General features: G+C 36.2%; 1 protein-coding gene, 3 long non-coding RNA genes and 3 pseudogenes across 12 annotated transcripts; 4 read left to right on the forward strand and 3 right to left on the reverse strand.

Moving 5' to 3' along the window:
• Nucleotides 1-62,709: 62,709 nt before the first annotated feature.
• SNTG1 (syntrophin gamma 1) lies at nucleotides 62,710-933,151 on the reverse strand. 7 transcript variants are annotated; one of them, XM_055286456.2, is made up of 22 exons: nucleotides 930,661-933,151; nucleotides 742,373-742,503; nucleotides 695,986-696,195; nucleotides 695,076-695,108; nucleotides 679,160-679,234; nucleotides 453,865-453,918; nucleotides 445,758-445,892; nucleotides 407,536-407,592; nucleotides 396,209-396,266; nucleotides 395,335-395,378; nucleotides 395,205-395,246; nucleotides 345,581-345,683; nucleotides 316,378-316,460; nucleotides 309,844-309,974; nucleotides 293,872-294,001; nucleotides 256,352-256,390; nucleotides 190,200-190,316; nucleotides 188,558-188,629; nucleotides 151,632-151,784; nucleotides 147,917-148,009; nucleotides 102,482-102,592; nucleotides 62,710-66,717 (listed from the first exon to the last, which is right to left on the reverse strand). In XM_055286456.2, the coding sequence occupies exons 6-22, from the start codon at nucleotides 453,889-453,891 to the stop codon at nucleotides 66,559-66,561; spliced, it is 1,554 nt and encodes a 517-aa protein (XP_055142431.1). In that variant the 5' UTR covers nucleotides 453,892-453,918; nucleotides 679,160-679,234; nucleotides 695,076-695,108; nucleotides 695,986-696,195; nucleotides 742,373-742,503; nucleotides 930,661-933,151; the 3' UTR covers nucleotides 62,710-66,558. The 7 variants fall into 7 exon arrangements, with proteins under 7 accessions (XP_055142431.1, XP_055142432.1, XP_063499382.1 ...); XM_055286457.2 differs by lacking the exons at nucleotides 695,076-695,108; nucleotides 695,986-696,195; nucleotides 742,373-742,503 and having other exon boundaries at nucleotides 930,661-931,462; nucleotides 931,843-933,151; XM_063643312.1 differs by lacking the exons at nucleotides 695,076-695,108; nucleotides 695,986-696,195; nucleotides 742,373-742,503.
• Nucleotides 90,713-95,496, forward strand: LOC129486985 (cytochrome c-like; annotated as a pseudogene).
• On the reverse strand, nucleotides 120,300-120,449 carry LOC129487128 (uncharacterized; annotated as a pseudogene).
• LOC129486478 (uncharacterized) lies at nucleotides 596,721-639,017 on the forward strand. 3 transcript variants are annotated; one of them, XR_010121889.1, is made up of 3 exons: nucleotides 596,721-600,325; nucleotides 624,077-625,806; nucleotides 636,737-639,017. It is a non-coding gene; the product is annotated as an uncharacterized lncRNA (long non-coding RNA). The 3 variants fall into 3 exon arrangements; XR_008658996.2 differs by having other exon boundaries at nucleotides 596,724-600,325; nucleotides 625,692-625,806; XR_008658997.2 differs by lacking the exon at nucleotides 596,721-600,325 and having other exon boundaries at nucleotides 616,480-624,234; nucleotides 625,692-625,806.
• Nucleotides 933,152-1,015,615: 82,464 nt separating the features above from the next.
• On the forward strand, nucleotides 1,015,616-1,052,984 carry LOC129486479 (uncharacterized). Its single transcript, XR_008658999.2, has 4 exons — nucleotides 1,015,616-1,015,654; nucleotides 1,048,301-1,048,359; nucleotides 1,051,189-1,051,350; nucleotides 1,052,807-1,052,984. It is a non-coding gene; the product is annotated as an uncharacterized lncRNA (long non-coding RNA).
• Nucleotides 1,052,985-1,130,057: 77,073 nt separating this feature from the next.
• Nucleotides 1,130,058-1,131,254, forward strand: LOC129485808 (phosphoserine aminotransferase-like; annotated as a pseudogene).
• A 2,951-nt stretch (nucleotides 1,131,255-1,134,205) lies between these two features.
• Nucleotides 1,134,206-1,136,627, reverse strand: LOC134737163 (uncharacterized). The gene is made up of 3 exons (XR_010121809.1): nucleotides 1,136,540-1,136,627; nucleotides 1,136,341-1,136,449; nucleotides 1,134,206-1,134,286 (listed from the first exon to the last, which is right to left on the reverse strand). It is a non-coding gene; the product is annotated as an uncharacterized lncRNA (long non-coding RNA).
• Between the last annotated feature and the right edge of the window lie 16,806 nt (nucleotides 1,136,628-1,153,433).

A 1,153,433-nucleotide genomic window follows, 5' to 3' on the forward strand; every position in this document is an offset into this window, starting at 1 on the left:
ACCCAGTGTTGGGGCTGAACAGGGTGAGTCAACAGCTGAAGCTACTTGGAGAGTGCTGAACCATTAGTTCTCCCAGTGCGTCTGCCTGGTGCACTACAGAGACTCTAGCCCCCACCCAAATAGTGCTTTCTACAGGGTAGGCACACTGAACAGGTGTTATGATGAAGAGTGTTAAGAATTATCATGGATAACAACAATTCTACTCCAAGATGGTTTATTCTACCATGGCAGAATGAGAATATTAAGAATCTTTATTCATTCTACAGTCAGATGCTATGGTGGCCACTTTCAGTTTTAGTTTGTGTCAAAGTGAAATGGTGAAATACATAGTTTTAAAAACTACAATTTGTTTCTAATAAATTTGAGATAATCATTACTATATATGCATACCAACACTGGAAAAACTCCTTTTCCCCTTTACATCTCGACTTCTCACTGTCTCCTGGGTGACTGAGAAGCAGATGCTTTAGCCTGCCAGAGCCACACTGCCCAGCTCTGTCACTTGCTGGCTGAATGGCCACAGGCAAATTACTCTACAGATCAGTTTTCATAACTGCAAAAATGGGGATTGATAATACCAGCACCTATCTCATAGGTTTCATGAGGATGAAATGAGTTTTATCATGTAAACATATTTCATCATATGATGAAATGAGTTTTATCATATAAAGGAATATATATACATATATATGGTATATATTAGATTTTGTTCTTACAAAAATAATATGGCACAATGATTCTATGGGAAATTTTGTGTCATTTAGACATTTAATAAGGCAGAGGCCCTCAACAGTGAAATCTCAAAACCAACAAAGGCAAACATGATTACCCATATACCAGTATCAGTGTGGTTAGCAGTGGCCAAGAAATCAAATAACTATCAGGTGTGACACACTGGGGTGTGATAGGTTCACTATGGGCAAGCAGAACAGGCAAGATGAGATCACAAAGGTGCTTCTAAGAGTTAAAAAGAGAATCCTGGCATATATGCAGGTAGACTGAGGAACATTTCTGACATGCTTATGAGATGATCAGTGATTTATGAGCAAATTATCTTGTTTGTTTTTAAGTGCTGAGTATATATAAAATCATTTGTTTTTCCTTTCTGTACCTGTTTTGTTTTTACAATTTGGGGAGAAAAATAAAAGCTGCCCAGCTGTAAGTAAGTAGTTCATAATATCATTTTTAGTTATTTACTGCCAGAGTTTGAAGTATGAGATTCCTGCTTTCAAGTTTTCATTTCTATTTACTTATTTATTAAACTAAAAATCAGTCATTACATAACAAATCTATAATACATGAAACCAGATTTTAGTGCTTCTTAGGGACAGATCTTCAGGGCACCCTTTCTTATGTTATGATGACTTTAAAGAAAAAGCCATTTCTCGGTTCTCTTTGATGATTATCTATTCCTTTGTGTCACTCCAGAAAACATCTGTAGAACCACAGAATATAATGAATATGATTAGCAAGGCAGAAGAAGCATGTGGCTGCTGCATAAGGTAGTTCATCTTAAAACACGTATTTTTAAAGGGGAAAAACATGTTTTCTCTAAAAAAGATGGACTGTTTTGTTTTGTTTTTTAATTTAGGTGTTTACCTTCTGAGAGGCTATAGGCTTTCTTTAAGGAAAAAATATATTAAATATATCAGGTCTTCAATGGGCTGTTGAAGCTGAGATGCTGGATATTCTTTGACCAATTAAAATGGGCTGGTTTGAATAAGAGAGAGCAAATGCACGAAACACTTCAAGCACTCATGCATTGAATCATCACATTATTTTTTTGTCACTTATTGGAGATGACAGATTAGAGAGACTATTGTCCTAATATAAATGTACATTTTATATAGTATCTAGAAATTGGGCATCAACTAACATAAGGGACAGTTCACCATAGTTTTAATATCTGATACCACTGTATTTAAACATAGATAAATTTACGGGGCCGGGCGCGGTGGCTCACGCTTGTAATCCCAGCACTTTGGGAGGCCGAGGCGGGCGGATCACGAGGTCAGGAGATCGAGACCACGGTGAAACCCCGTCTCTACTAAAAAATACAAAAAAAAAATTAGCCGGGCGCGGTGGCGGGCGCCTGTAGTCCCAGCTACTCGGAGGCTGAGGCAGGAGAATGGCGTGAACCCGGGAGGCGGAGCTTGCAGTGAGCCGAGATTGCGCCACTGCACTCCAGCCCGGGCGACAGAGCGAGACTCTGTCTCAAAAAAAAAAAAAAAAAAAAAAAATTTACGGAAAACTTCTGCTCTCCAGAAATTACCTGACAGCTCAACTGTCTTCAGTATTGTCAAGAACCAAGAAAGAAGTAGAAATTCCTTCAATATTCAAAGCAGAAGTCACGAAAACAATGAATGAGTTGGGAAGCTTATTTGTAGAAAATACTATTAGGCCTCTAATAAAATTTATAATTATTCTACTTAAAATTCATAATGTTTTATCATCTGTTTTTTAATCTGTTTATTTTTGTTTGTACCTTAATACCTATTAAGTCATGAATAGCTAGAAAAGAACAATTGCAATATTCTCAACACCAAGAAAACATGATGTTTGAGGTGATGCAGACCCCAGTGTCCCTGATTTGATCATAGTGCCTTGTATACATGTATCCAAACATCTCATGTACTCCAAACATATGTTGAACTATGACATATCAATTAAAAATTAATTTTAAAAAGAAGGTGGAGTATTTATTAGAAATGACAGAAGATGATGTGCATCTATAGTCCCAGCTATTCGGGAGCCTGTGGCAGGTGGATCACTTGGACCTAGGAGTTCGGCACTCCAGCCTGAGCCACAGAGAGGAATTCTGTCTCAAGACCAAAACAAAGAATTGACAGAAGGCAGTGTAAAAAGTTGTCAACAGTAGCACCTGGGTCCACTAAGATTTTAACAAAAGAATTTAGATACCTCAATAGCTTCTGGGGTCACCTGAGGTCATAATACAATAAAATAGTTGATGATCTGTGGTAGCAAAGTGAATATGGTCATTGAGCTTTTTTTAGAAAGGAAAAAAAATTGGGGGTAACTAAGAAAATTCTAACCACATTAATTAAGATGATATTTTTTAAAAAAGAAAATAGGTCAGCCGTGGTGGCTCATGCCTGTAATCCCAGCACTTTGGGAGGCCAAGGCGGGAGGATCACCTGAGGTCAGGAGTTTGAGACCAGCCTGACCAATATGGTGAAACCCCATTTCAACTAAAAATGCAAAAAATTAGCCGGGTGTGGTAGTGCGCACCTGTAGTCCCAGCTAATTGGGAGGCTGAGGCAGGAGAATCACTGGAACCCGGGAGGCAGAGGTTGCAGTAAGCCAAGATCACACTACTGCACTCCAGCAAGACTCTATCTCAAAAAAAAAAAAAAAAGAAAGAAAGAATGACAGCGGCAATAGTAAAATTAAGAAACTCAGTAATCACCATGGCAGACACTTCAATTCACGCTGATGGAAGGGAGTTAATAAAATAACCTTTCTGGCTGAATTACAATTCATTGCCCTGGGAAAGCAGTGTGTCATCCTGAGAGTGAGGAGGCTTCATTCTGGGGCCATGTGAATGCTCCCATAGGTGGAAGAGAGCTGGAGGCGAGGGCAGGCTGTGGGACACCACAGCGGAGGAGCCCTACAGCACTTCAGGTCTAGGGCTTAAAACCAGACTTGCCTGAAGGGCCCAGGTCCACGGGATAACCTGGCTAAGCCGGGGCAGCTTGTACTCAAGGACAAGGCAAGTCTTCTTTAAAGACTGAGGAGCAGTAGTGCCGGGGGGCACACAGATCAGACTTGTACATGCAACTTCATTCTCCATCAACTTCCATCTTTTAAGACTCTTCCAATCTCTTTACATGGTACTGAATGCTACATTATTAGCTGAAGTTCTGAAAGCAGATTCTTTTTTTTTTTTTTTTAATAGACTAGTTTCACTCTTGTTGCTCAAGCTGGAGTACGATGGCGCCATCTTTGCTCACTGCAGCCTCCGCCTCCCCAATTCAAGTGATTCTCCGGCCTCAGCTTCTGGATTAGCTGGGATTACACCATCATGCACCACCACGCCCAGTTAATTTTTTGTATTTTTAGTTAAAATGGGGTTTTACCATGATATCCAGGCTGATCTTGAACTCCTGACCTCATATAATCTGCCCGCCTCAGCCTCCCAAAGTGCTGGGATTACAGGCATGAGCCACTGCACCCGACCAAGAGCAGATTCTTATAGCATCCAAAGGGAGAAATAAACAAAAAAATTACTTAAATGCAAAGACAGCTAAAATATTAATCACTGATGGTCCAAACAACAGCAACTAAGTAGCAAGCAAAATATGAATTCCATGAGGAAAAAAATATCTAAGATATGAAGGAAGAATAATTACAGCCTTCAGTGATAAAGGTTAAATTTTACAAAATATTTCCTTAAGATATGAAGGGGAAATTTGAATAGTGTCTGCTTTAAACTCTCAACATTTCTGAGAATATGGACACTGAGAAGTAAGATGAAAAGTAAGAAATCAGACAACAACTTGAGTTAATTTTTTTGAGTAGATGAAATTGGTCAAAAGTGTGAAGACGAAAAAATTTAAAATTCGCTGTAAAGTGTATATTGAAAAAATGTCCCTGTAGTATATGAAATGCTTTGATACTAAACATGAGCCTTTCAGTAAAACTTCAAAATACAGAAGAAAGAAAGAAAGGTTGGATGTAGTATGATGTATGTGTACAGGAAAACAATTCAAAACACAGAAGATGGATGGTTCAGACAATGAGGCTAAGCAAATGTACATTTTCCCTGCAGAGAACAATAGTGAACAAAGGTAAAATCTATATATTTGCTGGGAATAGTTTTGTTCAAACAAAGAAAAGTCCTATTGTTCTCAACTGTCTCCATAAAATCAATCACTTGAGGACAAGAGAGTTAAAATTAAAGAGGCAACACTGGGAGATTCTGCTCTCAAGACATTTTGTCAGGCAAGAGGACAATATAATAACGTGTATGAAAGATCAGAAAAGGTATGACTCAGCAAAAACACTATAATCAAATAAAAAGTTAAAAGAAGTTAGAAAAATGAAAAGTATGAAATTAAAAAAATAAGACCAGAAAGTTAAACCACCAAAATTAGCTGAATACTGTATACCCAGTAAAAGAAAAAGACTCACAATGGATTTTTAAAAAGTCTAAAATTCTTTTTATGAGACAAACCTCAGACACCTTGATGCTAATATATATTTATATGAATAAGTATACCCACAAAGATTTATCAGACAAAGCAAACAGGAGGGATCATAGCATTATATGTTTCTCGACGTATTAATAAGATTCCTCTGATTTTGGGATGTTACAATTAAAAAATAACATTTCTTCTTAGAAGAAAATAGATAACATTAAAATGTATTTATGTTACTGGTAAAACTTAAATGCATACTAGTTTCTATTTTAGAAAGCCAATATCATTTGAGATTTGATGTTGATCATATTCTTTGGGCCATCTGTAATTAAGCATGGCATAATGGTAGCATACTAGCTTGTATATCCTGTGCTCATAATTCTTGCTCCATTAACATATTTAGTATTTTCTGCCTGTCCCCCTCAGCTTCAGAGGACTGTGCGCTGAAAGAGAAAGGATACCTTGTCTGTGTCTCTCACCTGTGTCCCTCAGGTAAATCACTTACACTACCAGTTCAAATAATGCAGTCTTTTATCACAACTGTATTTTCAAAACTAGATTATAAACTACCCAAGAAATGCACATTTTTACTGTGTGTTGGCTGCCATGTTTATTTAAATACCTTTCATAAGACAAATCTTTATAATTTGACATTATAAAAATGAGAGAAACATTTTTTAAATTGCATTTTAGAATCAAAGAAAAATTTATATTGGGTAATACATTTTAGGAAAAATGTTTGAGCAGAACAAAAATTATATTTAAATAGAAAATAGAAGGCCACACAAGTATATAGACCAATTAATCAAGCAGTTTAATATATAAATAAAGCTTTCTTAAAAATCAAAGAAAATCCATTTACTGAAAGTCTATTTATAGAGCCTAAAATTATAGTAATATTTTACTATATTATTTTTGTTATAGTTAGTGAAATATGTAGAAACAAATTTTAACATAATAGCTTTTTATCTGAACATGATTCCGAAAAGGGAATTAACATTTTAAAAAGCACCTACTTAAAAATGCCATATTTCTATATATTTTCAAATAGATTCACATATTATTGAGGCTACAGGACTGTTTAAATAAAATAACAAAAGCAGAAATTAAACTGGCTACATTTTCAAACATCATTACAATAAATTGGAGATAAATAATAAACTATCACAAATTTTAAAATAATAAAAAATCAAAATTTAAAATAACTAATTTTGAAATAATTAAAATATTGTTCTAAACATTGATTGCACCAATTAGAAAAATTATTAAACTTAGAGTACCTGAAAATATTCTTAATTAAAATACAAGGCATTAAATTTTAAAGAATGCAAAATGTTATTCTTAGGAACAGTTATAAGATTAACTGTTTTGGTTATTAAATATATAAAAATATATTCAAAATAATTCAAAAAATAGAAATATAAAATTAATGCAAAAGAGGGCATAAAGTGAAAAACAGACAAAATAAGAACAGATAAAAATGTATCTGATACCTCTAAATGCTTAGCCTGTAAAAGTAAATTAGTACCTTAAGCTACTATAAAAAAGAAAAGATATAAATATGCTAACTAGGTAAAAGGAAGGAAATTTAGGCAATGCATATAATTAATTATAAATTTACAACACTTTCCTAATATATTTGAAATCATTACAAAGTAATAGATTTTTAAATTTCCCCAGGCAAATGTGAATGGATGAATACAAATATTTACAAATCTAGAAACAGACAATTTCCACACTATATAATTTATTCTGCAGCAAAATGAGATCAATAGTTCTCCAACCACCTCTTGAATATAGCAAAACAGTCTTCAGAGGAAAAAACCTTGATTTTTTCTAAAGCAATTAAACTTAGTCCTGACACAGAGATTGCAGAAATATTCAGTCACTCTTAGTATTTGAGATCACTTATATATTTTTGAGATAATAAAAGAAGCTTGGGAATTACACAGACTGGCAACTGTCATTTATTGAGGAGAAGCTCACCCCCAGGCCAGTTTTTTCCATTTAATATGTGTGCAGGATAGTACACCTATTTCTCAGGTTCTTATAGCTATTACTCTATTGTCAGGGAAGGAAGCCTGAAAACTCCCTTACCAACTGTCTTTCCATTAGGGTCCACTGATAGAAGGCACTGGCTTGACCGAAAGGTAGGATGAAGTCAGAAGTCATTCTTAAATTTAGCTTCCTAAAAACATTAATGAGCTATTGTATCTTCTCATTTCAGAAGTACTTTCACCCACTTAAAAATTGGGCTAAGTTTTTATAATTGACTTATAGAATACAAATACACACACACAGCCAAATATCATTATTCATGGTAATTATGTTTTATAAAGTCATCACAAACACTGAATTAGTGAATAATGTACAGATGCTCCTGGGGGAAATACAAGTATAAGTTCCTGCAAGCCTCTGGTCATAACATTTTTGTCAACAGATCAATACACGACCTATTTTATATGTTTTTCTATTTAAAAACTCCCTACTTAATATGTGTATATTGTTGATTCATTTACATTGAACTCATGGCCAATAGCACTGTAATTCATGACCGAATGAAGCTTATTTAACATGTGCATTTTCTTCATAAGGCAAGTAACAGCCTTCTTGCACTTGGAAACAATAAACAGCACTTGGGGAACATTTTAAAGACCAAATCCCAACAAAAAGCACAAAAATGAGAGAAACTTAGAACTAAATAGATCATAAAAAAACACTTGTTTACATATAAAAGCTGAAACAAGCAGGCAGAAGGTCACCCTGTTTGACCTCAGCTGGGGTTATTCAATTTTTTAAAAAATTTTTCACCCCGGTGTATGTACCCACAAAAGACTACAAAATGCATTGATTATTAATTTAGGGGTTAGAAACACATTTTGGGAAGTGTGTAAATTTGCAAGTATGGAATCCATGGGTAATTATGGTCAACTCTATCTAACATGTGAATTATGTATTTATGTGCATATATTATGAATGTATGCACATATATATTTATGTATGCATATTTTTAAATGAAAGTTCTTTGTCCAATAAACGGATTTTTCCTGTCTTCTCCTTGTCATTGACTTACCTATACCTATTCTCAAGGTGAATTTTGATGAACATAAAGTCTTAGTTTAAACATAGTCGAATTAATCAAAATTTCCCATAATGTTTACTGATGTTATGCCCTACTTAAAAACTCTGCCAAAACCAAGGTCACAAAGTTGTTATCTATTTTCTTCTATGGAGCTCTTAAAATGATTTATAACATTAATTTAAAATATTAAGCTTAAGAGTTTAAAATGAATAAAAGACAGTCTACTTTACAAAAGTTCTAAGATGTAGGGATAGATTCAGTATGTGCATTATATAGGTTAGTCATCTTTTTTAATTTTAAAAAGAAGCATAGTCTTTCTTGATGCACAGTATAATTATTGACAAATAGGCTAACACTTTAAGTAAAATGAAATTAAACTCCTAAACTTAATGAAATTTATATAGTGCTTAATATGTGCTAGGCATTGTTCCAAGTACTTTAGGCTCATTCAATCCTCATGAAACTTATATGAAGAAGTATCTTTCTTGCTATTTTGTGAAGATTACATTGAAGCCAATAAAGACTAGGTAACACACTCCAGCTCGTTGACCGCTGAAGACGAAGAGGGAATTTGAACCTAGGTAGTCTAGCTCTACTTTGCTTTTATTTTGCTGCCTCTGATATGCAACCCAGAAATGCCTAAACTGCTTTGTGTTAAATAAAAATTATTAAAAACCTAAATGAAATAGAGGAATATTATAAGTATCATATATGATTGTTAAGAATTTTGAAGGCTCTGAGATTTCCCAATTCAAAAGCTGCCATGCTGCAAGCTACCAATTTCAGAATGTTATAGAAGACATGAGACTCCTAAGTAAGTGATTAAGTTTCCTTCTTTAGTCACAGCAATTGCGATAGCTAGAGCTTCATTATTTTTGTATTGGTTCCCTGACATTCAATTCTGGTAGGGCAATAAAAAGAGAGCCAGGTGACAGAAGGACTGGGTATATTATGATAAACCCAGAGCTTTATAACAAAAAGTAATTATGCTTAAATAGGGCTTCAGAGGATGATATTATCTTTATTACTCTGAGCAGTAAACATTCCTGCCCTTTGATTCATAGAAGACAATATCTCTTTTTTCTAAGGCTGTAAGCAAGCATGCTATATTTTATGAAAGGAGACACTAGCTCTGTCTTCCAAGGAAGGTACTTAGCTATAAAAAACATCCCTGTTAACTGCTATTTTCTGAATGTTTGTGTCTTCCCAAAAGATGAAAGTTGAAATCCTAATTTCCAATGTATTTGTATTAGAAAGTAGGGCCTATGGGGGATGATTAGGTTATCAGGGCAGAGGCACCATGAATGAAATTGATGCTCTTGTGTAAGAGGCTAAAGAGAGCTCTCCTGCCCCTCTCAACACTAACGCATAAGGATAATGTGCAAAGACACCATCTATGAAAGAGAAAATGGGCCTTCACCAGGCATTGAATAGTACAGAACCTTGATCCTGAACTTCCCAGTCTCCAGAACTGTGAGAAATCAATTGTGTTGTTTATAAGCTACCCAGTTTGTGGTATATTACTATAGCAGCCTGAATAGACTAAGACATTAGTAGAGTCTAGAAGAAAGAACAGTTAGTGACTTATTGGCAAGATGTACAGAATCATGAGAGACTTACAGAAAATTTTCTCTATAAAAAACCTGAGCATGGAGAAAGTATTTCATATCTAAAAGGAAAGGAAGTCATCCAGAAAATTTTGTACATTTCATTAGGTAATTTGAGATATCTGCATAACAAACAATAGGCAAATGGCAAGTCAAATAACAGGTAAATATTAAATTGAAAAAATGTATCATATATGATGAAATGCAAATAGTGCACATTAACATGTAGAAAACATAAAAGACAATATGCAACAAACCAATGAAAAAACTGGAAAAGAAAATGTTAGAAGCATACCTGAATAATTTTTGCAAATGATTAGTAAGTACTTGAAAAGAAATGTCAACGTTATTACTTACTAAACAAATAAGTCAATAATGCTATGTATCAGTTCTTAGCCACTGGAACTGATACATCACATTATTTCACATACTGCTAAAAGTCATGTAAATTGATAGAATATTTTCATAGGGAAATCTTTAAATGTTTATTAATAACTTTAAGTTATTTATATCTTCAACCTTATAATTCTACTTTCAGGAATTTTGTACAGCTCTTTTATATAAAATTCATGTATACGTGTTTCCATAACATCTGTATTTAAAGAGGTCAATATTGGTATCAATACAGATGTGTAACAATATAATTGTTAATTTAATGGGCAAATACACGTAAAAAAACCCTCAGCCATTACAAAAGTTTGATTCTGGAAATAGTTAATGAGAAGGAAAAATATCTGCACTATATTTTCAAGTAATAAAATAGGTTAAAAAGCAGTACATTTTGAATTTCTCTTAAAACAGACCACTATATGTATATACACACATGTGCGTTGAAGAAAATTATAAAGTTAAATATAGGTTTATTCTGATATTATGTGTGATTTCCAAATATTTTTATTTGCCAATTTTTTAGTATATGACTTTTGAAATTTGATATATAGGACCATAGGAAGTCACAGAGATAGCACAAAGAAATTTGTATATCCTCATTCAATTTGCTTCAATAGTTACTTTCACTCACATCCCTGAGAAGAGACCACGAAACAGGCTTTGTGTGAGCAACAAGGCTGCTTATTTCATTTGGGTGCAGGTGGGCTGAGTCTGAAAAGAGAGTCAGCGAAGGGAGATAGTGGTGGGGCTGTTTTATAGGATTTGGGTAGGTAAAGGAAAATTAGTCAAAGGGGTTGTTCTTTGGCGGGCAGGGGTGGGGGGTCACAAGGTCCTTAGTGGGGAGCTTTTGAGCCAGGAGAAGGAATTTCACAAGGTAATGTCATCAGCTAAGGCAGAAACAGACCATTTTCACTTCTTTTGTGATTCTTCAGTTACTTCAGGCCATCTGGATGTATATGTGCAGGTCACAGGGGATATGATGGCTTAGCTTGGGCTCAGCAGCCTGACATTCCTGTCTTCTTACATTAATAAGAAAAATAAAACAAAATAGTGTTGAAGTGTAGGGGCAGCGAAAATTTTGGGGGGTGGTATGGAGAGATAATGGGCGATGCTTCTCAGGGCTGCTTTGAGCGGGATTAGGGGCAGCATGGGAACCTAGAGTTGAAGGAAGATTTTGTGGTAAGGGGTGATATTGTAGGGTTGTTAGGAGGAGCATTTGTTGTATAGAATAATTGATGATGGCCTGGATACGGTTTTGGATGAATTGAGAAACTAAACGGAAGACACAAGGTCCGAATAAGAGAAGGAGAAAAACAGATATTAAAGGACTAAGAATTGGGAGGACCCAGGACATTTAATTAGAGAGTGTCCAAGAGGGTTCAGTGTAATTACTTGCTTGGTTGGCAAGTTTTTAGGCTCTATCTTTGAGTTTTTTTTTTTTTTTAATGTTGTCATATACCAGGCCAGATTGATTTAGGTAAAAACAGCATTCTTCATTTATACAGAGTCCCTTTTTTTTTTTTTTTTTTAAGCAGTGAGTAAGTCGAGGAAAGAGAAATGCAAAGCCAGCAATTGTTTGTTAAAGAAGGATTAGAAACGGCTAGGAGAGAGTGACTGAGATTGATAGTGTGGTGGAGACAGCTGGGGAGAGGTAGAGGGTAGCATAAGAACAGCAGCCAGGATAAGATTGAGTATAAAAGTAAAGAATAGGACTTCATTAGGGTGAAAGTATTGGAGTGTACTTTCTCACTGAAGATCTTCTATCCACTTCAAGAGAGACTTAAGTGTGGCACTTTGAGGTAAAACCAGGAACCACTGAATACCAAGAGCCTGAGAAACTGCTTGGGTAATTTGACTAATAAAAGCAGGTTCATTACTAGACTGTATAGAGGTGGGAAGGCCAAACCAAGGAATTATGTCTGACAGAAGGAAGAAATAACCATGGTGGCCTTCTCAGACCCTGTGGGAAAGGCCTCTACCCATCCAGTGAATGTGTCTACCCACACCAAGAGGTATTTTAGTTTTCTGACTCGAGACATGGGAGTAAAGTCAATTTGCCAGTCCTGGGCAGGGGCAAATCCTGGAGCTTGATGTGTAGGGAAGGAAGGGGGCCTGAACAATCCCTGAGGGATATTAGAATAGCAGGGAGAAGTGATTTCCTTGAGGATATAGTTCCATGATGGAAAGGAAATGAGAGATTCTAAGAGGAAGGCTAGCAGCTTCTAACCTACATGGAAGAGATTACGAAATGATGACAGAATAGAATGGGCCTGTGAGGCTGGAAGGAGATATTTTCTTTGGTCCAAGAACCATTTGCCTAGGTGGAAGTTTCAGTGGTGGAATAGGTGGGAGTGGCCAGATGAGGAGAAAAACTGCCGTGAGCGATAGAAGTTGGAATGCTAGCTGCTTTTTTAGCTACCTTATCAGCATAAGCATTGTCCTGAGCCATGGGATCTGATGCCTTCTGATGGCTGCTTTTTTAGCTACCTTATCAGCATAAGGGTTGCCCTGGGTGATGGGATCTGATGCCTTTTGGTGGCTGCTTTTTTAGCTACCTTATCAGCATAAGGGTTGCCCTGAGTGATGGGATCTGATGCCTTTTGGTGGTCCTTGCAGTGAATGACTCCAGCTTCCTTTGGAGGTAAAGCGGCTTTGAGAAGAGTTTTTATTAAAGAGGCATTAATGATGGAGGACCCTTGCTTAGTGAGGAAATTTCTTTCTGCCCATATAACAGCATGGTGGTGAAGGATATGGAAAGCATATTTAGAGTCAGTATAAATATTGATGTGCAGTCTCTTTGCAAGAGTGACGGCCCGAGTTAAGGCAATGAGTTCGGCTTGCTGAGAGGTAGTGGAAGGGGGCAGAGCAGTAGCCTCAATGATAGATGTGGAAGATACCACAGCATAGCCTGCTTTTGCTGGTGAGTGGTAATTAGGCCTGGTGGAACTGTCATCAATAAACCGAATGTGATCAGGGTGAGGAACAGGAAAGAAGGAAATATGGGGAAATGGGGTGAATGTCAGGTGGATAAGAGAAATACAGTTGTGGGGGTCAGGTGTGTGGAATCCAGAATAATGTGGGAGGCCGGATTGAAGTCCGGGCCAGGAACAATGGTAATTGTGGGAGACTCAACAAAGAGTGAGTACAGCTGAAGGAGCCGGGGAGCAGAAACTATATGCATCAGGTGCGAGGAAGAAAATAGATTTTGGAAGTTATGAGATCTGTAGAGAGTGAGGTAAGCATAGTTTGTGATTTTGAGGGCCTCTAAAAGTATTAGGGCAGTGGCAGCCATTGCATGCAGACATGATGGCCACCTTAAAACAGTAAGGTCAAGTTGTTTGGACAAAAAGGCTACAGAACACGGCCCCAGTTCTTGTGTAAGAATTTCGACTGCACAGCCCTCACTTCGGCTGTGTGTAATGGAAAGGGTTGGGATGAGTCCGGGAGAGCTAGGGTGGGGGTGTTCTCTAAAGCTGTCTTCAAGGAACAGAAAGAGGAGTGGGGAAAGGATTTAGGATCTGTGGGGTCAACTAGATTTGCTTTTGTGAGTTTATATAATGGTTTAGTCAGGATGGTAAAACTAGGTATGCAAAGGCAGAAGTACCTAACCATGCCTAGGAAGGAAAGGAGTTGTTGTTTTATAGAAGGCATTGGGGTTTGGGAGTTTAGCCAGACTTGATCAGCAGGGAGAGCATGTGTGTTTTCATGAAGAACTATGCCGGGACAGATGGATGAGGAAGAAATTTGGGCTTGACTGAAGTAATGAGGGCTATCTGTGAAGACTTGTGGCAGTACAACCCAGGTAATTTGCTGAGCCTGATGGGTGTTAGGGTCGGTCCAAGTGAAAGCGAAAAGAGGCTGGGATGAAGGGTGCAAAGGAATAGTAAAGAAAGCATGTTTGAGATCCAGAACAGAATAATGTGTTGTGGAGGGAGGTATTGAGGATAGGAGAGTATATGGATTTGGCACCATGGGGTGGATAGGCAAAACAATTTGGTTGATAAGGTGCAGATCCTGAACTAACCTGTAAGATTTGTCCAGTTTTTGGACAGGTAAAATGGGGGAATTGTAAGGGGAGTTTATAGGCTTTAAAAGGCCATTCTGTAGCAGGCAAGTGATAACAGGCTTTAATCCTTTTAAAGTGGCATTGAGCCAGATAAGGGTGATTAGGTTTTAATAGGATGGTAAGGGGTACATGATCAGTTGCCAAAGAGGGAGTGGAGGTGTCCTATATTTGTGGTTCAAGGTGGGGGGATATGAGAGGAGGATGCAAAGGAGGCTTTGAAAAGGGCAGCGATGAAGTGTGGATGTAGTTTAGGAATAGTCAGGGAAGCAGATAATTTAGTTAAAATGCCTCTGCCTAATAAGGGAACTGGGCAGGTGGGGATAACTAAAAAAGAGTGCATAAAAGAGTGTTGTCCAAGTTGGCACCAGAATTGGGGAGTTTTAAGAGGTGTAGAAGCCTGGCCGTCAATACTCACAACAGTTATGGAGGCAAGGGAAACAGACGCTTGAAAACAAGGAGTGGGTAGCCTCCATCTTGATTAAGAAGGGGACGGACCTACCTTCCAGTGTGAGAGTTACCCGAAGCTCAGCGTCTGTGATGGTCTGGGGGCTTCCGAGGCGGTCGGGCAGCATCAGTCTTTGGCTGTTAAGCCGAGCAGATCAAGGAAGGAGTCAGTCATAGAGCCTTGGGCCAGAGTTCCAGGGGCTCTAGGAGTGGCTGCCAGGTGAGTTGAACAGTCCGATTTTCAGTGGGGTCCTGCACAGATGGGACACTGCTTAGGAGGAATCCTGGGCTGTGGGCATTACTTGGTCCAGTGGCCAGATTTCCAGCACTTGAAGCAAGATCCTGGGGTAGGCAGTCCTGGCGGAATGCCTGGCTGCTGCGGTTCAGGCATTTGGAAGTTCTTGTGTGCTGGAGATGTGGCTGGGGTTTGTCTCACAGTGGAGGCAAGGAATTGCAACTCAGAAACACATTGCTACTTGGCTGCCTCTACTCTATTATTGTACACCTTGAAGGCGAGGTTAATTAAGTCCTGTCGTGGGGTTTGAGGGCCGGAATTTAATTTTTGGAGGTTTATTTAATGTCGGGAGCAGGTTGGGTAATAAAATGCATATTGAGAGTAAGACGGCCTTTCAGCCTTTTGACCTTTTAGGGTCTGGGGCTGTAAAGTGTCTCAGAGTTGCTGCCAGATGAGCCATGAACTGGGCTGGGTTTTTATATTTGATGAAAAAGAGCCTAAATGCTATCTGATTTGGGAGAGAGGATAAAGAAAAAGGAGCATTAACTTTGACTATGCCTTTAGCTCCAGCCACCTTTTTTAAAAAGGAATTGCTGGGAGGTGGGGGAAGGCTAGTCGTGGAATGAAACTGTAAGTCAGACCAAGTGTGAGGAGGGGAGGTGATAAAAGGATTATAGGGTAGGGGAGCAGAGGCTGAGGAAAAATTGGGAGCTAGCTGCGTCCAGCGAGGAGCAGCCTGGGGAAGAGGGGAAAGGTCAGATTGGTCCATTGAAAAGGAAGATTCAAAAGACTCAGAGATGCTTGGGGTTGGGACTGAAGGGACAGGTGGGAGGGAAAGAAGGAAGATTTGGGATGAATTGCATTGGGAAAAGAGACTAGGGAGGAACTGATGCATAAAAGAATGCTTGGACATCAGGCACCTCAGACCATTTGCCCATTTTACGACAATAATTATTTAGGTCTTGTAGGATGGAGAAATCAAAAGTGCCATTTTCTGGCTATTTGGAACCACTGTCAAATTTATATTGGGGTCAAGTGGTGTTGCAGAAGAAAAAATGATGCTTAGGTTTTAGGTCAGTTGAGAGTTGAAGAGGTTTTGAATTCTTTAGAACACAGGCTAAGGGAGAAGAAGGAGGAATGGAGGGTGGAAGTTTGCCCTTAGTGAAGGAGGCATGTTTAAAGAGAAGGGTAGAGACACGGAGAGAAGGGGTGGGTTGTGCTTGCCCCCCAGGAAAGTGGAGAAGGGGTGGGAGGTGCTTGCCCCCCAGGATAGTGGAAAAGGGGTGGGTAGAGACACAGAGAAGAGGGGTGGGTGAGCAGCCCTGGGCTGCATTGTGGGTGAGCAACCAAAGCAGGTGTCCCCACAATTGACTTGCCACCAACGGAATGTGGGTGAATGACCAATGCAGGCGTCCACATGGTGATCAGACAGCAATGAAATGTGGGTGAATAATCAGGCAGGCGTCCCCACATGATTGGGAAGACTGTCTTCCCGAGTCTGCCACCAGCGCCGGGGTTTTGGGTCCACAGATAAAACACCTCTCATGTGTCTCTACCAGAAAAGAAAAGGAACTGAAATTAAGAGAAGGGAGAGAATGAAGTGTGGTGCCAAGATTGAAAGGAGAAAGTGGTTGAGGGATAGTGAGAGAGGTTGGAGGAAGAGAGTAAAGAGAGGCCGCTTACTGGATTTAAAATTGGTGAGATGTTCCTTGGGCTGGTTGGTCTGAGGACCAGAGGTAGTAGGTGGATCTCTCTCACAGAGCAAAGAGCAGGAGGACAGGGGATTGATCTCCCAAGGGAGGTCCCCCCATCTGAGTCACGGCACCAAATTTCACTCACATCCGTGAGAAGAGACCACCAAACAGGCTTTGTGTGAGCAACAAGGCTGCTTATTTCATCTGGGTGCAGGTGGGCTGAGTCTGAAAAGAGAGTCAGCGAAGGGAGATAGTGGTGGGGCTGTTTTATAGGATTTGGGTAGGTAAAGGAAAATTAGTCAAAGGGGTTGTTCTTTGGTGGTCAGGGGTAGGGGGCCACAAGGTGCTTAGTGGGGAGCTTTTGAGCCAGGAGAAGGAATTTCACAAGGTAATGTCATCAGTTAAGGCAGGAACAGGCCATTTTCACTTCTTTTGCGATTCTTCAGTTACTTCAGGCCATCTGGATGTATATGTGCAGGTCACAGGGGATATGATGGCTTAGCTTGGGCTCAGAGGCCTGACAGTTACAGCTCACATAATCAGAGCATAATGTCAAAAACAGCATTTTTATGTGTATCACAGATGTAGATGTGTGTAAACACACCAAAATCAAGATACACAACTAATAAAAAATACAAAACGTTGATAAAAGAAATAAATGAGGACTCAAGTAAATGGAAAAATAGCCCATATTTATGGATTAGAAGCATTACTGTTGCTGAAATGTCCTTATTACCCAGGGTCATCTACATACTCAGTGTAACACCTATCAAAATACTAATGACATTCTTCACAACAATAGAAAAACCAATCTTAAAATTCATATGGAAATGAAAAAGACCTCCAATAGCTAAAGCAGTCTTGAGCAAAAACAAAACAAAACAAAGCATCACACTATCTCACTTCAAAATAAAGTCATGTGTCACTTAACAATAGGGATATATTCTGAGAAATGTATGCTTAGGTGATTTCATCGTTGAACAAGCATCATAGCGTGCACTCACATAACACTAAATGTTAAGGTTGAAGACTACTACACACCTAGGCTACATGGTTTAGTCCAGTGTTGCCAGGTTACAAGCCTATACTGCATGTTATATACTGAATACTATCTGCAACTGTAACACAATAGTAAGTAATATGTTAATGCATTGTACTATGATGCTATGACGGTAACAATGTTATGACAACCACAACGTCACTAGAAAACTGGTATTTTTTGGCTGGGAGCGGCCGCTCATGCCTGTAATCCCAGTACTTTGGGAAGCCGAGGCGGGTGCACTACGTGAGGTCAGGAGTTTGAGACCAGCCTGGCCATCATGGTGAAACCTCGTCTCTACTAAAAATATAAAATGAGCTGGGCATGGTGGCACACCTCTGTAATTGAAAACATGGAAGAAATGGTTCACAAAATTTGACTGGGCAAGGATTCTTTGAGTAGAGGCCTCAAAAGCACAGGCAACAAAAGCAAAAGTAGATAAATGGAATTATATCAAATTAAAAAGCTTCTGCACAGCAAGAAAGCAATCAATAAAGAGACAACCTATAGACTGGGGGAAAGTATTTGCAAATTATGCATCTGAAAAGGAGTTGATTTCTAAAATTTATAAGAAACACAAACAACCCAATAGCAAAAAATATATATATTTAGAAATTGGTAAAAGACCTCAATAGACATTTTCAAAAGAAGACATACAAATGGCCAAAAGACATATGAAACAATGCTCAACATAACTAATAATCAGGGTAATGCAAATTAAAACCACAATGAGTATCACTTTGCCCCACTTACAGATGATCCAAAAGACAAAAAAATAACAAATGCAGGTGAGGATGTGGAGAAAGGGAAAACCTTATGCACTGTTGGCAGGAATGTAAATTATTACGGTCATTATGAAAAGTGGCATGGAAGTTCCTTGACTTTTATGTATTTTCATTAACATCCAAATTCTTTTCCTGTCTTACAAAATGGTACAATTTCACCAGAAATAATTGAGAATTACAGTGCTACTTGGAACTTTGGATATAACTAGAATTCCTCATCTTGGAAGTTTCTTAAATGAAAAAAAGCAGTAAAATTCCTAATAATCAATGGTGTTCCTTCTATTGGAATAAAAATAGTCTCTAAACAAATACATTGGTTGAAGTTTTCATTATATTCCATGAACAATTTTTTTGCCTAAAGTTAACAAAATTTGTGAAAATTTAAAAAATCAAATTAAATTAGATCTATCATACAATCCAGCAATTCTGTTACTAGGTGGGTATACATCCAAAGGCCATGAAATCAGTATTTCAGAGACATGGCTACACTCTTGTATTTATTACATTGCTATTCACAATAGCTAATATATGGATTTAATATATTAAATCTCATTGTGAACTTAATTTGCATTTTCTATTAGCTAGTGATATTGAACATGTCTTCACGTGCTTTTTGTCATGTGTGTATTTTTTCCCGCTGAAATATTCTTTGCCCATTTTTCTCATTGGAGTGTTTTCTTTATTAAACATATTGAGTTTTAAGTTCTGTATACATTCTCCATATGCATCATTTGTCAGATATGTGGTTTGCAAATATTTTCTCAGAGTCTATAATTTGTCTTTATCTTTGTAACAGTGTCTTTCAAGGTGCAGAATATTTTTGTTGTTTTGAAGAAATTGCATTTCTGGATATTTATTTTGTGGATTGAGTTTTTGGGGTTATGTTTGAAAACTCTTCACTGAGCCCTAAGTTATGAAGATTTTTCACCAGTGTTTCCTTCAAAAGTTTTATAGATTTATATTTTACATTGAAATCTATGATACATTTAAAGTTTTTTTGGATATGGTATGTGGTTTAAGTAGTTTTTTTTTTTTTTTGCTCATTCATATTTAATAACTCCAGCAACATTTGTTGAAAAAACTATTATTCCTTCATTGTATTATGTTACATTGCTGAATTAAATTATTAATCTAAAGAGGGTTATTTTTGCTGATTTTTATTGCCTGTGTAGAGAATCATGTATTTAATAAATAAGAGGAAGTAATATTCCTTCTATTCAGAATTATTTGCCTCGTATTTCTTTTTCTGGCTTTATTGTGCTGGCTAGAACTTCCAGTACTATTTTGAATAACAGCAGGGGTAGCTGTCTTCTGTGCCTTGTTCCTGATCTTAGGGGGAAAGCACTCAGTCTTACACTCTAATGATATTTTGTGTAAATGCTCTTTATCAAGTTGAAGAACTTTCTCTCTATTCTTACCACTTTTCTGGTAGTTTTGCTATTGATGAATGACATTATAATTAATGTCAAATGATTTCTGTACCTCAATTACTATGATCATGGGATTTTTCTTTGTTTTTCTTCCTCCCCTTCTTCTTTGTACAATAAATACACTTTATTTTGGTAATGGGGAACATATTTTAAATGTATTTTCTTCTTTTTTTTTCCCTTTCCTGTTTCTACTATCTAAATTTAGGATTTCAGCACTCATACAAGCACCATTCTTTTGAGATTTGGTCTTCATTCCACCACAAGGATTAACTTCAGGTTTTCTCAAGCACCATTCTGTCACCCTCAGTCATCTCTTTTTTTAATTTTATTTTATTTTAATTTATTATTATTATTATTATTATTTTATGCACCTTCTAAGTAATCCTATTTCTTACATAATATGACCATAATAATTTTCTTAGAAATTGTGACCCTAATCACTTATTGACTTTACCACCTGGTGATATTCTAATTAATAATGCTGCAGTGGAATCATCGTCATTCTACAAAGTATCTATTACTCTGTTGTCACACTGCTATAAAAAAATACGTAAGACTGGGTAATTTATGAAGACAATAGTTTTAATTGATTCAGAGTTCCTCATGAATGGGGAGGGCTCAGGAAACTTACAACCATGACAGAAGAGGAAGTGGGTACTGCTTCTCAGAAGAGATGGCAGGAGAAAGCGTATGTAGGAGGAAATGTCAAACACTTATAAAACCATAAGATCTTGTGAGAACTCACTCACTAGCATGAGAAGAGCATGGGGGAAACCACCCCCATGATCCAATTACCTCCCATTAGGTCTCTCCCTCAACATCTGGGAATTACAATTCAAGATGAGATTTTGCTGGGGACACAGAGCCAAACCATATCAGTATATATGAAATCTTGTGGCTCATGCTTCTGATTTCCTCTAGAATAGAAAGTCCTTTTACTTTCTGTCCACTTATGTATGCTCTAAATTTCCTTACAATTCAACATTCTTGGAGATTTTTCTATCTAAAACACTCAAAATTATTTTTTTTCTGTGAGCTTCCCTCTCTCTCTCTGCACACACACACACACACACACACACACACACACACACACACACACATATATATGTGTGACTTTATGACTTTAATTATAAATTATTGGGGAAAAAATTCTGTTTACAATAATTGTGTCATGCATGGCACGCTCAATGAATAAGTAGAGTTCAACCAGCAAGTGTGTGCTCATTAGCACGTTTATCATTTGTTCAGAAATAAATCACAGGTAATATACACCTCTGTGTAAAATCTGTTGTAAAACTACATCTAACACCCATAAAGTTACTTGAAAAATAGCATTGTAGCTATTTTTGTTTCAAACTCTGCAAAATTTAGTACTTCCAATAAAAATCAATGATTTTATTATATCTCACAGTTTCTGTGGGTTAGGAACTCAGAAAGAGCTCAGCTGAGCAGCTTTCATCAGAGATCTTCATACAGTTTCAGTCAGACAGTGGCGGTGCTGAGACAATGGGTCACTGGAGCAGCCAGCAGCTATGGGCCATCTCCTTTACACCCCATTTCAGGGCTCTCTACATGATCTCGGATGCACTAGTGTAGCTTCCTCACAGAATGGCAGTTTCAAGACTCATATGGCCATGGAAGGCTTCCAGCATGAGTATCATGGCCCATAAGTTGATAGCTACATTACACATCTTGATCTAGCCCCAGAAATCAAACAGCATCAACATTATTGAATGTAATACTGAGAGTTTCAGCCATCACAAGAAGGCAAGAAAAAAATAAATACATAAAAATTAGAAGTAAAGCAAGAAAACTGTTCTTGTTTTCAGATGACATGATAGCCTATGTAGATAATTCCAAAGAATCTACAAAAAAATTCTGGAAATATTAAGTGAGTTAAACAAAGTGAGAGGACAGATCAACTTACAAAAAGCAATTATATATAATATATATATATATATATATATAACCAATAAATGGATAAGAACTGAAATTAAAAATAAATTATCATTTTAAAACTGTCTATAAAATGAAATGCTTATTTGTAACTGAAAAGAAATGCACAAGACATACCTGCTAAAAACTACAAAATGCTAAGAACATAAATAAATAGAGAGACTGTTCACACTCACAGACTCGATATAAGAAAGATGTCAATTCCCCCAAATTTATCTGTAGGTTTAATGTGATTTCTATTAAAATTCTAGCATTTTTATTTACATTTTTATTTTATGTTTAGGGGTATATGTTCAGGTTTATTATATAGATAAAGTTGGGTTATGGGGGTTTGTTTTGTTATGTTTGTTAGTTAGTTAGTTTTGTTTGTTAGTTTTGTTAGGTTTGCTGGTACCTATTTTGTTACCTTGGTACCAAGCCTGGATAGTTAAGCAAAGTAATGCAGGAAGAGAAAATTGAATACTCCGTGTTTTCACTTATAAGTGGGAGCTAAACATTAGGTACTCATCGACACAAAGATGGCAATAATAGATACTGGGAACTACTAGAGGAGGGAAGAAGCTGGCAGAGGTTGAACAACTAGCTGTTAGGGACTGCGCTATCTGGGTGGATTTGATTGCAGCATTCCTGGTTTGACTTTTGGCTTGGCTGTTGTTGGTGTATAGGAGTGCTAGTGATTTTTATACATAGTTTTTTTTTTTATCCTGAAACTTTGCTGAAGTTGTTTATCAGCTGAAGGAGCTTTTGGGCAGAGGCTGCAGGGTTTTCTAGATATAAAATCATGTCATCTGCAAACAGGGATCATTTCATGTCTTCTCTTTGCATTTGGTTGCCCTTTATTTATTTATCTTGCCTGAATTTTCTGGCCAGGACTTCCAATACTGTGTTAAATAGGAGTGGTGACAGAGAGCATCCTTGTCTTGTGCCAGTTTTCAAGGTGAATGCTTCCAGCTCTTTCCAATTCAGTATAATGTTGGCTGTGGATTTGTCATGGATGGCTCTTATTATTTTGAGATATGCTTCTTCAGTACCTAGTTTGTTGAGAGTTTTTAACATGAAAGTATGTTAAATTTTATCAAAAGCCTTTTATGCATCTATTGAGATGATAATATGGTTTTTATCTTTAGTTCTGTATATGTGATCATTCACATTTATTAATTTGCATATGTTGAACCAACCTTGCATCCCAGTAATAAAGCCTACCTGATTGTGGGGAATTAGCTTTTTGATTTGCTGCTGGATTTGGTTTGCTACTATTTTGTGGAGGATTTTTGCATCGGTGTTCATCAAAGATATTGGCCTGATGTTTTCTTTTTTGTTATGTGTCTGCCAGGTTTGGGTATCAGGATGATGCTGGCCTCATAGAATGAGCTGGAGATGAGTCCCTCCTCTTTAAGTTTTTGAAATAGTTTCAGTAGAAACAGTACCAGCTCTTCTTTGCACATATGGTAGAATTCAGCTGTGAATCTGTCTGGCCCCTAGCTTTTTTTGGTTGGTAGGCTATTTATTACTTATTCAATTTTGGAGCTCATTATTGGTCTGCTCAGGGATTCGATTTCTTCCTGGCTCAGTCTTGGAAGTATGTATGTGTTCAGGAATGTATCAATTTCTTCTAGTCTTTTTAGTTTGTGTGCATAGAGGTATTCATAGTAGTCTCTCATGGTTATTTGTATTTCTGTGGGGTCACTGGTAAAATCTCCTTTGTCATTTCTAATTGTGTTTATTTGGAACTTCTCTCTTTTCCTCTTTATTAGTCTAGCTAGCATTTTATGTATCTTATTAATTATTTCAAAATGCCAACTCATGGATTTATTTATCTTTTGAGTGGTTTTCATATCTCAATCTCCTTCAGTTCAGTTCTGATTTTTGTTATTTCTTGTCTTCTGCTAGCTTTAGTTTGCCCTTGCTTCTCCAGTTCTTTTTGTTGTGGTGTTAGGTTGCTAATTTGAGATCTTACTAACTTTTTGATATCAGCATTTAGTGTCATAATTTTCCATCTTAATACTTAGTTATGTCCTAGAGATTTTACTATGTTGTATCTTTGTTCTTATTAGTTTCAAAGAACTTCTTGATTTCTGCCTTAGTTTTATTATTTATTCAAAAGTCTTCCAGGAACAAGTTGTTTAATTTCCATATAATTGTATGGTTTTGAGTAATTTTCTTAGTCTTGATTTCTATTTTTCTTGGGCTGTGGTCCAAGATCGTGGTTGGTATGATTCCTGTTCTTTTACATTTGCTGAGGATTGTTTCATGTCCAATTGTGTGGTTGATTGTACATTATGTGACATGTGGTGATGAGAAGAATGTATATTCTGTTTTTGGGTAGAGAGTTCTGTAGATGTCTATCAGATCGATTCGATCTAGTGTTGAGTTCAGGTCCTGAATATCTTTGTTAATTTTCTGCCTTGATGATCTGTCTAATACTGTCAGTGTGCATGTTGAAATTTCCCACTTAGATTGTGTGGGAGTCTAAGTCTCTTTGAAGGTCTCTAAGAAATTGCTTTTTATATCTGGGTGAATATGTATTTAGGATAGCCAGTTCTTCTTGTTGAATTGAACCCTTTACCATTATGCAATGCCCTTCTTTGTCTTTTTTTATCTTTGTTGGCTTAGTCTGTTTTTTCCCGAAATTAGAATTGCAGCCCCTGCTTTTTTCTGTTTCCGATTTGCTTGGTAGATTTTTCTCCATCCTTTTATTTTGAGCCTATATGTGTTATTGCATGTAAGATAAGTTTCTCAAAGACAGTATGCCATTAAGTCTTGCTTCTTTATCCAGCTTGTCACTTTGTGCCTTTTACTTGGCTTGAATTAATGCTTATATTCAAGATTAGTATTGATATGTGTGAATTTGATCCTGCCATCATCTTCTTAGCTGATTTTTATGCAGACTTCTTTGTGTGGTTGCTTTATAGTGTCGCTGTTCTGTGTACTTGCATGTTTTTGTAATGGCTGGTAATGGTCTTTCTTTTCCATATTTAGTGCTTCTTTCAGGAGCTCTTGTAAGGCAAGTGTGATGGTAACAAATTCCCTCAGCATTTGCTTGTCCAAAAAAGATGTTATTGGACGTCACTTACGAAGCTTAGTTAGGCCAGATATGAAATTCTTGGTTAGAATTTCTTTTCTTTAAGAATTTTGAATATTATCTTGCAATCTCTTTTGGCTTGTAGGGTTTCTGCTGAGAGGTTCGCTGTTAATCTGATGGGCTTCCCTTTGTGGCTGATATGTCCTTTCTCTCTAGCTGCCTTTAACATTTTTTTTCTTTAATTTTGACCAAGGAGAACATTTTTCAACCACAAAGGAGAACTTTTGTCACCCACAAAGGGAAACCTATCAGACTAACCTTTGTTCCTTCCCATTTTTTTCTCTCTATTCTTGTCTCCCTGTCTTATTTCAGAAAGCAAATGTCTAAGCCATGAGATTCTTTCCTCATCTTCATCTATTCTGCTAATAATACTTGTGAATGTATTATTAAATTCTTGTAGTGTGTTTTTCAGCTCTGTGGGGTCAGTTATGTTCTTTTCTATCCTGACTCTTTTTTCTATCAGCTCCTGTATCTGCTTATTGTGACTCTCAGCTTCTTTGGGTTGGGTTTCAGTGTTCTCTTGAATCTCAATGATCGTCATTAATTTCTGTCTATATTTTGAATGATACTTCTGTCATTTCAGCCATACCAGCCTGGTTAAAAACTCTTGCTGAAGAAATATTGCTGTTGTTTGGAGTAAAGAAGGCACTCTGGCTTTTTGAGGTGCCAGAGTTCTTGCACTGGTTTTTTTCTCATCTTTGTGGCCTGATGGTCCTTCAACCTTTGAGGTTACTGTCCTTTGAATGTTTTTTATTTCTTTTATCCTATTTGATGTAGTGTTTGATTGTAGTATAAGGTGTGTTTTGCCAACTGGCTTCATTTCTGGAAGACTTTAGGGGGCCAAGACTCAGCTCAGGGCTTCTGGACTCAGGGACTGTTATCCGGCCCCAGCTTTATTCTCTGGCTCCTTGACTTTAGAAACCTGCTGCACTGGAGGAGCTGAGGTGCTCCCAAACTGCTGGTCACAACACTCGGATGGGTGGTGCCAGCCAAAGTTCCTCATAGGGTGCTAGCAGCAGGATCCATCCTCATTCATGTGTGCTTGCAGCAGGGACAACAGCAACACAGTGGGGCGCAGGCTTTATGGCTGCAGTGAGGTGCCCAACTCCGTGTGGGCATTTGCAGCAGCAGCAGTGGCAGCAAAGCACAGGAGGGTGGCTGACAGGGGGTCCCCGCTGGTGTCTATGAGGGCATTTCCACCAGGGGTGATGTTAGCCTGCGGGAGGGCTGCTGGTGGGTGCAGGACTGTGTGTGTCCTCTGTATGTTCACATGGTGTCAGTGGCCACTCAGGGTGGAGGTGTGTCTGCTGTTCTCCATACCTAGTTGTGCCATGGCAAAAATCTATTGTGGAAATTCTCTAGTGCCTAGCAAGCACATAATAAGTCATCTTAATATGTTCACTAACTAAAACAATGGGTAATCTGAAAATTATGTAAAACGGAATTAGTTCATTTTCTGAAACAACATTTAGGGTAAGCACATTTACCTATGTAGAAAAAAATATGCAAAAGGAGTCAAAGTGTAAAGCACTGGAGAAGGAAAATCTAGATGTTATGCAGAGAGGAGGCAGCTAGAGCTTATGTGGAAGAGAATAGAGGACACATCAACAAATTAGAGAAGAGAACGTGGGAACATTGAGGCTAACTATAACTCCTCCTTTAATTCAGGAGGTGACAATCTTTTTTTACCAAAAACAAATCAGTGTAACTCAAGCTAAGATTGCAAGTATGGTCATAATATGGAATCAATAAAATAATACAAAGTATCATTAAAAAAACAAACTTGGGAAAAAATAAACAAATTTCTTGTTTTTGTTTTAGTTTTTGAAAAGAGATGCATTTATTGTTTTGAAAATAATCCTTCTCAACAGCTTTATGTGAATTGCTATTTCTAATTTTGTATGTTTAAATCTCTTCTCACAGCCTGGAGTATAGTCAAGGGGTCATTTTACCATGTCAACCATGAAATTGAAGTGGAAGAAAGAGATTCTTTTTTTCTTGCTCTTGTAGTGACATTTTCTTTTCCAAAATTCCATGCCTACCATTCATTCCTCCTATCTTTCCTTTCTCTAGAACAATGAAACTTAATGATAGAAGAAAAAACTTCTGGAATATCAGGGTAATAACATCTGATTATCTAGTTCCCCATAAAAACAAAGAGAGCACTGTAAAATATTGTCAAAATAAATGGAAATTAACCAAAGCTTTCAATCATCCAAAAGTGTTTATCAAGAAAAATGGATGCATCATGATAAAGACAGTAAGATTTGTGGTATTTGAATTCACCGTATACTCATGAAAACCAGCAGCTGTTTAACTAAGGTAGCTCTGAAAACCAAGTGGGCTTAGAGCTCCAACAATAAGCAATCCAGTCCCTGGAGAACTGTAACCATTTGACCTTCCTAGCAGCTACCATAGGCTCCATTCTCAGGTATTCCTTTTCTTCATCTGGTCAGAGCTGTTTTGTAATAGCCCTGTCCTTCTGATATTTGCCAAATACAATCAACAACACTTTTTAACGTTGCAGCTGTCTGAGATGATGTTGGTCCCAAATGGGGCTAACCAAAGGCTGACCCAAAAACGTAAGAGGAAAATCTAGGGAATGAGATATCCATAAGGGGCTTGGAAAACTTCAAAATAGTGCCTTAAGGAAATAGCTGCCCAGTCGTTACCTGACCATTATGCTAAACAAGCTCAGACCTCAGTGGCTGCTTACAACAAAGAATGGAGACTTTATCATATTGTGCGGAGAATTCACTAAACAAACAAATGACAACAACAACAAAAACAACAACAAACAGAAGAAAAATACATGCTGGGGAGAGAGGGAATATCTGATTTCCAGAGTTATCACATTATAATATTTAAAATATGGATTTATCAAGAAAAAAACTAAAACAGGCAAAAAATTAGGAAAATATGGACAATACATAAAAGGAAGAATGGCAAAGTTGCAAACAGGACAATTGTGATTTTCCAGTCTGAAAAACAGAAAGAAAAAAAAAACTAAAGTAAAATGAACAGAAACTAAGGATTTAAGGGAATAGTATAAACAGTGGTATGCTGATAACAAAATAGATAACCTAGATGAATTGTACAAATTTATAGAAAGATATAAGCTATCAAAACAGACAATAAGAAATGAAAATCTGATTACAGCTATAAAAGTAAGGAGATTGAAATGAATTAGTAATTCAGATAAATATATCATAACAAAATGAAACTATAAACTAATATTTTTCATAAGTTTAGATACAAAAATCCTAAATAAAATACAAGCAAGAAGATTCCAGCAATATATAAAATAGCAATACATGATATGATCAACTGGAATTTATCCCTGGAAGTTAAGGTTGGTTTAGCATAGGAAAATCAATTGATGTCATATACTTTATCAGTAGAATAAAAAACAAAAAAAAATGATCATCTCAATAGATGTAAAAAAGCCCTTGACTAAATAAAATTTTTTCATGATAAAATATACTGAACAAACTAGGAATAGAAGGGAGTTTCTATTCCTAAAATAAAGGTGCTGAAAGACTAAATTCTAAGATCAGAAACAAGACAGAAATGTCTGCTCTTTCTACTCCTACTTAACATTTCAGTGGAGGTTTTAGTCAGGTTTAACAGGCAAGGGGAAAAAAAAGTCATCCATATTCAGAAGAAAGTAGCAAAGCTATCCTTACTCACAAATATCATGAGTGCATATATAAAAATTTCCAAGGACCCTATTTTAACAAAAAATGGTTAGAGTTAATAAACAAGTTAAGGAAGTTGTAGGATACATGGTCAATACCTTTTATTGGTATCTGTCATCAAGAAAATACATAAAAATGAAATAAAAATAACAATTCCATTTATAGTACATCAACAGAGTAATAAAATATTAAGGAAAAATTTTAACAAAAATGTGTAAGATTTGTATGCAGAAAACCCCAAAAGATTATTTCAAGAAATTATGTAATACCTAAATATGAAAAAAACCCATGTTTTTGAATCATAAGATTTAATATTGCTAAAATTGCAATGATTCACAGCTGATCTACAGATTCAATGCAAACACTAACAAAATGTCAGCTGGCTTTTTTTCTCTCAGAGATTAACAAGAAATTCACATATGTGTGCAAGGAACTCAGAACCATCAAAACTTTCTTGAAAAGAAGAACAATGTTAGAGAACTCAAACTTCCCAATTTCAAAACTTCCTACACTATACACTAAAACAGTGTGGTATTAGCTTGAGGTCCAATACATAGATTAATGGAAAAGTGCTGAGAGTCCAGAAACATGTCTTAACATTTACAGCATACTGATTTTTGATAGATGTATGAAGACAATTCAAGGAAAAAGAATAAGTTTTTCAAAATATAGTGCTAGGACAAATGGATGTCTGTAGCAAAATAATGAGTTTGGAGGCTTTTCTCAGATTATACCTTAAAATTAATTCCAAATATATAATTTATCTTATTGTAGGAGATGCAACATCAAAAGCACAGATGACAAATGATACCAACTAGACACACCGAAAAGACATAATAAAATTACGGACAAGGAGCTGGAGACAGTGGAAGTTCCACATACTGTTGTTGGAAACATAAAATGACTGAGACACTGTGCAAAGCAACCTTGTAGTTTCTCAAAAACTAAATGTAGAGTTAGTGACCCAGCAATATCTCTCCTAGCTATTCACTCAAGGAAATTAGAAATATATGTCCATGCAAACATTTGTAAATCAATGTTCATTGGAAAAGTTTTTCCAAATAGCCAAAAGATGGATACAACCCAAATATCTGTCAATTGCTGAATGGATAAATTCATTTATGTTATATCTGTATAATGGGATATTACTTAACCATAAAAAAGAATGAGGTATTGATGCGTGACACAACATGGGTGAACCTTGGAAACATTACTCTGATTGAAAGAAGTGAGGAGGTGGAGCCAAGATGGCCGAATAGGAACAGCTCCGGTCTCCAGCTCCCAGCCTGAGCGACACAGAAGATGGGTGATTTCTACATTTCTGCTTGAGGTACCGGTTTCATCTCACTAGGGAGTGCCAAACAGTGGGTGCAGGACAGTCGGTGAAGTGCACTGTGCGTGAGCCGAAGCAGGGCGAGGCATTGCCTCACTCGGGAAGCACAAGGGGTCAGGGAGTTCCCTTTCCTAGTCAAAGAAAGGGGTAACAGACGGCACCTGGAATATAGGGTCAGTCCCACCCCAATACTGCGCTTTTCTAACGGGCCTGGAAAACGGCACACTAGGAGACTGTGTCCTGCACCTGGCTGGGAGGGTCCTATGCCCACGGAGTCTCGCTGATTGCTAGCACAGCAGTCTGAGATCAAGCTGCAAGGCGGCAGCGAGGTTGGGGGAGGGGCGCCCGCCATTGCCCAGGCTTGCTTAGGTAAACAAAGCAGCCAGGAAGCTCCAACTGGGTGGAGCCCACCACAGCTCAAGAAGGCCTGCCTGCCTCTGTAGGCTCCACCTCTGGGGGCAGGGCACAGACAAACAAAAATTCAGCAGGAACCTCCTCAGAATTAAATTTCCCTGTCTGACTGACAGCTTTGAAGAGAGTAGTGGTTCTCCTAGCACGCAGCTGGAGATCTGAGAACGGACAGACTGCCTCCTAAAGTGGGTCCCTCACCCCTGAGCAGCCTAACTGGGAGGCACCCCACCAGTAGGGACAGACTGACACCTCACTCGGCCGGGTACTCCTCTGAGACAAAACTTCCAGAGGAACTGTCCGACAGCTGAATTTGTGGTCTCACGAAAATCCTCTGTTCTGCAGCCACTGCTGCTGACACCCAGCCAAACAGGGTCTGGAGTGGACCTCTAGTAAACTCCAACAGACCTGCAGCTGAGGGTCCTGTCTGGTAGAAGGAAAACTAACAAACAGAAAGGACATCCACACCAAAAACCCATCTGTGCATCACCATCATCAAAGACCAAAAGTAGATAAAACCACAAAGATGGGGAAAAAACAGAGCAGAAAAGCTGGAAACTCTAAAAAGCAGAGCACCTCTCCTCCTCCAAAGGAACGCAGTTCCTCACCAGCAACGGAACAAAGCTGGATGGAGGATGACTTTGATGAGTTGAGAGAAGAAGGCTTCAGATGATCAAACTACTCTGAGCTATGGGAGGAAATTCAAAACAATAGCAAAGAAGTTAAAAACTTTGAAAAAATATTAGAAGAATGGATAACTAGAATAACCAATGGAGAGAAGGGCTTAAAGGAGCTGATGGAGCTGAAAGCCAAGTTTCGAGAACTACGCGAAGATTGCAGAAGCCTCAGTAGCAGATGCGATCAACTGGAAGAAAGGGTATCGCTGATGGAAGATGAAATGAATGAAATGAAGCGAGAAGGGAAGTTTAGAGAAAAAAGAATAAAAAGAAATGAACAAAGCCTCCAAGAAATTTGGGATTATGTGAAAAGACCAAACCTACGTCTGATTGGTGTACCTGAAAATGACGGGGAGAATGGAACCAAGTTGGAAAACACTCTGCAAGATATTACCCAGGAAAACTTCCCCAATCTAGCAAGGCAGGCCAACATTCAGATTCAGGAAATACAGAGAACGCCACAAAGATACTCCTCGAGAAGAGCAACTCCAAGACACATAATTGTCAGATTCACCAAAGTTGAAATGAAGGAAAAAATGTTAAGGGCAGCCAGAGAGAAAGGTCGGGTTACCCACAAAGGGAAGCCCATCAGACTAACAGCTGATCTCTCGGCAGAAACTCTACAAGCCAGAAGAGAGTGGGGGCCGATATTCAACATTCTTAAAGAAAAGAATTTTCAACCCAGAATTTCATATCCAGCCAAACTAAGCTTCATAAGTGAAGGAGAAATAAAATACTTTACAGACAAGCTAACGCTGAGTGATTTTGTCACCACCAGGCCTGCCCTAAAAGAGCTCCTGAAGGAAGCACTAAACATGGAAAGGAACAACTGGTACCAGCCACTGCAAAAACATGCCAAATTGTAAAGACCATCGAGGCTAGGAAGAAACTGCATCAACTAACGAGCAAAATAACCAACTAACATCATAATGACAGGATCAGATTCACACATAACAATATTAACGTTAAATGTAAATGGGCTAAATGCTCCTAATGAATAAGTTTCACAAGATCTGATGGTTTCATAAGAAGCTTCCCCTTTTGCTTGGCTCTCATTTTCTCTCTTGTCTCCCACCATGTAAGACATGCCTTTCACCTTCTGCCATGATTGTGAGACCTCTCCAAACACGTGGAACTGTGAATCCATTAAACCTTTTTTCTTTATAAATTACCCAGTCTTGAGTACGTCTTTATCAGCAGCTTGAGAACAGACTAAACACTATGTTTCAGGCATTGTCCTACATTCTACCATTTAATCATCAGAATTCTCTCATCAGGTAGATCTTACCATTCTAATTTTATAGGTGAAGAAGCTGAGGCCGAAGACATTAAACTAGACATTACCCTATGCCCTGTGTGTAGCAGAACCATATTTTGAACACAGGTTATATTGTTTACTCATCCTGGCTTCTAATATTTACAATATTAGTTGCCTACGGTCAAATAGCTGTGAGGTAGTAGTAATCAAAGCCTAGATTTGCTTTGTTTTAAACCTTATGTTCACATTCAGGCCACAGAAAAATTCAAAGAACAGAAATAGAGAGATTCTTTCTTCCTCTCCCTAGATCAGTTTCTTTCAGAGATACACAGACAATGTCTTTCTCTCTGGAGGAGAGAATGGGCAGGCTTGACAGCTGCCCTTATATAAGATCAGGGTCTCCTGTTCTTGAGATACCCCTTTTGTAACACCCCCTATGCACGCGTGCACACACACACACATGCGCAAAAATACACACACAGTCTGTGCAGGCAGCTGCTCACCTTCATCACCTCACCTGTGGGAAATGGGGCCTAAGAAACCAATAGAAGAGTCATTACAGCTATTATTATCACTGTGAGTAATAAACTAATCCAAAAATATATATACGTAAAAGAGTAAAGAAAGACGTATAGATACTCATAAATAATGCAAATTAAATAGGCAACTCAACCTATGAGATAGCAAGACCTATTTTAAAACTATATTCATTAGACTCCTTTCAAAGTGGTAGAATAATAGACCAGTAAAACAATAGAGCTACACAAAAATTTACATTGCTATGGAAGTTAATATAATAGAGATGGCAAAAATAATCCCTAGGGAAAGGATAGCCTACTCAAAAATGATAGAGCGGCAACTGGCTGCTTCCATAGGAAAACAAATCATATCAATGTAATGCATTTCATAAAAATTAGTTCCAAGACCTTAAATAAAACCCCAAAATATATAAAGTTTTAGAGGAAAGTATGCAATGATATCTTTATATCTTCTATCTTATAAAGTAGAATTTCTTAAAACTAAAAACTGTGAACCATAAAAGTGATTGTTATTAAATATTGCCATATAAGATTAAAAATATTGACAATTAAACAAACAAAAATAGGTTTACAAATAAGCCAACAACAGAAAAAGCATTTGTCTCACATATTTCCAACAAGAAATAAGTCTTTGAGATATAAAAAGCACTTCAATGAAAATACAGATTGCTGCTAAAACAAATTTGCAAAAGACATGAAGGTTATGAAAAGTTGTTTTAAAGAAGAGGAAAATTAAACAGTCAGTAGCATCTATACAAATTAAATCAGGAAAATTCCAGTTAAAACCAAAATTGTCACCACTACCGTCTATCTACTTGGGTAGCCTTTACAGCTGCTTTGCCTGCTCCACCCCTCACAGAAATGCACAAAAATAAGTGTGCAGAAATGTCACTAGCAGCATTTTAAAAATAGCAAATAGTAAGAAAAATGTTCCCCAGTAGAGATAAAACAATGATTTGTGGAAAATAGGTAAAGTGGATTAAAATACTATAAACTTCTTGACAACTTTTCTTCAATTATAAATTAGACATAATATGGGTACTCTTATGTTACTATCTTAGAAGTGAGGAAATTAAATGAATTAAAACATGTGAAGTGTTCCAAATTATAGGTAATTTGCACTGTGTCATTTGATTATGTGTGTATACATTCATACACATGTAAATTTTCACTTATTCATCTGTGAATATAAATAAACTAGACCTACAAGAATCAACTTCGAAAATCTCAAATATCTTGCCTGGGTAACAGAGCAAGACTCTGTCTCAAAAAAAAAAATAAATAAATAAATAAATAAAATAAATGTAAGTTTCAAAATTCTATATCCAGTATGATGCCACTTACATAAGCATTTAAAGCATTTACACCTATAAAATATTTTGAGTAAGGGTGTATTATTTGTAAGAAAAAGATAAGTAAAGGCATTATAATAATAAACACCAAACTCAGGTTTGTTGCTGTCTTTGATAAGGGGAAATGCTTGCTATTGGACAGGGCATTGGGCTTTAACTATTTTGGGAATTATTTATATTTTATTAGAATAATGAGTATGTAAGTGTCTGGTATAACTTTTCATCACTATACCTTTTACTCTGAAATAATTTATAATAATTATAGATAATTAATGTTGGGATTGATAGATACTATTACCTGTCTATCCAAATATTGAAGATTATTTGAAATTATTCCTTGATGATAATTTGTTTTACATATGGCTTTTTTCTTATCTACTAAAGGACAGAGTTGGTGCTCTGTATTGAAGACTAGGACTTTGTAGGCTATACTTCAAAAAAAAACTGATGGAAGGAGCAATCAGTCATGTGCCTGACTTGGATGAATATTTCTGTGCCCTATACTTATTAAGCGTCATGCCACATGTGCTGTCCAGTCGCTAGACAGCAAAATAAAATCTTATAGGCGGTGCCACTTTTGACTTATAAAAAGTTTTGCATGCCTAAATGATGTACAGTGAAAATAATGATACTCTACAATGTACCATGGAATTAAGCCAGACCTCTAAAAAGATCTACCGACACCTGGTGTTAAATTGCTATCTCCCTCCTACTCCCCTTGGCCTCCTCTCCACTGAGTTATCCACTCTGAAAGAATTCACCTCTGTATTTAATGGCAGGATTGTTTCCAGCAATTTTATTTTTGTTTGTTCACCAGTATCTTTTCTAGGACGAGCATCATGGGATATTTTTCTCAGACCTAATTACTAAAAACAGTAGAAAATTTTCCAAGCAATTAAAAATAATCTTCGGGACACTACCCATCAATTATGGCTCTTCACATTAGTAACTACAAAGCTCATGGCCAAACTGGTGGACTGGCAATACAAAAACATACACTTACATAAAAACAAAGCAAAATAACACTTTAGTGGTCATTTTTTCTTAGTAATGTCAACAGTGTAACAAAGCTGAGTATGTGTGTGATTCCAAATGCTTAATCCAACAATAGAAAGATGAATAGAACAAAGAAACACAATTTCTAGAAAAAAAATTAAAAATTTATTACTGAGGGAGAGGCAACAGAGAATTAAGCTTTTTCTTTACATATGATTGATACACATATTCTCATAATGACACTAGAAACATCATCTCAATTTGAGTAGCTATACCAATTGCCTAAGGAGAAGACTTCATGCCATCGATATATAAATACATATTTAAATTATACTTGTAAGTTCTGGGATACTTGTGCAGAACGTGCAGGTTTGTTACACAGGTATACATGTGCCATGGTGGTTTGCTGCACCCATCAACCCATCATTTACATTAGGTCTTTCCCCTGATGTTATCCCTTCCCTTGCCCACTGCCCCCTGGCAGGCCCCAGTGTGTGATGTTTCCCTCTCTGTGTCAACGTGTTCTCATTGTTCAACTCCCATTTATAAGTGAGAACATGCGGTGTTTGGTTTTCTGTTCCTGGGTTAGTTTGCTGAGAATGATGGTTTCCAGCTTCACCCATGTCCCTGCAAAGGACATGAACTCATTCTTTTTTATGGCTGCATAGTATTCCATGGTGTATATGTGGCACATTTTCTTTATCCAGTCTATCATTGATGGGCAAAAGTGATTTTCCACTTTGAATTGGGCAAGAATTTAGTAATCAAAATAGGTTGGACTAGGTCAGGTGGAAGAAGTGAATTTTAGAATATGGACGTCTCAGGTATTAATAGTTTAGATTCATAGACAATTAGAACAAATTGATTATCTTCACTAGAATAAATATGAGCTATATGTAAATCATGGAAATGAAGCTAAATAGGTAATAGTTTTACATGTACACAAAATAACTCACATCTACAATATTAAATGATCATTCTCATATCCTTTCACATAAATGTTTCCCTAAGAATTTTAGAATAAATTTTTATAATAAAAACAAGAGTGCTTTATTTATATAAATATTCTCTATGGTGGATGCCCTTTTCCTTAGATAAAGAGATGACTGGAAAATTGCTTGAATCTACATATGTACATTGCAGATATCACCTAATAATTTTTTTCTCTGCCAATTTTTAAAGCAATCCATAGTACTCCACTTGGAAGCAGCATGAAGATACACCTTATCAGGGCCAGGCATGGTGGCTCACACCTGTAATCCCAGCACTCTGGGAGGCCGAAGTGGGTGGATCATAAGGTCAGAAGATAGAGACCAGCCTGGCCAACATGGTGAAACCCCATCTATACTAAAAATACAAAAATTAGCTGGGCGGGGTGGTGTGCACCCATAATCCCAGCTACTCAGGAGGCTGAGGCAGGAGAATTGTTTGAACCTGAGAGGCAGAGGTTGCAGTGAGCCAAGATTGTGCCATTGTACTCCTGCCTCAGCCTCCCGAGGAGCTGAGACTACAGGCACCCACCACCATGCCTGGCTAATTTTTGTATTTTTAGTAGAGGCGGGGTTTCACCATGTTGGCTAGGTTGGTCTCAAATGCCTGACCTCAAGTGATCCACCCACCTCGGCCTCCCAAAATGCTGGGATTACAGGCATGAGCCACCATGCTTGGCCTATTTTATGTTTTATACGGTATTTTTACTGTGCCTTTCCTGTGCTTAGCTATGTTTAGATACCGCATAGCATACTTACTGTTGCATTACAATTGCCTATAGTATTCAGTGTGGCACCATGCTGTATAGGTTTGTAGCCTAGGGGCAATGAGCTGTAACATATAGCCTAGGTGTGCAGTAGGCTATGGCATCTACATTTGTGTAAGTACACTTTATGATGTTACACAGTTACAAAATTGCCTGACCATGCATTGCTCAGAAAGTATCCCTATTATTAAATGATGAATGACTCTATTGTCTTTTGGAATACAGGGGCCAAACAGAGAAAGTTTATTGTTAGTTTGCTTGTCAGAGGTATGTTCCCAGCTGAACCTTTTGCTATATCTAAGAATTTGCCAGCTCTGGGTGAGGCAGTCTCTCCTCAGCCAGAGAAATTTTATTTATTAAGGTCAAAACAGCAAAATATACCAAAAGTTTAAATATATAAACAATATAAGGAAGATGTTTCACATCTTCTAAGAAGCCATTATAACTTGATACCAAAATCATGAAGACATAAAAAGAAAACCTCAAATTCTCCTTCCCTTATAAATATTTATGTAAAAACCTCAACAAAATACTAGCAAATTCAATTAGCAGCAGATTAGAAGGATTATTAACTGTGACTAAGCTGGATTTATCCCACTGATGCAAGAATTATTTAATGTATTAAAATCTAGGTAATATTGCAAATTACCGAATAAAGGACAAAATTTACATCATCACAATAGATACAGAAGTATCTGACAAAATCCACCACCCTTTTGTAATAATCATGCTCAACAAAATGGGAATAAAAGGGAACATTCTCAACTTGATAAAAAGCATCTTTGAAAAATGCAAAAATATTATTATACTGAATGGCGGAAATAGTGAATACTTCCTACCTAAGATCAGAAATAAGATGGGGTTGCTCACTTTTACCATGTCTATTCAATGTTGCACGTTAGACTCTAGTCCAGAAATTACTCCATACAGAGAAATAAAAGCATCCATGTAAGAAGGGAAGATATAAAATAATCTCTGTTTACAGATTAGATGACAGGACCTAATACAGGAGAAATTCTAAGGACACACACACACACAAACACGCATGCATGCACACACACCTAGGCACATTCTAGTCAATCTTCAGAAAACAAAAATAAAAAATAAAAACTTGAAGACAACTGAAATATACCAAGGAACAAATTTAGGAACTACCTTAATCTTCTCATCAATATTAAATGAAAAAACAAAGGTGTTAACTTAGAATTCTCTTCCTAGTAAATGTATTTTTCAAATATTAGGAGTGGTGAGAGAGGGCATCCCTATCTTGTGCCAGTTTTCAAAGGGAATGCTTCCAGTTTTTGCCCATTCAGTATGATATTGGCTGTGCGTTTGTCATAGATAGCTCTTACTATTTTGAGATACGTCCCATCAATACCTAATTTATTGAGAGTTTTTAGCATGAAGGGTTGTTGAATTTTGTCAAAGGCCTTTTCTGCATCTATTGAGATAATCATGTGGTTTTTGTCTTTGGTTCTGTTTATATGCTGGATTACATTTATTGATTTGCGTATGTTGAACCAGCCTTGAATCCCAGGGATGAAGCCCACTTGATCACGGTGGATAAGCTTTTTGATGTGCTGATGGATTTGGTTTGCCAGTATTTTATCAAGGATTTTTGCATCAATGTTCATCAAGGATATTGGTCTGAAATTCCCTTTTTTGGTTTTGTCTCTGCCAGGCTTTGGTATCAGGATAATGCTGGCCTCATAAAATGTGTTAGGGAGGATTCCCTCTTTTTCTATCGATTGGAATAGTTTCAGAAGGAATGGTACCAGTTCCTCCTTGTACCTCTGGTAGAATTCGGCTGTGAATTCATCTGGTTCTGGACTCTTTTTGGTTGGTAAGCTATTGATTATTGCCACAATTTCAGAGCCTGTTTTTGGTCTATTCAGAGATTCAACTTCTTCCTGATTTAGTCTGGGGAGGGTGTATTTGTCGAGGAATTTATCCATTTCTTCTAGATTTTCTAATTTATTTGCATAGAGGTGTTTGTAGTATTCTCTGATGGTAGATTGTATTTCTGTGGGATCGGTGGTGATATCCCCTTTATCATTTTTTATTGCGTCTATTTGATTCTTCTTTCTTTTCTTATTAGTCTTGCTAGCAGTATTAAGGTGAAATTTAAAATTTTCAAATAAGCAAAGGTTAAAAGAACTCATTGTCAAGAGTTGTGTACTACAAAAATAAAAGAAGCTAAAAATGGTAAAAAGATGATAAATATAAAACATATATTTTTATTTTAAAATGCTTTAAAATATAATTTACCTACAGTGACAATAGTAACACTTATTGAGGGATTTATAATATATCTGGAGACATTAATATGTGATAATATATTGAGGATCTTCAGGAAACACTGCCAATAGGATGTATGTTAATATAATTAATTATTTTCTGAAATATAAGTAGTCTAGCAGCCATTTAAAAGCAAAAATTATTTACTTGGGTATATATCTCAGAACTAAGTACATTCAGTCAACCCAAAAAATTTAAATTAGCACCTGCACAGTGGCTCAGCCCTGTAATCCTAGCACTTTGGGAGGCCGAGGCAGTCAGACCATTTGAGGTCAGGAGTTCAAGATCAGCCTGGCCAACATGGTGAAACCTTGTCTCTATTAAAAATACAAAAATTAGCTGGAGGTGGTGGCATATGCCTGTGATCCCAGCTACTCAGGAGGCTAAGGCAGGAGAATTGCTTGAACTTGGGAGGTGAAAGTTGCAATAAGCTGAGATTGCACAACTGCACTCCATCCTGGACTATAGAGTGAGACTCCATCTCAAAAAAGAAAAAAAAAATTAATTAGAAGATATTGGTAAAAAAAAAAAAGAAAAACAAGTGCCATGAATTTATGAATCAAAAGAGAGCTAAAATGACAGTAAAATCAGTTAGTCTTAAGCATTCTTATCAAAAACATAAATGTAAAAGTAAAAAAGGTACCCATGTTAGGTGATAGATGTGTTTATTAACCTGATTGTGGTAGTCATTTCAAAATATATACATATGTCAAATCATCTTGTATACTTTATATTAATATAGTTTGATTTTTTCAATTATACCTCAAAAAAGCCAAAAAAAATGCCTTAAGAATGAAAAAAGTACCAATAATATGAAGAAAAAAATGACTAAGTCGATTTTAAGTAATTTACATATACAGTGAAAAAAAATTATTAAAAAAGAAATTGTACCATAGATAAAGAGCAGCTTTCATAATTACAGACATCAATTTATCAAAAGTCTGAAAAATCCTAAATGCATATGAACTATTAGAACTTCAAAGTATGTAAAACAAAGACTAAAAAAAGGAAAATTGGACAAACTTATGACTATAGTTGGAGACTTCAATAATTTTCTTAGTAATTGATTCAAACAAGTACACAGAAAATCAATATGTATAAAGAAGACGTGAATAACACTATTTACCAGCCTTGCCTAATTTACAGATAAAAGAGCTTTCCACTCAATAGTAGCAGAATATACATTTTTTCAAGATTGATTGAAAAATCATGACCAGATTTTGCACACTGCCTATTCTACAAACTGAGAGCTAACAATATGCTTTTATTACATGCTAAAATGGTTATACAAATGAATGAACCAACACAACAACAAACAGAAAAAGATTATTACGTAGAAGCTATGTCTGGCCCTCAAACTCTAAAATATTTTGGTCTTCCTGGTAAAACAGAAAACATTTACTCAACCGTTTTCCTGCGGTAGGCCATAATTTAACTCTGAACACATTTGTTATATTCAAGATTATGTGATACGTATGTATGGCCACAACAGAATCACTTTGGAAATCAATAAAGGAAAGATAGGTAGAAAATTCACCAATATTAAGAAGTTAAACAACATACCTCTCTGTTACCCATAGGTGGAAGCAGGAATCACAGAGGACCTCTTTTCTTTTAATTGAATTGAAAGTAAAAACCTTACATATCAAAACTGGTGAGGTGCTGTAAAGTAGTATTAAAAATGAAACTTTTGGCATTAAAAGTTTATGTTAAAGTAGTATTTTAATTTTCTTTTCTAAGGCATGGTTTAGCTATTTTGTTTCCGTAAAGAGACAAAATATTTTAGCTTCTGAGGGCCACATATGGTTTCTATTGCATATCCTTTTTATGTTTTTCTTATAAACATTTAAACATGTAAAAATCATTTGTACTCTTGGGCCTTATAAAAATGAGCCACAAAACAGTTTCACTGCCTCATATAATTGGGATTTGCATACAATGATAGAAAAAAGAAATACAAACAAGTTATTAATGGATTTTTTATGGTTCAAGATTTTGTGTACTAATAAATTATTGCTTACAGAAAGGCTGTGAAATGTTTCTCCTGTGTTTTATTCTATAATTGCTATTGTTTTAGTGTTTACATTTAAGTTCATTATCAATTTAGACAATGTTTATGTATGTCACGACTTGCTTATTAAGCTTCATTTTTTTCTAAATGCATGTCTAGTTCTTCTAGCACCATTGGTTTTAAAAAAATCCACCCTTTCCTAATTGAAATACATAGGCAAATTATGTCTATATGAGATTGACCATCTTTTTTTTTTTTTTTTGAGGCAAAATCTTGCTCTGTTGCCCAGGCTGGAGTGCAGTGGTGCGGTCTCAGCTCGCTGCAACCTCTGCCTCTTGGGTTCCAGCAATTCTCCTGTCTCAGCCTCCCAAGTAGCTGTGATCATAGGCATGCACCACCACACTCAGTTAATTTTTGTGTTTCTAGTAGAGATGGGGTTTCACCATATTGGTCAGGCCAGTCTCGAACTCCTGACCTCAGGCGATCCACCTGCCTCTGCCTCCCAAATTGCTGGGATCACAGGCTTGAACCACCGAGCCCAGCCAGATTGACCATTGTTATGTGGCTTGGTATATTCATTTGGTAGGGCTCCAATAACAAAGTACCACAGGCTGGGTGGCTTAAGCAACAGAAATGTACTTTCTTACAATTATGGAGGCTACAACTATGAGACCAGGGTGTCAGCAGGGTTGGTTTTTTTCTGAGGCCTGCCTGCATTTATTGTAACATATAATAAAAATAATATAATATACATAAAATTAATACATTATTCTTATGTGACACATTTTATTATGAAATAGACCCAACATACATTGGGTTTTGAGGTTAGGATTATTGTCATTACAGCTTATAATTACATAGAAGAATGTAATGAAAATAAAACAGAAAACTGCTAATTAGGTTTTTTTTTTTAAGATGTCTATGGACATTTGTAGATATGTCACATAGGCATACAAACATTTCAATTTTGTGTAAGAGTCTTATCTTTTTGCCAAAAATAGAAGCTGTGTTTCCCTTACAGCTGTAGTGACAAGCTGGACTGACTCAATGCCGTGTCCCGCTACCCTGTCGCATTAATCGCTGACTTGAATGATGAATGTGCATTCAACTCCATTTCCTCTTGTCATTTGTAAAGACATTTACTTTTATGACCTAAAGATGTAACTATGCTCTTCTTTTGAAACACAAATCATATTTACACACTACATACATTCTTATTCAAACAAGAATTAAATTTGTCATTTACCACAATTACACTGAATCTTTTATAATATGTGACACATATGTTTGCTTGCTTTTCTCAATTTTATGTATAAAACTTTGGTCCCAGAGATTGGGAAAAGAGCTGATACTAAATAAATAATTCGCATCATAGAGTTTGATTTAATTAATTTTCTTAATCTCCAAACAATACTAATAGGAAAATATTATTCCTGACACATAAACAATGGCAACAAATTTTGGAGGAGCTAGAACCAGGTAAGTTACACAAAGTCAAAGTTTTAATATATGGAGGAATTTATATTTGAACTCAGAGCTGCCAAACTCATAATCCTTTGCTCTTTCTAATCTAAAACATCTATAAACCCAGCAATAATCATAGGAGATAAATGTGTGCTAAAAACATATGTACTCATGCTACAGACATCTTCCCGATCCTTATTAATCGAATCCCACATAAACCATATTAGCTTGCATAGCTTTCTGCACTCTCAAATAAACAGAAGAAAACATACGTGTGTTTGCATGCATGTCCTGACACACACACCACATAAAATTATTTGATAAAAATGGGATCCGATTATGTAAATGTTGCTACATATTGCACTTGTTAAAAAACACTCTTTAGAAAGCCCTTCAATCAGCTGGTGCAAATCTAATTCATTTTTTAATACTTAATAATATTTTATGATATTAACACACCATAATTTTTCCATTATTTCTGTATTTTAACTGCCATCATCTTTTTTATTTGTGCCTGTGATGGTTAATTTTATGTGTAAACTTGAATGAGCCCTGTGATGCCCAGATATATGGTTAAAAATGGTTTCTGTGTCTGTGATGAATTTGTGGAAGAGATTGGTATTTGAATTGGTGGGCTGAGTGAAGCAATTGCCCTTCCCAGTGTAAGTGGGCATCATTCAACCCACTGAAGACCCTAAAAGAATGAAAATGTGGAGGAAGGTTGAATTCTCTCTATCTCCTTCAGCTAAGACGTCAGTCTTATTCTGCCCTTGGACTAGGACTAACACCATTGGTGTTCCTGGTTCTCAGGCCTTCAAACTCACGCTGGAATTTATACCACCAGCTTTCCTGTGTCTCCAGCTTGCAGATGGCTGATCTTAAAACTTCTCAGCCTCCATAATAGCATAAACCAAAGCCTTACGATAAAATTTTTGAGACATAGAGAGAGAGAGGTGGATAGATAGATTTCTTAGCATTTCTGTTTTTCTCAATGAGCCTGCTTAATACAACAACCTTTCCTATGTGATTTGTTAGTTTTTGCACCTTTATGTGATGTGGTCATGGTATTTAATTATGATGGCCTCCCTAATTATATTGAGTATTTATTTTTTAAAATGGCCTGGAATGATTTGTCATTTAAAAATTATCTGTTCTTTAAAGGTTAAATATTTTCCAGTTATGCTTGAGGTCACTTTAATCATGTCTATATTTTAATAGACCATCTACATTCTCTAAGCTTTCAAGTATTATAATACAGAATTATTTCTTTAATCTTTTTTGTTGTTGTTGTTTTGTTTTTTGTTTTTTGAGACAGAGTCTCACTGCAAGGCCCAGGCTGTAGTGCAATGGTGTGATCTTGGCTCATTGCAACCTCCGTCTCCTGGGTTCAAGTGATTCTCCTGCCTCAGCCTCCTGAGTAGCTGGGATTACAGGCACACACCATCATGCCCGGCTAATTATTGTATTTTTAGTAGAGACAGGGTTTCACCATGTTGGTCAGGCTGGTCTCAAACTCCTGACCTCGGGGTGATCCATCTGCCTCAGCTTCCCAAAGTGCTAGGATTACAGGTGTGAGCAACCATATCCGGCCTCTTTAATCTTATAATACATATATCATGATGTATTTTTATACCTACTGTTCTATGTGTTTCTTCTTTCTTCTGCACAGGGCTCATGCAGAACCACTGGAGCTCATTGTGTGCATCCCCAGATGCGCTCAGCTGACCTATATCTTTGGACAGTTGGTAACTTGCACAGTGAATAGTCCCAGCCATGCTCACTTTTTGCATCATCTCCAGACATCTTTGCTGTCTTGTATTCCCCTGGGTAAATATTAGTCTTAATTATAGCATCTTCATGGTTGAGTCCTGTTCTACTCCACTGTATGCTAATTCTTTAGAACTTACTATTATATAATTGTGTACAGAAAGTGTTGTAAATGATAACCAATTACTTCATTTAAAAACAATTTATTGAGATGAAATTCACACAACATAAAACTTGCTATTGTAAAGTGAACAACTCAGTAGCATTTAGCATGCCCACAGTCTTGTGCAATTACCACATCTATCTAGTTCCAAAAGATTTTCATCATTCCAATGTAAAACCTCTCACCCATTAGGCAGAATTTCCCTGTTCCTCCTCCTCTGCTAGCTCCTGACAAACATCAGTGTCTGTTCTTTCTGTGGATTTATCTATAGGTTGGTGCAAAAGTAATGGTGAAAGTAATGGCAAAAGCCACAATTACTTTGCACCAACCTAATATTTCAGAGATTTCATTTAAACAGAATGAAACTTTGTGCCTAGCTTCTTTCACTTAGGAAAATGTTCTCAGGGTAACGCATGTTGTAGTGTGGATCAGTGCTTCATTCCTTTTTATGGCTGAGTGTTATTCAAGTACAACTGATAATACACAAAAGGCAGGTAATAATGCCACTCCTCTGCATTCGAGTCCAAGGGGCTGTGGTGCCATATTGCTGAGTGTGGCCTTGTGGATTCTCCTGTTGTCTTCCTTCACACCATGGCTTGTCATGGCTGATGTCTCAGATTCATGGATTAATGCCCGGGCACTCACAGTGACAATTATGTCAATGTCAGTGGGAAGCAAGGTTATCTTTTGGGGGGCAGATGCTCTTTATAAGTTGGAAACATAATACCCAGAGGCTCCTGCTGCAAATATGTTTAATAATGACTCAGGAAAGTTCAGCCACAGGGAAGCACCAGCATCACAGGCATCTCTGCTGACATGGACCTTAGTTTCTATGGCTCATTTGAGCCCTCCTGGTTCCTTTGTGCCGTGCCCCTTTGTCCACTTGGTTCCAACCTCTCCACACTTTTAGCTCTCAGCTGCCTCATGCTCCTGCCTGCTTAGAACCTTTGGAATGGGGTTGGCCTCTACCTGGAAACACACTGACCAACCTGCATGGATACCCCCTGCTCAGTCTTCAGGTTTTCTTTTACATGTCATGGTTTCAAGGAACTTTCCCTTATGCCTCTCTTTCTTAACACCCTCACCATGACCTGTGAGTTACATCTCATTGTTTGATCCAGATAACTACACCGTAGCCAATCTATGTAAGAAAAGCGAGATGGCCTATCTATTTCCACAAGGTTGACCAAAGAATAAGTGAAATAGTTCAGGTGTGAATGCAAGTTTCTTGGCTACATGAAGCAGAGAGAGAACAATGCAGACCGGCAGGGAAAACTAGGGCCTGAGAAAGAGAGTAGCAAGTTCCCTGGGTTTTCCTGTTGCTTCACACACCTCAGACGAGGTACTGTGTAAAGAAATCAGGAAATCAGAACATCAATGAACGCAAGCAAACCAAACAAAGATCTCTCTGTCACCCAGGTTGGAGTGCAGTGGCATGATGTCGGCTCACTGCAGCCTCAACATCCCAGACTCAAGAGATCCTCCCACTTCAGCCTTTCAAGTAACTGGGACCACAAACCCATGCCACCCTGTCTGGCTAACCTCTGTATTTTTTGTAGAGGCAAGATTTTACCATGTTGTCCAGGCTGCTCTTGAACTCCTGGGCTCAAGCAATTCACCTGCCTTGGCCTCCCAAAGCGCTGTGATTACAGGCATGAGACACCACACTCGGCCCCAAACAAAGATCTCAAAAACAGCATGTTCATTTAGTTGTGTGACAAGTAAATGAAAAAACAAACAAGATAGAAAACATTTAAACACCATAAAAGGAACTGACGAATGTGAAAAAAAGGACTATAGCAATTAGCAAGACTAAACAAGAGAGGGAAAATAGACTGGAAACAAAAGTTCACACAGCTTAGGGGAGCTGTGGGTGTACAAGAAAAAATATATAACATTTGTGTTGCAGGAATCCAAGAAGGAAAGGAAAACTCGGGTGGACTTTTAAAGGTATTTAGAAAAGTAATGGCTGAAAACTCTCTAGATTTGTAGAACATATCTGCCAAGAGATTTAAATAGTCTGAGTGAACTCCAAACAGGGTGAAGCCAATGAAATCCATGAAGAAACATATCACAGTCATACTGTCAAAATCAAAACACTTCTATTGTCAAATAGAAGACAAAGAAAGCTTGAATGCAGTGAGAAAGAAAGGACATTTAGAAAAAGACACTTACACAGAGTGAGAAAAAAAAAATGACACATTTCGCTTTAGAAACTATAGTCGCCAGAAGGAAGCAGCACATTTTTCAAGAAAGAAAAGAACTGTCCACTCACGAAACCACATCCAATGAAAATATCATTCAAGTATAATATAGAAATCAATGCATTCTCAAATGATGGAAATCTGAGAAAATTTATGGGCAGCATACTCACCTGGAAAAAAGTGGCTAAAGTAGTTCTTTACACGGGAAAAAAAACCTAGAAGAGTAAACTTAGAACATTAGGATTTAAGAAACAACAACAGAAAGAGGAAAGGAATGATCACATCCAGTAGCCTTAAGCTTCTTGTCTGAGTTTCATAGATTATGTATGTGGTAGAAGCAAAAATTAAAACACTCTCTGATGATGTTCTCAATACAATTATACTAGAAAGGGAGGTGGGTAGAGGAATATAAAGGAAAATAAAATATCTACATTTTACTTGAACTCAACAACAAAAAAGTATTGCAAATATATACATCCAAAAACATTATTGGTAAATCAAAATGGAATTCTAAAATAAATGATAATGTTACTTACAGGAAGGTAAGAAAGATTAAAAAAATAAAAAAAAAAACACAAAGAAGTGACAAAGAGGAAACAAAAAGCAACAAAAGACTGACAGACTGAAGCTCCAACATATGACAAGCTACATTGTAAATAAATCATCTGAACACACCAATTAAAAAACAGATATTGATATATTAGAATTTATAGAAAAGGTGACTCAACCCTCAACCATCTGGAAGAAACTTATTCCAAATAAATTAATATAGACAAATTGAAAGTAAAACTATGGGAAAAATATGCCACAGAAGTATTAAGTAAAACAAAGTAGGATTGAATATAATAATATCAAATAATGTAGGATTCAGGTTAAGAATTCATTAAGGATAGACATAAGTATCATATAAACGTAAGAGCATCAACCCACCAAAAAGATATATCCACAATCAATGTTTAGACACCAAAGTAAATAAATTAATTAATAAAGCTGGACTATTTGTAAAGCAATACATGATAGCACTGTAATTTGCATGGGCAAACAGAATACATATCAAATGTATTGAACTAACAGAATACATATAAAATATATCATATTCTGGGCCATAAAAAACTTCAATAAATTGAATAATACAGAGTGTGTTCTCTGACCACAGTGGAATCAAACTAGACATCAGCAATGAAAAAAGATGTCAGGAAAGTTTCTAAACACTTTGAAACAAAACAACACACTTCTACATAATCCATGAGGTGATGTCTCAAGGGTATCAGAAAAAACTGATAAAGGCCGGGCATTGGGTCTCACACCTGTAATCCCAATATTTTGGGAGGCTGAGGTGGGAGAATCGCTTGCTAGGTGTTTGAGACGAAGCTGGGCAAAATAGTGAGACCTCATCTCTACAAAAATAAACTTTTAAAATAAACAAAAAAAATTGCTGGGAATGGTGATGTGTGCCTGTAGTGCCAGCTACTTGAAAGGCTGAGGTGAGACAATCCTTGAGCTTGGGAGGTTGAGGCTATAGTGAACTTTGATTGTACCATTGCACTCCAATGTGGGCACAACTACAGACCCCACAGATATTGAAAGGATAATATGAATAAGGAGTCTTTCCCAATTGTATTTTTGTCAAGTTTGTGGAAGATCAGGATACCCAAGGACATAAAGATAGGAACGATAGACATTGGTGACTAATAGAAAGAGGGAGAGGGAAGGGGGAACGTCTGAAATATGATGTATTGAGTACCATGCTCACTACCCAGGTGATGGTTTCAATCATATTCCAAACCTTAGTATCACACAATATGCCTTTATAACAAACCTGCACATGTACCCCCCATTCTAAAAAAAGTTGGAAAAGGAAAATATGATATAAACAACTGTAAACACATAATCTAAACACACATATTTGATAATTTAGATAAACTAAATTTCCTAAAAAGTAACAAATTACTCCAATATGTCTAATATTAAATGGATCATTTGGATAGCTCTATATTAAGAAAAAAATCATAATTTAAACTCTTTGAAAAGAAATTTTCAGGTTCAGATGATTTCATTAAAGAATGAAAACAAATTTTTTAAAAAGAATTAACAAAAATTTTACACAATCTCTTACTAGCAAAAAAGAGGGAAGCGTTGACCAAATTATTATGTAAGCTTAGTTATCTTCTAATATAACCCACTCTCCCAAAATGATAGTACAGAAAAGGAAAGCAATAGGCAAAACTCTCATGAGTACAGACACAAAATTATTCAACAGAATATTATCAAACAAAATTCAGCAATCTATAAAAATAACTATACACCATGATTAATTGGGCTTTATTTCAGATATACAAGACTGGTTTAATATTTGAAATTGATCAATGCAATCCACCATATAAGCTGACTAAAGAAGAAAAATTATATGACTATATCAATTTGTTGCAGGACTTTTCCTTAGTTCAACTAAATACGAGGACTTTGTCACATGCCATAAAAATTTAGGCTCATAGACGATTTGAAGGATGAGTAAGGCAAGGTTTTGTTGGCTGAAAAGGGGGGAAAAAAAGGGAAACAAGGACCCTCCTCAAAGCCAGAGTCCCTGCTGGTGCGCTACCCACCTCGAAGTTTGAATTCCAGGTTCCACCCAGGAAAAAGAGGGGCCGGGCTCCTCCCCTCTGCAAACAATGCGAACTTCTGTGGATCCACCCTAGTGCACACTCCTCCCTGTGTGCCCAGGCCAGCCTGAATTTCTCTTGGGACCCCTTCCCTCCAGGTTGTCTCATTCTCCCTTCTAAAAAGTACATGTAACTGCTGTTAGAATAAGGATAAGGATAAGGGTGAAGACCAATCTTTACTGCTTCCTGCTGACAGGGGGCGCTGTTTGCAGGGGGAAAATGGCAGTCAGAGCTCCCTCAGAGGGCTAAGCATTCCCAGAAAAAAGGGGCCATCCTCCAAGGCTCTGGTTGCAAGACAATTTTGAGTTTGATGGCCTGAAGGCAAGAAGAGACAAACCTGGTTGTTAGAAGATATATATCAAAATGAAACAAGGGGAGGAGTAAGGGGAGCTCAAAAATCCCAAGGCCTTTTATCAATTTGCACAGGGAGAGGGAAGCAAAAAGCTCAACTGGTAAAAAACTTCATCCTTTTGCTGGAATGTCATATTTCAGTGTTCCCTTCCCTAAGCCCAATACAAAGCCAACCAGTTTAAGATTTGGAAAATTAACTTTTCTCAGTTTGGAGGATGCATCTGAGGGGAGTGTTCCATAGTACAGAGACACAATTACTTATCTGCGAAGAGAGGACAGAGAAGGAGAGGGGGAAAAGGAAGGTTTTTTTTGTTTTTTCCGATGGAGTCCCAGGGGTTCAGTATGCATTTGAAAGGGATACAGACTGAAGATGAATGGCTACCCATCTAGAAAGATGCAGGCATCCCTGGATCCCTTCTGTTCCTAGCAGATACCCAGGGTACATGAAGAACAGAAGGAAGAGCATCCTCTTTCCTTCTTCCATGCTTGTATTCCTGAGTCCTGGCAACCTTGGCAGGTGCTGCCATGAGTGCCAAAGCAGCTTGCACCCATGAAGCAGGGAGGTCCTAGAGAATAGGAATTACCCACTGTCACCTATGTCTCTTTCCCACCTCCTGTCAGTAGCCTTGAATTTCCTAGACCTCATTTGTGTTGTGGATACTAACATGGCCTTTATCCATGAAATGGGAGGCTTGGCTTAAGTGGTAGGAATCAGCCACGCTCACCTGTGCTGTGCCTTTTAACTTCCATTATTCTCTTCGTCTTGATCCCTCAGATCCAGTATTCCTTCCAAGGGCTTTGACCTGAAGCCTGAAATTGAGTTTAGGACAAAAATGTGCCTCAGTGGGGTAGCATGAACTCCTTATCATAAGCTGAATGTTGAAGTGAAACTGTGGAACTGAGTCCTCCTCCAACAAGGGAGAGAAAAGGATGTCCTGTTACACACCCAGAAAACTTGTGACTATAGTTATGCTTGCTAGGATTTGGATGCCCGGTGCTTGGCTTTGGTTACGTCCCTTGGTCTTACTTTCTCAAAGGAAAACTCTAAGTGATGGGCATTCTATTTATTCCAATCACCTGGCAGGATCTGCAGAATAATTGCTCAGAACTAGATTATTGATCCAGTTTTTTACGTTAGCCATTCCTCTTGTTCTTTTTGAGCTGCAGCCAGAGATTGCTGATTGGTTCACAGGAACAAGCAGGATTAGTTTAAAAATGTATGCAGAAATTTAAAAACAACTAATGAGTTTAGAATGTAATGACAAATGTATGCCAAAATTTGAAACATAATTTATGTCTCCCCAGTCCTCATTTTTGTTAAAAAACAAACAAACAAACAAACAAACAAAGAACTGAGTGGTTTGCAAAATAGACTTTAATCTTATACTTGGCCTGATTGTTTGCCTGAAATGAAGCAGGAATAATTCTTTCTACCTAGGCCTTTTGGATTGGATTTGATGGAACTCTGTTCTCTAAGGAATCTCAGATAAGACCTTTTAAAGCCAAGCGCAGCCATACGTTTGTATCCTCAAATTCCTGTGAGTTGGGTGATCCTCTCCTCTTAAGGTCCCGAGATAAACTTGGAGTGCCTGGAGCTGTTAGAAAGTGACATTCTTCACTGACTACAGGTCAGGAAGCCTGTAAATGGACTGTGTAGGCAGGGGCATGAGGCCAGTTTCTCCCACATGGCCTTTATTGACTTTGCAATTTGAGGTCGATTCCTTAAAGAGAAGCATACCTTTCCAGTCAAAGCCTTGATAAAATAACCAGTTTTACCAATTGAGTCCTTTGGCAAAAGAAAATGGATTCTTATTGCACTGATGCAAACAACTATATTGACATAAGTTAAGAATACTCATAGATATGAGTTTCCAAATTCTAGAGGAACCAGGCAGAGAGAAACAAACATGCTCCAAAATTTGATCACAAGAGTATACCTTGCTTAATTATTAAAGGCCTAAATAGTTTAAAATAAGTTTCTTTGACTCTCTAAAACAAAACAAGGATCAGCAATACTTCAAGCAAAGGTAAAAGGGTTGCTTCAGCTTTCTGAGTTCAATCCATTCGGTTGCTTAATATCCGTGAGCATTTTAGCTCTTCATGAGTCTTGTAATTTGCCTTTATTCCATTGTCACACTCTACAAGGTTATCAGAAACTTTGATAACTATTTGGGAGTACCTATCAGAGTCTTATAGCTTATTATAAACCATCTTTGAAAAGGATTAAGACAAGACAACAATTATTTGTGAATAGCAAAATGTCCAGGATAGATACAGTTGGAAACACAATTGACAAAGAAGCTTGTTTATCTCCATGGTTTACAATAGCTTAACATAAAAACCTTAATTATGATCGGTAGCACATACTCAGACATTAGAATTTTAGAAATCCCATACAATTTGGAAACATATGTTAACATTCACCAAAATATAACCTAAAGAAAATTGAACACCATTTTGGCAATCCCACGCATGTAGACATGTTAAATAATCCTATTTTCTGGATGTTTCAGGGACCTCTGAACCATCCAAAAAGCCAGACATTAGGAAAGACAAATTTAAAGCTGAAGTTTGATTTTGAGAGGGCTGTTAAATATGTCTGAAGTTTAAAACACTTGATATTATGAAATAGAATTCCAGATTACCACGTTATTTATTTTGCCAAAATGATGACTCAGAAATTTTAAAGAAGTGAAAACCTGTTGTAACCCTTTACAAATTTTCCTAAAAAGCAGATTAGTGCCTTAAGAATACCTTGTTCTTTTATTTTGATGCTCAATTTACATAAAAACCATAAAATAGCTTTTTTGAATTAAGTCAATAGGTTCACACAGAGAATTTCTTCTGATACATTAATTTCCACAATCTTTCTATGACATGTTTAAACCTTCAGCTTTTTCTTATCTAATTTAAAATAATTATTTAACCCTAAGCAAAAAATATACATTTCCATGCCTTTTAAGAACCTTTTCCATAAAGCACATTTTACTGTTTTTACACCTCACATGTAAATCTATTTTCAGTTGTTTCAATTACTTGTTATAATGTTAACTCCTAGCAACTTTTTAATGAAAAAGCTGTAAGCTGCTTTAATTGTGTGCTAAGTACCACCAAAGTTTGTCTCCCGGCATAATTTAGGGCATGGTTTGTTCCATATGTCCCCAGGCCTTACCAATTGTGAAGCAGGCAAGACAGATAGTTCTTCAAAACCCAAAAAGCAGTTTATAACCTTGAAACATTTAGCAAACCTTGCATCTGACCTGCATAATTTATTTCACCTATTTAAATTTTAATGACACCTGCATTTTACCTACCAATAATCTATAAGACTGTTTTTATATCTCAAAGATTAAAGCCATGTGAAACGCAAGGTACCACAGCTTTTATTTTCCCTTTAAAAAATATTCGATACAAGCACCTGTCTTTCTTTAAGCCAAATTAATTAGAGCTCCTTTTACAGACATCACACACACATACATACATGTAACCACACAGACAGGCAGGAGAAAACCCAGTCCCCAGGTGGGGTTCTTTAAGAGACAGGGCTAGGAAAACATGTAGATATCAAACCAGAAAGGAACTTACTGGCTAAGGCAGGATTGCTAAACAAAGCCCTGCCACTGGAGTTATAAGCCATGCCCCGGGATGTAAAACAAGATGGAGGCTTGCAGGGAAGTTTACTACGAACCATACAGAGATGCAAAGCACACTAGATTGGCTACAGCTTAATATCAGCCTCACAAATCCTTTTTCACAATTAAAACTTTACAGAGAATATAAACAGCTGTTCTTATCATTCCTGACCTAGTAAAACATCTTCCAAAAGTAAAAACCTCGTTTAAAAGTTAACTGCTGATGGGGTGGAGAAAAATAAGAAAGGAAATCGTTTTAAAATGCGTGGGGAAGAGTCTCTTATTTTACTCTTACACAACTTGTTCCTCCACCAGGAGAAAAGCCTAATTACTGTCCATGGAGCTGAACCCCTTGGCTGTGGAAGGGGAAGGATGGGGCAACACATGGCTGAGAATCAGCCACCCAGCTGTGTAGGAACCTTGGGCCATGTGTCCCAGCCTGGGCATGGAGGGGAGGGGGAGCAAGGAGCTGCTGCTCACCCATCTGAACTGAAAAAGGAAGGAAAAGGCCATGAAAAGGTCCCAAGGCCTGGGAGTGATGAGAGTGGGGGCACAGTTATCCCTACCCTCAGAAGTCCGAGGATGAAACGTGTTTGAAAGGAGAGGCAAAAGATTTCTCGTTTTGCATCTCACTCACTTCTTCTTGAGGCCTCATGTTGGGTGCCAAAAATATTGCAGGACTTTTCCTTAGTTCAGCTAAAGGCAAGGTCCTTGTCACACAGCCATAAAAATTTGGGCTTGTGGATGATTTGAAAGGTGAATAAGGCAGGGTTTTATTGGCTGAAAAGGGGGAAAAAAGGGAAATAGGGACCATCCGCAAAGCCAGAGTCCATGCTGGTGTGCTTCCCACCTTGTAGTTTGAATTCTAGATTCCACTCAGGAAGAGGAGGAGCGAAGTTCTTCCCTGCTGCGCACAGCATGAACTTCCATGGTTCAACCCCAATGCACATTCCTCCCAGTTCAGAGGCCAGTTGGAGTTTTGCCAGGGAGCCCTTCCCACCTGGCTGCCTCAAGCTTATTCAGAAAAAGCTTGAAAAGTTCAACATCCACATATAAAATAGACTCTTAGTAAAAGGGAAATGGAGGTGAAGATTCTCAACTTACTCATCTGCAATAAACCTACAGCTAAGATTATAGTTAGTGGTTAAAAACTGTATGCTTTTACCCATGATACAGCATACAGGCATGTATGTTCTCATCAGTGCTACTTAATGTTATCTTGGAAGTTGTAGTCACTCTAATAAGGGAAAAAAGAAGAAATTAAGACAACCATATTGTACTATCTTTGTAATTTCCTGTGAATTTATATTTCAAAATAATATACTTTAAAATACATAGATACATATATATGGAAGAACATAAATATAAATAAAGCACCAAAAGTAAAATTTGTTTCAAAAATCTGTGAATTGGACTTCAAATTTAAAAATATAAGGTAAGTGTGAGACCCTGTTAAGAGAATAAGAAGTCAAGCCTTATACTGGAAGAAAATGTACAGAAATCACATATCTGACAAAATCAAGAATATGTAAGTCTCTAAATTCAACAGATATTAAAAACTCAATTAGAAAATGGCTGAAAGAATTAAAGAGCTGCTTTTGCAAAGAAGATATATTCATAGCCAATAAGCAGTTGTAAATTTGTTCAACATCATTATCCATTCAGAACATGCAAATTAATGTCATGATGAAAAATACACTACCTACCTAATAGAATGATTGAAACAAATACCAATAATACTGAGAGCTGAGTAGGATGAAGAGCAACTGGATACCTCAGGCATTGCTAGAGGGGATGTAAAATATCACAGCTCTCTGGACAATACTTAGGAGTTTCTTATGAAGTTAAACACATTAGATAACAGAGCATTTGGACATTTGTCTATTGGTTGTTGACAACCATATCTCAGTAATATTTCTACACATCTTGCAGCATGAGTTATCTTTTTGAATATTTTTACACACCCACGTGCAAGCATTCTCACACAGCAAGCATCCTTTGAAGCTACAGATAGATTTATCTTATCACCAAGGTAGTGGAGATAGAGAACTTTTCCCTTCCCAGATATATTTTATAATAGTAATGACAATTTTCTCCCCTTCCCTGTGAAGATCTGTTTATACACCACAGTAATAAAGATGTCTATCTCTCCAGAGAAGACAAATAGGTGGCTTGGGAGCAATTCTTTTATACAGATGGAGGATTTTTAAGCTTCTCAGCCAGACAGAGACCCACTGAATGACCTGTACCTACCTGGGTCCAAGCTTGTTTTGCCCCCATGGATCTTGGGGCACAAAGGACAATATGAAGCTTGCACTGCCTGCTATGCCATGAAAAATGAACTGTAAAAATACATTCGGGCTCCTTATCTCCTTACCACATATATCTACTGAAGTGTGACAAGAAAATCTAGCAGCTGTTGTCTCAGAGATTCTTTGGGGCTGTTTGACTGCTAGTCATTCATCCCAGGTAAATGAAAACACATGTTCACCAAACATGGGCACATAAATATTTGTTTCATCTTTATTTCTAATATGCAGAAACTGGAAACAACTCAAATGTCTTTAGTGGATGATGAATAAACTGGTATTTTGTTATGAAAGCAAGAACCTAGGAAAGCCAGGCTGATAACATTTTAAAGTAAACCCCATCTTAAAACTGGCAAAGAACATTCCTTGCCAATCACAATCCATGGTTCTAAGATGTTCATAGTCGAGGAAATAGCCTAAAGACATCTATAAGGACACATTCCTACAATAGTGGAAATTCCAGGTGTCCCAATATTTATAAAAATATATGCTTTTAATATAATTATAGTTCTGCTTTGATGAACTCACAAACTAAAATGTCAAGGATAGTTTTTACGTAAACTAGATCCCTATATGAGAAAAACTAAAACCAAAGATGGTGGGTTCCCTCTCAGGCTTTCTGAGGATGTCCTACTCTGTAATGGAGTAGCTTTCAATAAACTTCCTTTCTTTCACTGCACTCTGTGACTCACCTTGAATTTTTTCTTGCATGAGATCCAAGAACCCTCTCTTAGTGTCTGGATCAGGACACCTTTTTCCGCTATCATGATAACCATATAATAGGAAATGAATTTGCAGTAAAAAGTGAGAAAGAACTGATGAGTGCAAGAACTTGAAAATATCTCAAGGGTATTCTATTGGGTGAAAAGAGTCATTTAAAAATGTAACGTTGTATGGTTCCATGCATATGATATTCTCTAAATGAAAAAATTTTAGTGGCAGGGGATAAGTCAGTGGTTGCCAGGGGCTACAATTAGGCGAGTAAGAGACTAAAGGGGTGGAACAAGGGAGTTACTCTCTGGTGATAAAACTTTTCTGCATCCTGCTAGTGGTGGCCACATGAAGGCTCTACATGTCACAACATTTCATAGAAAAACTCTACACCCTAAATATGAGTGCATGTACAGATGAAATCTGAATAAGGTTTGTGGTTTAGTTACTTATACTATAATAATACCAATTTCCTGGTCTTGATAATACATTATACTTCTGCAGGATATTATTATTTGGATAAATTGGTATAAGCGTACATGGATATTCTTTGCATTATTTTTTGCAAATCCTTATGTATTATTTCAGAATTTATTTTTGTTTAATTTTCAATGCTCTACTTACACATTTTTGAAGCCCTGTGCTTAAAAATCAATACTTTGCAAGAGTAATAAATATTAATAGAACAATTAGTTTTATAAATCAGAAGAAAAAGAAAATGAGTGAAAATTAGATAATGTAACTATAATACAATAATACAATGATTTAAAAATAATCTGTGGGTTAGAAGACAGATTCTGATGTATATCCTAACACTTATTTTCTTTGTATAATTTGATAGCATTCTAAAATTTTATTTGGTTTGGACAATCTAGAAGGAGAATATATTCAAATGTTTTGCCTATATATTTGTAAGTGCTTATGTGTAATTGAATCCATTTCTTTCCAAATAATTGATTTGAAAGGATTATAGATGATCTAGCTATTGTGAATGTTTCATTCACAAAGTTTGCCCTAAAAATTCAAAATTGAAAGCTGGTTTTATAAAAATAGTCATGTTAACTATTGAATAAATTATTTTTTAAAAACGTAGGTTGTATAGAGCAGATAGTAACATGGTTAAAGTAACTAAAATGCCTCAAATTCTTTTCACTCACGTAAGCCACCATATATCATTTTTTGGTGGTGTTGGTGATGGTGAAGTAACAAGAGTTTCGAGGTCTCTGGATCTTACTCCATATCCTATGTGCAGACTTGCTCTCAGGTACTCCATTGGGCCTCTTTTTTAGCTCTGTAATTTTGTTATCATATTCAAGATTATGTCTACCAATTGTGTGAGTTTGTATGATAACAGTGATTTTTTGTTTCCATTTTCTTTTTCGACAAGTAAGAGTGGAATGATCCTTAAATCTCCACACCATTGCTTCTGATTGACTCTAAACTCTAATTGATTTTCCTCTGACTGAGGTTCTGATACCTCTTGCACCAATAGATATTTCTTTTCAACTATCGAAAATTGAGTACTCTGAAAATTCCATAATCAATAACATTAATTGAATGACTTCCACAGGTGTGAGAAGCATCAAACTAAATGAGTTGGACTTCTTTTAAACTAAAATTCGCCATCTGAACTTGAAAATATTTATTAATACTCTTTGATAATTCATATTTTCATAAACATTTTGCAACAGTATCATAAAAGATTCAAATACAATGCAGCACAACCAGGAGATAGAGATATTGATCTTATCTGGTATATTTATATGTATGTAAATATATAAATGTATTTCGGGGACTTGACCTTCCCCAGCTTTGAGCGCTGGTTAAACAGTCTCTGCAAGTCTATTGTCTTTGCACCTGTGCAGGCAATGAGGAAGGGAAGTTGGATGTCAAGTGGGGAAGAGAGGGAGTTATCCAAACTAGAACACATAATTATGAACTAATGAGCTGCAGGGCATGCAGATGGACTGAAAACTACATCATCTCCCACTTTCCGTTTAAAGATGAGATTATCTTTCAGGAGAGAGGACTTAAACATGTACCTGCCGACGTGTGGTAGAAAGTGAAGGAAAGCTCACTGGAGAACTGGCCTGGTTGCAGCCTGGCTGCTGTTCTATATCGGTGAGGTGAAACAGTAGCTGAGCAACAACCTGAGTGAGTTGCAGCAGTGCCTGGACTCAGCCATAACCTAAGTGAGTTGCAGCAGTACCTACCAAGCATAAAAGCAGTACGTTGCTTGACAATTGCTTTTCAAATATCATGCAAAATGTCTCCTGTGGCTACCCTCAATGAAAGTCTACAAGAAAGGAATTTCTGGAAAATGTAGTTCAGTATGACAGATTGACCCATTACAAAGCCACCTGAGAAATCAACTATTAAAGTATAGAAGGACAGACAGGATTCCCCCAATAATAATTAATTTGTAATACTTTTAATAAGTACTTATATATAAAAATTTTATTTAACAATGGAAATGAGTATTTATTTTTGCTTATTAAGACATCTATTGGCCGGGCGCAGTGGCTCATGCCTGTCATCCTAGCACTTTGGGAGGCTGAGGCGTGTGGATCACGAGGTCAGGAGTTCAAGACGAGCCTGGCAAGATGGCGAAACCCCGTCTCCACTAAAAATACAAAAAATTAGCTTGGTGTGGTGGCAGGCGCCTGTAATCCCAACTAATCCAGAGGCTGAGGCAGAGAATTGCTTAAAACCTGGAGGGGTGGAGCTTGCAGTGAGCCAAGATCACGCCACTGTACTCCAGCCTGGGCAACAGAGCAAGACTCTGTCGCAAAAACAAAAACAAACGAACAAACAAAAAGACATCTATTATATCTGTCTTAGTATTTCCGGGATGTTAATTACTTGGATGGATCTTGAAATCTCAAGAGATTAATTTGATTATGCTAATATAAAGAATCAATGCAATGCAAATCTGAAAACATAAGAAGTATGGTACAAATAGTAAAAAAGCATTTTCATTTTTCAGCAATATTTTCATCCTTCTCTACCATGATATGAACCATTGGAGATAATTTTCTGCTGTGATAACACTCATCTTCCCATGCAATCTATTTGTTAGTAAGTCACATCTCGCAAACAAGATGTACTTTAAAGAGAGAGCCCTATCCTGCAGCATGTTATAATTAACTTAGGGATGCATCTTTATAACAGTCTGGTTCAAGTTAAGTTCTGTCAATACCAATTTTGTTCTTAAACACTGTTAAATAATCTACATGTTCTTGGTGGAATGGTTTTCTGGTTTTTTTTTTTGAGACGGAGTCTCGCTCTGTCGCCCAGGCTGGAGTGCAGTGGCGCAATCTCGGCTCACTGCAAGCTCCGCCTCCCGGGTTCACGCCATTCTCCTGCCTCAGCCTCTCCAAGTAGCTGGGACTACAGGTGCCCACCACCACGCCTGGCTAATTTTTTGTATTTTTAGTAGAGATGGGGTTTCACTGTGGTCTTGATCTCCTGACTTCGTGATCCGCCGGCCTCGGCCTCCCAAAGTGCTGGGATTACAAGCGTGAGCCACCGCGCCTGGCTGATTTTCTTTACTGAGAATAGTTTTGCTATGTTTCCTATATAGTTTCTTATTGTTTTATATACAATTAGCCTAACACAACAGCTGTCTCTCACTCAAGTGTTTCATTTCTTCCAGGTTTGTCCCTGTTGTTTCTTATTACCTTTTGGAAATTTTCAAGATACTCTTGTGCAAAGCTTATTCTATAATATTCAACATGAATATCAAGCATGCAAATTGTGATCACACACACTCTCTTGGGAGTATTATAAAAACCTGCTGATAGTTTAGATTCCAAGTTTATTAATTTAGATTTTTCACAAAGATAAGCACATTTAAGAAAATATTTACAATTTTCCATATTCTCATTTGAAATCTATTTATACTTGGACTACACACTATTACACCTTTTTATTATTTCTATTTCTCTAGCTTATCAGAGATTTTAATCATCCTGAGAATTTAATCAACTAGAAAGAATTTACTTATTTCTGGCTATTCTCAAACATTTAATCTCTCTTTTCTTGCTTCTAATTTTATTCTCCATATTGCCAATAAATATAATTGTTTAAAAAGTTATTGATGTAATTTTCTGGGTTAAAATATTCTAAAATCTTCCAATTGTCAATAAACTAAACCTCAAATTCCTTATCATGGCATAAATTATTTTCACAGGTATACCTAATATTCTCTTTCAGCTTTGGCCTTTATCACAACAGTCCGAGGCACAGTTACATTCTTTTGTGTCCTTACGTATCTTTAAGCTACATGTTTACTGTACTGCAAACTTCTGTCCAATGTCATTATGAAGAGTTGCCACCTGTCTCTATTGTCCTCCTACGATTATTTGCAAACACTCATCACATTACATTTTTCCATCTTTGCCTTCTCTTTAGCATAAGTAGATATCAGAAATTCTTAAAAACAAGAGAGTTAGGGAATTGTAAATTAAAACAACAACGAGAAGTCACTATACACCTATTAGAGTGGCTAAAATTAAGAACTCTGACAACATAAATTTATGGCAAGGACAAAGAACAATAGAAACTTTCATTTACTGCTTGTGAGAATACAAAATGGCACAGCCACTTTGGGAGGCAATTTGGCAGTTTCTTACAAAACTAAATATATTCCTACCCAATGATCTGACAATTGAATTAATTGATATTTATCCAAATGATTTAATAACTCTATTCACACAAAAGTGGACTCGTGCATTTCCTTCAATGCAAAAAAAAAAATAATTATTGTGGGCTGGGCGCAGTGGCTCACGCCTGTAATCCCAGCACTTTGAAAGGCTGAGGCAGGTGAAATGCGTGAGCCCAAAAATTGGAGACCAGCCTCACCAGGCTAAAAAATACATATTATTGTGGGATTTTTCTTAAATGGAGTTGTCATTTCAGGTGTATGTTTCCTTCCTTCTCTCCTTACTTGCCTGTGTTAAATTCCTAATCTAGTGGAAACTTTTGAGTTGTAAGACTTTTATGACATTTCTGTTTTCTTGCCTAACATGGCAATTGGGTGCTTCTTGCACCTACAAAAGGGGTGGGAAATATCTGCAGAAAATCAACAAAAATGCTTGATCTGTGGTCCCTAGAGTGTGTGAGACTGAAGGAATGGTAGTATCTGACTCGTGCCTAGAAAACTCTAAAGATGGTTGGAGCTGCCAAAGAAGACTGGTGGCTCCAGTACACTCAGGGCCAAGATGGTTATAGAATATTTGTGGAAACAATAAAAGAGATCAGGATTGGTGTTTTCTTGAAAGAGAATACAACCAAGAAGACTTTCTGGGGAGAAGTGATCACAGAAAAAGAGAGAGAGAATAATTCGTATTAAAACCAACAATTTATAAAGAGGATACTATGTTATGACCAAGTGAATTGATCCCAGCAATGCAAGGATAGTTCAACATTTGAAAATGAATCAGTGTTACTCGGTATGAAAATCATGTAATCCTTTTGATGATGCTGGAAAAGCCTATGACAATATTTAGTATTTATTCATAATTTATTATGAACTTTTAATTTCTCAGCAAACTAGGAAGAAATAGAACTTGCTTAGTCTGATAAAGACATTTACTGAAAACCCATGCCAACAAAGTATTTAACGGTGATAGATTGAATGCTTTCCCCCTAAAATCATTTACAAGGCAAGGATGTCTACTTTCAACACTTAGTGTTAAACAACAATTTAGTGTTAAATTGGAGGTTTCAACCAGTGTAATATGGTAGGAAGCCAAAATTAAAACTTACTTAATAAAAAGGAATAAATAAAACAGACTATCTTGTAGATGGCATGGATGTCAACACAGAAAATCTTAATCTATAGAAAGGGCACTAGAATTGATAAACAAATCACAGTGATATCAAACGTCATATTTTTCAGAAGTTGTAACTCAGTTGGGTAAGTAATTTGACAAATACCATCTTTCTTCAAACTTTGGGAACATTTAGGAGTTAGATGTCTATTCTTCATAAATATTTGTCAACCAGAACAGATTATGTACCACATAGTCTGCACTTACATATACACAGTTCATATCTTAAACCATTTCATTGAAGTTAAATCTCTCAGGATCATGTTTTAAATATTTGTAAAACTTACAAATCAAACCCAAAGAAATGAAAACCCAAATCTAGTAAAAAGTATTTGTTTTTATTTTCCAGTATGCTTCATTTAAAAAACTAAGGTTTCATTAGTAGTACATTAATGAACTGAAAGAACGAAGTGACAAATTTTTGTCACAGATATTAATTTACATTTTACAAACATCCACCAAAACAATTAAAAATGAAATAAATATATTTACATTTTATATTTCTGGTCTTTTCATTGCATTTTAATATGTATAAAATATATAACATTTATAATATTTTATTTTCAAAAGCAAATTCAAATGTGCAAATAAGTGGCATTATGATTTTAAAGTATTCGGTAGTAAGAATAAACAATAAAGAACAACTTTAGAGGTATGAATAAAGCAATTTCTTAAGGAGAAATTATGAGCACAGCAGTATTAATAGTAGCAAAATCTTTGTTATTAGTATCCGAACATCTACACTTACCTTAAAAAGTTAAGCACAAGATCATCCTTGTGCTTTTAAAGCTTCTCCACACTGCTGGTTTCTAGCAGTAATTCTAAATTATTGTTAGGATTATTAATTTTTCTCAGTAATAAATCAAGCTTTTCTTAAATCCAGCATTCAACATAGACAAAGTTCATGATCAAGCTTCAGCACTGTAAATGAGGGAAATGTTGATCTATAAACTAATGCACCCAAAGGAAAATTTCTCTACTTGCATGGCTAATAAGGACTTGACATTTATTTTCAAGTAATTGCTTTGTTTCTCTTGCTGAATGACAGCTTTATGAGCAAAGATTTCAAAATTATAAGTTGGTACATGCCTGAAATATGGGCAAGAAATAATTACCTGATTATCCTCCCATTTTAAAAAAGCTGGATAAGTGTTCGGATATACATTACACTTACACTATCTATTAAACTATTTTTTAAATAAATACTTGTTGCAAGATAAGAAATTATAAATGCCCTTTCTGTAATATACTTCGGCTTAGATGAATTGTTATTCTTTATCAGGCAAAAGACATTATTATAGTAGTTAGCAGTTTTCAAATGACTTTGAACTTCATTCTCTGACCTAAATACCTACAATATTCCCCATCAAGCTTGTGTTATGTACACTGTAATGAACCCTTTAATGATAACACATACACACACACACACACACACACGGACACACACTCAAACACACATACACGCTCACACATACCAAGGCACTGGAGGGGTTAACACATTAGCGTTTTGCTGTTAAAATGTGCTCAATGTACAAACTAGGATTTTATGAATAAATCTCTTACATGTAAACCTAAATTATATGAGAGATAGAAATTTATTAAGTGTTTTTGTTCATTTCTAAGCTTTCTCATTCAAGTAGTCCAAGTTATAACGAATGCCAATGACTAATCATCACATTGTAAAGAAAACATTAAATACTAATTGTTAAACTGATGAAAATGAGAATAGTATTTTGTTACTTTTTGGCCGTTGTACTAATCATGTTAAAGTTCACGGCTTATGTTTTTTATCAATAGTATCAAAAATAATCATAATGGTATTGTCATAAGTTTTTAATCAAGTTACATTTTACAACGTAATTTAAAGTATATTAAATGTATGTACACAAACATATTATTTTAATATAATTAATGGTCAGCATTTCATTATATTTTTATATATATACACATATATATACATATGTAGGTGTGTGTATTCTCTGAGGTGATATATATTTATACATATCTCACTGTGCACCTTTTCCCTCATAACACACATGAGCATAGGCTAAATTTTCATAATATCACAAAAAAGATAGCCAATAGTTAATAGGTTTTTTAAATTTTAAAATGGAACATTTACAAAATTTCACGATTTTTAAATCATTCTATTACAGGTAGGTAAACTATTGAAACTCTTTTCTTTTGCTTATGGATAATTAGCCCATGTCATATTGCCTTCCAGATTGTGGACACATTCATGTAACCCCAATATGGGGCACACTGAGATTCAGCTCTGTTTGGAAGCAGAAGTTCTGTAATGAACCACCTGCCACAGCTGAAAATTCTAAGTTCGATATATCCCACTGCTTTTTCTCCATAAGTTCAGAAGTGGCCTACTACTGAAGGCTGCTTTTGTTGGGTTTCAATTTTACAATGACTGTTGTGTTTGATCAACATAGTGTGCAATAATTCTAAAGTTCTGTCCTAATTACAAATGTGTACTTAGTTTCATGGTCAAAATACATTACACTGAAACTGTTTATTGTAATTTGCCACAGTTCTTTGGGTAAGGTACGTTAGATTCAGTTTAACATTTTCCTAGGGACAATTATAAACCCACACTTTTTCTTTTCAATTTGAGGTATTTACAAATTAATCTGATGCAAAATAAATTAATGAATCATGAGTATAAAAACAAGTTGATATTAATTTTTTAAATTAATAGATCTGTCCTTTGTAGAAATCATTTTGTTTCCTTCTTGAGTGATTTTTAAAAACATATTTGAAAAAAAAGAAAATTGAATCAATTTATTAGATACTTGGTTATCTCCACAAGGACACACATAATACTTGGTTTACCTGGGAGCATGTGTATCAATAAAAAAGCTTTTTTTGTTTTTTACATACACAGCTGACTTTTATATCTCAAAAAAGCTGTACTAAAGGATAGAGAATGTGTTCCATGTTATACAACTAGTTGTATAATACCTGGAATCTGAGTAAATTGCACACCTCTAAGGCTTTCAAATTTCCCAGCCTTTCACATTTACATTCTTATGACAAAATATCTAAAATAACCTGCATAGTTGGCATTACTTAATCACTTTCCGTGACAAGGGAGGATAAAGATTTTTAATTTTCTCTTTAAATATCACCTTTGTTTCTCATAAAATAGTACTAAAATGGAAAAATTTCATTTAATTAACATATATAATAGCTTAGGGTCTGTTTTCGAGGGACATTTTAGTTCATGATTAACTAGTAGACTTCGGATTACAAAGAATTGTTTCTCATATCATATTTGTTTATATTATTTTGTCTACAAAAGGTTTTGGGTTCACTGAAAATTTATGAAACTTTAATTTGATAATAAATCTTATTAGGTAAAATATAAATCTCTTTAAAACTAAGGAAGAAATGAGAGATTCATGAAATTTTCCATCACTCACAATTAAATTAATACATTGTTGGCATACTTGATTGACTTTGGTAGCTAATAAGACATTTCAATAACAGTAATCCAAGGGAGAATAGTCCATTTCACATTGTATCTATCATGGGTCAATGTAATTATCCTTTGGAAGTTCTTTGGAATATTTACAATAAGATAAAAACAATTGGAGTGCCAGTGTCAAATCATGGGATGAAAACACAAGGGCAAATTTACATCAGCAAATTAAAGTGCATCCTTCTTTGATGAGATTTTTTGGCATGCTCCTTGCTGATTTATGGTTTATATCTTTTATGTCCCTCATAATACAATGATAGGGCATTCGTTTTCCTATGACTCTGCCCAACATGTACTAGTCATACAAAATAATCTAAAATACAGAAGTAATCATTTAATAAGTATTTTTATTTATAGGTAGCGTACTATTTTTATATTATTTACATACTTCTTCAAATAATTCATTCTTTTGTCTCCACTTTTGTTGAAAGCAATCTACTTACTGGTACAAAGCAACTGAGTGAGAACAAGCTGTTCTGTTCATGTAGTATGTTTCACAGATGTCATCCAGAATAGAAGTGTTTCTGAGGTTCCACATGACCCTCTTTTTTCTGCCGAAATTTTGATTTGCCTCCACTGTCGACTTGGTGATGTTATGGTTTCTCTAGGGTCTAAAATGATGAGTAAATGTGTTCTGCTTATACAGTCATGGTGTGTGTCAATGCAGAGTTCAGTACATCAAGTTGTATACTTTGCTTTGCTCGTAGTAGCAGAGCTGGCAGCAGCAGAAGCAGTAGCTTGATTGCCTAAAAATAGAGGGTCCAAACAAGCTACCTTGGCAGCAAAGAAGGAATGAATGCAGTGAAGAACAGCAAATAAATTAGAAAATTCCAACTCCTGAAAGGGAAAGAGAAACAGTTCAGATAACATAAAAATTAATGTCTTTAAAAATTTATAGTAGCTAGATTTTTTTTCAATTTCAATACACTTATCTAGAATCTATGATATGTAACATATGGAAACTAATTTCAAATGTAGACATTTTTGGTCAACATGTAAACATTGTAAGTATTGAAAATTTATTTCAATACATGCTGGATAAGAGGTAGGAGGACTAATCACTCTTATCATCTATGAATGTTGTTTTAGCACTGATAAATATATTTTGCCAAAATTTTACTCTTGATAATGTACAATTAAAGATAAACTTGGAATTACTTTTAAAAGTATTTTTATCTCTTTATGCACACATCAGATGATAAATATAGATTAGAACAATTTAAAACTATTCTTGAGTATTCTCTAGAATGAGTTAATATTTGCCATAAGAAACTGAATAAGAAATGCTAGAAGTAAGGGGATATGAACTCTTATAACCAGAGGAGCCAAATGGTTCACTTTCAAAAAATAATTCCTGCATTAATTTTAATTGTGGCTGGCTGTTTAATAGTTTATGTGGCATATTTACTAAAAAAAAAATAAACTAGAACTCACTCATTCATTTTGGATTTTTTGAAATAGGTTTCCCATTAAAATACCAAAGGAAATTTGTAACCCATTTACCAGTGGCAACCAAAGTATATATATTTCAGTGAAAACAGAAAAAGTTATTTCAAACCATAATTATGTCAAAATAGCTATAAAATCTTAAAGCTATGCTCAGAATACATTTAGAAAGATGATGTTGCTAGTATTTTTATTAAAGACCATCAATAATCACATAAACATGTTTTAATTCCAAGATGATTGAAAGATTAATACATTTATGTTCTTAATGAAATCAATACAATGAACTTATCACAACGAGGATAACTAGAGGGTAATAAAGCATATGAAATTTCTGACAAAATCATTGCTATTTTATTATATATTTCATTACATATATGTAATAAAGAATTTAGAATTTAGAATTATAATTGATATGTACACGACTGTGTTACAACTTATATGTGGCAGTGGAAAATATTACAAAGTATTCAATACTTTATGACACATTGTAACATCTAAGCTATTTAAATAAAATAATTCATCCGAGGAGTATTTTCTCAGGTCATGCAATAGGAGTACAATACCCCGTAACATATATTCAGGTGTCTCTATAATATAGAAGAAATAGCTATGCTTTCTCAGTAGCTCCCTTGAAACCTTCAATATTTGATAGTTTCCTTTGTGAAACAGCAACTTGTCCTAGAGAATAGAAGAGGTTATTCATTTAACTATTCTAATTCCCTTAGATGCTTCCACCAAAAAAGTTTTTAGTAACTCCATCATAATGATCTTAGAAGCTTTATTTATAATAATCTACTTCAGTGGCACTAGTCATATGTTGTTTGTAAATAAGCAAGTTTCCCTTTGCCTTAACTCACCCTGGAAATCCTCCATTCACCCCATCATGCTTGGTGTAGCCAGGTTATTTCCCAAACACATTTTGAATACTTTCTCTATCTTCCCAAATTAAATCCACCTGATGCGAAAGGTTTGGAAATTTTGGGAAAATGTAAAATGTTCTTGCATGTCATTAAAAAGTAAAACAACAACAAAAATAAGCAATTCATTCTTGGTAAGGAGGAGAATATTATTGAGTGTTAAAATTGGTTAAAAATAGTATGGCAAATAACTTTTTCTCAAAGGTAATTCTACCATCTCTTTATCAAAATAGAGGTTATATTTTGGTTACCAAAAATAACCCTTAAATATCTAAGTATCCAGGCATCTTTAGAAAAATAAAAATTTTCAGTTATTCCCACCTTGTCAATTATTTATCAATAATTTGATATAGATTGACACTTTAAACTTTTTATGCCCATTTTGAAGGAGTGGTAGACAGGAAATAATAGCAAGTGATTAGAAGAGAAAGCAGGAGACCAAGATGGATCCAAGTTTGGCTCTTCATTCCAATGCCCACACATCTTTCCTCTGCCTCAGTGATCAGCCTTGGCAACCATTTCCACTCCTAGGGTGTCAACGATTCCTTTTATGTAAACTCACACTACTCATTTACTAATTTCTTATGTGAGTACTAGACCTGCATTCTTACCACCTATCAAACATCCACTGATGATGAACATCTAGCTATCCATCCACCAACAGCTTCCACCAAGTCACAGACTTACAAGTTTCCCTTGTAAAAAAAAGTCTTATGATCATCATGATCCCTCAGACATCACCAAATATAAGCTATCTTCAAAAATGTAGAGTCATCCGTTCAATAAAATACTAAATGCTTCCTATGCATCTACTCTTTTTTGTTGTTGTTAAAAGATAGCAGTGAATAAAACAGACAAAAACAAACAAAGGAATAAAACAGTCCTGATGGGACTTACATTCCAGTGACAGGAGACAAAATGTGACTAAGGGCAAAAATAAATTAAGGATAATATGTCAGAATATGACAGTTACAGTCGAGAAATAAAGCAGAGGAGACAGCAAAGACTACTCAAAGGGCCGTGGGAAGGAATATTCATGTTGCCTTGTATATGGAACTTGAAAGGGACGAAGGAGTGAGCCTTTTCCATAATTGTGGGGAAATATTCCAGACACAAGAATTATAATTTTAAAGGCCCAGAGATAGGGACATTCCAGGAGAGTGTGAAGAAAAGCAAGGGTTATATTGTCTGGAATGGAATGAGTTAAGAAGTACTTAGCAGACAATGAGATCAAAGAAAACACTTTGCATGCTGCATGAGCCTTTATGAGTTTTACTATGAGCGACATGGGAAACCATGGGAAATTTTTGAGCAGAGGAGTGACAGTCATTGACGTAAGTCAGAAAATGATGATTCTGGTTAGACTATTGAGAATGAGCTTTATGAAAATTGGATTGAAAGAAGGAGAAGTTATAAAGTTTTCTATACAGAAAGGGGTTGAATTTGAAAGTAGATTTCAATAACTGGAAAAAAAAAAAGTGTTGCTCTGCAAATGGAGGAATTATGGGAAAAGCAGGTTTGGAAGTAAAGATCAAGATTTTGGTTTGGGGCATGTTACATCTGAACGCATATTAGTCATATAGGTGATAAGTGGAGAACTGCATATATTAGTGTGGATTTTAGGGAAAAATTAGAGTTCAGAATAGAAGTTCAGCTTCTGTCAGCAAATAGATGGTAGGTAAAGCACTATGGTCTGGATGAGAAGATCAAGGTGTGCAGGATAGGTAGAGAAAATGACTGGGCACTCATCCCTGCGACTCCACAGTATAAAAATGTAAGAAAGATGGGGAAGAACCAGCAAAGAAGAAATAGCTGTAGTTGCCAAGAAAGTGAGAGCAAAATCCGGGAGTCTTGTAAAATGACAGCTGGAAACTGACCGTTGAATTTAGCAACACAGAGGCCCTTTTAATCCTTTACAAGAGTCCCTTTGTGGAGAAGTGGAAACAAAAACTTCACAGGAATGGCTTCATGAGAGCTTGCATGTGTAGGTATTAGAGTTACTACAGGCAAGTCTACTACATGCAGCTTCTCTTTGGAGAAGAAATCCTTCTTTTCCTTTTTAAAGGGGGCATAGGAATATATCAATAGGAAATCAAGAATGTTTTTCCAAGGTTTATGAAATTAGTATATGTTTGTAGAATTGCTGGCATGAAATGGTTGAGATATCAAATCTGAAGACAATTGTAGAAACTGTATTCTTGAGCAGGGTGAGATCTGGTGCAAAAATGGAGAGGCTCGACATGGGTGGAAACCTGGACAACTGATCTGAAGCCGCAGGAGGTGAGGCACAGTATATGGGTACAACTCAAGGAAAGTGGGTAGATTTGGTCGTGTGTAGCATTGCTTCATTCTGTGTTTTAAGTGGGATACAAAGCAAAGTCATAGCCTGATAGGATAAAGCAGGAAGTGTTGAGAATTTGGACAAACTACTAACTTATAGGTATTATTTTAGGCATAAAATCTGGAATTTATCTTCCTCATTCTGATTGCTCCTTAAAAGCTTTTAACCCATTTATGCCTGAGACTGCAATTTTTTGAATTTTTGCAATCAGACCTTGGTGATGACCTTGAGAAGTAGAATATAAATAACTCCCACACGCTTAGTGTTCCAATAATGGAACGCTAGGCATAAGTGGGTCAATAACTCTCGAGTCCTCCGAACACAATTGAGAGCCAACTAAGTCACTATCTACATTTGCATACCTGTTTCCCACAGTAACATGGTCATGCAACATTCAATAGATCATTAAACCATAACTCAAGTAAGTCTCCTAGAATGTGAGGACAAAAAAACTATTGAAACTGCCGGAGAAAATTACATTGTGTAAATCACGTGCTTAATAGCATTATTATGTTTCCATTATGGCTCTTGATTTCAAGATAGGCTTCTCTTTCATTTCTACTGTGATTGTCATCTCTTCTTCCAGGCCAGATTTAACTCTAATATTCTTCATGGCCTTGCAGTCATTAGAGAAAAACAAATCTCTCCATCATTATTCATAGGTTTATTTCTTGCTAATGCCATTATGGTCAGATTTACTTATGCCATTATTGTGTAAGCGAATGTGTTCCCTGGCTTGACATCCCCTTTGTGTGTCACTCACCTTTTTTCTGCAGCAGTGTTAGGGAAAGATAGTTCACATACTGTAATACTCACCTGTTTAAAGCATGCAATTCAACGGATTTTAGAATATTCACAGTTGTACAACTATCATCATCAAATTTTAGAACATTTTTATCACTCCAAAAATATATCCTACACCCAGTACAAGTCACTCCTCATTTCCTCTCTCTTCAGCTCCTGATAAGCATTATTTTTTTGTCTTTCTATGGGTTTGCTGTTTGTGGACATTTCATATAAATATTGTCATACACATAAGATATTTTGTGATTATCTGCATTCAGTTAATACACTATTTTCAAGGTGCACCTATGTTGTGGCATAGATAGTACTTCTTTTCTCTTTATTGATGAATATTTCCTGATATGGACATCTCTCTTCCTCCCCATTCATCACCTGTTGAACTTTTGAGTTGTTCCTACTTTTGATTTTTTGTGAATAATGCTGCAGTGAACATCTGTGTACAGTTTCTTTTTTGTGTGTTTGGGAATATCTTCTAATTGCTCTTGAATATATCTAGAAGTGGAATTGCTGGGTTATATGACAACTTCAGCTTGTACTTTTTCAGAAAATGTTGAACTTTTGTTTAAATGAGTTACCACATTTTACATTCTCACTAGCAAAATATGAGTGCTCCAATTTCTCTACATCCTCACTAATCATTATTATTGTCTAGTTTCTTTTTTTAAAATTATAACCATCCTACAGAGTGGGAAGCTGTATTTTACTTTGGTTTTGATTTGCATTTTGATGACTAATGATTTGAACTTCATTTCTTGTGCTTATTGACAATTTGAATATCTTCTCTGGAGAAATGTCAATTCGAATCCTTTGTCAACTTTTATTTGGGGTATTTATGTTTCTTTTCCTTTTTTTTTCTGAAAACCCTTTATATATTTGCATACAGTCTCCTTAACAGATAAATGATTTGAAAATGCTTCTGCCAATCTGTAAGTTGTATTTCACCTTTTTAATAATATTACTCAGCACAACTGCTTTAAATTTTGAAAAAGTCCAATTTGTCTATTTTTTTCCCCTTTGATTCTTGTGCTTTTGGTGTGGAATCTAAGCACAATTGTCAAACCCAAGGTTACAAAAATTTAGTCCCATGTTTTCTTCAAATAGGTTTACAGTTTTAGCTCTTAGATATATTTCCATGATTCATTTTTAAGTAATTTTTTTTTTGGTGTGAGGAAAGGAATCAACTTATTTTTTTGGATTCAATAACCAGTTTTCCCAGCACTATTTGTTGAAAACCTGTTCCTTTCCACATTCTGTTGTGTTGAAAAGCATGGTAAAAGACAGTTAATAATAAATAAATTTCATTTCTAGACTCTCAATTGTATTCCAGTGTTCTATACGTCCATTCTTATGACAATACCACAAAGCCATGGTGACCATAGCTTTGTAGTGTTTGAAATATGGAACTGTGGGTTCTCTCCAAATTATTTGCCAAGATTATTTTGGCTATACTGGATTTCATATACATTCAGGATCAACTTGTCCATTTCTGAAAAAAAGGTAGTTGGCATTTTGATGGAGATTTCTTAAATCTGCATATTAATTTTGGAGTATTGTCATATTAAAAGTATCAAGTCTTCTAATTTATGCACATGGGATGTAGCTCCCCTTATTTAAATCTTCTTGAATTTCTTTCCATATTTTGTAGTTTTCAGTACACAATATTTGCACTTCTTTTGTTAAACGTATTCCTTAGAATTTTTTGATGCTATTATAAATGGATTTTTTTTTCTTAATTTTACCTACTCTAATCCATTGCTAACATATAAAAATACAACTGATTTTTGTGCATTGGGATTGTATGCTGCAACCTTGCAGAAGTCATTTACTAGTTAGTACCAATAGTTTTCTTAGTGAATTCATGAACATTTTCTATATTTCAGTTTGTATCATCTATCCTTGGCTAGAAATTCCAACACAAGGTTGATGAAAGTGGGGAGAGCATACATCCTTTTCTTATTCTTAATTGTAGGAGGAACACATACATTCCTTCTATACTTAGTTTTTTTCAGTATACTTATTATGAAATGGTATTTTTTTTTCTTATTTTTGAATCTATTACAATGATTATGTATTTTTGTCCTTATTCAATTAATACGGTGTATTGCTCTGATTGATTTTAAGATATATATCTACCATACATTCCAGGGATATATACCAAGTGATAATGGTGTATAATAATTTTTGCACGTTGCTGGATTTGGTTTGCAAGCATTCTGTTAAAGACTGTTTCATCTACCCCCATTAGGGATACTGGTCTATGGCTTTCTTTTTATCTCATGGTTTTGGTTTTGCTATGAAGCTAATTCGAACCTCAAATAAGTAGGGGAGTGTTTCCCCCTTTTCTGTATTTTGAAAAGATTGTGAAAGATTGCTAATAATTGTTTTTTCATTGTTTAGTGGAGTTCATCAGACAAACCTCTTGATTTGGGGCTTTTTCTTGTGGGAAGTGTTTTAAAAATACCATTTCAAGATCTTTCCTTCTTTTAGGTATATTCCAATTATTTATTTCTGTTTGAGTCAGTTTCATTGGTTGGTGTTGTTCTCGGAGTTTACACACTTCATTAAATTATGTAAATGTTTAGCAATTATTTATAGTTATGTTTTTCTTTTTAATCTCTAAAATATACCTTCTTTTATTTCTTATTTTAAAAAATTTGAATCTTCTCTCTCTGTTTGGTTATCTAGTTAAAGTTGTGTCACTCTTGTTAACCTTTTTAAAAAACTAAATTTGAGGTTTTCTAATTTCCTCAATTGTTTATGTATTCTTTTTTTATTTATTTCTGGTCTAAATTTATAATTGTCCTCCTTGCTTGCTTTGTGTTTATTTTGCTCTTTTCTCTAGTTTCTTATTGAGAAAGATTAGGTATTTAAGATTTTTTTATCACTTAATACAGCATTCGAAGTTAAAAATTTTCTCTAAACAAACTATAGCTGCATAGCATAAGTTTTAGCATGATTAGATTCCATTGTTATTTATCTCCCAATAATTTATAATTTCACCCTGATTTTTCTTTTGACCCATTGGTTATTTATTAATTTGCTTTTAATATCCTCATGTTTGTATATGTTTCAATTGTTCTTTTGTTATCCATTTCTAATTTTATTCCATTGTGTTCATAGAACATAATTTGTATTATTTTAACTATTTTAAATGTAGTGAGGCTTGATTTATAACCTGACATACAAGTGATCTTAGATATTAGTGTATTGTAGTTAGATCTTAGATATAAGTGTATTTAGTTAAAAATGTATGTTCTTCTGTAATTGGGTGGAGAGTCTAAACAGGTCAGCATGTCTGGATGTTTATCATGCTGACCAAGTCAACATCCTTGTTACCCTTCTAATTGTTCTACCCATTAGTTAAAGTGGGGTACTGATGTCTGCAACTAATTGGTGGTACTTTCCATTTTCTTTTTGATTTCACCTCATTTGTTCTATACGTTTTGAAGCTCTGTTGTTATCATCAAGTATGCTTATAATTGTTATATCTCCTTGGAAAATTGATTCATTTTTCATTAAAAAATGCCCTTTTTAGTATCTTGAAACAATTTTTGACTTAAAGCCTTTTTTGTAAAATTACTATAGTTATTCGAGTTCTTTTTTCATTATTGTATACAAGATATATATATTTGTATCCTTTTATTTGCAACCTACATGTGTGTTTAGCTGTAAAGCTTGGATAACTCTACTTCTCAAGGAAGATGGAGTACACATATCTGTCCCTTTTACTCCCACTAAGTAGGACTGAATTCTTTGCATATTATATGTAAAACAAACATAAGGAAACTTTAAAGGTAAATGTTAGTGAGATAACTCCACCCACCCTACTCAGGGCGGGATCAGTGAAAGCCTAATGGCGAACTGGATCTCCTACTCTTTTACAGTAGTTATGAAGAGCCCACTGTTTAACTTCCAATGGAGGTAAAGTAGTAAACCTGAAATTCTATGCCTATCTGGCAAGAACAACATGGCATTCTCCCTTACTTTGATAAAGCTATATCAATGGAAATTAGATAAAACCTAATGTTTAAGTAGGATTTGGAATCTCATAACTAAATAACAAAAATGTCTAATTCCAATAGAAGATCACTCATCATACCAAGAACCAGTGAAAATTGAAACTGAATGGGAAAAAATTCAAAAGATGCCAACAGTGAGATGACATAGATTTTAGAATCAGTTGACAAATATTTTAAAGTAGTCACAACAAAATTGTTCCAATAAGCAATTATCGCCATGCTTAGAACAAATGAAAGTGTAGAAAGTCTCAGAAAAGAAACAGAAACTCTAGGAAGAAATAAAAGACATAAAAAAGAATATAATAAACATTTTAGAACTGATAAACGTAATAACAGAAATAAAAAACTGAATAGATGGCACAGCATCAGAAAGAAGAGAACGGAAGAGTCAGTGAACTGGATAAAAGAATTGTGAAAATTAACCAGTTAGAATAAAAGTTATAAGAAAGATCAAAAAAAGGAAAGACTATTCAGTGAACTGTGAGACTAAAACAAATATATATATATATATATATATATATATATATATATATACACACATACATATATATATAATATTCAAGTCTTCAGAGTCCAAAAAATGAGGACAAAAATTAGGGAACTGAAAAATATTGAAAGAAATAGTAGCGGAAAATTCATTGAAATTGGTAAAAGAATAAATCCTATAGATTTAAGAGACTAAGTGAAATACAAAGAGGATAAACTCAAAGAAATCCTTGCCAAGACACATCATAGTCAACTTCTGAAAACTTGACAGCAAAAAGTCTTGAGAGCAGCAAGAGAAATAAAACCTTACCTATAGGAGAACATAAGTCAAATGACAGAGAATTTCTCATCAGAAATCATACAGCCAGAAGGAAGTGGCACAAGATTTTTCAACTGCTGAAAGAAAACTGTCAATCCTGAATCCTATATCCAGCAAAACAGTGCTTCAGAAATTAAGGGAAAATCAAGACATTCTCAGCTAAAGAAAAACAAAGTAAACTTACAATAAGAAGACCTATCCTAAAAGCATGGCTTAAAAAGGACAAAAAGAGAAAATAATTATAGAAGCTATCTTGGAACTTAGGAGGAAAGAAAGAATGTGGTAAGAAAAGTGATGCATAAAGATTTTATTTCTGCTTTTGAGTTTTCTAACTTATACTTGGGTATTGAAACAAAAATTGTAATATTGTCTGGTTTGGTTCCTACTACATATAAATAAAATATTTTAAAATATTATATAAAGATAGTATAAAATATGAAATATAAGACATAATATATTAATCTATATTATAAAAATAAACAATATTTATAATACATAAGTATGTTAATATATGCTAAATATAATATATAAATATTATAAGCTATAATATATTGTATATTATAAAATGTAAAATATAACAAAATAGGTAAAGAGACTTAAAATATGTTAAGGTTTCTACACCTAACTGATAAGATGTTGATTTCACTAGAATGTGAAGATATATACAAAATTTAACGCTGACAGCAGCCACTAAGAACAGTATATATTGAAGTATACTCAAAAACGCTATGGATAAAATTGATTTCTAAAAGAATATGTTCAAAAAAGGCACATGAAGGCAGAAAAATTAAAACAGAAAAATGGGAAAGAGAGAGAACAAAATTCCAATATATAATTATAAATGTAAGTCAACACATCAATAACTAAAATAAAAGTAAGTTGTCTAAATACACCAATCAATACACAGAGATTGGCAGAATAGATTAAAAAACATGACCCAAATATATGCTATCTACAAGCTCACTTTAAATATAATGATATAGTTATATTTAAAGTAAAAGAATGTTTTTTTATGAAGAAAAGTGACTAGTGGCTATATTAGCATTAGATGAGCTAAACTTCAAAGTAAAGAAAATTATTGAGGCCGGGCGCAGTGGCTCATGCCTGTAATCCCAGCACTCTGGGAGGCTGAGGGGGGTGGATTACAAGGTCAGGAGATCAAGATCATCCTGGCTAACATGGTGAAACCCTGTCTCTACTAAAAAATACAAAAAATTAGCTAGGCGTGGTGGCGGGCGCCTCTAGTCCCAGCTACTTGGGAGGCTGAGGCAGGAGAATGGCGTGAACCTGGGAGGCGGAGCTTGCAGTGAGCCAAGATCGCACCACTGCACTCCAGCCTGGGCAACAGAGTGAGACTCTGTCTCAAAAAAAAAAAAAAAGAAAATTATTGGACAAAATGAGACAAATTAATTAATAATAAAAGTATAAATCTATAAGAAAAACATTTCAACTCTAAATATGTATGCATCAAATAACTTAGATACAAAGTATGTAAAGCAGAAACTGATAGAATTGAAAGGTGAAATGGATAAATACACAATTACGTTGAAGACTTCAACATCTCTCTTAACAATTGGTAAAAGAGTTAAACAGAACATCAGCAGGAATATAGAAGAATTAGAAAACACCATCAACTGACAAGCTCCAACTAACATTTTTAGAACTTTTGGACAACACAAATAGAATATACATTATTTGCAAGTTTCTGTAGAAACTTGACCATACTAGGGGCATAAAACAAATCTCAATACATTTAAAATAATTAAAGTCATAGAAGGTGTGTTTTCTGACCACAGAAGAATGAGTAACAGAAAGAAAACAAAAATAATTTCTGACACTTGAAAATGAAGCCACAGGATTATAAATAATCCATTATATACAAGAAAGTCTCAAAAGGAATAAAAAAATACATTGAACTGAATAACAATAAAAATAAAACAGGGTCAGGATGCAGGTGTTCTGCTTTGACTGTTTGTCAATCTCTTTATTGTAGTCATATATATACTAGAGTACCTTTCAATTTAAAAATTTAAACAAGTTCTCATGAGAACATCATATAGTTAAATCATTTAAGGAAATTCATTATGTTAATCTCTGCCTTTGGTTGGAATATTTAATATATTTGCTTTTAATGCAATTATAGATATGGTAAAATTTATGTTCACTTTATATCATAAGTTTTTGTCTTTGTTCGTTTATTTTTCCATTACTGTTTTTATTTGGGGGGTTATAACACTATATATGTACATGTATATATATGTATACACTTTTATATAAATTATATATAAATATATACTATGTACATACTATATACATATAATTTTAATTTTCCTATTTTTATCATTAGTTATTTTATTAGTTATTTGGAGGGATATAATAATATTTTAAAACATTCTAATTCAGAACAATGACAACGTCAATAGTGTTCAAAAATTTGCTTCTATATATCTCTGTTCCCCCCACTTCTTTGTGTTATTATGTCATACACTTTACATCTTTATATATTACAAGCCCAAAGACACAGTGATATAATTATCGTTTTATCAATTTTTCTTTTAAATCAGTTAGAAGTAAAACACCAATAAAAATGCATTTATACTATCACTTATATTGAATTATGTATTTACCTTTAACAGTGTTTTTATTATTTCTAAGTGTGTATTCAAGTTATTATCTAAAAATTATTTTCTGTAGTGTATATTTACTAGTGGCAAATGTTCTTGTTTTTATATATGTAATAATGACTTAATTCTCTTCCACTTTGGAAGGAGAGTTTCACTAAATAAGAACCTCTTATATGACAGCCTTTTTGTTTTGTCACTTAAATGTGTCATTCTATTACCTTCTAACTTCCACAGTTTACTATAAAAAAATGAGCTGTTTTTCTTATTAATGACTCTGCATGTTGTGAGTCATTTTTATTTTGCTGTCTTCAAGATTCTCTGTTTGGCCTTTTGCTGGTCAACCATGATAATTGTATGTCTTTATTTTTATTCTACATGGAGTTCATTGAGCTCTTCAAGTATGTATATTAATATTAAATTTGAGAAGTTTTCAGCTGTTATTTCTTAAAATATTGTTTCTATCATTTCTATCCGTGTCTCTCCTTGTTTTCTTGATATTCCCTTTATATATATATGACAGTATAACTTATGCTGTCATAGAGACTTCTGAGACTCTGCTATTTTTCTTCATTTATATTTTTGTTATTCCTTAGACTGGATAATCTCAGTTGCCCTATTGACATTGAGATATAGTTAACTCTTCATATTCTCTTAATCTTCCTTGATAAACTCAAATGTTTTGTTCAGTTCATCTCAGAATTTTTAAAATTTCAGTAATTGTACTTTTCAATTGAAGAATTTTATTTGATTCTTTTCATTACTTCTATCCTTTCATTAACATTCTCTATTTGGTCAAACATGTTAGTTCTTTGGGCATAGCTTCATTTAGACCAGTTAATATATTTGTAATATACAATTTAAATTATTTTACTAGTAAGTGCACCAGATGGTTTTCCTCAAAGAAAGCTTCCGTTGAGTCTATTTTCTTACAGAAAGGCCAAAATTTTGAGATTTTTTTCAATGTCACATAATTTTTGTTTAAAACTGGCATTTCAAAGAATATTATTGGAAATCAGATGCTCATTCTTCCCAAGATTCTGATGCTGTTGCAATTTGTTGTTGTTGTTTTCCTATCTGTTTCACTGATAGGAAACAGACTATTTCTGTCTATTTAGCTTCTTGGTCATCTATTGTTTTTGACCAATATTTCTGTAAATTACTAGAAGCAAAGTCTTACAACTTTTCCGTGGGGCTCTGTGTGTGTTTTGTGGCACTTCTTCAATGCTCTGGAAATTTACAACTTTTTCTAAGTCTTTACTTTCTTCTTGCACAGATCTTTAAGGTCAGCCAGAACGGAGAGTTTAGGGCATCTTTTCTCATCATGTGCATAGCCCAGCACATTCATGTGCCCTTCTAGGTGCTCAGGAATGTATTGGAGCTTCTAAAAGACCCTCATTGGAACCTCATTCCTCAGATCTTAAGTTTTTCTCCAGCATCTTTCTTGCCACAACTGGTATTGCCAATTCAAGTAGGTGTGATCTTAAACTGTTGATTGTTAAATACTTAGGTTAGCAATTTTTCCAATGAGAAAGGTCTGAGTAAGGTCAAGTAATGACAAGGCCTGTGTCTTAGTCCATCTGTGTTGCTATAATAGAATATCTGGGGCTGGGTAACTTATAGAAAGAAGAGGTTTATTTGGTTCATTACTCTGGTGACTGAAAGGTCCAAGGTGGGAAAGCTGCATCTGGTGAAGGTTTCAGGCTGTTTCACCTCATGGCAGAAAATGAAAGTGCAGTGGGCATGTGCAAAGAGATCACATGGTGAGAAAGGAAGCAAGATAAGAGAAACTGAGGAAGCCAGACTCTTTTTTAACAAACTACTCCAGTGGGAAATAATGCATTTCCACAAGAGTAAGATCTCACCCACCTTTGCAGCAGGGAATTAATTTATTTATGGGGGAATCTACCCCCACGACCTGCACAGTTCCCTCTAGGCCCCACATTCCAACACTGCCATATTGGGAATCAAATTTTGACATGAGTTTCAGAGGAACAAACCATATTCAAGGTGAAGCATTTCACCTCTGCCCCCATAAAACTCATGTTCTTCTTACAATGCTAAATACAATCATTCCCTCCAAATAGTCCCAAAGGTCTTAACTTTTCCAGCATCAACTTGAAAGCCCGAAGTCCAAATTCTCTTTTGAGACTCAGGGCAAGTTCCTTGTAGTTATGAATCTGTGAAATCAAGAGCAAGTTATTTATTTCCAAGATAAAATAGTATAACAGACATTTATTCGATATTCCTATTCTAAAAGGGAAAACTAGGCAAAAAGAAATAAATGACAGGCCCTACATAAGTCCAAAACACAGCAGGGCAGACAGTAAATCTTAAGGCTCCAGGATAATTTTATTTGACTCCATATCTCACACCCTGTGTACATTGGTGTGAAGGGTGTGTTCTAAGGTCTTGGGCAGTTCAACTCCCATGGCTTTGTTGAGTGTTGCACGTGTCTGCCCTCATAGATTGAAGTTTGGTGCCTGTAGTTTTCCTATGTGGGCATTACATCGTGTTGGTGGCTCTATAATTCAGAGGTCTCAATGGTGGCCCCAGTAGCTCACCTAGGCATTGTGCTGGTGAGGACTTGGTAGAGCTCTAACTCCACATTTCCACTCAGCTTTGCCCTATTAGAGGTTCTCTGTGGTGGCTCTGTCCTGTGACAAGTCTCTGCCTGGGCCTGCAGGTTTTCCTATACACCCTTTGAAATCTCAGTCAATAAAGCCTTGTTTCCATAGCTCTCATATTTTGCAGGCCTGCAGGATCAACACCATGTGGATGCCAAGGCTTACTGCTTGTGCCTTTCAAAGCAGAGTCTTGAGCCTTACTTGGGGCCACTTGAGCCACAGCTGCTCTTGATGTGGAAAGCAGCATCCTGAGGCAGCACAGGACTTCAGCAGCCTAGGCCTGTCCCCCAAAACCATTCTGTACTCCCAGGCCTCTCAGCCTGTGATGAGACTGGCCTCAAGATCTTTGAAATGCCTGTAGGGATTTTCCCCATTATTTTGATTATTAGCACTGGGTTTCCTTTCAGCCATGCTAATCTCTTTAGCAACTACTCACTGGACTCAACCCTCTGCACCCTTTCCAAACATGCCTTTTCTCTTTATATAATTGGTCTGCAAATTTTTTAAATCTTTACATTCTGCTTTCCTCTTAACTAAAAATTGTGCATTTAGGTCATGTCTTTGCTCTTAAATCTTACTGCATGCAGTTAAATGCAACCATGCAGTTGCCTGAATGCTTTACTACCTGAAGTTTTCTTCTGTCAAATATTAATCACTCTTAAGTTTGACCTTCCACAAAATACGAGGGCATCGACATAATACAGTCAGGTTCTTTGCAAGGGTGTAATAGGCATATTTTCTACTGTTTTTATTTCTACTGGCATTTTGGTCCTGACCACATAATGAATCTCTAAGAAGTTCCAAACTTTCCCTCATCTTTTTGTCTTCTTCTAAGTCCTCACCAGAATCACCCTAAGGATCCCATTCATAGCAATACAGGCTTTTGCTAGTCTCCTCCAAATTTTTCCAGCCACCAGCCATTACCCAATTCCAGTGCCACTTCCACATTTTCAGATATCTGTAGAGCAACATCCCACTCTGCATGCCAATTTTCTTAGTCCATTTGTGTTGCTATAACAGCATACTTGAGACTGGATAATTTATCTTTTAAAAAAGCAATTTATTTGGCTCTGATTATGGTGGCTGGAAAGTTCAAAGTGGGGCAGCCACATCTGGTGACTGCCTTAGGTTGCTTGAACTCATGGCAGAAAGCGGAAGTGAAGTGGGAATATGCAAAGAGACCAGGAAGTCTGGTGACTTCCTCTCTCTCATGAGAGAGGAAGTAAGAGAGACAAACCTATGAAGCCAGACTTGTTTTAACAACCAATTCGCATGGGAATTAATCAATTTCCCCCTAGGATGAGAACTCACCCATTCCCACAAGAGGGCATTATTCACCACTATGACCCAGACACCTCCCAATAGGCCCCACCTCATCACACTGTCACATTGAGAATCAAATTTCAACATGAGTTTCAGAGGGGACAAGCCATATTAAAACCATAGCAGCCTGCAAATTGACTTCTCTAGGAAGCTTCCAGATAGGTCACATGATTATGATCTTCTTGAGATTGTGCTTTTTTAGAATCTCCAAGCCCAGTCCACACCCTTCAGTGTGTTCTGAGGTGCTGGTTCTTATAGCTAGCTACCATGTTTTCTAGGATGCATATTTTCGAGGTCACAGTGGTGGTCTGGACAGAGTAGTAGGAATATAACAAGCTACAATATTGCAAAGCTCTCCATTCTTACCAAAACTTGAAGTTTGTTTTGTTTTTAATAAATGCTGTATGGTTATTCCAAGCATTTAATTTCCACAATTCTGAATAACATTGATTCTGATAATTATGAATATTTTCTCATTGCCTTTCCAGAAGAGTGGAATTTCAGAAGTCATTACCGTGCCATTCTGAAAATCCAGCCCACATTCACTTTTGATTTCTTAAAATGCCTAAGGCACAGTAATTTGCAAAATGTTTATGGTTCGTAAGTATCAATTAATTTGCATTCCAGCGTTCATAGGCACAGATCAGAATCCAACCTATTGTTTTGATCATTTACTCTCTTCATCTATTTTATGGGTTTCTAAGGACTATAACCTGTACTCTTTGTGGTTCGGATTATTGGTTTATTTTGTATCTCAATCTCCTGATCCTCATTACTGAGTTTGGCAAATAAAAATAGAAACTTATTACATTGCCTATCTCTGCTAAACTGCTTGCTTCAAAATCTTTTAGGTTCTTTTAGGATTTTGATGTAATAGAACAATGTTTAATAAAATTTTGCTTTATCTCTTTTAAATTAATGTAAATAAAATAAGAGATTTGTGTCTCTTAATACCAGGTTTACACTGTTCTTCTCATATTAAATTATTTGGTGAATATCAATATGTCAGCCAATATCTTGACACCTGTGGCCATAAATGTTAAGGTGGCATGATGACTGCGGTTAAGAAACTTACTTGGGGCATGGAGAGACCTAAATTTATACAGTTAGTCTTACTTCATTGTGCACATAGTTATAAATAGACATATGTATAGCTTCAGGATAATTGTTTTTCCAGTTGAAATGCAGTTTATTATTTCTACCCTTAAATGCTTTCATGATGATTGTGTCTTTTTGCTACAATTACCTTACTATGAGAACATAATACAGTACTTGGTTACTACACTCTGTGTTTTGTTATTTTACCTCCCAAGAAATTGCTTCCAGAAGGTCTTCAACTTCAAAATTTTGATTTTCAAAATGTTCTTACTTGGGTCACTTAACTAAAAATTTATTTACAATACTTCTCTTCATAAATGATTACTTTTGACACAAAGGATAAAACAAAATGCTGCATACTATAGGCATGTTCCCTTTGACAGCTACTATTTTGGAGGCAGTTAATATATTTGTTTTATGTATAAGATGTTAATGTAAATTTTATAGTCTACTGAGAGAGAAAATGTACAGAGTGTTACATTTTCTTAAGAGTACTCTTAACACAAATGGGTAGAGAAATTCACTATTCCGATGGAGAATAGGAGATTTGAAAATAAATTATATGCAAGGAGAAAAAATACATCAATGAAAAATAAAAATAATTCAGAATCCTCATTGATTCCCAGGAGTTTAAAATCTCTTCTAAGGGGAAGAGAAGCACTGTCTTGTCCAGATATCTTCTTCACCACACACTACTGTTCTCAATTCAATCATTAGTTTGAAATAAAATTTCACATAAAATAAGCTATTATGGAAGTTACACACAAACACACACCTGCACAAATGTGAGTTCAATTTTTGCCCTAACTTATTTCTATCTACTTAAGTCTATTTTACAGTATGAAGCACTCCAAACATGAATTTATGCAGGACCTGTGCTATTAAGCAGATGCTCTGCCTCATCCTCGTTTGTCTTCTCTGTAGTCTAAACAGCCAGTGCTTTGTACAGTTGGAAATGAGAGGGAAAGCGATCTTGGAATTTTAGAAAACCTTTGGTTTCAGATACCAGATAGAGTCAGAAATTGTGAAAAGCCAGATAGACTGAAAGCTGATCCTTTATTTACAAGACAGAAAGAGAGCCTTGATCCCAAATACCTACCCAGCCTTGTGAATATTAAAAGACCTTATTTATAAGACTCAAGTGCCAAACAGGGATTCATTTAGATTACTGGCCATCTTCTTCTGAAATGCAAACATCAACACATCATGAATTCTTCAGGCAGGAGATTTGAAAAACAGCATCCAAAGTGTTCCATTAATTGTGTTATGTATTCAATCCTTATGTTCAAATCAGAAACATTTTTTTTTCTCTAGAGCGACCCTTTAAGGTAGGTGCTTTAATGCACAATTTACAATGAGAAAATGAAGATTTATAGAGACTAGCCAGAAAGTAGTATTAATGGGAGTCAATCCTCAATTTCTGACTTGAATTTCACTAATACTTAATATATTTGAAAATTTCTTTTATGATGCTGTAGTACCTGAGATGGTGGTGACTTGGGGCAAGGAGGTGTTTGGGGAAAAGGAGCCTCCGATGATCAGCTCCATGTGAAAATCTTCCCAAGTTCTGCACTGTTCCACTAAATAAAGAAGCAAATTTCTTTTCCCTTCTCTTATGTACTGTACAAAACGCAACCATGACTTTCAGATCTCAAACTCAGTAGTTTAGATGAATATGCTGTGTACACTAGTTTAGGAAATATTTTAACATTATTTCCATAAGGGGAATTATCATGAGATTCAATGAATAAAGCTACACCAATGTGTGTAGAATACAGCACGTTTTGAAATCAGGGGATTTTCTCGCCATGTTAAGTCCAATTATAATTTAAGAAAAAATACATGTACATAAACATATAATATTAGAGGCAGTAAAGAAAAGTATTGTGACTCAGAATATTTAGTTATAAATGACTACAATAATATATCAGTAATCCTAGATGTATTAATGTCTATATGAATATCATATATAGAAACAACTTTTAAGTTATCAGTGGCAATAAAATAAGCTTTCGTAACTTGTCAAAAAAAACTATAATACTGCTCAAGGCTTCAATTGGGAACCACTCTCCTGTTCCACTAGGGAAGTTCCGAGAAGTTTAATTAGGCTTTGGAAAACAGATGGGGAATTTATTAAGCTTTCTATGTAATGAAGTAAGAATTTATGAATTTTTGCTATCAGAGGAAGAAAGTATAAAAGGCTTTTTTTTTTTATCATGACATTAGTCTTATATAGATCAACAACAACAACAGCAAAAAGATAAAACAAAGTTCTCCCAATTCCTATGTAAATCCACACAACTTTCTTCAGTATTTCTGATGCTTCCTCACAACCAATGAATTAAGCACTATTTAGAATGTTTAAGGTTGTAATATATATGGCAGCTCAAGCAATAATATTCCCCAAAGAAACCATATTTCTTGTTAAATAGGCTCTGGTTATGATGTCTTTGCCCTGGGAATGTGTATATGAATTGTTAAATTAATGCATGTTTTGTTGAAAGTATTTCCCTATTATCACATATGGTAAGTTCTAAGTCTATTCTGAACCATTTTCACCACTGCTTAGATTATTTTCAAAAGGAAAGAAACGTTGTAACAGCCTCCACATTTAACCACATTTTCAGACCCATATTTCCACACCCTGGCTCACCTTTTCTTTTTAACTTTGATGAAATAAAATCTCTTCATTTATTAATAATTTATTTCTTTTGGGTTATGATCTTTAATTGACAATCATAACTTCAAAAATATATCATATCAAGATGGTGATTTTAAAATGTAGCACTTTATTAAGTATATCATATCCTAGAATTTTTCAAAGATTTGCAAATTACTTATCATACTGTTGGAATTCTTGGATGCATGGGAGGACATATGGGCAGCAGATAAGTAAAATCTCCCACTAAGTTTCTATAAACAACTTCAACAATTTTTGGCATTAATTGTTAATAAATAGGTATATTCTCTTGCCTTCAATATATTTGAGATGGGGACACATGAAAACAAAGTGGTAAATATTATTTGCTTCTACCCCCAAAATAATGTTTTGTTTTCTGTAGAAATATGTGTGAAGTATAATCTTAAATCCCTCTAAAACAAGCCTGGTCTCATAATGAAGTCTTAAATACTCAAACATTTCATTTGTAATATGTTCTGATGAAAGCTTTCCATGCAAATGGCTATTAAGCTATATAAAATTAAGTGAAAATGATAGCCTTCAATTATTATTTCCAAATCAGCAGTAAGCAAGGCAAAAAATAATTTGCATCATAAGCCACATACAATTTTGAAATACTATAAGAAACCATCTTAGTAACAGTACTTTTAGACATCACTCACAGTTACCTATTAGCTTACCTATCTAAAGTCTGGTAAAGAGAGATCAGAGCAAGAAATAGAAAATTTGACTTTGATGAATGAATGTTGTTTAATATTTTCAGGATGAAAAATGTTCTATTGAATGGTAACTAATGGGGTAAGGGAGGTATGGGGACAACCAGCTTCTTGTTATGCAGACGGTGACCTCCACCAGAACAAACTGTCCTGGGTTTCCAATCTCCCCTTCAATAGAATCCACTGCAACTCATAATTTAGCAGCAGTTTACAGGTATTTAAAATTTAACATTTGAGGTTTAAAATAACTGTTTAAAAATTAAATTGGGTTAAATTATCTTAAGCCACGTAAATTCCTCAGTATTGTTTACTCATATAAAATCTACTCTTATTTGAGTCATATTTGTGTAAAAATAAGGTGAAATCTAGGCATTGCATTGTAGAAAACATTATTTTACAAAATAAGCCTACATAACAATGTCTCTACATGTTAAGAATTCTGTCTCCAGACTACTCAGCAGTTACAACAAGAGCCACGTCATAATTATACTTCCACTGTCAACTTTTAAAATATTTTTTGTCACTATTCCTTGGGGTTATCAAGAGCGAGAAACTAACAATCAGAGTGATCAAAATAAGTCAAATAATTTTTCTTTTAAAAAATGTCATTAACAGTTTAAAAATAAACATAGTACTATGTTGGAGATAGAATAGATGTACTTTTCCTTATTCCTCTTCCTAAGTATCATCACAAACCCTGGACAACATACATAAAATAAATGCAAGGACCCCCTGAAAGAGAGAGAAGAGGCAGGCAGACTAAGAACCCAGAGACCTCAGGACCCTCCCAGCACATAACGGTGAGTTCTCTGGGTTTGCCTCTCTGTGTCATATTCCCCAAACAAGATGGTGGAGAGGCTGGGAACCCAGAAATACCAATGGATGCAGACCGGTAAACCTAAGAGAAGCCTACTCCTTCTAGCCATGTGACCTGAGAGGGGCAGTCTAGCAAGACAGAAACTGTTATACAATAATTGATATTCTTTAGCCAAATGCTACAGAAAAGCCATGGCCCCATACCCACTCATGCCTGCAAAGGCCCAGTAATAAGCTTGGGCATTTTTTCCTCTCAGATACTTATCATCTCTTACTCTAGTCTAGCAAAACATTGTACCTTTTGACCAAAATCTCTCCATTCCCCCTATTCTCCAGTCTCTGTAAATACCACTTCTCTTCTGAGTTCCATGGTTTAGATTCTACATATAAGTGGGAACATATAGTATTTGTCTTTCTGTGTCTGGCTGACTTTACTTAGCATAATGACCCCCAGATTCTTCTATGACATAATGTCCTTCTTTTTTAAGGTTGAATACTATTCCATTATGTATAAATATACCATATTTTATTTATCTATTTACCGGTTGTTGGACATTTATGTTGATTCCAGGTGTTGGCTATTGTGAGTGGAGTAGCAATTAACATGGAATTGCAGGTATCTCTTCAATATGCTTATTTCAAATCATTTGCATATATACTCAGAAATGGGATTGCTGGCTCTACACAGAGTGGTGGTTCTATTTCAGTTTTTAGAGAAAGCTCTTCATGGTTTTCAACATGGCTTGTATAAATTTACATTGCCACCAACAGCATAGAGGGGTTCCCTTTTTTTCTACATTTTTGCCAACACTTATCTTTCACCATTTTGGTAATAACAAATTTGATAGATATGAGGTGATATCCCATTGAGTTTCTAATTTTCCTAATGATTAGTGATGTTAAGCATTGCTTCACAGGTTCTCATGTACATAAATGTTGGCCATTATTATGTCTTCTTTTGAGAAATGTCTCAAAATGAGTCCTTTGCCCATTTTAACGGGTTATTTGTTTTGTACTTTGAAGTTGTTTTAGTTCCTTATATATTTTGATTACTAACGCCTTATCACATGTACGGCTTATAAATATTTCTCCCATGATATAGGTTGCCTCATCACTCTGTTCATTTCCTTTGCTGTGAGGAAGCTTTAGAGTTTGATACAACCCTGTTTGTTTATTTTTGTTGTTGTTGCCGTTGTTGCCTGAGCTTGTGGAGGCAAATCCAAAAAATCGTTGCCCAGACTAAAGTCATATAACGTTTAGAGTTGTTTTTATATACGGTGTTAGATAAGAACCCAATTTCATTCTCCTGAACATGAAAATTCCATTTTCTTGTCACCCTGTTATTGCAGACTGTTCTTTTCCCATTTTGTATTCTTGGGGCTGTTGTAAAAATCAATTGATCATAATCACACAGGTTCTTTTCTGGCCTCTCTATTTTGTTTCATTGGTCAGTGTGTCTATTTTTTTATCAGTATTCTGCTATTTTAATTCCTATGCCTATATATAGGAAATGCCTTGGTTATTTGTGTGTGTGTGTGTGTGTGTGTGTATGTGTGTGCGTTTCTGTATTAATTTTAGAGCTTATCTCTAAAAAAGTAAAATTGAAATTTTGGTTAAAAATTTAATGAATCTATTAATCTTTTGGGGGTAATATAGACATTTTAACCGCATTAATTTTTCCAATCCCTGAACACGGAATTATCTTTCATACTTTTCTCTTAAAACCACACACACACACACACACACACGCACACACACACACAAAATAAAGGCAATCTTGAGCCAAACGAGTGAAGCTGGAGACACCACACTACCTGACTTCAAACTGTATTTCAAAGCTAGGAATTAAAACCGTATAATACTAATAAAAACAGACACATCAACCAATAAAACAAAAGAGAGGCCAGAAGAGAATCTATGCCATTCTGAGTTCTTTCCATATATTTATGTCTTCCTCAATCAAAATTATATGATATATGATATAGAGGATAAAAAAATGAAATCATATAGAGTATGTTCTCTGGAATCAGTCTAAAAATCAACTCTAGAAAGACAAATCCCCAAATACTTAGAAACTAAACACCCCCTTTCTAAAACTCTGAGTATCAGGGGCTTTAGGTTTCCAGTTCAACGTGTAAGAACCTAGAAGTTGCTACCCCATCCTAGCAACAAGGAAAAGGCCAAACGAACTGAAAAATCGACAACTCTCCTTATCTCCATTGAGGAAAACCACTGTCCCCCAAATTGGAAGGACAGATAGTCATATTCCAAGAATCATGGACTGTTGGAAAGAAATCACTGAGTAAAAACCTCTGCAGAAACCGGTGCTGAGGTGGGGAAACCTGAAGTATGATTGATGACTTGCTGGAGGCTCAATGTGGACAAGGCTGAGAGATAAGAACTCTAGGGGAGCACAGTTATCAGTGTCTCCACACTTTTGTAATTTTTACTTCCAGGACCTTGACCAGATCCTCATAGTGGATTTTGGAGAAAAATCCCCTATGCTGCTGGTAGGGGGAGGGGAAAACATTTAAAAATAGCTAAGGCAATAGAGTGTGATGTCTGGCTTCAGAGCAGGAACCTTCATTGCTCAAGAGACTAAAAAGAGAATTAAATATGGGTGACGCTGAGAAAGGCAAGAAGATTTTTGTTCAGAAGTGTGCCCAGTGCCACACCATGGAGAAGGGAGGCAAGCACAAGACGGGGCCTAATCTCTATGGTCTCTTTGGGTAGAAGACAGATCAAGCTGTTGGATTCTCTTACACAGATGCCAATAAGAACAAAGGCATCACCTGGGGAGAAGGATACACTGATGGAGTATTTGGAGACTCCCAAGAAATACATCCCTGGAACAAAAATGATCTTTGCCTGCATTAAGAAGAAGGTAGAAAGGGCAGACTTGATAGCTTATCTCAAAAAAGCTACAAATGAGTTGGAAACTGCCTTATTTATTACAAAACAGAATGTCCCGTGAGCGTTTTATGTCCACCATACTTTAAGAGATTTCATACACCAGAATTCAGATCATGAGTGACTGACAGAATATTGTGTTGGGCAGTCCTGATTTAAAACTAAGACTGGCTTGTGGTTAAATGAATATGTTCAGTTTTTAAATTTTAATAGTAATTCCAATTCAGTAAATGCTACTGTTGTTCACTCCTTTTAAAGATATGTTAGACTTCATTAGTAATGTTCAACTTTTCACAAAGACGGTGAGTACCATCTTAAAACTTACTGGAGATTGCTTTTATATTTAGATTTATATTACTGGTTATGTGAGTATATTTAAATACGGGGGAAATTTCTTCACTGTCTCAGAACCAAGCAAGATTCACCTGTGTTTTGTGTTAATTTGCCTCTTAAAGGCAAGGTTGAAGATAAATAAGGTAGCAATGTCTACTTTATATTTTTGGCCTTAACTATGCCAATGTAATTAGAATTCCCTATATTTAAAATGGTTCCTTTTACTTATTGAAAGGCATTTTAGTGTGGTTTATGTGTAATATCAAAGATTATTTAACATTTCTTACATTTTATTGATCTGTAAGGTCACATGCTTTTAAAATAGTAGCAAGTTAAACTTCTTTCTTGAATTCTTTACAATCTAAGTCAAACTAAGTTATAATTTAGGATTGTCTTTAAACAGCCATTCGGAAACATAAAACTGTAGAACTGCTGTGTATTTGTGATTAGAATGGTGCTTTTGCCAACATAAAAGGATTAAAGTAGAAGAGATATACACAAGTTTTAAAATTATGTGTGATCATAAGACTTAAGATAATTAAAAAGAAAACCACAGATCATGAAAAAAAAAAAATAGCTCAGGCACTATGTTCTTCTTAGCAAGGCCTGCCCTCAAGAGAAACTAGGTAACCTGAGCCTAACTTGCTGGTATTTTATCAGAGCCTAACCCACCTTGGAGAAGGGAAATACCCCACCCCAACCCCCTTCAGCCATCCTGTCCCACCTAAGCGGTGGTGGCTGAGCAGCACATGTGAAGCCACAGTTCAGAGGCACAGGCCAGCTAAAAGACTGAGTCCTACTCACAAGCTGTAGAACACTCTCCTCCCCCACCTTAACACAATATTACTGAAAGCATGTTTGTAACAGCACCTTTTACTCAGTACATCATGCCTATCAGGAAAACATTGCATTGGTTCTGTTTGTGTGATGGATTATGTTTATTGATTTGCATATGTTGAAACAGTCTTGCATCACAGAGATAAAGCCGACTTGATCATGGTGGATAAGCTTTTTGATGTGTTTCTGGATTCGGTTTGCCAGTATCTTACTGAGGATTTTTGCACCAATATTCATCAGGGATATTGGCCTGAAAATTTCTTTTTTGTTGTTTTTCTGTCAGGTTTTGGTATCAGGATGATGCTGGCCTCATAAAATGAGTTAAGGAGGATTCCTTCTTTTTCTATTGCTTGGAATAGTTTCAGAAGGCATGGTACCAGCTCTTCTTTGTACCTCTGGTAGCATTCGGCTGTGAATCCATCTGGTCCTGGACTTTTTTTGGTTGGTAGGCTATTAATTGCTGCCTCAATTTCAGAACTTGTTGTTGGTCTATTCAAGGATTCGACTTCTTCCTGGTTTAGACTTGGGAAGGTGTATGTGTCCAGGAATTTATCCATCTCTTCTCGATTTTCTAATTTATTTGCCTAGAGGTGTTTATAGTATTCTCTGAGGGTAGCTTGTATTTCTGTGTGATCAGTGGTGATATTCCTTTTATCGTTTTTTGTGTCTATTTGATTCTTCTCTCTTTACTTCTTTATTAGTCTGACTAGAGGTCTATCCATTTTGTTGATCATGATTATCTCAATAGATGCAGAAAAGGCCTTTGACAAAATTCAACACCCTTCATACTAAAAACTCTCAATAAACTAGGTATTGATGGAACATATCTCAAAATAATAAGAGCTATTTATGACAAACCCACAACCAATATCATACTGAACGGGCAAAAAACTAGAAGCATTTCCTTTAAAACCCGGCACAAGACAAGGATGCCCTCTCTCACCACTCTTATTCAACACAGTATTGGAAGTTCTGACCAGGCAATCAGTCAAAAGAAATAAAGGGTATTCCAATAGGAATAGAATAAGTCAAATTATCTGTTTGCAGATGACATGATTGTATATTTAGAAAACACCATTGTCTCAGCCCAAAATCTCCTTAAGCTGAGAAGCTACTTCAGCAAAGTCTCAGGATATAAAATCAATGTGAAAATATTACAAGCATTCCTATAAGCAATGATAGACAAACAGAGAGCCAAATCATGAGTGAAATCCCATTCATAATTGCTACAAAGAGAATAAAACACCTAGGAATAAAACTTACACGGGATGTGAAGGACCTCTTCAAGGAGAACTACAAACCACTGCTCTAAGGAATAAGAGAGGACACAAACAAATGGAAAAACATTCCATGCTCATGGATAGAAAAAATCAATATCATGAAAATGGCCATAATGCCCAAAGTAATTTATAGATTCAATGCTATCCCCATCTAGCTACCACTGACTTTCTTCACAGAATTGGAAAAAACTATTTTAAACTTCATATGGAACCAAAAAAGCGCCCACATAGCCAGGACAATCCTAAGCAAAAAGAACAAAGCTGGAGGCATCATGCTACCTTACTTCAAACTACACTACAAGGCTACAGTAACCAAAACAGCATGGTACTAGTACCAAAACAGATATAACAGGTTTATAAATAACAGGGTTATAAACCATTCTGCTATAAAGACACATGCACACATATGTTTATTGCGGCAATGTTCACAATAGCAAAGACCCGGAACCAACCCACATGTCCATCAATGATAGACTGGATAAAGAAAATGTGGCACATATACATCATGGAATACTATGCAGCCATAAAAAAGGATGAGTTCACGTCCTTTGCAGGGACATGGATGAAGCTGGAAACCATCATTATCAGCAAAGTAACACAAGAATAGAAAACCAAACACCACATGTTCTCACTCATAAGTGGGAGCTGAACAATGAGAACACATGGACACAGGGAAGGAGACAACACACACTGGAGCTTGTCAAGAGGTGAGGGGTGGGGCAGGGGAGGGATAGCATTAGCAGGAATACCTAATTTAGATGACAGGTTGTTGAATGCAGCAAACCACCATGGCACAGGTATACCTATGTAACAAATCTGCACATTCTGCACATTTATCCCAGAACTTAAATTATATTAAAAACAATTAAAAAAAGAAAATATTGCAAATCATAATACAAGGAAAAAGACATCACACTTTACAGAGATAGGGCAAGCCTGACAACCAGGTGCAGATATGGCAGGGACATTATTAGAACAGGCACTTGAAACAACTATGATTAATATACCACAAGTTTTAATAGATAAAATAGACCACATGCAAGAACAAATAAGCAATGTATGCAGAAAATGCAAATTCTAACAAAAGAGAAACAAATGAAATGTTATTTATCTAACACATAACAGTTTATTCCAAATAATAACAGTGTATTAGATTGTATAGGATTGTGTATAAGCAAAATGAGTGACAACAATAACAGAAGGAAGGAGAGGCAGGAGTTAGGAGGATTTTGTTATTATAAGATACACCACCTGTGAATCGGTGTAGTGTTGTTTTGAAGGTGGACTTGGTTTAGTTGTAAACATATTTTACAAGGTCTAGTGCTACCACTAATAAAAGTAAAACAATATATAACTGTTGTGCTAATAAGGAGAGAGAATGGAATTATGTTAAGTGTTAAATTAAAACTACAAAAGCTGTAAAACATGGAAGACTAAAATAAGAATAAAGAACAAGGGCAATAAATTCAGAAGGATAAGAAATATTGTGGATATTCATCCAACTGTATCAAAAACTATTTTTAACATCAGTGGTCTTAAATGTGCTTATTAAAAGATAAAGATTGTCAAAATGGATGAAGAAATAAGACCAAATGATATGTTATCTGCAAGAAACCCACTTTCAATGTCAAAGGCATATATGGATTAAAAGTCAATGAATAGAGAAAGATGTGCCATGCTAACACTAACCTAAAGAAAGCAATAGTAGTTTTTATTGATTCCAGATGGAGCAGACTTCAACAAGGAAAGGTTTAGGGAAAAAGAGGGACATTAGAAAATCTTAAATAAATTATCCAAAAAAGACATAACAATCCTTAGCATGTATACACCTACACCTGATAAAAGAGCATACAAATACGTAAGGCAAAACTGGCAGAACCTCAAGGAGAAATGGAAGACTCCACTATTATAGTTGATATACAAGGCTTATTCAAAATTTGAAATTCAATTAATGTATTACATCAAATCAACAGGCTAAAGAAGAGAAATCACATGTTCATATCAATAGATCCAGAAAACTCATCCAAAACTCATGAATGATAAAAACTTTCAGTAAACTAGGAATAGATGGGGGACATCCTCAATTTGATAAAAATTACCTACCAAACCAACAGCTGATATCATACTTAATGGTGGGAAATCCAAAGATTTTCTACTACAATTATAAAAAAGGGAAAGATATTCTTGGTCACATGTCAGGTAAGTTAATATAAAACTAATTAAATACATAAAAATTCTATAAGAGGAAAACTATCAGTCTCTGATAAATCAAAGAAGTACTAAATAAATGGAATATATTTCATGTTCATGGACAGGAATACTGAATATTGTCTGGATGTCAGTTCTTCCAAACTTGAACTACAGATTTAATAAAATTCTTATCAAAATTCCAGCAAGTAATTTTGGATATTGACAAATTGATTCTAAAATATATATAGAGAGGCAAAAGATGCAGAATAGCCAACACACTATTGAAAAATAAGATCAAAGTTGAAGGATTAACACTATAAAACTTCAAGACATACTCTAAAGCTACAGTCATCAAGACAGCATGATGTTGGGAAAGGAATAGACAAATAGATCAATGGAACAGAAGAGAAAGCCTAGAAATAGGCCCACATAAATAAAGTCAACTAATCTTTGACTAAGGAGCAAAAAAATACAATGGAGTAAATATAGGCTGTTCAACAAATGATGCTGGAAAAAATGGACATACACACGCAATGCAAAAAAAAAACAGAAAGAACTTAGACATAAATATTACACCCTTCACAAAAATTAATTCCAAATGGAACGCAGCTCCAGTTATAAAACACAATAATTTAAAAACTCCTAGAAGAAAACATAGTACAAAGTCTAGATGACCTTCACTTTTGCAATGACTTTTTAGATTCTATGCCAAAGGCATGATCCACAAAAGAAATGATTGATACACTGGACCTCATTAAAATTAAAATTTTCTGCTCTATGAAAGACATTCTCAAGACAGCAAAAAGACAAACTGCAGATTGGACAAAAATAATTGCAGACAACATATCAGATAAAAGATGCTAATGAAAGTATGCAAAGAACTGTTAAAACTCAATGATATCAAAACAAAAATTCCAATTAAAAATGGTCCAGAAACCTTAAAAGATACCTTACCAAAGAATATATACAGATGAAAATAAGCATATGGAAATATGTGCCACGTTGTATTTCATCAGATAAATACAAATTAAAACAACAATAAGATATCACTATACACTTATTAGAATGGTCCAAATCCAGAACACGGACATCAACAGATACCGGTGAGATTGTGGAGCAAAAGCAACTTTCATTCATTGGTGATGGAAATGGAAAGTTCTACAATTACTTTGGAAGACAGTTTGGCAGTTTTAAAAAAACTAAACACTCTTTTACCATAGGATCTAGCAATCACACTCCATGATATTACCCAAAGAAGTTGAAAACATGTCCACTCAAAACCTGAATATGGATATTTAGAACAGTTTTGTTTATAATTTCTAAAATATGGAAGTAACAAAGAAGTCTTTCTGTAGGTGAATGGATAAATAAACTGTTGTCCATCCAGAAAATTGGATATTATTCAGTACTAAAAAAATGAGTTATTAAGTCATGAAAAGACATGGAAGAAACTTAAAGTCATATCACTAAGTAAAATAAGCCAATATGAAAAGGGTAACTATTGTATGATCCAACTATATGACATTTTAAAAAAGGAAAAACTATGGAGATAAGTTTTAAAAATGAGTGGTTTCTTGGGGTGGGGGGAAGATAGGGGTGAATAGGAAGAGCTCAAAAGATGTTTAGGGTAGTGAAACGACTATAATAATATAACAGCAGATAACTGCTACTATACGTATCAAAACCCATAACATATGCAACACCAAGAGTCAACTCTAATGTAAACTGTGGAATCTGGGTGGTAATGATGTGTCACTGTAACTTCAGTGACACGTCAGCTATAACTTCATCCCCCTCTCTGGTGGGGGATGTTGACTACAGAAGGGGCTGTGCCTGTGTAGGGACAGGTGGTATACAGGAAATTTTTGTACCTTACACTCAACTTTGCTGTGAACTTAAAACTGCTCTGAAAAACTAAAGTCTATTTAAAAAAGGAAAGGAAAAAAGTCCATTTGTCAAAGAGAAAGACTTAAAGGAAATAAAAACATATTGAACTGATGAAAATAGAAACACAAGATGTCAGAATTTTGGGGATGCAGCAAATGCAGTGCTAACAAGGAAATTATAGAACTAAATCCTATATTAGAAAGGACATTTCAAATCATAAATCTAAAATATTATCTCAAAAAATTAAAAATGAGAGCAAAATAAAAGCCAAAGCAACTGAAAAATAGGCAAATATTAAAAGAGCAGAATTCATTGAATGGATTACAGACCACAATATAAAAATCAGTAAAGTCAGGTAGCGTGATGCCTCCAGCTTTGTTCTTTTGGCTTAGGATTGATTTGGCGATGTGGGCTCTTTTTGGTTCCATATGAACTTTAAAGTTATTTTTTCCAATTCCGTGAAGAAAGTCACTGGTAGCTTGATGGGGATGGCATTGAATCTATAAATTACCTTGGCCATTTTCACAATATTGATTCTTCCAACCCATGAGCATGGAATGTTCTTCCATTTGTTTGTATCCTCTTTTATTTCATTGAGCAGTGGTTTGTAGTTCTCCTTGAAAAGGTCCTTCACGTCCCTTGTAAGTTGGATTCCTAGGTATTTTATTCTCTTTGAAGCAATTGTGAATGGGAGTTCACTCATGATTTGGCTCTCTGTTTGTCTTTTATTGGTGTATAAGAATGCTTATGACTTTTGTACATGGATTTTTTATCATGAGACTTTGCTGAAGTTGCTTATCAGCTTAAGGAGATTTCGGGCTGAGACAATGGCGTTTTCTAGATATACAATCATGTCATCTGCAAACAGGGACAATTTGACTTCTTCTTTTCCTAATTGAATACCCTTTATTTCCTTCTCCTGCCTAATTGCCCTGGCCAGAACTTCCAACACTATGTTGAATAGGAGTGGTGAGAGAGGGCATCCAAAACAGAGATATAGATCAATGGAACAGAACAGAGCCCTCAGAAATAACGCCGCACATCTACAACTATCTGATCTTTGACAAACCTGACAAAAACAAGCAATGGGGAAAGGATTCCCTATTTAATAAATGGTGCTGGGAAAACTGGCTAGCCATATGTAGAAAGCTGAAACTGGATCCCTTCCTTACACCTTATACAAAAATCAGTTCAAGATGGATTAAAGATTTACATGTTAGACCTAAAACCAAAAAAACCCTAGAAGAAAACCTAGGCATTACCATTCAGGACATAGGCATGGGCAAGGACTTTATGCCTAAAACACCAAAAGCAATAGTAACAAAAGCCAAAATTGACAAATGGGATGTAATTAAACTAAAGTGCTTCTGCACAGCAAGAGAAACTACCATCAGAGTGAACAGGCAACCTACAAAACAGGAGAAAATTTTTGCAACCTACTCATCTGACAAATGGCTAATATCCAGAATCTACAATGAACTCAAACAAATTTACAAGAAAAAAACAAACAACCCCATCAAAAAGTGGGCAAAGGACATAAACAGACACTTCTCCAAAGAAGACATTTATACAGCCAAAAAACACATGAAAAAATGCTCAATATCACTGGCCATCAGAGAAATGCAAATCAAAACCACGATGAGATATCATCTCATACCAGTTAGAATGGCGATCATTAAAAAGTCAGGAAACAACAGGTGCTGGAGAGGATGTGGAGAAATAGGAACACTTTTACACTGTTGGTGGGACTATAAACTTGTTCAACCATTGTGGAAGTCAGTGTGGCGATTCCTCCGGGATCTAGAACTAGAAATACCATTTGACCCAGCCATCCCATTACTGAGTATATACCCAAAGGACTATAAATCATGCTGCTATAAAGACACATGCACACGTATGTTTATTGCGGCACTATTCACAGTAGCAAAGACTTGGAACCAACCCAAATGTCCAACAATGATAGACTGGATTAAGAAAATGTGGCACATATACACCATGGAATACTATGCAGCCATAAAAAATGATGAGTTCATGTCCTTTGTAGGGACATGGATGAAACTGGAAATCATCATTCTCAGTAAACTATCGCAAGGACAAAAAACCAAATACCGCATGTTCTCACTCATAGATGGGAATTAAACAGTGAGAACACATGGACACAGGAAGGGGAACATCACACTCCTGGGACTGTTGTGGGGCGGGGGGAAGGGGGAAGGATAGCATTAGGAGATATACTTAATGCTAAATGATGAATTAATGGGTGCAGCACACCAACATGGCACATGTATACATATGTAACAAACCTGCACATTGTGCACATGTACCCTAAAACTTAAAGTATAATAATAATAAAATAAAAAAAAGGTAAGAGAGAATCTCTTCTCTTTAAATGAAACTGAAGAAAATCAGTAAAAATTAATGTCGTTCTTTGAAAAGCCTCTAGCACAGTTAACAGAAAAATAGAGAGAAGGCACCAAAAAATAATATCTAACAATATTGTCAGAACATGGGCAAGAAACAGGAAGAGAAATCTCCTCAACAAAGAGGATATAACATACATGGCATATAACAAAGGGGATATAACATACATATAAAAAGTTTTTCGTCATTATCGGACTTGAGGGAAATGTAAATGAAGACTATGATGAGCAGAACCAAAATTTTAAGTGACAATATCCAAACCTTGCAGGGATGTAGAGAAACTGGATCTTTCATACATTATTGGTAGGATATAAAATGTTATTTATATTCTGTAGCCACTATGGAATATAATTTGGCATTTTATTTAAAACTAAACAAACATTTTCTATTCTATGGTGCAATTTGCACTTCCGGGCATTTATCCCAGAGAAATAAAAACTTATGTCCACACAAGAACATCTACACTACGATTGTTTTGCTCCTGTGATGGTATGTTAGCTTACTGCTCACAAGTTGTGGTTATAGAGGTTATACAATAGTTAGCGAATGTCCTGCTTTCAGTTCTTACACAATTTTTATGTCAACAGAGGTAATGTTCAGGTGATACACAGAAGTATGGCTAAACAATTCTGTAGGGCTGGCCAACATTCTGATTGTCTAGCATTATTTGTTGTTTAAATGGTCATCATATTTTACTGGGTATTTTCAGTATTACCCATGGAGGTATTATTTTCTTTTATTTTATAAAGGGAGATGCTGACTTCAAAGAATTTTAACAACTCACCAAATGTCATAGTCTCATTGTTTTTAAGACTACTTTTTTTCTCTATTCCGTAATTACTTCCTATCAATTCGAGAATTACACTCAACCAAATATCTTTTCTTACACTAGCTCTTAATGAATTACATATGAGAGAAAGCTTTAAAACACAAAAATTACAAGAATGAATAATACTTAGTAGCTGACAGGTAATTTCTAGTATACTTGTCAGTATAATTAATTGCGTGTATAATACATGCTACACCAAATTAATATCTAAATACCATAGTTAGTAGCCATTAGATTGCATTTATCACTCTTGTTCCTTTGCAAATGGTTTGCTAGCTGATTAAAAAGTGTTGGGATAAGTAACTGAATACTATACTGCTGTCAGCAACTGGTGGTTGAGGTTCCCCATCAGAATAAATGCCAGAATAATACAGAACTGACAATATTAACATCTTTCAACAGTATTAAAATTTGTGCTGTGCTTTGAAAGATTAAGAAATATACCAAGAACTGAAGGTAAAAAATTTTTGACAAGAGTAATGCATTCTTTGATATTATCAGAATAAGTGGTTGGCACAAAGTAAATGATTGATCAGTGGTAGCTGAGGTGGGAGAAGAGGAGCAGTAGCAAGAGGTGGAGAAAAGGCCGGTGCAGAGATGGGTCTATATTCAGGGAAGAGGCTGTGTTATAAATGTGAGTTAAAAACTTATGAGGCATGTAAAATAAAGGGGGTGGAAAAAGTTAGCAAGGCATTTGTCTAAACTGATGGGACACAAAATGAGGCGACCCCCTGGAAACATCAATGCTACAGAGTCATGCAGTGGCAAAGGAACCCGCTGTAGGAACGACAGGGTTCCCACATTACACAACCTGTGAACCAGGAAGAGGCAGAAAAGATGAGTCCAAGGACAAGTAAGAGACAAGAATGGTACATCTCGAGAGATACTCACACAACAAGCTAAGGAAAACGGTTGAGAGAGAAGCAGAAGATACATAAGACTACAGGGAGTCACCTTGTTAAAACAAGGAGAGTGTCTAATCTAAATATAGAGCAGTGTTACAGGAGACTTTGCCTAGAATATCATCAAGGGACATTCCTGGGAAGGTTCTGAACGTCAGGCTAAGGCTCCTTATCTCTGAATTTAATAAGTAAAGGGGTATAATAGAAATATGGTAATTTTAATTCATAGTTGAAAAATTATATTGAGCTTTCATGTCCATAGATATCATTTTTTAACTTTGTATTTGTTATTTATCCTTTTTTCCATACTGGGATAATGCATTTATATTTTATTCTAATGCAAACATTGTTATTGTCAATTTTATATTATAGTAATGAAAATAATGCAGATTTTGAATATGTGAAAAAAATATATAAATAAAATATAAATATATAAATTTATGTAAATATAGTCAGATTTTTAAAAAGTATTTTAAATTATTATTTAGAATGAAACCACAAAAGGACTGCTTTAGTTCCCAGGATGTTATTTTAGTGTGACACAAATGCAGTTCATAAGGAATTAAAACTAAGAAATGCAATTCGTTTTCTGTCATTTATTTTAAGTGCTGCCTTTAAGCGAAAATTTGCCAAAAAAATCTTAAAGTAAGTTTATTCCTCTGGCCATGAGGGATATTTCAAGATGAGCAGAGAATGTGTGTTTTTGCTCTTGTGATCCCCCAAAAGTTTCCCCTCTTTGTTCCTTAATGGCATTAATGTAGTTAGAGGTGTTATGTGATGAATTTCTTGGGTTTACCTTTGCTTCAATCTGTTTAGTATCTGGATTCTGAAACAAAAATTTGATTTTGCTCTTGCCATCATCTGAAGAACCTTTAAGCTGAGAGAATTTATACCTCCAAAGGACAGCCTAAAGGGAAAAAAAGAAACAATGTAAGTCAATGGAATTAATATCTGCTTTCAAATAAAGAAATCGTTCTTTTTTAAATGGTAAAAGTTAATTCTACGAAGTTAGTACTATGTCCCAATATTTTAAAATAAACTTTAAAAATATTTATCAAATGTTAACATTTGTGATTCAATATTATCATTTAATTTTCAGAAATATTTTATCCATGAAATAATTGCAAAAATGCATAAAAAGAAATAGTTCTTTTTTAAATGGTAAAAGTTAATTCTACAAAGTTAGTACTATGTCCCAATATTTTAAAACGAACTTTAAAAATATTTATCAAATGTTAACATTTGTGATTCAATATTATCATTTAATTTTCAGAAATATTTTATCCATGAAATAATTGCAAAAATACATAAAAATAAATTGCTTTTAGTATCTTGTCTTATGTGCACAGTCAATAAGAACTGTATGTTTCATTGAGTCCTTTTCAATAGAAGTGACAAAGTGATTTTGAATTGATCATTCTGGAGCTTTATCTTGAAGCTCAACTAATAACCTTAGCTTTATTAAGATGACATATTAGTTTGAATAAACACTTATGACAAAAACCGACATGGTGCATGAGATGCAAAATAAGCATTTTAGAGAGCCATCCGCATCAGTCTGTAATATCTTGGAAAGTAGAGCCTCTTTCAGAAACATATTCTACAAATGTAATTCTCTGAATTGGAAAGTAACAGAAATCTGTTGCCTTTCCAAATAACAAAAATGGAGATATAAAATGTTAAATTGGCAATAAATGGGAATTGTCTATAACAAGTTTTGTCTATCCTATATCATAATTCATATCTCCTGGGAGTAGGTGCAGCAGTTTACTCTTTAGTATGTCCTGAAACTAAAAACATGCATGTCCAAAGTAAAATACCAAAGATATAAATCATTAAAGAAGAAAATTGTGTATATATGTTCAAACATGATCACACACCATGTAGTTTGTTTTACCTTATCTTAGCATACCTTTATCTCATTAAATATGTGATGGAAAATACTTTTAACAAAGTATTGTTTCAAATATTTTTAAATGATTTCTTGTGGTTTCTAAATATATCAACAAAACATAGCTGATATAGTCAAATATTTTCTGAGTGCAGTCCTATTTTAGCTATTGTCTCTGATAAAATAGTAAAGAAACAAAGAACAGAGTATATGTCTCACATCTTTCTCAGAATAAAATGTGACAGATAAAAGCATATACAGGCATACCTCAGGGTATATACAGGCATACCTCAGGGCTTTTGTGGATTTTGTTCCAGACCACCATGAACCAGCAAGTATTGCAAGAAAGTTAGTCACAGAAATTGTTTGGTTTTCCAATGCATATAAAAGTGATGTTTGTTACTATACTGTAGTCTATTAAGTGTACAATGACATTAAGCCTAAAAAAAGTATATATCTTAATTAAAATGTACTTTATTACTAAAAAATGCTAGAGGTCATTCAAGTCTTCAGTGAGCTATAGTCCTTTTGCTGGTGGAGGGTGCTGCCTTGATCCTGACAGCTGCTGGCTCATCAGGATGGTGATTGCTGGTGGTTGGGGTGGCTGTGACAATTTCTTAAAATAAGACAGCAATGAAGTCTGCTGCATTGATTGACTCTTTCATGAAAGATTTTTCTGTAGCCTGAAATATAGCCTAATAGCATTTTACCCACAGAATTTCTGAATTGGAGTCAATTCACTCAAATCCTGCTGCTGTTTATCAACTAAATTAATGTAATATTCTAAATATCATTTCAACAATATTCACAGCATTTTCAAAAGGAGTAGATTCCATCTGAAGAAACAACTTTCTTTGCTCCTCCATAAGAAGAAACTCCTCACTTACCAAAGTTTTATCATGAGATTGCAATAACTCAGTTGCATCTTGAAGGCTTCACTTATAATTTTAGTTTTCTTGTTATTTCCACCGCATTCACATTTACTTCCTTCACTGAAGTCCTGAACCTCTCCTAGTCTCCTAAGAGGGTTAGAATTGATTCAACTTCTTCCAAATCCCTGCTTATATTGATATTTTGACCTCCTCCCACGAATCATAGATATTGTAATGGCATCTAAAATTATGAATCCTTTCTAGAAAGTTTTTAATTGACTGCCAAGATCCATCAGAGGAATCACTTTATCTATGGTATCTATAGCCTTACAAAGTGCATTTCTTAAATAATAAGACTTGAAAGTCGAAAATACTCCTTGATTCATGGACTGCAGAATGGATATTGTGTTAGCAGACAAGAAGGCATTAGCATCCTTGCATATCTCCGTCAGAGTTCTTGGATGATTTGGTACATTTTTAGTGAGCCGTATTATTTTGAAAGGAATTGTTTTTTCGAAGCAGTGGGTGTCGATAGTGGGCTTAACATATTCAGTAAACCATTCTGTAAACAGATGTTCTTCAGGATTTAATGTTCCATTTAGAGCACAGGTAGAGTAGATTTAGCATAATTCTTAATGGTCCTAGGATGTTTAGAATGGTAAATGAGAATTGGCTACACTTCATTCACCAGCTGCATTGGTCCCAACAAGAGAGGCAGCCTGTCCTTTGAAGTTTTGAAGCCAGACATTGACTTCTCCTCTCTAGCTATGAAAGTTTTAGATGGCATCTTCTTCCAATACAAGGCTGTTTTATCTACACTAAAAATTTGTTGTTTAGTGTAGCCACCTTTATCAATGATCTTAGCTAGATCTTCTGGATAACTTGCTGTAGCTTTTCCATCAGCAGTTGCTGCTTCTCTTTGTATTTTTATGGTATAGAGATGGCTTCTCTCCTTAAACCTCATGAACCAACTTATGCTAGCTTCAACCTTTTCTTCTTCAGCTTCTTCATCTTTATCAGCTTTCATAGATCTGAAAAGAGAGCCTTCCCCTGGATTAGGCTTTGGCTTAAGGGAAGGTTGTGGCTGGTTTGATCTATCCATACCATGAAAACTTTCTCCATATCAGCAAAAAGCCTGTTTCACTTTCATATCATGTATGTGTTCGCTGGAATAGCACTATTACATTTCTTCGAGAACTTTTCCTTTGCATTCACACCTTGCTTAACTGTTTGTCACAGGAGGCCCAGCTTTTAGCCTATCTCTGTTTTCAACATGCCTTTCTCACCAAGTGTAATCATTTCTAGATTTTGATTTAAAGTGAGAGGCATGTGAGTCTTTCACTTGAATGCTTAGAAAGGCCATTGCAGGATTATTAATTAGCTTGATTTTCAAATTATTGTGTCTGTGGGAATAGAGAGGACCAAGTACAGGGAGAGAGGTGTGAACAGTTGGTCAGTGGAGCAGTCAGAACACACATATTTTTGGTTAAAATTGTTCACCATCTTATACGGGCACAGTTCATGGTGCTCCAAAATAATTATAATAATAACATGAAATATTATTAATTGCAGGTCACCATAACAAACGTAATTAAAAAAGCTTTGAAACTTTTTTAAGCATTACCAAAATGTGACACAGAGATACAAAGTGAGCACATGCTGTTGGAAAAACAGCTGTTAGAGTGGCTCAATGCAGGGCTGCCACAAACCTGCAATTTGTAAAAGACACAGTATATGTGAAGGACGATAAAGCAAAGTATGATAAAATGAGATATGCCTGTAAATTAGCACTTATGTCAATACATTCACACTGTCATATAAAGAGCAAGTTATAAACATATTATGAATACGAATTTTAACATATCACCAGTGATCCTTAAAACCCAGATTTCTTAAGGTCTTAGCCTCTTTAAGCAGAGTTTCTAATGAGAAAGTACTACCCCCTCACCCAGCAAAATATAAAATAACTCCCGGTAAAATGCCTGTTCTCCAAGATTATCTCACACCGGCACTGAGAAAATGAGATTGGTAAAGGTTCCAAGAAATACATTTAAGGGTAAATGGAGTGAGAAAATATTTATCTCCAACCAACAGTTCCACAGTAAATATTCATATGCATAACTGTTCTTAGTGGTAATATTTTCAGCTTAGATATTACAGGTTTATAATTAGGAGACATTACCCACAGTCTCCATTTGGACATATGTATTTTAATGGTGAGAGGTAACAATGCCAGACAAAAAAATTGCAACTTTCACCTTCGACTCAATAAAGTGTGTGTGTGTGTGTGTGTGTGTGTGTGTGTTTTCTATCTTGGTAAATGGGGAATAAATGTACCTTACATTTAAAAAAAATTGTGTCTTACGCAGCTTGGGCAACGTGATGAAACCTTGTCTACAAAAAAGACAAAAAGTTAGCTGGGCTTGGTGGCATGCACCTGTAGGCCCAGCTACCTGGGAGATTGAGATGGGAGAATCACCTGAGCCCAGTGGTTGATGCTACAGTGAGCCGTGATCATGCCACAGCACTATAGAGTGAGTCCTGTCAGAAAGAGAGAAAGAGAAAAAGGAAGGAAGGAAGGAAGGAAAGAAGGAAGGGTGAAAATTTTTGAACAATTTGGAACAATTATAATTTTGGCATTTTTCTTCAACAGATTAATACTAAAACAAGATCACAATGTATGAATTAAAGTGACAACAGAGGTAAAAGGAAAATTCGACATGGAGATTATATAAAATAATAGAATGTTACCTTAATTGTATAACTAATACATAAGATATGCATATGATAAGGTAGAATCCTAGTCCCCAGTTTACTTTATGTGTGTTCTTAAATATTAATTTTTATATGCCAATTTTTTAAAAGTAAAATACACATGCACACAAAACACTTGTAGTATTTAGGCTAGATTTCTGAGGCACTCTTAGTTTGACAAATGTGGAGGAACATGAGTAGCATGCTCAATAAAAAGTTTAAGTCCATGGTCTGAACAATTCTACTAGTTTAGTGCATCATTTCAGAAAGATGCAACAAGGAATTACTGCAGCATAATCCTTCATGATTGAAGTCAATATTTTCTGCTACCCACTTTCAAGAGACACTTTTTCAATTTATATAGGCCTACAGTGCACTATAATACTTTCCCAGATTTGTAGCTCCAAGAATACCTGAGGGGGTGTTAATCTGGAGCTAATCATTTTATAATGAAATTCATTTCTTACTAGATCAAAATTCCTTCCAGAAGTCTGTAAGGTTTTTTGACTGTACCCCCTCATCCAATATCACAATAGCATGTTTAGATAGCATACAATCTGCAGAAGAGCAAAAGCACTAAAAAAAAGTAAACTTGCATTTATTGTTTGACCACATAATGACATTGAACCCATCTTGCAAGTCTAAAGATGTTTTGCAGGGAAAAGAAAAAGTATATGTATATATGTGCATACATAATATGTATATTTTTACATATACATATTGTAAATATATATTATATATTAATATAATATATTATGTATCTATATATTATTGATATATAATATATAATATTACTATATAGTATATAATTATGTATAATATATAATAATTTTATATTATATATAACATAATATAATATATATTATATATTATATATTTACAATATGTATATGTAAATATATGTATTATACATGCATATGACTTACAAAAATATTAAGACAATCCGAAAGTTCATATCCACCCGACACCCAGTTTGCCCAATTAATGATATCTCACATTAGTATGGTGTCTTGTCACAGTTAATGAACTAATATCAGCAGATTATTAAGGAGGGTCTACCACTTATTTAGATTTCTTTAGTTTTAACCTAATGTCTTTTTCTGTTATGGTGCCATGTTATATTTATTCATTGTGACTTCTTAGGCTCCACTTGGCTGTGACAGGTTCTCAGTTCCTTATCAGACTGTACTTGACAACTTTGAGAAGTCCTGTCAGGTATTTTGTAGACTAGCCCCTATTGTAGTGTTTTCAATGTTTTTCTCATGAATACATGGGCCGAAGATTTTCTTTAAACCAAAAAGGACTCACAGTTTTTTGTCAATGATGCCAGTGGACATCCCTGAGAGGCTTTCATTTAAGGCATGTGGTTTGAGTGTGATGTGTTGCTTGTGTTCGTTCAGCTGGGGTAGTTGGTCTTAACACAATTTGATAGTTTATTTCAACATAGATCTATGTGAAGAAAAGCATGACTTTTAAAGTACTAAAACTCCATATCTTGAATACTTTATTACTAAAACATTTGTATAAGAACAGTCAAAATTAAGTAAAATATACTCATGTATTTTTACAGTCTATAATCCCTTCTTTTATAATTTCAAATTATTATTTAACATTAACAATTATAAAAATAAAAACATTTACGTTTTCTTTTGATGTAAAATATGCATAATATAAACTTTAGCATTGTAACTATTTTTACATGTATGATTCAAGAACATTAAATGCATTCACAATGTTGTGCAGTCATTACCATTAGCCATTTCCAGAATATTTTTATCATCCTAAACAGGAACTCTGTACTCATTAATCATATGCCTTCACTTATCTTTCCCCACTGCCCCAGGTACTCTTTATTCTACTTCCTGTCTCTACAAATTTGCCTATTCTAGGTATTTCATTTAAGGGGAATCATAAAACATCTCTCCTTTTGTGCCTGGCTTGTCTCACTTAACATAAGGTTTTCGAGGCCCATCCATGGCTAAATAATATTCCATTGTCTGAAAATCCCAATTTTGTTTATCCATTCATTTATGACGGACATTTGAGTTGCATTCACCATTTGTCAACTATGAGTCATACTACTACGAACATTGGTGTACAAGTATCTGTTTAAGTCCCTGCTTTCAATTCTTTGGTGTATATACTGAGAAGTTGCATTATTAAATCAAATGGTAACCTATGTTCAACTTTTTGTGGAATCACCAAATGTTTTTCAGAGGCTACATCATTTTATAATTATGCCAACAACGTGAAATAAAGGGTTACTAGTTCTCCACATCCTCATCAACAACTTTGTTTTCTTTCTGATTTTTGCCATCCCAATGAATGTAAAACGTTAACTCCTGTGGTCCTGATTTGCATTTCACTAATGGCTGGTGACGTTGGTCATCTTTTTGTGTGCTTGTTGGCCATTTGTATATATTCTTTGTTGCAATATCTACTCATGTTCCATTTTGAATTGGGTTGCTTGTCTTGTTGTTACTGAGTTGTATAAGCATTTTATACATTTTGGATATTAACTCATTATCACATATACGATTTGTAAATACATTCTTCCATTCTGTGGGCGGCCTTTGCACTCTGTTGTAGTACCCTTTGATGTACAAAAGTCATTCACTTTAATGTTGTCCAATAAATCTTTTATTTTGTTGCCTGAGATTTCAGTGTCATAGCAAAGAAATTATTGCCAAATTTAAAGTAATGAAGCTTTTCCCCTATGCTTTCTTCTACAGGTTTTATCATTTTAACACTTACAGTTAGGTCTTTGACTCATTTTGAGTTAATTTTTGAGTATGGTATAAGGCAAGGGTCTAACTTTATCCTTTTGCAGGTGAGTATTTTGTTTTACTAACAAACACCATTAGTTGAAAAGACTGCTGTTTCCTCATTGGATGGTCTTGGCACCCTTGATGAAAATCATTTTACCATACATGTGAGGTTCATTCTGTGATCTCTATTCTATTCCATGTTTTTATGTCAGTCTCTATGATGGGATAACACTATTTTAATTACTATAGCTTTGTAACAAGTTTTGTAATCAGAAGTCAAAGACCTACAACTTTGTTCTTTTTCAAGATTGTTTTGGATATTCGGGGATCCTTAAAATTTTATGTTAGTTATAAGATGGACTTTTCTATTTCTTCGAAAAATATAAGTGACATTTTGATGAGGACTGCATTGTATCATATTGTCTTCTTAATAATAATATGTCTTTCAATTCATAATCACAGGATGTTGTTTCATTTATATTTCTTTCATCAATGTTCTGTAGATTTTAGTATACAAGACTTTCACCTACTTGGTTAAGTATATCCCCAATTATTTTATTCTCTTATGTTATTGTAAATAAAATAGTCTTCTCAAATGCTTTTCCAGATTATTCGTTGTTAGTGTATAGATACACAACTCTTTTTTTGTGTGTGCTGATTTTGTATAGTGTGACTTTGCTATTATTATGTATTAGCCAAAACAGGTTTTGTGTGGTTATTTAGTTTGGATATTTGTCCCTGCTTAAATCTCATGTTGAAATCTAATCCCCAGTGTTTGGAAGGGGGCCTTATAGGAGGTGTATGGATCACGTGGGCCGATCCCTGAATGCTCTGCACCCATGAATGGCTTGGGCCATCCCCTTGGCAATAAGTGAGCTCCCACTCTGGGTTCATAGGAAATCCTATCATTTAAAAATGTGTGTTGCCTCCTCTCTCTCTCTCTGCTCCTATTTTTGCCATGTGACAAGCTTGCTTCCACTTCATCTTCCACCATGACTAAAAACTCCCTGAGACTTCCCCAGAAGCCATCAGATGCCAGCACTGTGCTTCCTGTATAGCCTGAAGAACAGTAAGCCAGTTAAACCTCTTTCCTTTATGAATTACCTAGTCTCAGGTATTTCTTTATACCAATCCAAGAATGGCCTAATACATCGGGTGTGTGTGTGTGTGTGTGTGTGTGTGTATGTGTGTGTGTGTAGTTGTCTACATACAAGATTATGTCATCTGTGAGCACAGATAATTTTACTACTTATTTTCAATTTTCCTTGGCTTTTTTTTTTTCTTGCCTAATAGCTCTGGCTAAAATTGTCAATAATACCATGTCAAACAGAAGAAGTCAAAGCAACTATTCTTGTATTCTTGTTCCTGATTTAGGAGAAAACCTTCAGTCTTTCACCATTGGATATAATATTATCTGTGGGTCTTTTTTCATATTTCAAATTTCCTTCTATTCCTAGTTTATTAAGTTTTTTTGTTAAACGTTGATGCATTCTGACAAATGTATTTTTCTGTATTAATTGAGAAGATTATTGTATTTTTATTTAAACTTCATTCTATTAAGGTGTTGTATTACATTGATTGATTTACATATATTGAAATTTCCTTGAACTTCATTAATAAGTACTACTTGGCCATGGTGTATAATCCTTTTAATATGTTGCTGAATTATGTTTGCTAGTATTTTTTGAGAGTTTTTTTTCATTAATATTCATTGGGAATATTGAGCTACTGTTTTCTTTTCTTGTAGCATCTTCTTCTGGCTTTGGTGTCAAGGTAATGTTGGCCTCACAGAATGACTTACAAAGCATTCCCCCCTTCAATTTTTTTTTTTTTTTGGTAAGAATTTGAGAATAACTTTGGTTTTCTTAATGTTTGGTAAAATTCACCAATAAAGCTATGTGGTCCAGGCCTCTTCTCTGTTGACAGATTTATGATTATGGATTCAATTCCCTTAATAGCTACAGATTCATTCACTTTTGGCAATGTGTATATTTCCAGGAATTTATCTGTTTCATCTAGGTTATCAAATTTCTGAAATGCAATTGCTCATAAAATTGTCTCTTAATCCATTTATTTTTACAATATTATCAAAATGTCTCTTCTCTTTTTTTCTGATTTTAGTAATTTTGGTCTCCTTGTTGAGACCACCAGGCTAAAGACTTATAAATTTTGTTGATTTTTTCAAGGAACCAAGCTTTAATTTTGTTGGTTTTTCTTTATTACTTTCTAGTATCTATTTAATTTTTTTCAACTCTAATCTTTAGTGTTTTCACCTTTCTAGCTAGCTTTCAGTCTACTCTTTTTTTTCTACTTCTTTAAGATGTAATGTCAGGTCACTGATTTGTGATGTTTCTTATTTTTAGATGAGTTTTTGTTTTCATCCTCTTTTTTAATATATATATTTATACTCCTATAAGTTTCCCTTTCAGTACTGCTTTCACTTTGTTTCATATATTTTGGTATGTTTGTGTTTCACTTTCATTTTCCTCTAAATATTTGTTTTCTTCTTTATCCAGTTGACAGTTAGGAATGTGTTGATTTCCATTTCTTTCTGGATTATCCAGTGTTTCTTCTGTTATTGATTTTTAGTTTCATTCCATTGTGAGCAGAAAAGATATTTTGTATAATTTCAATCATTTAAAATCTATCATGACATATTTTGTGTCTTAACACATGGTCTAATCTGAAGAATGTCCCATGTGCCCTTCAGAAAAATGTGTATTCAACTGTGGTTGAATACATAGCATGCATATGTCTGTTAGATCCAGTTGGTTAATTGTGTGTGTATGATTTTTTTAAATTAATAATAGATTTTATTTTTAGAGCAGTTTCATGTTCACAGAAGTAATAAGCAAAAGAATCAGAGTGGTGCATTTGTTACAATCTATGAACCTACATTGACATTATTATCCTTCAAAGTCCTAAGTTTACATTTGGGTTCACTTTTGGTGTTATAAGTACTATGGATTTTGACAAGTGTATAATAACATTTATCTACCATTACAGTGTCTTGCAGAGTAGTTTCATTGCCCTGGAAATCCTCTGTGGTCCACCTACTCATCCCTCTCTTTCCCACAATCACTGGGAACCACTGGTCTTCTACCATCTTCACAGTTTTGCCTTTTCCGGAATCTCATATAGTTGGAATCACACAATATATAATTCTTTCGAATTGACTTCTTTCACTTAGTAATGTGCATTTGTTTCCATCATGCCATTTCATGGCTTTTTTTCTTTTGGTGCTCAATAATATTCCATTTTCTAGATATACCATAGTTTAGTTATCCATTCACATACTAAAGTGAATGGTGGTTGTTTCCATGTTTGGGCAATTATGAATAAAACTGCTCTAAATATCCATGTGCGGACTTTTGTGAGGACATAGCTTTTTAGATACTTTGAGTAAACAGCATGGAATAAGATTTGGATGGTAACAGTATGTTTTGTTACGTGAGAAACTGTTAAATTATCTTTTTCTTGCATTTAACTTTTATTTTAAGTTCAGGGGTACTTGGCCAGGTGCAGTGGCTCGTGCCTGTAATCCCAACACTTGGGAAGTAGATGCAGGAGGATCATCTGAGGTCAGGACTTTAAGACCAGCCTGGCCAACATTGCGAAACCCCATCTCTACTAAAAATACAAAAATTAGCCAGGCCTGGTGGCACACACCTGTAATGCCAGCTACTCGGGAGGCTGAGGCACAAGAATTGCTTGAACCCAGGAGGTGAGTGTTGCAATGAACTGAGATTGAACCACTGTACTCCAGCTTAGATGACGGAGCAAGACTCTGCCTCAGAAAACAAACAAACAAACAAACAAACAAACAAAAAACCTCATGTGAAGGTTTGTTATATGGGTAAGCTTATATCATGGAGGAGTTTTGTACAGATTATTTTGTCACCCAGGTATTAAGCCTAGTACCAGTAGTTATTTTTCCTGCTCCTCTCCCTCCATCCTCTGATGGGCCTCATTGTATGTTGTTGTTCTCTATGTGACCATGTGTTCTCATCATTTAGCTCCTCTTTATAAGTGAGAACATGTGGTATTTGGTTTTCTGTTCTTGTATTGGTTTGCTAAAGATAATGGCCTCAAGCTCCATCCATCTCCCTGCAATGTAAATGATCTCATTCTTTTTTATGGCTGCTTAGTATTCCATGGTGTATATACACCACAGTTTCTTTATCTACTTTACCACTGATGGGCATTTAGATTGACTCCATGTCTTTGTTATTGTGAACAGTGCTGCGGTGAACATACTTGTGCATCTCTTTATGATAGAACAATCTATATTCCTTTGAGTATATACCCAGTAATGGGATTGATGGGTTAAATAATATTTCTATTTTTAGGTCTTTGAGGAATTACTATACTGTCTTCCACAATGGTTAAACTAATTTATACTCCCACCAACCAGGTAAAAGCTTTCCTTTTTCTCTACAACCTTGTCAGCATCATTTTTGTTTTGTTTTGTTTTGTTTCTAATGGTAGCCATTCTGGCAGGTGTGAGACGGTATCTCACTGTGGTTTTGATTTGCATTTCTCTAATAATCAGTGATGTTGAGGATTTTTTTATATGTTTTTTGGCCACATGTATGTCTTCTTTTGAAAAGTGTGGTTCATATCCTTTGCCCACTTTTTAATAAGGCTGTTTTTTTTCTTGTAAATTTGTTTTAAGTTCCTTGTAGATGCTGGATATTAGAACTTTGTCAGATGTATAGTTTGCAAAAATTTTCTCCTATTCTGTAGGTTGTCTGTTCACTCTGTTGATAGTTTCTTTTTCTGTGCAGAACTTTTTAGTTTAATTAGATCCCATTTTCCAATCTTTGCTTTTGTTGTAATTGCTTTGGCATCTTCATCATGAAATCTTTGCCCAGTCCTATGTCCAGAATGGTATTGCCTAGGCTGTATTCCAGAGTTTTTATAGTTTGGGTTTTATATTCAAGTCTTTAATATATCTTGAGTTAATTTTTGTATATGGTACAAAAAAAGGGGGTCCAATTTCTTCTGCAGCTGGCCAGCCAGTTATCTCAGCATCATTAATTTAATAGGGAATCTTTACTGCATTGATTATTTTTGTCAGATTTGTCAAAGATGAAATAGTTGTAGGTGTATGGCCTTATTTCTGGGTTCCCCATTCCGTTCCACTGGCATATGTGTCTGGTTTTGTACCAGTGCCATGCTGTTTTGGTTACTATAGCCCTATTTAAAATCACGTAGAATGATGCCCCCACTTTGTATTTATTTTATTTTTTTATTATATTTTAAGTTCTGGGATGCACATGCCATGGTGGTTTGCTGTACCCAACAATCCGCTATTTATGTTAAGTTTTCTCCTAATGCTATCCCTCCCCTAGCCCCACATCCAGTATATACTCAGTAATGGATTGCTGGGTCAAATGGTATTTCTGGTTCTAGATCTTTGAGGAATCGCCATAGTGTCTTCCACAATGGCTCAACTAATTTACACTCCCACCAACAGTGTAAAAGTGTTCCTATTTCTCCACATCCTCTCCAGGGTCTATTATTTCCAGACTTTTTAATGATCACCATTCTAACTGGTGTGAGATGGTATCTCATTGTGGTTTTGATCTGCATTTTTCTAAAGACCAGTGATGATGAGCTTTTTTTCATATGCTTGTTGGCTACATAAATGCCTTTTTTTGAGAAGTGTCTGTTCATATACTTGGCCTGCTTTTTGATGGGGTTGTTTTTTTCCTGTAGATTTGTTTAAGTTCCTTGTAGATTCTAGATATTAGCTCTTTTGAGATGGATAGATTGTAAAACTTTTCTCCCATTCTGTAGATGGCCTGTTCATTCTGATGATAGTCTCTTTCGCTGTGCAGAAGCTCTTTAGTTTAACAAGATCCCATTTGTCAATTTTGGCTTTTGTTGCCATTGCTTTTTGTGTCTTAGTCATGAAGTCTTTGCTCATGCCTATGTCCTGAATGGTATTGCCTAGGTTTTCTTCTAGGGTTTTTATGGTTTTACATCTTATGTTTAAGTCTTTAATCCATCTTGAGTTAATTTTTGTATAAGGTGTAAAAAGGGGGTCCAGTTTCAATTTTATGCATATGGCTAGCCAGTTTTCTCAGCACCATTTATTAAATAGGGAATCCTTTCCCCATTGCTTATTTTTGTCAAGTTTGTGAAAGATCAGATGGTTATAGATGTGTAGTATTATTTCTGAGGCCTCTGTTCTGTTCCATTGGTATATATATATATATATATATATATATATATATATATATATACATATCTTTTGGTACTAGTACCATGCTGTTTTGGTTACTGTAGCCTTGTAGTATAGTTTGAAGTAAGGTAGCGTGATGCCTCCAGCTTTATTCTTTTTGCTTAGGATTGTCCTGGCTATGTGGGCTCTTTTTCAGTTCCTTATGAAGTTTAAAGTAGTTTTTTCTAATTCTGTGAAGAAAGTCAATGGTAGCTGGATGAGGATAGCATTGAATCCATAAATTACTTTCAGCAGTATGGCCATTTTCACAATATCGATTCTTCCTATTCATGAGCATGGGATGTTTATCCATTTGTTTGTGTCCTCTCTTACTTCCTCAAGCCGTGGTTTCTAGTTCTCTTTGAAGAGGTCCTTCACATCCTTTGTAAGTTGTATCCCTAGGTATTCTCTTTGTAGCAATTGTGAATAGAATTTCACTCATTATTTGGCTCTCTGTTTGTCTGTTATTGGTGTATAGGAAAGCTTGTGATATTTTTACATTGATTTTGTATCTTGAGGCTTTGCTGAAGTTGCTTCTCAGCTTAAGGAGATTTTGGTCTGAGACAATGGGGTTTTCTAAATATATAATCATGTCATCTGCAAAGACAGGCAATTTGACTTCCTCTCTTCCTATGTGAATATCCTTTCTTTCTTTCTCTTGCCTGATTGCCCTGACCAGAACTTCCAATACTATGTTGAATTGGAGTGGTGAGAGAGGGCATCCTAGTCTTGTGCTGGTTTTCAAAGGGACTGCTTCCTGCTTTTGCCCATTCAATATGATATTGGCTGTGGGTTTGTCATAAAAAGCTCTTATTATTTCGAGATACTTTCCATCAATACTTATTTTATTGAGGGGTCTTAGCATGAAGGGTGTTGAATTTTATTGAAGGCCTTTTCTGCATCTACTGAGATAATCATGTGCTTTTTGTAATTGGTTCTGTTTATATGATGGATTACGTTTATTGATTTGCGAATGTTGAAACAGCCTTATGTCCCAGGGATGAAGCCGACGTGATCATGGTGGACAAACTTTTTGATGTGCTGCTGGATTTCGTTTGCCCATATTTTATTGAGGATTTTCTCATTGACCTTCATCAGAAATATTGGCCTGAAATTTTCTTTTTTTGTTGTGACTCTACTAGGTTTTGCTATCAGGATGATGCTGGCCTCATAAAATGAATTAGGGAGGAGTCCCTCTCTTGCTATTTTTTGGAATACTTTCAGAAGGAGTGGTACCAGATCCTCTTTGTACCTCTGGTAGAATTCTGCTGTGAATCCATCTGGTCCTGTGCTTTTTTTGGTTGGTAGGTTATTAATTACTACCTCAATTTCAGAACTTGTTATTGGTCTATTCAGGGATTTGACTTCTTCCTGGTTTAGTCTTAGGAGGGTGTATGTGTCCAAGAATTTATACATTTATTCTAGGTTTTCTAGTTTATTTGAATAGAGCTGTTTATAGTATTATCTGGTGGTAGTTTGTATTTCTGTGGGATCAGTGGTGATATGCCCTTTATTATTTTTTATTGTTTCTATTTCATTCTTTTCTTTTTTCTTCTTTATTAGTCTGGCTAGTGGTCTATTTTGTTACTCTTTTCAAAAAACCAGCTCCTGGATTCATTAATTTTTTGAAGGGTTTTTCATGTCTCTATCTCCTTCATTTCTGCTCTGATCTGAGTTTTTTCCTGCCTTCTGCTAGCTTTTGAATTTGTTTGTTTTTACTTCTCTAGTTCTTTTAATTGTGCTGATAGCATATTGATTTTAGATCTTTCCCACTTTCTTCAGTGGGAATTTAGTGCTATAAATTTCCCTCTAAACACTGCTTTAGCTGCCTCCTAGAGATTCTGGAATGTTGTGTCTTTGTTCTCAGTGGATTCAAATAACTCATTTATTTCATTTATTTATCCAGTAGTCATTCAGGAGCAGGTTGTTCAGTTTCCATGTAGTTGTACAGTTTTGACTGAGTTTCTTAATCCTGAGTTCTAACTTGATTACACTGTGGTCTGAGAGACTGTTATGATTTCCGTTCTTTTGCATTTGCTGGGGAGTGTTTTACTTCCAATCATGTGGTCAATTTTAGAATAAGTGTGATGTGGTGCTGAAAAGAATGCATCTTCTGTTGATTTGGGGTGGAGAGTTCTGTTGATGTCTATTAGGTCCACTTGGTCCAGAGCTGATTCAAGTTCTGAATATTCTTGTTAATTTTCTCTCTTGTTGATCTGTCTTATATTGACAGTGTGGGTCAATAGTGGGTGTGTGAAAATATTCCACTATTATTGTGTGGGAGTCTAAGTTTCTTTGTACATCTCCAAGAACTTGCTTTATGAATCTGAGTGCTCCTGTATTGGGTGCACGTATTTAGGATAGTTAGCTCTTCTTGTTGCATTGATCCCTTTACCATTATGTAATGCATTTGTGTTTTTTGATCTTTTAATTGGGGCATTTAGCCCATTTGCAATTAAGGTTTATACTGTTATGTGTGAATTTGATCCTGTCATTATGATGCTAGCTGGTTATTTTGCACATTAGTTGATGCAGTTTCTTCATAGTGTTGATGGCCTTGTGAATTTGGTATGTTTTTGCAGTGGCTGAAACTGTTTTTTCCTTTCCATATTTAGTACTTCTTTCAGGAGCTCTGGTAAGGCAGGCCTGGTGGTGACAAAATCTCTCAGCATTTGCTTGTTTGTAAAGAATTTTACTTCTCCTTTGGGTATGAAGCTTAGTTTGGCTGGATGTGAAATTCTGTGTTGGAAATCCTTTTCTTTAAGAATGTTAAATATTGGCCCCCACTCTCTCCTGGCTTGTAGGGTTTCTGCAGAGATCCACTGTTAGTCTGACGGGCTTCCCTTTGTGGGTAACCCGACCTTTCTCTCTAGCTGCCCTTAACATTTTTTCCTTCATTTCAACCTTGGTGAATCTGATGATTATGTGTCTTGCGGTGTTCTTCTTGAGGAGTATCTTTGTGGTGTTCTCTGTATTTCCTGAATTTGAATGTTGGCCTATCTTGCTAGGTTGGGGACATTCTCCTGGATATTATCCTAATGAGTGTTTCCAACTTGATTCCATTCTATCCATTACTTTCTGGTACACCAATCAATGGTAGATTTGGTCTTTTCATATATTTCCATATTTCTTGGAGGCTTTGATTGTTCCTTTTCATTCTTTTTCCTCTAATCATGTCTTCATACTTTATTTCATTAAGTTGATTTTTAATCTCTGATATCCTTTCTTCTGCTTGATCAATTTGGCTATTGATACTTGTGTATGCTTCACGAAGTTCTCGTGCTATGTTTCTCAGCTCCATCAGGTCATTTGTGTTCTTCCCTAAACTGGCTATTCTAGTTTGCAATTCCTCTAACCTGTTTTCAATGTTCTTAGCTTCCTTTCACTGGGTTAGAACATGCTCCTTTAGATCGGAGGAGTTTTTTTCTAATATTAGTTTAGAAACTTAGCTTTTCTTTGGCTATCATTTGCATGGAATATATTTTCTCAACAATTCTCTTTTAAACCGTCTGTGTCTTTAGATCTAATGTCAGCCTCTTGTGTACAGCATATAATAAGATCATTTTTAAAATCCAATATGTAGGGCAGGAAGAATGAGTAATTATTGCTTAATAGTTACAGAGTTTCTGTTTCGGATGATAAACAGATAGTAGTAATGATTATACAATGGTGTAAATTAATTAAAGCCACTGAATTGTAAAATTGTTTAACATTACAAGTTGTATGGTTGAGATATATATATATATATCTCATATATATCCATATATATATCTCGCATATATATATCCATATATATCTCTCTCATATATATATCCATATATATCTCTAATATATATATATATCCATATATATATATATAGAGAGAGACAGAGAAAGAGATGAGAGAGAGAGAGAGAGAGCGCCACCATTTAAAAGAAAAGATTCTGAAAACAACATAGTTCCCAAATCCATTCAAAGCAAATACTAATTAAAATTTTTATATTTTAAAAATATATAATGAAACATTAAAATCATAGATAAGTCAATAATGATGGGAGAATTTTCAAGTAATATGTAATGATATTGAGGCAGAATAAATTAATATAGAATTTCATTCAAAAAGTTTATTCAACAGATATTTATGAAGTGGCTAATATATATTGAGTATTTTGCTAGATAATTAGAATGAAAAAGATACTGTCACTATCCTGAAGATGTCAGTCTCTGTATAAATACTACACTTGATCTTAGCCAAAAGGCCGAGAAGCGATAGTCTCTGTATAAATAAATGTCTATAGTTTGTTTCTTACTACATTAAACTATGCAAGTTATTGAAAAGCAATATCCAGTCATTTCAATTCATCTTAAATATTTCCTTTAAATATATTTTATATAGTATCCCTTTCACAATAAAACTATTTGGGGCAATTAATTCTTTGGAAAAAAGTTTTAAAGTTAAGTTTTTCATCACATAACTTCCTTTAAAACAAATCTCTCATATTTTAAAAAGTAAAGTAATTTAAGCAATCTAAATTATAGAAAAATTACATAGAATTATATAAGTGAATTTTTAGTAATTTTGGAAATCTATGAAGTCCTAGACATGACAGTAATAAGAAATTACAAATTCATTTAGTAAAACTAATGCATATTAACCAATATTAAAAGAAAAATAATAGTCATAATGCTATATAGTAGAAAATATGATAAAACGTAAGAAAAACCCTAAGCACCTGATAAAGAAAAAAAAAACTCCATTAAAAAATCAACGTGGCACATGGATACATATGTAACAAACCTGCACATTGTGCACATGTACCCTAAAACCTAAAGTATAATAAAAAAAATAAAAAAATAGACAAAGGACATGAACACACATTTCTTAAAAGAAGACATACAAGCAGCCAACAAACACATGAAAAAATGCTCAGCATCACTAATCATCAGATAAATGAAAATCAAAATCACAATGAGATACCATTTCACACTTCTCAAAATGGCTATTATTACAATGTCAAAAACAACAGATCCTGGTAAGGCTGAAGAGAAAAGAGAGTGTTATACACTGTTGGTGGGAATGTAAATTTGCACAGCCACTGTGGAAATCAGTCTGATGATTAATCAAAGAAGTTAAAACAGAGATACCATTTAGCCCAGAAATCCCATTACTGGGTATATATCCAAAAGACTATAAATCATTCTATCAAAAAGATACATTCATTCATGTGTTCATTGCTGCATTATTCACAATTGCAAAGACACGGAATCAACCCAAGTCCCTATCAATGGTAGATTGGACAAAAAAATGTGGTACCTATACATCATGGAATACTACATGGTCATAAAAAAAGAATAAAATCTTGCCTTTTGTAGCAGCATGGATAGATATGGAGGCCATAATCCTAAGCAAATTAAGTGCAAAACAGAAAACCAAATTCCACATGTTCTCATTTGTAAGGAGAGCTAAACATTGAGCATAAAATAACATAAATATGGGAACAATAAACACTGAAGAACACTAGAGGGGTAGGGAGGTTGTTGTGTGTTGAAAAGCTGTCTATCAGGTACTATGCTCACAGTCTGAGTGGCAGGATCCATACCTTGAACCTCAGCATCGTGAAAATTCCCATGTAACAAACCTGCACATTTGCCTCTTGTATATAAAATAAAAGTTGAAAAAAATGCACAAAGTACAAAAAATATTGCAGAAAGATGTTATTTTTAACAAAGGAAAAACAATTATTTTTGTTAACAACCATAGGAGAACCTGTTCAACCTCACTAGAAATCAAGAAGACTGCATTAATATTACAGAGACTGTTTTTTTATCATAATATTAGTAAAGATCATTGAAAATTATATTAACTAAAGCTAGTAAGGTTATGTGGAAAGTAATATTTACATAACATTGTTGATGACAGTGTAAAATTTTAGGACAGTAATTTTAAATATATATTTTAATCCCTTAAAATGTTAATATTATTTGATCCAGAAATTCCATTTATAAAAATTAATTGTACGGAAATACAATATATAAATGTAAAGGAATATGTTAAACACCTTATTATTAACGAATATCAAAAAATGAAAATTCTAAACATTTTGCATTAAAATAATGCTCATGAGTATTATGTAAATATATGGAAAAATGCAAGTAATATAATGTTCGGAGGAACAAAAGGACATAAAATTTATTTTATGTTAAAACAAACAAAGACACCTGTAACAAATAGAGAAAAAATGTCTGCCAAAGTACCTCACCGTTTGTAGCACGCCTTGACATTAACCTACTGTGTAGTTTTGGACAAGATACTTTATTTTTAGCTTGGCTTAGCTATAAAATGAAGGTTTTGAAATTCCCAAATTATAATTATAAATTTGAAATGATATTTTATATATAGTAATTACACTATTAAACAGGAATTTGCTATTTCAACTAGATGTACTTTTAAGAATGAACAGACTTTAAAAGCTCAAAATAAAGTTCCTCTGGCTGTAAGAATGTGTATTAGAGTCATATGAAAGAGGTTTGATACATTTTTGAATATGAAGCATGAATCCTTGGCTATCAGTAGGATACCCCAAAGATGGATATAAAGAAGTTAATGAATATACTTAACTGAAGGACTTGTCAGCTAAAAGATAATGCAGTAAACTAAGAAAAGAGACAAGAATCTAGGCAAACTCTGTAAGCTTGTAAAACTCAAAGAAATTTACTAAGGCCAATTAGGAATAACCTAAGTCAAAATTATTGTCAACGAAATTTATAAAGTTCTGAAAAATGGCTTAACTCAAGAAGTCATTGGCAGTCTTATTTCTTTTACCAATATTTTGTTCCTAAGATTCTGATAAACATTGTGGCAATTATGTTAAGAGTATTAATGATGAAAAGGATGAGCAGACACCACCATTTTTGATAGCATGTAATTTACATTGCTCTATAATATAAATTGTGACTGCCATTGTAAATTCCTTATAGCTGGCTCTAAGGTAGTCCCAGACAGGATAGTGTTGAGTAAGCTGTTAGAAGTACATGGAGAGTGGGATGGTTTATGGTTATTTAATTCACTTTGATTTGCTTAGAAACCAGGTGCTAGTGAAGAAACACAGGAGCAAGAATTTCTGTCATCAAAAGCTTTTCAATCGGGTAGAAAGTAAATCAAGATGTAGCAATGAGATCTGCATAAAATATGTGTAAAATTTTTTTGGAAATAATAATTTGCATAATGATACTAAAACTCAGAAAAAAATATGTCAATTTGTCTCCATTTTTTTCATACTGGTAAAGTTCATGCACACTAGGATAATCAGTAGTTGCCTACATCGAATGAGATCAAAGGGATTATAAAGACCAGAAACCACTCTCTCCTGTTTATCTCCTTTTGTGCCCTCTTCTCCAGGCACTGGCCTGAATTCCATCACCAGGAAATTAAGATGCTTTCCCCTATTACAATGCATATATCCCAGGAAAGATCATGTATTTCGTTGTTGGCAGTGTACTGAAATAAAGATGAATACTGAGCTCAGAGCCACAAGCCCTAAAATGTAATCTGAATTTTATATTCTACTTATAAGCCACGTGACTTATAAGGCACGATTCTTAATTTATTAGCGCCTGATCATATTCTACTGTAAATTAGAAGTAATAATGTCTGACTATTCTACTTTAAAGGTTAGAGTAAAAAGGGATGAAATAACAATGTTCATAAAATCGCTTTGTAGATTGCAAAGAGTTTTACCTCTATTAGTTCAAACTAGTTTAGTAGCATTTTTCCAATAGAACAGTAAGCTGATGGCAAACTTTAATGTCAGAAGTCACCTGAACACAAGTACTAATGGTGATGCTTCTGGGAGGATATGGAAGCAGAAGTAAGAACTTTCTGAAGACAAATATTGCCTCCTTCATATTTTATGATGGATCTTTCTGTATTCATTAAAAATTCTTTTTATTTCATCTTAAACATGTCATAACATTCGTAGCATTTTGAGAAAACATATCCTTATGAATGTCTATAATGATTTTTCAATGCCATTAATGGTACATACGCTGACTCCTAGTTCTAGGTTATATCACATCTGCAAAACACATCCTCTTGTTCCATTTGCTCCTATGATCTTTTTGTTCATCCTCTTTAATGCATAAAACTTTTGTCATGTAATGCCCCTAAAGTCAGAGCAAACAGAGTGCTGAGTAGTGCCAAAATAGTGTGAAATAATAAAAGCAGAAATAATTTTTTACTGTGAATGTTTAAATCCTTTGAAGAGATATGTGCTTTCACTAATTTGATTATTTCAAAGCCTTTTAAATAGCAGTGTTCTTTTTCACACTAATTAATGCCTTCATCCCCTCTGCCCCACTCAGTATGTAGCATAGCCCCCTCCACAGACCAGACTCAGCAGAGAAAACTAAGCATGTCTTTCCACGGTTCTCTTTGTTTTTCCAAATATAGTTTTACTTTCATACATTCAAGTCACTTTCTCTCATTCAAAAATAATTAAATCTTATCATTTACAAAGTATATTTGTACAATATTCTGGATTGCATTTTTTTTCTTCCAGTCTCCTCTGAAACTGATCTATCAACTCTTTCCTATCACTCCCGTTTTTTCTTATCCAACTACTTTTTAGCATCACAGTCCGTGTAGTGAATACAGGGGTGCTCCCTCCAGGTCAGGGCTAGCACTCCAATCTCCCAGCTGCTGGGGGTACCTGCTGCTGATGATTTGCCTTTTTACCCATCATAATGAATTCCTTGGTCACAGTTGAAATCCTAGGTGATACAGAAATATAAATGTCTGACCCTGTTGCTGTTAGGATAACTCTGTAGGACAATCAAAGCTTCAGAATTCCCCTTAGGTATGACTAGCCCTTAGGTACAATTACCTGTGGGTCAGCTTATCCTTCTTGCCTAACCTGCCTTCCTCTTTACATACAGGTGTGCCCTGAGTGTACCAACTCACAAACCTATTTCTGTGCCATGAATACTACTCTATGAAGTTCAGTCTAACATAGCTCATGCTAGGTGTAGTTCTCAATACAAAGACAAAAGTGAAATATTGGACATGGATTGCCTGCTAGCTGGCTGACAAGAGAGACCCCCATCACTGGAGGGGAGGTAGACATGGGCTTAACTTAATTTGCCAAACTCTATGACATTAGAAGTGTTTATTCTGAAGAAAGAACCCGTGTGGAATTTATGTGAAGCCCTCATAGGAGAATCACAATACAGACCTCTTTGGGCTCTGGAGAAAAGTGATTCCATCTCCAGCAAATCTGTGCACCATTTCTCAGTCAGAGGCCCTTGTAGAGAGAGATGCTCACATGTATCCAGGGCTACACATTATATTTGGACTCTGTCTGCCTAATAAGCTATAAGGTACAGCAGGGCAATGTAAAAAGTTGTAGCATGTAATGTATTCACCTGGAATCAAAGATAAGCCAAGCCACAGGACACCAGCAAGCTACCCAAGCTGGCAGCCCAGGTCTCCATGTCATCACCAGCCTAGGACCTGTACCACTCAACAACTAGCAAATATGCCACCTAAGGGACAATCCCTATGGTGACCTAAGGTAGAACAAAAGGCTAAGATTTGCTCACAGATAGGCTCAGCATGCAAGCTAAATATTGAGGTTTCCTCTTCAACAGTGCCTCTGTTAGCTGTTCCTAAAACATAAGTAAGGAGAAAATGCTCCCCACTGCACAGAACTCTGGACAGTGCATCTGGGTATCCATTTTCTGCAAATACAAGTAGAGTGAGATAAGAATATGGGGGACTCATGGACAGAGGTGAAAGATTTGACCCAGTCGGGGATCTAGGAGTACTAAAATATCACAACATTAGGGACAAAGGGGTCCAAGGAAAAAGCCCCAAGCAATGGGCACTCCTAATACTTCAGAGATTTTACAACAGCCCAGCTCTGTCATTGGCATAAAGAGTGAATGAACAAATGGGGGCCACACATGAGCCCAACCTGACTTCTCATGCACACAGGAGGATCCAGCTTCTACCACAGCTGAATGTTCAATCTGTCATCAATAGAAGCCAAAAATGAGTGCTCAAGGTGCCACCAATGTGGCTAAATCAATCAACCATTTGGTGGCAGATTGATAATATTGGGCTCTTTTCACCCCAAAGAGGCATTAATTTATTTAGACATGAATAGACACACACTCTGGTATGAGTTTGCCTTTCCTGTTCACCAGGCCTCAACATTTTAGGACTTGCAGAATTTTTGCAGGAGTCTTTGTAACTCCTCATACCTACAGACCAATTGTACAACAAAAGAGGTGCTGGAGTGGGAACATCATCAAGGCACCTAGTGGTACCCTCAGCACTGCATCACCCTCAGGATTTGGGCAAAAGAGGGCGGTTCAATGACCTCTTCGTATACAGCTAGTGTTTCATCTAGGAGATATACTATGAGAAGGGAACACTACCCCCAAGGTGTGGTGGAATCGACCTGGAATCACTGACCAATACACAGTTCTGTGTCCCTGGCAGGTAGACTACATGGGTCAGAGAATGAAGAGGTGGATTTAGGACAGGTTGCAGCTATCACCATTCCCAGCTACTCAAATGGGGAATGTGAGCATCTTGTGCTGACAATTCTGTACTGTGCAGGTGGAGGTCATAAGCCACGGTGCTTCTAAACACTTTGTACCAAGAGATCAGTAAACAGTTTAAAAAGTCACCTTCTGCAGGGATAATTGTCCCTTAACACAATCAGGAGGTAGGAAGAAGGTGAAGAAGAACTTATTCGGCATGCAATAACTCTGCTAAATGTTTATGCTGCCATTGCCAGTTTTAACAGTCAATGGGAATATATCAGTGTCCATAGCCATAGGATCAGCTCTTGAGATGACAGTGTGGGTTAGCCCAGGAGGCAAACTGCCCAGAGCAGCAGATGTTATGGTAATGACAGGGCCAATCAAGAATGAGGAGTGCGGGGGGATGATGCTTGTCAGTTATGGCCTTGACAGCAGCCATAGCAACAGGGGCTATTTATCATCTCACTAACCCTTCTCTTGTTTTCTACAGAAGGACCAGTGAGAATCCAGGGCCAGTGAGAATCCAAAATGCACCTGAATGGGTCCACTTTAGTGTAAAAAGCCAGTGGGGCTGTGGAATGGGAGATGTGCACTGCAGTGGATATTGTGGTTCTCTGCTCACATCTGTTGGGAGGGCTGCTGGACTCCCAGCATGTAGAAATTTCACCTGTTGAAAACTCAAAGAAAACTCTTAAAGGAACCCAATCTAAGAGAGCTTGTATAGAGATTAAAATTGGTATATTTGAAGTGAATTTTCATCTTCCCCTCAACCATTCTCTTCTTTAATTTATTTTAGGGATTGTCAGCACTTTTACTCCATCTTCTTAGCATTACATTTGAAAATAAAATCAAGTTTACCCTCAGACTCACTGCCTCTAATTCTGTTAATTCTAATTCCCACACACCTCATGAATCTCTATGTCATCATTATCGTTATACACCACTAATATAGTTTAGATACCTTTTCTCTCTTGAGTATTCACATAAATTCAAAATTAATTTATTTTCTCTACTCTTGACATTCCACATTGTGTAATATAAGCCCACTCCCTTCCCTTTTTTAAACTTAAATCATATTTCTGCTACATAACACCTTTCAATGGTAGTATCATGATCGGATTTAAATCCTTGTTAAGACACAAAAAATCCTTCAAGATTTAGCCCTTGCTCAATTTTATTTATTTATTTATTTATTTATTTATTTATTTTTATTTATTTTTGAGATGGAGTCTCACTCTGTTGCCCAGGCTGGAGTGCAGTGTCGCGATCTCGGCTCACTGCAAGCTCCACCTCCTGGGTTCATGCCATTCTCCCGCTTCAGCCTCCTCAGTAGCTGGGACTACAGGTGCCCACCACCACGCCCGGCTAATTTTTTGTATTTTTAGTACAGACGGGGTTTCACTGTGTTAGCCAGGCTGGTCTCGATCTCCTGACCTTGTGATCCACCTGCCTCGGCCTCCCAAAGAGCTGGGATTACAGGAGTGAGCCACTGCGCCCGGCCTCAAATTTCTAATCTCATTTTTGCCACTGACTTTCAACTGTACTCTGTTCCAGCCAAGCCACTCTTGATTATTCACAAATCATGATGCTTTTGCTCATTCCTTCCACCTTGCCTGTTGCCCATTCTGCCTGAGGGGCCTCACTTGAATGCTCCTCCAACTTCGGCCAGTTCATGTCTCGTTTTATGTTTCCGCCTCCAGGAAAATCATAACTCCTTAGGGAAGCTTTTTCAAAAACACACTACTAGCCAGTTTTCCCAGCACCATTTATTAAATAGGGAATCCTTTCCCCATTTCTTGTTTTTGTCAGGTTTGTCAAAGATCAGATAGTTGTAGCTATGCGGCATCATTTCTGAGGGCTCTGTTCTGTTCCATTGATCTATGTCTCTGTTGTGGTACCAGTACCATGCTGTTTTGGTTACTGTAGCCTTGTAGTATAGTTTAAAGTCAGGTAGCGTGATGCCTCCAGCTTTGTTCTTTTGGCTTAGGATTGACTTGGCGATGCGGGCTCTTTTTTGGTTCCATATGAACTTTAAAGTAGTTTTTTCCAATTCTGTGAAGAAAGTCATTGGTAGCTTGATGGGGATGGCATTGAATCTATAAATTACCTTGGGCAGTATGGCCATTTTCACGATATTGATTCTTCCAACCCATGAGCATGGAATGTTCTTCCATTTGTTTGTATCCTCTTTTATTTCATTGAGCAGTGGTTTGTAGTTCTCCTTGAAGAGGTCCTTCACATCCCTTGTAAGTTGGATTCCTAGGTATTTTATTCTCTTTGAAGCAATTGTGAATGGGAGTTCACTCATGATTTGGCTCTCTGTTTGTCTGTTATTGGTGTACAAGAATGCTTGTGATTTTTGTACATTAATAAATGGTGCTGGGAAAACTGGCTAGCCATATGTAGAAAGCTGCAACTGGATCCCTTCCTTACACCTTATACAAAAATTAATTCAAGATGGATTAAAGACTTATATGTTAGACCTAAAACCATTAAAATCCTACAAGAAAACCTAGGCAATACCATTCAGGTCATAGGCGTGGGCAAGGACTTCATGTCTAAAACACCAAAAGCAATGGCAACAAAAGCCAAAATCGACAAATGGGATCTCATTAAACTAAAGAGCTTCTGCACAGCAAAAGAAACTATCATCAGAGTGAACAGGCAACCTACACAATGGGAGAAAATTTTTGCAACCTAGTCATCTGACAAAGGGCTAATATCCAGAATCTACAATGAACTCAAACAAATTTACAAGAAAAAAACAAACAACCCCATCAAAAAGTGGGCAGAGGACATGAACAGACACTTCTCAAAAGAAGACATTTATGCAGCCAAAAAACACATGAAGAAATGCTCCTCATCACTGGCCATCAGAGACATGCAAATCAAAACCACAATGAGATACCATCTCACACCAGTTAGAATGGTGATCATTAAAAAGTCAGGAAACAACAGGTGCTGGAGAGGATGTGGAGAAATAGGAACACTTTGACACTGTTGGTGGGACTGTAAACTAGTTCAACCATTGTGGAAGTCAGTGTGGCGATTCCTCAGGGATCTAGAACTAGAAATACCATTTGACCCAGCCATCCCATTACTGGGTATATACCCAAAGGACTATAAATCATGCTGCTATAAAGACACATGCACACGTATGTTTATTGCGGCACTATTCACAATAGCAAAGAGTTGGAACCAACCCAAATGTCCAACAACGATAGACTGGATTAAGAAAATGTGGCACATATACACCATGGAATACTATGCAGCCATAAAAAATGATGAGTTCGTGTCCTTTGTAGGGACATGGATGAAACTGGAAAACATCATTCTCAGTAAACTATCGCAAGGACAAAAAGCCAAACACCACATGTTCTCACTCATAGGTGGGAATTGAACAATGAGAACTCATGGACACAGGAAGGGGAACATCACACTCCGGGGACTGTTGTGGGGTGGGGGGAGGGGGGAGGGACAGCATTAGGAGATACACCTAATGCTAAATGACGAGTTAATGGGTGCAGGAAATCAACATGGCACATGGATACCTATGTAACAAAACTGCACATTGTGCACATGTACCCTAAAACCCTAAAGTATAATAAAAAAAAAAGAAAAAAAAAAATCTCTGCAAAAAAACAAAAACAAAAAAAAAAAAAACACACTACTGGCTGAAATATGTGTCCTTACTAACTGCTCCTTAGCACCTTGTGTAATAAACAGTAATAAAACATTTTTATTTATTAATTTTTAGAAATTAGTGATATTGATGAGAAGATTATGAATGACTTTATTAAGAGCTCTTTCAGTGCACTATTTCAATGCAATGAGGAGTTCCTGGTTAATAACATGTTCATGTGGGTTTAGGAAGTTAGCTCTCCAAATGGAAATTAAATTTGTACACACACATACCACACGTCACATACCTGTACACAACTAGGCACTGAAGAAGGATAAAATGTGAAGATGTGTATTATTGTGTTATACCCTGAGAGGTAAGACAGAGTAGGTAGAAGTTCATTTCTTTTTCAAGTGTGGAATACCAAAGAGCCCTGCCAATCCTACAGTCACATTCAGAAAGCGTGGGTAGAGAAGATGCACTTCTGTAATTCAGCAGCAGCAGGCACAAGGCTTTGTTTTTGGTGGTCAAAATTTATATCAAATGAGAATATTCTCCTGGTTAGCAAAAATGCAATAGACATGGTACTTGCTGATAAAACTAAGTGCATCTGGATACGAGGTGCTAAAGGCAGCTTGTTTCTTCAGGTCTATTGCAGCGGACGTATTCAACACCTCTGCTCATGAGCCAGTTGGTGTAACAGCCTGCTTGCTGCTACCTGTCCTCTGGCATCAGGCAGTCTTTCAACAGGGCAGTGAAAAACAGAGGAAATTAGAGGTGTCATGTACTTAAAATATGGACAGGAAAGAGGATAAATGGCCGTTCTGTAGGGTTTGTAGGCAGTAACCTGAATGCTTGAAAAGAAGTTTTGTTGTTTATTGTATTATTAAGACTATATTTATTATTTTTATATCATTTTGGATTATAATATAGAACTATATATATTTATTTTACAGTTTGATGTTTTAAAAATATGCATTAGACTCAACTTTAGTTAAGTTAAAAAAGTAAGGTGAGTATTAAATGAAAAATTAACTAGTGAATTCTAATATATCATAAAGTTGATAACAAGTATGCAATTGCACAAAATGTTGTCTAATGTTCACCCATTCACCATGGGAATAACAGTATTACTGATTGCATAAAAGCCAAATGGAACAAATAAGCATATGCTTGAAATATAGGATTAGTAGTTACTTTAAAAACAAAACATTGCCCAAATAAGTTGATCTAATATATTTAGATGGAGAAGGTATATTTACAAATCATTCTTTATGCATAACTTTTTATTTTGATCCAATGATTCTCCATATAAATGAAATATAATCATTTTTAATATGAAGTTTTCTTATCAAAGTGAGCCAGATGATATTTATTTGTCTCCATTAGTAGAATAAATTCACGGATGATTAAATTATGTCTTCTTTCTGTTAATGCTTCAAATTTAAAAAAATCTGTTAGCTCTAATAACTTTTTTCATCCTATTTGTAGAATAAAAGATTTAGAAATTTATTTCTATCAAATTAAACTATCTCTATTATTTTGAATGCTACCATAAATTCATCTAAACCTTTAGCATTGGTTATGTTATTTACTATACACTGATAATATGAATATATACAATTAATAGAGCACAGAGTTGTAGTAAGATCAAATTCTTCTAAATTAAAAAACATATGTACCTGAAGTGCACCTGAACTGATTTTGATGAACAAACCATTCATAATTGCATCTCAAAAAACTGTAATCCTCTACTAAAAATGATCTACCAAAAATGATTAGTCTACTTATTAATACTTAGATAATTAATAGAATGAAATATCTCTCAATTTCTCTTTAGTGTGCCTAGTATATGTTTATATTTTAGAGACAACAGTCTTTTAAAAATAATGCTTGACAAAATAATCTTACAGGTGAACCAATACCAGGAAACCAATTTGTTAGCTAATAATTATTTATTATCACATCTTGGGCAGCAAATCGCAGGGCCACATTACTTATTATTAGCCCGAGAAGACCACATATTCAACTAAAACTACAGGGAACTCAGATAAGAGGAAAATATTTAAATATGTCTCCGACACCCACCCCTTTCCCAAACAGAGATTCCTTACTTAAAATCATTTGGCATCTCTGTTGGTTTGTTTGTGATTATCTATATTATATCTGTGATATCTTCCACAGCCAGTGACCCTTCCTGTTTCTGATATCAAATATAAAATATGTAACTAAGATTGTTTAAAATACAAAGCAAATGTTAAATACAAATAATACCATGGAATAAAAGCTTTCAATAAAGTAAACATGAATTTATTTTCTATACTATAATCAGAATTATCTTTTTTATTCTCTCTCTCCCTCTTCCTCACCCTGCCCTCTTTATGTTCTTGGAAAAAAGCAAATAGCAAAGCCCTTTCATGCCTCTGACTTAACACTTCTCATTTCCTCTCTTTGAAACGTTTTTTCCCCCACTCATTTCATAGCTATTCCATTCTTGCTGTGGTCTCACTACAAATATCACTGCCTTAGGGAGTCTTTTCCTGCAAAACTACTAAAAGACCTTCTGAGACCTCTCTCTGTCAATACCTTTCTCCTTTTTTTTTTCCCATAGACCTCATTGCCATGAACTCCTCCTGCTGTGCACCTCTCCTTGTAATGAGAGCTTCCAGTCAGTCTAACTGACCCACTGTTGAAGCTCTGGGTCCTAATGGAGTTACTGGCATGCAGGGGACATGCAATAATTCTAACTTTTGTAAAATAAACATATTAAAACAGAATCAACTTTAATGAAGAAAAATCACTTCATTTCCCTCTAGTTATGTGGTTGTCATGTTATTGGAGGCCTGTAATCGGGAAGTGGGGGAAACATACTAAAACGAGAATTATGAAAGCCTATGAAACGCTCAACTTTAGAGAAGGCATGGTGAAAACAGCCAGTAATATTTTCTGGACTGTGCAGGCCCAGTGGTCTCTGTTTTCTCTAGATATCTTTGGTCAAAGGACATTGAGTTTGGTTTGAATAATTCCTGCCATTAGTAATAGTCTTAATTTGCTGAACTTGGTAGAGATCAAGTCGAAAGGAGAGAGCAAAAGAAATAAACAAATGAACGAAACTAATAGCAATGTATGAAGAAATTTTTGAATATTTTTAAAGCCTGGAATTTGACCCAAAACCTTTATATTAAGTAATTACGGACAAGATTTTTACTTTCCCATGTCTTTCCATGGACCTGTGAAGCTCCTGCTTGCTCCTCCAGAACAATGAAGTCAAATGTGGTCACGTACGTTTGGTGAGCTTCATTAGCACGATAGTTTGAGGATATTTTCATAAAGAAAATCATTTAACATTGTTTATGCAGGCACTTTCTTTTTCCCATGAAATACAAGTTGAGAAGTGATAAAATATGCACTATAGAATAGAATATGTAATACATTTACATATAGTGTTAATGGACATAAGTTACCTATTGATTTATTAAAACTTGTTTGTTTTTGACAGTCAAAAACAGTGTTTAATTCAAAATATTCCTTGGACATTTATATGAAATGATAAGCGTATAATTTTTCTTGAATTTTAAAATAAAATTAAATACTTCCCATACACAAAACCTGCAAGTAAAGATGAAGAAAGAACAACACAACAAATTCCAGCACTATTACTACTGGAGTTCACTGTAGCAGAATAACTGAAGACTGTCAATGACGAAAGCCATGTATGTGGTAAAACTGTTTCAATCTAAGGGCTGATTGAACAATTAGTTAAAGAATATAAACGAAAAATACATTCTGCAGAAGAATAATTTGCCTATGAGCTACTATCTATAAGAGATAAATCTTATTTGAAAGAATGCGTGCAAACAGGTAAGCATTACAGAACCTTGGATTCAATGCAATCACATTCAATTATACAATGTGGGCCAGGTGTGGTGGCTCATGCCTGTAATCCCAGCACACTGGGAGGCCGAGGTGGGAGGATCACTTGAGGTCAGGAGTTCAGAACCAGCCTGGCCAACATGGTAAAAACCCCGTCTCTACTAAAAATACAAAAATTAGCTTGGAGTGGTGGCACGCCCCTGTAGTCCCAGCTACTCGGGAGGCTGAGGCAGGATAATTGCTTGAACCTGGGAGATGGAGGTTGCAGTGAGCTGAGATCGCACCACTGCACTCCAGCCTGGGTGACAGAGCAAGACTCCACCTCAATATATACACATATATACACACATACAATGTGATCATAAATAATGATCAATCCATGGGCAATTGAAGATGAAATGTTGAAATTTTATGGAGCAGAATTTTTCATGTGAAGAGAATGAGGCATATAATAAGCAATCCATCATTTGTTCCTGACACTGAATCATTTGATGGCTGAACACAAGCACAGATTATAAGTAATTTGAAAATACTTCGTTTAGTGTGTGTGATGCGTTCTGAGAGTCTGCTGTTCTTTCAGTGAAGCATCATCTTTGTTATTTATTAAAATGGGCATTCACTGTGCTGGGCCCTTTCCTACGTTATCTCTGATCCTTGTGAGGGTTATGCAATAGCTAGAGTTATTGCAATTTCCCATGATACAATAAAGGAAGCACCATACACGTTCAAAGCTAAGAAGTAGAAATCAAACCTAAGTCTGTCATTTTCTACAGTTTATATTTCTTCTTTTATTCTGACCTACCTTTTTAATGATTTCCCTAACCAAACATCAGACTCATTTATTGAACATGATTATAAATAAACTCTTATTGCTAATGCCTGACTTCTTTCTTAAAATAGAGGAGAGACTCAGAGTACCATTTAGAATAAGACACTAAACCCAGAGAAGCAATTTATTCATAGCGTGCTCTGAGTCATCACTTCTTCTTATAATAATGCTGCTATTTTAAGCATTTGTCTCCTCCATATGTGAAAAGTTTCCCATAAGCTATTCATTTGAGTAAGACCCATTGTAAAATTGGTTCAAAGTTTGAAGATGCCAGTAACCCAGAGAATGTCAGTGGGAAGGCAAGAGGAAACAAAGCTTGCCCTAACTTTTTATTTTTGACACTTACAATACAGATACAAAGCTGGCTGCTAGCTCCATCAGAAAACAGGGATACAAAGCTGGCTGCAACTAAGGGACTCAGGTTAACGAATAAATTCACTTTCAAATGACATCAAGTGTTCCTTGGATGCAGACCATTCAAAACTGTAATGCATTAATAATGTACAAATGGAAAGTAAAGTTGTATTAACGCTAATGAAAGGCTTACATGTTGAACAAAATGGTTAAAAATCCCCCAGCACATTCTTTATTCATTTCCTTACCAGCTCACTGTTTTCAGGTCCAATTATTCATGCCCTAGAGAAAAATTTCTCTTTAAAGAAACTGAATCAACGTTTCACATATGAAGGTAAACTAAACACTATGTTAACTATTTTATGTGCAATAAAAGTAGCTTTTTACCACATAGGTAAAAAAACAAAAACAAAAACAGTTGAAAGAACAATGTAGGTAGTTTATAACTTATTATACAGAACATGTTAAAAATTATAACACTAATGCTTTGAAGGCAGTATCTATTTATACTCTTCTCACATCACAAATCACCTAGTATTTGGTATTTGACTCATGAGTGTCCAGCGATAACCGCAAACATACTTTTTACCCTTTGCAAATTGTCTTGATGAATCTTCTGTTTAAGCAATTGATCAAACTGTCCCACCAAGTCCTATTTCCATTTGGCATTATCCCTCTTGAGTCTGTAACTAGGCCCTCATAATGCTTAGACTTTTCTCCATACTGCATGAAAGTACCTACCCAATTCTAGATCTGTCCTTTTCCTTAGACTGTAGACTTCTTGAGGGGAGGGACTGCATCTGTTTTTATACTCCTAGTATCTAGCAATAGTCATGTGGCATAATTGATGCATAGTAAGAATGGGTTCAATAAATAAATTGACAAGTCCTATTTGGAAGATACCGTGGTAATACAAATGAGAAGAGTTTAGCTAAGTTAGTAATATTGAAAATGGAAAAGAGGGAACACCTAGATTTGTCTAGAGAAAGTTATTAAAAGGCTAAATGGCAAGAGTAAGGATAAGGCAAGAGGATAGAACTAAATTTGGATTTATTTAGATAGATGAGATGGGAACACAAAGGTGTGAGACTAAAATGGACAGCAAGCTCAGTGTTGAACACACTTTTGAAATGCCATTATTATGGAGTCTTGGATATCATGCATGTTTGAACTGGACATAATAGAACAGGAATGCATTATCATTAGGCCAGTTGCCTAAATTAAAGATTGAACTAAATTGTCTAATCAAGCTCAGAACTTCTCCCTCAAACGTATTTCATCTAAATTTATTCCCTTCAAATTAATCCACATATAAAAATATATATTTCATCAAATATATTAAACCATTCAGAGGAGTATACAGGTTTTCACTTTGAGAATTTATTTGAAATCTATTAAGGAGAAAAGTTAATCTTTTTCTATTAAAATATTTCTAAAACTCAAACCTTATAGATTAATTTTATAATAGCTTAACAATATCAATCTGGTAAGTTGATGCATTACAATATTTATTTTAATCATAGCCCTGTAAAATTTTTCAAAAGAATGCCCCAAATTCGTGTGGTAAAGAAAGCACCAGCACATTTCCACATACTACTGCTCATGGTATGCTATTTGTTATTCTTAACCTACATATTTTATTTTCAGAAAGTTTACATGCCATCTGTGTGATGAAAACAGGCAAACTTTGTTTTGTTGGTACAGATTTCTTGGATTCTAAGAGCATGTTAGGCTATTCCTCCTGCTATAACAAAATACCCAGGACTGAATAACGTAGAAAAAATAGAAATGTGTTTCTTACAGTTCTGGAGACTGGAAGTCTGAGATCAAGGTGCTGGCAGATTTGGTGTCTGGTGAAAGGTCATCCTCTGCTTCGAAAATAGTACCTCGTTGCTGCCTTCTCCCGTGGCAGAAGGAGGAAGGGCAAAAGGGACTAGGGCACCACTTCAACTTCTTTTATAAGGGCACTGATTCCATTCATGAGGACGGAGCCTCATGACTTATTCACCTCCCAAAGGCTCTCCTCCTAATGCTATCACATGAGGTATTAGGTTCTAATGTAAGAATTTTGAAGGAACACATCCATTCAAATCACGGCAAAGGGTTTTTGTTTTTGTTTTTGTTTAACTTGTTATTGTTGCTGTTTTCTGTAAACATGATAAAATTCAGTCACACTAATAATTTGTATTATCAATTCTCTGTAGGAATCAACTCTTGTATTTATTTCTTTTTAACATATGAACACACAGTTGCCAGTTCAATGGATAGTAAACATTCTAAAGAGAAAAACAAATGAGTATCCTCAGAGAGCTACATCTAAGTAAATATATTCTGCAATCTAAGAAACAACCCCTATCTCTGTTCTCCTCAAGGTTGTCTGCAGGCTGGCCCACTGACAGAGATTAAGCACTTTATAAAATAACTGCCAAATTAATAAATACCTGTATAGTTTTATTTTTGAGGCAACACTATTCTTCACATTTACTAATATGACTTCTAGAATTTAATTATGAACTTTATTGATGCAAATTCTACGGACTGAGCTGATCTGCCCTCCCACTTGATAGTGGCCTCAACCACACGACATGCTTTGACTGACAATGGGATTTTGCAGTTGTTCCCAATACAGAGACTAAAATAGAATTGCGCATTAGGGCTTTCTCTCTTCTGCCTTTGCCGTTTACAAGAAAAGAACACACTTGGGCTAACCTCCTCATTCTAAGAGAAGGATAAGGAACAATCAGAAGATGCTCGAGAGAACCATCCAAACTGCAGCCATATAAATTAGCCTGTCCAGATCAATCTTCTGAATCCCACAGAAGCACGAGAAACAAATGTTTACTTTCATGAGGCAGTGATGCATAGTCATTATGTGTTACATGGCAAACTTGGGCCACTGCTGATGTAAGTGCCAACTCTTTAACATGAAGTCCAAAGCTCCTCAGATTTGGTGCCTATTTTACTTTTGTGTGCCCTTCCCAACCCCTAATTTTCCTCCTCCTCTGTCAGTGTTCTGTCAAGTCTCAGGGATTTCACACTTGCCTTTCAATCTTCCTTTACCGTGTGCCTACTTAGACACCCAGGACCTACAAATTCTCAAGTGAAATGTATTTTTTTCCAACTATTGCTAATAGCCCTTTAATCTAGTTCGTAGCTTCCAGGTTATCCTGAACTCCCTTTACTAAGAACCATTTAAACTCACGACTACTTGTTCAACATCAATCTTCATTGGGCTAAAAGGTCAAAGACCTCCAAAAGCACAGACCCTAAGGAATGGAATGTAACAGACATTAACTCTGCTGACTGGTTGATCAAGACTTCTAGAAAACACAGTGCCCCTTTGACATCTTGAGGATGGTAACACAGTAGCAGAAGGTCACTGGTACTCATGTACTGCAGTGGGTGGGACTATCCCACAGTGTGTGAGGGGCAGAAATGTTCATCTCTTTCTAAGGGTTCATCACGCAAGTCTCACTGCGCAAAACACTTCACACATATTTTCTTGCTTACACTTTACCCTAATGCCTGTGAGAAAAGTGTTGTTCACATATCCATTTTAGAGATGAAGAAAATGAGGCTCATAGTGTCTGTGTGATTTGCAGAAGCAACTCCCTGATATGTTCTGAGGAATTTGAAACAGAAAGAAAAAGCATGATAAAATTCTAGTTATAGATGAAAGGATATGTTGTGGTTGAGACAAGATCTATTGAAATACGGGCTAGCTGGAAATAATGCTCAAATGTTTCAGCATCTCTCTACCTTATGTTTTACAGTTTATTATTTTTAACATGCTATCTCATTTAATTTTAGAATAACGCTGTAAGGAAAAGCGAAGCTATATCATTCCCATTCAATTCATGCAGGTTTGAAGGATAATATTTTGAGCTACAAAACTTTTATGGAAATCAAAACTGATAATTTAAGCAAAGGTAAACTAAAATACAATGAGAAAAGTTTGAAGTCAGTTACTCTTAATAATAAAAATATTAATCCAGAAAAAAAAATATCAGAAGCCACAGAACGAAAGAATAAAAAATTAAAAGATTTAAGGAAGAAGAAAACAAGACATAAAATTTAAGGGTATGAATAGTTATATATTAGCCAAAGACCTTTTGACTCTTTCTTGATTTTGTTTTTTCTATATTTGAATTATAACATAGTAGTGAATTATGTGTTGATTTTCACAATGCTCCATAATGTCCTTGTATATCAAGAAATGAGTAAGAGCTGGTCGCGGTGGCTCACACCTGTAATCCCAGCACTTTGGGAGGCCGAGGCGGGCAGATCACGAGATCAGGAGATCGAGACCATCCTGGTTAACACGGTGAAAACCCATCTCTACTAAAAATACAAAAAATTAGCCAGGCGTGGTGGCGGGTGCCTGTAGTCCCAGCTACTCGGGAGGCTGAGGCAGGAGAATGGCGTGAACCCCGGGGGACAGAGCCTGCAGTGAGCCGAGATCACGCCACTGCACTCCAGCCTGGGTGACAGTGAGACTCTGTCTCAAAAAAAAAAAAATTAGCCAGGCATGGTGGCGGGTGCCTGTAGTCCCCACTACTCAGGAGGCTGAGGCAGAAGAATGGCGTGAACCCAGGAGGTGGAGCTTGCAGTGAGCTGAGATCGCGCCACTGCACTCCCGCCTGGGCAACAGTGTGAGACTCTGTTTCAAAAAAAAACAAAGAAAAAGAAATGAATAAGAAAGGCAGGAAGTTTTATTTTTTATATTACACCTTAATAATATATTGCATGAAAAGCTGGGTTTTTTTGAATGTCATTCAAATACTTTTCTGATTGTTTAAATTTTTTTGAATATTTACTTTAGGGCTATCTATGAAATACTTGAAGATTAGGAAACAACTACCTGATAGATAGTTTCCCTAAGTGTCTGAGTTCGTTTTGCAATAAATACAATGTTCTTCATTACCCTAAAAGCAAAGAAGAAATAATTTATCTGAAGAAGAACATAAAAATCACATCAAACAGCTAAGTCTCTTTGTATTGTTGAGGTGTAACACAATTAGAAAGAAAAAATAAATATATAATTTAAAAATGCTAAGATTTATGTGAATATTGTCAGAACTATATTATAACTTGAATAGTGAAGATTTCTACTTACACAGGAGACATTTCAAGAAAGAATTCATTTTGATGTTTTCAAATTTTTTTTATATTTTTAGTAACTGTCTTTGATGTGAAATAATTGAAAGATTATGGAATAATAACATAAAATTTAAGAAATAAAAGGTAAATTCTATGTTGAGAAGTTTAAGCTATGGAATTCATATTATGATCACATAAATGCTTTATATAAAAAGCCTAAAGATGTATAACAAAGTGTGTGTATGTGTGCACATGTGTGTACATGAGGGTCATACACCTTTGGGAGAAACAGTAGCTCAGAGCTCCTTCAGTTTATCAAAGCCATGTCAAAGATTTTTAAAAATAAAAAGGGCCATATTAACTTCAACTCATATTTTACCTTGAAACATTCTAGAAATCAGTGTTGATTTAAAGGACTAAGTGGATTAGATAAATAAAGGTATTTCATGAACTTAAAATGTTAATGTGTTAACAGTGAATTTAATTGTAAATCATAATTATTTTGGAAAATAATTAAGTCCTCTAATTTTGTAGAAAAAATATGAAAAACCAGAATAAAGTGATTTCAGCTAAGATTACATTGATTGTCTCTTAATTCTCAGAATGTAAGTTTGCAAAATGAAGGTCACTATACATGTGAGTGGGTTTTAACAAACATCCTCCATAATAATGCTTTTAATGTATATTCAATTAATGGAGATAAAGAGAAAAGAAACCATAAAATCGTTATATAATAGTATAAAGTAGCTTATAGCCTGTGATAGAGCTCATTCTTAAGACTGTTTCCTTTTACTTCATATTTATTATCTGCATAGATCTGTTAACCAATCTTGATTTTCAAAAAATGTTTTTAACAAGCCATGTGTCAGTACTGGCTCTTAGATAAATTGAAGTAAAGAAGCCTTTATAAGTATTCTATCATAGCCATTCTCAATTTCAACTATTAAAACATTAAATAATAATAAAAACAATCAGACTATAACAATTTGGGGGACCTAGTATTCTAGAGACCAGCAATGATATGAGTAATGCTGTCTTTTACTCTTACCCACGTTTAAGAGTCAAATTTATGGTGTTCTAATAATCACAATGGATATTTACATAGTATGAATATTCTTTGTGCTACAGTGACATCCCGTGGAGCTCTGTGACTCCTAAGCTGCAGCAGGAGGAGTAAATGCTAGGTCTCAGGTGTGGGATTCCAATGCCTTCATTCTTATTTTAACTACTAACACTCAGGTGTTATTTGTTGGACGCCCATACTTATTATATAAAGAATAACTTTCAAACTTTTTTAGAATCATTGAATTTTGTAAAGCAAAAACAAAAACATAAAAGGGAGGTGCCCATTACAAGTATCTACCTTTTATGGTTTTTGTTTTTGTTGTTGTTTTTGGTTTGGTTTTTACAAAATGCCATGATTCTAAAAAAGTTTAAAGTTATTCTATAATGAGTCATCGAGGGGAGATACAAACACCTATTAAGTATTGCCCCCACCTGCTTGATGCAAGCTGTACCTCAGCTAGAATGGTCTTTCCACTGTGTAAACTAGATTGTGGTCGAGCAAGTGCTGGACCTTGATCATGTGGCCCAATCTATTTCTCCAGCTTTCCTCTCCCCACCCACCTCCTGGAATGTTAACTTTCAATTGTACTGATGTCTCTTTGTTCTCAGGTTACACTCTGATCATTTTCCTCTCTCAATTCACAGTGTTATTCTTTGACTTTGTCATCCATGCATGTATTTTCTTCTCAGGAATGTGATAGAATGGTAAATGCCCAGTGGAAGACAGATTTCAAACATCTGGAATCCGATTCTGTGAAGAAAGCCAAGGGTAGCTTGATGGGAATAGCAATGAATCTATAAATCACTTTGGACCTTATGGCCATTTTCATGATACTGATTCTTCCTATCCATGAACATGAATTTTTTTTTCATTTGTTTGTGTCCTCTCTTATTTCCTTGAGCAGTGGTTTGTAGTTCTCCTTGAAGAGGTCAAATTTCATATGGAACCAAAAAAGAGCCCATATAACAAAGACAATCCTAACCAAAAAGAACAAAGCTGGAGGCATTGTACTACCTGACTTCAAACTATACTACTAGGCTGCAGTAACCAAAATAGCATAGTTACTGGTACCAAAACAGATATATAGACCAATGGAAGAGAACAGAGTGATCAGAAATAACACCACACATCTACAGCCATTTGATCTTCGACAAAGCTGACAAAAACAAGCAACAGGAAAAGGATTCCCTCCCACCATCTTTTTTCTTTTTTCTTTGTATTTTTTTTTTTTTTTTTTTTTTTTGAGATGGAGTCTCACACTGTCACCCAGGCTGGAGTGCAGTGGTGCGATCTCCACTCATGGCAACCTCTGTCTCCTGGGTTCAAGCAATTCTCCTGCCTCTGCCTCCTGAGTAGCTGGGATTACAGGTGCCTGCCACCACACCCAGCTAATTTTCTGTATTTTTAGTAGAGGCAAGGTTTCACTATGTTGGCCAGGCTGGTCTTAAACTCTTGACCTCATGTTCCTCCTGCCCTGGCCTCCCAAAGTGTTGGAATTACAGGTGTGAGCCACCACACCCAGCCAGGATTCCCTATGTAATAAATGGTGTTGGGAAAACTGGCTAGCCATATGCATGAAACTGAAACTGGACCCCTTCCTTATACCTTATACAAAAATTAACTCAAGATGGATTAAAGACTTAAACATAAGACTTAAAACCATAAAAACCCTAGAAGAAAACTTAGGCAATTCCATTCAGGACATAGGCATGGGCAAAGACTTCATGACTAAAATACCAAAAGCAACTACAACAAAAGCCAAGATTGACAAATGGGATCTTATTAAAATAAAGAGCTTCTGCACAGCAAAAGAAACTATCATCAGAGTGAACAGGCAACCTACAGAATGGGAGAAAATTTTTGTAATCTATCCATCTGACAAAGATTTAATATCCAGAATCTACAAGGAACTTAAACAAATTTAAGAGAAAAAAGCAAACAACCCTATCAAAAAGTGGATGAAGGATATGAACAGACACCTCTCAAAAGACAACATTTATGTTGCCAACAAACATGAAAAAAAGCTCACCATCACTGGTCATCAGAGAAATACAAATCAAAACCACAATGTAATACCACCTCACCCTAGTTAGAAAGGGGATCATTGAAAAGTCAGGAAACAACAGATGCTGGTGAGGATGTGGAGAAATAGGAATACTTTTACACGGTTGGCGGGGAGTGTAAATTAGTTCAACCATTGTGAAAGACAGTGTGGTGATTCCTCAAGGACCTAGAACCAGAAATAGCATTTGGCCCAGCAATCCCATTACTGGGTATATACCCAAAGGATTATATATTGGGTATATACCCAAAGGATTATAAATTCTCCTATAAAGACACATGCACACGTATGTTTATTGCAGCACTATTTACAATAGTAAAGACTTGGAACCAACACAGATGCCCATCAATGATAGACTGGATAAAGAAAATGTGACACATATATACCATGGAGTACTACACAGCCATAAAAAGGATGAGTTCATGTCCTTTGCAGGGACATGGATGAAGCTGGAAACCATCATTCCCAGCAAACTAACACAGGGACAGAAAACCAAACACCACATGTTCTTGCTCATAAGTGGGAGTTGAACAGTGAGAACACGTGGACACAAGGAGGGGAATGTCACACACTGGGGCCTGTTGGGGGGGGTGGGGACATGGGGAGGGATAACATTAGGTCAAATACCTAATGCAGGTGGGGGTTAAAATCGAGACGACGGGTTGATGGGTACAGCAAACCACCATGGCACATGTATACCTATGTAACAAACATGCATGTTTTGCACATGTATCCCAGAACTTAAAGTGTAATAAAAAAATAAAAAATAAGAAAAAGAATCGAAAAACATGTTTGGAATCTGGGTTTTGCCCAAATTGTCTTAATTTCAGTCGTACATTATTCCACTAGTTTTCTATTCTCAAACACACATCTGATCATTTCTTTCCTTTGTCTCAAACCCTAAAGGTATTCCCCTGTTCTTAGAATCACTTCCAATTTCTTAACTGGACCTTTTTTCAAATCTGGCTCTTAGATACCCACAAACATGACCTCTCATCTCCTCTTCCCTGAAATTCCATGTCCTTCCTCACTTACAGGTATCTGGATAGTTTCATCCTCCTTGTCTCCACTTTAAGGAAATGTCTGTGAAGACTCATGAGTATGCCCTCCCATGTCTCTCAAGAGACAGCAGGCATTCAATGAAGATTTATTCACAAATTAAATGAGTGTTTTGTAGATGCCACTGATGAGGTTTCTGTTTAACTAGGAACTCTATCACTAGATATAATTAATTAATGCACCTATACATTTTTAAAAGAATATAATGGCAACAAGATGATGCTTTTAGCTATGTAAATTATTTAAGTATGGTTAACATTATACTTTGACATAATAATAATAGTACCCTTCTCTAACAGTGAAAAGGCTACATTTTAATAAGGAAGACAATTACAAAGAACAAGCTGAGCTGTACAGTAATGAATTAGGGAGGGAATCACTCAGCAACAGTAAGGGAACTGAAGAATGTACCACCTCCTGATATGCTACTAACATAGATGTAAGTACAGGGAACAGAATGCTATTTAATATGTCTTGTGCTCTGGCAAGTCAAGGGTAATCGTTTACTCTGGGAACTTCCAAGCACAGGTGCTAAGTAATGAGAATTAGCTTGACATTCCCAGACATCTCTCTATATCCAAACGTTTAGCATACCAGTGTAATCTAAAATCATGCTGACTCTCATTCCCTGCAATAAGAGACGCAGCAATTCTTTCCTTCACTGATGTGTTAACAATACACTATGTGCTTTACATGGAGCTCAATTAATGACCCAGAATAGAGTCCACCCCTTTCCTGGAATCTCTTCTTTATTTCAAGACCTTTGGTTTGCTTTTGTAGTAACTTCAAAGTTGGAGGACTTGGTCAGGATGAAGTGCAGAAAGACAAAGCATGTTCAGCTAAAGGGTGAACTCTCCTGAATCCAAACATTTAAAAACTGTTGGACATACAGTCTTAAAGATATTTTTCACATTCATATTACTTAGTGGAAATAGAAAATAACTAGATATTATTTAGTTTAATAAAACATTAGACAAAGCATGTTTTGATTTGTATGATTTGTATGTAACAATTATCTTTTTGTCATGTTTAAGAATAACTTCCAGCCTTATTTGATGAAGGGGTGCAAGTTTCTTGCAGTCAGCCCAGCTCAGTGGTTTGCCCAGGAATCTCCATTTATGCTTGTCCACTTCCTTATGTCTGACATAACTATTAATAGGTCCTACTTTCATTCTCCAAGTATCATAATCTGTGATGGATAATATAACCTTCTTGATTAATGTGTAGATTCCTTTTAGCCTTTCCCAATTCTCAGATTGCCTTGAAGTTAGATATTTCCAATGAAAGAATCAGAAAATAGAACAGTGACTACTATTCCTGAAGGCCTCTGGTGCTTTCCCTGAGTGTCAAGCTTGGACAGATTAAATTCTCATTTCCTACTAAACTGTTTTCCCTGGATGGCATCATAATCATTCACTTAGACATTCCTGACTACTCACTCGTTCCCAGAACATCCAAGCAGAAGTAGACAGGAATGTCAGATAGGACATTGGTGTCATGATTTTCTCCCTTATTATACAGAGCCAACAGGACGCTGACATAGGTCTGCATTATGCTAGCCTTAAAATAAACTCAGAATAGATTCACATACTCAGAAATATATTCATGTGTATTTTATTTTTCTCGTTCGCTAGTGTAAGATTCTTGCACATTCATGTAATAGAGTTTGGTGACGATTCTGGCAATAGCATTTTCTTTTTAAAATCAGACTTTGACTTTTCTAGTTAGTGTAATTTGTTTCTACATTTATTTATAAAACTAACTTATTATTCATTTAACTGATTATTTAATAATTCAATTAGTTTGTCAAACTAATTTAATACTCAGGAGCCTATCTTGATTTGATGAGCATTTTAATAAAAAAAACTTTAGTAATAGGAATAGTTTATGGAAGCCTGATTTGAAAGTTTTCAAGAGTCATTGGCATTTAAAATTCCTTATTCACAAAGTATTCTTTTGTCATGATGCAAAGGCAACACATTAGATGGCCAAATCTGACCAGCAAATGTGTGCTGTCTAATTTTACCATGTTAAAATAAAAATAAATATTAACCATCTTTAAGTAATGTGAGATTTTTCAGGACAATGCCATCTGCTGAGTCATGAAGATTCACAAGGTGAATGAACATAGGGTGGCATCCTCCCTGGATCCCACCATTAGACGTTCATCTTTCCCAGCTCAAGCACCCCCACTGCCTCCTACACTCCATCTTTCTTACACATTTGTATCACTGTTTTATTTTGTTGCCATTTGCTTTAGAAAATCCTACACAAGACTTAATTTCTAGATAAAATATGTGTGTTCTGGTAAAGGATTACTCATGAATCCTTAAAATTAGTGAGAAGGAACAAATCAATTTATACCCAAGCCATACTTTGATGAAGGTGGAAATGGAATGGATCTAAGGAACTGAGATCCTCAATGAGAGGGAAGATGTCTCTTCCCTGGGGACAACAGTCCCAAGTCACAAACTGTAGCGGTGACTAGAAGGAGATTAGCAGTTGAATGGGGGTGAGTTGAGCGTTAAGATCACTTCCAATTAAAAATGATGATAATAATGTGCAATGCTTTGGCTTTGTCAGTTGTCATTCCATAATAATCAAAATTGGATTTGTTTAGGTCTGACTGGCTGAGTAGGCACCCTCTGTCATTCAATGCGCATCACTCCCAGAGATGTATACTTTGGGGAAAGAGCATCTCATAGTGCATAATCCTTATTAAGTCAAGTGTTTATAAAAGTCCTACTCCCTGGCTAGAAACTAAACTTTAAATTTTCACCATTCAATAATTCTAACATGTCAGCTATAATTTTTTTTTAAAAAACAACACGTTTCCCTTCTTTTTGTCTTGCAGAAATTGATGCGGGGAAAGTATAAAGAAACATGTTTTTTAAAAATTGCTTTTTGGGGAAGAGAGTGTCCCTTCAATTATAAAGTCGTATCTTTAAAAAACAGGAAAATGATTGATAGATAGATACATATATAGATAGACTTATAAATATTTACTTTCACATAGTTATAGTTTTGTGGTACTACATACGTTTTATTAAAAATTCAAACTTTTTTCAGATTGAAGCATAATTTATCTTCCATTAACACAAACGAAGATCTTAAATTTGACACATGATTACAATTAAAATGCTGAAAGGAGTTATGAGGCATTTAAATAATTCTTGAATTAGAATGTTTGCAGCATATTTCTCAGAGCTGACCTGAACACATTACCTTTGTTGCAGCATCAAAGCAGATAAATCCTGTGCTGAAGTCAATTGTGAGTCCCATTAGATGACTTTCTAGCACACATGCATAGGTCTTGCACTAGGTAGAACAGAAAGTATTGTTACTTTTCGTGTTATTGATGCAACATCAATATTAAGAACTATGTTACAGCTTCTGCAATAAGTACTTCATACAATATCTAATTTAATATTAACAATAATTGTATAAAGAGGGGAGTATTATCAACATTTTAATGTTAATGAAACAGAAGCTGAGAGTGTTGGGTTTTATTTAACTTGCCAAGGTATATGCCTGGCCAAGTTTCCAATCCTGCTCCCTCTAGTTTTTTCTTTACATTGTGCTACACTGTCTGTCTTTGCTGTCTTGACAATAAAGGTGGTATATAACATAAAAAGTTTTAGGTGTAGGCAAGTTTATTTTAAGTTGTTATTTACTGTAGCCAACCATTTTCATTAAACTAAAAGAGAACTATTGTTAAATAGCGCTGTCTTGAATTCTCAGGATATCAATTTCATGGATATTATTAAACCACATTCTCATGCACACAAATACAGATTTAGTAACCAAGCCAAAAGGATAGATCTTGATCTTAACAGTCTTTCTCTGTTCTTCGATGTTGCACAAGATATTCTTACAGATATTTACCACTTTCCAATTTATTTGTTTAGAACTGCAGATAATTCTTTAAAAATCAACAAGTAATTACTTTTCGCAATGAGATCAGATAATATTATAATTTTTCTTTTTTTTTTTTTTTGAGACAGAGTCTTGCTCTGTCGCCCAGGCTAGAGTGTAGTGGCGCAATGTCGGCTCACTGCAACCTCTGTCTCTTGGGTTCAATCAATTCTCTTGCCCCGGCCTCCCAAGTAACTGGCATTACAATCGCCCGCCACCATGCCTGGCTAGTTTTTGTATTTTTAATAGAGGCGGGGTTTGACCAACTTGGCCAGGCTGGTCTCGAATGCCTGACCTTGTGATCTACCCACCTCGGTCTCCCAAAGTGCTGGGATTACAGGCATGAGCCACTGTGCCCAGCCTAATTTTTCATAGTAAATATAGATACTGAAATAAAAAGAAAACAGGATATAAATCAAATATGAAATAAAAAAGAGGTTTGTATACAAAACGATGTATTGTTACATCTATAAGCCAGTTTTATTTGCATTTAATTTTAAATCTTAGTGGGATATTCCAATCATGAAAAATATTTGTGATTCATGTACAAGATGAGAGAGAAGTAGAGAGAAAGAGGCAAAGAGAGAGAAGTAAAAAAAGAAGAGAAGTTTATCTGAAGCAAATTTTTAACACCTATCCTTACATTGCATTTGTTTTTATAATACTGTATATAAAATACATTAATTGAATCCCATTCTGAATGTAAACATGACTAAATACATCAAGTTGCCTTCACCAAAAATTACATTCATGTGTTTAAGCTTTATTAGCATAGAAAAATTATAATAATGCAAAATTATTCTTTTGGAGTTACATTTTTTTTAAAAGCAGACTAAAGAACATACTTAATGGGCCTCAAAAGTCCATTTTCAGGAGTAATTATATTTGTTTAATACATGAGCATTGTGCATGCTTACATCCACCCATTACCACTTTATTAAAACTATTACCAACATTAAGGAATGTTTAAGGCTATAAAATTTTCTCCTAATTTAGACATAATGGTTTACTAATTTCAAGCGCTGTCATTTAAAAAAGAAAATGTCAGGTGAAAATAAATTCGGTGCAGTGTATTAAAATTTTTCTGTTAAGTTCAGCATTACAAATTAAATTAGATTTTCTCAATAATCATTAAATTGAAACAAATAGATGTGCTATAAATTGAGACTCATTGAAGTCTCAATTTATATACAGACTCAAGTTATATCATTTATAATATCAATAGCATATCATGCATATAGTTAATATATGTTTAATATTGAAATATTTAATTTGTTATTTAATTTATTTCCTTAAAAACAAATTATACAGAGAAAAATCAATAAATAAATTATCCTTTTTAAGGAAGTTTAAATGAAAAACACTTTGAAAGTCAATTCATTAATTTTTTTTCTTTTCTGCTTGTTTTACAATAGAACTTATATTCTTTCTTTATTTAATTCCCTACCAACCTTAATGGAAGAGATAAATTAAGAATATAGAAGAAAAACATGTTAAGGTTCTTCATGTAAATATATTCACATACTTGACTTTTGAAAGTAATACTACAAAGGTGTTCATTGATTTCTTATATGGTAAACAAAAAAGAGTCAACTGAACAATTAAAGAAACTATAATTGGAGTTTTCTTTCTGTCCTCTTCCCCTGATTGTAATGTCATACTGGTACAACTTGATGTGTTAACTACAGAGGTTTGTAGTCAGAAAATAGAAATCAGTTCAACATGTTCAAAATATATGTATCCAACAATCCTGTTTTAAGCAAACATTCCAGCATAGTCATTGCTAGATTATTCACCATATTTGTTTTCAAAACTAAGTGTCCATGTGTGTATTTAGGTCCTTGCTCTATGGATCCATTTGCATGTGGCAAGCGCATGATAACCTTTCAATTTGTCCATAGGTCTGTTTGAGGTCAGCCACAGAACCAACTTTAGGAGGCTGTTTTGTTCAATGATCTTGTGAAGACAGAGGCTGAGGGCTTTATAAAGTTTGATCTAGTGTATAACTTCACACTTAAGAAACAAAGTTCAATAAATATCTGTTGAATACTCATGATGTGCAAAATGCGCTGGACTTTGGTTGGCACATGATAAGATAATTCCAAACAACCTATAATTCAGTGCATGGAATAACAAGCACATGTCACTGCAATACAAAACAGACTGAGTGTGAGCAATCCTTAAAAAAAAAAAAGACAAATAAATAGAAGAATCTTATAGATGCTGCTATAAATAAGTAGAAAACAGTATCAATTTTATCACTAAACTACGCTATTTTAAAACCTATTTCCTATATTGTATTTCTAATCAGATGTATTACTTTTATGATTTTTATTGTTGTATGTGTTAATGACTTCATGTAAAAATGTAATTGCTTTTTATGAGTAGTATGAATAAAATTGATTAGTTTGTGTTTTCTTGCCTGTAAAAAAAAACAACAGTCAGGTACATTACATTGCGTTCAAAAGTGAGAAGAAGAGTTGTTTGAACAGGATAGATGTCGGAGGAGTATTGGCAAGCATTAGGCAGGGTGGACTGGAAATCAGGGACGTGTTCCTGGATGATGTGACCTTTGATAAAAAGTTTCAAAAACTCTGTGTGGCCTTGAAGGATGGAGGCAAAGGAAAGGCTTTCTAGAAGAAAGAGCATTGTGAGTAAATGACGCCAACAGACTGGAAATTAGGAGGTCATATTTGGAGAACAGGAAGTGACCTTGTCAACAATTAATTAAATCAGAGTATTTTCTATATTAGATTTAAGTCAGAGTAATGTCTAATTAAAATTAGAAATATATTTTTAATTAGTAGTAGGAAATAGCCTGGAAAGATCAAGTTGTGGAAAAATTAAAATTTTATTCAGACCTGTATTACTAGTCACTAAACAAAAATGGCTAATTATAGAATGTATTTGAGGTGAAGAGTCCCAGAACTATATTTTTACACTACTTTGGAATGATATTAGAACTCTAGGGAAGTGGTCATGCCTCTGAGGGAGCCACAGATCCTGTAGTCATATGGACTCTCACCTGTATCCGTTCTACTTCTAGAAAGGTTGCTGTCTGGAAGGCTCTTTCCCACTGGGCGAGGTCACTTTCCAGCTCCACTGAGAAGTACAGGTCCTCCCCAGACTCAGACTGCACGGTGAAGCAGTGTTTCCGTCGGTCCAGCAGGTCACTGTCCTGGTGAAAACCTGGAGTTACACAGGCTGGCACACATCACTTTACATTGCTAACCTGGCCATTCCTGACTGGAGCAAGGTGCAGAAGCCACAGGTAAAAAGATAACACTCTGCGAATTCACCAAGTCTTCATTAGACATTATACCAGAACTCTGGGCTTCAAAGCCCCAACACATGACTTTTCTGTCTTTACACTGAAGCATGTCCATAAAATAGAAGTTAGGATTTCTGGCTTCATCTCTTACTAACAATATAACCACCAAAGCATTTAACATACAAGACTTGGTTTATTACTCTACAAAGGGGTGACACACTATCTCTTCCCTTCCTTACATAACTGTTATGATGTTGAAATCAAATAATGCTTGTGAACACGTTTGTAAATTTTAAGGAACTTTATAAGCAAACCAAAATATTCTTCTCCATGAGAAATGAAAAAGAAAATGAGTCTAATTTGTCTACAGCAATAATATTGCTTAAAAAAACAACACATTATTTACCTTACTTGTGCAACTGTATTTCATTGTATCAAAAAAACGACTTTGATGCTGGCAGTTTCTTGGTCTTACCAGAAGTTTTCAACTGAAGTGTTCACAAATTTACGTGTATTCCAATTTAAGAGATATTAACATGAGAAAAAAAAAGTGAAGCAAATAATTTATGAAACAGAGTAACCCAATGCAACATGTCAGATATAGCATTTTAAATACAGTCACGTGCCGCATAAGGACGTTTGGGTTAATGATGAACTGCATATGCGACAGTGATCCTATACGGTTATAAGGGAGCTGAAGAATTCCTATCCCCTAGCAATGTCATAGCCATTGTAATGTCATAGAGCAATGCATTACTCATGTGTTTGTGGTCATGCTGGTGTAAACAAACCTGCTGTGCTGACAGCTGTGTGAGTCTAGTACATACGATTATGATGTATGCTACGTAATAATAATGATGATAAGGAAGATTATGCTACTGGTTTATGTATTTACTGTATTATAGTTTTATTGAAACTTTTAGTGTACTCTTTCTATTTATCAAAAAAATAGTTAACTATAAAACAGGCTCAAGCAGTTCCTTCAGAAGGTATCCAGAAGACGGCATCATTATCATAAGAGATGACAGCTCCATGCGTGTTACTGCCCCGAAGACCTTCCAGTGGGACAAGATGTGATGGTGGAACTCATCCTGACTCTATGCAGGCCAAGGCTAATGTGTGTGTTTCTGTCTTATTTTTTATAAAAGTTTAAAAAGCCAAAAATAAAAAAGTAATTTGTAAATTTAAAAGTAGAAAATAAATGTAGAGAATAAGGATATGGAATAATTTTGTACAGCTGCATAATGTGTTTGTGTTTTAAGCTAATCACTTTTACAAAAAAGTCCAAAGTTGAAAAAATTAACTTTGTAAGGTAAAAAATATTACAGTAAGCTAAGGTTAGTTTATTATTGAAGAAAAAAATACTTTTTGTAAATGTAGTGTAGCCTAAGTGTTCAGTATTTCTAAAGTCTATAAGGCTGTCCAGTAACATCCTAGGCCTTCACATTTACTCATCACTCACTCATTGACTCACCCAGATCAACTACCATCCTGCAAGCTCCATTCATGATAAGCACCCTGTACCTGTGTATCATTTTTTTTTTAAATCTTTTAGACTGTACTTTCACTTTACTTTTTCTATGTGTAGATGTGTTTAAACAACTGCTTACCATTATGTTACTTTTGCCTACAGTATTCAGTACAGTCATATGCTACCCTAGGAGCAATAAGCTGTACTGTATAATCTCGCTGTGCAGAGATATGCTGTCTCAGGTTGTGTAAGCAAATTCTGTGGTGTTCTTACAACAGTGGAACCATCTAACTGAGAGGCATTTCCTGAAATATATCTCAATCGTTAAATGACTGTATATATGCTGTATATACGCAGTGTACTGAAAATTGTTAAAGGGTATCACTGGTATCTGTAATCATTTCTCATGAGGAGGGACATAAGTGTATCATTATTAAACACCCAAAATGTTAGATGGAATTCTCTGCTTTTGCAAATGTTTAAAAAATAATAACTATTTTCATTGTTTCCTGCTTGCATTCTTATAGTCGCTGGAAGAGAGCTAATGGAAGGCATTCACTTCCAGGGTTATAGAATTTAGCTCTGACCCTTGCTGCCAGTAGATGCTCAGAAAGCTAAAAGGATGATAAATGCTGTGCTTATTGATTTTCCTACTCTGTCTGAAGGGAGAAAAAAATGAAAACATAATATTTTTGTGAGTACAATCCAATGATAAATCGTAAATACTTTTCAGCAGTTTTGGGGTTATAATGTCTATGGAGGGAACAATGAGAGATAATAACCACACAAGTAAATATGTTAGTACAAATTATTGTAAATGCCATTATAAAAAATAAGAGGCCAGGTGCAGTGGCTCACGTCAGTAATCCCAGCACTTTGGGAGGCCGAGGTGGGCAGATCACCTGAGGTCAGGAGTTCCAGACCAGCCTGTCCAACATGGTGAAACCCAATTTCTACTAAAAATAAAAAAATTAGCCAGATACGGTGGTGCATCCCTGTAATTCCAGCTACGCAGGAGTCTGAGGCAGGAGAATCACTTGAACCTGGGATGAGGAGGTTGCAGTGAGCCAAGACTGGGCCACTGCACTCCAGCGTGGGCAACCAGAGGGAAACTCCATCTCAAAAAGAGGAAGAAGAAGAAGAGGAAGAAGGAGAAGGAGAAGGAGCAGAAGAAGAAGAAGGAGGAGGAGGAGGAGGAGAAAGAAGAAGAAGAAGAAGAAGAAGAAGAAGAAGAAGAAGAAGAAGAAGAAGAAGAAGAAGAAGAAGAAGAAGGGGGTATTACATCACAATAGATTGAAAAGCTAGAGAAATGTTCTCTAGGAAGTAAATTTTAAACAATGGCTGAAAACGAGAAGATTAAAGTATAGAAAAAGGGTGTTCTTTCCAGAGAGTGGATGGGGCTGGCTGGGGCCAAGTCAGGCACTTCAGAAATTCAAAGAAAAGGTGGCAGAAATATTGAGAGCTGAAGCTAGGGAAGGACATGGGATGATTGACCTGGTTATAAATTTTGGACTTGAACACAGTATAATGACAAGCTACTACAGCAAAAATTTTAGTATGCCCTCTCTTTATACTGCAGATATTTCAACATCTACCTTAGCTTTTTAAATTGATAAATTGGCACAAAAACTATAACTCAACGTTGCAGTTTCCAGAAACTTTGCCAATTTTATGGTTTATTAAATTGGCCTTCATCTTCCTTATAATAAAAATATTATCTAATGTCATTATTAGTCAGAATATTTTGTTATTTTTTCCTTTTCATAAATCACATGTAGCAATAGGATCTTAAAATGGACTTCATGTAAGATTTTCTATTCTCTTAGCAAAACTTTACTCCTTTACTCTTTTAAAACTCAATTTAAGATCTTCTGTTATATTACCCAAGTGCTGACTCTCTCTCAGATAAAGCATCCTCTAATCAACTCTGCAGATATAGTTTCAGCATCACCGAAAGCTTCTTGCCATTTCCGGTTGTTATTTATAATATACTTCTCATGAACTGACTCACACTGCAAATGGCATCTGAGCACCCAGGTCTCATTTTAGTGAGGGAGAGAAATATGTTAAAATAACGAGCATATGACAGTGCTATAGAGGTAACATGCTAAGGAAGCAGAATAAGGAACGATAAATCATCTTGAGGGAAAGTAGGAGGGGGAAAGTTGTATTGTAGGGAGAGACTGTAGTACCATCAAGGACTTAAAGACAAATGCAAGAGCAACCTGGTGCAAGCCTGAAAAAGACCAGGTGATCCTGTTAAGAAATTCGCAGAATGCACCTGCCAGGAAGTTATTGGAGAGTTAAGTGAGAAGGGGGCAGCATAGACTCTAAGCTTTAGATGGCTAAGAGTGGATGGGTGGGAGGAGGAGAAACTTTGGGAAAAGTAGGGGTTCTTTTATCAGAAATTTAGTGAAAAGTGACAATAGCTCAATCATTTTAAAGATCTACTTTCACCAACATGGCACATGTATACATATGTAACAAACCTGCACGGTGTGCACATGTACCCTAAAACTTAAAGTATAATAATAATAAAATTAAAAAAAAGATTTACTTTCAATGTAATCATCTAAAATCATTGACACTAGATTTCTTTTACTAGAGTTTCTACCTTTGCTGCCTATAACATTTCAAAAGACTGTGTTCCTTTATGGGTGCAGTCATTATCAAGTTATATGCAAGTACTAGTATATAAATAACTAACTGAAAAACTAAATAAGATACTCTTAGAAACTGGCATTGACTAGAAGTATTAGTATAATAAGGAGTATTTACACATGATTATCCACATAGGTTTAAATAATAATGTATATATTCCTCTTTCTCAACCTCATTCTCTCAATAACACACATGCAGGAGCTGTCATAAGGTGATAAGAACAAAAGTTCTAGCTTCAGAATTCTGTCTTGATTTGAATCTCCTCTCTTTTATTTATTAGTAGGTAATCCTTGGCAAGTTAATTACCATATATATAGCTTCCTTCACTCATCACTAAAGTGGAAATTATTAATTGATCTGATGATTAAATAAGATATTATATTTAATTCTTTGCTTAGTCTTTAATACTTGGGAGTACTTCATTAATGTTGGATATTTTTGTTGTCAGTATTGATCCAATAAATACAAATAAATCTTTGTATCATTTCCTAACCTGCCTTCTATGGCTTGCTCTCTGCATGCATTTCTCTTTTGTCAAAGTTTGACTTATGCCCCAGTAGAAACAATAGCCTCCAGAATACTTTTTTGCCAACTGAAAAGTATCATTTAATAATGGTAATGATAATAATAATAATAGCCAAACACATCAAGAACACATCTTTTGTATTTTTCTCAATTTTCTCACTTCTCCAGAGGTATCTTCTATTTTGTTAGATTTGTTCCAAGTCCTCTCAGATTTATAAAGCAATATTACAAAGAAACAACAGGTTTTTTTTTCAATATGGCTGACTAGATGCTTTTCCAGGGTACTTCATCCACTTAGAAGAATGACAATGGTGTGTAGACAATCACACTTTGCATATATGAAAGCAAAATCAAATATTGGGACTCCAAACTCACTATACCAAAGGGCTAAGTTTAGGTAGTGAGTCATGAAAAAACTGCCTTCCTTTTATTCCCAAAAAGCTGTAATTTCATGTTTACTTTACTTTACATAAAATGTAGCTTTTCTGCTCATTAGTAAGATCCTCACAAGAATGTGACCACTTATCTCATTGCCTACCCAGACTTTTTTTCTTTCTTCCTCTTCCTGCTTGCTTTTTCCTTGTTAAATATTGAAGTTCCAAGACCCTTTTTTTAAAAAAAAGCACAGGGTACAGATCTCCTTGTGATTTGTGTTTCTTTTTCCCAGGCATGTTCTCAACCTTGGCAAAATAAACCTCTAATTGATTAAGATCCACCTCAGTCACTTTTTTGTTTACAAACACATTATCCAGGAAAGAACACAGGAGTTCAACAGGAACACATGAAGAAACTCCAGAATCTGACAAGAAAAAGAAGAACAGTCAGCCTGTGTGGCTGGGACTGGCTGAAAATGAGAAGAGAGTAAATTCCCAATATGGAAGAGGGTGAGTGAGTATCTTTCTGTGGTCCACTTTCCCACTATAGAATCACATAATTCAGGCCACGGTAGAGCACCATGGCTTTTCTAAGCCCTAGATCTACCTTGGGGGGTGGCTGGGAGACTGTAAGAAGTACCTGCTCTGGGAAGTGTCCCATGCACTCCCCGAGACCTAGGAACCTACAACAGAACACCATTCTTGATTCTAGCTCTTTGCAAGCTGTGCAAAGTCCTGAAAACTAGCAGCAGTGGCAGCCTTTGGCATTAAAGAGGTTCTAGCTGTATCCTGGGGATCTGGTGCTCAAGCAGGGAAGAGGTTCCCACAGCCAGAACTGAGAATCAAGTATGCCATTGGCATGCTGGAACCAGGCTCACCCCATCTTCCACTTCACCCCCTTCCCCCACCAGTACAGGAGGGGATTTATTTGGGAGGCATAGTGTTGGGCTGGGCAGTGACTCCTAAGGCCTGGGGCAGCTTGTGTTGACAACTGGAAGCAAATTGCACTAAGTGAATAGCCAAACCTACTGACAAAGTTGAGAAGGCGGTGAGCCCCACCAAAACTAGGGCATGAGAATCAGATCTCACTCCTCTTGGCCAAAGTAGCACTACTGAGTCCACACCTTTATCCTTATATGCTCACAAACTAGAAAACCCAGAGGAAATGGACAAATTCCTGAAAACTTACTACCTCCTAAGATTGAATCAGGAAGAAATAAAAACCACGAATAGACAAATAACAACATTGGATTTAAAATCCAATAAAAAAAATCTCCCGACTAAGAAAAATCTCCCATCAAAGAAAATCCCAGGAACAGATGGATTCACAACCAAATTCTAGCAAATGTACAAGGAAGAACTGGTGCCAATACTCCTGAAACTTTTCAAAAAATTGAAAAGGAATTACTCCCTAACTTATTATACAAAGCCTGTATCACCCTGATACCAAAGTCAGCCAGAAACACAACAACAAAAAAATAAAACTACAGACCTATATCCCTAATTAACACAGATACAAAAATTATCAACAAATTCTCAGCAAACTAAATGCAACATATCAAAAAGATATTACATCATGACCAACTCGATTTTATACCAGAGATGCAAGAATGATTCAACATATGCAAACAAATAAATGTCATACATTACCTAAACAGAATTAAGGCCAAAAATCATATGATCATCTCAATAGACACAGAAAAAGAATTTTAAAAAATTCAACATCGCTTCATAAGAGCACAAGCTCAAAACCCTCAACAAATGAGGCTTAGAAAGAACATACCTCAAAATAATAAACGTCATATATGACAAACCCACAGTCAACAACCTACTGAAAATGGAAAAGTTGAAAGTATTCCCCATAAGAACTGGACTATGAGAGGGATGTCCACTCTTACCACTCCTATTTAACATAGTAATAACGTACTAGCCAGAACAATCAGGCAAGAGAAACAAACCAAAGTCAGCCACATTGGAAAACAGAAAGTCAATTATCCTTGTTTGCTGATGATATAATCATGTATCTCAAAAAATCTAAAGACTACACCAAAAAACTTTTAGATTTGATGAATAAATTCAATAAAGTGTCACAATATAAAATTAACATACAAAAATCAGTAGCTTTTCTACACGGCAACAATAATGCATTTGAAAGGAGGGCAATCTTATTTATAATAACTTCCAAAAAAATCCAGAAATATATTTAAGCAAGGAGGTAAAAGAGCTCTACCAGAAAAACTACAAAACAGTGATAAAAGAAATTAATAGTTGACACAAATGACAAAACAGCCCATACTCATGGAGCAATAGAATTAATATTGTTAAAATGACCATATTTCCCAAAACAATTTACAATTTCAATGCAATGTGTATCAAAATACCAATGTCATATTTCACAGATTAGAAAATAAATTCTAAAATTGATATGGAACCCTAAAAGACCCCAAATTAGCCAAAGCAATCATAAACAAAAATAACAAAGCTGGAGGCATCACATTACCTGACTTCAAATAGTACTAGATGTCTATAGTAAGCAAAATAGCATGCTGCTGGCATAAAAACAGACAAACAGATCAATGGAACAGAAGAGAGATCCCAGAAATAAAGCCATATACCTACAGCCAAGTGAACTTTGTCAAAGTCAACAAAAATATACACTCGGTAAAGGACATCTTATTTCATAAATGGTGCTAGGAAAACTGGATGGCCATATGCAGAAAATGAAACCAGACTCCTATCAATAACCATATAAAAATTAACTCAAAATGAATTAAAGACCATAAGACTCGAAACTATTAATATCCTAGAAGAAAACCTAAGGATGTCTTCTGGACATTGGCCTAGGCAAAGATTTTATGACCAAGTCCTCAAAGCAAACAAAAATGGACAAATAAGACTTAATAAATTGAAAACTTCTGCAAAGCAAAAGAAATAACTGACAAAGTAAATATACAACCTAAGAATGAGAAAAAATATTTTCAAACCATGCAACTAATAGAGGGCTAATATCCAGAAGCTTTGAGGAACTCAGGCAACTCAACAAGAAGAAAACAAATAACCCCATTAAAAAGTGGGCAAAGGACATGAACAGAGACTTTGTCAAAAGAAAACATACAAGTGACCATCAGACATATGAAAAAATGCTCAACATCACCAATCATAAGATAAATTCAAATTTAAACCACAGTGAGATACCATCTTATCCCAGTCAGAATGGCTATTACTAAAATGTCATAAAACAACATATTTGGTGAGGATGTAGAGAAAAGAAAATGCTTATACACTGTTGGTGGAAATGTAAATTGGTACAACCTTTATGGAAAACAATATGGAGATTCCTCAAAGAAATAAAAATAGAACTACCATTCAATCTAGCAATTCCACTACTGGGTATATACCCAAAGGAAAAGAAACCATTTTATCAAAACAAGACCTGCACTCATATGTTTATCACAGCACTATTCACAATAGCAAACATATGGAATCAATCTATGTGATGAATAATAAAAATTATATATATACATATATGTATATATAATTCAATACTACTCATCCATTAAAAAGAATACAATTATGTCTTTTGCAGCAATATTGATAGGACTGGAGGCCATTATACTAAATGAAATAACTCAGAAACAGAAAGTCAAATACTGTATATCCTCACCTATAAGTGGGAACTAAACAATGGGTAAGCCTGTACATATAGAATGGAATAATAGACATTCAAGACTTCAAAAGGTAAGACGGTGGAAGATGGGTAAAGGTTAAAAATTTACCTATTTGGATAATAGGTGCACTAGAAGCTCACACTTCACCACTACACAATACATGCATGTAAGAAATATACACTCATACTTCCTAAGTATAAATAAATAAATAAATAAAAAACAAAGACAAAAATTAAAAGTCACTCATAATTCCTTCATTTAGGAATAATTATTAATATTTTGGCTTATCTACTCAGTAAATAAACTATATTTGACTGTCGAAACAGTCTATTGCTAAGCATTTTGTGCATCTATTATAAATGGTATTGTTGATTTTTTTTAAAACATTGGTTTTTAATGTAAAGAAACACTACTCATTTTTGTGTTGATATTGTATCCTGCAACTTTCCTAAATTTGTTTCTATTTCTAACAGTTTTTGCGTGTGTGTGTGAGTGGGGGGTATCTTAGGGTTTTTTTAACATATAAGATCATATCACCTGCAAACAGGGACAATTTAGCACTTTCTTTTTCAGTCTGTATGCCATTTATTTCTTCCTCTTGCCTAATTTCTCTGGCTTAGACCTTCAACACTATAATGAATAGGAGTGGTGACAGTGGGCATTCTTGTCTTGTTTCAGGTCTTACAGGAAATGCTTTTAACTTTTCCTTGTTGAGAATAATGTTGGCTTTTGGCTTGTCATATATGGCCTTTATTGTGTTGAAGTACATTTCTTTTATAACTAATCTGTTGGGAGTTTTTTTTAATTATAAAAGAATGTTGAATTTTGTCAAATGCTTTGTGTTTTATAAAATGATTATATGATATGTGTCCTTCATTTCATTAATGTGGAGTATCCCACTTATTAATTTGCAAATGTTGAACCATCTTTGCATTCCAGGGATAAATCTCACTTGATCACGGTAAATGATTATTTTAATGTGTTGTTGAATTTGTTTGGCTAGTATTGTGTTGAGGATTTTCACAGTTATGTTTATAAAATGTGTTGGCCTATAATTTTTTTTCTTGTGATGGCTTTGCCTTTGGTATCAGGGTAATGTTATCCTCATAAAAAGAGTTTGGAAGTGTTCTCTCATGAATTATTTGGAGTAATTGGTAGATAATTGGCATCAGTTATTTTTAAAATGTTTGATAGAATTCAACAGTGAGGCCATCAGGCCTTGGGCTTTTCTTTGATGGCAGACTTCTTATTACTAATTCAGTCTCCTCACTCATTGTTGGTCTCTTCAGATTTTTATTTATTCAGCATTTACTCTTAGTAGGTTGTATGTGTCCCAGAATGTATTCATTTCTTCTAGGTTATCCATTTTTTTGGCATATACTTTTTCATAAATTTGCTTATGATCCCTTGTATTTCTGTGGTATCAGATGTAATGTTTCATTTTTAATCCTTGATTTTATTTATTTGAGTCTCATCTTTTTTCTTAGTTTAGCTAAAGGTTGTGAATATGATATATTTTTCAAAAAAAAAGCTCTTCATTTCCTTGGTCTTTCTTTTCTAGTCTCTAATTCATTTATTTATGTTCTTTATTATTTTCCTCCTTCTAATAATTTTGGACTGTTTCCTCTTGCTTTTCTAGTTTCTTGAGATGTAACATTAGGTTGCTTATATGAAATCTTTCTTCTTTTCTAATGTAGATGGTTGTTGATATAAACTTCCATGTAAGACTTGCTTTTCTGTATCCCACAGGTTTTGGTATGTTATGTTTTCATTTTCATTTGTCTCAAGAAATTTTTAAATGTATCTTTTAATTTTATCATTGACCCATTGGTTGTTCAGGAGCATGTTGTTTAATATTCATATATTCGTGAATTTATAAAATTCTTACTGTTATTGATTTCTAGTTTCATATTATTGAGGTTGAAAAAGTACTTGATGTGATTTTAATCTTCATAAATTTGCTGAGACTTGTCTTGTGGCTTAAATGATTTATCCTGGAGAATGTCCCATGTGTGCTTGAGCAGAACGTGTACTCTGTCGCTGTTAAGTGGAATGTTCTACAAATGTCTATGAGGTCCATTTGGTCTAATGTGTTGTTCAAATCCAATATTTCCTTATTAATTTTCTGTCTGGGTGATCTGTCCAATATTGAAGCCTCTATAATTATTATATTACAATTCATTTCTCTTTTCAGATCCTTTAATATTAGCTTTATATATTTAGGTGTCCTACTGTTGTTGGGTGCATTTATATATTTACAATTGTTATATACTCTTAAAGAACTTATCCCTTTATCACTACATAATGTTCTTCTTTGTCTCTTTTTATAGTTTTTGATTCAATATCTGCTTTGTTTAATATAAGTATTGCTACCTCTGATTCTGTTTAGTTTCTATTTGCATGGAATGTCTTTTTCTATTTCTTCCATGTGTGTCCTTAAAAGGGAGGTGCATGTATTTTAATCAGCATACAGTCAGTTTTTGTTTTTATCCATACATTCATTTATTGGAGAATTTAATTCATTTCTACTCAAGATTAGTATTGATAGTTAAGGATTTACCACTGCCACTTAGTTGTTTTCTGCGATTTTTTGTTTATTCCATATTTTTTTTCATTTTTCATCTCTTGCTGTCTTTGTGGTTTCATGGTTTTCTATAGTCATATGTTTTGAATTATTTTCATGCTTATTTTGTGCAGGTCATGCAGATTTTTGCTATTTGGTTACCAGAAAGCTTACAATAGTCTATTTCATAGTCTATTTCTATTACTTACAATTGTCTATTTCAAGGTGACAACTTTGATTGCATAAAACCACTTTATACCTGAAAACATTTTCAACTATTGAAAAAAAGTAACTTATTTTTACAATTATTAATTTTAAATAAATTTTTAAATAATTGTAAATAAAACATTACATTTGAGATATTTTAAGAATTATTTTAAAAACCAAATGAATATTCACATATGCAAATTAATTCTTTATTTCTGAGTTTTAGTTGCTTTAGCTGAGAAAAAGAGAGGAGAATACAAGTTTAAATTTCCTCCTTCTTCTTAGGAAACTATAATCCCTATTATAAATTGACATATTCTTCAAATACCATCTCTAGTTTAATCTTTATAGTAATCCACCAAAGTTGGCTATAATCTAATTTATCTGAAGAGGGAAATAGATCTCAAACACATTGGTAACTTTCCCACTTTAGAAGCTATTAATACTTGGCCTAAAAATTAAAAACATTAGTTTGAGAGACATTCAGCTTAAGTTTGAATGCCAATTTTGACCACTCCTTTTATCTCTCTAAGAATTAGTGTAGGCATTTTCTTTTTTTTTATTATTATTATACTTTAAGTTTTAGGGTACATGTGCACAACGTGCAGGTTTGTTACATATGTATACATGTGCCATGTTGGTGTGCTGCACCCATTAACTCGTCATTTAGCATTAGGTATATCACCTAATGCTATCCCTCCCCCCTGCCCCCACCCCACAACAGTCCTTGGTGTGTGATGTTCCCCTTTCTGTGTCTATGTGTTCTCATTGTTCAATTCCCACCTATGAGTGAGAACATGCGGTGTTTGGTTTTTTGTCCTTGCGACAGTTTGCTGAGCGTAGGCATTTTCAACAGGAGATGATACTGCCTGATAGCACCTGCCTTAAGGTTCCTGTGAAGATTAAAAGAATTGATTGATGCATACCACTTAGAAAAAGTGACTTGAACATATTAAGTAGTCCATAATATTACTAATATCTCATAATGTGACTAATAATTGTAATATTTACCATAATTGAAATAGACTACTACTACAAAACTAGAGCATATCTAACACTGAATCCCGTATATGTTGTGGTACCCATGCACCCAGGAACACACACACACACCTGTCTCTATAATACAGTGTGATACTGCATGGTAGAACACAATACATATAAGGCAGAGACAAGAAGACTTCATCTTTTAACACAATTAGCTAACAGTATTCACACTGAAATGAAAACATGCTCACCAGAATTGTGTACCATGTAGATGAATCTGACTCTTCCTCCATTCTCTAGAGATCATGTGCTGTGTGTGTGTGTGTGCCCACAAAAGTGTATGAATTCGTGACAGCTTAAAATAGCTGCATAAATACAAATACTGATCTCTATAGATATGTATTTATTGTTCCTGTTAATAATGATATTTTCTATTTGAAGAATATCATTTATATTATGAAATGTTTTTATGGATATTATTTCATTTTCCACTCTGCCTTTGAAAAAATTAAGGTTTGAAAAGACCAAATGACAAACAAGTTCAAATATTGAAAACTCAGAGATTCTGAAATTTACAGGTAAAATATGTTTTTTAAAAAATATAACCACCATCCACAGTTTTTTGTATTATCAGAGTTAGAAAACATATTCAAAGATTAGCAATTTTAGGCTTGGAAATCTATGGAGGCAAAGGAGTTTATATAAGGTAGATAATGGATAAACTCCTGGACACTGTTATGACCCTGGAGGACTGGTAGTTTAAATGGCATAGTTCTTTCTAGCAGCATCTCTCATGTCACTAGCATTTACCTCATTCAGAAACAAATACATTAACCAATCTCTTGGAGCAAAAGCAAGGTTATTTTCCTATGTTTGTCATAAGCAGAGAATACATTGACCACAACCATGCTCTTGTTCTTCTAACATGCCCCTTTGTTTATAGCATCCTTACTGATTTATTTGTTAAATCTATCTACACATCATGGCTTAATTTCCTTCACTAACTTAATAAATCTTATATTTAGCTTTCCACCGGGCTTGTAGAAGTGAAGCTCTATTTTTTTTAATTAAAAAAAAGGTGAATTTGAGTAAAGCTAAGTAGCACATATGGAAAAATCCTGGGCAACTTCAAAGGGAAAATACCTTTTTATATGATAACTTCTTAAAATATGGATAGATCATATGTAGAATGTAATTACCATAAAAACCCTTTTTATCATTGTATTTTATTTGCATTCTTGAATTTTTTATTCAATATAGTTAAATCAGTTTTCATTATTATTTTGATTGACATCAGAGAGAATTTTCCCTAAGACATTATTATTGAAACAGAAAGAAACTTTACTACCATAAATTAGCATTCCTAGAACCAGAAAAGCAAACAAACAAGAGACGCACAAAACTTTCAAAATTGCTTAGTGAGATTAATCCAAACCAGGATTAATAGTTCTAAGATTCATCTCCCAGATTTTAACTCTAATATTCTATCTCTGAGACTAATTGTATAATAATAAAAAAAGTTGTCAAATTCATGCTTAGAAAACACACAGGCAGAGAGCATGTGGTTTTCCAGAGAAATGGCTATCCATTGAGGGGGAAATACTACTTGTTTATGTAAGTGGGGATATCAGAGGGTCACAAACGGTAGGAATTATGGTTGGTCATTTGGCCCTGCCTTCAAAAAATAATTCAAACAAACCCACACTTAAATGTCTACTAAGAATGAAATTACAATTCTTAATCTTTAATACTTTGTAGAACTTGTTCTTCAATGTTCCAGTCTTCCTTTTTGAAAACTTTATCCTCACATAGCAGCTTATACTGATATTTTTCCTAATCTTTCTTCAATTGTGATTAAAAACAGGTGGTCACCACTTTTTGAAAAGTAATCTTTTATATCCTTGAGGACAATTATGGAATCACCTTTCAGCTTTCTCTTTATAAAATCAAATGAAGCAAATAATTGGACCTTCCTCACTGGTGCTACGTTTTAGCTATTTAATTATCTTAGTGTCCCTCCACTGCAACTTATTCCACTTTTACCAAATCCCTCAAGTAGTAAAAGCCATAAAGTAACAGAATGGACTCATATGGATCTGGCCACCATGGGATACAAAGGGAATACTTCTGTCACTTGAAATTGCTCTACTATTTATATACCCTAGTATACTGTATTAGTATCTTGCCTAGGGAGATGTAAAAAGTGCAGATCATTGTGGGAAATGGTATCTGGCAGCAAAACGTCTCATAAAATATGTTCAATTAGTCCTGCACGTTTTGTCAGATGAAGCGGAAATTTTTGGCCAAACTGTTCAATTAGTACTCATTAATATGGATGATATCATCTTTGGCCTGGTTTCTGAGTCCTCTTCCAAAGAATGACTCAGGACTAAAGAATGTTCATTCCATCCCAGTCCCATTAGATACTGTCTTCCCCCTACCCCCACCCCATACATGCCTATAGTTATTTCTTTCTTTCAAGCAAATACAAATAACTTTCAATGTGGAAGTATTTTCAAGCAAAGTTCAAGACTGCATATACTCACTACTATTTCAGAAAGTGTTTTATTTGGGGACTACAGAAATATCCATAGTGGGCATTCAACCAAAAAATGGATCACATGCCTGCTGTGTGCCAGGTGCTGTTCCAGTGTGGGGACATAGCACTAAGCAAAACAGATGACATCTCTGCCTCCTGGAGCTTTGGTTTGAGTGGGACCAAGACAAACCATAAAGCAAATAAGAAAATGCTTAATCATAATATGTCAGGCAATGATAAAACCAGTTAAATGCAGTAGGGAGTACTAGCCTTGGGGGCATTGCCATTTATAAAGCATTATAGGAAAAATGATCTTCAGGAGGTGACATTCGAAAAGAGGCATGAAGTAAAAGAGTAAACTATTTAAGCTATTTAGAGAGGAAGGCGACAAATTCAAAGGACCTCAGGCTTGTGTATGCCTAAACAGGACAGTGGAATTGATCTGAGTTACTGGGTGGGTAGCAAAAGACTGGAGCAGACAGGGGATGCCTGAGGGTGTTGGGGGAGAGATCTTAAAGAGGCCCCTGAGAACTTTGTATTTTACTTGGAGTCAAACTGGAAACTGATAGGAGGCAAAGGTCAAAGCGGGAACCAGGTGGGAAATGTGAGACTGACACAGTTGAGGGCTGATTGACCAGTGTTAGATATAGTGAATTCCAAGGTTCTCTTCAAGGAATCAGTATGTCAGTATGTTCAGCTCTCTTATTCTTTGATTCTCTATTTTAAAGTTTAACTTCCTGGTCTTCTTTGCCCTCTTGCTTCTAGTTTCACAACTTTCCCACCAGCTCTAATCAGTAGTTCACATCTGTTCCCCTGGTAACCTGCTTTGACCTGAGTCACCTCTGGTCACCTGCTCTGACCTGAATCATCCTGAGTCACCTGTTCCGTAACTGCCCTTCCCACCAAACTACCCACCCTGCTACTCCAGCTTGTATCCCTGGTCTTTTTAAAATAGCCAATAAGAATTAGCTTACACTGTGGAGTCCAACCCTAGCCAATAGGGGAACGACACAGCAGTAGGGACTACCTGCATCAGGATAAGAACCCCTTACCCTCCGTGTCCATGTATGCTCTCACCATTACTCCATCTGCGAGTCACACCCTTCTATAGAAGTAAAGATTGCCTTGCTGAGAAAATCAAATTTATATTCAAGTGCTATTTCTTCTTTTTGGTACCAAGGAACAAGCATTTGTTTCTAACACCAGTGTCACAACAGTGGTTCCAGATATATTTTGCTGAAGTGTCAGATATGGGTCATGATAAAAGATTTCAGGAGTGACTCCAAGGTCTTGGGCAAGAGCAACTGAAAAGTTAGAACATCTCTTGACTGGGGTGTGTGTCTGCAGAGTCAGAGGACACGTTGTGTCAGTTGTATTTGAGGTATTCATTAGACATCCACATGGAATCATCCAGAAGGCACTAAAAGCATTTGTTTGAAATGCAAGGGAGAGCTCTGAATAAATTTAGAATCATTGGCATATAAATGACATTTAATGCAAGGCAGTTGGAAATAGGTTGGGAATTCCTAAGAAGTGAGTTTCGACAAAGAATTCTTAGCATTGCTGGCCCATTCTGAGGCTTTCGGTCCTCCTCTCTCGTTGTTTTACAAAATAGTACAACACTCAAAAAATACTTCAAAAACAAATTTCCTCTCACAATCCAAAAATAGCATTGCTGTCAGTTTTACACATTTCAGTTAGATAGTAAACAGGTTATGTATTATGTATAAGAACTACAAATAACAATGAATAATTTTAAACTATATAAAATTATGTGATGTGTACATATACCCTAATAAAATATGTTTTTATTTACTTAACATTACTGGAAAAATAGATTATGAAAATGATTGAGCATGGTGTAACTCAGAGCCATTATTTATATATGTAATAAAACACATCCCTCTCTCCTTTTGTATGTAATTCTCTTCCATAAATGACATTTAAAAAAACTATATCCTCTATAATGTTCAATGTATTAGTTAATATTTCAACATCAAAAAAACATAAGCACATAACCTGGATAATTCCAATCTTGTGTAAATACAAAGCAAATTGTTATTCTGACCACAACAGGTTATTATTTCTGCACTCAAATTTGATAAAATTTTAATGTCTATAATTTATTATATTAGTTCAAAAATTATCAGATCAATTAGTAAATATTTTCTATGGCATTTAATCTTTTGTTGAGATGGGTATGACTTTTATTTATTTGAAAGCATTTCTCCTAAAACAGAAGTATAAGGGAGAAGATAAACCAAACAAAATGAAATTTAAGTATTTGTTTAGTTTTATTTACATTGTGTTTTCACATTACTGTAGTAAATAAACAGCTGTTCTCAGGGTTATTGGGATGGATTCCCAATGCAGATGGGAAGCCTGCTTACCTGCAGGTCATTTACTGTCTGCAAGTCTTTAAGCTGGTTGGAGCTGCGAACACATAACTGGATCTGGTCTCACCTTTGTTCTCATTCCAGGGTCACAGCCCAATGCTTCTATGTCACCAGGGCCTTAGGATGTTGCACTTGAGGACCACTGGTCAGATTAGGGGCTGGTAAACAATGGAAAACAATAGAGATAGACTGCCTCCCAAGGGTGTTGGTAGAAATGGTAGACAGAGCCACTACCATCTTGTAACTGTGCTCTAGTTTGTGGCACTTTGCTGTCATACATTTCAATGTGTGCAAGCTTAGAGCCTCTCCAAGCAGGAAATGAATCTGAAAATGATGCCTACTAAGAACAACACTTAGAGTCCAATGAGAAAAATTGAAAATTGCATTCTTGGTGTTTTGATCCCATTCACATAATTTGTATTGACCAACTACCACTTCATCAGCCATATGCCCCTAAGTCAAGAGGCTGTAGCCCATAAAGAGTGTACTGAACAAAAAGTCCTGACATGATTTGCAAATTCAGTGTGAGAATGTGGACAAAGGATAATACTATCTTATTCATTCTGTTTGAATTGTTTTATTAAGCAAGTTTTTACAATAAAATTGTCTGTCACATACACTATCCTTTTTGAAGAAGCTATCTGCACTGCATGACTGGCCTCTTCCTCCCACTGACATACAACCTAAGCAGACGATTCGGCAAGTTTTAGGAATTGTACATGATGGAGTCAATTAGTATCCTCAGAAGACTTCTGATGACCGAGGGCAGTGGAGAAAGAGGAGAACTCTAAGGGTTAACAGGCCAAGGTTATAAGGTTATATGTCCATTTCTGCTCTCGGTTCAATTCAACAGAAGACCCAAGGGAGGCCATGTAAGCTCCCCTTGCCCAAATACAGGCTTCTGCATATTACCTATCACTGAGTAGTAGCCTTATTTCTGATCTTGACACACTCTCAATTTCCTTTACATACTGTATGTAGTTGTAATTGAGTTTATACCATGCCCAGAGAAAAGCAATCTTCAAAAGTTACAAATATAATCAAATGTCGGCTCACCACCAGAGAAATAAATCCATTCTCTTAATGTCAAGCAAGCACTTGCTCAGAAGACTGTTCCCTGATTCCAAGGATGAGAAGACAACTTATTCGAATGCCTATTTGGACTAAGGTAAAATAAACCTAAGTCTTCAGAATTGCCAGAAAGTTATATTATTCAGAAAAAGTGAGAATGACACTGGATAAAAAATAAGGGAATTGCCATTGTGTGCATGACTGATATCACTTCAAGGGTAGCATTTATTCCACAAGCAATTTAAAGTCAGAAATCACTAACATGTATTGAATGCTTAAAAAGTGACCAGTTTAAATAGACTTATTCATAATAGTAACCCCATAATGTGGCTATAATTATAATTCCTGATTTAAAGATGAGGATTCTGAAGATACTTAAGATAATATACCATTAAGATATTGTTGACATTAACTGGGGCCAGAATTCAAGTTCAGGTAACATCAGGCTAGTTCATTCTATTAACACATCACTACTCTTTCTCTTGACCAACTAATCCAGTAATCCACGTTAATTAGACATACAAAAACTAAGTAATACTTAGTATATAATGAATAACTAAACTATAAATGCATTTACAGAAACAAAAATAAGATTATTTCCAGAAATAAATGGTAGCCATGAATATAGTCAGAAAACTTGTCTTAGTTTCTATGAAGTCCACAGGCTGTAATCCAGAGCAAACAGTTAATAGGTTATATTGTAATAATGCTACAGCAAAATTGAATATTATTCCATGTTTTGATTTAAAAACTATCAAAAATGTAGCTATTATTTAAAAACCATTTTAAGGCCAGGCGCGGTGGCTCACGCTTGTAATCCCAGCACTTTGGGAGGCCGAGGCGGGCGGATCACGAGGTCCGGAGATCGAGACCACGGTGAAACCCCGTCTCTACTAAAAATACAAAAAAATTGGCCGGGCGTGATGGTGGGCACCTGTGGTCCCAGCTACTCGGAGAGGCTGAGGCAGGAGAATGGCGTGAACCAGGGAGGCGGAGCTTGCAGTGAGCCGAGATTGCGCCACTGCACTCCAGCCTGGGCGACAGAGCGAGACTCCGTCTCAAAAAATAAAAATAAAAAAAAAAAAATAAAAAAATAAAAAATAAAAAAAAATAAAAACCATTTTAACCAATACCTCCAAGACACAATGATAAAACACACGTATACACATATAGTTGTGTATGTATGTGTTTATTTATCTATATCCTTAGACATATCCTTGGAAAAGAAAACAATCCACAGGAGTGGATTATTTCTCTCTCAACTACTCTTCATCACAATGAATTGGAACACTATAAAAAATTTTCTCAATAGTTCTACAAAAACTTAGGAACAACATCAATTTTGACAAGAGCCAGTTATGGGATATAATCCCAAAGGTAAATTTTGCATGCTTCTAATTTTATTATTTATACAAATATGAGTTAATAGGAAATATTTCAGATAAAGTTTGGCTGAACATTCCTTCAATCATGTATGTGACAAAATTTTAAAGTCCCCAAGCTGGAAGGGCAAAAACAAATAAAAATGAAATTGTATAACTTAAGGTTAGTAAATCAAGTACATATGTTCCTTAAATATTCAAAAACTTGACTTGCTCCAAATCAATTTCAAACAATATAAATATGTTGACACACTTAATGTAAACATTACAGGCCTGTACAACCACATTTTCCAGAAATAGGACTTGTCTGGATATAGTAAGAACACAGAGCAACTTAGTCCACAAAAGTTGGGTGCTTATGGATTTCAGCAGTTACTGCTGAGCACATCTGTAATCTTCACTTTCTCTACTTTTAATAAAAACAAATGTTGAGCAATAGGACATATCAATTCAATTATTTAAAATATGTAAAGGTTAAGTAACAGGAGGTAGAGAGTGTTTGATATATGCTGCTGAGTTTCTATAAGAAACAATATTCATCATAGATTTTGATATTATTCTAAAAAAATAGCACAAATATCAAGAACACTATTATTATTATTCTTTTCTTTCTTTTTTTAAAAATTTTACTTTAAGTTCTGGGATTCGTGTGCAGAAAGTGCAGGTTTGTTACATAGGTATACATGTGACGTGGTGGTTTGCTGCACCTATTGATCAGTCCACTAAGTTCCTTCCCCTTGGCCCCCCCTCCCCCAACAGGCCCTGGTGGGTGTTGTTCCCCTCGCTGTGTCCATGTGTTCTCATTAAGAACAATATTATTATTGTTAATACAATATGCATGACAGTTAAAATATTGTTAATTTCATTAGTAGTGAAATGATGTATTGAAAACTGGCACTGCAAACTATCTATGTCACTGTATCATTAAAAATACATTCTAAACCAATTTGAAGGCCACTGGAAAACTTTTCCATAATATTCCTTAGTGGATGAAGGCTTCAGAAGGAGATGACACCTGGGCTTCTTCTGACATTAAAATCATATTTTTACTTTTAAAACAGTAATATAAGGTTTTGGAAGGTCAAACAGTTTTACAATCATATACTATGTAAATTTGCAAGGCAGAACATTTCTGTAAACAGAAATCTAAACAAATTAAGTGTAGAAAGTCTATGGAAAAACCCGAAATAGACCTGAAGGAATTTAAGCTAAACAGAGCATTAAAAGTAGCTCTCATCCTAAGGGATGAATCCTTGAGATCGGCACCAAATTATTTGTGCAACAAAATCCATTTTCTAGCTTTTTTCTTACATTAAGGATATTTTATGTTATGGGTGTCCATATAAAATTTTACTAACCAGATATTATTATGGAAGATAAGTCATTATTAAATGTAATATTTTTAAGCATTCAATTTATTCACAATTCATAAAGATTTGTTTGCATATGATAGGTAGATTTTCCTAATATAGATGTACTCTCACATTTTTATTAAAATTATTGCAATAAATTAAAATGTTAGGATTTAAAACAGCAATGCTTTTCCAGTGCTTATTTTCAGTATATTTGGATTATCTTCTGACTCAGCTTAATGGGGAATAAATTTCTGCAACATGGAAATCCATAATCATTCATAAACATATTGCTTTTAGACTCACTTTATTGAGGAAATAATACCCCCAAAATAGATTTTGAGAGAGACAAATATAAGATGTTGGTTTATTTTGTATATGTGTGAATTTTTTTCACTCCAAATATTGGAAAACAGAATTAGATAGCTTCTGTGTACATATTAAATTCTTAATGAGATAAAGTGACTGAATCTTTCTATTACCAAATCACATTGCTGATAAATACTTGTTAGACTTAAATAAGAATCTTGCATTGTTTTAGAAATATCTTTAAAAAACGGTGAGAATATAACTTTTTAAACAAAGAGTAAACAAACATTTTGAGAATTATAAGATAAATTACAGAATTATATAAAATTATTTAAAAATATTTTGACAAAATCATGCTTTACTCACACCTATCATAAAAAATGGAGTGCAAATGACATTATTTAAAAATAATAGTGTGAGAAAGATAATAAATAGCTGTCACTAGATAAGAATAAACTAGAAGAAGCAGAAATGTACATTGAGCTAAAGGAGCATGTTTTAACACAATGCAAAGAAGCTAAAAACCTTGATAAAATGTCAGAGGAACTGTTAACTAGAGTAACCAGTTTAGAGAGGAACATACACACAAATGGACTGATGGTGCTGAATAACACAGCATGAGAACTTCCTGAAGCATACACAAGTATCAATAGCCAAGTCAACCAAGTGGAAGAAAGGATATCAGAGTTTGAAGACCACCTTGCTGAAATAAGCCATACAGACAAAACCAGAGAAAAATGAATGAAAACGAATGAACAAAGCCTCTGAGAAATATGGGACTTCATAAAAAGTCCAAACCTGGAGTACCTGAAGGAGACAGGGAGAATGGAAACAAGCTGAAAAACACACTTCAAGATAATATCCAGGAGAACTTCCCCAACCTAGCAAGAAAGGCCACCATGCAAATTCAAGAAATACAGTGAACACCACTAAGATGCTCTACAAGAAGATCTACCACAAGACACATAATCATTAGATTTTCCAAGGTTGAAATGAAGGAAAAACTGCTAAGGGCAGCCAGAGAGAAAGGCCGGGTCACTTACATAGGGAAGCCCATCAGACTAACAGTAGATGCCTCAGCAGAAACTCTACAAGCCATAAGAGATTGGGAGCCAATATTCAACATTCTTACATATCCAGCCAAACTAAGCTTCATAAACAAAGCAGAAATAAAATCCTTTCTAGACAAGCAAATGCTGAGAGGTTTTGTTACCACCAGGCCTGCCTCACAAGAGCTCCCAAAAGAAGCACAAAATATGGAAAGGAAAAACGGGTACCAGCCACTGCAAAAACACACCAAAATATAAAGACCAATGACACTATGAAGACACTGCATCAACTAATGGCCAAAATAATCAGATAACATCATGATGACAGGATCAAATTCACACATAATAACACTAACCTTAAATGTAAATGGGCACAATGCCCCAATTAAAAAACAGATTGGCAAATTGGATAAAGAGTCAAGACCCATCAGTGTGCTGTATTCAGGAGAACCATCTCACGTGCAAAGACATACATAGGATCAGAATAAAGGAATGGAAGAAAATTTACCAAGGAGATGGAAAGCAAAAAAAAGTAGGGGTTGTAATCCTAGTCTCTGACAAAACAGACTTTAAACCAACAAAGATTAAAAAAGACAAAGAAGAGCATTACATAATGATAAAGGGATCAATGCAACAAGAAGAGCTAACTACCCTAAATATATATGCACCCAATAGAGGAGCACCCAGATTCATAAATCAAGTTCTTAGAGACCTACAAAGAAACTTAGACTGCCACACAATAATAGGAGACTTTAACACCCAGTTGTCAATATTAGACAGATGAATGAGACAGAAAATTAACAAAGATATTCAGGACCTGAACTCAGCTCTAGATCAAGTAGACATAATAGACATCTACAGAACTCTCCACCCCAAATCAGCAGATAATAAATGCCACTTGGCATTTATTATAAAATCAACCACATAAGTGGAAGTAAGACACTCATCAGAAAATGCAAAAGAACTGAAATCGTAACAGTCTCTTAGACCATACTGCAATAAAATTAGAATTCAGGATTAAGAAACTCACTCAAAAACACACAATTACATGGAAACTGAACAACCTGCTCCTTAATGACTCTTGGTTAAATAATGAAATTAAAGCAGAAATCAAGAAGTTCTTCAAAACAAATGAGAACAAAGATACAATGTACAAGAATCTCTGGGACATAGCTAAACCAGTGTTAAGAGGGAAACTTATAGCACTAAATGCCCACATCAGAAAGCTAGAAAGATCTCAAATCTACACCCTAACATCACAATTAAAAGAGCTAGAGAGGCAAGAGCAAACTAATTCAATAGCTAGCAGAAGACAAGAAATAGGTCAGAGCAGAATTGAAGGAGATAGAGACACAAAACCCCTCCAAAAATCAATAAATCCAGGAGCTGGTTTTTTGAAAAAATTAACAAAATAGATAGACTGCTAGGTAAACTAAGAAGAAAAGACAGTAGAAGCAAATAAACACAACAAAAAAAGGTTAAAGGGGATATCACTACTGACCCCACAGAAAAACAAACTACCATTGGAGAATACTATAAATACCTCTACACAAATAAACTAGAAAATCTAGAAAAATAAATAAATTCCTGGACACATACACCCTCCCAAGACTAAATCAGGAAAAGTCTAATCCCTGAATAGACCAATAACAAGTTCTGAAATTGAGGCAGTAATTAATAGCCTACCAACCAAAAACAGCCCAGGACCAGGGAGATTCACAGTTGAATTCTACCAGAGGTACAAAAAGGAGCTGGTACCATTCCTTCTGAAACTATTCCAAACAATCCAAAAGGAGGGACTCCTCCTTAACTCGTTTTATGAAGCCAGTATCATCATGATACCAAAACTGGAAAGAGACACGATAAAAAAAGAAAACTTCAGGCTAATATCCCTGATGAATATTGATGTGAAATCCTCAATAAAATACTGGCAAACCGAATCCAGCAGCACATCAAAAAACTTACCCACCATGATCAAGTTAGCTTCATCCCTGGGATGCAAAGCTGGTTCAACATACACAAATCAATAAATGTGTTCATTACACGGACAGAACAAATGACAGAAAACACATGATTATCTCAATAGATGCAGAGAAGGCCTTTGATAAAATTCAACATCACTTCATGTTAAAAGCTCTCAATAAACTAGGTATTGATGGAACATATCTTAAAACAATCAGAGCTATTTATGACAAACCCAAAGCAGATATCATATTGAATGGGCAAAAGCTGGAAGCATTCCCTTTGAATACCAGTATGAGACAAGGATGCCCTCTCTCACCACTCCTATTCAACATAGCATTGGAAGTTCTGGCCAGGGCAATCAGGCAAGAGAAAGAAATAAAGGTATTCAAATAGGAAGAGAGGAGTCAAATTGTCTCTTTTTGCAGATGACATAATCCTATATTTAGAAAACCCAATCATCCCAGCCAAAAAATTCCTTAAACTCGTAAGCAACTTCAGCAAAGTCTCAAGATACAAAATCCATTTGCAAAAATCACAGGCATTCCTTTACACCAATAATAGACAAGCAGAGAGCCAAATCATGAATGAACTCCCATTCACAATGGCTACAAAGAGAATAAAATACCTAGAAATACAGCTAACAAGGGATGTGAAGGACCTCGTCCAGAGAACTACAAACCACTGCCCAATGAGATAAGAGAATCCACAAACAAATGGAAAAATATTCCATCCTCATGGATAAGAAGAATCAATATCATGAAAATGGCCACACTGCCCAAATTAATTTATAGATTCAACGCTATTCCCATCCAACTACCACTGACATTCTTCACAGAATTAGGAAAAACTACTTCAAATTTCATGTGGAATCAAAGAAGACCCTTTATAGCCAAGACAATCCTAAGCAAAAGGAACAAAGTTGGAGGCATCATGCTGCTTGACTTCAAACTATACCACAAGGCTACAGTAACCAAAACAGCATGGTACTGGTATCAAAACAGGCATATAGACCAATGGAACAGAACAGAGACTTCAGAAATAATACTACACATCTATAACTATCTGATCTTTGACAAACCTGACAAAAACAAGCAATGGGAAAAGGATTCCCTATTTAATAAATGATGCTGGGAAAACTGGTGGGCCATTTGCAGAAAAGTGAAACTGGACCCCTCCCTTACACCTTAAACAAAAATTAACTCAATATAGATTAAGCACTTAAACGTAAAACCCAAAATCATAAAAACCCTAGAAGAAAATCTAGGCAATACCATTCAGGACATAGGCATAAGCAAAGAATTCATATCAAAAATGCAAAAGGCAATTGCAACAAAAGCCAAGATTGATAAGTGAGATCTAATTAAACTAAAGAGCTTCTGCACAGCAAAATAAACTATCATCAGAGTGAACAGGCAACCTACAGAATTGGAGAAAACTTTTGCAACCTACCCATCTGACAAAGGTCTAATATCCAGAATTTACAAGGAACTTAAACAAATTTACAAGAAAAAAACAAACAACCCCATCAAAAAGTGGGCAGAGGATATGAACAGGCACTTCTCAAAAGAAGACATTTATGTGGCCAACAAACATACGAAAAAAAAATACTCAAGATCACTGATCATTACAGAAATGCAAATCAAACCACAGTGAGATACCATCTCATGCTAGTCAGAATGGTGATTATTAAAAAGTTAAGAAACAATAGATTGTGGAGAGACTGTGTAGAAATAGGAATACTTTTACACTGTTGGTGAGAATGTAAATTAGTTCAACCATTTTGAAACACAATGTGGCAATTCCTCAAGGATCTAGAATCAGAAATACCATTTGACCCAGAAATTTTATTACCGGGTATATGCTCAAAGGATTATGAATCATTCAACTATAAAGACACATGCACAAATATGTTTACTGCAGCACTATTTACAATTGCAAAGTCATGGAACCAACCCAAATGCCCATCAATGATAGACTGAATAAAGAAAATGTGGTACATATGCACCATGGAATACTACATAGCCATAAAAAGAAATGAGATCATGTCCTTTGCAGGGACATGGATGAAGCTGGAAGTCATCATCCTCATCAAACTAACACTGACATGTTCTCACTCACAAATGGAAGTTGAACTATGAGAACACATGGACACAGGGTGGGAAACAACACACACCAGGGCCTGTTGTGGGGTTAGGGGTCAGGGACCTTAGAGGACAGGTCAACAGGTGCAGCAAATCACCATGGTACACGTATACCTAGGTAAGAAACCTGCACATTTTGCACATGTATCCTGGAACTTAAAGCAAAATAATAATAATAATAATAATGTGAGAAAGATAAAGAACATAGGTATCTGTAGACAAGAACTAGCTAAAAGAATCAGAAACCTCCCCTTGGAAAAAAAAACAAAACAAGAAAAGAATATGAAACAATGATGCTTTTGAAATTTTAAGAGCAACTATAGGTCAATGAAACAAATTTTGAAACATGAGAATTAATTAATTAATACTTGGCACTTGAAAGATGTCTTGGTAAAAGGGAAATAAGTACTTTATGTAACAGATGGGGAATTTATGGGAGTCACTTTCACAAAAGGATATGTGATAAAATATTAATAAACCAAGAAAATGTTATTAGATAACAAAAATAAAAAATAAAATTATGTTTTTAATCAATGATGATTATTATATTTTTAAGACAGGAAGCTGGATTTGAAGTTGCTAGGATTAGCTTTGTGGATGGCAGTGACTTCCTTCTGATGTGTTCTCTCTGGCATGTTCATAGACAGAACGAGGAATGGCTGAACCTCAGTTCTCACCCAGAGCAGCAACACTAAAACCTAAGTGCACGGACTGTAATGTCTCTTAAAAATCACCAGGGAATTAAAGTTCTATTATCAGAGGAAAAACTAAAAACATATTTTCAGAAGCTTGTAGTTTAGGAAGAGACTAAACTTTTTATGCTAATTTAATTCTAAAGTGTTACAGTAATAAAAGAACCATGTTAATTTTAAATTACTTAATAAAATGTAAAGCAATCAAACTTTTTAAGAAAAATTATTTTAAAAATGAAAATAGATATAAATATAGCCAGAAAATGCAGAGACGTCTCTTTTTACTAAGATGGTACTATGGTTTGAATATGTCTCCAAAATTCTATGTGTTGCAAACTTGATAACCAAATTTATATGTTGATAAGAGGTAGGGACTTGGGGAGGCAATTAGAATTAGATAAGGTCATCAGGTTGGGGCCCTGTGATGGGTTTAGTAGCTTTATAGAGAGAAGAAAAAGACCTGAGCTACTATGCTTGCCATCTTTCCTTGTGACGCTTCCCTCTATGTTATGACACAACTGGTAGACCTTCACCACATGCAGGCATCATGCTCTTGGACTTCCCAGCCTCCAGACCCATGAGCTAATAGTTAAACCTCTATTCCTTATAAACTACTCAGACTGTGGTATTCAGTTGTAGCAACAGAAAACAGATAAAGACAAATGGCCTCCCTAAAATGTAACTTTTTTAAAAAGTGGTTACTTCGGTGTTCTTACAATAGTTTCTACTAATACCTGCCATTGATATAAAATTCTACTGTAAAATGATTCTTCACATAAATTACAGTCTGCTGGAAATATTTTTGTCTCTCCCAGATCTTTAGCATTTGTCTAATAATGATATCGATATACTCTTATATCATGCAGTATCTTCCGTTATATCTTAATTTATGTGTATATTATATATTTCTATATTTTTATATTGATTTATTTTGCTGTTATTTTAAACTGTCTTATAAGAAACATACTCTAATTTGGAGCATATCTTTTCTATTAAAAATGCAAGCAGTAGTGATAAAAGAAATAATAATATTAGATTTAGCTTTTCAATCACAAATAAATATGGGCTATGGGAAAATATTTATTTGATATCAAAATATAAGGGTTATAAATAAATTGACACATTATTTGTTGAAGATGTAATTATTCCAGTATTTTAATTTTAAAAAGTTATTTTTTCTATTTATGTCTTTGTTTATTCTACTTAGTTTTGGTAGTATTTCTTCCTAGCTATTCTTAATTTGAGCACAATTTTAGCACTGTCTTAGAATGTTGTACAAGCCTGGTAGCCTTTATGGATTTCTATAATAATTTACTGCGTTGTTTCTAAATGAGGCAGGTTTGCTTTTTCTTGTTTGCTTGTTTTACATTTCTGTTTATATAGAAACTCCTGACATGGAATAATTTTTAATACAATCAGATTTAAAGAACATTTGCAAGTGAATTACAAATACTTATTTTCTGAACTATTTGTTAACTACCAATGTGATACTTCATTACGTCCCACCCTCATACTTCAGTGTGTGTGTACCTTCTGCAAACAAGAGCATTAGGGCATTCACCTACATAAACACAATGCAATCATCAAAGCAAGAACTCTGATGTGGTCTAGTCCTTGGGCTTCATTCATGACTCACCAGTTCAGAATCCTCTGCTGCATGTGGTTGTTCTGTGATGATACTTGCATTCAGTGAGAAAAATGCCTTGATCTTTTCCTAACTTTAATGACTTTGACACTACTGAAGAAAACAGGACATTTATTTTATATAAAATGTGTCTCACTTGGGTTTGTTGGAGATTTTCTCAGGACTAGAATAGGTTAAATCACATTAGACTTGGTTAGATTACATTGGTTTTCTCCTTTACATTACATTAGATAGATGTTTCCTCCTAGTTAGATTTCATTTGTACCCAGCTTTAGTGGGAATGTCATGAACCTGCTATTTTGCTAATTATGATAGTCTATCACCCTATCAGACATGCATAATTTTTGATGTGTTGCATTAATGAAGTGTTCACTTTGATCAATTTATTAAGGCAATGCTGTCACGTTTGTGCCCTGTTAAGTTCTCCTTTCTTCTTTTATAATTACGGTAAGTTCTTTCTGAGGAGGTACTTTGAAACTAAATAAGTTCTTTGTCCCTTGTCACATTTTTCACTTCTTTATTTTTATGAAGATAGACTTAATGGTTTCCTATTTTATTTGTTGAGTTATAATCCATTGCTAACATTTATTTTATCCCAGAATTGCTCAATTTGTCATGAATTTGCCCAATAGATGCTCTTGAAAGTTGCTTTTATGTCTTTTGATCTATCTCCATCATTCTCTGAACACCTCCTTATTTCCTAGCACAGTAATATGACTTAGCCTCATCTTTGACTTTCTATGCCACAACCCAGCCATCAAACATTTCTCTACAGAGTTCTGGCTTTTTGCAGTGGAGAATACTGAGAAATGGAGAGCTTTGCTGAGTGTGCTCCTTGCTATTGAGAACTCTCTGACCCCAGATATTTTGGGGACAGAGTAAGGTACAGCTGCACACATATACATGCACACACACACACACACACACATTGCAAACTGAGGCTGCATACCAATATTTTAATTGTAATCCAATACTACAGAATTTATTCTTGGCTTCTTTCTTTCTGTATTTATGACTTTCATCTCTAACAGTGAGAAATAAGGCTCCTATTTCACCTTCCACATAGCATATCTACTTAGTTGATCAATCTCTCTTTCTCCTTCCCCGTCTCCCACCTGCATTCACTCTGAGTACCCTCCTCATTCAACCCTGCCAGGCATGTTTTCTTCTTTTTTCTAAAAATGATTTTAGATGAATATCAGTGTGACTATATTGCTCACTATGTATATTTTATCAAAAATTTAAACTTATTTGTAATATCAGGCTGAAAAACAGCATCATGAAAACTAAAAAATAATCTTTGTCATCCAAAGACTTGTTCTTGCTAAATCTATTGTTAGCTCTGAAACAGGCAGGTGTTGAATATCTGCAAACAAAATGATCCTCCACTTTTTAAGGGTTTCCTGGTCAAATGATAGAGAGTACATTTTTATACGAATGATATGCTGCTCATCTATTATGAATGAAGACAGACATTCCCTTCACTACTCCTCTATGTTTCCCATGTATGTTCTGTTAGCATAACAACTATTACACTTGGGTTTCAAGTCATGCAGTTACGTCCGATCTTCCTCTCACTAGGAAGAACCTGATCATTGCAACTGTACTCCTGAACTCAGCTGTAGGATGAGATCTAAGTTCCATTGGTAGCTGTCCCTGGGCTAAAGGCCTTGAGTATCCTCTGGGAGGCAGGTGATCGTGGTGCCCAGAGAGATGACAGCAAGATGCAGCGGGTCTACTTCTTTTTCCCGTAGACACTGGTTTACAAAATCCTTTTTATTCAAAGAGGTGATCAAAGAATACACAGCCCCCCAAAAAATATAGGAGAAAAAGTACTCAATATGTGTCTTAGTGAATTAATTACAAATATAGGGTATTTTTCATAGATTGTCAATGTTTGTGGTATTTTCCAACTTTCCTCTGCATCATGAGCTTTTTCTCGTTCTTATTTCCTAGTTTCACTTTCATGCCTAATTTTATATTCCTAGTTTTGCATTTTCTTAATTATTAAAGTCCCAAAGTTGAAAAAAAGACAGTTTTCCTAACACAACCCCTGTTGGCAGGCACCAGAGGTCTGTAATGCTAAAATGTACTCCGTGCTATAACTTAGTATCATCTCAGCTAATTGCCATGAGTTTCTAAAAAAATAGCTGAACTCTAGTTTTTGCTTTTTTCTCTTTTCTCTAATTTCCATGTTGCTTTACATTCTCTCCAATTGTTGATCCTAAATTTTGAGACATGTAACATGGACATTTCTACTAGGTATGTCAGTAGGCAGAAATATAAACTGTTGAATACTTAGAGTTCAGGGACAAGATCTGGGCAGAACATATGCATTTGGAGTCATCAGGATAGAATTGCTGTTTATGTCAGAGTGGTTGAGATCTATTACCCAATGGGAGGCTTAGTATTAGATAAAAGCAAGGATAGTTATCTGTCAGGATAGGGCTGCCAGGAGGCATTTGCAATTCTGAGAGAGTTTGCATGTAGGAAGTAGGATCATACTTAAAAGTGAGAATGGGAAGTACATATTAATTTCAAAAACGAATGAAGAAGGTTTAATATAAGTTCCAGTAGATTAGATAAGAGAATAGGCTAAGAAAATATGATGCAACAATAGGAAGAATTAGAGGCTTTCTTGAGATTTTAGTCTGTAATTGAAAATGCAGGTTGTCTTTTTTCCAGCCATGCACCACTACAGTGCCGTGTTACGGAGTTACAGCTCAGGCTAGAATCAGAGCAAAACGAGTCAAACCAGAGCAATGCAAGAGGGCTGGTCTATGCAGGTGAGTGGCTAACGTGAGGGCACTATCTGTTCAGTCCCGACTCCTCTGCCTCTCTCCTCCTAGCCCGCTGTCCATGCCCTTGTTGACCAGAAGATGCCCCAGGAGCACTCCCCTCCGGCCCCTTCAACTCTATCTCACGTTGCATTCGAAGAGGATTTTTAAATGGGCAACCTCAGTCCCTCCCCATGCTTGACATGCTTTAATGGCTGTCCTTTGTTCCTCAGATAAAGTTCATGTACTTTATTAAGGCCTTTTCCCATGATCTACTCCATCCAAACACCAACACCAACCTCATACCCAAGCTGACTACAGCTGTAACAAACTTGTTTGCGTTGTTGAAGGGACACACAGTTCTTTGTAGCTCTGGGCAAGTTTACACATTATTCCTTGTGCCAGGTTGCTCCTCCCCTCCTACTGGCTGAACTCCAATCCCTGCCATGACACATCTTCCTCTGTGGAGCCCTTTCACAGTCACTTAGGTTTCAGTACATTAAAGGCCTCCTCCAAAATGCCCTTCCTAAAATCCTTCATCAGCTGGAATTTTTGTGAGTTCAACTCTCTTATACAGTTGTATTGATCCTTAATACCTAGTGGAGTGCTTGGCACATAGAAGGTACTCGAAGTAACTGTAATATTAATTAACAGACAGAAATGCATTCACAAGTCAGTTAACCAATCGCTAATCTTCACAGCATCCTCTTCACCAATAGCTGCATTTCACAGATGAAGAACTGAAGTTCATGGTGCCCAATACACTCGTAAAGGGTAATGTTTTAGTAACAGAAGTGGCATTTGTCGCCAAGTTCCTCTTTTTTTGAAACCTTTGCTCTCTCATCAGTACCAGGCTGGCTCTCTGGTTCCCATCTTTTTTCCCAAATTATCAATATTTACACTGAGAGATAGAGACAGTGTAGTATCATGTGCAAGAGCACAGAATTTTGAGACATTGCAAGATTCATATCTTTAGCTCTGATACTTACTAGCTATGTGACCTTAGGCTATTTACTTAAACTGTTTTTTGCCTTAGTTTCCAAATCTCTAAAATGGGAATAACAATAACTGACAGTGGTCCTGTAAATATAAACTGAATTCATATACTAAGCACTTACGAGAATACCTGGCACATACATATAAGCTATATATACCAGATAAATCTTATTGCTTCATTTTTGTTATTACTAGTGTAGCTTCATTATCAACACATCAGAAGGGACAGGATTTCCCTGATTAATGGTCACAGGCCAGTTCTTCTGTGTTCCAGATATTCAAATCTGACTTTTAATTAGCCTCATCTGAGGGATCCGTTTCTGGAGGCAGAAGTCTACGACTTGCACAGCTTGCATCAGAACTGATACCTCATGGCAGGAGAGGGCTGGGCTGTAGAAGACTCCCCTTCTGATTTAGGCTGTAGAAGATGCCCCTTCTGATTTGCTCACCAGCCCCACCTATCTGACTGGCTTCCTTATCAAGCTAATCATTTTCCAACCAGTGATCCTGACACAGAAGGCCAGAAGGTAACCTGCATGCAGGAAAATAATCCATTTAGCATCGAATCTAGAAGCCACTCCTCTGTTCTCATGCTACATGAAATTTTCCTTTGGGAAAAGGGATGCTCGAAGGATGGCTTTATATGTCTAATGTCAAGCCACAAAGCGTATAGCACCAGCATTGTACTTACTAAGGGGAGGGGGACTTCCTTAATTAAATACAACAACTGAAGGTAAATTTACATTGTATTTGATGTCTGAGAATACTTATCTCCAGGCCTCACTAACCTATGTAAACATTTTCCCAAGTAGAATATCACACCCCGGGGCCTGTTGGGGGGTTGGGGGCAATGGGGGAGAGAGCATTAGGACAAATACCTAATACATGTGGGGCCTAAAACCTAGATGATGGGTGGATAGGTGCAGCAAACCACCGTGGTACATGTATACCTATGTAACAAACCTGCACGTTCTGCACATGTATCCCAGAACTTAAAGTATATAAAAAAATTCAAGTAAACTAAGGCTTATAGAAAATTTTATATAGAAAGTTAAAATGAGAAGTAGTCTTTGATTTTAATTTGGTCAAAATGTAAATATACAGGCACTCTCATAGACACTTCTGATGGAAGCATAAGTTAGGATGACTTTTGTAGGAGGCAATTTGGACACATGAATTTAATATCTTGAATATGTTAAAATATTTTTCCACACGGGATTTCCAAAGCTCAGAATTTAGACTAAAGGAAACAAAAATTTGCATAAAAGTCTCTGAGCCAACATCAGTCCTTCCTACATATTATTATTTTGTCTCATTTATTTACTTACTATTTTTGTCATCTTTATGGATTTACTTAACATCATATCACCTAATAAAATGCAAGCTCAATGAAAGCAGTGGCTTTTTCTGCGTTTTTCTCAGCCACGTAACAAGTGCTGAGGTTACCTGGTATATAGCAAACATTTAATTTTCTATCAAACCATTCAAATAATGATTGTTGTGATATGCCTGATAGCAAGAACATGTGGGGAGATAAAACTAAATGTAAAATTTTAAAGCGGACTCAATGAATATAGACAAATGATGGGATAGATGAAATCTATCAAAAAGTTACCAGTGTTTTTGAGGAACATTAACTGTCATAGAAAAAAAGCTCAAGACATATTTTTACACAAAATAGCAGATCATGAATTGCATAATCTTAACTTTGTCAAAAATTGTAACAGAGATATAAAATATTGAGTGTATATCTTGATAGAGCTAAACATGTTTATTATTTCCTTTAAAATTATCCTTTTTAACTATTATAATAAACTGCTTTATGTTCGAATGTTTAAATTGCTTTTTTTTAAAAGAGAGGATTTTAAATATCATGTAGCTACTTGGAGAGTGGTTAGAAAATAATTTAAGTCTAAGTAAGAATATATAAACATGTGTTGCATTATTACTATGAGAAAAGTTATATTAGTGTACTGATAGAGAATAGACAAAGTTGATTTGTTGAGGCAGTTTTCTTTTTTCCTTCCTTCCTTCCTTCCTTCTTTCCTTCCTCCCCTCTATGCCCTCCCTGCCCTTCCTCCCCTTTTCTTCTTTCTCTTCTTCTTTCTTTTCTTTCTTTTCTTTCTTTCTTTCTTTCTTTCTTTCTTTCTTTCTTTCTTTCTTTCTTTCTTTCTTTCTTTCTTTCTCTTTTTCTTCTTTCTTTCTTTCTTCTTTCTTTCTTTCTTCTTTCTTTCTTTCTTTCTTTCTTTCTTTCTTTCTTTCTTTCTTTCTTTCTTTCTTTCCTTTCCTCTCTCTCTCTTTCTTTCTTTCCTTCCTTCCTTCCCTCCTTCCTTCTTCTTTTTTCTTTTCTTTTCCTTCTTTTGTTTTCTTTTCTTTCTTTCCTTCTTTCTTTTCTTATCCTAATTACATGAATAGCTTTGCTAAAAATACTCAGTTCGGCCAGGTGCGGTGGCTCATGCCTGTAATCCTAACACTTTGGGAGGCCGAGGTGGGTGGATTGCCTGAGCTCAGGAGTTCAAGACCAGCTTGAGCAACACGGTGAAACCCTGTCTCTACTAAAATACAAAAAATCAGCTGGGCATGGTGGCATGTGCCTGTAGTCTCAGCTACTCAGGAGGCTGAGGCAAGAGATTTGCTTGAACCCAGGAGGTGGAGGTTGCAGTGAGCTGAGATCATGCCACTGCACTCCAGCCTGAGCGACAGAGCAAGACTCTATCTCCAAAAAAAAGATAGCTATCTCATTAGCCATTTTGGCAATTATTTCAGAAAACTGGAGTTGGGTATGATCTCCTTTTCCTCAGATACTAGCAGCTGTTTAAGAAATTGTCAGACCCTTCTTTACTAACAATACACTCAAGTATTTCAGGTTATCCTTCCACCATCACGCCTACAAAAGAACTCAAAGCATGGACATTGATGAGCAGTCAATGAACTATATTTTTAGTTGGCTTTTGAACTTCAGAGAACTTCAGCTTTAATCCAGAGTTCTCCATAAGGAACAGAAAATATGAACACTTTTGAGGTAATTATAATTTTTGTCTCTCTGCCTTCAGACACTTTTGCTGCATTTTATTATATTTTACATGTTTCAGCATTTTTTTTTACTCTGCTAAGTCTCTAACAGGAAGAGAAATAGCTAAAATAAAGCAAAGGGAAATTAGCTCCCCGTGGATACAGAAACAAGGTCAACCTTATGCAGGAATTTAATTATCAATCTGAGGTGAGTCCAAGCCTACAAACCCTAAAGTAGAAAGTGAATATATATTAGTCTTCATGTTTTATAGGTTATTCCAATTTTAATTCTTTAAAAAACGCTATAGAAACCATGTGACATTTTACAGAATTTGTGATGGCTTGCTATTGCAATAATCCTGCATATGGCATGAAATTCAACTGATACATGACAGTCAAATGTCCTTTTACATATGCAAAAAGATGGTCAAGCTATGAGATTAAGAACAAAACAGCAAAACTTTTCTTTGCATTTTTCTTGGTATTTTCTAATTCCAAGTTTTACCCAAATCTTTCTCTTTTGCATTTTATTCAGAAAAAAAAGAATTAAAAAAAAAAAAAAACACATGGTAACAACCGACGTTTAAATTCAGACTACTTTCAACTGAGTTTTCTTCTTCCCCAGTGAACTCCTGAGGAGCTTCTCCCTGTTCTCTCACCCACTGCGGGACTACAGAGACTGCTTGTGAGTTATTTAAGCAGATAGCTGAGTGCCAGTGCACTTCTGTGCATTCTATATTTTCTCTTTTTTGTCTAGTTTATGTTCTTTCTCTTTCATTTGTCTTTATAGTGTCTCTTCTTTCATTCCATGAATCATTTGTTTTCATGAGCTACTTATGAGCCCAGAGGCACTATTTGCTGAGGAAAAGCCATTCAAATACTGACTACATATTGATCATACCTTGAGGATCTTGCACATAATCTCATAAACTGAGAATGTTTTCTCTGCTCTCGTCCAGTCCCAGGTGGTCACCTTTAAAAGATACAAAAATAATGTTTAATTTGTTTTAGAAAGTTATTTACCACTGTATTTGATTTGCATAATACAGTGAAAAATAAGAAAAACTTTCACAGATGTATCTACTTAGTCTCTCATCTGTGAAGCCACGCTCATAAAGGACCCTACATAATGCTTTTGTTTCCTCTATTCCAAGCTTTGTCACCATTTGTCTTATGCTTTCAGCAAATGATTTATGTTATGTGCAACAGTTCTCATTTGCCCAGTGTTCTTATATACTTAAATAATGTATGCATTCTCTACCTATAAATACTAAGTATTTACATTCCACACTCATAATTTTTTTCTCAATTTACCACTAGTTAAATACACAGAATACTGGACCTCAACACAGCTCTATTTTTTAAATATACATCATTTATATTAAGAAATTCCAAGATGACTGTGACATTGCAAACATACCAAAAGCATAATGCAGTTATTTCACTTACTTAGGTTGGAAACATATATTTAACTGTCTCATCAAATAAATTATTCAGAGTAGGAATAGAGTAAAATATATAAATATCAATTTTTCCTCTGTCTTCCTAGTGCTTTAAACTTTGTGTAGAGACAGACATTTAAAACAGCAGCAAGTCAGACCTGATGATTTCTAAATCCTATGTATTATTAGACCTGCAAGTGACTGGTCTGGCATTTGGTATTTATATTCAATAAATATTTATTAAGTGTCTTCTGAGCTCCAAGGTACATGTTTCCAAAAGCAAGACTTGAAGTGCAATAGGTATCTATACATATCTAGTACAAATCTCAATAACTAGGATAAAGAATGTAATAGAAGATGAAAATGCTATTGATTTTATTTAGAGACTTGTACAACATAGATAAACATAGTTTGACTGTCATAAATGATAGCTTACCAGAATATATTTATGATGTTTGCCAAGGATGGAATCATCTAATTTAAACGTTGAACACCATGAGAGTTAACATAATCTTATGGGATTACCACTAGGGTGAGATAGACTTAATAGTAGCTAGATAAGATGCTATCATTTTGAGATTGCCTTGTTATTCTTTGCTAAGAATAAATTACTAGTAATTAAAAGTGCCAAATAAATTTAAAAGAACTTTCAAAAGGTCCTTGGAAAACAAGAGTTTAGTAAACATGTTCATTCATGTATAGCTCTAAAACAGTTTATTCTTTTTTATTTCACTTTTGATATATTCATTTCTTTAATTTTTATTCAATGAACAAAATACACTGACATATGCTTGAAAATGTTTCTTAAAATCTCCTTTCCCATGTCTTCAGGTGATTTGTAATGGCATTATAATTTGATCCATTATTTTATAGGTTCACTATTTATAAAGAAGTAAGTTCCAGATTTTCAAGGGTGATAAAGCAAATGTTTAATGTCAGAACATATATTTTTAGTAAGTTAAATCAGATAAACTGATTTCCATTTTTTTCTCTATATTATTTTTCAAAAATATTGATGGTATACTATTTGGTGCTGTTAAGTTGGTGTCAATCTCTTGTGATAATATGGAAAAGACCAATAAATTTCGATAAAACACTTACTGGAGGTGCCAGAAACTTGTAGAGACATGAGCCCCTCAGGGCCAGGAAGGTCGGGGAGTACGCTCTGTCCTGGAGGGGGTCTTGCTCCCGGGCTTCACACCAGCCCATGTAGACAATCTGCAAGAAAATGGAATACAATCAACTGTCAAAACTTTTTATTTTAGATATCTTATATCTAAAAAATATTTAGATGTAAATATTAAAAATATTTTAGATATTTTTCATGTAGCATTAAAAACTCACATAAAATTATCAAATTGATTGATGCAAAAAAGTACATTAAACCAGATTTACCTTCAGTAGATGAATGTAAACCTGTCATAAGAATTTTTTATACATTTCCATCAGCCTTTATCAAGTGTTTATGCCATCCAACCTGCCATGGATTATATTTCCCACTCTACCAATTCTTACAGAAAAAATACTTATTTGTAATAGAATTCATTGATGCATCGCACTTGTTTGCCAATTACTGACATTTTATTAATTGGGAATGTGCTTTAATATGCAATGTTGGAGTAAAGAAAGCAAATCAGAGAGACATCTTATGGCAGTACCACTAGGGCAGTGCACCACTTCTCCTCTGTGCCTGATAGGGGAGAATGATAAATGTCCTCCTTTTAATCATTGATCTTAGATGAATACAATTTATGCTAGTGTATCATATATCAAATGGCATCGAAACCAACTCTTTAGCCTCTAGTGCTTAATAAAGGCAGATGGATTTCCAAACATTTTGTGAGATGAGCCACTCCTCTTTTTATGATCTGATTTTCTTGAGAGTCAAAGATATACATAAACACTTAACAAATAAGTATGACATTTCAAACAACATATTCATGTGGCATTCAATTTCTTTCTCATCACAACTCTGTGTGGGAGGATATACTTCCCACTTCATATAATTTACGTTGGCTTTATGGTTGGCAGAGTTAACTCCTCCTCCTAGATATTTTTTTCTTTTTTTTTTTTTTGGCTCATGAGACCCTCTATCATCAATAGGATATTAACGAATGTGTCACGAGTAGAGTTAGCTTAGTATCTTGTGCTTTTGCCATTACCATGAAAAACTCATACCCAGGATAGGGACACATGCAGCAGACCAGAGCTCAGCTTAACACCTGGACCAAGCCCAGCTAGCTCCAAACTGGTGGCTAATGACAATCAGTTCCCTTTCAGAAAGAAAGAAATACTTATTGTTGTATTCCAGCTAGTAAGGGGGTGGTTTGTTGTGCAGCATTAATGTGGTGACAGTTGACTAATAACAATGCAAGAATTTGAAATGCAAGATTTGAAATATTACTGTTGTTTATTCATAGATCTCATCTTCTTTCCATTAATTATGTTTACGCTCTAAAATAATTGGATTATTCACCATCTCATTATCTCAGTTTGTCTTATAATAAGCCTATGAGCTATAAAGTCCCTGAATTAACAAATTAAGGATTGTGATTTAAATAAATTAGCTTAACAAATGAATCAAACTTGATACAAGTTAGAATTGGAATTTGAACCAAGATGCTTTGCTCTTTTAATTATAGAATGTATTCTGTAATCTTTTAGATTACTAACATATGCATTACATAGAGACTTCACTGGTTAATAATAACATAATAAGAACCAGCTAAAATAACTGATTATTTTGTATTGCTTATATGGCCAGGTATAGTTGATCAGATAACAAAACAGTTTTGAAAAAGTAAATGAAGCTTAATAGATAACCATCCCATAAAGAAAACTATGACTTAGTTTGATATATATTTACTGTTTCAGAATAATTACATGAGTTAAAATGAAAGGATATTATAGTTTACACTTCCAGTAGTTGCATATTAGAGAATGTAGACAACCCACCATCTAATGTCACCTTAGGAAACTGGAAAAGAATATGCTTAAAGCACTAGATGTTTTACAAGCTATTACAAGACAAACAGGAAAAATTTATAGGAATATGAAAATTGAGGGAGGTTAATCATTAATACAAATGTGGGGTCAACTTTTGCCATAGGTGTGCTTTCTACATGGAAATGTCACATGAGAGAATCAGCTACATTGGCCAATCTCACAGGTTTGGATCAAAATGTTAAAGTCCAGAATCTTCCACATGTGGAGGCCTTAGTAAACATGCTCTGCTTTTACTTAGGATCAGAAATGTCGGCATCCTAATTACAAAGTTAAGGCGGAAGTCATCAAGCCCTTGCCAGGACTGGAGCCCAGATTTAAGCCATTGAGATGATCCGGAAAATGCCAAGCTTGAAATGGTTTATGATGATCCTGGAATTCTGTCAGGCTCCTGACTAAGGAAAATGGAAATTCTTTCTGGATGACAATAACATTACTTATGTCAATATATTTTCATAAGACCTGTTTCTTGGAAGAGAATAAAAATAACCAAGAATATAAGGAAATAAAACTTCATGAAGTACATCAGGAGAATAACATGAAGAATAAAAACAATACACAGCAGAATTGAATATTTAGGCATTTCAGATATTGGAATTTTCTAATGCAGACATTAATTTAATTAGGTTTGCTATGTGTATGAATATAAGATACAAAATTGAAACTTTCATCAGGGTATATCTGAGATAATAGATTATAAAATGTTCCATTTAGAAATTAGACAAATAAATATTTATGAAATGTAAAGTTGGGTTTAACAACATATTAAAAAGCAGCTAAAGAAAGAATTCGTGAATAGAAAGATGGCTCAGTAAAAAAGGTCTAGAATGATGATTGGAGAGACAAAAGTTTGGAAAAAACATATATGAGAATAAGAGAAAAACGTGTTACACTGAGAAGTATAAAACTTCAAATTTGAGTCCCAACCCAAGAACAGCAAAGAAAGGGAATGAACAGGAGATATATTGAAAGAGATGATGGCTAAGAATTTTTGCAAATAGGTAAAAAGAAGTCAATACACAGATTCAGAAGACAAATAAAACAAAAGCTAGATAAATATAAGCACACCGAGGCACTCTGGCATGTGTCTTCAGAGAAACAAAGACAGCAAAGAGCATAGTAAAAGTGGCAAGAAGACAGGAAAAAAAAACGTGTACATTAATGATTGGTTTAATAGAAGGCAGACGATTTCTAATATATGTTTCCGCATTTACTCTCCTGTGATACCACACATCGTTTAGCTTCTGGAAAACTTTAACTTTATACCTGTGAATGAATTAGAGTGAAAGAGGCAAATACCATCTACATTTTATTATGAAAATAGTTTTGACCTTCTAGATCCTTGAAAAGTATCCAAAGAACATTCAAGGGTCTACAAAATACTCTGGGCCACTGTTGTAAAGTAAAAACTTTAGCAAATGTCGTGATCTTTCAGGTAATCACTTATTAGAAGTATAAAAGAAAAGTAGTTACTTTAGTGAAATATATAAAACTTCAAAATAAACATACAGAAAAAAATAAACAATTTGTTTCATAAACAATCCAAAAGAAAAGGAGATTAAAAAGAAACAAAGGTGGCGGAAAAATGCAAGGCACAAGGTAAGGTCGCAGAATGTAATCAAAACAAGGCATTAGTTATATAGCAGGTAAATAGAATAAATGCAATCTTATAAAGTTTTTATTATTATTATTATTTTTTAGACAGTGTCTCACTATCAACCAGGCTGAAGTGCAGGGGTCACAGTTCACTGCAGCTCTAACATGACCTTCCCAGCTCAAGTGATCCTCTTGCCCCAGCCTCTTGATAAAACTACAGGCACACACACTACCATTTCTGGCTAATTTTTGTAGAGACGGAGTTTAGCTATGTTGCCCAGGCTGGTCTTGAACTCCTGGCCTCAAGCAAGCTGATCGTCTAGGACTTTTAAAATGCTGGGATTGCAAGAATGACCCATCATGCCTGGCTTCTTACAAAGTTTTTTAAACTACACTAAATAAATAAATAAAATAAAACAAAAACAAAAACAAAAGCAAAAGAAAAACTCTATATTCTGTCTCTGTAAGGCTTATCTAAAACATAAAAGTACTGAAAATTTGTAAAGAAAAGAATAAAAAAATTATATCAAACAGAGACCAAAAATCAATTGATTTAGCAATACTGGTATTAGAAAATGTAGATCTAAGGCAAACATTGTTTCTAGAAATAAAAAAGGACTTTTAGTAATGATACTGTCAAACCTATCAAAAAGATATAATAATGCTTAGATTTATTATATCTGATAACATACCATTTATTTATTTATTTATTTATTTATTTATTTATTATTGTTTTTGAGACAATCACACTCTGTCATCCAGGCTGAAGTACAGTGGTGTGATCTCAGCTCACTGCAACTTCCACCTCCTGGGTTCAAATGATTCTCCTGCCTCAGCCTCCCGAGTAACTAGGACTACAGGTGCCCACCACCAACCCTGGCTAATTTTTATATTTTTACTAGAGGCGGGTTTTCACCATGTTGGCCAGGTTGGTCTGAAATGCCTGGCCTCAAATGATCCGTCCTCCTTTGCTTCCCAAAGTGCTAGGAATACAGGTTTGAGCCACTGCACCTGGCCTGATAACATACCTTTAAAATATATAAAATGAAAAACTGATGGAACTACAACAAAAGAAATGAACAAACTGATAATTGTAGAACAGGTTTAGCACAATTCATTGAATAACTAATAAAATAAGAGTTAAAAATCCATCAAGCCATAGAGGTTTTGAACAATTCAATTAATACAATCTGCTTAATTTATTATGTTTAAGACACTTGACTCAACAAAAATTGAGTATAAATTATTTTCAAGTGCACTGGAAATGACAAGAAGTGATTACACCTTTATAATAACTATATCATTATATTTAGGTAATAAAGCAGGTGTTAAATACGTTTTGCCATTCAAATAACATGTGGTGTCCTAAACAGAATGAAATGAGAGAACAATATTCACAAAAAATTAGAATATCCCCCTCCAAAAGATTTGAAAATTAAGCAACATTCTTCCACAGATCAAAGGATAAATCAAAAATAAAGTTAAGGCCAGTTGTGGTGGCTCATGCCTGTAATCCCAGCACTTCGGGAGGCCAAGGTGGGAGGATCACCTGAGGTCAGCAGTTCGCGACCACCCTGACCAACACGGAGAAACCCCGTCTCCACTAAAAATACAAAATTAGCCAGGCATGGTGGCACATGCCTGTAATCCCAGCTACTCAGGAGGCTGAGACAGAGAATCACTTGAACCCGGGAGGTGGAGGTTGCAGTGAACTGAGATCATGCTGTTGCACTCCAGCCTGGACAACAAGAGCGAAACTCTGTCTCAAAAACATAAATAATTAAATAAAAATAAATAAAAAAGCTCAGGTGAGGTGGCTCATGCCTGTAATCTCAGCACTTTGGGAGGCCGAGGTGGGTGGATCACCTGAGGTCAGGAGTTCGAGACCAGCCTGACCAACATGGAGAAACCCCGTCTCTACTAAAAATACAATATTAGTTGGGCGTGGTGGCACATGCCTGTAATCCCAGCTACTCGGGAGGCTGAGGCAGGAGAATCGCTTGAACCTGGGAGGCGGAGGTTGCAGTGAGCCAAGATCATGACATTGCACTCCAGTCTAGGCAACAAGAGCGAAACTCCATCCACCCCAAAAGAAAACAAAATGAAGTTAAAAAATAGTTTGAACTAAAATACAATGAAATATGAAATATCAAACTTGAGGGATTCAACAAAGGCTAACCTTGGGCTTTTATGTCTTACGTATATGCATTTTTTTAAGTCTCAACATCTGTAATCCAGGAATCTAGATCAAGAATTTAGAAAAAGTTTAAGAAGAAAGAGAGAAAGTATAAGAGATAAGGAGAGACCCAAAAGCCAAATTAAAAAAAAAAAAAAAAAAAAGGAAGTATTGGATGCAGGCACTAATGAAATAGAAAAAAATATACAAATAGGTATTCAACAACAACAAAAAAAAAATTGTTAAGAGAGAATAATAATGTAAATACTCATGGCAAGCATCAGCATAAATTACTAATATCTATGATATCAGATCCTACAGATATTATAATTATGTTAAAAAATCTTATAGATAATATTTTGCAAGTTACTTTTAAAATTTAAATGAGAGGCCAGGAACAGTGGCTCATGCCTGTAATCCCAGCACTTTGGAAAGCCAAGACAGGTAGATCACTTGAGGTCAGGAGTTTAAGACCAGCCTGGCCCACATGGTGAAGCCCTGTGTCTTCTAAAAATACAAAAAATTAATCAGGCAGGGTGGTGGGTGCCTGTAATCCCAGCTACTCGGGAGGCTGAGGCAGGAGAATCACTTGAACCCAGAAGGTGGAGGTTGCAGTGAGCTAAGATGGCACCACTGGAATCCAGCTGGGTAACAGAGTGAGACTCTGTCTCAAAAAATAAATAAATAAATAAATGAAATGAAATATATTAATTCTTAGACAAATGTCAGAATAGATGCAGAAAGAAATTTATTTTAAATAAAGAATCCCATAATTATTAAAGTAATTTAATCTGTAATTTAAAATATTCCAAAAAAAACTTGAGGAACTAGTGAATCTTTTTAATTTCTACTAATTGTTTTTTAAAAATGATCCAACTTCCTGTAAGTTCCTCCAGAGAATAGAATAAAAGGGTGATGAGTCTCAACTTAATTTATGGACCAGCCATAACTTTACATGAATGAGTGAACAATGCGAATGAATCTCAAGGAACAGCACCTGACAAGAATATTCATAAAAAGGGAAATTTACATTTAAATCATTCTTTATATGAGGTCTAAATTTATTAATTAAATAAATACCTTGAGATTTAAAAGCATCAATATAATTCACAATATGAACCAAATGAAGGATTAAAATCACATACTCAAAAAATGAAGAAAAAATGATGAAATTCAACATGTATTCAAGATAGAATTTTTTAAATTAAAAATAGAAATTTTCTTTAAAATAGAATTTTTTAAATTTATAATCCAAATAAAGGTATTTGTATTTTTTAAAAATGTATTTAATGGTGAATTATTTAAATTATTCTTTGGAGATTAGTAACAATACAGGAATATACACTACCACCACTAACAATCAATGATTTTCTACTTTTACCCAACGTGCTGAGAAAAAAAAAGAAATTAAAAGTTAGGTTTAGAAGATAAACAAGTCAATCATTTCTGTTGATAATACGAATTTATATATAGAAAACACAAAACTTTCAAATAAACAAAATTATTTTGTAAATTTCTCAATGTTGCCAAATATAAAATTTTATCCAAAATAAATTATATTACTGAGTAACCTAAACTAATAGTAAAAAAAATAGAAATTTGAAAATAAGACAATAATAGACTAAAACTAAAAAAGACGAGCCAGTAGAAAAGTGGGCAAGAGCATTAATGAGGCTTTTCAGAAAAGAGATTTTGGCTTATTCAACTTAGAGAAAGTATTCAACCAAAGTGCTCATCAAATAAATGCAATTTAAAACCACTGTTGTATATCCTGTGTTTATCTTCCAAAGAGGCTACAATTAAAAGGACAGAAGGAGCTAAGTTTTGGTGAGTAACTGTAGCAATGGAAAAGCTCCAACACAGCTGGTGAGACTGACTCCTCACTTCTTTTTTTGAGAAGGAGTCTCCCTCTGTCGCCCAGGCTGGAGTGCAGTAGCACAATCTCAGCTCACTGCAACCTCTGGCTCCTGAGTTCAAGTGACTCTCCTGCCTCAGCCTCCCGAGTAGCTGGGATTACAGGCATGCACCATGACGTCCGGCTAATTTTTTGTATTTTTACTAGAGAGGGGGTTTCACCATGTTGGCCAGGCTGGTCTTGCACTCCTGACCTCAAGTTATTTACCTGCCTCAGACTCCTCATTTCTCATGTGAACTGAATATCGGTGCATGCAAGTGCACTAGAGAAGCATGTGTACCAGTGTTCACAGCAGCATTCTCCTTAGTAGTCCCAACTACGCGCTGATGTGGAAAATATCAATAAACTGTACCACCAATATATATTATGCAGATGAATACAGTAACATGCTGTGTTATACTATGAGTATACAGTAAGTACAATTATTAAATTATAATTACATGGAACAACATGAGTGAATCTCAAGGAACATCATGCTAACTGAAAGAAGCCAATATAGAGTCATACATATATATGATTTGATTCAAATAAACTATAGTATTTGGAATGCATTCATGGTTGGAAAGAAAAAAGTAGCATAGCAAAGCAAGACCATTATTACCAAGCCTTTCAGGATAACAGTTACGTGAGAGGAGAGCAAGTCAGTTGTGCAAAGTAGGGAGCAGGCAGCCCAATGGCTAACAATAGACTCTCCTTGACATGTAGCTTGCTTACAGAGGTTTGATTTTTTTAAAATAATTAAACTGTATGCCTAAGTTTTAGGAACTTTCTATATATGCATTATATTTTATTAAATCCTGTTTTTAAAATGTCGTACAATGTGTATTATTAACAGTTTTCTACCACTATTTTATTCAAATAATGTAGAGTTCTGTAAGTTGTATAGGAAAAAAGTATTCTAACAAATATTGTTAGATTGTCATTCTGGGGTCATTGTAATAAGATGAAATTTTAGTTATTGTAAATTATATCCTCATAAGCATTATTTCTCAATTAAGTCAGGGTTTCTAGTTTTAATTCAGTCTGATAAAACTTACAGTTTCTCTATTAATGACTCTTCTGTTTTGGCAAGAAAGAAAAAAAAGAATGCGGTGGTGTACATAATCATAAAAAAAGAATATGTTCGAGAATCTTAAGACTATGACATTTGAGGTTGTTGTCTCTTCCAACCTGTATACTTTGCTGCAGGCTGAAATATTAAGGGTGATGTACTATTATTCTTCCAGAAATACCACCATTGTATGCAATTTTACGATTTTGAACTGAGTTTAGCTTTGGAAATGAGCTGAGAATATACCTAATAAAAATGGGATTATCAGATCTGTGAGGGATATAGCTACATGTTTGCTCTCTGAGTCAAACATTCACCTTTCCATTTACTATGCCAAACTGGAAAAGGGAGTTCTTTTCAATTGGTCTCAGATGCCAAAAAGTACCTTCCTTTTCCATCATTTCCAGGACTTGGGTATAATAATTACACAGTTGAAGAGACATAAAGCAGTTTCAGTACATTCTTCCTATGAGTATCACAGAAAATAATAATTCTAAAGAAACAGTGTATCTCTTAATTTCTAAACAAATTGTAAAAAATGGGAATTACAGGCATAATAGAAATAGGATGTTTTAGAAAAAAGTAGAATTAAAAGCAGAATTTCCCTAAACACATTAAATGACAAGGGGACTTCCAAACATCTATCATTTTAAGATAAATAATTTGGAAGCTTGTTCACTTTAAGTTAAATGTATCATTATCACAAAACATGCCCCATATGTGAAGCTTGTATTACGCAGCAATAATTTATTTGTTATTATTTTAAAATGTATTTTAGTTTGTTATATTTTCTCAATAGAATTTCTTTTTTAAAGTGGTTTTGAGTTCACAGCAAAACTGAGTAGAAAGCACAAAACTCCCATCTGCCTCTTGCCCTAACTTGCACAGCTGCCCCACTAGCAAAATCCCCCAGCAGAATGAAACCGATTTGCCATTTGTGTGTGTGTGTGTGTGTATACATATATATGTATATATATATATTTATATACATATGTGTGTGTATACATATATATGTATGTATATATATATATTTATATACATATGTGTGTGTGTGTGTGTGTGCATTTTTTTCATAAGGTGCTTGTTCAGGTATTTTGCCTGTTTCTAATTGGATATTTCCTTTCTAATTGTTGAGTTTTAAGACTTCTCTGTGTAGTTCAGGGAACAGTTCCTCATCAGATGCCTTTTGCATATGTTTTCTTCCGGTCTGTAGCTTGTATTCTCATTTTCATGACCCTATTATTCATAGAGCAGATGATTTTGCCTTTAATGGGGTCCAATTGATTAATTATTTCTTTCATGGATTATGCTTTTTGTGTTGTATCTGAGAAGTCATCACCATACCCAAGGTCATCTACATTTTCTCCTATGTCATCCTCTAGGAGTTTTATTTGCCTTTCAAATTTAAGTCTATGATCCATTTCGAGTTAATGTTTGTAGAAGGTGTAAGGTTTGTGTCTAGATTATTATTTTTTTATTCCTCACGTGGATGTCCAGTTTTTCCAGTATCATCTGTGGAAAACATCACCTTTTTTGTTGTATTCTTTTTCCTTTTTTCAAAGATTAACTATACTTGTGTGACTCTATTTCTGGGCTTTCCACTCTGTTTCATTGATATATTCTCTATCCTTTCATTGAATACAACACTACCTTGATTACTGTCACTTTATAGTAAGACTTGAGGTTGGATAATATGAGCCTCCTGACTTTGCTCTTCTCCTTCAGTATGGTGTTTGTTATTCTGGGTCTTTTGCCTCTCCATATAAACTTTAGAAACAGTTTTTAATATATATCTACATCATAATAATTTCATTTGTACATTTATCCCTAGTTTTGGAAGACAATAGGAAGGAGGGAGCATTTCAAGTGTTTTATAAGAAGGAATCAACATAACCTGTAACATGTTCATAATAAATAATAAAACTGAAACATGGCAAATTCTCACAGTCTAATTTTGATAGCACACTACATCCTTTACTTTTATTAAAACAAACCCACAAATTTATCTGTAAATTTTTTCAGCTAAAGTGAAGATGGACAGCATGCTAATCTAATATTACCATGGTTTCCAGTCCAGCAACATCGGCATCATCTGAGAACCTATTGGAAATGCAAAGTCTCAGGTCTTAACCCAGACCTACTGAATTCAAAAGAAACTTTAGGGGTGGAACCTACCTCTCAATATTTTAATGAACCTTCCAAAGGACAGAGATGCTGCCTCAAGCTTGGTCTCATAATTTATGCCTATGTCAGAGAGAAGACCATCTAATTATGTTATAATTCCAGCAGCTGGTAAGGCTGTGTATTAATGAGAACCATGTTTATTACTTAAGACAGAGGAAACCATTAATGAAAATGTCCTAGCACTTGAAAAAGAAATGATGGGCTCTTGATAAACATGGTATTTCCAAATATGACATGTTGGACCACTTTATTACAAATCAATTCTACTTCAGGGACGATGATTGAAACAGGAAATATTCTTTTTTAACGAGTATAAAAACATTTTAGAAAGTGCTGCTATGTTACCAAGGCAACACAGACTTGACCAGCCAAGCTGCCTGGGAAAAGAAAAGCTCAGAGATGTGCAACCCCTCCAAGATACCTTCCCCCTCGGCATTTCCTCATTGTAAAATCATTGCCGAGAGGCTAAAACAGAGAATCTCAGCAGTTTCAAAGGACTAAGTAATATATATTTGATTTCTGAGCCCTCCTAGAGAAAAACATCAGGCAAGATATAACACAGGAGGAAAAATAAATGAGTAATAACCAACACCTCATAAAGGTTGCAGCCTAAGTGTTCCATGAGCCCTTCATAAGCACACAGTCCTTAGTCCTCTCATTACAGTGAGATAAATTGTACCTGTTATTTTATTTTGCCAGGAATAAAAGTAAATTCTCTCTGGAGGAAGATAATATCCCTATGAACCCCAAATTATGTCTATATATTTATATGCAATGTCTTTTCTTGAACCAAAATTTATAAGCCATATAAGGAGTTAAGAATACAATTTAAAAAAACAGAGGATAAAATGGACAAGAGAAAAAAAGCCACACACACATAAGATATTTAAATTTTGGAGGGACCAGACAGACTTTAAAATTATCATGCTTAATATGTTCAAACATTAAGTGGCTAGTTATAAAATTATATAAATAAAAATTACAAAATAATAAAATGGATACCTACAAATAAAAAACAGAATAACTAAAACTATAAACCCAATATATGAATTTACCAGAAGTTTATACACAGTTGAAGAGAAGAGCAAAGAATTAAGTGAATTTAACTGTTAAGGTATATAAAATAAACATAACAATTCTGTTTCTATATTAAAAAGAACATTTTTCTGATCTTTGATGTGTGTGTACTAGCAGAAGTTTAAATGTTACAACTAAAAGCAGCTGAGGGACGGCAGGGTGGCTCAGGCCTTTAATTCTAGCACTGTGGGAGGCCAAGGTGGGCAGATCGCTTGAGCCTAGGTGTTTAAGACCAGCCTCAGCAACATAGTGGACCTCATCTGTAGGAAGAAAAAAAAAAAAAGCACCTGGGCATAGCAAGTGTTTCTTTAGGCCACAACAGTCTAAAATGCCTACAAAAGGCAGAGAGTAATGTTAAAATTATTTGCCAAGGAGGCCTGGTTTGTTAGCACTGTCACCCCACAACACTCCTCACCCTGCAGAACTCAAGAATTAATGTCAAGTCTCTAAATCAAGGGAGGGGTACATGTATCTCACAAATTACAGTTGACCCTTCAATAACGCAGGGGTTTGGGACAGAAATCCCCTACCACTATCACGCTACAGTTAAAATTCAATGTGTGACTTTTGACTCCCCCCGCCATTTTACTATTAATAGCCTACTGTTGACTGGAAGCCTAACTGAAAATATAATCAGGAGATTCACACACATTTTATTAGTTATATGTAATATATACTGTATTCTTACAATAAAGTAAGCTAGAGAAAATGTGATTAATAAAATCATAAAGAAGAGAAAATATATTTACTATTAATTAAGTCAGAGTGCATCATCACAAAGCTCTTTATCTTCGTTGTCTTCATGTTGAGTAGGCCGAGAAGAAGGAGGAAGAGGAGGCATTTGTCTTGCTGTCTCGGGGTGGCAGAGGTGGAAGAAAATCCACATTATCAGTGGACCCTCGATGTCCAAACCTATGTTGTTCAAGTGTTCAAGGGTCAACTGTACAATCATCTTCATGTTTCACCTGGCCTCTTATTTTTCCAGACAGTGAGGTCCACGGCACCTAACAAATCCAGACATCTGCTTTTGATGTTTCCGGGAGATTTCTGACAAAAATGCACCCATAGTGATGACATTGCGTGGCCACTGCAACCACTGTTTACTCCACTGGTGTCTTCCCTCGGCATCCAGGGCACCTGTCTCACAGCTGGATTCCCTGTATGGAGCCCTGGGGTTCAGCTGCGATGGACTCATTTACTTTCAAAGATGGAGGCATCCTTTACTCTCCTTCCATGGTTCCCCATTCAGGGGCACCATTCCTAGTGCTTAAAGCCATTTGAATAACAAGCCAGACCAGGTCTCATCACAGCCATTGATACTCTGCGACACCCATGTTCACCCTCTCGGAAACCAGGGCTCAACCTCCTCTTGGCTCTCCAGGGCAGCAAGCAAACCCTCCCTCCATCCCTTCCAGGAAATGCTCCCCTCCTCAGCGCTGTTGTTACTGTGGGTCACTCACTGTTTGATATACATTTTATCAAATAATTTTATTTTTGTCCGGTTTCTACAAGCCTTTTCCTGTGTTAATATTTCTGTAAGAGGAATCTTAATAAAATAAATTTCAAGAAGAGCTTCAAGTGGAAAATAAGTTACAAAATGAACTAAATATACCGCGAGTGCTCTGCTACACTCAGAAATAAGTAATCTTCACTTTGGGGAAAGGCACATAGTTGGTTGTGAGTTTACAAATGAACCTATTGTCATTTTATATCAGCTGTAGAAACCACCTCCTTCCCCTCTTGCCAGCTGCTTCCCTGAAAACCACTGCTGAGCCAGCAATTACTGCAGTAGCACAAAGCCCCTCAAATGGGGAGACCACGGCAATTACCCTGATTTGTCACCACAGAGGGCTGGCTATAAAAGCTTCTTTCAAGACATTGAAATTAAGCAGTTTGGGACTATGCCAGGGCCTTTTGGAGAGTAGCAATCAGGAAAGAAAAAAGAGACACCAGTGTCAGCCCAAGAAGGCAGGTAGACTTGGAGCAGTGTGCTAAAAGGAAATAGGATGGCTATTTTCTGTCGACATGTTTCAGTGTTATCTAAAATGCATTCTTTATCCGAGTTTGACTTTTCCCTGACAATTAAAATAATTCCAGGCAATCTTGATTCATGAGAAGGAGTAAAACCCAAGGTTATTTGTTTTTTTGCCAAGAATAATATCAAATATAATGGCATCTACAGTGTCCAAATATAAGGGTGACAAATTCAGATGATTGGTAACCTGAACATTTTTTCTTCTCCATCTCCCATTCTCTCCAAAATACAGTAATTCATTCAAGCCTCTGTCATAAACACTGGACACACAGCAGGAAACCAAATAGATGGAAATACCTGCGAAAATGTAACTTAGATTCTACTTGGGAAGCATGAGAATATAAAAATAAAAATAAAATACATATTATGTTAAATAGTAAGAATCCTAAGGGGGAACCATAAATAAATAAATACATAAAGGAAAAGAAGACAGAAAATACTGGGAAGGGCTGAAATTGTAGCTGCAATTGCCCTAACATCACACCAATGGGACATTTGAGTATAGGCATAAAGGAAGTGAGTTACATGTATGGATATTTGAAGGAAAAACATCAAGGCTGAGGGGACAGCAAGGCAGGGGCTGAAATACAAGGGCTTGCCAGGACGATCTTGGGGATGATGACTCCATTATGGTTATGGTTACTGAAAAATTGCTTGAAGAGAGTAGTTGATAATGAGATAAAATGGAATGTGACTTCAGTTGCACACATCCTTGTAGGTCCCTGAAAGACCTTTGGCTTTAGTCTGAGTCACCCGGCAAGCCATTGGAGGGTTTGAATAGAGGAGATACAGAATTTAATGTGCGTTTTGACTGGATTGCTTGCCTGAAGAGAAAGAAAGAAAAGAGGCAAGAAGGCCTATTTAGAATGATCTTGTAGCAAAGCAGATGAGAGATGATAGAGGCTTGAAACATTGGCAGCAGGGAAGGCTTTAGAGAGTAGTTTAACTCGATATATTTTGAAAGTAGAATTTTACTTCTGGTGTGAAAAAAAAATGGAAGTTAAGGGTGATAGAAAGTTTTTGATCTTTGCAATCAGAAGAATGGAGGAGGCCATTAAAAGATAGGATTTTGAGAAAATCAGCTTTGGAGATAAAACCAGGAGCTCAGTTTTAGACATTTCAAGACTGTGGTTAAGTTTAGAAAGAAATAGAAAATATGAAGAAATACATTTGATAAACCATTCTGGAGTTCTAAGGCATGGTCTAGCCTTGTCAGACAGAATATTCAGCTTAAGACTGTCTCATGAGTTTAAGACTGATATTTAAAGTCTTGAAACTGTATGAATGTGTACAAAGATAGGAGACCCAGTGAATGGCAAGGTCCTGGGACAGCAGACGTTGTGTGGTAATAGAGAAGAGGAGAGAACCACAAAGGTGTAAGAAAAAACTCAAGTCATTTTTACGTCATGAAAGACAAACGAAAAGAAAGCGACTAGCTGTGTCAAATGCGTGGATGGCTCAACTATTATGAGGACCAATAATTGACTATTTGATTTAGTGAAACAGTGTTCATTTGTGGTGTTGATAAAAGAAGTTTGCCCAGGAATAGTGGAGGCAAATGGTTATTGGATTTGATTCAAGAGAGAAGGGAAGGAGGCTAGTTGGAGACAGTAGATAAAGTCTGTCTTTTAAATAGGCTCTCTCTAAATGAAAGCTCAGAAAGTGTTGGTCATTACAAGGATTAGGGAGAGAAATGCAAGGACAGAGGAGAGAGCTGCTGAGCAATGTGCTTGAGTGAGCAACAGCAACAGCCAGGAGCACGTGCAGGTCCTTTCCAGCCACAGCAGAACACAGATGCAGGGAAGTGGGCAGATGTGTTCATTTCTCCTCTGATTGCTTCAATTTTCTCAATGAAGCAGGAAGCAGAATTATCTTTTGAGAATGGGGATGAGGGCAGTGGTATTGGAGGCTTAAGGTGACAGCAGAAATGTATTTAAAAGAAATGGAGAGAATAGACTGGGGGAAGAAAGAATAATTGCAGGCTGCTTTAGGCGTGTACTTGAGGTCAGTGATCATGAATTTAATGTGGGATGAGTCACTATGGCTATTTGTTTTTCTTCAGCCATGTTTAGTTAAATGAGTTCAGGCATATAGCGGAAGGAAAGTTGGAGTTAGTCTGAATTCAGGGAGAATAAGGAAGAATAAAGAAGCAATTGAACTGAGCATGTATGCTGGGGAATGATAATACTTGATTATGGAATTTAAGTTGGATAAGTGGCATAAGATGAATGCGCTAAAATGAAAGATGATGGATTAGGAAGTTGAAGTCGGGATATTATGAGCTTGGGGCACAAGAGGGGCTACAGCGGAAGGTTTGTAGGTATCACTCTAGGGCAGATTGTTTGAAATTTAAATTATGTTCACATTGTAATTACTCATAATGACAAGGTGTGGGGTTTGAACATGAGAATGTGTTAAGGAGACATGAAGACTAAGGTCATCAGAGAAGAGCAGATCAAGAGCAGAAAGGCCAGGAGACATTCATATACAGTTTTGTCATATGGAAAGTATTGAAAGAAAAATGTTAGAGATTTGATAATGATCCAGAGATTAGAATCATTACCAGGCTGGTCAGATAGGTATAGATGTCTGGGATAGTGGATGGTGGAATTGGATTGAATGTGTACATATGTGTGTGATGAAGGCATGAGGAAAAGACTGAGGAGCAAGAAGAATACCTATCCATCTCCAAGTTTAGTAAGATTATAAACAGGAAATGAAATCAGATACCACTTGAGAGAACTGCAGGATCAAACAATTCTCCACAGGAAATCCAGCTTTCAATTAGCAGAGTAAGGTGAAAAGAATGTAGATTAACAAGCTAGAGGAAAGAGAGGCTTTGTAGATGACTGACCTTGTCATTATAAATCCTTCAACCTGTACTATGTTCAATATAGGACAGTGGGGAGGGAAGAAAACAGCCTGGGGTATAAATACAGGAAATCAAGAAAAGCCATTTCTTTTCATAGGCAGATGCACCATACACAATAAAGGAAGTCACACTTCTTTCCTTCTGTTTAACCGTATTCCTCAGACAGCTAAAGTTTTCATTAAGCAAATTAATTGATCCATAGTATCTAAGTTTTCTTTTGCAATGATAAATCAACTTCTCAAGCAATTTGTCAAATTCATTTTTGGTGGTAAAATTAGAATGTGTTTAAATCCACAATGATAGTACCTAAGAAATTTGATGACCAAATAAGAACTTGAAGTGGCTGAAGGATGAGGATATAATATGAAAACTGGTCCTGAAAAAAAGTAAAACTTTTCATGTCACCTATTTTAATAAATACTGATTACAGATGGGGAAATTTTTGTTGATAATTACTTATGGAGAAAATAAACTCACCAGAATAATTTGTTGAAAATACCAAGAGCATTACAAAATCATAATATACTAAAAGGTAAGGCTTGTTAATTGTTACAGATTTCAGTTTATAATATTGAGGCTGAGAGTTTACTTGATATATTATTTAAATATAAGTATTTTTAAAATACATATTATTGTAGCAGAGGTGTAATTGAATATTTTTTTCTGTCGGTAATCTGTATAAATCTGCAGGTAGGACATTATAAGCATGATTGCAGACAATTCTGTTGATATCAATAACGTGTTAGTACTTTAGGCAAATATACATTTGAAAATAACATGGAAACAATAAAGTCAAATCACATTTCTTATAGTTCTTTTTAATTTATATTGCCAAAATGGCATTACACTTTTTCTCCTAAATAAGTTCATAGAAAAACAAAAAGGCAATAATTTACACCCATAAAACATTTCAGAAATGTGTATTAAAGAATAAGAAAAATATGAAGGGATGCAAATTATTAAAAACATAGTGAGGCATTAGTCACAATTTCCTATTCTGGTAAAAGCCAATGAGTAAAGAACCACTGTAAAAATAAAGAAGCCACTGAACTACAGCAATAGTTTTTTTTTTTTTTTTTTAACTGAAAAGCATTTCTGTCACTATCATTATTTTATAACTCAATAATGAACTGCTCTTACAGAACTTTAAACTTGTATTTCCACTTTATTCTTAGTTTTTACTTTTATGTAAATAATGTCTCCTTCTTAATATCAGGTTGTAGTTAGAATAAGTTATTATACAATTAAAATGATATTATATAAACCTCAATAATTGAATAATTTAAAAGTTTAAAAAACAATACCAACAAGCATTTTTCAGCATTTAGCATAAAATGATCTTATTTGCTAACTGTTGTAAAGTAAAACAGTGATAGATTTGGGTCTAGTTGGATGTAATCTGCTCATATGGTGATATTTAAGTCTTTATAGACATCTGATATTTTGTTGGTGCAGAAAAACTGCTACTCTTATACCCTATGCTAAATTCCATGATTTGATTTTTGGACAAATCCTCATTGAGGTAAAATAGTGACTTATGTGGCAAACTTGAGAGAGTTTTCTTCTGTTGGAAAGAATGTCTACTGAGACACACCACCTCTTCTAGGGTGGAGGGATGTATTCACAGAATCTCAAGAAGTCTCTCAAGAATACCTTAAAACCTCAAAAGTAACTTCTTTGATTCTTCATCTGAATATATCACTATTTTGTAAGGTATTTTCTGTTAAGACATAGAGACACAATTTTCTCCTGCTCAGCCTTCTTCACTGGAGCACCCAGTGCTATAGAAAAAATGTTTGTAACTCTACTTCTTGATTTTTCACTCAACCGTAGCAGAAAGCAATCCAGGAAAATCAATTTTATTATATGGTACCTTTGAATATATAATTTATAAATAATTACAGACTTAGTACATTATAGTGGCACCTCACTTCCAGATACTTAAGTCTGAATTCATTTCCTATTGCGGTTATAAAAATTGCCACAAAACCTTGGTGGCTTATAACAGCACAAATGTATTATCTTATAGTTCTATTCATCAGAAATATGAAACAGGTCCTACTGAGCTAAAATCAAGATATCAGTAGGCTTCATTCCATTCAAGAAGCTCTAGAGACGAGTCCATCTCCTTGTGTTTTCTAGTTTCTAGAGACTGCATGCACTCCTTATAGCATGGTCTCTTCTTCTTCTTCCATCTGCAAAGCCACCAGTGTAACATCTCTACCCAGCTTCCTTTTTCCACATAAGGTAACATATTCAGAAATACCTGGGGTATGGACATGGATACATCTTTGGAGGCCATTCTTCTACCTATCACATTGATAAGTCATGTCTTCAAAGCAAAGTTATAAGAATCAGTGTGTTGAGAAAATGTTCTTGCGAAACTTAACCTCAATATTTGGTGTGGTTTAAGATAATTATCTCACAGAGAATTACACTATTTGATGTTTAACTCCTGCACCTTACAGTACTTTATTTGAACAATAAAATAATATTTATACAGATAAAGATATGTATTTTAGATACATTATTTTAAAAATAAATAAAATATTGATATGACTAATTTAAATATATTTGTAAACAATTCAAATTATTTCTGGGATTTTTTGTAACCTGTCTTTCCTTCATCAATAAGATAAGGCATCCAATTCTGTGCATTGCTTGGATCAAAGGCAAAATAGGAGTGAGTGATCTACTAGAGTACTATACTAAAAATTGTACTAACAACTGTAGTAGAAGAAGATTTAGGACACCTGAAACCTAAGGCTGTTTCCAAAATTCATGCACCTTATGACCTTGGGTAAGCCATTTAACTAAGACTATATGTTAAGCTCCTTAAAAGTAATAATGATTTATTCATTTTGGGCATACTAGAACCTTCAAATTTTGTCATACGGAAATAATAGCAAGAAAGGTTACCTAATTGAATTAACTTTGTGGGACATTTTTTTCTGCAAATAAGAAAAGTAAACTCATGAATTGAGAAAGCTTACTCTAAATAAAGAGTTCATGAGTTTAACGGATGTGATTGTATAACGAGAAAATTTTAATCACCATAAAACACCTGAGCCCCAAGCAAGCAAGGAAAAAATACTAAGACTTAGAGATAATTTTAGTAAATTAAAATGATAAATACAGTTAGGTATACAAAGGCACTACATTTCTCATGCTTCTTTGCAGGTAGATATGACCATGTGATTAGATTTCACCAATGGGATGTGAGCTGAAATGATGCACACACTTTCAGGCAAGATTTCCCTATTTTATTCTTTTAATTCATTGTCTTTTGACAAAAAGACCCTGGAGGATGGTAAAGCTACAAGACAAATTTCTGAATTATGGTATGGAGGGAAGTTGCCTGCCAATCAAGAACACCTGTTTTAGTCTGTTTGGTGAGAAAAAGTTATAAACACTTATACAGTGTTTAAGACATTATACATTTGGGGACTTGGAATGGAGCAAGATGGCTGAATAGCAGCTTCCATTGATTGCCCTCCCCACAGGAACACCAAATTTAATAACTACATTAAAAAAGGACCTTCATAAGGACCAAAAATCAGGTGAGCAAACACACTACCTGCTTTTAACAGGTAGTGCTGAAAGAGGCACTAAAGAGGGTAGAAAGTCTTGAATTGTTGCACTAAGTCCCACCTCTCCTCCATACTCTGTCAGTGACAGCTTGGCAAGAGGAGAGAATCTGTGCTCTTTGGGGAAGGGGAGCATAATGACTGTGGGAATTTTTATTGGAAGTCAGTCCTGCCAACATTAGCAGAACTCAGCTGATGCCCACGGAGGAAGCATTTAGATAAGCCATAGCCACAGGGTAATTGCACATCCCAGCAGTCAAAACTTGAGTTTTGGCAAGCTTTACTACCATGTGCTAAAGTGCTCTGGGGTCTTAAATAAAGTTGAAAGGTGGTCTAGGCCACAAGAGCTGTAACTCTAGGCAAGTCCTGGTGCTCTGCTGTGCTCAAAGCCAGTGGATTTGAGGGCATATGACCTAGTGAGTCACCAGCCAGGGTGGCTAAGGAAGTGCCTGCACCATCTGTCCTCCAACCCCAGGCAGCACAGCTCACAGCTCTGAAAGACACTCCTTTCTTCTGCTTGAGGAGAGGAGAGGGGAGAGTAAAGAGGACTTTGTCTTGCAATTTGGATACCAGCTCAGTCACAGTAGTCAACTCAAGCAGAGTCAGGAGGAACCCACTCCAGGCCCTAGCTCCAGGACATTTCTAGACACACTCTGGGCCAAAAGAGAACCTGCTGCATTGAAGAGAAAGAGCCAATTCTGGCAGGATTCACCACCTGCTCACTAAAGAGCCCTTGGACCCTAAACGATCTGCAGCAATACCCAGGCAGAGCTCACTGTGGGCCTTGGCTAAGACTCAGAGCCTTGCTGGCTTCAGGTGGTACCAAGCACATTCCTAGTCGCGGTAGTTTTGATGTTTTTTGCTTTAGAAGAGCAGAGATAAAAGTAAAGGGGACTTTGTCTTGCAGCTTTTGTACCAGCGCAGCCACAGGGGTTAGAGCACCAAGTGGGCTCATCGGATCTCTGATTATAGGCCTTGGCTCTTGGATGGCATTTCTGAACCTTCCCCAGGCCAGAGGGGAGCCCACTTCCCTGAAGGGTGAGTCCCAGGCCTGGCAGCATTCTCAACAAGCTGAGTGAACTTGGCAGTGGCCTGGCCTTAAGTGAACATCGGCAATTGCCTGGCAGCACTCCCTGTGGGCCTCTGGTGGTGGTGCCCATGGGGAGAGACTCTTCTGCCTGTGTAAAAGGCAAGGAAGAGGGGAAGGACTTTGTCTTGCATTTCAGCTGCTGGCTCAGCTGCAGTACAGTAGAGCAGCAGGTAAATTTCTAAGGTTTCTGACTCCAGGCCCTGGCTCCTGGAAATCATGTCTAAACCAGCCCAGGGCCTGAAAAAACTCACTGCCCCTAAGGGAAAGACACAAGGCTGGCTGACCTCACCACCTACTGATTGTAGAGCGCTAGGGCCTTGAGTGTGGGGCCAGAGATGAGGATGGTTATACAAGGCAACAGAAGGGATTAGGGTGGGGCTGCAAATGTTCACTATTTTGACTGGTGGTGGATATATGAGCCTAAGCATGTTCTATAATTGTACAAAACTAATTACACATACTCATACCACCGATGTACACAAGAAAAAATTAAAATAGACAAAAAAGCTAAACAATATGAAGAGGTTTTATCAATTTCAATATCTTTGTTGTGATATTGTATCATATTATACTATAGTTTTGCAAAATGATGCCATTGGGAGAAACTAGGTAAAGGGTACACAGGTTTTCTTTTCATTATTTCTTAGAACTGCATGTAAATGTACAATTATTTCAATAAAATTTCAATTAAAAAACTGACTTAATAAGATAAAGCAAGGTGGTTGAAAAATCACCTTTGAAAAGCTCAAAGATGAAATAAGTTCAAAGATTTAACTGCATAAGACAGGACCCAAGTCTCAGCAGAGGGCATCCGGATGCATGACCCAGACAATTTGACCAGCAAAGGTGATTTGTGCCACAGTTAGCCGCCCCACAGAAAAGGAGGCTTTAATCTGCCAGTTGTAGTTTTCCAAGTGGCAGACCAAACAGCTAAGCTATTGGCAACAGATTAAATGTCAGTAAAAATATAATGAGGTTTATTTAGGGGTGCATTGACAACATCCATGAGAACAGCCTTGTGTTTGTCCACTGTGGAGAGTAGCATGTCAGTGTTTGACTCTGCATGGTGGGTGCTGAGGCTAGACAGCTATGGCAGCCCAGTGGACACCGCTAGGCTTCAGCTTAGCTGAACCACTGGTAGCCCAAGCCCAGCATATGGGGAACCTTTGTGAATATATGCAGCTATTCTCAATTAAGAGACTCCACTTTGGCACTTATGGAAGAGAGAATCATAGGCATATAATGCATCAATTTCTACTGCATACACAGATATAGGAATAAAAAAACAACATTCCATGGAATCTCAATAGGCCTAAACAGCAATGTCCCATTAGCCTCTCCTACACTGTGAACACTTCCCAAATCCCATTGATTGAATACTGGCACCCCTCACCCCGTAGGAATAGGAAGATGATAACATGGGTACCTGTTTCAGCACCATAGAATTTGAGGTTCATTTCCTACACAAAGTTTCCCAGCTCGTTTGGGTGGTTATGTATCAGTCCCTCTTAAAGACAGAGACTTTAGTGCACAGCCCACCTCAACATCCATATTCCCCCTTAAGGAAGCTGGGGTCAAGGTAGTAGGGCAGGGAGAGATGAGGGCCCAGAAGTTGAAAGACACTTCATGCTAGTAAGCAGAGCATATTTCCTTTCCTTTCTTAGCACAGCCCTTGTTAACCATCTTTAGGAAGCTTTATGCACCTGCTCTCTCATCTCTCTGGTGAGCCAGGTAAAATTCTAACTATTCCACTGGTTTTTACCCAGAGTGGCTATGAATTTTCCTGCTTTAATGCTCAGGGCAGAAGCATAAATGTACCTGTCTGAAAAGAGACAAATCAATTAATAGCAATTTCAGAGTAATAGGCCTGAGACTGACTGCAAGACTGGGGAGCAAGATGGCCCCAGGTGGAGAACCATTAGAAACACAGAAGACATTGTTTGGAAGGCTGTTTTTGAACTTACGTTTCAATTCTCTTCCTATTTCCTTTTCTCAAATTACTCCACATTAATAGGCAATGAAACGGAGGACAGCTTTATAGCCTGGTTGAAGGAACAATTTGATCAATATATTTATTACTAATGCCCATGAATTCTCCCAAATCCAATTAATCATTAATGAGGCCCTCATCTTTATTTCTACTGCAAAGCTATGTCTCCATCAGCATTTCAGCCCCACTGACAAATTGTTATAGACCATGAATGGTCTGAGGTTTTGCAAGTGAGTATGTTAGCTTAACATAGGTTTATAGGTACTGGTAGAAGACATAGTATTCTTGAATCAGAGACAAAGGACCTTTATTAATTATGGCACAGCTGATATCTTGGGCCTGCAAATAGACACTGATAGCCTAAAACTTCCCCTGCCACATAATCACATTTTCTTTTTGAATGTAACAGTCTTCAGAATTTTGGTTTGGGGAAGGCATACATCTTACTAGTTTTATAATATTTGATTTACAGCTATACATGATTTACTTGTTTTACTTATTATTTCATAATAGGAATAGCATATAAAATATATTTTTCTTAACCTAGTAAGAGATTATAAAAATAAGGCTGGGTGTGGTGGCTCATACCTGTAATCTCAGCACTTTGGGAGGCCAAGGTGGGTGGATCACTTGAGGCCAGGAGTTCCAGGCCAGCCTGGCTAACATGGCAAAACCCCGTCTCCACTAAAATACAAAAATTAGCTGGGTGTGGTGGCGCATGCCTGTGGTCCTAGCTACTCAGGATTCTGAGACATAAGGTTCACTTAAACCCAGGAGGCAGAGGTTGCAGTGAGCTGAGATTGCACCACTGCACTCCAATCTGGGCAACAGAGTGAGACTCTCCCTCAAAAATAAATAAATAAATAAAAAATAAAATTAAAAAGACTATTAAAATAAAATATATGCCATGATATTTATCATTTTATCATATATTACCCAATTCCTAAGCTTTTACCCATCCTTTAAGGCCAGAATGTAACTATAAATATAAATATAATGTACTTGACACTTCCATATTTTGACCTGTTTTGCCCTTTAGTGACTGCCACATCCTATGTTTGTGAAAGTTAACTAGTGCTGAAAAACGTGTTTCCTAAACAGCACAGTATTTCTGTTTCAAGTGACCTCAGTTTAAAGTATTTCCTAATGACAAATCGCTTAACACAGTCACATACTCTGAGTTACTTTAATCCTTCAAATAACTCTAAAAACTAGACTAGTAAAATATAGCAGACATGAGCATTGATTTAGTGTCTAATCATCAGAAATGGGTAGGAAGGGTATTCCAGCAGTATAGAAAGTTTCTGCAGTGTCTGCACTACAGAGCGTAGAGTCAATCCATTAAACTGCAAATGGGATGAATAGGTCTCTTAAACCACAGATTCACACTATGCTTTTCTGTGGAACAAATCACATTTCTCTTTATGTATCAAGGAGGATGAATTACACAATATGGTCAATTAAATCACACTTCAAGAAGTAATAAAGGAAGCAGAATACAACAGTTGTCCTATCAATGGATTGTTTAAAAATATAAAAGTTCTCACCCATGGGGCTTGTCTTTACTTATCCTTCTCAAATTTGCCTATATAACATGTGATCACCCCCTTGAAGAAGCCCTTTGGTTTTGCGATTCGGAGTCATTCATTGTTAATTTGATGAGGTCAATCAAGTGTTAAAAACTATTCCAAAATATAAAAAGAATGTTGCTCAGGCAAGCATACAAAATGGGTTCTGGTTAAACTAGATTCATGTCTATAATATAATATAATATAATATAATATAATATAATATAATATAATCAGGATCACAATTGGTGCCTATGAAGAAATGGTATTCCAAAAATTCTTGCATTTACATTATAAATATTTGTTCCCATTAATGGTGCTGTGAGGAAATGAAACTTCTCTAGATTTCTGTGTGTGCTTATACAAAGCCCCAGCTTCCTGAGACAGGAAATGTATACAGAAAAAGATAACAATATTTGCCTTCACTTCTACTGGAAACATTGCTTTTTCTTTTTACATACCATAAGAATTACATCTGGAGCTATTTTTCTAGTGAATTGCTCTCATCTGAGCAGAAAAGATAACAACACTTCTCCTATCTCCCTGAGAGAGCCAAGAGATTACAGCCCAGACTAGATTCCTAGGTTTAGCCCTGAAGTCTCCTGGAAAACTAGGAAGCTTTCTCCCTGGATATGTACATCTCACAAAGGATAAATCTTGGAGGCATCTCTAGTTCATAAAACCCAGGGACGTTTGGGATGTATCTGACTTTTGGAAAGACTTTGGCATTCCAAAAGGTTAGGCAGAGAGCCTAGGATCCTTTCCATCCAGTCTCCAAAGGACAAGTTATCTCTCCTTTCAGGAGTAGAGTGCTGTTTTACAGTTGTCCTTCATTTACACATAAATAAAGAAAATCCACTGTTCTTCACCTGTCTTCTTGGGGTGTAATCTCAATTAAAAAAATTCCATCAGTTCTCATCACATTACTTGCAGGTCTAGGTGCAGGTGACTGACACTGCGATTACTTTGGCTGTAGATATGGTTGTGTAAATCAAGAGGAGGTGCTTTGTGTTTCTGTAGTATTGATATATAAAATAAATTCCATGCTATTCACACCTGTTAAATCCCATTATATTTTAAAATAACCCATCTTATAGATAAGGCAATTAGAAGACAAAGTGTAAGTCATCTACTGAGGACATTTGGCCAGTAAGAACTGAAGAACTGTGGAGAAAAGATTTGGTTGGCATAACTCCAAAACCCTTGGCATTAATTATTAGGCTGCCTTTATCACACATGGCATTTATTAGGATTTAGGCGCTCAAGGCATATGATTACTGCATTCTGTTTTCTTAAAAACCTTAAACTAAGGTAAGCCTACCTTTTTCTCTCTCTTTCTCTCTTTGAAAGCAGAATTTGTCATGCACGATATTCTTCCTTTATCACTCAATAATAGAAAAATACAGATATAGACACAAATTAATATTTCAAGCCTCATTTTATGATCTTGGGTAAATATGAAGATTATATAAATAATTTAGGTTTTCCATAAATTCCTGCTTGCCTTTTATCACCTGTAATTTTCTACCAACAACATGCAAAATAGAAATTGAATCTTGAAAGTAATTGAAAAACTATACAGAAAGTAATCAAAAAAAATCCACTGATTTACCTATTGAATAAAAACATCAAATGGCTATCATTGCATAGGCCCTGGCCTAGGTTCTAATGCCACATGTATTTATAATATCGAAGTAGCACTCTTATACATTTCTTTTGACAGAGTAGCTAAATTCATCAGACGATTGTCCGTATAGTTTTGGGTTATAAGATATATCAATTACCATACAGCATTTAAAAAGTAGAGAAAATAAGGAATTTATAGTTTACATGAACAGAGGTAATGACACAACCAATATGACTCTGAAGTCACTAAAATAAATGATATATGTAAATCTTACAGAAGTGTAACAAGAGGAGAGCAAAATAATCTTTTATGAACAGAAACTCCAGTTTTAATTTTAAGGATTTGACCACTTAGGTTCTAAAAGTAGTCAATATCATTGAGGACACACTTAAATAACCTCCAGACATGAGAAGCATACAAGATTAGCAAACATTATGTATCTTACCAGAATTCTGCATCAATTAACTGAGTATGGGCAGATTTCTTAGATTACATAGTGTGATATACTGTTTCAGAGAATTATCTGAATATCTAAATTGAGTTATCTCTTTCTCTATAGATTTGACTGGAAAAAAAAGTCATCTCATTTGAAGGAACAAGCATAGTCTCTATGTGGACTTACTACAACATAAAGGAGATGATGACCAGAAAATATTATTTCAAAACAAAAAATATTCAACATAAAACATTGCAATAAAAAATTTAAGTGATAAAAAATTGTATACATTAAAGAAATTTGAAAAAAATCTCTGCTGTAGAATAATGAAACAAAGAAGATATACCACAAGTGAGCAACACGGTATTGTTAAGTATAGTCTTCCTGCTGTGCATTAGATCCCCAGAACTTATCTTACAACTGAAAGCTTATACCCTTTGATCAACATCTCACCATTTCTGCCTTCCCCTCAGGCCCTGGCAACTACTGTTCTACTTTCTGTTTCTATGATTTCAATGTTTCAGCTTCCACATATAAATGAGATCATGTAGTACTTGTCTTTCTGTGGGGAAAAAAATCACACCATGGATTACCACTGGGAGCAAGAGACGAATTCACTAGAAAGAGAGTATGCAGGAATATTCTGGTAATATTCTACATGTTGATAGGGAATTGTGTTACACAAGCACCTGAATATGTCAAAACGCAACAAAGATACCTCAATATTTGTTCATGTCATTCTAAGTTTTACTTCAAAATAAAGTAAGCAAGCAAAAATAAACATATATTTAGCTTTACTTGTTATTATTAAAGACCACAAGTAAGATAGTAAAGCAAAAAGGAAAAGAAATATAGTTTATTCAGTTTTAGAAGAGAAGCAGAAACAAAAGTTTATAAATTCACATAAATGAAGGTGAAATTGAAAGGTACAACCAGAATAGATTCTGATGAATACTCAAAGAACAAACAACAGGACTGAGAAAATGAGAAAAAAAAAAAGTGCAAGTAAAAGATAAATGTAAAAGGATTGACTAGAACGTGACAGTTGTGGAAGACAAGCAAAGGAGACCCTCCATGTACATCATTAGTGACCCTAAATAAGATCAGAACAATTAACGGGAAACAAATATAAACAAACAATTACAGAAAAAAATGCACAAACTATAAGATGATTTGTATCTGCCAGTTAAATGAACACATCTTGTCTCAAGAATAGTGAAATTGGAAAAATCAATTCCAAGGCTTAAATCAATCAAGTTATTAAACTTCAAAAAGGACAGAATCTTTTAGTCAGCCAGGTCAATACAAAAATCTCATATAAGAAAAAAAAAGTAGCTTCAGTAATCCAAAGAGCAAAATATAACATGATAAGATAGTAATGTTCTGGAAGAAAGAAAATATGAACTATTTTAATACTGTGATACTGTGAAATACATATTTGATCTTTGTTTCCATGAGATGACTGGTGGCTGGTAGCCTCCAGGCAGCTTCAGGATGGGGCTGTCACCAGAAAGAACAAGGCTTGATTAGAGGGTTAGGACTTCAGCCCATGCTTTAATCTTGGGGAGGGGAGAGGGGTTGAAGGTTGGGTTGATCATTAATGGCCAATAATGTAAACAATCATGCCTATGTAATGCAGTCTCCATAAGAACCCAAAAGAACAGGCTTCATAAAGCCTTCCAGATAGCTGAACATGTTCCTGGAGAGTAGCACCCCATGTTCCTGAAGGAGACATGGAAGCTCCATTCTTCTCTCATGCCTTGCCCCATGCATTTCTTCCATCTGCTGTTCACCTGAGGACTTTGTAACATTCTTTATAATAAACTGATAATTAGAAGTGAAATGTTTCCTGCATTCTGGGAGCTGCTCTAGCAAATTAATCAAACCTGAAGGTGGGATCATGGGAACCCTGTTTTATAGCCAGTTGAATAGAAGTACAATCGATGTTGTAGTCTGTTTTGTGCTGCCATAACAGAATGCCTAAGACTGGGGAATTTATAAAGCACAAAAATTTATCCCTCACAGTTCTAAAGGCTGGAAAGTTTATCATCAAAGTTTATCATCTAAAGGCCTGGAAAGCTGGGCCCACTTTGTCTGCTTCCAAAATGCTGTTGTGAAAGCTGGGTCCTCCATAGAAAAGGAACACTGTGTCCTCACATGACAGAAGAGCAAGAGTGGACCCCACTCCTACAAGCCTTGTTTATAGCAGCTTTAATCCACTCATGATGGTTTATTATTATCTATGATAATCTATGATTCAGAATAAAAGTAAGTTTATCTGTTAAAATATAAACTTGAGTTTTAGCCATTAAACAAAACTCAACTTTGTAATACCTACAAAAAATCACAGAAAACAAAGTGACTCAGGAAAGTTGAAAATACAAAGATAAGCAATGGCAGTCACGCCTGGAAATGGAACAAAATGAAGAGAGGTGTTTAAATCAGAAAAAGTAGAAGTCAGACAAAAAGGTTTAAACGAGGCTAAGAAAGCCACTTTAAAATAATAAGCTGTGCAGTAAACAAAATCAATACACAAATAAAAGCATCAACATCAATAGTGAAAAATAAATAGGGATTTTAATGACATATAAGATGAGACCTTAATATATTTATATTTTTTCCACAGTGGCTCAAAAAGATAAAACATAAATAAGATCTAAAAGAATTTGCTCTTTCCAGTCCTGTTTGGAACAGGCTCCCAAATCTGGCCAAAAACTGACCCCAAAACTGGCCACAAACAAAATCTCTGCAGCACTGTGACATGTTCCTGATGGCCATGATGCCCATGCTGAAGGTTGTGGGTTTATCAGAATGAGGGCAAGGAACACCTGGTCCACCCAAGGCGGAAAACCGCTTAAAGGCGTCCTAAGCCACAAACAATAGCGTGAGCCATCTGTGCCTTAAGGACGTGTTCCTGCTGCAGATAACTAGCCAGGGGCAATCCCTTTGTTTCTGCCCATTCCTTTGTTTCCTGTAAGGAGTGCTTTTAGTTAATCTCTAATCTATAGAAATAATGCTTATCACTGGCTTGCTGTCAATAAATATGTGAGTCAAACTCTGTTTGGGGATCTCAGCTCTGAAGGCTGTGAGTCCCGATTTCCCACTCCACATGCTATATTTCTGTGTGTGTTTCTTTAATTCATCTAGTGCCACTGGGTTAGGGTCTCCTCAACCGAGCTGGTCTCAGCACTGTCCAATAACACATTGTACCTCGTTTCTCGAATTGAACTATGGAATCTCCCCGTGCTCTTCTGCCTTTGTTGTCTACTTCAATGAGCAGTCAGTAACTGCCTGCAACAAATATTCTCAGCATCCTTTTGAAATATTTTGATAGATTCTAAGAAGAAATTCATAGTAAAATGAGTGTTATATAAAGGAAGTTCAGCCCATATATTCTCATAAACATAGTAATGCCTAAGAATATATGTAGGAAGCCCATGGATCTAGAAGAATATTACAAAAAAGCATATGCTGGTAGACGAGGCAAACCTGGGTTTGAATTCTCATATCAGAAAAATCTTTGAACAACTTATATAATTGGTTTGAAGCCATGTGTGTAGCTTTTGGCTGTGTAGAAAATCCACCACCATAGTCTCACTGGGAAGGAAAACACACATGGGGTGTCCATCTTCCAAAAGGAGTTTTAAAAATAATTCAATAAATATGTACTCATCTCTATTTCAACTACCTGTATCATATCTACATATATCAGAAGACTCTTATCATTTTTGAGAATTTTGTGACAAATTCAGATGAAAACAGAAAATATTCTTATCAAAACTGCCTTGGTACAAAGTTGGGAATATTTGCTAATGAATTGGAGTTGAAAAGCAAGAATCACATACTTTTTGTCATACTGAAACAAACTGATGGGATTTAAGAGTATTTAAAGTATTCATTTACTTTTAGCAAGTTGACTTCACAAGTATGAGTGGGATTATCTATGATCATCTATGATTCAGAAGCAAAAGTAACTGACAATGATCAAAGCAAGCAAATGATTTGTTCTTTTTTGGTCCTTATTTATTGATTTTTAGTTGATAAAAATTGTATATATTTATGGTGTTCTACAGGGTGTTTTGCTATATGCATGTGTTATTGGATGGTTAAACCAAGCTGATCAGCATATCCATGACTTCATCTTGACATAGTCATCAGAACTGCTGACAGCATCCTTCACAATGTTCATTAAATATAGTGCTTACAAAAAGGGAAGTGAGAAACCCCTTGTATCTGCATTGATCTGCCACATCTGGGGCAATGACTGCAGAGAAATTTAGGGAAGGATATATTGATAAAGTCCAGCAGCTAATCATATCAACAACTACCCATGTAGTTCTGCTCAGTTTCTTCACCTTCATGTGCTGTAAGGTCTTATCTGTAAGGCAAGGTCATTGAACTGAGCATATACATGTGATGGGATTAAATGAGATAATGTATATGAAGAGCTTAGACAAGGCCATTGGTTATTGTCATTAATCTGTAGTGATATTATAATAGAGAAATTGACCAGTTAATGTATGATTAGGGAAGAGCAAAAGAAATGCTGAAGATTTTGGAAAGCAAGTGCCAAGGAAAACAGGAGAATAAATTGAGTACCTTGGACCACAGAAGAGGAAGTGTAGAGGAAGGGACATTTCTTTGACTCTATGAACGTCTCTGTGTGGAAGACAGAGTCACTTTCCTTGTGTCCTGCAGTATGAACCTCAACGCCTTTGGAACCTGACTTCTTGTCATTTCAAGAAAGCTTTCAAAGTATAGATTTTTCAGAAATAGAAAAAACTAACATACAAATAATGGAGTTAGTTGTTGTGAAAGTGTAATGCATGAACTAAGTACTGTAAGCTTGAAAGACGGTGATATTAAGGAATGGAGGCTAGTTCACAAAACGTGTATGCCTTTTTCAAGGCTAGAGTGCTGTAGCTCAATAAAGAGATGTCAATACTGCCTCAGACTACTTTAAATCAAAACTATTATATTTCTAGTAGCAGTACTACCAAGGTAACTTTCTTAGCTGGAATTGGCTTCATTCTCTCAGAGAATTTCAAGTACCAAATTCCATTTATGCCTCTTCTAACTTAAAATGACATCCAGAGCCATTTTGGTCATTTGAGTGACCCAACGACAACCAGAAATTCTTGACATATGAGCAGATAAAACTCTCCTTTAGAGCTGCCAAACAAAATTATAAAAAGCTACTTGCTATTGTTGAAAAAAAAATAGAATTTTTTTTTGTTTTTCTTTCAGAGGTCAAAAGCTAAATTAACTCACCAAAGGAGAGTAAATGCATGAATTCTAGTGAGAGGTATTAGAATTAAATGTCAGTAGTGGCTACTCTAACATAGCTGTAAAGAAACATTTTTTGTATTTCTTTAGGAGCTTTGTAATATCTGACTATGTGTATAACCATAGCCATGAGAAAATCATCTCTGGCTCAATAATTCCACTGTTAGAGAATTTCTAAGGAAATTATTAGAAATTCATACCACCAAACACAAAAGCCTATTTATTGAATTAGTATTTATAAGAGGGGGAATATAGAAAAAATGAATTTACATTAGTAGAAGATTACCTCCAGATAGCTTAACATAACCACTGAAAATCAGATTTCAAAAGAATATGGGAAAAAACTCACAATAAAGTAATTGAGTATAATTTTAAGAGTCATAAAAAAAGAGATAATAAAAACAAAAGTAAGATCTCAATAAAAATTACATAACGTATGATATAAACAAAACAAATCCATATGATTTTTAAAACATTACTAGTTCTGTATGTTGATATTATGAGACAACACTTTATTTTATTTGGATGTATTTTTCAACTTTTCATAATAAAAACATTTATTTTAAAATCAATATATAAAAATAGAAATATTTTTAAATACTTCACGATATAGAGAAATAAATTTTCAAAAAGTCATGATATATTTTATGTTAAAATCGATGTGAAGAATAACAGTTGGTGAACATTCTGAAAATGTTTTTGCAGAGTAGAAATGGGCACGTACAGGGACAAGGAATCTGGAAATTGAATTTCTTGGTCGTTGAATTAAATAGGTTCTTCCTGTTCTAGAACTTCATTGCTACAAGATACTCAGATGTTTTTATACAAATCAACTATATTCTACAAGAAAATAAATTGAAGAAAAATTACATTTGAAAAGTTCAACACCCTTTTATGATAAAGACAATAAAAAAACTAGACATAGAAGCCAAAGAGGAAACTTTTTCAACAAAGCAGAGGCCATGTATAAAAACCCCACAGCTACCAGCACACTCAGTGGTGAAAACTGAAATTTTTTCCTCTCAGATCAAAAACGAGACAGGATGACCCATTTTTGCCACTTCTTTTTAAAATAATATTGGAAATCCTTGTCAGAACAATTGATCACAAAGAATAAATGCATCTAAGTTGGAAAGGAGAGAGTAAAATTATCTCTATTCGTAGAAAAAATGATCTTGTATGTAAAAAATCCTAAAGATTCCACACACAAAAAACAAAACCAACAATTGTTAGACTAACAAATTCAGTGAAGTTTCAGGATACAAAATCAATACATAAAAGTCAGTCGCATTTCTGTGCATTAAAAATAAATTTTTAAAAAACACTTATAAATGGAATTTCAGAAAACATTTTCACCGAAAACATCGCTAATTCATTTTGAAAGAATTCATTATGAGGAGACATGTTTACCTTTGAGGAGATGTAACCGAAATCTTCAAAACTCCTAACTATTTAAAGATTTCTACTTTATTATGTTCTTAGAAATTTCATCTGCTAATGTCTTTGAAATTACAAGAAAGAAACAATGTTGCCACCGACTTTTTTATTATAATCTCATTTGTAATACACTATTAACTATCTGTATGATTATAGGTAATTTAATATTTACATATATATTCTTTATAACCAATGGTCAGATTCACAATTTCAACAGAAATATGGAAATGTCATTGGTAAAGTATAATTTTAAATGTAAATTGATTATGGTTAATTTACAAATAAAGAGAACTTATAGTTTACCTTAACTAAACGACTAACTTAAGACATAAACTTTAATGGTGAGCTTCCCAAGGAAAAAATACATACCATACATTCAAACACTATTTTCCCTAAATTAAGTTTTCTGTAACAATTAAACTTAAGGAGAAAAACCTACAGATTATTATCAAAGTATGTTATTAAACATTAACTCTTTCTATACAAGCTGAGGTGTTTGGAAGTAATATAAATGGTATTAGCATCATTTATGGAACACTATTTATTCTTATATTCAGTAAATGTTTACTAAACACTTATTATTTTCCAAGCACTATTTTAACTACGTAGGATACCCTGGTGAACCACACTGACAAACTTTCATCCACTGGCAGTTTTTAATATTCTACAGGAGAGAAGAGTAGATCAGCATATAGGATGAGGTAGTTGCTAATAGGGTAAGCAGATAAATTGGGGCAGATGCAATACCTATGAGGAAAATCTTGAGGCAAGTTGGAGAATTAGCATAAATATATCAGGTGGAAGAGCACTGCTGATATAGAAGGTGAGCACAAAGTCTCGGAGAATGAGAACCCTCAGTGCATTTGACACCTAGCCCATATAGGAGAAGGCTGGAGCAGAGGAAAGAAGATAGAAAGCATCTGGGTATGAAATCAGAGATACATGACTCTTCATTTAGTGCAAGTCATTAATTATTTCTAAAAGTTATTTTATTCACTAATTATTTCTAAGAGTTTTACCCAACTGAAATAAAATCAAATATTTATAGATTATCGTGATACTAAATTTCATTTCCAAGTTGATTTCTAAATCAATAAAAGCTATCTATGTGTACTGAATTACCTACAAATCAGTGGCTCATATAGGCTTGTCAGGATAATTCATTAATGAGGCTTGGCAGTTGTCTGTTGGCTGTCTCAGGCTGAGGAATTACAAACCAATAGTTTCTTTTGGACAAACACTTAAGTTTGTACCAGTGCTTACTTATTTCATTGTTTGTATTATCGAGGCTCTACTCTAAAAATAACTAGAAAGCAATTGATATCTTTGCTTTTTATTACCTCTAAGCTAATAATGGCTATCAAACATTAGCAAAGTCTATTTAAATTTGTCTGAACAAAATATTAAAAGGAAATAACAAGAACTTTCTTCTCCTGCTTCTACACCTCTTCCTGTTGTTGGAGGACTTGTGATGTTACTTCATGAATCACCTACTTTGTGCTTGTAAGGCCGTATCTTGGGGTAGTGACAGCCCAGCCATGGGGGAAGAATCTGTTTATCTTGCCTATGAAAGAGTGAACTATCTCCTTGGAGGCATGGTCTGAGTCATAGCCTGTGTTCAGTTTTAGGACCAGTGTGGCATCTCAAAAAATGCTATATTTACTTGAAAGAGCTAAGAAAAACAGAGTAAAAAACATATAAGATTATGACTATACTCCGCCAAAAGAAAATGGTATAGAATGTAAAACTCTAACTACATCTCAAAAAAAAAAAAAAAGTTATCTCTTTATGGTTATGGCCCTGCATAACTATCTGTTTTTCTGTTTCAGTTAATAGCCTCCAACCCCCTTGCTCTGATGGCAAATTCTGCATGGCCTGACAATAGCCTATGTCTCCAGGCTCACCAGAGATCCTGCTTGCTATCATCCATGCCTCTCTAGCCACAATCGCTTTATTTATTTCTAGATAAAGGCCGAGATCATTCACCTCTGAACAGGGTTGCTCCACCCTTCTTGTACTTCTTTCCCAAGCTAGTGACTTCTTTCTATCTAGAACTCAGTTTAAAAGATAACTCCTTGAGTGAGACTTTTATTTAATATACAAGCAAAAGTTGCCACTCAGTCTCCTCCACATGGAACAACCTGTGACTTCTCCTGTAAATATGTGTTTGTTCATTGTTTACCTCTCTTAACTGGAACTATTATGCCCATTCTATAGATGATAACGTGGAAGTGCAGAAAAATTAGCTACTCTCTCTGAGGCACCCCAACAAATATCTGGAGCTATGTCTAGCTCTGAATTCTGTGTGTGCTCTTCACTCCTACATCACAGCAATAGAATAGTACCCCTGACACATGCCTGTCTCCCAAACCCCAGAACATGGAACTGTGTTCCTACAGGTGCCAAAGGGACTTTTCAAGTGTGGTGAAGATGAAGGAGTTTGTACTGGTGACATAACCCTGAATTTCAGGTAGGATCCATCGAATCACATAGACCCTACACAGCAGAAGAGGGAAGCAGAAAAATCCATTAGAGATGTGACAGAAGAATGAGCAGAGATTGAAAATATGAGAGGGACTCACCCCATGTCACTAGTTTTAAAGATGGAGAGAGACAAGGGATGCAGTGAACCTGGAGAGTCTTGGAATGGCCCCCAGATGACAGCCAGAAAGGAAATCGGGACCTCAGATCGGCAACCACAAGAACAGCAGGATGCCAGTCATAGGAAGCTAGGAAACAAGTCTCCCTTAGATCCCGTGGAAAGGAGCACAGCTTGCCCACACCTGGATTAGCCCAATGAGACTCATGTACATCTTCAGACCTACAGGAACACAAGGTGAGAAATCTGTGCTGTTTAAACTGCTGAATTTGTGTCAATTTGATATGGCTGCAATGCAAAACTAATAGAACCATGTTTGCTTTTTTTTTTTTTTCTGCAGACATGCATGGAAGAGAGGCTGAAGAGTAGAAGCCAATATATTTCAAGTAGAAAGGGGTTAAATCAGGAGTCTATGAAAGGAAAAAGATAATAGGAGTCTTAGTAGCATGGGTAAAAGGCAACTGACTCTGATTCCTGTGAGCCATGTATCTTTTTTTTTCTTTTTTTTTGAGACGGAGTCTCACTCTGTCGCCCAGGCTGGAGTGCAGTGGCACGATCTCACTGCAACCTCCACCTCCCAGGTTCACGCCATTCTCCTGCCTCAGCCTCCTGAGTAGCTGTGACTACAGGCTCCCGCCACCACGCCCGGCTAATTTTTTATACTTCTAGTAGAGACAGGGTTTCACCATGTTAGCTGGGATGGTCTCGGTCTCCTGACCTCGTGATCCGCCTGCCTCGGCCTCCCAAAGTGCTGGGATTACAGGTGTGAGTCACCATGCCCAGCCCCTGTGAGCCATGTATCTTATAATGGCCCAGAGATGATAAAAACTTTGGGAAAATATTTAAAAAATAAAATAAGAGCACCCAACACTGATCAGAAAGCAGAGAAATAGGTAATTTAGCATATATAGGTACTCCAAATGGGTGTAAGAACCCTCTCTGAATCTAATTTTGCTATTACTATCATAAAAATTAAAATATTCATCATAGTTAAAATAAAATCTATTCCTAGAATGAATCTTAAATTCTTATCTGAGAAGTAGAACATTTTCATCTGCCATGATATTCAGCATAGTGCTCTAATAATAGCAGAACCACTGTGATGCTCTATCATAGAAAATCAAAATTTGCACATAATATAAAGTTTAAATTATAGAGAACAAAACATTGTTTTATAAAAATGATAGCAGGAAACAGAAAAATAAACAGCCATATGCACAAGACAGACTAGGGAAAATGCATGTTTATAGTGATTGTCCTTGGGCAGTGAACAATGTCACTTGATCATTTAATTACACACACACACGCACAGACATATATATATATATATATATACATATACACATATGTAATTCCATCTTGCTAGCACACTCTAAAATGCATTTCCTGCTGGCCTTGAAAAGCAAACAGCCATATTGTGAACTCTCTATAGAAAGGGCCCCATGACAGAGAATTGAGGGTGGTCTGTAATATTTAGAGGTCTTCAACTGACAACCAGTAAGAAGCTGGGCCATCAGTCATAAAGCTACAAGAAACTGAATTTTGCCAATGACCTAATGGGCAAGGACACAAATTTTTCCACAGCGGAGGCTCCAGATGAGAATACAGTCTGACAAACAACTTGATTGCAGCCTTGTGAACCAAGCTTAGTTTTTCAGGAATCTTGGCCTTGAGAACTGTGAGCTTATGTAATGTGTGCTGTTTTAAGTCTCTTGGTTTGTGGTAATTTATTATAGCAGTGAGAGAAAACTAATCAGGCTTCTGATCAAATATTTTTTCTTGAAATAAACATTTTACCATAGAGATAAATGTAGTATATGGTAGAATTATGTGAATAGTATGTAGATACTAAAATAGTGATTATGCATGCAACAGTAAGAAAATACTTACAGTATGAAATAAAAGCATAGAAAGTAAAATTGCTTGGTGAGAATGAAATACACAGAAATAATATTAGGGGAGAACAAAGGAACAGTTACAGGCGTATTTAGGTATTTCTAAGTTTTTGTCATTGCTGTGGTAGTAGTACTGGTTGTTTCTTTTTTGACTATATTCCAGTTATTGGTAATTTGCAGCTTTGTGGAAATCACAAAATTATAAGTAGTTTAATGCAAACATCATAACAACTTAGACAAAGATAAGTAATGTCTTTCACTTTAATTTTTATAAATTAAATTAATTCATAATTGAGAAGTTGCTGTCTGCCAGACTTTCTCCCATATACTGAGAGTTAAGGGAGGAGACCACCCCTCATATTATCTTATGTCCAATTTCTGCCTCCAAAGAAAGAAAAATTAAAAACTAAAAGGCAGAAATGAAATCCACAAGCAGACAGCCCGACGCCACACCCTGGGCCTGGTAGTTAAAGATCAACCCCTGACCTAATCGGTTATGTTATCTATAAATTACAGACATTGTATAGAAAAGCAGTGTGAAAATCCCTATCCTGTTTTGTTCTGATCTAATTACCAGTGCATGCAGCCCCCAGTCACGTATCCCCTGCTTGCTCAATCCATCACGACCCTCTCACAGGACCCCTTTAGAGTTGTGGGCCCTTAAAAAGGACAGGAATTGCTCACTCTGGGAGCTCGGCTTTTGAGGCAGGAGTCTTGCGGATGCTCCCCAGCCGAATAAACCCCTTCCTTCTTTAACTCGGTGTCTGAGGAGTTTGGTCTGCGGCTAGTCCTGCTACAAAAGTACAATGAAGAAACGGCAACAAGATTTCTGTTTCCACAGGCCTTATTCTCTTAGCTCAGCTTAGCTTTCCCAGTGGAGCACATTTTTATTATGTTTCTTCTTTTTCGTTATTTGTGTGTGTGTTTGTGTGTGTGTGTGTGTGTGTGTGTGTGTGAAATGCTTACTTGATCTTAATTGGTGTGGTCATATTGACCCTTTTATGCATGCCAAGATTCATTTGCTCATTGAACAAATTAACTGAGGATTGAAAAAATGCCAAGCGCAGTTATAGGTCAAAGTTCAGTGAACACAAATTAGCAGGTTCCTTCCCTTCCAAGCTTGTATTCTTGCAGGTCAAGTAAGTAATAAAGGAGTAAATGGATGTATAGTGTGGTTTCAGGCAGTGATAAGTGCTATGCAGAGCAGTAAAACAGGATGAGTGAGATAAACAGTCACAGGACAATACAGATGCTATCCTAGATACAGTTTCTGGAAAAATGTAGCTTAGGGGTGATATTTGCTGATAAACAAATGAAGCAAGTGACTGAGTGAAGTTCCTGTCTGATAGAAAAGCTTTATGAGCTGAGGCAAAAGCAAATGCCACATCCCTGAGTCGGGAATGCAGCTGGTGTGTAGATGGGTAGCAAGTAGATCACTGCAGCTGGGGCTTGCGTGACAGAGGAAGAGAAGAGTTAAGCACTAATGCTGAGTGATATGCAGAAGGCAGAGTATTTAAAGTCTTTGGAGTAAATCTGCCACAATCCTGCCTCTGGTCTGTTAATGCTCCTGCATTTTCTGTACTATGTTCCTCAGAAAGGCACAATTATCTAATCATTCTGCACATGAAACACAGGTCCACTACACTGGCGACATCTTGTTGATTGGCTTTGGCTGTGTGCACTCTGAGAAGCTGAGCAGGAGGGCTCAAGAGAGAGACTGCAAGAGTGAAAACGGACTTGGTTGTTCTTATCCATGTCCTATCGCCTGCCTGTGGCTTCCTGCCTGCTTGTGCTTCCTGTGAGCATCACCCCAGCAGCAAGGCTTTTTCACCTTGTCAGTGGCAATTCCTTTCTGTAGCAGCAGCTGAATCCTGTTCATGCTTTTTTCCACATTTTCAGAACCCAGTTCATTGTATGCTCATCTCAGGGATAGCGTCAGTGGCCCTTTACACAAGTCTATGGCCCTGACCCATAAAGTCTCTTCTCTGAGCCCAGGGACACCAGCACTAGCTAAGTACCGACTTCTCTTTCTTAGAACCCCTAATCTCATTTCCTTAAGACACTTTATCTAAGGTTTTATGCTTTAATTATTCTTCTAATTATTCTTACTGTAACAGTTAATTTTATGTGTCAACTGGGCTAGCTGTTTGGTCAAACTGTAGTGCAGATGTTGCTGTGAAACTATTTTGTAGATGTGATTAACATTTACAATCAGTTGACTAAGTAAAGCAAGTTACCCTCAATAATGTGGCAGGGCTCTTCAAACCACATGAAGGTTGTAAGAGCAAAAACTGAGATCTCCTGGAGAAGAAGAAATTGTGCCTCAAGGCTTAACACAGGAATTCTGCCTCCGCTTTCTGTCTGCTGGCCTGTTTTACAGATTTCACACTTGCTCAATGCTCACATAAGCCAATTTCTTAAAACTTGTCTGGATCAAGTGATTGATTGATCAATGTGTGCCATGGTTCTGTTTCTCTGGAGAACACTGACAGATGTGTTGCCTCTTTCCTTTATCTTTGCAGCCCCAGATGTGGTGTCTGTTTCCTACAGCTGCTATTTTTGTGGCACACAAGTCAGCTGTGTCTTTTCACCTTATCAGTTACGTATTTAACATGTTATATGTCTAGATACAATTCTTTACATTAAGTTCTCTCTAGTTAAATAACTGGTGTGATTTCTGTCTCTTGATGCACTCTGATGCTTTCTTGTAAAGGCTTTAAACGTTATTCTAAGAGTGACTGGAAGCTTTTGTAGAGTTCCTATGGCATGATGATTTCTTATCCCTCTACTTCCAACAAGTCTCTGGTCACCTAGTAGAAACATGGTGTCGACTGTCTCTGTATTCGGTTATGCTTCCTCCTCATCCTGCTTTTTCAAGGTCTCTATAGAAAGTACAGCAGAATAGTTTTCTCCCCATGGAAATCCTAAGATGCTTTAATTAAACTAAATGTCGGAATAAGCTGTTAAGTGTTTGCTTCCATGTTTCTTATTCCAGCCACAGTTCCATTCAGCTGCTAGACTTTTTTTCTTCTAAGAAATATCAGCAAATATTCAATATTCATTAACTTCTAATTTTCTAAGGAAGCGCAGTGGCTCACGCCTGTAATCCCAGCACTTTGGGAGGCCGAGGCAGGCAGATCATGAGGTCAAGAGATCGAGACCATCCTGGCTAACCTGGTGAAACCCTGTCTCTACTAAAAATAAAAATAAAAATAAATTAGCTGGGCATGGTGTCAGGTGCCTGCAGTCTTAGCTACTCGGGAGGCTGAGGCAAGAGAATGGCGTGAACCCAGGAGGCAGAGCTTGCAGTGAGCCGAGGTCGCCCCACTGTACTCCAGCCTGGGCGACAGAGTGAGAGTCCGTCTCAAAAAAAAAAAGAAAAAACTACTTCTCGAAACCCCTGATTATCTTAAAACATTACATAATCAGAAATGTTTAAAATAATTTTATTAAGTAATAATTAATATTTTGATATATTTAACATATGCATTGATATGTATAATGCATTCATGGTTTTGCTAATGGAACAAAATGAATTATTTTATGGAATGTAAGAAATCCAAATAAATTTTATTTTTTGAAATTTTGGTTTCAATAATTGACACAAATACACATAAAGCACATCCATTTTAGCCATTCTTCTAAATGTGCATATTGTTCAAACTATAATTAAAATTTACTCATGCTTCTGTGGGTAGGATTATATAATTAATATGCAAATTTCAACAAAGGTCATTGCTCATTGAGTAGTTAAAAATAACTACAAATGTTATCATGGCATTCTACTATACGTCAATTTGTCACAACATACTCCAAGGCTTGACCAATTAAATCTACCATTAGATATCCAATTTCTTTTTTTTAGATAAAGTAAAATTAGCAACCCAGAAATTTTCCTTAGATGGTAAAAGAAAATGATCTCTTGACTCCTTGCTACTGTAAATGGTATAATTCTCCTTCTATAGGAATTGTAGGCCTTCTTATCTAGAAATAAACTATTTCAAGCTTAATAATATTGAATGCTTTTCTATGTTTCAGAAATATGTTCACATTTTCTCAAAATATAATTGAGTTAAAATTTACTTGAAACTGTAAGAATTACAATGCCACAAAAAATATATATCCCATCTAATTTTTCTTATTCCTTTGTAATAAATGGTATGTAATATGTTATTATTTTCAATTGTTTTTTAAGTCATGATATAATATCTAAATAAATGTTGATTAAAAATAAGTCAAACATATACAAATACACAAAATAAAATATGAAAGCTTAGTCTTTTCTCTCCTCCAGCTCCAGTGTCTGTTTTAGGACCACTCAGGGTGCACAATCTCATAGATATTCTAAAAGTTGAATCAAAACTTGTTTTCATAGGCATAACAAGACATAAACAGATGGAATTATTTTGTGAATGTGTGAGTGTTTTATTTTAGAACTTTTATTTTTACACATATAGACCTACTCAAGGATTTTGGTATAATCTATAGAGTGATTGTACAAATTTATGTTATCATTCCTATAATGAAGACAATTATGTTTTCTTCATTTTTCTATTACATGTAATATTTTGTTAAAAAAACTTCTTCTAAAAAGAAGAGTTGGAAAAAATGGTGTGTGCAATTTACATTCTGATACTCAGTACAAAACTACCCTCCAAAAGTTATATAACAATTCACAAGGCCGGACGCGGTGGCTCACGCTTGTAATCCCAGCACTTTGGGAGGCCGAGGCGGGTGGATCACGAGGTCAGGAGATCGAGACCACGGTGAAACCCCGTCTCTACTAAAAATACAAAAAAATTAGCCGGGCGTGGTGGCGGGCGCCTGTAGTCCCAGCTACTCAGAGAGGCTGAGGCAGGAGAATGGCTTGAACCCGGAAGGCGGAGCTTGCAGCGAGCCGAGATCTCGCCACTGCACTCCAGCCTGGGTGAGAGAGCGAGACTCTGTCTCAAAAAAAAAAAAAAAAAAAAAATTCACACTCTCACCAGCCATGTATGTGTATTTTGAATAACATATGTTTTTATAAACATAAGCAGATTAATTAAATGTAAATGATGACATCTGTGCTTCTCAAAATATCTGTATTCATCAATTCATTAAATTATGAAAGAGTATAGCTAAAATGTATCTTCCTGCATTATGTCTCTGTACTTCACCTGACCATAATTAAATCATAAATTATTAAATTCATATTATTTCTTTTGCATTTTCAAAAGTATCATTGCAATTTATCATTGCCCTCTAAGGGATACATTCCTGGTGATAAATACATCAGTTCAAGGAACACATTCTATGTTTTGTTGGAAGACACATCTTTTACTTGTTCCAAATTTCAAAATAAAGGTATCCTAAACTCAGGAAATTTTGAGCCATCAATAACCTACATTTCCAGTCTCACCACAACAGGCTTAAAATGAACTTCACCCAAGTCTTTCATATGCATTCTATATGCAGAAAACATTGATTTGAATTGCACTCTAGCAGGAAAGGGAGACTCACCATAAACTTTGCAATGTTTCTATTATTGAATTCTAATATTGCTCTTGGATTTTAACAGATGCTCTTCTCCCTCTTCTTCAATTAGTAAGTGGGCACTTTGTCTTATATGTCTAAGAAGCAGCCTTGGTAACCTCAGTAATCCTGGCTAGTGTTTTCTTCCTGTACACTTGGCTTTCATCTTATTACTGATTTATTTAGCCACCCAAGAATTGAACTCTGCAACTAAATCATTGCTTGCATTTCTGAATCACATCTGCTGCAAGATATTCATGTCTCCATGTGCAACTGCTAGTAAGGTAAATGCCACACCTATAGAGTCCAGACTCTAAATGGCTACCTGAAACTCTCCACGACTCTATTGCTCTAACGCCCTGAAAAATTCACCTACTTGGACTTCTATTTAATCAGTTAGAAATCTTGGCTTTGTATTCAAGTTAATATAGAAAATCAGTCAGATACACATAGTAAAGCACATACACCAGAACATTTTTAACATCATAGGCATAGTAGGGAACATAACTATGACTCTAATTTTCCAACTGCTAGCCTACTGTTTACTTCCTAATATCACACTCATTTCCCATAGAAAACTGAAGGTTGATCATTCTTTTCTAATATATAGTCTAACATATTACAGAATTAATGAAAAGTGACAAAGAATAGCTGAATTCTCCCTCCTTTTAGTTGAAATGTAATGTATTATGAAGAGCAATTTAGAGAAAGCATTTTAATAAAATTATATATTTAGTAACACAAGTGAGTACATTTTAGAGCATTCATATAGTATTCAAGGATTCTACTAAATCTGAAGACATATTTAAAAGAAATATTCATTTTTCTGTGAATGAAGAATGTGTAAAAGATCCTGTATATTCCACTACATTAGAAAAATCTTCCAGCTGTTACTATGGAGATAAAGGTTTTCAAAAACTCTTAGAAAGCACAAAGGTTGACAAGGTGATTACAAAATATAGTATTAGGCATTAATTTTATTTACTGTAAAGTTACTACAATGAACATTATGCTCTCACATCTGCTTCAGATTTTTTGTTTGTTTGTTTTAAAGACAGGGCCTTGTCCGGGTGTGGTGGCTCACACCTGTAATCCCAGCACTTTGGGAAGCCAAGGCAGATGAACTGTTTGAACCCAGGAGTTCAAGATCAGCCTGACTAACATGGGGAGACCCAGTCTCCACAAAAAGTAGCTGGGCATGGTGGCAAATGCCTGTAGTCCCAGCTATGGAGGAGGCTAAGGTAGGAGGATTGTTTGAACCCAGGTCAAGGGTGTCGCAAGCCAAGATCATTCTACTGCACTCCAGACAGGGTGACAGAGCAAGACCCTGACTCAAAAAAAATTAAATTAAAGTAAACTTAAAACACGGAGTCTCTCTATGTTGCCCAGACTAAACTGAAACTCTTGGACTCCAGCAATTCTACTACCTCAGCCTCCTTAAGTAGCTGGGACTATAAGCATGTACCACCACACTTGGCTTATTCAACATATTAAGGGTATCACAGTAGTAAAAGCAAAATACATTCTTCAATGCTTTTAAATATAAATTTACTATGGTGTGAGATAAATATCATAGTCATTTATTTTATGCCTTTCTTCTGAATAAAAATTTCCAGCAAATTGATTATAATCCAACAGTGAAAACAATCAAATATGATGATATGATGGTACTTACAAAGTATGCTGTGTATCTGCAGTTCCCCACCCCTCCCCACACTAACTATAATTTTAATCCTCCTACCCTCTGTTCTGTGTCTGGGATTCTCACTTTTATGCAGTTCATGAAGAAATGTCCTTGCCCTGTAGCCTCCTGTTAAAGTCCTTCTGTTAGAGAAACTACTCAGAGGCAAAGGGGAGGAGCTGTATATTTTCTAACTCTGTCCCTGCAGAGACTGCTAAGTTTGGAGCAGGACCCTTTGCCAAAGGATACTTCTCCTCTCAGGCATTCATATACATATAACCACTGTTTAATAATTAATATAACAGCTCCCTTTCCTTTCCTCTTCAGGCCGAGTTAGTGCCTTCCCCATGACTACATATAATCTTTTTAGTTTCTCAAAAAAAGTTCCAGGCATTTTTAAACAGTTCCCTAATTTTAATATCCTTAAGTTAAAAGTTTAATTTTTTTTTTGCTATTTCTTATCTACCAATGTCATGAAGTGAATGATACCAAAAAGAAATCCTAATCACATAAAACAAATACAAAGCTGAAAAATAAACAGTCACAAACAATGATTTGGGAGCTTCATAGTCAACCTAATGCAGACTATAAATTGAGAAGTGTTATCTTTCAAAAACTGCTATAAATTTGGGCAAGAACAGTAGGAGTTTATGGTCTTACTACCTCAGTTTATTTCCATTTTCCACCCCTACTCTCAGCGGTCGATGAAATTACTTACTTTGTTCACATGAACGTGACATGAAACCCAACAACTTTGATATCTGATGGCATGGAATCAAATGGGAGTGAGTAGCATAAACTTGTGGCTTTGACAACTGAAATAACAAATTTGGTAGTTTACAAATGGCCACAATTCACAGTTTGGTACAGTGCAGTTGTGATGCTTACTGGGGCAATTGTCAGACACTGACAAATTTAACAGGTTGACCCTAGAAATGAGAAAGTCAAATAAGGCCTAAATTAGCTTTCCACATACACCTGGCTAAGTAGGAAGCTATGCACATGCAGACAGAAGAGCCCCCAAATCACAGTGGGGAGGAAGCCAAGTAGAACTTGAGAACTGGCTGCACTTTGAATACACACCTCAACCTAAACAGATTGACCAGTAGATAGTGGAAGCCTATGGTTCTAAGATGTCTTCACAGAACCTCCCTCCAAATCATTGGCTAGCCACTAAAATAGAGAACTGGGCCCAAGAAAGTCATGCAAAAAATAAAAATAAGAATTAAAATGAATAGACATCAGTGGCTTCACACCACAGGGGAGACAGATCCTACAGTTAATACTCAGGCATATTACAATAAGATACAATTAAAAACTTTCAGACAAAAATCCAGAGTTGGTAACGTTTATTATCTAAAATGTCCAATTTTCAACCAAAGAGTATCAAACAAGAAAACGAAGAAGAAAGTGAGATTCATTTCTGGAGGGAAAAAAGAAGCAGTCGATAAAAACTGACTCTGGATGAAAAAAGATAATACATTTAGCAAACAAAAACTTACAGAAGTTTTCTAAATATGTTCAAATAATTTATTATAGCAATGACTCACAAATAGACAATTTCAATAGAGAAACAGAAATTTAAAAATAAGAAATAAAACTTTTAGAGTAGAAAAGAATAGAAAACAGCAAGGAAAAATAATTAGTAAACTAAAAGATAGATTAATAGAAATTATCCAATCTGAAAGGCAGAATGAATAATGGATTGAAGAAATGGAGAGGTTTAGAGACCTTTGGAAAAGTGTTAAGCATGTCAACATATGTGTACTGATAGTCTAAGGCAGAAAGGACAGAAAAGTGGGAGAATAACATTATTATTCAAAGAAATAATTGACAACTTTAAAAACTCAAGCAACAACATTAATCTGGAGATTCAAGAAATTCAACAAGTCTCAAGTGGAATAAACACAAAGAGATGTACAGCTAGGAACATTCAACTTCTGGAAGACAAAAGAGAAAATAATGAAAGCAAAAAACCTTTTATCAAATATAGGGAAGTATCAATGTGTGTAACAGCTAACTTTATATCAGAAAATGAATGCCAGAAGACTGGAGTGACATTTAAAGTGTTGAATGATACAAACAAAAAAGGTCAACAAAGATTTCAATTTCTAACAAAACTATCCTTCAGAAGTAACAACAAAACACTTTAACAGATAATCAAGAAGTGAGAGAATTCACAGCTACAAGATATTCCCCACATGAAATACTTAACGAAGTCCAACAGTGTGAAAAACAAAAACTAATGCCAGGCAGTAACTTTTATTTACAAGAAAGAAAAGAATAATTAAGCTGTTACTTATTTTTATTACAAAAGGAACTTTTCTGTTTTAATAACTTGAATGAGATTGCTTAAAACATGAATAATCCTGTACTGTTGAGTTTATACATGCATGTAATATGAAAAACAATAGTTTGAAATAGATCTATACTGCAATGCAGAAAAATATTTATATAATTCCAAAATTAAATCAGTATAAAATTGAAGTGGATTGTGATCACTTAAAGATGCATATGTGATTCCCAAGAGCAATCTTTTTCAAAAATCAAAATATATAATTAAAAAATCAACAGACAAATTAAAGCACTACATTGAAGCTATCTCTTTAATATAACTTAGGCAGTAGAAAGAAATAGAGAGAAAATAAAAAAGACATAAAACATCTAGGAAAAAATAGAATTGCAGGCATACATCTAAGCATATCCATAATTATTTCAAATGTGATTGACTGAAACACCTTAATCAAATGGTAGATATTGTCAGTCTGAATTTAAAAAAGCACACACAACCCAGGTTTATTCTGACTGAAACAAATGTGCATTTGATTTACCATTGGAAAACAGATTGAAACTAAAAGATTAGAAAATAATATGCCAAGAAAATGGCAACCATAAGAGAGATGGAAAAGCAATATTGACATCATAGAAAATAGATTTGAAGCCAAGAAATATTATAGAGAAAAAGAACATTTCATGATGACACAAATGTCAATATATTTTGAATATATAACAGTTATAAATATATAAGTACCTAACAACAGAAACCCAATATATAATGAAGCAAAATAAGACAGGATTCAAAGAAAAAAATTAAAAATGAGAGTTGGAGATTTACGTATTACTCTCATAATAATTGATAGAAAAACTAATTGAACAGTCAATAGAAATATAGAAAACCTGAACAAAACTATCAGTCAGTTTGACATACTTGACACTTGATAAATACTCTTTATTCCAAAATAGCAGAGTACACATCCATGTTTTATAAACATACCTGCAACATGATCCAGGAAAAGTAACATGGATGTCAACAAAATTGAAAGATTTGTAATCATGTGAAATATGTTCTCTGACTTAAAACATAATTAAATTAGAAATACTTAAAAAATAAATAAAACAGGGGAGCTCCCAAAACGTGAAAATTAAACAACACCACTCTTCTAAAATAGACAAGTGTAGAAGAAAAAAATTACAGGCAAATTTAGAAACTACCATGAATGAGTTTATAAGGGAAAATATAACATCAAATTCAATGAGATGCAGTAAAGCAGTATTTCAGAAAAAATTCATTCCTTTAAAACATATGTTAGGCTGAAAGATGTTAAAACTTATGTTACATTTCAAGAAGCTAAAAAAGAAGAGTAAATTAAACATAAAGCCAAAAGAAGGAAGAAAATAATAAATGTCCATAAATAAATATCGGAATGAAAAACAGTAAAAAATAAAGAAAGAAAGGCAATGAAGAAGTCACAGAAATCAAATGTGGTTCCTTGGAAAAATCAACAAAATTGATAAGCCTTTATGTTGACTGATAAATTACAAAAAAGAGAGAAGGAAAGAATAAAAATTCACAGATTACCAAAATTGAAAAGCAAGAAGAAACATTAAAGTATTATAAGAGAATATTACAAATAAATATATACCAATGACTTAGATAAGTAAAATGAAATGCATGAATTCATAGAAAGACACAAAATACTAAAGCTTACTCAGAAATAAATTTGATAACTTGAATAGCTCTGTACTTTTAAAATAACAAAAAAAAAATAGTTAGAAACTTACATATAAATCAAATTCCAGGACTAGATAGCTTAACTGGGAGATTTTTACCAGATAATGAATAAATAAAACCCATCCTGCACCAACTTATCCAGAAAATTTAGGAAGCGTAAATGCTTTCTCATTCAATCTACAAAGCCACCATTACTCTGATACCAGATCATATACATTCCCAAATATATGAAAATTAAATAATACTTCCAAATATTCACATGTAAAATAAAAAGTAAGAAATAAGTTAGAAACGATCTTGAAGGGCAATGTAAATAAAATGTAACATATCGAATTTGATTTTTTTGAAAGACGTTAAAAGCAGAGAAATCTACACATCAATGTCTCTCAGAAACACAGTTGAAAAATTTCTTAAATTTTCTTATTTTAGAAAATTGAATCCAACAACAAATAAAAAGGATAAAAACATTATGATTAAGTGGGATATATCTACAAAATTCAAACTTGGTTTCACATCTAAAAATACATTAATAGAACCTAGCATATTGATAGAAATAAAAGGCATAAGGCACAGTATATTTATTAATAGTCACAGAAAAGGCATTTAACATAGTTGAACTTTTATTCTGATTAAAATTTTTAACAAACTAGTAACAGAAAGGTATTTCATCAACATGCTAAAGAACATTTATGAAAATCATCTAGATATTAACATACTTAATGTTGAAATATTTAGTGATTTCCCCTATGATCAGATACAAGGTATAAATGTGCACATTTACCAGTTACATTCTGCATTATACTGGAGAATCTCACAGTTCCATGAACTATTAAAAAGAAATAAAATGTATCCAAAATGAAATAAAGAATTAAAAATATTTATATTTATGTAGGTAACATAATTGTCTATGGTTCCTACATCTTAGAAGTCATTTTAGAAATAATGCAGGAAACTAAATCAATATAAAAATCAAAAATTTGTCATATTAACCTCAAAAATATGATGTACTTAGGAATAAATCTGATAAAGTATGCATGATATGTATACACTGGAAACTAGAATGATTTCTAAGAGAAATTTTTAAAGTTCTTAGAAAGGTAGACAGCTAGCCTATCTTCATGGATCTCAAGACTCAATATTCATAATATGTCAACTTTCCTAAATTTGAAGATTCAATGCAATTTCAAAAATACCCAACTCTCTTGAATAAGTCTACAAGTTGTTCACGTATTTCTAACTTTCTGTTTAGAAAGAGCAAGATTCCAGAGTAGACAAAATTACTTTGAATAAGGACGAGGACACAACAACAACAACAAAGAAAAGAAAACTACAGGCTAATAGCTACGATGAACACCAATGCAAAAACTGTCAACAAAATACTAGCAAAGGAAATTCAAATACACATCAAAAAGATCATTCACCATGATCAAGTGGGATTCACCCAAGGGATGCAAACATAGTTCAACATATACCAATCAACAAACATAATAGATCACATAAATAGAATCAAGGACAAAAATATGATAGATGTTTCTATTTTATTTTTGTGTTATTTTATTTTTTTTCAGTGAGGGTAGAGCAAGATAGCTGAATAAAAGCCTCCGTGGATAATCCCCTCTCCCCAACAGGAGCACCAAACTTTAACCAACAACCACACATCAAATAGCACCATTGTAAGAACAAAAATTAGGTGAACAATAGCAGTATCTGTCTTTAACTTCATATTGTTGAGAAGGTACTGAAGAGGATAGAAAAGAAAATTTTGAATCACTGAGACCACCCCTCCCCCATCCTCTAGCAGTGGCTTTATGGTGTGAAGAGAGAATCTGTGCACTCGGGGGAAGAAGAGCACAGCGACTGGCAGGCTTGCCATTGAACTGTTTTGCTGCACTGTCACAATAAAGAGCAAAGACTGTTGCTCAGCTTGTTCCTGCCCATAGAGGGAGCATTCGGAGCAGCCAGAAAGGAATCACCCATCTCAGATATCAGAACTTGAATTTTGGCAAGCCTCACCACTGCAGTCTAAAATGCTCCAGCATCCTAAGTAAACTTGAAAGGCAGTCTAAGCCACAAGGACTGACATTCCTATGGAATTCCTAGTGCTGGGCTGGGCTTAGAGCCAGTGGACCAGGGAAACACCTGACCTAGGGAGATACCAGCCAAGACAGCTGAGGGAGGACTTGCACCACCCCTCCCCTAACCCCAGGCTGTGCAGCTCACAGAAATGAAAGTGACTCCTTCATTCTGTTTCAAGACAGGAGCAGGAAGAGTAAAGAGGACTTTGTCTTAAATCTTGCATATCAGCTCACTCACAATAGGACAGGGCACGGGGCAGAGTTGTGAGGCCACATTCCAGGCTCTAGCTCCTAGACAACATTTCTAGATACAACTTGGGCCAGAAGGAAACCCACTGCCTTGAAGGGAGGGACCCAGTCTGGGGACAATTCATCACCTGCTGACTAAAGAACCTTTGGGTCCTGAATAACCTGCAGTGATACCTTGTTCATATGCCATGGCCTTTGGTGACACCCTAAGACATGCTGGCTTCAGGTGAGACCCAGTACATTTCCAGCTGTTGTGACTGGGGTGAAAGACTCCCTTTGCTTGAGAAAAGCAGAGGAAAAAAATGAAGGGGACTTTGTCTTGCACCCTAGGAACCAGCTCAGCCACAATGGGGTAGAGCACCAAGCAGGCTATTGTGGTGGCTAAATCCAGGCCTAGGCTGTTGGACATTTCTGAACCTGTCCTGTAGTAGAAGGGAGCCCACTGCCCTGAAGAATGACTCCAAGGCCTGGCAGCATTCACTACAAGCTCACTGAACAGTCCTTGGACTTTAAGTGAATATTGGTGGCAGCCTGGCAGAACTCCCCTGCCTGTAAAAAGGGGAGGGAAAAGTGGAAAGGGCATTGCCTTGTAGTTTGAGGGCCATCTTAGCCATATGGAATAGAACACCAGGTATATTTCTAAGGTCTTCTTTTTTTCTTTCTTTTTTTCTTTTTTGAAAGAGGGTCTTCCTCTGTCACCCAGGCTGAAGTGCAGTGGTGTGATCTTGGCTCACTGCAACCTCCACCTGCTGGGCTCAAGTGATCCTCCCACCTCAGCCCCCTGTAGCTGGGACTACAGGCATGTGCCATCATTTCCAGCTAATTCTTGTATTTTTAAGTCCAGATGAGTTTCATCAAGTGCCCAGGATGATCTCAAACTCCTGAGCTAAAGTGATCTGCCTGCTTCAGCCTCCCAAAGTGCTGGTATTACAGGCATAAGCCTCTGTACCCAGTAGATTTCTAAGGTTTTCGACTCTAGTCCCTGGCCCGTAGAAAACATATCTGACTGCTTCTGGGGCATGGAGGTACTCACTGCCCTGAAGTACAGGACATTACCCTGGCTGGCTTCCTCACTTGCTGACCGTAGAACCCTAGGGCTTTGAGTGAACCTAGGTGGTAGCCAGGTAGTGATCACAGCTGGCCTTGAGCTAGACTCAGTGCTCTGCTGGCTTCGGGTTTGACCCAGTGCAGTCCTAATGATGGTGGCCACAGGGGTCTTGCATCACCCATCCTCCAGCTCTAAGCTGATCAGCACAGAGAGGGAGTCTTCATTTGGGAAAAAAGTAAGAGAAGAGAACAAAAATGTCTTCCTGAAAACCAGATAATTCTTCTGATCTTATCCAAGGCCACCAAGTCAGAACACCTATGAGTCTGCAAGAATCAGTGTTACTGGTCTTGGGGCCCAAGTCGCATCGAATAGCTGGAAAGCCTCCCCAAGAAAGAAGGGTACTAACAAGCCTAGACTGTGAGGACTACAATAAATATCCAAATTTTCAATGCCCAGATGCTGACAAACCTCCATAAGCATCAAGACTATCCAGGAAAACATAACTTCTCCAAAAGAAATAAATAAGACACTAAGGACCAGTCCTGGAGAAATACAGATGTATGACCTTTCACAAAGAAAATTCAAAGTAGCTGGTTTGAAGAAACTCAAAGAGATTTAAGACAACACAGAGAAGGAATTCAGAATTCTATCAAATAAATTTCACAAAGTGATTGAAATGGTTTAAAAGAATCAAGCAGAAATTCTAGAGTTGAAAAATGCAACTGACCTACTGAAGAATGCATCAGTGTCTTAATAGCAGAACTGTGGAGCAGAAAAGAGAACTAGTGACCCTGATGACAGGTTATTTGAAAATCACAGAAGAGACAATGGAAAAACAAATTAATGAAGCACACTCACAAGATCTAGAAAACAGCCTTGAAAAGGCAAATCTGAAAGTTATTGGTCTAAAAGAGAAGGTAGAGAAAGAAATAAGAGTGGAAAGTTTATTCAAAGAAATAATAATAGAGAACTTCCAAAACATAGAGAAAGATAACATTCAAGTACAAGAAGGTTATAAAGCACCAAGTGGACTTCATCTAAAGAAGACAACCTTGAGGCATTTAACAATCAAACTTCCAAAGGCCAGAGAAAACGAAGGAACTCTAAAACCAGCAAGAGAACAGAAAAAAAAAAAAAAAAAAAAACATACAATGGAGCTCCAATACATCTGGCAGCTGACTTTTCAGCGGAAACCTGACAGGCCAGTAGAGGCTAGCACGGCATGTTTAAAGCGATAAAGGAAAATAACTATTACCTTAGAATAGTATATCCAGTGAAAATATGCGTTAAGCATGAGGAAGAAATAAAGACCTTCCCAGACAAACAAAAGCTGAGGGATTTCATCAACACCAGACCTGTCCTACAAGAAATACTATAAGCAGTTTGTCAACATGAAAGAAAATGATGTTAATGAACAAGAAAAAGTCACCTGAAAGTAGAAAACTCACTAGCAATAGTAAGCAAACAGAAAAACACAAACTATTATAACATTGTAATTGTGGTGTGTAAACTATTCATCTTAAGTAGAAAGACTAAATGATGAACCAATCAAAAATAATAACTACAACAACTTTTCAAGACAAACAGCACTATAAGACATAAAGAGAAATAAGTTAAAAAGTTGGAGGAAGAAGTTAAAGTGTAGAGTTTATATTAGTTTTTGTATATGCAAAAATTTTTCAGTTGTCATTAGTTTAAAATTATGAGTTATAAGATGCTCTATCAATCCTCATGGCAACTTCAAATCGAAAACCATACAATGGATACACAAATAATATAAAAGATAATTTAAATCATACCACCAGATAAAATCATGTTAACTAAAAGGAAGATTAGATGAAAGGAAATAAGAATGAGAAGACCACAAAACAACAAGAAAACAAATAGCAAAATAGCAGGAGTAAGTCCTTACTTATCAATAATAACATTGAATGTAAATAGACTAATCTCTCAGTCAAAAGACATAGAGTGGCAGAATGGATTAAAAAAAGAAGACTCAATTATCTGTTGCTTAATGTAAACACACTTCACCTCTAAAGATACACAAAGACTGAAAAATAAAGGAATAATGAATGATATTCCATGCTAATTGAAACAGAAAAATAGCAGAAGTAGCTATACTTTTACCAGACAAAATATATTTCAAGACAAAAACTACAAGAGGAGACAAAGTTACTATATAATGATAAAAGGGTAAATTCATCAAGAGGATATAACAATTACATATGCACTCAGTACTGAAGCACCCAGATATAGAAAGCAAATATTATTAAAGTAAAAGAGAGAGACAGACCTCAATACAAGAACAGCTAGACACTTCAACACCCAACTTTCAACATTGGACAAATCTTCCAGAAAGAAAATCAACAAAGAAAATCGTATTTAATCTTGCACCTTAGAACAAATGAACCTAATAAACATTTACAGAATATTTCATCCAACAGCTTCAGAATAAATATTCTTCTCCTCAGCACATAGATTATTCTAAAGGAGATACCATATGTCAGCCAAGAAAACATGTCTGAAAATACTGAAAAATTTAAAATCATCTCAAGCATTTTCTCTGACTGCAATGGAATGAAACTAGAAATAAACAACAAGAGGAATTTTAGAAGCTATACAAACACATGGAAATTAAACACATGCTCCTGAATGACTAGTTGGTCAATGAAGAAATTAAAAGGGAAATTGAAAAATTTCTTGAAACAAATGGTAATGGAAACACAATATAATAAAACCTATGGGATGCAGCAAAAGCAGAGCTAAGAGGAAAATTTATAGCTATAAGTGCCTACATAAAAAACAAAACCTAACAAACAAAAACCCTTCAAAGAAATAGCCTAATAGCCTAACATGTCTTTTTTTTTTTTTTTTTTTTTTTTTTTTTTTTTTTTTTTTGTCTCGCTGGCTCTGTCACCAGGCTGGAGTGCAGTGATGCGATCTCGGCTCACTGAAACTTCTCCCAAGTAGCTGGGACTACAGGTGCATGCCACCACGCCCAACTAATGTTTCTTGTATTTTTAGTAGAGATGGGTTTTCACCATGTTGGCCAGGATGGTCTCAATCTCTTGACCTCATAATCTGCCCGCCTTGGCCTCCCAAAGTCCTGGGATTACAGGGGTGAGCCACCGCGCCCAGCTAGCCTAACATGTCTTAAAGAACTAGACGAGCAACAGCAAACCAAACCCAATATTAGTAGAAGGAAAAAAAAAAGAGTAAAGATCAGAGCAGAAATAAATTATATACAAATAAACAAATAAAACAATACAAAAGATAACAAAGTGAAAAGTTGGTTTTTTAAAGAGATAAATAATATTGACAAACCTTTACCAAAACTAAGAAAAAAGAAAGAAGAACCAAATAAATAAAATAGAGATGAATTTCTAATTACAACTGATACCACATAAATTCAATAGAAATTGATATATTTGCTATTATGAGCAAATAGATGGCAATAAATTGGAAAATCCAAAGGAAATAGGTAAATTCCTAGACACATACAATTTACCAAGATTGAATCATGAAGAAATCCAATACCAAACCATACCAATCACAAAGAAGGAGATTGGAGCTCTAATAAGTCTCCCAGTAAAGAAAAGCTGAGGACCCAATGGCTTCACTGCTGAATTCTATCAAACATTTAAAGAACTAATACCATTCCTACTTAAATTCTTCCAAAAAATGGAGAAGCAAATATTTCCAAACTTATTCTATGAGGACAGTTTTCCCTGATACCAAAAGCAGACAAAGGCACATCTGATAAAGAAAATTACAGGCCAATATTTCTGATGAAAACTGATGCAAATATCCTCAACAAAATACTATCAACGCAAATTCAACACACTGAAAAGATCATTCATCATGACCAAGTGGAATTTATCACAGATATTCAACAATGGTTCAACATACACAAATCAATCAATGTGATACATCATGTCAACAGAATGAGGAACAACAACCATATGATCATTTCAATTGATGCTGTAAAAGCATTTGATAAAATTCAATATCCCTTCATGTTAAAAAAAAACTGGGAATACAAGGAACATATCTCAACGTGATAAAATCCATATATTACAGACCCAAGGTAGTATTATAATGAATAGGGAAAAACTGAAAGCCTTTCTTGAAAGCATCTTTGTCTGGATCATGAAAAAGAAGCCCACTTTCCCAACTGTTTCTCAAAATAGTACTGGAAGTCCTAGCTAGAGCAATCAGACAAGAGAAAGAAACAAACAAAATTGAAATTGGAAAAGAAGAAGTCAAATTATCCTTGTTTGCAGAGGTTATGATCTAATATTTGGAAAAATCTAAAGACCCCAAAAAACTATTAGAACTGATAAACAAATTCATTAAAGCTGTAGGATTCAAAATCAACATACAAAAATCAGTGGCATTTCTAAATGCCAACAGTGAACAATCTGAAAATGAAATCAAAACTGTAACTCCATTTGTAATAGCCACAAATAACAAAGAAATGAAAGATCACTACAATGAAAACTATAAAACATTGGTGAAAGAAATTAAAAAGGATACAAAAAAGAAAGACATTTTATATTCATGGATTTGAAGAATCAATATTGTTAAAATGTCCATACTACCCAAAGCAATCTACAGACTCAATGCAATTCCTAACAAAATGCCAGTGACATTCTTTACATAAATAGAAAAACAATCCCAAAATTTATCTGGAACCACAAAATATCCAGAATAAACAAAGCTATTCTGAGCAAAAAGAAGAAAACTGGAGGAATCACATTACTTCATTTCTAATTATACTATAGAGATATAGTAAGAAAAATGGCACGATGCTGTTAAAAACAGACACATAGATCAGTGGAACAGAATAGAGAACCCAGAAACAAATTTATACACCTACAGTGAATTCATTTCCAACAAGCGTGCCAAGAATATACATTGGGGGAAATGACAGTCTCTTCAATCAATGGTGCTGGGAAGATTGGATGGAGGAAAAACACTCCATTTTCCATGATGTGATTATTATGCACTGCATGCCTGTATTAAAGTATCTCTTGCACCCAATGAATATACACACCTACCATAGATGTAGAAAACCTTAAAGACTCCAAAAAGTTGTTATAACTAATGAATGACTTTAGTAAATTTGCAGAATACACAATCAACACAGAATTAGTAGTATTTCCATACACCAATAGCAACCTATCATATAAAAATTAGGAAGCAATTTCATTTACAATGGCCACAGAGAAATACTTAGGAATAAACTTAACCAAAAAAATGAAAGATCTCTATAATAAAAACTATAAAGCATTGATGAAAGAAATTGGAGGGAATCCAAACAAATGGAAAGGTATTCTGTGTTCATGGATTGGGATAATTAATATTGTTAAAATATCAATATTAACCAAAGCCATCTACATATTTAATGAAATCCTTATCAAATGACCATACCATTTTCACAGATTTTTTAAAGCAATGTTCAAATTCATATGGAAATGTAAAAGACTCCCAATAGACAAAGCCATCTTGAGCACAAAGAACAAAGTTAAGGCATCACATGACATGACTTTAAAATATACTACAAAGATATAGTAAACAAAATGTATGGTTCTGGCATAAAAACAGATACATAAATCAATGGAACAGAAAAGAAAACCTAAGAATAAATCAATACACTTATAGCCAACAAAAGTGTCAAGAACACATATTAGGGAAAGAACAGTTTTTTCAATAATGATGCTGGGAAAACTGCATGTCTATACTCAGAAAAATGAAACTAGACCCCTATCTCTCACCACACACAAAAATCAAATCAAAATGTCTTAAAGACTTAAATTTAAGTAAGACTTGAACTTTAAGTAAGACCTGAAACTATGGAAGCACTTGAAGAAAGCATAGGGAAATTGCTTCGTGACATTGGGCTGGGCAAGGATTTTTTAAAATAAGACTTCAAAAGCACAGGTGACAATAGCAAAAATAGACAAATGGGATTTCATCAAACTAAACAAACAAACAAAAAGCTTCTGCTCATCAAAGGAAATAACCAACAAAGTGAAGAGACAACTCACAGACAAGATATTAATTACCGTAATATATAAGAAGCTCAAAAAACTCAATAGCAAGAAACCATGTAATTGGATTTAAAAGGGCCAAAGATCTGAATAGACATTTCTCAAAAGAATACACACAAATGGCCAACATTTACATTTAAAAATGCTCAAAATCACTAATCATTAGTGAAATACAAATCAAAACCAAAATGAGATATCACCTCACACCAGTTCAAATGATTATTATCAAAAAACAAAAAGAAAAAAAATAACAAATGCTGGCAAGGATGTGAAGAAAGGGCAACTCTTTCGTACTGCTGTTGGCAATGTAAATTGGTACACCCATTATGGAAAACAGCATGGTGGTTCCTCAAAAAATCAAAATTGAATTACTACATGATCCAGCAATCCATTACTGAGTATACACTCAAAGACCATGAAATCAGTATGTCAAAGAGATAGCTGCACTCCCAATAAGCAGCACTATTCACAATAGCTGAGATATGGTATCAGCTTAAATGTTCATATACAGATGAATGAATAAAGAACATGTGGCATTTATATACATATATATGTGTATATATACGTGTATATGTGTATATATACGTGTATGTATGTGTATATATACATGTATATGTATATATATACGTGTATGTATGTGTATATATACATGTATATATGTATGTATATACGTGTATACATGTATATACATGGATATATATATACGTGTATGTATGTATAGATATGTATAGATATATTCTTATATCTATACATATATACACGTATATATATTCTTATATCTATACATATATACACGTATATATATACATATACGTGTATATATGTATATATTCTCTGTAGCTATACAAGGGAATGAAATCTTGTCATTCACGGAAACATGAATGAACTCGGAGGACATTATGTTAAGTAAAATGACCCAATCATAGAAAGACAAACATCACATGATCTCACTCATCAGTGTTATCTAAAAAAATGTTGATCTCATACAAGTAGAGAGTACAATAGTGGTTACCAGAGGCTAGGGAGGGGAAGAGTGAGGGGAGATTGTGAGAGGTTCGCCTGTGGGTACAAAGTTACAGTTACACAGGAAGAGTAAGTTCTGATGTTCTGTTACACAGTAGGGTAACTATAGCAAATAACCACGTAGTGTAAACTTCAACATAGCTAGAGGAGATTTTGAATGTTACCACCAAAATAAATGATAAATGTTTAAAGTGATGGATTTGGCAATTACTCTGATTCACTCATTATACAGTGTATGTATGATTTGAAATATTACACTGTCCCCCAAACATGTGTACAATTATTATGTTTCAATTATGTAAAAACATTAATAAAAAACATTAGAAGTTTTATCAACAACAACAAATAATTACAAAGCTAGGGGACTTAGACTACTCATGTTAGACATCGTAGTACTACAGTATTCAAGACAGTTTTGTATTTGTGTCACGAGATACAAATAGACCAAGGCAACAGAATTTGGAGTCCAGAAATAGGTCCACATGTATGTGATCAATTTGTTTTTTGGTAGAGGAATAATAATACAGTGAAGAAAGAATAATATTTTCAACAAATATGTTGGAACTATTGTACCCCCCCTTAAAAATAGCTTTAATCTATACCTCCCTTTTGAAACAAGTGTTAAATAAAAATAAATCATAGATTAAAAATAAAAAGAATACTGTAAAAAACCCAGGATAAAAAATAGTTGAAAATTTATTTCTTGTGTTAGGCAGAGATCTACTAAATATAATTTCAAAAGCATGACTCATTAAAATACAGTGAATTGGAATTCATCAAATTTAAAAATTCTATCCTTGGGCAACATTTGAAGAGACAATTCACAAAAGAATATATACAGACGTCAAATAAGCACATGAAAAGATGCTCAACATCATTATTCTTTGGAGAAATGTAAATTAAAATTTAACAGATCATGACACATCTATTAGAATGTCCAGAAATTAAAAGCCTGACCATAGGGATATCTATGAGATTATCTTTACCCTGCTGGTGTCAGTGTGAAATGTAAAACCCTTTGGAAAACAGTTCTGCAGTTTCTTAAAATGTTTAAAATACACAACCATAATATCCAGTTATTACACTACTAGGATTTTACCCAAATATAATAAAAGCATAGGTCAAGACAAAGACTTTTCATAAGTATTTATATCAGCTTTATCTGTAATACACTAAAACTTAAAATGAAGCAAATGTGCATTAATGAGATAATACACAATACACAAATGGTGGTAGAGCCACTGATAAAATACTACCCAGCATTAAAAAGAATGATGGATTGATGCACGCTGCTAAATGAGCAATATTAAAAATAATTATGCTGTATGAAAGAAGCCACAAAAATTCATACATACAGTATGATTCCATTTATATAACAATCTGGAAAATGTAAAACAAGACAATTTTGCTACATTTGTTCCCCGCTCCCTCAGGATTTTGAAAATCTATATATTTAGAAAAGAAAGCCAATGAGAATTAAGACAGTTCTTTCAATAATGAAACCCAGGTACATATGTGTATAAATTCAACACACACACATATACAACTTTCTAATATTTGAATAACACTTTTCCAAGTCTTCTAGAGTGTGTATTTTATTTTAACAGTAATACATACATTTTTACACAATTAGGTGTGGGCTCTTTTAGTTTAACTGTAAAATAACATTTACACCTCTTTTTCCTGGGAAATATCCATCATGTTTGTTATCAAATGATTTACGAGCTAGTTGATTTTCCAAGAGTTAATTTATACAGACACATTATTTTTTCGAGGTGGATTCTCCTTTAGATCATAAAACGCCAGCATGTTTTATCACCAAGTGTTATGAAATAGACCAGAACAACAACAGGCTCATTATCTTCAGATTGTGTGACTCTATAATGTGTTTTTAACATTTATAAATTGAATATATAAAGAACTAGGAGAGTTTCTTTCTCAAATTGAAAAAAAAATAGATTTTTGACATTCCCCAAAAATAAAGACCAATTGTCAGTTTCATTAGTAGAATATTTTGTCTAAATACACACACACACACAAACACACACATCTTCAATAAAGCTAAAATTTAATGAATTAAATATGCAACTGATTAGATTATAAATTTTAGGGTATACATCATTGTTATGTAAGCCAACATATTGCCAGAGAAAAGAGAGGGGTTGGGACCAGGTCCGGTTATAATGCCACAAAGCTTACTGTTCTTACCAAGACTCAGCTGTTTTTCTTGAATAAATGCTCCCTGGGTTCAGTGAGCCTTTGTGAATTTCCATATTTGTTAAAAGTTGATTCTATTTTTGCCATTTTTCTGTTGCTTTTATAGAGAAGCAAAACTGACAAAATTTATCCTACTCCTCTTTATTTTCTGATGCCACTACAGAAATGGATTTTTAAAGTGTTCTGTAATTCCCTAATTCTCCCCAGCACAACTAGAGACTCTAGTCACTTTCTATTCCAGCTGCCAGCATTCTATGGTACGTACACATCTATAATAATGTGTCCAAATTATTATGGTTAGTCGAATGTCAATATTTCTATAGGAATAGCTACCAGAGCTAATATGTTATTTTAAATAAGTATAAACTTATTAATTTAAACTAATATAAATAATTTGATTACATTATTTTGTATACTGCCGAATATAAAGCTCATTATATTAATATTTTAATGACAAGTTAATACTTTATAATGTTACTCCCGGGTAATTATAGAAGAAACTTATGGAAAAATGCTATTTTTGTGGGAGGAATGAGATATATTTGAGGATGAAGAAATTTCAGTTAAAAATGAGTAAAAATGACACATGTAATAAATTATAACCTAATGGTCTAGGTACATATAGTAGTGTGATATAGGCCTAGTTGTATGGGCCTATATATGCCTTTACTTCTAATACATTGAGAGAATTATCACAACATCACTTGACATCCATTCAGTTATCCCTATTTTGTTCATCAGCAAGACCACTGTCCCGCCTTTCATCTTTTCAACAGAAAGTTACCAGGGCAAGTTTAATTTCAGTGTGTTCACTGTAAAAATGAACCAAATCAGGTTGGGTGCTGTGGCTCACATCTGTAATCCCAGCACTTTGGGAGGCCAAGGCAGGCAGATCACTTAAGGTCGGGAGTTTGAGACCAGCCTGGCCAACATGGTGAAACTCTGTTTCTACTAAAAATACAAAAATTAGCCAGGTGTGGTGGTGCATGCCTGTAATCCCAGCTGCTTGGGAGGCTGAGGCAGGAGAATCGCTTGAACCAGTGAGGCAGAATTTGCAGTGAGCCAAGATTGTGCCACTGCACTCCAGCCTGGGTGACAGAGCAAGATTCCATCTCAAAAAAAAAAAAAAAAAAAAAAAAAAGAAATCAGAATCTTAATAGATGCATCTATTAAGATTAATAGAATCCCAGATGCATAGAAAAAATGGAAAACTTATTCTTCACAAAAAATGAATTAGGAGATATACTAATATGATTTCAAGTGGAGGCAATAACTAAGATTATTTAGTTGGTTAACTAATTTTAAATGTAGGGTTTTTTTTTTTCATTTTTGAACTCCTATTTGGTTCTTTTACAACTACAAATTTTAGCACCATGTCCTATTCCTGTCTTACGATTTTGATTTCTTTATTTTAAAAAATCATGATTAAAAACATTTTGGATAGTTCTTTAGTCTCTAGATTATGCATTTCTTTATAATGGTTTATTTCCTCATATGGTTTATAATTTTGGGCCCAACCCTCTTCTTCAGACAGAGTGTCTGAAAGCCTTATGCATTCTGGAGTGTGGCAGAGTTCACGTGGAGCTAATCTTAGCAGTTGTCTCAGCTGGACCACAGTGGCTTTCTCCCTATGTTTTGCTTTCATTTTAATTTCTCTGGTTAGGGTAGTGGTACCATCTGGGTAGCACAAATTGAAAATCAAATCTCAGGGAGCAGAGAACTTCTGATTCATTGTAGCTTGGGGGACTCTTAATTTCTGTTTTGATACCTAGAACATCAGGAATATGAGGGAGTTATTTAATGTATATATCATCAGAAATGGGATTATATGTGTTTTTAAATTTCAGTTCCTTAAACTGGCTCAGATTTTACTAAATAGGAAATGTACTCTAGTCAATTAATGTGTTGTTATCATACTGTGCAGTGAGTTTTCCTAATTATGCAATAATATAAATGTTTAACTATCAATTAATGCTATTTCTTAAAATCGTTCATGTACACAATGGAAAGTAGTAAGGAAAAAATCTATTAACTCTTGTTTTCAGGTTTCTTAAATATCAGGATGAATTTATTACAATTTTCAAAACTGTGAGCTGCCAAGATAATTGAAATAAAATCTGAAATAGTTTTGAATTATATAATTTCAGATTCGAAATAATTATATAATGAATAATATTAACAGGCTAGCAAATAAAAATGATGAATACTAATGAACATCTATGCTTACATATGAATGTCAGAATATTATAAATATAGTGTTAGAATATTACAGTTTTTATTACTTGTTCTATGTGTGATTTATTCAAATTCTCACTTATTTTACTTAATACTATTCTAAACCTTGATATAAGCAAATGTGGCAAGAAGTGCTCCCAGTCAGCAAGCTGACTACGTGAGAAGTGTTAGCTGTAGTTGTCATTACGATTACAGAATAGCTTTGGGGCTATCAGGGGAATAACCACTGTAATAATATATTACACCAATATTAATATCTCCCATGTTGAGGTTAGAAAGGGCATGGGAGGGTGATGACACAGGTCTAGAGTCATTCTTAAATTAAAAAAAAAATTCACCATTTTTTATTTTGGAGAAGAACTTACAAAACAGTAGATTTCCATTTTTATAGATCTGACTATAAAACAGCCTTGTCTACTGATGGACATTATAATCTTCCCCCATAGCTGATACTTTCTTCTATTTGAGTAATTTCTTATTAATGACATTTTCCCTCTACTGGAACCCTACAAAAGCATTAACTGTAGCTCTCAAGATGACACCTACCTTGAACTACACTTATCTGCAGTTCTCAAGATGACACCCATATGAGAATCACCTGGGACAGCATGGGAGCAACAAAGGGAGCATCCCAGGTGTCATAACAGAGCAAGTAAGCAGAAGCTGCTGGTGACAGCTCTGGTTTCCACTCTGTAAGTAAGGGCCTTAAAAACAACTACAGGCTGCTGTAGCATGTGGCAAGACACGTACATCTCTCCAACCTCTGCATTTATCCAAGATAGCAACTTGGCTCAGGGCTGAGGGACTTAAGGTAGGAGGGAGGGGACCTCTGGAGCTGAAAAGAGCTAGATCAGAGCATTGTAGACACAATTAACTCTCCAAAGCTGTTCTCTACAGTGTTCTAGTTACACATGGCTTTGGAGGCTGATCTGGGCTAGCATCATCATACAATTTCTACAAAACATAAATTCTGTATTCCAAAGAACAAGTGTAAACGTTTAGAAACTTTGATGATAATGATAGCATAGATTGAGAACTTCACATGTACCATTATTTAATCCTCAAAATAAACTTACAGGATAGTCACCCTTACACAAATGTTACAGATAAGGGAACTGGGGTTTAGATAAGGAAAAGATCTTACATTTTATAAGTTGAAGAGTATTTAAACATTTTTATGATTAAAATTAATGTGTAATTTATGTATCATTTATAAATAGCTATCATAGATATTTAGATTTGTCAATGGTTTCAAATCAAAGTTGATATCAATAGTAAGAAGTTTACAGAACTGAATATTCAAAATTATTTTTGTTCTATGCATTAAATTAGACTAATTTGAAATACTGTCAGCAAATTGTGAAAAATCCATTTGAATTTTGAGATAAATTAAAAGTAGGTCTCTCAAAAGTTAAGATATACTAAAACTATCATATGTAAATAAAACTCTAAGTTCTTCAACAATGTATTCAAATAAATATAATTATTTTGTAGAAACAATAATTTTTGACTTAGATACACATTTTAAAAGTACGTTTTAATATAAATAGAGGAACCAATATATTACATAATATGAAGGAGATAGCTGAAATGTATGTTTCTCACTGAAGGTAGTAAATAACAGTACCAATTATTTCTGTCTAGAAATCAGGTAACATTATCTTCTATAATCAATAAAATTAAAGAAATATGTCATTTAGCTTTCCAAGTATGCTTTGATCTTACCTGCTGGTTTACAGGAAAGTTTCTGTTGATTTTTTTAATCTGCAATGATAAATAAATAATAAAAGTGAGAAGAACAATAGATGGTAACACAAGGTCCCCAGAATTTTTTGCAGATTATTTTTAGTGAGCTAATATATACTAATATCCTATTTTGATATACTGAAATCATCACATATAAAACAACATACATAAACAGATTTTTTCTTTTTAAAATTGGCTATCAAAATTATCCTACACTTCTTATGTAAACATTTTGGAAAAGATTTCCCTTTAAAATTTTTTTAACTTGGAGAAACCAAAAGCCTGTGTTCAAACAATACTAAATGATTATCTATCAAGAATGTAGAGTGTAACTTTCTGTGGTTTATTTTTTGCACTTTGAAATTATATTATATCCAATTTGTTTTAGCACTCAAGAGAACAGGGAAGTGCAATATCCAAACGCTAAAGGATAAAGTATGTGTGTTGAACATTTTCAGTCAAGACTCCAGATAGAGTTTAACATTTACTTTAAGAAAATTTAATCAATGACATTTTATAAGAATTTAAAGTAGGTCTCCAGAGAAAGCATTTCCTCTGTCATATGCCATGGAAACAAACTTTAAAAACCTAATAAAAATGAACATTAGGTTTGGATAAAGGACATTACACAAAGTCTTTCTTCAACAGTGCTTTTGCTAAATGAAATAATTACCTTCCAATAGCTTTACAGAGAAACTTAAACATGCTAACTCTGTATGGTATACACTTATAGCAGAAGTAATGCAGACTATTTTCATTTATAAATCATACTATTGACTTATTTTATTTTGTCCTTTTTTAGTTCCCTTTTGTCCTACTGACTAGTTTGAAATAGCAGGTCATTTAAACAGAAAAAGTACACAAAGTTGGAAAACCAACAAAGGTCACATCTACAAGAACAGATTTACTAGCAAGATATTTCTCACTTAAAATGTAAAAATAAAAGAAAATTTGAGAATATATGTGTGATCTGAGCAAGGTTAGGTACAGAAACCATGTACTTCTTACATTATTATAATCATTTCAAAATACCTTTTGGCTTTGCTAAGGAATGTGCTAAGGAATCTCTGAACCTACTCATATATGCCTTCAGCTAAAATCAGCATAGCCTGGAAATACAGATGGAAAAAGCTGATCTCTAAACATCTTTTATTAATCAATTAAAAAATCTATACTGAGTACTTTGTAGCAATCTACTTTTTGCTAGTTCATATGAATTGTTATAAAGAATTCTAAAATTCAACTAATATTTTATGTGGGCCCTTGTCTTCAATAATGTACTATGTAGCTTTGTAAACTGCAATGTTTTTTTTAATATGAAAAAAGTCGGAACCATCTTTCTAGGAAACTTGAAGATCAGCTATGAAGGTAAACACTTCATGATAGAGAGTAGTGGTTGAGCAAAACACGGGATAGAAAGTAGTGGTTGAGCCAAACTTCTGAGCCAAGCACAGAAGTCTTGTCCTGCTAACCCACCCTTGGGAGCGGTTGCAGAATTGAGATGTTTTCTCCCACAGAGATCTACTTTCTCCCCCACTAGAGTGTTTACTAGACCATCAGAATTATTTACCTGTGAGGAATTGTTATATTATCATTTTTTGTTTTTGTTAGTTTCCCTTAGTACATACCTGACTCATCTTGGAAAAGATCAACTTATTAACTGATATGTGAATGTTACCATCTCTATCCTTTGAATGGTTTATTGCATAACATTACTACTATTAAAATAATAAAATGTATGGTGTATTTCCTACCATGGCTCAAAAATAAGGCAAGAAAGTGGGAGAAATTTAGAATATAGACTATATTATGATATATTTTACATTAGAATATCTGTATCAAAAATTAGAAAACAAAAAAGAGGTAGTATATTAATGACTAGAGAGAATGACGAGACAGTGAGACATACCAACAACTAGAATAAAATGTAAAAAGCAATAATAATTAATATGTAAAAACTATGTTTGAAAAATATTAAAATGGCCTTTAGAAATTATGTGTAGATTGTTTTTGTAACGTGGAGAATACAAGAATAAAATAATAAAGTAGAACAAGGCATTAAGTCAATTATTGAAGAAGTAATATTCTTTAAAGTGGAAATACTAATAAATTGTGCTCCTCTTAGTCAAATGATATCATCATAACCTTTCAAATACTTCTTCTCTGTAACTTCATAATACTTTATACTTGAACAATTTGTTATCCCAGGATTATGTAAAAATATTCAAAAAGAATGAGTCAATGCTTGAATACTGCTGTGTGTAGTATTAATAGATTTATTTGGCAAGAAAATAACTTGTGTAAGCTGATTTCTACTGAAATTTGTAGCTTTTTAATTGTGTATTAGGGTAATATAATCTATTCATGTTTATTCATGTTTCAATGGAAATATAAACTTAACTAACCAAACTACTGACTGTACAGGAATGGAAGGCGGGTAATCAAAATGGGGAGTGGGATGTCCAGCACAGAAAACTCCATCTGCCTGTTACCCTCACTGTGGCAGCAAGAAATGTGCATCCATTGTATTCAGGAATTTTTCCTGGTGTTGTAGATACAAAATAATTCCTTGTTAAGATTTAAAATCTGTACACACACCCAAATCCATTTTAAAGATAATTTCCACCTTTCCTGTACCAAGTGGAGTATAACCATATAAAATGTTCCATTTCCTAGTACTTACACTAACATTTTAAAATAAAACAATAACTAAAAATAGGTCGAATTAGAACATTACATATCTTTAATTTTTTTTTTTTTTTGAGTGGGAGTCTCATTCTGTCATCCAGGCTGTAGTGCAGTGGTGCAATCTCGGGTCACTGCAGCCTCCGTTTCCTGGGTTCAAGCGATTCTCCTGCCTCAGCCTCCGGAGTAGCTGGGACTATATGCACCTACCACCATGCCTGGCTAATTTTTTTTTTTTTTTTTTTGTATTTTTAGTAGAGATGGGGTTTCACCATGTTGGCCAGAATGGTCTCGATCTCCCGACCTCGTGATCCACCCACCTCAGCCTCCCAAAATGCTGGGATTACAGGCATGAGCCATGAGCTTCTTTTTTTCTTTTTCTTTTTCTTTTTTTTTTTTTTTTGAGACGAAGTCTCACTCTTGTCCCCCAGGCTGGCAATCTCCGCCTCCTGGGTTCAAGCAATTCTCCTGCCTCACCCTTGTGAGTAGCTAGGACCACAGGCATGCACCACCACACCCGGCTAATTTTTGCATTTTTAGTAGAGACAGAGTTTCACCATGTTAGCCAGGTTGGTCTCGAACTCCTGACTTCAGGTGATCCGCCCTCCTCGGCCACCCAAAATGCTGGGATTTCAGGCGTAAGCCACTGCGCCCGGCAGAGCCGCTAATTTTTAACAGTCTAACATTTTTAAATATACACACACAGAGAGTATAAAGTAAGTGGAAAAATCACAGCAATTAAAACATATGTAGCATATACCGAACTATTTATTATGCTAAACAATAATCAATATATCCAAAACTTTATAACACTGTGCATTCATTACAAATGCTTATGGTGATAGTTACCGATTGATAAGATACGATGCTTACAAAATGTTCTAGTTTCAAGGCAGTTCTATGCAGTATTTTAAAAATTACATATACACACATATATATGCATACATACATATGCATATATATGTATGTATGCATATATGTGTGTTTGTATATTAAACATAAATATATACATTTATATATGCATATATATATACACACATACACAAAGATCGATAATTTGGGCATACATTCAGTCTTATAAATTTAGATTAATGTCTGTAAGCATGAACCGAAATTGATTTTATGTTTAATATGCATACATAAGTAGACATATGTGTATGACAATGACACTGACAGTTATAAATATAAAATTCTAACAGTTTTGTTTTTTATTTAGAGATTATTACATGAATGCTTCCTTTGCTGCTTTGTGTTTTATAATTATTGTTATTTTGAAATATAACTTTTATCATTAGAAAATAAAATTAGTTTAATCTTTACTTTTTTTAAAAAAAAGCTGTCCATTATTTAAAACTTTGAAAATCTAAAATGCCATCAAAACAACCCCCAGAATACACATTTTTCAAAAACACCTGTTTTATTTTCCCTCTCTCTAGCTAAACTTTTAAATCTTTCACAACATTTTAAAGGCTTATAACGATCCTCAGTCCTCAGTAATGTGTGTGTGTGTGTGTGTGTGTGTATTGATTAAATGAAATGAAGACAGGAGAGAATGTCATTATTTACTTCTAAAATCTTTTAATGACCATCTACCAAGTGTGACTCATGGTGATAAGTGCTAGAACATGGAAATGAAAGATCCCATGCAGAGACAATGGCATAAGGATGCTCCCTGTACAGAATCCAAACAATCCAAGGAGGCTGCAGAGGGGAATGAGGATAAGTTCAACACAGGAGCTAAAATGTAGTTGCATAAGACTTTGTCAGGCTGTGCAGTCAGAGAGATCTGGTGCTGAATTCCAGCTGTAATTGTTACTAAATATCCTCAGACAGACCATTAATTATCAAATATCTAGATCCCTTCATTTGTAAAACATCAATAATGACATTAACTGCATATATTTGTTGGAAAAATTGACAGGAATATAGAGCTCAATAAGTAGTGATTATAATTAATATAAAGTAAGCTTAAATTCCCTTTGAAGGTAAGAAGTACATTTTAAAGAATGCTGAGCAAAGATGTCTTTCCTACACTGTAGTTTGCATACTCCCTTCTATTTTCTTGTCAACTCTAGACTAGGATTTGCACGCTCAGGTGCCAAATGGGTGACAATCATGTGTGAATCAGGCTGGGTGGGGAATGAACAGATAGTGGGAAAATGAATCCATTGTTGCTTTCTCATAAGTGGCACTGGTGGAATATCCTAGTGCTCATCAATTGGACATATTAATAACATTAAATAACATTAATGGAGTTAATAACATTAATAACATTAATATCAATAAGGCAAATTAAAATTTAATTAGAAAACCCAAAAAGATACATTAATTACAATTTAAATTTATTTTTAAAACATGGCATTAATCATATGATTAATACAGTGTCTGCTATACTATATAGTCAAATATTAAAAAATAAATATTTTTAGTAATAAGATGCATTCATAGAGCAAAGTTTTAAAAATTGTCTACTCTTGGTAGTAATACTATTTCCAAATAATGAAAATTCTAAATTCTCTGCATCATTTTAAGACCGATCTTCAAATAAGACAAATCAGCGTTTTTCAAAAAGACGTTTTCCATGTTACACTTCTCAGAAACCAGTGCTAATTTTATGTTATCGGAACAATTTGTGTTATAAGTAGCTAAAAAGGAAGTATAATTTTGACTAAAATTAAGGCTGTGTTTGAACTTGAAGGCTTTTAGAGATCAAAGGGCATAATTTCTGTCCATATCACAAAACCGGCTGCTTTTGGAGCAGAGTTATTTAAGCTATTAATCCTCTGGCTGTAAAAGGAGCAGAATGGCTTAGACCAGGGGTGCCCAACACATCACTCTACAAAATCAGCAAGAGCTATAAATGACCACAAAATAAAATGGATTCAGATACATGAAGGCCACGTTAAGCCTTTTAAAAATGAAAAACAGAAGATAAATTCATAAATTATATTTATCTCTGCTTGATTTCTTGGAAACTCACTTTTCAGCCAGCTGCCAAAGCATACGGTCTTGTTTTCTTGTGTTCTTGTTTCAGGTAGCAGACAAGTAAGTTCTATCTATGAAAATTCTGTATGAATGACTCAGAGCCAATGCCTGCCCCTTCTTCCCAAATACTGGCCTCAGGCTTCCTTGACTGAGAACACTTTCCATTCCAAGCACTTTGGGCTTTCCAGGCAGAGAGAAACAAACAACGCATGGACCCAGTGCCCACCCCGGTCAGTGGCTGTTCAGCACGACACAGCAGAAGGGCAGCTCCATCTGCAGGGACTTCATCGTGTTTGACTTGCACAGTTGTGGTCAGTGCCAGATCACAGTAAGAAGACTGGTATTCTTCTCCTACAGGCACACTAATGCATCATCCTTCCACCACCAAAGTAAATCTTAGCAATCATGTTTCTTTCCAGATACTGTCTAAACTAAAACCTAGAGGGCTACCACTGTTCAGGCGCTGTGCTGGGATATGCTTGTGACAGCAACATTGTTGTCTCTTTCAGGAGCTAGTGTGGACTCTCTCAGTGTCATCTAGAATGCACCATTGCACTGCAACCCAAGAGACAGTGGGAAACTCCAACTCAAAAAAAAAAAAATCAGAGAAATGCAAATCAAAACCACAATGAGACACCATCTCACACTAGTTAGAATGGTGATCATCAAAAAGTCAGGAAACAACAGGTGCTGGAGAGGATGTGGAGAAATAGGAGCACTTTTACACTGTTGGTGGGATGTAAACTAGTTCAACCATTGTGGAAGACAGTGTGGCAATTCCTCAAGGATCTAGAACTAGAAATACCATTTGACCCAGCCATCCCATTACTGGGTATACACCCAAAGGATTATAAATCATGCTGCTATAAAGACACATGCACACGTATGTTTATTGTGGCACTATTCACAATAGCAAAGACTTGGAACAAACCCAAATGTCCATCAATGATAGACTGGATTAAGAAAATGTGGCATATATACACCATCGAATACTATGCAGCCATAAAAAAGGATGAGTTCATGTCCTTTGTAGGGACATGGATGAAGCTGGAAATCATCATTCTCAGTAAACTATCACAAGGACAGAAAACCAAACACCGCATGTTCTCACTCATAGGTGGGAATTGAACAATGAGAACACTTGGACACAGGAAGGGGAACATCACACTCTGGGATCTGTCATGGGGTGGAGGGAGGGGGGAGGGATAGCATTAGGAGATATACCTAATGTAAATGAGGAGTTAATGGGTGCAGCACACAAACATGGCCCATGTATACATATGTAACAGAACTGCACTTTGTACACATGTACCCTAGAACTTAAAGTATAATTAAAAAACAAAAAAAGAAAAGAAAAAAACAAATCTGATGAAACTTACCTGACCTCTAGCAGAAAAAAAAAAAAAAATGCTCAGCATTTTGCTATTTACTCACAGTTCCAGGGGATTTATAGACACTTTGAAACTTTATAGAGACTTCCAGCAAAAAAAGAAAACTCATATTACTGCATAAGAAACATTTTGTTTGACCTATTTCCTTCCATTGGGTAGTAAAATGTATTGTGAATATCCTTCCTCAGAGAGGATGACTATCGCAAAAAGGAACTGAGGCTGAGTGATATGTCTATGACAGAGGGCTTTGCAGATCCAAGAATTTTTGATGCTAGAGTTGTTTTCTATCATATAAATTGGTTTAATGGCTCATGTATTTTCTTTTTTTTTTTTTTTTGAGTCACACTCTGTCGCCCAGGTTGGAGGCAGTGGTGTGATCTCAGCTCACTTCAGCCTCCGCCTCCCAGGTTTAAGCAATTCTCCCACCTCAGCCTCCCAAGTTGCTAGGATTATAGGCGCTGCCACCATGCCCTGATACTTTTTTGTATTTTTAGTAGAGACAGAGTTTCACCATGTTGGCCAGGTTGGTCTCGAACTCCTGACCTCAGGTGATCCACTTTCCTCGGCTTCCCAAAGTGCTTAAGATTACAGGCATGAGCCACCACGCCTGGTCTCATGTGTATTCTCAAAGAGCATACCTAGATTCAGAATGGTGTGACCTACACAAAGGAAACAAAATCTAAGTAGTGTTAAGTTCTTATTTTTTTTAGAACATAAAATATAAAATCCAATTTTTTTAAATATCAGTTTATTTCATTTTATGCTGCAATTGTGATAAGGAAACTCAATGGGTCATTCTTATAATTATCTTTAATTTCTAGAAAACTGTAGGCTCTTTGAGCTTAGGAATTCTGTATTCTTCTATCTTTTAATTCCCAAAATATGTGATTTTAGTTCTATGAATGACCCAAAACATAGAACAGAAAGTTAAAAATTACACTTTTGTGTAGTATTTACTTAAAAGGACATTCATTAAAATATGCTATTCAAAACCAAGCCTAGGTCATCATATTTGCTTAAATGGGAACCTCCAGACTTATTCAATAAAAAAAATATGTTATGCTTGAATTTCTGTGTTTTTCTAGAATCGCATTGGAATATTTTCTGCTAAAAGAAAAGTTGCAGTACCTCAGATAAATCAGACAGGGTGACACTTTCAGATGTATAGTACATGCACACACACACACACCCACACACCCATGCACACTAAAAATGTGACATGTGCTGAATTATATCTTTATTTCCTCTATACTACTTATCAGTATCGAATAACTGCTTATTTTAATATTTTTTATAATTTATTTGCTCCCCTCATTAGAATGTAAGTTCTAGATCACAGACTTCTGCCTGTTTCAGTCTATACTGCGCCAACTTGCACCTAGAGAAGGCCTAGGTCTTAGTAGGTGCTCAATTAATATTTGTTGAATGAATGAAGACAGAGACTAGCTCAGTTACAACAAAGTTAAACTCATGAATTTGAAGTTTAACTTTGCCTTGAAAGCTAATCACTTAAAAAGCAAAACAAACAAGCAAGCAAACAAACAAACAAAATCAAACAACCAAAAGCCCTCTAAGTTCTTGAGTCTTAATGTCTATAGTGTGAAACCTGCAGATACTGGATAATTGTTTTTGTCAGATCCAGACAAAATAGGGCTGGGAAGACATGAAGGAGAGGGAACTCATGATTACATGTCTGAGAAAAGAACTGTTTCCAAGGACTCTCTAAAACTTCACAAGAAATTTCTTAACCTCCTTCAAGCATCTTCTCCTTTGCATGGCTTGCAAATTTTGCACGTATACTTATGTTTGTATGACAAGGTCTATCACTAGACATTCTTTAGTACTTTCATATTTTCAATAAGATGCTTTGCCAAGAACACTTGCCTAGTAAGAACATCTCCAACAACGAATTGAGCTTGAGCCTCTGAAACCAAAGAACTTTGTTTCTAAGCAACTTATGTAATCCCCTCCCATTGTGCCAATAAAAGCTTCCATTTCCCCTTCCCTCACTTGATACTCTGTGGCATCCCAGGTTTTAATCCTCATATTTCATTCCTGAGTAAACTCAATATATTTGGAGATATTAATCTCTAATTTTTTTTAGATTGACAATAGTAATTCTGATGGCTTCAAAATGTAGAATTCATACCATGCATACAAGATTTGAAAGGAATATTTATAATTTAAAAGGAAGTTCTTATATTACAATAATAATTGTTTCTGGGCTGAAATGAAACATGGAGAGAGAGAGGTATTTGAAGTATCAGTAGAAAAGGTAGGGTAAATATGATGAAATTTAAATTGATTTCCGTTCAAAAAAGAGATGCAGTCTTATGAAACATGACCATAGAGTTTATTGATTCTTAAATATAACCTTCTCAGTAGGATTTCCTAGCATCTTGTCACTCCTTGTCACTGGTGACTTCTGCAAGTGATCTACCTCCTTTAGTTGCACAGCAGATTTTGGAATTTAGTCATCCCATTTATCATTTAACACAAAAGAACACCATAAATGCAAGTGCACATTCTTGTAATTTTATGTGCTCTTGATAAGATGGGGATGATTAAGAATAATATTTTAGGTTTGTCCTTCTATTATATATGCACCTATTGTTTCTACAGTAGCATTTTAAAAATGTAAATTTGAAATGGCCATTTTTTATTTAAGTAATTATACACTGTTCATTACTTCAGAAACAAAAGAGCAAAATCACATATAATTCAAATCCTTCCACATCCTGGCCTGTGTGTCTCTCAGGAGTCACTTCTGCATCAGGTCCTTGTATGTATGAACTCCAGGATGTAGGCCCTGTCCTGCCACAGCACAGTGTCTTTGCTCATATTCACTCTCCCCAAGCCCACTCTATTTGTCCATTCTCACTCTATTAATAAAGACATACCCAAGACTGGGTAATTTATAATGAAAAGCGGTTTCATTGACTCACAGTTAAGCATGACTGGGGAGGCCTCAAGAAACACAGTCATGATGGAAGGGGAAGCAAAGATGTCCTTTGTCATATTGTGGCAGCAAGGAGAAGTGCCAAGCAAAAGAGGGAAAATCCCCTTATAAAACCATCAGATCTCCTGAGAACTCACTCACTATCATGAGAACAGCATGAGAGTAACCATCCCCATGATTCAATTACCTCCCACTGGGTTCCTCCCATGACACATGGGGCTAATGGGAACTATAGTTCAAGATGAGATTTGGGTGGGGACACAACCCAACCATATCATTCTGCCCCTGGCCCCTCCCAAAATCATGTCTTCCCATTTCAAAACACCATCATGCCCTTCCAACAGTCCCCCAAAGTCTTAACTCATTCCAGCATTAACTCAAAAGTCCAAGTCCAAAGCCTCATCTGAGACAAGGCAAGTCCCTTCCATGTATAAGCCTGTGAAATCAAAAGCAAGTTAGTTACTTCCTAGATACAATAGGAGTACAGGAATTGAGTAACTGCACCTGTTCCAAATGGGACAAATTTGTCAAAACAAAGGGGCTAAAGGCCTCATGCAAGTCCAAAATCCAATAGGGCAGTTGTTAAACCTTAAGTATCCAAAATGATCTCCTTTGACTCAATGTCTCACATCCAAGTCATGCTGATGCAAGAGGTGGGCTCCCATGGCCTTGGGCAGCTCCATCTCTGTGGCTTTGCAGGGTATAGCTCCCCTCCTGGCTGCTATCACAGGCTGACATTGAGTGTCTGTGGCTTTTCCCAGCACAAGGTGCAAACTGTCAGTAGTTCTACCATTATGGGGTGTGGAGAATGGTGGCCTTCTCACAGCTCCACTGGGCAGTGCCTATCCCACATTTCTCTTCTGCACTGCCGTAGCAGAGATTATCCATGAGGGCTCCACTGCTGCAGCAAACTTCTGCCTGGACCCCGAGACATGTCCATACATCCTCTGAAATCTAGGCAGAAGTTCCCAAACCTCAATTCTTGTCTTCTGCGCATTCACAGGGCAAACACCACATGGAAGCTGCCAAAGCTTGGGACTTGCATCATCTGAAGTAACGGCCTGAACTGTGCATTGGCCCCCTTTTCTTTTTTATTATACTTTATGCATTGGCCCTTTTTAGCCATAGCTGGAGCAGCTGGGATGCAGGGCATCATGCCCCAAGGATGCATATAGCAAGGGGGCCTGGACCAGGCCCAGAAAACCATTTTTCCTTCCTCTGTGACTGTGATGGGAGGGGTTGCCATGAAGGTCCCTGACATGCCCTGAAGACATTTTCCCCATTGTCTTGGTAATTAACTTTCAGCTCTTCACTACTTATGCTGATGTCTGCAGCCTACTTGAATGTCACCCTAGAAAACGGGGTTCTCTTTTCCATTGCATTGTCAGACTGGAAAATTTCCAAACATTTATGCTCTGATTCCTCTTTGCTGTCTAGAAATTTCTTCCATCAGATACCCTAAATCATCTCTCCCAAGTTCAAAGTTCCACAGATCTCTGGGGCAGGGGCAAAATGCCAGCAGTCTCACTGAATAGCAAGAGTGACCTTTACTCCAGTTCCCAACAAGTTCTTCATGTCCATCTGAGACCATTTCAGCCTGGACTTCATTGTCCATCTCACTATCAGCATTTTGGTCAAAGCCATTCAACAAGTGTCAAGAAATTTCCTAACTTTCCCACAACTTTCTGTCTTCTGAGCCCTCTAAGTCTCCAGGAAGTTCCAAACTTTCCTACATTCTCCTGTTTTCTTCTGAGTCCTCTAAACTGTTCCAAGCTTTAACTGGTACCCAGCTCCAAAGTCCTTCCACATTTTCAGGTATCCTTATAGCAACACCCCACTCCTGAACCAATTTACTGTATTAGTCCGTCTTCACACTGCTAATTAAGACATACCCAAGTCTGGGTAATTTATAAAGGAGAGAGATTTAATTGACTCACAGTTCAGCATGACTGGGGAGGCCGTCAGGAAACAAAATTATGGCAAAAGGGGAAGCAAACACATCCTTCTTTACACGGCAGCAGCAAGGAGAAATGCCAAGCAAATGGGGAAAAGCCCCTTATAAAGTCATCAGATCTTGTGAGAACTCACAGGCTATAATGAGAACAGCATGAAGGTAACCATCCCCATTATTCGATTACCTCCCACAATCAGGTCCCTCCCACAACATGTGGGGATTATAGGAACTATAATTCAAGATGAGATTTGGGTGGGCACACGGCCAAATCATATCACTCACCAAAGCTCACTTTATCCCTCTTTTATTTTTCTCTCCCTCTTTTTTTCCTTCCACCCTCCCTTGCTCTTGCTGTCTCTCTCTCTCTCTCTTTCTCTCTCATCCTCTCACTTTTTCACCTAGCAAGAATCTGTTTTATTTTCATGTTTAGCTGAGGCACACAGAGATTAAATATCCTTTAATTCACCCTGAAATTGGCACCAGCTAATTTAGTCTGACACAAAGGCTATGCCCAGGTACCACATAATCGAAACCATATCTGCCATGAAAGCTTTTCTGAGGACTCAGAGAGAATGTCCAGTGACTTTCTCTTTGGGTCTACATTTCCATCTGCTATTCCTCTTGCTGCATGTGTTTACTAAATGCAGTGTAATCCTTAAGAAGAGAGATGTGTCTTATTCATTTTAACTTCCCTCAGTCTAGCAGAATGTCCATATGACCCTAACAAGAGTTATCAGAAAAAATTAGCTATCTTTTGAGGTAAACTGTATGCCACTTTTATCTTTTCAAACGCTTTGAGGATTCTAGCTCTAAATAAACATAATGCCATTTTCTCTTTCTGTGCTCTTGGTGCTTTGCAGCTTATCACTGAGGACTGGACTTTGAAAATCTGTAACTGGTCAGGCTTCTTAATTCTTCTTTTACTAGAAGCTGATTTAACCTCTTTCTTTGTATAATCTCAACATCTTGTAGTTTGTTAAAGAAACCTGATTTTCTACTTTGTCAATGATTTCAACATAAGTAAAAGAACAACAAACACTGCAACAATAATGGAAATCATCAAATTAGTATATTTTCCTGACTAATGAGGGAAGTTAGTGGACACACTCTTGCTTTGCCAACATATAACACAGTGTTCCATATTTATTATGTTTTCTAAAAATGTATTTTATGTCAAATCTCAATGTATAAACATTTAAAGAAGAACTAACACCAATCCTTCTTCAACTTTTCCAAAAAATAAAAAAGGAGCATTTCCTAACTCATTTTGCAAGGCCATTATTACTCTGATACCAAAGCCGGACAAAGACACCACAAGAAAAAAGAAACAAAAAAATTATGGACCAATATCCTCAACAAAACACTAAGAAAGTGAATTCAATAGCACATTCAACAGTGCAACAGCACATTAAAAAGATTATATACAATTATCAAGTGGGTTTTATTCCTGGAATGGAAGATTGGTTCAACATATGAAGATCAATCAAAGTAGTTCACCACATTAACGAAATGAAAGCAAAAAGCACATAATCATCTCAACTGATGCAGAAAAGGCAATTGACAAAATTCAACACTCTTTTATGATAAACACACTCCACATAGTAGAAATAGAAGGAAACTACCCTAAAGGAACATAAGCCATACATAAAAACCTCCAGGGAATATCATATTCAATGTTAGAAGACTGAAACCTTTTCCTATGAAAAGGATAATATGTTCCTATGTGATCAGGAACAAGACAAAGATGCCTGCTTTTCACCATATTATTTGACACAGTACTTCAAGTCCTAGCAGCTGTAATTAAGCAAGAAAAAATAAATAAAAGAAAGAATTGAAAAGGAAAAAATAATGTTATCATTGTTCATAGATGATATGATCTCATATGTGGAAAATTCTAAAGCTTTATCCAAAAGTAATTGTTATAATTAACAAATTTAGAAAACTATCTGATTACAGATTCAACATGCAAAATAAATTGCATTTCTATGTAATAACTGAACAATCTGAAAAGAAAACATAACATTTTTATTTATAATAGTATCAAAAGTATCAAAGAGAATAAAATACTTAGGAATTAAGAGGTGAAATTCTTATAAAATGTAATCTACAAAACAATTCTTAAAAAATTAAACAAGACAAATAAATGGAAAAAATTCCATCTTCATAGATGTGAAGACTTAATATTATTAAGATATCAACACTACTCAAGGGAACCCACAGATTCCCTGCAAACCTTATCAAAATTTCAATGAGGTGTTTTACAGAAATAAAAAATCTATCCAAAAATTTGCATGGAATCTCAAGGGCCCTCACGAATTGCCAAAACAATCTTGACAAAGAACAATACCAGAGAACTCATATTTCTTGAGTTCAAAACTTCCTACTACAGTAAACTATGTGGTATAGGTCTAAAAACAGGCACATAGATACATAAAATAGAATAGAGTCCAGAAATAAGCCCTCATATATGCTCAAATAATTTTTAACACAGGTGCCAAAACCACTCAATGGAAAAAAGACAGTTGTATTAACTAATGATTCTAAGAAAACTGGAAATTCATATGCAAAAGCATGAAGCTGGACCTTCCATTACATTATATTCAAAAATTAACTCAAAGACCTGAACATAAGACATAAAGCTGTAAAACATTTTTGGGATGCATGCAGTTGGCATCCTGAAAGAAAAGCAGAGAGAGAATGGAGTAGTATGGAAGAGCTGAGAATTTTCCAAATGGATAAAGCCATTAATCTACAAATTTAAGAAAATCTACTGACTTTGAGCCCACCATAGTAAAACTGCTGAAAAATAAGGAAAGGAAAAACAATTGAATACAGACAGAGGCAAAGAGGAACTATTTCAAGGAAACAAAATTAGGCTGAAAGAAGTTTACTGGGAGAAGATATGAATGAACATTTCTGTGATCTCTTCATTTAGAAATATTTTTTAGAAATTTCCAGAAATAGTCTATGAGATTCACATTTGAAAGACCAGTACATGTTTGAGGAATACAGAAAAGGAAACACAGACTCACATTTGGTTTGTCTCCTTGTGGCTCACACTGTTCCACTGCCGACCCTGCACACTAGCCCTACAGGGGACACACAATCAATCGATGATACAGAGGTAGCAGCAGTGCCCTCATGGAGAGTCATCCAAACCTTAAACCCCAAACACCTGCAAGAAATTTGGCACCCAACATGCAGATCAAAGAAGTAAGGGCCTCGGGCTTGCTACTTTGGTATGGTGGAGTCTGGAAAACAGAAAAGGAGCTGAGGTGTGTTTGGGCATGCTACGCAGTCACTCAAGATTCCACCCACAAATGTAGAAGAAAATGATAGCTCTGTCAATTGTTATTCTCACACTGTTATTACCTTCATCAGCAGGCATATTTTAGAAGTAGGTGTATTTGGCCTTGCGATGGACTAATCAAATTCAAAGAAGGTCATTTCAGTAGAAAAGTTAATGTGAACACTACATAAAAATAAATATTCAAAAAGTGGGCTATTCATAAAGCCCCCATAAACAAACTTGAAAACAAGAAAACATTCCAAAATGATTAATAGCTCCACTATATAATAAACTCTTCTTAAAAATACATATGCTCTCCTTCATAGCCGTAGGACTGAACAGACTAGATTTGACATAATTGCACCACCACACTCAGTACCTAGTGCCCAGAGTGCCAAACAAACATGACCAAACAGAAAAGGACATCTATGTAAGAGAAAATTCATAAAAATGTGAAAATGTGAAATACCACTTTTGCATATGATCAAATATGAATAGATTAAAACCAATAATGTGATCTTAACCAATAAGGGCCAAACATTGAACAGCATGTTAATAGTTTCACACATTGTTATCATGTTACATAAAGTCAAGCTAGGTTCATGAGAATAAAAAAATTCATGCTCTTATGCAAATAAATAATCAGCAATGTTTTCACTGACTAGTACACCAAAAAATCCATAGGCTTTCATTGGATTAATAAAATATTTTAAATTACTTACATGTCAAATATTAATCCATTCATAAGTTATTATATCATATTCACAAAAAGCCAAACATCTATTAATCCATTAAGAGTGGGTAATCTCAGAATATGATTACTGTTCTGAGGAAGTGTTTATGATCATATATTAACTTAACAAAAGATAATACCGTAAACATAGGAAGCTGGCAATTTTGTTTTATATGTGTAAAGAAAAATACACATTTTCAAGTATATGTAATATATACTTATAAAACATTAATATTATACTAATAAACCATTATTGTTGCTACATGTTTCACTTTAATGTTTTTCTGCACTTTACTATATTTCTAAAGTAAAAATATAATTAAGGCACATGTTTAAAAAATATCTTTTACCAACCATAAGCAAACGGAATTCCATGCTTTATTTCCAAAAGATAAAAATATCAGGTAAATATAGATTTACTCTTTCAGAAACTGGAGTTTGAATAGTATTTTTAAGTGAAAGAATATACTAAATACCCAAGATGAGAATAATCTTCATATTCTGTTTGAAATGGAATAGTAAAAAATAGTATTTTAACATACTTATGCCTGAGGCTGCAGTTTTTTTAGTTTTTGCAATCAGACCTTGGTAATGACCTTGAGCAGTAGAATATAAATAACTTCCACATGCTTAGCGTTCCAATAATGGAGCCCTAGGCATAAATGGTTGAGATGTTACATGTAATTACTGAAAATAATATTTGCTGAATATCATATATATTTTTCCAGACATTAAAAAATATTAGAATTAAGATCATCCTATTTTATTAAGAACTTTTACCAGTTATTCTTCCTTGTTATTTGATTCTATCACGTTATTTTTTTTTCTTACAGGAATCACTAGCATTAATGAAACCTTACATTTAAAAACAGTTATTAAAGAAATAAGACTATTATATATAAGAAGTATACTTCTATGTTATTAAATTTTAAGTTAAATTAAATAGAAAACTTTTTCATTAGACATTTTTTATTGGAACTATGATTTTAAAATTTGAATATTCTGTTTCTAAAACATGGGGACAAATATAAAGTTATGGAATGCATATATTACAAATCAAACAATTATGTTTCATACTCAAGAAGTGAAATGATGAGAATTATCAAATTACTAAAATTTATAAACTACATAGTTGTCAAAATTAAATATCTGCTTAGATATTATGGACAACATTTAAAGGAATAATATTCACTTTGAGGAAATCCTTGGGAAAATAACAAATACGTAAACTTTTTTTTCTTAGAAACTCATTCCACTGAATGTTAATAATGGTAACCTGTTAAAGTGGTTAAAGTAAGTTCAATTATTGTAGATCCATTAAATAGAGCAAGTTTTACAACTGATTTTAATAAAGATCTGCTTGGAATTAATTTACTTAAAAAATTTAAGAAACAGAAGTGCACATTTGTTTTAAATATTGTCCTGTTTCTTAAATCCCTGAATTTTGTTTATTAACTTTTAGCACCATTGATTTAGCAGTAATTTGTAGTGTACTTTCAGTAATAATAATATTCTCTTTTGATAACCTATTTAGACCAGAAGGGAAATTCAATCAAATTCAGATATTGCTTTAAAAATATTCCTCTTTTCCGAATTTAAATGCCCTTAAGGATAGAATTTTTTAAAATTAGGTTGCCAGTTTAATCAAAGATCTTATATGTTTAAATTGTATCTTAACAATACCAATTTTTTAATTTCCAGCTTTCATATGCAAGACACCTTGATGACTGGGGGGTGTGCTCTCCAGATGGATGATGCAGGATGCTGTTTACCAGGGTATATTTTCTGGTGAAAATCAATTTTGAAGATTTAACCAAAAAGCTAGAAACATTCCTCCAATTTTTTTAGAGATGTGTGGCCAATGCTATTTAACAAATGTGTTAGGACCTAGAGAGATCATTATTCTATAGATATAAATTCACCCGACAAATAATGACATTAGTGTGAGGACACACGATGACCATATATCACCTCTAACTGTTGAGAAAACTCTACTTTCACCATGAGGAGGGAAGAATTTAAACATGACTTTTGCTTCTAGATCTCACATTTCAACTCGTATTTTTCCTTTTATGCCCTTTTACTTTGGTTATTTCTCATGACTATGTATAAAAATTAAAATCAGTCCATGTTGCTTTTCAAAACATATCCATTAGTAGTAAATCAATGCCTTAGGATGATTAGATATTATATCTGAATGAGCTTTCTTAAACTTTATTTTCCTATAACAAGAATTATCCAATTTTATCTGTCTCAGTCACCATTTTAAGATTAGCACACGCACACACATACAACTGTGAATCAGGAGCCTGAAAGTAGGTTGCAATCACTCACAAATATCTATGGGTATATGTTCAGTGTCGAATCATTCATTTTTGCATGAATTCACCAAATATCAGAAATGACTCCCTCTCTCTCTCTCTCTCTCTCTATATATATATATATATATATAAAATAGGTGGTAGAAACAAACGTGCAATAAATAATCCTAAGTCTCTGAGATGACTATTATAACAAGATGCTACAGGAGTATGAGAAGAAGGGGAATCTTCTCATAGGGACAGTTGTACCCACCTAGCACAGTCACCGTGGGCTTCAGGAAATAATAAAAATTGTTTTTTGTTTGTCAGTATTATTTTTAGTCATAGGTGAAGAAAATAGTTTTACCATTGCTATATTATTAGCCAGTATTCTATAAATGAAATGCAGTGTTCATACATAAGAAGCTCAAAGCACCCTCAAGTGACATGTGTGTCCACCTCTGCTCCCTCATCAAGGGTCCTTGGCTTTGAAGCTCCATTTTAGAATGAGGGGTTTCTAAAACATGTTCAGTGGAGCAACTGCCCACTTAAAGTGATTTCTTTTGTAATTTTCTAATGGCCTTTCGTCTACCTACTTAACACAATTCACTTACACCTCTTTACTCCTATGCCTGGCAGGAGGTGAGAGCGAATCACCTAGGGAATATTCAGTATTCTGCAATAAACATTTAGAGGTGAAAGGTGTTTCCTTAGTCCTGCTTCCGTAGAAATAGAATGTGAGGCAAAGTCCCACATGTTAACAATTGATTAGGGAAGACATTTGAGCTTAAGGAACTTAGGGTCATAGGTGAAGGCCAGCAAGGCAGGCCAGCAGAAAACAAATATGAGGTGGGAGTTCTCGGATCCCTGAACTGGCCTCAGCTTCTCAGTGAAGCACTGCTTCATCAAGTGTGCTTTCGCTCTGGGGCCTGTGCCATCACTGCACTCACAAATCCAAACAGCTCATCTATTGAGCAAGAGTGAGCAAATTTATCAGCAGGCTGTTTCTTTGCCCTGGTCTTTCACTGGACAAAGTATGTCACCTGGGGATCAATTACCCCACATTCCTGCTGTGTTCTCTTGAGCCCGGGGCAGGAGGCAGGTCCCAGGGAGTCAGCTTCTGTCTCTTTGGGTGTGATGAAGGCCATGCTAACTCCAGCCCTAGGAACTGAAGGAGACTACGGGGTGGCCCCTGTGCAGTCATAGTTCCAGGGCTGCTGAAACACTAATAGCTGGGGCTGCCCTGGCCAGAAAGACAAGCAAAGCAAAGAGGGGCCTGGGGGCAGGCAGGCAGGGCCCACTGGACAAAAGGGTGGTGGGGGCAGATGGAAGGAAACCATGTTCAGGAAAACTGCTCCATTCTATTATGACTTCATTATTTATGACAGATGCTGGCGAAGGGGTGGAGAAAGGGGAACCCTTGTACACTGGTGCTGGGAGTGTAAATTCGTACAACTACTATGGAAAATTGTGTGGAGGTTCTTCAAAAATTAAAAATAAGAGCCGGCGGTGTGGTGGTTCACACCTGTAATCCCAGCACTTTGGGAGGCTGAGGCAGGCAGATCACAAGGTCAATAGACTGAGACCATCCTGGCCAACTTGGTGAAACCCTGTCTCTACTAAAAAATACAAAAATTCTACAGGCACGGTGGTGCATGCCCACAGTCCCAGCTATTCGGGAGCCTGAGGCAGGAGAATCGCTTGAACCTGGGAGGGAGAGGCTGCAGTGATCTGAGATCATGCCACAGCACTCCAGTCTGGTGACAGAGCAAGACTCCACCTAAATAATAATAATAATAACAATAATAATAATAATAATAAACAAGGCTGGACGTGGTGGCTCACCCTGTAATCCCAGCACATTGGGGGGCCAAGGCGGGTGTATCACCTGAGGTTAGGAGTTCAAGACCAGCCTAACCAATATGGTGAAACCCCGTCTCTGCCCAAAATAGAAAAATTAGCTGGGTGTGGTGGTGTGCACCTGTAGTCCCAGCTACTCCACAGGCTGAGATAGGAGAATTGCTTGAACCCTGGAGGCAGAGGTTGCAGTGAGCCGAGATCGCACCACTGTACTCCAGCCTGGTGACAGAGCGAGACTCCGTCTATAAAATAAAATAAAATAAAATAAAATAAAATAAAATAAAATAAAATAAAATAAAATAAAATAAAAAATAAAATAAAATAAAAATGGAACCACCATATGATTCAGCAATCTCATTAGTGAGTATATATCCAAAGGAGAGGAAATCAAAGCAGATGTTTTGGGTTGTGGTAAATAAAAATCAGCTGATAATTTCTAATATTAAAACTTGTTAAAAAAATTAACTTCTGGTGAGTACTGTTCCAAGCTACAAAGCAGGCTATTGTACTGAAATATTTTACTTTCCTGACATAATTCTTGAAATAAACTCTAATTATATAAAACATAAAAATACGATTGTCAAGAATCTGAATGCAGTGCAGTGCCCAAACTTGCCCTTGCTTTTATTCTGACTTAAATGACTCTCTCTGCAATTATTTATTTCACTCACGCTAACCCATTTTTGGTTGGCACCTGTTTGTCTGACATTCACATTTTGGTGGATAAAGAATAACAAGAATAACAATGCAGACAAGCAGACAACAGTACACTAATGCTAAAAAGTAGACTTTAGGACTCAGAAATGTCAGCGGCTATAAAAAAGGAAGAAAATGTCAGCTTAAGTGACACCCATGCCTGTCAGCACCACACTCCACAACCTTTAATCACAGTCCTTAGTTCATTTTTGGTAAATCTTCTGTGTTAGTCTTTATTCTGTCATGATTTTCAATTCACCTACAAGCTTTGATGAGCCTTTTCAATGTGGCAGACAGAATAGAGGGTTTTTTTGTTTTGTTTTTTGTTTGTTTGTTTGTTTTTTGTTTTTTGATTTTTTTTTGCTTTTCACAACCAACGCTTTTATGGAAAAAAAATGATTTTTTAACTTGCAAGTGGTAGTACAGCAGATCTCTATGGATTAAATATATAGCTCCCAAACAGTTTTTTTTCACTTCTGCACGTAAGTGTGTAAAAATATAGGAAGATGGGTGAAATACCTGTAGAATAAACTCTAATAACTGATTAAATTATTTGTGTGTGTGTGTGAATCCTGAAGGGCTGTGTTCATCCCATAGAGGGACTGGCTATCCATGCTTTTTCTTTAGAATTAATATATCTTCCGTATTAAGCAATGTGGTAAATACTACTGACTGACTGATCCAGATACAGAGGATAGGAAAGTTAAGTACTGGCCAAACTTGTCTTACCCCACCCCATAAAGAATTGTCATGGATTTTGTTAAACAGAATGAGAAGAGCTACCGAAAGGGTTTCTGGGAAATTTTCTCTTACCTGATACAAGGGGACAGATGTGGCTGATTCTACTCATCCCTCTTCCTTTTCTTTCCTTCCTGAAACTGAAGTGATGTTTGTAGATGTTGTCGCCCTCCATGACCAGGACTTGAAGGCCATAAGATAAAAGCCAATACTCTACAGATGATAGGAAATAAATGATGTGGATAGATAGAAGATGGAGAGATGAATGGAATTGCTTTGAACTAAAAGGCTTCCTCACAGCAAAGAAAACAATTAACAAAGTAAAGAAACAACCTACAGATGCATTTTCAAACTATGCATCTGACAAGGAGTTAATACCCAGAATATTCAAGGAACATAACTCAACTAAAAAAAATCAGATTAAAAATGGGCAAAAGACCTAAATAGATATTTCTTAAGAGAAGAAATATGAATGGCCAAGAGGTATATGAAGAAATGCTCACCATCACTAATCATCAGAGAAATATAAAATAAAACCACAATGAGATATAATCTCACCCCAGTTAACATAGCTTTTATCAAAAAGACAAGCAATAACAGAGGCTGGCGAGGATGTGGAGAAAGGAGAACCCTCACACACCAGTGGTGGGAGTGTACAGCCACTATGAAAAACTGTAGGGAGGTTCCTCAAAAAGTAAATACAGAACTATCATATGACTCAACAGTTCCATTACTGACTATATATCCAAAGGACAATCAGTTTATCCAAGAGATATCTGTACTCCCATGTTTATTGCAGCACTATTCACAATGGTAGATAGATAGATGGATAAATGGATAGCACGCACACACACACACAAACATGGACAATGGAATACTATTAAGCCATTAAAAATAATGAAATCCTGACATTTGCCACAACGTGGATGAACCTGAAGGACAATGTATTAAGTGAAATAAGCCAGGCATAGAAAGACAGACATTGCATGAGCTCATTCATATGTAGAATCTAAAACAGTTGTTTTCACAGAAGTAGAGAGTAGAATATTGGTTATTGGTTACCAGAACCTAGGGAAGGGAGAGAGAAGGGGAGAATTGGGAGAGGTTGGCCAATGAATACAAAGTTACAGGAAGGAAGAATGATGTGGTGCTCTGTTATATAGTAGGGTGACTAGAGCAAATAACAATGTAGTGTGTATCTCAATGTAGCTAAAATAGAAGATTTTGAATGTTATTAAAACAAAGAAATGACAAACGTTTAATGTAATGACTGTGAAAATTGCCTAGATTTGATCATTATACAGTCTTTACGTGAATTGACACATCACAATGTACCCCATTAATATGTACAATTGTAATGAGTTCATTATCCATTTAAAACATTAATTTAAAAAATAAAGGAAATTGGTTCTTGTACATATTATTAATTTGACCATCACACTGAAAGATATTAGCAAATGCTACCATCTAGAATTCTTGTCAGGTGGAGAAAAACAACTGTTTACTCCATCAATACATAGAGTTTCTCTTGTTTTAAGGCTAGAATAATATCTCATATACATATGTGTATGTATATTTATATTCCTACATAGATACATATACATTTATACACATACACATGTGTTTCAAAGTAACAAAATATCTCTAAATAAACAACACATATAGGGTATATAGGGAAGAATCAGAATCAAAGAGGAGATTCCTTTACATCTATAAGTAACCTTAATAGAAATGTCATATAAAATTATGTCTATTTACAGATTGGTATTAATTTTAGTATTCCAGTAGGAAAGCATAATTGGGAAGGATTGATTCATGAAGTGCTAGCTGAAAGGGAGGTTAGCATTTTACCTGCTTCCTCTGTCTCTTTTACAGAAGAGGAAACTGCAGTACAGATGCATCACTTGGCAAAGATCATAGCTGCTTAAGATGCCACAATTTTATTTCAACTAATTTTGTCCAGTTTCATCAACATTCTACTACCCAAATAATGATTCTTGAGAATCCCAAAGACTATTCCATGAACAAAGATGTATAAAATCTTATGCAATAAACAAATAGAGGCTGCCATTTATTGATGGTTTATGGATTACATCATTTAATTTAGAATTCAACTGGAAAGAAGAAAAATTGCAAATGTTTCCGTATCATATAAGGGACAGAAGGTTGAAAGCACTTTTTAAATTGAATGCTCACAGTAACTTAAAGTTACCTAGTTTCTCTTTCTAAGGAGCAAATTGAAGTCAAGTACACATAGCTAGTAACTAGAGAAGCTAGGATTTTGTACCCAAGTTCCCAATTTTGATAACATCAAAGCTCATGCGTTTTCCACAACACAAAAAGACTTCTGAAAAAAACAAAACAAAACAAACAAAAAAAAAACAACAGTAGACTTCACTCCCTTGATTGATTAAATAATGGAGAGTCTTGAGGTTATACTTCCTCCTCTTTTCAGATCCAGCATATCCAAATACCTTTTAATATTGGTTGCTTGTAATGCTTCCCAACTCAGTCATACAGATCTCTGTCTTTTATGCTGCCTAAGTTTTGATAAATATTTGTTTTTCCTACTATTATTTCAAGTGTGTGTGTGTGATAGTTTTATTACTTGGTCAATTAATATCACAAATCTTGTAGACTTATAAAAGATCAGACTTCGAGAGGCTTGTGGAATTGGTTTCTATGATTTTCCAAAATTTGACCCATTTGTCATGGTTAGTATTCTGCTGATAACATCATAATTTTCTTCCAGCCTCAGTATTCAGTGACCTGGTTTTAATCTCAAAGTTTCCAGTTGTTTTAGGACTATATGCAGACTTGCCCTATCTGCCAAGATTCTGGGTCAATGATTTTAAGGAGTGTATTTGTTGGAGTATTAAACCTTTCAACAGTAATGACATTGAGTAAATAGCCTTTTATTTTACTAAACAAGGATACCAGACAAAACAAAACTTTTCTATGATTACCACCATTTGATAAGAGAATGGACATTTAACTCCATAAATATAAGAAGACAATATATAAAATTAAAGATCTGTCCTTAAAAAATAAATTGAGTCTTATGAAAAATTCACATATTAAACATTTTCATTTTACCCTAGACAAGTGAAAATATCCGTAAAAAATAATAACCATTGTTATGATTGTATCTCTTTACTTTTTTTCCTGAATAGGTACCTTTTATTACCTCTGCATAAAGTATCTTTTCCCACCAATTCTCCTGTTTTATTCTTACTCATTGTTTGTATACAACCTTTAGGAAATTGTCCTCATACTCCTGGGTAGCTACAGAATCAACCTCTCATAGTGCTTCTTCATATTATCTATGAATGTTGTAATTTCACATTTGCTTATGTGCTAATTTGATTAATGTCTCCCTTCCCAGCTAGACTCTTGGCTCCACGAAGGCAGAGACTAACCATTTTTTGCTCAGTATTACAGTCCTTCTCCCTAACAACTTGACACAGTAAGCTCTCACAAAATGTTTGCTGAATTAATAGATGGATGAATACATCAGGAAGCTGATAATCATCTCACAAGTTTGTTAACATCTGGGATTAACTTAATTATACATATATATGCATATGTTTAAGTAAACTTTTTAATATTAGGACAGTTTTGGATTTACAAAAAAAATACAATTGTAGAACAGAGTTGCCATATACCACATAGCTAGTTTCCCCTATTATTGGCATTTTACATTTCATAACTATGACACATTTATTATGATTAATAATACAATGATATGAATACACTAATATTAACCAAAGTCCATACTCTTTTCAGATTTCCACAGGTTTTACCAAACTTTTTTTCTTTTTTTGCTGTTCCTGGATCCCATCTGGACTGATACACATTTAGTCAACAGGTCTTCTTAGGCATCTCTAGGTTATAACAGTTTAATTTCTCCTTATTTTTGAAGACATCGTCAGTCTTGAGGAGTGCTGGTCAGGTATTTTGTATAATGTTCATCAGTTGGGGTTGTCCACTGTCTTTCCATGATGAGACTAGGATTATGGATTTGGGGATGAAGATCACAGAGGCAAAGGGCCATTTTTGTTACATCATATCAAGGGTACATATTATTAATTTGACATCACAGTTGACGTTAACCACCCAGCTGCAGTAGTGTTTGTTAGGTTTGTCCACTCCAAAGTTGTGTATTTTCCACTTTTCCTTTCTTAATGCTGGAAGAAGATCGCTATACACATTAATAAAGAAAATTAAGGAAGAAAGGACATTTTTAATAAAAGCATATTTTATTGGAGATTGTAACATCCACAATATTGCATTTGAAGTCCTCATTGTATGGCATTATTTTCAAAGATATAAGGCAAAATCCAGCCTTCTGTTAGTGTTTAATGGATTATTAATCTTTAAAAACACTTATAGACTATGATATTTAACACTTCTATAAAACATCTTAAATATCATTGTAAGCTAAGAAAGAAGGCAACAACACTAAAATCTCAATCTTTGAAACATAAAAAACTGAGAAGCTAGATTTTTGTGTAAATACTTAAATATGGGGGGGAGGGGCTTTCATCACTTTGAGTATTTAGTAATTTGTGCAGCCAGTACAAGAATGGGGCTTTCTGGCTCATACATAAGTTTAACTGTAAAATACCTATTGGAACTTTGAATTTTATTCACTATTGCCACCATGAGGTGCAATATTAGTTATTGTGAAAATATGACCCTTCATTGATCATTATAATAAAATGTAAGGTCATTGTTTGCTATATATGTTTATATATTGATTATACAAAATAGGTAAATATACGTCAAACTGTAATGAATCTCAAAAGTATTTGAGTTCATGACAATTACAATAATACAAAGTTAAATATATTATTACTGTACTTATTCTAAAGGGCTTCTATATCCAGAGACAGCGACCAGGACAGGGAAAGTCTTGGATGACATGTCAGAGAGAAGGAGAAAGGAGCCAGTGATACTTCTATTAAAAAAAAAAAACGGACTGCAACATATGACACTTGTCTTTGTATGCTGGAGGAACTGCCAAGTGAAAGAGAAAGTTGAATTATTGTGTGTCTTTGAAAAAGCAAGTTGGATTATTGTGTGTCTTTCTCAAATCAGAACTAGTACAAATGGATGAAAGTTATGAAAGAGATTTTTATTCAGTAAAAGTATTTCCTAATATTAAGTTGTCAAAAAATTTAATTGCTATATTGTAAAGCAATGGCTTTCTATGTCATTGAAAGATTTCCAGGACAGAGCTGTCTGAAATAATCTTTTCAGGAGAGATTTCTAATTGGGCAGGGAATGGGGCTAGATAATCTCCCGACACCTTCCAGTAAGAAGGTTTTAGGAAACCACAAGTCAATGTATTCTTACGAGACTCCAACTTGTTGTACGTGATACATGTATTCAAAACTATTTGTCTTGATTTGCAACTAGATATATGCTTTAAAGTCCACTTACTTCCAATTGCTCTGCTACACTGTATTTTTCTATACTTGCCACTTAGAAAGTGACTCAGTGAGTTATAGAAAGAAAATTTATTTAAAAAATTTGTCTATCAGACACTTCATTATGAGAGATAGAGATTTATGATGGACAAAAGGAACTATACCCAGAAACACAGGGAACATCTACCATTGACAGCACCTCTGTTTCCTCATGATCGCAGCAACTTTTCCCTACTCTAAAGCACAGTGGCCCCACAGAACATGTAAGAATTTAAGGAGTAGTACATGTGAATCTCTTGTTGCAGTGCTTACTGTAGCTAAATGTGTTTTTCTCTCTTCCGTCTTCATTTTTCTTTACATTCTCAGCAATATTTCCTTCAAACAACTGTTGATTGATAAGGGACTCATTCATTCACTTCCTATTTGTTCCATATGGGCTGCGTTAAGTATTGGAAATACAAGGATACAGGCAGTAGTTGCTGTGTGACCTGAGCCAGCCAGCACTAGGCCCCATATTCAGACACTCTCAGGGATCGGTTGCCGTCTTTCTCAGTTGTGACTGCCTGACAATTCAACAGTCATGTCTGCTCTTCAGGGAAAGCAGTTCCTTATTCTTGTCTTGTGTGGCTTCTCCCTCCTGGTTTCCTGTGACATTTGAAAGCTTCCAGCCATGCTTATCCAGGCACTGAGAGTCAACACTGCTTCCCAATTCCAAAGACAGTCCTTGCTCAGACTGCGTGAATGCAACAATTCTGATCATTGTTTTTCTGGTGATGTCAGTTGGTTATAAATTAAGTATATAGGAACTCTAGTGGTATTATTATAGGCTGATTTGCACTGGGACTAATTAATAATGTAAATGTTAGGTTGTTTTGTAACTTTCTATGCAAGTACATTTTATGTTTATTCTGAAAATCTACATGTGACATGAGTTAAAGGCATGATTTTCAAATTAAACTGTGAACTTTACATTAAGTGAAAACATGCAACTGGGTAAAGATATGTTGTATTAGTTTCTATTGTTGTCATATCAAATTCCTACAAACTAAGGTGATTTAAGAAAAACCCACAAATTTAGATATCATCATATTGTTCTGTAGGTCATAAGTCCTAAATGAATCAAACAGGGGAGAAATTGAGGTGTTGGCAGGGCTGTGCTGCTTTCTGGAGGCTCTAGAGTAGAAGTGCAGCCTTCACTGCTATTGGACTACTGCTTTCTTTGAATTGCATGCCTTTCTCCATCTTCAGAGCCAGAAACACTGGGTTCAGTTCCTCTTTCACTGCTGTCTCTTGTTCTCTCACTTTGACTTCTTACACTTGTAGAGAATCACGTTAGACCCACTTGGATAATCTAGGCTAATCTCCCTATTTTAAGGCCAGCTGATTAGCAATGTTAAGGGTATCTGTAACCTTAATTCTCCATTGCCATATGACATGGAATTGTCACAGGTTCTGGGAGTTAGGACATAGACATCTTTGCTTGGGCATTATTCTTCCCACCACAGATGGGTAGAGTTAAATCTTATAAGATGAAACCAAGATAAAATGTCAGTTTTGAATTATTGACAAAATAACATTTTTCAAATTGCTTTCCAGTTATGAATTGTAACTTATAAATTAGAAAATTTTAGGAGTCTTCAAAATGTATGCACAGTTATCTTTTTTTGGGTCAGGACATATATGAGATGGATTTTGGATGGCGAGAATCTTCACAGGACTATTTTGACCCTAAGGAATGACAGCGAGGAAAGCTGAAAGGTTATAGAAGACAGATAATTAAAGTGAATTCTAATCTCCAGCTCAGGCTGGGGAGACATTTAGACACCTAATACTGAATAAATAGTTCAGTGGGAAATGTCTGCTTGTGTATGATGGAATAATGTGATAATGACTAGACCTATAGGCTAAAATAAAGGCTGAGCATGAATTTTAGTTTCTTCTTCTGATTCCATAATCTATTATTTTACTTTCAGTTTCCTCGTAGTCAGGCCTTAACCATTTTGCATCTCTAGCTTTGAGATTTTATGATTTTTACTTTCTCATCAGTCTATATTTTCAATTCCATCTAGATATATTTAAGCCCATGTGACATGATGTTTGCATTTGTTTCCTAGTGCATTAAACTTTATTATTATTATGAAGTGACCATATCTATATTTAGTAATATATTTGCTGTGAAGTTTGCTTTGCCTAGTATTAACAAAGCTATAAACCTTTCTTTTATGGTTTGCACTGTATTTTTTTTTCTTTTTTCTGGTTTTCAAAATACATATTTATTTAATTTGTAAATTAACTGTTTTAGTCTGTTTTCACACTGCTATAAAGAAATACCTGACACTCGGTAATTTACAAAGGAAAGAGGTTTAATTGACTCATAGTTCCTCATGGCTGGGGAGGCCTCAGGAAACTTACAATCATGGTGGAAGCAAAGGAGAAGCAAGCACCTTCTTCACAAGGCAGCAGGAGAGAGAGCAAAGGGGGAACTGCCACACACTTTTAAAACCATCAGCTCTCATGAGAACTCACTCACCATCATGAGAACAGCATGGGGGAAACCACTCCCATGATCCAAACACCTCAAACCAGGTCCCTCCCCTGACACATGGGGATTACAATTTGTGATGAGATTTGGGTGGGGACACAGAACAAACCAAATCATTCAATTACATGGAAGCATTACTTAAAATGTCATAATGTCAACCTAAAAGCTTCAAATCCATTTAGTTACTAAATGCTTAGAGAAATATTCAAATTATGTCAATTTATTTATTTATTTGTTTTCCTTCTTTATTTTATCAAGTTTTATTTTAAGCTCTGGGGAACATGTGTAGGATGCGCAGGTTTGTTACACAGATAAACATGCGCCATGGTGGTTTGCTGCCCAGATCAACCCCTCAAACAGGTATTAAGCCCCACACCCATTAGCTGTTCTTCTTGATGCTCTCCCTCCCCCCAACCACAACCAGCCCCAGTGTGTGTTGTTCCCCCGATGTGTCCATATGTTTTTATCATTCAGTTCCTGCTTATAAGTAAGAACAGGTGGTGTCTGATTTTCTGTTCTTGTGTTAGTTTGCAGAGGATAACAGCTTCCAGCTCCATCCATGTCCCTGCAAAGGACATGATCTTGTTCCTTTCTATGACTGTATAGCATTCCATGGTGTATATGTACCAAGTTTTCTTTATTCAATCTTTGCTATCGTGAATAGTGCTGCAATGAGCATACACATGCATGTGTCTTTATAGTAGAATGATTTATATTCCTTTGGGTTCATACCCAGTAATGGGATTGCTGGATCAAATGGTATTTCTGCTTCTAGATCTTTAAGGAATCACCACACTCTTTTCCACAATGGTTGAACTAATTTATATTCCCACCAGCAGTATAGATGCATTCCTTTTTTCTGTGCAACCTTGCCAGTATCTGTTGCTTCTTGACTTTTTAATAATCACCATTTTGACTGGCCTGACATGGTACCTCACTGTGGCTTTGATTTGCATTTTTCTGATGACCAGTGATGTTGAGGTTTTTTTCATATGTTTTTTGTCTGCATGAATGTCTTAGTTTGTGAAGTGCCTGTTCATGTCCTTTGCCCACTTTTTAACGTATTTTTGTTCTTGCAAATTTGTTTAAGTTACTTGTAGACTCCGGATATTAGGCCTTTGTCAGACGGATAGATGGCAAAAAATTTCTCCCATTCTGTAGGTTGTCTGTTCACTCTGACGATAGTTTCTTTTGCTGTGCAGAAACTGTTTAGTTTAATTAGATTCCTTTTGTCAATTATTGCTTTTTTTGCAATTGCTTCTTGCACTTTTGTCATGAAATATTTGTCCATGGCTATGTCCTGAACGGTTTTGCCTATATTTTCTTTTAGGGTTTTTTTAGTTTGGGTTTTACGTTTAAGTCTTTAATCCATCTTGAGTTAATTTTTGTATAAAGGGTAAGGAAGTGGTCCAGTTTCAATTTCCAGAAATGGTTAGCCAGTTCTCCCAGAACCATTTATTAAATAAGGAATCCTTTCCAAGTTCTTATTTTTTCAGGTGCAAGATATTTTTCTAAATTTTAACTTTCAATCTTCCAATATCTTTAGAATTCCTCTTGTAAAAAATGTATCTTATATTTGGATATAAATCATCATCTTACTGTATGCTTACTATTTGTTCAACCTGCTCTAGTTTGCTTTCTTTTTATTATTTTTTTATGAACTTCTTTTAGTAGGTATTTGCATTATTTTTTCACTTATTCCTTTGTTAATTTAGAAGACACACATTCTGGCTATTTAGTTAAGGCTTCCTCTAGGAAACAAACAATCCATTTTGACATAACAAAATTTAATACTAATTACATTTGCTTCCTTTAGTTATTTTTGTTATTGTTTTTACAGTATATTTTAATTTTGTTTATTTATCTAAACACCACAAGAAATTGTTGCCATATTAATACAAACAATGTTCATCTAGATTCGTCTATGTATTCATTTTCTCCTGTACTGTTTACCCCTTCTCACATCTACAAGCCTCTATCTGGCATGATTTTTCTTTGCCTGAAGTAGCACCCCTTACTTTGCTCACTACCTGGTTGATGGTTTCAATTATACTGTAAACCTCAGCATCACAAAATACACCTTTGTAACAAACCTACACATGTACTTCCTGTTTCTAAAATAAAAGTTGAAAACAAAACAAACAAAAAAGTAGAACACAGTATCTGACACATCATAGGCAAGTATTCAATAAATATTTGTTGAATAAATAAAAAATACAAAAAATTTAAAAGTACCATGAATATTTCTTTTAGTAAATCTTTATTTTGTTGAATTTTCTTTATTTTTCTATTTGTCTGAAAGTAAATTTATTTCATCAGGACTTTTAAAAAATATTTCCACGGTATAATAGCAGTTATTTTTTTCTAATGCTCTACAAATATCATGTAGTTGTTTTGTTTCTTATATTTTGTTTTCTATTAAAAGTATCTATTGCTTCCAGTTAGAGCCAAGAAGGAAAAAAACCACTGCAGCCATCTCTCCCACCTATTATACCTCAATACAATAGATAAAATGCAAAAGGCAACTATCTGAGAACATTGTAAAATAAATAATAGCAAGAACTTTTTAGAAAGAAGTAAAAATTGAATAATGACCAATATGGCAACCAGGAGTTTACCTGTTTTTGTTTTCCTTTCTTTTTCTTGCTTCCTTTATCTCCCAGCATGGACTTGAGGTTAAGACAAATTAAGTCATGGACAACAAACAAAAACTCTGAGAGAGCATGTCTTGCTGATCAGAGACCTGGGAAGAGGCCCCTGCGAGTCAGCAGCTGTGGAAGACATCTCTGTTACTGTTCCTTTGTTTTGGTTCCTGGGCTGACTCCAAGGCCCCCCCCCCGGCCACGCAGCTGCTGCCATGGAGCCTGGGGCAGCCGGGCCAGCTGGAATCTCAGAGAGAAAATCCACCATCAATCTAAAGGTTCTGGAAAAATTAGTTTTTGTGGCATGAGGGATCCCCATTCTTCTCTCCTTTTCTCATGCTGTTTTCTCCAGTCATGAGGAAATGTGGAAATGTGCATCAGTACAGGAAACTAAACTCTGAGAAAAGCCTTGGATTTCTGGACAGAAGACCAAAGAGAGTGATGCTGGGATCCGGTAAGAGTGGGGAACTCCCACTTAGGAGTGAAGGGAAGGAGGCGATATCCCGATTTTATGTGTGAACTGTGAGAAGCTCTGGGCCCACCCCAAGCAATTGCCTGTGTGGAACACCCAAATGGCAAAGCAAAGGCTTTGAAACTGAACTGCTATAGGGGACATCGCACAGAAATCAGACAGAACTGTCTAAATCTAATCATGTTGTTCACCTGCCAGATAGTTCTTCTGGTAGGCCAAAAATGCTCCTCCCAAAATATCCACATCAAAAACCTGGAACTGGATAAAGGGTCCTTGCAGATCTACTTCAGTTAAAGATCTTGAGGTCAGGCTGGGATACCCGAGTGGGCCCTGGGACCAGTGACAAGTGTTCTGATAAGTGACACACACAGAAAGAAGCAATGTAACCGCAGAAGCGGAGGTCAGTGTGATGTGGCTGTGAGCCAGAGAATGCTGGCAGCCACCAGAGGCTGGAAGAGACAAGGCTTCTCCATTACAGAGTCCAGAGGGATATATCCTGCTGGCATCTGATTTCAGACAAATGGGCCACAGAATTGTGAGAAAATGAATTTCTGTTGTTTGAAGGCACCAAGTTTGTGGTAATTTGCTTTGAAATTGTTTTATAAAATTTTGGAATTTTAAGAAACTAATACAGTTCCCTATTGCTGTGTAACAGAATACCCCAAAACTTTGTGACTTTAACCAAATATTTATTATCATATAATCTCTGTATTTCAGGAGTCCACATGTGGCATAGCTGGGTCTTCATCCCGTTTTTTTTTTTTTTTTTTTTGGCTTTCTCCCCTACTCTCCAACCTCTACCCCTGCCCCCACCAGCCTGATACTGTGGGAGGGACCAGCCCCCAAAGAAGTGGGGGTGCATGCTGGGCCCAGCCTCCTTGCCCACCCCCACTTTCCAGGGCAGAAAGGGCCCAAGGTTATAATAAGAAGTAAATAACTTGTCTGTACAGACTGTGCCTGACTGACTGGTGTGAGAAGGATGCAGGGTAGGGGACAGCTGGCATGGGCCTCTGGTTGGGACATCTTTGTGTGTTGAGCCAGCCCCCAGCATGTGACTGGCATGTGCTGAGCCCTCAGCATGTGATTAGTGTGGGTTAGAATGTACTGGATTTCTCAAAATGCTCTCAAGGGTCATCTGCTATCTCATCTGAAGTCTTGTAAGAGAAGCGTCTGCTTCAGAGCTCACTATGCAGCCAACGCACATGGAAGGTGATCCCATAAGGGTGTAAGTACCAGGAAGTGAACATCACGGGGGAGCATCTTACTAACCTACCCATCAAAGTCTGATGATTCATATCGCTTATGTGTTATGCCAAATATATTTACTTATTTCCAAGGTTCCCAAAAACTTCACCCTATTACAACATTGCATAAAGTCTTCAATTATTTAATATGAAATGATAGTGGAAATAAAAATTGATAACTTGCTACTAATACTTGTTCATATAGCTGGTGAAATAATGAATGAAAAAATGGTAAATTATTAATTGGAAGCAATTACTGTTTTTTACAATTTATAAATTTTACCTTTTAGAATCTACTCAAGTCCACTTTACCTAAAATAATAGTTCACTGGGAGTGAATGCTCATCTAAAATAATAGCAAGTGCTCATTATTTGAGAGTTGGTTAAGAAATGAGCTGAACCCCACCCACCCCACAACAGCATAGCCTCTGCCATGCTTTGCTTTCCAATGTGAAAGCATAGAATTTAAGTAAAATGAGTTGAAAGCTGTGCCAATATGGCTTAAGACAAGTCCCTAAAGCCTTCACCCTCATTCTACTAGACATCATTTACTAAGTATTAAATATTAACAACTATTGTAAATATTTTGGAGCCACTCTGAATAATGATAAAATACAATTTTACATTGTCAGTGTTTGTCTAGGTATTTTTAGCCATTATGATCAATTATTTCTGGAAGAAGAATTTTTTCAGATAGCAACTATAATTATATAGAATTCTTAAAAACTGGGCATGAAAATCCCTGTCTCATAAATTTACTTTTAGAAACTAGTGAGCAAAGAGAAAAGAAAATGATCAACACATTGATCTAATTATTCTAACACAGGTTGTTTTTTGTTTTTTGTTTTTGCTCTCTTTTATCCTTCCCCTGTCTGTTCTCCAACTAGCTTTACAATAAAATGTGATTCATTATTAAAAAGTTTATATACATATGTATGTCTTATTTCAATAGCATAATTTTTAAACTGTCGGACTTATTATTTTATATGCATTTTAATCCTTTTTTTCAGTTTTATTTTATGCCTGATAATCTCTTGAGTGGAATTTCTTTAAATATTTATCACAATATTTTTATTTCTGCACTTATTATTAACAAGCTATTCAAGTCAGACTTATACAAGCCTATACTCTCAGAATACTGGCAAATAAAGGAAAAGTTCTACATCTTTCCATAAGATGTTATTTCCAGTATATCTTTAGAATAAAAAAAAAATAAGGGAAGTAGAACTGATATTTAACTAACCTAAGCAAAACTTTCCTAGCTACTCTTTCTAATTTCTTTCTTGATGCTAATCAACCATACTGTTTCATCAATGCATTCTGCCTTCTCCGAAATCAATATGACTTTCACATTTTTTATTGCTGTGCCTAATAACTTTTCAAAATTTATGTAGTACTTTCCATATCAGAATACATTGTAACCTAATACTTTTGAATGGAAACATTACAAGAACAAAAGAAGACATAATTAGAATATAGAAACAGGAGGTGAAAGAAGAAATACATAACTTTTAATATGCAACAGACATATGGATCTCCCAACAGTTAAAACAATAGTATAGGGAAATCATATAATGGTGAGCACTTATTACAAGGATGAAAAACAGGCAGCAAAATGCGGCTTGTCCCTCCTTAGGCTTACAGAGGGTAGAGACATTTGCATCTTCACTGTTTTGTTGTTGCTGTTGCTTTTAACTAAAGCATTGACTTTTCAAATGCTTGTCAGCTGAAGCACAGCATTCTAACTGAATAGACTGAAGAAATACGGCATGACAACATTCCTAGGATTTTAGGTCAATGCAAGTTTGGATCTAGATAAGGAAAAAAAACTTTGGATTTAAAGTTTAACATTCTGTTCTTTCAAAAGAACACAATTATATTTGTCTCACAAATATAAGTTTATATCTTGTTTTTAAGAAACTCTGATCATTTCTGTAATAAATTCCCTACTCTCATGAAGTATTTTTCTGTGTTTAACTCTAGAAGCATCCATATAAGTCAGTCGAAGGAGAGGAAACAATCCCTAGAGAAACACTGCATTTTTTTCCATTTTTTTCTTTGTTTTTCAGTCATTCTGAAACCTATGCCCTTTTGTGCAACCTCAACTCTAATATGGTGACAACACCAGATTAGCAAGGGTGGGCTGGGAGTGAGAGCTCACTCTTGCCCAAGCTAGACACACCCATGTTTAGCCTTCTTGTTGAGGGATGACCCTGGGTAAGGCTTGGCGTATTTGCACCTATCCTGGAACCACCAAAAAAAAAAAAAAAAAAGGAAAATCTGTTTTCATTCACACTGGAAGCACATTTCCACATGTATCAAATAACCAAAAATTCAAAAGGCAGGGTGACACAGAGTTTTGAAGATTATAGAAAGAAACATATCATCCACCAAGAGTAAGGGGTAAATTGCACAGCCAATTGGAAAACACTTAGCATTGCCTGGTAAAATTGACCATGCACATATCCCATGACTGTCAACCCCATTCCCAGAGCATCCCATCACCATATGCATGGCCATTATGATGGCATTGTTTGAAATAGCCATAGACTGGAAACTAGACAGTTGCCTTTATTGGCTAGTGGTCCTCCTGTTGTTTTAGAAAGGTATAGTGGCCACAATCCTTTCTTAGGTTTCAAAGCAAAGTCTACTCTGTGCAAGGATACTTGGATCTGAAGGGTCATTTACATGAGAACAATTTTGTGTGTTCACGAGCTGGTGACAGAGTTACGTATTTCTGCTTGACCATTTGTATATTAGAGTCCCGATCTCCCTTAGGGCTTCTGAAATGCCTCAACATCACACGGAACAATTGTGGACCGAGGAGAGAATTAACACAAATGCATGGATGACGACAAGTAATTTTTCTAAAATAATTATCATTAATGATACCTAGATTGATACTCAGTAAGCTAAGGTTTATGGTTTTGTATATTTTGTTAGACTGTATTTCTCATAGAAGTATTAATAACAGGGAGAAAGAATTATATAGGTTATTAAAGAGTTAAAATAATGAGAAGATAGCTACAATAAAGAGACACAGGAATGTGGAAGGAAGAAACGGTTGTAGTGGAAAGAGAAAATGCAGAGAAGCCATATCTAATAATACAGACCAGGCTCTACCTAACGTGAGACAATGGCAATCTTCTGACTGTTCCCTTCAGTCTTTATGCTAACTCCTTTCCTCCTAGCCTACTACTCCTCAAACCTTCCTAGCTGCAATTCTAAGATCACTAAAGGTAAATCAATAATGCTGTCTTGAAATCCAGTACTATATTAGTCCAGAATGCTTTTACGTAAATATATTTAGTGATTATATGCTAACTACTTATTTTCATTTGCTTAAGTAATGTAGGGGTTTATGATGCTTGTTAATGGAAATCTACGTGTATTATTGAACCCATAAATTGGGCTAGAACTCTCAGTTTTCTTACAATAAGTATTCCAGAATAGCTTTCATAATGAATGTCTCATTCTGAGAAGAACACCAAACAGTTGATGTGAAGTTACATATATACTGAAGGATTTTATAAAGCCTGAGAAACCCTGGCTAGGTGTTCCTTGAATCATTACTTACATTGTGCTTTGTGAGATTTGAAATGTTAGTTGCTATTGCTTGTAGCCAGTCAAAGCAGTCTTCAGCAGAGAGGCACTGAATAATCCCACTGCAGACCCCATCCACAGCAATGACTTGAAAGGCATTCTGCCTGCAGATGTTCAGAACAAATCAGATCAAAACATCGTCATTGATCTATTTGCAACTCATAATAGTATCTGTTGAAAAGCTTATCTTTCATACAGTATAAATATCAGCCTCCAAATTCATATTTGGTTACCTGACTTTATAAGCATCTCTGTTTTAAATGAAACACTGAAGATAGACCCAAATGACATACAATTTCAATTTCATAGGAAGCATCTTTAGATTCAGGTAACTATGGAGAAACTTTGACTTCTAAAACCTACAATATGTAAATAAAAGAGAATCTAAGAAATTTTAGACGCATTATTTTCCCAGTTTGCTATAACATTATGCATAGTTTACTTATTATTTTGGCTACCATTGTCTCCTCTTAACATTTGTCAATGCATTTTCTGACTTAGAAAGATCGTAAATACAGGCAATAAAACATTAAACATGACATTAAAAAGTCACTTGATAACATGAGTGGCAGCACTTTGTCCATTGTTCTCCACCCTTATTCTCAGTCTGTTCATCTTCTCAAAGATGATTTGGAACAAGAGGTTCATACCTTCTTTCCAGGTCTAAATGATCATGCTCTCCATTTGCATGGATGTTGCCAATTTCATTAACATTAAACTTTTTCTTAAAATGCTATGGTCAGTCTAAGCATTCTGACAGTATTTTATTGACTTTTGTTTTTGTTGTCATAGACAATTAAATGATGCCTTTTAAAATTGTTCACAAAAGTGCTATTGAATTTAAAAGTGTTTCCTATAGCTTCAATGACTTCCTTACTTCCAGATATTGCAATGTTTAGATATAAACTTAATGGACAGGAATAGATAAAATCCCAAAATGGATGGAAGCCCGCCAAAGTCTCAGGCTTAAGAATTACTTCATTGTGCAACATAATACACAAACTATATTTCAATTCCAGTCAGTTATGAAGTAATAGAAAGCTTTCGCAATTCAGTATTCAAAATGCTATGTAAAATGTATAAATTTATATGTTTTCTCCAAACAAACGCCTTTCCTGGCTCTTCTAGTAGACATTTTTAGACATAAAACATGAGTTTATTCCCCAAACAAAGAAAACCCCATAGAGCATGTCTGGCTCAGACATGCTGGTAGGTCTACGCCACTCCGCCTTCCTGTCCCAGAACTGGGCTCATGGTAAGGCCTTGGGCATCCATGACTCTGAGGGTTCAAATTATTAATATTTTTAGAGAAACTGGTTCTCATATCTTAGACAAAGCACTTTATAATGAAAACAGGGACGTGCTCAGATATGCTTTTTTGTTTTCTTTTAAAAATACATTAAAAGAATTTCAGAAGTATAACTATTGTCCATCTTTTTGAAATAAAGTTAGTTTGAATTTGTGACAGCATACACATTGAATGAAAAGAATGTTATAATTTCACGTGATATTTTTAGCTTTAATTCTGATGTATAATGGCAAGTAAGATGTTTAAAGTATTCAGACAGAAGTTTAACCATCCACAGAAAATGAGAAATAAATGGAGTTTAGTAATACATATTTCTTTCCGCTCTCTGGCTATAACCATTGCTTCATGTACCATAAATTAAAGCATATCTTGATCATATTTGTCTTCTCTACTTTAAATGCATAATAGCAGCTAGATTTTTTAGCTAATAAAAGCCAATACACTTAGATCAAATCTTCAATCTATGTAATTATAGATGGTACATAGTCCCTACATAGAATAATTCTGAGGGGCTGATCTTTTATGAAACTAGGCTTATAAGTTAATACATATCACTTTTTACATTCTGTTTCAACTTTTCAAATATGGAAACTCTTTTACGAACATAAGTGAAATACTTGAACAGTTTTTTTGATTACATATAACCTCTTATAGAATAAGTTGATCGTAAAAATTACAGTTATCTGGGGCCTCCATTACTAAGTAAAGAAGGTTATTAGTAAATTAGCTCACTTAGGCCTCAATTTCATCTAAAGTGAGAACAATTTACTGTACAGATTTAACAAGTATTTTCTGAATAATTGGTGGATCTAAATACTTTAATAATACTTTAATACCCAGATGAAGTTCTATGTATAATATTCCCCTGAATAATCCATCTATATGGTCTTGATTGCAATATTTCAGTGTTAAAAGAAAATATCCCCACATAGAATTGTTGTCTCATCAAGCACTAGGGAAAAACTTCAGTGCTTTTGTTTTTATTTGTCGCTTTTAGAAAATGTAATTTTTTAACTCAAGATAAACAAAAATAGTTAATGTTTATTATGAAATCAATAGACTCCATTACCCATTAATTTAGTATTGTGAGACATTAAACTTTTACAGCATTAACAGTAACCTTATGGATACCCAGACAAAACTATGTGTCATATATATATATATATATATATATATATATATACACACACACACACAAAAAAAAAAAAAAAAAAATTACATCACTGAAGAGTTAGTCTGAAGTTTTTTGTTCAGGCTTATTTTTCCCACTCTCCACTTATACAGTTTTCTAAAGATTCTTGGTAACTGCGCTGGAAGTAAAAAGTATTTTCAAATGTTGCTCAATCTCAAAGTAGGTTTATTCATTTAAAGTACAAATTTAGTCTTCATTGAATGAAAAATATACTGCTCACTATACAAATTCATGAATAATTTTCAAGCTAACATAAGCAATCAAATAAATATACATCATTTCTAATTAATATAGTTAGTGATTCCTGTTTTGATTCATTGTTGATTTTACTCCACGAGGGCATGTACTTTCATACACAAGGAACAAGAGTCGCGGAGACTAAAATGTAAAAGTTTGGAGTGGCTGGAATGAGCATGAGTTCTGGAAGCTCACCATGGAAAAACAGGCAGGCTCAGAATGAGGTGGGCTTAAAGTCTGCAAGGAACCACTGCTCAACTCCACATAGAGGACCACAGTGGCTAGATTTGTGTGGCTTGGGTGGTCCTGTTAGACCAATGAGGAGAGGACTGTCACTGGTAAAACTTGAGATGATATGAAACTGAAATAAACATATATTAGTGAGAGTGAAGATGAAGCAACTTAGTTCACTTAGTTGTGTCTCAATTTCCCCTAAAAAACGAGAACAATTTACAGATTTAACAAGGATTTGATGAGTAATTGGTGGATCCTGGTACTTTCACATATGGCTGCAGTTCTATGTATAATTTCCCCCTTAAAGGCATTAGAAATGATGTGATTCAATAACTGCTTTTTAAAATGAATTATGAAGAAGTGAGTAGAATCAAAGCTACTCCACCCTATTGGGCTAACCAGTGGAATGGCTTGGCTGGGGCAGGTAAGGGAAAGCAAAATTTTTAGAGAGGAGATAATTAATCCAAAAGCAAACGTCCAAAGCACGAAAAGCATAGTATATCCAAAGAAATATGGGTTGTCTGGCTCATTGTGTGTGGATCTGAAGAAAAGGCAAGCCATGAAGTTGGTGATTGGACAAGGTGTAATCAGTGATAACTCACATATCTCGCTGCAATTTGTCTCCCTGATCCTGAGAGTCAGGGAAGCCAGTGGAGACACTGAAGCACTGGAGGAAAAGGATCATGTTTATATTTTAGTAATATCTCTCTGTGGGGTGAAGGATATGGAAAAAAGAGAATAAAGTACACAAAATGAACAATGAGAAAAATCAGTCTCACAGAGTGGCCCTGTGTGTGAGGACAGAACATTGACTCATTTACTTGATTTCATTATCACTTAATTGGTAGGGGGATGTTATTGAAGGAAAGAAAGAAATAAGAAGAGGCCCCTCGGGTTCGTGACTGTAGCATTTTACTCTGTCTTGTTGAGTGTAATCCACACACAGCAGACCTGAACTGTTTCTTCCCTGTGTGCACTACCTTGGTTCACTGCCGTGTCATCTCTTTTAATTTTTGAGGCACAAAACCTAAGCTGTTTAGATACATCAGGAGCTTTTTCAAGTTATTTTTTATGACTTGTTTTCCAGATCTTAAATTCACAGTTGTTTCATGAATTGAAAGCACATAACTTGTCATTCTCTAAAGAAGTCCTGCACTTTATGCAACAGCGTCTTTCTCCCCAGTACTCCTTTGTCTGAAATGCCCATCTACGCTCCTTCAATATCTCTGAGGTCCTTGCAAGTCAGTTGACACCGTGAAACTCACTGACCCGCAGTTCCTCTGGTCGTGAAATGAAGAAGGCAACACATATTCTGCACACCTCAGGCTGTATTTCGAAGACTATAGACTGGACTTCTTAACAACTGAAAAATCTGTTAAAAATATCAGTTGTGTTATTTCTACCTGTCAAAATCCATTTCAAATTTTAAGAAGTTAACTCAGTTGCTATCTATTCCATGGTATTTTCTATAACCCATGTATTTGGAATGAATCTCTTCCACTTTAGTGCCCCTAGACTTCCTGATTCCTTTATTGCAACACTTGTTCTCTGTGTTATTAAACATGTTTGTGTGGCTGCTAAATACTGTTCGATCTTACCAAGCTGCTAGCTCCTTGAAGGAAAAGCCATATATGATATTTTATACCTCTCATAGCATTAGCACAGTGCTCGGAATCTTTAATCTGTAAGTAAGAAACAAAAACAAACAAGTCCATCTCCACTTTACTTTAGCAATCTCCTGCTTTTGCTAACTTGAGAGCTGATGTTATCCAAGACAGCTCCACTGTCAGACTTGAATTCTCACATTTCTGTTCTTTAACTATAACCTCTTCCTTTCCATCACCACCAAATTACCTTCTTATTTTTCTGATCTTTCTTAGCCTTTCCAGTTACCCTAGTTCATATATCTATTCAGGATCTAGCTGCATTGCCTAGACTGAGCTTCCTGTTCATCCACGCAAATTACGTGGCTATTTTTCATTTTAGAATTTCCTGTCACTGTGACCTCCAGTCACTCCAATCTTACTACTTCCCAGCCCTCAATAACTCCAGTTTAACTAAGTGAATACCCTTTTCTTCCTGGCATAGCAGGATTCCCTGGCAAAAGTAATAAATTGTGCAAAGAAGCCCCAGTACAATTGATCTCTGGGACCCCAAGATCCTTAGTTGCTCTTGTCTACTTTGTTACCTTTCTACCCTCACAGGAGCAGGTATTACATATGCAGATGCTTACCTGGATGTCATTTTATTTATCTCTTCCTGGATAATCCTAGTCACATAACAGCTCTTCCATAATTTCTCTGTCCTTTAATTCTTGAATCCTGCCATCTCTAAGGCATTTGAAGCAGAAAGCATTGCCATGCAAATTTTGAATATCTCATGACATCAGTAGAAGCACTACATTATATACTTTAACCTATATTTGGTTAAAATTTATGGGCTTTAAAAATATATATTCGATCATTTGATCAAATGTATTTTTTTATTCTGTGACTAAAGCCTACCAGAATCACATATACTTCTTCAAGGGTTATTTCTTTTTATTTTTATTGTTCAGTTTTCCAGAGCGATTCAAGCACCCTGGAATACTGTCCTCCTCTGGCTATGGCAAAATTAAAATTAATATTAATTAATAAATTCATATCATCAAATAAGTGTGTTATAATAAACTGGAGAAATGAAACAAAGAGCGACTCTTTGGCAAGATAATTTGCCCTAGATTGAAAGAACTATAGAAAATTCATCTAGAATTGTTCAAAGGAAGAGTGGACTTTTCCAAAGAAAGTCATATATTTTAAGGGTATTATGGCAGTTTCTTTTTTAATCCCCTACATAATTGTGTAAGAACAAGTGAAGAGGTTTATGCCAGACAAAGGAATACTTGCATGACTTATGGAGAGGGTCTTAATGGTATTTAGTTGATGTTTTCTAAAAATTATTTATTGTTCCTGAGTTACACAGAGACCAGTCCTTGTGGACCTCCTGACCAACCTGTGAAAGTGGAATGCAATCAGTTCAACCTCTGTATCCACTTTGGAGAACTACGTCACATCAGGATGATGAAACTGCACGGGCAGCTGCCGCATCAGACGTGGGTGCTGTTTCTGTTTATGAGCACCTTTGCCATTGAGTCTTCCTTCTCTGCTGGGCATGGCGGCTCATGCCTTTAACCCCAGAACTTTGGGATGCCTAAGCAGGCGGATCACTTGAGGTCATGAGTTCGAGACCAGCCTAGCCAACATGGCAAAGCCCCATCTCTACTAAAAAACACAAAAATTAGCCAGGCATGGTTGTCGGCACCTGTAATCCCAGCTACTCAGGAGGCTGAGACAGGAGAATCATTTGAACCCGGGAGGCAGAGGTTGCAGTGAGCTGAGATTGCACCACTGCACTCCAGCCTGGGTGACAGAGTGAGACTGTCAAAAAAAAAAAAAAAAAAAAAGTCTTCCTTCTCAATTAGTAACCAACACCATGATATGCTTAAATTTTATATTCCTCTTTCCCCCCATCACATTTTATGAATATACTCTTACACATTGTGATCCTTTCTCTACTGTCAGTATCTTTCTTCATATAAACTATTTTTTTATCAATTGACTTCTACAGTTATTCTATCCAAAGCCACCCCCAAATTAATCACTGTTCCTCAGTTCTTTCAGTATTTCTTTTCTGTAGTTGATGCAATCAACTCTTTCTTCTCCTTAAAACCCTGATCGAAATAACTTCTATGACATCCTTAGGTCATAGTTTCTTTCTTTTTCTTCCTATCTACTTTTTTCTGCTTCACACATTCACTGATTGTGCTTCCTCCTCAGATCCCCTAAAATATACATTCCTGAAGATTCCCCTCCTTCAATGAACAACTATGAATTAAGTATTTACTATAAGCCAGATTCATATTTGGCTTTATTGTTAGAGACCCATTTGCTAAGATTGTTGTGTTATCAAAAGCACAATTCTCATAACCATTAAACTTGCCTTGCCTACTGTTTAGATACTAAATTTCATCCACCAGTGCCAAACCTGTCACCATCTGAAACGTCTTCATCTCAGGGTAAACAGTGTGTGCACTCTGGGAGAAAAATAGAAATTCTACTGTCATTTGAGAATTTTTAAAGTCCAAAAGCCTACTTTCAATATTATCGATTTTCCTAGTGTTTAAAAAGCATGCAGTAGATGATAATTCTACCTAAAGAAAAAACTATGACATGAACTTTTTTCATTAAAATTCATTTAATAAATATTTATTGAGTACTTTCAGCCATAAAGTATGCTAAACACTGAGAGTACTCCTCAAAATTATACTCCTCAAATTCAAATATATATATATGACATATGTATATAATATTATATAAACTGATGTGCACATATTTATATGCTCATTTTGCATATAGGCAAAATAAAACTTGAAGAGATTAAAAGACCAGCCAGTTTTAACAATCTTTATCTCTTATTCTAATGCCCTTGACACTGCAATATTATAACATACTTCAAAATTTAAAGCAGGTATTTATATCTGAATCAGGGTCATTACACAATGATAAATATAAACTGTGTTATTACTGATAAAAATATCATGATGTTTTAATTTATATATACACAATAGTACATGACTGTAACACAACTTGGTTGCAATTAAATATGACTGGTATTACATTACTGAAGTTAAAATTATAGGCTATGGCAAAAAAGCAACCAATAAATAATATCCTACGTTTGAGCCAAGCTAAATAATTTTCTTTATTTGTAATCATGGGCAACACTATTCATAATAGTCAAAATGTGAAATCAACCTAAGTGTCCATCAGTGGATGAATGGCTAAATAAAGTGTGGTATGCATATATTACATTCATATATACATAAATATATGCAATAGTATATTATTCATCCATGAATCTAGTATAAATCACTTATTTATCTTTTCTTGCCCCCCACTCCCTCACTGAATCTACTACCACTAGTCTGTGAGCTTTTTCAGAGAAAGAATCCAACACAATGTCTCCCACTTACAGATATTAAGTCAATATTGATTGAGTGAATGAGTAAACAATAGATTAGCTCTTGAATGTGAATCTCTATGAAATCCATTCTGAGTAGTGCTATGTTTGTAACTGCTTATTGCTGTCAGGTGTATTGAGTGTAATTAATTCAGCTGATGAAGCTGTTGATGTACTGAATGCCATAAAAATGAAAATGTAAGGAGTCATCTGGACCCATTCAGACAATTCCTTTCTTGTCAAAAATTTCTCTAGCTAAATTTCTTCAAATAATGTAACCGCATTTTAAATCAAAAAGTAAATAAATGTACACTTCTAAAAAATATACATTCTCTTAATAAAAATATTAAGAGAGCTTTTAAGATAGAAGGAAAATAGAACCAAAAGAAAGAAATGAGAAGAAAGATTAAAAATAGAATACGTTTGAATAGTTATATGAAAGCAATAATATATTTTGAAATATCTAACATACGTTTTTAAGTATATCAAAAATATGCCCAAAGATAAGAAAAAACAAAGGAATTAAAGTGTCTTAAAGTTCTAACATTTTCTGAAATTGATATAAATTGTGTTAAACTGTAGTAGTTATACATATATGGCTCTATGATAATGTTTAGGCAATAACTTAAATGATAACAAAAACATGAATATATGAAAATTGAATAGAGGGAATATTAAATAATAAACATTTATAATTATTACAAGAGGTAAGGAAATAAAACAGCACAAAAACTCGTGTGTTGAGAAAAAGGACTTTGAGATATATGTATATCTCAGCAGTATAAAATCTAACAAATCAATTTCAAAAAAGGGCAAAAGACATAAGCAGACACTTCACAGAAGAAGATACACTGATGGTGAATAAGTACATAAAAAGATGCTCAATGTCATTATAATATGCAAATCAAGGGCACAGGGACATGTCACTACATACCCATTAAAGTGGTTCAATAAAACAACAACACTAACTGCTGGCAGCGATGTGGAGAAACAATCATTCCTACATTGTTGGTGCGAGTGTAAAATTGGACAATCACTCTAGAGAGCAATTTGGCTGCTTCTTAAAAGACTAAAATACTATTAAAATATAATCCATTCATTGCACTTCTTTAGCATTTATCCAAAGAAATGGAAACGTATGCTTCCAAAAAATCTATATACAAATATTCATAGCATCTTTATTTAGAATAGTCAAAAACTGGAAGCAACCTAGATGTGTTCAAAGGTAGAATTTTTTAAATGTACTACATCTATACCACAGGATATCATTCAGAAATGAAAAGGAATGAACAACTCAAAAAATAAAACTACTTGGAAGAATCTCCAGGAAATTATCCTGTGGGAGAAAACAACAACAACAACAACAACAACAAAACAGGCACATAGACCAATGGAGCAGAATAGAGAACCCAGCAATCAATTCTCTCATTTACAGCCAACTCACATTCAACAAAGGTGGCAAGATTGGAGAAAGGGCAGTCTCTTCAATAAACGTTTCTGGAAAAACTGAAGATCCATATGCAGAAGAATGAAACTAGAGCCCTATCCCTCACCATACACAAAAATAAAATCAAAATGGATTAAATACTTAAATTGAAGGCCTGAAACTATGAAACTGCTGGAAGAGGACACTGGGAAAATGCTCTGGGACATTAGTCTGGGCTAAGATATTTTGTGTAAGACGTCAAAAGCACGGCCAAAGCAAAAATAGACAAATGTTATTACATCAAATGAAAAAGCTTCTGCACCACAAGAGAAAAACTAAAGTGAGAGACAACCTACAGAATGGGAAAAAATATTTTCAAATGACCCATCTGACAAAGAATTACTGAACAGAATATGTAAGACACTCAAACAACTCATTAACAATAAAAAAATCTGACCTAAAAATGGGCAAAAGATTTGAACAGACATTTCTCAAAAGAAGACATATGTATGGTCAACAAGTATATGAAAAACTGCTCAACATCACTAATCATCACAGAAATGCAAATCAAAACTACAATGAGATCTCTCACCCCAGTTAAAATGGTTTATATATGAAAGACAGGCAATAACAAATGCTGGTGAGGATGTGGAGAAAGAGGAACCCTTATACACTGTTGGTGAAAATGTAAATTAGTACAACCACTACTTCAGAACAGTATGGAGGGTTCTCAAAAAACTGAAAATAAGACTACCACGTGATCCAGCAATTTCATTAGTGGGTATACATTTTAAAGAAAGGAAGTCAATATATTGAAAAGACATCTGTGCTCCTATGTTTATTGCAACAATATTCATAACAGCCAAAATGTGAAATCAACCTAAGTGTCTATCAGTGGATGAATGGCTAAAGAAAGTGTAGTATACATTTTTGGCCAGGTGCAGTGGCTCATGCCTTTAATCCTAACACTTTAGGAGGCCGAGGCGGGTGGATCACTTGAGGTCAGGAGTTCCAGACCAGGCTGGCCAACATGATGAACCCCCATCTCTACTAAAGATACAAAAAATTAGCAGGGCATGGTGGGGTGCGCCTGTAATCCCAGCTACTCGGGAGGCTGAAGCAGAAGAATTGCTTGAACCCAGGGGGCGGAGGTTGCAGTGAGCCAAGAACACACCATAGCACTCCAGCTTGGGCAACAAGAGTGAAACTCCATCTCAAAAAAAAAAAAAAAAAAAAAAAAAAAAACAGAAAGAAAGTGTAGTATACATATACTACAGTCATATATATATATATGTATATATATATATGCAATAAAATATTATTCATCCATGAAAAACAAAATGAAATTCTGTCATTTGCAGCAACACGGAGGAACTGGAGGTCATTATATCAAGTGAAATAAGCCAGGCACAAAAAGACAAGTATTCCATGTTCTCACTCCTATTTAAGTGAGAGCTAAAAAAGTTGATCTCATTAAGACAGCTAGTAAATTGTTCATTACCAAAGACCAGGAAAGTTAGAAGAGAGAGAGAATGAAGAGAAGTTGATTGATTAATACAAATATATAGTTTAGTATAAGAAATAGGACCTAGTATTAAATAGCTTAGTAAGGTGACTGTAGTTTACAGTAATCTATTGTATATTTTTAAAAAATAGTTAGAAAAGAAGGATTTGAATAGTTCTTACATAAACAAAAGATAAATATTAAGATGATGGATATTGTAAGTATACTAACTTGATTTTTACAAATTCTATGGATGTATTAAATGATCACATGTATTCTAAAACTATGCATCTATTATGCATCAAAAATTGAATTAAATAAGGTTATATAGTATCGTATATAATGTTTTTAACATGACGAAATAACAGAGGTGAAGAACAGATTATTAGTTGTCAGAGATTAGAAATGTGGTGAGGGAGGAGGGCAGGAGGGATGCTGGTGTAGTTATGGAAGGACTACAGGAGAATGCCTGCAATGATGGAACTGCTCATACAAAACTTGACTGTGTTAGTAGATGCAGGAACGTGCATATGTGATAAACTTTCACAGAAATAAACATGTACACTCACACACACACAGGTAAAATCTGAGTGGTGAATTTTGTCAAGTCAATTCCCTGATTGGGATATTGTATTATAGTTTTGCAACGTGATACCACTTAGGATAATAAGCAAAGAGTAAATGAAAATACTATTTCCCACAAGTGCACATGAATATACAATTTTTTCAAAATAAAAGATTTAATTATAAAAAGCTAGGATTTTCAATAGAAAAAAGCTAGATGGTATAATCAAAATATATTGGTAGTTACATTAAAGGTAACTAGACTAATTTGATTTAATGACCAAGTTTGTTACTTTGGATTAAAAACAAAAAAGTATATTCCAAATATATGTATAATATATAGATGCGTATATATACATATATATATTTAACACAGAAGGGGCATATTTTATACAGTAAGACTAAGAAAAGTTTAAAGAATAGGATAGAAGAATATACAAGTAGATATTAATAGAAATCTATTTTTTATTTATCCTAATATAGATAGACTTAAAGGCAAGAAACATTTCCAAAGGTATAGGACATGCCATAATTATCAAGCATCGTATAACAGGAATTTATAAAAATTCTAAATCTACTTGTATATGACAACATAATTACATATATACAGCAAACACTGACTCAACAATGTAGAGAAACACACAGATCTACCATCATAGTGAGATATTTTACCATGTTTATGTAAAACCTAATACAATAAACAGAAAAAAATCATGAATGATGCAGAGGATCAGAACCTCTAATGAACACATATGACCTAATTGAAATATGTACAACACAGCACTAAAAAAATGACAATACTCATCCTTTATAAATACACATAAAACATTTCCCAAAATAACATATATGCTGAGTAAAATCAAGCCTCAACAAATATCAAAGCATTGAAATCATCAAGCATGAAATTATACTAAATAGAAATAGCAAAAAAAGATAATTAGAAAATCCCAAAATATTTTGAAATTTTGTGATACACTTTTAAATAGACCATAGGTCGAAGAAGTAATTATAACAAAAAAAAAAACATTATCAAATGAATTTTTTAAAATATATAAATATCAGTACTTGTGGATTTCTTATTCTGGCCAAGACAGAGTGGCCTCATTCTTATCAGATGCTAAAGAACTTCACACATAACATGACAAAAGTATGGGAAGTCCCTGTGAGGTGAACAGGTAAGCATGAATGGCTAGGGACTTTAAATACAGGGATAAAAAAAGTGCTGAGTACCCTGGGTTTTCCTCCTGCATGTCCTAGACATGACCCTCTGAAGCCTCCAATCTGAATGGCTAACAGCAAGATTTTTAAAAACATAAAGCCTCCAATAAAAATCTGTAACTCCTTTTTAAAGGACTAGAGAATGGGTACACTAAAAACAAAACAAAACCTTTTGGCAATACCTGCCCAAATCCAGTCAAATACCAATGGAACCATTGTCTCCCTGTTCACAAGGTTTTCAGCAGGGCTTAGCAGGAAGCTGGTCTTCCACCCTACACCTTAAAGAAGCAGGCTCCAATTTCTCTGCCAGGGTAGTGTCAGTGGAGTGTCATGGACAGCTGAACCTTCATACTCACCTGCAGCAATTAGAATAAATGGGCTTGTGGGAGATGGGACAAGCACTGTGCCTCCCATTCCATGCTGACAGGTGTGGCCCAACAAGGAGCTGAGTCTCTCCCACCATCATCACCACGGTGGAATGAGGTGGTGGGAGGTGGAGCTAGTTGCCCTCACCTATCCGTCCACCTCCTTCCTTATGTCAGTAGAATTCCGTGAGGAGCTGAGCTTCTACCTCAAACCTTTAGCAACCAAGAAATATGAATAGCCCTGTCCATCTACCTTTCCAGGTGTCAGCATGGTGCAGTAGGAAACTTAACATATACATCCACCCAGTCCTCACAACAAGGAGATTGCCTGCTAAAAACAACAACAACAAGAACAAGAACAACAACAAAACCCAGATTAAATAGGAACCTGAATCTCAACATTTAATATCCAAAAAGTCTAGGATGATTTTGTTAAATCACTTGTCATATCAATATCCAGGAAAATCACAAGTTGAATGAGAAAAGAATTAATGATACTAACAATGAAATGAATGAGATATTGAAAATATCTCACAAGGGTTTTACAATAACCATCCTAAAAATGCTTCAACAAGCAATTACAAGTTTTCTTGAAATAAATAAAAATATTTTTAAAAACTTCAAAAGAGAAGTTATTTTTAAAAGGATAAACTAGATGTGAAAAAATAAATCGACAAAAAATAAAACGCTGAATTGGCTGAAGAGCAGAGTTAAATGACAGAAAATAAAATTTGAAAACATAAATACAGATCAATAAACTTTTCCTAATCTGTTTAACAGAAAGAAAACAGATTTTTTAAAAGTTTCTCAGTGACATGCAGGACAATAATAAAAGGGTTAATATTTGCATCAACAGAGATCTAGAGGGAGAGAATGGAAAGTGGGACTAATCAAGTGTTTGAAGGAATAAAGGTCAAAAACTTTCCTAATTTGGTGAAAGTCATAATCATACAGTTTTAAGAAGCAGAATAAAGCCCATTTAGGAGAAACTTAAAGAAATATGTGCCAACATACATCATAATTAGTCTTCTGAAACTAAAAAAAAAAGAAAAGAAAAAAGTATTGAAAGCAGACAGAGGGAAAGAACATATTACTTACAGGGGACACTGATTTGAATGACAGTAGACATTAATGCCTAACATATTTTAGGTACTGAAAGAAAAGAACTGTCAACTCCAAAGTCTGTATCCTCTCAGATAAATGAAAACTAAGGGAATTAGATGCTGGCAAATCTACCTTTAAAGAATGTCTAAAAAAATTAAGCAGAAAGGAAGCGATAAAAGAAGCTTTGAAATTCAGAAAGATCATTGACGGGTATACTTTGGGTTAAGTAAAATGGATTATCCTTTCCATGAGTTTTTAAAATCTTATTTGATGGTTGAAGCAAAACTCATAATACCACCCGATTTAGTGTTTGATGTATATATAGGAAGTTAAGGTAATGTCTTTACAAACAGGAAAGATAAAGGAATCTTAATGGAAGCAACATTTCTATACTTCATTCGAAGTGGTAAAACGTTACCAGTAGACTGTGATATATTACCTACACATATTATAATACCTCTAGCAGCCAGTCAGAAAACTATGCAAAGTGATATACTCAAAAATACTATAAATAAATCAAAAGGTAATGCTAAACTTGCAGGAGTAACTAAAACAGTATTTGCTGGAAATGTGAAGATCTGACTACATATATTGGGAAATAAAAGTCTTAAAATTAATTATCAAAATGGACTGGCAAACTACAGCCTATGGGACAATTCTAGCCTGCCACCTGTTTTTGTAAAAAAGTTTTATTGGAACAAAGGTGTGCTCATTTATTTGTATGTTGTATATGGCTATTTTTGTGCCAGAAGAGCAGAGTTGAGTACTTTGTGACAGAGACATTAAGGCCTGCAAAGCATAAAATATTTACTATACAGCTCTTTACAGAAAAATTTCCCAACCCCTGGAACGTATATCTCTCAAAAAGCTATGAGAACAAAATTTCAAGCTGAAAAACTTAAGAAATGGAAACAATCAGTGAAAAAGCAGAGACTCCTAAAGTATACATATAAGTTAAGAGATTCAAGGAAGTCCCAAATTAATCATTTTTAAAAAATTAACAAAATGTACAACTCCTTAGCAAAACTGACCAAGATAAAAAGAGAAAAAAAGTTTCAAGAATGAAAAGGATGACACTACTTATCTTACATTTACTAAAATAGATAATTATATAAGAATATTAAAAGCAGAAAATACATCTTATAATTTAGACCAACTATGCCGCTGGGCATGTGGTTTATGCTTATAATCCCAGGAATTTGGGAGGCTGAGGCAAGCAGATCTCTTGAGGCCAGGAGTTCAACACTGACCTGGGGAACATGGCAAAATCCCATGTCTACAAAAACAAAACAAAACAAAACAAAAAATTAGCTGGGCATGGTGGCATGTGCCTGCGGTCCCAGCTACTTGGGAGGCTGAGGTGGGAGGATCACTTGAACTCAGGAAGTGGAGGTTGCAGTGAGCCAAGATCGCCCCTCTGCATTCCAGCTTGGGCAACAGAGCTAGACCTTGCCTCAAAATAAATGAACAAACAAACAAATAAATAAATAAACTATGCAATATTCCTGAGAAGTAAACAATTAACACAAGAGGGAATATAAAAACTTAATAAAACTATCTATTAAGTCCATTGAATCCATTTCAATGAGTTAATAGCAGAGTCAGGGCTTTAACTTGTGGTTTTGTCATCAGAATAATAAGCGTTTAACTTTGTTAGATTATTATTTTGAAGCTCTTCTTTCTACTATCAAAAACATACTAAAATCTTAAGCCATATTGTGATATGTTAAAAGGTTTTCTGAAAGGTCTCTTTTTTAATAAACAAACCAATCATAACTCCTAAACACGGACTCACCGACTCAAATCTGTGCCGGGCACATACTGAGAGAAGCGCGAATGAAGTAGAGGGATCAGTCTGAGGTCGCACCATCGCTTCTCCCACCTCAAACCTGGAGATGTCGGCCACGACGAGCACGATAATGTGTCCTGAAAGGAAGACAAATGTTCAACGTAATTTTTTTCTTCTGTGCTTTGAGTTTCTGTGTCTCAAACCTCTTTCATCTGGGGGATATTATTTTTCCCCTAAATGATCAAAAGACTTTTATGGAATACCATGAGAAGAAGTCCAAATTATGGGCACTAAAGTTGTATTGGTTAACTTATTTATTAATAAAATGCTATAAGAAATTAAGAAAGGAATCATTGAGACTAAGAATGCTAGTGAAAACATATTTTAAAATGAGGAGGGGAGATGGAAGGAAAAGATAAGAATGTGACAGAACACAATTTATTCAAGAAAGGAAAAAGGGGGAAAAAACTGTAACTATAATTAACAAATAAGTGAAAAAATAAAAATCAGCTGTAGTTCATTCAATTAGAGTATTTTATGAGTGTCAAGCACAATCCTAAGTGTTTTTAATTTATCAGCTTATTTTGCAAATATTTTTGAATAGAATAAACATTCCTATAAAACAATTTTCAAAACACTGCTCAAGGAAATCTGTGCTCCTTTTTCTAACTTCATGTTCATAAAGAGTTTATACTTTCTTACATGGTTTTAATTGCATATCAAGGCAACTACTGCTGGCTTAAAATTACACATATCTTAAGTTTTGTTAGAGCTTTTTTCTTCCTTTATATATAGAGGAGACTTACATTTGACAAAATTTGGGCTTTTCCACTTGATTCATGTTTCCTTCATTATTTCAGCTTTAATGTTAAAATTTCTTCATCACACCAGCACATCAAATCATACTAATATTTAAATTGGCATGGGTTGTAAGCTCAATTTGACCAGTAAACTGGTAACATTGACTTCTCGTTATTCACTAATTTTTGAGTGATAGTGTTGGAATAAGATTCTATTTTAGTCTAGATGTTGAAACTCTGTGAAGTCTAAATATTATTAAGCATTACTCTCAGGCATTAAATTTTTTAACAATGCTTCCAGTGAAAAACAATACTACTTTTACTTAAGGTTGTATGTTGCCTGGCATTTTTACGTTAATTGTTGCAGACTGAGCAAATAAAAATGTACTAAGTCAGTGGAGCAGTTTAGAATACCTGGAAGGGTAGACTGACTTGTGAGGGGTCCCTACTGGTGACTCAATGAGCACCTCAGCTTCCAAGTCACCTCTCCTTCAATGCTAGTCAGTTGCTTTTAATGCCTTTCTGGTGACTGCAAAGGCACAAACCTAGGTTTCATATTACTCTTCCTCCTGGCCTCATGTCAGATGTTATGGATGATCAGCATGTGATGTGAGGTCAGATCTTCATGTCAGCTGTTATAGGTGGTCAGCATATGACATGGGATCAGCTGGACGATAGTACAAGGTGGCGAGGGCTTAAGCTGCAAGTCAGAATCAGACCACTTAGATTTGAATATCAGTTTCCCAACTGACTATCCATCACCTGGGGGCAAGTTTTGTAGTCTCTGTCTTACTATGTTTATCTTCAAAGTGGGGATAATAATGGTAACAACTGGTAAGATTACAGCAACAAATAAAAAATTTCTTATAATATAGGCCAGCTAAATAGCTCCATACTATTTTCAATATATCTAAAAGGCTAATGGTAATTTAACATTTAGTAAAACAAACTACTTAGATGCCTGGCTTGGTAGCTGTAAGTAAAATGTGTCAAATATTATATTCTCAAGAAATAATAACAAGCTTAAATAATGGGCAAAATTATTTCTAAACATGGAACTTTTAGGGAGGGCATTCTTAGGAATATTACTGTTACTATTTAATAGTAGTTTGAATAATACCTACTTGTACTAAGTGCTTGACTTATACCACTTGCAACATCTTTGAAAAACAAAGCTATTACTATGTTCATATTTGAAAGGAAAAACAGAAGGTTTTTTCATTTTTAGTTTTTGAGACAGGGTCTCACTCTGTCACTTAGAAGTGCATGGCGTGATCTTAGCTTACCGCAACCTCCGCCCCCAGGGTCAAGTGATCCTCCTGCCTCAGCCTCCCAAGTAGCCGAAATTACAGGCGCCCACCACCAGGCCTGGCTATTTTTTGTATTTTTAGGAGAGATGGGGTTTCACCATGTTGGCCAGGCTGGTCTTGAACTCGTGACCTCAGGTGATCCACCTGCCTTGGCCTCCCAAAGTACTGGGATTGCAGGCGTGAGAAAAGAATGTTTTTTTTTAAGAAGTATTTTATTATTACTTCCCAACTTTTCTTCATGAGAGAACATGAAGAAGCAATAATACTGTGTGGCAGGCTTGGGTACACAAAGAAGGTTTCTGTGACCAGGCCAGAGATGTCCACAGGGATTGCAAGTGACCCAGGACCCACCCAGCTGCACAAAGCAAGGTCCTTGTTGGCAATGACTGAAACTCCTTCCCAGAACCCCAGTGCACACATGCATTCCTAAGTTCTACAGTAAACAATTTACCCAAGTCACCCAGCCAGCAAAGGGCACCTGCAGGACTCACTCAGACTAACACCTCTTTGATAGCAGAGCCAACAGATCTACTGCAGCACATTTAACATTCAACACTGATAATCAGCGGTGAAACAATGGAAAAATAATTTGGATTTTTTTACTTGATTATTTCACATTTTGGTTACATAACTTCAGATATATTATTTAAAGATGCTTTCTCATCTTTCATAGAATACAATAATAATTTCTCTCAAATTTTGTGTTTCTTCAATAAATGGGATAGAAAATGTCAAAGATTGTTAAAGATATGGGTAATGAGATGTTGAGGACTGACTAATCACCAATACATGAGTACGGTAGGTTTTACAAACCATATCAATACACTTCATAGATTGGCAAGTATGGAAATATATGTGGCCTTTGATATTCTTTCTTGTGGCATCTTGATTTGATGCCTTTATGTACCAAAGGTATAAATATGTCACTTTCTTACGTTTCTTCTTTATAAGAAATACGTAATAAGTCCCACTTCAGTTATTTGACTAAACAGAGTTGATGTATTTCATATTATAGACCTGTTATTTACAGTGGAACACAAGCTATCCTTTAAAGAATTTTTATCCTTACTTATTTTATTTATGTAAATAGAATATAAATTTACTTTCTAATCATTTTTGGAATAGTAGTCAGATTTATTTTTGCATAAAAGATAGTCTAAAAATACAATCACTTTTGTGCTTTTGAGAACCATGACTATTTTTCAATAGCTCTACTCTACAATGTCAAGAATGTTGTTTCCTAAAATATTAATAATGTGACTGGAAAAAGCAGCATTTATGTCTCTTTGCTCTTTTCCCAAAATTTTACACATGCCACACAATATCCTCAAGGACAACTATCTTACCAAAACAGAACTGCACACAGGGCAAACTGCTAACCGAGATTGTATTAAGGATTTGGCGGCATAGGACGTATTAATTAAAGGTGTACAGTTAAGAAAAATGTTTCTCAGTCTGGTTGGCTGATTATCTGAGTCAGAGTCTTCTGGTAAGCACAGAACAAATCCTTCTACTCCATCTCTAGCGAGAAGAAATTCAGTGAATCTGGGCTGGGGCTTAGGAGCCAAGGTCTTGGTTGGCAAAACAAGTGACTTTCGTATACCTTAAAATTAGTGATGTCGCGCATCCTTAGAAGGAATAGATTATATTTTTATGTAGGATGGTGGAATGATGCTAATATATTGTAAGCCTTTATTTCCCCTGAGACTTAAAATGCTGCCTTAAAATACAGTAAGGACATGTTAGAAAACCAGAATAACACCTACTCAAAATTGGCTTCAGATCAAGGTATAGACATTGAAAAGGCAGTTTGTGAGCCTAGGATAGAACTGAGAATTAAGACACATCAGAAAATCAAATGTTTCTTTTAAGTAGACTGTCTATAATATACATGTATTCTGTGGGAAGAAAATTTGCCTCACAATGCACTCCTCCTTCCGAGTGCCCACTGTCTGTTGTTATTTCATGTCTTTGACCTCTCCTAATTTTGTACGTCTCTGAGTAGAGATGTTCTCCACTCGCCATTCCTCCATCAGAGCTTATTCAAGATACAGAAGGAACAGCACGTGCTAGCCCTGGCTGTGCAAGCCTGCACGGTCCAATTACCATTGCAGGTTAGTGCTCCCATGCCGGCAACAAAGCACACACTTGGTTTGTAGTCTCTCAACTTACGTTACATTTTTAGTCAGATGGTCAAAGTCTCTACAACTCTTTACCTCGGTTATTAGAATGCTGCTACTCATTCTTCTCTTTTCCTGCTTATGTTATAGTTAATTTTATGCTTTTGTCTATAGATCTGGATCTTAATTCTTTTGTGTTAAAATCATAATTAACTGCTCCCAAAGTAAAATAGCTAGAGGGTTATATCCACAGAGTAAGTTCTCAACAAAAATGCATTTAATTGATATGCATTGAGATTTTTGTCTTTATTTTGAATATATTTTATTTTGTTTTCATATGGTTTTATTATTATTCTCTATAGCATCATGATAAATACTTTCAATTTCCTTACACTGAAATATCCTCAGCAATGTCAAAAGAATGTTCAATCCTAATGCTAAAAGGAAAATAAAATGTGCCTCTGGAAATGGGAAGACATAGCTCCAGTAAGAAGAATTTATAACAGTTGCTTTATTTTTAATTTTATAAAATTGAATTTATTTGGGATCAGTCATGTTATAGAATTGGAGTGATTTTCTTACTGTAATTACAGTTTTATAAGGCAGGACATTATTCTATGTATGTTTTTCTGTATGTCAATGGAATGGATTAAAAACAAACCAGAATGATTTCTACCCTTAGACCTGCCACTCTGACTCCTCTGCTTCTGCTTATTATACAGGAGTTCAAGGGTATGAGGCAAGACCTAAAACAAAACAGTTCCAAACAGCTTTCTCCCACTCTGAAGTAAGTTGCTCTTGTGTCTGTCTTAGGAGCAGAGTTGAGATGGAGATTCTTGTGTGAGGGACATGTGGAGGGGGCACTCTCAGGAACAACCTCTGAGGACTGATGGAAGCAGGGCATGTGGTGCCAAACAGCCTTGTGAGCTCTGAATTCCAGGCAAAGGGGATCCAGACAAGAAAGATAAGCTGTGAATGGGCACAGCCAACACCTCCAGCTACTGAGGGCAGGAAAACAGAAGTGCATCGAAATTATCGAAGGCATCTGGATCGGGAGGGAAGAAGGTGAGCAAAGCAATTACAAAATAAAGACGTAAAAAATTTCGTTGTATATCTAAGTTTTTCATTAGGAAACCTGTATATTTCCTCATAAATTTTAAGTCACTCCAACGTGCTGTATTGTGGTTTTGAATGCCACTTATTGTGTGGCAACTATTTCTCTCGCAAAAAAAAAAAAAAGTTTCAAAGATGGCCACATGAAATATATCCAGCTGAGGTTGGTTTTAGAAAATATCCCTACATTTGTACAGAGAACCTTTGGCGTTGGCAAATTTCTTTTTACAAAGGAAAAAAGTCAACAACTTGAGGGCCTAAGGTACTCAGCTGAGGAGTGATACTGGGGAAATCAGGTACCGTGAAAGCCATTCAGGACTGAAGATGTTCAAAAAGATTGCCTTGAAGTAAAATGCCACTATTTTGACAAAAATTTCAAATTGCAGGATGAATCGTACCAGTCGGTAGAAGAAGCTATATGACGTATGTACCATAATATGTGGAACAGAACAATAAAATTCTGCTTAAGGTCAGCTCTGCTTCTCTTCATGTTTGTAAGCATGAAAGATGATTGTTAGATCTGCTTATAACCAGAGAAAATTATTTCTTTAAGAATGTGTGAGTGTTTTGTAGGATGAAATGCAAGGAACTTCAAAAACATTTTTAAGATATTAAAATCGATGTACTCAAAATGCAAATAGAAAACAAAGATTAAAATTTTATTAAATATCTATAAAACAAAGTTTAATTTTAACTTTTACTAAATACATGTATAGTTAAACGTTCATTACATGTTAAAATAATGTGTGAATCGGATTTTCTCACTTTGTAGTAATTGCTTACTGTGAATAAAGTTGGCTAAAATAATCCTAACAAATGGCAAATTAAATAGTTACTTTTAGTTAAGTAATTTCAAAAGAAAAAAGTGAGAAAACTAATGTCAAAGGGTTTTGAACCTGAAATCACATATAATGTGCAATGTTCTAAAATGATTGTATATTATACATCCCCAGTGACATCCCCAAGTTAATAGTATCTATTGCTTCAAAAGAACTTAATCCATACAGACTTGAGAGGGGAAAAAAGTGGCATAAGAAACCTGACCTATTTATTTTCCATTTCTTGTTTATCATAATACTTAAATGATTATGCAACCAGGGATTTCCTATCTATCAGATAAATCAGATTCACTAGCAGTTTTTACAAACTCTATGTGTTATCTCCTTATTAATCTGAGCTATGCCTGGGTCATCTTACTGTATTGTTGGGGTGGTAGTTGAGATGTAAGCCACTGTCACAGAGAGGAGAGGAGGTGCCACTGCTCTGGTCACTTGGAGCACCTGCAGGAGACAAAATCATAACATTCCACTGGTGAGAATGCCATACCCTTCTAAACTGATGCATTCCATTACACTTTCAAGGATACTCAATAATATCAAGTAAATCAGATATTACAATACAATTTTATTTCAGTTATACTAAAGCCAGAGTTTTGCAAGTACGCCAAGTGACTACAGGTATCTGGGCACTAAAAGAGACTCACAAAAATTTGTCTTTGATTTCAGAAACATTAAGACTTTATTAAGGAAAATGTACAGGCTTATAAAAAGTATTATTTTGTTTAATTATCTAAAGTGGCCTGCTTTTAGAAACCATACTTAAAATAATGCAAGATTTTTGTTGTCTACAAAGTTCTATTTAATGTCATATTTCAACCAAGTGGTAAATCCTACCCTTAGAAACTATAATTTTCCATGATGCAAAAATGTTTGCATGTTCTCTGTTTTTATAGGTACTTAGTTTGTATTCAAGTATCCATTAAAATTATCAAATTTTGTATAATTGCAATGAAAAAAACTTCATATTAGATTTTAATGAGATGCCTGCTAATATCTATTTTTTAAAGATGATGCCTTAAAGATTTGTCATTTTCTAAGATTTCCCAGTTTAGTAAGTATTAGAGTCACAATTAGTATACACAGTTCCTGACTTCTGATTACTTGATTTTTCTAAAGATATTTTTAAAAGTTACTAATGTTTATAAATACTACCCACAAATATAATTGACTCTCAATTAATATTTGAAATATTATACTTGATTTCAAACATCATAGGTCATAGGGAACACTACTTACATAATAGTCCATGTGCTAAAAAAAAAGATATTGTTCTTCTCTTTTATTACTCTCACATTCTGTAATTTTCCTGGAACTAAGAAGGGAAACATAGGCTTTCTCGCTATACTGATCTGGACATAATTTTTCTAATCTTTAAACTGTTAAGAATATCACACTATGTTTTAGTTATTTTTCTTGTGAAGTTTATTTGCATTTATATCTTCTACAACATTTTAATGTATATACGCATTACTTTAAAGCAAATGTATATACATATTATTTTAAAGCATATACATTTTGAACCGAACAAAATAAAAATACAACATATCAAACTATGAATGAATCTTAAACAGTCATTTGAGTGAAATTTAAATGTTTAAATACATACACCAAAAGAAGGTAGGTATATACTTAATGATCTTAAGAACTTAATGGAGGAGCAAATTGAACCAAAGCAAAACAAACAAAATAAATAAAAAATAAAAATAAAACTGGGAAAAATTAAATAGAAAAGAGAAAATAATAAAGAAAATTAATTAAGGCAAATATCAGACCTTTGGGAAAACTAATAAATTAGATAAACCCATAGCAAAAAAAAAAATTTAGAAAAAAGAGACAGAAATACAAGTTATCAATATCATGAATGAAGGAGGGGTCATTACTGAGAGCTAACAGATGTTAAAAGGAATAATGAGAGGTCATGATAAATAACTTCATGAAAGAAATTGACAACTTAGTTGAAGTGAACAAATACATTTTAAAAAAAAATCTAACCAAAATTTACAAAAGAAGAAAGAGACTATCAACTCTCATGGACATATGCAAAAAAAAAACGTAAACAATGTATTAGCAAACCAAACCTAGTAATATATGAAAAATATATCACATCATGACCAAGTAAGTGGTATTTATTCTAGAAATGCAAGCTTGGTTTTACATTCAAAATCCATTTTAAACATTTACCATATCAAAAGGCTAAAGAACGAAAGCATATACATAATGTTTCAATGTATGTAGAAAAATATTTGAGACAATTCACCATCAATTTTTGTTTTTTACAAAAAGCAAATTAAAAACTTTAGCGTTCTAGGAATAGATGTGCTCCTCTATCTGATAAAGAACATCTTTAAAAACCTATATCCAATACCCTAATTAATGACAAAAATAACCTGGATTATTCCCCGCTAGTATCAAGAGAAATAAAGGGATGTCTTCTCTTAACATGGGGTTAAAAATAAAATGGAAGTCTTAGCTATTGCAAAGGGATAGTCAAAAGAATTAAAGAAATGTAGATTGGAAAGGAAGAAGCAAAACCTTATTTGCAGATAACACAATTGTATATATAGAAAAACGTTAAGAATGCAGAAAAGTCTTTCTAGAATTAATAATAAAATTATGCTATGATGCAATATGTTAATATATAAAATTAAATTATATTTTATGTGCTGGCAATAAACAACTGGACAATGAAGTTTTAAAATATTATTTACAATAAAATGAAAACATAAAATGCATATAAATAAATTTAATGAAAGATATGCAATAATTCCAAATTAAAAAGACTAATATATTGCTGAGAAGAAAACATAAATGAAAAGGTATATCATGTTCATTGACTAAGACTTAAAGTTATTAAGAGGTTAATCTCCAAATTGTTTATAAATTTAATTTAGTTCCATTCAAAATTCCAATATGCTTTTTATACAAATTGGCATGCAATTTCTAAAATATATGCAGCAATACAATAGATGTAGAACAGCCAAACGATCTTTACAAATTGCAAAGTTGAAGAACCTATTCTAGGTCACTTTAGGATATGTTACAATAATAAATAATATGATTTTCATTTAAGAAAAATAGACATGTAAATTAGTGGAAATAACAAAGTATCCCAAAATAAATCCAAACATGTATGATCAAATAATAATCATATATATACATATATCAAATACACACACACATAATTGATTCTTATCTAAGATGCACAAAAATATAAGCTATATTACAAATGTAAACATAAAAGCTAAAGCAACAAGCCTCTAGAGGAAAATAAGAAAAAATATCTTTGCAACCTTGGGGTAGGCAAGTATGTCTTAGAGAGGATACAAAAACAATAAAAGGAAATAAAGCTTCGGCCAACAAAGACAACCTCAAGTGAAAAATGTAGATATACAAAGACTAAGAGAAAATCTTTGTAATTTATATCACTGGCAAAAGGCTTATATAGATAATATTTTTAAAAACTCATGCACTATAGTAATAAAAAGAACATACCAACAGAAAAATGGGGAAAAGTCTTGAACAGAAGCTTTCCAAAAGAGGATATGCACATGGCCAATAATCACACAATATGGAGATAATTATTATTATTAATTAATGCAAATTAAAACTACAATAAGATTTCACCACGCACTCAATAGAATGGCTGGAAGAAATATTTAAGCATCAAATATTGGAAAGAATGTAGGGCAACCAGTGCTTGCATACCTTTCTGGGGAACACAGTGGGAGTTGTTTAATAACATGCTGACTTTGAGATGGGCGCGGTGCCTCATGCATGTAATCCTAGCACTTTGGGAGGATGAGGCAGGCTGATCACAAGGACAGGAGATCGAGACCATCCTGGCCAACAAGGTGAAACCCAGTCTCTACTAAAAAGATAAAAATTAGCTGGGTGTGGTGGCAAGTGCCTGTAGTCCCAGCTACTTGGGTGGCTGAGCAGGAGAGCCGCTTGAACCCAGGAGACAGAGGTTGCAATGAGCCTGGCAACAGGGCGAGACTCCATCTCAAAAAAAATATATATATATGTATTTTCAATGTTTGTAGAATATGCATATACATACAATGTATGTATATATACAATGCATATATGTGTATATGCATATTCTACATACATTGAAAATACATATATACACATATATAAATACATAATATATATATTTTTATATATACGATATATGTATATATACTTGCATATACATACGTATATATGTATATACATTGCAGGTATATATACATATATATGTATATGTACATATGCATACGTATGTAGAATACATAGATACATATGCATATTCTACATACATTGTATGTATATATACATATATATATATATATATATGCTGACTTTGATGCAGTTCAGAAAGATGGTGGAATACAAACCTCAGACCTTACTTCCCACAGACACACCAACTTTGCAACAATATATAGTTAAAAAAGCTTTAAAGAGTGCTCCAGAAACTAGTTAATAAGTCACAGTAACCCGGGTAAGCTCAAAGCCAAGAATGTCCACATTAAAAATGGGTAAAAAGGCCATTTCATTTCACCCATTACAGCCCTTCCACTAAGCTGGAATAACTTGGTGTGATCAGAAGTAAATGTCAAACTTGCAGCCACTCTCTAGAGTGGAAGAAAAGCAGAAAACACTCATCCAGTATGCTGGCTTTTGGGGGAGTGCACAAGGGTCTGGTTTCTGTGTCACTGACTGGGTGCACCGATAGAAATAGCATAGTCTGGGTGCCTGAGACTCAGAGAACACAGAAGAGTTCAGGGGCTCATTGCAGAACTAGAGAACCTGCAGTTCTGCAGCCAGACTAGCAGAGGAAATAGTAATTATAAGGTCAGGAAAAGGAAACGAATAAACCTCTCTTTTGGGATATTACATGCCCAGAAAAGATGAATCCCCTGAAAATGTTTGGGAGACACTTTACCCAGGCTGATTGGTGAAGTTCTGTTCCTGTGTGAAATCAGTTAGAAAAAGTCTAAGAGACATGGCTGATTTTTTCAAATTCACAAATCCCAGAAAAAAAATAATAGCACAGACACATGAAGCAACAGAGAAACATAATAAACCACCAGAAACCAATTGGAAACCATGGTCTATAAATTATCTTTAAAAACACAAAATAATCATCTTAAAGAAGCTCAATGTGCTAAAAACAAAAACACAGATAGCTAAATAAAATTAGAAAAATTATGCATAAACAAACTGAAAGTATCAAAAAAATATAGAAAAGATAAAAAAAACCCACAGAGAAATTCTGAAGCTGAAGAATACAATAATGAAGTGAAATATTCACTAGAGATAATCAACAGCAGATTTTATCAAGCAGAAGAAAGAGTTAAGTGAATTCAAAGGCATGACATTTGAGGAATAAAAGGAAATTAGAATTAGGAAAAGTGAAGAAATGCTAAGAGATTTACATGACATCATCAAGCAGACCAATACACACTTCATAGAAGTCCAAAAAAAAGGAGATGGGCAGAGAGCTTATTCAAAGAAATAATTTTCAAAAATGTCCCAAATCTGAGGAAGGAAATGAACATTCAATAGAAGAAACTTGAAGGTCTCCAATTAGGATGAACCTAAAAAGGCTCACACTGAAACCCATTATTATCAAACTGTCAAAAGTCACAGATAAACAGATAATCTTGAAAGCTGCAAGAAAAAAAATGCAATTTTGCAGGTAAAGGGTGATCTCACATTTCTCAGCAGAAACATTATAGGGAGAAAAGAGTGGGATGATATACTCAAAGTGCTGAAAGAAAAATAAAATCAGCCAATCTAGAATACCATACCCAGCAAACCTGTTCAGTAAATTTGAAGGAGAAATAAAGATCTTCCTAAATAAACAAAAACCATGGGACTTCATCACCACTAGAACTGTTTTACAAAGTTACTAAAGAGAATTCTTCAAACTGATGTAAAAGAACACTAGACAGAAACAGAAATGCATATAAAAAATAATGTCCTCTGGTAAAGGTAGATGTAGACAAATACATCATAATGAAGGTGTATTCATAGTAATTTTTATTGTGGTACAGAATTTAAATGATAAAACTGTGAAAAATAACTATACAGTCATTCCTCCATGGGAGATTGATTCCAGGACACCCTGCACATACCAAAATTCACATCTGCTGTAGTCCCTTATATAAAATGATGTAGTATTTTCATATAGCATATGCACATCCTTCAGTATATTTTAAATCATCTCTAGATTGCATATAATACCAAATACAATGTAAATGATATGTATGTAATTGTTATACTGTACTGTTTATTTGTATTATTTTTATTTTTGTGTAATATTTTAATTAATAATTTTGATTTGCCGTAGGCTAAATTCACAGATGTGGAATCTGTGTTGCAACTATACCTATACAAGTGGTTTAAGGGATATAAAATATAACAAGTTGTATTTATAAGGCAGTGTGTGTGATTGACATGGAGTTATCAGTTTAAATTCACTTATTTAAAAACAGTTAATAGTATTTAATAAAGCATATTAACTTAAGATTATTTCTTGCCTAGGTGACTTATTTTTTTTTTTTTTTTGAGACGGAGTCTCTCTCTGTAGGTGACTTATTTTTAATAGAAAATAATAATTTAACAAGTATATTTGTCCACTAAAAATAGGTAAAAGGGAATTAATAACAGCAAGATTGTGGGATAGAAATCTCTATATTTCATTCCCCAAAAGAGACACTAACTTGAAACCAATATATGGTATAGAAGGTGGGGAGGGGATGTAAAGAAGTAAGATCTGTATACTGTGATTAAGTTATTATCCATTTAAAATAGATTGTTACAGTATGTTCTGTGCAATACCTACGAGAGTCACAGAAATACCTATAAGGGATACACAAAAGAAATTGATAAAAGGATCAAAGCATGGAACTACAAAAAACAAGGAAACGAAAGTAGCTAAAGAGGAAAAGGGGGCACTGTAACTATAAGACATACAGAAAACAACAAAACGACAGCAGTAAGTGTTTCCCTATCAGCAATTATTTAAACGTTAAGTGGAATAAACTTCCAAAACCACAGAGATAAAGTGGTTAAATGGATTTTAAAACCCAATATCCAAGTACAGACATATCTCATTTTATTACATTTTGCTGGATTTTGCTTCACAGATTTTTTACAAATTGAAGGTTTATGTCAACCCTGCATCCAGCAGATCTATATGCTGTTTTTATAATAGCCTGTGGTCACTTTGTGTCTCTGCATCACATTTTGGTGATTCCCACACTATTTCAAATTTTTCATTATTATTATACTTGGAATGGTGATCTGTGGTCAGTCATCACTGATGTTACTATTGTAATTCTTTTGGAGCTTCACAAACCATGCCACATAAGGCCAGGAACTTAATGAATAAATGTTGTATGTGTGCTGACAGCTCAACTGACCAGCCGTTCCCCATCTCTCTCCCTCTCCTTGGGCTTCCATATTCCCTAAGACACAATAATATTGAAATTAGAACAAAGAATAACCCTACAATGGCCTCTAAGTGTTCAAATAAAAGAAAGAGTTGCAAGTCTCTCACTTAAAATCACAAGCTAGAAAAGAATAAGCCTAGTGAAGAAGTCATATTGAAAGCCAAGAAAAGCCAAAAGCTTAGCCTCTTCTGCCAGTTAGCCAAGTTGTGAATGCAAAGGAAAAGTGTTTGAAGGAAGTTAACAGTGCTATGCCAGTGAACACGTGCATGTTCAAGCAAAACAATCTTCTTACTGATAAGGAGAAAGTTTTAGTAGCGTGGATAGATCAATCCATCCACAGCATTCCCTTAAGCCAAATCTTAATCCAGAGCAAGATACTAACTCTCTTCAATTCTGTAAAGGCTGAGAGATGAGGAAGGTACAGAAAAAAAAGTTTGAAGATAGCAAATGTTGCTTTATGAGACTCAATAAAAGATACTGTCACCATATATAAAATTACAAGATGAAGAAACAAGTGCTTTTGCAGGAGCTTTAGAAGCTATAACTAGGGCTAGGATTAATGATGAATACGGCTTCACTAAAAACCAGATTTTTGATGTATCCATTAAGTAGCCTCATATTAGAAGAAGATGACATCTAAGACTTTCATAGGTAGAAGGAAGTCAAGCCAGGTGCAGTGGCTCATGCCTATAATCCCAGCACTTTGGGAGGCTGAGGCGGGCAGATCACAAGGTCAGGAGACCAAGACCATCCTGGCCAGCATGGTGAAAACCCATCTCTACTAAAAATACAAAAATAAGCCAGGCATGGTGGTGCGTGCCTGTATTCCCAGCTACTTGGGAGGCTGTGGTAGGATAATTGCTTGAACCTCAGTGTCAAAGGCTGCAGTGAGTGCAGATCACACCTCTGCACTCCAGCCTGGGTGACAGAATGAGACTCTGTCTCAAAAAAAAAAAAAAAAAAAAAAAAAGGAAGGAAGTCAATGTCTGCCTTCCAAGCTTCAGCAAACTCTCTTGTTAGGGGCTAATGCAGCTGCTATCAGTTGAATTCCATTTTTTTTTTACCATTCTGAAATTGTAGGGAAAGGATAGGTCCCTTAACGATTATGGTAAATCTACTCTGCCTGTGCTCTAGAAATGGAACAACAAGGCCTAGATGGCAGCTATCTGTTTACAGCAAGGTTTACTGAATATCTAAGCCCACTGTTGAGACCTACTGCTCAGAAACACACACACACACACACACACGCACACACACACACCCTGAAACACACATCAAAACACATTCCTTTCCAATAATCACTGCGTATTGACAACGCACCTGGTCACCCAAGAGTACTGATGAAGATGGACAAGATTAATGTAGTTTTCATGCCTGCTAACACAAAATCCATTCTACAGCCCATAGACCAAAAAGGAATTTCAAAGTTTCATGTCATATTATTTAAGAAATATATTTAATAAAGGGATAGCTGCCATAGATGGGGATTACTCTGATGGATCTGGGCAAAGTCAATTGAAAACCTTCTGGAAATGATTCTCCATTGTTGATACTATTAAGAATATTCATGATTAATATTGACGAGAGTAGGTCAAAATATCAATATTAAGAGGCATTTGGAAGAAGTTGATGCCAACCCTCATGGGTGACTTTGAGGAGTTCAAGACTTCTCAAGTAGAGGCAGTAAGTGTAGATGTGATGGAAATAGCTGGAGAATTACAATCAGAAGTAGAGCTTGAAGATGTGACTGAATTGTTCCAATCTCATGAGTGTTTTCTTGAGATGGACTCTATTCTTGGTGAAGATGCTATGAACATTGTTGAAATGACAATAAAGTATTTAGAATATTACATAAACTTAGTTGATAAAATGGTTGCAGAGTTTAAGAAGATTGACTAATTTTGAAGGAAGCTCTAATATGGGTAAAATCCCCCAAGAAGATTACATGTTATAGAGAAATCTTTCATGAAAGGAAGAGTTAATGAATGTGACAAACTTCATTGTTATTTCAAGGAATTGTCATAGCCATTCCAAACTTCAGCAACCACCACTCTGATCAGTCAGCTTCCATCAATAGAGAGACTAACAAAAAGGTTGCGAATCAGTGAAGGCTTAGACGATTCTTAGCATGTTTTGGCAAAAATTATTTTTTATTGTACTTTAAGTTCTGGGGTACATGTGCAGGAAATGCAGGTTTGTTACATACCTATGCACGTGCCATGGTGGTTTGCTGCACCCATGAACCCATCATCTACATTAGGCATTTCTCCTAGTGCTATCCCTCCCCTAGACCTCCAACCCCCATGAGGCCCTGGTGTGTGATGTTCCCCTCCCTATGTCCATGTGTTCTCAAATGTTCAACTCCCACTTATGAGTGAGAACCTGGTGTTTGGTTTTCTGTTCCTGTGTTAGTCTGCTGAGAATGATGGTTTCCAGTTTCATCCATGTCCCTGCAAAGAACATGAACTCGTTTATAGCTCCATAGTATTCCATGGTGTATATGTGCCACATTTTCTTTATCCAGTCTATCATTGATGGGCAGTTGGGTTGGTTGCATGTCTTTGCTATTATAAATACTGCTGCAATAAACGTATGTGTGCATATGTCCTTATAGTAGAAAGATTTATATTCCTTTGGGTATATACCCAGTAATGGGATTGCTGGGTCAAATTGTATTTCTGGTTCTAGATACGTAAGGAATTGCCACCCTATCTTTCACAATGGTTGACCTAATTTACACTCCTATCAACAGTGTAAAAGCATTCCTATTTCTCCAAATCCTCTGCAGCATCTGTTGTTTCCTGACTTCTTAATGATTGCTATTCTAACTGGCGTGAGATGGTATCTCGTTGTGATTTTGATTTGCATTTCTCTGATGACCAGTGATGATGAGTATTTTTTCATGTGTCTGTTGGCTGCATAGATGTCTTCTTTTGAGAAGTGTCTGTTCATATCCTTCGCCCACTTTTTGATGGGGTTATTTGCTTTTTGTTGTAAATTTTTTTACATTCCTCGTAGATTCTGGATATCAGCCTTTGTCTTTTTCTCCCATTCTGTAGGTTGCCTGTTCACTCTGATTATAGTTTCTTTTGCTGTGCAGAAACTCTTTAGTTTAATTAGAGCCCTTTTGTCAATTTTGGCTTTTGTTGCCACTGCTTTTGGTGTTTTAGTCATGAAGTCTTTGCCCATGCCTATGCCCTGAATGGTATTGCCTAGGTTTTCTTCTAGGGCTTTTATGGTTTTAGATCTTACGTTTAAGTCTTCAATCCACCTTGAGTTAATTTTTGTATAAGGCGTTAGGAAGAGGTCCATTTTCAGTTTTCTGCATATGGCTAGCCAGTTTTCCCAGCAACATTTATTAAATAGGGAATCCTTTCCCCATTGCTTGTTTTTGTCAGGTTTGTCAAAGACCAGATGGTTGTAGATGTATGGCATTATTTCTGAGGCCTCAGTTCTGTTCCATTGGTCTATATGTCTGTTTTGTTACTAGTACCATGCCATTTTGGTTACTGTAGCCTTGTAGTATTGTTTGAAGTCAGGTAGCATGATGCCTCCAGTTTTGTTCTTTTTGCTTAGGATTGTCTTGGCTATACGGGCTCTTTTTTGGTTCCATATGAAATTGAAAGTAGTTTTTTTCCAATTCTGTGAAGAAAGTCAATGGTAGCTTGAATCTATAAATTTCTTTGGGTAATATGGCCATTTTCACTCTATTGATTCTTCCTATCCATGGACATGCAATGTTTTTCTTTTTTTTTTTTTTTTTTTTTTTTTTTTTTGAGACGGAGTCTCGCTCTGTCGCCCAGGCTGGAGTGCAGTGGCGCAATCTCCGCTCACTGCAAGCTCCGCCTCCCGGGTTCCGGCCATTCTCCTGCCTCAGCCTCTCCGAGTAGCTGGGACTACAGGCGCCTGCCACCACGCCCGGCTAATTTTTGTTTGTATTTTTAGTAGAGACGGGGTTTCACCGTGGTCTCGATCTGCTGACCTCGTGATCCGCCCGCCTCGGCCTCCCAAAGTGCTGGGATTACAAGCGTGAGCCACCGCGCCCGGCCGACATGCAATGTTTTTCAAATTGGTTGTGTCCTCTCTTATTTCCTTGAGCAGTGCTTTGCAGTTCTCCTTGAAGAGGTCTTTCACTTTACCTGTAAGTTATATTCCTAGGTATTTTATTCTCTTTGTAGCAATTGTGAATGAGAGTTCACTTATGATTTGGCTCTCTGTTCGTCTATTAATGGTGTATAGGAACGATTGTGATTTTTGCCCATTGATTTTGTATCCTGAGAGTTTGCCGAAGTAGCTTATCAGCTTAAAGAGATTTAGGGCTGAGATAATAGGGTTTTCTAAATATACAATCATGTCATCTGCAAACAGAGACAATTTGACTTTTTCTTTTCCTATTTGAATATCTTTATTTCTTTCTCTTGACTGATTGCCCTGGCCAGAACTTCTAATACTATGTTGAATAGGAGTGGTGAGAGAGGGCATCCTTGTCTTGTGCCTGTTTTCAAAGGGAATGCTTCCAGCTTTTGCCCATTCAATATGATATTGGCTGTAGGTTTGTCATAAATAGCTCTAGTTATTTTGAGATACATTCCATCAATACCTAGTTTATTGAGAGTTTTAAGCATAAAAGGGTGTTGAGTTTTTTGAAAGCCTTTTCTGCATCTATTGAGATAATTATGTGGTTTTTGTCATTGGTTCTGTTTATGTGATGGATTACATTTATTGATTTGTGTATGTTTAACCAGCCTTGCATCCCAGGGATGAAGCCAGCTTGATCATGGTGGATAAGCTTTTTGATATGCTGCTGGATTTGTTTCGTGAGTATTTTTTGGAGGATTTTTGCATCAATGTTTATCAGTGATATTGGCCTGAAATTTTCTTTTTTTGTTGTGGCTCTGCCAGGTTTTGATATTAGGATGATGCTGGCCTCATAAAATGAGTTAGGGAGGAGTCCCTCTTTTTCTATGGTTTGGAATAGTTTCAGAAGGAATGGTACCAGCTCCTGTTGGTACCTCTGGTAGAATTTGGCTGTGAACCCAACTGGTCCTGGGCTTTTTTGGTTGGTAGGCTATTAATTACTGCCTCAATTTCAGAACTTGTTATTGGCCTGTTCAAGGATTCGACTTCCTCCTGATTTAGTCTTGGGAGGGTGTATGTGTCCAGGAATTTATCCATTTCTTCTAGATTTTCTAGTTTATTTGCATAGAGGTGTTTATAGTATTCTCTGATAGTAGTAATATATTTCTGTGGGATCAGTGGTGATATCCCCTTTATCATTTTTTATTGTGTCAATTTGATTCTTCTCTCTTTTCTTCTTGTTGATCTGGATAGTGGTCTATTATGTTAATCTTTTCAAAAGAAACAGCCCCTGGATTCATTGATTTTTTGAAAGGTTTTTTTGAGTCTCTATCTCCTTAAGTTCTGCTCTAATCTTAGTTATTTCTTATCTTCTGCTAGCTTTAAAGTTTGTTTGGTCTTGTTTCTCTAGCTCTTTTAATTGTGATGTTAGGGTGTCAATTTTAGAAATTTCCTGCTTTCTCTTGTGGGCAATTAGTGCTATATATTTCCCTCTAAACACTACTTTAGCTGTGTCCCAGACATTCTGGTACGTTGTGTCTTTGTTCTCATTGGTTTCAAAGAACTTATTTATTTCTGCCTTAATTTCGTTATTTACCCAGTAGTCACTCTGGAGCAGGTTGTTCATTTTCCATGTAGTTGTGTGGTTTTGAGTGAGTTTCTTAATCCTGAGTTATTATTTGATTGCCTTATGATCTTAGAGACTGTTTGTTATGATTCTCATTCTTTTGTATTTGCAGAGGAGTGTTTTACTTCCAATTATGTGGTCAATTTTAGAATAAGTGTGATGTGGTGCTAAGAAGAATTTATATTCTGTTGATTTGGGGTGGAGAGTTCTGTAGATGTCTATTAAGTCCACTTGCTCCAGAGCTGAGTTCAAGTCCTGAATATCCTTGTTAATTTTCTGTCCTCTTGATCTGTCTAATATTGACAGTGGGGTGTTAAAATCTCACACTATTATTGTCTGGGAGTCTAAGTCTCTTTGTAGGTCTCCAAGAACTTGCTTTATGAATCAGCCTGCTCCTATATTGGGTGCATATATATTTAGGATAGTTAGCTCTTCTTGTTGCATTGATCCTTTTATCGTTATATAATGCCCTTCTTTGTCTTTTTTTTATCTTTGTTGGTTTAAAGTCTGTTTTATCGGAGACTAGGATTTCAAACCCTGCTTCTTTTTTTGCTTTCCATTTGCTTGGTAAATATTCCTCAATTTCTTTATTTGAGCCTATGTGTTTCTTTGCACATAAGACGGGTCTCCCGAAAACAGCACACCAATGAGTCTTAACTCTTTGTCCAATTTGCTAATCTGTGTCTTTTAATTGGGGCATTTAGCGCATTTACATTTAAGGTTAATATTGGTATGTGTGTATTTTTTTTTTTTCTTTGAAAAGTGCTTTATTTCAGTAAGATCTAAGTCAGGTGCATTAAAACATATCAAAATGTTACAAAAATGTATGGCTCCCTTACTGAGGCCTTGCCAGATTACGTTAGATGAGTAAACGCATCAGTGTATAAGTTCAGAACCAAACGTTGAATCAAGCCATGTACCACCGCTGAAAGGCAAGTTATAATTAAGAAAAGAATACTTCACAAGGCTAAAACAATTGGGAAAACCCTTCAGAAACACTAGCAATTACACACCAGAAACTTCAGCCTGGAAACAGGTCTGCGATCTGCAGGGAAGACTCCAAAGGTAAACTGAGGGTTTCCCACCATAGCTTGTGCATCTTGTGCTCAGTTAAATCGGTTAAAACACAAGGGGCACTTTTGCCCTATCACAAAGGGTATGTGTGTATTTGCTCCTGTCATTATGATGCTACCCAGTTATTTTGCCTGTTAGTTGACACAGTTTCTTAATGGCATCAATGGTCTTTACAATTTGGTATACTTTTGCAGTGGCTGGTATCGGTTTGTCCTTTCCATATTTAGCACTTTTTTCAGGAACTCTTGTAAGGAAGATTTAGTGGTGACAAAATTTCTCAGCAATTGCTTTTCTGTAAAGAATTTTATTTCTCCTTCCTTTATGGTGCTTAGTTTGGCTGGACATGTAATTCTGGGTTGAAAATTCTTTTCTTTAAGAATATTGAATATTAGCCCCCACTCTCTTCTGGCTTGTACGGTTTCTGCAGAGGGATCTGCTGTTAGTCTGATGGGCTTCCCTTTGTCGATAACACAGCCTTTCTCTCTGGCTGCTCTTAACATTTTTTCCTTCATTTCAACCTTGTTGAATCTGATGACTATGTGTCTTGGGATTGCTCTTCTTGAGGAGTATCTTTGTGGTGTTCTCTGTATTTCCTGAATTTGAATGTTGGCCTGCCTTTCTATGTAGGGGAAGTTCTCCTGGATAATATCTTGAAGAGTGTTTTTCAACTTGGTTCCATTCTCCCTTTCACTTTTAGGCACACCAATCAAATGTAGGTTTGGTCTTTTCACATAGTCCCATATTTCTTGAAGACTTTGTTCATTCCTTTTCATTCTTTTTTCTCTAATCTTGTCTTTACACTTTATTTCATTAAGTTAATATTCAATCTCTGATATCCTTTCTTCCATTTGATTGATTTGGCTATTGATACTTGTGTATGCTTCACGAAGTTCTCATGCTGTGTTTTTCAGCTCCATCAGGTCATTTGTACTATTCTCTAAAATTATTCTAGTTAGCAATTCCTCTAACCTTTTTTAAAGGTTCTTAGCTTCCTTGCATTGGGACAGGACATGCTCCTTTAGCTCGGAGGAGTTTGTTATTACCCACCTTCTGAAGCCTACTTCTGTCAATGCATCAAACTCATTCTCCATCCAGTTTTGTTCTCTTGCTAGTGAGGAGTTGTGATCCTTTGGAGAAGAAGTGGTGTTCTGGTTTTTGGAATTTTCAGACTTTGTGTGCTAGTTTTTCCTCATCTTCACGGGCTTATCTACTTTTGGTGTTTGATGTTGGGGCCTTTGGATGGGGTTTTTTGTGGATGTCCTTTTTGTTGATGGTGATGCTATTTCTTTCTGTTTGTTAGTTTTCCTTCCAACAATCAGGCCCCTATGCTGCAAGTCTGCTGGATTTTGCTGGAGGTCACTCTAGACCTTGTTTGCTGGGTATCACAAGTGGAGTCTGCAGAACAGCAAAAATTGTTACCTGTTCCTTTCTCTGGAAGCTTCTTCCCAGAGGAGCACCTGCCAGATGCCAACCAGAGCTCTCCTTATGAGGTTTCTGTCGACCCCTGCTGGGAGGCATCTCCCAGTCAGGAGGCATGGGGGTTAGGGACACACTTGAGGGGGGAATCTGTTCCTTAGCAGAGCTTGCACTCTGTGCTGGGAGATCCATTCAGAGCCGGCATGCAGGAACGTTTAAGTCGCTAAAGCTGTGCCCACAGCTGCCCCTTCCCCCAGGTGCTCTGTCCTAGGGAGACGGAAGTTTTATCTATAAGCCCCTGACTGGGGCTGCTGCCTTTCTTTCAGAGATGCACTGCTCAGAGAGGAGGAATCTAGAGAGGCAGTCCGGCTACAGTGGCTTTGCAGACTTGTGGTGCCCTTCACCCTATTAGAAGTTCCCAGCAGCTTTGTTTACACTGTGAGGGGAAAACTGCCTACTAAAGCCTCAGTAATGGTAGACCCCCTTCCCCCCATCAAGCTCAAGTGTCCCAGATCAACTTCAGACTGCTGTTCTGGCAGCGACAATTTCAAGCCAGTGGATCTTAGCTTGCTGGGATCCGTGGAGGTGGGATCTGCTGAGTTAGACCATTTGGCTCCCTGGCTTCAGCCCCCTTTCCAGGGGAGTGAATGGTTCCATCTCATTGGCATTCCAGGCTCCATTGGAGTACAAAAAAAAAAAAAGTCCTGCAGCTAGCTTGTTGTCTGCCCAAATGGCTGCCCAGTTAGCGTAAAATATTTTAAATTAAGGTATGTGTACTTTTACACATAACGCCATTATGGAACATTTGATGGACTATAATATAAGAATAAGCATAACTTTTATATGCAATGAGAAGCCAAATAATTTTTGTGCCTTGTTTTATTGCTATATTCCCTTTATTTTGCTGGTCTGGAACTAAACCTGCAATATCTCCAAGATATGCTTATGTATGCTGTCAACTACAGACTCTCTTTATATTTAATGATGAGCACAGGCTGAAAATGAAATGATGGAGAAAGATATTTCATGCAAATGATATAAAAGGGAGCAGAGTGACCATATATATTCCAGACAAAAATAGACTTTAAATAGAAAAACCTTCACAAACAAAGATATTTTATAATAGTAAAACTGTCAATTCACCATGAAGATATAACAATTATAAATATATATATGCACCTAACAGCCAAACATTCAAATATATGAAGCAAACTTTGACAGAATTAAAGGAATAAACGGCAACACAATAATAGTATAACATTTAAGTCCTCAACTGCTACTAATTTATGGAACCACTACACAGAAAAAATAACACAACAGAGGACATGGGTGACACTAAGCACTAATTTGGCTTAACACATACAGAACACTTCATTCAACAATAATAAAATGTACATTCTTCTTATGTGTACACAAAATATTCTCCCTAATAGTTTACATATGGTCACAAAACAAGTCTTATTAAATTTAAGAAGATTGAAATCATATCAAATATCTTTTCTGATACAATGGAATTAAACTAGAAATCAATAGCAGAGAAAGAATTGAAAAATACACAAATGAGTGGAAATTAAGCAATGAAATTTTGAAAAACCAATAAGTCAAAAAGAAATCACAAGGGACTTAAAAATATTTTAAACAATATCCAACAAATTAAAATGAAACACAATATACAAAAACTCATGGGATGCAGCAAAAGCATTACTAAGAGAGAAAACTTTATCAGTAAACATTAGTATTTTAAGGCAGTATGTTACAAAATAAATTAAAAGCCACAAATCTACAACCAAATTTTACCATTCAAAAACTGGAAAAAGAAACAAACTAAACCCAAGGTAGCAGAAGGAGAGCCATTACAAAGATTAGAGCAGAAATAAATAAAATGGAAAAAACAAAGACAATATAGAAAATCAACTAAGCAAATAGTTGGTTTATTAAAAAGATCAACAATATTGACAAAACCTTGACTAGGCTAATCAAAAAAGTAAAATATGCAAATAAAAATTAGAAATGAAATATTGGTGGGGGGAGCCAAGATGGCCAAATAGGAACAGCTCCAGTCTACACCTCCCAGCGTGAGCGACACAGAAGATGGGTGATTTCTGCATTTCCAACTGAGGTACTGGGTTCATCTCACTGAGGAGTGTCAGAAAGTGGGTGCAGGAGAGTGGGTGCAGTGCACTGAGCATGAGCCAAAGCAGGGAGAGGCATTGCCTCACCTGGGAAGTGCAAGAGGTCAGGGAATTCCCTTTTCTAGTCAAAGAAAGGGGTGACAGGTAGCACCTGGAAAATTGGGTCACTGTCACCCTAATACTGCACTTTTCCAACGGTCTTAGCAAATGGCACACCAGGAGATTATATCCTGTGCCTGGTTCAGAGGGTGCTATGCCCACGGAGCCTCACTCATTGCTAGCACAGCAGTCTGAGATCAAACTGCAAGGCGGCAGCGAGGCTGGGGGAGGGGCACCCACCATTGCTGAGCCTTGAGTAGGTAAACAAAGCACCGGGGAAGCTCGAACTGGGTGGAGCCCACCACAGCTAAAGGAGGCCTGCCTGCCTCTGTAGACTCCACCTCTGGTGGCAGGGCATAGACAAACAAAAGGCAGCAGAATTCTCTGCAGACTTAAATATCTCTGTCTGACAGCTTGAAGAGAGTAGTGGTTCTCCCAGCATGCAGCTGTAGATCTGAGAACGGACAGACTGTCTCCTCAAGTGGGTCCCTGACTGCCAAGTAGCCTAACTGGGAGGCATCCCCCATTAGGGGCAGACTGACACCTCACACGGCCGGGTACTCCTCTGAGACAAAACTTCCAGAGGAACAATCAGGCAGCAACATTTGCTGTTCACCAGTATCTGCTGCTCTGCAGCCTCCGCTGCTGATACCCAGGCAAACAGGGTCTGGAGTGGACCTCCAGCAAACTCCAACAGACCGGCATCTGAGGGTACTGACTGTTAGAAGGAAAATTAACAAACAGAAAGGACATCCACACCAAAACCCCATCTGTACGTCACCATCATCAAAGACCAAAGATAGATAAAACCACAAAGATGGGGAAAAAACAGAGCAGAAAAACTGGAAACTCTAAAAATCAGAGTGTTTCTCCTCCAAAGGAATGCAGCTCCTAACCAGCAACGGAAAAAAGCTGGATTGAGAATGACTTTGACGAGTTGAGAGAAGAAGGCTCCAGACAATCAAACTACTCCAAGCTAAAGGAAGAAGTTCGAACCCATGGCAAAGAAGTTAAAAACCTTGAAAAAAAAATAGATGAATGGCTAACTAGAATAACCAATGCAGAGAAGTCCTTAAAGGACCTGATGGAGCTGAAAACCAAGGCATGAGAACTCCATGACGAATGCACAAGCCTCAGTAGCTGATTTGATCAACTGGAAAAAAGGGTATCAGTGATGGAAGATCAAAAGAATGAAATGAAGCTAGAAGAGAAGTTTAGAGAAAAAAGAATAAAAAGAAACAAACAAAGCCTCCAAGAAATATGGGACTATGTGAAAACACCAAATCTACGTCTGATTGGTGTACCTGAAAGTGACGGGGAGAATAGAACCAAGTTGGAAAACACTCTGCAGGATATTATCCAGGAGAACTTCCCCAATCTAGCAAGGCAGGCCAACACTCAAATTCAGGAAATACAGAGAACACCACAAAGATACTCCTTGAGAAGAGAAACCCTGAGATACATAATTGTCAGATTCACCAAAGTTGAAATGAAGGAAAAAATGTTAAGGGCAGCCAGAGAGAAAGGTCTGGCTACCCACAAAGGAAAGCCCATAAGACTAACAGCTGATCTCTCAGCAGAAATTCTATAAGCCAGAAGAGACTGGGGCCAATATTCAACATTCTTAAAGAAAAGAATCTTCAACCCAGAATTTCATATCCAGCCAAACTAGGCTTCATAAGTGAAGGAGAAATAAAATCCTTTACAGACAAGCAAATGCTGAGAGATTTTGTCACCACCAGGACTGCCCTAAAAGAGCTCCTGAAGGAAGCACTAAACATGGAAAGGAACAACTGGTACCAGCCACTTGAAAAACATACCAAATTGTAAAGACCATCGAGGCTAGGAAGAAACTACATCAACTAATGAGCAAAATAACCAGCTAACATCATAATGACAGGATCAAATTCACACATAACAATATTAACGTTAAATGTAAATGGACTAAATCCTCCAATTAAAAGACACAGACTGGCATATTGGATAAAGAGTCAAGACCCATCTGTGTGCTGTGTTCAGGAAATCCATCTGACATGCAGAGACACATATAGGCTCAAAATAAAAGGATGGGGGAAGATCTACCAAGCAAATGGAAAACAAAAAAAGGCAGGGATTGCACTCCTAGTCTCTGATAAAACAGACTTTAAACCAACAAAGATCAAAAGAGACAAAGAAGGCCATTACATAATGGTAAAGGGATCAATTCAACAAGAAGATCTAACTATCCTAAATATATATGCACCCAATACAGGAGTATCCAGATTCATAAAACAAGTCCTTAGAGATCTACAAAGGGACTTAGGCTCCCACACAATAATAATGGGAGACTTTAACAACCCACTGTCAACATTAGACAGATCAACGAGACAGAAAATTAACGAGGATATGCAGGAATTGAACTCAGCTCTGCACCAAGCAGACCTAATAGACATCTTCAGAACTCTCCACCCCAAATCAACAGAATATACATTCTTTTTAACACTCCACCACACTTATTCCAAAATTGTCTTCAGCAAATGTAAAAGAACAGAAATTATAACAAACTGTCTCTCAGACCACAGTGCAATCAAATAAGAACTCAGGATTAAGAAACTCACTCAAAACCACTCAACTACATGGAAACTGAACAACCCGTTCCTGAATGACTACTGGGTACATAACGAAATGAAGGCAGAAATAAAGCTGTTCTCTGAAACCAACGAGAACAAAGACACAACATACCAGAATCTTTGGGACACATTCAAAGCAGTGTGTAGAGGGAAATTTATAGAACTAAATGCCCACAAGAGAAAGCAGGAAAGATCTAAAATTGACACCCTAACATCACAATTAAAAGAACTAGAGAAGCAAGAGAAAACACATTCAAAACTTAGCAGAAGGCAAGAAATAACTAAGATCAGAGCAGAACTGATGGAAATAGGATACAAAAAACCCTTCAAAAAATCAATGAATCCAGGAGCTGGTTTTTTGAAAAGATCAACAAAATTGGTAGACTGTTGGCAAGACTAATAAAGAAGAAAAGAGGGAAGAATCAAATAGACTCAATAAAAAATGATAAAGGGGATATGACCACCGATCCCACAGAAATACAAACTATCATCAGAGAATACTATAAACACCTCTATGCAAACAAACTAGAAAATCTAGAAAAAATGGATAAATTCCTCAAGACATACATCCTCCCAAGACTAAACCAGGAAGAAGTTAAATCTCTTAATAGACCAAAAACAGGCTCTGAAATTGAGGCAATAATTAGCTTACCAACCTAAAAAAGTCCAGGACCAGATGGATTCACAGCCAAATTCTACCAGATGTACAAGGAGGAGCTGGTAGCATTCCTTCTGAAACTATTCCAATCAATAGAAAAAGACGGAATCCTCCCTAACTCACTTTATGAGGCCAGCATCATCCTGATACCAAAGCCTGGCAGAGACCCACAAAAAAAGAGAACTTTAGACCAATATCCCTGATGAACATCAATGCAAAAATCCTCAGTAAAATACTGGCAAACCAAATCCAGCAGCACATCAAAAGCTTATCCACCATGATCAAGTGGGCTTTATCCCTGGGATGCAAGGCTGGTACAACATATGCAAATCAATAAACGTAATCCAGCATATAAACAGAACCAATGACAAAAACCATATGATTATCTCAGTAGATGCAGAAAAAGCCTTTGACAAAATTCAACAATGCTTCATGCTAAAAACTCTCAATAAATTAGATATTGATGGGACGTATCTCAAAAAAATAAGAGCTATCTATGACAAACCCACAGCCAATATTCTACTGAATGAGCAAAAACTGGAAGCATTCCCTTTGAAAACTGGCACAAGACAGGGATGCCCTCTCTCACCACTCCTATTCAACATAGTGTTGGAAGTTCTGGCCAGGGCAATCAGGCAGAAGAAAGAAATAAAGGATATTCAATCAGGAAAAGAGGAAGTCAAATTGTCCCTGTTTGCAGATGACATGATTGTATATCTAGAAAACCCCATCGTCTCAGCCCAAAATCTCCTTAAGCTGATAAGCAACTTCAGCAAAGTCTCAGGATACAAAATCAATGTGCAAAAATCACAAGCATTCTTATACACCAATAACAGACAAATAGAGAGCCAAATCATGAGTGAACTCCCATTCACAATTGCTTCAAAGAGAATAAAATACCTAGGAATCCAACTTACAAGGGATGTGAAGGACCTCCTCAAGGAGAACTACAAACCACTGCTCAATGAAATAAGAGGATACAAACAAATGGAAGAACATTCTATGCTCATGGGTAGGAAGAATCTATATCATGAAAATGGCCATACTGCCCAAGGTAATTTATAGATTCAATGTCATCCCCATCAAGCTACCAATGACTTTCTTCACAGAATTGGAAAAAACTACTTTAAAGTTCATATGGAACCAAAAAAGAGCCCGCATTGCCAAGTCAATCCTAAGCCAAAAGAACAAAGCTGGAGGCATCACGCTACCTGACTTCAAACTATACTACAAGGTTACAGTAACCCAAGCAGCATGGTTCTGGTACCAAAACAGAGATATAGACCAATGAAACAGAACAGAGCCCTCAGAAATAATGCCGCAGATCTACAAATATGTGATCTTTGACAAACCTGATAAAAACAAGAAATAGGGAAAGGATTGCCTATTTAATAAATGTTGCTGGGAGAACTGGCTAGCCATATGTAGAAAGATGAAACTAGATCCCTTCCTTACACCTTATACAAAAATTAATTCAAGATGGATTAAATACATAAATGTTAGACCTAAAACCATAAAAACCCTAGAAGAAAACCTAAGCAATACCATTCAGGACATAGGCATGGGCAACGACTTCATGTCTAAAACACCAAAAGCAATGGCAACAAAAGCCAAAACTGACAAATGGGATCTAATTAAACTAAAGAGCTTCTGCATAGCAAAAGAAAATACCATCAGAGTGAACAGGCAGCCTACAGAATGGAAGAAAATTTTTGCAATCTACTCGTCTGACAAACCTACAATGAACTCAAACACATTTACAAGAAAAAATCAAACAACCCCATCAAAATGTGGGGGAAGGATTTGAACAGACACTTCTTGAAAGAAGACATTTATGCAGCCAAAAGACACATGAAAAAGTGCACATTATCACTGGCCATCAGAGAAATGCAAATGAAAACCACAATGAGATACCATCTCACCCCAGTTAGAATGGCCATCATTAAAAAGTCAGGAAACAGCAGATGCTGGAGAGGATGTGGAGAAATAGGACACTTTTACACTGTTTGTAGGACTGTAAACTAGTTCAACCATTGTGGAAGTCAGTGTGGTGATTCCTCTGGGATCTAAAACTAGAAATACCATTTTACCCAGTAATCCCATTTCTGGGTATATACCCAAAGGATTATAAGTCATGCTGCTATAAAGACACATGCACATGTATGTTTATTGTGGCACTATTCGCAATAGCAAAGACTTGGAACCAACCCAAATGTCCAACAATGATAGACTGGATTAAGAAAATGTGGCACATATACACCATGGAATACTATGCAGCCATAAAAATGATGAGTTCATGTCCTTTGCAGGGACATGGATGAAGCTGGGAACCATCATTCTCAGCAAACTATCACAAGGACAAAAAACCAAACACTGCTTGTTCTCACTCATAGGTGGGAATTGAACAATGAGAACACATGGACACAGGAAGGGGAACATCACACACCGGGGACTGTGTTGTGGGGTGGGGGGAGGGGGGAGGGATAGCATCAGGAGATATACCTAATGTTAAATGATGAGTTAATTGGGGCATCACACCAACATGGCACACGTATACATATGTAACTAACATGCACATTGTGCACATGTACCCTAAAACTTAAAGTATAATAAAAAAAAAAAGAAATGAAGGTGGGAATTGAACAATGAGAACACATGGACACAGGAAGGTTAACATCACACACCAGGGCTTGTTGTGGGGTGTGGGGAGGGGAGAGGGATAGCATTAGGAGATATACCTAATGTTAAATAATGAGGTAATGGGTGCAGCACACCAACATGGCACATGTATACATATGTAACTAACCTGCACGTTGTGCACATGTACCCTAAACTTAAAGTATAATAAAAAAAAGAAATGAAATAATAGACATTACAACTGATACCACAAAAACCAGAAGGATTGTTAAAGAGTAATATGGACAATTATGTGCCAACAAACTGAGTAATCTAGAAAAAATAGATAACCTTCTAGAAATAGGTGGCATACCAACAATCAATTATGAAGAAACAAAAAATACAGACAGACATAGAACTAGTAAGGAAATTGAATCATTAATAAATTCCTCACAAAAAACGAAGAGCCCATGACCAGATGGTTTTACTGTAGAACTTTACCAAGCATTTAAAGAGGAATTAGCACTGATCCTTCTCATACTCTTTCAAAAAAATTTGATGAGGGGAAAGCAGTTTCCAACTTGAGGTGAGCATTACCCAGATACTGAAACCAAACAAAGATACTACAAAAAATAAAACTACAAACCAATATTCCTGATGAATATTAATGCAAAAGTCCTCAAAAAGATACTAAAAAACTGAATTCAACTACAAATTTAAAAGATTATACACCATGATTAAGTGTGACTTATTCTTGAAATGCAAGGATGGTTCAACATGAAAAAAATCTATCCATGTAATTAACACACCGCAATAACAGAAAGGCAGAAAAAAAAATCCCACATAGTCACCTCAGTTGATTTGCCAAATTCAGCATTTTCACAATTTAAAACATAATACATTTTACAAACTAAGAATAGAAGGAAATTACCTCAACATAATAAAGGTCATTCATATATAAAAAGCCCATAGCTAACATACTGAATGGTGGAAAACTGAAAGCTTTCCCTCTAAGTTTAAGAATAAGGCAAGGATGCCTACTCTCAATTCTTCTATTCAACATACAACCAAAAGTTCTAGCAAGAAGCAATTAGGCAAGACTAAGAAATAAAAGTCACCCAAATTCAAACGAAGAAGTAAAATTATCTTTGTTTGCAAATATGAGCTTATATGTAGAATACTTTAAAGTTTAAACACACACAAAAATATTAGATCTAATAAACAAGTTTAAGGAAGTTGCAGAATAGACAACATAAAAATTCAGTTGTTTCTATCCATTAACAATAAAAAAAGAAAACAATTTTATTGATAATAGCATCAAAAAGAATAATTAGGAATAATCTAACCCAAAAAGTTAAAAGTCTTTACACTGAAAACTACAAAATATCATTGAGAAATTAAAGATGAAACAAATACATGGAAAGACATCCCATGCTGATACATTGGAAGAATTAATATTGTTAAAATGTCCATGCTAAGCAATGCAATCTATAGGTTCATTGCAATCCCTATCAAAATCTCAATTATTTTGCAGAAATAGAAAAACTATACTAAAATTCATATGAAACCTCAACAAATTCTGAATAGTCAAAAATTCTTGAGAAAGAAAAACAGAGCTGGGGCTTTACACTTTCTGAACTCAAGATATATTACAAAGCTGCAATAATCAAAACAATGTGGTACTGGCATTAATGCAGACACGCAGAACAATGGAACAGAGTAATCCCAAAGTTAACCCTCTATATGTGATGAAATTACTTTAAACAAACATGTTAAGGTTATACAATAGGGAAAGAATAGCCTTCTCTTCAATTAATTATATTGGGAAAATTGGATATCCTCATGCAAAAGAATGTTGGGCACTTACCTTATACTATGTATAAAAATGGACTCAAAACAAATTAAATACCTAAACATTAGATTTCAGCTGTAAAAAATCCCAGCAGAAAACTTAGAGAAAAATCTTTATGACGTTGGATTTGGCAATTATTTTCTGAATATGACACCAAAAACACAGGCATTAGAAGCAAAAATAGACTTGACTACAGAAGAATTAAAAATTTTGTAAAATAAATAAAATGATCAACAGAGTGAAATAGCAACCTTTGAAATGGGAGAAAAAATTTTCAAAGCATATGTCTGGTAATACGTTAATAGCCAGAGTTATCTGAAGAATTCTTACAACTCAACAACAGCAAAACAAATAACCAGATTTAAAACTGGATAGTAGACTTGAATAGACATGTCTTCAAAGAAAATATGCAAATGGCCAATAAATATGTGAAAAGACTCTTAACATTACTGATTATCAGGGAAATTCAAATCAAAACCACAGTGAGTTATCATCTGATGACCATTAGAATGGCCACTATCAAAACCAAAAAAAAAAAGCAAAAAAAAAAAAAAAAAAAAACAGAAAATAAGTGCTGGTGAGGATATGCAGGAATTGGAAGCTTTGCCTCTGTTACTTAAGAGCATAAAATGATGCAGCTACTATGGAAAACAGTATGGTCATTCTTCAAAAAATTAAAAATAGAATTAACATATGATCCAGAAATCCCACTTCTGAGTATATATCCAAAATAACTGAAAGCAGAGTTGTGAATATTTGTACACTCATGTTCATTGCAGCATTATTCACAATAACAAAGATGTGGAACCAACCTAAATGCTCACTGTTTGAGGGTTGAATAAAGAAAATGTGGTATATGCTCTCACACCAGTTAGAACGGCGATCATTAAAAAGTCAGGAAACAACAGGTGCTGGAGAGGATGTGGACAAATAGGAACACTTTTACACTGTTGGTGGGACTGCAAACTAGTTCAACCATTGTGGAATTTAGTGTGGCGATTCCTCAGGGATCTAGAACTAGAAATACCATTTGACCCAGCCATCCCATTACTGGGTATATACCCAAAGGACTATAAATCATGCTGCTATAAAGACACATGCACACGTATGTTTATTGCGGCACTATTCACAATAGCACAGACTTGGAACCAACCCAAATGTCCAACAATGATAGGCTGGATTAAGAAAATGTGGCACATATACACCATGGAATACTATGCAGCCATAAAAAAGGATGAGTTCATGTCCTTTGTAGGGACATGGATGAAACTGGAAAACATCATTCTCAGTAAACTATTGCAAGGACAAAAAACCAAACACCGCATGTTCTCACTCATAGGTGGGAATTGAACAATGAGAACTCATGGACACAGGAAGGGGAACATCACACTCCGGGGACTGTTGTGGGTTGGGGGGAGGGGGGAGGGACAGCATTAGGAGATATACCTAATGCTAAATGACGAGTTAATGGGTGCAGCAAACCAACACGGCACATGGATACATATGTAACAAACCTGCACATTGTGCACATGTACCCTAAAACCTAAAGTATAATAATAAAAAAAAAGAAAATGTGGTATATGCATACAAAAGAATGTTATTCAATCTTAAATAGGAATGAAATTTTGTCATGTTCTACAACACAGATTAGTCTTAAGGACATTATGATAAACGAAATAAGCTAATCAGCAAAAGAAAATACTGGACTATTCCAAGTGCATAAAGTGTCTAAAGTAGTCAAATTCTTATAAACATAAAATACAGTGGTGTTTGCCAGGGGGTGAGTCTGGGGAAAATAGGGAATTGTTTAAGGGGTATAGAATTTCCATTTTGTAATATCAAAAGTTTCTGGTGATATGTTACACAATAATGTACATAGACTTAAGACTACTCTTCTGAACACTTAAAATGGTAAAGATGGTAAATTTTATGTTATGTGTTATTTACCACAGTAAATAATATACTCACTTTGGAAATAAATTTCACAATTTATTTATTTTAATTAATTTATTTATTTATTTTTGAGATGGGGTCTCACTCTGTCACCCAGGCTGGAGTACAGTGGCACGATCTCAGCTCACTGCATCCTCAGCCTACCAGGCTCAAGCCATCCTCCCACCTCAGCCTCCTAAGTAGCTGGAACCACAGGCGCATGCCACCATGCCTGGCTATTTTGGGTTTTTTTTTTTTTTGTATTTTTGGTACAGATGGTATTTTGCCACATTGTTCAAGTTGGTCTTGAACTCCTGAGCTTAGGTGATCTGCCAGCCTCAGCCTCTCAAAATGCTGGAATTACATGCAAGGGCCACTGCACCCCCCCAAATTTGGCAATTTATTAACAAGATAATTATACATCTATCTAGTCACTCAGTAATTCAATTCTTAGGTACTTATTGTAGTAAAATAAAATTACAAAACTGCCAAAAGCCTTATACAGGAAGCTTCCAGCGATGGGATTGCTGGGTCAAATGGTATATACCTAAAACATATAAATCATTCTACTATAAAGACACATGCATGTGTATGTTCATTGCCGCACTATTCACAATAGTAAAGACATGGAATCAACCTAAATGCCTATCAGTGATAGACTGGATAACAAAAATTTTGTACATATACACCATGGAATACTATGTCACCATAAAAAAGAACGAGACCATGTCCACTGCAGGGACATGGATGGATGGAGCTGGAGGCCGTTATCCTTAGCAAACTAACACAGGAACAGAAAACCAAATACTTCACATTCTCACTTGCAAGTGAGAGCTATATGATGAGAACACATAGACAAACAGAGGGGAACCACACACATTGTGGCCTTTCAGTGGGATGTAGGGTGGGAGGAGGGACAGGATCAGGATAAATAACTAATGGATACTAATTTTAATAACTGGTTTGTGTACAACGATCCCCCATGACACAAGTTTACCTATGTAACAACCCTGCACTTGTACCCCTGAACTTAAAATAAAAGTTAAATAAAAGAACATTTCCAGCAGCTTTACTTATTATAGCAAAATACTGGGAACAGTGCTGGTATCTTCAACAGAAATATGCATTAATAAATGTAGTACATTCATACAATGGAATAATAAACAGCAATATAAACAGCAAAATAAACAGTAATATAAATGAACAAACTAAGAAATATGTGAATCTAAGAAATAAGTGAATCTGAAGGAAATTATTCATAATGAAAGAAGCCAGAATAAAAAATATAGTATAATTCCATTCTGTAAAGTTCTAGAAGAGGCAAAATAATGTATGAAGAAGAGAGTGTAAGTGAGTAGTCATTTCTGGGCTGTTATTTACTGGGAACAGTTTTATGATTGTAAGAAGTGGATTAAGCAAATGTGTGCCTTTTCAGAACTGATCGGACTGTGCAAGATCTTTGCATTTTATTGCATACAAATTATGTCTCAGTGAAAAATGTATTATTCTTCAATTTTTCAGCAAAAGTATTAGATAATATACATTTCATTTTAGAAAATGGAACAGGAAAATAAAATTGACAAATAACTTTTTAAGTAGTTCTATGTAAATTAGTACATTCCCTCAAAGGCAAACACTTTTTTTCATCTCTCCCATCAGAATAACTTAAGCACACATTCTTGTTTAGTATTAATTTTTAGTTAGAGAAAATACATTCACCAAATATTCTGATGAAATTTAATAGACATGCATAATGCATACATGCTATTTGATATGCTTATTTTTAAAACAAATAATACTTCTCCAATTGTAGGTTAGAAAAAACTGTAATGTGGTGAATCTATTCTTCAAGAAAAATAACATCTGTTCCCTTTTCATAAGGGTTAGTAGAATACTTTGTAATATAAAAATGTTTACAGTCAGGCAAAAATCTCAACTTTAAGAAGAAATCACCAATTATTGTCAAAATAATAATTATGTAACTATAATGATGTGAGCACTTTTATCTATTCCTTATAAATGCTTACATGCACAATCTTCATTCAATGGGAGTTTGAGGAAAGCAGGTGCTCTTTTTAAAAATGAAACTGTTAGAGTCACTTCTTCTCCAGCATTCCTCAGAACCTGAACCTGAAAAAAAGAATAAAAAGAATACAATTGTCATTACATTTATCATTTTGTTTGATGGCAAAGCCTTGAAATTATTGGTTGTTTCTTCCACCTTCCATTTTTCCCTAGTGGTCAGAAACATTTTATAAAAGATAGAGGGAGCTAATTATTTATCACTGCAGTAAGAGCCATCAGTGTTCATCCTCTTGTCACATTCTGTGATCACCTGTTTATACACAACATGAATCTTCCATTCATACTTACTGAGGTCTTCCTGAGTTTATGGTCTATATTAGGCAATATGAGGAATCAAGAATTCCACAGAAAGGCAGATAGAATGTTCAGGTCACTGTATTTATTGGTAAATTATTAATAATTGTTGAGCACCTACTTTGCACCAATAAATTGGATAAGCTTTGTAGCATATGTTATGTAACATAAAATAGGCTAAGATATAAGAGAAAATGATTCTAAAAGCATAAAAATCTGATTCTGCCAATATTGACCCGAGTACTAATTCAGATTAAATCAAATTGATCCAAATCACTATAATCCTCTTGCAAAAAATAAATAGGCATTACATCGTCTACTTAATATTTTCTTTTCTTTTCCCTGCAAACCTGTTATTATCAATAGCATCAGTTGTATTTTATTTATTTATTTATTTATTTATTTATTTATTTATTTTTTTAGTAGAGACAGGGTTTCACCGTGTTAGCCAGGATGGTCTCGATCTCCTGACCTCGTGATCCACCCGCCTCGGCCTCCCAAAGTGCTGGGATTACAGGCATGAACCACCATCAGTTGTAATATAATGTTGAAGTCTGTTATTATCAACAACTCTCAACATTTTTTAAAATATAGAATTAGTAAGTCTAGTTCTTCCAGTTAAAATAATTTCAATTTCTCCAAAAATCATATCCAAAAATATAAGCCATGTAAAAATTTTAAAATTTAAAAAAAATTAAAAGAACAAGAAGCTGAAGAGTTATTTATAGCAAACACACCTGAAAAAGATATTAATATGTTTATAATTTTAAACTATCATGTAAAATAAGGAGAGAAGAATAATTAGCGAAAAAAAGTTAATAAACAGGAAAATATATCTTGTTAAATACATAGAAAAATTGTTCAACCACAAATCATTAAAGAATTGGCCACTTAAAACCAATTTAGAATGACTTCTGGCCCTGACAAGATGGCACATACGGCTGGGCATGGTGGCTCATGCTTGTAATCCCAGCACTTCGGGAGACCGAAGCAGGTGGATCATCTGAGGTCTGGAGTTCCAGACCAGCCTAGCCAAAATGGTGAAACCCCGTCTCTACTAAAAATACAAAAAAAAGAAAAAAAAAAAAATTAGCCGTTCTTCGTGGCAGGCATCTGTAATCCCAGCTACTTGGGAGGCTGAGGCAAGAGAATCATTTGAACCGGGGAGGCGGAGGTTGCAGCGAGCCGAGATCGCACCTCTGCACTCCAGCCTGGGCAGCAAGAGTGAAACTCCGTGAAAAAAAAAAAAAGGCACAGGCTTATCTCTCTCTGCTCCTCCCCAAGAAGTACAACTGTAAACATTGAAGAAAATACAAAAGACAACCAGATAAGAACTCTGAAAGACAGAAGGAGAAGGAAAATCTGATTAGGGGTCTCAGGCCAGCACTGGACAGCACAGAGGCCGAATACCCTACCTGCTCCACCAGAGGAACACCAAACAGGCCAGGCACTTTCTCAGCCCCATCATTAAAACAGAAAGCACGCTAGATAGGCTCATACTTCCTCTGGATGGTAAAGGAGCCCCACTAATAACAGGCAAGGCCAAAAACATCAGTGAGTGGTGACAACCGGAAGCCAGCAGAAGTGCTAGCCTCCCCTCCCTGGGCCTGAGAATACTCTGCCCCACTCAGAGGCACTGTGTAACCAGGATCATTGGCAGGGGTACCTCCTCATACGTGCCGAGTGAGGGAGGCCAATTTGTCAAGGTCCTAGACTATCCTCCCCTGCCTAGAGACACCATCCTGCTGGAGAGTACCAGCAAAGATAGACCTGCTCCAAGGTCCCCATTATCCTACCTCCTCTACAGCAGGGAGGAACGCTCCATAACCAGCACTGACCGGGGAAAGCTTTTTCCATCCCTTCAAACAATCCCAGCAGGGAACAGTGGGTGCCCAGTGACACGAGATAAATCAGTCAGAACAAAGTAGCACCAAACGGCTCTAAAACATATATCATAAATGGAACCATGGACCACAAACCCGTGAGCTAAATAGTAAATTTCTGCTTAAAAAAAGAAATCTCGAGTAAGAGGCAGAATCACTTAATATAATAAACAAAATGACCAGGATATAGTAAAAATTATATGTCATATTGAGAACCAGAAAAATCACAATTTTAAAGGGAAGAAATAATCTACTAATACCCATGAGATAAATCACATATTGGAACTCTCTGACAAGGATTTTGAAGCAATCAACAAAAATGTTGCCATAAGAAATTACAAGTTTTTTTGATTCAAGTGAAAAATTATAAAATCTCAGCAAAAAAAGTTATGTTATAATATCCAAATAGATATTATACAAATATTTTTTTCATAAATTTTAAAAACACTTGGGAATAGTTCAATAACAAAGTATGAATGAGAGAGAGTAGAATTAACAAAGATGAAGACAGAATAATAGAATTCACCCTATCTGAACAATAGAGTATATAGACCAAAAAAAAAAAAATAAAGTAACCCGAAGGATAGTCACAAAATGTATAAAATGCATATCATATGAGTCACAGAGGAGAGGAGAAAGAAGAGAGACTGAAAGAGTATTTAAACATATAATGTCTGGAAATTTCTCCAATTGGATGACAGACATGAGCCCACAGATTTAAGAAGCTTAACAAACCTCAAAAGGATCCTGCCAAATAAATCTACACTAAGACACATCATAATTAAAATTTTGCAAACTAAAGATAAAAAAGAACAAACTTTTAAAACTTTCAAAAGGAGCCAGATAAAGGACTTATGTAAACATTATTAAATATTTTAACAAAGCAAACAATACAACATGATCAATGCAAATCAGATAATACAAAATGATCAAATGGAGTTTAATCCAGGAATACAAGGTTGGTTTAACATTAGAAAATCAATTGGTGTAATTAACCACATAAAAACTTAAGTTGAAATATCAAAAAACATTTGGCAATATTCAAAATTCATATCTGTTGAACACTTTAAGCAAAGTAATGGTAGAACGGAACTTCCTCAAACTGGCATAGGGAAGCTATAAAAAAAAACCTACAGGTAATATCATTACTAAATGGTAAAAGACTAAAGGCCTTAATGACCTAAGTTTAGAAAAAATAAAAGAGTGTCCACACTGTCTACTTTTAGTCAACATTTCCATAAAGGTACTAGGTAGAGCAATATAGAGAAAAAAATTAGGTATCTATATTTGAAAAGAAGGAATAAAAGTGTCTATCTGCAGATGACATGATGGCTTACAAAAAGTGCACTAGAATCTACCAAAAAAAAAAAAAAAGCTCCTGGAAAAATCATAACTAATTTTTTTAGCAGAGTTTCAGGAAATAAGATAAATATAAAATAATTATATTTCTTTATAAACAATCAGAATTTCTAATTTTAAAAAATTATAAAATCTCCAAAACCATGAAATATTTATGTATCAATCTAACAAAAGTAGTAAAAGCTCTGTATACAAAACATTGCTGTGAGTAATTTTTAAACATTTAAATATATGTGTCACAAGACTCAGTATTTATCAACCCTAATTGACAAATGGGTATACCAGCAGACTTTTATATAAAAATTGACAAACTATTATTAAAATTCATGTGGAAATTTAAAAAATCCAGGATAACCAAACCACCTTTGGAAAATAAAAGCAAAGCTGTTAAACCAACATCCTTTGATTTTAAGAGCTATAAAGAAACTATAATCATCAAGACATTGTGTTATCAAAAAGATAAAGTAAAATAAAAGAATAATATATGATGTAATATAATTCATATAATATAATAATAATATAATATAATATATGTCCAGAAATAAATACAAACAAAAATAAACAACTATTTTTCAGCAATGTTGCAATGGAGTAGAGAAAGTAAAATCTTTTTAACAGATTGTGCTGGGACTATTTCAAATCCTCATTAGAAAAGAAAAGGAGCTTTGATCTATACCTTACACGACATACTAATACTAACTCAGAGTGAATCAATTACCTGCTTATAAAACTTCTAGAAGTAAACTTTGGAGAAAACCGTTGTGGCATTAAGGCAGGATTTATTTTTGTAATTATTAATCCAAAAGTACATCCCATAAAAACACAAATTGTTAAGTTGGGAGTAATCGAAATTGAACCATTCTTTTCTATGCAGTATGCCTTTAAGAGAGTCATAAACTTTGACAAAGTATTTGTAAATCTTTTTCTGATAAATAATATATACTTGGAATATATTTTAGAACACTCAAAACTCAATAATAATACAAATGACCAAATAAAACATGAGAAAAAATCTTAGGCAGGTATATTCTCGAACTTATGTTGATGGCAAATCAGTGCATGAAAATATGCTTAACATAATAGCAATTAGGGAAATGTAAATTAAAACTATAATGAGATACCACTATAAATCTTCTGAAATGTCCAAATTATGTATGCCTCAGATAGTAAGTGTATGTAAGGTTTTGGAGGAACTGGAATGCTCAGAGACTAAGAATAAAAATTGAAAATCTCACAATGATTTTGGAAAATAATTTAGCAATTTCATAAAATTGAAATATGCCATACTACGTGATCCAGTAAATTAATTTTTAGAAATTTATCCAAGAGAAATGAAAGTAAATGTCCTTACAAATACTTTTCATGAATATTCGTGGCAGCTGTATTTTTAAGCAGAAAATTTAGAAAACTCAAATGTCCATCAAAAGGTAAATGGGTAAACAAACTGAGATATATCCTTATAATGGAATGTGACTCCACATAACAAGAAAAAAAAGGAATGAGCGATGGGCACATGATACCACGTGAATAAATATAAAATAATTATATTTAGTGAAAGAAGCCAGAAAACATACTATGTATTAAATGATTACATTTACATAAAATTGTAGAAAATGTAAACAAATGTATAGTGCCACAAAGCAGATTAGTGATTGTTCAGGGAATGGGGAGAAGAGAAGAGGCAGAAGGACAGATTATACAGTGGCAAGATTAAACTTTTAGGGTAAATGAGTATTTTATTACCTTGATTGTGTTGGTGGGTATTCTATGTCATGGATTGCTGGACACAGTACTGTGAAGATAACAATTCTGCCCTATTTTTCTATAGATTTAGGACAATCTCAGTGAAATTTCCAGTGTTTTTTCTTTTACTTTTTTTTGGCTTAGAATGAATTTATGAACTTGGCTTATGTATTTGTATCGACGTTATATTATAACCTCTAAATATTGATATAATCAATATTATGTGACTATTGGGAATTTCTGATAAATTAAAATATATGGGGCAGTGGAAAAAATAGCTAAGTACTCATATTCTATATTAAGTGTACAATAGATAATATCTAGGATTAAACAAAAAGAAATAATGGTATGAAAATCAATTTTGAATAAGTATATAAATATAGGAATATGTAAATATGTAAATGTGGGTGTAGATATGGGAAAAATATGACATGTATAGGTTAAATATGGTTGCCTATGAAATAGGCAATGGGCAGTTGCTTTACTTTTAAAGCTTTATATTTGTGCTTCAATCTTAAAGTTTTTTTCAAGTATAAGTGAAAAATATAAGAACATTAAACAATAATAAAATTTCACCCTAAAGAGATAATGAATTTTTAAAATATAAGGTCACTTATGAGTATCTGTGTAATCATAATTTTAAGTCTTTGACAAATACACATTTCTTAATTAATGCAGGATTATTAATCTTTTCAGGGAATAGGATTCAGATAGTGTGTTTTTTTTTTCAGTTTTTCTTCTTTGCTTTAAATGTGTATTATATCAGCCTGATACTGTCAGTTTGGAAAATATAGGTTCTATATCTTGAATAATGATGAACAAATTATTCCTGCCAAATAAGAAATAACCAATAAATCCAGTTGTCCTTTTTACTTTCATTCACATTTTATAAATCAAATAAAATGTTGTGAATTTTAATCAGATAAAGTATTAGCACAGTTATTCTCTCAAACTGCTATAGGTGAGTACCCAAGCAACAGGGTTGATAAATGGTGACAATCAATAAGAATAGAAAGGAGAAATTATATTCAAATAGATATTTATGGATTTAATCTAATATTAAAACCACTACAAATCTAACGACTCAGTTCATGAACTGAAAGCTCTTAAGTTCCATTCATCTATTAAGAAGAAAAGTTCATACAACATTTTTTGGTTCTTCGCCCTTTCTGGTTTCCCCTTGGAGGCCATTCTAACTTCTATGAGATTCTAAGGAGGAATTTAGCTACCTGCCGCTGCTCTGCAATATAAAGCCAAGGATGCCCATAGCTGAGCTTGCTTTTAATTGATAAAAAGAGGGCACTGCTGCTTTGTCTAGGCATATTTTAAGCACACATCAGGAAACACGCACACACCTCCCTTCACAGACAGCAAGGGCAGGAAGATTAACTTGTGAGGATCATAGTTACTGGCCTCACATGATGTCAGGAAACCAAGTAAGATTTTGATCTTAAGAGAGTCAGATTGATGTATTTCTGCCTGCTAGTAACAATGATGGAAAACAGTCACTTAGATATTGGACTCATCCCACTTGTCATAAGTAAATTATTTCCTTATTCTGGATCCTATCTGAAAAGGATCTTAAACATGACTTTGAGGGTTGATTTTGAAACAGGTCACTTTACAGATAAAATAACTAGGCTAATCTAGAAACTATAACACAATTTACTGTTCACTCCAAAATACTGACTATATGTGGAAACCAAATAAATGAATCTTTTTTTATGCACTCATTTATGAACTGAAGGAAAAATAAGAACTTGGCTTTTTACAGGTATTACTGGGTGACAACTTTGGTTGAAACTGTAATGTAAAGGCTTTCATGTGGGGTTAGGGAGTCCTCCTGCCACTGTGTATCTACTAGCACATTCAGGCTTACAGAGGAGTCTTCTGGTGGCAGGGTGAGGGAGCATACTGCCCTTCTGTGGTTTCCTGCAGGTATATACATTCACAACTGCAGACTGCTCACAGAGTCATGGCAGTTGCTAGCCATGGGCAGCAGATAAGACCTTCTTAAGAGAGAAGCATTCGAGCAAGAAATGAGTCTGTAATATTCGCAAGAGCTGTTACAGTTGGATTGGAAAGTAAATCAAGTGTAGCAGCAGAAATCACCCAGCTGGAAAGTAGGGTATAGAGCTGCATCTAAGAAAACCTTATCACATAACTTTTGGAAGTAGTGGCTTAATGAACAATGTGAAGTCAAATATAATTGGGAACGTGGAGGAAACAACTCAAAAAAAAAAGAATTTGACATGATTGAGACGCATCAGCTCTCATCTTGGTTGCTGCAACCACAGGATACAGGACAGAGCTGGAAAAGCTAGAAATACATCACATTAGGGTTGGGGAGTCAGATTATCGTCAACATAATAGCTCAAGGAAGGTAGTGTGATGTTCCTGAGGAGGCATTTTATGCATTCATTCGTTTTATTATTTTTTTCTGCATTTTAATTTTTAAAAATACTTCATAAATATATAGAAATGACATAGGAATATTTCAATAGGCATTTCTAGTCTAAATTTTATGTCGTTGAAAATGAAAAGTCCCAACAAGAAGGTCCATCTGGTTATATGATGAAAGAAAGAACTATGAATAATTTAAATTTCAGAATTCCTAAAATTTCACAATTCCTAAAATTTCAGCCTAAAATAGTGTATAATTATGCAATAATGTTTGATTTTGATAATTATTTATTACAATTAAGAATGCAGTTTCAGCTCTCAGCTCTAATAAAAATAAATGTTAGTGAAACTAATCATAATACAATAATAATAAATCACTGAATTTCAATATAGAAAAGAGCCACCTATTTTAGTTAGAAAAGAATATTGAAACATTTGATAAAATTGTACTTATTTAAGGTAATGACTTAATATTTAAGGCTATGAGTGAAAATAATTCATTGTTTTCAAAGACTCAATTAAAACAAGATTCTATGTAATAAAAGTGTATAAAGAGACATATCATTCTGAGTTAAACTAATTGAAGTAAATACATTATTAGCTAGTTCACGTGGCTATGGAAACACTATTTCAGCATTTGTTGTAATTCCAAGATGATTTCCTCAATGATTCTAGCAACATTTTCTTTTTTCTTTTAATTGTTATGTGGCCAACTGAGTAGCTCAAGACCCATTAAGCAAGTTAATTTAAATTTTACAATTGATAAAAGTTCTACTTTGAAAAAGCATCAGGAACAGAGTGATAAAACTGAGTAGTATAACTAAAATAAATGAGACAATTATTAATATAAATATATATGCCAATACTGTATTTTGAATACAGTATTAGCATATGGAATTCAGCAAGTGAGAAATGAAATTTTGCTATGAGCAAGTGGTCTTTATTTCAAAAGAGAAATCCTGAATAAATATCCATGAATTATTATGAATATAATTAATTTCCTCAACAAGTTGTATGTGTGTGTGTACATATATATGTGTGTATATATGTATGTATGTGTGTGTGTGTGTGTGTGTGTATGTGTGTATGTATTTACATATTTCTCCCTTCAATTAAAGATTCTGAGAGGATGTTTGGTCAAATTGAGCAGCAATTCCTAATGAAAACTCTAAGAAAAGTAGGAATAGAAAAAAAAATTCCCTGGCATGTCCCCCACAACCCTCCAACTTAGGGCTCTCTTAAATATTTCTAAAAGAAATTTCAATTTTTTTATTTACCTGTATTTGCTGGAACTCATAAAATATTGTTGAAAAATAATGGAGATAATGGTCGTCCTTATTTGGTACCTGACTGTAGTTGACATGGTTTTATTATTTTTGTTTTTTTTTAGCAATTACCAGCTGTCTTTATTTATATAAAGTATACTAAATACTCTCAATATATACAAGTAAAAATATTATATATAAATAGAAAATTTCCATATACAAAATCTTTTCTAAAAATTATACACGTATATACAGCGTTGACCTTAGAAGCTGTATCTTAAATCTTAAACTCTGTATAATTTGTACAGTAGATTTATAAAAACATAGTTACTGGTCAACCGTTTAATCAACACCACTCAAGTCAAAGTGCTAAATGATAAAGCGTATTAGGAAGGTGCCCAAAATACAGAAATTCTCTGCATTTAAAACACTAATTGAAGGTTTGCCAATTGTTTTGAATTTCCAAATGTACTCCTTAAAAGAAAATGGAAAAAGAACCTAAATACAGTATCACAAACATTAGAAAAGTCCCAGAAAAGTCTGCACAATTTCCATCTTAGTTTCTTACACGGTTTGAAGTCAGCCTCTCAAAAGCTCTTCAAAAGTACATTTAGGAATATGTAAGGCATTCATTCATTTGTTTTTGGTTGGATGATCTGGTTCTTCCTCTGTACAGAATATATCATCTAATGGATTGTATGCATAGAAGGTGACAGAATTTTAAAAATTACAACAAAATTGGAATTGGTTGTACCATCATGCTCCAAAATCCCCGTTTGTATTTCTGTGTATGCTACTATCCTAAGAGTTCTGTTTTCTGCATGTGGCTAGCCAATTTTCCCAACACCATTTATTAAATAGGGAATCCTTTCCCCATTGCTTGTTTTTGTCAGATTTGTCAAAGATCAGATGGCTGTAGATGTGTGGTGTTACTTCTGAGGCCTCTGTTCTGTTCCATTGGTCTATATATCTGTTTGGTACCAGTATGCAGAAAACTGAAACTGAATCCCTTCCTTATGCCTTATACAAAAATTAACTGAAGATGGATTAGAGACTTAAACATAAGACATAAAACCATAAAAATTCTAGAAGAAAACCTAGGCAATACCATTCAGGACATAGGCATGGGCAAAGACTTCATGACTAAAACACCAAAAGCAATGGCAACAAAAGCCAAAATTGGCAAATACGTCTCATTAAACTGAAGAGCTTCTGCACAGCCAAAGAAACTATCATCAGCGTGAACAGGCAACCTACAGAATGGGAGAAATTTTTTGCAATCCGTCTGACAAAGGACTAATATCCAGAATCTACAAAGAACTTACACAAATTTACAAGAAAAAAACAACCCCATCAAAAAGTGGAGAAAGAACAAGAACAGACAGTTCTTAAAAGAAGGCATTTATGTGGCCAAAAAACATATGAAGAAAAGCTCATCATCACTGGTCATTAGAGAAATGCAAATTGAAATCACAGTGAGTTACCATCTCACACCAGTTAGAATGGCAATCACTAAAAAATTCAGGAAACAACAGATGCTGGAGAGGATGTGGAGAAGTGGGAACGCTTGCCTTTACACTGTTGGTGGGAAGGTAAATTAGTTCAACCATTGTGGAAGACAGTGTGGCGATTCCTCAAGGATCTAGAACTAGAAATACCATTTAACCCACCAATCTCATTACTGGGTATATACCCAAAGGATTATAAATTATTCTACATAAAGACATATGCACACATATGTTTATTGTGGCACTGTTTACAACAGCAAAGACTTGGAACCAATCCAAATGCCCATCAATGATAGACTGGATAAAGAAAATGTGCACATATACACCATAGAATACTTATGCAGCCATAAAAAAGGATGAGTTCATGTCCTTTGCAGGGGCATGGATGAAGCTGGACACCATCATTCTCAGCAAAGTAACAGAGGAAGAGAATATGAAACACCGCATGTTTTCACTCATAAGTGGGGGTTGAACAATGAGAACACATGGACATAGGAAGGGGAATATCACACACTGGGGCCTGCAGGGGGTAGGGGGGGCTAGGGGAGGAATAGCATTAGGAGAAATACCTAATGTAGATGATGGGTTGATGGGTGCAGCAAACCACCATGGCACAAGTACACAAGTATATCTATGTAACAAACCTGCACTTTCCACACATGCACCCCAGAACTTAAAGTAAAATAAATAAATAAAAAAATAAGTAAATAAATAAATAAATAAATAAATAATTAAGTTCTGGATCACAGCACAGCATTTGCAGCATGGGAAGCTCCAGCAGCGCTGGGTGCCCCTCTAAGCTCAGCCCGCGTCCTTCCGGCAGGGTCGCCCTTGCCTGCTGGGCGCGTACCCTGATGCGTATGGGAGCTAAGGGGCTGCCGACACCGCCAGCTCCACGATGGTCAGGAAGGACATTGCTGTTGTCCCGCGGCTGGCTCACTTGCTGGGGCTTTCTGTCGTCTTGTGTAGTCTTCGGATGGAATCACTGCTTGAACATTGGAACGGTGGTTTCCCCTTTATCCATATCCATCAAAAACGCATTTGTGTTTGTCTTGGCTGTTTTCCTTCCCGTACATGATGCTTTCCAATAATAAAGTGTATAACTTAAGTACTTGTTGCAAACTCCCAGAGGCCTAGGAATATGTCATTCTTTCTAAGGTATGTCATTCTGATACTGGCACGTTGTTTTGTCCCGACTGATTCAAAACACTGAATTGTTGGCTGTCCGAGGTGTGTCTCCAGGTCACATGTAAACTCTGGTGAGCTTCGGATCAGAGGTTCCCGGCAGAACCCGTGGTGGCTGCATCCCCAGCGGGGCAGGAAGGGCCCTGGGCCAAGGACGTCTGTGTCACGTCCTTGCTGTCCCATCTTTGAGGTCGCTCCCTGTGTCCGGGATTTCCAAGCATGGCTTTTCCAGTCTCCTGATGCAGAGCTTGTCTGAGCAGTGTAGACATGATTGATAGGCTTGGGTTTCAGCTCCAAAATTGTCTTGAAATTCATTGATTATACATTATATGCTACCACTCTATCTGCAATGCCAGAAGCACTAGCCGCCTTGAGGAGGACCTGGCAGAGCAGGAGCATCTGAGCTAAGGTAGTCTCAGGACGTGGGACCCAGGCCCAGGCTGGAGTCGCCAGGTCCACAAGCAAGGTCGAGGTCAAGTGGATAGAGGCTGAGGAAGTCCCGCTGCAGGCACCTCGGGTCAGCTGAGGGAGCCATTGCCTGCCTACTCCCGGGGCTGGGCTGCCCGGGGATGCTGCCCCTGCAGTTCCTCCAATGTGGATTTTTAGTTTTAACCTTTAGGACAATTTTTGTTGCTTTCAAAAATTGACTTCACAAGCATTCCTATACACCAATAATAGACAAACAGGGAGCCAAATTATGAGTGAACTCCCATTCACAATTGCACAAAGAAAATAAAATGCCTACGAATACAACTTACAAGGGAGGTGAAGGACCTCTTCAAGGAAAACTACAAACCACTGCTTAAGGAAATAAGAGAGGACACAAATGGAAAAACATTCCATGCACATGGATAGGAAGAATCAATATCGTGAAAATGGCCATACTGCCCAAAGTAATTTATGGATTCAATGCTATTCCCATCAAGCTACCACTGACTCTCTTCACAGAATTAGAAAAAACTACATTCAATTTCACATGGAACCAAAAAAGAGCTCATATAGCCAAGATGATCCTGAGCAAAAAGAATAAAGCTGGAGGCATCATGTTACTTGATTTCGAACTATACTACAAGGCTACAGTAACCAAAACAGCATGGTACTAGTACCAAAACAGATAAATAGACAAATGGAACAGAACAGAGACCTCAGAAATAATGCCACACATCTACAACCATCTGATAATTGACAAACTTGACAAAAACAATCAAATGGGGAAAGGATTCCCTATTTAATAAATAGTGTTGGGAAAACTGGCTAGCCACATGCAGGAAACTGAAACCGGACTCCTTCCTTATACCTTATACATAAATTAACTCAGGATGGATTAAAGTCTTAAATGTAAGACCTAAAACCATGAAAACCCTAGAAGAAAACCTAGGCAATACCAGTCAGGACATAGGCATGGGCAAAGGCTTCATGACTAAAACACCAAAAGCAATGGCAACAAAATCCAAAAGTGACAAATTGGGTTGAACTAAAGAGCTTCTCCACAGCCAAAGAAACTATCATCAGCATGAACAGGCAACCTACAGAATGGGAGAAAATTTTTGCAATCTATCCATCTGGCAAAGGGCTAGTATCCTGAATCTGCAAAGAGCTTAAACAAATTTACATGAAAAAACAAACAACTCCATCAAAAAGTGGGCAAAGGATATGAACAGACACTTCTCAAAAGAAGACATTTATGCAGCCAACAAACATGAAAAAAAGCTCAACATCACTGGTCATTAGAGAAATGCAAATCAAAACCACAATGAGATACCATCTCATGCCAGTTAGAATGGCGATCATTAAAAGGTCAGGAAACAGAAGATTCTGGAGAGGATTTGGAGAAATGGGAACACTTTCACACTGTTGGTGGGAGTGTAAATTACTCCAACCATTGTGGAAGACAGTGTGGCGATTCCTCAAGGATCTAGAACCAGAAATATCATTTGACCCAGCAATCCCATTACTGGGTATATAAGCAAAGGATTATTAATCATTCTATTATAAAGACACATGCACACATATGTTTATTGCAGCACTGTTCACAATAGCGAAGACAGAGCCAACCCAAATGTCCATCAATGATAGACTGGATAAAGAAAATGTGGCACATATATACCATGGAATACTATGCAGTCATAAAAAAAGGTTGAGTCCATGTAACATGGAACAGAAAAGCAAACACCATATGTTCTCACTCATAAATGAGAGTTGAACAGTGAGAACACAGGGACACTGGGAGGGGAACATCACACACTGGGGCCTGTTGTGGGGTGAGGGGCTATGGGAGGGATAGCATTAGAAGAAATACCTAATGTAGATGATGGGTTGATGGGTGCAGCAAACCACCATGGCACGTGTATACCTATGTAACAAACCTGCACGTGCCGCACATTTATCCCAGAACTTAAAGTATAATAAAAAAAGACTTTGTTACATTTATTTATTAATGACTATTTAGTGAATACTTTTTATGGGCCAACTGTCATGCTGGAATCTTGGAACCCATCTGTCAATAACATGGCTTGCTGTCATCATGGTCATTGCCTAGTGCTCATTTTCAAGGGGCAGGAGCAGATGACAGAAGACAGACATTAGGTGAGCACGAAGTAAACAATATGCAAGCCCAGAAAGGGAGACATTGAGAGGTGCTCATAGGCAAGGAAAATGGCAGGCAGAGCAGACAAGCAGGAACAGCTGTGTGGAGAGTTATTTTAAATAGATCAGTGAAGGTAGGACCCATTGATAGGATTTCCAATCAAAGGATAGAAGGAGGTAAGCATATGTGCCATACAGATACTTAGGTAAAGGGCATGCTAGACTCTTTGGAAACATTGAAAAACTGAGTGACTTGCTCAAACGTAGCACCTAATATATTGCAGACTGACAAATAAAACTACATGTAAACATGAGTTCTCCATTTTTTCCACTGTGCCATTTTCTTAAAATAGTCAGTGGCAAATCTTGAAGAATTTCTTAAAAAAACCTATTTCACTCTCATAGCAATTTCAGGATGATCATCATCTATCAACTTCTTCATGCGTCTTTATCTATAGAGCCCAGCTGCACAGCACCACTTCACAGCCCTAGTTCTGAGAAGGAAGACTCTATCTAGATACAGAAAACAAGATAGAATGGACTAAGTAGCTTCTTTCCACATTGATAAGACTCCATTTGTTTAAGTTACTTACTTGTGTATATTTTCTTTTGAGATCCAGAAGCAGAGTTTAAATTAACTCAGCAAACATATATCAAATATCTATCACATTCAAAACACCATATGAAGTAACACAGAATAAGCAATGAAGAAATGAAGTTGATAAAGCCCTTTAGTTCTAGAGACATCTAAGCTGGTGGGAAGACAAATGTTTACAACCAATTAAAAGGAAAAAAAAAGGAATAAGAAAAGCTTTTAAAAGTAAATAGCATTATGTAAAAAACCCAGGCCCAAATCTAGTCTGCATAAAAGGAGTCAAAGTGTTTTTTTAGACTCTGTGCTAATAATACTGACATCACTGAAATTTAGTACAGTTGTCTCATTGCTCAGTGTGATACAACAAACAAAGAAACCAACAAAACCTGGGCAACCCTGCACCCACAACCTGCTGGTCCCAGTAGTTTTTCCACAAGGTTCTACAGTGCCCTCTTGGTCATATCTCAGAGACTACCAGTGACTTCCTCAAATGAGCAAAGTTTCCATTATCAAATCAAATGTAATCACATGTTTAGTGAGGCCCCAAAATACTTAATTCAGACCCATGTTGAATGTCCCTCCACCTTCCTTCAATGACAGAGTATATTTATCAAATGCAATCATTGCACGTGAAATGAAGTGTACTCAGTTCAAATCCTGCAGATGGGAAGAAAAGACATATTTTACAAACTGAAAGGTTATAGCATATTTCTTTCCTTTTCTTTTCTTTTTCTTTTTTTTTTTTGAGATGGAGTCCCTCTCTTGTTGCCCAGGTTGGAGTGTGACAGTGTGATCTCGGCTCACTGCAACCTCCCCTTCCTGGGTTCAAGCGATTCTCCTGTCTCAGCCTCCCAAGTAGCTGGGATTGCAGGCATGCACCAACACATGCGGCTAATTTTGTATTTTTAGTAGAGACGGGGTTTCTTCCTGTTGGACAGGCTGGTCTCGAACTCCCGACCTCACATGATCCACCTGCCTCGGCCTCCCTAAGTGCTAGGATTCCAAGCATGAGCCACTGCGCCGGGCCCAGCATATTTCTTATACCGGCAGGATACTGAAGTGGAGAACACATCTATATCAAGAAAATCCAGGCTGGTCATGGAGGCTCACCCCTATAATCCCAGCGCTTTGGGAGGCCGAGACGGGTAGATCATCTGAGGTCACGAGTTTGAGACCAGCCTGACCAACATGGTGAAACCCCATCTCTAGTAAATACAAAAAATTAGCCAGGAATGGTGGCGCATGCCTGTAATCCCAGCTACTTGGGAGGCTGAGGCAGGAGAGTCGCTTGAATCCAGGAGGTGGAGGTTGCAGTGAGCTGAGATTATGCCATTGCTCTCCAGCCTGGGCAACAAGAGTAGAAACAAGAAAAAGAAGAAAGGAAGAAAGAAAGAAAAGAAAGAAAGAAAGAAACAGAAAGAAAGGAAGAGAGAGAGAGAAAAAGGAAAAGAAAAGAAAAGAGAAAAGAAAGAAAGAAAATCCAGAGTGTTTACTTAAAGCCTCATACATATATACATATTTGATATAACCACATTAGATGGAAATAACTTATACACATATTTACTCTAAATTCATAATAGTAAAACCATAGCTATATAAATGTTTAGCTTGAAACTATGTACCATATTTAAGTAGAATTTGTGAAGAAAAAGAAATAATTCATAGCACTTACCCTTATTTTAATAGAATTTTGTATAGGTTATTTCAAGCATAAAGAATTATCAAGATCTGAAAAACAAAGCTAACCCCTATCACACCCACATTAGATTTGCAGCTGCAGAATACAGTTGCTAAATATTTGTTTGTGCACATTATCACAAAATGTTTGCACAACATGGAACTAAGAAGTAAATATTGTAGAATTGCTTACACTGTTCCCTGCCGTATACTGTCATTTCAGTCCATTGCGTGAGTCATTTGAACATGCTATTCTGAATTTTAAATGCCATCCCCTTTGATATACACTGAGTACAGTATAAATACCCTGATACCATTAGCAGCATTGTTGGGGCCACCACGGAGTGAGCTGTGCTAGCACTTTCATGATGACTGAAGCCTGCATAGGGAGAAACACAGCTGTACCACCATGAGAAAACAGTGGTTTCTTTGAGAGTCCAGTAATTTTAAACACTTAAAAATAGATGTGTATATCCCAAATATAATGTACTAAATGAGTAGGGAGAAAACTGTCTGCCTTATATGTTGCTTAATACATGGAAAAAAAATACATAGATCCATTCTATCACTTCATGATTACTTTAAATTTCAGCCTTCGGAGAGGTCTGCTATGCACAAAAATGTCAGACATAGGATAACTGTAAAAACCCCTAAGATATTTATCAAATTGTACAAGATGCATGTACTTTATGAGACTGTTCAATATTTAATACATAGCTGGAAGTAATTTATGCCCCTATTTTACTTATATGAAAATTAGTGAGAATATCTAAAACTAACCCTTAAAATTATAATATTGTCACCTTTCTGTTTTATCTCAGACCTCTTTCTAGTCTACTATTCTACTTCAAGGCTTGCTTCTTTTCCAAGAGAGTCCCAAAGGGCATTCCCATCACCTGGTATCTGAATGATAAGAAAAATAAATAAATAAAACATCTTTGGGAAATTTCTTGTGTTCATGCTCTGAGCTTCAGGCTCAGATGTCAGCATCATACCAACTCTCCTCCAAACTAAATGCATCTTTATCTCAATGCAAAGAAACATCCAGGTAAGAAGTACACATATCAATGGCAATATATTAGGCATAGTTTGGTGCCAAAGTATTAGCCCTTCCATGTTTCATAATTGCATTTCTCAGAGGCCACTTGCCTAGAATCCTTGCATCTATGTGTCCTCGGCAATTGTGTAGAAACAGGGAATTCAAGCTCTGTGTCTCTACTCTCTAAATTAATTGAAGCAAATGATTGCTGATTTTATAATCTGTAAGCTATTTACTTCAGACCTAAGATTGAAATGAGTTATACTCTGTTAGGGATTTTAGAGGAATGAGTGCTCATTGGGAGTCTGCGAACTCACAATGAGAGTGTGAGAACTCACATGTAATACTTTCAAATGAGACAGTGTTACAAAAACTACTGAGGGTAATTCTCACAAACATTTCCTTTGCAAAGCAGATGGTAAGTAGGCGGGGATGGGGAAGCTGGGCTTCCTGCCCATGTGGAGGATTAGAAAGGAAGCCTCACATGGCTTTGAAGTCCCGTCATTCTCACCCTACCTGCCTCAGTTATATTTGGAGTCTAGGGTAGGATAACGGTTCATGTTTGTTAGTAAGAAGAGGAGGAAAAAGAGCAGCTTTTACTTTCATATCTACTATCACTGTGGTCTCCATAGCAACCTGGGGCAGCAGAGCCTCCAGACAGAGCTAGTCCACAACTACAACTTAGTAGGAGGAAAGAGGAGGCATGACAGACACATCTTGACAGATTGATTGGGGCAGCAATTTGTCAAATCACTGGACTGGGAAATGGCTACAGCTCTGCTGATTCTGTTCCTATGTTCACTTCATAAACTGGGGACTGAATAAATACGTCCACAACATGTTGCATGCAGGGCTGAAAATCCAGGACCAGAACTGTTTCCATTCACTGCTGGGATTGACCATCTCACTTCCATGACTCTGCAGAAATCACAAAACTGATTAGTAAAACAAAAACGTTACACCTTAAGGGAAGCCATTAAGAGCAATAAAGCATGTGTTCTTTTTGATATTAATTAGTGAAAGAGACGTAAAAGGATTTCATAGATATTTTTCACACCAATCATCAAAACATTCCTTGATGTAAGTAGAAGTACATAACTTTATTCCAATTATTGATGAGGAAAAGTATCTGAAATCAATATGATTTATTTCATGACATCTAGATAATAGGAATCCAAAGTGCAGTCCTCTTGTCCTTAAAATGCAATCTCAGTGTTTTCTTAACATAGAACAGTTAAGTTTTTAAATTTCATTTGCTGTGGTCATAATTATTTGCTACTCACTAAACATAAAATCTTCACATTCCTTGAATATACAGAGCACAATTATAGGGAGATAGTATAAAAATCCCCAAATAAAGCAAATGTTACACATTGTCCACTGTAGAATCTAATAATACTTTATATCGTATGTTTTGTTGTTGTTGTTGTTGTTTTTGAGATGGAGTCTCACTCTGTCACCCATGCTGGAGTGCAGTGGCATGATCTCCGCTCACTGCAACCTCCGTCTCCCGGGTTCAAGCAATTCTCTCACCTCAGCCTCCTGAGTAGCTGGGATTATAGGTGCCCGCCACCACACCCGGCTAATTTTTGTATTTGTAGTAGAGACGGGGTTCCACCATGTTGGCCAGGATGGTCTCGATCTCCTGACCTCACGATCCACCCGCCTTCCCAAAGTGCTGGCATTACAGGCGTGAAACACCACGCCCTGCCTATTCTGTATGTTTATCAGCTGTGCCTTCAAACTATTACTGCCTTGTTTTGTGGGTGCTGCCACCTTAAATGATAAAGTTATTTAGGAGAAGAAACAACTTTTAGTAATATTTTTATATACAAGAGGATATGATGAGTACACTGAATATTCAATGCTTGTTTTTAATAAAAATAGTGTGGTAATTATAGTTGTGAATCTTCTATTGGAGCTACATCCCGATAAAAACAACTGTTCATTCTTTCATTTTCACAACCTGTAATTCTTTCAATGAAATACTTAATATTGTTAAGTATAGGCTGATTTGTGTTGTGAAAGTCAAAATATTTTCCTAATTTATTATTAAATCATGCAATATAGTTTATATCTGATCATCCAAATATAATTTTGTAAAGAATACAAAACCCTCTTTGACCAAACCTTCAACATTGGGTCGCTGTGAAAGAAACACTTCAAAGATTACTAACGTGTGGTGGACTTTTTTATGTTGTTAACATTTTCATGCCTAAAGACCATACTCCTCTAATTATTTCAGCACTAAGTAGCAATTTGTTTCCATTTACTTCTTTGGATTGTGTGATGCTACATGTCAGGAGCTTGTTAATTAGCCTGAGCAGCTTTCCAGCTAAACAGAAAATAAATTTAAATAAACCAAGTATTATAACTCCAGCCATTGCAGTGGCCTTACACATATTTCTCCCTGTATACTTTTGAGATATCTCAAGTCATCGAATGACAATGTCCTATTCATTCCAAAACAGACTACACACACCTGATTACAGCCTGGTCCTCACATTAAATTTGTTCATGTTAGAAAGCGTCTCAAAATAGAAAAAGATGATGACCATCCATCACTGATTTTAAGCTCCACAATCACAGCGAATTAAAATTCGGGTGGGGTGAATGCAAGAAGGTGGGAGGAGAGTGACTTACTAACGACTATTACAGCAAAGGCTTTGAGATGTTAAAACTTATGATTTTACATTTTTATTTAAAAATTGTAAGTCTTATATTTCAAGATGTTTGACATGTAATTCTAGCCAGAGGCGCTCTATCCTCAGTTAGACAAGGTCTCACTATTTTCAAGTCTCCTCAGTTGATATTGTGTCTATTTTTGTATCTTTTCTTATCCAACGTATTATCCTAATCAACTAACATTTACTGAACCTCTACAAGGAGAAATACAGCAACATTCATTAAGAGCCCAGGAAAACTTGAAATATTGACAAACGTTTGTAATTGTCAGGATCTAGTCAATAGAAAACAATTCAGGCTTTTCAAATGGTAATTTAACATGAAATGTCTTGGAAAACCTCAACAGGGGAGTGTGAGGCAACATGTAACAGTAGAAACCCACCACCACCGACATGGGGGACAGCTGAAGAGGAGGATGGCACAGGGGCCCAGGGTCCACCCTGTGCTAGACAAAAGGCTAGACTCCACAGTGAGTGCAGAGGAAGGGCTCTCAGGCAGAGTTAGAATAAAGCCGGGATAGACAAGTCTCAGGTCCTGTGAAATCAAATTCTGTGTAGGTGAAGAGCTAAATGAGGCATCAAAGGCATTAAGGAGGTGGAGGAAAGTGTCAATGGGAAAAGAAAGAAGCCAAGAATATTCCCCGTTGGGGAAGTAAGCAGAAGACAGGCACTAAGAAAATTGATTTCAAATTCTGTAGGAAATAAAGCATTTTTCTGTTAACACACTACACACCACAGATTTGGAATGCTTAAAAACAGTCAGACACTTGGCATCAGATGAGATTCAAATTCTTGGCAGAAAGCTGGATAATTTTACAAGAGTCCCTCGATGCCCAAGCTCTATAACATTCTTGGAGGAAAAAAAAAAAGCCAAGTGTTTTAATTCCAATTATATTCTCAGAAGAAAGATTATTATCACAAAATCATCCCCAAACTACTTTCTTCAAATGGCATGTACTTGTTAAAATTTGGGCTTGGGAGCTAGATTCTATTAGTTTTAATTCTATTTCCATAGTTTGACAGCTGTATATCCCTGGGCAATTGATTTAATCTCTCCAGATTACATCTTTCTCATCTATGAAATAACAGTAATAATCATATCTGTCTAGCAGTTTTATGAAGATTATGTGTTTTACTACTTAGAGAGGAGCTTGGAAGTTTGTATTTACTTAATAAATATTACCTTTGGTTACTAGAAAAAGTATTACATTAATTAAAATAAGAGGAATTTCATATAAAATGTTTTATTATGGGATATCTATGTATTCCTATAAGAGAAATATTTTATTCAACAAAATTATTCAATAAATATATGGCACTCCAGTGAAATAGACTTAAAAGTATCTGACCATATGTACCCATTTGCTTTCTCATTTCAAGGACCATAATAAAACTCCAGAAGATACCCAACATTTCAATAACATAGCTGTCTGGAATAAGATGAATCCCTAAGAAAAACAAAGATAGTTTCAGCCACACACATGCACTACTTTACTTAGAGAAAGCGAAGGAAAGCAAATTTGAAAATATATGTCCAATGAATATAGTTTACAATTCATAGCAAAAGAGGAGTTATCCCAGAAATGCTAGAATTCAAAAACGAAAACTAGTGATTAGGAAGTGTCTTCAGTGGTTAGCAGAGTGAAATGATTGATAATAAACTGGGAATTTTGGGAACAAGAAGGAACTTTAATTTTAGCTTATCAAATTGTATTGCTTATTCAGAAATCTACAACTCGTAATATGCATAAATAGATATGTTGGAATCCAAAAACCTGTCATTAAAAATAATACAAGATTCATCCTAAAGCATCAAGTATAGAAATATATTAGGGATGACTTAAAGTCCAAATAATTTTTAAACGAATATTTTCAAAATAGGTTGAAATCCAGATTGTGTTGATCCACCTTTAATCCCATGGTTTTATGTGTACAAACATAGGTAAACCAAGGGCTGCTGTCTGGAGGTTCCTTCCTGAAGCTGGTAGAAGAGCTGATATGCCAGACGAATATGAAAGTAGAGAGGATTATTTGAAAACAGAAAAGAAGAAGGAAGCAAAATCTACAGGAGAGGAGGAGAGCTCTTTCTGAAATTAATGGGGCATCTAGATTACAGCGGAGAGGATATTTCAGTATTTCATTCATTGTACCCATATATGTATTGCCCATTAGCATTATATCAATACACAACACTTTGAATAAAAGAGAAATAACTTTCACTCTCAAAGAGCTGACATTCCAGAGAGGAGAGAGAGAAAAATAAATAAAAGTAAACAAAAAAGGAAAAAAATGAGATCATTGTAAATACAAATGTATTGTTTGTAAAAATAGAACGGTTGTGTTAAAACGGCTTTAGATATACAGAAACTTGAAAAGACATCACAGAGAGTTCCCATGTACCCCACATCCAGTTTCCTATATGAACATCCCTCATTACTATGGTACACTTGCCACAGTTAATGAGTCAGTATCCATGCATTCTTACTAACCAAAGTCCATAGTTCATTCAGATTTCCTTAGTTTTTCCCCTGTCTTTATTCTAGTTCCAGGATCTCATCCAGGATATCACATTACATTTAGTTGTTCTATTTAGGCTTCTTTTGTCTTTGACAATTTCTACAGATTTTCTTGTTTTTGAAGACCTTAACTGTTTGAGATGTACTGGTCAGGTATTTTGTAGTATATTCCTGAATTGTATTTTTTCTGATTTTTTTCTCATAATTAGACTAGGTATATGTGATCTGGGGAAGGGGATCACAGAAGTAAAGTGTCATTTTCCTCATATCACATCAAGTGTACATGCTATCGATAGGACTCTCATTGTGGATATTATCCTTGATAAACTTGCTGAGGCCGTGTTGTCAGGTTTCTACACGCTACATTTCCTCTCCCCACCCCTCCTTTTCACACTGCATTCTTCATAAGGAAGTCAGCATGGACAGCCCATACTTAAGAAGTGGCAAGTTATACTTCACCTCCATGAGTACAGCCTATCTGCATGAATTATTTGAAATTGTTCTGCACAGATTTTTCTATTCTTCCCCAGTTTAATTATTCAATCATCTATGTCACTGAGGACTCATAGATATGTATTTCATATAATGAATTAAAATCCAATATTACCTGATTTATTTTGTTGTTCAGATGGTTTCAGCTTTGGCCATTTGGGGCTCTTTCAGTTGGTTCCTTTGCTCCTTTGACATGCCCTATTAATACTGTGTGTGTATGTTTATCTTTCTCTGTGTGTGTGTGTGTGTGTGTGTGTTACAGACTCATTTTGTATATGTCCTGCCCCAGTCCTTGAATCATCCATTTCTCTTTACTGGAGAAAACTATTAGATACCAAGATCTAGGTACTAGGTGTGCTCATTTCCACTGGAGTGACAGTACCTTCTAAGCCCTCCAGCTGGGAGAGCAAGAAAAATCTAGTAGGTTTATAAACCTGTTTATTTACATAAGTGTATAAATGTTTCTATGTGCAATGACTTATATCTAATTTAGGCAAAACAGGAGCTCATAATGACATCTCCCAACTGTATCCTATCCATTACCACACAGACCATTCTAATCTTTTCCCCTTGCTTATCTGTAACCTCCCACTCCAACAGTGAGAAACCTAGCTCTGCCATCCAATATGTTTTAATAGTTCAAATACAGTGTACATGTATAGCAGTTTCAGAAATTTTTAACCCATAATCCATGAAAAACAACTTTATCAGCTGAGTAGAGTAGTCCTCCATTATTCAAAGGGCATATGTTCCAAGACACTCAGGTAATTCCTGAAATCACCAGATAGTACAAAACCCTATATATACCATGTTTTTCCTGTACATACGTAACTATGAATAAGTTTAATTGATGTACTAGGCACAGTAAGATATTAACAGCAACTAATAACAATAAAAATGGAACAATTATAATAATATGCCAGCATCACTACTCCTGCACTTTGGAACCATAATTAAGTAAAATTAGGGCGACTTGAAAACAGCACTGAGATACTTTGACAGTCAATTTGATAATGAAGATGGCTACTAAGTGTCTAACGAGTGGGTAGTGTATACAATCTAGATATGCTGGACAGAGGGATAATTCAAGTCCATGGGGGACTGGAGCAGTGCTCCAGTCATGCTACTCGGAGCAGTGCACAATGTAAAATGTATGACTTGTTTATTTCTGAAATTTTCCACTTCATATTTTTGTACCATTGTTGACAATGGGTAAGGAGGGGACTACTGTACAGTATTTATGTACTTTATTTGCCTTTAATCTACAACTTTTCCTCATTTCCAAAGTCAGCACCTTCTTTGTAATGCATTTATATTATGTTGTCACATTTTCTTTCCGTCCTGGGATTTTCCAAACTTCTAAAATGATTTTTTTTGGAAATCTTTCTATTCAGCAAACTTTTTAGTTATCTTGTTTTTACCAGGTGTTACTCTAGGAGCACAAACCACGGTGTGAAAGACAGCATTATTGTCACCATTGCCTCTTGGTTTTACTGGGAGGCCGGTAAAGGGATGCTTATGATATGGTTGAATTTTACTGGGATCTACTATAGCATGTGAAGGAACACAGGGATATGGCGTCTGACTCTGGCATTTGGCCATTTCAGCATTGCCATTCAGGAATCTACAGAAGTCAGGTAGGCAAATGGACTAGGAGGAGGATAACTGGAATCTGTGAAATATCTGAGAAACAGTGGAGGCCCACAGTTTCCAGAGCTTCTGATTTTTAAATGAAGAGCCACATATATCTGAATTTTTATGTGATTTGTCATGATTTTTAAAAAATTTTAATTGTGACAAACTACATATAAAATGTACCATCTTAATCATTTTTTTCTTTTTTTGCCACTGCATGCTCTTTATTATTATTATTATTATTATTATTATTATTATACTTTAAGTTTTAGGGTACCTGTGCACAACGTGCAGGTTTGTTACATATGTACCCATGTGCCATGTTGGTGTGCTGCACCCGTTAACTCGTCATTTACATTAGGTATATCTCCTAATGCTGTCCCTCCGCCCCCCCAACCCCACAACAGGCCCCAGTGTGTGATGTTCCCCTTCCTGTGTCCATGTGTTCTCATTGTCCAATTCCCACTTATGAGTGAGAGCATGCGGTGTTTGGTTTTTTGTCCTTGCGATAGTTTGCTGAGAATGATGGTTTCCAGCTTCATCCATGTCCCTACAGAGGATATGAACTCATCATTTTTTATGGCTGCATAGTATTCCATGGTGTATATGTGCCACATTTTCTTAGTCCAGTCTATCATTGTTGGACATTTGGCTTGGTCCCAAGTCTTTGTTATTGTGAGTAGTGCCGCAATAAACATACATGTGCATGTGTCTTTATAGCAGCATGACTTATAATCCTTTGGGTATATACCCAGTAATGGGATGGCTGGGTCAAATGGTATATCTAGTTCTGGATCCCTGAGGAATCACCACACCGACTTCCACAATGGTTGAACTAGTTTACAGTCCCACCAACAGTGTAAAAGTGTTCCTATTTCTCCACATCCTCTCCAGCACCTGTTGTTTCCTGACTTTTTAATGATCGCCATTCTAACTGGTGTGAGATGGTATCTCATTGTGGTTTTCATTTGCATTTCTCTGACGGCCAGTGATGATAAGCATTTTTCCATGTGTTTTTTGGCTGCATAAATGTCTTCTTTCGAGAAGTGTCTGTTCATATCCTTCGCCCACTTTTTGATGGGGTTGTTTGTTTTTTTCTTGTAAATTTGTTTGAGTTTATTGTAGATTCTGGATATTAGCCCTTTGTCAGATGAGTAGGTTGCAAAAATTTTCTCCGATTCTGTAGGTTGCCTGTTCACTCTGATGGTGGTTTATTTTGCTGTGCAGAAGCTCTTTAGTTTAATTAGATCCTATTTGTCAATTTTGGCTTTTGTTGCCATTGCTTTTGGTGTTTTAGACATGAAGTCCTTGCCCATGCCTATGTCCTGAATGTTATTGCCTAGGTTTTCTTCCATCTTAATCATTTTTAAGTGTGCAGCAGTTTTAAGTATATTCAAATTGTTGTGCAACAAACATTCACTATGTCGTCAACTCTAAAACCTGAAACTCTATACTCCATGGAGCCGTTGCACCTCTGTGCTGGAGCCAGTGGGGAAAAGAAAAAAAAAAAACAAAAAACTACAAACTAAAACTCTATACCCCTAAAACAATAACCCTCTGTTCCCTTCTTCCCCCTGCTCTGGAAAACACCATTCTATTTTCTGCTGCTGTGAGTTTTATTACTCTAGTATCCCATATAAGTGGTGTCATACAGGATTTATTGTTTTGTGACTGGCTTATTTAACTCAACATAATGTCATCAAGGTTTATCCATGTTGTATCATGCAAAAGGATTTCCTTCCATTTGGGGGGAGGATAATATTCCATTGCAAGTATATATCACATTTTGTTTATCCATTCATCTGTTAATGAACATTTGGATTGCCTCCACTTCCTGGTTATTGTGAAAAATGCTTCCATGAACATGGGATTGCAAGCATCTCTTCACAACTGCTGTCAATTCTTTTGAATATAAACCCAGAGGAGACACTCTGGATCATACGGTAGCTATGTTTTTAACTTTTTGAGGAACCATCATACTGTTCATCATGGCTATACCATTTTACATTTCCACCAATAGTGCACAGGAGTCCTAATTCCTCTACATCTTTGTTGTATCAGTCAATTTTCACACTGCTATAAAGATATATCTGAGACTGGGTGATTTTTAAGGGAAAGAGGTTTAATTGACTCACAGTGCAGCATGGCTAGGGAGCCCTCAGGAATCTTACAGTTACAGCAGAAGGTGAAGGGGAAGCAAAACATCTTCTTCATAAGGTAGCAGGAAAGAGAAGTGCCAAGTGAAATGGAAAGAGTCCTTTATAAAATCATTAGATCTCCTGATCTAATGATAAGCCCTTTATAAAATCATTAGATCTCATGAGCAAAGCATGGGGAAAACCACCCCCATAATTCAGTTACCTCCACCTGGTTTCTCCCTTGACACTTGGGGAACATGGGGATTACAATTCAAGATGAGATTAGGTTGGGGACACAAAGCCTAACCATATCACTTGCCAACACTTGTTTTCTGTTTTGATTTTGTTTTTAATAGTGGCATTCCTAACTGGTGTGAGAATATCACTTTGTGGTTTTGATTTGAATTTCCCTAATGATTAGGGTGTTGAGCATTTTTTCATATGTTTTATTGGCCATTTTTTTGAGAAATGTCCATTCAAGTCTTTTAGACAGTTTTTAATTGGGTAAGGTTTTTTGCTGTTGTTGTTGTTGTTAAATGTAGGAGTTGTTTATATATTCTGAATATTAACTTCTTATCAGATATATGATTTACAAATATGTTATGCCATTCCATAGGTTGCGTCTTTCACTCTCTTGACTGTGTCCCTTGATGCACAGAAGTTTTTCATTTTGATTTAGTACAATTTATCTGTCTGTTCAGTTGTTGTCTCTGATTTGGTGTTCCATCCAAAAATTCCTTGCCTAATCTGATGGTATGCAGCTTTTCTCTGTTTTCTTGTATGAGTTTAGCATTTTTTAAGGTCTTATTAGATCTTTAATCATCCATTTTGAGTTAATTTTTATATGGTATGATGGAATGGTCCAGTTTATTTTTTTCACATATAGATATCCTGTTTTCCCAACACCATTTGTTGAAAAGACTATATTTCCTAATTGAATAGTCTTTAAAATCTTATTTAAATTCGTTTACTGAGCTAACTATTCTCTTCATCGCATCTACAATGTGACACCTGTCTTTATATCACTACCACATTGTTTTGACTGTAGATTTGTAATAAGTTTTGGAATCAGGAAGTGTAATGCCTCTGATTTTGTTCCAGGTTTTCAATATAACTTTTGCTCTTTGGTGCCTCTTGCAATTCCATATAAATTTTAGAATGGAGTTTTCTATTTCTTGGAAAAACACCATCATAATTTTGAGAGATCACACCAATTCTGTAAATTACAATGGTAGTTCTGATATATTAATAAAAATTGTCTCCCAATCCATGAATATAGGATGTCTTCCAATTTACTTGTACTTTCTTTAATTTCAGAAATATTTTTGAGTTTTCTATGTAAAAATCTTTTGCCTCCTTCATTAAGTTTAATCCTAATTATTTTATTTTTATGCTATTTTAAATAAAATTTCTTTTAATGTTTTTAGGTAGTTTATTGTTAGTGTATAGAAATCGAACTGATTTTTATGTGTCAATTTTCAATCTGCCAACGTTGCTAAATTTATTAGTTCTAACTTTGCTTTATGGACTCTAGGGATTTCTACATATAGGGTCATGTAGTCTGTGTTCTTTTTATTCCAAAATAGTATTTCATTTTACCACAGTTTGTTTTTTCATTCATATGTTGAAGGACTTCTTTCTTAGTTTCAGTTTCTGTTGGTTATGAATAAAGCTGCTACGAACATTCCTGTATATGTTTGGGTATGAACATGTCTGTATTTATCTTGGATAAATACTTATGAGTGGGCATGTGGCATTGTATGCTAAGATAATACGTAACTTGGTAGCAAACTGTCAAACTCCCTTCCACAGTGGCTGTGCCATTTTGCATTTCTAGCTGCAGTGAATGAGTTTCTGCTGCTCTGCATCTTTGCCAGCATTTGGTATGCTTAATTTTTTGGAATTGTAGCCATTCTAATAAGGTTGTAGTGATATCTTGCTGTTTCCTATTTAGTATTATTTCCTATGTAGCATTATACATAGATGACAGTTTTTAATTTACATAGACTATAAGTATATTGCAAAGGTATTAGCTCGTAAAATTGAAGCAATGGCTACCAAAACACAGTCTGATAGGAACAAGGGTGTCTCCACAAAAAAAAAAAAAAAAAAAAAAAAAAAAATTATGTGATTTTTAAACAACGCCTTGCTTAGATATTTCTACCAGGGCTGACACCTGGACATTTATACTGTGGCACTGATGTTGAGAGGTGAAGCTGGCTGGGCTTCTGGGTCAGGTGAGGACTTGGGGAACTTTTCTGTCCAGCTAAAGGATTATAAATGCAATCAGCACTCTGTGTCTAGCTAAAGGTTTGTAAACGCACCAATCAGCACTCTGTAAAAACACACGAATCAGCATTCTGTGTCTAGCTAAAGGTTTGTAAATGCACCAATCAGCACTCTGTAAAAATGGACTGATCAGCTCTCTGTAAAATGGACCAACGAGCAGGATGTGGGTGGGGCCAAATAAGGGAATAAAAGCTGGCCACCAGAGCCCCCTGCAGCAACACCTCAGGTCGCCTTCTATGCTGTGGAAGCTTTGTTCTTTAGCTCTTTGTAATGAATCTTGCTGCTGCTCACTCTTTGGGTCCGCACTACCTTTATGAACTGTAACACTCACCGTGAAGGTCTGCAGCTTCACTCCTGAAGCCAGCAAGACCACGAATCCACCAGGAGGAATGAACAACTCCAGACGCACCACATTTAAGAGCTGTAACACTCACTGCAGAGGTCTGCAGCTTCACTCCTGAAGCCAGCAAGACCATAAACCCACCAGGAGGAACAAACAACTCCAGACGCACCACCTTTAAGAGCTGTAACACTCATTGCGAAGGTCTGCGGCTTCACTCCTGAATTCAGCAATACCACGAACCCACCAGAAGGAAGAAACTCCAGACACATCTGAACATGTGAAGGAACAAACTCCACACACACCATCTTTAAGAACTATATCACTGACCTCGAGGGTCTGTGGCTTCATTCTTGAAGTCAGCAAGACCAAGAACCCACCGGAAGGAACCAATTCCGGACACAATGTCTTGGCCATTCTGTCACAGAACATAATCTCATACTGACATTTCACTCTTATTTCTTAGGATTAAAGTTCATTACTGGGAGTATTAGGTTCGGCTAAACTTTGTTGCTTTGTTAACATTCTATTTTGTAGAGAACTTAGTGGGGGAATTTATATTCTTTCCATTCATTTTTGTTGTTCTAGATAAGGACCTATTTCCCAATTGTCTTGGAATGTTCCCTCATATAAGAATGTTTATGTGGTGCTGGGCAGCCCAAAATGGCAAACGGCTTCTATTATGTGACTTACCAGAGAAGGTTTCCTTGATAAGGAAAATTATTTGTTTGTTTGTTTATTTATTAAGACAGTCTCTCTCTTGCCCAGGCTGGAGTGCAGTGGCACCATCTTGGCTCACTGCAACCTCTGCCTCCCAATTCAAGCCATTTTCCTGCCTCAGCCTCCCAAGTAGCTGGGATTATAGACATACGCCACCACGCCTGGCTAATTTTTGTATTTTTAGTAGAGACAGCGTTTCACCCTGTTGGCCAGGCTGAATTCAAATTCCTGGCCTGAAGCGATCTGCCCATCTTGGCCTCCCAAAGTGCTGGGATTACAGATGTGAGCCACCATGCCTGGTCAATAAGGAGGCTTTTAATCTAAGATCTGAATGACAAGAATCTAAACCACGAAGAGATCAGAGAAGAAAAATGCAGGAAGAGATGACAACAAGGACAAAGGTCTTAAGGTGAGTGTGAGCCCCAACAAAAGTGGGGGAGTTGGGGCTGGCACTTGGTGGGTTAGAGGGAGGAGGAACTAGATGAATTTTGAATATTGGAGTTGCTGAAGTCCGGATAATGACTTTACACTCATTTTTCTATGTTGGGAAGCCTCTGGAAGGTTTTGAGGATGCCTGGCAGAACCTGACTGCAGTATGGAACCCTGACAGTAGTGGGGTTGGACACGCAGCAGGGGAACAGGGAGTGCCGTCCTGAGACTACTGGGTCTCCTTAGAACCCAAGAAAGCAAGAGGAGAGAAAAGTGAATCATGTCAATTGCTGAAAACAAAAACGACACCAGCAGAAGATTATGTCCCATAAAACTGTCCTTCTAAAGTAGAGGAATAAACAATCTGGCAAACAATAGTAGACAATGCCTTGCCAGGAACTCTGCACTGCAAGAAATGTAGGAATTCCTACAGGGATTAGAAAAATTACAGAAGTCTGAAGCTCAGATCCACACAAGCAAAAGAGAACCCCAATGAAAGAATAAATGAAAGTAAATAAACTGTCTTGTTTTTCTCATTCTTGTCAACTTAACTCTTTGTTTAAAATAATAGTACTAACAATATGTGGGGTGACTAAAGAGTATAGATAAGTAAAATAAATCATAGTAATGTCATAAGAGATGGGAGGTAGGAATTGGGAACATTCTGTTAAAAGGTACCTGCACTACACATGAAGAAGCAGCACAGTGCTATCTGAAAATGCATACAGATTTTTAAAAATGCATAATGGAAACTAAGACAAACACTAATTGTTTTCAAAAGCATAATTGATACAATAAAAGAAGGATGTAATGGGCTTACTCAAATGCTTAATGTAAACCAAGGAAGTTAAAAAAGAGTGGGGGAGGGGAACAAAGAATCAAAGCAATAGATAGAGAAACGTTACAAACATGGTGGATATTAATTCAGTTGCATCAATAATTTTATATTTGAATGGTATAAATATAACAACCAAAAGACGGATTATCTAGGGAATATAAAAGACCCAACTCTAACTTCTACAAGAAACCCATTTTAAATGAAGACTCCTATAGGTTTAAGGTAAAGGGATGGAGGAAAATGTACTTTGCTAACATTAATCAAGGTAGCTGGAGGAGATATCTTAATTACAGAGAAAGAGGACTTAGAGCAAGGAGAATTACCAAAGCTAAGGAGGGGAATTAAATAACGATTAAGTGAGGAATCAAGTAAGATAAACCAGTAGAATCTCAAAGAAGACATAGCAATATTAAACAATCTAACAACAGCATGTTACTATATGTGTGGCAGAAACACTGATAGAACTGAAAGAAGAAATATATTTTTATTATAACTGTAGCCTATAATGGCATTTTTTTCAAAAACTGATAGTTCAAGCAGGTAGCAGTTGTTTAAAAATATAGTTGGACTGAACAGTACTATTGTTATAATAGACTTTTATAGAATGTACCATTTACAGGTGGCAAAACATATACTTTTTTCAAGCTTATATGGAAAATTTATAAAAGCAGACTATATTCTATGCCAGAAAGCAAATTTTAACTATTTTTTGAAAAAAAAATTATTATACAAATATGTTCCCAGATAATGAAGAATTTGAAATAAAAATCAGTAAAATAAAGAGACCTCAAAAATCCCCAGATATTTGGAGGTTAATCAGTACTCTTCTATATAGCATGTGAGTCCTTAAGAAGTCTGAAGAGAGTTTAAAAATATTTTGAACTCAATAGAAGTGAAAATATATCTTATCAATATTTATGACATGCAGGAAAAGCAGTGCTTAGAGATAAATTTATACCATTGAATGCATGTATTAGTAAAGAAGGTTAAAATCAATGATCTAAGCTCTCACAATACAAAATTAGAAAAAGCAGCAATCAAAGCCTAAAGCAAAAAGAAAGCAAATAACAAAAACTACAGAGGAAATCAATGAAATGGAAAGCAAACACACAAAACAACAGGGAAAAAAATAATGAAACTTAATGCTTGTTTTTTGAAAAGATAAAGAAAATGAGAAATTGCTAGGAAATTCACCAAGAAATAAAGAGAGAAAGATACAAATTACCAGTGTCAGAAATGAAAGAGGGATCATACTTACTGATCCCATGGATACCAAAAGGCTAATAGAGGAACCCTGTGAACAACTCTATGCCCACAGATTTGATAACTTACATGATCTGGGTAAATTTCCACAAGAAGAAATAGATATTATGAAATGGCCTATGTTTATTAAAGATATTTAACAAATGATATTAAATGGTATTAAAGATATTTAACGAATGTATAATAACATTACAAAAAGAAAGCACGAAATCTAGAGAGTTTCCTTAGTAAATTCTATCACATATTTAATGAAGAAATAATACTAATCCTCCACTATTTTGTCTAGAACACAGAAGGAGAGGCAACAGTTTGTAACTCATTGTGTGATAACATAATTAACCTAACACCCATAAAAATTTTTAAAAGTGTTACAAAAAAAATTAAGAGCAATATTTCTCATGAATATAACTACAATGATTGTGAACAAAATATTAGCAAATCAAACTGAATAATGTATAAAAAGATTTATACACCACACCAAATGAGATTTATTCCAGTTAAGCATGTATGAGTCAAAGTTTGCAATCCAAACAAACCCACCATATCAAAAAATCTACCAGAAACAAAACCAAAACAAAACACGAAACCTCTTAGAACTAATAAAGAAGTATAGCAAGGTAGAAGGATAGACATTTAATATACAAGTGTTAATTGCTTTCTACTTACCAACAATAAACAATTTAAATTTGAAGTTAGAAAAACAATACTGTTTATAATAACACCAAATAATTGATGTACCTGAGTCAAAATTTAGCAATTTATGTACAGAATTATATGTGGAAAACTAGAAAGCTCTGCTGATAGAGCAAAGACAATCTAAATTAATAGATGTTCTGTGTTCATGGATTCGAGGACTCAACATTGCTTAGATGCTGATTTTCTCAAACTGATCAATGAATTTAATGAAATTCCCATCAAAATCCAAAAAGCTGTTTTGTAGATATTTTAAAGTGATTTTAAAATTTATATGAAACAGCAAAAGACTTTAAATTGCAACAGAATATTGGAAAAGAAAAAGTTAAAGGGCTCATGTTTCCCAATTTCAAGACTTACAATTAAGCTACAATAATTAAGGCAGCATGGTGTTGGCAAAAGAATACACATAATCAATGGAAGAGAACAAAAAGACCAGAAATAGCTCCACATAAATATAATCAACTGATCAACAAAGAAGCAATGGCAATTCAATGGGAAATTGATAAGATTTTGACAAATGTGCTGAAACTATTAGAAAGTCATATGCAAAAAATAAAAATTAAATTAGATATAAGTGTTACCCCTTTCACAAAAATGAACTCAAAATTCATAATAGACCTAAATTTAAAATGCAATACTATAAAAATTCTAAAAGAAAGCAGAGTATAAAATAACTTAACCTTGAGCTTGACAATTACTTTTTATGTCAATGCATGACAATGTTGGCATGCATGTAGGGCAACAGGAACTTTCATTTACTACAGGGATATACACAAAATGGTATAGCCACTTTGGAAGACAGTTTGGCAGTTTCTCACAACGCTAGTCTCTCCATATAATTCAGAAACTGCTTTCTGAGCCAATCGATTTCTAAAAATATGTCCACACATAAACCTGCATGGAAATGTTATAGCTCTTCATATAATAATTGACAAATAGTAGAAGCAAGTGTGATACCCTTCAACAGGTGAACGGATAAACAAATTATACTGCATCCATATAATGGGATATTCCTCAATAACAAAAAGAAAAGAGCTTTCAAGCCAGGAAAAAAGTCATAAATCTTAAATGCACCTTGCTAAGTGAAAAAAGCCAATCTAAAAAGGCTAGATTTTCACAATTTTAATTACTTGGCATTCTGTTAAAGAAAAACTAAAGAAACAGTGAAATGATCCATGGCTTCCTGAAGGCCATGGCCAGGATAGTAGGAACAGATGGATCCTAGAGGATTTTTTAGGGCAGTGAAACTATTCTGTATGACATTGTAATGGTGGCTATATACATGATACTGTGCAGGTGTCAAAACCAATTGAATTTACAATCAAAGAGTTAACTTTAGTGCGTGAAAATCTTAGAATAAAAACAACTTAGGAGGTTGAGAGATATGACAAAATGCAGAATGTGACAAGAGAATCTTACTGTACTGCAAATGTTTGAAGCAACTTCACTTAAGGTCTGTAAGACAAAGCGGAAAGGGACTCAGCATAATTCTTCTACTCTACCTGATAAAATTGTTTCCCACTGTGGAGGGGCTTATTCTGATACTGCTCTACACATATACTAGATTTGAAAAATTAAATAAATGAATGACAGATAATATAACCATTTGTTAGAATGAGATGAGCAAGGGGAGGAGGCTGTGGTGTTTCATGTGATAAAGGGTTGAGTTAGAGACAGCAGTATAAACTCAGGAGTAGCTAATAATAGTTACATATAGAAAGGTGTATGAATAGATACAAATACACCTTGTTTCCTTGTGCTTGACTTAACTGACCTCTGCAGATATTGCATATTTCGTATATTGAAGGTTTGTAACAAGCCTGTGTGGAGAAAGTCTATCAGAGCGTTTTTTTTTTTTCCAACAGCATGTGCTCATTTTGTGTCTTTGGGTTGCAGTTTGGTAATTTTAACAATACTTTGACTTTTTCAGTTAGTCAAACTACTTGAAAAATGGATTTTTTTTCAGATATTATTTAGCAGACACTATTTTAACAGATATTATTGTATCTGTTATGGTGACCTGTGATCAGTGTTTTTTGTTTTTGGGGTTTTGTTTGTTTGTTTGTTTTTTGAGACAGAGTTCCACTCTGTCACCCAAGCTAGAGTGCAGTGGTATGATCTCAGCTCACTGTAATCTCCACCTTCCAGTCCAAGTGATCCTCCTGCATCAGCCTCTTGATGATCAGTGATCTTAGATGTTGCTATTATAATTATAGGGTGCCACAAATCACACCTGTATAAGGCAGCAAACTTAATTGATAAATGTGTGTGTTCTGACTGTTGTACTGACTGTTCATTTCCTCATTTCTCTCCCTCTCTGCAGGCCTTCCTACTCCCTGAGACATAACATTATTGAAATTAGGCCAAGTAATAATGCTGTCATGACCTGTAAGTGTTCAAGTGAAAGGAAAATTCACCCACCTCTCACTTTAAATCAAAACTTAGAACTTATTAAACTTAGTGAGGAAGGGGTATTGAAAGGCAAAATAGGGCAAAATGTAGGCTTCTTGCACAAGCAGTTAGCCAGGTTGTAAATTTAAAAGAAAAGTTATTGAAGGAAATTATAAATGCTACTCAAGTGAAGATGCAAATGGTAAGAAAGTGAGACAAGCTTATTGCTGATATGGAGAAAGTTTTAGTTGTCTGAATAGATCTAACCAGCCACAACATCCCCTTAATCCAAAGCCTGATCCAAAGCCTAATCCAGAGCAAGGCCCTAACTCTCTTCAATGCTATGAAATGTGAGAGAAATGAGGACACTGCAGAAGAAAAGTTGGAAGCTAGCAGAGGTTGGTTCATGAGGTTTAAGGAAAGAAGCCATCTCCATGACATAAAAATGCAAGGTGAAGCAGTAAGTGCTGATAGAGAAGTTGCAGGAAGTTATTAAGAAATCTAGTGAAGATAAATGATGAAGGTGACTACATCAAACAGCAAATTTTCACTGTAGACAAAATAGCCTTCTGCTGGATGCCTTCTAGGACTTTCACAGCTAGAAAGGAGAAGTCAATGTCTGTTTCCAATGCTTCAAAGAACTGGCTGGCTCTATTATTAGGGGCTAATGCTGCTGGTGGCTTTAAGTTGAAGCCAATGTCTGTGTACCATTTTGAAAATGCTAGCGACCTTAAGAATTAAACTAATTCTACTCTACCTGTACTCTAGGAATAGAATAACAAAGCCTGGATGACAGGACATCTGTTTACAGCGTAGTTTACTAAATATTTTAAGCTCACTGTTGAGACATACTGCTTAGAAAACAAGATTCCTTTCAAAAGGTTACTGCTCATTGACAATGCACCTGCTCACCCAAGAGCCCGAATGGAGATGTAAAATAAGATTAATGTTATTTTCATGCTTCCTAACACAACATCCATTCTGAAGCCCATGGGTCAAGGGGTAATTTCAACTTTCGAGTTTTGTTATTAGGAAATACATTTTGTAAGGTGATAGCTCCAAAAATAGTCATTCCTACGAGGGATCTGGGCCAAGTCAATTTAAAACCTTCTGGACAGGATTCACCACTCTAGATGCCATTAAAAAAACATTTCTGCCTTATGGGAGAGGCCAAAACATCAACATTAACAGGAGTTTGGAAAAAGTTGATTCTAACCCCCATGGAGGACTTTGAGGGCTTCAAGTTTTCAGTGTAGAAAACAACAACAAACAGTGGAAATAGCAAGAGAACTGGAATTAGAAGTAGAATCCGGGCTGGACATGGTGGCTTACACCTATAATCCCAGCACTTTGGGAAGCCAAGGCAGGTAGATCAGAAGGTCAGGAGTTCAAGACCAGCCTGGCCAACATGGAGAAAACCCATCTCTACTAAAAATACAAAAATTAGCTGGGTGTGGTGGTGCGCACCTGTAGTCCCAGCTACTTGGGAGGCTGAGGCAGGACAATCACTTGAACCTGGGAGGCGGCAGTTACAGCGAGCCAAGATCGTGCCATTGCACTCCAGCCTGGCAACAGAGTGAGACTTCATCTCAAAATAAATAAATAAATAAGTAGAACCTGAAAATGCGACTGAGTTGCTGTCATGTCCTGAAAACACATGAATACATGAGGAGCTGATTTGTATGGAAGAGCAAAGAAAGTGGCTTATTGCAAAGGAAACTCTTCCTGGTGAAGATGCTGTGAACATTCTTGAAATGACAACAAAGAATTTAGAATATTATGTAAACTTAGTTGATAAAGCAGTAGCAGGATTTGAGAAAATTGACTCCAATATTGAAAGAAGTTCAAAATGCTATTAAACAGCATCACATTACAGAAAATTTTTTCATGAAAGGAAGAGCCAATAGATGTGGCAAATTTCATTGTTGTTTTATTTTAAGAAATTGCCCCAGCCACCCCAGCCTTCAGTAACCACTACTCTAATCAGTCAGTAGTCATCAAAATTGAGGCAAAACTCTATCCCAGCAAAAAGATTATGACTCACTGAGAGCTAGGATAATTGTCAGTGTCTTTAGCAATTAAGTATTTTTAATTAAGGTATGTACATTTTTAAGAAATAATCCTATTGCATGCATAAATAGACTATAGTATATTTTAAATATAACTTGTATATGCACTTCCATATAGATATTTTCATAAACCAAAATTTACAAGACTTACTTTAGTGTGATATTCTCTTTTTTATCTTTTTATTTTTTATTTTCACTTTACAATAGTTTTTGGGGTACAGCTGGCTTTTGGTTACATGGGTAAGTTCTTTAGTGATGATTTCTGAGATTTTGGTGCACCCGTCATTGGAGCAGAGTACACTGTACCGAATACGTGGTCTTTTATTGCAGTATCTAGAACCAAACTCCGAGTATCACCAAGGTATGCCTCTATGTGTATATGAACAGGCATGTATACACACGTTTCTTTCCTAGCTGAGAAGGCCTAGAAAGCACCACTACTTTGCACATCTAGAATCCAGATTTTGATTTCTAGTACCATTCTCTGATAAAGGCAAGCAGAACTTCTAGGGGAAATGTCTGATTTTTAAACTGGCAGGAAATATTCAAGATCAGCCTGAAAGGTATGTTAGTGCCAGAAGCTGAGGTGCTGCAAAAAACAAAACAAAACAAACAAACAACAACAACAAAAAATCCCTACTATATTAGAGTATTTAGAAGTGACACTGAAGTCCACAGAAAGAGCTCCCAACACCCAAAACTGGAACCATTTCACCAGTAAAATATATAAGATAGTATTGGATTATATCCCAAAGTATAAAATAAATATATATGCATCCATAGTGATTTATCAAAATGATCAGATAAATAATAAATTGAGAAAATAGATAAATCTATGTTAACAGAATTCTAAATAATTTATGTAGATAGCCTGCCCTCACACAGTAAAGCACAGTTTTCAACTGCATAATTGGCATTGGGCATAGTGACATACTTCTTAAAAACATAGTCTGGACAGAAAAAGATACATTTACAATGAAGAATTTTGAAAAACTCTATCTCAGACAGGTAATCAAGGTTATTATCAATGGTAATAAGTCATGCTGGTAGTTTTCTCTTGATACGATGTGATAAGAATGGCAATTTCACTCTGTGGTCTTCCTCTGGAAGACCACGTAAACCCAGTACAGTCACACACACACACACACACACACACACACACACAGCAGAAAAATCTCAGCTGAAGGACATTCTACAAAACAACCTGGCCAGTACTACTTAAAACTTTCAAAGTCATAAAAAAATCAAAAGCAAGGATCCTGAAGAGACATGACTACTAAATGCAATGTGTATTCTGATGGGATCCTGTAAGAGGAAAAAAAAGCCATTGGGTAAAAACTAATGAAATCTGAATAAAGTGCAAGCTTTTCTTACTAGTAATATATTAGTAATAATTTCATAATATCAAGAGATTTTATTAGGGAAATATGTGTGAGGGGCATATTAGAATTCTTGGTACTATCTTTGCAATTTTCTGTCAATCTAAAACCAGAATACAGAACCCAGAAGTAAAACCATACACCCACAGCCATTTAACTTTTGACAAAGTCGACAAAAATAAACAATCAAGAAAGGACTCCCTATTCAATAAATGGTGCTAGAATAGCTAGCTAGCCATATGCAGAAGAAAGAAACTGGACCCCTACCTTTCACTATATACAAAAATTAACTCGAGATATATCAAAGAGTTAAATGCATGACATCGAACTCTAAGCATCCTAGAAGAAAACCTAGAAAACATCATTTTGGACATCGGCTTTGGGAAAGAATTTATGACTAAGTCCTCAAAAACAATTGCAATGAAAACGAAAGTTGACAAGTGAGACCTAATTAAACTAAACAGCTTCTGCACAGCAAAAGAAACCATCAAAAGAGTATACATACTACCTACAGGATGGGAGAAAATATTCACAAACTATGCATCCAACAAAGGACTAATATCCAGAGTCTTTAAAGAACTGGAACAATAGAACAAGCAAAAAACAAATGACCCTGTTAAAAAATGGTCAAAAGACATGAACAGACACTTCTCAAAAGAAGACATAGAAGCAGCAAACAAACATATTTAAAAATGTCCATCATCACTAATCATCAAAGAAATGTAAATTAAAATCACATGAGATACCATCTCACACCCTTCAGAATGTCTGTTAATAAAGGCTGCAGAGAAAAGGGAATGCTTACACACTGTTGGTGGGAATGTAAATTAGTTCAGCCACTGTGGAAAACAGTTTATAGGTTTCCCAAAAAATTTAAAATAGAACTACCATTTGGCTCAGCATTCCCATTACTGGGTATGTATCCAAAATAAAACAAATCATTTTACAGAAAAGACACACACATTCACATGTTCATTGCAGCACCACTCACAGTAGCAAAGTCATGGAATCAACCTAAGTACCCATCAATGGAAGATTAAAGAAAATGTGGTACATATATATGATGAAATGTTATATGGCAGTAAAAAAGAAATAAACCGTGTCTGTTGTAGCAACATGGATAAAGTTGGAGGCTATTATTCTAAGTGAAATAATACAGGAACAGAAAACCAAATACCACATGTTCTTTTATAAGTGGGAGCTAAACATCAGGTACTCATGGGCACAAAGATGGCAGCAGTAGTCACTGAGGTGGGAGGGAAGGAGGGGTACAAGGTCTGAACAACTTATTGTTGAGTAATATGCTTGCTACCTGAGCGACGGGTCTTTCATACCCCAAACCTCAGCAACATGCAGTGTAACCAGGTAAAAAACCTGCACATGTACCTCCACAATCTAAAATAAAAGTTGAAAAAGAAAAAATGTATATCATTATGCATAAAAAGGGTATATTTCATTTGGAGAAAAATACATGAAAATTCAAAATAAATATATATTTAAATATTTTATTTTAATTACCTCCTCTCTTATGATGATTCAAATAAAATGCTCAAATGAAAAAATAAAAATAAAAACTAAAACCATTCTAATACATACAGTTTGCTTAACAATCAGATATAAGGAGAACAAAGTTTGATGGCTTACCAAAGTTTAATTTCAAAACATAGTACAAAGTTACAAGAATCAAGAATGTAATACTGGTATATGTGAATAAATTAATGGAACAGCATTAAGAATTTGGAAATAAACTCTAACATTTAGGGCAACTCATTTTCAACAGAAGTGTCAAGGCAATAGAATAGGAAAGAATAGTCTTCTCAATAAATGGGACACCTTACCTTACCATATACAAAAGTTAACTCAAAATTTAACCTAGACATAAATACAAGAGTTAAAACTACAAAACCATTAGAATAAGACATGCCTGCAAGTCTGTATGGCCTTGGATTAGGAAAAGATTTATTAAGTAAGACACCAAAAGCACAACTGACAAAATTAAAATATTGATAAAGTAGACTTATTAACAGTCAAAACCTTTAAGCTTCAAAAACACCATTAAGTAATTGAAGAGACTAAGCCACAGACAGGAAAAAGTATTTGCGAATTGTATATCTGACTTGTAGCCAGATTATGTAAACACACTCTTAGAAATCAGTAAGAAGAAGTGAACCCAATTAATAAAGGTGATATGGCGTATATAACAAACACAAGAAAAGATGTTCAATATTTTTAGTTATTAGGAAAATGCAAAGTAATATCAAAATGTGATGCTACTTCATGGCAAGTGTAGACATGCAAAATGCTTTTGTTTTATTTTATTTTAATTAGTATTGTGTTTCTATTGGAAAATATATACAAGAAGTCTGGATATTTTTCTTGTATTATTCTTTTGATAATGGATACTCCTTTTATTTCATGTAATATTTTATTTCTGAATTCCATTGGTTCAATGTAAAAATTATTGAATGTAGTATCTCTCATATTCTTTGTCTGTCATATCACCTTCTTGTTTGCTACTTTATTCCATTTTGAAATGTTTCCCAACATTTTTGTAATCTAATTTTTAAGGATGAATATCAAAGTGTTAATATCCAAGAGGTCTTCTTTTTCTGCATGTTCCTTTTATATATAATGGTAGCATTAATTCATTTACAAATTAATTTTCACCATCTATCTGAAAATATTACAATATAAAATCCTTTTGTTCAATAAACTTTGCTTTGTCTGTTTCCTCAAAATTTTTTCCTGTTTTAGCCTTTTCCTTTGATGTGGTTGATTTTCTTCAAATCTTAATGATCCTTTGGTATCACAAAATATTTGAGAGTGAGACACTGAAAAGCAAATTGACAGCGTTGGGTACAGGATTCATGGTTTATCCACTGGGCTCCACTGTAGGGTTTAGGGTGAACCCTGTTTGCAACAGGAGAGTCCAAATGTACTATTTGTGGATTATTTCTGTTAGATCAATTTCACTAAAAAAGAATCCTCTCACCTCTTCTCTGAGTGGGGAAACCGGCTGCCAGTGTTCTGAGAGCTGAAAGAAGGACAAACGCAGACCACTTATGGCCAGAATGTACATCTCACTGTACTTATGGCAGTGCCTGGGGCTGAATACTCAGAGCCTCTTGAACTCTAATTCGATTGCCTGTTCTTGGCTACACCTCTTCAACCCTTCCTTTCAACACTCCCATCCACAATTCCTGTCTGAGGCCCACAGTGGGGATGTTTGCTGGATGGCAGCTTTGGCTACAGCCCCCTGGCCTTTCAGGATCCCCCTGTCTTGTCTATCTGCTCTCTATTCTTAAATAAAGTTACCAACAACCCTTGCCCCCTGTCTTCTCTTCTCCTCCTCTTTTATCTTTATGATTTTTACCTTTAAAGAGTTATTTATTGTCATATAAAAAGTGTTTCAAAAGGGGAGAGAAGTAAAAACATTTTGCCTAATCTCACATCTCTGTATTCATTTGCTTAAAATTGTACATTTGCTCCTTGGGAAAGCCTTAAAATTGTCTTTTGATAGAGAATTCGGAAAGAGTCAGGAATACAAAGACATCCCCTCTTACTAAGATCTTGCCTCAGCATGGTGCATTTGTGACCATTGCTGAGCCAGTGTGGATGCGTTGTCATCCACCGAGGCCCATAGTTAGCCCCATTAGAGGTTCCTCTGCGTGTGCTGCAGCTCTGTGGGCTTTAACAAATGTTTGTGTTCTTTGACAATGAAAGAATTGAACATTTTACCTGAAAAAGACCTAAGCAATAATCTACTTCGAACTCTTAATAATCCTTCAGATGAGAAAAACGAGGGCGAGGCAGAATGAGGCCCTTTATCAACATCAAACAGTGGAAAGTGTGACAAAACTTTTACCTTGCGTTAAAACCTCCATTGTCATACGGTTTCTTCCCCTTGGCTTTCAGTTTGATCAGCTGATTATTTTGAAAATAAAATGTCAGCTATGTGAAAATTTTGGAATTTGTATAACACGCATTCCTCATTCCAACCCCCCAGATAGGAGAGTGTCTGAGAAGATCCTTGCGGAATGTGTGAAGGGATTGCAGGCTCACCCATGCCTGCCCTGCCAGCTTTCTCCTCCCAATTTGACCTGGTTTAGGTGTGCCTGCTGGGATGTATCCTGTTTTTAGACTCCTCTCCAAGGAAATTGGCTGGGGCCCCACTAAGTAATTGGCTTTTCAGGCCTGGTTTTGTCTCATTATTAGAAGGTGCTAAGGTTTGAATGTTTGTGTACCTCTAAATTTTATATTGAAACTTGACCCCCATTGTGGTGGTAGCAAGTGGTGGTCTTTTGGGAAGTTATTAAATCAGGAGTGTTTCACTCTCATGAACAGAATTAATGCTCTCATAAAAGATCTTCAGAGAGCTGCTTGGCCCTTCAGATTTTTTCTGCCATGTGAGCACCCACCCAGCTTTCATCCCTTCCAGAGGAGGCTGCAAGAAGACACTATCTTTAAAGCAGAGAGCAGCCCTCAGTGGCCTCCAAGCCTGTTAGTGCCTTAATCTTGGACTTCCCAGTCTCCATGACTGTGAGGGAAAAAAAAAAAGCGTCTATTAGTTATAAGGTACCCAGTTGCAAGTATTTTGTTACAGCTGAAGGGATGGACTAGATGGAGCTTTGCAAAATTGGGTCTTTCAGTTCTCTAAGTTGTTCAGCTTCACTCAAAAAATAAGAGGACAAATAAAGATTTGATAAGAATCAGCAGTCAGGAGTACAAGCATGCATGTCATTAAAATGTCACCTGTGCTGTCTGGATGCCTAACTTATACAGGGGAAGGACATGTGGGTCTAGCAAAAAAGGCATCCCTAAAAGTATTAATGCAAAGCTAAGTATGAAAATAAGGCAAGGATATTTTATTTCTTTTCAAAAGCAGACATAGTGTAGACAGTATTTCTGGCCTTCTGTTTTTGCACCAAACGTTTCCCAGAGCACTGAGAAATATTCAAATTTAAATTACATTGCATATGGCTTTCCTTGGTGGAAGTTAATTCAAAGAAAAACTATCCAGTATGGTTAGAATTCTTAAGGAAGTATTAATCACTTAGAGCTCAAAACCTATTTCCAGACTGTAAACAATGTAATCATTAGCAGTTAGGTAAAACATGATTTGTACCTCATGACATTTTAATCTAAAATGATCTTTGTGCACAACTCACATGCTAAATATGTTCCTTGGTGACACATAAAACCTCCTAGACTGTTCCAATATATAAATTTATGCCTTTTTCCAGATAATTTGTTATAACTCTTGTATTGTTTTTGTCTGATTAATCTAAAGTAAAAAAGAATATGTTCTTACTCCAATGGAAATTTTAAATTAACTTAGGCATATATCATAACAAGCAAAATGCTATTAACCAGGATTTTTGCATTAGGTTTTATCAGCATTTGTTTTCTTTGTATGAAGGTGTCATTTTAAATTACATAGTTTTAGTTACTCAGTCTGTTCTTTTATAATTATGTAGAATTATGAATTTTTTTAGAGTTTAGTTCAAAATCATGACTTCAGAATTAGGTGTTAATTTTTGCAATTCAAATTACCTAATAAATTCTATTCATGAGAATCATAGAAACAAAAAGCAGATGAACATTTTTTTTTGAAACTCATAAATCTCAAATCTGAAAGCAGAAATGCTACTTTAAAAGGAAACCTCTGGAATCAGCTATGCATCTATCTTGCTTTGCCTAATGATGATCTCTTTCAAAAGTCTCATTAGATGGAAATTTCATTTATACGAATAGATTATCCTGTTAGAACCAGGATGCTTTTTACTCAACAAATACTTTTCTGCTATAGTTAAATCTTATTTCCTATTATTTCTGGTGAAGAGAGGAAGATCACCATTGTTATATGTTAAAGACCACGGTAAATAAACATTGTTTTCATATTGCCCCTTTCTAATACTTTCCTTAAATTTTTTGTATACTCAATTATTAAAATCTAAAGAAATGATGTCCACATACCAATAAGGTTACAGCGATATAGAGTTATTTATATATTCTTTCTTATCACACAAAGTACTCAGCCTCAGAAAGTACTCAGTCTCAGTGCTTTTCACATAGATGGCACTCAGATAATTCTTTTTTTTTTTTTTTTTTTAGCTCTGTCTTACAGGCTGGAGTGCAGTGGCATGATCTCAGTTCACTGCAACCTCTGCCTCCTGGGTTCAAGCAATTCTGTTGCGCCAGCCTCCCGAGTAGCTGGGATTACAGGTGCGCGCCACCACGCCTGACTAATTTTTGTATTTTTACTAGAGATAGAGTTTCACCATGTTGGCTAGACCAGTCTGGGACCCTTGGCCTCAAGTGATCTGCCCTCCTGGGCCTCCCAAAGTACTGGCATTACAGGCGTGAGCCACCGCACCTGGCCACCCAGCCACTCAGACAATTCTTTTGTTGTTGTTGTTGTTTTGTTTTGTTTGTTTGTTTTCAGACGGAGTCTTGCTCTGTCGCACAGGCTGGAGTGCAGTGGTGTGATCTCAGCTCACTGCAGTCTCTGCCTCCTGGATTCAAGCAATTCGCCTGCCTCAGCCTCCTAATTAGCTGGGGTTACAGGCGCATGCCACCACGCCCAGCTAATGTTTTTGTATTTTTAGTAGAGATGGGATTTCACCATGTTGGTCAGGCTGGTCTTGAACTCCTGACCTCGTGATCTGCCCACCTCGGCCTCCCAAAGTGCTGGGCCAGATAATTCTTGATACGTGATCAGTTTACTTGTTAAGCAAAAGAAAAATACAGATGACAAGATATAGAGATGGCCATCAGCTTAATGTGTCTAAGGTTCAGTGCTAAGGAGAATAGCATCAATGTTAACATCAGCAGTGGCAATAGATCGTTTTCCTTGATGGGCTTTGGTGTCTTGGAGGCACAACTCATAAGCTCCAAAACATGTTCACATGGAAAATAAAAACACACGCTGCTAGCGTGAACAAGGAATCCCCATTTTTCACACGGTCTTGCCACTCTTGCTGTGCCACTCTTGACCATGTCAACTCCTCACTGGAGTTGCTGGAGGAAGCATGGGATGCTGAGCAGCAGCATTGGCTCTGTCTGTGTGTGACACCCCAGGGCCCATCATGGCTCCTAAGCAGACCCTGTCCCACCTTGACACAGCAGTGCCCACGGAGGGGGGATAGGGAGAAGAGCAGCAGCATGTGAGCGGCGGCATTTGGTGGCATCAAAATAATGTATTACCGATTAATTGCCAGGTATGTGCTTGGAGTTTCACATATGGTACTCTCATTCATTCCCATAACATTTATTAATGGTTCATTTTTATGAATACATAATAGAGGGATAGAAAAGGTCAGTTCATTCCGTTCACCTTAAATTACAATGTTTGTAAGTGGTTGAGCTACAATTTGCAGAGTTGTTTCTGAGCATTGAAGCCCTATGGCACCATGCTGCATGCCAAGCGGTGCTGGGCACTGGTTCTAGTTTCCTTTCATGAGGAAACTGTGAGCTTCTCTTCCTTAACAATCTTCCAGCAAGAGTGCAGTCGGTGATGTGGTGAAGCCGGGAATTCACTTACACTCCCGTACTGGTCCCATGAGAAATATATACAGTAGATGTAAATGCTTCCGTGATCTAATTCTAGGCATTTGGTTACAGAATCCCATCCACAAATCTACTGAGCACCCACTGCTCACAGCACCAGGTACTGTCCACTACCTGGACAACGTAAAATCCCCCTTCTGTATAAATCAAACCTGCTAACTCCAACACTAAAGTAACATTTATACTTTTGAGGCCTGTTGACAGTAAAGCTGATCATAGGCTGAAAGCAGAATTTCTAACATCAAGGAATAGAGTAGGTATATAAAATAAAAGTTACATGCACGAACAGCATGCTTCCATACCTGCCCAATTTGTTTCTGAATTTGGTGTTTTACAAGGAATGTGGCATATCAGCATGCTATTTGGAATCAGAAATGTGGTACATCGGCATGCTAGCTCAAAACCACCTACATTCTCTCAGCTTGTTATACCTTTTTCTGCCCTTGTAGGGTTATTATTAAACATTTAATTAATATCTCTGTTCTACTGAGGTGTAAGTCTATTGGCTTAGCTAATAAGCAGTGAGGACAAAGCATCTAATAGCTGTTGGAAAGTCAAATATTAGAAATAAATAAAAATATTAGTACTCATATTTCAAAGCTGGTAGAGTTAAGCTTCTCAGAAAAAAATAAAAGTTTATTGTGAAGGACTACATGTAATTTGCAATACAATCCCAAATTTCTTTCCTTTATAACAGAATGAGCACCATTCATAAGTGGAATTATTAGCGCGTTCTAATCTTTCATGTCGCACTAATCTGTTTAATCAAAGCTCCATCTCAGTTTGTCTAAGCATGCTGCCTGCCTCTGAAGGGCAAATTGCATTCCATCTAACAGCATGTGGTTTTAAAAGAGAATGCACTTGCTTTTACTCCCTGGGTAATGAGTTTAAAATCACTGTACTTTTGAAAAAAGAGCCAAGTTACAAGCAGCTTTGCTTATGTGACTATATTTAAAATTTACATAGGAATCTGCAAAATAGAAGACTCTGTGCTGTGCTGGTTTCTCACTTGTTTACAAATTTGTTCTAAAATACTAGTTTTCTTTGCACATATTTGTAGGCAACTTGGGAATTGAAATATGTATACTTTACATGAAGTTGAGCACAGAGTGGCAAGAGCATGACTCAAATAAAATTTTAAGAAGACAAAGACAAGTGACAAATATTAAAAAACCTTGATTAGTTATGCCAAGTGTTCCTAATTAAAAACCCTCCTTCGTATCAGTTCTTGTGCAGCCGTGGCTTTTCACACACTTGAGGTTGCCTCTCTTAGATTTGAAATGTATCAACATAGTTTTCTCTAAATAGCTTTTAACAGAGGAGCAATCTATTCAAAAACCAAATAAACTAGAGCTGTGACAAGCAACAGGCCTACAGTATTTCTTATTTTCTTTGACCTTTGAGTATAAACTTTTAAATACAATTTCTCCTCTACTCTTTCCCATAGGAGCTGATACAGAAATCAGTGAGGTTTTTGAATGATATTTAATCAACCACGACAGACATGTCCCAGAATTCCTACCACAGTTCTGTTCCTTTCTGTATTTTTTTAATGTCATTTCACCACCCTCAACAGAAGTTCCTTAACCTTTCACCTTCTCTGAAAGTTTAATTTAGAGGCCACCTATAATGGAAAGACTTAGGCCGGCTGCTAAATCCACATCCCTGGGCCTTCCCAAACTGGCTGAATTAGAATGTCTAATTCCAGGGCTTGGGAATCTGCATATTCACAAATCTAAGAAAATACTGCCATAAAACTGGATGACTACTCTGTCTATTGCTAAACCTGTCTGCCCTGAGGTTAAGGTTCTCTCTCTCTCTCTCTTTCTCCACCCCCCCCACACAAACACACAAACGCACACACACAGACTACACACACACGCAGTCTTTATATGCCCTTCCATTTGTTCCTAGGTAATCTGTCTGTGGGGAATTGGTTCCAGAAAGGACCCCAGAGGATACCAACACCTGTGGATGCTCAAGTCTCTTATATAACATGTTGTAGTATTTGCATATAAACTATGCACATCCTCCTGTATGCCTAAAATAATCTTTAGATAACTTGTAATATCTAATATAATGCAGTACTATGTAATAGTTATTTTTTGTATTATTTTTATTATTGATTGTTATTTCTTATTGTTCTTCCCCAAATATTTTCTACAGATGGTTGGTTGAATCTGCCGATGTGAAATCCCATGAATAGGGAGGGATGACTGTACCGTGTGAGATTCTACAGGCATAAATGTATTGTTTATAAGCTTTTAAACATTTACAGAGATTTAGAGATATATTTCGCCTAGTAGTGTATTTAGTGGATATTGACTGGTAGGGGTAGATAGAAAAACTGGAAAAACATAGAAAATGACCATCTTTAAGGATTCTTCAAAACACATTTCATCCTTGATAGGACTCATTAATTTATTTCTAATTAAAAAAATTAAGAGAACATTTGAAAATTTGATATCAAACTGGATAAATGTCATATCTGCCTAATGAATGAAATGACAGTCTTCAGCAATGCACTAAATTCTTAATTGCACATGGGGAAAATTATGACATTAGGAAAACGCAAACTCACCACTTCTTCATGTCTACATTTTCTCACATTAATGCCATTTATCTGCAATGAAAAGAAAAGCATAGTTTCCCATGGCATATTGTAAATTGAGTTAATGTTTTGACCACACATATAGTGATAAAATGTGTACCTGTAGAATTGCATCTCCAATAAAGAGTAGTCCTGAAAGTTCCGCTGTGAATGAAAAAGCACAATTGATAATGCATTGACTATTTTTGTTATGCAGATGAAAGGACTTTTAATCAAATAAAGATGAAATTTACAAATATAAAAATTAAATGTTTTATATGGTTAGCATCTTAAAAGATCCACAAAAAATGGAAATTCAAAACAATATGATTCAGTCTAATTACTGAAGCATATGCAGACATATTTCCATTTACTTTTACTATTGCAGACCTAACAGTTGCTAAAAATGAGCCACTCTTCTAAGGGTAGAAGACCACATTTTCTCACACACTTAAGATTATTAGGTCTCTGTGAAAAAGTTTAAGACATAGACATTCAATCCTTCAGCTATGGAATTGGCTCCAAGTTCATTTTTAAACATTACATTGTTTTACTAATTTCAGTTCTTGAGACATCTGCTTTATATCTCCACTATTTTTCCTACAGTTTCTTATGAATGGTTAGCTGAGTAAAATTGCAAATGAGAACTGAAAAACAGATATTTGAAATTGTCTTTACTAGACAGGACTTATTATCATTAGTTTTGCATCTTTGTTGGTTTAATGAAACTACTGAAAAGCTGTGTAGTCCCTAACTCATACCTGCTTTCAAGGGTTCCTATCTTTCAGGCTTGGTCCCCTTCTGTGAGAGAAGTCCTCCCCCACAGGAGGATAAAGGGCAAGGACCCAGGAAGCAGACTCAGCCACTAATGCCTGAAGGTGGGGAAGCTGGAGCCAGTCAATCACATTGTAATTTATGATCCTTAAATATCATCTCACACTTCAAAAACAATGACTTAAAGAAATGGCTGGTACACAGTTCTCTAAACATATTACCTCTTTGTTCTTTGGAGATTTTTGAAACGACAACTGGAATGTTATGTTCTGCTCCTCCCTGAAAAGAGAAAATCATATATTGTACTTTTTAATCTAAAAAAATGCTGCTTTTAGCTAAGAAACCATACAGGCTCTGAAGGGAATGTTAAGTGGATACCAGGCAGAATTTAAATAAACTAGTGGAATTTCTCCTCTAAGTAGATAGTGCTCCCATGAAAATTATCTACCTGTTTAGAATTTTGCTAAGACATCCAATAATAACAATTGGCTTTGGAAGTTTTCATTTATCAACAAATATTGATTATGTATTTAGATAGGCATTCTCTTCAATGTCTAGCAACGCTGTCCAATAGAAATTCTTATTTAGGATTCCAAACACCAGATAATTATATATTACTGTTATCCTGCTAAGTTATTCTGTGCTGGCAGCTAAGGGCTTTTGGTGGTGCAGTGATCCGTTGGGATACCAAGGAAGCAGAGAGACCTTTACCAGAACAAATGGATAAACAAAATCAGAATGCACATATGCATGAAAAACGAGGGATTCATCTGCATTTTCTTCCTTAGTATTGAATTCCTCTTTGTGTGAATGCACGTACTAAACAATTTACAGAGTAAAACATACTGCCAAGAATATTGAAGTAGTACAATTTTTATTATTTATTTATTTATTTATTTTATTTTTTGAGACGGAGACTCGCTCTGTCGCCCAGACTGGAGTGCCATGGTGCGAACTTGGCTCACTGCAACCTCCACCTCCTGGGTTCACGCCATCCTCCTGCCTCAGCCTCTTGAGTAGCTGGGACTACAGGTGCGCCATGCCCAGCTAATTTTTAGTAGAGATGGAGTTTCGCCATGTTAGCCAGGATAGTTTTGATCTCCTGACCTCGTGATCCATCCGTCTCAGCATCCCAAAGTGTTGGGATTACAGAGGTTAGTCACCGCGCCCGGCCTGCAGCAGTACTATTTTTTATTTGACGAAATGAGATATGAAAAAAGAAAGACAAGTAAGCTAAACTTATGTGAAAGAAAATAAAATGAATCCTTAAAAACTGAAGAAAAATCCCCTTTCTGTATTACAGAGTTGAGAAGGTTAAAAGCAGTAGTAGAAAAAGGAAATCAGTACATAAAAGAATAAAGTGTCATATATAAAAAGAAGCATAGAACTTGTAACACAGCCTAGTTGAAAAGACAATCTGAATTCCATTGAGGTTGTTCTGTCTTCAGAATATGTAAACCACCTAAGCTTTTGTTTCAAGTACAAAAAATTATTTTGGAAGAGATATTCTTTTTTCCCTTGCATGTCCATTTTTAGCACTGAATTACCAGTATACTTAAACATAAAGTAGTCAATAGTTTTTTAGAAAAGCAGGAATATTGAAATTTTTTTCTTGGCAAGTAGAGTCCTTTCTACTTCCAGAATATTAAGAAAAAATATGATAATTAAGATAATGAAAACTGTCCTACTCACATTGAATTTCAAACCCACTGCTCCATTCCCTTTTCCTCACTATTTCACAGCAACCTAATATTCATGCACCGCACCCCTCAGCTCTGTGGGGGAAGTTACTGGCGTAGGTTACAATGGCTCCCACTTGTTCTGCTTTTTGGTCTGTGTGTCCCTAACAAACACAGACTGTGTCTAAGATGACCCTGCCTCTGATCTGAGCAGAGATAATGATTTGTGGCTGACAGTGTGGTGGAAATTAAGTGCTTATTTAGCACACAGTAAACACTGAATAAAGGAGGGCTATTAGGCTAACACAGCCCATCTATTAAAATTTATGAGGAAACTCACATAGCATTAAAGTGGTAAATAAGATTAGGATTAATCCCTTCTAAGACCCTTAATATTTATGAGTTAGGACTCCAAATTCCTAATCCCCTATTATCTGTTCTATTTTGTCCCATTACAGTTATCAGTGTCTAACATGCTATTTTTTCATTTTTCACACTTACTGTTTTCTTTCACCTTCCCATTCCTAACTAAAATACACGTTTCTTCAGGGTGCAGACGTTTTTTGGTAGCTTGTTTTGTGCATTAATGTAAACCCAGTGCCTGGAATAATGTCTGGTCTATCTTTGAAATGTTTGTTGAGTTGAATGAATGAATGAATGAAGTCTAAGGCTTTTCTAGGCCTAGCATAAGGTCACTGATAGCCTCTAGAGATACTTGGAAATTAGAAAGAATGTTAAGGATGCATCTACGTTTCTTAGAAGGAAAAAGCTGGCTAACTCAAATGAATCATTAACTGATGAACTTTTAGGTAGAATTAAACGATGAAACAATCATCCAGATATTGTGATTCAGATATTTTGGGACAGGGAATAACAATGATTTTGCTGGTCTCCTCAGTGAGGCTGTTATCAGAGTATTTTCCTTCAGCTGTTTTTGCATTTCACCCTTTTCTCTTATTCTGCTACTGAACCCCAATTTTTATTTAATGCATAGACTATTAATGCAAATTACCATGGCAGGACATTGGGAAACCTATTCTTGGCGTCCAGAGAAAAGGCTTTTGAGATAGAGTTTTTCTGAAGGTTGACTCAATAATCCCATTCTTTCCTCAGCACCCAGACTTGTACAGCAATCCCCTGCTTATTTGTGTTTCACTTTCTGTGGTTTCAGTTATCCAGGGTACAGTACAATACCACATTTTGTGAGAGAAAGGAAGCACATTCACATAACTTTTAGTACAGTGTATTATTATAATTGTTCCATTTTATTATTAGTTATTGTTAAGGTTTTACTATGCTAATTTATAAATTAAACTTTATCATGAATATGTATATGTAAGCAAATATGTTATATGCAGTGTAAGATTCAATACTGTGTGCAGTTTTGGGCAACTACTGGGGTCTTGGAATGCATCTCCCAAGGTTAAGGGGAGACTACTGTAACTATCTTTGAAATGCAAAACGTAACTAACATTTATTTTACCACAGTTTTTCTCTTACATGTAAAATTTATCCTGAAATTTGAATGGTTTGGATCCAAACAGGGTTTTTGGTTTTCTGTTTTTATTTTATTTTATTTTTTTGAGAGGGAGTCTTGCTCTGTTCACAGGCTGGAGTTCAATGGCACGATCTTGACTCATTGCAACCTCCACTTCCGAGTTCAGGTGATTCTCCTGTCTCAGCCTCATGAGTAGCTGGGATTACAGCCACTCACCATCATGCCCAGCTAATTTTGGTATTTTTGTAGAGATGGGCTTTCAACATGTTGGCCAGGCTGGTCTTGAACCCCTCCCTGACCTCAGGTGATCCGCCCACCTCGACCTCCCAAAATGCTGGGATTACAGGCATGAGCCACTGCATCTGGCCTGTTTTTTTTTTGCTTTTAAATTAGACATTTGGATCTCTGATGCACTTTTTAAACTAATTTCTGAAAATGACTTTAGTAATTACTGAATTTTAAGACAAAACTCAGAAGATAAAATTGGAACTCAAAATCATACTGCCTTCATTACTGTAGAAAATGTGAGCAGCTCAGCTGCTACAGTTAATTAGATTTAGTGCAGGGCCTAAATGGGGAAATGTAAGGTTTTCCAGTCAATAATCAAATCATGTGGCTTGTTTAAAACAGGTGGTAGGCTTTCATGACAGTTGAATAATAATGAGAATCTTCAAACTGCCTCTCTTCCAGTGCGGATCCTGGACCTCCATAACCCTGAACCTGAAGGACGCCAGCATGCACTGTTGTCTGCCCAGGTATGTTTCTCCTTCCCTCCTAACCTGGAAACTGTTCATTTTTGAAATTTTGGCTTAAAACCCCCTCCTTTAGTGTCTCCTTACTTGAAATAATACACTTATGTAGCACTGGATCATGCCTGTGATTTACATTTATTTTGGTAACTTTGATCAAAGTCTACTTTCCTACTGGAGTGTAAATGGCCTGAGGTCCAGGCAAGGCTTTCATCACCATCTTCTCCCCAAGGCATTCCTGGGCGGGACTGTGGCTCATGACTGTGGTTTAGAGAATGCTTGAATTAACTGAGCATTGTTATCGTAGTTTATGAAGAAATACAAGATTAGGAAAAGGGAGGCAGTGTTCTAAAGCACAGCCCAGGTAATGTTTGCACATACATCGTTCAGCTTTGTAATATTCTTTTTACAAAGCATAGTGGATTTTATAGCTAGCTCTGTAGGAAGAAGGATATATACTTCCATCTAAAGCATTTTGAGAATGACTCTACACAATGGTTTTACCAGCATTACTGTGAAATACCACCAAATAAAACCTGGAATGCTTTTAGAGCATCAGGAGTCTTGCCAAGTAATCTTTTCAGTTCAATATTATTATTACTCCAATCAATCAATTAATCAATCAATCATATTATGGGCATGGGGGTGCAGGGAAGATGCATAGAGCTAACCACTATTTTTCCTTTTAGAGAAAGGAAACTACTTGTAAACAGAGAATAACAGTAATTAGAGTTAAGAGCTGCAATGGACAACTACAGAAGAGGCAAGTAAAGGAATATCACCTGGAGTTATACGGGCAAGTGCCATCATCCTTCTGGATGCTATCTTTATCTGCCAACATACTTCATTTGATTTTGGCAAAAAATAATTGTCTTTCTCACATGCTATATGATTACCTTCATATGAAAGTCTAAAATAGGGAAATGGTCATTGCTCAGGGTTGAAAGAAGGGAGATAGGGGATAAAAGGGTGATGAATAAATATGAGATTTCTTCTGGAAGTGATAGAATGTTCTAAAATTGTCGTGATAGTTGCAAAGATCTGCGGATATACTAAAAACAATTTAATTCTACACTTTAAATGGGTAAATTGTATGGCATTGGAATTATACCTCAATAAAGCTATTTACTAAAAAAAAAGTGATGGTCTTTGAAATGAGAATTGACCAGTGGTTTCAACTCATTTTTGGGACTAATCCATAATCCTCAATTTAAGCTTTACTGCTGTCTGCCCGTTATCTCTTTTTTTTTTTTTTTTTTTTTTTTTTTGAGATGGAGTCTGTCTCTGTCGCCCAGGCTGGAGTGCAGTGGCACAATCTTGGCTCACTGCAACCTCTGCCTCCCAGGTTCAAGCAATTCTCCTGCCTCAGCCTCCAGAATAGCTGGGACTACAGGTGCGCGCCACCATGCCCAGATAATTTTTGTATTTTTGGTAGAGGTGGAGTTTCACCATGTTGGCCAGGATGGTCTTAATCTCTTGACCTTGTGATCCACCTACCTTGGCTTCCCAAAATGTTGGATTACAGGCGTGAGCCCTGTGCCCGTCCCTGTTATCTACTTTTATGATGAAAATGGACATATTCATTTTGTCTAGAGTGAAAACAAGTGAATCAGATGAGTAAAAATGACAGGGGAAGCAGAATGCAGAAAAATGTATGCAAGCATGTCCATGCACTTATAGCAACAGTTGTTATTTAAATATTTTTGCCCAGATACCACTAATAAGTTAAAAGGCATACATTTATTACAACTAATATATATATATATATTTTATTTGAAAAATTTGAAACAATTAGTACTCAACCCTTTATCTTACAAAATTGCTTACTTGATCTTGGTCATTTTGACACATTTATTTCAGTTTTATTTTATTTTATTTTATTGTAATTTTTTTTGAAACAGAGACTCACTATGTCACCCAGGCTGGAATGCAGTGGCGTGATCTCAGCTCACTGCAACCTCTGCCTCCCGGGTTCAAGTGATTCTCCTGTCTCAGCCTCCCAAGTAGCTGGGACTACAGGCATGTGCCACCATGCCCAGATAATTTTTTTTTTATTTTTCCTAGAGACAGAGTTTCATCATGTTGGTCAAGCTGGTCTCAAGCTCCTGACCTCAAATGATCTGCCTGCCTCGGCCTCCTAAAGTCCTGGGATTACAGGCATGAGCCACCGGGCCTGGCCTTATTTCAGTTTTAAATAAACCAGAAAGTAAACAGCATAGAGAGGAAACATGATCTGTGTCCCTGAGTAGAGAGTTTTGAGGTAATTTATTTCAGGTTTGTTAGTTCTAAGCATAGTTATTAAGAGTGAGGACTTTGTCATCGGCTTCTAGGGGGACTGAGGTCCAACTCTACTGCTTATAACAATAGATGAATTACTTAACCTCTTGACACTTAATCTCATTGTCTGTGGAAGGTATAACAATAGTTATCTACTTTGCTGGATAATAAAGGCAAATTAAACTAAATATAAAGTATTTAGCTCAGAATCTGGCACTTAATAAGTAGGGCATAAATATTAGCAATTATTTATAAATGAGAAGATGATTAAGAGTAATAATGATTATAATTATATTTTTTATTGCTGTAGTGTTAAATCTTCCAAATAGAAATCACCTTTGATTGCATACACTTATTTAATGGACATAGATAATTTATTATTTGCATAAGAAAGTTGTGTCTGTTGGAAAATACTGCATAAAATATATTTATGGTAATAACATTTAAAACATCCTTTCCCTCAAAAGTAATTTTTTAAATGACAATGAACAGAAGTATAATTTAATAATGTGCAGCTAGATAGTATTGGATTTTAAAGGATATGAGAGATAAATAAAGCCTCACAAGGGCAAGACGATGGCTTGCTTTACCATCACTATCCCTATGGTAATTCTGATAGGAAGAATAAGGCAAAATACAATAATATTGGATCCTACAATGCAGAAATTTGGTGATTTCTGCAGATGTAGTTGAGGAAACTATTAAAGTTATTTATATAAATGCCAAGTCTCTGGATGGTCCAGCCCAGAGGATGGGCACTTGAGAGGGGAAGGAGACAAGAGTTGGTGGGGCTGGGAGAAGAACCAGAAAATGCCAGTAGAAATGGTGCTGCAAGCAGGGAAAAGCAGCCAGGCCCGAGGCCATGTGCAGGATGCCACTAGCCTGCTGAATCTGCCCACTTCAAAGGAGCAGTTTCTGCCTGAGAACAGGCAGCAGACTATGTGATTATAAGTTGAAAGTTTAGTGGTTCTTTTGTCCAGCTTTGGGGGAAGCCCAGATAGGGCTTTTTGTGGAAATTTCTGTAAAAAGTAAATTGAAGAGCTTGATTATTATTATTATTATTATTTTTACTGATGGACAAATTAATACAAAGAAAAAAAGGCACACAAGTGTGTGATTTCTGAGAGATGTTTTAATAAAAGAAAATTAAATAATAACAGGCAGGAAGAAATCTAAATCACTGTCAAAAAATACCAAAAGTTACAGCAGGAGTGAGGATGCCTCTGAAAGGCAACATCTTGGGAACATCTTGGATAAGCCAGGATGCCTGGAGGGCTGGGAGCAGGAGTGAGCAAGGTGCATAAAGCCCAAGAAGGGTTCTAATAAGAGAGGAAGGAGGCACGGCTCTCTCCTTCCAGGCTCTAAAGTAGGGATTTGCTTCACTTAAAGACAGTGCAGGGACCGGTGTAAATGTGTGTGTGTCATGCCTCCAAATTTCACCTCATTATATTACGGCTCAGTTACTCATTGATCCTTCTATAGTTGCTAAACAGCAATGAAAGAATAACTGTAGAATGAGACAGGAAAGCAGAGAAAGTAGCACAACCAGGAAGGGACATTCTCCCCAGAGGTTAAAAAGGATTTCTTTTCACATTAGGAGCTGAGGACAACTAGTTCATCAAAACTGGGAGATGGGGATGCGAGAGTGTCAGCCTGTGTGTGGCGCCTCCCTGGTCAAGGCATCTGCTTTTCCATGTGCAGCATGCGCTAAAGCTGAACATTGTGCTCATACGTCATTTCTGGCTTTACTTTTGCTTTTTCTTTCTTATTATTTAAAATTAACATGGAGAAACAGGCAGTTTTGGTCTTTACCTATTAATGGTAAAACATTCTCGTTGTAAAACAATAGGAGTTTAGAAATCTAAAGGACAAATAAGTCCATGAAGATAAATCAGTAATTCCTACCCTAAATCTCAATGTAATCGATGTCAGAACTCTTTTTGGGTGGCTGTGTTTCAAATTGAGTGTCTAGCATTTCTGGAGATGATTTGAAGAAATGGTAAGTATGACCTTCAAAGGACAGGCTCAGATTCGGTAAGAAACTCCAAAGAATATGCTTCAAAAAATTTCAAGAGAAAAATTAAGGAATAATGGAAAGAAAACTAGACAAAATTTGAAAAGAAAAAGGATTCGAACTTACTTAAGTCATATTTTTAAAATGTAAAGCTGTTTCAATATTCCTTTCATTTCTACTAAATATATATTTTTCTCTTATTCTTTGGGATTTCAGGAATTTTTGACATAGGAACCCTCCTCAATGTGGTCTGCATCGTATCTAGCGTTAGTACTTCAAGGGAAGAGTTAAAGTCCTAGAATTAAGCTGTAGGGACACAGAACTGCCTCAACCTCCCAGCCACCTGCACATGTTTTGTCCCAGAAGTTTGTACAATGTCTTACATAAGGTAAAGAAGAAAAATGAAGGTAAAGGCTAACTTTTATTTTCCCACCAACTTGTACCTTACAAGGTACTCTGGCTGGAGACAGGACTTGAGAGAGACAGCAATATTGCACACGAGCAGCAGACATCAAGGATTTGTGGACACTGGTAGCTACAGAGACATCATGTTGCCCACAGCCCACAGCCATTGAGACATATTAACCAACAAAACAATGGACTCAAACCTACATAAGAAGCCCCACCACACTGTCCTTGTCCACTTTGTGGGGAGATGTGAGGAATTACCATGATACACAGTGGTGACTGTGACAGGAAAGTCCCCAAGCCAAGATCTGTCAAGAGTGTAGGGCATGGCCAGCTGGCTTTGACTTCTAGCAGCACATGTTAGAGCATTTGACTGCATTCTGTCTAAAAAGAGCATTCGTTACCCTTTAACCAAGATTTTTTTTTCTTTAAAAGAGTGTTTTTTTAAACATAATACTAAAATGTGTTCTGAGTCCAGCAGAATTCACAAGCACCTGTAAGAGTCTTAACTACATTGGTAAATGGCTTTTCAGTTGTCTAACATACCATCTTCCTTCTGTGATCTTAAGTCGAGACCATAAAGGTTTTAATTAATAATTCTCACCACCAATCTTTCGGGTGTGTGCTGGTGAGGATTACTTAACTGAAGCAAATAAGTGTAAGATATGCGTTTATGTATTTATATGCATACTTTTATTAGTGGCTCAAATTGCTCCTGAAAACTATAAATAAATAGTTCAACATTAAAATACTAATTCTGCTTCTAGCCTAGAATGATATTTAAAAAAATGTTTATATATGTTTTTAAATTCTCAGATCTAAGGAAAATAGTGCTAACAGATAAACATAGTAGTTTACTCAATTCATATATGACAGGCAAAGAGATTTTTGTAATAACATTGCTAGTTAAAAGAAAGAATCATATTTTGATCTAAATAATCACAATAAAAGATAGTTTAAAAAATAGAAAAATGAAGTTCAGAGGTAAGTATGAGAAAGTAAAAATAAAAAACCATAAAAGGAATCTCTTTAGGATGAATGAGTAATATTCTAAATAAAAGTCTTGATGTTTGTATTTCTTGTCAGAGTGTGTCAGGAACATCACACTCCGGGGACTGTTGTGGGGTGGGGGGAGGGGGGCGGGACAGCATTAGGAGATATACCTAATGCTAAATGACGAGTTAATGGGTGCAGCAAAACAACATGGCACGTGGATACATATGTAACAAACCTGCACATTGTGCACGTGTACCCTAAAACCTAAAGTATAATAATAAAAAAAAAATAAAAAAATAAAAAAAAGAATTTTGCAAAAAGTTCTTTTTTGTTAACCCTAATATAAGATATTGATCATAGCTCAAATACCACTTTTTGGTCAATATTTGAATGGAAAATGCATGCTTATTTAATTCAAAAAATATACTATTTATTATATATATAATAGTTTTGTTTGGATTTAAATAATGAAAATATTAAAACAAAAAGATTTATTTAGAAAAATTATTGATGCTTTAAAAACTATCTAGGTTAAAATGTGGCATTTTAGTAAAAATAAGTAGCATTGTATTATTGGGTTTAAATTAAAAATACAAAAAACAACAAAAAAAGGAAAAGAACATTTCTAGGTGACACAAAATTAATGGAAGCCCTACTACCAGAAATAGAGTTAGTGCCTGGTTCAGTAAAAATGATTATTTCAGATGAAATCAGCTCTCACTATTGGATTTTATTCATGGATTTTCTAGTATCTTTAGTGGTACTTTCAAATTCTTCACAGCAATCGCAATAAACAGCCTGGCCAAAAAAAAAAAAAAAAAGGCAAAACCAAAAATAATCTCATTTATTGAGTGATGAAATTCTTATGGCATACGTTTCACATCCTATAATTTGTTCTGCATGCCTCCCTGGTCTTAGTTGGTGATAAGATAAAGTTTCACTTTGATAAACTGAATGTACAAAATATGTTTTAAAGCTAGTGCTCTTTATAGCAATATTCTTTTCTTATCACTGACAATACAACACTATTGCATACTGATTCCTACTCTGAGTCATTTTCACAAAGTCAACTAGAGCTGATGTTCACAAAATTTAGAGTTCTGCTTTCCATACATGTATGACATTAGTTGTGTTGAAATTTCAGGCAATGTGTATTTGAAATATATAAATTATTTTCACCCTATATAAGTCAAATAACTAACCCAAGAATTATAAAATTAAACTTCGTTTATCTATGAAGAGAGGTAGGTTTGATAAAGGCATTGCAGTCATGAGATTAACTCTTCAATATTTACACAATTTCCTATGCTTTAAAAATTTATCCTTTATTTCAATGATAATAAATTGCAGATATGGTACATCTCTAATAGTCAATAATATACAAAATAAGGCCTTTAAAATTTGATAATAAATTCAACACATATGTTCACTTTTAAAATAAAGCCTATACAAAGACTGTAAGTCTATCCTATATGATTAGCACTGTACAATTAAATTTACTGATTTCTTTTTTAAAAATGAAAAATAAACAAGAACAGAATACGATATCTCATTTACTATTGGGCTTTATTAGTGTGAAACTTGTTATTGTTCTATTTACAGCAGATCATCATTTCCTACTCCAGTTGGTTAAAGAAAGATATGCACACGACATCATATTTAACATTTCAGAAAAACCAGATAAAGTTAACGAGTTAAATTCAATCATAAGGTAAAGTTCCCATATTCTTTGCTAAACTTTCTAAATCAAATGGTAAGAGTTTGCAGGAATTCTGTGGGAACCTACCTAATTTACATCCCCATCCAAATATTAGGGAGTTTGCTATAGCCATTCTTGTCTAATTATTAATCAGCAAACATTGAAATGCACCAAAGTTCAGCTCTTATGGCATGGCCTTTGTAAGGATAGACTAGAAAGGCAAGCTACCTTTATGCTTAATCCAAATCCTCCTACTGTTTGTCTTCTGATGGTCACCGTTCTTTCCTGAAAGACAGGATTTTTAAGAATGGTTAGTGTTTCCTAATACTATACTTACACACCATTTTTTGTTGTTTTTTTTTTTGTTTTCTTCTGAGTTTTGCTTTTGCTCTTTAAAAAAAAAAAAGAGAACTCTTTTGTGCTGGGATAGAGGCTCCACATCTTGTAATAAATAGTCCTTGACTTTTAAATCAAAGGGCTACCTGTTAAAATAAAAGGGACTAAAGCGTTATAAACTCCTAAACTCTTAAAAATAAGTTCTTCTCAATGATTATTTTGGACATATTTTGAAATCTTAACTTTTATACCTCTTCTTATTTTCACATTACGTATTCTTGTTTTCTAAGAAATGACAAGTTTTAGGTTATATAAAAGTAACTCAGAGGCAATGGTAAATATGATCTTGGTAAACCATGGCCCTGTCTCCAACACTGCCTGGAATTTGGGAGCTAAGGTGGGAGGCTGCCGTGGCCAGTACAGAAATGATTCATGTGTGTTTTAGATTGAAAGTGAATAAACCAAGTCCAAAATAAATTAATTGCTTTTTCATGAAATGAATAAATTACACATCTAAGTAATAATGATCATTGAATTATCAACTTTAAAAATCAGTTTCTTTTTCTCTCCACAATAGAAGTAATTCAATTACTGGCCTATAAAACTTCAAAATCACAAAGATGATGACATGAGAACAAAGAGCTACGTTTAGACAAATCCTGTAATTTTCAATTTGAAAAATCAATACTGCTCTGATTTTAGGCAGTCATCTTTACATAGTGCTTACTGTGGAGGCATGCTATAGGGCTGAACGCTTTAACTTATATCTTGCTCCATTACATCAATCTTCTTGAACCTTCCCCTATGCAGAACCATTTGAGACACTGACCCTTTTCCCCTGCATCTGGGGTAGATATTTGTTATCTGGTCCCTATATCTCTACAAATACCTTTTGCCCACGTTACCCATTTCCAAACGTAAATACTGCCCTCTTTCTTACAGATGAATTGCTTCCCTCATTCCCTTGTTCTGCAGAAACTGTGTGGAACAGATAATATCATTTTAAAAGAACTAGTGAAAATCGGAAAAATGTGTGCTTCTGGTGGCTCTTGCTAAATATTTTAAGATAGCATAAGACTCTTCATTTTGGCAAGGTTAAAAACTTCCTTTTTTAGCCAAAAGTTTGGTTTCTGTAAATAGAACAAAATAATACTTAAAGAACAAGATCGCCATATCAGAATTTGAGGTATACTATTATTGATTTATTTTGAATTTTGAAAGTAAGACTTTTTGATGAAGATGGTGCATATTTACTTAGAAATTATTATTATTACTATTGAATGCAAATGAGTAGCATTCAATAAAATAAATTTTCTTTATTTTGACAATGTGCTGAGTAATTTCATCTATTTCAAAAATACTTATGTTACTCTTATAATCTGTCATCTAATCATAATTTCAAACCAACATTAAAATTATAATTGTACAAATAAGCTTGTACGTGTATAACAATTTATGCAAAGCAACTTGAAATATAAGACAAACTATTTGTATTAAATACTACCACAAAGTCTGTTTTTATTTTTCAGCGTACTGTTTGTTGCATTACCCCAGGAATGCAACCACAAATATGGGAAGATATATTTTAGAATTTATATCGCAAAACCTACACATATAAACATGGCTGCATATACAAAAGCAAAAAGGAAGATTAAACATGTGCATTATAGGTACACAAAATCTATTAATAATTTAAAATGAACTATGTATTAGAAATGTCTTTTTATTGAAAAGGAGAAGTGCAATCTGTCGAATAATTAATTTTTATTATTTCTCATTAAATGGTTCATTAAAGAGAAGTTGAATATTGCAAACAATATTGGAATTGAAGTTAGAGAATGTGCCAATGATGCTAATAGCCACAACTTCATACAACTTCATCCGTTCAGCAAATTACTTATGCCCTGTGAGCCTCTGTTTTCAAATTTGCAAAATGCTTATAAATAATACATAGCAATTAAAAGCTTTGTTTTGAGAATTAACATTTGTAAAAGACGCTGGCATAGAGTAGAAATTTAATATTCACACACACATGCGCATGCACACACACACACACAATCTGATATTCTATATAGGGATTCTTATCTAATAGTCATTTTAATACATTTACATCATAGAATAACTCAAATACTGGAAGACTAAGATTCAGGAATAGGTGAATTAAATCATGACTATTTTTCCTACAAAATATAAAGGTAAACTGCTTTTATGAAACTGACAACCCAACTAAACTAAAATTCTCGGATGACAGGAGCTATTTCTTTTTTTCCTTTTCTGTAAAAAGTAAATATGTGATTCTTTAAAACAGTATCAAAATCAGTGGTGCAGTCATCCAGACAACCCATATCAGTTGTCTTAAAATACAAATTTCAGTCAGAGCATATGCATTGTAATCAGCAAATGGCATCCCCTAAATTTTGTAGAGCGTTTTGCATAGCAATAATTGGCCATGAGGAAAACTTGGTCAGTAATTGCTGCTCAATAGCTAAATGTGTACTGAAATGCTGCTTTCCTTTGACAGAAACAACAAGCATCCCCGGGTCCTCAAAAACCGTTTCTTTGAATTTCTTTACTCCTGCTCAACAAGCCTGCCCTCTAATCTCTGGTGGAGAATATTTAGAACATGTTCCAAATCAAATACAAAACTGCTGATTCAGAAAAGATTTCGGAGAGACTAAAGAGTCAGCAGAAACCACCAAAAAAATCTCAAAAACAGCACTTATCTTAATGTTTTATTAAACACCTGGGCACACGCACATACACATGCAAACCATAGCCAGTGCCTCCAGATGCTGCTTCTTCATTAGCTTACTTTTAAGAAAGTTAGGAGAGAAAAGGCAAAACAAGTTACTTTGTGTTTTAAAACCAAGATTGTACATTGGTCACTGCAGGCAGCATGAAGCATGAAAAGGGAAATAACTGTTTTGGTGTGGCCTCTGCTAATATATTCTCAGTTGTTTGTGTTTGCAGTAGCTCTGCCACCTTATCCCCTTACACCTCTGCTTCTTTCCTCCTCCCAAAATAGACGCAATAAAAAGAAGAAATGAACCATTTCAAATACTCAGCTTATAAATCAGACAATACCTGGAAGCTGATCTGAAAGTATATTTAGTTAACACATCATCAGTGTCGTAAAGACTGTTGCCAGGTAACAAAGCACCGTCCTTTGGGAGACCAAAGTATTGTCAGTGATTTTATTTTGTAAAACACAAAATCCAGGCTGATGCTCCTATACAGTCTCATATATATAAAATGCCTTTATTTAATCTTCTTAGTCCTTACAAAAATGCAAAGGATTGAGCCCGCGGTTAATATTGGACTTTATAAAGATGCTGCACGCCTAAATAATCAACATCAATGCTACAAAAAAATCCTTGTATTAAGTACTTAGTATGCTTTGTAGAAAAATATAACTAGCACCCCTGCTTTTTGGAATATTATAATATAAGTTGCATATAGAGAGAGATTATATGAACTATATTGGAAGAAAAATACACACGACACCAAAAAAAAGTTGGCCTCACATATCTCTGGTATTGAAATTTTGAGATGTGTATGTAAAAAAGTTAGGAAGAAGTGGAAACCATGCAGAAACTAAAGAGATTATCATTGGAAAATTGTTTGTACTAATTTTGAGTTACAGAAACCAATACATTATTGTTTGTAGAACAATAATGGAAAGAAAATAGAGAATGTTAATAGTTCTTTTTGACAACTGAGGAAGAGTAGCTGAAGGTGGAAAAGGAATAATGAGGATGATGGCTTCTAATTATTAAAAATCTACTATGTGTACATATGAACAGACATTTCTCAAAAGAAGACATTTATGCAGCCAACAGACACATGAAAAAATGCTCATCATCACTGGCCATCAGAGAAATGCAAATCAAAACCACAATGAGATACCATCTCACACCAGTTAGAATGGCGATCATTAAAAAGTCAGGAAACAACAGATGCTGGAGAGATGTGGAGAAATAGGAACACTTTTACACTGTTGGTGGGACCCTAAAGTAGTTCAAATATTGTGGAAGACAGTATGACGATTACTCAAGGATCTAGAACTAGAAATACCATTTGAGCCAGCCATCCCATTACTGGGTATCTACCCAAAGGATTATAAATCATGCTGCTATAAAGACACATGCACATGTACATTTAATTCGGCACTATTCACAATAGCAAAAACTTGGAACCAACCCAAATGTCCAAAAATGATAGACTGAATTAACAAAATGTGGCACATATACACCACGGAATACTATGCAGCCATAAAAAATGATGAGTTCATGTCCTTCGTAGGGACATGGATGAAGCTGGAAACCATAATTCTCAGCAAACTATGTCAAGGACAGAAAACCAAACACCGCATGTTCTCACTCATAGGTGGGAATTGAACAATAAGAACACTTGGACACAGGAAGGGGAACATTACACACTGGGGCCTGTCATGGGGTGGGGGGAGCGGGGAGGGATAGCATTAGGAGATATACCTAATGTAAATGACAAGTTAATGGGTGTGGCACACCAACATGGTGCATGTATACATATGTAACAAACCTGCATGTTGTGCACATGTACCCTAGAACTTAAAGTATAATAATAATAAAAAAATCTGCTGTGTGTACTTATAGCTCTCACAGCACTTACAATTGTTTATTGAAGAGAACTATGCCCTTGACTTTTTTCCTCCAAGTTTTCTGAGAGCTGGACAATGTGTCTTACACAAAGCTATCTCACAAGCACTTAGCACAGGTCATGAATCAAAGTTAGGTATTAAAATGTTAAATGAATAAATATTCATTCAAACATTGTTCTAAGTAATTATCACAGCAGCCCACTGGTGTGGGAAATTTTTTTTCTAATTAACAGATGCGAAAATCAAAATGTAAAACAGTGAAATTAACTTGACCAAGATCCATATTGTGATTGAAACCAAGGTTTCTCTGATCTCTGCTGTTCTTTCTATCCCAACATGCCTGAGATAAAATGAAGAATTACAATGAAAAAAAAAAACAAAACTGAAAACTCATGGTGCAATGTGGTAAAAAGGGGGAGAAATGTAATATTTTCCCTGCAAGATTGTGAATAAGGCCAGGATGTCCCTTTTCACCATTGCCGTTCAACATCTTGATGTCCTAGCTAGTGCAATGATGAAATACTATGAAATAAAGGCTTACGAAATGAACGAAAAGAAAGAGAACTGTTGTTGTTTTTTTGTCAATGTATAAAATCCCAAAGAATTGAAAAAAAAAAATTCTTCTTGAAGTGGTAATTATAGCAAGTTCATAGAATACGGAATTATTATACAAATTAAATTGCTTTCTTACATATCAGCAATGAGAAATTGGAATTGAAAATTAAAAGCATAATGCTGTTTACAATAACACATCTAAAAGGGAAATATTTTGCGGCCTGGCACAGTGGCTCATGCCTATAATCCTAGCACTTTGGGAGGCCGAGGTGGGTGGATCACTTGAGGTCAGGAGTTCGAGACCAGCCTGGCTGACATGGTGAAACCCTGTCTCTACTAAACACAAAAAATTAGCCGAGCATGGAGATGTGTGCTGTAATCCCAGCTACTTGGGAAGCTGTGACAGGAGAATCGCTTGAACCCGGGAGGTGGAGGTTGCAGTAGCCGAGATTGTGCGACTGCACTCCAGACTGGGCAATAGAGTGAGACAGAGTCTCAAATAAATAAATAAATAAATAAATAAATAAATAAATAGATAAAATAAAAAAATAAAATGTAAATAAAAATAAAAGAAAAATATTTTGGTATAAATCTAATATAATATTAAGAGGATTTATATATGAAACTAAAAAATCTAGAGAAAAAAACAAATATGTTCAAAATATATGAAGAGATAACCATATTCATGAATTGAAAGATTCAATATTTTTAAGATGGCCGTCCTTCCCAGCTTGATTTTTAAAATCTATGCAATTCCAATAAAAATCCCAGCAAGCTATATGTGGATATTGGCAAACTAATTTTTAGGTTTAGATGGACAGCCAAAAGACCTATAATAACCAGTACAATACTGAAGAAGAATAAAGTTGGAGGACTCAGGATGCTTGACTTAGGACTTACTATAAAGTTTTAGTACACAACACAACATGGAATTTTTGACAGAAAAAGCATTTAGACCAATGGTACAGAACAGGTGGCAAAAAAAAAAGGAAACAAAAAATAGAATCAACTAATATTTGACAAAAGAATAAAAACAATTCAATAGAGAAAAGCAAGGATTTTTTTTCCAACAAACAGTGCTGGAGGAATTGGACATCCATAAGAAGAAAAGGCATATATACTACACTCTTCACAGAAATTAACACAGTGTATCATAGATAGGCTTAAATATTAAAAACACAGTAGTACTAGAAGAAAATATAGGAGAAAACCTGTGTGACTTTTGGTTTAGTGATGAGTTTTTAAATACAACACCAAAAGCATGATTTATAAAACATGTTGATAAATTGGAATATATTCAAATTAATAACTTTGCTTTGGGAAAGATACTGCTAAGAGAAGGAAAAGACAAACTACAGACTGGAGGAAAATATTTGTAAATCACTATCTGATAAAAGACTTGTATCCAAAATATACAAATAACTCATAACACTCAGTAAGAACATGAACAACTCAATTAAAAAGTGGCTAAAGTATTTGAGCAAACACTTAATCAAAAAAGCTATGCAAATAGCAAGCAAGCCTATGAAGATATGTTCAACATCATTTGTCAGGGAGGAACTGCAAATTAAAATAACAATGAGATAATATTATACACTTATTAAAATGGCTAAAATCCAAAACATTGACAATACCAAATGCTTACAAGAATTCTGTTCACAGTTAATTCTCATTTCTTATTGGTGTGAATGCAACAGAGATTTTCGCAGTTTCTTACAAAGCTAAACCTAGTCTTAACATATGATCTGGGAATGATACTCCTAGGTCTTTACCCAAATAATTTGAAAGTTTATGTTTATACAAAAATCTGCACACAGATATTTATACTATCTGTATCCACTATCACCAATAAGTATAAATAGCCAAATAAGATATCCTTCAATAAGTGAATGAATAAACAAACTGTGGTATATCTATACAGTGAAGTATTGAATAATTTTAAAAATGAGCAATCAAGCTGCAAAAGGCATGGAGATTCTGCATGCATAGCCTCCCACGTTATCAATATCTCCTATCAGAGAGGAACATTTGTTACAACTGATAAATCCACATTGACACAGAATCTCCATGTTAATGAAACTATTCTGTATGATATTACAATAGAAATTGCATACCATTATACACTGTCAAAGCCCATAGAAGTTTAGAGCACCAAGAGTAACCTTAATGTATGCAAAAGTTTAAAAATAATTTAGGACTAAAGAAGGAATGCAGTCTGTGACACTTGAACTATATTATGAATGTATGTTACAACCTCAGCGATGGGGCAGGGGAAAGATGTGCTTACCTAAGTCACTGTGGAAATGAAGTAAGACACAGGCATCTGTAAGACAAAGGCTAAAGATGAAAGGCTAAAGGAACTGCACATGGAACTGCATTCTGGTTGATAAAGTTGTTTCACATCATGGCATGGTGTGAAGACAAGAGTGATACCATCTCGGAATTCCATGTAAATTTCTAACTATCCCAGTCCCATGAATGCATTCTGATTTCTGCTTTACCATCCTGATTTACCATCTCTGTTGTAAGAACATGTCATTCTTGCCTTTTCTGGATGGTTGCATTTAAATGTCTTGCTGGAGCATATATACCCTTCCATATGGTGTACAAGCCCTGGATCTGAGGAGTAACAGTGCAGAGATCTACTTGCCTTGCAGCCAACCAAGACCACACTTCTGTCTGCAAGTTCCGCCAATAAAACACCGCTTAGAACAAAGTCAATTTGTCTGCCTCATTCTTTGGTTTCTTGGCTTCTTCAGCATGTGGGGGCTACTTTGCATAAATGGCCCTTTCACAGTACATATGGGTTAACAATCCTAATACTATTATATATGTATATTGAAATTTAACAAGTAAATGGATGGTGGATGAAGGGAATCCAGGTTTCCCAGTGTTGGAGAAGAATTCACAGATAAGCAAGACGAGGAGGCTAAAAAGTTTCACGAGGTTGTGGAAACTAGTTGGGAACATCAGTATAAACTCATGTTTAGCTTAATATTGATACTGATGTTTATGCATAAAATATTTACAGATATGTGAATATACACAGTTTTTTTCTTTCTAAAAATATATTTTTTGAGATATAATTCATATGTCATGAAATTCACCCATTTAAAGTGTGCAATTCAATGACTTTTAGCATAGTCACAGTTGTGCATTCATCACCACAATTATTTGGCTACTGTGAATAAAGCTGCTGTAACATTCATGTGCAAGCATTTTTTGGCACATTTGTAAAAATTTATCTTGCATATATACCAAGTATTGAAAGTGGGAATTGTCAGACTGTTTTTCAATGTGGCCACGTCATTTTATATTCTCATCAACAATGTATGAGAATTTCAATTTCTCCATATTCTCACTAAACCTTACTATCTATCTTTGTTATTATAGCCACCCTAATTGATATAAAGTTATATATAATGGTTTTGATATAAATTTCCCTGATGGCACTTTGCTCATTTGCTTACCATTTATATACTTTCTTTAGCGAAACATCTAGTCAAATTATTTGCCCATTTTTTGATTGCCTGTTTAATTGAGTAGCGAGAACTTTTTACACATTCTGGATATAAATACCACACTAGATCTGTGATTTACAAAAATGTTCTCCCATTTTGTGTATTGTCTTTTCACTGTATTGATAGTGCTATTTGAAGCACAAAAGTTTTAAATTTTTATGATGTGCCATTTATCTGTTTTTTCTGTGTTTTGTGTAATTTGCACCTTGATGTCAAATTTACAAAACCATTGCCTGAACCAATGTCAGAATGATTTACATGTATGTTTCCTTCTGAGTTTTAATAGTTTTAGTTCTTAAATTTAGATTTTTCACACAGTTTGAATTAACTTTTGTATGTGGTGTGAGGTAGGTTTCAAAATTCATTATTATACATGTAAATATTCAGTTGTCCCAGAACCATTTGCTGAAAAGACAGTTCTTTCTTCACTGGTTTGGGCACCCTTACTAAAAATAAGTCGACTATGAATTTGTTTATTTCTGAACTCTCAATTCTATTCCATTGATCTATTATGTCTATCATTATGCCAGTACCACACACCTTAGATTACTGTCTATTCATAGTAAGCTTTGAAATCAGGAAATATGAACCCTCAAACTCTTTTGTTTTTTTTCAAGATTATTTTAGCTGTTTGAAGTCTCTTTCATCCCCTTATGAATTTTAGGATCAGCTTGTCTATTCCTGTAAGGAAATTAGCTGGGATTTTTTTTAAGGGATTTATAATGTAGATCAATTTTGGGATTATTATTATAATATAAACAATAATACTGAGTTTTCTAATACATGAAAATGGTATGTCTTTTCATTTATTTAGGCTCTCTAATTTCTTTTGCTCATGATTTTTAGTTTTCAGAATACGTATTTTATAATTTTGTTAAATTTATTCCTAAGTATTTTTGATGCTATTTTAAATGAACAATGGGGTCCTTGGTCCCAAGGAAGTAATAGAATTCCGTCTTAGAAGACTTAGGCACAGAACTTACCTTCCTAGATAATTTTACAAAAATCTAATTAAAGAGAGTAAATTACAAAAAAAGGCCCTTTCCTGCAAATTCTTTTAGAGATCACATTTACAGCACTTCTGAGGTTTCTTGCTTCATTCCCTTTGATTCGTTCCCCTGGCAAGCTCTCAGGGTTTTGGGTTTTTCTCTCTTGCTACAGTTGTAGTGGTGAAAAAGGAGATCAACATTCCCTAAAGCCCACTGAAAATTGTAGTTTGTAGCAGGTCCTTCATATCTGACTTAAGGTCGTTAGATAATGGAGACTATTTAAAATTTAAATATTGCTTGTTAGCTTTGCAAAGAATTGAAAATTGCACAATTCCACTTTTGTTTCTGCAAATATGCATCTGTAACAGTGATGTTAAGTAACTTTACCAAGGTCAGTTAGTGGTGAATTCTCTGGATTGAAATGCAGGAACCAGGAGCCACTGCCCATACATTCATCCCGTGTTCTATTCTGTCTTTTATTGCTTTTATTTTCTTTTAAGAGACACAGTCTTACTCTGTTGCCGAGGCTGGAATGCAGTGGCTTCATTATAACTCATCGTAACCTTGAATTCATGGGCTAAAGAGATCCTTCTGCATCAGCCTCTCCAGTATCTAGGACTACAGGCATGTGCCACCATGCTCAACTAATTCGTTAATTTTTTTGTAGAAATGGGGTTTATGTTGTCTAGGCTGGTCTCCAATTCCTGGCCTCAAGTAATCTCACCTTTGCCTCCCAAAGCACTAGGTTTACAGGTGCAAGCCATTGCATCTCTTCCTGTCTCCTATTTCTTAACACTTATTTAGATGGTAATGTCTCTGAGGAGCCCTGTATTAAACATCATTATTTCTTTTTGTCTAATCTACCGTTTCTCTAACTGAAAACTCTGGCATGGGACTTCTAATTGATTTAGACAAATATATATTTAAAAGGCTGTGTGAGACAGATTCACTAATTCAAATCATCTAATGAATTGTATTTGAACATATTGTCCCAACAGTTCCTCTTGGCATAATATAGAAAGAACAATTGAGTAAATTTGTTCCGAGAATATTTTTAAATTATTAGTAAAAATGTATTTGAGGGTGGGTGCATTTACTCATGCCTTTAATCCCAGTGCTTTGGGAGGCCAGGGTGGGAGGATTATGTGAGGCCAAGCCTTTGAGAACAGGCTGAGCAACATTGTGAGACCCTGTCTCTACAAAAAATAAAAAAGCTTAGCCAAGCACAGTGATACATGCCTGTAGTCCAAGCTACTTGAGAGGCTGAGGCAGGACAGCTTGAACCAAGTAGTTTGAGGCTGTGGTGAGCTATGATCATGCCACTGCACCCAAGCTGGGTAACAGAGGGAGACCCTGACTCAAAAAATTAAAAATAAAAAAGAGTGTATATATACATATTTGAATATTTGCATTAGTGTCTGTTTTCTTTAACAGTGTCTTCAATACAGTTTTTAAACAGATTCATACCATTTGTAAATATTGATATTAATAATAATCATTATGTTTACATTTCTGCAAAGTTTAATATTTTATTTAGTAAAATTGGCTTGTAATTTTAGGTTGTTGTTAAATAATGTTTTTGACTGTAACTTTTATCATAACGGTAATTTAGGGTCGAATTACCACAAAACTAAGAATTAACATTGATTTTTGCTTTTCGTGAAACCTTTATTGTGGGTAAGAAATTTTATATTTGTATAGGTAGAAGTATACATAACCATTCCTCAGTGTCTGTGGGCAGTTGACCCCATTATCTCCTTGGAATACCAAGGTCTTCAGACGCTCAAGTCCCTCATATAAGATGGCATAGTATTTCCATGTGATCTACATGTATCTCTAACTATCTAACTTTAACTCATCTTTAGATTACTTAAAATACCTAATACAATGTAAGTTCTATATAAATAGTTATTAAATAGCTATTATATCATATTGCTGTATTATAGCCTATATAGTAAATAGTTATTATACTTTATTGCTTTTTAAATTTGTATTACTTCTTATTGTTGTATTTTTTCCCAAATATTTTTCATTTTACAGGAATGGAAGTTGCTCTAGGTGAGTCAGTGAGTCAATGGTGAGTGATTGTGAATGATAGCACACTACTTTATAATACTGTAGAATTTATAAACACTCAATGCTTAGGTTATACTACATTTATTTTAAAATACTTTTCTTCCTTCAGTAATAAATCAACTTTGGCCTATTGCAACATTTTTTACTTTATAAACTTTTTAATTTTTTTGACTTTTAATAACACTTAGCTTAAAACACACATTATATAGCTGTGTAAAAATATTTTCTTTATATTCTTACTCTATAAGCCTCTCTGTTTATTATTATTATTTTATTTTTAAAATGTTTTTGTTAAAAACTAAAACATATACACACATATTAGCCTAGGCCTACACAGGGTCAGGATCATTAAGATGTAACTAGAAATTTTTCAGATCCATTATAATCTTATGATACACTATATGTGGCCCTTCATTGACCAAATATCATTATTGCTGAAAGCAATAACAAGTGAATTCTTATACAGTGTCACAGACAAGAGGTGCCTGAGGATATCTGAGGACTTCATACAGAGGTGTCCTGGATGCGATCCTGGACTATTGATGAAAACTAAGAAAATCTAAATACACTATGGACTTGCATTACAATTTACCTATCAAAATGTATTCATTCACTGTAACCAACTTACCATACTATGTAAGATGTTAACAGGGGAGCCTCGGTGTGTGGTATATCTCTATATTATTTTTGCAATTTTTTCTGTCAATCTAAAACTGTCCTAAATAATAAAGCATATTTTTAGTGGAGGAAATTAAATTTAGTGAAGACTTCCAGAATGCCAGACACTCTACTTTGCTCTTGATTTACAGAAAAATATAAAACAACTGGGATTTAGGAATTCGTCCAGTTTCTTCTTCACTGCAAGCTTATTTCAGCACCTCATTGCATCTCCTAAGTGTTTTCCTTGATTCAAACGTCACCCTCCAATATTTTTTACCAATAATATCAGACTGACCTTTCTTTCATGTAATTCAGGTTAATGCTTAATTTTTATCTGTATCAAAGTAATGTATGTATGTTAAAATAGCAGTCCCTAACCTTTTTGGCATGAGGGACTGGTTTCATGGAAGACAATTTTTCCACAGACCAGGTGGTGGGGATTTGACTAGGAATGATTCAAGCTCATTACATTTATTGTGCACTCTATTTATATTATTATTATTATATTGTAATATATAATGAGATAATTATACAACTCACCATAATGTAGAATCAGTGAGGGCCCTCAGCTTGTTTTCCTGCAACTAGGTGGTCCCATCTGGGGGTGATGAGAGACAGTGACAGATCATCAGGTATTAGATTCTCATAAGGAGTACACAACCTAGATCCCTGGCATGTGCAATTCATAATAGGGTATGTGCTTCTATGAGAATGTGATGCTGCTGATGATCTGATGGGAGGCAGAGCTCAGACCGTAATGCGTGATCACCTGCCACTCACCTCCTGCTGTGTGGCCTGGTTCCCAACAGGTCACGGACTGGTGCCAGTTGGGACTCCTGTGTTAAAAGTCTAATATTCTACATGAATTGTATTAACAACAAAAAAAATCCCTTTTTGCACTTATCTCTACTTAGCTTTCACCTGCCCGGATGCAAATCTTGTGCCATTTCTTCTTATGACTCATTCCGTATTTCTAAATAATATGCTTGTGATTTATTGTCTTCCATTTTAAAATGGTATCTCTACTACAGAAAAAAACTATTGATTTCTCATAAACAGTGCTACACACATACACTTTTTATATTCCAGTTTCACCTGTAAATATAATTATGATTTTCTAGTGAGTCAGTATTCAATGTTTATGTAATTACTTTGAAATATTATTCCCACCAAATACAATGAGTATAGCATAATTATGTTTCCATCTTGTGCAATTCCTAGCATTTCCTGAAGTTCCTAAATGGCTTCTGAAATTTTCCTAGTTTTCTATATACCTGTCTGTCATGAAATTGACTCCCAAACTTGACAGAACAGTAAAACTCCTCTGAACAAAGTCACATATTTCAATGTTTTCAATCATATGATAGTGTGATTTTTAATTTTTTAAAAATCTATCTCTCTCCTGGACTCATACATCCTCCTGTTCCCATGTCAGCTAATTAAGTTCTTTGTGTGCTACATAGCTGTTGCCCTGAGACCTCTATTCATCCCATTCCTGGAAACTTGTATCATATTTCTATGTAGGATCTGTTTCCTAACTCCATGTCTGCCTTTTTAAAATTGACTTCTTCTGTGTGTTTACTAGTGACCTTTCATCACTCATCCATGCATGGTATAAAAATGATAGTGGAAACTGTATATATGTGGCTACATTTTTGATTGGTACACCTTACAGATGCCAAGGAGCTTCCAAATGTCAAAATCTGTTGTTGAGGCTTTCTCTTGAGATTACCTTTTTTTGTTTTTGTTTGTTTGTTTGTTTTGTCTGAAAAGAATCTTCCATTTACTTGCCAAGGACTTACAGACCTAGGTTCTGTATTCTGGGAAAGGAGTGACTCTGAGGGAGGGTACCTGGCACATCTTGCTATCTCTCCATGTTTAATCCCTTCATTTGCAGTGCAATGCCTTATCACAGTTTCACCTGGAGCACATTCCCGGAACCTTTGATTCACCCGTTCCAAAAGCAAACATCGTGTTTATTTGTTGTTAGGGCTAGAGACTGGGGAAGAACGGCCTTTGGTCTATGACAAGAGATGCTCTTGTCTGAAACCTTAAACGCAGGTTCCATCAGTCTCTCCGTCTTTAGGTCATCCCCATATCCAAGGCTTTAGAAGAACTTTGGGTTTCCAGTACTTGAGCCTTTCACCATTTGAAGTTAAGGACTTGACCATTTTATGTCGGCTCCCTAACGCGATGTCAGGCACTCAGACTTTACCTTTCTCTGACTGCTAGTCAGTTAAGTCTCATCTCATCACATTTTTTGGCCAATTTCCATAGGTTTTATTATATTTTTTACATCTCTCATTTGCTTTATGCTTCTTTTCCATTTTCTTTATAGATCTTCTCAAGCTGAGAGTCATTTCATGTACTGAGCTTTAATTTACTGATTTATTTGAAAGCTACCCTTCTTCATAGTTGGCTTGAAAATACTGCCTTTGTGAATGTATCCACAATATCTCTCTGTCAGATAGCATTCTGCTATGGCCTTTGAATGAATAGTTTTGGTCATCCTTTGGCAAGAACATAGGGGAAAGGATAAAGAAGTTAACTTGAGTTAAAAATTAAAGGTTTTATAGTCATGTTGAGTGCAAAAAAATAAGTGAATAAATGAACTTTTGGAAAGGGATAATTAAATTATAAAAAGTCAATGAAACTTAAATGCAGAATTCAGAACCATGAGAAATGAGAGGATATTTATGATTGTTTTTTGCAATATTGAATATTTCAAATAATATTTGTGTGGCTACTATATACTAAGCACTGTTTTACATGCTATAAACACAACAGAGAACAAACTGATTTAAAAATTTCTGTTAGGTGCTCACACTCTAGTGAAGTGTTTGAAGATTTTCCTTGTATCTCTCTGTTATTGGTTTCTACTTTGATTCCATTATAGTCAGAGAACACACACTGTATGGATTTCCATTCTTTTAGAATATTGATATTTACTCATTTTTTGGTCAAAAATATGTTATATCATCATAATAAAGCCAGCTTTGCAAAAACTGTATCAGTGAGAAAAGTTTGACAGCTAAATAGATCTGAGCTAACCCACCCAAACCCACCTCCTGCCTTTAACTTTCAACATGCCTGAATTACATCTGGGCTTAGGCCAGAGCTAATTTTGGAAGGTATTTAGGTTTAGTTTAAATGATAATAGCCCTTCCCCAAAACTCAGCCACCTTTTAAAACTAATGAGAGATCACCTGACTAGGGGGAATAGAGGAGCCTGCATTGTAGTAAGGTGTAGACATACACAGCTGCTAGCCATTCCTGCAAATAACATCACTATTGTCGAACCTAAGATTGGTCTTTTGAGATATCTTTTCAGGTTTCTGCATGTCTAACACCTGGCTCCATCTGGCCCCACCAACCCCACTCCTGTGGTTCCACCCAGAAGGTTTAACTCCCTATGATTTAATCTCTCACACATTACCTGATCAACCTCACCCCTTCCCCCAACCTACCTTTGAAAGGCTCCTAACCTATGAGCTTTTGGAGAGATTGATTTGAGTAATAATCTGCCTCCTGCATGGCGTGGCTGGCCTTGTGTCAATTAAACTCTTTCTTTATTTACTGCAATACTGTGGTCTTTACTTGTGCAGCAGGCAGAAAGCACTCCTCATACAGTTACAATAAATGTTCTTTGGTATTTTAAAATAATGTGTAATCTGCTGTATGTTCTATACATTTGCTCATTAGATCTGGTTGGTTGATAATGTTTCTGAGTCCTTCTATATTATATATCTTTTTGTCTACTTGGTCAATCAATTTTACGTGATCTACCTATCTAGATAGATAGATAGATTAGATAGATAGATTGTTGTTGAAGGAAATTCAAATATTTTACCCCAAAATATATATTTTGACATATTTGAAATGGCTGCCTTCTGGCCAGCAAACAGAAGTGGTCTTGTTAGCCTGTCTTTTGTGAAGAAAATTTGCATCTGTAGAGAATCTCCATTAATGCAATCAGGCCTCTCCTTTCCATACCTTTTCCAGGTCCAGGAGAGATTGAGTGTGTGACATTTTTAAAAGTCTGAAAAGAAACATTTACTCTATAGAGGCTTGGTCTACACAACAAGGCCACTTTGAGAGTCAATCTTCTTCCTTTCTCCCTCCCATAACCTGTCTTGCCATTAAAACCTGTTTTTGGAGGTACTCTGGATCTGCATTATGTCTGTAATTTCAAGATGGTATATAAGCTTTTATTACTTACTGAAAAATTGAGTCTTCATTCTGAAGGCTCCCAGGTATACACGTTAATTAAGTCTGTATGCCTTTTTTCCTATTAATGAATATGTCTCATGTCAGTGATCTTTCAGCAGACCTTTAGGGGGCCAAGAGCCTATGGCCCTCACATTGACTACTGGTGTTGTCAGAGGCGTTTGAAACAGAGCAACTCAATCTTGAACAAGGGTTGGGTAAAATAAAGCTGAAACCTATTGGGCTGCATTACTAGGAGGTTAAGACATTCTTAGTCACAGGATGAGATAAGAAGTTGGCTCAAGATACAGGTCATAAAGGCCTTGCAGATGGAATAGGTTGCAATAAAAAAAGCCAGCTAAATCTCACCGAAAACAAAATGGTGACAAGAGTGACCTCTGGTGGTCCTCACTGCTACACTCCCACCAGCACCATGAAAGTTCACAAATGTGGTGGCAATGTGAGGAAGTTATGCTATATTGTTTAAAAGGGGGAAGCATGAATAATTCGCCTCTTGTTTAGCATACAATCAAGAAGTAACCATAAATATGGGCCGCTAGCAGCCCCGAACGCCTGCCTATGGAGTAACCATTCTTTTATTCCTTTACTATCTTAATAAACTTGCTTTCATTTTATTCTGTGGACTCACACTGAATTCTTTCTTGTGGAGATCTAGGAGCCCTCTCTTGGGGTTTGGATTGGTACACCTTTCTGGTAACATTGTCAGCATTTTACCAGTTCAAGGGAAGTAATAGAAACCTTACTTTCATTTAAATGTCCCTTTATATTCGCCCCGCGCCTTTTTTTTTTTTTTTTAAGTGGAGTCTCACTCTGTTGCCAGGCTGGAGTGCAGTGGCATAGTCTTGGCTCACCATAACCTCCGCCTCCCTGGTTCAAACAATTCTCCTGCCTCAGCCTCCCAAGTAGCTGGGACCACAGGCACGTGCCACCACACCCAGCTAATTTTTGTATTTTTAGTAGAGACGAGTTTTCACCATGTTGGCCAAGATGGTCTTGATCTCTTGGCCTCGTGATCCACCCACCTCAGCCTCCCAAAGTGCTGGGATTACAGGCATGAACTACTGCACCTGGCCTATCTTCCCCTATTTTTAGTTGTTACAAATATTTTCTCTATATACATTGAGAAGCACATTAGGCAATGTTAAAATTTTTGCTTGAGGCCAGGCATGGTGGCTCACGCTTGTAATCCCAGCACTTTGGGAGGCCGAGGCGGGCGGATCACGAGGTCAGGAGATCGAGACCACGGTGAAACCCCGTCTCTACTAAAAATACAAAAAACAAATTAGCCGGGCGTGGTGGTGGGCGCCTGTAGTCCCAGCTACTTGGAGAGGCTGAGGCAGGAGAATGGCGTGAACCTGAGAGGCGGAGCTTGCAGTGAGCCGAGATTGCACCACTGCACTCCAGCCTGGGCGACAGAGCGAGACTCTGTCTCCAAAAAAAAAAAAAAAAAAAAAAAAAATCAATAAATTAATGTTTATCAAATTAAAGAGAATAAAGAAGAAAAATCATATGATCATCTGGATACACAAAGAGCAAGCATTTGATAAAATTCAACATCCATTCATGAAAAAAAATTCTCAGAATATTAGATGTCAAAGGGAAGTTATTCTACCTGATAAAAAAGATCCTAAAAAATACTTCTAACTAACGTCATGATAAATTAAATAATCTATTGGATGTTTTCCTTCTAATTACAATAAAAGCAAGGAAATCTGTTCTCACCACTTGCATTCAACATTGTTTTGAGAATCTCAAACGTTGTTTGAGAACTTAACAAAAGGCATAAGGTATAGAAAGTGAAGATTAAACTGTTTGTATTCATGTATAACATGACTTTCTATGAAATCCTAAAGAATACAAAAAAACCTTACTGGAATTAACAATAACTTAAGCAAGTTTAAAAGGTAGAAAATGACACATAAAAATTAACTCTATTTCTGTACACAGTTGGCCCTTGAGCAAGGCAAGGGTTATGGATGCTGACCTCCACATAGTCAAAAATTTACCTATAACTTTTGACTCCCCCAGAACTTAACTACCAATAACCGGCTGTTGGCCAGAAACATTATCGATAATATAAACAGGCTTTTAACATATATTTTGCATATTATACATACTATATTCTTACAATAAAGTAAGCCAGAGAAAATAAAATGTTATTAAGAAAATCCTCAGGAAGAGAAAATAAATTTACTGTTCATTAAGTGAAAGTGAATCATCATAAATGTTCTTCATCCTCATCAACTTCACATTGAGTAGGCTAAAGAGGAGGAGGAAAAGAGGGGTTGGTTTTATTGCCTCAAGGGTGGCAGAGTTAGAAGAAAATTCATGTACAAGTGGAGTTGCATGGTTCAAACCCATGTTGTTCAAGGGTCAACTGTACTAGCCACATTAAAATAGAAAATAAAATCTGCTGATAAGCTGATGCTCTACTTAAATATAACCAAGATCATTTAAAATTTATATAAGAAAACAAAATAACTAGAATACTTTGAAATTCTAAAAAGAAAACAAAAAAAAATTTGCTTGAACCATCACCCTTACTTTAAAAAACTTAAGGGGAAAAGGAAAATGTATTGTATTTACATATATTTTAATTATTTTTATTAGTTTTCTTCCTTTGTGATGTTTCAGGATTCCTTCTTTAACCATTTCCTCTCTGTTGAGAGAGATCTTTGTAGCCATTCCTTTAGTGACTTTTCTTATATTTCTTATACCTTATGATGTCTTGATTTTCTCTTGATTCCTGGAGTATATGTTTCACAGGTATAGAATTTTGGGTTGACAGTTTTTTTCCTTTCAGCAATTGAAAACTATTGTTTCACTTCCTTCTGGCCTTCATTGTTTCTGGTGAAAACTATGCTGTCATTTGGATTGTTTTCTTCCTATTGCTGTTATTCCTTTTTTGTTGCTTTTAAAGTATTCTTCTTTGTCTTTAGTCCTCAGAATTTGCTTGTGAAGTGATTGACATGAATTTGTTTGAGTTTATGCTTTTTGAGGTTTGCTCCATTTCCAGAATACATAAGTTCATACTTTTTGCAAAATTTTGAAAAATTTCAGCCATTTTTTTTTTAAATACTCTGAGTCTGACCTCTTTTTCTTCTCAGGGGACTCTGCTCAAATACATGTTAGAACTTCTGTCACATTTCCATGGGTCCCTGAGACTCTTCTTAATTTTTTCACTCCAATTTCCCTGTTTTTTTTTCAGAATGAGTAATTTTTATTGTTCTCTCTGCCTCAAGTTAACTGTTTATTTTCTCTGTCCCATCCATTGTGCTGTTGTGCCCAACCATTGAGTTTTTATTTCAATTATTGTATTGTTTAGTTCAATAATTTTGAATATTTTTTTTGGCTGAGGTATTCTATTTTCTCATTTGTTTCAATGGTGTTTGTAACTAATATATAGCAATTTTATGACTGCTATTTTAAAATTCATATTATATAATTCTAATATCTGTATCATTTCAGATTTGATATCTGTTAATTATTGCTTCTCATTCAAGGTGAGAATTTTCTTGTTTCTGCTGGTAATAGGTGGGAATTTTAGATCCCTACTAAGCCTTCACTGATACAGCCCTTGTTGTGGGGAGGAGGAGAGCCTCATTACTGCTCTCTGAGAGGTCTCAACTGACTCCATTGTTTGCAATGGCTTCTTTATCACTGGGCTGCACAGATTTGAATTTCAGACAACTAGATAATCTTCTCTGATACCACACAGAGGTGGAGTTTATGGGGGATTGTTGTTGGCCTTGCTCCATAGAGATGAAAGTCCTTGTTCCTATGTATGATTTCCCTAATACCACCTTGGCAGACAGAGCTGGAGAACATCAGTGCAGCCTGGTGAGGGAAGAAGTCTAAGTTTTCCATTTGGCCATTGCCATTGGAGATAGAAGGAGGACACATTTTTGTGTGTGTGGTATTTTGGTAGAGTAGAGCATTTATTTTGGAATAATTTATTTTCTTGTTAAGCTGCCTGCTTTTTTTCTAGAAAGAAAGGTTTTGATTGGGCTTATTGTCATTTCCAGGTTACTGGCTTCTCATGTAACCAATCTGGGATATTTGAGGCCAAAAATCCATCAGAGAACGTAGTTCTATGACATTCCCCAAATCCTAAAATGCCAAGCCAACCTGTCTTTCTCCCTGTTCCTTTCAGAGCCTTATGATATATTTTTTTAAAAGATAATAGTCAATAGTTTTTAATTTTTACTTAGTAAAAATAGTAGAGAAAAACAATTCTATCCCTACTTTCCAGAAGAAAGAATGGATATATCCTGGATATATTTTTGACAGAAAGCTAACATGATTTTTTAAAGTGATTGCATGTGGCCTCAATGAAAGAGTAGAGTAATGAGAGACTCCAGGGATTCTGCCTAATGCAGCTGGAAAGATGACATATCCATTTATTCTATTGGGATAGGAAACGTTGTGAAGGGAACTAATTTGGGGAATAATCAAGAGTTTAGTTTGCCTAACATGTTTAAGCTTATGTTTTAGTTAAACATGAAGTTTAATTAAAACTTCATGTTTAAGTTGAAAATGCCTACTGGACCTCCAACTGCAGATATTGTACAAATCGTTGCACTATCTCAATCTGGAGTGCAGGGAACAGCACAAAGTAAGATATAACCTGGAGCTAAGTCACTATCAAAGCCATGAGAATGGATGACATCTGAAAGAGCAAGTGCAAAAAGTAGAAGAAAAAGAATAACGTAAAGATCTAAGCTTTGCACCGTTAAAGTGCCTATAGATGGAAATGAAGAAAAGACTCAGCAGTGAAGACTGAGACAAAGTTGCTTAGAGATTGGAGGAAAAGAGGAATGTAGGGTACCCAAGAAGCCAGTAAGAAAATATATGTAGGAGAAAGGGGTGTCAGTGGTGTTGAAAACACAAGTAAAATTAGGAATGAGAAATATCCATTAAATTGAGCAATGTTGAAATAACTAGTGAAGTTGAAGAGAGAAATGTCAGTGGAGTAGTGGGGATGAATTACTGAATTTGGGGGATGATGGCAAAGAAACAGTCATTTCAATGGGTTTTCTCTGGAAGAGGAAGTAGAGAAATGCAGTGGATGCTGGAGGAGAATTTGGTGCCTAGAGAGTTTGGTTTTGTTTTGCTTTTGAAGGAGGGGAAATTATAGTTGCTTGGTTGGAATGATCAGAATGATCACTGGTCAGAATGATCTAGTGGAAAATGAGCATTTGATGATACAATCAAATAAAGTGGGAATCATCAAATGCAGTGGGAAATTGCTGGAACAATGTCTTTGAAGATGCAGGCAAGGGTGGAATTTAGTGTATGACTAGATGGTGACCTTAGATAGGAGGAAAGACAGATCATCTGTGGTTATGGAAAGGGAGAAAACACATAAGGTCACAAGTCCAGGAAGGTAGATATAAATGGCAGTTGGGCATTGTTTTCTCGGCTTCATTTTCTCAGTGAAGGAGGAAGCAAGGGCATCACCTCGGAGTGAGAATGGGAGAGATGTTATTGGATACTTAAGGAGAGAGAAGTTGATATGACATTGTCATCTAAGGGAGCAAGGGACTGAATGGACAAGAAAATGAAGCATGATGTGGTAGTTCATGAAAGGTGAGAAAAGCACACTCTTATTTATATCTTACATCAGCCTCTTGCAGGCAATTATATAACATCTCTGCTGTTAGAGGAGATTTAGAAGAAAAAAGAGAAGCAAGCCATGGAATATTATAACTAGGTGACATTTCATAAGTATAATTCTACATGCTAAGGAAGCAAATATGGCGTCTAGAGAAAGTAAAGTGTGAGGATCACATAGGTGCCTTTTGACAGACTGAAATAGAAGTCAGTTCTCTCCTATAAATCGCTAAGTCTCAGAATATACAGTCTACAGAGTAAGATAATGTGGCACATGCTTAATAACTAGTAGAAAAGTCAAGGAGTGTCAAAATTCTACATGTGCTCCTTATCGCAGATAAAGATGTTCCAACTTGTGTATATAAGCAATTGCTTTGATTTTATTGATGTCAGTTAGAAAAGTATATATCATGGAGGTTCAAACTGAAATTATACATATCTTTGAAGATAAATTTTTTATAAGTTACAATTATTTTACCAAATTTTCCAGTGGGTTTAAAACCACCTAGAAATTCTTCTTTAAAACACTTTTTCAAGTACAAGTAAAAATAAGTCCTCCTATACTATAGCAATTTATAGTGTTCAAAGTGCATTGAATATATTACTTTATGTGACATTTGAAGCAAAGACAGTGAATCATCGTCACAGTCACACAAGTGTTAAGCTATGGATAGAACAGAACAAGTATCTGCTTGAGTCCATTGTTCTAATGCAGGGTAATGGGATCCATGAATGGAGTTCAGCACGGCTATCACTCTATTACGGACAGATCTTAGCATTAAATCACATGGACTTCAAAGTCTTCATTTATGGAAAAAGGCAATGATACAGACAAATTAGCAAAATAATGATGTGATATGAATATAAGTAGTCATAAAATGTCTCAAATACACTTCAAATATTTTAAGTAATCTATCTAAAATATTCTGTAAATTACCAAGAACTAAGCATAATCAAATACAAGCCACAGTAATACCTCAAATTTCCAAGACTTAGCTGATCTGCAAACTCATATATTAATAATACTGTTGAAAACCATAAAGAAGAAAAATAAATCACCACTATTGTTTAATACATATTTCAAAATTTATGCTCTTAAGTAAGAAGGCCTTAAATTCTCACTCAGATTCTCACTTTTTGTGCTACACATTTAACATATTGGCTATGTGGATACAAGCCCAGTCTATAGGAAAGTAACAGACTTAGTGTTTTAGAATGGAATGAAGCAGGAGGAAATATAGAACCATTCCATGCATGTGCACATGTATAACTATGCTTATAACCTCCATGGCAATCCAGGAATATTTAGTGTGCAAGCAAATGATCCCACAAACCACAGATTATCACTGAGTGAATGCCCAGTGCAAAAACCAATATCCATACTGATGATTATACAAGTTTAATTGTACTTGGGACATTTTGTTTAAGATTGCACAGACTGCTGTCACAGATGAAGAGAGAAAAGATACAATCTAAAATAATTAACATGAAGATAAAAACATTGACATTGTAAAAATAAAAATATTAAGCTACAAAGAAAAGTGGATGGCCTATGTGGCTCAATATCTGAACACTCAGAACATTCTCCATTTTACTCTCTCACCATAATCACCCATCGTTATCATGTATCAAATCTCTTCAATGCCTAGATACATTAACAGCAATCCATTTATCAAATTTAAATTTCAATCATTGCCTTCTTAATGCTCTGAAAATTAAAATACTTATTTAAACTCCGGGCTTTGGTTACCCACATTTCATTTATAAATTTATTATTAATTTTTTTAAAAAGGTGGCTAGCTTACCCTGTTTCCACATATGTAGTAAAAATTAACAATATATATGATAGCGAGCATCATGCAAAATTATGTGGATTAAATACAAACATTTTAAGTTTTATATAATATACTGAAAGAGGAACTTTTACTGGCTTGGAGAGGAGAAAAACATATTTTTTTTAAACTAAAACTACTTGTGCTACTAAAACAACTGAGAAACTGTTTCATGGGAAGAGGATATTACAAATACATTGTTGACAAAAATGAGAAATTTTAACCAAAAATTTTACTCCTTGATCTATTATGGTAACATGTATAGGTATAAGTAAACATTTACATCAATTATGTTAACCTTATTTTTACATTATTTTCTATTTCATTTCACTTTCTAGTGTGTCCTGATTACTGATTTCCAGAACAATATAGATTTCAGCCTATTAGTTTATATTCAATTTCACTTAAGTATTACCTACTTAATGTAAATGCTTTTCTGCAGAAACAATATAAACATAAGACTATAGACTTTGGAATACCTCTAGGCTGCTTTACATTACTGCCATTTTCAGAACTCTTTGGTTTAAAGCAATAATAATGAAACTCCTTTGCATTTAAAGAACATTTGTTCACTCACGAAAAAATTTCTTTTAAGGTGAGAAGTTTTGTTTTCTAATTTTACACAGAAAGATTGTTTATGCAGCTCAAATTACTCATCCAGGATAATAATTTAAAGTTTTAGACAAAGTGAATTAGAGAAAGAAACAATTATCCAGATGAGTAATTCCTTTATTATTTTAGCAAACATATATGATCTCAAATAAGGTTGTGGGATTAAGATAAGCACACAAGAACAGTTTAGAAGCTGAAAGGAAGAAGAGAGTCATCTTTATTGTTAACCTCTAGTGGTCACCTAGGCAATGCAATCTCATTTAATTTTGCCACAGTGAACTACATATAGTAGGTGGTCTCTGTTTTTCCCTCATAGTAACAACGATTCAGAGAAAGCAAGAAGTCACACAGGTTCACAAAGTTGGCAAATGGGGAGACTGATATCAGAAGCCAGGCCTGTACACTTCAGATCTGATAGCTTGTCCACGAGCACACACACACATACGCACACACATGCACACACACGCAACTAATCTTGAGTCTAACACTCCTTTGAGTCAGATATACTTAAAATCCTTTTCCAAGACAACACACAATAAAACAATGAATAAAATAAACAAAAATAATGTCAAACGTGCAGCCAGAGTAATAAGAAAAGAAGAAAAATGTCTCGGTTGTCAGGAATGATGACGAAATATAAAGATTCACAGGTAAGAAGTCTGTACAAGTCAAGACCCAAAGGCAAACATTCAGGGCCACCACTGGAAGGACCCATGCAGGAGAGGAGACGCACCATTACCTGCATAGAAAACTCTCTTAGTGTGTCAGTATGAAAAACCATTCCTATCACCCAAAGGATTATAGTAAAAAAACTTGCCCATCTGGATGAAAGAATTGAAAACCAATTCTGAGATTTTGTGAATTGGCTCACAGGTGGATTTGTGATGAGTTGTCTCTACCTATGTGGCCTCATATCCCCAACTGAGAATTTAGTTTAAAGAATATCTGGGTTGCTAATAGTCCCTTCACCTGGAAGAACTAAATATAAATTCTGTCTTCATAACACATTGTAGAGCCAAACTGAGGGATACTTACAGAGTGCCAAGACCATGAGCCCACAGTGAGAAATCCCAGGGAGAAATAGAATTTAGTGAGTGCATCAGCAGCAGAACAAAGAACAGATAACAGAGTCAGATCTATACAGACTGCAGATCTTGCAATTACAGATACAGCATATAAATAGGATTGTCTAACAAGATTAATATTAATAGAAAGGAGATATCAAATGTATAATCGTGATGTAAAATACTATGAGGCAAATATAAAATAGGATAGAACTTCCAGAAGTGAAAACCATAATAGCCAGAGTCAGAAATTCAATAAATAGTTTAAATGATAGACTCAATGTAACCAAAGAGAGAGATAGTGAACTGAAAGGAAGATGGGAGGCATTGCGTTTAGCAGTCCACAGGGGGCAGACAAGTTCAAAATATGAAAAATCAAAAGAAAATGGAGAATCCCGGGAGTTGATCTAACATCCACCCAAATGTTACTGAAGGAAAGAACACAGATAATAGAGAGGAGGCTCTTCAAAGATAATGGCTAAAAATTCTTCAGAATTAAAGAAATACATAAATTTTCATATTCCAGTCTTGTGACTCTCAAACAAAGGAAATAAATCTTCAGATAGATACATCAGAGTGACACAGCAGATTACCATGGGGCATGGATGGGCATGGATTCTGAAATCTTCAACACTCAGAAAGAAGAGACAGTTTTCCTACAAAGAAAAAATAGATAGATGGCAGACTTTCTCAAACTCCAAAACTCAGTATGAAAGCTAAGGGATCAAAATATAACAAAATACATCAAACTGTCAACCTTTTTAAGGAAGAAGAAGGAAAAAAAAACAAATAAACAGTGTTAAGTTAATCTATCAATACCTATCAATCAATCATCTGTCTATATGTGTCATCCATCTATGCCTCTATGTATCTATTATCCATCTCTATCTATTATTAAGCTGCTGGTGGGCACATGATTGATCATAGCCCTCTTGAACTTTAAACTCAAATTTAATGTTATAAAAATTCATTTGTGTAAATAATGACATCTTTTTGCAAGTATGACAAATCTGTAAAATCATAAATGTGAGCAATGTAACTGATAAGCCAGTGGAACCAGGCACCATTGCTTTAATTAACTAATTTTAGTTTCCATCTTGATATCAGTCTATGACAAAATTGCATTGGTTCTAAATGGTCTAAGCTTTTTTGATCTCAATTCAACTTTCATTATATACCGCTCTAAAACCTGATTTTCCTACTTAAATTGTTCCCTTCATTGGTGGCACCACAACCCACCAATACACTTTGCACCCCACCTTACATCCTTCCCAACTGTATCCTGCAGGCAACATGTCCCATGACTAAACCATCCTTGATTATGGCATGCTTTTTAACAGTTTGGTAATTGGTAATTTTGCATACACTTTTTGTCTGCTTTAAATGCTACTTACATATGTCTTGCAAAATTACATATATCCTGCAAAATTCTACCTGCTATTTAAGAGGTGGGACTTTAGTCACATCCTCTGGAAAGCAGTTCCTTACCTAGACCTCTGTACTCTGTGTATCACCATGTCTATACACACCCACATTGTATCATGTGTCATGTTAATAAAGATATTATTTGTTGAGCTCCTACTATGTGCCAAAGACTGTATTCTCTTTTATTTGCATTCACTTATTTCATCTTCACAATTACCCAATAAGATAGATAGTATTATATTCATTTAGAAGTGAAAAACATCATAATAAGAATCAGAAATTCAATAGTTTAAATAATGGACTCAATCTGTCAGAGAAAGAGTTATGAACTGAAAAGAAGACAAAAGGAGTCACCTTTAGTGCCTCATAGAAAGACAAATAGTACAAAATGTAAGAAAAACTAAGTATTAAAGAGTTGTCAATAAATTTGCTTTATATGTGTAAAGAAAATCTCATATTAAAATTATTTTAAAGGTGAAATAAAACACGATGCACAATAACAAGTGGCTTTAACAGTGCTAGGTTTAACAAAACACGTTAAGATAAATATCCTTAATATGCATCTTATACTTAGCAATGTATTTCACAAAAAAAATTAACTCTGTTAATAAGGTATCCTACTGTGGGTGCCATTGTTCTTGTGGTAAATATTATCATTCAACACCAACACCTCCAACTGCATCTGTTCTGTCTATCCTGATCAAAGGAGACACAGGCAGTAGTCCCTGGGGACTGCTGCCCAGACTATGGAACCCGCGATGGTGTTGCCACGGGCTGACTACAACTGTGACCAACTTGGGCTAATCCCACTGTGGCCACCACCAGGGGATCTGGTGACAATGTTTTCACTCGAGACATAATCTTTTCTTCCAGGGCTGCCATATCTGGAATGGCACAAGCCCTGGGAAATTAGGAACGTAAATGTCCCTAGTGGTGATTATTGACTGGCAAAAATGAAACATCACACAAGAAATAGAGAGAACGGGTTTCCAGCACTGTCTTTTCAATTTAACAATCTCTAACAATAAAAGACAGGGACACTCTAGGTTTCCAGAGCAGGAGAAGACCTTTGTATTATCTTTCTGTTATAAAATCACAACTCTCTAAACAGTACTTGCCCATCTGCAAGTATTTTTCTACTCCTGAAAAATGTTTCCCTTCTTCCTGCCGGTTTTTTTTTGTTTTTTTTTTTGAGATGGAGACTTGCTCTGTCACCCAGGCTGGAGTGCAGTGGAGCAATCTCGGCTCACTGCAAGCTCCGCCTCCCAGGTTCATGCCATTCTCCTGCCTCAGCCTCCTGAGTAGCGGGGACTACAGGCGCCTGCCACCACGCCTGAAACCGCCTTTTAGTAGAGAAGGGGTTTCACCGTGTTAGCCAGGATGGCCTCCATCTCCTGACCTCGTGATCCGGCCGTCTCGGCCTCCCAAAGTGCTGGGATTACAGGCATGAGCCACCGCGCCCGGCCTTCCTTTTCTTAATCTTATTTGCACACATTGGGAATGTCTGTCTACCCAAAAAGGCCAAACAAGGAGAAATGCAAACATAAAATACTTCTGATTGAAAAATTTATAAACATACAATCAAATGTAAAAACGGGATTAAACTGATAGCTTCTTTATCAATATTAATAACCAATGACCACCTTTACCTCTAAAACATTTTGAAAAATCAGTTGTATTTACTTAGAATGGGTCAAATTTTATAGACTACAACGTAAGTGTCTATCAACAGATGAATGGATAAAGCATATATATACACAGTTGACTATAATGCAGCCAGAGGAAAGAAGGAAACCCTTCCATTTGTGATAACATGAATGAACAGAGGGCATTATGCTTAGTGAAATAAGTCAGGCACAAAGAGACAAATGCTGTATGACCTTGCACATGCATAATCTAAAAAAGTCTAATTCACAGAAATAGAAAGTAGAATGGTGGCTTCCAGGGTCTGGGGAGTGGAAGAATAGAAGGTGCTGATAAAAAGGTACAAACTTTCAGTTATAAAATGAACAAGATCTCAGGGTCTAACGTATAGCAGGGGAGGTGATAGATGTGTTAAGTTACTGTAATAATCATTACACAATGTGTATATGTATCTATCAAGTCATCATATTATACACCTTGAATATATATATTCTTTGTCAATTCAATATTTTTAAATAAAAGAGGAATGCAATCTCATTAAAATAAGCAAATAAATGATTGCATCAGTTTACAAGAGGTTTTTTTAAAAGTTTAAAAAATATGTGGCTCAGCCGGGCACGGTGGCTCACGCTTGTAATCCCAGCACTTTGGGAGGCCGAGGCGGGCGGATCACGAGGTCAGGAGATCGAGACCACGGTGAAACCTTGTCTCTACTAAAAATACAAAAAATTAGCCGGGCGTGGTGGTGGGCGCCTGTAGTCCCAGCTACTCGGAGAGGCTGAGGCAGGAGAATGGCGTGAACCCGGGAGGCAGAGCTTGCAGTGAGCCGAGATTGCGCCACTGCACTCCAGCCTGGGTGACAGAGTGAGACTCCGTCTCAAAAAAAAAAAAAAAAAAAAATGTGGCTCACGCCTGTAATCCCAGCACTTTGGAAGGCAGAGGTGGGCGAATCACAAGGTCAGGAGATCGAGACCATCCTGGCTAACACGGTGAAACCCTGTCTCTACTAAAAATACAAAAAACTAGTCAGGCGTAGTGGCGGGTGCCTGTAGTCCCAGCTACTAGGGAGGCTGAGGCAGGAGAATGGCGTGAACCCGGGAGGTGGAGCTTGCAGTGAGCCGAGATTGCGCCACTGCACTCCAGCCTGGGCTACAGTGCCAGACTCCATCTCAAAAAAAAAAATAGATAAAAAAAAAAAAAAAAAAAAAAATATATATATATATATATATAGACAGTGTGTACTTTGTGCATGTGTGTGTACACAGACTCTAATCTCCATGTTGACAGATTTCAGTGAGTAGCTCTGTGATGTGGGAAAAAGAAAAAGCAACCTTCCTATCTAGGCCTGCACACACCATCCCTCCCAGATGACCTATTAAGAATCTATCCGTAATAAGTGCACTAGTTTAGATACATTCTCTCTCTGGATCACATTTTCACAGATAATGAACCTCAAGAAGCCACATCCTACATCATGTCACACCCATGTGGAAGCCAGTACAAATTCCAAGGTTAATAGTAGATATTAGTTCTCTTAATGTTATCTTCAGGAAATTGTGGTTTCACTCGTGGGATTGCTAATTGCGTGTTTTATTCCACAAGGAAACTGGAAGAAGTTGTTTTGTTGATTTTAAAGTCTAATGGTGCCCATTACACTGAGGTACTGATTGTACTGATGCTATTTATCCGATAGTTCTGCCATGTTTGGAATTTAAGCTCCATGATTCTTCATGGTTTTCCTATCTTTTTACTAGCAACACCTTTGAAACTGGTGTCTCTATGGGGAAATAGATAGCCATCTTGTATTGATTTTACCCTCATTTACCTTTTAAAAATATTTCATCAATATTTAAAACTAGCACAGGCTAAATTTAATTTTCCTTCAGGGCCCATTGAAGCGTATACTATCATGAGAACAGCCACAGACATCTCTGACTTAGAGTGGTAAACCATTCAGAAGGATGACAGAAACTGAATGTTGGATTTCAGCTCCCCTGGAGCACCAGAGGAAGATGATTACTTTCTTGTATGTTAACTGAAGCTTTAACACATCTATCTGACAACTGCCATGCATCATTCTGATCCAGTCACTCTACTATCTGCATCTAAAGATCTTGAATAATTGCTGCCAACGTTTTGATACTATTTTTAAATGATCACAGATGAAACAGGTTTTATCTGATATGAACTCAATGCTAAAACTTCAACTGTATAATCTCTGAATAGATCACAGAATATTCCTCAAAAGTAGCTAATAAAAGGCACTGGGGGAAAGCAGTATTTTGCTGATACAAGTCACAGTAAATGCATTGGATATTTCAGTTTTAACTCTCTAGTTGTCTCTTGTAGGTGAAAATGTTGACACATGTTTCTAAATGATCAATATTTTATAGGATTTTCTGCATAACTAGAATTAGAGTCAGATGTGCTAAATATGTCAAGAGTGTTTTTTCTCTGCGCCACTTCCTGAAGCCTCTGTGGAGCTACTTGACTTCTACTAGAAACTCCCAGACCCACTAATCAGGGAGTGATGAGCAGGTTGAAGCCCCATTTGATGGGGGTTATTGTTAAGTCACCTTCATTAGAAACTCACCCTGATAAAGCCCTGGAGCTCAGCTACAGGTTCATCAGCCTGTGGTTTTCTGGTGCTGACCCTGTATTACCTGTTCCTATAGTTTCCTCTCCTAATTCTAGAGGTTTTGTGAAGCAAAGTCTTTTCCCAGGGGTCCCTTTACTATCCAAATCCTATATCCTGCCCTCTCACAGTGGCTGCCCTTACATACTTACCATGAATTCTCAATTCTGGTTTCTGCAACTGAGCTATGCCCTACAATATGTCCAGGAATTCAGAGCAAGGAGTTAAGAGGGTCACTTGGCATGATGCCTGGGTTTTGACCCATCTGCCAATCCTTGATTTTCAGATACCAACATTTTGCCTGACTGGAGCTTCTCCAAATGCTCAGTGCTGTGCCCTCTCCCTCAGAGTGAGCCTTTTACCTGGGCTCACATCCCATTGTTTATCCTTCATGGTCAGTAGGTTAATGTTGGGGCTGATGGCACCCTCTCCTGCCTTTGGTGCAGATACAGAGAAATTGTCAGGCCTACCACTAACTCCCTATCCCAGACCTTGTCCCACTGCCACCCCTGAGTCCCAGTCCACAAGGGCTTTTGGAACCACTTTTGCACAATTATAACAATGAGAGAAATCTAGCATAACTGACTGCCTAGTGCTTCTAACCTCACAAGCTAACTACCCTTGCTTATTTCTGTGCATAAGCCAAAATAACTATGGAAGGGATTTACTTTATAATTTAATGGAAAAATTTAGTTTATAGTTTAACTTTAAAGCAAGGATGATAATAGTCACTTCCCAAAGTTAAGCTTTTCCCTATTGGGGACTGAAACTGCCTTTGTAAAACTAATGAAAGGCCATGAGATTATAATTATGCTAGGGACCTGAATGCTGCTAAGATATAGGCATAAACAGCACCTAGGCATTGTTTCCTAGCTTGCTTTTTATAATTGCTTACCGCTCAGGATTCACATAGCCAGTGGTCCGAAGATTTGTAACTTCCCCAGTTGCCCCTCTAGATAACACTGCTATTGTGAAACCTCAGCCTGGTCTTTGAGATATTTTTCAGACTTTGCATTCTAGTAAACCAGCTAATGCCACCCAGACCAGTGACTCCACCCAGGAGCTAACTAAATGCCTGAAGACAGTTTTGGCAGCACTGTGATTTAGGCCCTGATCCAACCAGTCATTAGAACCCATTCCCTAGCTGCCTGCCCACCAAACTATCCTTAAAACCCTAGTCTTCAAATCTCCAGGCAGAGAGATTTGAGAAATATCTCCTGTCCTCTTTGCTTCACTGCCTTGCAAGTATTAAACTCTTCATCTAATGCAATACTGGCTGTCTCATTGTATTGGCTTTTTCTGTGAAGTGGGCGTGAAGAGCTTGACTGAACTGTAACACTTTCTTTCAGCCTCAGCAAGGCAGGTCAAAAGTGTCAGTCAAAGACAATCCACGAAGCAGCTTTCAGCTAATGTGATAGACCTGAAAATACAAACAACTTCCTCCCTATTGTGGGGTTGGAGAAAAAACTACAACATTCTATAATCCTCAGGATTTTTCAGCAAACTGGAGCTTCATTTTTCCCCCTCATGAGTAAACTGCCTGATAGCATCTTGTTTTCAGCCCCCTGCCCTTGACTGTCCTATTTTCCACCCAGGCCTTCAGAGCATTGTTTCCCGATAACAAAATAGCATCCTTGCCTATGGTTCTTCAGACTAACATCTGCCTTTCCTTAGAACATTCTCCTAACCTTTCCACTCACTTAAGCAGACTGAGAGTTAACACTCTATTTGTTGTAATACTCAGATGAGACTTTCTGCTCTCCAAAGTTGGATGTTTATCTGTGCCTTAATCTCTTACTGTTTCAAATTCATCTCATAATTAGCTGATAAGAGAGGTGATACCTGTCCATAAAGCACATGGACTATGTATTGTGGCAATACAACACAAACAGTGCACTTGAAGGGTCAAGTTTAAAGACGGTATCTTTTAATACAGAGGTGTCTGCGGGCCTTTACCAGTGGGAGGTTTTAAAAAACAGACAAAGGGAGTTTTCCCAAAGAATATCTGGCTATCTGAAAGTACAGTGTGCTACTTTCTCTGTTGTAGATTGGCTTTCCTCAGATGCAGACCTAGAAGATAGAATTCCTTCCTGGGACAGGGATCCCAGGAAGTACTTTCAGGTAAGAAAAGCGAGCTATAGAGCAGAAGAAAAAAAATTAAAAAGCACACATGATCATCTCAATTGATTCAGAAAAAGCATTTGACAAATTTCAATACCTTCCGATGATAAAATTCAACACTGCCTCAATACTCAGCCAACTAGGAATAGTAGACAACTACCTCATCATAACAAAGGCAGTATATGAAAAACCCAGAGCAAATATCATACCATAAATGAAACTTTTCCTTTAAGATCTGGAATAAGAAAAAAAATGCCTGCTTTTACCACTTTTATTCAGCATAGTATTGGAAATCTTAACGAGAGTAATAAGGCACGAAAAAGAAATAAAAGTCATCCAAATTTGAAAGGAATAAGTAAACTTATCTTGGATCACAGATGACATAATCTTACACGTAGAAAATCATAAACATTCCGCAATAAACTATTAGAACTAATAAATTCAGCAAAGTAGCAGAATACAAAATCAAAATTTAAAAATCCATTACATTTCTATGCACTAACAATAAATAATCCAAAAGTAAACTAAGAAAATAAATTTTAACAAGACTATCAAAAATTATCAAGTACTAAGAGTTTAACTTAAGCAAGGGGTTGAAAGACTTGTACACTGAAAACAACGAAACATTGCTAAAAGAACTCAAAGTACACATAAATAAACGGAAAGATGCTATGTTCATCTATCAGAAAACTGACTATTATTAAGATGTCCATACTACTAAAAGTGATCTACAGATTCAACATGATCCTTATAAAAACTGCAATGATATTTTGTCAAGAAATAGAAAAATTCATTCTAAAATTTATTTGAGATCTTAAGAAACCCAAATTAGCTGATTTCAAAATTCGCTATAAAGCTACAGTAAAAACAAACAAACAAAAGGCACAACTGTGCATTACTGGCATAAAGACAAATATATAGACTAATAAACTAGAATAGAGAGGCCACAAATACCCCCTTATGTATACGGTACATGATTTTGAACTGGATATCCAAATGCTAAAGAATGAAGTTAGATCTTTACCTAATGCCATGTACAGAAATTAACTTAAAATATAACCAAACCTACAAGTAAGAGCAAAAATTGTAAACTCTTAGAAGAAAATATAGTGGAAAAGATTCATGACACTGAATTTGGCAATTATTTATTGGAGATGGTACAAAAGGTACAACCAATGGAAGAAAAAATTGGCAGGATTTTATTAAAATTAAAAACTTTTGTGCATCAAAAATACTAATAGAGTAAAAAGGCAATCTGCAATTTGGGAGAAAATATTGCAAATCACATACCTGATAAGGGACTAGTATCTAAAATACATTAAGAACTCCTGCAACTCAGCTCCAAAAACAAACAATCCAATTCAAAAATAGACAAAGGATATGAATAGACATTTATCCAAAGAAGATGCACAAGTAGACAATAAGCACATAAAATGATGCTCTACATTATTAATTGATAGAAGAATGCAAATGAAAACCACAGTGAGATTCAACCTCACACTTATTTATATAGCTATTATCAAAAACACAGAAAACAACAGGCTTGGCATGAATGTGGAGAAATTGGAACCCTTGTATTTTGCTTGTTGAAATGGAAAATGGTACAACTACTGTGGAAAAGAGTACGGCAGTTTCTTAAAAAGCTGAACAAAGAATTACTATTTTATCCAGCAATTTCACTTCTGGGTATATACACCAAATAATTGAAAGTGGTGACTCAAACGTATTTGTACACCCATGGTCCTAGAGGCATTTTTCAAAAAGCCAAGGTGGAAACAACCTCAATGTTCACTACCGAGTGAGTAGATAAACAAAAGGTGGTATAGATACACAATGGAATATTCAGCCTTTGAAAGGAATGAAATTCTGATATATGCTTCAACATGGATGAACCTTAAAGACATTATGATTATTGAAATAAGTCATCCACAAATGGTCAGATATTGTATGATTCCACCTACAAGATTTACCCAGAATAGTCAAATGTAGAGGCAGAAAGTAGAACAGTGGTTACCAGAGGTTAAGAGGAGGAGAGCATGGAGAGTTACTGTTTAATGCGTACAGAGTTTCAGTATGGCATGATGAAAATTCTGGCAATGAATAGTGGTGATAGTTACACAACAAAGTGAATGCACGAAATGCTACTGAACTTTATGCTTAAAAATAGTTAAGATGGTACATTTTATATTATGTATATTTTACCACAGTTAAAAAAAAAAACGTAACTGACCATATAAGAGTGGGTCTATTTTTGGACTCTTTAGAATGTTCCATTGATTGATATGCCTGAATTTATTACAGCATTACATTGTATTTATTATTAGAATCTTATAGTAAGCTCTGAAATCAGGTAGAATAAACACTCCAATTTTGTTCTTTTTATTCAAGATTATTCTGGTTATTGTAAGTCCTTTATATTTCCATGTAAATTTTGGAATCAACTTGTACATATCCACAAAAATATTTTGGAGTTTTGACTGGTTTGGAATATTTAGAAAGATGTGACAGCTTATCAATACTTAGCTTTTAATTTATGATCATGTTATATTTCTCCATTTATTTGTTTATATCTTTTAATTTCCTTCACCATGGTTTTTATAGTTTTCAGGATAGAGATCATATACATCTTTTGTTAAATATGTTCCTAAGTATATTGTCTTTCTGACTTACTGTGGATTGCATTTTTATTTCATTTCTAGTTGCTTGTAGGTAGTTTTAGAAACACAATTAACTTGGGCTATTGTCCTTATTCCCAGCAACCTTGCTAAATTTTAGTGTTATTCTATCCTTTGTAGAATTCTTAAGGTTTTCTATGCATATCATCATGAAATCTACAAGTAAAGCCATTTTGCCACTTCCTCTATAATTTTTGTTCTTTATATATAATTTGTGACTTGCTGTAGGAGCATGGTGAACAACATTGATTAGTAAGCAAGGTATTATCCTTGACTTGCTTTCAATCTCAGAGAAAATGTTCAATGTTAACTAACATATTAGTGAGAGGCTTTAATTAGATGACAGTTGTCAGATTAAGAAAATTCTTTTCTGTTCATATCTTGCTAAAGTGTTTTGTAAAAATGGGTGTTGAATTTTGTCAAATGCTTTTTTGAATTTGTTGACAATGCCATAAGATGTTTCTCCTTAATTCTCTTCGTTATTCCTAGCACTCTGAGCTTTATTAATATGCACAATTATCTTTTAAGAAGAGAATAGGTCTATGTGTATCAGCTATTATTGACTGTGAAGTTTAAAATCAATAATATTATTTCAGTATCGAAGTAGTAAATTTTACTGATTTTATTCTTTGATCTGGGACCAGTGTGATATATTTATTCTAGAGGGTTATATGACTCACGTCACTTCTCTATTATTAACCAAAGGGAAGAAAGGACAACCCCATGGGAACAGTTTAATCACCTTGACATCCAGGTCCATGATTCAGAGTGATTTAAATGGTCTGTGACAAAAGAATAGTTAACAGTCTGCAAAATGTCCATTATCTTTAGCGGGCAAAGGCCTATTGATTTAGGGCCTTGTGTGACTCCCACAGGGTGTTAGTAAGAAGTGATGTGAGAACTCAAGTTCAGCATTATTGACCACCAACTAAACACTCCAAGGTAAGTCTGTTAATAAGGCACAAATTAAATCTCCATACTAAATACCTGCAGATGTTTGGGGAAAGCAGGGAGCAGACTACATGCTACTGTCTATAATTTTCTTCTGAGATCACATGTGGCAACATTGTTAAAAAGAAGCCTTTAATAGCCTTATTATACAATGAATGATAAACTCCAGAACTTGTTTTATGATAATGTCTTTTAGCAGAATAAAATCTAATCTCATCTAAGGATGTCTTCCACAGCTATGCTGCCTCGACATGAGTAAGTACAGCAATAAGTTTTGCATTGTAATTTATGGCTCTTTCTGAAGCTAGATTAGGAGCAGTGTAATGTTTCAACGGGTTGGAGCATTGGAGAAAAGAATTTGCTACAGCACTTGGGCATAATTCTATTAGGGAGGCCCACAGAATCATTTAGACACTATCCCAGGGGAACATCACTCATGCTGAGTTCAGTGACCGCTGCGTAACGTCTCCTGCTTCAATGATGCTGAAGGATGGGCCCCACCCTGGCACCACTCTCAATAGTCCCAGGTCATGAAAGATAAGACCAGAGCAAAGGACATCACCATGCACGGTTCTCAATTAATTCTCTATGTAAAAAGGTAGAATAATCAGAAAATACAGTCTCACTCCCATCATATGATGACAGCTAGGAGTCATAGACAACAAGCTGGAGATGGGCCCAAAATACGTGTTCGTGGACCCCAGGCAAGGTTCTCATACAGGGCCACTGCTTACTTAATGATGTAAGCAAAAATTCCATGCAGAACCATTGACTAGACACTGAAAGAAAAACATATTTAAAATGTTCTGTGAATAAACATTTTCATTAACAAAAAACAAACACAAAAAATTTCAACAGCAGAAAAAGCTACTTACACCAGAATAGAAAGGCTCACCAGACACACATATTACATCCTGTTCCTGGATCATCAAAATGTCTTTGGCTAGGTGCAGCCGGACTTTGAAAGGCTCCTGGTTACCATCCTGCAGCAAACAAATTCCTGTCTTTGTCTTCAGATTAAAAAAAAAAAAAAAAAGAGGAAAAATTATAATTAGTTTATAGGTTGTAATTTTGTGGCCAATTTACAGCAAAACATGGTGAATAACATTTAAGAGGTGGTGAAAACACACTCTGATGAGCCTGAAATTGAATACTTAACGTGGGTGCAAGGGAAAAGGAGAATGATCTCAAGTAAAGTGAACTCTCGGATAATGAAAACAATGGCACAAAATTCAACAAAGAAGTGGGGAGTAAGGATTATGGTACATGTACTACATTTTTAAAATAATGAGAGTTTTTGTAATACTTATAATCTAAAAATAAAAAGGTAATAGCTTTATTGAGATATAGTTCAAATTCCCTACAATTCAACCCTTTAAAATGTACAATTCATGTTTTTTTAATATACTCAATGGTGTGCAACCATCACTGTAATCAATTTTAGAATATTTCCATCACTTCAAAAAGAAGGAACACACTCCTATTTCTCCATTTCCCCTCCCACTGCCCCAGCCTACTCTAAACTCCACTGTGTCAGCATTCCTAGTCACCAACACACACATGCATGCATGCATACACACATGCACAGACATGCATGAACACACACGCACACACATACACACACACACACACACACACACACAGAGTTTATACCTAGAAGAAAATAAGGGTAACAAGGTGAAGTAAACTACCCAAATTAACACAGTTAATTAAAATTGGAGCCTAGTTTAAGACCCAAGATTTTTGATTTCTAACCCAATGTGTTTGCTTTACATACTTTGGGGAATTGTGAAAACAGACTGTAAAGATTTCTGAACTTGTGCTATTACCTTAGTAATCACCAAAGAAGTCCATGAGTCTTGTCATTTATCCAGAATACATATATTAATCTGGATTAATATAAATATTCTCCCTAGAAAGTGCACTTAACATTCCCACTTGTCACAGACACAAAAGGTAATTCCTTTGAGATAGAATGTAATCTTTAGCTCTTATTCTGCACCAAAAAGTCCATAGGAATAATGACCACTTTGGAAATGACATTTTCTTTTAATAATTATTGAGTCATTCTTAACATAGTGGAATATATATATGAGGATATAGATTTATCCTCAGTCAATTTCAAATTTAAAAAATTAGCACATAGTAATTGTATGTATTCATGGCAAACAATGTGAGGTTTTGATGCATGTTTATATTGTGTAATTATCAAATCATGATAACTAGCATATACATCACTTTAAACACTAATATTGTATGTGTTGTGAGAACATTCAAAACCCTCTCTTCCAGCTATTAGGGATATATAATGCATTATTGTTAGCTGTGATCATCCTACCGTGCACTAGAGTAACAGAGCTTATTCCTCCCATCTGACTGTAACATTGTACCGTTTGCCAACATCTCCCCATCTCTGACCCTTCCATGCACCCCAGTGTGTGGTAACCACTATTCTACTCTCAACTCCAACATCACTTACTATAAGGAAAATGCAATTCAAAACCACAACGTAATACCACCTCACCCAAGTTAGAATGGTGATTAACAAAAAGACAAAAAATAACAAATGCTGGCAAAGATGTGGAGAAAAGTGAACTCTTAAACACTGTTAGTGGAAATGTAAATTAGTATATCCCTTACAGAAAACAGTATGAAGATTCCTTAAAAAATTAAAAACTAATCCAGCAATTCCATTACTAGGCATATATCCAAAGGAAATGAAATGAGTATGTCAAAGGGACATCTGCACTCCCATGTTTATTGTAGCACTATTCACAACAGCCAAGATATGAAATCAACCTAAATGCCCATCAACACATGAATGGATAAGGAAAATATGGTACTTATACACAGTGGAACACTATTCAGCCATAAAAAGGAATAAAATTCTATAACTTGCAACAACATAGATAAGGCTGGAGGATACTTCGCAAAGCAAAAATTGCCAGGCACAGAAAGACAAATATCATATTATATCACTTATATGTGAAATCTATCCTTAGGTTTAAGAAGCATGCTATCCCAGTCAAATAATACCAGACTTTATCTTGGAATATACATTTCCATGGCTGTTGCTGGGAGTCTGCTACTTTAAAAGAATCTGCTGTAATATTGATGGGAATATATTTATATACAGCAGCCTCAAAAGATAACTCTTTCTCTAAACTGCTTTTGTTCTCTTGTGCTGATGCATACTCTTTTGCCCTCTATCATATACACTCTTATATTAGTCTAGAATTATTTTGTAAAAGTTATGGTGTCCTTTTAGGAAAAACAGAAGCTTTTTCATGAGCAAGGAAAGCATTTTTTCTTCATCCATGGCATTAGCACACAAGTGCTCATGAAACCAGGCTGACTAATCTAGAGAATATTTTAAGTGAATATATCTAGAGGACAAAAATCTTTCAGCACAAGCAGACTGTACTTTCCCTAATATAGAACATATTTTTTCTATGTTTTTACACAAAGTCACTCATGCTTACAATGGGATATTGGAGAGGGGCTGACATGGAGCCTTTCTGAGGGGGGAAGAAGCCATTCTGAGGAGTGGACATATGAAATAATACATCAAAGCCAAGTGTTCATAAATGAGCACATTTGCTGATTTTTCAGTACAGCATATTCCAGGGCATTTTTCCCCCAGAAGTGTAATGGAATAGCTGATAATCACAAATAATGCTCTGTTTGAACTTCAGGATGAGAGAAGGGTTTTCCCTGAAAGCTCAGAGACATACTTTTGGTGCACATCAAAGAGATACTAAAGATCATCCAGGGAAAGTTTGAGGCGCTAAAACAAAGCTATGAGGGTGTTCTCATTTAATTTCTATGTGGCCAAAGCTATCATTCACTTAAATACTATATAAAGTGTTCACAAATTATTAGATAGTTGTCTGGAAAACAGAATACAGTCTTTGAGCTCACTTTTGGGTTCTGAAAGGCAAGAGTTGGAGAAAATAAAGAATGAGGAGGTTTTTTTTTAGAATAAATCACAGAAGTACACACACACACACACACAGTCACAAATGCACATTCCAATAAATAGCTGCTGGAGAAAACAGCACACGAAGTGCTAAAACAGATCAGTTAAAATACATTTCCAGAGGTTACAGATATTACACATGTTCTACCATGAAAGTTCAGCTGGTGCACATGGAAATACATTTAAAATCCCACACATTTATTAATTTTGCAAATACTGTGCAGCATTAACAGAGAATCAGACATGAATTTGATAACATTCCCTGGCCTCATAGTATTCGTAACTATTTTACCTTATGCTATTTCACTTTTTTCTTGAGACAGAGTTTTGCTCTTGTTGCCCCAGGCTGGAGTGCAGCGGAGTGATCTTGGCTCACTACAATCTCCGCCTCCTGGGTTCAAGCGATTCTCCTGCCTCACCTCCCAAGTAGCTGGGATTACAGGCGCCTGCCATCACACCCAGCTAATTTTTTGTATTTTTAGTAGAGACAGGGTTTCACCACCATGTTGGCCAGGCTGGTCTCAAACTCCTGACCTCAGGTGATCCACCCGCCTCGGCCTCCCAAAGTGCTGGGATTACAGGCGTGAGCCACTACGCTCAGCCCCGTACTTACTTTGAAAGTACATGTATAATAAAACACAATATGACATCTGATATGGGAGCAACATGGGGACGGGAATTTAATATTCTTGAGGGAAGGGAGTTTATGGAGGATAGGAAATATGTGCGGTTTGTCTTGAAAAAAATTAATTGAGGAAACCATCATTAGAGGAACAAATGTCATTTTAATCAAGAGGGAACACATGAGTAAAGATATGGAAGTGTGAAAATGCATGCCACGTGATGATGCAGGAAAATGAAGTTGCGCTCGCTGCTGAGCCTGTGTGGTTCAGCAGGGGCCGCTGCAGGAGAGACGTCTGGAGAGGACCAGGAGGGCCAACGCCCTGTATGATGGGCAGATGGTGGACGGTAAAGGAGACGGCATACATAAATGTGAGCAAGGAGATAGTATGTTCACTGTTATGTGTTCTAAATGTATTTCTTGTAGCAGAGTAGAAGATGGAGAAGAAATGGGAAAGTTAAAATACACTTATTGTTGACAGAAACAGGCACTGAGCAGGGAAGTTGGGGACTAATAAACAGGTGCATTAGATTCAGAGCTTCTCTGGGAGATGAAGGAAGAAGGATAAATTCCATTTCAGAGCACTGTCTTGATTGGAATCAGCATTGCTGGACTGAGATCTTCACTCATGAAATGTGGTCATATATTTCATTTATTTGTTGTTTAATAATAATTATTTATATAGTGCTCACTGTGTGACAAGAAGTATTAATTTGTTTTTCTCCCTTAACAAAAATTAATGCAAACATCTGCCTTTAAAAATTAGACAAGTGCAGAGGGACCTAGAAGAAGAAAAGGCTAGAATTCAACACAGGCAGCCAGGCTCTTCACCACACACTGTGCTTTCCCGCATACACAGATTATTTAAGAATGCCACCCCCAGTTGTCCTGTACACAATGACATGGCTATTGGCATCTTTCACTGGAGAGCATTACGGTTATCAATAATCTCCTAATGGGGTATGGATAATTTTGAAAAGAACATCTTGAAGCAGCTATTCTTCGTGTATTGAAGCAATGACTACTAGAGAGAAAAAATACGAGTAAGAGACTACTCTGGAACTTACAGGATGACCTTCCCTAAAGCCACGCTACTGGGAGACTGCATGATAGAGGAAGAATTTTGATCTCCACTCCTTCCTGAAGTGCTTTAAGAGTTAAAATGGGAGACCGAATCATGGGAGCAGCTGCAGTTTGGTGCTGCATACCTAAAACAGCACCACCTGCAAAGTCTTTACAGATCTGTGGACCCAAATTGTTTAGATATTGAAAATCGCCTACATAATTACTGGTCTCAAATTTTAATACAAACTGAAGACATGAACTCATCTTCTTTCTTTTTATTAATGTAACATCATTTGTCTCCAAACTTTGTTGACTTTGCATACCATTGCACATAAATAAAGGAATGCATGTGATATAGATACTGTATGAATGTATTTTGTACTTTATAAAATATACACCAAACTTATAATTTTAAAGGGATGATTCATTTAAAAATGATATAAGTCAAATATTATTCTTCTCTGACTGATGGACGATTCTAGATAGAACTTTTTACAAAATCCACATTGGAGACTATTTGCTTAAATGAATTATTAAAAAGCAATACTTGCTAATTGCCTAAAAGACAACATATTTAAATTATTAATTAGCTATGCTTTCTGCAAATCAAGAAAATGTTTATGAATTTGCATGGGTTTACTCTTTAAACAAATCTCACATTTAACTTCTCTCACATTTACACTTATTAAGATTTTGTAGTTTCTTAAACATAGGACATAGGTTGGATCTTTATAAAAGTAGAATATCATCAATTTTCTACTTAAAAGTTAAGGACTTTTTAATTTATGTTCTAGTCTTTCAAAAAGTACAAAATGTATTTTCATGAAACTTTAAAATTTAAGATCTCTTAATTTTGAGATATATTCACAATATCAGATATAAGAAATGACAAACTACAAAAAGTAGGGAGAGATAATAAAATGGACTGCAAATTTTCTTGCAAGTATCCACAGTATTTCCATGTTTCAAGTGCCAAATACGATTTAATTTGTTTTGTCTTATACTGTATTGCATTGTAGCAGTAGTGTACTAAATGTTCTTTTAGGCAAAGTGCTTCAAACTGCATCGTATCATTTACATTCCCATTCCTGGATTACTTTTGATCATGGCCTTTTCCTTAACTAAATTCTAGCCATGATTCAAGTCCTGGCACCAGACTCCCTTCTCTTTGAAGCCTTCTGAAATCATTCTATTCAAAGATGAGTCCTCACTTTCCTGAACACATGGATTCCATTAAGTAAATATTTACCCCAAAATTGATTCACTATTGTCTTTTGGCATCACATATAGTGACTTCAGCAATATTTAGCTATATCTCACATGAGTGATTTAATTTCCTCTTGTATATTGTTATCTCAGTAACAGATTGTCACTCTTTTCAGTACTAAGGATTGCTAATTTACAAGAGCTAGTATAGTAATAACAGTATTACCAATTAAATAAATCTTCCGTATCTTCATAGAATTTGAGAAATATCCCAAATCAGTACATCAAAATAATTTTGTTTCCAAAAAGGTCTTGTAAATCTTTCTAGCCTCTGAAATCCAAAATAAACCATTTATTAAATAGTATTTGGCCACTGTCCAATCTGTACCATATGAATGTCATGTGTCCCATAAGTATCTCGTTCACACAAATATCCACTGGGTTTCAATGAATGCCTTACTACTCAAGACATAAGGTTGCACATTAATGGAAATAGAAGACTTGCTACGTTTAAAATTAAGTATGCAATTAAAACCAGAAATGGGCTGGGCACAATGGCTCACGCCTGTAATCCCAGCACTTTGGGAGGCCGAGTCGGGTGGATCACGCGGTCAGGAGATCAAGACCTTCCTGGCTAACACGGTGAAACCCCATCTCTAATACAAAAATACAAAATAAAAAAATTAGCCGGGCGTGGTGGCGGGCGCCTGTAGTCCCAGCTACTCCAGAGACTGAGGCTGGAGAGTGGCGTGAACCCGGGAGGCAGAGCTTGCAGTGAGCCGAGATCGCGCCACTGCACTGCAGCCTGGGCGACAGAGTGAGACTCCATCTCAAAAAAAAAAAAAAAAAAAGAAAAAAAAAAAACCCAGAATTGATACAATTAAAATTTAAAACACAAAGCTTCTAGAACGTTAATTCAATTTTTAAAAATATATGAACCAATAAGTGCTAAGTTAAAAAGATGAATAATTTACACACTCTGACCTTATAGTATTCAGTGTAGCACATGAGAAAGTTTGTAAACAAAAAACTGCCTTGTAATTTGATGAGTATTAGCATAGAGATGTTTAAAATGTTATCATGCTTAAAGCATTAAAAGTAGAAACATAAGAATAGAAATATAAAAGCAATTTATTAGTTTTCTGAAAAACCTTATATTACATTCTGAACTTTGTACCAATTGTGACAGGTATTTTTAAATATATATTTTTTCAATTGCCTTAGAAGAAAATAAGGAGTTACTTTCCACAAATTCATGCAAGAACTGTAAACACATGACATTTCACTAAAATAACAGTCTTCACAAGGTTAAGAACTGAAGTCTTTCCCTAGTTTGATTTTAACACTACCAGAGATAATGCAGTTATGGTTGGTTTTTGTTGAGTTGTTTATATACAATAAAAAAATGCTTTAAACTTTTTAAACAAATATAAAATATTATTAAGCTTTGTGTATTTGTATTTTGCCTGAAGAATGAAAACACAATGCTTTGAATGTTACATATTTAGTAAAAAAAAAAAAAAAAAAAAATAGTTTTTCTTTCTAAGATGGAATAGTTATATTCCCTGGGGGCCCACATCCATGCACTATTGAACTGTAAACTTGAACGCTCTTTAACATCCTTGAAATACTAATGTGCCACTTTAACTCATGCTGAAATGTGATGACAGTTCCACAGAGAATCTAAACTGCTGTGTATTAGTACTTAAATAATATTGAATTACTTAAATACTATCAGAATCATAAAATCATAGAATTTTAGGGCTGAAAAGAACCTTAGATATCTTCTAATTTATTACCACTTATGTGAAAAGAATTCTTTCCAACACTTCCACTACCTGAAAAGTGCAGAGTTGGTGGAGAGGAGCAACTCAAATTATATTCAATATGCTCCAGTCTTCCTAAAGAAAGAGTTAAAGTCCAAGGCTTTCCATGCACAGTTAGGTTTTCTCTCTTTGCAGAAGGAGAACATAATCTGGAAGGAAAAAGAGCCCATCCTCCTCTCTCCATTTTCTGCCAAAAGCAGAGTTTCCGTATATAAATTGGAGCCAAGTGTTTCCTGCTTATATTCTGTTTTCCCTGTTTGAAAAGCAGAAAGCTCTGTACTCACCTCCTCACAGGCGGTTCTGAAATCCATGTGCTATGGCACCACAAAGGATGTCGTCTGAAAAGACACAGAAATGGTAAGCCATTAGGCACAGCATGGCGTGTAAGAGAGAACACTAATATAGTGGAGGAAATCGTGAAGCAGAGCTTGTGGGAAAACTGTGTTTACAACCACCTGTAAGGAACAAGAGCTCCAGGGTATACTGAAGAAAGGAAAATGAAGAGATGAAAAAAGTCTTAATCCCCAGCTTTTAGGAAGTATAAATATCCTGTCATCATTCAGTGTGATTAAGAGTGTGCATTTCCAGGCACCTCTCCACCCCGCCAGCAGGCATTCAGACTCCATGTATCATCAGATCTACTTCTTCTCGCTCATTCCCAACATGCATTGTGAAACCTGAGTTTGCAATTGAGAAAGAAACTTCAGGAGGTTGCCTTTCATATGGTTATCTCATGAAAAAAGGTTGACTAATCTTTCTCTTTTTAATTTAAAAAGCTACATGCATGAATAATTCTCTCTGGAACTTAAAATTTTATTCACAATATGATGTAAGGAAGCAAGCTATTTGTCAGAGTGAATAATATTAAGAAAAATCAATGTATAAAATATCTAAAATAGATTCATCTATGGTCACTATAATACCTAAATGATGAATGTAGATTTAAATGCATATAAATGTTTTTGTAAAATTATTCTGGAGTGTTTTGTTTTCATTACTTGATACACCTAACCAAACTAAGATATGTCACAGAAAGTTGACACCCAGACACTGTAAAACAAAGCAATGCAGAGCCAAAATACAATGGATAAGTAAATGAGATGTTAAAGTAAGATGAATGATTAATTCCAACATAGAAGACTCTGTACTCCTCAAAATTATTCTGCATCTCAGCCTTTGGAAGAGTAAACTATTATATCCTTCTTTGGCATTTTTTTTTAATTATACAAGATTGATTAATGCTTTATCGGGTAAGTGTGGTAAAACAGAGTAGGAGGTATCACCATGCTGTCACTGAACTGATGGATTATTACTATTGACTTTGAAAGAAAGAGATTAGCCATCATCAGTAGTAACCAAACACATCATATAATCTATTAAATATTTCCCGTAGATAAATCTTGTGGACTGTGAGACTCATTAGTATTAATGAAATTTTTATTACTAACTTAATTATTTTTCAAAATTGCTCTTAAACGTTTTATTTGAAGAAACTGTAAATATCTTCTTGTCTCTAACTGTGATGTAAAGTTATTCTTTTACTACAAAAGAAGGAAAATTTTGATATGTATTGATTATATAAAAACAAGAGATGTCTGGAATCAATTTCTTGCCACTAAAAACCAACCAGAGAAATAGACATGAGAATACTGAACCATCTAAATAAAACCTCATATTTGTTTTATATGCTGAATTTAATTTTAATGCATACATTTTAAAATTTTAATTATTTCATAATATGGCACATTTGAGCATGTGCTGTGTCTATACCTTCTACCATTTTTAGCACATCTTCCTTTTTTAATTCTAATCTATTCTTTTTCATCAAAACATTAGGTGATAATATCAGTTGTTTTTTCAGAAAAATAATTAATATATAAGCACAGAGAATTTCTACACACTGTTAGATAAAAGGTATAGGAGATAACTTATTTGGATTGAGTTCCTTAGGTTCTACTAGACTATATCAAAATGAAGTTACTCTTGCTAAAGCTTCACATCACCAAACTGAAAGCAAGATGATTATTTGACTTTTCTAAAACATTGGGAGAGGGAATAATAGCCAAATAGCCAAACAGGCCAATTTTAGCTGGCATTAAATAAGTCCCCTCTGCTTTAACCCTAACAGGAAAGTAATTTTGTAATGAATAATCAATGTTTTGGCTTTTATTCTTTCTTCAGTCCTTTCTGCATATAAATCCCATCTCCAGGGCTCAGCTCATCAGAATACCTTGTCTAAATGTTTAAAGGAGATGCTGCCATGATTCATAAATCACAATCAAAGCCAATCCAATCATCTCACTACAATTGTTGTAATTTTTTCTTCTGACAGTTCTCCACTTCCATTTTTTTTCTACTGCTAGCATCTTATATTATTATGTCACATTGATTACAATTAATGAACCATTATTGATACATTAGTACTATCTAAAGTTTAAACTTCATCTGTGTTTTCCTGGTTTTTCCTACTGTCTGTTTTCAGTTCTAGGATTGCTTCCAAAGCATGTCATTACATTTAGTCCCCTTTTTTCCTTGGGCTTCTCTTGGCTGTGACTGTTTCTCAGACTTTGCTTATTTTTAAAGACGTTGGCAGTGTTGAGGCATGCTGGTCAGGAATTTGTAAGATATTCTTTCATTGGGATTCTTCTGACGCTCTTTTTAACTATTATAGTGTGGTTATGGGGTTTTGGAGGGGGAAGATCTCAGAAGTAAAATGCCATTTTACCCGACACATACACCCTCCCAAGAGTAAACCAGGAAGACGTTGAATCACTGAATAGACCAATAACAGGCTCTGAAATTGAGGCAATAATTAATAGTCTACCAACCAAAAAAATCCAGGACCAGATGGATTCACAGCCGAATTCTACCAGAGGTACAAGGAGGAGCTGGTACCAGTCCTTCTAAAACTATTCCAATCAATAGAAAAAGAGGGAATCCTCCCTAACTCATTTTATGAGGCCAGCATCATCCTGATAACAAAGCCTGGCAGAGACAAAACAAAAAAAGAGAATTTTAGACCAATATCCCTAATGAACATCGATGCAAAAATCCTCAATAAAATACTGGCAAACTGAATCCAGCAGCACATCAAAAAATTTATCTACCATGATCAAGTGGGCTTCATCCGTGGGATGAGAGGCTGGTTCAACATACGCAAATCAGTAAACGTAATCCAGCATATAAACAGAACCAAAGACAAAAACCACGTGATTATCTCAATAAATGCAGAAAAGGCTTTTGACAAAATTCAACAGCCCTTCATACTAAAGACTCTCAATACATTAGGTATTGATGGGACATATCTCAAAACAATAAGAGTTATTTATGACAAACCCACAGCCAATATCATACTGAATGGGCAAAAACTAGAAGCATTCCCTTTGAAAACGGGCACAAGACAGGGATGCCCTCTCTCACTACTCCTATTCAACATAGTGTTGGAAGTTCTGGCTAGGGCAATCAGGCAGAAGAAAGAAATAAAGGATATTCAATCAGGAAAAGAGGAAGTCAAATTGTCCCTGTTTGCAGATGACATGATTGTATATTTAGAAAACCCCATCATCTCAGCCCAAAATCTCCTTAAGCTGATAAGCAACTTCAGCAAAGTCTCAGGATACAAAATCAATGTGCAAAAATCACAAGCATACTTATACACCAATAACAGACAGAGAGCCAAATCATGAGTGAACTCCCATCCACAATTGCTTCAAACAGAATAAAATACCTAGGAATCCAACTTACAAGGGATGTGAAGGACCTCTTCAAGGAGAACTACAAACCACTGCTCAACAAAATAAAAGAGGACACAAACAAATGGAAGGACATTCCATTTTAATGGTTAAGAAGAATCAATATCATGAAAATGGCCATACTGCCCAAGGTAATTTATAGATTCAAGGCCATCCCCATTAAGCTACCAATGACTTTCTTCACAGAATTGGAAAAAACTACTTTGAAGTTCATATGGAAGCAAACAAGAGCCCGCATTGCCAAGTCAATCCTAAGCCAAAAGAACAAAGCTGGAGGCATCATGCTACCTGACTTCAAACTATACTACAAGGCTACAGTAACCAAAACAGCATGGTACTGGTACCACAACAGAGACACAGACCAATGGAACTCAGAAATAATACCACACATCGGTTCTAAATAAATTCTAGGATTTTTTTTTTCTATTTCTGTGAAGAATGTCATTGGTGTGTTCATAGGGACTGTAGATTGCTTTGGGTAGTGTGGACATTTTAACGGTATTGACTATTCCAATCAATGAACATGGAATAGCTTTCCATTTCTTGGTGTCCTCTTCAATTCCTTTCATCAGTGTTTTGTAGTTTTCATTACAGAGATCTTTCACTTCTTTGGTTAATTCCTAGGTATTTAGTTTTGTGACTACTGTACATGGGACTGCTTTTTCATTTCTTTTTCAGTTTGTTCACTGTCGCCCCACAGAAATGGTACTGAATTATGTATGTTGATTTTGCATCCTGCAACTTTATTGAATTTATTAGTTCTAATAGTTTTTTGGTGGAGTCTTTAGATTTTTCCAAATATAAGATTAGATCATCTGCGAACAAGGATAATTCAACTTCTTCCTTTGCAACTTAGATACTCTGTATCTTTTTCTTGTCTGATTGCTCTGGCTAAGAATTCTGGTACCATGTTGAATAACAGTGGTGGGGGTGGGTATCCTTGTCATGTTCCAGATCTTAGAGAAAAGGCTTTCAGTTTTGCCCCATTCAGTGTGATACTGGCTGTGGGCCTGTCATTTTACTATTTACTACCTGTCTTCCCTGCTACAGTGGAAGCTCCATCAGGATGTGTGGCAGAGGGAGGGGCGGGGGATTGCTATGTATTATTGTTTTGTTTTGTTTGTTTGTTTTACTAATATAATGCAAGATCCAAGTAAGTACTTAATAAAAGTTTTTAAATAAATTTAAAAAATAATAATAATAATAATACCACACATCTACAACTATCTGATCTTTGACAAACCTGACAAAAATCAAGAAATGGTGAAACAATTCCCTATTTAATAAATGGTGGTGGGAAAACTGGCTAGCCATATGTAGAAAGCTGAAAATGGATCCCTTCCTTACACCTTATACAAAAATTAATACAAGACGGATTAAAGATTTAAATGTGAGCCCTAAAACTGTAAAAACCCTAGAAGAAAACCTAGGCAATACCATTCAGAACATAGGCATGGGCAAGGACTTCATGTCTAAAACACCAAAAGCAATGGCAACAAAAGCCAAAATTGACAAATGGCATCTAATTAAACTAAAGAACTCCTGCACAACAAAAGAAACTACCATCAGAGTGAACAGGCAACCTACAGAATGGGAGAACATTTTTGCAATCTACTCATCTGACAAAGGGCTAATATCCAGAACCTACAAAGAACTCAAACAACTTTACAAGAAAAAACAAACAACCCCATCAACAAGTGGGCGAAGGATATGAACAGACACTTCTCAAAAGAAGACATTTATGCAGCCAAAAGACACACGAAAAAATGCTCATCATCACTGGCCATCAGAGAAATGCAAGTTAAAACCACATTGAGATATCATCTTGAACTGGTTAGAATGGTGATCATTAAGTCAGGAATCAACAGGTGCTGGAGAGGATGTGGAGAAATAGGAACATTTTTACACTGTTGGTTGGACTATGAACTAGTTCAACCATTGTGGAAGACAGTGTGTCAATTCCTCAGGGATCTAGAACTAGAAATACCATTTCACCCAGCCATCCCATTACTGGGTATATACCCAAAGGAATATAAATCATGCTGCTATAAAGACACATGCACATGTATATTTATTGCAGCACTATTCACAATAGCAAAGACCTGGAACCAACCCAAATGTCCAACAATGATAGACTGGATTAAGAAAATGTGGCACATATACACCATGGAAACTATGCAGCCATAAAAAAGGATGAGTTCATGTCCTTTGTAGGGACATGGATGAAGCTGTAAAGCATCATTCTCAGCAAACTATTGCAAGGACAAAAAACCAAACACCACATGTTCTCACTCATAGGTGGGAATTGAACACTGAGAACACTTGGACACAGGAAGGGGAACATCACACACCGGGACCTGTTGTGGGATGCGGAGAGAGGGGAGGGATAGCATTAGGAGATATACCTAATGTAAATGACGAGTTAATGGGTGCAGTACACCAACATGGCACACGTATACATATGTAACGAACTCGCACGTTGTGCACATGTACCCTAAAACTTAAAGTATAATAAAATTATATATGTATATTTTAAAAAGATTATTATTTGCTATTACACACAACATGGCTCTGAATGTTCTTGTACATGTCTCCTGGTAGACAAGTGCAAAGTTGTTCCAATATATATACACATATTCATACCTAGGAGTAGAATTGTATAATACACACACACACACACACACACACACACACGGGAGCAGAACAATTGAATGTTTAACTTCATGTTATTTTCTGATAAATGATGCTGATTAAATTATAAAATGCCATTTTCATCCAATTCAATCAAGGATACATGTGAGCAATACAACTTAACACTCTGAATGCTTGCTAAACTTATCATCCTGTTGATGTAGTGTTTGTCAGCTTTTTCTATTGCAAAGTTCTTTTTTTCTCTTCTCTCCACACAGTACTGGTTGGAGAGAGGTTACTATGAGTAGCTCACACCTAAGGAATTGGAGGTTATGCTTCCCATTCCTGAGGCTGACCTATCTACATAAATTATTTGAGATTACTTTGCACAGGAGACAGAGCTGTTCTCCACCATTTATTGATTGAGCCAATCATTTCTTTTAGGCCCTCTCTTCTGACAGAGCAAAGAAATATCTGTGTGTATACTAACCCATGTTAGCATGCACATATCTATAGACATGTCTATATATAACCGCCTGCATCTATATCATGCTGAACAACAGTTATTAGTGATGTTCCACCTCTAATACCAACCACATGTGCTATTCTAGTCTTCTTTCTTCGCTTATCAGTAAACTTTTACTGTACAAGATTGATGAATGCTTGTTTCGGTAAGTGTGGTAGAATAGGCTGAGAGGTGTCACCGTGTTGTCACTGATAAATTATTACTATTGGCTGTGAAAGGAAATAGATTGTTCATTTTTAGTAGAAACTGAACATGTCATACAATCGATTAAGTATTTCCACTGGATAAGTCTCCAACAGTGAGAAACCTAGTTTCCAATAACCAACCGTTCATGGGCTCAGCTGTGCAATCCCAGTATACATGTATAGCCGTAAGAAATGCTAACCCACAGGCCTGTGGGAAACAACTTTATCCACTAGAGCATAGTTTATTTTACGGTCATTCATATAGACTGCATTTATTATCAAAATTACTTATGTCTACTCCAGCTGTGGGTGGGGAGAAATGACCATATGCTAGTTTCTCTACAGGCCTCACATGCTTCCCATGCCCTCTAGCACTTCTGCAATTGCACAAGAACAGTTTCCCCAAGAAGCTGCTGCCCTGTTGGCCTGGCCTTAAAGTGACACACATAGAGCCAACTTCTTATATGACCCACAGAATGCAAGATTCAGCCCAACTACCCTTACATCCCTGCCCAGGACAGAGCTGCCACAATCACATTGAAGACCCCTGAGTCAAATAAGTGTTTGATACTTGTGGTGGTGAGCTATAGCTGCTACAAAGCCCAGTCATTTAGTCAAACACTAATCTAGGTGGTGCTGTGAAGTTTCTTTGCAGATGATGCATATAATCAACTCACTTTAAATAATGGAGACTATTCTCAATAATGTGGGTGAGTCTCATCAAATAAGTTGAAAAGCCTCAGAAGCAAGCATGAGTTTCCTCTGAAGAAGAAATTCTGCCTCCAGACTGCATCATCAGCTTCTGCATGAGAGTTTCCAGCCTGCTGGGCTGATGTAGATTTCAGACTTGCTGACTCCCAGTCATGTTAGCCATATACACAGTGATTCCATTCCTCTGTAGAACCATGACTGATATAGATTTGGGAACCAACAGTGGCTTTAAAGGAACAGAATTCTAAGAATCAGTTTTTTGAATTGGTTTTGGGGTTTCAGGAATTGATTCTGTAATCTAATTAGATTTAAAAGCAGTAAAGACTCCATTTCCAGTATTAACAAGAACACTGGTAGCCCATGGCACAAAGAGGCAATAGAGATACACACAATATCACCACTGAATACTAACTCTCAAGTATTGATAAGGCAAGGTTCTCAGTGACCAAGTATTGGATAATTGGGACAGTTCTGTCAAATAATGAGTGCAATAAGATTGGCTGTTTGCTCTTAACTATACTAGAGAAAGTAGAGAGAAAAAGGGTGAGCTTAGGATTTCAAATTTCTAGCCTATGCCTTGCATATATGACCTGAAAACTCATATGCCTGTCTTAGATTATGCCCTTATCTCCTATAGCCACAAGCCTGAGATTTCTGAACACTAAACCCAGAGTCTCATCCTGCTAGTCGCTGAATTACATTACAAATTAAACCCCAGCTTAGCAAAGTTTCTTCTGTTAAACACAGACATTGATTGGGAAAAACAGGACCCTGAATATTGGAACAAAGACATATATGAAGTCTGTGATGAAGCTGGGCTCGGTGAACCCCTAAGTTCTGCTGAGTCTTCTTTGGTGGTAGGGTGATGGCCTTCACTGAGGTGGTTGTCCTAAAGACAATGCTGATTCTCCTGAGGATCCAACCCCACCAACCCTCTTTTCTTTTATAGGTATAAGTAGACTCAAGTGGCAACAGGTGAAAAAAGATGAGATAAAAAGTTTAACCCATTAAAGGTGTGTTCCACTCCAAAATCATTGTATATTTTTTCAATTTATACAGACAGACTTCTGGGGACTACGTGTGGAAGGATATTCATGATGTTGGATAATGTTGGAAGGCGCATAAATTTGGACTAGGTCAAATTGATTGATATTGCCCCACTAAGCATAAATTCTGGATGTAGATTTGGGGTGTTGGAAAGGGTTCTGACAGTTTGTTTAGTTGATTTGGGTTTAAACATGGACCAAAAAAAATGACTTATAATATTACATTAAAATGCCAGGATCACCTTGGTACACTGCAGAGGAAGGTAACAGATGACTTAAGAGTACTGGAGTGTTAGAGTGGATTTATCATACAAGAGCCCCTCACTCGCCCTGGGAGGGCCCAGAGAATGCATCTTTCGACTTCACTCTGAGGAATAAATTTGTGTGGTGGCTCTGTTAAAGAGCTCTTCAGGCACTCTTCTCTGTAGGGCAGAAATTACCATAGGAACTATTGCCACTGAACTGGAATCCTTACATGCAATGGCAATAATTGGATCCTGGGATGACAGGGCCCAAGTGGCAAAAACAAAGAGGCCATGGTTATGAGAATGGAAATCAGGGCCAAGGCAGTAATCAGAGTAGCTTAACTCAGAGAGGCCTATGGTGTTGGCAAGTTGATCATGTGTCCCTAGAAGCAAAATAGACAGGAAGCCTACAAAATTTTTATTTGATCAGTACAATCAAATAAGTTCTAGGTTGAGTGAAAAGTCTAGTATGAATCACCAGAATACAGTCATAGACTCTCACTCAGTTCCCAGAATTGAAATGGTTTGTAGAACCAGAGCCCCTTGCATGAAGGTTTGAATGTTCGTCCACTCCAAATCTCATGTCGAAATGGGATCCCTAGTGTGGAAGGTGGGCCCGGTGGAGAGTGTTTATGTCATGGAGGCAGATCACTCATGAATGCCTTGGTGTCCTCCCTGTAGTAATAAGTTCATGCCGGACCTGGCTGTTTAAAAGAGTCTGGAACCTCCCTTCTTTCTGTCTTGCTTCCTCTCTCACCATATGACATGGTGGCTCCCCTTCCATCTGCTATGACTAAAAGCTTCCTGGGACCTCAGCAGATGTAGACTCTGGTGTCATGCTTCTTGCACAGCCTGCATAACCATGAGTCAAAATAAGCCCCTTTTCTTTATAAATTAGCCTGCTTGTGGTATTCTTTTATAGCAACACAAATGAACTAATACAGAAGGGAAGTCGGGCCACATAAAGGACGCTGATACCCTACCACAGGTTTATGTTGTTAATCTTGCTCCCAGCCTTCCCCAGAGAATTGCATAATCTTTTACCAGGGTAAATAAATGTGAATTAAATATGAATTAAAGAAACGGAAAAATCATACCTTTCAGCAACTACCAGACACTGTTCTGAAATGACACTAATTCCTGAAGATGCAAAACACCACTGTGGTCCACCAATCAGAAGAGGGGCTGTGGAAGTAACCAGTGGAGTTTTAGCTCAAGTCCAACTCAGGGTAAGGCCAGGGTAGTCTGTGAACACGTTGTATGTTTTTCCCCTGGTTCTGAATGTGTAATTAGAATAGACATGCTCAGTAACTAGCAGAATCCCCACATTGTTTTTCTGACATGTGGAGTGAGAGCTGTTGCTATGGGAAAGGCCAAATGGATGCCATTAGAACTACCTGTACCAAGTAAAATAGCAAACCAAAAGCAATACCACTTTCCTAGAGAGACTGCAGACTTTATTACTATCATCGAGGACTTGAAAGGTTCAGGAGAAGTGATTCCTACCATATCCCAATTCAACTGACCTATTTGGCCTATGCAGAAGACAGATGGATTTTGGAGACTGACAATGGATTACCACAAGCTTAGCCAGGTGGCGACTCTAATTGAAGCTCTGTAGCAGATGTGGTTTTATTGCTTGAGCAAATGAACATATCCTCTGGTACCTGGTATGCAGCTATTGACCTGCCAAATCTTTTTTTCTCCATTCCTGTCCATAAGGCCTATTAGAAGCAGTTTGCTTTCAGCTGGCCAGGACAGCAATATACCCTCACTGTCCTACCTCAGAGGTGTATCAATCTTCAGCCCTATGTCAACAGCTCACAAGGAGTTTGAATCACTTCCCCTTTCCACAAGATTCCACACTGGCTCATTACAGTGATGACATTAAGTTAATTGGATCTAGTAAGTGAGAATTAGGAACTATTCTGAGGCTTATTAACAAGACATTTGTGTCAGAAAGTGGGAAATAAATCTGACAAAAATTCAAGGACCTTCTACCTCAGCGAAGTTTCTTGGGGTCCAGTGGTGTGATGTCAGTTGAGATACCCTTCTAAGGCAAAGAATAGGTTGTTGCAGTTGGCCTCGCCTGTGACCAGAAAAGAGGGACAATGCCTAGGGGGCCTATTTGAGTTTTGGAGGCAACATATTCCTCATTTGGGTGGGCTACTATGGCCTCTTTAGAGAAGTGACTTAAAAAGCTGCTGATTTCAAGTGGGATCCAGAACAGGAGAAGATTCTGCATCAGGTCCAAGCTGCTGTGCAAGCCGCTCTACCACTTGGAACATATGACGCAGAACATCTGTCATGTGAAGTGGCAGTGGCAGATAGGGATTCTGTTTAGAGCCTTTGGCATGTCCCTGTAGGTGAATCACAGGACAAGTCCTCAGAATTTGGCTGTTAATCCCTGCTTTCTTCTCTGGATAACAACTCCCTTTTAAGAGACAGCTCTTGTTCTGCTATTGGCCATTAGTAGATACAGAATGTTTAACCATGGGACACCAAGTCACCTGAGATGCTTATCATGAACTGGGTATCATCCAATAGACCAAGCCATAAAATTAGGGGTGCACATCATCAAATGGAAGTGATCAGGCTCAAGCAGACCCTAAGGCACAAATATTTTACATGAGAAAGAACTTCAAATATCTACGGATTCCATTCTTGCTCCATTACCTTCTCCCTCTTAGCCCACACCTATGGTCTCATGGGGAGTTTCCTAACCACAATTCACTGGAGGAAGAGAAAAGTTGACTTGGGTTAGAGATGGTTCTGCACAATATGCAGGTGCAACATGGACTTCCACTCACCAAGGCCAACATGGTTACAGCCACTGCTGAGTGCCCAATTTGTCAGCAGCATAGACCAACACTGAGCCCAGTATGGCATCATTCCCCAGAGTGATAAGCCAGGTACCTGATGGCAGGTTTATTGTATTGGGCCGCACTTACATCATGGAAAGGTCAGCATGTTGTGCTTACTAAAATAGACATTTATTTTGGATGTGAATTTGCCTTCCCTATACACAATGTTCTTGCTAAAACTGCCATTTGTGGATTTACAGAATGCCTTATTCACTGTCATCATATTCCATACACCATTTCTTCTGATCAAGACACTCACCTCACAGCAAATGAAGTGAAGCGGTGAGTCCATGCTCATAAATTTCACTGGACTGGTCTTACCGTTTCCCCACCATCTTGAAGTTGGCTTGATAGAACAGTGCAATGGCCTTTTGAAAACTCAGTTATGGCATCAGCCGGGTGGCATTTTCTTGCAGGGTTGAGTCAAGGTTCTCCAGGAAGCTGTCTATGCTCAATATATGGTGCTGTTTCTCCCATTACCAGAATTCATGAGTTTAGGAAATGAGGGTAGTGCCTCTCAGTATTACTCCCTATTTACTAGCAAAACTTTTGTTTCCTGTACCTGCGACCTTATTCTCTTCTGTTTTAGAGGTCTTCATTCCACAATGAAGAATGTTTCTATTAGGAGATCCAACAATGATTTCATCGAACTGGAAGTTGAGATACTCCCAGCCACTTTGGACTCCATTGCCTCTGAATCAATATGCAAAGAAATGAGTTACTCCTCTGACTGGGGTGATTGATACTGACTTCCAAAGGGAAATTGGGCTGCTCCAGCTTGGAGGTCAGGAAGAGTAGGTACAGGAGATTCCTTAGGTGTGTCTTACCATGTTTGTGATTCATGCCAATGGAAAACTGCAATAACCCCATTCAGGCAGGGACTATTAATGGCCCAGACATTTCAGGAATGAAGATTTGGGTTACCTTACCAGATAAAAAACTATGACCAGCTAAGGTGTTTGCTGAGGACACAGGGAATAAGGAATGGGTAGTGGAAAAAGTCAGTTATTACTACCAACTACCACCACATGATCAGCTGCAAAAAGGAGGACTGTAATTATTATTTCTTTCTCATTTTGTTATAAACTTGACTATATGTGCATGTACACTTACAAACATATTTATACGTGTGTATACACATATGTATAATATATGTCAAATATCTTTGTTTTCTTCCCTTCTTTACTCCCTTATCACCTAACATAAGATTAATTAATAATGGTTAATTTTACATCACAGCATTTAAATTACAGCATATCAAGGAGAAGGATGAACATTACTCAAGGCCTTTGCATCCCCTTCTAGGGAAATAATTAGTATGTTTTTGATTATACAAAGGATTGTTGTATCATATTCGTTAGAAGGATGACTTTGTGATGGTTTTTATTTGGAGGTAAAGTAGGTTTAAGGGGATATATATGAGTGTTACATTGACAAAGGGTGAGCTGTGATGGTTACTTTTATGTGTCAACTTGAATAGGTTATAGTGCCCAATTATTTCATTACGCATTAATCTAAGTGTTGCTGTGGAGGTATTTTGATGTGGTTAACATCTGAAATCAGTTGGCTTTAAGTATAGGAGATTATTCCCAATAATGTGGGTGGTCCTCATGCAATCACTGAAAGGCCCTAAAAGCAAACATTGAGGTTTCTCTGATAAAGAAATTCTGTTTCAAGTCAGCAGCACCAACTCCTGCCCAAGAGTTTCCATCCTGCCAGCCTACCCAACAGAATTTGGACTTGCCAGCCCACACAATTGCATGAGCCAATTTCTTTAAATGGGTCTCTTAAAATATGTATACACATATATAGATATTCTACTGCTTCTGCTGATCTCGAGAATCCTGACTGATACAGTTGTGTATGCCACTGAGATTTTATTGTTTTATTATGTAATATTATGCGACAATAACTGACTAAAAGAGCATATTCCTTTTTTAAAAAAATGAAATATTGAAAGTAGTTTATTTTGATGATATTATCTAGAAAAAAATACTGTCAATCAGTCCCATTATCTGGATTCTGTGACCTACCCTACTTCCTGCTCTTTCCAAAGCCTAGTTGGTCAGTTGCTTCTTCACTTTGGTGAAACAGTCCATATTTTTCCAAAAAATTATTTTATAGTTTGAACGAGTCAGGTTTGGATTTGCTTTCTTGTATCCAAATAACTCTAGTAGCACATATTTCTAGATATTCCTGAAAATCCTTTAAACACAACTAACAAGTACCAGCAATTTAATAAGTTCCAGAATATAATATATACTAGATATTTCTATGTTATACTATAAAAACTGTAAAGAATACACTTCATTTGTAGCTGGTTTATTAGTAACATATGTATGATGGTTAATACTCAGTGTCAACTTTATTGGATTGAGGGATACAAAGTATTGATCCTGGGTGCATCTGTGAGGATTTTGCCAAGATTAACATTTGAATCAGTAGGCTGGGAAAGGCAGAACCACCCTTAATCTGGGTGGGCACCATCTGATCAGCTGCCAGCATGGCTAGAATATAAAATGGAGGCAGATAAATGTGAAAGGACGAGACTGGCCTAGCTTCCCAGCCTACATCTTTCTCCTGTGCTGGATGCTTCCTGCCCTCGGACATCAGACTCCAAGTTCTTCAGTTTTTGGGACTCGGACTGGTTTCCTTAATCCTCAGTTTGCAGACAGCCTATTGTGGGACATTATGATTGTGTGAGTTAATAATAAACTCCCCTTCATATATATATATATATATATATATATATATATATATATGTTATATATATATATATATATATATATATGTTATATATATATACACACAGAACTAATAGGATATATATATATCATATATACATAACTAACAGGATATATATATCCTATATATATATAACTAATAGGATATATATATATACACACACATATCCTATTAGTTCTGTCCCTCTAGGGAACCCTGACTAACACAATAGGTTAACTAATATTGTTATTTAAAATGTAAAATTTATATATTTTTTTCAAACAACAAAACTTATTTTTCTCTTCTGGAGGCACATTAATCTTCCCATATTACCTTTTTGCTTATTCAGATATGAAATTTTAATGCTTTCTCTATATGATTTTTTAAAAGTAATTGATTTGTATTAAAATATGATGCAGGAACAATTACATAGTTTATAAATGTCTTCTTTTCTGTATCCATGGATAAAAGAAAAAGAAGTTTATTGGTTAATCATTATCTAGCATAAGTTTTTCTAGGGGCAAATAAAAGCTCCTATGAAAATAATTTTTAAAATTTCACCAGTAAACTTTATTACCTAAAATATGGAGATGAGAACTGCAATGCATAAGTAGCTTTTGTGAATATGTGATGAAATTATCTTTAATGTTTAAAAAATGACAATATATGAATGTTCCCTACCTCATCTTTGATCCATGTAGAATCTCCATGGACAGCTCAGTGATAAGCCACAAAGCATGAAAAACTCTAGCCTAAGGAAGCTAGAGTTTTTATTATATAACTCACCTAACAAAAAATGGTAACAGCCGGGTTCCTGACCAAGAAAAGTGAGAGTGAAGCTGAACATTTCCTGACTGTCACATCATCAGATTGGCCTCTGTCTAGAGGTCTTGCCTATTATGATTTAATCTAACACTCAGAAATTAACAACAATTATTATCATCAATTATCATAAGAACAGCAACAATAGCTGTTGATTAAACTTCATCTTTGCAACCAAAACATGGAAAATAAAATGAGACAAACACAGCCAAATTTATGCACGCTGAATATAAAACATAGGACTGCTTCCCTTCAAATGCTCCATTGGCCAGGAGACTGATAAAGATAATGCACCTCTCCAACTGCACACAGGGAGAGCTAAGTAGTCATGTAAAACAGAATAGGAAGATTGGTGCAAAAATATTTTGGATTTAAATGATTTTGATAATTTCCAGAATGCTTTACTTGATGAGCATTAAAAAGTCTCTATAATGTTCTGCTTACTCTGACAGTTCAGTTTACTGAAGAGAAAAATGTTATCTATTTATAGAGTTTGCTCTAGGCAAAATTATGAAATATGCAAAATTTATCTCCTATCTCTTTGTGTGTCCCAAATTCAAACCCAGTGTGTACCCTCTCCACACGCATTCACATCTTCAGGTTATGCCTTGACTGTTGGAAAAAGATTAATTGGTCCTCTCTCCAAACTCAATCACAACAATAGGATTTAAAACAATGGTTACAGTCACTTGAGTTTCATTTTGTGTTAACTTTTTGTTTATTTAACAATATGTACCTTGGAGGCAACTATTTATGCATCTTTAACATTTTTATGTTAGTTAGGATACTGGTTTCTTTAAAAAAATCAATATAATAGTGGCATAACTCAGAGAGCAGTTTGTTTCTCCTGTAAGAGTCCAAACATAAACGTCCCGAGGTGATTTCAAAATCTGTGGGACTCACTCTCCGTCCCTCCTATTTCTCTGCCATCCTCAGCATGTGTGGTCTGACAAGAGGTCAGTGCTGCCCTCATGTCCAAGCTCCTGCCAGGCAGAAAATGGGAGTTGGACACATCAAGACCATTCACATTCCATTCTTTCATTACAAGATCACATCTAGCCATGCTGGGACTGGGAAATGTGTTGTTTAAGGGGGCAGCCCTGTGATCAGCTAACACATGCTGGAGAACAGGGATGGCCGCCAGACGTTTTCCCAAGTTGCTCTTGCACCTTGTAACTTTCACCTGTGTGAAAGAGTCTCCTTTTAAGAGCGTTTCTGTAGTCCTTGGGACTATTGAGATGTTTTATGCACTTTTAACATTTATTATTATTACTGTTGGCAGCAGCAGGCTGTCTGGAGCAGCAGTTGCCATCAGGCCAGCTGCAGAAGGGAGGCACGGCCATGGCTGCATGCTCCATGGAGTGGTGGGAGCCAGGAACAAGTGGGAGCTCTGCCCCTTCAAAGTTGGGGTGGGAGGTCCCCAGATGCTGCTGCAGTCACCCAACGCATAGCTGTGGACCCAGACACCCCTGTGTTCCTGGGCCCTGGAGCAGGGGCCCCTGACTCCCCATCGGCACAACTGCAGCTGCCCAACTGCAGCTGCGAAGCCATGGCTGTGGCTGTGATCCCAGGCATCTCTGGGGGCCCAGGAAGGCCCCCCCTGCCTTCATAGGCTAGGAAGTGCCTGCTCCTGCTGCCTGGCTACTCCCTGCTGTGAGCACTTACTCTGTTCTTGGAGCAAAGTTGGGGCCAAGCCCAGATGCTATCAAAGCCCACCCAGGTGTTCACATGCTCGAGGCAATGCTGACACACCAGCCCCTTGCCGCTTCAGCTGCCTCCAGACTTGGGGCACCAACTAGCACAGGAGGGAAGCTGAGGTGGGGTTGAGGGCAGTTCTTTACTAGCCTGCAGGTTCTCCTTGGCACCTGCAGCCTGGGCTCCATGAACAGCTGCAGGAGGCAGACAGGTTCCTGGGTGAAAGGGTGCAAGTCCCTGGTAAGGCTCCACCTTCTGGGCAGGGAGGGCCTGAAGGCTGGGGGCCAGGCTGCCAGTTCTGCTGACCAGAGTGGGAGCTTGTGGTGCCTTTTCTGGGCCTACCTATGGCCTCCCATGGACCAATCACATGCACTTTCTCCCCTCTGAGGCCCATAAAAGCCCTAGGATCAGCCAAAGCTGAGTAGGTATCAGGATGACCAGCTGCAGAGAGGAGCTACCCTCTCTGCTGAGAACTGAACACTTGTTGGGAAAACCTGTCTGCAGAGAGGAGCTACCTTCTCTGCTGACAGCTGAGCACTCATCAGGATGATTTGCCTAGCAGAGAGGAGCTACCTTCTCTGCTAAGAGCTGAACACTCACTGGGACATCCTGCCTGCAGAAAGGAGCTACCTGCTGTGGCTTTCCTCTGAGCTGTCCTATCTATCAATAAAGATCCTCTTTGTCTTGCTTACCCTCCACTTGTCTGCATACCTCATTTTTCCTGGTCACAGCACAAGAACTCAGGATCTATCAAATGGCAGGGCTAAAACAGCTGTAACACCACCAGGGCTGAAACACGCCCCTTGCTCATCATGTTGCAGGTGAAGAGAAGGAGGGAAGAGCTGTGGCCCTTCAGTATTCCCAGACCTGGGAACTCCCTGAGCCAGGGCTGTGACACTATCTTTGGGGTCCTGTGGTTCCTGGCATCTCCAAGCTTCTGGGTGCCACTGTGTTCTGCAATGCCACCTGTGGGAGCTGCTTGAAGTGCACCTGGACAAGACACAGCCTCACAGAGAGCTGGTGCTCATGCCAGCACATAGAGCTGCACTCCCCACTGCAGCAGTTGATGTGTCTGATCGTGCAGTGGCCAAACCCCATGCTCACTCACACACCCCTTGCCACTTCATGCATGACTTGCCCTGGCAGGCATGAGATCCAAGCTGGTAGCATGAGCCAGGCACAGCCTGCCAGGCCGAGTGGGCAGAACGAGCCCAGTGGACCTGAGCAAAACTCGGACAAAGGTGCCACCAGCCACAGAGGTTTCCAGCCAGAAAAGAGGCACCTCAAGCATCCTATAACATTATTGTTGATATTACCTCAGTTTTGACCAGTTATACCTACTCTGCTTTTTCACAAAGTTGCCATGAAGTTTTGAAATTTTCTGCTCATCCCTGAGGAACATTCCAAAATCAATTTTTTTAAAAAATCAAAATAACTGCAGTCTCATGGACATTTTGATAATTTATGTGGGCTTCAAATGTCTAACCTGATTTTATAATTCTTAAATTAATATTTAGGCAATTATGTCAATTCTTTAGGTGATTTTGCTTTATATGACAAAATTGCTTTTAACCAATCAATTTATTTAACTAGATTTTTGACATTTTTATATGTATATTTATTTTTAATTATGCAAATTTGATAATATGCTATAAAAAAAGTCTTTTCAACCATTGATTCTTCACTTAGAGGAGAAGAAATTCTGAAAATTCATGAATACATTTCCGGAAAAGTACTGCAAACACAGTGAAGAGTGAATTAGAAAAAAAAAAAACAAATGAGAAGTTTAAAGAGACATAAAATGTCTTCCAAAAAACTGAAGAATACCCTATTTTGCAAAATTTTTCTCCTCCTTCAAATCTACAAAATGAATAAAGTACTTGAAATTATGTACAAAGTTGTTAAACTTTCCCATGTGCACAGAAATAAGCCAAAAAAGGATATATAAATGGGTATAAATATTCATGTCCCTACACATTCCATTTTTTTTCTTCCTTTCCTAAAGTTTAATTTATGAAGGTGCAGGCTTTTCAGTGCCTAGATTTTACCATTTCAAAAATTAAGCCAAACTCACATCAAAATTTCACCTCAATTATCCTTCTCACCCTCCTCAAATACACACCTCCCAAATTCCCCAAGAGCAGCCTCCTTTCTATGTGCTTATTATTTTATGAAGCTGACTCAGAAAGCCGACCCAGTGTGAGCCTGGGCTCATGATGCCCAGGCAGGAGCCGGAGTCTGGGAACACTCAGGCCAGGTTGAATCCTTCACTGCTTCCTTTTGACCTGCCAGAAGTTTTAGCTTTCAGGCTTGAGGATAAAAGAAGTTCTAAATGGAGCATGTAAAGAGCACAAGACAACTGATCAAAGTGTGTAACTGACAAGAGAAGGTGAAAATGAGGAGAGCTGCAGGGCAAGGTAATATTGTTTTCAAACCCTTGGGGAAGCACTATTTTCTATCTCTCTCTCTCTCTCTCCCTCTCTCTCTCTCTCTATATATATATACACACACACATACATACACACACACTTATATACATTTTATTAATATTAAATATATAATATTATATATTTAATCTACTTCTGAAATACATTAAAATGAAGTCCTGGGATTCATGGAGGCAGGCAAAAAACATATACAATTTGATGAAGACTCTGAAAGTGGACGGTGCAGTATGGCAAGTGTCAGGCTGCAAGTCAGGAGGCTTCACCATTGGCTGGGTTACTTACTTGCTGAATCATTTGCTTAAATGATCTGAGCCTCAATACCCTTTTCCTATCCAATGATACATCACTGACTTTTCCTCAAGGATGAAGTAATATGCAGATGTAATTTTTTTTTCAAAAAATTATTATCATTATGCAAGTGAAACATACTACTGCTACAAAGAAAACCTCAGTAAGATGATATAAAAATATTTTACCCATTCTGGGACATGTAAACCTCAAATCTGAATAGCAAGAGTCTGGTTCAAGGTTTAGTGATTGCCAATTTTGTTATAAATATGAAGTGGAGGATGTATATAATCTGCGTAGTTACAGTTGTTGGAAATCAGAATATGTTGCCCCCAAATATGAAGGTTTCTTGAGCTGAAGACAATTATGGTGTAGCAGATGCAGCGAAGCTCTTTTTTCTCCCTCTATTTGCCTAAGAGTAGGATGTAAATTTGCAAAGACAAAAGATACCCTGCTTTCTCCTTCTACCAGTGAGAACAAAGTTTACCCACTGGAAATTCTTTAGACTTTCAGTCTGGAGATAACAGCTTTACTAACTGGCCTTCACCATTTATTTGCCTTTCCCCTGAATTGCCATCTATAGAGATTCAAAGTCCTTTTCCTTTTTCTTGTCACTTTTCTAAAAATGTACTGTTCTTTGTAAAGGTGCTATATAACCTGGAGCTCAAAGCCTCCCCTTGGAGAGCTACTCCTTCCCTGGGTGCCTCCCAGGCATATATAAAACATACATGTAATAAACTCCTGTTTGTTTTTCTCTTGTTAATCTCTCTTTTGTTATGGGAGTCCAATTCAACCAAGGACCTATAGGGTTACTATTTTTCCCCACATAGTAATATAAAATCCCAAATGTTCATCATATTATCAAAGGATTTTGTGGACTTACCTTATACTGACTCCTTTTACATGGGAATAATATCCCCAAACAAGCACAAGCTAGGATTGTAAAGTTGACACTGCATGCTTTTTAAGTGGTTCAGCCTAAACATTTCCCTCTCCCTAGACTATCTACCCTCACCTCACTCACACTCATGCTCACAATTGCTCAGCACCCCTCCCACAGCTGCCATGCCCTTGATTCTTTGCCTTAGCCCTTCTGAATCACTGTCTCTTCTGCTTGGCTCCTCTGTAAGTCATATTTGTTCCATGCACAAACTCTTGGCTCTCTGTAAAGTTCTGGAGCTTGTCCCCCAGGTCCTCCTGTGCATGTCCCATTGCCCCAGCACACCAGCCAGATCCACCAGGATCTAATGTGCCCAACCATGTGCCTGAAGGCCATCTAATGAAATTAGAGTACAGATTCAAGGCTCTATGTCTGCAAAAGTCAGCAATGCAAACATCTCATTTTATAAGGAGCATGCATAGAGTTTCAGAAATGATGTTGTTTTAAAACACATTATTTTGCCCTGAATGTTCAAGAATCTTCTACAGGAGAGATCCCCAACAGCAAACCAAGGACCAAATCTGGCCTGCAGACACATGTTGTTTAAATGTTACTCTGGCAAGACATTCACTCTTCAATTAATGGGTAGCAGGTTCTTCCTTATCCAGGACACACTACACCTTCACCTGTTTATTTTACTTTCCAGTGCCTGAGTTTGTGACCTTCTTTCTTCATGATGAAAACATTTTTATTTATGTGAAAACAAGTTTCCAACTTAAAACAGTTTTCCAACTTCTAAAAAAAAGATCAAATTGCCTAGGGAATTTTATTTATTTATTCAGCTATGAGATGCCTTGTTTCATCTAAATGCTATGTAGAATCCAAATATGAAAAATACATAAATGCTGAGCAGTTCACATTGATTTGGGCATGAAAGAAGGCTGAGGTTTCTTAAGTTCACTTTATTTTCCAGTGAAAATTAGGCCACTCTTCTTGAAGCCTGGAGCTCTGCAGAGCAAAATTTAAAGACCACCAAGCTAACTAATTACTACAGTCCCAATTGTCCCTATGAACTCGGTACCTGGTCTGGAAAGAGGCTTAAAACAGAAAGGACAGAAAATGAAGACCTTTTGCGTGCCTTACAACAGTTGAGCTGCCCATATAAAAATGTACCAAGCATTACAACCTGCAAGGGAGATTAGTCTCTGGACCTCACAAAGTAGTAACAGGAATGATATTGACTGAATTTGAAAGTGCCTATACAGTTTTATGAAACAGAATTTACTTAGTTATTATGCTCTTTCTTCCAGGACTCCAAAAATAGCAACCTTGATATTTTAACTAATTGGATGTTTACATATTAAGGAAACAAAAATTGATCACACTATTAGCAAGGCTAAAAGGGTCAATTCACCAGGAAGATCTGCCCAAAGGGAATTTAAGATTTTAACAGCAAAGAGAGGTCACAAACACCTAAAAGACAGGTGAAAATTGTGGCAGAATGCCATTGGCTATGTTTTTTGTTCAGAGTCCTTCACCATCAAAATAAGTCTTCCAACAAGCTAAGCATTTCAACACTAATGCACAGCTTCAACATATGAATTTTGGGGAAGATAAATTTAAATCCATAAAAAAATTGTGTCGGCTACATCAGAGATCCCAGGACTAGAATCTGTAAGAAGAGTGAGTTGATTCCTGTAATGGCCCAGGAACAAGGATTCACAGTGGAGTAAAGGTGTTGGTGGGAGCCTTGGACAAAAGGTTCTGGTGATCAAACAATGCTAAGGCATGAGAACAGGTGTGGAGTGAGCCTTAACATAGCCCAGGTGACTTCAAAGTTATTGTCACCATGAACAGATATGGAATTAAGAACACCTCACTTTAGAGAAAAAATAATATTTAGCTGCAAGTATATTGATATCTTCAAATATATCTTCCAATGTGCGTTTAACCATAATGAAAAGTATAAGCTCCCATGTGAGATTAAACTCTGCACTTCTTAAATGAGCTTCCCATCTACTGTCTCCCTGTCATCAGAACAGTCCTGAAAAATAGTTATTTATTGTAAGGTTGAGGAAACTGAGGCACATACTGTACATTTTTTACTACTTAATAAACTTTTACAAAGGTATGTATATCCATTTTGCCACATGGTAACATTATACAATCTTACACATCACTAGTCCCAAGAATTAATTTAGAATTCTCTTGTCACATTTGAAAAATTAATATGGAGAGCTGTTTGAAAAAATCCTGATACTAGACTTAACAAGTGAGATTTACTCAAAAATTTAGACAATGGCCTACCATATTTGAGCTCACAAAATTAAATTAACTTCTATATTTGGTGAAAACATATTTGCATTCCTTAAATAAAAGGATCTGGGAGTTTAATAATCACTAACCAAAAAGAATTACAATTTGTTTATCTTTATGAAGCAAATAAACAAAAAATTAGAAGCTTACAAAACAGAATTTACCAAGTGCTACATTGGGATGATTTGTAATTAACACATGGAAAAATTTTTACCTACATTGGTGATTTTTAACTCCCTCTGTTCTCTGTAGATAATTTCTTTAGTCAGTGGGTAAAATGCGGTTATATACATGCAGAATAGCTAAATGTTTAAATTTAGTTATACTGCTTGGACAGATGGAGAGACACAGAAAATCTTTTTTCAGTATAACACTGATAACTTCTAAAGCAGGTGTTTTGTTTACCAACTGTGTCTTGGAAACTCTTCAGTTCAAAATGGTGAGGGTTTTTTTTGTATACAAAATCCAGTCTACTTCCTAAAATTCAACTCGGCATGCAGTTTCTTGGGATATACTATCTGACTCCACAGAGAGAAACAACTGTTCAGACTGCACTGTGTACTGACTTTCATTATTGAAATCCTTACACTGGATTTTAATGATTTTTTCTTCCTATTTGTCATCCCATCCTGTTACATAACGTCAGAGCTGTATCTTTCATTTCTTGGAATCCCCAGAGCTTCTCAATGAGCTTGACACACAGCAGAGACTTAATAAAATTATATAAAGTTAAATTATGACCATCTCTTGAGTATGTGACTTATACATAATAGGAAGTCATAATTAAAATGCATATTTGCCCATTTTAAATAAAGAAAGATGCAAAGTATCAGTAAGATGGCAGCATAGGAATACCAGAACTTCTTCTACCACAGAGACACTAGCATAACAATATATGGTACGTACATGGGGACAAGAAACAGGAAGAGATGTAAAGGAGTATTTTTTATATGTAATTGAAGTTAAGTTGTTATCAATTTAAAATATATTATATAAGATATTTTATGTTAGATCCATGGTAACCCGAAAGAAAATAACTATAGAAGACGCATAAAATAAAATGACAAAGGAATCAAAGCATGCCACCACACACACACACACACACACACACACACACACAGAGAGAGAGAGAGAAAGATCAATGAAACACAAATGAAAGCAGCTAGAGAGGAAAAGCTGACATGGGATAAGATAACTATAACAGAAAAATGAAAGATGAAAAATGAAAAGAGTTGAAACATAAAAAGTAATGAAATAACTATAAGACACGCAAAAAACAATAACAAAATGGCAATGGTAAGTTCTTTCCTATTAGTAATTACTGTAAATATAAATGGATTAAACTCCCTAATGAAAAGACAGAGTGGCTGAATGGATTAAAAAACAAGATCCAACTACATGCTGTCTACAGGAGATTTATTTTTTGATGTAAGCCTGACAGTAAAAAAATAGGAAAAGATACTCTAGACAAATGGTAGCCAAAGGGAGCAGGGGTAGCTATACTTACACAAAATTGATTTTAAGTTAAAAATGGTCAGAAGACATGAAGTAGGACATGATATAATGGTAAAAGGGTCAATTCACCAGGAAGATGTGATGTAATAATTATAAATACATAGGCAGCTAACATTAGAGCACTCAAATATATGAATAAAACCTTGACAGAATTTATGTTAGAAATAGATTTTAACACAATAATAGTAAAAGACCTAAAAATTGCCTTTTTAGTAGTGGTAGTTCAGTGAGACAGAGGATCAATAAGAAAACAAAGGGGCTGAACAACACTCTAGACCAATCTGACTTAATAAACATATACTGAACACTTCACCCAACAACATCAGAATCATCTGCACACCAGGTTAGAGACTTCTCTTTCCCTGCCAAGTGACCACAGTGAACTTGGCAGGAGCCATATGAATATGCTGGGAGGGAGAAGCCATGGTAGCTGGAATGGGGTCCATGGGAATTTGGGCCACTAGTTCATGTGACTTATTTGTGCCTTCAGGGCTTGCTGAGGCCTGATGACTTATTTATTGGAAGATGGAGTACTATTGTGCACACCCGACTTTATGGCTTAGTGAGTCAGATAACATCCAGTTAATGATGGACAGCTCAGGCCACATAATAACATGGTGACCAATGGTTAAGCATTCAGTCTTTTCTGAGATCCAATAGTAGGCCAATAGCTGATTCTCAAAAGAAAAATAGTTGTCTTCAGTGAATGGCTGGGCTTTTCTCCAAAATCATAAAGACCCGTGCTGTGGTTCACCTATAGAAGCCTCCAAAGGCCAGTCTAGCATTTCTAACTTGCTCACATTAGGCCACGTTTAAGTTCATGTGTCAATTATTCTATCAAAAAATTATTATCCTACTAAACAAATTATTAAAATCCTCCCTAATAGAATCTCAGCTTAGGGAGACCATATCAATAAATTCGGCCTGATCCAACTTTTATTTTCCTTTCACTCTTAATCCAGACTCTTAGTATCCATTCACATATATATTCCCCGGAATTCTGCTTGTATAAATTAGAAAATTCAAGTGCTTGTGGAGTGTAGTGCACCTCCTCATGGGTCACACTTTGTACCTCACCTTCAGGGGACTACTGGGACTTGGGTCTAGTTATAGGTCTGGAAGAAAGAAAGGAGTGGAGGTGGGGGTGGCTCTGGAGAGAAATGGCATTACCTTGCCTAGTAACTGCCTTTGGGGAGGCCATTATAGATTTTTCAGGCAATGTAAGGTTAAGCCCCTCAGACAGGGGTGAAAGGGCGAGGAGACTTCTATCATTGCAGGTGGGGAGGCTGCTCCCACTGAAGCCCTGAAAATGGAGCGCTGCTCCGACTCTCCACTGAAAATGGAGAAGCCTCCTCTACTGGCAAAAATGAGTCATTGCAATTTACTGGCTCTTTGTATCAGGGTCTTCCCACAGGGTCGTTCCCATTCTGACTTTCAAGATCCCATTCCTTACCAATCAGACAGTTCAACAGGCTGGGAGTTCAAGTTGCATTTTGATTCAGCCAGTAGTGGAGTGGTATTCTGCACTTGATTTTTAACAATCTCAGCCTTATGGCTCCAGGAAAAAAGAGCTCCTTCATAGCACACCCAGAATCTTTCATGTCATTTATGTAGCCCTTGAGCTTGGAATTTGAATTCCTGAACTCATCCTTTTATTTTCTCACTTTGGGAATTGAGTTAGTGGCTGCCAGCCAATCTCATTATATTCGTTAGTTTGCCAAAAATGCTCAAATGTATATGCATATTATTCAGATCCTTGCTTCTTATAAGCGGTTGATTAGGAGTGTGCAATGGTGATATTCTGCATATCTCTATGGTCAGATCACATCATGGAATATTAGACTCTCTTTTCTGCTGGAAATAGAGTCATTGGCATATTTGAATCCAATCAAATTAAAGAGCCAATTCCAGATACTTCAGAACCAACTCAGAAAATTCATCCTTGAAAGTCTCTTTCCCTAGAATGACTCTTGGCACCGAGTCAGCTTGGGCTGCCATAATGAATACCATAGACTGGGTGAAGTAAACAACAAAAATGTATCACTCACAGTTCTGGAGGCTAGAAGTCCAAGATCAAGGTCCAATGGGTTTTGGTTTCTGGTATGGTTTCTCTTTCTGGCTTGCAGATAGCAACCTTCTGGCCGTGTCCTCAGTTGGTAGATAATGAGCTAGCTCTGGTTTCTGTTTCTTTTCATTTTTTTTTCTTTTTGGGACAGAGTTTTGCTCTTGTTGCCCAGGCTGGGGTGCAATGATGCAATCTCAGCTCACTGCAACCTCTGCCTCCTGGGTTCAAGCAATTTTCCTGCCTCAGCCTCCCAAGTAGCTGGGATTACAGGCATGCACTACCACCCTTGGCTAATTTTGTATTTTTAGTAGAGATATGTTTCCCCATGTTGGTCAGGCTCATCTCGAACTCTCAACCTCACGTGATCCACCTGCCTTGGCCTCCGAAAATGCTGGTATTACAGGCATTAGCCACCCTGCCCAGCCTCTCTTTCTTTTCTTAAAGGACACAAATATTATGAAATGAAGATGCTATCCTTATGGAATCATTTCACTTTGATACCTCCCAAAGTCCCTATCATGAAATACAGTCACATTAGGGGTTAGGGCTTCAATATATGCATTTTGGAAGGACACCAAAATTCAGCTCATAGCATTTTTCCCTTGGTTCCCCCAAATCCATGTTCTTATCACATGCAAAATACATTTATCCCATTCCAGTAGCCCCCAAATTCTTAACTTATTCCAGCATTAACTCTAAAGGTTAAAGGCCAAAGTCTCATACTAATATCATCTAACTAAGATATGAATGAGACTTGAGGTACAATTCATCATGAGCCAAAATTCCTCTCCAGCGCTGATCCTGTGAAATGGACAAGTTATGTGTCTCCAAAATACAATAATGGGACAGGCATAGGATAGATATTTTCTTTTCAAAATGGAAAAATCTAAATTAAAAAAGGAGATGATGATTCCCATGAAAGTAGAAAACCTAGCAAGGGCAATTTCATTAAATCTTAAGTCTGAAGAAGAACCTCTTTGTTTCCATATCCTGTTAAGGAGGGTGTAGGACAACCCCAGCCATTTGGTTAATAGCTCTGTGGTCTGGTCCTATAGAATCCAAGAAGTCTGACAGCTTTTCCTTAATCTGTCCTGCTCCTTCTGTCCTCTTCAGTTCACACTGGCCGGGTCTTTGATGGTGTAATCCATTGGCTGTTCCTGGCTTCTGCTGATATGGCTGATTAAGCTGATGGGTCACCCCCATTATCTCTTTAGCAAAGGGTGATTCAGCTGCACTCTTAGTGTTGTCTCCAGAACAGACTTCTCCAGTTTTTGCATTATAGATAAGCTGATAAATTTCTAAATCTCTTTGTCCTGGGTCTTTTTGCTTAACAAATCCTTCTTTAATCCATATTTCTCCTATTGTATTGCCTTAAGGAGGACCCAAGCCATACTTTCAACACTTTGCTCAAAAATTGCATCTGGTAAATAGCCAAGTGTGTCACTTATAATTGCTATTTTTCTCAAAACATTGGAACAAAATGCAACCAAGATATTTGCCACTATATAACAAGAAGCACTTTTCCTCCAGCTTACAGTAACCTGTTCTCATTTCCATCTGAGACCTTCTCAGAATATTTAACATCTATATTTCCACAAACATTCTATTTTGATTATTCATGATTATTTATTTTCTAAGAAGAGTGAAGCCCTCTCTACAGCTCTCCTCTTTTCCTCCTGATCCCTTATCAGAATTGCCTTTAATGTCCTCATTTCTACCAATAGTCCCTTCGTAGAAATTCAGGCTTTTTCTAGTCTGTACCTCAAAACTCAGCCAGCCTCTACCCTATTGCCCAGTTCCCAAGCCAAGGCCAAGCCAGGTCCACATTTTTAGGTATTAGTTATAGCAGCAGTCCACTTCCTGGTACCAAAATCAGTGCAGTGTTGCTCAGGGGTTTCCAGAGAAGCAAAACCAGTAGGGTGTGTGTGTGTGTGTGTGTGTGTGTGTGTACAATAGAATGGTTGACCAAGTATACTTGAGCACCCAGTGGCCCATTTAAGTGGACACAAAAAATTAACAATCACAGGTAATTACTAGATATTATATCCCGATACACTGTCATCATTGAATGAGTTTATACTTTAGCAAAATGTAATAAGTAAGAATTGGAAACGATTCTACATTAGTGTAATCAGTTGTTAAAATAACTACATATTGTAACTGAGTCATTATCAAAAATAGTAATATTCTGAAAGACCACATAAGTAAACACATATTTCTCTCACTAATATAAAAAATAGAAAATAATAAATTTTATATGCAGGGTTAAAATCTAATGTATATATTTTATTAGTGGCTACAATTCAGCATTCTAACATAGAGTTAAATAAAATTAATCTGAAGTCAGCTAATTTTACTGTGGGAATTTAATGAATTATATGACAATTTTCTTTCTAATATTGTGAACTAGGAAATATCATAGACTTTGGTAGACTTCCTGGTGGTCAAGAGACTAAAATCAAAGTTTCAAATTTCTAACGTTTAAAGAATATGTGTAAGAAATGAACTATGAATTTTAAACACCAAGCTGATCTACTTGGTAAAGGAAACAACACTCTATTATGTAAATGAATGTTTTCCAGATATTTTCTTAGAATCCCTATGCTCACATCAGAACAATTATCATCAATTCTGGGGTGGGTTCTAGGACTCCATGCTATTGCTGTTGAGATCTCTTTGATGGTGTTAGTCTTACCAATGATGCAGACAAAACAGATGATTCCTTAAATCTGTATCTTACTACTCCTTACTATTTGCATCCTTATAGTATATTATATTATATATTATATAGTATAGGCCTATACTATATTATATAATATTATTTAAGAACCAATACGGAAGAGATAATACTATAATATAATGTATTATATAAAATATATATAATATACGCCTATACTATATAATATGCTATAATATAATAGTATATATAAATATAAAATATGTTATATAGCATATTATATAGTATAGGCCTCTATTATATATTATATATAATATAGTATTATATCTTCCATATTGGTTCTTAAATAATAATATATTATATATAAAATATATGTGTTTGCATATATATGCAAATAGTAAGTACGTAATATATATTATATATTATATAAAATATACATAAAATAATATAGGCCTATATTATTAGAAAATGATATATACATAAAATCATACAGGCATATATTATTATTTAAAAACCAATATGGAAGAATCAATTACATAGTGATTATTTTCAATGCAGATCCCTATTGTACATTCCCAAACCTCAATCTGATTCAGTAAATTTAGGGAAAAGCTCAGGATTATGAATTTTTCATGAGCATGGTTGTGGTTGAAAGGGGCTTGTTATGAATTTCTGATTAAGATGGTCAGGGACATGGTTATGATTTCTGATAAAGATAGTCAAGGACTACACTTTGAAAAATATCAATTTAAACATAACTGCACAGCATGGCAAAAAGGCTGTTGGGTAAAGATGCAGTTCTGACTCACTCTGTGATCTTGGGGACAACCATATAGTAGTTCCTGATACTGATTTAGTCATCTGCAAGGATTGAGCTATGTTCCTTTCTGGCTCTAACGTGCAGAGGTCCTACAAGCATGTCTTGGCAATGTTATGGTTGTGCCTTGACTTTATTACACAGATCCCAATGCTTCATGCTTTGGATGGACTCTAGTTCTCATTCTCTTGTTCACTGGAGATTTTCAATATAGCGTGATAAAAGTTCTACATTCCTCAAATGCTCAGGTGATAAATTGTTTGTTAGAAAATAATAGCATGCCAATTAATTTGAGTGTTTAAAATACAGTCAACTGGTTATTTTAGAAAAGTAGGAAATGGTTAGAAAATTGCTTTTATGTCAGTTGCCCAGAATCCAATCTAGATTCAGTTTTGCAACATTTTGCAAAAGAAAGCTTTCAAAATAATTTATGTTAGCAATTAGAGACTAATAAGCTTTTAAAATACTTTATGCAATTTAAAATGAATAAGCAAGAACAATTGTCTTTACCACTCGTAATTTGTGGTTATAACAGTTCTTAATCAACACTTATAATTAAGACGATACCATAAAATAATCAGTCTATTGTAATAAGAACACAATAAATTTTAAAGGAAATTGGCCAAAGAACTGAATTTCAATTTGCTGTATCCATTCTCCTAAGCTCATAGTCTAGATATAATTAAAACAAAAACATTTATTCATTTATTTCTGCAAGATTTAAAAAAAATCTTTGATTTTATACAATCCTTTCATAAATACTTTAGATCAGATATAACAGAAATTTTCTTATTATTTGACTAGCAAATTTCAAAGGGAAAATGTATAAATACATATAGTCAATGTATATATATTCAAATTCAAATAGACATATTTGTATATTACATGCAGTTAAAAGCTATATTAATAAATGACAAATATAAAAGTAAATTCATCTAACCAAGTTTTCACTCCGCATTTGGTTTGCTTTTGCCTTAGAGGTCTGTTTCAATAATTATCTCACCATGTCTCTTTGTACACAAGCTACAATGACACCATCAAAAATTAAAGACATTGAAGAGAAAAATCAATGAATACAACTTTTAGAAATCTAGTTTTAGATGTCTTTTTGATCTCTGTTTTTCCACTCGAATTTTTCTCTGACTACTCATATAGAAGCAATTAAACTTATGGAAATTAATTGACTCTCACATGAACTCTAAAATATGAGAAATCAAGTAGATTTTTAGTACATGTAAGGTACTCAGCACAAGGACAAAATAACTGCTTAATAAATAGAAATTATGAGACTGGATAGTGGAAGCATTTGTAATAGTAGCAGCAGTAAAAAGAACATCTGTTATGATTTTGCAAAAAGCCTTAAATGATTTTTTCTGTTTGAAAAAATAAAATTCTATTATTTTAAACTCAGCTTTTTTCAAAACACATAATTACTATTAATTTTTGTGATTTGTAAAAAGTCAACAACTGATTTAAATGATTACTGCAACAAAAAAGAACAAGAAATAGTTTGCTGACCTAAAAATGCTGAGTAAAATGTAATCGAATATAATGTATTTTTAAATATTTTTATGAAAATTCAAGGCCTATAGGAAAGCAGATGTAGGTATTCATCTTGAATATGAATGAATTATTCATATTAACCCTTTTTACAGCCAATATAATAATGAGAGGTGCTGTAATTAATGCAATGGTATTATGTCTCAGAGAAAATGCTATGATATAAGCATTTTAAGATACACGATACAAGATCCTAAAAAAAAACACATAAACTAAAGTTGCTCTTACCCATTTCTCTATTTATTCCCAGAATATACATAAACCATCTTCAAGGAAAAAAAAAAGAAAAAGAGTCCACGACAGTAAGTGTGTGAAATTACGATGTCATAGAAATACGTATTTGGTCTTAGTCCCAGGTTCCTGGGCAGACTACCTAAAACCCTTGTAATTTGCAAAGTGAAAAGAGTTATAAAGGTGAAAGGGGTGTCTTTCATTATTCATGACAAGTGCCTTTCAACCACATCTGAGTTTATGTTATTGCAGTGGCTTTCAGAAAACCTCTAAGCAGTGGGTGTGGCTTGCCAGGGGAACTATGGATTAAGGGATTGGAACTTTCAACCCCAATCCCCCAACCTATAGGAAGACAAGAGGGACTGGAGATTGAATTAATCACCAATGGCCGATGATATGATCTATTGTCTATGTAATGGAACTTCCCTAAAAATCCCTAATCAAAGGGATTCTGAGAGCTTCCAGGTTGGTGAACACAGGGAGGGCCTCAGGGATTGGTGCATATGGGCAGGGCATGAAGCTCCAAACCCGTTCCTCCATGCCTGCCGTGTATATTTCTGCCATCTGGCTTTTCTGAGTTGCACCCTTTTATGTTAAGCCAGTAATCTAGTAGGTAAACTGTTTTTCTGAGTCTTGTGAACCTTTAGAGAGAAGGCTGCCCTTGGGTAGACCACTATTCAAATGCCTATGAGAGATTCTCCAAATCTCTCTTACCAAAGGAACTGTATCCAGAGATGGTTGAGTTTATTCAGACCTACAAAAACTCTTAAAATGGCTGCATCTTCTTCAATATATAATAGCATATAACTTGCAAGTCCTCTTATAGAAAAAAAAGTGTTTGGATTCAATCTAATAAAAAAAGATGTCACATGCTTAATATTTATGCATAATCAAAATCCAATATGTCTTACAATTCTGTGAATTTCTCATTTCCTCACTAGTCATTTCACAACTGAGGATCTAAAAGTTATTACACACACACACACACACACACACCCTGAAGTGATTTTCCCCAACACAAGCTTCAGGGACAAAGTCCAACTGTAAAGGCAAAAGCCTGATGGTAACGACCAGCAGTTCCCTGGATCGGCTTGCAGGCTGTAACCCCGCTCTGCACCTTCGGCCGCCACTGCCATTACCTGCACATAGGCCATGACTGTTACCTCCCAGATTCGCCACCTTTGCACACTCTATCAAGAAAAGAGTTATGGAGAGGGGATGTAAATTCAGGTAAGGCAGGGATCATATCTATTTATTTTCAGCTCCTGGAAAAATGCTTGGCACTTGATAGTTTCTTCATAAATATTTGTTGAGTGAATAGGTAAAAGATTGACTAAAGTGTCCATGACTTAGTAGCTAAATCTGGTTAGAAGTTGCTCTAGGCTTTAGCACTGGGGTTGAAAAAAAGACCATTATTTAGCCTTAAAAATAAATATAAAACAAATAAAATAAGAATTTCTTTCTTTTTTTTAAAGTTCTGCTATGTCCTGATAGGGCTAAAGAAAGGAAGAGGCCATGAGTTTCATTTTCCATCCTTTATCTTCCCACAGGGCAATCATCTATTGGCAATTCAGTTGTCTGTGTTTACTAAGGAAGATGAGATCTTCAGTAGATTTCAGTGATAGTTATATGGCCCATTCATGTTTTGCTTTCACATTTTAAATGTATATCAATCTTATGTGTCTTTGTGAAGCTTTATTTAACACCCAGAGTAAAGTATACTTCCCATAAAACTCACCCTATGTAACAAAGCATAGCACCTGATATAAATTATCACCTGCTATACATAAGACTCTAACCTAAAATCCTAATAAACATAAGTAGCTTCTGAATAGTAAAAATAACCAAGGGAAGAGAATGCTAAATTCTAGCTTTACGTGACTACTTAATATCTATGTGATCTTGGTAGAATAATTTTAAAGGGATTTAGTTTGCTCATATGAAGAAAATTAGAGTGCTAAATCATTCCTTTATATTTTTAGTAAAAAAAAAAAGAAAATTGACTATCTTTATAATGAAGCATGTTGCAAGTGGATGAAAGGAAAATCAACTTTAGGTATTAAAGTATTCTTTGAAGTGTCCAGTACTTCTCCCTTCCCTCATTATAAGACTTACTCCTCAAAAAATTCATTTTCCAGGTCAAAGCTACAGCATTAGTTTATTGAACAGAATTTCACTGTTTTGTTTTGTGTATGTGTTTACTGTTACTGTCCCCTTCTTTGGTACCGCATTGGAAGGTATACTGGTTATCTTCATCCTCAGTCAAGGGTCTAATTAGTCAAGACTGTGACATCCAGCATTTGTCAGAATGAGAAGTGAACTTAATGAGGGGACAATAAAATGTAGCAAGCCCTTCCCTGGCTTACAAAATCCATAGTCCTGAGGTGATTTTCTATACAAATATAATTGGAAAGACACTGGAAACATAGGGCAGGAAGCACATTTGGGGGTAAATAAGAAAACAAGAAAGTATCACAGACAGGTGCTGCATAGAGATGCCTCAGTCAATGACACACCACATACATGACTCACTCACTGATTCATCCATTGCCACTTCTAGTCCTGCAAGCTCTGCTCAGCAAGAGTGCTCTATATAGGTGTGCCATTTTTAATCTTTTGTATCATATTTTTACTGTACTTTTATTGTATTTTTCTATGCTGAAATATGTTTGGAGATACAAATACTTACTATAGTGTTGCAATTACCTTCAAGTTTTAGTATAGTAATGTTCTGTACAGGTGTGTAGCCTAAGAACAATAGGCTATCCCATGTACCCTAGATGTGTAATAGTTTATAACTCCTAGGTTCATGTTAAGTGGTCCCATAAGATCATAAAGAACTGAAAAATTTATATTGCCCAGTGGCCACCCCCGCCAAAAAAAATTCACAATGAAGGATTTAGCAGAAGATTCTGCAGACCTCAAGAAGCTCCTTAAAATGTTTGAGTTGGGTGTTGTGGCATGCACCTGTAATCCCAGCTACTTGGCATGCTCAGGTGGGAGGCTTGCTTGAACCTAGGACTTTGAGTACAGTCTTGGCAGCCTAGAGAGCTCCTATCTCTAAACAAACAAACAAAAAGTTTGAAACCATAGATCCCAACACCTAAAGGTTTTCATTGATACGGAGGAATGCTTATGATGCTTTACCTGTTTATAAACAAGTCTATAATGAAAAAAAGAAGCCAACCATCATGGACATATTTCTAAAAATGTGACTTCTCCTCAAGAAGATATTCAGACACATCCTTCCAGAAACATTGAGAAGAAGGCATCATTACCATGGGAGATGACAGTTCCATGGCTATTACTGCCCCTGAAGACCTTCCAGTGGAACAAGAGGAGGTGGAAGACAGTGATATTGATGATTCTGACCCTGTGCAGGCCTAGGCTAGCATGTATCTTTGGGTATTAGTTTCCAACAAACTATTTTAAAAAGTAAAAAAGTTAAAATTCAAAAAGTAAAATAGAAAAAAGCTTATAGAACAAGGATATATGAAAGAAAATATTTTCGTACAGTTGTAAATGTTTGTGTTTTAAGCTAAAAGCTATTACAAAAGAGTTAAAAAAACAGCAAATCATTAAAAGTTTATTAAGTGAAAAATTACAATAAGGTTTTTATCAAAGAAATTTTAAACATAAATTTGTGTAGCCTGTGTCCAGCATTTAAAAGTCTACAGTAGCGTATAGTAAAGTCCTAGGCCTTCATATTCACTTACCACTCACTCACTGACTCATGCACAGCAACTTCTATCCTGAAATTATAGTTCTGCAAGTTCCATTCATCATAAGTGCTCTATATAGGTGTACCTTTTTTATCTTTTATGCCATTCTTTTACTGTACCTTTTCCATGTTTAGATATGTTTGGAGATATAAATACTGTGCTGTTACAATTGCCTGCAAGTTTTAGTATAGTAATGTGCTGTAGAGGCATGTAGCCTAGGACCAATAGGCTATCCCATGTAGTGTAGGTGTGTCATAGTTTATAACTCCCAAGTATGTGGCAAATACACTGATATTAGCACAACAGCAAGATCCCCTAATGACACATTTCTCAGAATGTATCCCTGTTCTTAAGTGATGCATGGTTGTATTTAAATGTGTTAGAAGATATTAATGATAACCCACCCACACTTTCTAGGAGGTCACAATGGCAAGACTTATAACTACGGTTCCTCAAGACAAAAGAAAACCCAAAAAGAAAAACATTTTTTAAAACACATGATCTGCCAGATGTTGATAGAGAACTGGATTATTAATAGATGCTGAGCAATCCACAGGACTACTAGTCATCAAGAAAATATTTTGGAAATGGGGTGGGTTTGATTGTCACTCCCATTTGTACATGTAATTCACTGCGAAGTGTGTTGCCTAATTTAGTTTGATCTTAGGAAGCACTATTTAGTTTGATCATAGGAACACAATGATTTGTAGTGATGATGATCTATCTGATCTCGTGTGGGTCTGCATGAACTGTTAGACCAGTTAATAAGAGGTGTTGATTATCCCATTCACTGAAAATTAGAATTGAGTCAGTCATTAATTTATCTTCACTCTTCTACGGAAAGTCCTGCATTTCTAGGAAACTTGTTCTTTTCTTTTTAACATGAAGATTTTAGTAAGTTAATTGCGCACTAATGTGGTTAGAAAAATCTATAACACACTCATGTGGAAAAAAGAAAGAAAGGCATCACAGTGGAAAAAAGAAAAAGAGAATGGAAAACTAGAAGCTTAAACTTGAAATAAGGATTGAAAGATGCAAACAGAAAGCAGAACCAGAAAAACACTTTGAAATAGTATTAATCTTTATCCTTAAAGTTTTCTAACTTAAAATTTATCCACATTGTGCTGAAAGATGATTTTTAAAGAGTTAAGATTGAGAGAAGCTGATAGACAACTAGAATTTCTTTCACCCATTTAATATCTCTTTCATTTATTTTCACTGTCAAGTCAGTGGCATATTTTAGACAAATTTTCAAAGTCTCCTTAAGATTCAAACTGTTACCGCTATCACTGATACAAAACTTGCTCAAAGCAAATTTTATTGAAAAATATTATCACATTGGGAACAACAAGGAAAACAGAGATGCAAAAATTGGAGCTAAGCCAGTGTTATATTGTTTTATAGTGCAAGGCCAGCAAATTCAGGACGCTTAAATGCCAGTGGTTTACAATGGGCATTCCCAGAAAGTAGACTGTGTAGGGCAAGATAGATTCCAGCCTTGTTTCAGATGTCAAATACATGCTGGTGAATACAGCAGGGTACAGAGTGAAGCCTGTGGGCTGAGGAGTCTATAAGGCATACATGTGGTAAATGTGGAGACCCTGTCACATGGGGAGTGGTTTTGTGGACTAAGGTGTTGAACTCAGAGGAAGATTGAGCACAAAGCAGAATAAATGGCATGCCTATTTTGGGAAATTTTTATGTGCATCTACCTAAGGAAAGAACTGGTTGACAGCTTCAGTTATGACAGCAAAGGCACAGGAAGACAGAGAACATTCTGGTTCTGGAAGGCAGAAACATTTGCTGTCGCCTGTCATTGCCACACAGTATGATTTGTCTTTAGATGATCAGCAACTAGGTGTCAGCAAGGCCATATTTTCAGGCACAGAATACCAGTATGCATGTCTCCTATAACACTGAGAAACAAAGGAATATCAAACCATGCGTTAACTTACATGGAACAATAAGAAATGAAAATGTCAAGTATGAAAGTGTTTTATTGTCACACTTGATGATGGTCTAAACTTGAATAGTTCATCAAGCCTTAAAACATTACCATATCTGCATTGAAACTGATAATTTTTCTTAGTTCAAAATTCTAATTTATTAGCTACATTTGAAATCCGTAAAAAAATTACAGCATTAATCCCTGTACTGCTAAAAGTAAATTTTTTTAAATACTTTCGTCAGTCATTTGGTCATTTATAGTTATGAAAATTATCCAGATAATCATTAGACACTTCTCAAAATGAAATTGTTATGAAAGTTGTGCATAATGTTATCGAGTCATAATTGTTCAAGGTCTAAACCATTGCAAACTTATCTGAAATATTGAAATATAACTGCGGTCCTGGACTAATTGTGTCCAAGGCCATCCATCCCACTTTATGTGATTTTCCCCTTTAGTGTGTCAAGGCCAAATATCAAACTAGTTCCCATATGCTGTCCTTCAGGGTTTCCTGAGGACACATGGAACTCATTGGTCCTGACCTTTGCTTTTATCCTCCATTAGTTAATGAAGTTAAAAACAAAAACTTAGTCTAATGAATACTGAGCAGATGTAGGAGTGTGAGTGTTCTTGCAAACAAACTGAAAACTATCCAGGAGTACATTTGTATGGCAAAACCGTTTGATGTTTCTTTACCTTTCACTCTGATAAAGTTCAAGGTGCTTCCGAGAAGAGCCTATGGGTTCCCTGGAGAAGACTTGCTCCCAGCTGTTCAGCACAGTATTCCTAGCACCCAGCACAGAGCCTGCCACATGGTGGGACACAATCAATATTTGGAAGAGATTCACATTATGTCAGAGTGGCTGGAAAGGGACTTTATGGATAAGCTGGGACTTGGATTTTTAAAAAATAAGAAGGAAGTACTAAAAAAAACAAAAAGGGAAAACAAATAAAACTTCTAATTACATATGCACTCAATGGAGACACAATCAAATATCTGTCATCTGGATTATTGACAAGAAATGCTGGCCAGGATCATCCAGCAATTATTTACAGGTGACATTAGATTTCCTCACAGGAGTATTTTTTTCTTATGAAGCCTATTTCATCATTTGTAAGTAACACAAGATAAAATTACTTTATATTCTTTAAAGGCACACCACTAAGCAGTTATCAGTCCGCTGAGAAATATTCTAGGTGACATGAGAAAGTCATTCTGGGAAACAGATAAACGTGAATGTGCTGACAAGGATAATCAAAAGCTGACAACGTTAAACCTGCTTCAGTATCAAGGCTGGTCCATTTCCTTTGAAGTCCAGTCTTACTGCACAGAGAATGATGTTAATGTAATAAAAAATCTATTCATCTTGGTAACAGAAAGAGTAGTGATAATAATTCCCACATGCCAAGGACACTTGTATTGATTTTAGAATGTGATTTTGAACTTAATTTGGAACTGTGTCTGGTGCTCTTATAATTCATATCACCTCAGTGGGATAATAAAACCATAATATAAAGCATGTCTCAGAAACAATGTGTAAACTTATTCTTTTGTTTTCATCCAATTGGACTTGGCACTTGTTGATTAACTTCTACATGGCAGGATAGTCCCCAGTGTGGGAATACAGGGATGTAGAAGACTGGACTGCTGCCCTCTGAGAGTCGTGGAGGGGGAGACACAAGAGAGAAGCACAACCTCATTTTCAGAGCCCTGGTGACTGAGGGGAAGGAGCAGCTCGCCACCAAAGAGTATGGCTGAAGTGGGAAATGAGCAGGAGGGAGGTGAAGCCATCTCCTGAAGGAAGGGCAGCTTCTCAGGCAAACCACGGAGGGAAGGCCAACCAGGGAGAGAAAAAAAGGTCATGTGCTAAGGCCCGAAGGCGATTGTGGATATAACACAAGTGTGAAGCCCTTCCCATTATGCATTCCCTAAGACTGGAAAAGCGGAACCCATGTCCAGCTCATTGAGGCCCAAAAGTCATGCTGAGCTTGCTGGATTTTTGAGAAGCAGCAATGAGTCCAGCACTGTACAATCTGTCTTCATGAATTCCCATGAGTTATTTCTACGTTATGAAGATAAGGAATCAGACTCAAAAATGCTATGGTTTGAATGGGTCCCCTCGGAAATTCAGGTGTTGAAACTGAATGGCCCATATAATGGGAGGTGGGGCCTTTAAGAGGTAATTAGGTCATGAGGGTTCCTCCTTCATGAATGGGATTAGAGGACCTTAAAAAAGGACTTGAAAAAGAGAGATTGTCTCTTTTTGCCTTTCCACTTTCTGCCATGGGAGGACAGAGCAAGAAGGCCCTGCCTTACCAGACAGCAGACACTGGCATCTTGATCTTGGGCTTCCCAGACTCCAGAACTGTATGAAATAAATTTCTGTCCTTTATAATTTAGCTAGTTTCAGACATTTTGTTATAGTAGCACAAATGGACTAAGACAAAGAGCATAGAGCATTTGCTCAACAGAACACTGCCATTTATTTCTATGGCAACACTGAACATTGCCTTTGGGCCCTAAATCCCTGGTTCTGTCCACAACAGTACTGTGAGGCACCCTGACTCATACTTCTCTATTAGGAATCCTGAAGTGAGATGGGAAACCCAGGTTAAGGGAGGCTCGAACCCCTTCCCTGGGAAGCTGAATCAAGTAGTTTGGCAAAAATGACTTGAATGGCTCCTGTCAAGATGGTGAACTGAGTACATATATGACTTCCATCCCTCTGTAGACCCCACTGACATAAATGTATTGAAAAAACAAACCCACCGAATTAAAACAGCACATGGATGGAAAATCGGAATTGCAAGGGCCATCCCCCAAATGCTGAAAGACAGACAAAAAAACAAAAACAAACAAAAAAAGGAAGTACAAGATTTGGGCAGCAGAAAAAGCCAGAGCCTACTACGAGCTATGACATCATTACATGGGGTGCTGTGAATGAACTCCTTGCCACCCAGAAGGGTCTGGTGCTCAGAATAATCAGTCACACACAGAGACTGGAATCAGCTCAGTCTAAAAGCCACGGCAAGCTCACAGCAAAGAATCAGAAGCTTTCTCAATGAACAGAATAAATGTACTGTTGGGATAGATGAAGCTAAAACTGAGGGTTTTATTGTCTTGAAATGAAATTCTCTCTCCTTTTATACCATAGGAATCTCACAGACTTAGGTCAAATCCCACAGCTGATTCTTACATAAATTTTAAACTTTTGGGCATCACATTTCTCAGCAGCAGCAACTGATGATAGAAGATACTGAGACAACATCTTCAAAGTTCTGGAGCAAAACATTTTCAACCAATCATTCAAATGTTAAGGCAGAACAAAAACATTTTTTGAACCTGAAAAGGTTCACAAGTTTCGCCTTTCATGTATCCTTTCTGTAGTAAAGCATGTTGAATATATAAAGAAGTTCACAACTTAAAAGTGCCATTTCACCCAAAAATATTAACATAATTACCAAATTTAGGCAAGGGTGGTAGGAGAACATTAGGAGGTCTTATAAATCTCAATTTTCTATTTTTTAGTAGATAACATCTAGTCACAGTGTATCATAAATTAGAAATATATGCCTGTCATTTAGATTGGAGGTGGCAATCTAATTAATGAAAAAATCAGTGAATGACTATGAGAAAATCTACATTCTTCAACTTCCAAGTGTTTCACTACATAGCTGCTTGGCTTAATTTTTTTCTCAATTGCTTTATTTGTAAAATAAAATATTTGAACTACAATTCTCTGACAGGCAGCATGTTTTAAGGAAATAGTGTAGGAGTGAAAATAAACAGACTTGCATTTAAAATAGCCTTCCACACCTCCCCGAACTCAGGCTTCCTTGACTGAAACAATGCACGCTTCTCAAGGATGGCGGGTTTTCTTTTCTTAAAAGACACGTGCATCTCAAATCTAACTACATTTCCCTATATCCTTCAGCTTTCAGGAAATTTAGTAGTATCAAAGTTGTGCTCTAATTTTAGACAGCCAGATGACACAGTTCTGTATGCCTATTTCATCTTTAATTTTATTACTTTTAGTCAGCAAGAAAATGGGGAATTCAGTCCAGCCACTGCAAGCAGTTGAGTTCTGCCTTAGCTACATGAGCTTGGAAGAAGACCCAGGCTCCAGAAAGAAGCACAGCCTGGCTGACATCTTGATGCAGCCGTGTGAGATCCTGAGCTGCAGACCCACCTGAGCTGTGCTTGGACTCCTTACACGTGGAAACTGAGAGATAATAACACATGCTGTTTTAAGCCATTACATTTGTGGTAATTTGTTATATGACAATAAAAAAAAGCTAATATAACAGAAGAGACAATAATGTCAGCTCTCAGCATGTAAGATTTTCCTGCTTTTAGGGCAACATGAAACAATACACAATTGTAGCTAATTAATTTTAACCACTACACGCAAGATTCAACGATAATACAATATATAGAAAATGTTATCCCATACCAAAAAAGGCCTAAAATCTAGTACAAAAAATGGAAAAAAAAATACTTTACATAGAGTATTTCCAACTCTATGTGATGATGTTGCAAAGATTTTTGATAGACTCCAATTTAAAGAAAGCTTGACCATGCTTTAGTTTGCTCAGAGTCAATAGCACCTTTTAATAAAAAGGTAGATCTGTGACTATTTGCTCCAGACATAAAGAATTGTTTGTAACTTTTACACCTTTGTGATGAAGGGAAAGTCAAGACTTTCTTTAGTAACAGCTAATAAAGAACAACTGGGGTTTCCATCAGCAGGAATGCAGAAAGAACAGGCTGGCTGAGCTTTCTGGATATGGACAAGAAGGCACAGAGCTCTCTGAAATGGAAAGTCTTGCTTTGGAGATAATCAAGTGAATAGTTCACTGGTCTGCCCTTTCTAGATAGGGACACTCCCTGCTGAGGGCTCATGTCTCCTCCTCACCTGAGAGCCAGGTACAAACTATCAATTAGTCCTTTTGAAACACCATGAGATTCTTTTGAGACCAGTTAAAATACTGAACACTTAGAAGCATGTGATTTGTTGCTGAAGAATAAATCCTTCACCCTTGCCTTCCTGGATGGCTTGCAGTCTTCATTTATCAATTCTTCACTCTCTCATATTTTTATTTAAAGCACCATTCCTGCTACCATAATGAGTGTGGGTTTTGTGGTTGAACTTGACCTTGTATGAATGAAAAGAAATGGTTTCTGGCCTTGGCCCATTATTGGGAAACAACATAAAAGCACATCATACACAGGACAGGCTCAATGTAGTTCAAATAAATGCTCATTCTGTGTGTGACTTATGGATTGTATGGAGCAAAGCCCAAACTCACTTGTCGTATCTCATAAAAGTGGAATATTGACTTGAATCAAGGTATCATCAAGGTGGCATGCTTATTTTTCGTGATATTGGTGAGTTCTGCATTTGTGAAAAAAAAGACTAAAATATTCCTGCACATTTGCAATGCTACTTTTAGTGAGTAGGATAATGCTAAAAGTGTTCCTTTTTTTATTATTATACTTTAAGTTCTAGGGTACATGTGCACAACGTGCAGGTTTGTTACATATGTATACATGCACCATGTCGGTGTGCTGCACCCATTAACTCATCATTTACATTAGGTATATCTCCTAATGCTATCCCTCCCCCTTCCCCCCACCTCATGACAGGCCCCAGCATGTGATGTTCCCCTTCCTGTGTCCAAGTGTTCTCATTGTTCAATTCCCACCTATGAGTGAGAACATGCGGTGTTTGGTTTTTTGTCCTTGCGATAGTTTGCTGAGAATGATGGTTTCCAGCTTCATCCATGTCCCTACAAAGGACATGAACTCACCATTTTTTATGGCTGCATAGTATTCCATGGCATATATGTGCCACATTTTCTTGATCCAGTCTATCATTGAGGGACTTTAGGGTTGGTTCCAAGTCTTTGCTATTGTGAATAGTGCCACAATAAACATATGTGTGTGTGTGTCTTTATAGCAGTATGATTTATAATCCTTTGGGTATATACCCAGTAATGGGATGGTTGGGTCAAATGGTATTTCTCTAGTTCTAGATCCTTGAGGAATTGCCACACTGTCTTCCACAATGGTTGAAAAGTGTTCTTTTAATGAAGGTATTCTGAGAAGCCTAAATATTGTAGGACAAGTCAAGAGAATTTCAACTGCTTCTGAAAATGTTTAATAGCTGTCTTAACTTCTATACTGAATAATTACCAGAATAGAAAGGACAAAAAGCCTGGTGCATGCCTGTAATCCTGGCACTTTTGGAGGCTGAGGCGGGTGGATCACCTGAAGTCAGGAGTTCATGGCCAGCCTGACTAATACGGTGAAAACCTGCCTCTACTAAATATAAAAAAATTAGCCAGGCATGGTGGCACATGCCTGTAATCTGATCTACTTGGGAGGCTAAGACAGGAGAATCTCTTGTACCTGGGAGGTGGAGGTTGCAGGGAGCCAAGACTGCTTCATTGCACTCCAGCCTGGGCAACAAGAGTGAAGTGAAACTAAGTCTAAAAAAAAAAAGAACCAAAAGCCATCAGGAGGATGTCAGATGTTTTGAATAACTGTGCTTCATGGGTGGGGTCCCAGGAGTTCAAGGAAAGCACTTAAAGTTCCCTTCCTCAAGAATTAATTAAAACAGGGACACATTAGTTCAACTGTGTTCTGAAAATTGCTTTCCAGTCTTAAGCTAATTATCTAATTTTATTTACCCTTAGTTAATTTCAGTAGGTCTACCTTTCCGGGTCTAGGATTCGCAATATCTAAAATGAGATGCCTAGAAATAAGATCACTGAAGTCTGTTTGAGATCAAAGTTCTCTGAGTACAAGATTCTCACTTGCAAAGAAAAGCATGGCTATGCTTCATGTGCCATCTTTTTAATATTCAACCAAATTACAAGCAGTAAAATCTCGATGGCAGGACATGTTCCTCCTTTTCCTCTCCTCCCTCAAGGACCACAGTACTTTTAACTTGTAGGTTCTCAGTATTTATTTTTAATTCATATGAACCAATATTTTTTCCTAATTCAGCAGGAATTCAGTGGTATTTCCCAGTTACCGAAGATCATCAAGCAACTTCCCACCTACTTCAGGAAAGATACAACTTCAGCCGCAATTTTTAAGAATCTCCTTAATCAGCCAATTACTCCAGAATTTATTTTCCAGAGTTTTCAGACCAGGCATAGCCTGATATTGAAAAGGAAACTTTCAGCTGTTCTCTGCTCTTTATATCTCCTCAGTTTCAAAATTGTAATGAAGTTATAGAATTGTTGATATTTTTCTCATTTTTTTACTATTTTCTCTTGAGTGTTTTACTCCAGCATGTGTGTTTTACTGTGATATTTGTATGTAGTAGCTTATTTATTTCAAGAACATCTCAATGAATGCCGGACTAAAGTACATTAGGAAATTATACATGATCAAAAGCAATAATGTAAAAATAAAAAGAAAAGAAAGTACATTAATCAAATGAGATAAACACAATGTTTCTAAAGGCAAATTATCTAGAAAGCTCCAAGGGTAGCATTCATCATTTCTGCCAAAACTACTTGAGTGCCTTTCCTGTATAAACTGTACACCTGTGTAGCCAAATGGTGAGTGAAGGGACATTCCGTGTGTAGCAGTGTTCCATCAAAGTACCCAACTTGTCCTGGTTTTTCGGGACTTTGCCAGTTTTGCACTGAAACTCCCACAACTTGAGAAGAAACTCCAACACCCTAATTCTACTGAATACAGGAGAACTACTGACAAAATCAGAAGAGCAACACAGGCATCCCTAATAAGTAACGGGTCTAGGTAGTCATCACCAATACCTGCCAACACCACATAAGGGTGTGTCCGGAATTGGTGGGTTCTTGGTCTCACTGACTTCAAGAATGAAGCTGTGGACCCTCACGGTGAGTGTTACAGTTCTTAAAGGCAGTGTGGACCCAAAGAGTGATCAGCAGCAAGATTTATTGCAAAGAGAGAAAGAACAAAGCTTCCACTGTGTGGAAGGGGACCCCAGCGGGTTGCCACTGCTGGCTCCGGCAGCCTGCTTTTATTCTCTTATCTGGCCCCACCTACATCCTGCTGATTGGTCCATTTTACAGAGAGCTGATTGGTCCACTTTACAGAGAGCTGATTGGTCCGTTTAGACAGGGTGCCGATTGGTGCATTTACAATCCCTAAGCTAGACACAAAAGTTATCCACCTCCCTGCTAGATTAGCTAGATACAGAGTGTTGACACAAAGGTTCTCCAAGTCCCCACCAGAGTAGCTAGATACAGAGTGTCCATTGGTGCATTCGCAAACCCTGAGCTAGACACAGGGTGCTGATTGGTGTGTTTACAAACCTTGAGCTAGATACAGAGTGCCCATTGGTGTATTTACAATCCCTGAGCTAGACATAAAGGTTCTCCAAGTCCCCACCAGACTCAGGAGCCCAGCTGGCTTCACCCAGTGGATCCCGCACGGGGGCACAGGTGGAGCTGCCTGCCAGTCCCCCGCCATGCGCCTGCACTCCTCAGCCCTTGGGTGGTTGATGGGACTGGGTGCCATGGAGCAGGGGGTGGTGCTCGTTGGGGAGGCTCTGGCAGCACAGGAGCCCACGGGGTGGGGGCAGGAAGGCTCAGGCACCGCAGGCTGCAGGTCCTGAGCCCTGCCCCACGAGGAGGCAGCTAGGGCCTGGCGAGAAATCGAGCACAGTGCGGGTGGGCCGGCACTGCTGGGGGACCCAGCATACCCTCCGCAGCCACTGGCCAGGGTGCTAAGCCCCTCATTGCCCGGGGCTGGCAGGGCTGGCCGGCGGCTCTGAGTGCAGGGCTGCCAAGCCCATGCCCACCCGGAACTCCAGCTGGCCCGCAAGTGCCACGTGCAGCCCTGGTTCCGCTCGTGCCTCTCCTTCCACACCTCCCTGCAAACTGAGGGAGCCAGCTCCGACCTTGGCCAGCCCAGAAAGGGGCTCCCACAGTCCAGCGGTGGGCTGAAGGGCTCCTCAAGTGCCGCCAAAGTGGGAGCCCAGGCAGAGGAGGCACTGAGAGCAAGTGAGGGCTGTGAGGGCTGCCAGCACAGTCACCTCTCAAGGGGACAAGGGAACATGGCATGCGTTATGAAGGAATCCCATGACATCACAGGAAAGCGCCTTTCCAAAACTCAAGCATACACTAGACCTGAATCTCGCTGGACCTCTAGAACTAAACACTCATTTACACAACATACAAAGACAATGTAAATATGAAAAAGAATAACATAGAGGTGCAGCTAGCAAAATCCAAACTGAGAAACTCTGGCAAACAGGTCTGGTTTCAACAAAATGAATTTCACTGAAAAAATAAAGAGAGATTTAAAAAAAAACGTAGAAAATATATACATCATGTATACCTATGTAACAAACCTGCACGTTGTGCACATGTACCCTAGAACTTAAAGTATAATTAAAAAAAGAAAATATATAGATTAAAAAACTAACTTCCCTTGCAAATTTGTCCTACTAGACTATGGAATATTTGAAGCAGAATTATGTCTTACCCCTGTGTAGACTCCCATCACTCAGCACCTAGCACAATTCCCAAAACATGATAGGTCCTCACAATTAGTTAAGTGTTGAATACATACAATATTTTCTTATTCTTCTAACAAAAGTGAACTTTTCACATATGAAATCTAAGGACAATGTATTCATCGTATAGTAAGATATTTGGCTGGTTAAGACAAGTAGTAAGTCCATTGACTTAGTGGCCAGTAAACCTCTAAATGTTGGGGATTCTTCATATTTTTAAAGACACAAAATGTCTTATTTCACATCATACTTATAACAGTTAAGCAATCCTTGTTATGAGATTTAAATTAGAATAAAATCTACAGGGTAGGCTGTTGTAATCATATGCACGTATGAGTATATACTGAAATGCCTTCTTACAAAGTCCCAGCCCAGCAGGGTTATTGAAAGGCAAAACTTAAACTAGACCTTGTGTCCATAAAATAGACATGATGATGGAAATATGAAGCAATTGCCTTTTCTTTTTACATTCCTTCCCTAGAAGGGGAAAAATCAGTGTCAGAACAGCTTGTCTTAAGTCTATAGTGTTATTATACTTGTCACATTCGTTATGGGTCATATGCTTGCAAGGTTTTAAATAGTCATCTTTATTAGTTTTATTCTGAATGAGCATAGAAAGTATTCTGAATCAAGGAAGGGATTTCTGATTTATCATCCTACATTAAATTTTAAGTGCATTGGTCCTGCTTTCCTCAGACTTTACTCTTGCGGTGACCAAATTAAAGCCAGGTCAAATGACTTATATGAGTAGCTGGAAAGCTATACACAAGTCATGGGGAAAATGGATTTTCTCTATTCACATGTAAGAGAGAGACATATAACATACATTAGTCATTTCCCTCCAACTCCAGAAAGGAGCGGGTAGTGGGGGGTGGGTGCAGGGACAGAATCCAGTTGCACCATTGAGATGGGATGAGGAGTATCCTGGGATCCTACCTTCACATCCTGGAATGAAAATATGCCTTCCAAGGGCCAGATAACCACTCAACCATCTCTCATTCCCATTTCTGACCTGTAAGGCATGGTGATGTCTCTGAGTTCTCTGAGTTGCTATTTCTTTTGGAAATGTAAGTACTTAGAAAGATAAGGCTCCAGTCTCACTGCCTTCTTGGGAACTAACCTAGGTACCTATCCCGGGATGTACTCAGTTGGCTTTTGGGGAGATGAAGGAAGTTTTATTATCCTTTTCAATCAGAGCAATTAACTGCATCATTAAAGAAACATTGACTATAGATCTCAACCTTATAGTATGTAAAAATGTTTCTTGGGGAAGTGAAAGCAAATATCCTCTAACATTATATCATATATATTTTCATGGCTCATGAGGGCTGGGCTCTTAACAGGCCCATTGGGAAACCCAGAAATTTGTTATTTCCCCACAACTCTATTTAAAATATATATGTGAATATTTAAGTACATATGTCTTACCCATGCAATTGAATTGAAAGTTCCTTGAAAGACTCATAATGTCATACTTTCTTGCAATGAATGAATGAATGAGGAGTAAATATTAGTTGAACACCTACTGTAGATCAACCACTAGAATAGCTCAGGAGATAAAAAGATAAATGTTCTTAATGGCATCTAGAATGGTGAATCCTTTTCAGAAGGTTTTCAACTTACTTTTCCCAGATCCATTGGAGGAATCATTATCTATGGCAGCTATAGCATTAATAAATGTATTTCATAAATAATTGGACTTGAAAGTTAAAACTACTCCTTGGTGTAATGCACTGCAGAATAGATATTGTGTTAGCAGGCATTAAAACAATGCTAATCTTGTTGCATGTTTCCATCAGAGCTTTTGGGTGATCAAGTTCATTGTCAATGAGCAGTAATATTTTGAAAGTAATGTTTTGTTTTGTTTTATTTTTGAGCAATGTGTCTAAATAGTGGGCTTCTGATATTCAGTAAATAATGCTACAAACAAATGTGCTGCTACTCAGGCTTTGTTTTTTCATTTCTTGAGCACAGGCAGAGTTAACTTAGCATAATTCTTAAGAGCCCTGGGATTTAAAAAATGGTAAACAAGCATTGGTTTTAACTGAAGTCACAAGCTGCATTAGCTCCTAACAAGAGAGTCAGCCCATGTCTTTTGATGCTTTGAAGCCAGATATTAGTTTCTCCTCTCTATTTGAGAAAGTCCTAAATGGCATCTTCTAATTTAAGGCTCTTTTGTCTACATTGAAAATCTGTTATTTATTGTACCCACCTTCATCAATGATCTTATTTAGATCTTCTGGATAACTTGCTGCAGCTTCTACATCAGCATTTGCTGCTTCACCCTGCACTTTTATGTTTATGATGATGACTTCTTTCCTTAAACCTCATGACTAGCTTCTGCTCACTTCAACCTTCTCTTCTGCAGCTTCCATACCTCTCTCAGCCTTCAGCCATACCTTCTCTTTACTGAAGAGAGTTAGGGCCTTGCTGTGAATTAGGCTTTGGCTTAAGGGAATGTTGTAGCTGTTTTGATCTTCTACACAGATCACTAATGCTTTCTCCATATCAACAATAAGGTTCTTCCGTTTTCTTAAGATTCTTGTGTGTTCACTGGAGAAGTATTTTTAATTTCCTTCAAAATCTTTCTCTTTGCATTCACAACTTGTTTTTTTGGCACAAGAGGCCTAGCTTTCAGCTTATTTCAGCTTTTCACATGCCTTTCTCATTAGGCTTAATTATTTCTAGCTTTTGATTTCAACCGAGAAACATGGCTTCCTTTAACTTGAACACTAGGAGGCCATTGTGGGGTTATTAATTGGCTTAATTTTAATATTGTTGTGTCTCAGGGAATAGGGAGGCCCAAGGAGAGAAAGCAAGACAGAGGAATGGCTGGTTAGTGGAGCAAAGACACACTGCATGAATCGATTAAGTTTGCCATTTGATATGGGCACAGTTTGTGGCACTTGAAAAAATCCCAGCAGTAACATCGAAGATCGCGGATTCCAGATCCCCATAACAGATATAATAATAATGAAAATGTTTGAAATATCATGACAATTACAAAGACAGGAAATGAGCACGTGCTGTTGGGAAAACGGTGTTGATCGACTTGCTCGATGCACTGTTGTCACAAACCTTTGATTTGTAAATAAGGAAACATCTTCAAAATGCAATAAAGTGAAACACAATAAAATGAAGTACGCTTGTAAGTCATAGGTATTTGGGCAGTTGGAATACCATTTGGCTTCATTATGGCCCGTCATCATGCCAGATAATATGTTAATAAATTAAGACATGAATGAAAGAAGATCAAATATTCACATAATACCGATAGAGAAAACTAAACCCAGTTAATGAAATTAAACACTATTAGATTTGGTAAAATAATACTGTCAAACTAAAGCAAGGATGGTTAAAATTAACTGCATTGAAAAAGATATCAGATAAATACAGTCAAAATGAAAGAGAGGTTGAGAATATTAACCAAAAAGAGTACTTGGAGAAAAAGCATTATTTCAGGCATTGAATTTTAGATGTTTATAGATAAAAGAATATCACAATGTAACACTGAAATTCTAAAAAGAAAACTGGTATAAAGTATACTGAAAAATTGATAAACGTTTATAGTCATTGCATATTTTTTGTTTGATCTTGATAAATCAATTAGAAAATCATGAGCATAAAGTGGAAATTAATGTAATTATGGCAGTTGATTTAATGTATGCATAATACACCCACCTCCCTATGAACCAGGAACATACGTTTCATATGTTTTATCTTCCCAGGTAAGGCACAGTGGAAATATGATTCAGAGTGCAGAGCCAAGACCTTATAGGGCAGGGCCATAAATTCAGAAGACAGAGTAAAGATTCAAGAGGGCAGAGTAGGGTTCTAGAAGGCAGAGCCAGGATCCTAGAGGGCAGAGCCAGGAAGCAGGTGGACCACTCGCAGGCACTAAAACAGAGCCTCAGGTAAGGAATAGACATGCACCTTGCTGGCTTTCAGAATTTCTATGGGCTAGTAATTGCTGTGAGTCTCCAGCATTCCCTGTTACTGAACAGGAGGGCCTGTCATGTTTATTCTGTGCCTGTTCCACCATTGTATAAAAGGTATAGAAGAGGGGGAGATAACTTATCTCTTTGATTCAAATCTGTATTCTTTTGCTGGGCTGTCATAACAAAGTAACACAGGCTGGGTGGCTCAACCAACAGAAATTGATTGTCTCAGAGTTCTAGAGGCTAGAATTCCAAGATTAAGGTATCAGCAGGTCTGGTTTCTATCGAGGCCTCTCCTTGGCTTGCTTCTCCCTGTGTCCTCACGTGGCCTGTCCCTGGGTTTGTGCACCCCTGCTATTCTTTTGTATGTCCAAATTTCCTCGGGTCAGACACCACTCTGATTGGATTAGGGCCCACTTTATGAACCTCATTTAACCTTAATCACAGCTTGAAAGGCCGTATCTCATAATACAGTCACAGTCTGAGGTACTGGGGGTTAGGGCTGTGATGTATGAATTTGGGTGAAATGCAATTCAGCTCATAGCCTCTTTCAGCACCAGAGGGGCAGTACTCAAGAATTCCAATGTAAGAAGCCTTTTGAGAAGCCTTGGCCACACCTGTATCTGTGCTGGATCTTCACCTTGAGCAATAATGAGATGAAATTTTGAAGAGCAGATGAGTGAATGTTGCAAGTAGGAAGACTGCCGTTGAGTTGTAGGGGCCAGAGGGCAGATGTGGTAAATTATATCATCCAGAAATGACCACAGTAATATCTCTGTTTCCATGTGCTCTTCCAGAGCCTTTCCATTCCCCATCAAGACATGGAGTTTATTTCTATTCCCCTTGAAACTGGATGGAGTGTGTGGCATCCCTGAAAAACAGAGTGAGATGGATGTGAGGCTGCCTGCCTCCCAGGGCTGCCTGGCGCCAGCCCCAGCTACCCACTATGGAGCAGAAACAAACTATCTTCTATGAGCCTTGCTCCAGCTGCAGATCTCTGAGCTAAATAAATCTTCTCATTGTTTTAAGCCGCTATTTTTTTGTGTAATTTTTAACAAAGCCATTTTAACTGGGATAGTAAGTTGCTTTGGTTTGTTTCAAAAAATGTTGTATATATAAGGTATATATAAAAATGGTATATATCAGGATTCAGAGAAAAAAATGAATTGACTATAACTCAGTTGAATAATAGATTACTAATAAAACAATACCTTCAGATCTAAACCTTCTTAGGCTAAAGGTGCAGTGTTCTTGTTATCAATTTCCGTGCTGCTTTTGGGAAATTGTTATTGGACGTTGTGATAGTCTGTCAGCAAAGAGAAAAGCCACCTGAGGATGGAGTTAACTACCTGCTCAGATGACTAACACCAGCCACCCTGGATCTTATTCCTAAATTGGCTAGCCTGGGAAGCAGGCACATTCATCACTATTGTGATAGTATTAAGGCCCGTGTTTTAACTCTATTAAGCCTAGAAAATATGCTGGAAGAACATGCGCATCTCATTTATACTGAGTTATTACTATTTTTTATTTCAAAAAATTAATAAGATAATTGCTTTGGCTTTTATCTAATAGCCTAACTCTTAAATGGATATGGTGATCACATAAGAATCATAAATGTAATTTAATCAATGATTAATGTAATTTCTGATGCAACTACAAATAAAATACAGTACAATAAATCATTTCCCAAATCTTATCTTTCCAAATCTAATAGTTCACTATTTGTTCACTATTTACATTTCTTTATTAAAAATCCAATACATCATTAATATTTATGTTAAGATTGATTTGCTTGGCTTTGTTTTGTTTGTATTTGTGATCTTTAAATTTTTTTATAATTAAAATAAATCAATTGCTAATTGCTTTCAACCACACTAATATCTATGACACTAACTGATCGTTCTTACAGAAATATCTTACTTTAGGATTCCAGCCTTAAAATACAGTTTTATAAACTCAAGTGAGTCCTCTGACACAGAAATCACTAATGGTAAGAATATAAAAGTCTTCCATTTAGTGTTTGGTTTATAAACTACTTTGTAATTAATGCCATGTAATCTATTGAATCAATGCTGATGGTCATTCTTACCTATTTTCTCCACTTTTTAGTGTGGGTTTGAAAGCTGTTTACTCACTGGGCGGTTAAGCTTTTTCAGGTCTGTCTGGGTGCAATTCCTGTGAGTGACATAAATCCATCATGAAGTACTGGGGATTAAACCGTGAAGGAGGAAAAATTTCAGTGACAAAATTTTGTTTTGATTTGTGTATCTCTGTTTGTTTTCTGGTTTTGATCCCAATTTTGTTTCCTGGGAGTAAAATCCCAGGTGGTTTCTTTAAAAGAAGATTTTGACTTGAAACAGAATTATGATACTGGTGGATTTGTCAGAGAGCTCCAGGCAGATGGCCCCATATCTCTAGAACTCCTTTGCTTCAGGTTTGGAAAGAAAGAGACCAGATGAGACTGCTCTCCCTTTCCACTTTAATATGTTAGGACTTCTAAATGCCCAGACTCACAAGCAAAACAAAAGCATTAAATAAATTTACATAAACACTACTATGGTGATCCTTTTTTTCTTGCAAAGTTATTTTTAACTTATTTGAAGAGTAGTTCTCTCTATTAACGAGATTCTTAGTTTTCTGTTCTTACCTACATGGCTTCAGTTTTGCTGGTGGGAATGTGGATGACAGATTTTTAAAAACCTACAATGTAACATGATTGAGCCATTGGCAGGTTAACACAATAGATGTGTTTTAAATACTTGAAGCCAAAATACTTCTTTCTAAATATATTTCTTGCTTGCCTTACTTAGCAAAACATTTTTTAATCTATTGATTTGTGTTTAAAGAACCATTTTTGCAATGCAAAAAGTATAATTAGTCTCTGGTTCACCACAAACATTTCTTGTCTTTAAAACAGTATAGAAGTAGGGAGCCAATTATTGTTCATGCAAAACACAACGATGTTGTCAGGTGAATTTCCCTATATCTACCTGTAAGTATTCTATAAGCTAAAGAAGGCATGTTTTCGCAACTGTGCTTAAGTATTTATTGTATCTTCCAGAAGGTGGCAGTCTGTAATGTTAAAAGGGTGCATGGTATTATTCTGGAAACTTTTAAACTACTTCATGCTGAACTAAAATGAGCAGAAGGAAAAAAATTGCCTTTTATAGCAGTCTATTTTTTCTTTGAAGCAAAAACAAGTTATATATTTATTGTCATTCTGCAAGTAATGACAAAATTGCTACTGTACACATAGTGATTATGCCATTTTTTTAGCCACCCAGACTATAAGAGTGGCTTGGATGAAGTGATGATGAAAAGCACAATATTTGGAATAGAAATTTAATCTGAAAATATGGAAATAGGCAATCATACAAAATTTGTTTTTGGAAAATGGTCAGCTATTTGACTATTTTCTGGCATAGTTGAAAATGAGTAAAAAGTTAACTTCTCTGCATTTAGCTTGTTATTATTCTTCAGTGATAATTATCTTGTCATGTTCCTATGGCTATTAAGACTCTCAATATCAGTTAAGTTTACAAGACAAAGGTGACTACTGTCACCTACAAACTGGCACCACTGATGGTTCCCCTTAACCCTACTAATATTAGTTACCCTGTAGTGAATTAAAATACATTTCATTTGGGAAACAGAATTAAATGATTACATTTTTTACTACAATGTTTTCTCCCCAGTTAGGTAATTTTTTCTTTCCTCCCATCAAAATTTATTTTCAGCCACACGTCTTATGGCTCATGTCAATCTTCCCCTAATTTCATTTGCTTCATCTACCATCATTAGGTATTCAAAGGAGTAGCAAACAGTAGGACACTTTCATAAATATTTGTTGAATAAATTAATAAATATTATCATATTAGCTCACTATTTTACATAGAAATGACTATAGCAAATATTCATTAAACTTGAAATGTGATTATGCAGATGGGGGAAAAAGTACCATTTGTGGAACAAACAGAGAAAAAATATGTTAGCCACCATTCCTCCAACTCTCATTTGTCCCATGTTTGAACTCCACAATATTAACTGCCTATTTTAATAGTACCGATTATGTATCAGTGTTCCAAAAGGAGTACTGGGTTAAATATTTCTATAGGAAAAAAAATATATATGGAAAGAGATCAATCCCTTTAAGGAGGCTTGGTACTAAACCTCTCTATTTAAGGCTGCATTGCATACAGTTGGCCAAACTATTATGTAGCCAGAAAAACACAACCAAACAACAACAAAAGCAGTTGAATTAAGAAAAACTCAAACAGTCTTAACCTCTTTGCTTTCATCTGCAACTGTCTCACATTTGGAGGTTTGGATTAGATGAATTAAGTCTCAATTGAAAAGTAAACTTTTTTTGTGTGTGAACAAGTGAAGTAATTTGTGCTTTACTTTGAACTCTGCAAATTGTCATTAAACAATTTTAGTACCTATTTTGCACCAAGAAGTATTTTTTACATTTTAGAGATAATGTACAGATGAAAACGAAGTCCTAGACTTATAGAGTGCATCATTTTTAATCTACTTTTAATCAATAGATTACTGAGGGAAAATTAAGTTTTTAATTTTAAGGAAGTCCAATTTTTCAGTTTTCTTCTTTCTTTCGTAGATCATGCTTTGGTATTGCATCCATAAACTCATTGCCAAACTTAAGTTCATCTAGATATTCTGCCATGTTGTCTTAGGAATTTATCAAAACTGATCATTCTGTGTTTTGCTTTTAGTTCTGTGATTCAGTTTGAATTTATTTTTGTGAGGATTGTAAGAAATGTATTTATATTCATTTCTTTCATGTGGATGTCCAGTTGTTAACAGTACTACTTGCTGAAAAGATTATCCTTTCTTTGTGGTCTTTGCTCCTTTGTCAAGATCAATTGACTACATTTGTGTGGGGCTATTTCTGACTTCTCTATTCTGTTATCTTGATCAATTTGTCTATTCTTTTGCTAACACCACACTGTTTTGGTTAATGTAGCTTTATAGCAACTCTTAAGATAAGATAGTGTCAGTTCTTCAGCTCTTCTATTTTGCTATGCCTTGCTGGAATTTTGACTGAGATTGTGTTGAACCTATATATCAAGTTAGGAAAAACCAACATCTTAACAATATTTCTTCCCACCCATAAACATGGAATATCTCTCAATTTATTTATATCTTCTTTAATGTCTTTCTTCAGAGCTTTGTGGATTTCACAGTGTAGATCCTTTATGTATTTTTATAGATTTGTATCTAAGTACTTCTCTTTTTCTGTGCTTCTTTTGTTACTTTTAACCTATCTATGTCCTTATATTTAAAGTGGATTTCTTGTGCACAATACGTGGTTTACTCTTGTTTATTTTTATCTACACAGAAAGTCTGTCTTTTAATGGGTGTATTTAGAGCATTTTAATGAGTATATTTAAAGCAGTCATATTTGAAGTCATTGTTGACATAGTAGGATGAATAACTATTATATGTGTACTTGTTTTTGTTTGTTGCCCTTTTTATTTGTTTCTTATTATTTTCCCCTCTTTTTCTGCCTTCTCAGGTTGTAATTGCGCTTTTTATGACTCCATTTTTACTTCCCTCTTAGTATATCAATTTTATTTATATTTTCAATTTACTTTAGTGATTTCCCTAATATTAGAAATATACATTTACAACTAATATAAGACCTACTATGCCATAACACTTCGTGGATAATGCATGTGGTTTATAGCAGAATATTCAAAACCTCACCTTCCTTATCTCTTATAACATGGCTGTAATTCATTTTACTTATCCGTAAGCTATAATCACCATATAGACCATTGTTATTATTATTTCACAGAAGAGCTATCTGTTAGCTAAATTAAATATAAACAAGATCTTGTTTTTATTTATTTTTTAATTCTCTTTTTTAATATATACATAAGTTACTACCCATATCATTTTTCTTCTCTCTGAAGAATTTCTTTTATAGTTCTAGCAAGAAGGATGAACTGAAACTATGTTCCCCAATTTTTGTTTGACTGAGAAGTTTCATTTCTTCTTTACTTTTGAAGGATAATTTCACTTGATTCCAGTTGGGTCTGTTTTTTAATGAAATTTACAACATTTTAATTATTTCACTCCACTTGTTTCTTCTCTGCATGGTTTCTAAGAGAAGTCCAATGAAATTATTATACTTATACCTCTATAAGTAAGGTTATTTTTTTTCTCTGGCTTATTTTCTTCTTTGATTTTCTGCAGCTTATATAAAATATTTCTTAGGCATAGTATTTTGTGTTGTTTTGCTTTTAGTTTGTGTATATTCTGTTTGATGTTCTCTGAAATTCCAGTATCTGAAATTTGGTACCTGTCATTAGTTTTGGAAAATTCTCAGCCACTATCATTTTAAATATTTATTCTATTCCTACATGTTTTCTTTCTTCTTCTTCTGGTATTCCCATTACACATAAGTTACCCCTTTTTAAATTGTTCCACATTTCTTGGGTATATGGTTCTGTTTCCTTTTTCAGTCTTTATTTTTAATTTTTAGTTTAGATAGCTTCCATAGATGTATCTTCAAGCTCACTATTTTTTTCCTTAGCTGTATCCAGTTTAATAATTTCATGAAAGACTGTAACTTTTTCATTTCTATTACAATGGTCTTGATTTTTAGCATTTTCTTTTGTTTATCTTCTTATAGTTTCCATCTGTCTGCTTATATCACCTACCTTTTCCTTCATGTTGTCAACTTTATTCCATTATACTTCTTAAAATAATATAGTTAGTTTAAAGTACCAATTCAATAATTCAAAAATCTCTGCCATATCCGATTCTGGTTATGTTGCTAGTTTTTTCTCTTCACACTGTATTATATGCCTTTACCATGCCTTCTGGGTTTTTATTGAAAGCCAGACATGATGTCCTGGGTAAAATAAACTGATGTGAGTAGATCATTCGTGTGAGCTATTGCATTTGTCTTGCCAGGAGTTAGGCTGTGTTTACTGCTTGCTGCAGCTGTAGATGCCGGAAGCTTCCATTTCCTCCAGTGTCCTTGTTTTTATCTCCCATTTGGCATTTGAGTTTTTATAAAAGACGCTTCTTAAATAAAGTTATATCCTCATAAAATTTTCAACTGTATTTCACTATTATTATGCTAGAGCCCTGTTGATGTGGGATAAAGTGTGAGAAAGGAGGAAGTATTCCATAACCTGCTGACTAGGTCTCAGTCTTTCAGTGAACCTGTGCCCATGGGTTGTGACCCTTACAAATACATCTCAGCTTTTCTTTCACCTCCCTTAGGTGAGACAGGAAAGTTTGAGGGGTCTTGAAGGGGTTAATGCCTTTCTTCCATGTTAGGTGGGTTCTAATAAACTAGGTTCTTCTTGAGGGGAGACCTTTGTTAAACAGAACAGAATGCTCTGGGTATATTTAAACATGGTTGCTTTTCTCCTTTCCTTGCAGGAAACGGGTAGAAATTTTTCTCAGATTGTTACAGTGATAATCTGGTGAGTCTCCTGGAGGTAAAACTCATGAAAGAGCAGTGTTCCCCTTGAGGCTTGACCTCTAGGAGATTTAACTTCCAACTAGTCCACATTGAGGAACCACCAATTCATCAGTTATAATTTAAGTTTCTCTGTAATTTATTGGCACCAATGATGGTTTCTGCTCCTAGTAAGCTGTGGTTCCCTGTATTCACTTGTTTCTCCAGTTTTAGGGGTGGTAGTTTTCTCTGTGATTAGAAGAAGAGTTGTCACTATACAGTTTGTTCACTTGTTCTTGATGCAAAGAAGACAGTGACAACTGCCAAGTCATTTACATGTAAGAGCAGAAACAAGCAGCCTGATTCCTCATTTTTCTAATCTGATGCAATGCAGGGAAAAAAGGCAGGGGGACTATCAATATATTTTCTGTATGGAATTTTTGAAGATAAAAAGAGCAAAAGCAATGATTATAATGTCTGACACATAATATATAGAAATAAAAAGTTATTTTCTTTAATAAGGCTGAAATTAAGAGGCATATAGTAGTAAAGAACACAAACTCAATGGCAGAATCTATGGGTTCAAAGTCATCTCTACTACTCCTTAGGCCATGATTTTATGGAATTATTTCACTGTTCAGTGCCTTAGTTTCTACATTTTGGAATACTCATGCCTAGCACACAGCAAGGTCAAGATAAGCATGAGTTATTATTACTAAGACAAATACATTCAATAAGTTAATCTATTATTTATTAGGACATTCATTTACATATTAACCCCTCAAACAAACAAACATAGTGTGGGTTTACCATATGTAAGGAACTTTGCTAATACTGGGCATTCACAGACATAATTTCTGCCCTAAGGAAACTACATTCTGAAAAGACAAACTATAACTATGATTCATTTGATAAGCAGCATGTAAATAACTAGGCTTTTGTTAAAAGTATAAGGAAGAAAAGACCACCTCTAGTTTAGACAATCTAGAAGAACCTCAAAAATCTTCTACCAGTGCTTCAAAATGATTGGCACTGATAATTGAATAATACCTCTCAATTCACTTAAACAGGGATAGAGCATTATGGAGAGAAGAAACAGCAGGCAGTGCACAGAAACATGGGGAATGGACAAGATGTTGAGAGAAAATCTATGAATACAGATTCAGAGTATAGAAAGAGATATGTTTAGAAACCTTTTCAATTGAAAAGAGTCTACAGGATGAAGAAAATGCTCTATGGTCTCCAAATTCTTTTTTATTTCCCCTGGAATATTAAGAGAAATTACATTTTCCAGTCTTCTTTGCAGTTTCCAGAGACCATGGCCTGAGTTTTAGCCACTGGAATGTGGATAAAATTCATGTTCCCAATTCTGTACCCAAAACATAATACTTCATTCATCTCACCCTTCCTGAAGTAAAGTACAGGTGTACATCAAAGATGGTGGATTTGGAAGACAAAGGAAGAATAGAACATCTGAAAGACCTTTGTGTTTTAAGGCATTGGAATTTTGAGATTGTTATATACCTATATAACATGACTTACCTTGACTAATGTAGAAATTGTTTCCCACAAGTGATGTGATCTCATAAGAGTAACATAAATAAAATAAAATAAAATAATAAAACATAAAAGCATAGAATTGGCAGTGGCTATGACTTAGCTGACATTAGAAGTCAGAAGGCTAGAGGCCTTGCCGTGTGGTGGTGTAAGAGTGTTCTTGGTGTTACCCTGGAGTATCCAAGTGGACCCAGTCTAATCACAGGAGCCCATAAAAGTAGGAAGTCCCTCCCATTGGAGTCAAGGATATGAGAGAGAGCAGTCTGATAGGTTCCAAGTGTGAGAAGGATTTGATTCAACCATACTGGTTTTGAGATATAGGGGCCATGAACACAGACAGAAAGAGACTTCTAAGTACAATGATCAGTGGCCTGGCAACAGCCACCAAGAACATGGGAACTTCATTCCTATAACCAATGTGTATTCCTGCCACAAACAACTGCCAAAATGTTGATTGAACTAGGAAGCAGATATTTCTCTGGAGCCTCGAACAGGAAACAGTGCTCTGCTGATGTGTGATTTTAGTTTTCTGATAAGCAAAGCAGTGGATGCTATTGAGCCATGTTGTATGCTCAGACTTCTCACCATCAGAGTGTTGAGATGATACGTAGGTGTTCTAAACCACCAAGTTCGTGGTTATCTGTTATGACTGCAATATGAAACTAATAAAAAGAGAAAGCACATGAAACCAGAAGGAATAGAACAAAGAGAAAAAACAACACAAAATGCAGCCCTAAATACTGATAAACAAGACAAGGTCAAGTAAGGAAGGAAATCAACATTGTTTGAACACTTAATATATTCTATCTAGACACATTCTTAATGTTCAATTATTTAACAGATATATATTGACTACCTAATATTTTTTAGGTCCTGCACCACACACAAGAATATTACAGTGAACAAAAATAGTCTCCTTTATAAGTATAATCTAGGAGAAGAGTTGGGCATGAACACATTCCCACAATTAACTATAGTTTCAAGTTACAATAAGTGCAGGAGAAGAGGTGCATTGAGTGAGCACAGCCTCAAAGATTTAGAGGTTAGAAAAACATCCTTGAAAAATGGCTTTTAAGCCTCTTGGAGAAATATTGTTCAGTCTATTATCCCATTTAATCCACACAATCTTATAAGGAAAGCTCACTTTTATTTATTATTTTATAAGGAAATTTGATTGAAAGAGGTTGAGTAATTTGCCCAGATAGCACAGCAATGAGAATTTCTGGATTTTGACACTACGTTGCTGTTTTTATTTCCTACCTTTCAGCATGTTCTCCCAGGTTAGTCTTCAATTGCTACAGAAATAAAGTAAAATGAGTAATGAAAAGCATATACTGGTTTGAGCAATGAGGGCTGCTATTTCTTTCTTTCTTTTTTTTTTTTTTTTTAGCAGAGATATAAATGAGGACCAAATCCCAGGCAAACAATGCAGAACAGGACAATTATAGGGGAGAAACTCATCAGAGAAAGCTGAAGGCAGCTTGCTTTTGTTATGGTTTTTGTTAGTTTTTTACTGCTGCCATAACAAATCACCACAAAGTTACTGGCTTAAAACAACTTTGCTTTATTTGCTCTCAGTTCTGTAACTTGAGAGTCTGGCATGGTATACATAGATTCTTGGCTCATGGCAAGAGGCTGAATTCAAGGGGGCTGCCATGTGCACTTTTGTCTTCATGCTTGACTTAGAAAAATATGCTCCTGGCCAGGCGCGGTGGCTCAGGCCTGTAATCCCAGCACTTTGGGAGGCCGAGGAGGGCAGAACACCTGAGGTTAGGAGTTCCAGACCAGCCTGGCCAACATGGCAAAACCCCATCTCTACTAATAATACGAAAATTGGCCAGGCGTGGTGATGGGTGCCTGAATCCCAGCTACTCGGGAGGCTGAAGCAGGAGAATTACTTGAATCCAGCAGGCAGAGGCTGCAGTGTCTTTTTTGACAAGAATCTAAATTATGTGCATTATCCATGTAAGATTTTATGCATCCATGTGGCACTTTAATGGAGATAATGAGAGCTCAATTGTATTTCAGTTGTCCTAAGAATTACCTTAGTAGTCTTAATTCCTTCTTTAATTTGATTTTTATTTTTTTCTGGAGGATTTGATCCTTATTATTATTTAGTTTATTTTGGTCAATCAAGGGAACGTTAAGAAATGTTTGGAAACAACGTTGGCCTCATAAAGATTTTGGTTCTGTATTTCTCTGATAACGCCATTCTCATGATAGGAACTCAAGCGAGAGAAGTTTTACAGATACAATCTCAACAAGAAATATATTTGTTCCTCTTCCATAAGAAATGTTTTGCTATTGCTAGGCAATGCTGTTTCCAGCATAATAAGAAATAGGAAAGTACATTCATAGCAAAATATGGCAGGAGGTAGCTTTGAAACACTAGGAGAAGCTGAAGTATTATAAAAATGGTACCAGTTATTCAGCTAGGAATTCAGATGATCAAATTGTGGCTAATAAATGAGGTAAGAAGATATACAAAAGTTTAGGGAACATATAAAACACATATATTTCAAAAATTTCAGGAAAATACTTGCAAACAAACACTTAAACTAACATTCAATATGTATCAGACACCATTATGTAGACTTGATAAATATTAATTCATTTAATCTCCATGGCAAACCTGTGAGGTAGACACTTTCACTCTTCCCATTTTATAAATTATGATACATAATCTCAGAGCAGTTAAGTTATTGTATCAAAGTCACACAGCTGTTCTGTGATGGGGCCAGGGCCAGAACCTGAGCCCAGCAGGCTGAGTCTTGAGTATATATTATGTTTTTACGAAGTTAGCAATGACTTTTTAAAAGTTTTTTATTTGTTTTTTATATCTTCATATCTGAAAATACATCAAACTATTGCTAGCTAGCTTCAAATATAATATATTTTACCATATTTGAATTAGGCTACATGCTAATACATACTCAAAATGTGAGAACAAAGAAGAAATAAAAGTGCTCCAATGATTACACTGGTTCTGAGAACAAAGTAATTGTACTTGAGAAGAAATAAGCTGCTCCCACTGTGCTATTTTGTAACTGAGCTCTCTCCTGGTGACATTGTAATTATTTAGTGCCAGGTCTTCAAACACTCTCACATGCTCACTTCCTTGCACTCCAAGGACTGGTGTATAATCTATTCTAATGGCTAAGGAGATGAATTGCTGGCAAAACTTTTATTTTAATTTTAGGGAGAGAAGGTTGCCTCAGTAGCTGAGCCATGTATGCCTATGACATACATTGTCTATATAAGATGGTGTCAGATCTCAACTTAAGAGCTGATTCCATCAGGGAAATCACGTGATTAAGTAAGCATTCAGATGTTGTCAAACATTATACACATGATTCCATGTATTTTAATATTTTATTTCCCAAACTTGATTCATACCTCAGTGAAATTTATTTTAGTATTAATTATAAGGCACTTTTTTTTTTTAAAAAAAAAAACAAGGCTTAAGTAATAATTTTCTCCTAATTGGGGACTCTGTTTTCTTGCCTGGTGGGGGCCATGGAAGCACATGAGGGCACATTGTAGAGGAAAGCCATTCAAGAAATGAGGACCCAATAAGTTTTTAACTCTCCAAAACTCAATTTTTTCTTCTGGAAAAAATGAATAATAATGACAATCACATGCAGGATTGGGGAAAAGATTAGGAATAATATGTATGTCATAAACAGACTATGTGGTGCTTACAACATGGTAGCCCATTTGAATAGATGGAAAGATCAGAACATTTTTCATATTTCATAAGAATTTTGGGCTTGCCTGGCTCCACAGCTCAATAGTCAAGAACATGCATTTGAGAGTCAGAGAAGCTTAGAATTAAATTATGGATCTGCAACTACTTAACAGCGTGGCCTCAGAATTCTACATTCACCTTTGTGATTCCATTTGCTGATACTATAATTTTAAAAAACAAAAATTTGCCATCTGCATCTTTTTCCTTGGCTCAGGCATGGCTGACTTCTTAAAAAATCTGAAAATTAAAATATTTTAAATGAACACTTTTTTCTGCTGTCTTCTCCACTTTAGATTATCGCACCTTCAGCTACCCAGTTGTTCTCATGATAAGTTCTGAAGTAAAGAAATTGAGAAATCTTCCCTCTCACTCACAGAATCTCCTGCCAAATCTGTCCATTGTACCTTCAAACTATACCTTGATTCACTATCCTTCTCTATACCAGCAGACACCGTGTGATTCAAGCTACTGCTATCTCTCACGCAGATACTTCTCTTAACCACATCGTTTAGTCTATTGTCCATAAGTACCCAGATGAAGCACTCACCTGCCAAGACTATGCTTGAATATTGCCAATGGCTTCTCTGTAAACTTAGAATGAAATGGAAAAATTCTGACCATGTACACTGTATCATCTGATTCTCAGCTGCAGGATTTCTTCGCTTGTTTGATTCTTCCAGACTTGCAAGCTCTCCTTAAGTTTCCAAAAATACCATGCCTTTTCCTCACTCAGGGCTATTTCTCTAGCTTGGAACACTAATTAAAGATCGTTTTGGTCTCAAGTTCATGCAAACTGTATCAGAGATTCTTCTTCTGATTCCCTCAGTCAAAATCAGATGTCCTAGACACCCTTCACTTTACTTTAGAGGGTACTTCAGCCCCACAAGGTGTGCTGCTGTAACGACACACTTAGTAAAAAATACAACAAGCATACCACATGTGTCTGCCCACCTGTCTGTGTGCTATTTCAATTTCTACCAGCTGATGATTTCCCTGACAGTTATATAGCATGTACGTACAAATGTGCACATACATACACACATGATAAATACCTAGTGCACCATATTTATATTTTAGAAAATAAAAAATATAGAAACACATTTTGGAAAATAGCTAGAAAAATATTACCTGTAGAGAAGCAAAAATAAGAATTATATCCTGTTTCTCCTCAGAAATCACATGATATGGTTTAGCTCTGTGTCCCCACCCAAATCTCATCTCTAATTGTTAATCCTTACATGTCAAGCGAGGGAGGTGATTGGATCATGGAGGCAGTTTTTCCTATGCTGTTCCTGTGATAGTGAGTGAGTTCTTACAAGATCAAATGGTTTTATATGTGTTTGTCAGTTCCTCCTCCACACATGTTGTCTGTCCTGCCACCTCGTGAAGAAGTTTACTGCACCCCCTTCCCCTTCTTCCATGATTGTAAGTTTCCTGAGGCCTCCCCAGCCATGTGGAACTGTGAGTCAATTAAACCTCTTTCCTTTATCAATTACCCAGTCTCAGGTATTTCTTTATAGCACTGTGAAAACAGATTAATATAGTAAATTGGTACTGGGATAGTGGGGCACTGCTGTAAAGATAACCTGAAATTGTAGATGCAACTTTGGAACTGGGTAACAGGCAGAGGTTGAAACACGTTGGAGGGTCAGAAGAAGGTAGGAAGATGTGAGAAAGTTTGAAACTTTCTAGAGATTTTTTGAATGGTGTTGACCAAAATGCTGCTGATGATGTTGTATTAGTCTGTCCTCATGCTGCAAATAAAGACAAACCTGACACTGGTTAATTTATAAAGAAAAGAGCTTTAATTGACTCATAGTTCAGCAAGGTGGGGGAGGCCTCAGGAAATGTTTAATCACAGTGGAAGGGGAAACAAACAGATCCTTTTTCACGTGGCAGCAGGAAGGAGAACTGCCAAGCAAAAGGGGAAAAATACCCTTATAAAACCATCAGATCTCATGGGAACTCAATCACTATCACAGGAATAGCATGAGGGTAACCACCCCCATGATTCAATTACTTCCAACTGGGTCCCACCACACTTGGGGATTATGGGATGAAATTTGTGTGGGGACACAGCCAAACCATATTAGATGTGGACAATGAAGTCCAGGCTGAGGTGGTCTCAAATGGATATGAGGAACTTCTTGGGAACTGGAGCAAATGTTACTCTTGCTATGCTTTAGCAAAGAGACTGGTGGCAAATTGCCCCTGCCCTAGAGATCTGCAGAACTTTGACTTGAGAGAGACAATCTGAAATTGGAACTTAACGTTTAAAAGGGAAGCAGAACATAAAAGTTTGGAAAATTTGCAACCTGACAATGCAACAGAAAAAGAAAAATTTCTGGGGAGAAATTCAAGCCAGCTGCAGAAATTTGCATAAGTAAGGAGGAGCCAAATGCTAATCACTAAGACAATGGGAAAAATGTTTGAGGGCATGTCAGAGATCTTGGTGGCAGCCCCTCACATTACAGGCCTGGAAGTCTAGGAGGAAAAATGATTTTGTGGACCAGGCCCAGGACCTGGCTGATGTGAGTAGCCTTAGGACATCATGCCCTGCATTTGAGCCAGTATAGCTCTAGTGTGGTTAAAAGGGGTCAAGGTACAACTTGGGCTATTGCTTTAGAGGGTGCAAGGGCCAAATCTTGGAAGCTTCCATGTGGTGTTTTGCCTGCAGGTACACAGAAGTCAAGAATTGAGGTCTGGGAACCTCCACCTAGATTTCAGAGGATGTTTGGGAATGCCTGGATGTCCAGGCAGAAGTCTGCTGCAGGGGTGGAGCCCTCATGGAAAGCTTCTACTAGGGCAATACAGAAGAAAAATGTGGAGGTGGAGCCCCCACACATAGTCTCCACTGAAACACTGCCTAGTGGAGCTGTAAGAAGAGGGCCACTGTCCTCCATACCCCAGAATGACAGCTTGCACCGTGTACCTAGAAAAGCCATAGACACTCAATGCCAGCTGTGAAAGCAGCCAGGGGAGGGTATCAGGGAGGTTGAACCCTGCAGTGCCACAGGGTGGGAGCCCAACTTTTACATCAGTGTGACCTGGATGTGAGACATGCAGTAAAAGGAGATTATTTTGGAGCTTTAAGACTTAATGACTGCTCTGCTGGATTTCAGACTCACATGGGACTTGTGAGTGAGCCCTTTTGTTTTGGCCAATTTCTCCCATTCGGAATGGAAGGATTTATCTAATGCTTACATCCACATTGTGTCTTGGAAGTACCTAACTTGTTTTTGACTTTACAGGTTCACAGGTAGAAGGGACTTACCTTGTCTGAGATTATAATTTGAACTTGGATTTCTGAATTAATGATGAAATAAGTTAAGACTTTTTGGGACTGTTGGGAAGGCATGATTGTGTTTTGAAATGTGAAAATACATGAGATTTCGGAGGGGCCACGGGCAGAATGATACCATTTGGTTGTGTGTCCCAACCCAAATCTCACCTCACATTATAATATCCACACATCTAGGGAAGGACCTGTAATCCCCACATGCTGAGGGAAGGAGGTGAATGGATCATGAGGTGGTTTCTCCCATGCTGTTCTCATGATAGTGAGTGAATTCTCATGAGATCTGATGGTTTTATATGTGTTTGACAGCACCTCCTTCACACATGCTCTCTCTGTCCTGCTGCCTTGTGAAGAAAGTGTTTGCTTCTCTTTCCCCTTCCACCATGATTGTAAGTTTCCTGAGGCCCCCTAGCCATGCAGAACTGTTGGTCAATTAAACATCTTTCCTTTACCCAGTCTCGGGTATTACTTTACAGCAGCATCAAAAAGAACTAATACACCATGTAAGCAAGAAGAGTGGAGTGAAATATTTAAAGTTGACAGACAAAAGCATGAAGCTAGTACTCTGAATCTTGCAAAATTATCCTTCAAAAGTGAAAGGTAAAATTTTCTGAGTCTAATAAAAGTTCAGAGAATTTGTTGCCAATAGCCCTGTCTTGCAAAATATGCTAAAAGAAGTTCTTAAGAATGAAGTAGGCCGGGCGCGGTGGCTCACGCTTGTAATCCCAGCATTTTAGGAGGAGGCCGAGGCGGGCGGATCACGAGGTCAGAAGATTGAGACCACAGTGAAACCCTGTCTCTACTAAAAATACAAAAAATTAGCCGGGCGTGGTGGTGGGCGCCTGTAGTCCCAGCTACTCGGAGAGGCTGAGGCAGGAGAATGGCGTGAACCCGGGAGGCGGAGCTTGCAGTGAGCCAAGATCGTGCCACTGCACTCCAGCCCGGGCGACAGAGTGAGACTCCATCTCAAAAAAAAAAAAAAAACAAGATATATCAAGAATAATAAAAATCATTGCTAAAAAGACAAATCAGCCCATTAAAAATGGGCAAGTGCTCTGATCAAGCACCCAGGCATGCCACTAAAGAAGATGTACAGGCCGGGCGCGGTGGCTTATGCTTGTAATCCCAGCACTTTGGGAGGCCGAGGCGGGCGAATCACAAAGTCAGGAGATTGAGACCACGGTGAAACCCCGTCTCTACTAAAAATACAAAAAATTAGCCAGGCGTGGTGGCAGGCGCCTGTAGTCCCAGCTACTCGGAGAGGCTGAGGCAGGAGAATGGTATGAACCCGGAAGGCAGAGCTTGCAGTGAGCCGAGATTGCGCCACTGCACTCCAGCCTGGGTGACAGAGCGAGACTCCGTCTCAAAAAAAAAAAAAAAAAAAAAAAAAGAATGAAGTAAAATGATATAAATCAGAAACTCGGATCTGCATAAAGAAACAAAAATAATTACAGAAGGTATAAGTGAAGGTAGAATAAAACTTTTATTTTTCTTATTAATCTAACAGCAAAAAGTTTGTTAAAAATAATAATAGCAACAATGTGTTTCATAATAATAGGTTATGTATAAATGAAATGAATGACAACAAAGATAAAAGAAATGAGATAGAGGAATTAGGAATATTTTGTTATTAGAAGGTATTTGAATTACCTGCGAAGAGAAATAGTTATTTGAAGTTGCTTTAGATTCAGTGTAAATGTATATTGCAAACTCTAAAACCACTTTAAAAATAAGTGAAAAAATAAGGAGCTGACATGTTAAGAATGGAGAGTAAATGGAAACATAAAATGTGCAATTGAAATAAAAAATGCAGAAACAGAGTGGAAGACAAAAATGAAACAAAGAAGAAGGGTAATGAATAGAAATAACAATAAATATTATAGACATTTATCTAATGGTATCAATAACCAGTATGTCAATGGTCTAAACATACCAATTAAAACACAGGTTGTCAGAGTGGATAAAAATATAAAAATCAACTATATGTTGTCTATAAGAGACCCACTTAAATATGAAGAGACATACGATTCAAAGAGGATACAGAAAGACATACAATGTTTATACAAATCAAAAGAAAGCTGGGGTAGAAAGACTTATTTCAGAGACAGCAGACTAAAAAGCAAGAAAAAGTAAGAGGAATAAAGTACTGAACCATAGTAAAGGGATTAGTTCTCTAAAAAGATTTAAGAGTCTTTAGTGTGTATGTGTCTAACAGCAAAGTATCAAAATACATGAGGCAAAATGGATAGACCTGCAAGAAGAAAAGGGTAAATTCGCTATTTTCTTTGCAACTTAAACATCCCTCTACCAGAGATGGACAGACCCAGGAAACATAAAGGCAGTAAGCTTATATTTGAACTCAATATTAACCATCAGTCAACCGGATCTAATTGGCATTCACAACATTCTTCTCAAACTCACATGGGACATTAACCAAGTTAGACCAGATTCTGGACCATAAAACACAACTTAAAATATTTAAAAGAATAGAAATCATACAATATATGCTCTCACACTACAATGGAACTAGACTAGAAATCAATATCAGAAAGATATTTAGAAAACCACAAAACACTTGAGGATTAAACAACACTGTTCTAAAGAAAACATGGCTCAAACAAGAAAGATCAAAAGATATTAAAAGTATTTCAAACAAAGTAAATAAAAATAAAAATGCAACTTTTCAAAGTGTGTGGGATGTAGAGACAGCAGTGCTTAGAAGGAAATTTAGAACATATATTGCATTTGCAGAACAAAAGTAAGCTCAAAATCAGTAATATTAGCATCTGCTTTAGAAAATTAGAAAAATAAGAGTAAATGAAATTCAATGTAACTGGAAGAAAATAATAAACTTGGAGCAAAAGCCTGTGAAAATGAAAACAAAAATCAATAGAGAAATTTTTTTTAAAAGCTGATTCTTGGAAAAGATCAATAAAATTAGTAAAACAGTAGCTAGCCTAACTAGGAATAAAAAAAAAAGAGAAAAGGCACAAATTACTAATATCAGACATGAAAGCGGAGACATAAGTGTAGATCACATGGAAATTAAAAGAATAACAAAAAATACCATAAAATAACAACTCTCTGCCCAAAAATTTGACAATGTTGGTGAAACAGGCTGATTTCTTGAAAGATACAATTTTCCAGAACTCACACAAGAAGAAAGAGTCATTCTGAATAGTCCTATATCTATAAAAGAAATTGAAGCAATAATTAATAACCTTTCCAAGCAGGAAGCAAAAGGCTTCTACCAAATGAATTCTACCAAACATTTTAGGAAGAAATTATACCAATTTTCTACAAGCATTTCCAGAAGGCAGAATTGGAGAAAATATTTTCCAACTCATTTGAGGCAGGTATTACACTAATACCAAAACAATATAAAGACATTACAAGAATAGAAAATTACAGGCTAAAACAGTGAACAAAATGATAGCAAATAAAATCCAACAGTGTATACAACTATACACTACAGCCACTTGGAATTCATTTCAGGCTCCAAAGCTGTTTCATCATTTGAAAATTAATTATTGTAATTTATCATATTTACAAGCTAATAAAAAAATCACATGATCTTATCTATGTGTACACACAAAAAAGTATGACAAAATTTAACATCTGTTCATGAAGAAAACTCTCAGCAAGCTAGAAATAGAGGAAAACCTCCTGAACTTGAAAAAGAACATTTACAGAATAACTGACATCACACATAATGGTAGAAAACCAAAAGCTTTTCCACTGAGATCAGGAACAAGGCAAAGATGTTTCCTATCACCATTCCTTTTAAAAATCATACAGGAAGTCCTAGCTAATGTAATACTATGTGAAAAGGAAATAAAAGGTGTACTGATTTGAAGAAAAAAGCATAACTGTCTTTGTTTGCAAGCTTGATAGTCTACGTAGAAAATACTATAATTGACAAAATAACTCCTAGAACTAATAAGTGATATAGCAAGCTTGCAGGATACGAAATTAATATATAAATTGTAATCACTTTTCTATATACCATGAATGACCTAGTGCAGTTTGAAATTAAAGATGCAATATCATTTACATTAGCACCCCAAAGATGAAATATTTCAGCATAAATCTTTTTTAAAATGTTCAAGATCTATATTAGAAAAACTATGAAACTTGAATGAAATTAATTTAAAAAGAACTAAATTAATAAAGTAGTTTTCTATTTATGGATAGTCAGACTCAATTGTCAAGATGTCAATTCTTTGCCATTTTATCTATAGATTTATTACAATTCTAGTAGAAGCCTTAGAGAGTTATATTTTGAATATCACCACACTGATTCTAAAGTTAAGATTGGAAAACAGAAGATACATAATGGGCAATACAATATTGTAGAACAAGGTTGAAGGATTGACTGACACTGCCTAACTTTATGACTTGGCATATAACTACAGTAATCAAGATATACATATATATTTATATATGTATATATGCATATATTTGTGTGGGTCTATTTCTGGGTTCTTTATTCTGTTCTATTGATCTATCTGTATGCCTGTGTGTGTGTGTGTGTGTGTGTGTGTATTACACACACAGTATTCTCTCTCTGTCTGTCTATATATATATATATATATGTATGTATAAAATGCACACACACACACACACACAATTAATGCCAAAGGGCTCATATACCTAAATGTAAAACACAAGTTTACAAAAATTCCAGGAATAACATAGAAGACAATCTAAATGACCTTAAATTTGGGGATGACATTTTAGATATATAACCATAGGCATGGTTCATGAAAGAAATTATTGATAAGCTAGAGTTCAGCAAAATTATAAACATCTGCTCTACAATTGACACTCTCAAGGAAATGAGAAGAGAAGCCACATATTGGGGAATAATATTTCCAAAAAATATTTTCAAAAGCCATATCCTACAAGGGAATGTTGTTCAAAATATACCAGGAACTAAAGAGGGAAATGCAAGCCAAAACAAGGAGATTTTGGGGGCAGAGCAAGATGGCAGAATAGAAGCTCACAGTACGGTTAATTCCTCCTACCCCAACCGCATGCTGGAACACCAAACTTTAACAAGCAACTACATGCAGAAAAGCACCATTACAAGAACCAAAAATCATGTGAACAACCACAGTACCTGGTTTTAACTTCATATTGTGGAAAGAGGTATTGAGGAGGGCCAAAGAGAGAGTCATAAATTGCCAGTGCCAACAACTGTGGCATAAATTGCCAATGCCATGCACTGTGGAGACAGAATCTGTGCATCTGGGGGAGGAAGAGCACAGCAACTGAGGGACTTTACATTGAACTCAGCGCTGCCCTGCTACAGCAGAGAATAAAGCCATATTGGGATTAGCCAGGGCCGGCACAAGGAGGGAAAATATTTACCAGCCCTAGCTGGAGGGGAATGGTCCATCCCAGCAGTTGGAAGTTTCTCTGCAAGCCTTGCCATCATAGGCTGAAGGGCTCTGGGGTCCTAGGTAAACTTGAAAGGCAGTGTAGGATACAAAGATTGCAATTGCTAGGCAAATCCTGGTGCTAGACTGGGCTTAGAGAAGGTGGGCTAGGGTGACATGCTACATAAGGAGACACTAGCTGGAATAGGTAAGGGAAGACTTGTGCCTTTCCTCCTCAAACTCCAGTATTGGATTTAAGCACCAGCTTAGCTGTAGTAGAATAGAACACCTGGTAAATTGCTAAAGTGTTTGAGTCCAATCCCTGGCTCCCAGACAGCATCTCTGGACATGTTCAGGGACTGGGGATCTTGCCACCCTGAAGGTAAGGGCTTTGGGTAAGGATAAGTACTGTGCTGGCTTCAGGTCTGACCCAGCACAGTCCCAGTGGTGGTGGCCACAGAGGTGCTTGCATCACCACATCCCTAGTTCCTTGTGGCTCAACACAGGGAGAGAGAGACTCCCCTTGTTTTGGAGGAAATAAAGGAAAAAAAAAAAACAAGACACTGGCTGGTAATTGAGAGAATTTTTCTGGATCTTTTCCAAGACCTCCAACATAGTACATCTATGAGTCTGTAAAATCAACAGCATTATTTGGCTTAGGGTTCAAGTAAGTCTTCCCAAGAAGGACAGGCACAAACAAGCCCAATCTGAAAAGACTATAATAAATACCTAATTCTTTAATGCCCAGGCACCAAGGAACATTTACAATCATCCACACCATCCAAGAAAACAAGACTTCACCAAATGAACTAAGTAAGTCACCAGGGAGCAATCCCGGAGAAACAGAGATATGCAAACTTTCAGACAGAGAATTCAAAATAGCTGTTTTGAGGGAACCTGAGGAAATTCAAGAAAACACAGATAAGGAATTCAGAATCCCATTATATATATTTAACAAAGAGCTTGAAATAAGTGAAAGAATCTAGTGGAAATTTTGGAGTTGAAAATGCAAATGACATATTGAAGAATGTATCAGATTATCTTTTTTGTTTTTTTCAGGCGGAGTCTTGCTCTGTTGCCCAGGCTGGAGTGCAGTGGTGCGATCTTGCAACCTCTGCTTCCCAGGTTCAAGCAATTCTCCTGCCTCAGTCCCCCGAGTAGCTGGGAATGCAGGCATATGCCACCACCCGTGGCTTATTTTTGTATTTTTAGTAGAGACGGGATTTTACCATGTTAGCCAGGCTGGTCTCAAACTCCTTACCTCAGGCAATCTGCCCGCCTCGGCCTCCCAAAATGCTGGGATTACAGGCATGAGCCACTTTGCCTGGTCACAGCAAAGTATCTTAATAGCAGAATTGATCAAGCAGAAGAAAGAATTAGTGAGCTTGAAGACAGGCTATTTGAAAATATATAGTTAGAAGAGACAAAAGACATAAGAATAAAAAACAATGAAGCATGCCTACAAGATCTAGAAAATAACTCCAAAAGGGCAAGTCTAAGAATTACTGCCATTAAGGAGGGAGTAGAAAGAGAGATAGGAGTAGAACGTTTATTCAAAGGAATAATAGCAGAGAACTTTCCAAACCTAGAGAAATATATCAATATTCAAATACAAGAAGGTTATAGAACACCAAGTAGGTTTAACCCAAAAAAGACTGCCTCAAGACATTTAACAATCAAACTCTCAAAGATCAAGGACACAGAGAAGATCCTAAAAGCAGCAAGAGAAAAGAAACAAATAGCCTACAATGGAGCGCCAATATAGCTGGCAGCAGACTTCCCAGTGGAAGCCTTTTAGATCAAGAGAGACTGACATGATATACTTAAAGTGCTGAAGAAAAACAAAACAAAACAAACGAAAAAACCCACCTTTTTTCCTAGAATACTATATCCAGTGAAAATATCTTTCAAGCATGAAAGAGAAATAAAGACCTTCCCAGACAAACAAACCTGAGGGATTTTATCAACACCAGACCTGACCTATAAGAAATGCTAAAGGCATTTCTTCAATCTGAAAAAAAGGATGTTAATAAGCAATAAAAAAATCATCTGAATCTGAAAGCACAAAACTCACTGGTAATAGTAAGTACACAGAAAATAGATAATATTATAACACTGTAATTTTGATGTATAAACTACTCTTAAGTAGAAAGATTAAAAGATGAACTGATCAAAAATAATAACTACAACACATTTCTAAGACGTAGTAAAAAGTAAAAATAAGATATAAATAGAAACAACAAAAACTTAAAAATTGGGGGACCAAAGTTAAAGTGTACAGTTGATATTAGTTTTCTTTTTGTTTATATGTTTACACAATCACTGTTACACTGGCATTAATTTAAAATAGTAAGTTATAAGATATTATTTGCAAGCCTCGTTTTAACCTCAAATCTACAAGGACACAACAGGTATACAAATATTAAAAAGCAAGAAATTAAATCAAGCTACCAGAGAAAGTCACCTTCACTAAAAGAAGACAGGAAAGAAAGAAGGAAGGAACACCACAAAACAACAAGAAAACAACAAATGGCAGGAGTAAGTCCTTACTTATCAATAATAACATTGAATTTAAATAGACTAAACTCTCCAGTCAAAAAACATAGAGTGGCTAAATGAATAAAAAGAGAAGACCCAATAATCTGTTGCCTACCAGAAACACACTTCACATATAAAGACACACATAGACTGATAATAAAGGGATGGAAAAAGATGTTCCATGCAAATTAAAACCAAAAAAAGAGAAGGAGTTGCTACACTTACATCAGACAAAATAGATTTCAAGATAAAACTATAGAAAGAGACAAATAAGGTAACATAATGATAAAGGAGTCAATTCAGCAAGAAGATACCATGATTGTACATATATATGCACCCAACATTGGAGCACCCAGATATATATATATATATATATACATATATATATATATAGCAAATATATATATATATATAGCAAATATATATATATATATAGCAAATATATATATAGCAAATATTATTAAAGCTAAGGAGAGAGATAGACCTGGACACAATAATAGCTGGATACTTCAACACCTCACTTTCAGCATTGGACTGATTATTGACACAGAAAATCAGCAAAGAAACTTCAGACTTAATCTGTGCTATAAATCAAAAGAACCTATATGTATATTAGGTATATTTTGTGTAATGTTACAGAATGTTTCACCCAACAGCCACAAAATACATATTTTTTTCCTCAGCATGTGGATCATTCTTAAAGATAGACCACATATTAAGCCACAAAATAGGTCTTAAAACATTCAACAAAATGAAGTACTGTCATGTATCTTCTCTGAGCACAATGGAATAAAATTAGAAATAAGTAACAAGTAGAATTTTGGAAACTATACAAACACACGAAAATGAAATGATATGATCCTGAATGAAGAGTGGGTCAATGAAGAAATTGAGAAGAAAATTGGAAAATTTCTCAAAACAAATGGTATTGGAAACACAACATACCAAAACCCGTGGGATACAGCAAATACAGTTCAAAGATGAAAATTTATAGCTACAAGTGCCTACATTAAAAAAGAAGAGCTTTAAATAAATAGCCCAGTGATGCATCCTAAAGAACTAGAAATGTCAACAGAACACCAAACACAAAAGTAGTAAAAAAGAAATAATAAAGATCAGAGAAGAATGAAATGAAATTGAAATGAAGAAAACAATACAAAGGATCAATTCAACAAAAAGTTGGTTTTTTGAAAGATAACAAAATTGTCAAATCTGTAGTCAGACTAACTATGAAAAAAAGAGAAAAAAGCCAAATAAATAAAATCACAGATGAAAAATGAAACACTACAATTGGTATGGCAGAAATTCCAAAGATCATTAGTGGCTTCTATAGGCAACTTTGTGCCAATAAATTGGAAAATCTAAAAGAAATGAACAGATTCCTAGACACATACAACCTATCATGATTGAACCATGAAGAAATCCAATCCCCGAACAGACCAATAACAAAGAATGAGATTGAAGCCCTAATAAAAAGTCTCCCAGTAAAGTCCAGAACCCAATGTCTTCACTGCTAAACCCTACCAAACATTGAAAGAACAACTAACACCAATCTTACTCAAACTGTTCTGAAACACAGAGGAAGAGCAAATACTTCCAAACTTATTCTATAAGGCCAGTATTACCCTGGCACCAAAACAGACAAAGACACATCAAAAACAGGAAACTTCAGGCCGATATTTCTGATGAATTTTGATGCAAATATCCTCAACAAAATACTGGCAAACTAAATTCAACAATATATTAAAGAGATCATTCATCATAACCATGTGGGATTTATCCCAGTGATTCAAGAATGGTTCCACATATGCAAATCAATTAATATGATACATTGTATCAGCAGAATGAAGGACAAAACCACATGATCATTTCAATTGATGGTGGAAAAGCATTTGATAAAATTCAACATACTTCGACATAATAAAGGTTATATATGACAGGCCCACAGATGGTATCATATTGAATGGGGAAAATCTGAAAAAAGTCTTTTCTCTTAGATTTGGAACATGACAAGGATGCCCACTGTCACCGCTATTATTCAACATAGTACTGGAAGTATTAGCTAGATTAATCAGACAAGATAAAGACATTAAGGCCATACAAATTGAAAAGGAAGATGCCAAATTATCCTTGTTTGCAGAGGATGTAATCTTATATTTGGAAAAACCTAAGACTTCCCTAAAAAACTATTAGAACTGATAAATTCAGTAAAGTTGCAGTATAAAACATCAACACACAAAAATCGGTAGCATTCCTTTTTGTTTATTTATTTATTTATTTTTGAGACGGAGTCTTGCTTTGTCCCCCAGGCTGGAGTGCAGTAGCATGATCTCGGCTCACTGAAATCTCCACCTCCCAGGTACAAGCAATTCTCCTGCCTCAGCCTCCCGAGTAGCTGGGATTACAGACATGCACCACCACGTTCAGCTAATTTTTGTACTTTTGTAAGTATGTATTTCTACTATAAATATAAAATCATTTCCAAAAATCGTTAAATAAATAGAATCAAGCCTTTGTCTTGGCTTTCCTATAGGAGCTATAACACTAGGTAAACAAATAGAAGAAATACATTATATGTACATATATATCTGTATACAGATATATACACTCACAAATATGTGTATATGTGTTCTGTGTATATATATATATACGTATACATATACATACATATATATAAATATACATACATAGATATATACACAGAACACATATATGTATTCTAGTTGATAAAACGTAGGAATAATAGAATTGAAATGGAAAATATATGTAATACCGCCTTGAAAAGTCCTTAAAAAGAGAGATATATTAAAATAGAAGGTTGATAGGATGGATGTGCATGTATTATTTTTTATGTAAACACATTGTTGCATATACATATATAGAATGTGTATTTCAGCACTTTAGAACTGATATACATGGCTCTATAGTCTAAATTTCCACAGATAACACAATTCAGGAATTGATAGAAAAGGCTCAGTTTCTCAAATCTACTTAAGGAAATTTTCCCAGTGGTACTGTAAGCACAGATCTTTGTCTCCTATTAAGATCCTTTGGAGAAAAATAGTGCAGAATCTTACCATGGGAGTCACACAGTGCCATTTGTATTATGAGTAATTGAGAGATCAGTTCTCTGCTGTGAAATGATGGAGGGCAATGAATCAGGCATTCTCTTTCTTTCCCTGAGGAAAATGAGTTGGAAAATTCAACAGATGGAGCTTTAGGGAGGTAAACAAGATTCAGGCCACAAGGAGCATGTTAGTATGTGTTCTCAAGTTAAAGAAATATCGATGCTTTTTATGCAGTTAGGCATTGTATTCAATGCGTTCCACAATGGCACAATTGTATAATTACCTTCAAACATTCTTTTACACATACTTGTAAATTGCCTTGCACATGTTGAGAACAGCTGCAAGAACAGACTAGCAAAAGTGACATGAGATAGTTCCTACTCTCAAGTCCAGGGAGCAAGACAAGCCTATAGTAATTACAACTCAGACAATAAGTGATGTCATAGAGATAGTACTTAATCTGCATTTTGAAAGATAAATATGTTGTTAAATGAAGATGAGTTCAAGATGTCATGAATAGGCAAATGATGTCATGAGGACACAGATAGAGAAGAAAAGGAAAGTAAGAATGTGTTCTAGCTCTTTTCCAGAGAAGACATGAAAAAGACCAAATTCTTCCTATGGTAGGACTCCTCTCCTTCCCACTTGCATTGCTCTAATTCAAACTCCTTTGTTTCTGTTTGTGCTAACACTGTTTGATACACCATCATCCTATTTCAGTCTCATTCCTGACTATTCTTCACATTGCTGCCAGGATTATCTTTAAGGATAGGCATGTGCATTACTTTTCCACTTAGAGTTTTCTGCTGTTTACTGTTTCTAAAGGGCTGATGTGTAGAATTCTGTAAGTTAACTTTTCTGTAGAAAATAACCTTGCACTTTATCTTCAGACCAAAGAAACTTTTGGGAGTGAAAAGGGACACTGTTAATCATGATTTCGGAAACAGTCATATAATCAGTATTGTTCTGGACAAACTACGTCACCTGGCAGTTTGACTTCACCTACATGCCAGCTTGCAAAGGATACAAGTTTTTGCTAATACTAATAGACACCTCTATGGGCTGGGTTGAAGCTTACCCTCCCAGAACAGAAAAGGCTAATGAGATTACCAAGGTTCTCTTAAAGGAAATAATCCCCCTAAGGAATCTACCACATATTTATCAAAAGCACCTCCAATAGCTTTTCCTTCTCCTCCCCACTTATCTTGGGCTTCAGTGACAATCACTCGCTACTTTTTAAATCTAGATTCAGCTTAGACCTTTATAATCATTGCTTCTTTAGCAGTGAAATCTTGAACTTATCTTCATTTAACAACATATTTATCTTCAAAATGCAGATTAGGTACTATCTCCATAAAGTTTTTTAAACATTTTCCAGTAGAAATATTGTTCCACTATTACTGGAATTTTGGCATATGTAAATTTCAGCACAGTGCTTGGGACATAGTGGTTCTTCAATATGTATTTGTTGATTGCATACTCTTATTGTGTTTACAAGTCCTCATTGTATTATCTATGTACATATCCCTCTGCAATCAACTGTATACTTACCTAGATTAGAATTACATCCTTAGTACTAACTGGATTGCTTGGACCATATTAGTTTCTCATCATTTGCTGAATTATTTAGTGTATTCTTTGTCATATGGCCTATGTCATAAAATGTTTGCCATCAGCAGAAAATGAAATTATTTTAAAATTTCTTTATAAGTTCCATTCTTTGGACAGATTTGCTACATAATGGAGTGACCAAACAAGAAGCCACAGAAAGAATGTTTCAATAACTTGCAGTACTCTTAATTAGATTTTGTCATATTTTAAAATGGTAACATTAGTAAAGGCACTAATTCCTCTTTATGACAAACATGTTCTAAATTCAAGTACATCAAAACATCCAAAATGAATTAAGTAGACATGATTGTGGTCACAAGGTATGACATCATAGAAGATGGAGAATATGCACCTAACTTTCGTGATTGAACTGAAACTTTTTTTTCTAACAAATGTGCTCTGGCGTCATCATGGATTCTACCATGTTTACCAAATTCTGTAAGCTAGGAAAATCTGTACAAGTTTATTGTATTTTACCTCACTGTTTTTAAATGTTTTGAATTGATCACTTGCAGTGACAAGACTGAGAGAGAAGATTAAATATAAATGAAGGAATAATGACATTAATTAAATTACCATGTCACATGATGTCCATAGAAAAAAGTAGAATTTTAAAAGTTGGTTTCTTGAAAAGCAACTGAAATGCAATATGAATCAAAAAATTGGGAAAAATATTTGAGAGATTTTTCTTTTTTGAGTGAAGTCTTCTCACATTCAATTTCCACTTTTCTGAACTTCCAGGTAGTATTTATTCAATGAAAATCTAAAAGGTAGACATGTGCTTATCAGCACACTTTCAGCTCACATCTGTGAATTGTTGTGCTTGATTGCAGTGCAGGTGTTCATGGTGGGAATAACAATAGCAGAGCTTTGATGGTTTGCATCCTTAGTATTATTATGTTTTTCTTTTCAATGGTTTTGAATGAAAGATAGTTAGGAAGGCATATCTATTTTCACTATAAGTGTCCGAGAGAAAGAAAACATTCTTAGAATCACTACCTACTTGAAGTATGCTTCATTTTAGTCCTATACTGCAGGTTTTCTGCTTTGTTTATTGAAGCAATCTACATTCTGTCATTCCACTCAACATTTCAATATGATTCTCCACTATCATTTTCACTACCTATAGTATTAGTTCCTTATATCTTACATTTTATTTTTTATCTACCCTTAAATAGTTCTCAATAATGTTGCATAATATGATCAGTACAGTTATTTTTTATTTCTTTTACTATACACTATATAATTTGTGGGGAATGCCAATAAAGTTCATACAAAATTTGAATGCTACTAAGGTATTTATGAAGTAAATTTAAAAGTAATTACTCATATCAACATATAAATTATCTCCTATTAGCTCCAGTAAATCAATGATATTGTTCCTTTCCCGTAGGCTACGTATGGGAAATAAAATTGAATTGCACTGAACGCTGCACCATAGACATAACAAACTGAAGATAAATTAACATTCCTCAGAGACCACTGTAGCTCTATCCCTTATCTTGCATTTTAGAAATTATAAATAATATATATACAAGAACATTATAATAAAGTTAAATTACTTTTTAAATTCATTTTTTAAAATAAGGCAATCCATTCACAATATTTAGTAATTATTTTTTGATGAATAATTTAATAAATAAATTATAATCAATGAGTTTAATGCTGTCAATCTATCAAAACACTATAGTTAGAACCAGTACCATAAGGGGTATAAAAACTGTAACACATTGTCTTCCTCTCAAGGTAATGATCACCTAGTAGACAGAAAAGTTCACCAGTGCTTACAACACTAGGTAAAGTAAAGGTGCTCAAAAGAGGCATAAGCCAAATGCAGAGTTGGAAGAGGTCACATTTAATTGGGGAGATTACACAAATCTTTGTAAAAGAAGTAACATTTGAAATTGTCCTATAATTATCATTTACATTTCGACATGGGGTAAAGTAAGAGGTGATATAGATCATTTCAGATTCATGAAATAACATAAAGAAAAGCATGATTTCAGAAATGATAAGACACTTTCAGGAAATAGCAAAAAGTTTGAAACTCTTTCATGAGATTCAGATCTCCAGCTATACCTCTCAATATATTTTATTCAAATGGATGACTGGTTGGTGTGCCTAATAAGGCTCTCAAAGTCTTTCACTGAAAATCATCTCCTTCAGGCACTCCAGTCAGTATGCACTTAATTAGAATGCCTAGAGTAAAAGAGGGAACAGGGACGTTTTTTAAAGCCTAAGAAATGTTTGATTTGGTGAAACCTTTAAATCCATAGATCCAAGAATCCCAATAAAGCTTAAGCACAAGAAAAATGAAAATAACTACACTGAAGCATGTCCCAATCAAGTTAATCAAAACAAAAGATAAAAAGGAAAACTTTAAATGAGCCAGAGAATTAAAAAAAAAAAACAAGATTTATAGCATGAGGGAGTAAAGATGAAAGAATCAACTCAAGAAAATTAAATAAAAACACTGAAACCAGATTCGAATGGGAATACTCACCTCAGTTTTAATAAATAACTGTCTCCTGAAGGGGCCTAGAGGGGATGACTGGATGAGCTAATGGCAGTGGGTGTACCTAACAATGTAAGGGCTTGTTTGTGTTTTAAATGGAGAAACTAAGATTGAAAAGACAGCATGGGGAAAATTAAAAGATATAAGAAAATTGATTGGGTATTAAATACTGATAAACCTTTTATCAATAATTTTTTAAAGCATGATAATGCCAAGCTAGTTATATAGAAAAATAATCCTTGTATTTCAGATATACACACTGAAGTATTTGAGGCAGAAATAAGATGATGTCAAAACTTACTTTTAAATATTTCTGGAAAACAAGTTATGATAAAGGGAGATAAAAGAAGATATTGATCACTGTCAGTTCTTCACATTGTTTTTTATGTCTGTTTAGGTTCTCCAGAATAAAGTAATTTAAAGCAGCTATAAGTATATAAAAGATAAATATTTCAAACACCAGTTTTTAAAAATACATTTAATATAATTTTGGCATTATAAAATAAACTGAAAATATAATAGCCATTTTAACTTGTGTGGGGTATAGCTCATTTTGGTTTCTATTTGCATTTCTCTGATGATTAATGATGTTGCACATTTTTTCTTTTATTTTTGGCCATTTCTATGTCTTTTTTTTAGATATGTCTACTCAGATCATTTGCCCATTTTTTCACAGGATTGTTTTCCTGCTATGGAGTTGAATTCCTGCCATATTTTGAATATTAACCCCTTATCAGCATATAATTTGCAAATATTTTTCTCTATCTATGGTTGTCTTTTTGCCCTGTTAAATTGTTTCCTTTGCAGTGCGGAAGCTTTCTAGTTTGATGAAACCCTATTTGTGTATTTTTGCTTTGGTTTCCTGTGCTTTTTGGGGTCATATTCAAAAAAATCATTGCCCAGCCAATATCATGCAGTTTTCCTCTAAGTTTTTCTTTGAATGATTTTATAGTTTCAGATCTTACATTTCAGACCATACTCCATTTTTAGTCTATTCTTGTATATGGGGTGAGATAAGGGTCCAGTGCCATTCTTTTGCATGTGAATAGCCAGTTTCCTAACAACATCTATTGCAGAGACTGTCCTTTCCCCATGTGTGCTCTATTTTTGTGAAGGATTACCATGGAATTTTGATGGGGATTGCATTGAATCTGTAGATTGCTTTGGGTATTATGGACATTTTAACAATATTAATTCTCCCAATCCACAAACACAGGGCATCTGATTGCACATGATTGTTAAACTTTAAATTCCTCAAATCTGAAACCTAACTGGATGTTAGTAATTTTTGGTAAGATAGATATATTTTATTATATTTATGTTTTAAAGCCCTTATAGTTAACATATGCCTAGTGGAGAACCTTCTAGATGAAATTGTATTGTTCCCTGGGTTTTGTTTCACAATAATCCTGGAAGGCATGTTAGGAATTGAGAAAAGGTATAGATGAACATATTTTGCCATGCAGAAGTTTAGTAATGGGTATGAGGTGGCTTATGCTATTTTCATTGTTTTTGTATATGCTTGAAATTTTTCATAATCGTAGTACTTTTTAGCCCAAACCCTTGGATACTGAGTGAAAAACTCTTACTTTTTCCACAATCTCTTTCCTCCTTGAGGCAGCTGAACTGCCAGCTTCCAGCTACTGCTTGGATTTTCAATTTTACTCTGTTACTCACCTTACATATTTCTGAATTCATTATGCATAAAAATATTATGTTTTATCTAGAACTTTACAAAATTATACCAAAATTTCATATCAAGATTATTGGAGAAATGAGCTATCTTTCGTTGGGGCCATCTATCTGTGTTATTTTGAGCAATCACTAAGCATCCATCTCCTTGGAAAGAAGACTAGCGGCGAATTGACCAGAAAAGATAGATGGGGGGAACTAAAAGTATTTGTTGGTTTAATTTTTTACAATATCACTGAAATCACAGATAATATTCACTCTAATAGCTTTGGATTTACTATTAAATTTTTATATTTTCAAAATAGGAACACTGAACCCACAGTGAAACCCAGAGTAGACTATGTAACTTGTCCATTGTCATACAGCTGGATATTTTTCTATTTTTAAAAACATACAAAAACATATTCTTCACAAAATACATTCCAAAATCATATGCATACTACCTTTCTTTACTGTTATTATGTAGAATCTATTCTTCCAGTCCTCTCCATTAATGGGGATAATTAAGAACTGGCAGTGATCCCAGGAGAACAGATAATGCACAAATATCAAATAACTGAACTAGAGAAATTAAATGCAAAGACTAGTACTTGGTTACCCTGGCAACTTAACTGAATATTTCACATTACTCTTGGGTGAGTCAAAAACTATACAAAGTGTATTTCCATGTATTTTCTACAGAATATTTTTGAGAATAATCTCAAGATACAGAGTTTTCCAATGCTTGCCTACTTTTAAGAATGTTTTCTTTGTTGAGTTCATAAGAAATATACATATAAAGAGAATTGAACCAGTTGTAGTGGATAACAATTTAAGATTTTGAAATATATTTTCAGAATTTCAAGGTACATAGGCCCAAAGCATTTATATTTTCATTGACATTATGCATATAAAAAATACATATATTAAGAATAAGACGTTTGTGTAAAAGATGATTTATAACCCTAGGCACATAACCTACTCAATGTATCCACTCAAGGGATCCTGTTAAGAAAAGGTTAATTTTGCTTTCAGCCAAAAGCCATACATAAACACACACCTCATCAAAACGTGATTATAAAAGCACTTAGGCTCTGCATTTAAAATATGAAGTTGGAGGTTAATCAGCACACACACTGCTGTCTACAATGGAACATAACCTTTCCTAAAGTGGCACACTGTGTGGGTTCTGCAGTCCCTGATAATGAATGCCGACAGAGGTATCCAATTATTCAGGCTTAGCTGCAGCCATAGTCCCTTAACTATGTGAGATGAATGGGATGGTGGAGAACACACAGAGGGAACACAAACCTTAGATAGCCAAGTATAAAATGAAAGAAATACATTTTCAAAAACAGAACTTAAAAGCAGTAATTTTAAGTTGATAGGAAAGCTCGTAATATTTTTAGAAAGAATCATGCCTCAGTGAAATAAGCAATGAATCAGAAGTCAGGACCTAATTTTGGCTCAGGCCTTAAGTAGCTGTGTGATCTTGAAATAAAATTTTCTGGACATTTGCGTCCTCATTAGTCTAAAGGCAGGAGGTGGCAATTGAATGCTGAAATAGATTAACTGTAAGACCCCATTTAGCTATGACATTTCATGATTCAATTATACACATACATTCTTTATATATGGGAAATATGTATTTTATACTGGTATGTATATCTTATCTCACAATACTAATCGTTTAACCAATATATCAAATCTTATGTAAAAACACTTAAATAGCTTCACAGATTCACTTTCAAAGGATACTTACATTTATTTATTTATTTATTTACTTACTTATTTTGGGACGGAGTTTCACTCTTGTCCACGTTGGAGTGCAATGGCATGGTCTCGGCTCATTGCAATCTCTGCCTCCCAGGTTCAAGCGATTCTCCTGCCTCAGCCTCCTGAGTGGCTGGGATTACAGGCATGCCCCACCACACCTGGCTAATTTTGTATTTTTAGTAGAGACAGGGTTTCTCCATGTTGGTCAGGCTGGTCTTGAACTTCTGACCTCAGGTGACCCACCCACCTTGACCTCCCAAAGTGCTGGGATTACATGCGTGAGCCACCAAGCCCAGCTGGGATACTTACATTAAATAAAATTGTGATTGTTTAAGCTTCTTGAAATTCTACTCTTAGAATTGCTTTCAGAATGCATTTCTGCAATTTTTGTCAGCAATTAAAATCTTTATTCTTTGAAATTGAAATTTTATAACACTCCAAGGAATCAATAATTATTTTATTTAATAAAACTAGAGAATAATCCAGATAACAAGTTTGAGATAAAACAAAGCAGATCTTTCAAGCAATGCCACATGGTTGGAGTAGGTAAACTCCTTCCCCAGGCGACCAATTTGAAGGACAATAGTCATTTTAAACTGTAAGCTTAGATGTATGAGGATCTTATAGATAAATACATATGCAAGTGGATATGCTCAAACACAGATTGATTTTCAATTAATATTGATTAAATAAAATGGGCTGTTTGACTGTTTTTACGCACATAGACACTGAATTTTTTACTTTTGATATAAATACCACAGAAGTTAAAACACAATGTTTTCCAGTTAATTGTCTCAGTCCAATATTTTTTGGATACTGGCCAATGGAGTTTGTGGACAGGGAATTAATTTGTTGTTGCATTAAAAAACATTTTTTTGATACTAAGTATTAAAATTCTTAGCTTCTAAGGTCTTAAAAACTTTTGGAAGAGAACTGGTTAAAGCTAAATTAGTTACACATTTTCCTTTAATCTCCACTTTGTCTCTCAGAAGCCAATGTCACTCTTCTTTAAAATAGCTTCATACCTAAACTGCTACTAAGATATGCGATATTTGTTCCAGCCCTCAATGTTACCTGCCGCTTCTGTAGCTTTTTGAAGTTTTATTACCAAGAAAGATACAATTAATTTGTCCTAAATTAATGAATGCAGCTTGCATGTCAAAATCCCCCACTCATCTCCTTGAAGTACGAGCACAGTAAAATAACATCTGATACCAAATTCATTTGTTTTCCCATCATTAGCTTTGCATTTAACTATGTGGGCCGAAGGAATCAAAACCATCTGACTTTCTCTTCTTGAAATAATCAATACATTTTTACAGAACAGTGTTTTTTTTTTCTTAGAAAAGAAAGAGGCAAAGTCTATTTAATATGTAGGAACTCAAAAACCTGAGAGAAAAGAGTAAATACGCAGCTTCCTTTTTATCATGAAATCCTGTCATTTTTGCTTTAGAAAATGATATACAGATTTCTAAAGAAACTTAAACCTAGGTGCCCTTTCAAATATATAACAATAACAAAAAGCGTGTGGTTTTCTTCATCTTCTGAACTTTAAGCTTGATTAAATTCAGTAAAGGGCTATGAATGTTGTAAAATAGCTTTAGAAAAATTATTTTATTTCTTCTAAGTATTAGCTCTTTCCAGATGACTATAAATGCCTAGAATTTGTGAAGACACATTTGTGTTCTTTCAGGAAAGCCTTTCAAAGTCATCTTTGATGTGTAGATTAAAACTATCGCTTCTTAGTTATAACACACAAAAATCTAGTTTATGAATAGAAGCATTTTTTTTAAAAAAACAAAACATCATTTGTATAATTATCTAGCTCTGTAAATCATTTGCCAGGAAAACGAGGGCAGAAAGTTAGCAAGAACAAAAATGTCTAAATAGCATTTCTGACTTTAAGAGCCAATTGTTAGAAGACACCAATATCTATGGACAATTGTGAAATGATAGCAACTTTTATTTTATTAAGCATTTAATAACACATAAATGATAGGTATAACGTACAATCCGTTAGAAACAATGACATTAGATTAATAGTAGTGTGCTCTATCCAGCTGACTATATATTTAATAGAACTTGGAATATTACAAGTCTTAAAAGAAAACAGAAGGAAGATGGAGGTGGTGACAATGTAGATTTTTTAACATTCTTAAATCCCTCTGAAAATGAGAAGAATGGTTTATATATAAAATATTAAAATATGGGCAACATCTACAACAATGATCACACAAAAGGTGATAAGATAGCTATACACACCCCAATGTGCTTGCTTGGTCAAGAAGAAAATACAAGTGAACTCTATAGGCCTGGCATGGCATTAGTGTCTGAGTGGAGGAAGCAGAGAGAAACAGAGAAGCCTCTCACGATTATGGAAGAACTAAATAAAGAAAAACTAATCGCACTTATAGGAACGCTCTGGAAAGTACAATGGACTAATTTGAGAACAAAAGATGAAACTTGAAGTGTTTTTGTTTCAAATTAATACCAGAGTGAAAGGGGTCTCTGATAAAATCTGAAGGTGCTGGGACCATCTGAGTCCTGTGAGCACTTCCAAAGATTCCTTACAGGACAATGATAAAACAAAACAAAACAGACAATGCAAGCAATTGCAGCATCACTGGAGTGGGTGAACTTACTGTCCAGTCAAAGCTTTCTTCTAGAACAAATCCCTGAGCTGAGAGAAACCTCTAGCAACATGTTTCTCATTGAAGGAATAAGAAAAATACGGGCAAAGGGAAAGCTGAAATGTTTGAACAGATCCAGGACATCTCAGAATGTGGGACAGTGCCTTTTAAAACAATTCACAGCGCAACAGAAAGATCTCTAATGCCGTGAAGCTAGAAAAACAAGCCTTATGTACCCTCTTTCCTAAAAGTTCGGCTATAAATAAATAATGTGTACAAAACGAAGAACAGAAAGAAATTATAATTGAATTACATATAAAGTTGATACAAGAAAAAGATCGAAGACAGAATAATGTATTTAGAGGCAACATTAGCATAGGACATGCCCATAAATTGATGAAAATTATGACCTAATGTTTCAAAATGAGCTAAGATGGTGAAAAATAAAATAAAGACATAAATTAGAATTAAGAAAAAATCAAGTAATAAAACACAGGAATATTTTTTATTTCATAAATAAAATATTTTTTTCAGACATAAAGGCTAAGAGGAAAATAAAAAAATAGAAAATTCCTTAAAACAGAAAGATGGAAGAGAGGAAATTTTTTTTGAAATAAAAAATAAATGGAGAAAATATGAATTAAAATTATAATGCAATACCACTACATATAGTCCAATCAGCTAAATAACAATAATAATGAAATATATACAATTCTATTGTGTTGACAGTGCTTAAATATCCCATATAACCCTAGGTACAATCACTTTGGAAAAATGGCAGTACCTAAAATTGGACCTATTCATACCCTAAGGCCCATTAGTCTCCTGCCTACATTTATGTACAAGAGAATGCACATATAGATTCATCAAGAGATTGACACCTTGGTAGTCAGAACTATTCATAATAGCCAAGAGCTTTAAAAAGTTCAAATTTTAATTAGCAGAACAACAAAGAATTAAATCATGGTATATTCAGTCAAAGAAACACCATATATAAATGAAAAGTAATGAATAACTATACACAGGAATATTGATGAGCTTATATACATGATGTTGAGAGAATGAGGCCAAACACAAAAAAGCACATACTGTAAATATCCCTTATGTAAAATTTAAAAACAGATATAATTTTAAAACCTCAAAAGTAAATACAAAAAAATAAGTAAATGTGATCTCATTAAATTAGAAAGCTTTTGCATGGCAAAAGATATAATCATAAGAATAAAGAGACAACCCACAGAATGGGAGATAATATTTGCAAACTATGCATCCAACAAAGGACTAGTATCTGAAATCTACGTGGAACTCAAAGAAATCAGAAAAAAAATCCATCAAAAAGTAGGCAAATGACAGAAATAGACATTTCTCAAAAAAGATATAAAAATGGCTAACAAACAAGAAAAAATGGCCAACATCACTAATCATCAGGGAAATGCAAATTAAAACCACAATGAGATACCACCTTACTCCTACCAGAATGGCCAATATGAAAAAGTCAAAAACAATAGATCTTGGTGTGGATGTGGTAAAAGAGGAACACTTATACACTGCTTTTGAGAGTGTAAATTAGTACAACCTCTATGGAAAATAGTATGGAGATTATTTAAAGAACTAAATGTAGATCTACCATTTAATCCAGTAATCTTGCTACTTGGCTATCTACCCAAAGAAAAAGGAGTTATTATATGAAAAAGACACATGCACACATATGTTTATGGCAGCCCAGTTTACAATTGCAAAGATATAGAACCAACCCCAGTGTCCATCAATGAATGAATGAATGAATAAAGAAAATGTGGTATATATACACCACAGAATACTACTCAGTAATAAAAAGGAATGAAATAACGTCCTTTGCAGCAACTTGGATGAAGCTAGAGGCCATTATTCTAAGGAAAGTACTCAAAAATGGAAAATCAAATACTGTATATCCTTACTTATAGGTGAGAGCTAACCTATGGGTACAGAAAGGCATACAAATGATATAATGGAATTTAGAGACTCAGAAGGGGGAGGGTGGGAGGGGGGAGGGATAAAAAATTATGTATTGGATAAAATGTATACTATGGGTACACTAAAATCACAGAATTCACTACAAAATTTATCCATGTAACCAAAAATCCTTTGTACCCCCAAAGCTATTGAAACAGTTTTTTTTTTTTTTTTAAATAAATAAAAAGCAGGATGCTGTTTACATTTTGGCAATGTTGGTGATTGGATAAATGTACATTGGAGCTACTGGGTTTCTGAGACTCTGAAATTTAGATTTCTTAGTCTAGATATTACTTATTTGACAACCAATTCATTGAACCTTAAACTTTATTATGAGTAATTTTTGGCTTATATGTACTACTTACATCAATTTTTCAGAAAAACTAAATAAAAAGGTATTATTAAAAAAATTAACAGACAAAGCGATCTAACACATATATAGTGAAACTCCACATTGGAAAAAATACAAAAACAAAGTAAAAACCAAAATAATGGGAAAATAATGGAATGGAAGAAATACACACACACACACACACACACACACACACGCACAAGCACAAACAAACCAAACATCCACAGAACTTTCTACAAATTAGAATGTAAACAAAACTTAAAATTTGTATTTGAATAATACATCAAACCTGGAAAAACCAAATCCAAATGACCAACACCAAGAAGACACATTCTAGTAAAAAATACTAGATTTTAAAAACAAACATTGAAAAAACTGTTTTATCACCCGAGCAAAAATTGAGCAGGTACACCAGAAGAGAAAGAAAATGAGACTGTCCTTAGATTTTTTTTCATTGCTATAGTTTATGCCAAGAGAAAATGCAGTAATATATTTAAGATACTAATAAAAAGAGAATGTGAGAAATTTAAAGACTATGACCAACTCCTTTCAACATACAAGAGCTCAATAAAATGTTCCTGTGAGCACCTGAGGTCAGGAGTTCGAGATGAGCCTGTCCAACATGGTGAAACCCCGTCTCCAAAAAATACAAAAATTAGCCAGGTGTAGTGGTGCGCTCCTGTAATCCCAGCTACCTGGGAGGCTGAGGTAGGAGAATCGCTTGAACCTGGGAGGTGGAGGTTGCAGTGAGCCGAGATCATGCCATTGCACTCCAGCATGGGCAAAAAGAGAGTGAGTCTCCGTCTCAAAAAAAAAAAGTTCCTGTGAGCAACTCGAGGAATCTAACAGAGAATAAGGTTCAAATAACCAAAATGACGAGAGAGATTGTGACATAAGAAATAGTGGTCACACAAATTCTATCCGATGGTAGATCATCATGAAATGATGGCTATATTAGACAGAGTATAGTATGAAAAAGCTATCTGCTCAGACAATAAAGATATAAGTCAAGAACTAGAAGTGGGTGGGAGCAGGATAAAATAAACTTTTTTGTTTTTTTAAATACTTTTTTTTGTTCTGTAATGTATTTTGTCAAATATCATGTTTGTGACCCCTGCTTTCTTTCTACTTGGTATTACCTGTCATATCTTTGCCTCCACGTTTGTTTTAACTTTTCTATCTTCGTTTTAATGTGTCAGTCTATTTAACTACAGAAAAAATCAGTTGATATAATGTGCAGTATTATAGTTAATCCAAAAAATTATTAATTCAAAAGAAGCTGTAATGTCATGGTAGAGATAAGATGTCTTTGTCCATTTTCTACTTCTATAACAGAATACTACAAACAGGGTGATTTATAAAGAAAAGAAGTTTGTTTGGCTCACAGCTCTGGAGGTTGGAAGTCCAAGGGCGGAGTGCGGTCATATGCTCAGCATTCGGTGAGGGCCAAGGCATCACATGATGAAAGTGTGAGAGACAGAGAGAAAATAGAGGCAAAACCTATTCTCTTCTCAGGAGCTCACACCCAAGATATACAACACATTCCCATGATAATGACATCAATCCATTCATGAGGGCACAACCCTCAGGGTCTAATCGCCTCTTAAAGGCCCCACCTCTTAATTCCATCATATGGTAATTAAATTTCAACATGAGTTTTGGAGTGGACATTGAAACAATAGCACAGAGCCAATGTGGGATTTTAAAGCAAAGTGCAAACATATCTGTTTTGGCACAACTATTGTGTCATTTGCAATATTCTACTGCACGTAGCAGAAATAGAAGCAAGCTTGGCAATTCAATACGATTCTTTTTTAAAGTTAAAAAATAAAATAAAAACATCAAATGGAGTTGTTACTATTGAAATTGTAATTCTTGACTCTGAAATGACTACATTTGCCATGTCCAGCTCACAGAGGAGGATGTTCTAGGGTCTACAGTCAGGCACAAAATGAATCTCACAAGCTGAAACATTAAGACATAAAAATTTTTTTTAAAAAATTATATATTTAATAATTGAAACAAAAGAACAAAAAGACTTTGCAGAAGGCCAAAGCATATGCATTGTAAATTCACCCACTATTTGAAAATGCTACAAATACATATTTCTTATTTCTAGAAGATGTAATATGTTCTATGAAATTATACATATTATATAGGTTAGGTAGTTTGATTTTTATGTATTCCAACACAAAATAATTTTAGGCCTAATCATAAGTTTTATATTATTTTTAACCATATTCCATTGTATATTTAGTAAGTACCTATGAATATGTCATAAAATATATTTATTACCTTTATTTACTATATAACATTGAAATAATAAATTGAGAAATTTTAGCATATTAATTTTGCTATATGTACTGAGGACATTCTAAAATCATAATTTAAAAATGGCCTTACCCTCAGAAACTAATTTAATGTTGTGATTAAAAGTCAGTCACTTTTATAAAGAAGAACTATTTGAATCAAGGAGGTTAATATCTAATTAACTAACTTAATAAATAATCAGGGAGTCCATTGTGAAAAAAGTCCTCATCTTAGAGACCATAGAAATGCTACTAACGTATTTGCGGACTTTCAAAGTAGTAATATATATATGTGTTTATGTGCTTACTATAAAATTATTTGAAATGTTTTTTAAAATGAGAAATGTTAAGACATTTTGGCATATGGTTTGATATGAATACATTCATTAGTTATTTTATCCATCAAACTTGTATTCATTATTCTGGAAATGCTAAGTAAGCATCTCAGCAAATCTTTTCTACAGCATCAATGATAAAACTGGGCACAATCGTCAAAAGCAATTATTTCAGAACACGAGAAATCGACCAAAAGCATATAGGGTGAATTATAAAGAAAAGAAGTTTCTTTGGCTCACAGCTGTGGAGACTGGAAATCCAAGGGCAGAGTGCTGGCATCTGCTCAGCATTTGGTGATGGCCCCCGTATTGTGTTATAACATGCTGAAAGGCATCATTGATGAGAGTGTGAAAGACAGAGAGAAAATGGAGGCAAAATTTCATCGCTTCTCAGGAGTTCACACCCAAGATATGTAACATACTCTCATTAAAATGACAGTAATTCATTCCTTTTTAAATTAAATCCACTAATAAACTAAAAGGCATTTATTCAAGAAAATTCACTGAACCTCAGTAAGAACATTTGGAGTTTATGGTGTTTTGTTTGGTAGTTTAACCAGGGAGGGATGATCGTGGAGACCGGCAGACTCACTACAGAGGGTGGCAGTCTTGATTCCGAGTGAAGTATGAAAAAAAAACCTTTAACCAGAGCATTGTCAAAATTATAGTGATCCCAGTGGCAAATAATCAGGGAAACACTTCACAGCTGATGTCACAACATTGATGAAACAACACTGTTGGTTGTCTGGAAGTCTGCACATCTAACAGGCAACAGGAAAGGGCCCAGCTAACTGAGCCCTTAGTGGGGCAGGATGCCTTACACATGCAGAAATTAAAAGCTGGGTAGACCTATAAAATGCCTCCATATTAAATGTGTTCCCCAATCCACACACTGGTCCATCAGCAAAGTGTCACTCAATATACGTTTAAGCACAATTTTTGGTGAATGCATGGCTGACCACTAAGCAAAGCTCATCTACAGGTAATCCCTGGAAAGCATGCTTAAAAAATAAGAATAATGAAAAAACCAGACCAGCCTGGCCAACATGGCGAAACTCTGTCTCTACCAAAAGTACAAAAATTAGCTGGGCGTGGTGGCAGGCGTTTGTAATCCCAGCTATTCAGGAGGCTGAGGCAGGTGAATGGCTTGAAGCCAGGAGGCGGACGTTGCAGTGAACTGAGATTGAGCCACTGCACTCCACACTCCAGCCTGGGCAACAGAGCGAGACTACATCTCAGAAAAAAAAAAAAAAAAAAAAAGGCAGAGCAGAGACTTCAATAAATACATGTTTCGGGGAGACTAACTCTAGAGAATTAGTATAGACAAATTATGTAAAAACAAATGATCAAAATAAATGAACAGAAAAACAACAAAAATGGCAATCCCAGGGGATGTGAGAATCTAAAATTGCAACAATATATTATATAAAACAGTATATAAAATATCCAGTTTCCAGAAAAAGATAAGATATGCTTAAAAATAGAAAGGTGTCAGTAGTCAATTATCCTGAGAATTTACAGCTGTTGAACTTACTAGACAAAGACTCTAAATCAATTATTGTAAGTATATTTGAAGAACTAAAAGAAACCATTTTTAAAGAATTAAATGACAGTATGATGATGATAAACTATGAAATATAGAATGTCAATAAAGAGATAGACATCACATAAAAAAAGTTGAAATTCTGGAATTCAAAAATACAATATTGAAATAATATTTTTTGCTTTAGGGTCACAGTATACATGAGCTGCTAGAATAGAGAATCAGTGAATCTAAAGATAAATCAATAAAGATCACTCAATTGAAAGTACAAAAAGTAAAAAGAAAAATAAAGAGCCCCATAGTCCATTAGAACACCATCAAGCATAATGACATGAGTGTAACATGAGTCTCAGATGCAGAGGCAAGAGAGAGTGATGAAGGAAGAAAATGGAAAAATAATGAATAAAAACTTTCCACAGTTGATGAAAAATATTAACCTGTACATCTAGGTAGCTCCATAAACTCCAAATAGGATAATCACATACAAAAACACACACCTAGATAATTCTACACAGGCTTTTCAAACTATTGAAAAAGACAAAGGGAACATCCTATAAGCAGCAAGGCAAAAATTACTCCTTCTAGTCCAGGGGACCGCATTATAACTCTCTTACTACTCGTTAGTAAAACGAAGTCAGAAGGCAGCAGAAGGATGTTTTTAAAGTGTTCAAAGAAAATAAAAACATCAACTAAAAATTCTATATCTAACAAAACTATCTTTCAGAATACAGGCAAATTAAAGACATTCCAAGATAAAGAAAGATAAAATTTGTTGCTAGCACCTGCTTTACAACAAATGCTAAAATAATTCCTTCAGGCTAAAAGGAAATGGTACCAGATGGTAACTTGAATCCACACAGAGAAACAATGAATACTGATAAAAATTATATCAGAATTTTTTTAATCAGTCTCCTCTTTTTTAAATTTTTTCTTCCATAGGAAAAATTTGTCTGTTTTACTTAATCTATCACCAAAAGAAGAAATTTCACACTTTTGAAATTCATTAGAAGAATACCAATTTTAACTTAAGTACTTTGAAATACCTTTTTTCCCATTCTTATATTTTGATGCTGCAAAGAAAAACCAAGAATAATCTTCAAAACTTATCAGCTGGGCACAGATTTAAGATACTTTTTTCAGGAAACTCTCTTCCAGGATTCTGGGACATTCCAACACGAATCAAACGAATTTGTGTATTCACACACACAAAAATGTATACTATATAGATATAGAAATGTATGTGCATGTGTTTAAGTAACAACTAAAAAAAGTCTTCATGAAGCATGCAAACAAATAAGTATACAAACTGGTGCTTGCATACTACAACTGTTTCATAATACTCTTTTTGTCTAAAAGATAAGTGCATTAGGGAAAATTACAATAAATTTGACAAAAGTTAGCTACTAACTAACTGAGCAAACTTGGGCAGATTATTGGACTTCTCTACATTTAGTTCCTCTTTTATGAATGAGGTACTAAAACTAATCTCAAAAAAGTGTTTTAAAAATAAATTTATTCAGCAATTATAAGTGCTATAATAATTGAAAATACGTGACAGGCTTTGGTCTAACTGTTCTATATGAATTAGTCTTTACAACTACCCTATATCAGATACTGCTATGAAAGATAAAGTTGAAAACATTTAAGTAATTTCACCAAAGTTTAGTAAATGGGTTAAAGTACAGGCAAGTTAGTTGTAGACGTAAGCTCTTATTCCATAGGCCTATTCTGTCCTATATGGGAACTCCTAGTGACACGTATCTACTGAGCCCTTGAAATAGGGCTAGTTCTAACAGAGATCCCAATAAAAATAAATATGGTACAGACAAGGTTTAGTACAAAAATGTAAAATCCCTCTCTAATAATGTTCATGTTGATTATAAGCTTAAATTTCAATATTTTGGATCAGTTGAGTTAAAACACTACTATAATTAATTTGATCAATTTCTTTTACTTTTTTAATGTGACTCCTAGAAAACTTAAAGTTGCACATGTGACTCAAATATTTCAATTTGGCACTAATTTAGGATTCCATTAGCCTATGATGTCTCTTTGTTCCCCAAAAGACTATTTGAAAACTTCGTAAGATTCCAAAGAGGTTACTTTAATGCCCCTCTTATGATACATGTTCAATAAATGATGTCTTTTTCTCCTTTGTTTCTTTTTCACTAAAACAATGGCAACAATAACAATAATGAGGAGGAAGAGAAGGTGAAGTTGAAGAAGGAGAAAGAGAAGGAGACAGGAGGGTAGCTTGGGTCCGAGAGTTCAAGGCTGCAGTGAGCTATGATCACATCACTGCATTCCAGCCTGGATGACCAACAAAACCCTGTCTCTTGGGAAAACTTTGGGTATTTCTCTTTCTCATGGTACCCTTAAATCTACACTTGCCATGCTAAAACTATCAAGGTGTAAACTGGTCCTAGAAGAGAAAATTTAAATTTGATTATACTTAACATTAGCAATTACTTTGTAATTACTTTATTTGATTTGTTTCCATGGGAATTTTGAGTGTTCAAGTTCAATATATCTATTTCACTTTCAAACAAAGGCACTTAAAAACAACCTGAACTTCAATACTTTAGAAATAATTAAACCTTCCTATTATTTCTTATGGTTGATTTTGTTACTACAAGATCAATTTTAAAGGAATATGAAATACCAACCAAAGAATAGAGTGTGAAGTAAACTTGCTTGTATTTCTCAGAGCTCATGCTAGAAACCCTAGCATGAAACACAGAAGTGTACACAGCACAAAAATAGGAAATGTTTGCCGTCACTTCCCCTAGAAACATTTCACTCTTCACACACAATGAGGAGTAGATCTATGGACATTTGTCCTGTTTCTCTGATCCAAAGGGTAATAAAATTAAATTGAAGCTTGTTGGGTTTTTAATATTCATCTTTATTAAATGTATCTTGATTGCACACATGAAGTGTTCTGGATCAGAGACAGACCACTTATTACTTCAAAGTAAAAAGTGCATCAGCTCCTTGCCTTCATCCTTATCTCATGCCATGAGAGCTGAGGGAAATTGTTCCAACATAACTAGCTGTACATTGCATGGGCAGGGGGTGAAGAAAATGAGTTTTCTCTGCTTACAAAGGGAATAAGGCAGCTTCCTGCACTCTTTTTGACAGTGCATCTTTGGAAACATCATGAATCTGAGCCCTAACTCCACCCCATTGGAATATAAATATACTCTCCAGAAGCCAAATAGTCTCATGTATCTAAATCTTTCCAACCTGGAGATGTTTCCAAATTTCCAGGTATTATTACTTCTTGAAATGTGAATACTTAGGCAGATAACTACTCTACTCTTCCTGATATTTGGAGACAAAACCTAGGCCCTAATCTAAGATGTGATCATTTGTCCATCTCTGGGAGGTAAGAGAAGTTTCATTGCCCTTTGGATCAGGCCTTTATCTTGGGGAGAGGGATGAGCAGGTGTAAAGCTGGCCAGTGACAAGATGATTCAGCCCTTAATATGGAATTTTTTTTTAGCTTTCCAACAGGATTGTGACATAATGTGTTTCTGTCTTCTTCCTGCCCCCATTACCCTGTTTTTGACAACAAAAACAATATTTTACTTCTATTTTTCTCTATGTAATAGTGTCCTCATAAACGAACCAAATTGTTGTAAAAAAAAAAAAGCCACATATTTCAACCAAATCTTCCTCCTGCAACTCAGTTCTCTTGCTACCACACCACAATAATCCCCTCTTCTCTCTGGTTTTGCTTTTCATGGTTTCAGATACCTGCAGTAACTACCATCTGAAAATATTCAATGGAAAACTCCAGAAATAACAGTTAATAGGTTTTAGGTTGCATGCCATTCTGAGTAGCATAACAAAACCTCCAGCTGCTCTGCCCAGGATGTGAATACTCCTTTTCTCCAGTGTCTCCACACTGTGTAGGCTCCCCACCTCTGAAGCACTTAGGGGCCATCTGGACTGTTGAAGTATCACATTGCTTGTGTCCAAGTCACCCTTATTTTACTGTGTAATGCCCCAAAGTGCAAAAGTAGAGAGGAGTGCAATTCAGATATAACAAAGACAACCCATAAAGTGCTTCCATGTGAAAAGTTGTAACTTCTTGACTCAATAAGGAAAGGAAAAAAAAAATTGTGTGGTGGGGTTGCTAAGATCTATGGTAAGAATGAATCATCTATCTGTGAAATTGTAAATAGTATGTTGTTATAATTGTCCTACTTTATTATTATTGTTGTTAATCTCTTATTCTGCCTAATTTATAAATTAAACTTTTATCACAGGCATACAGTTATAAGAAAAATCATAATGTATTTGGGATTTGGTACTATCTACGCTTTCTGTCATCCACTAGGGTTTGTAAAACGTATCTTCTGCAGATAAGGAGGACAACCATACTGTCATGTGCAATCATGACTCATTGGTCAAATGTTTCCCATTCAAAAAGTAATTAATTCCACAAAATATTTGCATCCATGAAATTAAAGACCATGAAAATATACTGGGCACTGCCATGTATTCTAACCTGTGCCAAAAACTAAAAATTTAGGGATGAATAAGGTGGACCCCGTTTTTAAGAAATCTAGAGTTGAATTGATGAACAACAAATCTCCAGATGGATTTATGAGCTATGTGGGACAAATATTTAGGGAGTACTTCTTGCGCTTATTATTTAATAAGCAGGAGAGCTAATTTCCTCAAATATTATGTGATGCCCATGGAATAAGCTGTTTTTGTTTTTGTTTTGCTTTTCTTTCTCTTTCTCTCTCTTTTTATTTTTTATTTTACTTAAATTCTGGGATACATGTGCAGAACATGCAGGTTTGTTACGAAGGTTTACATGTGCCATGGTGGTTTGCTGCACTTATCAACCTGTCTTCTAGGTTTTGAGCCCTCCATGCATTAGGTATTTGTCCTAATGCTTTCCCTCCCCTTGCCCTCCATCCACCTGACAGGCCCCAGTGTGTGTTGTTCCCTTTCTGTGCCCATGTGTTTTCATTTTCAACTCCCACTTATGGGTGAGAACATGCGGTGTTTAATTTTCAGTTTCTGTGTTAGTTTGCTGAGAATGATGCTTCCCAGCTTCATCCATGTCCTTGCAAAGGACATGAACTCATTCTTTCTTATGGCTGCATAGTATTCCATGGTGTATATGTGCCACATTTTCTTTATCCAGTCTACCATTAATGGGCATTTGGGTTGGTTCCAAGTCTTTGCAATTGTAAATTGTACTGCAATAAAATTATATGTGCATGTGTCTTTTTAGTAGAATAATTTATATTCCTTTGGGTATATTCCCAGTAATGGGATTGCTGGGTCAAATGGTATTTCTGGTTCTACATCCTTGAGGAATTGCCACACTGTCTTTCACTGTTTTGTTTTTTCAATTGTAGCCTGCAACACAGTCTTTCCATTACCTAGTGTTTCTCATTTAAGATGCAGAACATGGTGTTCTTCCTCTCTCCTGGGGAGCTGTGAGTGGTCTACCGAAAGACAAATTGAATCTTAAATATTTTCAAATCTTAAAATCTTCCTAAACACTTTAACATACAGTCCCAACCTAGCGTCGCATTAATGAGCTATGCACACACTCAAATGCCATCAGAGGATTTAAATGCATTAGGTGCATTTTTTTACATTAAGAGTTTTGTTATCAATCGTTAGGTGCTGAAGCCTCTAGAATGAAATTAGCCTCAAATGAGGAACATTTTGTCCAAAGATATCTTTGTCTTTAGCACTTTATTTTCTATGTATGGTATGTTCAGTACACACTGTATGTATCTTGGCAAACTCTTGGCAGATTCCAAATTATCCTTAAATTGTCATTTGAATAGCCAAGCAAATGCTGACTCTGGCAGTTAAAGAACAACTAAAACCATGAGAATAGTTAAATTTCTAGAAGGTTGTTTGTCTACATACAGACAACCTTTGGCAGTAATGTCTTTCTCTTTTTAACTTACGGCACAAAGAAGAAGCTATGATTTGATAATGCAGGTGACTCCAATCAACATATCTGTGATGGCAACTGGAAACTCACTACTAAATCAAAGCAGCTGCAGTATGTTCAATGAAACACTGTTCTGTTTGGATAAAAAATTGTATTTCAAAGAAATCATTTACCTATCTTTTTAAAGGAGAAAAAATATCCTTTAAGGTAAATTTCAAAATGATTAAAGACATATATGGATTTTTCTGGAGTAAGTAGAGATACAGAAGTATTATGAATGTTTAAGATGATGGAGTTTGGCAACCAAAAGCATTTTCTATGTTCAACCTCCTGTCAACGTTGCCATTATTTGTAGTTCTATCTGTTTACAGTGGGCTGGATTATCATTATTAGAAAACACGATTATTATTTCTTATTTAAAATATATCCTTAAGAATGTACTTTGTCCCTAGGTTTGATTTTGATTTCTTTGTTTCTTCCCTAAATTTGCAAAATGTCTTGGAGGTAGGGATTGTCTTAAATTGTTTCCTTCTCAGACTACAGTACCTCCATATGTATATACTATGTACAAAGTGGTTTGTCTGTTGAATATTCTACTTACCTAACTGATCTGGTGACTTCAGCCTATATCTGTTGACTGAGAGAGAGATGTGATGTGGTGTTGGATGGAGTTTTTTTAGTGCTCGTTGTCCGGCTCTGGTGAGCCATTGGCAGGACAGTGGCCATCTGAACCACTCACCTGCACATCTGCTCCACTGACCTCCTTACTTATTTTTCCTGCTGGCACTGACAAGAAAATGTAGAGGAGAAGTAGAGTATTATGAAGCTTAATTTTATTGTCAACTTGGCTGAGCCATGGTGTCCAGATACTTGGTGGAATATAATTTTGAACATTTTTATGCAAGTGTTTTTGATGAGACTAGCTTTTAAATATGTGGGCTTTGGGGAAAGCAGATTTGCCATAACATGGGTGGGCCTCACTCAATCTATTGAAGGCCTCACTAGAACTAAAGAACTAACGACTGACTCCTTCTTTTCCTCCTGCCTCATAAATAGGAATTCTGCCAGCATGCAACCTTTGAACTTGAAGTGCAACATCAGCTGTTTCCCAGGTCTCTAGCCTGATGGTCTTTGAACTTCAACTGCAAATTTTGGGGCTTGCCAGTATCCATAATTATATGAACCAATTCCTTAAAATAGATCTCTCTTAATATATACACATGTCCTATTGTTCTGTTTCTCTGTAAAAGGCATAGAAAGCTTAAGAATACTTTGAAGCTGTTGGATGACTCCTGAGCCTTTTTTGCTTCTTGTAGCTATTTAATGTGGATTAGAACTACACATTCAGAATTAAATTGATTCAATCTTCCACATTTCACAATAACAGATAGTAAATTAATTTATCATCATTGTTAGGTCATAATTTTTTCTTGATAAGATGTTCTTTCCAGTAATGTCACAGTATAAATTATTTTTCTCTAGAAATAGCAAAAGTTATATGATATCAAATATTGAATTATTTCTGAAGATATTTTTATTTTTTTTCAAGTCACAGCTCCCATAAATGTAGGATTTGTGTGGTCTAACTGCTATGGGCTGAATTTTGTACTACACAATTTTATATATTGAAATCTTAACCCCTGTACTACAGATATGACTGTGTTTGGAGATAAGGTCTTTAAAGAGGTAATTAAGTTAAAAGGCACTTACTGCAGGGAACAGTGGCTCATGCCTGTAATCCCAGCACTTTGGGAGGCTGAGGCAGGTGGATCGCTTCAGGTCGGAGTTCAAGACCAAACTGACCAAAATGGTGAAACCCCATCTCTAATAAAATTACAAAAATTCGCTGGGTGTTTTAGTGCATGCCTGTAATCCCAGCTACTCGGGAGGCTGAGGCATGAGAATCTCTTGAATCCAGAAGGAGGAGCTTGCAGTGAGCTGAGATCATGCCACTGCACTCCAGCCTGGGTGGCAGAGCAAGACTCAGTCTAAAAAAAAAGAAAAAAAAAAAGAAGCCTATTAAGGTGGGCCCTAATCCAATATGACTGGTTCTATGTAAGAAGAGATTAGGACACAGACACATAGAAGGAAAACCATGTGAAGACATAGGAAGGAGATGACAATCTTCAAGCAAGGGGAGACGCCTCAGGAGGAATCAACCCTGCCAACACCTTGGTCTTGGACTTCTAGCCTTCAGAATCACAGGGACACAAATTTCTGTTGTTTAAACCAATCAGTGTTTAGTACTCAGCTATGATAACCCTAGCAGACAACCATGTGACAAGACAACCTGGATGTCCCAGTCCTATAATGAATTCCAAAGGCTACACGCAGTTTGTTCCAAGGAAACACTTTGTATGAACATAATTCTGGACCTTCCTGAGAGGCCCTTTGATGAAGCTCTCACTTTTTAGTTGACTTCCAAGGCCAGAACCCACTGTGTCTTGCCTCAGGTCCTTGGATCCTCCTTCTCCACCTCCTCTGCTAGGGTCTCCTTCAATGTTGTTGCATACTGCTTTTCCTCAGGTGCCTCTTGCTCCCTCTCCTTATGTTATACACTTACAGAGAGAGCTCATTCATTATTTTAGTTTTAAATGCCACCTGTAGGTTGTGGATAACTAAATATTAAAATATACATCCCAGTTCTGTTGCCAAATATCAAAACATTCCTTTCACAAGGAGCACATTAAACTCACAGAGCCTCTCCCATCCCCTGGTCATCTTCATATCAACTGAGAGTAATACCTCCTCCAAGCACTCAACCTAGAAACCTAACCCACATCTTCTCATTGTCTTTCAAATGCCTTTGCTTGTCTTTTTCCATAGTGACCATCTGGGCGCCAGACAGTCATCCCTCACAGGTATTTCTATAAGTATTCTGAACAGTCTATCTGCCTCTCCTCTTTTCCTCTCTGATCCAGTCTTCAGACTTCAATCAGAGGGATTTGTAAAAAGTAACTGAATATGTCAGTAATTTCCCAGTTGAAAATCCTTCAGTTATTCCTCAGGACCGCAGCATCATTGGCCATCCATTTTCTAACATATTGCCTGCTTTCTCCTTTTGGCTCATACCACATTACACCCTTCATTCTTTCCGTATTTTACCCAAGCTGATCTGTCCTGGATTCAAGTAGATTATGCTCTCAACTACAGTTATATGTTGCACCAACCTGGAACACCCTGTCTTCCTTACTCATCTGGCTTGTTTCCTCTCTCTGCACTTCTGTCCACATGACTCTCTGACTGATGTCATCGAGCCCCATGGTTTTAAATGCTGTCTGTATATACTGATGGCTACCGTATTTTCAGCTCTGGGATTAACCTGTTCCCTGAACTCCAGATTCAAACCCACTGACTACTTCATTACACATGTGTGTGTCATAGACATTTCAAACCAAACATTAGAGCACACACACACACACACACACCTTTCCTCATTCTGCTTCCTACCATGAACTTCCCTCCACTTCAATAAATGCCTCTACCATTGGTCACTCCAAAACAATGGAGAGCATCTTGATGTCTCCCTTTCTCTCACATAGATAAGATCCATCAACATATCCTGTCTTTTCTGTCTTAAAATTGTATCCTAACTATGCCTTCTACTTAGCTTTATTCATGACACCTTGGTCTAGGACACAAGCAATAGTCACTTAGATTGCTATGTCACCCCTCCAATTGGTCTCTATGATCTCATTTTCTTTCTTGTAGCCTATTCTTCACTCAGTTGCCAGAGTAATTTTTTAAAGACAGTCATTTTATCATGTTACTCCTTTTCAAAGCCTGCGTTGATTCTCCACCATACAAACAATAAAATTCCAAATCCCTAGTACATCCTAGAAAGGCTTCCTCGATCTAGCCCTGCAACTTTCCCGAGGTCATTTCTCACCTGGCTGTCTCATTTATTATGTCACTGGCCTTCAAACACACTATGAAAGTTTCCATTACATGGCACGTGCACAAGCTTTTTCTTCCACTTGGAAAAGTTTTTCCCAGAATAGTTACATAGCTTGCTTCCCCGCTTGATTCAGGTCTTTGCTCAAATAACCCTCCTTGGAGAAGTTTTCCCTACCACTCTTTAAAAAAATAGTACCTCACACTCTATCCTTCTACCCTGTTTTGTTTTTCTTCACAGTCCTTTTCATTATCTGACATTGCATTCTACACACACACACACACACACGTCTGTCTTTCTTATATATAAACACATAAGTCTGTCTCTCTCTAGTAGGCAAGATGTTTGAGGAGAGACCTTACATCTTTTGTTCTCTGCATTGCAAATGCTCAGTGGTTATTACTTTAATGAAATCCACATATGCAGGAAGGAATAAATAAATAAATGTATAGGGTGGCCAATGTCTGTAGTCCCAGCACTTTGGGAGGCCGAGATAGGCGTCGCTTGAGTTCAGGAGTTCGAGACCAGCCTGGGTAACATGGCAAAACGTTGTCTTTGTAAAGAATACCAAAATTAGCCAGGTGTGTTAGTGTGCACTTGTAGTCCCAGCTACTTGGGGGGCTGAAGCAGAATTGCTTGAATCCAGGAAGTCAAGGCTGCAGTGAGCCCCGAGATCATGCCATTGCACTCCAGCCTGGGGGACAAACTGAGATCTTGTCTCAAAACAAAACAAAACAAAACAAAATAAATAAATCCCCCCAAAATTTAAAAATGTATAAATGAGTTATTATTATTATAACCGACTAGATTTGGTCCTCAAGAAGAATGAATAGGAATAAGCAAATGTAAATAAATAAGGACAATAAAGTAATATATGTGCTATACTAATGACTATATTTAGGAATCAAGGATATTACAAGTGGAAAAACCTAAAAATCTTCGGAAACTGCGAACTAAAACTTTTAGGTATTTGCCAAAGATTGGACTTTCCTAAAACCCCAGCAACCTAAACAGTGATGTTTCCCTGCAAAGGCCTCACATTCTGTAGAGAACACAGCAGTGAAAAATGGCATAATTCACCCTACAATTCTTGAGATTAAAAAGAAGAAAGAATCCTCTTTCAAGGACCTTTAGGCATTGCAAACGACATTCTGAAATTGTAGCTAATCCATTTTTTATAGAGTCATATTAAATATCTTATTAGGGAGAAATAATGTAATGACTCATGAAGCACACCAAGTGGCTTGTTTATTACATTAACTCCAGATACCTAAAATAGGCAGGATTTGGAGGAACCTAGCTACGGGAGACGGCCTGAGAAACATGAGGCTGGGGGAATGTTTCCGAAAGAGACCCCAGCCATATGTGGGATAGAGAGCTATAGTTTCCGGAAGATAAAAATGTATAGCAGTCATCCAGGAATCCTGCTAGCAGTGAAGGAACTGAAGAATCCTTCAAGTTGGAAAAGAATGTAATTGCACCCCCATTCCCTGCAATACTCAATAGGAACCCATTCCTCATGTTCTTCAACAGATGCCCAATCAAATTCTGTGAGGACATTCTGCAGAATCCAAAGCCTACTATGTGTGCATTCCATGTATTCCCTTGCTATAAAAGGGGAAAAACAGACATCTCAAAGGAAGGTGGAGGACCTTAAGCAACTCTGCAGTTTTTCCTGGTACCAATCCTGACTGTAACCACCAGCAAACACATCTGACTTCTCCTCTCTTTCAATATTCATTTCAAAACTGTTTGCTGAGCATAAATAATAATACATTTGTTATTTGTTCATTTATTATATCAGTCTTTATTGTAGGCACTGGGAATACAGCAAAGAGCAAAACAGACAAAATTTCCAGTCCAGTGTCATTTACATTCTAGCTTCTAGATTTGTGGAAATGGCTCAGAATTCTGTAATATTTCTTTAAGTATGAATAATTAAAATTGCAAGAACTTCAGTGGTGTTAGTGATACAATGATGTGTGCAAACTCGTTAATGGTGCACAGCACTGTCTCACTATAACTAAGGTATAAGCAAGAGGAAGTACAACTTCAGTCACTGACTCCACGCCTCCACTTTTTGAGGCTGTTACGCGTGACTGCGCTACAAAAGAATCATGGGCACTGACGCAGTTGCACCCTGGAGATTTGTCCCAAGTCTATGCATTCTATTCGGTGATAACTTAGTAAATGATACTGTAAGATCAGTAAACTTGATAAATTATCTAGTGAAGACACAGCTTCATCTGGATCCACATAAACATTACAGAGCAGATTAGTGAATTTTGTTACTGTGTTTTCCATACCACATACAACCAAGGATTGAAATATTTATATAGTAGTCTTCTACCCAGGCTTATTATATACTATTTATCTTAAGTCTAAAGGTTGAACATTACCATTTTGCTCCTCTTAGAAGAACTTTGCAAAGCAAAATGTAAAACAACAACAGCATCAAATTCCTTTTGGTTAAACTGGTCACATGTTGGAACTAAATGGAACTAATATTTGGAAATAATATTTTTGGAATTAATATTTTTCCTAGTAAACACATTTAACCTTAGGACACAGCTCTGTGCCTTCACAAGAAAAGGATAAAATTGTTGTGTTTATTTTAAGGAGAAGAGACACTGTAAATTAATGCCAGCAACCTATAACATGCAATTCCTAGGTGGAGTAAGAATAAAGCATTAGGTACATTAACCTCTGAAATGACAAAAATAGCCTCATATGTCAACATCCTTTAATTGTATAACTAAAAATCATTCTGTTTATCCTACCCTTTTTTTTTCCAGATGACCTTAAACAACACATTTCATTGCTGTGCACATAAAACTGATCCCTTGAAATCTTTGAAGTTTCTGAGACTGCATGTCCTCAGAGAGTTGAGTTGTCAAAAGTGAGCTGTTTAATTCATTGTTCATCTAATGTCGGCAAGAGTAGAGTGCTGGGTTTGTCAGTAAATTTAAAAAATGACAAGCAAAGGCTATTTCTGCTCTCACAGGCAGTATAAAATAAGTGGAATTTCTCAACATAGTAGATGTCTGTAGCTACAGGGAAATAATTTACACTATATTACACATTCTCTAGAACAAATAAACCAATTAAACCAGTAAATCAATGGCCTACCATTTAGAAATATTTAAATTGTTTTTGTTACTTGAGTAGGTTAGTTATGTTTCTCTTTTCGTAAAACAATTAAAAATATGGAGGGAAATCTTTGTATTTAGAAAATATGAGAGTTGTAGATGTGTGCAATCTTAATCCTTTTGAGAAGACCTAATTTTTTTTAAGCATGCTTATTCAGAACTAATAACAACTGCTTCCTCAATTAATGCCATTCTCCCCTGTATGAATGTATGGAGCAGGCATTCTTCTCAATACTAGAAATACAAATATGAATAAGTGTGTACATCCTGGTATTTTCCTAAATAACCTACAGTCCCTGAAGGTCTATAATATAAATGCCATACTTATATTATGTGGGAGGGGAGCAAGGGAGAAACAGAGGAATAGCAGAAAGTCAGAAATGCTTCATAGAGATGATGTTTGCAATGAGACTGGAAAATACAATATGATGAGCTGGATGGACACAGAGGGGTGGAAAGGACACAGTAAATACTGGGAATGCCAGAGCATAAGTAAAGTTGTATAAAGTATTTTTGTAAAACATGGTATGGAATGTTGTCACCAGAGTCTACCATGAGGAGATGAGTTATGAGGATTCTTGGGGAGCAAGTGAACTGGTAGAGAGCCTACTCAGGAGAATGGATTAAAATCATTGCTCAGACAATGTGGAAGATGGATCCAGTGGTGGTAATTGTGGAAGCAGGAAGACAAGTTGGGTATAAGACACAGAGCTCCTAAACTATGACTGAAGCAGAAAGGAGATAACAGACCACAGAACTGCAATTCAGGCTACTGCTAAAGGATTTGGGCATCATCTTGTAAGTGGGGATGGTCTGCTGCTTGACCCCAGGGCACTTTTGTGCTTGTTGGGAAATGTGAGCCTCAGACAGTCCCCTGGCCTGGTGCTGTTTTACGGTTAGTGACTTGCATAACCTTGCATGAAAGCTCAGGAATCAAGGGCCAGATGGCAACGACCTTAACTTTCAGACTGCTCATCTGAGTGTTTTTATTCATAAAGACAAGGGAACTAGGAGAAGAACAACATTGGGAGAAAAATATGATAACTACAGCTTTTGGTATGTTTCACTAGGAAGTGTTCAGTAGGCCTAGATCTTGAGAGATAGAGCTTAACCTGATTTATGCTTGGGGCAATAAGTAAAAAGGTAGATGTTGAAAACATACAGATGGAGGTGATAGCTCAGGGAGAGAAAGCAAACCAGGATAAGGACGGTTCTCTAGGGGAACCCAGTATGTTATTAGGAGTCAAAGGAAAAAAGACAAGCAAATAGGACTGGAATAACAGTCAAGTAGGTCAGCACATGGCAAGGAGAGAACAATGCCATTGATAAGAAAGGAAAAGAGAATTTTTAGACAGGAAAAGAAATTATTGATGCTAGGTGCTGGAGTGCAATATGGTAAAATTAGGTCTAAAACAAGCAACGGGACTGGTAATGTAGGCACTGATGACCTCAATCAGAGCTGCTTCAGCTGAGTGTTGGGGCAGAAGCCTCAATGTATGGCTTGAAAAATATTCTGGTGCCTTCTGTATTGAAATAACAGGTTAAACCTGCATCACAGTATTTCTTTACCAATTATGAACTTAACAAAAATTTATAAAATACAGCAACAAATTCCCCAACCTTAACCCAGACAACATAATTTTAACATAGTGCAATTAACATTTAAAACTAATAAGGAAGAGGAAACAACAACAACCACAGTAACCTTGGGTTGAAGCAGACAACCGGGCTCAGCTTCCCTCTTCATTCTTCCTTCACAATGGGGAAGCCACACAAGTATGTGGTAACAGTTTGTGGAATTCCTCCTAATACAAATATCAATAGAAAAATGTGGTTACTGTCATTATGTTTCCCCATTTGGATAGAAGTATAAACGAAGTGACTGGTGGGGAGAAATGAGTGAATCAGGGATCATAAATGGCACGAGCGACTGCAGACCAGAGCACACTCGTAGCATACACTGACTTCAGGCAAAGAAAACACATTCAAAACCCAGGTGTTTGTCACATTGGGACAGATACAGCCCCCACATAGGTTGAAACAAACAGTAGTAGAAAGCAGTTAGAGAATACATCATGAGAAGGAAAGTAAAGATCTGCCATTCTAGCAAAGAAGATATGCTCTTTGTTGGTCTCCTCTGCTCAGATTTTCCCATTCTCTGCACACTACTGCCCTAACCTCAATCATAAGGCACACGTAAAAAGGGATAGAACAGAAAACAGAACAGAATGGTCATATAGGAAAAAGAGAAGTTATACATATAGTGAGAAAAAAAGCCAAAACATGTGTATATAGTGTGAGAATAAAATAAATGGTAGAATAGAAGGGTTCAAGTGTGAGGTAAAAACAAAATGGCAATTGTGAAAACATAATATTGAAATAGAAAAAGAAATAAAGTAGCATGTTATTGATGAAATAAATTTACTTAGAAGACAACATAACTCAAGGTACTGAGGAAAATGTTTTATACTTGCTATAATTATATTGTTCGTTGTCACGTTTATAAGCACCTTAATTCAATGTAATAAAAGCACACAAATGAGATAATAAAAAACAGAATGAAATGAAAGGAGAACTTGCCCATCTGAAGGAATACACTGAGACTCAAAATAACATTACCAAGCAAACAAATACTGTTAAAAGTAAAAAAATGTAAAAACATTGATAAGTTGCTTTTTGCAAAAAGGTGAGTATATACACATATATTTCTTTCTTTAAGGATATAGGAGAGTTTATTGTTATTGAGATAATATATCTAGATAGATAGATAGATATAAATAAGTATATATGTAATTAACTTCTTTACCATCTTTTAGTGTACAGGTCAGTGGTAATAAATGCATTTATGATCTTTACTCTGTCAGTGAACCACAGTGAAATAACACCTCGTAGCAAATGATCAACAAGCTTATACCCATTTTCCTGTAAAAAGAACAATGACTCCTTGGAGAAACGGCTGATTTCACAGGAGTGGAAATATACAAGATGAAATTGGAGCATTTTGTGGTTCCAGGAAGTAAGGAAGTGCTTAAAAACAGTAACAACAGGTGTGAGATGGTATCTCATTGTGGTTTTGATTTGCATTTCTCTGATGGCCAGTGATGAGGAGCATTTTTTCATGTGTTTTTTGGCTGCATAAATATCTTCTTTAAAGAAGTGTCTGTTCATGTCCTTCACCAACCTTTTGATGGGGTTGTTTTTTTTCTTGTAAATTTGTTTGAGTTCATTGTAGATTCTGGATATTAGCCCTTTGTCAGATGAGTAGGTTGCGAAAATTTTCTCCCATTTTGTAGGCTGCCTGTTCACTCTGACGGTAGTTTCTTTTGCTGTGCAGAAGTTCTTTAGTTTAATTAGATCCCATTTGTCAATTTTGGCTTTTTTTTTTTTTTTTTTTATTATACTTTAGGGTTTTAGGGTACATGTGCACAATGTGCAGGTTTGTTACATATGTATCCATGTGCCATGTTGATTTCCTGCACCCATTAACTCGTCATTTAGCCTTAGGTGTATCTCCTAATGCTGTCCCTCCCCCCTTCCCCCACCCCACAACAGTCCCCGGAGCGTGATGTTCCCCTTCCTGTGTCCATGAGTTCTCATTGTTCAATTCCCACCTATGAGTGAGAACATGCGGTGTTTGGTTTTTTGTCCTTGCGATAGTTTACTGAGAATGATGTTTTCCAGTTTCATCCATGTCCCTACAAAGGACACGAACTCATCATTTTTTTATGGCTGCATAGTATTCCATGGTGTATATGTGCCACATTTTCTTAATCCAGTCTATCATTGTTGGACATTTGGGTTGGTTCCAACTCTTTGCTATTGTGAATAGTGCCGCAATAAACATACGTGTGCATGTGTCTTTATAGCAGCACGATTTATAGTCCTTTGGGTATATACCCAGTAATGGGATGGCTGGGTCAAATGGTATTTCTAGTTCGAGATCCCTGAGGAATCGCCACACTGACTTCCACAATGGTTGAACTAGTTTACAGTCCCACCAACAGTGTAAAAGTGTTCCTATTTCTCCACATCCTCTCCAGCACCTGTTGTTGCCTGACTTTTTAATGATGGCCATTCTAACTGGTGTGAGATGGTATCTCACTGTGGTTTTGATTTGCATTTCTCTGATGGCCAGTGATGAGGAGCATTTCTTCATGTGTTTTTTGGCTGCATAAATGTCTTCTTTTGAGAAGTGTCTGTTCATGTCCTCTGCCCACTTTTTGATGGGGTTGTTTGTTTTTTTCTTGTAAATTTGTTTGAGTTCATTGTAGATTCTGGATATTAGCCCTTTGTCAGATGAGTAGGTTGCAAAAATTTTCTCCCATTGTGTAGGTTGCCTGTTCACTCTGATGATAGTTTCTTTTGCTGTGCAGAAGCTCTTTAGTTTAATGAGATCCCATTTGTCGATTTTGGCTTTTGTTGCCATTGCTTTTGGTGTTTTAGACATGAAGTCCTTGCCTACGCCTATGTCCTGAATGGTATTGCCTAGGTTTTCTTGTAGGATTTTAATGGTTTTAGGTCTAACATGTAAGTCTTTAATCCATCTTGAATTAATTTTTGTATAAGGTGTAAGGAAGGGATCCAGTTGCAGCTTTCTACATATGGCTAGGCTTTTGTTGCCATTGCTTTTGGTGTTTTAGACATGAAGTCCTTGCCCATGCCTATGTCCTGAATGGTAATGCCTAGGTTTTCTTCTAGTGTTATTATGGTTTTAGGTCTAACATGTAAGTCTTTAATCCATCTTGAATTAATTTTTGTATAAGGTGTAAAGAAGGGATCCAGTTTCAGCTTTCTAAATATGGCTAGCCAGTTTTCCCAGCACCATTTATTAAATAGGGAATCCTTTCCCCATTGCTTGTTTTTGTCAGGTTTGTCAAAGATCAAATGGTTGTAGATATGCGGCATTATTTCTGAGGGCTCTGTTCTGTTCTATTGATCTATATCTCTGTTTTGGTACCAGTACCATGCTGTTTTGGTTACTGTAGCCTTGTAGTATAGTTTGAAGTCAGGTAGCGTGATGCCTCCAGCTTTGTTCTTTTGGCTTAGGATTGACTTGGCAATGCAGGCTCTTTTTTGGTTCCATATGAACTTTAAAGTAGTTTTTTTCCAATTCTGTGAAGAAAGTCATTGGTAGCTTGATGGGGATGGCATTGAATCTATAAATTACTTTGGGCAGTATGGCCATTTTCATGATATTGATTCTTCCAACCCATGAGCATGGAATGTTCTTCCATTTGTATCCTCTTTTATTTCATTGAGCAGTGCTTTGTAGTTCTCCTTGAAGAGGTCCTTCACATCCCTTGTAAGTTGGATTCCTAGGTATTTTATTCTCTTTGAAGCAATTGTGAATGGGAGTTCACTCATGATTTGGCTCTCTGTCTGTTATTGGTGTATAAGAATGCTTGTGATTTTTGTACATTGATTTAGAACGGTGATCATTAAAAAGTCAGGAAACAAGAGGTGCTGGAGAGGATGTGGAGAAATGGGAACACTTTTACACTGTTGGTGGGACTGTAAACTAGTTCAACCATTGTGGAAGTCAGTGTGGCGATTCCTCAGGGATCTAAAACTAGAAATACCATTTGACCCAACCATCCCATTACTGGGTATATACCCAAAGGACTATAAATCATGCTGCTATACAGACACATGCACACGTATGTTTATTGCCTCACTATTCACAATAGCAAAGACTTGGAACCAACCCAAATGTCCAACAACGATAGACTGGATTAAGAAAATTTGGCACATATACACCATGGAATACTATGCAGCCATAAAAAATGATGAGTTCATGTCATTTGTAGGGACATGGATGAAACTGGAAATCATCATTCTCAGTAAACTATTGCAAGGACAAAAAACCAAACACTGCATGTTCTCACTCATAGGTGGGAATTGAACAAGGAGAACACATGGACACAGGAAGGGGAACATCACACTCCGGGGACTGTTGTGGGTTGGGGGGAGGGTGAAGGGATAGCATTAGCAGATATACCTAATGCTAAATGACCAGTTAATGGGTGCAGCACACCAACATGGCACATGGATACATATGTAACAAACCTGCACATTGTGTACATGTACTCTATAACTTAAAGTATAATAATAATAAAATAAAATAAAAAAGAGGAAATAATAAAATAATTAAAAAGAAAAGAAACAGTAACAACAACAACAAAACCAAAGCACACATTGACAGGTGGATGTTAAAGGACCCACCTGAAAGGACAACCAATGGCCAAAGTCAGAGCATTTGAACAATGAAATAAGACAGTAGAAATGCATCATGACCCTCAACAATGATGGGGCATGTTCAGAGTATGTCTGCTTGAGATGATGGGATGAAAATGGTAATTTACCTCTGTGATCTTGCTCTCTGAAATTTATAATCTCAATCTATTCATAAGAAAAACGTCTAACAAATTCTAATAAAACAATATAAACAAAATTCCTGGTCAGTACTCCTCAAATGTTAAGGTCATCAAAACCAAAGAATGTCTGTGACACTGTTACAGACAAGATGAATAAATGCAATGTGTTATCCTGGAAGGCATCATGGACTGGGACAAGAACATTAAGTTAAAATCTGAATTAGTATGCACTCTACTTTATACTAATGTACCAATAATGTAGAGTAATTTTAACAAGTGCACCATATTCATATGCTATGTTAATCATAAATGATATTGTGTGCAGGGGCATTTAGAAATTCTCCATAATATATTGTAAGTTTTTCTGCAAATCTGAAAGTGTTATAAAATATACAGTTGATTAAAAACAAAATAATGTGTGATCCCAGAGTACCATATTATGCCTACATCAAGAAAACCACAACTTTCTCAACCAGAGCAGCTTGGGAAATACAGAACCATGTGCCCTTTTGAAGAAACGATTTGGCCATGTAATGTACTCAGTTAAGAGTTGATTCAAGATGAATTTCTCAGGAATGAGAAACTGTTAAAAGCACAGTAAACAGGGGTGAGCACTGAAAATATATAAATGGAGAACTAATACTAAAGAATGCTGGAATTGACGGATATAAAATAAAATGTGAATTTACACAAAATCAGTTTTGTTCCATATTCCTATATTTCCTATACTGATGAGTGTCAATTGCATTATAATGTACATTCATCAGACCTTCAAAAATGACCATTTAAAATCTTTTGTCATCTGCAATCATTTTTCTCTGATTCTTTCCTGAAAGATTTTGTGAGCAACTATAATACAAATGTGCTTTGTCTTTAAGGAGATTCTTGGAAAAGACTAACAATTACATGTTTCTGATAACTTTAAAACCATCCCGTTGAATAGGTAAGAATTTCCTGAACTCTCATGGAAAAGCAGGATTCATAAAATTGCTAACCCAAGATTAAGCACAACAGAAATTAATTATATGAGACTGAAATAACTGATGAGGATGATTGTAATTTTTGTCGCTTTTTTGTTTCAAACACTGTTGGTTATTTAATGTTTTATTTTTCAACTTCATGGAAACATTTTTCCCTTTCTTTTTCCTTGAACTACAGCTTGGAGCAATACGGTAAAATACACATTTGTAAAAACAATTGAAGCATTTACCATTTGTTTACTACCCGATTCGTCCAGAATTTAGAAACTCTTAGTGAATACTTTTATTTTCATGGCAATATGGCTATTTGCATGAGTTCAATAATAATCTGTTCTCTTTGTAACAGGACACAATTGGTAACATTGGTTACATTACCAAGGGTTAGCTGGAATGTCACACTAGGAATGTGCATAGAAACAGATATTGTCAAACAGCTTTTATTTATTTATTTATTTTTCCTTTTTTTTGAGATGGACAGAGTCTCTTCTGTCACCCAGACTGGAGTGCAGTGGCGCGATCTCAGCTCACTGCAACCTCCGCCTCCTGGGTTCAAGCGATTCTCCTGCCTCAGCCTCCAGAGTAGCTGGGACTACAAGTGTATGCCACCATGCCTGACTAAATTTTTGTATTTTCAGTAGAGACAGGGCAGACAGTTTTAAGGAAATAAGGTTGACTTTATATAGCTAATAGAGACCCTTGGGGGAAAAACATGGTCTATCACCTGGCTAAAAAGTTTTCCTGGCCTTATAAATTGAGTAAATTGGTTGAGTAACTTTCAGGCAAGGAATTTACCCATATCTATAGGTGTAAGAGTTAAAGAAAGAAGAAAGAAACATGAAAAGTGGCTCAACAGTGAAAGATGTTTATTTTAGAGAATAAACGTGAGAGGGGCTTCTGGCCAATTTTGGTCATGAGCACTCTCTCTTACAAACTAAGAGTATTTATTGGTTTTAGGGTGAGAGAGCTTATTACAGACTCGGAAAGTTTCTGTATGAAGGAGAAGTTTATTGTGGGGTTGGAATGTCTCTGGTTGGAGGGGAGGTTATCTTGGGGCTGACATTTCTCTGGCCAGAGGGGAGGTTATCTTGGAGCTGTTATGTCTCTGGTTGGGCAAGGGGTTTATCTTATGGTTAGACTGTTTCTGGTCGGAGATGTTATTTGTGGTTTATGGTCAGGCTGACCTTAGCCATTAGGCTGATGCCTTTTGGATTTGGGCAGTTTTTGATCAAGGTGAACTTTAAAATGGCAGTGCTTGTCCAAGATGGCAGTGCTCCTGCTCTGTCAATAAGTATTGTAGGTGAAGTCCAATGTCAATTCCTTGGCTTGGCTTCCTAAACTTAAGAGGGTTTAAAACTCCTATCTGCTATATCTTATAAGTTCCAGCAAAGTGGACTTTAAAAGATCCTATATGTTCAATTGCTATTCTTGCTCACTTATATAAATACTCAAAGTTTAGTGAGACTACCTTTAATTTGCAAAGAAACCAATGTTACTATGATTATTTTTGGTAAAAATGGAGGTGAATGTAGAGAGAAAAATTATAGTATACCTATTAGATTTTAGTCCTTTTCATTGTCCTTGAACTTCTGTTACCTATCCATAAAGTAAACTGGATTCAGAATTCTTCCAGTTCTTCTCCAATATCTCACTATGACTCTCCAAACTAGCATTTCTCATTTGCTCTCACTCTTCTGACTTCGAATCACTAAAAACAAAACTGCCTTTTTCCTGAAGCCCTGCAAGCTGAAGGTGAACAGATTGATAAAAACTTCAGAGAAATCGCTACAACAGCTCATGCGTGGATAGACTTGAATGTATTGTTATGTAAACCAAAAATATAATTCTACGTCCTCCTACTAACTGAATGAACCCCCCTATGAACTAAGGGGATTCCAAAGAAACCTGAAATGTTAGCTCAGGCCATGATGGGAAGTGAGGGTTAGACAGGCCTCACTGTACTCTCCTCCCTTTGGTGTTCAGGCACAACTGACCAGCATTAACATTAAAACAGAGATCTTAAGACTGACAAAACAGACTCTTTGTTGCAGTAAGATACCAAATTCCAACCTGACTAGTGTAGCACCACATAACACGTAGGAGGTTTTACCCCAAAACATATTTCTTTGACATATTTTGAAATAGTCTTGCAATTCTGTCTCTTATTGTGGAAATTTAAATTCTGTAGAGAATCCCTGTCCTTTTCTTTTTCTTTCTTTCTTTCTTTTTTTTTGAGACTGGGTTTCACCATGTTAGCCAGGATGGTCTCGACCTCCTGACCTCGTGATCCACCCGCCTCAGCCTCCCAGAGTGCTGGGATTACAGGCATGAGCCGCCGTGCTGGGCCTTAAGTCCTTTTCTTATCCTGAATAGATTCGCAAGAGTCTAGCACCTGTTAAAGGTCAGACAGGAAAAATTTGCCGTCTGTTATCTCTAAAGGTGGCCACCTATAAGACTTCATCTACAATTTATCTCTACAACCCCTTATATTAACTGAGACACTCCTTTCTATTGATTTCAGGTCTTTAGATAATAACTTAACTCTTTCAACCAATTGCCAGTCAGAAAATCTTTGTATCCACCTATGACTTATAAGCACCCCCTCTTCAAGTTGTCCCACCTTTTCAGACTGAACCCTTGTGTACCTTATATGTATTGATTGATGTTTTCTGTCTCCCTAAAACATGCAAAACCAATTTATAACTTCTTGAGACTATGCCTTGGGCCATGGTCACTTACTTGGCTCAGAATAAACCTCTTTAAATATTTTAGAGTTTAATTCTTTTTTTGTTGACAGCTGTGTAGGTCAATCAGAAAGTTCACTGGAACATTGAGACATTTAAATTGCAAAAGATGTTTTAAGCCCAACCCACATCTGTAAATTTTTTCAACTGACTGTCCTCCAAATGCAGAAATTGGTTTTTACTTTGCTCTAACTATTAACATGTGTTTTCCTTTTATTTCCATAGAAATGTCTCTTCAACAAATTATGAGATAATCCACCAACTCATGTCCTGGACTGTGAAACTTCTTGCAGAATTTTCAAATGGAAAAATGAGAGGGCTCACGCCTATCACTCACCAGCCAAAATATGACTGTAGGAGGCCAGAATATGCTACCCCAAATATGCCTCTTTAGTATATATAAATAATTTGGAACAAACTATTTTGAGAAACATCAGACAAGGGAGAAGCTTTGAAAACAGAGTAGAAGTTACTCTTTTGTAAGAGAAGTTTACATCTATAAGGAAATCTCCATTTGTAAGGGTGTCTCCCTCTCTGCTCCAGGAAGAGAAGGATGACTACATCTCTAGAATGTCTTATCAGTGGGGAAGGCATTGATTGAAGTCCACATAACAGACTTTGTTCTTTTTCACTGTGCTTTTCCTGGCTATTTCCCCATAATTACCCTTTCCTCATACCATTCTTTCTTTGTTTCAGCAAGGGATGGTACTTAATCCCAAAGTCAAAGCCACCTCTTTGAGATCTACTCTGGCAATATGCTAATTTATCTGGGTCATCTCCCTTGTATGCATGATATATACATTTTAATAACTTCCGTTTGATTTTCTCTTGTTAATCTATTTTTTGATACAAGCATCTGTCCCAACTAGTAACTCAAAAAGGGCAGAGAAACAAATATTTTTTTAAATTTACATGATATATTTAAAAATGCATATAAACATACATATGATAAATGTATTTAATAAGATGATTATAATGACAAGATAGGCTTAGTTGAAAAAACTTTGTTCTACTTATTCAGTCTGTTATACAATTAATAAGTATACAAACACACTGGTAAAGTTAATCAAGATGATATTCAAATATATTAATTCAAATTTTCATAATGCTTTACTCAAATTTTGTTTTTCATTTAGTGCCAAGAAGCAAGAACCAAAAATAATAAACATCTTTAAAAGAGTTTTCTCAAGGCCATTTTCCACATGTTTATTGATTTCTTATGAGCGTATTTTTTGGATTTACCAATACTCATTGCTTTTGTCAAATACCCGTGCTTCATAAGTAAAATCAACTTATTTTTCTCAATTAGATTGTAAATTATTTAGGTGTCGACCATGGTTTTCTGCATTTTTTATGCGTCATTTAAGCTTTAGATAAATATTCATTAATTGATTGCATAAAGAATAGATGTGAGAAAATACTTGAAAGCATACTCTCGTATGTTGTCCTCATCTTCTTCTAAATTATGATGTGGACTGTGTTAACTTTTATTTCTATAACTTTGTAACAATGACAATATCAAAATGATCCCTAAAAGGACTTCGATAATGTTATAAACATTTCTGAAATTTATATAGCAGTAAATGACAGTCTAATAACTGTAAACTGCTTAGACATGAAAATTTTTTTAAGTTAAGTTAAAGGTATAAATATTGGCCTTATCTGAAACACTGTGGCTAATTGAAAGATGTCTGATGTTTGTTTCTTTAGATATATAACTTTATTTGATTCAATTTAAGGGTTAAAATAATTCTACATTTTTCCAAATTTCTTTTTAGCATTTTTTCATATAGACCCCTTTAGTTCATGTTTGAGATTACTGATTTAGGGTCCATTGATATTTCCCCTAAACATATGATTGAGAGAATACTAAAAGGGGTCAGTAAATTTGATATATAAGCCACCTATAACAGCCTAAACATTTAACTATGAATCCATATGCAAAGTTTTGTATGTCATAAAGAGTCCTTGTTTATAATTCACAATAAACTCAATCACAGGGATTTCTGAAGAGATTTCCATTTCAATTAGGCAGGCATCATTATTATACTTTTAGTGAGGCAGAAAGTACAAGGCCAAAGCCAACAGACATAAAGTACGAAACCAGTTGAAAACAATCTCTGCAGTTTCAAAGATTAAAGACCTATAAATAACTAAGCAACTCTTTGTCTTTGAAAAATATTATATTCAATGAGAGAAAATTACACCTTTCCTTAAAATTATAGAGAAAGAAAAATTCATGGAATTAATTTTTATTAATTAATATAAGCCCTTTTTTTCTTTTTCTTTTTGAGATGGAGTCTTACTCTGTGGCCAGGCTAGAGTGCAATGGTGCGATCTCAGCTCATTGCAACCTCTGCCTCCTGGGTTCAAGTGATTCTCCCACCTCAGCCTCCTTAGCAGCTGAGATTACAGGCATACGCCACCAAGCCTGGCTAATTTTTGTATTTTTAATACAGCTGGGTTTCACCATGTTGGCCAGGCTGGTCTCAAACTCCTGACCTCAAGTGATCCACTCGCCTAGGCTTCCCAAAGTGCTGGGATTACAGGTGTGAACTACCGTGCCCGTCCTAGTTAATATAAATCCTGATTAGGTACCTTTCATAACCATCAATAAAATTAATACAGTATAATTAATTAAAATAATGAGTAAATGTAAATAAAATTAATAAAAACTTAATTTATACAAATCCTGAATAGGTGTTTTCCTAATAAGACAGAAGGGAATAATATCTTAGAAAAGGTTATGATTTCTTCATGCATTAAGTATACAACTTGGAAATGGAGCTTTGGAAAAGTTTGTAGAATACCTACACCTCTGCACAAAGAATGAATGTCTATTTATACCAATGTAAGATCGTATCACACAATTGTTTAATGTTGCTTTGGATTCCATTTTATAACAACTGTCAGCCAAATAGTATTATTTTCAACTCTGTTCAAAATAGATTGAAATCGCATCGGTCTGCCTTACTTTAGATAAGAAATTATTTCATTTAATGATTTACCAAATATTTCAAAAATACATGTAATTTGTCTGTGTCTGAAAAAGTTTCTATAATCTAATAAAGCCACAGTAGTTAATTAAGTATAAAAGAATACTAAACCCTAATTAGATTTGTTCATTGTATTATTATAATGTGTTTCCAGTTTAGATGTTCTGTGAAAGACAACCTCATTTTTTTTTTTTTTTTTTTTTTGGCAGGGTCTTCCTCGGTTGCCCAAGCAGGAGTGCAAAGGTTCAATCATAGCTCACTGTATCCTTGACTTCCTAAGTTCAAGAGATTCTTCCATCTCAGGCTCCTGAGTAGCTGGAACTACAAGAATGCACCACCTTGGCCAGGTGCGGTGGCTTATGCCTGTAATCTCAGCACTTTGGGAGGCCGAGGCAGGCGAATCACGAGGTCAGGAGATCAAGACCATCCTGGCTAATTCGGTGAAACCCCATCTCTACTAAAAATACAAAAAATTAGCTGGGCATGGTGCAGGTGCCTGTAGTCTCAGCTACTTGGGAGGCTGAGGCAGGAGAATGGCAGGAGGCGGAGCTTGCAGTGAGCCAAGATCATGTCACTGCACTCCAGCCTGGGCAACGGGGAGAGACTCCATCTCAAAAAAAAGAAAAAAAAAAAAAAAAGAATGCACCACCATGCTCAACTAATTTTTTACTCTTTTATACAGGTGAGGTCTCACTTTGTTTCCTGGCTAAGACAAATTTATTTTAATTCAGAATAATTTGTATATTCTAGAGCTTTATGTATAAAAATGTTATTTTTGATATTGAATAACTACTTCAGGTAGAGAGGCAGCTGAATATACCAGTGCTTGCTACATTTATTCCATAGCATGAAATGATTAAAAACTCAACATAGATTTAAGGCTTAGGGTTTAATCAGTGTCACCCAAATGAGTCCTGGCGTTTTTAATTTACAAAAAATGAAGAGGAAAAAAGCAATGACAGTTTCCTTCCAGAATGTTAAAATCATTTCCTTCTAGGTATGTTACAAAAGGAAGATTAAAGTACAAGAACCTATATTTTTTTGTTTAGTTAGTTAATATATGATTTATATATATATATAATTTACTTGCACATATATCTGTGCTAAAATCTAAGTTGAATGCTGATGACGAATTTAGAGTAAGTCACAGCATACTGCTAAGAACACTTTCTAGCTGTATCACAGTTGCGAGTGCTGAGAGCTTGTAGGTCTGTAGTGAGACAACGACTCACTGAACTGTTCCATCATCTACCAATTAACAAACAAGCAGAATGCCGTGGGCCTGTACTGTGGCAAATCACAGCTGTCTACCTAGTTCTTGCTCTTTAAATGAGTTCTGCTTCTAGATGTCTCTGGTATGTAGGTATTGCTATATATTGAAATAAAATATGTACAGATTCAAAATTTAGCAGAAGTAAAATAAGTTAAAAAATAAAATAGACGTTGGTTACCAAATAAACATTAAATATTTGTTAGTTGGAGGACTTCTGATTTCAGCACTGGGGATCTGAAAGCATCACTCCATCCTCTTCAAGAGAAACCAGAGCAAAGAGAAACAAGTTATCTTTTCTTAGATCCAAGTAAGAATGGTGGTCACGGGGCAAAATGCCACCCTAAAATCTGAAAAGACAAGCAAATGCAGGGAATCTTATAGTCAATATCAACTTACAGCAGTAGTCACTGGAGTCCATACCTTGCAGGAAAATTTCCACAGTAACTAATGAATTGCTGGGGGCTGAATGTGGTGAAGCTTGAAGGTAAAGCTGCCTGGGAGGCCCAGACTTAGGTGGGGTAGGAGCTCCACACATTCATGGGTTCTACCTCCAGCACCACAATTTCTAATGGTGAAGAATAGAGAAAAATCACCTCATGTTTTACACAGGGGTTTAAGTTACCTGCACTACATGTGAAGCGTTATAATGTTATTTGAAGCTGGACTTAGATTACTGTAAATGCGTATTGCAAATTCTAGAAGAAACACAAAAATATTTTTTAAAGATATAAACTAATATGCTAGAAGAGGAAAAGAAATACAATGTAATAAGATATTCACTAACATCAGAGAAGGCAGAAAAAAAAGAGAAAGATTTAAAAAATAACAAAGAACAAGTATAACAAATAAAAACAATTACACATATTGTAGGTAATCTAACTATATAAGTAATCACTTTAAATATCAGTTGCCTAAATATCAATTAAAAGACAAACACTATTAGATCGTTGATTCATTTAAGAAAATAAATCAATAACTAATGATTTTTTAAAATACCAGACCTTGATGATTTCACTAGTAAAATCTACTATACAGTCAAGGAAGAAAAGTCACCAATTCTTTAAAATCCCTTCCAAAATACAGAAGACTAATTCACTCTAGAAGGCCAGCAAATGCCAAAACCAGATAAAGATTACAAAAAAAGGAAAACTACAGCATAATTTATAAATATAGGTGAAAAGTCTTCAAAAATATTGGCAAATCAAATTCAACAGGATTATAGAATTATAATCGAAATAATCAAAAGAATTACATAGTACTACCAAGTGGAATTTATCCCACATATCTGAGGCTAGCTCAACACTAGAAAATCAATTATGTAATCAACCAATCACATCAGCAAGCTAAAGATAAAATAGTATAATCATATCAATACATGCAGAAATTTGGTTGAGAAAATAAGCACCCATCAATGATTAAAACCTTTCAGCAAATTAGGAATATAGAGAGATTTCTTCAATTTAATAAAGAGCATCTCCAAAAGTACCTACAACTAACATCACACTTAACGAGTCAGAGAGATGAGGTGTTTTTATCCTAAGATGGGGAAGAAGACAAGAATGTCCTCTCTCCCCACTGCTATTAGCCATTGTACTGGAAGTCTCATCTAATGCAATAAGTCAAGAAAAGGAAATTTTAAAGTATACAAATTGAAAAGAAATGTAAAAACTTTTTTTATTTTTCCACAGATAGTATAATTGTATATGTAAAAAATCCCAATAATAGACAAAAAATACTCTTACAAGTAATTATAAGAGGGTTGCAGGGTATATGACTTATATATTGCCGGGTGCTGTGGCTCACACCTGCAATCCCAGCACTTTGGGAAGCATAGGCGAGTGGATCACTTGAGGTCAGGAGTTTGAGGCCAGCCTGGCCAACTTGGTGAAACCCTGTCTCTACTAAAAATACAAAAATTAGCCTAGCATGGTGGCTTGAATCTGTAATCCCAGCTACTAGGGGGACTGAGGTGGAAGAATCGCTTGAACCTGGGAGGCAGAGGGTGCAATGAGCCAAGATTGCACCATTGCACTCCAGCCTGGGTAACAGAGCGAGACTCCATCGCAAAAGCAACAACAACAACAAAAAAATTGACATACAAAATTCAGTTGTGCTCTTATATACCAGCATTTAACAACTGAAATTTGAAATAGAACCAAAAAAGGAAATAATCAGATAAATATTTAATTAAGTACGTGCACAATCTATATGTAGAGAACTGTAAAGTTTTGATGAAATGAATTAAAAAGGGTCTAAATAAATAAGATGATTCCTAAGTCTTTTCATACTGCCATTCCAGGACCTCCTCTACTAAATATCTGACTTTTCTCTCATCACTCTTCTCCCTCTTTGGCTTCAGTCAACCATGCTTCCTTCCTTACCAAACATACGAGTCCAAAACTCACTTTAGGGCCGTGGCATGATTATTCCCAGAATTTAAGATATTCGTCACCACCACTGTTAACCCTCTTATCTCTTTCTTTAAATCATTGTTTAAATGCCAGCCCCAGGAGGCCTACACTGACTATTCTGTTTGAAACTGCATCATGCATCTGCTCCTATTTAGCGTTGCCAATCCTTCCAATACCCATGACACCGAACAACTTTCAATTTTATTCATAGTGCTTAAAATGACTTAACATACACACAGCATCTTACTATTGCAGTTATCATGTGTTTTATTTCTTTCCTGAGTATAAGCTCAAGAGGGCAGAATTCTTTCTCTTTTGGTTATTGATATAACCCAAGATCTAGAACAGTGCCTGGTACAGGTTATAGATGCCACGTCAATGTGTCGAATGAAAGAATGACAAAATGTGTGGATTTTTTGCAGACTTCTGTCAGAACTTATGTTTTTCAAACATTTTGAACCATGTTGGATTAAGTGTTTGTATGAGGCTCCTAGTATGAAACTTCATGATTGTATTCTGAAGGCTGCTTTTATTTCCCTCAAAGTCCTTATAATATAACGTCCTAAGATTTGTTAAAAATATCTTAAAACTGTTCTAAATATCAGCATTCTAACCATTTACCATGTTGATTCAAATTTCATCTTTCTCCCAAGAAAATTTCAGATAATTATTTATTTGTAATTATAAAAAATTTGAATAAACACTAATATTTAAAAATATGCTCATGCTTGTAATCCCAGGGCTTTGGGTGGCTGACATGGGAGGATCGCTTGAGGCCAGGAGTTCTAGACCAGTCTGGGCAATATAGCGAGACTCTGTCTCTAGAATTTTTTTATTTTTTAAGTATCCAGGCATGGTGGCACACACCTGCAGTCACAGCTACTCAGGAGGTTGAGGCAGGAGGATTGCTTAATTCTAGGAGTTTGAGGTTACCGTGAGCTATGATTGTGCCACTGTTCTCCAGCCTGGGCAACAGAGAAAGACTCTGTCTATAAAAAAAGAAAGTGTAGAATTACAAATTGTATGATATAAATGATACATCGTACATATGTACATGATACAAGTCAAGGTTCATGGCTCTTCTATTCTGATACTAGTGCTTAAAGTCCACAGGTATCCTGTGGCCATTGGGAGGGAACTATGCACAGAAAGCCAAGGAGAACAAGAACCATCTATACCCGTCAAGAAAGAGCTGAAGTCCTCAGGGAAGGCTGAAGCCAGTGCCAGTTTTTGCTGTGAACAATCTTGATGTCCCGGTGCCTTACAGCACCAGGTCCCTTTGTTAGGGCACAAAGTTCTGTGCACACCTGGCCCAGGAATCAAAGAAACTGACAGAGGATCCAGGGAAAGACAGGAAGTTGCAGGCATGGAAGCAAATGTGTATGTGAGCTACAAAAAAGCCGCTGCTTCATTTTGACACTTAAACTGTCCCACAAGAATATCTCTTGTGGCCCACTGTAACCAGAAACACACAGAAAGGGTAGTTCTTGGAAATACAATGCAGACTAGCCAAATAAACATTTGAGAAAACCTCAACAGTTTGCAAATAATTACCAAATTGATGATATATAACCAAATGTTTCAGTTCATTTGGGCTGCTTTGGCAAAACACCTTAGACTGCGTGGCTGACAAACAATGGAAATTTATTTCTCACAGTACTGAAGGCTGGAAATTCCAATAAAATATAGGCAGATTCGATATCTGGTGAGGGCTGCTTTCTGGCTCATAGATGATACCTTCTAGCTGTGCCCTCATCTGGTCAAAAAAACAAAAGAGCTCCCTGGGGTCTCTCTTATGAGGGGATTAATCTCACCCATGAGGGTTTTGCCTTCATTGCCTAATCACCTTTCAAAAGGCTACACCTCCTAATAGCTTCATTGGAATTAGGATTTCAATGTATTCATTTCATGGGAACACAGGCATTCAGATCCTAACACCAGGTATGTATATTTTATGCCTTAAACAAAAGCATTCCCAGAGAATTCCCAGAGATTCCCAGAGAATCTTAGTAATGGAATTTTTGGGATGAAAATATTTAGGAGGTCAACTGTCATACGAATACATTGTCTACCTCTCTAAAAAGCTCAGTTTAACCATCCTGATGAAAGAAAACTGAATTATACCTTAATTTTTTGCCTGCTAATTTAGTTTTTGGAAAGCCAATAGTTATAAGAAATCTATATAGATATAAAATAAAACCTTATAAATTTAATCAGCCACAAAAACAGCTTAAAAAGCTACAGCCAATTAAAATTTACTGCCTATTCATTTTCAGAACATTTCATAAAACTTCAGACTTTATGCAGATGACAAAATAAAATACTTTAGTGATTTAAAAAAGAAGTGAATAAAAACACCTTGAATTTGAATACAAACATAAAACCTTTCTGAGTCTTAGATAAACATGAGAAATATGAAACATTAAAATGAAAAGTTATATTGTTTGTAGTTCTTCAGTAAATGTCACTATCATTATTCTTACACGAAATTTGTTGGCATAATAATGGATCTTCTGAAAGGGTTAGGGATGAAATACCAAAAGCTGACATATTTTTAATAACGCTTTCCGTTTCTCACATGCTTCTATAATCTTTTCCCTTAATCACGTTTGCCAGGGATGTTGTTATTCTATTTAATCATGCAATCTCAAAGCACTCATTTTTTATTTGAATTTGGTACAGAGTATCTCATGTTCTCCTTCAGAAAAAATAATCAGATTCATCTATTTTTCTGTCTCTGAGTGTTTGTAAATAGCAAAAACAGAGGCAGCAAGTGCATATTTAGAGTAACTTTTATCGTCTTTCAACTACACCCAAAGGCATCGCAAACAGCTGAGCAGTGATTGGCTCATAATTCACACAGTGTGGCTGTGACTTTCCTGAATCTTTATTAGAGCTCTATTCTTACCAGAAACCAGGGCTTGAATAGCTCTTTGTTTTTAGGTCTTTCTTTCTCTTTTACACTCAGAATCAATATGAGCTAAGCCTTTTGATTTTATCTCATGTTTGTCTTCATTCATAATGCACTCAAAATACATGTTGATCTGTTATTATGTTCCAAGTACTATGCAAAGCAATGATAACAGAGACCTGAATAGGAGTGAGCTTCCTTCCCTCATTGACTTTACAGGGAGGAAAAGTTCTTAAATCCGTCTTATCAACCTAGTTCCTTAAAAGGCCATGCAGATCTCAATTCCTCTGACTTGGAAGATTATGACAGCAAAATTATGAGATACCTTTCTGATCTCCAATCATAACAGACTTTTGGTGCTGAATTTATAAACTTTTTTGAAGATCCAGCAAGATGATAAGAGAGTTATTGGTTAAATTTTGTTAGAGAACTATCCAGCTTTCTCTTTTTACAGTTCTTGTTTCTTTTTCTTTTTACAGTTCTTGTTTCTTTTTCTTTTTATATCTATGATAGGACTGAAAGTTTTCACATACACATTTTCATTGGATAGCATGTTTCATCTCTGTGTGGCCCCACTGAAACACTTTTAATAGTGTCTGTCACTCTATAGGACAAAAATAAAATTCTTAACCTGGCATTCAAAACCTAAAATCTAGCTTGCATCTTTTTCTGCTGTCATCACGTATTATAGCTCTTGCTTTGGAAGAAATAGGCTGATTGTATTCTGCTAGCTCATGTCTTCTGCTTTGATATTCTTGTTCATGCTGGATTTAACCTAAAGTTACCCCTATTACTAATACTTGGAAAACTCTTTTAGAAATTATTTTCAATGATAAGGAATGATAAAGAAAGGACTAAACAAGAATTAAAAACACATGAAGAAAGAAAAAAAAATCTCTTTGTCCTTAAAGTTTACTGCAGAAAGCCTGTGTTCCATGAACTTTTCCAAAAGGCATTGCCATCTTCCTCCTAAACTCATAGAGTAAATGTGTATACGTCTTTTATGTAACTCCACACATACTGCCTGTACCATAGTCATTTGTATGTGTCTTATTTTCTGACTACCTTACAGAATCCTTGAAGGAAAAAAACTCTGTTTTTTTTTCGTTTTATTTTCTATTTCAAATTATCTTTTTGCCACATGCAAGCTGTTGTACGTGGTCAGTACTAAAAGTTTACACATAAATATACATATTTACACTGCTGGGTTGTATATACAAATGTGGGTACCATACTTTAAGATTGCCATGGAGGATGTTAAAATGCAATTTTGCTGGCACATAATTTTTTTTCTTTAGCTTTTTATTTTGCATTAATTTTAGATTGGCATGCAGTTGTAAGAATGAATATAGAGAGACCTAGTTTACACTTTATAGCATTTCCTCCAGTGGTAACACCTGGGCAAACTTATACAATATCATGACCATAATTATGACAGTAATAAAATCAACCAATTTTACTCAAATTTTCTCGGTTCTCCATGTTTAAGTGTTCTTTATGTATTCTAGATATTATTTCTTTGCAAATATTTACTTTCAACCTGTAGTTTGTCTTTTCCTACTTAAACAGATATTTTATACAGTAAATAATTTTAATTTTTATAAAGCCCAATTCATGAATTCTTCCTTTTATGAATCATACTTTCAATGTTAGGACTAAGAATTCTTAACCCAGTTTTAGATATCAAAGATATTCTTCTTTGTTCTTATAACCTGTAATTCATTTTGAGTTAAATTTTGTGTAAGATGCAAGGTTTAGCCCCTTTTATTTGGCCTATTAAATCTAACTGCTCAAATATCATTTGGTGAAAAGGCCACTCTACCTTCCATTAAATGCTTTTGTACCTTTCAAAAATTGGTTGAGGCTGGGTGTGATGGCTCACACCTGTAACCTCAGCACTTTAGGAGGCCAAAGCAGACATATCACTTGAGGCCAGGAGTTCGAGGCCAGCTGGGCTGACATAGCAAAACCCCTCCTCTACTAAAAATACAAAAAAATTAGCTGGGTGTGGTGGAGTGTGCCTGTAATCCCAGCTACTCGGGAGGCTGAGGCATGAGAATTGCTTGAACTCAGGAGGCAGAGGTGGCAGTGAACCAAGATCCTGCCACTGCATTCTAGCCTGGGCAACAGAGGGAGACTCTGTCAAAAAAAAAAAAAAAAAAAAGTTGAGTATGTATGAGTATGTATACATATTCTTAGGTTCTCTATTGAACTGTGTTCCATTGATCTGTGTATCTCTCCCTCCTCCAATGCCATGCTGTCTTGTTTGCTGTAGCTATTTATTAAAGGTCAGTATTGGTTAGAGTGATTCTTCTCACTTTATTCTCTCTTTTTTGTTCATGATTGTCTTGGCTACTCTAGGACCAGTGCATTTCCATATATGCTTGTTTTATGTCTGTTTTAAAAATATGTCTTTTTTATGTCTATTTTAAAAACTTGCTAGATGTTGATAGATATTAAATCTATAGATTAATTTGGGAATGAATTGGCACCTTTACTGTGCTGAATCTTCCATTACTTCTGGGTCCATGAACATAATATGCCTCTCCATTTATTTAAATGTATGTTGATTTCATTTTAGCAACATTTTCTGATTTCTAGCATACAGATCTTATACATGTTTTGTTAAATTTTTACCAAATAATTTTTCTGTGGATACATTTTAAATGATGTTGTAGTTTCAATTTTTGTTTCCTCATGTTTATTGTTAGTATATGGAAATGCAAATCAATTTATGTGGATCTTGTATCATGTAACCTTGCTAAACTCATATAGTATTTCTGGAAGTTTCCTGCAGATGCACTGAAATATTCTATATAGTCAAAAACTTCATTGGTAAACAGGAATAGTTTTATTTATTCCTTTCCAACGTGTATGACTTTACCTTCTAATACTGTACTGAATAAGAGTGGTGAGCATGTATGCCCTTGCTTTGTTCATGATTTTTAGGGAAAGAACTCACAATATCACTAAATACATTAGCAGTATCTATTTTTCCTATAGATTCTCTCTATTGAGTTAGTTCTCATTAATTCTTAAATTGCTGAGACGTTTATCATGAACAAGTGTTGAATTTTTTGTCAAATGTGCTTTCTGCATCAAATGATACTACTGTATATTTTTTCTTTAGCCCATTTATGTGGTGGATTACATAGATTGACTTTTGAATTTTGAATAAGCCTTGCTGTCTTCATGTGGGAACTTGATATTTTGAGGAACTGCTAACTTATTTTTCATATGGCTGCAGCACTTTACCTTCTCATCTGTAATAGATGAGCATTCTAATTTTTTCTCAACCTTACCAACACTAGGTATTGCCTGACACTTTATTATTATAGCCGACTTTGTGTATGTAAAGTATAGCTCATCGATCGACTTGACTTTTCTAATTACTAGCAATGTTGAATATCTTCTCATGTGTATATTTGCCAGTTGTATACTGTTGTTGGAGAAATATCTATTCAAATGCTTCACCCACTTATTAACTAGGTCATTTTTCATCTCATTACTGAGATGCAGAAGTTTTTATATATTCTGGCTACAAATCCCTTATCAGACATATGATTTGAAAATATTTTTTTCTGCTACATAAAATTATTTAGGTTAGCCTTAAAAAAACCTTCATACATTTAAACTTTAATAACACAGTAAAGGCATAAAAGAAAAACCTGTAAGCCTCTGAAAGAAAATTTAGAAATTCATTACACTGTATACTATTTTCTTAGATATTGTGACAAATGAGAAATGGTTATCATTTTTAAGAATTTAAAGTATGTCCTAAGGATAGCAGAATGAAAATCTTTAGTAACTATCAAAAAAAAAAAGGGTGTCTTAAATATAAATGCTCTTTACAGACAGCTTCTCTGGGGCATGGTGATCTTGTTAACGTTCCTACACAGAGATGTCTGAGCAACTGGAAAATACCCAAGGGGAGTGGCTTCAGGGGATTTTTCCAGTTACTGATGCTTAAAGTGGAGTTTCCAAAGTGAAGAGTAGCACTGTGGCTCAAAACCGGGGGGCAAGAATCACACAATGATTTCTACTTTTCTTTTGCTTTTTCTGGTTAGCTTAAGGAGAAAGTTTACTGCTTTAATTTCTTATTAACATTAGTATCATATATATATATAAATATATATATAAATATATATAAATATATAAATATATATAAATATATATATAAATATATATAAATATATAAATATATATAAATATATAAATATATAAGTATATATAAATATATAAATATATATAAATATATATAAATATATATAAAATATATAAATATATATATATAAATATATATAAAATATATAAATATATAAATATATATAAATATATATAAATATATAAATATATATATAAATATATATAAATATATATATAAATATATATAAATATATATATAAATATATATAAATATATATAAATATATATAAATATATATATAAATATATATAAATATATATAAATATATATAAATATATATATAAATATATATAAATATATATAAATATATATAAATATATATATAAATATATATAAATATATATAAATATATATAAATATATATATAAATATATATAAATATATATAAATATATATAAATATATATATAAATATATATAAATATATATAAATATATATATAAATATATATAAATTATATAAATATATATAAATATATATATAAATATATATATAAATATATATAAATATATATAAATATATATATAAATATATATATATAAATATATATATAAATATATATATAAATATATATATAAATATATATATAAATATATATAAATATATATAAATATATATATAAATATATATATAAATATATATAAATATATATATAAATATATATATAAATATATATAAATATATATATAAATATATATATAAATATATATAAATATATATAAATATATATATAAATATATATATAAATATATATAAATATATATAAATATATATAAATATATATATAAATATATATGAATATATAAATATATAAATATATATAAATATATATAAATATATATAAATATATATATAAATATATAAATATATATAAATATATAAATATATATAAATATATATAAATATATATATAAATATATATAAATATATATATAAATATATATAAATATATATGAATATATATAAAAAATATATAAATATATATAAATATATATATAAATATATATAAATATATATATGTAATTCTGTGTCTTTCACTTCTGTTGTGGTACCATATGCCCCACCAAAATTATGAATTTTATTAATTTATTTATATTTATTAATCACATGTATTTTTGTTTTCATGTCATAAGAAGTCATTGCATAATCAAATTTCAGGAAGATTTACTTCTATTTTCTCTGTAAGATTTTTATAGTATTAGGTCTTACATTGAAAGCTATAATCTATTTTAAGTTAACTTTTGTTTATGATTTGAGGACATGATCCAACTTGATTCATTTGCATGTGTATAACTAGTTGTTTCAGGATAAGTTGCTGAAAATAATATTTTTCTACTGAATTCTCTCACCATCTTTGTTGAAAATCAATTTAGCATAAATGTAAGACTTATTTTTGGAATTTTAATTCTATTCTATTGATTTATATATGTCTTTCCTTATACCAGTCTTACACTTCTTGCTCACTGTGGCTTTGAAGTATTAAAATCTAGAAATGTGAGTCCTCCAACTTTGTTCTATTAACTCAAGATTGTTTTGGGTATTCTAGGTCCTTTGCATTTCCACATGAATATTAGCATTAGCTCATCAATTCCTGCAAAAAAAGACAGCTAGGATTTTGACATAAATTGTGTTTAATCTGTAGATCAATGTGTAAAGTATAGCTTTTTTAATAGTGTTAACTCTTGCAATCTATGAATACGGTGTGTCTTTCTATTTATTTAGGTTTCTTAAAAAATTTAATGTTTTCTAGTTTTCACTGTATATGTTTTCTACCACTTTCATGAAATTTATTCCAAAGTATTTCATTTTTCTGATGTCATTGTAAATGTAATTGTTTTTTGATTTCATTTAAAGGTTTTTCTTCACTACTTGGCACATGGATACATATGTAACAAACATGCACATTGTGCACATGTACCCTAAAACCTAAAGTATAATTAAAAAAAAATACAATTGATTTAATGTCTCTCTGAACTTTTAATTAACTAAATTTTTGTAGATCCTAGGATTTTCTACCTATAATATCATGCCATCTGAAAACAAATACAGCTTTAGTACTTATTTCCAATATGGATGCCTATTATTCCATATTCTTGGTGAATTGCCTTACTAGAAATTCCTGTCAAATTTGAATAGAAGTGACAAAAACAAATATTCTTTTCTTGCTCCAGAACTTACCAAGAAATGCTTTAGCTTTTCATTATTAAGAATATTGCCAGCTATAGGTTTTTTATAGATGCCCTTTATAAGGTTGATTAGATTGTTTTCTATGTCTAGTGTCTTGAGTGTATGCACTATAAAATGGTGTTATATTTTGAAAAATAATGTTTCTACATCTATTAAGAAAATCCTGTGGTTTCCAGTTATTCTAATAATACGACGTATTAGATTATTGATTTTAAAATGTTAAACCAACTTTTTATTCTAGTAATATGTGATACCAGGTTGTGGAATATAATGCTATGTGTTGCTGGGATTGATTTTCTAGTGCTGTTTTGCAAATATTTGCTATATATTCATAACAATTATTTGGTAGTAGTTTTCTTTGTGTTGTCTTTTTATGGTTATGATATTGTGGTATTAATAACCTCACAGAATGAGTTAGGAGTGTTCACTCTTTTTTAATTATTTAGAATCATATGTAAAACATTGATGTAAATTCTTCTTTAAATGTTTGGTAGGATTTACCAGTAACATTATTTGACCCTGAGCTTTTAACCTTGGAAAAACTTTTTAAAATTATTAATTCAACTCTTTATTACTTATAGGCCTATTCTAGTTTTGTATTTCTTAATGAGTTACTTTGGTATATTTTTCTTTCTGGTAATGTGTCCACTTTATCTAAATTATCTAATTTGTTGTCATAGAGTTTTTTATAGTATTCTCTTACCTTCTTCATTAATTCTGTGAGCTCAGTAATGATGTTCTCCTTTTCATTCCTTATTTGAATAATTCAAGTCTTCGCTCTACTTAAATGTTGTATAATTTCATAGGTCTTTTCAAAGAATCAACTTTTGGTACCACTAATTTTTTAAAATTATTTTCCTCTTCTATATTTTTATTTATTTCCATTTTATTATTTCCTTACTCTGCTTGTTTTGTGTTTAGTTTACTTTCATTTTCTGGTTTCTTTCTTTTTTTTTTTTTTGAGATGGAGTCTTGCTCTGTTGCTCAGGCTGGAGTGAAGTGGTGCGATCTCTGCTCACTGCAATGTCTGCCTCCTGGATTCAAGTGATTCTCCTGCCTCCACCTCCCGAGTAGCTAGGACTGCAGGCATGGCCACCATGCATGGTTAATTTTTTTGTATTTTTGGTAGAGATGGGGTTTCACCATGTTAGTCAGGCTGGTCTCGAACTCCTGACCTCAAATAATCTTCTGGCCTCAGCCTCCCAAAGTGCTGAGATTACAGACATGAGCCACTGCTCCCGGTGCATTTTCTTGTTTCTTAAGATAAAATTCTGGTTATCAATTTGAGATTCTTCTGCTTTTTAATATAATAAACTACAGCTATAACTTTTTTTCCAAACACTACATTATCTGGATCCCATCAGTTTTGATATACAGTGTTTTAATTTAACTCATCTTCAAGTATTTTCTAATTTTCATTGTGATTCCCATTTTAATATCTTGTTTATTCGAGAATGCTTAATGTTTAATTTTCATATATGTGTGAGTTATCCACATCTTCTTGTTATTAATTTCTACTTTTCATCCATTGCATTCAGAGAAAACAATTGATGGTTTTAATTTTCTTACATGTATTGAAGCTTGTTTTATGGCTTAGCATATGATTTGTCCTACAGATGTTCCGTGTGTTCTTGAATATGTATTCTGCAATCACTGGGTGAAGTGTTCTACACATGTCTGTTGGGATTAGCAAGGATTCATAGTGCTGTGCAAGTCTTCTTTATTATTGTGCTTTTTCTGCTTGCTCTACCAGTATTGAAGTCTCCAGCTACTATTGTGAAATTGCCTAGTTCATCATTCAAACTTGTGTTTTCAGTTTATGAGTTTCTCTGTAAGATGCCTACAATTTTTATAATTGTTATTTCCTCCCCATGAATTTTAAATTCATTAAAAATGAAGTTACTTTTTTAGTAGTAATTTTTAACCTTTAAATCTATTTTACGGTATTAGTATAGCCACACCAGTTATCTTAAGATCATTTGCATTATATGTCTTTTTCTGTCATTTTAGTTTCAATTTATGTGTATCTCTGAATCTAAGTTGTGTCTCCTAGAGACACTTTTCATTATAATTCATTTACATAATATCTGCTTTTTTATTACCTTATTTAATCCATTTACATTTAATAACATTACTAATACGGTTAGATTTGAGTATGTTATTTTGCTTTTCTTTCTATCATTTGGTCTTCTTCCTTTTGTACTCCATGTCTTTACCTCAAATATGTATCTTTTTAAAGACTTTATTTTTCAAGTAATTTTAGGTTTACAGCAAAACTAAAAAGAAGTTACAGAAATGTACCATATCCACACATGCATAGCCTATCCCGTTATAAATATCCCCCACCACGGTGGTACATTTCTTACAATTGATAACCCATGTTGACACATCATTATCACGAAAAGTTCATAGTTACATTAGGTTTCACTCTTGGCGTACATACATTTGGACAAGTGTATGATGACATGTATCCACCATTATAAAATAGACTATTAAACAGTGTTTTAATATTAAACAGTATTTTAACTGCACTAAAAATTATCCCTGCTGTGATAATTCATCTTTCTCTTTCCTCTAATCCCTGAAAACAAGTGATTTAAACTCTCTCTAGAGTTCTGTCTTTTCCAGAATGACGTATATTTGGAGTAGCATAGTATGTTGTTTTTCCAATTTTCTTCTTTCACTTAGTAATTTGGATTTAGTTTTACCATGTCTTTTCACAGCTTGATAGTTCCTTTCTTTTTAGATAGCTTGGGCTTATTGAGTTCATTGATCTTTTAAAAAAAAAATAGATTTTTGCCTGGGCGCGGTGGCTCACGCCTGTAATCCCAGCACTTTGGGAGACCAAGGCGGGTAGATCACAAGGTCAGGAGATGGAGACCGTCCTGGCTAACACGGTGGAAACCCCGTCTCTACTAAAAATACAAAAAATTAACCGGGAGTGGTAGTGGGTGCCTGTAGTCCCAGCTACTCGGGAGGCTGAGGCAGGAGAATGGCGTGAACCCAGGAGGTAGAGCTTGTGGTGAGCCGAGATCGGGCCACTGCACTCCAATCTGGGTGACAGAGCGAGACTCCGTCTCAAAAAACAAACAAACAAACAAACAAAAAAACAAACAAAAACCAGATTTTGGTTTGCTGACTTTCTCTTGATTTACTGTTTATAATTGTATTGATTTTTGTTCTAATTTTAATTATTATTGCTTACTTTGGATTTAATTTGCTCTTATTTCTATAGTTTCCTCTGGTGGAAACTTAGATTATTGATTTACTCTTTCTGCCTTTCAATATGGTCACTCAATGTTATACATTTACATTTGATCACTGCTTTCATGGCATTCGACAAATCTTAATATGGTATTTTTCATTTAGTTCAAAATGTCTTAAACATCACTTGAGATTTCTTCTTTGACCCATGTGTTATTTAGAAATATGTTATTTAATCTCCTAGTATTTGGGGATTTTTCCAGCTACCTTTATGTTATTGATTTCCAGTTTAATTTTATTGTGATCTGAGCACATACATTGGGGTTAGGGACCCCTGCCAAATTCTCTATATTTTAATTGGTGCATAGAGACCGTTGACATTTAAAGTGATTATTAATATATTCACATTCATATATGATATATTTATAATCTATTCTCCTCTGTTCCTTGTTTTTCTTTTTCTCCTCTACTCTTTTCCAGCCTTCTATGGTTTTAATTGAAAGTTTTATGTGATTCTGTTTTCTTTCCTTCCTTATCATGTCAGTTATAATTTTTTCACTTTTTTTATTGGCTGTTCTAGAATTTGCAATTTATATTTACATATAATGCAAGTCTACTCTCAAATTATAATGTACCACTTTTCAGAGAGTGCAAGTAACTTAATAGAAAATATTCCCAATTTTGCCTTACCCTTTCTTCTGTCATTGCTTTCATTTCACTTATCCATAAATTACATCCACTGGGTACATTGTTGCTAATAATTAGTAGCAACTAACAGACTAGTAGTAATCTGTTATCTATTTGATCAACTAAGAATAAAAAATTTACCTTTATTTATTTTTTCTCTAGTGCTTTTCCTTTTGAAAACTATATTAAGGTTTCTAATCTATACCATTTTCCTATTTTTTGAAGAACTAACATTCATTGTAAGATAGGGCTACTAACACCAATATCCACAATTTTTATTTGTCTGGAAAAGTTTTATTTCTCCTTTACTTTTGAAGAATAATTTCACTTGAATGGAATTCTAGGTCGATGAGAATTCATTTTTCAAAACTTTATGATTTTCTTGTTGCTTACATATTTTCTGATTACAAGAGTGATACAATTATTATCCTTGCTCGTCTGTAGATAAGTTTGTCACCCTTACCTCACTTTTTTCATGTTTTTTTTTATCTGTGTTTGAATTTCTGCAGTTGGAATATAATATGCTTAGATGTAGTTCTTTCGCAATGTATTGTGCTTGGCGTTTTCTGAACTTCCTAGATATGTAGTTTGCTCTGTGAAATTAATCTTGTAAAATAGTCGTCACTATCAGTAACTGTTGCTTTAAATATTTTGCTCCTTTTTTTCTCTCTTTCTAGTATTCCCATTATGCATGTGTTATAATTATTGTATTTATCCCACACTTTGGGAAGTTTCTACAGAAAAAACTTTCATGTTCCATGATCTCCTTTCTTCAATCATGTTCATTCTACTAATAAGCCCATCAAAAGTATTCTTCATTCTTTTACAACACTTTTAATTTCTTGCTTTTCTTTTTAGTTTTTTTTTTTAGAATTGCTATTCCTGTACTTACATTACCTATCTACTCTTGAACATTATCTGTTTTTTTTTTTTTTTTTCCATTAGCTCTTAACACGATAGTCACATTTATTTTACATTTCTGGTGTGTTAATTTCACCATTCCTGCCATATTTGATTCTGGTTCTTATGCTTATTTTTTGTTGTTGTTTCAAACTCTCTTTTGCTTTTTAGAATGCTGTGCAGTGTGTGTGTGTGTGTGTGTGTGTGTGTTTGTGTGTGTGTGTGTGTTAAGAGCTGGATGTGATATACTGGGTGAAAAAACCTGTATTCAACAGGACTTTAGTGATGCATTTGTAAGTTGTATGTGGAGAAGTGTACTATAGTCCTGTGCTTAGTTCTGTTCGTTAGTGAGCTTGTGCTTCTGTGCTGTGACTTTACAAATCCTTCTCAGTCTCCTCTGCTTTGGTGAGACAGAAATGCTACAAGGGACTAGAGCTGGGTATGTCCTTAACACAATGTGGAAGGTTGGAGTGGGTTGCAGTTGAGTATTTTTCTTCCCCCTGCCATATTGAAATCTAGAGAGAAGCTAAAGTTGGATATTTTCTATCCCTTAAGTTGCTTAAGCTCTGGTATAAACCATTTGTTAGGCTCTAGTAAACTATTTGGTTTTGAGGGTAATTCTTTTTAAGAACAGAATATCCCAGGTGTATTTCAAAATGGTTGCTTTTTCCTCCCTCTGCCAGAAGCATAAGGGAATTTTTCTCCAATCTTTTTGGTGAAAACCTGGTAAGGCTCTCAGTGGCAAAACTTACATAAAAGTGTGGGAAACCCTTCTAAGACAAGTACTCCTTGGAATTATTAATACTCATCCACCAGTTTATCAATCACAGCTTTGGTTTCCCAACCCCAGACTGTGTCTCATGAAAGTTTCTTCTCCTAGGTTTCTATTCCAAAAAATATGTGATTCATCTGCGTTTACCTTCCTGCTTCTTCAATTTATGTGGCAGCAATTTCTACTATTGTCTCAGTTTTCTGAAGGATCTAAGAGGAGTTTTTGATTTTCAGTTTGTTCAGCTTTTTCTTATAGCATGAATGAAATTGACAACTTCCAAGATCCATATATATCATATGGAAAACCATACATCTTTAGTCGTTCTTTTAAGGTGGATTGTCTAGGAACAAATTCAGTATTTGTTTATTTGGAAAATGTGCTTTTCTCCTTTCTTTTCTTTTTTTTTTTTTTTTTTAAGACAGCGTCTCTCTCTGTCGCCCAGGCTGGAATGCTGTGGTATGACATTGGCTCCCTGCAACCTCCATCTCTCGGGTTCAAGTGATTCTCCTGCCTCAGCCTCCTGGGTAGCTAGGATTACAGGTGCACGCCACCATGCCTGGCTAATTTTTGTATTTTTAGGAAAGACAGAATTTTGCCATGTTGGCCGGGCTGGTCTCAAACTCCTGACCTCAGGTGATCTACACTCCTCAGCCTCTCAAACTGCTCGGATTACAGGTGTGAGCCACTGTGACTGATTTTCTCCTTTAATTTTTGAGAAAAGCTAGTTTTCCTGATACAAGATTCTTAGTTCATAATTCTTTCAGAATTTTGAATATGTCATTACGCTGACTTCAGTATTCCATGGCAATGTCCTTGTAAATAAAGAGAAGTCATCTATTAATCCTATGGTGATCCCTTTGTATCTTAATCTTTTTAAGATTTTCTTCTTTGCCTTTCAACATTTTTACTGTGATATGTATAGATTTAGGTCTCTTTTCATTTTTCCTATTTAGACTTTGTTGAACTTTTTGGTGTGTAAATTAATGTTTTTAATCAGATTTAGAGCATTTTCAACTATTATGTTTTAAAGTAATTTTTTGCTCCTTTTTCTTTGTCCTCTCTTCTGGTAATCTCATCATGTGGTAATCTCATTATGTGTAAGTTTATGTATTTAATGGCATCATACATTTCTCTTAGACTCTGCTCATTTTCTTTCCTCTTTTTTTCCTGATATTCAGATGATATAATCTCTATCCTTGTCTCTTCAATTTCATAGATTGTTTATTCTTCAAGTTCTGATATACTATTGAGACCCATGAGTGAATATTTCGTTTTAATTATTCTACTTTCAACTCTAGAATTTTCACTCAGTTCTTTTATAAAATTTATTTTTGTTGATATTCTCTCGCTAATTAGACATTATCATCATACCATCTTTTAATTATGTAATTTTTTAAATGTTTGAATATTTTTACAATAATTACTTTGAAGTCTAAATCTACATCTATGACCCCTCAAAAACAGATTCTATCGCTTGATTTTCTTTTGTGTATGGATGACACCTTCTTGTCTCTTTGCATGTTTTACAGTGCTTTTCTGAAAAGTGAATATTTTATTTTTCATCAAAAATATATTTTGTTTATTTGTATACACATTAAAATAGCATATTTCAGAAAAATTAGTAATATAATATTTCCTACTCTCACATTTCATAGTGTTATTTAAACACTCAAAATATACAGTATTAGCGTCCTCATCAGTGAAACTGCTTTTGAATCATCTAGCAGTGAAAACTCAGCATTTTAAATAAGATATTGTAGCAACTCTGAATATTGATTCTGCACTCCAAGTTTGCGGCTGCTGTTGTTTGATTTGTTACTAACTAGGCTAAATTTGTTCAGCAAAGTCTGTTTTCCTGCATGTGGAGACTCAGATGACATATTACTGCTCATGTGCACAGATTCCTTGGACAAAGTAATGGATGTGGCGTTTCCAGATTCCCTTTGACTGTTTCTTTCCTTGACTTCATGTTAACTTTCTGGCTGCTCTGCCTCTATTGGTTTCACACCTAGCTGTTGGCTTCCATTAATTGCTAGCTGATTGCTTTATTATTTTTGACATGACTCAGGGGCATAATTGTTCCACAGTCTGATCCAATTAAGTTTGGGGCTCCATTTGCTGCAGTAGGATTGTTTTGTCCTTCTTTGAGCTTGCTCTTAACCAAAGAGGGCTCCTTAGCTGTCCTCTGTCCTGGTTATCTCTCTTCCCACTTATGTCTAGTGTTCCATTATTGAAGCGCTAAGCATGTGGGAGTTATTTATACCATACTGCTCAAGGCCATCGCCAAGGACTGATTGCAAAAATTCAAAAAGATTGAATCTCAGGCACAAATCAGTTAAACTTGTAGCTGGCCTACCATTTTACCCCCTCTTAACTGCTCACCAACCAAATCTATATTGTTTTCTAAAACACCCTTCAAAATTAGTTCTAAGAACACTACGCTTAAGGAGAGCTGTGAGGCTGTTTGTCATGTCCTTATGGCATGCCTCACTCTTGGCAGAAACTCTGCACCACACATGGAGACAGGGAAAATTTCCTGCTTTTCACGGAGGGGCACCCCTACTCTACGAGGAGGGTACTAGATGTAAATGACAGCATTTGTTCTTTTTAGTTTTCTCCTCCTGGCAAGAAAACTACACCCTGTAAGTGGGCTAGGTTTGGACAATAGGGTCCAGTATTTTTCATCTGCAATTCCTTGGATAAAGCTTTTCTTAACGAGTGTATGTTCAGTGGGAGAAGGGAGCCTCAATTTTAACCATGCCTGCCTCAAAAAGAGCTCCTGCTGCACAAGCTGAAGGGTTTGGGGAGTTGATGAGACATGCTGGTGGGTGTGCCCCTACTGGAGTTTAAACTAGACTCCTAAGAGGGGAGCAGGGGAGCTACAGAGCCATGTCTTCTTGGCCATACTTATTCAGAATAGGTCTTCCATCACATGGAACTGGACACAGAGGTGGTAGCAGATAGCAGGCTCAAATGTCACAGATTATTGTTATTCTGATTAAGATTTAGTAGCTTTCCTTGAATAAATGATTCTCCATTTGACGTATGCTCTTAGGACAATTTTTAGAAACTACACACACACAGACACACACACACACGCACACACACACTTTTTTCCAGTTAAGCAGTTAAATGGTTGTGGAGTGGGTCTGTCCATTGATTTCTTAAAAATGCTGTTCTGGAAGTCAAGATCCCTTAATTTTCTAAGTTACAATAACTTTCTTTTTAAAATTTTCTTACAAAATATTTATTCAACATGTTAAATATATTTTTTTTCTAAAATAATGCTTTTGGAATGGATTTCCCTCAATTCTGCTATTTTCTTATATATTGTCCATCTCCCCTACCAGTCTGCAAATTTTTGAAGACGTGTTTTATTCATACTCACATTCATGTAGTTTTAGAACATATTAGTTAAAAATATGTTAATAAATGGTGTTATGATTAATAAGGTATTTAGGTTTAAATATTTAATATATTTTAATATTAAATATTTTAATTTTTAAATAAAAATGTTAAATTTTTAAACATTTTATTGTAGATTAGTTTAGTATAATGACTAGTCTTTTACTTTTTATTCTTTATTTTTCATCTCTTAAAGGAAACAATATATAGTACCTGCTATGCTGTATACACTTTTATGGGCCCTGTGGGTGTTACAAAGACATGAAAGGCTTGGCTGCTGTTTTTTTTATACTCACAATGTATAGCAAAATGGGAATGTATAAACAAAAAGACACATGGAACATACTTAACTGCTATGTCAGTGAAGAGAAATCCTAATGACATACATACGAGCAGGCAAAGTATAGAGCCACAAGGCAGTGTCAGAAAGCAGACAACGTGCTTTGTATTTGGTAAGTAGACAAGTATTTGAGGATAAGCGCGAATGGAAGAGGCAGCCTATCATAACACTGTTTACAGACACCTTGTGATAGGTCTTATAGGCAAGGTAGGGTTTGCCTGTCCTACGGGGTAATGGAAAACATTAGTGGTTTTGCTGTGTCAAGTGACAAGATGTTACAGACTGCATGGTGTCTCCCCACCCCCCAAATTTTTATGTTGAACTTCTAGCCCTCAGTGCTTCAGAATGTGACATTTTGGGGGGAAATAGGATCATTACAGTGTCATTAGTGAAGATGAAGTCATACTGGAGTAAGGTGGGCCACTAATTCAATGCAACTGATGTTCTGATAAAAAGGAGACATTTAGACATAAACATGCAGACAAGGAGAGCTTGATGTAAAGATGAATACAGAGATCAGAGTGATGCTTTTACTAGTCAGAACACTAAGAACTGCCAGCAAACCACCAGAAGCTATGAGAGGGACACAGAGCAGATTCTTGCTCACAAGTCTCAGAAGGAAACAACATGGCCAGCATCTTGATTTTGGACCTCTAGTCTCTAGAACTATGAGGACACAGATTTCTGTGTTCTTAAACCACCTACTGAGTGCCACTTTGTTATGGTAGCCCTAGTAAACTAATGTGCATGATGACAGACATGGTTGGAAAGTGTGATAATATCCTTTAGAATTTAATCCAAAACATTAGAAACTTGACATAATTTATAAGTTAGAAAGGAACTTACTGGAGTTAAGGAAACCAGTTCAGTGCTAAGAATACCAATCATGGCTAAATGTGACAAATGCTTATGTTTCATTCTAAAAGTCTGACACTATAATTACAAGTGACCCTGATAAGAAATACAACTAGGAGCTTCTAAGGACTAATTTTAGATATAGAGATAGTTCTCTAAGATGAGCTCAGATTTAAAAAGGTCAATTAAAAAGGACCAAAAGGGCATTTAATAAGCTACAGCAAACAAAATCACAGTGATAAATACTTTCAGAAAGGCTACAATTCAGATTGAAGTGAAGTGAAAAAAAATTACCAGAAGGTGATAAAAATGTTTGGAGCAAAAAAAAAAAAAAGTGGCAATAAGAGAGATTATCAAGCCTCCAGCAGCAGAAGTCTTGCGCAAGGGACTCAGCAGCTTGTCCTTTGTTTCTTTTTTCTTTTTTTTTGAGGAGTCTCGCTCTGTCACCCAGGCTGGAGTGCAGCGGCTCAATCTCAGATCACTGCAACCTCCACCTCCCAGGTTCAAGTGATTCTCCTGCCTCAGCCTCCTGAATAGCTGCTACTACAGGCGTGCACCATTTGTATTTTTAGTAGAGACAGGGTTTCTCCATGTTGGCCAGCCTGGCCTCAAGCTCCTGACCTCAAGCAATACACTGGCCTCAGTCTCCAAAGTGCTGGGATTCACATGTGAGTCACCACACCTGACGCTATTTGTTTCTATTTTCTATTCTCACTCAGTATCTTTTAGTCTTGTCATAGTTCATAAGAAATTTGAGACTCAGGTAGAAGAAAAATCCTTAAAAAATTACCAAGGAGTTTAAATGTTAATTATAAAACTCAGGCTATAAAACAAACCATAAGGATGATATTTCAAAGCTCTTTTAGTAATCTTTGAGTTTTCAAAAAAGGCACATGGATGAAGGTGAGTTCTGCAAAATAAACTGTACCATCTAACCAAAACATCTTACATGGGTTTTATTCTTTAGTAGTTAAAAATTTGTATTGATCGAGAATATAGTCTTTGAGTTTCACCTTCATGGTTCCAATTCTGACATCATACTTGTTCATTTATTTTAAATTTATTATTGAAATCTTGTAATTGTACACATTTATGGGGTACAATGTAATATTTTAATACATATATACATTGTATAATGATGAAATCAAGGTATTGAGTGTATCCATCACCTCATGCATTGATCATTTCATTGAAGTGAGAATATTCAAAATCCTCTCTTTTCCGTTTTGCAATATATAATACCTTACTGTTAACTATTTTCATCACATTGTGCAGTAAAACACCACAACCTATTCCTTGTAATTATCACTTTTTATTCATTCACCAACCTCCCTCCATCCTTGCCTCCCTACTCCCCTCGCTCTACTCCCTGCTTCTATGATATCAACTATTTTTTTTTTTTAGATTCTACATGGAATGAGATCTTGTGGTCTTTCTGTGTCTGGCTTATTTCACTTAACATAATGTTCTTCAGGTTCATCCATGTTGTTGCAAATGGTAAGATTTCATTCTTCTCTACAGCTGAGTAGTATTCCATTCCATATATACATATATGTGTATTTTTATATATATGTGTGTGTGTATACATATATATGTGCGTATATATGGAACACACATACACACACACCACATTTTCTTTCTCCATTCATCCATGGTTGTATACGTGGGTTAATTCCATAAATTGGCTTTTGGAAATAGTGCTACAGTTAACATGGGAGAGCAGAAATCTCTTTGACATACCAATTTCATTTCCCTTGGATTTATACCCAATGGCTCATATGGTAGCTCTATTTTTATTTTTATTTATTTTATTTTTTTTAAGATGGAGTTTTACTCTTGTTGCACAGGCTGAAATACAATGGTGTGATCTCCACTCACAGCAACCTGTGCCTCCCAGGTTCAAATGACTCCCTTGCCTCAGCCTCCTGAGTAGCTGGGATTACAGGTGCCCACCACCATGCCTGGCTAATTTTGTATTGTTAGTAGAGACAGGGTTTCACCATGTTGGTCAGGCTGGTCTCGAACTCCTGGCCTCAGGTGATCCACCCACCTCAGCCTCCCAAAGTGCTGGAATAACAGTGAGCCATTGCGCATGGCCTCTATTTTTAATTCTTAATCTCCATACTGCTTTTCACAGTGGCTGTACGGATTTACGGTCCCAACAGTGTGTAAATGTTCCCCTGTTTCTACATCATCACCACCACTTGTTTTCTTTTGTGTTTTATATAATAGACATTCTACTTGGATTGAGGGTGTATCTTATTGTGATTTTCATTTGCATTTCCCTCATTATTACTGGTGAGCACTTTTTAATGTACTTGTTAGCCATGTGTATATTTTCTATTGAGAAATGTCTTTTATGGTCTGATATGGTTCAATGTTTTGTCCCCTCCAAATCTCATGTTGAAATGTGACTCTCAGTGTTGGAGGTAGGGCCTGGTGGGAGGTGTTTGAGTCATGGGGTTGAATCCCTTGTGACTACCTTGGTGCCTTCCCCACAGTAATGAGTGGTAATGACTTCACTCAAGATCCGTTTGTTTAAAAGAAATGTGGCATTCCCCTACTCCCTCTCTCTTGTTCTCAGCCTTGCCATGTGACTTGTGGGCTCTTCCTTCAACTTCCACCATGGTGGTAAGTGTCCTGAGGCCCTCACCAGAAGCAGATGCTGGCATTCTGCTTTGTGGGCAACCTTTGGATCTGTGATCTTAATAATAATGTTTCAATTTTATCTCTGATTTTATTTATTTGGGTTTTTTCTCTTTTTTTCTCAGTTAATCTAACCAAGAGTTTGTTAGTTTTATTTTTTCAAAAAACCAATTCTTTGTTTAGTTTATCTTATGAATTATTTTAGTCTCTATTTTGTTTATTTAGGTCTGAGCTTTATTAGTTCCCTTCTACTACTAATATTGGGCTTAACTTATTCTTGTTTTTCTAGTTCCTTGAGTTACACAATTAGGTTGTTGATTATAAATATTTTTCTTCTTTTGGTGTAGATGTTTATTGCTATGAACTTTTCTTATAGAACTACTTTTGTTGTTTTCTATACAGTTCAGTATGATGTGTTTTTATTATCATTTGTTTCAAGAAATTTTTAAATTTCTCCTTTAATTTTCTCAGTGATCTGTTGGTTAATGTGGAAGATGCTGTTTAATTTTCATGTATTTGTAAGGTTTTTGAAGTCTTCCTTGTTAATTTCTAGTTTTATACTTTGGTGGTCATAAAAGATACTTCATATTATCTCCATCTTCTTAAATCTGTTTAGACTTGCTTTGTGGCCTAATATGTAATCTACCCTCGAGAACGTTCCATATGCAGTTAAGAAAACTTGAAATTCTGCAGCTGTAGATGGAATGTTCTGTAAATATGTGTTAGGTACATTTGATCTATGGTATAGTTTGAGTCTGTTGTTTGTTTATTAATGTTCTGTCTAAAAGTATCTATTGTTGAAAATGTGAAGTTGAAGTCTCTTACCATTATTGTATTTCTATCTAACTCTCCCTTTAGGTCTTGTAATACTTGCTAGACCTGTTTTGGGTGCATACATATTTATAATTCTTGTAAATTCTTGTTGAGTTAGTTATTTTATTATTATATAATAATATCCTTTGTCTTTTCTGAGTTTTTCACTTAATATGTATTTTATCTGATATAAGTATGTGTATCTCTGCTTGGTTTTGGTTTCCATTTGTATGAAATATATTTTTCCATCCTTTCACTTTCAGTCTGCCTGTGTTTAATGGTGAAGTGCATCTGTTGTAGGCAACATATAGTGGGGTCTTGTTTTTTATCCTTTTAACTACTCTAAACCTAAATTGGAAAATTTAATCCACTTACATTCATGTTATTATTTATAGGCAAATAATTACTCCTGCAAGTTTGTTAACGACTTCTTGGTTGTTTTGTAGATATTTTCTTTCTTTTTCCTTCTTTCATTGTTTACCTCTCTGGTTTGGTGGTTTTCTGTAATGCTAAATTTTGTTTCTTTTCTCTTTCTCATTTGTACATTTACTATAATTTTGTCTCTCTGTGTATGTGGTTACCATAAGGTTAACATGAAAAGTCTTGTAGGTGTAGTTGCCTATTTTAAGCTGATAACAACTTAACTTTGGTCACATAAAAATACTATAGACTTTTTTCCCTCTCCCTTTTCATTTGCATTTTGGTTACTGTAATTTGTATATTTATCTTCTATTTGTTCTTTAGTCATTAATTGCAGCTGCTGATGTTTTTGACCTTTTTGACTTTAAACCTACATACTGTAATATTGAAGAATTTACATAGCACTATTACAGCACTAGGAAATTCTGGGTATGGTTATGCATTTACCTATACTGCTGAGTTTTGTATTTTCATAATATTAATTATTGTCCTTTTGTTTCCTTTTTTAGCATTTCTTTAAGCATTTCTAATAAGGTCATTTTAATTGTGATGGATTGCCTCAGTTATTGTTTGTCTGCGAAGGTCTTTATTTTGCTATTTCTGAAGAATAGCTTTGCTGGATATAATATTCTTGGCTGTGAGAAATTTTTTATTTTTGTTTGTTTGCTTTCTTTTTGTTTATTATCTTTCAGTATTTGTAGTATGTCATCAACTTTTTTCCTGGCATGCAGAGATTCTGCTGAAAGACATGTTGATAGTCTAATGGAAATTCCCATATATTTAACTTGACATTTATCTCTTGCAGCTTTTAGAATTCTTTGTCTTTAACCTTTGACATTTTGATTATAATGTGCTTTGGAAAGAATATTTTTGGGTTAAAAATCATTGAAAACTTTTGAGCTTCTTAGACATGGATGTCCCTATCTCCCCTAAGACTTGGGAACTTTTCAGCTATAAGTATGCTTACTATACTTGGTTATTTTCTTTTTCTGTGTCACTTGTATAATGTGAATATTTGTTTGCTTAATGAAGTCCCATATATCACATAGGCTTTCTTCATTCTTTTTCATTTTTCTTTCCTTTTTTTAAATTTTTCTCTGATTGGGTTATTTCAAAATGCCTACTTTTAAGCTCAGAGAGTCTTTCTTCTGCTTGATCTAGTGTTGTCAAAGCTCTCTATTGTATTTTTATTTCATTTATTAAATTCTTCAGCTCCAACAATTCTGTTTTTTATGTCTATCTCTTTATTACATTTTTCATTCATATCATAATTGTTTTCCTGATTTCATTGAATTGTTTTTTCTAGATCCTCTTATATCTCACCTAGTTTTCTTGAAATCATTATTTGTAATTATTTTTCAAGCATTTTATAAATACCCTTTCATTTATGATCTGTTGCTAGAGACAAAGAACTCTGTTATTTTGTGGTTGTTATATTTTCTTGCTTTTTTGTTTCTTGTGTCCATACATTGGTATCTGTGTATCTAGTAGAACAATTTCTTTTTCCAATTTATGGAATAAATTTCACTGGAAAGGGCTTTTTCCTGTAAATGGATCCTAGGATGTTGGTTGAGAATGTAGCATTGGCTTTGGTTCTGGGTGAACTCAGTAGCATGTTCTCTGTGCAGATGCTTCAGTTATAACCCTTAATTGTGATGTCTGAGATTATTATAGGCCTAGGCTACAGGAGTTTGTGACTGTGGTGTTGTTCTGCTAAGGGCAAGGGTAGTGGACTAGTCATTGGCAGGACACATGCAGGCATGGGAGTCAAATTTTGTGGCAGGCTCTTCTGAATTGTTAGGGTCACTGCCATGGCTGTAAGGAGCAGGGGTGGGTGTGCATGTGTTAAACAACTGAGCAAGAGTTCCTCTAGAGAAGTGGGTTTACCTGTAGGAAGCTGTCAAGCTAGGGGCAGGTACATGTGAGTCCAGGGGCTGCCCCCAAACCTCTCTGCTAAGGTGAGACCAGCTTATGGGGCAGGACTGCCTCTGGCCTGGCTGTTGGTGGGGACAGGTGCATGCAGTTTTGCTGCTATGCAGAACTCTGCTCCAATTTCCAAACCTATGCCATAGCTGCTTAGGTCATACGGGTTGCAGATGCCATGAGGACTCTTGCCCTGGGGATGGGTTGCAACTGTGCAGATTTCCAGCAATTTTCACACTGAACTCAGGGCCTGTAAGGACTAGAAGATCATCCTCTATCAGTTACCATTGGTATCTGGCAGTGATGAAGACCACTGAGTGTCTCCAGCTTATATTTTCTTTGTAGAAAGAGGTTTCTCCTGTCTGTGATCTGATCTAGTAGGAGATACAGTGTGACAGATACAGGGTACCATGCTCCACTCTATATGGTGTTATGCTGGGCTCCCATGCTCCACAGGAATTTTGATGTTACCTTGATGGCCACCATGCTGATGTCATTCTCTTTTGGCATCTCTTTCTAGTCACTTTCTAAGCTGAGGCAGGATATTTAGCCAAATTATAACATTTTATTTGTAAAGTGAGAATAGAATTTATAAACCAATTAGCACATACCTGGCATATGGTAAGTACTCAAGAAATATGAGTTATTGCTAATATCATAATCAGCAGCACCACCATCTTTATTTCTATCTCTCTAATTACTTTGTTCTCTTTTTATTTGTTCTTTTAACACATATTTAGTGGTTGCCGTGTATTCTGTACCTTATTTTTGTGGTGGTCTCTGGATATATCTAGATAGAGATAGAGTTATTCATTTCAAAGAACATAAACTTGTTGCAAAGAACAGAGAGGCCTTGTAATCTGGAGAATTTATCATTAAGGCTGAAGTAGGTGTTAGAAAAAGGCTTCACTGGAGAATTAAGAGTCTGACTGAGGAAAGTGGTATGCAGAGAGATTTATGAAGATGTCAAGCAAGGAAAAAATCTTTGGGACAAGTAAATCAACTTTTGGAAATGCAAAGATGTATAAGAGCATGTTTGTCCTTGGGGGAATTGAGTTTAAAATCATATGGCTGAAGAGAAATTGAAAGTCAAATATGGAGAGACTTGTCACTTTTATTTGACAAATAAAGAAGGCTATATAGTTATCAAATAAGGAGCTTTGATTTGGGGGCTATGCTTTTCAACATGGATTATTTTATGGGTTGACAATTTCCCTCCCCCAACATTATGCAGATGTTGAAGTCCTAACTCCTCGTACCTTGGAATCTGAGCTTATATGGAGATAAGGTGTTTGCAGAACTAATCAACTTAAAATGAAGCCATATGTGTGGACCCTGATTCAATATGACAGATGTCTCTATAAATAGGGGAAATTTGGGTACAGAGAAAGACACAAATGGAGGGAAGAAGATGTGAAGAGACACAGGGAGAAGATGACCATAACCATATATAAGCCAAGGAAAGAGTCCCAGAACTGATCTTTCCTTCATAACTCTCAGAAGAAACCAACCCTGCCAACAACTTGATCTCAGACGTCTTGCCTACAAAATTATGAGACAGTAAATACAAAGGGTCTTCAAAAAGCTCATGGAAAATTAATATTATGAAAAACCTATGAGACCAAGCACAGTGGCTCACAGCTGTAATTCCAACACTTTGGGAAGCTGAGGTGGGAGGATCACTTAAGCCCAGGACTTCAAGACCAGTCTGGGCAACATGACAAGGCCCAGTTTCTACAAAATAAAAATTAAAAAAAAAAAACTTTAGCTGGGACTGGTGGAATGCACTGTTAGTCCTGGCTACTCAGGAGGCTGAGGCAGAAGGACTACCAGAACCAGGAGTTTGAGGTTACATTAAACTATGATCATGCCACTATACTGCAGCCTGGGTGACAGAGTATTTGTCTCTAAATTTTTTTTAATCTATTCATAGATTTCAAATTTTTGCACCAAAGTAACTTGCACTAACTTATGATAACATGGCTGAACAAAATCTAGTTTGAGGCATTAAGAAGGATGATGCTTTCTTCAGCTTGAAAATGGCCCTTATCAAAGCAATATGAATTCTGCTAAATCTGAAGCAAGAACCAACACCAAATTTATGGTGAAACTTGGGTGGAAGAATGGTAACATCACTGATGCTTTATGAACAGTTTACGGGGACAATGCCCCAAAGAAATAAGCAGTTTGTGAGTGGATAACTCATTATAAGAAGGGATGAGACAATGTTCATGATGAAGCCTGCAGTAGTAGACCATACACAAATTCTGCAGAAAATATTCATCTTGTTCGTGCCCTAATGGAAGAGGACCAATGACTAAGATCGTAAACAGTAGCCAACACCTTAATAGCTACAGCTTACTAAATTCTGATGGAAAAATTAAAGGTAAGCAAACTTTCCATTCAGTGGGTGCCAAGCCCTTTGTGTCCAGATCAGCTACAGACAAGAGCCGAACTTTCAATGGAAATCTTAAACAAGTGAGGTCAAGATCCTGAAGCATTTGCTTAAAGAATTGTAACAGTGCCTTCAGTGTTTCAATCCAGAAGACAAAGCACAATTGAAGCAATGGCTAAAAAGAGGTTGAAGTAGTTTAGTCAATGCCAAAGTGGACCAGTCAAGAGCATGACATTGGTCTTTTGGGATGCTTGAGGCATTTTATTTGTTGACTTTCTGGAGGGTCAAATCATGATATCTTCCTATTATGAGAGTGATCTGAGAAAGTTAACCAAAGCTTTAGCAGAAAAGTACCCAAGAAAGCTTCACCAAAGAGCCCTTCTTCACCATGATAATGCTCTTTTTCATTCCTCTCATCAAACAAGGGCAATTTTGTGAGCATTTCGAGGGAAATCATTAGGCATCCACCTTACAACCCTGATTTGGCTCCTTCTGACTTTTTTTTTCTTTTCTAATTAAAAAAAAAAAAAGAAAGACATTCATTTTTCTTCACTTAGTATGTTAAAAAGAGTGCATTGACTTGGTTCTGTTCCCAGGATCCTCAGGTCTTTATGGATAAACTAAATGGCTGGTATCATCATTTACAAAAGTGTGTTAAACTTGATGGAACTTATGTTGAGAAGTAGAGCTGATTGATATTTTTATTGTTATCTTTTAATTCCATTTTTCCACACACTTTTTGATGTCCCCTTGTACCTGCTCCTTAAGCTATCTAGTTTGTGGATCATTGTTACCATAGCCCTAGCAACTTACCAAAGAATAAGCAGATGAAGGATGTTATATTTCTACTGTAGTTTTAAATGATCAGACAATATCTACTTACCCATTATTAATAGTTTCACATTTTATGCATCTAGTATCAGGTCTGTATTACTTCTGTGCATGAGAGATTTTAATACATTTTAATAAGGATTATTTAATGTTTTCCACTGTTTTTCTTTAATTACAAAATAGATAAAGCCTTCAGCTGGCTGTTTTATTCATCATGGCTTTTGAGATTAAGCCTTCATCTGGCTGTTATATTGATCATGGCTTTTGAGACTATAATTGTTTAGCAGTTACCCTAATTTGAGGACAAATGGGATAGCCATTGATGTAATTCTTAATAATCGACAAAGTTTTCATAGCTTGCAAAGTTGTACTTAAACGTTCTATCATGCATAATGACTACCACAAGACGAGAATATTCTCATCACTATAGTGTTATGACTGACATAAGAAAGTTGAGCTCACAGGGATGGCTGACAAGCCCCAGGTCACAATGAGAAGAGGACTTTACATCTATTTTACATCTTTGTTTTGTTTTGTTTTCTTTTGTTTGTTTGTTTGAGATGGACTCTTATTCTGCCACTTAGGCTGAAGTGCAGTGGTGCTATCTCGGCTCATGGCAACCTCCGCCTCCTGGGTTCGAGGGATTCTCCTTCCTCAGCCTCCCAAGTAGCTGAGATTACAGGCATGCACCACTATGCCTGGCTAATTTTTGTATTTTTAGTAGAGATGGGGTTTCATCATGTTAGCCAGGATGCTCTAGATCTTTTGATCTCAGGTGATGCGCAGGCCTCAGTCTCCCAAAGTGCTGAGATGACAGGTGTGAGCCACCACACCCAGGCTATTTTACATTCACTTTACAGTTTCTGCTCCTCCCTTCATACCATGCTGCTACTTATTTAACTATCAAACTTAAAAAAGCAGAAGAAACCAAAGAATCTATAGTCTAGTGATCTGTCTCAAATCAAGGAATTGTGAGACACTGAAAACTCCAGATTAGTGTGCTTTCAGAAGTGTGAGAGAAACCCCAAGCATGATTTTTCAAGTCACCTTCATTTGGTCTGTTGACTTCTTAGGCCATTTGGAAGACAGAGAACAATCTGATTGACCCAGAGAATAAAGCATATATATTGCTGCGTACACATGCACTGAGACGATTCCTAGACACTTTGAGAGTTGTAATTGCTCTGATCCAACCAAGAAAACATAATAAAACTTTTGTCGCAAGAATTATAATGGAAAAAAATGTAAAAATGGCACTTACTTGTATTAACATGAATCATACTTTAAACTGTACAATAAAATTTTTCAAATGAAAATTACTCCTAGCTTTGTAGAATGTCTGTCTAGCCTTTTCTCTCTGTGAATTAGGTTTATAGGATAATACACTTGAAATAATTATCTAGCATCTATTCTGTGATCGCCAAGCATATTTGAGACTGCAAGTTTTTCTTAACCTGAATGTCTTGACACTTAACTAACCATTATGTGGTCTTTCATTGGCAAAGGGTTGGTAAATATTCATGTATTTGTGGATGCGGTAGATATTCAGGATGCAGTCCATGATAATGTCTGCTATGCTACTAGACCTCCCTATGTTCAGAGCAGCTAAATTTTTATATTGAAATTTAAAGTAACCAGAGTCCTCCTGAGGGAAACAGAAAACTAAGCATGTTCAACCTAGAATTTAAAAATATATATGCTTGAGGTAGGACATTCACAGACTTTTGGAATCAGATGAATATGGTTTTGAAGCTTATGACTTGTATTTTAGAGTGTCATGAAACACAAATATGAATAACAAGAGGATCTAAGGTAGGATTTTGTAGGCCTGCCTTCATACTTTGAGTCTGTTGACACACTGAAAAAAAGAATCTCCCCACTTACTAAAAGGCTTCTCAGACGTGATTTGGATATTTGTCACCTCTTAAATCTCATGTTGAATTGTAATCCCCATTGTTGGCAGTGGGGCCTGGTGGGAGGTGTTTGGGTCATGAGAGTGGATTTCTCATGTCTTGGTGCTGTCCTCGTGATAGCGAGTGCGTACTCCCAAGATCTGGGTGTGGTAAATTATGGTACTCCCCTTCGCACTACTCTCTGTCTCTTGCTCCTGCATGTCTGCTCCCGCTTCACTTTCTGCTATGAGTAAAAGCTCCCTGAGTCCTCCCAAGAAACCAAGCAGATGCCAGCAACATGCTCGTAAAGCCTGAAGAACCAGGAGCAATTAAACCTCTTTTCTTTATAAATCACCCAGTCTCAGGTGATTTCTTTCTTTACAGCAGTATTCAGATATTTCTTTACAGCAATGCAAGAATGGCCTAATATATTCCCCTTCCCCCAAAACCCCAGCTCAATAACACAAAGGTCGATTCCTCAGTCTTCTAAGGTTATCTCAGTGAAGAAAAAGGAGATATCAGGGAATATATCAGTTATTCCTATCCTCAATCATATGTTCATTCTTGCATCATGTATTTGTTGTTTTCATAAAATTAAAAGAGGAAACTTATTAGAGTTTTAAACTCTAGTCTAACATTCTAGAACATGTAATCTGTGTGTATGTCCATGGAACACTAAAAAAAAATTAATTAATTACCCTGAGACCTGGCCCACAGACAAATGCCTTAAAATGCGTCACATTTGCTCTTACAGTAGGCCCAAAAAGTGTTGTGTTAAAACTGGTGAGTTCTCTGTCCCTGAAGATGTTTAAAAATGGTTAATCAATGGTATCCAGGAATAGGGTAGAATTGTTTGATGCAGCAAACAGACATTTGCATTTTAAAATCCCTTCAAATCCAGAGAGTTTTTATTTCTAAGATGGATACAGTAGAGATGGAAAGAAAGATGAGAGGATCTTTAAAAATCAAATTGATCTAGATAAATTTTAGTAAAATAGGGAAAAGTTACTCCATAATTGAATTATTCAAAATATCTATAAATTCAGAAAACCTACACTTGCATCAAACCCTAACTACGCATATATAATTGCAATTTTTTATGAACCTGAAATGTCAGATAATATTATCACATAGTTTTGGGTCAGACTGTTAAAATGTTACAATATAATTAATTTTCACAGAGGTCTTTTAAATATATATTAAGATAATTCAGGACTCATTTATCTGGATATATACCATTAGCTGTCAATTTATTCTAAAATATTTTATAGATGTATGTTTTTTGTTCAACAGTTTACTAACTCTCATATGTAATTAACTCTCAAAATTCAAATTTATTTATTTTGTGTCAATATTCAAAAAACTATTTCAAAACCTTAGTAGAGATAACTGACAAACTCATAGATCTCAACAGATATGCTCTGTAAGTCCTGCATGAATCAAAGAAAATTTCATGATTTCTATGCAATGCTATTCTAAAAACGTACATTATTTATTTTCTAGAAGCACATAAATAAGTAAAAAGTATATATGCTTATATTTTCTATGTTTACATGCTTATATTTTCTTTAAATAGATAATGTGGTAATATAAATAGATAATATATGATAATAGATAATTATATAGTAATTATGTAGTAATTATTATAGTAATAACATGATAATACATATGTGATATGGATATAGCTATACAAACAAATTAATGGAAAGATACAGAGTAGATAATGACTACCCACTCCCACACCTCACAAGTTGGAATGTGTACATATTTGGGGGATTCACATCAATATACAAGTTTCCATAAAAAGCTACAGAATAAATACAATAAATTTTCTGGTGTTTTTTTTTTTTTTTTTTTAAGATGGATTCTCACTCTTTCACCCAGGCTGGAGTGCAGTGCCATGATCTTGGCTCACTGCAACCTCCACCTCCCAGGTTGAAGTGATTCTCCTGCTTCAGCCTCCTAAGTAGCTGGGATTACAGGCGCACACCAAGACGCCCAGCTAATTTTTCTATTTTAGTAGAGATGGGGTTTCACCATGTTGACCAAGCTGGTCTTCAACTCCTGACTTCAAGTGATTCACCCACCTGTGCCTCCCAAAGTCCTGGGATTACAGGTGTAAGCCACCACACCTGGCCTAGGATACATCTTCTTAGACCATTAGCTTTATTCAAAGACTTATAGAAGACATTTTCTTTATGATAAACCAAATACAAATATTAATATATGTATATATACATATGTATATGTATGTATATCTGTATATATGTATATATACATACGTATATATGTATATGAGTATATATGTATATATACATATGTATATGTATATATACGTATATATACATATGTATATGTATATATATGTATATATACATGTATATGTATATATACGTATATATACATATGTATATGTATACATGTATATACATAGATATGTGTGTGTGTATCTGTCTATCTATCCATGTATCTATCTAGTGATCCATCGAGAGGAAGGAGGGCTTCAGTTAAGAGGGAGCATTTTGAAGCAAGTTATCAGCCTAAATCCCCCATCACTCCAGAAGTGAGGCTTAGTATTTGCAGTGAGAACCTCAAGACCATGGACAGATGACGTGAGACTGATATGTTAGTGCTGGGCAGTGGGATCCCTATTGCTTCCCAAGTTCTACCTGCATACTCTGAGGCACATCCAACCTAAGAAGAGGAATTACCGCATAATTGTAAAGTTCATTATCATCCCATCTAGCATGAATCATTAACCCTGCTCATCAATATAGTTCTACCTTAGTTCATGTTGGCACACTATGAAAACTGTTTTTGCAACTTCCTCTTCACATTGGGACATCACCTTACTCTTCTCTTCACCAAAATAAAGTCTGTTCACACAAACCTAAAAGCAGTACTTAAGGCCTTGAAGAAGCTTCATAGATGCTGAATGTCTGCCCACTGGGACATCAGACACCACCCACCTAAATGATTGCTCTTTACTCCAGCCCCTGAACAGATTCATAGAAATATTGCATAGCTTCATCTTTGTCGCTGTGGCAGGCTAGAGACTAAAATTCAACAGAATATTGCCACACATTAAAAAGAATTGTTTTTCTTCCATTTACCTGGAACCATTCTGTCACCTCACCTAGTAACATTCAGTCTGAACTTGTCTTTCTTAAAATCTCTCTCTGATGGCAAGCCATTGCCATTCACACTCTCTGCTCTTCTTTCCACATATTTGGCTTTAAATGTAATATAGGTTCACATAAATCAGTAGTTAGAGAGTAAAAACATTTTTAAGGAACCACACTATTTCAAAACACTTTGTAAAATTAAAAACACAAAACAAATGTATACATTAACTCTGGAAGTATAAGTGTATCATAACTTTTCACTCTACCACTAGCCTTAATCCAGACTGTGAGGAAATTGTCTTTCTACTTACTCTAACTTCCTAAGGAAAGAGAAGACTACCCTATGACCTCATAAACTCCCTAAAGGCTTTTTACAGTGGACACTGTTTGAATTTATCAAGGTTTAATTACATTAAGGCTACCTTTCTTCTATTTATCACCCTTCGTTGTTAGGGAAAAAAAAACAGAAAAATATAAACCATCACCTTGAGATTAAAAAATATGAAATTGGAATATGAATCTCTCATGGGAAATACCTCTATTTTAGAAACTGGTAAATCAAAATTATTTAAGCATAAATTAGTTTTCTTTGTTTAAGCACTATGTTATATAAACTTATTTTCTTTGTTTAAGCATTATGCTATAAAGTACTTATGGGTGAGGGAATGAGTCAGAGGCCAACATGAAGAAACTGAATTGTTGCTTAACTATGGGCTGAGACAACGTCGGGGAGGATGGAGCTTGACTGGGCTCCAGCACCCTCTGTGCCGCTCGTTTTCCGCCTTTCGCGCTAATCATAGAGGAGAGCTCTCTTGGTACAAAATTGTTTTTTACATAATATGTAAAATCTTTTGATAGGTTTAGTTTGCTCTAAGAAGTCACAAAGCAAAAGTAGAGTTCAGGATTCATGATGGTTCATAAAATTTAAATTATTTCAAATGTAAGTAAAGAGACTCACTGGAATTTTAAATTTTTTAGCTAAGTAACTGTCATTTATTCCACAAACATTATTAAGGAGAAATTGTAAATTCTGGTATTGAGAAAAGCAATTCAGCCTGTTGTCACCTTCTGCTGAAATCAAAAATACTAAACCAACTTCATAAAAGAAAAGTGCTTGGAATCCTTGTGAAAGTAAACAAAATGCAAAGCCTTGTCTGCATTTCAGGAGCAAAAATGGTTTATTTCCTTTTTTGTTAATTTACTTTCTTCAGATGGAAATATCTAGGCATGTCTCATTGCAAAAGTCTAACAGGCATATTATTGAGCTCTCTCTGCAAATACCGAGAGTCTTTCGTTTGTCTTTCCATTAACCCCAATATCTTTAGCATTAACTGTTTTTACAAATACTCCTACAACTTCCTGCCCATTGCAGAAGCCAAAAGATTATAATTACTTAGTGAATTTTCAGATGTGATAGAAGTCAAAGGTTGTTCTTATATCAGAAAGGAGAATTGGGATTTTTAACTTGATGCTGTTCTAACTGTTGAGCATACTATCAAATTGAGACCGAGGTCTGGAAAGATAATAGTATATTTACCCACCCCAAGATCTTTAACTCTCCCCTGATCCCTGAAATAAATGAAACAACAGCATAAGCAGTGTAAACCTAGTGAATAATTAAAGGAACAAACAAAACTATGAAGAACATCTGTGACAATATTGACGAAGTATCCTCACAAACCTAAAATATTTGGAAGCCTGAACCATACACTGCAACAATCCCTGGTGATGTCAGCAGTGACTCTAGGAGAAAGTGGAGCAGGGAAATCAGAAATTATTCTGATACCCTTGATATTAGGAGAAATTCCATTGCTAACTGGTCCTCATTTACAACTGAGTAATTGGATTATGGGGGCAGTTTCCCCATGCTGTTCTCATGGACAGTAAGTGAATTCTCACAAGATCTGATGGTTTTATAAAAGGTAGTTTTTCCAGCGTTTGCACACACTTTCTCTCCTGCCACTTTGTGAGTGCCTGCTTCCCCTTCCACCATGATTGTAAGTTTCCTGAGACTTTTCCAGCCATGCAGAACTGTGAGACAATTCAACCTCCTTTGTTTATAAATTACCCAGTCTTGGGTAGTATCTTTATAGCAGTGTGAGAATGAACTAAATCATCCAGTCTTCCACTGATGGGCATCTAGGTTGACTCCTTGTCTTTGCTATTCTGAATAGTGCTGTGATGAACATAGATGTGCAAATGTTTTTATGGTAGAACAATTTACATTCCTTTGCTTATGTACTCAGTAATGTGATTGCAGGGTTGAATGGTAGTTTTGTTTTAAGCTCCTTGAGAAATCTCCAAGGTGGTTTTCACATGGCCAAACTAATTTACATTCCTACAAGCCGTGTATAGCGTTCCCCTTTCTCACAACGTCTCTGGCATCTGTTATTTTTTGGCTTTTTGATAATCGCCATTCTAACTGGTGTGAGATGGTATCTCATTGTGGTTTTGATTTGCATTTTTCTAATGATTAATAATGTTGAGCATTTTTATATGCTTGTTGTTCATGTGTATTTCTTCTTTTGAGAAGTGTCTGTCCATGAACATTGCTCATCTTTTAATGGGGTTGTTTTTCTTCTTGCAAATTTGTTTAAGTTCCTTGTAGATTTTGGATATCAGACTTTTGTCAGAAGCATACTTTGCAAATATTTTTTTTTCCATTCTGTAGGTTGTCTGTTTACTCTGTTGATTGTTTCATTAGCTGTGCAAAGCTCTTTAACTTAATTAGGTCCCACTTGTCAATGTTTGTTTATGTTGACGTTGCTTTTTGAGTCTTTGTCATGGTATCTTTGCCAGAAATAATGTCCAGAATGATATATCCTAGGTCTTCCTCTAGGATTTTTACAGTTTTAGGTTTTACATTTAAGTCTTTAATCCATCTTAAGTTGATTTTTGTATATGGTGTAAGGAAAGGGTCCAGTTTTAATCTCATGCATATGACTAGCAAGTCATCCCAACATCGTTTATTGAATAGTGAGTTCTTTTCCCATTTCTTGTTATTGTCAGCTTTGACAAAGATGAGATGGTTGTTGCTGTGTGACTTAATCTCTGAGTTCTTTAATCTGTTCCGTTGGCCTATGTATCTACTTTTGTACCAGTACCAAGTTGTTTTGCTTACAGTAGCCTTGTAGTATAGTTAGAAGTGAAGTAGTGTGATTCCTCCAGTTTCATTCCTTTTGCTTAGGGTTGCTTTGGTTATTTGGGTTCATTTTGAGTTTCATATAAATTTTAGAAATTTTTCTAATTCTGTGAAAAATGTCATTGGTAGTGTGATAGGAATAGCATTGAATCTAGAAACTGCTTTGGGCAGTAGGGCCATTTTAATAATATTCATTCTTCCTATGCATGTGGCTCAACAATTTTAATCAGGATATGATCTCATGATGTGTCTCATCTTGAAAATAAAAAGCTGTATCATTCTAGTAATAGGCAAAGAAACCATGACTCTTTGAGTAGTAAAGAGTAGCCAGAGTGCCCAGAGTTTCATCTCTAAATATATTTTTTTATAGAAATAGGTAATTTCAGGACAATATATAACCCTTAAAATCTCTTATAAAAGAAGACAAAACACTACCAAACACTATTTGGATATATTATATAGACTCAGGAGACAATATGAAGAAGTTCCTATTGGACAAATTTGAGATTATTTTAGCATCAGTGAGAATCTTTACAGTGATGGATCAAATATGTTTAAAACTATGAATTTAAATGGATACTAAAATAAAATCCCCTTTTGCCTTCTTTGAAGGAGAGTTTGGGAAAAAATCATATTGAAAGTAGAGATAAATAAGTGAGCATTTTTCCTGTCTTTTCTATAAGGTCTGTTCTTCAAGTTACATGAATAGTTGATAAGACGATGTTTTCCATTAAATGTATTCTAGGGAATAAGTGAATGTCACTTCAAAATGCCAATGAAATAAGAAATCTAATCAATGATCAGCAATGATGGCCAAATTCATGAGAAGAGAGAAAGTTAACACATGGCGTCTGATAGATGTACATGACATCGCCAATAAAATATTCTTGCCAAAAATAATGGAACCCGAATTTTATCAACCTTAGAGCTCCAATTACAAATAAGCAGGAAATATATAGAGAGTAGAGGATCATGTTAACCTACTCCATAGAAAAGCAATTGAAAACAAATCCTGACTGTGAGAAACACTATCAGACAAAGTTTCTGGTTCTTTCAAGAAATGAACTACAAGAAAAAAGAAATAAAGGTAATAAAATAAAGAGTGAGGAAAAAGAGATTTAATGTATTATTCTTAATTTATAATCTTTACTAGATTTCTGATTTTAAAAAATTATTACAAGATATTCTGTAACAATTGGGGAAATTCAAATACTAAGTACTTGTTTGTATTCAAGCAATATTTGTGATAATGGCATTGCTGTAAATCAGAAAGTTATTTTTTAGATAACACACACTGAACTACTTAAAGGAAGTTTTTATGATATCTAGGATTTGCTTCCAAATAACCCAGAGAAAGTACAAGAGGAAGAAACAAAACTGACAACACGTTGACATTTGTTGAACCTGTGTAATGTCTACATTTCAGTTCATTATGTTATTTTATATCTGTATATATACATATATATTTAAAAATTTTTTACAATTAAAAAGTTTCTGTAAACATTCAGAGCTTTTTATCTCCTGTAAAATTTAAATGTATAAAAATGATGCACCTGAATCATAGTTTGGAAAGAGAAGGTTTAAGAACATAGTCACTAAGGCATTAATTAGAAATAAATATTATGGAATGTCTGTCTATGTTCAGTTATAATCTATTTTCTATTCAAAAAATTTTATCTTCTTAATGTGTTACTTTTGTGTTCAGTATACCTGAGCAATATAGCATATTATAATAATCTATAGTGGCACTCTTTGTTAGACTAGGAAAAGGAAATTTGTGTAATGTGGAAAAGCCATCCAGGTAAAATTGTACCATCTTAAAGTGGCACAGCCTCTCCTCCATACTCCCAATGCCATTCAAAAATCTCTCACACTGTGGGACAGAGTCAGCTACATGGCTCTTTTAGATGACTGGGCTCTAGTCTCTTAGGTTTGTTTATAAACTCACTAAGAAGAGATTATTTAACTGTGTGAATTTCTTTATGGGTAGAATATTATCTACTTTAAATTTAAATAACGCTAGAAACTTTTTTTCTTTTTTCTTTTTTTTTTTTGGCTGAAGTTTTTGTGAGAAACAGCTAACATATTTTACTTGGAGGAAAATAAGAAAACTGAAGTACATTTATTTTGAATACTTTTATACCATTGTCTTCCCATGCATTTATGGAAAGAAAACCTACTAAGTAAACAGAAAATCATAATTGTTTTTCAAATCTTTGACTTACTTCTTATCTAATGAACTTTTTCCTTCACATGTAATCCACTAGCCAACACATTCCCCATAAACCAGCAAGTTTATTACAATAATAGGCATAGTTGACCTTGATATTTATTTTTTCCAACAAAAATGTGTTGATTGATTTCCACTCACAGATCACTGTACATTTTTTTCTTAGAAAACCTGTTGTTTTTACGTCATAATTTTTGTTTTTATTTTAAATTGACAGATAAAATTGTATGTATTTATCATGTACAACATGATGTTTTGCAGGATATGTACAGAATGGTTAATTCTATTTATGAGAACAAGGTTTTACGGTCCCACAAGAGTGAAATCTTGCTATGTTTGTCTTTCTGTGCCTGGCTCATTTCACTTAACATAATGCCCTCCACATTCATTCCTGTTGTCACAAGTGTCAGAATTCCCTTCCTTTTATGACAGAGTAGTATTCCACTATATACATATTCCACATTTTCTTTATCCATTCATCTGTTGGTGGTCACATATGTTACTTCCATGTCTTGGCTATTATAATACAGCTGCAATGAACATGAGAGTGCTGATATCTGTTCAACATGCTGATTTCAACTCCTTTTGAAATATGTCCAGTAGAGAACAGTATATGTTTTGTCAGCATTTCTTAAATTTTTGTCAACTAACCAAGCTAAACTTGATTCTTTCAGTTTTAACTTTTCACTGAAATTTCCAAATGCACCTGTGTCTTTCCTTACACTGATTTTGTCTAATATCCTATGACTATTTCTGCCAATCTTATCAATTTTCCACATCTACTAATAACAGCTTATACCTGATAGCTATTGTCCTCCTTTTCTTATTCTAGCAAAAAGATTCTGATATGATCTATCAGAAAAAGAGACCCAAAGGAGCATTTTTAAAAGTTGAAGTGATTGCATGACGTCATTTTTAGTCACTTTGTGATATAAATTTATCTTGTTGGGTTTTTATAATATTTAGAAATATTAGCAATATTTAGGATATGGTTTTATAGATGTAACTTAGTTTAACTTGTTATTTTGCATTTCTATACATTCACAGGGAGTTTTAAAGACAGCCTAGAGAGGTTGCTTGTACCCTTCACCCAGTTTTTTCCATTGGTTACACTTGATGTAACTATGGTAAAATATCATTGCAGAAAATTGACATTGGTAAAAAGTGTGTGTATAGTGCGATGCCATTTTATTGCATGTTTAGGTTCTGGTTACCAACGCCAAATGAAGGTACAGAACTATTTTGAAAAACTATTCCATGACCACATCTCCCTCGTGCTACTCCTTTATAGTTACACACACACCTAACCCACGGAATCCACTAACCTGCTTGCGATTTTAATCATTTTGTCATTCAGTGGCATCACACAGTATACAATTTTTGACACAGCCTTTTTCCTTCAGCATAATGCTCTTCATATCAATTCAAGCTTTGGTATTAGTTCATTCATTTTTACTGCTGAAAGTATATCATGATATGGTGGTACAAAAGTTTGCTCAATCATTCAACTATTTAGAAACATTTGATTATTTCCAGTGTTTGGCTATTACAAATGAATTTGGTATGAATAATTGTTTATGGATCTTATGTAAGCATGAATTTGTATGTCTCTAGAATAAATGCCCAGGAATACAATCACTGGTTAACATGGTCAATTTCTGTTTGGTTTGATTTAAAAAAAATGCCAAAGCATTTTTTCAGAGTGGCTTTATGACTTTATATTCCTTACAGAAATATATGAGCAATCCGTTTTCTCTTTCTCTTCACCAGCATTTGGAGTTATCAGTAACTGTTACTTTAGCTCTCCTAACATTGTAGGACATTACATTGCTAGGATGATTTTCGTTTCCTTAAAGTTTAATGATGTTTAACATTCTATCAGGTGCTTATTTGCCATCCATATAGCCTCTTTAGTGAAATGTGTCTTCATTTTTTTTTCCATTTTCTAATTAGTGGGTTTTTTTAAAGTGAAGTTTTGAGAATCCTTTATAAATTCTAGATATGGGCTCTTTATCAGATTTGTGGTTTGAAGCTATTTTTTGCCAGCTTGTGGCTTGTCTTTCATCTTAACAGAATTTTCAAAGCTAGTTTTAATTGATTTTTGATTGATGTTTTTGGATGGACCATGCTTCTGGTGTTCATGTCTAAGAAGTCTTAACCAAACTCTAGGTCCTAGTATTTTCTCCTATATTTTATTATCAAAGTTTTATAGAGTTAAAGGTTGAAATTAAATTTATGTTCCATTTTGAAGTTTATTTTTTTCTTTTACATGAGGAGTGAAGTTTAAATCAAGGTCTACTTTTACCTGTTGATATCCAATTGCTCCAGCACCATTTTTTGAAAAGACTATCCTTCCTCCATTTAATTGCTTTTGAATATTTGTCAAAAATCACTTGGTCATTTTTGTATGTGACTATTTCCGGGGCATCTCTTCCGGTCCATTGATCTATGTATCTATCCCTCTGCTGTTACCACACAGTTTGATAACTGTGTACCGTTATCTTGAAAATCAGATATAATGATCCATCCTGCTTTATTCTTTCTTTTCAAAATTGTTTTTGCTATTACATTTTTTTGGTTTGACTCTATAAATTTTACAACAATAACGTCTATATCCACAACATATCTAGTTGAAATTTTGGCAGGAATTTCTTTTTTTTATTTTTATTTTTATTTTATTTTTATTAATTTTTATTTTTTTATTTTTTATTTTTATTATTATACTTTAGGTTTTAGGGTACATGTGCACAATGTGCAGGTTTGTTACATATGGAATTTCATTGTATCAATTTGACAATGACATCTTCACTATTTTGAGTGTTACAATCCATGAACACAGTATGACTTTATTCACATTTTAATTTATTTCACCAGAATCGTTGAGTTTTCAGGTTAAAGTCCTGTAGATGTTTTAAGTTTATATCACAGCATTTTATCATTTTTTGAGCAATTGTAAATAATATTGGAATTTTATTTTTAGGTTCGATGTATTGCTAGTATATAGAAATACAAAGCAATTTTTGAATGTTGATCTGTATTTTTGTGGTTTTTGCTGAACTTACTTATTGGTTCTAGGAGGTTAGTTTTTATATTCTTTAAGATTTTCTATGTAGGTGATCATGTGATCTACAAATAGGGACAATATTATTTCTTCCTTCAGACTCTTTTGCATATGTTTCCAAGTCATCTTGCACTGTTTAAAAATGTCAGGACTATGTTCACAAAAATTGAAAAGAGTAAACTTCTTGCCTTGTTTCTAAACTCAAGGGTAAAGATTCACTCTTTCACCATTATGTATTATGTTAGCTGTAGTTTTTCTTTTTTCTTTTTAGATCTTCTTTATTAAGTTCAGGATGTTCTTTCCTACTATTAATTTTCTGAGAGTATTTATTAATTATAAATGTGTGCTGAATTGTCAAATTATTCTTCAGGTGATTTTTCCTTTTAGCCTGCTAAAATAATGGATTTTACTAATTGCTTTTAAAATGTTGAAACAGGCTGCTTGCCTGGAATAAGACCCCTTGGTCACAGTGTATATTTCCTATATATGTTGCTTAATTCTACTTTAAAAATTTTTTAAAAACAATTTTACATCGATATTTTTAAGACATATTACTCTGTAGTTTATTTGTTTTTGCCTTTTCTTGTTTTGATTCTGTCTTTGCTAATTTTGGAACAGTAGTGCTAGCTTCATTAAAGTGAATTGGTAAGTGTTTTATCCTCTTTCATTTTCAGGAAGAGGTTGCATAGAATTGGTGTTTATTTCATTTTTTAATATGTTGATAAATTATAGTTGAAAATATTTATGGAGTACAAAGTGGCATGACAGTTCAATGTAATGTAAAATGACTAAATTAAGCTAATTAACATATTTATCACTTCAAATATGCAACAATTTTGATGGTGAGAACATGAGAAATTTACTCTCAGCAAAACTGAAATGTGCAGTACTCAGTTATTAACCATATTCAGCACATTGTGCTACTGATTTAGAAAATAAAGCAAATGTATTCCTTCTAACTGAGACTTTGTACCCTTTGATTATCATCTTCCCATTCTCCCCAGTCCCCAGCCTTTGTAACCACCTTTCTATTCCATTCTAAATGTTTCTTTTTAGATTTCTTATATAAGTGAGAACATGTGGTATCTGTCTTTCTTGTTTCTTGCTTATTTAATTTAGCATAATATTCTCCATCTATGTTGTCACAAACAACAGAACTTCATTTTTAAGGCTAAATAGTGTTGCATTTTGCATATATATTACATTTTCTTTCTTCATTCATCCCTTCATAGACACTTAGGTTAATTCAATCCCTTGGTTATTTTGAACAGTGCTGGAATGAACATAGGAGTTCAGACATCTATTTGACATATTGATTTCAAATCTTTTGGGTAAATACCCAGAAGCGGGATTGCCGGATCATATGGTAACTCCCTTTTTAGTTTTTTGAGGGACCACCGTATTGGTTTCCATAATAATTGTACTAATTAACATTCCCACCATTAGTGTATGAAGGTTCTCTTTTCTCATATCTGTGCCAATGCTCGTCTTTTGTCTTTTCTTTAATAACAATAATTCTAATAGAAATAAGGCCATATCTCATAGTGGTTTTAGTTTGCATCTCCCCAATGATTAGTGATGTTGAAATTTTTATGATGTATCTGTCAGCTATTTGTATCTTTGAAGAAATTCAGGTTCCTTGCCCATTTCTTAATCAGATTATTTGTTTTATTTCTTCAGAGTTAGTTGAGTTCCTTATGTATTTTGGATATTAATCCCTTATCAGATGTATGGCTTCCAAATATTTTCTCTCAATCTGAAGGTTGACTGTTCACTCTTGTTTCCTTTGATGTGCAGAAGCTTTTTACTGTGATGTAACACTATTTATCTATTTCTTCTTTTGTTGACGGTGGTTTTTGAGTCAAATTAAAAAAAAAAGTTACCCAAACCAATGTTAGATAGTTTTCCCCTATTTTCTTCTAGTAGTTTTACAGTGTCCAGTCTTACGTTTAAGTCTCTAAGACTTTTGAGTTGGATTTTATACATGGTCTGAGATAAGGGTCCAGTTTCATTTTCTGCATGTGGATATCCCATTTTCTCAACAATGTTTATTAAAGAGACTGTCATTTCCCCATTGTATTTTTGCTCTTAAATGTTGGGTAGAATTTGCAAATGAAAAGATCTGGTCCTATAGATTGCTTTTTTGAGAAGTTTTTATGTTATACTTCCTATTTTCTTAATAGTAATAAAGCTCCCAAATTATGTGTTTGATATTGGACAAGTTGAGGTAGTTTGTCCTTTTAATGTAATTGATCCATATTATCTAACTTGTTCATTTATGTGTAAAGCTATACATATAGTATTACTCCCTTAATGTACTTTTGGTTTTTCCAGGGTCTGTAGTGACATCCCCTCTTTCATAGTAATATTGGTAATTTATGTCTTCTCTTGTTTTCTTTCTCAATCTTTTTAGAGATTTGTCAGTTTCATTAATCTTTTCCAAGAAACAGATTTTTGTTTCATTGATTTCCTCTATTGTTTTCCTGTTTTCAATTTCATTGATTTCTGCTTTATTTTTCTTCTGTTGCTTTAGGCTACAATTGCTTTTTCTCTAGTTTATTAAGTTAGAAGCTGACATTATTGTTTCAGATCTTCTTCTTCTCTAATATATGTTGTTAATGCTGTAAATCATCCTCTAGACATTGCATTTACCACATCTCACATTTTGATAAGTTGCATTGTCATTTTCATTTAAGTCAAAATATTTTTAAGTTAGTCTTAAGTCATCTACTTTGGCTTATGTGTTATGTAGAAGTATGTTGTTTAATCGTCAAATATTGGAGGATGTCCCACATCTGACTGTGTTATTGATTTTTGGCATAACTCTATTGATGTCTGATAATACACTTTGTATGATTTCTGTTATTTTAAATATGTTAATGTGTATTTATTGCCCAAAACATAATCTTTCTTCATGAATGTTCCACATAAGCTGGAGGAGAATTTGAGTTCTCTTGCCACTGGATGGATAATTCTATAAATAGCCATTAGAACTAACTGATTTACAGTGCTATTCAGTCAACTAAATGAAATTTTTGCCTGCTTAATCAATGTTAATAAAAAAAAAGAGTGATAAAGTCTCAAACTACACTCTTACATTTGCATATTTTTATCTTTAACAACTATCAAGTTTTGCCTCACAAATTTTGACTCTCTTTTTAATTGTGTACAAGTTAAGGATTGTTAAATTGCCTTGTAAAACTGATCATTATTCCTGATAATCTTCCTTGTTTGGAAGTCTGAGTATTTTCCTTGAAATTTATATAGCTAACCCAATCGTTTTATTTTTATTTTTTTAATTCGTGTTAGTAAAGCATATCTTTCTCTATCCTTTTAGTTAAACTATCTAATGCTTTATATTTAAAGTGGATTTCTGATAGAGAGTGTATCAGCATACACTTGGGTGTATTCTGAAGCTCACTATGTTTTAATTGGGATGTTTAAGATTATGTCCACTTGAAATAATTATTGAATTAATATTTACCATACTTAAGCATTTTCAATGTGTTGCATTTGCTTTTGTTTATTTTCCCCTCTTTTTCGGTTTTAGTGGGTTTTAATTGAGCATTTTATGTCCTTTCCAAGCATACCCACCACACATTTTTAAAAATAGCAATTGCCCTAGAGTTCATAATATATCATTTTAACTGATCTAAATCCACATTCAAATAACAATAAACCACTTTACTTGTATAGGGACCTTACAACAGAGTACTCCCAATTCCTCTCTCACCTCTTATGACATTGAAATCATTCATTAAACTTATCTATATGATATAATCACCTTATAATTATTACTATTATTATTTTAAGCAGCTATATTTCCAGCCAAGAATTAAACAAATAAAACATTAAATATATCTTAATGTATTCTTCCTCCTGTGCTCTCCCTTTCTTTCTACAGGTATGCATTTGTGAGTTATATTCTTTTCCTTCTCCCTGAAGAACTTTTAACATTTCTTACAAGACATTTTCTAGTGATGAATTCCCTCAGTTTTTGTCTAAGAAGGTCTTTATTTATTCTACATGTTCAAAGGATAGTTTTGTAGAACATAGAGAATGGTAAGTCAGCGTAATTTTTTTCCTTTAATATTTTAAACATTTCACTCCACTCTTTTCTGGCTGGGTTGGTTTTTGATGAGAAGTCTCTTGTAATTTTTATTCTTGTTCTTCCATATTTAATAAGTTTTTTCCTCTGGTTTATTTCAAGATTTTCTCTTCACCATTGTTTTCAACATTTTAAATATTCCTAGGAATAGATAGGTAATTTTAGTATTTTGTTTGGCACTGATTGTTCATTTTGGATCTGTGGTTTGGTGTCTATCTCTAATTTGGGAAAGTTCTTAGCTATCATAATTTCAAATATTCCTTCTGATCATCTTTTTTTTCTTTGTAAGGTAGTCCACATACCTGTATGTAATATTTTTGAAATTGTCTCACATTTCTTAGATGTTTTCTTTTATTCCTTTTGCTTTTTATATTTTAGTTTCACAATATTTTTTTCCTTGGCTATGTCAAGTCTACTTATTAGAACAGCAAAGGCATTCTTCATTGCTCTTACAATGTTCTTGATTCTTACATTTTCTTTTAATTCATTTTTAGAGTTTCTATCACTCTGCTTTCATTAACATTCTGTCTATATTTTTCTGTTATTTTCCATATTAAACATAACTATTTTTAAATTCTCCATTTGATAATATCAAAATCTGGGTCATAATCTGATTCTTATTTTAATTTTTGATTTGTCTCTTCAGACTGTGTTTTGCTTACAATGGTGTTGGTGTTCGTTTTTTTTTCTGGTTGTTGTTTATGTCATTGCTTACAATTTTTTTGGAGGCTGGACATATTTTGTTGAGTATAAACTAAAGACGAAATAGACCTTAGCTTTTGGGATATATGTTAATTTGGCTAGGAATTGGGCTTTATAAATACTTTCTTAGTTATGGTTGTCAAAGGCTCTCATAGTTTCCTTTTTTTTTCTTCTCCTTGTTCCCTTGACTTTTGGCTTCTCCGATGACGACTCTTCAGGGAAAATCTGTGTCTTACAGCTCTTTCAACTCTACCTACTGATATTTTACTGGAGCTGTGTTGATGCAGTGGGAAGGGTCAGAGAGGAGAATCGTTCTACAACCTGATGATGAAATCTTTTTCTTCCAAAAGGGCCTCTGTGTGTAGTCTGGGACCTTCACAAGTTTTTCTCCAGAGATATTCTCTTAGGTGATGCAGGAAAGCTAAAGGGAACCAGAGTGAGAGAAATATCATTCTGCATTTGGTACAAAACTCTGGTGGTCTTTTGCCTTGTAGAGTAGGTTTTCTAATGAAGATTTCTCTGGACCTGTTTCACAATGATTACTCTTCCTCTCCCTCTTCTCTTTCTTGGATTTTACCTTCAGAATCTGATCAGTTCCTGGAAGTGAAACCCTCTCTGAAACTGCAGCACCATGAGTTTCTCATTCTTATGCTATTCTACACTTTGCCTTCACCAATTTGAGAACATCAACATTTCATTTTTTGTACAGGTCTGTAGTTCAGGGCCTTCTTCTCCACAGAAGCAATCTTGGCTGTCAATCTCCAAATTGGCCTGTCTCCCCAGAGTTTAACATTGATGATAAAACTGGCAGCTTCAGTTAACTTGTAAGTACAATAAAAGTCATTGATTTTCAGTGTGTCCAGATGTATTTTGTTGTAAAAACTAGAGTAACAACATCCAAATTTTTTACTCGTTGGTGCTAAAATCAAACTTCCCCCTCAAATCTGTTTTTAAAATTTTTTGGTAAATACTCAGAACCATCTATTCAAATTAAATGAAGTGTTATAGTGAATATATTGTTGACAAAAAGAGTCAAACTCTGTAAAATATTTGAAAATATTTATTTTGAGCCAAATATGACTGACCATGGTCCATGACACAACACTTAGGAGGGCCTGACTACATGTGCCCAGAGTGGTCGGGTTACAGCTTGGTTTTATATATTTCAAAGAGGCATGAGACATCAACAAAATACACTTCAGAAACACATTAATTTGGTTCAGAAAGGTGGGACAACTCAAAGTGAGGAGAGAGGGGGCTTCCAGATTATAGGTAAATTTAAACATTTTCTGGTTGACAATTGGTTGAGTTTGTCTAAAGACCTGGGATCGATAGAAAGGAAATATTCAGGTTAAGATAAAAGATTGTGGAGACCACAGACCTTTTGAAGTCTTATAGTGGCTGCCCTTAGAGACAACAGATGGCAAATGTTTCCTATTCAGATCTTTAAAAGGTTCTAGACTTTTAGTTAATCTCTTTAGGACTGGGAGGGCCTGGAAGAAAAAAAACTAGCTATCTTAATAGAGATTCTTTACAGATACAGAGTTTCCCCTACAAAGGACAGCAGGGAAACACGAAAATCAAATATTTTGATTTTCTTCCTTGTCTCATAGTGTTATGCCAGAGTCAGATTGGAAAGTAAGTCATGACATATAGGGTTAAATAAAACCCATCTGATGAGAATTTATGGTTTGTAGGGGATGACTCCCCAGACCCCTTAGTTAGGAATTTGGGCAAGATAAAAAAATCAGAGCTTAGTCCTCAATATATATAACATTTGCATAAAATTATTTAAATAAAAATAAAAACCAGAATTTAACTTCTTGAAAATAAACTTTTATAGTATTTTTAATAAAAATAACACTATTTGGAATTATATTGTGTTCATTTTGTTGTCAATATAAAGAATCAGTATCATGTTCTATGTATGCAAATCTAGTCCTATAAGTGTACATAATTAATACTAGTGTAAATTTTTAATACTGAAAAATATTTTCAGCTGCCAGTGATAACTGGTGCAAATACTATGCCAATTGTCAATACTTCTTGAACCACAAGCTACAACATAAAGTAAACAAAATGGATATTTGGCTCTACTGATTAAGAATACTTTGTTATCTAAGAACGTATTCCATTCATGAATCGGAGAAGTATCTAATGTATTACTTAATTTGTCTTTTCTCTTACTCAAGCACTTAATTATTCAAAATCCTCCCTATTTTTTATATAGTTAAAAGAGGAAATATTCATGGCCTTGTCAAAAGACTCAAGCTCTGTAAAATATTTGAAGAGATTTATTCTGAGCCAAATATGAGTTAGGAGACCCCGAGAACGTGTGCCCAAGGCGATTGGGCAATAGCTTGGTTCTATACATTTTAGGGAGACATAAAACACCAATCAATACATGTAAGATGGGCGTTGGTTCTGTCTGAAAAGGTGGGGGACAACTCAAGGTGGTGGGGTGGAGTGTGTGGCACTTCTAGGTCATAGCTGAATTCAAACATTTTCTGACTGACAATGGTTAAAAGCATTTATAGTTTATCTAAAGACCTGGAAACAACTGAAATAAGTGTCTCAGTTAAGATAAGGAGTTGTGGAGACCAAGGTTCTCATTATGCAGATGAAGCCTCCAGGTAGCCTGCTTCAGAGAGAACAGATTTAAAATGTTTCTTGTCAGACTTAAAAATATGCACTTTAGGAGGCTGAGGTGGGCGGATCACTAGGTCAGGAGATCAAGACCATACTGTCTAACATGGTGAAACCCCGACTCTACTAAAAAAATACAAAAAATTAGCTGGATGTGGTGGCGGGCGCCTGTAGTCCCAGCTACTCAGGAGGCTGAGGCAGGAGAATGGTGTGAACCCAGGAAGCAGAGCTTGCAGTGAGCAGAGATCACGCCACTGCACTCCAGCCTGGGCAATAGAGCAAGACTCCGTCTCAAAAAAAAAATAAAAATAAAAAAATACACCAGACTCTTTAGATAATTCTTTCCTGGATCAGGAAACAGCCTGAAAAGAGAAGGGGATTCTCTCTATAATGTAGATTTTCCCCAGAAAAGACAGCCTTGCAGGAACATTTTAAAACATGTCAGGGCAATATATTTTGGGCCTGTTATCTGTCATGTTGGCATTTTATTGCTACAGAGTCTGCTTTGTTAGTCTTAAGGTCTCTGTTTCAATGTTAGTGCTGGTCAGCTATGCCTGGATTCCAAAGGGAGGAAAATAATAACAAGGCATGTTAAACCATCCATTCCCATCTTGGCCTGAACTAGAGCTTCAGCTTTACCTTAAAATACCTTTAGCTGAGAGGAGGAGTCCAGTCAGTTGGTTGGGGGGAGCTTAGAATTTTACTTTTGGTTTACAACTGCATTCAGGAAAAACATATCATGTTTTATGGATAGAGGAGAATAGATATGAAGAAAGGTTTACTTAGGTGTGAATAGTATTAGTCACATCCTTGAGGCTTAGGGTCCTGAGTCTTCCTTTGAAAGCTGAGTTCTGGATCCTGCATGACAGAGAAGCCATATGCTCTTTAGTAAAAGCATTTTTGTTTGTGATCTGTGGGATCTACGAAGCCTGGGTCCCATGGAGGGATGTCCCCTGATTAGGTCTAAGTAGGGTAGTGCTTGAAAAATCTCTGTGTGTACTCTATGTCACTTTTCCCTTGTTTTAAATATTTAAAACAATGTAATCAGAATTTATATCTTTAGCATAGTAATATTTCCACTAATGTGATATGTCTCCCAACTTACTTAAGTTTTCTGTAATGTACATTATTCACTTTATATGTTTTTATATGTAGGTCTTATATGTCTTACATTATTCTTTATTATGCATATTATATAATATTTAGGCATTTTAAATAATTTTTGTTTTATTTTGATAATACTTACTGCTGTATAAAAGTGTCACTAAATTGAATAGATTTATATCTGGCAATTTTACTTTTTTTTTATTAAATCTATCAGTTTGGGATTCTTCTGGATTTTCCACATAGATGAATGTCTTATTTAAAGAGTGACAGTATTTTATTCCTTTCTTATATTCCTTATATTTTAGGGTTATCACTATTTTTGTGTAGCTAAAGCATCTGTTCTACACTGAAAAGAAATTAAACATTTTTGTCATGTTCCTGAATTTACAGGGATTTAAAAAAATTATTCTTCTCTATTCAAAAAATTTGCTGTAGCTCTTTTGAAAATGTGCTTTATTGATTGAAAGAGTTCCCATTCACTTAGAGACAGCGTTTTCAAAAAATGTATTTTCTGTATTTTATTGCTCTTTTCTTTTTGTTTGGTAAGTGATGTATTTCATCAAATGATTATCTTTTGCATTTAATGAGATGGTCGTATTTCTCCTTAAATTTCTTAAGGAAGTGAATTGCATTAACATATTTTCTAATGTTGAAAATACCTTCCTTTTGCATAATAAACCCAATAAGGATAAATAGTTCTTTCCAATAATAGTTATTTCCTATGATATATTTATATATCATTGATTCCTGTTGCTAATTTTTAATTTAATTCCTTTGCATCTGTGTATTTGATTAAAATTGCATATTTTTATATTCCTTTTCTATTAGGAGATCAGTTATACTAGCCATATAAAATGAACATACTAAGCTATTCTGCTTGTGGAGAAACGTCCAGTATTTCTGTTCTTTTAGTGTAGAATTCAGTGTTTTTAATGTATTTACAAGATGGTGTACTTTTCCTCAGTATCTAATTCCAGAACATTTCTGTTACCCCAGAAATAAACCTATACCCATTAGCAATCATTCCTCATAACCTTCCCCTTGATACATCTTTGAATTCTTTAATAGTTAGATTGCTTGTTTTATTTTGAGTTGGTCCTGGAAAATTTTCAATTTATATAAATTTTCAAATTTATTGGTACCAAGGTTTTCAGGGTCTTTCTAATAACTCCAATTCCTGAAGCCTCTGTTGGTCTATTTCTATTGAATATTCTTTCTCTGATTTTCAGGCATGTTTTATTGCCCCTTCTCCTATGAGTGATTTATTTTTATTGTGGGTTGAAGAGTGCATTTCAAAAGAGTTTTTACAGAAATAAATTAAAGCCTCAGATGGTGTTATATGTCTCTAGAGAGCATCTACATTTGCTTCTGTCTGCAACTGCGGTCACTAGTTCCCCAGGCCATTCTAAATTAATCTTGGTGTTGGAGATGCTGTGAGGCTGAGAAGCAGTCCCCGCTGAGGGTCTGTCTGCATCAAGTGAATCCTTACTCTTAGCCAGTGGCTGGTCACTACATTGGCAATCCCTAGCAGCAAACTAATGTCCCCATAATGCCTTGAAGTCAGTGGTCAAAATCCTCCCAAACTGGACAATTAAGGAAAAAGGAGGTATATGTTCTAGTATTCTATAGCACTGGAGGATGACTCTAGTTGAAAACACTTTATCACATATTTTCAGAGTTAGAAAAGAAGAATTGAATGATTCCCAACACACCAAAAAAATAATATGTTTGACATGATGGGGAAACCATCTTTGTAAAAGATTCTAATAGTCAGAAAATTATGACAGTGAAAGAGATGTGCCTTTAACCTCCAAACTACCCTTGATCGTTCCTGGGCTTGGGCCAATCTAACTAGGAAAAATTTAGTTTATAGTTTAAATGATAGTAGCCCCTCCCTCAGGCTATACTGCCTTTGTAAAACTAATGAGAGGCCACCAGGTTAGGAGGATGAGTTCCTCTAAGATGTAGGTATAGTTAAATGATTACCAACCATTATTCCAGAGGTCACAAGGTTTGCATCTTCTCCAATTTACTAGTGTAGAACCCAAGACTGGCCTTTTGATATGTCTTTTCTGGCTTTTGCTGGCTTTTGCCTGCAACTCTCTACTCAACCACTCCTGTGACCCTCACCCAGAAGTGGCCTCAGTACATGAAGGCCATTTTCTGCACCCCTAAGATTGCATCCCCTACCAATTAGAAACATCCATATCCTAGCCCCCTACCTACCAAACTATCTTTGAAAAACCCTAGCCTCTGAATTTCTGGGAAGGCTGATTTGTGTAATAATAAAACTCTGGTCTCCCATTTAGTTGGCTATACGTGTATTAAGCACTGTCTCTATTGCAATTCCCCTCTCTTGATAAATTGGCTCTATCTGGGCAACTGGCAAAATGAACCTGTTGCATTGTTAAATGGATATGCTAATTACCCTGATCTTCCCACCATACACTGTACGTATCAAAACATGACTGTACTCCATAAATAAATGCAACTATTATGTGTCCATTAAAAAACATATTTTTTAAATGGGTCACACACACAGCATACATGGATATACTGCAATCTTCTACCAGATCCATCCTATATTACTAACTCTCTCATTGCCTTTAAGTATTTGGTTTTATTATCTGTCAGTCTTTTCTGTGTGCGTGTGTGTGTGTGTGTGTGTGTTGGGAGGGGTAGCAGACGTAAAAGTCCTTGCATTATCATCTCTATTTTTTATTAATATTTTGCCATGTTGATCTTATGTTTTTTTTTAACACTTTAGCTCTGTTGAACACTCCCTTGTGCCTTTGTTTTCGATTTTAATTCCCTATTGTAACTATTTTTTCCCTCTACTGCACATTCCTTAACATTCAAACTAATTTTAAGTCTTGCATTTCCCACATTACATTAAAGGCTAAACATTTCTCTGTGTCATACAAATTTTTATATTTAATATTTTCTATATTACCATATTGTATACATTTATATATCTTCCCATTATGATTTCCTCTTTAAACCATGAGTTACTTAGAAGATTTCTTTTAATTTCCAAATATATAGGGGTTTTAATGATTTTCCTTTGTTACCAATTATTAACTCAATTGTGCTGTCATCAGATAATATAATCTATGTAATACCAGTACTGGTTTTATGGACTGGATTTGAAAGGAAGACATTTTCTCCACCTACTTAGTGCAGTGTTCTATATGCAGCCACAGTGTGCGTTTCTGTAAGGTGAATTCACTCATGGGTAGATTTGTTAATAAAAGAGTTAGTTTAGAATGGAGTAAACACTGTGTTGGTTCATCCACAAATATTTTAGACAAGAGGGGAGAGAATGATGGTAGGATCATATCTTTATTGGGAAATAGAAGTCTTCAATGTTGCTGCCATGCTGGCAGGAAAAGTACTGCTGCATCTATCCTAAGAAAACTAGAAACAAGTACTAGGGTCTTTCTCAGGGCCATATCCCTCCTCTTACTGTGCTGCACTCTTGCTCCATTGCCTTGCCTCCACAGACACCCTAAAAGAGCACACTGGCTCATGCTCCTCCCAACTGCCATTCTGTACCCACCAGCTCTGCTCCAACAGAACTTCAATACATTTCCACTCTATTGTTCTGGAGCATTTTTAGCAACCACTGGGGCAGCATGTGCTCACACGAATATATGTGGATGGGCAGACAGATTATCCCCTCCAGTCTCATGTACTCCTTTCTGTTTGGTCCTCTTGTTACAAAGCTGCATAGTTTAGTACTATCCTCCGCAACTCTTTGTTCTCATAATCCCTGCTATTTTTTGAGTATATTTTTCAGAACAATATATTTTTCAGGAAGTAGACAGTGTTTCAGTGCAGAAATATCTACATAACCTGTAGTTTCATCTTGCAGTTTGTGTGGTTCAAATCTTTCACACACTTCCTATCGACATTAAAGACAGGGGCATTGAAATCACTCCAAAGATGGCTTCTATCTTCATATTTCATGTGACGTTGAGGATTGTGATATCATGATCAATAAAATTTTATCTGTGGGATTTTTTGAGGCTTTGATTTGGCGCTTCTTTTTGTCATACACCTGAGAAGGGTCACCAATGGGACCTTCTTAAAGTTAATTCCAGATACGTCAATTTCTCCTTGTAGTTCTTTCACTTTTGACTTTGTATATTTTAAAGTTATGTTACTATGTTTAGGTAAGTTTGGGATTGTTCTCCCCTCCTGGTGAATTAAACTTTCATGTTTGATCTCAAGAAAAGCTTTTGGTCTTAAGATCTGTTTTGTCTTAGACTAATAAAAGTTCACTACTTTTCTATCATTTGCCTTTTAAAATCTGTTATTCCATCTGGAATCTTTACTACTTTGTTATTGGTTGATATGGTTTGGATTTGTGTCCCCACCTAAATCTCAAGTAAAATTGCAACCCACAATGTTGGAGGATGAGTGGTGGGAGGTAATTGGATCATGGCGAAAGATTTTCTGCTTGCTGTTCTCATGATAGTGAGTGAGTTCTCATGAGATTTTGTTGTTTAAAACTGTGTAGCACGTCCCCTTTCTCTCTCTTCCTCCTGCGCCAGCTATATAGCACAGGTCTGCTTCCCCTTTGACTTCCCATATGATTATAAGTTTCCTGAGGCCTTCCCAGCCATGCTTCCTGTACAACCTGTGGAACCATGAGCCAATTAAACCTCTTTTCATTATAAATTATGCAGTCTCAGGTAGTTCTCTGTAGCGATATGAGAACAGACAAAAACACTGGTGTTTATTGTTTCTCCTAAAATTTGCTCACAATGGTTTATATCTTCTTATTTCATGTGACTTTGAAAATTGTGATATCACAATCAATAAAATTGGATCTGTGGGATTTTTGAGATTTTGATTTAGGCCTTCTTTCTGTCAGATAACTGGGAAGGGTCACCAGTGGGAGCTTCTTAAAGTTAATGCCAGGCTTAGGTCTTTTGGCATTAGAAGTAGAGTGGTTTCTAGTCTAAAAGATGCCTTGTAACCAGCCTGTCAGCCTGTCGTTGGAAATGCTTTATTAAAGCTGTTTTCCTCCTTCTATATAAGCCAAAACATCAAAGTTTCCCCACTGTCTCATTCTTTGGTTATATTCTTCTCTTCATAGTTAGTTCTTTCCTTGAGAAAATCACCGTTTGGAAATTGTTTTTGTGGGAGATTCTCATACTGATTTCCCACCTTCTCAGGACCTAGACTTTCTCTTCTTTTCCTCGTGAAGCCCATTTAAATGCAGATACTTGTGCTATGGAGGATCAAGGAGGCTGTGAGCCCTTGGCTGTGTGGCTTCAGTGCCTGTCCAGTTCATTGTTTCTGCCTCTCTGGATTCCTCTTACTTTCTTGTCAACTCAACTCTACATAAAGAGGATATTTGTATCTAGTTTTTTATTCTTTAATGTGTGATGCATTGCAAAGGCTATTTGGGCAATTAGTCTTCTACATTGCTGAAATTAGATGTCTGATTATAGCTGCACTTTATATTACTAATACTTTATATTAGTATCTGTGGTCCTGTATTTTAAAAATTTCAATAACCATAGCATATTATCATGAGAAAGCATTACTTTAAACATAATATTATTTTTGTAAATAAAAACATTCACTATACTGAAAAAGACATCGAAAAAATGTAATACTGATTATTAAGCACTTTATAAGTTTGTATACCTTTAAGAAAAATAGTTATTTTTATTTCTCTAAGAACATATAATGCAGGCATTTATGAATATTAAATAAACTTAAATATATAACAACCACACAATGAGTATAAATGCTGAACTCTGATATAGTGGATATGTGAATGAATTCTTTTCTTTGTGAACATTTAAATTTTTTTTCTTAAATTTTTACAATGATTGAGGAGTTGTTGGAAGCAAAGCATAACCCGCAGTGCTAAAAGTGCATTCAGGCCTCAATCGTGTGATTTTTTACAACCATCCCTACGCTCAGTGCATTCCTCAGAGATAGTTGGTAAGTATATTGCCAGTGTTAGGCAACAGAAAACATTACTCTCATTTTCAAAAATAGCATTTACATTGAGGGTGAAAATTTTAACTATTATGAAAAAAGCCGTATGTCCAAATGTCATGGCAAAGAATTAGCTCGGCTGAAATAATCGCTTAGTATTTTTGAAGCCATGAAATTTCATTTCAAGGTCTGAGGTGACTTGGTATTTTTGTTATATTTGATTTTATTCACAGAGCAGAACTTAGCAACATTAAGAACCAGGAATCAAAGTCTTTGAACTGAGCTGATATGCCCTCTTCTTTTGCATGGCTCAGAATGAATGCAGTCTACAGTCTTTCCCCCTCATCCTCACATCCACAGACTCTGCTTTTGCTCAGTGGTGTGGAAACAGCACAGAGGTGGAGATCAGAACAACAGATTTTGAATAACTTCTCCATCACTCTCTGGCCTCCTAGAAAATATGGTAACCTTTCTTAGCCTCATAATTTGAAGAGTTGTTATGAAGAGTATATTCTGCTAAATGAGAAAACAGTGGTTCGTAGAATGTAATGGAACTTTTAATATAATAGGTTTTAAATATCATAAGTTGATTCTAGATCCTGTAATTAAATTGTAAATAGATTTGGCCTTGTGTGCACCCACTTGACTTTTTTCTATTAAATCTGCTACTGGCCTATTTTCAGTATATGGACTTGAGATAAGAACATTACATGCCAGCACATATTATGAAGGTGCTAACTAAGAGTACAAATAGGTGACTGGGTTTTATTGCAAAGGTCAGGAAATAGAGTTTTTAAGATTGATTCTGACATATGATATATATATATATATATATATATATATATATATATAGTGCTTTATCCCTTTGGGCTGTCTTCTCAGTGATTGAAAAAAATGACTCCTCCTTCATTAATACTTCTTTCATCATACGCCAAGGTGGTTTTGTTACACTTTTCCTACATGAGATTTTACATCAGCAATATGAAACAAGTTATGGTGTGTACCAATATATTAACCATTCATAAATGAGTAATATTTAAATATGTAGTCATATCATGATGAGGTTTTACTTTTATTAATTAATATGTCTACACTAAGTTGAATCATCGGCTTAAAAATCAACTCCTTTTGGTGTCAGCCCATTTGTTTCATTTGTTTGTCAGCCCATTTGTTTCATTAATGTTCAATACTAATAAACTTATAAATATATATATATATTTTATAAATTTACCCTTGAATTGCTTGTCCCCAAAAATCAGTAAATAAGTTTTCTACTTCTGTTACATATTAACAGGATACTATCTGGTATGTTGACTAGTCTCTGATGTAACAAATCTCCTAGTGATGGTTCTCCAAATGCTATTCTGGCATGCATTCTGGAATAAATGCATCCAGTAATCTCTAAACTCATTCACTAAGTTACCCATTTTGGGCAATTGTTGACATAAAATTTTAGCAACTTTCCTCTTCTTATGAAAAGAATTCTCACAGATTAATAATTTTAATTTCTAATTCAACATTCAAATAGCATGATCCATGGTTATTTTTCTTAATTGTCAAAAAAGTTGTAATTACCATATTCTAGACTCAGAAAAAATGTTCTTTTAATCATACTGTCTAGTATGCACCACTTCAGATAAAATCTAAAGCAAATTTGTCTAAGTAATTTATAACAAAAGGATGTGATAGATTTGAAGCAACCTGCTTTCATCCCCTAAGTCTGTTGTTACTCTTAACAGTATAAATTTATTGAGTCTACTTATTTCCCTCACGCCAGACTCTTATAACAACCTAATATGTGATTATTGAGAAAATAAGTGGGACACTTCTTTCCTTCAGCAATGTACTATCTTACTGAAAAGATAGTTCCGCATTTCAAAAGAAGTTGAGTAAAAGACAACATGTGATACAAAGAGCTAAAAACACATGGAACTAGAAGTAATTAATGAGAGGGAGGGTAAAACTAAAACATGAAAAAGAGATCAGCAATATGTAAAAAGGTCATTAACAAATGTTTCTATGCTTTTGTGGCTTTTAAAGATGCTTACATGGAAAGATACAGAAGGAGCAAATCAATCCAGCCAGCCAAATCAGCTGACCCACTGAAAACAGTCCTTGGAATGACAGGTGTCCAAGCCATCTGTCAGTACCAAAGAATCAGACATTCTTCAGGAGAGAAGACCCACCTGAACCATGCTCCTGAGTGAGATAGAAACTCTCTGGCTTTCTGTAAAAAAATTCCTTGATTTTACAATAAATCTTGATAGATTTGTCAATATATTTTACCATAAATAAGCCTATTCTAGTGAAATTGATCACTAATTCAGTTTTGCAATTAAACTGCATATTACTCATAAGAAGTTTCTTGCACTGATCCTTGTTATCCATGTGGCAGATGCCATGTGAAGAGTTAGCTGAGATTAAATTTAATTAAATTCATAATCTCCTTCTGAAAACTTTCTAGAAATTTTGAAAGCGATTGGATTTTAGTCTCAGAAGATGTGTCTCTGCCTATAATCTTTTTGAAAGAGGAGAGCTTGGATTCAATCAGTACCTAGAGTTCAACAGTTTGTCTGGATTGATAATACTTTTAAAGTTACTTTTTAAATTAAGCTATAATTTATCACCTTTGTGATAAATCTGATTGATCCTTATCATTGTCACTTGAAATAAAAATTATAATAAAATGTCAGGATTTCTTAAACCAATCTCAATCTTTCATCTATGCCTAATTATAAACGATATATTCAAACAGGAAATGTAGCCATAATAATCCTACTTAAATAGTGTGATATGATGATGAAATGGCATTTTTAAACATTTTTGGCTCTTCTTTGTGATTGTTTGATTATATAACTTGCGTTTAATTATTTTGTCCTAAAGTGCCAATATAAATAAAAATGAAAAACAATGAAACTTATTTACAATGTGATATGTCATATACTGACGTGGTTCATTTTGTGAGGTTTTTGTTTATTTGTAGCAGCAAATCAAAGTGCATAGACTATATATATGTATATATACGTATATATATGTATATACACATTTGTCTATGCCCCTTGTTCACACTTCAGACTGAGGTATCCAATATTAAAATGTCTTGTTCTTCCTCATACAACTTTTCCCAGATGGATATTTTAACTTTTATTATAAAAAAATAAAAACATCAAAATCTCCTGAAGAATGTAATCTTCTAAAAGTCTCAGCTGATTGTTCTGTTTTGGTCTCATGACATCCACTTGATTGTAATTAAGGGAGTGGTTCCTGCCCTAGAAGACAGGGCCCCAGGAGAATGATCTTCCTGGACTGGTGCACATGTGGCCATCTGGTGGTCAGCCCAAGGTGAGACCCCACCCTACAAAGCAAACTCAGTCTATGGCATTTTGATTCTCAGAATTGGAAGATGGAAACAGATTTCTTTGCCTTTGCCTTCAACACCACTGGACTGCCACTAAATGAAGTCAAATGAGGTCGCTTTGAGACATCCAGGTGGCTGAGTTGCGAGACAGTTTCTTCTTGCTTCTAGCATGTTACTTTTCTATAGTATCCTCAGCTTTGTCAGGGTACTGGAGTTAAGCCCATCTCACTTGCAATTTTTTGACTTGGCTATTCTCTATTTGCCAGGTCCCTTTTATTTTTATTTTAAGTGTCCAACCCTAGGGTGGACAATTGAAAAGGCCTTGCCAGAGCCCAAATCAAACTGTTATTAGAGCTATAGGCTTAGTATTGAATCAAGTCAAGCCAATTACATTACACAAAGAACACCGAGGAAATTGTCAGGAGCAGAAAATAAAACACAGTAGATGAGTGCACAAAATATATTTTCTTGACCCCAATTTTCCAAGTACATAGAAAACACAAACACTCATGTCCCTGTAGGTGAAAACCGTTGTATCATCCAGTCCAAAGTGGTTTTCTAACTATTTTACTGGTCCACATAAACATGAAGAGAATATAAAATTTTGATTTTTTTCTAATGCTATGATTGAAAATAAAGTACTTATTTATTTTTTCCAAAATTTTGATGACAAAATAGTTTATTTTCAAATCAACTCATATAAATTTATTCATATGCCAGAAAACATCCCCCCCCACTGCAACTGGTATGTGGTATGCCACAGCCTACATACTTTTTAAGTCTATTTTATCAATACTACTTTCATTCCTTTTGGGTTTGCTTTTATCACTCAATAATTATTCACAAGAATATAATTTGGTTTGCTGGAGCCATATGAAAGAAATTCCTATACAGAATACTTCACTGAGAAATTCCTGTTCAGATGTTAAGATTTTGGCACCTCCACACATACATGATGATTTATTTCCTTCTAGAAATATCTATTGGCACACTGCCTATGCACAAGCAAGCCTGTCCGAGAATTTTGGATAAGCGACGACGTGTAAGTGTCTACTCTTTCATAGGGAAGATGATATATGTGAACGCTACAAAGACTCAAGGGAATGCATACCAGGCAATAAAATATAAGTGGTTTAGAGGTAGAAGAAATGTTATTTCCAAATGGAGTTTATTGGGAGAGGCATCATTAAAATGCTGTTTGCCATCGCATAGGCGGGTCTCAATTGCTCTGGGGTTGCTTCCACACGTTCCCTCACAGAATAGTTCTGAGAACTTCCAGCCAAAACTTCTATTCAAATTGGTCAGTCTGATCTTACAACACAGCTGCTGGAAGAAACTGAATGGCACTTTTGAATTTCAGCCAATTTTGCTGCCTCATGGACAAAACTGTGTCTGATCTGTTCCATTCAACAGCACTTTCAGAATTTGAATTTTTCTGCCACAGAGTATATATAGACATGGCTTTGGTGAACAGACCACATGCTAGAGATGAGAATTAACTGTCTCATACCACTGTGGCTCGTTGTAACAGGAAAACAGAATACTTATCATTTTCTTATGAGAAAGTATTATCAGCTTTCCCCTTTTTATTCTCTTGCTCATCTCTCCCTCTTACTAACCATGAATTCTTGGACAGCATGGATCTGTATCTTTCTATATACATCACACATTACTTATGTGCTCAGAGAATGTTTCCTAATGAATGTTCAGTAGGTATGGAGTGATTATGTTCATGTAATCCTGTATCTCAACCCTAAACTCAAATTGCTCTATAAAGAGCAATTTCTCCTAGAGGCAATTTTCATTACTCACATTTGATAAAATCTCTATCATTCATTAGGGGATATACTTTACTTATGGTTAAAATGGACCCCTATCTGGAACTGGATGAACACAGGAAAGAAACATGTTGCCCAGACAACAGAGCTGCTTTGTTTGAATGACTTTCCTCATTATCACAGTGGAAGTTAAAACAGATACTGTACAAGAAATTACTGAGTTTGTATTAAGTCTGCTGATGAAGAAAATAGAGAAAAAAAGACAGTTTTGAGAGAAAGATGTAAAATTTGGGGGCTATTCTCAATGTTACCAAAATGTGTGATAGTATATTTATTTAATTCATTGAAATTATTATGGAAACTTCTGAATAAATTCAAGAATTACTGCAGAACATATATAAGAGCCTGTCTTTTTATTTTATTTTCTATTTCTCCTTTAGGAAATAATAACACCTTGAGAGAAAAATTATGTTGCTCTCTCTCACAGCTGTCTACTCAGATACTAGAGATTCAGAAAACACAGAATAACAGGAAAATAAATTTTGAAACTTGAGTGTCAGATACTGTCAAATGTAAACCTTCTTTGATCTCACTGAAGCAAAATGATTTTGTGTTTGTAATTGCAATGTTTCTTATGAAAATAAAACCTTTTTAAAAAATGTTTGATATCTCTCTTTTAAAAAAATAAGACGTGGAATCTTATGGCTCAGCTCATTGGTAATTGTTTTATTTCTCTTAGAATTGTTTTAATTGAGACGTAGCAATACATAGCAGTTCTGAATCAAATCCATGTTGGCTTAGAATTCTTATACTGATCCTAATAGTCTTGCAATCTCATTGGTGAAATTGAGTATAAAATTATTGACTTTACAGTGTTGCTCTCAGGATTAAGAAAGATAATGCATTAAAGAACTAGCACAATGCATGGCACCAAGTACATAAACAATGCTAGTCAATTATTATTAAATGAATATAATTATGTGGAGAAAATGAAATGTAATATTTCTCTGATAACAAAGATCTTACCAAATCACTTCAAAAGCCAGATAATAGCTATTGTTCCTAAGGGTGCATTTAAGATATTAAAAGTAATTTTCATGAAGTTAAACAGACCTTTTAATATACTCTTGATAGCACTAAACAATAAATTTCCATGTTTCTTTACACTAAGTTATGTACTTTACCTCAATATTACCATTTTGTAATTTAAAAAAATCCATTGTTCACAGCCTCCAGAGTCAACATATTTTGTGATGATTATACTACATTACATATTTTTGATCTGAATTTGTAACACCCATATTCCAACTTAGTAATTTTTAACAACATTGATTCTAAAATATTAGACTTGAAAGAAGCAATCATACATTATCAATGCATACATTACACTCATTGCAGGGATATTTTGCACTATAAATAATATCTAGAAAGATACATGACTTAGCTAAGAGCAAAGCTAATTAGTGACTGTGTACAATTAGGTCTAGCTTCTAATATGGTACATTTTTTAACCTGTCATTTCTAAGAACTAAAGTATCATAACACGTATTCTGTTTTTTGTTTTTGTTTTTGTTTTTAAATTTACTGGTCTACTCAAAATCCTTGAGTGGTACAAACTCAACAGTGAAAATCACTTTATGTTTTAATCATTGTCTAACTCTGTGTACCAATGAGGAGGGGATTGTCATTAAAATATTTATATTTTTTCCATAAAGGATTTTATTTCTCCTTCACTTATGAAGTTTAGTTTGGCTGGATATGAAATTCTGGGTTGAAAATTCTTTTCTTTAAGAATATTGAATATTGGCCCCCACTCTCTTCTGGCTTATACAGTTTCTGCCAAGAGATCCACTGTTAGTCTGCTGGGCTTCCCTTTGTGGGTAACCCTACCTTTCTCTTTGGCTGCCCTTAACATTTTTTCCATCATTTCAACTTTGGTGAATGTGACAATTATGTGTCTTGGAGTGGCTCTTCTCGAGGAATGTCTTTGAGGGGTTCTCTGTATTTCCTGAATTTGAATGTTGGCCTGCCTTGCTAGGTTGGGGAAGTTCTCCTGGATAATATCCTGAAGAGTGTTTTCCAACTTGATTCCATTCTCCCCATCACTTTCAGGTACAACAATCAGACGTAGATTTGGTCTTTTCACATAGTCCTATATTTCTTGGAGGCTTTGTTTGTTTCTTTTTACTCTTTTTTCTCTAAACTTCTCTTCTCACTTCATTTCGTTCATTTGATCTTCAATCACTGATACCCCTTCTTCCACTTGATCAAGTCAGCTACTGAAGCTTGTGCATGCGTCACGTAGTTCTTGTGCCATGGTTTTCAGCTCCATCAGGTCGTTTAAGGTCTTCTCTACACTGTTTATTCTAGTTAGCCATTCATCTAATATTTTTTCAAGGTTTTTAGCTACTTTGCAATGGATTCGTACATCCTCCTTTAGCTCGGAGAAGTTTGTTATTACCGATCATCTAAAGTCTTCTTCTCTCAGCTCGTCAAAGTCATTCTCCATCCAGCTTTGTTCCATTGCTGGTGAGGAGCTGTGTTCCTTTGGAGGAGAAGAGGCATTCTGATTTTTAGAATTTCAGCTTTTCTGCTCTGGTTTCTGCCCATCTTTGTGGTTTTATTTACCTTTGGTCTTTGATGCTGGTGACGTACAGATGGGGTTTTGGTGTGGATGTCCTTTCTGTTTGTTAGTTTTCCTTCTAACAGTCAGGACCCTCAGCTGCAGGTCTGTTGGAGTTTGCTGGAGGTCCACTCCAGACCCTGTTTGCCTGGGTATCACCAGCAGAGGCTGCAGAACAGCAAATCTTGCAAAATGGCAAATGTTGCTGCCTGATCCTTCCTCTGGAAGCTTCATCTCAGAGGGGTACCCAGCTGTATGAGGTGTCAGTCGGTCCCTGCTGGGAGGTGTCTCCCAGTTAGGCTACTCGGGGTTCAGGGACCCACTTGAGGAGGCAGTCTGTCCGTTCTCAGATCACAAACTCCATGCTGGGAGAACCACTACTTTCTTCAAAGCTGTCAGACAGAGACGTTTAGTCTGCAGAAGTTTCTGCTGTCTTTTGTTCCGCTATGCCCTGCCTCCAGAGGTGGAGTCTACAGGGGCAGGCAGGCATCCTTGAGCTGCAGTGGGCTCCACCAAGTTCGAGCTTCCTGGCCACTTTATTTATCTACTCAAGCCTCAGCAATGATGGGCGCCCCTCCCCCAGCCTCACTGCCACCTTGCAGTTCGGTTTCAGACTGCTGTGCTAGCAGTGAGCAAGGCTCCATGGGCATGGGACCCTCCAAGCCAGGTGCAGGATATAATCTCCTGATGTGCCGTTTGCTAAGACTGTTGGAAAAGTGGTGTGAATGTCCCGATTTTCCAGGCACCATCTGTCACAGCTTCCCTTCGCTAGGAAAGGGAATTCCCAGACCCCTTGCACTTCCTGGGTGAGGCGATGCCCCACTCTGCTCCATGGGCTGAACACATTGTCCAACAAGCCCCAGTGAGGTAAACCTCGTATCTCAGTTGGAAATGCACAAATCACCCGTCTTCTGCTTCACTCACGCTGGGAGCTACAGACTGGAGCTGTTCCTATTCGGCCATCTTGGAAATGCTGAGAGATTTTGTCACCACCAGGCCTGCCCTAAAAGAGCTCCTGAAGGAAGCACTAAACATGGAAAGGAATGGCCTGTACTAGCCACTGCAAAAACATGACAAATTGTAAAGACCATCAATGCTAGGAAGAAACTGCATCAACTAACAAGCAAAATAATCAGATAACATCATAATGACAGGATCAAATTCACACATAACAAATATTAACCTTAAATGTAAATGGGATAGTTGCTCCAATTAAAAGACACAGAATGGTAAATTGGATAAACAGTCAAGACCCATCAGTGTGCTGTATTCAGAAGATCCATCTCACATGGAGAGACACACATAGGCTCAAAATAAAGGGGTGGAAGAAGATCTGCCCAGCAAATGGAAAACAAAAAAGCAGGAGTTGCAATCCCAGTCTCAGATAAAACAGACTTTAAACCAACAAAGATCAAAAGAGACAAAGAAGGCCATTACCTAATGGGGTCAATTCAACAAGAAGAGCTAACTATCCTAAATATATATGCACCCAATACAGGAGCACCCAGATTCATAAAACAAGTCCTTAGAGACCTACAAAGAGGAGACTTAGACTCCCACACAATAATAATGGGAGACTTTAACATCCCACTGTCCACATTAGACAGATCGACGAGACAGAAAGTTAACACGGATATCCAGGAATTGAACTCAGCTCTGCACCAAGTGGACTTAATAGATATCTACAGAACTCTCCACCCCAAATCAACAGAATATACATTCCTCTCAACACCACATCTCACTTATTCCAAAATTGACCACATAGTTGGAAGTAAAGCACTCCTTAGCAAATGTAAAAGAACAGAAATTATAAGAAACTGTCTCTCAGATCTCAGTGCAATCAAACTAGAACTCAGGATTAAGAAACTCACTCAAAACTGCTCAACTACATGGAAACTGAAGAACCTGCTCCTGAATGACTACTGGGTACATAACGAAATGAAGGCAGAAATAAAGATTTTCTTTGAAACCAATGAGAACAAAGACACAACATACCAGAATCTCTGGGACACATTTAAAGCAGTGTGTAGAGGGAAATGTATAGCACTAAATGCCACAAGAGAAAGCAGGAAATATGTAAACTTGACACCATAATATCACAATTAAAAGAACTAGAGAAGCAAGAGCAAACACATTCAAAACTTAGCAGAAGGCAAGAAATAACTAAGGTCAGAGCAGAATTGAAGGAGCTAGAGACACAAAAAAAACACTTACAAAAATCAATTAATACAGGAGCTAGTTTTTTGAAGAGATCAAGAAAATCAATAAACCACTAGCAATACTAATAAAGAAGAAAAGAGAGAAGAATTAAATAGACAAAATAAAAAATTATAAAGGGGATATCCCCTCCAATCCCATAGAAATGCAATCTACATCAGAGTATACTATAAACACCTCTATGCAAATAAACTAGAAAACCAAGAAGAAATGGATAAATTCCTGGACATATACACCCTCCCAAGACTAAACAAGGAAGAAGTTGAAACCATGAGTAGACCAAAAATAGGCTCTGAAATTGAGGCAATAATTAATAGCCTACCAACCAGAAAAAGTCCAGGACCAGATGGATTCACAGCCAAATTCTACCAGAGGTACAAAGAGGAGCTGGTACCATTCTTTCTGAAACTACTTCAATCAATAGAAAAAGAGGGAATCCTCCCTAACTCATTTTATGAGGCCAACATCATCCTGATAACAAAGCCTGGCAGAGACACAACAAAAAGAGAATTTTAGACCAATATCCCTGATGAACATCGATGCAAAAATCCTCGATAAAATACTGGCAAAACGAATCCAGCAGCACATAAAAAAGGTTATCCACCACAATCAAGTAGGCTTCATCCCTGGGATGCAAGGCTGGCTCAACATATGAAAATCAATAAATGTAATCCAGCGTATAAACAGAACCAAAGACAAAAACCACATGATTATCTCAATAGATGCAGAAAAGTCCTTTGACAAACTTAAACAGCCCTTCATGCTAAAAACTCTCAATAAACTAGGTATTGATGGGACATATGTCAAAATAATAAGAGCTATTTATGACAAACCCACAGCCAATATCATACTGAATGGGCAAAAACTGGAAGCATTCCCTTTGAAAACCAGCACTAGACAGGGATGCCCTCTCTCATCACTCCTAGTAAAAATAGTGTTGGAAGTTCTGGCTAGGGCAATCAGGCAGGAGAAAGAAATAAAGGGTATTCAATTAGGAAAAGAGGAAGTAAAATTGTCCCTGTCAGCAGATGACATGATTGTATATTTAGAAAACCCCATCGTCTCAGCCTAAAATCTCCTTAAGCTGATAAGGATCTTCAGCAGAGTCTCAGGATACAAAACCAATGTGTAAAAATCACAGGCATTCCTATACACCAATAACAGACAGAGAGCCAAATCATGAGTGAACTCCCATTCACAATTGCTTCAAAGGAATAAAATACCTAGGAATCCAACTTACAAGGGATGTGAAGGACCTCTTCAAGGAGAACTACAAACCACTGCTCAACAAAATAAAAGAGGACACAAACAAATGGAAGAACATTCCATGCTCACGGATAGGAAGAATCAATATCATGAAAATGGCCATATGGCCCAAGGTAATTTATAGATTCAATGCCATCCCCATCAAGCTACAAATGACTTTCTTCACAGAATTGGAAAAAACTACTTTAAAGCTCATATGGAACCCAAAAGAGCCCGCATTGCCAAGTGAATCCTAAGCCAAAAGAACAAAGCTGGAGGCATCATGCTACCTGACTTCAAACTATACTACAAGGCTACAGTAACCAAAACAGCATGGCACTGGTACCAAAACAGAGATATAGACCAATGGAACAGAACAGAGCCCTCAGAAATAATACCACACGTCTACAACCATCTGATCTTTGACAAACCTGACAAAAACAAGTAATGGGGAACGGATTCCCTATTTAATAAATGGTGCTGGGAAAACTGGCTAGCCATATGTAGAAAGCTGTAACTGGATCCCTTCCTTATATCTTATACAAAAATTAATTCAAGATGGATTAAAGACTTAAATGCTGGACCTAAAACCATAAAAACCATAGAAGAAAACCTAGGCAATACCATTCAGGACATAGGCATGGGCAAGGACTTCATGTCTAAAACACCAAAAGCAACGGCAACAAAAGCCAAAATTGACAAATGGGATCTAATTAAACTAAAGAGCTTCTGCACAGCAAAAGAAACTACCATCAGCATGAACAGGCACCCTGCAGAATGGGAGAAAATTTTTGCAATCTACCCATCTGACAAAGGGCTAATATCTAGAATCTACAAAGAACTTAAACAGATTTACAAGAAAAAATCAAACAACCCTATCAAAAAGTGGGCAAAGGATATGAACAGACACTTCTCAAAAGAAGACATTTATGCAGCCAACAGACACATGAAAAAATGCTCATCATCACTGGCCATCAGAGAAATGCAAATCAAAACTACAGTGAGATACCATCACACATCAGTTAGAATGGTGATCATTAAAAAGTCAGGAAACAACAGGTGCTGGAGAGGATGTGGAGAAATAGGAACACTTTTACACTGTTGGTGGGACTGTAAACTAGTTCAACCATTGTGGAAGACAGTGTGGTGATTCCTCAAGGATCTAGAACTAGAAATACCATTTGACCCAGGCATCTCATTACTGGGTATATACCCAAAAGATTGTAAATCATGCTGTTATAAATACACATGCACACGTATGTTTATTGAGGCACTATTCACAATAGCAAAGACTTGGAACCAACCCAAATGTCCATCAATGATAGCCTGGATTAAGAAAATGTGGCACATATACACCATGGAATACTATGCAGCCATAAAAAAGGATGAGTTCACATCCTTTGTAGGGACATGGATGAAGCTGGAAACCATCATTCTCAGCAAACTATCGAAGGACAGAAAACCAAACACTGTGTGTTCTCACTCATAGGTTGGAATTGAACAATGAGATCACTTGGACACAGAGTGGGGAGCATCACACACCAGGACCTGTCATGGGGTTGGGAGAGTGGGGCGGGATAGTATTAGGAGATATACCTAATGTAAATGACGAGTTAATGGGTGCAGCACACCAATATGGCACATGTACATGTATGTAACAAACCTGCATGTTGTGCACATGTACCCTAGAACTTAAAGTATAATTAAAAAATGTATATCTTATTTTAAGATTAAATAAATTTATTTTCAAAGATGTATTTTCAACTAATTTACATTTATGTAATTCCTAGATTAATATGCTATACAAAATGAACTTGCAGTTTATTTGGAAGATATCTAGGCCAGACAAATATTGTCTGGCAAGAGACAGACACATTGTCAAGGAAAAGAGAAAATCATGATCAAGATAATCTACTTGGAGCATAATTCATGCCCAGATACTGTGTGTTGACTACAATTCATTTCAGCGCCATATTTACTGGACAAAAAAAGGTATGTACTATACATCTAGTACAGACCTAGGTAGAGTGGAGATATTATGAAATAGAAAAATAATGAAAAGTTCTTCACTTGAGGAAAATAAATCTTACTTGGCACGTATCTTCAGAGGGCTGTAAGGTAGATGGCTGGTTTCTTAGCCACCAAAACTTGAGGAAATCAAACATTCCTGTTCCCTTTTTCAGTCCATTAGTAAATTGTTGAATTTACACTAAATCCTATGTGTGTATACAAAATGTAGCTACTAAATTTTTCCAGGGGGTATCATTATGCCTTTTTCATCACCTTATAAAACTGACAGGTCACAAAAGCAGAGTTGCCCTTTACAGAGCTCATCAATAACAACATAACTTTTAGGTTGAAAAAATATAGATTTGCTACAAAAAATGTATTGACATTGCAGTTATTTCTAGTCATCCCACATTGTTATTTTTAAACTAAAAGTCTTACATTATTCTTCAATACAAATATAACAAGATTTTATTACGAAAACACACACACACAGAGACACACACACATATTTAATTCTATCACATAGCATGACAATAATAGTATAACGGGTGAAATTTTGTATTAATATGAAACTGAGCTTCAATTTCAGCTCCTCAGAACCATTACAAATGCCCAAATAAAAGGTATACATTTCACATTTTTTACTGCACGGTTTTCTGCACACAAAGAACAACCACAATGTAAGGAGCCTGAATGCTGCTATTAAAAAAAATACAATAGGTTTCTTTCAGGTCTGATGTATAAAAAAAAAATCTTAGAAATAGCTACTCCAGTCCTTACAACAAGAAAAAATATGAACGCACTGAAAGTTAATGGCTTATCTTGGGCCCATTAAAGAACTGAAGTCTCACGGCAAGCTGTCACCTGAAATCTGCAGAGACAGGTGAATACAGAGAAACAGCTGAGATTGTCTTACCTGGAGGATGGGCTGCTGGAGCCATAAAGTTAACACTTATGGAAAAAGTGGTCAGCATGGAAGAAGAGATGGGTAATGTAAGCAGAAACTCTAAGAAAAATTCAAGGAAAATGCTAGAACTGAAAAACTGAAACAAACATGTCTTTGATGGATTCATCAGAATCCTAGACATGGCAAAGAAAAGAATGAGTGAGCTTGAAGGTATGTTAACGGGAACTTCCCAACTGAAATGCAAAAAGCAAAAAATATATAATGAAGAGGAAGAAGGAGAAAAATAAGAGGATTAAGACGAGGAAGAAGAAGTACCCAAGAACTTTGGGACAGATTCAAAGCTGTCATATATGTGTAATGACAATATCAAAAGAAAAAGGATACAAAACCAAGAAATATTTGAAGTAATAGTCATTGAGATCTTTCCAAAATTAATGATACTCAAAACAAAAAAACCAGAATACACAGAGAACACAGAGCAGGATAAATAGCAAAATAAATAAATCAATAAATTAACCTACACATAACATTTTCAAACTGTAAAAACAAAACAAACAGACAAAAAAAACAAAGAGAAAGTCTTGAAAGGAGCCATGAATGGGAGGTGAGGGACTGCTTACCTTTAGAGGAACAAGGGTAAATTTACTTTAACTCTGTTATACGAATTAAATGAAAACTTATTTCCGTAGATAATACTGCACATAATTGTTTATATCAACTTATTCTCTGCTGCTAAAAATTGGAAAGTATCAAAATGTCCTTTAATAAGCAAATGGATAAAAAAACTGTGGGTCATCTGTGCAATAGAACAGTATTCAGCAGTAAAAAGAAATGCACTATCAAGCCGTAAAAGGGCACTGAGGAAACACTGTACATTGCTAAGTGAAAGAATCAGTGGAAAAAGACTACATACTGTATGCTTTCAATTATATCACACTCTGGAAAAGCAAAGATATAAAGATGATACAAAGAGCAGTAATTCCAAGAGAGATCAGAGAAAGAGGGGATGACAGGAGAGTAGAGGAAGAAAGCACAGGAGATTATTTAGAACATTAACACTGTGCTGTATGATATGTAATTGTGGATACATGGCCCTACTCATTTGTCAAAAACCATAGAACTTACAGAACATAAAGTGAAAATTAATACATGCAAATTTAAAAAAAGGAGGATTGGGTATCCCAGGAAGGAATTCAGACCATGATAAGAGAATCTATCTGTATTACAAATCTATGAAACAACCTCATTGATGGGGTTGGGAAGAAAAGGCGCTGACCTAAGTAACTCTGGAAAGAAGGAGTGTCTATAAGGCTAAATGCAAAAAGGACTGCACATAAGAACAGTGCCGTAGTTGATAAAGGTGTTGCCCATGGAGACATGGGTTAAAAATCCTCATATTGCTATACTTGTATTCTGTAATTGAATACATCAGTAAATGGCTGCTTGATGGTGGGAGCCAAGTTTCTAACTATAGAAGTGAAAATTTATAGACAAGAAGAAGCTAAATGATTCAGGTGGTGATAGATTAGAGAGTTGAGTCATTGGTATCAATTCATGTTTAGCTGAATATAGATACAAATGGATATATACAAAAATATTTATAAATATCTGTTTAAAAGCCAATGAATATACACACAAATGTTTGCTGAGATTGTCTGAAAGAAAAGGACATCAAGAGCTACAAGGACACATAACACCCAGTTCCTGATTTCTAATATCATTGTTCAGTAAAAGAAACCAAGGCTCCTTAGAGAAATGGCTAATTCTAGAACTCAGAAAGTAAACAAGATGATCATGAAGTATCATGCAGTGCTAGAAAGGAAGAAAGTGCTCCACAAAAGTTAAATAAATTTTAAAAATGCACCATAGGCTTTAGTTAATAATGACATATTAATATTGGTTCATTAGTTGTAACAAATACCCCGAACTAATAGAAGGTGTTAATAATACAGAAAACTTCGTGTGGAATGTGTGGAAACTCTTCGTGTTATCTTTTCAATTTTTCTTTAAATCTAAAACAGTTTTAAATATTAAATTATATTTAAAAATCACAGTGAAAGGAATTCGGTCTTCTTAGGAAAAAGAGGGATTTCAGCCACATTATTATAGCAAAATATCACTTAAATGAGAAAACTTTAAACTTCATTATTAATTGTCTGATCCTGGGCACATGGCTATAAGATGTATGTTACCTCCTTTAAACTTCTAGTTTTTAATCTTGAGAAGGAGTTGATGACGCATTGTTTTTTTTTTTCATGAAGTATTCCATCAGTATACCTCAAAGCAAGCCATGATGTTAGAGAAAGTTTTAAGGCCTAAAATAAAAAATCAAAAGACAATGAATGAGCCCCTCCTCTGATTTATAACATGAGCCCCTCCTCTGATTTAGGGGAATAAATTAAGATTTGTACACTGGATTCACAGTGGTAGCCACTGTGAAAAACAAAGTCAACAATTTATTTACATCAAATGTATTCTTTTTATACTTAGAGGTTTTTGTTGGTTTATTTTACTTTTTTTAGCCCTAGTTTGCTGCATATATCACTGACACATGTATTAAATATTGCATGGATCATTCCACTTTCCTTCGCAGAGGCCTATTTGGTTTTCATCTATCGTGATTCATTCTGAAATTGCCTTTCTAGTGTCTGTCATCAGTTGAGGTATCCTTGCTCAAATGCTTTCAATTCTTGCTCCTCTTGTGCTTCTAGTGACTAAAGTGACTAGAGTTGAGGAAGGGTATCCCTGGTGTAGATGGTATTTTGTTCAGTAAGCACCTGGATGGAACAGGTCAGATTGTAAGAGAAAGCAGAGAATTACAAGTACACATCTTTCCACACAGAGAGGATTTCTGCTTGCTACACTTTTCATTTTAGCCCAAGTCTGGGGATTGAGTTTCGAGTATTAATGCTACAACCCTAGGAATCAAAGTGTGTTTCTATGATCATTTACTTTCTCCATAGCCCAAGTCAATGTGACCTTGGATTTTCTGATGTCATAATCTTCAGGAGATTAAGTGAGGAGACTTCAAAGCTAAACTGCCTGAGATAAAGTCCCACTTCCACTTCCAGCACTTACTCAATGCGACCCTTGGAAAATTATTTTCATTTTGATGACTTGTTCTTTCAGTGTAAAGTGGAGATATTAATGAGAATTAATTCACAGAGTTGTTTGAGGATTCAGTGAGTCATTATATGCAAAGTGCTTCGTACAATGTCTGGCATGAAGCAGGGGCTAAGAAAATATTTGCTGTTATTATGTCACATACACCTTTCTAAAACAACCAGGTATGCACATGAAGGTAAGCATTTATATTATTCAGACTCTTAAAAGAAAAACCAATTTGTTGGGAGAATGATATAAATAGCTAATTGTACTCTGTGCCTATCATCCTATTAGTGCCCAAATGCTTGCTAAAATCCACACCCACAATACAGGTTCCCTAATTTTGTTTCTTTATCCATGTCATTCACTTCAGAATCAATATTCCTTAAAAATCAAGTCACTGATGAAACTGAAACCACATGCAAGAAGTCTGGGAACTCGATGTTTTGCACTCTCTGCTAAGAGAAGTCCCACTAGAAGATTGGAACGGCTGTTGGCTGACTAGCACCCTACATCCACCAGGTTCCATACCATCCTGTAGATAAGGCAGCCACGCACCAAAACAGGGCAGCTGACGACCTGCACTCAGCGTCATCATAATTTCCTAGAATCTGTACTCACAAGTAGGGTCTGCTTGTCCTGCCCCATATTTCTCAGAATTACTTCAACAGAATTTTGGGCTCAATTCCTCCTTGGTTGATTTGCTTTTCTATGAGCACATTAGAAGTTAAGTCCCGCCAGGCGCAGTGGCTCACACTTGTAATCCCAGCACTTTGGGAGGCTGAGGGGGCGGATCATCTGAGGTCAACAGTTTGAGACCAGCCTGATCAACATGGTGAAACCCCATCTCTACTAAAAATACAAAAATTAGCCAGGCATGGTGGTGGGTGCCTGTAATGCCAGCTATTTGGGGGGCTGAGACAGGAGAACCACTTGAACTGGGGAGGCAGAGGTTGCAGTGAGCTGAGATCGTGCCATTGCACTCTAGTCGGGGCGACAAGAGTGAAACTTCTTCTCAAAAAAAGAAAAAAAAAAAGGAAGTTAAGTCCTAATCAGTTGTATTTCAACAGTTTTGTCTAACCACAAGAAACTGTGATTTTTTAAAAATACACTGCAAAGAAAAATAAAAACTTTTACAGAATAGAAGAAACTATCTTCCATCATCTTCATCCCAGAGAATGCATTCCAAATCTGAGCCTGATGACATTACTTTTGTTCCTGACTTCCAAGGTGGGTTAATGCTAACCATATTCAGTACTAATTCCTTGTGTAAGCATTTCATTTACAACTTTCACCAAAAATAAATACAATGTGCCCAGGATCACATTTAACAAGCACTGGAAGTAGGATTTTAATTCAGGCATTTTAGATTTGAGGTCCCTTCCATTCATACTGTTGATACTCTATGAAAAAGCTTGAACCTCCTAATGATTATGATGCCAAAAAAGTCCAAGATCATAGTATATTGGATGGTACAGAAAAATGATCATGGAAACACACTGTGATTCCTTGAATTGTAGCATTCATAGCTGTCCTTGTTACCTTCTGAACCTAAAAATTCTACAAGGCATCAAGTTGTTAATTAAAAGAAAGTATGACACTTTAAAAAAGAAATGGATGCTTTACTGTACTTTGCTGCTGATGTTAATCACTCTGCCTCCCTTTCAATTATGAACTTCCTGAGTGTCTGTCACCTGTCACAAAGGTGAATCACCAGGGCTTGCAGAGCCCTGTAGATTTGAGAAGCAGAGTGGGCCCTGTAGCTGCCTGAGTACTGTGTCAAGGCTGGAGAAAAATCATCTACTTCAGGATTTACTTGCCCCATGTTGCCTTGTAAAATGATTGCCTATCCTATTTCCAGAGAAATAATCAGCAACTCAAACTGATGGTGTGGCATGATAAAACCAGGGCAGGAAAAACAGCTATTAGCAGGACGAGTCGCCAAAGGGCATTTATTTCCCTTCTCCCCACTCCCACCTTTAGAGCCCGTGGATTCAACCCGGGAGACTGCTTTCTCCCAGCTGGATCCCTCCCAGTCAGATGCTGTTTTTTTCCGAGTCTAAAGTCAAGTCACTGGCCTGAGATGCACCTGCTGAGGGGTCGCAAATGGGGGACTTCACCTGCGCTCTGGGCACAGGCTGCTATCTGATATGGGGCTCATTCTGAAAAGAAGACAAACGTGCAGATAAACTGCAAAGTACGGAAATAAATATAATGACATTGGTAGGGAAGTGGACACCAGCAGAACACAAGAGAGAGATTTAAGAATGGTCAATTCATAAGTGACAATTGAAAATATAATAAATATGCCACTAAAACCAACGGGAAAAATAGATGGTTTAGAAGATGGTACTAGGGCATGTTTTACTACTAGGGAAAAATGATAAAACTGTATCCCTGCATAACACCATGTTCCAAGTCTGAAACTAGATGTATTAAAAGCCTCAATGTAGAAGGTAAAATGATAAAGTAGAATATCCTTATTTTTAGTGATCATGTAGCTTGCCACTCTGGACAGTAATCTGGCAATACAAAATTTAAGCATGTGCAAATCTTAGTCAGATCACAGATAAATATTCCAAAGATATTCTCACACAAGGGAAAATATGCAAGGGTATTCATCCTGGTGTTATCCTGTGATGACAAGGCCCTGGATGCAATCTCAAAGTCAATCTCTAGAGAACGATACTGAGAAATTAAAAGATAAAGACAAGGTGCACATATTAACAGAGACAAGCTTTTTAAAAAATGCTTAGCAAAAGTACAATAGAATGAGAAAGCATTAGAGCAATCCTAAAATGTACGTAAACAGACAACAGAAATACTGCTGACAAGAATGTATTTGAATGTATATATCTTTATGTGCATATTACATATTCACACATACACCTAACTGTATAATCAGGCAGGCCTTGCCATAGGCCAGTGGTGATGTTTTCCATAGATCAAATAATATGATTAAATTCAACTATTTGCAAGTGAAGACCACAAAGAAAAATAAATATAGAAATAAATAACAATCATTTTTGCTAAATTTCAGTACTCTTCCAGTTCCTATTCTTCAAGAAAATAAACCAAGTAGTAGCAAAGTGGTATCTTTTATTTAGAAAATTCCTGTTCTCTTTCCTCTCTCTGTATGCTACTTTTAATATTTTCTTTCTTTATTTATTTTGAGATAGAGTCTCACTCTGTCACTCAGGCTGGAGTGCATTGGCACGATCTCAGCTCACTGCAACTTCCACCTCCCAGGTTCAAGCGATTTTCCTGCCTCAGCCTCCAGAGTAGCTGGGATTACAGGTGCATGTCACTATGCCCGGCTAGTTTTTTCTTTTCTTTTCTTTTCTTTTTTGTATTTTTAGTAGAGATGGAGTTTCAGCTTGTTGGCCAGGCTGATCTCGAACTCCTGACCTCAGGTGATCCACCAGCCTCAGCTTCCCAAAGTCCTGGGATTACAAGCATGAGCCACCACTCCCAGCCTATACGCTACTTTTAAAACATCAAGAATTTTCACATCTACTTGCCAAGTCTGGCCCTAAACACCTTTTCTCCTTGCTCTTCTATGAAGAGTACTCTTCTACATAGAATGAAATTAAAAAAGAAAGCAGACAATGCTTTGATCCAGATAATCCAAAACAAATGAGAGAGAGAGATCCTTCAATCATCCACACTTGCTGTAAAGAGAGTAGACATGGCTTAAAGATGAGAAAAAGAGAGTTTAAAGGCAGCAAATATTGTAAATTTATCTTTAATAATCATGGTTATTCATTGTGCATTGCAGTTTTCACAAATCATTTCATTAGGCTTTCATAAGAATCTCATGTACTTGTTAATTCTGAGATAGTTGCATGGATTACCAGATACCAGTTGCTAGCTATAAAATGGCAAATCAAGGTCTTTTGTCCAGGCCTTCTGACAATTATTTAAGTGTTTCTACCTTGACAATAGGTCAAAAACTCTAATGGATACTGGTCAACTCAGATAGAGCATCATTAGACTTTATACAACAGTGATTTCCTGGGACAATTCCATTGACTTCAGCAGTGTGAAACAGACTAAGGACATTACATAAAAGGATAATTTTTTTTTTTTTTTTTTTTTTTTTTTTTTTTGAGACGGAGTCTCACTCTGTCGTCCAGGCTGGAGTGCAGTAGCGCAATCTCGACTCACTGCAAGCTCCGCCTCCTGGGTTCACGCCATTCTCCTGCCTCAGCCTCCTGAGTAGCTGGGACTACAGGTGCCCGCCACCGCGCCCAGCTAAGTTTTTGTATTTTTAGTAGAGACGGGGTTTCACCGTGTTCTTGATCTCTTGACCTCATGATCTGCCCGCCTCAGCCTCCCAAAGTGCTGGGATTACAGACTTGAGCCACCGCGCCCGGCAAAAGGATAATTTTTATATTGTGCCCAAGTAATTCCTGAAATTTACTCCAGTTAAGCCACTTGCATATGTTTGGATGGATAAAGATCCCCATGAAAATTATTGATACTAAAATCTCATCTCAAGAATCATCATCATGGAGGACTAGAGGCAGGACTAGATTGCAGTTCCAGACAGAGCAACTTGTGGAAGCTCGCATTGTGAATTTTAGCTCCAGATCGACTGCAAGAAAAAACCAACAGCCCTGAGAGGACCCACAGACCATCTGAAGGAAGTGAACTGCTCTTGTAGGACCCAGAAGACACCCTAAATACAACTGCAGAAGTGGGAAAGGGAGACCCTCCTCTCCAGAACACACCCCCCCAGTGGAGAAGCTGAAGGTCTGTTTGCAGGAGACCTTTCTGACTTTACCTGGAGCTGAGTCAATTTAGAGAGCCAAGTGAAATACAGGGGTAGAGGAAGCAGCAGAAAAGGCTTGGGAGCTTGCTGCATCCCCTAGCAGGCCATTCTTGCCTGGCACCACAGGGATCCATTGGGAGGGTGACCAGAGGAGCAGGAGGTATAACTCCACAGGGAGAAAGAAATCTCTTGCTGAACTTTATAACAATTTGAATGAGGCGCGAAACCTCCTGGCCAGAAATTGGGGGTGGGTACAAATTTGGTGTGCAGACTTTACAGGTGGGGGAAGAACCGAGCCCTTTTCTTTGATAGCTAGAAGGCAGGTATCCCAGGGCAAGTTTTCAAGCCCATCATGCCCTCTGCTTGGAAACAGACTCGGGGCTGTTGTTGGGGACAAGGTGGGAGTGAGACCAGCCCTTCAGTTTGCATGGGAGCTGGGTGATGCCTGTGACTGCTGGCTTTCCCCCACTTCCCTGACGACCTGCATGACTCAGCAGAGGCAGCCATAATCCTCCAGGTACATAACTCCAGTGACATGGGAACCTCACTTGCATCCCCCACAGTAGCCACAGCAAGAACTGCCCAGGAAGAGACTGAGCTCAGTGATGCCTAGTCCTGTCCCCACCAGATGGTCCTTCTCTATCCATCCTGGTAGCAGAAGACAAAGGGCATATAATCTTGTGAGTTCTAGGGCCCTGCCCACCGCCTGTCTCTCTGTACACTATTACAGCTGATGCTTTCTAGAAAGAGTCATCTTCTGGGTCAAAAACGAAGTCAAGATTGAAATAAAAAAGTTCTTCGAACTGAATGACAATAATGACACAATCTATCAAAACCTCTGGGCTAATGCAAAGGCAGTGCCAAGAGGAAAGTTCATAGCCCTAAGTGCCTACATCAAAAAAAATGAAAGAGCACGAACTGACATTCTAAGGTCACATCTCAAGGAAATAGAGAAACAAGAATAATCCAAACCCAAACCCAGCAGAAGAAAGGAAATTACCAAGATCAGAGCAGAACTAAATGAAATTGAAACCAAAAAAAGGACAAAAAATAAATGAAACGAAAAGCTGGTTCTTTGAAAAGATAAATAAAATTGATAGACCATTAGCAAGATTAACCAACAAAAGAAGAGAAAAAAATCCAAATAACCTCACTGAGAAGTGAAACAGGAGATATTACAACTGACACCACTGGAATGCAAAAGATCATTCAAGGCTACTATGAACACCTATACATACATAAACTAGAAAACCTAGAAGAGATGATTAAATCCTGGAAAGATACACCCTCCTAGCTTAAATCAGGAAGAATTAGATGCCCTGAACGGAACAATATCAATCAGGGAGATTGAAACGGTAATTTAAAAATTACCAACAAACATGTCCAGGACCAGATGGATTCACAGCAGAATTCTACCAGACATTCAAATAAGAATTGGTACCAATCTTTTTGAACACTATTCCACAAGATAGAGAAAGAAGGAAACCTCCCTAATTCAATTTATGGAGCCAGCATCACCCTAATACCAATACCAGGAAAGGACATAACCGAAAAGAAAACTATAGATTGATATCCTTAATGAACATAGTCGCTAATATCCTTAACAAAATACTAGCTAACCGAATCCAACAACATATCAAAAAGATGCCCACCATGATCAAGTGGTTTTCATACCAGAGATGCAGGGATGGTTTAATATACACAAGTCAATAAATGTGGTACACCACAAAAACAGAATTAAAAACAAAAATCACATGATCATCTCAATAGATGCAGAAAAAGCATTTGACAAAATCCAGCATCTCTTTACTATTAAAACTCTCAGCAAAATCAGCACACAAGGGTCAGACCTTAAGGTAATGAAAGCCATCTAGGACAAACCCACAGCCAACATAATACTGAATGGGGAAATGTTGAAAGCATTCCCTCTGAGAACTGGAATAAGACAGCGATGCACTCTCTCACTACTCCTCTTCAACAAAGTACTAGATGTCCTAGCCAGAGCAATCGTACAAGAGGAAGAAATAAAAGGCATCCACATTGGCAAAGAGGAAGTCAAACTATCACTGTTTGCTGATGATATGATCGTTTACCTTGAAAACCCTAAGGACTCCTCCAGAAAGCTCCTAGAACTGATAAAAGGATTCAGCAAATTTTCCAGATACAAGATTAATGTACACAAATCAGTAGCTCTTCTATATACCAACAGCAACCAAGTGGAGAATCAAATCAAGAACTCAACCATTTTTACAATAGCTGCAAAAACAAACGAACAAAAAAAACCAAAAAATCAACTTGAGAATATACCTAACTAAGGAGCCTAAAGACTTCTACAAGGAAAACTACAAAACACTGCTGAAATAAATTGTAGATGACACAAACAAATGGAAATACATCCCATGCTCCTGGATAAGTAGAAACAATATTGTGAAAATGACCATACTACCAAAAGTAATGTAAAAATTTAATGCAATCCCCATCAAAATACCACCATCATTCTACACAGAATTAGAAAAAATAATTATAAAATTCATATGGATCCAAAAACGAGCCCACACAGCCAAAGCAGACTAAGCCAAAAGAACAAATCTGGAGGCATCACACTACCTGATTTCAAACTATACTATAAGGCCATAGTCACCCAAACAGCATGGTACTGGTATAAAAAAAGGCACACAGATCAATGAAACAGAATAGAGAATCCAGAAATAAACCGAAATACTTACATTCAACTGATCTTTGACAAAGCAAACAAAAACATAAAACAGAGAAAGGACATCCTTTTCAACAAATAGTGCTGGGATAATTGGCTAGCCACATGTAGGAGAAGGAAACTGGATCCTCATCTCTCACCTTATACAAAAATTAACTCAAGATGGATTAAGGACTTAAACCTAAGACCTAAAACTATAAAAATTATAGAAAATAACATTGGAAAAACCCTTCTAGACATTGGCTTAGGCAAGGATTTCATGACCAAGAACCCAAAAGCAAATGTAATTAAAAAAAAAAAGATAAATAGCTGGGACCTATTTAAACTAAAGAGCTGTTACGCAGCAAAAGGAATGTCAGTGGAATAAACAGACAACCCACAGAGTGGGAGAAAATCATCACAATCTATACGTCTGACAAAGGACTAATATCCACAATCTACAACAAACTCAAACAAATCAGTAAGAAAAAAACAAACAATCCCATCAAAATGTGGGCTAAGGACATGAATAGACAATTCTTAAAAGAAGATATACAGATGGCCAACAAACATATGAAAAAAATGCTCAACATCAGTAATGATCAGGGAAATGTTACATGAGAGTGTAACTACAAAATGGGCCTAACTTCCTTATTTCACAGATGAAAAAACTAAGGACCAAAGAAAGCAAGTAAATTTCTCAAACCTAAAAAGCAGATGAGTTGTTGAGCCAGAGACTCCAACATCCCAAGCCAGTGGAATTTGATAATACCAAGCTGCTTCTGGATTTGTTCTTTTCAAAAAGATATGACAAACAAAACAAACAACAAAACAACAACAAAAGCTTTTTGGACATTTGGCTTTCTTGTGCTGCACTCAGGGTGGGATGCCCACTGGGCACACCAGGGCTCTCAATAAATCAGGCCACACTGAAGCCTTCTCTGTGGCTTCTCTGACTCCATGAAGTCCAGTAAACGCGGAAAGGTAAAAACAATATGGTGACATTTGGAAATCCTCTTTTGCTGTGCAAAAGCTCCTTAGTTTAATTAGGCCCCAGCTATTTATCTTTGTTTTTAGTACATTTGCTTTTGAGTTATTGACCATGAAATTCTCCCTTTTATTGTCCCACCATAAATAGGCTAACTGAGACAATATACTGAGAGGACAAATATTCAATGGTGACTGGTATCACCAGTCTCATCTCAAGAACACGTTCCTCACATGGACACAGGGAGGAGAACAACACACACCCGGGTCTGTTGGGGTTGAGGAGAAAGGGGAGGTAGAGCATTAGGACAAAAATCTAATGCATGCAGGGCTTAAAAGCTAGATGATGGGTTGACAGGTTCAGCAAACCAGCATGGCACACGTATACCTATGTAACAAACCTGCACGTTCTGCATATGTATCCCAGAACTTAAAGTTTATTTTAAAAAATAAAACAAGAACAGTTTCCCCTCATAATTCTGTATTGGAGGATGGTTTCTCAACATAAATTACAGCTGATTAACCAAAGATAGTGAGGCAAATGATTTGCCGAAATATTTCCAGTAGTGCTCTTGTGAATCAATGGAACACTACTGATTCACCTGGCATATTAGAGCATCCTATGCTGATAACCTAATATTTCAAAATTAGCAATAGTTTGCCAAGCATTGTTCTCCTTTTGCCCTTCAATATTGCTTCTGAGAAAAAAAAAAAGAATAAAAAATCTGTTACAATAAAATCTTAGTTTTCTTACCATTACCAAATGGCTCTATGTAATGCTTATAGTGAGGACAGAGAGGCTTTTATACCAGAAACACCACAGCATAATATAAATAACAAAGAAACAAAAACCCAGCCTAACATATTTCACATAAAAGTCTCATAAACTTTGGAGCTTTCAGAAGGCTGCGTAAGTATGATATATGGCAAGACTGATGAAAATAGAGAATTCTGAATGGTAAAATGTAAAAAGAAGACCAGTGAAAGAAAAAAATAGCAAAGTGCTTATCCAGAAAATACTATAACCCAGCATAATTTATGGCAAGGAAAGGCAAGCTGTGTGTAACATAATTGCACCATTCTATCTAAGCCCAATTTATTCTTATTGTCGTGTCACTCCACTTTGTTCCTTCATATGCCCTAGCTGTTTCGCTTCACCTACTGAAAGAGTGAACAGGTGGCTGCTTCCTCACAGGGAACCAGTTCCACTATCCACCCCCAAATGACCAAGCATATCACCTCTGTAATGTGCGGAGGATCTTGCTGTTTGTCAACAGGAAGTAGTAAAATGGCTTTCAAAGGTTCTGCAAGTGTGTGCAAGAAGCTTTATTGAAACAATTTACCTCTAAAAGGCACTGGCAAACACTTAAAAAAAGAAAAAGAGAGAGTATTTTCTGTTAGTATACCTTTCTCAGGTTTTCAAGTAGAAAAGAACACCAGTGTGATTTATGGCACCCTAATTAGTTATGGCCAATTCATTACTTTTTTTTCTCAAAGAGTAATCATTTAAATCAACTGGAGCTATGCATTTCAAACTGATTGCAGAGTCATAACCTTGCTGATGTTATCAATGTTATCAACAACAGACTTAAGTTGGACACATTGAGTGAAAATAAATCTGAATTATAATCTTAAAAGCAGAAAATATGAAATATAAATATTATCACCTTTTGTTCTGACTGTTCTCCTCAATCCAGGGAGGTAATAACTGTAAAAATATGGTTAACAGCTGCATTTTGCATGAAATGTCATATTCTATGAAATATAATATTGTTCTAGAAAGAATCAGAAGCAGAATGCTGGCCTTCCTCTGAGAAGACTCAGTTACAGTAGACTGTGAGCTCCTTAAAGGCTGAATTATACCATATTCATCTTTGAATTCCAGTGCCTAGTAGAGAAACTAGTATATAGCAGGTATTCAGTACATACTTGTTTAATGGATTAATAAATGAATGAAAGCTACCAAATGACTCTTATGAGTAATCAACATTCAAACAGAAAATAGGGAATGTCTATAACACAAGCAATTGTCTTCCCATTGTTCACAAAATAATCTTCACTTAAACATATTCTAGGGAAGAATTAATTTAGATCAGAATTTAACTTAGATTGGAATTTAGAATTGGGATTCAAAAAAGTTCAATTATTAGATGTGCTACTGAAATCAAGTTAAAATCCTATCTCTATTTTTATAGTTTTTTGAAAAATACTATATTTTTTGCCTAAAATATTAAATATTTATATTAAAATGTTTATCTCTTCTGAAATGTATTAAATGTTCTATTCTGCTGTGTAAATGCCATGTAGCACCTAGACACAAGGAGGCTTGACACAGAGGCCTGTGTGGTCGTACAGCAGACTTGGTACCTGGAGTTTGAATGTTGTTAACTTTCCTTTTACACAGAGTCATAATCCTTTACCCACAGAACAAATTCAGAAACAAAACAGAGAATTATCAGGGACAAATCATATTACAGTCAACTTATAACTTGCTTTCTACCACAAATCATCCACTTCTTTCTCCATCTAGTGGTTTGCACAGTGTGGTCCCTGCATCAGCAGCACCTGGGAACTTAGAATTGCAAATTCATAGGCTCCTTCCCACATCTACTGAATCAGAAACTCTGGGATTAGGGTCTAGCAACCAGAATTCTAACAAGATATCCAGGTGATTCCATCGTATGCTCACTTTTGAGAACCACTACTCTATGATATCTAAGACTACTGAAAAAAAACCTAAATAATGACATAGGATAACAATAAAAAGTACTGTATTTCTATCCCATGAATTTCGTCTTTAAATTCATAATCTCTCTGATGGCTTAATTATGTGTCTTTCAAAGTTTCCAGGGCCCAGTGGCCTGGAGATTGTCAAAATATCCTTGTCTAGGTAAAGGATAAGTTGTTGTTTTTCCACCTTTGTGCTATTCCTATGAGACCTCCATGGATTACAGACGAAGTGTGTACCTCGTTAGGATATGCTTCTCTGGCCCATTTACATAGTGACTCAAAAGTTGCTAACGCTGGGTGAGGCCCAGAACACAAAAGGGCTCTGAACAGATCCAGGCTGCTATGCAATCTGCTCTGCCTCTTGGGTTTCATGATCGAGTAGACCTCAGGGAACTTGAAATGTCAGTGGCAGAGAGGGTTGCTACAGGTGAGGCACAGTGCAGGCCTTTAGGATTTGGGATCAAGGCCTTACTATCCTCAGTGAATGTCTACTCTGCTTTTGAGAAACAGATTTTGGTCTGCTACAGGGACTTAATAGATAGTCCATTGTGAACTGTGTATTGTTTGCCCCTAAAAGTCACGGTTGGGTGTGCACCACAATACTCCATTATCAAACGGAAGTGGTGTTTACCAGAGTGGACTCAGGCATATCTTGAAGGAATAGGAAAGTTACATGAAGAGGTGTCCCAAATGTGAATGGCTCTTACTCTTGCTACACTGCTTTTTCTTTCTCAGCCTGTACCTGAACCCACATGAGAGTACCCTATGACTATCTGAGGGTGAAAAAACTCTAGTTTACAAATGGAGCTGCATAATGTGCAGGTACCATCTGAGATGGGCAGTTGCAGTACTGCAGCCCCACACCCACAGGGTCTTCCTGAAGACAAATGCAAATGAAAATCCTCCCAGTGGACAGAACGTGGATGAGTGTACCTGGTTGTTCATTTTGCCTGGAAGGAGAGAGGGCCAAAGATGGGGGGCTATAATATGATTCATGAGCTAAAGCCAATGGCTTGCCTGTATGGTTCACTATTTGAGGAAACATGATTGGAATACTGGTGACAAGGAAGTCTAGGGAAGGAGCATGTGGGTAGACCTCACTGAATGGTCATAGAATATAAAGATATTGGTGTTCTTTGTGAATGATTGTCAACAAGTGGATTCAGTAGACCAATATTTTAATAATGAAAATAGAATGACCTGTTCTGTTGATGTCAGCCAGTCTCTTTCACCAGCCATTACTATCATGTCCAAGTATTGCCTGGTGACAAAGTGGCTAAGGTGGCAGTGATGGAGAATATATATGTGCTGAAAAACACTGACTTCCACTCACCTGAGCTGATTTGGATTCAGCCCCTGCTAACATGGAACCATTTCCTGGGTGATCAGCCAGATGCCTGGTTGTTTTCACTGGGCCACTTCCATCATGGAAGGGCAGAGCTTTGTTCTTAGTGGAATACTTACTACAGGTATTGATTTGCTTTCCCTGATTACAGTGCTTTTGCAAAATTACCATCCATGAACTAATAAAGTGCCCTTTCAAATATCATGGCATTGTACTTAGCATTGTTTCTGACCACGGACCTCATCTCAGAGCAAAAGAAATGTGACAATTGGTTTGTGCTCATGAAAACTCTAAAACAATAGCATCCTGAGTTTAGATATGTATGGGTTTGTGCAGTTTGATATTGCTTTTTTTTAATTCTATAAGCCATAAAATGGGCCCAAGCATATAATCTGTTTAACAAAGATACTGTAAAACTTAAACAAAAATATTAAATATAGCATTTTCCTGTTTCAGCTTTCTGCATATGGCTAGTCAGTTTTCCCAGCACCATTTCTTAAACAGGGAATCCTTTTCCCATTGCTCTGTTTCGTCAGGTTTGTCGAAGACCAGATTTTTGTAGATGTGTGGTGTTATTTCTGAGGTCTCTGTTCTGTTCCATTGGTCTATCTGTCTGTTTTGGTACCTGTACCTTGCTGTTTTGGTTGCTGTAGCCTTGTGGCAGACTTTGAAGTCAAGTAGCAGGGTGCCTCCAGCTTTGTTCTTTTGGCTTAGGATTGTCTTGGCTATATGAGCTCTTTTTTGGTTCCATATGAAATTTAAAATAGCTTTTTCTAATTCTGTGAAGAATATCAATGGCAGTTTGATGGAAATAGCATTGAATCTATAAATTACTTTGGGCTGAAACCGGACCCCTTCCTTACACTTTATACAAAAATTAACTCAAGATGGATTAAAGACTTAAATGTAAAACCCAAAACCATAAAAACCCTAGAAGAAAACCTAGGCAATACCATTCAGGACATAGGCATGGGCAAAGACTTCGTGACAAAAATGCCAAAAGTAATTGCAACAAAAGCCAAAATTGACAAATCGGATATAGTTAAACTAAAGAGCTTCTGCACAGCAAAAGAAACCAGCATCAGAGTGAACAGGCAACCTACGGAATGGGAGAAAATGTTTGCAATCTACCCATCTGACAGAGGTCTAATATCCACAATCTACAAGGAACTTAAACAAATTTACAAACAAAAGAAAACAAAAACAAAACAACCCCATCAAAAAGTGTTAAAAGGATATGAACAGATGCTTCTCAAAAAAAGACATTTATGTGGCCAACAAACATATGAAAAAATGCTCATTATTACTGATCATTGGAGACATGCAAATCAAAACCATAATGAGATACCATCTCACACCAGTCAGAATGGCAATTATCAAAAAGTCAAGAAACAATATTTGCTGTCAAGGCTGTGGAGAAATAGGAACGTTTTTACACTATCGGTGTGAATGTAAATTAGTTCAGCCATTGTGGAAGACAGTGTGGTGATTCCTCAAGGATTTTCATTGATTTCAATTAAGGTGATTACTAGAACAAGAAATACCCTTTGACCAAGAAATCCCATTACTGAGTATATACCCAAAGGAATATAAATCATTCTACTATAAAGATACATGCACACATATATTTATTGCAGCACTATTTACAATAGCAAAGACATGGAGCAAACCAAAATGCCCATCAATGATATACTGAATAAAAAAAATGTGGCACATATACACCATGGAATACTATGCAGCCATAAAAAAGAATGAGATCATGTCCTTTGCAGGGACATGGAAGAAGCTGGCAGCCATCATCCTCAGCAAACTAACACAGGAACAGAAAACCAAACACTGCATGTTCTCACTCCTAAGTGGGAGTTCAACAATGAGAACACATGGACGAAGGGAAAGGAACAACACACCCAGACCTGTTACGGGTGGGAGTCTAGGGTAGGGAGTGCATTAGGGCAAATACTTAATGAATGCAGGGCTTAAAACCTAGATGATGGGTTGATAGGTGCAGCAAACAAACCACCATGGCACATGTATACCTATGTAACAAACCTGCACTTTCTGCACATGTATCTTGGAAGTTAAAGTAAAATAAAAAATAAATAAATAAAATAAAAAGCAATAGTGCTATATTATCTTCCATTGTATAATATAGAAAACCATGAACTCATAGAAATATAAATAATAGATAAAAGTTTGATGAGGAAAAAGAAAAAAATAATATTTTCCACAATTATTAGTGAACTTTAAAGTAAAAAAAAGTGTGATTTTTGTTAACCAATTAAAGTATATTATTTGCTTATATTGTCTGATAAACATGACCTTAAGCACTTTTCACATATACATTTATGCTTATCATAGCATTATGGTCTATGTGGGAACCTACTCAGAGAGTTTAAGAAACTGTCAAATGAGTCACAACTAGTAAATGATAGCATCCGATTTTGACCTAAGCAGCATTTCTTTGGACAACTTTTAACACAACATGTGTATTAGTCCATTCTCACACTCACTGCTGTAAATACCTGCCTGAGACTGGATAATTTATAAAGAAAAAAGGTTTAATTGACTCACAGTTCCACATGGCTGGGGAAGCCTCAGGGAATTTACAATCATGGCAGAAGGCACCTCTTCACAGGGCAGCAGGAAAGAGAATGAGTGCAAGCAGGGGCTATGCCAGATGCTTATAAAACCATCAGATCTCAAGAGACTCAGTCATTATCATGAGAACAGAATGGGGAAACTGCCCCCTTGATTCAATTATCTTCACCTGGTCCTGCCCTTGACATGTGGGGATTACTACAATTCAAGGTGAGATTTGGGTGGGGACACAGACGCAAACCATATCAACCTGATTCTATTTTCTAAGCATATTATAAAACACTGTTACCTTATGAAGACATTTGTCATCTTCAGAGGAATCAGTGTCAGAAAGTGTAACCTTGAATAAGAAGAATCTCAAATTTTTCTTTGTTTTGTTAAAAAAGAACAATTATATTTTTATATTATAAAAATATTGAGACTATTCACAGTAATAAATAATTGTCATTTATAAAGTCAATAATACTTAAGTACCACAAAAAGGATATTTAATACTGAACTAGGAACATTTTAATTTTTTTCCTCAAAAATATACCAATCCTTACATTTTTACATTTGGGGCGCTCATATATATTGTTTAACCATTAAAAAGGAATCTGAATGACGGAGACATTTCAAGTCAGGAGTAAACTCACTGGGACACACATTAAATTTCCCTTGGCCCATTTGATAAGAATGGTTTCAGTGGAATGTTGAGTTAAAACCTATTTGTAATAGTTTCAAAGGTGACTAAAATGTGAAGATTTGAAAACATGCCATAATTACAACCACTTAGAAGAGATTGAGATTGCAGGAAACACACATTTCAGGCTGAAGCTACCAAAATAAGTGGAGTTAAAGGAGGAATTTTATTTTTAATTTTAAGATGTAGGCCGGGCACGGTGGCTCATGCCTGTAATCCCAGCACTTTGGGAGGCCAAGGGGGGCAGATCATGAGGTCAGGAGTTGGAGACCAGCCTGACCAATATGGTGAAACCCCGTCTCTACTAAAAATACAAAAATTAGCCAGGCTTGGTGGTGGGCACCTGTAATCCCAGCTATTCAGGAGGCTGAGGCAGGAGAATTGCTTGAATCTGGGCAGCAGAGGTTGCAGTGAGCCGAGATCACACCACCGCAGTCCAGCCTGGGCGACAGAGTGAGACTCCATCTCAAAAAAAAAAAAAAAAAAAAAAAAAAGATGTAACCATATTTGTATTCTAATGGAAACAGACAAATAGAGCAGAGAGACACAAACTGTTGATACTTGAATAAGTAAGACACAATTTCAGGAGCAGAGTCCTTAAGCGGATGGAAAAAAAATGGAATCCAATGTAAAAGTGAAGGATTTTTGGCTAAGATGGGAGCCTATACATTTCCTTCATAGTAAGAAGGGATATGGGAATAAATGCAGCTAGTTTGGTAGATTTTCTTAATAGATAAGTAATTTTTTTCTTAATGCTGCTATAGTACTAAAGTTAAGGCAAGGTTATTAAATGCAGCGATAAAGGACATTTGCTGAAAATTTGGAGAGAAAATAGATATAAATAGCAAATTCAGACAAATGATGACTCATAAGTAAGAGTCATGACTGGGCTGAGGTTTGGGGGTCACAAGTTGAAGGCGAACTCATCAGTATGGTTGTATGTTTTCTTTGAGTCATATTTTGCTACTTGGGGAAGCAGACAGAAATTTAGTTTAATTATGGTTTTTTCCAGATGTGCTGTAAGAAGGATAGAAAGGCAAAAACTCTGGGGAGGTATGTAAATAGTGATTATACTGATGTATCATGGAATCTAAGTTGTATAAGGATGGAATGAAGGCATAACATGCTATGGGCACTTGAAGGTAAAGGGATGAGGACTGGAAGTCTTCAGCTTAGCCTGGAATAGCATAACTAAGGTAAGTGGACTGAAAAAATGGGATATAGAGTTATAAAACAGAGACTCTGGAGACGGTACAGTCATAGGCAATCATACAGTTTAGGGAATGGGCACCTGCAGACAAATGTGCAAATAGCTGAGAGGGAAGCAGCATAGCACTGAAAGCCAGGGTGTGGAATTAATCTTCTGTGTGAATGCGGAAGCATGAGACTTACAGTAATAGCACAGAGAAACACTGTTAGTCAAACACTAAAACCTTGAATAAATGCGCAAGAGTGACCAGGTTGATGTCATCAGTATGCAAATAAGCAATGCAATCTGATGAAATGCCTAGCAAAGGAGCAGTAGTTTATAAGGAAGTGCAGATCAGGAAAAGCAAGGAGGAGCAAGGTGACAGAATGGGTCAAATCAGGCAAAATCAGGTTGTGGCAAACCGTGAGAGGATGTAATGTAAAGTTGGCCACCACTTGGTATGAGGCATCAGTGACATCATCTTGGGATGGTGTCTTTGAGGATAAAGGGGAGAATAATACATCTATTGGCTCTAGTCTCCAGGTTGTCAGAGATTTGCCACATGGACAATTAATTCTATAGCATTTGTTGGTGCCTCATCTCAATAGGAAATTTCCAGGCAGAAGAAAAAAGAGGAGTGATATGGGATGCAGGTTTAAGATGAAGAACTGGTCACTTGTGCTTGCATAAATTTTTTTCAAACTCCAGAATTTTGACCACTGCAGTAGTGGCTGAAGCTGGTAGAAGTGACCAAAAAATTGAAATTAAGAGAATCTGAAGTAGCTTTTAAGAGAAGTCTGGTGTGCACACACACACACACAGACACGCACGTGCCAAAGCACATTTTTTTGTTGAAAAAATGCTTCCTGTTACAAATAGGGCTACTTTTATAACTAATATATTGGGATATCTGTACCCATAAACATAAAATATATTTTATTTAGTAACATGCATCTTGTACATATTTATCTCTTTCAGCTTATTAATTACATGTTACTCAACTAAAGATCTATTTCTTATAGTGCTTATACCCTGCAATATAAAAATGGTTTAATGTCATGTCATAAAAAATTTTTGGATTAGTTGACAAAAACCTGAAGAGACAGTTGTTGATCTGCCATTATCTCACCATCTAACTTTGGAGAAGTGCAATCGGCAATAAAAGAATCTACCTTATCTATGTCAAAGCTGAATGGTGCATTCTCATTTTTAAAAAGGTGTAAACTTGACTGGTGTTATTATTATATATGCGTTATTCTTTGCCTCTTCAACCCATAGGCATTTAGACTGGGGTTCTCATGCTGCAAACGGCACTCTTCTAAAATAGATCTTCATATTGAGCTTGCTTTAGAAAATATTGTATTCTTATTATGATATCACCACTTGCTCCATTGAATTCATACATTATATACTATAACACACAAGTGTAGAATAATTTTGAAAATCTGGCTTGGTTTCTAAATAGCATAACAATTATTGTATTCTGTCACAACATTTATTTCAAGGAAACTGTTTCTTCGCTTGGTCAATTGGCCCTTCTTGCCAATTTCCTTCTTATTTCCTTCTTATTTTTTCTACATATTAAGAAATAATATGTAGCAAAGCCCAAATTGAACTTTTTAAAGAATAAAAGATAATATCACATTTCAAAAGCATATAACTTTGTACATGTTACTATCCATCAGTTAGAAATGTAACAGATTAAATTTTGCTTCATTTTCTCATCATTTTTCTATGCATACTAGCAATTACACAGTTAAAAATAAAAATGAAATCCCTTAAACATTATCACATTATCCATTGTACTAATGTTATTTTCTTCCTTAAATATTCAAAATAACTTGTTGAAAACATAAATATTGTAAGTACCAGTTAAACCCAATTAAATTTATAAAATGAGAAGGTATAGCCCAGAAATTGCACCTGAAAAGCTCTGCTGACTGCCCTTCCCCACCTATTCATGGAGGTAGGACTGATGCACTTGCCAGTCAAGTGGTTATTTTTGGAGAATTAGTTTTTGGAAAGACAAGAAGCCTGAAATAATATTAAGGAAATTAATAAAACTACAGTCAAGTTTATGATAAAGTCCATTAGGAAAATAAAAACAAAGATCAAGTCCACATATCCAGACGCAGGATCTGAGGCACACAAGGTACAAAGAAATGAGTTTTAAGGATGGGGCATGTGTAAAAGCATAGGACATGAGTCAGATTAAGTTAACTGAAAGTGAGGTCCAGAGCAATCACCACCAACAGTGCTAGCCTGGAGAGCACGGTTCAGACACGGCTGCGTGAAGTGACTAGGAGGGAGTACTCTTGGCAATGGAATAATGCAAGACTTCTCTTCAAGAGTTCACAGGCCGAACACGGTGGCTCACGCCTATAATCCCAGCACTTTGGGAGGCCGCAACAGGCGGATCACCTGAGGCCAGGAGTTCGAGACCAGACTGGCCAGCATGGCGAAACCCCATCTCTACTAGAAATACAAAAAATTTAGCCAGACATGGTGGCATGCATCTGTTATCCCATCTACTCGGGAGGCTGAGGCAGGAGAATCCCTTGAACCTGGAAGGCGGAGGTTGCAGTGAGCTGAGCTCGTGCCATTGAACTCCAGCTTGGGCAACAAGAGCAAAACTCTGTTTCAAAAAAAAAAAAAAAAAAGTTCAAAAGCTGGTGGGAAACACAAACAAAAATAATCGAAAATACTATTATATAGCAACATAGAAAAGGAATAATTAGGATGGGCCACCTAAAAAAAATGTGTTGAAGCTGGTAGGATTTATGTTTGGGTTTTGTACAGTAGGAAGTCTGTTTTCTCCCATTTTCTCTTGTATTTCTTTTCACTGGGGTAAAATTCACATAGAATAAAATGGATTATTTAAAGTATATAACTCAGTGGCATTTAGTAAATTCACAACATTGTGCAAATATTACTTCTATCTAGTTCCAAGACTTTTTATTACTTTCTTTTGTGTATGTATGGTAAGCACACCTAAAGTCTACTCTCCAGAAATTTCCAGTATACAGAACAGTATGATGAACTAGAGTTCTCATGCTGTACCATAGATCTCTAGACTAATTCATCCTATATAACTTCAAGTTTGTACTCTTTGATTCACATCTCTTTATTTCCACGCCCTCTCCTCCCAAGCAACTACCATTCCACTCTGTGTTTGTATGTATTTTACTTAAGATTCCACATATAAGTGAGATAATACAGTATCTGTCTTACTGTTTAAGGCTTATTTCTCTTAGTGTAATATCCTCCAGGCTCAACAACGTTGTTGCGAATGTCAGTATGTCCTTTATTAAGATTGAATAGTATTATATTATGTACATATACCATAATTTATTTATCCATTCATCCATCTATGAACAGTTAGGATTGTTTTCATATCTTGGCTATTGTGAATAATGCTACAATGAAAAACAAATGCAGATATTTCTACCAGATGCTGATTTCACCTTCTTTGGGTATATAACCAGCAGTAGGATAGCTGGATCATACAGTAGTTCTATTTTTAATTTTTTGAGAAAACTCCATGCAGTTTTTCACAATAGCTGTTCCAATTTACATTCTCATTAGCAGTGCACAAGGGTTTCCTTCCCTCCACACCCTTGCTGACACCTCTTATCTCTTGTCATTTTTATTACAGCCATCTTAATAGATGTAAAGTGATATCTTACTGTGATTTTGATTTGCATTTTCCTGATAATTAGTGATGTTGACTGCCTTTGAATATGTATGGCTATTTGTATGTCTTTCTTGGAAAAACATCTATTAATGTATTTTGCCCATTCTTAATTAGATTACTTTTTTCCTTTCAAGTTGTGGGGATTCTTTATGTATTTTGCATATTAACTTCTTATCAGATATACAGCTTGCAAATATTCTCTCCCAGTCCATAGATTACCTTTTTATTGTGTTGATTATTTCCTTTGCCATGCAAACGTTTTTAAGTTTAATAACTGATGTTTATGGATTGAAAGTTTTAATATTTTCAAAATGTCAAATACTGCCTAAAGCCATATACAGATTGAATGCAATCTCAGTCAAAATTTCAATGGCATTTTTCACAGGAACAGAAAAACATTCTAAAGTTATATGGAACCATGAAAGACTCAAGTAACCAATGAGATCTTGAAAGCTGAAAACAGAGTTTGGGGCATCATATTTCCTGATTTCAAATTACATGACAAAGCAACAGTAATAAGAACGATATGGTACTGGCATAAAAACAGACATATAGACCAATGGAATAGAGTAGAGAGCCCAAAAATCAACCCAAGCATACATGGCCAACTAATTTTGGGAAGGCCACCAAGAAGATACAATGGCATTAGGATAACTAGAAATCAGTACTCAAAAGTATGAAACTGGAGTCTTATACAACACACAAAAATCAACTCAAAATAAATTGATGATTTCAACATGAGATCTGAAGCAGTAAAATTTGTAGAAGAAAACATGGAGAAAACTCTCTTGATATTGATTTTAGCAATAATTATTTTGAATATGACATTGAAAGCTCAGGCAGCAAAAGTAAAAATAAGCAAGTGTGACTACATCAAAATAGGAAACATTTTAGTAGGGGAAAGTGTGTCTTTTTGGCAGAGTGTCACACAGAGATAACATCAGGGAGAAAGGTGAGATTATAGGATGAGGCAAATATATATCTCGATATGATAAAGAACAAAAATAACGAACAGAACATGCATAAGAAGGCTGGTAGAGCTGATGGTTATAGAATTCATGGACACCTGGAAGTTCAAGAAGAAAGCAATTGACAACTATAGGTTTAAATTTTGCAGATAAATAGAGGAAGATATTGACTAATTAATGCTGGGACCTGAGGAAGAGGCTTCAAATTGTATCTTCTCTTTATAATTCATTTGTATTAATTAGTATTGTCTATAATGGCCTTTCCCAATTTGTAAATTTCAAAACTGTGTTAGATAACCTCCAACAATTTCCTAAACTATCCCTCTGTGTTTGTGTGTGTGTGTGTGTGGGGAGGGGGGACAGAAAGCGAAAGAAAAGAAAAAAGAGAGGAGGAAGAGACCAGAAGAAGAAAAAGAGTAATGGAAAGAGGAAGAGGTAGAGGAAGGAGAAGATAGCAGTGGCAAAAAAGAGAATGCCAAATGATTCTGCCTCATTGGGAAACAGCTTTGCAATTCCTTACAGAGCTTACCACTTGATGCAGCAGTTATGCTACTAAGCATTATCAATTGATTTGAAATCTTATGTAAGGTCTGAATATTTTTATTGCAGCTGTATTTGTAACTGCCTTCAGAAGGTGAATGAATAAATAATCAGGGTATACCACAGAATGGCATATTTTTAGGAAAAAAAAATCACCTATCAAACCTCCAAGAGACATAGATGAATCTAAAATGCATATTGTTAAGTGAAGGAAGCCATTCTGAAAAGGCTATCTACTGTAGGATTCCAATTATGTGACAATTGAGAAAAGGCAAAACGGTAGAGACTGTGAAAAGATCAGTGGTTTCCAGGGGTTCGGGAATGAGGAGAGTTACATACGAGAAGCACAGGGGATATTTTTGGGTGGTGAAACTCCTCTGTGTGACACTGTAATGATGGTTCCATGATGTTATGCATTTGTCAAGACCCATAGAGCACTACAACACAAAGAACTCATATGAATGTACGCAAATTAAAACAAACAAGTGTTAAAGAAGTCGGAGCATTCAACTAAGTGTGGGGCTGTGTATGCAGGGGCCCTATAAGGCTAAGTAAGTCTTTGTTTCCATGAAGCCAGCCCACTCCTGCTTCACTTGTCAATGTTTGCCTCTTAACATTTGCCCCTGTGCTTTTTGCTGGCTGTAACCAGCCTCTCTGAGCAAACCAGGGTCTCTGTGTGTCCCGTGGGGTTGGAGCAGACACTGTACAGCTGTGACTCCTCCTCCATGGGAATAGTTGAGGTTGAAGTGAAGACTGGCTTTTGCATCCAGGACAGAGGGAGGCAAGCATGGATGTTCGGGAATGAGGCAGTGACTGCAGCTGACACATGGTAACCACGGGGTAGTGAGAGCCATCACTAGGGATATTCCAGCCTGAAAGCAAGGAAGACCCCTGAAATTTGGAAAGAAGGCAGGACTGAGCAGATATGGAAGGTCATATGAACAAAAGGGCCCCACACTCTCAGGGAGACACTACCTCTCTCCACCATTTCAGCTGCCATGCTCCAGAGCTTCTGTAATTCTGTTCTGCAGCTTTGATACTATAAGCAGCACTTAACACAACAAGATTTATGAGAATAATTTTTGAGACTTTTTTGTTTTTCCCTGTATTACCAAAGATGTCTGATGGTGACCTAAAGATTTTCTTGTGACTCTACTTCACAGACAAACACAAATACAGGCCCACACTTTTAGTCCTGAGAGGCTGCCAATGGCCTTTACCTGCACAGCACGGTCCCAACTTCTCTTGACTGAACAGGGGGAGATGGAATCACCAAGACTAAAGCAGCCTAGATTAATCTGCCCATGAGGGAAAGCAATACTGAGAACTTGAGAACTTCCAGAAGTCCCTTCATACCTACTAGGGTAGACAATACAAACAATAAAAGGGACTATTTTCAAGTGTAGCTAGACTTTTCTCAACTAAGAGAGTCTTTGAAATGAACAAAATGGAGCTAAAGAAATGTTCCCTTCAGTTGATCAATTTTTCTGAAATGTTCATTTGGACCTTATACATTGTAGTGCACCAGTCAATCCTGAGATCACAAGGAGAAACTACAGTTTCTTCCCTCTCAAATAACTTTCCTGGAAACATAAAACAAGCAAACAAATGCAAGTCACTCTTTTTTTTTCCAGTCTAGGGGAACCTCACTGCTATTAGTGCCCTAGCTGGGGACTTTACCTGCCTTCCCTACATGAAGCTTTTGCAGTCAGATCCAGAAAAAAGAGAAATGGGCAGTGGGTCCCAGTCAGAATGAATTCAGAAAGTTGCCCAGGATATGAAGTCAGTGCTGGGCTGAATACTAAGCTTGCTTGCATTTGATCATTTTGTCATTTTATCTGTGACAGACAACACTAGAAATAGAGATGATTTCCGAGTGAAGCCAAGGATTCTTCAATCACAAACCTGTCTGAGAGTACTGGGAGCTTGAACAATGATTCTGGTGGCACATGGGCAAATAGAAGTTGCGTCCTGTCAGCAGCTGCAACTTGTGACACAAAGAGGGGCAGGCCACAGCAGAAGGACCAATTGCAGTACAAGGGCAGAGGCCTCAGACATCCCCAAAGCACACAAAAGCAGCAATAGCAAAAAAAAAAAAAACAAAAAAACTATGTATTAAAATGTTAAGTGTTTTATTATAATACTCTTGTTCCACTAATTTAAAAATGCCCAGGAAGCCTGGGGCCACCTCTAGCCAGGTAGAGAGGGCAGCGAGCATAAAGGGGCAGGTACCCGGCTGTGACAGCTGAGGACACCCAGGCTCTCAGGGTTCCTCATGCTCCTAGGGTTATTTTCAATTCCAATGTGAAGCCAGCCTAGCTTTAAATGTGGGCAAATATGAGCATGAATTAAACATGAAGAGGCAAAGAGATATATTTAAGAAGAAAGAGCACGGCTTGAAATGTGTCCAGCCATATTTTTTAAAAAAATAACAAAATATTAACTACTTTTCAAGATTGTCAGAAGAAGGAGGCTTGAGGATGAGAATAGCCGCCCTCAAGTGAATTTCCATTATTTTCCTTACAACTGCCTTTCTCCATTTCTTCATGTATAACCTGTACTCTTATTGGGCTTTAGTCAGGATTTCCTGTGCATGATACTTTGAAACCTTTGCACGGCGGTAGTGTGAAAGCATGCAGAGAAGCCCCTGACACTGGGAAATTCTAAGAAGGGAATAAATGACCCCCTCTTGCACAGCAACAGCTTCGCCACTGATGGCTAGCCCAGAATAATTCTGGAAGTTTCAGCTTCCATTCTTTGCTTTCTGTGCCCTTCAATTGATTCTTCCACAAGTGCTTCCAAATTAAGGATTGAGAAACCAAGGAATCACAGGACTCAAAGAAATATGAATATCCATCTGGTCTGGAGGTTTGGGGAATGCGAATGGATTTAGAAGAAATGAAGGCAGTGACAGAGCAGCCAAGTTCTAGATCACTCACTGCTGCTTCCATTAAAATGTTTCTTTTTTCCTCTTTTATCTGTTGGACTCCCCTATGAGATTTTATTTGAAGTACATATTTAACTATGAAAAAAGGTCTAGCAATGAAAAATAACTTGAAAACATTGGGTATATAGTGGCATTTATAATGCATTAGAAAGGGTTCTTTTTGCTTTGGGGAAAATGTGCTTTGGAAATTTCTGAGTTTACATGAATGATGAAAATACACTGTTTAATTTAAAGATAACTGCTTAATGCTTTTACACTGTTGGTGGGAGTGTAAATTAGTTCAACCATTGTGGAAGACAGTGTGGAGATTCCTCAAGGATCTAGAACCAGAAATACCAGTTGACCCGGCAATCCCATTACTGGGTATATACCCAAAGGATTACAAATCATTCTGCTATAAAGACACATGCACACGTATGTCTATTGCAGCACTATTCACAATAGCAAAGACTTGGAACCAACCCAAATATCCATCAATGGTAGACTGCATAAAGAAAATGTGGTACATGTACATCATGGAATACTATGCAGGCATAAAAAAAGAATGAGTTCATGTCCTTTGCAGGGACGTGGATGAAGCTGGAAGCCATCATTCTCAACACACTAACACAAGAACAGAAAACCAAACACCACATGTTCTCACGTGTAAGTGGGAGCTCAATAACAAGAACACATGGACACAGGGAGGGGAACATCACACACCAGGGACTGTTGGGAGCTGGGACCAAAGGGACGGAGAGCACTAGGACAAATACCTACTGCATGCGGGGCTTAAAACCTAGATGATGGGTTGATGGGTGCACCAAACCACCATGGCACATGTATACCTATGTAACAAACCTGCATGTTCTGCACATGTATCCCAGAACTTAAAGTAAAATTTTTTAAAAAGATAATTGTTTAAAAAATCTACCTGAATAATTTAAGGATCAGATTGGGTGAGGGAAATCAATCTATTAGCAACCCATCCATGACAAGAAACAGCACAATGTGGCTTCCATGTCTAACAGAATAGGTAGCAAACAGGACAACTTTGAGGCCTAATTGTTTAATCCTCAGTGCCTCTGAACTTGCCATAGTCCTTGAAAACTCAGCCTAGAAATATCTTTAATAGGCAATCTTCATGGCTACATAAAGTTATAAAGGTTCATGGTTTTTATAACACATGATACACTCAAAGATTCTTGCCACTTCTACACTACATTTAAGTATAATTGAGTACATAAATATGCACACAGTATACTTTTCAATACTGGCACTCATTGAAACCCAACAGATATCAGTGAGTTTGATGAATCTTGCTAAAGCCATACTACAAGTCCTTGGACTGTCAGGACATAAGCTATCAAAAATACTGTGACAGCTTATTATAAAAATAGATTTAGTGACTTCAATCCTAACCTTTTCTAGCCAGGTTCACCTCCTTCCAACAAATAGGGTATGATACCTTCCTAAAGTAACACTTATTCTACTACAAGGTCATTGTTCCACCTGCATCACTCATGCTGACTCACACTCCCTTCCTGAAGGAATTTGATTCATTGTACCAATTTCATCTCATTCACTCCTTCCTCTGAACAAACAAAAGAGAACGTGACAGTCCATAGTCACTCTGCCAAGCACCACAACCCCCTCCCCATTGTTGAGTGTCTGCCCTTCTCAGAAAATTGCAGCTCACTGAAGTGTGTAACTCCAGTTACCATCTTCATGAGGAGACACAGACCCCTCACCTAATAAAGGGTGTTTTTGAAAAACTAAATGATTTTTCTCATTCCTATAAATAGTGCTTATTAAAGAAACAACACAAATTCAACATAGCTGTTTAAATAAATATTGTGGAAAGACACATCCAAATGCTGTGTAACTACAACTGAACATGGAGATATGTTCTGAATATTTCTACTCCTTCCATAACAAGAGGGTTTTTTTTTATGTCATTTTTCAAGAACAGAGAAAGAGGCTTCAAAATGATTAATATCAAAGAAAACAATTGTCTCTTAGAAGTGTAGACAAATACAGTTGATTTTTTCCACTAATTTATGCATGATATGTTATTGCAAAGTAATGGTCTTACTTGAATTTAGGTAGAGCAATATTTTTCTTTTGCTGGGGTCACTTCTCGGGCAATCTCAACATTCTGGAGAGCAGGCTAGATGCAGAAATAAAAAAATAATAAGTCCTATGAGCATTCAAAAATAGAAGTGATGAAATCTACACACTGAAATGTATCTACTTTACCCATGAGGAAGACAAGACTGCTATTTACACTCAAATTGTACACAATTTTCCACACTTTCTTGTCAATTTCTAGGAATAGCTCAAATCCCTGTAAATTATCTAGAGAGGAAATGAGGTAATATTTTCCAAATGACTAATGTCACAAGATTAAGTTCTGTAGAACACACTTTGGGGAAATTGACTTCAAAAGGAGCAACAGAAGATATTTCATTTGCCAGTAGGTAGCACTTGGATCTAAATTTAGAATGAGACTCCAAGTTTAAATTTGTGATAACATTTAAAAGCATTCATTGTGAGGAATAGTCTATTGATTTAATGCCAAGAAGTGATTACTTTGTTATGAGACTTAGCTATTAACTCAGTTTTATGGTGGGGGGGGCAGGCTGACCCCTTAAAACATACTGTAATTGAAGACTTGAGCAACAGATTGTTGATTCTAGAGGCTAGAGTGATGCTTCTGCCTTTGTCATTTAGTTTTTAATGATCCCGTTTATGTTACTTGGCCCTTCATGAACTCAACTGTAGTTTTGAAAATACTGTACTTTAATAAATGATAGGCAGGTGAGATGCCTATATTTAATAGAGTAGTGGTTATCAGAAGTCCCAAGGGGATGAAGCTGGCTGAATAAGCATTGCTTCTGTAGCTTATTGAAAATAATAATATATTTATAAGGAGATAGAGTTCAATTCTGAATCTGAATCAGATTCATATAGAGGCCTATAAATATGCATTTTTAAGAAGCTCCCTCAAAATCTGAATCATAACTAAGTTGAGAACCCTTAATTAGAACAAAGCTTGTGAGATGTGCTAAGAATAATTCTTGGATGGCGTGATGGTTAACACTCAGTGTCAACTCGATTGGATTGAAGGATGCAAAGTATTGAACCTGGGTGTGTCTGTGAGAGTGTTGACAAAGGAGATTAACATTTGAGTCAGCGGGCTGGGGAAGGCAGACCCACCCTTAATCTGGGTGGGCAGAACCTAATCAGCTGCCAGCTTTGCCAGGATATAAAGCAGGCAGAAAATCATGAAAAGACTAGACTGGCTTAGCCTCCCAGCCTACATCTTTCTCCTGTGCTGGATGTTTCTTGCCTTTGAACATCAGACTCCAAGTTCTTCATCTTTGGGACTTAAACTGGTTTCCTTTCTCCTCAGTTGGCAGGCAGCCTATTGTGGGACATTGTGATTGTGTGAGTTAATACAACTTAATATACTCCCATTATATATATGTAAAAGGAAATATATATATATATTTGTAATTATATATATGTAAAAGGAAACATATATCTATATATATATATATATATATTTCATATTCGTCCTGTCCCTCTAGAGAACCCTGACTAATACAGATGGCCCCCAGATTCTTGCCCTTGAAATGCCTCTTGGCTGTGGTCTGGGCTTGTGGCAGTTGTGGATTTCACTCCTGTGATAAGATTCCAGCAGATGACAAAGGTGGAAGGATTTTGTAGCTGTCAGCTCCCAAATCAGTCAATTTTGAGTTAATCAGTTGGAAAGAGATTAACTGGGTGGCCAGACTTGATTAGGTGGGAGCTCCTACAAAGGGTCAGAGGATCAAGCTGAGACAGATCCTCCTGTGCCTTTGGAAGAGGGAAGCTGCCCTGTGGAGATGGTTGCATGCCCAAGTCCTCCAGGAGGTGGCCATTAGGAACCCAGAGCAGCCCTTGGCCAGCATGCAGCAAGAATGTGGGGACCTCAGTCCTAGAAATGCAAAGAACTGGATTCTGCCACAAACCTCAACAAGCTTGCTAGAACTCCTGAGTTCCAGATGCGAACACAGCCTGGATGACACTACGATTGTAGCATTGTGAGACTGTGCATAGAATCAATCTGAATATGTCCTGCCTGCACTTCGGACTATGGAAACCATGAGGAAACAAAGGAGTATTATTTTAAATGACTAAGTTCACTACATGTTTTTATGCAGCAATAGATAACCAATACACGAGATAAATCTTATGCCTCACTCTGTTATTACCCTATCCCCACATATGTCATACATGTGATTCTAACTTTTTTTAAATTTATATGATAAGGAGTTTGGAATTAGATATTATGTCAAAATAATGTTAATTGCACTGGAATCATTATCATATCTTTAAGTTTTTTTCACAAGTTGTTTCCTTATTTTATGTGAAATAATTTTAGACTAATCTGATTTTCACCATTTATTTATTATTTTATATAGATGTATTTGATGGGTTTTATTTATGAAATAATAAGTACACATTAAGCCTCTTGAATTAAAAAAAACCATAACCTTGTTCCACAGGAGCAATGTTGAGATGTGAAAGTAGTAACATTACTTAAAGAACAACATGCTATCCTCACTGAGGCTTGTTCACTCCTGGTCTCTATAGCCACAGAGGTGAGCGGACATTAGAACTAGAATACAATGTCCAAAGCACCACTCTTACAGCCCCAGGTGCAAATATGAAGAGCAAAAAGAGAAAGGAAGTTCAATGGCTAGATGAGTCTTCTGTTTACATATTTGCCACCCTCATTTCCACGATTACCCATTTATTTTTACTTCATTATTATTATTTTACAGATGGGGTCTCACTCTGTCATCCAGACTGGAGTGCAGTGGGTGCAACACTCAGTGCATAACTCACTGTAGCCTCTAACTCCTTGGCTCCAGTGATCCTCCCGCCTCAACCACCCAAGTAGCTGGGATTACAAGTGCAAGCCACTACACTCAGCTCCTACTTGGGACCTCTGCAGAGGCTTTAACATAACACTGTGAGGGAAATGAAGAAATTGAACAAAAACTACAAACCAAAACACAGGCAGTCCAAAGAAGAGTTCGCTACAGCTAATGAAGTAAATAAAAATCTAAAAATGGTAGGTTAATCAATGTATTACTTAACAAGGAACTAGAATAAAGGAGGGATTTTAAGTTTCTATCCAACTGGAATATGTGAGGCAAATAAGAAATACCAGGGCTCTTGCCACCATGTCCTTCCCAGTTCTGAGCTCCCTAAGAGTGGGCTGTCTTCTCTCTCCCTTTCTAGGTCTTTATACGTTTTTCTCTATGTGATGTCCAAGATATTAAGTTGCATTTAAGTGGGAGGAAGAAGCAGAATTGCTTCTACTCCAGTTTTCTCAGAAGCAGAAGTCGAACTTCATTTTTGACTTAGGAATTTAACTGGAAAATTTAAGTGTGAAATATAAGAGTATACATGTGAGTTTTAAAAATACATTATTGATGTCAGTTATTCAAAGTCTTTTAATATAGATACAACACACCATCTGTGTGCCCTATGATGTCTTTTTGTGAAATAAATTATTATTCATTGAAATTATTGTTCATTGAAAACCCTGAAACACAAATATCACTGAGGAAAACAAATCAACCACAAGTGACAATGATGGAAAAGTTACAGAAAGAAAATAAGTGTTTTAAAACGCTCCTCATCTATATAAAAATGTGAAACAATCACTCTGCCTGGCATATTATTTAATAAGTTAAATATCTTAGTTGTGATGGAAGTTTCACAGAAATATACATATGATAAAATGACATATACATACAAACGAGTGCACGTGTAACCGAATAACTCTGTGGGTTGTACCAAGGTCCGTTTCCTGCTTTTCATAATCAGGTAGTGCAGTTATGCAAGATGTTAAATTTGGGAGAAGTTGGGTGAAGGGTACACAGCATCTCTCTGTACATTTCTTTGCAACTTTCTAGAAATTATGATTAATTAAAATCTTAAAAGTTTCTTAAAAAGTAAAGGAAATGTTGAATATAACTTCAACTAGTGTTATCTCTTAAAGGAAAATAGAATAAAATACAAATATAGTAAAAACCATGTGTACTATAGTTTTCATGCTCCACTTCTTATATTGGGTAATAGATTCACAGATTATTTTGGTGTTATATGCTTTATAACATATATATATATACATATATATATATATATACACATGCATATACATGTATACACACACAGATGTGTTAAGGTTTTGTCTTTGTCAACTATTATACTAAAGTAAAACAAGAAAAATTCATCTTATACTGTATACTTTGTTTATGTGTTTGTGTGTGCATATCTTTAGACGAGAGGTACATATTTTCTTTCCTTTACTATTAGAGAAAAAAACAAATTGTTACTTAATGGCAGTAATATAAGGAATGGAATGACTTGGTCTTAATAGTAAATCTATACTTTGTGGCCTTATTTACATTTGATTGTCTTTATGTTAACAATGTAAACTGGTTTGTGTTTGTGTGAAGTGTGTAGTAATAGAATTAATAGTTGGGAATTATAATTTTTCACAAATATAGTCCTTCCTAAAGATGTGTAGATTTTTTTCAGGAAGTTGGGAAATATTAAACATTTTAGAAAAAGATTACTAAATTATTTAACTTGCTTAAGTGTTATTATACAAATTAAAGGAATTGTAATTAAATTATATTTTTACATTTCAATAAGAGAAAGCACAAGAAGTAGCCATATAACATCAAATTATAAGTTAAAATTTAGATTCCTTCATTAAGTAATCATGTATTTTATAATAATACTTATCTAAGGTAATTTTTAAATTATTAGAAAAAATCATAATGATATGCAAACTAATTAATGGCTTTCTAAATCTCTCTCAAAATAATACTTGAGTGAAACAAATTTACTTTATTCCTTTCTTTTTTTCTTTACTTTTCTTTTTTTTTTTTTGAGATAGAATCTTGCAAACTTGCCCAGGCTGGGGTCCAGTGGTGTGATCATGACTCCCTACAACCTGGAACTGCCAGGCTGACAGGATCCTCCCATCTCAGCTTCCTGAATAGCTAGGACTACAGGCGCATGCCACCATGTCTGGCCAATTTTTGTATTTTGTGTGTGTGTATGTATATATATATATATATATATATATATATATATTTGTAGTGATGAGGTTTTGTTCTGTTGCTCAGGCTGGTCTCAAACTTGGGGCTCAAGCAATCTGCCTGCCAAGGCCTCACAAAGTGTTGGGATTATAGGCATGAGCCACCACACTTGGCCAAATATACTCTCTTATCAGGACTATTACATATAATTACGATCCAGAGAGGTCAATGTGATTTGAAGGAATGTGATATGAAAGGTTTTACATATACAAGATTCAATACCTGAGTGACATATAGGAAAAGCTGGTTTAGAAACAGACTCTTTTGCTTTCCTAATTTCAAAGATATTTTTATTTAGCATAATTGGATGACATCTAAGTTACAATGCTGCTTTAGGTTCAACTAGTAATGCCCATTGGTTATATGACAAATGTATGTATAGACATATATCTCTATATTTTTAGGAAACACTATGGTTTTCCAATCCAGGGTTTCTGTTACTATCTGAAAATTATAGTTGTAAATCACTGAAAAAGGAAAATAAAAATGGCATGGCCATAATGGCAGCAATTTTCAAGCAGATAATATGCAGAACATGGTAGATGAGTGTCCCTGGCTGAGGATGATGTAAATTTAATTGTTTCACTTAAATTAAGCAATATTAAATCAATTGTACTCTTTCCAGATATAAAAGCTCTATCTGGAGATGCGTAAAAGGATGAACAAACTCTACAGCAAACATCAGGATAAAGGACACAAAATAATTTTTGGATACATTTTGACATTTTCCTGATTCTTGCTTGAATAAATCACTACCTGCAAAAATGATTTCTGTACATCCATACAACAGTTTGCTAAAGCCTCATCCTTGTCACTGACTGCACTGTGATATAGAAAATTAATATTTTCTCACTCTGACAACTTGCTGGGGCAAGGTGAATGGGAATCTCTGGCTGGGGATGGAGACTAAATGTTAAGATAAATTGACCTCACTTAATTAAATAGAGCAATATTAAGCCAACTGCTCTCTTTTCAGTAAGCAAAGCTATGCCTGTGAAGCTCATCAAAGCAGAACTCAACACTGTTCTATCCAAAATATTATAAACACCTGACACCTAATTCAACATTTTTTGTGTATGTGTGGGAGACAAAAGATTATTTTTCCTGCTGGGGAGGGGGAAGTATAGTTTCTATGAGTTAGAGTCACTATTGTCTTAATTTATGACATACATAAAATAAGCTAAAAGCAAATTTGAAAACCTATAAATAAGGGATGACTCATTCTTTGACCATAATGTTAAAGTAATATTCAGAAGAATGAACTTTATCTTCTGATGTTGTATAGCCATACCATTTAATAAAGCCAAGAAGCATAATAAGTATTTAGCAGTAGAATTCATAGTTGGAGATAATATTTTTTCCAAAGAGTTTCCACACTGTTAACATAAGAGTTGCATATTTTGAAGAGTTACTTCTATTTACAAATTCACTGCATATTTGAGCGCATATTAGGGACCTTGTGCTCTTCTAGGGTCTGTGAATGTAGCAAGGAAAGAAAACAAGGGACAAAAAATAAGCGAAATTTATATTATGACATGTAATATGTTGTATGCACAAAAAGAGTTGCAACCAAATATCCCCTAGTAATTTAAAATGTGTTCACTAAAAATTATCTACTTAAAAACCTATCTGCTTTTAAATATCTTTTGATTTTGCAGAACCAAACTGTCATTTCAGTCAGATTGTCTGATAGAGCTTTAAATGAATAAGTACCAGTAAACAAGGTTTGCTTTGTTATCCACTGTTCATGCTTGTCAATGGAGAATTGCCAGTTCTCTGGAAAAAAGCAATCCCCTTTCAGAATTTGATACTGGAACAGAACATGTTCATACGCAAAGTTCTTTGTAACTGTGCATCACGCTGTACCAGCCATGGCAAAGCATCTGAATAGCAGCAGAGTAATGTTCTATTCTCCTTAACCATTTCAGACAAGCATTGTGAAAAATTAGCTTTCTGTTCATTTTTACTTCTGACCATAGTTTAAGCATATTCAGCAAGCCCGTGATGATAGATAGCAAAAAAAAAAAAAAAAAAAAAAAAAAAAAGAATCTGTGTCTTCCTATCAAAGTCTCTGAGATCAATAGGAATATTAAAATGGAAGAGAGACAAGAGGAAAAAGCAAATATAAGAGGTAGATCAAACCCAGATTTCAGTCTGTCAGTTCAACAATTTGCAGTGCTAAAGGCAGCAATTGTAAAGATGCAGCCATTATCTTGAAAAGGTAGGATCCAACAAGTGATATTTTTGAATTCTTAACCTTGTCATTTTGCATTTAGAATTTTAAACTACAGTCTAAATAATCTTCTATTATAAAAGCAAATTAATTTTACTAAAAAATTCATGGGCCAAGTGTGGTGGCTCACGCCTGTAATCCCAGCACTCTGGGAGGTGGAGGCGGGCAGACCTGGAGGTCAGGAGATGGAGACAATCTTGGCCAACATGGTGAAATCCCGTTGTGTACTAAAATACACAAATTGGCCGGGCGTGGTGGCAGGCGCCTGTAGTCCCAGCTACTTGGGAGACTGAGGCAGGAGAATGACGTGAACCCAGGAGGTGGAGGTTGCAGTGACCCGAGATCGTGCCACTGCACTCCAGCCTGGCGCCCGAGCAAGACTCTGTCTAAAAAAAAAGAAAATTCCTGAAGGGAAATGTGTAATACTTAGTTTGTCCACTAAAAAAAAAAAAAAACTTGGAATTCTAACTGGAAGATCTAAATTTTGGAAAAATTATATTTTGGAATACTCAGAAGCAACAGTAAAAGGGACACAGAAAAGTCATCTTCTAATCAATAGGTTATAGGTTATGGTTAAGTAGACATTTTTTTTAAAACTAGAGAATATGGGATTTAGTTTCTGTGGGTGAAACAAGTCTGTCTCACTAAAGGGCGGTGGAATAACCGGCTGAGTTGAGGAGAGTTGCTTTCTTCCCAGTTGATAGAATCTAGAGTTGAGAGACCAGAAAGGGCCTCCCTGGAGGGTGAAGGGAGAGGCCTCTCTTCTGAAGAGTGAACTGGGACTTAGCCAGCTGCGTATGGGAGCAGGTAGTTAGCAACTCTATGAGAAAAGACTGGAACCGTGAATCCTGGAAGCAGCCACATGACACCAGATACCATCCCCTTCTGTTTGCCCTGAGCGTTAGAAAGGCTTCCTAAGGATTTCATGGTGATCTTGGCTGTGCCTTGCTATAGAATATGCGAGAAAGTTTCTGGGTCCAGGCTCCCATGAGACAGTAAGAGGAGCATGCTCTGAAGCTGGGATAGCCCGGTTATGTTTACCTCCAGGAACAGCAGTGGGGGCAGATGGCAGGAGCAGAACACATCACTGCATAATCACGAGGAATGGCCAGGCTGATGTCAATCAGGAGAGAGGATTCAGCTTCACACATGTGACGTAAATACCCCTTCCTATCCTGACGTCCTAGATTAGATAGCGCCTCAGTGTGAGATCCAGTGGGCTAACGAAGGGAAGCATGATGGAGGATGAAGTTCTGCTAGGAAATGGTGCTTTCGTTTTTTCTTTTTCTTTTTTTTTTGAGACGGAGTCTCGCTCTGTCGCCCAGGCTGGAGTGCAGCGGCGCGATCTCGGCTCACTGCAAGCTCCGCCTCCCTGGTTCACGACATTCTCCTGCCTCAGCCTCCCAAGTAGCTGGGACTACAGGCACCCACCTCTAGGCCCTGCTGATTTTTTGTATTTTTAGTAGAGACGGGGTTTCACCGTGTTAGCCAGGATGGTCTGCATCTCCTGACCTCGCGATACGCCCGCCTTGACCTCCCAAAGTGCTGGGATTACAGGCGTGAGACACCGCGCACGGCCGGTGCTTTCTTATAGCCAGCGGGCTGCAGGGTTCACTCTGGGCAGCCTCACTTCCCATTGGCTTTGTGACACTATTTCCCTGCTCTTAGGTTATTCACAGAGCTGCTCTGACAAGAACCAGGGTGACTAATTCTATCTCAGTTCCTTATTTTGTCCTGCCAAGCAAGAGGCAGTCAAGTCAAGCTCTCCACCTTCCCTGACACTGTACAATTCAATTCAACCACAAATCACACAGCATTTCTTCTCTGTCTTGCTCTTCCTCCTTCCTCTTCTCTTTCTCTTTCCCTAAATATCATTCCCCTCTCTTTCATTCTTCTAAAAGCAGTTTAGGCCAGGTTGTGAAGGATTTTGAATGCTTGTCTAAGATTATATGCTTTATTAATGCAAAATAGGGAATGAATTGTGCTTTTTTAAAGACAATTATCTCTTAACCTAATTTGTGGTCTTTCCTTTTGCCCCTTAAATATTGCTGCTATCCGGGATGTTTTGACTGGGTGGTTTTTTTTTGTTTGTTTGTTTTTTTCTGATTCTTCCATACATTTTTTTGTGGGAATGCTTCCCTCACTAGACTAGGGCTTTCAAATCTATACTTACCTCATGCACTCAAGGGCCAATCACTGATTCTATCTCTGGGCCAGAGATTTCTCTGAACTCCAGCTACACATACAGAACACACAACACATACACCACACACAACACATGCACCACACACTATCAGGTCCTCTTGGAAAGTCCCTAGAATCAGCACATTGACACTGAAAGTTAGCCTTTCCCCATGAAAACATGCCTGTTTTTCCATGTAATCTATTAATCGTATCATCACAACTCCCATGCCCCAAGCCATGAAACTGAACTTCATATTTGATTTCTTCCTTCACTTTGGCCCTATACAATCAATGGGTCAAGTTCTACTAAAATCTCCAATTAATTTAACAACTGTGTACTTTCCTTAAGTCTTTCTACCTCATTTGGCTTATCTTGTTATTTTTCCTTGCTTAGATTTCCATAATCATGAAAAACTGATCATATAGTGTTCCATATAAAATCCCTGATTTGTTCTATGCGCTGCTGCTGAAGTCATCTTTTTGAAACATAAACTTTCAACTTATATGATCATGTGATTCTTCAACAATAAGTTCTTTCATGGATCATCATCATCTTCAGGACACAATCAGTATCATTTAGAATAATATTCACTGTCCTTAATTATCTATCTATGAGTCTTGACATTAAAATATCATCTTCTCTATTTTACTATTCCAAAGTCATTGCCATTCTCTAAATATGAAATCCTCTCTTTGCAGCAGTGGTCCCTCTCATTGGTGGCTGTGTCTGCCTGAACTCCCATTTCCCCACACTTCTCAGGCTCCTATTCTTCTTCCAGGCTTGTGTCCAGTTGTTTTCAGAACTCCTCCAAAAAGTATTCTCTACAGTCTATGTTCTGTGCCCAAGTTCTGTGCTCCCAAAAAAGTACTACAGCTATTCCGTGCTTCTACAAGAGCCCTGTGAGTATCAAATAAGCTGATATAAGTATGACTTCAGGTTTAAAATCCATAAGATACATTATAAGGCAATAATTAGCTATGCATAGTGTTTCTAAGGGAGATTTCAGAAATATAACTCAGAGAGATCACAAATCACATGCCTTGTTATTCAGGGAAATTTACTAATACACTATGTTATTTTATTTACATTTCATTCACAACGAAATGTAAATCTTAGAAGCCATCCTAGTTGTGATATAGAATGAAAGAACAAAAAAGCAAAAGAATGTCCATGCTTCTAAGTGATGAGGACTAATCTTGAGCAATCCATACGACCCTTTAAGAAAACTGAGAGTTTTTCTTCTTGGAAAGAGGTAATTGTTTCAAAGTAATAGCATTTTCCCTTTCAAATTCATCTCAAAAGTCAACAAAAGGTTACCAGTTACGATTAGAATAGATATTGTTTGTATCATCCCTTTAACACAAAAATTTCAGATATTATTGAAAGTCAATTTGCTGTAACAATGTTTATGTGTCAGAAATTGAATTCAATTCCATAAGGCTCCAGGTGAGTATTATCTAGAAATAGTTCTTCCAACCCTAAAGATTAGTAAATTTTTCTCAGAAGATGAGACACAAACTGCATAGAAAATTAAGTGCAATGCCCAAGAGCATATTCTCCTTTTATTAGAAAAACCAACAAACACATTACTCAATATGTTGTCCTGCATAAATATCAAACATGCAGAGTTTGCTACTGTTTTATTGTTCTGAATTAAAATTGCTCCCAGTTTAAGTCTACCAGGTAAGGGCCCAACTTAGGTAATTGAGTATATTTTTCAGTAGGAGAGGGAGCTGCAGGTGGATTCTGAAGAACTTGGTTTAATTTCTTCAACTGCTTTGCTGGTGGTACTCCAGAACAAGATAATTAAGGTTTTTGAACTGTGATTCCTTCTCATATATAATGGAACCTGTAATACCAATGGGGCCAAATGAATAAGGGTAGAATGAGAGGATGCCTGTGAACACGCCATAGAAACACTAGGCTCAGGTACTGAATAAAATTGCTGAGAGAGTCAAATACTCAAGTACACACACATGGCTTTTAGTTTCATTGAAGCTGCAAAACAATCACTACTATTTTATTTCCTTTTTTGATATACACGTCAAATAGTGAAAATATTCTCTATATAAACATGATAAAATAGTAAAGACTCACATTTTACTTTTTCCGTTGACCAAAATATCATTGAGATTACAGTAAAGAGACTAGAGACTAGAAAAACACAAAATAATTGCAAAGAACGGGGGAGGACACAACAAAGTTTTGGAAGTTTAAAATCTGATGGTTGATGAGTAACTTGCTTAGAAGGCTAATGCCTAAACCTGTCCTAAGCCAGCAGTAGGCAAATAATAGGAGTAAGATAATTTATATTGCAGAAATTTGGTAAAACCAGGAAACGTAAAATCTAATGTTTGAAAGTATTGCCTCAAGTGGACAGAAAATAAGACTAGTTTATCGCAGACCTAAAGAGTTTAGTAACAAACTCATAGAACATAACTGCAACAAATTACAAGTGAAAAAAAAGAAATATTTAAAATAGTCAAAAACCTTCTAAAAGTCAATAAAGAAAAAAGTCAAATAATCCAATAAAAAAATGGAGCCAAGATAGGAACAAGCATTTTAGACGAGAGAAACCCAAACAGCCGATCATCATCAAAAAGCACTCAGTGGCTGCTAGTTATCAGGCAAAAGCATATTCTGTTCACAGCACGTTATTCAACCATCAAATTAGAAACAAATGCAGACAATAAATGCTTGAGACTAAGAGGAGCAACTGGTTTGTAAACTCTAGTAAGAACATAAATTGGTAAAATAATTGTGGAAAATAGTCTAGTATTATTTATTAAAGTTAAAGGTGTCTATATCCACGGTCTCAGCAATTCTATCACCAGATATATACCCTTAAAAAACAAAAATCCTCTTACACATGTGCATCAAGGCATACCAGAATGTCTGTTCACCAAAGCATCTTTATCATAGCAAAAAACTGAATCAATTAAAAGTTATGTTAATATAATAAAGAATAGAGAAACAAATTATGCAGTATTACTGCAATGGAAGGTTGATTACAACAGAAAAATATAATGAATTCCAGCTACATAAATCAACATGGAAAAATAGGAAAATGTCTGCAGGTATTCAATAATTGCATAGTTGAAAACTAACAAACTTTGACTTCCTATTTTTAATTTAAAATTGTTTTTATTAAATTGAAGTTAATACTATTACCCTGTTATTCTAAATAGAAGTCCTGTGTGTGCTCCATGATCATAGGCATGGCATCCACTGAGTATTGTCAATCCCTGGGGACTCTGCCCAGTGCTCTCTGATGGCCGTCTTCCTATACTTAAAAAGTATTGAGAACCCACCCAAGAAGCTACTTTGTACATGGGTACAATCTGTTTTTTATTTCCTAAGAGACAGGCTAAAAATAAGACTACATATGTGAAAGATGAATAGACTTCATATAAATTCAAGAATTTTCTAAAATTCCAGACATGTGACATTAAAATATCAAGAAAGCCTTGGATATCATGGATCTATCATAATCTGAACCTGATAATGGGAAGAGAACCCTTTACTGCTTAGTAGAAGAAATGAACCAAAAGTGCCTATCTTGTCCAAATGTACCAGATCTCCCAAACTAAGATGATCATGGAATTTGCCACCCAAACAATGTCACTTGGGAGACTGATAGGAAGAGGTATTCATAATTTGCCACGACAGTTGACATAAGTCAGGAATGCCCTGGGAAAAGAAAATATACATTTAACTTATCCAAAACTAACAACCACTTATTGCTTTTATCTGTCAATGAACATTTCTTTAGAAATGTTTGAAAAAGCTAACTTCTGTCTAGCTTTGGTAACTACTTTTATAACATTCTCGATTCTATGGATTGATTTTCATTTCTATGAATGTGCAAGACAGGAAAGTCTCAGTGCTGTAAACAAAGCACCAGTAGCAATCTCGAGAAGGTGTAAATTGTTTTGTTTCCTTGGCTGAATTCCTGAATTTTACCTCCATTTTTATGATTTATAATGAAAAGTCCTAAATATTACATTTTTATTCTGGCATCCAGTAATACCCTATCTGCAAGCTCAGGGAAATTCTATAATTTAAAATTTCCTTAAAGGCTTTTGCTGCTCTAATATTTAACCTCCTTCCTTTTTTGAATAATACGTATTTCATGTATACTAATATGTATTTTTATATTCAGATTTACTTTAAAGAATTATCAAGTAAGCATTAAATATAAGTGTTTATTGGGGAATAATTTAAACAAAATAAAATACTCATATATGAAAGACACAGTTTGATGAGTTTTAGCAAACCCATATAGCTTTGTAACCACTCCTCTGATCAAGATACAGAACATTTCTATAGCACTCAGGCACAGTCACTCTTCTGATTTTCATCATCATAGATTAATTTACCTAGAAAGCAAACAAATGAAATACTACCACAGCTATGAGTCTAAATATCTATATACAGACAGATAGAAGTGTCCATACATCTATAGATATCAATATCTATTTTTGTCTAGTCTTCCTTGTTTGAGATTCAGCTCTGTTTTTGCATCTATCAGTATTCCATTCTTTGTATTGCTGAGTAGCAATCATTGCATAAATATAAAACCATTTGCTTACCTATTCATTTGATCATGAGAATTTTGTGAAGGTTCAATTTAGATATGAAAAACTGCTATGAACACTTGATTTTATTCCTCTTGGAAATGGAAGCACTATACGATTGTACATTTCTCACAGTGCTTGTGAGTTCAGTTGCTCAACATCATTAACAACACTTGGTATTGCCAGTCTTTCTCCTTTTAGTTATTCTAGTGGGTGTGACGTGGTAGCCCAAGATAGTTTAATTTCCACCTACTTGATTAATAATGATGTCAGCGCCTTTTCATGTACTTACTCACAATTTGTACATCTTCTTCTTTTTTTTTTTTTTTTTTGAGACGGAGTCTCGCTCTGTCCCCCAGGCTGGAGTGCAGTGGCGCAATCTTGGCTCACTGCAAGCTCTGCCTCCCGGGTTCATACCATTCTCCTGCCTCAGCCTCTCCGAGTAGCTGGGACTACAGGTGCCTGCCACCACGCCTGGCTAATTTTTTGTATTTTTAGTAGAGACGGGGTTTCACCATGGTCTCAATCTCCTGACTTTGTGATTCGCCCGCCTCGGCCTCCCAAAGTGCTGGGATTACAAGCATAAGCCACCGCGCCCGGCCTGTACATCTTCTTTAGTGGCATGCCTGGGTGCTTGATCAGAGCACTTGCCCATTTTTAATGGGCTGATTTGTCTTTTTAGCAATGATTTTTATTATTCTTGATACATCTTGTTTTTTTTTTTTTTTGAGATGGAGTCTCACTCTGTCGCCCGGGCTGGAGTGCAGTGGCACGATCTCGGCTCACTGCAAGCTCCGCCTCCTGGGTTCACGCCATTCTCCTGGCTCAGCCTCTCCGAGTAGCTGGGACTACAGGCGCCCGCCACCATGCCCGGCTAATTTTTTGTATTTTTAGTAGAGACGGGGTTTCACCATGGTCTCGATCTCCTGACCTCATGATCCGCCCACCTCGGCCTCCCAAAGTGCTGGGATTACAAGCGTGATACATCTTGTCCATGGGCACAACTGGGAAATACATGCACATATCCCAACCTGTATTTTAGGTTATACATTAAACTATATACAGTAATACATATAAAGCTATATATACATATAGATGCACATTTTATATATCAGCCATATATTGATCAGTGCATATATTGATTTTCGTATTTTGAAGTAATCCTAGATTTCTAGACTAAATCTATGTGGCCAACATGTGTTATCCTTTTATGTATTGCTGAATGAGATCTGACAATATTTCATAAAAGATTTTAGCATCCGTGTTCATAAATGTTATAGGTCCGTAATTTTAGTACATTTTCATTCTGCTATAGCACTTGACAATGTCGGATTCAGGGCCATGCTGATTTCGTACAACAAATTGGGAATGTTTCCTCTCCTTATATTTTGTGAAAGAGTTTGTGTAAGTTTTGTATAATTGTTTCCTGAATTTTAATAGAGTGGACTAATGAAGCCAACTGTACCTGGGGGTGTTTTGTGTATAGGGGCAAAGGATGAAGTCTTAAGTCTCAATTTCACTTATTTAAACAAAATAAGGCTATCCAGATTTCCTCTTTTTGTATTAGTCTTAGCAGATTCTATTTTTCAGTAAAAGTTTTCAATTTCATTTCATTTGCCCTTTTTTTCTTTACTGAATGGTGGTTTTTTTTCCTTTTTACACTTCTATATCTCTAGTATTCATGGCGATGCTCTGACAAATTGTGATTTTTCTGTTTATTTTCTTTTACAATTCTAACTAGAGATTTATTTGTTTTATTCATCATTTCAAACAACTTTTGTCTTTATTATTTCCATCTTATGTTTCTTTTCTGTTACCTCTATTATTTGTTTTCTTCAACTTACCTTGAATTATATTAAATCTTTCTTCAGATGGCCCTAAAGAGTGAAAGGTGATATTTTTATCATAAACCTTTTCTTCTTTCTAATATAAAAAATTAAGGCTATACATTTCCCTCTAAGCTTCATCTTACAAATATTTATTATCTTTAAATTATCTATAGTTTCTAATTTATTTTGTGGTTTCCTGTGCGTAGCTTAATTTACAAATATTTGGGAATTTCTAAACATTATAGAAGATTTTATCTCTTATTTAATTCTGTAGTGTCGTAACTTAAAATTTTTTTGCCTAGCCAAAGGTCACAAATATTTTCTTCCATTTTTATTCTATAACTGTTGTGGTTTTAACTTTTACATTAGTTCTCTAGTACACTTTTAGCTAATTTTTGAATTTTTCATTGAGATTAATTTTGTTTACTGTGGATATCAAATTGTTCTACTACCAGTTATTTTTAGGTAATCCTTTTCTTAATGAATTGCCTTTGCAACTTAGATGAAAACCAATTGATCATGTGAACCTGGGTCTAATTTTGTACTCTCTATCCTTTTCCTATGATCTCTCTGTATTTTTACAACAGGACCATAGTGCCTGTAATCAAGGTAGTTTTATTTTGAGCTTTGAAATGCAGCAGTACTACAACTTTGTTTCAAGCATGATAGCAAATTTGGTCTCTATTAATTCATCTCGAGTAAAAGAAAAATCTAATTCTTTCACAAACTATTTTAAAATTATTTCAATTGAATTTTTACTTTGAAATAATTTCATAGTTAGAAAAATGTTGTAAGTATAGTACACAGAATTAGTCTATAACCTACACCCATTTTATTCTAAGTTTAACAAATTACATAACCATTAACAGGTTAACATTGCCATATTGCCATGAACTGAACTATAGGCTTTATATTCAGACTTTACCTTTTTTCCACTAATGTCTTCTTTCACTACAAGATTTCATCCAACACACCACATTGCATTTAGTCATCATGTTTTCTTGGTCGCTTCCAATCAATGGCATTTTGTTCAGGTGTTTTGTTTTCTATGACCTTGATAGTTGTGATCAGTATAGGCCAGGTGATTTATGGACGGTCTCAATTTTGGTCAGTTCAATGCTTCCCCATGATTAGGCTAGGTTTGAAGATTTTTGTGAAGAATATCACAGAGGTGAACATCATTCTTATTTCATTATTTGAGGAATGACAGGACTTATTTCTGGTAACATATACCTTGCCCACTTGGTTACAGTGGCATCTGATGGGTTTCTCTAGCCTAAAGTTACTAAGACAGGTAATTTCTGCATTTCCAACTGAGGTACCCAGTTCATCTCACTGGGGCACGTCAGACAGTGGGGGCAGGACAGTGGGTGCAGCCCACTGAGTGTGAGCCAAAGCAGGGTGAGGCATCACCTCACCCAGGAAACACAAGGGGTCAGGGAATTCCCTTTCATAGCCAAGGGAAGGGGTGACAGAAAGCACCTGGAAAATTGGGTCACTCCCACTCTAATACTGCACTTTTCCAAGGGTCTTAGAAAATGGCACACCAGGAGATTATATCCCATGCCTGGCTCAGAGGGTCCCATGCCCACGGAGGGGTACCCGGCTGTATGGGGTGTCAGTCTGCCCCTACTGGTAGCACAGAAGTCTGAGATCAGACTGCAAGGTGGCAGCGAGGCTGGGGGAGGGGTGCCTGCTATTGCTGTGGCTTGAGTAGGTAAATAAAGCGGCCTGGAAGCTTGAACTGGGTGGAGCCCACCTCAGCTCAAGGAGGCCTGCCTGCCTCTGTAGACTCCACCTCTTGAGGCAGGGCATAGCTGAACAAAAGGCAGCAGAAACCTCTGCAGACTTAAATGTCCCTGTCTGACAACTTTGAAGAGAGTAGTGCTTCTCCCAGCAGGAGTTTGATATCTGGGAACAGACAGACTGCCTCCTCAAGTGGGTCCCGGGTCCCAGATCCCAGATTAGCCTAACTGGGAGGTACCCCCCCGTAGGGGGCAGACTGACACCTCATACAGCTGGGTACCCCTCTGAGATGAAGCTTCCAGAGGAGTGACCAGGCAGCAACATTTGCTGTTCAGCAATATTTGCTGTTCTGCAGCCTCTGCTGCTGATACCCAGGCAAACAGGGTCTGGAGTGGACCTCCAGAAAACTCCAACAGACCTGCTGCTGAGAGTCCTGACTGTTAGAAGGAAAACTAACAAACAGAAAGTACATCCACACCAAAACCCCATCTGTACGTCATCATCATCAAAGACCAAAGGTAGATAAAACCACAAAGATGGGAAAAAAAACAGAGCAGAAAAGCTGAAAATTCTAAAAATCAGAGTACCTCTCTCCCTCCAAAGGAACACAGCTCCTCACCAGCAATGGAACAAAACTGGACAGAGAATGACATTGATGAGTTGAGAGAAGAAGACTTCAGACAATCAAACTTCTCTGAGCTAATGGAGGAAGTTTGAACCCAACGCAAAGAAGCTAAAAACCTTGAAAAAAGAATAGACAAACGGCTAACTAGAATAACCAGTGTAGAGAAGTCCTTAAATGACCTAATGGAGCTGAAAACCATGGCACAAGAACTACATGATGCATACACAAGCTTCAGTAGCCAATTCGATCAACTGGAAGAAAGGGTATCAGTGATTGAAGATCAAATGAATGAAATGAAGTGAGAAGAGAAGTTTAGAGAAAAAAGAGTAAAAAGAAACGAACAAAGCCTCCAAGAAATATGGGACTATGTGAAAAGACCAAATCTACATCTGATTGGTGTACCTGAAAGTGGTGGGGAGAATGGAACCAAGTTGGAAGACACTCTTCAAGATATTATCCAGGAGAACTTCCCCAACCTAGCAAGGCAGGCCAACATTCAAATTCAGGGAATACAGAGAATGCCACAAAGATACTCCTTGAGAAGAGCAACTCCAAGACACATAATTGTCAGATTCACCAAAGTTGAAATGAAGGAAAAAATGTTAAGGGCAGCCCTAGAGAAAGGTCCAGTTACCCACAAAGGGAAACCCATCAGACTAACAGCAGATCTCTCAGCAGAAACTCTACAAGGCAGAAGAGAGTGGGGCCAACATTCGACATTCTTAAAGACAAGAATTTTCAACCCAGAATTTCATATCCAGTCAAACTAAGCTTCATAAAGTGAAGGAGAAATAAAATCCTTTACAGAGAAGCAAATGCTGAGAGATTTTGTCACCACCAGGCCCGCCCTACAAGAGCTCCTGAAGGAAGCCCTAAACATGGAAAGTAACAACCGGTACCAGCCACTGCAAAACCATGCCAAATTGTAAAGACCATTGATGCTAGGAAGAAACTGCATCAACTAACGAGGAAAATAACCAGCTAACATATAATGACAGGATCAAATTCACACGTAACAATAATAACCTTAAATGTAAATGGACTAAATTCTCCAATTAAAAGACACAGACTGGCAAACTGGATAAGAGTCAAGACCCATCAGTGTGCTGTATTCAGGAGACCCATCTCACGTGCAGAGACACACATAAGCTCAAAATAAAGGGACAGAGGAAGATCTACCAAGCAAATGGAAAACAAAAAAAGGCAGGGATTGCAATCCTAGTCTCTGATAAAACACACTTTAAACCAACAAAGATCAAAAGAGACAAAGAAAGCCATTAAATAATGGTAAAGGGATCAATTCAACAAGAAGAGCTAACTATCTTAAACATATATGCACCCAATACAGGAGCACCCAGATTCATAAAGCAAGTCCTTAGAGACCTACAAAGAGACTTAGATTCTCACACAATAATAATGGGAGATTTAACACCCCACTGTCAACATTAGACAGATCAAAGAGACAGAAAGTTGACAAGGATATCCAGGAATTGAACTTAGCTCTGCACCAAGTGGACCTAATAGACATCTATGGAACTCTCCACCACAAATCAACAGAATATACATTCTTCTCAGCACCACATCACACTTATTCCAAAACTGACCACATAGTTGGAAGTAAAGCACTCCTTAGCAAACGTAAAAGAACACAAATTATAACAAACTGTCTCTCAGACCACAGTGCAATCAAACTAGAACTCAGGATTAAGAAACTCACTCAAAACTGCTCAACTACATGGAAACTGAACAACCTGCTCATGAATGACTACTGGGTACATAAGGAAATGAAGGCAGAAATAAAGATGTTCTTTGAAACCAATGAGAACAAAGACACAATATACCAGAATCTCTGGGACACATTCAAAGCAGTGTGTAGAGGGAAATTTACAGCACTAAATGTCCACAAGAGAAAGCAGGAAAGATCTAAAATTGACACCCTAACATCACGATTAAATGAACTAGAGAAGCAAGAGCAAACACATTCAAAAGCTAGCAGAAGGCAAGAAATAACTAAGATCAGAGAAGAACTGAAGAATATAGAGACACAAAAAAGCCTTTAAAAAATCGGTGAAACTGGGAAATGGTTTTTTGAAAAGATCAACAAAATTGATAGACCACTAGCAAGACTAATAGAGAAGAAATGAGAGAAGAATCAAATAAAAGCAATAAAAAATGATAAAGGTGATATAACCACCAATCCCACAGAAATACAAACTACCATCAGAGAATACTATAAACACCTCTACACAAATAAACTAGAAAATCTAGAAGAAATGGATAAATTCCTGTACTCATACACCCTCCCAAGACTAAACCAGGAAGAAGTTGAATCACTGAAAAGACCAATAACAGGCTCTGAAATTGAGGCAATAATTAATAGTCTACCAACCAAAAAAAGTCCAGGACCAGACAGATTCACAGCTGAATTCTACCAGAGATACAAGGAGGAGCTGGTACTATTCCTTCTGAAACTATTCCAATCAATAGAAAAAGAGGGAATCCGCCCTAACTCATTTTATGAGGCCAGCATCATCCTGATACCAAAGCCTGACAGAGACACAACAAAAAAAAGAGAATTTTCGACCAATATCCCTGATGAACATTGATGCAAAAATCCTCAGTAAAATACTGGCAAACCAAATCCAGCAGCACATCAAAAAGCTTAGTCACCATGATCAAGTGGGCTTCATCTCTGGGATGCAAGTCTGGTTCAACATACACAAATCGATAAACATAATCCATCATATAAACAGAACCAAAGACAAAAACCACATGATTATCTTAATAGATGAAGAAAAGGCCTTTGACAAAATTCAACAACCGTTCGCGGTAAAAACTCTGAATAAATTAGGTATTGGTGGGACGTATCTCAAAATAATAAGAGCTATTTATGACAAATCCACAGCCAATATCATACTGAAAGGGCAAAAACTGGAAGCATTCCTTTTGAGAACTGACACAAGACAATGATGCCTTCTCTCACCGCTCCTAGTCAAAATAGTGTTGGAAGTTCTGGCCAGGGAAATCAGGAAGGAGAAAGAAATAAAGGGTATTCGGTTAGGAAAAGAGGAAGTCAGATTGTCCCTGTTTGCAGATGACATGATTGTATATTTAGAAAACCCCACTGTCTCAGCCCAAAATCTCCTTAAGCTGATAAGCAACGTCAGCAAAGTCTCAGGATACAAAATCAATGTGCAAAAATAACAAGCATTCTTACACACCAATAACAGACAAACAGAGATCCAAATCATGAGTGAGCGCCCATTCACAATTGCTTCAAAGAGAATAAAATACCTAGGAATCCAACTTACAAGGGATGTGAAGGACCTCTTCAAGGAGAACTACAAACCACTGCTCTACAAAATAAAAGAGGACACAAACAAACGGAAGAACATTCCATGCTCATGGATAGGAAGAATTAATATCGTGAAAATGGCCATACTGCCCAAGGGAATTTATAGATTCAATGACATCCCCATCAAGCTACCAATGACTTTCTTCACAGAAATGGAAAAAACTACTTTAAAGTTCATATGGAACCAAAAAAGAGCCCACATTGCCAAGACAATCCTAATCCAAAAGAACAAAGCTGGAGGCATCACACTACCTGACTTCAAACTATACTGCAAGGCTGCAGTGACCAAAACAGCATGGTATTGGTACCAAAACAGAGATACAGATCAATGGAACAGAACAGAGCCCTCTGAAATAATGCCACACATCTACAACCATCTGATCTTTGATAAACCTGACAAAAACAAGAAATGGGGAAAGGATTCCCTATTTAATGAATGATGCTGGGAAAACTGGCTAGCCATATGTAGAAAGCTGAAACTGGATCCCTTCCTTACACCTTATATAAAAATTAATTCAAGATGGATTAAAGACTTAAATGTTAGACGTAAAACCATAAAAATTCTAGAAGAAAACCTAGGCAATACCATTCAGAACATAGGCATGGGCAAGGACTTCATGTCTAAAGCACCAAAAGCAATGGCAACAAAAGCCAAAATTGACAAATGGGATCTAATTAAACTAAAGAGCTTCTGCACAGCAAAAGAAACTACCATCAGAGTGAACAGGCAACCTACAGAATGGGAGAAAATTTTTGCAATCTACTCATCTGACCAAGGGCTAATATCCAGAATCTACAAAGAACTCAAACAAATTTACAAGAAAAAAACAAACAACCCCATCCACAATTGGGCAAAGGATATGAACAGACACTTCTCAAAAGAAGACATTTATGCAGCCAACAGACACATGAAAAAATGTTCATCATCACTGGCCATCAGAGAAATGCAAATCAAAACTCCAATGAGCTACCATCTCATACCAGTTAGAATGGCCATCATAAACAGTCAGGAAACAACAGGTGCTGGAGAGGATGTGAAGAAATAGGAACATTTTTACACTGTTGGTGGGACTTTAAACTAGTTCCACCATTCAACCATTGTGGAAGACAGTGTCGCGATTCCTCAAGGATCTAGAACTAGTAATACCATTTGACCCAGCCATCCCATTACTGGGTATGTACCCAAAGGAATATAAATCATGCTGCTATCAAGGCACATGCACACGTATGTTTATTGCAGCACTATTCACAATAGCAAAGACTTGGAAACAATCCAAATGCCCATCAATGATAGACTGGATTAAGAAAATGTGGCACATATACACCATGGAATACTATGCAGCCATAAAAAATGATGAGTTCATGTCCTTTGTAGGGACATGGATGAAACTGGAAAACATCATTCTCAGTAAACTATCGCAAGGACAGAAAACCAAACACCACATGTTCTCACTCATAGGTGGGAATTGAACAATGAGAACTCATGGACACAGGAAGGGGAACATCACACTCCGGGGACTGTTGTGGGGTTGGGGGAGGGGGGAGGGACAGCATTAGGAGATATACCTAATGCTAAATGACAAGTTAATGGGTGCAGGAAATCTACATGGCACATGGATACATATGTAACAAACCTGCACATTGTGCACATGTACCCTAAAACCTAAAGTATAATAATAAAAAAAAAAAAGAAAATGTGGCACATATACACCATGGAATACTATGCAGCCATAAAAATGATGAGTTCATGTCCTTTGTAGGGACATGGATGAAGGTGGAAACCATCATTCTCAGCAAACTATCACAAGAACAAAAAACCAAACACAGCATGTTCTCAGTCATAGGTGGGAATTGAACAATGAGAACATTTGGACACAGGAAGGGGAACATCACACACTGGGGCCTATTCTGGGTTGGGGGGTGTGGGGAGGAAAAGCATTAGGATATATATCTAATGTAAATGATGAGTTAATGGGTGCAGCACACCAACATGGCACATGTATACATATGTAACAAACCTGCACATTGTGCACATGTACCCTAGAACTTAAAGTATAATTAAAAAATTAATAAATACATAAAAAATAAAGTTACTATTTCTCACTTTGTGTAGTTTATTCTTTGAAAATGAGTCTCTAAGTCCAACCTACACTCAAAAGTAGTAATATTAAGCTCCACTGCTTGAAAGGAGGTATATCAACATATATTATTTTGAATTCCTCTGCAAGGAAGATTCCCCTGTGCCATATATTTATATTCATAATCATTTTTCTACCAGTATGAATTCATAGTCGTGTATATTTATTTTATATTTAATATGGTGTCTATAGGTATATACACATACTATATATAGGATATATATCTCTGTATACACACACACGCTATGTTATGTATATTGTTGCTCAAATTGTACAAACTTTGGCTGTTGTGAGTTCTTTCAGATTGGGTGCCGTGTCCTTCTGATATAACCTCATCTTTATTTAACTTCTATTTTTGCCACTATTCTACTTTCTAGCATTATAATATGCATTATGCTTATCCTCTATTTTCCCTGCCTCAAGTAGAGAATCAGCCATTTTTCCAGGAAATCCTGGTTCATTTCATTAGAGTAATATTTAGAAACTGAGGCATGGCACATGCAGTGTGTTTATGGCTACTGGAATTACAGTGCTTCTAGATCCCATGCATGTGCACAGCTAGGGAATACATGCACGTATCCTAACCTGCATGCTCATATAATTTATGTGTCCATCTGTATTTGTTATTGAATTAAATAAATTCATAATACCTCCAGATGTAATCCAGAACCACGAGCTTCAAAGTCAATCCCCACCATCCCTCCTGGCTTCTTCCTCTGACAGAAAAAATGCTGAATCAATTTGGTTAATGTGGCATCTGCAAGGTTTATCTACTCCAAAGTCACTCTCTAGAGTCACCTATTACCTATATTTTATTACTTATTGTCAAACCCTAGTGTATTTGTAATGTGGTTTCAAAATTTCTAACCTCCATTTCTGTAAAAAACAAGTTTCCCAAATAAGGTACAGTGATTAATTCTTTAATTCTATAATTCTTTTGTCTTTAGCTTACTTTACAGTTACCAGTCAAAACAGTTATTTTTTTGATGTTTCTCAAGTCAGCTCCAATTTTTCCCTCACCACCTTCAGTGAAGTTTGTCATACATTTATAATATAGTTTGATTCATTTTTCAGTCTGCATTCCATTCTGACATTCCCTGATGTCCTGGTTGATGTTTTTTTAAATGACCTGTTTTCAGATTTACTAGATGACTCTTGACAAATGCATAGAGTCATGTATCTACCACCCAAGTATCATGCAGAAGAATTTTATCACTTTCAAAGTTCCCTGTATCCTTGTCACATTCAATCACTCCTGCCTTTGTTTTTAAATACGACATCAACAGGATATATGGTAAAAAAAAATTTAAAAATTGGACTTCAAAAAATTTAAACTTTTGCTCGTGAAACACATTGTTAAGAGAATAAGAAGACAGCCATATAGTGAGAGAAAGTATTTGCAAATCATATATGTGATAAAGAATTTATATCCAAAATGTATAAAAAAATCTTAAATCTCAACAAGAAAAAAAATAAAGAACAAAAAATCATCACAAGACTTTTAACAGACACTTAACCATAGAAGACATATTAATGGCAAAGAAGAATATAAATAAATCTAAATTTAAACCACACTGAAAGGTCACTACATAATTTTTAGAATGTCTAAAAATCTCTAGATATTGTGAGAGTCTAAAACAAAACTCTCACAATATCAATGGCTGGTGAGGATGGGGAGGCACAGGAATCCTCACACACTGACAATTGGTTGCAATATGACATAGCCACTCTGGATGACAGTTTGGCAGTTTTTTAGATAAGTAAGCCTGCCTTACCTTTCAATCTAGAATTCCCACTTTGTTTTGTCTGTTTGTTTGTTTGTGTGTTTTTGTTTTTGTTTTTAAACTGAGTTTTGCTCTTGTTGCCCAGGCTGGAGTGCAATGGCGTGATCTTGGCTCACTGCAACTTCTCCCTCCCAGGTACCAGCGATTCTCCTGTCTCAGCCTCCCAAGTAGCTTGGATTAAAGTCATGCACCACCACGCCTGGCTAATTTTTTTGTATTTAGTAGACACGGAGTTTCACCATGTTAGTCAGGCTGGTCGCGAACTCCTGACCTCAGGTGATCCACCCGCCTCGGCCTCCCAAAGTGCTGGGATTACAGGCATGAGCCACCACGCCTGGCCAAGCATTCCGACTTTAAAGCCTTTACCCAAGTAACTTGAAAGCATGTTCACCACACATACCAACACACACAAAACACATACACACACAAATTGGATACTCTTTAGTTGAAATATTTCCTTATCCTCATACAAAATAACATTAAGTATAGGCATTTTATTTTTCTAATTTTCTTTCCAAAGTGCCTTAATAAGTTTAACAAAATCATTTATCTATATTTAGCTATATTTCTACAAGTTTCCACCTAACTTTTTTTTTATTATTATTATACTTTAAGTTTTAGGGTACATGATTCAAAGATATTTCAAGTCATCTATATATTTTTATTAGAATTTGAATATGTTATTTTATTTCCCCTTAAAATGCATTTGAATTTTATTATTTGTAGGTATCTAATTATTAAAAAATATATATCTAATTTTAAATTATTCAAATATGTAAACTGCTACTTTCTAAAATATATGAAAATAGAAATAAAAAGTGCATTTGGCAATAAGGAGATTTGTTATTTTGGAACAATCAGTTCTACTTTCCCTAAACTTTGTTGGGTGAGAAAAATATTTCGGTTTGTGTTATTAATCCCTAAAGCAGAGTATGTCAGCATGAGTTTCTCAACACCCCCCCACCAGCCATGACTTTTTCTGTAAGGCAGTAAATGCAGTCAGGCTTCATCCCTGGAGTTTCATCTTGAGTAAGTCTACAAAAGGGCCCACAATTCACATTAGTATGCTTCTTGTTTGACTATGATCTGCAACCAGGAGTTACTTCATTAGTTTCACATCCATTTTTTAAAATAATAAATAGTTATGTAAGAATTAGTCTAAAAGTATTAAAATATCAGAAATATGGAATTATTTCCTCTGCAAAGAAGCAAGCAAATAAAACTGAGTCTATAATTCCGTCTAGCTGTATCTATCTGTATATAAATTTTTCATATTTATCTGTTTCAAGACTTATTTTAAAATGTGTCTATAGTCATTGTCTCCACTAGCTCTCGATGAAGATTCTCCTCGATCCGTTCCAATGAGGCTCCCCCTTTTCTCCTAACACTGCTGCCCTCCAGGTGGCCAGGGCTCTGCGACTGTCACTCCTGGCACCCTCCCTATGAGTGGCATTGCCATCATTCCTGAAGCGCTGAGTCCTCTCGGCGTGGAGGGCACCACATGCGACTGGCATTCCTACCTCATTTGGTGCTCCTTCTCATCTCCTTTTGTCATTGTTTTCTGTCATCTTGACCTCCAAAGCCCAGAGCACTGCAAGCAGCTCAAGTCCTGTTCTCTTTCCTGACCTTTATTCAAGATTCCCAAGACTGCTGACCTGACAATGCTACTAGAAGTTTTCACAGGTGTCTCAAACCCAGCATAAAAATACAACTATTGATCCCTTTCTTTTATATAAAAAATGCTCTGTGTGCCTCATATATGTAAGTAGAACGTTCATCCACCCACTGCTCAACTCCCAATCTACAGCCACTCCTCCTGCCCACTCAGTCGCCTGCCACTCATTCTTATCTGTTGGTCCCTGCAGTGTAATTGGAAGCACATGATTCACTGCATCCCCATTCCTGAAGAAGCTTCCTAAATGATCCCCAGTCCTATTTTTGAGCACTCCAATTCACCCTACAGTGCTAAAGCATGAAACATATGATAAAATTCTCACCCTTCACTTACAGCACCCTAAAGGACTTTGTCCCTGTATAACGCGTGGAAATTCTTCCTGAAAATCTGTATGCAGCTGGCTCCTCCTCATTGTAATATCTCCTGCTCAGAGGAGCCCATCCTTGATGACCTCACCTAGGTATGGTGGACCTCATACTCGCCGCTATCATTTCACCCTTAGGTTATTCTGTCCTATCAAAATCAACACTATAAGGAACTATTGTCTTCATTTGTATGTTTCCTTCCTGATTGATTTCTCCATCTGCCTTCCATCTGTGGCCCAAACATACAATGCATTCTAAGTAATTTGTCTAAAAAGTAGGTCATTGAATCATTAAGATGGTTTTGTATAGCATACCTTGAAGTAGCGTTGTTTAAAGTTATTTTTTTAAGCAGGCATTTCATTCAATCGGATGAAATTTTCTAGGCTCAAGATTCTAGCCAGGATGTTGGAAGTGAACATGTGTGACTGCATCTGTGTGTCAGTGCTTCTGGTCAAATGTGTCATCACTCTGGTCCTGCTCTCCAGGATTCATGGACTCAAATCCATACCGAGGTTGACGGAAGGCTTCTGGTGACATGTTCTTGTTATGCTTCTCAGCTACCTCATGTTAAAAGGAATTCTAATTTTTAATACTGATTAAGGTATATGATGTAACTGTTAATAAGCAGCGGAGAGTATCTGTATTCCAAGTTTTGACCTAGGAAGTCAGTCTTGTTATCTTACTCCCCATTATCAACTAAATACAAGGCATCTTTAATGGAGGTTGTACTCAGGAATATGTGACATATCCATTACACTAAAATACACTCTAAAATTAAACCAGACCAATAGAGTTATGCACCCAAACAGTAACATATTGGTTCTTTCTAAATTGCTTTTACAGACTGCTTGCTAAGTGATTCTTATCAAACTTGCATCTGAGCAAATGTTATGCATATGTATGTTTAAAAGTACGAGACTATCTGGCACAGTTTGGTGGAAAAGAGTATCCACAGACACTTGAAAAGTGATGTTTCTAATATGAAGAAGTCTTTAATACACAGAAGCAATTTCTGCGACACCAGTTACTATTTGTCACCCTAGATAGGAAATATTTTCCAGAGTCATCCCTTCCACTGCTAAAATGTAATTGTATTCCCCTTTTCCATTCAGTATTTTAATGCCAAGGGAGGATGAGGAACAAACACAACTTTTTTCTCAATAAAAATTTAGTAGTACAAAATATAGCAAGGCAAAACTTGAAAACTAGACAGGAAATTTCACCTCAGACAGAAAGTGATATTATTATGAGTATTGGAAATCAGAAACATGTAAACAAATGTCCCACTAGAACATTTCCCACATGGAATGTTCTGTCAGGTGGAGGCAGCATGGCCATATAATGTAATTGTTCTGGGTAATGGGAGATACTATGGACTTTATTTATTTTTTTATTTTAATTAGTTAATTAATTTATTTATTTTGAGAGGCAGTCTCGCTCTGGCCCCCAGGCTGGAGTGCAGTGGAGTGATGTCGACTCACTGCAACATCCGTCTCCTGGGTTCAAACGATTCTCATGTCTCAGCCTCCCCGAGTAGCTGGGACTACAGGTGCCTGCCACCAGGCCGGGCTAATTTTTTTGTATTTTTAGTAAAGATGGGGTTTCACTATGTTGACCAGGCTGGTTTCAAACTCCTGACCTCAGGTGAGCCACCCGCCTTGGCTTCCCAAAGTGCTGGGATTACAGGTGTAAGCCACTACACTGGCCATGGACTTTATTTTTAATTTGTCTTGCTTTTGCAAAATTTCAGTGAGAGGTTTTAACATGATGAAATACACCCATCAACCTGTATTCATATGCTTGTAACACTTGTATAAAGTAAAAATGCAAGCCATTAGAAAATTTTACTTCACTTACCATCAGCTTCATTAACAAAACCTTATCTCTTCCCGAATAAACCTAACTACAATGTTATCAACATTCATTTTACTTCTGGTTACCTTTTCTTAAAAAATAAATAATTTCTCTCACTTAACCAACTGCTTAATTCATTCAACCCAAATATATATATATATTTTTAATTGCAGGTTTGTGTTAGAAAGTAAAAAGCAAAATTTTTATGTTTGCTATGAAATTCCTTGTGAATCCTTCTTCAATCTCCTACTCTCTTCTCTCACCTTTCTTTGTTTAGAGCTCCTCTGTTATAAACTTTATGTCCTTGTATTATAAATCATATTATATCCTTCATCTTAACTGTAGTCTGAGTTTCTGTAGAAAAGACACAGTGGAATTCATTCTTGTGTTCCCACATCTTGCAAAATGCCTATCATGTGGAAAGTGTTTAAGAAATGTATATTTTCTGGCTAAATAACTTTAAAAATGTTTAAATAACAGTATTATAGCTATACTATAAAATATTATGAAGCCATAAGGAACAATTAGGTAAACATACAAACATACACAATTATAGCAACCCAGAAAGAAATGTCATAACATTTAAAGATAAAAAGCAAGTTACAGAAAAATAGAGTGTGAGCTAATTTTGCAACAATAGGTGTCAATATAAATAATTTGTATATATGTGTGAGTGTGTGTGTAATAGTTATATGCCATTGTAAAGGATGAGAAATAATGAAACACACATATATATGCCCAGCTTTTATTTTCTTTTATTTTCAATATTATTAAATTATAAACATACATAATTATGCATTATGAAACCTTAACTGAATCTTTATCGTGAGATATGTTATTGGTTCCTTGTGGTCCTCTAATTCTTTCCCTGTAGATCTATCTGGTGGAACATTTATACAACATGTTTTAAGGCATTAAACTTACGTTTTCACCCTCCACTAAATTAAGAATTCTCTAAGGTGGATTTTATGTCATTTTGTTGTTGTCGTTGCTGTGTATCTTAATGATCACATAGTAACTAATGTGTTTCAGATGCTAAAATTGTTCCATTTTAAATGGATAAATAATTATATGGAAGCTTAATTAGCTAACCTTCCTAGCACATGTCCGTTTTTGCACATATTCATATCTCTCATCGCAAGCTTTCAGGTAGGTTTGAACCATTAGTAGTCACAATTTTTGTTTATTAATCATTAGGAAAATGCTAATTAAACCCAAGATGTGGAACAATTGCACACCTACTAGAATTCTGGAAATTAAAAACAAAAGTGAAACAAATGAAAAAATGCAGACTAAGTATTGGCAAGGATGAAGAACTGAAGCTCTTACAGGTTGCTGGTGGGCATTCAGAGGTATCTTATGAAGTTCAACATGCACTTACCACCTGATCTAGCAATCCTGCACTTACTGTCTGATCTAGCAATCCTATTCCTGTATATTTAAATAAGAAAGTTGAAAAAAGACATTCATAGGAAGACCTGCCTAAAACGTGAACAGCAGGCTAATTCATAATCAGCGAAACCTGGAGACTCCATGTATCTTTCAAGTGATCACTGAAGAAACACATTTTCATGCATTCTTACAGAGTTTCTGTTCCAGTGGGTCTGGTGTGGGCCAAATAATCTGAATTTCTATCAAGTTTCCAGGGGATGTTAAAGCTGTTGCTTTGGAAACCAGACAATGAGCACATTGATTTAGAATATAATTAGTAAAGAGCTTAGATGGTCGCTCCCTCAACCTACTTCTTTATAATGGAACCAATGTGTGCAAGTATTTGTACAATGATGTGTGAGGTGAGATGAAAACAATCTCCCTGTTTCCAAAATGACCATATTTTAAAGATGACTCAGAAAGATCCTCCCATGAAGAAGGAACGAAGATAGATCTGTCAAAATATGATCTTAATGCTTTAAGCATTTAAAATGAAAGACAAGTGAGGTTGGCACTGGGTCTCTGCAGGCCAAGGGGGAGTGTGTATTATGTATGTGCACAGACACTCAAAAACACACTCACACCCACTCTTCCACATTCAGACTTACATCCACATGCTACAAACATTCACACATATGCACTAACATGAACATTCTCACACATACACAGATTCTCACACTCATACCCACACACACCACACCGCATAAAATACACACACATTCTCACAAACACACACAGTCTTACACCCACATACACATACATATGGCATGTACACACTGTACATACACACTCTCTTTCAGACACACACATGTTCAAGATGAACCAGAGTGGGAAATCTGGCGGAGAAAGGAAGCATCACCTATAGCAGTTCATTAGGCTCAGAAGAAGACTGAACATGGATACAACTGGAAAGATGCAATGCCATGTGTGACAATCTGGGATCCTTCCAGAAACCCTTCTTAACTACAATAACAATAGTGGAGTCAGTTGATCCCTCTTTAAATGTTAGATTTCTGTCTCACACTTCTTGAGTTCCAGCATCACACAGAACAAAGATTTGCCTCATCATTGCTTATTGGTTGATTGATTATTTTTTATCAACTAAACTGGGACCTTACAGAACAATATATTATCTTCATGACATTGCAAGTTTTGTGACCATTTACTCCAGCACTTATTTTAATTTTTGCATTGTTTTCTTTGCAATATAAAACAGAAACACAAAGCTCGCTAGTGACATGTGAAAAGCTTCAGACATCAACTGAATTTGGCAAGACTATCTAAACATTACTGAGCTATATGAGTTTACTCATCACTAAGAATCACTGTGAATCTTTCTGCAAATGCTCTCATCTCCTTTAAATTCCAGTGACTCACTCTTGGCTCTGGTGCTTTGCCATCTTGCCAGGTATCTGGGGAATGTGCACAGTGGGCACATGAAAGATAATTAGCTCCTTCTTCAAATGGTCCAACTGTGGAGTGCATTAAGATAATTCTAGAGTCCCATAAATGTAGAGGGCTCTTTCTTCTTTTCCTTGCTCAATCTCCAAGAGCAGGGCATACTATGACACATTTAATGATGTGTCTTTCTAGTCTTTTAAGTTTTCACTGATGGACTTTTAATAAAATAGTTGGAGTTATTTTAGTTAGGGGATTTTAACTAAGTCTAATGTTGGCAGTCATGACACAGGCATTCTGTTTTCTAGGTTAATGACATCTTCTTACATATTGCAGCTCTTCTGGGAGTGCTAGTCAACATGGGTTAAAGCCTAAAAGCTTACACTCTTAGACTACATCTATATTTAGGGTTTACCTAAGCAAATAATTCATATTTAGAAATTATGCATACAAATATCCACAGCAATTTTAGAGTAAAAAATTGCATGTTCAAATATAAATGATTGGTTACATAACTTGTGATATGTACATTCAGTATAATATTTTGCTGCCATTAAAAATGTTTTTTAAAATGTTGATAACATAATTTCCCCTGCTATATGCCAAAAGTCAGAAATTCATTGTAATCTCAATTATAGGAACATAAATACTCATAGATATACACAAATGTAGACAAATACATGCAAATATATGTACACAAAAATATATACAAATGTAAGCAAATATACACATTACAGATGGATTCATACATCAAAATAGTAACAGCATTTGTGTGTAGCAGGATCACAAGTGGCTGTTATTTCCCACTGTTTTTCTGTTATTTCTAAACTTTTAGACTTTAGTTCAGTAATTTTATTGTCAAATAAACATAAAATTTAGATTTTAAAAAGTCAGTATGATACACTCTATGTCATATAAATATAACTTACAGTTTTTATTTGCTTAGGAAAATATGCAATAATCTTACCCACTTTTATGAATTTCAATATCTTACCCAAGGATTTTTCTGTTTAAAATAGATACCTATTTTATGAGGGAAAAAACACAACTGCCTGCAAATGGCACTCACCAGCCAGTATGAACTGCATGCCCTTCAGTGCTTTGAAGGTGCATGAGTCTTTCAAGGAATTATTATTATTATTATTATTATTGAGACAGACTTTCACTCTTGTTGCCCAGGCTGGAGTGCAACGGAACCATCTCAGCTCAGTGCAACCTCCGCCTCCCAGGTTCAAGCAATTGTCCTGCCTCAGCCTCCTGAGTAGCTGGGATTACAGGTGCATGCCACCATGCCTGGCTAATTTCTGTAATTTTTTTTTTTTTTTTTTTTTTTTTTTAGTAGAGATGGAGTTTCACCATATTGGCCAGGCTGGTCTTGAACTCCTGACCTCGGGTGATCCACCCACCTCAGCCTCCCAAAATGCTGGGATTATAGGTGTGAGCCACTACATCCAGCCAGAACTTTTATTATTAAGGTTGGTATATTTTCAGTGGCATCATGCTGAATTATTTCAATTGCTATTTTTTTTCCTGAACAGACATTTTCAGTGCTTTCGTCATCCGTGGAAAACATATATGTGAATTTCAGGGGTTGAGAGGCTGTGTCTTGTCCTGATGTCCTTATTCCAGACTGTTGAAGTCCTCACACTAATGTCATTTTTAAGGTTATTATGAAGTCACAATTACCAGCATCTGTAAAAAAAACTTATTCCTCCACCAGACAGGTTTCTTAGCTTAGACGACAGAATGGAATTCAAGCAGAAAATTTATTGATAAGAAAGATATTGGCTTGACCCCATAATTAATGGAAAGGCTTAAGAATTGGACTCAGGACACAGAGGCTAGCCCAGGAGATGGGGCATGGCAGACATGCTAACATGGGAATCCTGTCTTGAGGAGTCACTCTAAGAGGAGTCACCACTGGTCACTCACTGTGGCCCCAGCTGCTGCATCTCAGGACAGTCGCCTCCAAGCTGAGCTCGTCCATCCTCAGTGTCCAGTGCAATCTCTGTGTTGATGCTGCCTCAGGACAGGAAGCTGCCTCCTGCCTGGACGTCTCCTGGAATCTTCCCCACAGATCTGGTGGTTTACTCCCTGTCACTTCCTCATGTCGTTGCCAGGTCTGACCTTAGATTGGAAGCCTCCCCATCCACTCTAGGTGAAATAGCACACTGTCACTGTCGCCTTCTTGCTGCTTTGCTTATTTATTCTCAGGAATACTTATTGCCTTCTAACATACTATCTATGTACACATTTACTTAATGAGTGACTGTCTTCCTCCACTGAAAGATAAACTTTTTAAGCAAAGTGTTGGTTTTGTTTGCTGCCAGGTTCCCACACCTACTGAAACATAGCAAGCACCATATAAACCATTGCTGAATGAAAGATGGAAAGTTGACTACAGGCAGTGAGAGCTGTGGTCAGGAGATGAGATTGGTCCAATGAGATGAGGGACTCAGAGCGTCCCATTAGCAGGACGATGAAGATGAATGGGCAGATTAAAAGCACTGTTCTGTGTTATGCACGCTTTTAAATTTTTCACTATACTAATTCAGGAGCCTTCTAGCTCATCTTCTCACTTTCAAATCTCACCAAATATGCTCCATCTTTCGCACTGCGTGGGAGGATGTTTAAATACAGTATGTTAACACCGGACATGAGATAATGTTTGTATTTCTTAAAGTGTCTTTGTGGCAACTACTCTGCTGAAAATGAAGTCATTCTGAAGCAGGTATTTTTCCCCTAAATGTGTTATGGTGTTTTGGGATGCTCTCCAAATATCTTTTCCACAGAGTACCACAGGGCCCCAAATGCTTTATGCTCTCTTCTGCTTGGTGAAAACCTACTGTTTTTCAACAGAGAGTTAAAATGTGTTGGTTTTAAAGAGTCTCCTGACCTCCTCCTCATTTTGGTAGCATGGACCACAAGTTACCATGGGTCCCAACTCTGACCCCTGTATGTACTCTGTCAGAGTCCCTGTGAGTTGCCAGGGGGCTAATGGGCCCGTAGGTCTGTTTCACATGATGTCCTTGAACACAAGGTAAGTCATAGTCATCTCTGTGCCCCCTGCAGCTCAGGCATAAAATAACGTTCACCAGGTATTAAATTGATGCTCCAGGAAGGAAATGGAAGCTCAGGTGTGGAACTCAATGAGAAGGGTTGTGAGGGAGACAGGAAGGAAAATGGGGGAGAAGAGACAAGAAAAATGAGAGATGAGTGAGGGAGACTAGCTGGATTTGTGTGGAGTTTATGAAATAAACCTCACAGAAGATGTAGATTATAAAGCAGAGGAAGTTTCTATTCTTTATAGAAGAGATACTATAAATCGCCAAACTGCTTTTCATAGTGGCCGAACTAATTTACACTCCCACCAACAGTGTATAGCTTTCCAAGGAGGAGCCCTAACATTGTCAGAGTTGGTAAGAAAAGAAGCATCACATATGTGATAAAGGAGTTAGGTCAGAGAGTTAGAAAAGAAATAAAGATTGCTAAGGGTAGTGGTATCTATGGTCAAAGAGTTTTTTTTAATTAAAAGATTAAAAAGGATTCTAATTGAAAGATCTAGAAATTCGTTATTGCATTTTGTAATTTAAAGATAATTAGTGGGATTCCTTTTTTTTTTTTTTTTTGAGACAGAGTCTCACTCTGTCACCCAGGCTGGAATGCAGTGGCATGATCTCGGCTCACTGCAAACTCCGCCTCCTGGGTTCAAGTGATTTTCCTTCCTCAGCCTCCTGAGTAGCTGGGATTACAGGCGTGAGCCACCACACCTGGCTAATTTTTGTATTTTTAGTAGAGATGGGATTTCACCATGTTGGTCAGGCTGGTCTCGGCCTCCCAAAGTGCTGGGATTACAGGCGTGAGCTACCACGCCTGGCCTCGAGATTCCTATAATTTTAATACAATGTAAAGAATCTTTTTTCCAAGCGTTCCACATTTTCTATTATATTTTTTCTCTATCTAAACAGGAATATTATGAAGAAAGTCTTAGAATCCTTGGATTGGGTTTTGACTAACAATCTCCTGAATGTTGATGATTTTCATACCTATTCATTTCATTCCTATTTATTCTGAATTTAAGTTCTGTCATTTCAGCCATTTCAGCCTGGTTAAGAACCCTTGCTGGGGAACTAGTGTGATCATTTGGAGGTAAGATGACACTCTGGCTTTTTAAGTTGCCTGAGTTCTTGTCCTGGTTCTTTCTCATCTCTATGGGCTGATGTTCCTTCAATCTTGGAAGTTGCTGTCCTGTGGATGGGTTTTTTTTTTTCCTTTTATCTTCTTTGATGCCCTTGAAAGTTTGATTATGGTATAAGGTGGGCTTGGCCCACTGGCTTTGATTCTAATCCACTCCTGGGTCTTGAAGGGGTCTCCTCTGATTGCTATCTCCATAACGTTCTTTATTTTTTTTTTAATATTCTGATCCATGGTGCTCCCTTAGACAGAGGCAACAGTTGGCAGACAAGCCATACCCTTGCTGTGTTGGCCCGTATCTGCTGTCCATGTGCTTTGAAGGGAAACACAGGATTGCACCTGCCTGCAGAGTTCAGGCAGAAGCAGAACCACTGTGCTAGAAGCTCTAACAAGTGTAACTCATCTAGCTACAAGAGGTGGGGTTGGTGGGGTCGCCTGTTTTGCTGACCATCTGGGTGCTTCCCAGGACAACAGGGGGCTATGGCCACAGGCCAAGTTCACACAGATGCAGGATGGCTGGGCTAGAAGTTATAGCAGGCATTGCCCACCTGGCTATCAGTAGCAGGTGTGGGTGGGGTCACATGCCCTGCTATTCAGGTGTTTCTCAGGACAAAAGGAGTCTGTGCCCTTTAGCTGAATTCACACCAAAGTAAGACCACTAAATGCTCAACATCACTGATCATTAGAGAAATACAAATCAAAACCATGAAGGGATAACATCTCACACCAGTCAGAATGGCTATTACTAAAAGGTCAAAACGTAGCAGATGCTGGCGAGGCTGCAGATAAAAGGGAAAGCTTATATGCTGTTGTGGGAAACTAGTTCAGCCACCATGGAAAGCAGTTTGGCAATTTCTCAAAGAACTCAAAGCAGAACTACCATTTGGCCCAGCATTCCAATACTGGGCATATTCCCCCCCAAAATATAAATTACTCTACCATAGAGACACATGCACACATAAGTTCATCACAGCACTATTTACAATAGCAAAGACATGAAATCAACCTAAAAATCCATGAATAGTTGGTCTTGTTAAAGAAAATGTGGTACATATAGACCATGAAATACCATGCAGCCATAAAAAAGGAGCCAGATCATGTCCTTTGCAGCAACATGGATGAAGCTGGAGGCCATTATCCTAATCAAACTAACACTGGGGCAGGAAACCAAATACAACATGTTTTCGTGTATAACTGGGAGCTAAAGGTTGAGTACACATGGACACAAAGAAGAGAACAGACAGTGGGACCTACTTGAGGGTGGAGGTAGGAAGGAGAGTGAGGATCAAAAAACTACCTATCAGGTACTATGTTCATTACCTGGGAGACAAAACAATCTGCACACCAAACCCCTGCAACATGCAGTTTACCTAAATATAGTAAACTAAACACTAAATTTAAAAAATTAAACATACAAACAAAAATTTCAGATAAACTGAGAGATAACAAGGACAGAAGAGATGCAGCATAAACATTCCACTACTACTGAAAAATAAAGTTTTTAAAAATAGAGAAATAAAATTCATTGAATTTTTTTTTTAAAAAGAAAGTCCCTCAAAATCATGGAAGACCTTGTAAAGGTTAATGAGAAAATATCACATATCTACAAGCTGATATAAACAAGAATTAAATAGTTCTTGCTTCCTACTGATCACTTTAATATCTGCTACATATTAATGGTAGCTATCAACAATATTCTCTGCTGCTAAACACACAAATAAAAATAATAACAATTCAAATAATGACAAATGCTTACCAGAAAAAAACACAAACATAAAAGAAGACTACAGTTCTTCAGTTTCATTCCTTTATGTAATATTTTACTTTTTGACTTGCCTTTGTATTTATTACCACATGATGGAATGTTAAGAATGTTCAGGATTTTGATTTAGAGTCCGATTCAAGTTTTCACATAGGATAAAACAAAACCGAACTTCATTCAGAAAGCTTTAAGAACAGTATTGGTAAGGGGATGAATAGCCATGAAGATCAATTGACTTTTCATGCCTTTTCTTGTTGACAGGGGGTAGGGCTTTGAAAGAGCTTGGCTGTTCTCAGACTGCAGCACGCAGCCATGCAGAAAAGGGAATCTGAGTCTCACAGAGATGTTCATTTCCAGGCCGACTACTGGGTTGACATAATTGAACCTGTGGAGCTATTTCCCACTGGGATCACAGAAAACAACCCAATCCAGGATCAGTTCTATGTTACAGTTTCTATTTATTTGACCCTTTTTTCACTGTAAATACATAAAAGAGGACTGAAAATTACTTTATAACCACTGGAAGAATATCATCAAAGCTGGATCCTTTTTGATAGTAAGTTGGGATCATTCTAGTCTCCTGTCCAAAGTGAACACTTCCATCTGTGCTCTGAATCTCAATTCTTCCTGAGATCACATTCCTTGAGTGATTCAAGTATGCCCCATCTTCTATCTATAACCGCTCAACTATTTTTCTCCTAAAGTACGTACTCACACCTCAGCATCTCTCATTTTTAAAAGTTAAGAAAAAGGAATGTACCCTACTAACCATACATTCCCCCTAATTACTATTCTGTCTTTCCCTGTCATCACAGAAAAGATTCTTAAAATTGTTGTTTATACTCGCTGATTACATTTCTACCATATTCTATTAAAAAAAGCTTTCCCATAAGCCAGGAAAAACCTGCTTGCCAAATCCAGTGTACTTATGTCTGTGCTTCCCTTGCCTAACAGCTCTGTGACAACTTGGTTCAGCAATTGCATTCCCTCTCTTTTTATTTTATCTTACATTGATTGTAAGCCTCATTTGGAAAGCTCCTCTCCCTGTGCTCTTTTCATAGGCATTGGCGATCTTCAGCTTCCATTCCCCTTTACACTTATTAACCATGCAGATTTGTTCACCTGGGTGACTTTTTCACTTTCAGTGTTCTTGCTATAACCTATGCCATGATAACAGCTGGAATTGCCTCACATGTTCTCATCAATTCAAGGGTCTCTTCCTTTCTGACAGCAACACTGATATTCACCCACCACCACCAACACTGATATTAACCCACCACCACAGATTGAGTTCCATGAATGGCATATTATGTACTGAATCTTGGCAGCCCCTGTCCCCATAGCCCTTTTTATGTATTGGCCTTAACTAACATACTCAACAATATAGAAAATTTAAGCACAGCCTCCTACGGGCTGTCTTGCTAAGCATCCCAGGCTGGACTAGCTGTCCTTTTCTCTGCTTCCATGACTTCTTTTGTTAATTACATTGAAGTTACTTATTATGAATTAGACTGTTTCTTTCAAAAAGACATGTTGAAGTTTTAACCCATACTACCGCAGAATGTAAACTCATTTGGAAATGGGGGCTATTGCAGGTGTAAATGGTTAAAATAAAGTCATACTGGAGTAGGGTAGGCCCTGAATCTAACATGTCTTATATTCTTTAAAGAAGAGAAGAGACACACAATGAGGATGCCATGTGCCAGTGGAGGCAAAGACTGGTGTGACACAGCTGCAAGCTTAGATGTGTCAAAGACGGATGGCCACCGGAGGAAGGTGGGAAGGGGCCAGGAGGTAGCTTCTACCCAGAATCTCAAAGAGGGCATGGCTCTGCTGACACCCTGATGTCGGATTTCTAGTCTCAAGAACTTTGAGAGAATAAATGTCTCTTAAGTCACTCAGTTTATGGCAGCCCTAGGGAGCCAATACAGATGTTAGTACCAGAAGGAAGGGAGCTGACATACAGATAGCTAAAAATGTGGAAGTGGCTTTGGTATTGGGTAAGAGACAGAAGCAGAGAGAGTTTTGAGATGCTTAATAGAAAAAGCCTAGATTGTCTTGACAAGACTGATGTTAGAAATATGGACATTATCAGTGCTCCTGTTGAGGGCTTATGAAGAAATGACAAGCATATTACTGGACAGTGGAGGAAAGGAAGGAAAGGCAATACTTGGTATAAAGTGTCAGAGAATGTGGGTGAATCGTGTTCTAGAATTGAGTGAAAAGTAGAACTTGTAAGTCATAAACGTGAACATTTAGCTGAGGATATTTCCAAGCAAAGCACAGAAGGTGCAGACTGGCTCATCCTTGCTTCTTATAGTAAAATGTGAGAAAAAGAGATAAAGTGAGGAATTAACAGTGAAGCAAAAAAGAATCAGTACTTGTTGATATGGAAAATCCCTAGGGTACCAAGATACTATGTCCTGGAGATGGGGTCAAGGATGAAACTGGACAGCTGTTTTTAACGAGATTTTATGTGTAACTCATGGATCCAGTCCACAAACCTCTCAGTAGAAGCCAGGGATAGAGATACAGTTATCCAGGAATGATCTGTGGGGGACAATTCTTGTCTTATGGCTTGGATCCCTGTGAATTATCCAGGAAACTGATAAGGCTTTTGAGAGTTTTATACCAGCAGAGACACTGTCAGTTCAGACTGAAAGAGACAGAGATGGGACAAAATGAAGGAAAAATTCTAGGGTATAAAAATGGGTGCAGAGTCACTGTCCAATGGGACCTACTTGGGCCAAGAGAGTGAGGACTTTTGCCACAGAAGGCCCAGAGGACAGATTTTCAAGATACAGAGAATTATTAGTAGTCCTTGAAACCTAATAGAATTTTCCCTGTTGGATTTCAGACTGGCCTGGGACCTGTAATTCCTTTTATCTTCCAGTTTCTCCCTTTGGAATGAGAATGTCTATATTCTGCCTGTCTCAGTCTAATTACTGTAACTTGGAAGCAGATAACTTGTTTGGTGTTTTCACAGGTCCACAGGTGGAGAGGTTTTTTCACAGGATTGATCATACCCTGAATCTCACCCATAAATAATTTAAATGATAAAATTTAGGATGTTTCAACTTGATGATATGTAGATAAGATTTCAGACTTAGAGTTGATGCTGCAATGGTTACTTTGGGGATGTTGGGATACAGTGAATATATTTTAATGATGATTGAAAAATTACATGACTTTTTTACAGAAATAGAGAAAGTAATTCTAAGACTTTTATGGAATGACAATAGACCCATAAATAGCAAAAGCAATTTTGAGCAAGAATAACAAAGCTAGAGGCATCACATTTTGATTTCAAATTATATTACAAAGCTGTAGTAATCAAAACAGTATAGTACTAGCATAGAAACAGAAAAATAGACTGATGGAATGAAATAGAAAACCCAGAAATAAGCACATGCATGTGTGGTCAACTAATCTCCAACAGGTATATAACAAGGTGCTCAACATCACTAATTATCAGAGAAGTGCAAATCAAAACCACAGTAAGATATCATCTCATATGTTTGAACGGCTATTTTATAGATATATAAAGATGACAAGTGTTGGGAAGGATGTGAAGAGAGGGACATCCTTGTTGGTGGGAAATGTAAATTGGTACAATCATTTAAATAAAACAGAATGGAGTTTCCTCAAAAAATTAAATATGGACCTACCATATGATCCAGCAATCCCACTTCTGAGTATATATCCACAAAATAAAATAAAATCACTATTTTGAGGAGATAATCACACTCCCATGTTCTTTGAGGCAATATTCACAATAGCCGAGATATGAAAACAACCTAGACATCTAACAACAAATGAATAGACAAAGAAAATGTCGTGTGTGTGTGTACACATATGTACAATGGAATATTATTCAGCCTTAATACACAAGTAAATCCTGTCACTTGCAGCAACATCCATGAACCTGAAGGACATTCTGCTGAGTGAAATAAACCAGACACAGAAAAAAAATACCCCATGATTTCACATATATGTGGAATGCATACATATAACAAAACCTAATGTTGTACACCTTGAATGTATACAATTTTTATTTTTCAATTATACCTCCAAAAAAGCTGCAAAAATATTCAAGAAATAATCGAGCGCCCACTTTGATTATTCCAGGCCAAAATATAAGGCTTACTGAAACAGTTCTTTGTGAATGCTTTCCTGATCGCATTTGTTAGCCTTCACAATGAAAGCAAACAGTCATAAATGTGTTGATTTATAATACACATATTTTACATTATTTGAAACTTTCACTGTCTATATCCACTGGAAGCTTATTTTATATTATTCTGCTTTTTCTCTGTGCTTTTCATACGCTCTTTTTGAAATTAAACATGCTGTTTTTATTCTAATTTGCTCCTTCCTATGGTCTAGATTATTTTTATACCTTTCTGGTGTTAAATTAAGAAGCCATTCTAAAATTTCAAGTTTACAGTTAATGAATATCTTTGTAATCTTTCTAAACAGAACGAAGACCTCAAATGTTACTTGAAACCATTATTTCCCATCCTAAATGATAACTGTTGTCCAATAATCTGGAGCTCCCATACTTTCTTAATTCTCAAATTTGCTTCTGTTTTATGTAGTCAGTGTTTATTTATATTTACTCAAATGTTTAACAATTTTTTGCTCAGTATTAATTTTTGATTCTCAGACTTTCCTTGCAAGATCCTTTATCTTCTTCCTCAAGTACATCTTTCAGAAATGCATTTATTGAGCATCTTTTAACGCAAATTTCAAAGGTTTTGTAAAACAAAAATTCTTTCTAATTTTTATAAGTAAAAGTGTGAATGCAGGAAAGGAAAGCTGGCATTTGCATTCTTTTAGCATTGTAAAAGTGTTATATTTTGCTCCTGGTTTCCATTATCATAATAGTAAAATATATAATCTTTTCTCTCTGACTACTTAAACACTTTTCAATTTCCCTTTGGCATTTTGGAATCCACTACAAAATCAGCTTTATATCACATTTCTTCATATTTCTCTTTCTTGATATTTGTGCCTCCCAGATTTGAAGATTTTTGTGTTTCCTCACTTATGAAAAATCTGTAAAATAGTTGTCTGTCACTCTCACTAATCTCTTTCCAAACTCCAATTAGCTTTGTGTGAGAGCCTCTCATTTTGCCTTCTTTGACTCTTATCTTAGTTTCATTTTCTATCTTTTCAGTTCTATATTCATGATAGCTTATTTTGTTATAGTTTATAGCTGTAACTAAAGATATGTCCTTCTTGGGCTATGATAATCTAATAATTCTCCTCAGAGTTTTAAACTTAGAGTTTTAACTTACAGAATATTTCCCAAGCATTCCATTTCTTTCTTTTTCACATTTACATGAACGTTTTGTCCTTATTGATATTGTACAGAATTTCCACTTGAATTTTATGTCCTTAAGTATATTAACTCTTTGTATGAAATTCTGGTCAAGGTGCAGTGGCTCACGCCTGTGGACCCAGTACTTTGGGAGGTGCAGGCAAGAGGATTGCTTGAAATCAGGGGTTGGAGACTAGTCTGGGAAGCACAGCAAGATCCTCAACAACAACAACAACAAAAAATAATAAAATGAAATTACTTTGTATTTAGTTTTATTATGAGCTTTGAAAACAGAAGGCTTTTTCCTGCCGTATTTGCAATTGTTGACTATGAGATTTGAAGTCATGTTTGGTTGTTCTTAATCTTGAGGAACCTATAATGTGTGATATGAGGATGGTTTCTCCATAACACAATTGAGAAAAGTTTCAAGTCTGAGCCCTTTCTCCATCAAGGCAGTATGAATCCAAACCCACAGATCCTGTGAGGGCAACTCTGTAGGTAAAATTGTTACCCATAGTAGCTTGTGCTTTGCTGACAACTCAAGCCAAGACAGTGAGAATCAAGTCTTCAACTTTTGTAGGAAGACTGATGTTTTTTATGGATTGTATCTGGGGTCCTCTGAGGGTGCTGGCTTTAAACTGAAAAGTTTCAGTTCCCATTTATTGAGGGCCTCGCCTTCTGCATTCCACCTGGACAGTAGAAACTAAGGTTTCCTTCTGGATGCTATGAAGCCTTGAAACAAAACTCTCAACCACTCTTTTCCCTTCTATGCCATATGCGATGCTCTGTATGATTGCGCAGCGTGTGTACTAAACTAACCTTTTAAAGTATAAACAGTAATAAAAAAGACCATTAATATAACTTATTCATTCGTATGTCTTTAGTATCTAGTGTAGTGCTTGGCACATAATAGGCACTCAATACATATTTGTTGCCTAAATAAATCAGTTTAATGCTGTCAGTTAAGATATATGCAATTTTAGAGAATAAAGTTGTCTGTCATCAATTTTATCTTCATCAAATGATGTTCTGACTCTCACTACTGGTCATGTCAATTCTAAGTCACATTGGATTTCAAAGTAACTTCATGATCTGAAATTTCATTTCTGACTGACATAGCCATGAATGTACAGCCCAAAATTACTAAAATGACACTTGAATGCAACTTGTATGTCCAAATTATGAGTATATATTGATAGAAAGTTAAATAATGGGGTGTTCTTTAAATAATGGGGTGAGCTTATAGATAATTTTCTATTCAAAGATTTTTGTAATTATAATTAGAACTAACATGTATGAAACTAACTGCAAGCTGAGAATTGGGGTAAGAACTTAACTTACTTTTCAACACTCCATGAAGCTGGTTCAATTATTTTTTTCTATTTTAAAGTGGGAGAAACAATAACCAACAAAAAGCTCAACTTGTTCAAAGTCATCCCACTTTTAAGTCATGGTATTGGAATTTGAACCTAGGATGAAGTACTGGGAGCAGTATACGGTTTATTTATCTGGACATTTGTGTAGGAATTTTTGAAAGAATGTAAGTACTTATTACTGCTTTTAGAACCTACAAATTTTAGCATCTTTGCTGTGGGCATGAATGCTTTTTAAATTGCTTTTACTGTATAAAGTAATATTGCTTTTAAATTTCTACAGCCTCTTTCTATATGCTCTGTCTAGCTAAAGACAAGAACCATTGTTACAAGTGAGACACTCAAAAAGAGCAAAGTATTTCTTTGCTTATCTCTTAATCACAACCATCATTTTATTTGGTTTATGCTTGGACTATGTCTCTATTTTCATTCCTGTTCACCATCAGTAATGGAGGGAGATAGAATTAAAACATCAGTACCAATCTTGGGATAAGCAAGTAGTTTCTCTGTACAGAATCTTTCTTTTTCCAATATAGTTGTGAATTGTGATTCCTCAGTGGAGAGTAATTAGAGTGCTACATTAGAAACTTAATATGCAGTGCTACTAAGTTTCAATGATTTAAAGTTTGATTCTTCCCATTTGTTTGCAGTAAAAGACATATTTTAGACTCTCTCCCCAATCTAATAACCAGTTTTGCATGATAACGATATACATAAATTTAAAAGCCACCTATTGAATACAGAAGTGATATTAGAAAGCGTGTTTAATGCAGTGGTGTGTGGCTGCTCAGAGGCAGACACAGTCAGAAAAACAAAACAATTGGACTTGCAAAGCAGATTGAATGGTAAACCAATGAAGATAAATGAAGATAACATTTATTTTATGAAGGAAATATGTCCTAATTGTATACTTTTGGTCAGAGAGTTTGTAGGTTGAGATAACTTTGGAAATATATCCTGTTTGGAAATTCTGAAATGAAGCATTATTAAAAATTATTCTAGCACCAAGAGTGACAGAAAACTGACTAAATGTCTTGAATGTTTCTACCTGTGCAAACCCGGTCTAGACCAGGAGGCTTCTCTGCAGTTATTACAGGACAATTGCCAGGCCTTGAGGCAGTTGGCTCTAAAAGGATTCCAGCTCTGAGAAAGCCCTTGAAACTTCTGTTCCAGTCCCTCTACCCACTGGGCGGTGGGCCAGAATAACCATTTTGATGAAAAGGACCTAAAAAGAGCACCTCTTGTAACTGAACCCAATGCTTAAGTCATTCAAGATGATTAACTCTGATGCATTGTTTTTACTATTGCTAAGTAAGTCCATACCTTCATTATGACCTCATATTCCCTCTAGTACTCCTAAGATGTATTTTAATGCAATGTTGGTACCACTTAATTACTACTAAAAGTCACAGTAAATGGCTTCCAAAGTGCTTCTATCGTATAGGCCTCATGTGTCAGTCTGAAGGGTGGACCTCAGCCTCAGCTCCTAACTCTGCATCAGCAAATTTCTCCTCCCCCGTTGCTCAGGAATCCTTTTCTTTCTGTTTTAAAGAATCCGTAGGACACACCACACTTTCTGATATTATACCTAACATTTTTCTATCTTCACAATTCCATTGTCCTTATTTTCCAGGCGACTTTATATTTTTATCCCTGACTGTAGAGGTTCTTAACCACTTTAATTTCTGTGACCCCAGATATAACTGTGATGTATGTAAAAGCATGCTGCCTCCAAGATTGTATGCTCCTGAGGAAAAAGCTTTGTACCTCTCCACCTGGTACTCACCTTCACTGCAGACTTGGACCTTTTCTGGCCCATATAGCTCATGGGCTTTCTTTCGTTTTCGTCTGCCTTTCTGTCTAACCTGGATACTATTGTCACCTGTTCCAGAAGTTTCTCCACTGGTAATGCTGACTCGCACACCTTTCTCTACAATATGATCTTGACAAATCGCCAACATTGGGATCTGTATTTTTTATATATGTAAATATTAAAAATGTATAAAACGTATATAAATTAAAACACATATATAAATTTATATATGTTTTATATATAAAATACAGGTCCCAATGTTGGTGATTGTAAATCTCTATCTTCTCAAGTTTATGCATATCTTTTTTTCATCAATACTAAACTTTTGAAAAAAAAATACACACTAATTTCTTATAATTATTCCATTATTTACTAAGCTATTTTAATCAATTTTATGTACATTATAATAAAATATTCTGAAAAAGCTTCTTTTCCTTGCATTCAAACCTATTTCTTCTCCTGTATCAGTTATGGATGTGAATAGTCTCATAAAACCGTACAGCCTGGCACAACCAGTTAAAAATAGCCAGTCTGAGTCCAAAGGCCTCAACTTGATCTTCCAAAGCACATCAACATTTTTTCTAGCAGGTACCTGTAACATTATTTTTCTTTTTGTACATAAAATTTTGTATGTGCTGATAATTTTGTAGTTGAGAATTTGAGATTCTTAGAAATTTAGTCACGTGGCCCTTTCAAAACTTAACATCACTGTTTTCATTACTGAGTCATGCAGATAAATGGTGTCCCTGAATTTCCCTGGCCTCTATGACTCCTTTTCACTTCACCTTTCTCAGTGTGAGGCCACTTGTCCTCAGGTGTGATGACCCAAGAAGGGTGCCGCAGAACCAGCCATTATGTACTCATGCATAAAGTTCAAAGCACGGCAAGAAAAGTTTACCTACACAACCAGAGACAGCTCCTCTTATGTTGCTTTCTCTATGAAATATTCCAGAATTCCACCAACAGTAATATGCCTCTGACCTTGCACAGACTGTACACATAGCACTCCATATGCAGGCACTTAGCCTGCCCTATGAGGAGCACTGAGCACACTGTATGATGGGCACATAGCATGCCATATGATCAGCATTTTCTTTAGCACAGCATACGATTGCCACCTAGCACATCTTATAGCAATGTAACACACCATATACTAAGCACTTAGGAAACAAGTCACTATACAATGACACCTTTGTATCAGAGCAGACCTGAACCTCAAGAAAGCAAGTGTGCATCTTCTCCTTCATCCACAGAGCTTGCATGGTTCTTAGGACATAGTGTGAATTCAGTAATAGAGTATTTATTACAACGATTGCCTTAGTATATACAAATTACGTTTTATGTACTTAGTAAAAAAATCAAGTTCTAATACTACATATTTAAACTTACTACACATTACTTATATATTTGAGAGATTTCAATTTGACACACTCATAAATAAAGAAAACCTAATGTCTATTTAAAGAAACAAACAAAAATGATATTGCACCAAATTAACCATCTTCTTCAATTAGCTAATGCATTTTTAAAATAATAACTACTACATTATCTTGATACTGTTTATAGGAAAGAAAAACAAGTGTTGATTATAGTTATATTTAGAATTTCACCTGTAGTTGCTTTAAACAATGGCTTATATTCTCAGCTGGGATTTAATTTCACATTTAGAGGAGCCATTGATTACTGAGTTCCTGATGTTAAAAATGCATATGCTCGCTTTCCTAGTCCACCTGCTATCCAAACCAGCCTCTGTAATTGCTTTGTATTCACATAATCTTTTTAAAGAGCTCTGGACTAAAGCCAAATGTGCCTTTCAATAATCAGCTGCTGGACTCTTGTATAGTGATAGCAGAAATCTCAGTGCTTTCAGGTATGGCTTTATCCATAGATAAGCAACTATCTTATAATAACATTTATGAGAGGGATTGCCATGAAAATAAGATAACATATGTTCAATGCGAGTAACTGCATGCCCACAAGAATTTGTAATCCAGTTACAAACCCTTTAACACAACAAATATTTCAAAAATTCTATGGAGTATTTAATCCCATTCTCATACTGTCTTTTGCTTAACACTCGAATTTTAGCAACAAGCTTCAATTACTAGGGCCAATTTCTTTAGGAATTTGGCAACAATTTTCTTCCTCACTGCCTAGCAAAAGCGGAAGGAGGGAAAGCCCTTGGAGGTAATTTGGCATGGGAACAGGATCATTTTCTGCCTTATTCACCAATAATTTGAAGCTATATCAATAATTTATAAGCAGAGGATTAAAAGTAAAGCTTCAAAGTCCATTTCATTCATGTAACTAGGACTGTATTGCTATTCAGCATCTTATATTTAGAGGTCAGCTTTATTAATACGCAATGTTAATTTTTTGAAAAATAACATTTATACTTTAGAAGTATCAGACAAACACTATTTTACACAGTCTATCAAAAAATTTCTGAACAATGATTAATTACATCTATCCTTTAGCAGCAATACTATTCACATACTAAGAAGGGTTTTAGTTTGCTAGGCCTGCCATAAAACAGTAGCAGATACTGGATGACTTAAACAACTGAAATTTGTTTTCTCGACATTCTAGAGGCTGGAACTCTGAGGCTAAAGTGGCAGAGGGTTGGTTTCTCCCAAAGCCTTTCTCATGGGCTTGCAAATGGCCATTTTCTCCCTGTGTCTTCACATGGTCTTCCCTGTGAGTCTGTCTCTGTCCTAACCTCCTCTTTTAATAAGGACACAAGGCATATTGGATTAGGGACCATCCTAATGGCCTCGTTTTAATTTAGTTAGCTCTTCCAAGACACCATCTCCAAGTACAGATTCTGAGGTACTGGGAGTTAAGAATGTAACATATTAATCTGAGGGAGACACAGTTCAGATCCTAACTGAAGGATTTTGTTGTTTTTGTTGATGTTCTAATACTAAGAAAAAGACACTGAAAACCCTATATTATTTATATTCAATTTTGTTAAAAGCAGAGTCACCTTGGGAAATGGGATATCTACGTTCGACTCCAAGCCCTGCCACTTACTACCTGTATGGCCTTCGGCACATCACTTAAGAAAGCAAAGATATGTTGACTTGTGTGCATTTTTAGCTGCTACCTGTAGATTATACAGCTATTTGTCACACAGGACTTGTTTGCTTGAAGATGTCTCTTCTTTTGGCCTCTACAATGTCACCTTTTCCCAGTAGGAAAAACAAAACAAAAGAATCTGTGCTTTGCATATACATGAAAGCCAGATTTTATTCTGAAAGAGGGTTTTTGTTTGGAAATTATGAGAATTAATGAGGTATAATAGGCATCTCTTAGCAATTGGATATTTCATCTTTTATAACACATATAAGAAAAAACCATACTCTTGCTTTCTTAATGTAAAGATGTTCTAAATGCCTGATCTCTTTATATTTTTGGCAGCAGTGAATAAAACTATAATTTTAGCTGAGTGTAACTGAATCATTTGCTTGCTCTTGTGCAACTGGTTTATCTACTGATCATTAGGAATTCACATAAGACCTGTGCAGTATTCTCCATTCACCTTTCAGGAACACTGAAACCAGCAAATGCATTCATTTTCTCAAATTAACTGTCTGACAGTTTAAATATCTACGCTTTTATGCACCGATGTAATTGTGTGTTGGAGCACTGAGCGGTACAATAATTACCATCAGCCACTAGTCTGAATTTATGTACACCTCTGCAATGCTTCAATAAAAACTGACAAATCAGGTTTGAGGTGAGTCTTAGGACTTTGCAGAGGCATGTGGAGTATGAAATCTTAGATGTCGCAAATGCATCTATGACTTTGTACTCTGGTGACCTACTCTCACCTGCAGTATTGATGACCTGATCTGCCACGGGCTTCTGCTTAGTTTCTGAATCTGTCACAATATGCTAGAAGTTATGAGCCCCCTGAATCCAGAGTGTTTGTGTTTAGCACATATAAGCCTCGTAAATATTTGTTAAATAAATGTACTTCCATTCCCATTTTGTATGCAAAGCAATTAGGTTTTTCTCTCTATTGGTTTGGTGCATTCTTCCTGTGAGAGCTCATACAATTTGGTTTTCTATGAGGAGAACTACTGATAGGGTATTTTAGCTGGTATATCTCTTGAATTTCTTCTCTGTACTACTCCTATCCTCCTTCAACTCATCATCAGTTATTTTAAATGCATCCTCTGGTCCCCATTACCATCCTCCTGCCTCTGTTGAAGTCACAGTGCCTCCCTATGCTGCCAACCATCTTCCCACTGGTCCTGAGCTACAGCCTCACCTCCTTTAATTAGTTACTGACATTGCAGCCCAAATGCTCTTTCTAAAATATGAGCTATGAGCCTCAATGTCATCCTCCTCCTCAACATTCTTCAAGCTCTAATAGCCTTGAAGATGAAATTCGAAGGGCTGAGTGCAGTCACAGCTTTTTTTTGACCTACTTCTTGTGCAGTGCTTGGCCTGCCCTCTTCCTGCATTCCAGGCCTCACAAATCCACTGTAACTCCTGAAAGGGACCTCACTCCCTCACCTTCATTACCTCTCCCATTTGCATCCCCTCTCCAGGTGCATAAGAAAAGTGAAGTCTTCTGCTGGGAATAAGGGAGTAGTTATTTACCCATTTTACTATTTGCTTTGGAAAACGAGGTAGGGCACAAGTTACCAAGGATGCCTTGAATATTTTTACATTGATTCAAAGGCAGCGTGGCCTACGTGGCCTACAGAGGCTGAGAAACACTATCCCACACAACCATGGGCACAACTTACAAGGTGTGTGTGTATCTGTGTGGCAGAGGACACTTGGGGTCCCTAAGCCAAGACAGAGGGCATTGAGGGTTGGATATGGTGCTGAGGAGCAGGTGAGAGTCCAGCACAGGCAAGTCAGCCTAAAAACAATTTCACTTGGGTTTTTTCCCAATCCCAGAATTTTTACCACCAAAATGCACTATTACTAAAAGCTTTCCTATCCAGAAAACTTAAGATTTGTATTTAAAGTATATATTCTTGCCTTATTGCATTTGTTCTCTTCTCCAATGTAGTTTCAAGCTTAAACACTGCATTATTTCATGCAGGCTGGAGTGCAGTAGTGCTATCATAACTCAATGAGGCCTTGAAGTCCTGGGCTCCAACAATCCTCCAGCCTTAGCCTCCCGAGTTAACTGGGACTGCAGGTGTGAGCCACCAAGCTTGGCTTATTTTCATGATTTAAAATTCATTCTATTTTTTTGGTACAGTTGTAACACATTGGTTTAAATCCTCGACAAATTCTCCTTCTGTGTCACTAGTTTCACAGTTTCCAATTATTCTAAAATACTGGCACAATACCACTAAAATTAGTTTGTATTAATACTTATTTGAGTGAATCGTGTTACTTCTCACCTAACAGACTCTATTATCTTCCAAAGCACATCAACATTTTTTCTAGCTGGTACCTGTAACATTATTTTTCTTTTTGTACATAAAATTTTGTATGTGCTGATAAATATCTGAGGTTAAACATTCTAGAATGTATAGGATTTCTGAGCAATGCATATAGAACTAGGTAGGAACACCAGAACTCCAAGAGGCCTTTGAGCCCATCTGGTTAAAAGTGCTTTATATTATAGATATGGAAGCCAAAACTCAGAAATTTTAACTTGTCTAAGTTCACAGAAATAATAAATGACAGAGCCAAGTCAGAAGCCAAAATTAGTCTTCAAGCATCCAGTTCAATAAATTTTAACTCTGACAATGTTGTTGTTATATTCAGAGGCACTTACGTACAAAAAATAATGGCCTTGAGAGACTATTTTTGTGTGTATGGCAAGTGTGCATTTATTTTATTTTATTTTTTTGTTATTTTTTTTGAGACAGAGTCTCGCTCTGTCACCCAGGCTGGAGTGCAGTGGCGCAATCTCGGCTCACTGCAAGCTCCACCTTCCGGGTTCACGCCATTCTCCTGTCTCAGCCTCTCCGAGTAGCTGGGACTACAGGTGCCCGCCACCACACCCGGCTAATTTTTTTTTTTGTATTTTTAGTAGAGACGGAGTTTCACCGTGGTCTCGATCTCCTGACCTCGTGATCCTCCCACCTCAGCCTCCCAAAGTGCTGGGATTACAAGCGTGAGCCACTGCGCCTGGCCAAGTGTGCATTTATTTTCAATATTAATGAAGACATTTTAATATTCTTAGATAAAAATAAATCTAATAAATATTTTCCTTTCAGTGTCTTGATATGATAATGAAATGATGGGGAGCAAAAGCAGCTCAGTGTTTCCTATAAGTCAGATTGTCCTATGATACGTTTATGCGAAGTTATGGCAACCAGCCATGTAGAGAGGATCGGTTGTCCTGCAAAACTGCACTCATTCCTTGGCTACATGACTTGTTCCTTTAATATCTACTATATCATTTCTTTACCAGTTTCTTACAAATTAAGAACTTGGTACATAATTTTTGATTAAGTGAAATATGAGACCCAAAAATAAAAACAGAATGTGGACATTAAAATGTGATCACCTAAAAATTGTGGGTTCAGGAGAAGAAACCTCATTGCAATATTATTAGTAGTGTTGGTGGTGATAACAGCAGTAATAGTGGTGGTGAGGTTGGTAGTGATAGAGGTGATGGTAGTATAAAGATGGCAGTAATAATGAGTAGTAGTTGTGGTGGTAGTAGTGGTACTAGTAGTGGTAGTAGTAGTTATCATGGTAGCAGTATTGGTAATGGCAGTATTGGTGATGGCAGTAATGTTGAGTAGTGTTAGTGGCAGTAGTAATGGTAGTAATAGTTAATAATTTCAGTAGGGTGGTTGTGGTAGTAGTAGTACTAGTAGGGATAGTAGTAGTTATGGTAGTGGTGGTGGTGATGGTAGTAATATTGGTAGTATTAGTGGCAGTAGTCGTGATCGTAGTAACACTGGTAGTAGTTTCAGTAGTGGTGGTGGTAGTGATGATAGTAGTGACAGTAATAGGTAGTATAGTAAGAGCTAACTATTTCTTAAGTGTTTGCTAAGGGTCAGGCATTATTCAGAGCGCTTACAAGTATTAATTCATTAGTTGTTTCCTTACGATAACCCAAAAAGGTAGGTACTACTACTATTAACGTTTTTGCTAGAGGGGGAGAAAACAAAAATAACAAGACAGATGTTATGCAGTGTGTCCAAGGTAAATGGCAAAGCTACATTTTTAACTCAGGAAGACTGGTTTCGTCTTCATCTTCTACTGTGCTTCTCAAGGCAAGATACTAAATTATCATGAACAAAACTGATGATAAGTAAGTGTTAATAAAGAATGAGGGATATTTTTATAATCTTGGCAATTCTGAATCCAATTCAAAGAAGTATGTAATGCATATCCTGAGTATTGCACTTTCCTGTAACAGCAAGCATGCTTGTATTATTCTAGTATATTAATTCTGGCTCCTAAATTTACTAGATATGAGTTTTTGAACAACTTCTTTAATTTCCCTATGCCTCAGTTTCTCATCTGATAAGGGTATAGTAATTGTCCTTACATTGTAAAATTATACAAACTGAATCAATACAAGGGCTTTGATAAAAAAATAATAGCTAGCTATTAATTAGTTAGTTGTAATTAGTTGAACCAGGATTTGTTGAATTACTATTTCTTTAACACTTAAATTCCATGTCCTTGCCAACACATCATTTTGTTTTTGGTGAATTGTAACATAACTTTTCTTGGGTCTGGTGTGTTCAGCTGCATGCCAGCCTCACTCCCCTACAGGAATCCTGGGAACAAACCTCAGCCATAGGACTCCTCTGAGCACAAGTTGCCTCTGAAGGTAGTTGATTAATCCAATGAGGCCATTTCCCGGCCATGTCAACCTGAGTGTGTTCCTGAAATTGTTTAAATGGCCACTGAAAAGAGAATTAGCCTTCTCTCTGTGGTGGCAGTGATCAGTGATAAAATATAAAATTGGGCACTTCACTGGCTATGTATTTTTTTACTATATAGAGAAAGGCAGTGAAAGAAGAGGGCACACTGAAAAAAGAAAATCAGAAATAATTAACATAAAATTATTTCCAGAGGTGTTTTGTTTGTTTGTTTGTTTGTTTGTTTTGCTTCCATGTAGTTTCTGAGCACCAGCTGTGTGCCTCCACCACAGCAGTTTGGAGGGCCAAACCTTCATTAGTTTCTGTGAGACAATGCATCCTACAGTATTTTCTTGAGGTAGTTAGAAGTAGAATTCCATCACTCAAGCAGAAAACAGGCATCTATCTCTGCTAAGTCTAATACAAAGAAGTTCTAGATCCCATTACTCTGCCTCCAAGTCTTTTAATTTAAAGAAATTAATTTTTGGATTCTAACTGAGCATGGTTTTAATATTAATCTATACATAATTCTTTAGAATGATAAAAAGCTGGTAATTTTGTTACTTGAAAACAATGTGGAATTTAAGAATACATTTTAATTTTATAAACTATAAAGGAAAAATAAAAGAAAATAATACTTTGTTTTCAACTCATAGGCTCTTGATTTTTCTTTCAAAATTCTCAGGATTCTTTGGGCTCCACAGGGAATGGAGAGAAGAACTGAGCCTTTCAGTGAACTCCTCACATGATTGGCTTGGCCACGTGTTAGCTATGCGTCCAGAGTCAATAACTAAGATCCTCTTTACTCCTATTTCCTTATATGTAAAGTAGAGCTGATGATATTATCTACCTCACAGGGACGCTCAAAGATTGTGTGAGTAATCTACATATGTAAAATGTGTAAAGCACTGAGAACAACACTTAGCAGTTAATAAATCTTAGTTCATGTTCTTATCATTTCCAACATATTTATTTGAAATAAAATATTGAAAATCATGGTACATGTAATTTTTTAAAAAAACTGAAGGGGAAAAATGAACTGTTGCTTCTTGGAGTTGTAGTGTCTTCTCCAATCATGAAGCATGGTTTCTACTCTTTGGGTTGAAGCCCGTTGAGAATGGACTCTTAGTGGGTCAAACACTTCAAATGCCTTAACAGCTAGGAAATTTAAGGTTAATAAGCAAATCATATTCCCAAGTAGCTGGTATGCAGCCTTATTTTTTATTATCAAATAGATTGTTCATAAATCATACATTTGGAAAATAGAGAAGCAAGTAGCTGCTTTCTGTAAAATGCCACCTAAGAACAGGAGGGTGCTCAATCTTCTGCAGTGGTCAGCATCTTTCCCTTCCCCAGGGCCAACTTCACATAGCTTTTACCAGGTAACAGGGAACTCAGCACACTTCAGCTCTGCTAGTCACAAATCTCACCACACTAATTAGATTGTGAAGCAAAACCAAACATAATCTAACTTCAGACCTAATATTAATATTAAAGAAGAAAATATAAATGAATAGAGGAAATGTTGCCTTCCTCCTAGTTCCTGGGACTTTTCAGTTGCTAGTACATGCTTATCTACAGTCTAGTGGTAACAGAGAGAATAACTAAACTCAGTGACCAGGAGACAGACTTCGCTACCCACTGGAAATATAGTAAGAGCTAATTCTGTGATTAAAAAAATCACTCAAAAATAAATAAATTGTAATACTGAGATAGCAATGGAGCGAAGACAATTTTGCTGAGAGGCATGAGGACTGGTGCCATGCCCTACCTTCCTCCTCCATGATTATTGATCAGTTTTATCTGAAATATTGGCATTTCCCTGTGTGTGAATTAGACCCTAAACATTTTATGTTCTTTATAAGAAAAAGAAAAACATATTGTATACTGATGTCAGGAATCAATCTTAGATAACAGCAATTCTTTCTTGTTTATTTTTCCAGAATGTGAAGAATCACACACATTTTGATCATACCGGATAAACAAGTGTAGCCTGTTTATTTTTTGATATGGACTCTAAAATTATAGTAAATTACATCTGTTCTTAAGTGCTTTTTCACAGCATGACAAGTCCAAATTGTGTGCACACACTCTGGAAATGATGTCTAAAAAGGCATTTGAATATTTTCAGGCATATGTGAAACAAAGACAAACGATGATTCACATTCAGCTGAGTGATTAGAACTTTTTCAAGCAGAAAGAACGGAATATGTTAGTTCCAGTATTATTAAAATTGTCTTAAAATGTAAACCGTGATGTTAAAATTATCAAATATAATCTTCGTCATGTTGTTTCATGCCTCATTCTCCACTGAGAAAATGAGTCCTAGCATTAAAAAAATCTAAGTACTCAGAAGCTTTGGTCTTCTGTAAGTTAAATATAAAGTTTTCCACTTAACTTAAAATGCCAGGATGTTTTGTGACTCCTTTGCAGTTCTGAAGGTCATTCTGCTGATGCCATGGTCAGGTAGAGTCATAAGTAAATTTGCAGAGTGAATAGCATAGAGCTCAGAAGTTATTGGAATATGGCTTCTGCATCAACAGGGAAATAGGAGCAGCAGCCCCTGCACTCCTCAAGCAAAATGCTCATGGAAAATGAGTCTAAAATAAACATTTCTGGCACACCAACAACCTAACCTGACTAACAAGAGAAAGAAATAGGCCAGGTTTTAAAATTATAAAACTTCACGTAGGCCTGCATCCAATGGGCATGCTTTGTGCATATGAATAAGGTGTATATTCAAAATTCTTATAAATGCATGAATACGAATTAGATACGCAATGACTGAGGATGGAGAAGCGGGTGAGAATTTTATCTTATGTGGTTTTAAAGTCCATTCCAACACAGAGTCAGGATTCTTAAAAATTATAAGCAATGTAAATCAAAGGGTGGGTAAAAATCACAGAAACAAAAGACCTAAGAGTGGAGTTGGGGAAAAGCCAGTGCTGAGAAAAGTCAAGAAGAAAGACAAATTGTATGCTGAAATTGATTTTGGAGTAAAATCCTACCTCACAGAATCATTGTAAGTATTACATTAAGTAGAAAAAAAAAGGCATTTGGAAAGTATTTAATGCTAGATGGTGTTAGTTATAATGGTTCAGGGCATGGGGTCTGGAATCCAACACTCTAAATTTGACCACTTAATAACAATCTAACTGTTGGAAGTCACTAATGTCTGCCCATAGCATATTTTCTTTTATGTAACCTGGAAATAAAAATGGTGCATATTTTATAAAGAATTAAATAAAAAGACATCTGAAAGATCTTCAAAAAGTGCCTTGAGCATAACAAACACTCAATTTACGCTCACGGTGCTGTGACTGTGTGCATGATGCTGAGGAGGGCTGCTTCAGCTGCACAGTGGCAAACCTGACACGACCTTGGGACTGCTGTAGTGTATGACTGACATTTTATTTACTTTAAAACAAAATTCTCTTCACTGGGGGTGGGGGGGGTGGGTGGTACTTTTCAATGAATGATGAAGGAGTAGTTGGACATTTATAGGCAAAATAAAATGAGTCTTAAGCTAAACATCATACCTTGTAAAAAAAAAATGATGTCTAAATGGGTCATTGACTTAATGTAATGCAAACAATAAAATGCAATGTAAACAATAAAAACATAAAAGTTCTAGACACACACACAGAGCACGAAAATTTCCTTCCACCTCTCAGCACTCATTTGTCATCACTTGTCTCCTTAACCACAGATTATCATAGCAACTTTCCTACAAAGGCCTTCAACCATCTTTTTTTTTTTTTTTTGAGACAGAGTCTCCCTCTGTCATCCAGGCTGGAGTGCAACGGCAAGATCTTGGCTCATTGCAAACTCCACCTCCCGGGTTCCAGCAATTCTCCCACCTAGCCACCCCAGTAGCTGAGATTACAGGCACCAGACATGATGCTAGGCTAATTTTTGTATTTTTGTAGAGACGGGATTTCACCATGTTAGCCAGGCTGGTATTGAACTCCTGACCTCAGGGGATCCACCCACCTCGGCCTCCCAAAGTGCTGGGATTACAGGAATGAGCCACCGCACCTGGCCAACCATCTTAACCCTCTCACTCACACTGTAAAACCACATCCTTAGTAGAATTTAATCACCATTCTCTCCAGTCTTAACACCTGAATTTTGCAAGACAATAACAGAAAGTAAGCTGACTGGTTTGCACTTTAAATTCATGACCCCAGACATGGACTTTCATTATAAGCCCAACACATTTCCAATTAAATTCACTTTCTAAAGTATTTATTTTTTCATGTTTTCATTTTTCATGGCAAATGTATTCTGGAATTTTAAAATATTTAATTGACAAGTACATGTCATACATATTCAAGGTGTCCAACATGATGATTTGATATATGCAAACATTGTATTATAACAATCACAATCAAACTAATTACTACACCACTCCTGCTGTACATTACATCCCCAGAACTTGTTCATCTTTTTTTTTTTTTTTTTTTAGAGATGGAGTCTTACTCTATCACCAGGCTGGAGTGCATTGGCACGATCTCGGCTCATTGCAACCTCTGCCTCCTGGGTTCAAGTAATTCTCCTGCCTCAGCCTCCAGAGTAGCTGGGACTACAGGCACGCACCTCTACACCCAGCTAATTTTTGTATTTTTAATAGAGATGGGGTTTCACCATGTTGGCTAGCATGGTCCCAATCTCTTGACCTCGTGATCCACCTGCCTGGGCCTCCCAAAGTGCTAGGATTACAGGTGTGAGCCACCATGCCTGGCTTTGTTCATCTTAAAACTGAAACTTTATACCCTTTGGCTAACATTTCCCCAGTTTCCTTTCCCTCAGCCTCAGGCCAACTACCTTCTGACACGCTGCTTCTATGGGTTTGACTTTTTAAAATTTCTCACATAAGTGACGTCCTACAGCATTTGTTTTTCTCAATCAGGTTTATTTCATTTAGCACAATGTCCTCCACGTTCATCCATATTGTCACAAATAGCAGGATTCCCTTCTTTTTAGGAAGTTATTGCATGTTTGTCACTATTAGGAATGAGATACATTCTTTCATTGTTTATTACTAATATAAAGAAAATCTACTGGTTTTAAGTATTTATTTTTTAGATAATTATCTTATCAAATTGTCTAAAATAATTCCAATTGCTTTTTAGTTGCACCTTTGATTTTCTAGGCATGCAAAATATAAATGAAAGTAAATGAGTGTCTCCTTTGCAATATAGTATTGTTCACATTATTCGTGGGTGAATTGTTGGTTATTATGCCAAATATTATCAATCTGTTCCTAGATTATTAGTCTTTAAAAGCAATAAAGATCACATAATGTTGTCAAACGTCGTTTTGTGATTAGGTTTTTTCTATGATAATTTATGTAACGTTGAGCCATCCATGCATATTATTTATTTATTTATTTATTTTATATATATGTATATTTTTATTATACTTTAAGTTCTAGGGTACATGTGCACAACGTGCAGGTTTGTTACATATGTATATACATGTACCATGTTGGTGTGCTGAACCCATTAACTCATCATTTAAAATTCAACAGCCCTTCGTGCTAAAAACTCTCAATAAATTAGGTATTGATGGAATGTATCTCAAAATAATAAAAGCTGTTTATGACAAACCCACAGCCAATATCATACTGAATGGGCAAAAACTGGAAGCATTCCCTTTGAAAACTGGCACAAGACAGGGATGCCCTCTCTCACCACTCCTATTCAACATAGTGTTGGAAGTTCTGGCCAGGGCAATAAGGCAGGAGAAAGAAAAAAGGGGTATTCAGTTAGGAAAAGAGGAAGTTAAATTCTTCCTGTTTGTAGATGACATGATTGTATATCTAGAAAACCCCATCGTCTCAGCCCAAAATCTCCTTAAGCTGATAAGCAACTTCAGCAAAGTCTCACGATACAAAATCAATGTGCAAAAATCACAAGCATTCCTATACACCAATAACAGACAAACAGAGAGCCAAATCGTGAGTGAACTCCCATTCACAATTGCTTCAAAGAGAATAAAATACCTAGGAATCCAACTTACAAGGGATGTGAAGGACCTCTTCAAGAACTACAAACCACTGCTGAACAAAATAAAAGTGGACATAAACAAATGGAAGAACATTCCATGCTCATGGATAGGAAGAATCAATATCGTGAAAATGGCCATACTGCCCAAGGTAATTTATAGATTCAATGCCATCCCCATCAAGCGAACAATGACTTTCTTCACAGAATTGGAAAAAAAACTACTTTAAAGTTCATATGGAACCAAAAAAGAGGCCACATTGCCAAGTCAATCCTAAGCCAAAAGAACAAAGCTGGAGGCATCATGTTATCTGACTTCAAACTATACTACAGGGCTACAGTAACCAAAACAGCATGGTACTGGTACCAAAACAGAGATATAGACCAATGGAAGAGAACAGAGCCCTCAGAAATAATACCACACATCTACAACTATCTGATCTTTGACAAACCTGACAAAAACAAGAAATGGGGGAAGGATTCCCTATTTAACATCCATGCATATTTAAAATTAAATACTTGGGCCAGATGCAGTGGCTCACGCCTGTAATCCCAGCACTTTAGGAGGCCGAAGCAGATGGATCACTTGAGACCAGCCTGGCCAACATGGTGAAACACCATCTCTACTAAAAATACAAAAATTAGCCAGGTGTGGTGGCAGGGACCTGTAATCCCAGCTACTCAGGAGCCTGAGGCAGAAGACTCACTTGAACCTGGGAGGTAGAGGTTGCAGTGAGCTGAGATTGCACCACTGCACTCCAGCCTGGGTGACAGGGCAAGAATGTGTCTCAAAAAAAAAAAAAAAAAAAAAAGAACTAAATACTTGTGTATGCTGCATAATGGTTTTGATATACCTCTTGATTTTATTAACTAGTTTTTAATTAAGGTTTTTACACTTGCATTCTTAGATCCAATTGCTATATTGCTTCAGTTTATGCTATCATATTAACCTTCTGATTTGGGAATTGTGTTATCTTTATTCTTTGTTCTCTATTTTAATATGTTTAGTGTAAAGTCATCCATGTATGCCTGAAATCAAACCTACCGGGTTTCCTACATTATTCTTTTGGTATGACTTTAGATTTAATTAACTAAAATTATAATTAGGGTGATTACATCTATGTTCTTAATGCAAATTTAGTTTTAGTCATATCTTAATAGTATTCTGAAATAAAATATATGCCAACTATCTTTTCTATGATCTCAGATTCTTTGGATGATGAAAAAAATCATGTGTTTTCTGAAGATTAACACTTGTCTTTTTTATCAGACCATTTTTCCAGTACTACTAAATTTTCAAGTTTGATAAAATATAATTTTCTTAAAATAATTCATTCACCTTTTCAAATTTATACCATAAAGTTACTTATATTGTGGCTATATATTTTGGCCTAAAGTATTATTTTTATTATATCTTCCTTTGTGAGTTTTTTAATTCTGAAAGTGGAAACTTCCTTTTTTCCATAGTCCCTTTTTTCTTCTGATTCTTTCTTTTCCTTACTTTCCATTTCAACTCCTGTTATTTGACCACAGAGTTATCCTCCATGTCCCATTTGTCACTCATAATTTCAGTTTCCTAGGATTTTGCTTGGAGCTGAGATATATGCCCTCTACTGGGCCTTGGTAAACACTGATGCAGTTCCACTTGTAGTAATCATTTTCTCTCTTTAATAAGAGTTTTAATGGAGGGGTATATTGCTCTTCTTGGGCTGCCATAATAAAATATCATAGACTTGGTGGCTTAAACAACAGAAACTTATTTTCTCATATTTCTGGAGGCTGGAAGCCTAAGCTTGTTTCTAGCAGTTGGATTGCTGGTGAGGGATCTCTTCCTCCCTTCTCACTGTGACCTCACATGGTTTTCTTCTGTAGGTGCAAGAAGAATGAGAAGAAGAGGGAAAGAGAGAGAGAGAGAGAGTATACTTTCTGGTGCCTCTTCATATAAGGACACTATTCATATTCAATTAAGACCCCCACCTTATGACGTCCTTCAACCTTAACTACCTCCTTAGAGTCCTCCATCTCCAAATACCATTATATTGGGGGGATAGAGCTTCAACCTATGAGTTTTGGGGAGAGACAATTTAGTCCATAGCAGGAAAGTACAGTAGGTGACCTCAGGAAGCAAATGTGAGGGAGCTAGGAGAGTAAGGCAATGACAACAAAAATACACTGACACTCATATGCATTGATGTTGCAGTGAATAGAGTTGTAAATCTTCCTGGGGTGTGGATAATCATAATGAATTCCTCCTCAGAAAATCTGTCTAAACCAAAAGTCATCACACGACAACTTGCAGGTAGAGCTGAAAGCTAACATACATGATACCTAGTTAAGTTTGAATTTCATAGAAATAACAAACAATTGTTTAGAACATATCTAGATTAAAGAAGTTAATTGTTATTTGAAATTCCAATGTAAGCATCCTATATTTTTATATGCTAAATATGGCAACCCTCCCCATTGGCCCAATTTAGCCAGGGGCTTATTTTTGTACATAAAATTTTAATTGGAACTTGACCACATTCATTCACTTTTCTATTGTCTATGGCTGTTTTTGCACTACAGTAGTATTACTGAGTAGTCACTGCAAGATAGTATGACCAGAAAACGCTAAAATATGTACTAAATATATTGACCAAAAAAATACTAAATATGTTTACCTGGATTTAAAGGACAAAAAGCTTCATCTCGAGCAGTTGGTGTTGGTTCCTAAAGCTTTAGCCCCTTGCTCTTCCAGGCTTTGTGTGTCTGCAGGAGTGCCAAGAGGGTTCAGGGTTATAGAGACCAAAAGCTGAAAGACAAATGGCTTCTCTGAGCTCACAAAGACTAATTACTACAGTTGCAAATGAAATCACAAGTGTTGCTCACCAGGGATGCCTGAGCCTTCCAGGAAGGCTGATGATGGTCACTGATGAGCGTCCTGCCTGCACCTGTGTTAGAGTAGGCTGATAGCTAGACATGAGCAGAAGGGGGAGGCCCTGAGAAAAGGGAGGGCTGGAAAATCTCACACCCCAGAGACCACTCAAAGCATCCATGCTAGATATGAGGAGAGAGGAGAGAAAACACCTAGATGGAAAGCAATGACCCTTATGACTTGCAGTAATCCCTCACTCTGCAGTTATCCTGTCAGAATGTCACTAGATGCATGCTGATAAGGGAAGAGAGCAGAGGAGAAATCCCTAAGAGATATGCAGTAGCAGTAAGTACAGGTTTAACCACTACACAACCTTCCTGGAGTGAACAACACAGCCATTAGGTAGAATTCGTATCCAACGCCTGGTTTGCACATGCATATCCACAGAGAGTAAGAGAGGATTCCACAAGCCTGGGCAGAAACTAAATGGGGAAAGGTAGGTACTTAAGAAAGAAGTGGGAAAAACAGAGAAAGAAAAAGGTGGCGACTTAAGACAAAGGCGGGAACTTCCAGAACAATCCAACATTATAAAAACCCCATGCAGAACTCTCAGGGCTGTTGCTGGCACACTGGCTTTCAGTAGCCCACTCTGCCTCACCTTTCAGAGTATACTGTCTCTCTATGTAAACTCTCTGCTCTCAATTTCCCTTCAACAGGGCTCAGTGATATCTTCGAATTGTCACTTAGCAGAATTCTGTCTCCCAAGTAAGACTAAGAACCGAGGATCTCCCCCTTCCTGGTAATACCTGGACTTCCTGTTGAATGAGACAGTGGATATGAATTGCATCTGCTAAAAATTTCTCATGAATTAGACATTAATTGTACCCTTGTACATTTAAATATTTGCCTATATATGTCAGTGGACAAGAGAGTCAGGCTGTCCAGTCTTTTGATAAGAAAGATAGTCAAAGTTCAAGGGAGAGATCTTTCTTTTGATTCCTGTGGTATGCCATGAATTGGCTTCCTATGAATTTCCAGAAAAGGAATGTGGGATGCACCATGCCCAGGAGTGGAAAGTGTCTCTGTTGTCAAAGGAAATGGCTGGTGTCCCACAGGGCTGGACCCAGAAATCAGAGTAGAGTCCCTTTATCTTCAATAATGGAATTTCCTTAAGTCAATTATACTCCCTACTCCCTGCCTACCCACCTTTTCCACCTAGACTATATACATACACGGAAGTGATGCTAAGATTGCTTCAGACAGGGTCATCTCACATCTGCAAAAATTCTGGGTCTCTGGCCTCTTCAAAGTTTCCTTCAGACTCCAAAATTAGACCACAGTTGTTTTAGTGTAAGTTTCCTTGAGCAATGTATTGGATATACTCAAAATCAAGAAAATGTGTTCAGGCCACTGTATGACTAAAATCACCCTACAAATAGCTCAGCAAAGGAGCTGGACACAGTAGGATTTTAACAAAGATTCTATAAATGGAACAAAAACATATGAAATATTTTAGGTTCAAGAAAATCACAAAGAAAGAAGGTACTAAATCATTTTTGTTGTTATTGTTTTATTCAATTGTAAATCTTACCGAGAGTTTTGTGGGGATTTTTCCCTTTTTGTTACAAAATAAACCTTGCTTTTTGTGCAGTATCATCTTTATAGCATTGAAAATACGTTTACCACCTTCTTCACTCTCAAAATATTGTTTTTTACACAACATCAAATTCAATCCCAGTTCCATGTGAAATTATTGCAAAGAATGGCAAATATAAATTATTCTTACATTAGCCTTTGACCTGCCTTCTGAAATACCAGAATATAAACTGTCTTGTATTTTGTAACATCTCTTCATTCTCCTAACAGCAACTTGATTTTACTCACCATGTCAAGTCTAATAAATAACAGTATTCTGTTCATTTGTTGCTGTTATTTTCAAAATAAAAATAATTGCTCTATCTTTCTTCAATGCCTTTTGAACAGAGTTCTATTTAGTTAGTAAATGATGCTGGCCCAATTATTTAAAGAGAGAAAACTATGCAAGGTAGAATTTGTGTGACCCATGTTGGTGGTTGCCCCATCAAAACTTGGAATCTCTGTTGCTGCCAATAAAAGACCTACACAGGTAGAATGTGATCAATGAAATGGACACTGACCCATCATTTAAAATATAGCTTGGGGAAATGCTCATGGCAAAGGCAAGGAAACTAACGCTTATCAAATAATTATGTGATGGTAACACAAAATATTTTACACATTTTCTCATTTCATTCTTACATTTATGAAAAAATGTGCAACATCACTATTCATCAGAGAAATGCAATCAAAACCACAGGATATCATCTCATCCCAGTTAGAATGCCTATTATCACAAAGATAAAAGATAGCAAATGCTAGTGAGAATGTGGAGAATGGGAACTCATACATTGTTGAAGGGAATTTAAACTAGTACGGTTACTATGGAGAGCAGCATGAAGTTTCCTCAAGAAGCTGCTTATAGATCTACCATTTGGCACAGGAATCCTACCTCTGGATATTTATCCAAAAGAAAGGAAATTTTATCAAAGAGATATTTGCATCCCCATGTTTACTGCAGCACTATTGAAAATTGCTAAGATAATAGGAATATGTCAATTGTGAATATCCTCCTTTTTAACCAATGTTCTTGAATAATCACAAGTTTGGTTTCTGTCTTATTGTTTGTGTATCCATGTGTGGCTGTATGCATTTTTAGCCACAGACACTATGTAAAATATAAATAATATCTGGGTTCAGTTTAAAAACAATTAAAATACTATCTAAATTCTCAAAGACCAGCAGCAGAAAATCTACTCATTATGTACAGAATATCATTATCAGTGGAGTCAGAGTGGAATTCTACCTGTTCCTAAATATCTCTCCAGTTCAAGTAACACAGAGTCTGAAATTCTACCATTAGATACATATCCCTATTGGTCGACTGACTCATTTTTTGTGAGGTGTTTTTAAATAGTTTTAAATTTCAGTATAAAATCTCAAAAATTTCAAAATGCTTTCTGTAACCTCTAGATGGATTGTGGCCCCTTGTTCTATGTGTACATGTAACATTGTTTACCTCCTGCAGAAGAACAACAGTGTGATTTGTTCACTATTTTGTATAAAGCTGTAATGAGTACCTGTCTTCTTTGCTAGGTTATGAACTCCATTGAAAGTGCACTTATGTTCCACAAAATCTTCAAAACCTAGAACATTGCCTGCCTAAGGAATAAATGAATGTATATATTCATGTTAAATCACTTGCAAAATTATATGGCTTATAAATAAGGACTGGTATTCAAATACATAACTTGTTCAAGATCACATCTTATATGGATCTCATTATGAAGTGAGCTTGTCTAAATTCTAAACCCATGCTTTCTCCACTATATTAAGAATCATTAGAGTTATCCCTCAACATCCATGGGGAACTGGCTCCAGGATCTCCACAGAAACTAAAATCCATGGATGTTCAAGCCATTGATCTAAAATGGCCTACTATTTGTGTTTAACCTATGCACATCCTCCTACATACTTATCTTTGGATTACTTATACCTAATGCCATGAAAATGCTATATAAATAGTTGTTAGATGGTATTATTTAGGGAATAATGACAAGGAAAAAGTCAGTATATCTTCAGTATAGATGCAATTTAGTTTTTCAATATTTTCGATCCACAAATGAGTAACCTAGCGATACAAAGGGCCCACTGTATATTACTCTATCTTGAAATGAAATACTGACTGGAAGAATATTTTATTCATGAAATTGGGATAAATTAGATGGCACACGGTCTTTTCTTGACCAGCAAGATGAAATCAGTAGCAACATCCTGAGCTCACTGGAAAGATTTGAAACCATGAAAATAATTTAAAACAATGCCAGGAGAGAATGAAGATAAATTTATTTATGTCTCTGTTATTCCTGGAGTTGAGCTATGTTTTAATTAATCTGACATTTCTACTCCCTGTAAGAAAAATAATAATGACAATTATAGGATTTGGGAGAAGTAGGAAGTAGAAAAAAATTCAATTGCTTTTCACACACCAAAACTAAGTATTTACAACTTTGGACATATTAATATATAAAAAGACATATGTAAACTAAGTATGCCAAGTATAACCATTGAAACAAAAGCTGTTGCATAAAGAAATTTGAATGAAATACAGCATACTTAACAACCAACACCTCTCTTACACAAAAAGTTCTTTTGTATCTGGTACTGCCAAAACTCATGATGGGTGAATTTCATGACGAAGTTCTCTTAAGTTTTTTCACTCTCAATCAGAGTCAACAAAACTGTATTTTTTTTCATAATCTTAAAGTACATAAAGTATATACTTGTAACTCTCCTTAGTTTCAAAATTGGATAAGTTAAGAAAGAATATTTCTCTGACATATAAGGGATTTTGTGATTGTGAGTATGGTTGACACTACTCTAAAAACTACACGAAAGAAATAATTTCATTTTAATTTTTTTAATGCTACATTTGTTTAAAACTATTAGTTCCTAGCAAAAACTAATTCTTCAACGTGGACTATATCAAATTCACAACTAAGCATCTACACATAATTATTAGTTGAGTATTATGTCGGCAATTTAAAAAAGTTTTAGTCTTTGGGAGGGAAGGAGAGCGGATCAAGAGGTCAGAAGATCGAGACCATCCTGGCTAACATGGCGAAACCCCTTCTCTACTAAAAATACAAAAAATTAGCCGGGCATGGTGGTGGGCACCTGTAGTCCCAGCTACTTGGGAGACTGAGGCAGGAGAACTGCGTGAACCCGGGAGGCGGAGCTTGCAGTGAGCAGAGATCATGCCACTGCCCTCCAGCCTGGGCCACAGAGCGAGACTCCATCTCAAAATACAATAATAATAATAAAAAGTTTTAGTAAGAATTCAGTGTTTTGTATTTTCCTGCAGCGATTATGCTACTTTTTGAGTAACACTACTACTATTTTTTTCATCCTCAGACCCAAATACTTGCAGAATGTGTTCATTCATTTACATCCTCAATGACTACTCTGGCATAAAAACATCAAGATAGCTCATTCATAACTTTTGTGGATAATCTTACCAAATTTTTGTGAGCTGTTCTAAAAACAAAGACAAACTTACACGAAGCTATTCTTTCTGGAAAAAGTCCCTAGTTTGCAATATGTATCTTCTATTTTAATTCATAAATATGTTATGTCTTGCCATCTTTCGGTGCACATTTTATGATTCCCATTGACAGTAGGTAATATTATGAACAGGGAAATATATAAACTGCCCCTTCACTTGAAAACATATTACTCCACAATTCAGTTTTCAGCAAGATTACAATAACTGTATTGTGAACTCAAGGAAAGCCTTTAGTCACTTCAAGGGTAGACTCATTTGGATCTCACTGTTTACACTGACAAATTCCTCATAGCCTCCTTCACAATTATACTCGCCACTTCTATCCAGCAATCTTCTTCATGTTCTGCAGAAGCTCCAAGATTTCCAGAGTTACACCTTAGCCAAAAAAATCAATGAAACAAATTTTGAACTATTGTAATTTAAAAACTGCTGAACTCTTCCACAATTGTATTAAGTTATTGTTTTTCTTTTTTTTTATTATTATATTTTAGGTTTTAGGGTACATGTGCACAATGTGCAGGTTTGTTACATATGTATCCATGTGCCGTGTTGGTTTGCTGCACCCATTAACTTGTCATTTAGCATTAGGTATATCTCCTAATGCTGTCCCTCCCCCCTCCCCCCACCCCACAACAGTCCCCGGAGTGTGATGTTCCCCTTCCTGTGTCCATGAGTTCTCATTGTTCAATTCCCACCTATAAGTGAGAACATGTGGTGTTTGGTTTTTTGTCCTTGCGATAGTTTACTGAGAATGATGTTTTCCAGTTTCATCCATGTCCCTACAAAGGACATGAACTCATCATTTTTTATGGCTGCATAGTATTCCATGGTGTATATGTGCCACATTTTCTTAATCCAGTCTATCACTGTTGGACATTTGGGTTGGTTCCAACTCTTTGCTATTGTGAATAGTGCCGCAACAAACATGTGTGCATGTGTCTTTATAGTAGCATGATTTATAGTCCTTTGGGTATATACCCAGTAATGGGATGGCTGGGTCAAATGGTATTTCTAGTTCGAGATCCCTGAGGAATCGCCCCACTGACTTCCACAATGGTTGAACTAGTTTGCAGTCCCACCAACTGTGTAAAAGTGTTCCTATTTCTCCACATCCTCTCCAGCACCTGTTGTTTCCTGACTTTTTAATGATCACCATTCTAACTGGTGTGAGATGGTGTCTCATTGTGGTTTTGATTTGCATTTCTCTGATGGCCAGTGATGATGAGCATTTTTTCATGTGTTTTTTGGCTGCATAAATGTCTTCTTTTGAGAAGTGTCTGTTCATGTCCTTTGCCCACTTTTTGATGGGGTTGTTTTTTTTTTTCTTGTAAATTTGTTTGAGTTCATTGTAGAATCTGGATATTAGCCCTTTGTCAGATGACTATGTTGCAAAAATTTAAATTTATAGCACTAAATGCCCACAAGAGAAAGCAGGAAAGATCCAAAATTGACACCCTAACATCACAACTGAAAGAACTAGAAAAGCAAGAGCAAACACATTGAAAACCTAGCAGAAGGCTAGAAATAACTAAAATCAGAGCAGAACTGAAGGAAATAGAGACACAAAAAACCCTTCAAAAAATTAATAAATCCAGGAGCTGGTTTTTTGAAAAGATCAACAAAATTGATAGACTGCTAGCAAGACTAATAAAGAAAAAAAAGAGAGAAGAATCAAATAGATGCAATAAAAAATGAAAAAGGGGTTATCACCACCGATCCCACTGACATACAATCTACCATCAGAGAATACCTCTACGCAAGTTATTGTTTTTCTATCCCCTTTCATCTAAGCCTCAAATTCAACACTGTCAAGAAGGGTGGTTGTGTGGAATGGATATTGACATTGATGGAAATTGAATCCTAGTCTTGGGATTTGCCAGTCTTTATCCATCTGACCTTGGAGAGGCAACGAAACCAAATTGCACATCATTATAAAGATTTAAAATGGTAAAATATATTACAGTGCAATTTCCAGGTTTTAGCATTTACTAGACTGGGGCTCTTTTGCCCTTAAAAATGTTTGTCATTCATGGATTTTTTTTTTTTTGATTCAGGTAATAATAATTAAGATAATAATTTAAAATGCTCTAATAATTTTCACATTTCAAAATAATTTCATATTTTAGGTATTTTGTTTATCAACAAAAATGTCAGAGATTGGCTTGTGCTCACTTTGGAGAATTTGAAAAAAAGCACCAGTAAAGAAAAACTGACCACAAAGGAGAGATTCTAAAAAAACAAACAAAATCCACATCTTTCTTCAGTTTTTTCCCACATTTTTTACCTGTATTTAAAAGCACATTAAAAGAAATAAACAAAGCAAACAAACATATTCTGGTACAACATTTCTGTACATTGTTTGCTGAGTATTAAAAGCATATCACAATTGTACACAGTAGTAACCTGCATAGCTACAACTTTCTGCCTTCTGGTTTTGCACACAGAAAAAAAACAGGATCACATCTTATGTGGATTTCATTATGAAATGTGCTTATATAAAAATCTATTGTATATAAAATCCACTGTATAATTGGCAGAATTTTACCTTTTCCTCAATAGGCCACCTGACCTCAATGCTGTCCAGAATGACTTTCTTCATTTTGAGCAACTCTGAGACTGTTTCTGTCATTCACATATCTAAATGCTTGCAGAGATCACATCCACGGAAAGGTTTCAGTCCTTAAATTACTAGATTTCTTTTTTCTTCTTTCTCAACTTTCATTGTAGGTTTGGGGGTATGTGTGCAGGTTTGTTACGTGGGTAAATTATGTATTGCTGGGGTTTGGTGTACAAATGATCACATCACCCAGGTAGTGAGCATAGTACCCAACAAGTAGTTTTTCAACCCTCACTGTCCTCCCACTTTCCATATTGAAGTAGACCCTGATGTTTATTGCTCCCATCTTTTTGTCTATGCGTATTCAATGTTTAACTCTCATTTGTAAGTGAGAATATGCGGTATTTGGTTTTCTGTTTCTGCATTAGTTTGCTTAGGATAATGTTCTCCAGCTGCAACCATGTTGCAAAGGACAAGATTTTCTTCTTTTTTTATGGCTATGTAATAGTCTATGGTGTGTATGTGCCACATTTTCTTTACCCAGTTTACCATTGATGGGCAGATAGGCTGATTTCATGTCTTTGCTATCGTGAATAGTGCTGCAATGAACATATGAGTGCATGTGTCCTTTTTGGTAGAAAGATTTATATTCCTTTGCATATATACCCAGTAATGAGATTGCTGGGTCCAATAGCAGTTCTGTTTTAAATCCTTTGAGAAATCTCCAAACTGCTTTCCACTAATCCTACCAACACTATAAGTGTTCCCTTGTCTCTACAACATGTATCTGTTATTTTTTGACTCTTTCATAGCCATTCTGATTTGGTGTGAAGGCAACTCACTGTTGATTCGATTTGCATTTCTCTATGATTAGTGATGTGGAGCATTTTTGTTTCATATGCTTATTGGCCACGTGTATGTCTTCTTTTGAGAAATATCTGTTCATATCCATTGCTCATTTTTTAATAGGGTTGTTTGTTTTTTGCTTGTTGATTTGTTTAGGTTCCTTATAGATTTTGGATATTAGACCTTTGTCAGACACAAAACTTGCAAATATTTTCTTCCATTTTGAAGATTGTGTGTTTCCTTTCTTGATAGTTTCTTTTGCTGCACAGAAGCCCTTTGCATACATTACTAAATTTATAAACAGCATTTGACACTAAACAAACCTTCATGTTAACTTTTTTCCCTGAATTGGTTTGACAGTTCATTCCACCTTCTTTCCCTTAGCACAATAATCTCTCATTTTTTTACACACTTTTCTACCTCTGTTCCCTCTTGAAATGTTGATGTGTCCTAAGTGCTTCTTATCTACTTCTTCCTACCCTCCCTGCACACTCCCAAACACACGTATAATTTCAGCAAACACCTCCACAAGACTCAGACATCAGTATCTTCAAGCCACATACCGCCTCATACTCCGACTGCATCCTAAAATATACACATAAATGAAAACCAAACACATAGACAGATGGCTGTTCCTTTTTCTTTGTTCTATCTATCTCCAGTAATGTCCTCATTATCCTCTCAAGTTAATCACACTAGAATCTTGAGTTTTATTTGAATCTGCTATTTCTTTCACATCTTCCTTCTGAAACCTCACAACACTGTATTCATCTTCCTATCCCATGTCTCTTTATGATTTAATCTTGCTTGATGGCTTTTCACTACCTTCAGATAAAATTCCAAACTCCTCCACGGATGTGGACTTCTCACAATTTGTTAACAGTCTACTTCTTTACCTTAGCCAACTGCCCCTATACTTTATAAGTAAATTTTACAATACTTAACATGTTGTAGGTCTTACAAGGGACCATATTATTTAATGACATAACATCTTTGTGCATGATGCTTTCTCCAGGGACTCTGTAGGAAAGAACTTCAGGCAGGACTGAAGTCCTAGTCCGGCCCTAAAATGAAATCCACATGGAATTTTGGTTGCTATTTCACTTGGCTTCACAGAAACCACTCATGAGTGACTAGTGTTATTTGGTGCTAATTACTGGTGAGTATGCCAGCCCCTTTGCACCTTGATATAAAAAATGTGGTCTGTGTGATAAATATGTTATAATAGGTAATGATGATGTCTATGTGATTGTGAACATGCTAAAAATCTCTGAATTATACACTTTAATGGGTGATTGTTACAGTATATCAATTATATCTCAGTAAGATTGTAATTGAAAGAAAATATATGGTCTGAGGCCTTATACTAAACTTACTGAGTTTTAATGAGACCTCCAGGTCATTTGGATATATGTATATTAATGTTTGAGAATTACTTTAGAGTATGGTAGGGTTTGGCAAACCTCTTCCTTAGGTGGAATCATTAACAATGACTCTCCACCCACATATGAATCTCATCATTGGGTATATTTGCTCCACAACTAGAATCAATGCTTTTCATGGCTAGCTCTACACAGATGAGTGTTAATATTATTTGCTCTTGAGAATTCTCCTTCAACGAGATCCACTGGTGTCTTACCACCAGCCACAGTGCTTTCCTTTTGGGATAAATCTGTAGACTGTAAATTATCATACTTTTACTGTATTGAATTACACTTTCTCCCAATACAGTATGTTTTATTGGGAGTATTGTCTTTCTTATCTTTGCATTACTAGAATCTAGCACAGCAACATTGTGCTCCACAGAGACTGTCGAATAATATTAAAACTGTTTGTCAATGTAATATGTTTGTGATAGTCCTAGTCTCCTGAGAAACAAATGCTAAGATGTGATTAAATGTGCAAGAATTGTATTAGGGAAATACCTGTGAAAGAAAATGAAGAAGAAGCCTAAGAAGTCTAGAAGACCCATGATGCAAGGCTGACTCAGAGTGAAGGAGAGAGGGAAAGTGGGGTGGAAGTGTCCTAAGTAGCTATTTAAGCTGAAGAAAGTTCAGCAAGGATATAAGGGAGTCCTGAAGCCAAAATCAGGTGTGAGCCAAATCCCACCCAAGTTTTCCAGAAATGGGTCTGCCTATTATCATTCCTGCCAGTCAGTCAGGCTGTGTGTGGCCCATGGGAAATGTGGTTTTGGAGCAAACACATCTGTAGACTTCAGAGTACAGAAACATGGCCTCCCTAAAGGAAGAGACTGGAAGAGCATTTTGAAAGATGCCTCAGTGGCTCTCAAAAACCTCCCAAATCTGATGTATTTAGGATTTTCACAACATGTCCACTGATAGCAATGACCATCTAATTAAGATCTTTGTATTTTTCCTCATTTGACATTGATTCATCCCCACGTATGAAGTCCCTGCTATGTCCTCCTTCCAGGAACAGAGAGCTTAACAAGATGGGCCAGGTTTCTGCCATCAGAAAACTAAAGGACACAAAATAGCAAACCTGATGCAAGTCAGTTATTAATTATAATCTCATTCAGTGGCAAACAGTAAATAAATGCATTATATTTTCCTTAGGAATAGGAAATGGAAAAAGAAGTGTTTTATTGGTTTGAGTTTTTGTTTTTTGTTTTTTTTTAGACTGGGAGTTCCCAGGTGACAGATTTTATATTTTGTCATTGCTATCTCACTCAGCAGAGGTCTTAACATACTGTAGTTTACTCAAATCAAATCTGACATTTTAATTAAAATTATGTGGGACTTCTACAGACCATCAAATAGGAGAAAAAAATTAAATTTAAAAAATTTGTTATCTGTTTATTATCCTGCTTATGGATTGCACGAAACTTCTCATTGACCATTCTTCAGGGATATCATCAGGCAGGTTATTCTCAAGAAAAACAAAGCAGCACCTTAGGTGAAATATACTTATGAAATACAGAATCATGATACATACACACACACACTGAAATATTATTCAACTCTTAAAAATAAGAAAATCTTACCATTTTAGACAACACAGATGAACCTGGAGGACATTATTTACTGAAATAAACCAGGCACAGAAAGACAATGCTGCATAATCTCACTTATGTATGGAACTAAAAAAGTTAACCACATAAAAACAGAATAGTAGAATGATGATAACCAGGGAATGGGAGTTGGAGATTATGAGGAGATGTTTCTCAATGAAGTTATGTAGGGTGAATAATCTAGAGACTTAACGTACAGAATGGTGACTATGATTATATACTGGAAGTTTGCTAAAAGAGTAGATTTCAGGTGCTATTACCACACACACAAACATTTAAAAGAAAAAAAAAGAAAAGAAGAGAAATTCGAGACAGTTATGTAAATTTCCTTGATTGCAGTAATCATTTAACTATGTGTAGGTATATCAAAATATCATGCTTTACACCTTAAATAAGAAATAAGAAAAAAGAAAAATAGATAATCTAATTTTCTCTTGCTCCAAATTAAGAAAAAAATATATTTTTATTACCAAATATTTTAATTACCTATGCCACTATGTTTATTCCTATTCATGGGAAAGTAAGAATTCATCTTGAAAACATATTTTTGGTCCATTAAGATTCTTGTGAGCACTCCTCATCTCTTTACTATCTTTCAGTATTTTTAAAAGTAGTAAACTAGTCCTTTCTATATAAATTTTCCAAAACCATAATTTTAAAAAGGGCCCCCTTGTGGCCTTAATTTCAGTAAAGCTATCTTTTCATTCTTTTATTTCTTTTCCTACCTTCAATGCACTGTATTCATATGCTGTCTGTTTCTTTGTGTCTCAGGTTCTAACTAGTACAACATGTGCAGAAATATAATGGCTTTTCCTGATTGTATTGTCTGTCCAAGTATCCATCTTCCCTACTTTTGTCAGCAGCCCTTGATATTTTTGGATCACACACTCGTTTTTGATTCCTATTCAGTATAATCCGAGAGAAGGGGAGCACTGGGTTCCAAGGTTAGTGTACAGGACCAAATTAGCTCATTGTCTTCACCTGGCCAAGCTAATAACTTAAAGAGGTATATAGACCTTGACCTGAGCTGGTGATTCCAGAATGAGTATCAAGACTTCTAGAGAACCTTCTGCAGATGAATCTTTCTAAATCTGCTGCCCTTTGATTTTGTGAGAACGTAGGACTGAAGCTATCTTACCACCATGAAGGGAAAGCCTGTCTTGCATGAGAACAAATCCAGAGAAAGAGAAGAGAAACAAAGTGAGAGAAACTGCATCCAGGGATGTCTTCTGAGGCCCCCACTTAAGATAGGCATAGACCCAGCTCCAGCTCTATCCTTACCTCTTCGGCTACAAATCATAAGCCAATCAATTCCCCTTTTATGTGAGCCAATCAATTCCCCTTTTATGTAAGCCAATTTACAACTGGATTTTGTCACTTGCAACTGAAACAGCCTGAGTAATATAAAAAACTAATGAAATTTGAAACTTTGCTCAAAGATTTTATAATATTTAAGAAGAAAAAGCAGAGGACTGGTATACAATTAATTGATGTTTACTTAATTTATTTGGCTCTGAAATGCTGTGTTTAATTTCTATGTGTTACTTGAAGACGACACTCTTATGGCCTTGGCCCTGGGAGTGATCCTATAGAAATTTTCTCTTCTAAAATAAATTCTAAATACTTTTAAAAGTGTAATAGGACTGCCCACAGTTGTCTGTCTAATTGTTTGCATTTAAAGGTTAATAACACTTTTATCCTCATATACCTTGCAATAAGGAAGGTTATTAAGTTTATGCTTTGATTAAACATACACAGAGAACTAAGTAGAATATGTTTATAGACTATTATATGGTTTGGTTATGTAAGGATATTTTTCCCATGAAAGCACCTAAAATATTTTAGAAACAAAAGAGAAATGTAGGAAGAGGTATGCAAGAAAAGGTGGAACGTTTTAGCATGATTTTGACACAGTGTAAAGAGGCTTGATTGAAACAAACATTTATACATGGCACCATAAAATCGTAAACCACATGACTAAGAGTTTCAGCTGCTCTGGAACTGTGGAAGCTCTCTATTTGAGGTAACAAACCACAGGGGTAATTGAGCAGTAGCCTTGTTACAATCAAAGACAAACTTGACCCTTTCAGGGGAAGCTCAAATCCCCAGGAGATTACAACTGAGAGACGTTATTATATCTCTAAAAGAAGAAGCTGAAAACAAATCAGACATTCTTGAGTCTTTCTAAACCATGTCTTATTCAGAAAAGATCAATCACAGAGGGCAGTTAAAAAAATAGACATGACAATCTCTCACTTATTTCACAAAAACTATCTGAAACATAATGGTGTAATATCACGAGCTGAAGGTACTCTTAATCCTGACAAGACCTTGAAGCTGACTTCTGTGTGAAACAAATAAAAGAACAACGATGTTGCCTTAGAATTGTGAATACCACAATACATGCTGATCTTCAAAATGAGTGTTCTGAAAACAATGTCCATTTCCAATCTTTAAAAAACCTTTATTTCACTGCTACAGTTGCCTACAAGTTTACTGTTGGTGCTTTTTAAGCAGATATTCTAACCCTTCACTACTTTACACAATATATAATAGGTTTATAATATTTTTAAAATAAGGTGAGTTTTTGGTTTGTTTCTTTCCAGTGGTGGTCACTAAGCCCATATTTTCAACCAACTCTTGCAAACAACACAGAAATCCATGTCTCTAGTTATGAACATTCAGTTGATTCCCAAAATTGCCATTCTCTTGTATCTTAGGCACAGCCTCCCATGCCTCAGGCACTTCAAACATAACCCATGACATTATTTCCCAAGCCTGTCCTTCCCCTGGTATTTCCTATCTCTATAAATGATACAGACATTCATCTGATCTTTCAAGCAGAAAACTGGCTATCAGCCTAAAAAGTTATCTCCCTCATCATGCAGGGCAACACTAATTGTTTATTACATCATATTGACCCTTTTTCTACATATCCGTTCTGTGGCCTTGTGTCTAGATTCCATTTTTCTAAATTAATTCAGTCCATAATCCTTCCTAATGAAGTTTACACAATTATAGCTTCCAAATGGTCTCCCTGCCTCCAACTTCTTCCTCTGTACCCATGGTTGTCTCCACACTTCCATCAGAGAGAAAAATCAACACTAAAATTGTGATGATGCCTAACAGTCATTTAGGGAATTCCTGTTAATTCCTTAAGATCTAGCTCAAACATCAGATGCAGCTCTCTGTGGTCCCTATGTGGTCCAATTGTCTCTCTGCATTTTTATCCTGCTGCACAGTGTACCACATTTGTTTTAACCCTCAAGAAAATCATGAAAGCTTGTATGGACATGGTTGGTTGCTACCCCAAATCAATCTTTTTTTTCTTTTTCTCAGAGAATTCCAGTTTAATTTGGGTATGAACTCATCATAAGACAAAAAAGTAAATTCTCATTGTGCTACGCCAGCAGTCCTCAGGCCGGCAGAAAATGTGGAACCTATAAAAGATACCATTGACAAGGCCCCAGTGTCAGAGATTCCGATTTCAGTGGTTCAACACAAGGTTTGGACATCAGTGTGTGTTATGAGAGTTTTCCAAATCCTAAAGTACAGCCATGGATGAGAGAACATGTGAGAGCATGTGGAATTCCCAAAGATGTTTATTGTTGCAGGGTTTGGTGCATGAATTAATGAGCTCATCAGATGAAAAATAATGACTTACATTCTAGGCTCCAGGTCAGGATTACTTTATATCCTGCTGAATATGAACAGGAATGCAGTGAAGACTGCAGCACAGACTGTCTACTAAATGTGACAATGAGGAGACCAGCCTAAAAATGAAATTAACACTAGAGGAGTAGAGACAAATAGAAAGAACCTGAGGGCTTGATGATGCTATGAAGATGCTAGTTACACTGTGCATAGAGCCTTATCTTTGATCCTCAAATCCTTAACCTCTTGACTTCCTCAGAAGAATGTAATGTAAATGAGAAAAATATTTTGTTTGCATTATCCAGGACTGCCTACCCATGCCTATAAAGGCATTCTGGTACTAACTATATAGTATAGAAGGAAGAAAAGAAAGAAGGAAGTCAGTTTTGTGAATTGTGACATTTAAAAAGGAGAGTGTAGATGCTGCTATGGAGTTATCAGTGATTGATGAATTTTTCTATAAAGACTTGGTTCTCTAAATTGTTTGTTCTGACTTGCACACATTTTCTCTATATTCTTAATATCCTAGAATTTAAAAGAAAAGTTACTTTTAAAAGTAAATAAAAGAAGCTTTATTTAAATTCTTCCATAATTACTTTCTAACATGGACAGATAAGATTACCTGGAGAAGACAAAGCATACCAGCTTCCTGCTCTTGCACCATCTAACTTAAGAGTGCACTTTTACTGATACATGTTAAACTACAAACATGTTCATCATTAACTGTAGTTACAAACATGTTGTTTTTGTTTCTTGTCTGCTGCTATAACAGAATACGATAGACTGGATAATTTATGAAAAACAGAAGTTCTCAAGGCTGGGAAGCCCAAGATCGAGGGGCCACATCTGGTGAGGGCCTTCTTGCTGTGTCATAAAATGTCAGAAGGGCAAGCAAGCCCTAGAGATAGAAAAAAGAGGCTGAACTCAGGTCTAACTAGAGATGAGAAAGGCCTGTTTAGACCTGTTTAGACCTGGCCAGCCCAGGTCTAAAAAGACCTGTTTAGACAGAGAATTTTCATATTTTTATGATGGAATATTTAGGCCTTAATATATATTAGCTTCTATTTCTTGATTTGTATTTATTCTAAGCAGTTTTTCATTTTAATAGTAATCAAGGTAATATAATTTTGTGGTCATATTTTATAGTCCACTCAAAATGGTTCTTCTCGGAAAGAAACAATTTTATTCTGGACCAATTCATTGCATTGGAATTCATACATTTTCATAGAACCTACATTGTCCAACATTAAACATTAATGAGGCAGCTGAGGCGGCTGAGGCCTGGTGAAAATTTGAGGGTGGTGTGGGCGGCCGGCAGTGCTGGTGGGCCCAGCGCATCCTCTGCAGCTGCTGGCCTGGGTGCTAAGCCCCTCACTGCCAGGGGCTGGCGGAGCCCGCAGGCCGCTCCAAGTGCAGGGCCTGCAGAGACCGAGCCCACCCGGAACTCGCACTGGCCGGTGAGTGCGGCGGGGCACAGCCCGGGTTCCCTCTGGCACGTCTCCCTCCCCACCCCCTTGCAAGTGGAGGGAGTCGGCTTGGGCTTTGGCCAGCCCAGAGAGGGGCTCCCACAGTGCAGCAGCGGGCTGAAGGGCTCCTCAAGTGCGGTCAGAGAGGGCACTGAGGCCAAGGAGGCGCCAAGTGTGAGCAAGGGCTGCCAGCATGGTCACCTTTCAATATTTTGGTAATTCTAGCAATATTAACTTTTTCATTATTATTAAGTTGTCGTGATCTGTTATCAGTTATCTTTAATGTTACTATAGTAATTATTTTGGGGTGGCACAAATCACGACCATATACAACTGCAAACTTAATTGATAAATGTGTATGTTTTGACTGTTCCAACAACTAGCTGTTTCTCTATCTCTCTCACTCTATTTGAACCTCCCTGATCCAAAGCCACAACAATATTGAAATTAGATAAGTTAGTAACTCTACAGTTGCTGATATGAAGAAAGTTTTAGTGGTCTAGATAGTTAGAAGATCAAACCAGCCACAACTCTCCTTAAACCAAAGCCTAATCCACAGCAAGGCCGTAACTCTCAGTTCTGTGAAGGCTGAGTGAGGTGAGAAAGCTACAGAAAAAAATTTGAAGCTAGCAGGTGCTGATTCATGAGGTTTAAGAAAAGAAGTCATCATCATAACATAAAAGTACTGATGGAGAAAGAGTAACAAGTTATCTAGAAGATCTAGATAAGGTAAGTGATGAAGGTGGTTACACTAAACAACAGATTTTTGATGTAGACAAAACAGCCTTATATTGGAAGAAGTCATCTAGGACTTTCATAACTAGAGATGAGTAGTCTCTAACTGACTCTATTGTTAGGGGCTCATTCAGCTAATGACTTTAAGTTGAAGCCAGCATTCACTTACCATTCTGCAAATCTTATGGCCCTTAAGAATGATGCTAAATCTACTATGCTTGTGCTCTAGAAATGGAACAACAAAGCTGGACAACACCATATCTGTTGACAGTATGGTCCACTAAATATTTTAAGTCCACTATTAAGACCTGCTTCTCAGAAAAAAATTAAAATTAAAAAGATCTCTTTCAAAAAATTTCTTTCAAAAGCAGACTACTATTGATAATGCACATGAATACCCAAGAGCTGTGAGGCAGACATACAAGGAGATTAATGTTTTTTCCATGCCTGTTAACACAACATCCATTTCTCAGCTCATGGATCAAAGAGTAATTTTGAGTTGCAGGTATTATAATTTCCAAAATACAATTTCTAAGGCTATAGTGATTCTTCTGCTGGATTTTGGCAAAGTAAATTGAAAACTTGGAAAAATGCATCATTCCAAATGTCATTAATAACATTCAGAAGTCCTGAGGGGAGGTCAAAATTTCAGCACTGTCAGGAGTTTGGAAGAAGTATATTCCAAGCCTCATGATGACTTTGAGGGGTTAAAGACTACAGTGGAGGAAGTAAGTGTAAATGTGATGGAAATAACAAGCGAACTAGAATTAGAAGTAGAGCATGAAGATGTGTGAATTGCTGAATTATTGATCTCGTGATAAAACTTGAATGAGGAGTTGCTTATGGATGAGCAAAAAAGTGTGGTTTCTCAAGATGGAATCTATTCCTGGTGAATAGAACATGGTTAAAATGACAACAAGTGGTTTAGAATATTTTATCAACTTGTTTGATAATTAGTGACAGGGTTTGAGAGGGTTGTCTCCAACTTTAAAAGTTCCGCTGATGGTAAAGTGCCATCAAACAGAATTGCATGCTATAGAGTAATCTTTCATGAAAGGAACAATCAACTGATGCAGCAAACTTCAGTGTTGTCTCATTTTAGAAAATTGCCCCACCCACCCCAGCCTTTAGGAACCACCATCCTGACTCGTCAGCAGCCATCAATATGGAGGACTGACCCTCCACTGGTATAAATGTTATAAGTCACTGAAGGCTCAGATGACTGTGAGCATTTTTTAGTTATAAATAATTTTAAATTATGTACATTGTTTTTAGACATAATTTTATTGTACACTTAGTACACTGCAGTTAAACATTAATTTTATATGCACTAGGTAACTATTTGTGTGATTCACTTTATTACAATATTCACCTTATTGCTGTGGTCTAGAACTTAACCCATGATATCTCTGAGGTATGCCTGTATTAAGGTTAGCTTTGCTATTTTAGTTTTAGAGATGATCAGATTTCCTCCCACATAACTTAACTCTTGTCAGAGTGTACATCATCTTCAGGTACTTCAAGATAAAAGTATGATGTTTCCCACTGAATTAACTTTATTAACAATGAAGTATTTTATTTACTTTGTTACAGCAGCTCTACAAAACTAATGTAGGCAGTTAACTCGTGAAAGGGAAGATGCTTAGATTTCTATTATTATTTTTCTGGTTAAAACGACTGAGCTCAGGCAAGTATTAACTGTATAAGCCATAATTTAGAATTTTTTTACATTTATTTAGTGTCTTCCTCCTAAAGAATAATTCATATTCAATTTTATAACTTGTAAAATGGAATAGAACCACTCTGTATCACTCATAAAAATAATATTACTTATTGGATACCTATATGTCTCAGCGCTATGTTAAGTAATTCATATGTATTCTCATTTAATAATAAACAACTCTCTATAGCAGTTACTGTTTTTCCTTTAGCTATCACAGTGAACCATCATACTTCATATATTACTTGTCCAAGAAACATATTACTTGTCCAAGGCAAATAGATCCATGTCTGTCTGAATTAAAAGCTCAAGGTCTTAGCTATAATACCACATTGTAACCTGCTATTTAATTTTCTGATATTTGACTTTCAAAAATGCATTCAAGAATGAGTTGGTACAAATCACACTGGGGGGTTCATTTTGCTATATTTTGATAATTTAAGTTTCTAAGAACAATATAATAGCAAGAAAATTGCATTCTTTAATGGAAAAGTGCAAAAGATGAATCAGCTCTTAACATTTTTATATTTTATCACTGATACTTATCTCTACTGGATGGCAAAAATGTATCAACTGAAACTTTATATTGTTGCATAATTCATCTTAGTTTTTTTTTTTTTTTTAGTACTAGTATGTTCTCTATAAAAATATACATATTTTAGGCTGGGAGCGGTGGCTCACGCCTGTAACCCCACCACTTTGGGAGGCCGAGGCAGGCAGATCATCTGAGGTCAGGAATTCGAGATCAGCCTGGCCAACATGGTGAAACCCTGTCTCTACTAAAAATACAAAATTAGCTGGGCATGGTGGTATGAGCCTGTAATCCCAGCTACTCATGAGGCCGAGGCAGGAGAATCTCTTGAACCTGGGAAGTGCAGGTTGCAGTGAGCCAAGATTGCACCATTGCACTCCAGCCTGGGCAAAAAAAGCAAAATTCCACTCAAAAATAAATAAATATGTATATTTATATGTATGTGTATATGTATATGTATATGTATACGTATATGTATATGTATATAATACACACATATATATGCATATATATATTTAATCTTATTATATCTTAGAACAAGTTTGTGAGTCTGGGAAAAATAACAAGACCCCATCTCTGAATAAAATTGAAAAGAGTTAGTCCTAGTTACTTTAGGAGGTTGAAGTGAGAGAATAGCTTGAGCCTAAGCTTTTAAGGCAGCAGTGAGCTATGATCATGCCACTGAACTCCAGCCTGGGTGACAGAGCCAGACTCTCTCTCAAAAACAGGAAAAATAAGTTCATGTATATGTGATGAACTAATGAAGTCCACAGATTCTTTTGTATTCTTCCCTTAGGAGTTGCGATCTCCACTTGAATCTGACCAATCTCTGTGACCACCTTGGCCAACAGAGTGCAGAGTAAGTAGATTGTACCTGCTTATGGGTCCAGGCCTTAGAACACGGATAGTTTCCACTTCCTGCCTCCTGGAACACTCTCCTTTGGAGCCCTAACTTTCCAGGTAAGAATAACAACCATGCAGCTAAATGACCGTGGCAAGTCCGACTCTCCATGAAGAAGGAGATGAGAAGGGCTCAGCCTCCGGTCGTCCCCAGCAGGGCAACTTGCATGTGAGAATAGCCATGTTTGACTTCCCAGAACAGCCCAGTCACTAACTGGACACATTTTGACCAAGAATGGCAACCCATGGGGTAGAAACCTGATTGAGAATGCCTTGCTTGAGTTCTTAACCCACAAATTGATTGGATATAATAAAATGATGGTTGTTTTAAACCACTCACCTTCATGGGTACTGTGTTATGCAGCAATAGAGAACCTGACCAGGAAACTCAATTTTGCTTTGCAGAATGGAATTGAAATCATTTCTTTTTGTTTTTGTTTTTGCTTTGTTTTTCCATTTCAATTTCAAATCTCTAACACAGAAGCCCTATTCAGCTTGCTTTTGTGGAATTTGGATGCTGAAACTAGTCATTTGGCCTGACCAGTAGTTCACAGGTGCACGGGTATTTATGTCATCTGATTTAATGGTTTTATTTCTAAGAGGAAAAAAAATCAAATTGAATTTATGATTGCATCTGTTCACAAGAATACAACAAAATGCTTTTAGTTTTTAGTGGATGATATGTTTTCACTACCTTTTCCAAAACGTTTTTTAAAAGTTAGAATAACAAAAGAAAAGCTATTTTTTAAATTATGGGAGCCACAATAAAGAACAATTTTTCTTCATCTTGATTTTCAAAAAGACAAAAAGAACTCACATAATGTTTATTTTTTTCTCAATATTCGAATAACACATCTGAGCTAAGATCTGTTTTTAATATTCCCCAGTGAACATGTGTTTTTCTTCTCAAAATATTATAAAAAGATTGATTTGCATTAAAATACCTTATTAACTATTGTAATGATTATATTTTTAGTATCACATGCATCCATTCTTTACTATTTTACCAAACATACATGGAATGTTCTCTGTGTCATGGGAGTTTTACTGCCAATACAGCCCCACAAATGGTCAGAAGACAAGAAACTGACAAGAACAGACCACCTGCTGCACAGCCTGACTCACCCTCACAGAAGCACCCACAGGCTGCAGATGCAGACCCAGCCCCAGGGGAGTCTGGCAGCCTTAGCACAGACTTGCAGGAGGAGAGCAGCTTGGGCAAGCTTTGCCTAGAAAGCCCTTAGTGAATTGGAGCAGGAAGGGTGGGGGATTGTGCAGCAAGCTGAGAGCAGAGCAAGTAGCAGGGCAGGAATGAAGCATGGGATCCACACCAGGCATTCAACATGGGTACCCTGGGGAGAAGTCAGGAGGAAGGAGAACACAGTGGGGATTTTAAAAGGAAAAGGTATCTTCTTGTGAAGCTGTGTTGTCAAGCTGCTGGAGAGAAAGCAAAAAAAAAAAAAAAAATTCCTCCCAATCTCACTGCCCAGAGAGAACCATTTATATCTTAGTAATGCAAGTATTTTCAAGATGATTTCATTACACAAGTTTTTGTAATAAACAATTTTAAACACCAGTTTTTATTGTGAACATTTTTCCATGCCAGTAAATATTCTGTGGATAATAACTTTATGATCACTGAATTATTTTTATAGTGTTCTGGTAAATGTTGAGGCTACTATTTATCAACCAGCATTCTAGAACAGAAAAGCCTTGATTTGCAGCACTTGTGGATTTTGTGATACAAATACTCCTAAACTGGCCACCAACATGATGCCACTGAGCCCAAAGTTGGGAGGAAACTACAAGAGCCTGTGCTGGCGCCGGCACATCATGGAGTTTATTTTCACTCGTATAAGTAGCCCAAATTTCATTTCCCTTTTTCTGTTCTTGGATACTTAATTTACATACATTTTCCTTTATAAACCTTATCTGTCACCCTAGCATCTAGCTTTGAAAGGAAGGTACTAGATACAAGTTTATAAGCGGTAGTGACAATTATCAACTGTCTGGAGAAAACAGACAAATTGTAAATCATAAATAAGATATGATTTTTTGCTTGTTTTCAATTTTGTCAAGAACTGTGTACTGCAATGAAGAGATCAGACATGATTGCTTTATAAAACCTGCAATTTAAAAATAATATTTTAAGTAATTGTAACTGTGAATAGATTTAGGAAGACACACAGGGAGATGACTGACAAGACAGCAGCAGCAGGGGAAAAGGATGGTTAACATCAGCTGAGCAAAAGCAAAATCAAAGCCGTCTACTCAACATTCAACAGCAGCCACAGAGTACATCATGGATTGTTTCAGGCACTACAGATACTGTAGTGAATCAACAGAAAAAAAAAAAAAAAAAAAAAAGAGTCCTACCACAATTGGGCATCCATTTGTGTAGAAGAGGTAGAAAATAAGCGAGGTAAATCAGTAGCATGGAATATGTGAGAAAGTGCTCCATGCGACTGGAAAATCTAGCTCAGGGGAAGGGTCTAGGAACTCTCCTGGCTGGCAGGGGTGGGGTGTGGCCCCAGCTTTACCTCCCGCATGGCAGGCCCAGCTCCCTGAGTCTGGAATACTCAAACAAAGATGACAGCAAATGTCTTCAGGATCTCTTTGTGTCAAACACCTTGGAAATGATTTTTCACTAAGGAAAGTGCCTACTGTGGTTTGACTCCGCACTGAGGAAGAGAAGAAAGTACAAGCCCAGTGGCAAGAAAAGCTACGATTAGCAAGGATACCACGCATGGGTAATCTGCCTGAGGATAATGCCTGATGAATGTGACAGTAGCATTCCCAGAGCCTCTCTCAGTCCAGCCCACTAATCCCACTGAGGTGGTAATGAGGATTGCATCGAACCTGTGATGTGAGAAGACGGAAATATTCTCATGTAGATCATTGATCAAGGACCAAAACTGATTGTGTTCTGTTCCTTTACATCTGTTATGCCCTTCAACAAAGATTTGTACTTTGCTTCCTAGGAAACCCTCAGATTTATTTTGAAAGCTTTCCTAGGTATTTTGTCTGATTTTTGTTGTTACTGGAACGTTTGGGTGTGCCTGGACGTGGGAAGATGATGAGATATACGGAGAGGAATCTTTAGGGAAAAAAACATCTAAATTTGCCTGAAAGATACCTGCAATCATTCATGCAGTGACTGTTGATGGAGACCCTGCAGCAGGCCCCAGCAGGCTGTGTGCCCGAGTACTGTGGACACAGGGGTCTGAGCGCACTGCATCATTCCAGGTCATCTGTGGGTGACCCTAAGCAATCTATGAATCTGGAAGCAGTATCTACAAAAGCTCATGCTGAAGACATCAGCCAAGGAAACCAAAATCAGGGTGTGGATTCTCAAACTCCAACAAAAAGAGAAAGTTGGTCAACTGTGGGTTTTTAACTAACAAAAATAATACGTGAGTCATAACTACCGAACTGTATTTTGAAAAGAAGTCAAAAGAAAGCAACTTACAAATTGTCAAAGGGAAGACTAAAAAAGGTTCAACAAAATATAAGAGCTAGAAGGGTAGTTTGAGAAACCGATAAATTTCACACTGAGCTAAGTAAACAAGCCCATTCAAAATAAAATCCCCCAACAGAAATGGAGAGACCTGAAACAACCATATGGCCTACAATTGTATTTCGACTAATCTTATTTTCTTAATGGCTTAAAGGTAAATTTAAAGTTAAATTAGGTTCGGAATGCAATTGAAAGTTAAATGGTGTGTAAATTAATAGTTCAATTTTTAAAGTAACGGCATTAGTTTGGATTTTGAAATAAACTGGTAAAAAGAAACCCATATATATAGGAAATAAGAATGTTTTCAAGTTTGTAAAACTTCTTTGGAATTGCTTGCACAGAAAAGTAACAAACAAATGAAAGAGAGACAGCAACAATATTAAATGCAAAATCACATAGACCTTTGATGTCTTTCATAAGAGAAGGCACGTTTAAGACAAATGTAAGATGACTGTTCATGACAGCAGAATAGCTTTATAGGTCTTTCAAAAAAAAAAAGAACTGATGAAAGAATAAGTGATGGTTAATGATATTCATGGTGTGTATTTATTGCTATAATCAAATTCATTGTCCTTCTTTTTTCCAGTGGGGTTTTCCACATAAGATTACAATATTTTCTTTACTGTTTTTTATTTCCATTTGAGGATTTTTCAATAAATCATTTAGTAGGTGTTAGAAACCACTGGTGACTAGCTAGTTCGACAGATATAATGGTACAAAGTCAACGTGTAGAGGGAATTGTCTGTCAAGATAAATGAAGATCATGCAATTAAAATATTCCCATTAAATCCTGTATTATTTTAAACACTGAAGTGAAAATAGTTTCTATTTATTCTTCACTGCAGATTTACAACATGGAACATGGAAAAGGAATTATGAGCTCACATGTTTTTACTTCAATGTCTGCATTCATTTCTGCCTGAAACCATTTTCATTGCTATAGCATAGATATACAAATGCACAAAAATGGAGGGAGGAGAAAAGGAAAGGAATTTAATTAATTATTTTTAAACTTGACATTGTGTTGTTATCTTAAGTATTACTATTGACAGTATTTCCAGAAAGTTGCTACTCCAGTTCTCACTGCAAAAACAAAGCAAATTTTAAAAACTATGTGAGATGATGAGTATGTTAATTAGCTTGACTATGGTAATTGTGTGTGTATATATATATATATATATTTATATATATATAAAAATACCACACAGTGCATCTTAAATGTATATAATTTTTATTTGTCAAGTATACCCCAGTAAAGTTGGGAGAAAGAGGCAAGAAAATGAAAAAGCTATTATGATGTGGGGTTTACTTAATTTTTTTTTTTTTTGAGATGGAGTTTTTGCTTTTGTTACCTAGGCTGGAGTACAATGGCACAATCTCAGCTCACTGCAACCTTCGCCTCCCAGGTTCAAGCAATTCTTCTGCCTCAGACTCCCAAGTAGCTGGGATTACAGGTGTGCGCCACCATGCGCAGCTAATTTTTGTATTTTTAATAGAGACAGGGTTTCCCCATGTTGGCCAGGCTGGTCTCGAACTCCTGACCTTGTGATCCGCCTGCCTCAGCCTCCCAAAGTGCTAGGATTACAGGCGTGAGCCACAGCACCCAGCTGATGTGGGGTTTATTTTAAGCTGAGAAAGTATCATGGGAAATGAGGTGCCATAGACTTAGTCTTCTAGACAAAGCATCCTAAGAAGATATCTACACCTTGAGTAAATGAGGAAGGTAGTGGATTTATGTTGTATGTATATACTTCATCAAATGTACTCCCTCCTTGGCAAATACCTTACAAATTGGATAAACAGCATATTTAAGAACTTAAGCTCCTATATTTTTATTAAACCAGAGTACTTTTAACAAAATGCATAACATTCTGTTGGATCAGTGGTCAAATGTTCTGAAATGATCCTGAAAACCTCTATAATATTTCTTGAAACAAGTTGTTTAATAAGAATTTTATAGTATTCTATAAGATGCAATAAAAGAAAAATATAATAGAGTCAAATATTTTTCTTAAGGGTAGTATATAATTAGAATTTAATGTTTTTGATAGGTTATAACCAAAGAAATGCCTAGCAACTCAGTATAACTAAATTGGATTTGAAATTAAAATGTGATTTTATTTATTCAATTTATTTATGCATCTTTTTATTTGTTCATTTGCTTGCCTCAGGATATTTGTCATGTAAAATTACAATTTTTTTATTCTGCAAACAGCTAAACAAAAATAAGATAAAAAACATGATGCTTTACGTTATCTTTTTCCAGACATTAGTGAAAGACATTTCCTAATTAAATTCAATGTATCGCATTTCATTAAATTCAATGTATTTCATTTTATTAAATTCAATGTATCACATTTTATTAAATATGCAACATAATCCAAATCATTCACTTGAAAATCACCTGTCAATAAGTAAATTGATTATTTTATTGACTCATGATATTTGAATAACTATTTTAAGCTGGTGACCTAAAACCTAAATCTTATGGAATTTTCTCAATCATACTTAATTGCTCACTTTATGGCTTTATATTTCTTCTTAATTTTTTTCTTCTGCATTTACTGAGTAATCACTGTATGCCAATCACGTTCTTAAGCACTTAACATTACAAGAGAATCCATATTTTAACCTGCCAGTGAGAGGGAAGTAAATAATAAATGTAAGATACGGTATGAAATTTATAACTGCTCTGAAGACAATAAAACATGGTGATATGGACAAGAGCATCAAGAGTTGCAGGGTATTTCAGACATGGTTGTCAAGAGTCAGCTCCTTGAGACGCTAGCAGGGGAACTGGAACCAGAATGATAAGAGGGAGCCAGGAGGTAAAGGTCCAGTCAGAGCCCGTAGGCAGAAAAAACAGAGCAAGCAGTGGCCCTGAGATAGGAAAGAGCTGGATGTGTTCAACAGCCACAGGAACCCATATTCAGGAGAAATGAGGTTGGAGGTGTGGGCAGGGCCAGATTGTGGATGACCACACAGGCCACAGTGATCAGCATTGAGGGGGGACAGCAAATATCTGGGTCTAAAAAGATGACTTTTTCTAACTTTCGGATGAAGGACTGTGGTGTGGTGGAAGTGCAAAGGTAAAAAGTGCAAACGGGAAAGTTCATTAGGAGATGAATGTACAAGTCTATGTAGGAGTGATGGTGGGAGCCATCAAGGTAAGCAGAAGGAGATGGGTTTAGTTATGATCTGGAGAGAGAGAATGAAGAGCTTTCTGCTGGAAAGGAGGAGTGAAGGATAGAAAGATAGATCGATGTCAAATTTATGGTCCTGAGAAACTGAGCTGATGCCATTTCCAAAGATGAGGCAAAACTATCTTTAAGTATGAATATGGGAATCAAAGCTTCTGTTTTAGTCATCTTATACGTGATGTTGCTGACAATTTCTACAAATAGCTAACATGTATTGAGTTCTTAATTGGTGCCAAGCACTGCGTAGGTTACTTTATGTGTATTTCCATATTTAATCTTATAATAACCCCAGAGTTATCTGGTACCATGATTGTCACCATTTTACATATGAGAAGACAGAGTCATAACAAGGTTACTAAATTTCCCAGAGTTATGCAATTAGCAAGTTGCTATAGATGGAAAATGATGTCAAGTAGTCTGGCTAGAGATTGTGTTCTGAATCCTCATCCTATAGCACAGGTTCTGCAAGAGATTAGAGCTTGAGGTATTTAAATGTGGGCATCACTGACATCTACAACAACTTTGGCATATATTTTCAGCATTTTAAATATACAGTTAAGTTTACCTTTACTGTGTGAAAATGAAATTGCTTTAGTTAGTGTTAAGCTATTAAGTCATTATATATTCAAAAAAAAAAAAAAAGCAATGGTTTCCAGGAGAAAAGGCTGATACAACTATAATATGACCTGATGGAAACTATTTCTATTTACAAAGAATGCATTTATCAGAAGTGGTTTGGTCATAAAAGTAGGGGCAAAAGAAGAGATGACAATGAACTGTCAGTGCTTCCTCAGGGGAATAAGCCAATGCTTTGATTTCAGTGGTCAGTGACAAGACAGCCAAAGTATCCTGATCCTACTGGCAATGCTGTTCTCATTTCATAGCCTGATGACATTTAATACTTGAGTCATCTCACTTCTTTGTGTTTTATTCTCTTCATAATAGTCCTCATAATCATGTGTCTTTTGATAGAAGATACATGACAGTAAATTGCCATTGTGAAATATACAAATGCATGGTGATGCAAATGTGAGAATTCTTGATACTTTGGAAATTCTCAGTCTTTTCAATTCCTGTTTCTATGAATTCATCTCTGAAGTTTTGCTACTGTGTTCCAACATCTAAAAAGTGTATCCACCCCTATTTTGCTAATAAAATTGGATATCTGAGATTATGTATCTGATGCACGAACTCTAGACTTCAATAAATTCATAGTTTTAATGGTGTTTCACCTTAATGCCTCTTGCAAGGCAATGTGACAATCCTTTCCCTAAAGAAACAAAAATATGCACTTATGTCATTATGGGTCTGAAAATATCTTAAACATCTTGTAAATTTAACTAGTCTGGGTGGGTGCAGCCAAGAAGGCCGAATAGGAACAGCTCTGGTCTACAGCTCCCAGCCTGAGCGACACAGAAGACGGGTGATTTCTGCATTTCTGTTTAAGGTATCAGTTTCATCTCACTAGGGAGTGCCAAACAGTGGGTGCAGGACAGTCGGTGAAGCGCACTGTGCATGAGCCAAAGCAGGGCAAGGCATGGCCTCACTCGGGAAGCACAAGGGGTCAGGGAGTTCCCTTTCCTAGTCAAAGAAAGGAGTAACAGACGGCACCTGGAATATCAGGTCAGTCCCACCCTAATACTGTGCTTTTCCAATGGGCCTGGAAAACGGCACACTGGGAGATTGTGCCCCGCACCTGGCTCGGAGGGTCCTATGCCCATGGAGTCTCGCTGATTGCTAGCACAGCAGTCTGAGATCAAGCTGCAAGGTGGCAGCGAGGCTGGGGGAGGGGTACCCGCCATTGCCCAGGCTTGCTTAGGTAAACAAAGCAGCCAGGAAGCTCAAACTGGGTGGAGCCCACCACGGCTCAGGGAGGCCTGCTTGCCTCTGTAGGCTCCACCTCTGGAGGCAGTGCACAGACAAACAAAAATTCAGCAGGAACCTCCACAGACTTAAATGTCCCTGTCTGACTGACAGCTTTGAAGAGAGTAGTGGTTCTCCCAGCACGCAGCTGGAGATCTGAGAACGGACAGACTGCCTCCTGAAGTGGGTCCCTCACCCCTGAGCAGCCTAATTAGGAGGCACCACCCCCCAGTAGGGGCAGACTGACACCTCACTCGGCCAGGTACTCCTCTGAGACAAAACTTCCAGAGGAACTATCAGACAGCTGAATTTGTGGTCTCACAAAAAACTGCTGTTCGGCAGCCACCACTGCTGACACCCAGCCAAACAGGGTCTGGAGTGGACCTCTCGTAATCTCCAACAGACCTGCAGCTGAGGGTCCTGGCTGGTAGAAGGAAAACTAACACACAGAAAGGCATCCACACCAAAAACCCATCTGTACATCACCATCATCAAAGACCAAAAGTAGATAAAACCACAAAGATGGGGAAAAAACAGCAGAAAAACTGGAAACTCTAAAAAGCAGAGCACCTCTCCTCCTCCAAAGGAATGCAGCTCCTCACCAGCAATGGAACAAAGCCGGATGGAGGATGACTTTGACGAGTTGAGAGAAGAAGGCTTCAGATGATCAAACTACTCTGAGCTATGGGAGGAAACTCAAAACAATAGCAAAGAAGTTAAAAACTTTGAAAAAAAATTAGAAGAATGGATAACTAGAATAACCAATGGAGAGAAGGGCTTAAAGGAGCTGATGGAGCTGAGAGCCAAGTTTCAAGAACTACATGAAGATTGCAGAAGCCTCAGCAGCAGATGCGATTAACTGGAAGAAAGGGTATCGCTGATGGAAGATGAAATGAATGAAATGAAGCGAGAAGGGAAGTTTAGAGAAAAGAATAAAAAGAAATGAACAAAGCCTCCAGGAAATTTGGGACTATGTGAAAAGACCAAACCTACGTCTGATTGGCGTACCTGAAAATGACGGGGAGAATGGAACCAAGTTGGAAAACACTCTGCAAGATATTATCCAGGAGAACTTCCCCAATCTAGCAAGGCAGGCCAACATTCAGATTCAGGAAATACAGAGAATGCCACAAAGATACTCCTCGAGAAGAGCAACTCCAAGACACATAATTGTCAGATTCACCAAAGTTGAAATGAAGGAAAAAATGTTAAGGGCAGCCAGAGAGAAAGGTCGGGTTACCCACAAAGGGAAGCCCATCAGACTAACAGCTGATCTCTCAGCAGAAACTCTACAAGCCAGAAGAGAGTGGGGCCGATATTCAACATTCTTAAAGAAAAGCATTTTCAACCCAGAATTTCATATCCAGCCAAACTAAGCTTCATAAGTGAAGGAGAAATAAAATACTTTACAGACAATCAAACGCTGAGTGATTTTGTCACCACCAGGCCTGCCCTAAAAGAGCTCCTGAAGGAAGCACTAAACATGGAAAGGAACAACCGGTACCAGCCACTGCAAAAACATGCCAAATGGTAAAGACTATTGAGGCTAGGAAGAAACTGCATCAACTAACGAGCAGAATAACCAACTAACATCATAATGACAGGATCAGATTCACACATAACAATATTAACGTTAAATGTAAATGGGCTAAAGGCTCCAATTAAAAGACACAGACTGGCAAACTGGATAAGGAGTCAGGACCCATCAGTGTGCTGTATTCAGGAAACCCATCTCACGTGCAGAGACACACATAGACTCAAAATAAACGGATGGAGGAAGATCTATCAAGCAAATGGAAAACAAAAAAGGCACGGGTTGCAATCCTAGTCTCTGATAAAATAGACTTTAAACCAACAAAGATCAAAAGAGACAAAGAAGGCCATTACATAATGGTAAAGGGATCAATTCAACAAGAAGAGCTAACTATCCTAAATATATATGCACCCAACACAGGAGCACCCAGATTCATAAAGCAAGTCCTCAGTGACCTACAAAGGGACTTAAACTACCACACAATAATAATGGGAGATTTTAACACCCCACTGTCAACATTAGACAGATCAATGAGACAGAAAGTCAACAAGGATATACAGAAATTGAACTCACCTCTGCACAAAGTGGACCTAATAGACATCTACAGAACTCTCCACCCCAAATCAACAGAATATACATTTTTTTCAGCACCACACCACACCTATTCCAAAATTGACCACATAGTTGGAAGTAAAGCTCTCCTCAGCAAATGTAAAAGAACAGAAATTATAACAAACTGTGTCTCAGACCACAGTGCAATCAAACTAGAACTCAGGATTAAGAAACTCACTCAAAACTGCTCAACTACATGGAAACTGAACAACCTGCTCCTGAATGACTATTGGGTACATAATCAAATGAAGGCAGAAATAAAGATGTTGTTTGAAACCAACGAGAACAAAGACACAACATACCAGAATCTCTGGGACACGTTCAAAGCAGTGTGTAGAGGGAAATTTATATCACTAAATGCCCACAAGAGAAAGCAGGAAAGATCCAAAATTGACACCCTAACGTCACAATAAAAAGAACTAGAAAAGCAAGAGCAAACACATTCAAAAGCTAGCAGAAGGCTAGAAATAACTAAAATCAGAGCAGAACTGAAGGAAATAGAGACACAAAAAACCCTTCAAAAAATTAATGAATCCAGGAGCTGGTTTTTTGAAAAGATCAACAAAATTGATGGACCGCTAGCAAGACTAATAAAGAAGAAAAGAGAGAAGAATCAAATAGATGCAATAAAAAATGAAAAAGGGGATATCACCACCAATCCCACAGAAATACAATCTACCATCAGAGAATACTACAAACACCTCTATGCAAATAAACTAGAAAATCTAGAAGAAATGGATAAATTGCTCAACAAATACACCCTCCCAACACTAAACCAGGAAGAAGTTGAATCTCTGAATAGACCAATAACAGATTCTGAAGTTGTGGCAATAATCAATAGCTTACCAACCAAAAAGAGTCCAGGACCTGATGGATTCACAGCTGAATTCTACCAGAGGTACAAGGAGGAACTGGTACCATTCCTTCTGAAACTATTCCAATTGATAGAAAAAGAGGGAATCCTCCCTAACACATTTTATGAAGCCAGCATCATCCTGATACCAAAACCTGGCAGAGACATAACCAAAAAAGAGAATTTCGGACCAATATCCTTGATGAACATTGATGCAAAAATCCTCAATAAAATACTAGCAAACCGAATCCAGCAGCACATCAAAAAGCTTATCCACCATAATCAAGTGGGCTTCATCCCTGGGATGCAAGGCTGGTTCAACATATGCAAATCAATAAATGTAATCCAGCATATAAACAGAACCAAAGACAAAAAACCACATGATTATCTCAATAGATGCAGAAAAGGCCTTTGACAAAATTCAACAACCCTTCATGCTGAAACTCTCAATAAATTAGGTATTAATTGGATGTATCTCAAAATAATAAGAGCTATCTATGACAAACCCTCAGCCAATATCATACTGAATGGGCAAAAACTGGAAGCATTCCCTCTGAAAACTGGCACAAGGCAGGGATGCCCTCTCTCACCGCTCCTATTCAACATAGTGCTGGAAGTTCTGGCCAGAGCAATCAGGCAGGAGAAGGAAATAAAGGGTATTCAATTAGGAAAAGAGGAAGTCAAATTGTCTCTGTTTGCAGATGACATGATTGTACATCTAGAAAACCCCATTGTCTCAGCCCAAAATCTCCTTAAGCTGATTAGCAACTTCAGCAAAGTCTCAGGATACAAAATCAATGTGCAAAAATCACAAGCATTCTTGTACACCAATCACAGACAAACAGAGAGCCAAATCATGAGTGAACTCCCATTCACAATTGCTTCAAAGAGAATAAAATACCTAGGAATCCAACTTACAAGGGATGTGAAGGACCTCTTCAAGGAGAACTACAAACCACTGCTCAATGAAATAAAAGAGGATACAAACAAATGGAAGAACATTCCATGCTCATGGGTTGGAAGAATCAATATCGTGAAAATGGCCATACTGCCCAAGGTAATTTATAGATTCAATGCCATCCCCATCAAGCTACCAATGACTTTCTTCACAGAATTGGAAAAAAATTACTTTAAAATTCATATGGAACCAAAAAAGAGCCCGCATCGCCAAGTCAATCCTAAGCCAAAAGAACAAAGCTGGAGGCATCACGCTACCTGACTTCAAACTATACTACAAGGCTACAGTAACCATAACAGCATGGTACTGGTACCGCAACAGAGACATAGATCAATGGAACAGAACAGAGCCCTCAGAAATGATGCCGCATATCTACAACTATCTGATCTTTGACAAACCTGACAAAAACAAGAAATGGGGAAAGGATTCCCTATTTAATAAATGGTGCTGGGAAAACTGGCTAGCCATATGTAGAAAGCTGCAACTGGATCCCTTCCTTACACCTTATACAAAAATTAATTCAAGATGGATTAAAGACTTAAATGTTAGACCTAAAACCATTACACTCCTACAAGAAAGCCTAGGCAATACCATTCAGGACATAGGTGTGGGCAAGGACTTCATGTCTAAAACACCAAAAGCAATGGCAACGAAAGCCAAAATTGACAAATGGGATCTAATTAAACTAAAGAGCTTCTGCACAGCAAAAGAAACTACCATCAGAGTGAACAGGCAACCTACAGAATGGGAGAAAATTTTTGCAACCTACTCATCTGACAAAGGGCTAATATCCAGAATCTACAATGAACTCAAACAGATTTACAAGAAAAAAACAAACAACCCCATCAAAAAGTGGGCAAAGGACATGAACAGACACTTCTCAAAAGAAGACATTTATGCAGCCAAAAAACACATGAAGAAATGCTCATCATCACTGGCTATCAGAGAAATGCAAATCAAAACCACAGTGAGATACCATCTCACACCAGTTAGAATGGCCATCATTAAAAAAATCAGGAAACAACAGGTGCTGGAGAGGATGTGGAGAAATAGGAACACTTTTACACTGTTGGTGGGACTGTAAACTAGTTCAACCATTGTGGAAGTCAGTGTGGTGATTCCTCCGGGATCTAGAACTAGAAATACCATTTGACCCAGCCATCCCATTACTGGGTATATACCCAAAGGGCTATAAATCATGCTGCTATAAAGACACATGCACACATATGTTTATTGTGGCACTATTCACAATAGCAAAGAGTTGGAAACAACCCAAATGTCCAATAACGGTAGACTGGATTAAGAAAATGTGGCACATATACACCATGGAATACTATGCAGCCATAAAAAATGATGAGTGCATGTCCTTTGTAGGGACATGGATGAAATTGGAAAACATCATTCTCAGTAAACTATCGCAAGGACAAAAAACCAAACACCGCATGTTCTCACTCATAGGTGGGAATTGAACAATGAGAACTCATGGACACAGGAAGGGGAACATCACACTCCAGGGACTGTTGTGGGGTTGGGGGAGGGGGGAGGGATAGCATTAGGAGATATACCTAATGCTAAATGACGAGTTAATGGGTGCAGGAAATCAACATGGCACATGGATACATATGTAACAAACCTGCACATTGTGCACATGTACCCTAAAATCTAAAGTATAATAATAAAAAATAAATAAATAAAAATAAAAAAAAAAACTAGTCTGATAGGAAGATTAAATCTAAGTCTGCAGTCATTAGCTCTTTAATATGTCTGTGGTCAATCAAGTCTCTGTATATATTTAATTATCAGTTTCCTTAATTTAACTAGATTCACCATGCAAGGATATAAAATTTTGGGTAAATATGCACATATTTACACATGGAAATAAAATACAAAATATATGAAATGCTTAAAATATTTGGAAAATTCACTCAGTCTTACAATATGTTAAGTGTATGCATTAAACCATTGTTTATGGGAAAATTATCTTTTAAAGTTCTCAAAATTCAATGCTGACCAAGAAAAAGTAAATTCTACTGAGATAAATCAGATTTTGCTGACTGTAAGAAACATTTCAAATTCAAAGACACAAGTAGGTTGTGAGTTAAAAAGTAAAAAATATTTAGCATGCGAACATTAATAAAATATGGCAGAATTGGCAGCATTAGTAGTAGAAAAAAATAATTTCAAAACAAAGCAAATTGCTAGAAACAGAAAGCAACAGTGTGTAATGATGAAAGCATCAATTTAGCAGGAAGACATAACAATCTTAAATGTGTATGCACCAAACAACAGAACCCTAAAGAAGCAAAAACTGATAGAGTTGAAAAAAAAAATAGACAAATCCGTAATTGGAGTTAGAAATTCCAACATCTGGTTGGGCGCCATGGCTCATGCCTGTAATCCCAGCACTTTGGGAGGCCAAGGCAGGCATATCACCTGAGGTCAGGAGTTAGAGATCAGCCTGGCCAACATGGCGAAACCTTGTCTCTATTAAAAAAAAATACAAAAATTAACCGGGAGTGGTGACATGCACCTACACTCCCAGCTACTCAGGAGGCTGAGGCAGGAGAATCTCTTGAACCCAGGAGGTACAGGTTTTAACGAGGTGAGATAGCACCACTATACTCCAGTCTGGGTAACAGAACGAGATCCTGTCTCAAAAACAAAAACACAAAAATTCCATCATCTTACTTTCAATATCTGATATAATTGATAAAGAGAAAATCAGCAAGGATATGGAAGACGTGAAGAACACAATCAACCAACCATATTTTACCCATTAGTAGCAGAATACATATTTTAGAAAAATAGACAAGAAGTATTCACCAAGAATGACCACATCCACAGCCATGAAATAAATCTCAACAAATTGGAAAGAATTGAAATTCTCTGACAATAAGTGCATCAAGCTAGGTATCAATAACAAGACAATAAGAAAATTTCTGAAAACTTAAAAATTAAGCCATATACTGCAAAATAATGCAAGATGATAAAGGAAATCTAAAAAATATATAAAACTCAATTAATATGAAGATATAGAATATTAAAGCATGTGGGATGCAGCTAACATTAATAAGAGAGAAATTTATAACACTCAATGCTTACATTAGAAACAGAACAATCTCAAATCAATAATCTAAATTCCTACCTAAAAAGTAGTGAGGAGGGAAACCAAATCAAGTAGAAGAAATAGAAGAGGAGAATAAATAAGTAAAAGTAAAAGCAGGAAAACAATTAAAAATGAAAGAACCTGGTTTTCTAAAAGAATCAATAAAATTGAACTGTTAGCACAAATGACAAAAAAATTAGAAGACACGAATGACCATATTAGGCATAAAAGAAGGTGTATTAATACAAATTCTGAAACCATTAAAAAGGTAACTGTGGAACACTATAAACAACTTTATGTTCAGAAGTTTGACAAACTAGGAGAAATAGATCAAATTTTGAAAACTACAAACTGTAAAAACTCAATAAAAAAGGATAATTAATCTAAATTATTCTATAATCATTAAATAGATTGAAGTCATAATTTAAAATCTTTCCCCCAGTAAAGTCTTTAGGCTTAAATGGTTTTGCTTTTGAATTCTACACAATATTTTACACAGCCCCTTTCATAAAATTAAAGAAGAGATCATTTTCCAACTCATTTTTAAGGCCAGTACCCATGCAGCAACACCAAAGACAGAACAAAAACAAATAAACTATATTCAAATCTTCATCTTGAGCTTAAACATTAAAAGTCTCAACAAAATATTAGCCAACTGAATCCAACAGTATATAAAGAGATATTTACACTGTGACTAAGTGGGATTTATTCCAGGGATTGCTGGTTTGACATGCAAAAATTGATCAATGTAATATACCATATCAACAGGCTACCAAAGAAAAATTATATGATCAGATAAACTGACATAAAAAAGCATTAAACAAATCTCAAAACATATCCATAGGGTTAGGGTAGACTCCAGGCAAGCTGAAAATAGTGGAAAAATACCTCAACTAGAGAAATAGCGTTTTAAAAAGCTGTAGGTTTTTTTAAGAAGTGAAAGGCCTAATAGTGAGAAACCCCAAGATCAGAGGCAGGGAGGGATGTCTGCTGTCACCAGTTTGATTCAACATAGTGCCGGAAGTTCTAAGTTAAGCCTCTGTGATAAGAAAAAAAAAAAAAAAAAAAAAAAAGACAAGAAATCCCCATAAATCACAGCATCTAAAAAACCTCAAAATTAGTTAAACACCTAAATGTAAGGGCTAATGTAATAAAAATACTAGAAGAAAACATAGGCACAAGTGTTTGTGATTTGGAATAAAGCTTAGATATGACACAAGAAGCATAAGCAACAAATGACAAAAAAGCTGGACTTCATCAAAAGTAAACACTTTTGCTCTTCAAAACACGCCATCAAGGGAGTGAAAGACAAGCCATAGAATGAGAAAAAAATGCAAATCTGATAAGGCACTTTATCTGATAAGGCACTTGTCTCTAGAATATATAAAGAATAATTAATTACTACTCGGTGATAAGCAGACAAATGACCCAATTTTTTAAAATGGTCAAATGATATGAATAGATATGTCTCCAAAGAATCTATACAAATGACCAAAAAAGCACATAAAAAGATGCTTCCATCATTACCCATCAGGAAAATGCAAATCAAAACCACCTTTACTGTAAGTTACCACTTCACACCCACTGTGATATCTGTATCAAGACAGAAAATAGCACGTGTTGGCAAACATGTTGAGAAACTGGAACCCTCATCTACTGCATATAGGAATGTAAAATGAAATAACGCACCTGCTTTGAAAATCAGGCAGGTAATTCCTCAAGTAGTTAAAGGTAGAGTTACCACACAGTCCAGCAATTTTACTTCTAGGTATATACTTAAGAGAAATGGCAACACTATGTCCACACAAAAAATTATACACAAATATTAAGAAAAGCATTATTCATGATACCCAAAAGGTATAGTTAATCCAATTGTCCATTTACTGATAAATGTGTAAGTAAAAGATGATATAGTCATATAGTGAAATCCTATTCAACAATTTCAAAATCTAGGTGATACACACTACAAAATGGATGAACCTGGGAAACATTATGCTAAGTGAAAGAAGTGAATCACAAAAGTCACATATTGTATGATTCCATTTATATGGATTGTTTATAATACGCATATCTATAGGAACAGAAAGTAGGTTAGTGGTATACCAAGTGCTGAGGAATTGGATAAATGGGAGGGTAACGTTTAGAGGTACAGTGTTTCTTTTAAGGGTAATGAAAATATTCTAATATTGATTATGTTGATGGGTGTACGACTCTGTAGATATACTAAAAGCCATTAAATTGTATGCTTCAAATGAGTGAGTTATAAGCTATGTGAATTATAGCTCAATAAATCTGTCAAAACAACAACAAAATTGACCTAAGTTAAACATGCAACTGCTATGCAATCTGGCAATCTTAATGTTGAACATTTATCTCAGTGAAATGAAAACTTATTTTATACAAAAAATTGAAATGCATGTTTATAGCAGCTTTATTCATAAAAGCCAAAAAGTAGAAACAACCCAAATGTCCTTCAATGGAAGAATGGCTAAATAAACTGGCACATGGATACTATGGAATACTACTCAGAAATAAAAAATGAATGAACTGTTGATATGAGCAACAACTTGGATGAATCTCGAAGGAATGTTACTGAGTGAAAAAAGGCAATCCCAAACGCCTGCACACTGAAGATTGCATTTATACAACATTCTTTAAATGACAAAGTTTGGAAAATGGAGAACAATTTATTGCTTACTAGGGGGTTAAGGAAGTTGGGTGGAGAGGGTAAGAGAGAGGGGGTATGGTTATTAAAGCACAACAGCAGGAATCCTTGTGGCGATGACTGCTCTGTATCTTGATGCAGGTGATGTACTTAAGACATTTTACCTGTGATAAAATTGCATGGCACTAAACACACATACACACACACACACACACAAATATAAGTAAAATTGTGGATCTGAAAAACATCAGTTTATTTTATCAATGTCAGTATCCTTGTTGCTTTATTGTGCCATCATTTGAAAATGTAAACTATTGAGGGAAATTGTTTAAAGTGTACTCAGGATCATCACCTATAACTTCACAACTGCATGTCAATCTCCAAAGTTAAAACTTTAATTAAAAAATTCAAGATAGTTGTGGAAAGTTGGACATTGTGTGAAGATGTGTTTTCTAAATTCTGCTCTACCATGTTCAGCTGTGCCACTCCAAAAATCACTTGGCCTTTCTAAGCTTCAGCTTCCTTATAGGAAATAGAGACTTAGATAAGGTGTGTGGTTTCCAGCCTGAAGAAAACATTTACTATATGAGTGTATTTAGAAACCACTGATTGAGATTTCTACATTAAAAACAATCTCATCTGTGTGTTTCTGCTTTTATTAATCATATAAACATCTATATACATTTGAAAAAGCATAGTATTTGTTGTGAAAATATTATTTATCTATTCCATAGATCATGCTTGCAGCCTGTGTGGTACAAGGGCCTCTGGTGGTAACTCCCCAACCCCTCAGAGCGTGCAGTTGATAGTGTGCAAATTTTAAAAACTGGCTTTAGAAATCTCAAAGATCTCTTTCAGACTTGGGATTTTGAGGTGGAGCTTTAGATTTTTCACCCATAGAAATTTACAAAAGTTTTTTACTTACCATCAACCACTGACTGTGTATGAGTCATATTTTCCAACATGTGTAAATGTCTTATCAAATTACATGCAAATAATATTCAATAAGTTAAAAAGTGCACATAGACTATCACTGTCTGAAAGACATATCATCAGTCAAAAACTGTGTGCATATTATTCCCTAAACTGAAATGATCATGGGTCCTGGGATCATTAACACTCCTAAAATAGGTTCATTCCTATAACGACATCCATGTACTGACACGAAAGGGCCTAACCAAGTCCTATTGAGCAACTCAAACAGGGATGGACACAGTTCCAGGTTGCAGGTCTTATAGAATCTAAAGACAGAGGAGGAAGAAGCTTCTGATGACACTCCATCCTGTGTACATAGTGCTATAGGTCTTACTATATATCTTATGCATTTAATCCTTAAAGCAGTCCTTACCATGACATATCACCTCCATTTTACAGATTTTGACACCAGTGCTTGGGGAGATTATGTAATTTTCCCAGGTCAGTACCAGATCTTGGATTTGACTTTGACCTTGTTCTCTTTCATTTTACAGCCTACACACTTTCTGCTCCACTGTGGCATTTCAAATAAAGTTAGAAAGAGGAAAAACAAAAATAGAAAAGTGTAAAGCTTCTGAAGAAGAAAAAAAAAGAATGTACAGGCTCAGCCAAGGCATTGCACCCGATAACATATAATCACCCTAACCCGTTGTGTCTTCATGAATCTGTCTTCCACCTATAAGCTGAACTTACCTGTGACAGCTGCATTTCCACTCAGCATAGCCCTCTAACAAATATGACAAAAGATGAATGCATATGACAAACTGACTGTTTCTCTGGCTAGGAGAACACCATGTTCTGAGTAAAACAATTCTTCCCTTAAAAATGAAAGAAATGATAGAGAGAGGCTGTCCATGTAATTTATTTCTTAGTAACTATAACAACTTTAAATATTTCCTCAAAATTATGTTTTGCTGAATCACTAAAGAAATGCGTGATGAAATATGACTCACTGTCTTATCTCTTGCAACAATATACTTAGGTTCAATATAATAAATTATAGGTTAAATCTCAAAACACAGGGTAGATGACATGGTTACACTCCATAAACCTAAGCCTGGAGGATCAGTGAAGATTTGTTGGCTTGCTTGTTTATTTCGAAATAAAACATGCCTGCCCTTGATCCTAACACATGCAGCCCAGTGTCCTGCTGTTCCAGCAATCCCCAATTGCCTCCATGGGGCCCATTCACTCATCTATCTTGCTTGACATTGTTGGAAGCTGAAACTTGATAATTACAGCTAACACTGATGGTGCTTTGCACCAGACAATGTTCTAAAAGACTTCACATGCAGTAAACCACACAGTATCACAGGAAGGAAATGTCGTCATCTTTCTTACTTTACTAATGATGTGATTGCTTGCATGAAGTGATTAAGAAACCTGCTTTGTGTGGTTTGTGAACAGATTGGAACCCAAGAAGTTGGACACACTCCAGGGCCTGAAAATTTAACCAGTGGGCTATGTATCTTGAAAGATGGTTCCAAACTCCTGACTTCATCCTTCTCCACAGCTTTTCTGCTGTGTCATATGTCTGGCATGGATGTTTGCTTTAAAAAATAAGAGGAACGTTTCCATAGCAATAGGAGGAGGAAGATATTGTAGCCTCGAGTTAAGGTTCAGGCTCTTCTCTTTCAGACAAAGTGCCTGAGGCCAATCCCAGGTCCAAAATCTCCTCTGGGCTCACTCAGCTTTGACCTTTATGGATGATCCTGATATTTTATCTGTAGAACATAGTAGGACACATTGTCTTTCATTAATTTGCTCTAACTCGACTCCTATGCAAGCGCAAGAACAGAGAATCCTTAGATTAAAGCAGGAGTACCAGGGAAAACAAGAAGGTCATGAGGCTGATAGAAATTCATGCTTTATCTATTGTGGAGTGAAACAATATAAGGCTATTTTCAAATCCAATTTGACGATCCAAAATGCACGTACGGAAAGGTGATGATTCATTTTTCCCTCCCTTTGGAACTGCTTCCAAGCCCTTCAAAACAGAAAGGATAGAAAAATGGGGTCAAATAGAATTACCTGGCCTGGTACATTATCCATTGTTTCCAATAAAAAGACAGTAAAACATATTTTCTTAAGAAAAACAGGGCCTATGAAGTCTATCAAACAATTTTTTAAAATTATAAAATACATTAATGTGTTTGTTTTTCCAATTCTTGCTTAGAAGTAATGCAAATGACTTGTTTTCTAATGAGAGAAAAAAAGAACGGGTTATGAGTTAGGACCAGCTTTCGACGTACCTTTTCTCAGGACTGACTGGCGAGGGGAGAGGTACCGAGAAAAGATGGGAAAGGCAAGAGCTGCTTCCTCAATTGGCATGCTTTACAGACAACATTTATTTTTACCCTCAAACAGTCCTCATGTGTTCTAATGCCTTTTACAGATGAGGAAATTGAGATTCAGGGATGTTAATAAACTCACCCACACAGGAATAAGAAGACATCTGTTTTCCTCCCTGCCCCACGCATTCCAGCACCATGGAGCCTCATTAGAGGGACTTCTTCAATGTAAAGAAACAGGAGTATTAACATGTCTTTTAAAGTTCATTGAAAATCTGGTAAACACCTTTCAAATCATATTTCTTCATTCAAAAATATTTACTGATCACCGGATTTTTTTCAAAGCAAGATATAATAAAGTAGGAGTGCTTCTTGCTTTCCCAGAGGTAGCAATGTATATGGGAGTAGAGAAAATGGAACACATAAGTACTATAAAGTCTTAAGGGAGGTTAATACCAAGTATACTCTCACCAACTTGGGGGTGATCAGGGAAAAAGTCCTAGAAGCAGTATCAGCTTAGTGAGTTCCGAACATTCAGCAGATGTTAGCTAGGTGGGGCCATTGAAGCAGTTGAGGTTACTGTGGGAAAGAGTGAGTCTGAATTACAGGCAAGTCGGAATGATGAGACGATTGCAGCCCATTTGAAGAATTTAAGAAAGGGCAGGATGGTTCAGCCATATGAGTGAGAGAAGTTTAAAAAAAACTGAAGGCCTAGTTCATTGGCTCATGCCTTGAGAGGCCAAGGTGGGATGTACCTTGAGAGGTGGCACCTTGAGAGGCCGAGGTCAGAGGAATGCTTGAGCCCAGCAGTTTGAGACTAGCCTGAGCAACATAGCAAGACCCCATTTCTAAAATAAATGAAAATAAAAAATTGACTGGGCATGGTGGTGCACACCTGGATTCTTAGTTTCTCTGGAGGCTGAAGTCAGAAAATCGCTTGGACCCAAGAGTTCAAGGTTGCAGTGAGTCATGATTGCACCACTGCACTCTAGCTTGGGGAACAGAGTAAAACCCCAACTCAGAAATAAATAAATAATAAGAACTGAGGCTGGAACAGTAGGCAAGAAGCAGGTTATTCGATCACCAGGTTAAAAACTGTATACATTACCTTGAACAGTGGAAGCCACTGAGAAATGCTCTCATGAGAAGGAACATTTTGGCAACAGTATGAAAAATGATATGGAACAAAGATGGAAAGAGTTTATGGTTTGTTCAGTAATATAAGTATGAAAAGATGATGCCTTGGCCAAGGATAGCAGTAACAGGTAAGGAGATAAGTAATGGTTAAGGAAATAAGTAGTGGGTAAGGAGATAATTGGAGAGATGTAAAAATCTCTTTAGAAGGTAAAGTACATAGAACTTGGTGACTGGTTGAATGTGGAATATAAGTAAGTAAGAAGAAACATTTACAAACAATGCCCAGGTTTCTGGCAAGGGCAAGTGAGTAAATGATGACATCATTTGCTGAGAAAGGAGCCGCCCAGAAGGGAGCCTATTTGGGAAAGATGAGTCGTGTTGTCACAGTTGGAATCCATTAAATAATAATCAACTCATCAGAGACCCAATGCAGAAATTGGAGATTTGGGAATATTCACATAAGGGTGATAGTAACTTTGTCTTCTTTATTGAGAATCAATATTATAGTAGGTAAGAGGATCAAAGCCAGAATTAAAATGCCACTTCTTACAGGCAGGAATATGATGCATAAATTTTTCTGGATTGCTTAAGATGCCTGACATAGTCCCTGCTAGTAATTAGAAGTATCTTGTTCTTCACCTGATGGGAGCTCAATCAGTAGTTTTGGTGTTTCAAAAATTGCTTGAAAAAGGAAATATGGATTTAGAATATGAGAGAAGTCATCATAAAAATGAAGTTTAGCCTACAATGTTGTGGTGGGGGTTGTGTTGTAGATAAATAAATGGCTGGAATTAATTTCAAGAGGTGACAGAGGAGTCATTGAACAAGTTCATGTGTTACTAATTTGGAACTTTTGGCAGCTTAAACAACCCAGGATTCCATCCAGGATACTATCCTGGATTACACACACACACACACACACACACACACACAATTATATATATTTATATAGATGCATATTTATAATCAAAATATAATTCAGTCACTGTAAACCATGAAGTTCACTTTTGAAGTCTATAATTCAGTGACGTTCATTATATTCCCAGGACAGCAAAATCATCACTACTGTCTACTTTTAAAATATTTTACTTGCACAAAGAAAAAAATCACAAAAAAAAATCAGGAAACAACAGGTGCTGGAGAGGATGTGGAGAAATAGGAACACTTTTACACTGTTGGTGGGACTGTAAACTAGTTCAACCATTGTGGAAGTCAGTGTGGCGATTCCTCAGGGATCTCGAACTAGAAATACCATTTGACCCAGCCATCCCATTACTGGGTATATACCCAAAGGACTATAAATCATGCTGCTATAAAGACACATGCACACGTATGTTTATTGCGGCACTATTCACAATAGCAAAGAGTTGGAACCAACCCAAATGTCCAACAACGATAGACTGGATTAAGAAAATGTGGCACATATACACCATGGAATACTATGCAGCCATAAAAAATGATGAGTTCGTGTCCTTTGTAGGGACATGGATGAAACTGGAAAACATCATTCTCAGTAAACTATCACAAGGACAAAAAACCAAACACCGCATGTTCTCACTCATAGGTGGGAATTGAACAATGAGAACTCATGGACACAGGAAGGGGAACATCACGCTCCGGGGACTGTTGTGGGGTGGGGGGAGGGGGGAGGGACAGCATTAGGAGATACATCTAATGCTAAATGACGAGTTAATGGGTGCAGGAAATCAACATGGCACATGGATACATATGTAACAAACCTGCACATTGTGCACATGTACCCTAAAACCCTAAAGTATAATAAAAAATAAAAATAAAAAAAAGAAAAAAAAAAAAAGAAAAAAATCACTCCCTAATCATTCCTCTCCCTAATCCCTGGAAACCACCAGTCTATTTATGTTTCTATGTATTAGCCTATTCTGGACATTACATATAAATGAAATCATACAATATGTGATCTTTTTTACTTATTTCACTTAGCTTAATGTTTTCATGTTTTCAATGAGGTTTCGCCATGTTATAACATGTATCAGCATTTCCTTCTTTTTATTGACAAAGACTATTCCCTTGTAAAGGCATTCCACATTTTGTTCATCCATTCATCAGTTAATGGTCATTTGGATCATTTCCACTTTGTAACTATGGTGCATAATTCCACTATGACCCTTCTATGACCCTTTTTGTAAAAGCATTTCTGTTAATGTGTGTTCATTTATCTTGGGTGAATATGGGACGTGTTTTCATTTATCATGGCAGTGGAGTTACTGGGTCACATAAGAACTCTAGGCTAAATATTTTGAGGTATTAACAAAGGTTTTGTAAGGCAGCTGTGCCATTTCAGATGCCCCAGCAATATAAGAGTGTTCCAGTTCCTCTGCATCTGTGTCAGCATTTATTACTGTCTGTTTTTTGGCAATGGCCATCCTAGTGGATGTAAAGTGATAGCTCAATGTGGTTTTGATTTTAATTTCAATGATGATTAATGATATTAAGCATACTTTCATTTGCATATGGTGCATATGTGTATCTTCTTTTGGAGAAATATCTCTTTAATTCCATAAATTTTTAAATTTGGGTTGTCTTTTTACTGTCAGTTAAAAGGAATGTTTATATATTCCGGATACTAGGCCCTTATTAGAAATGTAATTGACAAATAGTTTATCCAATTTTGTAAATTGATCTATTAATAGTGTCCACTGAGGTACAAACTCTTTTTTAATTTTCATGAAATCCAACTTATCTACTTTTAAATTTTTTCCTTGTGATTTTGTTGGCATAGCCAAGAAACAATTGCCTAACTTTAGGGCACAAGAATTTATTCTTACATTTGCCTGTAAGAGTGTTGTAATTTTAGCTCTTCCATTTAAGTGCATAATGCATTTTAAGTTAACTATTATATGGTGTAAATTAGGCATCCAACTTAATTCTTTTTGCATGTGGATATCTAGAAGTCCTAGTGCCATTTGATAAAAATACTATTACTTAATGGATTGTCTTGGCCACATTGATAAAATGTTGTAACAATGAATTTAAGTGTAAAACTGTATTTCTAAACTCCCAAGTTTACTCTATTAATTTATATGGGTGTCTTTATATTACATTACAGTAATCAGATTATATTACAGTATCTGATTACTCTATCCTTTTAGTCAATTTTGAAATCAGGAAATATAGTATGAATCCTCCAACTTTGTTCTACCTTTTTGGAATTGTTTCAATTATTCTAGGTCCCTTGCATATGAATTTTATCTGATTCTCAATTTCTGCAAAAAAGCTGAAATTTCGATAAGGAGAGCATTGTTTCTTTAGGTCAATTTTGGAGGTATAAACATCTTAACAATATTAAAATCCACCACCATGAAATATTTTTAAAAATTTAGATCATCTTTAATTTTGTTCAAAAGTATCTTGTGGTTCCCAGAATACAAATTGTTATGGTTGGATTATGTCTCCCCCCAAAAAAGTAGGTTGAAGTCCTAATCCCTAGTACCTCTGAATGTGAACATATTTAAAGGTAGAGTCACTGCCTAGTCCAATATGACTGGTATTTCTATAGGAAGACAGCCATGTGAAGACAGAGGCACACAAGAATACTGGGTGGCAGAACGGCAGAGAATGGAGTTACATAGCTACAAGCCGAGGAATGCTGAAGATTGGGAAACCACCAACAACTAAGAAGAGGTAAGGAAGGATCTTTGTATGTGTTTCAGAGCATGGCTCTGTTGACACCTTCATTTCAGACTTCAAACTTACACAACCGTGAGACAATAAATTTTGGTTATTTTAAGCCACCTCATTTGTGGCACTTTAATATGGCAGCCCTAGAAAACGATACATACATTTTTGCACTTTTTCATTAAATTCATTCATAAACATTTTATTTTTATGCTGCTGTCAATGGAACAGTTCTCAATTTTATTTGGATTGCATATTGCTAGTGTACAAAACACAATTTATATTTAAACTTCGATAGTATATGCTGTTATCTTGCTGAGTATGTTTTTAATTTAAATATTTTTTTCTTGCGTGTGTGTGTGTGTGTGTCAAGATTTCCTATCTAAAGATAACGTCCGCTAGTGTAATTTTATTTTTTCCTTTCCAAAATACGTATGTTTTATTTCTTTTTCTTGCCATACTAACCTGGTTAGACCTTCTATTACAATGTTTAATATAAGTGGCAAGAGCACATATCCTTGTCTTGTTCCCAGTGTTAGCAGGAAAGTATTCAATCTTTCACCAATAAGTATGAATTAGATGTGGATTTTTCATAGATGCCTTTTATCAAGTTGAAGAATTTCTCTTCTACTTTTAGTTTGTTGGGTATTTTTATCATGAAAGGGTGTTGGATTTCATCAGCTATAATTTATGCTTATATTAAGGTGTCATTTTTCTATTAATATGGAAAATTAAATTAATTTATTTTCCAATATTACACTCCTGGATAAATACTTTGAAGATTTGTGTGTTTATATTGATATGGGATTTTGGCCTGTAGTTTTCTTTTCATGTGATGTATTTCCTGGTTTTTATATCAAGATAATTTTGTCCTCATAGAATGAGTTTTTATGTGCTCCCTCCTCTTGTATTTTCAAAGATTTTGTGAAGAATTTGTATTATTTCTTCAATAAGCTGTTGGTTGTATTTATCAATTAAGCATCTGTACTTAGGATTTTATTTGGGAAGTTTTTATTTATAATTCAATCTGTTTACCCCTTGAATTTGGGGAAGAATACACAAGTAAACACATCTAGCCTGGTGGTGTTTTTGGTTTTGGAAGGTTATTAATTATTGATTAAATTTCATTAATAGATATAGAACCTATTCAGGTTCTCTATTTCTGCTTGTATGAGTTTTGGCAGATCATGTCTTTCAGGAAGATGGTCCATTTTGTCTAGGTTATCAAATTTGTAAGCACAGGCTTGTTCATAATATTCCCTTACTACCCTATGAATGTCCATGAGATCAATAATGATGGCCTCTTTTTCATTTCTGATATTAATAATTTGTGTCTTCTCTCTTTTTTACATAATTAACTCACTAAGGGTGTTTTGATTTTATTGATTTTCTTCAAAGAGCCAGCTTTTGCTTTCATTGATTCTGTTGATTTCCTGTATTTAATTTTATTGATTTCTGCTTTACTTTTATTATTTTTTCTTCTGTTTATTTTGGATTTTCTTTACTCTTATTTTTCTCGTTTCCTAAGGTGAAAGATAAGATTGTTGTTTTCAAATATTTATTTTCTAATATATACATTCTATGCTATAAATTTTCCTCTAAACATTGCTTTTGCTGAATCCCACAAATTTTGACATGTATTATAGTATTCTCATTTTCATTTCATTCAAAATATTTTTAAATTTCTCCTGAGACTTCTCCTTTGATCCATGTGTTATTGAAAAGTTGATTAACCTGTAAGCATTTTAGAGTTTTCCAGCTATCTTTCTATTATTGATTGATGTTTTAATCCTACTGTGATCTAAAATTATACTTTGTATGTTTCTATTATTTTAAATTTGTTTATATGTACTTTATGGCTCCGAATGTAGTCTATTGTGGATTCTGCCATTGTTGGATAAAGTATTCTATATGTGCCAACTAGATTTAGTTGATTGAGGTGCTGCTTAGTTCCCCTATGCACTCATTTTCTACCTGCTGGATCTATCTGTTTCTGATGGAGGGGAGATGAGTACTCAAATATAATGGTTAATTCATCCATTAATCATAACAATTCTGTCAGTTTTTACTCTCACAAATACAGATGGTCTGTTTTTAAGTGCAAACATGTTAATGACTATTATGACTTCTGGTGAATCAATCCATGTATCAATATAATAATGACCTCCTTTACATATAATGACCTCCTTGATATAATTTAGCTACTTTAGCTTTCTTTTGGTTAGTGTTAGCATGACATATATTTCTCTATATATTTACAAGTTATCTGTGTCTTTATATTTAAGGTAAGTTTCTTGTAGATAACGCAGTTGGATCTTGTTTCCTTGCACATTCTGTTAGCCTGTCTTTTAAATGATGTATTTAGAACATTTTAAATTAAAGTGATTATTGACATAGTTGACTTAATATATAGCATATTTGCTAATCTTTACAATTCATGGCTCTTTTCCATTTTTCTTTTTTTTTTGTTTACACTCTATCCTGCCTTCTTTAGCTTTAATTGAGCATTTTATATAATTTTATTTTTAATTCTCTCAGCAACCAATTATACTTTTTTTAACTTTTTTGAGTGGTTTAGAATATTGATGCACTATTTATTAATATAACAGAGTTCTTGCCTGCAAGAATCGTAAATGACATACTGTCAAAATTAGGTACCAAATTTCACTGTAAAGATTTATGAAATTAAAAACCAAACCCCAATGCTATTAGGCAAAACTTACTTGGCAACTGCCATTATTCACATCAATGCTAAACTAATTTAAAGTCAGAGGTAAAATATTAAGAAATCGGCCAAAATATTAATGATAAGGTCAAACACATAAAAAATAGTTTTATGATATTGCCATAATTTACTAATTAGTATTAAAAAATATGAACGACATTGTACAAAACACAACTAATAAATTAACTGAAAAAACTAGAGTTTTCTCACCTTCATTTAATATTTGTTTTGTTAATTAGGAGCTGACACCTTTTGTATTTTTTGATAAATATAGTACTGGAAATGAAAGAATGTAATTAAAAATCAAAGTATTTAAGTTAATGACTATTGTAAAAGATGGAAAGAAAACAAAGAGATAATACTAAAGTGAAGGAGCACATTTGGAGGTGCAGGTAATGCTGCACATGAGGAGCATGCATTCACCCCACACTGCCATTTTTCAGGGCTAGCAGCAGTAAATGTAAAGACAAGTTGTCAGATTTCTTATTTCATATATACAACTATTTTACTGTGAATGCTGGGCATGACTTTATTTTTTTTCTTTCTTTTTTTTTCTCTTGGTTTATCTTCAAGAATTCAAATTTCCCTCAATTTCAATATTTTTAAAACCTACTTTAACCCCTTATTTTTGAGGAGGATAAACTAAAATTCAGAAGATTTAATAAATTTGCCTGATTGTTTAAAGGAAGTTATTTAAATTTGAATTACTTTTTTTCATGGATGCCAACATAAAAAATTTATTTACAATATATTACACCCGTAAGGATGATTTATTAATTGTTTTATTTGTGCCAGGTTCTCAAATAAGTCCATTCCATATGCCATCTCATTTAACACTCTGAAAAATACCTTGAAATTAGTATTATTATCGAATTTTAAATCAGAAAAAACTTAAAATTTTTATACTTAAGTCTTAACCACTAACTCAGGATTCACCAAATTTGCATAATTTTAAAAAATCATCTTAGCAACTTGGTAAAATACAGATTCTTTGGCCCATCTTCATCTAGAATCTCTAAGGCATGGAGAATATTTAACTTAGCATGTGACACCCCCAGGTTGTTACAACAGTCAAGTTTGAGAAACACAGGATAAGCTTTCCCATCACCTTACTTTGCAGAAGGTGAGTGGGAGGACATTTTATTGTATATCCTATTACATATAGTTACTTAATGACAGTTATTTTGTTTAAGTCTTACAGCTATAAAGTTTTCTAAAATGGCAACTATTTCCCCCATTAATTTGTTCCATGAGACATTCTGGTCATGAATGTATTCTGGTCATGTAATTAAAATAGCTTTTTATGATTACCTAGTATCTCTTAATTTTGAGTCTTCCTTGGATCTAACTTTTATCTCTCACATTTTACATAGAGCTATCTTTTATATGAAAAAATATGAGTTTATAAATTTTAAGTAGGTCTGCATATAGGTAAATGATAATATTACTGATTGATTGTATGTTGAACTAAATTTATTTTTTTGGCAGCATCTCTGTGTCACCAAGGCTAGAGTGCAGTGGCACCATCATGGCTTACTGCAGTGTCGACTGCCTGGGCTCAAGCATTCCTTTCACCTCAGCCTCCCAAGCAGCTGAGACCACAGGCATGTACCACCATACCTGGCTAACATTTGTGTTTTTTGTAGAGATGGGGTTTTGCCATGCTGTCCACGTGGGTCTTGAACTCCTGAGCTCAAGTGATCTGCCCTACTCAGCCTCCCAAAGTGCTGGAATATAAAAACAAGTTTCTTTTAGACTTTCACCATATATTCCAAGAGAATTTAATACTCCTAAAAATGAAAAGGAGAGTAAGAATTTTGGAATTTAGAAAACTCAAAGAAAGTAACTTATCCTAATAACATAAATGACACTTTAAATTTCTTTGGAACAGTAAAGTATAACTGGAACAAAACTAATATTTGTAAATAGTGCAAAAACTTATTTGTATAAAGGCTAATAATTTGGTAAGAAACATCAACTTCTAGTAGGTAAAAGTAAAGAAGGCTAAGACATAACATATCAAAAAATCAGATACTTGGGAAAATTTGACAAGATGCACAAATTGAACAGTCAGCATTTGTGGCAGAGGGAAATCACTTCTTTTGTTTACATAAACAAACACATACAAACAACAGAGAAATGCTGAGATTATTTATCTTTGTTTTTTCTATGAACTGCTTTATTTTAGGTTCATTTAATTGAATTCAGGTTAATGAATTGGCCCAAGTCTTGGTAATATAAATTCACTCTAGAATGGGGAGGTTATGATTCTTGATTTCAGAATATTTAAAAAAGAGTAGAATTAACTTACCATTTGATGAATTATAGTGAGTTAAACATTTAAATATTTAAAATAATATGTTATCTTTCTTGATAACAGCCCTTTAAAAATTATGAGCTTACAAGCAGAAGGTAATTTTCAGAAAGAATACCAAGTAGATATGCAGAAATGGGAGTGTGGGGATGAGAATAAGAAAATAGATCAAAGAGCACCAATTACAATAACAGAATCAAGGTTTTGAGAGTATGCTAGCTCTTGGAAACAATCTAGTTTAGAGATCAGCAAACTCCAGTCCTGGCACCAAATCTAGTCTGTCACCTGTTATTTACGGCCGGTACCTAAGAATGACCTTTACATATTTAAAGGTTGAAAAATGTTGAAAGAGGGATATTATTTAATGACAAGTTGAAATTATGTGAAACTCAAATTTCAGTGTCCATAAATACAATTTTATTAGATCACAAGCACAAGATAATTTGTTTATGTATTGTCTAAGACTGTTTCCTCACTAAAATCATGGAGTTGAGTATTTGCTACACACACCCTGTGGCTCTTCAAAGCCTGAACTCTACTGTTTGGCCATTTAAAGAAAAATTTGCTAACCCCTGATCTAGTTGAGCTTCTTCACACAGCTAGGAAGTTCTTAGAGCTTTGGTGGCCTGTACACTGTCTTACAAATTGTTCTCAACAGAACTAAAATCAGAACCCAGATGGGCTGACTACACTACATCTTTGCATCTCTTTTGTCCTAATGGAATCACATATCCATAGGATTTGGTGCTAGAAGAGTTTGAAAGTTAGAAAATTACCCACTATTTGTCTTACTATATGTAGTCATTTTTGTGGGGTATGTTGGTTTACTATGTTGATTACGACAACGCATATTTTTGATAGTTTTTATTATCTCTGATTTAGAAATGAAGAAACTGAGGACCCCCTCCCCAAAAGAAGTAAATCCTAAGTAATAAAGTTTGGATGTTGTCCCCCCTAAATCTTATGTTGAATTGTAATCTCCAATGTTGGAGATGCGGTCTGGTGGGAGTTGATTGGATCACGGGGGTGAAATTGTCATTAATGGCTTAGCTGTCCTCACAATAATGTCTAAGTCTTCACGAGAGTGGTTGTTTAAAAATGTGTTGCATCTTTCCTTCTGGCTCTTGCTGCTACTCTCAGCATGTGATGTGTCTGCTCATGTTCCACTTTCTGCCATGATTGTAAGTTTCCTGAGGCCCTCACTAGAAGCAGATGCTGGAGCCATGCTGGTACAACCTGCAGAAAAAATGAGCCAATGAAACCTCTTTTCTTTATATATATTACCCAGCCTCAAGTATTTCTTTATAGTGAGGCAAAGAACAGCCTAATACACCAAGCGAGTTAAGGGACTGGGCTCGGATGTCAACCCACGTTTTCTGACTTCCAGCACCTGTGCTCTGGCCCTGCACCCTACTGTCTCCTAACACTGGGAGCTGTTTCTCACCACTGCCCTAGGAAAAGGCTCTACATCATGTAGACTTTGTCTCTCAGTCTGTCTCAATCTCTTTATCTATCTAGCTATCATCTATCTATCTAAACCAATAGAGTCCTTCCTATATTTTAGACACTGCTTTAAGTGGTTTGCAAATATCTTCTATTTTAATTCACTGAACAAATGGAAAATTTCCTTATAACCATAAAATCATCTCTTAAGTCCTTATATCTAGAAGTTCTCGAAGAATCAATACATTTTTCTGTCCTTGTGAGATCAAAAGTTTTCAATGGCAAATATGATGAAACAATGTGGTAATTCTGTTACAAATTTTAGATACAGTGGTTTATAGATGTTATTTTATGAGAAACCAAGAAGAAATTCCAAGGCTATAGCTGTAGACCTTTATATGAACCTATAGTTCTCTTGCAGAGTTTATTCCAGATTATTTTACAGAGCGACTAAGAAGTCCAGGTTCTAGGCTCCATGCCACACCTCCTGAAGTAAGGACACAAAATCCCACGTTCAAAGTAATGGTGACCCTCATATGCCCCAGTAGAGAATGATCAAACAAAAAGCCATTTTTAAGCTAATTTCACCATTAGAAGACATTAATATCATAATTGTGTTATTTTAATGTGCTTTTGAAATCTGGTTTAATTTTGACCCAAAAGAAAGAAATTTAAAAGACACTGGAGATTCTTACAAGCAGGTCTTCTGATTCCCTCTAAAATGTAAATTTCTCCCCTACTCTTAGATAAAAAGGTTGGTCGTCCCCTTACTTATATGATAATTCTTGGTTAAAAAATTTAATGGCAACTTAGAAACACATTCTTAATTATTGATTAAATATGTCGGACTTATGTTACATTCAAAGCATTTAACTTGCCTTAAAATTGTTATCTTCTTTCTTCCATAACTGGGGAATTCTGTGAGTTAACCCCTGGTGAAAAAGAGGGGGATCTGGCCCTTCTCTTCTTTGCCACTTGTAGTTTTTCGGAAATTTTTTTTAGTGTTACATAAAGGTGACTATTCAGAGAGATGTCAGAATGATAATAAAGTTTTATGTGATTAGTGTTATCATAGATGATTTATTTTTCCCTAAACCAGAGAGATTTTTAAAGCTTATTGATTTTCTGTTGGTTCTTAAATGTCCTCACTAAGGACATCTCCCTAGGCTGCTATGACATGAGTAATGCATTTTCCTCAGGTGGCAGCTTGCCACGTCAGCCTACATTGCTGTTTTTGGTGTGTGTGTGTATGTGTGTGCACGCACAAAGTGCTTATCTCCTTATGTTGTAATCTCACTGTTCCACAAGGAACACTTTCTGACAAAGTAGGAATACTGCTGAATACCAAACATCTTTAGCCTTACTGTTAAAGCTGGAGCCACCCACTCTCTCAACTTCTGGATGGCCTGGGTGTGAGTCAAACATCTGTCCACTGGGTCCCTTAATTGCAGGAATGCATAGTCAGCTTCAAGAGCGTGAGGCCAGGAGTGTGAAGGAACTCACAGTTTACTCCTGCAACTCTGTGCAAAGACATCCCCTTCACAGATTATTTTATAAAGCAGACTGCTTTCATAAACTCAATGTGAATAAGGAATGAAGGGTCATGTAAATGGTTTCCAGTTACTTCTTTTTAAAATTTTCATCTTGTTCCTGCTGGTGTGCCATATATAGCATACATTTGTGCCTTAGTCAAAAAATCCTCATTTAATTTCCTGCTATGCACGAAATAATTCCAGAAACATTTGGGTTCTCTGCATGTGGACATCATCTATCAAAATCATTTGCTTTACTTACAAAAAGTCATATTCCTGGCTTCAATTTAGACTTGCTAATATAGACTCGCTAATATAGATTCTCTACTGATAAAGAAAATTTGTATTTTTACATGTTTTCCATAAATGATTATTTTGCATCTTAAAGTTTGAGAAAGTGCATAAAATTGTGTTATCTTCATTCTTTCAGAGTAGAAGGAAAATAACAGAGGGAAGGGAAGAAAGGAAGGGAAATAAAACTAGTAATCATAAATTTAAATATACATAATTTTAAAAAATCATAACTTTTAGTTTTTTTTATTATTCAACGGCTGAGGCCTGTGTGGACACAAGCCAAAGTCTTTACATTGCTTTAATTGCTAAATAGACAATTATTGGTAAAATTGGCAACGAGCCATAGCTCATGGCTATAGTCCCACCACTTTGAGAGGCTAAGGTGGGAGGATCACTAGAATCCAATAACGTAGACTAGCCTGGGCAACACTGGAATCCAAGAATTTAGACTAGTCTGGGCAACAATGCAAGACCTTGCCTCTACAAAAAAAAAAAAAAAAATTAAATTAGCCAGGCATGTCAGCATGTGCCTGTAGTCCCAGCTACTTCAGAGGCTGGGATAGGAGGATCGCTTGAGCCCAGGAGTTTGAGGCTGCAGAGAGCTATGATCACACCACTGTACTCCGTAAATGGGTTCCACCAGGTTTTTTTCTTTTTCTTTTTTAAAGACTGTCTCTGTCTGTCACCCTGGCTGGAAAGCATTGATGCTATCATGGCTCACTGCAGCCTCAAATTCCTAGGTCAAAGCTTTCCTCCTACCTTAGCCTCAAGTGTAGCTGGGACTACAGGAGCTCCCAGCCCGTGGGAGGTTTCTGTTCATGAGAATTATTTTAAGATTTGCATTTTTAAAAGTTTCTTCAACCTCCTCTGTGAAGAATGGATTAGGGGTAGGACCTACAACACATCAGCAGCACCCTGGGGGTGGGCCATGGGGATGGTAGTTGGTGGAGGGGACTAGATAGATTGCTGTGGGAATGAAGAGATGGGAACAGATCCCAGAGAGAGATGGTGGTAAAATTATATTTAATTGTTGCTTATTGAAAGCAAAGAAAACCAAAGATTGAGTAAATTGTCTCATGTATAAAGGCTGATGACCAAAAAAACGAGAAGAAAAGGTTGGAAATACAAACAGTCCCCAATATACCATGGTTTCACTCACAATTTTTTAGCTTTATAATTGTTTTATTGGGGCGTTGAATGCATTTTCAAATTATGATGGTTTATCAGGATGTAACCCCATTGTAAGTTGAAGAACGTCTATATAAGACAAGATAGAGATATTCAAAAGTGTAGCGTATGAAAGGATGGAATCCAGGTGCAGCTGTGAATTTTGTAGCCACCTCTGCTAGGAGTAAAGGCCACATCTACAGGAAAGAACAGTAACCAATATTTTTCCTTTGCTCTTGAACAAACTCATTAAGAGGAAAGATCAATTCACAGAGTCTAGATTAGAATGATTTTGAAATACCACGTCTATAAACTAGTTCCACAACAGAGAGGGATGAATCAAAAGGGGATGTTGTCGCTTTTCAACTGGGACACAAATGTGGTTCCACAGTCCCTTAACAGATTTCCTGCAGCTGTGATGCCTGAATAAAAGAAGGTATAAATTGTGAAACTTGTACAAACTGGATAAAATAGTAAGGATGATTTAGAAGAAAAAAAATTTACAATCATAAGTTCTACTGAGCTCAATTCCATTTAATCCCAAGACTTATTTTTACATTGAATACAATGCTCAGTGTTGTCAACAATCTCTCCAGCTTCACAGTGATTTACACTGTCATTAATGTTGCAATATTAAATGTTTAGGGTCTTTATTAGTGTTATTTTAGTTAATTTATTAAATATGTTTTATTATGAAAAATTTCAAAAACTCATCAACTGGGAGAGAATGGTGTAGTGACTCTGTACCCACCATACATCTACAGCAATCAACATTTGGCCATGTCTTTTGCTTTTGTTTGTTGAATTTCAAAGCGACTCAGTAATACTATTTTATTTTAACTACAAATGCTCCTTGGCCAGGCGTGGTGGCTCACGCCTATAATCCCAGCATTTTGGGAGGCCGAGGCAGATGGATCATCTGAGGTCGGGAGCTTGAGACCAGCCTAGGCAACATGGAGAAACCCCGTCTCTACTAAAAATACAAAATTAGCCGGGCATGGTGGCACATGCCTGTAATCCCAGTTACTTGGGAGGCTGAGGCAGGAGAATCACTTGAACCTTGGAGGCAGGGGTTGCAGTAAGCCAAGATCACGCCATTGCACTCCAGCCTGGGCAACAAGAGCAAAACTCCATCTCAAAAAATAATAATAATTAATTAATTAAAAAAAAGGCCCCTTCGTGCTTCTCTAGCAGATAAGGGCAATTTTAAACAACAAACATGTCATGAAAATCCCTAATGAATTTAATAACTATTATTTAATACCATCTAATACCCAAGTCATTTTTAAATTTCTCCTAAAAATCTCATAGATTTCTCATCAATGTGTTTTTTAAACCCAGGTCTAAATGAGGTTCACATAATGTCTTTCTTCGCTTTGGTTTTAAATGTCTTACATTTATAAGCATCTCCTTCCGTTTGTCTTTCTTGCCATTTATTAATTGAAGAAATAGGATTGCTTGTCCTACAGAATATCTTACATGTGAATTTACCTGCAATACTTAATAATCCCTGCATTGGCTTAATCATGTTACTCTTCTCCAATAAGTTTTTAATGGTGTAGTTTGCACACATTCCAAGTGGCCACTAACAAATTAAGATATATAGTTTAACTAACGTACAATGACTAGAAATGCTTAAAAAGAAAGATAATGAATGCCTCAAAATGAGACAGAAAAAATAAGCACGCTATAAGTTTTATAACAAAAAGTCTGTGTCTCATTTATTTCTAAAATTTTTTTACATATATAATTGTTATAAAAAGATATGGAGTTAAATGTAGTAGGTTTTAGTGTGTGGTGCAAATATTTCTACCTGAAGCAAAAAGTGAGGTGTTTTCTTAATCATCAGGCAAGGCAGAGACATCAGTGCCAACAACTAGCGACAGCCAGAGCAGCACAGGTGGGCTTCAGGTGCTTAGGCAGTGGTGTACTAAACTCCTGCTCTTAGCTTGCCTGTCGACTTCTCTGTTTAATAAATTTCACAAGTCTTTGACTCAACATGATTCATCTTAGTTCTCATTTCATCAACTCTGTGGCGTCCAAGAGTCAGTGTGTGCACTGCCCCTTGGACACCTTCCTCGAAGGCACACAGAGAGCTCGACATCATGTGCACTAGGGCTGTGGTCCGTGCAGCTTCTGTAGCAGGCAAAGGCCTCCTTCACCCTCCACACCCCGTGCAGTCAACCATTAGCAAGTTCAGTGTCTTCTGAATCATGACTTACGGGGCTGAGCTTTAAGTTTCTGCCTCCTAAATTACTAGAAAAAAATATAACACCAGTTTGACCAATTAGAAATAAAATGAAAGCATACAAGCTAGTACAATTCACATCCATTAAAGCACTCAGAGGAATCTAATAATGGCAAGATTTGATATGGGAAGTAGGGAATATACTCTGTGGGCAAAAAAAAATGTAAATCATTAATTAGAGAAATGTATAGGGAAAGATTAAAGGAAGATAATATGGTGATTCTGATTAAAATAAAACGGATCAGTTGATGCATCCTAGTGAGAGGCCTCGCCTGTGCTGATACCCATTTTAGATAAAGACATGGCCTAGGAATTAACTTGAGTTTTTTTGTTTGTTTGTTTTTTGTTTTTTTTGAGACAGAGTCTTGCTCTGCCGCCCAGGCTGGAGTGCAGTGGCGCGATCTCGGCTCACTGCAAGCTCTGCCGCCCAGCTTCATGCCACTCTCCTGCCTCAGCCTCCTGAGTAGCTGGGACTACAGGCGCCCGCCACCATGCCCAGCTAATTTTTTGTGTTTTTAGTAGACATGGGATTTCACCGTGTTAGCCAGGACGGTCTCGATAGCCTGACCTTGTGATCTGCCTGCCTCGGCCTCCTAAAGTGCTGGGATTAAAGGCATGAGCCACCACGCCCAGCCTAATTTGAGCTCTTATTCCACAAGTTACTTATCAGATACAATCATCACACCCAGGTGGAGACTAAGCTAAATGCAAGGACCTGCTATGGCCATCTTAAGCAAACGACGCCATTTTAATTTCTGAATCCAGGGATAATGGGAAGCTATGAGAAGCACAAGGCATCCTTATGTCCCATTGGAGTGCCCCAAAGGGCTCCTGCAGGGTACACCACCACGGATGAAGTCCTGTATGCAACCTAATGGGGCATGGTCAGCTGATGTGAAACACACACCAACACCTGATTAACCAAAGTGAAATGTACGGAAGACACTCTTGCTTACTCAGTGTGAGCCAAACCAAGAGTCCATAGAGTCCTGGTGCGTCATTCGCTATTATAAGACAGCATCAGATGTGTGATCAGCACTGTCTTTATCTCTGCGTCAGTAGATCTGACTCACAGGTGGGAGTCACTTCTTTTGGTCATTATGATTTTTGTGTCTAGAATTATCCTTTTCAGGATTTTTATTCATGACTTAGACAAGAACTGTGAAATCACAGTGATGAATTTTTTTTTTTACCATTGACATCAAATGGGGAGGAACAGCAAATTCGTTGATGGAAAGAAAAATGATCTAAATCAATGTGGCCTGCCATGAGAGTAATATAACAGGAATGTAATAGTAATACCTTTGACAGGAATAGTGATAAGGTCTGTGCATCCCTTAAACCCACTGCACAGGAAGGTTGGAGAGAGGAGTGATAGAGTTGCTCGTGAAGGCACTCAGTCATAATTTACACTGGGTCCTTACTGTGATGTGACCACAGTGCCAATGTGATCTTGGATTGCACTAAGAGAACTACAGTTTCCAGAACCAGAAACTTGGAGGAGCCCATTCTGCCGTACACATCTAGGATTAGTCCACCCGATTCTTGCCTTTTGCCTCTGGATGCTCTATTTTCAGGGGTACATCGATCAGCCAGAGGGAAGGGTGGAAAAGAGTGATTGTTTTCCACGTGTACAGAAGGCAAGGAGGCCAGCTATGGGCAATTGTCAAGCACAGGAGGACCAGCACAGGGCAAAATGATGGAGCCATTCCTGTATGAATTCATAAGAAAGAACAAGGCTGAGGTGGAAGTCTTAGGAAAGCGTATCGTAGTTGGAGTGTGGATGGAGTTTCTGATGATTTAATTAAAAGCAAGAAAAAGGAGGCTCAGCTTTTCAGGCAAGATGGCCTGCCAGAAGGGATTTGAGTGTCAGAGAAAGGTTTGGGCTGGAGCACCCACAAAGTCCCTTTCATGGCTAATATTGAGTGATTCTTCCACACTCTCTCATCAGTTTCTAAAGGGAGATTGTTATTATTACTTTAATTATGATTTATTATGTATTTACCATACCCCTGGCTTATTGCTATTATATAAATTTACCCATTTTATTCAAATGAAAGGACCTGAGATTTGATAACTAGCCCAGTGTTTGTAACTTGACAAGATAATTAATGAATTTTTCCAAGGACAACTGGCTACTAAAGGGACAATCCAGAAGTCAAATCTGGATTTAAAACTTATGTTACATCATTGCTTCTTTTAAAATACACAACATATATTAGGAGAAGCAGGATAATTTTAAATTCACATTAACAAAATAATCTGAAGCATTTACCTTCTAGCTATTTATCTATTATCTATTGCATTTTATTAGCAACCTTACTATAAATTTCATTTTCAGCATTAGGGAGCACGAGTGAACCAGATGAGGACTCTTATTTTGAGGTCCTCGTTCACAGGCTGGCATCATTGGCCATCTCACAGAGCTGGTTAGAATGCAGAATCTCAGGCCCCATGTTAGACCTGCTGGACCTGAATCACCATTTTAAGAAAATCTTCAGATCATTCCTGATAAAGGTTGAGAAGCACTGGTTTACTATGCACTCAGCAAAAACCTTTAAGATAACCTACATTAAAATAATATTTTTTAATGATCTGCACTTTAACAAAACTGCCAACTAATTAAATTGTGGAAATACATACAGTGTTTATGATTTTCTAAACTTAGAGAATAAATTCACTGACTGTGCAAGCCAGTTGTCACACAAACTTAATTAGGAAGGGAGGAAGGACCACCCAGTGCTGAAAAGCAAGAGCTTGGAAAGTTATGTATCTGTGGTGTAAATGAACAAGCATTAAGTATGATGAACTCATATTATTGAAATTTACAGAGACATTCACTTCCAGAGATTGCAGGTTATATAACCTTAACTTTTTAATTTTTACATAAGGTCTTGTATATTTCTTAAGTGTGTAGTCCCAAAAGAGTGTCAGCTAGTGAACAATGCCTACTGTTAGAATACAATTTTAGGGAAAATAAAAGATGGTGTCATATTTCTTAGAAAATGAAATCATAGTTCTAAACTTACAGAGAATGCTTACTTCAGCTGAAGAAGAGGAGTTTGCTTTTTAGCCTGTTTATGCATAAGAAATAAACACACATTTATACATAATAAATCTTCAGCTATGCCACCCATTCATTTGACACATGTTATTGTCTGTTTACATGGACTAGACACTGTTCTAAGAGCTGGGAATGCCTTAACACTGAGACTTTCTCCCTGTCCATCAGGAGGTCTCGTCTAGCGAGGAGATGAACAAGAAAACAGATGGGATGATAGAGTGCAGTAAGCATGATGATAGTAAAACTGTTTCTGAGGATAACTTATTCCAGACTGTGGTGGCTTCCTGGAAGAAGGCTATCTATGCTGAAGCTTTGTGAATAGCCAAGCAGGAACCAAGTGAAAGTTGGGTGGGAAAGATATGTTTTAAGCAGAGAAAGGAGAACATACCCAGAATTGTGGTTGACACTGGGAACAGTACATTAAAGAACAGAAAGACTGTGCAGGAGCTGCATAGACATGTCATAGTTGTCATTTTCTTATCAATAAAATTGTGTTGAACTGTTTTGTAGCTTTTTTGTGTGTGTTTAAGAGAGATAATGTATGTCAAAGCCTATCTGTGAAATGAAACACATTTAATGCATATTCTTGTGCATTCACATGAAACAAGTCTAATTAATTTATATTCCTATAGTTGCACATTTTACACCAATTTCAACCATCTTAAACCATCCCAAATGGAGTTGTTGTGAAGAGAAAGTGACGCATAAAGAGACCAATTTTGTTTTTTAATTTTGCAGGATTGATTCTTTATGGCCTATATTTCCCCTTGCTTTTTTTCTCTCATGATCTGAGAAATGAAGGCCCAAAGCTGGCCTTCACCAAGCTGTCCTTCAGTCTGGTGATGGCAGGTGCAGTCTGTGCTTGGACATCTGTCCTAGAGCTTAACCCAGATCTTGTTCAGAGGAACACCATCTGGCCCTCCATGCTGTCGGATTTGTGTGTTCCAGTCCAGTCCCAGATGCTCTCTTCAAGTCTCTGCTCCTTAAACAGGCTTGTCTGGGTCCTTCGTGATGGTCTGTGTTAGTCTTCAGTGAAGACCTGTGATGCTGGGGGTTTTGGGAAGTCTTTTCTTTGCCTGAATTTGGAATCTCCACTGATAAATGGGATTGAAAGTTGGATTGAACTGACCACAGAGGACACACTGAAACATTTCCTGAAGGCACAGTCCTCATTTTCACACTAAGATGAGAAGTTTAACAATGCACAAAATATTTGACTTGTATCTTTCTAAAAACTTCACATTTTTGTTCATGTGCCATCTCTGGGAAAAAATGTACACCCAGAAAAGAAGGATATGTGGGCCCAAACCTTACTTCCTGAAACGCAGGGAGTGTTCACAAGCCAGGTGAGGGGAGAGGTAAATAGCTTTGACTTGGAGAGGACATGGCATGAGAAGATGGAAAAGAACAGAGGGAGCCCACAGAGGTGAGATGTGTGAGTAAAAGATTGTTCGCAGGTAAGTGCAGGCATGGAGTGGGGGCACTTGGATTCTTTTATTCAAGAAATACCACCAACTCTACGAGAGACACTCAGGAGGAAACACTGCAAAAAGCTCAGCCTCCTTAGAAGAGCGAGTGAGGCTTCCAATGAGGGTGATCTCAGGAAGAAGTTTGGTGCACTGCATGCTAAGGAAAGAACCAACCAGAAGGAAATCCCACATTAGCTAAGTAGGAAAGAACAAAGTGACTTCTAGTGGGAACTACGTGGGGCATCACCCAGCCAGAAAGACAACTTGGAGTGCAGATTGTTCTGTGCAAGGAAGCACTGTTCATCCCTCTGCTGGAAATTAAGGGGTGCTAAGCACTGGTGGGTAATTCATCCCAATCTGCATCATGACAATCCAGGACTAACAAATACTGCTTTCAGAAAATGAGGTGAATTGCTAAAACACTAGACGAAGCTTCTCAGACCTGTGGCCCACAGGCCACATGTGGCCCAGGACAGCTTTCAGTGCAGCCTAACACAAATTTGTAAACTTTATTTAAAAATTATGAGATATTTTTGTGATTTTTTTCTTTAGCTCATCAGCTGTCATTACTGTTAGTGTATTTTATGTGTGGCCCCAGACCATTCTTTTTCCAATGTGGCCCAGGGAAGCCAAAATATTGGACACCCCTGCACTAGACTATCCAGGTTGACATGAAATCCCAGGTTTGGGGCAGGGGCTCACACCAAGTGAAAGCTGAGACTCCCCGACCCCAATCCCACCCTGGTGAGCAACCTCTGCTCTCACTGCTGTAGAAATTTCAAACAAAGGAATTAGCTTTGATTTTTAAATGCTGGCATTGGCCTTGTATATAAACTTCTTAAGCAGTGAAAACTATTAGCATTTCTAGGAGCTTAGACAACGTTGCTTGTTTTCCAACTACACCAGTTAACAAATCTAAGAAAAGTTTCACCAATGTTGCATCATTTCTTATTTCTTTCAATGAAATGAATATGGGAGTGTGATTTGTATTATCCTTCTTGCATGTTTTAAAGCTTTCTTCTAATGCTTTGTAACCATTCTGGCAAAAAATTTGATGATCCAATTGCTGAATTTATTTGGATTGAGAAGGAAGAGCACCCTCATTCCTTCCAAAGTCCAGATCCTGAGAGAAATGTGCCTGATTGTTCCAGACTTTTATGTTAGCTACTTAACAGTTAGAAGAAAATATTCCATTTCTGCTACCTTCTTTTTCATTGAGCTATGACCTTCTGCCATCAAAAAAGCAATTAATTAAATAATCTTTTTATCACAATCAGAAGAGTGACTGCTAAAAGTACAATCTTTTCTCTTACTGCTTATCTTTTCCCATCTGTGACTTTTAACAAATCAGTTCAAGAGATTACAGAACACCTTCTTATTCCAAATAATAGGAACATTTATGAAATAAGTCCTACCCTGCAATTTATATGTTAAACCCCTAACCCCCAATACCTCAGAATGCGGCTGTATTGAAGACGGGGCCATTAAAACGGTGGAGTTAAAATGAGGTCGTTGTGGTCCTAATTCAATCTGACTGGCGTCCTTACAATAATAAGAAGACGCTAGGACACACAGAGATACCAGGGAGCTACCTTCACAGAGAAAAAAATCACGTGAGAACACAGGGAGAAAGCAGCCATCTACAATCCAAGAAGAAAGGCTTCAGAGGAAATCCATCCTGCTACCTTAATCTTGGATTTGTAGCCTCCAGAAGTGAGAGAAAATAAATTTCCATTGTTTAATCTGCTCAACCTGTGGTGTTTGTTATGGCAGCCCTAGCCAACTAATACAAAGACATTAGGTATATATCAATTATTATTATTAAGAATAATAAATTGACTGGGCGCGGTGGCTCACACCTGTAATCCCAGCACTTTGGGAGGCCGAGGCAGGCGGATCACCTGAGGTCGCGAGTTCGAGGCCAGCCTGACCAACATGGAGAAACCCCGTCTCTACTAAAAATACAAAATTTAGCCAGGTGTGGTGGTACATGCCTGTAATCCCAGCTACTCGGGAGGCTGAGGCAGGGGAATCGCTTGAACCCAGGAGGCAGAGGTTGTGGTGAGCCGACATAGTGCCATTGCACTCCAACCCAGGCAACAAGAGTGAAACTTCATCTCAAAAAAAGAATAATAAATTACTTTTTATTGCATAGTTCCTTAGCACTGTGCAAGGCAATTTTCAAAGCAGTATTATCTATAACATCTTATTTTGTTTTCTAAAACAAACCCAAGATTTAAAAAAAAAAAAACTGAAAGAGGAAATTGAGGTCCAATAAAATGTCTATGTAGGAAATTTTGAGTGGTTATCTAAAGAAGAATGGACAAATCTGATGCATGATTATTGGGGATGGGACCAGATTATTGTGAGTTTAAAAACCAGGATAAAAAATTTGATTATATCCTTTAGCTAATTGGCTAATTAATGGTTCCTGGGACTTTTAGCTGGTGAGCAGCATGAAAAAAAAATATGTATAGTATTAAAAAATTAGTCAAATTTTGACTTCTGCTTCCTGGAAGTGAAGGAGGTTACTTCTCTATTGTCTTCAAAGTACAACTGAAAAGTGTCTACACTGTATCTACGAAACAAACTAAGAAGACACAGCAAGCTGGAAAGAAGATAGCAGAGCAGCTATGTGCCTGAGCATGACTGGCACGTTGGTTACTGGAGAAGTCAGTGACTTGGAAATGCCTATGGGTGCAGACAAACAAAAACAAAAGCAACAATGGTCTCTAGAGAAATTTGCACTTTCTAGCCAAAGAACCACAAGAAAAGCAGCCTAGCAAGACAGAAAACTTTAGACCATGAGTGTTGTTTTCTAAACTATAGTGCTCTAAAGGTTTCTATTAAAAGAAAAAGAAAAATTTCAAACTAAAAATCTAATCTGCCATCTCAAAAAATTAGAATAAAGGAGCAAAATTAACTCCCAAGTAAAGAAAAAAGAAATAAACAATAAAGAGCATAAAATAATGAATTGAAAAATAGAAAGAAAACAAAAAAGCAATAAAACAAAATTGATTCTTCCAGAAATATCAATAGAATTGACACATCTGTAGCAAGACTGACAAAGAAAAAACAAATTGAGAAGATACAAGTTACTAAAAAAAGAAATAAAGGAAGGAACATCATTACAGTCACAGTAGCCATCAAAAGGATAAAAAGAATTACTATAAACAACTCTACACACAAATTTTACAAACTAGACAAAATGGATAAATTATTGGAAAAGTACACTAACAAAATTCAACTAAAATGAAAAAGATAAGTTTAACCTCATAACTGTTAAGGAAATTACATTTATAATTAAAACCTTTTCAAAAATGAAATCTATAAGCTCAGTGGTTTATTGGGGAATTGTATAAGACATAAATTCTACACATTCTTTTCTAGAAAATGGAGGCAGCAACACTTCCCTATTCATTGTATACAGCCAGTATTACTCTTGTACCAAAACCGAAGAAAGTACATACAAACTGCAGACAATATTATTCATAAATATAGATAAAAAATTGTTAACAAAATATTAATGAAAAGGATTTAACAATACATAAAGTGAATTATACACTACATCCAAGAGTGGTTTATACTAGTGTTGCAAGTCTAGTTTAACATTTGAAAACAAATCTATATGATACACAGCTTTACAACCCAAAGAAGGAATATCAAATAATCATATATATTTATGTGGAAAAAGTATTTGCCAAAATTCAGCACCATTCATAATAAAAACTTCGGTAAACTAGGAATTGAGGGAAAACTTTCTCAATGTGATAAAGAGTGTCTACGAAAATATACAGTTAATACGGTAAAAGACTAAATGTTTTCCCCTTAAGCTTTAGACCAAGGCAAGGATATCCACTCTTACAACTACTTTTCAACATAATACTGCAAGTTATAAACAGTCCAGTAAGGCAAGTAATGGAAATAAAAGACATACACATCTGGAAAGAAAAAATAAAATAGTACTTATTTGTAGATGACATGGTGATCTATAGAAATAACCCTGAGAATTCTATGATTAAGGACCTAAAATCATCACAGAATCCAACAAGATCAACACACAAAAATCAACTGTATAATTAAAAAATCTGTAAGAAAAAAACTCAATTGTATTTATATGTATTAGTAAGAAGCACATGGAAATAGAAATTTAAAATATAATATTACAATGAGCAAAATAATATTTAAGTATACATCTAATGAAATTGTATAAGAGTTTTATGTTGAAATCATAAAGGACTGCTGACACCAAAATCAAATAAGAACTAAATAAATAAATGCCACATCCATGGATTAGAATACTCAACATCGTAAATATGTCAGTTCTCTACAAATGTGTATACAGATTTAACACAATTCTTACCAAAATCCTACCACATTTTTAGTAGATAGAATTATTCTAAAATATATATGGACAGGTAATGATTTAAGAATAGCTAAAGCAATTTTGAAAAGAAGAATAAGGTGGAAGAAAACATTCTACTCAATTTAAAAAAAAATATTATGCACTACTCAGGATTGTGTGGCGTTGGTTGAGGGATTGACAATAGATCAATGAAACAAAATGGGGAATCTTGAAATAGACCCACATGTGTACTGACATCTAATGCCTGGCAAGAGAGGAAAAACAATAACAAGTGCAGAAATGATAGTCTGCCCCATAAATGGTGTTAGAACAATTGGGTATCTATAGAGAAAAATATAAATTTATAATTAAACCTTACACCATATATTAAAAAATCACTTAAAATGGATTATAAATTAAAATGTAAAATTTTCAACTATACATTATTTTGGAATAAAACACAGAAAATCTTTGGGACCTATAGCTAGATATAGAGTTCTTAGAGAGTAATACCTCAAAGCACAACGGCCAAGGCAAAAATGGACAAATAGGGTCACATAAAGCTAAAAAGCTTCTGCCAACAAAGGAAACAATCAATAAAGTGAAGGGACAACCTATAAAATGGGACAAAATATTTGCAAACTATGCATCTAACAAGAGACCAATAGAATATATAGGGAGCTCAAAAAACTCTTATGAGAGAAAAAAATCAAATAATCCAGTTAAAAATTGAGCAAAAGATGTGAATAGACATTTCTCAAAAGAAGACATACAACTGGCCAGCAGATATATGAAAAATTGTTCAACATCATTGGTTATTAGAGAAATGCAAAACAAAACTACAGTGAGATATCATCTCACACCAGTAAAAATGGCTTTTATCTAAACGATAAGCAATAAAAAATGCTGGTGAGGATGTCGAGAATGGGGAACCCTCATACACTATTGATGGGAATGTAGATTAGTACAGCCACTATGCAGAATAGTTTGGAGATTCCTCAAAAAATGGAACATAGAACTACCATATGAGCCAGCAATCCCACTGCTGGGTATATACACAAAAGAAAAAAATCAGCATATCATAGAGATAACTGCACTCCTGTGTTTATTGCAGCACTATTGACAATAGTCAAGATCTGGAATCAACCTAAGTTTCCATCAACAGACTACTGAATAAGGAAAATCTGGTACATATACACAATGGAGTCATATTCAGCCATAAGAAAAGAATGGAACCATGTCATTTGCAACATGTATGGAACTAGATGTTTTGTTAGGTGAAATTAGCAAGGCACAGAAAGACAAGTTTCACATGTTCTCACTCATATGTGGGAGCTAAAAATTAAAACAGTTGAACTCATGAACATAGAGAATAGAATGATGGTTACCAGAGGATGGGAAGAGAAGTGGGGAGGTGGAGGATTACATGGGGATGGTTAATGTGTGCAAAAATACAGTTAGATAGAATGAGTAAGATCTAGTATCTGATAGCACAGCAGAGTGACTATAGTTGAAAATAATTAGTTGTATATTTTAAAATAACAAAGAGGATGGAATTGAAATGATTCTAACACAAAGAAATGATAAGTGTTTGAAGTGATGGATACCCATTGAGATTATTACACATTGTATGCCTGTATCAAAACATCACATGTAACCCTGCAAATTTATACACCTATTATGAGCCCATAATAATTAAAAATATAAAACAAATGTAAAAAGATTTCTTAGATATGAAACCACATGCACAACACAGGAAAAACATTGAAAAATGGACTCCATCTTTTTTTCAATAAATCTTGTTAATAAGATGAAAATACAAACTCAAGATTTGGAAAAAAAATTCAAATCTTCTATCTGCCACAGTGTTTGTACCTACAACACATAAAGAATTATTAAAACTCAACATTAAAAACCAAAATATCCAATTTGAAAATGGACAAAAGACATGATCTGACATTTTATGAAGAGAATATACAGATGGAAAATAAGCACACAAAAAAGTTGCTTGACATCTCTAGCCATTAGGGAAATACAAATTAAGACAATAATGGAATCTTATGACACAATGTATTGGAAGAGCTAAACGATTAAAAATATATTGAAAATGTTAAATTCTGGCAATAAGTTAGAAAAACTGTATCTCTTAAACGTTGTTGGTAGAGAAGTAAAACGGTGCATTCACTCTGAAAATACATTGACAGTTTTTTTTTTAAAGATACACCTGCAACTGCCATATCACCTAGCAGTGGCACAGCTGGCCATTTATTTCATGGAAATGGAAACATGTCCACACAAATATCTATACACAATTATTCATAATATAGCTTCATTTTCAATAACCAAAACCTGAAAACTAATGTATTTGGGAAAAAATCTGAGTGGTTAAACAAACTGTTTAACCATCCATACCATGAAATATTATTCAACAATAAAAACAAACTGAATATTGATATGCGCAATAGCTTTTACATCTCAAGGTCATTAAGCTGAATATAGAAAGTCAACCTCAAAAGTCACATTCTGTATGATTCCATTCATACAACATTCTTGGAATGACAGAATTATACAGATGAAGAACACATTAGTGGTTGCCAGGGTATGGGGGTGGGTGTGACTGTGTATATACACTCTTTGTTAGTAATGGAATAGTCCTGTATATTGATGCCAGTGGTGGTTTCAAGAACATGTGGTAATGTGACGTAGAACTACACACACACAACGTAACAATGTCAGTTTCCTACTTTTTATACTCTAAAATGTAACCATTGGAGAAAATTGGGTGAAGGGTATGCTGAATATTCTGTACTATTTTTGCAACTTTCTGTGAGTTTATTCCAAAATGAAAAGATTAAAACTGATTAATCATTTAAGGGATGGGATGAATTGAGAGAGTAGTGAAGGTGAACAAAAATCAATGTACTTCTTATATAGTCTGAACAGGTGCTATTTACAATGAATTGTGTTGGATGAAGCATTAGTGTCCTTGGGTGTTGGTGCAAAGTTCCACAAACTGAGTAAAATAAAATGCCAGAAAGTTATTCTTCCACAGTAAGGAAGGCTAAAAGTCTAGAACCACGGCATCAGCAGGCCTATGCTCTCCTAACGAAGGATGCCCCCTTGCCTTTTCTGGCTTCTTGTGGTCAGCAGCCCCTGGCTGGCAGCAGCATCACTGCTGTCTCTGCCTCTGTTGTCGTATGGCACCCTTCTTCTGTATGTCTGTCTCCACAGGTCCTTAGGAGCCACCCTAATCCATATAATCTCATTGTAACTATGTCTACAAAGACCCTTTACCCAAATATCCTCACATTCTGATGTTCTGGGTAGACAGAGATTTTTGGAGGACATTGTTCAACCCAGTACAGATGGACACCAAAATGGCATAGGATGTGTCTGGATATGGCTGGTGTCAACACCTGGTTACCAGCTGATGAGAGATCAGAGAAGCCAAGGCCAGAGAAATATAACAAAACCTTGGGCACACAGTGAGACATAGAGAGCAAGCAGCCTTGAGAGGTAATGCTACATTTTGCTCTAAAAATGAACTTTTTTCCCCCTTTGACAATCAAAGCACCTGCTTTCACCCCCACTTTTGCTTGTTTTAAACACAGAAATAACATAGTTAGAAATAATGTGTCGAATGGTCAATCTCTAATAGTGTGTAGGATGTACTCAAAAGAAAGGAGGCTAGAAGTGGGTGGCCAGCTAGAAGGAAGGACATAGCAATCCTGCAAATGAGTGGCAGGGGCTTTGCACAGAGGGAATGGAAACCAGAGGCAGGAACAAGCAGCACTGTCAAGCAAGCACATTTGGGGCTTGTGCATTTGACCTTGACTTATCTACCCATTTTATTGTTCTTTTACCATCAACACTTCAAACGCATTTTCTTAATAGTGAAAAAATATAGGTTTTAAACAATGCAAAATCTATAAATTTAAAAATCTACAACCCATCTCTTCCTGATGTTTTGTTTAAAATTTGTTCCTTTCAAGGGGGCAAGATAATTTTTAGGATACACACACACACCCACACATACACACAAATGCCATAAACATAACTTTTGAATGAAGATATTAATAGCCTTCTGTTTGAGAGTTCTAAATATGGTCTATTTTTAAATTTATGGTTGGTTTTGGGTTTCTGTTGAACCATCCTTAAGCTCATAAATGTCTCTCGTGCAACATTTTGTATTTGTGATGTGGTAGTCTTAGGGACAGGAGTATGGAAAACTCTTATGAATTTAATTGGTCAACCTTCAACCTTTATCTCATTATCAACTCCCTTTAGCCAAATGAGCCAACTCGCTGGACATGTATTACAATTAGAACAGGAAAAATCCATTAGGCTCTTGTGCACATTCACTTAACTAGTCCAAAACAACATAGAATTCAAAAAGCAAAGATTTTTCAGAACAAGAGCCCTGAACTAAATAGTCAACCACTACCCTCTGCACATTTCTAAAGACGTTTTTAAAAACCATACAAATACAGTAAAATCATTATTGGCAAGGTAGACATGGACTCAAAGCAATCTAGAAACTGAACTTGGTAACAATATAGTTTTTATACACAAACAGAATGCATGTTGATTGAAAATGGCATACAAGTGATCAAAGAAAATCTTTATAGATAAACATTTGAACTTTTTGCAGTATGGAACAATTTTAGATCATTTATGTTCTTCTGAAACTCATTTGTATTCTACTCTAAATATATAGCAGCCTAAAAGTTTGAGAAAATCTGGGCCACAGACCTAAATACAGAGCTCCAGGGAGGATTGCTGGCTGCATGCAAGCTCATTTATGTAACCATAGTCTAGCATTTTATCAATGTGAGAAACAGAAGTATTTTCTTCACTACAATCAGTAGGATGCATTCTGCATACCAACATACAACCATGAGAGAAGAAAAGAATTACAATGTATCGATTGGGAAAGTTATTTTCTAAAGCAATAACAAAGTAAAATAATGGTTTCATAGTGGTTCTACTGTTTCTACCATACTGAGATATCCACACATTTTTTCTGAAACAGAAAGATTTATAAAAATATGAGATTTTCTTCAACATTTGAAATCTTGAATTACCATTGAAAGACTCAAAAATACCAACATAGGTTTTCCAACTACAGGAGTTACCATGGCCATTTCTTTCCCTATCTATCTACTTCAAATGTTCTCATTTATTAGCTCTTCTCTTTGATTTATTATATGTCTCTGAGTATAATTATAAAAAGAAAATGTACTTTTTGCCTGGTGGCTATCACATCATCTCATAGAACTAGACTTCTTAGCTTCCATTAATTTTTGGAAAGGTGAATTTAACATTCTAAATTAATTAATAATTTGGCAGACACAATTGAATGCATGTTAAAATTGGTAGAGGAAAACACACCTAATAATTAGAATGGTGGATGAATTAAGATTAAGATTAATGAGAAAGTAGGTTATTATAGATAACTAAAATTAATGAATATATACTTTTCAAATGTGAAATTATATGCTATTTTGTGCCAGAGAAGTTCCAGAGTTAACGTTTTTATAATATTTAAAAATGTTTATTTTAGAAGTCTTTTCTTGGTTTTGTATATCTTTCAGAGTGTTTGCTGTGAAGAAATATTAGCAAGAATAAGGTGTAAAAGATTACATTTCAGTAAAGACAACTGGTAGCCTTCAGCCCCTTGCCTGCCCTTATCCAGTTTCACTTTCTGAGGTTTTAGTTACCTGAGGTAAAATAATATTAAATAGGAAATTTCAGAAATAAACAACTTGTAGAATTTTCAATTGCATGCATACTGTGTAACGTGATGAGATCTCATGCCACCCAGTCCGTCTTGCCACAGGACATGAATCATTCATTTGTCCAACATATCTGTGCTGTCTACACTACTTGCCCACCCATTCATCCCTTAGTAGCCATCTTTTTCATACTCTTCCATCATCACCAGTAGGAGGAGGGTGAGTACAGTACAATAAAATATCTCGAGAGAGAGACAACATTCACTAACTTTAATTATAGTATACTGTTTTAATAATTTCATTGTTATTGTTAATCTCCGACTGCCTAATTTATGAATTAAACTTTATCACAGATAGACATGTAGAAGGGAAAAATATGGCATGTAGAGGGTTTGGCAGTATCCAAGGTTTCAGGCACCCACTGGAAGTCCTGGAACATATCTCCCTCAGATAAGGGGAACTGCTTGACTGGCTTTTGGACAGAAAACGTATTGAGAGTAATGAAACACAACTGACATGAAATAAGTTATTTTCATTTGTTTAAAAATAAGTTTCCTAAAAGAAATCCAGTCTGCATGATTTTGCAGGTTTCCTTTAGTAAGTGACTAATGCCATCTTGCTTTGAAGTTATATAATTATTTCTTTTTGTAGTTCTGGATTCTGTTTGCCTAAAACTCTGGTTCTCAAACTTGATTCTGCATCAAAATCACCTGGAGAGTTAAGTCATGGACAGGTCAATGTGTATGGTGAAAGAATGTACTTAAATTCCAAACTGATTCTATACTAAGGTTTCTCTTAATAGTTGGGATATAGAGTATACATTGGCAAAAAGAAGGGCATTCTCATTTTTTATCTCACCTGTTCTCTGTGTATGATCCCTCAACCAACTGCATTGCCATCACCTGGGAACTTACTAGAAAATCAAATTTGGTTCCCATCCTAGAGGTACTGAATCAGAAACTCTGACAGTAAAGCCTAGCAATGGTTTATTTTAGTGAACTCTCCAGGTGATTCTGGGCCCAGAGCCTGAAATCCCATGATTATGAGGCCAAAAACCTATGGACTCACAACAATGCTCATGGTTGATGGTCAGGAGGCCTCAGGCACAAAGACCCTCGACGGAGGCTCCTGTTTCATGTCAATCATTATTTGCATTTCATGAACACTGAGACATTTTTGTTGTTATAATTGCCATTCATTCCTTTCTTTTAGTGAAGATTGACTTACTAAATATACTGGAAAAAAGGGAAACTGCATTTGCTTTGTACTGGGGCAGCAGGAGTCTTTGAAAGATGTGGTGGTTGTTGAAAAAGACCAGGAAAGTGGTTCTCAAGTGTTTTACTGTCAAAAAGCTAAGAAAATCATCCTTAAAAGCCTGCTAAAATTTCAGGAATGGCAAGAAATTTTCAGAAATTCATATTTGCATACATGAATAAACTTTTTAAGGACAACAGGTTTTAGCTTTTACCCTGTGAACCTCATACTGATGGCCTTAAGGAGAGTAAGTTCTACTGTGATTGGAAAGTTATCAATAAAATAATGCCATTTTAAGTGCCAGTTGACTTCTTTTAAATTTATAAATCTGCCCTTCTTGATGAGAATTAAAATATCTCTTCTCTGCATGTCTCTTTATTCAAATCCATAGCTATGAGTCTCCTCAAACTTGGGCCATGTAACCAATGTGCTCTTCTGGAGAAAATGATGAAGTAATGGAATACTAGCTTACTCCAATTCTGATTGTTAATATCACTGCTTTAACTCAAAATATGCACTGCTTCCCTCCCATCTCTTCCATCTGTCCCTCTCCACAGGCTCCCTGCTGATGGCTATCAAACAAACTCTGTTCTTCCAGAGCCTGAAAGGGCTTCCACTTCAACATCCATCCACTGCCAACCTTGTTGATCTCCCCTTGGGGACTGGATTTCTCAGACTGGTGTTGACATAGTTTTCCTATTGTATATTCACAGAAAATATTAACTAACTTAGTTGTTTGTATGTTTTTTGTTTTTGTTTTTGTTTGTTTGCCACTGAAATAATGCTAATTGTCTATTTAACTCCTATTAGGATAATTTTGAAACACCCTCCTAACATGGAGAACCAGGAACTTCTTTGCCCCGAACCAACATGTGTACTGTATGAGATTAAATAAAAAGTCAAGGTACACACCCTCAACGCTTCACTTAACCAAGAACTGTGCATTTTGGGTTTAAGCCCAGTAGGAACGGAGGCAACATGAACACTATTTCCTAATCCGTGTATGCTGTGGCAGCTCAGTGCCTCCTGAAAACACAGACAGTAAGTAATCTTCAGTAGGCAGATGAACAAAAGAACAAAACAAACAAACTGCTAGGCTACTGTATTCCACTTAATTAAATCCACTTTCATCCAATTTATTACAAATTTAAGACATTGACCAAGGTTCAGTTCTCCTTCAAGGAAATTTATCAGTGCTGGGGAGGATCTGAAGCTCTCATTGGTTTAATAATCAGCCTCTTCTACTTTCCCTGGAATCCCAGGATTTGATAGCACTTGCTTTCCATCATCTGTCCTACTAGTGTGTTGACATGACTTCACATGGCAGCATCGGACTCCAGTCTAGCTGCCTTCTCAAGCCTTTCTGGATCCTTCTCCACTCCATCTCAAGGCATCAATGATCATTTTACCCCCATAACACAAAGCATTTTGCACAAATATCTATTACAGCATTTGTAGGCATTATTATCTCATTTATCTACATAGCAGTCTCAAGACATTGTTATCGTCTCCATCATGGGGATGTTATTTACCTCATTTCTGAATCCTATAAAGATTCTATGTCTTGTTAAAGATGACACAACAAGAAAGTGAAAGAGCTTGGTCTCATATACTTACTATACCAATGTGTTCTTTGCATTATGATGTATTCTTAGGTGTATGCTGAATTTTTACATTACTGTGTTGCTATTTAGAATGAGTAGAATGAGATGTCTTTAAAGAAATGACTATGCATTTTTCCTTCTTTTTCTTCTTCTTTTTTTTTTTTTTTTTGACAGGGTCTCACTGTGTCACCCAGGCTGGAGTGCAGTGATGTGATCATGGCTCACAGCAGCCTCAACCTCCCAGGCTCAAGCAAGCCTCCTGCCTCAGCATTGCAATTAGCTGGGGCTACAAGCACAAGCCACCATGCCTGTCTAATTTTTATAAGATATTTTCTGTAGAGATGGGGATTCCCTGTGTTGCCCAGGCTGGTCTCAAACTCTTGGGCTCAAGTGATCCTCCCACTTTGGGATCCCAACATGCTGGGATTTTGGGCTTGTGGCACTATGCCACATATATATAGTGTCCAGCAGAAGATGCTTGATAAGGGTTATTTGTGATCACAAAACCACGTAACTGATCAGCACCATGATACAGGATTGACCCTCCAGACCCGCTAGAGTTCCCAGAGTTCTCATGTTAGTTAATACATATAGAAAATTTCATTAGCTTAATTAACTCCATGGGAGAAATGAATTCATCAAATTAAATATTATAATCTAACAAAGATTTGAGGAAATGAGCCATTGACCATAGATATGGTATTACTGGGAGAGAGTAAGAGAAGTCTCAAATCTGGAAAGGATAAACTAGAATCTGTACCAGCTGTGACAACAGACAGCAAAACAAGCAGAGTAAAATTGACAGGATTCAAATAAAGGTGGTGAGAAACAATGACAATGTAGATACAATTGAGGAAGTCATGTTGGAAGATTATAGATATAACTTGCAGCTCTTTCCTCTGAAAATCAACTCTGGAATCATGGAAATTTGCCAGAGCCAGTGTTATTGAGTGGGATTAGCTCTGGTGAACATCTACAGAAAAACCTTAGGAGTACTCAGGCTTTCATGGGCAAAAGCAATACCTGGAACTGTGGTTCAAATGCCACCTCCTCTGCCCAACCAAAGATAATTCATCACAGTAGATTAAGAGTAGCCCCTAGTCATATCAATGGCTTAATGGAATTATAGGTGATTCTGAAGTAGCAGGCCTGTGGATTGCAATTTGAGAAACTCTAGATTGCTCATATCTAAAATGTTAGATTAGGATGAAGAATCCATTTATAATGGAGTTTTTCATTTTCCCAACAAATTTCTTAGAATCTGTGGGCATATCAACTACATAAGTAAATAATGCCTTTTTGTCCTACATAAAGTAAAAAATCTAAGGTGCATTGGATTGTCCATTTACAACCTGAGAATAAAAGCATTTTCACTCTCCTCCCTATCATAGCTTCTCAGAATATAAATCATCAATCTATGCAGGGGGGTAGTCTATGCATTTTCACCATCTGCTCTCCAATAAATAGCCCCTTTGTAAAAAGATATATGTATCAAAACCAATCAAACAGTAATAAAATCCATGCAGATTAATGATGTGCCTAAATGAATTAGATAATCATTATTATAAGATGAAAATATTTTATAGATAAAATATATTTCAAAGAGAATGCAATTGAAACTTTATTATCTCCTAAATGATTGCATTGTACATAGTAGAGTTTACTATTCACAAAGGTAATTAATAAACTTGGCTTGGCTGTGCTTGCATTAAAACCAATGATTTTAAAGTGAGATGAATAGCAGCCTGGCGGCTGTGTAGGAAGACTTGTCTGTGTCTCCCATCTAAGACCTTGTGTAAATATGTCAAAACCAATCCCAAGAAAGCGAAGGTTTATTATTCACTCTGTACTGAGGGAAGCGTTATCTTCTTTAATTAAATGAAAAAACAAGGAATACAAGATAAAAGAGGAGGAGGAGAACAGCTTTACATCAAAGCAAAACATTTTCCTTTCGGATTCCAGATATGTCAATGCTCAGTAAGAAATAACCATTCCAGGCGTTGTTTAATACACAATGTAAATGGAGAATCCCGTGATGAAGAATAGAGTATAGTGGCACAAAAGACTCAATTAGTTCCTGATTTTTTTTCTAAAGGTCAACAGTAGAATTGGTCATGGATTCTGCTGTCAAATTGCCATCTGTTTTAGTATCTTAATAACTTTTGGAAAGATGACAATATTTTCACAGCCTCTCAGTTTGACAAGTGGGATAAAATAACACCTTTGTTTAGAGGACACTCTTATGTCTGTTGACATGCATGATAGCACTGCTTATGATGTTTCACACCCAGCAGGACCTCAGCATAGACAACAGCTATGCAAGCACTAGTTTGTACAATTATATTCCAATCTCATATGCCTACAGTCATTTCCTCATTATCATATTACTTTTTACTCTTAACATTTCCTTGTGTCTTTGGGGGTTATTTGATTTTGTTTATGTTTTCACAGAACGTATGAATCACATTTTTATCAGGTCTCTTTCTTTGAATTAAGAGGTTCTTGAAGTGAATTGAAAGAACCCATGCATGGATACATGAATGAATGGGCACATGAATGAATGATGAAGAGATGCGTTAATATTTCAGATAATTTTTTCATAGATAAAGAAAGCAAGATAAACTAAGAGACTTTGTTGAGAACAAGGGGGAAGTGTAAAAAGAGCTTCTTTGGATTTCACTTAACTAATACATTGTTCTTTATCCATCTTAAGGTAATTCAATACGTTGCAGGAACCTATGCACACTCATTTGTATTTTCTGTTTATAAGTCTGTCCCTGAAAACCACTCTCAAGGCTGGATGTCTTATCAAGTAAGAGAACTTACATCATTTTCTTCAAATCTATCAGAAAGAAAATGAAAATTTTTCTGCAGCTTTACTGAGACACATTTCACATACTATAAAATCCAACCATCTAAAATATTCACTTCCATCTTAGTATATTTACAGTGTTGTTCAGCCTTTATTGCAGTAGAATTTTGGGACTTTTCTCATCAATTCCAAAATAATTCCCACACGTATTAGCAATCATTCATCTTCTCTTCTTTTCCTTGACCCTTCCCCAGACCCAGCTTTATCAACTTCTAGTCTACTTTCTATCGCTATTTTTGCTAGGATTTTTTTTTATTTCCCTTGGGTATATACCTAGGAGTAGATTTGCAGGATCATATAACAATTCTATGCTTAATTTTTTGAGGAACTGCCAAATTGTTTTCACAGTGGCTTGCACCAGTTTTCAGCAGCAATGTACAAAGGATCCAATGTCTCCACATCTTGGCCAACACTTGTTATTTTTTGTTTCTTTGTTTATAGCCATCTTAGTGGGTGTGAAGCAAAACTGTGGCTTTAATTTGCATTTATCTAATTTATCTATATCCATATATATGATGTATTAATAAATTCTTATGTTCTATGCATTGTTCTCTCACTTTCTTGGTGCTCTTTGATACACAAGTTTTTAATTTGATAATGTCCATTTTATCTATCTTTTTTGCTTTTGTTGTCAGAAGTAAAAAACAAAACAAAAAAACAACAAAAACATTGCCTAACACATATTCAAGAAGGTTTACTCTTATGTCTTCTTCTAGTTTTATTACTTTAGATCTTACATTCATGTCTATAGTCCATTTTTTGTGGATTTTTGAGTAAGGTGTGAGGTAGAGGTCAAAACTCATTCTTTGCGTATCCAGTTGTCCCAGGAACATTTGTTAACAAGAATTTTCCCTCTCCGTTGAATGATCTTGGCACTGTTGTCATAAATTAGTTGAGTGTAAACGTAAACGCTTACTTCTGAAGTGATCTATATTTCTATCCATATGCCAATACCTCAATGTCTTTATTACTGAGGCTTAAAATAGGTTTTGACATCGGGAAAGGTGAGCCCTCCATAAATATTCTTCCTCAAGCTTGTTTTTACTATTCTGAATCATTATCTTTCCATACGAATTTGATAAGCATCATAAAAATTTATGCAAAACACTTGCTAGGATTTTTATATGGACTATGTAGGTTCTGCAGATTAATGCAAGGTATACTGCCAGCTTAGTAATGTTAAGTCTTATGATTGATGAACATGGATTTTCTGTCCATTTATTTAGAAAACATTTAATTTCTTTAAAATTTTTGTATTTTTTATTGTCCCATGTGCACTTGAGAAAATGCTACATTCTGCTGTGATTAAGCACTGAGTTATTTAGATATCTGCTAGACCTTTTTCCATAGTGTTGTTCAAGTCTTCTGTTTTCTTTTTTATCTTCTGAGTAGATGTTTTATCCATTATTGAAAGTGCGTATTGAATCTTCAAATAAATTGTTGAGTTCTCTGTCTTTCTCTCTCTCTTTAATTCTGTCAGTTTTTGCTTCATTAAATTTGAGGCCTTATCTGTAGGTGCATATATGTTTATAATCATATATCTTCCATTTTTTGAATCATCATTATAAAGTATGCTTTTTTGACTCTTATAACATTCTATCTTAAAGCCTATGTTGCCTAATATTGCTATTCCATCTCCATTTTCATTCAATCTTGCCTTGTATATCTTTTCCATTTGTTTATTTTCAACTTATTTGTGTCTTTCCATGAAAATTGTGTCCTTGTAAACAGCATATTATTGGATCATATTTATTTTTTATCTATTCTTTCAATATCCATCCACCTTTAATTTGGGATGTTTAATTATTCAATTTAGTATATTACAGATAAAGTAGGATTTGCATCTGTTATTTGCTATTTGTTCTCTATATGTCTTATTTTTAAAAATTTATTTATTCATCCATTCTTGTCTTTTGTGATTGTTAAATAGATTATTTTCTCACATAGTTTCAAAATTCTCTTTTTCTCTTTCTATATTTTTTGTAAAGCTATCAAATAATTTTATAATTATTGCTTTACACAATTGTATTTAAAAGAGATAGAACAAGAAATGAGTAACACACAGAAAGATATTGGCCTTACATAAGAAAAATGTAGTAACATTTCCTGTTGTTCTTTATTTCTTAGTTTGTATTTGAGAAACCATATACTGTCCTTTCATTTCAGTTTGAAAGATTCACTTTAATATTTATTGTATTAGTCTCTCAGTTTTTGTTTTCTGGAATGTTTAATTTTCTCTTTGTTGTTGAATATGAGTTGAGGTAGATGGAGTTCTCAACTGACAGCCTTTTACTGCCACAACTTTAACTATGTCATCTCACTGCTTTCCAGCTTCCTTGGTTTCTGATGTGAAGTCAGTTGTTAGTCTTATTAGTTGGTGCAAACTCATTGTGTTTTTTTGTATTGGTGGAATTTGCCATTTGATATTGGAATACATTCTTAAATAAATGTGGTTTCTTATACATCATTTTAATGGACATTTCTCACTTTATGTTATTTTGCTAATGACATTACTTTCTGTTTATTTTATGTTTATTTTAGACTACAGAAATGTTAGACAAAAAGCAAATTCAAGCAATTTTCTTATTCAAGTTCAAAATGGGTCATAAATCAGCAGAGACAACTTGCATCATCAACAATGCATTTGGCTCTGGAACTGCTAATGAACATACAGTGCAGTGGTGGTCCAAGAAGCTTTGCAAAGGAGACAAGAGCCTTGAAGGTGAGGAACACAGTGGCTGGCCATCAGAAGTTGACAATGACTAAATGAGAGCAATCATCTAAGTTGTCCTCTTACAACTACACAAGAAGTTGCCAAAGAACTCAACGCCCTCTCACTCTATGGTCCTTTGGCATTTGAAGCAAATTGGAAAGGTGAAAAAACTTGATAAGTGGGTGCCTCATGAGCTGAGTGAAAATTTTAAAAAATATCATTTTGAAATGGCATCTTCTCTTATTCTATGCAACAATAACAAAACATTTCTCTATCAGATTGTGACATGTGATGAAAAGTGGATTTTATATGAAAACCAGTGACTACCAGCTCAGTGGTTGCATTGAGAAGAAGCTCCAAAGCACTCCCCAAGGCCAAAATTGCATGAAAAGAAGATCATGGTCACTGTTTGGTAGTCTGCTGCCGGTCTGATCCACTACAACTTTCTGAATCCCTGTGAAACCATTACATCTGAGAAGTATGCTCACCAAATCAATGTGATGCACTGAAAACTGCAACACCTGCAGCTGACATTTGTCAACAGAAAGGGCCCAATTCTTCTCCACAACAACACCCAACTGCATGTTGCACAACCAATGCTTCAAAAGTTGAATGAATTGGGCTATGAAGTTTTGCTTCATCTGCCATATTCACCTGACCTCTTGCCAACCGACTCCAACTTCTTCAAGCAGCCCAGCCATTTTTTTGCAAGAATGCTTTCCAAGAGTTCATCAAATTCCAAAGCACAGATTTTTATGCTACAGGAATAAACAAACTGACTTGTCATTGGCAACAATGTGTTGATTGTAATAGCTCCTATTTTGATTAATAAAGATGTGTTTGAGCATAGTTATAGTAATTTAAAATTCACCATCTGAAACCACAATTACTTTTGCACTAAACTAATATTAAGGCTCCCTTGTGTGTTACTTTCGATGTGTCTAGGGCTGGATCTCTTTGAGCTTATTCTACTTGGAGATTGTTGAGTATCTTGAATGTGTACATTAACTTTTTTTACTCAAATTTGGAAAATTGTTAGCCATTATTTCCTCAAATAATTTGTCTGTTTCTCTCTCTTCTCCTTCTGTGAATGTCTTTATACACCTATTATGCTTGATAGTGTCTCACTTTTCTCTGAGGCTTTGTTCATGTTTCTTCATTGTTTTTCCACTCTGTTCCTGAAACTACATAATCTCTATTGACCTATCATCGAGTTACCTGATTCTCTCTTCCTCCTATTCAAATCTGTTGTTTAAGTCCTCTGGTGGATTTCTTATTCCAAATATTTTGCTTTACATCACCAAAATTTCTGTGATCCTTCTAAAATCATTATTTTGATCTCTTTCTTGATATTCTATGTTGTGTGAGACACTGTTTTTATATTTCGCTTTAATTATTTCAATTCGGTTTCCCTCAGTTTTGTATACATAGAGGTTCACTGACTTAAATTCTTTTCCTACTAAGTTCAAAATCTGGGCTTCTGTAGGACATTTTTTGTTGGCTTTTTTTTTTTTTTCTGTGCATATGGTATACTTTTCTACTTCTTTGCATGTTCATGAGTTTTTGTTGAAAACTGGACATTTTAGATAATATAATTTCTTTCATAACTTTCCCCTTAACATGTGTTGTAGCTGTTTTTTTTATATTCCTTATTCGTTTAGAAGCTTTACTGGAATAATTCTATAGATTACGTATTTCCTACTGTGTGTGGCCACTGAGAGCTCTTCTGACATTTTTTTAAAGTTCTTGTTACTATTTTAAAGTCTGCTTTCCTAGAAGTCACACCCTAACCATTATAATTTAGTGGATAACCTATTATTTTTTAGAAGTTTTCTCTACATTGCTTGCCTATAGATCCTCTATCCTTTGCCACGGGGATCTGTATGTGAGTCCGTGTCTTTCAACTTCAGGCAGCACATTACAAGACAGACTAGCCTTCACTTCCTGCTTAGCGAGGACCGTAAGGTCAGTGAGTAGCTGGTGGCTTCTTCTAAGATCTTTCTTAGTCATGCACATGGCTTTGCATCAGTTTAGATACCCAGGAGTATTTCAGAGCTTTTTGGTAGTCCTTATCATTGTGTAGATCTCAGAATTTCCTTTTAAATTCTCAGCCAGGCTCCTGTTTTCCCCAACTAAAATCACAGCCGTAGGTGCCTAAAATGTTACCAGCAGTTTTCTATTGTTTCTGTAATAATGTGGGGTGGACATTTTTTATTTGTCCTGCCTGAGTTGAGCTCTGGGTCCAATCAAATAGCTAACACTCTGAGATTTCACAGGGAGCTAGAGATTTGGACAAAATATTGACTGTGCTCTGGGGATAGTATTTTTAATGAAGCTCCAAAAATGGTCACATCTCTCTGCTGTCTGCAATGCTCTTAGCCTTTGGCTACGGTGACCCTGAGCTGCTGTGTGTGGTGGAAAGGATGGGGATAGCACCAACTTAAAACATCACCGGGCCTTCTGTCATACTGTGGTTTAGTACTTTCTTTTGAATAGGTTATCCTCAGTACATTCTGTGGCTTTGGTTATTTTTCTGAGATCGAAAATAGGTTATTTAGTTGTCTTATTGTATTTTTGGTGTTTCACATTAAAACTGAGTTAGAGGAAAACTGAGTTAACCAATCTTCACTCTGCCATTCTGCAATGTTTTTCTCCAATGTAAACTTTTCAGGTTGCAAGTCCTCCCTTAGCATGGATATTTATACAATCCCTGAGCCCATGATTATGCTTATATATTCCTTTATTATTTTCTCCAGGAAAATATGTTAAATATATGTGAAGTTTTATACAATTATATAAAATTGCCATTTTAAAAAAGCACAACATGCTAATTATTCTGATCTCATTACCATAATTATATGCATCATCACATCACTATGTATCCCACAGATATGTACAATTATTATGTGTTAATTTAAAAAATTTTAAACACAGTACTTTTACCTATTTTTCCAGATAGTTATTGTCATAGAAAGCCATATATATATATATATATATATATATGCACATACATATATATCCTTATATCCCTATCTATCGATCTATCTATATCTATCTATCTATCTATCTATCTATCCCAATTCTGGACGTTATAGATTTAATGAAAAGAAAGTTTTACAAAATAAAGGAGGAATCAATAAAGAAAGTTGTCAGGCAACTCTTTCACAGAGAATTGAATTTCAGAAATTCAAAGCAAATAAAAGTCTATTACAAGGTTCTATTTTGCTTGTTGATATTTTTTAAGACATCCTTCCTAATCTTTGCAGTCTTCTACACATTTAATAAACTTTTTATCACTTTATCACTCAAAGAATAGTACTGTTTCTATGAAGATTAAACACTAGCAAGATTACAGTATAAAGATTTGCAAATCAGTTATTTATTGATTCATTTAACAAATATTTATTGAGCAAAGTGCTTGGGCCTGCATTAAATGTGTCCTTTTATTCTAATGCTTTGATATCCAGGGCTTTACTAGCACAGTAGGGACTTCCTCTCTCTTTCTAGGTTTCACCAACTCCTAGAAGTAGGACTCACCTGTGAGTGTGCGGCCTTCCATTTGCAAACCAACAAATCCAGAGCCCACATTCCAACCATATTCCTTACTGGGCTTCTATGCTCTGGGACACCATCTACCTGCCCTAGTTACCCCAGGATGAGGTACCAGACAAGTAGGGACAGCTGCTGTCTCAAAACCCAATGAAATAACTCAATCTAGTCCATCCTAAACCTATTTACCTTGCCTCACCCATTCCTTCACAGACAAACCACAATAAAGACTCTTGCCCACAGCTCCCCTTTTGTCTCTGTCTCCAGACTCACCCAAGTGCTCCCCCATGTGACCCCCATGGCATAGCAGGTACCTCTTCTAGGGAACTGTGAGTAACAAACTGTCTTTTCAATGGCAGTAATCTCCTGATCTGTCAGCCTCACTACACCTGAATAATAAAACTACATTTTAAAACAAGGCCTAACCCTCCAGTGAATTTAAAAACCTGAATTCCTAACCTCAGAGCCTTTGGAAATTACAGCCAATATCTAACCTCTGAAATTTTTAAGTTTGTACAAATGTAAGTGATTAGTATTACGAAGACTCCCTACTTCCTAGTATTTTTCTGGTTCCTAGTATTTTTGTGGTCACATAGGGTAATGATGAGATTTATTGTATCGCAGCAGGACCACATTTCCATCCAGAACATACAACAGCCCCTGATGTCCACATTCCATTGACATGCAAGTAGTAAAATAAACCACCTCAGTTGCATTTTACGTCATGAAGATAGAAAAACAGGAAAGAAGATGCAGGCAACGTTCACAAGAAAAGCCAATGTGCTCATGTGGTGTAAGTGCTCATTTTTTTTTTTAATTTAAAGAAATAAAACACTTTTTAAAGTTGAAATTAACATGTGTGTGAAAATAATTACTCATCTCTTGCCAACTTCACCAAACTTTTTGCCACAGACATATTTAATGCAGCTTCTAAATGTGTAAAAAGCTGAATTCACTCTACCCAAAGAAGTACTTGAGGAATGTTTTGTGGGCCATGGGATGTTTCCAGATATGAAGGAAAAAAAGGTGATAGCATTTATGGCTCTGCCCTTTGCCCATCAAAGAAAGCACTAAAGTTCATTGACATTCGAGTTGCTGCCACTTGCATCAGAACATACAACCTGTGAAGGCAGGTCTGCTGTCTCTGTATTCATTGCTATGCTCTCAGCACAGAACAACTCCCAGCCATGTGTCCAGTGTTCACTGTGAGAAATAAAGGATGATTTCACAAAATATATTCCTTCCCATTGACATTAAAACAGTGATAATCTTTGAATAAAATTGAAATAATTCCATAATCCCCAAAGGAAACATAGAAGGAAACGGGGAGGCTCAAAAGATCTTTTTTTTTTTTTTTTTGGCCTTGGGATAGTGACCTGGAATCATGTATAAAAATTATTAGAATTTGGCAGCACTGGATTACAACCCATCAATTTAATATTTAGCTAGTAATAAGGAAATACTTAAGAGTTTAAAAACACCATTTAATGATAAATAACTTCATCAAAGTCCCTTAAATTCTGAGTTGTCACACATCTTGATAAAAGTTAAAAATATTTGTGCTTAAAAATATGGAAGAGTTCATGGCACATCCCTGCATTGGGCTAACAATAAGTATCATGCACTAAGTGTCTAGCTCTTACAAACATTATTTTCATCCTTCAAAACTCTTTAATGTGGGTATTTAAAAATTTTATTTGCTGATAGAGATTTCAGGTAGATTTCCTAACTTCTTTAAGGTTAAAAGCTAGTAAGAGTCAGAGCTGAAATTCAAAATAATGTTTGTCATGTTCTAGTTCTTTAAATGATTTCTCAATGAGATGAAGAGATGGATTCTGTCATCCTCAATATTTATTACAGATCTTGTTTCATTTCAAAGCAGGGCCATGTGAAGTCACAAGCATATATCTAGTCCTGCATTTAATGGAAAACCCAGATATATGAAAGAAATCATTTAAATCAGTGTCATTTTATTCATTCACAGTAAGCCAAGTGGTATATATATTTTCAATTTAGGGAAATAATTTCACTACCATTAAAATGAATGAGCAATGGTGTGACGATACAAAGACATAAAATATAGAGAAAATAAGACAACTCTATTTGTTGAAGTAAACAAAGGAATCTGAAACAACAGTAACTAACTTCCTCGTCTTCCCCCTCCACCTCACCAAAAAAAAAAAAAAAAGAGAGAGGCCTGTGTCCTTGGATATGTCAGGTAAATAGTCACCCAGTTCAGAAACATCAGAATTCCTCTTATTCCTCACTAAAAAACATAAGCAAATATCATAAATTATTTCATGCCTAAAATACTGCTTATTAAAAGCTATGGTATATAAAATATGAACTGAGATTTTGTAAACAAATAAATATTCTGAGTATCCCTATGGGGATGTTTTTAGTAAGACTTTTTTTTTTTAAATCTACCATTTAAGAGAGTTTATCAAAATTTAAGATACTGCATTGGTATTTGTCAGGTGCACCTAGTGAATTTGTCATTCTTTAGAAAATGATTATACTGGTGATTCTTTAGGGTATATGATTTTTTTCATCTATATGCATTAGTAATCCTATCATACCTTCAGATTTTGTTTTATGAAGTCAGACATTTGATTAATTCATTCTAAACAGTGAATGAACAATGGCTATGACAAGAATTAATTGCATCTCATTGTTAAAATTATTAAATTGTCAAAGAGCACTCCTTCCTAACTGTGTAATTATAGGCAAGTTCCTAAAGCTCTCTGTGCTTCAGTTTCAAAATCTGTAAAATGAGACAAAGGTCTCATTGGAGTTTGTGAGGATTAAGTGAGTTACTCTGAGTAATACACCTTGAATAGTGCTGGATATAATTGAACACAATTATTATTAGATGTTGATATTGAGTAGACATAATCCCAAACTAGTATTAGAGAAGACTACTAAGGGCAAAATCCTTAATTGTATACATGTTAGTGGCTTTCTTTTAAAACAAACTGATTAAAAGAAAATCATTAAGAAAGTAAAGTTAATTAAGAAGACTTGAGACTTGATAAAAAGGAAAAACAAAAAGGAGAATCAATAAATAAATAATTTTTTTTTTTTTTTTTTTTTAGACAGAGTCTCACTCTGTCACCCAAGCTGTAGTGCAATGGCACGATCTCAGCTTACTAAAACCTCCACCTCCTGGTTTCAAGGAATTCTCCTGCCTCAGCCTCCTGAGTAGCTGGAGCTACAGGCATGCACCACCATGCCCAGAGAATTTTCTGTATTTTTAATAGAGATGGGGTTTTACCATGTTTCCCAGGCTGGTCTCAAACTCCTGACCTCAGATGATTCACCCACCTTGGCCTTCCACAGTGCTGGGATTATAGGCGTGAGCCACCACAGGCAGCCTTGTACATACTATTATTTGAGTAAATAATACTTGACACTTTGCAACATTTTTCTTTATAATACCACAAAAGAACCTCTTGATTTTGGAAGATTGGCAACAATAAAAAAGTTTTCAGATAATTTGCTGCAGATAGATATAGAAACAATGGCTATGACAAGAATTTGTTCTCAGACCCTAGAATGTATGAAACTAAATGGCACCACAAAACCCCCACGCAAAAATGCTTAGCCTAATGCTTAGATGATAGACAAACTTCCTTTAGGATACATTTACACAAAAGGTGAAAAACATAGACCAAATTACATTTCCATGCCCTTTAGATCCAGAGAAAAAGTAGTCCAGGTCTACCCAAATAATTCCCATAATAGTAGTACTTACATAACAATCCCTATATCATGCACAATAACAACATTAAACTCCACAAATATCCCAAATTTAAATTAAAGTTGATAAAAGCATGACAACTAAAATTAAATTATACAATCCAAGTGAAATCAACATGCTATATAAAAATCAGTCCCCAGTCAAATAGCATGCAGGCCATATAGAATAAGGATGCAGAGGACTCCAGAAACGACAATCTGGTACTTTAGCAAAGTCTGAAATAGTTATAGATATTATCCTTACCAATAAGCATGGGAATGCAAAATTCAATAAAAAATAAATTAACTTCTCACAAATAAATAAATAATCAAAGCACTGACTGGGTTATTGATTCCCCGTAAGAGGCAAACTGTGAGATTGAAGAATGAAAATTAAAATTACTTGAAAATTACTCAAGATAACTACTTACACGTTGGGCAAAAATGTCAAGATGCCTCTTTAATATATTGATTTGATTTTGTAACTATGGACAAGCATCTAACTAACAACAGGAGCTAGATATAGCATGCATTTAAGTAATGCATCTATACAAATCTTAATATAATCATTTAAAAATCTTATGAGGAATCTAATTTACTTGTTCTAATAAATCAGCAATATGACAAAACAGGTGGCTGACATATAATTTGATTAACTGAGACAAGCTGTAGGAAGGATTAAATCAGCATAACATTATCTGGTATTATCCACTATAAGGTTGATGGAATTTTTCTTTGTTTCTCCATCCACCCAGTTTCCCATCCATCCATCTGTCTATCCATCACACATCTATCATCCGTTCATTCATTCATCCACTTGTCCATTGATCCATCCATCCATCTATCCATCCATATGCCCACATATCACATTCCTAATGATTAAAAAAATCTCAGTAATAAACTTTACATAATAAGGAAGACTAGACCCAATTTCTAAGAAGAGCAATAGTTTCCACAGGATGTGTCTAATAATAGAATAACAATAATCAGGTGCTTATCCAGACACTGCACTAAGAAATGTGTACATATTAGCTCATTTAGTCCTTGAAGCAGCCTTTTGAGGCAGGTACTAATACTGGCTTATTTTCATACAAGGAAAGTGCAGTACAGAGGGTTTGATAATGTTTGTAATGTCAGCTACTGGAAAGAGTGAATATTCCAGTCCAAAAATTGTCACTCTAGAGCTCTTACTCTTAATAACTAAGTATTGCTTTCTACATAGAAACTTGTAGGTTTTTTTCCATAAACTCTTTTAAATTCTCTGATATAATTTGGCTCTGTGTCCCCACTCAAATCTCATCTTGAATTGTAATTACCATCTGTTGAGGGAGGGACCCGGTGAGGGGGTGATTGGATCATGGGGGCAGTTTCCCCCATGCCGCTCTCATGATAGTGAGTTCAAAATCTGATGGTTTTAAAAGTGTGTTGCAGTTCCCCCTTTGCTCTCTCTCTCTCCTGCCACCTTGTGAAGTAGGTGCTTACTTCTCCTTTGCCTTCCACCATGATTGTAAGTTTCCTGAGGTCTCTCTAGCCATGAGGAATTGTGAGTCAATTAAACCTTTTTTTTTTAATAAATTACCCAGTCTCAGGTAGTTCATTATAGTGGTGTGAAAATTGACTAACACATTCTCTGTTCCTCTAAATTCATTCCCAAGGAAGCTACAACTCCCTTCAAAGAAATCTCTCCACCCTCTTAGCTCACTGTGACTCTTCTCTGAAATCCTATGGCATCTCTTATCATTCAGGAATCACTCATGACCTGCCACGTAGCATATCTGAAACCAACGCATACAACTACATTATATGGTTTTTACCTTTCTCACCTTTAAAATTTGTCCAATCAACTCTCAGCACATTGAATCCTAAATCTTGTTAATCTTTATTTTCCCCTCCAGTTAATGAAATATCACTGAAGGGTAAGAAAAATGCCTATGTTTTAAAATGAAAGAGATTGCCAGTCCAGACAATATGGTGAAAACTATCTCTCCCTCCTCCTCCCCACAAGCTCAACTATAGACATGTTGGAGAAAAATGTGAAAGACGACTCAAGGAGAGTTCTGAAATGTTCAAAGAGAAAGGAGGCTGGGAAGGGGCCAGAACTGGAGGAGCAGCCTAGAAGTAGGATGTCATATTATCCCATGCAACAGTGGAAGGATATCCAAGCCTAACATTTCCTGACCCCCAGCCTCACAGAGGGAAGATCAGCTAGTCTCATACCACACATGTGTGGAAATGGAGTCCCACCATATCAAGCAAGTTGGGGCAAACCAGTAGAGGAGACTGATGAGAAGCCCTGTGGCAATAAGTCGTGCTCTCCTTCCCTGGCCTGGGACTCCTCCTCCCACTGAGTGACTCCATTTACCAGGGACAGCAGCAGGGGCAACTGCTACAAAGAAAATGCTCAACCTGGGAAGCCACTTAGTCTTCTAGGGCCTGAGACTCCCTTACCCTAGGCAGGGATATCACACTGTGGGAAGCACCTGCAAAGGTAACCTTGAGCCCATGAGCAGCCTGAGAGGTTCTCCTCATCATTCCACTTTTTCAACAGGCAGACGTAGCCCTTGACAAGCACGGGGCTGGAAATGTTCTTAGTCACCATGTGAGAAAGAATCCGTTTCCTAATTAGTGGCACCAGCAACCTGGCCTGTAGAGCTTCTTCTGCCCACCGAAAGCAGCACCAGCAGGGACCAGAGGAAGCCCCATTGGCACAAGATAAACCATTCAGAATAAATAGCACCTCACAGGCTCAAAAATGAGACAGATAATAGAGCCAGACAATCAGTCTCTAAAACTAGGCCAGGACCTAAGTGCTAAATCCAAACAAGGTAAATGCCCTCTTTTAAAAAAAAAAAAGTTAAATAGTACCCAGCCTTGAAACATAATAAGCCAAAAGACAGAAAACAATTAAAAAGTATGTGTTATACTGAGAACTAGGAAGATCACAACTTGAAAGATAAAAGACAATCAAAGAACACCAACAATTAAACAAATCACAAATTGCAATTATCTGACAAGAATTTTTAAGCAGTCATCATAAAAAATGTTTCAACAGCAATTTCAAATTCTCTGAAAACAAATGAAAAAATAGAAAATTTTTTTTTTTTTTTTTTTTTTTTTGAGACGGAGTCTTGCTTCTTCACCCAGGCTGGAGTGCAGTGGCTCAATCTCGGCTCACTGCAAGCTCCGCCTCCCGGGTTCACGCCATTCTCCTGCCTCAGCCTCTCCGAGTAGCTGGGACTACAGGTGCCTGCCACCACGCCCGGCTAATTTTTTGTATTTTTAGTAGAGGCGGGGTTTCACCGTGGTCTCGATCTCCTGACCTCGTGATCAGCCCTCCTCGGCCTCCCAAAGTGCTGGGATTACAAGCGTGAGCCACTGCGCCTGGCCATAAAAAAAGAAAATTTTAACAAAGGAATAGAAGTTATCAAAAAGTGCTACTAGGCCAGGCACGGTGGCTCACGCCTGTAATCCCAGCACTTTGGGAGGTGGAGGCAGGTGGATCACGAGGTCAGGAGATCGAGACCATCCTGGCCAACACAGTGAAACCCCGTCTCTACTGAGGCAGAGCTTGCAGTGAGCCGAGATTGCACCACTGCACTCCAGCCTGGGCGACAGAGCGAGACTCCGTCTCAAAAAAAAAAAAAAGAAAATACAAAAATTAGCTGGGCGTGGTGGCATGCACCTGTAATCCCAGCTACTTTGAAGGCTGAGGCAGGAGAATTGCTTGAACCCAGGAGTCGGAGGTTGCAGTGAGCCAAGATGGCCACTACACTCCAGCCTGGCGACAGAGCAAGACTCCACCTCAAAAAAAAAAAAAAAAAAAAAAAAAAAAGTGCAACTAATGGAAATGAAAGTAAAGTAACAGAAATAAATAGAGCAAGCTACATGGGCTCAGTTTTGGAGCTGAGATGACAGAGAGGGTGAGCTAGATGACAGCTCCACAGAACTGACTCATTGGAAACAGTAGAGAGAAAAATACTGAAAAAAAAAAAAAGTGAGTATAGCCTAGGGGACCTTTTACAGTCACAAAATAGCCAATATTCACATCAGCAAATCTAATTCTGTCACATGGAGTGTTTTATATCTGAATTTCAACTATTCATCCTACACTACCTGAACGAAGGATCTGTATATGTAAATCAACATTTATATTGTACTTCAAAATAATGCAATAAGGTAAATGTAATTATGTATTTGTATGTACATAGTAACCCTTATTGTACATTTTTAGTTTATTTTCAATAAAATTCTATTTGAATTCTATTTAACAAATATATACCATATTGAAACATGCAACTAAATGATCAATTATTTTTATTTTTGCCGTAATACCTGTAGACTATGTCATTGTATTGAAATAATCTCTACTGTTCCTTTTTACAATATGAGGAACATAAAAGGAAATTTTTGAGTTTATTTAAGATGTATATGTTCAATTAAAGGTAAATAAACTTTCTGTAAAGATAATTTATATTTATTATCTTAAAAAATTCCTGCATTTTGAAAAATAATAGATTTATTTGTATAACACTCCTGATGATATGTCTGTTATGCTCTGTTTTCCTTGTTTTCTAGTTTAGAATGTATATTTTTCTTCTTTAGGTATGCTTTTATGTAAATTTATGTAAATTATTTACAATATCAAGAAATAGATTTTAGATCTTTATTAGTCTGTATCTTTTTATTAATATTAGTAACAGAAATAACACAAAAACATATATGACTTTTTCTGGTATTTTATTATATTTATAGAAACAACAAAAATAAAATATATCTGGCTCATGGAATAAAGGGCATTTGTTGGTTTAACTAATGGAAATCAACAGTCAGGGAGGTTTTATGCGCAGTTTAATTCAGCAGTGCAATAATCTTACAAATGCCAACTTTGTTCATTTTCTCTGCTTTGGTTTGTGTGCTTTTGGTTCGGTTTGTGTGTCGGGTTCCTTCTAATGCTGGTTGCCCTTTTAGTTCTAAGTAGCCATAGGGCTACCTGGTGCTTCTTCTCTCTCAAAGGGTAGAGGATTTCTTCTGGAAGTTATTTCAGGAGACAAAGGAATTTTACTTTTTTCTCTAAAGCCTCTAGAAATCTCTGTATAGAAATTGTTGGACCACATTGGGTCACGTGCCAATCACTACAATAGCAAATATTGTCAGTGGGTGGAGTGCTACTGCAGCAATTTTCCTTTTTCTATGGAGAAAAAGATGAGAAGATGGAGTCAGCCTTACCAAAAGTAAAATGCCAAACAACATGTTGGGGAGTTACTAAGAGAAGGAGAATGAGGTTTGGAGTGAGCAAGCACGACATTGGGTGCAGAGTTGCAGTAAGTGAGGATCCTTTAGATTCTGGAAAAAACTTAATTCCCAGCAACTAGGACTTACCATTGTCCTCTTTCTCCTACTTAGATTTGGGAAACCACCAGCTTTTGTTATAAAAGCTTAAAGTGATCATGTTTTCCAAATTAACTAGGAATAAACATATTTTAAAACTCAGTGATCCTCAATTTATGTGAAGCGAGTTGGAATAATGTATGTTAAACATCCCTGGGCCAGAAGAGAGGATGGAATTTAAGTAGTTTTATTTTCATTATTACAACTGTATGAGGTAGTTATGCTAAAGGTTTGTGTACGTTTTCATATTGACTCCTTACAAAAATCATTAATGGTAGGTTCATATAACTCAGGCACAAGGATACTAGATGATGGCCTCAGGGTATTAGCTTTTCCTGATCCAGTATACACATGCTATTCACACTGCCATACTCTGCACCCTTTGCAAGTCTTGACGATCAAAACAGGAGTAAAAGCCCTAACGAAACTTTGGATCATTGGCAAATTCTTTTAACTAGAATAATAAACCTAGGTCAGCTACAATGAAATTCACTTCCCCCAGATTGTTCTGGGCCAGTACCAGACTCCAGAAAACAGGAGACAGACACCTGGAAGGTTACTTAATTCTAACTGATAACGCCAAGTGAGCAAACAGTTTTCATTTGGGTGTTTTCCAGAAAGAAAATGACCAAATCATTTTTATTCCCCCTAGAGGCACTAACACATTATTTTAATATATACCAGAGCAGCTCCTCTTGAGAGAACAAAAAGTAAATATCAAGTAATTACAACAGAAAAATATCTATCTTCTAAATAGAGTTTTCTTCTAAAAGGTTCTTCAGGGAAAAAGTAAATTTCGCACTGTAATCTTGCTTTTTAATTAAAGTAAGACAAAAAAATTCCATAATTACATCAACATTTCAAATGCATTGCCTTCTATTCTTAAATTTAAATTTATCTTTTAAATTAAATAAAGTAGAATGTTTTCAGTTCAAGAATTTAATTAAAAGTGATCGTCGTTGCCAGTTTCCACGAAGATTTTTCTAAAGCATCTGTTTTTCAGAGAAGACCACTGTAATTGTTTGGCAAAAAAAGCACTGACAGTTACAATTTTCCTTTTTATTCTAAGTGATAAGAATAAATATCTTCCTTGCCTTTTACTTTGAACAAATATAAAATGCCATTATATTTTTATAACAGTTATACTAAGACGACTTGTATATCATCAACTTCACCTTTTAAGTATACAACTCAGTGGTTTTTAATACATTCATAAGTTGTACAACGATCACCACAATCTAATTCCAGAACACTTTTATCACCCCAAGAGAAATGCTTGTGCCCAATAGATATGACTATTATCTCATAAGCTCCTCACAACCACTAATCTACATTCTGTCTCTATAGATTTGTCTATTCTTCACACTTCATATAAGTGGAATTGTGTCTGGAATTGGTGGGTTCTTGGTCTCACTGACTTCAAGAATGAAGCCACGGACCCTCGAGGTGAGTGTTACAGCTCTTAAGGTGGCGCGTCTGGAGTGGCTCGTTCCTTCTGACATTCAGATGTGTTCGGAGTTTCTTCCTTCTGGTGGGTTCGTGGTCTCGCTGGCTCAGTAGTGAAGCTGCAGACCTTCGTGGTGAGTGTTACAGCTCATAAAGGCAGCGTGGACCCAAAGAGTGAGCAGTAGCAAGATTTATTGCAAAGAGTGAAAGAACAAAGCTTCCACAGTGTGGAAGGGGACCCGAGTGGGTTACCATGGCTAGCTTGGACAGCCTGCTTTTATTCTCTTATCTGGCCCCACCCACGTCCTGCTGATTGGTAGAGCCCAGTGGTCTGTTTTGACAGGGTGCTGATTGGTGCGTTTACAATCCCTGAGCTAGACACAAAGGTTCTCCACGTCCCCACCACATTAGTTAGATGCAGAGTATGGACACAAAGGTTCTCCAAGGACCCACCAGAGTAGCTAGATACAGAGTGTCGATTGGTGCATTCAGAAACCCTGAGCTAGACACAGGGTGCTGATTGGTGTGTTTACAAACCTTGAGCTAGATACAGAGTGCCGATTGGTGCATTTACAATCCCTGAGCTAGACATTAAGTTTCTCCAAGGCCCCACCAGAGTAGCTAGATACAGAGTGTCGACTGGTGCATTCACAAACCCTGAGCTAGACACAGGGTGCTGATTGGTGTATTTACAATCCCTGAGCTAGACATAAATGTTCTCCATGTCTCCACCAGACTCAGGAGCACAGCTGGCTTCACCCAGTGGATCCCACACCGGGGCTGCAGGTGGAGCTGCCTGCCAGTCCTGCGCCGTGCGCTCGCACTCCTCAGCCCTTGGGTGGTCGATGGGACTGGGCGCCTGGAGCAGGGGATGGCGCTCGTTGGGGAGGCTCGGGCAGCACAGGAGCCCATGGAGGGGGTGGGAGGCTCGGGCATAGCGGGCTGCAGGTCCCGAGCCTGGCCCGCGGTAAGGCAGCTAAGGCCTGGTGAGAAATCAAGCACAGTGCCAGTGGGCTGGCACTGCTGGGGGACCCAGTACACCCTTTGCAGCTGCTGGCCCAGGTGCTAAGCCCCTCATTGCCCAGGGCCCGCCGGCTGCTCCGAGTGTGGGGCCGCCAAGCCCATGCCCACTCGGAACTCCAGCTGGCCCATGAGCGCCGTGTGCAGCCCCATTTCCCGCTAGCACCTCTCCCTCTACACCTCCCTACAAGCTGAGGGAGCTGGCTCCGGTCTTGGACAGTCCAGAAAGGGGCTCCCACAGTGCAGCGGTGGGCTGAAGGGCTCCTCAAGTGCCACCAAAGTGGGAGCCCAGGCAGAGGAGTTGCCGAGAGCGAGCAAGGGCTGTGAGGACTGCCAGCACCCTGTCACCTCTCAGAATCATGTAATATGTGGGACTTTGTGACTTGCTTCTTTCACTTAGCATAATGCAGTCAGTTTATATCTATATTGTAGCATGTGTCAGTACCTTTCCCTTCTCACAGCTGTATAATATTCCACTGTACGGAAATACCACTGTTTGTTTATCCCTGTATCTGTGGATGGACATTTGTTTGTTCTATCTTTTGGCTATTACAAATTCTGCTGCTATTCACATTTTTCCACATGTTTTTGTATGGGCATATGTTTTTATTTTTCTTGGGTATATATTTGTAACAAAATTGCTGGGTCATATCATCATAGGGTAACTTTTATTCTGTTATTATGCAACATTCATATCAACCTGATTTGGAGGAGGTGTTATGTGTAATCTCTTAAATAAATTTAAGAATTGAAACCTGAGCAAAACTCACTGCAAACAAACAGAAAAATCAAGTAATCCACCCAATATAGTTTTATATTTCTTTCTAAAATAAAGGAAAAAAAGTAATAAAATATTAAAATTGTGCTTATTATTTTTATTGTTGAACTTAAATGACTGTTCATATTATAAAATATTGCACTTTTATTACTAAAAATATATAAACCAACTCACAGAAAAATAGGCAATATTGAGTTTTTGAAATCATTTTTTTCTACATACATATGAATAAGAGAGATCACTCTTATCTTCTAGAAGATCACAGGGTACTTGGGAAGACAACATGGATTAAGGAAAATCAGAAAGAAAAAAATGCAGTGGACTACCCCGATGGCTAAACAAAAGCACGTGGTCCTATATCTGAAGAAGGAGGAAAACATTTGGAGTTGGGCCTTTTAAAAAATACTCACTTTGTGATATATCACCTTCCTGCAACATCTTAATCTCATCATTTCAATTTACCTTTGTTTCTTCATAGTTTCTAGAGATTCAGTAATAAGACTTTTAAATATCATGAAATATGTCTAGTGTTGGTGGTGCTAAGTGCATGACAAGCCTGATTAGATGAGGTGCCGCTCAGAAACAGCGCTAGTCTACAAGCCCCAAAACCTCCTTCCCAGCCTGATTCGTCAGCTTTACTGTCTGGGTCACCTTCCACAAGCACTTACTTTCTCTAAGCTTATTGTTCTTATCTACAAAACATAGCTCAGTTCCCTGTCTTCTTCCCAAGAAGGTTGTATAAATCAAACACTAATATTTGTGGAATTACTTTACAAACCATAAGTTTTGCTGCAAACTCGCTGTTTAACCTTGAACAAGCTATGAGGTCTCTGGGTATGACATGGCACACTTTAGCAGAGTGCCACTTCCTGGTTCTCAGAGGGAAGTTATTGGTGCACTTCACCAAGCAGTAACCAATTCACAGAAGTTTATAACTGCAAGATAACTTAATGTTTTAATTTCACAACAATATACGATTTGGTGTATACAGAGGAGTTGAAAATCCACGAAACTCTGAAAGTTGTCGGTGCCTCCGTAGTCCCAATGAGCCAGAAGTACGAGTCATGTAAGACAATAGATGATGAGTGTTCTCTCCTTGACCGAACTCTAGCCAGGCTCCTCTGGGCCCTCTTTTGACTAGGCCTCACTCTTGTCCTATAAAGACTTTGGTAAACACTAATATAGTTTCTAGCAGTTCAAGGCCACCTTCCTAGGCTCAACCTAAGCCCCCTTAAAGTGCCGTCTTGAGAAAACTCAAGGCTGCCCGAAGAGTTTACTGTTTGTTTCAGCCGACACCTGAAGACAAGATCCTCATCTCTCAGTCTCTGTGGGAGGGTGGGAACCCAACTTCAACAAGCACCAATTAAAAAACCCAGATAGGTTTCACACAGACCAAACCCTCATTTCTGCTTTCTATAATTTTCCATTTCTCTGAATACTAAGCCCCTGCACACCCACTCCCCACTCACTTGCTCTTCTTGTGTAACACACAGTCATGTCTGCACAAGTCACAGTTGAGTTCAGCTCACGCTGGACTCTTTTCCCTACTGCAGTGGCATATGACTGACTAAAATCTATCCTTACCATGTCAACTACTGTCCTGCTTTGTTTATCTTTAACATAAGTTTCTGGAAAGAAAATTGAAGGCAAAAGAAAGGCTTTGACAACTGTATCTCTTGGCAAATGTGCTCTAACGTTTTCAAAGGGCCAAGAGTTCAGATATGGTGAAACAGTTTCACTTGTTCTCCTAAAATAAACAAATTTGTCTGCTACTGACAGGAAGGATAACCTCTTGTCCAGATCTATAGGACTCTAGCAAGAATAGAAGGAAGTACATTAAGTAACTAGCAGGGAGCAGTTACTTCTGACTATATTTGTAAAGCACAAATACATTTGTCATACATTTATGTGGCATTTAGGGGCACGAGAGCATAAAAGCTTCAATTATTGCAGCCAAGGAGACTATTTTATATTGCTTATGAGAAGTAGCATAGAGTCTGTGATATTTGCACTACAGGCAAGTTTTCTTAAGTCAGGTTATGCACTGAAGTTTAATTCTTTTCACAAAAATGTAAGTCTTTAAACACCCTTTACATTGCACAAAGAATCTGATAGGGGAGTAGAGAAGGAGAAAAACATAACTAAAGCGCAACACACAAAAAAATAAGACCCATTCCAGAACAACTTGGAGGAGCAGCAGTTTGCAAAGTGCACACAGGCACTTCTAGCATTCTGTGATTTTAAAACTCGGAGGAATAGAGCTTGATAGATTTTTAGAAATGTACTAGATGATACTTCTGCTTAATATCTGAACTGGAATAATGTCAGTCAGAAAGAGATAGAAATGTCTTTGCTATGGATATTAAAAGCCGGGAAGTAAGCAATGAATCATTTGAACACAATGACAAGGGGGAAAAACAGAAGCAGATCATATTGCAGGAACTTGCAGTATGAAAAGATGACATCTGGACCAGTGTGGCACAGTGCCAGTTATCATGGTCAGCACTAAGTGAAAAACAAAAGTTAAATGAATGAACAGACTTTCTCTTGGCCTTACCAAACTGATGATTTATTTCTCTTGTAGTGAAGAAGGATTGCAAGTCAATACCAGATACAATTATTCAATTCAACAATATGTATTAGGCCAGGAACTGATCGAGGCCCTAGGAATACAACAGGAAACAAAATAGAGGGGACAAAAAATCATTCAAGTTCCTAAAAAGAGGTTCCATTCTAGTAGGCAGAGGCAAATGAAGTTAGGTGAAATATTTTGTGTAATTATTATACCAGCTAATGTCAAGTACCACAAAGGAAAATAAAGTAGAAGGTGGAAATAGGAAGCACTGGCTCGGTGGGAGAGCTGAGCCCCGGATTCAGGAAATGGGCAAAAAGCCCTGGCAGTGAAGGTGACATCGGAGCTAAGCCCCAGGAAGAAATGGGGAGAGCCATGCAGACACTGGAGGAAGCGTGTTCTGGCACATGGAACCACAGGTGCAAAGCGCTGTATAAAGAGGCCCATGTAGGCCTAGCGAATGTTCAAAAAGAATAGGGATGAATGGTCAGACTCATCACAGGCCATGGAGAGTGAGATGGAAGTTACTGAGAGATACTCATCGGACTTGAATTGACTTTATTATAACAAGATCACTGTGGCTGTTGTGTCAAGAATAGACGGAGGAGAGTGAATAACGACAGATGAGGAAACACTCTGCTTCCAGGCAGAAGACCGTACTCACCCAGGCTGCTCAGAGATTGCAGCAGACAGGCCGTGAGACAATGAGCTACACTCTTAATGATGTAAATGTAGAGGGAGAAAAAGAGAAGACAAATTTTGACCTCAGCAACTGTGAAACTGGGCACCATTAAAGAAAAGTGGAAAAGTTTGAGAGGAAAAATCAAGAATTAGGTTTGGACATCTTAACTTCTATATTCTTTTTAGACATCTGAGGATCTATGTTGAACTGCATTTACAGTCATGTACCCCACAATGATGATTCGGTTAAAGAAACACCATATATGAGAGCAGTTCTGTAAGATTATAAAGGAGTTGAACACTTCCATTTGCCTAGTGACATAGTAGCCATCACAGTGTCAAGCAATGCATTACACAAGTGAATGCCAACAAATCCACTGTGTTTCCAGTCTATAAGTCTGCACAAACAGTTATCCGGTACATAATACTGGATAATGATAATAAATGACTATAATATTGGTTTATATATTTACTATACTACAATTTTTATCATTATCTATCATTATTACTTCTACATATAAAAAACATAGTTAACTAAAAAATGGCCCCAGTTGGGTCGTTCAGGAGGTATCCAGATGAAGACATCATTATCACAGGAGATGACAGCTCCATGCCTGTTATTGCCCCGAAGACCTTCCAGGGAGACAAGATATGGAAGCAGAAGACAGTGACATTGATCATCCGGACCCTATGTAGGTCTACGATACTGTGTGTGTGTGTGTGTGTGTGTCTTAATTTTTAACAAAATGCTTAAGTAGTAAAGAAAAAAATTAAAAATAAAACATATAGTAAAGATATTACAAAATATTTTGTACAGTTTTATAATGTGTTTGTGTGTTAAGCTTTGTTATTACAGAATCAAAAAGTTAAAAAGATAAAGTTTATAAAGTAAAAATGTTACAGCAGGCTAAGGTTTATGATTGAAGAAAGAAAAACATGTTTTATAAACTTAGTCTAGCCTAGCTGTCCAGTGTTTATAAAGTCTACAATACTGTATAGTAAGTAAAGTCATAGGCCTTCACATTCAGTCACCACTCACTCACTCACTTACCCAGAGCCACGGCCAGTCCTGCAAGTTCCATTTATGGTAAGTGCCCAATATAAGCATACCATTATTGATCTTATGTACTGTATTTTTGCTGTACTTTACCTATATTATGCATGTGTATGTTTATATATGTGTAGATACACAAATGCTTACCATGGTGTTACAATTGCCAAGGACAGAAACATGCTGTATGGGTTTGTAGCCTAGGAGCAATAGGCTATACCATATAGACCAGGTGTGCAGTAGGCTCTACCATCTCAATTTGTGTAAGTATCCTCTATTATGTTCACATGACAAAATTGCCTAACAACACATTTCTCAGAAAGTATTCCCATCATTTAGTGACAAGTGACTGTATATGCATCTAGACTTCAGGTGGGAAGTCTTGGTTGACTATGGAAATTTTATTCTTAGCATAATCTCTAAAGGCATGAAACTAGATGAAACAATAGATTTATAATGACTGAGACACTACAAGATCTCAAGATAAAGATGCTACAAAAACAATAATAACAAAAAAAAGTCTAAGAAAGAGTAACTTGTGAGATTGTAGGAAAACCAGGACACATATTTTTTCTGGAAGTCAAGTGATAAAATATTCCTAGGGTATAGGCATGATCAGTTGTGACAAATATACTCATTGCTAATCCACTAGGTCTCACTAAGATGAGTAGTTATTGTTTTAGCAACATAAGGCTTGGTGGTAACCTTAAAAATTTTCAGTGATCCAGGAGGGAGAAATATGACTTGAAGGAACTCAGTGAAATAAAGGAGGGAAGGATTTAGATACAGGAAGTACGTGACTCCATTGAGTTAAGGGAGCAGAGAAATAAGGTGGTAATAACAGAAAATTAATTTTTAGCTTTTTTGATTGAAAAAATAACAATATGTTTATATACTTACGGGAATAATCTATTAAGGCATGGGGACTAAGGATATAATAGAAAAAGGAAAGAATTTATGGAAAACGATGCTCTTGAATAGGCCAGAGGGAATAGGGTGAGATACAAAAGTGGATGGTGCGGCTTTGGATAGACCCATGGCAATTGTATGCATATAATTATTACGATAAAATGTGTACTATTCTGATTCCACAGTGTTCATTTAGACAGAGAACAGCTTCGTGGAGTCATATAGTTGCCTAGTTCAGGTAAATACAGCTTAAATTTTACATTCTCAAAGGACAAAGTAAGTAAGTAGCTCACAGAAGGCTCCCATTTAAAAAGCTAATTATATTCTAGGTGTGCCACTCATTACACAGACATTGGATAAATTAAGTCTATTAAATAGCATAAAACAAGTTCAAATCTTCTTACTATTGGACCTCAAGATTCTTATTTAAGTTATGAAGTGATTTGGCTATGCAATTATAATTATTCCAGGATTGCCACAATCTAAAAACTATGTAATATGAGCTTCTATGTTGGAATTTATATCAGAAAGCAGGAAACTTTCTTAGTTCCTTGTTAATATGAAGGTCCCAGATATTAAAAATTCAAGGTCTGCAAAATGATAGTTATTAGAACAATAACACTTTTGATGGGACAAAGTAGTGAAAAGTGTTGGTATATCTATCTAGATAATTGCCAGACAATCTAGACACTGTAAGTAAACATTTCGACTGGCAATTGGTCATTTATTCAAATAAAATTTATTTTAATGTTTAGTATTTTAAGAAGTCCTTTTACATAGTATATCCTTTATTTTAAGCTTGTCCTTATTCCAAGCTTTATGGTGACAAAATATTTCTCTCCAAGATGCAATATGAGGCTTTTGGATAAAATTAGAACTGAAGGAAAAGGAGAAGGCAAGGACATGAAGAATAAAATGCTCTTTCTTTAAAGAACGTTTCAACAAACATTGTGGAGGAAAAAAAAAAGCTTCTTACTGTTTCTTCTTTAATTTTTTACCTTGATACACTTGCTGAATAATAACGAGTGGTACAATCCTTATTTCCAAGAATTGTAATGCAAGTTATTTGGTAATTTGGCCTTTTCTCCTCTCTTATAAAAATCATGTCATCTCAGAAGAAAACAAGCAGTATTATTAGTTAGACCTTCTATCTTATTTAGCTTTTTATATAAATCTGAGAAAATGGAAGGATAAAGTTTTCTAAAATGGCAATAAAAAAGACAAATCAAAAGCATCATTTTTAATAATAAAAGTAAATAACATATATTTTCTAGTTTACAGTAACCAATTTCTAAGGTTTCATCTTTTCTGTAAAATTGAAAGTTCTACTTCCAGTTTTTCCTTCTAGTTCTACTCCCTGGCTATCAGCATGAAGTTACAGATTCATTAAAACATACCCAGTTTTTATGTTTAAAGATATGGATGCATAGGCATCAAATAAGAAAAAACTTTAGGGCATAAGAGTATCTTGGTGATCAACTAATACAAAGCTGAATAAATGGTATGTATGTGACAGAGAATAATGAGGATTTATTGACAACGCAATGAGCCCTACCTGAGCATAAGGCATGGAGGGTGAGCCGCACAGACACCACAGAGGGTGTGCTTCTCTATAGCTGACTTCTCATTCTCTCTCTATCGAGCAGAGATGCCAATGCCTACTCTGTCAATATCCTGAACATTTTCACTGCAGTATTCTTCTTTTACACTGACCTGCTACTTTGTGTGTGGGGGGACCTCACCTGAATAAATCCGACTTCTCTGCCAGCTCTGCAAAAACCCTGAAGTGCTGAATGCTATTGGAGAAAAATTAAACAAATGCACACGTCAGTGCTACCATTGTCTTGCGGATGCCAAACTCCACTGGGTTCTTAGCTCTTCCCACTAATCCTTCTATGTCAGTACTCTCTCCAGTTCTCAGTAGACAAGAATGGAGAAAAATTTCTTTGTTCTTCTCAAACATAACCTTCTGGCCACCTGATTTATTTTCAGCAAATAGCCTTATTTTGTATTTTTCTTTTAAAAAGCCACCTAAAGGGACTGTAAACTAGTTCAACCATTGTGGGAGATAGTGTGGCGATTCCTCAGGAATCTAGAACTAGAAATACCATTTGACCCAGCCATCCCATTACTGGGTATATACCCAAAGGATTATAAATCATTCTGCTATAAAGACACATGCACACGTATGTTTATTGTGGCACTATTCACAATAGCAAAGACTTGGAACCACCCCAAATGTCCATCAGTGATAGACTGGATTAAGAAAACGTGGCACATATACACCATGGAATACTATGCAGCCATAAAAAATGTTGAGTTCATGCCCTTTGTAGGGACATGGATGTAGCTGGAAACCATCATTCTCAGCAAACTATCACAAGGACAAAAAACCAAACACCACATGTTCTCACTCACAGGTGGGAATTGAATAATGAGAACACTTGGACACAGGAAGGGGAACATCACACACCGGGGCCCGTTGTGGGGTGGGGGGAGTGGGAGGGATAGCATTAGGAGATATATCTAATGTAAATGATGAGTTAATGGGTGCAGCACACCAACATGGCCCATATATACGTATATAACAAGCCTGCACGTTGTGCACATGTACCCTAGAACTTAAAGTATAATAAAAAAATATTTAAAAATAAATAAATAAAGCAAAATTCACAAAACTAAGAAGAGATATGGACAAATGCAGCAAATGAATAATACAAGAGGATCTTCTCAATTTTATAAAGGTTATCTATTGGAAACCTACAGTTAATATAACACTAAGGCCGGGCACAGTGGTTCATGCCTGTAATCCCAGCACTTTGGGAGGCCAAGGCAGGTGGATCACCTGAGGTCGGGAGTTTGAGACTGGCCTGACCATCATGGAGAAACCCTGTGTCTATTAAAAATACAAAATTAGCTGGGCATGGTGGCGCATGCCTGTAATACCAGCTACTCGAGAGGCTGAGGCAGGAGAATTGCTTGAACCGGGGAGGCAGAGGTAGCGGTGAGCCGAGATTGCGCCATTGCACTCCAGCCTGGGCAACAAGAGCGAAACTCCATCTCAAATCATCATCATCATCATCATCATCATCACACTGATGGTGAAAGGTTGAATGCATTTTCTTTAAGAGGAAAAAAAAAGCAAGAATTTTTTTTTTTTTTTTTTTGATTTTATACTAGAGATTTTAGCTAGTGCAATATGGAAACAAATATGGGGAAAAAAGCAACACGCCCTTTATTTGCAGATGGTGTGATTGTGTATATAGGAAGTCTGAATAAATATATGTATTATCTGAAAAAAAAGCCACCTAAAAATAACATCAACATTAATCTAAACTCCCGCAAATATTCCTATAGCTGCAACTGTCCTTTCTTTTATTCATTTTCTGTTTCATACTCCATTCAGTGGCCTTGCCAATCTTAATGTTGAATTCTTTGCCAGAGTTCGGGATCTTATTCACTCCAGAATTTTGGAAACCTCTGTTCACTGATTATTTATTCTTCTCTTATTTCATTATTATCTTCATTTCTATTAGTCTTTCACAATCTCTCGATTCTCACGTGTTAAAAGAAAAAGCCAAGTTCACATCATCTTACCATTGGACCTCAACATTCTTATTTAAATTATGAGGTGATTTGGCTATGCAATTACTACACTTTTTCCTAGCACTTACATTCTATTAATTATAAGACCCATGAAGGCATTGAAATAATAAAATGTCCTTTACTACATTTTAAGATCTGGGATGATTCTAAATGAAATAAAAAAGTAGCCATTATCTATAATTCCCTACCTTTGAGGTACCCTTTAGCCCATTCAGTGTCTTATTATGTTCCTGACTTTTCCTTCATAAAACAATTGTCATTTTTCATCTCATTATTTGAGGATGTTTCTTAGATTCAGAGAAAAAAAATAAGTTGCTATAGTCAAAGTGAAGGGATTATATTACATAATATTTAACAGTTCTTTTAGCCATGAATCCATATTTCTTGGGTTACTACAATTCAGCACATAGCTCTTTATAAAGTTCCATTATAAGAATAATGATCTTGGCCAGGCATGGTGGCTCACTCCTATAATCCCAACACTTTGGGAGGCTGAGGTGGGTGGATCACCTGAGGTCAAGAGTTTGAGACCAGCCTGGTCAACATGGTGAAACCCCCTTTCTACTAAAAATACCAAAAAAAATCAGCCGGGCATGGTGGCGGGCACCTGTAGTCCCAGCTACTCGGAGAGGCTGAGGCAGGAGAATGGCGGGAACCTGGGAGGCGGAGCTTGCAGTGAGCCGAGATTGCACCATTGCACTCCAGCCTGGGCAACAGAGCGAGACTCCGTCTCAAAAAAAAAAAAAAAAAAATAGCCCGGCATGGTGGCAGGCACCTGTAATTCCAGCTACTGTGGAGGCTGAGACTGGAGAATCACTTGAACCCAGGGCGCAGAGGTTGCAATGAGCCGAGATTGGGCCATGGCACTCTAGCCTGGGTGACAGAGTGAGACTCCATTTCAAAAAAAAAAAAAAAGAAGAAGAAAAAGTATAATAATCTTGAATATTATACCCAATATCAATATCATGTGGATAATAGGAAAGAAGAATTTATTTATTTTTTCATGTCTCAATTATACTAAGACAAAGCATATTATAATGTGTGAAATAAGTTTTATAGGTATATCCATATACTTGTATGTACACATACACACCCATCACAATTTTAAAACACTGAAAAGGCATGTAGTAAAATTCAATAAACTATAGACTATATAATGGATATCCTGAGTGACTAGAAGGTTAAAGGTAGAGGGTAGAAAGGATTTGAGAGGAAGAGAAGTTTCCCCACATGTTTACATGCATAAGAATTCAAAGGTATTTTCAACAGGAATATAATGGTTCTAATGTTTCATTCATTCAATAATCAACACCTCTCTTCAACATAAAACTCAGAGAATACAATAACTTGGGACCAACCCAAAATCCCATCAATGATAGACTCCATAAAGAAAATGTGGCACATATACACAGTGGAATACTATGCAGCCATAAAAGAGAATGAGTTCATGTCTTTTGCAGGGACATGGATGAAGCTGGAAGCCATCATTCTTGGCATACTAACACAGGAACAGAAAACCAAACACTGTATGTTCTCACTCATAAGTGGGAGTTGAAAAATGAGAACACATGGACACAGGGAGGGGAATATCACACACACTGGGCCTGTCAGGGTGTGGGAGGGAAGAGGAGGAGAGCATTAGTACAAATACCTAATTTGTGTGAGGTTTAAAACCTAGATGATGGGTTGATAGGTGCAGCAAACCACCATGGCACATGTATACCTATGTAACAAATCTGCACTTTCTGCACATATATCCCAGAACTTAAAGTAAAATAAAAATAAAACCACAATGACAAAAAAAAAAAACTCAGAAAAATTTACAACAGAGGAAGAAAAATTTTTAAATAAAAGATGTTACTGAAAAAAATAAATAAATAGAGTGTGTGTCAAAGAATCATACTTAGAGAACCTTGCAAAGTGCCCCCCTCCCGCTTTGGCCCTGACCCCACTCTCGGCTTTGCCCGTGCCACTACTCGCGTGCATGTGGAGGGAAAAACAGGCCCAGAGAAAAGTCTTATTCCCACCTTTTGGGTGAAAAAAACCCTTATGTATCATCCTCCTTGATCTTCTTAAAGATATGATAATTTTAAGTATACACATAAGCATGCATGCAATGACTAGTGTTTTTTCCACAAAAAAAGATTTAAAACATGTAAATGGTATTTATGAATTACATATTTCTGCAGAAATAGTACTTTGCTTTCAACTTTTCACTATCTACATGTATTTAATCTCTAGCCAAGAAAGCGAGCAAATGCCAAATCAAAATATAATTATCACTAGTGGCATTCTAATAAAGGTAATTTTAGTATGTGTGAGCACTTTACTAAGAATAAACTTTCAGCATTATATTTTGAACTATGTCTATAAATTAATACTTAAAGCAATACATAAAACATAACTGTTCTCAAGAGGTCCATTACTAAATAAAACCCACTTTCACCCATACAGCAATGGCAAAGCATTTAATCAGGACAAGCATACTACTTAGAATCCCCCCCTTCTGCTGATGGTAGGCACTATCATGAAAGGCAATTTAAGTTTCTTCCAACACTACCCATTTGTCAATGCAGATGTGTGGGAGTTTGTTTCCAGGTAACAAGGTTGCTGAGGCTCCCTGTGTGCACTTAAGGCTTATACCCACCAAGATTTCGTTCACTATGAAGTGTCTCGAATAACAGAAAAGTTAACGTGCTTCAAATCAAGTGTGCAAATTTCTGTTGAAAATCCTATGTAACAAAACAATAGTTTTCAAACTATATTTGAAATAAAAATTCTTCCCCAAATTTAAGAAATACATCAAATCCTAATATGTAAAATGGACTCCTAATATGCAAAATTGCCAAGTTAGTGCCCAGTGGTGGACCTGCTACAAATGGAGGTATAGTTAAGTCCCTGTAGACCTTGCTTATTCGCAACTCTTACTTTTTTCTCCCACACACCTTGACCTATATTATACAGCATGGTACCATTTCTGAATATTTTTTATCTTTTTACATTCTTATTCTGAAAACTATTACAATACAAGAATGTAATTTGGAAAGTCTCTTTCTATTTACAAATCTACATTACATAGCTCCAAGAATATGGGTCAGATACATATAAGCTTCCAGTGTGTTCCAGTTCTGTCCCACAAAGGAAGTCATGTTGTAAGGGAGGCGTGGAAACAGTACAGTATAATGAGAGCTCAGGAGGAGAAATCATTAAGAATTCTCCTTTAAGACATTATTTTTTAACAGATTTAATGGGATAGAATTTATACACCATAATATTCACCAATTTAAATGCCACAGTTCATTGGTTTGTATTATTTATACAGTTGTGGAAATATCACAACTATCTAATTTTAGAACACGCCATCATACCAAAGAGAAGTACTCGCAAGCATTCATACCCCATTCTTCTCTACCCCATATGCTGGCAACCACGAACCTATTTTCTGTCTCTATGGATTTGCCTATTCTGGACATTATATATAAATGGAATCACAACATATGTGCTCTTTTGTAACTGGATTATTTCAATAGCATAATGTTTTCAAAGCTCATCTCAGTTATACAGCATGTATCATTACTTTCTTCTTTCTTATTCTTATTTTTATTTCTTATTCTTATTCTCAAATATTCTTCCATTATAGAGATGTACCATATTTTGTTTATCATTTATCAGTTGATGGATATTTAGGTTATTTTCAGCCTTTGGCTATTGTGAATAATGCTGTACATGTTTTGTGTGGATATGTTATTATTTCTCTGAGGTATAACTCTAGGAGTAGAATTCCTAGTTTGTGTGGTAACAGTTTGACACTTTAATGAATGGCCAGAGTGTTTTCACAGATGGCTGCACCATTTCACAATCCCACCAGCCTTGCATTGGGGCTCCAATTTTTTCAGATCCCCATTAACACTTTCTATTACCTTTCTTTCTGATCACAGGCATCCTAGTGTATATGAAATGCCATTTAGTTATGTGGTTTTGATTTGCAACTGGTAGGTAGAAAAAGATGTTGATCATCTTTTTCATGTGTTTATTGTTGATTTGCGTACCTCCTAAGGAGGAGAGCCTGTTCAGACTCTTTGTCCATTTTAAGTTAAATTATTGTCTTTTTATTATTGAGTTGTAAAAGTTCTTCATGTACTCTGTATACAAGTCCATCATCAGATGTATAATTTGCCAACACTTTTTCCAGTTTTCTAGGCTGCACTTTGATTCTCTTAATGGTGTCTTTTGAAGAATGCAAGATTTTTATTTTGATAAGTTCAATTTGTCCATTTTTTCTATTGTCCGTATCTAAGAAGTCTTCCTATAACACACCATCATGAAGACTTCCTTCTATGTTTTCTTCTAAGAATAATATTTGTAGTTTCAGGCCTTATTTATGCTTATGATCCATTTTGAGTTATGTTTGTGTTTTATGTGGGGAAGGAGTCAAACTTAATCATTTTCCATGTGTCCTGGCACTGCTTGTTTACAAGATACTTCTTTCTCCATTAAAATGCCTGCGCACAAATTGAAAATAGATTTACCATAAATATAGATGTTTATTTATGGAATCTCAAGTCTATTCCATTAACATCTATGTCTATCATTATGCCGATATTACACCATCTTGATTTTTGTAGTTTTGTAATACATTATGTATTTTATGTAGTTTTATAATACATATATACATGAAGTAAGAAATTGTGAGGCCACTAACATTGTTCTTTTAGGGGATTTTTTTGGTTATTCTGGGTCCATTGCATTTCGTATGAATGTTCAAATCACGTTGTCGATTTCTGCAAAATTGTATAGGTAACCAAGCTGGAATCTAATAAAGATTGTATAAAATCTTTTGATCAATATGGGACGTGTTGCCATCCAATTATTTACAGTTTCAGTCTTACAGTCCCTTTGTTGGTGTTGTAATTGTTTTTCTTATTTTCATTTTCAGATTGTTCATTATAGTATATAGAAATATAATTTACTGAATTCATTTGTAAGTTTTAATACATTTTGGTGAATTTATGATTTTCTATGTACAAGATCATATGATTTCTAAATAGAGACAGTTGTATTTCTTTCTTTCATTTCTTTTTCTTCCCCTTAATTACCCTTGCGAGAACTTCTAATAATGTTGCATAGAAGTGGCAAGAGCACAGATCCTTGTTTTGTTCTTCATCTTACAGGAAAGATATTCTGTTTTACACAATAAGTTATGTTAGCTACAGGTTTTTCATGGATACCTTTTATCAAATTGAGAAAGTTTACTTTTATTTTTAATTTATTTAGTGTTTCTACCATGAAAGGATGTTGACTTTTGTGATATGCTTTTCTTTTACATTACTTTCATATTACTATAATTACACAGATTTTCTCTATCATTGTGTCAATATATTACACTGTTTGGTTTTTAGATGTTAAAACTACCTTGTATTCATGAGATAAATCAAACATGTTCATGATGCGTACTCCTTTTAATAGGTTGCTGATTTAGATTTATTAGTATTTAACCAAGGAATTTTGTGTCTATATTTCTAGAGCCAGGGGTATGTAGTTTTCTTCTAATGTTTTTGCCTGGTTTTTGGCATCAGGGTAACACTGGCCTCATAATATAAGTTGGGAACTGTTTCATCTTACTTTGTTTTTAGAAAGATTTTTGCTAAAGATTATATTAACTATTTATTGCATGTTTGGTAAAATTCACCAGAAAGGAAAGGTATAGTAAAACCTGGACTTTAATTTGTTGGAAGTTTTCAAAATAATAATTCAATCTGTTAACTGATTATATATCTATTCAGATTTTCTATTTTGAGTCAATTTCTATAGTTTATATCATTTTTAAGAGTTAATTCATTGCACTTAAGTTACTGAATTTATTTGTATACAGTTTTTCAGAGTACTAATTTATCATTCTCTTTTATTTTGTAAGGTCATTATTAAGATCTTTCTTTCATTCTTGATTTTAGTAATTTGAATCTTCACTCTTTTAAATGGTCACTCCAGCTAATTGTCAATTTTAGAAAATGATTTCAGAGAACCAACTTTTGGTTTCCCCAATTTTCTATATCTTCTACTTCACATGTTTTAAAATTTATTTTTAGTGATTATGGATACATAATAGTTATATATATTTATAGGGTACAGGTGATGTTTTCACATAGGCACACTCTCTATAATGATCAAATTAGGGTAATTGTATCCATCACCTCAAGAATTTATTACTTTTTTGTGTTAGAAACATTCCAATAACTCTTTCAGTTGTATTTAAATATACAGTAAATTACTGTTACTAGATGTTTTTCTTTCATCTTTTTTATTCTTTCTGTTTATTTTGCTGTTTTTTCATTTTTTAATGAAAAAGACTAGGTTACTAATTTGAAATCTTCTTTAAATATAGGCATATAATCTATAATATTATCTCTATGTACTGCTTAAGTTCTATGCATTAATAAGCTTTTGTGTGTTGTGACTTCATTTTCATTTATGTCAAAGTATTTTGTACAAAGCATTCTCATTATTCATACATTGGTTATTCTCTAAAGTTCTATTAAATTTTCTTTGTTTCTTTTTCTCTGTTCTTCAGATTGCATTATCTCTAGCAACATACATTCAAATTTTCTGACTATTTATTCTGCCAGCTCAAATCTACTGATGAATTCATGTAGTATATTTTTCATTTCAATTATTGATTATACTTTTTAACTCCAAAATTTTCATTTGATTCTTTTCAAAATAATTTTATCTATTTACCTATATTGCCTACCTGATGAGACATTGTCATCCTACACTTCTTTACTCTGTGTATCATTTGCACTAATTCTTCTAACATATTGATAATAGCTGCTTTGAAGTCTTCTGCTAAATCTGACATCTAGAAGTTACTGTAACTTGGTTTATTTCATATGTATGGGACACGATTCTGTTTCTGTTTTTGTGTCCTAATTTTTTTGTTGAAAACTGAACATTTTGGATAATATATTGTAACAACTCTGAATGCCCATTTTTATCCCCATTATCCCAAGGCATTTTGTTGTTTTGTGTCTGTTTCTCTAGCTACTTGGTTAGATTATTTCACTGGAGTCTCTTTTCCTGCCATGTACAGTCTCTGGTGTCACTCCCCACAAGTCACAGCCTTGAGCCTGTGTACAGTCATCCTGGGATATCAATGGTTTTAATAGAGCTCTTTTGACTCTTTCTCTCCGTCATTGCTAATATTAGGTTGGTGCAAAGGTAATTGCAGTTTTTGCCATTAAAGGTAGTGGCATAACCTTTAATAAAAGGTTAATTTAACTTTGGGAGGCTGAGGTGGGCGGATCACGAGGTCAGGAGATAGAGACCATCCTGGCTAACATGGTGAAACCCCGGCTCTACTAAAATTACAAAAAATTATCTAGGCATGGTGGCAGGCGCCTCAGCTACTCAGGGCGCCTCAGCTACTCAGGAAGCTGAGGCAGGAGACTGATGTAAACCCGGGAGGCAGAGGTTGCAGTGAGCCGAGATCACGCCACTGCACTCCAGCCTGGGCGGCAGTGCCAGACTCTGTCTCAAAAAAAAAAAAAAAGTTAATTTAATTAAAGGAAAAAACCGCAATGACTTTTGCACCAACCTAATATAGCAGGCTGTTAGCGTCCACCAATTTCAGGATAATTTCACCACTATATTCAAAAATGCTCTGGGCATAAATTGTTCCACCGTCTGATCGAATTAAATTTGGGCCCTATTTCAAGAATAGATTTTGGAAACGGATTTTGAGGTTGTTGTGATCCCAAGAAGACTCTTTTCAGGTGTATCTTATCTTGCAGTATGCCTTTGAGATAATTTCCAGAGACTTTAAATAATTATTTTCTTTTGTTTTATAATTTTAATTTTTATGGTTGTTTCACATTGCCATTCTGGAAATTATTCTTCTAACTCATTCTTATTCTTGTATGTTTTATTTATACTCTTAATTTTTTAGGCATTCTATGATTTTATATTTGACACTCTTATATATATTGTTTTCACTACATATTCACCATCTGCTTAGATACGACTCCTCCTCCTGAGGTCCAATATGACACTTCAACTTAATTGGAAGTATCTCCTCATGGAAACCAACATGCTATTCAAACTCAGAATTTCCAAAATGTAATTTGTCATTCTTTTCCAAACATAACCTACTTTTCATTTCCCAGCATAAGATAAGGACAAAGGGAATTCCTCATTCTAGTTAGAAATTTTGGGATACTCTTGCATTTTAATCTCAACATCTATTACAGAAGACTTTTCTTCTCCATACCCAGATATTTATTTATATTTACGTATTTATTTATTTGTTTATCCATTTTGAGACAGGGGCTCACTCTGACTCCCAGGTGGAATGCAGTGGCACGATCACAGCCTTGACTTCCTGGGTTCATGTGACCCTCCCACCTCTGCCTCCCGAGCAGCTAAGACTACAGGCATGCACTGCAACACCTGGCTATTTTTTTTTTTTTTTTTGTACTTTTTGTAGAGATGAGGTCTTATGTTGTTGCCCAGGCTGGTCTCCAACTCCAGAGCTCAAGCAATCTGCCCTCCTTGGCCTCCAAAATGCTGGGATTACAGGCATGGCCACTCAGATGTTTATTATTTAATCTGGGCTATACTGAGTATCATGTACAAATATTCTGATAAAAGTGGCTACACAAGAAATTGGAAAAGTCATTAATATTTCACAATCCCAATGATTTGCTTGATGTGATACCTCCAGCTTAACCACAATTGACTTAATCAATAATTAGAATCTTACTCCAATTCAGGCCAGTCATATGAGAGGGGGTCATAATGAGTGCTCCACCTACACTGTAGAACACTCTTCATTATCTGAAGAACAGTGACCCAATTAGATCCTTTATCAGGAAAGTGGAAGTAAAATATATACAGTTCTGCTTGACACCAGAAATTCAGATTATTGCAGTTTTTCTGTTGATCTGAGCATATTTTTCTCCTTTTTTATTTTATACATTATGCTAATGCCAGAAATTTACCTTGATAGATCTGATCAGCACAACTTTTGCTTTGAAACTTCTTAGGATGTTTTATAATAGAACTAATACTAAAATATTGCTCACTTCAATAAATTCAAATGAACCTAATTCACTTATTTGTAAAACTCTGACACTTTTCTATAAAGCCTATCTCACACAGGTCTTTGTTATGAAAAGAAATTATTTGGATTTTTAATAAATAGACTTCTATGAAACTTTTGATACATGAAAAATATGTACTTATAAAATATAAAGGTCATATCATGTTTATTAAGTCAAATAGAGATCATTATCATTATCATCATGGAATGAATGCCAAATAGGTGTCTATAAATATAATCAAAGTTTAAAAAACAATCACATGAAATTGGTATTACCTATCATGAGAGAATATGCCACTAAATAACTGAAGAAAAGCATCCCTTCTGCTGAGTTATTTGCAGTAGTGAATTTGATTATCAAAACTTCCATTGCCATTGTCTATGCACCTTATTTAACTATGTTTATTATATGTTATATAATTATATGAACTATTTTTAGTCATTAACCCCTCATATTGTAATGATAAAAAAATTTCTATTGTCATCTATAACTAAAAGCCTAATCTACATTAACAAAATGGTATCACTACTTAATATTGTTGATATCCTCTACAGAGATAATAAGAATTGTGATTTCAATATCATTTTAATAGATTTAAAACATTGTAGGCTGGGTCCAGTGGCTCATGCCTGTAATCCCAGCACTTAGGAGGCCGAGACCGGCAGATTATTTTAGGTCAGGAGTTTGGGACCCGCCTGGCCAACATGGTGAAACTCCATCTCTCTTAAAAATAGCCAGGCATGGTGGTGCACACCTGTAGTCCCAGCTACAGAGGAGGCAGAGGTTGCAGTGAGTGGAGATTGTGCCACTACACTACAGCCTGGGCAACAGAGTGAGATCCTGTCTCAAAAAAATAAAAATAAAAAAAAATTGTAGTTGCTTCCACTTTTAAAACATGTTCAGTATATTTCAACCATCACTTTGTGCCTCTGAAACTTTCATTCTCAATTCATTATTATGACATTTTAGTACCTTAGGATTCTAATCCTGGCCACCAGAGGGAAAGCTGATTAATAAGAATTCAACCAAAAACAACTTTCAGACAATTTTCCTTCTGGAAATTGGTAAGGCAGAGGTAAGAAAACATACTCCAACAGAAGAACAGATGGCTTTATGATACAGATGCTTACAATTTTAAGATTATAGAGGCAACTTACTTTCCATGACACACCTCCAGCCAAACATTTTTAATGCTATTATTGGGGAATTTGCCATCTCATTAATGAAATCAGCCATTGTAAGAATTCCTTAAACTATGCTTAGCATGCTATACTTAGCATGCTGATTCTCTTCCTACTATAAAGTATCGATTCTTCAATTTACTTTTCATGAAATGTAGTGATCTTATTTTTTAAATAAAATTTTAAAACAACATTTATTTTTTAAATAAGATTTTACAGCAAACATTACAAGTAATTGAACATATAAGTTATACATTTAGGTGTAAAACATTAAGGAAAATTTTATATCTCAAGTCATTCATTTGATATTGGAAATAATTATATTCGACCCTATAAGGCCGGGCGCAGTGGCTCACGCTTATAATATCAGCACTTTGGGAGGCCGAGGTGGGCGGATTACCTGAGGTCAGGAGTTCGAGATCAGCCTGGGCAACATGGTGAAACCCCATCTCTACTAAAAATACAAAATTAGCCGGGAGTGGTGACACATGCCTGTAATCCCAGCTACTCGGGAGGCTGAGGCAGGAGAATCGCTTGAACCTGGGAGGTGGAGGATGCAGTGAGCCGAGATCATGCTATTGCACTCCAGCCTGGGCAACAAGAGTAAATCTCCGTCTCACCAAAAAAAAAAAAAAAAAAAAAAAAAAAAAAAAAAAAAAAAAAAAAAAATTATATTTGACCCTATCCAATCCAAGAGAAAGATATTGTTTAGAAATAATAAAAACAAGAAATGCTCACAGCATGAACTATATTGCCAAATGTTTGAGCTTCATTCCAAATAGGATTTTTAATCTAATATTTGAATGATAAAACGTCACAAAAGAAAACTAGTATGATGGATAGTAAGAAATACAGTGGTTATAGAAGAGAACAAGGCAGAATTGTGCCTCAGAGAAATAAACTGAATTGGCACATCCATGAAAATTAAATCCTACCAAGGCCACAGGATAACAGTACCCCCCATTCATCTCACTGGGAATGAATTTTCTCATGAATAAAATGAAACGTAGTTTCAAAATTTCAGTAGAGCAACATTATCTTCTTACTTTAAATGGGGGCAAAAGAAGAATTCAATAACTGTGATTATTCTATACCACTTTCCTGCAAACCTTTTAAAAGCTCAGGGCAGTGAAGTAGACAGCACCATCCCAGCCCTCTCTGGGGGCCTCTGTTGGTTGCTGTGACTGACAAGGGCCCATGTTGGCCTTCAGCTGGTAAGTCAGGGCTATCCAGGGCAAGAGCAGTGAATTATTGGGTGTTTAGGCACCACACTCAGTGCCCTTATACATGTTATCTCATTTGGTTACTTAAGCTATGATCTCATAAATTTCTCAATAATATAAAGCAAATGAGATTATTTATGAAGTATTTAGAAATCCGAAAAACAAAACAAAAGGATTATGTAAATATATAAAATTCACATTATTTATGTTTAAAGACTGAATTTGATATTCTTATTGAATGCAGTATGAATGATATATACATAAAGCACATTAAATGCACAATTTTATAAAGATGTTACTTGAATTTTGAAAAATGTGCAAATATTTTATTTTTGCTTCAAATTGTCTAAACTTTTACTTGATGAATAGGCAACTCGCTCTTTACAACGATTAATCAGAAAGTTCCTATGTTAATGTTTTTCCTTTTTCAGCTATAGCTGAGTTTCAAATAATACAATTATGTATCAAAGACAAGTTGTCAAGCATCAGAATGATTGCATAACTATGGCGTAACACTTGAGGTTTTATGGTCCATGAAATGACTGTGGTATAAATCCCCCTCTTCCTGAAGCATCCTTTGGGTAGGGATGAGAGGAAACTGCATTTATAAAGGTTCATTGGTATAACTTTAGAAAAGCACTGTAGCCTTGAAAAACTGTATTAAAAGTACACACAGTGCATAATGTTTAATGCTTTTTAAAATCAATAACTTTACAACTCAATTGAATTGGATTACATCAATTTTACTGTAGTTCCCGTCTCTCACGATTTAATACTAATTCTGAAGTATTCTGACATCTTCTATGAGTAATTGTAGGAAACATGGACATAAGTGTTAATAGACAAATATCCACTTGATTAGTTTTCTAAAAATAAAACTAGGAATAATCTAAACTAGACTAGGTTAAGCCATCTATTTTTTTGTAAAGGTAAATGCAAGTTAAGGTAGCATCCTTGGTCCTTGGTCAAGTAAATATAATTACACACAGACACACACACACACACACACACACACACTGTTTTGGACTCAAACTTTTTTTTTTTTGCTTCAGCCTCCTGAGTAGCTGGGATTACAAACATGAGCCACAGCACCTGATGAATTTCATATTTATAAATCCACGCACATTATGTATGTATACATGTATACATATATGTGATATTTTGCACTATATATATAATGAATATATATAGTTATAGATTCAAAATTAGAAAAGATTCAGAATCAGCTATCAGAATTTCTTTTGTATTTCCAGAGTTTAGAAATGTGTCTACCAAAGAGCAGATGGGCCCAAAATGCCAAAAACATTTACTAAAGAAGTCAAAGTCACCGAACTCACAAAATATTTTGAGCTCTCAGAATGAAGGATTCAGATGCCAACTACCTGAGCAGTTGCATACCACTGAGACTTATAAATTTTTATGTGCCCATACATATTATAACTGAAGGATCTGACATACTCACTGAGTAATTCTCCAGGGCATAGATGTACGTTTTCTTTTTATAAGTGATTTCACGTGGAACTAGGAAAGCATCTTTAACTTAAAGGAGACATAAGAGTTTGATTGGATCAAGTCAATTTGAAAACCACGCTCATTTTTTTTCAAAGACTTTTTATTTTTAAAGCTATTGTTTTCTCCATAGATTTTATTGTCTATTAGTTATTTTTTTAACAAGGACCTGTGGTAATAAATTAATAATATTCACATCCACAACAATAAAAAATAAAATTAAGGTAAAGATATTTTAAAGACATCATTTAACTTTTAAAGTACTTTTTATTTCACTACGAAGACTTTTTAGAAAGTCTACATACTCTGAAAGCCCAAAGAGGGCAAGGATTGTTTTGTTTGTAACATATTTAATTTTTTAATTGAAAGCAAAATATTTTATATTCCTTTGGGGAGGAACAGGAAAATATTTCATAAAAATTTAAAAATGCATAAAAGATATATTATTTCAACTATTATTGATCACCTGAAAATGATAAAATGATTCACTTTTATTCATTTACTATAACAAGATGTAATGATAGACATATTTGCTTTCCTAAAGTCACATTTCATAGTTGGTGGCAGACAAACAAGTAACCATAATACAGGATAGACTAAAACAAATTATGTTGGCCCATCTTTTTGCCCTACTCTAATCAATAATGCCCTTACAAACAATAATGCACTACTCTAAATCTAAATGTCAGAGTCCAGATTCTTTATCATTTCAGTCTAGCCTGCCTCCAAGATAAAGGAAACACTGACTTCCATGGTCTAGCAACCATGGGTAAAGTTTCTGAGCCTGAGGCCTTAGGAGACTGAGGCTCTGTATTTACAATTGCCTTTGTTGGTACCTCTAATTATGAGTCTTTTCCCAGGGGTCTCTGGTGCCAGTTTATTTTTTCCCATCTCTCCTTTTCTTCATTTGCTATTAGGCTATTATTGCTAAGGTTACTTCAGGTACTATTGTTTGCTTCTGTTCTGTGATACTTCTCCTTTTAACTCACATGGCTTTCCTTCTTCCCAGATTAATACCCTGGACTGCCAGGAGATTCAATTCAATGTTTATCAGGAACCTTGTCTGCATAGATGTTAGACACTCATCTGCATCTATTATTTAGCTCCCTAAAGAGCTTCACTGGTCTTCACTCTCTTCTATGTGCATGGGGCTCAGAAGGGCACTTACAGAGAAGAGACTGATGTACGGGAATTCATTCCATTTTTATTGGAAAAACAGTTCTTGTCTAAGAAAAGATTTTTTTTAAGCAAGAGTGAGAAAAATATAAATAGAAATCATAAGAGTGTACAGTCTGTGAATGAACCCTTACCAAAAGTTAGCTTTAAGTATCTAAAAGGTTTAAAAACACATTTCCCTAAATAATGCTTTTTACTTTTTCAGTAAAAACTCCAGAGCCACATCATCAAAAGTACCTGAAATTAAATCTTATTTCTACCACACTCAATTATAATGTATAATATAAAAGTACAATTTATTTTATTTTATTAAAAAAATTCAGGAACAGACTATTCCTGCGAGTGGAGTCAGCTGGGCAGCTGAGAGGCAGCAAAGCTGTGCCCCGGGAGCTCATGAGGCAAACATAATATTTTTTTTTTTTTTGCAAAGGAGTCTACAGGAAGGGATGTGAGGAGAAAGTAAAGCCGGAAGCCCCGGGGCAGGGATATGGAGGAACTCGTGCAGGCAGAAACTAGGGAGCAGGGCATTTTGTGTACGTATATGCGCATGTGCAAGCCAGGAGAGCTCAGGGCTCTGTCTGCTAGAGCTGAAGCTACCAGTTGATTTTCAGCGTGCTGGAGCAAGCAGAGAGGAGAATGGCTACTGGGCCAAACATCTCATTTCTTTACAACGTCAAGCAGGCTATAATAAAAATTGGAAGAGGTATCCAGAGTAATGCAATTCATAGAGAAAGAAAGTAGAATGGTGGCTACCAGGAGCTGGGGGAGAACTGGGAATGAGGAGTTGATGTGTAATAGGTACGCTGTCTCAGTTTTGCAAGATCAAAGAGTTCTGGAGATGGTTTCACAACAATGTGGACATACCTGCTGTGTGTTTTTTCCTCGTCACTTGCTCTATCCCTGCATTTCAAAGAGGCTGCTGCCTCCTTTTACCCTGACAATATGAATGTGCCTGTCAAATACATTGAGCTAATACTGTGGTGTCTATATGGGTACAGTTACTGTTTTTCAACAGCAAGCTCTTTCACCAGGATAGAATTTTCCTCACAGAAATAATCTGAAGATATAAATAACCATGTGCATCTGCCTGGCTGCTTCCTTGCACACACACGCACGCACAGCTGTAAACAGCGGACACATAAGCGACTCAGCAATCCTGGGCCGCGGGTCTCTCAGAACATTCAGCCAGTATACCTGGAGCAGGCTCCGAGGGCGGGCAGGGAGACGCCAGACAGGCCTGGTCCTGCCCGCAGAGAGCCTTCAGTCTGCAGAGACAGGCCTTTTAACCAAGATGCAATGGCCCTAGAGCGCCACGACAAGCTAGGTGTGAGAAGTCCCCAGTCAGACCAAGCCAAGAACCGGAGAATGAGGGAGCCCAAGGACGTTGGTGTGCAGACAGGCAGAGGAAGGGGCGGGGTGAGGAGGACCGGAGGGAAGAGCAAAGGTTGGGCAGAAGGGGCAACAGATGAAAATGACCCCGACCCAAAGAAAATATTGTCATCAAAAGCACAGAACCTGACTTTGAGCCACACACTTTGGAGACAGGACATACAAAAGCTGTTTAGGTGCTGCTGGACAGACCCGCGCCTGCCGAAACAGCTGTAGGACAGTCTGGGCCCATCCGTGCTCTGGGCTGTAGTGGCGTGGGGCAGGTGGCGGTGCGGAGCCCATGCAGTTCCAGGCGGACACTCAGTCCCAGGTGCACTCCCCTCTGGCTGCACCGCCCCAAAGGCGTCTGCGTCTCTCCATTGTGAACTGCCTTGCTGCTCATTGCCAAGCCATAAGGGACAGTCTTTCCCCGCCTGTTAGTTACACTACCAAATTCGCTCATTCTTCTCCAAAATCTTAATAGAGTGAAGCCTTTTAATGTACTGAAATAGAATGATTTTCAGCTTGTCCAAGGAAGAATTCCTACATTACGGTGTCAATTCTCCCAAGTTTGTGATTTTACCCAAGTGTGGAAGAAGATTACCTTTATTCGTCCATATCTCCTATATTTTCTTCCTAACATAGTGGTTAGTGACACTGACGTCTGGGGTCAGGCCGACCCAGGATTGAATCCCGAAGTCAGCTAATAATTGGAGGATATTTTGGATGTTACTCAACTTCTTAAACATCCATTTCCTCATTTCTAAAATGAACAGAAATATAGAACCTGCTACCTGGAGTTCAACATTAGATTAATGGAGGAAAACAAGTCAGTGCCCAACTCAGCTAAACTCTCAATAAAATGTCTGTTCTTCTTATTTTTATTACTATTTCATTCTAATTTAAGTGTTTTTAAATGATGTCCTCATACTTCTGGTAGACTATTAAATGAAACATGGACCTTTACAATAAAGACAACAATTTTAATTGTATGTTCAAAAAATCAAAACAAGCCCATTTTTTTCAGGTACAAAGACACTTCAGAGCCACTTCAGTGATCATGGCCATGAATGAAGGCCACCCATGCTATTTTAGATTGAGGCAGCCTGCACAACAGCAAGACACTTCTCTAAGTATATTCCTATCCAGTGTATTCTGCCTTGGCTGCATTTTCATTTGTTTGCATTGCTTTCTTTTCTTCCTCTTTGGTCATTAATTAGCTCCTGACTAGCTCATTCCATTCTAGCCCTGTTCTCTTCTTCCCTCTCCTCTCCTCTTCGCCCTTTCTTCTGTCTCCTTCTGTCTCTCTCTCTCTCTCTCTCTCCCTCCCTTTCTCTCTCCCCCTCTCTCTATTGCAGTGCATTCTAGTCTAAGTTGGGGAACTAGTTGTTTCAAATCTCTTTCATATCCCAGCATCTCTTTACTGTAGAAAGGCAGAAAGGGCTTTGAAGAAAAGAGCTACCTGCATTTCAACATCCCAATGTCCATTACATTGAGTGGACAGTTGTGAGCTGGGTTAGCAACAGGCCCCATGGGAAACATTTTGCAGGTATTCGCAAATGATCCTCCAGGCATCTGTATTGTTATTATTTCCCCTTATGAAGATATGAAAACTGAGACTCCAAGGAATTCCCCCTGGTCACAAATCTAGTAAACAGCTTTCTTGGGAAGCCAACTGAAGACCGTCTAATGCCCAAGCAGTGTTCATGGTGCCACATCTCCACTACAGAGGCTGCATGTCTTCTGACCTTCTAACTTTATCTTTGATCAGCCCTTGCTATGAAGCCTTCCGCTTTCCATCTTCTGCCTATGACAGGATCAACAATGGAAAAGAGGAATGAATGTAAGATAGGGTGAAAAGGGCATCTGGTCTTTTTTTTGTCTCCTTTGAGTAAAGATAAGTGAACACAAATAGGATCTTCCTCAGCATCTTTCCCCTCGGGGATCCTTGCCCAGGCCACATGCCTAGCCTCTTACCCTCATATGTTTCTGTTCGCTGCTCTGTTTTCCCACTTAACTTTTCTTTTGAAAATGTTCTGATTTTGGAAGATAAAAATAATGAATTCAGTATATAAAGATGAGATCTAACTAGTAAGAGCACTGAGCTGGGTTTCAGAGATGGAGCTGATCTTGCACAGGTCTCTGGGATGGAGCACTCTCAAAACAACCTTTCATATCCTTCCTAGTTTCAAACAAAGCACTGCGTTCAAAATGGGAATGAAAAAAAGCACAGTCCCTACATTTTCTTAATTGCTTTGCCTGATTTTGTTTTAATTTCTGAAAAAAAAAAGTCTAAATTATTTATGGGTCTAGCACAAGAAGTTAAATATGCTTTGCAGTCATATGCCCATTTTTATCTATTGAGTCTGCTTTGGCTTGCTGAGAGGACTTGTCATTCATCCTTACTTCATCTTGCAGACACTTCTCTAAGCTCTCCACTTCCCACCCACCTTCCCTCTCAGACTGGTTGCTCTTCTCTTTGAATTGAGTTGCAATGACTGTGCCTTCCCACACCTCATTATTAAAACATGGAATCAAAGTCTAAAATATATCCATTTTTTTCTCACCAGCACGTCCTGCTGCAAAGTGTCAGCCTCTGCCCATGGTCACTGAGACAAGCCCACCTCCAGTCTCTGAGCTGCTTTCCTCTGTCTGGTTCCTTTCTGCCCATAGTAGCCAGAATGATCTCTTCAAAACCAAAGAAAGCATGCCATTTAGTCTTGCTTAAAATATGCTGGTGGCTTCCCACTGTACCCAGAATTTAAGCAAAATTTCTCTCTTTGGCTTTACAATATCCTGCATGATCAGGACTCAGAGCTCCCTTCTCTTGTTTCCTCTAACCTGTGGGCTCACTCCTACCTGGGCGCCTCCGCTCTGCTGTTAACTCTTCTAATCCTGGTATGGTTGGTTTTGCTCTGTCAATTACATCTCAGTTTAAAATTCACTCCTCAGAGTAGGCTTCCCTGGACAAATTTAAGTCACTTTTCTTTTGGCATGACATTTAAATATTCTCTGCCAAACACTCAGGAACACTCCACAGGCTATTTCTGTTTCTTATTTCCTATTCCTCCTATCCTCCCAAACGCAAACACTCCAATGAAAGTTTCATGAAACTAGGGAACTATCTGCTTATTCAGCCCCATAACCTGGCAGAAATCAGGCAATATGTACGTTTTTAGAAGAAATATAAAAATGAAAAAAACACAGAGAATAAGTGGATGACTTGCCATCCAATCCTTTCTGTTTGTGTCTAAGGCACTTAATATAATTTCATATAAATATCACTTTACAAAACAAAAAAAAACTTCTTTTCCTATTTCTTTCCATTTTCCACACAAATACACACACACTGAGCCTTCACATCAGGCCTTGCTTTTCTCAAAAAATATATAGGATCTAATTACATGTATCACTGATTGCAAGGTACCTCTGGATGAACATTGCTTCTGGGGTAAATTGAGACATGCGTCTCGAAATTAGTAATAGTTGTCAAGAATGGTAGCAGGTTTTCTTTCCAATTCTTTCTCCATCCCAGTTTTTGAAATAAAAATAAGAATAACTAACTCAGGGAGCAAATGTAGTTTGTAAAACTAGCTGTTCACTGAAAAAATAAATGAAAGTCAATTTCATGTAATTCACCACCAACATGAAAATAAACAAGTAGGAAAAAATGCTGAAGAAAAGTCAATTTAACAAATTCTCAATCCCATTAATTTGTCTCTAAGACAAAAACTGTTAAAATTATATATCAAGAATGGAGCCTTTACACATATATATATGTTTTGTGAGTCTTGCAGGCACGCAGTCATATTGTTTTAAAACAGGTGAAATCTTTCCTCAGACTGAAAGTAACAGTCCCCTTCTTGTGGACTGCCTATGATTTATGTGTATAGAGAACCTCTCTGTTATAGTTATTGGAGAGCTATCTTGCAAGTCCTATGGATGTCAAAAGCATTCAGATCAGCTTCATGTTCTCATCCTGAAAACAGTAATAAGAAAAAAAATTATCAGACTGTAGAGACTGCGTGCCAATTTGACAACCCTGCACAGCTCCAATGATCTTGAAGGCAAGCGCTGCTGTGCATGTTGTGGCAATTAATCGAAACATAAACCTTAGGAACCTTCCTTGAATAGCTTTGTATCATATCATCAACATCAACAAGCATACTAAGGCAAAGATAATCGAGTATTCTTAATATGAAATTCGAAGAAATTCCAGAAATCCTTTTATCCAGCACTACTATAGGTAAAGAAGAATGAAAAAATCTCTTGAATATTGCCAAATAATCTTGGCAGTTGAGGTGATTATGAATTAAGGCAGTCTAAAAGTTTAGTCTGTAGTTCTATTTATTAAGAAACTTCTTTAAATTTTATTCCACCAAATACGTCTTTAAGTACACAGCCTGTAGCCACCTCTAGGTCCATTTGGAAGAGAGCCATGATTCGCCCGTTGAGAACCATCACTGACAGTTTGGACATGACAGCTTTTCTCAGAGAAACTTTCCTGGACCATCATTCCCATGGATGTGCCCATGGACCTTGCCTGGACCTGTGCACTCTCCATCCTCTTTCTCTAGTTTCACTCTGCAATTGGAATGTTAGTCACAGAGAAGTTCTGCCATAAAGGGATTATGCCTAATTTTGTTTTACTCTACATTTCCCAAAACCAATTACCCACAAGATTATTTTATGCCATAATATATATATTAACATATGTGGCACTGTAGTTTGCAGGATACATTCTGGGAAACTTTCAGCAATAACATTTATTATAGATGCAATTTTTCTGAAGCTTCTTACATTATTTTAAATAGAGTCATTGGATTTTATGGCTGTAAGTACTTAAAATGATCTAGTTCAGAGGCTTCATTTTATAGCTGATGTAGGGAATCACAAGGTCACACAGCCTATACAAATCACTGATCTGGCACGTGAGGACTATGTTCTTCCAATCCCTAGGCCAGGCCAGGGCTCTCTTATGTCACCAAAAGAAAAATAATCCCTTTTGCATTCATCTTGAGAAATAGTTGAAAGAGCAAGGAATTTGAAGTGAAAGACCTGAAGATGATTTCACCATATGGTAACTATGTGCCCTTGGGCATATAGATTCCTCTTCTGGAAAACAGATGTTTTAATCATGCTTTATCTCTTTATCTCATGGAATATTTGAGAAGTCCAAAGAAGCTAATAAAATATATGAAGGCACCCTCTACAACATGGAGGGCTAGGAAAGTATTGGCACTCATCAACTGAAAATTATTGTGGCTGTTGTATTTTATTGGCCTCCATTTGGAAAAGATTAAAACTCTAATGTAATTTTTGGGAATTAATTTTATCAGGCTATCATTACTATGTCTTGCTAATGGATCTGTAGCTTGTGCTTCCAGATAGGAAAATAAGGAAGCTGGATGATTTGACATTTTGTAACTTACATTCATTCTTTTTGGAAAACAGCATACTTCCTAGTATAAAAAAGTGAAAACTTGAAATGATGAATGCTCTTAATGAATTCAAAGAGGAAACAGCCTAACATTCTAACGACATAAAAAATTGGGGCTTAATGTAAAATATTTATATGATTTCCTCTAAGAAGGTAGCATTCTTAGCATCAAGAATCTTCTCTTACTTAATTTTAATGAAAACACAGAACTTAATGTCGGTACTATAGCATTGCAGAAGTATGTTTTGTTGAAATGAAATGCTGTATGTTATCAAATGGTATCCGAATTTATCATTGTTGTTTTCATTTTTATTTTCTCCAAATATTCCTTTCTTGACCTCTGTATCTGTAATTTTATTCTACAGTTCTAAGTTCAACTGATTTGATCTATGCCAAATGAACAGGAATACTCTTTTCTTCAGTATATACTGTGTTTTCATTTTTATTCCTTGCTTCAAATATTTCTAATTCTATAAGATACACTGATGCATGTTAATGAAAGCCAAGACTTACCAAAATGAAGCAGTAAATTTCGTCTCATCTGGACCTCAGCCAGACTCTTTTTTTTTTATTATTATACTTTAAGTTTTAGGGTACATGTGTACAATGTGCAGGTTAGTTACATATGTATACATGTGCCATGTTGGTGTGCTGCACCCATTAACTCGTCATTTAACATTAGGTATATCTCCTAATGCTATCCCTCCCCCCTCCCCCCATCCCACAACAGGCCCCAGTGTGTGATGTTCCCCTTCCTGTGTCAATCTGTTCTCATTGTTCAATTCCCACCTATGAGTGAGAACATGCGGTGTTTGGTTTTTTGTCCTTGCAATAGTTTGCTGAGAATGATGGTTTCCAGCTACATCCATGTCCCTACAAAGGACGTGAACTCATCATTTTTTATGGCTGCATATTATTCCATGGTGTGTGTGTGCCACATTTTCTTAATCCAGTCTATCATTGCTGTACATTTGGCTTGGTTCCAAGTCTTTACTATTGTGAATAGTGCCGCAGTAAACATAGGTGTTCATGTGTCTTTATAGCAGCATGATCTATAATTCTTTGGGTATATACCAAGTAATGGGATGACTGGGTCAAATGGTATTTCTAGTTCTAGATCCTTGAGGAATTGCCACACTGTCTTCCACAATGGTTGAACTAGTTTACAGTCCCACCAACAGTGTAAAAGTGTTCCTATTTCTCCACATCCTCTCCAGCACCTGTTGTTTCCTGACTTTTTAATGATCACCATTCTAACTGGTGTGAGATGGTATCTCATTGTGGTTTTGATTTGCATTTCTCTGATGGCCAGTGATGATGAGCATTTTTTCATGTGTCTTTTGGCTGCACAAATGTCTTCTTTTGAGAAGTGTCTGTTCATATCCTTCACCCACTTGTTGATGGGATTGTTTGTTTTTTTCTTGTAAATTTGTTTGAGTTCATTGTAGATCCTGGATATTAACCCTTTATCTGATGAATGGATTGCAAAAATTTTCTTCCATTCCGTAGGTTGCCTGTTCACTCTGATGCTAGTTTCTTTTGCTGTGCAGAAGCTCTTTAGTTTAATTAGATCCTATTTGTCAATTTTGGCTTTTGTTGCCATTGCTTTTGTGTTTTAGACATGAAGTCTTTGCCCATGCCTATGTCCTGAATGGTATTGCCTAGGTTTTCTTCTAGGGTTTTTATGGTTTTAGGTCTAACATGTAAGTCTTTAATCTATCTTGAATTAATTTTTGTATAAGTTGTAAGGAAGGGATCCAGTTTCAGCTTTCTACATATGGCTAGCCAGTTTTCCCAGCACCATTTATTAAATAGAGAATCCTTTCCCCATTTCTTGTTTTTGTCAGGATTGTCAAAGATCAGGTGGTTGTAGATATGCGGCATTATTTCTGAGAGTTCTGTTGTGCTCCATTGATCTATATCTCTGTTTTGGTACCAGTACCATGCTGTTTTGGTTCCTCTAGCCTTGTAGTATAGCTTGAAGTCAGGTAGCATGATGCCTCCAGCTTTGTTCTTTAGGCTTAGGATTGACTTAACAATGCGGGCTCTTTTTTGGTTCCATATGAACTTTAAAGTAGTTTTTTCCAATTTTGTGAAGAAAGTCATTGTTAGCTTGATGGGGATGGCATTGAATCTATAAATTACCTTGGGCAGTGTGGCCATTTTCACGGTATTGATTCTTCCTACCCATGAGCATGGAATGTTCTTTCATTTGTTTCTATCCTCTTTTACTTCATTGAGCAGTGGTTTGTAGTTCTCCTTGAAGAGGTCCTTCACTTCCCTTGTAAGCTGGGTCCTAGGTATTTTATTCTCTTTGAAGCAATTGTCAATGGGAGTTCACTCATGATTTGGCTGTCTGTTTGTCTGTTATTGGTGTATAAGAATGCTGTGATTTTTGCACATTGATTTTGTATGCTGAGACTTTGCTGAAGTTGCTTATCAGCTTAAGGAGATTTTGGGCTGAGACGATGGGGTTTTCTAGATATACAATCATGTCATCTGCAAACAGGGACAATTTGACTTCCTCTTTTCTTAATTGAATACCCTTTATTTCCTTCTTCTGCCTATTTGCCCTGGCCAGAATTTCCAACACTATGTTGAACAGGAGTGGTGAGAGAGGGCATCCTTGTCTTGTGCCAGTTTTCAAAGGGAATGCTTCCAGTTTTTGCCCATTCAGTATGATATTGGCTGTGGGTTTGTCATAGATAGCTCTTATTATTTTGAGATACGTCCCATCAATACATAATTTATTGAGAGTTTTCTGCATGAAGGGCTGTTGAATTTTGTCAAAGGCCTTTTCTGCATCTATTGAGATAATCATGTGGTTTTTGTCATTGGTTCTGTTTATATACTGGATTACGTTTATTGATTTGCGTATGTTGAGCCAGACTTGCATCCCAGGGGTGAAGCCCACTTGATCATGGTGTATAAACTTTTTGATGTGCTGCTGGATTCGGTTTGCCAGTATTTTATTGAGGATTTTTGCATCGATGTTCATCAGGGATATTGGTCAAAAATTCTTTTTTTGTTTTTTCTCTGCCCGGCTTTGGTATCAGGATGATGCTGGCCTCATAAAATGAGTTAGGGAGGATTCCCTCTTTTTCTATTGATTGGAATAATTTCAGAAGGAATGGTACCAGCTCCTCCTTGTACCTCTGGTAGAATTCATCAGCCGGACTCTTTTCATCTGAACCCAGCTGGGAGTTGAGTCCTGTGTGCATTCATAGCACCACTGGTCTCCCATATTACTTATCCTGTAAGTCAACTTTGCTTAGATCTGGCATCATTCCCTAAGGAGAACTGCCAACTCTTCAAGGTGGGAGAAAGGAGTCTCTAGCATTAAAAATAAGTGGTTTGCCAATCTCACTAGCTGCAGAATTTAGGACGACAGAATGTTCTTCTCTAGAGACATGGGAGTTAGAGCTATGTAAGTTATAACCGTCTCTGACCCTCTACTTGGTCAGGGATCTTATGGAATAGAGGACAAATAAAAACATCTAAATAAAATTGGATTCCAAGGGAGCAAATACCTATTTCTTAAATGAAATTGGTAATTTGCTATTGATTATTTTGGAAGCTGCAGGGAAGAAACAATAATCTAAAACAACTGTATTAGTCCCTGGAAGAGAAGCACTGTTCACATCAGACAGGGTCACTAAATGCTAGATGTTGAATGAATTAAAAAGAGTGCGGCTAGATATACATGCATTACTGAAAAAATTAAAAACTACAACAGGAAGTACATGTGTTTCTAAAACAAAGCAACACATTTCAGTGTATGTGTCTGTTTGCAGCATTACCCAGTGGGCATAAACAATTCTTGAAGCTGTTTGTTGGTGCTGAAATTTCCTCATGATGATCTCGTAGCACCTCTTACTCATCAAATAGGCACTGTGAAATTTCGCCAGATGGTGAGATACAGAGATATTACTGGAGTTGTCAAATCATTGAAACCCTTTAGCAGTAAGAGGCCAACCAGAGTAAAAGTTGCATTCTTTACGCCAATCCTATTCTCTAGTCACCCTGGGATTGGTCTAAATGTTTCCTTAATAAGTATTTGTAATGGCAATTTGAGTAAAATAAGTAATAAAAACATGAGACGGTCTTGTTTTATAAGGATTCAATAGCACACCAGCCTGAAAACAGACACACACACACACACACGCACACAGGTTTTTGATTCCACCATCAAAAAGCAACATGAATCTATAACAGCATTTTGAGTGTGGCTGAGGAAGAGTGAAGAAGAAATAGCAACTTTTCAAATTCTGTAACTTGGAACATACACCATGATGTCATTGTTGTTTTGACAGTGAGGGTATCTCTCTTCTTTAACCTGACCCCACCCTACATGACCATATATAATGGATGTAACTTGAAAAACTAAGTGAATGGCCAGGCGTGGTGACTCATGCCTGTAATCTGAGCACTTTGGGAGAACGAGGCTGGTGGATCACCTGAGGCCAGGAGTTTGAGACCAGCCTGACCAACATGGTGAAACCCCGTCTCTACTAAAAATACCAAAATTAGCCGGGCGTGGTGGTGGGCACCTGTAATCCCAGCCACTTGGGAGGCTGAGGCAGGAGAATTGCTTGAACATGGGAGGCAGAGGTTGCAGTGAGCCGAGATCGCACCATTGCACTCCTGCCTGGGTGACAGAGAGAGACTCCATCTCAAAAAAAGAAAAAAAAGACTAAATGAATTAAAATGTGTATTTGCTTTTGAGAATTTTTGTAAATTCTACAACTTCCCATAAAGTAGTTTATGGCATCCTGTGGTGAAGCAAATCCAAGGTTTCCTTGCATTAATGCCTTTCTCTGAATTATTACAGACTCATAAATAACTAAAATAAAAAAATTAAAAAACTAAACCAAGCCTCTTAAAAAATTATTCACCACCTTATTAAAAAGAAAAATAATCAGTGCAGAAGACTTTGAGTTAAGCAGCACACATACAAGCCACCAATCCATTAGTTACCTTACCATCACCTAATTTGTCTATCATTCTGCCTCCAATTCATTTTACACACTAATTCCCAGTTAATATTTCCAAAGCTCAAAAATATTCTCTCTCTGTCCCCTTCCTCCAGACTTTATCCAGACTCCTTTACTTGGCACTCAAGTCCCTGGATTTTTAAATGCCTGAAATATATTCTTCTGCCTCAGTATCGCCCTTTGCCTGGAGTGCTCATCAGTCCAAGGGAAAGATCTGTCATCCCCAGTTCTATCCTGAATGTGTCTGCCTTTTGGTTTTCTGGAACTCTGGAACACAGTGCCTATAAATAATTATGATTGAATTGCAGGAGATAAATGGCCTCTTGCTTGCCTGGGAGGTCCTCTCTTTCATGGAGAAGTCTTCATTATTCTTCCAGCTATAGCTTTGGTCTATCTGGAAGAATAAAGGTCTATCTCTTTGGTGTAACCTGCATCCTGAAACTATATCTCATCCTCCTAAATTGATATTATTTCCTCTGAATAAGGAGATGTCTTTTGCATGTAGAAACCTGGAAACTTTAAACTTTATTACAAGTTCTTGCCCTTATCCTTTTAGTATTGCATCCAGTGATCTGGATCTTTCCACTTTAGATCTTATGAAAATTTTGGAACTGAAAAATTAATGCAATGTCAAGACATTCTGCCAACTTAATGGGTAAAATATTTTTGTATGTGTTCTTTATTGGTAATTCTCAAGTCACAAGAAGCAAAGGTCAAAAAAGCTTAAAGATCTTTACATGAGACAAAATACACCATAACTGGTGGGGAAGAGAAGGTGCTGAGATTTCGTAAGCAAATATATTGTGTTTTGGTAAGTACTGGAGACTTTTGGGGCACATTTTAAATCATCAGATTCAATGAAGGATGTGGGCAATGGCTTTGGACACAAAGAAATTGGAAGAACAAAATACAATTTTCCTTCTGCTCTGCCCAAAATCTTTCCTTCCAATGGTATATATTGACATATACTGAAAAGACCGTTGTATTTATTTGCAGAAAAAAAAACAAAGACTGTTCACCAGGTATAGAGGAAGCATAACTGGACTTGGAAGATGAATAGGGTGATTCTGTGATGTGCTGCAAGACACTGACGGATAGGACCAAGACTGAGGAGAATACTCTCACTCTTGTATGTGTGTAGAAAAGTGCACACTCCTGGGGACAGGGAGGAAGCTGCTGTAAAGCCAGATTAATTTGATAATCATGATCTTAAACTACAAATGTCAGTAGCGAGATGTAATAAGATGCTCATGGCATCTTATTATTTGCTTAAGAACTTTCCATTAAATGCCAACCTAGTAATTAATTCTTCTTAATGGAACTTTTCACTGCTTTAATCTCACTTTCAGTGATAATTAACACTTATCAATTCTCACCACAAATGAAAGAGCTATTTCAGAGAAAGGGCTGAACTCAGACACCTGGCACTCTTATGGTGAAGGCAGATTGAGAAAAGGCTAAAAATTATATTTACTGAACCTTTTTTCCTGTCCAAATTAACCAATTCGAATTTAAACAAAGTTTATATATTATAATAAATTAACAAAAATTTAGAACAAAAATCAATGAAAAGTGAAAATTTTATCAGATGAAAAACTTGCATCACTACATATATGCAATGAGCAAATGTGTCTAACAAAGCAGAAAGTAAACAATACAGAAAACTTCATAGTCTCTTATCTACAGAAGTAGATTTTATAATAGATAAAACAAGACAAAACACATGGCTATGGCAAATGTGACAAACACCATCCTAAGAACAGACTGTAAGCTCCCTGAGAACAAGCTTTCTGCATGCTAAGAGGGCAGACTCCAAAGCCAGACAGGCATTCTTCAAGCCCCTTTTTCTTGCCATTAACCATGTGACTTTGGGGAAGAAATAACCTTTACTGTGCATCTGTTTTTTCATTTGTGAAATAAAAATCACAACTGGCCCAGCTTCGAAGGACTGTTATGAGGATGATAAGATACTTATGCCCTTGGGACAATGCCTGGCCAATAGTGAGTATAAGCTATTGTTATTATTCCCGGCATTTTTTCTAACGCAGTGCTCTCCAAATAGTAAAGAAAGCACAAAAATATTTTCTTGACATTGTTTATAGATTATTGAAAAAAATCTTGCTGGCGAATTTGTGATATGGCACTAAATTTACATAAACATCTATTTGCATTGCAATATAACCATCGAACAATTATTTATTATTTAATATGTGCTAGATATACACAAAGTAGCACATAAAAATATGCCTATATAGTAAAGGAAATAATTTCACAAGTCATCATACCCATTCTTGGTTACAAATTCACCACCAATGGAATAAAAGTCAAATAAAAATAAATTATTTCCAGAGGTTAAATATGTGTTTTAGTCAAAAAGACTGGAATAGGCCGGGAGTGGTGGCTGATTCCTGTAATCCCAGCACTTTGGGAGGCCAAGGTGGGTGGATCATTTGAGGTCAGGAGTTGGAGACCAGCCTGGCCAACACGGTGAAACCCCCCTCTACCAAAAATACAAAAATTAGCCAGATGTGGTAGCGGGTGCCTGTAGTCCCAGCTACTAGGGAGGCTGAGGCAAGAGAATAGCTTGAAGTTGGGAGGCGGAGGTTGCAGTGAGCAGAGATTGTGCCACTGCACTCAAGCTGAGGAACAGAGTGAGACTCTGTAAAAAAAAAAATAATAAATAAATAAAGACTGGAATAAGCTATAGACTTTTTTTTTAAACAGGAAAAACAAAAATGGTAACTAAACACTTAAAGTACTGACTATATTTCCGATACAAATCAACAAATTTACAATGATTTTATGGACTGATAACTATAAATATACCTTTTTACAGAGACAGAAACTGACGCTTGAAAGAGGCAACTTTACCAAGGCTTCAAACCTAATTAGGCAGGCTCCAAACTCTATTTTTTTTCTCAGATTTTCCCAATAGAGACAAGAAAAATAGAGTCCAAGAGAGACTTGAGTAAGTAGAAACTGAATCAGAAATAGAAACCAGATATATTCTGGAAATGAACATTACATGCTGAATATACTGGCAACAAAAAGTCACAGCAAGGAAGATGCACAGAGCTTAGTTGGGTAGATGAAAGGGAGGCATAAGACAGTCCAGCATAAAACATTGAAACAGCAGGAACTCAAAAATGGACTCACTTTAATTTCCATATAGACTGAAAGAAAAGGTAAAATGAAAGGAGATGAAAGATCACAGGAGGAAGTTAGAAAAACACTGAATTAGTAGAAATGACATTTGGGAAAAAAATAGATAAAGGAGGAGGATGGTAACTAAAATTTAAAATATGCCATTTGGTTTTAAATATCTTTGAAATTGCAAAAGCCAGAGTGGGCCCCATTTGTATTATTTTCATGAAAAAGATTCTGTTATCTAAAAATGGAACATTTCTGATGGGGCTAGAGAGGTTGAAGCAATCAAGGCCCATGACAACAATCACATTAAGCAGCTAAAAGCAACCCGGTGTCTGCTTATGGAGATTTCACATTTCCATAGAGACTATTGTCCTGGTGTCCAGAGCAGGATTCTCTTGAGCTTCCACTCATAAGCTCAATTATTCATTTCTGAATTCATTTTCTGTTTGTTAAGGTGAGTAAGCATGAGAATCACAGTGAAATGTCCTTGAGAGGAGAACAGATTGATTAGACAGCGAGTTGTTGCATTAGCAAATATATCTGGGCCTCAGTCACTGTATACCTTTCCAGAAGTTCATAAAGAAACTCATATAAAAAGGGGTATTGCATTCCATCATCATCATCATCATCACCTACCGAGTGCCTCCTTCTGTACCAGATTTGTTAGAGTCCACAGGAGAACTGTATTCTTACTGCTAAATTGATGTGTAGCTTGTCACAGTTGACTTTTATCACCCTCATAGGTATAAGCAGAATTCACAGCAAATATCAGTGATAGCTAAATCATGCCAATTTAATAGATGAGTGCAGTCAGTGCCAGAGTGTCATACTAGACATTTCATGAAACAGTAGTATCAGTTCACTGTTTTCTATTTTAACTGAAAATAAAGGTCAGAGATCCCATGCCCTATCCTGTTTGGTATGCCATTAATTTTAACTTGCCTTAATAACTACTGTATGAATAAACTCTAATTTATATTAAATTCTATTTCTAATGTGGCTTGATAATACTTCATGTGCCATACATGGCTATCAATTATGGAAAAAATGAAATATACCAAACTTCAAAATTATACTGAGAATAATTCCATCTATCTTGGAGGTAACAAAGACAATTTGTGGAAGAGATCGCTAATGAATACTTACTATCATGGAACTGGATAAATATCAGAATGTTGGCTAAAAAGGGAAAATAGAATAAAAATATAGAAATGTGAAAAGGAGAAACTTTGTTTCAACAAATATGCCTAAACAAGGTGAAAGTGAGTATAACGCACCTGTTCCAGAGGTTTCCCACATGGGAAGAAAGAAGGACTAATCCAACTGTCAGTGAGTATTTGCCAGAGTCCTCCAAAGAAACAGAACGGATACAGTATATGCCTGTGCCTGTTTACCTATTGTCCACCTATCTATATAATCTCTACCTATCTGCCTAGCTATCCGTCATCTACCTGTCTATCAATTTACCTAGCTATCTATGTAGAGAGAGAGAGAACTAGAGAAACATTGGGATTGATTTGAAGGTATTGGCCCATGTGATCACGCGACCGTGGAGAATGACAAGTCTAAAATCCGCAGGGTCAGCTGCTAGTTGGAGACCCAGGGCAGAGCTGACACTGCAGCTCAAGCCTGAAGGCAGTATGTGGCAAAACTCCCTCCTCCTTGTGGTTAGCCAGTCTTATCCTTCCAAGGTCTTCAACTGATTAAATGTGGTCATCCACTTGAAGAGTAATCTACTTTGCTCCAAGTCTATTGATTCAAGTATTAACCTCATCTAAAAAATACCCTCACAGGAACATCTAAAATAATGTTTAACCAAATATCTAGGTACTGTGGCCTAGACAAGTTGACACATCAATCACAGAGTGCCTACTATAAACAAGGTGCTGTGACTTTTGTGAGGCATACATGTTATTTAATTTAACCTGTGTGGAGTTGAAAACAACTTCTGGGAATTTAATGGATTTGATGCAAGCTATTTTTCTCATTTTGAGCTTTATGTATAAGTTTTTAAATATCAGACATTGGTGAGAAGCTGAAGAAAAAGTCTTTCTAAATTGAAAAGATTTACAAACACATGTTTTGTCATATTGGCTATGGAAAACAGAGAAGAAAATGAAGTCTCTGTGAATTTCTATTTTCATGAAGTTTTAAAACTCACTGAAATAAAGTGGGAGCTATTCATAGCATTGCTACATGCATTTGAGATTAAACAATCATCAGAAGGTACAATGCAAAGACCAGCAGCTTGTAGAAAAGGAAACCTCAACCTGTTAGCACTGGACTGAATTCCACCCAGCTGACAAAATGGAGAGGAGCAAGGTATAGCGGAAATGCTTGCTTGATCAGGAAAGTTTTCTGCAAGGTAAAGAGGCAAGACTAGTGACTTCTAATTTATTGGAGAACATACTACATACCAAAAGAAAAAACTATTGCATTGGAATAGTAATATAAACCAAGTTCTTACAAACTATGACTCAAAAAAGAAAATAAAATTGTGAAACAGCAGTATGAAAATGAACACTGAAAGCCCAAGACATCAACCAAAACAAAATCAGCTGTGCCAAGATCACAGTTGGGCAATGTGCCAAAAGACGTTTTCCAACACTAGTCTCTGATCTCCTGTTTATTTGAATCCTGGCAGAGTGTTTGCAGCAAACCGTTCATACAGCACATACTGTGGGTAGATGTCTTGGCGCTTTGCTTCCTGAGGAAGGGAAAACCATGGAGGTGGTATGATTAAGGATGAAGAGGGTTTTCTAACTTAGGGTTGGATTCATTCACTTATAATTTATTCACACATCCACTCATGTATTCCTTTAACTAATCTGTTTAGCTTTCATCGCTAGAACTACAGGAGGTGCTGTCATGAAACTGCAAGGAGACGGTCACTTCTTGGATTGCACTTCCCGCCTCTGGCTTGAGAAGCACAGTCGTGGATCCCTGGCTGTACCCCTGCTCCTGCCAGCTACTCCCTGCCTCCCTGCTACAAACAGCCCAGGAATGTGTGATTAGAACCACTCTTGGCTGGGCGCAGTGGCTCATGCCTATAATCCCAGAACTTGGGATGCCGAGGCAGGCGGAACAACTTGAGGTCAAGAGTTCAAGACCAGCCTGGCCAGCATGGTGAAATCCTGTTTCTACTAAAAATACAAAAATTAGCTGGGCGAGGTGGTGTGCACCTGTAATCCCAGCTACTCGGTAGGCTGAGGCAGAAGCATCTCTTGAACCTGGGAGGAAGAGGTTGCAGTGAGCCGAGATCACACCACTGCACCCCAGCCTGGGTGACAGAGCAAGGCCATTATCTCATTGCATCCCAACGAGAGGAGAAGAAGGGCAGGATGCATCTATTGTCTCTATCTGAGGTAAATGCAGACTCAGAGAGTCACATAGGCCTTGAGTGGCAGCACAGAGTTGGAACAAGACCCAGCTCTGTTTAGAGCTCTTCATCTTATGGTCTGACAGTCACCTGTGCTCTCCCCGCCCTACACCTCTTCCTCTCCACCTCTGACCTTAGCTGCATTCCACAGGGCTTTGCATTTGTTTCTCAATGTCCGCTCAAGGAGAACCTACTAATCTGAGCCCCAGGGAGGCCCTGGGAGCAGAGGGGAAGCTGGAGAGTGTTTGTCTGGCTGCCATCGACATGGCTTTTCTTGCCATTCTCAAACTCCCTCAAAGTCAGTTACAAATCCCTTTTGTAAAGCCAGTAGAAATGATGCTATTTTTTCTATACTTGGATGGACACTCAAGAGGTGACCCGATAGTACTTAATTGTGTGGTTTCAACAAGTCATTGAATTCTCCCAAGTCTGTGTCCTCCTCCATTAGAAATGGGTGACAGGAGTTCCAAATTTATGAGGTAAACGTGAGCCATGTGATCTGATGTAGAGAGGGCATTTCAACAAGTAGCTGCCTCCACAGATGCTTTCAATCAATGTTAGCTACCATTGTTCTCTTTTAAGTATATCAGGCATATTCTCGTGCAATAATGTATAGCAGAAAGTCTTATTCTAAGGAATTCCACTAAAATATTATTCTTAACAGTGACATAGAAATACTCAGAATTTTGTATTTAGCAAGGTAATCATTGCAAATACAGGCCTTCAACAGCAACAAAAAAGACAATATTGAAAATTTTGTTTCAGGAAGAAAGTGGGTCAGGATGCAAGAATGATTATGTTTAAGGAATAGCAAGTGGTTCCAACAGGCATCCAAGTTTCTACAGGTTAGAAAGCACCAATTATTCTTTTTCCTACAATCAAAAATTTCTCATCCACAGTGGATTCTGGGCCTATGGCTGATGGTGGGATATGGATTTCTTATTAGGTGTCACATTCTTATCAACATGCTTAAATAAAATATCAATGTTAGTAGCATTGCTGCATATGATTTTTGCCTGGCAAACAACAATGAACAGAAATTTATTTTAAAGTGGAAACAGCTCTGATGGGGGATAAAAATAGTCCAGCTATGTTTATGGTGTAGATTCCACAGAGAACAGGGCGACCCTGCATAACCAAGCTTAGCTAATCCTGTAGGTCTACTGCCAACAGTCCAAGTGTTTTATTCTTGCCCAAGCCAGCAGCTAGGATTCTAGAAGATGACAGTCCTATCAAATAGAAAGTTTTCAAAATAGTATTTCAATAAAAGTATATTTTCCTATACAGGTAACTTTCCGCTTTTGATAATGCTGTTCCTGTGTAGGGCCCTAGGGAGTCCTCCACATTTCCTTAATCCATGTAAGATATTCAATGCTCTACCTAAGAATAGAGGGGCCATTATCTCACTGCATCCCAACGAGAGGAGGAGGAGGGCAGGATGCATCTATTGTCTCTATCTGAGGTAAATACAGACTCAGAGAGTCACATGGGCTTTGAGTGGCACCACAGAGTTGGAACAAGATCCAGCTCTTTTTAGAGCTCTTTCCTTATGATGACCTTGTTTTCTGACTCACCTACATGTGATATATGTGAGCATCTGCCCATTATATGTCTCTGCATATATGTGTGTATTACTCAAAATAACACATGGTGCCATTTGAACTGTATCATCTTATGGCTATAAGGCACCCTAGATATCAACATATCATCCTTTCAAAGGTAATGTAACTTACACTCAAAGAAATAGATTTCTTTTTTCAAAATCAGATTTCTAATTATTATTAAAGGTGGGATTGAAATCCATCTTTTAGCAATCGATTCTGTATATTATGCTGTAAGTGGCCCTAAAACATACAATTTAACCCTTCATTACCTACTTTATCATTAACTATTGTATTATCTTGACTCTTGATTTATTAATATAGTTGTAATTGCCTTTGCATTCCAAAATATTCAATGTTAACCTCATTATTTATGCTCAATAGATATTTGTTGTTACATTAAATCGATACAAATTGAGAGTCAAGAAAACAAATCACTGCATACACACACATTCTTTTGAAGCATCAAATATGGTAATTAGATATAGGTCTGTTTGGAAACCAAATCTATTCTCCAAAGAAAAATAATTACAAAAGTAAGCTTCTCAGGTCGGCTCGTATGATCTCAGCTTAGTTCAGTTGCACCCCGTGTGGGTTTACAATGCACGGTAAAAGAATGCTGAACTGAATCTCAAGCAAATTTTGAGTTACAGTGTTGACGCTAATTAGCTGTAACACCTTGAGTAATTTATTAATTTCATGGGATCCAGTTTTTTAAATTTCAAAAGCATAAGGGTTAAACTAGAAATCCTCATCCATTTTACCTTAAAGGATTTAAATGGACTTCAGTAATATTCATGGATAAGCAAGTATGCCATGCAGATAGGGAAAGGTTACCATTTGTATTCTAAAAACTAACTGTAAATTATAGCGTACTTCTCTACACAAAAACTTGGATACAGCTGTTCACAAAAGCATTATTCATAATAGCCAAAAAGTAGAAACAGGTGAAATACTCATCAACTGCTAAATGGATGAACAAAACGTGGCATCTCCATACAATGGAATGTCATTTAGCCATAAAATTAAATGAAGTATTGACATGTGCTACACAACATGGATGGACCTTGAAAACATTGTCCCAAGTAAAAATGCCAGTTGCAAAAAACACACATATTGTATGATTCCATTTATATGAAATGTCCAAAATAGGCAAATCTATACAGACAGAAAGTAGATTAGTGTCTGTGTAGAGCTGAGATGGGGCAGTGGGGAGTGACTGCTAGGGTGCTAACAACACCTCTATGGAAAACAAGTCAAGGCCCAATGAGTGTGATGCCAGAGCATTTGGAATCCCATAAACTGAGGGCTCCAAGTCAATGACATTTAATCAAGAATTAACAGAAAAGACTTGTCTCCCCTTTTTGTCCTCCCTTCTTGCTTGTCACCAGCATGCTCTTTCCCAGGGACAGCAAGAGGGAGGAGAAAGCCCTTGGCACCAGTACATTTTCCTCTGAGCCTAATTTCCATAAATCAGAAAATGCTTGCAATATGATTTAACAATTACTAATGAAATCATCAAGAATTTCATATCAGCCACTTATTTTGAGTAATTGAAGCAAACAAAAAAAATTCAAAGGAGCTAATTAGATGAATTTAACTTGTATATTGCAAGGAGAATCATATTTTGCACATTAACTAACAGATCAAAAAGCATGTAATTTTATGCTTAAAAGCACACTTTCAAACACAAGATATTTTAGGCTTTGATTGAAGCTACATTTACACTGTTATGAAGGCCATAATCTTTGCTTTGGGGACCCAAATGGAGAAATTTCTCTGATAATAAGAATTATCTTTCTACTCTATGAACAGTAATGATTTATTTGTAATTATGTGCTATACTGTTTTTGCCTAAGAATGATCCTAACTACATTTTATAGTAGTAAATTCTTGGATTAGAAAGAAAATGTTGGCTGAGTGCAGTGGCTCACGCCTGTAATCCCAGCACTTTGGAAGGCCAAGGTGGGTGGATCACGAGGTCAGCAGTTCAAGGCCAGCCTGGCCAACATGGCGAAACCTCATCTCTACTAAAAATACCAAAATTAGCCAGGCGTGGTGGCAGCCACCTGTAGTCCCAGCTACTTGGGAGGCTGAGGCAGAGAACTGCTTGAACCCTGGAGGTGGAGGTTGCAGTGAGCCAAGATCGCGCCACTGGGCTCCGGCCAGGGCTACAGAGAGAGACTGTCTCCAAAAAAAAAAAAAAAAAAGGAAAAGAAAACAAAGAAAATGTTGACAAGCCACTCACTCCTGGAATTGCAGGCCTGCCCCCTGTTAGCTGTTCATCACTCCATAATGGATGTCATTTCACTCCCTATTTAGTCAAAATGGACATCATTTTTCCACCATTCTGTCCACAGGTATGTGCCTCCCTGCTGGATGTGTGCCTTGTGTTCAGCCCTACAATGAACCTAAAGTGCTGATCTGTGATCCCCATAGGCTGGGCCTGTGTCCTCTCGTGGGCCTCTGCATCTGCCCTGGGGCCCTAGTAAACGGCTTCTCTCTCACCTACCTTCATTTCGTGGTCTCCACATTTATTTGAATCCCCAGCCTCTTACCAACACTGAAGAGTTAAATCTTTAACTGTGGAAGTTCAAGCATTAAACTTGGACAGCAGAATTTTTTTTTTAAGAGCTAGTCTCTAATCTCATGATCCACAATTCCTATGTCGTTTGAATAATGTTTATTTATTTGTTTATTTTTTAAGATGCAATCTCACTCTGTTGCCCAGGCTGGACTTGAACTCCCGGTTTCAAACCATCCTCCAGTCTCAGCCTCCTGAGTAGCTGGGACTACAGGCACACACCACCATGCCTGGCTCTTAAAAAAAAAATTTTGTGTGGAGATAGGGTCTCCCCATGTTGTGCAGTCTGCTTCATCTGTGTAGTTTTAAAGCCATCACCCCTTTCAGTCAACTCTCCAAAACCCAACCAAAGGGCAAAGGGGAAGGTAAGCATCTGAGTAAGTAACCTGGCTCAGACTGAATGATATTCCAGTTCTTACATTTATCTGCATAACTGTAAAATCAAGTAATTGAGGGCTCTCTGCGTTCTGGAAAATGTTTTCTTTCCTGCTGGACTATCCTTGCCAAACATTCTGCTTGCTTGTCACTCATCTGGTGTGTGGAGACACACTAATCATGACACACTTACCCCCCTACATGAGGCTAGACCAACTTCAAGTGCTTAAACTACTTCACACAAAATATAGCAGTAATGAAGTAAAGGAACATAAAGATAAACAACAACCATAGTTAATAATACATTTAGAAAATGAATTCATTTCATTAGAATGAGAAGAAATATACTCTATGTAGGACAGCCATAGCTAAAATTAGCTCAGGGGAATGACATTTTGCTGATGTTGCTCTTCCCAGTCTTTTTTACAAAACATGGCTGTCTGCTGGAAACTGTGAGAATGAGACAAGACCCATACACTTCTTCAGGATCCCCATATGAACACCAGTTAGGGGTGCAGAAGCACCATCTTAATGCTGCTTCTGGAAATGGGTTAGGTTACTGACTATGCTACTTTTGTTGGAGCTTTTTAGCATGCTGTCTTAAAAGACTGAATTAACTTACTCATCTTGTAACTAAAATTTCATACCCTTTAACCAAAGTCCCTCCATTTCCCTCACTCTCCTATCCCCTGGCAAAACACCTTTCTGCTCTCTGTTTCTATGAGTTCTTACATTCCACATATAAATGAGAACATGCAGTATTTGTCCTTCGGTATCTGGCTGAAATAAAGCTGGAGGAGGGGAAAGAAAATCTTTAAAAAAGAGACTGAATTACCCATGCTTATCTAAGTTAATATATTATTTACCATGATTCTTAAAGTCCCATTTTTTTCTTTGTTTTCCTACTTTTATTTATATGAAGGATGATCAGTGGGTCCAGAATATGTCTGTCTGATCCTTTCACATAGCTGTTTAGCAAAATAAAATTAAAAAAATGAAAAATGAAAACAAATACATGCAGAGAATATAATCCAGTTAGAAAACTGCTATTTTGCAACCCTCAGTAAAATAAATGAAATTGGGAAACACTAATCAACAAAAGTCCAATTTTTAAATGTGGATCTGGAGACAAACCTGTGTCTGGTCAGAGCTACCCTATGCCATGCATTGCCTGGCTGTACATGACCCATCCCATTTCACAGCTGAACCAAACTTACCACCCACATTAGTTTTAACACACACTGAGGAGATATGCTAGAACCACTGTATACAATAGCAAAATAAAGTTGAAGATTTCCAGTTATCTGAAAAGATTAGATTTTGTCAATTTGGATAATTCAATCAAAGGACACTGTTTGAGTTGTTTGTTTTAGGTTTTGCCTCAATTGTACTATATTGGCTTTGTAAGGTTCTCAAACAAGTTGTACAAGGTGTTTTGCCCAAATGCTTAAATTATGTCTTTGCAGAACCTAAAATTGCTATATATGCAAAGATAAGTTAAATGTCTCTGCAAAATGAAAGTAACACACATCAGAATTTTAAATACCTATGATCTTAGTATCAGTGAAACCTGTTAAATAAATAGCAATTGATGTATGTAACACTTCAGGAGACTTCTTTGATCAGCAAATCTGTCTAGCTGGAGAGAAACGTATTCTGGCATAGAAAACAATATATGGCAATGAAAAGAAAGCAGAAGAAATATGGCATAGAAAATAAGATGACATATTTGGGTCCTAGAATTATTTTGCCAAGGGCTCAGAAGTCAAGGTCAAGGGCTTCTCAGAGCTTACTGCCCATAAATCGACAAGCCTGAGAAAAGCTTATACATGATATTAATTTCCATGATGACACAGCGATGGAATATAGAGCCCTTTACATGTGTGACAATGCGGTTTTGCAGCGTGGGCCACCACGGTGGTTTGGCAGCACCTCTGGTAATGTTGGACAAAGATTTAGCCTTAGTCTTTTACTGAGGAGAGTACTGCCAATGTGAATATTGGGAACTCCTCCCTTTCTGGTGAGTTAACAACATTTGTAAGCAGCAAGTCCATTAAAATCAAAAGAATACTACTAAGTGCCTGGTAAGAGCCAATCATGTTAATTCATTTCCTATTAAAGATAAGTAAGTGATGAAAAGTTACTCCCAGTGGATTTGTAACTGTAAGAGCTTTACTTCTTGCCTATGCATGTGAATGGGCTAAAGAGGCTTGAAGCACTCACTGGACCCTGCCACAGTGCAAGGCTCTGCCTCACCTGAGGTGCCAGGGCAATGTGAGTGCTGAGCTCCTTATGAAGACAGCCTGCCATCAAGCCAGCAGGGACTGGAACTCTGCTGGAAGACAATAACACTTTACCGCATGAATATAATCTAATGAGATCATTTTAGGTTTAAAATTATTTTAGCTAGCAAAAAACAAAGAGTGATTTGTCCAGTCAGTACACACGACAGATTTAGGAGATAACTGAATATATATTGAAATAATTACACAAAGTCTTTGGTCTTGAAAGGAAATGAAGTGTGCCCAATATTCTGACTAAGAGTGTTCTCACTTATAACATGTATAAATTATGAACCTTTTATAAACACAACACTAAAGATACCTAATATTAAAATTGTGCCAAGCATAAATTTTCTTTTGATATTCATGGAAATACTTCATATTTGATCACATTTTTTGAGTCATTGATAACAGACCAATTAAATAGATGCCAGTTAAACATTCTGCTTACTGGAATACTGGAAAATAAACATTTAGCATATATTGATCTCAAATAACTAAAAATTATTGTAGTTTTCTACAATATTTCTAGAATACAATGTTTCTCCTTTGGAGTAATATAGTAAGACATATTACTTACAGTAATATTGCAGAACAATAAGTCAATATGCTTTAAAAAAGAAATAGGAAACATTAACATTGGAAAAGAGAAACTCCGGACTTATAATAATGAAAGTAAGCTTTGTCATCAGTCTCTGGCTCAATATTTTATGAGAGGGGAAGATTTAACTAAGGGCTTCTGTCATGTAAAATTTCAATTTAGCATGACAATTTAGAAATACAAATTGTATTAGAATAAAAAATTAAAGACTGAAAGAAACTATAGAGAAAATACAGTTTCTAGTTCTTTCGAGTATTGCTTTTGAGTACATATTTCCTGGTGAAAAATTGCCACAGAATAAGACTTTTAAACAAATCACCTTTCTCCTCTAAATAGCAGCATTTACAAATTCACTTTCACTTGCAGTACTTATTAGATCTTACAGCCTAATATAATTTTTATAAAGGAGAGCTGTTGGTGACTTTTATGTTTGATACATAGTTAGTAATCGAGTGCTTGAACCATTTAGCTACTTGACATCTCTCTGAATGTGGCCTACTAATTTAATTATTACACTTTAAGACAATAGCATTCATTTAAGTTTTACTTTCTAACCATATGTGATTCTGTCTCTGGTAGTATTTCCTTTAAAAATTACCCAGTTAGTTTACAATTATCAGAAAGATAAAGATTGAATTAAAATAGATGCTAAGTGACTACAAATCTTTTTATACAAATCATTCTCATAACAGTGCTAAACTTGTCTTCTACAATTTGATTGTAACAGAAAATATTATTAAATGATTTCAGTCCTTAACTTTTTTCACTAAAGAAATAAAGGAATTTCCATCTTTTGGTTTTCAATCTAGAACATTTTGGCTATGAATATAGTAGAAGTGCATGAAGGAAAAAGTAGCAAGTTGTAGTTATGCAATTACTACATAAAATAATTTCAAGTTGCCTCTGCAGAGCTGAAATAGTACCTTTCTCACAGATGGGATTTTCCAATAAGCAAATGGAATCTGCACAAAACTGGCTTTATTTTTCTGGCAGGATGTGTCTTCCTTTACTCAATGGGCGACCCGACATCAGCAATAACAATACCAATGCCTGAATAGGGCTATGAACTTTTCCAGCAAATTTCCAGTGTCTCGGGTAACTTAACTCTGAACATACCCTGACGAGATAACAAATAGATATCTTCTAAATTTCCTTTGCATTTACATATCATCAAAAGTAAGAAAAGGCATATAATCTTCATAATCTTAAAATATTTTACTCTCTGTGCCAGGCACCTTCTGTGGGCATCTTCAGATGACTCCCCAGCTTGTCTACCCTCCATAGCACCTGGGACCCTGACCTGTATGGTCAGGGCACTTGTAATCTCTAGTTCCCAGGGAAATATGGCCAATGGGCAGCATCAACAGAGAACCGAAGAAGGACAGAGGACAATGAGGACAGGAAATTTATTCTCTGTTTCCCCCCAAGGGTCCTCTCAGACTGGCGGGATCCCTGGAGAGAAGACTGCAGTTCTGTGAGTTGATCTACTGTATCTATGGACAAGAGGAGGAGGGGCTTTGACCTCATTGTTTCCTGTTAGAGCCCTGTCTGTCACAGTCTCTTCTGCTGGTTTCTCTTTACTTTGTTCTTTTAAATGTTGGAGTTCTTCAAAGTTATTCACAGACTTTAATCTTCTTGTCACTCTTAGTGATCTCATTCATTCTTATAGATATAAATCTCACCTATAAGCTAATAATTTCTAAATTTATATGTCAATTTCAGACTCCTCAGAGCCCTATACTCATGTATCTACCTATTGATTTGTATCTCTGCATGGAAGGCAAAAAATTTATCTACACTAATATACATGATACTGAAAAACCGATTTCTGCCTATCCCACCAGTCAATACTTGTTCTATCTCAAGTTATTTCCATTTCAGTAATTTGTACCTACTCAACTAGTTAGCCAAGTCAAACACCTACAAGGTCCACTTTGGTTTCTTCTTATGATTACTTATTAAGTCAAAGCTATTAAAAAGTCCTATATATTTAACTCTGGTAACACATTCCAAATCTGCCAGCATCTATCTGTACATCTACATTACTGTGATATGTGGTCTAGCCCACTGGCGTGGCATCAGCCTCTGCACAATCCTATCACTGCCTCATCCCAAGTCAGATACTTTTTGGTGGCTGTTGACAAGAACAACAATAACAGTAGCAATAATGGGTGGATTACCATGTACCTCCTTAAACCCTTCAGCTTACTGCCTATTTCTCTAACCTATTCTAAGCTGGCATCTTCTTCATTCCTGAGCTCCAGCCACAGCAGCCTCTAATTTGTCAGACAGGCCAAGATCTTTCCCATTTCCATGCTCATGTGTGAGTTGTTTCTCTTCTGTGGAATGCATCTCACCATGGTTTTATGCAGGAGAGTGGTTCCTTCTCTTCCATTCTCACCGTTAGAGGGAGGTGTTCTCTCCCCACATTCTCATCAGGATTTTGCATCGTTTTTACAACAGCACAAAAAAGTCTTTACAACACTTCTCATAATCTTACTGTCTTTCCTCAGATGCTGTCTGAGTACAGGGGCTTGTTTTATTGTTTTATTTTTCATGGCATGATACAGTATATAGCACATGGCAGTTATGTGAATGAAGACAAACAGTAAAAGCAGTTCACTATAACAACAGTCTGTTGATGATAAAAACATTTAGATTTGAAATAACGTTTCTGTCAGAAAGCTTTCCCCAGGCTCCAAAGTCTTCTTGAGATCAATCCAGTTCCAACTATGCTCATAACAACAAACGAAAGAGCAGTTCTGGGTGATATATTTCCCAGTACCTACCCTTACTACTCCCTTCACTCAGAAATTGCCTCAAGGAGTTCAATGGATACTTCTAAGGAATCAGGTTTCCCATTAACAGCACTGACATTTCCTGGTTATCTGATGGGGCCAGTGTCTCATTGTCTACACTCTCTGTGTCTCAGTGGTTTCAGCAGTAAAATGGACTAATTTCATTTGTCTCTCAAGATTTGTGAGGATTTATTTAGATATTGTAACCAAATGCCACTAGGCATTCTGTTAATAACGCTGATTATTTTTACTTTCATTTTTCAGTCCACTGATTATTTCCCTTTTCACAGATAAAATATCCCTGTCTTCACCTTTAAGTATTTTCCGTAGCATAAGAGTATGATGAATTAGATGTCAGCAACCTAATTTCTAGCTTTACTTTGACCACTACCTGCATAAAGTCAGAGTAAAGATATAATCTTTCTTAGTCTCAATTTCACTATCCCCTCAAATGCAAGTGTTAGAATAGATTAATTTAAAATTCTCTGCCAACTCTAAGATTGTAAGGGTTTTATGAATAACCAATGAAAAAAAAAGATGTTTTAGGTATTGTTTAGACAGCAGATTTATAACTTTTAAAAATTATTTTTTAAAAATAAAGTGAGCTCTTTGCAAGTAAAGAATTGCACAGCATCACAATAGTGACAATATTTTCTGGAATTTCAGGAGAACTTCACATGTCTCAGAGCTGTGAGAAGTAGAAGAGAGCTGGGGAGCATTTGGTATAGCCACATTTAGCAGATGTGAAGGTAGGAGTCCACAGCCTTTTTGCATGCCAAATTAAAGCCAACTGCCCAGACGTTTTACACATGCTCAAATATACTCTTTTTCTTAAGCAAAATACACGACATATTACTTTTATTTCTTAGTCCACTGATTATTTCCCCTTTCACAGATAAAATATCTCTGCCTTCAACTTTAAGTATTTGCCATAGCCTAATAATAAGATGAATTAGCACAGTAATTAGTGTAGTATAATGGTATGAAAATTAGTTACATTAGTATGACAAAATACTGGCATATTAATAAGGTATATTTTATTTAATTGGCAAAAAAATCTCCCCTGGATTTCCAATTCCATTTAAAAATTTTAAAAATAGCATAAATATTAGTACAAATAAGAACTACTAGAGGAATAGCATATAAAATGTTGAGCAGTTTTTCAAAATCATTCCAATTGTAATTAACTGGGAAATAAATTATATTAATACAATTTCATTGCATTTATCATGTGCCGTGGGACTTTGACATGATAATATGTTTAACATTCATTTTAATAGAAATTAAGCAAGCAACATTTAAAATTTACTAGAGAAGAGTCTGTAAAGATATAATGAAATAAGTTGTCCTTTGAACTTTCCTTTAAGGAAAGCGTTTTTAAAAAATTATTTATTTATTTTTATTGATTGATTTTGAGGCAGCATCTCACTGTGTATCTCAGGCTGGAGTGCAGTGGCGTGATCTCAGCTCACTGAAACCTCCGCCTCACAGGTTCAAACGATTCTCCTGCCTCAGCATCCCAAGTAGCTGGAATTATAGGTGTGCACCACTACACCTGGCTAATTTTTGTATCCTTATTAAAGATGAGGTTTCACCATGTTGCCCAGGCTGGTCTCGAACTCCTAGGCTCAAGCAATCGTCCCAAAGTGCTGGGATCGTAGGCCTGAGCCACTGCGCCTGGCCAAGGAATACTTTAATAGTAACTGAAGTATACTTAAGAATTTCAACCACTAACAATTGTCCACAAAAACATAACTAGAGTAGGATAGCTCAGTGAAGCCAAACGTGTGCTAACAGGTACTCCCTTGTGCTTTTGGAAGTATGGCGATATTAGGCAAACAACCTACCTATGAGCACATGGAATTTAGATCTCTCTCTTATCACAAGAGAGATCTAAATATTCCATATTTAACGGAAAAATATAAAAATCGTAGACATCCCTGAGTCCATCTATGAAGTAATGCTGTTTCTTACAATGAGCTACATGAAGGCCAAAATTAATAAAGTTCACTCCAAATAATTTCGCATGGATTTAGGCAACTCAAAATAGCAATTATAATACCAGGAAGTGAGTTTCATGTCTATAAGAAAAGAAAGAGTGTGGTCTTAAGAAGATCAGTGAATTACAGATAAAACATAAGGACTGAGATACATGTAGTCCAACACCCAAGGATTCAGTATTCATTCTTGATTTTCAATAAAGCTGTAAATTATTTTTTTTAATAAAATAGAATAGTTTGCTAGCACCATTTTTCACACGATGACATCGATTCTTTGTGTTCATGTAAATGTGTGGTGCCATTTCAATGATTCATTGGCAAGTATTTGTTAGACAACATCCCCACTGGTCTCTTCACCAACCACAAACCAATGACCAGTGCCTTTCCTAAGATGAGCAACTTTTAGAACCATCAGGCCTGGACAGAACGAATATGACTTCAAACACTAAAGGTGTGTAGTGTGAGAACAAGGAAAGAACTTTCCTGCTTAACCTGAGGGAGCTTTGGGTACAGACTGAAATCCAGTGGGTGAGGATCGGTGCACCTCTCCTGCAGAAGGCGTGATCTCAGAAGCTCTGCAGCACTTAAAGAGAAGGGTGGCAAAGATCAGGGAGGAAGTAGCAGGAAAGACCAAGGTGGACTGGGCCTCTCCATGCCCTCAGCCTGGGGGCTCTTAGGAATTTGTAGCTAAGGCAGCTCAGGGGAGAACCGCTTCTTTCCAGTGCCTCAGCAAAAGACTGACAGCCTTCCAGCCCGAGGAGCAGAGACGCTCCGTCCTTCTCACTAATTTTGCCGAAACTGAGCTTTAGGCATCAATCATGAATGAGCCAAGAACACTGTACCAAAATACAGCTTCTAGAGGAGACAGAGGATGTTTTGCACCAAAGAAAATAACAAGAGTACTTAAGAAGATTCGAGTACAACATTCAAAAGTCCAGGAACATAATTTTCAAACTGAACTATTCAGTAAATGATTTAAGAAGAGGATAGTAATTGTTCAGTGACTACAACGTTCAAATTGAAGAAATATCTTAAATTACATAGTAAAAAATGCACCAAACAAGGGTTATGAGAGAAAAATCAGCAGATTTGAGGAAGACATTGTGTTCCTCACAACAATAGATCTACAATCTTCATGTGTGGTAGAGATAATCTAAACATTTTTAAGGTTCAACTTCCTCACCACAGTAAAATAACCCATGATAATTAATGAATAATAAGATAATACACGTAAAACAGTTTTTGGAGGCCCAGCTTAGAACATGAATTGAGTTAATGTTAGATTTTTAAAATAATTAAAATATCAGTCTCTGTGGAGTTTAATTTACAGAGGTTTTATGAGATTAAAAGGGAGAGAATAATTAAGAGGTTCTGTGTTTTTTCTTATTTTTTTTTCATTTGTTTGTTTGTTTGAGACAGAGTCTTGCTCTGTCATGCAGGCTTGAGTGCAGTGGCAAGATCTCAGCTCACTGCAACCTCTGCTTCCCAGGCTCAAGCAAGTCTCCTGCCTCAGTTTCCTGAGTAACTGGGATTATAGGCTCCTGCCACCATAACCAGCTAATTTTTGTATTTTTAGTAGAGACGAGGTTTCACCATGTTGGCCAGGCTGGTCTCGAACTCCTTACCTCACCTGATCTGCCAGCCTCGGCCTCCCAAAGTGCTGGGATTATAGGCATGAGCCACCGCGCCAGGCCTGATACCAAATTTTAATATCAACACAGAGCCTTAATAGAGTCAAAACATATTTTTTTTGGACGATGTTTAAGTATCTTTGAGCATTTTCCTATAAAATGTTAAGCTCCTGTGATTTGATCTCCAGAAAAATTAGAAACTGGTCATTACAATTACACAAAGTCACTTCTCAGGCAACTCTCAAGGAGATTAAAAAGTCTTCTAGCAATGTACAACTTATTACCAATTGTCACAGGTTGTTAGGAAACAAAAATATGTTCACCTACATAGACAACATCTTTGTGATATTAGAATACATTTAAGTTTAAGAAGAAGTATCCTTCCTGGAAGATGCCATTTATATTGTGTATGTGTGTGTCAGTGGAAATAGCGTATAAGCCCCCTGGTTGCTTTGGACCCTCATAAAGATAGTGGTGACAACAAAAAGGATGTATTCACCACGACAGCTCTTTATGGCCTTGAAACATAAAGTGGTTAAATATTGGTCATGTTTATCTTATCACTGAGAAAAAGTTGTAAACGGATTGAGGACAGAAATTACTCTTTTTTTTTTTTGAGACAGAGTTTCGCTCTTATCATCTAGACTGGAGTGCAATGGTGGGATCTTGGCTCACTGCAACCTCTGCCTCCCAGGTTTGAGAATTCTCCTGCCTCAGCCTCCCAAGTAGCTGGGATTACAAGCATGTGCCACCATGCCTGGCTAATTTTTTGTATTTTTAGTAGAGACACGGTCTCACCATGTGGGCCAGGCTGGTCTCGAACTCTTGGCCTCAAGTGATCTGCCCACCTCAGCCTCCCAAAGTGCTGGGATTACAGGTGTGAGCCACCACACTCGACCAAAATTGCTCTTTTTACTCTTTTTTATACCTCTCCTAGCAATTATGAATTGCTAAATTTGTTGTGAATGTGTTAAACATGTATGTTTAATATGCTAATATAATCACTGAAAATATGAATATTTGGGGACATTAATTTTAAGAAGAAAGAACATGCTATGTAATTGAAATGGAATTTGAATCCAACTAGAGGTTACATGTCCTATTAATTATTTCATGGAGATACAAGATTAATCTTTTCATGATTTAGATCTTGTCTAGGTGAAAGGAACAAGAATATCATGTAATGGTTGATTTTCATAAAATTAACCAGATTCAGATTACATCAGACAGCCCACTTTGACTACAAAAAAATATTGTGAGACTTAATTCAATATTAATACACTTCCCCGCTTTTCCAAATAACAGAAAAAAAAATCAGCTTTTTATTTCTGGAGTAAAGAAAAGAATATTCTGAAATCACTTCCTTTTTGATTCTATAGTATAAAAGCTACTGCAAGCCATGTTAAAACCAGTGCCTTTCAAATATTTAAAATGTTCAAAAACCCAAGTAAAATTTAGGGAGGATTGAAATCCTTGGTATGTGTATATATCCCACCACCATACACATATCTCCCAGAGTTTTCAAGATTTTCTTAACAGTCTCATTGTAGCCTAAATTAGAGAGAATGTATATTGAACTATTATGTCTACAAAGTTATTTACAATATTTTATCCAGTTATAGTAACAGATTTTTATGTGCTTAAGAGTATGAAATAATTTTGACAAAAGTAGCAAGAGTCAGATTTACATGAACAACAACAGAAAAAGTAACTCAAAAACGGTACAGCTGGAAAAGATAAACCTTTCGGAAAATTTATAAATACATAATAGATTTATTTATCTATTATTTATTTATTTATCCTACATTTATTAGATTTATCTATCCTACATTTATAAATACATAATAGATAGATTAGGTAGACACATAGATGATAGATAGAGATGCTGGACTAGAGAGGGCATTGACAAAAAATAGGGGCTTTTGAGTCACTTAGATCCAAGTTTGCTTCCTGGTTTTCCTAGTTAGTAAAACCCAGAGAGCAAGTTATTTAATCTTTCTGATTGTCAGTTACTTTATTTGCAAAAAGAAGATGCTTATAACGACCTGCTTTCATACAACAATGACGTTTAAGAAGAAGGATATTGTGAATTATTGTCCAGCAAATATCCCCTTGTTCTTGGTCCCACTGTGCACAAAGGGTCCGGGCCTTCTCCTTTCCTGCTTGGCCATGTGCTTGGCCATGTGCTTTGACAGGTGGACCTTGAGTTAACTGACACAGGCAGAGGCCTTCAGTGCCTGTGTGCTGAGGCTTGCCTGTCATGCTCTAGCCATCCACACAGGGAAAAGGACGCTCACAATTGCTGCCCCTTTAGCCTAGGCCCTGGCAGGCCTCTTGCATGAAACAGACCTGAACCCAGCGAGTTTGCAGGAAGACTGAGTCCTGCATAGATCAGCTGAACACGGGTCATCTGCTGGCTGGTGAATGTGAAAATAAAGGCTTGTTTCAAGCTTATTGTTTATAAGGCAGCATTACTGGAGCAACTGCTGCTTAACATAAGACCCATGACGAAAGGTTACATGAATGCAGACCTCAGCTTTCTAATTATTTGGAGCTGCCCTATGATGGAACACACTACCTTTAAAAATAAAGCATTTGTATTCTGTTAGCTTTAGCAGAGGATAGAAGGCCTGCCAGGATGCTGCTCCCAAAAGTTCCACATTGCAAGGAGGGCAATCTTGTAGCCATAGATTCTAACAGTCTGTGAGTTTGTGTATTCAGGTATTGAAGTTAACCTACCAGACTTCCAACACTGTTTCGAACAACGTAAATCCAAAGACTAAAGATGAAATAAATGACCAGGTATCTTAAGTAGGGTACTAAATCTATAATTATTAGATACCTATTCAGAATACTCATCACACCACAGGAGAAAATTACATGGCACTTAATATTTTAATGGAAAACTTAATATGAAATACATTAAAAAAACAGTAGTTAGTACTCAGATTAAAGAAGTAAGAATATATAGCCTGCCCAACTGGTGAAACCTGGTCTCTACTAAAAATACAAAAAAATTAGCCAGGCATCGTGGTGGACGCTTATAGTCCCAGCTACTCAGGAGGCTGAGGCAAGAGAATCTCTTGAGCCCAGGAGGTGAAGGTTTCAGCGAGCCGAGATTGCGCCACTGCACTCCAGCCTGGGCAACGGAGGGAGACTCCATCTTAAAAAAAAAAAAAAAAAGAAAAAGAAAGAAAGAAAGAATGTATGTTATGAAATTATGCAAATATCTTTTTTCCAAATATTTCTTCTTAGCACAGCATCTACTGATCTGTAGAATGAAGGATGTAGCAAATTTCATTAATCCCTAAAATAGAATTCTAGACTCACACCCTACAGCCTACAGAGCTCTATAAAGTCAAAGTCAAACCTGATATACTGTTGAACTCTCCTAGGAGTTGCCCTTTTCTCAGTGAAAGAGTTGTGAAATGAGTGTCAGAATTCGAACCTTTCAAAGACTTGGTACTCGGATCTTATCACACCAGAATCAAGAGGTACACAGCGTAAGGATATAGTAACTGCTGAAATAATTTGGAAGGGGACATTTAAACAGATATTTTTTAAATTATTATATAACAAATACTTCAGTGATAATATAGTGAGATAAAATTCCTTAATTCTACATTCATATTGTAACCACTTTATTTGCTTTTGAACTATAATGAGATTAAATTTTCCTGCTTTAATATTTAAAAGCTTTTAAAAAATAAATGCATTAATCAAATTAATGGGGTAACAGAAACTAAGCATTTAAACTTAAGTGGGTACTAAAATATGTTTATTGAGCCAAAATTAAAATGTAAATAAAATGCAAATACAATACATTGTGATGTAAAAGTTTGCTTTTCCAAGAAAGACTCATTTTAATAGAAGAGGAAATGCAATGTAATCTGAAAGTACTAGAAGTAAAGAAATATTTCCATCCAAATAAGTTTTATATTAATGTGGGGCTCACGGTAAAATTTTAAAAACATGGATTATAGGGCCAGAAGGGCAAGGATTAAAATTCTGCAAATTGGACAAAAGAGAAGTCATTTGGAAATACAGGATGTTTTTTCAAGCCTTCAGACAAAAAGATCCTTCCACACTCATACCTTGTATCCTAAATCCATTCTCCTAGCCTGAACAAGTATTCTGTTCCTCTTTGTTATGTGTTTCAGGAAGAGCAATAATAGTTTCAGAGATGTGAAGGCATTAACATTATCCTAAAATATTAGCACTTGTACTTAGTGCTTAGTATTTATCAATAGTTACTAGAACATACATTTCATCTTTCTACTGAAAGCACCCAGTTTGCAATTCTTTCTTTAATTGGCCAGTTTCTCCACTAGATTGAAGGATCCCTTTTTGTAAGCAAGGAATACAGCCTTTGAGTAACATAATTTGGATGCAATCCCTGGATGTGTGTCCTTTGGCAAATCACCTCACCTTTCTGAACCATCCTTTCACTCCCAACTTCTTTTTGAACAGGGTGGATTTAAATATTTTTTTAAAGAAACATATTGAGCAACGAAATAAAGGAGTATTGCATTATGACTGAAGTTACAAAATAAACATCCACGAGTTCATACTGATACAATGAATGATCAGATTTGAACATCAAATGGTGGAGAAGAGGCAAATCTCTTATGAAGAAAAATTGCAAATATTTTTTGTAGATAATAAACCTTCAAGAGATGAAGCCTAAATCCTCATAGTGACTGTTTTCCAAAGAGCACAATATGGAGGTGGGTGGAGTGCAAGGGAAAGTAACTTTACAGAGGAGAAACCGGACAAACATTACCCCAGTCAAGTGACTGAAGTCCACATCAACGGTGATATGTTGTGCTGACAGGATGCGATGAAATGGCAATTTACCTCTGTGGTCTTCCACCTCAAAACACATAAACTCAATGTAGTCATACTTGAAACATCAGAGAAACCCCAATATGGGGACATCCCACAGAATATCTGACAATTATGCCTCAAAACTCTCAAGGTCACCAAAAATAAGAGAAGCCTGGGACATGCTCATAACTAAGAGGAGGCTGAGGAGACATGAGGACAAAATGTCCTGTGGTGTCCTGGGTGGGATCTTGAAGCAGAAAAAGAACAGTAGATAAAAACTAAGAAAACTTAAATTAAGTAGGAACTGTAGTAAAAAAATATGGCATTGATATTGGTTTATTAATTTTAGAAAACATATCATACTAGTGTAAGATGTTAATAATAAAAGAAACTTGGTATGGGGTGTTTGAGAACTCTGTGTGCCACATTTGAAAATTTTCTGTATATTAAAAACTACTCAAAAACTAAAATTTATTTTGAAAAAGAAATACGTTGTCTATAAAGAGCTTTGTAAGCTGGAAAGTGATATGCAAATGAGAGTTGTGACACTTGTTAGTAAATTTTTCCTTGTCTTCAGTCCTGGGTAGGTCTCAGTCAAGACAAATAGGGCATCAGTTCAGAAAACTTCTAATCAGATTTTGTGGGCAAGGTTTACAATATTACCTTTACTCCTTTCTACTAATGTTCAGATAGAAAAGGCAGGTCTGTCCTAGTCTATATTTAGCATACCCTTCCTCCCTTTTGTCTTTTTGAGCTATATTTATCTCTAATCATTTGTATACATTCTCATATATGCCACTAGATTGTATACATTTTCATGTCAAACATATGACCAACATATGTCTGAACACTTCTCGAAATTTTTACCCCAGTGCAATGTTCACGGTAGGTCTTGCGTACTAATAAAATCTATTAATCTAAAAACAAGTAAATAAACACAAAATGGTAAAAGCAAGAGAGAAAGTGTCATTTATATCCTTTTAGACGGATTAACATATATTAGAATGACAAATCCAACCTCTATCCAGAAAGCTTCCTACCCTTCGATTACAGACTTATCCCAGAGTTCAGGGCATCTGCTAGTGGAGCGTGATGCAGGCTTCCAGCTGGAACATCAGCCAGACTTCAAGGCAGGCAGGCAGCCAGAGCCCAGAGGGGCTCACTCAGGCTGCAGGCCAGGCTGCCCGTGAACCTGAAGCAGGTGCAAAGGCCTTCATGACCAGCTTCAGAGCCATTTCAAATATGCATATATATATATATGTAAATATATAATATATAAATATAAATATATAATGTACATAAATTAATGTAAATATACTATATATTAACATAAATATATAATATATAAACATTTGTTTAATGAATTTCAGAGGAAAAGTCAGAAGAAAGTGATATCAGGTTCTGAATATCAGTTATAAGTGAGGTGACCATTCTGGCGAGTCTTAAAGGTGTAGGAGTGCCATAAAGACAACTTCTTCTGGGAAGAGGGCGGTTCTTCCAGAAGGGAGCTGTTTAACCTCTTCAGCAATGTTAAGTCTCCTCAAAAGGAACTGCACGGAGGCTGGAGTTGTTATATTCATATTTTTTGGACAGAAAGCAGGGAAAGGGTCAAAGGGAAACCCCCTTTTGTGAAACCACCCACTCTTGCGTTGTCAGAGCTTGAATGCAGAGTGCTACGGGACTGAAGAGTTTGTCCTGAGAAGAGAGGGTGCCCCACTCAGATGCACCCCACAAAGGAGTATTTTATTGATGAATTCAGTCTAGTCCACATTCTCATCTCTAAATGGCAAGGGCTGTTCCAACAGTGCCTTAAACATTGCTCCATCAAACATATGTTGAGTTTATCAGTTAAAGATTTTAAACTTAGAATGTCAGCTAAGAGATCATTTCCTCAGAGCGGTCATTCCTGACCCCTGAGACTAAAGTATTCACATAAGTAGTATCCTGTCTCATGATGTTTTTGCAACATGTGTTCTATTTTCATATGTATGATTACACGCTTAAAATATTTAATATTTCTATGTTTAGTATTTACTATCTCTCTCTACCATCTGACTGCAAGTTCTGTGAGGACAGGGCCATAGCTGTTTTGAGTTCTCTGTTGTTAGCACAATATTGGGCACATGTTAGGTCCTCAGTAAGTATTTACAAAACGTCATTTGGTGAAAGAGACTGTACAGAAATGTCATCTGTTGAACACATTGTCTCTCCTTGAGCAAACCTGAGAGGAGGCCAAATGTTATGAAAGTTTGCTTCATAAAAGACAGAGTCAAAGTATTTTGTTGTATGAATTTCATATTGTATATAATCAAGTTAAGAGATAAAGCAGGTAGAAATAAAGATATACCTGCCACTATGACTGAATTAGCCATTCCCCTTTTCACTGAGACAATATTTCCCAGGAAAATCTACTTTTTCACTAAGCTAACCAACCACCACCCACCCCAAGAGTGGGCACAGCCGTTCCTCAGATATGTGATTACAATACCGCCTGGGTGCTGGGATCCTCTGTCTTTTGAGGCATTTTGCACATCCCCGCTCAATGTATTTGGTGCGTGTTACCTAGTTGACTACCTTTTGGTGCGGTTTCCCAGGTCTTTCAGGGCATTTGGTTTGTGCCCTCCTACCACCTCAAGGACTCAGTGTGCAATTTCTCCGTATTGGTTTGGTTCAACCCAAGCACCTCAAATTTTGCAGACTCCAGATTATACAGGCCAAAGCCTGGTGGAGTCAACTCCCAGAAGCCAAGAAATCATCTCATGCTATGCCGGATTCAAATATCCTCTTGTGTATTATCTTATTATTGTGTATCATAAGACTTTTTCAGTTTTGCTTATATTTTACTTCACAAGTTTTACTGTTCTTCATTTTTCCTTTTTAAGCAAAAGGCAGAGAAGATATGTTCTCAGCCTGCTAGACCCTAGACCTCTCAGGAGCTGCTGACTTTCCAAGAAGCCCATGGTTAGAACTTTGAAACCCAATGCTTTCTAGGAAAATACAGAAATTGAGTGTGGGCCTTTGCTAAATGTGGAATATACCACAGAGAACAAGTTGTTCAGTTTGGTTATTTTAAAAGCCTTAATGACTAATAGCTTGAACTATTTTATGCCTTGTTACCCATGGTTAACTGAGCCAACTCAAAAGACACAGCAGGAATTTGATATACAAAATAAGCAGGCCAGGCACGGTGGTCCAAACCTGTAATTCTAGTTACTTGGGAGGCTGAAGTGGAAAAGGTTGTTTGAGCCCAGGAGTTTGAAACCAGCATGGATTACATAGTGCGACTCTGTTTCAGAAAAACCCAACAACAACAACAAAGTGTAGTACATTGCTTTTTATTAAGTAAGCATTTGTGGTGTGTATACTAAGGGGTCAATGACAAGGGTCTTATTCAATTAAACTATTTATTGGCAACTGACTATATAAATAGACAAGCTATAGATGAGGGCCTAATGGTTGAAAATTAAAGAGATTTTCACATTCACTAGTAGTGATATAGATACAAATTTAGATGCCAACATATGAATTTATACCCATTAGAATGGTAAAGTTAAAGGGTGGCTAATGCCAAAGTTTATACAGAATGTTAGAAAACAGAGATTTTAACATGCTAGTGGAAAGAGTAAGTATAAATTGAAATGGCCATTCTGAAAACAGTCTGCAGTACTAAATAAAATTTAAAATGTGAAAACATTTTGAAATGGCAAACTCATAAGTCGATCAGAGAAATATCCTAAAGTCTTATTTCACTACTATGTATAGTATCTGATAATTGAAAATAACCTAAGGATCCATCTCTAGGAGACAGACTGGTAAAACGTGATAGGGCACCACTGTGGAATACTATGAAACACTTAACACATACTGAACTAAAGCTTCAGAAACAACATGGTGAGATTTCCAACAAACATAATGCTGAAGGAAAAGAGCAACACCTAGAACAAGATTTGAAATGTAATACAATTTGTACAAGTTTATTACACAGTCAAAATATGTTATCTACTTTAAATTTGTATTTTCGTAGGAAAAAAATAAACTCTTGTTATGAAGTCCAAGAAACAATGGGAGAAAGGAAGAAAAAGAAAGAAGGAGGAAAGCAAGGAAGAAAGGAAAGAAGGAAGAGAGAGAAAGAAAGAGAGAGAGAGAAAGAAAGAAAGAGGGAAAGAAAGAAAGAAGAAAGAAAAGAAAGAAAGAAAGAAAGAAAGGAGGCACAGTAAGATAGGGAGGAACAAAGAGAAATTCCACAAATGCACCTTTTGGCACTGGAAGAATAGTATAGCACTGCAATTAATTTGAATCCTGTCTATGTAGTGACGATTTTCATCCTGAGTATCCAATTTAATAAACATGCACATGTTCCTTTGTCTATAAAATAATGGGGATTATAATTATTATCTACCTTCTGGGATTATTATATGAATTAAATTAGCTAAGGCATGCAAAATGCTTGGCACACACTGAGCTGATCCTGTTATTTGGGAACACATCAATGGCAGTGATCATATATGAGATTCGAGAGACAAGTGGGCTCAGCTTGAGAATAGCTTTACAAATTACACCAAGGAATTACATGGTCAGTTGTGGGTAGCCAATGGAGGTTAATAGTCAAGGGCATGGAATGATTAGAATCTGGGTTTCAGAAAATAAGACAGAGTGGCATGGCATGGATTTGAAAGGAGTCAGGGAACCAATAATGAGGCTACTTTTGTAGCCAGGGAAGGGAGAGGCAGGTTCAAAGATAAGGACAAGGCCGAATTTACGACTGATCACTGATAGGATATAGAAAAGAAGGGAGGGACAAGTCAATGACTATGCCAAAAATATTAGCTTGTGGATCTGACAGGAATAATGCTTCAAAAACGAACTCAAAAGAAGGAGGGAGGAAGGCAGGAAAGCAGAGAGGAAAGGAGAAAGAAAAGAGAACTGGCTGCCACCAAGACAGCTGAATAACTCTAAAAGGTAATGTAAAATCACAGTCTGAAAAGCTACACATTGCATTTGGTTGGTATTTTTCACATGACCCTTTTTACCTCTGGTTTCCCTTGTCATTAGTTGTTGAAAAAAGCCTAATCATTTTTTCTATGGTTTCCATTGAGTGTAGCTGACTAGATCTCAGTGGTGTGGTTAGCATGTTTCATTGTCCTTCATATTTCCTGAAAAACCATAGTTAGATCTCGATCAGTACTCTGCAGTAGAAATGTAATGTGAGCTACATAGAGAATTTTAAATGTTCTAGTAGTCACCTTGAAACAGTACAAATAAAAAGCCAAAATTAATTTTGTAACAGCTTTATGAATATAATTCACATGTAACAAACTGCACATATTTAAGTGTATAGTTTGAAACCATCGCCATTATCAGCACACTGAACCCCACCCCTAAAAGTCCCCACAAGCCTCTATGCCATCCCTTTCTCCTGATATTCCTGCTTCTTCCCGTCCCAGGCAGCTCCTGCTCCACTCCACTATAGTTTAGCTTGTATTTTCTAGAATTTTATGTAATCGGAATCATATAATGTGTACTCTTTTTTCCCTTTTTTTGGTCTGATTTCTTTTATCAGCCTAACTGGGTTTGTTTATTTGTTTGTTTGTCTGTTTTGAGATGGAGTCTAGCTCTGTCCCCCAGGCTGGAATGCAGTGGCGCAATCTTGGCTCACTGCAACCTCTGCCTCCTGGGTTCAAGCTGTCTCCTGCCTCAGCCTCCTGAGTAGCTGGAATTACAGGTGAATGCCACCACGTCTGGCTAATTTTTGTATTTTTAGTACAGATGGGGTTTCACCATGTTGACCAGGCTGGTCTGGAACTCCTGACCTCAGATGATCTGCCCACCTCGGCCTCCCGAAGTGCTGGGATTACAGACATGAGCCACCATGCCCAGCCAGCATAACTGTTTTGAAGTTCATCTAGGTTGATGCGTGTATCAATAAGTATTTCAATACATAATTGCTGTTTTTTGCTTGAAAAATTTCCCTTGTGTGGATGTACCATGTGTGCTATTCACTTGTTGATGGACTGTTGGGTTATTTCTAATTTTTACTAGATAAGGGTGCTATGAACATTTGGGTACAAAAAGAAAGGTCAGGAAGTGGAATGAGTAAGTGGCAGGAAAAATTTTACATAATAGTGACACATTTTTCCAAATTACAGAAAACAGAGCCTATTGTAAAAAAGCATAAATAGTGCCAAAGTGAATTTTCTGGAGGAAATCATTGTTTATATTTTTCATTCTCAAAAGTACTTGATATATTTATTACTTTATTTGAACCAATTTGACAATTTGTATTTTAATTACCAAACATGTGAGTGATACTTCTACTACAATTCTCTAAAATTTCGAGTTGTTTATATTCAGATTCCCTATAAAATGAACTCATATTAATAAACAGGGAAACTGTAGCAAAAGGGACTTCGACACTTTCAGCACACTGAGTTTTCAAAGCAGATAGAGGAGCCACATTAAAAAAAAAGGAAAATGTTCTTTGTATCTAAATCAATTATAAAATTTATTTTTTAAAGGGCATTAAGTCAGCTGAAAACATTTTGGTCAACTCTGTTAAGGGTCCTTATGCCTGCACTAAGCCCTTTAAATTATATCCACTAGTTTGCAATGACCCCTAGTTCCTTGCATATTGGAAACTCAACAATTGCTGAATAAGTCTCTCTGTGAACCATGCCAATTAGGATTCTTTTCAGTGTTCATAAACATCTTTTAGTTTCAACTTTAATTAGTTTTAATTGGATTCACTTTCACATAATCAATTCGTCCCTTTAAAATGTAAATGCCAAAGCTCACTGCTATCCATGTCAGAGGGAAGATCGCAGATATTGCAGCTGAGCATTTAAAACATAGAAAAGTCACAGTTATACCTCACAGTCCAATAGGGAAGATGAAGCGAGAATGAAGTTAGAATACAAATTTGAAATACTGTAAGTGAGTACATCTGCCAGGCTATCAGGTGAATTGCAGTGTTGGGTTTTGCAGTTGCCAAGGTTTGGGGAAATCTGGCTTCCAACACTGGGCCAGAGCCGCAGGCTGGTGACAAAGGACTGTGCCAAGAGCACAGGAGAGATGTCCTGGCTGAGCATACATCAGCTGGGTTCTACAAACCTTTGTTTGATTTCTCCTGTCTGTCTTAACCAGGGCTGGGAAGATGGGAGCCAGTGTGCATTTGGATAGAGTCACCTGGGCTGCATGATTTTTTTCTTTTTCTTTTGTGTTTTTTTGTTTGGCTTACATCTCCTTCCTCACATGAAGCCACTTTTTTCCAGTGACTCAGCATTTCCCATTTGTAAAATTCTTCCTAAGCATCTCTGCAGTCATTGAAGGCCTGTGCTTAACACCAAAAAAAAAAAAAAAAAAAAAAAAAAAAAGGAATTAATGGCTTTGGGGGCCCTTTGTGAGTGAAATAGTATGGGAATCCCCTAAGACATGCATCAAAGTCCTCATCGGAGTAGGTTGCTCTCCAAACATTTCTTCTAAGAAGATGTCATTGGGACATTCAGAAGCGCTTTAACACACACACACACACACACACACACTTCTGCTTGGCTGCTGTCTCATTCCACAGATAAGATTAAAATTTAGCAAGTCTGGAATAAGGTCTTAAATTCATACTTTCAAATGCTTCCTACAACTGTTTGGTCAGTTTTATTAACCAATGATCTAGACAACACCTTTTCTGCCTTCTTCAACCTTTATGGTACAGGATGGCTTAAAATTACTGGCGTTAAATCAGCATTGGAATTGATTTATCATACTTTCTCATGAAGATAAATAATAGTTTCTTTTAAAAATATGTTTAACATTTTTCCCCCACAAATTCAAAGAGAAACAATTCCTCTGTTTCAGCATTTTTTTTCTCCAGGTTACTCATCTAATCCTATCCTGTTTGAGCTATTTTTCTGATGGAAGTTTCATGAAGAAACCCATATTTTCTTATGAAGATTAGATTTTAAATCAACTTATTTACTTGTTCACACATGGTACTATTTTCACATGCATACACAAACATGTTGCTCTTATATTTGCACCTGTATTTTTGATGAAATTTCATAGGACTTGTCGACATAATCATGACAATGGCAATTATTACCTTTATTTTGCAATCATTTCACTTTCCAGAACAAACTCTATCATTAAACACATGCTCTTCAGGGGTATAATTTCCAGTGAATGACTTAGTCCCAGCTTCTCTCTGAGGTCTCTTCCATTCTCACATTAATCTTTATCATAGCATTTTCACCTCGTATCAGTTATTTTATATTGAATTGAAAATTGGCTGAAATCTTTGTGAATTGCCTAATTTGAAAATACTATTCTATCATATTTCCTCTCAAAGAAAGTCTACATGATAATATGACAAAAATAATATGATAAATAGGTAGATAGGTGGGTTGAGTAGATAGATAGATGATTGATAGATAGATAGATAGATAGATAGATAGATAGATAGATAGATAGATAGATCTATATAGTATATATGACCAGTACAGGTGATCATGGCCAGGAAAGATGCTTGCTGCAAGGAAAGGTATGTGTAATCAGGGAAGGTATCAATTTAAGTAAGGTATACCTGATAAAGACTAGAGAATAACCCAGTCAAATTTAGGTTTACGTTTTGAATAGCAGCCCAGACATCCTAACTAGATAAGAGACTTACCTCCACACACTCATCTCACAGATTGCACTATTCACTTTTCCTTCTCAGCATATTTAATTTCAGTTAAGAATTTGTTGAGAGACAGAAAGAAGTAAACATCTTGGATATAAATTATAGGTTTACTTATCTCTTCACATTTATGCCTTTTCCCTTTCCCACATAATTCCTAACCTAAGCAGAGACCATAAATATGTAGTGATATCCCTGCCAAACCTTCACAACCAAGTCCAGGAGGTTACCAATAAATATGCATCATCACATGAATTAATGAGCATCAAACAGGTTGAATAAAAGTGAATGGGCTCATGTCCATCTCTTTCAAAATTTAGTACAAAGGTACAATAATAAAATTGTGTAATATTGGGATGAGACTGGACATCAATATCAATGGAGTAAAATTGAGAGTTCAAAAAACAAACCCTTACATTTATAGCCAATTGATTTCCAATAATGTGCCAAGATCATCCAATGAGAAAATAATAGCTTCTTAAACAAATGGTGCTGGAACAACTGGAAATCCACAAGCAAAAATAACTAACTAACTAACTAAATAAATAAATAAATAAATAAATACAGTTGGCCTCTACAACGTGGCATATACAAAAGTTTACTCAAAAAGGACCAAAGACCAAAATGTAAAAGCTAAACTGTTAAATTCTCAGAAGCAAATTTAGGAATGAATCTTGAGCTCTTAAGTTAGGCAATAGTTTCTTAGATGTGACACCAAAATCATAAGCATCAAAAAAATCGCTAATTATATGCAAATTAAAACTAGAGTCAGTTACCCCTTCACATCCAGTAGGATGGCTATAATAAAAAAGACAGACACTAACAGGCATTGGTGAGGATGAGGAAAAATCGAAATCTTCATGAATTGTTGGTGGGAATGTACAGCTGCTTTGGAAAACAGTTTCGTGGTTCCTCATGATGTTAGTCCATATGACCCAGCAATTGCACCACTAGATATATATCCAAGAAAACTGAAAACATACATTCACATAAAAACTTGCACATGAATGTTAACAGCAGCTTTAGTCATAATAATAAAAAAGTGAGAACATCAAAATGTTCACCAAGTGATAAATGGATAAATACAATGTGGTAAAAAAAGTCATACAATGGAATATTACACATCTATGAAAAAGCCAGGCGTGGTGGCAGGCGCCTGTAGTCCCAGCTACTCGCAGAGGCTGAGGCAGGAGAACGGCGTGAACGTGGGAGGCGGAGCTTGCAGTGAGCCGAGACTGCGCCACTGCACTCCAGCCTGGGCGACAGAGCAAGACTCTGTCTCAAAACAAAAAAGAAAAAGCATGAAGCACTCAGGTATGCTACAATATGGATGAACCTTGGCAACAGCATGCCAAGTGAAAGAAGTCAATCACATAAGACCACAGATTTTATGACTCCATTTATATTAAATGTCCAGAATAGGAAAGTCCATAGGGACAGAAAATATATTAGTGGTTGCCAAGGGCTGGGAGGAAAGGAGAATGAGGAGTGACTGCTAATGATTCAGTTTGTTTTGAGATGATGAAAACATTCTGAAATTAAATAGTGGTGATGGTTACACCACCTTGTAAATAGACTAAAAGCCACTAAATTATACACTTTAAGAGGGTAACTATTATGTTATGGGAATTATATCTCAATGTATTTTAAAAAAACAACAGGGATCAAATAAATTGTCATTAAATACATTCTGACTATTTTTTTTTTAAAAAAAAAAAACCATAATGACTAGTTTGAGATGGATAGAAACCATGTGTAATAATAAAACACTGGACATCAATAATGAAAGTTATACATTATTCAATAATAATGTTCAATATTATTTAAAATTAATAAATCTTGGTGAAGATTTTGTATGTGTTCACTATGTGGGTTCTTTCAATTTTTTTCTAAGATTGACATTTTTCAAATAAAAAGTTAGAAGAAAAGTAAATAGAATTGCATTAGGATTAAACAACAGAGCAAAAATTATTGATTTTCTTTAAAATGTTAGACCTTCACTCACTCAACAAATGTGTTTGAGCACTTACTATGTTTTAGAAGATGTAATAGGAACTAAAACAGAAAACTGAGTAAGATCCAGTGGTTGAGGTAAAACTGACCTGTTTTAGTGATCTGTGTCTCCTCCACAAAAGGGATTGGAAGCTTTATGAAATGGGGAAGAGTGAGCAGAGGACTTTCTGTCCTGTTTTAATGCTTCAATTATATAACTTTTTTCCCTTAATTATAAAAATTAAGTGCACACAATGCATAAAATATATATGTATACTTTTATGTGTTTAAATCTAGTAACTACTAATGACTGTCCAAATCAAGATAGTGAATATTGCCAGAATCTCATAAGGTCCCTCATTCAGCCAGAAGCCACCTTATTCTAACCATGGTACTACTTAATGTCTATACGTCTAAAAACAATATTTCTTGCCAGTTTTGAAACTTCATTTGAATGGAATCATAATGTGTTATGTTCCTTTTGTATCCTGTTGTATTCACTCAGTATTGTGATTGCGACATTCATTCACATTGAGCAAGTAGCCATCATCCTCTCATTTCCGTTGCTGATGTAATTCTAGTGCATGAATACATACCAATACTGATTTTGTTTTAGTTTGTTTATAAACTTCTAGGTTATTTTTGCTTTTTTAGTTAGTTTGTTCATAAACTTCTAGGTTATTTTCACATTTTAAAAATATTTCAACTTTTATTTTAGATTTAGGGTTAAGTGTGCAGTTTTGCTGCATGGGTACATTGTGCGATGCTGAGGTTTGGGGTATGGATCCCATCACCCAGATAGTGAGCATTGTACCCAATAGGTAGTTTTTCCACCTGTGCCCCCGCTTCTGTCTTCCCTCTAGTAGTCTACAGTGTCTATGATTCCCATGTTTATGAACTATGCTGCTATGAATCTCACATGTATTTAGGTGTATATGTGCAAGGGTTTCTTCAGGGTACAGTCCCTGGTTTATCAGATATGTGGATATTCCAATTTAATAAATAAGGCCAAACTGTTGTTCGGCCACACTGTAAATGTTACTCTGCCACCTGCAATATGAGAGTTCCTGCTGCTCTGCATCTTTATCAGAGGTTGTTACATTTAGTAATTTTAAGTTTTGTCTATCTGTTTTTATGGCTTTAATTTGCATTTCCATGAGAATCAGTAAGGTTGAACACCTTTTCTTTATGCAACATTTGTGTTTCCTCTTTGGGGAAGGGTATTGCAAAGTCTTTTAATAGTTTTTGCCTTTGAAATGTATCTTTTTTTTATTGCTTTAGGTAGGCTTATTTTTTGATCATTCTTAATTGTTATGTGACATTAAGAGGTGTTTATTTTATATGTATCATTTGCTATAGATGTGTTAATGTATATATTGCTGGTATCTAAACATAAAATTTATTTTTTAATTTTCTTATTTCATGCAGTATTTTTTCGAGTGTTCTTGCTAATATCTTATTTATAAATTTTGGGAGCATCGCTGTGTGCAAATATTGGAAAGTGTGGCAGGTGTCTTTGTATTCCTTTCTAACCATTAAAGTGTTTGTCAGTTATTGTCGTTAATGTGCTTACTGTGGTGGAAAAGACTTTCAATGCAATATGGAAAGGAAGTGGTTTCACTGGTGTTCTTACTTTGTTCCTGGTTTCAAATAGAAAATTTCCAACATATATAAATAAAGAATGATGGTTTCTGTAACATAGATGTATATATATATATACATACACACATACACACACATATACATAATATGTACATATGCTACACACACGTATATACATCCACACATATATATTATATATCTCCTTCATCAGATTTAGAAAGTCCTCTTTTATTTCTAGATTGCTAGATTATTAGATGTTACAGGAATTTGAATAATTTTTAATTAGTTAATAAAAACCTATATATTGAGGTTATAGTATGGTTCTCACAATCTATTAATAGTGCTAATTGCTTTATTACTTTTCGAACAGAATAATCTTGCCTCACTGATATAAATGTAAAAGAGGCACAAAGAATGATTTTTTTTTCTATTCCTGGATGTGGTTTGCTATTTTATGTATTGTCTTTTTCTCATACTATCTCTTGTTATGTTTTAAATTCAAACTTTGATAACCTTATAAAGTTCATGGGAGACTTCTTTTTGTCCTAATCTCCAGGATATTTTTTTTCTTGGCTATTTGGTATAAATTGCTTTCGAAGCAGTCTGGACTTGTAGTTTATTTATCTTTTTCTAACAATTTAATTACTTTAATGCCTATAAGGCTTTTTCGGTTTTGTTTTGTTTTAATTGTTTACTTGTTTTGTTATTTTGGTTTTCTGCCTCTTGAGGAAACACTTCATAAAATAAGCTAAAACAAAGGGCTGAGTTGCTCAACCATAAATCCATGATTCAGGGATCTCATCCAGTGTCAGGCCTCCCTGATAAAGCTACTGACACCTGTCACCTAGCAGCACAGGCGCGGACGGGAGGGGGGCAGCCCCCCAGGTGCGTCCTTCCCGTCTCACTCACTGGGTCAGAGGATGTCCCTGAGTGGGATGCACAGATTACCTCACAAAAGACCTCCATTTCACAGCCCAGAAAGTTGCATCGTTCCTATGACATTCTTCGGGGAACCCATAATCAATCCTAAATCAGGGATGGCCTGCACAAGCTCTACATAGATGCAGGCTTGCCTTTTCTGCCTAGCAAGTACCACTGAGTAAGAGGCCAGTGGCTGCATATTTAGGAAGAGATTCAGATGAGTCACTGGCCTTTATCATGTCCTCAGGAGAGGAATGAATCCCATGCCCCCTGCTTTCATCCTTTCCTCTCCAATGAATTATATTTTCCTAGGAATTTATAAGTTGAAAATAAAATTTCTAAAATATTGATGGGAAGTGGTTGTCAATATACTACTAACTTTTAAATAAATTTTATCTCGATTTTATTTTCTTTATTAGTTATTTAAGTCCTCCCTTTTTCTTGATGTCCTACCGTAATTTGTTCACATATAAATCTATTGAAAAGCCAGCCTTTTCTTTGTTTTCCTATACTATGTTTGCGTTTGTTTTCATTAATTACATTCTTAGATTAATTATAGCCTCTTGTCCAATTCCACTGTGATTATTTTTAGATTTATTTAAAATTTTTGACATGGATGCTTAGTCATCTTTATTCTTTGTTTCTTTCCAAAAATATATTTAAGGCTAGAGAATTACTTATAAATTTTCCATGTCCTAAAAAATCATATGTATAACATTTTATTACTTTTTTGTTTAAAATATTTTCTGATTTAAAAAATATTATTTTTTTCTTGTATTGGGGAAAAGCATTTCTTAATTTTACAAACATGAAACTTTTCTAATTTTTTAAAAATTAAATATACTATTTTTTAAAGCAGTTTTACATTGACAGCAAAATTGGGCAAAATGTGCAGAGGGTTTCTGTATAGCCTCTGCACTGCCACACCCACAACCTAGCCTACTATCAACATTTGTTGCACACCAGCAGAGTAGTTTATTTATTACAATCTAAGACTCTCCAGCCGGTCGCGGTGGCTCACACTTATAATCCCAGCACTTTGGGAGGCCCAGGTGGGAGTATCACCTGAGGTCAGGAGTTCGAGAGCAGCCTGGCCAACATGGCAAAACCCCGTCTCTACTAAAAATAAAGAAAATTGGCTGGGCACGGTGGTGAGTGCCTGTAATTCCAGCTACCTGGGAGGCTGAGGCTGGAGAATCGCTTGAACCCAGGAGGCAGAGGTTGCAGTGAGCAGCTGATATCACACCACTGCACTCCAGTCTAGGGGACAGAGCTAGACTCTGTGTCACCAAAAAAAAAAAAAAAAATCCACAGACACATCTTCACCCAAAGTCCATCTTTTTTATTTTTATTTATTTATTTATTATTTTTTGAGACAGAGTCTCACAGAGTCTCACTCTGTTGCCCAGGCTGGAGTGCAGTGGTGTGATCTCGGCTCACTACAACCTCTGCCTCCCGGGTTCAAGCGATTCTCCTGCCTCAACCTCCTGAGTAGCTGGGACTACAGGCGCATGCCACCATGCCTGGCTAATGTTTTTTATTATTATTTTATATTTTTAGTAGACACGGGGTTTTACTATGTTGGCCAGGCTGATCTCGAACTCCTGACCTTGTGATCTGCCCCCCTCAGCCTCCCAAAGTGCTGGGATTACAGGCGTGAGCCACCACTCCCAGCCCCAAAGTCCATCATTTACATTACGGTTCTCTCTAGGTGCTGTACATTCTGTGGGTTTGGACAAACATATAATGAATTTTGTCCACTATTATAGTGTCATACAGATTAGTTTTACCGTGATAAAAATCTATACTCTGCCTACTTATCCCTCCCTCCCCCTAACTTCTGGCAATCAATAATTTATTATGATTATTATATTTTTTACTGTCTCCATAATTCTGCCTTTTCCAGAATGTCACATAGTTGGAATCATATAATATGTAGCCTTTCTAGGTTAGCTTCTTGCACTTAGTACCATAATATTTAAGTAACTTAATTAAAATATATTCTCAACTTCTTAAGTAAGTTAATATTAACATATATTTCACACATAGTCCATGTCTTTACATGGCTTAATAACTCATTTTTTTTAGCACCGTATAGTATTCCCTTACCTGGGAGTACCAGAGTTTCTGTATTCATTCATCTACTGCAGAACATTTTGATTACTTCCAAGCTTGGTATTATGAATAAAGTTGCTATAAATATTCCTGAGCCAGTTTTGCCAGACTTAAGTTTTCAAATAATTTGAGTAAATAACAAGAAGTGTGATTGCTAGATTGTATGCTAAGAGTATGTTTACTCTTGAAAAAAGTCCCCAACTGTATTCCATGTGGCTCTACCATTTTGTATTTCTACTAGCAATAGATAAGTTTCTGTTTCCCCACGTTCTTGTCAACATTTTGTATTGTCAGTGTTTTAGATTTTGGCCATTCTAATTTTCTAATTTTTTTGTTGTGCAGTGGCATCTCACTGTTGTTTTAATTTGCAATTTATTAATGACATAAAGTGTTGAGCATCTTTTCATATGCTTATTTGCCACTTGCATATCTTCTTTGGTGAGATGTTTGTTAAGGTCCTTTATCTATTTTTTAATTGGTTTGTTTGTTTTCCTATTGTTGGGCTTGAAGTGTTCTTTGTACATTTTAAGTAACAATCTTTTATTAAGTATATCCTTTGCAAGTATTTTCTCCTATTCCATAGCTTGTCTTCTTATTCTCTTGACATTGTCTTTCACAGAGGAGACATTTTTAATTTTAATTAATTTAGCTTATCAATTATTTCTTTGAAGGATTATGCCTTTGATGTTATATCCAAAAAGTTATTGCCATACCAAAGGTCATCTATATTTTCTTTTATGATATCTTCAAGGAGTTCAGTGGTTTTGAATTTTACATTTGGTTGAATGGTTCTCTTTAAGTTAATTTTTGTGAAGACTGTTAAGGTCTATGTCTAGACTCATTTTCTTTGCATGTGAATGTTCAGTTGTTTCATATTCATTTGTTGAAAAATTCTAGTTATTTTTAATTAATTTATATTTAATTAAATTGTATTGATATAACATCATGGTCTTTGAAATTTAATCATTTGAAGTTCAGCATAGTTTTCTTTATGGCACAATATATGCTCCAGTTTTTATAAATATATTTGTGAACTTCTAAAAAATATAAATTGTAAAAAAATTGTATTTGTACAAATTGTGTGTAGATATTTGGTTACCTTTCACAAACCTATTTATTTTTTGGTAATAGAATATATGGGTAATTATAAAATCAAGTAAATATGACATTACCTAGAACCTCTTCTTAGAAAATCGATACTTGTATGGGAAGTTTATTGATTTGTTTAAATTTTACATTAATTTCTCGAACATTATTATTGTTTTACAGTATTATACATCTGAAACTAATAGAGAAAATGCAACCAGTAAAAAACCATCATCATCCATGAAAACCAGAGTTTAAAACTTATTATGACTGATTCAAGTCATTCTCTAGTACCTGGTCTACCTACTTTCTCAAAATATATTGTTATTATGTCCTATTAAGTGATCATGAGTGCTCATAGGGAGATATTCCAGTTATCTATTACTGAATAACAAATTACTTGTACATGAATATTCATAGCACCTTTATTCACAGTAGCCCAAAACTGAAAGCAACCTAAATGTCCTTCAATCACTAAATGAGCAAACAGATTGGAAGACCTGGAATATCACAAAATACTATTTAGCAGTTAAAATGAATAAACTACTGACACAGGCAACAACTTGGATAGTTTACTCTGAGTGCAAAAAATGGATCTCAAATGCTACATACCATATGATTCCATTTATGTAACATTCTCAAAATGACAAAATTATAGCGATAGAGAGTAGATCAGTGGTTTCCAGGGTAGCTGGATGTGAACCACACTGTACCAGACAAACCAAGGAAGTTTATTTGTGGTGCTAAAACAGTTGTATATCTTGACTGTGAGAGTGGTTATACAAATCTATGTATGGGATAAACTACACAGAACTCCACACACACAGGGACAGACAGACAGACAGACACACGCACACACACACACAGAGGCAAATTAGTTCAGGTAAAAACTGGTGAAATCTAAATAAGGCGATAATGTATTTGTCAATACTGTATAATATCAATTCCTGATTTGGGTATTGTATTACAATTATGTAAGATGTTATCATTAAGGAAGTTGGATGAAGGTTTCATGAGAAATTTATGTCTGCAACTTTCAGTTTATAATTCAAGTAAAAAGTTAAAAGACAAGTAATTATTTAAATATAACAGCTGTGCATAGCTGCATCTGTAATTTGTTTATTTTATTTATTTACTTTTTTAGAGACAGGTTCTGGTTCTGTTGCTTAGACTGGAACGCAGTGGTATGATTATGGCTCACTGCAGCCTTGAACCCCTGGGCTCAGGCGATTCTCCTGCCTCCGCCTCCTGAGTAGCTGGAACTACCAGCACACACCAACACATCTGGATAATTATTTTACTTTTTGTAGAGACGGGGGTCTCACTTTGTTGTCTAGGCTGATCTCGAACTCCTGGCCTCAAGCGATCCTCCTGCCTCAGACTTTCTGAGAGTTGGGATTACAGGCATTAGCCACTACAACCGGCCAATAGCTGCATCTATGAAGGGAATTCAACCATGATTGGATATCATTTGAGAAGTCAGGCAAGACTTACAACTTGCCTCTTCTCTTGTTTCTCAGCATCCTAGGTTGCTCATTTGCCCCGAACTATGGTTACATACAGAGGTACCCATTAAACATTATTCAACTTTTCTTTAGCCTTTTTGGAGTATCATCATGAAATAAAACATAATGTCTAAACTCCCTCATAAACTAAATTTGAAACTTGAAACAAATTGCAGACATTGTGAGGGTCAGCTGCCTAACCTGATCATCTGTGAGTACATTTCCAACACCAGCTTGTAATGATATCACAGTGCTATGTTAGCCCGGCTCTGCTCACCTCTGGAGGTTGGTAACTAAACTTGGTTTTTAAAACACATTTGTACTGCATTATTCTGCATACTGAGGTGGCATAGTAATACTTGTACAAACAGGAAGTGTGGGTTATTATCTGTATTTGCCCCTGATCATTGGTATTCTGACCACCTGACATTGAAATTTAGTCTTGGTAATGCCAGCAAAGCAAGTGTTGAACACAGATTTTCTAACAAACTTTTTTTCCTCTGTAAAGTACATATACCTTTCTTTATGAAAGTCATAATAATTTAAGTGGCAGAAATACTGTATTTTCAGATACTATCTGTGAAACTTATTTTATAATTCTATATATTGTTGAAATTTAAGAGTTTTCAGCTTTGATACTCTATTAGTTATACATCTAAAATTGTACTGGGCTAGCAGAGCTAGTTGATAGACTAACCCTATTCATTAAAAATTAACCTGCCTTGAAATTTCCTTCAAAATGTCCTAGAAAATTAAAAAACCACTGGTATTAACAAAAACACATTTATTGCTTTAACAATCCAAGATATAGATCTAATAATGTTCTTTAATGTCTTGATTCAGTATCATCTGTTAGACATTTATTGCTAATTCACTTTATAACATACTTTATTAAAAGTCATTAAAACCTGCAGCTGCATCCCATAATTATTTCCCAAATAAAGACAGCATTTATAAATGATCTCCTTGTTCAAAACACTGCCATACAGCTCACAAACTCTGTTGGAAGCCAGAGAGCTTTTATTCTTTAAAAAAGATATGCTAAGTAACTCATCAGATGCCAAACCTTTTTTTTTTTTCTCCTTATTGGACTTGTTCCAGTTGTTTAAATTCCATGTTCATTAGGAACAGTTATAATATAGTCTGAGACTGATGCTCAAAACTTTCATTTATTTAAGTGCCATCTTCCTCCTAGGACTCAACGTCTTAATATGTATCCTTTATAAACTTGAAAAGGCTGAGTATTTTGGCTTCATTACAGTGAAGATCTTATGCAAATGTTCTGGAAGTACACATTGAAGGAAGAGACTGTATTTCATTTGGAATTTTGTTAATTCTCCTCAGAAGAAAATAGGCTATTGACGACTTTATATGCTTATAAAAATAATGTAAATAATTTCTAGGCTTCATTTAATTGGTTATTCTACTCTTCGGCCTATTTTATCCATATTTTCCCCTCCCAAAAATGTTTCATAGAAATAAAGATTGGGTAAGATTTAAAGGAATTTTATTTTTTAACAAAATCCCAACATTGAATTATACATAGTAGAATTGTTTAGTTCTCCAAACAATTTTATCCATTCATAAGCATGACTAGGAAATCTTTGGTATTTGTCAGTGTTTTTGACAATATCTCCTAAAAAACAAGGTGGGATATCTTTGAGTTACTCGGTAGAATGGTATGTAGTAACATGCATATATTGCTTGAAATATGATTCATGAGACCTAAGAAAAAGGGCCTTAAACAATTCTTTCAGTTGAATTTCCAGATATTTCAGGTGGAATAACAACTGCAACAGGAAATAACGGTAATTAATAAAGTAGACACGAATCACTACATTTATCAGTACGTTTATGGAGAAACAGGAGAAGAGTTAAAACCAAAACCAGTTACATGTAGTAGGTTCATTTACATCCAAGTCATTGAGTTTTTTAGTTGACAGAAATAAATTATCCCATTTCACAAACAGGACCAGGATAAAAATAGCAATGGTCAGTACATGAAAAAATAAGTTGATTATTTCACAAAGAATACTTTTATACAAATCTAAAACCAGATAATTCTTCATGATCATGGGTTGTTAACTTGCCTATTATTGCCAAATATACAGATGATGATATAGGAATTCCATCTAGATAATGGCTGACAGCATTATCTGCAGCTTTTAAGGGTAGGGATCATCTGTTGTGGCCCTCCTCCCTTCTCCACAGGGATAAACACCTCCTCACCCTCCATGGGTTAGCTTCACAAAGGCTCAGTGACTCCATACTTCACTGTGACTCAATGTAAATGCTCCCATTAATGCTCTAAACTGTCTGCCCTCATCACTGGTGAGGGAATAAATTGCCCACTGTTTGGTGGTACATTAATTCTTTTGGGTTACTGAGGAGCTTTTTAGTGCACTGAAAAGGTAATTTGCTGAAAGGCCCACTAGTGGTTTAGAAAACGTTAATTGGCCTCAAGAAAGTAGATAATTTACTCCTCTAGTACAAAGGAGGAAGCCAGGCAATTATCTGGAGAATCTGAGTGATTGAGAGAGAAAACTTTTGTTTGCCTGAACTCGGGAAATTCCTGTTGTTCTGATGGAACAGACAGGGCCAGTTTATCTTCCAGGTCATTGAGCTGCAGTGAGATATAAAGTCCACTAACAAAGTTTAGATGGGTCTGCAGACCCCTTGTATGCATTCTTCATGCTCCAAAATTTCTTTTAGAAAAATATGAAAATTTTACACAGGATGAAAGGCAGAGAAGACAAATCACGTAGAAGAGAATATAACAGGATGATATAATAAAAAGAGACACCATTATCTGAAATGAATGTCAGCCTTTCAAGTAAAGTCAACACTACCTTACATGTTCCAAGTGGAGAAAAGTCAATTTTCAGTGGCTAAAACAAACGAGCAACTATTTTGAATATTTTATGTGTATATTTTATGCATATTTTACATGATCACTTAAAATTGAATATATAATGAGGTGGAGAAAAGAAAACTTTAAACAGATGTCTTCCCAGGTAGTATGTGTATATTTTTGGTTGACTAGCACTCTCATTTATAATTCCAATCACTAGACCTTAATCACCACAGACAGACCTGATCTGATCTAATGCAACAAAGCACTCATATTCCCAGAAATGCAGCATCACCTAATTCTAAAGCAGGCTGTAAACCGGAAGCAATAAGGGAGACAACACACATTGTCAGCAATATTTCTGCAGTGCTTTTTCCTTGTCACAAAATCCCTTCTGATCCCTACTATCTTCCTAGAATGAACGTGAGCTTTCTACTATCTATCCCTGATTTGATCTTGAGGATCTGACAGTCCAAATATTATGTTAATTGTTTTTCAGAAATGGTTCTCTCCAGGATGCTCCGTGATCTGCTTTTGAGCAAACCAAAAGGAACCTCAAACATTCATTCCTTTCACCTCTGTGCAGTATCAACGCTGTTAACCATGGTATGTTTGTTAGAACTCTATGCATTTTTCTTTATACCTTTCCCCTACACTTTCTATGACTCTTTTATGACCTTCTTTTCTCTTATTTTTTTCTTACTTTTGAAAGATATTTATATCTGTAAACAATTGTTTTTCTTTTATTCTCTCAAATAGCTAATACATTTTCATAGCTTCAGCAGTAATCTCCACTTTGGTAGCTCTGAGTTAGATAGGTCAGGTTTTACCCTCTTTCTAAAATTAATGGGTTCTTCATCTGCATTTGGCTGTTACGTCCTCTCATTATCCATTTGACATGTCCCATGTCAGATATCACATCTTTCCTTCCAAAGAAGCGTATTTCACACTTATACATGTGAGCATTTACCTAGTACATAAAAACACTATCTCATTTGGTCTCCTCCTGATTCTTTTTTTATTCGATAGTGGCATCACTAACATCTAGTCATTTAGTTTTAATAGGCTAATTTCTAACCTTCACCCAATTTGCTCCAGCTCTCATCACCTCAAGTCTGAATTCTGCAATAGAATCAACCCTGGTCCACCATGGTTCACTGAAGCTTATCAAATATGACTTTCAACATGTGATTATGCTGTCCAAAAACCTCTCTGTTTGTATAAGATTAAGATCAAGATAATACATGAACCCTTCAAGATTCTTGAGAATCTAAATGCCTCCAGTTACTTAGTAAAACTAAAGTCAATGAAATTCAGCTGTTCTATTTTTTGTTGTTGTTGTTTATTTGTTTTTTTATTTATTTACTGCAGTCTAAAGTAAGTCAAGCCTGTAATAGTTGTTATAAGAAGAGGGGCAGTTTTTCTTCCTAAACCACTTATGAACAGAAAAGCATTAAATATTGATCCTAAATCTCAATTTTTACTTAATCTATAGAGAAGCATCTAACTTTCCTGGAGCTTGATTGTCCCATTTGCAAAACAAGAATGAAAAAGTCAGCTTCCTAGTCCTGCTGTGAGAATCACATGAGATTCCTTAAAACAGGACTCTAACAATCATGAATAACACGTAGAATGTGAGAAAATAGTATTACGAATGGAAACTAATGTGTAGGGTTACATTTTCCCAAATGCATTTATTATGCCCTATGAAGATTTTATACTGAAACTTCTCGTTCCAACTTCAAAGAGATTTCTTGGAAAAGAACACAATGTGGAAAATAAAAACAAATGACTTAGGTGGATAATGGACAAATTTTAGTTTAATCGCTTAAAAGGATTCTTAAGTCGAGAAAAAGATGTGTTTGAAGACAAAAATAAAGTTAATTTGCGAAGTTAATGAATTAGACAAACTACCACAATCTGACTTACTTTGACTCTAAATGTGCCCTATTGTATTACTCTTAACTGGCTCATCTATAATAATGGTGTAAAATGTACACAAGTAGATTAATCTACTTTCAGGAGTTTTACTTCTTCAAGATTAAAACCAGACCAGGAAAACAAAAGGGAAGTAGTCTAGCTAAGCTGGAACAGGCTTTAACACGTGTTAAATAAGGAAATATCATTTAAAACTACTGAAAAAAATCACCAAATATAGAAAAAATAACTATTCTGGAATAACAATTCTTTTATCCCCAATGATTTTTTAATCTATTTGTGTGTCCTTTTCGTATTATTCATTTGTTAATAATATAGTAAAAGGACTCCCACAAAACTTTGATGTGTTAATTACATTTAAAGTCAAACATTTCATCTTAAGACGTTCTTTCCTTAGTAAAAAATAAAAAGCTTTTAGAGAAACAACAAGCCAATGAGCCCGCTTTTGCTGAGTATTCCATCAACAGTAGATAAATTCAGTGACTTAGAAATCTTGGGTAGATTCTTCATTAGTATTGTAGAGGACAAGTGTTGTTCTTTTCTATCCTTTAATGTAGTCTCCCCTTTCTGCTGAAAACTGCACTAAGCTAGTCATTTGTATTCTGGGAAGAGGGAATATTTGCAGATATTAGTCAATAACTAATACGCCTCAGTCAATGTGGTTTTGTAAAGCCCACCCTACTTCAAGATCCAGCCCAGTATGTAATATTCCGTTAGTCAATCCCAGTACATCTACTGGAACTATTGAGGAAGTGAACTGGATTTGGAAAGGAAACACTGTAGCCCTATAACTGGTAAGGAGGTGAGTAAGACAGAGAAAGAGATGGAGAAGAGGGGGGAGAAAAGAGAGACAGACAGAAACAGAAACATAGACAGGAGTGAAGGAGAAAGACAGTGAGAACAGAGAATGAGGCAAATGTTATCATGTAAGCAAACCGTACTTTGGAATGAAGACAACACTGAAGAATGCAGATAATATTTGAACACTTTAATCAAGCCATACCTGCTATAATCTACTACTGCATGAGCCAGTAATTCTCTTTTGCAATTATATTTTTTGTTTAGTTGCTTATTTAGATTAAGCCACTTTAAGCTGGGATTTTGTCACTTCTAGCAAAAAAAGAAATTAAAACATACAAATACCAATTAGGCAAAATAAGCTCCTTTTTTTCCATCAATAACGGCAGAATTGTTTTTCCCTTTGGCACAGTCACTATTAACAAGGATTAGAAAAGAAGAAATTACAAAAAAAATTGCCATATATCAAACGAAAGCATAATCTTATCCATCCCTGTGTTTGTGCAGTTGTGTGGGTGTGAGGACTTACATCACCGAACATACAATAAGACATCTGCCTCCAATTTGTGAAATCCAACAGAACATTCTATAGAGTGTGTTATAATTTGCTGATGAAATGTAAAAAATAACTTTCTAAAGAAATTATCTGTTTTTACACATATGAGTAGGCACAAAAGTAGAAAATTTGTATTCTGGGAAGAAGGAATATTTGCAGATATTAGTCAATAACTAATAATCTTTTCTTAGTCTCATTGTTAGTCAAGGTTATTATCTGGGTTATTGTAGCTGTTGCGTGTGTATGGGGGCAAAAACAATAGCTGGAAAAGATGCCTGAATAAAACATACTATGGAATATTATTGACCTATCTTCATTCCTATTTATTCTATGAGTTAATTTTTCCCCACAAAACTTTTGCCCATTCAAAAACATGAAGTATCTATTTTATCTCAGCCACTCATTATTTTTTAGGTTTATTTATTTTAAAATTGTAAAAACATATTAAGATGAACCTTTTCATCAAGTCATGGTTCACTGTCTCATTTTTAGATAAAAACAAAAAGGTCTGGAAAAAATCTGACTAAATATCTCAGTTTAGGGTTTCTATTAAATGTCATTGAAATGAGAAACGAAAAGGTTCGGCAGCTATGTATGGAATCTAGCATGTAGTCTGTTTCGCTACATGCAAAATTTTAACAATTAAATTAAGTAAAACAAAAAGTAGATTTCACACAAAATTCTCTGCTTTCAGTTCTCACGTTTTGTTCTAACTGAGCAGAGCTGAATCGAGGACTCTCGAGGGGCTCGCTTTCTGCAGTGTGATGCAGATCTCACTGGCTAGCCTCACTCCTTACGTGAACTGCCTGCACCCTGCGGGCATTTGAATTTACAATCTATGCAAAGAGATATAGGTTTGAATAAGAAAACAGAAAAGGGAAAGTCTAGAACAAAGCATTAACAAAAGAACTATGTGGTGATGAGGATACTATGTTTGGAAGAGAATATAAAGCATGGGGGATTTATCCGGAGAAATGAGAGAGCTGTAGCTGATCAGAGCCATGTGCATAGACTAGTCTAACAGGCTAAGTTATAACACTCACCAGCTTCAACAAATCCCTGGCAATGCACTAGCCATTCTATACAATTTGCTCAACATTAACTGTTCCCAGCAACACATTGCAGTGGACATCAGACTCAAGAGACTTCACATTCCTTGCCCAAGTTTTTGTCATTAATGCCATTTCTATAACAGGATTCAAACTTATGTCGGATTCTAAATCCCATGTATGTTCCACCATGAGAGCACGGAAACATTTTTAAGAAGAATGGCATGACAGACGTGGAAGGAAAGTTTATGAGTTCAACTAAACATAGACATTGTTTGTTTTCTCATGGACATAATAATGATTTACCAACAGGACCAAGGATACAGATGAGCAGTTAAATTAAGATAAAGTGATTCACCCAAGTCCACACAACCAATTGATGACAAACCATGTTGAACCTCAGATTTTGTGTGTACTGGATGCATTTTTAACCATAAAATACTCTTTTCTCATCTATACCCTAAATTTCTTAATCTCAGATACTTACTTCTCACTGTGGCTCCCCTTGAGAATATTCAAATAAAATTTATTTTTTTATGTATATATATATATATATATGTTTTGAGATAGAATCTCATTCAGGCTGGAGTGCAGTGATGTGATTATATCTCACTGCAGCCTCAAACTGCTTGGCTCAAGTGATCCTTCCACCTCAGCCTCCTGAGTAGCTGAGACTACAGGCACATTCACCACACCCAGATATTCTTTTTAAATTTTTTACTTTTTTTTTTTTTCTATTGAAGAAACGAGGTCTCACTGTGTTGCCCAGGCTGGTCTCGAACTCCTGGCCTCAAGTGATCCTCTTGCCTCAGTCTCCCAAAGTGTTGGGATTATAGGCATGAGCCACTATACTTGGCCTTTTCATTGTTTTATATAAGTAACACATTATTGTTAAAATTTTGGCACCATTTCTAAAAGATTTCTATTTTCTATTAGCTTATTTAGTGAATTTACCAGGCAAGCACTTATTCTTTTAAAAAACTAAATCTTAGACCGAAATTGTGAGTAAATATCTTAAACATAGAGCATATAATTACTTCACAATTTTTAATTTTAAAAATGTCTTCAAGTATGTACGTTACATATGATGAAGTGATAATTAGCAAGTATTCAAATGAATTAATGATACTCTTTTTGAAAAAAAACCATAACATGATCACTTTATCTTTGCTGACAAATTGAAGACCAAATTCAGGAGACCCAAAATGATTGTCTGACTCTTTCAGTGTGTAGAATGTGCTGAAGAAACTTCACAGTGAAAATTTAAGGATAATTCAAGGATAAATTCTCTGGCCTCAAGACATTATTTTAATGACCTCTTACTCTCAGTTCTTTTTCATTTTATTTTTTGACTGTTTCTGGGTTTTTTTTGTGTGTGTGTTTGACAAAAAAAAAAATCTGAATTATATTAGTAAGTGATGATATAATTTTTTATCTCTGGTGCAATTATATGATTTAACCACAAAACAATGCTGGAAATAACTGTAACACCAAACATTGACTTTTATTTCCTAAGCATACTATCAGTATATTTTTAGTGGTAGTCTAGAAATCTATACAGACCAAATGTTGATAAATTACATTGAAAAAATCATAGTGATGTTTAAAACCCATCTAAGAAAAGCAAATAAGCAATGAAATATTGCTTATTCGGTTTTCTAAAGAGATGTCCAAAGAGGCCTATGAATAGAATCTAGGCTTTGGACTAAATCAAGATAACATCTTAACAACATTTCCAGGCTAGCCCCTTAGATCAGCCCTCATGTTGTCTACATTTCACTCCATGCTCACAAGCCAGCAGTCAAATCACAATGCTTTCTGGATGTTTTAGGATACGGAGTTTTGAAGTCTATTTCATCTTATGAGTTTCCTTATCAATATCACTAATTACAAACATTAATCCTCCTTTATAAACTAGAAAATTATGACACAAAGTGATAGATTCTTTGAAGGTCAAAATGAAAGTTGTTGAAATAAACTCAGGTCAACTAGGTTTGTCCAATTGATATAGAATGTGGTGACAGTTCTGTGTAATAAATATTTTTGAAACCAAGTCCACCTTCATTGAATATCACTTACATTTATACCATTAAGAGATGTAAAGGAAATGACTGCTGAATTATCAGGAAAGTATTATATTCCCTATGCTGAGAGTTGTTAAATATAACAACATGCATGTTATATAGTAATTAGTGGGATTTTTTTGATGAACGAATGAATGCTATTGGAAATTATTTATAATAACTCACAGATATAACACTTGTTTCCAAAACACTCTCAAAATCATTGAATTTGGACTTTCTAGTATCCCACAAAGTAGGCATCACTCACTTATCTCATGAGTGTTCGGGTATCAGCTGTATGTAAATTATCATGCCTTCATTGAAAGCTAAAACATCCCCAAATTTAAGGAAGAAAAATTAAGCTGCAGTGGATTGAGTGACTTGTAGAAGATCTTATGGCCAGCAGTTTAAAAATTCTGATCTTTTGACTGTCAGGTAGTACTTGTTTCCCTACAACATGATGTGTAACATGTTTCTTACCACAGGATGTTGTCTCTTGCAACACATGCTATGTGCTCACTCTGCTAAGCTAAATAGGAAGAAAACACCAAATAAGAGATCTGTCTCCATTTGAGTTCTATTCTATAACACACTGTACAGATTTCTGGGAAGGTGAGATTACTACAGAAATAATTTCTAGCTTACAATGTGCTTTTTTCTTTCCTAGTGGCTTTTGTCTTGCTTGACAGAACTAGGTGAGTAAGCAGGCTAGCCGCCTGGAATTTATAAATCTTTAAGTGGTCAAAAACAGCCAATTACTAAATATTAGCAATAGTCATTTCTTGCTTTTATATTTTTTGATAAATGTTTGAACTTGGTTGAAAACCAAGTAAATAACTCCAAAGGCAAACTGTGAGCATTAAAATCCAATACGATTTCATGGTATTAATAATTACATTAGAATATACAAGTAATATTTATATAGCCTATGCAAAAATTAATCAAGAAGTGTTTTTATAACATTTTGGAAGAAGGCAATTGAATGGATTCCAGGGCTCATTTTTAATTATCCTCTGGTCCTATATACACTTTACATTTTCTAGATTATGTAATCCCATCTCACTTTTCTCTTCTGAGTCTCAAATGTAAGCAACAGCCAACAACACTTAGTCTTATCCAATAAAACTTTTTTTTTTTTTTAATGAGGAAAAGATAGTGTGTTTGGTACTCCCAAGACCTCATGCATCCTTTTCCTTTAGCAAAACAAAATAACTATCAAAGCAAATAGATGTCCTTAGTGGGGTACAGATATCCCTTAATAAAATGTTGATTTTTCTTTAAAGACAAGTGATTCTGTGCAATAATGAAGATTGGTTTCCACTACCCCCTTTTTGTTTGTTTGTTTGACTATCTACTTTACAATTAGAGATTAGCATTAGGTAGGCATTAAGTTGCTTTCCCAAACTCTATCTCAATGTAAGGACATTTCCCTACAGATAAGGATTGACAAGAGTTTCCATGCACTTTCATGAGTTTGGGGTGAATTAGAGTTACGTATTTCTGTGACTAAATCTCCTAAGGGATTAGGCAAAGGCAACTTTCACTTCATGAGATTTCAGTTACACATAGAGAAAGCCTGCCCCCTCTGCCTCTGAGGAGGGAACTGCGGCCATATACACAGGAGTGCTTCTTGAAACACATTCTCTGCTTACATTTTATGCCCTATTGACTAGGGGAGTCCCTCTGTGTTAATTAATTGACAACCAAAATAATTGTCTAACAACATGCTGTAAATCTCTTAAAATATGATTAAGTCCTCCATGTGATAATTTCACTTCCATACCTCTCCCATTGAGGAAAAGAAGGATTGTGTTTAGAGCACATTGCAGGTTTTCTGGGAAGGAATCCAAATCAATGATACATGTTTCTGCTCCTCAGATAATCATTCTTGACCTATATAGGGCAACAGAGCCCCCAAGGAGCTCAGTGACATAGATGCCTCTGCTCCTTTTCTGCTAAGCAAGCAGGTTCATGGTAAGTGGTGACAGTTAAGAATGATTTTTTGTCAGAGAGTAATTGCTACACTCAGCCAACATAAAACAAGAGGACATCACCCCACCAATGAATGCCACTGTAACGGCCTCCAATGATTTTTGTGTTAAAATTGAGAAGGAAGGTATATATAGATATGCATTGAGCTATTTTACTATCAGTTACACACAACCAGTGAAATTTAAAGTAAAACCTAAAGATCTCCTGTAATTTTTCAAAGTGGCAAACTCTTTTCACAGAGTTGATTATGCATATCTCATCACATGTATTTACATGCCTGTAAAATTCCATCCTTGCAAGTCGAAACTCTTTACTGAACTGAATGTACTCATTGGAATTGATCGAATTCTTAGTGAAATGTCAGGCACGGGTTATAAATTTGTGTAACTGCTTTTGCCCAGTGAACCCTTTTTATTAAAGCAGAGTGCTTATCAAGGTCACTGTGAAAGATTGTTAATTTTAAAGCTCCAGGGGAAGACTAGAAATAAGAATCAACAGAAAACAGATTTAATTAGCATTTTAAAGTTTATGGTTTTTTGAGAACCTATTGGCTCCTATTACTTTCTGGATTTCACTGACAAATGTATTTTGCAGAACTAATAAGTTAGAATGATTTTGAAATCCAGCTCTCGTAAAGAGGCACACTAAAGCTTCTCATTTTCTGCTTTCTGGCAGATCAGGTTTGAGAAAGCAGTCTTGAGCTTTAAAAGGCTGGAAAGAGGATGTTAAGTAAAAATATGAGTGTCTCCTTATGTAAGATTCTACAGGTGTGGGTATACTTGGGGGTTGGCATGGAGTGAGAAATCTGGTGTATATGTATACATATATTTGTTCCCATGCATAGTTTGGTATATTGTAACATTATAAAATATGTTAGAGGGCATGGTTAAACCCTCTCTATTTTAACTTTTTGAGTCTTGCATACTATGTAGCACAGACAGGATCACTTTTTATGGCATACATAAGGCAACAAAATTATCTTGCCAAACATCAGATTGTATTAGCTTTGAGAAAAAATAAGCAAGAGATGCACAGATCCGAAAAGATATTAGATAAGCAATAAGAAAAATGGCCAGCTAAAAGTTTACTGTAATTATGTAAGGCAACATGTATGTTATTTGATTCTTGTCACACAATGATCCAGAAGCAATTATTTTCAAACAAAATTGCTTATCTTCCCGTTCACCCCAGAAAAAATTACATTGCTTATGTTCTTTCTGTTAAACCATAAGACAAGTCATTCGAATTTTGAAAAACAAAAATAATAGTGCTACCACTTACCTGCCGAGCAATGAAATTAGATGTCCTTTCAGTCTCTCTAATGTAGAATTTTGAGTAGCTCTCCACCCTCTTTTCACAAAGCTATTTCCAAAACAGTTGCAATCCACTCAAGACCATTCTGTTTATTTCAAGAATTGTGGGCCTTTGAGCATTTCGACCCCTACCGCACAGCCCATGATTTCTCAGAGCTTCTAAGAACTTCGACTTTACTCTCCTCCAGAATTCCTCCCAGGCCCCTATAGAAAATGATTCTTGAAGTTGCTGCTGAGAGTTTAATCTGTGGAGAAAGAGTACTCCTCAGAGTCCTGTCCTTAGGTACAGCAGGTGTAGAGGGAGGGGTACTTTTCATCCATTAAGGAAGGGGGCCAGGAGGCGAGGGGGTATAGGAGGCACCACCTTTTAGCTGCGAGGAGCAAGTAGCCCAGCTGCCCGTGGCGACGACAGTGGCGGCAAGGACAGCGGCGGCGGCAGCGTAGTTCCGTCCCTGTGGCTGCAGCCTAGTCCGGAGACGCTGTCCATCCCCTCTGGTGCTGAAGTAAGGGGACGGGAGCCCCCAAGCCCAGGTCCAGGTCGCACTTTCCTCCACCAGCGAATCCAAGCAGCAGCTTCCTTGTCTCTTCCACCCTAGCCTTCTCCCCTCCGGTTCTTTTTTTTTTTTTTTTTTTTTTTTTATAGGGGCTAATTGTTTCTCCAAATTAACAGTCTCATACTTATTTGGTGACAACGTTTCCGGAAAAACAGGAATCCGTGGGAAATAACATCTGAGCCTCCCCCGACTTTTCAGTGGCCCTGAACGAGTTTCCTAATGCCAGAAATGAAAGAAAACGCACGCACAGGGGCGCGCACACACACTCACGAGAGAGGCAGAGAGAGAGAGAGAGAGAGGGAGAGAGAGAAAAAAATATATAGATTGTACCGTGGAAAATCCAGAGCTTCTTTGGAAAGCTCGTGGATCTTTAATTACATAAGATGAAAAGGGCTATTTTGGAAGACTCCGCGATCTTGATTACCAATTAAGGGGACCACATTCAAATTTTGAGAAACCCAATTTTAAATTCCTAAATTAAACCCAGTGAAGATTCTTAGACCCTCCACGCGGAAACGACAGGTTATTGTTAAAATTTTAAAAGACAGAGAATGAAATAATGAAAAAGACAAGAAAAAGCATCTCCACTCGGCTACCTTTTAAAACGCTGCTGAATTGGATCGGGATCGTTGCAGAGCCTCTCAGAGGATCCGGCGAACGCAGCTCCTGTGAGTGTCGGCGCTGGGCTCAGCGAGCAGGGAGCTTGGAGGCCCAGGGCAGTGCTAGCGAGTCGCCCACAGCCTAGGCTCCCGCAGGGGGGCAGAAAACGGCTTATTTCACAAAGGACGGGATAAAGAAGGCACAAAGTCACTCAGAGGGCTCGACCATCTCTGCCTTTGTAAAGCCGGAGCAAAGCCCAATCTACGTTGTTTTTTTGCTTGGCTTTTCCGCCCATTTTCCCTCTGGTCTCCCACGCTGCCCCCTTGCCTCCCTACTCCGGAATCCGCGCTCTCCCGGGCCTTGCAGGCTCTTCACTCCCGCTCCAAACAGCCCCCACTTGTGTCTGTTCCACTGCTCTTGGCAATTGGCTGATAACGAGCATAAAGAAGGGTATGGGTGCGTGGTCCCGAGTGCTGTCACCCAGGGCTCCGCCACCCACACTCGGCAAAGGGTGCAGACGCCAGTGAACTGAGACGGGAAGTTGAAATACATAACGTTGAAACTGTTGGAAACTGTTGTCAAAACTAGGGCCATGTGGACTTTGAAACTATGTAGAGTAAAGAGGGAAGATGGAAAGAGCGAGACTGTAACACCGCCCGCCCTTGCAGGCTCCTAACTTGTGCAGTGCAGATTTCTGCACCAAGAGGTTGTTGATAGATGTGAGAGGAAATTTGAGAAAGACTGGCGAGGGGCGCTGGTGTGTGTGGTGGGGACCGGCGTCGGGGAGGGGCGGGGCGCAACGCTAATTTCTCCCGGGCTGTGGGAACGGGCCGGACGCCTGCTCCTGGCCTGCCTTCCCCCGCGACTTCTCAGGTTCTTCTTCCTGTTCTGACACTAGAGGGAAGTCCTAGACGTTGTGCTTTCCTCCCACGTTTGCTTCCATCAAGGATTAGAGCGCGTTCCCGCTGGTCTGGAACCATCCATTCCAGGTAGGAGATCTTCCCTCCCGGGGACATCGCGCTTTCCAAGCACCGGCCTGCGGCGTGCGCGGGGGACGCGCTAGGAGGCGGCACAGCCAGTGGAGTTCCAGTGGGTTCCCTGGAGGAGAAACGTTATTGAGCCGGGAATCACTTGGGACGGAAAACCAAACTGGCCGCGTATTTACTCACAGGAAAAGGCCAGGTTTTGGTTGGACTTTGAGCCATTTTGCTACTGCTGCAATGGTTTTATTTCCCTGAGGTGGCCACCAGCTGCCGCCGCTGCTCCCGAGCTCCGGCTGGAAGAGGCCACGCTGTGCTCCGCGCATTGCAGGCCGCGGTCGCTGTGTGGAGCTGCACACGCAGGAAACGGTCGTCGTGGAACGAAGCCCTTGGTCGACTTTCTCTAACAGTCTTTTTTAACAGAGGATCTATTAAAGGCTGTGATTCTCTCTAAAACCATGTTTGGGGAAGCCATCTGACCTCACGGAGACACACAAACCTAAAAAGAGAGTATCTGCTGCTTGAGGCTAATTTTTAATGGGGTCTTTTGCTTTTCAGTCCATGTGAAAACATTGCTTAAGGTTATGGTAAATGAAGTTTCCCTTTTCCTTAGACAAATGTGGTCAGACACGTGCTTCTTTTTTCTGCAGAAACAATACCTGTTGTGTGTGTTTCAGAAAGTGCCCCCTTTTTGTTAGATAAGTAAAACAATCCCCCCCATGTGAAGGTTATGCTAATCAGGGGCTATCCCTCCTTGTCAGCAAAGAAGCTTTTCTCTGCTGTATTTAATTCTATGCTTACTTAGGTTGATTTAATTGATTGTTTAAATTATTTTATCAGGACATATAGAAACATGAATAATCACAGAAAATCAACACACTAAATAAAAGCATTTAAATGAAGCACAGAGTACAAAGATGTTGCCAATTAAAAACATATGCACTTGATTATTCAGACCTGGAAGAACAGATTCTCTTCTTCCTGAGCACTGATTGAGTTTTATGCCGTCTCTCTCAATCTTTCTCTCTCTCTCCCTCTGTCCTGCCAGTAAAACAGAAACAGTTGATTAATTTGAACTGACAGTCCCAGTATGATTATGATAGTTTGATGTCTTTTCTTCAAGAAGCAAAATCCACTTTATATTTTTTCTCATCAAGTCGTATAACCAGTTATGGAAATCAAGATGATGAAAATTAAATACAGCCTAACATCTGATGCTACAAATGAATATTAATGAAGTACAACATAACAAAACCAAGAGACAAATAAGCTGAGGTGAATTAAAGAATTATGTTAAGAAATTTCACCCCGGGAGCAGATTTTCCAAAGTCTATTTTAAATGATTTTTTAAAAAAATTCTTAATTTGTTGCCATGATTTCAAAAATGTAAATACAGTAAAATGTGAATATAAATAATCAAAACAATACATGAAGCATTATATGCACAAGAAAATGTAGTAACCTAGCATCATTACTGTGAATCCTAAACTGGCTCATTCAATCCCTCTCTATAAAACTAGGATATAATTCCCCTCTAGTCCACTCTACACAGTGCACAAATCTTAGAAAACATAATAGTTTGTGGAACATTTTGTAAACAATTGGAAGTCCTTTGGGTCAGGAAGTTTGAAATGTAAGTTGAAACCGCCATACAATATGATCTAAATGAATAGTCATTATACACGATGTGAAACATTGGCTGTGTCACTTCCGGAAACCTCCTGACTATTTTTGCATCTCGTTACTATATGTAAAATGGTGATAATAATAATAATTTTTGCCAGCCTCATAAACTGTCATATGCAAAAATCAACATATGTAAAAACTTTGTCTATCTTGTATATTTCTACAAAAATAGGTAGTAGCACCTATCATCTGTGGAGTATCATTTGCTCACAATTTTTAGACCTCAATTGAAAAACTGGTGGTTCCATTTAAAGGTTCTATTTTTAGTTAATATATATTTCTAATTATTTCTGTGTTTACTGCATGTTTCCTAATAGATATAGAGCTGTAATAGGCCAAAACCCATATCCGAACCCTTTTCAGTTAACAGTTTTAACATCTTCAGTATTTTTTTTTTTTTTTTTTTTTTTTTTTTGAGACGGAGTCTCGCTCTGTCGCCCAGGCTGGAGGGCAGTGGCGCAATCTCGGCTCACCGGAAGCTCCGCCTCCCGGGTTCACGCCATTCTCCTGCCTCAGCCTCTCCGAGTAGCTGGGACTACAGGCTCCCGCCACACACTAATTTTTTTGTGTGTGTTTTTAGTAGAGACGGGGTTTCACCGTGGTCTCGATCTCCTGACCTCGTGATCCACCCGCCTCGGCCTCCCAAAGTGCTGGGATTACAAGCGTGAGCCACCGCGCCCGGCCAGTATAATTTTGAGCTACTTTTTAAAATTGTGTCCAAGTACAACTAAATATTACATACCTATTACCAATTATTTCTGAATTGGAACAATGATCCTATTTTAAAATATCCTTCTATGGGTTTTCAGATGAAATGTTACTGAGTTGTATTTTCTTTTGCCCCCTTTGAATGTAAGATCCCTTACTCAATCATACCTTTACTCAGCTAAGGAGTTCTATTTAGCTGAATTGTGGTCAGATAAATCTTGAAGACTTTGCACTTGTATAAGTTGAACTTAGTTAACTTCAGTTGCAGGCAAAAGTAGATGGAAATTTGGACTTAAATGACCGAGGTACAAAAATCTATCCCTCAGATTAGTTTAATTTTTCTTTTGCGAGAAGTAACAAGCGGCTGCCAGAGAAGCTTAGAAAATTGGATACTGTTAACTGCAACTGCCTAGGAGAGACATTTCATTTTAGAGAGTAGTTCCCTAAGCATTTTCTTCAGTATTTCTGTTTTTTCTATTCACACAAATTCTGAAGTTGAATACCGACTTACCTGACAGAGTGCTACTTTCTGCCACTTGAATAAGTTACTTAATCTTTTTGAGTCTATTCACTTTAAAATGAAAATAATGCAACTTATTTAGTAGAGCTAATAAATAGCACCTGGATCAAGGTTTTGTCCATATGTGACAGACGGCACACTCTCTAGAAGATCTCTGAATGCCTCTCTGACAGGAACAGTGCTGCAGAGAATTTTTATTGTTCATTAACATCAAGCAGGAAACATGGCTGTATCTGAAGTGTGGTGTAGATAAAATTTGTATACAAGTATGTGGAAATTCCACACACAAGATTTCACTACTATGGAAATTCCTTCACAGCTCAACAAATCATTCATAGCAGCAAGTTGCTAGCCACTGGAAAAAAAAAAAATCCTTATAGGATATGCTGCCAATTTGGCCAAGGGTATAAAATAGTTTTTAATTGCCTAGTAGCTATACTCCTTTCTAATAAGTATACATATGTATTTCAGTAGCTTCTTTCTTAAAATATACGTGTGTGTGTCTGTGTATGTGTGTGTGTGCAAGTATGTGTGTCTATGCATGTGTGCCTATAAATGTGTGTGTATGTATTTCTAAAAAGAAGTAAATATTACTTTGATACTTCCAGTTGGTGTTCAATATTAGTAGAAGAAAATTCTTGGAAAAATTATCTAAAGTGGTCTTTAGAGAGCTATTTTTTTCACCTTCTAGTATACCATTTTTTCTTTAGAGACATCTAATTAGCTTCTCTATTAAGATACCAGTGAGTTCTCTATCTCCAAAACCGTCGTCAGTCATAATTTGGCCCTCACTGTATTTAACTCATCTTACCTGACTTGCAGGCTGCCTTTGACTCATTCAATGACTTTCTATTTTTTGAAACACTCTTCTCTTGGCCATTGTGACTCATTCACACAAATGGCCATTTTTCTTCAGCCTTTCTTGATGACAGCTTATTTGCTCCTACTTCTCATTATTGGAATTCCACAGAAATTATTTCTGCAGAGCTTATCTGTATTATATGCCTATATAATTTCATTCATTCCCATTGCTTTAAATATCGTTTATATGACATTGACATCGAAATCTGTAGGGGAGTCCTTACCTATCCATTGAGCTAAAGATACTCATATGGAGAGAAAGAGACACAAGTTATATATTTGACATCTCTACCTAAATACTTACTAGAGATCTCAAACTTAACGTATCTAAAACAACATTCTGGATCACCATCACAGAAAGACTTTCTTTGACCATGTCTCTATCAAATATTGCATCATTACACACCTGCTTAAAAATCACAACCAACTAGTCATCTCAATGTTTATATTCTCTCATTACCCACCATCTCCAAAGAGTCAACAGAGACTGTTGCTCCTGTTACTAACATAGGTTCCAAATCCATGGACTTCTTCCAGTATAACTTTTTCATTCTATTTCAGGCTGCCAGAGTTTCTTGTCAGTACTAATGCAGTCTACTAATTTATTTCATTGTGGCATGTTTTCCCTGTGGAATCCTTTCTCTGCACAGCAGTAGGAATGAATTTATGACAGCATGAACCATGCCATATCATGCTATTGCCTAACCCTCCAAGGTTTTCTAACGCACTTGGGGCCATGTCTAGCTTTGCCTGTCTGATTCTTATTTTATTACTCTTTCCTTCTTGATCACTGGCATTCTGGGTTTTCACACTGGACTCTGCCTGTGCCATTCCCATTCCCATAATCTGAAATACTACTCCTAGATCTTTACATGGCTACCCCCTTGTTTTCCCTTGTGATCTCAGATCAAACATTTCATTCTCAAAGAGGATTCTTCTGACTAGCTAATTTAATGGGTCTGCAGTCTCTATCTGTCCACCAATTTGTTTTAATGTCTTTAAAGAAAGCATCATCACAAGCAGAGATTATTGGTGTGAGATTTTTTGTTCTTTCTCAACAACCTAATGTCACATCCAAAGGAACTAGAAAAACAAGAATAAAACTAATAGGAAAAAAGAAATAACAAAGATCAGAGCAGAACTAAATAAAACTGAGACCCCAAAACCATTCAAAGATTCAACAAAACTAAAAATTGGTTATTTGAAAGTGTAAATAAAATTGATAGACTCTTAGCTAGATTAGCTAAGGCAAAAAGAAAGAAAATTAAACTAAACACAATAAAAAATGACAAAAGTGACACTACAACTGATACCACAGAAATATAAAAGGTCCTCAGAGATGACTATGAACACCTCTATGTGCACAAACTAGAAAACCTAGAGGAAATGGATAAATGCTTGGAAAAACAACCTCCCAAGACTGAACCAGGAAGAAATTGAAAACCTGAACAGACCAATAATAAGTTATAAAATTAAATGTATTTTTAAAATTCTTAATTTAAATTCCCATGATGTTAAAAATGTAAACACAGTAAAATGTGAACATAAATAATCAAAACAATATATGAAGCATTATGTGCACAAGAAAATGTAGTAACCTAGCATCATTACTGTGAATCCTAAACTGGCTCATTCAATCCCTCTTTAAAAAAATTAGGATACGATTCTCCCCTAGTCCACTCTACACAGTGTACAAATCTTAGAAAACATAGTAGTTTGTGGAACAGCTTGGAAATCAGTAATAAAAAAAAATCTACCAACCAGAAAAACCCCAGGACCAGGTGAATTCACAGTCAAATTCTACCAGATGTACAAAGAAGAGCTGGTACAAATCTTACTGAAACTATTCAAAAAAACTGAGGAGGAGCGATTCAATCCTAATTCAGTCTACAAAACCAGTATATCATCCTGATACCAAAAGCTGGCAAAGACACAACAATAAAAAGAAACTACAGGCCAATATCCCTGATAAATACAGACACAAAAATCTTCAACAAAACACCAGCAAACTGAATCCAGCAGCACATCAAAAAGATAATTCATTACAATTTAGTGGGTTTCATTCCTGGGATGCAAGGTTGGATCAGCATATGCAAATCAATACATGTGAGTCACTACATAAACAAAATTAAAAACGAAAATCATATGATCATCTCAATAGACACAGAAAAAGCATTCAATAAAATCATCTCCCTCTGTAATACAAGCTGCATGAAACCAAAGACCTTGTGTGCCTTGAGTGTCTCCTGTACTAGAACAATGCACCAGAAGATTGTAGATTCTCAGTAAATAGTTCAGAATTGAACGACCAAAGAATAAAGCTGTGTGATAATTGCTGCACATACAAAACTAAACCAAATAGTGTCTTTGCTCTTCAGATTTCAGAAATATTTGTTATTTATAGGCATGAGAGGCTTAATATTGTAGTTACTTCCCTTAAGAGTGGCTTTTTAACAATATACTTATGTATTTCCACATTTTCAATGTTGCAATAAAGCATTTATTTTTACAGAGGTGCACCTTGTATGCCTTCACAATTCTAACTTTTTAGTGTAATTAATGGGATAGCTATTAATGTGTAAAATTACTAAAACTATTCACAGTCTGGCAAAAACAAAAGTAAAGGCATAGAACAAGATTTCATTGTAAACATTCCCCCTTGCACTCTGATCTGCATTTCTTATGCTTTCATTATCTTTACTTCATTATTTTTACTATCTTCACTTTTCATCGTCTTCACTTTCTTTTGCAGAAAGAATAGCATGAGATTATTTTTATTTATAAACGCATTTTATTATAAAAACCAATAAGATAACTGCGAATAAAAATGGAATGGAATGAAGAAAACAATCTGACACATTCTTACCAATTACATTATAATTTTATTGTATTTTCTCCTAACTTTTTACAATGTGTCATCTCCCCATTGATTAACACAGTATACTTACAATTTTTACCAAGGTTTTGCAATTTAACAGAATCTGTAAGATTTTCTATGTGTTACATAGTCTTTATAATCACTTTTAAAGGCTGCATATAACTCCATCATGTGGAGGTAACATAATTTGTCATATCTTTATTTTATGACATTTAGTGTATTTTTAATTTTTATGTTATATGAATAGCTTCATGGATATACTTTTTCCATCATTTGAATTATTTTTGGTGGAAGAAGAGTCAAATCAATGCAAATATCAGCCTAAAGTACCTGCTGACTTTTATGGTTCTCAATATATGGCCTTTGTGTATGGAGAGAGGTGTATGAAAGAGAGAGAGAGAGAGAGGAACAGAGAGAGAGAGAGAGAGAATAAGATGGCCTATAGTCAAAGAGGAATTTTGCTAGCCTACTGTGCTATGAAGAATCATTAACCATTAACCACCTATTGTGATGGGTGAATGCTATTATACTGTTATTCTCTCCGTGATCCATTATATAGAGTTTCCCAAGTGAGAGGTAGCCTGATTTCATATCCATATGTGCAACCTTTACTTGTGACTCTCTCTATGGGCTTATATTTACAACCACTATTCATTTCCTCTATCCACAATATCTTAATATGTGTGTGTCAGCATCACAAACCTCTTGTAATATTAAATTTTCAGCCTCTCAGGACGATGACTATCTGCTTTTTAGAGGCATACTCCCCAGCTCCCCAAGAGCAAATTCTTGCACTTTTGTTAATACCATAAAACTTGCACTTTTGTCAAACTAAATAAAAATGCCACTCAACTGTGGTGAAAACATTCTCAGTCAACTTTTTGGGAGTGAGAACCATTTAACATCTTCGAAGTTCTCTCTGGGGTCCTCTTGGGTAGATTTCGGATAGCATGAATACTTCAAAAAAGATCATCCAAAAAATAAGCTCATTCAGATTTTGATAAGGGACAAGTTATAATAAAAGACAAGTAAACGAAACTTTTCATCCCTTTTCTTCTTTAAACTTACATTTGTTTATTTTTTGAAAACATCACAACCAAACACAATACCAAAGGCAATGTATAAAAGTAAAAAGTGGCCGGGCGCGGTGGCTCACGCTTGTAATCCCAGCACTTTGGGAGGCCGAGGTGGGCGGATCACGAGGTCAGGAGATCGAGACCACGGTGAAACCCCATCTCTACTAAAAATACAAAAAATTAGCCGGGCGTGGTGGCGGGCGCCTGTAGTCCCAGCTACTCGGAGAGGCTGAGGCAGGAGAATGGCGTGAACCCGGGAGGCGGAGCTTGCAGTGAGCCGAGATTGCGCCACTGCACTCCAGCCTGGGCGACAGAGCGAGACTCCGTCTCAAAAAAAAAAAAAAAAAAAAAGTAAAAAGTGGTGATACACTCCAATAACTATAGATTTTACATAACATGATCATTGCTTTCTTTTTATACTGATTTATAGCCTTGTAATATTCCTTAGGGGGGAAAATCCAACCTTCGGAAGAAATGTAAATATATATTATGTTATAATCTATCCATGCAATAGATTATTTAACAGTCTGTTTTTCAGACACATATCTACCAGTCTGACTGTCTGTGCACCTATCTACCTACTTAAATATTTACCTACTTATCAAATGGATTGATTGAAATAACACATTTAATTAATTACCTCTGTCAAGCCACACTATGCAATGAGTCTAGGCAGTTTTCATAAAGAGTTGGAATCTGTTTTTTCACCCCTTGAGTCAGAGTAGCCTGGAGAGTTGCATTTAGTAATAGGATGTGGCAGGAGTGATGTTGTGTTAGTCCCAAGTCTGAGCCTCGAGAGCTCTTGAACACTTCAGCTGTCATGTGGGCCTTTTTCCCCCACCACGATGAAATGGTCATGACTGCTAGAGGATGAGAAATGATACAGAGAACAGCTGAGTCTTCTCAGCTGACTCTATCGTAGCCCAGCCATTCCTCAGCAATCCCTCCAGCTTACAAGGATATATGTGCAAGCCTGTCTGAGAGTAGATGACCAACATTCATGACACTAAGTTTTGGTGTAATTTGTTTCATTGCAATAACTAATACAATATCTTATGTAGAATTCAAATATCACATTTCCATGATTCCTTTTCCAAACAACTAAGTTGATTAGTCACAATCTCCTCTCTCTTTATATACCTATTTGTGTTTGTGTGTAAAGAAGAGATCTCACTATGTTTCCCAGGCTGATCTTGAACTTGGTTTAAATGCTCCTCCCACGCTGGCCTCCCAAACAAGTGCTAGGATTACAGGAGTGAGCCCCCTCACCCAGCCTCTGCTCATGTAGCACTTGATAAGTGTTTTTTTTTTTCCCTGTAGTGAAAGCAAATGAAGTAAGAAATAAAAAACCAAATATCAATTGATACTTAATTCTATAGCACATTCACAATGAGTTACAATTCCTTTAGCTATCGTTTTAGAGTTTTCAAGGCAAAATGGGGAAATGTACTGACTTTTATGAATCAAATCCTGGAAAAGTAGATTGACCTTTGGACCCTAGATCTTGAACCTGTAGTACAGACATTACCACTCTTGTCCTGTTCTTACTACGAGCTGGCTGAATGTTCCAAACATTTAATGAAAAAGTCGGACATAGCTCCAGATTCCTATCCTCCAACAAGTCCGTTGGGAAAAATGTATTGTTTATCCACCTGTCTCTCTAGGAAATAAGCAATGAAAGGGGCTAGAATCTTATGATCTTTGTATTTCAAGTAGTGAACACATGAATTGGTTTCTAACACTGGCTCAGTGAAGGTCTCTGGAATGTATGCACAGGTCTGTGGAAAATTCTCACACCCAGTAACTTTCTTCTCCCTCAACTACATTGCAAATGTGTCTGACTTTTAGCCTGAGAGACCACATGCTGCTCCTAGCTTATCGTGTTTTCATCTCTTTTCAAACCTTCCTTGTTTCTGAGTTGGGAAGTATGAAAACAACACACATACTCTGACATGCAAATAAGCCCCTCATCCTAGAAGGAAATTGAATGGTTCCCTTCACAAGTAGTTTCTGACACACATTGCAGAACCTCACAAATAAAGGCCAGATGTATGTTTTAATCTTGGAATAAAATTTATTTTATTCTGTGCATATAATTTAAATATTACTGTGTCTTTATATAAACTATATATGCACATATATATGTATATGGTGTCATAGAGAAATACTTTCATGCAAAACAATTATGTCTGCCATTAAGTAAGTTTAATATTTCCATAGTCCTGAATGTTTAAAATTGTGCTAAGAATGCTGATTTAAATCTCTGACCATGTTTGCTTACCATTTGTAGTATCCAAAGCTTTACTCTTTAACCTTATTCTTATTTTTACTTTCTTCTTTCATTTCTGCTTCTGCTTTTTTGTCCTCCTTTTTCTCATGCTCTGTTGATGCTTTTTGCTTCTCCTGTTTCCTCACTTACTCTTTCTCTTATTACTCTTTTTCCTTCTTTCTAGCTTATCCTGTATACAGAAAATATAGATGTGACACAAACATTTCAGAACCATTGGAGATGTATACACGTGCAGCAAAACTGTTTGATGTCTTCTGATGTTCTCTGAAGTTATGATAATAATGGCATACTTTTAGATCACAATTCATTGCAGGTCCCTAGGGCTCTCATTTTTATGAAAACATCTAAGACTTATGGGCTGGCAAAGAAGATCATCATGGGGAGTCTCCATTGCAACTGCAGGAAGGACTTGGGGATAGCAGATTACACACTGCCCCACACCAGAACACCAGAGGGTGCAGGAAGAGTGCTGCCAATAGAACATAGCATTGGGCTATTCTCCTCCAGCTCAGGCTCTTGAAGTCTTAATTGCAACACAGATGCTGAAACTTTGAAGATTTACTGTCTCTAGTTGTACAGGTGTCAAATTTGTAGAGAACATTTGGGACAACTTCACAATATTATAAATAATCTATTTTTGGACATTAAAAAGTTTATTTCTAATGATCATGATATGGTTCAGCTAATGTAATGTTAACAGTGAACAAACAATTCTTAACGTCAGGAGCATTTTAAAAGAATGCTGTGACAATGGGGTTTTCTAGATACACAATCAAGTCATCTGCAAACAGGGACAATTTGACTTCCTCTTTTCCTAATTGAATACCCTTTATTTCCTTCTCCTGCCTGATTGCTCTGGCCAGAACTTCCAGCACTATGTTGAATAGGAGCGGTGAGAGAGGGCATCCCTGTCTTGTGCCAGTTTTCAGAGGGAATGCTTCCAGTTTTTGCCCATTCAGTATGATATTGTCTGTGGGTTTGTCATAGATAGCTCTTATTATTTTGAGATACGTCCCATCAATACCTAATTTATTGAGAGTTTTTAGCATGAAGGGTTGTTGGATTTTGTCAAAGGCCTTTTCTGCATCTATTGAGATAATCATGTGGTTTTTGTCTTTGGTTCTGTTTATATGCTGGATTACATTTATTGATTTGCATATGTTGAACCAGCCTTGCATCCCAGGGATGAAGCCCACTCGATTATGGTGGATAAGCTTTTTCAGCAAAGTCTCAGGATACAAAATCAATGTACAACAATCACAAGCATTATTGTACACCAATCACAGACAAACAGAGAGCCAAATCATGAGTGAACTCCCATTCACAATTGCTTCAAAGAGAATAAAATACCTAGGAATCCAACTTACAAGGGATGTGAAGGACCTCTTCAAGGAGAACTACAAACCACTGCTCAATGAAATAAAAGAGGATACAAACAAATGGAAGAACATTCCATGCTCACGGGTTGGAAGAATCAATATCATGAAAATGGCCATACTGCCCAAGGTAATTTATAGATTCAATGCCATCCCCATCAAGCTACCAATGACTTTCCTCACAGAATTGAAAAAACCTACTTTAAAGTTCATATGGAACCAAAAAAGAGCCCGCATCACCAAGTCAATCCTAAGCCAAAAGAACAAAGCTGGAGGCATCACGCTACCTGACTTCAAACTATACTACAAGGCTACAGTAACCAAAACAGCTTGGTATTGGTACCACAACAGAGACATAGATCAATGGAACAGAACAGAGCCCTCAGAAATGATGCCGCATAGCTACAACTATCTGATCTTTGACAAACCTGACAAAAACAAGAAATGGGGAAAGGATTCCCTATTTAATAAATGGTGCTGGGAAAACTGGCTAGCCATATGTAGAAAGCTGCAACTGGATCCCTTCCTTACACCTTATACAAAAATTAATTCAAGATGGATTAAAGACTTAAATGTTAGACCTAAAACCATTACAATCCTACAAGAAAGCCTAGGCAATACCATTCAGGACATAGGCGTGGGCAAGGACTTCATGTCTAAAACACCAAAAGCAATGGCAACGAAAGCCAAAATTGACAAATGGGATCTAATTAAACTAAAGAGCTTCTGCACAGCGAAAGAAACTACCATCAGAGTGAACAGGCAACCTACAGAATGGGAGAAAATTTTTGCAACCTACTCATCTGACAAAGGGCTAATATCCAGAATCTACAATGAACTCAAACAGATTTACAAGAAAAAAACAAACAACCCCATCAAAAAGTGGGCAAAGGACATTAACAGACACTTCTCAAAAGAAGACATTTATGCAGCCAAAAAACACATGAAGAAATGCTCATCATCACTGGCCATCAGAGAAATGCAAATCAAAACCACAGTGAGATATCATCTCACACCAGTTAGAATGGCCATCATTAAAAAAGCAGGAAACAACAGGTGCTGGAGAGGATGTGGAGAAATAGAAACACTTTTACACTGTTGGTGGGACTGTAAACTAGTTCAACCATGTGGAAGTCAGTGTGGCGATTCCTCAGGGATCTATAACCAAAAATACCATTTGACCCAGCCATCCCATTACTGGGTATATACCCAAAGGACTATAAATCATGCTGCTATAAAGACACATGCACACGTATGTTTATTGTGGCACTATTCACAATAGCAAAGAGTTGGAACCAACCCAAATGTCCAACAATGATAGACTGGATTAAGAAAATGTGGCACATATACACCATGGAATACTATGCAGCCATAAAAAACGATGAGTTCATGTCCTTTGTAGGGACATGGATGAAACTGGAAAACATCATTCTCAGTAAACTATCGCAAGGACAAAAAACCAAACACCACATGTTCTCATTCATAGTTGGGCGTTGAACAATGAGAACTCATGGACACAGGAAGGGGAACATCACACTCCGGGGACTGTTGTGGGGTGGGGGGAGGGGGGAGGGACAGCATTAGGAGATATACCTAATGCTAAATGACGAGTTAATGGGTGCAGGAAATCAACATGGCACATGGATACATATGTAACAAACCTGCACATTGTGCACATGTATCCTAAAACCTAAAGCATAATAATAAAAAATAAAAAAATAAAAATAAAAAAATAAAAGAATTCTGTGTAAGAATTGAGAATTTTGAGTTTGATATATAAATTTTTTATGTGAAATCCTTTAGCAGTTTATGTAGGTTAAAGAAAATTTTGTTTAGTGTATTAAATACTTACTGCTTTGTATGCATAAATTCTATTTAGAGAAAATTTTTCATAGATATTTTTAATGTCTTCAACGTTTCAACAAATGAAATCAAAGAATTCCATGGAAAACTTTAAAATTCATCTACAGAGAGTACAGAAAAACACATTCTATATCCACAGTTATGTTTGTTATTTTACATTTAAAATGTGGTTGGTACTCTCTCAATTTTTGAGGCAAATATATGCATATTCTTTATTTTTTAATTTTTATGCATTGAATAATGGTATAAAATAGAAAAGACAGGACATAAACATTTAATTTGCTTCAGGACCTCATATTAAATTCAACAACTTTAGAATGCTAAATCTTTTGGAACAGAAGTGATATAGAAATATTTACAAGTATAAATTCTTGTGTTTGAAAATTATAAGATAGACCACGACTTACAATTTTAGAAGTCTTACTTCAACTCTTCCTCATCCTCCCCCATCACTGTTTTAAGATAATGTCAAAAGGAAAATATCTTCCATTCTAGTGAATAATGGGAGGAGACAGATGTTGGAGTGCGGGATTCTTTACAGAGTTTCTATATGTCTTGTAACAGCTTTTCCTCTACAATATCTTTTCAAGGATGTTTGTGTAGCAACCAGCCTTGGAAGACAGAGGTAGTGTAGTGTCTTCCTCCAGTGCAAAGAGAAGGCTTCCTCTGATGAGGATAATAAAGATAATCCTTCCCTTTGTGATAAAGATTGAACAGGTCTACTTGCATCCCCCTTATAAAATTGAGGGTTTCCTAAGCTCAGTGTTGCTCAACTGTGACACAACCTCACTGTGAATACAGCATCCATCTAGGTTCACCTCTGCATCATCCTCAGGGGACTTAGTAGACAAGGGAAATAGATGTGAACATGAAGCTCATTCTGCTTGCTGCGTCACGAGTAATAAAGTATTTTATCTCTGATCCTGGAGTCCTGTTTTAACTGTGGCAAGCTAACTTGTCAGCTTGTAGTAGGGCAAAATCTCAGCCCCTTCACAGTTCTTGACCCTAGACAACAGAAAAAACCCATAGTGTGACTGAAGAGAATGTGAATTTACCCAAATGATGGTGCTAAAACAGGCAGGTCTGTGAAGCCAGATCTTCAGCTGCCAGTTTATTTTAACCTCAGTGAGGGAGAGAAATGAAAACATATCTAACATGCTTCACAACCCATGCTAGAAATAAATTAGAATGTTTTTAAATTTTATGTATGATGTTACTCAAATCATGAAGACAAATCCAGAGGCAAGTCAGTTGGTGATAGCAATTGATGCTAAGTTAGTTTTCAAGGGTCTGATCTTTGCCAATGTGTTCTTACTTGCAAAACCTTGAAAATTTGGCTAAATAATCAGTACTAAATGATTCTTAAATGTGGCAGCATAGTCTTTAAATATGAGGATGTTAACAGGGACTGAAACAACACAACTTCCATGAACTGTCTAGATTAACAGATTTTGGGTTATAATATTGGCATTTATATCTAAGGCAAATTTATTCTGTCTTTGCTGAAAGGGGAATAAAAATATATACCTAGCCATCTTAGCATTCTTCCTTTTACAAAAATGTTTATACATTTCATAGCAAAACAATTTTGATAATGTATTTATTCACCTCCTGACCTTCTAGTTATTTAAAAAAACTTTTTTGAAAAAATGAATGAATTTTACATTATAAACCTGAATATTCTCTCTCAAAATATGGAATTATGTAAGCCAGACTGTACATTCTACTTGTGAAAATGATGAATAGAAAATGTATGATTGTATGTGGATAAGCATGATAGTAAATTGAGCCTCATTGTAACTGGATCCAGCAATGTAATCTAACATTAATTATAAATGTGTGCTTAGGAAAACATTCCAGCTCCTCAACCTAAGTATCCAGTAACTAATGAAAATATCTTACATTGCTAGCTCTTCATTATTGCTCAAGTACAAGAAAATAATGAAGAGGAAAGGGAATCTCATCACATTCAATCTTTTTCTTAATGCATTCATATTTCATAGCTTCTTTGAAGGTTTCATTTGTCTCCATGCTCTGCAAGGCAGCACATTCATAAGATTCTCCTGGATTTACATCTTATTCAGTATTTCATCCAAATAGGTTACTCTCCCTGTCTCTGAGAGATCCCCCTGGAAAGGCCCCGAGAGAGATCTTGCCTGTGTGATAAGAAATGGCCCCTCTGCGGCCGCTTGTGGCTCACTCAGTCCTTCTCCTTGATTGCCATTTAATCTCTCTTTTAAGAGACAGTGGAAAGTATAGAAGGAAGATAGAAAATTTCCATTAAGCAATCCTAGCAATGGCTAAACCGAGATGCTATGAAAATTAAATGAAGAATCCTGAGGAGAAGAATATATCTGGCTTCTGTGAAACTTCAGACTTTGAAAATACTCTACAGGACACTGAGGAATCCTGCCTTGTGTCAGCACAAGAACAATTTTGCTGTAATTATTTAGCTGTTTTATTTGATTTTCTACTTCCATAAAATTTAGATAGCTTACATTAATTCTTTCCCTTTTCATGTAAAAGGTCCATTGTCTGTCTGTTCAATATAGTCCTGGGGCAAATAGGGAATCCTGTTATCAATTCTAAAGCCATATTATCCAGGAAGAAGTCTTTGTAAAAGGATATAATACAATTTTATTTATTATATGGGATACCTGGAATAGTCAATTTCATAGTGACAGAAAATATAACAGTGGCTGCCAGGGATTGGAGAAGGGGAGAATGAGACTTATTGCTTAATGGAGGCAGAATTTTAGTTTGAGATGATGAAAACCTTCTGGATATGCATGGTAGTGATAATTGCACAAGGTGACTGTAGTTAATGTCACTTTCCTGTACATTTAAAGATGGTTAAAATGGTAAATTATATATTATATATATTTTACCACAATAAAATAAAGACGTTGAATTTCTTAAACAAATTCATTTTTCCCTAAGTTGGTCTCCTTCCGTAAAATGCTGCACAGTTATCATAAGCTTCTACATTTTCTAGCTCCCTTAACACTATAAGGCACTATTGTGTCTCTGAATAAACTTAGGAGAGAAAGAAAAACTATTTTTAATCATTTACAGTGTTTCATTTTGTAAGTCCCAGCCCAATTTATCTTTTCTTTCTAAAATGTATACTCATATCAGTGTATTTATAAAAACATTCTTGCTTCCTTTTTCTTATTATACCACACCAACAACCTTGGCTAGAATTTCAACTTTTTTAGCTGCGATCTTTTCACGGAAAAACAATGAAAAAAGCATAACATGGAGAATAGAGATGGAAAAGAAAGATACAGACTTGTAATTGCCTGACATTTTCAAGGAGACTACATCTAGCTACTAAGAGGTTGTGTGCAACTGTTATCTTTGTAAAAGTTCAGAATATGTGTGTCCTGCTTATCAACAAGCATAGTGGTCACCAGAAATTATCTAATTTGGACATCAAGGGAAACAAATGATCAAGGGCTATTTATTAACTTAAAGTTACACTTTAACCTACCTCTTTTTTTTTCTATTTGGCAATTGGCTTTGATGTTCAGATTGCCCTGCAATATTTTTTCTAATTTGCTCAGCTTTCACTACAATTAAATATGAGCATATTTATATGCTGCACACAAACGCATATGTCACCTATGTTTTTCAATGTTTGGACTTCAGGAAGTCCTATGAACCACATGAATTGCATGTTGAATTGCTGGATAAAATGCATTCGTCATTCTCCTTGAAAGTGTTCACAATTCTTATGAGTTTCTAAAGTACCCATGCCACTCAAGGTAACAAAATATGTTATTCAGCTTGGGAGAAAAAGAAGCCTGTGTTCTGAAGAATAGCTGTCGAATATGTCTAGTAATTTATTTAGAACATGGGAAATAGACAAGTGTTCATGTGTGGAAGATAGGAATTTTATGAGAACACGTCATTTCTTTGTGGTGATGGTAGTGTCATTTTTAGACCAAGAACTTCTGCAGGGAGAAAAGAGCTGTTATGGTCTCCTACCCAACACACTGAACATCTTTGCTAAATAGCTTTTGAGAAATAGATTTTTGTCTTTCCCTTTGTTTCCGTTGTCTGAAACAGCTCATCCATTAAGAGGGGCAGTTCTGAGAATAATGGAAGAGCGCTTAAAAGGCAGAGCAGCCTTGACATTGCTCCTAAGAAGCGCTTCCCACAGCTCAGGTAACAGCTGTCAGGGCAGAGCTGGTGATCCCCTGGAGCCCCAAGGTTCCACATGGAACTGGTGGCCTGATAGTAAGCTGCTGCCCTCTCTTCAGCATAAGCATAATGCTGCCAGAGAACACATTCCCATGAAAGGGAGAAAGAGAGAAATACAGAGAGCAGAGAGGGAGGGGAAAGGGAAGGGGAGACTAAAAGCAATCTACTACGGGATCTTCAGACTTCAGAGGATAAGAGTATACCATGTTTATGCTATTTGCTGATACGCAAGTTAGTATAGTGTAAATTACTCAGGGAAGGAGAAACTACTTCATCCATTTGAAAAGACTTTTAATTATCTTACAGGCAGCATGCCTCTGTGAAAGATACACTGTGTAGTAATTTAACTAACATTTAAATTCACTGAATTGAAAATGTTTATTGCTTTTCAGATATGTGTTTATTGTCTTTAGCGTTATGCTCAGTACCTTTATTGGATTGGCATAGCTGAATTCATTTAGCTTAAAGAGAAGCAGTCTATTTTTCCGATGCATGAGAATCCTTGCCTGGAAATGGCTAAATCATTATAAATTGTCCTGAGTTAAAATATTCTCACTTTCTACTTGGTCACAAGAAAGACAGTAATGTAATAATAATAATTTCAATAGTAAAAATAGCCGACACCTGTTGGAGTTTTCTAAGTGCCAGGCACTTATCTAAATTCTACTGTCCCCTTTTTACTGATACCAAAACTCAGTTTCAGAGAGGTAAGCTTAAATGATCTGGCCATGATCATGCAACTGGTAAATAAAGAGTTTTTACTCAAACCTAGGCAGTCAAATGTGAGAGCTCAGACTCTCAGCAGGTACAAATCTAAAGTGATCACATTTTCCTTCTTATAAGGCCCCTCCTATAAAGTCTCCCAAAGAACAACTTTTTTTTTCAATAATTTATGGTATTTTAATGGCAATATCAGATTATAAATTTTGACTAGCTCTACTTTTATTTTGAAGACTGCTAGTATGTTATTTGGGTAATATCTGACATGCCACATCTTAAATTGGAATTCTAGAATTAAGCTGATTTCCATCACACATATACAAAACAGTTGAAAAAATAATAATTTTTGGCAAGATAATAAATCAGCAATGGCTAAAGTCATGTGCAATGTGGACACACACTATGCTCTTTCTGTGCCTAAAAATTTGAGGATAGTTGAATAAGAATATTTGGGCAAGTAATAGACATGTTTGTTAATAAATTAATAAACATAAAAACTAACGTGGGTTAGTTTTTATACTAACTGTACTGTTAGTATAAAATACTGTATTATCATAACCCAAGCTACCATTGTGTCAAGAGAGACATAAAATATAAAAGGTAGGTCTCTGCCTTAAGATAATAAGTTATTGTATATATTTATTGATTTTTTTGGGATTTTATAAGAATTTAATTGGATATTTGCTATTGCATTTATTTCAAAACTATTCCAGAACACTTATTTTGTATTAGTCATGGTGTTTGGCACTGAAAACATAAAGGTAAATTTATTTCTGTGGCATAAATTAAATAGAAATTTTGATGGAGTATGATAAGTGCTCTAATAAAGACATAGGAGAGAGGGAATATGCAGGGACAGCAATTAGCCTAGCTAAACAACACGGCAGGCATGCATTTAAAAAATTATTCCTGTATCTAGTGATCTTTGAGATTTCAAGAGTGAGAAGTTGACATCTCAATGCAGGTAGACATGGTTCATCCGGGCACACATTAATGAACTAATGAATTAATGTACAAAGGCAAGGAAGTGAGAGATCTCATGATATTTTAGGATGAAGTAAATGGTTTAGCATCAAACCTCAAATATTTATTTAAAATATTGGTATTTTAACATCAAATATGCATATAGCATATTGCAAATTTCTGTGAAAAAGAAAAAGTAATAATTTTTTTCTTACAACAGTTTGCAGTCTGTAGTATATACTTAGGAATAAAAATTCTTCATCATAATAATACTAATAGAAATTTCATAAACATTTTTAGTCCTCTTACTGAATACCAGACACTGTACTTGACATTGGAGGAAAAGAGGGGAACTCCCTCAAGGAGGTTATAGTCAGTGTTAGAGATAAATATGTCAATAGGAACTCTTAATGTAAACCTATAAAGGCTAACTAAAGCAGCACACAGGATACCATGGAAACAAGAAGAATGGGCATCTATCCTAGGCTGGATGGTGTCAAGGAAGCAATTCAGAGAAGATGCCACTGAAGGACAAATAGAAACTAACTAGACTAGGTCAGAGAGAAAGGGTGGGAAGGCACTTCTAACCATGGTGGAGGGAAGAGGAAGGGAATCCCCACTCCCCCCAAAAAACAAACAAAACAGGAGGAGAAATTACAAAACTGGACAAATTGTCAAAAACACCTTTATGTTTTCAGGACTGCAGAACCTGACAAAAGATGAACAACTCAAAAACTTTTACTCATGAGAAACTGCTGAAATGTCAGTGAGATTAGTGTGAGCCTGTTGTGTGGAATCTGGAGCTGCCCCCACCACTTCCTCTCCCTGCTGCCTGCCAAGCCCACCTAACGTTACAACAAAAAGAACTAGAGAAGCAAGAAGAATCCAACCACAAAGCTTGTAAGAGACAAGAAATAATCAAAATAAGAGCTGTACTGAAGGAGATTGAGAAATGAAAAACCATTGAAAAGATCAACAAAACTAAGAGTTGTTTTTTTTGAAAAAAACAAAAAAGACTGCTAGCTAGACTAATAAAGAAGAAAAGAGAGAAGATTCAAATGAACACAATTAGAAATAGTGAAGGGGAAGTTCCCAACAACCCCACAAAAATACAAATAGCCATCAGAGACTAATATGAACACCTCTATGCACACAAACTAGAAAATCTAGAAAAGGTGGATAAATTCCTGGACACATACACCACCCTTATGACTGAACCAGGAGGAAACTGAATACTTGAACAGACCAATAATGAGCTCCAAAATTGAATCAGTAATAAATAACTTACCAATCAAAGAAAACCCAGGACTAGACCAATTCACAGCTAAATTCTACCAGATGGGCAAAGGAGCTGCTACCACTCCTACTAAAACCATTCCAAAAAATTGAGGAGGAGGGACTCCTCCCTACTCATTATATGGGGCCAGTATCATCTTGATACAAAAACCTGGCAAAGACACAACAAAAAAAATAATAAAACTTCAGGTCAATATCCTTGATGAACACAAATGCAAAAATCCTCAACAAAACACTAGCAAACCAAATGCAGCAGCACATCAAAAAGTTAATTCATTAGGATCAAGTATGTTTCATTCCTGAGATGCAAGGTTGGTTTGACATCCACAATTTAATTAATATGATTTATCACATGAATAGAAGTAAAAATAAAAACCACATGATCATCTTTGTAGTCGTAGAAAAGGCTTTCAATAAAATTCAACATCCCTTCATGTTAAAAACTCTCAATAAACTAGGTATTGAAAGAAGATTCCTCAACATAAAAGAGCCATCTATGAGAACCCCACAGTCAACATCATACTGAATGGGCAAAAACTTGAAGCATTCGCCTTGGAAACTGGCAGAAGATAAGGATGCCCTCTCTCACCACTCCTATTCAACATAGTATTGGAAGTCCTGGCCTGAGCAATCAGGTAAGAGAAAGAAATAAAGGGCATCCAAAAAGAAAAGAGGAAGTCAAATTATCCCTGTTTGCAGATGACATAATTCTATATCTAGAAAACCCCACTGTCTTGGCCCAAAAGCTCCCTGAACTGATAAACAACTGCAGTAATGATTCAGGATACAAAATCAACGTACAAAATTCACTAGCATTTCTATACATCAAGAGTCAAGCTGAAAGCCAAATCATAAATGCAATCTTATTTGCAACTGCCACAAAAAGAAAAAACTACCTAGGAATACAGCTAACCAGGGAGGTGAAAAATTTCTACAGTGAGAATTACAAAACACTGCTCAAGGAAATCAGAGAAATCACAAACAGATGGAAAATCATTCCATTCTCGTGAAGAGGAAGAATCAACGTTGTTAAAATGGCCATGCTACCCAAGGCAATTTACATTGAATGTATTCAGTGCTATTCTTATCAAAATACCAGTGACATTCTTCACAGAATTAGGAAAAGCTATTTTAAAATGCATATAAAACCAAAAAATGAGCCCAAATAGCCAAGGCAACCATAAGCAAAAATAACAAAGCTGGACGCATCACACTACCTGACTTCAAACTACTACAGCTCTACACTAACTAAAACAGCATGGTGCTAGTACAAAAACAGACACATCAACCAAAGCAATAGAATAGAGAGCCAAGCTGCATACTTATATCATCTGATCTTCACCAAGGCTGACAAAAACAAGCTGACAAAACTATTCCATAAATGGTGCTAGGAGAACTGGCTAGTCATGCAGAAAATTAAAACTGGAGCCCTTCCTTATACTATAAACAAAAATTAACTCAACATGAATTAAGGATTTAAATATAAAACCAAAACCTATAAAAACCCTGGAAGACAACCTAGGCAATGCCATTCTGGACATAGGAACTGGCAAAGATTTCTTGACGAAGATGCCAAAAGCAATTGCAACATCAGAAAAAATTGACAAATGGGATCTAATTAAATTAAAGCTTCTAAGGTCTAATATCCAGAATCTATAAGTAAACTAAACATATCAACAAGCAAAACACAAGCAACCCTGTTAAAGAATTAGAAAGGAACATGAAGAGACACTTCTTAAAGCAAGAGAAATGCGGCCAACAAGCATGTGAAAAAATGCTTCACGTCACTAATCATCAGAGGAATGCAAATCAAAACTACAGTGAGATGCCATTTCACACCAGTCAGAGTTTCTATTATGTAAAAGTCAAAATACCACAGATGCTGTTGAGACTGTAGAGAAATGGGAATGCTTATGCACTGTTGGTGGGAGTGTAAATGAGTTCAACCATTGTGGAAAGCATTGTGATGATTCCTCAAAAAGCTAAAAACAGAACTACCATATGACCCAAAAATCCCATTACTGGGTATATGCCCAAAGGAATGTAAATTATTCTATCATAAAGACACATGCATGCTTGTGTTCATTGCAGGACTATTCGCAATAGCAAAGACATAGAATCAACATAAATGTCCATCAACTGTAGACTGAATGTGAGTTTACCAATATAACAAACCTACAAATGTATCCTTGAACCTAAAATAAAAGATTTTTTCTAAATGTACCATTTAATGACAATAGCATTCACAATGTTGTACATCAATTACCATTATCAATCCCCAAAATGTTTTTAATACCCCAAATAGAAATTCTGTACCATTAAACAGTAACTTTGAACCCCTTCATCCCAGCCCCTGATAATTTCTAATCTACTTTGTCTCTATAATTACCATATTATAGATATTTCATATAGGTTAAATTATGCAATCTTTGTCCCCTTGTGTCTGACTTACTTCACTTAGAATGACTTTTTCAAGGTTTATCAATGTTATAGTGTGTGCTAGAACTTCCTTCTTTTTGTTTCTGAAAGATATTCCGTTGTATGTATGTATCTATTTTGTTTAACAATTGATCTAGTGATGGACATTTTACTTGTTGCCTCCTTTGATCCTTTGCACATAATGTTGCAGTGAACTGATATACAACTATCTGTTTGAATCCGTGTTTTCAACTATTTGGGTTATGTAACTACAAGTGGAACTGCTGAACCATAGAGTAATATATATATATAGTGTGTGTGTGTGGAACTTCTAACATGTTTTCCACACTAGCTTACATGGTTTACATTCTCAAAAACAATATCCAAGGGTTCTAATTTCTCCACACTTTCACCAACACTTGGTAATTTGTTTGCTAATTTTTACATTCATTCATTCATTCTTGTTTTTTATTATAGCCATTTGGGCTGATGTAAAATTATATCTCATAGTGATTCTGATTTCTTATTTATCTATTGACTAAAGATGTTAACATCTTTTTATGTATTTGTTGGTCACTCGTATATCTTTTTTAGAGAAATATCTATTCAAGTAATTTTTTTCACTTTTTAATTAGGCTATTTACTCTTTTTCTTGTTGTTTGTGAAATTTTTTATATATTGTGGATATTTATCCTTTATCAGATATATGATTTGTAAATATTTTTCCCATTAATTTTGTTGTCTTTTCGTGTTCTTCATATTTTTCTTTGACACACAAAGGTATTTAATTTTGATGAAGTCCAATTTATTTATTTTTCCTTTTGATGCTTGTGCTTCTGGTGCCACATATAAGAATCTATTGCCTAACCTAAGGTCATGAAGAGTTACAACTAAGTTTTCTTCTAAGATTTTCATAATTTTAGTTCTTATCATCAGGGAATTTACCCATTTTGAGTTAATTATTATGTATGCTTTGTTATGGAAGGTCCATCCTCATCCTTTTGTATGTGGAAATCCAGTTTTGTCAGCATGAGCTATTGAAGAGACCATTCTCTCTTATTTGAATGAACTTGACAACCTCATCAAAAATTAATTGGTCACACATTGGATTAGGCAAAGATTTTAAGACCAAGAACCCAAAAGCAAAGGCAATGAAAACAAAGATAAATTACTAGCACTTAATTAAACTAAAGAGCTTCTGCATGACAAAAGGATAAGTCAGCAGAGTAAACAGACAACCCACAGAGTGGGAGAAGACCTTCACAATCTATACATCTGACAAAGGATTAATATCCAGAATATACAATGAACTCAAACAAATCAACACAATAAAGAACAAACAATCCCATCAAAAAGTGGGCTAAGGACATGAATAGACAATTCTCAAAAGAAGATATACAAATGGCCAACAAACATATGAAAAAATGCTCAACATCACTAATGATCAGGGAAATGCAAATCAAAACTACAGTGTGATACCACCCCTGCAAGAGTGACCAGTGAACATAATCAAAAAATAGTAGATGTGGGCATGGATGCAGTGAACAGGGAACACTTCTACACTGCTGGTGGGAATGTAAACTGGTACCATCACTATGGAAAACTGTGTGGAAATTCCTTAAATAACTAAGAGTAGAACTACCACTTGACCCAGCAATCCCACTACTGGCTATCTACCCAGAGGAAAAGAACTCATTATATGAAAAAGATACTTGGACATGCATGTTTATAGCAGCACAATTTGCAATTGCAAAAACGTGGAACCAACCTAAATGTCCATCAATCAACGAATGGACAAAAAAACTGTGGTAATGCAATACTACTCAGCCACAAAAAGGAATGAATTAATGGCATTCATAGTGATCCGGATGAGACTGGAGACTATTATTCTAAGTGAAGCTCAGGAATGGAAAACAAATATTGTATGCTCTCACTCATAAGTGGGAGCTATGAGGATGCAAAGGCATAAGAATGACACAATGGACTTTGAGAACTCGGGGGGAAAGGGTGGGAAGGGGATGAGGGATAAAACTCTACAAATATGGTGCAGTGTATACTGCTTGGTCAATGGATGCATGAAAATCTCACAAATCACCACTAAAAAACTTATGTAACCAAACACCACCTGTTTCCTAATAACCTATGGAAATAAAAAAAATCAGTTGGCCATAGATGTATGGGTTTATTTCTTGACCCTCAATTTCATTCCATTCATCTATTTGCCTATCTTTATACCAGTACCACACTGTTTTGGTTATTGTAGTTTTGTAGTAAGTTTTGAAATTGGAAAGTTTAAATTTGCCAACTTTGTTTTCTTTTTCAAGATTATTTTGGGTATTCAGGGCCTCCTGCAATGACACATCAATTTGAAGATGGACTTTTCCATTTCTGCATAAAAGGCTGTCGGAATTTTGACTAGGATGGTAGTAAATCTGTGGCTCGCCATGGGTAGTATTGACATCTTAATACTATCCTTGGTGTCTACAATTGCTACCCGTGAATACAAGTGGACTTACATTTATTCATGTCTCATTTCAACTCTCTATCAATGCTTTGTAGCATTCAGTGCACAAGTCTTACCTCGATGGTTAAATTTATTCCAAGATATTTTATTCTTCTGGGTGCTATTGTAAATATAATTGTTTTCTTCATTTGTTCTGTATATTTTTATTTACTGGTAGATAGAGGCACAGTATATTTTCCTGTGTTGATAATGTACCCTATGACTTTTCTGCATGTATTAATATTAGCTCTAATAGATTTCCTATGGATTTTGCGAGTTTTAACACATACAGGGTCATGTTAACTGTAAATTTTTCTTTCCATTTTCAGTAATCTTTATTTCTTTTTTTTGATTAATTGCCTTGGTCAGAACCTCCAGTACAAGGTTTATTAGTAGTAGGGGAGGTATACATCCTTGTTTTTTCCTGACCTGAAAGGGAAAGATTGCAGTCTTTCCTCAGTGAGCATTATGTTGCCTCTGTGTTTTTCGGTAAGTACCTTCTTTGTGTGAGGAAGTTTCTTTCTGTTCCTAGTTTTCTGAGGATTTTTATCATGAGAAGTGGTTGTATTTTGCCAAACGCCTTTCCTAATTCAGTTGAGATAACCCTGCGTGTTTTTATTCCTAAATTCTATCCATGAGGTATATTACATGGATTTTCTTATGTTAAACCACTCTTCCATTGATGGTACAAATCCCACTTGGCCATGATGCATAACTCACTTATATGCTGTTGAACTTGATTTGCTAATACATTGTCAAGGGCATGTGCATTTATATTCATAATTCATATTCATATGATTTGCATTTATACCATAAATGATATTGGTCTGTAATTTCTGTTATTTTTTAAACTGGCTTTGGAATCAAAGTAATGCTAATATCATATAATTAATGAGGATGTATATCTTTCCTATTTTATGGAAGGATGTGAGAAGGATTGCTGTTAATTCATTTTTTAAATGCTTGTTAGAACTCACAAGTGAAGTCATTTGGTTCTGGACTTCTCTAATCATTGGAACTCTTTATTTGTTATAGTTCTGTTAAAAATTTCTATTTCTTATTGAATTAGTTTAGATAACTTGTGTTTGTAGAAATAAGTCATTTTTGTTTAGGTTGTTATGTTTGTTGTGGCACTGCTGTTCATAGTATCCTGTTCTAATCATTTGTATTTCTGTAAGCTGTATCATAACATCCCACATTCATTTTTTATTTTAGTTACTTGAGTCTTTCCTCTCTCAATTTTTTGGTTTTTATTTCTTTGAAATAAGAGTTTTGAAAGATAATTTCCCTGGACACAGAATTGTAGCTTGATGAGTTTTTTTTTTGACACTTTAAATACTTTAGTCTTTTAGTGAGCCTATTCTTTTCACTCTATTTTTGCTTGCATATTTTTGAGGAGAAGTTTGATGCAATTTTATTCTTGCTCCTCTACAGGCAGTGTTTTGTTACCCCTCAGATGTCTTTCAAGCTCTTTTATTTCTCTTTTCTATTTTTCTCAGATTTAATATGGTATTCATAGGTGTATATTTTTTGGTATTCATCCTGATGATGTTCTCTGAGCTTCCTAGTTCTGGGGTTAGGTGTCTATCATTAATTTTGAGAATTCTTAGTTATTACAGCTTCAAACATTTTTTCTCCTTCTGATATTCCCATTACACATATGTTAATGGTCCCATAGTTTTCAGATACCTCTATTGTCTCTTTCATTGCTTTTTCTGTTTTCATTTTAATTTTGGAAGTTTGTATTGCTATCTCATCAAGCAATGAGTCCATCAAATACATTTATGTTACAATGTTTCTAATTTCTAACATTATATTTGATTTTTTTTAGATGCTCTGTCTCTTTGCTTATACCACACATCTTTTTTTACGTTTTGTCCACTTTTTCCATTAAAATTCTTAGCATGCTAATTATAGATATTTTAAAGTTCTAATCTAATATTTCCATCATCTCTTCCATATTCCAGTTTTGTTCTGATGTTTATATGGTCTCATCAAACTCTGTGTGTGTTTGTCTGTCTGTCTGTGTCTTTTATTGTGTTTGATTTTTTTTGAAAGCCAGACATAACGCACTAGATAAAGGAACTAAGGTAAATGACCTGTATTGTCATTTACAGTTCTAGCATTTAAGCTTCTTTACTGTATCCTATAGCTAATGGTGTTCTTTGTTTGATATCCTTTGATTTGTCTCTCCTCTGGTTTGGGGGTTTGATAGATACTTATTAATAAGGTCTGAGATATGCAGTTCTTTTAGTTCTAATTCCCTGTCATTATACAAGAGTCTACAGGTAACATTGGAGGGGAGGGGAAGCACTCCACGGTCCTATGATTAGGTTTTAGTCTTGTAGTGAGCCTCTCGTTTTAGGCTATGATCATCACAAGTACTCCTTGGGTTTCCCCCACTGTCTTAGGCAAGATGGGAAGGCTAAAGAGATTTGGATCTGGGCCATTCCCCACATGGAAAGCTACCAGCAGCTAGACTTGGCTATTTCTCTTCATCCAGGTCTGTCGATCTGTGTTAGAACTACAGTGGATTAAGCTCTTTAAGGGTTATACTAAGGCTCTGGTCAAACAATTTGCCTTGAGGGAAGACTTCGTTAAAAATAAGAGAATACTCAGAGCGTATTTTAAATGGTTAATTCCCACCCCTTCCCCCTTCTGGAAGCATAGAAGCTGCTTTTGTTATATTCTGGGAGCATAACAGCTGCTTTTGTTTGAGAATCACATAGGGGTCCTTGAGCTAAAACTCCCAAAATTTAAAAGATGTCCTAAGATTGGATTGTTCTGGAGTTTTTAACTCCCCAACTTTTCCACCCTGAACCTTCAGAAATTTATCAATTACAGTTTAGGTTTTCCTACCCTACTGCTGCATCCCACAAAGTGGGTATCTCCTCCACCAAGTGATTCTCCCTGTCTTCCTGTCTTCTGCCCCTCCAATCTGGGGAGCATCAGTTTGCCCTGTGAATTATCAAATTAATTCATGGGGAGTTTTTGATTTTCCATTTATTCAATATTTTGCCTGATGTGTTAATGAAAGTGATAATTTCCTGAATCCTTACATGGTGGCCAGAAACCCAAACTCTTTTTCATTATGAAAGCCCATTTTGTTAGATATAGAATTATTGTTTGACAGGCTTTTTTTTCTTCAAACACTTTAAATATGTCATTCCTTGGTTTCTGATGAAAAATCAGTAATTAATCTCATTAATCTCATTGAGGATGCCATGTATGTGATGAATTGCTTCTTTGTGATACTTTCAAGATTCTTTTTGTCTTTTTTTTTTTTTTCTAAGACAGAGTCTCACTTTGTCACCTAGGCTGGAGGAGTGGAGTGCAGTGGTATGATCTTGGTTCACTGCAACCTCCGCTTCGCAGGTTCAAGCAATTCTCCTGCCTCACCCTCCCAAGTAGTCTGGGATTACAGGTGCCTGCCACCACACCTGGCTAATTTTTGTATTTTTAGTAGAGATGGGGTTTAACTATGTTGGCCAGGCCGATCTCAGACTACTGACCTCAAGTTATACACCCATCTCGGCCTCCCAAAGGGCTGGGGTTACAGGTATGAGCCACCATGCCCAGCCTGTCTTTGCCTTTCAACTGTGATTATAATGTGACAAAGTGTGATTTATTTCTTGAGGTTTTTTTAAATTTAGGTTTAGTTGTTTGGATGTGTATATCAATGTCTTTCATCAACTTTATGCTGTTTCCAGCCATTTTTTTTTTCAAATATTTTGAGATTACCATAATGTGTATTTTGGCCTGCCTGATAGTAATTCCCTGGTGTCTCCCATTCTGTTCATTTTTTTCTATTTCTATTCCCCCAAATGTACATCTTCAATTGTCCTATCTTCAATTTTGCTGATTCTGTCTCCTGCCTGCTCACATCTGCTGATAAACCTCTCTAATGAACATATCATTTCAGTTATACTTTTCTACTACAGAATTTTTGTTTGTTCCCTATTTATAATTTCTATCTCCTTAGTGATATTGTCATTTTGTTCATACATTGTTTACCTAATTTCCTTCAGTTCTTTGCCCATGTTTTTCTTCAGTTCTTTGTGTATATTTAAGACAATTATCATAAGTCTTTTTTCTAGTAAATCCAACATCTATATTTCTTTAGGAATGGTTTCTGCCAATTTACTTTGTTTTTTTGAGTGGCCCTAAAAGTAGCTGCTAGTTTTTCAAAGCCCATTTTTGGAAGAATAGAATCTTGGAGCTGTCTTTTATAACATTTTGTACTTTCTCATTTTATTATGTGCTTGTCGTTTTTGTTGTTGTTGTTGTTGAAAGTAAGACAGTTGAATAATGTATTGGGATTACTGTTAAAGTCAGAATCTGCTCCTTCCCCAGGCTTTGCAGATTTTTGGTTGTTGGAGGCTGTAGTAGTCCACTTGTATAGTGGCTTTTCATAACTACTTTTGCAGAGACTGTGTTTCTTGTCGTTTCAGGTCACTAAGGTTGCTTAGTTAGTGTTCAGCTGATGTTTTGACAGATTTCCTTGAATGCCAAGAGCTGAAAGAGTTAAACAAACAAAAAGCAAAGCAAAACAAAATAAACCACTTCTCACACTCTTTGAAGATCGATTCTGGGCTGACTTAGCCAAGCTTGAACTGAACTTAATCATTAACTGGAGTTGAAAGCATAGGGTCTTCTTTGGTCTTTTATGATTATACATCATAACCTTGGCATGTATATAATTTTCTAAGTGCTTATGTATTCCCTAATTTCCCAAATAAACTCTGTCCAGCTTTTCTCCCTGGGCCTTAGAAACTGTATTCTTCCTCAACTATAATCATTTGTGTCATGTATTTTGGGAGTATTTGTTCACCTTACAATATTTTTAAGCAATGTCTAACATGTTGCTGAACGTGTGATCCGTGACTTAGGCAAAATGGACATGTTCACTTTGCATCAGTCCTTCTGGCAGCTCCTATGCAGGTTAGAAAAAAAAAAAAATATATATATATATATATATATATATAATAACTTGTAAATAAGTTGGACTTTGCTTTCTCCTTAATCAGGGACCAGGATTTTCACACTGAGAGGATAGGTTGGAATTTTCAGCAATGCCACTGAGCTGGAAAGGATGTAGAAGAAGGGCAAGTAAAAATGCCACAAAGTTTCACCTAAATGTCTGAAATGTCATTTTCTTGATGCAACGTTTGTTTGGTTACTCTAAACATCTGACTGTGTTCCAGATTCTGACAAAGTTAGCTCTAAAAGTAGCTGCAAGTTTTTCGAAACCCCTTTGTGGAAGAATAGAATCTTGGAGCTGTCTGCTATAGCATTTTGTTGGTGTCACTTCAGATAAAATTTGGCTGACATACAAAATGAGGCAATAATAGCAGCATGTAATAATAAAAAATGTCCTAAGACATATAGAAAACAAGTAATAAAATGACAGACACGAATCTTATTTTATCACTATTTCATTATCAATAAATAACTTAAACACTCCAATTAAAAACGTAGAAATTGGAAGAATGAATAAAAAGCCTCATCCAAATATTAGGTGTTTAAAAGAGTCATATTCATGTTCAAAATTGCAAGTAGATTGTAAATAAGTTGAGGGAAAATATATAACATGCAAACAGTAAACAAAAGAGAGCTGGAAGTGCTGTACTAATTTAAGAAAAATATACTTTACAATATAAATTGTTACTAGAGACAATGAGGATAATTTTACCATGATTATAATGTCAATCAATCAAGAAATAACCAATGCAAACTTACATGCAACTACCAACACAACCCCAAATACAGAAAGTAAAAACTGACATAATTAAAGAGAGAAATATGAAATTCAGCAATAACATTTGGTGACTTCAATATTTCTTTCAATAACGATAGAAAATCATGCAGCAGATCAAGAAATAACTAAAAGACCTGAAACATAGTATAGGAAGTAAATTTAACCAATGTATTTAAATGAATCCACCAAGCACTTAACAACAGCAGAAGTCACATTCTTCTCAAGTGTACATAGAATATTTTCCAATAAAAACTATATGTTCAGCCATAAAACAAGTATCACAACATGTAAAAAAACTAAAATGATACAAAACATCTTCTCTAACCACAATGAAATAAAAGTAGAAAAAATTTAAAAATAGAAAAATTTACAAATACGTCATAATTAACACACCTGTAAATAACCAAAAAAAAAAAAATAAAGAAGAAGAAATCGCAAGGGAAATTAGAAAACAATTTGAGATAAATTTAAACAAAAATGTCATATTAAAACTTACGAAATTCAGCTAAAACAGTATTTAGAAAGCAGTTTATTGCTGTAAACGTATGTACTGAAAACTAGAAAGATCTTACATTGATAACATAAACTTCCACCTTAAAGCTATAAAAACAGCAAACTACACCTAAAGCAAACAGAAGAAAAGAAAGGATGAATGTTACATTGTAAATAAATTAAAATAAACAGTAAAGAGAATGTCATTTAAATCAGAGAACTTTCTTTGACAGAGCAAACGACTAACTATACCAACTAAGTAAAATAGAGAATATTCAATACTAATATGAGGAATGAAACAAGCACATCAATGCTGACCTTACAGGAATAAAAACAGATTACAAGAGACTATAGAACTGTCCCTGTATACTTTATACAATTAAACAGGGAAGAAGAGTGATAAAAATAAACCAAGCTTGCAGCACATTCTGCATTAATCATTAATTAGCCTGCTCTCAGATCTGCTTCCTCATGGTTGTTGATTGCCTACTGCCCCAGAATCATGCAGACCCTCTCACCTCCTTAACTTCTTTATAGATAATGATATAAACATTAGGAAACATGCTTTCCATTTGAGATATTTATTCAGGTCCTGCATAGCAGTGGGATGTTTCGAAGTCAGATGGTCTGAAGGACTCCCTGAGAAACAGACTCACTAAAGAATGCAGTTTCCACATCCTGATGATTTTATCCCCCTTACTTCAACCAATCAAAGACCCCAATTTTCTAGCACTTTGCCCTCCACAATCCCCTCAAGAATCCCAGCCCAGAACTGCTCAGAGAGATGGATTTGAGGGTCTCTTTCCAACCCTTCATTCAACCACCCAGACATCCTTAAACTCTTTCTCTGCTGCACATTCCGCTGTCTCAGTATACTGATTTGTTACTACACAGTGGGCATATAAACTGGTGGTCCTATAACAAATAGAGTGAACAATTGTATGTCAACATATCAGAAAGCCTAGATGACATAAAAATAGATCCTAGAAAAGTAGAAACAATATTAGTCCATTTTCATTGCTTAAATGAACTACCTAAGACTGGGTAATTTATAAAGAAAAGAGGTTTAATTGACTAACAGTTCTGCAGGCTGTACAGGAAGCATGCCTGGAGAGACCTCAGGAAACTTACAATTATGGTGGAAGGTGAAGGGGAAGCAGCCACATCTTCACATGGTGGAGCAGGAGAGAGAGAGTGAAGGGGGAAGTGCTACACACTTTTAATCAACCAGATCTCATGATAACTCACTCACTATCACAAAAACAGCAAGGAGGAATTCCACTCCCATGATTCAATCACCTCCCACTGGGCACCTCCTCCAACACTGGGGATTACAACTCAACATGAGATTTGAGTGGGGAAACAGAGCCAAACCATATCGGAAACTAATTAGAAAAGAATATAAAATCCAACAGACCCATAACAACTAAAAATAATTAATAAGCAAAAAAAATTAAACAGAAAGCACATGAACAGATGTTTTCACTGTTTAATTAATTAGCTAATCAATTATTTTAGAGATGGGGGTCTCACTATGTTGCTCAGGCTGGCATCAAAACCCTGGGCTCAAGGGATGTTCCTACATCAGTCTGCCAAGTAGCTAGGACTACAGGCACATGTCACCATGTCCAGCATGTTTAATTTAATTTCATCAAATGTTTAATTAATTGACACCAATATTTCACAAAATCTTCCAAAGTAGAGAAGAGAAGGAAACACTTCACAGCTTATTTTTTTAGGTCAGTATTGTCTGAATAGCAAAGCCAGACAAAGAAATTACATGAAAAGTAAAATACAGACCAATATCTTTTATGAATATAGATGTCAATATCCTCAACTAGAATAGCTAGTTTAACAACACACAAGAAGTTATATACCATGACAGAGCGGGATTCTTCCCAGGAACACAATGTAGGTTCAACATACAAAACTCAATCAATGCAATGCACCATATCAGTGGAATAAAGAACAGTAAAGCATGTGATCAATAAACACAAAAACTATTTGACAAAATCTATCACTTCTTCATAATAAATACACTCATGAAAAGGAACTTCCTCATCTGATAAAGGACATCTATGAAAACCCCACAGGAAACATTATACTTTAATGTTTAATAACTTTAATGATTAATAACTTTAAGCTTTCCTCCCAAAATCTAGAAGACAAGATAACCCACTCTCACGTTCTGTATTCACGTTATGCTAAAGGTTGTATTCGGGGAAGAAAAGCAAAACAATGAAATAAAATCTATTCAGATTAAAAAGTAAGAACTAACACTATTTCTTTATGTAGACAATTGTATATTTTTAAAAACTCCTAAGGAATCAACAACAAACAATTTTATTAGAGCTAATTAAATTATAAGGTACAAGAACAGTATATACCAAATCAGTTTTTTTCTCAACACTCACAAAGCATAATCCAAAAGAAAACAATTCCACCAATGAGATCAGCCTTTTACACTGATCCCTATAAAACACCACTGAAAAAAATTTAAGAGGATATAAGTAAATGGAAAGACATTTTGGTTGGAAAACATAATACTACGATAGCAATACTTGGCTGGGCTTGGTCACTCACGCCTGTAATCCCAGCACTTGGGGAGACTGAGGCGGGTGGAGCACCTGAGGTCAGGAGTTTGAGACCAGCCTGGCCAACATGGTGAAACCTCATCTCTACTAAAAACACAAAAATTAGCCGGGCATGGTGGCAGCTGCCTGTAATCCCAGCTACTCCGGAGGCTGAGGCAGGAGAGGAGAATAGCTTGAACCCAGGAGGCGGAGGTTGTGGTGAGCTGAGATAGTGACACTGCACTCCAGTCTGGACAACAGAGTAAGACTCCATCTCAAAAAAAAAGAGAAAAAAGAAAGAAAGAAAAGGAAAAAAGAAAAAAAAAAGATGGCAATACTCTCCAAATTTTTCTATAGATTCAATAAACTCTCTTTCAAATTTGTGGCTGCATTTTTACAAAAATTGGCAAGCTGATCCTAAAATTTATATAGAAATACAAGCAACTCAGAAGAGCAAAAAAAAATCTTTAAAAGAACACAGTTTGAGAATTCATACTTTACAATTAAAAAATTTAATAGTAAGCTACACTGTATGAAAAGACACATATAAATCAATAAAATGGAATTTAAATTCTAGCAATAAACCAATATATCTCTGGTCAATCGAGTTTCAACATATGTGCAAAGGCCACTTAATAAAGAAAAGTCTCTTCAGCAAATGGTGCTGGGACAACTTAATATTCAAATACAGTAGAATGAATTTTTCACTATGTGTCACAGGGAATAGAAAAATTAATTCAAAATGAATTAAAAACCTAAATGTAAATGCTGAATCACTGAAACTTGTAGAAGAAAACATACGTGTGGTTCTTCATGAACATGGATTAGGCAATGGTTTTTTAGATATAAAACCCAAAGTACAAAAACAAAACATAACAAAATATTGATAAATCACATTTCATCAAAATGAATATTTTTGTACATCAAAGGACACATCAAAGTGAGTGAAAAGACAAACCCATAGAATGGGAGAAAAAATTTGCAAGTTATATATCGGATGAGGCTCTATAATCAAGAATAGGTATTTAAAAACATCTTGCAAATCAGCAATAAAATGACAACACAACTTGAAAATAGATAAATTATTTGAATAAACATCTCTCCAAAGAAGATATATAAATGGTCAATACAATGTAAATATGCTGAACATCATTAGTTGTTAAGTAGACATAAATCAAAATGGCAATCAGATACTACTTCATACCAACTAGGATGACTAGACATTTACAAGTGTTGGCCAGGTTGTGAAGAAATTGGTACCATCATACATTCCTCCTGGGAATGTAGAAAGATACAGTCACTTTGGAAAACAGTTTAACAGTTCCACAAAATGTCAAGTATAGAATTTATATAAGACTTAGCAAGTCCATTTTAAGTATAAACCCAAGAGATTTGAAAATATATTTTTAAACATAATCTTGTACATGAATGTTCATAACAACATTATTCCAAATAACCAAAAAATGAAAATAAAACTAATATTCACCAACTGGTGAATAAACAAACAAACGGTGACTTATCCATATAATGAAATATTATCCAACTGTAAGAAAAGAATAAAGCACTGTGACATATCATACCATGCATGAATCTTGACAAGGTCATGCTATGTGAAAGAAAGCAGGTACAAAAGTACAAGTATCATATGGTTCGATTTATTATATGAAATGTAATGGGCAAATACAAAGCTAAAGAGAGTAGATCAATGGTTTGATTTATCCTAGTCAGTATAAATTTTATATTGGCATGATGAAAATCTTTTAAAATTATATGGCAGTATTGGTCACACAACTAAAAGTATACCAAAAGCTGCTGAATTTTACATTTTAAAAGGAAAACTTTATGGTATGTGTTGTATATCTCATACAACTGTGTAAGTAGAATATGATGAAAATTGTAGAGTAAAATATGATTAAAACACCTCAAAAAAGGATTTCAACAAAGAAATATAAACTGCAAATAGAAACAGATGGAAAAACTGACTAATCATGATAAATACAAGATTTGAAATAATAAAATAAAGAAACAGTGAGTTTGAAATTATGTCAATAAATATTACATAATATGAAGAACAGAAAAGAAAAAGAATAAAGAAAAGTGAACAAAATCTCAAAGTCCTGTGGGAATTAATAAGCATATAAACATCTATGTAATGAGCATTGCAGGAGGAGAAGACAAAGAGAATAAAAAATACGTAAAAAAAAGGGTAAAAATTTTCCAAATTTTATGAAAAAAATGACTCTATAAATCCAAATGAGTGTGTCTTAACAAATTCCAAGTGGGTAACATTAAAAAATTTACCCTTAGATACATCATAATCAAATGATTTGAAGTGAAATAAAAACAGAATATTAAAAGCAGGGAAAGAAAAACAACTTACTGTGTATGGAAGAACAGTAATGTAATTAACACAACTGCTTATCAGAAAAAGAACACAGTAGAATGACATTCAAAGTGCTAAATGAAAAAAAAAGTCTATTCTTTAAAAAGGAGATTAAATTAGAAAGTAATAACAAATATATTTAGCAAATATTCAAATGTTGCAAAATTAGACCATATTACTTAACATACACAATAAACACAACATATAAATTTTTAGACTTCAATGAAAGTGGTCATTAGAGAAAATTTCATGAATTTATTCACATATTATGAAAGCAAAAGTTTTTCATATAAAAAATATGAAACAACTTCCTTGCTAAGAAGCTAAAATAAAAAGAATAAATTAAACCCAAGGCAAGCAGAAGGAAGCAAATAAAATGATCACAGTGTAAAGTGATGAAATTGAAACAGAAACATGAAAACAAAAGCTGTTTTTTTAACTATCAAAAAAATTCATAAATTATTAGCAATACTGACAAAGAAAAAATGGAGGAGACACAAACTACGGAAACATAGAAAGATTCCCCAATCATAAGTTTCCATTTTAGAGAAACTAAAAAGAGGATCAGTGAATCATGAAATCTTTTGCCAAAAAAAAATAGGCAACTTAAACTTGAGAACTGGAGATATTCATTGGAGGAGAAAATTAATTTACTGAAACAGAATAAAAATTAAATAGAAAATCTGAATAGACCTATAACAAGAAATTGAATTAGTAATTGAAAATCTTCTCAGAAGCAGGCTTGGTGCTGTGCACCTATGGTTCCAGCTACTCAGGAGGCCGAGGCAGGGAATCCCTTGAGCCCAGGACTTCTAGATTACTATGAGCCACTGCACTTTAGCCTGAGTGACAGAATAAGACATTACTGCAGTTTAAAAAAATTTTTTTTTAAATATTCTCAGAAAGGGAAGCCCAGGTTCAGATGGGCTCACTGTAAATTCAATAAAAAATGTTGAGAAGAAATTAATACTGGTATTCAACAAATTCTTCCAGAAAATAGAGAAAGAACATTTCTCAGCTCATTCTATGAGACTGATGTTATCCTGATAGTAAAGCTGCACATAGATGTCACAAGAATGGAAAGCTACAGTCACTATTCTTCATGAACATTAACACAAAAATTCTATCCACTTATTAACAAATCAAATTTTGAAACCTATTAAAGTGTAATAAATCAAGTGAGATTTATTACAGAATGCAAAACTGATATAAAATCCAAAAATTATTTAATGTAATCTACCATATTGACCAGAATAAAAAATAAAGATAAAATGATGATCTCAATAGTCACAGAAAAAGTGTTTAAAAACTCAGCACTGATTCATCATTAAAACTCACACCAAAATGAAACACAAGACAATGTCTTCAAGTAGATAAAAAGTATTTACAAAGAACTATGGCTAATGTAATAATTAATGGTGATGAAATTCTTTCCCATCTAATATTGGAAACTAGGCAACAATAGCCAGTCTTTCTATTTTTATGTAATATTTAAATGGAGGTTCTGATGAGCAATAAGTCACAGAAATAAAAGCAAAGGTAAATAGTTTGGAAAGGAAGGGATAGAACTATCTTAATTTTTAGAAAATATATTTTGATATATAGGAAATCTGAAACAATTTACCAGTTTATTAGTATGAAATATAAATGTATTAATAAATAAATTTAGCAAAGTTACATGATGTAAAATCAATATACAAAATTAATTGTATTTTCAGTGAATAATCAGAAAGTGAATTGTAAACAATTTTATTCACAAAAGCATAAGCAAGAATAAAATACATAGGAATACACTTTTAAAAAGAAATATAGTAATTGAAGACTAGAAATTACAAAATATTCCTAAGAGAAATTAAAGAAGATCTAAATAAATAGAAGGACATGTGACATTCATAAATTGGAAGACTCAGTAAGAGACAAGTCTCCAAACTGACTTGCAGATTTAACAAAACCTCTATAAATATCTCAGGAAGATTTTTGTAGAAATGGATATGCTAATCCTGATATTTATATGCAAATGCAAAGGCTGTAGACTAGCCCAAACAATTTTGACAAATAACAAAGTAAGAGCACTTAAACTAACTGATTTTGAAAAAAAAAATTACAATACAACTAGAAAATCAAGATACTATGGTATTTGAGTAAATAAAGATATGTATATCAAGGAACAGAATAGAAAGTCCAGAAATATATCCTTAAGCTTGCCTTATCCGTTTATCATTTCCCTTCAGGGCAGCCAACTTCTTCCACTGCTGGGGTAAGGGGTACTTGCCATTCCTACCCTGCAGATTATAATGATGGTTTTAAACCAATCATTCCTGTATGTTTTCTATTCTTTCCTTTTCCAAAGGAGTTTCTCCTCTGCTATGATGATTCATCATTGTGTTTTGCATTTGTGGGTCCAGATAACTTGCTTTATCATTTATAGTTCACTGGATCATGAGACACCTTGGAAAGCCAGGGCATCAGCTAGGAATCCAGGACTTCAGCTGGGTAGTGTAGCTGAATCAGATTGTAGTTACCTTTTTTGTGGTCATGAGTTCACTTTAGTGTGGGAGAAAGGGGGTGCGCTATTGTCTGGTGGCAGGAGAAGATTATTGCAGTGGACAGCTCTGGCTGTCCACCAAAATCTGTTCCCCATTGCCACTGGAATGGGATGATGGTTGGGTGCATGGAGCTCAGTGCATTCCATGACCTCACCTGCCTCATGGAAAGCAAGTGAGACTTCCATGTGAATCATCCACGCTGGCACCACAAGGCAGTAGGCATGCCTGTGGAAAGCTACTTGCCCCTATCTTTGAGACACAGAAGAAATGCCTACATCCAACCTCCAAAAGGGAGATAAAACTACATGTCAGGGATGAAAGACAAACAAGGTGGAAGACATATGAATCTTTCTCTATAAGAAAAGGTACATGAATCTGCTGACCTGGCATGCACAATTATGTGAAATGGAAATTGAAAACATATAAGCTATGTACTTATTGTTTCAGTTCTTGTTAGTACAATTTGTCCTTATCTTCATCTAAAACAGGGTTAAAAGGTTGCAAGACCATTCAATGGGGAAAAAAAGTCTTTTCAACAAATGCTGGAAAAAACCAGATATCTACATGCCAAAGAATGAAGGTAGACCCTCAGCTTATGCCATATGCAAACATTAATTCAAAATGGATCAAAGATTTAAACATAAAAGCTAAAACAATAAAACTCCTAGAAGAAAACATAGGAGAAAAGTTTCATGACTTTGGATTGGGCAATAATTTTTTACATATGACAACAAAAACAGAAGCGACAAAAGAAAAAAGCAGAAAAATTAAAAACTTCTGTGCATCAAGGCACACTATCAGTAGTATGAAAGGAAACCCATCAAATGGAGGAAATATTTGCAAACATGACATTTGGGGCTAGTATCCAGAATATATAAAAAGCTTCTGCAACTCAACTACAACAAAACTAACAATCTGATCAAGATCTGCAAAGGATTTGAATAGACGTTTCCCCAAAGAAGATATGCAAATAGTTCATTAATAACAGCAAATAAAAGATGTTCAACATCACTAACCATTAAGGAAATAAAAACCAAAACTACAATAAGACACTATTTCACACTCATTAGGATGTTTATTATCAAAAAGAAACAAAACAAAGAATAACAAATTTTGGTAAGATGTGAAAAAATTGGAATCTTTCTGCACTGCTAGTGGGAATGTAAGATGTTGTAGCGGCTATGGAAAACATTATAACAGTTACTCTAAAAATTAAAAATATAATTACCATATGATCCAGAAATCCCACTTCTGGGTACATGGTCAAAATAATTGAAAGGAGGGACTCAAAAATATATTTGTTTACTTATGATCATTGCAGCATTTATTCATAATAGCCAAAAGATGGAAGCAATTCAAATATTTATTTATGAATGAATGGATAAACAAAATGTGGTATATTTTAAAAAATCTCTTTAGAATACAGTATTATTCAGTCTCAAAAAGGAAGAAAATTCTGTCACATGCTACAACATGATGACCTTGAAGACATTATACTACCTGAAATAAGAGAGTCACAAAAGAACAAATACTACATGATTCCATTTATACAACATACTTAGAATAGTAAGATTCGGAGAGAGAAAGTAAAATGGTGTTTGCCAGTGCTGGGGAGAGCAGGGAATGGGGAGTCAGTGTTTAATGGCAACAGAGTTTCAGTTTTAGAAGATGAAAAAAGCTCTGGAGATGGATAGTGATGATGATTGTACAACAATGTGAATGTACTTCAACCAACTAATTTGTACACTAAAAGGGGTTAAGACAATAAACTTTATGTTACATTTATATATTGCTACATTTTAAAAAACAGAGCATGAAAGGAAAAAAATAACAGTTATAATTTGTTTCCTCTTGTTTTGTTCTATTGTTGTTTTGCCTGTTTTTAGCCATGTTAATGTAACAAAAGCCAAACTGTTCTCAATAAATTACCTCCATTGGCTCTCGGGTGCCATTTTCTCCTGTTCCCAAATTTTCAGATCTTCTGGTCTCTCCTGCTCCTTCTCGCTCCTGTCACCAGATAACTTTCCTCACCCACCAGGCCTCATCTGAAGCATTACTTCCATGGAAAAGTCTTTCCTGACTTCCACAATTTATTAGGTCACCTATTATTACAGGATTCTAAAGAATCCTTGATCTAATACCCTCCTTTTCACTATTCTGCAAGTTTTAGGAGGATAAAATAGTGTTCTTGTTTTTTGTTTGTTTGTTTGGGTTTTTTATTTTTTGCAGCTTATGAAAATAATCACTATTTCATTTCTTTGGATATTAATGTTATCTCCAAGTTTTCAGTAATATAAATAACGAAGAACTTGTATATCAATCTTTGCTTTCATCTCGCTTCACTCTTTTATGATATATTATAGAAATTGAATTGCTAGATCAAATGTTGTGCTCATCTGTAAGCCTATGGACACATTTTCACGATAAACAGGAATAACTTTAAAAAATATTACTGTCACTGGCCAGTACTTTTACAAATTATTTTACATGGCTAGCATTTTAATTATTGAACACCTATTTGCAATTTTCATAAAGTTTAACAAGACATTTAAAAATCATAGAATGAATTAAACTTAGCAGTTTTTTTCCTTAGGTGATCTACTTTAGATGAATTACTCACTATTTTTGAAGGAAAATTTTGATTTACACACGCTAAGGTCAATAAAGAATATCTATTTCAACGATCCTACGATGTGAAAAGTGGTCACTTCCCTTTAAGGAATCCATTGCCATATCCTCAGGAGCTCCAGAGCTAAGCAGGTGACAGCTGATACACACAGGGACAGGGTTTAATGGTTCAAAGGAGAAAGGAGTCCTATATCAGAGACTGCAACAAGCTACATCTAAAGAGTGCAATACCGAAAGATACCAGATCACTTTACCTACCCTACAAGTATGACATGGTTTGGGCAGAGTTGCTAAAATTCTGAGGAACAACACCAATTTTTTTTTTTATTATTATACTTTAAGTTATAGGGTACATGTGCACAATGTGTAGGTTAGTTACATATGTATACTTATGCCATGTTGGTGTGCTGCACCCATTAACTCATCATTTACTTTAGGTATATCTCCTAATGCTATCCCTCCCCCCTCCCCCCATCCCACAACAGGCCCCGGTGTGCGATGTTCCCCTTCCCGTGTCCATGTGTTCTCATTGTTCAATTCCCACCTGTGAGTGAGAACATGCGGTGTTTGTTTTTTTGTCCTTGCGATAGTTTGCTGAGAATGATGGTTTCCAGCTTAACAACACCAATTTAAAGTCAGCTGCTCAAGGACAGAGGGAGGCTCCTGTTACAATAACCACTAGCAAGTGTAAAACATAAAAATTAGGCCGGGTGTGGTGGCTCACGCCTGGAATCCCAGCACTTTGGGAGGCCGAGGCGGGTGGAGCACGAGGTCAGGAGTTCAAGAGCAGCCTGGCCAACATAGTGAAACCTGTCTCTACTAAAAGTACAAAAATTAGCCTGGCATGGTGGCCCGTGCCTGTAGTCCCAGCTACTCGGGTGGCTGAGGCAGAAGAATCTCTTGAACCTGGGAGGTGGAGCTTGCAGTGAGCCGAGATTGTGCCACTGCACTCCAGCTTGGGCAACAGTGAGACTTAGTCAAAAAAAAAAAAAAAAAAAAAAAAACCCAGAGAGAAAGAAAAAAAGAAACCCCGTCTCTACTCAAAATACAAAATTAGCTGGGCTTGGTGGCGGGTGCCTGTAATCCCAGCTACTAGGGGAGGCTGAGGCAGGAGAATAGCTTGAATCCTGGAGGCGGAGTTCGCAGCGAGCTAAAATCGCACCATTGCACTCCAGTCTGGGCGACAGAGCTAGACACCATCTCAAAAAAAAAAAAAAAAAAAAAAATCAAAGTGACAGCAGATACAAAAAAGAAGTATTAAATACTGACATCTAAAACCGAAGCAACCTTAATGAGAAGCAAAGGAAAACAGGAAATTCCAGAAGTTGGGATCCATCAGGAAAGGGGGCCACAGGTGAGACCTACCCTGGATGCCCGTGGGCGCCGCGTGCGGGCAGTCAGGCGCTGAGTACCTGCAGCCAGTCCAGCGAGTGAAGGCTGGAGGCAGCTCGCTAATGCAGGCAGGTTGAGGCCTGTCCGGGCGGCTCTGCGCCCTCTCCCGCTGCCCAGCCCCTCCTGGAGACCTTCAAGAAGTGGTTTCTCAGGCCTCCGAGGTTCTGAGGGGTGGGGGCTCAGAACAGAAGCTCACTGACTCCAGTGTAGTCTGCGTGGGGCACCTCCGCAGCTCCCCTGAATCAGATCTATCTTCCTCTTGTTTAGGCGCCGACCTTTTTGGTGTGTGCCTTGGGATCCCAGAGAGCTGGCACCTCTGGATTTTTTGCTGTCTGAATCTAAAAGCCGTTCCTGGGTCCAGCCTCAGCCTTGCGTTTGGGAATTATGAAAACTCAACAGGAAGACTCCGTCGAACCTCGCACTGACAGACCTGACCAGCCTCGCATGGCTTAGTCTAGCAGCCTAAGGCCCTGTCCGCGGGACCCTCCACCTCCTTTAGGTTAGAAGCTCACCGATGCCAAAAGAAGTTACTATCTGTCCCAGCCAAAGCTTGATGGTAGGCTCCTGCCCTTCTCTCCTCAGAACATGTACTTAGAAAACTCGGATTGCACATCCTTTCTCTGTCGTTTTGAGACATCTGTGTGTCTTCCGGAAGCCAGGAATGTCTTTCGTGTGGGAAGGCTAGGGCCGGGGTCTCCCTGTGTCTGCGGGTGGTGGGGGCCTGACTTCCCTAAGGCCAGCTAACTGACATAGCTGGCCCAGCCTCACCCCTTAATGTCCTTCTGTTTTTTCTTTTGGCACACTGCCAGGTCACATGGCCTGCGGTTTTTGTTTTGTGAGTAATGCTTAGGTCACACTGGTGTCTTTCCCCTTATGTAGCCACACTGAATGAAACCTGCCTTACTGCCTTTAGCTAGCGTCCGGTTCTGCTTCTCTTTGACCCTGCGCTGCTCTAAAACGCCCTCAACCTCCTATATGCCTGACCTCTGCGGGCTCTGGAATATACATCAGAGGAGGCTCTTACTTCAGGAAAATTCAATGACTGATTGAAGTTTTGTCCAAGAAGCTAAGATACTGAGAGGGTGGCTATGGGGTGCCTGTGACCTGCAGACCCCAATTTCAAGTCACGTTGTTTGTCTATGTGAGGCCCCTACTGTGGGATCCTCCCACCAGCGCTGCCACGATATTCATGATATTCCTGGAGAGTCTGTCGGACCCTGATGAGCACAGCTGCAAAGTGTTTCTGTTTTCAGTATCTTGTTTTGGGAAAGGGGCGGTGGAAGATCTCTAGGCTTATCCTCAAATGTGTGCAGCTGCTGACGTCTGCTCCATCTCACTCAACTGTCTCACTCTATTTGCTACTTTCACATATATCTTTGTCTACCTTTAGATCCACTTTGAACCTTCAACTTTCTGGAAAGCTGAGCAAAGTAAAGAAGAGGAAATGTAGTAGAGGAGCATCCTGCTGTTTTCTGGAAGGTAAAGGTGCACATTCTATGGAAGCTGAACTATCAATAGTCTTTTAGGACTTCACTAGTTCACCCTGTTCTAATTTTAATTTCCACAAAATTCACAGTTGATATTGAGTTAGACAGAAACAATGCAATAACTATGTGATGTGTCCCTATAGGTCGTAATTCCAAAAAAAGGTAAAGGTGACTTTTGCTATATTTAAATCTCACGAGATGAATGATAACACTGCTCCATCTCAGTTTTAAAGATGGCATGATTTTTATATAAATCAAAATTTTCATAGGGAACATAGTTCTTTGTTATGCTCACTTGCAGTGAGATCTAGATTTTAAGAAGTGAGGTTTCAATTACGCAAGTGTTATTCCTCTAACGCTCTGAAGTGGATCATTCATTCCCTGAAAAAGAATAATTTGCCAAGAATCTCCCCATGGATCTGCCTATGTGGAGCTGGATAACAACCATTACCCTGCCTCAGAGAAAGTCCTTTTTAAGCAGGAAGTAGAAATTACAAGCGAAAACTGTGCACAGTGTGGAAAGTGAACGATGAAATGAAAATCTCTTTCAAAATATGTGTCTGCGTTTTTCCATTATCAGGCTGGTGATGCACATCGGGGTTTTAGAGTAACTACTTGGAAGAGAGAGGGATGCACAGTAAGGCTTGTGGAGCCAGAGCAGAGAGAGCTGCAAATGAGGTATATATTGATATTTTTCAGCAAGCTGGAAACTCAGGACTCAGGAGGGTGTGTATAGCAGTATATTTTCTGTTGCATTTACACTAGATATGTTTTTCATTCATGCTCAATTTAGAACTGAAGGAAAAAAAAAACTGATGCAAAAACAAACTTCAAAAGCAGCAGAGGACAGGCATGCCTGCATATAAATTGCCAAAACCAATGCAACCATTGGTGTTACAGAATGTTCCTTTAGTGAGGAAGGCATGTCGAAAGCTGAGATATGCTGATTTGTGTCAGTTAAACAAGTAGTCAAGGTAACTTCACAAAGGAGAGTTCACAAAGAATTTGCATGGGAAACAGGTTAGAGGGCCACAGAGAGGGTTAGTGAAAGTGACTTACTTTGTTTTAGCTATTGACTTCTTAGAAATATTACTTAAAGTTTATATTCAATGCATATAATAATATACATTGCCTCAGAAGGAGTGCTTATATGAGTTGCATTTTGTGCTACATATAATTGACTGCATTTAACATGCTGTACAAAAATTTTGTGTATTTACCTACAAATAATGAAAACTGTAAAGAAGTTCATCCCTTCCAGAGATGGTGTTAGAAGGGAGGAGGGTGCAGTGATCAGGAGCCCCCAGATGATGTGATGGTAATGCCCCCCATGACATTTCAGATCATAACTTTCAAAATCTTAATGGCTAGGTGTTTATTTCAGATCTATATGCATGAGGCTGTTCCAAACACTATTGAAATTGTATTATTTCAAAACAAAGCCATTCCAAGGTTTCAGGTGAACATGCTGCTTTTTTCTGGAAGCCTGTTGGCCCAGACTTGGTGCTGTGTTAATGCTCAGATTTCGGCCTGCACAATGACCATCAGCATTGGGGATGTCAACTGGGGACAGCAATTCAGGAGAGTGGATCTGATGAATCACTGACCTAGACTTTTGGGTCTGATGAAATACAACAATCTCCTTTGAACTCAGCATCAGTTGATGAAAATGTTGATTTCCGCTTTTTCAAATGTGCATACATTAACATTATCTATAAAATTACATAGTACTGGAAAAAGTGGCATGTACAAGAAAATGTAATGTTTAAATGATAGTCTTTTTTTTTAGAAATTATTACAAAAATTCTTTCAAATGACTTGGTATTTGTTCATTCAAAATACATTACTAAAAATATTAGACCAATGACTATAATATTTGTATGGAAACATAATTTGCCTAGCATTTTCCCATGTATTTTCGGAAGCACTCAATTATATTTCTGGATAACCAACACTGGTTAAACTAGCAAGATGATACTTAAGTCTATTTGTCGACATAGAAAAAGCCTCGATCTCAGATCCCTCTCTTTTATCTTCCATTCTCTTCTTTCTTTTCCTGCTCCCTTTTTCTGTTCTAACATTTTCTGAATATCCATATTGTGTATGGAAGCCCTGAGACCATTGTGCAACATTTAAGAAATATTTGACAATGCCTTTGAACTTAAAGAACATTGGCATAGAACGGGGCAGTGGTCATCAACTTTGACAATGAGACATTTTTGTTTCACTGGGAATCTTTACATTTATGTTATAATATTTAAGGAGCTTACTTCTAAGCAATTATTAAGTCAGATTGAAGAATGTGGTAATGCATATAGGATGGATTTTCACTTGAGCTAGTTAAATTTGTATAACCTTTAAATGTTACATCATGATTATAAATACATAAAGAAAAATGAAAAAATATAAATACAGAGTATAGTGAGTAATTATACAGGAAATATTCAATGGAGGACTCATCCAGGTTAAGAAAAGACATTTCCAGTACTCTAGAAACCTCCAGTTTCTTGTCCAAACACATTCTCCTCCACCCCACTAGATATAACCTATACCTTGAATTTTGTTATAATTAACTTCCAGCTTTACTTATTTTCTCTCCAATGCATATATAATGGTGTTATGACAAAATTATATATATTGTGTGTGTTCTGACTGCTCTACCTACCAGCTATTCCCCCATCTCTCCTTGTCCTCAGATCTTCCTCTGCCCTGAGACAATCCCTGAAGAACAATATTGAAATTAGGCCAACTTATAATAACCCACCCGTGGCCTCCAAGTGTTCAAGTGAAAGGAAAAGTTGAATGTTTCTCACTTTAAATCAAAAGCTACAAATGAGTATGCCTAGTGAGGAAGTCATGTCGAAAGCTGAGATAGGCTGACTTGTGTCAGTTAACAAAGTAGTCAAGGAAACTTCACAAAGGAGAGTTCTTGAAGGAAATTAAAAGTGCTACTCCATGGAACACATGAATGATAAGAAAGTGAAGCAGGCTTATTGCTGATATGGAGAAAGTTTTAGTGGTCTAGATAGAAGATCAAATCAGCCACAACATTCCAGTAAGTCAAAGCCTGATCCAGAGCAAGGCCCTCACTCTTTTCAATTCTATGAAGGCGGAGAGAAGTGAGGAAGCTGTAGAATAAATGTTCGAAGCTAGCAGAGGTTGATTATGAGGATTAAGGAAAGAAGCCATCTCCATAACACGAAAGTGTAATGTGAAATCTCAAGTGCTGATGTAGAAGCAGCAGCAAGTTACCTGGAGAATCTAGCTAAGATCATCGATAAAGGTGGCTACACTAAACAACAGATTTTCGGTGTAAACAAAACGGCCTTCTGTTGAAAGAAGATGCCAAATAGAACATGCATGGCTAAGAAGGAGAAGTCAATGCCTGACTTTAAAACTTGGAAGGAGATGATGACTTTCTTGTTAGGGACTAATGCAGTTGCTGACTTTATGTTGAAATCAGTGCTCATTTACCATTCTGAAAATCCTAGAACCTTGAAGTATTATGCTAAATCTACTATGCCTGTGCTCTAGAAATGGAACAACAAAGCCTGATGATAGCACATCTGTTTACTGGATGGCTTAATGAGTATTTTCAGTTCACTGTTGAAACCCACTCCTTAGAAAAAAAATATTCTTTTCAAAAGATAACTGATCATTAACAATGCTCCTGGTCACCCAAGACCTCTGATGGGGATGTACACGGAGGTTAATGTTGTTTTCATGTTTGCTAACACAACAACCTTTCTGCAGTTCAGAGATCAAGGGGTAATTTTAAGTCTTATTATTTCAGAAACACATTTTGTAAGGCAATAACTGCCAGACACAGTGATTCCTCTGATGGATCTGAGCAAAGTAAGTTGAAAATCTTCTAGAGATGATTCACTATTCTCGATGTGATTAAGAACATTTATGATTCATGAAATGAGGTAAAAATATCAACATTAACAGGAGTTTGGAAGACGTTGACTTCAACATTTATGAATGACTGAGAGGTTCAAGACTTCAGTGGAGGAAGTACTTGCACAAGTGGTAGAAATAACAAGAAAACTAGAATTAGAAATGGAACCTGAAGACATTGCTGAATTGCTGCAATCTCATAATAAACTTGAACAGATGAGAAGTTGCTTCTTATGAATCAGCAAAGAAAGTGGTTTTTGAGAGGAAATTACTCCTGGGGAAGATACTGTGAATATTGTTAAAATGACAACAAAAGATTTAGACTATTACATCAACTTAGCTGATAATGCAGCAGCAGTGTTTGAGAGGACTCATTCCAACTTTGAAATAAGTTCTACTGTGGTTAAAATGCTATCAAATATCATTTCATCCTATGGAGTCATCTTTCATAAAAGAAAGAGTTAATTGATACAGCAAACTTCATTATTATCTTATTCTGGGAATTTGCCACAGCCACCCCAAGCTTCAGCAGTCACCACCCTGATCAGTCAGTGGCCATCAACATTGAAGGAAGACTCTCCACCAGCAAAAAGATTACAACTTGCTGAAGACTCAGGGGATCATTAGCATTTTTAGCAACAAAGTATTTAATCATGGTATGCGTATGTTCAAATATGATATTATTTTACACTTAACAGTATAGTGTAAACATAACTTTTATCTGCACTGGGAAATTTAAAAATGTGTTTGACTAATTCTGTTGCAATATTTGCTTTATTGAAGTGGCCTGGGACTGAACCCACAATATTTCCAAAGTATGGCAGTATAATTATTCTTTTCTGTCTTATTCTTTTCACTTTACATTATATATGCAAGAGTTACCCCTATGTTGTGGCTATCACTTATTTTTCCTTATAGCAATATAATATTCCAATTTATGAATATATCAAAGGTTATTTTTCCTTCCTAGCGTTGATGAACATCTGGGCTTTTTTCTGTTTGGGGCTATTGTAAACAACGTGTTTTTGGAAGATCCATGTATATATTGCCTGAGGCTCATTGCTTAGTCTCCAAAGACCCCAGCCTCTCAGTCTTCACATCTTTGTGTAGTCTGCAGTTCTCTCTCACCATGTATCATATCAAAGCTGGTCTGCATGAGCAGGTGATATAAGTGATGGGACACCACTTCAAAGATTAGGTATAAAAGTCTGCAGTTCCGTTTTGGGCATTTGTTTCCTCACTCACCAGCTCACCTGCTCTGCCTCTCTGTCTGTCTCTGTTTCTTTGCCTTTATTTTTCTCTCTCCTCCTTCTTTCTTTCTTTTCCGGTCAAATATCTTATTCTGCAGAAAGCAGCTGCTGTGTTGTAAGCAAACCTATGGAGAGACCCATGTGGCAGAGAAGGAGGCCTCTGGGCAACAGCTACTGAGGAGCCCAGCCCCTCCCAACTCAACCCAATAAATACACTAATAGGCTTCGAAGCACATTTTTTCATTCACCCCTTGACATGAGTGCAGTCCTGGCATGAAAGCTGGATTGTAAACTCATGGAAAATCTTGAGCCACAACAATGCAACTAAATTTTTCCCAGGGTCCTTCACCATAAGAAACTGTGTGAGATAATCACTGTGTGTTCTTTTAAGCTTCTAGCTTAGGAGATACATTTTATGCAGCAATACATAACTACAACTACATTTGTTTCTCTCTGACATATTCCCAAGATTGAAATTTTGGGACCATAGGTTTGTGTATCTTTTTTTTTTTTATTATTATTATACTTTAGGTTTTAGGGTACATGTGCACAATGTGCAGGTTTGTTACATATGTATCCATGTGCCATGTTGTTTTGCTACACCCATTAACTCGTCATTTAGCATTAGGTATATCTCCTAATGCTGTCCCTCCCCCCTCCCCCCACCCCACAACAGTCCCTGGAGTGTGATGTTCCCCTTCCTGTGTCCATGAGTTCTCACTGTTCAGTTCCCACCTATGAGTGAGAACATGCGGTGTTTGGTTTTTTGTCCTTGCGATAGTTTACTGAGAATGATGGTTTCCAGCTTCATCCATGTCCCTACAAAGGACATGAACTCATCATTTTTTATGGCTGCATAGTATTCCATGGTGTCTATGTGCCACATTTTCTTTTTTTTTTTTTTTTTATTATACTTTAGGGTTTTAGGGTACATGTGCACAATGTGCAGGTTTGTTACATATGTATCCATGTGCCATGTTGATTTCCTGCACCCATTAACTCGTCATTTAGCATTAGGTGTATCTCCTAAGGCTGTCCCTCCCCTCTACCCCCACCCCACAACAGTCCCTGGAGTGTGATGTTCCCCTTCCTGTGTCCATGAGTTCTCATTGTTCAATTCCCACCTATGAGTGAGAACATGTGGTGTTTGGTTTTTTGTCCTTGCGATAGTTTACTGAGAATGATGTTTTCCAGTTTCATCCATGTCCCTACAAAGGACACAAACTCATCATTTTTTATGGCTGCATAGTATTCCATGGTGTATATGTGCCACATTTTCTTAATCCAGTCTATCCTTGTTGGACATTTGGGTTGGTTCCAACTCTTTGCTATTGTGAATAGTGCCGCAATAAACATACGTGTGCATGTGTCTTTATAGCAGCATGATTTATAGTCCTTTGGGTATATACCCAGTAATGGGATGGCTGGGTCAAATGGTATTTCTAGTTCTAGATCCCTGAGGAATCGCCACACTGACTTCCACAATGGTTGAACTAGTTTACAGTCCCACCAACAGTGTAAAAGTGTTCCTATTTCTCCACATCCTCTCCAGCACCTGTTGTTTCCTGATTTTTTAATGATGGCCATTCTAACTGGTGTGAGATGATATCTCACTGTGGTTTTGATTTGCATTTCTCTGATGGCCAGTGATGAGGAGCATTTCTTCATGTGTTTTTTGGCTGCATAAATGTCTTCTTTTGAGAAGTGTCTGTTCATGTCCTCTGCCCACTTTTTGATGGGGTTGTTTGTTTTTTTCTTGTAAATTTGTTTGAGTTCATTGTAGATTCTGGATATTAGCCCTTTGTCAGATGAGTAGGTTGCAAAAATTTTCTCCCATTCTGTAGGTTGCCTGTTCACTCTGATGATAGTTTCTTTTGCTGTGCAGAAGCTCTTTAGTTTAATGAGATCCCATTTGTCGATTTTGGCTTTTGTTGCCATTGCTTTTGGTGTTTTAGACATGAAGTCCTTGCCCACGCCTATGTCCTGAATGGTATTGCCTAGGTTTTCTTGTAGGATTTTAATGGTTTTAGGTCTAACATATAAGTCTTTTATCCATCTTGAATTAATTTTTGTATAAGGTGTAAGGAAGGGATCCAGTTGCAGCTTTCTACATATGGCTAGCCAGTTTTCCCAGCACCATTTATTAAATAGGGAATCCTTTCCCCATTTCTTGTTTTTGTCAGGTTTGTCAAAGATCAGATAGTTGTAGCTATGTGGCATCATTTCTGAGGGCTCTGTTCTGTTCCATTGATCTATGTCTCTGTTGTGGTACCAGTACCATGCTGTTTTGGTTACTGTAGCCTTGTAGTATAGTTTAAAGTCAGGTAGTGTGATGCCTCCAGCTTTGTTCTTTTGGCTTAGGATTGACTTGGCGATGCGGGCTCTTTTTTGGTTCCATATGAACTTTAAAGTAGTTTTTTCCAATTCTGTGAAGAAAGTCATTGGTAGCTTGATGGGGATGGCATTGAATCTATAAATTACCTTGGGCAGTATGGCCATTTTCACGATATTGATTCTTCCAACCCATGAGCATGGAATGTTCTTCCATTTGTTTGTATCCTCTTTTATTTCATTGAGCAGTGGTTTGTAGTTCTCCTTGAAGAGGTCCTTCACATCCCTTGTAAGTTGGATTCCTAGGTATTTTATTCTCTTTGAAGCAATTGTGAATGGGAGTTCACTCATGATTTGGCTCTCTGTTTGTCTGTTATTGGTGTACAACAATGCTTGTGATTTTTGTACATTAATTTTGTATCCTGAGACTTTGCTGAAGTTGCTAATCAGATTAAGGAGATTTTGGGCTGAGACAATGGGGTTTTCTAGATATACAATCATGTCATCTGCAAACAGGGACAATTTGACTTCCTCTTTTCCTAATTGAATACCCTTTATTTCCTTCTCCTGCCTGATTGCTCTGGCCAGAACTTCCAGCACTATGTTGAATAGGAGCGGTGAGAGAGGGCATCCCTGTCTTGTGCCAGTTTTGAGAGGGAATGCTTCCAGTTTTTGCCCATTCAGTATGATATTGGCTGTGGGTTTGTCGTAGATAGCTCTTATTATTTTGAGATGTGTCCCATCAATACCTAATTTATTGAGAGTTTTTAGCATGAAGGGTTGCTGAATTTTGTCAAAGGCCTTTTCTGCATCTATTGAGATAATCATGTGGTTTTTGTCTTTGGTTCTGTTTATATGCTGGATTACATTTATTGATTTGCGTATGTTGAACCAGCCTTGCATCCCAGGGATGAAGCCCACTTGATCATGGTGGATAAGCTTTTTGATGTGCTGCTGGATTCGGTTTGCCAGTATTTTATTGAGGATTTTTGCATCAATGTTCATCAAGGATATTGGTCTGAAATTCTCTTTTTTGGTTATGTCTCTGCCAGGTTTTGGTATCAGGACGATGCTGGCTTCGTAAAATGTGTTAGGGAGGATTCCCTCTTTTTCTATCGATTGGAATAGTTTCAGAAGGAATGGTACCAGTTCCTCCTTGTACCTCTGGTAGAATTCAGCTGTGAATCCATCAGGTCCTGGACTCTTTTTGGTTGGTAAGCTATTGATTATTGCCACAATTTCAGAACCTGTTATTGGTCTATTCAGGGGTTCAACTTCTTCCTGGTTTAGTCTTGGGAGGGTGTATTTGTCGAGGAATTTATCCATTTCTTCTAGATTTTCTAGTTTATTTGCATAGAGGTGTATGTAGTATTCTCTGATGGTAGATTGTATTTCTGTGAGATCGGTGGTGATATCCCCTTTTTCGTTTTTTATTGCATCTATTTGATTCTTCTCTCTTTTCTTCTTTATTAATCTTGCTAGCGGTCCATCAATTTTGTTGATCTTTTCAAAAAACCAGCTCCTGGATTCATTAATTTTTGAAGGGTTTTTTGTGTCTCTATTTCCTTCAGTTCTGCTCTGATTTTAGTTATTTCTAGCCTTCTGCTAGCTTTTGAATGTGTTTGCTCTTGCTTTTCTATTTCTTTTAATTGTGATGTTAGGGTGTCAATTTTGGATCTTTCCTGCTTTCTCTTGTGGGCATTTAGTGATATAAATTTCCCTCTACACACTGCTTTGAACGTGTCCCAAGGACTCTTGTATGTTGTGTCTTTGTTCTCATTGGTTTCAAAGAACATCTTTATTTCTGCCTTCATTTCATTATGTACCCAATAGTCATTCAGGAGCAGGTTGTTCAGTTTCCATGTAGTTGAGTGGTTTTGACTGAGTTTCTTAATCCTGAGTTCTAGTTTGATTGCACTGTGGTCTGAGAGACAGTTTGTTATAATCTCTGTTCTTTTACATTTGCTGAGAAGAGCTTTACTTCCAACTATGTGGTCAATTTTGGAATAGGTGTGGTGTGGTGCTGAAAAAAATGTATATTCTGTTGATTTGGGGTGGAGAGTTCTGTAGATGTCTATTAGGTCCACTTTATGTAGAGCTGAGTTCAATTCCTGGATATCCTTTTTAACTTTCTGTCTCGTTGATCTGTCTAATGCTGACAGTGGGGTGTTAAAATCTCCCATTATTATTGTGTGGGAGTTTAAGTCCCTTTGTAGGTCACTGAGGACTTGCTTTATGAATCTGGGTGCTCCTGTGTTGGGTGCATATATATTTAGAATGGTTAGCTCTTCTTGTTGAATTGATCCCTTTACCATTATGTAATGGCCTTCTTTGTCTCTTTTGATCTTTGTTGGTTTAAAGTCTATTTTATCAGAGACTAGGATTGCAACCCCTGCCTTTTTTTGTTTTCCAGTTGCTTGATAGATCTTCCTCCATCCCTTTATTTTGAGTCTATGTGTGTCTCTGCACGTGAGATGGGTTTCCTGAATACAGCACACTGATGGGTCCTGACTCCTTATCCAGTTTGCCAGTCTGTGTCTTTTGATTGGAGCATTTAGCCCATTTACATTTAACGTGAATATTGTTATGTGTGAATCTGATCCTGTCATTATGATGTTAGTTGGTTATTTTGCTCGTTAGTTGCTATAGTTTCTTCCTAGCCTCGATGGTCTTTACAATTTGGCATGTTTTGGCAGGGGCTGGTACCGGTTGTTCCTTTCCATGTTTAGTGCTTCCTTCAGGAGCTCTTTTAGGGCAGGCCTGGTGGTGACAAAATCACTCAGCGTTTGCTTGTCTGTAAAGCATTTTATTTCTCCTTCACTTATGAAGCTTAGTTTGGCGGGATAGGAAATTCTGGGTTGAAAATTCTTTTCTTTAAGAATGTTGAATATCGGCCCCCACTCTCTTCTGGCTTGTAGAGTTTCTGCTGAGAGATCAGCTGTTAGTCTGATGGGCTTCCCTTTGTGGGTAACCCGACCTTTCTCTCTGGCTGCCCTTAACATTTTTTCCTTCATTTCAACTTTGGTGAATCTGACAATTATGTGTCTTGGAGTTGCCCTTCTCGAGGAGTATCTTTGTGGCGTTCTCTGTATTTCCTGAATCTGAATGCTGGCCTGCCTTGCTAGATTGGGGAAGTTCTCCTGGATAATGTCTTGCAGAGTGTTTTCCAACTTGGTTCCATTCTCCCCATCATTTTCAGGTACTCCAATCAGACGTAGGTTTGGTCTTTTCACATAGTCCCAAATTTCTTGGAGGCTTTGTTCATTTCTTTTTATTCTTTTTTCTCTAAACTTCCCTTCTCTCTTCATTTCATTCATTTCATCTTCTATCAGCGATACCCTTTCTTCCAGTTGATCGCATCTGCTACTGAGGCTTCTGCATTCTTCGCTTAGTTCTTGAAACTTGGCTTTCAGCTCCATCATCTCCTTTAAGCCCTTCTCTCCATTGGTTATTCTAGTTATCCATTCTTCTAATTTTTTTTCAAAGTTTTTAACTTCTTTGCTATTGTTTTGAATTTCCTCTCGTAGCTCAGAGTAGTTTGATCATCTGAAGCCTTCTTCTCTCAACTCATCAAAGTCATCCTCCATCCAGCTTTGTTCCGTTGCTGGTGAGGAACTGCGTTCCTTTGGAGGAGGAGAGGTGCTCTGTTTTTTAGAGTTTCCGGCTTTTTTGGTCTGTTTTTTCCCCATCTTTGTGGTTTTGTCTACTTTTTGTCTTCGATGATGGTGATGTACAGATGGGTTTTTGGTGTGGATGTCCTTTCTGTTTGTTAATTTTCCTTCTACCAGACAAGACCCTCAGCTGCAAGTCTGTTGGAGTTTACTAGAGGTCCACTCCAGACCCTGTTTGGCTGGGTGTCAGCACCAGTGGCTGCAGAACAGCGGATTTTTGTGAGATCACAAATTCAGCTGTCTGATAGTTCCTCTGAAAGTTTTGTCTCAGAGGAGTACCCGGTTGAATGAGGTGTCAGTCTGTCCCTACTGGGGGGGTGCCTCCCAGTTAGGCTGTTCAGGGGTGAGGGACCCACTTTAGGAGGCAGTCTGTCCGTTCTCAGATCTCCAGCTGCGTGCTGGGAGAACCACTACTCTCTTCAAAGCTGTCAGTCAGACAGGGACATTTAAGGCTGTGGAGGTTCTCGCTGAGTTTTTGGTTGTCTGTGCCCTGCCCCCAGAGGTGGAGCCTACAGAGGCAGGCAGGCCTCCTTGAGCTGTGGTGGGCTCCACCCAGTTCGAGCTTCCTGGCTGCTTTGTTTACCTAAGCAAGCCTGGGCAATGGCGGGCGCCCCTCCCCCAGCCTCGTTGCCGCCTTGCAGCGTGATCTCAGACTGCTGTGCTAGCAATCAGCAAGACTCTGTGGGCATAGGACCCTCCGAGCCAGGTGCGGGACACAATCTCCTAGTGTGCCATTTTCCAGGCCCGTTGGAAAAGCGCAGTATTAGGACGGGACTGACCCGATATTCCAGGTGCCGTCTGTTTCCCCTTTCTTTGACTAGGAAAGGGAACTCCCTGACCCCTTGCGCTTCCCGAGTGAGGCAATGCCTCGCCCTGCTTCGGCTCGCGCACAGTGCACTTCACCAACTGTCCTGAACCCACTGTTAGGCACTCCCTAGTGAGATGAAACCGGTACCTCAAGCAGAAATGCAGAAATCACCCGTCTTCTGTGTCGCTGGGGCTGGGAGCTGGAGACCGGAGCTGTTCCTATTTGGCCATCTTGGCTCCACCCCCTGTGCCACATTTTCTTAATCCAGTCTATCGTTGTTGGACATTTGGGTTGGTTCCAACTCTTTGCTATTGTGAATAGTGCTGCAATAAACATACATGCTCATGTGTCTTTACAGCAGCATGATTTATAGTCCTTTGGGTATATACCCAGTAATGGGATGGCTGGGTCAAATGGTATTTCTAGTTCTAGATCCCTGAGGAATCGCCACACTGACTTCCACAATGGTTGAACTAGTTTACAGTCCCACCAATAGTGTAAAAGTGTTCCTATTTCTCCACATCCTCTCCAGCACCTGTTGTTTCCTGACTTTTTAATGATCGCCATTCTAACTGGCGTGAGATGCTATCTCACTGTGGTTTTGATTTGCATTTCTCTGATGGCCTGTGATGATGAGCATTTTTTCATATGTTTTTTGGCTGCATAAATGTCTTCTTTTGAGAAGTGTCTGTTCATGTCCTTCGCCCACTTTTTGATGGGGTTGTCTTTTTTTCTTGTAAATTTGTTTGAGTTCATTGTAGATTCTGGATATTAGCCCTTTGTCAGATGAGTAGGTTGCAAAAATTTTCTCCCATTCTGTAGGTTGTCTGTTCACTCTGATGGTAGTTTCTTTTGCTGTGCAGAAGCTCTTTGGTTTAATTAGATACCATTTGTCAATTTTGGCTTTTGTTGACATTGCTTTTGGTGTTTTAGACATGAAGTCCTTGCCCATGCCTATGTCCTGAATGGTATTGCCTAGGCTTTCTTCTAGGGTTTTTATGGTTTTAGGTCTAACATGTAAGTTTTTAATCCATCTTGAATTAATTTTTGTATAAGGTGTAAGGAAGGGATCCAGTTTCAGCTTTCTACATATGGCTAGCCAGTTTTCCCAGCAACATTTATTAAATAGGGAATCCTCTCCCCATTTCTTGTTTTTGTCAGGTTTGTCAAAGATCAGATAGTTGTAGATATGCAGCATTATTTCTGAGGGCTCTGTTCTGTTCCATTGATCTATGTCTCTGTTGTGGTACCAGGACCATGCTGTTTTGGTTACTGTAGCCTTGTAGTATAGTTTGAAGTCAGGTAGTGTGATGCCTCCAGCTTTGTTCTTTTGGCTTAGGATTGACTTGGCGATGCGGGCTCTTTTTTGGTTCCATATGAACTTTAAAGTAGTTTTTTCCAATTCTCTGAAGAAAGTCATTGGTAGCTTGATGGGGATGGCATTGAATCTATAAATTACCTTGGGCAGTATGGCCATTTTCATGATATTGATTCTTCCAACCCATGAGCATGGAATGTTCTTCCATTTGTTTGTATCCTCTTTTATTTCATTGAGCAGTGGTTTGTAGTTCTCCTTGAAGAGGTCCTTCACATCCCTTGTAAGTTGGATTCCTAGGTGTTTTATTCTCTTTGAAGCAATTGTGAATGGGAGTTCACTCATGATTTGTCTGTTTGTCTGTGATTGGTGTACAAGAATGCTTGTGATTTTTGTACATTGATTTTGTATCCTGAGACTTTGCTGAAGTTGCTAATCAGCTAAGGAGATTTTGGGCTGAGACAGTGGGGTTTTCTAGATATACAATCATGTCATCTGCAAACAGGGACTATTTGACTTCCTCTTTTCCTAATTGAATACCCTTTATTCCCTTCTCCTGCCTGATTGCCCTGGCCAGAACGTCCAGCACTATGTTGAATAGGAGCGGTGAGAGAGGGCATCCCTGTCTTGTGCCAGTTTTCAAAGGGAATGCTTCCAGTTTTTGCCCATTCAGTATGATATTGGCTGTGGGCTTGTCATAGACAGCTCTTATTATTTTAAGATACATTCCATCAGTACCTAATTTATTGAGAAGTTTTAGCATGAAGAGTTTTTGAATTTTGTCAAAGGCCTTTTCTGTATCTATTGAGATAATCATGTGATTTTTGTCTTTGGTTCTGTTTATATGCTGGATTACATTTATTGATTTGCATATGTTGAACCAGCCTTGCATCCCAGGGATGAAGCCCACTTGATCATGGTGGACTAGCTTTTTGATGTGCTGCTGGATTCAGTTTGCCAGTATTTTATTGAGGATTTTTGCATCAATGTTCATCAAGGATATTGGTCTGAAATTCTCTTTTTTGTTTATGTCTCTGCCAGGCTTTGGTACCAGGACGATGCTGGCCTCATAAAATGTGTTAGGAAGGATTCCCTCTTTTTGTATCGATTGGAATATTTTCAGAAGGAATCGTACCAGTTCCTCCTTGTACCTCTTGTAGAATTCGGCTCTGAATCCATCAGGTCCTGGACTCTTTTTGGTTGATAAGCTATTGATTATTGCCACAATTTCAGAGCCTGTTATTGGTCTATTCAGAGATTCAACTTCTTCCTGGTTTAGTCTTGGGAGGGTGTATTTGTCGAGGAATTTATCCATTTCTTCTAGATTTTCTAGTTTATTTGCATAGAGGTGTTTGTAGTATTCTGTGATGGTAGATTGTATTTCTGTGAGATCGGTGGTGATATCCCCTTTTTCATTTTTTATTGCATCTATTTGATTCTTCTCTCTTTTCTTCTTTATTAGTCTTGCTAGTGGTCTATCAATTTTGTGGATGTTTTCAAAAAACCAGATCCTGGATTCATTAATTTTTTGAAGGGTTTTTTGTGTCTCTATTTCCTTCAGTTCTGCTCTGATTTTAGTTATTTCTAGCCTTCTGCTAGCTTTTGAATGTGTTGCTCTTGCTTTTCTAGTTCTTTTAATTGTGATGTTAGGGTGTCAATATTAGATCTTTCCTGCTTTCTCTTGTGGGCATTTAGTGCTATAAATTTCCCTCTACACACTGCTTTGAACGTGTCCCAGAGATTCTGGTATGTTGTGTCTTTGTTCTCGTTGGTTTCAAAAAACATCTTTATTTCTGCCTTCATTTCATTATGTACCCAATAGTCATTCAGGAGCAGGTTGTTCAGTTTCCACGTAGTTGAACGGTTTTGAGTGAGTTTCTTAATCCTGAGTTCTAGTTTGATTGCACTGTGGTCTGAGAGACAGTTTGTTATAATTTCTGTTCTTTTACATTTGCTGAGGAGAGCTTTACTTCCAACTATGTGGTCAATTTTGGAATAGGTGTGGTGTGGTGCTGAAAAAAATGTATATTCTGTTGATTTGGGGTGCAGAGTTCTGTAGATGTCTATTAGGTCCACTTTGTGCAGAGCTGAGTTCAATTCCTGGATATCCTTGTTAACTTTCTGTCTCATTGACCTGTCTAATGTTGACAGTGAGATGTTAAAATCTCCCATTATTATTGTGTGGGAGTTTAAGTCCCTTTGTAGGTCACTGAGGACTTGCTTTATGAATCTGGGTGCTCCTGTGTTGGGTGCATATATATTTAGAATAGTTAGCTCTTCTTGTTCAATTGATCCCTTTACCATTATGTAATGGCCTTCTTTGTCTCTTTTGATCTTTGTTGGTTTAAAGTCTATTTTATCAGAGACTAGGATTTCGACCCCTGCTTTTTTTTGTTTTCCATTTGCTTGATAGATCTTCCTCCATCCCTTATTTTGAGTCTATGTGTGTCTCTGCACGTGAGATGGGTTTCCTGAATACAGCACACTGATGGGTCTTGACTCCTTATCCAGTTTGCCAGTCTGTGTCTTTTAATTGGAGCATTTAGCCCATTTACACTTAAAGTTGATATTGTTATGTGTGAATTTGATCCTGTCATTATGATGTTAGTTGGTTATTTTGCTCATTAGTTTATGCAGTTTCTTCCTAGCCTCGATGGTCTTTACCATTTGGCATGTTTTTGCAGGGGCTGGTACCAGTTGTTCCTTTCCATGTTTAGTGCTTCCTTCAGGAGCTCTTTTAGGGCAGGCCTGGTAGGGTTGTGTATCTTAAGCTTCTTAGGTAATGAAAAATTGGGTTTTCAGTAGGTATATATGATAATCCTTTACTCCATACCATCATCATTACTGAGTGTTAGTTTGGTAGTTTGGTAGTTGCCAGACTTTAAATTTTAGACCATCTAGTGTCCATGTAATCATGTCTCAGTGTGGCCTAATGTGCATTTATTTCTCTGAATAGTAATGAGATGATACACTTTTCCCTATTTTTACTTACCATTTGGCTTCCCTCTTTGGTTAAGCAATTCCTCGAGTCTCTCGCTCACTTAGCTACCCCTGAATATATAAAGATATACTTCAACATTAATTTTATCTTTAGGACTGTGTTATTTAGGTTTTTAATCTATATGCAAGTGATTTATGCATACAATATAAGGTATGGATTTTCTTTTTTCTCTATGTGGACACCCATTTATTGATATATTTCATCCATTTCTTTTGGATTAGCAAATGGCTTTGGATCACAGCACTTTTGAATCTGGTCTTAAAACTCAGGGACCTGTCTTTCTACAGATTTTGGTCTCATAATTTCTCATTAGCTTGGTAGCTTTTTAGAATTTTTAAGAAACATTTAATAAGCATTTTTTAAATTTATTTATTTTTTTTTAATTTTTAAGTTCTGGCTACAAGTGCAGGTTTGTTACTTGTGCCGGTTTAGGTAAACTTCTGCCATGGAGGTGTGTTGTACAGATTATTTCATCAGCCAAGTATTAAGCCTAGTACCCATTAGTTGTTTTTCTTGATCCTCTCCCTCCTCTCACCCTATACCATCTACCTTTTAAAAGGCCCCAGTGTGTGTTATTTCCCTCTGTGTGTCCATGTGTTCTCATCAGTTAGCTTCCACTTATAAGTGAGAACATGAGGTATTTGTCCCTGTGTTAGTTTGCTAAGCATAATGGCCTCCGGTTCCATCCATGTCCCTGCCAAGGATATGATTTCATTCCTTTTTTATGGCTGCATAGTATTCCATGGTATATATGTACCAGACTTTCTTTATCCAATCTATCATTGATTGGGATTTAGGTTGATTCCATGTCTTTGCTATTGTAAATAGTGCTGCAATAAACATAATTGTGCATGTGTATTTATAATAGCATGATTTCTATTCCTTTGGGTAAATACCCAGTAATGGGATTGCTGGGTCAAATGATATTTCTGTCTTTAGATCTTTGAGGAGTTGCCATACTGTCTTCCACAGTGTCTAAACTAATTTATACTCTCACCAACATTGTATAAATGTTCCTTTTCCTCCACAACCTTGCCAACATCTGCTATTTTTTGACTTTTTAATAATAGCCATTCTAGTTGGTGTTAGATATTATCTCATGTGATTTTGATTTGCATTTCTCTAATGATCAGTGATGTTGAGCTTTTTTTCATATGATTGTTGGTTGCATGTATGTCTTCTTTTGAAAAATGTCTGTTCATGGCCTTTGCCCAGGTTTTAATGAGATTTTTTTCTTGTGTAAGGTTTTATCTGTGATTTTACACAGGATTTTTCATCGTCTTTAACGAGAGGGTAGATCTGAATTATTTCAGCTACCATTGCCAGAATAAATTTCTACTCAACTATTTCAATATTTATATTGAAATCTTTTTAAATTAAATATTATGTGGTCTCTCTAATTTCAGGATATATTAGGTTTAGTGCCCTATCTCATATTAATTGAATAGTAAAAAGAATCTCAAAAATGTCAACTTCTTTGTTGTTGAAAAATCAGTAATAATATGTTAGGTACATACATTTGATTAACTGTCAAAATAATTATTTAGGCATTTTAAAAGAATACATTTTAACTATTGATGCAATTATTTGGATTAAGGAACCAATCCATAACTTTGTCTTAAAATGATAATTATTTACTCTGGACCATATGTCTGGAGATGAGTCTGTCTGTGGTCAACTTTGAGCTACAGGGATGGTCTAGAAAGCTCTCTGTGTCTTCATCCTCCATGGACCTGTAGGAACAGTAAGTTAGTGGGAAAATTATTCTTATGGCAATAGCAGAACATTTCAGACACATTTCAGTTTCCACTTGTGCTACTTCTGTCAACATCCATTTGGCCAAAGCAAGCCTTATGAAGTTGGAAGAATTTTCTACCTCTAGTGAGAAGAACTTCAAAGTTAGATGTAAAGGATGTGTATCCAGTGTGGTAAAGAACCAGGCCAATAATTCAATCTGTCACATATTCTCCATCCAAAATATACGGACTCATTTGAAAATTGGTGCTGTCTGTAGAATACAAACACAGTTCAAGCAACACATGGTCACCTACCAAAAGTTGCTAAATTAGAATGATTTTTTGAATTACATTTAGAATATTTGCTTGTTTTTGTAGAGACTACTTGAAGTTGGACAAAAATGATTCTAATAACTCTATATAAAAATACTATGGGCCGGGCGCGGTGGCTCACGCTTGTAATCCCAGCACGTTGGGAGGCCGATGTGGGTGGATCACGAGGTCTGGAGATCGAGACCATGGTGAAACCCCGTCTCTACTAAAAATACAAAAACTTAGCCGGGCGTGGTGGCGGGCGCCTGTAGTCCCAGCTACTCGGAGAGGCTGAGGCAGGAGAATGGCGTGAACCCGGGAGGCGGAGCTTGCAGTGAGCCGAGACTGCGCCACTGCACTCCAGCCTGGGCGACAGAGCGAGACTCCGTCTCAAAAAAAAAAAAAAAAAAAATACTATGAAAATATAGCATATACTTTAAGGGTATTAAATTTCATGAAAAAATCACTCAAGCTCTACATTGATAGACACATTGAAACCATATCACTGCACACCAAATGACATGACCACATTAAAGATAGAGAATTTCAGACGTTTCCATATTTAATGTGTATGGTCATTAATCCTGTATTTTGCCCCATATTAATTTTTTGGAGAGCCGACACATTTTAAAAACTGAATATTTCTATATTGATAATGTCATAATTCTGTATCCTCCCTTCCCTTTGTCTCTTTTCCTCTTTTCCACTTGATCATGCACGTGGCATTGTTTCCAATTAGAGCATAAGTAAACAGAACCAATACCCTTTTCCTCTGAAATTCTAACTGTAGAAGTACAGGTCCAAACAGCCAGAGTTATTTCATGACACTGATCTTTTTCTTTTTGCTTCTTAAGGCAATTAAAAAGTTCCAACTATATCAGTGACAGAGGTATTGATGATACTGAAGTTGTTCTGACAAAACTTTAACTTCAGTTAGCAAGAGGCCCTCATGATATGCAGCAACCGATTTCGTATTAAGTGCAATTAGAGAAAGGTGTATAAGCTGACAACATTGGCAGTCTCACTCAGGAAGTTAACAAAAATACATTACAAAAATTATATTAAAATTAATGTAAATATTTATATTATTTTGCTTAATAAAATGTGGGTGACGAAGTCATGATTCTAGCAATGAGCAGGAAAGCTCCTCTTCCAAACATGGAGAGATGCTTGAGACGTATGATGGAGGACACAAGAGAGATAGACAATGGCCACAGTCAGGAGCCAGGAAGGAGCTGAGGGCTACAACAGTGAGCACGTGTGCGGATGCTATTACAGGCTGGGATGCGGCTGCTGCCTGACCTGTAGCTTTGAGGAATTTAGCTTTGGTGCCTGTAGAGAAACTTAGGAGATAAGGTCCATGGCTTGAGAAAAGTGGAGGATTGGAATTCAAACTCTTGCATTAAGCTGCAACTCTAAGGACTAAAAATCATCAGCCACTGGCCCAGGAAGACAACAAAGTGGCTTGTTTCTGCTGGACACTATGTGTGGAGAATTATTATGTAGTCTAAAACTTGGGCTTAATTTTTGTTGGAATGCAAATTCTACATTGTATGAGAAACTTCAGTTTAAGAAGTTAACATAAAATATGGTCTCATGTCAGTGATGCCTTGGGGGATCCTCATAGAAAAAATGTTCCCTCCACCACACACATATTTAAGATGAGTTTGCCTTGAAGCATTACAGACTCTTGGGGGAAATAATGCACTTGACCTAAGCTGCTTAAACAACAGTGTAAACACGGATGTAAATAAGTGTTTAGCATGGTTACAAAGATGAAGTTAAACAATCCTTAAAGAAAGAGAAACACTCAATATTAGAATGCAAAGCAGACTGCAAAAACAAACTCTAATTTTCTAAAATGAAAACCACAGACATTAATATTTAAGACCCAATGGGTGGGTCCTAGCCACTGTAGTCTATTAATAAGATACAGAAGGGCGGACACACCTGAAGAGAAAATAACAGAAGAAAACACAAAGGGAAATTCTTCAGTGCACAGCATGGTAAGGAAAGCTTCACAGGCATTAATTCATCCTCATATTAACTATATGAGGAGAGTACTAATATAATCATCATTTTAAAGATGAGGTAACTGAGGCACAGAAAGCTCCAGCAACTTCCCCTTTTTCATCAAACTAGTATATGTGTGAACCCAAAACATGTGATACAATTCTTAATCTATTCAGAAAGTTTGTTTTGCCATGGTTAAGGACAGGCCCATGACACAGCCTCAGGAAGTCCTGACAATATGTGCCCAAGGTGTTCAGGGTGCAGTTTGGTGTTATGCATTTCAGGCAGACAGGCATCAGTTAATATGTGTAAGATGACCATTAGTTCAATTCTGAAAGGCAGGACAACTCGAGGCTGGAGAGGGGGCTTTCAGGTCAGAGGTAGATAGGAGACAAGCAGTTGCATTCTTCTGAGTTTGTGATGAGGCTTTCACTGAATACACGATTTACGTGCGAGAGAAGGGTAGAGGAATCAACTCTTATGCCTTAGTGTGGCTTAGTGAAACAATAGGGAAGGGGAAGCCATCAGATATGCATTTGTCTCCCACAGGTAGAGGGATGACTTTGAGTTCTTTCTCTCCTTTGTCCACAAGGAATTTTCCCATGGGAAAATTGTTAGGGAGATATATAGATTTTTATCTTCATAGCTATCTTATTTAGGAATAAACGGGAGGCAAGTTTGCCTGACATAATTCCCAGCTTGAACTTTCCCTTGGTTTAGTGATTTGAGGGTCCTGAAATTTATTTTCATATTGCACATGAAAGAAGCATTATTCAGACACTAGGTGTTAATGCTATGCCTAGATCTTTGTGGCACAATGCTGCTAAGCTATGGGATATATTTCTGTCCTCTAATAGTTACATCTGAATTTTACATAAACCTTATATGTTTTTTCTAAACAAGTTGCAGGTATGCAGTATTCTATGTTTCTGCAGAACATATGGTACTTAAGTCAAATACTGCATGTTCTCACTCATAAGTGGGAGCTAAATAATGTGTACACATGGACACAGTGTGGATTAATAGACACGGGACTCAGAAGGGTGGGATGGTAGGAGAGGGTGAGGAATGAGAAATTATGCAATGAGTACGATGTACACAATATGAGTGATGGTTACACTAGAAGCCTAGACTTCAGCACTATGCAATATATCCATGTAACAAACCTGCACTTGTACACCCTAAATGCATACAAATTGAAAATAAAATAAAATAAAATAAATAAAAACAAAGTGATTTAACAACATACTTAAGGTAATCATCAAGTACTAACTCCCTCCATCTTAATATTTATGGAAACTTTATTTGGACTTAATTTTTTCTTTTTTTTTTTTTTTTGACGGAGTCTGCTCTGCTGCCCAGGCTGGAGTGCAGTGGTGCAATCTTGGCTCACTGCAAGCTCCGCCTTCCAGGTTCACGCCATTCTCCTGCCGCAGCCTCCTGAGTAGCTGGGACTACAGGTGCCTGCCACTATGCCCAGCTAGTTTTTTTTGTATTTTTAGTAGAGACGGGGTTTCACCGTGTTAGCCACGATGGTCTCTATCTCCTGACCTTGTGATCCGCCCTCCTCGGCCTCCCAAATGCTGGGATTACAGGAGTGAGCCACCGCGCCCCGCCTTGGACTTAATTTTTTTAACATTAATTAGTGTACGTTTTTCAGAGTCTGTAGTAAATGTGTATTGACATTTCATCAGTATTGAGTTTTTCAGGGTTTCTTTTCTCTCGTAGCTTTCCCATGGATTACCTTCTTTCTTGCTTGGGTATACTACTGAATTATTTAGTGCTTGAGGGTTGTGAAATATCTCTGCCATTGTTTGTTTATAAATATCCCTATTTTCCCCTTAATCTTGTGCTGTGGTTTGTTTGTGATAAATGTCCAGATTTATTGTTTCTCTGGGCACCCTTGGAAGATAGATAATCCTTTGTCTTCTGGCATCTGCATAACTGGTGAGTAACTTGCTTTCAGCCTTTTATACTCTAAATGTTCCCTCTGCTAGCTTTTAATTTTTCTCTTCATTTTTTGTATTCTGCATTTTCACTATAGTGTTGCTAAATTCGAATTATTATTTACCTATATTTCTTGGAAATCAGAAGTCGTTTGGTTAGTTGTTCTTTGTTGGAAGGCATCTTTATTTCTAGGAAAATCTCAGCTATGTCTCTCTCATTTATTTTAACATGGAACTCTAAATAGATACAAACTGAAGTGTCTCAACTTACCTTCTATGTCTTGAACTGCCCTATAATGTGTTTATGTTTGCATTTCTTTGTTGCATTCTGGGTGAATGTCTCATGTATCTGTTGCAACATTTCAATTTATTACCTTAACTATAACAAGTACAGATATTTGGCTTATGTAGTAATTTTTTTTTTTAGTTCTCAGGACTATGGTTTTTTAGTTCAAAGATTTCTAATTATTTCTTATGAAGACATTTTTGGTTGTTTTATTTCTGCCTTTTTTAGGGTCACAATCTCTTGAGGTTTTCTTGATATTATTCTTGAATTAATCTTTTTGATGTCTTAGATATGCTTATTTTATAAGTCCTTCTCAAACTATTCCATTAAATGGTTTCATCTGGAATGTTGTCATGTACCTGATGCTGATTTTGTCAACTACTTGTTTTGGTAGTAATTTTTATTTGCATGTGTTTTGAGGCTGGTGTTTTTAGACTGCTGGCGGTTGGGTGGACATTTTTTCTTTTGCTCAATTACTCTCTGTGTTTATGCATACCTCTTCAGCAGCTTCCTGTTTCACTGTTCCTAGTCCAGAATCAATTCTTAGAATGATATGCTGGGTTTCCATGGTAATAAAAACAATAACTAACAGTAATCGAGTGCTTCAGAGGGCCAGGTTACCTTGTAAGTGATTTATGTGTATTAACCCATTCCAGTCTTACATGTAACTCTCTGAGATAGGCAGCAATTTTATTTCCATTTCACAGATAAGAAACGAAAAGTACACTTTAATCCCAGCAGTTTGGGAGGCCAAGGCAGAAGGATTGCTTAAGGCCAGGAGTTTGAAACCAGCCTAGGAAACATAGACCCAACCTGTACAAAAAAAATTTAAAAATGAAATGGGCATGATGGCATGCATCTGTAGTCCCAGCTACTTGGGAGGCTGAGGCAGGAGGAGGATCACTGGGCCCCAGAGTTCAAGGTTACAGTGACCTATGATTATACCACTATACTCCAGTCTGGGTGACAGAGTGATACCCTGTCTCAAAAGAAAAGAAAAGAAGAGAAATAAAGAAGAGAAAAGCAAAAAAGAAAGAGAAGAGAAGGAAAAGTGAAAAGAAAAGAAAGAAAAGAAAAGAAAGGGAAAGAAAAGAAAGGAAAAGAAAAGAAAAGAGAAAAGTATAAGTAATCTCCCAAGTGTCAAAAGATGGTAAGTTCTGGAGTCAAGATTTTAACACAGACATTCTTTTCCAAAAGCTCATCTTAATCACTTCAGTGTGGCTTGAAGCTTCAAGAAAATAGCCATCCAATCACTGCACTTGGTTCAGCCCCTGTAGGCAGGGATGAGTCTTGGGCATCCAGCCTTCTGGGCTCATAGTAGGTGTTAGTCTCTGGCTGCAGTTGTGTTCTCAGCTCAGGAGCTGGGAAGCTCTGCAAATAACTGGCTTCAATATATATGGATGGATTCCATCCAGATTTTTGTATGGAGTGCCTTTTTCTTTCCCGGATTCCCTCACTACCCACATCCAGCTCCCTAGCCCAGCATCTTTCAGTTTCATCTGCATTCAGTATTTGGCATTTTGGTTTAACTTCTGCTGAATGGGGCGTTTGTAACTCTTGTTTTTTTTTTTTTTTTTTTTTTTTCTTTTTTTTCCCCCTTGAAGCAAGAGCTTATTGTGCTATTTGGATTGAAAGTCTTCACGATCTCTCTCTCCTAGGCCTTTTCTTCACCACCAGAAATCATCATTTGGAGAACTTCCAGAATTTTCATTACAGATTTTCTAGTTACCTTGTTGTACTATTTTAAAGAGCAGAACGCAGCAAAAACAACATTTTTAAATGCCTCAAACAATTTGGCCTGCTGGCATTTGTGCTGCAGGCTTTTGTGCTGGGGAAGGACAGTGCCAGGGATTCTATGCTTATTGAGCAGAATGACTTTCTGGAGTTGAACCATCATTTTTTTTTTTTTTTTTTTTTGCTCTATTTTTGAGGACTCTTCTGAGGATTCTCCTGCAGCTTTTCCCTTGTCCAATGGGTATAAGGAGACATAACTGAAGTTCTCTCTATGCAGCTTGTCCACAGGGCAGGGCTTTCCTCATCCTCCCTACACCTCTCTGTGGTATTATCCACTAATCAACTTTCATTTCAGGTTCCCATGGAAATATTCCGTATGCATTCCAAGTGGCAGTTGGTGCCACATATTGGGTGGAATATCTACCATGATGAGTCACCCCAAACTGCTTGCCATCTTCTGGTAACTCCTTCCCCTTTCCTATTTTAGGGTGAAAGCCTTAGGTTAAGAATGCAGCTGATCTCCTGAATTCCTCTGTCTTTTGGTTGCTTTTCTATTTAACTATCCATTTTTGTGTTTTACAAGAAATAACCTTATAATATTCCTTCAGATCTTTACAATCTACCTTTACATACTTCATTTGTCCCCGCTAATCTTAGAAAGGCTGTAGCAAGTACTTACAAAATGATGACTGTCTCTAAACATCTTCCATGCCCTTCCCTGTGGGTAGCTCCTTCTCCACCCATGAGGGTGTCGTTCCAGAATATTCTTCAGGACATAAATAGTATCTACTCCCACCAATTTCTTCATCTGGCCTTAAAATTTGGTTCAGCATATAACGAACTGAATGGGAATCTCATTTGAGACAATCATCATAGTTCATGGAGACTCACAGACACCTCATGCCAGTCTCCAGGTCATCCTCAGAGACTGTGAGTTTCCCTCCACGTCAGCTACATAAATAGCAATGCTTTTCAGGTTCCATGCTGTCTCCAAGAATCCCTTGTTCATTGGAGGAGAAGCAGGTCCCTCACTTAAGAGGCTGCTATTTGATTGAGGCTAGAAAGTGCATATCAGTCTAAAATTCAAACAAAGACACCTGGAAGCCCTGTAATTTGAGACAAACCTGAAGTTCTCTTTATTTCTGCACTGTAAAGGCCTTTCCTGGCGGTGCACAGAATTGTTAGCTCTCCAAATACCTGTTCAAAAAGCGCATTACTTATCTTGCTTGAATCAGCCTGCTTGATCAAATCCTCTTGTTTTTCTGGCCTAGGAGTGGTCCTACGGGAGTCTGGCCTGGACAGTAAATAGCTATTATAGCAAATCATGTTTTCTCGCTTCTTGTTTCTTGTTCCTGATATCTTATTGTCTTACAAATCTTACATCTTATACCTTATTCCCTGCGGAAAATTTGAAGTCTGGGCAGCGGAAACTACAGGGACCTTAGATATTTGGTTTATGGACGAAAGTGTTCGTCCTGACATGATACCTGTCTCACAAAAAAAAAAAAAAAAAGAAAGAAAAGTATTTGGAAATATTGTTTTGTCCCCCCCAACTTCTTATCTTAAAAAATAGTTCTGCCCCTTGTGGATTGAGGATTCTCTATTGGTACACATCTTCTAAGTTGACAGCTTGCCAACAATTACTTCAAAATAAAACTGACTACTCCTCTAGAGGATTATCAGTGAACATTCTGGTTTGTGGAAATCTCCTATGTTTGTTATGATGTTATCAAAGTAGATATGTTAATATTCAGCAAGGGATAATATAAATATGTATACAAGTTGCTGATACTAATTGTATCACTTGTTTTTTATTTAATAATCTCACAAATTAAACTATGAGAGCTTTAAATAAATATGTATTTATTTAAAACACGGAATCATTCTTTTGCTATATGAGGTATCCACACAGTGCCTAAGGGAAAGGGAATAGCTTTATAGAACAGCTTTGTGGAAAGAAAGAATAAAAACAAGACATTGGTGTGAAATAGTTCTTTGAGTCTGCTTTACTTTGCAGTATGATAACTGTGCTGTGCTTGGTTCTCTGCAAATCTTATCTTATTTTCATTGAAGGGGCTACGGAAAAGGCAGAGGTGGTGTTTAGACCTACTGCAGTGAATCAGAAAAGCTCTACAGCCAAAAGACCAGAGAACTGAATTGAAAGGTAGCCAAGTCATCAAACTGAAGAGTAGCTAAGTCAAGAACTACGGGAGCAATTTCACTGAATGCTTCCAAAAATGAAGACAACGCAGTGGACCAGTGTGAGGCTGCAGAACTAAGTCTGGGAGGCTACATTGCTCTGAGATGCATTCAGGATCTCGGGGATGCTCAGAGCTATTTTGAATAAACAATTGGCAAACTATAATGGTTTAAAAGCACAAGAAAGGAAATACTTTGAAATAAATTAGATTGGCTTTTTAAACTGAATTTTTTTATTGTTTTGTTTGTTTTTGTTCATTCTCAACTTATTCCCTCAATTTCTTCCAAAAAATTGGGAGAATTTTAAAATCCATGTTATGTAACACCACATTTAAAGACATGACCTTAAAGGGAAACAAAGGTAGACAAAATTAGGACACAGGGATAAAAATAATACCCTAAATAAGCCAGGTATTTCTGAAAATACTACAATTGACCAATATTTTGGCCTTGTAGTAGTCAATGAGAAGAAGGAAAGATAAAGAGTGATGTGATTCAGAATTTTCCTCAGCAAAAATTAACTGCTGAGAATTTTGAGACACTAAATTATGAGAGATGGTTCTTCTACAGGTCCCGGTCAGTAGACAAGATTTCCTTTTTATTTTCCAATTATTCAAATCCTACATGTTTTAAAATCTAATAATTGTTGGGGTATTATGAAACCTATGCCCTAAATCATCATTTATACAGCTATCCATTCTCCAGAGGGTGGTACAGTGAAGACTGTCAATACCATTATCAAATGGCAAACCAATTCATACAAAATGTCCATTCCACCTGGTGTTTTTGAATCACAGATAACTCTGTGTTGACTTGTTCACCAAAGGTAAAGGGTAACAGACATGCTTTCATTTCATTCTTTTATATTATTATTTATTATTCATAACCTTGACAATGAAATGTACATGAATACTACATGACTATGAATGAACATTATAAAGATTCTCTAAAAGTGGTGAGGTTAGTTAAATAATATATAAATAATTGAGGAAGAAGTACTGTTTTAAGTGTAAGATTAGAGCCAGAGGGGGAAAAGATTTGTAATCATGAATTAACTGTAGTGTGTGTTTTCCCTTCATGCACAAAATGAAATAATTATGTGGCAAAATCAACTGTTTCTGTAACTCATGTGTGACAATTACTCCTCTTACTTCTTGGGCAGGGGCTGGTGTATCTATCAATGTATCCTTCCTCTCCCTGCCTCCACTCTTCCCAGGTTAGAGTCTACCTGTGGATCCTCACACCACCCTCCTTTCCAGGTGGGAGAGATGAACCCAGGTTAGTGGAGATCCACAGGGGCACTCTCTCCTGGGGAAGCTCCAGGCTGTTAGCTTTGTCACAGGTTCAACCACATTTGGAACCCATCCTCCTTTCTGTCCCAGATGGCCATGCTCTCTGCTAGACTTGGTGTCAGTTTTCTGAGATGAGAGTGCCACACCAAGTCTCTGCCTCTCAGGGTCCAGTCTGGTGCACATGGAGAATGAAATCCTTGCTTAATAAGCTGCGGGTTTTACTCTTCATTTGAAAATGTACTCAAAATACCAACTGAATACTGTCCTTGCTAGCTTGCTTCAGCACTAATACCTCTATTTTATGAATATAACTTAAAAAAAAACCTCTACGATCAGAAAAACTAACTACGTAATACCTGCAGTTCTAAACTGGCACCAGTTTACACAGTGAAAAGACCGTTGGAGTCAGCAAATTTCTGCATCACAGCACTGACTAGTCAATCTCCTGCATTGAGAATGACCACTCCTTGCCAGGCTCCACCTCACTCCAAGTGAATACAACCAGAGCTCTGTAGTCTCTTTCAGGACCTGGGCCATCCCAGGAACTCTCCTGTGGATAGGGTCCTATGCAGGCCAGTGAGTCATGGCATCTGTTTATGGTGAATAACTGAACTCTGGATTACTTTCAACTTCTCTTTTTTTTTTTTTTTTTTGAGACGGAGTCTCGCTCTGTTGCCCAGGCTGGAGTGCAGTGGTGCAATCTCGGCTCACTGCAAGCTCCGCCTCCCGGGTTCACGCCATTCTCCTGCCTCAGCCTCTCCCAGTAGCTGGGACTACAGGCGCCCGCCACCACGCCCGGCTAATTTTTTGTATTTTAAGTAGAGACGGGGTTTCACTGTGGTCTCGATCTCCTGACCTCGTGATCCGCCCTCCTCGGCCTCCCAAAGTGCTGGGATTACAAGCGTGAGCCACCGCGCCCGGCCTCAACTTCTCTTTATCACTCTATCTCTTTACAGTTTTAAGAGAGCATTGCGATAAAGGGTAGAACTATTTTTTTGATCTGTGATGACCTTTCTATTTAGAACCATGTGTCCCACAAATTCAACATTTGTCAAGGGATGGTTATAATCCTGCTAAATGCAGTTTCCCTTTTGAATGCCTTCTCATTCTCTGCAGCTTAGGTTCATAGCCTGGGCATGGCTCTCATTCCTTTCCTCAGGAAGTGTGATGCAGCTATTGGAGGTGATGACATGGATAGAACTATCTTCCTACACTGTTGGCACCATGTGACCACAGCATCTAGCACATCCAGTGTAAATGGAAGTGAGATACAGACTGTCCCTGTCTGTCAATAATAGCTCCAAGATAGATGAGGCTGGCTTTGTCATGGAGAGGGGACAGATTAATCGCTGGGGACCCCAGTGCTGCCTGGGCCCTAACCAGCTGGCAACTGCATCTCAGCAGCGTCCTCGTGCCCCAGTGCTTCTCTCTGCTTCTTCCACAGTAGGGACTTGAACTTCATTTTCTATACCTCACCTTCCCACAGTGATAATAATATAAGGGGCTTGAAGGACTTCATTCTCTCATTCTGCTGTGTCCCAGCAAATACATTTGGTGACTTGGTTTCAGCGGTCTTGAGGAAAGCTTTCAGCTTCTCCACATCTTTGTTGGCATAGGCCTCTTGTCAGTCACACATCCTACAAATCAATAAAACTAACTGATCTAAGCAGAAAAGGGGACTTATTAAAGGATATTAGATAGCTCACACAATTTTCAAAAGGGCCTGAAAATCAAATCTAGGAGCTGTTCTGTTAGGACCACACTGTGGAAGTCATCCAATTGATTCTACCGGCCTGTAGGCACTTGGCAAAAATAAGAAATATTTTCTAGAAATGCAAAGACGTGAGCTTGCTTCCAAGAGATGCCAATTTCTTATACTTCATCATAGCCTTAGATCTCTGCTCTTCTACCAGCAGTAACTGCAGCAATGAGGAAGGATTTGGAGGGTCTTCATGCACCCTAATACTAACCAGCAGTGCACGATTTATGAGGTCTGAGCAGAACTTGTGATGTCTGCTTGCTTCTCTGCACAGTGTACTTACTAATGAACTTCTTAACTTGCTTTCCATATGAAATGATTCCTTGCCTGACTAAAACATGAAAAACACTATCTCTCAAGAATAATTTGTTTTAAGTTTACTCAACATTTCCTCCCAAGCTAACCATGGCCTAACGAATAGTCATTCCCTGTAACCAATTTTTCCAGCTCATCACGTTCTAGCAATGTTATTGTAGAGTGTCCAGAGTTCTCTCTTCTGGTATTCTAGAAAACTTTTGTCTACTGGTAGGGTTCTGAACGACCTGACAGAACAAAGTCAATCAAAGATCTAGGTGAGGAGGATACGTCTTCCAGCATGTAAATATTTCAAGTACATAGATACACAGAGAAACATCCATAGTATTTGCCCAATAGGTGGTGATGATGATGATGATGATGATGGCATTGAGCAATCGAAAGCAACGTACACATTTTAGCAAGATTAGTTGTTCTATGGATGCCATGTGGAAACACGATGATTCTTATCAAGTAATAGTTACATGTTGCAAATACTATATAGTAAATACGTGGAGATTTTTCAATAGTAAATGGTCCTTAGATAATTTTTTCAAATGATGATACTTGGCAATGAATTATAGGTATGCAGATTTACTAAAGACAGGAAGATGGCATTTCCAATAACTTACAGAGACAGGAAGATGGCATTTTTAATAAATTACATAAACAGTTATGACATTTGAAATGAAATTGAAGTTCACCTAAATGACTTTATTTTCCATAAAACAGAATAATGTTTCCCAAGTTAGTTTTATAACCTTGTTATGAAGTGTGTACTTCATTATGATTTCGTAAATTACATTATGGAAATATAGTTGAAACCATGCCTTACATAATACATACATTTTTAGTAGACTTTATTGTTTTTGTGAAGAATTATTCTACTCTATTAAAATCTGTGGTTCCAGAGCTTTACTCATCTACTTGATATATTAGTTTGGATGCTATAAGACAAGATAAGGTTGCATATACTACATTTCTAATTATTTTTCAAAATCTTTTAATTTAGGGGGAATCCCAGCGGGTATGAAGATAACTAGTTTCTGACATTTCTCCAACATTAAACTGTAAATCCATTGAGTAAAATTTTCCAGTGTTTTAAAAAATATTATCCTCTCTGTAAAACTGAACATCTAATAAATTATCTAAATTTTTCTTTGCTACTCATCTGCCATAAATAATGTGAAAAGAAAATAATTTTACCACATTGTGACCTCTGATGACTTACTTTTTCCCTATGTTTATGTATTACTCTATGTTTAGTGACATTGTTTACAATTTACTGTTAAAATGTGTACACATATGTATATACATATTTCAAAAAAGGCATGAAAGGTTCAATCTTACATTGTGATATGTTAAACATGGAATTAATATTTCTTCCTTCTAGTTGAGAAACTAAAAAAAAATCTGAGAATGAAATGAATATCTAAGAATCCCAGAGTATCCCAATGAGACCTTTCATTCCTCCAGTCATTATTTACTCATTTATAATTTTATTGAACCAGCCATCTATTCAAATTTTCCGATTTTGTACATAAGGAGATAGAGATTTTAAAAGCTGAAGTGATTTGCTGAAGGCCATGTGACAAGGGTTTGTGACTTTTCCTTAAATAAATAGGAAACCTAGAGCTTTCCAGGATGAGCATGGAGCCAAATATTAGGTTACTGTCTTGCCAGGCTTAAAGCTCATTCCATGAGGTAAAAAAAAATCAAAGAAGGTGAAAATATGCTCTATCATCATTAGCACTATAGGAGAGTATATATATATATATATATATATATATATATATATATATATATACACATATGTATATACACATACATACATATACTGCAACTGTATGTTATGTCAATAGTAATACAACTGTATATTATGTTAATATTGAAATATCCACAAAAATACAATCTTAAAGGATTATATAAAATGAATACAAATATTTTGGCTATAACACATAATCATTTTGTGTATATTTGAGGGGGGCATCCCCAATGTGGAAACTATTACCACAGGATATGATGAGGTATTTATATAGAATTTGTGCACTTAATGTATAGTACAGTGTATTGAGCAAATAATAATTTGTTATTTTGATAGTACATACTTTTTTCAATTCCCTGCCTATGTCTTGAAGAGTAAATTTGCCTAATTATCTTTAAAAGATAATTAAAGCATTCCTGTTGACAAGGTTTACAATGATCACAACAGTCTCAGAAAAAAAGAAAATTCAATGGTAAGAATCATCATACTATGCTCTAATTCTTGTAATGTTGTGTTTTGTTTTTATAACTTCAACCTTTATTTTAGATTCATGGGTACATGTGCAAGTTTGCTGCATGAGTATATCACTTAATACTGAAATGTAGGGTCTGAATGCTCCCTTCACCAAGGTGGTGAGGATAGGACCCAGTTGGTAGGTTTTCAACCCTTGCCCACCCCTCTCTCTCTCTGTCTCTCTCCTCCCTCTCTAGTACTCCCCAGTGTTTATTGTTCCCATCTTTATGTCCATGCATATCCAATGTTTAGCTCTCACTTATAAGTGAGAACATACAGTATTTGGTTTTCTGTTCCTGTGTTAATTTTCTTGGATAATGGGCTACAGCTGCATTCATGTTGCTGCAAAGGACATGACTTCATTCTTTTTTATGACTGCATAGTATTCCCTTGTGTATATGTACCACATTGTCTTTGTCCAGTGCTTCCTTGATGGGCACCTAGGTTGACTCTAAGTCTTTGCTATTGTGCATAGTGTTATGATGAACATACAAGTATATGTGTCTTTATGGGAGAGTGATTTGTTTTCCTTTATGTATATATCCAGTAATGGAATTACTGGGTTGATGATCTAAGTTTTTTGAGAAATCTCCAAACTGCTTTCCACAGTGGCTGCACTAATAAACACTCCTACCAACAGTGTATACACATTCCCTTTTCTCCACAGTTTTACCAGCATTTGTTGTCTTTTGACTTTTTAGTAACAGCCATTCTGACTGCTGACTGGTATGAAATGGTATCTCATTGTGGTTTTGATTTGCATTTCTCTAATTATTAGTGATGTTAGCATTTTTCATATGTTTGTTAGTCACTTATATGTCTTCTTTTGAGAAGTGTCTGTTCATGTACCTTGCCCATTTTTTATAAGGATTATTATTATTATTCATTAAATTGTTTACATTCCTTATCGATTCTAGCTATTAGACCTTTGCCAGATGCATATTTTGCAAACATTTTCTCCATTCTATAGTTTGTCTATTTACTCTTTTTAAGGTTTCTTTTGCTGCGCAGAAGCTCTTTAATTAGGTCCTGATTGCTAATTTTTGTTTTTATTGCAATTGTTTTTGAGGAGTTAGCCATCTATCCTATTCCAAGGCCAATACTGAGAATATTTGCTAGATTTCTTCTAGCATTTTTATAGTTTGAGGTTTTACATTTAAATCTTTAATCCACATTGAGTTAATTTTTGTATATGGTGATAGGTAGGGGCCCATTTTCATTCTTCTATGTATGGCTACCTTGTTATTCTGGCATCATTTATTGAATAGGGAGTCCTTTCTCCATCGCTTTTTTTTAATCAACTTTATTGAAGATCACATGGTTTCAGGTGTTTGGCTTTATTTCTGGGTTCTCTATTCTGTTCCATTAATCTATGTGTCTGTTTTTGTACCAATACCATGCTGCTTTATCTACCATGGCCTTGGGGTATAGTTTGAAGTCAGGTAATGTGATGTCTCCAGCTTTGTTCTTTTTGATTAGGATTTCTTTGGCTATTCAGGCTCTTTTTTCTTTTTTATATTAATTTTAGAATACTTTTATTTTTTTGAGATGGAGCCTTGCTCTGTCACCCAGGCTGTAGTGTAATGGCACCATCTCGACTCACTGCAACCTCCACCTCCCTAGTTCAAGTGATTCTCCTGCCTCAGCCTCCTGAGTAGTGGGAACTACAGGCGCATGCCACCATGCCCAGCTAATTTTTGTATTTTTAGTAGAGATGGGATTTCACCATGTTGGCCAGGCTGGTCTCAAACTCCTGACCTCAGAAGATCTGGCCACCTCAGCATCCTGAAGTGCTGGGATTACAGGCATGAGCCACCGCACCCAGCCAGAATACTTTTTACTAATTCTATGATAAATGATATTCATAGTTTGATAGGAATATTGTTGAATCTGTAGCTTTGTTCTTTTTGCTTAGGATTTCTTTGGCTATTTGGGCTCTTTTTTGGTTCTATATGAATTTTACAATAACTTTTTCTAATTCTATGAAAAATGTAATTGGCAGTTTGACAGGAATTGTGTTGAGTCTGTAGATGCCTTTTGGCAGTATAGCCATTTTAATAATATTAATTCTTCCAACCCAAAAGCATGGAATATTTTTTCCATTTGTTTGTGTTATCTCTGATATTTTCCACAGTGTTTTTTAATTCTACTTGTAGAGATTTTTTACATCCTTGATTAACTGTATTCCTAGGTATTTTATTTTTGTGTGTATGAGGCTATTGTAAATGAGATTTTATTCTTGATTTGGCTCTCAGATTGCATGTTGTTGGTGCATTTCTATACTGGTATTTTTGTACAGTGATTTTGTATTCTGAAACATGACTGAAATCATTTATCATTTCTGGGAGGTTTTGGTGTAGTTTTTAGGATTTTCTAGGTATGGAATCTTATTGTCTACAAAGAGAGTTACTTTGACTTCCTATTTTCCTATTTGGATGCCTTTTATTTCTTTCTTTTGCCTAATTGCTCTGGCTAGAATTTCAAGTACTATGTTGAATAGTAGCAGAGAAAGTGGGCATCCTTGTTTTGTTCCAGTTTTCAAGAAGAATCGTTTCAAATTTTGCCTATTCAGTATGATGTTGGCTGTGGGTTTGCCATAGATGACTCTTATTATTTTGAGGTATGTGCCTTCGATGTCTGGTTTGTTGAGAGTTTTTATCACAAAGAAATACTGTATTTTACTAAATGCCTTTTCTTCATTTATTGAGATGATCATATGATTTTTCTTTTGAATTCTGTTGTGGTGAATCACATTTATTAATTTGCATATATTGAACCAACCTTGCATACAGAAATAAAGTCTACTTTATTGTAGTGAATTAACTTTTTAATTAACTTTTAAATTAATTAATTAGTTAACTAATTAGCTGCTGAATTCAGTTAGCTAGTATTTGGTTGAGGATTTTTGTGTCTATGTTCACTAGGGATATTAGCCTGTAGTTTTCTTTTTCTGTTGTGTTCTTGCCAGATTTGGGTATCAGGGTGATGCTGACTTAATAAAATGAGTTAGGGAGGAGTCCTTCCTTCTCAGTTTTTTGAATAGTTTCAGTAGAATTGGTATCAGTTCTTTGTACATTTGGTAGAATTTATCTGTGAATTCATCTGTTCCAGGGCCTTTTTTTGTTAGTATTTTTTTACAGATTCAATTTTGGTATTTGATATTTGTTTCTTCCTGATTCAATCTTGGGAGGTTCTGTCTTTGCAATAGTTTATTTATTTCCTCTAGATTTTCTACTTTGTGTGCATACAGGTGTTCATACTAGTCTCTGAGGATCTTTAATATTTCTGTGTGATCAATTGTAATGTCACTATTGTCATTTCTGATTGTGCTTATTTTGATCTTCTTTCATTTTTTATTTGTTAATCTAGCTAGTGGTCTGTTGATCTTGTTTATCATTCCAAAAACTAACTTTTGGTTCATTGATCTTTTGTATGGATTCCTGGGTCTCAGTTTCATTCAGTTCTGCTTTGATATTAGCTATTTTTTTCTTCTGATAACTTTGAAGTTATTTTGTTCTTGTTTTTCTGTGTTTTTTAGGTATGATGGTAGGTTGTTGATTTGAGATCTTTCTACCTACTTCATGTAGGCATTTAGTGAAATAAATTTTCCTCTTAACACTGTTTTTGCTGTATCCCAGATATTTTGGTATGCTCTGTCTCTGTTTTCATTTATTTCAAATAATTGTTTATTTCTACCTTAATTTACTTGTTTATCCTAAAGTCATTCAGGAGCCGGTTGTTTAATTTTCTTATAACTATGTGATTTTGAGAGATCTTCTTTGTATTGATTTTTATTTTTATTTTACTTGGGTCTAAGTTGGTATGATTTTGATATTTTGAATTTTTGAGACTTGCTTTAGGGCTGAGCATGAGTCAATCTTAGAAGATGTTCCATGTGTAGATGAGAAGAATATATATTCTGTGGTTGATGGGTAGAGTATGCCCATTAGATCTAACTGGTCAAGTGTCAAATTTAAGCCCAGAGTATCATAGTTGGTTTTTTTTTCCCCTATCTGTCTAATGCTGTCAGAGGGGTGTTCAAGTACCCCACTATTATTATATGACTGTCTAAGTCTTTTTGTAGGTCTTGAAGTACATGTTTTATGAGTGTGCATGCTCTGATGTTGGATACATATATATTTAAGATAGTTAAGTCTTCTTGTTGAATTGAAACCTTTCTGTTATTGTAATTTTCAAATGGTGAGCCAAATCTATGTAAGCAAAATTATACAATAATTTTGTGTAATTTACAATAGTGTAAAGGCAATATGTTTTGACATATTTAATGAGAACTTCAGCTTCTTAACAAAACTTCTTATAAAATAAATTGGTTCACTGATTTTTCAGCAAATTTGGAATGCAAAATTATAAAATACTACCAAATTGTTCTAGAAAATCAATCAGCAAAATTATTGAAAAATTTGGCAATACATGTTTTTCTCTTAAATGCATTTAAACTCTAACTCCTTACTTAGGTCCCAGTGATTTAAAAACAACAAAACAACAACAACTACAAATCTATAGGTTTCTAGATCTAACATCTACTAGGGAGCAGTTGATTTCTTCTCCCAAACTTGTCCTACTGTGGACTTTTGTGGTCCTCCCCAGGAACACACCAATATCTGTGTAGTTAATGAAGCCAAAACCTCTACCTCAGTCTTGGTTCTTCTCTTTCCTTAAATCTATGCTAAATACATCCCCTGATTTATACTTCTAGTCCTGGCTCAGTAATAATTACCTCATTTTACTTTAAAAGGATTGTGGTTTGGAGACTAAATTATATGATGGTTCTTGTTGTCTCCTAAATCATTTTTTTCATCAAACTCTGTAAGAGCAACCTACAAAATATAGGTCTTAATAATCCAGTCTTCCCTCTCCATTTGTCACTACCATGGCTCAAGCCTTTGTTGTCTTGAACTTGAAGCACTTCCATCTACCATTCTCTCTGCATCCAATCTTGTTTCCCTCACCCATTCTGGAAAGTAGCATCTAAAATGGTCTTTATCAAATGGAACCACTTCCCTTAAAGCATTCTATTCCACATGGGAAGGTTAAGCTTTTGGCTATGGCTGCATCTCCACTCACTTTGTTCTTAGCCATAGGTTCAGAAACCCATGCGTTCTTTCTGCCTCGGTTAATTTTCTCTAATTTCCAGGAGCCTCTGCATCCCAGAGTCTCTGGCTTCTAGAAGTCTGACTAGCTTCTTCTCAATATTGATGTCTTAGAAGAAATGCCAGTTCTTCAGAGAGACTTTCCTCACTACTCAGCAAAAATAGCACACCAGCCACTCACCAGTCTCTATTATATGGTACTCATCATCTCCCTTCATAACGTTCGTCATCTTCAACTAAAGATATTGTGATCATTCATCTGCCTATCTTCTTCAAATTATAATTAGTACCTGTGCCTTTTGTCCATGGCTGTAATTTTGATGCCTCCAACAATGTCCGGTACATTCCATAGTACACACATTATAAATATTTGTTAATGAAAGATTAAAGTTGATTTTCATATGATCATATTTAAAGGTTATTATTATTATTCATTTAAAAATGTCTCCATCTGGTATGAAATAGTCCAAAATATATCTTCCAAATCAGAGTATAGTTTACAAAAGCTATTAAAAAATTAAACTTCAACATTCCTCCCAATATTCAGGATTTGAAATAATATTCACTACATTTCATAAACTGATTATAATAAAAATGTTAATGTTCTAATAAAATAATAAGTAACGTAACCAACATGATATATTCTTCAGAAACTTGAATGTAGCAGAAATGACTTCATTTTCTCTACATCAAAATAAATCAGATTTCATGCCGACATATTTCTGTAATTTCAGATGCAATCATTTTTAAACAACCTGTCCCTCGTAAATGTTGCACAGTTTATCTGAGTGGCGAGTTAGGGGGGTTTGCAGGAGCTCAGAACACAAGGGTATGGGTTCTAATCCATTGTGGTCACCACTGGCATTGTTTCCCGCCAAGCCTACATAGTCCTTTGAAGTTGCAGGCTACTTTGTGGCATGTCAAGCTGGATTCATCAGCCTTACTGATCCTGAGAGCCCCATTGCCCAGGTGACTCCCTTCTCCATGCACCTCATAAGCCAGAGCCCCCAGAGGACCTTCCCACCACCTGGAGAGTCGGTTAGCAAGGTCTTCTCCCTGCTGTGTACAGCCATTTCTTTTCCCATCCTATTATCATCTCTACTTTAGGATAATCTCCTCAGGAGTCTCAGAATTTCAAGAAGCTGAAATAGGAAGGCAGCCTCTACTTTCTGCTCTGACACTGAAAATGCTGCATTGACAAAGGCTCTTAAACTTTGCCAATGTTCCTTTGGCGGTGTGTACCTATGATCCCTGTCTCAGAAGAATGATTAAAATATATATAATCACAAAGGAAACAAATTATATTGAAATTCAATTTAAAATGTGCTTCTTTTATTAACCACATTGAGATCTAACAATCAGGGATTAATAAGTGCCGTGATTTTATAAGGACTACTTACTTTTTGAAATACCATAATTATAGTGATAAGCAAAACAAGAATTTGATGTATCCATAATAACTGCATATAAATGTTAAAGTATTTAAAATTATATGAGTTTTCTTGGTATGTCCAAAGCTACTGTGTTTTAAAATTTACATTCATATTTGAAAAAAGTACCAAATTTCAATTATAAGTTATTAAAGCTAAAGGTATATATATTTTTTTCTTATCCAAGTTCACAGATGACCCTGCGTTAAGAATCTAACTTAATGATCATTATAACATCTGTAGTGTGATAAATAGTTTATCCCACTAAAAACAAACCTGACTGATGCTTGAAGACCCAGGCTTCAGTATAATACAGCAGAGCTTTATCTCCAGGTGTGTATTCTCATTCCACGCTCATCACTGAGAAAACTCACCTTCCCTCTTTACCTAACTAGTAATAATGATCCCCTCCACCAATCCTGGCAAACACAGTATTTCTTCTAATTTGATGATTACACTCATAAGTACAGGTTCAGATTATATATAGGAATGTGAACCCTCCCCTGCAACCCAATTTTTTATAACCTCTGAGCACAGTAAACACGTATGAGTAAAAAGAAGTTAAATACACTTTGATCTTCACCACATCCTGTGAGCTGAGTATAAGTCGGCCATGACACACTCCCCTTAGATACGTGGGTAAGACAAGGTGCAATGATATTATCTGAGTAATAGAAAGTCTGAGACCTAGGGAAAGTCAGAGCTGGAGCAATAATCTCTGTTGGTCAGCTCTGTCCTTTGCCTTATGGTGCCTTCCTGCTATGTTATTAGAAGTGCTACAAAGCACATATTTTGAAAGCAGAAGCCAAAGTTAGGCAATGTGTGTATACACACACACACACACACATACTCGCACACACACACTACACACAGATAGCAAATATTTGCTTCTCTTTGGTGGTCTGCCTTCTGTCTACATACTATACATTTCTAAACAGAGATGTTCCCTGAATTGCATTAGACACAAGTGAATTTGTTTGATTTAAAGTTCTACTTTAAGGGAGAGTCGACATTTTATCCTTCATTTCTCTGAGCACTTTTTTGTCTTTCATGCCATTATTAGCATATGATATTACCAGTTGATAATAATTTTAAATTTCGATTCTAGCATCATTTCAGAATTTTAGAATTACTAAAGTGGCTGAATTTTTGCAGAAAACGTTCTGTTATTGATAAAACTGACTGAACTATCATGAAATGATAGATATCTAACCACATTCTAAGTTGTGGTTAGTATGATAGTAGATAGTAAATTGAAATTGTTATTTCCACTTTAGTAGAATAAATAGATAATAGATTTAATTTGGTATTTCCACATTAACATCTAAAAATACAGTCATTAGAGTAGCCACATTTTGAACCAGAGATGTCATTTTTAATACAGAATAATTTGTACATTAATTTTTCTAAATAGAGGACTCAATGTTTGCTGTCAAATGTATAACTCATAAGGATTCCATAGGGTTTCCTTCTTGGGTTAGTATTCTACTGTGTGATGTTGCTATATATACACGTACACATTCTTTTAATTCTGAAAAAGTATAAACATGCACATTCCAAAGAAGGGAGCTATATTTAATCATGGATAATTAAATATTTCAAGCTTTGCATGGGTAATCAATCTTGTCAGCAAAGGCACAAACAACTTGCCCAGGTACTGAGCATGGTTCAGTTGTCCTGATTGATACAGAATATGTATAATGTCAATAAAACACACCAGAGAATTAGAAGTCTCAGCATTGGGGTGATGGCTTGTGCTAAGTGGCTTTAGTGATTGCCATGACACTGCCATAAAAGCACGTCAAATATTTCATTGATTAACATAAAATAAAAAATGAAACTTTTGTATATTCAGTAGAAAAAAGCAATCTTCAAACATCTAATAATTTGATTTAACTATTAATATTACCCCATAAATGGTTTATGAGGCATGCATTTTTCATGACCAAGCTTAAAACTAAAATGTTATAGGCAGTCTTTAAGTTAGATAATTTACAATAAATAAAATATATTTATGATTCATTATTTTATGTAACAAGTAGTTTTCACTTTCATGTGTAAATAACTTAAGAAGAGAGTTTCTGGATTCCTTGGGAATAGTGATAATACTCACGCAATTGAGGAAATAAGTAGACCCAGTGCATGGTGCTACCTTGCTCCTGAAGACAGCAGACTTACTCTGACAGTCAGTGTCTCAGCAGGAGCCAGAAACAGGGCTTTTCTGCCTGTCTCCTCTCCAGTTAGAGATCCACAGTAGCAGAGAAGAGGACACCGATTGTTTCAGGAAGATGCGCCTCTGTGACCCTTTCCTCCTTGTCCTCAGCTGGCTTAGTTCTGCATGCAACAGGCCCAGCTGTACCCCATGGTGCTCTCTCTCATTCTCTGCATGACAGCTCTCTCTCTGGAGAGAAGCAGAATGGGAAGGAGAGAGAAGAATTATTAAAGTTGGAGAGGCAATGCAATTTTAACACTTCAACTGATGGATTATTTTACGTTTCCCATTTGAAGTTTAAGTTATTAATATATTTTACTGTACATATCTTAACGTTTTTAAAAATGTTTGTGGGCACTGCCAATTTTAGAATTTGAAGTGATATTAATAGTCATTCGGTTCAAAACTTTTTCCCAAAGACAAAACGTGAATTGCAAAGAAGCCAAAGCGTTTGTGAAACAGCTTTTCTTTTCCAAAATCTATTCTTTCCCAGGATATCAGAGGAATGTAGAGAGGAGAAAATAGAAGAAAATAAATTTCCTGCCTTATGCCTTCAATATAAGAATGGCAAAATTATGGTTCTTTTATCTTCAAGAATTATGTTACTTTCTTTTGAGTAATCATTAATTGACATCCATCAGTTCATTTTTCAAACCCTTTCATGAGTAGGAGAAACCCAAAGAGGGACTGCCCATAGCCACTTGGCCTGAAGGCACAACACAGATCATCAGCCCCCTGTTTGGAGACATGCCTACCTTCTTATTTTGCAAAATTCTCACCGTCCCTTTCTGTTCAGGTGTGGGCAAAGGGAGCTAAAAGACAGCATTCATTACCCACTTTGCTCTGTATTTGGTGTAAATTTCCTGCACTTAAATGCCCAACAGCCAGTGGTTTGGTCTGTAAAAGACACAGAAAGCAAAGTGCTTGCTCAGCCTACAGGGATGCCATAAACCCTGTTTCTAGAAGGAGCTTAGAAGCCCAGCAGTCTATGAATTATGTGAGAATCACTCAGCAAATGGTTGCTGCAGCATATTAATAGAGGATGGGTATTGATTCACCTAAAATTAGAACACATCTCAATATACTTCTATTGCCACAAGTCTTTGACTTTCAAGGCATTGTCAGCAGAGTCCAGAATCTGTATAATGTGAGAATGTAAGAGTGGAGGTGAAAATCTCCTTTGTTCATCAGACCTATCAGAGGACAGAGTAGAGGCAGCATTTTAGAAGAGTTTCTAAAGCTGTGGCTATCTGGGATAATTTCAGTTTTCAGAAAAGTCTGCCCTGAGCTGAAGGGGCTCTTTACAATCTCTTCTTTATGACATTACTTTCTGTTTCAGGGAATATACAAGATAAGCTTGAAGCATCCCATAGTGACAGAAAGAAAAAATAATGCTCAAACACATGCCTGCATGTGCATACACAAAACGCGCACACACACACACACACACACACGATGGAACTATGCCAAAGAGACACAGGAATCAACTGGAAGAGCTCCCAATGGACAAACCTGGGACAATCAGATCAAACAACATAAATAAAATACTTAGATTATAACTAAAGCTATAACATGAAAGGCTGTGAGTACATAGTGATATAAATAATGATTGAATAAATACATAAGTGGGGGAGAAGAGGCACATCTCCAGTGCAGAGGATTCAAAATAATTTATGTACATATTCTGCCCTCGAATAGGTGAAGCAGGGTATTTCCCTGACCTCTTCACAGGACTCACAACAGGGGTGCCTCGTTTACCCAGCCCACAGCTTTCAACTCCTCGTGGGAGGGAGCACGTAAGCAAATGAGGCGGGAACTAGAGTGCATTCATGCTGGAATCAGCTGATTGCTTTGGTGTGGCAGGGGCAAACTCCACTCACTCAGACCCGCTGCATTCCACCCCTTGTAGGAGGGAGCACACACATGAGCAGGTGCAGGAGCCAGAGTGAGAACTTCTGGGTGCTGGCAGGAGCAAATTCCATGTGGGCCTTGCGGCAGCATCTTGGGGGGTGCCCATGATCCCTGAAGTGCCATGGGGCATGTTAAAGTACTCTTTTAGCTCGGCCATCTGCAGATGCCTTAAATGTTAACAACTCAGTGGGCCTTCTACCTTTTCGTGTGTGGTGGTTGCCTTCTGCCAGCAAAGGCAAAAGACGACTGTGACAGCCTTTTGCATCTATACTCGTGGCTCCCAAGCTCTTGTCTGGCATCCAGGAGAAATGAGTTCACATGAATGAATTGAAGAATGGTAAATGCAGTGATTTTATTGCCAATAAAAGTGGCTCTCAGCAGCAAGGGGAGCTGAAAAGGGGACAGGACGGGAAGGTAATCTTCTCCTGAAGTCTGGTCATCTCCAGCCAAATTCTTCCCTGAAGTTACACTGTCAAGCTGTCTCTCTGAAATCAAGCTGCTTCTCTCCTACTTCCAGCTGTTTCTCCTCTCTGCCATTTGAATATGGGGTTTTTATAGGCACAGGATGGGGGTGGTGGGACAGGGCCATGAGTGGTTTTGGAAAAGGCAACATTCAAGCAGGAAAACAGGGATGTCAGTTCTCACCTTGGGCCATGGCGTGAGGATTTTCAGCTTGAAGGTGGGGCTTTACCAGGGACCTGCCACTGTCTGCTTAGAATTTCTCTGTCTCCTGTTGCTATCATACGTATAGCATGACTTCCCACTCCTGAAGTGTAGGCTGCACATAGTGACCTCCGTCAAAGAATACAGTATAGAAAAGGAGAGGAAAGAGTAACTTTGCAGCACAGAATCTTAGCAAATATTACCTCAGCCAGGTGGTCAAGTTCAGTATCAACAGAGATCAATCATGTTGATGGTGTATACCCTTGGTAGGATGTGATGAAAATCAAGCTTTACCTATTCAAAAACCCATAACCCATAACCCCAGTCTGAAATGGAAAAAACAGATAAATCCTAAAAGAGGAACACTTTACAATTTTTTTTTTTTTTGAGAGGGAGTCTCACTCTGTCTCCCAGGCTGGAGTGCAGTGGCACAATCTCTGCTCACTGCAAGCTCCGCCTCCCAGGTTCACGCCATTCTCCTGCCTCAGCCTCTCTGAGTAGCTGGGACTACAGACGCCTGCCACCACGCCCGGCTAATTTTTTGTATTTTTTTTTTAGTAGAGATGGGGTTTCACCGTGGTCTCGATCTCCTGACCTCGTGATCCGCCCGCCTCGGCCTCCCAAAGTGCTGGGATTACAAGCGTGAGCCACCGCGCCCGGCCTACAAATTTCCTGATCAGTATTCCTCAAAACTGTCGAGGTCATTAAAAATAAGGGATATGTGAGAAAGTGGTGCCACCAAGAGGAACCTGGAAGTCACGGTAACTAAATCAAATGCAGAATCCTGGATGGGGCCCTAGAACAAGAAAAGACATTGAGTACAAACTTAGGAAATCTTAATAGATTATGGACTTTACTTAATAACAATGTATCAAAATTGATTTGAATGTTAGACATACAGAAACTTTCTATATATCTAGTATAGATATACTAGGTATATCTCTATATACTAGATAGAGATACTAGATATATATCGAACCTTCTCAACTTTTCTATTAAAAAAGCTCTTATTTTATTTTATTTTAAGTTTCAGGGTACATGTGCACAATGTGCTGGTTTGTTACATATGTGTACATGTGCCATGTTGGTGTGCTGCACCCATTAACTTGTCATTTAGCATTAGGTATATCTCCTAATGCTATCCCTCTCCCCTCCCCTCACCTCACAGCAGTCCCCGGAGTGTGATGTTCCTCTTCCTGTGTCCATGTGTTCTCATTGTTCTTTTCCCACCTATGAGTGAGAACATGCGGTGTTTGGTTTTTTGTCCTTGCGATAGTTTGCTGAGAATGATGATTTCCAGTTTGATCCATGTCCCTATGAAGGACATGAACTCATCATTTTTTTGTGGCTGTATAGTATTCTATGGTGTATATGTGCCACATTTTCTTAATCCAGTCTATCGTTGTTGGACATTTAGGTTGGTTCCAAGTCTTTCCTATTGTGAATAGTGCTGCTATAAACATACATGTGCATGTGTCTTTATAGCAGCATGATTTATAATCCTTTGGGTATATACCCAGTAATGGGATGGTTGGGTCAAATGGTATTTCTAGTTCTAGATCCCTGAGGAATCACCACACTGACTTCCACAATTGTTGAACTAGTTTACAGTCCCACCAACAGTGTAAAAGTGTTCCTATTTCTCCACATCCTCTCCAGCACCTGTTGTTTCCCGACTTTTTAATGATGGCCATTCTGACTGGTGTGAGATGGTATCTCATTGTGGTTTTGATTTGCATTTCTCTGATGGCCAGTGATGATGAGCATTTTTTCATGTGTTTTTTGGCTGCATAAATGTCTTCTTTTGAGAAGTGTCTGTTCATATCCTTTGCCCACTTTTTGATGCAGTTGTTTTTTTCTTGTAAATTTGTTTGGGTTCATTGTCGATTCTGGATATTAGCCCTTTGTCAGATGAGCAGGTTGTGAAAATTTTCTCCCATTTTGTAGGTTGCCTGTTCACTCTGACAGTAGTTTCTTTTGCTGTGCAGAAGCTCTTTAGTTTAATTAGATCCCATTTGTCAATTTTGGCGTTTGTTGCCATTGCTTTTGGTGTTTTAGACATGAAGTCCTTGCCCATGCCTATGTCCTGAATGGTATTGCCTAGGTTTCCTTCTAGGTTTTTTTTGGTTTTAGGTCTAACGTGTAAGTCTTTAATCCATCTTGAATTAATTTTGCATAAGGTGTAAAGAAGGGATCCAGTTTCAGCTTTCTACATATGGCTAGCCAGTTTTCCCAGCACCATTTATTAAATAGGGAATCCTTTCCCCATTTCTTGTTTTTGTCAGGTTTGTCAAAGATCAGATGATTGTAGATATGCAACATTATTTCTGAGGGCTCTGTTCTGTTCCATTGATCTATATCTCTGTTTTGGTAACAGTACCAAACTGCTTTGGTTACTGTAGCCTTGTAGTATAGTTTGAAGTCAGGTAGGGTGATGCCTCCGGCTTTGTTCTTTTGGCTTAGGATTGACTTGGCGATGTGGGTTCTTTTTGGTTCCATACGAACTTTAAAGTAGTTTTTTCCAATTCTGGAAGAAAGTCATTGGTAGCTTGATGGGGATGGCATTGAATCTATAAATTACCTTGGGCAATATGGCCATTTTCACAATATTGATTCTTCCTACCCATGAGCATGGAATGTTCTTCCATTTGTTTGTATCCTCTTTTATTTCATTGAGCAGTGGTTTGTAGTTCTCCTTGAAGAAGTCCTTCACATTTCTTGTAAGTTGGATTCCTAGGTATTTTATTCTTTTGAAGCAATTGTCAATGGGAGTTCACTCATGATTTGGCTCTCTGTTTGTCTGTTATTGCTGTATAAGAATGTTTGTGATTTTTGTACATTGATTTTGTAACCTGAGACTTTGCTGAAGTTGCTTATCAGCTTAAGGAGATTTTGGGCTGAGACAATGGGGCTTTCTAAACATACAATCATGTCATCTGCAAACAGGGACAATTTGACTTCCTATTTTCCTAATTGAATACCCTTTATTTCCTTCTCCTGCCTAATTGCCCTGGCCAGAACTTCCATCACTATGTTGAATAGGAGTGGTGAGAGAGGGCATCCCTGTCTTGTGCCAGTTTTCAAAGGGAATGCTTCCAGTTTTTGCCCATTCAGTATGATATTGGCTGTGGGTTTGTCATAGATAGCTCTTATTATTTTGAGATATGTCCCATCAATACCTAATTTAGTGAGAGTTTTTAGCATGAAGCATTGTTGAATTTTGTCAAAGGCCTTTTCTGCATCTTTTGAGATAATCATTGTGGTTTTTGACTTTGGTTCTGTTTATATGATGGATTACATTTATTGATTTGCATATGTTGATCCAGCCTTGCATCCCAGGGATGAAGCCCACTTGGTCATGGTGGATAAGCTCTTTGATGTGCTGCTGGATTCGGTTTGCCAGTATTTTATTGAGGATTTTTGCATCAATGTTCATCAAGGATATTGGTCTGAAATTCTCTTTTTTGGTAGTGTCTCTGCCCGGCTTTGGTATCAGGATGATGCTGGCCTCATAAAATGAGTTAGGGAGGATTCCTTCTTTTTCTATTGATTGGAATAGTTTCAGAAGGAATGGTACCAGCTCCTCCTTGTACCTCTGGTAGAATTCGGCTCTGAATCCATCTGGTCCTGGACTTTTTTTGGTTGGTAAGCTATTGATTATTGCCACAATTTCAGAGCCTGTTATTGGTCTATTCAGAGATTCAACTTCTTCCTGGTTTAGTCTTGGGAGGGTGTATGTGTCGAGGAATTTATCCATTTCTTCTAGATTTTCTAGTTTATTTGCATAGAGGTGTTTGTAGTATTCTCTGATGGTAGTTTGTATTTCTGTGGGATCGGTGGTGATATCCCCTTTATCTTTTTTATTGCGTCTATTTGATTCTTCTCTCTTTTCTTCTTTATTAGTCTTACTAGTGGTCTATTGATTTTGTTGATCTTTTCAAAAAACCAGCTCCTGGATTCATTAATTTTTTGAAGGGTTTTTTGTGTCTCTACTTCCTTCAGTTCTGCTCTTATTTTAGTTGTTTCTTGCCTTCAAGCTAGCAAGCTTTTGAAATGTGTTTGCTCTTGCTTTTCTAGTTATTTTCATTGTGATTTTAGGGTGTCAATTTTGGATCTTTCCTGCTTTCTTTTATGGGCATTTAGTGCTATAAATTTGCCTCTACATACTGCTTTGCATGTGTCCCAGAGATTCTGGTATGATGTGTCTTTGCTCTTGTTGGTTTCAAAGAGCATCTTTATTTCTGCCTTCATTTCGTTATGTACCCAGTAGTCATTCAGGAGCAGGTTGTTCAGTTTCCATGTAGTTGAGCGGTTTTGAGTGAGTTTTTTTAATCCTGAGTTCTAGTTTGATTGCACTGTGGTCTGAGAGACAGTTTCTTATAATTTCTGTTCTTTTACATGTGCTGAGCAGAGCTTTACTTTCAACTATGTGGTCAATTTTGGAATAGGTGTGGTGTGGTGCTGAAAAAAAAATGTATATTCTGTCAATTTGGGGTGGAGAGTTCTGTCGATGTCTATTAGGTCTGCTTGGTGCAGGGCTGAGTTCAATTCCTGGGTTTCCTTGTTAACTTTCTGTCTCGTTGATCTGTCTAATGTTGACAGTGGGTTGTTAAAGTCTCCCATTATTATTGTGTGGGAGTCTAAGTCTCTTTGTAGGTCACTAAGTACTTGCTTTATGAATCTGGGTGTTCCTGTATTGGGTGCATATATATTTAGGGTAGTTAGCTCTTTGTGTTGAATTGTTCCCTTTACCATTATGTAATGGCCTTCTTTGTCTCTTTTGATCTTTGTTGGTTTAAAGTCTGTTTTATCAGAGACTAGGATTGCCACCCCTGCCTTTTTTTGTTTTCCATTTGCTTGGTAGATCTTCCTCCATCCCTTTATTTTGAGCCTATGTGTGTCTCTGCACATGAAATGGGTTTCCTGAATACAGCACACTGATGGGTCTTGACTCTTTATCCAACTTGCCAGTCTGTGTCTTTTATTTGGAGCATTTAGCCCATTTACATTTAAAGTTAATATTGTTATGTGTGAATTTGGTCCTGTCATTATGATGTTAGCTGGTTATTTTGCTCGTTAGTTGATGCAGTTTCTTCTAGTCTTTAAATTTTGGCATGTTTTTGCAGTGGCTGGTACCGATTGTTACTTTCCATGTTTAGTGCTTCCTTCAGGAGCTCTTTTAGGGTAGGTCTGGTGGTGACAAAATCTCTCAACATTTGCTTGTCTGTAAAGTATTTTATTTCTCCTTCACTTATGAAGCTTAGTTTGGCTGGGTATGAAATTCTGGGTTGAAAATTCTTTTCTTTAAGAATGTTGAATATCGGCCCCCACTCTCTTCTGGCTTGTAGAGTTTCTGCTGAGAGATCCGCTGTTAGTCTGATGGGCTTCCCTTTGTGCGTAACCCGACCTTTCTCTCTGGCTGCCCTTAAGATTTTTTCCTTCATTTCAACTTTAGTGAATCTGACAATTATGTGTCTTGGGGTTGCTCTTCTCGAGGAGTATCTTTGTGGTGTTCTCTGTATTTCCTGAATCTGAATGTTGGCCTGCCTTGCTAGATTGGGGAAGTTCTCCTGGATAATATCCTGCAGAGTGTTTTCCAACTTGGTTCCATTCTCTCCGTCACTTTCAGGTACAGCAATCAGACGTAGATTTGGTCTTTTCACATAGTCCCATATTTCTTGGAGGCTTTGTTTGTTTCTTTTTATTCTTTTTTCTCTAAACTTCCCTTCTCACTTCATTTCATTCATTTTGTCTTCCATCACTGATACCCTTTCTTCCAGTTGTTTGCATCGGCTCCTGAGGCTTCTGCATTCTTCACTTAGTTCTCGAGCTTTAGCTTTCAGCTCCATCAGCTCCTTTAAGGATTTCTCTGCATTGGTTATTCTAGTTATCCATTCATCTAATTTTTTTTCACAGTTTTTAACTTCTTTGCCATTGGTTTGAATTTCCTCCTATAGCTTGGAGTAGTTTGATCGTCTGAAGCTTTCTTCTCTCAATTCGTCAAAGTCATTCTCCGTCCAGCTTTGTTCCGTTGCTGGTGAGGAGCTGTGTTCCTTTGGAGGAGGAGAGGCACTCTGCTTTTTAGAGTTTCCAGTTTTTCTGCTCTGTTTTTTCCCCATCTTTGTGGTTTTATCTACTTTTGGTCTTTGATGATGGTGATGTACAGAAGGGTTTTTGGTGTGGACGTCCTATCTGTTTGTTTTCCTTCTAACATACAGGGCCCTCAGCTGCAGGTCTGTTGGAATTTGCTAGAGGTCCACTCCAGACCCTGTTTGCCTGGATATCAGCAGCGGTGGCTGCAGAACAGTGGTGGCTGTAGAACAGCTCATCTTGGTGTACCGCAAATGCTGCTGCCTCATCATTCCTCTAGTAGTTTTGTCTCAGGGGAGTACCCGGCCGTGTGAGGTGTCAGTCTGCCCCTACTAGGGGGTGCCTCCCAGTTAGGCTGCTCAGGGGTGAGGGACCCACTTGAGGAGGCAGTCTGCCCATTCTCAGATCTCCACCTGTGTGCTGGGAGAACCACTACTCTCTTCAAAGCTGTCAGACAGGGACATTTAAGTCTGCAGAGGTTACTGCTGTCTTTTTGTTTGTCTGTGCCCTGCCCCCACAGGTGGAGCCTACAGAGACAGGCAGGCATCCTTGTGCTGTGCTGGGCTCCACCAAGTTCCAGCTTCCCGGCTGCTTTGTTTACCTAATCAAGCCTTGGCAATGGCAGGCGCCCCTTCCCCAGCCTTGCTGCCGCCTTGCAGTTTGATCTCAGACTGCTGTGCTAGCAATCAGGGAGACTCTGTGGGCGTAGGACCCTCTGAGCCAGGTGCAGGATGTAATCTCCTGGTGTGCTGTTTTTAAAGCCAGTTGGAAAAGTGCAGTATTAGGGTGAGAGTGACCTGATTTTCCAGGTGCTATCTGTCACCCCTTTCTTTGACTAGGAAAGGGAACTCCCTGACTCCTTGCGCTTCCCAAGTGAGGCAATGCCTCGCCCTGCTTTGGCTCGTGCATGGTGCACTGCACCCACTGTCATGCAGCCACTGTCTGGCACTCCCTAGTGAGATGAACCCAGTACCTCAGATGGAAATGCAGAAATCACCTGTCTTCTGCGTCGCTCACGCTGGGAGCTGTAGACTGGAGCTGTTCCTATTTGGCCATCTTGGCTTTACCCAGTAAAAAAACTCTTATAAAATTAGAAGTTTCTAAAAAGGATACTTAATGAATTCATTACTTATAAGGAAAAACACAGGAATCTTTTAACATATAAAAATTGGAATCATATTAAACATAGGATATGAACAATTTTTAATTGAATTTGGTTTATCCACATGGTTGAGTGTTATGCATCTATTATAAATAAAATGCTTATGTAAAAAATAGAAAATAGTTATATTAAAATATCTAACAAAGCAATAAGAAAATTTTTAAAAAGCATGATCATATCTGTATCAAATATCCAACATCCACCATAAGCCCAGCTCCTCCCTAAGTTAAAAAGAAAAACAAAAACCAGAGGATATGAGACAAGCAGTATGTAGAAGCTATATCCCTACTAATATATACATATTTAACTAAATATTTAATTATAGATAAGTATAATTCTCCTTTTACCCATGTTTCATAAAAATTACTATGGTTTGTATTATTAAATTACTATGGTTTATATGATAAAAAATAATATATTTTCCTAGGGAAGAGCTACGTATCATACTTTTAGAGTATTCTCGATTCCAACATTAAGAATATCTAAAAAAGAGAAGCCATGTAATAAGTGGTTTGAGCTGAGTTGTAAAATTACACACGCCTAGGTTTACATATTATTTCCAACCCTTAATACCTACATGAACTTTGAAATATTATTCAATTTCTAACTCTTGGTTTCTTCATACAAAAGGGAGAATAATTATATCTACCAAATAATTTATTGCAGTGCTTGAATCATGGTTAATGCTCAGTAAATTCTGTAAGAGATATTTCACTAGAATAAATTAAAAATACATATTAGTCTGAATTCTCCAGAAGAAAGATGAGAGAAGATGAAGAGATTCAAAGAAACTAATGGGCACCATTAAGTTATACCAGTTTCCCCTGAATTCAAGTCCCTGAAGAAGGATCATAGGTAGACAGGAACATCATTCATGATAATTGGGAAAAGAGAGGTAATAGGAGTCCAAGGGTGAAAGATGAAATTCCAAGGAAACTCTGAAGGGAATGAATAAATCAATACAAACCTAGAACCAGCTCAGCAAAAAGCAGAGCACAGATCCTGAGCATCAAGAACAGATAAGACTAGAGAAATGATGTCAATATTCAATGCAAATATTTAAAAATATTGATTGCATCATTTGCTTGAGAAAAAATTTGAAGATGTTTAGAAAGGTGAGCTAGTGACACTGTTGTTTTATTAGCCCGGGGAGATATGTTTCCACGTAATTCGTGTCTTCCTGACCACAACACTACTGTACACACACATTTTTGTGTAAGAATGTTAATTTATGAAGCATTAAAAAAGTTGCTTCGAAAATCGACATTTGTGATCTCAGAAAAGAGAGCTGGAGAAGCGATGCAGTTCCCAAGATAACACAGGACCTGAGGGCTGCTCAGCTTCAGTTTGTCTAGGAAGAGAAGACCATGACAAAAGGAAACATGTTGTGTTAGTGAGATGACAACTAGGATTTTGGGTAAGAATTTGGGTCTACAAGGAACATGGAATGGGGGTAACATAATCAAGGAATAATTTAATTAAAAACCTGTATAATGAGAGTATGCCAATGAGGAGCCTCGCTAGAAGTAGCAGAAAGAGGCTCCATGAGGTTTCACTGAAGGAGATTTTAATTACTTTAACAGTTGTTTTTAATTTACACTTCTTTGCAAATAGAAATCTTTAGAGTCCAACACCATTAAATGTACTGATTAGAACTTTTCATGTTTCAATTATAGTAAAAGTCATTGAGCAATGTTCATAGGGACTCTGTAGTCCAGCATTTATGCAAAAGTCATTAATTGTTAAAACTAGAGTGACTTAGGATAAATATATTTGGTAGTTTCTGAAATCACTTAGGAGTATTTTGTATCATGAAAGTTAATAAATCTGGATAAAATATAAAAACTCAATCATTATTAATCAAGCAATTTTTTAAAAGTAATAACTGACTTTTCTTTTTTCAATGTTTCAAGCACATTGTCAATATACTTTTTTTATTCTCACTTATTATGTATTTCCTTTCATCCAAAATTGTCATTCTATGAATATGTTTATGAGCAAATTTGAAGGGATGATTGACCTCAATTGTAATCTTCCCTGTTAAGAATGAATTGCTATGCATATCATGCTATGGAGAAAGTAGGAATTGATTCTGAATCTCACATACACACATGCCCACACACACACATGCCCTTCCCCCAAAACACAAGCATGGAGCTGGAAATAAACACAGCTTGATTCAGATGAAAATCAACCAGTTTCAAAATAGCATTAAAAACCAATCATTTGTACCCTGCTTTGTGAAAACAAAGGCAAAAACAGAACCCATGCTGTGCATCCAATTACAATAGTAGATGAACCATGACAACCTTCACAGACATTTTCAGATAAGACCCAAATATGAGTGCAGGGTGAAATTAGCAAACAACACCACGAAGGAAGTAAAGAGAACAGAGAAGAATTGTGTGAGGAGAAGGAGAAGAGAAGCCCATCAGTAGCGAGGCAAGAGTTTGACAGAGGGAAGGTGAGGAAGGCAGGTGAGCCTGTCACTGATACACTCAGAAAACAGGGGTCGCCCATCACTCCTTCACCTCCATACTGCTGCAGGTCACAATCAGCATTAAGGGGACACATAGGCTCTTACTTTTTTTTTTTTTTTGAGACAAAGTCTCACTCTTTCGCCCAGGCTGGAGTGCAGTGGCATGATCTTGGCTCACTGCAACCTCTGCCCCCCAGGTTCAAGCATCACCTGCCTCAGCCTCCCAAAGTGCTAGGATTGTGCCCAGCCGGCTCTTTAAGAATACATCCTTGTCCATTTCATGCACAGGTGAAAATTCTGTGACTGTTTTCTTGGATTATCTCAGAACGATGTCTATCCACTCAGCTTGCCAAACTTTTGAAGGGTAGCAGAATATGCCACTCAAAATATGCCACTTTGGCATGAGAACTATTTTGAGCTGAAGGCAACTGAGAAGCAGACAAACTCTCAGCCCTCCCCCATCTGCCTAAAAGCAAAAAATGAGCAAAGACACAAGCAGTCATTTCACAAAACAGCAAATATAAGTGGCTCATAATTACATAACGATACATATATCGTTAATAATTGTTACTGGAAGGCAGGCCTTGAGTGTGAGCTGTCCAGGTCCCTGGAATGTTGAACAAAGAATTGGACAAAACACACAAACAGAGTAACAAAGGAACAAAACACAGGAATGAAGCAGTGAAAGCAAGGATTTATAAAAGCAAGAAAGCACTCCACAGGGTGTGAATGGGCCCAGGGCAAGCAGCTCAACGGCCCAGTTACAAGGTTTTCTGGACTTTCAAGAACTCCATTTGAGGTTCCTATCAGTTACTCCTTATCTGGATGAAGGATTTGATTCATGGCTAATCAAGGGCTGAGGTGAACTGGCGGCCTATGCAGATGAAGGGATGGTCCCTGCTTTGCCCACAGCCAATCCAGGGCACCCTCCCTTTCCATCTGAGACCTGGTGGAAGGGAAAGCGTTTAGGGAGAGTAGCCTGTGATACATTATTACTCAGCATGGAAGAGATGGGGTTTCTCCTTTGGAGTAGCTTTAGGAAGTTTGTGTTAATTGGCCTTGGGATCCCTGCCCCCATATGCAAGTGTTTTTCTTTTGAACCACCTTTGGGAAGTCAGCAACAATTGACCTTAGACTTCCTGCTTCCCCCAGACCTTGGTGTTTTTCCTTGACTCAGCATGAATTGGCCTTAAGTTTCCTGCCTCCTGACCCTATTCTCCTGCCTCATAATCATAAAAATGTAAATTAACATCAAAATGAGATGCCATTGCATATCCGCCTAATTGGTGAAATGATAAATCAGATTAAGCCAAATGTACATTAAAATGTGAGGCAATAGCAACTCAGCCATGGCTGATAAAAGTATAAATCACAACAACTTTGGAAAAAAAGTTGGCATTACCTATTAAAATTAAAATGTGCAAATTTTTTTGGCCTAGCCATTTTGCTCTTAGATATTAGCTTACAGAAACTTTTGCATATTTAGCATTAAGCAGCAAAATATAGGACTGTTCATGTTATAGAACCAAACTATGATCTACTCACCCAGCACAGTAAAACCAGATAGCCACACCAAGGTTTTGTAGCAGGAGAAAGGAAAGCATTTATTTGCAAGGCACCAAGCAAAGGGACCCAGATAACTATGGTTAAACTCTGACCTCCTCAATGGCTTTCAAGTAAGACTTTTTAAAGGCAGGAGTAAATTTCAGGAAAGCAGAAATTACATGCAAAATCATAAATCAATACATGGAGGTTACACCTTGGTTTTGGCCTAAAAGGGCAGGATATCTTGAACCAGGATTCATAGAGAGGTTCAAAGATTTTCTGATTTGCAATTAGCTAAGGAAGATAAGCTTTGTTTAAAAATTTTGGGCCAGCAGAAAAGACTGTTAGCTCTGGTTTCTGCATGTGACTCCCTCCAGGCACCTCACGAGGAAATTTAGAACAAGGAATGGTGGTCAGAGTTCTGTCTTCAATTCCCATTATCTGAAGTGTACTGCCATGGAATCTGTTCAGTGGAGCTTGAGGTTTCAAATAAACAAGTCAGAAACATTTTTTAAGATGTTACATTTAGTTTCTATAGAGAACCAAACATCTCCTGACTATAACTTCCTTGGCTATTGTTTTAAGCTACGATTACCTTCCTTCTTATTAAGTTGCTTATTTACATTTCAGGGCTAGCTAGGTGCCTGGAATTTCCCCTAGTTTAAGATCAAAAAGACTAAATTTATTCCCCTGGAATAAACTTAAATTTTCGTTTATTTCCATGTTTAGGGGGTCCAAGAGGCCTCTAAAAGGGAGTCCCTCCTCTGTCTCACTCATAGAACCATTTAAAAAAGAGGAAAATAGCTGAACATTTAATAGGAGTAAAAAGTACACATATATTTTGGCATATTTATATTATGGAATACTGCATATTCTCACAAATTACTGAACTACATGCAACAACATCGACACATTTCAAAAGCTTTGCAATAAGAGAAAGTAGCAACTGAAAGAAGATTTAGAATACAAAAATTGTTAAAAATAATAAAAACTAAATGATGTATTATATAAATGTACATATTTTGAAAATAGAACTATTTTTATAAAGAGATTACACAAAATTTAGAAGGTTGATTAATCCTGAGGGAGCAGAAGAAGCTATGATTGTGGAGTACAACAGAGAATCCAAGATACTGATATTATACTCTTTCTTAATCTAGGTAGTAGGACACTGATGCTAATCTTGTTACTGAAACACCAGGGATTTGGTCTAGGTCCTGCTGCTTGCTGCACAGAAAGCCAATCACTGAGACAACAAGTATTGCCAAAGAAGAAGGCTTTCATTGAGTGCTGCAGCCAAGGAGATGGAACCTCAGTCTCAAGTTCATCTCAGTGACTTCTAATTAGAGGCTTAAATATCAGGGACAAAAATATAATAATGTGTAAACACAACAGGAACTAGGGAGGGGCAAGGAAGCAACATGATGAATGAGAAATTCAGAGCCCCATTGTCAGGATGTGGTAATCTGGTGAGTTTCAGTTTTTTGATATATTTTTTGAGAGCCTGAAAGTCCTTTTCTGAGGAAGGCACTCAGATAAAACAAATAAAAGTTTCATGTCTTAAGACCAGAAAGGTCAATTTCTATGTTCATCCAAAAGAACAATCTATGGGATTACTGAGTTTGTTTCAGTTCCCCCTTTCTGTTTTGTTTATAAATTCCTCAATCATGAAAGGCTGTCAGTCTTTCTGGCTGCTTCATGATGAAGAGGGGTGCCACAGTCAGCTCCATACTATGGGTGACCATGTAGGCACCTAGGAATCAATGCTTCCTCTCATAGAGTTTTCTTCTGACATAAAATATTTCTCTCTCCAGTCCCCCACTTCCAAAGACAAAACAGAGTAGGACCAATCTATCTGCAAAATATGCTTCAGTCCCACATACTTGGCCTGATTACCCACATGAAGTGCAGCAAGAATTATTGTCCACATAGGCTCTCCTAAATTGGCTTTGGCAGAACCTCTCATATGTCCATTTCAGTCAGAGCCCTGAGAAAATAACCATTACAAAAGAAAACTTGTGGTTATTAAATGTATGCAAACAGACACATTGCCATTAATTATGAATATTAACAAATAGCTTACAAATTCTGGAGAAATTACGCAGACCAAGAAATGACTCAAATTCTGCTTACAAAAGTATACTCTACTCAATATACATAAAGTGTATTTCAATACTGTAAGTAGCTCAAAAGGAAAAAACTCTCCAGACTCTGAAAAGCAAAACAAAAACAATCCACAATGTTTCAAAACAAAACACCATAAAAAATCATTTCTGTTCCCCATTAGTTCAGTCCATGCGTGTCAACACCTTCTCTGCTTCATATTGGGTAAGTAATCTTTATGAACACAACAGTTTCTCAATTAGTGCCTTGCAAATTTTCTCTCCAACCAAGGGCACAATCTCCAAAGTTATCAGAAACCTGCATTCAATAGTCCTTTTCATGTACTCCTCCAAAGAAGCAAACCCTGGACTGTAGCTGATTATAAGTCCCTTTTTCTGAGAAGGATCAAAGGAAAACATCAATTGTGGATGACAAAAGTCTTAGCACAGCCATAGTTAAAGACACGGTTGACAAGGAAATTTGGTTATTTATGTGGCATACAACAATTTAACATAATAATTACAACATATATTAAGAATTTTAGGAAGGTTGTACTATCCTGGACCACATAGGAACAACACATCTGTATAAATATAACCCAAAGGAAGCTAAACACCACCTCAGATTTGACAATATTTCCACTAACATAACAAATAAACCTAATATGTCTCTCTTGGACTTCAGGGAACCTCATATCAAAAAAGCTAGTTTAAGATCAAAAAGAGTAAATTTAGAACTTGGAATTTTGTTGAAAGTCAGTCAAGTATCAAGGTTTTAAGAAACTTGATATGATAAAGTAGGATCACTGGTCACCATAAGATAGTCATTCATTTATCCATAATGATAAAACAAAAACCTTTACCTTTTGATAGAGAGGAGACTCAGTTTCCCAAACAATAAGACCTAATACAGACAACATGAGACCAGCTATATCTGTCTTTTCTTCCTCCATCTTCTCCCTGCAGTTTGCTCAGAAGGTAAATAAAATACTTTCTCTCAATATTACACATTTTGTTCAAAAGAGAAAAAGTTTGCCTTTACATGGTGTATAATAAATGTGAAAGTTGATTTTAATAAAACCTCATAAACAAATCTACCTACTTTTAATCAGTTTGACCATAAGATTTCCATAAACTTTTTATAACATTTTCCAATTTTCTATTAAATATCAGATGAATGGTCCAAGAAAACCCTGTTATTCCAACACATGGGCCCAGATGCTGGCCTTGTATCAGAGTGCCTTTGATATTAATGTTTAATTTATAGTAAAACTCTGAACTAATCTTATCCCACAAAATCGGCCTTTATAACAGTAAGTACCCATCTCTTCCACAATAGTCTCTGGTCTTAGAGAATTACATAGTTTTAATTCCTGGCCCTATGTCTCACAAAAGCAATTCATTTTTTTTTTTTTTTTTTTTTTTTTTTGAGACGGAGTCTCACTCTGTCACCCAGGCTGGAGTGCAGTGGCGCGATCTCGGCTCACTGCAGGCTCCGCCCCCCGGGGTTCCGCCATTCTCCTGCCTCAGCCTCCCGCGTAGCTGGGACTACAGGCGCCTGCCACCTCGCCCGGCTAATTTTTTGTATTTTTAGTAGAGACGGGGTTTCACCGTGTTAGCCAGGATGGTCTCGATATCCTGACCTCGTGATCCGCCCGCCTCGGCCTCCCAAAGTGCTGGGATTACAGGCGTGAGCCACCGCGCCCGGCCAGCAATTCATTTTGATTGTCACCTTCTCCCTAGTCTAGTGATGGTGCTTCAACTGGTGTCAATGCTCAAAATGTAGCAGGGGTTGGTGCTTTCTTTAGACCCAAAAGTCAAAGCCCTGTAACTTAACAGCACAAGCCTTAGTTAATAGGACATTTATGCTGCAGAAAAATCCTATCATTTTCTCTAACATGTTACAAATCAAAACACTGTGATTTGGTGTTTGGGAATTACTGCCTGCAGTACTTCAAACCACTGTATTAAAATAGTTAGGTATTCTTTGCATATATCTAATTGCTAGCATTCTAGTAACAGAATTATGAGCAAACACATCAAAAATGTGATAGGTCCTATGCCAAACTTACCAGAGTAAGACAACTAACTTTTTTCTCCATCATTAAAAAATGATAAATGCAAATATGAGATTTGTAAATTCAATGAGAAATACTCTCCTCTCACTTAAATACTATATGACAAAATAAGAACAAAGTAAGAATAAGCAAATGATAATTTCCTTTCAGCTATTTTTAAAGCACATCACCACATATTTCCAAGATAGCTTTCTAGATATAGTACTGACAACTGATTATGTTACCAGTGGAGGGTGTACAGATTCCTGGTATTTTTAACAAAGAATTGGACAAAAAGCACAAAGCAAGGAAATAATGAAGCAACAAAAGCAGAGCTTTATTGAAAATGAAAGGACACTCCACATTGGGGGAGCAGGCCCAAGCAAGCAGCTCAAAGGCCCTGTTACAAAATTGTCTTGGGTTTAAATATCCTCTAAATGTTTCCCATTGGTTACTTGGTGTATGCTCTATGTAAATGAAGAGGCTGAAGTAAAGTTATAAACTCATTTACTTGATGTACACCCTGTGTACAAATGAAGGGATATTTCCTGTTACAGCTGAAGTAGAGTTACAAAGTTATTTACTTGATCATAGGAAGTTGGAGTTTTTTTATTTGATTTAGTTCTAGGAAGTCCTTAGGTTCCCTGCCCCCAGACCCTGTTCTCCTACCTCAATTAGGTAACTCTCATCACCAAAATCTTCAAACCAGTGCAACAGCTGCAAATATTTTAAGTACAACATGAAGTCCCATCAGTGGTAAATGGCTTGAGATAAAAAATCACTAGAAAGTCTCACCCTTTTTTATATTACTACTTAATCCAAGTAAGTGTCACTTTAAATTAGTTTTAAAGAAATTCTAATCAATATAATTTCCTTAAGGACAAAGCCAATCTTTCCTGAACATTAAAACTGTACTTATTTCACAATTCTTTTCCTCAAAGAAAAGATCTGAAACCAATCCAAAGTGTTGATTCAATTGAGTCACCCTGGAAACACCACTCAAATATTTTTGCACTCATCCACCTCTCCAAACACCAAAACATATAATGTACTATTTCTGTTCAGAATTTATAAAAATAGGTCTTTTACTTATTTAGCTGTCTAGATCATCAGAAGCAAGCAAAACCAATGAAATTCCAAGTGGCTGGTGTGCTCCATCAATTCCTGCAGGCCCCACCAAAGGAAACTTAGGAATTCCAGATAAATAGAACAGATGATGACTTGCTAGAAATTCATAAGAAACAAAATATTCACAGAACTAAACAAAAGCCTTTGACTGGAAGGTAAAAAATGTCTATAGTTTTATATATGATTATATATATATATATATACATACACAAGTAAAACCCAGAGGAGAAGAAACAGCAAACAAATGAAAATTAGAAGCAAAAACAAAAAAACAGGAAACCAGTCCTAAATTTCTCAGTTTACCTTAGAGGCTAAAGTGTTGCCTAGAGCCTACAAACCCCATATAATGAATATTTTATTCCTGATACACAATTCAATATCCTTAAGTCCACCAATATCACCACACATCCTGTGCAATCAAGAAATTCGCTCTAGGCACATGACCAGTAAGGACTCTGGTGCCAGCACTATCCATGCAAAATAGCATACATAATGTGAAGCAATGCAAGCATGTACACTAAATCCAGCTTCATTCTTAACTATATAAAAAGAAAAATTGCCAACAGCCTGGCCAATATGGCAAAACTCCACCTCTACTAAAAAAAATTAGCTGGGCATGGTGGTGTGTGCCTGTAATTCCAGCAACTCAGGAGGCTGAGACAAGAGAATTGCTTGAACCTGGGAGGTGGAGGTTGCAGTGAGCCAAGATTGAGCCACTGCAATCCAGCCTGGGTGAAAGAGCAAGACCCTGTCTGCAAACATAAATAAATAAATAAATAAATAAATAAATAAATAAATATTGCCAAACTGCCAATGCATTTCTTTACAATATTTCTTATTTTGCTTTAATCAAGACTAAGAGCTTTAACTATGAAAATGTTAATGAGACAAATTTCTCCAATTCTCTATCAGGTTTTAAAGAATATTTTATTATCTAAACATTATCAACTTTTTATTCTCTTTGTATGTGCAAAGGAACAGGAAAAACTACATATGACTTACACAGACCATCCACAACATGCCTGGGGTTTCCATTCAGCCCCAGATTTTCTCCTTCTCCTTTTCCTTCTCCTCCTCCTGCACATGCCCTCCCCCTCTTCCACCTCCTCCATCTCCTTCTACTTCTCCTTCTCCTTCCTTCTTTCTTCTTCACATTTTACTTCAGGACAAAAAATGTACCATACAAGATCCTTTCTGAAAATCATTACCTTTTCTTTATAACCTTCCTTACCAAAAACAAATAATCATATATATATGTATATATAACTTTTTCCACATCTTTCTCCCCTACTTAATGGTTCTTTACTACATTCTTTTATAAATAACCTTTTTACATCTGTAATTTGAACTAACTTTTAAATAATTTCTGAATTAGAGAAAAGTATTCTTTTTCTCACTAACAACACAAACTTTTTGGCACATTTTGTATACAGAATTATGTATTTACTAGAATTCTTATCCTTAGTAACCTAAAACTTTAGTGAAATAAAAAGCAAGAAATCCTAAACCATCAGATAAAAGCATTTTATAGATAAGAACAATTCCACAATTTTTGGAAACATTTCTCCATATCATAACCCTTTCTTAGTTGGAAATGACCCAGATATTTAATGAACATAAAAATAATTTTAATATTTTAAGTTACTCAAAAAGTTGACCTAAAACATTTATCTCATTTACATGTACTCAATTCTTTCATTTTTAACAATGTTATCTACATTACTCCTATAAACTGAGATATTAGACACTATAAAGCTAGTTATATCTTTGTTAATCACTTTTAAAATAACCATTTTTTAATAGCCAGCAAACATCAGATGCTCACCTAAAAAACAGCTTCAAAGTTAAACACAGGTATTTTTTGCCAATAACTCAGAAAATTCAGCTAACAACATTAAATTAGTCTCATTTTTCAAAGAAGGCACACAAACCAAGATCATTTTATTTTGGCTAGGTAAATAGCTTTATAACCTTCTATGCCAAACACAGACATGTCAAAATATCTGTCAAAGACAGATATAAAATCCAGACAAAAATGTATGCTGACAATTCTGAAGACATTTTATTTTTATTTTACCAATAATTTTAAAGCTTGTTTAGTAATGATTTACTTAAGTCAGGTGAACTTGAAAATTGCTTGGATTTATTTACTTAATTTATGAGCACTTTTTTATTTATAAGCCAATTTGGTAGACACAGTATATAACTTAATAAATGTACATACAAATAAACACATCTAGACATTTATACATACATACACACACACACAGATCCACTAGCTTTTACCTTGGAATGCTAGCCATGAGATAGCAATACAAACTCACTGGTTTTACATGGTTACACTGTGTCCCAATAGATAAATATGTGCTATATATTTATCATATTTTGAATTTTTTGCTAGAGAAATTAAATTTCCCCATATATTTACCAGCAATTGAATTTATTATTCTATAAATTAGCTCTCCATAAATTTCACTCAATTTCCACTATAGTCCTCAACATTTCTTCCTGGTTTTTTAAAATGTTCATTCTTGAAAAAGCTAGTAATTTTTATCTTATGGTATTCAAGTATTTTTATAGTTTTTCATTTAGTCTTGACTTTACTTATGCTCTATTTGTAATACATAGACTTTTAAATTATTATGTACTTAATTCTGTTTATCCTTTTTTTTCATTTTCACCTTAGGTATCATATACAAAAAACATCCCCTCCTTAAATGTACTCTCGTATTTTATGGTTTAATTTTTATATATAAATCTTTATTCCAGTTGGAAATTATTTTGGTGACATGAGACAATACTCTAACTATGTGTTTCTAAATATTTAATCAATTATATATTAACATTTTATGAATAATTTATTTCTTCAGTTAACAGATGCAACAGTTTTATCATGTACTAATAATAGAAAAATATGTAAAGTTAATTTTAATCAAATTCATTCTTGTATATGGTTGAAAATCAAAGAGTGCAGAAAATTCTGTAAGGCATAAAACAGTTCTCTACCTCTCCAGCCCCTGCCTGCTTCTCACAAATTACAGCCATGGCATCTTAGAGATGCAATATTGGTCACATGAAGGAAATGGAAAACATAAGAACAAATAAACTAACTCTCCAGGGAGACAGTAAAGTTTTGTGGCCAAATGGTAGTGAAACTTATGTTTGAAAACAAAATTATATTTTTCTAGTAAAAATTGAGCTGACAATTTGATCTTTAGTGAAAACGCAGAGCATACCATTTCTTCCATAATGTAGAAATCTTGTCACTAGGATTTTGTAAAGTATCCTACATTCTAGGATATCTTTACCTAAATCGGAAATATCATTTCATCCCAGGATAGAGTTGTTCATATTCCTATGCCAAATATATCTTCTGGTCACGTGATAATCCAGTTCATCCACTCCACTCCACTTCATTATTCATACTCAATAACATCTTCACATTGTATTGATTGATGTATAAGAAAGTCCTGCCTTTGGAAAATTTGGATCTGAAGTAGAGGAGAAAGAGACTGTGAAGGCAGGTTGTTTTATTTCCCCAACAATAAAGCTCCCTTGTAGAAAACGTAAAAAGTTCAGGGCATGAAATTTAAAATAATTCCACATTTTATTGCTTTGGAAAGCAGAGCTATCTTTAGCTACCAAGGAGACTAAGGAAACACGATGTGTCAAAACACCATGGAGACAAAGAAATAAGGAAGAAAATATCAGAATACGAAAGAAGTTCCCTTTACTGCTAAGAACTTCTTTTAACATGACAGGAAAGGGGACCCTTTGGAATAGTAGCATGCTTCTTAGAACATTACAAATACTCTGCTCTTAGAAAAGTGTGATTTAGTAGGTTCAAGACGCAGTTAGCAAATCTTACGCATCCTGATTCCACTTCAGATATGAAAAAGCGGAAACAACAGAAATTGTCCAGGGATCTATGCAAGTGCTAGATATTTTCTTTTTCAAATTTATGAAGGGACTTAAAAACTTTTTGAATATATCTCAAATAATAAATACCTATAGTTTCCCATTGTTATACATATATATTTGGATCAGTCCTATACTAAATGATAATTACTACGTTTTCTCTGGGTGGAAAAACAATGTACTCATTTAAGAAAAATATCCGCGGCCGGCCACAGTGGCTCACGCCTGTAATCCCAGCACTTTGGAAGGCCAAGGCGGGCGGATCACGGGGTCAGGAGATCGAGACCATCCTGGCTAACACGGTGAAACCCCGTCTCTACTAAAAATACAAAAAAAATTAGCCAGGCGAGGTGGTGGGCGCCTGTAGTCCCAGCTACTCGGGAGGCTGAAGCAGGAGAATGGCGTGAACCCGGGAGACGGAGCTTGCAGTGAGCTGAGATCGCACCACTGCACTCCAGCCTGGGTGACAGAGCGAGACTCTGTCTCAAAAAAAAAAAGAGCTTGGCACTGGCTGACTGAGCTGGTCCCTTCCTCTTATAGGAAACGAGCATGAGAGTAAGATACTTTCTTTATATCTTTCATTGTCTTGAAAATATATCTGTGCATACTTCATAGAGTTTGTTCTGCTGCAGTTAGAATTAGCTCATTAGTGATGAGTAAATACAGAAGTGGTATCAACAAAAAGGAAAAGAATAAGGACTCATATTTTTTCAGACAATGCTAACATTTTGAAGTGGAAAGGGGAAAACTGTTACACAATTAAGAAAAAGCTTTACCAATATATGAAGATCAGTTTGCTTTTCCTGGCTGCAGATTTTGAAACAGACCCTGATAAGCCTGGGAAGTACCTTCCTTTGGTGTAACAACTGTCTGATTTAGTGTCTTCGGAAACATCTACATTTTTCACTGTCAAGTTATACAGAGAAGTGACAAGTGAAGAATAAGACGCTGCAATTACATTGCACCGTGTATTAATAATCATGGTTAATGAATACAGCTCAGCATAACTTACAATTTTAAGTTTGATAAAATGGTTTCAGTTAATAGAGAATTTCTTCAAAGCCTATGTCACAAAGGAGAAAACACAAGCCCCAAAAAGATGTTGAAAATGTTGAAAAATGATAATTCTGGATACAGTTGTCTTTGTCTATATAACTGTGCTAGTATTTTTTAAATTGTTATTGTTTCACTGGAACTCCAAAGGGATTTTCACTGTTTTTATCCAACTCTAGTTTTCTCACAGACCTTATTCTTTTTAGTGTGAGATTTTTGTAGAAATTTTTTGGTATTTTTTAGGAATGTATATAAGGCTTTAAAGTAGAAACTTCTACATCTTTATTTGACAAGAGAAGAAGGCTGACTCTCAGCATTGTGAATAAGAAAGGGAAAATTCTGAATATTAAAATGAAAACGGGGGCTGATTTTCCCAAGGGAGTAAATTAGTTTCTAAATTGTATCCAAAAAAACTTGACCATACCTACTTCTTTTTATTTTAGCTACTGCTAGTGACTGATTATAGGAATAAGGTGGGTTTCTCTGGGGATGGGAAGGCATTCCAGTTCAGATCAGAACTTTTAAAGAAATTCTAAAAGGGGACCTTCACCAGGAAAAAAAATATCTTGAAACTTTAATATTTATTTTACTGGTTTGTAAGACAATATTTTTATTTCCAGTCTGACAAGGAGAGACGATCTCTCAAGTATCATTATTAGTCCAAACTTTTCTTAAAACAGGCAAGTTGGAGTTTTAAAAATTTATATCTTCAACATATGAGATTGACATTTATTTAGTAGGGATTATTAAAAATAAATTGTATATTACTTAGAAAAGAGAAGTATGGTTGATCACCTGTATGCTTGCATGTAGACAAGTAGTGTTTGTGGAACAGGGAGGGTATGGGTGTGTGTGGATGGGTGTATTAACTGTGGATTATAATGACCAAAAGATATTAATCAATGGAAAGTATTTAAATTGTTCCCAAACTTTATACCATAGTAACTAAATTCCCCAAAGGATGATTCTTTTTCTATACATATAGCAATACTTTTAACTTATTCATGCTTAACATGTATTTTCTGTTATAATTTATTGTAACCCAGTCATACATAATCCATACATGACTCTCTGCTCCTTATTATTTTGGCAATCGGGCAAGTCAGGGTATAGCAAAATGAATGATGGCACACAGCTTTGAATTTCAATTTGGATGGAAACTTATTGATTATGTCAATTGTCAACTGAAAATTCTATATCCTATTTAAAATAGATGAAGGCAAAATAAAGACATTTTCAGATGAACAAGCTAGGAAAAATTTTAAAAGCAGACATGAGTTATAAAAAAAGGTTAAAGGAAGTTCATTACACTGAACAAAATGATACCAAATGGGTATTTTAATTTAAAAAAGAATGAAGAGTGCTGAAAAATGGACATATATCAGTAAATGCATTTTACACATTTCCAAAGATTTCTTTAAAAGATAAATAATTGAAGCACCAATTCGTCATCATATTGAGATATTAATAAACTATATTGAAGTAAAGTAGATAAAAATAATAACAAGAATGAAGAGAGGAGAGAAGAAAATACACTTTTTTAAGGCTCTCACGTGTGAAGTGGCATAACATGATTTGACAGTTACTGTGATAAGTTACAGATTCATATTATAAACCCTAGAATAACCAGTAATAAACCAGAAATGTTTACTCAGTAATTTGAAGTGGAGCTCAGATGCAATACTAAAAGTACTTATTTCATCAAAAAGGGTACTAAAAGAAAAACAAGTGTTTTTTGGCTGCATAAATGTCTTCTTTTGAGAAGTGTCTGTTCATGTCCTCTGCCCACTTTTTGATGGGGTTGTTTGTTTTTTTCTTGTAAATTTGTTTGAGTTCATTGTAGATTCTGGATATTAGCCCTTTGTCAGATGAGTAGGTAGCAAAAATTTTCTCCCATTGTGTAGGTTGCCTGTTCACTCTGATGATAGTTTCTTTTGCTGTGCAGAAGCTCTTTAGTTTAATGAGATCCCATTTGTCGATTTTGGCTTTTGTTGCCATTGCTTTTGGTGTTTTAGACATGAAGTCCTTGCCCATGCCTATGTCCTGAATGGTATTGCCTAGGTTTTCTTGTAGGATTTTAATGGTTTTAGGTCTAACATATAAGTCTTTAATCCATCTTGAATTAATTTTTGTATAAGGTGTAAGGAAGGGATCCAGTTGCAGCTTTCTACATATGGCTAGCCAGTTTTCCCAGCACCATTTATTAAATAGGGAATCCTTTCCCCATTTCTTGTTTTTGTCAGGTTTGTCAAAGATCAGATAGTTGTAGCTATGCAGCATCATTTCTGAGGGCTCTGTTCTGTTCCATTGATCTATGTCTCTGTTGTGGTACCAGTACCATGCTGTTTTGGTTACTGTAGCCTTGTAGTATAGTTTGAAGTCAGGTAGCGTGATGCCTCCAGCTTTGTTCTTTTGGCTTAGGATTGACTTGGCGATGCGGGCTCTTTTTTGGTTCCATATGAACTTTAAAGTAGTTTTTTCCAATTCTGTGAAGAAAGTCATTGGTAGCTTGATGGGGATGGCATTGAATCTATAAATTACCTTGGGCAGTATGGCCATTTTCACGATATTGATTCTTCCAACCCATGACATTTATGCAGCCAAAAAACACATGAAGAAATGCTCCTCATCACTGGCCATCAGAGAAATGCAAATCAAAACCACAGTGAGATACCATCTCACACCAGTTAGAATGGCCATCATTAAAAAATCAGGAAACAACAGGTGCTGGAGAGGATGTGGAGAAATAGGAACACTTTTACACTGTTGGTGGGACTGTAAACTAGTTCAACCATTGTGGACGTCAGTGTGGCGATTCCTCAGGGATCTAGAACTAGAAATACCATTTGACCCAGCCATCCCATTACTGGGTATATACCCAAAGGACTATAAATCATGCTGCTATAAAGACACATACACACGTATGTTTATTGTGGCACTATTCACAATAGCAAAGAGTTGGAACCAACCCAAATGTCCAACAACGACAGACTGGATTAAGAAAATGTGGCACATATACACCATGGAATACTATGCAGCCATAAAAAATGATGAGTTCGTGTCCTTTGTAGGGACATGGATGAAACTGGAAAACATCATTCTCAGTAAACTATCGCAAGGACAAAAAACCAAACACCGCATGTTCTCACTCATAGGTGGGAATTGAACAATGAGAACTCATGGACACAGGAAGGGGAACATCACGCTCCAGGAACTGTTGTGGGGTGGGGGGAGGGGGGAGGGACAGCATTAGGAGATACATCTAATGCTAAATGACGAGTTAATGGGTGCAGGAAATCAACATGGCACATGGATACATATGTAACAAACCTGCACATTGTGCACATGTACCCTAAAACCCTAAAGTATAATAAAAAAAAAAGGAAGAAAAAAAAAAAGGAAGAAAAAAAAAAAGAAAAAAAAGTATAAATGATGCAAATAGAAAACAAATTACAAATGGGAAACTTAAACAGTATAAACAAGTATATGTAAACAATCTAAAAACTGCAAGTAGAAAGATAGAGATTATCATACTCAACTTTAAAGAATTAAAACCAAAATATATCTTGTCTGAGGAAATGCTATTTCAACATGACGAAAATAGTTTAAAACTGAAAGCATACAAGGACGTACCATGAAAACACTAACCATAAGAAAGCTGAAGCTACTACATTAACATCCATAAAAGCAAACTTCAAAACAAGATATAAAGAAAATAAGGGGATATTTTATAATGATGAAAGGAAGAGTTAATTAAAAAAATATAACAATCATATACATGGGATATCTATTAAGAGAAACTTGAAAAAAGCAAAAACTCCCAAAGCTGAAAGAAGAAATAGATATCACTACAATTTTAGTTGAAGATTTCAAAACTTCTCTCTCAGTAATTGATGAAATAAGTAGACAGAAAATAAGAAAAACTACAGAAAACTAGAACAATGTAACTCAAGCTAATTGACATTGATAGTGCACTCAACTCCAAAGAAAGAGTTTATATTCTTTTTAACTACAGTGAAAGATTACCAGCATAGATGATATATTGGGCCATGAAACAGTCTCAATATTTAATAGAATTATAATCAAACAGAATGTATTTTCTGAAAAGTGAGTTAAATTATAAATTAGTAACAGTAACGGATCTGAAAATCCTCTCATATTTGGAAATCAAACAACATATTGCTAAACAAATACATGTACATGCACCATGGGTCACAGATGAAATGACAGGGAAACCTGTCATTTGAACAAAATAACAATGAAAACATAACAACATAATACATAAATAGATTGGGGTGTGGCTAAATAGTGCTTAGACAAAAGTTTAGATTGTTAAATATTTATTATAAAAAAGAAAAATGTCCCAAACCAGTTGAAAGATCTATTGCATCATCTAAAGAACTAAGATATAAAAGAGTAATCCAAAGTAAGTAGGAGCAAAACCATGATTCAAATAGAAGCTGAAATCAATGAAATTTAAAATAACAAACTGTAGAGGAAATCAATAAAGTCAATATAATAAAATACAATCCTTTGATGAAAAGATAGATGAAAGTGATGCAACTAGCAGTTAAGTTGATTTAAAAGACAGGAGTCAATTTATCTCCATCATGAATGAAAGACAATGTTACTACAGATTCAATAAAATTGACAACATAATAAGGCTAAAAATTATTAAAAATATGAAGCCTGAATATGCACTCACACACATGAACACATACACATTTCACACATGCACAAAAAGAAAAGCCCAGACACAGATGTTCTTAATGGCAGAGTCTATCAAACACTCTAAGAAGACATCACCAATCCACCATAGTGGTTTTAGAATGTAGTGAAAAGAATACTTCTCAAGTGACTTTTGAAACCAGTATCACCCTCAATTTCCCTGTGTAGACTCACAACTATAAAGGTAGTCTGTTAAGCCAATGTCCTGGAAACTCATTGTCCTGGAAACACACTGTCCTGGAAACTTTGGTAAAGATTCTTTTCTTTAAAGTTAATACATGTATTTTACTTTGACAGAATATCAATCATTCTTAAAATTGCATACATTGCAGGGAGTCCTAGCAGGCCATCTTTGGGAAAATAATACGACTGAATCATCTTTTAGCTTCTCTTGAAAAATAAAGGCACTGACTCTTACATGTACTTTCACTTTCTTTTTTTAAGGCTTCAATTGGGAAGAATACAGCAGACATAAACTTTGTTTAAGGGTTTTAAAAAAACGTACCTCTGTATTTGCTTTATCCTGATATAGCTTAGCTCCTTCTTGATGGCGTTGTAGAATGCTTCGGTCTGAAATAAGATGAGCTGAGGTGCTCTATTGTGCTCATTCTATAGTGAACATCCATGAATTTTCTTGTGCTGGCTTTCAAACAATTTCAAGGTGATTAGATTTTCTAGTGTTATGTACTGCAGAGAAAACAGATAGACGGATTACATTTTTTCAGCTTAGCAATGAGCACAATTGTCACTCTTTTCTGTAGGTGTTAATATCCTTCATGGGAAACCCATGGAACTTATATACAAAAAGAGCAGAGACATTCAAAGAAAGGAGTGAATGTAATTTATTAACAATTCCATCAACACACAAGCTTATCCTTTGCACAAATATTTGAATTCTGCATGTTATATAATAGGTATGATGAGAAAATGGTAGAGTGATAAAAATCAGATGGGCTTCAGGGACAAACTGAATACTTTTCAAGTAGCTTATACCAACACACTGTGTGTGCTCCAAGGGATTCTGCTTAATGCTGTCTTTTTGCAGTTCCCTACTATCCCTTATTTACCTTTTTTATCACATGGAATTGAAAGAAAATCCCACTTGCTTACTTTTCTTCTCCCCCTTCTATCCCCTAGAAATGTAATCTCCTCAAGGTCAGGAACGCCTTGGCACATCCGTAGAGTTCAGTCATTAGGTGAGTTCTAGGAAACAGACCCTGCCCACTGAAAATCTATCCACCTTAACTGCAAACGGATGAATAGAAGACAGGCAGAAATCAGAAATGTTTATCTGGTTATGGTTGATATGACAGTAACACTAATTTAAGATGATTTATCTATATAAAAAAATTCACTAAATCATGGAAATTCAAACTATCATTAGACATATTTTAATAATATTCAATAAGATTCAAGCAGTAGTTATTACATGATTATCAAGAATTTATTATCAAGCCCTCTAAATGTTAACTTAATTGACAGTAATTGGATTGAAATCAGTAGTGAAAAGCAATAATGTTGAGAGTTATGTGCCAGACCCTCTTTTGGAGCACAACCTTAGTGCTCTGCAGGGATGGAGACGGTTATCTCCATTCGCTAGTGAAGGAGAACCAAAAAAGGCAAGACTGGCAGATTTTTCAGTGTCACATACTGAGTAAGAGCTAATGGGGAGATTCTGATGACACTGCCTATGTTTTTTCCAAATCATTCATTTAAAAAAAAAGAAAAGAAATAAAAACAAACCTGCTCTGAAACATGTTTTAAGTTAAAAACAGGAATATTTTTAAAATAAGAGAATGGAACCTGGCAAGGAGAACACAAATGTATTTGTTTATGTTATTATTAGATTAGTGAATAATATCATACTTTAAAAGATGTGTCAGTTAGAAAAATCACAACAATATTAAACTGTGTAAAACTCTTAGCTAGAAACTAATTTTAACTGAAAGAAATAGCTTTAGCTTATTTTTGTCAATATATGTTTCAACAGGGCTTGAGGGAAGACATTGATGTGGTGGTACAAATACGATTCTGAATTCTGTCAGGAGCCACTTAATGGGATTTCTGAAAGAGTGACTATGTGTTAGCTACCTCATAACACTGAAAAAAAAAGAATTTTATAGAAATATATATGTAAAAAAAGACAAAATGATTAATGTTGTATAAGTAATTAGAAAAATCTTAAAATAAATATGGTTAAAGCCAGATATATAAAATTAGTAACTCTAAATTGAGGTATAGTAAATGATGGGTAATGAGCACTTCCTAAAGGTTTTTCATAAATTACCGCATTAAATTATTATAACAATCTTATGAGATAAGTAATATTTTATTTCAATTTTAGAAATGAAGGAACTGAGGCAGTAAAATAAACAGAACCTCGCCTTGGGTCTCCCAAATCCTCCCAGACCCACCTTTTCCTCGTGAGCCTCAGATTCCTGTGCAGAGCAGTCTCACCAATATGTTGTGGCATTTCCTATTCCTGGAAAAGCCCTGGAGACTGCAAGTAACATACTTGTTTTGTTAGTTGTACAGTACATGTGATTGCTAGAAGCAAAGATATCTTCTAAAAAGTTAATTGGTTGTACAGGGTAATGATGTATATTTCCTCTATGATACTCATATTCAAGATGTCTCCCTTCCTCCCTCTGTCTTCCTTCTTTCTTTCCTCTTTCCTTCTTTCCTTCCTTCTTTCCTTCCCTTCCCTTCCCTTCTCCTCCCCTCCCTTTCCCTCCCCTCCCCTCCCCTTCCCTTCCCTTGCCTTTCTCGTCTCTCCCTCTCTCTCTTTCTTTCCTTTTTTCCTGTCTTTCAAACATTACCGACTGCACAGCTTCTCTGTGTTAAACGCACTAGGTGCACAGAAGAGAGAAAGCAAAACAAGATCCTTGCTATCAAGTGCTTGTATGCTATCACCGGTGCAAAGACAGTAAATAAGTAAACAAGCAAGCGAAGAAGTCAGTGCAGATTGTGAGCACAAATAAAGCACTAGCATGAAGAGATAGCAATGTCTGGTGGTCAGCATGGGTGGAATGGGGAGGTTAATTAGAGAGAATGAGCAGGAAAGGCCTCTGAGAAGGAGCCACTGGAGAAGAACCAGATAAATCCCCAGTGAAACGATGTTCCAGTGGAAAAATCATACCAGTGAGAGTCCTGTGCTTGGAAGGAGTTGCTGTATGTGAGGAACACAGATAAAGACCATGGCATGAGGAAGACGGTGAAGGGATGGAAAAAAGGGATGGATGAGTTTAGAGAGGAAAAAAAAGACCGGAGTGTGGGGGGTGATTCATCCTGATCATAATAAGGATTTCTGTTTTGCACTTGCTTCATTTGATTGGCTTATTAAATACCCGCATGAAAACACCCAGTGTGCTATGGATGCTGAGTCTAAATCCGGAGACAGGGGCCAGCTTGCACTTGGGTGCCTAATGCAAATGTAGGGTCATCTGACAAGGCTTACCCAATTAGCATCTCTGACAAAGGTATGTGCATTCTGAACAAATTACCCAGGTACTCCTTATGCGATTAGAGTTTAGAAACATGAGTTTAGAGGTTAGAGTCAAAAACATGGAAATAGTTGAACTTCTCCAAGAAGAGAATGACTACAGAGAAAAAGGATCGGAAATATCATACCAAGTCTCCTACGTGGGGAGGTATAGATGTGGCATCACAGCACACGGAATTGGGGACCAGAAGAAGATGGCTGCGTGGAGCTAAGAGGAGAGGCCTTCAGTATGAAAAGTATGGTGGGCAGCATGGGCACCTATAGTCAGTAGGCCAGTATGATGGGAACAGTGGGACTGCGTGGTGCTTGATGTCTAAAGGATTTGAGAGAGAATAGATAGTGTATCCTTGGGGGATAATGAGTATAGAAATAGCATCAGAGACATGTTATCAGTAACCTGTGAATATTACTCTTCCATACAAAGTAACTGCGTCTTTATTTTATATTTTGGCAACTTTCTTAAAATTCAGGTTTCTTTTTCATTTCTGTTATTTACTTATGATAACTTTTTCTTTTCTTATAGGGGTGGTGTCTCTCTATGTTGCCCAGACTGTTTTCTAACCCCAGCCTCAAGCAAATTTCCCACCCTCTTCTCCCAAAATGCTGGGATTACAAGTGTGAGCTACTGTACCCAGCCTACTTAGGAGGACATTTACTATTCACTTACTGATTTGTATCAAATTATGTAAGTTATATAGTATGAAAGGGAAAATTGTCAACCCTCAGTAAAAATTACAAACAAATATTTTCTGTTTTATCAATTTTATATGAAAGACAAAAGTCATACACTATATTTTTTGGGTTTTTTTAATGAAGACAATAAATTTGTGTTATGAAAGATAACTTTTGCCTTATGCTAAAATACCTATCAGTTATGAATAGAATATTTTTGTTTATAAACTGTATTTCAGATGATATATCTAATGGTCTAAACTCTAGAGCCAAAATGATGGGATGAATGATTATTAAAAAAACATAAATTATCTTTGATCTAATTATATATTGTATGTCTATGGAGGTGTGCATATATAATTGCATATATAAATACATATACATATATAATTACACTAAAATATATTCATATATGTTTTAGCACATAGAAGAGTCATGGATTTTTGTTTACAAAGAAGGTTAGATACTAACTGTTGAGTATGAAATGAAAATTTCTCTGTGTCTGTATCAAAAAAAATGTAGATGAGGGATAAAAACATCTGTGCCAAGAAATAGATCAACGTAAGTTCATATGCAAGTGCTAGACCCGTCTCTTGTTATGAAATCTATATAAAGATATATTGTGCTTTTAAAAGCTATTCTTGAATCTTAATCAATGGCTATGGGAGTCATGAGTCAACACTTAAGTATTCCTCCACCATAAAGTGATTCAAGGACATATGACTTGCTTTGGCCCATGACTCATGAAAATGAGTGAAAGATATTGAGAGACTGAATATAAAAATGGATCAGGACCAGGCCATATATTACAACAGATTCAGACCCACAACCTCTACTCTAGCCAGTCCAAGAAGCCCAAAAACAACCTGTGCAGCAATAGGCCCAGCATGGTCAGGACTTCGGTGGTGTCTTCTACCTTTCCTATTTTCTGCCACCTCTTTAAACTTAGCATCAACCAGAGAAAGCCAAAGCTTCTTTGCTAACTGAGCACATGGTATGTCTCTCTTCCAGTTAGCCACCTCCAACTTCCCCAAGCTTAACAGCCCCCACTGAGGAAACACTTGAAATTCTCCTTTCTCCCCACTCTAAAGCTTTCTCAAGCACCTGACTGCCTGTGAGTCTCTGCCAAAGTTATGAGGGTACCTGCTTCCCTGGCTATAGCAAGCTCTGAATCAGTATGCTTTGCTTTTCTCATTTGTGTAGTCTTTGTTTATCTCACACTTTGGACAAGTCAATTAACCACATTCCTTATCTATAAAGCCGTACATGGGTGACTCACAAGAGTGTGAGAATTTATTTAAGATGAGTATTAAGGTGCTCTAAATTTATCTGATGACCAGAATGGCAAACTGTTGAAGTCACTGGTTTGCTCATTAATACTGTAGTATTTTGATACTCCCCCACACCCTGCTTGACATGTTTTATGACCTATTGCACGATTTGCTAAATCTCTGTTCTTTCCTCCATAGTGATTGGTGGTGTTTCAGGAAGTGGAAGCTTGGCCAGCCCCACATACAGCCTGAGCGAGACATGCCCTTCATTTGTTAAGCAGCTGAGGATTTGTAACTACTTGTGACTGCAGCATGTCCAAGAATGTTTTGTCTGACACACGACAATGAGTGCATATATAATGATTCCACAAGAGCCACCGAGTTTTAAAATGTGTTATATTTTATAGGAAATACAGTTACTTAGACTTATAAAAACAAGATATTCTCAGAATATTTTTCATACTGATTTATCTCTACTTGTCTTACTGGTGTCTATGAGCTCAACTCAAGGTTTCCAATCAAATAACAATGATATGGATTCACCTGGTGGCCAAGCAACAATGCAAGATACTTAGAGTCCTCAGAACACTGTGCTGTGTTTGAAGATGCTCAGGGTAAGTTATAATATTATGAGCTTTGTATTTCACTGCAACAAATGCTTGTCTTTCTTTTCTTTCTTTTTTTTTTCAAGAAGAGGACAGAAGAGATTGAGAATCATCGTGAAAAGAGGAAAAACAAAACTCAGTTGGGCTGTCTTTAAATATATACAGATAGGTGTTTGGTAGGCACTAGCATGCTTAAACTTAGGTTTCAGTATGCATGGACCTTCCAGGAAACTGGCTGGGAAGACACACCAGACATTTATATCCTATAAGATACTGAGGGCAGAGAGAGAGGGGCTCCGCACAGCTGGTGTCAGAGCCATGCTATAACTCTGGGTGCTGCCAAAGAAAGAAACTATGGAACATGATGCAAATGCTGTTTCATGAAGGCACACAACACCATCTACATGCAGGTACTAAAGCAATGGAAACAGCACAGCACCCTCCTTCTCAGGAACCACTGCACTGATCACTCCTTGTGCATGACTAAGCAGCCTCGCTCAGCAGGCCTTGGCAGGAGAGTCTGCCAGAGGTCATAGAGCTCAGAAACAGAAAAATGATGAGAGAGGATGGGATGCCCAGGAACACAGTCACTGCCCCTTGGGAGCAGGAGTACCTCGTGGAACTGGCAGCTCTGCCCCCAGAAGTGGGCAAGTTGGAGCCTGAGTCTAGCAGGGTTTGGGGCCTTTTGCAGAGGTCTGGCCTCTATATGCGGGTGTTGCTGAAAAGTTAGGAGAACTTTTTTGGAGTCGTGAGTGCATGTTGGGGCAAAACTCAGTGGGATTTGAGTGATTATTTGAAACACAAATACAGTTCTACCCACAAATAGGTGAAGCCAAGCGAAACTGGCCATTTATGGGTCTATGCAACTACATTTACCTTATACACACATATAGAATTAGTATTGATGTTAAGGGTAGAAATGCTGACAGAGTGGTGACCATGTGTAAATTAGGAAATAAGAAATATTAAGGCATTGTTGTTTCAGAAAGTTCAAACTATCCACATAAATGAGTAAAATCTGATTATCAGTTAACTAGCTGCTATGCAAGATGCATATATTATCATAAAAGCAAAATAATGTTTTAATGATTTATAAAAATAAGAGAAACTAACACATCGGATAAAGAATCCAATTATATATATCTAAAGCAACTATCCCCAACAGATCAAACTGTTTTGCAATCTTCTCTCTCATGACTATGATTGCAATTTTATTAAAACAACTACTGAGACCAGAAATAACTCAGAGCTAAATTGTTCAAATAGTTATGTTAAAAGGCATCTCACTTTTGTCATTTCAGTACAAATGGGATTCTCATTGGGAACATACAAAGTTAGTTTGCTAGGATGACTATTGAAACCTTAAGGTGAAAAAGCTTTCTCTTATTGAGAAAATCCCATCATGAGTTGTGGGATTCAATTCAAACAAGACACAAAGGATAAAGAAACACTAAGAAAATATGCATAAAAAAGACGTATATTAAAATGAAAATCTATTGAGTCATAACTGTAACACATCTTTAGAGGTGGCAGCTTTACAATCAAATAAATAATGTTAATATTTTGACACTTTCCATAACATTATGTTTAATCTCCTTTCAATTACATCCATTCGACTGTCTTTCCAGGCACTTTGAATCACAATTCACATGTCAGAAGTTTATTTTGTTCTAAAGAATGAATTTCAAGAAAAAAAATCCTTGTGTTTCATTCGTATATCGTGAAATGGGCATTCAACACTTTTCTTGATTCGTATAGTTAGCTAAAAGGGATAAATCAGACACATATGATACTGGTCCAATTAAAGTGAATGTGCACAAACTACCTTTTATAGTTTTGGGTAGTCATTATAAATTGATCTGGATGTTAAAATTCACTCAAAAATTTCAAAAAATTTCTTGTGAATCAAAAATATCTCGAAAGTCAAAAGATTAGGAGAAATACATTTATTGTGATTTAAAAGAACACTCGATCAGTTTTTAAAATATTTAGTAATATATAATTCATTATTTCACTCATCTATCTCAGTATAAGGAATTTGGTGACATTTCTATTTATGCTTTTAGAGGAAACATCTGATTCTAAGGCTCAAAGCATGAGAATGTAAGGCTTTTACAAACACAAATTAATGAGGAAGGTCACCATGCAGTCTATAACTATCATAGACATTTTTTAATGCAACAACTTACTGGATTAGCTATCAGAAAGTCAAGGAGGTGATTCACTACCATACATGAAAACAAAGCATAAAATACTGGTTTTGACAGTGCAGCTACACTTTTATAGCTGTTTTGTCAGTTTCTCACAAATTTCCTCAAATGGACATATCATTACTTGAATAGTAATCAGCAATTTATTTTCAGGGCTTTTTTTTGCAGTAAAAAGAGATGCCTTCACTCAGAAAACACAATGAAGAGAAAGGCACATTATTTAAGGATAGAGGAATGCATTATGCCTCTTGAATATATAGTACATTATTTATAATTTATGGCTGCATTTACTGTTGTGCATCCTTCTATGGAACTGTATGAAGAGAGATGAGCATTGCTTGCATTTTGTTTTCCTTGCACTTGCATTGATCTCTTACTTTTTAAACCTTATTTTGATTCATAGAGTAATGAAGACTAAATAATTAAATAGAATAAAACAGTTAAAATTATAATACATACACATACTTATGTTATTTGTATATATATTTTACCATAGTTAAGGACAACTTTAATTATCACAGCCTAAAATTATTGTTTTTTAATACTATGTTAAAAACAACAAAAACAGTAGTTTATAAGCTAAAGATCACTCGTTTTCTTCTTGTTAAATTTACACAAAGAACTAAAAAATAAGTTACAACACATGCTTTTACATCTCCTTGCCATTAAGTAGATTCTATACTGTTTTTATCATGGTAATTTCAGCAAAAAAAAAAAAATCCTTAAACTCCAGTTTGATTAAAAAAAAGTACCCAAAACCAAATAAATAATAACAAATGTAATCATAATAGTTAATTCTTGCATAATATTTTTAAAACTCCAAATAGTAACCAGGGGTACACTAATATAAGATAATCACTGAAAAAGAAATTTTAATTATGTGTATGATTTTGTTCTAATCTTCTAACTAAAAAGAAGACATTTATTTTGCAGAGGTCATGCACAACTTTACCTGCAAATTAGCAGATTAGTATTTTATCAACTGTAGACAACTCACTTAAAATTCCAATGTGCTTCGAGGACTCCTAGAACAGCAGTGTGCCATTAGCAGACATATGGTGCAATAGGATGAAAGAAAAGATAAAGTGATTTCCAAATTCTGACCTAAAGGGGTGTGAAAATCTGCACTTCCAACCCCAATGTAAATTAAGTGTTCTAACCTATGGATTGGCATACTCGTGAGAACTTCACACACTCTTCCTGGCTCTACATCTGTTATACCTTTAGCATTAACTCTGAGGAAAAAAATATTTTTATAATATTTATGTGTTTATAGGTACCTAATATTGTGGGTATAATTCAACCAAAATATACCAGGCATACAACCCAATTTTCACTTGAATAAAACACCCAAGTGAGGTTAAATGAGGGTATAAAAATAAAGAAAACCCTGCCTCTGCCTTCCTGCTTCCAGGAACCACCACCAAAAATTTCACCAGGTACTGTCTATATTAAAATACTTATATACACATATATGCACACACAAAACGCTTGTTCTTGTGTAAGGTATATTTATATGTATATAAACATATACATGTACATTTGGGCACATATTGTCTTACACTTAAAATGCACATACACACACAGGCAAACACACACTCACTTTGACACATATTGCCTCATTTGATGATCCAAACAACCCATTTAAATGATGAATATAACTTTTATCATTTTATTTTCATTTTGTGATTTTAAAAAACCTCGGAGATGAAATGTTATGTAGGTTAACATTCTGTATTAATTTCCTAGGGCTGTGGTAAAAAAAGTACCACAAACTGGGTGGCTTATAAAAACAAGAAATTATTGGTTTACAGTTCTGGGCACTCAAAGTCTAAAATTAATGTATCAGCAAGGCTCTGCTCCTCCTGAATTCTGTGCCTCCTCCTTGCCTCTTGTGGTCTGCTGGTGATTGTTGCTCTTCCTTGGGTTATAGACACTTCACTCTAATCATCTTTCATGTGGCCTCTTTCTTCTATGTGCCATTTCTGTTCAGATTTCCCCTTTTGTAAGATACCAGTCATATTGCATAAAGGATCACTCTGATGTCTTCTTTTAACTTGATTACCTCTGTAAAGATCTTATCTCCAAAAAAAACCTCCAGCAGAAATATTCATCTATCATCCCCCATGCTATACTAACTGTGTATTTTTCCAGTACTTTTACTCACATTAATTTCCCCTAATTGAAGGCCATTTATTCTTCTTTGCAGATCTTAGTCTTAGTCTCCTTTTAAAAGCCAACTCTTATCCTTCCTGCTCTTTCTTTTTTTTTTTTTGAGACAGGTTCTCACTCTGTCACTCAGGCTGGAGTGCAGTGGCACGATCTCTGCTCACTGCAACCTCCATCTCCCAGGTTAAAGCAATTCTCCTGCCTTAGCCTTCCTAGTAGCTGTGATTACAGGCGCCTGTCACCCTAGCCGGCTAGTTTTTTGTATTTTTGTTAGAGTCTGGGTTTTGCCATGTTGGTCAGGCTGGTCTCAAACTCCTGACCTCAGAGGACCCGTCCGCCTCGACCTCCCAAAGTGCTGGGATTACAGGCTTGAGCCACCGTGCCCAGCCCTGCTCTTTTATTTTTTTCTAGCATATTTTTAATTGCAGTCCCTGCCCATGTGAAACTAAGAAGCTTGTCTCTACACTGGGACAAGTGTCCATGAGCCATCAGGACACACGTCCAGAGGAAGGATCTGAATACTCTGCTGTGGAACAAGATGTCGCACTGAGGGCAAGTCTGGAGTCCCCAGAGCTGAAGGAGAGCTGAAGCGGGAGCATTGAGTGGTGTCCAGGCACATGTGGAGAAGGAAAGCTGTCCCAGGGCTTCAGGAAATAGCTGAGAAATAAGGTTGAAGGAGAGAAGTTCAGAGCTATTGTCTAAATCCAGAAGGCATTGCCCAGAACAGTTTCTAATAGTTTAACTAAATTAGATATGTCATACGAGTAGAATCATGCAGTATTTGTATTTTTGTCTGGCTAATTTCACTTAGAAAATTTCCTCTAGTTTTAATTGTGATGTCACAAATGGCAAAATTCCATTATATGTGTATACTGCATTTCCTTTTTCCATTCATGTGTTGATGAGCATTTTAGTTACTTTCAACTATTGGCTGTTGTGAATAATGTTACAGTGAATGTGGGTGTGCAAATAACTGCTTGAGATCCTGTTCTCAATTATTTTGGATATATACCCAAAAGTGGGGTTGCCAGATCCCTTTGTATCCAGGAGTTCAATTTTTATTTGCTGGTAGTTCAATTTTTAGCTTTCTGAGGACTTATATACTGTTTTCTATAGTTTCTGAACAAGTTTATATTTTACATTACATTACATTTTACATTTACATATGGTGCATTTACATAAAATGCACCAGGGTTGCAATTTCTCCACATCTTTGTCAACATTTGGTTTCTGTTTATATGATAATAGCAATTCTAATGGGTGTATGGAGGTATCCCATTGGGGTTTTAGTTTGCATTTCCCTGATGACTAGTGATGTTGAGCATCTTTCCATATGTTTTTTTGTGCATCTTCTTTGGAGAAATGGCTGTTCAAGTCCTTTCCCATTTTTAAATCAACTTTGGCTGTTTGATTATACAAATCAAATTTGTATAATGCAGGAGCTCACTATACGATCTGAATATTAACCTCTTATTAGATGTATGATTTGCAAATATATTCTCCCACTTTGTAGGTTGCCTTTTCACTTTGCTGATGGTTTCCTTTGCTGCACAGACATGTTCGTTTTGATATAGTTACACTTGTCTACATTTTATTCTATTGCCTGTGACTTTGGTGTCATATCCAAGAAAGAAATAATACCCAAAATATAGTACACAGTGTCATCTATGTTTATTGCATATTTGTTCATCAGGTGTTCTATAGTTTCAGACTTTATGTTTAGATATTTAATCCATTTTGAATTAATTTTTTATATGGTAAAAGGAAAGGTCTAACTTCTTTCTTTCGTAGGTAGATATCCAGTTTTCCCAAAGCCATTTATGAAAGATATTATCTTGTGTAGTGTTCGCATCTTTGTCTGAGATCATTTGGCCATATATCTAAGTGCGTATTTCTGAGCTGTTTATATTTTGTCATATTGGCTATATGCCTGGTTTAATGCCAGTATCATATGTTTTATTTCTGCAGCTTTGTAATACGCTTCAAAATCTGGGTGTTTGAGATCTCTAGCTTTTCTTTTCTTTTCAAAATTGTTTTGGCTATATGGTGTTCTTTGATATTCCATATAAATTTTAGAATTTTTTTGTATTTTTGCAAAAAATGCCACTAGGATTTGACAAAGATTGCATTGACTATGAAGTTCACCTTTGGTCATATGGACATTTTAATTATATTAATTCTTCCAATCCATGAGCATGGGATGTCTTTGCGTTTACTTGTTTCATATTACATTTCTTTCATTAATGTTTTGTAGTTTTCACTATACATTTTTTTGTCTCTTTGTTTAAGCTTATTCTTAAGCTTTTTTTTCTTTTTTATGCTATTGTACATGAGACTGTTTTCTTAATTTCCTTTTAGGATTGTTGATTGTTAATGTATAGAATGCAGCTGATTTTTGCATGTTGATTATGTATCCTGCAATGCAGCTGAATTTATTAGTTCTAAATGTTCTTTTGTGGAATCTTTAGTGTTTCCTAAAAATAAGATCATGTCATCTGCAACCAATGATATTTTTACTTCTTTCTTTCTAATTTGGAGGTCTTCTCTTTCTTTTTCTTGACTAATTGTTCTGGCTAGGACTTCTAGTGCCACACTAAATAGAAATGGTGAGAGTGGCATACTTGCCTTGTTCTTGACCTTAGAAAAAAAACCTTGTAGTTTTTCACCTTTGACTATTATGCTAGCTTTAAACTTTTCATATATGATCTTTAATATGTTGTGGTGGGCCGGGCGCGGTGGCTCACGCTTGTAATCCCAGCACTTTGGGAGGCCGAGGCGGGCGGATCCCGAGGTCAGGAGATCGAGATCACGGTGAAACCCCGTCTCTACTAAAAATACAAAAAATTAGCCGGGCGTGGTGGCGGGCGCCTGTAGTCCCAGCTACTCGGAGAGGCTGAGGCAGGAGAATGGCGTGAACCCGGGAGGCAGAGCTTGCAGTGAGCCGAGATTGCGCCACTGCACTCCAGCCTGGGCGACAGAGCGAGACTCCGTCTCAAAAAAAAAAAAAAAAAAAATGTTGTGGTAATTTCTATTTTTAGTTTTTTGAGTGTTTTTATGATGAAACTATGTTGAACTTTATCAAGTGCTGTTTCTAGATCAATGACATAATCATGTGGATTTTGTTCTCCATTCTGTTTTGTAATATACAATGCTGATTTAATATGTTTCACTATCCTTGCATTCCAAAACTAAATTTCACTTGGTCATGATGTGTTATCCTTTTAATGTGCTGTTGAATTTGGTTTGTGTATTAGTGTGTTTTCACACTGCTATAAAGATACTACCCAAGGGTGGCTAGCTTATAAACAATGGAGGCTTAATTGACTCATAGTTCCACATGGCAAGGGAGGCCTCAAGAAACTTACAATCATGGTGGAAGGGGAAGCAGGCACCATCTTTAAATGGCATCAGGAGAGAGAGAGCATGTGAAGGAGAAACTGTCAAACATTTATAAAACCATCAGGTCTCATGAGAATTTACTCACTATCACAAGAACAGCATGGGGGAAACAACCCCCATGATCCAATCACCTCCCTCCCTCAACATGTGAGGATTACAGGTCCCTTGCTTGACATATGGGGATTACAAGTTGTGATAAAACTTGGGTGGGGACACAGTGCCAAACCGTTATCAATTTGCTAGCATTTTGTTGATAACTTTTAAATCAAAATTAATGAGAAATGTTGGCCTGTACTTTACTTGTAGTACTTTTGTATAGTTTTGATTTCAGGGTAATGTTGTCTTCACAAAATGAGTTAGGAAGTTTTTCTTCCTATTCTATTTTTTAGAAGAGTTTAAAAAACATTGGTATCTATGATTCTTTAAATGTTTGGTAGAATTCTCCAGTTGGTTCTGGGTTTTTCATTTTAGGGAAGTTGTTGATTACTGATTTAATCTCCTTTATGATTCAGTCCTTGTAGTTTGTATGTTTCTAAAAGTTTATCCATTTATTTTAGATTATCCCAAATAATTGTCATATAATTGTTCATACGGATCTTTTATTATCCTTTTTGTTTCTGTGGCATCAATATTAATGTCTTCCAAATCTTCTCTCTCTCTTTCTAGCTAAAGGTTTGCAAATTTTATTTAAAACTTTACAAAAACCCCCAGTTTCTTTAATATTTTTTATTCTTTATATATTCTATTTCATTTATGTCTGTTTTAATCTTTACTATTCCCTTCCTTCTTTTAACATTGAATTTAGTTTGTTTCTTTTCTCTAGCTTCTTGAGGTGTAAAGTTAGATTGTTGATTTGAGACTTTTTAAATTTTTTTAGTGTAGATGTTTACCATTCTAAATTTTCCTCTTAGCATGTATTTTGCTATTGGTATGGTATACTGTGTTTGAATTTTCATTTGTCTCAAATTTGTGATTTCCTCTCTGACCCATATGCTGTCGTTTAATTTCCAAATATTTGTGAATTTTTAGTTCTTTTGCCAATCACTTGTAGTTTTATTTCACTGTGGTTGGAAAAGATATTTGATATAATTTTAATCTTCCTAATTTTTTAAAGACTTGTGGCCTAACATGTCTTTAAGAATCAAGAATTTTTTATGTGCTCTTGAGAAGAATGTGCTCTGCTGTTGTTGGATGAAGTGTTTTGAATATATCTCTTAGGTCCAATTGATCTATAGTGTTGCTGAAGTCTTTGTTTCCTTGTGGTTCTTCTGTCCAGTTGTTTTATTATTTAAAAGTGAGTATGAAGATCTCCTACAATTATTATGTTATATCTGGTTTTTCCTTCAATTCTTTCAATGTTTGCTTCATATATGTGGGTGCTCCAATGTTAGGTGCATATATATTTATAATCATTTTATCTTCCTAGTGGGTTGACCCTTTTACCATTGTATAATATTGTTCTTTATCTCTTGTGATAGTTTTTGCCTTAAAGTCTATTTGGTCTGATACAAGAATGACCAGTCCTGCTTTCTTGGGTTATCATTTACACATTTAATGTTTTTTTCCCATCCTGTCTCTTTCAGCCTATTTGTGTGTTTAAATCATAAGCAAGTCTCTTGCATACAGCATACAGTTGGATCTTGTTTTTTAATCCACTCACTTTATGTTTTTGAGGAGTATAATTATATTTAAAATAATTGCTCATAGGGAAGGACTTATTATTGCCATTTAAAAATTATTTGTTGTATAATTTTTGGTTAGTTCGTTTTTTTTTTCTGCCTTGCTTAATGTTATTGATCTTGAAATTACATCTTTTTTTACATTTTCTATTTATGTAGCCTTATAGTTATTTTTATGCATTTATCTTTTCCATTATATATGAAAATTAAAAGTGATTTACATATTACAGGATTCCATATTTGTCTATATATTTACCTTTATCAGATAGCTTTATATTTATATAAACTTCTCTGTTACCATCTAGGGTCTTTTCATTTCAACTTGAATGACTTCCTTTAGCATTTCTCATAAGAAAGGACCAGTAATGTTTAATGCTCTTGATTTTTTTTTCTGGAAAGTTTTTTATTTTGACTTCATTTTTTAAAGCACAATTTTACCTTTATATAGTATTTTGTGGTTATTTTCTAGATTTATTTTTTTCCTTTGTTTGGACCTTTTTTTCTTGTTTCTTTTATAATTTTTTTTATCTCAGATTTTTGTCATTTCAAAAAATAGCTCCCCTCCTAGTCTTTACAGAATTTATTCAGGGAAAAACCTTCATCTATCAGCATGGCTAGACATTCTGGTGGCCTATCAAACATTTAAGGGGGATGTATCTCCTATGGGCTTATGTGTGTAATTTCCCAATCAGAGGTTTGCCAGGTTTTTTTTTTTCAGGATCTTATAATTTCTTCCTCCCTCTAATATCTATCTTTGGTACTGCAGGTTCTATGGTGTTATAAAAAGCCACTCAGTTCTCCTTTGTTTTCAGTGGTTTCAGGTTTCCAAAGTATGCTGATTCCTCATCAGCACTCCAACTGAAGTGAGGCCAGGCAGCCTCCTGAAAAGCCAAAATGCTGGATGTTTTGTTCCAATTTTCTCTTTCCTTCCTGAGGCAGAAGTTTGGAGTTGGGTGTTTACTACTGATTGCCCCTAGCTGTGGTAACTTGGGGCAGGGGATATCACAGGTGAAATGCAATGACTTTTCTTACCTGTTTCAATGCAGCTGTTCTTGGCTTTAAACTTGCCTGAGATATTTCAACTGCTTAATTGTTTTCTGGAATTCTCATGAAGAATTTTTGGAACATATATTGTTGTTAAGTCTGACTCTCATGGGGGAATGAAGTCTGTGGCTTCCTATTCTTCCATTTTGCTTAAAATTCATCAATCAATATATTTTTATTGAAGAGAGAAACACTTGTGCTTTTCTGTTTTTATATAAAAATACTCAATAGATAGAGTCTCCCAGGCTTCAGGATAGAAGATTTATATGAAATTTCTGTGTGTAGGTGAGACTTGTGCACACAGCCTATAAGAGCTTCTTAGTTCATGCCAAATAGGTTTCTAAAATTGATTTCAATAGTTTTGGGGGAACAAGTGGTGTTTGGAGACATGGATATGTTTTTTGTTGTGATTTCTGAGATTTTGGTGCACCCATCACCTGAACAGTGTATACTGTACCCAATGTGCAGTCTTTTATCCCTCACCTCCTCCCACCCTTCCCTTTGAGCCCCCAGAGTCCACTGTATCATTCTTGTGACTTTACATTCTCATAGCTTAGCTCCCACTTATAAGTGAGAACATATGATGTTTAGTTTTCCATTCCTGAGTTACTTCACTTAAAATAATGGTCTCCAACTCGATTCAGGTTGCTGTAAATGCCATTATTTCATTCCTTTCTATGGCCAAGTAGTATTCCATAAACCACATTTTCTCTATCCACTCATTGGTTGGTGGGCATTTAGAATGGTTCCATATTTTTGAAATTGTAAGTTGTGCTGCTATAAACATGCATGTGCCAGTGTCTTTTTCATATAATGACTTCTTTTCCTCTTGGTAGATACCCAGTAGTATGATTGTTGGATCAAATTGTAGTTCTATTTTTAGTTCCTTAAAGAATCTCCATTATGCTTTCCATAAGAAATAATCAGCAGAGAAAACAGACAACCCATGAGTGAGAGAAAATATTCACAAACTATGCAACTGACAAAGGACTAATATCCAGAATTGACAAGGAACTCAAACAAATGAGCAAGAAAAAAAAATAATAATCAAAAAAATGGGGCAAGGACATAAATGGACAATTCTCAAAAGAAGATATACACATGGCTAACAAGCATATGAAAAATGCTCAATGACATTAACTGTGAGGGAGATGCAAATCAAAACCACAATGCAATACCAGCTCACTCCTGCAAGAATAGCCATAATTACAACATAAAAAGTAATAGATGTTGAAATGGATATGGTGAAAAGGGAACACTTCTACACTGCTGGTGGGAATGTAAATGACTACAACCAAGACAGGTTTTTACTTTTAGCAGAACACAACAAAGAATCACTATATCCTATAAAAGACTAAAGGAAAAAAGGCTTCTTCAGGATTTTTGTGCCTTTCAGCTTCGTATCAATGTTTTACATAATAATTTGAGGTGGTGTTATATTTTAAAAGCCTATATTGCATATTTAGTGTCTCCTTAGTGGTATATCTTTATTATCATTCCCATTTTGAAGATGAGAAGAAATTTTCGTCATGTAAATATGTAATATATGCCTATAAAATGTAACACTACCACAAATTATTATGTAAAACATTGATACAAAGCTGAATTGGTGAAAATCAGTTGTCTTTCTTCAAAGTTGTGTACTATTTTAATTACCCAAACATGATAGAAGCCATTACCTAAGCCTTCAATAGATCAGTGAATTACAGAAAAATTATGAGGGAAAAAAATACAAAACAGTTTTACAACTAATTTACTGTAATCAACCATATCATTAAACACAGATGCTTACTGTGAAATGGCTTTCTTTCATGCAGATTCAATTCAGAGGAAAGAATAATTCAGTAATGCTCATCTCAACAAAAAATAAAGCTATTTAGAATTAACATTCCATCCTACTAGTATTACTGTTTAGTTTACCATCAGGAGAAAAATAAAATAATTCTGTGTATCATAACAGGAGAAATATTTTCACACACACCATTTTTTTCTAATCACAGAGAAAATTACAGTTTTTCACGCAGAACATTTTTATTGTATTCCAATAACTATCTCCATAGGGAGCTTACTGGAAGCACTGGAAAAAGTTTAACAGCTCTCCAAAAGGGCAAGATTTTCTCTCTGCCCCTAGCTTTTCAAGGAGCTACAATAGCGAAATTTTCCAATAGTTAATGCTCACTGTAATTGGCAAGCATACTACTTACAAACTGGATTATTAACCCTTTATTATAGTATAAAGAATTTAATCTTGAATTTTTTGGTAAAATAATAGCAAAGTTTTTACTAAATAGGAAGTTAAACTCTATTAAACCATTGAAGTTTATTTTCACATGTTTTTGCTTCAGTAACATTGCACCCAAGGGGAAAAGTTCTAACTTTTAGGCAACAGATTTGGGAAACTGTGTTCCTCCTTCAGGATGATAAACTCAGCTCTCTCTGAATAATCTTAATGGATCTTTGGGTTTTCATAAAACGCAATATTGCCATGACTCCCAGTGCCGTACTGTCAGGTGTGATCTTCAGACTCTAGATCCAGGGCCTTTTTGGCCATTTCCACTTGGATGTTCCACAGGCTCATCAAATATCTTTTGTTTCTATCTTCTGTCTCAGGAAACTGGGGGGCCTTCTTGCACACACACACACACACACACACACACCACTACATCATCAGTATCCAAACAAAACACTTTCAAGTCCTGCTGGTTCTACCTCCTAAATTCTAAAATTTTACCCTCACTGCCCAGGTTTCATCCCTCCTGCAATACCTTCTCACTATTCTCTCTGCCTTCTTTTACCATTCACCTACTTGAGGGCAAGCAGCCTGTAGCCCTCCTGTGACCAAAGCACTCTCTGTTCACAAGAGCTGTTCAGGGCACAGCCACTCATCTCTGCTCCTTGTCACAGTGATGACGGCATCTGGAACTGGCTCCTTGATGATTTCTGTAGCTTGATCAACAGGCCAGCCTTGAATTTTATTCTCTAGCAACATGTAACTGTTTGATGATCTAAAGTGCTTCTGCTTTTTCAAAACTTTCTGCATCCTGTGTACATGTTATAAGGGACAATTATGCTAATGCTAAACTACAACATGCCTCTCTTTCACTCCCAAACTCTATTCCCTCACACTTGATTAGACTTTCCCAATACAAATCCACCCAGACTCCCTGCACTATCTCCTCATTTCACAAACCTCAGAAGCTCCCCAGATGGCTTCCTCTTTGGGTTACCTACCCCAACCTTCTTCTAGTAGGACCTCCCTCACTGCTGTCACAGCCTTTTCTTCATAGCTCATTGTAATTAGTGGTCTATGTCTATATTTGATGCTGGTAAAAATTCAGTTTTTTTCTCTCTATTTATTACTTGAGACTCAGAATGGTATCTGGAGAAGTCCTCAAAATTTCTGTATAAATAATTATTTTTTCTTATAACTGATCTGTTATTTAAGGACTTTTTTTTAATTGCTAAGCAAAACAGAATGATGATGAAAATGAAGCTAGTCTTAAAAATAAAATATTTCCTAAGCTTCAAGGAAAATATTCATGACACTATTGGGGCTGAGATAACAATATCACAAATGAACACCTAAGCAGCAGCCTCAGAAGCAAAAGTTTTTCTCTGACCTTCTCTTGCCCTCCTGTCTCTCAGTCCCATTCTCCTTTGAGGTATTATAGAACCTAGAATCCGTCTTCCCCAAGGTAAATAATAGAAACCAGAAGCCCCTTTCCCCAAAGCCAGACATGGAGCCTAAAATGGATTGCTCTAACTTTTCTTCTGTCTTATCTGTGTAAAAACTTGCCATAAAGAATTTTTTGACCTAATTTGTTTTGACTGTAGTTCATAAGACCCCTGTTCCAGAGAGGGTCCTGCCCCATACCCAGAAGGAATGAGTGCTCCTCAAAAAGGGCAAGAAGAATGCCAATAGACGACCCTTTCTGTGTTTTCCCACCCAGTCTATCAGCATTAGATCATATCCTTTTCATCTAATCACATTTCTACATGGCTGTTTATACTTTGTTGAACATAGGCACAAAAGTGGACAATTTCCCTGGTGTCTTTGGGTCTTCATTCTGAATATTTCCATGTTTACACACTAAATAAATTCATGTACTTTCTCTCTAATTACTCTGCCTTTTGCTAATTGATTTTTCAAGGAAATTTCAGAGGGCCAAGTGAAACTCACTCATTGGCCCCTGCAACACAATAGGGTTAGTGTTATTCACATTTTGAAAAGAATGTGAACCAAGAGTAGAAAAGAATGTATAAAATACTCTAATTTTCCATAGTCAGGAAGGGATATTGCAAGTGATTTTATTGTCGTTGCCATTGTGAACTGTTATTGTTGCTTTCTACAATTGATTAAGCCAAAGTGTTGATAAAGAAAAACTTGCTATAGGGGAGAAAACATGGTATCTTTTCATCAATCACAAGGGTCCTGGCTGCCATATCTATAACCAAAAGACAGATTGACAAGAGAAAAAGGATAACAGATGTTTATCAAAGTTTTATGTGACATGGCAGCCTTCAGAGATAAAGACCCATGGAATCAGGGAAAACTATATTGTGTTAACTCTGATTAAAGAAGTGGATAGTTGTGGAGAAGCATAATTGGACAAAAAAGTATGATCTAATGGTAATAAATTGAGGGAAGGGGGATCCAGCCAGGCCTGCTCAGATGCTTTTCTGTGTCCTCATATGACAGGCCTCCTCCAGGTGTCAGGGGCAGGATACCTGACACATGAGAACCTTGGTGGGGAAAGGGAGTATAACCATGATATGTTCATTTCCCAGTGAACACAGCAAGCACACCAGCTTACAGCAGAGAAAAAGGTTTACCCATAAGGTCACTGTATGAGGAGATGGGAGGAAACCTCAAATCCATCTCTCTGAAGAATTTGGGGCCGGGGTTTTTAAGAGTTTTGGAATGGGTTAAAATGTGAAGATCATTAATTGGCTGAAGAGTACACAGTGAAGTCATGGGACAGAGAGTGAAGAAGTTGTATTCTGCTGATCCTGTGGGGGTCTTCAAACTGGTTGCTGGAATTTGAAACCAGCAATGAAAAACATCAGTGATCCTTCCTCAAAAGCCTGTGATTCTAATGTCAAAGATCCTGTCTATAGGAACAATGGGGACTGGCATGGTCAGCCTCTAAGGCTGTGTGACTTTTAGCAGCAAGGAAGTGGCCCACCTGCAGCCTGATTAGTGCATCCTGTATTAGGCCTTTCTTGCATTGCTATACAGAAATACCTTGAGGTAGGGTATTTTATAAGAAAAGAGATTTAATTTGTTTGATTGGCTGTACAGGAAGCATGGCATCACCTCTGCGTCTTAGGAGGCCTCAGGAAGCTTACAACAGTGACAGAAGGTGAAGTGGGAGCAGGAGTCTCACATGGCAGAAGCAAGAGCAAAAGAGAGGGGGTGGGGAGGTGCCACACACTTAACCAGATCTCATGAGAACTTAATACTGCAAGAACAGCACCAAGCCATAAGGGATCTGCCCCCATAACCCAAACCTCTCCCAGCAGGCCCTACCTCCAGTATTGGAGATTGCATTTCAATATGAAATTTGGATGAGGGAAAATATCCAAACTACATCACATACTTATCACTATATTTCTGTCTGGACCTGGAATGCAATTCTTGTCAACCCTGTGGGGACAGTTTTAGGAGGAGACCAGAGGCTGTTTTTGGTCTTATGGCTTGCTGTGGAGGAGAAGAATTCTAGTTTCTACAGCCTTCTTGGAACAGAAAGAGGAGTGGGAGAAAGGAGGGTGGGAGAAGTTTAGGAAGACACTTGCTTCTCAGGCCCTTCCAATTTCTTTCGATTCAGAGAACTCTGTATACCAAGGCACCATGCCTTGGGGTGGGGTGTTCTGAGCCCTGACATCACTAAGGTGATTTAAAAACAAGTATCACTTCCTAGAGCTGATCAATGCCTTGGAACTGGCTTAATGCCTAGAACTATTAGCCTACGATGCCCAGAGGTCCATAGCCTGCAGCTTGAGACATAACTATGCAAAGCTTTTTTCTCAGAATTTGTGTTTCTTAAAAGAATGTGGATTTTACTGGCAATATATTTTATCACCTACTCCAATAATCAATGAGAGAGCATCCTCCGATAATTTACAACCCATAGCTCAAAGCTAGTCGAAAGGGATGACATATAAAATCAAATTTGATAAATTTATGAGCTATGAGAGAATGTGGTTAAATTAAATTAAAATCATGTCATCTAGTGCTCATTTATGAGTACCATTTCATGATTAATGTTAGCAGGTAAAAATTAGGCATATCCAATTTATTTGTAAGAGAGGGAAACATTTAACATTATATAAACATATGCCCAGAACATACAATATATGTCAGAGACATTCTTTTTCTAATTTAATAGTTTACAAAACTTACAGAGACTTAAAGTTAGTAACTGTAATTTAATAGTTTACTAAACTTATAGAGACTTAGTGTTAGTAACTGTCAAAAGTAATTTTTAGGAAAAGGTAAAACATAACTCTCAGAGATTCAAAAATGATGACATTAAATAACTTATTTATTCATATGATATGAGAGAACTGGGTAGACATTATAGCCTGTCCAAAGGAAAAGTAAAACAATTTGTAGGAATAAAAAAATGATGAAACAAATTGCAAATGGGACAAAACTGGTTTCCTCCAGTGAAGGGAGTCAATTAAAATACTTTTCAAAGTGGACAGAATTTGCATGTCTACCAGTTACTCTTGCAATTTGCAAAGCTTTGTTACAGGACTCAAAGATTATGAATACAGCTAGAATCTGATACCCCTCAAGGGTGTGCTATACATAATGGATAGTTTTCCACCGAAAGCCTTTCTTCTCTACATAACTAATTTAGATTACACAGTACCTAGAGGAAACAGGATGAACCCAGATTAAGTTTCCTGCCTAGCCCAAATTATTCATCACTATGATTTATGCAAATTATAAACAGATGATTCAAGTAATACTAAAGTACTAGCCTGTCTTTTTGTTAAGTTTTCTTCTCTTGTAAAATATCAAGTTTTTGATAGAACTAATAAAGTATGTCTTCTTATATGTAATCATATTCTTTATAAAACTATAATCAATGATGCAAATCACTTTGTAACTCTTGCTTCTTTCCAGGAGATATTCCTGAAAATTAATTGAAAGAAACAGAAACAACTAATTAAAAATAGAATATTTTCTACTTTATATTAATGTACTTATTTAGTTCAGGAATTGACAGTTTATCTTTATTTTTTAATTTTTTTCCTCAAAACAGATCTACTAAAGGAATTATTTCATAATAAAACAGTATGTTACAATTGAAGGAAAAATGCTGGACTTGGTGTCCAGAGATCTGCATTTAGTCCCAGCTATGGTATTAACTGGCTGTGGAATTAGGGGCAACTCAATTTTAGTATGTCTCAGTTTATTAATCTAAATAAATCAATTAAATAATAAATTAATTATCTTCTCAGACTGCTTCTACTTTTATCATTGTACAAGCATTTACAGTATGATTGTCACTTTATAAACTTATTGTTACAAAATAATTTTTAAAAGGAGTAAGATAATAATTCTTGAATAGATGTAAAATAAACACCTGTTTGAGATTTTATATAGCTCATTAAAGAAGGAATCTATAATACGTAAAATTTAGCTAAAAGGAGAAACCTAAGAAGAGACATATTTATATATCAGAAATACTAAAATAAATTTGCAAATGAATACAAAACTTGCCTTTCTGGGTGTGGGGGAGGACAGCCAAGAAAATTCAACCAGACTGAATGTATTTGCATGTCAATAGATAAGCCCCTTTTGCATTTTCTTCAATTCTCTACAATTACCAGAATTGGAAAATAGCTCCAAGGCAATGAAAGTCATAGAACCCCTACAGAATCAGAATCGAAATCAGATAAACTGTTAGGGTGTGCTCTAAAAAATTAAGCATCAATTTTCCCCCTACATGATCATAGAAACAAACTTTAAATTTAACATATCCTTCTTATTTTCTAAAATGAGAATGTTTATAACTGAGATTTTTGTTTGACTTAAAATATAAAGGTATACGGACAAAGATTCTTTGCTTGGCCAAATTTTAGTCATGCTTTTGAATCTTCTTCTAGGCCAATCTGTGCACTCTCTTATAAAATTCAGTTCTAGCAAAGAAGCCTGCTAATTCAGTTTAGCAAGAACTGCCCACCCTGGATATCTGATCACCCTAAATATATTATTGGGTTCTTCATGTAACCACCCAGTGAGTTCACCTTGCCTGCTGCCTAGACAGAGCCAATTTATTAAGACAGGGGAATTGCAATGGAGAAAGAGTAATTCATGCAGTGTTGGCTGTGTGGCAGACCGCAGGTTTATTATTACTCAAATCAGTCTCTCCGAGCATTCAAAGATCAGAGTTTTTAAGGATAATTTGGTGAGTATGGCCCAGAAAGTGGGGTGTGCTGATTGGTCATGTTGAAAATGAAATCACGGCCGGGCGCGGTGGCTCACGCTTGTAATCCCAGCACTTTGGGAGGCTGAGGCGGGCGGATCACGAGGTCGGGAGATCGAGACCATGGTGAAACCCCGTCTCTACTAAAAATACAAAAAAAAAAATTAGCCGGGCGTGGTGGCAGGCTCCTGTAGTCCCAGCTAGTCGGAGAGGCTGAGGCAGGAGAATGGCGTGAACCCAGGAGGCGGAGCTTGCAGTGAGCCGAGATTGCGCCACTGCACTCCAGCCTGGGCGACAGAGTGAGACTCAGTCTCAAAAAAAAAAAAAAAAAAAAAAAAAAAAAAGAAAATGAAATCACAGGGAGTTGAAGTGAGTTCTTCTTCCTGATTTCTGTTCCTGGGTGGGATCGCAGGACTGGTTGAGCTGGTTCTGGGTGTTGTCATCTGCTTCATCAGAATGCAAGATCTGCAAAATATCTCAAACACTGATCTTAGGTTTTACAATAGTGATGTTATTCCCAGGAGCAATTTGGGGAGGTTCAGACTCTTGCAGCCAGAGGCTGCATGGCCCCTAAACAGTGATATCTAATCTTGCAGCTAATTTGTTAGTCCTACAATGCAGACTGGCCCCCAGGCAAGAAGGGGTTTTTCGGAAAAGGGCTATTATCCATTTTGTTTCAGAATTTAAACTATAAACTAAATTTCTTCCCAAGGCTAGTTTGGCCCGCACCTGGGAATGAACAGACAATTTAGAGGTTAGAAGGAAGAAGGGGTTGGTTAGGTATGATCTCTTTCACTGACATAATTTCCTCAGTTATAAATTTGCAAAGGTGGTTTTACTCATTCTCCACCCTTTCCCAAGTGATATCTATCCACCCTGGCCTGTCTTCAGCAAGAATCCATTTAGCTAACTTTATCCAGAATTCCCCCTCCCCCTGATGTATCCTCTTAGTAAGTTTCCATCTACTGACCTCCACACTGCTCCTTGGCTATAAATTCCAACTTGCACATGCTGTATTCACAGTTGATCCTGATTTCTTTCCCACTGGAAGACCTGATAGTTCTAAATAAAGTTTGCTTTACCATGTTTTAACAAATATAATTGAAAAAAAAATTTAACAAGAGTCAGCTCTTTACTATCAAAAGCCCTAATTTGTTTGAAATTTGATTTTTGTCCATTTTTAATCCCTCAGTAAATATGAGTCAAAATAGTGGCTTGCTACAAAGAGAATAAAATTTGCATTAGGTCAGCTTGGGTTAACATAGTTTACTCCATGATTAACTATCTATAACTAATGCAATTTACTTACATTTTGAGACTAAGCTTCTTAATACATAATAAATATCAGAATAATAACACCTCTCTTTAGGAGGTATTATGAGTTTGCCTGCATGGTTAACGGGAATACATTTTAGTTATTTTGAGAAGCAGGGGAGGATTGAGAAAGGGGAGAGGAGGCAGAGAGGGAGAAGGGGCAGAGGGGAAGAAGCAGCATGATGATTTCATGGAGATTGATGTTTTGAAGGAACACCAAAGTTAAAATAAAATTGGACTACTTAAACAAATAAAGAAAAATAAATAAAAGAACAGAATCAAGGATAAAAATATGTGATGCAAATACTAAGTGCTGTGAGAAGACCAGGAATGAAGAAGCCTGAGGATTTCCTTAAGACTGCCAACTCAAATATGAATAAAGCCCACCTTATGCAAGCTTGAATCTTAAACTCACCCTTCTGAATGAATTGCTTTCAGTTGTGGGAGAGTACAGAGAAGAGGCCAAAGGACAAACTGAGTGAGAACAAAAGATACAAAGGCACCAGATTAAATATCCTAACAAAAAGTTTTTACGTAAAAGGTAGTGATGTTGAAGGGCAGTTTAAAATACAAGATTTTACTTAACAAGGTTGAAAAAATTGTGTGTCTGACATAAGTTTAGTGTGACTTCCATAGACTCTGAACTATGAAAATCTCCGCCAGTTTACTGTAACTGCTCCACCTTGACCCTAAACTATGTGTTTTGGGAAGAAGACTATTCCTCTACCAACTTAGGGCTAACTGATCTAGAGCCTGTAAATTAACTGATGATAGAAAAGATTAACAGGAGAAAAGACAAGTTTTATTTACATGTGCACATGGGAGTATTCAGTAATGAGTAATACACTAAATATTCAGAAGTAAAGATGTGTGGGTGATGCGTGCGGAGGTGGTGGAGCAGGTTTAGAGTTTCAATTAAAAAAAAAAAAAGAAAGAAAGATTCCATTTGATTTTTTAGGTTAGTGACAGCTGAAGTTGTACTTTCTAGCAGTCTTCTCCTAAATAGGAAACTCCCTTCAGGGCAGGGGCCAGGGGCTGTCAATAGAAAATTTATTTTGGGGAGGCTCTGAAACTGCCTTTGCAAAAATTATAGCAGTGAGATAAATCTAACATAACTGACCCCATCTTGCTTCTAACCTCACAAGATAACTAGTCTTGCTCATTTCTGGGCATAGGCCAAGCTAACTATGGAAGGAATTCAGTTTATAAGTTAACTATAAAGCAAGGATGATAATAGTGTCTTACCAAAATGAAGGCCCTCCTTATTTGGAGACTGAAATTGCCTTTGTAAGATTAATGAAAAACCACAAGATAAGAATTATGGTTGAGTCCTAAATTCTGCTAATGGGAATAATTAAATAACGACTAGTCATTGTTTTCTAACTTGTCTTTTTGTAATTGCCTACTACTCAGGAGTTACATGGCCAGTGGTCACGAGATTTGTAACTTCCTCTATTGTCCCTGTAGATAACATCATGATTGTGAAACCTAAGACTTGTGTTTGGGATATTTTTCAGATCTTGCATTCTAGTGGACCAACTGGCACACCTGAACCAGTGGCTCATACCAAAAACTGACTCAACTGGTCCTATGACCCCCATCATGAACTGATTCAGCACATAAAGACAATTTCAACACCCCTATGATTTAATCCCAATTCCCCAGCCTCCTGCCCACTAAACTATCCTTGAAAAACCCCAGCCTGCAAATTCTTAGGGAGGTGGATTTGAGAAGTATCTCCTACTCTCCTTGCTCAGCCATCCTGCAATGATTAAAATCTTTCTCTGTTGCAACAACTTCTGTCTCAGTGTATTGGCTTTTTCTGTGAAGCAGGTAAAAACAGCCTAATGGGTTGTAACAGCTCTGCTTAGGTTTGGATATTGTTTCTTTCTGTAGCTGTTGATTATTCATGTTTTCAGTTTACAGTAATATTAATACTTTAGTGGGTTCTTAGTCTCTTCATTCCCCACCCTTTGAAAGTTCCCAAGAAGCTTCAAAAATAAGAACATAGGATGATGATTATGAGGAGAAGATATGATTAGAAGTTGAGAGGTAAAAAATCTGCAAAGAGAAAGAAGAATATGCATGAGAACAAGATGAATACGCAGAAAAGGGCAAATCTAATTACATTCCTTCATATTCTATTGAACCAGCCTCTCAGTCCTAAAAGTAGAGGGTCTTTGCTGGATAATGCAAGTAATCAAAAATTTGATGAGGGATGTTTCCATGGAAATAAAAAGAAAAACAAAGGTTCATAGTTGGGACAGATATAAACCCAGTTTCTGAGTCCTGAGGGCAGCCAATCAATGTTTTCAGATGGTGAGGCTCAGTGGCAATCCAAAGGGTTCCCTCATTTGTAGTTTCAATGTCTTTGATGATGACACATACATCAGTGCACTAATCATGATTAATTTCTGGAGCAAAGCATGAAAGATATGTATATATATATATATGTATATATACACACACACACACACACACACATATATCCACACATATATGTACACATATATATGCATATACACATATATTTGAGAAAGAAAGACAGGTTTATTATAAGCAGTTAATTCACATGATTATGAGGACTGATCAGTTTTAGGGTCTGCAGTTGGTAAGCTGGAGACCTAGAAAAGCTAATGGCATAGCTCCAGTACAAGTCTGGAAAAAAAAAAAATAATAATGTCACAGCTGGAAGGCAATTGAGCATGAGAAATTCCCTCTAATTTGATGAAAGGTCAACATTTTTGCTTCATCCAGGCCTTCTTTTGGTTGGATGAGGCCTACCTACATTAGGAAGACCAATCTGCTTTATTTAATTTATTGTTTTAACTGTTTAATCCTAAAACACCCTCACAGAAACACCCAGAATAATGTTTGACCAAATATCTGGGCACTCCATGGCCCAGTCAAGTTGACACATAAAATTAACCATCAGAAGTCTACCCCTTGTCACCTTGGCACCCATATGTATCTCCTTATGCCATACTTAATCTTCAAATTAAGACAATAACAAGGTCCTAATTTCATCTAATATGATGCAGCTACTCTGCATACAACTAAATCTGCACTAATCCCCTTCCCAGAAAAGGAGGTAAAGCCCTTGAGTGATGTCTGCTCTTTTCCTTGATATCCCATAATGTCAACACAATGATGTAAAATTAACAGTGTTCAAATACTGAAATATAGTCAATACATCATATGTTACATGATGAGAGAAGAAAGCAAAGGTGTTGTTCTGTATGTGCTATTGACTGAATTGTATCTCCCCTCAAATTTAGATGTTGAAGCACTAATACACAATGTGACTATATTTAGAATTATGGCCTATATTAAATAGGGATAATGTTCAATGAGGTCATAAGAATGAGGCACTGATACAATAGAATTTGTGTCTTTTTGAGAAGAGACAGTGCTCTCTATGAGGATGCCATCCACAAGCCAGTAAGAGAGTCTCGCTATGGCTGGATCATGCTGACACCCTTATCTCAGACTTCCAGTCTGCACTACCTCATCCACATTTTAGTACCCCAGAACGAGTGCTTTTGAACAAATACCTAAACCTGTGGAAATGACTTTGTAATTAGGTAATACGTAGAGACTGGAAGAGTTTTAAAGTGCATATTAGAAATATAAACATTGTGGGCAATTTTGATAATATCTCAGATAGAAATGAAATTTTTGGAAATTGAAAGAATGATAATTCTTATTTTAAAATGGCAACCAACTTAGTTGAAATCTGCTTTAGATTTGGTTAAAGGTAGAACTTACAAGTGGTGATATTAGATATTGATCTGAGGAGATTTTTAATCAAAGTATTGAAGAAACAGCTTTGTTTCTCCTGACTACTTAGGGTAAATGTGAAAGGAGATAAACTATGTGAAGAAGAAATTGTTAACAGAAAATAATCTGATCTCAAAGATTCGGAAAATTATCAGCCTATATGTATTGCCAAAACTGTGAAAGCTTGTTCTCAAGACAACATCAAGAATATGGTGAAACAACTAATTGATAAACAGATAATGGGTACAACTCATGAAATTAATCTGCCATCTCAATGGAGGCCAGGAATAGAGATGAGAATACACCAGCAAAGATGCTACAGTTCGAATTAAAGGAGACAGAAACAGTGGGATGGAAACAAGAAAGACTGCTGGACATTTTGGATGCTACAGGACTGAAATATAGAGCTATTGGCTGTGAATGGGCACTGTTCCTCAAGGAGATGGATGAATTATTTCAGAGGCAATTCAGAGATCATCAAGGCTGTCACTTCCAACATGGGCCCAGGGATCAAGGCTGTTTCCTCCTCGGCTTCAAGTGGTGGGATCATCTATCTTGATTCAGGAGGCTAAGATGACCCTACCCAGCACCTTGGGGGCAGGGCCACCTGCAGAGTGCCACCTGGATGAGTCCCCACAGAGAGCTTCAGTGGAGGAACTCTTGTAGAGAGCTGTGGAGGAGGTGCTTAGAAGGGCCAGATGGATGGACCACTCCATAGAACATTGAGAGTGAGGCTGCCATAAGAGTGGGCCTGGAAGGTGGGATATTGAGACAAAGAGGATTATGTTTTAACCTTAAGATCTAATGGAATTCACCTTCCTAGGTTTTGGACTTGTTTAGGATTTTTCATCCCTTTCTTCTTTCTTTTCCCCCGCCTTTTGTAATGGGAATATCTATCATATGACTCTCCACTGTTGTATTTTGGAAGTACACAATTTATCTAGTTCAACAGTTTCTAGAGAAGAATTTTATCTGAGGATAAATTATACCTTAACTCTCACTCAGATCTGATTTAGATAACATTTATGTGAGACTTTGAACTTGAGGCTTTAGAGTGGATGCTGAAATGAGTTAAGACTTGGGGTGCTGTTGGGATGAAACAAATGTATTGTGCACCCAAAAAGGGCATACATTTTGGGGGGAGCAGAGGTGGAATGCTGTTGGTTTAATAGTGTTTCCCCCAAAATTTATATCTTCAGTTTTTAACCTCTAACATGAATGCATTGAGAGATACAGCCAAAAAGGAGATACTTAAAGTTAAATGAGGTCAATGAGGGTGGTTCTTTGATATGATAGGTCTACTGTTCTTTTTTTTTTTTTTTGAGACAGTCTCGCTGTCGCTCAGGCTGGAGTGCAATGGCGAGATCTCGGCTCACTGCAGGCTCCCCCCGCTGGGGTTCACGCCATTGTCCTGCCTCAGCCTCCCTAGTAGCTGGGACTACAGGTGCCCGCCACCTTGCCTGGCTAATTTTTTGTATTTTTAATAGAGACAGGGTTTCACTGTGTTAGCCAGGATGGTCTCAATCTCCTGACCTTGTGATCCGCCCACCTCGGCCTCCCAAAGTGCTGGGATTACAGGTGTGAGCCACCGTGCCCGACTAGGACTTACAAGAAGAGACACAGGAGAGCTCACCCATTGTCTCTCTATGCCACGTGAGGACACAATGAGAAGGTTGCATTGTATAAGCCCGGAAGAGGAAACCAGACCATCCTGACACCTTGATCTCTGACTTCCAGCCTCCACAACTGTGAGAATACACATTTCTATTGTTTAAGCCACCCAGACTTTGTTATTTTGTTATTGCACCCTGAACTAACTGGTATATATACATATATATATATATGTGCATATATATATGTGTATATATACACACACATATAAATGTATATATACACACATTTGTATATATATGTATATATAAATGTGTATATATATATATGTATATATATATATATGCATGGAAAAAATGTAGTGTACAGGAGTGGAGACAATAGGCATTTGGGCTTCTTTTTCATGTAACCTACTTGTGCTTAAAAGTCCGCTCTGAATTGGATAATGGAGTATTGCTATGCATGCCATAGTGCATAGCAATGCATAGCAATGCATTAGCGCATAGCAATGCACTAAAATGAGGAGTACATTGTCTCCTAAATCCAGATAGCCTTCCTAGGCATTGTGCCTCTTTTAAGTTGTAGAAGATACCAGATGAACAACTTATTTTTCATCTTAGAAAGAATACTTTGACATACTCCACATCACTGTACCCCTAGAAGTTTTATTGAGATGTATGGGCCCTGAATTTTAGTTGGACTTATTTCTCACCTACCCATTGACATACAAGTGATTTCCCAATAATTATAGAGTAGTTTCTATTCACACTTCTCGTTTGCTAAGTCCAGTCAGCATTATATTTATATATATTATATTTTACAAATATAATATAATATATATGACAAAGTAAAAAGAAAATGAGAAAATGTTTCTGCCAATTACCTTCATTTCTGTAACTAGTCATTTGACCATAGCTGGTATTTATAATTACCTTCTCTACTAGCCATCCTGTATTTCTTTTGTCCATAGCAAGAACCTCAGCTAGTTATGGTTGTTTATCTGGTGGGGTGACCCAACCTTCATTCTTGAAGGATATGACCCATTAGCAGCCCTGCCTTGACTGAGTTATTGTAGTTTACCATTTACCTTAATTACAGAGCATGATAATACTAAGAGACACCCACAGGGATCTCCTGTATTTTTCTTACCTGTACTGTAGAGTAGTAGCCAAATTTCCTCCTGTCAGTCATGATCAATCATTCCACCCGGCACAATAATGTCCTTTTTTGCCTGTTGAATCAAAGGTTTGAAAAGTCCAAAGTGAGTGGGTCCCATCTTAACTTCCAGTTCAATAGAACCATTGAAGAGATGCTGGTGAAGAGATTCCTCACTCTGGAACTAAGACTTCTAGGCCAGCAGAGCGTAAGATGATTGGAAGAGAAAACAACACTTTTGTTAGTGGCTAATTAGAAGTAATAGTGAGTAGTGACACCCCATTCCCATCTCTTGATTCCTGGATCTGTGAATCCTAACTGCAGGAAAAACAATATTATATATTAGACACCTATTCAGAGCATACACAGACTTATTTAGAACCTTTCCCAACCTTGCAAAGTATTGCCATGCACCTGTGGCTATAACTGAGTCTTCAAAAATCCATCGCATAGTTTTATGAAGCCAGCCACTTTAGGATAATGAGGAACACAGTAAAACCATTAATTCCTTAAGCATGGACCTCTTACCACTTCATTTGCTGTGAGGTGAGTTCCTTGATCAGAATCAATGCTCTATGGAACACCATGACATGAGGGAGACATTCTGTAAATTCACTGTTAGAAGTTTTGGCAGAAGCATTGCATGCAGGAATGACAAACCTATATTCAAAGTAAGTTTCTATGACAATAAAAACTAAATACTACCCCTTTCATGTTGGAAAGGCTCTAATATGATAAAGCTACCACAAGATAGCTGGATCATGACCCCCAGGAATGGTGCCACTTGTTCACTGCTGCTGGCAGATTGGACACTCAGCAGCGGCCATCTCCAGGTCAGTCTTAGTGAATGCACTTTCATATTGTTGAGCCCATGCATCTCAACCTCTGACATCATGACCACTCTTTTCATGAGCAATACAGCAGTGGATGGGGAAGGAGCCTGACTTGCATCCACAGAGTGGGTCATCCCATCCATTTTAGTTTTAAAACCCTCCTCTGCTGAGGTTACCCTTTGTTATGTATTCACATGAGATACAGATAGCTTTACATTTTTTTGCCTATTCAGGAGCATTCATGTACATGCCTCTTCCCCAGATTTCTTTGCCACCAATTTCCAACCATGTTCTTTCCAAGTCCTTGATAATCCAGCCAAACCATTGGCTACAAACCATAAATTGGTATATAATTGCACATCTGACCATTTCTCCTTCCAAGCAAATTCACAACCATGTACATTGCTTATAAATCTTCCCACTGTGATTTCCACCAAAAGACTTTTCCCTTACCACAGTCCTTCAGAGAGGTCCCAGAGAAAGGCTATAGGGTAGTAGTTGTCAACTTTTAATTGGTGCCTGCATATCTTGAAGAATTATCTTTAAACTAGGTTCAGGTCTTCTCTCCCTCTGTTAGCTTATTGTAGGGAACTTCCCATGAACCCATAGATACAGAATGGGAGAAAAAAGATGTAGTGTTCAGGAGTGGGGACAATGGGCATTTGGGCTTCTTTTTCATGTAACCTACTTGTGCTTAAGTGTCTGCTCAGAATTTGATAATGAAGTATTGCTACACATGCCAAACTTTATGATTTGGTGGGTCAGGTAACACCCAGTTAATGATAGAAATGTCAGGTCACATGGTAACCTGGAAGCTCATGGTTAAACATTCAGTCTCTTCTAAGAGTCAACAGCAGGCCAAGAGACTGCATGGAGGATGGCAGGGCCTTGCTCCAAAATTCTAAGGACTTGTTCTGTGATTCACCTACAGGGGCCTGCTGAGGGCTGTAATCAGTATCCCTATCTGCCACTACACTTTAAGCACAACATAATATGCTGTATTTTATGGCTGAAGTGGAAGAGCAGCTTACACAGGAGGCAAGACAGGTTGGAGAGCCTTCTCGTTTTCGGTCTCACTCAATGCTGGCAGCTTTTTGGGGTCACTCAGTAAATGGACCAGAGCAATGCACTGAAATGAGGAATATGTTGCCTTCTAAATCCAAATAGGTCTTCTAGGCATTGTCCCTCTTTTAAGTTGTGGAAGAGAACAGATGAAACAGCTTATTTTTCACCTTAGAAAGAATACCTTGACATACTGTCACCCCTGGACCCCTAGAAGTTTTACTGAGATGTATGGTCCCTGAATTTTAGTTGGACTTATTTCTCACCTACCCATTGACCTGCAAATGATTTACCAATAATTATAGAGTAGTTGCTATGCATATATCTAGTTTTCTATGCCCAGTCAGCATGCTATTAATATAATGGATTAGTATGATATTTTGCAGAAGGAAAAGGCAATCAAGATTCCTATGAGCCAAATTATGACATAAAACTGAAGAGTTGATATACCCTGTGGTGGGAAGTCAGGGACCCTGAACCGAGGGACTGGCTGAAGCCATGGCAGAAGAACATAAATTGTGAAGATTTCATGGACATTTATTAATTCCCCAAATTAAAACTTTGATAATTTCTTACGCCTGTCTTTACTGCAATCTCTGAACATAAATTGTGAAGATTTCATGGACACTTATCACTTCCCCAATCAATCCCTTGTGATTTCCTATGCCTGTCTTTACTTTAATCTCTTAATCCTGTCATCTTTGTAAACTGAGGATGAATGTCACCTCAGGACCCTGTGATGATTGCATTAACTGCACAATTTGTTTAAACAATATGAAATCTGGGCACCTTGAAAAAAGAACAGGATAACAGCAATGTTCAGGAAACAAGGGAGATAACCTTAAAATCTGGCTGCCTGTGGGCCAGGCAGAACAGAGCCATATTTCTCTTCTTTCAAAAGCAAATAGGAGAAATATCGCTGAACTCTTCTTCTCAGCAAAGAACATCCCTGAGAAAGAGAATGCATCCCTAATGGGAGGCCTCTGAAATGGCCACTTTGGGGATGTCTGTCTTTTACGGTTGTAGATAAGGGATGAAATAAGCCCCAGTCTCCTGTAGGGCTCCCAGGCTTATTAGGATGAAGAAATTCCTGCCTAATAAATTTTGGTTAGACCGATTGTCTGCTCTCAAACCCTGTCTCCTGATAAGATGTTATCAATGACAATGGGTGCCTGAAACTTCATTAGCAATTTTAATTTTGCCCCGGTCTTGTGATCTTGCCCTGCCTCCATTTACCTTGTGATATTTTATTACCTTGTGAAGCGTGTGATCTCTGTGACCCACACCCTATTCATACACTCCCTCCTCTTTTGAAAATCACTAATAACAACTTGCTGGTTTTGCGACTTGGGGGGGCATCACGGAACCTGCCAACATGTGATGTCTCCCCTGGACACCCAGCTTTAAAATTTCTCTCTTTTGTACTCTTTCCCTTTATTTCTCAGACTGGCTGACACTTAGGGAAAATAGCAAAGAACCTACATGGAATATCGGCGGTGAATTTCCCCTGACAGTGGAGGTGTGTTGCTACTCTTGCCAGCTGAAAGCAAATTGCTTCTGTTGGTCCTTATTGACAGAGATGTACAAAAAGCATTTGGCAGATCAATAGGTGCATAAAAAGTAACAGGGGGTGTGTTAATTTGCCCAAGCAATGAAACCATGTCTTGCAGAAGTTTCAGTTGGACCTACCACTTGATTAAGCTTATAGTAATCCACTGTCACTCTTCAAGATTCATCTGTTTTCTACACAGGCCAAATAGGCAAGTTGAATGGGAATGTGGTGGGAATCACAAACCTTGCATCTTTTAAGTTTTGATGGTTGCACTAATATCTAGACTCCCTCCAGTAATGTGGTATTGCTTTTGTTTTACTCTGCTTCCAGATAGAGGAAAGTATGGTGGCTCCCTCCTGGCCTTTGCTATTGAGGTACTTTCAGTGCTATTGATATACTTTTGATGTTTGTCCCCTCCAAATCTTATGTTGAAATACGATCCCAAATGTTGGAGATAGGGCTGCATAGGAGGTTTTTGGGTCAGGGGATGGATCCCTCATGAATGGCTTGGTCCCATCCCCAAGGTAATGAGTGGGTTCTCACTCTATTAGTTCACATGAGAGTTGGTTATTTAAAAGAACATAGCAACTCTCTTACTCCCCCTCTCACCATGTGACATACCTGTTCCTCCTTCATCTTCCACCATAATTTTAAACTTATTGAGACTTCACCAGAAACAGATGCTGGCACCATGCCTCTTCTACAGTCTGCCAACAAAAACCTCTTTTCTTTATAAATTACACAGCCTCAGATACTTCTTTATAGAAGTGCAAAATGGATTACTATACTATGATAATAAATATCACTCCATGAGTTAGGGAACCAATGTGGGGGTTTTGCCAGATGTTAAATATGTGTATTCCAATTATGCATTCCCAAATTGAGGAGATAACCACAGGACAGGTTTGGAGACCGATGGCCAACTGTGAGATGGACCTAAGCTAAACCTTCTTTGATCACCTGACCGCCATAAGCCCCTACTCTGATGTGTGGACCACAGATACATTTTGGTTCTCCTAGAATTAATAAGATTTGAGAACAAATGTCCACTAGTCCTTGATTTCTAGTTATTTTCTTTTCCACAATGCACTATTATTCTGGTAAAAGGCTGTAGGTCCATTTATAGAAGGTTGTGAGAAAGATTAACATTATAAATTTTTTATGGTGTACTGGGGTCCTTCCTCAAGCAGTTCTGGGTCTGTAAACTGTCTCAAGTCTGAAAATTAATTAAAAGTCTATAGTTCTCTGTTTTTATGATTTAAGTAACACTTTTTGCTGACTTAACATGTACATTTCTCTTTATACAGATCAACCAACAATTTAGCAATTTTCCTGTCTATTTCACTTTAGGAACACCATGACCAGCTAGCCAATGCCATAGGTCCGTGTGAATCAGACTATTCTGATTGCCCCTTTGACTTGCTGTTCATTACAGTAATCACATCCATCTTACTTTTAGAGGTTGAATGCTTCCACTTAGCCCCTGAAGCCCTGATGTCAAAATATTCCCACTGAATTTAGGTTTTCCCAGTTAGTAACTGAAGTCCCCACTAAAGGTATGGACTATAGAGAAGAAGCGTGACTACAGAACTCTTCAAGAATTTTGGGGTTGTCCTCACACATTTAGTTCTCATAGTTGTGCTAAAAAGTCTGTCCTACGGGCCCTGACAGAGTGAAAAAATGACAAATCCACTTTAACATTCCCATCTCCCTAAGGCTCTGGATGGGTTTGCACCATTATCTTGAAAGATACAGTGTGGAACACCATCATCTCAAATGTTAAAAATTCGAAGGATCAACATCCTCAAAATCTAAAATCCCCAAAATCACAGTCTTGGAAGATTAAAATCCCCCTAAAATAATCCCACAAATAATAATTTAAAAATGCTTTAAAATACATTTATTTACATTTTTAAAGCTAGTAAAGGGAGTAGTAAAGTAAGGGAGTTCACTTGATGAACATAAAAAACACAACTTCATTGGCCACTTTACACAATAAAATAGGCAATTACAACGTGTATTTTTGCAAGCATAAACACTCAGATATACCAATGACAGTCATGCAAGCATAACAGTTATGAGCAAGTGAGCCATATTCATAAAGAAGTAGATCAAAATGTTGTTAATTGTGTGTACCCAGATCTACTGTGACAGACAGCTTAAGACTTTTGATGAGACTGACCAAAGCCTACATAGGTCACTACCACATATGAAGTTGCCCAACAATCTGAGATCTTGAGAAATTTTATCTTTCACAAATGCAGATGTACAAAGCAGACATCTCTTCATTTGTTGATGAAGTTTCAACTTTATGTTGTTAATTTTTAAAAAGTCACACATTTGTAAATTTAGAGGAGACTTTATTTCTCATAAAGGGGTACAGCCTGCAAGGTTGCCATCTTGCAGGCCAGGAAGCATGAATTTGGTCAGAGACCAGAGACAGGAACTTCGAAGAAGGAGAGACTGGGGCAGGAGCTTTATGCTAAACAGGTAGGTTAAACATACATATTCAGCAGGTTACAGCAGGAGCTGTGAATATTCGTGACAGTGGTCCTGACACATGCATAATGAAAAAACATGCATATAACGTACAACCCATGTTCATTTTGGGGTGGACACTTAACATTGAAATGTATTACAATTAGGCCCTATATGTCTAAAGGTCTTTTCAGAACATGAAGGCACACAAGTGCCCAACCTCTATAAACTGCCAAAACCAGTTCATGGTCAGTGGTCTTCTTATCAGGAGGAAGTTACTAAAATCAGTCTCTTGTGCTGTTAAAGCAGTAGTCATGGTTAGCGGAACAGGAGCTCAGTTAGTTACTGTCTGTGAGCTGGATGAGTTGTAATTGTTTTAACATTCCTTATCTTGAGGCCGGCACTTGTTTAGCTGCTGGAGAAAAAGAAAAACCTTGTGTCAGTGAGAATATAGTTGGTTTTTTAAGTGTAGAGGTGTGTGACTTGACATGGCCTTAGGTTCTATTTATAGTTTGGTATCTTATTGCCACAAACAGTATGTTCTGTAAGGCTTTTTTTTTTTTTAATTTTACTTTAAGTTCTGGGATACATGTGCAGAACATGAAGGTTTGTTACATAGGTATACATGTGTCATGATGGTTTGTCACACCTATCAACCTGTAATCTAGGTTTTAAGCCCCGTATGCATTAGGTATTTGTCCTAATGCTCTCCCTCCCCTAGCCTGCCGCCACCCGACAGGCCCTAGTGTGTGATGTACCCCTCCCTGTGTCCATGTGTTCTCATTGTCAACTCCCACTTATGAGTGAGAACATGCAGTGTTTGGTTTTCTATTCCTGTGTTAGTTTCTCTTATGATCTCTGTTTTATTAATGCTGGACAGTTGTTGTGCCTAAACCATAGAAGGAAGGGGAGTATAATAAGGCTTGTCTGACCTCGCATCCCATCATGGCTAGGAACACAGTGTTAGTGTTTTCCTTCTTCTTGATGGAGAAGGAGTCTGTTCAGTCAGTGGTGAACTTAGGATTTTAGTTTTAGTTTACAATAAGCACGCACACAATGCTTGCAAAGTCAATGTAGTGATAATGCACTTTCATGCGATCAGATTTGCAAAAAGTGAATAAAGTAAGTTAGAACTCTAGAACTCATTACACAATTTATACCTCCAGCATTAGAAACGATATGAAGAGGAAATACATAGCATAGTAAATTGGCACTCTGCATGAAGGGACAGAAGTCATACATGATTGTAATTTGGCAGGGTGAACTTCTTGTATTTTTTGCCTACATTTTCACTTCTATAATCTTCAAAAAATTAATTGCACTTGTATTTAGACAGTGATTGTGATCTACAAATTTAAGTACATGCTGTCCATTTGAGAGTCTGGTCATTGTGGCCGTTGCAATTCAGTGATTTTCTGCGTTTGTTGTACTACTAATAATTAGCTTCTAAACCTTTATCTTTCACCATTAAGTAGCCTCATACACTTAATTTATCATAGCCTTTTATAAGGAAACAATTTCACAGATCTCTTCCATTGTTTTGTAAGGAATACAGTAAGAGGAAATGATATTCAGCTTCCCCAATACCCAGTCTGTACTAGACAGAGTTCTCAAGAGAGACAGAACCAACAAGATTAAGTATATAGATATATACTTAATTATTTATTAGGGAAATTGGCTTACATGATTCTCATGGCTGAGAAGTCCCATGGCAGGCTGTCTGCAAGCTGGAGACCCTGGGATGCCTGTAGGATGGCTCAGTCCAAATACGAAGGCCTCAGAACCAGTGAAGCTGAAAATATAACTCTCAGTCCAAGGTCAAAAGCCCTAGGGTCCAAAGAGTCACTGATGTAAGTGTTAGAGTCCAAAGAATGGTGAGCCTAGAGTTCTGATGTCCAGAGCAGGAGAAGAAAAGTCTGTCCTGGCTCTCAGAGTGCAGCCAACTCACCTTCCCTGTTTGTCCCCTTTGGCTTTTGGCTGATTGAATACCGTCAACCAACAATATTGAGGGCAGATCTTCCTCACTTTGTCCGTTCATACACACACATTAATCTCCTCTAGAAACACTTTCACAGACACACTCAAAATAATGCTTAACCAGGTTTTTAGGTATTCTCTTACTCTAGTCAGGTTGACACCTAAAACTAAGGCATGAGTCTACCCCTTTTCAAGTTGGCACCCATATACACCTCTTTAAATTATGCTTAATTTCTAAATAAAGACAACAAGGTGATAGTTCTGTCTGACATGATGCAGCTATCCTACATACAACCCAAAACAGAGTAATCTCCTCCCTAGAATTTGCTTTCATGATTTCATATTTGGAATTTTAATCTTTTAGGGTTTTAGGCATTAGGGATTTTAGACTTTGGGGATTTTGAGCTTTCCTGATGTCAACATTCAGGATTATGTCATTTGGGATTTTGATTGGTATTACTTTGTGTCCCTTCCTCTATGTTAAGGCAAGGAAACATTTCCAGCTGGCTCACTGTGGGTCACCTTTTTGTTCATATTTCAGCCAACCAACCTGTTAAAGCCCCTTCTAATACCTCAAACTGGAACATTAAATACAGAATATCTGCTTAGTTATCTCATATCAGCAAATTTGCACTGCTCCAATTTTTTATTCCTTCAAGAATTTTTCTACACCCACACATGCTCTCTGAATTTAGAAAACTCAAGTTTTCTTTTTAAATGTAGTGCATCTTTACATGGGTCCTACTGTGTACCTCATTTTAAGGGTCTACTGGAACTTGAGCCTAGTTATAGGGCAAGAAGCAAAGAGGGTGGTTGGGTGGGTCATAAGGAGAATCAGCATCGCTTCTTAGGGCAACTGCCTCAGGTGAGATCATTATGGTTTCCTCAAGCAATGCAGATTTAATCCCCTCAGATAGGTGTGAAGAGTCTTTTTCCATTGGGGACAGAGAGACTTACTTTAATTGGGGTGAGGACACTACTTTCATTGGCAAAGAATTTTCATCAGAAATTTGAGGCTCAATGTCCCTACCTTCCTCAGGACTCTACCATACATCCCCATTCCAACTTACAGGATTCTATTATTTCCCAGTCAATGCTCTCACTTTAATAGTAGATATCCTGTGGGGCTAGAAGTATAACATACATTATAACTCAGCCACTTGCCGGATGAAATTAGAATTTTCAGTTCTAGAGAACTGATTTTCAGTAATCTCAGCCTAGCAGCTGTAAGAGGTAAGACTCTCTTTCAGGGCAATATTGAAGCTTTTGGATCATTTACACCATACTTGAGCTAGGAATTTGAATCTATGATCTTATTCCTTTCTTTTTGTATTTTGTCCAACAATATTGGGAGCAACCGGCCAATCTCATTTACTCATTACTACTACAGTTTAAATATTTTTGTCCTTTTTAAAGTTCATGTTGAAACTTAATCTCCTCCAAAATTCAGGAGTTGTCAAAGTGAGAGTATTAAGAGGTGGGATATTTAAGAGATGGTAAGCCAGGAAGGCTGCTGTCTCGTTAATAGGATTAACAAGTTTTCTTTAAGGGGCTTCATGTAGTGTTCGGGTAGCCTGTTAGCTTGCCTTCTTTTTGCCTTTTGCTATTATGTGTACACAGCAAGAAGGCCCTTACCAGAGCAAATGCTGGCACCTTGATCTTGGACTTCCAAACCTCCAAAATTGTGGAAAAAAAAATATATATATACATATATATATATCTGTTCTCTATAAATTACTCAGTGTGTAGTATTGTGTTAAAGCAGCACAAAATGGACTAAGACATTTAGATCAATAAAAATTTTCAAAAGTGTCACAAAAATGGCACAGTCACACAGATTCTTGCTTCTTTTTTTTTTTGAAATGGAGTCTTGCTCTGTCGCCCAGGCTGGAGTGCAGTGGCGCGGTCTCGGCTCACTGCAAGCTCCGCCTTCCGTGTTCACGCCATTCTCCTGCCTCAGCCTCTCTGAGTAGCTGGGACTACAGGCGCCCACCACCACGCCTGGCTAATTTTTTTTTTTTTTGTATTTTTAGTAGAGACGGGGTTTCACCGTGGTCTCAATCTCCTGACCTCGTGATCCACCCGCCTCAGCCTCCCAAAGTGCTGGGATTACAAGCATGAGCCACCGCGCCCGGCCAGATTCTTGCTTCTTATAAGTGGTTAAGAGTATATAATAGCGATATATATATATATATATATGAAAGGGGCGTTTTTTTTTTTTTTTCTTGACAGAGTTTCGCTCTTGTTGCCCAGGCTGGAATGCAATGGTGCGATCTTGGCTTACTGCAACCTCTGCCTCCTGAGTTCAAGTGATTCCCTTGCCTCAGCCTCCCAAGTAGCTGGGATTACAGGTGCCCACCACCATGCCCAGCTAATTTTTGTATTTTTAGTAGAGACAGGGTTTCACCATGTTAGCCTGGCTTGTCTCAAACTGCTGACCTTAGGTGTTCTGGCCGCCTTGGCCTCCCAAAGTGCTAGGATTACAGACATGAGCCACCGCATCCAGCCAATATCTCTTAACAGATCACTCCATAGATATTAGTACTTTGTTTACTCTTGGAAATAAAGTCATTAGCATCTTTAAATCTAATCAGATCAGAGAGCCAATTTTAGAAACACCAAAACTGATTTAGAAAACCCATCCTGAAAATTTTGTTCCTCTAAAACCACTCAGTACCAAAATCTGTATTAGTCAGGTTTCTTCGGAGAAACAAAACCTATAGAATGGATATACAAAATAAGAAATTGGCTCACATAATTATAATCATCAACAAGTCTTAAGATCAGCACAACATGCTGAAGACTCAAGAGGGTTAACAGTAGAGTCCCTGTCTGAAGCCAAAGGCAGGAATAAAACTGATGTCTTAGCCCCAAGGCAGTCCAGTTAGAATAATGCCTCCTTTTGGTGACATGACAGATGTTTTATTCTATTCGGACTTCAACTAATTGCATAAGACCCAGCTTCATACTGAAGGGCAGTCTGCTTTACTTAGTCAAATTGATTTAAATGTTAAACTCATCCAAAACATCCTCACAGAGACACCCAGAATAATGCTTGAGCAAATATCAGGGCAACTAATGGTTCAGTCGAGTTGACACATGCAATTTACCATCATACCTCTTTTCTCCACATTGGCCTTGATCTACAAGACCCTCCTGGACTATATTCCATCTGCTGTCCCATAGCCTGAACTAGGAGAAGACTCTTTTCATTAATCCACTTCTCTAAAGACACTTTGCTCAAAATTTTAGCATCTAAACAAATTAATCCATCCTCCCACAAGTTTATTCTGTGCTTTATAATTTCAGTGATGTTATCAATGGTGCTTTTTAAAAAAATTCCTGAAACTCAACTTATAATGTATAAAATGTTCATAATTAAGCACATTTTATGAGCATTTTTTCTTTACTATCTGTGTGCCTTATTCTTTGTGTTTGAAAAACATGATCCAAATTCATATTATTCAGAAATTTAGTCTAAAATTATCATATTTTTAAAAACTCTTACACTTTTTAATGTCTCTTTGGTTCATAATTCAATTATATTGGAATCAAGGTCAAATGCACACGTATTTTCCTATAATTCAAATTAAATATTAAAAAGAATCTACCTTTTTTTGTATTTAGCACATTATCTAATGGTGTGCCTTCTACAAGGGTTTTAAATAATTTGTTGATAAAATGACAAAACAATTCATTTTCCTGCAAAAATAAAAAAGATATAGTTAGGTTTATATTTAAGAAAGTTCTACATTGGGTATCATTAATTGTGAAATGTTTAATAAAATGGACAAATGAAAGGGGAATTGGTTTAACATTTTTCCAAAACAGTTGTTCAAAATATTTGAATTTATTAAGCCCTAAATTTTTTGAGATATTAAATTCTCAAAATATACTGAATTGTTATTTGCTGTGGCCTCAGCAAACATCCCCATGTTACTCTAAAAGAGTATTTTCATGTTTTCCAGGCTTAATTAAAAACACATATATTCTGGTTACTTAAAAAGCAAATATTTATGAAAACAAAGAGATTTACTCTTTATATTTAGTTTTTAAAAAAACACCTTTCTATTTTGGGGTTTAAATAATTTTACTAATAAGACTGTAAAGAAGAGAAATTTGCAATCTACTTTACATTTTTTGTTTAGTGCTTTCAGATTTCAAGACTAGTTTTTTCTTCTATAAATAATTATGCTTCAAAATTTGTCTTTAATATACATGTAAAAAAAGATATGTAAAAATACTGAGACTTCTAGAAAGAAAAATTCCATAAAAATCCTAAAGTTTACTAATTGCTATGACTTTATAATTTATATTTCTTTTCTTTGCTTTTGTTTCTTTTTAATTTAATTTGCTGTCTAATTAAACAAGTAATAAATCAACATATTTTCTTCAAAATGATGCATATGAAACTAATGATGAAATTAATGATGAACTTAGAGGCTTATTTGACCTCTATTGAGAGAGAGATAATCCCTAGTGATTTTGGTGTATTCTTATAGAGTAATATTTTCATTTATTTAGAGGGACAGATAGAACCCCACAGCATTTGGTTGATATATGTTTTTCAATACTTTTATTTTCAATCTTGTTTAAATTCTTGCTAAATCTTTTAGGGATATATTTAGAATTTAACAGCTATTGTGGTTATATGTTTGGGTTTATTAAAACTTTATTTCTGGAATTTTATGTATTTAATCTACTAGTCTTCTTTTTCTAAATATCTTCACTTTTCTTGTCTTTTAATTGGTCTAATGTATGCTTTAATCATTTAAATCTTACTAATCTGAAAGTTATACATTATGCTTATATTTTTCCAGTGACTTTTAATTTTCACATTCATATTATAATTCAAATTTTTCTATTACTATCTAGACTTAGTAGTTTGTACCTCCCCTGCCCAAGTTGAACAGAATCCACAAATTTATTTCCATCTGCTCTAAACAACTTTTCACCCAATGTTATTATCTTTATTAGTTGTAGGTTGTTGTTCATTGTTAAATTAATAACTGCTCAAGCTTAACAAAATTAGGCTTTTGCAAGAACGTTCACTGCAGACAATCTCAAAGAAAGGAAAGGGGGCCTCAACTCCTACAAAGGCAGGTACGCAAAAGAGTTAGTTGTGAGAAAGAATGAAGAAAGGTCTTACCTGGAAATATAAATGGGCAATATGGTCTTGTGTGATTAACCATTTCCTGGAACACACAATTCTGTGTAATTTCTTAACCTTTGCTGTTTTTCAAGAGCACAGGGCTCAGGTAAAAGTCAACATTATCACATGGAGCTACAATTCCAAGGTTACATTTCTTTGCTTTCTTTCATTTTAATTTTGCTTCTAACTTTGAAGATAGTAGTTTTCATTTTTTGTATTCACTATTTCTTCTATTTCCTGTAAATGTAGTCACTTTTAAACTGTGAAATCTTATTATGGTTTCTACAACTCAATAATACAAACAACTCAATTAAAAATGCAAGCCAGACTTAGCAAGGCACAGAATCCGCTATTGAGTTTATCTTGGAATTTACAATCTCTGGTATGGTGAGAATAAAGTTAGTTGGTTAATTAAAAAAGCAATCTGAATAGATTTTTCTCTAAAGATATTCAAGTAGCCAATATGTATGTTAAAAGGTGCTCAACATTATTATCTATTAGAACAAGTTAAATCAAAACCACAATGAAATACCACTTCACACCCACTAGAATCACTATGATCAAAAAAGTCAGATAATAATAAATGTTGCTGAGAATGTGGAGAAACAGGAACCCAGTTAAATGATCGGTAGGAATGCAGCCAATTTGGAAAACCATATGAGTTTTTCAAATGGTTAAACATAGTATTACCAAATAATCCAGGAGTTTCACTTTTAGAGATATACCCAAGCAGAATGAAAACATGTCCCTACAGAAAAACTTGTATACAAATGTTCATAGAAGCATTATTCATAATAGGCAAAAAGTAGAAACAACCCACATGTACATCAGCAGATGAATGGATGCATCAAATTGGTAGAGCCATAAAATAAAATATTATTCAACCATAAAAATAATTGAAGTACTGATACATGCTGTAACATGGATGAACTTGACACATCACTCTACATGCCTCCTTCTATATGCAGTCAGAAAGGACATGTTGCATAATTCCACTCATCTGAAATGTCTAGAATAGGCAAATCAATAGAAAGAGAAAGTAGATTTGTGGTTGTCCAGAGCTAAAGAGGTTGGGAACACACAGGGAGTGATTGCTAATAGGTAGGGGTTACTTTTTGGGGTGATGAAAATCTTCTTAAATGGATTACAGAGATGGTTGCACAACTCTGTGAATATATTTTTAAAAACACTGAATTGTACAAGTAAATGGTTAAATTGTATAGTATATAAATTATATCTCAATAAACCCATAATGAAAATTAAATTACATAAACTTATCATCAAATAACATAAAAACAAAACACCTCTTTATAGGCCGGGCGCGGTGGCTCAAGTGTGTAATCTCAGCACGTTGGGAGGCCAAGGCGGGCGAATCATGAGGTTAGGAGATCGAGACCATCCTGGCTAACACGGTGAAACCCTGTCTCTAAAAAAAATACAAAAAAAATTAGCCAGGTGAGGTGGTGGGCGCCTGTAGTCCCAGCTACTGGGGAGGCTGAGGCAGGAGAAAGGCGTGAACCCGGGAGGCAGAGCTTGCAGTGAGCTGAGATCGCACCACTGCATTCCAGCCTGGGTGATAGAGTGAGACTCCGCCTCAAAAAAAAAAAAAAAAAAAAACAAAAAAACCTTGTTATAGTATTTTTCTTTATTATTTATAAAAATGTTTTAAGTTTTTGAACATTTTTCTTAGTCTTTTTATTGTCCTTTAATTTTGATAAATTCTATATTAAAAAATACTATGTTCTCCATTCTCTTGGTTCTTCACTCTGAAAATTCTATTGTGAATTTTGGACTTTTATGTTTATTTTCAATATTTATTACATTTCTTGAATATATCCATTTATCTCTTTAAAATTATGGAATATTTCTTTAGATATCAAAATGTGTTAATTTATTCTTCAGCTGTTTGCACTCAAATACAGAAGCTTTGGTTTTATCAATATATATAAATTCTAAGATTTAGAAAGAATCAGCTAGGAGGTTTCCCTGAGCCCCTAGCCCCTCCCTTTCTCCCCTCACTCCAGCAGGACATGCTCTGCACAGCTTCTCTCTTTCCTAGTACTCTGCCTTTGCGGGTTTCTTGGGCTGAAGATAGCTTCTTCAGTACAATGCTTCCTACTTTCATTTTGAAGGGGGTGCTCACAGTTTCTTTTCTCATAAAATTTGTATTCTTACTTTTATGCACAACACAACCAGATTCTCTCATATAGAATATTTTAATTATTATACTTTAAGTCCTGGGGTACATGTGCAGAACATGCAGGTTTTGTACATAGGTATACGCATGCCATGGTGGTTTGCTGCACTTATCAACCCATCATCTACATTAGGTATTTTTCCTAATGCTATCCCTCCGCTAGCCCTCCACCCAACAACAGGCCCTCCCAGTGTCCATGTGTTCTCATTGTTCAACTCCCACTTCTGAGTGAGAACATACAGTGTTTGGTTTTCTGTTCTTGAGATAGTTTGCTGAGAATGATGGCTTCCAGCTTCATCTATGTCCCTGCAAAGGACACGAACTCATCATTTTTTAAGGCTGCATAGTATTCCATGGTGTATATGTGCCACATTTTCTTTATCCAGTCTATTTTTGATGGACATTTGGGTTGGTTCCAAGTCTTTGCTATCGTGAACAGTGACACAGTAAGCATACGTGTGCATGTGTTTTTAGAGTAGAATGATTGATAATCCTTTGGGTATATACCCAGTAATGGGATTGCTGGGTCAAATGGTATTTCTAGTTCTAGATCCTTGAGGAATCTCCACACTGTCTTCCACAATGGCTGAACTAATTTACACTCCCACCAACAGTGTAAAAGTGTTCCCAATGTCTCCACATCCTCTCCAGTAACTGTTGTTTCCTGACTTTTTAATGATCTTCATTCTAACTGGTGCGAGATGGTATCTCATTATGGTTTTGATTTGCATTTCTCTGATGACCCAGTGATGATGAGCTGTTTTTCGTATGTTTGTTGGATGCATAAATGTCTTCTTTTGAGAAGAGTCTGTTCATATCCTTTGCCCACTTTTTGATGGGATTGTTTGTTTTTTTCTCACAAATTTGTTTATTTGTAGGTTCTGGATATTAGCCCTTTGTCAGATGGATAGATTGCAAAAAATTTCTCCCATTCTGTAAGTTGCCTGCTCACTCTGATGATAGTTTCTTTTGCTGTGCAGAAGCTCTTTAGTTTAATTAGATCCTATTTGTCAATTTTGGCTTTTGTTGCCATTGCTTTTGGTGTTTTAGTTATGAAGTCTTTGCCCATGCCTATGCCCTGAATGGTATTGTCTAGGTTTTCTTCTAGGGTTTTTATGATTTTAGATCTTACATTTAAGTCTTTAATCCATCTTGAGTTAATTTTTGTATAAGGTGTAAGGAAGGGATCCAGTTTCAGCTTTCTGCATGTAGCTGGCCAATTTTCCCAACACCATTTATTAAATAGGAAATCATTTCCCCAGTGCTTGTTTTTGTCAGATTTGTTAAAGATCAGGTGGTTGTAGATGTGTGGCACTATTTCTGAGGCCTCTGTTCTGTTCCATTGGTCTATATATCTGTTTTGGTACCAGTACCATGCTGTTTTTTTTTACTGTAGACTTGTAGTATAGTTTGAAGTTAGGTAACATGATGTCTCTACTTGGTTCTTTTTACTTAGGATTGTCTTGGCAATGGGGGCTCTTTTTTGGCTCCATATGAAATTTAGAGTAGTTTTTTTTTCCAATTCTATGAAGAAAGTCAATGGTATCTTGATGAGTATAGCACTGAATCTATAAATTACTTTGGGCAGTATGGTCATTTTCACAGTATTGATTCTTCCTATCCATGAGCATGGAATGTTTCCCGTTTGTAATTTAGCACTGAGAAAATTGCTGCTTTTGAGGAGAAAATAATGACATAAAGAAACATTTTAATTGTAGGGATTTAGAAATGTTTCTATACATATGAGATTTTTGTTGCTATAAACAATGTTTTTCACAAAATTCTGTGTATCTCCAAAATTATAAACTTGTGAGAAATTTTAGTCTATCTAAACTCTCTTCTAAATTAAAAGTTTCGGATGGTCTGAACACATTTGTTGAACATAGAACATTTTCCTATTAGTTTTCATAAACAACAATTGATATTAGGTAAGATGAAAATTTACAAGGTAAATGTCAATAATAATTTTTTTATAATTGATAGATGGAATTGAACCATGAGTATCATGATGTGGTATTCACAGTCACAGTGTACTCCATCTATCTAGACCTTTTTTCACGGTGAAGAATTATTTGCCAACTCTAAGAACCATCAGTATCAAATACTAAAATATATTAAACCTAGTACCAAACCTTTAAAAGATAATATTGCAAAGTTTACAGCAGGATTTTAAGATAATAAAGCATAGTCAATGAAATAATAGAGCACATCTTACTTATAACAATGTATACAATGTTATATTTTTATTTTTTATAGTATATAGTATTTTGGTAGTATACATGCATATATAATTTATGAATAAATATGCAGATTACAGGGTACTTAATTGTTTGGAATTCAAGAAGCATGTGGTCAGAACAGTTTTAAGACTAACCTAATCTGCCTTCTGAATGTTAAATGTTAAGAAGCTAAGGCTTCTCAAATGTTATGCAGTTTTTCTCCCAGTGACAGGATTTCCTGAAGCCTCCTCTAAACTTTCTTTCAGTATTGCATTCTGATAAATCCAAATGTGCTTACAAAAATAAAAATAAAAAATAAAAATTCATTTTTAGGTATTCTTAGAATCTACTCGAAGGAAGCTGCACATTAAAATTTGCTAGTTCTTAGAGTGGTGGTTGTCAGGTATTTGGGGGAACGGGGACAGAAAGTTATTGTTTAGTAGATACAGAAATTAGTTTTGCAAGATGAAAACAGTTACGGAAATGGATAGCTGTGATATTTGCACAACAAAGTGAATATGTTTAATACCAGTGTAAAAATGTTGTAACACAGTTCAAAGTAGTTAAGATGATAAATTTCGTGTTATGTGTATTTTGCCAAAATTTAAAAACATGAAACCAATTTAAAAAATTTTACCTCTATGTGGTAAAATTGGGGTAATTTTTCAGCTCTTTTTCCCAATTTACTTGTAATGGATATATTTTTCTTTCATAATCAGAAAAACATAAATTTAAATGACAGTTTTATCATCATAGTTTTATAATATAGCTTTTAATGTATATTCAGAGGAGTTTATTCAGTGTAATGCAAATGATTACTACAATAAAATATCAGGAAGCAGTTAGGTAATTTTCCATTTAGGAAATGTTATGAATTTTATAATGAATTGTTAGAGAAGACGGGATGTGTTTGAACAGACTGTTGGATCCAGGCCTTGCTCATCCTTGGAGTGAAGGCGCCTGGGGTGGTGGGAAGATTGTCAGCCTGATGTGAGAGACTCAGTCACAGATGAGGTAGTGTGATTGTCAGGAGACCTTAGGTGAATGCAAGCACAGAGGGCAACTCAATGTTATTTTAAACATTTGAAGACAAATCCATGCTCCCACTTACTTTTTTCTCTATCAAATTGTTTCTCCAGATTAAATATTCTCAGTTCCTTAAGTTTTCTGCATTAGGCATGCTCTACAGGACTTTCATCACCTTTACCATTTTCATTCTTCTCTGATTGTATTTTACTTTGTTTACATCCTTCTTAACATAGAGCCAAAGAGAGTAAAGTAGGCCTATTTTACATGCAGTTGATCTTAATTATTTGCAGACTTTGTATTTGTGAATTCACCTACAGGCCAAAGTTTATTTATAACCCTGAAATCAGTACTCACTGTCACTTTCCTGGTCATCGGTGGGCACGCAGAGAGGGGAAAAGAATTTGAGTTGCTTGATGCACACATTCCCAGCTGAAGCCAAATAAGGCAACTGCTTTGCCTTCTTGTTTCAGGTCTCATGCTATAAATAAGTGTCCTTTTCAAGGTTGATTTAGTACCACATTGTTCTCATTTTTGTATTTTTAGTTGGCGATGTTACTGTTTAAAATGGCCCTCAAGTATAGTGCTGAAACGCTTTCTAGTGTTCCTAAGCACAAGAGGGATGTGAAGTGCCTTTTGGAGAAATTACGCCTGCTTCCTTCAGGCATGAGTGATAAGTGGTGTGGTCTGTGAGTTCAATGTTAATGAATCAACAATATATATTATATAAGATTTCTTTAAACAGAAACACACATAAAACATAGTTATGTGTCGCTTAATTGACAAAAATGTGACCAAAAGCTTGCAGGGACCTAACCCATTATTTCTCCTAGGAGCAATGGTTCAGAATGACCTAATTCAGTGTTCAAGGTGAGTTAATAAATATTCACCTAGATTATGAATAAAAATATTAGTTAGGTTATGGCGAAGGATGGTGCCTGTGTTCTATTACTAGGAAGCTCTCTCCATACAGCTATAGAGCTACTGGTCAGTAATTGTTTTGGCATTGAATCTATCTCAATTCTGCCTATTGAGATAATTATTAACATATTTTTATTGAAATGACGCTGTATCAACTGATTCTGAGATGGAGCAGGGACCCCTCTTAGGGGTCGACTGGGCACCACATCCCTACCCCAAGCATGAAGATAAAAGAAAATCTTGATTTCTTCAAGGGGAATTCTAGGAACCTCACTAGCTTTGAGAAGCAAATGAGCAACTTGATAAGTAAGAAGTAATAATAGCTTAAAAAAAAGGCCAAAGAAGTGAGAATGAGGAGATGCTTGGTTCCCCTATAGTAACTAAACATAACATCTTATGTCCCTGAGTTGTTTTTCAGAAATCCAAACCCCCACCAAATGGAAAATGCCGTCTGCTGGCATGTAGACTCCAAATGAGGGGGAACTGAAGACTGAATTCTGATTGTCATTCTTTGTTCTAAATTTCTTCCTCAGGGACCTGGAGGGGGTCACACCCACAAGCCAGAGCTCAACATTCCTTTCTGCTGACTCAAAATTTTTAGACAAAGCTTTGGCTCCTTAACCAATCACAAATCAGAAAATCTTTGACTTCACCTATGACCTGTAGCCCTCGCTTGTTGATGTCCTGCCTTTTTAGGTAAAACCCATGTGTAGCCTCAGTATATTGATTTATGATTTTGCATGTCACCCTTGCCTTTAAAACCTCTGCCTATAAGCCATTTGGGAGTTTGGGTCTTACGCACGAACTACCCAATTGTCTTTGCTTGGTGCCCTGCGATAAATGCCCCACTTTCTTTAGCTGCAACCCAAATATTAGTATTTGGTTTTTACTGTGCCAAGTGGGCAGACATACTTGTTGTTACCATTAATTCCAACTTGCCATATTCATATTTCATGGAACATTCACTTTAGAAGTGTAACCAGGGTAAATGACAGACTCAGAATGCCTTACAGAATTGCCCACTTTCTTCTTTAAAATGTAGATAGAACTTTTGTAGATACATTCTCGTCCTTAAGAAATCAAGTATTAAATCTAGAAATGTAAATCAAAAGAGAATACATATGATATCACATATGTGTGTGTGTGTGTATATATATATATATGAATAATGTATGACCAGACTTTAACTGAGATTCAGCTTTGGGTTTTGGATCTCGGGTAGGTCACTAGACCTCTTGAACTTTAAGCAAACATTAGCATACTTTTCAATAAATTTCAGCTAGCAAATCTGAATATTCTTCTGTCCCATCAAATGAGCTGACTCCAAGAGTCAGCCAAATTTCAGAGTAAAACACTCTTAATTCACTTACAGTCAAAACCTGCCTCTATTCCCTCAGATACCGCCTCCAGACCTGGTGTTTCTCATTAATGTGATAGCTACAGAATAATGTCCTTTCCTCCTAAAGGCCAAATTTTTCTCTTTGATATATATGATTACGTCACATTATCAAATGTGTTTATATATATACAAACATTTGGCTGAAAAAAATGATAGATAACAGCACTAGTTTCAGTCTGATTCCACCATTGTTTTTAACAGGGTAATAGATTCTGCTATAGAAGGCCTTTATTATTTTTTCTACATAGTTGTCTTTGTACTGAATTCGTTCAATATTTTCTTGTGAGAGTTAAAAACAATAAAATATTGGTCATCTTTCCTGAGTCTTTGATAGTGTCCTTTTCTTTATAACTTTCATATTGTAGCTATAAAATAGTGACTGTGTGCTTTGCCTTATAAAATATGATATAAATCAAACTAAATTTGGTTAAATGTGAGTGTCAGATATTTCACTTAGAAAATAAAGGCTCATTAATTTTCCTCTCTAGTGGAGGACGGTTAGAAATCTCTTTGACTTTCATTTTTAATGCAGATAAAATTTGACAGTCAATCAAGATAAATTTTTTTTCATAAATCAAATTTGAGTATACTGTGGACATAATAAAAAGAAAAATAAACAAAGAAATCCAAACACTCACCACAGCTAATAGTTTGTCAGGTGGTTACATTAAGTAATGATCACTAATTAAAGAAAAGGAAAATTAATGTGAAATCTTGTTAGAACTGGTAGATGTAAAACTTTCCTCTCTGACACATATTGAAATGATTCAGAGGTAAGTGTCATGTTCTAAATTAACGCGTACATAAAAGTCAACACATCTGTGCAGCTGCTGGAAGACTCACACTTCCAGCCCATCCATCCCGACACAGGAACCTGTCACCTCCCGGCACCTCAGTCCTACATCTGGATAGAAATTTCCATCTGAAGGGTGCCATCACAGACTATGTTTTAATACTTGCTGCCCTATAATACTTTTCAATGTAAATGTGTCCATCCTAAGCAGATTCTAGAACTTTCCTAGTTTTCTAGTTCTGAAGGTTCTCCTTGCAGACATCATTTCAATAAGAATATCCTGATATCAGAAACTATCTGGTTATAGCTGCAGAGGGACTAGGATGGGGTGTGTGTAATTTGTGTGTGTGGTGGTTGTGTGTATATGTGGTGTGTGTGAGGTGTATGTGTGTGGCGTGTCTGTGTGTAGTATGTATTGTGTGTGTATGTGTGAGGTATATGTGGAGTGTGTGTGTGAGATATCATGGTGTGTGTATGTTTGTGTGTGTGGTATGTGTGGTGTGGGGGGTTTGTGTGCATATGTGGGGTGTGTGTGGTGTAGTGTGGTTTATATATGGTATGGTGTGTGTGCATTTTGTGTCTGTGTGTGGTGTGAAGGGTATGTGTGCTGTTTGTGTGTATATGTGGGGTGTGTGTGGTGTGTGTGGTATGTATATGATGTGATGTGTATGTATATGTGGTGTATGTGGGATGTGTGTAGTGTGTGTTCATAGTGTGTGTGTATGTGTGGGGTATGTGCAGAGTGTGTGTATACATGTGTATAAGGATGTATGTGCAGTATATGTTTGGTATGTGTGTATGTTTGTGTGTGTAGTGTGTGTGTATATATGTGGTGTATGTATGTGTGTCTGTATGTGGTGTGAGGGGAATGTGTGTGGTTATTATGTATATGTAGTGTGTGTGTTGTGTGTATGGTATATGCATGATGTGTGTATGTTTGTGTGTTTGGTGTGTGTTTGTGTCTGAGTGTGGTGTGGGGGTGTGTGTGCGGTTTTTTTGTATGTGGGGGGGTGTGATTTGTGTGTGTGTTGTGTGTGTGTATGTGATGAATGTATGTATGTGTGTGTCTGTGTATGGTGTGGGGGAATGTGTGTGGTTTGTGTCTATATGTAGTGTGTGTGTTATATGCACGGTGTGTGTATCTTTGTGTGTGTGGTGTGTGTTTGTGTGTGTGTGTGATTTGTGTGTCTGTGGAGTGTCTGTGGAATGTTGGGTATACGTATGTTGTGCTGTGTATGTTTGTGTGTGTGGTGTGTGTGCTTAGTCTATGTGTATGGGGGGGTGTGTCTCTATGGTGCATGTGTGTGCCATTATTCGCTTTTCCTAAAGCTGTACTTCAGTGAATAAATGATAAGTGAATAGAGGGGAGGATAGTAGGATGAGCTTTTGATATAGAGTTAGTACTTCCACCTCAACATAAATAATTTACTAAATTATTATTCTTGATATTTGTGAGTTGATTGTAGGAGTGTAAAAGAGATGAGAGAATTTTTATTTCTTGACTTTACTCTTCTGTTTTCCAATAAGAAAGGATCAGAGAAATGAGACCTGCTCTTAAAAAGTACCTCACATAAAACACTTGATTAAAAGAATAAATTAAAATCCTTCAGAAAACCTAGAAATGAATCTTTTTCTCTAAGGTTTATAAGATTAATTTAGGCCTAGAATTGATCCCTTTGCAGGTCACCAAATCCTTTCCCCAAATCTAAAACACTGTGACTGAGAGCAAACGAAGGACTCAAAATTGTGATTTTTTAAAAAACTACATATCCAATTACAAAAAAATACGTGGATAAAAAAACCTCTATACTCTTGTCTGAGTGAATCATCAGTTGCAATATAGTATTGGCTTTTTCTTCATTGAGAAATACAAATAGTTTTATATATTGAAAGATGCAACTCTCAATATTAGTGATCTTAGAAGTACCACTGAACTGAGATGTATGTATACAACTTAAATTCTCTTTCCCAAAAAAGGAAATCCCTTTATAGACATGAAATATAGGCATAGAACAATAACAACTTAGACTGTTCTTGCATTGCTAAAGGTATTGCATTGTGTTATGTGGGTAATTTATGAGAAAAGGCTTTAATTGCCTCACAGTTCTGTAGGCTGTACAGAAAGCATAACTCTGTCATCTGCTTCTGGGGAGGCCTCAGGAAGCTTCCAGTCATGGTTGAAGGCAAAGAAGAAGCAGGCATCTTACATGGCAAGAAAGGGAGCAAGAGAGAGAGAGTGTGGGTCGTGTCACCCACTGTTAAATGACCAAATCTCATGAGAACTCCAAGTTGGGAAGGCCACACCTAGAGATTCCAATTCCACATGGGATTTGGGCGGGGACAAATATCCAAACTATATTATTCAGTCCCTGGCCCCTCCCAAATCTCATGTCCTTCTCACATTGAAAACTACAACCAAGCCTTCCCAATAGTTCTCCAAAGTCTTAACTCATTCCAGAATTAACTCAAAAGTCCAAAGGCTCATCAGAGACAAGGCAAATGCCTTCCACCTCTGAGCCTGTAAAATAAAAAACAAGTTAGTTACTTCCAAGACACAGTGGGGGCAGATCCCTCATGGCTTTGTGCTATCTTCGTGAGAGTGAGTCCTTAGGATATCTAGTCATTTAAACGTGTGTGACACCCTGACCCCCTTCTCTTGCTCCTGCTTTTGCCATGTGATGTGCCTGCTCCCGCTTTGGCTTCCACCAGATGCCCTAAATTATCAGTCCAAAGCTCAAACTTGCACCAATCCCTAGGACATGAATAGAATGCAGCAAAGTTCTTTGCTAAGGCATAACTCCATGACCTTTGCACCAGTTCCCAATAAGTTCCCATTTCTATGTGAGGCCTCTTCAGCCTGGACTTCATTGTTCATATCACTATCAGCATTTTGGTCACAATCATTTAACCAGTCTCTAAGAAGTTCCAAATTTTTCCTCATCTTCCTGTCTTCTTCTGCACCCTCTAACTCTTCTAATCTCTACCCATTATTCATTTCCAAAGTTGCTTCCTCATCTTCATGTATCTTTATAGCAAAGCTCTACTCCTACGTACCTGTTTTCTGTATTAGTCAGGGCTCTTCAAAGGAACAGAACCAATAGAATATATGTATATATAAAAGGGAGTTTATTGGGGAAAGAGAATTGGCTCACACAATTACAAGGCAACATCCCACCATAGGCCGCCTGCAAACTGGGGAAAGTAAGAAGTCAGTAGTGGCTCAGTCTAAGTCTGAAAGCCTCAAAACCAGGGAAGCCAACAGTGCAGCCTTTGGTCTGTGTTCGAAGGCCTGAGAGCCCCCAGGAAGCTGCTAGTGCAAATCCCAGAGTCCAAAGGCAAAAGAACCTTTAGCTTCATGTCCAAGGGCGGGAGGAGCAGAAGCAAGTGTCCTGCACAGGAAGAAGAAAGAGAGCCAGAAGCCTCAGCAGACAAATGCATCCCACCTTCCTTGGCCTACCTTGTTCTAACTGCATTGGCAGCAGATTGGATGGTGCCCACCCGCACTGAGAGGTGTCTTCTCTCCCAGTCCAGAGACACAAATGTCAATCTCCTCTGGCAACACCCTCACAGACACACCCAGAAACAACACTGCCCCAGCTATCTAGGCAGCTCTCAACTCAGTCAAGTTGACACCTAATATATTAACCATCACAAACTCTCTTCGACACTTTGACAAAGAAACAAAATAAACTACTCTGAGATTTTAAGAGTGAATATAAATATCTTCTTTGTTTAAAAGGGCAAAAAGATGATTTTCTCCTTTCGCCTTTATTCAAGTGTTTTATTCGAGATGTAGTGAAACTGACCCCTTTTGTAAGCTTTGCAATAGAGATAAATCTCTCCTGGGATTAAGCCCAGTCTCCACCTTTTATAATGTAGCCATATCTCCAAGGTCACAGGCCAAACTTCCTCTACGTATGTAAAAATGGAGTTCTGGAGTTAGTGGGGCAGGGGCGCGGTGGGGGTTGGGGGGTGCGGTATCTGAAGACATGTATAGGGTACATACATGAAGAGACAAGGGAAGGCATTGTTTTTCTTCTGCTTTGCTATATCAACTGTGTGAGGTTTTGTTCTAAATTTCTATTTCCTTTCCTGCTACCTCTTAGGCATGTGAATCTTTTAACGATTACTCAATAATAAATTGTGCTTGTGGTCACTTTCTCTTCTATATTGGTACTGAGAAATCTTTTGGTTGGCAACTTTATTTTTCCAATAGGGTTAAATATAATATTTCAATACATTAAATAATTTAACTTAATACATGCCAGATTATCAGTCAGCCCACACAGATCCTTTTTGAAAGTAAGCAATTTCTCAACTAAAATGTTAATTTGCTTGAAAAACAGAATGAATTTAACATATATAAAGTTCTTCTAGAAGTTTCAAAATTATTTTTAATAAATAATTTAGAATTATTGAATAATCAGTTCAATATAGTACTGATAATAGTACCAGCAGTAATAATAATGATACAATAATTATGTAATTATAAAGAAATATAATTTAATTTCACACCTTCATATTAAAGATTAAGCACCCGAGTCTCCAGGGACATTAAACCACTCAGTTGAGGTCACCTGCAGAGACCCCGAGCCAGGACTAGGCTCCTTTTTGTGATTCCAGTTCACATCTTATACTGCCACCTCTTTTTCTGCACAACCCTGAAAATTGTATCAACACTTTAGAAGTCAACATAAAGTCGCACGCCAAGCTACATTTCCAAAATGACATCTTCAGACTTCCAGAACTTCCTTAATGAATTCACAAAGAATATTCAGATGCCAGTAAGGTGGGAAGCAGAAGCCTTAGGAATGTGGGGACAGCCTCTAGGAATAAGTTGCTATCACAAGTTTCCCACTTAAATGATGAGTTTTGACGGCTTTACCTAAATTTGATAAGGTTGCTGTGTTCCTACTGGGGTTTTAAAACTCAGGATGCTATAAAATCTCATTCGAAAGTGTTTGCTCTTACAATCTGTTTCCTGTTAGACAGATAAGGCCACAGCAGAATAAATAATGCCCCATTCTGCCTTTCAGTGACGGTATATTTGATAGACTGGTGTGTTTCTCTGTATTACTGACTTTTTAAAAAATCCAAAGCACCCTTACTACAGTTTTCACTTCTATGGAATTCAGCCAAAGTTTTATTAGTAAAATTGATAAATCTCCTTTGGGGCTGAGACATGAACTGAAGCCAATTGTTCTGTAAGAAACATCCCATGACACTCAACTTCTGTTTTCTATTGCTCTGTTGGGAAAAAAAAAGTGAAATCAATAATCTGATGTGATTTGTCAACGGACAGTATTTGAGTCTGATTTAATCTTATGGGCCACAACTAGATAAGAGAATAGATGCATAGTGGGAGAATGTGAGCATGAGTCTATTTCTAGCATACAGCTCAGGAACAAGCCACTGCAATGTTGGCTAGACAGGTAGAGTGCAAGACATGCACATGGCCGAGATGCTGGGTGATGCCTCATGGAGTGGACAAGGGACAGGAAGGGAGGCCTCCAATCTAGTCCTTGTTAGTCTATGGCATCCAGAGATAAATAGGAGGGAATTTTGTTGAGAAGGATGGTTAGAGCAGTCAAGAAATTTGTGTAAGTAAGAACTGCTCAATTTTTGTAGGTTAAAAATTTTCCTCCCTGGTAAAACAAAAATTAGGCTTACCAGAAAGAAGTTAGTTTAAAAAAAAAAAATCAACTTTCCTGTTATTAGCAGGACTAGCTTTGGGCCAGCAAATAAAAAGGATAGATTTGATACCTATAAGGGCTGTGTAAATTTTGTCAATATTTGGGTCAGCACCAGTCATGCTTCCACATTCCTTTGGTAGATAGTCTAAGTTAAGATTATTGAAAGGATCAAAGGAAAAAGACAAGAAGACAAAAAGAAGTATTACAAATACTATGCAAACATCTTTATTAATAATTCAATTAAAGAGCAATCTTCCCTTACTATAATTGCCTTCACTGGCATTTTTCAAAGTACTTTCTAATTTCATTATAAGAAATGTAGGACCACTAGTCAAAACTGTATTTTTAAAAACAGGCTGGATATGCTGGTACATGCCTGCAGTCCTAGCTACTCAGGAGTCTGAGGCAAGAAGATCACTTGAGACCCGAGTTTGAGGCTACAATGAACTGTGATTGTGTCACTGCACTCCAGCCTGGGTGACAGAATGAAACTTCATCTCTAAAAAAAAATAAAAATAAAAAATAAGAAACAATTATCGGTTTCTCCATGTGCTACCACCATCACCAGTGAGCTACACCTGCTGCAATCTTCTAACATGTTTCCTATGCAAACTTAGGTTAATTATGAACCCATCATAGTCACTGCATGAAGTGACGCACAATGCTGACACCCACCTGACTGGGGTGCTGGGAAATTAATTCGTGTTTGCAAGATGCACTGAAGATTTGAAAGTGCATGAAGTACAATACACATCATTAACTTGCCCCAAGGCAGTTAATTTGTTTGTTGGATATATGTGCTATTATCTAATAGCCATAGGCATCTATAGATCACTTCTTTTAAATCAATGCTTACCCATGGAGATTCAACACTCAGCCTTTAGTTTTTCTGAAAAGTAACCACTCTGCCTCCACTGATGTATTACTTGAAAAACATACATGACGGTCCCGTGAAGTGCTGCGCTTTGTGCTCAGCTCTCTGCACCGCATGTGCTGAAGTTTGTGCGCTGTAGATGCAGGACTCAGTAGACATCGCGAAGCGATACAAGGTAAACTATGGAGATCCTGCCTTTAAGCAGCTTACAAGCTAGTATGAAAGATCAGGCATTTAACTACTTATAATGCTACCATCACATTATTAACCACATAGACATAACCTATTCAGCTACTGGGAAGCAAGAGAAGTTTAACCATGAGCAGAGACTGTCTTGCACATAAGGTGGGAAGGGTTTGGATATATGATGTGGCTGGGAAAGGAGAGGAGAAGGAAAAGGCACTGAAGCAGAGGTTGCACCAGTGCTCGGACAGTCCCAGCCTGAATATGAGAAATAATGACTATAACTCACTTTGCTGGAGTTTAGTGGAAAGAAAGATAGAAGGGCCTTGGGCTATGTAAAAGAATTAAATGTGGCAGTACTTCTTAGCATCAGAATGATCAAGACAGATATGATGAATAAGAGATTTTAGAAACAATTTAAACAGCTGTATGAAATTATCTGGGCCTGGTACAGTGGCTCACGCCTGTACTCCCAGCACTTTGGGAGGCCGAGGCAGGTGGATCACTTGCGGTCAGGAGTTCGACATCAGCCTGGCCAACAGGGCGAAACTTCATCCTACATAAAATACAAAAATTAGCCAGGCATGGTGGTGCGTGCCTGGTGTGACCCCACTACCTGGGAGGCTGAGGCACAAGAATCACTTGAAACCTTGAACCCAGGAGGCAGAGGCTGCAGTGAGCTGAGATTGTGCCGCTGCACTCCAGCCTAGGCAGTAAAGCGAGACGCCTACTCAGAAAAAAGAAAAAGAAAAGAAAAAGTAAAAGACATTAATTGGAGAAGAGAGAAATTTTAGATGAGGAGATAGGTTAGAAAGTTACTAAATCAATTATTTTTCAACTGTCAATTTATTTCATGTCTCATTATGTAAGTTAATATTTATTACATGCCTACTAGCTACAAAGGCAAGGGAGAAGGTTTGTGGATACAGATAAAAGATATTGTATGGGCCGGGCGCAGTGGCTCACGCTTGTAATCCCAGCACTTTGGGAGGCCGAGGAGGGCGGATCACGAGATCAGGAGATCGAGACCACGGTGAAACCCCGTCTCTACTAAAAATACAAAAGATTAGCCAGGCGTGGTGGCGGGCGCCTGTAGTCCCAGCTACTGGGAGAGGCTGAGGCAGGAGAATGGCGTGAACCCGGGAGGCGGAGCTTGCAGTGAGCCGAGATTGCGCCACTGCACTCCAGCCTGGGTGACAGAGCAAGACTCCGTCTCAAAAAAAAAAAAAAAAAAAAAAATATTGTATGAGAACCTGGAGCACTGAATAGTCACTGAGTACTGTAATCCATGGCATTTATCAAAGTACTTTCTAATTTCATTATAAGCAATGAAATTTTTCTTATCTTCTGTGTTTTTAGATGATGGATGTAAAAACACAGAAGGTCATAGGAGAAGTAAGATGTGCATCAACTTGTGTACTTAAACCATGATCAGGGAGGATTACCAGTAGCCCATCTAGAAAAGGCAACACCTGAGCTGAATTTGAGGCTAAATAGAACTTCTCTGGCTGGAAAAAGGGTTTAAGGATGTTTTAGGTAGAAACAGCTTTGGAAAGACACAGACAGACTCAGGAGAAAGGAGAGGACCTGCAATTACATTGAGAGAGCTCACAGTAGGTTTCAGAAGCAGGTGTGGCAGAGGGCACTATGGAGATGTAGACAGAGGCCAATTCATTAAAATCTTTATCCGAACGCAGCAAAGAAGAACAAGCAAAGGAAGACGCTTTTAGGGCCAGCGAGACGAGATTTGCATTTTAGAAAGATTTCCTTGGTGAGAGAATGAGGAATGGGCAGTTAAGTAGGAAGGTCCTTAAAATTGTTATGTATTTAGACAGCTATAACTTTTTATGAAGATATATATACAATTCAGCACACACATCTTAAAGTAAAATGTTTTGACTTTTTACATGTGCATACCCTAGTATATCCACCAACCAGATTGAGGTACAGAACAACTGTAGCATTTAGAATTGTGCAATGTACATCTTTCAGTCAGTGCCCTTGCAGAGAAAAGAGATGAGTACTTTTCCGGCTTTATTTTCTATTTTTAATATCTGATCCTGAAAGTCATATAAATCCAGAATGTATCATTTGATGTCTGGCCTCTTTCGCTCCATATTATGTCTGTGAAATTCATCTATGCTCTTGCATGTAGCAGTAGTTCTCTTTTACTGCTATATGGAATTTAATTATATTCCACCACTTTTGAATTCATTTTTCTATTGATGGATTTTTTTATTATTTTCAGCTTTTGGCTATTATCAGTACAGCTGCAACAAATACTTTAGTACATATCTTTTGATGGACGTATACTTTTACTTTTCTTGGATGTAAACCTAGGGATAAAATTGCTGGGTTATAGAGTCAGTAACTGTTTCGCTTTAGAAAATAGGACCAGACATTTTAGTTTTCTAAAATAGTTTAATCAATTTACACACCATCACATGTATGAAAATTCTGCATCTTCTCAATATTTGTATTGACCCTTGGAAACTTTAGGGATTGTGATCTGTGTGTAGTGATATATCTTCTTATATCAGGGAATATCCTCCGCATTTCTCTGGTGAATTATTATACCAAATACACTTTGTGTATGCTTATTTACCATTTAGAGATCTCCTTTTGTACAATGCCCATTCAAATCTTTCCTCTTTTTTTTTTTTTTTTTTTTGAAATATGGTTTGCTTGTCTTCTTTGACCTTGAGATATACAGTCTGGGCACTATTGCTTGGACAAGTATTGCAAATTTGTTCTCTCAGGCTATGGCTTAACCTTTTTATTCTTTCTTAATTTTTTTTTTTTTTAGGAACACAAATCCATGGTAATGAGTCATTTTTAGTCTTATTTTAATCCAGCCAAGTTATGAAAATATCCTTGTATGCATTCTTCTAGAAGCATTATTATTTTATCCTCACATTGAAGTCTATAATTTATCTTGAATTAATTACTAATTAATTGATTATTAAATTGAGCATGGTGTGAATTAGGGGTTAGTTTCTTGTTCTCTCATAGGGAAAAATCAATTTCTCCAGTGCCATTCATGAAAATGACCATCACTTTTCCTTTTGTAGGTATTGACAATCTAGGAAACAGATAATTAGATTCTGAGCTAAGGAGCTGTTCTTAAGAATAGCAAGACTGAAACACATTTAATCAGTGAAGGAGATACAATTTACTGCACTTTATTAGTGATTCAGTGTCAGTTTTGAGAAAAAGGAATTGAAGATGACTCACGGTTTGCCTTGGGCAGCTGTGTAGACGTTGTGTCAACTAGAAAGATGGAAAATCCTGGAGGGAAAGGTGGCCAGGGGAGGGTACAGAGGAGAAGAGATGACAACAGTTTGAGCAAAATACTTTGAAGCCTCCAGTGAGAATATCAAGCAGGTTTAACAATGCAGGTGAGTGTCACCCAAAATGGAGACAAAAATCACAGAACTGGAAACAGAACATTGGTATAGGGAATATAGATTTTACACAAGATTTACTTACTAACATTTTAGACATTCAAGATCAGCACATGAAGAACAGATCTAGATAATAAATAGATATACTTCCAAGGTTATACAATATTGCACTCACACAAATTAAACTTCATGTAAATTGCTACCCAAAGAGGACATTTAACAACATTTAATGAGATGTGGAAAAAATGTGCTAAGTGTGGTAACACGAGGCTATTGTGTAATTCATAAAGGTTGTTGTGTGAATTAGAATCATAAAATGAGATTGCAAGGTAGACCTCATTTCCACAGCGGGCAGCCTTCTCTGTGGCTTCTGCAGTCTCAGTGCACCATCTCATGCTGCCACATGGCAAGGGTAGACTTTATGCACTTGGCTGTCCTCTCCTCTGCATGTCTTTTGCATTCTACTCTGAGCTGGGATCTTGGTCTCCATCAGGAAGTGTCTCACTGTGGAGGTGCTGTAAAAACACTGAACATGTGGATGTAATAATCACTGGAAGCCTGACCCAAGAATTAACACATGAAGGCCTGGAAGATGGAATGTGTATCTATCTATAGTTCTAAAAAAAAAAAAAAAAAAAAAAGTAGTGCTAAGGGATTGTGCATTTTTATTTTTAGAAACACCAGTTCAATCCCCGTTTCACTGTTCTAAAAAATACTTTTAAAAAATCCTTGATTTTTTTCAGTCCTTTTCTATACAAGAATTCCATTTTATAGTAATGTAATCAAAACTAATTTACATAGTGTTTTGCTTTATTTTTCTGATAAATAACTATATAAATGTGATATAAATACATAAATTAAGCAATGCCATCTGTTAAAGAAAAAAATCATTCAATAACACTTGTGAAAGGTGATAAGACAGACTTCATTCAAGAAGAAATGGTCACAACAGGTGTTGGGACTACTGCGGTGGGGTCCAACAGAGGAGGGGAGATTGGGCTTCACTCCAAATACAAAGACAAGTGGCGATTCATAACAAAGGAACCAGTGGGAGTCAGTAGATGGAAACTTACTGAGCAGAAAAATCACAGCCAAAGGGGAGATTCTTGCTAGACCAACTCAACAGTATTTTTGTTAAAGGCTGGTCATGGTGAGTAGACAAAATATTCAGTCTATTTTCAGTTACTCTTTTGTTTTTCTTTTTAGTTTCAGGTAGTTGCCTTTGGGGGTCCCTGAGTGCCTCGAGAGTCCCCAGTGTGGGGAGGGAATTGAGGAGCTATAGGAGGTAGGGAAAGGTCTGGCAGGAGTGGATGGAGAAATGAAGTAGGCAGGGGTTTTGAGGGCACCTGGAAGGATTCAAGGGAATGGAAGGGATGATTAAAGGCGATTAGAGGAGAAAGGAGGAGAGGAAACACAGGAAGGAGAGGTTCCAGGGGAGCCAGTCTGGGGAGACCTTAAGTTTCCCAAAAAGCCCAGTGAAGTTGCTCAGCAATATTATCCCAACAAGAAATGAAGAGGATAGAAATGGAGGAGTGTATAGCCAGCAGACGTTCTAGAGAAGCCAGGAAAAATAAAGTCAACCTAGGCATTGGACAGTGGATCCCCACTCAAGACACACACAAAAAAACAGGACAATCTTCCAGCCCAGGGAGAGGGACACTGGGAGTAATTTCTTCTTGAGAGAAAAGTTACCCAGGAAGAATTTTCCTCACCAAGACCAGGTCTAGGAGTTGGGGAATGCATATAACCCCACTCTGAGCAAAGAGCCCAAAGGAAAGACCTCCAGCCGAGCAGGTGCCTTTCCAAAATCCTGGGACTGGACTCGGATACTGCTCCAGAGCACACAGAGTTGAGAATCAAATCCGTTCTCACTGCATCCATTCAGGGGCCATCACCCAGAGGACTGGCTCAGGAGTTAGATTCATCAATGGATAAATCAGTCAGGTGTGAAGACCAAGGCTTCAAAGGTGAACACTCGGGTCCTGGGTGAGAGGCCCAGGGCCAGAGGTGGGCCTGTGATGAATCCAATTCTAGCTGAGCCACAGCACTATGACTGTTGGAGACATTATTTATGGCATTGTTAAAGGTGGTCAGGTGGACTTCATTCAAGGAGCAGCGTCACAATAAGCAGGGAAACTGCAATGGGGTCCTGCAGTGGAGGAGAGAAAGTGAGCTGAACTCTGAAGACAACGACAAGTGGGGATTTACAGCCAAGGAGCAGAGTAGGGTCAGTGGGTGGAAAATTACCAAAAGGGGTCATCACTCAAGGGGGATTCTTGTCAGCCCCACTCAACAGACTCCTTGCTGCAGCCAGACCAAGGTGATAGGATATGGAAGGAGGTTACATACTAAGGGTGAGGGATGTTAGCAGGATTCTTGCTCAGACTGGATTCTACAAGGACAGTGAGGTAAGCCCAAGGTCAGGCCTAGTGAGAAAGGAGTCAGAAGACCTTGACTCAAGTGTGGTCAAAAGCGAGTGTCTGTTACTTCCCCGTGTGCCTTTTAAGGACAGCAAAATATTCTATCAAGTAGGCATATATTTAAATTACTTCCATTTGTTTTGCTTATAGAAATGTTTTTCTATTTATGGTTCCTTTTATTGTTGTATGTAAAATTCATATTCATAGACTGGACAATAAAATCCTGGTGAAGAAAAGAATTTCATGCAGAAGCAGTGACAGTAACTCACCAAGGGGCTTCTTGGTGGACTTGCCAGTCTGCCAGCCCCTGCTCACTCGGGGTCCCACTCACTCTTGGGTTTAAAAAGGCACCTAAGTTTAATCATCATTTTTATTTTTATGGTTTTGGATTTCCAACTAATTTTTCCTGTGCATCAAGGTATACTTGCCTGTGAACCAGTAAAAGCATTATTTATTCTAAAGCTTTTGATGCCAGTAAATTATTTAAAACATTATTATTTCAATTTTTAAAACTCTTTGTCAGGCTGGGCATGGTGGCTCATACCTGTAATCCCAGCAATTTGAGAGGCCAAGGTGGGCAGATCACTTGAGATCAAGAGTTCGAGACTGTCCTGGCCAACATGGTGAAAAGCCGTTACTACTAAAAGTGCAAAAATTAGCCAGGCATGGTGGTGTGGGCCTCTAATATCAGCTCCTTGGGAGGCTGAGGCAGGAGAATCACTTGAACCCAGGAGGCGGAGGTTGAAATGAGCCAAGATCGTGCCACTGCACACCAGCCTGGGCAACAGAGCGAGACTCCATCTCAAAAACAAATAAAACAAAAACAAACAAGTAAACAAACAAAAAACACCCTTTGTCAGTAACAACAGCAGGGAGGAGGAATGCTGCTTGAAATGCTTCAACCAATGACTAATGTCAGTGAGTCAAGACTGGCTTTCAGAGATGACTTACAAAGTGGCACCGCCTTCCACACTTCCTGTGGAGGCACTAGGACTATTATTTTCTAAGGCCTCATATATGTCAAGTGTGAGGACGAGAATTCACTTGCAATTTAATAGAGTGAATTTCTAACACATTTTAAAAGGGAATTTTGACTAACTGGAGAAATTATTTCAGATACGAGAAATACAATTTGCATAAAATGATGTGTTTGCTCATTATTTTAAACTAAAATTCAGAACATATTGTTTAGGATTAAGCACCTAAGTGTGGAAACTGCTATCACTTGGATTTTAAAGATTTTTGACTTCTAATCAGAAGATGCTTTTTACCATTTCTAAGAACTCTGAAGACTCAATGAGTTACTTTTGGGGTGCTGAGTTCCATGTTTCTGGAGATGTTCAGAAATGGTGCATAGGGTGCCTTGTCACAGAGAGACTCCATCTTTAGGTAGATCACAGTACCCTGAAGCTCTTATGGTGCCGTAGTCCAGAGGTTCTCACAGGTAAGCGGGCCTCACAATCATAATGAGTCATCCTACCTGCAGGGCTTGCAAAAACACATATTGTTATGCTCAAACATTTTCTAATTCAGTTTATCTATGTCGGGACCTGAGAATTTGACTTTCTGAAGACCCAGGTGAGGCTGATGCTCCTAGACAATGGACAATGCTGTGAAGAGACTTGCTTTATCGTGGAACACTGTGTTAGGCAAGGTTAACACTTTGAAACATGGAACTCCTCTTCATAGACTTAAAAATCTAAGTTATTGAATGAAGTAACAATGGCAGCACGGAAAAAAACTTCCATAAAACTTTCCTGTAATGTGTACTGTCTAACTTTTACTGCAAAGATGGTGTCTAAACAAGAATTTGGAATTTTTGCAGGGTTACTGGCAGAATATTCCAAAACACTTTCATGTAATACTGAATTTAGTGAAAAGACAATGAATGTATCTGACAAGAGGAATTTTCATAAACAACTTTTAATCATCAAGCCTAACTCTCAGTCATAGGTTTGGAAATCTCGTTATTTAGACAGGCAGTGTTTGGCATCAGCAAACGTGCCTCAACTTTAGGCTGACTTCTGACAGAGCGGCCTGATGTCAGTCTTCAATACTTTGGTACGTAAACATTGTCAACAAGCCTGTATGATTAAATCACCATAAAAGTTACTAAGCCAGTGATATTTCCAATGGCCGAGCTGTCTCTTGAAATCCCTTTTCAGATACTATTAAATGGTGTGTTACAGTCGGAGTTCATCCGTGACAGCCATCAGAAGAAGAACACAGTCTCCATGTGAAAGGACTTCATGCCCCAGGGGGATAAGCCTCTGTGGTTTTTGAAATAATATTGATTGTAGATTAAATATTAAATTTGCACTGTGTTGAAAACAAAGTTCTGAAATTCTCTAATCTCTGGTTATTTTGTTCTTATCATGTCACAATTGAATTAACCCTTACAATACTCAGAGGCATGATACTTATTGAATGGCATTTTACTTTATCCAGCTCTCCACATTGTGGAAGCACAGTAAGCCCAGGCTGCTGGAAAGAAACGAAGTTATAAAATCTTAGGATGTCGGACATCATTGTGCAGAGATGGAGGCGACAGGGATGAGCTCTTCTCCTCCCTGCTCTGATCAGTACAGGGCTGGGGTCACCCAGAATCCAGTTTACTTTAGCAAATATAATTTTAATAATAAGATTTGAATTCCATGAAGGATTAGAGATTTGCTTTTTAAACAAGAAGTAACAAGCTTTTCATTTTCTAATTATTAAGTAGAAAATATTAAAATAATATTTATGAAAGACATGACATATTGATGAAAATACATCATAAGCAATCCTTAACCATCTAGGTGCAAACTACCTCTAAATCATTGCCAACTGAAGTTCAAGTGCCTCTAAAAAAAGATTTCTATTATTTACTGGGTGTCTTCCTCAAGATCTAGGACAATACAATGCAATAAATAATTGCTTCCCAAAAATGTGTTAACTAAACATATTATAATTTACAAATTCTTAATAATGAAAAGCATAGGCACATTAAAAATTTGCACATTAAAAATTTATATATCTATATACTATAATATTTTAAAAAGCATATTTATGAACCATGAATTTTTTGCTGTGGCAACTATTTCTATTTCAAGTGTATGTAGAGCTGTCTTTGCTTTTTTTTTTGAGGAGTCTTACTCTGTCACCAGGCTGGAGTACAGTGGCGCCATCTTGGCTCACTGCAACCTCCACCTCCTGGGTTCAAGTGATTCTTCTGCCTCAGCCCCCTGAGTAGCTAGGACTACAGGCACGCACCACCACGCCCAGCTAACTTTTGTATTTTTAGTACAGATGGGTTTTCACCATGTTGGTCATGATGGTTGTGATCTCTTGACCTCGTGATCCACCTGCCTTAGCCTCCCAAAGTGCTGGGATTACAAGCCTGAGCCACCGCCCCCATCTGAGCTGTCTTTGCTTTGATCTGCATAATTGAGTTTTGGTTAACATTTTTCAAATAGTATGAGTCTAACCTGAAAATGTCATGTTTTCTTCTGAAGTTCTATGTTTTCAAGATTTCTAATTTGGACTACATCAAGATTAACTTAAGCATTAACAAAACATACAAAAGATACATGTGTTATTATCTGATAGACTGTCAAAGCTACCTGTAAGCAACAGGCATTGCATACCATATGATGAATGACCAAGTTGTGAAAATATCGTTTAAACTGAAATATTCCTTTTAAACCTGAACACATTTTTAAATATTGGATTGTATTAATTATAGTTATACATTCGTAAAAGCCAGAAGTCATGTTACTTTGAACTTGCAATGCTATGCATGCTTAAATATTGATTAGTAGCTCAGCTTAAATTCAAGGATAAGAGTTTTCCTGGGAAAATCTAGTATTGTTTCCTCCAACTTGTGGAAGTTTTCTTAGTTTCATGTTTTCCATAAAAAAAGCTTTTATAGGTTCCCTATATCTTTGTGTTTGTAAAGTTGGAAAAGCTTCCACCTCTTTATTACAGGATTTTAACAAAGATTTTCTCAAGATCATCTTTGGAACTTAGCACATATCTCAGATAACTTTAATCAACACACTATAGGAATTCATCATTTATTCATTCATTCTTTTTCTCAATAAATAACTTATTTTCTGTTCTTTTTCACCCACTGTGGTTGATGTAATTGGCATCTTCTACGTAGGTCAGAGGCTCTTTGGAATTGTAATAAACTGGAAGGGAAACTAGGCTGGACTTGGTTCTGTACACCAGCTCTTGACTCTGTCAGCTGGTATTGAACATCCAGGGAATTGTCTTGCCTTAAAAGTCTTATTGTGTCACAAATGAGAGGGAAGCAGTCAGACTGAGCATTGGTAAATGTATCATTATACAGAAATAATTTATACACTGAATTGGGTAATACAAGATTTAAGACAAAATATTTGAAATAAGAAGTTCACTTTATATGACATTATACCTAGAATCAATTCTCAGATGTGTAAAAAGGATGCAATCAACAGTCTAGAACATCATTACCCAAATGTTGAGCTTGGATACACAATTCAGTGATGATAATTTTACAGTGAAATACATTTTGAAAAGTCTTCATGTATGTTCTAAACTGGCACTGTCCAGTGGAAATTTCTGCAATGTTGAAACTATTCTATATTGCACTAGCTTATATGATAACTCCTAGCCACATAGGGCTATTGGATGTATGAAATGCAGCAAGGACAACTCAGAAACTAAATTTGAACTTTTATTTAATTTTAGCTACTTACATTTAAATTAAGTAGCCCCATGTGGCTGTGCCTATTGTATTGAACCGTGTAGCTCTGGGAAGAAATGGGCTTTAAAATTCATTGAAAAGTACAAAGCCAACTGTTTATCTAACTACTTAAACATGCAATTACCCATAGCAATATAAATATATACACTCACAAAACTAGCACCACCATTAAGATACTAAACATTTGCATCACCACAAATGTCCCCTGGGTCTCTCTGAAATTAACCCTCACTCTTCACCCCAAGCAAACACTGATCTGCATTCTGTCACTATGGATTACTTTTATCTATTCTAGAACTTCATGTAAATGAAATCATCATTTGTAAATGAAATCACAGTTTGTAGTATTTGGGTCTGGTCTATTTCACTAAGCATTATGTTTTGGGTTCTGTCCATGCACATGTGAATCACTAGTTCATTCCCATTTGGTGCTGAAGAGTATTATTCTATTTTATATTTATAGCACAGATTGTTTGTCTGTTCATCTATTGATGAACATTTGTGCTTTTTCCAGTTCTAGGTTATCATGTGTAACACTTCTATGAAATCGTGTCAATAAATTAGAAAATTTTCTGTTTATTTTAAAGGTTATTTAATATTATATGTAAAAGCCCTTAATGCTGCTATTTGAGTAATATTTCTTTATCCTTCTCATTGAGCTATTTTTTTTAGCTATTTTTTATACTCTATTGTGATGGTCCTCAAAGGTGATGGCTTATTCTACCTGTGACTGTCAATCTATGATGGTTATAGATGCAATACAAAACAATAGTATTGAAACCAAAATCCAAGGCTTATGCCATTTATGCTTTTGATTCTATCAAAATAGAAAAATCACTTTTAATGGTAGGATAGGTATTGAGGAAATATTTTAATGATTTATAGTTTCTAAACTACCTTGACAGATATCACACAATTTCACTGACACTTCGTGTTACTTTATTCGTTTTATTATTTCAACTTTAATACAATTGGTTTATTTAACAATGAAGTTACAATAGTGATGTTAAATGCTATGCTTTTCGTTGATACAAGTGTGACTGAAATCTTAACATTTTTACCACAAAGGACGTGAACAATGTTAGGCTTGTAAGTTGGCTTTATCGCCTTTCCACAAAGAGGTCAGCGATGGTCGCTCTGCATGGAAGGAACATTCTCAGGAGATGCAGGACAGATGCTTCCTGGGCTTGCTGAGAAGTCTCCAGGCTGGGCAAGGGACAGCAATCTCAGTTGTTTATTGCAAAACCCTTATTTCCTGGCAGCTGGCTAATTTTCATCCCAAAGATGCCTATTTTATCTTGGCTCCCATGCTTAAATAATGTCGTATTCAAATGCTTGGGATTAGAAGCACGAAACAGAAGCGTCAGCTGCCAAAAATTTAAAAACATTTCAAAGGCAAGTACATTCTGTACACACTATCAAATAAAACAAAATTGCTTGTCCTGCTGGGCAATCAGCACCACATTCATCCACTACCTTCCTGGATTCGTTTTTACCTGTGCGTGTACAATGGTGGCCACTTCATCCTGTGCTCCCTTTCGTTTGCTTCCATCTGGGAACTCAGGAAACAAGACAAACTGATTTCTCTCTCCACTTTACCCATGGATTTTCTACACAAAGGGCATTTTTAAAGGTTTAAAGTTAATGTGAAAAATGTGGAATTTACACTTTAAGGTATTTTACACAGTTTGAAGGAACACAAATGGATCTAGAAATTTATGTTAAGCAAAAACCCTACCCTGATTTGTGTAGCTTAAAATAAAGTATTATTTTCCCATCTTTTTTATTTTTATTTTATTTCTATTTAAAAGGAGCTAGATTTGTAAAAACCTACAGAAAAGCAGCAGGATCAAGCCCAGGAATGTTAGTCTCTGAGTTGGAGTAAAACCAAAATATTTTTGTAGGCCTTTGATTCTCTTTCTCTTAAAAGGCTCATCCCCATGTTACCAAATTATTTAAAGTAGGGCCATTCCATATTCAACTGTAATTTATGTGCTACTGTTTAAGAGTTCAATTGAATTGCAGTTAAATAGTTGACATCACAAAATAGTGTGTAGATATTTAATTAAATATATATTAACTTTTTTTGTTGTTGTGTTGCAGTTCTGTTTCTGTATTTTGGAATCTGTTTCCCTGCCTGCCTCCCAGGCCCTTAAAAATATATTTATCCTAGACAGTGTGTTAGCAAAACCTAACAGAGGAGCAGAATCTAAGAAAGAACATCAAGAATAAAAAGACATTTTGATGCATACTCATCTAATCTGCCTGAAGTTCTCAGGTGGATGATTCCCCAGTCTTTCTAACTTTGATCTCAGGCATTACTTGCTTGAGAACCTTAATTTAATCAGTCCATTCTGCTTGCTCTTCCTTTTGTTTCCTTCCTTCCTTCCTTTGTTCCTTGCTTCCTTCCTTTGTTCCTTGCTTCCTTCCTTCCTCCCTCCCTCCCTTCCTTCCTTCCCTTTTTCCTTCCTTCCTTCTTCCCTTCCTTTTTTCCTTCCTCCCTCCCTTTGTTCCTTTATTCCTTCCTCCCTCCATTCCTCCCTCCCTCCTTTTCTCCCTCCCTCCGTTTTTTCCTTCCTTCCTTCCTTCTCTCCTTCCTTCCTTCCTTCCTTCGTTCCTCTCTCCCTTCCTTCCTCACTTCCTTTTTTCCTTCCTTCCTTCCTCCCTCTCTCACTTCTTTGCTCCTTTTATTCCTTCCTCCCCCCTTTCTTTCCTTTCTTTCTTCCTTCCTCCTTTTCTTCCTTTTTTCTTTATCACTTTAATAAAATGTTTTTGATTCCTGTAAAATACACATAACATAAAGTATACAATTTCAAACATTTTAAAGTATACAATTCAGTGGTATTAAGCACATATATACAATTAAGTGGTATTAAGTACATGTATACATTAAGTATGAATGTACTTAATGCCACTGAATTATATAATTTAAAATTGTTTTGCATCCATCCCCACTGTCCATCTCCAGGGCTCTTTCACCTTGCAAAACTGAAACTCTTTGCCCATTAAATAAAAATACCCCATTTCCCCCTTCCTTCAACCCCTAATAAGTACAATTCCACTCTCTGTCTCTATAAATTACACTTTTTTAGGTACCTTATATTAGTGGAATTGTACAGTATATGTCTTTTTGTGACTCATTTCATATAGCATCCTGTCCTCAAGATTCACCTATGTTGTGGCATGCTTCCAAATTTTCTGCCTTTTAAAGGTTGAATAATATTCCATTATATGGATATACCACATTTTCTTTTCAATTCATCTGTTTAATGCTTCCATGTTTTACTATTGTGAAAAATGCTTAAGTGTTTACAGCTGTAAATTTCCTCCATAGCAACCACTCCTGCTCTGTCCTATAAGTTTTTCTATGTTGTGTTTTCATTTTCATTCATTTGTAAGTATTTTCTAACTTCCCTTGTTATTTCTTCTTTGATTCATTGATTAAGAATGTGTTGCTTATTTTCTATGAATTTGTGAATTTTTCAATTATTCTCCTGCTATTTATTTCTAACTTTATCCTGTTGTGGCCATAGAAGATATTTTGTATGATAGCTATCTTTTTAATTCCATTGAGACTTCATTTGTGGCCTAGATAGATAGATATGGTCTTCGTGTAAAATGTCCCATGTTCACTTGAGAAAAATGTCTGTTAGAGTGTCCTGTATACATCCGTTAGGTCTAATTAGTTTATTGTTCTAGGTCCTCTACTTCCTTACTTATGTTCCATCTGTTTGTTCTATCCACTACTGAGAGTGGGGTATAAAAGTCTCTATTTCTCCAGATCTATTTCTCCCTCAATCTGTAAATTTTTGCTTCATATATTTTGATGGCCTGTTAATAGGGATGTATATGCTTATAATTGTTATATATTCTTGTTGTACTGAAACTTTTATTAATATATGATGTTTTTATTTCTCTCTTGTAATCGTCTTTGATTTAAAGTTGATTTTGTCTGATATTACTATAGTCAGCCCTACTCTCTTTGGTTGCTATTTATATGAAATAGTTTTCCTGATCTGTTCATTTTCAATCTATTTGTGTCTTTGGATCTAAAGTGAGTCTCTTATAGGCATATATGGTTAGATCATGCTTTTCAAAAAAAGTTTATTCTTCCAATCTCTGTCCTTTGATTGAAGAGTTTAATTCATTGACAATTAAAGTCATTACTGATAATGAAGAATTTATGTCATTTACTATTTGTTTACTACATATTTTATAGATTTTTTGTCCCTCATTTCTTGCACTACTAATTTCTTTTGTGTTAAGTTGATTTTTTTGCAGTGAAATGTTTTAATTCTGTCCTCATTTTTTATGTGCAAATTCTATAGTTATTTTCTTTGTAGTTTCTATGGGATTACATTTAACATACTAAAATTATAAGTCTAATTTGAATTTTCAATAGCTTAACTTCAATAACATACACAATATAAACTCCTGTATAGTTATTCCCACCCTCTTTCAGTTATTGATGTCATAAAATTACATCTTTATACATGATGAGTCTAAAAACATTTTTAATGTATTAGTATCTAAAGTTATATAGAAAAAGTGTGGATTAATAAAGTTACAATAACACTAGTTTTTACACTAATAATTTAAAATTTTTTCTTAAATTATGTAGGAAAAAAAGTGGAGTAACAAACCAAAGTCAATTAACAATAGCTTTAATAAAATGCTGATGCCTTTACCGTTACTGAAATTTTAATTTTTTTGTAAAGCTTTAAATTACTTTCCACTATATTTTTATTTCAACCTCCAGGATTTCTTTTAGTATTTCTTGTGGGGCAGGTCTAGTAGTGATGAACTCCTTCACTTTTATTTATCTGGGAATGTCTTAATTTTTCCTCACTTTTGAAGGATAGTTTTGTCAGATATAGGATTTTTGGCTGACAGGTTTGGTTTTGCCTTGTTTTTTCTCTTTAGTACTTTGAATATATTGGCCTCAATATTTCTGGCTTCCAAAGTTTCTAATGAAAAATCTGCTCATAATCTGATTGAGGATACTTTGTATATAATAAATTGCTTCTCTCTTATTTCTTTCAAACTCTCTCAAAACTTTCTCTCTTTGTCTTTCAACAATTCAATTATAATGTGTCATGGTGTGGATCTCTTTTAGTTCATCTTACTTGGAGTTCACTAAGCTTCCTGCATACTTATGTTCATATCTTTCATCTAATTTGGGAAGTTTTTGGCTATTATTTCTTTAAATATTCTCTCTGCCCCTTTGTCTCTCTTTTCTCCTGTTGAAACTCCTACAGTGCATATGTTGGTCCACTGTAGGGTATCACATGTCCCTTAGGCTCTTTTCACAGTTCTTTAGTCTTTTTTCTTTCTTTTCATCAAAGTCAATTTTAATTATTTTATCTTGAATTTTGTTATTTCTTTCTTCTGCTTGCTCAAATCTGCATTTGAATCTCTCTAGTCAGTGAGTTGTTTTTTTTTTTTAATTTCTTGTATTTTCAGCTCCAAAATTTCTTATTTGTGTCTTTTTAGGCTGTCTATTTTTTTTTAAATTGATGTTTCCATTTTGTTGATAAATTGTTTTCTTGACTTTCTCCACATCTTCCTTTAGTTCTTCGAGATAGTTGTTTTAAAGTCTCTATTTATTAATCCCACATTCCTACATCTGGTCATTCTCAAAGATAGTTTTTGTTGATTAATTGCTTGATTTTCCTTGGAATGGGCCTTATTTTCTGTTTCTTTGTATACTGCTATAGACTGAATATTTGTGTCCCCCCATAATTCGTATGTTGAAACTCTACTCTTCAATGGGATATTATTTGGAGGTGAGGCCTTTAGGAGGTGATTAGGGTTAGATTAGAGCATGAAACTTGGGCCCTTAATGGTGAGATTAACATCCTTATATAAAGAGAAAGATACATGAGAGATCTCTCTCTCTACCATGTGATGATACAGCAAGCAGGCATTCCACTGCAAACCATGAAAAGAGCCCTCACCAAGAACTCAACTATGCTGGCACTCTGATCTCAGACTTCTAGCCTCCAGAACTGTGAGAAACAATTGTTTGTTGCTTAAGTCACCCAGTATATGGCATTTTGTTATGGCAGCCTTAGCAGATTAAGACATATGCCTGGTGATTTTTTTGGTTAAAAACTAGACATTTGAATCAAATAATGTGATAACTCTCTGGAAATAGGACTACCCTTTCCTCAAGGTTTGTTTATTTTTGTTTTTGTTTTTTGACTATTGACAGCTATTTCTGTGTCAGAGATCAGCCTGACATATAAACTTAATTTCGTCTTTGGTCTTTCTGAGCCTATGCCCTTCCCTGGGCATGCACAGTGACTTCTTAATTTCTTCTGTTGCTTTTTAACACCCTAGGTTTTGATGTGTGGCTCCTAAAATGGGAAAAAACAGGGGGAAATGCAATAAGAAAAGAAAAGAAATGATGAAATTTTAAAAAAATATGCTGGCCTTTAAATCCTCTGGAAGTCACTTCAGCCCTATGGGAAGAGGCTCGTAAGAGTAGGGAGGGAGATGCAAGGATGCCTGCCCACCTCTTCATTTGTGCCTCTGTGATCAGAAGCAGCAATGAGAAATCATAAGACAGATCCCTGATATTTGGAGAAAAGGGTCCTTATTGCCCACCCTGGCTCCTGCTAGCTGTATACAAGCTGCTCCAGGAACATGTTCATTGCTTCATGCTGTGGGGCTTGTGTCGGGACTAGGTACTTGTTACTGTGCTCAGAGCTGTAATGGACCAAAATTAAACACAATTTACTATTTAAGCCTTCCTCTGGAAGTTGAAAGACATGGGATAGACTTCAGATTTCCAAAATACTTACTTCTAATACATTTTGAAAGTACAACTGTTGTCTAGGCAGGAAGGTGGATACTTGATCTTTCCTACTTTGCCATCATCCCAGAATCCTTCTACACTTCCTTTCTTTTTGAGGCATTTTTATCTTTTGTTTTCAATTTCCATCTGGTGCCCATATCCTCATTGCATGCTTTGATTACTTGGTGCCCATGTTTGGGCTTGGGTGCTGATTCAGACTATGTCACCATAGTGAATCAATGAAACCGAATACTTTCTGTCATACTGCTGTTGAAGATGGATTAGCTTTCTCAGTACCTTATTACTGTTCTATTACTTTTGTTTCTGTGTGTACAGATTTCTGGTATGTCTTTTATCCAGCATACAAAATAAAAGAAACCTTAAATAGTTATTCCTCAAATCTAGTTTTGAAGCAAACATTTATGAAAAATGGGGGAAGCAAAATGTAGGAGCAAAATGACCATGGAAAAGTAAGCAAATAATTGAGACAAATAGTGAAGGACCTTGAGGAAATTAAGTCTAGTTTCTTCAAAACACATTCCTTTAATACCCATTACCATCTCTAGCATATTTCTAATATGTACGCAGAACTCTGCTACCTGTTGAGAATATATTAATGATGTATAGATTATATTAGTAAGAAACTACAGGACACATATAGTTATATGAAGGATACATTTAGAGGTTCTCTCTCTCTCACATGTGTGTGTGTATATATGTGGTGTGTATATATGTGTGTGTGTGTATATATGTGTGTGTGTATATGTGTGTGTGTGTGTTTTTTTAAGAGGAGTTTAAGAAATTCTCTTACATGATTGTGAGGTTGAAGCTAGCAAGCTCAAGATCAGCAAGGCAGGCTGAAGATGAAGTTAAGTGTTGATGTTATAATTTTTAGTATTAATTCTGAAGGCTGGCAAGCTGGAAAATTGGGCAGCATTTCTATGTCACATGAGAATTCCTTCTCCCTCAGTTACCCTTAGTTTTTTCTCTTAAGGTCTTCAATTGATTGGATGTGGCCCACCCACATTATGGAGGTTAATCTGCTTTATCCAAGGTAGTGAATCAGTAACTAATGATTGAAATGTTAAAAACATACATACACAGCAACATCTAGACTGGTCTTTGACCAAACAACTGGGCACCATAGCCTGGCTAAGTTGTAACATAAAATTAACCATAAGAGATCATTAAAGAAATACTCAGACATTATTTTAAGGGAGCTGACAATCTAATGTTAAGAGACAGATATGAATAGATAGGCAAATATGCAGAATGTTTACAATTATGTATCTAGGTGAAGTTTATATGGGTGTTCATTGGGCTGTTCTTGTGGCTTTTCTCTAGGTAGGTTTGAAATTTGCTAACATAACACTTTTAGGGAAAAGAGGCATTTTAAGCAAATGCATGCTCCGTATCTGCATACTAACAAGACCAACTAGTCCACTTTATTGGAAATGGGATCAGAGACCAGGAAGTCCTCCCAGAGGAGCTGGGTCTTGCAGGGGAAATAGCTGACTTTTGTGACAGCAAATGAAAGTATTAGAAGGCAGTGGGAAGCACTTGTTTGACATTTGGTCACACTGGGTTTTGGAGCCTGAAGCTCCCTGTCCTTAAAGAAAAAGTGACTAGACTAGGAGAGTCAAAATGGAAACTGGATTACTAAACAAATATGTTTTGAACATTGTTATCCATTTATGCATTCTATTCCCAGCAGATAGAAGAGGCCCTGGCACATATTAGGATGCCATAAATTATGTTATATGAAATAATTGTTTTTATTTCTTATAAGACCTGGTGAAAATAAAGCAAATAGACAAAGTAAAAATAATATCTTTATTCTATGTTATGTTTTGGAAGGATGTACAGGGTGGGGGCAAGAAAAATGGTAAGGAGTGTTAAAAGAAAGTCCCTTGAAAGAAGAAGGCTTACTTTCTTCAAAATCCTTTAACATTTAAATTGCCAAATTTTATTCTTATCCATCTGACTGAAGCAAATTTTATCATGTAGAAAACACTTAACTGTATGAAGATTCCACAATCTAGGCCTCTGCTCTCAGGGGCTGTGTTTTAAAAGCATGGAAATCCACATGGAATCTATAATAAATTTTAAATGATGGCTCCATGTGGGCATACATGTGGGTTCCATGTGGGCTATTGTTGATGCTTTATGCACTACATTTATCTTATTTGTTTTCATATATTAGGTGTTTCCTTGACACTGAGATTTATTGAATTAAGAATAGCACTATAAGAATTTCAAGTGTCAGTAAAAAATGTCTAATCTAGTCCAAAATTTTTAGAAAGTTAATGTTAATTAGGGTTACAGTAAACATCCAGACACAGAGAAGTCATATTTAAGGCATGTCATTTAATAAAGTTGTTTGTTAACTACTAAGTGAAAATCTTCTTAGAATAGAGACTAATTGGTAAGGAATATGGATTGCATAATTAATCAAACAATACCAGGATTAAAGTATTAATCTCTGAGCAAGGTTGGGAAATATTGCCAGAGGGGAAGTCTTCTCATTCTAAGTTATTTGAGCGTCTTGATAAGCCTGCCCTGATATGAAATCTACTGGTTTCCAAATTTAAAAAGTTATGAAGTATATATTTTAAAGAAAGCACAATTTGGCTGGGTGTAGTGGCTCATGCCTATAATCCCAGCACTTTGGGAGGCTGAAGTGGGTGGATCACTTGAGGTCAGGAGTTCGAGACCAGCCTGGCCAACATGGTGAAACCCCATCTCTACTGAAAATACAAAAATTAGCCAGGCGTGGTGGCATGGGAGGCTGAGGCAGGAGAATCGCTTGAACCCAGGAGGTGGAGGTTGCAGTGAGCTGAGATCACACCACTGCACTTTAGCCTGGGCAATAGAGTGAAATTCTGTCAGAAAAAAAAAAAAAAGAGAGAGAGAGAAGGAGAGAAAAAGAAAGAAGAAGAAACAAAGAAAGAAGAGAGAGAGAAAGAGAGAAAGAAGGAAGGAAGGAAGGAAAAGAAAGAAAAGAAGGCACAATTTAATCACTTTCTCCTCTAAAAAGTAGGTCTGTTTTGTAAAATTACCAACCTCAAACTAATATAAGGAATGATAATGTATTTTGTTTATATATAAGCTCTACGTGTTTCTACATACTTTCTAGAGGAATAGATTTTACTTTCACACGTCTCAACATTTATATTAAAAATGATTATTTTGCCTCTCAGTGAATGAATAATTGTTACGTTCTGTCACTATGCTTCAGATTTTTCATCCTGAACTGAAATACTCTCCTTCCTTAAGCTACGAAAGACACTTCATAGAAAAACAAACAAACAAAAAACCCTGATTTACAAATGGTTTTCATTCTTGATTTGTCTTCAAAACTTTTCCTCTTTAGGAGGATATTTGACATTTTAATAACAGTTTGCCATCTCCCATGTACCATGAGTATGAAATATTTTGTAACCTTAGGGATGGGCCAGATGAATATGCCTTAAGGAAAGCTTTTGGTTGATGGCATCAGTGTCAGTGCCCTGTATATTCACTAGCCATTGTCCCCCAGTTGGGAGAAATGGCAGTCCTGCTGTTTCTTAAAGTCACACCCCCTCCCCCCACACACAACCTAGTCAATGTCTTCTTTTTATATGGCAATTAAAAAACATCAAGGTGTTTAAATTATTATGCTTTTCATTTTGATTCTTAATTTGTATTTCATTGCCCATACTTATTTTTCCCTAGCATTATTTCATTCCTAAGTAAATCTTACAGGAAAGAATCTGATCATTCTATGAGTTTTACCTTAGGCAATCAAACAGCTGCTTTATAAGCTGTTTCTTCCAAGTCTTTTGAATATTGTCAGACATCAAATTCATTGTTTGTCATTTCCTGTTTACAACAAAACTAAAATATGGTTATAAAGCCTTGAGACAAACTTCCTTAAGTATAAAATGAATAGAATTAAAATGTATTTTACTCTAAATAGTAAAATACTTTCATAAAGAAAAAATGAAAATTCAGAAATTAGGCTGGATAAAAGTTTTATATACCAAAAACAGCACACTATACGGTTGAAGGATACAGACCTGAGATCAAGGCTAGACAGTTTCAAATACTGGACATGTGCCTGAGCTCTCTGATCTTGGGCAAATTACAGAGCATCCCTGAGACCCAGTTTTTTCATCTGGGGAATGGAATGGAGATGATGATAGCACCCACCATTGAGTTGTTAAAATAAATCATTTATGTAATATTTATAAATTGTTGAATATCATTTGATCCTATACATAAGTATGTGTTTTATGCACACTTTTAAGTTTTTTTTTTTTTTTTTTTTTAATTTCATAACAGGCAGACTCGCACCGCAGACGCCAGGAACGCTCGCAGTTCACATGCTCAGTCCTCCTTGGCTGACTCACCACCTACACTGCTGCAGCATGGACGCCCCGGGGTAGGTGGTCAACTTTGGGCCTGGTCCAGCCAAGCTGCCACACTCAGGGTTGTTAGAGATACAAAAGGACTTATTAGACTACAAAGGAATTGGCATTAGTATTCTTGAAATGAGTCACAGGTCGTCAAATTTTATCAAGATTATTAACAATGCAGAGAATCTTGTGCGGGAATTGCTAGCTGTTCCAGACAACTAAGAGGTGATTTTTGTGCAAGGAGGTGGGTCGAGCCAGTTCAGTGCTGTCCCGTTAAAGCTGATTGGCTTGAAAGCAGGAAGGAGTGTGGACTATGTGGTGACAGGAGCTTGGTCAGCTAAGGCTGTAGAAGAAGCAAAGAAATTTGGGACTATAAATATTGTTCACTCTAAACTTGGAAGTTATACCTAAATTCCAGATCCAAGCACCTGGAGCCTCAACCCAGATGCCTCCTACGTGTATTATTGTGCAAATGGGATGGTGCATGGCGTGGAGTTTGACTTTATACCCGATGTCAAAGGAGCAGTGCTGGTTTGTGACATGTTCTCAAACTTCCTGTCCAAGCCAGTGGATGTTTCCAAGTTTGATGTGATTTTTTCTGGTGCCCAGAAGAATGTTGGCTCTGCTGGGGTCACCGTGGTGATTGTCCGTGATGACCAACTGGGGTTTGCCCTCCGAGAGTCAACCTCAGTCCTGGAATGCAAGGTGCAGGCTGGAAACAGCTCCTTGTACAACACGCCTCCATGTTTCAGCATCTACATCATGGGCTTGGTCCTGGAATGGATTAAAAACAATGGAGGTGCTGCTGCCATGGAGAAGCTTAGCTCCATCAAATCCCAAATGATTTATGAGATTACTGATAATTCTCAAGGATTCTACATACGTCCAGTGGAGCCCCAAAATAGAAGCAAGATGAATATTCCATTCTGCATTGGCGATGTCAAAGGAGATGATGCTTTAGTAAAAAGATTTCTCGATAAACCTTTTGAACTCAATATGTTGTCCTTGAAAGGGCACAGGTCTGTGGGAGGCATCCAGGCCTCCCTGTACAATTCTGTCACAATTGAAGATGTTCAGAAGTTGGCCGCCTTCATGAAAAATTTTTTGGAGATGCGTCAGCTATGAACACATCCTAACCAGGATATACTGTGTTATTAAACAACATACAAAGTTTAAAGTAACTTGGAGATGGCTACAAAAAGTTAACAAACACAGTATTTTTCTCAAATGAACATGTTATTATAGATTCTTCTTTTTTGAAAGAACAACAGCAGAACATCTACAGCTCTGCAAAGCTGGTGTGAACTAATGTTCACCTTAATTCTTATCTGAACTGGAAGCATTTTCAAAAATCTTCTCATTGCTTTTCTAACAAATTCCAGCTTATTTTGCCTTTGCTGCTACTTTTTCTAGTTAGATTTAAAACTTGCCTGTGGATATAATAATGCAAGTTGCAATTAAGTATTTCGGGAGTCATGGGAACACACAGCATAGAGGGTAGATGGGGCCCTCTAGGTGCCAAAACTAGATATCTGTGGGGTCTCCTGGGTTCAGCGGCTTTTGATTCAAGGTCAACATTGACCATTGGAGTAGCGGTTTAAGAGTACCAGGCAAAGGGCAAACTGTAGATCGATGTTTATACTGTTATTACAAGAGAAGTGACATACTTTATCTATGTTTATATTAGCAAGGTCTGTTGTTAATACCATATGCTTTATATTTCTATGCATTTATATTTCTAATAATATGGTTATCACTGATACATGTAGAGACTTTTAGAATTTATTAAATCCTTGACCTTGTGCATCACAGCATTCCATTAGCAATAGTTGCACCCCCTCCCTAGTCTTCCCCTTCCTCTTTTTAAGCTGTTTTATGAAAAAGATCTACAAGTTCTTGATTCATTTTTACTGTTATTTCCATAGGTAGAAGAGAAAGTTGATTGGTTGGTTGTTTTTTAATTACGCCATTAAACTAAACACTTCTGTTAAATTACCTTATCCTTTCTTTTCTTGACTGTTTTCTTTGTAATGTTTAATGACGAGAGTGATAATTTGCTGAAAAGTCTTTCCCGTATTGTTTATCTATTGTCAGTATTTTATGTTGAATATGTGAAGAACATTAAAGTCCTAAAACATCTAAAAAAATTTTCAGAACATTTTCAGATAGACAGAAATGTTGCAAGGATAGTACAAACTGTTCCCGTGTACCCCACATCTAGTTTCCAGTATTACTGACATCTTTTATTACAAGGGTTCATTTGTCTCAGCTATTCAGATTGTGTTGGTTTTTACCTAATATGCTTTTTCTATTCCAGGATCTCATTCATGATACCATATTTCATTTATTTACCTTGTCTTCTTTGATGATACAAGGAAGTATCATCAAATACTTCTTCGATGATACAAGGAAGTATCATCAAATACTTCTTCGATGATACAAGGAAGTATCATCAAATACTTCTCCGATGATACAAGGAAGTATCATCAAATACTTCTTCGATGATACAAGGAAGTATCATCAAATACTTCTTTGATGTGTTGTGACAGTTTCTCAGACTTTCCTTGTTTAATCTGACATTAACAGTGATAATTTTGAGAAGTACTGGTGAGGTATTTTGTCCTTCGATTGGGGTTTGTCTGATGTTTTTCTCGTGATTAGACCTGAGTTAGGGGTTTGGTTCACAGAAACAAAACCTTTGAGGTAAAATGTCATTCTCATCACGTTATCTCAAGGGTATACACTATCGGTGTGACTTACCACTGATACATGGAGCTTGGTCTCCTAGCTGAGGTAGTGTTTGTCAGGTTTTTCCACTGTGAAGTGGCTTTTCCTCATCCCATCCTTTTCATACCATACCCTATAGAAGAAAGCTATTATGCTTACTCTTAAGGGATAGGGGGTTATGCTCTTCCTCTTTGAAACTAAAACATTTACATTAATTATTTGGAATTCTTCTGTACAGGAAACTTGTCTTCTTTCTCACATATATTATTTATTCAATCATTTATTTATATCAGTATATATACATGAATTTTATTTTATACTTTGGTTATAGTACTTTTTTTTTTTTTGGTGATTAACTTGTTCCATTTTTTGGCCATCTTTTAGTTGACTACTGTGGCCCCTACCTTCATCATTTTCTTTCTCTTTTCATTTTTGAAGTACTTTCTTGCTTTCTGGCATGAAAAGATGCTCAAGGCATCTTGTCCAAATGTGGGCATACTGGGGTAATATGTTAGTGCCATTTTAGTTGGACTTGAATATTCTCTAGGCTGGAGTATTCAATCTCTTCTAAGGAAAAGCACAGCAAGATGAAAAGTCAAGAGCTTTGGAATCATTCAGGATAGAAATCAAATACTGGCCTGACCATTTCTTACATGACCTTGAGCAAGTTATCTCTTCTTTTAATCTCAAAAATACTATATGCCCTTCCTCACTTTGGAATATGAATAGAAGTAGCTGTGGTGAGATTTCAAGTTCAATTCGTGAGTTTCTTTACCTAAAATTTTCTTTAAAGAATAAGCTGAAAGATATTTGCGAATTTTAAAATGATTGAAAAGTCAATGAATGCTAAACTTAATTTTAGGGAAGTATGAACCACCAATTCTAATTGAATAATTTAAAATTTTTGACTAAATCCAAAGAAATGACTGATCCTAACTATATGTTGGTGGCATTTTTGTAAACACATAAACAAAAATAAATTATTGGCAGACAAAGTCTACAATAGAGAAAGAATGAGTGCATGCCATTAAGGATGATGTGACAATTCAGAAAAATTGGAATTTCTGGGTCCTACTCCAAGTTTAATCATAAATTGTTGTTTGACCTTGGCTATGTCATTTCTAGTCTCTCTTTTAATTTGCTCAGGTGTAAAACAAAGTTAACATATCATCCATTCACATCTCTTTGAATGGGAATTTATGTGTATTTATGAGCTAATAATTAAATGTCATATGAATTACTAAGATGAAGTAATATTCAGAAATGACAGCATTGTTTGTTCTTATTATATGCCAGATAAAAATAAGATTTTCTTGTACCTTAGTTCTCTTTGATGCAAATACTACTTTAATTTACCTGGCATGTTGCTTCTCAAACTTTCTCTCTTCCACAAAGCCTTTATTAACTAGGTTTTCTTTTTATGATATTTTTTCATCCTAGAATTGAAACACACCCAATTATTATTTGTCTTTATTCTTTTAATATAATCCAATTCTTAATTTATGGATATTTCAATGTAATAATACAATATTTCACCTCCACATGCAATTGACAAAGTTCGTATAAAGGAATCAACATTCAACCAATATTCCATGAGTTCAAGAGACATTGATTGAGATCCTTCTAAATAGCTCAATGGCACTGCTCTGAGCAGTGAGCTGACTGTGGTGAATGAACAGGAGGAAATACCGGCATTAATGATGCTAAAGGGAGTTAGAGAGGATAAACAAATAAAAACCACTATCAGAACGTATGTGGTGAGGAATGCTGAACTCAAGAAGGAAGAAGCAGCTGAGGAGACCCGTTCTATTAGGTGTGGGTGGAGGCTGACTTTTCACAGAGGCCTGGAGAGATCAGTGAGGGTGCCCTGAAGATTCTTGGGGGCACCACCTTCCCCAGGAGGTCTGTGCAGGGCCAAGGCCCTGAGGCAAGACCCTGCTGCACAGGTATGAGGACAATCACAGAGGTCATGAGGACTGAGATGACAAAGAAAAGCTTTTTAAGTCAATTGTAGCAATTTCCATTTCTCCCCCATCTCTAAAATGTTTGGCCATTCCCTTATGCTGATTTAGTCAGTGTATTTTCTGTTATTTAGTGACACTTATTTCCTGCTTAACAGAATACCTGGCAAAGTAAGCTTCATTCACATGGAATTCTGGAAAAAGAAGTAAAGTAATCAAGAAGGGTTTCAAGATTCAGAAGGCAGAAAAAAAATGCCAAATACTGAATTTAAAAGCTCGCTACTGATCGTTAGAAAGCACTGAATGATTTAATATCATAATGTAGATGGAAGACCTAGCACAGTCGTTTGAAGGATAAATGCGAGAAACAGAGAGACGAATAGGAGAGAGACAAAGTGATAGCTTAAAAGCAAGTTAAGATTTAGGAAAATCCTATATGTATATATTTAGAAAACAAATAAAACTTTTTTTTTGAGACGGAGTCTCACACTGTCACCCAGGCTGGAGCGCAGCGGCGCGATCTCAGCTCACTGCAAGTTCCGCCTCACAGGTTCACTCCATTCTCCTGCCTCAGCCTCCCGAGCAGCTGGGACTACAGGGGCCCACCACCATGCCCAGCTAGTTTTTTGTATTTTTAGTAGAAATGGGGTTTCACCATGTTAGCCAGGATAGTCTCAATCTCCTGATCTCTTGATCTGCCCACCTCGGCCTCCCAAAACTTATTACAACATATATTTGTGTGTATATATATAATATATATATACGTGTGTATATATATTATATATATATACACAAAGTATTATAAAGACAGTTTAATAAATTTTGCAAAGTTATATTGAAGTTAAAATAATATACAAATGAATCTTTAAATTTAACATTTTATTTGAGAAGAAAGAATTGCATTTTGAGGTGTGCATAAAGACCAAGTATATTTTGTATGTCTAAAGAACAAAAAGGTTGGAGGTGTTCTTAAAAAGATGAAGTTTACATGCGGCCCTGAGAGAAAGTTCATTAGGACTAAGTGAGCTCTGGGGAGTTGGCAAGCTCCATTGGTGGGTGACTAGTGGTCAAAATCAGTCCTAGAGTTGTAGCATACTATCCTAGCAGCCATAGATAAAACTGGTCTCAGCTTACAGCAAGTAATTTTAGCCACTGGAATTTTAGACAATTACATTTCTAAAGCAATGTTATGTACCCTGAGCACTTTTCACTCCTGGCCCCTGGATTCTGATTTAGTTGGTTATAAAAAGAATGACCCAATTCGGATAATCAACTTTCACAGCACACCAGATTAAGAGAAAACACCAGCCCTCCTGTGCCTCCTCCCAGACATTATCTACCCCAAAATAACAGTCTCCTGAAGAATCACAGGTATGCTTTTCCCATATGTGGAATTCATATGAATGGAAAGACAAGGTATATGCTCTTTTGTTCAACATTATGTTTAGGATATTTATGCTATTGTTTTGTATAATTACAGTTATTGCTGTCTGAATGTTCCATTGGTGAATGGAGCGCGTTGCACTTACCTGTTCCACTGCTGATCAGCATTTGGCCTGTTTTCTGTGGGAGTTTGGATAATACTGGAATAAACATCCTTCTAAATGTGTGTTAGGCATACACCTAGGAATGGATTTCCTATAATGTAAGATTGGTACAAGTGAACCTTTAGTAGATACTGCCAAAATGTTTTCCACTATGGTTGTATAAATTTACCCTCCCACTTACTGTGTTGAGAGTTCCAGTTACTCCACAAAGTTATAGACACCGAGCTTTGTCTTATTCATTTCAGCCTTCCAGGTGGGTATGCAGTGTCATAGCCTGTGTATTTGTTTTAATAGAAGGGGAAGAGTTATTTTTATTATTTGTGTTTGTTTTAAAATATTTTTATATTTTTAACTGGTTTCTTGAATAAATTTTAGACAGAAATAAGTGGCAAAAATAGTACAATGCATTTTTCTATATCCTCACTCAGTGTCTCCAAATTTTCACTTTCCATGCAACCACAACAAAATTACTATAATCAGGAAATCCACATCAATGGGATACTACTAAGTAGTCTAAAAATCACATACACATTTCTGATTGTTCACTAACGTCCTTTTCCCGGGCCAGAATCCAATTCAGAAACAACATTGCACATTGATGTGCTAGCTCCACAGCCTCCCCCAACTTGATCCCGTTCCTCAGTCTTTCCTTACTCTTTTGAAGAGAACTGGCCAGTTATCTTATAGATTGAGCTTCAGTCTGGGCTTTAATAATGTTTCCTCATGATAAAATTCAGGTTATTAATTTTGGGGCAAGAAAACCACAAAGTAGCATTGCCTCCTTCTCAGTACACACATCTCAGTACACACACATGGGTCAGTGACACTGCCTATGGGTCATATCCCTTTGACTTACCTGGTTAAGGTGTCATCCAACAGTTTTCTCCATTGTAAAGTTATTATTTTCCCTTTGTAATTAGTAAGTATCTTATGAAGAAGTACTTTGAAACTATGAAAATTTTCTGTTTCTAATCATTCTTTTGGCCACTAATTTTATAATTCATTCATCAATGAATATACATTGTTTCACAGTCTGATACAGTTAGATGTGGGCCTGTTTTCTTTTTTTTCCTCTCTCTTTTTTTTTTTTTTTTTTTGAGACAGAGTCTCTCTCTGTTGCCCAGGCTGGAGAGCAGTGGCGCCATCTTGGCTCACTGCAACCTCCACCTCCCAGGTTCAAGCAATTTTCTTGCCTCAGCCTCCCGAGTAGCTGGGATTACAGGCATCTACAAACATGCCCAACTGATTTTTGTATTTTTAGTAGAGACAGGGTTTCACCATATTAGCCAGGCTGGTCTTGAACTCCTGACCTCAGGTGATCCACCCACTTCAGCCTCCCAAAGTGCTGGGATTACAGGTATGAGCCACCGTGTCTGGCCCAGATGTGGGCCTATTTTCTGAAGTTCTCTCTTTGAAATTATTCTTTAAGGTCTGGTGCAACCCCAGGAGGGATCTTCTTAGCTATCCATTTTCCTAGGTCTCTGCCGATTTTGTATCTGGCTTATAGTATAGCTTGTCTTCTCAGAGCTTCCAGCCTCCTTGTAATTGTTTAACACCACGGTCTCCACTGTTTGTAAGTGTACCCTATTTCCTATATCCTCGCATTCTATTCCAAATGAAGTCAGTTTACTTGAGGAGAGCAATGGAGTTCCCTTCCATTTTGACCCACTCTCCTCATGCACACAGTTCTGCATCACAGCTCCACAGCAGGACGCAGGGAGAGTGGCCCACTTTCTCAGTGACATACTTGCTTTGTGAGCTGGTCGCTGTGTGAGCGAGGCTGTCTCTTTTCTTCTGGCTTTCTTCTCTTGGCAGGGACTCTGCTCTGTAAATGAGCTAGGGCAAGGGCCAGCGGGGCCCCATTATTCTTGGTCTGCCATCCCTGTTGTTGACTTTGGTCCTAGCGGTGGGGGTGTGGGGGAGATATCCCCCCTCCCAGCTGCTCTTGCTTCAAAGTCTCTTTATCCCAGCTAGTAGGATCAGAAATTTTGGCAGCCTGCTCTTTCTTGTGAGTTACTACAGCCCTCAGCAGGAAACTGGTGGGAAACCTGTGTTTTCTGTGGCTGCTCTCATCCTGGGGTGATACTTCTCTAACGCTGGTCTGGGTGTGGGCAGAGGTAGAGCAGATCCTGGCTTTGAAACACTTCATGGATGCACTTCACTGACACTGATACGCTTTGTTGGCATTGATCCTGACATTGATGACAACAATGATTGCAATGTTGTTATTTCACAGTTTAAAGCATGTTTAAATTTAATTACATATTTTATATTTAGTTTTAAATATTGTAAAACCCTATGGAACCGTATTATTTAGAGCCAATATTTATTACTATTTCACACATGTATTATTTCCATTGTTTTATTCCTGAATTTCCATGTTTCATCAATGATAATTCTTTTTTCTGCTTGTATGTTAATGGTTAATTCTGTTTTTCTTTCTTTGTAATCATCTTTATTTTGAAGGATTTGCAGTTGTGTCCTTACAATACCTTCAGGAAATCTTCCAGTTTTCACTATGTTGGTTGAAGTTCAGTATGGGTAGTGATGATGATTTTCTTTGTGATCCAGTTTCATAGGCTACTCCTGTGAAATAGGATTAGGAAATAAATCCTACCTCACTTTCTTCCTTTAATTCCAGTACCAACAATCTGATGTATACACAAACAGGGTCAATCAACCACATAGTTTTCTGAAATCTTAAATAATAATATTTTCTTTTCTCATCATAAATATTTCCAAATATCACAGGCTTTTATTTCTATTAAAACATCTCTTTTGGCCGAGTGCAGTGGCTCTTGCCTGTAATCACAGCACTTTGGAAGGTTGAGGTGGGCTGATCTCTTGAGGCCAGGAGTTCAAGACCAGCCTGGGCAGCAAAGTGAGCCCCTGTCTCTACAAAAAGTAGGAAAATTAATGAGGCATGGTGGCGTGCACCTGTAATCCCAGCCACTTGAGAGGCTGTGGCAGGGGAATTGATTGAGCCCAAGATAAGAAGGTTGCAGTGAGCATAGATCTCGCCATTACACTCCAGCAGCCTGGGCGACAGAGTGAGACGCTGTCAAAAAAAAAAAAAAAAAAAAAAAGAATAAGAAAGAAGAAAGGAAGGAAGGAAGGAAGGAAGGAAGACCTCTTCCTTCAAAACCTAGAGCCCTCGCTAATTAGCTGCTACAGTTATATTTATCCTACCTCCCATTATGCAGTTCAGTAAGTCAGATATGGAAGAACATTAGTAAAAAGCCCTCTTTTCCAAAATACTTAAAGGTAATTTATCAGAAAGACGTTACTCATTGTGCCACGGGATATTACTTTCCACTAGTTTTGGAGGGTGATTACCCTTTTCTATATCTCCTGTATTTTCCCCCTCTCTTTTGAATGTAACAACTTGTTCAAGTCCCTCCAATATTTAAAGGAGTATTTTTATTTTACTCAAATTTTTATTTTCTTCGTAGTCAATTGTTAGGAAAGTGCTATCTAAAATAACCCACCTGAACTTGTGTTTCCCAACATTCCCTAATCCTGTCCTAATGAACACACTCATGATTGACACTTCAGTTCAGACACAGACTCCTGAAGGAAACATATGCTCCGTTGCTTAATCCTTTTTAACTTTTGGTTCTATTTGTTGTCATAGCATCCTTTGGTTACTCTGAACACACCAATTATTATTTTATTGTTTTTATAGCTTTTCTCCCACTGTGAGTTTTTTGACGACAGCAATGAGTTTTCTGTATTCCCAGCACCTCTAAGTGTATATGTGTATTTAATATAAAGTAGATACACAATGCATATTTTACATTTAAGCAAATAATTAATTTGGTGTATAGGATATGCACAGTGAGGTGAACACATGTGTAAGTGGATTGAAGCATGTTGGCTAACTACAGAATTTAAATATGATATATTTGAATGTAGAAACTTGTTCTTGAACACATGTATTTCTGGTATACACAAGCAACTGCTCTTTTATATGGTCCATCTATGGAGAAGTCTCATATTGATCTCCCCCAAATTTCCCACTTTATGATTTTTTCCCTATATTATACATTTGTCTGGGATGGTATGAAAGAGTTTACATTTTCTAACTTGATAGTTATCTAGTAAAAGCTGTTTATATGTGTATACCATGTTGGCCAAACAAGATCTGCATGGATGTGTTCCTATTGCTATTGCTCTTTTTCTAGTTTTGTAAGTTGTTGCTCCTTGGTTCAATTAGCTCTTAAAATACTATTTTTATATTTAAAATAGTTGCTAATCACTCAGTATTTTGGGGGTTGTTTGGCCACATATATTGTCGTCTGGTTTCTCCAGAAGCAGATGCCAACACGGAGTTGAGAATTCTACCAGGTCTTAAAGCCTGAGAAAGGCAGAGGAGAAAGGAGAACCAAAGGAAGAAGTCAATCTGCAATGCAAGGTCAACAAGAGCCTCAGCCAACATGGTAGGACAGTATGGAGTGAGTATTGTCCATCATAATGACCTGCATTGGATGGAAATGGACAGCTCTTATACCCTGCCTTGCTTGGTTACCTGGATTAGGCTGAGGAAAGGAGGACCTATGCCAGGGGACAGCAGCTCTTTGCAGCTGAGGCTGACCCACAAGAAGCAGATAGCTGGAGCTGTCTACAGAAGGTGCTGCCTTAGCTAAAGAGTGCATCCCTTATTTTATTTATTTATATATTTTTAGAAATGGGCTTTCACTGTGCTGCCCATGCTGATCTCAAACTCCTGATCTCAAGCAATCTTCCCATCTCAGCCTCCTGAATATCTGGGATTATAGGCACGAGTTGCCATGCCTGGCTCAGCGTGTTCTTTATTGAGAGGAAGTGAAGCAGTGTATCTATTTGTGTCTAAAACATGTATGCATGTATGCATGTGCATGCGTATATACAGAGCCAAACAATTCTATGGAGCTGGAGGAAAAAGTGAGGTGATCATTGTGCTGGTGAGTGAAGTGGGCACAAAGAACATCTTTCAGCTGTTCTTGAGCACCCAGGCCACCTTGCAACTCTCTCTTAATTTTATTCCATTATTGGTTCTATCAGCGGCTTTAGGGGTTTTATATAAATTACTGGGGCTTTTAATTTTTACATTAACTGATAAAATGTAATCCAAATCTCATCGTTTTGCTGCAGGCAATTGATGACACTGAGCAACTAGAACCAGCTTTGTGTTGAGGAATGTAAGTTAAGGATCAATATTGTTGATGCGCTGGCAAGGAAAGCACATGCCCTGTTTGCAGGATTAAAGTCACTGTTTCAGGAGAGAGTTTCTCATTATTCCTCAATTAACATGATTTTTTCAAGATTTCCTTTGTGTTTTATGGAGAGAAGAGACTGTCTGAAAGTAATTGTGATTTTTTTAGGTTTTGGTTGTTAACTCTTTTATTATTTTCCTTAACTCTCTTATGTTTAGCCATTGAAGAGATATGTGAAAATTAACTCCTCCTTTAGAGACGATGTGGCTTTCATAAACACCAGCAAGCATACCAATATTAAATGCATCATGCCTAAAGTTGATGATGCTTAAGTATCTCTAGAAAAAGATATATTCTGGGAACAGTATATTATTGTAATCTCTCAGGGAAAGGTAGCAAAAATCATTTTGCTTCCTAGTTGCTCAGTTAATTTAATAGATTCAGCAAGTAACTTTTACGATATTTTATCAGTACGTCAACCACGATACAATGAAAGCTTAAATTCTCATATTCAGGCTTGGTGAGAAGAGAAATCTCAATCTTATTTATTTTTAAGGCATAATTAATAGAAACAGAATAACCACTATCTAAAGGAAAAAATTGATAACCAGGAACTGTATTATGAGCTAAACTTTCATAATTCCATACAATTCCATATACTGATGTACATCTCGAATCCATGTTCAGGTTCTTTACAGTATGCTATGGTAAGGCTCAGCATAAAGTGTTCTTAACAGAAGGGTAATCCTGTTGTTTTCTCATAAAAATGCAGCCAATGATGGCTAATTAGAGGAGGCGTATTTCCTGGAGTAGTGGAAATAATAAAAACAACACTGCACTTGGATAACAGTCCCATATTCCTCTGGGAAACTAAATTCTACAAGAAACAATAACAAAATATCTTTAAGAAGATCATACAGCAGCTGTTGAGTTGATTTCTTTTCAACTGAAATATTCATAATATGTTATGCAAATGATCACAAAAAGCTTCCTGGCCAAAATAGAGTATTAAATCATAATATGCTTCATCTTCGGTTAGATTTACAACAACTACACAAAAGAAATTTCACATATGAATAAAAGTATTTAATATCTGAGAGTGGTCATTAAACCGAAAGCTAGGTAGTGCAAGGTAAATGTTTAATGAATCCAATTTCTTTGACACATCCTCCCGTCTTCCTGTGTCCTGACAATTTTTTTGCATGTATTAGCCTCAATGATTTTTGATAGCTACTTCTCTTAAACCCCATCTCACATCTAATGAATTACTAAGTCATAATAATTTGATTTTTAAAATGTATGTCAAATTTTATCCCTGCCTCACTGTTTCAGTTGCTCGTTGTTTACTGCATGTCATTTTAGCCTGTGTCACAGCAATAGCATATGAGGTTTCCTAGTCTCCACCTCATCCTCCACATCATTGTGAGGCAACATGTTCTGAGTTGCAAATTATTTAATGGCACTTTTATTGCCTCTGTAATTCTATTTCCAGGCTGTCATGGGCTGCACTGTGTCCTTACAATATTCATCTATTGAAGTAGTAACCCCAAGAACCTCAGACTGTGACTATATTTGGAGAGTGCTTTACAGAGATGAAATCATATGGGTGCACTCTGATTCAAGATGACTGGTGTACAATCATCCACACACGAAGGAGAGGGGCCTCAGGAGAAACCAATCTTGCTGACACCTTGATCTTGGACTTCCAGCCTCCAGAACTGTGAAAAGTTAAATTTCTGTTGTTAAGCCACCCAGTCTGTGGTAACTTTGTTACGGCAGTCCTAGCAAATAAATCCACAGCTGAACTCCAAACTCCTGTGCATGGCTTACGAGCCTCTTTATGGTCGGGTGTCTCAGCCTTGTCACTACTATGCATCACATTTTTCTTTTTTTTCCCCCCTCTTTTTTCATTTCTGTACTCTCAAAATGTGAATTATTTTAATGCTTTTCCATTTATATTTGCCATTTTTTTGAGATATTCCTAGGGCAATATTTATTCCTAGGCAAACATTTCTACATTTCCTGGACTCTATTTTATGGAACTTATCAGATTTGCACCTGTGTAACCCTTCCTAGAGGCAGCGACTGTGAACTGCTTATTCTTGAGTCTTTATTTGGGCTACTCATTTTGAAATATGGATTTGCTCTGTAAAGATAAGTTAAAAGAAAATTAGCCAGGTGTGGTAGTAGGCGCCTGTAGTCCCAGCTACTTGGGGGACTGAGGCAGCAGAATGGTGTGAACCCGCAGGCGAAGCTTGCAGTTCACGCCAATGCACTACAGCCTGGATGACAGAATGAGACTCCATCTCAAAAAAAAAAACAAAAAACAGAAAATATTCTCTGAACTTCTAAGGGTAGTGAGCTAGGAAGGACCATTAAAAAAAAAAAAAAAAAAGAATGGTTAGAGGAAGGTTTTTTCATCATTGATATTGATTAATCATCTCTTGCTTGAGGACTACAATGTTGTCCTCAATATTACTTCAGATGTAACTAACTGGAAGGGGTAGAACTAATTCACACTTTAAGCAAGTGATGTACCTGAACTTACTATGAAATAGACATAAACATAAGACGATAAATAGATAATTTTTTAATTACTTAAAATTTTTAAAGTCTTATATTAGGAAAGAAAAATGAAAAGTGTTGGGGTAGGGATTACATGTGCAAAGGTGGGAAAATTGTTTTGAAACATTTCCTTAGAAAAATTTTTAAATTGTTTTATTTGATAGAACAAAAATGAAATTAGTCCTATTTTCTAGACATATACACAAACAAAACAACTTACAGAATAGCATTCTTTAAGTCTACTTGAGTTTATTACTAACATTCATTCAATTACTTACTTTGAGAACTTGAATGTACCAGCACTAGCCCCAACCTTCCTAATACCACAAGAGCAAATCCATTTATTGTCATTTTAGTTCTTCAAATTTTTACACAGAAATCACTTATTTTCCAAATCATCAAATTCCCTTTGATAGCATTTGTGACATTTCTCCAAGAGAAATTCATGCAATTAAAAAAACTGTTTATTTTAGAAAAGTTTTAGATTGCAAGGAAAGTACACAGAGGCATTCTCATGGGCCCCACACCCAGTTCTCTCAATTGTTAATATTTTGCCTTAAAGCCTTTATTTTAATTCAGATTTTCTTGGTTTTTATCTACTATTCTTGTTGTGTTCCAGGATCCCATCCAAGACACCACATTACATTTGTTCACCATGTCTTAGGTTCCTCTTGGCTGTGACAGTTTTTCAGATTTTTCTTGCTTTTTATGACCGTGACAGCGCTGAGGAGCGTTGGTCCACTGTTTTGAAGAATGACCCTCCCTTTGGCTTCATGTGTTTTTCTTCTTACGTTTAAACATGATTTATGGTTTTCTGGATGAAGACCACATATGTGAAGTGCCATCCTCATCACATTTTATCCAGAACACAGGCTATCAACAAAACTACTTACTGATGATGGTGACCTTGATCCCTTGGCAGAGGTAGGGCTTGTTAGGTTTGTCCATTGTAAAGCTCCTCTTTTTACCCCTCATTTCTATATCTGTCGTTTTTGGAAGAAAGTCACATAAACAGGGCTCATTTAAGGAGTGAGAAGTCATGCTCCACCTCTGTGAAGGTATGGAATTGCCAATAATTATTTGGAAATATCCTATACAGAAGATGTATCTCTTCTCCCCCATTTATTTTTTTATTCATATCAGTTATTTATGTGAGTATGAACTCAGAGGAGTTTTTTTCATAATTTGGATTGTATTCCAATAATACATTGTTTATTTGATTGTTCAAATTATATCAGCTTTGGTCATTGGACACTCTTCCTGTTGGCTCATGTGTTGTTTTCCCATATTCCCTTTTTTTTGTTTGTTTGTTTTTCTTGAAATGGAGTCTCACTCTGTTGCCCAGGATGGAGTGCAGTGGCGCAATCTCAGCTCACTGCAACCACTGCCCTCTGAGTTCAGGTGATTCTCCTGCCTCAGCCTGCCACTGTGCCTGGCTAATTTTTTGTATTTTTAGTAGAGACGGGGTTTCACCATCTTGGCCAAGCTGATCTTGAACTCCTGACCTCATGATCTACCCGCGTCGGCCTCCCAAAGTGCTGGGATTACAGGAATGAGCCACCGCGCCCAGCCCTATTTTTCTTTCTTTATTTCTTTTTCTTTTTATTTTGTTTAGCATTGCCTTCCTGGAATTATAAGATGCTCTGGGGTTATCTTGTGTATCTCCTGCTCCTAAATCAGCCATATCTCTAATTAGCTCTAGTTCTGTACATATTTTTTTTTTTTTTTTTTTTTTTTGAGACGGAGTCTCGCTCTTTCGCCCAGGCTGGAGTGCAGTGGCGCTATCTCGGCTCACTGCAAGCTCCGCCTCCTGGGTTCACGCCATTCTCCTGCCTCAGCCTCTCCGAGTAGCTGGGACTACAGGCGCCCGCCACTACGCCCGGCTAATTTTTTTGTATTTTTAGTAGAGACGGGGTTTCACCGTGGTCTCGATCTCCTGACCTCGTGATCCGCCCGCCTTGGCCTCCCAAAGTGCTGGGATTACAAGCGTGAGCCACCGCGCCCGGCCCTGTACATATTTTTAATAATTGAATTAGAAACGAAGATCTGGGCTGTAGATCTGCTTATTTTTGCTAGATGTCATTGTTTCTACGCCCTCTCAGCAACCAGAGCTGGGAAATATATGTAGGACAGTAATCTGAGTATATGTCAATATCTGAAATTATTTCTTTTCTTTTTTTTTCTTTTTCTTTTCTTTTTTTTTTTTTTTTGTGACAGAGTCTCGCTCTGTCGCCCAGACTGGAGTGCAGTGGCACGATCTCAGCTCACTGCAAGCTCCACCTCCTGAGTTCACCCCATTCTCCTGCCTCACCCTCCTGAGTAGCTGGGACTACAGGTGCCCGCCACCACGCCCGGCTAATTTTTTTTGTATTTTTTAGTAGACACAGGGTTTCATGGTGTTAGCCAGCATGGTCTCGATCTCCTGACCTTGTGATCCATCCACCTCGGCCTCCCAAAGTGCTGGGATTACAGGCATGAGCCACCGCACCCGGCCCAATATCTGAAATTATTTCTATATCCAGCCATTATTATCTGTGTTGGGCCAAATGAAAGTTCACACTCATGTCTACAACTCTGATTTGGTCTGTATGGGCCATTTCAACCCCAACACCCTCTCACCTCGTGCTGATCTGTAACCTCCCCTGCAGCAGTGAGGAACCTGTGTCTTGCCACCCATTGTCCATTCTTTTGTTCAACCCCAGTGCACATCTGTAGTTTCAGAGCTATTAACACTTCCCCATGAGAAACAGCTTTGCTAACTAGACTACAGTGCTTATGTTCAGATCCTTTGTTTTTCGCTATTATACTTTCCGGTCGTTCCCAACATTACTTAAGTTGCCACCACAATTTTCCCCAACTCTTTCAGTGAGGTTATGCCACCCATTTGTAATACTGTTAGAATCATTGTCATCATCTGCATTCTACCCTAGGATCACGTGTACTCCTAGGTGTGTTGTTTTTAATTTCTGTACACAAAAGTTTACTTTTATGCTATAAAGTTCCATCAGTTTTGTGAGATTGATATCGTGTACCCACCTTACATTGTCATGCACAATAGTTTCAAGCCCTAAAAAAATCATCTGTGCTTACATATTTCACCTTATCACTTCCCTAAATTTCTAGCAACCACTGACCTGTTTTCCATCTTTGTAGCTGTGTCTTTTCTAGAACATCACATAAATAGCAACATGCAGCATGCAGCCTTCTCAGATTGGCTGCTTTCACTTAGCAATACGCACTTAAGATTCTTTCCAAGTCTCTTTGTGGTTTAATAGCTCCTTTGTTTTTATTGTTGAATAATATTTCATTACATGGATGTACCACAGACTGTTTATTCGCTCACCTATTATTAAGGTTATATAAGAAGATACTGGTTGCTTCCAATTTGAAGTAATTACAGATAAAGTAGTTACATTTTGTGCACAATTTTGTGTGGATATAAGTTTTCCAATCTATTGGGTAAACACCATTGGTGCCGTTACTGGATGATATGATAAGACTAATTTAGCTTCTTAAGAAGCTGCCAAACTGTCTTCCAGAGTGGCGGTACCATTTTGCATTCCCAACAGCAATGAATGAGAGTTCCTGTTTATCCATCTCTTTGTCAGCGATTGGTATTGCTGGTTTTTGGATTCAGTCATTTTAATGGATTTGTAGTGGCATCTCAATGCTGTTTTAATTTGCATTTTCCTAGTGACAAATGACATGGGATACCTTTTCATGTGCTTATTTGCTGTCTATATCTTCTTTGGGCATTCATGTCTTTTTAGTATTTTTATTAGGATTGTTTTCTTATTTTGTATTAGGATTCCTTTCATATTGTGAATACATGTCTTTACCAGATATACGACATGCAAATATTTTATCGCAATCACTGACTCATGTTTTCAGTCTATTAACAGTGCCTTTCTTAGGGTAAAAATTTTAACTTTAATGAAGTTCTACATTTTTTTGTTGTTATTCATGAATTATGCTTTTAGTGTTGTAGCTAAAACCTCATCACCAAATTCAAGATAACCTAGATTTTCTCCTATGTTTTCTTCTGGGTTACATAGTTTTGCATTCTATAATTAAGTCCAAAATCCATTTTGAATTAATTTTTATATAAAATATAAAGTATAGGTGAAAGCTCATTTTTATGCATATGAACATCTAATTGTTCAACACCATTTGTTGGAAGAATTACCATTTCTTCAATAAATTGTTTTGTGGTTTTTTTGTCAAAAACCAGTTGACTATGTGTTTGGGTTTATTTCTGAGTCTCAGTTGTGTTTCATGGATCATTCTATGTGTTCTTTAGCAAATGCACGTTTTATATATGTGTTTATATGTTTGTTTGTGAGACCAAGAGAATGATAAAGAGGGGAAAATCTTTTCTTTAGTTCAAAACAAGTAAACTGTAGCATCGTGACTACAATTTAATATATGGGGTGTAAGACTAAAGTTTTTCTTCTCACTGAACATTGACATTTGAGATAAATGTAAGTTGTTTCCTAGGGCTGACCTGGGTATTGAATGAGCTTACACAGTGGCTTAAAAGGCAAAACTAGAAAACGGTTGCTTTTGTTTCACATAAATAACATGTCTTACAATGACTGCCTCAAATCAGATCTTTGAAAGTACAAAAGGTCCCTCAGTACATTTGGGAAGATTTTTCAAAGAGAACAAAATCTGATAGGAAATGAAGATAGATGTTGTTTAGTTAGTAGAATTAACATGAGATTCTCTGTTGGTGCTATAGAGTTTTTAACAAGACAGAGAGTTTTTAACAAGACAGAGAGTGATATTTAGGTTTATCAAGGATTTCAGAGGAAACTTTATGGTTAGAATCTCAAGTCTTTGAAGGGTTTGACTGAGGGAGGAAACCTAGCACTGCTGTGTCTGCTCTGTAGCCAGTACTCAGGGCTGGCCTTCTGCACTTTGGTCTGAGGATGCTCCCTGAGAGAGATCTGAAGCACCCGATGATGATAGAAGTCTAGGTGAGCAATGCTTCTTCATGGGCAAGGAGTGGCAGACACATGCTGAGGATTCTTCAGAGGCAGATCCCGTCGCCACTGGCTGTAACTGAGAGTGATCAGGAGAATGCAAGGAGGGCAGTCATCCACAGCAGGTCCCCAAAGTATGCCATATTTCCTTTTGCTAGGAACAAAGTGGAGTCAAGATCCAGAAAAGATAGTCAATGCTGGATAATGGCTGTCAAATATATTTGGAGGGTGAGGGTCTTAATGCAACCAGCAGGAGAGAAGAAATCTGATGCAGAAGAAGCCTGTGTTTTAAAGAACTGTGCTTTATCTCCTGGTCTAATTTTATTTATTATCTACTTATGGAGGGAAACTTTAGCCTATAATCAGTAACTCTGATACAGGTCTGCTATGATTTACAATCAATGTCCTGATGCAATTGTTAATGATGCCCTCTTCTACTTTTAAAATATTCTTTTTGTTTGTTTTTTTGAGACACTTGTCTTGCTCCATCACCCAGGCTGCAGTGCAGTGGCACGATCTCGGCTCCTTGCAACCTCCACCTCCCGGGTTCAAGCAATCCTCCCACCTCAGCCTCCCAAGTAGCTGGGATTACAGGTGTGTGCCACCCCCAACCCCAGCTAGTTTTTGTATTTTTTGGTAAAGGCAAAATATTCTTATGTAGGTTAAAAATACGTCTGGCTGTACCTCCAGCATTTTCACCTGACTGTTTTCAAGATGTCACTCTAACTGCTTTTCTAGATCAGAAATGGATGAAATAAAAAAGAAGAAAAAATACTTTTTGTTTCTGTTTTTTCCATTATTTTTCTTGATTCATTTTTATATGCATTCATTTAAAAGTATTCATTCATTATACAAGACACTATTGGATTTATGGCATGAGGATGTAATTGTACACTCAGCGTGACACAGTGCTGATCATTGATCTAACAGCATAGCACACTCATTTAACATCCCTGCTAATGAATGCCAATATAAAGTGCTATCTTAGTGGGGAAGAAATAAGTGCAGATAAAAGATTCTGAAGACATGATTCTTCTCTACTACAGAGCAGTATCTAGAATGTTACTGTATGCATCTACTACAGCATTTTTTAAAATAGTCTTTTAGATGGATTTCCATGAGAAGTTTTAGAGGTTCATTAACCTATATCCAAATTCTATCTAAATAAAATATGCAAATGTAAGGATTATTTTTATGGCAAAATATTGAATAATGTGGGACCGATTGCCTTGGAAAACATCTCAGACACCCTAATGAGAAACCCTGGCCTGACACAGATCTGGGGTGAGGGCTGTGAGGGTGGCTGTGGAGAGCCTACCATTCTGCTTCAGGCTTGGTTGCTCCTGATCCATTCCTACATTTCTGGTACGAATTGTTGATTTGGTTTCTCAATGGGAACCCTTAAGGTCATTCAAGACTTACAGGCTGGCCTGGTCTGTCAAGATTATTGAAAGGTTCCGGGACACTACCCTGACCAGAAACATTCGAGATCTGTCAGAACCCACTTTCTCAGAGCACCGAGGCCAACGGGGCCCCCTCACAAGCACAATTCTTAGTGTTAAGGAAGAAGCTCAGCAAATGTTTACAAAACACGGTGAAGGATGAATAAACACAGTAATTTTCAGTTGGGCTTATTTATCAATGGATAACATACATCCACACACAAACACACACACACAAATATATATAATTCTGTAAAACTTTCCCTCTACCGAACCCACTTCCAAATTGTCAGGCATTGAATATTCAGCGGTGACTTTGCAACATCTAAAAAATCATACACTATTTGGTGTTTAAAAATTACAATTTGTTTTAGATTTTAAAACCTTAGATGCTTGGTATTAATATTCTAAATCGAAGGATTTCAGGCAGCATCTTTCAGCTACAATTTTGGTTTCGATGTTAGGCTTGGGATTCATTCATCTACAAAATTGTTATGTGGACTGTCCCTCAAGGAATAAATAAAATTTTACTTTTAAGATAAATGATGAACAGAGAAATATCTATTTCTAAGGTAATTTAGTCTTTCAAAAACAGTTCTCAAAGGTTTATACTCCAGTGGTTTTATATTGTAGCTTTACCTGATTGAAATGATTCACATTTCCCTGCAAGAGCTATATGGGGTGTTAAATAGAAATAAGTAAATTGATATCATTTTACAAAAACCTTCACAACTGGAAATATATCAGTACCTGTAAGTACTATTTTTTTCTGCCAAGTAAATAACACCTTTTTGTTTTATCAGAAATCTAAATTAATACACTTATTGTTTAAAAAAAGTATAATGTTTATACTTGTCAGAATAATTTATGTCAAAGTTTATAATTCTTTTTAAAAATTTTAAAGACCTACTTGGCTGTCCTTTTGGTCAATGTCTTTTCTTTGAGATATTATCTACTGCTTCAATATTAGAATTTATTACTTTTTATAAATATTGTAGGAAGCCAAGGTACTAGGTAGGATGTTAAGTGCTTACCAGAGAAATGCATTGTATGCACGAAACTTATTACAATTTCGTGACTGCTGTATCACAATTTAGGCAGTGTTTTTAGGGGATTCATTGTGGAACCTTGGACATATCAGAGCCTTATTTTGAAAATCATGTGTTATAATGCATGTCAGTGTGTTTTTGAAAGTGTGAAACAATAAAGGCAATTTTTTTTAAATGCAAGAATAATTTTAGAGAGCAGTATCCTATGTAAAATATATGCAAATATATGCAAGAGTTATTTTAGTGGGTTCAGTCTCATGAAAAAAATCACACAAACACTCATCCTCCTAGGAAGTTAACAAAAAAGTCATGCTCAGCTAATATATGGAACTAGAAATGAAACTTCTTTGGGAAATATCCATCTCCTTCTGTTAAAACTAAATACTACAGACTCGCACAGTGCTGAAATACGTCAATTAAACTTAACTCTCATGTACCACTGGTGGTGTATCAGGTGGGTAAACACTCGGTAGTATCTACGAAATCTAAATACGTATGTATTCTATGATCGCATACAGGAATTCCATTTCTAAGTAAATATTCAAATGAGACTGATGCATATGTTTATCAAAAACATGTATGAGAATGTTCATATTGCACTGGTCATAATTACCTGAAACTTTAAAGTATCCTAATGCCCACTAACAGTTAAATGATGATAAAGTTGAAGTACATTCACACAATGAATTACAGCAAAGAGAAGAATGACGTACAACTATAGACAGCAAACATGAACAAATTTCAAAACATAACACTCAACAAAATATGCAATGTACAAACACATTTTTGTATGAAATTATATAAAATACAGAAAGAGGCATAATGAATGTATGCAGTTAGAAAGCAGGATGGTGGTTACCCTTAGAGAGTAAGGGGGTGATCAAGGAGCAGCATGAACATTCTCATGTGCTTTTTTTCCTGACTTTGAATCCTGGCTCTACTACTTACTAGCTAGTGACTTGGTGAGCTATGCCAAAATCTCTCGGCATCAGTTTCCTCATCTGTAAAACAGGGATAAAAATAGTACCGACCCCATGAGGTTGTCAGAAAATTGCCTGGCATACAATGAGTTCTAGATAATACAAAATGACGTCTATTAATTATTTTCTCTAGACAGTTATATTCTTAAAACCAGGGGTGATTATCAAAAAGTGATGTTAGATGTAACCATCACATTGTGTATTTTTTGAAAAGATCATGTTCATATATTAATTATAAATAAAAATTAATTTTGTAATATGAATATTAAGCAAAAGACAAGCACTGCTCTTTAGTTTATGTGCATTTGAGCCTAAGATTAGGTTTTCTTATATAAATGTAAGTATAATTTTTTTTAGTAGTAAGCAACTCAAGCCTAGCAAAAATATTACTTCTATTGCTACTCAGTTAGGAAACATATTTGTATATTTAAAAAGCTAAGTGATTTGTACATGGACACCTAGATAGAAAAGCAAACTTAGAATGAGGTTTCTGATAATGAAGGTTATTGTTTTTTCCCTCTATAGATAGAGAATATTCAAGCAATGAATGGAGCAGAGATGATAACAGACCCCTGACCCCCAGCTTGGTGGCAATCAGCACAGAATGTTCAGGATGTGGTCAAAAATTGCTGCCTATGTTGTTGTTCCTACTTTCAACTTGGAACCAGACAGAGAAAAGCAAACATACTCCTCTAACCAATCACTTAGGATGCCCAGCTTCTAGTTGGAAATAGAAAATCATGTTTTTACTTAACCTCCTAAGTTCGTAGTTGAAGCAGAGTCCTGCAATGAAAGACAGATTCACAAGATAAAAAGTTTATTAGCGTTGTCTTAGTCCATTCAGGCTGCTATAATTTAT

The sequence above is a fragment of the Symphalangus syndactylus genome, chromosome 7, assembly GCF_028878055.3.
Source record: "Symphalangus syndactylus isolate Jambi chromosome 7, NHGRI_mSymSyn1-v2.1_pri, whole genome shotgun sequence".
NCBI classification, from domain to species: Eukaryota; Metazoa; Chordata; class Mammalia; order Primates; family Hylobatidae; genus Symphalangus; species Symphalangus syndactylus.

Bases quoted from the DNA above. Each gene is read 5' to 3' on its own strand.
- SNTG1 (XM_055286457.2), bottom strand. From the start codon at position 453,891: ATGGATTTCAGAACCGCCTGTGAGGAG. The intron at 396,267-407,535 runs GTAGCTTGCCTT...TTCTCTTTTCAG, and splicing joins GATTTGGATTAAGCATAAAG to GGAGGAGCAGAACATAACAT. The intron at 188,630-190,199 runs GTAAGTGTTTTA...TATCTTTTAAAG, and splicing joins ACAAGTTTCTGGCACCTCCA to GTGACCACCTGGGACTGGAC.